Source organism: Scyliorhinus torazame, chromosome 17 (assembly GCF_047496885.1).
Source record: "Scyliorhinus torazame isolate Kashiwa2021f chromosome 17, sScyTor2.1, whole genome shotgun sequence".
Classification (NCBI taxonomy): Eukaryota; Metazoa; Chordata; class Chondrichthyes; order Carcharhiniformes; family Scyliorhinidae; genus Scyliorhinus; species Scyliorhinus torazame.
The window spans coordinates 34,616,392-35,769,824 of record NC_092723.1 but is presented as its reverse complement, the minus strand read 5'-3'; the positions used below and the strand labels follow the sequence as shown (position 1 = coordinate 35,769,824).

Below are 1,153,433 nucleotides of genomic sequence, written 5' to 3'. Positions count from 1 at the left end.
CACCAGTGGGGTTGTCTCACGTGTTGTTAATTCAGAACAAGAGGTCAGTGCAAAACCAACTGGGCATATTTTAGTTCATGTATTATTTCTGATGGACCATTTTAAAGGTTTTTTTAGATCAATCATGGCTATCGATAGTTTAAAATGAATGTGCCTGACCAGTTCTGGTTCCTGTGTGCTACTTTATCAGTAGTTATTTAGAATGTTGTGATGTATGTGTGTATTGGGGAGGGGGAAGGGCAATGGCAATCATGCTGTGGGAGAGAACAGATAATGGACTTTCTTCACAGGAGGTTGGCAACAGTGAATGAATTGCGATCAACCATGGGATTAATGAAAGTTGGCTTGTCCTTTCAGTAGGAACCAGCACCTTTCATATTCACTCAGTCTTCCTCATGACTCAGATTATTTTTCTATTTAACCTATGATACTTTCAGTTCAGCATGGTGAGTTGGAGATGCAAGAGACTTAACAGGGCTATTCTAAAGCCATAATTGACTGTGTTTATGTATGGCTTGGATGAGTAGGTGCTCTATTACATTTTTCGAATAAGTGCAGGGTAGGATTATTCCGCCCCACCCGCCACAAGGTTGCCACAGGCGTGACCTGAACAATGGAAAAGTCCATTGACCACGGGTGGGATTCTTCCATCGCTGGGCGGGCACAGCCGAAAAATCCTGCCCAGAGGAGTAGACTTCATCGAGTCTGCTCCGCCATTCGATCATGACCTCATCCTGGCCTTAGCTTCACCGCCCCTGCCTGATCTCCATACCCCTTCAACCCTTGACCAATTAAAAATCTGTCCAACTACTTCTTAAATTTACTCACTGTCCCAGCATCCAACGCACTCAGCTCTATGATGCATCTTGAGACAGAACATCCATATATAGATTAAAACTTCAATTTTTATGTTATAAAATATAATTTTCTTTACATTTTTGATAGTACTAATTTGTATGTCCAGGTGAGGAAAATAGATTAGTGTTCAACTATTATTTTTAATAAATGTTTCTTCTGACTTTTGCATGGGAAAAAAAGATGTGTGTACCATAATACATTTTATTAGTTGTTAAATTTGTTAATATCTGTTCTCTCCCATATCATGATTGCCATTATCCTTCCCCCTCCACAATTCACATACACTTTTCCCCCCCCCTGCCAGAAGGCATTGAATTTTGCTGGAGTTTGGTTCCACTGCCCCCTCCATTGAATCTATTTGTAGAAATCCACCTGAGACTGGGCATCAAAACTAAGCCCTTTTACGGCATTTGACAATGCTTCTATCCAGCTGGTCATCGGAGTAGCTTCCAAATAATATTTGGCTGATTTTTGTTGGAGGCTGCTCAAAACCAAACATAATGCATCGTAATTACAAAAAAAATGAAATAATGTATTTGAGGCATAAAGACTTCATGGAAGCCCACAAGAGGGATCTCTCGGTATTCACCGGCCGCACACCACTCGAGTGAGAGCGCAATACATCCAGTGGATCACGCCCTTGATATAGGCTTATGTATTTATTTTCTGTTTCCTTATACAAATCTATAAGTCAATCTCAAAATAAAATTCACTAAGGGTTAATTGTTATTGTTGGACTTTAGCTTTAATAGATCAAATTGCCTTGCTGGTGAGCTTAATTGAAAATCTTTTTGAGTCTGCTTTAAATTAGTTGATATTTCAGCTCAGACACTTATTCTGAAGTTCAGATGCCCATTTGAGGAAGGTAACTCCAGTGAATTTAAAAATAATTTGAAGAAAGCAGATAAATGTTTTGAGAGCAAAATACCAGAAAAGGCATTTAAAACAGATATTTACCAATAACCTTAGCTTGGCAAAAGTTAATAATTGTCAGAGAGTTAAGCCCATTATTTATACAATAGAATTTATACAGTTCTATTGTCATGAATATGACATCTCTTCCACCCCCTCCCCTCCACCTTGCTTTTCTGACAGCCCCAATTGGGAATACCCAGTTAGGTGGTGATTTGCTTTGTGCCTTAATTCAAGTTGGCACAAAGCTGGTGAAAGGATTATTGCTCCTCTTAACTTTTGTTTTGCAGATGATAAAATGTTTGAAGCTCGGTGCTCTTGCTCGCACCACTGCAAGCACGCAGATGAATGCGGAGAGTTCCCGTTCCCATGCTATATTTACAGTCCACATCTGCCAAATGAGGATCTGCTCCAGGCAAGATATGGTATGTATCCCGGACACAGTTAGTGCTGAATAGTAATTCCCGTCTTAAATAGAAGCGGGATTTTACAGTTCAATGAAAACCTGCATTATAAAAACGCAGCCTATGAAAGCTATACAGGGCTCCTTCTGCTGGCAAGACTGCTGTGTATAAAATCTCTGAAGTTTAATGATCTGACTGTATTGTGAATTTTAAAATAAATGATGACCACCATCAAATGAAAAGGAACATATGGAGCAGATTATTACACTTACATTATTTTAGGCAATTTGATCTGCCAGTTACGTAGTGGCACCCACTGGGATTGGAGGGCAAGCGGGATGTAAAAAGGAATAACGCACAGACATCTCTCTTTCCAAATAGGGACAATGGAAAATGAACACCCCAAAGTAGCAATAAACATTGAGATTCCCAAAGTCTCTGTTTCACTGAATCCCTTTCATCTGTAATTTAGTATCTCCATTTTATTGGTAGTGTTTGCCTTTTCCTGTTTTAATCTTTTTCTGTTCCTTCACATGTACTTTAGCTACCACAACCCAGCATTTAGGTTCAAGCAACTTGTACGAGGATAGCATTAAGCTTCATCGCTTAGCTTGTTTCTCAAAACTGCTATGAGATCATGTGAATGCGAAGGATTTGTGAGAAAATGCTATTAATAGGCACAGTAACTATTCAAACAAGAACTTTATCCCATTCTGAGAATATCTGAATAAGCAGAGTGGGTGTTGATGAGCATCATGGGCGAAATTCTCCGTTATCGGCGCGATGCCGCCCACCGGCGCCAAAAAAGGCGCAAATCAGTCCGGCATCATGCCGCCCCAAAGATGCGGAATCCTCCGCATCTTGGGAGGCCGAGCCCTAACCTTGAGGGGCTAGGCCCGCACAGGACTGATTTCCGCCCCGCCAGCTGGCGGGAAAGGCCTTTGGTGCCCCGCCAGCTGGCGCGGAAATGACATTGCCGGGCGGCGCGTGCGCGGGAGCGTTAGCGGCCGCTCACTGCATCCCCGCGCATGCGCAGTGGAGGGGGTCTCTTCCGCCTCTGCCATGGTGGAGACCATGGCGAAGGCGGAAGGAAAAGAGTGCCCCCACGGCACAGGCCCGCTCGCGGATCGGTGGGCCCCGATCGCGGGCCAGGCCACTGCGGGGTCACCCCCCCCTGGGCCAGATCGCCCCGCCCCCCCCCAGGACCCCGGAGCCCGCCCGCGCCGCCTTGTCCCGCCGGTAAGAGAGGTGGTTTAATCCAAGCCGGCGGGACAGGCATTCCAGCAGCGGGACTTCGGCCCATCCGGGCCGGAGAATCGCTGGGGGGGGAGGGGCCCGCCAACCGGTGCGGCGCGATACCCGCCCCCGCCGAATCTCCGGTGCCGGAGAATTCCGCAACCGCGAGGGCGGAATTCACGCCAGCCCCCAGCGATTCTCCGACCCGGCGGGGGGGTCAGAGAATCTCTCCCCATGGGCGTCATTCTCCGCCGGCGGGAGCCTCCGTTTTGCCGGCGCCCGGGGGTTTCCCGACGGCGTGGGGCTGCCCCACAATGGGAAACCCCATTGACCGGCCGGTGTAACGGAGCATCCCGCCGGCGGGTCGGGGCAGAAATGTGGCTGGGTGGGATGGAGAATTTCGCTCCATGTCTTTTATGTTAACTACACTTCAGACTTTTAAAAAATCTTGTTCTCTCTAACGAGTTGGAAATCATTAAGCGTCACAATGTTTGCAAATTAATTTAGGTGAGACAGCTCACAGAAATGAAATTAAATAAAACTTATTTTTAATTGTTGCCTCACTTTATGAAACTCTGCTCTTCTGAAGGTGGTGACTCATGGCGGACCTGTGCTTGGGACTGGTAAAATGTTTGTGCTCAATCGAGTGACTGTTTTTCATATACCGTGGTTTTTCATACCGTGAGCAGCACGGTAGCACAGTGGTTAGCACATTTGCTTCACAGCTCCAGGGTCCCAGGTTCGATTCCCGGCTTGGGTCACTGTCTGTGTGGAGTGTGCACATCCTCCCAGTGTCTGCGTAGGTTTCCTCCGGGTGCTCCGGTTTCCTCCCACAGTCCAAAGATGTGCAGGTTAGGTGGATTGGCCATGCTAATTACCTAAATTACCTTTAGTGTCCAAAAAGGTTGGGTGGGGTTATTGGGATACGGGGATAGGGTGAAAGTGTAGGCTTGGGTAGGGTGCTCTTTCCAACTCAATGGTCCTCCTTCTGCACTGTAACTTCTATGATTCTCTGTGTCAGCCTAAGCAGTGCCTGCTGAAAATTCTGTGACAGTGTGAACAATACAGTCAGATCTAATATAAGAATCAGAAACCGAGGCTGTGGTTGCTTTCTTTTGCATCACTCCAGTACAACATAGCTTGAATATGCCGCAGTTAGTTGTAACAACACTGCTGCTTCCCTCACCATGAACCGTTATTTTATTGCCGATTTTGGGTCACAAAGTAAAATATTTTGGTTCTTTGGACTTGACACCAAACCAGAACCGTGCATTTACTTTTATAGATCATCATAGGCAATGCATTCTCTGAGTTGGTTCTGTTTTTATTCAGTATAGTCACCCAAATGCCCATGTTTGCCATTCAGGTCTCCTGCAGTTTAAGCAATCTAAGGCCAATGTTTAAGACTTCTTAAATTACAGAGAAACAAAAAGCTCATTATTGGTAAAAATGATCAAGAAGCTGTGGGATTGTCTAAGGAACTCAGCTGATTCATTGATGTCCTTTGCGGAGGAAACTGCTGCTCTTGTCTTTATGTGGCTCCAGTTCCACAATAATATACTTAACTCTTAACTGCTCTCTGAAGTGCCCAGCAAACTACTCAGCTGTACCAAACTGCTACAAAGCCTGACAAGATTCCAGCACTTAAAGAAGAAGATCTGTCACCGCCACTCAATAAAGTGGTAACAATCACAGTAATTGATCCTGACTGATTCTTCTTGTAACTAATATATTTACTTTTGGCATTTATTTTAATTTCATTTTGTCAAAGAAGTGGAACTACACAGAGTGGGGTAAAATTAAATTATTAGCAACTTCTGCCAATCAGTTGAGTGCAAATTGGAGTAATTATTCGCCCGATTCGCCCCCAAAATTTTAAAGTTAATTTGTGACGGGTTTTTCAAGGAATTTGAGTTCCCCATCATTATTCAATGACTACGGCGGGATTCTCCGGCCGCGTTCACCTGCCGACGGGAGAATCCTGCTCGAGGTCAATGGATTTTTCCATTGTCGGTGTCTCGCCCATGACATTCTTTCGGTGGGCGGGGCTGGAGAATCCAGCCCTTCATCACTTTTTTGGGGCCTGGGGAGTTTCTCACCGGTTTAGCCCACACTTAGAATTTTTTAGCACTGGGGAGCTGAACTCAGAGGTCGGCCTGCCATTTTGAAAAGGTGCCCTGATCACTAAATGAGCTTTTGTGTCCCCCACCCATGGGCAATGTCACCCTCCACACACATAGACACTACCCCCCCCCCCCCCCCAAATGAGGACACCCAGCTATGGAGTCCCAGAGGGTCATCCCCCCCCCCCTCAAGCCCCTTTACAGCACCCCTTTCCTTCTAGGACCCTCACCCATCACTCATTTAACCTTCTGTGGGCCCTACATACCGGCCCTGCACTTCCCCACCCTTCAAACCCCCACTCCACCCCCATTTTATGGGTATGGCCCCACTCGGCCCCTGGCCCTTGGCAGTGCAACCCTGGCAGCCAGCCAGTGCTCCTACTGGCTTGGTAATGCCATCTGGGCACCTTGGCAGTGCCAGAGTGTCAGTGCCAAGGAACCAGCTGGGCAATGCCATGGAACCCGCGTTCCAGGGGGAGAGCCAGGGTGCCACCCTGCACTTGCCCTAACCACCCTGGGGTCTCCAGTGGCCCCGGAGACCCCTCGGTGTCTTTGCGCCTGGTCCACGTTTGTTTGGACCATCACTGATCGGCACCCGGCTTCAGCCTACCTGGGGAAGTTGAAGAATCGAGGGAGGCCGCTGGATCCCACGCAGTTAGGTCGTAAATAGGTTTACGACCTAGTTCCGTGAGCATCATTCGGTCCTGCCCATTTGGGGCGGGGTTCCGACTCCAATGTCGGAGAATCGCGGGAGGTGTGGAGCCTGTTGGGAGGCTCGCTGGAGGCCTTTCCCGACATTCTCTGGTCACGTTACGCTCTAGTGAGAGCCCGACGCGGCTGGTGATTTGCGCCCTTGGTCTGTACGTTATCTAATAAGTTATACGTTTGTGATTCGTGTATCTTAATTTGAATAGAAATGGCCCTCTGATATTCTGTTATAAGGATTAAAGAGGGTCACAGAATCATAGGAAATATAGTGCAGAAAAGGCCCTTGGACCCATTAAGTCTGCACTGAAAAACATCATATCTAATCCCATTTTCCAGCACCTGGCACTTGGTCTTGAATGTTATGATGTTCCAAGTGCTCATCCAGGTACTTTTTAAAGGATGTGAGACAACCCGCCTCTACCACCCTCTCAGGCAGTCCATTCCAGAATGTCACCTCCCTCTGGGTAAAAAAAGGTTTTCCTCCCATCTCCCCCCCCCCCCCCCCCCCCCCCAAAACCTGCCCCTCACCTTCAACTTGTGTCCCCTCGTGACTGACCTTTCAACTCAGGAGAACAGCTTCTCCCTATCCACTATGTCCATTGCCTTCATAAACCTGCACACCTCGATCAGGTCGCCTCTCAGTCTTCTCTGCTCCAACGAAAACAACCTAAGCCTATCCAACCTCTCTTCATAACTCAAATGTTCAATCCCAGCAAAATCCTGGTGAATCCAGAAGAATCCAAGAGTACAAATAATCCACGTTGGCTTTCCACTTTTTTCCTATCTCTGACTCTAATAAAGCTTGATTTAATCATGAGTTCCAGAGGTGACTTCTTTGCTGTTTGATTTGCCAAGATTAAGAAAACAAACCCTGTGCCACATCCATTTCTGGTTTTTGGCTACATCCCGCGCCACATTACTATTCCCACTGATCACTATACCACTTCATTTGGTCTTACTGACGATCCTCATCCTGGTTAGGAAACAAACATGCCCTTGGAATAAAACCTTCTCAGGTTAGGTGGGAGTTGAGATAATGGTAGGTTACAGGAAATGAGAGAATTTTTGTTAAATTTGAGGGAGATGGTTTATTTCGACGGGGAAGGTTATGCTGGCTGAATTTGCTGGAGCAGGGGAGAATTACTGGGAATGCTAAAGTTTTTAAATCTGGGTTTCATACCTGCTTTGCTGCCTGTTGTTGCTGGTCTGAGATTCAAAAGTTCTCAGAACTATGGTCAAAGGTTGTAGGTGGTATTGACAGTGCCAACGTGTATTTGACATCCACTTCTTAAATGTTCACCTTAGCTCAGTTGTAGCATCCACTTCTGATCAATTTCATGAGTTTCAATCTTCATTCCACGACATAAGCACATAATCTTGGCATGACGGCATAGTGGTTAGCACTGCTGCCTCACCGCGCCAGGGACCCAAGTTCAATTCCAGCTTTGGGTGACTGTAATTTTCATGTTCTCCCCCTGTCTGCGTGGGTTTCCTCCGGATGCTCAGGTTTCCTCCCACAGCCCAAAGATGTGCAGGTTATGTGGATTGGCCATGCTAAATTGCCCCCAAGTGTTCAAAGGTTAGGGAGGGTTACAGGGGATTGGGCCCAGGTATGGTGCTCTTTTGGAGGGTCGGTTCAGAATGGCTTCCTTCTGCACTGCAGGGATTCTATGATTCTAATCTGTGGAGACACTTTAATTAAGTACTGAGTGAATGTTGTATTATCAAGGATGTTGGGCGAAATTCTCCCCCAACGGCACGATGTCCGCCGACTGGCGCCCAAAACAACGCCAATCAGACGGGCATCGCGCCACCCCAAAGGTGCGGAATGCTCCGCATCTTTGGGGGCCGAGCCCCGACATTGAGGGGCTAGGCCGGCGCCGGAGGGATTTCCGCCCCGCCAGCTGGCAGAAACGGCCTTTGTTGCCCCGCCAGCTGGCGCGGAAATGACATGTCGGGGCGGCGCATGCGCGGGAGCGTCAGCGGCCGCTGACAGTTTCCCGCGCATGCGCAGTGGGGAGAGTCTCTTCCGCCACCGCCATGGTGGAGACCGTGGCGGAGGCGGAAGGGAAAGAATGCCCCCACGGCACAGGCCCGCCCGTGGATCGGTGGGCCCCGATCGCGGGCCAGGCCACCGTGGGGGCACCCCCCCGGGGTCAGATCGCCCCGCGCCCTCCCCAGGACCCCGGAGCCCGCCCACGCCACCTTGTCCCGCCGGTAAATAGCTACTTTAATTTACGCCGGCGGGACAGGCAATTTCTCGGCGGGACCTCGGGCCATCCGGGCCGGAGAATCGAGCGGGGGGGCCCGCCAATCGGCGCGGCCCGATTCCCGCCCCCGCCCAATCTCCGGTACCGGAGACTTCGGCAACCGGCGGGGGCAGGATTCACGGCGGCCAACGGCCATTCTCCGACCCGCTGGGGGGTCGGAGAATGACGCCCGTTGTCTCTCAGATAAGATTTTGAACCAATCTGGCCTATTGGGTTAGTCTCAGAAATCTCAAGAAAATTTTCAAAGAAGAACGGGCATGTTCTCGTGTACTGGCCAACATCCATCCTTGAAAATATGTCAATGAAACAGGTTAACTGACCATAATCGCATTTGGTATTGTTTGGCCTTTGTTTGCAAGTGGGCCGCAGTGTTTGCCGACAAAAATGACAGTGACTATAGATCAAATATTTTTTTCTAGCTATGAAGAGCTTTGGCATCTGCAAATCAATAAAGGTGTTCTATAAATGAAAGTAATTATTTATAGAAAATTTATATTTAAAACACTGTTTGCATTGTTGTAACCATCTACCCTTCAGGTAAATGGCGAGGTGAATGGAGTGGCACATGAATCGCAACCAGTGAATGAGTATGAAACACTCATGGCCAAATTCCATTTTGTTGACCTTGCTGGTTCAGAAAGACTCAAACGCACTGGAGCAACAGGAGAGAGGGCCAAAGAAGGCATTTCTATCAACTGTGGTCTGGTAAGGAGGAAAACAAAACTATTTCACTCCCTCAATAAAATTTACCATTGCATATTCTATCCCAATGCATGCAATGTTTTTGTTATTTCTATGTACATCTGGGTTATGTTTGAAATCATGAGCACAATTAATTCATTCTGATGAAACACAATGCACTCTCATATGGTTGACTCATTAGGTATTTTTGTGATTGATACTGGTAGAAATCTAAAATAATATTTGACAGTGCAGTGAATGTTGTAATTTCAAATGTATTGTATTATAGGTGTTTGGTGCAGTAAGGGTTAAAAGCCTGGGTTAGAACATAGAACATACAGTGCAGAAGGAGGCCATTCAGCCCATCGAGTCTGCACCGACGCACTTAAGTCCTCTTAAGCCCACTTAAGACTTCCACCCTATCCCCGTAACCCAATAACCCCATCTAGCCTTTTTTGGTCACTGAGGACAATTTATCATGGCCAATCCACCTAACCTGCACGTCTTTGGACTGCGGGATAGAGTGTGTTTGACTGCTGCAGTCATATTTAAAAGAAAAATCCCAGTTTGAAGGGAAGCATATTTTAGGAGCAAGGGGTGCAATTAGCCATCGTAAAGGTTTGGGCTAATGGAGTTTTGTTTTGATTAAGGGGATTCCTTGGGGAGTTAACTAGTTTTCAGAGTGGTGAAATTATGTCATTGCTGGGTGGAGCAAAGGCATCAGGCTTTTTGAGAAAGCATTTTCAGTTTAGTTCTGTTCTGGATGAAGCTGGAACCACAAGTCAAATGTTGCTCTCTGCAGTTTAGTTAAAAAGGGATTAACAGTCGTTAAAGCAGTGCAGACCTGTTTGCGGACAAGGGGGGAGCTGAAACAAGCCAGCTGAAACAGCTTTTGAAGACATACAGCGAAAGTTTCTGCATGGGTCTGACCAAAGTTAGATCTTTTCTGTAAAGAAGTGTCAAGAGATCATTGTTTCTCAAAGAATATTTCTGTAAAGCATGTATTCCTCTGTGCCATTTGTATTTAAGGTGGATTGAGAGCTATCAACTACCAACACAAATACCCCCCTAAAGATACAGTACTCTAAAGGTAACCCTTAATAATTTTCCTAACAACATCCATAAGCCAAATACCCTTTTCCAACAAAACAGTAGGTTTGAATTACTTTGAAGTTATCAAGTGGTCTGGAGACATTCTTTAGCAGGCAGAGAGAGAGACCAAAAATACATTTTCTTTGTTTGAATGCAGCTCCCAACTGAAAACAAACCAAAAAAATCCAGAGCCACAAAGCAGCTTCCAGCTCAAAACAGAAGTAAAAGACAGAATCACAGCCCAGCTCCACCCACACACTGACATCACTGCAGCCATTTGGTAAAACACACTTTTCTTAAAGGGACCCTCACATGACAATTGACAGTATAGAATAATACGTGTCAAAACTTCCATATATGCCATATGCATTTTCCCAGATTGCATTCTCTCAAGTTTACTTTTTCTGCCAGACCAACAAGACCTGTGCACTCAGGAGTTGACATTACTGAAACAGGTTTCAGAAAACTATAAAAGCAGCTTCTCGGATAACAAATATGCATTTCTTTAATAACCAGATTTAGGAAAAGTAAAACAGAAAGTATCCAAATGCAGGAAAACCCAATAGACTCTTGATGTAGTTTCATGGCTGTCAATATCACAGAAACAGATGATCTGGTCATTAACACATTGGTATTTGTCTGAGTTTGCTTTGTGCAAATTGATTGCTATGTTTGTTACATTGTAGCAGTGCGTACACAGTACTTCATTGGCCGTTCAACACTTTGGGACTGCCTGTGGTCATAAAAGACATGAAATAAATACAAATCCAGGGGATCAGCCTACAAATTTGTGTTGAGCGGAGATTTGTGATAGCCATGCAGGCCCCATGCCCCCATGCACGCAACTCCCTTGAACTTGATATGCCTACAAATGTAGTCAATGTCAAAAACAACAGATTCAAGTGCCAAATTAAAACATTGTTACGTAGTAGTTGTGTGAAAAAGTACTTACTAAATTTATTTAAACCTTACAAAGGCCTGCCATTGTAAAAGGTCCAGAAAATTACATTGTGAAATGTCAGGAATTAACTGCAGGAAAACTCTGTAATCCTTTTCTGCTAAGTGTGCTGTCCTCGGATATGTGGAACACAGTACAGCGAGTCATTAATGCGATCAAATATGTTTTCTTGCGGCAATGCAAAATCCCGAGAACCGCTATAGCCTGTGACAGCGGCAAGGGAAACGGATGAGCAGGCAGGCATTCATCGGATTTTTTAGGGTCCCTGTACTTCACCTTCTCTCTGATCGACAATACAGTTAGCTTTCGCACAGGTTTAGCCATACCCGCAGGCTTTGCATGTCATTCCACAGGGAGATTGCGCTGTCAAATGATGACTTGCCATGCGCTCAGTGTGTTTCTGCTCTTGTGTGGTCTAATTTAGCTCTGATCGTTCGGCACGGTCAACAGAATGCAAAGGCAAGTCTGGGTTATCCAGGGTTACCAATATGGGAATTTGGCCCATCACAAACATTGTCCTGTGGGATTTGCCATCCTGCTTGTGGGGATGGTTGACACCTTCAACATAACTGGAAATGCATGTGATTCCCATTTGCCTCATCACGATTTCGCTGCAAAAGCTTTTCTCTCTAGTGTTGCTGTGCTGTTTCTAAATACTTATTTTCAAATAATTCCATTGTCTCCTTTATATAAACCAAGCAGTGGCATGAACTGTTTGTTTTTGAGTAAGCACTTTCAACTTGCTTCGGACTTAATTGCACTGCCTACTGTAGGTTTGTTCACCTGTGGAGAGTGGGCAGAATGTTAGAAATGGCAGTATATAGAGAGCTGTGTAATTAGAAGCAAGGCAAAATTGTATTTTGCATCATTTGCACAGTGTGAATGCAACATGTCCATGATCATCCTTATTTACTCTTTTTAAGGAAGTTTATATTGTACTAGTTAGAAGGGCACTGAAAACCTTCAAAATAAGTAAGAGGATGTCACTGGTCTCATTCTACATGTAACTGCAATGCAATTTTGGAGCAATTTTTAACTGCTTTTATACTCTCATGGCAGTCATTCTCAATGTGGTAGGCAGCTGTCCAAGAGCCAGCCTCTGGTGTCTACATTGTTAAAGCTTGTTCACTTACCCTGACGACCAATTCATAGAACCACTGGTAGTGTTGCAGTATTACTTTTTAAGTTCTACACTTGGGGATCAATGTTTCAGTGCATCACATTTTCCCCTAATTATTGGAGGCCTGTAAAATGCCAAATGTACCTCGAGCACCCAAATTTAGTTGGTAAGTGTGAAGAGCGTTGGGAAAATTTTAGTGTGTAGGTCACCCAATTATCCAGCAGGGCATTCTGATCACATCAGCAGAAAACGTCCAAGTAGAATCATAGAATATGTAACATTAGAAACAGGTTGTTCTGTTCAACCAGTCCATGTCGATGTTTAGGCACCGTTAGGGCCGCCTCCCATCTTTCCTCATCAGACTCAGCAAAATCCTTTGTTCCCTGCTCCTTCATGTGTTCACTTAGCTTTCCCTTAAATGCATCTATACCATGCCTTTCAACTACTCCCCGTTATAATGAATTCCCCATTCTCATCAAAGAATTTTCTTCTGAATTCCCTATTTAATTTCTTGGTGACTGTCTTATATTGATGCCCTCAAGTTTTTCTCTTCTCCACAAGCAGAAGCAATGGCCCAGATCTTCCAGTCTCTGATTGTTGGAGACCGGATATACGATCCAAGATGTGCGTAGGGAACTTGTGGAGGTCCTGGTGCACAAATCTCTGTGGGAATTGCCCAGAAGGTTTGAACATCCGATGGGCAATTCATCTGCTGTCCGGGATCCTCTGTGAATGTCTATAACTCTTGAGTTAAAGTGAGAGGCTCCCGACAATTCCACGGTATTTATCTGAATAGTTATCCTGGAAGTGGTAGGTAAATTAAAACCTAGTTTAACACCTGGATAACAACAAAACTGACCTTCCAATTACTCATGTTGAGATCCTTACTCCCTCAAATACTTGACTACCTGCCTCACCACCCCTCTTGATCAGCAGAGTACTTTCCAGGGCCCTGGATTGACTCACATCCATTATCTATGACACCTTGACTACCCCCCTGACCACTTGACTACCCCACTGACCAGACCAGACTGCACCCTCTTCCACCTGTCACCTCATCCGCCTGGCACCCTATCCACCCTACGCACCAAACAACTTGCCTTGCCAACCTACCCACTCTGCCCATTTATTCATTCACCCATTCACACCGGATTCATGGCCGCTCATACCACGAAGAGAGGCATGTTGTGTCTTTCTCTGGCTATAGTGTGATCTGATGTAGTTATCCGGAGGATGCTACGTTCGCATTTCTGGGAAAGCTGGGCTCGGCGCGAAATGCTGAGCAGTATACAGGCAGGAGAAATCACAAGCGGTACAGCAACCTGATGATAATTATCTCGACTTGAAAGATTCAAGTCATTGTCTTTCTGCCTACTCGGTCAAAACCTTTCGTAATTTCAAGACCCCTTTTGTTATGATCCCAGTTGATGTTATAACTCGATAGGAATATCCCAGAATGGAACCCTGGCCAAAAGACTGTAACTCTTACTTTTTTTTTTGAACATGGAGAAACGGAATCACAGGACCACCAATTAGTTTTAACAAAAGAAAAAAGTGTTTTTTTTAGTAAACATCAAAAAAATGAATGACGATATGATACTCCTTTACTCCCCCCCCCCCCCCCCCCCCCCCCCCCCCCCAGTTTAACAAATACACACATATTAACACGGATTACAACGTAATGTATATTTTGAGCTACAATGATCTCAGTAGCACAAAATCCCTATGAACACACAGACGGGCTGTGGTAACACACACACCCCGTTCTGAACCAAAGTGAATGTCTGTGGATTTCTTCTCAGAATCCCCCAGATGATTCTCATGTGAGAGTTTCAAAAGTCCACTTCCAAAAGCAGGCTTTAAAATATTCTTTCTCAACACTGCTTTCCATCAGTGGTTTGCGTTCTGAAATCAATTTCAGGTTTTCCAAATTATTCTTTTAAACAAAGCTACCACTCCACTTTTAACAACAAATCCAGTATCCAGGATTTTCAACTTCCCCTTTAGGATGTATTTCTCTTAACTTCTGCACAAACTGTTCATAATTGCTTTAACTCTCGATTCTCATACTCAATTAAAATGGCATCAAACATTTGATTTACCTCCTGAAGTCTGTTTTCGCCCTTGAATTCTGGTTACTGTAGCTGTCTGTTTCACTCACAACATGTTGTCTGCTTCTCCTTTGAATTCTCTTCTGAGTAATACCTTGGTCTCTTAACTTTGGTGTTCTTCAGGCATTCTTTCTGTCCCAACTACCCCAAATTAACTGGAGTGTATCCGGTTCTTTGGGAAGCCTGCCTTTTTGCAACTCCCTTGTCTTGTCCAGCTTCTGGCAGAGTTGAGAGATGTTCACTCCCCGGTATATTATCTTCAACTGCAATATATCCAGCTAAACCTAAACACAAAAACATCTTGCTCCCCCAGTTACTAGTTACTAAGCAACCACTGCTATTTCTACAAGCCTGTTTCATCAAATATGCAGGTAAATTTTTGCCTCTGAGTCATCGGAGACTTTAACTGTCCCAGTATCCCAATAGCAACTGGGATTCAAACAATAAAGGGGGAACTGAGGGTGAAAATTTCACGCAGTGTTTCCAGGAAAAATGTTTCAGCCAATTAGTGACAAACCCAACAAAAGGCTATGCAATTCTAAACCTAGTCTTGGGGAACGAAAATGGGAAGTGGGTGAAGTGACAGTGGGGGCCATGTCGGGGATAGGTGATCACAATTCAACTAGATTCAGTATTACCACGGAAAAGGACAGAAATAAAGCAGGAGTAAAAAGTTTGAACTGGGGGAAAGCAAATTTTGCAAATGAGGTGGACTGGCCAGAAGTGCTAGAGGATAAATCAGTGGAAGACAACCGAGATCCTAAATGTGCAAAGTAGACATGTCCCTTACAAGAATAAGTGTGGTGCTGCCAAATCTAGACCCCCCTGGTTGTCTAGAGGAATACAGCGGAAGATCGAACAGAAAAAGAAAGCATACGATAGGCACAAAGAACTAAGCACTGCAGATAGCCTAGATGAGTATAAGGAGTGCAGGGAGGAAGTACTGGAGTATTGTGTGCAGTTCTGGTCACCACTTTACAGGTAGTAATTGCTCTGGAGAGAGTGCAGAAGAGGTTTATAAGAATATTGCCAGGGCTAGAAAAGTGTAGCTACGAAGAGAGACTGGATAGGTTGGAGTTATTTTCCATGGAACAAAGAAGGCTGAGTGTTGATTTAAGTTGAGGTGTACAAAATTATGAGGGGAAGAGATAGTGTACAGGATGAAATTGTTTCCCTTGGTAGAGAATTCTAGAACCAGGGGACATAGATTCAAGTTAAGTTGCAGAAGGTGTAAAGGAAACTTGAGGGGAAACTCTTTTACACAGAGGGTAGTGAGGTTCTGGATTCCACTGCCCAAGTTGGTGGTGGAGGCAGAGAACTTAAACTCTTTTAAAAATAAATACCTGGGGCGAAATTCTCCCCCAACGGCGGGATGTCCGCCGACTGGCGCCAAAGACGGCGCCAATCAGACGGGCATCGCGCCGGCCCAAAGGTGCGGAATGCTCCGCATCTTAGGTGGCCTAGCCCCAACATTGAGGGGCTAGGCCGACGCCGGAGGGATTTCCGCCCCGCCAGCTGGCGGAAATAGCGTTTGTTTCCCCACCAGCTGGCGCGGAAATGCGGCGCATGCGCGGGAGCGTCAGCGGCCGCTGTCAGTTTCCCGCGCATGCGCAGTGGGGAGAGTCTCTTCCGCCTCCGCCATGGTGGAGGCCGAGGCAGAAGGGAAAGAGTGCCCCCACGGCACAGGCCCGCCCGCGGATCGGTGGGCCCCGATCATGGGCCAGGCCACCGTGGGGGCACCCCCCGGGGTCAGATCGCCCCACGCCCCCCCCAGGACCCCGGAGCCCGCCCACGCCGCCTGGTCCCGCCGGTAAATACCAGGTTTGATTTACGCCGGCGGGACAGGCAATTCCTGGGCGGGACTTCGGCCCATCCGGGCCGGAGAATCCAGCGGGGGGTCCCGCCAACCGGCGCGGCCCGATTCCCGCCCCCGCCCAATCTCCGGTACCGGAGACTTCGGCGGGGGCGGGGACGGGATTCACGGCGGCCTACGGCCATTCTCCGACCCGGCGGGGGGTCGGAGAATGACGCCCTGGATCTGCACCTTAAGTGTTGTAAGCTACAGGGCTATGGACCAGGTGGAGGAAGATGAGATTAGGATGGACACCTGGGTGTCCTCGGGCTGGCATGAACAAGGTATGGCCTCCTTCTGTGCTGTAACTTTTCTATGATTCTATAGTTTACTCTTCACTCTGTAACCCTCTCTAAACACCATAGAAACACAGTTGGAATTGAAACCAATTTCCACACACACGTTTTTCCGGCATTAATCTAATTGTAAATGTTACCCTTCCAGGCACAGAGACGTTAAATTAAACCCACTTAAAACTATGTCTTATGTCTAAAGTTTACCAATACAAATTTAAAACAGTTTAAAAAGCCAGTACAGAAATATCAGGCTGGATTCTCCGCTGTCGGGATTCTCCGTTGTGCTGGAGTGCACCCATGCCCGCAAATTTCCCGATGGTGTGGAGCTGCCCACAATGCCCTCATTGGCCGGCTGGCAGGATGGAGAGCCCCGCTGCCGGCGGGGTGGTGAATCCCACCCATCAAATTTCCATCAAAAGGAACCTCGGGTACAAAAATCATCGACAACTGGAAAAGACAGATTATGTTTTTAAAAATAAATAATCTCCAATTTCATGGACTTTTACCTAGACTTCAACACTTGGAATCTCAAGACCACCATGGAGAAAAGCAGTGAACGCTCTATTTTCTCCTTTTTGCTTGAACTTTGATTTGGCTAAGAAAGTAACTACCTAACATGCAATTCTGCGCGTGCGTGTTGTGAAGATCGGACATAGGTTTATCTTTTAAAATATTTTAAGATCTTTATCCAGGTGGATTTTTAGCTCCATAAAAACTAACCCCCGTTTGGTTTCAACTCCAGAAAGCCTAGCAGACTACTTTTTTTTGCAATTGTATCTAAGTGGTTAAGCACAGGCGATTCAGCAGCCTGGGTAGGGAGCATGTACCCAGTGGGCTCCCTACACATTCTCCAGCCCCTCAAACATTAGCAGCTGCAGCATGTTGTGAATGTTTTCCAGACATGAGTCTGAAGGACATTATCCCCATCCTCTATATGGTTGGGACCTCCCAGCCCGACAGCAGCCATCTCGGCCTGTGCAGGATACCAGCATAACAGATTCCAGAGATCAGGACATCCCTCCCTCAGTGAAAAAGGACTCCATGATGCCACTGAACTGGTAAATGCAACGAACAGCTAAAGAACCAAAATCAAATCCCGCTGGCAAGGCTCCAGAATTGGGCACAATCCCATGTGAGAATGAAGAAAAGAAGGAACGCTCTAGGAGATGTAATCAATCCCTCTGATATTTGGCACATTGCCTTCTGTACATGCAATCACTGTTTTGACAATAAAGAACAATGAAGGGCACCGGATGCAAATTCCTTCGGTGACCCGAATTTACAGGTTAGGTGTCCCGAATTTACAGGTTTCACTACACTGTGGGGCAAAGACATTGGTATGCAGTCGGCATTACCAACGCCATTGAACCAGCCTGTCACTACTCATAATTAACTCCATATATGCTTGATCAAAGTGTATCATGGATTTGCAATGAATTAACACTGTATTACTTCAAAAGGAAAATTGTTATCATTCCGCAGTTATTTCCTACAGAAATGTGGGGCCGGATTTTCAGCGCCTGCCATAGTGTGTTTTGTGGCAGCGGCAGGATTTTCTGGTCCCGCTGTCAGTGGGATTTCCCATTTTATGCTCCCCACACCGCTGGGAAACCCACGGCGGGGCTCGCCATCGGTGGAACCGGAAGATCCTGCCAGTGGGAATGGCTGAAATATTCTGGCCGTAGATTAGGATGTTATGGGGACCTGTTGTCACTGATATTTTTTAAGATAACATTGCAATTTTATCAACCCCATCTCACACTGTTTTGAATAGGAATCCTGGAACCAATAGAAAAGATTACCTTGATTGTATAGACAATGGTGAGGATTGTGTGTTTGAGGCAAAAAACATCCAAAGCAGAACCTCTTGAAGATTCTTTTCTCTCAGTTTCCCATTCAGCAGCCGGTCAAGTGAACAGCCTGACTAACGTGTGTGAGGTTAGCCCAGTTACAAGACTCTGTAGCTGGAGGTTCTTTGGTGGCAGCCCCTTGAAACTGGGAGGGCTGGGTGGGGAGGTTAACAGTCTGGACTGGGTATAGATCAGCAGTCAAGATTGAAGGTGGCAAGCTACAGGGGCCTGATGATCAGGGCTCGACGAAGCTAAAGGATATCTAGAGCAGACTGGAGAGGGAACTCCTGCTCTTCCTAGCCTACAAGCAATGCTGAAAGAGGTGCTTACTTTGTGAATCTAGCAGCTCCCGCCCTTTCACTGCCCCATTTCCCGACCTCCCGAAAAGCCCAAGCAGCAATCGTAAATTTAAACTGGGCCTCCAATTGCACTTTGGTAGACACTCTGATTGCTTATTAACCAGGGTGACAACAAATGGTGGCAGTGGCATAGTGGTAATGTCATTAGATTAGTAATCCAGAGGCCCAGGCTAATGAGGACACAGGTTCAAATCCCACCCTGGCAGCTTGTGGAATTAAAATTCAGTTAATAAATCTGAAATTAAAAGCTGGTCTCTGTCATGAAGACCCATTGTCAATTGTGGTAAAGACTCATCTGGTTCACTAATGTCCTACAGGGAAGGAAATCTGCTGTCCTTCCCTGGTCAGCACTACGTGTGACTCCGGACTATAGCAATGTTCTTGACTATTAACTGCCCTGTGAAATGGCCGAGCCACTGAATTCAAGGAGAATTAGGGGAGGCCAACAAATGCTGGCCATGGCAGCAATGCGCACATCCCATGAAAGAAAAACAAAAATAAAAGTTCAAAAAATTGATTCCCCAATGCATGCATTTCGCTTATTAAATCCATGACCAATCCTCTCCTGCCAATTGTTGCGGGGTGGGGGATTAGTATTGAACCCTGATGATCTGAAGGAAAGATAATATTGTTTTTTCCCCAGATTTTACATCAGTTTAAATTCAAAATATGAAATGGCTTCTATTTCAAATATATTGTTAGAAATCCAACTCTTGACTGATCCAGTCATATTTTTTCAGTGACAAGTCAAACTAAAGAAACTTAAGGAAATCTCTAAAATAGATTATTCTTGCAGTGACATGTTAACTTTTGCTTTTTTAACCATTCGTTCACGTGATTTGGGTGTCGCTGGCTAGGTCAGCATTTATCCCCCATCCCTAATTGCCCCTGAGAAGGTTGTGATGAATTGCCTTCTTGAGGCACTGCAGTCCATGTGGTGTAGGGAGACCAACAATAAATCCAGGGTGATGTTCTGTCAAACAAGAAAAGCTCCTGGTACAAGAGAAAACACAATGTCATCTGACTGTCCTGACATGGGCATTACTGGGTTGGATGCGACTTAGATTTACTTCCAACATTTAACAGCGTGTCTATTATCAAAGTAATATCCTCATGGATTGTAAATCATACATCATGCCTAATCCTCAAATTTCTAGTTTAACTTTGTCTCTCACTTATGGGGCAGCACTGTGGCACAGTGGTTAGCGCTACTGCCTCACAGCTCCAGGGCCTGGGTTCAATTTCGGCCTCAGGTGACTCTCTGTCCGGAGTTTGCACTTTCTCCCCGTGTTTGTGTGGGTTTCCTCCGGGGTGCACCGGTTTCCTTTCACAGTCCAAAGATGTGTAGATTAGGTGGATAGGCCATGCTAAATTGCCCCTTAAGTGTCCAAAAGGTTAGGTGGAGTTTCTGGGTTACGGGGATAAGGTTGAGGCATGGGCTTAAGTCGGGTGCAGACTCAATGGGCCAAATGGCCTCCTTCTGCACTGTAATTTCTATGATTCTATGATGTTGGTACTTAAGAAATTGCCTATCGTAATTTGCCCAAATGTTGTCATTCATGGGCAACATTCAACAGCTGTGAATAGTACCATCCAGTGGTACTTTTTGTTAATGCAGTCCTATTCTGATTGTTACTTAGTGTAATTATGCAATTTAACGTGCTGTACGTTTGAACACCAAAATGACACATAAAAGTAATGCACATTGTTCTCCTCAAACTAGAATACAGTTTGAAGAAAACATTTCAACATAGGAACATTGATCTAATAAATCTGTAGTTTTCTATCTTAGTTGACGAAATCAACTAATGATGTGCAGAATTTATAAAATCATAGTTTTCAATTAACTCTAAGCATAAAAAGCAATTTTGCAACTAATGTGGCTCTTGTTTTTCCTTTTGACTTTTGACGGAAGCTGTCACTGGGAAATGTCATCAGCGCATTGGGAGACCAAAGCAAGAAGAGCCATCATGTGCCATATAGAGACTCGAAGCTGACCAGGCTTCTTCAAGATTCTCTGGGCGGAAACAGGTACAATAGAGCGTGAGATCTATATAGTAAAGGAAGTAAAGATCTTTGTTCTGTTTATTTCTATTATCTACGAGATAAGACTCACAAAAAAAACAAGTACCTACTTTGCATTGGTAACTTGAAAGCAGTTTCAAAACACCAGTTTGCAAATAAATAGTCAATGAGTTATCTTAAAAACTATCTTCCAAGAAATGTATAAATTAGGGTGATTGGCACATCTTATATCATATGAATATTGTTTCATTACCAACCATATATTTTAATGAGAAATTTATGGAAATATTGTAGGTTGGAAATTGTGAGGAACTAGTTTAGAATGAGGTTGTTGAAGACAATGACGAGGAAGCAATGGGACGGAACATTTCCAGAAGTAGAGGGTGGGAGTAACTAAAGAAAAATAGGAGGTGAGGGTGGTGAGAAAGGTGACAAAATGGTGAAAGATAGTCTTACTGATGAGCGCTACCTCAGAGACAGAGATGTTGAGCAGAGGTGAGTAGCTTTGGGAAATTTATATATCTGTTGAAATCAGTAAGGCTAAGAGTGAGGGTCTTGTTGAAAAGTTTGATAAGCTGTTCAGGTCAGATGGAAGAGTTTGAGATACCTGAGGGAAGAGATGGTGCCAAGGAATGTGTATTGCCTGGATGTGTCATGCGATATCATCACCTGGGCAGCGCAGGTGCTGGAAAATGCAGCTCGGTTAGGAGAATTCACTCAGGTAGCCGGCTTTGCAGGACTAGAATGTTAATTGGTTCAATGGCTAATGTCTTAATTGTGAAGCAGCAAATAATGTGGCGATATGGAATAGGAAAGTTGATTATTCGACAGATTTAGGAAAGATGAGGCAAAGAGTGAGCTGGTTGAAATATTCATTAGAAACTGAGAATAGGACAACGGGCAAGAATGTCTGCATTCTCCCACTGGAGCTGAATTGCACCTGATTTACGTTCACTCTGGGAGCCCTAATCAGGAAGTAATTCCCAATCCTTAGCCATACAAACCTTTGAAATGAAATGAAATGAAAATCGCTTATTGTCACAAGTAGCCTTCAAATGAAGTTACTGTGAAAAGCCCCTAGTCTCCACATTCCGGCGTCTGTTCGGGGAGGCTGGTACGGGAATTGAACAGTGCTGCTGGCCTGCCTTGGTCTGCTTTAAAAGCCAGCTCATGGTGAGAATTGCGAGGGATTCCTTATGGAATCCCGCTATCAGGTCGCCATTTTGGGCGAGCAACCGGAGAGCAGTCCAGACAGAGGCAGTGAAAAAAAATCACTGTCTTACACCTCACCTGTGCAATACACCTGCTGGTTCAGGCAGAGGAAGCAGCACCTGTCAATTCCTGGAAAGAGGAAACTGGGTTTAACCCCACTGCAGATCTTTGATCTGCAAACCATTCATTCATTTCTCTTTGATATTGATTTTCTAGGCTGTGATTGACAGGCTCTACATGCGCTCAGCTGTCAGCATTGTTCCATTCCTCTCCCTTTACGCTTGAGTGATTTGAAGTAGTTAGCAGTGAAACTAACAGAAAGCACTTAATTCTCAGGAGCTGCCAATCAAAGCTTGATCTTTAATTAAGGGGTCTCGGCTCTTCAATTAGGTGGTCACTGGAGAGGAGCGGTGCGGGGAAGGTCTGCTGGAGGTGGGGTGGGCAGGTCTCACATTGTGTGTGTGTGTGGGGGGATGGGGGAGGGGGTTGGGGGGGCCCTCTGATGGACTTTGGTGGAAACTCCCTTAAAGCATTACCCATCTGGCCCACCTCCAGTTCCATGGCGCCAGGTACACGCTTGTCAAGACCTGCACCAATTCTCGCCCATGTGATTCCCGGCCCAGAGGACCGGAGAATCACGAGGGCCCAGAGAATATGGTGCCCAGCCCATTAATAGGATCCAAACAGATCTTATGATCCATTTGCATTCTCCCACTGGCATGGGATGCAAACCTCCGTCCTGATGCCAACAGGGGACTGGAACATTGGAAACGGAGGGTGTCGACCCTGTTTTTTCCCTGACGTTGGGTTCTTCGTCACATCGGAAACTCAATAAATATTGAACCTAGCATAATTTGTTAAAATATTAGTCATCAACTTGCATCCATTGAACTCCTACTCAATTCCTTAAATTGATCATTTGGACTTTTCAAGCTTGTAAAATTGTTTTTTCAGCAGTGAACCAGGAAAGATAAATATAATGAAATTATCCTTCATTACTTTAATGCAAATTCCATGACACAAGGATTGAAAATTACTGTATTTCTTGCAGTCGAACTGTCATGATTGCTTGCATAAGCCCATCAGATCGTGACTTCATGGAAACTCTGAACACTCTCAAATACGCAAACCGAGCCCGAAACATCAAGAACAAAGTTGTGGTTAATCAAGACAAAACCAGCCAGCAGATCAATGCCCTGCGAGCTGAGATCGTTCGACTTCAGATGGAGCTGATGGAGTACAAGACGGTAAGCAATGTGGGCAGTGGATCCCCAGGGAACAGTGGTCCTGGGCTCTTCCGTCAATAAAGAACCAAATCAGAATTGTTCAAAACATGTAATCCTTTTCATCATGGATTCAGGCTAAACCAGGGATCGATTGGTGCACAAAATGCTCCAAATGTGTGTTTCATTGTGGATTTTCATGCACTTGTAATAGCGTTCCAGGCATAAGTTGAAAAATCACATTGGTTAAATATTTATTTCATTATTTTCAGTAGATTCAAGTAGTAGAACCTGTTTATTTACATTAATGGACAGACACTTTGGAAAATGACCCCTGGTTCAACAGAAATTTGCTTTCAAAACACTATTATAAAATCAATGCATATTAACTGCATGGCCATTTATATGGAATGTCTGAAAGAAAAAAATACATTACATTTTCCCAAAAGACAGTTTCATTGGCAACCTTAATTGCATTTTGTTAAACAGTGACCAGATTTTAAACTATCATATACTGTGAAAATCTTTGTGTCTAAAGATTCTGATCATCTTCACAGTTTAAAGGAGTTAATGAAGTTGCTATTATTAATTTGTATCTGCTTGCTTTTTTAAGGGGAAACGAGTTATTGGTGAAGATGGTTCTGAAGGTTACAATGACTTATGCCAAGAAAATGCAATGCTACAGAAAGAAAATGACACACTGAGAATGAGAGTAAAAGCCATGCAAGAAACAATTGACGCACTGAATAACAGGGTAACACAGCTCTTGAGTAATGAAGCCACTCAGATAATAGCCAGGGCAGGTAAAAATTTAACTCGTTAATTGTCATACATGCTGAACCTTCTGATAACATGGTATTTTTCTTTTAATAGGCAATTCTCGCCATTCTCCAGCCACTCAGTTGTGGTGTTATTGGGAGGTTTGATACCTTATGTATTTAGCATTCGCTTAACTCTTGATTTTAAGGCTCTGACTTCTTACCCTTACCCCTCACCTGAGGTGTGGTGATCCTCATGTTATATCACCATCAGTCAGCTCTCCCCCTCAAAGAGGAAAGCAGTCTATGGTCATCTGGGACTATGGCGACTTTACCTTTTTACAAAGTGACCATACGTGTGTCAAGTTTCATGGCAGTGGGATTTAAGGTGATGTCTTCTATCCCAACTGGAACCCTCATTTTACAAAGCATAATAGGTAAATATTTTTAGATTATAATCCTGTTACCAGATGTGAGAAGTTGTTTCGACAGCATAGTTCAGGAGCTAAAGGCTGTTGAGTGAGCAACTTTTAAATGAATAGGTCATCATAAGTGCTGCTAACTAAGATCAATGCTATGATGGGATTCTTTAAAATGTTTTTTTTAAACAAGCCACGAGACCCATGGCCCCTAACCAATTCAAATCAAGTGGTTTCAGTAAATATGTTTTATGACAGTAATTTGCTGAATGAATCGTGCATTGTACCGGGTGAGTTAAATCATTAGTAATCAATTCATGCCAATTGATTGTGATGATTAAATCACGGCCTTTTATGATTGCCCATCTTCTGTTCCACCAATTTTATGTAATCTTTGAGTAGCTTTCTGAGTGGAACTTTGCTCATGATGTGATTGATTATTACCTGTATTCACTATACACTTAATCAGATTACCAATACCGGAAGAATTAATTGGTTCTTCAGAAAAAGGACTTATTGGTTGTGCCTATTACTTGGTCATAAGGCATTTAAGGTGTATTTGCATTGAGTACTTAAAAGTATTGTATCATGAGCAACACGGTGGCACAGTGGTTTGCATGTTGCCTCACAACGCCAGGAACCCAGGTTCGATTCTGACCTTGGGCGACTGTCTGTGCGGAGTTTGCACATTCTCCCTGTGTCTGCGTGGGTTTCCTTCAAGTGCTCCAGTTTCCTCCCACAGTCCTAAGATGTGCAGCTTAGGTGAATTGGCCATGCCAAGTTGCCCCTTAGAGTGGGGTTGCAGGAATAGGGCAGGGGGTTGGGCCGAGGTAGGTTGGCGTTCGAATGGGTCGGTGCAAACATGATGGGCCAAATGGCCTCCTTCTGCACTGTGGGGATTCTATGATAATATGCTAGTTTAAGAGATTCAAATTATGTTTTATGCCAACTGCACCATCAGAGATAATCCTGTGGCGTAAATGACCTGGCCACGAACATGGATCTTTGCCAATGTTTCCACTTTGATTTTAAAACATTTTATCCATTTAAATGGTTAACTTTGTCTTTTCTATTTTCTCTACAGGAGATAGCAATGAAGAAATAGGTGCATTAATTCAAAACTATATCCGGGAAATACAGGATCTCAGGTTGGTCCATGATCTTTAAACAATGCATGTTATGTATGTTGCCGTGATTTCCCCTCACTCTACTCTATTTCCAAAATTTAGTGGAGGAAAATATCTAGCAGGCAGACTTCCTTTAGATACATTGCTGTGCTCACAGTTCACCACTTTACTGCTCGAGGTCCAACAAAATTATAACATGCAATTCTGAGTTTTGTCTAACTTTAGGACTTCTCCAAAATCAAAATGTACTTGGTGAATCTGCCTAGTGCAATATGTCAGTCCACCGTCCTTTCACCTCTGTTCAAACCAAGCTCAGATTGATGAAATGCAGGTCTTTGCATTGGTTTAGATGCCCAAATGAAATTATCATTCAGGCCGTTCTGAATTTGGTCCTTTATGATGTGTGCCTACAGAAACTAATCACAAGACCTTCATTAACTCACTCCAAATGGAGTTTAACTAATTTTAACAAAACTACTATTTCTCTTCCAGGCACTAGATTTGCAAAAAAGAAAAACCCCCATGAAATGAAGATTAAATGTTTTGCATGTTTTGAAATGTTTAATGTAAGAATGCTGAATGGGATACTATCATTTTTCATCTTCATAAACACTTCTCACATAGGCACCATGGGCAGGATTCTGTGATCCTGAGGCTAAGTGTTGACGCCGTTGAAAACGCCATCGCATTTCTCAACGGCGTTAGCGCGGCCTCAGGATCAGCAATTCTGGCACCTACAGGGGGCCAGCATGGCACTGGAGTGGTTCACGCCACTCCAGCTGCTGATGTCGGCATGAACTGAGTGCCACGGGATCCGGGCATGCACAGTGGCACCGGCGCTAACGTGTACATGCGCAGTGGCACCGGCGGCAATGCGTGCATGCGCAGTGGCTTCCTTCAACGCGCCAGCCCCGACGCAACATGGCGCAGGACTACAGGGGCCGGCGCAGAAGAAAAGAGGCCACAAGCAGAGGCTGGCCCGCCGATTGGTGGGCCCCGATTGCAGGGCAGACCACATTGGAGGCCCCCCCGGGTTCAGCCCCCCCCCCCCCCCCCCCCCCCACAGACCACCTTCAACCCTTCCATGCCAAGTTCCTGCCGGCTGAGAGCAGGTGTGGACGGCGCCGGTGGGATTTGGCGTTTTTACGATGGCCGCTCGGCCCATCCCGGGCCGAGAATCGGCGGGCCGGCCGCGTAGAGCGGCCCCCGACCAGCGCCGCTCCAACCACGCCGGCACCAATGGCGCCAATTCTCCACTCTGCAGAGAATCACGTGCCAGCGTTGGGGCGGCATGCCGCGATTCGCGCCGGTCGCGGGATTCTCCGGCCCGGCCCCGGGCTGAGAGACTCCCGCCCCATGTGTATTGTATTGATTAATATTAACACATGCTCAACTACAGGTATTATTGAACTAACTTTGCACACACCTTAACAGAGAGGCCAGCAGAGAGATCATACTTAACAAAATGCCGCTTGTGTTTTGCACACCTCTGTTTTGGATATGTTTATATGCAAGTTATATCCACAGGTCCATTTCATCTTGCGATGTGAAGTGGGAACAGAAAACCTTTTCAGATATTTGTTTGGCCTAGGTGCACAAATTTCCTGTCCTAGCCCTTGAAGGATTGAAAATGTTTCATTCTATTTTCATCTGAACGATGATAATTTCCATTGCCATAGCCTATGCTGCTTTGTCAGAACTTACTTTTTAAGTGCAATCCTTTCTCAAAGCCCTCTGATCAAAAAAAGCCTACTTTGTTACAGGACCAAATTGTTGGAAAGTGAAGCAATGAATGAGTCTCTCCGGCGCAGTGTCTCTCGACTGACGTCCAGGTCTCCTTATGCAGCGGGACTGTCTCCCATGACTTGCTCTTCGATGTCCAGTCCAGTCGTTTCTCTGGAATCTGATACTTCTGAAGTTGTTGAAATGGCAAAAAAAGACTTAGAGCTGCTTAAGAAGAGGGAAAGGGTACGAAAAAGAAATAGGTAATTGTGTGCATAAATTGCTACAGATAATGTGTGCATTTAATAAAATTGTGAATTTCACAGCAGTATGAGATAAAAAGGCTGTACAGAGGAGACAAATTATGTTGTGCTTTAGTGGTTTGCAAACTTGGGTTCCTGGACTCTGGAGGGGAATTCTAACAGAATAGAAACCATCATACTTCAAGCCAGCATGCATCCGATTTTTGGGTTGTTAAACTTGGCTCCACAGTGGAGTTGACTCCAGTTTCTTTGCTGTTGTATCTGCAAAGTGGCATCTACTGTGTGTGAACATACCGGAAGAAGTCTTACAACATCAGGTTAAAGTCCAACAGGTTTGTTTGGATTCACTGGCATTTGGAGCTCAGCTCCTTCATCAGGGGAGTCCTGATAAGATAGACTCACCTGATGAAGGAGCTGCGCTGCGCTCTGCTCTGAAAGCTGCGCTCCGAAAGCTAGTAAATCCAAAGAAACCTGTTGGACTTTAACCTGGTGTTGTAAGACTTCTTACTATGCCCACCCCAGTTCAATGCCAGCATCTCCACATTATGAGCACACAGTTCTGGTGCTAACCACAGCAGGTGTCACAGCGAGTGTTAGTGTGGAGGATCTGCTAGATGTAAATGGAGTAGGAAGATTTGATATTAGTCGGTGTGTGACATCTCTTTTCCGAGTCTCCTGCATCAAATCCACCAGTTCAGCATTGGCTGGGTTTAATTAACACAGGTTAGTTAAATTAGTAGACAGCATGGACTTTGGGCACTATGTAAATTGGAAGCAATGGGCATTGGGCAATCCTATCTGCCATGCCCATGCCTGTTTTTAGATCATGTTCAGTTTTGCGGTCATAGATGTTGATTTACCGAGTCAGGTATGGCTAATTCAGAATGTTGTGGGTTCAAGCTGTCCTCCAGAGACAATATAGACTGACACCACTGCAGTAGTGAAGGAGTGCTGCACTGTTACTAGTACAGTCATTGGATGATGCATTATATCAAGGCCACATTTTGCTTCTCAAGTCGATGTTACTAATCCCCGACACCATTCGAAGAAGAGGGAAGTTCTCTTAATGTCTTGGTCACCATTTAATGCTGAACCAACTCCACTAAAACAAATTATCTGAGCCTCTATCTCAATGCCATGCACAAATGACTGCCACATCTCCCTATATCACAACAGTGACTCCACTTGAAAAGTGAATCCTAACTTAGTAAGATGTCCTATAGTCACAAAAGGCACAATATAAATGATGCTTTTCTTATTAGCATCATTATTTCTATTGCCAAATGTTTTGGAAGAAATGGCCCTTTGCAAACCACCTCTGTACTTTCCCAAGAACCTATTTTCTAACATGGTAACAGTAGGTTTAAAACAAAAAGGTAGCCAAGTGAACTAAAATTTAGTATCGTTGTTTTAATTCTTGACCTCCACCTAAAAGGAGATGGCCAGTTTAATAAGGACACAGGGAGTTCACATCGAGTGAAACAAGAAACAAAGTTTTATTTACACAAACGATATGTTCACTACTTGGTAGATGACTACCGGATTCCTGCGGAGGTGGGTGCCTTAGTGGCCGACCTTATATACATGGGGTTAATTGAGATACCCAGCCCCTAGTGGGGGAGTGCGTACTCCACAAGGAGTATGGGTAAGACGAGCGTTCTCACCATGTAGGTTGCGTGCGGGACATTACAGCCAGCACGTTAACCTCAGCTATGTTCCCTTTAGAATGAAAGGTGCTGTATTACCTATGTGTTACAGAAAAAAGTCAAAACCCCACATTCACAAACATAGAATCACTGAAATGAAGAAAATTAAAGGCTATGAGTTGGAGAGTATTTCACCACTTTTGTGTTAACTTTTTTGTGATATGTTTTCACTTATTTTTTCTTAAAGCCCAGTGAAGGAGAAAAGAAGAGGAGTTCTACAGCAAGAGAATTGGGAAGAGATGGATGACAATGAAGTGGAAGGGGTAAGGAAAGACAAAGAACTCTAAAATATTTATTTTACAAACTGAGATCTCTGAAGCCTAGGAATCTGAGTTTTATCCATCTTTGTTGATAATTCAGAGTCAACTTTTATTTTTATTTTTTTAACCTGTCCCCCACTATTGGTGCCACAAATGTCTAACTCAGTGAGAATCTCCTTTTTTGATCTTTGTCAAGAAGAATAAGAGGGCCGACAATGGAATTCCAGATGGATCAGGCTGCTTTAGAGGCCCTTGTACCCTCATACTTGCTTTTGCAGGCGATTATTACATCTGGAGGCTCCTAATACTTCGAGAAAACAAGGGTGGAATTTTCCCATTTTGAGACAAAATGTGGTGGCAGACAGCTCCGGTAGCACCTTTCCTGCTGTGCAAAATGGCAGGCTCCCTTGCCAGATTCTGCGCTTGGAACTTTATTAGTTATGCACAGGCGAGTTCCCCTCCAAACCTCCTGGCAGCTGATTCATTCAACTCCTTCACCTAATGGTTTGGAAGGCCCTGGCACCATATTTAAATACCAGTCCAGCACACTCCTTCATTCAATAGACCCCCCCCTCCCTCCCCCGAGTCCATCACTTGCGAGCTGCCCATGCCTCACTGCGACCACCACCCACTGCATCTGGAGTGGATCCCCCTTCTAGTGAACAATGTGATATTACTTTGACCCCCTTGTTCGTGAGGTTTTCATGCAGCATTATAGGGGTCCAGCTCCTCTTGGTCTGCCCCCTCAACCCCTACACAGCCCTACTTCCATATTGCCCCCTTAGTGTTTGGCCTGACTAACTTTAATGCCTCTTCAAACAAAAGTTCACTAGACTGGTTCCTGATGAGGACACTGTTCTTTGAGGAGAGGTTGAGTAGTCTAGACTTATTTTCCCTGGTGATTCAATGAATGGGAAATGATTTCATTGTGACATATGAAATTCTTAAGGGACTCGATGTTGAGAAAATGGGCGGCTTTCTCCGTCCCGCCGCTCCAGATTTCTGGTTCAGCATGCCGGCGGGATTTTCTGTTCTGCCGGCTGTTTAATGGGGTTTTCCGTTGTGGGGCAGCCCCATGCCATCGGGAAACCCCGGGGCTGCAGGCAAAACCTAGCATCCCGACGGAGTAGAATCCAGTCCTATGTTTCCTGTGGCTGGAGAATCATAAACATCGGGTTATAGTCTTAGAATATGGCCATTTAGGACCGAGGTTTGCATTTCTATATTGCACAGAGCAGATCCTGAGCATCTGAAGTGCTATATAAATGATTACTTGTGTATATTTGCAAGTTTTTATGCATACCAACCTCTCAAACTATTTACCCGTCCTGTCATTTACATTGTATCCTATAATTTCAGGAGGAGGAGGACATTGAAGAAAGTTGCTGTGAAGAAGAGGAAGGTGGAGATGATGAAGAATTTGACAGCGATGGAAGCCTCGATGAAACAGATACAGAATCAGAAGAAAAAGGTAATAATCATAAGCTGTAGTGGAACTTGCTCAACCCCCTAGAATGACTTCAAGTAGTATTGAAAACAGAAGAAAATTAAAACTTTGAAGATTCTGGGCGGAATTTTCCCACCTTCTTCCAGGGTGTCAGATGCTGACTGAAGCCTGGCGCCAAGGTTTTAGTCCAGGTTTTGAGCCTCTGGGGAGAACAAATCTATGTGCATTTTGTACGCCATTAATGTGGCAGGGTGGGACCTGATGGAACTGGTGAGGGTGGCTCCACAGAAATCGGGGCGCCCTTTAAAAATGGTGCCTGATCAACACAGAAAGAAAACCCTGCCCAGTGACCGTTTTAATTTATGGAAGTTAAATACTGTCAAAAGAACCTTTACTATTGGACAAGTTGGAAATACTCTTCATAATTCATTATTCGGCCTATAAGTGAAATATATTTTGGGGAAAACCAGGCACTACAGGGCCCAACATGTAATTGGTGTACGTAGCTCACTCTATATTGGAGGTGCACATTCCATATTAGGTAACCCACCTTTTAATTGTCCAGAACACCTCCCTAAAAGTGGCACGAGGCCCAGTTCCTATGAAAATCAAGATGTGGAGATGCCGGCGTTGGGCTGGGGTGAGCACAGTAAGAAGTCTTACAACACCAGGTTAGTCCAACAGGTTTGTTTCGATGTCACTAGCTTTCGGAGCGCTGCTCCTTCCTCAGGTGAAGGAAGAGGTATGTTCCAGAAACATATATATAGACAGAATCTTTGAATCTGTCTATATATATGTTTCTGGAACATACCTCTTCATTCACCTGAGGAAGGAGCAGCGCTCCGAAAGCTAGTGACATCGAAACAAACCTGTTGGACTTTAACCTGGTGTTGTAAGACTTCTTACTATGAAAATCAAGGTCAATATACCTTAATGTGGAGCTAGGAGGAACAGACTGCAATTTTTTAGTGTCTCCTTACAACTGCAGGATGCTGCACACTTCTACTTGCCCTTCATCCACAAATTTACTTGATACTCTTGGCTGTCATCCTGACCAGTTGCTGTTGCTCCGCCTTGTGACTGGCAAGCTGCTTCTAGGAACATAGCTGGCATCCTCATAGCACTATACTAATGAGATCAAAGGCCTGTGTTCCTGCCACCAGCCTTATTGGGCAGGTATAATGTGTACTGTACCTGGATAATGCACCAATTTAAGCAACTTCCAATTTTTTGGCCCTTTTGGAGGATCTTGTTGCATTATAAAAGAACTTGAAATATTCTGGTCGCACAAATTCTGTGTGCAGGCTGAAGAAATTAATATCAAGTGGTCCGAGTCTTTATAGCAAACTTAAATTCTGCAAATAATGTAGATGCATATCCTTTAGTTTAATGTTGGATGACAAGGATTGGTGTAATGTTGACGAGCCTCAGGCAAGATGAGACTAAAGAAAAACATTTCTCTAAAGTTAATAGATGTGGGGCGAAATTCTCCCCCAACGGTGCGATGTCCGCCGACTGGCGCCCAAAACGGCGCCAATCAGACGGGCATCGCGCCGCCCCAAAGGTGCGGAATGCTCCGCATCTTTGGGGGCCGAGGCCCGATATTGAGGGGCTAGGCCGGCGGCAGAGGGATTTCCGCCCCGCCAGCTGGCGGAAACGGCGTTTGTTGCCCCGCCAGCTTGCGTGGAAATGACATCCTCGGGCGGCGCATGCGCGGGAGTGTCAGCGGCCGCTGACAGTTTCCGGCGCATGCGCAGTGGGGAGAGTCTTTTCCGCCTCCGCCATGGTGGAGGCCGTTGCGGAGGCGGAAGGGAAAGAGTGCCCCCACGGCACAGGCCCACCCGCGGATCGGTGGGCCCCGATCACGGGCCAGGCCACCGTGGGGGCACCCCCCGGGGTCAGATCGCCCCCCCCCCCCCCAGGACCCTGGAGCCCGCCCACGCTGCCTTGTCCCGCCGGTAAATACCTACTTTAATTTACGCCGGCGGGACAGGCAATTTCTCGGCGGGACTTCGGCCCATCCGGGCCGGAGAATCGAGCGGGGGGGGGCCCGGCAACCGGCGCGGCCCGATTCCCGCCCCCGCCTAAACTCCGGTACCAGAGACTTCGGCAACCGGCGGGGGCGGGATTCACGGCGGCCAACGGCCATTCTCCGACCCGCTGGGGGGTCGGAGAATGACGCCCGTGGGGTTTGAACTCTTATTAAGGTTGATTGACATCTGAAAAGAGGAACTGAATAAGTGGCTAATGTTAAAAGGGTTCAAGTGTTCTGGATTAAGTGTGTGTTTAGATGATTCAGTACAATGTTTAGCTAATCCATAGGATTATCATCTTTATCAGGATTGAAATAATAACTAAGACCGTTCCACTTTCTGAATCAGAAAAATCAGGGGTGGGATGCTCTCATCCCGCGGCAGTGTTGACGCCGTCGTAAACGGCGTCACGTTTTACGACGGCGTGAATGGGCCACTCTGAGGAGCGATTCAGACCAGCACGGGCGCCGCGAGAAGCGCGGGGGGTGCAGCGCCAGACCGGCGTCGGATACGCGGGACGCATCAATCATGTGGCGCCCCAGTACCTAAAGGTGCGCGAGCGGCGCCCAGTCCCGGGACCCGCAAGATGGCCGCCGCCCGCCGTGCCGTCCCGAGGTTCAGGGACCACAACCTCGATACACTGCTGGACATAGTCGAGGAGAGGTGGACGATCCTGTGCCCCAGGTGGGGACACCGCCACCCGAGCAGCACAGTCCGGCGTAATTGGAGGGAGTTGGGCAACGCCGTCAGCGCAGTGGGGCACACCCCATGGACCGGCGAACAGTGCCGCAAGAAGATGCATGACCTGATGAGGGAAGCCAGGGTGATTACACAGATGTGCCCCTGGCACCACCCCACCCCTACCACCCACACATGTGAAAGTAGCCCCCCCCCCCCCTTCCCCCCCTGCCCCCAGGAGGAGGGCAAAAAACCCCACCCGACCCACATGGGCTGCACCCACCCATGTGAGCCACCTTGGCCGGGTGCCCCGTGTTCCCATGCCATAATCTAGCCACCAGCTGCGCGGCATGCGGCGGACTGCCTCACTCTGATGCTTTCACCCCTCCCCCAGGAGAAGACCGCCCATAACCACAGGGAGTGTGAGAGAACCAGAGGGGGTCCACCCGTGCTGCACTCCCTCACAGTCCACGAGCAGAGGGCACTGGACCTTGTTGGCGAAGCCGAGGACCGGGAGGTTGCCCCTTGCCAGATCGGAGGTGCACCAGCAAGTGAGACTCCCCTGCCTGGCTCCACTGCCTCACCCCATTCCGCCCCCATTCCCCTCCATTCCACCCCCTCAGCCCAGTCCACGTGTCCAGCGATACATGCTGTCTTGTGTCTTCCGGGACCTGCCGCTGGTCGTCCCGGCCCGTCTGGCGTACCTCGCCCACAACCAGTGCCAGATCCAGAGGCCCCAGACGCGCACGCCACGGCGGAGAGGGCAGACGGCAAGGAAGCCCTTCCACCGACACTGAGACCCAGGAGACTGACGCACAGAGGACGGACACCCAGGAGACCGACAGCCAGGACACAGATAGACACAACACCCAGGACACTGACACACAGAGGACGGGAACACAGTTGATGGACAGACCAGACAGTGACCCTCAGACGGGGTCGAGACCAGAAGCATCGGGCCAAGGGTCGACGCAGGAGACCCCTGACTTTGGCTCCGATAAGGACCTGGACTTCGCATCACTGCTGTCACCCACACCCTCCGCCATCGCAGAGACTATCACCTCGGTTGGGCACTTTAGTGATGAGGCTACTGGGACACTCACTGGTGCGCACCACACAGCTGTACCGGTACAGCAGGTGGGGGTAGGATCAGCTGAGGGGCCGGACGGTCGGAGGGCAGCCCAGCCCCAGCAACCATCTGCCTCCCAGACGGTTGAAAATGAAAAAAATGAAAATTGAAATGAAAAATGAACCCGGTTCCCGGGTTCCTGGAGTTTCCGGACCCACCCACAGATCCGATGCAGTCAGACACCCAGGGACTAGACGGCGGGATGACGGCCGGCTTCCAGCAGCTGCAGACTCCGGTGGAGGAGTCCATCCATGTCCAGGAGTAAGGAGTGATGCCGGTCATGGCTGCCACCCAGGCCGACACCGCACTGTATCCGCGGTGGAGGCAATGGGGGCAACGGTGTTATCATAGAATTTACAGTGCAGAAGGAGACCATTCGGCCCATCGAGTCTGCACCGGCTCTTGGAAAGAGCACCCTACCCAAGGTCAACACCTCCACCCTATCCCCATAACCCAGTAACCCCACCCAACACTAAGGGCAATTTTGGACACTAAGGGCAATTTATCATGGCCAATCCACCTAACCTGCACATCTTTGGACTGTGGGAGGAAACCGGAGCACCCGGAGGAAACCCACGCACACACGGGGAGGATGTGCAGACTCCGCACAGACAGTGACCCAAGCCGGAATCGAACCTGGGACCCTGGAGCTGTGAAGCAATTGTGCTATCCACAATGCTACCGTGCTGCCATGGGTCAGGTCATGTAAGGCATGTGCAGGTGCTTCATGTACAGGTGTCATGCGTGACCCAGGACAGGGCTGCCCTCTCACAGGCAGCCCTGTGCCAGAGCCACCTGGACATCTCAGCCATGCTCCGCAGTCTGTCCGAGTCTCAGCAGGCCATCGCTGAGAGCATCGGCGGCATTGCCCAGATGATGACCCAGTCTCAGCAGGCCACTGCTGAGAGCATCCGCGGCATTGGTCAGATGATGGCCCACTCTCAGCAGGCCACTGCTGAGAGCATCCGCGGCATTGGTCAGATGCTGGATGGTGTCGCACAAGCCCAGAGGGAGGTGGCACAGTCCCAGACAGGGATGGCCCCTCTCTGAGCTCCATCGCAGCTGATGTTAGGACCATTGTCGATACCACAGCGAGCCTCCAGGACTGGCAGCGCCAGGTGTTGGTGGTGCATCGGGGCTTGTCTCCACTCGCACCCCCGTCCCATAGAGAGGCCCGGGGGCCATCGGGCACCCCGAGGGAGGAGGAGGTTATGGGGCCCGTCCCGGTGTCTCCTGCAAGGGAGGGCCCGGAACACTGTGGCACCTCGGACTCCCCTCATTCCGTTCCTGATGCATCAGGTGGGCAGCGGGAGGGCCAGGGTGGCACCACGCCATCCAGGACGCCTGCGGAGCAGCCTGGCCCATCCAAGCTGGACCGCCTCAGGCAACGAGTGCCAACGGGGAGTCTCAGCAGTCCGCCTCCACTCCTGCTGTACCGTCTGGGGAGGCACAGAGACGTAGTGGTAGGGTCTGTAAGGCCAGGAAGTTAGACACCTAGTAAGTTGGCATGGGTGCAGAGCACAGTTTAGGTGTCGGGGCTAGGGCATGTGTATTTAAGCATCAAGCACACCCGCTTCCACACGCAATCGTGTGAACCCAGCCCGTTGTGCCGCAGGTGGATATGTAGTGGAGGGGTGTTGTGCATTTGATCGTGTGGGAGCTAAGGGTGGTGGGAGGTGGGAGTGCGGGGTGGTGAGGCAGTGCGGTACAGTGGTGCCAATGCTCCTGCTCAGCGAGCCCCTACCCCCCTAATTGGTGGAATGTGCGGCGATCAAGGCCTCGCGTGCTCGCTGGCCAAGCCTGTGGCACCGTGCAGCCTCGCGTCCATATCCAGCCCCCATATCGCGTACATTGCCCCCCTCCTTCCCATCCTTCTCATCTGGAGAGGCAGCCCCTTCCTCGGGCTCGCCCTCTGCCTCCTCCTCCTCCGCCTCCAGCACATCGCCCCTCTGCTGGGCTATATTGTGGAGGACGCAGCAGACCAACCCTCTCCGACTGGTACTGGAGGGCCCCTCCAGAGCAGTCCAGGCACCTGAAGCGCATCTTCAGCAGCCCAAAGCACCTCTCCACCACACCCCTGGTTGCTGCATGGGCCTCATTGTAGCGGGTCTCCGCGTCGGTCTGTGGCCTCCGTATAGGTGTCATGAGCCACGACCGCAACGGGTAATCCTTGTCGCCCAGCAACCAGCCCGGGGGGTGGGGGGGGGGCGTCCCTCGAACATGGCGGGGATGAACGATTGTGCCAGGATAAACGCGTCATGTACACTTCCCAGGTACCGGGCGCAGACGTGCATGATCTGCATGCGGTGGTCACAGAGCACCTGAATGTTCATGGAGTGGGCCCCTTTCCTGTTCATGAACACGTCCCTGTTCTCCGCTGGTGGCCGCATGGCGATGTGCACCCCATCAATCGCCCCCTGTACCATGGGTATTCTGGCCACGTCAGCGAATCCCGCTGCCCGGGCATCCTGTTGGGCGCGGTCCACAGGGAACTGGATGTTCCGGTCCGCGATGTCATACAGGGCGTCAGTCACTGCACGGATGCACCGGTGCGCCGATGCCTGGGAGGTCTCCACTTGGAACGACCCCGTGGCATAGAGATTCAGGGCAACCGTCACCTTGACGGCCACTGAGAGAGCATGAGCTCCCCCAATGCCACGTGTGCCATCAGGTGGCAGATGTGTGCGACTGTTTCCCGGCTCATTCGGAGTTTCCTCCTGCATGCCCTGTCCGGCAGGTCCACGAAGGTCATGCGGCGCCAGTAGACACAAGGCCTCATCGGGCCCCTTGGCGCCTTGGCACCACCACCTTCCGCTCCTCCTCCTGCTCCTCATCCACATCAGTTTCCTCATCCTGTGTCTCACACTCGTTGTTGTCCTCCTCCTCCTCCGCCTGCGCCCATCGGGCGGGTGGCCCTGCAGCCTGAGCGGGTACCACCTGGCCCTCTGCAGTCTGTCCCTCTGCTTTGGCCGCCGCTGCCGCAGCCTCTCTGAGCTGCCTGCGCCGACGTTGCCACAGGGCTGCATGCAGGGCAGAGACTCCCGCCACGGTGGCCAACATCGCTGTCTGGTGCCCAAACATTATGATCTGCAGGGGATGGTGGGGGCGCTACACAACATATTTAATGGTGGCACATGGCCCCCTCTACATCCAGGTGCCACTATCCGCACGCCCTCCCTCGCTCTCTGCAGCCGCCCCACCAGGCTCACGACCACAGAGACCACACGTGCCCCGCACCGTCGGGAACTCAGCCCATCGGAGGCGGAGCATAGCGGGTGGGCCTGCTAATGACATTCCAACGGGGTTGCGATTGCATGCGGCATGCGCCTCGTGACGCTGATTTGGAGGGGCAGGGCATCGCGACCTGCCGTCAAACCGGCGCCTACCGTGATTTCGGCATCGGGAGCCATTCTCTGCTTGATTGCCGCTCCCAATTTCACTGTCGGGCAACGGAGAATCCCGCCCCAGAAGTTCTGGGCCAATGTTTTGTATCCAAATCTTCATTTTCATTTTGATGTGTGTTCTACATGCTAAGCACGGATTGAGTGTAACCAAGCTACACAGGCTGGTTGAAATGTCCGAGACGTATGCTTTTCATTATGCTATTTAGTTTTATTTGCATCCCTTGGTTTTGCAGAGGAATCACATACATGTGTTTGAGGTTTAGTTGGAGCGGCCACCCATACATATGCTGCTCTATTTGTTAGTGAGCTACCAACATTTCATTGTCTTAAATACATTCGAGTGGTTTAACATAGTTAAGCCTGTAATGCCATCTTGAAAAATGAATTATTGATAATTTATGTTAATAGATCGTTCCTTGTCTCTTTACTTCATTCTCAGTTAATTATCAGGCTGACCTTGCTGACATTACTTGTGAGATTGAAATCAAACAGAAACTCATCGATGAACTAGAGAATAGCCAGCGGCGATTGCACATATTGAAGCAGCAGTATGAGGAAAAACTTATCCTGCTACAGAATAAGATCCGGGATACACAGCTGGAGAGAGACCGTGTTCTCCAGAACCTTGGTATGGGTTACTTTTTGTTGCCTTTTACATGAAAGGGTATTCGATTTTCATGGTTGTAGGAGGAACTCTTTCAGAACTCATGTATCATTTTACTTCTTCTGATAATTCATTGGCCCCAACATTTCCAGATTCACATGCTTATCATCAACAGACTAATTCAGGAAGTAACAGGTAATCAAACCATCCCCCAACTTGCCACCATCCCATCTCCACCTCTCCCCATCAAACGAAAAGACATCCCGCTCTCTGTTGCAGTTAATTTTAGCTGGAGGAGTAGAGAACGTACTTTGTTATTTCTCTATTGCCATGCAGACATTTCTATGCCTTAAGTACTCGCATGATAGCAAATTAAGGGGAGAAGAGATGCACAATTAATTGTGACCTAGGTTCATTAACACAATCAAAGGGCGGGATTCTCCGAACCCCCGCCGGGTCGTGGAATCGCCGGGGGTCGGCTTGAATCCCGCCCCCGTCGGCCTCCAAATTCTTCCACCCCCCAAAAGTCACAGCGGCGTGAATCGCGCCGCCTGCCTTGGAGAATGGCGGGGACCGGCGCGACTCAATGGGTCCCGGGGCCGCCCGAAATCTCTGGCCCGCGATGGGCCGAGTTCCCGCCTGTTTTTGCCAGGTCCCGCCGGCGTATATCAAGGTAGGTCTCTACCGGCGGGACCCAGCTCCGTGGGCGGCCTCGGGGAGGCGGGGGGTGATCTGGCCCCGGGGGGTGTCCCCACGGTGGCCTGGCCCACGGTCGGGGCCCACTGATCCGCGCGCGGGCCTGTGCCGTGGCGGCACTCTATTCCTACGCGCCGGCCCTGTAGGCCTCCGCAAATGCTGACGCTCCCGCGCATGCACGGACCCGCGCCGACTGGCGCGGCGCCAAAGGCCTTCCACGCCGGCCGGCGGGGCGCAAACCACTCCGGCGTCATCCTAGCCCCTGAATGCGCGGAGGATTCCGCAAATTTGGGGCGGCCATACGTCGGAGTGGTTCCTGCCACTCCACTGCGCCGTTTCTGCTCACCACGCCAATTCCCGGAGAATCCCGCCCAATGTCTCTGACCTGGGAGTAACCCAACATCATATTCCTTTTTAGAGGTAGATATCTTCAAATGCAGCACCTTACCTCACTACACATGGGTTTACGTGCCAGGCTACATTTCTCCCATTTATTATCCTGTGGCTATTTTCATTACTTGGCGACATGGCAGCACAGTGTTGCTTCACAGCAGCAGGGTCACAGGTTCGATTCCCGGCTTGGGTCACTGTCTGCGTTGGTTTCTTCCGGGTGCTTCAGTTTCCTCCCACAGGTCCCGAAAGACATGCTGTTAGGTAATTTGGACATTCTGAATTCTCCCTCGGTGTATCTGAACAGGCGCCGGAGTGTGGCGACCAGGGGATTTTCACAGTAACTTCATTGTCATGTTAATGTAAGAGTAAGCCTATTTGTAACACAAATAAAGATGATTATTACATTATTATTAGAGATGACCTCGGGAAAGAAGTATCGAGATCTGCTTGTGATGGATCAGGAGCATTTTAGACCTCTAACCAAACTCTGAAACTTCAATGGATTCTTAGCATTTAAGATTTTTAAAATAGATTTCTTCAAGTTTTTTTAAAGTAAATGGTTAAGAGTGTTAAGTTCTTTTACAGTATTACTAAAGAATTTTTAAATTTTATGGTTTCAAGCTACGCTTCAAAAAACAGTGGTCTCCCTACCTTTGTTCTTATGCTTTGAGGAGGATAATCAGGAGGACTATTGCAGAGCTGCCACTGTAGTCACCGTAGTTAATCTTTGGTGCCGATCTGATGTAATCCACACCACCTTGGCTCCAGATGCTAAATGGATTACTGTAATCAAGAGCAATATTCAAAAGAGCTATGTTTCTCTCACGAAGCAGAATGAGTTGTGCCATCTGCTGTAAAGTTGAAGGTACAACACAAAAGGGAGTCTTTCAGCAGACTTCAGAGCCCATTGCCAAATTATTCCAATCAGTATAGTCCCCTTTTTGGCAAGAAAAATAACTCAGTTGTATGCTGACAGGCAGCACTCCTGCATGAATTCCAAGACTGCCACTTAAGAGATCATTCTGCTCCCTTTTATGTTGTATTAAGAATACCGCTAATGTTAAATGCGAGTATCCCAAAATCCAGAAGGATAACTTGGAACATCGGTTCTTAGTGCTGTATGTTTTCAATTTGGTATACTGTGAGAAAAATATGCATACTAGGGAGTAACAATTGATAAACAATATTTATTAACTTTAAAAACAAAACACAAGAAGGATTATAATACACGACAACATTTCATTACTCTGATGGCCATACACACACAATATTACATGATATTACCCCTTGGTTCCAAACTACCCATTTTCTCTGAAGTCAGGGATGCCCCTTTGCTCCCTAACAATATTCAACATTATAGAATTATCACACACAGGTTATTTGGCCGCGTTTATCCTCCGGGAGCTCCAGTTTTCTACCACTAAGTCCCAAAAGACGTGCTTGTTAGGTGAATTGGACATTCTGAATTCTCCCTCAGTGTACCCCAGCAGGCGCTGGAGTGTGGCGATCGGGGATTATCACAGTAACTTCATTGCAGTGTTAATGTAAGCCTACTTGTGACACTATTATTATTGGGAAAACTGTCTTTAGTGTCAGTGCAGTTAAAATCTGCTTGGTTTGAGTATTGGATCTTAACCGGCTGCCTGTTTAGCAATAACTTGTTTTTGGGAGACTATTTCTGCAGCTGGGTGTGGCTGTGAAGATAGATGTGACTGTGTTCCATTTCTCCAGTTATTGTGCAATGGATATATCATTCTTTCCCTTTGCTGTTATCCACCCTATCGAGTCGGCTTTTAGCATATACGAGTCAACTTTCTTATCTATCCACTTTGAAGTTACCTCTTCTGTACCCCATTGTTTTCCTCTAGTCACATAGGTAAACACCTGCTTTTTTCACTGATAAATAATTTGCATCTCAAAATCTCTTCAGACAGCTGCTCCTATCAGCTCCCTGTTTATTTTATCCAATTCCAATTTTAATTTTCCCTATTTCTTAACAGTTGGCATTCCCTCGCCTTCTAAATCATTCTGCATTATTCCCACCAGTAATAAGTGCACTTCACTGGCAATAGAATAAATGTGTCCTTGTTATTTGAGACCACTGTGGTTCCCCAGGTACCTACATGCCTGTTCAGTCCCGCACTCCGGGTTCTTCGAAAGTGACCAGATTTTCTGAGATGGGTAACCGAAGAATTATAGCAAGCCTCTTGGGCTTAAGGGAGGCATGGTGACACACTGGTTAACACTGCTGCCTCATAGCGCCAAGGACCTGGGTTCAGTTCAAGCCTTGGTGACTGTCTTGTGTGGAGTTTGCATGTTTTACCCATGTCTGCATGGGCTTCCTCCGGGTGCTCCAGTGTCCTCTCACAGACCAAAAATGTGAAGATTAGGTGAGGTTACGGGGATAGGGTTGGGGAGTAGGCCTAGTTTGAATGCTTTTTCAGAGGGTCGATGCAGACTTAAAGGGTTGAATGGCCTCCTTTTGCACTGTAGGGGTTCTATGGATTTTAAGGATTCTTGGGGGTTGAGGTAGTAGCCACTTCTCCTTGGTCATGAACTGTTATGGCAGTCGAAAAGATGAGGACACCCATTTTGTCTTTGTGACAATGTGGTTCAGTCCAGTGCCTGAGTTTGGTGCTTCTTCGCTGAGTTCACAAATTTAAATACTCCTGCTGAGGCGTGACAGTGACTGATTTGCTCTTTAATTTCCAGCCCTGCTCCACCATTTCCTCCATATTGCAGTATCTACATGATGACCAAACTGAAATCTTGGACAGAATCTGGTGTAGGTGAATCTTGGCTATGGGCTGGAGAGCCAGTGACAGCCCCACGTTGCCCCCTTAAGGGAAGGGCTGCCATATCTTGGCCCACTCAGGCACTTGGGCCAATAGCAGGCCCTTTCCTGCGATCAAGGATTTTGGAATCCAAAGACTTGCCTGCCAGAAGCTGTCCTTCCTTCCCACCACCTCCGAGGCCTGGTGACGTGGTGAGGACCTTAAGTGGGCCATTAAGAGCCACAGTTGACAACAGGGCGGGAAGGCCGTTCATGGAACTTACCGCCAAGGACTTAGGTTGGAGGTTGGGAGGTGGCAGGGTCCACCTGCCATTTTCCTGCCTGCTTAAATGCCATTCCACCACCAAACACACCACTGGGAAGGGCACCGGATTCCACCCCATTTGTCTGAAATTGTACTGTCTGAAATCTCATAGGACATAGAACATACAGTGCAGAAGGAGGCTATTCGACCCATCGAGTCTGCACTGACCCACTTAAGCCCTCACTTCCACCCTATCCCCGTAACCCAATAACCCCTCCAACCTTTTTGGTCACTAAGGGCAATTTATCATGGCCACTCCACCTAACCCGTACGTCTTTGGACTGTGGGAGGAAACCGGAGCACCCGGAGGAAGCCCACGCAGACACGGGGAAGACGTGCAGACTCCACACAGACAGTGACCCAGCGGGGAATCAAACCTGGGACCCTGGCGCTGTGAAGCCACAGTGTAGCCACTTGTGCTGCCCTTCTACTATGCCCTCATCTACTGTGGCGTCAAGGGGCACCATTGCACCATGCTTTCCAGCTATCAGTTGAACCTTAAATTGATGAATGGTTGAATTAATTTTGTGATTCTTTGCTCAGGATCTATGGAGTGCAACACAGAAGAGAAAGCAAGCAAGATTAAAGCAGATTATGAGAAAAAATTGAAGGAAATGAATCGAGAGCTCCAGAAGCTGCAGGTGGCACAGAAAGAGCACGCCCGCCTACTGAAGAATCAGACTCGGTACGAGCGAGAGCTGAGAAAACTGCAGAGTGAAGTGGCTGAAATGAGGAAAACCAAGGTAACCTTGCACACTTTCTTTTATTAATATCCCTGCTGCAGTCATGGAATGATCCCTGGGATATGCTTTTCAACATTATTAGTGTAAGCCAAGACGGTGAATATTTGACCATGAGCGATGGCAATCTACATACTTGTATTCTCATTGCCCAAACTGGATTTGATGACATCTGCTGATATGTGTGTAATATCCAGGATGTCCCAACTCTTTTGGAAGGAAATAAGGGCCCCTTCGATCATGGGATCTGGCAGGGGAGGGGTGGAGAGTATATTGGTGACCATTGGAAGAGGCAAAAGGGTGTGTGCTGAGGACGATAAGAGCAGGTTATGCTGGTTACGATAGGGGGTGTCCGAGTGCATGTGGTGGGGAGTTGTGGATGGAGTGGGTGGGCAGAGCTGGTGAGAAAGGATGATCAGAACTCCCCCATGGTGACCAACGGACACTGTATGCATGCTCACACAGAAGAAAACCAAGAGGCAAAAGCAAGAGGAGACTCGCAGGTTCAATCTCCTACAGTTCCTAGAAATCAGAGACAAAAGGCACCCCTTAAGTGATGGGCAAATAATTAAAATAAGAAACAGTTGTTTCAAAAATGATTGACTCTTAACTGCCTCTTCAAGAGTAATTAGGGATGGACAATAAATGCTGGCCTTGAGCCGGGGGGGGATGGATAGTGTATGACGGAGGTGGAGGGAAGTGGGGCTGGTCAAGGTGAGGGATCTGTATTTGGAGGAAGGGTTCGCCAGTCTGGAGAAGCTAAGGGAGAGGGTAGGGCTGCCGAGAGGGAGTGAGTTGAGGTATCTGCAGGTTAGGGACTTTGCGCGAAAGGTCTGGAGGGGTTTCCCTAGGTTGACGGGATACATCCTGCTGGAGCGACTGCTGCTTCCAGATGTGGAAAGCGAGGGAAGAATTGGGGATATATACAAATAGCTGGGAAGCAGGGAGGCGAGCGACTGGGGAAGATCAAGGAGAAATGGGAGGTGGAGTTGGGAGGGCAGATCAATTGGGGAGTGTGGAGTGAGGCACTTCGAAGGGTAAACGGGACCTCCTCTTGTGCAAGGATGAGCCTGATCTAGTTTAAGGTGATGCAAAGGTTACATATGACTCGGGCGAGAATGAGTGGGTTCTTTCAGGGGGCAGCATATGAGTGTGAGAGGTGTGGGCAGGGGCCAGTGAATCACGGGCGCATGTTTTGGCGTTGTGAAAAATTGGGAAGATTCTGGGCGGGTGTGTTCGCGGTCTTAGCCAGCATCTGATGTGGAGATGCCGGCGTTGGACTGGGGTGAGCACAGTAAGGAGTCTTACAACACCAGGTTAAAGTCCAACAGGTTTCTTTTCAAATACTAGCTTTTGGTGTACTGCTCCCTTCCTCAGGTGGCAAGGAAGGAGCACGGATCCTTCCACCTAAGGAATGAGCAGTGTTCCGAAAGCTAGTGATCCAAAGCAAACCTGTTGGACTTTAACCTGGTGTTATAAGACTCCTTACTGAGATAGCATAGTGGAGGTGGTGGATCCGGACCCATTGGTGGTGATATTTGGGGTTTAAGAGAAGCCGGAGCTCATGGAGAGGAGGAAGGCCGATATCGTGGCCTTGGCATCTCTGATTGCACGGCGGCAAATTTTACTGTACAACTTCCTGCGGTTGGAGAAGATAAAGTATGAATTAAGGGGCTCTGCAGGTGTGGGTTGAGAAAAGCGGGGGATGTTTGTGACCGTGTTTGAGGAGTTGTTCATCGGGGGGAGGGGGGGACAAATGTACATAAATGAGCTCGCCTTCCTTGGTTTCCAACAAGAGCACGACTTCAGAGGCCGTGATTGCCACGTCAGGTGGTGGAAGATAGTTCCAGCCATCTCCCTGCTGGATATGATAACCATGCATCACCAGTGGCTGTGAATGTCACCACCACGCTCCACATTTTTATCTCTGGTTCCTTCTAGTGAGCTACCAGCAGCATATTGATTGGGTTGTTTGCCAAGAATGGGAGGTATGTTAACTTTCCCTTTGATGACAGTAGCTGGAATGAGTGGGCACTCAGATCAGCATCTCTACCTGGCTTCCTACAGGTACAGGGCACCATTGACTGCACTCATCTGAATACCTCCAGATTAGTCAGGAGAGTTTGTTACAAGTGATTTAATTTCATCATTGTTCATCCAGTGTGCAACCACAAGGAAAGGTTCATACAGGTCTGCAGTGGATTCCATGGGAGTTGCAATTACTACTTCAGATGTCAAGGTTATCTATGCCAATATACAGGTGCAAAGGTTTAACTGTTGGATGCAGTGCATTTGGTAAGGGTGCCTACCAATCCATCACTGACGTGCATTTGAGGACATGCATTGAATTGATTGAGCTGACCGACTGGATTCACATTGCACAAAGCTTGGAGTGGGTGGCAGTGGTAAATAGATAGGTGATATGAGGAACTTTATAAGAGCATAAACAATGCTTGGTCTCAGCTTAATTAGCTGTGTGAAGTGGTCTGAAAGAATATGTGTGAAAAGACAAAGTAGCAGTGTACTACAGGATAGATGAACCTGCAGCTATGCTCACCTTTCCGGAGCTACTTCTCACACTGGCTCTTGGTACACCAACTTCCTGCAGCTGACCTCCTCATTTCAGTTTCAGTTGTCTCAACTGTCTCAGTTTCTTATTTCTTCCTCTTTACTGAAATCATCCCAACTCTTCCAAGGTCTACGTGTACCGTGGCTCTTTAAATAGTCCGGACAGAATCTCCTTATGTGGGCACACATCACACTTGTACATATGAATTGGAGACAAGAAATCTGGATGTAAAATGAGAACAAGCTTTACCGGTTGCATGCGGATGTTCCCACAAATCCTTTGATCATTCAGGTTTTGGGGCTGTGCGTACCCCTTCCCTGCTAGTATCATCATTATTATTGTTAGTAATGTTATTATCTGATCTGTCCTAAAGTATCTTGGCATTAATGAACCCTTTGCTTTGTCTCAACTTTACAACTCACTCTAGTTTCGGGTACATTTTTCCTTATTAAGTGATAATCTGGAGATGAATACTTGCAATCGGTTTTGATTCTTAATTGCTGTAACCGTGATACTTTTTCTGGTCACACAGATGTTAAAAGCCCCAAGCATGCAGCTAAAGTTCCTGCCATATTGGTTTACAGTTAAAAAGCATTAGCTTTGGACAGAAAACAAGATGTTTAGAAGACTTGGTCACATCTCATTTTATGCAGATTAAGAAGTGTACCAGCAAGATGAACTACTTCTGAAAATCTATTCCCATTGCCTCAGTAAAAAACGTTTGCACTGACTTACTATCCTTTTATGAAATTATTTAAAAGCTCAGCCATTACAGCGAAATAAATTTCAGTATTTTTCCTGGAATCTTCTTTGGTCAGGTGACTCTAATGAAACAGATGAGGGAGGATCAGCAGCGAATGAGGATGATTGAAAGCAAAAGAAACCGCGAGATTGCACAGCTGAAAAAGGAACAGAGGCGACAAGAAGTAAGTATTGATGAAAGGGACACAATCAGCAGTATAACTAAGGATTGGCAACAGCATCTACATTCAACAATTCACGGGAAAGAAATGAACAGCATTAATTGGGCTTATTGGCTAAGGGGATGTTCTGACTTACAAATTGCCCAGGTCCTAAACTCTGCAATTCCCTCCTTTAAACTTCTCTACATCCCTAAACTCCTATAAGATGCTTCTTAAAACCCACCCCTCTATCCAAATTTTTGCTCACTCGTTCTAAGATTGCCTTTTGTGGTTGGTGGCAAATTTTGTTTGCTAAAACACTCAAGGACATTTTTCTAGTCAAGGCACTAAATAAATGCAAATTGTTGTTGCTACTCAGCCCTCTGGTGTAACATTGATCTAAACGATCAACATCATGTCAAAAGGTGGATGAATGTTTAATTTTGAAGACAGACCATAGTGGGCGAGACAAGCACACTGGAAAAGTCCACTGTACTTCCACCAGTGGAACCAGTTCTGAACTTATTTTAGCCCAATGGAATGACATGTTAACTTCTGTCAGATGAAAAGTTTCCATGCCAAATTAATCTCATCAGCGATTCAGATGGATGGATGTGTGCATATACTGCATTAAGTCATTCACAATTTCTGACTCACATGCAGCCAATGAGAATGGCAAATATGTAAATCTGTATTTTTAATGTCCTTTCACGGAATATGGGCGTCGCTAAGTAGCCCAGCAATTATTGTCCATTCCTATTACCTTTTGAGAGGTTGGTGGTGAGCTGCCTTCTTGAACCACTGCAGTCCATGTGCTGTGTAAGTACACCCACAATGCTGTTAGGGCAGGAGCTGCAGGATTTTGACCCAGGGATGTGCAGGTTAGGTCACGGGTCTATGGCGGAGTGGATCATCACAGACTCAATGGGCCGAATGCTCTCCTTCTGCACTGTTGCGATTCTATGACAAAAGAAGAAGATAAGGCAACAATATCCTGTTACTCAGAGATGGTGTATAACAAGGAAGAGTCCCACGTTAACGGAAACATTAACCATCCTCAACACTGACGTTTTCCACCAAAATACAAAATATTCCTTAAGGAACAGTGAAAAACAGTTCCTTGGATTGAATGGCACTCACCTAAAGTCAAGTAAATCCATTGATAGAAATTCAAGTAAATTGCCTTATTGAAAAAGAAAACTTGACCTGACAGAAATTCGTAGATAAATTGAAAGCTGTTGCAATTATAGTTTTATTAATATTTCAAAATTGGTGTTTTGCGAAATAAGAACTGTGAATCAGTTTAGTGTCACTCCATTTGTCAGAATTCAGATTGAAGTTGGAGTGGGAAGATGGATTATCTCCCATTGTATGTCAAATTTACTTTTAAGATCATTTCCAACAAAGTTTGCTGTTTATTCAGTTAGTTCTGAGGATTCCTAAATCTCTGTGTTTCTATCATTTTTTATTTCAGTTCCAAATTCGGGCTTTGGAGTCTCAAAAACGGCAACAAGAAATTGTCCTACGCAGAAAAACACAAGAGGTGTAAATTCATGATTCCAGATTGCAAATAACCAGCTAAGTCAATGTGAATGTAATGCGTCTCAGAATAGTTGCTTGGTTGCTTTTGAACATTGTAAAGCAGAAGCCCATGGGTGTTGTTTTCTTTCTTCAGCTATTCAATTTACTTGGTTAGCTTTAAAGTTCTTTCATTTACATTACATTGTGGTAAGTTAGAAATACTTTTCTAGTGTTGAATCCTCGTATAGGTTTTAATTCGCTGATAAAAACAATTCTTAAATTGAGCCCCCCATACATGATTCAAACAGAACAATAACTCAAAATAAAATAGCAAACAAAGGCATTTGACACAAATACACTGAGCATTTTATATAAGGGGTGGTATTCCCCCCCCCCCCCCCCACCCCCCCCACATCGGGTGGGAGAATCGCCGGGGTGCCACGCGAGTCGCGCCATGCCACCCCGACACCCGCACCCGATTCTCCCACCCCCCGAAACCAGTAGCGCGAGAATCACGCCGGGTCGCTTGGAGAATCGCCGCAAACGGCGAGCGGTGATTCTCCAGCCCGGATGGCCCGAGCGGCCGGCGAAAAAAATGACAGTCCCGCCAGCGCCGTTCACCCCTGGTCGCTGCCAGCGGGAATTCTGTGGGAACCTTGGGGGGCCTCCAATGGGGTCTGGCCCGCGATCGGGGCCCACCGATCAGCGGGCCGGCCCCAGAACCCCGGCGCCATGTTGGTGCCGGTGCGCGCGGCCCAACTGCGCATGCGCAGGAATGAGCTGCCCCAACTGCGCATGCGCGGGTTGGCACTGCGCCCTTTTGGCGCCGCATAAGGAGGCTGGAGTGGCATGAACCGCTCCAGTGCCATGCTGGCCCCCTGTGGGGGCCAGAATAGGTCGTGCTAACGACGGCGCGAACACTTGGCCTCAATTTCGGAGATTCTCGCCCAAGATGGCTACGGAACTTAACTATGGAAGGACCAGACACAATTTAAATTGTGAGACAGCCAAAGGATCCCGTACTGATAAAAGCAAAATACTGCAGAGGCAGGAACTCTGAAATAAATAACAGAAAACACTGATGAGCTCGGCAGATCTGGCAGCATCTGTGGAGAAAGAAACAGAGTTAACGTTTTGAATCTGTATGACGCTCCTGAAGATGTTTATCCCGTGCTAAGTTTATCCAACATTTTCCCTTTTTATTTGATCCAGTTTTAATGTCCATGCGTACTCCTCATTGCATAAACGCTCCGACCTATTCTCAAGCTTTTTTGAAAGAGATACCACTATTCTTGCTGTTACCTTACCAAATAATTTAGATTTTTAAAAAATTAGCATTTATAAAAATATTGCTATTCTGCAATGAAACTTATTGACTTGTTGCATAATGAAATCTTCCAGCGGCTGGGAGCCTTGAAACTGAAGCTGGCAGAAAGATGCCACTTCAAGCTTTGATGAAACACTCATAAGAAGAGAACATAAACCTTTACTTTATAGTGGCGTAGTGGTATTGTCGCAGGACTTGGTAATCCAGAGACCCAGAGTCATTCTCTGGGGACCCAGGTTCAAATCCAACCATCGCAGATGGTGAAACTTGCATTCAATAAAGAAATCTGGAATTAAAAGTCTAAAGATGACCATGAAACCATTGTTGATTGCCATAAAAACCCATCTCGTTCACTAATGTCCTTTAGGGAAGGACATCTGTCGTCCTTACCTGGTCGAGCCTACATGTGACACTAGATCCACAGCAATGTGGTTTTAAAGCTCTCAGGGATCCTACATCCCATGAACAAATAAAAACATATAGTTTTCAGGGATTTTATAACGTAATTGAAACATTGTTTGACCTCATTCTGGAGCACTCGTTCCTAAGATTTAGATCCTTTGTGCCACTAGACTCAATAAGCTTCACTTCCCAAGATAGGGATGTTGAGAAAAACTGCAAACATAATTACGCTATCAGTGGGAATGTTCATCAAAATTATTTAACATTCAGATAAATTTTGAAATGGGCATTGATGATAGATATAGTATGCCTTTCAAAGGAACATACATCAATTAGGAAGCATCAGTGAAGAAAGAGATTCCTCTTTTAAAAGATTCATTGCATTGCACATAATTGTTGTCATTGTTCTGTTTTCTTTTGTTCTGTTCAGGTTAGTGCCCTTCGAAGATTAGCCAAACCAATGTCCAACCGAGTCGCTGGCCGTGTGAGCCGGAAACAGAATGTTCTGGACTCTGGAATGGAGCTTTCGGCCAGTACCACATCCTCAGAACCAGAATCTGCCTCGAAATCCGTATCCAACATTGTTAAACAGTGGAATAGAAAGTTAAATGCAGCCTGGAACGAGACAGTTTCTGCAGTGAATGGAACAAGGGCCGCAAGGTAATCATGTAATCAGTAACAAAACTTAAAAGGTGAAAAATAAATCAACTTTGGACTGAATTAATTAATGTAAGAAATATTTTGATATTAGGAGATTTTGTTGCTTATTAGCAACAAAATCAGCATCCCACAACAAGCAGATATGAAAAACAACTGACAATAGTGATTAAGATTATTCTTCCCCTCTCATTACTGTGCCTCTGACCACTGTGCATCTGACCTATTTAAACATTTGGTGGCAAAGGACATAATTTGAAGATGAGCAACACTGAAATGTAAAACCTGTTTTTTTCAAACCAAGCCCAGGCGTAATAATTAATAGTTCTAATATGGCGGGGTCATTTAGCTCCTGACCTCGTTGTGGCCTTGGTTCAAATATTGTCAAAGGAGCTAAATGCCAGAGATGAGGTGAGGTGAGATGAGATGAGGTGATATCAAGGCAGCAGTCAACCAAATGTGGCTTCAAGGAGCCTTGGCGAGTCAATAGAAATCAGGAGGATAACTGGTTGGAGTCATGCCTAGAACAGAGGAAGATGGTTGTGGTCGTAGGGGTAAATTATCAGTTCTGGTACATCACTGCAGGAGTTCCTCAGCGTAGTGTCCTCGGCCCAAGGATCTTCAGCTGCTTCCTCAGTGACCTCCCTTCCATTATAAGATCAGAAGTGGGGATATTGTTGATGATTGTGCAATATTTTGCACCATTCACAACTTCTCAGATACTAAAGCAGTCCATGTCCAAATGCAGCAAGACCGGGACAATATCCAGGTTTTGCCGGACAAGTGGCAAGTAACATTCACGGCACACAAATGGCAGGCAGTGGCCATCTCCAACAAGAGGTAATCTAACCATCACATCATGACATTCAACAGCATCACCATCACTGAATTTCCAATTATCAACATCCTGGGGAGGGGGTTACCATTGATCTGAAGCTGAATTTGTCCCAGCCATATAAATACTGTGGCAACCAGAGCAGGTCAGATGCTAGGAATCTTGAGGCGGGTAACTCACCTCCTGACACCTCCTCCAAAGCCTGTCCACCATCTACAAGGCACAAGTCAAGAGTGTGATGGAATACTCTCCACTTGCCTGGAAGAGTGCAGCTCCAACAACACTGAAGAAGCTCAACACCGTCCACAACACTGTCGACGAACAGGGGCAGCTGTGTGCACCATCTACAAGATGCAATGCAGGAACCCATCATGACTCCTCAGACAGCAACTTCCAGACACATGACCATCACCCTCTAGAAGTACAAGGGCAGCAGACACATTGGAACACAACCACCTAGAAGTTCCCTTCTAAATCACTCACCAACCTGACTTGGAAATACATCGCCGTTCCTTCACTGTCACTGGGTCAAAATCCTGGAACTCTCCCTAACAGCATTGTGGATGTATCTACACTACAGGGACTGCAGTAGTTCAAGAAGGTAGCTCACCACCACTATCGCAAGGATAACTAAGGATAGGCAATAAATGCTAGTTTAGACACTGACACCCACATCCCATAAATTCATTTTAAAAAGTATTGTTTTGGAGGCTTGAAAGCTGAATATTCACACATAGCATCAGAGAGCTAAAGATCCACAACTTTACAATTGAGTTGCAAGATAGCTTGAATTTCATATGTACAATCCTGTTTGGAGGATTTTTATAATCATGAACTGTCACTTCTCATGATAGGTAGGTAACTTGACTTGGCAGAACTGTTGAAAAAGCCATGCATTTGTGATTGTTAAAAATTAGAATGGTGAATAGGCTTATTCTATTTGTGCTATGCAATTCACTTGGATCAGATGGTATAAATTGGACATCCCACATGTCCTCTGAAGTGGCCTCCCTTTCAATTTTAACTTGCTCTTTTTATCGGTTTTGAGCTAAATTTCATTGAGCACTGGGATTATTTTAACATTTCTTTAACCATTTCTTTCCTAGTTTTGCTCTGGAGGATTTAATAGCTGGAATTAAATGCATAGTTAACGCAAATCTTTCTACTCACCTAAGCATTGGTGATAGATATACCATCTGGTACAGACTGGATCATGGGAAGGTGCAGAAAAGGGGAAATAAATCCCTTGAGGGAGGAGAGCTCAATTCATTAACAACATTAATTTGACTGCTAATCGCTGACAGTGTATTAAATTATATGAACATTGATGACACAGTAGTTGTGGCAAATGTGATTTGCAGTATGATGACATGCATTTCACTAAAATAGTGACAATATTCAATGGTCCATCTATCCCAGACACCTACCAAAAACCTAAACCCACAGTAAGCCTTTTACTGTTTGTACTGAGGGTTTTTAAAATTGAATTTATTAACTTTTTTTTTGCTTTTATTCTGCAGAAAGATCAAGTACCAGAAAAAAGGAGTTGGTGAGGGCTTCTCAAAGACAGCACGGCTAAAATGGCAGGCACTGGAGTGTAGAATAACTGACATTGTGATGCAGAGGATGACGATTTCCAACTTGGAAGCAGACATGAATCGCCTGCTCGGGGTATTCACATTTAAATTATTACACAAACATGCTGACTGACATTCCAGGCTTTTGCACCACTGTTTTCCATTTGTGTCCATACTCTGCTTCTGCAACTGAAATCATTCTTGCACCTAGGGTCATAACGCGTTCTTCGTTACTTGTGCACAGATTCTACAACAAATTTGGACTAGGACAGATGCACAGTTACACATTGTTATGGCATGGCTGATGGTGAATGCCGAGCTCCCAAAATCCCAAATGGGAAACTGGGAACAGCTGCTGCCACCAAAATGGATTTTGCAATTTCTGTAGGATGAGAAGTGGTTCAGAAATCAGGAAATTATACCCCCGACTATTTGTGATGATTTTATCGTACAGTAAACATTTATTAAGGGGTGCAAAAATACAAAACTACACTTCAGCACGAGAACCTCAGAGTTAATCTTCCCCTTTTCTGTTTCGCAACTATAGATTATAAAATCTGTAGAATTCCAGTAAGTTTTACCACAATGTGCCCCTGTTCTCTTGGAGTGCCCTCTGAGGCTGATCGCAACTGGTTTTCCAGGTTTAACCTTGTTCCCACTGTCTTCTGATGGTTCTGACCAGCTATTTTGCCGTCATCTGAGAGATCTAAGCAGCTAGCACCGTACCCCCCACCCAACACACATTCTTGAGCTGCATGGTAGCACAATGGTTAGCAATGTTGCTTCACAGTGCCAGGGACCAAGGTTCGATTCATGGCTTGGTCACTGTCTGTGCAGAGTCTGCACGCTCTCCCCGTGTCTACGCTTTCTCCCCATGTCTGCATGAGTTTCCTCCGGGTGCTCTTGTTTCCTCCCACGCATCCCGAAAGACGTGCTTGTTAGGTGCATTGGACATTCTGAATTCTCCCTCCGTGTACCCGAACAGCCGGCGTGTGACGACTAGGGGATTTTCACAGTAACTTCACTGCAGTGTTAATGTAAGCCTACTTGTGACACTAATTAAGATTATTTTTACATAGGCTTCAGTGTTTTCTTGTATGTAATCCTTCACTTTGACCTCTCCATTGTCATGAATGTCTTTATTAACCGATAGAAATTAGCTTTGTATTGACTGAAAATAGTGAGAAAACTATTTTGCTTAACCTTTATCAAGTGCCAGAGAATTCAAATTTATGTATTAATGTCTGCTATTCCTTTGCAGAAACGAGAGGAATTAATTGGTCTCCAGGAAATGCTACTTGGGAAAAGGGAACGGAGTCAAAAGGAAAATCCAGAAGATAAATCCATCCAGGAAATAAATGAGGAACTTGAAGCCTTAAATGCGAATATCGACTATATTAATGACAGTATTTTTGAATGCCAAGCTACCATAATGCAGATCGAGGAGACCAAGGTATTCAGGCTAGGGAGTGGGGTAGGCGAATGTCACTCGGTTTAGTATCTGAAATAGATATCTGCATTGAAGATCTGTATTAATAAAAAGGAAAATAACTGAAAATCTAAAACAGTTCTGGAAACACTCAGCAGGTCAATCAGCATCAATGATATTTGAGGATTAATCCTTCGGCAGAACTAGAAATTGTTAAGAGGAACAGCCTATAGAGAGGGAGCAGAAGAAAGGGGGAGGAAAAAGGGGCGGCGCAATGGTTAGCACAGCCGACTCACGGCACCGAGGACCCAGGTTCGATCCCAGCCCTGTGTCACTGTCCGTGTGGCGTTTGCACATTCTCCCCGTGTCTGCATGGATCTCACCGCCACAACCCAAAGATGTGCAGGGCAGGTGGATTGGCCACACTAAATTGCCACTTAATTGAAAAAAAATTAATTGGGTACTTTAAATTTATTTTAAAAATGAAGGCGGAGGAAAGGAATGAGAAACATAAATGTGAGAGAGGTAGATATCGAACGATCAGTGTATAATAATCTTTATTAGTGTCACAAGTAGGCTTACATTAACACTACAATTAAGTCACTGTGAAAATCCCCTAGTTGCCACACTCCGGCACCTGTTCAGGTACACTGAAGGAGAATTCAGAATGTCCAATTCACCTAACAAGCACGTCTTTCGGGACTTGTGGGAAGAAACTGGAGCGCCCTGAGGAAACCCACGCAGACACGGGGAGAGCGTGCAGACTCAGCACAGACAGTGACGTGAGCCAGGAATCGAACCCTTAAGAAAAAAAGCATGGGAATTTTGTAGTTAAAATGATATTAACATGAGTCACTGTTGGGGAGTGGAAGCATAAATAAATAAATTAGAAAAACAGCAACAACTTATATTTATAGCTCCTTTAACATACTGAAACATTCTAAGGTGCTTCACAGTAGAATTGTGAAACTGAAGCACGTAAGGAGATATTTGGTTAGATGACCAAAAGCTTGGTCAAAAAGATATTTTTTAAGAAGTATCTTGAAGGAAGAACATGTGTTAGAAAAATGGAGAGGTGTAGGGAAGGAATTCCAAAGTTTAGGGCCTATTGGCAATTGAAAGCCGGACCAGCAAGTTTGAAGCAGTTACAATTTGGAATGCACAAGAGACTAAAATTGAGGAGCAAAAAAAACTTGTAGGGATGAGTTTTGGAGGAGATTAGGCAGGTAGGGAGGGGCAAGGTGATGGAGGGAATTGTAAAAAAAAAGGATGAGAATTTCAAAATTAAGTCGCTGGATTGGGAGCTAATGTCGATCAGTAAGCAGGGGGTGATGGGGGATGGGGACTTGGCTATGAGTCAAGGCATGGACAGCAGAGGTTTGGGTGCCTTCAAGCCTACAGAGGGTAAATTGTAGGAGTCCAGCCAGGAATGCTTTGGAATAGTCAAGTCTAGAGGAAACAAAGGCATGGATATCAGACGCAGATGAGCTGAGACGTGGACAAAATTGATCTATGTTACAAAGGTAGAAATGGGCAATCCTACCGATGGTGTGAATATGAGGCTCATCTGGGGATCAGTTGTGACACCAAGGTTGTGAACAGACTGGCTTAGTTTCAGACCGTTGCTAGGGAGAGGGGTGGAGTCAGTAGCGATGGAGTTTGGAACAGGGAGTGAAACAATGTTTTTTTTTTTCACTCCGTATTTAATTCTGAGCAAATTTCTGCTCACCCTGTACTGGATGTTCGATGAACAATCTGATAATTTAGCAACAATAGAGGAGTCAGAGAGGTGGAGGGTGAGGTATAGCTGGGTGTCATCAATGTACACGTGAAAACTAACATTGTGCCTTCGGATGATATTGCCAATGGGAAGCATAAAGATCTGAAATCGGTGGCGGCAATGGATTTATCCTTGGGCGGACACCAGAGTTGGTGTGGGAGTAGGCAGAGAAGATATTGCAAACGATTCTCTGGCAACCTCTCTGGGAAAATGTGATTAACTAAGGGGACGGGAAAAGCGGAACTGAAATGGACACATGAGAAATTGGCGAAGTGAAAGAGGAGGGTCTAGCAATCTGATGAGAAAAATTGGGTTAATACAGTGCAGATTCTGCCAGAAGCCTGATAGTGCTCGAACACATTTGTTAGAAAATCACAAAGTGATAAAATGGCCTGTGCTGATGCTACTCATGTGTAATTTTATTTTTAAAAGAAAGCTGAAAGGAACAGGACCTGATTAAATGTGGGAAATGTAATCATTTGAATAGCCTGTGCTGAATTTAATTTTTTATTCAGGGGATGTGGCCGTCGCTGGCTTGTCCAGCAGCCTGTCCCTAATTGCCCGAGAACTGAGTATTTCAGAGGGCGTTTTAAGGATCAACCATTGCTGTGGGTCTGGAGTCACATGTAGGCCAGACCAGGTAAGGATGGCAGATTTCCTTTCCTTCAGGACATTAGTGAACCGGTGGGTGTTTAGAACAATCGCCAATGGTTTCATGGTCATCATCAGACTTTAAATTCTCAATTTTTATTTAGTTCAAATTTCACCAGCTGCCATGGTGGGATTCGAACCCAGGTCCCCAGAGCATGGCCCTGAGTCTCTAGATTACTAGTACAGTGACAATGCCACTGAACCACCCCCTTTCCCGTATTGTAAACTACATGAAACTTAGCTGGGATCGATCCAATATTACTTTGGTTATTAAACCAAATTACCTACTAAAACTTGCACTTAACAGCTTCACCTTTTCAATATTTTATGATTGAGAAGGAAGAGGGGGGGGGGGGGGGGCGCGGTTGCAATAAACCCAGTATTTATTGCAGGCTCCAAATGGCCTGTTGATTTTCAGGACGTCTGCTTGCTCAGCAGAGTGCAGTATTAAAGAGAAATCATGACATTCTGGATAAAAGAGAAAATTTGAAGGAACGTTAACCTCCAACAACCTAACCAAGAATTACCCATGACTGAACAGAAATGAAGGACAGCAGAACTCCTGTTGCTTGTATTTGTTGTTGCAATTCTGAGAATCCCTTGAATTTTAAACTGGGTGCTGGAAATTGTAACAAATAACCCAATCAAAATTGTAGAAGTCACTGATTTTTAGTACCATCTATTTTAAGGGATCAACTGAAATAAAAAGGAAGATTTGTATTTACCGGCATATGGCATCTTTCGCAATATCAGGATGCCCCAAAGTGTTTCACAGCCAAAAATGTAATTTTGAAGTTATGTCACTGTTGTGCTGTCGGAAACTCCAGATTGTGGTTTGCTGGGGCTGCCGAAAAATGTCACCAAAATTAGTTTGTGGAATTTGCCACTCTGCAAATGTCCAAAGATGGGTCGGTTGATCGTTGTGAACTTCTGCATGATCCTGAAGGGGAAATAATATAATTTGAGTAAGTGGGAGAAATGTAATTTACAGATTGATGTGAGTGCAAAGGTCCCAGGTCTTGTTCTGGTTGGTTGTGACAATTCTGCAGTGAAATGGCCATTTTGGTGAGGAACAACTGTAACGTTTACCAGCCAGTCTGCTCTGAATGGAAAGCACTAGTGTTGCAAAAGGAGTGGACTGGTCCTGAGTAAAAGGTGCTTATGCGCATTGGCTCCTCGGTATCCTATCAATGGCCATATGTTTTATTTTGACTTCTCTCACTTTTTTGCAGGATGAAATTAATTCAACAGACACGTCTGTTGTCATTAGTTCATGTTCCTTGGCTGAAGCACGCCACCTGCTGGATCATTTTCTAAAAATGTCTATTGACAAGGTGAGAGGTTCATCAATAACCTATTTTTATATGTCTAGTAGAGATACCACTGATTAACTGTCTTCGAGGGACTGTAAAGTCAGCAGAAAACAGAAGTATTTGTATTTTAACCAGCTAATTTCAATCTTTCCTTGCACTCCTTGACCTGAGGCACCACCCATGGCTGACAAGGGAAGTCAAGGGCAGCATATAGGCAAAAGAAAAAGCATACTAAATGGCGAGGATTTGTGGGAAGCCAGAGGATTGGGAAGCCTTTAAAAGTGATCAGTGGACAACTAAAAACGCAATAAGGGGGGAGAAGATGAAATATGAGTATAAGCTAGCTAGTAATATAAAAGAAGATAGGAAGAGTTTTTTTCAATATGTAAAAGATAAGAGAGAGGCAAGAATAGACATTGGACCACAGGAAAATAAGGCTGGAGAAGTAGTAATAAAAAGAAAGAAATGGCAGAGGAACTGAATAGTTACTTTGCATCTTTTCTAGACAGATACATGAATGGGCAGGGCGCAGAGGGATACAGATCCTGAGAAAATAGGCGACAGTTTTAGATAGAGGATCTGGATCGGCGCAGGCTTGGAGGACCGAAGGGCCTGTTCCTGTGCTGTAATTTTTCTTTGTTCTTCTTTATTCATCAGTCTTCACGATGGAAGACACCAGTGGGATACCAGAGCTCCAAGAGAATCAGGGGGCAGAGCAGAGTGTAGTGGCCATCACTAAGGAGAATGTTTCAGGGGTAACTGAAAGGTCTGAAGGTGGATAAATCACTTGGACCGGATGGACTACACGCCAGAGTTCTAAAAGAGATAGCTGAGGAGATTGTGGAGACATTGGTGGTCATCTTTCAGGAATCCCTGGAGGCAGGGAGGGTCGCAGAGGACTGAAAAGTGGCTAATGTAACACCACTGTTTAAGAAAGGAGGGAGGCAGAAGACGGGAAATGATAGGCCGGTTAGCCTGACTTCGGTCATTGGTAAGATTTTAGAGTCCGTTATTAAAGATAGGATTGCAGAGTATTTGGAAGTGCATGATAAAATATGATTGAGTCAGCACGGCTTCTTCAGGAGGAGGTCATGTCTGACAAATCTGTTAGAGTTCTTTGAGGAAGTAACAAGGCAGTTAGGCAAAGGAGAACCAGTGGACGTGATTTATTTTGATTTCCAGGTGGCCTGAGACAAGGTGCTGCATAAGAGACTGTTACATAAGTTTAAGAGCTCACGGTGTTAAGGGTAAGATCCTGGCATGATAGAGGATTGGCTGACTGGCAGAAGGCAGAGAGTGGGGATAAAGGGGTCTTTTTCAGGATGGCAGCTGGTGACGAGTGGTGTGGCTCAGGGGTCGGTGCTGGGACCACAACTTTTCACAATATACATTAACGATCTGGAAAAAGGAACTGAAGGCACTGTTGCTACGTTTGCAGATGATAGAAAGATATGCAGAAGGACATGTAGTATTGAGGAAGATGGGGAAGCAGAGGGACTTGGACAGGCTAGAAAAATCATAGAATTTACAGTGCAGAAGGAGGCCATTCGGGCCCATCGAGTCTGCACCGGCCCCTGGAAAGAGCATCCCAACTAAGCAAACACCTCCACCCTATCCCCGTAACACAGTCGCCCCACCTAACCCAAAAACCGGAGCACCCGGAGGAAACTCACGCAGACAAGGGGAGAACGTGCAGGCTCCGCACACAGTGACCCAAGCCCGAAATCGAACATGGGACCCTGGAGTTATAAAGCAACTGTACTAACCACTGTGTTACCATGCTGCCCTTAGAGTGGGCAAAGAAGCGGCAGATGGAATACAATGTGGAAAAGTGTGAGGTTATGCACTTTGGAAGGAGGAATGGAGGCATAGACTAGTTTCTAAATGAGGAAATGCTTAGGAAATCAGAAGCACAAAGGGACTTAGGAGTCCTTGTTCAAGATTATCTTAAAGTTAACGTGCCAGTTCAGTGGGCAGTTAGGAAAATAAATATAATGTTAGCATTTATGTCGAGAGGAAGGATGTACTTCTGAGGCTGTATAAGGCTCTGGTCAAACCCCATTCAGAGGATTGTAGGAAAGTTTTGGGCCCCGTATCCAAGTAAGGATGTGCTGGCCTTGGAAATGGTCCAGAGGGGGTTCACAAGAATGATCCCTGGAATGAAGAGCTTGTCATACGAGGAGCAGTTGAGGACTCTGGGTCTGTACTCGTTGGAGTTTAAAAGGATGAGGGGGGATCTTATTGAAACTTACAGGATACTGTGAGGCCTGGAGAGCATGGACGTGGAAAGGATGTTTCCACTGATAGGAAAAATTGAGGACATTAAGGAAACCAGTATATAAGAGCACCCGGAGAAGGGCCGCTACACCCCCAATCAGGCCTACCCCCAAACTGAAGAAGGGCTCCCAGGAGACCAGGGGCGGGATTCTCCCTCTGGGGACTAAGTCCCCACGCCCACCGGAAAGCGGGCGAGAATCACTCTGGACTTTTTCCTCGAAGGTCCGGGGTGATTCTCCGTTTTCAAGGGGGCTAGCAGGGCCCCGCCGTGTGTCCCGCAGCTCCGGCTACCGACGGGGCCCTGCAGTTACGCCCGCGTGGCTGCGCATGTGCGTGGCAGCCATCGTCGCGTAGGCCCCCGCGCACATGGCAGAGCACTGCAAGGTCCCGGCACAAAGGAACATAGCCCCCCCCCCCCCCCCCCCGGAATGAGCACGCCCGCCGATCGGTAGCCCCTGATCACGGACCTGACCACTGTGGAGGCCCCCCCCCCCGCAGTCTGATCCTCCGCCGCCCCAACAGGATGGCCCCCACAGCCAGAACTCCGAGGTCCTGCCGGGTGGGACCACATGTGAACCACGCTGGCAGGACTCGGTCTGGCGGTACTCGGCCCGTCGAGCGCGGAGAATCGCCGTGTTGGCCGCTTTCAACGGCCCCCGACCGGCATCGCCCGTGAGCCTGGCAAGTCCGCGGAGAATCGCGGAAGCGCCATCGCGCCGGATTTCCGGCGTGAACGGCTATTCTGCGCACCCGCGCCGGTGCCATTCCGGCGCAGAGGGTTGCAGAATCCCGCCCATGGTCTGCGCTGATCATCGAAAGAGACAAGTACGGATTCTCAAAATCCAAAGCAATGACCAAAAAATGCAAAATACAATTAGCTCTGGCTGGTGGCTATCCTCAGTCCAAGTAAGGACTAATCTAACCCTGCCTCCCACCACCACACCAATCATCCACCCATCATCCCGCTGCTACATATAGAACAGATAAGGGGTGTGTAAAATGCACTCCCTTCTCATGGATGAAAGGATTACAGCACATTTTTTGAAAAAAAGGATAGGACTGTGCACAAAAATCACTTTATCGATTCAATATCGATTGTGCTAAAACAGGATAACAAACAACCCTTGCCCTCGTATTCAAACATCGTACACCCTTGCCTGGAGAAAAGACAACAACGTGAAATCAACAGCATAATCACAAGGGAATAAAGTCGAGGATTATTGATGAACCGCAGGATAATAACATTATTTATGTTGCTTGGAAAGGTCTAGGCCATGACCGGATTGTTGAAAACACTCAAGATCTCTCAAAAGTTCCATTGAACAAAGCATCTTCACCTCCGCCAGGCCATAGCCCAGGCGACTGGGGGAGGACTCGACTTGGCTAGCCACCTCCAACTCTTCACGATGAGTGTTGTGGACAGGACAGCATTAGACTAATGGTCAGGGCCTCCACCCAGCCCCAGGCCTTAAAGACTATGGGCTCTGTCGAACCTTCTCTCAAGGATACTTTGCAGTTTATCAAATCGAACACCAAAAATCTGCACCACCAAGCCAAGATCATTATCCAAAACATTATTTGCAATGGCAGTCACCATCCTGAGACATACAGCACCACCGAGGCATAGGTCCACTCACCTGCAAAACCACCACTGCAAACTTGGCCCCACCATAGCCATCTCCAACTGCCCAATCAAACGAGGATTGTCTCTGATACAACTTGTCTCTTCACATAGAATTACATAGAACATACAGTGCAGAAGGAGGCCATTCGGCCCATCGAATCTGCACCGACCCACATTAATCCCTCACTTCCACCTTATCCCCGCAACCCAATAACCCCTCCCAACCCTTATGGACACTACGGGTAATTTATCATGGCCAATCCACCTAACCTGCACGTCTTTGGACTGGTGGGAGGAAACCGGAGCACCCGGAGGAAACCCACGCGGACACTGGGAGAACGTGCAAACTCCGCACAGACAGTGACCCAGCGGGGAATCGAACCTGGGACCCTGGCGCTGTGAAGCCACAGTGCTATCACTTGTGCTACCGTGCTACCTTCACCACCAAACTCTGACCAGGATCATCCAGGGAAATAACGCAAAACATAATTCCCCAAAAAACATTATGGAGCATGCAATAAGATGAATAAAGGATTAAAAAATGAGTGGAGTCGGAGCTCAAAGAAATGGAGCCGCTCCCGTGCTCACATCATGTGTCATTCCCCAAAAGTTTAAATTCAAACTTGTTTTGAGAGCTTTCACACATATTTCATTGAATGGGCCATTTGGAACTAATTAGACATTTGACCGACACATTGAAAGTCATTTGGTGTTCGTGCAACTGTTCTCAAATGTTTGTAAGAGGTGATGGTAAAGAATTGATAAATGGCGAGAGGAAAAGAGAATAACTTGCTTATGAAAAATAATAAAATGTAGCCTTGGCTTCTGGATTTTTATGGGCTCTTTCTGAAGTATTCATTCCCCAAGGTAGAATTTCAACATTACATTTAGTGAATTATTAATAACTTTAATTTATATGATTTGAAGACAGGAAGAATGACTTTATTTTACAAGCCGTTCCTATATTGGCAGATAGCCCGATCAGGCACTTCTGATATGGAGCAATGCTCTACCGGGAGGACTGGGTAGGAATTTATGGATTTACAATGCCTGATGTCCCAACTCTTTGGTTAAAAGTAGAATATTAAGGGCACTGCTCCCATGATTTCCCAACTATGATCGTTGCTTCTTGCTGGGGACACCCTATTGGGGAATCAGCTTGATAAAGGACATCATGGGTTGCTCGGTGACATTGCATGCTAATTTGCTGGGCAACTCAATCTTCAAATATATTTTGATTAATATTAATTAATAACATAAGCAAGTAAAAAAAGCACTATAAAATTACATAATGGAAGGTCCCTGAAACCTGGCTAAAATTCAAATTGGAATTTTCATCTATACTGATGTTTAGCAACTCTAATGGAAGAAAACTCTAATGTTCTCGGCATTAGTTGCAGATATGGACTGGTAAAGTACTGACAGAGCAGGGAGTCATCCTAATGACTCCTGCAAAGCCTGCCAATAATGATCGGGGATAGATTCAGGTTATTGAAAAATATTCAGCATTTTTTATATTGACTTGTACTCTTTCATTGTTCTCAACTACAGGGCATGCAGGTGGCTCAGAAAGAGGCCCAGATCAAGCTGTTGGAAGGTCGATTAAAGCAAATAGATGTGACAGATTCTGTCCCAACTCAGCTGATTAATATGTTAAGGGAAAAAGCTGAGTCTATTCCTGAACTACAGATGTTGCTTCAAAGTGTCTCACAAGGTAATGAGCTCTCTGCTGATCACAATATCTCTTGGGGTTTATATGTTTTAGAATGAAATATTTAGAAGTAACCCATGATTTACGGTTTGGCAACTTTTGGCATCTTTTGTCCATGCTTCCACACTTAATTTAATTTTTCATCACAGCTGTTTGAATTGGAAGAGGCTGAAGCATTTTCAACCATATTCAGCCAGAAACGCCGAGTTCATAATCCAATATGGCTTCCTTTTGAGGTACCCAGCATTGTAGATGCTAATCTTCAGCCAATTTAATCCATTTCACTTGCCATCTAATGGCTGAAGGCATTGGATGCAGTAAAGTCTATGGGCCCCGACAGCATTCCGGCTGTACTACTGAAGAAAGTACTACTGCAGAATTAGTTGTGCCAAGCTTTTCAGTAAAGCTACAAAACTGGCATCTGCTCAAAAGTGTGGCAAATCACTCGAGTATATCCTGTCCACAAAATGCAGGATATATCCAATCTAGCCCATTACCGTCCAATCAGTCTACTCTCAATCATCAGCAAAGTGATGGAAGGTGTCTTTAACAGTGATATCAAGCAGCACTTATTCAGAAATAAACTGCTCACCAGTCTTGAGTTTGGCTTCTGTCCGGGCTACTCCACTCCATACCTTATTACCGCCTTGGTCCAAACATGGACAAATGAACTGAATTCCAGAGCTGTGGTGAGAGTGACTGCCTTTGACATCGAGGTAACATTTGACCACGTGTAGCTTCAAGGACCCCTAGCAAAACTAAATTCAGGAATTAGGGGTATCACCAAGCACAAAGGAAGATAGTTTGGGGTTGTTGAAGACCAATCATCTCCCAGTACATTGCTGTACAAGATCAACAGGGTGTTTTCAGCTGCTTCATCAATGACCATCCCTTCAACATAAGGCCAGAAAAGGGGATGTTTGCTGATGATTGCAATATGTTCCATTCAAAACTGCTCAGCTAATGAAGCTGTCCATCCCCATATGCAGCAAAACATGGACAAAATTCAGACTTGGGCTAATAAGCGGCAAATAATGTTGTGTCAGTGCCAAGCAATGACCATCTCCAACAAAATAGAATTTAGCCATCACTCACTTGATGTTCAACGGTACTACCAATGATGAATACCCGCCGTCATCATCCTGGGGGTTACCAATGACCAAGATTTTAACTGAATTAGTGCTTTTAAATAATGGCTACAAGGGCAGCTCAGAGGCTGGGAATTCTGCAGCGAATGACTTACCACCTGACTCCTCAAAACCCCAAAGACACAAGTCAGGAGTGTGATGGAATACGTTTGCCCAGAAAAGCTCAGCTCTTACAGCACTGAAGAAGCTCAAGATCATCTAAGGCAAAGCAGCCCACTTGATCAGCACCTCATTCACCATATTAAACAATCACTCCTTCCACCACCAGCACACAGTGGCTGCAGCATGTACCTTTTACAAGAAGCACTGCAGCAAATTGCCAAGGCTGATTTGACTGCACCTTCCAAACACACGATCTCTACAATTCCAGCAGGACATAGTCAGCAGGTGCACGGTACCGTTCCATGCTGTGAATTCCTCTCCAAGTCGCACACTATCCTGACTTGGAAATATAAGTTAATTTGGTATCATTTGGTCAAAGGTCCGAAAGCTCCCTCCCTAACAACAGTTTGGTACACCTACAACTCAGCGGGGGTGCACCTTTTGGTTCCACCTGCGGCAGGGATCATCGGGGCAGGGAGGAAAAATTTGATGGACCATTGGAAGGTCCGTTGAGCTCGGGTGGGAATTTGGTCTCTGGGTGGGCGGAACTGGAAGATCCCGCCCATGCACTACAGCATTTCAAAAAGGTGGTTCACCACCACCGAGTCGAGAACGATTAGGGACGGGCAGCAATTGCTGGCCTTGCCAGCAACACTCACATCCATGATTGAATTGAAAAAAGGTGTTTCAAATTTTCTGCAGTAACAGTAACAACTGAATGATGCACTGTTAACATGGTAAACAAAAGATTTTATTTTAAACGTGGCATTAATTTGAAATCAGTAGATCAGAGAATTGATCATTTTGGACAGTATGAGTCATGTAAGCGGCAATGTGTGCAGGAGTGCTCAGCAAATTCCAATAACATTTACATGTAATTACAAATTAATAGGATCTAAATCAGAGGGTTGTGATAGTTCTCCAAAGATTTCAAAAGAAAAGACTTTTCTCCACATTTTGAACACAAAACCTTCTTGATTTCAGTTCTCAGTAGGCAAACGGCCTGAGGTTCTGCATTGTTCTGCTTTGGTTCATAAACACTCAGCAACAAGATCACAGAACTAACGATACTTGTTCACACGGGAGAATTATGGGACAGAGTCTGAACGAGAGACTTTGAAGTATGTCAAATTGAACAATCAGCTTTTCTTAATAATCTAACCTTTGTGACTTTCAGAAAATGGAGAGCTCAGCAGTGATGAGGAAATATCTGAGTGCAGCTCAGGGCTAGATAGCAGGTAAGCTTTCAAGAAGTGCATATAGCAAACTTTATTATTCATGGGTAAATTACTTATCTGAAGTACTCTCCCAATATTATGTTGCTATCACGATTGCCTGCACCAAACAAGAATCATGTGGGTAATATTGTATTGGAACTATCATTACAAATAGCGAGCTTAAGAATGTATATTCAGCTCTCCCAGTGATTAAGACAGCAATTAGCTACAGGTCAGGAAGATCCCAAGTTACAACTCAGCCATGGCAACAGCATGGGTATCGCAATTATCCTCTTCACTTATGGGATGGATGGAGTGTGGAAATGATCCAAAGCTCCAGCTCTTATTGCTAACTAGCTCATTTTAATTTGATGGGTGCGTGCATAGTTGTGCATGTATTTAGATTGGGGACAAGATTGGATACTGTCATTAAACAAGTCTGCTGACACTCTCCACCAGACCTCACAAACGAAGAATGGCTATTTGAATGTGGTGTAAACGACCACATGCCCACGGAACCATATTCCCAACATGGCGAGGAGGAAAAGGAAACAAGGCTTAAAATGCTTCATTTTAAGAAGTACAGCAATATTTTATTTAGTGTATAAATTATTTAGAATTTATAGTGCAGAAGGAGGCCATTGGGCTAGCACCTGAGATGTGCTTCCTACAGGAAAATGATTTTTAAAAATTGATCCGTGTAAAATAATAAAGGATTTGAATCAGCATGATTGGTTCCGTTGAGCTCCATGCTTATATTGCCAAAATCTTGAGACACCTTTAGCTTGCAAAATAGTTCACATAGTTTTCAACCAGTATTGGAGGGCGCGATTCTCCCAAAACATTTCTGCGGCAGGTTTTTCAGGGAGTCGTCGGCAAGTTCCCCACCGTTATTCAATGACACTTAGACACTTTTGTGAGCCCTGGGGACTTTCTCACCGGTTTAGCACACACTTCGAATTTATTTTAACCACTGGGGTGCTGAACTCAAGAGATTGGGCTGCCAATTTCAAAGGGTGTCCCGATCTCTAAGTGAGTTTGTATGTTCCTCACACATCCCACCCATGGGCAATGTCACCCCCCACACACATGAACACTAACCAACACCCCCAAGTGAAGACAGCCTGCTATGGGGTCCTGGAGGTCCCCCCCTCTACAGGCCCCCCAAGCCCCCTGAAAGCACCTCTTCCCTTCCAGGATCCCACCTGTCACCCATCTCCAAACACAGAGGCCCCTATTTACCTGTCCTGCACTCTCCCACTCTTTTAACCCCCGCAGCCTCATTTCATGGGCATGGCCCCCCTCGCCCCCCGACCCTTGCACTGCTACCCTGGCACTCAGGCAGTGTCACCCGGGCACCTTGGAAGTGCCAGGGTGGCAGTGACAAGGTGCCAGTTGGGCAGTGCCAAGGTGCCCATGCTCCAGGGGGTGGGCCAAGTAGCCACCCTGCACTTACCCTGACCACCCAGGGGTCTCCGATGGCCTGGGAGACCCCCTGGGTGCCGTTCCGCCTCGTCCACGTTTGTGTGGACCAGCACTGATCGGCGCCTGGCTGCAGCCTCCCTAGAGAAGCTGGAGAATCGGTGGAGGTGGGTGGATCCCGGGCATGTAGGGCATAAGTAGGTTTAAGACCTACTTCCGCGAGCATCATTTGATCCTGCCCATTTTGAAAAGAGTTCCGACTCCGATGTCCCGCGGGACTTCGGTGAATCTTGTTTAATCGCGAGAGGCGTGGAGCCTGTCGCAAGGTACCTGGAAGCCTCTCCCAGGATTCTCCGGCCGCGTTGTGCTCTCGCTCGAGCGCAACGCGGCTAAAGAATCGCGCCTGGAGGATGTTGCTGGTAGATCTGAAGGCATTTCAATATTAAGCAGACTATGGTTATTGATGGGTCCATAAATTATTCCTAACAGCTTCATCTGTTTCTCCTCTGCTGACTGCTAATTGTAAGAAGTTATTATTAGGGCTCCAACAGGGACCTAGCCCACTGCAAACCCATCCTGATGTTTCTCCTTGATTGCTAATGCTACTGTCCTGGGACATGTCAAGTTGGGAATTGGACTTTCCTAATGGCACTAATCTGTCAACTACACAATGAAAGCCTGTTGTATATTTTCACTGCACTTGTAGTGAAAATAAAAAGAACTTGCCTTTTGGGTCAAAAGATGGTAGCTGACAGAAATCATTGCTGTGACTCTGGCTGGGTATTTTTAAGATTACACTGGGTGAAGTAGAATTCACTGTGAACTATCCATCATTTGGAAAATTCAGTTATATTTTTAAACTACATACACTATATTTTTAATGTATTAAATATTAATGTGCTAATTATTAATGTATAGTTGTTCAAATTGAAAATAACAGATTGTGTTTTTAAGGTTTGTACACCATTTACCTGCCCTTTTCCTGAGATGTTGACTCTGTCCATTTAAAAGTTTATTGCAACATTTATGTTTTCTCTCTTCAGTTTAACATCCAGTTCTTACTCAAAGCGTTCCCTAAGCCAGGGAGATTTTAGAATAAAGGTATGACTATTATTTTAACATTGTGATGTGCTACATTTATACATTTATTGTACCAACTGATATACTCTCAGTTTATTTTTAATGCCTGCAGATATTAGGCGCAATTCAGCAACCCCATTGCACCCGCTGTGGATCTGGGCGCAACAGGTGAATCACACAAGAACCCTAAATCAGGCTCCGCGCCGGCCCGATCGCAAGTCACCCGCCTCTCTCCACCTGGAACAATCTGTATCTCGCCCTCGCTTGGTGATGATTCCAGATTCACCCAGCACCGAGGACTCACTGACCGCACCTGGGAGAACTCGCAGTTTAATACTGGTCCACACAACCATTCGTGATGGCACCTGGGGGATCTCCCAGACCATTGAAGACCCCAGGTGGTCGGATACAGGGCAGGGAGGCACCCTGATACTGGCAGTGCCAAGGTGCACAGTTGCCAGGTTGGCACTGCCAGAGGTCAGGCCTGGGGGAGGGGGGGGCTTGCCAATTAGAGGAAGGGCGAGGAGGGGCTCCTGGGGGCCGCTCCAAGGTTGGGTGGGGTGAGGGTGGTGGAGTTAAAGAAGAGGGGGAGCCTGAAAAGGTTTGGGGGGGGCGGGGGGGGGGGGGGACTGGTACCCTGACCTGCAAGGAGCCTCTGAAGCTCACCAGCTGGAAATCCCTCTCGGTGATGCCTCAGCGGGGGAGAAACTCCCAAGGCCAAAATATTGGATAGTGGGATGTTTCTCGGCGCTGCAGTCCAGTGTGTTTAGTATACCCTAACATTGATCATGATTAAAATGTACCGCACCAACATTATTGTTTAGTCAGCCCTTTTGCAGTCGATTGTCCATGCGTCACGATTTTAATTTGTAACATTTTAGTCATCAATTCAGTCTGGTGATTATCGACCTAAAATGAAGAGACCGCCCATATTTTCTTGCTATTTAGAGTACTCTGACTGTGATGATGGTTTATTTTTTTTTAAAAGTGTATGCATGTCATATCTGCTCCTACTTGAACTGACAACGACTCCAATAAAATTTCAATATTCGCACAAAACTATAACCTTGATGCTAATTAATCACAAGAAAGGTTAGTTATCTCACTCTTAATATTTTTTTAAAACTGTCTTCAAGTTATAAAAGGCTGGACATGATTGCAAAGTTTTTCTCAGTTATTGCGCTCTGGTTTCTGCTTAGTTGCGGTTGGGACAGGACCTGGTCCTAGTGTTAGATCTGTGTTGTTGTCATCACCACATTTTTTTATTATAAAAGTAACATATTAACTTTTGACGCTTGGTGTGACATTATGATATTGATTTTTCATTTGCAGATTGAGCAAAAGACGGAGCTTCAGTACTGGGAAGGATATGGCTCTGCTGTGGACCTGTCCACTCCAAGTTTATTAAGATCAGCTGATGTAAAAGAGAATGGCATCAAGCCAGTTGATGTCCTTCTACGAGTCCCGAAGGACAAAGAATCCATTACTTTCCAACCTAGATCTGGAAACACTTTGTAAGTCAATGTACTACTATTCTTGCAGTGGACAACTGTGTGCCTTGTTTTATTTCAAAATAACAAATGTCTCACAGATACAGCTTGTAAACTGGTGAGTTTGGGAAAACTTCAACCAGCCAACTGTTTTATGGAAAATGGAAATAAGCCAAAGAGGCTCAGTTGTTCGCATACAAACTTCTCAATTTAGGTCATTTGAGCCGAGCAAAGCCTTTTTCAAAAAATTATGCAACTGCGATGCTAAAATAATTTTGCAACCTATTTCAAGATTACCACAGGATCCCGCCCTTTTCCAAGTGTAGAGCACCAGAATACCATGACACAAACCACTTCTTTCTCAAGGTATTAACTCCCAAGTCTTGCGACTTCAGTCATAGACTGTTGCTATTAACCACTGTAACAACAATATAATTGACAATGGACGGAATCTTAGCATATTTTTTCAAAGTGTCAGACTCTGAGTGAAAACCGGCATGTAGTTCTCCAGCTACACCGACCAGTTTTCACTCCAGAACTTGAGCTGCTCGAGTAAACAAATGAGTTGCCGTGGTTTGCGCCATCACTGGCAGGACGGGGCCTGATAGAGCCAGCAAGGCCAACTCCACAAAGATTGAGGCACCATCATTAAAGGGCACAAACTGGTCCCCCCCCCCCCCCCCAGCCCAGCTAAACATTAGGGACCGCCCCCCCCATCCCACCACAACCTAAGCAGTGGGGCTGGCTCCCTTCCCCTCTTCTCAGTCTTCAGATGACCCCCTCTAACCTCCACCCTCCTTTGCAGCCAGTGCCAACCTGCCAAACTGGCAGCGCCAACCTGTGCTGAGGGCATGTCTCTCTTCCCCCATGGGCTATACTTTGCACCCCTCGGGGGGGGGGGGGTCCCTCTAGACTGAATCTTGTTTTTCAATATCTGTTGTAAACCTGCTGATGTAACATCATGTAGGCGCGGTTTGAATATTCAGTGAGGGGGTAATCATATGGTGGGGGGGCTAGCTAATTATATTCAAATGCATACAAAACCATTAAAGTGTGGTTCTTGCCCTTTGTGGTGTGACACAGGATGTCACCAGCAAGGGGCATGGAAAGTCAGGAAGCACAGTCTCCCCAGACAGAATCACGTTTCCCAATTCTCTCTGGATTTTCCATCCATGTCGGTGATCCTGCGAACTGCTAATGTGGGCACGAAATCACCCCCATTGTATATCCGATCTGAGTCTGGCATATTCCAGTATATGCAGTTTTCTGACCCGCTTCAGTGTCAAGTCTTCTAAAATTACCTTGTAAATGCATTTACAACCTGTCCATCTATTCAAAAATATCAATTAAATTCAACTGTGCTGTGCTTCTGATGCTGTCTGCTGGCTACAGAGTGACACAGTGGAGCTGTGCATCCAGTTCTTGCACAATGATTGAAACTCCGAGGTAGAATCCTGATTTACTCTCAGCCACATTCTGATGAGCAGCTGCCATTAATTTGTTCACAATGCGAACAAAATGCAGCCTTCTAGAGCAGAATGATGTGTCCTGTAAAGAAACCTAAGAAAGAATGGGAGGTAGATACTGAAGAGGACCCTGCGCGATGGCAACATGTGTTTTGTGTTGCACATGAGAGAGTCAATTGTATATTTTGCAGAGGGCGGTGTTATTTCCTCAGTCTACTATAAAGTAGATTGTTCACACGGGACTCTGAGGACAGTGCAGATCAGCAGAGATATATATGTCTTTTAAAAAAATATATTTTATTACAAACATGTATCAAAACAGGGTTACAGCGAACAAACACCGCCTGGGAAACATGCTTGCCTACAATCAACTACACAGTCTACAGATTTTTCCTCTTTTTCACACACCCCTCCCCTGCGACAAACAGCCCCTCAAACACGGTCACAAACATCCCCCACCTTTCTTCAAACCCCCCGAAGAGCCTCTTAACTCATACTTTATCTTCTCTAACCGCAGGAAGTCATACAGGTCACCCAACCAAGCCGCTACCCCTGGTGGAGATGCCGACTGCCACTCCAGCAAAATTCGCCGCCGTGCAATCAGAGGGGTGAAGGCCAAGACATTGGCCTTCCTCCTCTCCATGAGCTAAGGCTTCTCTGAGACCCCAAATATCGCCACCAAAGGGCTCGGGTCCACCTCCTCCTCCACTATCCTGGCTAAGATTGCGAATACTCCCGCCCAGAATCTTACCAATTTTTCACAACCCCAAAACATGTGCGTGTGATTCGCTGGTCCCTGCCCACACCTCTCACACACATCTGCTACCCCCTGAAAGAACCCACTCATTCTCGCCTGAGTTATATGCACTCTGTGCACCACCTTAAACTGTATCAGGCTTATCCTTGCACACGAGGTCCCGTTCACTGCATGCTCCCCAATTGATCTCCCCTCCCAACTCCGCTTCCCATTTCTCCTTGATCTTCACCACCCAATCGCCTTCCTGCTCCCCCAGCCACTTGTATATATCCCCAATTCTTCCCTCCCCTTCCATATCCAGGAGCAGCAGTCAGATTAAGCAGCAGTCGCTCCAGCAGGGTGTATCCCGGCAACCTAGGGAACACCCTTCAGACCTTTCACGCAAAGTCCCTAACCATCAGATACCTGAACTAACTTCCCCTCGGCAGCTCTACCCTCTCCCTTAGCTCCTCCAAACTGCAAACCCTTCCTCCAAATACAGATCGCTCAACTTGACCAGCCCCACTTCCCTCCACCTCCTGTACACACTATCCACCCCCCCGGCTCAAACTCATGATTCTCGCACAGCGGCGTTAGCACCGACATCCCTTCCACCCTCAACTGACTCCTCAACTGATTCCATATCTTCACTGTGGACTGCACCACCGGGCTCCTTGAATACCTACTCTGAGTCATTGGCAACGCTGCCGTCACTATAGTCCTCAAACTAAACCCTTACAATATTTCTCCTCCATCCTAACCCATTCTACCCCTTCCCCTTCCCGCCACCGCTGCACCTTGTTCACATTCGCCACCCAATAATAATGAAGCAAGTTTGGCAATGCCAACCGAGCCCCCCCTGCTGCCTTTGCCTCTGAAGCAGGGTTCTCCCCACACTCGGCACCTTCCCCGCCCGTAGAAAGTCAGAAACCATCGTGTCCACTTTCCGAAAAAAGGCCCTTGGTAACAGAGATATGTCTGTCCACAATTCTCATGTGACTTGTTGAAACTGCGTGTATTTTATTTGATAGTTGAAGGAATTATCGTACGTTGCATGTTTATTGGGCATCACTGGCAAGTACAGCATATATGCCTATGCCTAATGGTCCTTGAGGAGGTGGTGAAGAGTCAGCTTCTTGAATGGCTGCAGTCCAAGTGGTGTAGGTACACCCAGAGTGCTATTCCGGGGAAGGGGAAGGGGGTTTGCCACTATTTTAACCCAGAGACAGTAAAGGGATGGGTGGCAAAATAGTTCCAAGTCAAGATGGTGAGCGAACAGAGGTTTGTTGGTGGTGGTGCTTCCCATGTACAGACTTGCCATGTTCTCCCAGAAGTTTTCTGTCTGGAAGGTGCTGCCAAAGTGTCTTGACAAGTTGATGCAGTACATCTTGTCGATGCCAGAACTGCTGTCATTGTAGTGTATAAAGAAAAAACTGATGCTTAATCTGAGCTCGCTAGCATCAAAACGACTTTGAAAAGAGCTGAAATCCACTTCCATGCCCTGGTCAAATTATTCCCTGCTTCACCCGAAAACTATATATAACAACTTCACATGTGGGTGAGAAAGTTTGAAATAATATGAAGATAGATATCTGCAAAAGACCCATTAATAACGCACTAATAATCTTTCTCTTCTCCATAGTCCCAGGCAATCTGTTAAGAAGCTGCAAGACACTTCACCACTCTCAAGGAGAAAGTCCTACGAGAAAGTACAGATCTCAACTGACAAATCCAGGTTAATATACAGCATACCCATGCAGACATATGCTGGAGTACTGCAATTTGAAATAAAGGCACATTTACTTTAATTAAGATGTTTCAATGAAAAGTTCACCTAACACATACGTAAGTAAAATATAGCCACTTTAATTTCTGATACGTTTGTTCTCTAAACACACATACTGTATCAGACTTGCCATGATGTAAGTGTATGTCAACACATGGAGTGAAATTAGTTCACTATGTAAGGGAATAGAAAGATGCAGTTGTGAAATGTGGCACCAGGAAGTAAATACATAGAAATTCCTGTGCTTTGAAGCTAAGTTTTATCACGATCCTTATCTTTATGATCATGATCACTACATTATTATCATGATCACTACATTATTCCTGAACTCTGGGCGTTAGAGTTAAAACTGGGAGGCCTCGACCACGCAAAAATTCACGAAATATTTAAAGTAGTTGCCAGCACAGGATTCAGTTGCTGTCAGTCGTTATGCTGCGAGCTCTCATGTTTGATAGTCTACTTCTGGCTAGACTCCACCTCATGTCAGGAAATTCCACATAGATGTGCAGATTAGGTGGATTGGCCATGCTAAATTGCCCTTAGTGTCCAAAATTGCCCTTAGTGTTGGGTGGGGTTACTGGGTTATGGGGATAGGGTGGAGGTGTGGGCTTAGGTAGGGTGCTCTTTCAAAGAGCCAGTGCAGACTCGATGGGCCGAATGGCCTCCTTCTGAACTGTAAATTCTATGATTAAACACCAACACTCTGGATGGTTTGAGAATCAGATGACACTATGCATTGTGACTTCCAAGGGTCCAGTTATGTGCTTATTCCTTGACCTATCACTGTGCCAAAAATATCGCAATTAGTGTCAGTAGATCTGGAAACCTGGCATCTCTCCTAAAAATGTTGACAGGGATGGAGTTTTTGATCACTGTAAATCTAGATGACACGATTTCACTCATTTACTATTCATTATTTCTATTCCTTGGAAATCTTTTGTTCTATTTCTTAGAATTTACAGTGCAGAAGGAGGCCATTCGGCGCATTGAGTCTGCACTGGCCCTTGGAAAGAGCACCCGACTGAAGCCCATGCCTCCGACCTATCCCCGTAAACCCAGTAACCCGACCTAACCTTTTGGACACTAAAGGACAATTTAGCGTGGCCAATCCACCTAACCTGTACGTCTTTGGACTGTGGGAGGAATCCGGAGCACCTGGAGGACAAACAGTCACCCAAGGCCGGAATTGAACCCGGATCCCTGGAGCTGTGAGGCAGCAGTGCTAGCCACTGTGCCACCCCCATGTAGCAAAATGCTAAGTTACTCATTTTCATAGAGTATTCTAATATAATCAATGAGTAACTGAGAGTCTGTTTGTCTATTATAATTGACTATTATAAAACTACCATTTAATGATGTAATCACACTACAGATTTAGTTTTCCCAATTCCCCATCATAACTTTGGCAAAAACCCTACAGAATCAACGCAAACAGCCATTCATTATATTTCTGAAAGGTTTCTGCCAGTTATGGCAGGAGTTCAGGATAAAACCTGAGGAAATTCCAGGTATTGGAAGATGAATCAGACTCCAAACCCCAAACTGATTTCAAAGCAAAGTGAGATTACACTTTCAAGGGATTCCCCATTCACATTGAGACAGGTCAACTGCATACACAGTCTTCTGGGTTACATTTGCTTGACAGTTGCAGTGTCAGGCAATGAATCGATGCGGCAGTTGCTTTGTAAACACATTGTCAAATATTTTCCTGATTTAGTTGTTGAATAGAATTGCATTCAAATCTGCCAGTTGTTACCAATTTCCAGTAGTTCTCTTCTGAACCATTAGATGGTGTTGCATCACTCAACCAGTTTCAATGGAAAACCCAAAGAAAATTAATAACAGAACATAGTGCTCAGCTGCCACTTTGGATACATTTTAATGTATAATAAATATAAAATGACCAACTTTTTAGCTAGACTCACGGCTTTCTCGATACCGTGGAACTTTCATTTCAGTTTGTAATGTCACCCTTCCGTTCTCTGTTATGACCGGAATCCTAGGCTCATGTGATTCCGACCAGATTTCTAAATTGTGCAGAATACAGCTCAGGTAGATTAGTCTCTCCTTCTGAGCCTTTTGTATTTGCCTTTCAAGTTGTCCAAAGTATTCCCTCATCTTCATTACTGGGGGGGAAAAAGGCCAAAAGTTAATTCGTTAAAAATTCATTCATGGAATGCTGGCTTGGCCGGCATTTATTGCCCATTCCCAAAAGCCCTTAAATTGTGTGACTCATTAGGCTGTTTCAGAGGGAATTTATGAGTCAACCTCATTGCTGTGGGTCTGGAGTCACATGTAGGCCATCCCGGGTAAGGATTTTCTTCCCTAAAAGACATGAATGAACCAGTAGGGCCTTTACATCAGTCGACAATGGTTCATGGTCATCATCAGACTTTTAATTCCAGATTTTTATTGAATTCAAATTTCACCGCCTGCCATAGTGGGATTTGAACCTGGCTCCCCAGAGCATTACCCTGGGTCTCTGGATTACTCGTCCAGTGACAATACCACTGCCTCCCCAAATAAATTCAAAGAAGGAATAAGTAGGCTTGATATTTAATAGATTGTATTAGCTGCATGCTGAATGATTGCTCAGCTTTAACTAAATCCATTGCTCCTTACAGGACTGATTGGAGGTCTTCTGAAATTAATATAACTCCTCCTTCCTCTCCCCCTACTCGAGCTCGTAATGACAGGAACGTGTTCTCCCGACTCAGCAGTACCCAACTTCAGACTTTTCCTGCACATGACAAGTAAGTGAACAACAGAAGGAATTTATCCTGTCTTTTTGATAAATGCCCTGGTGCAATAAGGAAAATTTGATCAAATATGTTGACTCCCAGTCATTTCTGAAACTTTAGAAATCCCTTTTTGACTCGATACTAACCTCTTGTGAAATTCTCTTGTGTAAAATATGAAAAAAAATCACTATGTCTGTTTGCTTTCAGGATGATTATACATTTTGAAAAATGCTACCCAGTTAATCCAGAAGTTCCTCAATTATCCATTCATTTATACCAGGCAGGAATTGATTTGATCATATAGGGGATATAGTAGAAACAGTCATTGGCTTTATCAAAATTATATAATAAACATGAGATAGTTTCTCTTCAGAGTAAAATAGCACATTCTGTAATGGGCAACTACTTGTTGGTATTCCATTTATATTAGAATTGAAAAGAATTTCTTTGTAAACCCACTTGTTAACACATTTTCATTATAGACTGCAAAAGTGAAGTAGCTTCTTTCTGAAAATGCAACACTTCCATTCCCAAGTCATTTCCTTTTTGGGGATTCGATTATTTTCATAAGGAACTGTCTTATTCAATTAAATTTCTGTGGGAAAGTGCCCGCAATTTCTTTTCTCTTCATAATGAGATGGAGTTTCTTATTATTTTTGAAGAGAATCCAGAACTTTATAATGTTTACGTTGTGACAGTGGCTTCATTCCAGCCCTGACCTTGATTAATAATCTCCAATGTTCTAATGATAAGGTAGTAAAAAGCTGTCTCTCTACTGCATCATTTTAACCCAAAACAATCTGTTCAGCATCTCAGCAACTGCCTTTCCTATACACTATCGTGCACCCTATGGATTATTACACTTATTGTTTATGCCACATAACCTCAAGAGATAAAGGGAAATTAATTGCGTTCCTCATTTGATAATTGGAGTTTGAAGTCTTTGGAACTGGATAAGGGTTGGGGAATAGAATTTTTAATTGGTTTGATAGAAGTACAAACGCTTAACGTTTTTTTCCTTGGAATCACTCATTCAGTGATTCTTCAATCTAAATTCGGCAAATGTTCAATACATTTAAAAAGAAGCAAACATTGATTCAACCAGCTAATCTGTGTTGGCTAATGGCCATCAGGTACAACAATTCATTGATCTGGGATTAATCGGTCAGTGGCCATAAGCTAGAAATGATAATCAGAGTTCTACATGTGCAATATGGTCATTGGCAATGTCTACCTGTCTGAATTAATCAGTCCACCATTGGAGGGACCGGAAGATCCCGCTAGCAGGAAGGATTGGAAAATCACACCCATTGATACTTTACAACAGAGGCAACATTTGTATTACAGCCCTTCCTTTAGTTAAATTGTCATTTACCCAAAACAGTTAGTGGCAAAATTGAACACAATAATTAATAATTCTCTATCTTTATACAACCAGCTTAAAAAAGACCAGTTCAGCATGATTAACCATTGAAGCAATTAAAATATTTCTTCTGGAAAGCCTTTCAAAAAAATAGCCAACTGATCGACCTTAACAAATGTCATTTCATGCATGTTCTGCAGCCTTTGCAAGATGTGCATGTTAGGTAGATTTGCTGTGCTAAATTATCCCTTAGTGTCCAAGGATGTGCAGGTTAGGTGGGGTTATGGGGTTTGCGGGAATAGGGCAAGGGAGTGGGCCTGGGTGAGGTGTTCTTTCAGATGGTCAGTGCAGACTCAATGGGTCAAATGGCTTCCTCCTGCACTATAGGAATTATATGGTTCCACTGGCAACACTGTTTTGTACCCTGCACAGTCGTTTCTGATACCTTGAACATGCTCTAATGTTATGACCAGCGTAGTGTAAGTTATGATGGTCGGAAGTTTAGTTGAATGAAAATAAAAGTCTTTCAAAAAGAATGTGCTTCAGTAGAGGCTGTGGAGGCTCTGTGAATATATTCAACAAGGCGAGGACGTGAGTAAACACAGCTATTGCTGCCCTAAATTAGCTGAGCACAAAAAAATACTATAACTGGCAACTTTGAAATTGACATTAATGAAAGTCGATAACGGTTATCATCTTTTGCAAGATAGACAGTAAGTAACTGCCTGTTTTAAACATAGATTTTATGCGTCGTGGGGACTGTAATGCATGTGAACCTTGTAAACACAGTGCCCTGGTGCACTATTTGATGGTTTCTTGCAGTCTACTGCCAACCTCCTGCCCCTTTGTTTAAACCTATTAAACTGTGGCTGTCTAATCAGATGTTCCATATCCAACTCTGAATGATGAATCTTTCCATCCTCCACACATTAGAGACTGTAGAAGCTCTTTGAATACATTCAAAGATTACCACGGGCAGAATTGTCATGGCTGCCTCCAGTGAGGTTTCCCCGTCAAAGTCAGTGGACCTTTGAATGGTTTGTCGCTTTTTCCAGCCCTGTCCTAGAAACGGTTTGATCAAAATTAGATTTATGTGAAAGTTATTAATCTGTATAATTTAAAATATAACTCTGGGATGCATATTGTGCTTTGTGCAGTTTCCGAAGGCCCTCCAGGAAGCATATTGGAAGGAGGGCTGTCAATGCTATGTGTTTGCCTGTCTCTCAGAACTCATGAACTTTCTATGAACATTCCAGTTGGTAAATGGAATGGACAAGTCCCTCCTGTATTTCTTGTTCGCATTTTCTGTATATTTCCCTATTCCAATAACATAAACTTTGTTGGTCTATGCCACACAGTTTGTCTTTTTCACAATGTTGGCTGTGTGTACACATGTCTGAGTCGCCATACTATGTGTAGGTATGCCAAGTAACATTCTATTACTATGCCTTGCATTTGGTACTTTATTCTTCATTGCATGACTGTAACCCGCTTACAGTCCAGTGTGGATTACATGCCTCCTGAACATGCTTTTAATATTAAAACAGAAGACTTAAGTGAGAATATTTAGAGAAAGTAAATAAAAGCTGGTAAGGAACTTAAAATACTTTTGTTATTTTAGTATGTTTAATAAAATTGCAGAAGATTTACTCAGCCAAAGTCTTGTTTCTAGTATTTTCATTCAAATCTTCCAATTTGACCCAAGTTAATGCAAAGGCTGACCTGTACATACAGACTGCAACACATCTAGTTGCAAACATATTTATTGAGCTACTCTGCGAAGACGGTGCTACTCCTGCTCTATGTTCATAATATCAAGCACCCTGATACCGGTTTACTTGCAATTCTATTTGATGATTTTTGGAAAATATTTTGGGTTTTAACATTGCATCATATAATTTAAGAACATAACCAGTTTCTTGACATTGGTGTTTTTAGTTGCACTCTTATTGTGCAGCCCATGCACACTTTTTTCCTATGAAAATAAAAAAAACCTGAGAATTGTAGGTAGAGCAGTCAGGCTGTGGTTTAGAAGAGAAGATTCAACACGTGTATCTGTGTGCAGTAAGGATATACAGCTGGAGTTCCTTAGAAATCTCCCTATCTCAAGCAATTCATTATTTTAATGCATGCTTTCTTCCCAGTACTTAACCATAGGCCACAAAGGACCACAGGTATCTCTCTCCATCAGAGGGAGACAGTTGGGTTATATATAGCCTGGGAGGAATCACTCTACAAGCATGGGGGAAGGCGAGGAACTAGGTGTCCTTGAACTACTTCAGCTGGTACAGGGATTAACCCTGACGTTGGCGTCATTCTACACTCTAGCTGTCTAGCCAACTGAGCTAACCTACTCCCCCACGTATGTTGCCCAATGATCACTCCAAGAGTCAATGTTCCTCAGGTACATGGTCATTAACATAATACAGTAGTAGGCATGCACTGCACCTCATTTAGCCAGGAAATTTAAAGTCTCCCAGATTTGCAAGAACTACATGTTCTTTCCCTTTCCCCCCTCCTGAAGATGATAATAAAGTACAACTTTGTACAGAAATACACCATGAGTATGTGAGAGCTGCAAGCTTTGCAGCAGTGAAGCTGTGGGGTAATAACTTTCTTCTTTAGGCACTTATGCATTTGAGGTTCTTTATTTCGGAATTGTAATGGTTGAGATCTGTGAGCTAGTGTCTCATCATTGCTATTCCAAAATGTGGATCTTATATCACATTGGGAGAGACAAGAGGGCCACAAAACATTGGGTGGCACGGTGGTTAGCACTGTTGCCTCACAGGGCCAGGAACCCAGGCTCGATTCCAGCCTTGGGAGACTGTCCATCTGAAGTTTGCATATTTTCCCTGTGTCTCTGTGGGTTTCCTCCGGGTCCTCTGGTTTCCTCCCACAGTCCAAAACTGAGCAGATTAGGTGGGGTTATGGGATTACAGGGATAGGGCGGGGGAGTGGGCTCGGTAGGGTGCTCTTTCGGAGGGTTGGTGCAGACTCGATGGACCAAATAGCCTCCTTCTGCACTATCGGGATTCTATGTTTTATGAGTCCAATGCAGAATTAAAAGAGCAAGAATTAGCAGTACAGGGAGCTGATGGATACTTGGCTCTAAATATGAACCAACCAGACCTCAACAGGTAACTTTGGTGAGTTTGCTGCATTAGTGTGATCACTTTTTAAGGCTTGTATTCCACTAGGAGAAATTTCTAAACATACTGGCCATCATTTAGCAGCCCTGTGGGTCACAGGCACAAAACTCGTAATGGCTGCTTAACCATGCGAGCGGCGGGATTTGCGCCGGCAAGATCTCAGTTTGAGATCTTTGGCGTCCCTGCTGGTACTATCATCAGGTTCACGAACAAAAAGGGCGTGGAGTTCCGCGCCAAGTTCCCGACGGGTGAGACTACACGTGTCCCACGCCGTCAGGAACTCGGCTGGTCAGGAGCGGAGTATCAGGGGGCAGGCCTCAGTCAATGTACGGAGGCCCTGGATGCAGCGCGTGGCATAATATGTGAGTACGCCGCTTTTCAGGGAGCGGAGCATCGCAAAAGCAGAGCCCCCCCCACCACCATTTTGGCGTCATCGGGGATTCTCCGCCCGTCACCGAGCACAATTTCGGCGTCGGGGATCGGAGGATCCAACCCCTTGTGTTTTTTCTGAACAAAGTTTTTTTTTCTGCTGGGTTTCCTCTGTTCTGAATGCCTTCCTAGAAAGACCAGGTGCTCTGTCTGAGTGCTGCCCTCTGGCACCCTGGCAATGCCAAGGGGCAGGTCCTGAGGTTCTGGGGGTGGGAGTGAGCTGAGGAGGAGTGGGGCCTGAAAGGGGAGGGGGCTTTAGCGAATCCATAATGCGGTGTCATGTGGGGGTTCCTTACCAGTGATTATGGGGGATCTTGACAGTGATTTTGGGGGAGGGGCCAGACCAGGGATTGTGGGTGGGGTGCTGTCGTTTTACTCTGAGATCGGGGCGCCTTTTTAAATTGGCACCCCGATCTCTGATGATCCAGCCTTTCTGGCTTCTTCAGGTCTCACGGCGCACATCATCCTTGCCTCCAAAAAACTGCTGTAAGTATGGTTAGACTACGATCTGGATCATACCGATCCACCCAGTGGGAACCGTACCTCGTTTCCCACCAGAGCCCACACTTAGAAATCGTTTGGATGAATTCTGCCCATAATTTTTAAGCCAATCTGAGGGAATCTTGGCGCCCCAGTTCAGAGACTTGGAAATTTGAAAACCTACTCCTAAATGACACTTGGGAGTCAATTATTTGCAGTCCTCATCTGAGCCACTAGGTGGAAATAAAGGTGGTTGGGAATTCAGACCATTAAATGGAAGTGTTCAGTTGGAGCATACTTTCGACTTGGGTTATTGGGTTGAGGGATTCCCCTCACACTTCTGTTGTGTTTTTCCTTGCTCACCACTCACCTCTTGACAAAGAAAAACACGATACTCTTTGTGGTAACAAGAAGTAAGATTTACTTTTGGATAGGGTTCGATTCCCGGCTTGGGTCACTCTCTGTGTGGAGTCTGCATGTTCTCCCCGTGTCTGAGTGGGTTTTCTCCGGATGCTCCGGTTTCCTCCCACAAATTCTGAAAGATGTGCTTGTTAGGTGAATTGGACATCCTGAAATCTCCCTCAGTGTACCCAAACAGGCGCCGGAATGTGGCGACCAAGGGATTTTCACAGTAACTTCATTGCAGTTTTAATGTAAACCTACTTATGACAAGAATAAAGATCATTATGACATGAGGTTATGTGTTTTGTACTTCCACACAGCTGAGCATTCCCAAAGTGATTTATTGAATGCAATATTGATTTTATTTTGAATGAGAATGAAACGTTGGCGGAACTTATTGAGTGATGAAATGCAGATTCGCTTACTTAACTGTATTTTTGATCTTAGACGTGGTGAGTAGGAAGACAGCTCCAATATAGAGAGGGCATCACGCTTGCACCCTTAAATCAATGCTTCTTAAGAGTCTTTTTTACCTAATAAATAGTTTCTGATTAAAATGGCACAGCACAATTTCAGTCCACAACTTTCAGGCTGTAATCATCTCTTCAAATCTAGCTTGTTCAGAAGACTGTAATGAACCGATTTGAGGAAACAACCCCTGGCAAAAGCAAAAATATTATTAACCTTTTTCCTATTGTAAGTTTCAATGTTTTGTGGCATTCAGTATTGCTTGACTTGGCACACCTACTGTTGCTCTGCCCTGTTCCCATCAATTACTCTACCTCAACACACTGGAGCTCTTCCATCTTTCTTCCCCATAATCCTGCTGCTGTTTTGTTCATAGGTCTGATGACAGTGACTCCTCTCTCTCGGAGGTTCCCAGGTACAAGTTTCTTTTGTCACCTCTTGCATTGCACAGGCCTCTTGCTTCTGGTCTGACTGGGCCACACAGCTGATTGCTTTGCTGTTTGCATGTTACTATTTGTGTTACATCTGGTCAGCACTGCATCTTGTACCAAAAACGCAACACTATTTTGCACATTAGTTGGTTGGTTGTTGACTACGTTATTGCATATTTTGAATGGAGCATTCTAATGTAAGGATGGTTTCATTTCTCTGTCTGGTTTTTGGTTTATGTATTTTTTGGTTGGGCTGATATGCATGCACCTTTAATTTGGTTTTGAGACAGTCAAAATAGAAGTTATCTGTCCATGTTTGTAATGTTGGATCATTGGGTGTTGGTAATTTTTCATTGGAATGCCTAACATGAACGAATGGAATGATTGGATCCAGGACAGAGAGATTAAATAACTGTGTGATATAATAAATGATGAAGGAGTTGTGTTCCGAAAGCTAGTGATTCGAAACAAACCTGTTGGACTTTAACCTGGTGTTGTAAGACGTCTTACTGTGTCTACCCCAGTCCAATGCCAGCATCTCCACATCATGATATAATAACGTTTTGGTTCTATGGATTCACTCACAGTAGCAATGTTTTCAAATTCAGAATGAAGGTAAGGATTTAAAGATCAATGCTATGGTTGTTCAAAATATATTTTCCCAGATGGCTCTTGTCTGCAACACTGCCCTATTTGGTGATATTGAATGTTACAGCTGCAGCTTCCACATAAACACATTTACAACTCATCCTGACCATCAGACATCATATCAATTCACACATGACAATGATTGAAATGAACCATTAAAAGAATTCTAATGAGCTGTTTTGTTTGTCATGACTAACAGCAGTATTTTAGATTTACTGGTGTTAAGCACAGATGTAGCTTAAATGAAAACATAGCTCACAGTTATTATGCTAAAATGCCTCACATTTTGGGCCACAAGAGGTACTCTTTTGAGATTAACATCTTTTTGGTCACTTACATAGTGGATCACATGCACCCTATCATCAGGAGCTTTCCTTTTATGGATCAATATCTAGTTAAATGATGGTATATCCTTGGAAGTGGAGCAATCAAACTCTTCATCATTTAGAACCTTAGTTAGGCCACACTTGGAGTATAGTGGTCGGCACGGGCTTGGAGGGCCGAAGGGCCTGTTCCTGTGCTGTACATTTCTTTGTTCTTTGTTTGTTCTTTGTACTGAATTCAGTGCTCATGTTCAATCCCCATTTCTCCCATCTTCCAAAATGTGGCTGATGAGCTCTCCAGTGAGATGGCCCATTTTTGTGTAAGAAAGAGACACCATGCGTCTATCGTCATTATGAGGTAATCAGTGGACACTAATGAGCTATCAATTTAAGCACAGTCCTGGAGTTCAATTTTTTTATCCCTTCCAAAAAGTGAGTTCTAACTGAAGTCCGATGCAAGTGCTTTGGTCACGCTTTGATCATTATTGGACACTGCTGATGTCCCAGTATATTTATTGGAACCAGGCGAGGTGGTCCCCACATGAAAAACAGGTAGCATAACACACAGGCAACGACAGCAATCAGTCTTTACTTCATTTCATGTGAAAACAATGGAATAAGTTCTCAGGAATAAACTTGTACAATAACCTTTTTTGGTAACTAGCAGTTAACATGGCTTCAGAAGGAGAAGACCCCACCTGGCCAACCTCCATGACGAGTTCAAGGAATTGACAGCAAAGTGAATTGTAGGATTCACCTTAATTGCACCCTACCTTCTAAAAGTCTTTTGACACAGTTTCACAAAAAAGACCATTAATTGAAGTAAACATTTGTAGAGATTTAGTGTAAAGCCTGGGAATAGCTCAGAATCCCGTTGAAGGATAGGAAATAACAAGTACTCAAGAATTAATGAGTAAAGTGGCTCTGGACTCGCTATTAGTACCACTACTGTTTTCACTTTAAATATTAATTACCTGGATCCACAAACTCAAGTGTGGTCAGATTTTCATTTGTTGATAAACATGGAGAGTTTCCAGGATCTGAAGAGGTAGCTCAGAAAATAAGAAACAAATGGAGTAAAAATGTATTTTTCCACATGAGGGAGATATAAATATTTCCAACCAATACATAACAGTAATTAATAGAATGTTGAATAAAACAACAGAATATAAACAGAGCAGGTAGTCATTAAATCTCACAGTGGTTAATCAGACCACACCTTGAATACTGCATTTAGTTCTGATCATGCTGAAACAAGAGCACCCTGGAACACCCTTCAACCAGACGAAATCGAAGTCCTCAGCAGAGGGCTCAACTTCTGCACCACCACCAAAATGGACCCCATCAGTCTTGCGGCAGACACGGAGGAATTCATCAGGCGAATGAGGCTCCGGGAGTTCTTCCACAGACCACAAGAGGCTGACAGCGAACCCAATGAGACAACCAATGAACCGGAACAGCAGACCAAGAGACCTGTGGTGCGGCAACCGAAGAGGAAAGAGTCGAATTGAACCCCTCCGGAAGGCCGCTGTCCTAGACTCGCCATGTATGCTCAAGCCATTAGGAGTCGCATCAATGCAACAGTAGTGGACTCGCCAACACTAAGGGCATTCAAATGGTCATTGGATAGATATATGGACGATAAGGGAATAGTGTCGATGGGCTTTAGAGTGGTTTCACAGGTCGGCGCAACATCGAGGACCGAAGGGCCTGTACTGCGCTGAAATGTTCTATGTTCTATGCCAGATTCATCAGTCGCATTCACAAGACAGCTCCGAACGTCACCCAAGCACAACGCAATGCCATCTGTGCTCTCAAGACCAACCGCAACATCGTCATCAAACCAGCAAACAAAGGAGGAGCCACTGTCATACTGAACAGAACGGACTACTGCAAAGAAGTGTACTGACAACTCAACAACCAGGAACACTACAGACAGTTACCGACAGATACAACCAAGGAACACACCCGCCAACTCAACAGACTGATCAAGACCTTGGATCCAGACCTTCAGAGCACCCTACGTGCTCTCACCCCATGTACTACCCGCGTTAGAGATGTGTAGTGCACATGGCCAACACACCAGGCCAGCCTATCGTATCAGGCAATGGGACCCTGTGTGAGAACCTCTCTGGCGACATCGAGGGCATCTTGAAACCCGTCGTACAAGGAACGCCAGCTTCTGTCGCGACACGACGGACATCTTACAGAAACTCAGCACCCATGAACCAGTTGAACCAGGAACATTCCTCGTCACAATGGACGTCTCGGCACTCTACACCAGCCTCCCCCATGAGGATGGCATTGCTGCAACAGCCTCAGTACTCAACACCGACAACTGCCAATCGCCAGACGCAATTCTGCAACTCATCCGCTTTATTCTATTTCACAACGTCTTCACCTTCGGCAACAAGTTCTTCATCCAGACACCTGGAACTGCCATGGGGACCAAATTCGCACCTCAATATGCCAACATCTTCATGCACAAGTTTGAACAAGACCGCCTCACTGCACAGGACCTTCAACTGATGTTATACACCAGATACATCGATGACATTTTTTCCTTTGGACCCACGGCAAAGAATCACTGAAACGACTACAGGATGACATCAATTAGTTCCATCTCACCATCAGACTCGCCATGGACTACTCTCCAAAATTGGTTGCATTCTTGGACACACTCACCTCCATCAAGGACGGTCACCTCAGCATTTTGCTTTACTGCAAGCCCACGGATAACCTCACGATGCTCCACTTCTCCAGCTTCCACCCTAAACACATTAAAGAAGCCATCCCCTATGGACAAGTCCACCGTACATACAGGATCTACTCAGGCGAGGAGGAGCGTAACAGACATCGACAGACGCTGAAAGATGCTCTCATACGAACGGGATATGGCGCTCGACTCATCGATCGACAGTTCAACGCGCCACTGCAAAAAACCTTATCGACCTCCTCATGGGACACAACCGACAGAGTACCCTTCATCGGCCAGTATTTCCCCGGAGCGGAGAAACTACGACATCTTTTTTGCAGCCTTCAACACGTCATCGGTGAATACAAACAACTTGCGAAGGTCATCCCACACCCCCACTACTTGCCTTCAAACAACTGTGCAACCTCAAACAAACCATTGTTTTCAGCAAACTACCCAGACTTCAGAACAGCGACCATGACACCACACAACCCTGCCATGGCAATCTCGGCAAGACATGCCAGATCATTGACATGGGTACCACCGTTACACATGAGAACGCCACCTACCAGGTACGCGGTACATACTCGTGCGACTCGACTAACGTCGTCTATCTCATACGCTGCAAGAAAGGATGTCCCAAAGCGTGGTACATTGGGGAGATCATGCAGACGCTGCGACAACGGATGAACAGACATCGCGCGACAATCGCCAGGCAGGAATGTTCCCTTCCAGTCGGGGAACACTTCAGCAGTCAAGGGCATTCAGCCTCTGATCTCCGGGTAAGCGTTCTACAAGGCGGCCTTCAGGATGCGCGGCAGCGCAGAATCGCCGAACAGAAACGTATAGCCAAGTTCCGCACACATGAGTACGGCCTGATCCCGGACCTTGGATTCATGTCACATTAGATTCTCTCCCCCCCCCCCAACCATCTGGCCTTGGCAAAATCCTACCAACTGTCCTGGCTTGAGACAATTCACACCTCCTTAACCTTGGATTACCCCTCTCTCTGGATCTGTAAAGACTTAATTACCTGCAAATGCTCACATTCAAAGCATTGTCTTGCATTTTTGACTTTGTCTATATATATGTTTCTGGAATCTACCTCGTCATTCACCTGAGGAAGGAGCAGTGCTCCGAAAGCTAGTGATTTGAAACAAACCTGTTGGACTTTAACCTGGTGTTGTAAGACTTCTTACTGTGCTTACCCCAGTCCAACGCCGGCATCTCCACATCATATGAAACAAGACAGATTTTCAAGCACTAAAGTCGCGTGGCTGATCCCGTGTTTAGATTACTGGAGTCACTTGGGCTTTTTGATCGAGAATGGAGGCTTACTAGAAGTGTTCTTGTAGAGGTTTATAAGATTGTTAAAGGAGTAGGGCGGCACAGTGATTAGCACTGCTGCCGCACAGCGCCAGAGACCCATGTTCAATTCCAGTTTTGGGTGACTGCCTGTGTGAGGTTTGCACTTTCTCCCTGTGTCTCCGTGGATTTCCTCCGGGTGCTTTGGTTTCCTCGCGCAGTCCAAAAAAGTGCAGGTTAGATGGATTGGCCATGCTAAATTGCCCTTAAGTGTCCAAAGGTGTTTAGGTAAGGTGGGGTTATGGGGATAGGATCGGGGAGTAGGCCTAGGTAGGGTGCTCTTTCAGAGGGTCGGTGCAGACTCGATGTGCCGAATGGCCTCCTTCTGCACTGCAGGACTTCTGTGATTCTATAATAGTACTTCTAAATTAAATCTTGGGAGTCGGTCAGGCCAATAAAAGTTAATATTGGACAGAAAGCTGTGGATCCTACTTCACACAAAGATGGACCATCATATGGCACAGCATTCCAGATAGAGGAGTTGAGGCAAGGAATCATTGAAGCACATAGCAACAGGAGTAGACTATTTTGCCCTTCGAACCCGTTCCGCCATTCAGTGGGACTATGGCTGATCTGAAACCTAATGTTATATACTTGCCTTTGCCTTAGATCTCTTCATACACTTGCTGAACACAAATCTGTTTTAAAATTGGCAGTGGATCTGGCATCAATTACCGTTTTCAAGAGTTCCAAACTTCTAACACCCTTGAAGACGTATTTACTTATATCATTCCTGTAAGGCTTAGCTCTAATCTTTAGACTCTGCCCCGTAGTCCTGGATGCCCAAACCAGAAAAATAGTTTCTATCTTCCCCATCTGTTGACCTTAGCATTGTGAAAGCATCAATCAAATTACCCCTGACTTTCTAAATTCCAAGGAATACAGCTCTCGACAGCGTAACCTCTCCCTGTCATTTAAGTTTTGGGAACTCGGTATCATTCTGGCAAGTCTGTTCAGCATTCCCTCTAAAGTCGGTGTATCCTTCCTAAGGTGTGGTGCCCAGAGAGGCACACGCTACTCCAGGTTTCGTCGCACTAGGGCTTTGTATAGCTGGAGTAACCGAGGGGCCTGTGAGCACCCAAAGGGAGAAGGATCCACTGGAGCACAGTCCTGGACCTTCCATCCAGGGGCCCTGGGGAGATCCACAGCCAATCTGAATACCCCCTTCCCGAGACCAGCGTTATTCAGGCACAACGGGCAGAATAGTGTCACTGACTGTAGGCATAAACCCTCTAGGACTCGGCCTCCGGAGGACATCCGCCAAGGGCATCTCCGACAACAGGGCATGGAAGGCAGCAGGCCGCCTCCACCTCTGATGTGCATCCTAGGAACACACCGAGATGTAATGAGATGGTTTGCAAGGCTAAAGAAGTGTAAGGGCACAGCATGGGCACAGGTAAAGTTCGGCACCAGTAGTTGGGGACATTGTCACTTGTCACATTTTAATATCTCATTACATTGAATAATATTGTTCTTCACCACTTTAATACCTCAGAATGTTTAACCTATCTCCCAGTGACATGGCACTTCTCTCCATCAGGACGCAACTGTTCTCTGGACCTCCATGCCAGCCATGGTTAGGCCCGCCCAGAACAAAAAGTTTCAATGATTGTGATAGGACTGAGGCATGATTTAGTAACGATAGCCCATCGCCCTAATCCCTCTCTAGAGCAAAGGAACTAAGAAAAGGAGGGCTGCACCTCACTCAGACATGAGCCATGGAGTCAGCATGATGGCAGCGGACAGACAGGAGTCAGACATAAGCAGCAGCTGAGGAACATCACAAACCATTCCCCACTGCGAGTCATTATCACCCTCCTGCATTGACAAGGCAGCAGGCACTCGACGACTCCACAGCCCCAACACCTTGATGAACGATATCTCCGTCACCTTCACTCTCTGGCCATATAGGGGTAATAACATCCTGGGGAGGGGGGTGGGTGGGAAGTGTTCACATTGTCGGACAGCGAGCTTGTCTTTCTCCATGAAGCGGGAAGCCATGAGGTCATAGCTAACCTTCCTCCCAATGTGCACCCTAGCTCCCCCTGGCCTCCACCTGACCTCCATTCTCAGGTTCCTCAGTGGGCCCATCCTCAGTGTCCTCAGGCATGTCCTCGGGTCATCCTCAAGAAGCTTCTTGACCTTCTGAAGAGCCAGTTTGTGAAAGGCCAAGTCAATGCGGGAGACCCTCTGGGGGAAGTATTGTAGGGCCCCACCGGACCAGTCAAGGCAGCAGAACCACATCTTCAACAGGCCTCATTGTACGTGGCCTCTGCAACGGTCTGGTGGCACTGGTGTCGTGAGCCACAACATGAAGGGATATCCCTTGTCCCCAAGGAGCCACCCCTGTAGCCTGGGGCGTTCTTCGAAGATTACAAGGACTTGTGACTGGCTGAGGATGTAGCTGTCATGCACGTTTCCTGGAAAACAGACACACATGAGCATGCAAGCACTTGGTCACCGTACACTAGCTGGACATTGAGGGAGTGGAACCCTTTCTACTTGATGAAGGGGATTCCCTGGTACCACGGGGAGAGAGAGTGACATTGGTGCAGTCTATCACCCCATGCACCTGTGGCAGAACAGCTATGTGCCCAAACCCCATCGCCCTCTCATCCTGCTGGGCCTGGTCCAGGTCAAAGTGAATGTAGTCCAAAGCCTGTACATACAGTGCATGCATGATCTCACGGATGCATTTATGGGCGGATGCCTATGGAATATCACAAAGGTCCCCCATGGAACCTTGGACGGACCCTGTTGCACAGAAGCTGATGGCTGACATGGACTCGATAGCTACAAGAGTGGGTATCCTCCGCAGCCACATTGCGCCAAATCCGCAAGGACATGGCACAGGGACCACGCTGTCTCCTTCGTAAGGCAGATGGTGTTGGACCGCTCCACGAACGACACCTTCATGTCCCCTGCATGGTTGGTGCGGCCTCTGGCCCCTGCCCACGGCCCCCCTGGTCTTCCCTCGGAGCAGCAGACGTTGCTGCTCAAGTCTGTGCTCCTCCAGCACATTGATTAGTAAGCTAGCCCAACTCCACTGGCTCCACCCTAATATGTTCGGAATCCTGCAAAGGATGAGAGAGTGAGAGACAGAGTCAATTTGGTGTCGCAGCTACTGACCATCATTATCTCTCCTGTCCCACAGGCCTTCTTAACCAGGAAACAGCCTGTCGCCGGCAGCGATTACACGTTTTCTCAGGTGCCCTCCCACTTCCAGAACATGAGTGTCCAGAACATGCCCCGGCCTATACTTTTTAAAAAATAAACATTTTATTGAGGTATTTTTTGGTTTTACAACAACGACAAAATAAACAATATACATAAGTCTATAAACATAGTGCAAAAAAAGCCTGCTATCTCCCTTGCAGGTCCCACCTTCATTAACCCCCTACTCTAAACTAAACTAACCCCCCCCCCCCCCCCCCCCCGCCCTTCTGCTGATGATTAATTTTCTGCGAAGAAGTCAACGAATGGTTGCCACCTCCGGGCGAACCCTAACAGTGACCCTCTCAAGGCAAACTTGATTTTCTCCAGACAGAGAAAGTTAGCCATGTCCGATAGCCAGGTCTCCGACATTGGGGGCTTTGAGTCCCTCCATGCTAATAGTATCCGTCTCCGGGCAACCAGGGAAGCAAAGGCCAGAACATCTGCCTCTTTCTCCTCCTGGATTCACGGATCTTCCGACACCCCAAAAATCGCCACCTCCGGACTCGGTGCCACCCTTGTTTTTAACACCGTGGACATGATGTCTGCAAACCCCTTCCAGAATCCCCTGAGCTTTGGGCATGCCCCCCCCCCCGCACACCTTGCACACCTGTCTTCTACACCAAAGAACCTGCTCATCCGGGCCACTGTCATGTGAGCCCAGTGAACGACCTTGAACTGTATCAGGCTGAGTCTGGCACATGTTGTGGATGCGTTGATTCTACTCAATGCATCCGCCCAGAGACCATCCTCTATCTCTCCTCCTAACTCCTCTTCCCATTTGCGCTTCAGCTCCTCAGTCTGCGTGTCCTCTGACCCAATGAGCTCCTTATAGATGTCAGAGACCTTCCCTTCTCCCACCCTCACTCTGGAAACTACCCTATCCTGAATCCCCTTTGGTGGTAGGAGCGGGAAGGTTGAGACCTCTCTACGCAGGAAGTCCCGCACTTGCAGGTACCTAAATTTGTTTCCCCTCGCCAATCCGAATTTCTCTTCCAGCTCCCTCAAGCTAGGTAAGCTCCCTTCTATAAACATATCCCCCATCCTCTCAATTCCTGCCCTCTGCCATCTCCGAAATCCCCCGTCCATCTTTCCCGGGGCAAACGAGTGGTTAATACCAATTGGGGACCAGATCGATGCTCCCAGCACTCCCACATGCTTCCTCCATTGCCCCCAGACTCTCAGGGCTGCCACCACCATGGGACTGGTGGAGTACCGTGTCGGCGGGAACGGCAGAGGCGCCGTTATCAGCGCCCCCAAACTGGTGCCCTTACATGAAGCCGCCTCCATACGCTCCAATGCCGACCCTCCCCCACCACCCACTTCCTGATCATGGCTATGTTCGCCACCCAATAATAGTTACTGAGGTTTGGCAGCGCCAGCCTGCCCACTCCCCGGCTCCGCTCAAGCATCCCCTTGTTTACTCGCGGGGTCTTGCCCGCCCATGCAAAGCCCATGATAACTTTGTTAACCCGTTTAAAGAAGGAGCGCGGAATAAAGATGGGGAGACACTGGAACACAAACAGGAATCTCGGAAGGAATGTCATCTTCACCGTCTGGATGCTCCCAGCTAGTGACAACGGAAGCGCGTCCCACCTCCGAAAATCGTCCATCATTTGGTCCACCAGACGGGCCAGATTAGGTTTGTGTAACCATTCCCATTCCCGCGCCACTTGGATGCCTAGATACCTAAAACATCCCCCTACCACTCTAAACGGCAGTTCCCCCAGTCGCCTCTCCTGTCCCCTTGCCTGGATCGCGAACATCTTGCTGTTCCCCAGATTTAGTTTGTACCCCGAAAACCGGCCAAATTCCCCCAGAATCCTCTTTATTTCTTCCATCCCCCCCACTGGGTCCGACACATACAGGAGTAGGTCGTCTGCGTAAAGTGAGACTCTGTGTTCCACTCTTTCCCCCCCACCCCCCTGGACCAACACCTTCCAGCTCTTGAGGCTCTCAGTGCAATTGCCAGCGGTTCTATAGCTAGCGGGAACAATAGTGGGGAGAGGGGCACCCCTGCCTCGTCCCCCGGTGTAGCCTAAAATAGTCCGATGTCGTCCTATTCGTCCGTACGCTCACCACAGGAGCCTGATACAGCAACCTGACCCAGTCAATAAAGCCCCGTCCAAATCCAAACCATCCCAGCACCTGTTTAGCACAGGGCTAAATCGCTGGCTTTGAAAGCAGACCAAGGTACGCCAGCAGCACGGTTCAATTCCCGTAACAGCCTCCACGAACAGGCGCCGGAATGTGGCGACTAGGGGCTTTTCACAGCAACTTCATTTGAAGCCTACTTGTGACAATAAGCGATTTTCATTTTCATTTCATTTCACCTCCCACAAATATTCCCATTCTACTCGATCCAAAGCCTTGTCTGCATCCATTGCAACCACTACCTCCACCTTCCTACCTTCTGGGGGCATCATGATTGCATTTAGCAACCTTCTTACATTGGACGCCAACTGCCTTCCCTTAACGAACCCTGTCTGGTCCTCCTCAATCACCTCTGGAACACAATCTTCAATCCTAGAGGACAGAATTTTGGCCAGCAGTTTGGCGTCCACATTCAATAGGGATATCAGCCTGTAGGACCCCACAGCTCCGGATCCTTATCCCGCTTCAGAATTAGTGAGATCATGGCCTGTGACATCGTCGGGGGAAGCACCCCTCTCTCCCTTGCCTCATTGAATGTCCTCATGAACAACGGCCCCAATATCCCAGAGATCTTTTTGTAGAACTCTGCTGCGTACCTGTCCGGCCTCAGGGCTTTACCTGACTGCATGGCCTTCAGACCCTCCACTTTCTCTTCGATCCCGATCGGGGCCCCCAGCCCTTATACCAGCTCCCCGTCTACCTTCGGGAAATTCAGCCCCCCCTAGGAAGTGCCTCATCCCCTCTGGCCCCGGAGGGGGTTCCGACCCATACAGCCTACTGTAAAACTCCTTAAACGCCTCATTCACCCCTGCTGAGTCTCCCGCCAGGTTCCCGTCTCCGTCCTTTACTTTCCCTATCTCTTTTACTTTCCCTTTCCCTATCTCTTTTACTTTCCCTATCTCTTTTACTTTCCCTATCTCCTTTACTTTCCCTATCTGCCCCGGCCTATACTTTAATCCACTTAGACTCGCCTATAACTTTCCGTCTAGGTTTCCCCTTTCTTAAGCTCACTACATTGCTCCCAATGTCTGGATGCTCAGTGGTGGTTTCACAGTCCAGCGGGAGCTAGGGAGGAGGCTGGTGTTCTCCCTCTGTTTTGTGGCGGGTTGGTAAGCCAAACGACAGCTGCATCACCAATGTTGGCAAGTTTAGGTCAGGGTTAAAACTGAGAGACTGGAATACCATGAGTTCAGAGGTATATCAGTAAGGGTTTGTGAGAGGGAACAGAGATATTGAGACAGTCAATGTCACACTAGCTACTCACAGTGTAAAGGACTGGAGAGGGTACCAGCTGTCCAGTGATATGTCTCCAAGTCTGAATGGTATGTATTGGAGCTGACCCTAGGTTTGGAGCTCCAATGCATCTGCACCAGCTGTCCTTCAAAGAGATTGTGCCTTTGGGAGGTGCTAGTGAAGAAGCTTTGGTGAATTGTTGTACTGCAACCTGCGGGTAGTGCACACTCTATCTACTTTGGGAAGGATTTTCCTGCCGGCTTCAAGATCTCAACACTGGGACCAAATGGGGATCCTGAGCCCACGCATGCCAGGCGTCAGACTGGGGGATCTATTTTCCCCATATTTCTCCTAATTATCTGTCTCCGTGCTCACAATCCGATAAAGGACCTCGAGGGCACTTTAAAATGGAAGTGCCTCTGAAGCATATGTTTAAAATTATAGATACATAAGGTCTGTGAAGGAAACCCCTTTTGGGCTATATGTGCATCCCTCTCCTTAGAGGCAGAACTCCCTTCTCTGATGGAGCTCAAGCCCGCAGAAAGGAGACTCCAGGAAGCTGGTGGCTACCTTGTGGTGGTGCTGGGGGTTGGGGTGGGTGTCGTCGGGGGCTGTATTTGGCCAGCAAGCCATTTAAAAGTTTGAAGTTCCAACTGGTGAAGATTTTAGGAATAACATCAGGGATACCACAAATTGCAAGCATCACATCAGCTGTCTCAATTTCACTGCTCGCAAGCTCGATCTCCCTCTGAACTAACAGCAAATGTGTTTGCGTTTGTAAAAGTGCAGCATTTTTTATTGCCAAATTTTACTTGGTATGAATGCGTATTCAATAGTCACAGAACTGGTGGAAATCGACCAAATCTAGAAAAATTCATCATTTACTTTCTGTAAATAGTTCATATTTTGTGTTGTGTGCTTCTAAATGTTGTAAAATCCCAAACCACATTTGAATAAGATTTATTAAGCGTATATTAAATGTGCAGTGGTTCAGATCTGGAATGTTGGTGTTTGAGTGGGTGACCAACATCATATTCTATTTTCTTGATTTTGAAAAGTAGTATAGTATTTTCATCGAAATCACTCCATGTATTTTCTTTTTCTTTTAATAAACAATCTCAAGAATGGAACTTAATTTCAGAGGAGTTTGTTAATCGATCATCTGTTCTTTTATCAGGGGTGTGATTAATCCAGTTGGTGGTGCCAAGGGCAGCAGGACTGCCCCACTCCAATGCATTTCTGTTGCTGAAGGGCACTCGAAACCCGTGCTGTGTCTAGATGCAACCAATGATCTGCTATTCACAGGCTCAAAAGGTAAGAACTTAGGGAGGAGAGTGGAAGGGATGGGGGCGGATGTGGAGGCTGGCCTGGCACATGGGTGCTGAACCCGACTTTCCGCGTCTGAGATCACCTCTGCGTTCTTTCCCAATCAACGTGCTGAACTTTGTTCCTGCTGGAAGGGTTTACTGTAAGGTCGGTCTGACTAGTCTCAAAACAGACTGACAGATAAACACGGGCACTGAGTGAAAAACCTTGCCCAAGAAAATAAAAACGTCTTTCCCGCTCACGAGTGGATGCTATTCTGAGACTGAGATGAATGAATGCTCTTGGACACAGTTAAATGAACTTTGTTCTCCATTTAACTGTGTCATCCCTGACTTGGGAACACCTCATCCTGATGTTGGAATTGGGGGTAAGGTGTACCATGTCCAATTTCCACATAGTCTCGGTGAATTTTGCCCTTATATTTGAGAAAATAATACACTATAAAAATGAGAGGTCTCGGTTTGCCCCCAAGAGGTCTGTTGCCCATAAAATGTCTAGGTGAATGTTTAAAAATGTGATTACTTTATTTTGCTCTGATATAAGTAAGCAGGTCTAATGTAATCTGTGGGCACTGACTTGTAACAAAAAAGAGTATCTGAATCCTTGATTGTTAAGAGACTTGACTCCCATTATTTCTCAAGCATATTCAATCCACTTAACCTAATTTTGGGGGCATTTTGCCATTACATTTTATTATGCTTGTCTCGTTGCTTTCAATTTCCAGATCTGACACACATGATTTTTTTTCCTGCACCTGATTGCATATTACATTGAACCAGCAGATTACCGTGTCAGATTCATGTGATGAGAATTGTTTCTGCTCAAAATAAGTTATTTATTTCAGGTGTCTTTTGATTGCAAATCGCAGTCAGTGCCTGAAAATTGATTATAGAAATATTGACATTGAAAGGGACCATCCTTCATTTGATTATACAAACCTTTTAGGATCTGCTATTTGTGATGAAATCGCTAGCATTATTATAAGTAATGTATTTCTAACATTATTGCAAACGGTGCAGCATTATTTAATTGGAAAAATTATCTCCAGTTCCAGCAATGTCTAGTTGAGGAAGAGCTGCAGATCCATTTCAGTTGACGTAGATACAATATCTGCAACAAGGTTTTAAAAAAAACACTTCTTCTCCAGATTTGTCACTTGCTTCTCTCTCATATCATATATCTATCACGTGCACAGAGCTGTGCCAATACCACAATGTAACCAGCTGGTTGAAAGAGGTGGGGAATGATGCAGATTAATTTTCTTCTCCATTTCATTTCACCATCTCATGGAATATTTGGCTGAGATTCAGACCGCCTGTGCGAGGAATTGCGAATGTTAGCCTCGTCTTTATCTCGCTGACAAGTTGCGCCGACAAGAGTGTCAGACTAATAAATACGAAAGTTAAGGCAGTGAAATTACAGGTATTCTCAATCGTTTAGATGAAGATAATTCTGAGGTTTGGGGAGAAAAAAAAATGGAGTAAGTGGTTATCCTGTGATAACCAAGAAATATAGAAAACAACATCTGATATAAATGGAAAAGCTATATGCTTTAAACAAAATATTGGCTTGAGTCAACCCAGGATGGATATTTTGTGCATACCTTGTGATGCCATAGATGGCCTGTTGGATTGTGGACAAAGCTGTGTATGTTACTGAGGAGGAGGCGATCTCCAAAATTGTTGTTGCTAGGTTGCCTCCATCTCGCAATTTTTGAAAGTGTAAAAGACTGTATGGGACCAAGATAAATGTGCAAGTGCTTTCTTTTCTTTTTCAAGAAGACTTGCATGTGATAATGTAGGTGTATATGTTTCTCCTTGATAATTGAGAGACTCTGTTTAATAATGCAATTCTAACTTAACATCCAAGGTCAAATTATTTTTTTTATATTTCCTTTTTTTATATTATTATAAAAATAAAAATGTTAATTTTGGATTCATGAATTTTCTATTTCTTATTTAATTTTATAATTTGTCATTCATTCAGATCGCACGTGTAAAGTTTGGAATTTGGCCACTGGACAGGAAATCAGTACCCTGAAAGGACATCCCAACAATGTTGTCTCTGTCAAGTACTGCAGCTACTCCAGCCTTGTGTTTACTGTCTCCACGTCGTACATCAAAGTTTGGGACATCCGAGAGAGCCCCAAATGCATCAGGACACTAACGTAAGAAACTCACCTTATTGTCTAATGGAACATACCATCCATCACATATATGTTATCACTGATTCTATTTTAATTTAGTTTTATTAACAAAAAAATAAGAAACATAGAACAAGAGAAGTTTAATGCCCATCTGGTCCTTCTACAGAATGTTTGTAATCTGCTTGATCATAACTGTGCCCCACTTTGTATTCTTCTCAGTTAAAGTTCTTGAAAAACTGAAGGTTTTGGAACAATGGAGTATCTGTCTAGCTATACCCCATTTAAATCTGGCTAATTTCTCTTTGCAAATGATATTTCCTTGATATCAGCAGCTGACAGATATTCCTATCACATATGATCTTTGATTAGAATATCTTGCTGAAATATAGAAAGCTAACACAGTAAAAGAAATGAGAGAACTCCAAGGTGTGTATAGGAAAAGGATATTAGATTTGTAAAATGAAAACACAAAATGGGATAAATATGGCTGGTTAGAAGTCTAAAGAATAGAAATTATGCTGAAGTTATAAAAGACAAAAATAGCTGAAAACGTAACTATTTTCAAGAACAATTCAGTAACGAGCATAATATTAATCTATTCAACTATTACATTCCATATCTTAAGGGATTTTAAAATGTGCCAGGGATGCTTCATATGTTAAAGGTGACTCATGATTAACAAGTCCAAATAGGCCTTATTTCTTGGGATGGTGAAGGAGACTGTTGTAGAGAAATGGCCATTAATATTGAGGAATAATGTAGGAATTATTGGACATGTAAAGTCGCTACAGTCCCAGATGACCATAGGCTATTTTCCCCTTTGAGGGGAAGAGCTGACTGGTGGTGATTTTAACTGGAGGGTCACCACACCTCAGGCGAGGGGCAAGCTTGAGAAGGTGGGGCCTTCATGAATAACCTCAGCCGGCACGGGAATTGAACCCATGCTGTTGGCCTAGCTCTGCATTACAAACTAACCGTCCAGCCAACTGAGCCTGATTGAGGATTCCAAAGGGCTGGAAGCAAGTGCACATTGTGACACCAAATAAAAACTGCTCAAACTTGAAGCAGATCATTGCAGTCCCAACAGATTAACATAATGGGAAACAGAAAATTTGAGTATGGAAGTGGAAGACCTTTCATGATGTATTTGCTGAATTTAGTTGAAGATGTCAATGCAGTAAACAATAACGTTTATTTGGATTTGCGGTATGCTTTTGACAAAATTTACACAAAAGCCCTCTGAATTAAAAAAAACAATCCCACAGGAATCTAGAATACAACATGATTGGATAAATTTTTAAACATGAAGAAACCAAGAATTCTTGCGAGAAATGCAATTCAGTCTGGAGTGTGTGGTTTCCACAGTGCTCTCCAGGTTCAGTAACTGTGCCTTTGGATTAGAAAATTACATATCTCACTCCATTATTTAAGAAGCAAAGGAATGAAAAAACAGGAAAATGCAGACTTGTGAGTTTGACGTCAGCTGTGGGGAACTTGCTGGATTCCATCCTCACGCAGAATGTGACTGACTAGTTGAAGAAGAATGGGCTGATCAACAAACGTCAGTGGGAATTAGTGCTGGGTATGCCATATCGAACTAATCTTAGTTTAATGTTTTGAAGTAAGGCACGAACATGCTGGGCAGGGTTCTATCTTTGGATGTTGCCTTTATGGACCTCCAGCAGGTATTTGACAATACCTTGATTATTCGCAAAAATGAAAATGCATGGTGGTAACTGAATGACATGAGTTTGGGGAGGGAGGGAACGGAAAGTACAGGATAAAATAACTGTCCTCTGGTGGGTGTGACCAGCTGTGTTTCTCAGAGATCAGTCATGGGGTCTCAACCTTTCACCATGTATATCGATTCACTTGAATTCAGAAATTGAGAGGTTGCATTTCCATTTTTCCAGATGACAGAAAGTTAGAAGAAATGGTAAGTTGAGTAGATAGGACAAAAAGTTACAAAGGGCCATAGGTTAATTAGGTGGCCAAAACTATGACAAATGGAGTTTGAGGTGTAGGAAGTTTGAGGTCATTCACATGGATCTAAGAAAGAGAAATGAAAATATTTTCTTCATGGTGTTGGACTATGAATTGCAGGGCGGCACGGTAGCGCAGTGGTTAGCACTGCTGTCTCACGGCGCCAAGAATGCAGGTTCGATCCCGGCCCCAGGTCACTGTCCATGGGGAGTTTGCGCACTCTCCCCATGTCTGCGTGGGTCTCACGCCCACAATCTAAAGTGCAGGGTAGGTGGATTGGCCACGCTAAATTGACCCTTAACTGGAAAAAAAAATTGGATACTCCAAATTTCTAAAAGAAAGTGTGTAACTGAAGATGCGGCTTTAGCATTAAGCCACGCAAGGACCCACAGAGCCCATGACCATTAACATGGTGGACAAACATACTCGTTAGAAGGGTGCCACCGTGCCACCCCTTCAGCTGCCCACTGAGCAGATGTTTCTGGGAGGAGTCGGTCCTTGGACTCCAGATCATTGGTATTGCTTTCTCAGGCTTTTTTGGGCCTCCTCTTGCCGTCGAGTGTCCTCAAAGAATTGTGTTCCTTCAATCAGGAGGTTCTCCAAGTAGGTCTCCTGTAAGCAATGATCTCCCATTGCTTACAGGAGATGTACAAGTTGACGTTGATGTTACCTTTCTTGAGATAAGTCTTCAGGGTGGTCTTTGAAGCACATCCTCTGTCCTCTTGTTCAGAAGCCTTCCTTGAGCTGAGTAAAGAAGATTTGCTTTGGCAGTCCACCAAAGAGAAGGAATTGGTGGATGTTGAGTCTGGAGAAGGGTGTGTAGATAGCCTGGGTCACATTAAGATCCAAAAAGACGAGGTGTTGGGCGTCTTGAAAAATATTACGGTAGTTAAGTCCCCAGGGCCTGATGGGATCTACCCCAGAATATTGAAGGAGGCTAGAGAGGAAATTGCTGAGGCCTTGACAGAAATCTTTGGATCCTCACTGTCTTCAGGTGATGTCCCGGAGAACTGGAGAATAGCCAATGTTGTTCCTTTGTTTAAGAAGGGTAGCAAGGATAATCCAGGGAACTACAGGCCGGTGAGCCTTACGTCAGTGGTAGGCAAATTACTGGAGAGAATTCTTCGAGACAGGATCTACTCCCATTTGGAAGCAAATGAACGTATTAGTGAGAGGCAGCACGGTTTTGTGAAGGGGAGGTCGTGTCTCACTGACTTGATAGAGTTTTTCGAAGAGGTCACAAAGATGATTGATGCAGGTAGGGCAGAGGGTGTAGTCTATATGGACTTCAGTAAGGCCTTTGACAAGGTCCCTCATGGTAGACTGGTACAAAAGGCGAAGTCACATGGGATCAGGGGTGAGCTGGCAAGGTGGATACAGAACTGGCTAGGTCACAGAAGGCAGAGAGTAGCAATGGAAGGGTGCTTTTCTAATTGGAAGGCTGTGACTAGTGGTGTTCCGCAGGGATCAGTGCTGGGACCTTTGCTGTTCGTAGTATATATAAATGATTTGGAGGAAAATGTAACTGGTCTGATTAGTAAGTTTGCAGATGACACAAAGGTTGGTGGAATTGCGGATAGCGATGAGGACTGTCAGAGGATACAGCAGGATTTAGATCGTTTGGAGACATGAGCGGAGAGATGGCAAATGGCGTTTAATCCGGACAAATGTGAGGTAATGCATTTTGGAAGGTCTAATGCAGGTAGGGAATATACAGTGAATGGTAGAACCTTCAAGAGTATTGACAGTCAGAGAGATCTAGGTGTATAGGTCCACAGGTCACTGAAAGGGGCAACACAGGTGGAGAAGGTAGTCAAGAAGGCAGACGGCATGCTTGTCTTCATTGGCTGGGGCATTGAGCATAAGAATTGGCAAGTCATGTTGCAGCTGTATAGAACCTTAGTTAGGCCACACTTGGAGTATACTGTTCAATTCTTGTCGCCACACTACCAGAAGGATGTGGAGGCTTTAGAGAGGGTGCAGAAGAGATTTACCAGGATGTTGCCTGGTATTGAGGGCATTAGCTATGAGGAGCGGTTGAATAAACTCGGTTTGTTCTCACTGGAACAACGGAGGTTGAGGGGCGACCTGATAGGGGTCTACAAAAGTATGAGGGGCATAGACAGAGTAGATAGTCAGAGGCTTTTCCCCAGGGTAGAGGGGTCAATTACTAGGGGGTATAGGTTTAAGGTGCGAGGGGCAAGGTTTAGAGTGGATGTACGATGCAGGTTTTTTTACACAGAGGGTAGTGGGTGCCTGGAACTCGCTGCCAGAGGAGGTGGTGGAAGCTGGGACGAAAGTGACATTTAACGGGCATCTTGATAAATACATGAATAGGATGGGAATAGAGGGATACGGACCCAGGAAGTGTAGAAGATTGTAGTTTAGTCGGGCAGCATGGTCGGCACGGGCTTGGTGGGCCGAAGGGCCTGTTCCTGTGCTGTACTTTTCTTTGTTCTTTGTTCAGTTGGGACTCTGATATCCTCAGCACATGGCCAGACGAAAGGATTTAGTTTAGGACGATCATGGCCTCAACGCTGGTGCTCTTGGCTCCTTCAAGCACACTAATGTTAGTACGCCTGTCCTTCCAATGGATGCAGAGAATCCACCTCAGACAACATTGACGGTACCTCTTAAGGGCCTTGAGTTGGCGTCCGTGCCTAGTCAAGTTTCTGAGCCATATAGAAGAGTTGAGAGGATGGCCGCCTTGCACACAAGGATCTCGATGTCGGCATGGATATTGTGGTCATCAACGACTCTCTTCTTTAGACACACGAACGGGGTACTCCCCAAAAACGATAAAGACCTGACGGAACGTGGAGCATACAGACCCATTTCACTGCTAAACGTGGATGCGAAAATACTCTCAAAGGTCCTGGCCAAAAGGCTGGAGGGCTGCGTACCAGAGGTAGTCGCAGAGGACCAAACGGGCTTTGTCAGGAGCAGGCAGCTCACAGCGAACATCAGGCGGCTGCTGAATGTGATAATGACCCCCCCCTCCCCCGGGGAGAGAACACCAGAGGTGATCTTCTCCCTGGACACAGAAAAGGCCTTTGACAGAGTCGAATGGAGCTACCTCCTCGAGGTACTGGAACTATTTGGGCTAGGAGCGGGATTCACCGCCTGGGTTAGGTTCCTGTACAATGCTCCCAAAGCAAGTGTCCGAACTAACCCCACCAGCTCTGAATACTTGCATCTACAGAGAGGAACAAGACAGGGCTGCCCCCTGTCACCACTCTTGTTGGTGCTAGCGATCGAACCCCTGGCGATAGCTCTGCGGGACGCAAAAAGCTGGAAGGGAATCCGGAGAGGAGACAGAGAGCACAGAGTCTCACTCTATGCAGATGACCTGCTCCTCTATGTCTCGAAACCACAGGAGGAACTGAAGGCAATACTGCAAATACTGAAAGAGTTTGGAACCTTCTCGGGCTACAAACTTAACCTGAGACATTCCCAGTGAACCCAAAAGGGGGAGGGACAGAGCTGAAGGGGCTCCCGTTCAAAACGGCCCAGAACAGATTCCATTACCTGGGGATCCAAATAGCCAGAGACTGGACACAAATCTACAAGTGGAACATGACCAGCCTGGTGGAGGAAGTAAGAAAAGACCTTTAACGGTGGAGCTCACTCCCACTCTCCCTGGCAGGAAAGGTGCAGACGATCAAGATGAACGTACTGCCAAGGTTCCTCTTCCTCTTTAGATACATCCCGATCTTCATCCCCAAGGTATTTTTCCAAAACATAGACAGGCTAATCATGGCGTTTGTGTGGGGCGGGTAAGAACCCGAGAATTCCCAAACCGACACTGCAAAGAGGGAAAGTCAGAGGGGGCCTGGCTCTATCGAACCTACAATATTACCACTGGGCAGCAACGGCAGAAAAAGTGACGGGATGGGTACAAGAACCCAACGCAGATTGGGTATAAATGGAGGAGGCATCCTGTAAAGGAACAACTTTTCGGGTCCTGGCCACAGCAGCACTCCCATCCTCCTCAACAAGGTACACAACGAGCCCAGTGGTAGCGGCCACGCTGAGAACGTGGACCCAGTTGAGACAGCACTTCGGGATAACCAAAATATCCCCTGTGGCCCCCATCTGCGGCAATCACAGATTCCCCCCAGCCATGCTAGATACCACCTTCAAAAGATGGAGGCGGGACGGCGTTACATTGGCAGTCGGGGACATCTACGTAGGGCGCAGATTGGCGACACTGGACGAACTGACGAGGAAATAGAAACTAGCAAAAGGACAGGAATTGAGACTCTCCAAATAAAGCACTTCCTCCGCAAAGAGACAGTTGTTTACCCCGGGACCCCAGAGAGCACTGCTAGAGGACCTGAGAGGCACAAGCAGCGAGAAGGAGGGAGGTTATGTGGGAAAATATATGGACAGCTACTGGACAGAGCCCGAACACCACTGGATGGGACCAGACAAAAATAGGAGGACGAACTGGGGATAGGGGTAGGATGGGGACTCTGGAGCGAAGCACTAAGCAGGGTGAGCTCCACCTCCTTCTGCGCAAGGCTAAGCCTAATGCAGCTCAAAGAGTGCTCCTGACCAGAACCCGAATGAGCAGGTTCTTCCCGGAGGTGGAGGACAAATGTGGGAGGTGCCAGAGGGGCCCGGCCAACCACACCCACATGTTTTGGGCTTGCCCCAAGCTTGCTGGGTTCTGGACAGCCTTCTCCAAGGCAATGTCCAAGGTTGTGGGGGTGAGGGTGAAGACATGCCCAATAGTGGCAATCTTCGGGGTATCGGAGCAGCCAGAGTTACACATGGGGAAGGGGGCCAACGCCCTTGCTTTCACTTCCCTAATCGCACGCCAGAGAATCCTGCTTGGCTGGCGATCAGCAGCACCACCCAAAGCTGCAGACTGGCTCGCTGACCTCTCGGAATTTCTCCACCTGGAGAAGATTACGTACACCACCCGAGGGTCAGAGGAAGGCTTCCTGGATACTTGGGGGCAGTTCGTCGGTCTGTTACAAAACCTGTTCGAGGCCAGCAACGAGGAGTAAGCCAGGGGAAAAAGAAAATGTGGAGAACCAAAGGACTGCGCAACCTGGGGAGCGGTGGGGGGGGGGGAAGAAAATGGGGAAACCACAAGAGAAGAGGAAGGCTGCTGAAACCAATGTGGGGGGGGGGGGGGTGGAAGGGGGGATATCATCGACTAATCCAGAGGGCAGCAAATTGTACGTACAGTTAGTCAAATGAAGGACAAAACAAACATCTCTGTAAAATAAAGCAAATTAGCGCGGGCAAGAGAAATGTAATATATAAGCAACAACTGTTCATAAATATGAGAAAACCCAATAAAAAGATTTTCAAACAAAACAAAGGGGGTACTCATGGCTTGGATATGAATCTCCACATCAATCTCAGCTTTAGAGGAGAGGTGGATCCCGAAGTATGGGAAACGTTCTACGTCAGGTTTCTCCATTGATCTTAGAGGGAGAGATAGGATCTTGCCCTGGAGTAGGTTTGTAAAGGACTTGAGTCTTCTTGAGATTGAAGCTGAGACCGATTCTTTGATACGCTTCCGCAAAGGTCTCAATCATGGCTTATAGAGATTGTCTTCTGAGAGAGTGGAGATCTGCATGCTGAAGTTCCATGAGCGATGTTAGTGTTGTTTTCTTATTGGATTTCAACTGGTTGGGAATAAAACGTTTCCTGTAGTCTATGTTCACTTCACTGGGAAGCTTGCTCTTTACAAGGGAAAGGATGGTGGCGATGAGGATGGAGGAAAGATTGGGGGTAATGACACATCCCTGGTTGACTCCAGTCTTGTCCTCAAAGGTTTCTGTCTTATTTCCGGTCAGTGAGGACCGCCACAGACATCTTATTAACGGGGCTGGTTTAGCACAGGGCTAAATCGCTGGCTTTGAAGGCAGGCCAGCAGCACTGTTCAATTCCCGTACCAGCCTCCCCGAACAGGCGCCGGATTTTTCACAGTAACTTCATTTGAAGCCGACTTGTGACAATAAGCGATTTTCATTTCATTTCATTTCATTTTCATTTCTGGAAGAGTCAGAGGATGTTAACAGATTTCTCAAAGTCGACCTTTGACTGGGTCTTCCAAAGCACTTTGACTGAGTCAAAAGCCTTGGTCAGATCAATGAAGGCCATGAAGAGTGGTTGATGATGCTCCTAGCATTCCTCTTGAAGTTGCCAAGCAGTGAAAATCATGTCCACTGTTCCACAGTTTGGTTGCAAGCCACTATGGCATCCTGGAAGGATTTCTTCAGAGCCTGGGAGAAGGCGACTGGCAAGGATTCGGGTGATGATCTTCCAAGTGGTAGAGTGTAGGGAGATTCCTCGGTAGTTCCCACAGTCCACTTTGTCTCCTTTCTTGAAAATGGTGGCAATGACCCTGAGATCAGCAGGATTTTCTTCTCTGTCTGAGATTTTCAGCAACAGCTGATGGAGATGACAGGTAATTAATCTCTTCTCCAAGTTTGAAAATTTCCGCTGGGATCGCGTCCACTCCTGCGGCTTTTCTATTCTTCATGTGTTTAATGGCGTCTTCGACTTTGTCCATGCTTGGTGGGAGTCCAAGATCATCTTTTATGGGAATTTCCTCAAACAGGTCCTTATCTATGATTATATCATTGTTTAGGAGTTTTTTGAAGTTTTCTCTTCATCAAAGCCCAATATTTTCTTTGTCTCTCAAGAGGGTTACCCTGCACTGGCTTGCGGCCCAGGATATTGGGTCCATATATTTCTTTGGTGGCACTGAAGAAGCCCCGAATGTCATGCTGATCAACAAGGGGTTTCCACTCTTTGGCTTTCTCAGTCCAGTATTGGTTCTTTATTTCCCTCGTTCGTCTTGGTGTTTTCTGGTCTTGCGGACAATGGTTTCTTCACAACTTAGGATGATTGCTGACTTCAGCTCTTTCCAATTTTCCTCCACTGCAGTAGAACGGACACTTTGGAGATTTTGGAGAAGACCTTGTTGGAAGTTCACTAGCATGCTTGGCTTTTTAAGCCGCACAACGTGGATCTTTTTTCTCAACTTTTTCTTCATCTTCCGCTGTTTCTGGTGGAGTTTGATGAACATAGAGGAACGGATGAGCCGGTGGTCTGACCAGCAGTCATCTGCACCGGGCATCCTTTTGGTCTCAAGATCAGACAATGACAAAGTTAATCATTTGCCAGTGCTTTGATCATTGATATCTCCAGGAAGTCTTGAACTTGTCTTTTTGGCAGAACAGTATGATAATGATGACAAGCTGGTGTCCTGCACATTTGGTAAGCAGGAGAATCACATTGAAGATGCAATTCTCAAGCCCTTCTTTTCCATTGGTTCATTTTCATATTTGGGAGTCCTTTCCAACCCTGGTGTTGAAATCCCCAAGGAGGATGATCTTGTCTTCCTTGGGAATATTGGAGAGTATGGTGTTCAGGGTGGAGTAGTAGCCTTCTTTGGACTCATCATTGGCATCAAGGGTTGGGGGCATAGGCGCTCACAACTGTTGTCTGCTGGTTCTCGGTAAGTTGTAGATTGAGGGTCATGAGAATCAGTTAATGAACTTGGTGTTGATGGTGAAACCAATTCCATGTGTCGTGGGCTGATCCTTGGATTTTCCTCTTGAGAAGAAGGTGTAATCACTACCATCTACCATGGCAGGTGTGACCACTACCTCAGCTGTTGAAGTGCCTGAGTTGAAGAGCAACAAGGGCAGTTTTCCATTCCGGTCGATTGACTTGCTCATTATCTATGAGAGTTTGTACAGGTTCCGAAATCCAATTTAACTTTGATCTTCTGACCACAGGTAGATGAGTCTGCTGGATGCAATTGGGGATGGAACAGACTATTTTTAGGGCACCTTTTTTAGCCCTTTCCCATGAGGGGTGAACAGAGTGGATCGTGAAGAGGGTTGCTCAGTCGTGAAGAAAGCTGTCGAAACACTCTCCTGTTCCTATTCCAAGAGCGAGATGACTGATTCAAACTCCACTACCTACGTGCCAGTCAGAAGCTAGGGACTTCCAGATTTCATGGTCCTGTCCCTGTCACCTCTCTCCAATTGCCGCAGGGCTTGTCTGTGTGGGGCGGGGTGCGGGTTTCCTCCAGATAGATACCTGGCGTGGGACATCTTTTAACGTGGGTATGCTGTTGCACATCAGCAGATACATGGGCTGCGATTCTCCCCTACCCGGCGGGACTGGGGAATCCGGCGTAATGGAGTGGCGGGAACCACTCCGCCGTCGGGCCTTCCCAAAGGTGCGGAATTCTCCGCACCTTTAGGGGCCTAGCCCTTACCTTGAGGGGCTAGGCCCGCGCCGGAGTGATTTCCGCCCCGCCGGCTGGCGGGAAAGGCCTTTGGCACCACGCCAGCCGGCGCCGAAAGGACTTCGCCGGGCGACGCATGCGCGGGAGCGCCAGCGGACGCTCACGGCATCCTCGCGCATGTGCAGTGGAGGGGGTCTCTTCCGCCTCCACCATAGTGGAGACCATGGCGAAGTCAGGAAAAAAAAGAGTGCCCCCACGTCACAGGCCCGCCCGCCGATCGGTGGGCCCCGATCGCGGTCCAGGCCACCGTGGGGGCACCCCCCGGGGCCAGATCACCCCGCGCCCCCCCCGCCCCCCAGGACCCCGGAGCCCGCCCACGCCGCCTGCCCCCGCCGGTAAGGTAGGTGGTTCAATCCACGCCGGCTGGCGAGGGTTGACAGCGGTGGGACTTCGGCCCATCGCAGGCCAGAGAATCGCCGTAGGGAGCCGCTGACCGGCGCGGCGCGATTCCCGCCCCCACCCGATTCTCTGGTGGCGGAGAATTCGGGACACGGCGGGGGCGAGATTCACGCCAGCCCCCAGCAATTCTCCGACCCGGCGGGGGTGGTCGGAGAATCGCGCCCAAGGTACTTGACAGAAGATAGGTCCAATTCCATTGGCAAGGGAACCTCGATGATTGGGCATAAGTGTACTTTACCTGAATGCTCGTAGTATTCGGAATAAGGTAAATGAGTTGATGCCGCAAATCATTGTGAATGACTATGATTTAGTGGCCATTACTGAAACATGGTTAAAGGATGGTCACGACTGGGAGTTAAATATCCGAGGGTATCAAACTTTTCAGAAGGACAGAGTGGATGGTAACGGAGGTGGTGTAGCTCTGTTATTTAAGGATGACATCTGGGCAACAGTAAGGGATGACATCGGTGCTATGGAGGATAAGGTTGAATCCATTTGGGTGGAAATCAGGAATAGTAAGGCGAAAAAGTCACTAATAGGAGTAATCTATAGGCCACCAAATAGTAACATTATGGTGGGGCAGGTAATAAACAAAGAAATAACAGATGCATGTAGAAATGGTACAGCAGTTATCATGGGGGATTTTAATCTACATGTTGATTGGTTTAACCAGGTCGGTCAAGGCAGCCTTGAGGAGGAGTTTATAGAATGTATCCGCGATAGTTTCCTAGAACAGTATGTAATGGAACCTACAAGGGAACAAGCGGTCCTAGATCTGGTCCTGTGTAATGAGACAGGATTGATTCAGGATCTCAGAGTTAGGGATCCTCTCGGAAGGAGCGATCACAATATGGTGGAATTTAAAATACAGATGGAGGGTGAGAAGGTAAAATCAAGCACTAGTGTTTTGTGCTTAAACAAAGGAGATTACAATGGGATGGGAGAAGAACTAGCTAAGGTAGACTGGGAGCAAAGACTTTATGGTGAAACAGTTGAGGAACAGTGGCGAACCTTCCAATTGATTTTTCACAGTGCTCAGCAAAGGTTTATACCAACAAAAAGGAAGGACGGTAAACAGAGGGAAAATCGACCGTGGATATCTAAGGAAATAAGGGAGAGTATCAAATTGAAGGAAAAAACATACAAAGTAGCAAAGATTAGTGGGAGGCTAGAGGATTGGGAAATCTATAGGGGGCAACAGAAAGCTACTAAAAAAGCTATAAAGAAGAGTAAGATAGATTATGAGAGTAAACTTGCTCAGAATATAAAAAGATAGTAAAAGTTTCTACAAATACATAAAACAAAAAGAGTGGCTAAGGTAAAGTTTGGTCCTTTAGAGGATGAGAAGGGAGATTTAATAATGGGAGATGAGGAAATGGCTGAGGAACTGAACAGGTTTTTTGGGTCGGTCTTCACAGTGGAAGACACAAATAACATGCCAGTGACTGATGGAAATGAGGCTATGACAGGTGAGGACCTTGAAAGGATTGTTATCACCAAGGAGGTAGTGATGGGCAAGCTAATGGGGCTAACGGTAGACAAGTCTCCTGGACCTGATGGAATGCATCCCAGAGTGCTAAAAGAGATGGCTAGGGAAATTGCAAATGCACTAGTGATAATTTACCAAAATTCACTAGATTCTGGGGTGGTCCCGGCGGATTGGAAATTAGCAAACGTGACACCACTGTTTAAAAAAGGAGGTAGGCAGAAAGTGGGTAATTATAGGCCAGTGAGCTTAACTTCGGTAGTAGGGAAGATGCTGGAATCTATCATCAAGGAAGAAATAGCGAGGCATCTGGATGGAAATTGTCCCATTGGACAGACGCAGCATGGGTTCATAAAGGGCAGGTCGTGCCTAACTAATTTAGTGGAATTTTTTGAGGACATTAACAGTGCGGTAAATAACGGGGAGCCAATGGATGTGGTATATCTGGATTTCCAGAAAGCCTTTGACAAGGTGCCGCACAAAAGGTTGTTGCATAAGATAATGATGCATGGCATTAAGGGGAAAGTAGTAGCATGGATAGAGGATTGGTTAATTAATAGAAAGCAAAGAGTGGGGATTAATGGGTGTTTCTCTGGTTGGCAATCAGTAGCTAGTGGTGTCCCTCAGGGATCAGTGTTGGGCCCACAACTGTTCACAATTTACATAGATGATTTGGAGTTGGGGACCAAGGGCAATGTGTCCAAGTTTGCAGACGACACTAAGATAAGTGGTAAAGCAAAAAGTGCAGAGGATACTGGAAGTCTGCAGAGGGATTTGGATAGGCTAAGTGAATGGGCTACGGTCTGGCAGATGGAATACAATGTAGACAAATGTGAGGTTATCCATTTTGGTAGGAATAACAGCAAAAGGGATTATTATTTAAATGATAAAATATTAAAACATGCTGCTGTGCAGAGAGACCTGGGTGTGCTAGTGCATGAGTCGCAAAAAGTTGGTTTTCAGGTGCAACAGGTGATTAAGAAGGCAAATGGAATTTTGTCCTTCATTGCTAGAGGGATGGAGTTTAAGACTAGGGAGGTTCTGCTGCAATTGTATAAGGTGTTAGTGAGGCCACACCTGGAGTATTGTGTTCAGTTTTGGTCTCCTTACTTGAGAAAGGACGTACTGGCACTGGAGGGTGTGCAGAGGAGATTCACTAGGTTAATCCCAGATCTGAAGGGGTTGGATTACGAGGAGAGGTTGAGTAGACTGGGACTGTACTCGTTGGAATTTAGAAGGATATGGGGGGATCTTATAGAAACATACAAGATTATGAAGGGAATAGATAGGATAGATGCGGGCAGGTTGTTTCCACTGGCGGGTGAAAGCAGAACTAGGGGGCATAGCCTCAAAATAAGGGGAAGTAGATTTAGGACTGAGTTTAGGAGGAACTTCTTCACCCAAAGGGTTGTGAATCTATGGAATTCCTTGCCCAGTGAAGCAGTAGAGGCTCCTTCATTAAATGTTTTTAAGATAAAGATAGATAGTTTTTTGAGAATAAATTGAGAAATATGGTGTTCGGGCTGGAAAGTGGAGCTGAGTCCACAAAAGATCAGCCATGATCTCATTGAATGGTGGAGCAGGCTCGAGGGGCCAGATGGCCTACTCCTGCTCCTAGTTCTTAAGTTCTTATGATCTCCCTGCTGCTGCAGCCTTCATCGCAGCTATTGATACAATTCAATACAAGTATGTTCTGCCTGATCCGCCGTTGAGGATTTGTATTGGATCGTGCTTTGTCTGGCTGTTCCCCTCTGACCTTAACCGACATGGGTGGCCCTGCCAACGGGATCAATGGAATGTTCAAGTCTCTCCACCATGGGAAGATGACAATCCAAGGAAAGGACGGGGCTTCATATAATTTTACTGGATCATTTAAGTGAAAATTACCAATTTTTTTTTGTTTTAATACATTCCAGCCCCGACCAACCTTTCTTTAACCAGTTCCTCTTTGATTTCTGCAGCCGCAACCCAGATATTCTCCCCCCCCCCCCCCCCCCCCGCTAGATCCCCATCTAGCATGATTGCTCCCCCCATGTTACTTCCGAAAGTCAGCTGACTTCAACTGACCCCGGCTTCTCCCGCTCACTCCTTGACCCCCCCCGTGTGGGGAACTCCCATCTACCTTGCGCCTATCTTCCCGCCATCACCTTTCTGGCACGGGAACAAGGACAGTAAGCCCCGTATTCTCTATAGTTGTCCCGCCCCTTGTGGCGCAGCTCCCTCTACCGCCCCACTCCCATTCCCCATCCCCCGCCTATTTCTCTTCTTTCCCCCCACCGGCGCCCACATTTCTGAGTGTCCCCCCCGTCCCAATTTACATCCCTATATGCATCGGCATTGTCATTTCCCCTCTAACATCAGTCCCTCAGTTCCGATCCAGTTTCTCGTTTTTAATAAAGGTCCATGCTTCTTCCGCCGTTTCGAAGTAGTGATGTCTCTCCTGGTACGTGACCCACAGTCGCACCGGGTGCAGCATCCCGAACTTCACTTTCTTGTGTAGCACCTCCTTGGCTCGATTAAAACACGCCCTCCTTCTCGCCACCTCCGCACTCCAATCCTGGTATACCCGTACCACCGCATTCTCCCATCTACTACTTCGTACCTTTTTGGCCCATCTCAGAACCACTTCTCTGTCATTGAAGCGATGAAATCGCACGATCGTCGCCCTAGGTGGTTCTCCCGCCTTTGGTCTCCTCGCAGGGACCCGGTGAGCCCCTTCCACTTCCAAGGGGCCCGAGGGGGCCTCAGCTCCCATTAACGAGCTTAGCATCGTGCTCACGTAAGCCCCGCAGTCCACTCCTTCCACTCCCTCGGGGAGACCCAGGATCCGAAGGTTCTTTCTCCGTGCTCTATTTTCTAGGGCTTCAATCCTTTCAATGCACTTTTTGTGGAGCGCCTCGTGCGTCTGCGTTTTGACCGCCAGGCCCAGGATCTCGTCTTCGTTGTCCGTCACCTGCTGCTCCACCACGCGGAGCTCCATCTCCTGGGTCTTTTGTGCCTCCTTAAGCCCCTCAATTGCCTGTAGCATCGGGGTCAGCACCTCCTTCTTAAGCAGCTCCACACACCGTCTTAAAAATTCGTCTTGGTCCAGCCCCCATGTCGCCTGGGCTTTCTCCGCCGCCACCTTGCTCCTTTTTTCCTCCTGTCCCTATCTTCGAGGATTCTTCGCGATCTGGCCGCCGCCGCCGATATTTTTCTCTTTCGTTGGGGGGGGACTCCCTGTTGTCTCACCCCACACCGGGTTTTGTCCTGAAAAAATTCCCCGCTGTGGCTCTTAAAAGAGCCCGAAGGTCCGTTTGAGCTGGAGCCGCCAAAACCTGCGGCTTAGCTGGACATCGCCGCAACCGGAAGTCATTACCAATTATTTTTAACTCAGTTGCTGGTTGCGAGTGGAGTGAGCAAGAACACACCAGGCGGGATTTTCCATGCAATCCGCCACGTATTTCATAGCGATGGAGGTGGCCCGCCACTGCCCTGTGGCGGCATATTCTGAATGCACCCCTCTTCGCCAGGAAACCCGTGGAGGGGGGTTGCTATCGGCGGGACCGGATGATGCCGGCATCGTGAACGGCTGAAATACTCCGACCATCTGGTTGAATGTCAATTTATTGCCGTGTCTTCCTCGTGTAACAATAGCTCACATATATTTTGAGGAAGAGGGTGACATTGGGCGATCAGCTTGTCATGATGACTTACATGGATTCTGTTTAGTTGAGGATCTCTGGTGGGGTTTGTTTACCACTAGATCAGTACAAATAGTAGAGCAATCTCTCGGCAAATCCTGCTATCTAGGATACTACAGTGCATGGAGAGAGACTGTGGCTCTTGGTCACAGGATGACATCCAGACACCTGGCCTATCTGCATGCTGAGCTTCTTAAAGGGGCAGCACGGTAGCACAAGTGGATAGCACTGTGGCTTCACAGCTCCAGGGTCCTATTTTCGATTCCCGGCTTGGGTCACTGTCTGTGCGGAGTCTGCATGTTCTCCCCGTGTCTGCGTGGGTTTCCTCCGGGTGCTCCGGTTTCCTCCCACAGTCCAAAGACGTGCAGGTTAAGTGGATTGGCCATGATAAATTGCCCTTTGTGATCAAGAAGGTTAGATGGGGTTGTTGGGTTACGGAAATAGGATGGAAGTGAGGGCTTAAGTGGGTCGGTGCAGACTCGATGGGCCAAATGGCCTCCTTCTGCACTGTATGTTCTAGCACTCTTAAAGTGATATTACAGAACGTAGCAAGTCACTTCATGGAGTCGTTGAAGCTGAATGAATAGAATTAATAGATTTCAGGATGTTGACATGCACCTAATTGAAGACAAATAACTATCTCTTTTTTTCTATGATCAGTTCCTCTGGTCAGGTGATTTCAGGTGATGCTTGTGCCAGCACAGCCAATCGCACTTTGAGTATTGCACAAGGTGAGCACCAGATCAATCAGATTGCACTGAATCCTGCTGGCACACTCCTCTATGCTGCTACCGGCAACTCTGTTCGCATTTGGGATCTTAAGAAGTAAGACACCTTTCTTGGTCATGTTTCGTTGTTTTCTTTTTATGTTGTGTACAAGTAATTTTAACCTCCGTTTATTTGATGAGATAGGAGGTATTTAAATAAAATGTGCAACATATTTTCAATTCTTCATCATGAATTGATTATTCTTTTTATTTGTTAAGAACAGGGCTGGTAAACGTCAGGTTCTTCCAAATCCCAGAAGGGAAACCTGAAATAGCAGCCCTCAACTACATTTTGCAGTTTGATAATGTGAGATAAGATTTGAAAACCAGAAAATTATGTTCTCGACATTTACTGATGATTTCAAAAAAAATAAATGTTTCTTAACAATGAAATAAACAACAATAAATTCAACTAGAAGTACAACTAAAACAATGGCTATAAACATTAACACCAGCTCTCCCAAGTCTCAAACACCATTTCACCACCTTCAGAGCTAACTCTCCTTCAATCTCCACAGCATTTTATAGGTTATTAAAATAATTTTTTTAATCCAGTAATGGTTACCACACTAAGCAAGCTTTCTTCTCAGATATGACTTGCTGGGAGTTAAGCCATTCCTTCTATTGCCTGAGGCCTCAAACAGCTACTCTTGCATCAGTTTAATGCTTCTGATGTACAGTTTTTCCCGTTTGGTCTTCCTTTATCTGAACTGAATTCATGTTGTGAGCACCTTTGAATGTAAATTCAAAGTTCACACCTTGTCTCCTCATTCGAAACCTTTATGTTCTGTTCCCCATTGTTACCAGCTTTCCTGAGCTAAACATCTGTTTGCAGTGTTGCTAGGCTCATCAACATACCAAAAGCACAATTTCATTCACACAACCAAACTGTCCCTGTCTTTAAGCAACCTACATTTTCCAATAGTATTTTAAAAATATGCAACTAGTAGAAAACATTCCGATTTATTGGATTTCCCCGATATTTTCATGTCATTGCGTTTCCTGATATATTTAAGAATTATATTAAAGATGATTACCTATGAAATAGGCAATGTTCTTCAAAAATTTATCACCTGCTGATTCCCAAAGCTTCTCAAACATATACAAGGCAAAAGTCAGATTGTTCCTGACCTGAGGAAGACAGCCGCAACAATACTCAGAACCTTAACAACTTCCAGAACAGAGCAGTCTACTTAATCTGCAATTTATACACTAGTCTCAACACCAAACTCCCCCACCAATTGCCTGCAATGTGCAACATTCTACAGAATGCATAACAGCAATTTGCACAAGGCGCATGGAACTGCCATTGTCTCCAAGATCTTGTCCAAATGTATACCATCCTGAATTGGATATATTTCCTTCATCATGCTGGTTCAAACTATTAGTACCTCCTGCTTAATGGCATTATGGGAGCATCTTTACCACATGGACTGCAGAAGTTCAAAAAAGCAGCACCTTCAAGGATAACAGCGATGGTCAATAAATATCAGCCTTGATAGTGAATTCACAACTGAGAATTAATTCGTAAAAAATCAGTTATTTCAATGGATGACAAAACTTGGGGTTGGGGGGGGGGAGGGGTTGGGGGGGGGAGGAGTAATGTTATTTTTTCTTACAATTTTGCCTTGCAGTGGTAACGCTCGTTTCTTCGGTGTGCAGAATTCTAGTTGTCTCACGCACTTGTTTGTCCCTCGCAAGTATCCATTTATTTTCTTTGTCTGCTTGTAGAATTCAACCTGTGGGGAAACTCACGGGCCACATTGGTCCAGTGATGTGCCTCACAGTGGAGAGAATGGCAACAAAACATGACCTGGTCATCACTGGATCCAAAGATCACTATGTGAAGGTAATGTTCTTTGTGATCTAAACACAGCATTATAAACTGCCACATCATACACTCCCAGTAGCAACTCTTCATTATGTTTAGACGAAAGTCTAAAGACTAAAGTGGGCGGCACAGTAGCACAGTGGTTAGCACTGTTGCTTCACAGCGCCAGGGTCCCAGGTTCAATTCCTGCTTGGGTCACTGTCTTTGTGGAGTCTGCATCTTCTCCCCGTGTCTACGTGGATTTCCGCCGGGTCTCCAGTTTCCTCCCACAAGTCCCAAAAGATGTGCTTGTTAGGTGAATTCGACATTCTGAATTCTCCCTCTGTGTACCCGAACAGGCGCCGGAGTGTGGCGACTGGGGGATTTTCACAGTGACTTCATTGCAGTGTTCATGTAAGCCTACTTGTGACACCAGTAAAGATTATTATAAGTCTAAAATGGAGAGTCACAATTTACCCTTTTGGTGTTTGTCATTTGCAGCATTAAGTTTCTGGTGTAATGAAAAATCAACAGTAATTTAAGTATATTTTAGCACCATATTATACAGTCAATTATAATATCGATTATTTATCAGGTTAATAAAATTAATGATGTTCCGTTCTATACAATAGCAACTCAGATTGAAACTGGCAGTAAGTTTTTTTTAAATTAATATTGAGATTAACCTTATTGTAGAAATTCATCCTGGAGCAGATTTATTACCTACTGAAGCACAAATTTTTTACAACAATTATTGTGATGATCCAGCTGGAATGACATCAAAGTGTTACTGGCTGTTTCAGGAAACAGACTCATTCACCCATTATACATTATGTAGAACCAATAAACACTGGTAACACTAGGATATGTAAAAACAATCTTTAATAACTTTCCACTTTGCGAATAATTCCATTTTACTATGGGCCAATAAAGGTGTCAATAATCACCAAGAAGTCTTCTTGGCACAGTCGGCAGAACGTCAGACTCATAATCTGAAGGTCCTGAGTTAAATTCTCAGAGAAGGCAGCCCTTTTAAGGGCCGCACGGTAGCACAGTGGTTTGCACTGCTGCTTCACAGCGCCAGGGACCCGGGTTCAATTCCTGGCTTGGATCACTGTCTGTGCAGAGTGTGAACATTCTCTCCATGGGTTTCCTCCGGGTGCTCCGGTTTCCTCCCACAAGTCCCGAAACACATGCTTGTTAAGTGAAGTCGGCATTCTAAATTCTCCCTCAGTATACCCGAACAGATGACTCGGGGATATTCTTCAGTAACTTCATTGCAGTGTTAAGCCTACTTGTGACTCAAATAAAAAATATTTATTTATCATCAGCATCCTTTAAAGCATCAATATTTGAAAATGCAAGCACTTGAAACCTCTTTATCTTCTACAAATAAACATTGTGTAACATTGACAAAAGAGGTCAAAGAGCCAAGCAGTGTTTTACTTGAGATTCAGGTGTTTTAATGCTCTTTTGTACGTATGGGCTCTCAGCTAAACCACATTAGCGAGTGCTGAGCCCAGGTAAAACATTGCTTCATTAACAACCCTGGTTCTCTGATCTCTTCTGTCAATTGAACCCTGCTTTTCAGTGAGTAGGGGCATACCTTGACAAGGGGGGGCATGAAGAGGACCTTTTGAACATACCTTTCAAAAGCTCCTTCATGCAAACTACAGCTCATAGCACCTTTGATGAGCCCATTCAACACGACTCTTTGGAAAGATCGACTGACTCCATGAAAATTGCAGAAGACCCACAATGGAGCCAGGCAGGTCAAGGAGTGAGGTATGTGGACTTGAGACCTGAACCAGCCCACAACCGTCAAAGGCAGTCCTGAAAATCGGAAACGTCGGGAATGGAATCAGGAATCCCAGAATTGGATCCCGGCTGCCATTTTCACCCCTTCACAGAGTCTCCCCAACTCCGTGGAAGTCTAGCCCAGCGTTCCTTCAGAGCTTAACCTGAATTGCTGTTTCTTTGAATTGCATTCTGAAAATGTTTGAATTTATATTAATTTATCAAATTTTGACAACTATGTATTTGCCCTATAGAAGTTTGAAATTGCTGCAAGTACCCTCGGAAATGTTGGGCCCACTCATAATTTTGAGCCTCCACACTATGATGGAATTGAGTCTCTGGCAATCCATGCAGATATCCTATTTAGTGGATCCAGAGACAACGGAATAAAAAAATGGGACCTGGAACGGCAGGAGCAAATACAGGTACCCAAGTGAATCTCTCGCCTCTCCATTTGAAGCAAAAGGCTGAAACTTAGTTTTAAAATTTGTCTTCTCCTTGTTCCTTCTTATGTAATAAATAGAAAACATCTAACCACTCACTATCATATCCAGGAGAAACATTCCTATCCTTACTTTACCCATAACAGTTTTTGGACGCACTCATCTTGGCTGCTGTTATTAATAGTATCTGCACTTCACTAAAATGATAAATCACGGTGATCCAGTTTTGAACTTGCCAATTCTACAACAAAATACCCATTTCATAAACTTGAGTGCTATGTACATATTATGGCACAAACATATTTTTAATCTGCGTATCTATGTATGGGCAGACACTCAAAGGTTATTGGTGGGACATCTATCAGGCGTGTTTGGTGCAAAGCATTCCCCCATTATCAAAGTTGTCACTGGAATTTAAGTTGGGCTTGGATAACAAATAGAAATGTCCATCCTTCTGTTTTAATGAAGATATTTTCTCTTATAATTTACTCTTCACGAGTAGTTATTTTAAGAATTATAAAGCGATACAACAAACATCTACTTAAAGATATATTGTGCTTTGTTATCTCCAGCATTTGAGAAATATGTTAATTTAGGTGAATCATGTTTTGTTACATTTTCATATATGTACTTAATATGTGTATTTTAATTTTACTTAGCAAATTCCTAATGCTCACAAGGATTGGGTATGTGCGCTGGCATTTGTACCCGGTCGCGATCTATTGCTGAGTGGTTGCCGAGGAGGAATGCTTAAAGTTTGGAACATTGACAACTTTACGCCATTGGGAGAGATCAGAGGCCACGATAGCCCCATTAATGCCATCTGCACAAACACTAGCCGGATTTTCACAGCTTCCAGGTATGCCATGAGCAGGAATCAATTAAACCAGTGACTCTGCCAAGAAAGCACATGGTTGTTTAATGAGGGGGAAAGTACTGCAGAGCTTTGGAGGGCGGACAGGATCTTCATTCTGGTCACTGATGCACGGGTTAAAATGTTCTTTTATTCTGCTTTGCATTGTAAGTGTTAAATGACTGTTTTAGGACGCCTGAATCTTTAAGCTTGAGTCAAGAATTCCTCTTTCTTTGAAGTGTCATTTAAAATGTTGAGGCATTATACCATACAAAACTCCATTCATAGGGAAGAAAATAATGTAACAATTTATGTCTTAAAAATATCTCCCAAAAGATAGATTCAACACACTGTGCTGAATTTGCCACTAACTTGTCAGAGTGTCACGCTCTGACTGAACCCCCACCCCCTCTCCACTGACCACAAATATATCAGGGAATCTCCACCCTCACCACCTGCCACGGCAGTATTCTCCCCATTTATGGGCAGGTCATCCTCCCCGCCCCTGCTCAATGGCATTAGATTTTATCTCGGCACTTTATCCCCCCCCCATCAGCCCTTTTGCCCCACCTTCAATGGCATCAGCCCTTGCACCCCCACCCCCCTCACGACACATTTAAAAAAAAAATTTAGAGTACCCAATTATTTTTTTCCAATTAAGGGGCAATTTAGCTTGGTCAGTTCACCTACCGTGCACATTTTTAGGCTGTGGGGGTGAGCTCCACGCAGACACGGAGAATGTGTAAACTCCACATGGACAGTGATCTGGGGCTGCCCTTCAGGTTATCTGGGGCTGTCCTTCATCACACATAATGGGAACCCCTCCCTCCCCAAATGGGACTCACAGAGGACCCGTTCCTGGCACTGTACTCTGCCACAGGCTGGATCATGTGGTGGGAAGGCCCATTAATAATATAAAAATTTATTTCAATCCATTTAAATGAGGTTTCCGCCCTTTGTGGGCAGGACCTTGTTATATCACCGGTGAGGGCAGGGAACATCAGGAAATAAGATCTCGCTGGCAAAAATCTTGGGCTGGATTCTCCGCACCCTGCCCCCGAAATCGCGGCCGGCACCGGGGCGGAGAATCCATTTTGGCGCACAAATTCGGGACCGACACCGGTTCCCCGATTCTCTGAGCCCCAAAAAGTATGCCGCGCTGCAAAACACCTACCTGAGGCCATTGCTGGAGGCCCACACTGCCATTCTCCGCCCCCAACCGGCCGAAGTCTCAACGGCGTGGATCTAACATGGTCCTGCCAGTCGGGATACTAGCGTGGCGGTTGTGGACTCAGTCCGTGACCGCCCTGGTCGGGACGGGCCGATCGGAGGGTGGGGGGGGCCTTATACTTGGCCAGGCGATATTCGGGCGGGCAGGCGGGGTCAGGTGCGCGGCCGATCGGGGGTTCTATTTTTAGTGTCCAGCTCCGCGGTCTGAGTTGCGCATGACGCATGCGCGGCCTCTGACCCGGAAGTGCGAGGGCCCGTATCTGCAGCAAAAGCTGCTAGATTTACGCCGGGTCCCTGCTAGCTAGGTTTTTCTGGCGTGAAAGTCCACAGTCCTGACGATGGCATGGGGACATAGTCCCACAAACAGAGAATCCCTTGTTTCCCAACTCTCCTGAGATTCTGTGCTCGCGTGCCATTTATATTTTTGGCGAACATAGGGTGCAAAATCTCGCCCACTACTACAGTATAAGTGTATTTTAATTTTTAATTCACGACGTCGAAGTGAAAGTGTGGAAACAAAAATAATTTTAACCAAGGCTGAAAACTAAATGGATTATTCAAATCGCTTGTTTAAAAAATAAATTGGTGAATTTAAGGCTAAACCTTTAAGTAAATAGAAAGGGTTTGCACAGTTACTTTTTCAGAAAATATAAACTGTGAAACTAAAGGAAAGAAATTTTAAATAATGTGTTTGGAGAGAAGGTCAGATGCTGGGAATTGAAATATTTAACATCTAATATTTTAAATATTAATATCATTCTTGAAGACTGAATTTCGAACATGACTAAACGGCTAACACCAACCAAAGGGACATGGGAGATTGTTCATAGCTAGTCCAGAAACAGATACTATATAATGTGTCAATATTCTTCCCCGCAGATGGACATTTTCATTAAAATTGTGTTAATATTGTGATACAATGATACAAATCACAATCACTTGAAATTGTTTCCATGTAATGATGCCAGAGTAACGATGTATTCTTCTCCCCCAGTTGTGAACAATAGTGCCTTCACCCTTTCTCACAATGGAAAAATGGTTTTCTTCCTCATTAGGTTTTTCTCCCAGCCCTTTTCTTGTATTTGCTGTGCAATTCTAATAAACAGAGGGAAATCTGAATATCTGCTGCTGGATTATATGTAACTTGCAGCAAAAATTAATGTTTTGTGACTTTAATATATTTACTGTCACCATCTGTGGTTGGACTTGTCCAGGAATAGCTGCTGTCACACTTTTGTAAATGAGCTAAGGGCAAGAAAATTGAAAGTCTACATTGCGGGCACAACTGTTTGGCTTAATGGTTACACACTCCTACAGGGGTTTTCTTGATTATTGAAAAAAGCTTTGTATTTCTATCATTGTGCCTTAGTCTAAACTCGGAGAGTGTTTGCTGCTTTTGCTAGAGAGCGTAGGGGAGGATAGCCTAATTTCATGACATGGCTATACACCTTAATGAACATTCACTAACTGGATGATAAAAAGGAGAAACTTACATTTGCAGGTCCTATGCTGGGGTGTCAACAGATCCTTGGGCCTTTTTATCTCTCTCACATCTTCCAAGCTTGTGTTATATCCCTTTATCTCTCTTTTTCTCTTTCCTTTCTGCTATAGCGATTGCCGGGTGAAGCTGTGGAATTATGTTGCAGGCCTTACTCCTTGTTTGCCTCGACGTGTCCTTGCCATTAAGAGCCGTGCCAGTAGTATACCTTAATCTCCTGATTTCTGCTCTGCTTCGTACTTGATTCTCCTTTGCTGCTCATTGGTATGGTGATTTGTCTTCTAAACCTCTCTGAATAAAAGTGAAAGCTATCGATTTCACTACCTTAAAAATTAAGTCCAGAAGGTTTTATTTTTTAAAAAGCTGATGTGCATTTTGATTACGACAAATTTTAGTTTATTCTGGTCACCCATTTCTTCACATTCCCCTAAAATTGCCAGTTACTTTTCTTAGATTCAAGCATTTACTCTCTTTTCTAAGCATTTTTAGCATTTTATGACGATAAATGCGAAGCGTCATGTTAAGGAGTAAATTATGTGTTTGTCCAGTCCTGCCAGTGCAACACTGAACCTCCACTCAATGGGCCGAAACATGGGGCTGAATTTTACCTGCCCTCTGGAAAATCCCAGTCATAGGCTCGTGGCAAAATCACTCTTCGACCTCTGCTGCCCACACTGGAAAATGTGTCCAATTTTCAAACCTCCTTGTCGCAGAAATGTGTGAAATATAAATCACTACGTGAAATTCATTTTGAGTCATACATCTGTCACCTTCGAATAGGAAAGTGTCATAACTGCAGCTTAGTTGCCCTTTTTCTATGATACCCCTTCTATAATTATTGAGGTGTGAGAATAATATTAACACCCAAGAAAAATCTGCACCCTTATTTTAAGCATTTTTCCTTACATTCCCTTTTCGTTTTATATTCATTTTTTTTTTTTCATCCATGCATCTTCATGCTGATTGTTTCATCTGTGAATCAACAAAATTTGTGAGCTTTGAATGGCCGAACAGAATCTGTGAAGGTATAAGTTGCCTAGAACTACAGTGTACAATTAGTCCTTTTATAAACCGTTGACAGCAGATACCTAATTATGTGAAGGGTATAATTATATTATTAGAAGGTGGCAAGAGGTCTCAGCTTCTGAGACTCCAGTGGAGGGAGAATATGGCATATACAGCCATTTATTGGGATTCAAATACTTTTCTATTTTAATTTACCATAAATATACGAGGGTGATAGTTACCTATGCAAAATGTTTCTTTTGTCAATATCATTTTTAAAAATCCTTTTGAATTAAATCAAGCATTCGCAGCTTATTAGTTGATTCTGCCAGTGACCTTTGGGTGACTTGATGCTTTTCAGCTGCACTTAATTTTAAAAATGGCTGATGAGAACTGAGTAGAGGATAGGAGAGGAGAAACATGTCTAATTTGTGCTTCCTGTTGAACAAACATAGATTGGCACTGATTGTTATCCATGGCTTTCACTGTGCTGGATTTCTAATGTCTGGAAGTGATGTAAATGACTGTTTAAAAAATGCTTCACAGCCATGGAGAGGGGAGCAACATTTCAATCAAAACCTTTATGACAAAATGAGAATTTGCTGTTAACATGTAATTAAATTCAGTTAAATAAACCTAATTGCAGGTTTTTGTGGTGGAGCATAAAAAGGCAGGATACAAAATGTATTTTGTGGTAGAAAGGGATAAATGTGAGAACGTAAGAAATAGGAGCAGTAGTAGGGTCATTCAGCTCCTTGAGTCACCTCCGCCAGTCAATAAAATTGTGGCCTATTGATTGTGACCTTAGCTCCACTTTTCCAACTGTCCCTGCAACCCTTGACTCTCTTGTCAATTAAAAAAAAAACCTGTCTAACTCAGCCTTGAGTACATTCAATGACCCAACTTCCACTGCTCACAGGGGATGAGAATTCCAAACATTTACAGTCCTCAGAGAGAAGGAATTCCATCTTCAAGGGAGGCTCCTTATTTTAAAATTGTAGCCCTAGTTCCCACATGAGGAAACATCCTCTCAGCATTTGCCTTATCAAGCCCCCTCCAAATCTTGTATGTTTCAATATGATCACCCTCATTCTCCTAAACTAAAAGTGGCAAGTAGATATGAATTGTTAAACCAGACTAATAGCTTCCATGCCTCATTCGAAAGAGTGAGGTAGTTGAGATGGATGACATATCAGAAAGCCTTTACTTAAAGTTATACATATAAGTGAATGATATGATTGACTATCCATGTTCCATACTATAAACTCTTGGTGGCAGACCAGAATGGGATTGAGATAGTCATAGAAAGGTGCAGTGTCTTAAAGCCTCTACCTCCTCACCTGAAAGTGCCTTAAATCGATGGCAAATCTCAGTCGGGGAAACCAGAAAATGTTTCGGCTATGGAAAAGGACAAGGAGAAATTCTGTGCAAGAATAATTAATTGGAGGAAGGCCAAGTTCAGTGCACTGAGAAAGAATCTGTCCCAGATAAATTGGAATCAATAAAGATTGGCAGTCAAAACTATAAATGAATGTTTATGGTGTTATAAATGAACGCTGCATATAAAGAAGAGGTGGTTCAGTTACAGTCAAACTTCATTCCTTAAAGGGGGAAAGATAGGGCAGCCAGAGCTCTTTGGACAACAAAAGGGAAGGAGAGTAAGAGCAAGCAGAAAAAGGGTGTATATGACAGATGGCAAGTTGATAATTCAGGCTGAATAAAGAAAGTTCAGAGGGGAAATGAAAAAGGAAATGAGAGGCAAAGAGAAAATATGAGACGAGACTGGCAGCCAGCATAAAAGGGAATCTAAAAGTCTTATGTTAGCGATGAAAGGTAAAATGCAATTAAGAGGAGGATTAGAACCTATTGGGGATCAATGCATGGAGGCAGAGGGAACGGATGAGTTACTCAATGAGTACTTTGTATTTGTATTTGCTAAGGAAGAAGATGCTGCAAAAGTCTTGGTAAAAGAGTAGGTAGTTGAGATGGATGACATATCAGAAAGCCTTTACTTAAAGTTAATAATTCACCAGGACCGTTTGGGACGATGCCTCGGCTGCTGAGGGATGTAAGGATGGAAAATGCAGAGGCACTTGATCTAATCTTCCAACCCTCCTTAAGTATGGGGTTGGGGAGATTGGAAGGTGGTAAGGGAGAGGGTTACCGGAGGGCTGGATAATTTTAAATGTCAAAAAAAGATCTTAAGATAAACCCAGCAAATACAGGCCAGCAACTACAGGCCAATCAGTCTGACCTTGGTGGTGGAAAGGTTTTTGAAGATTTAAATCTGAGACAAAATGAACGTGTCAAATAATTACGGAAATCTAGCAAAGATTTGTGAAAGGAAAATCGCATGTCATTAAATAAATTTGAGTTGTTTGATGAGGTAACAGAGCAGGTATATGAGGGGAATGCAGTTGATGTGTTGTACATAAACCTCCAAGATGTGTTTGATAAAGTGCCACGTAGCAGGCAAATAAAATTGAAATCCAGTGATGACAAGGATAACTAAGTTAATTGACAGGAAGCAAAGAGCAACTGCTGAATGCCTTCTTTCTCAGACTGGAAGAACGTATACCGTGGAATTTCACAGCAGTCCAGGCTAAGACCACTTGTTTTCTTCATATATGTTAATGACTTGTGTATACAATGCCCAATTTCAAGATTTGCAGATGGCACAAAACTTGGAAATATTGTGAACCATCAGGAGAATAGTGCTAAATTTAAAGAGGATTTGGACTGGCTGGTGGAATGGGTGGAAACCTGGTGGATAAAATTTGATGCAAAGAAATGTGAAGTGGGAAGAACAAAGAGAGACAATATAAAATAATAGGTGCAAACATAAAAGAGGTACAGGAACAAAGAGACCAGTGGCAGGAAAACTGGAACGTAAACCCACAAATAGGATGCTGGGCTATTAGTGATGTGCCCATCATCTTCCTGCCTGTCGCCCAATCACGATTTTATGAGCACAATTGAGACACTTAAGTTGTGATTAATACCCACTTAGACACCTCATTTTTCCACCACTTTGGTTTGACAAGTAGCGGGAAACGCCTGCTGCCAACATGTCGTCCAGCAGATTTGTGACCAGTCAAAGGGTGGAACAGGGATTCTGCTTCCCAAGCTTCCAGTGACAATTGGAGGCCCCCTCCTTCAGCTTCCTTCCTCGCATCGACCGTCCTCCCCATCCTGTTCACCGAACCCCTTCACAGGGCTAGCCACCCTGGTTCCGGTGAAACCAGGGACTTACCTGTAGGTTCGGATTCATTGCAGAACAACTCCTCGATGCCTTCAGTGTAGTGCCGGCAGTAGTCACTGCTGCCTAACATTGCCAGTACTACAGAGATTTCAGCTTCTGATTGGCCGCTATCTCAATCAAGTGGGATTTCCTCCAGGAAAGGGCAAGAGGTCTCATAACAATTGAAGCCCTGTCTGCCAGAAAATGGCAGGGCGAGCCAGTCAACCCATGGGTGGGCTTGCTTTTGATATTTATGCTGAACTGTGGGGAACCCACCTTCAGTAATAAATCTAGTCCCCAGGGGTAGATTTGCACAAATAGTTAAAGGTGGCAGGGCACTTTGACAAATTGGTCAAATGGCTAATGAGATCCTGCGTTTCATTAAGAAAGGCAAAGAGTATAAAAGCAAGGAGATTATGAAAAACCTTTCTAAAACACTGGCTTGGCCTCAACTGGAAAATAATTTCCAATTCTGGGCACTACATTTCAGGAAGGTTGTGAAGGCTTTGGAGGAAATCCAGAAAAGATTTACAAGGATGGTTATAGGGATGAGGCACTTCAATTATAGTTTGGAGAAGCTGATGTTGTTCTGCCCACAGAAGAGAAGATAGAGAATGTTGAGAGGTGATTGGATAGATGTGCTCAAAACCACAAGGAATCCAATGGTGAGGGAGAGAGTGTTCTCATTGGCAGAGAGTTAAAAACCAGAGGACACCAAATTTAAGGAGATTGCCAGAGAACCAAAGATGATGAGAGGAAATGCTTTTTAAATTCAGTACCTGGAATAAAGTGCCCGAGGGAATGGTAGAGGTTGCCTCAAGCATGGCTTTCAAAAGGAAATTGGGTAAGCACCTGAGGCGAAAGAAATTGCAAGACTGCGTGGAAAGAGCAAGGGAGTGAGACTAGTTGATTTTCTCTTGCACAGAGCCAGTACAGACATGGCAGGCCGAATGGCCCCCTTCTGTGCAGTAACCATTCCACATTTCCATGGCTGTCCAGCCTGTTTTTGTGTTTTAAGGCAATTAATATATTTATAATGCCAACAAGTAGAAAATCGAAATGCATTAAATTATTTTCTAACAATATATTTTCATGGAATCACAATATCTCATCACAAAGTCAAAACTAGATTCTTGGTCAAAATGCATTGTCTTAATGTGTCTTTAACTTATTTATTTCAGTGATTGCACAGTAAAAACTTGGAACTCAAAAGGATTAACAAATGGACACAAGTTGGACATTAGATACATTAGTCAGGAATTGTCTGACAGCATCTAACTGTATTTAATTAAACAAACTGTATTTAAAGAAGAAGAAGAATGGTTTGGAATGAAATGACAGCCATGCTATCAAGGCTTCCTGAGCCGAAGAAGAAAACCGTTTTTCTCCCCATTGTGAACTGACGTGCAGCAAGACAAGACTGCAAGCAATAATCCTGCAAGTATCTTATTCCAAATGTAATTCTCAATCCCACTGACTGTGGTGTCCTTGTAATATTGAACTGCTTTGTGAGTCAGACAAAAGCATATGGAGGTTCAAGAGTGGAGTCGATTTTTATTCAGGCATTATTTCTTGAAACTTTCTACTGCTTTTATTGTACTGCAGATTGTTACTATTGCCCACATTTTTATCCTTGAACTTGCCCTCCAATTCCATTCATCTCCAATTTAGCATAACAGTATAAATGGAAGAAAATAACTTCCATTAACGGGTAATAGTTGTATTGAGTTTGGATCTAAAATTCTGCACATGTGAAGAACATGAAAAGCTTAGCCCTTGACTTCACCAGTTTTGACTACCAGTTATTAGAGGAAGACAACCGTTCAAGGGTTGCATGTTAATGCTGTCATCTTGTGCTGATGTTAATTAGACATTGCAGCTCATCACTGTGATTCCATGCAGGCATACGTATTGACTCTAAATATTTGTAAAATCAATACACGCAATTGATTTGTGTATCCTGGAAAGGCAGGGCTTCAGAATATCTTTGCTTATCGAAATTATGGATAAGCAAACAGGACATTGCAGCTCAAAAAACCTCCCACAAAATGTGGCTTTTGTCACCAAATAACATTCTCTGAAACCTGAAAGGTACAACATTTGAGTTCTTAATTTGTCTTGGATACACCATCTACATATCCTGTCACAAAGGATTACTTAGCATTGACCGGCATCACATCAACTGAGTGGAATGGATATGGAAAATAACCCTCAGATGTCATATTCATTGCCATAAGATGTAAACTAGATTTTGCCAGTGCTTGGTGCTTGATATATCTATTAGCTACATGTGAAATCTGGACCAGACACAATGCACCTGAACACATTGAATGCCTTCAATCACCAATGCCTTCGGAAGGTTGAACAATGATCGTGGAATTGAGTTTCCAGGATTGAACTAAAAGTGCAGCGGTGCACGAAGTAACATTTTCTTCTTATCACCAATAGGACCACTGAGATTTTGAAGTGTTCAAGTACTTTGCATAAAGGTTTACCTTGAGAGAATGCCAATGGAGAGTTAATGCCCACATCTCATAAGCCTGATGATGCCTTCCAGATACATTGACTTACAACCTTGAGATTTGTGGTAACCTCACTGATCTGAATAACATAAATTGAATATTCCCAGAAATGATTGCAGTTTTTTTTTTAAATGGAATGTGGATGCAGAGCCAACATTTGTTGCCCATGCTTAATTGCCCTTGAACTGAATGGGTTGCTAAGTCATTTCAGAGGCAGTTAAGAGTCAGCCACATTTTTGTGGGTGTGGAGTCACATGTAAGAATGGCAGATTTCCTCCCTTAAAAGACATCTGTGAACCAGATGAGTTTGTACAACAATCAGTGGTAGCTTCATGGTCGCCATTACTGAGACGAGCTTTCAATTCCAGATTTAATTCATTGAAGCTGCCATGGTGGGATTTGAGCCAGTGTCACGAGCGCACTAGCCAGGACATCTGGATTACTAGCCCAGTGGCCTTCCCACTACACTGCCATATCTGCCCAAGAATAATGACTTCCATTCTTTTTAATCAGCTAGATTTCACATCTTCGTTATCCATTTGTATTTCTTCCCCTCCAACTACACATGATTGTACTGACCAAGTGGAGTTAAGCTTGCAAGCAGCATCTTTGGTGCTTGATTTTAACCTGTGCAAAACCCATTCACAAACACAAAGTTCAATTTCCGTACCCCGTCTTTGATTCTCTGAATCTAAAAGGTGCAGACTTCCTCCAAAGCAGTTATTCTGTGATAGAGTCAGCATTGGCTTACCCTTCGAGGTCCTCTTAAAGCGAATTAACGTTCACCATTGCTCTTTGCAAATCAAACGATAAAAGTTCACAGGAATCCTCACTCTTCCTACCTCAAATAGTTCCAGGAAAACATCTTAGCTTCTTAACTCTCTTTACTGCTTGTAGTAAATGCTATATCTGATTCGTATTACAGTGGTCAATATTTGTTTATCTGAGCAGTTTCCTTGAGCAGTATTTTGTGTTAGAGGCAGAATAAAGGCATGATTTGCAACTTACTATCCTTTTTAAGGTGAAAATTAAGGTTTCCTTCAGTAAGCTGTGGATAAACAAAATCATCATTTCATTTTTTTTCTTTGTATCCTATGGATCCGTGTGTCTTTTGCAAATATAGCAAAATCAGTTTATTTTTTAGATACAACATCTAATTTTGCCTTGTCAACTTCAGGGGAATTTTTTTAACATGCAATAGATAAAAGTTCAGCGAAAACCCTTCTGTGGTTTTTGTAATATAATGAACTAATCTTAAGCATACACAATCAGAACAAACATTTTAATTTAAGAGAAAATGTTTTTGATTGGTCCTTTTTTTAATATATGTGTGTATATAAATAAAGACAATTTTCTAGCCCCAACTCTAAAGCAAAAGGCAAAAAGCATCTTACCTGTGGCCCTAAATGCTTTAGGGAGCAATGGAAATGTCTGGTGACAGCAATTTTGGTTTATTGTACAAGTGATTTGATGTTTACAATTTTAAGTATCTGTAATTTTCTTTCAACAATACACCACTGTAATAATTTTAGAATGCAATACTGAGCCATTTGAAAAGGATTGGTAATTTAAATGTATCTAATTAAATAATTGCGTGTCATTTGCTTAAATCTTAGAACTCGGTCGGTTTCAAACTAGTTAGGTGTCGAACTAGTTAGGTGTCAAACTCGTTAGGTTTTGAACTAGTTAGGTGTCAAACTAGTTCGGTGTCGACCTCGGTAGGTGTCAAATTAGTTAGGTTGGAATTAGTTAGGTTTGGAATTAGTTAGATTTGGAATTACCTAGGTTTTGAATTAGTTAGGTTTTGAATTCATTGGGTTTCAAGTTAATTGGATTTTGAATTCCATGGGTTTCAAATTGCCTGTAAATAAAAATATAGTATAGTACTTTTGGGTGTCACAATGGTATTTGGAAAATGGAAAAGGTAATACTTTACTGCAATACAGCAGTGTTTATATTTAGCAAATAAATATTAAAATTGTGGCCAACAGTCGATGTACAAAGTGCCCATAAATAAATCTCTCGCTGCCTTGGCACTCGTTTTGGTATCAGTTCCATTCCTCTTTGAATTCTTCTGGTGCTCTTTAAACCAGTATCTCTTTAATATGGTGTTGCATTGTACTATTTGAATTGACATCAAGCCTATGACAACTCAGTGATATTTAGAGTGGAGGGTATGGTTAGACAAATAAATAATGACATGCCAGTATTTGGCTAACTAATGAGGAGAGAGAAGGGATCTAACAATTTGAGTCTGGATGACTCTTTGTCAGAGTCATCCAGACTCTACGTTCGCTCCCTTCTCTCTGCACAGATGCTGTCAGACCTGCAGAGATTGTCCAGCATTTTCTGTTTTTGTTTCAGATTTCAACATCTTCAGTAATTTGCTTATTTCTTTGGCTAACTAATGTTGTAAATGTAGCCTTTGTAATTTGGACATTTTTGTGTACTTCCCGTGACAATTTATTTTGCAGGCTCAAAATGCCTATTGTTTTTATTGCCAAAACAGTTTGTAGGAACTTGGTCCAAAGTTTCACAAAATTATTTTTTCTTTGGAGGGAATTGGGAATTGTTTGGCACATTGAGAAAACCTGGGGAATTTATGTCCTGTAGGATTCCAAGTCGATTCAGTGGAATATTTGATAATTACTGCTGTCCATGGTGTAAGAAAAATGTAATTGTTTTGATTGTACAGAAAAATGACTTGAGATGACATGCTATAAAACATATTGCTAAAGTCTTCACTTTGTCAAAATACTTTACAGCTCCCGAGACTGCAATTCCTTTGGGAAATGGAGCTAACATTTTTAAGTTGTGTCTGCCATTGATACTCAGCATTTTCTTTGTGTTTTGCTGAATTATATTCTGAAATTTCCACATAACTCAAGTGGAAATGTACACTTTTTTTTAAAAAAGTGTGTAATATTCCCATGGAACCGCATATGAGGCAAAGATCCTGTCAATTTTGACATGTTGGTCACATTGCAGGCAAGAGGAGTTTCTTTCATTTTAAAAATAGTCAGTAATGTTGAGCACAAACTGTAAACAGTGTTAATCTTAATGCTACTGTGAAGATATTAAGTGCCTTTATTATTCTCCTGCTTTGCCTGTACATTTCTTTAAAAAAAGGTTTCAGTATTATGTTAAGACCTTTTAGAAGTGTAAGATGTATAAACTGTTATAAATGTAAAAAGATTTATTTATGATGTCACATAATTGTTGAATGTAAATACTGTTGTTCAACTGAAATAAAACGTGTTAAATGTCCTTATTAATATGCAGCAACAAATTTCTAAATCACTACCATCACAAATACAGAAAATATCTTCTGAGGCTGTAATTTAACTTCACACGAGCTGTTTTTAATTGAAGCAATTAACATCAATTAATTTGAAAAGAAAATGCATTGGAACTGAAGTAGATTCTGCATTGTATGATCACCTTCAAATTCCTAATTGAGATTAATTTAGGACATACGTTTGTCAGTTAATTAAGCACTTGTTTTCAACTGCCTGTATATTGTTCAGCCAGAGTGCAATCAGTGAATATCAAAGATAACATGCCAGTATATGAAACATATTGGCCTGGATCTCCAAGCAGTAGCGACAATCGGAAATTTCCCCAAATCGACGCTGCTGCACATCCCTTCCAAATCCGGCTTTCACAGAAATGTATAGCACAGCCTTTCTTTGGGAATTCTGGAGCAGGGGTCAGGGGAAGGCTGGACTAGCAGTCGTATGGTAAGTTTAAAGGTCCCGTTTGAATGTTAGTGCATGGCAAATGAGTGAATGGGTAGGTGAATGATGTAGGTAAATGGGCAGAGGGGATACATTAATAGGGTGGTTGAGGTGATTGCTGGTTAGGGTGGTAGTCGAGTGTGAGGAGTAGTCAAGTGGTCAGGAGGTGAACCAATCGGAGGGGTAGTTTGTTGTGTTGGGTGGGTAGTCAGGTCGAGTTGGGGTATGGTTGATGAGGGGCGTGTTCGGTGGCGGTATGGAGTTGGATCAGATTTTAAGGGTAGTCGGGTCAGAGTTGTGGTCAGGGTGTTGGTTGGGTTGAGTTGATCAGCCAGGTCAGATCAGGATTGTAGTTGAGCCTGTGGTTCGTCAGGTCATGTCAGGATGTTGGTGGGATAGTCAGTGATCAGTATAAATGATTGGAGGGTGTTATCCCAATTGATGTTATAACTGGATGGGAAGATCCCAGAATCTAACCATGGCTCAAAAGATCTGGGACGTCATTCTCCGCCGGCGGGAGTCTCCGTTTTGCCGGCGCCCGGGGGTTGGGGCTGCCCCACAATGGGAAACCCCATTGACCGGCCGGTGTTACGGAGACTCCCGCCGGCTGGTCGGGGCAGAAATGTGGCGGGGCGGGTAGGAGAATTTCGCCCCATATTTTTTACTTTTTTATAGAAAATGTGGAGGAACAGGACTACTGATTAGTTTTAACAAGAAAAAAACATGTTAAACGTGGAAAGTAGGATTGTTATACAATACATATTTACTCCCACTTTAGCTTAACAAATACACATATTTTAAGACTAACATAGATTACAAAGTACATCGTAAACTACAATTGACTCATTAACACACAGGTTGGCTGTGGTCAAATGCACACTCCATTCTGAGCCCAGGTTTGTGTCTGTGGTTTTCTCCTCTAAATTCCCCAAATTGATTGTCGCATGAGAGTTTCTAAGCTCTACTCCCTAAAAACACACTTTAAAATATTCTCTCATGATAATTCTTTTTCTTTGTGTTCACATTCCGAAATCCAGTCCAGGTTTCCCAAATGACTCTTTTAAACTAAGCTCCAATCAAGTCCAAGATTTACAGAAACCCCATTAGGATTTCTATGTTTTGATTGCTGTACACACTGTTCATAATTGCTTTAACTCTCAGTTCCCGGATTGTATTAAAATGGCAATAAATGTTCTATTTGCCTCTGCATTCTGCTGTCCCACATTAAATCTAGCAACTGCAATTGTCTCTTTAACTTAGAACACATAGATTCATGCCAGGGCAGATGATAAGAATGCCTGGCATATGTGGATGGTGAGTGGGACCAGAGAGGTGATGAGGACACAGCCTTCAGGGGAGATGATGATATGTGTGGGAGAACGAGTGGTGGTATCCCTTGAGCTGGGAGTGAGTGAGATCCCTGTGGATTGTGATGGGTCTGTGAGTTGAGAGTGATGAGAAGAGTGACTTAGCCTGGCAAAACAGAGTTCTTGGGCTGGATTCTCCATCCTGCCAAATCCGATATCTCGCTCAGCATGCTGGCAGGATGCTCCATTTCACTGGCTGGTCAATGGGGTTTCCCATTGTGGGGCTGCCTCATGCCTTCGGGAAACCCCGGGCTGCCAGCAAAATGGAGCATCCCGACGGCAGAGACTCCAGCCCCATGTATCCACTTCCTGCACTGGGCTGCCGGGCCTGCCGCTGGCAGGGCTGGCTGGGGGGGGGGGGGGGGGGAAGTGGGGGTGCATCTGCCGGGGGGGGAGAGGGGAATAGCAGGTGGTGACCAAGGGATGGGCCGTGGTGTCAGAGTGACCCCCACTCTGGGACCAGGGTGTCCAGGCATAGATCATCATTGCACACCCCACTGACAGCCCACCATGACCCGTGGTTGTGAAGAGTGACACCAGCCATATGGGTGCCCTCGAGATGTGATTTTCCCTTTCTAGCAATTTACAGCTGCTGCTTTCTCTGTCTGAGGCAGTCGGTGTAGGGCACAGGTGAGATTAAAGCAGTGATTTTTTTTTCACTCTCTCTGAACTGCTCTCTAGTTTTCAGGAAGGGTTCTCTGTAATGAGGGTTCTCAGGTGGGGATCACTGGTGGGTGAAAGCAGAACTAGGGGGCATAGCCTCAAAATAAGGGGAAGTAGATTTAGGACCGAGCTTAGGAGGAACTTCTTTACCAAAGGGTTGTGAATCTGTGGAATTCCCTGCCCAATGAAGCAGTTGAGGCTCCTTCAAGTTTCCTTGAGGAAAGTGGAGCTGAATCCACAAAAGATCAGTCATGATCTGATTGAATGGCGGAATGACTCGAAGGGCCAGATGGCTCCTGGTTGTTATGTTCTCATGTTCTTGTAACGTCTGCAAATTCAATCCACAATAAACTATGGTTGGCACGTTGAGCGAGAGTCATGTTGATCTATTGGCACGTGAATTATAAAATTATTCACATTGTGAAGTCTGAAGGAAAAACATATTCATGGTTTCTTTTCACTAATATGGGTAATGCAAAAGACAGTTGGCTACAAACAAATTGCACCTTATTTTCAGTCACTAATAAATTCAACTAGAATTACTGTTCCCTTTTGGGGTTCCACCAGTGAGTGCCTAATTCCAAGCACTGTCATACATTAGAACGTTATTGTCTAGTTCACAGAACTTAGTTATTTTTCAATCAAAGTTAAATACAGCAGGTTTTAATGATAATGAGAGATTTCACTCATGGGGAAAGGAGACATCTGTTCATCTTGCCATCTGCTCATTTTGCCAACTCTATACCAACTAGTTATTGAAGTGACTGCTATAAATCTCTGGCTGGAAGGAAAGGTAAGGATCAGCAGGGAGGGGGAGGCAAGCCAAATATAGCTTGTAATGCATCTATATCGTATTAGACCCATATATACCCGGACCCTAAGTTAACTACATGTTTTTCATCATTTCAGTTTACTTTACATGACACCTCCCTCTTACAGTCCCACTATCATTTTAATTTCAGATTTCCCCACCTCCATGCGAATCAACTTCAGCATCACAGCTAAGCCTCCTCTTCTAAGTTGAACACTTGTCGGTGTGCAATGATTGCCTTATGTTGTGGGATGAACACATAAGTTATTCTTGGATGACAGTTCACTCTCTTCAATTCAAATTAGGTGTTGCGAGATCCCACTAAATCCAATCTTGTTAATAAATAAATTTATGAAAATACAGAATTAAATCTAAGCAACAAGATGATAGTTTTGACTTTAGTGTAAAAAGAACGCTATCGGTTAGCACTGGTGCTTCACGGCGCCAGAGACCCGGGTTCAAGTCTGACCTTGGGCGACTGTGTGGAGTTTGCACATTCTCCCTGTGTCTGCATGGGTTTACTCCTGGGCTCCCATTTCTTCCCACAATCCAAAAGACGTGCAGATGAGGTGGGGTTATGAGGTTACAGGAATAGAGCAGGGGAGTTGGCCTCGTAGGGAGCTCTTTCAGAGGGTCGCTGCAGACTTGATAGGCTGAATGGCCTCCTTCTGTACTGCAGGGATTCTATGATTCCGCAAAAACTGAGAGAGATGTATGACGCGCAGCTGAATCAATGTTCCCCATTTTAACTATCACTCAAAATCACGTGCCCTAAGGTCTCTCATCTCTCACCGAAGGTATGGAACTGCTAACTGTCGCTGTCCGTACAACCTCTCCATCCTTCACTCTTTTCTAAAAGCTTTCTCAAAATCTATCTCCGCAAAGAAGATTTTGGGCATCCCTCCTTACTGGCCGAAAGTTTGTTTTCTTTGCACTAATCTCTCTAGATCCGTGGGCCAGTTGTCATAGTAAGAGTAACATCTTAATTTAAGTTGTTGCTACTGATTATTGAATGTTCCTGAATCTATTCTTTTTTCATTTATTTTCTCTTTGTATTATTCCATGCATCACAACTTTTACAAGCTTGTGCTTCGTACAAATTTATATTTGAACTGATCACCTTGTTTGAAAGATTGACAACACCAGAATTTGCATTGAATTACATTGAGTTGCGCAGATTAGTATCTTTTAGGTTTGGATTTGCACTGTGTAGAGGTCATCATGGATGTCTGTCAGTATCTCTGAAAAATTAAAGCACATCCTTGCAGAATGAAGCAAAGAAGCAACTTTTGAGCAGTCATAGTAGTGATATAGAGAATTAAATACAATGGCAAGGATTGTTTGTGTGGAATATGAAACAAAATGGAAAACCTGGATCTTCTAAGAGGTTTGCGATTTTATTGCATCTAACACATAAATATGTCTTGCTTGAATGAAAATACAAATTCTCAAAATAATAGAAATAGGAGGTAAATCCAGAGCTGATCTTTAAATACCAAAACAGGCATAATGTGCGAACACTAATTGCCTTGTATCTGTTATACAGAAGATTAATAGTAAAGTTCATGGAAACCATGCAGCTCAACCACACAAAAACACAATTCTGAGTCTGAGTCACGTTCAACTTTGTGTGCTTAAGGAAGGAAATGTCATTCTGAAAATATCAAACTGCTAAAAATAACTGGTTAGTTTTAAATTCTGTTATTTTTATTCCATTTGTGTTTACAGTGCTTATGACACAATTGAGGGGAGGAGCTGGAAGTAATACTGAACACTCAATGTGGGAGCAAAATTAACAGTGATGAATCTACTCATTAAGCTAGAATACTTCAATAATTTTGTCATATTAACTATGCATGGTGTCATAATATGAGCTCTTTATGGTGCTCTGGGGGTGGCTCTTTGATGATATCTTGAAGCTTATGTGTTTAAACATAAACACCTTTATTGGTAGGCTTTAACTATTTACAGCTCCAAGTATGGTGTTGCTCCCAACCATGCAGACTAGCTCCTTACAGAGTGTTCTTCTCTGACCATGTGTCTACATACATTACACTGTGGACAGTGCCGCTCTCTAGCCCCATGCTAACCCTTGCCCAACAGAGCACGTTTACATTAGTGAATCAGGGGTTATGGGGAGAAGGCAGAAGACTGGGGATGAGAAACATATCAGCCATGATTGAATGGCGGAGCAGACACGATGGGCCGAATGGCCTAATTCTGCTCCAATATGTTATGGTCTTATAATGCATGCAGGCAGATATCATCACGTCCCCCATTCTGCTTCAAAACCATTCCTCCCTTCTAACAGAATGCAATAAAATGTTTACTTTCTATCTCAATGCAACACTGTCTTATGGCTTGACAGTTCTTTCACATCTCGATCAGCCACGTGTGACACAATGGTAGTAATACTAGGTGTTTCTGGTACTTGGGTTGTGTGATAAAATATCTGTTCATAGGATGTGGCCATCGCTGGCTGGGCCAGCATTTATTGCCCATTTCTGAGGTGGTTAAAAGTCAACCACATTGTTGTGGATCTGGAGTCACAAACAGGCCAGGCCAGGCCAGGTAAGGACAATCAATTTCCTTCCGTAAAGAACATTGGTGAATTGTAACCTGAGGAGAGATTTTCATGCCTTGCTCTTCTTTAACTCTCAAACTCTTCTTAAGATTTGATAAATCTTTCATTGCTTTTGTTTGCTTCACAATACCTTCCTTTTCCTCAAAGTTCTTGTTTTATAACTGAGAGCTCATATAGATTTCATAGAAATGTGACTGTTCAAATTCCAAAGGCGTTTTGCATAAATTCATTTATGGTACTTTTTCCTCCCAGCATTTCAATTCAGCATCTTTTTCCATCAACCATTTCATTATATAGGCCCTTGCCCTTTTCCATTAATGCGACCATTTCAGCAATATTGTTCCAGTTGTGCTGTGAATTCCAATATTTTTACCTGTTCTGTTAATTTTTCATTGTCAGGCTTCTCCTCTTCAACTTCCTTCTGAAGGCCCTGACGAGTTTCTTCTGTTTCCTGGCTGAGACATGACAGTTCCAAATTCAATTCTGCTATCTCAGTTTTATAAGCACAGCACTGCTCAGTTCCTTTGATCAATTTCTTCTTCAAGCTCTTATTCTCCTGATTCAGTTCTTCACTGTTCCGATACCCAAACGAACCAACACGGTTGTAGATGGCACAACTCTGTTTTATTGTTCTGTACAATAATTACTATTAACTTCTGGCTGTGGTTCGTACTTCACCAGCTAACCTGTGGACTCAGCACATAGTGTATGTCTGAGTGGCACGCTGTGAGCTCTGTGCTCTGAGCTATCTCCTGGTGAAATGAGCGGGAACTGTGGTGTTCCCTGTTTTATAGTGCGTGTGCTCCCACTGGTGATTGGCTGTGATGTGTGTATGTGTTGGTTGGTCCAACTACCTGTCCATCCGTGTGTGTGTGTGTGATTGCACCATGATATGTTAATGTGGCTATCATGACATCCCCCCTTTTCACAAGTATATGTGCCTACATGCTAATAAATAATGGTGTGTACTGAGTGCATCTGACTATGTGTGAGAAATATTCACAACATGTACATGAGGCTAAACTGTATACATGGGAAGGTGTCAGGTGCAACTGAGCAACGAGGTTGTACCACTAACAAAACAAGTGCAATAAGCAAACATCGAAAGAGAACGTCTGGAATGACAAGAAACATGTCAACAGTACTGTAAAACAATTCAGTGAGTCCAATGTGCTAACAGGCTCATAAGTCCAGTCTATCAGGTGGGAGACGAATTTGGGTTGACCGCCTGAAGGGTGGGTCAGGATCCACCGGCTGAGGAATGGGCCTGGCCACGGGCGAGAGAGGAATACGCAGAGTGGCAGGAAGCTCAACGAAGTCGAAATCAGGGACAACAGGAGGGCATGGGACCGGTGCACGATCTCGTAGCGAGCGCGGAAGCAGCCGAAGGGCTCGCCGATTATGCCGGCGAATGGGGCCATCAGGCATGCGAGCCAGGAATGAGCGGGGAGCCACACGGCAGAGAACCTGGGCAGTTGCCAACTAGCCACGCTCCGGTAGGTGTATGCGGACGTTGTCTCCAGGCGCCAGGGCAGGAAGGTCAGTTGCCCGAGCGTCGTGTGCCACCTTCTGCTGAGCACACTGCTGTTGCATCGTTTTCAGTGCTGGAGCATGGTTAGGTTCAGGACCATGAATGGACGGCACAGTGGTCCTGAGGGTGCGACCCATCAACAGCTGGGCTGGCAAGAGGCCCGTGGACAGTGGGGCCGAGCGATAGGCCAGCAGGGCTAAACAGAAGTCAGATCCGGCATCAGCTGCCTTGCAGAGGAGTCGCTGCGCGATATGGACGCCCTTTTTCACCTTGCCATTCGACTGGGGATGAAAGGGGCTGGACGTCACATGTGTGAAGTTGTAGGAAGCAGCAAAAGAAGACCATTCTTGGCTCACAAAACAGGGCCCGTTGTCAGACATGACGGTGAGCGGAATTCCATGGCGAGTGAAGGTTTCTTTGCATGCTCGGATGACAGCTGATGATGTCATGTCGTGCAGGCGTATGACCTCCGGATAATTAGAAAAATGGTCAATTATAATGACGTAGTCCCTGCCGAGTGCATGAAAGAGGTCCACACCCACTTTTACCCAGGGGGACGTGACAAACTCACGGGGCTGAAGTGTCTCAGGGGGTTGCGCCGGCTGAAACCTTTGGCAGGTGGGGCAGTTGAGCACCATGTTAGCGATGTCGTTGCTGATGCCCGGCCAGTACACCGCTTCATGGGCCGTCCGCCTGCACTTTTCAACTCCGAGATGGCCTTCGTGCAGTTGTTTGAGGACGAGCCGGTGCATGCTGTGTGGGATCACAATCCGGTCCAACTTTAGGAGGACACCATCAATGACGGCCAAGTCGTCCCAGACATTGTAGAATTGTGGGCACTGCCCCTTGAGCCACCCTTCCGTCATGTGGCGCATTACACGCCGTAGAAGGGGGTCAGCCGCAGTCTCACGGCGAATGTGGGCCAGACGTGCGTCAGTAGCCGGCAGATTGGCCGATGTGAAGGCTACTTGTGCGTCGACCTGACAAATGAACCCCTCCGATTCGGGTGGTGTGTTGACTGCCCTGGACAGAGCATCCGCGATGATGAGGTCCTTTCCCGGGGTGTAGACAAGTTGGAAGTCTACCTCCGGAGCTTGAGCAGAATGTGCTGGAGGCGAGGGGTCATATCGTTGAGGTCCTTCTGAATGATGCTGACCAGGGGGCGATGGTCGGTCTCCACAGTGAACTGCGGAAGACCATACACATAATCGTGGCATTTGTCGATGCCGGTCAACAAACCTAGGCACTCCTTTTCAATCTGCGCATAGCGCTGTTCTGTGGGGGTCATGGCCCGCGAGGCATAGGCGATCGGGGCCCATGATGGAGTGTCATCCCGTTGCAGGGGTACCACCCCAATGCCGGACTGGCTGGCATCAGTCGAGACCTTTGTGTCCCAAGTGGTGTCGAAGAACGCCAATACCGGGGCGGTGGTGAGCTTGATCTTGAGCTCCTCCCATTCCTTCTGGTGTGCAGGCAGCCACTGGAATTCCGTTGTCTTCTTGACCAGGTGGCGAAGAGCTGTTGTGTGCGAGGCAAGGTTGGGAATAAACTTCCCCAGGAAGTTGACCATCCCGAGAAAGCGTAACACTGCCTTCTTGTCTGCCGGCTGCAGCATGGCTGCGATGGCTGCCACTTTGTCGGCATCCAGCCACACCCCTGACCGGGATATGTGGTCCCCCAGAAACTTTAGCTCAGTCTGGCCAAAAGAGCACTTGGCTCGGTTGAGGCTCAGGCCCTGATCTCGTATCCGTGCAAAGACACGCTGGAGACGACTGATGTGCTCCTATGATGTGGTGGACCAGATGATAACGTCGCCAACATAGACGCGTACCCCTTCGTTGCCCTCCATCATCTGTTCCATGATGCGAAGGAACACCTCTGATGCCGAGTTGATGCCAAACGGCATCCTATTGTAGCAGTATCTGCCAAAGGGAGTGTTGAAAGTGCACAGCTTCCTGCTGGACTGATCCAGTTGTATCTGCCAAAAACCCTTCGAGGCATCAAGCTTGGTGAATATTTTCACCCGGGCCATTTCGCTCATGATTTCTTCCCATTTGGGTATGGAGTAATGTTCCCTCGTGATGTTGTTGTTCAGGTCTTTTGGGTCAATGCTCGCCGGAGGGCTTTTTTATGCACACCATGGAGCTGACCCATGGCGTGGGCTCCGTGACCCGGGAAAGCACTCCTTGGTCCTGCAGGTCCTGCAGCTGCTGTTTGAGGCGGTCCTTGAGCGGTGCTGGGGCTCTACGAGGTGCGTGAATGACCGGGGTGGCGTCCGGTTTGAGCCGTATTCTGTATGTGTAGGGCAGTGTGTCCATGCCCTCCAAAACCTCCTGGTTGTGAGCGAGGAACGAGTGGAGCTGCGCCCTGAAGTCTGCATCTGGGAAATCGGACGTGCCTTCTGGAGACAAAGTGTGTACCCGCTGAACGAGGTGGAGGATCTTGCATGCCTGTGCACCTAACCGAGTCCTTCGAGGATCCAACTATCTCAAAAGTCAGTGTGGCTGTATGTGAATTGTGTGTAACCTCGAGCTGGCAGGACTCCATGGCCAGGATAATGTTTCCGTTATAATCAACCAGCTGACAGTGGGATGGCAGCATCGGTGGTTTAACCTTTTTAAGCTGTGGAAGGCTGACCATGCAAGGAGATTGGCGGAGGCACCAGTGTCCAAGCGGAATATGATTGGCGATTGATTGACCGTTAGGGTGGCACACCATTCATCGCCCGGATCAATGCTGTGCACTGGCATCGGCTGGTGGGTCCGACTTGGGGACATCCGGTACTTCTTTATTACCGCAACGCGGAAGGGTTCCGGATCATCGGCATCCCTGGTCTGCATGTCGTCAGGGTATGACTCAGTGTATGGGGGCCGAATGGCCCGCATGTCCCTGCGAGGCTGGCGGAAGTGCGGAGAGTTGGCAGGTTGAGCTGCTCGACAGCACGCAGCGTAGTGGCCCATCCTGCCACAGCGGAGGCATTGTCGTGCTTTGGCCGGACATTGCCGCTTTAAGTGTGCGGATCCACAGTTGCCGCACGTCGTGACGTCATGGCGTTCATTATGTCACCGCGCATGCACGGTGCGGTCCTGCGTAGCCCGCCTGCGCATCCCGTCCCTCTGCGTCGAAGTCCCCTCTTTTGGCACGTACAAGCGCGGGAGGCCTCGGAAAGTGTGCGAAATGTCCACCCTCGTCCAGGCCGCGGGCCGGGAGGAACTCAATTGACTGGACCCGCTCGGGCTCGGGCCGTGCCGATTCGGCCGCCTGGATTTGGGAGTACTGGCTGGCCGCGTTTTTGTGGAGGACGCAGTTCTCGATGGCGGCGGCTTGGGTGAGGTGCTTTATTTTGAGGAGCTGCTGGCGTAGGGTGTCCGAGGTGACACCAAAAACTATCTGATCCCGAATCATGGAGTCGGAGGTGGCCTCATAGCCGCAGGACTGCGCGAAGATACGGAGGTGTGTCAAAAAAGATTGAAAAGGCTCATCCTTACCCTGCAGGCGCTGCTGGAAGAGGTACCTCTCGAAGCTCTCATTAACTTCCACGCTGAAGTGTTCCTCAAATTTTAGAAGGACCGTCTTGTATTTCGTCTTGTCCTCACCTTCCGCGAATGCCAGGGAGTTGTAGATGTGGATGGCATGTTGCCCAGCCGTGGAGAGGAGGAGGGTGATCTTCCTGGTGTCCGATGCACTGTCCCTGTCTGTGGCTTCTAGGAAGAGTTGGAAGCGCTGTTTAAACAGCTTCCAGTTGACGCCAAGGTTTCCAGCGATCTGGAGCGGCTGCGGCGGGCTGATGGTATCCATGGCGCAAGATGGCGGGTTTCTGAAGAGGTGCAGGTAGGTCTCACAGTTGCTGGCGAGTTTCCAGTTCTGGTATCATGTCGTGTTGGGTGTTCCGATACACAAACGAACCAACACGGTTGTAGATGGTACAACTCTGTTTTATTATTCTGTACAATAATAACTATTAACTTCTGGCTGTGGTTCGTACTTCACCAGCTAACTTGTGGACCCAGCCCTAGCACTATCTTTGTGAGGCACTCAGCACATGGTGTATGTCTGAGTGGCACGCTGTGAGCTCTGAGCTCTGAGCTATCTCCTGGTAGAATGAGCGGGAACTGTGGTGTTCCTGTTTTATAGTGCGTGTGCTCTCACTGGTGATTGGCTGCCATGTTGTGTGTGTGTTGGTTGGTCCAACTACCTGTCCATCAGTGTGTGTGTGATTGCACCATGATATGTTAATGTGAATATCATGACAGACTTGTTCTTATTTTCCAGTTGCTTTTTCAGAAAGTTTAGTTCTCCATTGGCTTCATTAATTTCTCCTTCTTCTCAACTTCATTTTGTAATATTTTTGGAACTTTCTTATTTTTTCTCCCAGTTTGCTGTTGGCCATTTCATCTTGTTGGTGAACTCGCTGGGATTCTCCCGGACCACCAGCTGGTGGCAGGATTCCCGATGGTGAATTGGGCGTGGGAACAAAGAAACGGCCTCTTTTTCAAAATAAAATTGGTGTTAGTAAAACAGTTATTCCTCTGAGTTAATGGACCTCTATGTAAATAAACAACCTTAGTTACCAAAGGGCAATGGATTCAGGCATCTGCAGGTTAGGAACGTTGATAGGAAGGAGGTGTCGCCATTACCGAGATTGCCCCCCACCCCCCAGTGCTGCAGGATAAGCTTCTATCCGAGGATCAATTTGGGCAGGGCTGAGTGGTGGACATGTATGGGGTGTTGGTGGAGAGGGAGAGTACCCCCATGTAGAAATTAGGCATAAGTGGGAGGAGGGTAGCTGGGGGCTGGAGTGTGGAGGGAAGCTTTCGGGAGGGTCCTCTTAATGTACGAGGCTAAGCCTTATTCAGTTTACAGGTGTGCACAGGGCCCACATGGCGGTGTTGAGGATGAGTCGGTTCTTCTCCGGAGTGGAGGATAGGCGTGGGCAGTGTGCATGGAGGCGAGGAAACAATCTTCATATGTTCTGGGCTTGCTTGAAGTCGAGGAGATTCTGGAAGGGCTTTTCAGAGGTTATGGAAAATGGGGTTTCTTTTGGTGTGGGAGGTAGCTCCAAGTCCGGAGGCACCAATGTCGGAGGATCGGGCAGTGCAGGTGGGGAGAGAGGCTGATGCTTTGGCTTTTGCCTCCCTGATAGCATGGAGGTAGATTTTGTTGCACTGGTGAGACTCGGAGCCGCCAAAGGCCAGGGTATGGGTGAGCGACTCGGCAGAACATCTGAAACTGGAAAAGATCAAGTTCACCATTCGTGGGGTGGAGAGGGGTTCATTTTGAGGTGGAAGCTGTTTGTATGAATTCTTTAAGGAGAATTAAGTCATCAGTGGCGGGGGGGGGAGGCGTAGTTTTGGGTTTTGTTTGCTTTGTGTTGTAGTCCCCGGTTGGGGGGGGTGGCGAACGAAAAATTGGAAAAGAAGGGGGAATCCGGGGTTGTAGGTGAGTGAATGGGTAGTTTCTGAGGGGAGGGAGGGGTTTTGTGGCCTGGTATGGTGGTTGGGGCTTGTATTTCCATTGTCCTTTTACTTTTGCTGTTTTGTATTTGTAAATATTTTAAAATACCTTCAATAAAATGATTTTTATTTTAAATTAAGCAACCTTAATCCGCCCTTTTAAACTGCCTAGACCAGTCTATCGACAAGTTTGTAAAAGACAATGGTCCATGAAATTGAATATAAACAATGCAATTCAAAGCTTTTAGGCCTCGAAGTGTAAAAACAGGCTGTAAAAAGTTAAAGGGTAATGAGATTGACTGTGAAAAATCACTTCAAATGTTTCAACGACAGTAAAAGGAATACTTTTACCTTCAACTCACAGACCTTTGAACTTGGCATGCTGACAGACAGTTTAAAGCGTTGAAGGCTGCAGATGGTAAGACCATCACTTTAATATTAGAAAACAGTCATTTTGAGACACTGACAGACAGTTTGAAGAGTTTAAGACTACAGATAGGAAGACCAGCCAAATGACCCCCACCCCAAGAAAGACGTCTGAACTGAGCCCCTCCAACCTCTGTTGTGAAAGAGTTTAGTTCTCCAGCATTGGAGTTAGAATTAGTGGTTTCATTGTTTTATTGTTTAATAGATGTTGGTTTATATTTAAATAAACTGCATCATATAAACAAATGGGATATAAACAAATACAGGTGGCGCTGGATGACCACAAGGCATCAGAGCAGAATTCGGCAAATTAGCCCACTGCGTCAGCTCCACTATTCAATCATAGCTGATGTGTCACTATTCTCCTGCCTTCTCCCCGTAACCTCTGATCCCCTTATTAATCAAGAACTGAGCTATCTCTGTCTTAAAGGCACTCAGTGACTTGGCCTCCAAAGCCTTCTGCAGCAACAGTTCCACAGATTCACCACCCTCTGGCTGAAGAAACGCCTTCTCATCTCAGATTTAAAGGATAATTCCTTCACTCTGAGGCTGTTCCCTCAGGTTCTAGTCTCTTCTACCATGGCAACATCTTCTCTATGTCCATTCTATCTAGGCCTCTCAGCATGTCAATGAGATACTCCCTCACCCTTCTAAACTTCATCGGGTACAGCACCAGAGTCCTCAACTGCTCCTCATATGACAAGCAGAGGCTGATTTAGCTCAGTGGGCTAGACAGCTAGTTTGTGATGCACAACAAGGCCAGCAGCGCGGGTTCAATTCCCGTACCAGCGGAGAATTCTGAATTCTCCCTCTGTGTACCCGAACAGTTGCCGGAATGTGGCGACTACGGGCTTTTCACAGTAACGTCATTGCAGTGTTAATGTCAGTCTACTTGTAACAATAAAGATTATTTATTTATAAGCTCTTCAGTCTCAGGATCATTCTTGTGAACCTTCTCTGGACCCTTTCCAAGACCAGCACATCCTTCCTGATAAACAGGGCCCAAAACTTCTCAAAATACTCCAAATGGGGTCTGACCAGAGCCTTCTGCAGCTTCAGCAGTACATCCCTGCTCTTGCATTCTAGCCCTCTAGACATGAATGCAAACATTGCGGCAGGGTTCTCTGGTTCCCCAGACGTTCCTCGGAGGTGTGTCACTCAGGCAGCGGGATTCTCCGGTCCCGAAGCCGGCCAATGAGATTTCCCATTGTGGCCGCCCCACACCACTGGGAGACCCGCGGGCAGGGATATGCTGCTGGCGGGACAGAGAATCCTGCTGACGGAGAATTCACCCCTGCATTTGCCTTCCTAACTGCCAACTGAATCTGCATGTTAACAAGGGAATCCTGAACTAGGACTCCTAAGTCCCTTTGTGCTTCAGATTTCTGAAGCCTTTCCCCCTCCTGAGGAACACCGGTACTCACCAGCTGCCACCCTGAAAAAGACACCTTTATCCCTACTCTCTGCCTTCTGCCAGTCAGCCAATCCACTATCCATGCCAATACCTTGCCCCTAACACCATGGGCTCTTCTTTTATTTAGCAGCCTCCTGTACGGCACCTTGTTAAAGACCTTCTGGAAATCCAAATAGATCATGTCCACTGGCTCTCCTTTGTCCAACTTCCTCATTATCTCCTCAAAAGCATTCTAACAGATTTTCAGGCATGACCTCCTCTTGACGAGGCCGTGTTGACTCAGTCCTATTTTATCATGCACTTCCAAGTACTCTGCAACCTCATTTTTAATAATGGACTCTAAAATCTAACCAATGACCAAAAATCAGGCTAACAAACCTATTATTTCCCATCCTTCTTAAACAATGATGTTACATTACCCATTTTACAATCCTCTGGAACCCTCCCTGGCTCCAGTGATTCCTAAAAGATCATTACCAATGCCTCCACAATCTCCTCAGCTATCTCCTTCAGAACCCTGGGGGTGAGTCCATCCAGTCCGGGTGATTTATCCACCTTCAGACTTTTGAGCTTCCCCAGCACCTCCTTCTTAATAATGGCCACTGCATTCACCTCTGTCGCCTGACTCTCTTGAAGTTCTGATATGCCATTGGTGTCTTCCAGCATGAAGACCAATGCAAAGTACCTATTCAGCTCCTCTGCCATTTCTTTGTTCCCCATTACTACATCTTCAGCCTCATTTTCCAGTGGTCCAATATTTATTCTTGCCTCTCTCTTACCTTTTATATATAATAAAATCCTCTTGCAATCTTCTTTTATATTACTAACTAGCTCACACTCATATTTCATCTTCTCCCCCCTTATTGCTTTTTTAGTTGTTGCAGGGTCGGAATGCATTGGAATTACATGGGTTCTGCGTAGCGCCGGTGCTAGCCCATTAATGGCACTTGAATTGCTCCGGGACTGGCACCACTTTTGTTCTCGTAGAACATCCATGATTCAGTCCCAGCTTCAGCAGTTAGGCTCTCAAAAGGAGAATTTGCCCCCTGAACTTATTTTTAAAAATGTCATGGGCTGTGCGAGTTTCAGCAGGAGTGCTTCTTTTTGAAGTTGCGAGCTATTGGTTTCTTCATGTCTTTGATTTTCCCATGCTTCGGGAGACCTGTTATTTTGAAAGCCGTGAGCCTTCAACTCTACAGGTTGTTTGCTCTCTTTCTTTGGTCTTTGTTTTAAACTTTTAAAAAAATTTAGAGTAGCCAATTCATTTTTTCCAATTAAGGGGCAATTTAGCGTGGCCAATCCACCTACCCGGCACATCTTTGGGTTGTGGGGGCGAAACCCAGACAAACACGGGGAGAATGTGCAAACTCCATACGGACAGTGACCCAGAATCGAACCTGGGACCTCGGCGCTGTGAGGCAGCAGGGCTAACCCACTGTGCCACCGTGCTGCCCTCTTTGTTATAAACGTAAAGCGACAGCCTCTGTGTATCTACTTTTGAACTTTGCAGCAATTTGATTTTTTTTTACTTCATTTCCCTTTTAAAGCCATAGAATTTCTTGCCATTCGTTCCACAGGGCTTTCTTTCCTTTAAACTCTGTATGTTTATTATTTAAACTTGACTCTGTCAGCCAATTTTACAAGGTGTTTTTCTTTCCTACCTCCCTGCTTACAGAGGGTTCTTCTCGATTGTTCTCTGCCCATGTGACTGCATACATCATAGTTTGGGCAATACCACTCGCCAGTGCCATGTTAACCCTTACTTTGCTGAACACCTTCACATTCTAGTGGATGCAAGCACAGAGCATGTCAGGTGTTACTTCGCTTTCTCACAGATTTGACTCAATAACTCATCAGTTTCTTAACAATGGCTCAAACCGTGTCTTAATATAATCATATAAAATTTAGTTCTACCTGCCACCCCCCCCCACCCCCCCAACAGCCACAATGTCTATCACCTGTAAGCAGATGTAATACTACAAATCTCCTACTGATGGCATTGATGATCCATTAGATGTTAGAGCGCCACCAGCTTATTTCCAAAGTTACTGTAGAATCCAGTGAACAACCTTCATGGACAATCTCTGGAAATGGTGTGAGAATAAATGACATAATTAACTGTGTGCTTGGGCCTGATTAGGCCAAAACTTGGAGCACTTGCAGCAAAGAATTTTTTGTTCAGCCCATGTATCTGATAAGCATTTGGGTGTGATCTTGAGCCCGCACTCTGTGGGATTAGTGACACGGGCAGAAAATTTTGTAAGAATCTGTAAATGCGATTCACGACGGAGAGATTGTGTTTCCTGATTTTACCCAATCCTTGCAGCGACGTCACACGATTCATGGGCATTGACCTCATTTTAATAAATTTGATTGGATTTAAGTGTTCTTAGCAGCTGCCTCCCCCTACCACCAAATGATCTCCTCACATCACGTCGACAATGTTTACAAAGGGTTTAGCCAGGTGTGAGGCAGTCAAAGGGCTCCTTTCAGGGGCTAAGAGGTTAGTATAGCCCATAGAGTGTGTAGAGGAACATGCTGGGGCACTGCCAGGTTGGCACAATGGGGTCCTGCCCCACCAGAATTACGGCACTCATTTTTATCTAAGAGGCTCAGAATTTGGTGAGAAAATTGGGGCGGGATTCTCCGTTGCCCGGCGCCGAAATCGGGCAGAGAATCCCATTTGCAACCGAATCGGGGCCAGCGCCATTTTTTGGATGCTCCGCCTATTCCAAATCGGCGTCATCGAGGCACGCCGTTGCGATGGCATCAGTGCTTCGCTTTGAGGTCCTCCCCTGATTCTCCGCCCCCAATGGGCCGGGTTCCAGACCGCGCGGATCGCATGTGGACTGAGTTTTCATAAAGCTGGCGCGGCAGCTGCAGACTGTGTCCAGCGCCACCACAGTCAGACGGGAGCCGTGCTGCTGGCAGGAGCGGCTTCGGCGGGGACTGGTGGGGGGGGGGGGGGGGGTGGCCGGGGCCGGCGCCATGTTGTACGTCGCGACCGCTGCAGGTCATCGCCGTGCGCATGCATGGCCACGGAACCGGCAATTCTCCGGCCCTTTATGTCGGGAACGCCGGGAGTTTTATACGCCATAGCTGCTAGCCACCCAACGGGCGGAGCATCGCTTCAGGGGCGCCGCCGACCGATTCGTAGACACTTCCTCGGGACATTGCCTCAAAATCGGAGAATCTAGCCCCTGACAAGAGTTCCAGGCCAATTTTGAGTCTGAGCCCAACACTTGGCCAAATTCTGGTATGATTCTGCCCTCTGAATTTAAATACAGAGAGTAAGTGAGAGGGAATAAAAGAAAGGATTATTGAGAAAAAGATAGAAGTGAACAAGATCAATGTTTACAGGATAGGCTGTGATTAGTGTCAGCTGTCAGCGTGCCATTAACTGCACCATATGACTACCATACTGTGAAGACATACATTTTGAAAGATGTTACATAATGATAGGTCAGCATCTTGTTTTGCACTTCCCCCTCCCCTGTGGTTAATGTCTATCAGTCGAATTCCGCAACGAGTAACTCACCTTCTGACTGTTCAGAGCCTGTCCAACATCTACAATGCAGAAGTGGGATGGATACTCTCCACATACCTGGCTGAATGCAGCTCCAATAATATTCAAGAAATCTGTCACCATTTGGGACAAAGCAGTCTGCTTAATTAGCACCAAATGTACCACCTTAAACATTCACTCCCTGCATCACTGGTAGACACTGGCAGCAGTCTGTACCATCTACAAGATCCACTGCATAAACTCATCAAGGCTCCTACAAGGACAAACAGAATCACAATATCAAATAATTATTCCAGCAGAGAAAGTGGCCATTCAGCCCATTGTGTCTTCAACGGCTTTCCAAATGAGTGATTCCCCTGCCTTCAACTGTGTGACCCTGCAAATTCTACCCTTTCAAATAACAACCTAATTCCCTTTTGGATGCCTCGATTGAACCTGCCTTCAGCAGACTCCCAGGCAATGCATTCCAGCCCATAACCCGTTGTTGCTTGAAAGATTTTCTTCATGCTGCTTTTGCTTATCTTGCCAATTACTTTAAATCTCATTCTCAAGTGGAAGAATTTCTTCCTATCCAATTTGTTCTGACCCCTCATGATTTTGAATACAGTTATAGGGTGTTGGATACGGTTTGGTAGGTATTCTGAAACCTTTGTAGTCTTACGAAGCAGGTTAACTATAGATTTATTAACTACAAGAACTTTGTGCACATGTGTAAGGGTAAAGGGTTCAAGCCGAGCTGCTTTCATGCTTAGTGATGCTCAATGGCTCTGTCCAACACTAGGCTGACCCCTACGTACAGGCCACATGCTATCTTGCATCACTGTGTGGGTGGTACCGTACAACATTAACCAGATATATGCCAGACCTTTATGCTACACATACCCCAAGTTTTTATCCAATGCATTTGAGTTTACCCCATGTATTTATATCATCTTTCCTACCCCATCTTCCCCCCCCCCCCCCTCCCCCCACTCACAATTCACTGAGTCCATATGTTCAGGCGATTGGGAGGCCTTACAACCTTTCCGTATCGCTTTCGCGCTACCGTTGAAGTAGTAGGCTCTATCGATACAGATAAACTCGTTGATTTGAAGGTTGTTCTGGACTCTGGGTATATTTTTATCCTCTTTTTCCATTCCTTGGTATTGAACCACTCTTTGATGATGTGGCAGTGGTGATAGGTGGTTGTGGTTCCATTCCCTTTCTTGCGGTGCGGATGAACATTGTGCTCATCTCCATGTCATTTTTATCTTCTTCTTTCATCGTGTGGGTCTTTATGATTTAACTGAGATGGCAGATGGTCTTTCCTGTTATGAGGATGGGATTTTTTTCCCCAGCCCAAGATCACCTTTACGTTTGGCTATGTGGGGTACTGTCAGCAATGGATGGTTCCAGCATCGTCTATGGCACTGCATCATGTTGGCTGGGAGTTGCAGCGTTTGCTGTGTTGTCACATTGTTGACCTCATTAAGAGTCATCAGAGCTGGAGTTTGAGGCTCTTCTGATTGTTGGATGCTCTCTTGTCTGCCCTCTGAGGGTATCATGGTAATCATATGAATGCTCGCCTGAGCAACGGGGGCTTTCCGATACCTGTACTGAAAATGGGCAACCCTGCTGTGCAAAGAGTGAAGACAATTCAGAGCTGAAATCTCAGTCAGGATACTCTTTCCTGTTTGAGCTCTCAGGAACTTGCAGTTCTGTATAAGTTACAACAGTGATTATCCTACTTTCTATGTTTCTTTAGCTCCTGGGATGAAGGGGATCAAAGAATATGGAGGGAATGTGGGATTGGGTAACTAAATTGGATGCTCAGCCACTATCATAATGAATGGCAGAGCAGGCTCGAAGAGTCGAATGTCTTACTCCTCATCCTATTTTCTATGTTTCTATGTTCCTTCACATCTTCTGTCATTTTGGGGAGAATTGGGATTGCAGAGACATCTTTGCTTAAGAGAGAAAAAGATTGCTTACATACTGACATAAATCTGCTCAAAGATTTGTTTATCATGCATAATAATAATGAATAATCTTTTATTAGTGTCACAAGTAGGCTTCATTAACACTGCAGTGAAGTTACTGTGAAAACCCCCTAGTCGCCACACTATGGTGCTGCACTTTGGTGGTTTCCACAGAGTGATGTGCCTGTTGCTCGACACCAGAGGTCTCTCAGCCATGGTACTTTCTTAGATAGAACCATAATACAGACTCGCATGTCCAATTCAAAGTTAGTAGGATGTTCATTAACCAAAATATCTGCATTCCAATGTGACCCATGAACTGCAGAAGGACAATAGCAGCTGATGTATCGGAACACCACCATCTTCAAGTACCCCTCCAAGTCAAACACCATCCTGACTTGGAACACTATTGTTGTACCTTCACTGTCATTAACTCAACACCCTGAAACTTCCACTTTTCATGATGATGGAGGAAAACTCCTAATTACGTGCAGATATACAGAGATTTTAAATAATACCTATTGTTTTGAAAATGGACATATAAGCCAAAGACGGCTGAGCATGTAAATTCAGTCACTGGCTGGATTGCTGGTGGGTGATACTAAGAGGGAGAAAATGAAACCAGCCTGTTTCCAGACTAGAAAATATCAAACGCATAAAAGCCATACATAAATTAATTGCCATCTCCTGTGGGGATAATGAGAGCAGAGTTTCATCTCAGCAGAAATTATATCCTGTGAGCAATGTCCCAGGTCAGTTTGTGGATTTTCGGCATCCAGAAATATACAAAGACTAGGATAAAAGATAGCTGCAAGGTTGGTCTGTGTTGACTAGTGTTGGGTGTGTCAGCATGTGACACAGGAGCAAAGCTACCAGCAGATGCCTCCAAAGGTTTTGCAGGTAACTCTAAGTCTCTCTCTGATTGCTGAAGCAAGCTGAGTCAGCAAACTCACAGATGAAAAGGGACAAGGGCAGCTTCTCAGATAAACAGTAGAACACTGGAATCTTGAAACTGACTATTCACCTGCTGTAGCCATCTCTACTGGAATCACGAATCAAATGACCTCAATGTTCAGCCATCTACTCCTCACAGGCAAGTCATTTTTGCAAATGTGCTTTATAATTTTTTCACATTTAGTAGTGAATAAACTCACTGGGCTGATCCTCCAATTTTGAGGCAATGTCCCCATGCCGGCGTGGAAACGGTGGTATTTTACGACAGACAAAATGGTGTAAAATGGCCACCGATCCTCTGCTTGGCTGGGGGCTAGCATCACGGCAGCGTAGAGCACCCGGCTCTAGCTGCTGATATGGCCCGAAGAGTTGCCGGGTCCGTGGTCGCTCATGCGCCTGGCGGCGGCCTGCAGCGGCCGCACCGTGCCCCCCCACCCCCCCGGCTCGCGTGACCTGAACTACTCCCCAGCCCCTGGCAAAGTCCCCCCTGCCCGCGGATCAGCTCTCCCCCGACTGTGGCAGCACTAAACTGAGTCCGCAGCTTCCATGCCTACTTCCCGACGGATGAGACCACACGCGACCGGCGGGAACCAGGCTGGTGTGGGGCGGAGCATTGGGGAGTGGGCCTCAGTGTCCTGAGGCCGTCGATACGCTGTATTGGAGGGGCGGTACATTGCAAAAGCGGCGCCGCCCCCAATTAGGTCATGAACGGGAATTCTCCGGCCAATCGCCAAACACGATTTCAGCGTCGCCGACCATAGAATCCTGTCTTTAGCTCAAGAAAACCGAGTTAAACTGGCGACTTTGAAAACAAAAATAATTTTTTCTTTTTTCTTTCTTTTAAATAAATTTAAGGTATCCAATTTTTTTTTCCAATTAAAGGGCAATTTAGCATGACCTAACCTGCAGATCTTTTGGGTTGTGGGGGTGAAACCCACTCAAACACGGGGAGAATGTGCAAACTCCACACGGACAGTGACCCAGGGCCGGAATTCAAACTTGGGTCCTCAGCGCCTTAGTCCCAGTGCTAACCACTGTGCCACGTGCCACCCTTCCTTTGAAAACATAAATACCCTGGGATGGGAAAAGGTATCCCACAAGGGAATGGATCCTTTTTAATTTCATCTTGTTGCGATCAACCGAAGGGGGTTGAATAAAGAAAGGGAGCTAGTTCACCTGCCCCACCCCCCATCCATGATAAAAAATGTGGGCAAGCTCACACGGGAATCAGTCGTGCCACACTCCAGGAGTGCCTGCGTACCTATAAATATTGTCTCCAGCAGTTCTACAGCACAGTTTTCCCTGCCTTCTTGAGGACAATTAGGGATGGGCAATAAATGTTAGCCTTTGCAACCCCCAGATCCCATGAACAAATAAGGAATAAAATAGCAATTGAAAAACTAATTTGGTAAACCAGAAAGTCCTCAGTTTAAAAATATATGCAAAATCCAATGCGAAAAATACGCTGCGCTTGTGTGTTATCCCTCATAGACTGCATGACTTCATCAACAGGTCTGAATATGATCAGCCCCACACTCTGAAAAGTTCCACAACATTTATGGGTGTATGGTAACAAAGAGTTAAAGTTGTCGTTCTTTCAATTATGCAACTTCTCCACAATTAGGTGTTGTCAGAAGGCTAATAATGTTGCTTTCTCAACTTCCTCTTGGCGAAAGGACCCACAAAATCGTAACTGTAACATAATACGCAGTAATTACAATTATCACTAGGTTCTGCATCCTGCAAGTGGACTAAAAACTACAGTATCAAGGACAGCACATTCACAAACTGACTGAAGAGCACAGTGGTAAGCACCGGACTCATGCCGCTACCATGGCTAATGAATAATTGAAAGTATGCAGCCTGGTGACTCAAGTATGGTATTTTCACATCCAGAAAAATGCTCTTATAGTTGTGACTGGTATTTATAACATAGTGTGTGCACTTTGGGGAGGCAAAAATGTCTGTAATCCCTAGCAGGACAATTTTTAAAAGTGCCTCCCTATTACTTTCAGTGCTAGACAAAACTGCTGTAAGTCCTGGCTCTTGTTATTTTGCCTTGTGATTTATATAGCTTGTATTCTATACTGTGTAAGTTAATTCAGATAATTATTGCATCTCATGAAAATAATGCATTTGGTATTGTGTTCTGAATCAAATTCATAAAGGATCTTATTATTAAAAGCCACAATTCTGTAACCAATCTAAAACCAACATTTAAGGCAATACATATTGTTGTACAAGGAATGTGGGGTTAATTTCATCTTTCTTTAAATTGTTTTACAATGTTTGTGCTCTTATTCTTAACCATGCATAAGTGTTAAGATCAACTAACCAGTAAGGCAATTGTGCAATATGCATTTTTGATTTTCCACTGATGTTAAAATAAATACAATTTCAAATCTCAATGAGCAGTTTTACTTCTCCTGATTTTGTTGACAGAGTGAAGATTCAAATTTCTGTGCAGTATGATTTTTGAAGTTCCCCTTAATCAAAGAATAAGATTGATGTCATATACTCTGCTGGCTGGTGTATTATGTAATGTGAAAGGTACAAAGGAGTGGGTCCACAATCACCTGTGCTGTGTGCAACTCAGTTATGAGACAGAGTTTTCTATTGCAATACTTTGGTTAATATATGTTGTGTTGTTATTGAAGATCCAGTTCTTCCTGAATCATTAATTATATAATCATGCTCAAATATAGAAATTCCACACTCTATATTATGCAATGTGCACACATTAAATTGTAAAAATTACCACAAGGAATTTCAAGTAAATTGCATTTGGAGGGAGGACCAAATACCAACAACTTACTGCCAATTTAATTTTTAACTAAACTAATTTTGTTCAAATTGAAATGCCTCTGCATGCTAAGGAAGCTGTCAAAGTCAGGGCAGAGCTGCACTATGATTGGTAGCTTGATTGGAGAACTGGTTATTCTTCGCTCCTAAGTGTGACACAAAATTGATGGTTGAATCTGGAAAGCCTTAGTCAACCATCAATCTCACTCCCCAAACCAATTGTTCAGAACTTACTTCTGCGGTTTGTGATTCAACTGTGTAACGCTTTGTACAAAGTCAATTTCCACTCGATTCTATTGAAGTCCAGTTATCAGTGCTTGTAAAGGCGAGAAGTCTTCTGGCTCATATTATGCTGTTTGTTCCTCAATGCACACCAGCGATGAGTTCTCTTTTACTACATAAGCATAAATGCACAGAGTTTCACTTGTTGGCTGGTTGAATACTGAAATTAGGACACAAATTAGCAGGAACAATTCCAGAGGCCCCCAAAAGATTCAATAGAGGATATGGAAACTTTTTTAATGTAACTGCATGGTAATGAAGTTAAACTAGAGCCGAGACTGGTTCCTGATGGTCTCATATTTCACAGCTTTAATTATAGACCAGATTACAGACCTGACTCCTGAGTATAATAATGCTCATGAAAGTACATGAAGTCACAATAGATAAAGCAAATTCAGAATATTGCTCCAAGTATATATAGGAGAAACATGATAGGAGAATCAATATTTGGAATATTCTTGCCAGGTTGAGTAGTCAAGCAAAAAACATTGAAAACATTGCAATCAAAATGAATATAGCAGATAGTCGGGTTAGACCTAACCATTAGCTTTCCTAGCGGCCTGTTCCTGTGGCCCAAGGAGACATGTTCAAAGAAGAGTGCAGCAATCTCCCAGTGTCCTGGGCAATAAACCTTCTTCAACTAGCGCTGCTAAAAACAGATCAAATGTTGTTTGATTCAATTGCTATTTATGCAATCTTGCTGTGCACAACTCTTGACTGTCACCTTTACCGACATAACAACATTCACCCGACTTAAATGTAATTCATTGTGATATGCAGCACTTTGGTTTTATTCTCTGAAAGCATACATGACACGATGGAAGTATTTATTGTACTAAGTAACTAAACCACACCACATTCCACTGAAATTCAATGATTGATATTTAATCAATTGAGCATATCATTTCTATTAATCGTTCTTCTTTACATTGAGTTAACGTTTATAGTATTAATATTTGACAGTTCGATATTTTTAACCTGTGGTTCATAGAATTCTGCCTAGATCAGGATCTCTGATGTAAACATGAACATTCCTGGCAAATTCATTTTAAATGTTTTGGAAAGAATCATCAATGATCAGGACCTTATGATTCAGTTTGATTGGATATTTTTCTATTTTATGTTTTATTGGCTAGTTTGGGGATACTTGAAGGATCCACTCAATCTGGATCTGTAAGATTTAAGGTTTTGAGGTATAAAATCCTTCCATTTAAAACTCTATGGTCGGAATTCTTAATCTCTGACATTAGGGTCCTCAGTTGTGCTTAACGTAACAATGTACAAATAACCAGTATGTATGAATCAAGTAGAATTTATTGAGCAAGATTTTACATGTACTTAACACAGACACTGAACAGAGCATAGACGTTTCTCATCTTTCTTCATAGCTGAAACACTCCAGGCCAGGCAACAGCCTGGTGAATCCTCTCTGCACTCATTGACAAGCGGCGGCAGTAGAGAATCCCGCCACCAGCGAATGGCGCAGCCATTCCTTTGTCCTCGCAAGCAGTGGTAGTGGGACAGATTCTCAATGGAGAATCCAGCCCATGATCTACCCTGACGAAGCCATGTTGACTATCTTTGATTAATTCTTGCCTCCTCAATTAGAAATTAATTCTGTCCCTCGGAAATTTTTCCAACGATATAGGTTGTAAGTCATCTTGTGTCACCCCACCTCTTCAAAGGTAGCCATGATGTGGAAATGCCAGGCCTGAGGAAGGAGCATTGCTCCGAAAGCTAGTGTTTGAAACAAACCTGTTGCACTTTAACCTGGTGTTGTAAGACTTCTTACTGTGCTCACCTCTTCAAACTCTGCTTTACTGGTCATAAACTGAGACGTAGCTCTATATCTTACTTCCTTGGGCTGCTATGAGTTTACATTCCATTGCATACAAATGATTAATTTCCTTTAAATAGAGAACAGTTACAAATGAAGCCACGTTCTCTTGTCAATATGGCCGCAAAATCTCACGAGAGTGCCAAAACGGGATTTGTCCCGGTGAGATCTCAGAAAGGGCACAAACCTGACTTCCATTAATACGAATAAATTTAAATGTACTTAAGTAGCTTTACGCCATCAGGGAAGTTCCCCTTATGTGTGGTGGGGAGGCAGCTCAAATGACAATGGGGGAAGGGGGGAGAGATTGTCCCCCAATACCTTTGACACAGTGGGGGAGAGGTGCACCTTGATACTGCCATGGTGGGGGGGCTTGCCCTGAAGTTTGTGGGGGTGGTATTCTCTGGGGCGGATTGGGGGAACTCATTTTAAATGAAGACCAGGGCACCCTTTAAAGATGGCATCCTGATCTCTATGGAGTTGGCCTTGTTGGCTTTATCAGACCTTGCCCCACCAGAGTGACGGTATAAACCATGCCCCAGATTCTGTGTGCACCAAGTGCCAGAGAACCTGGGGCGGGATTCTCTCCTACCCAGCGGGGCGGGGGGTCCCGGCGTGATGGAGTGGCGGGAACCACTCCGGCGTCGGGCCGCCCCAAAGGTGCGGACGTCTCCGCACCTTTAGAGGCCAAACCCTCACCTTAAGGGGCTAGGCCCACGCCAGAGCGGTTTCCTCTACACCGGCTGGCGGGAAAGGCCTTTGGCGCCACGCCAGCCGGGGCCGAAAGGTCTTCGCCGGGCGACGCGGGTCCGCGCATGCGCGGGAGCGTCATCGGCTGCTAACGTCATCCCCGCGCATGCGCAGGGGAGGGGGTCTCTTCCGCCTCCGCCATAGTGAAGACCTTGGCGAAGGTGGAAGAAAAAGAGTGCCCCCACGGCACAGGCCCGCCCACGGATCGGTGGGCCCTGATCGCGAGCCAGGCCACCGTGGGGGCACCCCCCCGGGCCAGATCGCCCCGCGGCCCCCCAGGACCCCGGAGCCTGCCAGCGCCTTGTCCCGCCGTTCAAAAGGTGGTTTAATCCATGCTGGCGGGACAGGCATTCTAGCAGCGGGACTTCGGCCCATCGCGGGCCGGAGAATCGGCGGGGTTGGGCCCGCCGACCGGCGCGGCGCGGCGCAATTCCCAACCCCGCCGACTGACGCGGCGCGATTCCAGCCCCCGCCGGATCTCTGGTGGCGGAGACTTCGGGCCACGGCGGGGGCGGGATTCACGCCAGCCCCCGGCGATTCTCCGACCCGGCGGGGGGGTCGGAGAATCCCGCCCCTGGTCTGCAAACTCAACTATGTTTCTGTGCAACTTAAGTCGAAAACAATAAAAATAATTCTGTTTCTCAAAAACAACAGCCTTGCGGGAAAGAATTCCAAATAGCATAAATTTAGATGGAACCATTTTAAAAAGTAGAAACCATAAACGTTACAGACTTTAAAAATTAGTAGAATTATAAAAATCTCACAAATATATGAATGCATTATTCAATGATGAATTTCTCAGATCAGAGGAACAATAGAAATTGCTCCCCACCAGAATAAAAGTAATCTGTAATGATAATCACCCTCTGGATTTCATGTCTTCATCTTTTCCATCGTTTTTGACTTTTTTCCCTGGGCTGTTCCTAGATCACCATCCACATGTCATTTCCAACTCAATGATTTCAAGATGTAAACTGCTTTGATTTATACCTCCAAGCTCGATCTGAGTTGAATTGATTTTCAGTTTCTTTGCAAAGTCTCTTGGTTTACTGTGCTCTTTCAGATTTGGATGTTTAAAAGTTCAGCTCGGCAGAGCGTGGCCCGCTGCAAGGTCTATTTTGGTTCAACTGCCCAGAAAAATAAAAATTAGATCATCTTTCTTATAGGGCAAAAGGTAGGAAAATCGACTGCATTCCCAGACCAGTAAATGACACGATTCAAAATCTCACAGCAGCTTATTCATTGATAGGTGCCCAGCTGTCACATTATTTTGTTAATATTTCAAGCAGATTGTTACGTTGCAACTATCTCTAATTATCATACAGTATACCTGCAAGATGCTACAGTGCATTTACATTTACAGTACCTTGTATTGTAAGCATTTAGATTTATAAGTACAGAACAATACAAAAATATAATTCATTAACTTGTTTCAAACCCAAAGGGTGATTTTTGAACTTCAGGTTCAATGGAGACTGCTGCAATCCAGGTGTTCAGGTGTCTTATGTGAGGAGTGCTGGCAGTGAAATTGATCGATTGGAGCTTTGTCACAATAAGGGCGCCACAGACTAAATTCTAAATGTAATTTCGACTTCAGAGAACAAGGTTTGTATAAGAAAAAAACATCAGTCAGCTTTCTTCTTTTTTGATGATTTATGTGCCAGAATAGCCGTATCCTCTTCACCAGCGATTTTGTTATTCCTTGGCAGAAGATTGTAGGAGAAAGTAGCCAAGGTGAAGTAAGCCACCATGCCAGTATATCCTCCCAGCAGCAGGCAAAGAGGCTGTGCAATCAGAAACAGACAGGCCACATTCACAGAGGCACGGTTATCCAGTATTAATTGGTTCTTCTTGCAGCTGGTGACAACTTTATAAAAGTAAATCAAAGCGACCATTGCAAACAGTGCCTGATCGTGCATCATCGCCCACTCGTTCCTTTGCGAAAACTGGAGCTTTCGCCTTTCCGCAACACCGAGATACCCTTGGAATCAATCCCCAGCTCTTTGATCCTGCAGGTTAATATTAACCAACATGTTAGTTGTGTTTTATTGATCTTGGACTTTGTGGGGTTGCAAACTGCGCTTTACTGATAGCATCGATTTAGATTTGTATGCACTCATCTACATATTGTTTTCTTTTTCAGTGTTTACAGCCTTTTTCTCTTTGTTTTAAAAGAACAATCATTCTTGCTGCTTTCATCTTTTCTCACAGAATCCCCTTTTCTCCTTCGCATTTGTCCCTTTCTTCTTTCTTTCTTAATTTAAACCTGTCGGTTTCCATTTGATTCTTAGACTGTTGTGTTGATCATTGTGCCCTTTTCATTCTGCAATCGACTGCTAGCTTATTTCTATTTTTATCGCACCCTTTCCGCTTTACAATTTATTTTCTACTTCTACAGTGTCATTCACGAAAGTGTCTTTTAACTAAATAGTTCCATTTGTCATCTGCTTACTTATTCCTTTAAGGGAATGCACTCTGATGTGCAGGTTTAATAACATAGATAGATATATTTTGCAGAAGGGCTTTGCTTTAGTGTTCTATGTCATTGATGTTGGAAGCACATTCCATCATCCTTTTGGTATGTGAATAACAATATAAGCAAAATAATACCATGGGAGAGGGAATTTAATAGAATTTCATAGAATGTGAGGGACTAAAGACAGGGCGGGATTTTCCGTAGCCTGACAGCAAAACCGTGATCGGTGATGGGGAGGGGAATGGATTCTGATGCCGGAGTCAGGGTTGGCACTGGTTGACTCCAGTCACCATGCTCCATCCCCTCCAAACCTGCATCATAGTGCCGTGCGCCGTTTCAACGGCGTTGGCGAGGGCAGTGGGGGGGGGGGGGGACTGGTGAGGTGTGGCCAGTGGATAGCCAGGGGGTGGGCTGTGGGGTCGCAATTGATGGATTGAGTTTGCGAACGGCGGGCGCCGTGTTGTACGGCGCGGCCGGTGCAGGTTGCAGCCGTGCGCATGCGCGGCCCGGGACCTGCTCATTCTCCGGCTGTTTTTGGCGTGGCCTGCGCGAGTTTCACTCGGCGCTGGTGCCAGTCCCTCACCGGTACCGGAATCGGTGAGTGTTTCACGCTAAAGGTTTGGCCGTGAAAGTCCACACATGCTCCGCCGGATTCCACGCTTTGTCTCCAAAACAGAGAATCCAGCCTCGAATTCTTTTTTGAGACTAAGCGCAGTGGCAGCGCCTCTGACATCGTCTTCCCCAGAATGCCAGGATCCCACACCAGATTTGGCTCCTAGAACCTCACGAACTATGCACAGACGACATCCCCTCTGAGTTACCTGGTGGGCCGCTGGCTGGTTCATCTGCCCACCATCAAATGGTGGGTTTGAAGGTTGAGGTGGCATATTTAAATAGCAGTCCAACACACTCATTTCACTCTCTCCAGCCCAGCTGTCTTCACCAGACCGCGCAGGGTGCCAGCAAGCCAGAGAGAATTCAATAACCCACTCCCCGAGCGCATCACCCACGTGGTGCCCATGCCCCACATGGACCCCCACCTGTGGTGTTGGGTGCTCTGGTGCACAGATGAGCCAACACAGTTGTATGTGGTACAACTCTATTTTATTATAACTCTTATAATACAGTTCGTTCTGGATACTCTGCACGTGCTGTCTCCCTGAGTGTGTTTGGCAATAGATGTGTCCTGGTTCTCCTCTGCAGCTAATAATGACCACCGGGGGTCGTGTCTGTGCTTTTATATCTTTCTGTCATTGGTTGTGGTGTTGTGTGTTCTGATTTGTCTGTTGGTGTGTCTATCATGATGTGTGTGTTTGAATATCATGACATCCCCCCTTTTTACAAAGATAAGTGCCTACGTGGTTATAAATATAATTGTGTCGTGAGTGCATCTAAGAGTGTGTGTTTGTGTTGTGTACAGCGTGTGTTTATGACGTAACTATTTACATGGGGCGATGTCGGGTGCGTCACACTAACAAGGTTGTACCATAACAAAACTTGGATGCGAGAGAAAAATAAACTTGAACATTGGTCCGGTCAGACGATATCTGGAACAATAAACAACAACAGGTTATAATACAGAAGTGTTTGACTTTTTGAACGTATGAACAGCGTTATAAGTCCAGTCTAATGGGTGACCGCCTCAAGAATGGGCTGGTCCTCAAGCCGGTTCAGCTGTGGAGATTTGGTTCTGGTAGCGATGGAAGGGGCATGATCCGTGGCATCTCCACGAAGTCATCCTTGGGAACCAGTGGAGGATCCGGCGTGTGCGTACGGTGCAGTTGCGAGCGTGGAAGGCGGCACAAAGCCCGCTGATTGCGCCTACGCACCAATCCATCCGCCCTGCATGCCAGGAACAAGGTGGAGTCTGTTTTCTTTTTATGTTTGTGGTGGACGGCATCTTGTAGCCGATGGGTCGTTGCCATCGAAGTAGCACCATCACTAATGTCATGCAAGGCGATGACTGTGCCAGATGTGGAAGTTGGCCGAGACCGTGTACGCTGGTTCCGGCCACCTGCTGTGCCGGAAGGGCGACTCCGCAGAGAAACGTCGAAGCATGTCGCCTTGGAGAGAGAATTGTTGCTCGCATCAACGTCTGGCGATGGCGCGAATTGGTGTGTCCATCTTGGACCGCCGGTGCTGGTTGCCACTGCCGACCCAGTGGGACTGCCACGCGATCCATTCCCTGTCGCCGTGGCATCTGCCGTCACCCTGAGCGTGCCATCACCGAGGCCGCGACACCGCCCGTCCGGAGCAAGGTCTGGCGTGCGCAAATCAGAGTCGGCGCTTGGCTGCTCCCCATCTGGAGTCCGGTCTGCCTTCCGTCGATGCCCCCAGTCCGGAGTCCCAACAGGTTCACTGGAGGCAGCCGAGATTCCCTGAAGCTGCACTTCTGGAGTCGGAACATGCAGGAATGCACCAGCCAGTGGAGAGGCTCGAGCCATCGAGGGTGGAAGTGGTGCGCCGCCACCGCAGTCGTCAGTGGTCCCACCGTGATCGTTGAGTGCCTCGGTACGCACTAGGCGAGGTCTGTCACCTTGCACCTTTTGCATGGGAAGTGGGATGCTGTCGTCACTCGTCTCACATCCCGTGGATAGATCGTCATTAGCAGCTTGCTGTTCACTAGGGTTGGGTAAATTGTCAGAGTTTTCATCTGGTGGTGCACACCATGTCGGTGGACTGTCATTGTCTTGCCATTGTCCTTCATTTGGGCTTTTCTTCTTTGGAACTTTAAATCTTCCCCCAGACATTGCAGAACCTTGTTTATTACCCCCAAATTCTCCCATATGTATGGTCTCGAATATAGGATCCACTGTTTCTATCGACATTGTACCATTTTCCAAAGAACATTCCGTTTCACTGTTCTTCTCAGGTACCTCATATGTAACTTTGTTTAATGTACATGCCTTCATGGTCTCTGGGTCTGATTTTGCTGGGACTGGCATGGTCACAGTCTCTCTTTTACTGTTCTCAATTGCCCACATTATACTCCCCATACATAACTGCTTAATCACTGGGGTTAGTGTGGTACAATGGATAATCGGGTCGACCTTATCTGCATCTTCACCATTAGTGGAAAGCACACTTGGTTCACTTGAAACTGCTGTGGGTTTTAAATTTGTTATCTGGCTACTCGATGTCGGTGTCCTCAGGATTCTTGCTCCAATGTTCTGCTCAATAATCAGTGGAGTGTGTATAGGTTCAATGCAATTAATGTTCCCCTCCAGGTTTGAAGAGTCATTACTGACTAACTGCTGGTCTCCGAAGTTGGGATTTTGCGGCATTGTGTTGAAGGGAGACATTTGTCCCTGCTGTAGATATGATTCAGGTTGTGTTATTTCCATTACCTGAGGATCAATGTCTTGTCCATTTTTTTGATCCGTACTAAAACACTGGCAATTCTCAGTCTGCTCCTTGCAAGTTAAACATTCAATTAATTTCGTTAGCAAATCCTCAGCATCCTTCTGTGGCCGTGCAGCATTATTAATCTCTGTTCGGCTACAATGATCCTGAAGGTCAGCGCATAAACCTTTTTTCTTCGGGCTTGGACGAGGCGATTCCTTTGGCTTGTCTTCAGTTGGGCTTGAACAGTCTTCAGCGCTGTGCCCTTTATTGTAGCATGAGAGACCGTCATGGTCATGCTGCTGTGTAGTGGAGCATGGTAGGCTGTTATAGCCTTCTTGCTGTTCACGGGAGCATGGCAGACTTGCATCGTCTGCCGCTGGTTGGTCAGGAGAGGTTGCTAGACCTTCATGGTCTTGTTCCTGCAAGGACTGCGCTCTGGAGTCTTGCGTTCCTTCCATCGTGGAGTCCGTCCACGAGCTCTCTGTGGAGGCTTGTGACACTGGAGTCACTTCTTGTTCGTGCAAGGACTGCGCTCTGGAGTCTTGCGTTGCTTCTATCGTGGAGGCTGTCCACGAGCTCTCTGTGGAGGCTTGTGACACTGGAGTCACTTCTTGTTCGTGCAAGGACTGCGCTCTGGAGTCTTGCGTTGCTTCTATCGTGGAGGCTGTCCACGAGCTCTCTGTGGAGGCTTGTGACACTGGAGTCACTTCTTGTCCGTGCAAGGACTGCGCTCTGGAGTCTTGCATTTCTGCAATTGTGGAGTCTGTCCACGAGCTTGCTGTGGAAGCTTGTGACACTGGAGTCACTTCTGGTTCATGCGAGGACTGCACTCTGGAGTCTTGCATGTCTTCTTTCATAGAGTCGGGAACATTGAGCGGGACGTGGACCACGCTCTGTGTGGCAGCAGGGCACTCTCCGTGTGCTTGCACCGCTCCCTGTCTGTTAATGTCAGGCTGCAGCATCATCCGGTACTGATAAGTTGGAACGTCATATCTGCTGGATTGAAGATCCTCAAATCCGAAAAATGAATCCGCATCTGCGTCGGATTCAATGTGGGGGCCGCCAATGTGCAACACGAAAGGTTCGTCCGAGTCATAGTCATATAGGACCACGGAGCTATCATTGGGCTCGCGAGGTCCGGAAACCCTGTAAAAATCGTCATCGAAGTATTCAAGGTCGGAATCATCGGCTTGTGCGTAGGTAACTGCTTGTCGGAGGGTTCTTCGGAGGTCAAATTCATCACCTGGGTCAATTTGCGGCACTGTGCTGTCATTCCAGGTGAGGGAAGGTTGTTTTACAGCTTTAACAGATTTTTGTTTTTTTGATTTGGGACGTTTCCCTTTTAAATTGGATTTGGGACATTTCCCTTTTAAGTTGGTGCAGTCTGGGGCCTCTGACATCCTGACGCTCGGTATGTAGCACGTAGGAAGCGACTGCGCATGCTCAGATCGCTGTTCCTTTACCGATGGCCGTTTTCTTGACTGCGCATGCGCAGCATCTCGCGCATGCGCAAACGAAACTTCCGGTTCTGCGCACTTCTCGCGCAACTGTGCTGGTGTTATACCTTTAGCAAGATGGCCGCCGACCTCGACCCAGCCTTTTCTCAGGCCCGGGATTTCGGGCTCCGGGATCCCAGCCACGAGGTGAGTACTGCAGCTTTTCTTACCTTTAAGTGCCCATTGGATTGCGTATTCTTCACAGTACTTGGAGAATTTGCCCAGGACTGCCTGGTAATCGTACCTTTGCTGCCTCCTGAAGAACCTGAACCTTCTGAATATTTCTCTTGCCCTTGCACCGGCGACGGTGAGGAGAAATTCAATTTTTTCCTTATCATCCAGGTCTTTGAGTTCAGCTGCCACCAGGAACAATTCGAAATTTTGCCGGAATCGCCGCCAGTTTTCGTGGAGGTCGCCGTCGCACTGGAGCGCCTGCGGAACCGGGAGCTCGTACATCATGCCTGGGCACTGCTGGTTGTCTCTGTACACTGAGGTATGCCGGCAGGTATCGATCCACTCCTGTACCATGTGGTGTTGGGTGCTCTGGTGCACAGATGAGCCAACACAGTTGTATGTGGTACAACTCTATTTTATTATAACTCTTATAATACAGTTCGTTCTGGATACTCTGCACGTGCTGTCTCCCTGAGTGTGTTTGGCAATAGATGTGTCCTGGTTCTCCTCTGCAGCTAATAATGACCACCGGGGGTCGTGTCTGTGCTTTTATATCTTTCTGTCATTGGTTGTGGTGTTGTGTGTTCTGATTTGTCTGTTGGTGTGTCTATCATGATGTGTGTGTTTGAATATCATGACACCACCCACCACATGTGGAGTCTTTTTGCAGCCCTTTCCAGTAAATGGTGTGGTCTCCCTTTGACCCTTTGTTTATGAGCTTTTCATACAGCATTGTCAGGGTCCTTGTCTGGCGTCAACCAGCAGGAAATGGCTCAATTGCGGCTTCGGCGGAGAGAAACTCCCAGAGGCCAAAAAAACAGCAAAGTGTCGTTGAATACTCCTGAGTTTCTCGGCCCTGCAGCCGCCAAGAAGCACCTTGCTAAAGATGCCCAAAACCGGATGTTGATTTTTTTCCAGTCAACAAAAAAATGAGTTATACGGCATCGTTTTCAATCCACCAACCTCTGTGAAGGAATACCTCATTGGATTTTGTTCTGGAACCCATCTGAAACAATATTTCTTTCCTCTGTGGTCTCTGTGCTATAAATCTTTTTTTATATCTCTTTCCCTCTCTTTATTATCTGAAGGTGAGGGGATGTAAATAGCTGTTAATCTATATATGCATGCACATGCGATAACTGTGCAGAAATTGTAGTGGACGTCCTAAAATCAAATGGACCAGGGTTTTACATGTCAGTATTACCACAGAGAATATTTATATCCCTACTTGCACATTCATCCATAGGCAAATTCAATTTACTATTGAATGGATATAATATTTCGACACCCAAATACTCAGAAATGATCATTTCTCAAAAACAATTAAAAATGGGGCGGGATTCTCCCATCGGGCGGCTAAGTGCTGACGTCGGAGTAAAAACGGGAGTGTTTTACTCCAGCATCGGCGCCCGTGCCAGGACCCCATTTTGCGGCCCACAGGGGGCTAGGATGGCGCTGGAGGGCCTACAACACTCCAGCTGACGATCCCGGCCTGAACCCGGCGCCACAGGGTCTGCGCATGCGCTGTTGAGTCGGCTCAGAGAAAAGGAGGCCGGGGGGCAGAGAGGCTGGCCTGCCGATTGGTGGGCCCCAATCACAGGCCAGGCCACTACGGAGGCCCCACGGGGTCGGACCCCCCTCCCCCAACCCACAGGCCACCCCCGGACCCTTCAACGCCGAGTTTCCGCCGGCTCAGAGGATGTTAGAACGCCGCCAGCAGGACTCGGCTTTTTGATGACGGCCACTCGGCCCTTCCGGGCTGGAGAATCGGCGCGCCGGCCCGTGCCGGCCCGGGCAGGAGAGTCAGGGCATACCCCGACCGGTGCCACGCTGACCCGGCAGGGGGGTCAGAGAATTCCACCCATTATTTTTTAAACTGTGATTTTAGAATTTTCTGGCAAATTATTTTGCAGAATTATCTCAAAGGCTAGAGGGGAAAGTAATAATATTGTCTGACTGCTGGGGCGTCATTCTCCGACCCCCCGCCGGGTCGGAGAATGGCCGTTGGCTGCCGTGAATCCCGCCCCTGCCGAAGTCTCCGGTACCGGAGATTGGGCGGGGGCGGGAATCGGGCCGCGCCGGTTGGCGGGACCCCCCGCTGGATGGGTCGAAGTCCCGCCCAGAAATTGCCTGTCCCGCCGGCGTAAATCAAACCTGGTATTTACCAGCGGCGTGGGCGGGCTCCGGGGTCCTGGGGGGGGGGGGGGGGGCGCGGGGCAATCTGACCCCGGGGGGTGCCCCCACGGTGGCCTGGCCCGCGATCGGGGCCCACCGATCCGCGGGCGGGCCTGTGCCGTGGGGGCACTCTTTCCCTTCCGCCTCCGCCACGGCCTCCACCATGGCGGAGGCGGAAGAGACTCTCCCCACTGTGCATGCGCGGGAAACTGACAGCGGCCGCTGACGCTCCCGCGCATGCGCTGCATTTCCGCGCCAGCTGGCGGGGCAACAAACGCCATTTCCGCCAGCTGGCGGGGCGGAGATCCCTCCGGCGTTGGCCTAGCCCCTCAATGTCGGGGCTAGGCCGCCAAAGATGCGAAGCATTCCGCACCTTTGGGCCGGCGCGATGCCCGTCTGATTGGCGCCAGTCGGCGGACATCGCGCCGTTGGGGGAGAATTTCACCCCTTGTTCCTGCCAATATGATTAAATAAAACATGATAAAAACAAAATGAATAGCTTATAATTGAAAGAAATTTCCCTTTGTGGAACAAGGTTCCTTCAGCATTATAATTTCAAAATATCACCGATATGTTGGTGGAAGTCCTGCGTGATTGCAGAATCTGTTGCAAATTTTCATTGCAGCCAATGTGGTGGCATAAGGTGGAAGTTACCAAAGCACGTTTACTGACATTTCCAGGAAATGAGCCAGTTTAATATTGTCCTCTGAGAAAAGTTTGAGGAGAAAGGGCCCACATTCCCTGGAGATTAGAAAAATGTGATGTGATCTGATTGAAATGTCCAATTTTTTTACAGGGCTCTACACGGTAGGTGGAGGAAGAATAATTATGTGGTTGGGGCGGGTGGTGTCTAGAACCAGAGGGGTGGGTGCCATCTCAGAATAAGAAGTAGGCCATTTAAGACTGAGGCGAAGAGGTATTTCTTCAGACAGAGGGTGGTAATTATTTTAAATTCTCTACCCCAGAGGGCTGTGGAGGCTCAATCACTGAGTATGTTCAAAGCAGAGGTTGATAGATTTCTTGATACCACTGACATCAAAGAATACGGGGATAGTGCTGCACAGATGGCATTGAAGTTGAAGATCAGCCATTATCTCGTTCATTGGCAGAGCAGACTTGAGGGGCCAAATGGCCTACTCCTGCTCCAAGCTGGGATATAAAATATCAACGGGCACAGGACTTGTTGTCAGACTTCAACCACTAAGTCAAATAAACGTTTTCCTCAAACTTGCTGTTCCATATCCATTAATTTTCAGAGAAATATTTGATTAGCCAATTAATGTCTGCTTCTGGACAGAGGAACACGCAGATTGATTTTTCCCACCTCCAAAGAAACTGAAGCCAATTTCAGGACCATCTTTGCTGATCCAGTCAGCATTATTGGGAGATTGAAACTGGACGCCCTCTGTTTTGTGCAGCATCATCACATAGTGAGATTAAGGGACTGAGCCCTTTTACAAGCGATAAGAAAGCTTCACTCCGTTGTTACAATGTTATAGTTAAGGTGCGGTTTGGTACATTTCAGATATATGTGTTGCACCTCAAGTTTGGGTCAACTCGCATTACGGACTAAATATGCAAACTATCAAATTTTCATAAAATAATCTCCTTTATTGTACCTGTCATAATATCCACGCATGTATATAATGAAGTGCAGACAGGCAGTGATTGACACACAGGATGGCCAGTAAACACACAGCACAGTGCAGCCAATCACCAGACAGGACACCACCACTAGAGAGCCAGAGGGCACTAAGTTTCCCGCTACCTCTGGATCCAGCAACTGAGACAGTCAGAGTCCTCGAGCTAGCACAGTGTAAACACCATGCGGTAGCTAGTAAGTATAGTCAGGCTAGTACAAGGTCTCCAGTCAGTTCAGTATAGTGTCAACCCACCGTTAAATATGTATGTTAGTTCTATCGTTCAATAAAACCATGTTGGATCTTCTACAGTGTTAGAGGTCTGTTTCTCGCATCGCTGCATCAAGTGCAGTCCACACCGAACGGACCTGCCTAACACATCAGTACCTTACCAAGTTACCCCAAAAGTATCAAAACACCACTTTAAAGGGTTTCAGAAGCTCAGTTACAGAGTATCAAAACTCCATTACACAAAGTATCAAAAGCTCTGTTTCACACAGTATCAAAACTCTGTTCTACACAGGTAGCAAAAGCGCAGCTTGGATCTAAATACCACGACAAGGTCGTCAGACTCCCTTTTGGTGACTCCCCATGTCCTCTCTAGGTTCCGGACCCAAGGCATTGCTTCTTACGATTGTTATTCCTGCACGTTATGAGAGACCCCTGACTCTCTTTTTTATACAGATCTCGCTGGCACTAATCTGATGCTTCCAGTCATGTGTTCACAGGACAACACTAATCAATCACTCTCCCTGAGTCGTGAATATTCGAAGAGTCATGACCCATTCAGGGGTCGTATTTCTTCTCAGGAGCATGACACTCTGTTGAATTACTGTCTGTCCAAGGTATAGCAACAGCCTTTGTCAAATCAGCTCCTGTGCTCACTCTCTAGCTCACATCCTGTTCCTCACTGCAATCCCCCACTGTTTATGATGCTTATGCTGATACAGAGCTGACCTTTTTAACCATCAGGCTTTGCAGGTGCCTTCACTTTGCTGGTGTCTTTGTGAATATCCATCAGGCTACATATGAAATGCATATTGTTATGTTAAAGTCTTAAATGTATTTTTTTGGGATGGAAATAAGGGGAAATCTACAGTGTGGTGGAAAGTACTCAGCTGCAATTTGGAGCAATGTTCTGGTCGCTCAATGGGTATAAACTGGAAGATTTAAATTTAATATTTTACTAATTCAGTTAACAGAAGTGAATGTATTCTGTATTCTGTATCTTATGTCCCAATGTTGTGTTGCTTTTCATAGCAGTGAGGTGCAAACCTTAATAAAATTAGATATTGCTCTGGGCACAATCCTCCTGAACCATGAGTAAGTGCCCCCACCAGCAGGAAAACCAGAAGAGTGAGTCACAGAGTGAGTCACAGAGTGAGTCATGCTGGCGCTAGGAGCATCCCAAAGGTTCCTTTTACCAAAATCAGCTTTTCTGCGTCATTCCATAGCACACTGGGGGGCATGCTGGAAGTCAGAGGGGAGGGACCTAATCTCTCTGACAGGTCCTGTGACTCTGAGATTAGTGAGCCATTTTTAAAGGGCACTCTGAGCTCAAACTGTTGATACAGCACTCCCCGGATCGTTGGCGGAGCACCCCCACCCTAACCACTGGCAAGGCCCACCTGCTCTCCCCCCCCCCCCCAGAACCTCCAGCAGCCCTCCCAGGCCCCCCATTCAGCTCCTCCTCCCTACACAGTAACACCCTTCCAAGTTCACCCCTCAGTATTCCCCCTACAAAGTGCAGGGGCAGCCCCCACAGTTGCACTTTCTAGGAAGCACTTGAGAACAAAGAGGAAGCCTTGTAAAACAAAAACTGGTTAGGAAAACACCTGCTACCCTGAGTCAATGGATCCCTGCAGAGTTATAAAAATAAACAATCTGCATCTCCCATTTGATAGTGCCTCGACCTGTTAGTCAAAAAGCTTTCAGTGGGCAATGGAGTGCGGAATTGAATGTAAAAAATCCAGTTCAAAGTTTTCATCCTTCTAACCATACACACAGTCTTCTATACTTTAAAGGCAATGAAATTGACTGTTTGAAAACAATTCAAAGATCTCCACCACTTTAAAGGGAAAGGTTTTGCCTTCATCTCACAGTCCGTTAAACTTGGCATACTGACAGACTTTTTACAGGGTTTAGGGGTACAGATGCTACACTTTCACTTTATTGTGAGAAAACTTTAATTTTTACATCCTGATTGGTTAGTGCAGATAGGGAGAGCAGCTACAAGAGCAGCATCACACGGAAAAGCCCCAAACTGAGCCCTTCCAGGCCAACACAAGCCGCTCTGACCCCCACCTCTCATGAAGTACCCCCTTTCGCACCCTGGCAGCAATTGTTGGGAGGGTACTTACCATCTTGCCACTCCACAGACTGAAAGTCACCAGGTTCATGTTCCTCAATAATTGCATCAATTCACACCAGTGGGACTCTCAGCTGGGTGGGCTGGAGTATCCCAGTTGGCTAGTGAATGGTGCTTCCTGCCCATCAATGAGCTTTAAAAAAGCTCCAATTAGCTGTTTGCATGGCCCTGCCAAGTCAGGGTGGGTAGCCCGGCTGGGTCGCACAAAAACCTGCTATGGTTGGCGGTGCGGGCACGGAAATTGGCAACAGGTCTGCCGCCTGGTGCGAATCCCGATTTTGGCCCAATGCGCTATTCTGCGGCCGATCGCGAATCATCGGCGGGATTCTCCACTCCTGCGCCGTCGTGAATGCCGTCGAGGTTCACAACGGCGCGAAAGGACCCCGATCCCGAACGATTCAGGCCGTGACAATGGGGTAGGATCGGGGCCGCGTCATCTACACGCGCCAGGCCTTGTCGCCCGTGTAAAGGCGGCGCCGCATAGATGACGCGGCCAGCGCCACATAACTGGCGTCATCCGCGCATGCCGTCCTCTCTAAGTCCGCCCCGCAAGAAGATGGCGGATGGATCTTGCGGGGCCGCGGAAGGAAGGAGGTCCTCCTTCAGAGAGGACGGCCTGACGATCGGTGGGTACCGATCGCGGGCCATGCCACATTTAAGGTACCCCCCGGTGCAGGATTCTCCCCCCCCCCCCCCCCCGCAGGCCACCCCCCCCAGCGTTCACGCACCGTTCACGACGGCAGCGACCAGATGTGGACGGCGCCGGGGGGAACCCGCCGTTTTGGCCTGGCCGCTCGGCCCATCCGGGCCTGAGAATAGCGGGGGTGCCGGAGAATCGCCATTTTGGGTGTCTCCGGCGATTCTCCGGCCTGCGGCCCGCGGAACGCGACGGGGCCGTTCCCGCCGCTTGGGAGAATCGCGGGAGGGCGTCGGACCGGAGTCCCGGGACATTTTGGCGGCCCAGGCGATTCTCCCAATCGGCGCGGGAGTGGAGAATCTCGCCCCATGCTTCTCCTGGATGGACCAGAGGATCCCATGTGTTCTTTATTATGGTAAGGTACTTGTTGCTGAAAATGTTTTTTTTTAGCTTGACCAATAGAGGGCTCTGCAGTAATACACTGCAGATCTGTACTAGCATATTGTATTACTTCCAACATCACAGATTTTGGGACTTCTAAAGATTACTCAAATTATTTTTTTTAAACTGTTCCACGAAATCATAAATCAAATTTTGGAGAAAAAAAACACATGCTGGATTTGTTATGGTTGTGAAAAAATACGACGCCCTGAGAGTTCCAAGGTTTTGTTGAATCACATGTTTCTCAGCAAAGTTTGCCAGATGTAAATAGCAGTCATGCACTGCTATGTAAATGATAAAACAACTGACCAGCTCTTTATAAAAATATCACATTACTAATGGAATTTTGCATTTTCTCAGTCGAATGTCATGCCCACAAGTTACTAATACTGGAGTTCAGGATTATATACAAGATTCTCACAAATGTGACTGTTTTCAGCACTGTGGTGAGCTTCCTATTCCTGTGACTACTGTGGGAGGAAACACGTCTTCCATTGCAATCAAAACTTTTTAAACTGACCTTTGATTATTTTCGACATTTCTAATGATCTGAATGGTAGCAATTATTGAATGCTTACTTACAAAAACAGTATGACCTATGTGTCATGATTAATGATTAGAACCCAAACTGGATTTATGTTCATCATGGCCACAGCCAGTCTACACCATTGCTGTGAGTAACTTAATAACCTTAATGATCTACAGGAATTTTTTTTTTCTATTTGTTACGTATTTGCAAAATACACTTTACTCCTCAGGTATCCATTGTATTTTGTTCAGCATCTTTTCAAAAACATGTTACTTGGATTTGCAAATAGACACTCTTCACTTTAAGGGCATATCCATGCCCAACGTTCATTTTCCAGCTGTTTTGATGTGTTACCCTGAAAGGAAGAAGAATTACAGTCTCTTTTTTATTATAGGATTTGCTGATTGACTCCTAGGGCTTTTAATCATTTTGCAAGCACATATAAACCAGCATGTGAAACATCTAATGAGGATATACCCAGTTAATTAATGAATTACTTCCAAACTCACAGTTGCATTAAGTTGAGATTCAATCATTTTGTGCTTAACATCAAGGAACCATGTCTATCATTGCTGTCTGATTGTTCTGGAAGTATGGTTTATTTAAGTTTTATTCAATAAGTTGCTTCTTTGTGGAAACTATTTAAGCATCAGAATATCATGATGAATATCTTCTACAGATGCATCATGTGGAGCATCCCATCTGGCTGCATCACAGCTTGGTATGGCAACTGCTCGGCCCAAGATCACAAGAAACTGCAGAGTGTGGTGAACTCAGCCCAACGCATCACACAAGCTTGCCATCCTCCCATTGATTCTGTATACACCTCCCGCTGCCTCAGAAAGGCAGACAGCATTGTCAGAGACCCCTCACACCCAGGCTTTGCCCTGTTCCAGATCCTTCCATCAGGCAGAAGATACAGAAGTCTGACGACCCGTACATCCAGACATAGGAACAGCTTTTCCCCCACAGTTACTAGACTCCTCAACGACTCTCCCTTGGACTGAACACTATTCCCTGTAAGAACGCTATTCACCACGCCCTTGTTCCGCACTGTAACCAATCACTATTTGTTGATGCACCACTGTCAATGTACTCTGTCGATTATTCCTTTGGCCACTATGTACGTACTGTGTACGTTCCCTTGGCCGCAGAAAAATAATTTTCATTGTACTTCGGTACGTGTGACAATAAATATCAATCAATCAATTAATCAATCAATCATGGTGTTATTTTAGCCACTAAATGTTGACGCCGCAAACCTAATGTCAATTTCCTTCATTGTGAATCTCTTCCATTGCGACATTAATCTCAAAGCAATAGCATACGATGAAAATCAGGTTCCAGGCAACAGCAATGGATAACAGAGGATTAAATGAAATGAAATGAAAATCGCTTATTGTCACAAGTAGGCTTCAAATGAAGTTACTGTGAAAAGCCCCTAGTCGCCACATTCCGGCGCCTGTTCGGGGAGGCTGTTACGGGAATTGAACCGTGCTGCTGTCCTGTGTTGGTCTGCTTTCAAAGCCAGCGATTTAGCCCTGTGCTTAGGACACTTGATAGCATTTTACAGCCTTATATGGACCACTCCAAAATTTTGAATGATCAGTCATATTGTTCAGGAGACAGGGAAGTCACTGCTTCCCAAGTATTAAGAAATAACTTGTATTTTTGTGGTGTCATTCAGGCCTTCCAATGTGTTTCACAGCTAATCAAGTATTTTATGAAGTGTAGTCAATGATGGGGGGCAGAGTGGCACAGTGGTTAGCACTGTGGCCTTCCAGCACCAGGGACCTGGATTCAATTCCAATCTTGGGTGGCTATCTGTGTGAGGTTTGCTCATTTTCCCCATGGGTTTACTCCAGGAGCTCCGGTTTCTTCCCACAATCCAAAGATGTGCAAGTTGTGGGTACAGGGATAGGGTGGGGGAGTGGACCTAGGTAGGGCACTCTTTCAGAGGGTTGGCGCAGACTCGATGGGCCAAATGGCCTCCTTCTGCACTGTAGAGATTTATGGCTCTGTGATTTGGGAACCCAGCAGTTAATTTGAGCACAGCAAGATCCCACAACTACCACCCAGATATTGGTGGCACTCTCTCCCAGGTTGCTGGTTAAATTCCCCGCCCCCCTCTCTTCCCGCAACCCCCCCCCCCCCCCCCCCCGCCCCCAGCCCACTCATCAGAGCTTGACTGAAGGCAAGGCTGACACTGCACGGCAGCACTGGGATTGTGCTGCATCATTGACTGTGCTGCCCCATATTGGGAAGCCAGCTTGGATGGATGTAAAATATCCCAATGCCCCATTTGGAAGAGGTCATCCCCAGTGTCCTGACCAATGCTTACCCCTCAATCAACATGGCAAAAACACATTGGGCATGGTTTACCGACTAACCCACAGCGCACTTATCAACGGCGGAGCCGCCCGCCAGCTGGATTTTCTGGTCCCACCATTGTCAACAGGATTTCCGTTGACTGGATCCCTCATTGCCGGGAAACCCGTGCACCATTGGTGGGACCGGAATATACCGCCGGCGTGAACAGGTGGTAAATTCCGCCCATTATCTGGCCATTATCACATTTTTTTTGGGGGGGGGGGTTGAATTTTGCTGTGCGCAAGTTAACTGTCGTGCTCACAGCAGCAACCAAACTTCAAAAACACTTCATCGGCTGCAAAGCATTTTGAGACTTCCAGAGAGAAAAGCTATATTAATGCAAGTCTTTTCAGAAAATCAGTTTCAGTGTTATTGGATAAATATTGGCCAGTGCGCTGAGAGAACTCTGCTGCTGTTCTTCAAAATAGTGCCATGGGATCTTTGGTTTCCACCGAAGATTGGATGGGCTCCACTTGACATCTCTGTGCCCCTGACAGTGTAACCCTCCCTCAGTGCTGCACTGAAACATCAGTCTAGATTCTGTGCTCAAGTCTCTGGAACTTGAACCCATAGCCGTTTGATACCATTGTATTCATTGGGCACCTTGTGTGAAGTAGGACGGCACTGTGACACTGTGGTTAGCACTGCGGGTTCGATTCCGGTCTTGGGCGACTGTCTGTTTTGGGTTTGAACGTTCCCCCTGTGTCTGTGTGGGTTTCCTCCGGGTGCTCCGGTTTCCTCCCACTGTCCAAAGATGTGCAGGTTAGGTGGACTGGTCATGCTAAATTGCCCCATAGTGTCCAAAGATGTGTAAGATAGGTTACGGGGGTGGAGTGAAGAAGTGGGCCTAGGTAGGCTGCTCTTTCGGAAGGTTGGTGCAGACTTGATGGACCGAAAGGCCTCCTTCTGCGCTGCAGAGATTCTATGATTCTATGATATGGTTGACTCAATGATTTCCTGGTCTGCGAAACCTGACCAAGTACCATTTCCCAGTTTTCCCAGGAAACATGGTGTTAGCGAGGATTAAGAATGATGCATATGGGATGTTGCAGGAGATAAAGTCTAATTCCTCAATTAAAATTTCAACTTCAAACATAGCAGCAAGATGCAAATATTAATGTGGAAATGCCATTTCTATTGCTAACTTGCCGACCTGCTGCACTGCAACATCAATGCACTTCGACATGGAACAAAGTTTGTTTACCGGCTCCAGACATTGATGCTAATTCTTGGCGATTACTTTGCTTAGAAAGTCCCGAACGGGGCAAAACAGCTGTGGGGGGCAAAACAAGTTGAACATGTAGCTTCACATTGCTGGCGGTGAGGTTAGCAGCAGGTTTGTACAGATTGCTGAAGTGACTGTGCTTCAATGCATTACACCACGCATCCTGTTCGATTCCGCCGGAGTTGATTGTAATCCATTCTGAATAAAGAGGGGGATGAAAGATGTCTTCAAATGCTTTTTAATCGCCTCTGTGAAACACCCTGAATACTTGCTTCTCAAGGTTTGCCCTTTAGGGGGCGCGGAAGAGTTACTTATCAAATCTTGTTTTTGGTGCTGCAACTATTATGGAATTCTAAAAGTTAATGCCGCTACATTAATACAGAACAAAACTGAAATGGCTGATGCACACGTTCACAAGCGGGAGCGTGCTGTCATAAAGTTAGCATAAGTAGCATAGCCTGTACTGTAGGCTTGCTGTGAGCGCTGGTTCAACTGCAAAATAATTAAGTCACTTAGCAAACTTTAATGTACCAAAGTGGGTCCTTCTCCACCATGATCCACTATAATGGGTGTGCCGTTGTTATTAGTGACACGGGGAAATAATCATGGTCGTGCTGTCAAAACTGTAGCTCCGGATCAGTATTGATGCACATCAACTAATAAGGGGTTATTGCCATCTTATTTAGATGAATGAATTCACTTTATTTGCACACTATTCATTATTGAAGAGCCATGTATCCAACGCACATATTCACGGTGGAGGCACTGTTTCAACGTGTGACCGTCAAATACTGAGAGGGAATAATGTCTGTGCCATTGCATTAATAATGCCTCAGCAGTCGGTTTCTCGTACTTTCCAGAAAGCTTGACAGTGATCAGCAGTGTAAGTTATCTTTAGACCAGAGGGCGGAGCATATCATTTCAATCGGTAAACTGTAATTAAGCGAACGTGTGAGCTGTGCAATTAGACCCAAGAGAACGGTTGCGCTGAACAATTTTGAGTGCAGCCAGTGGTTTCGGTGTCAAAGGCAAAAAGTGTGGGGTCGGCAGCCCCCAAACTCTCGATTCCCCCAATTTTTTTCCCAGGAGGGCAGGCAGCCTTTAATTTGCCATTCCCTGGGCTTTGTTGTGGCGTGACGTTGGCGCTGGGAGAACCAGCCTGGGATTACTGGATGCCGATGGAAGACGCGATGGACAAATTGGATGATATGGCTTCTGTGAGCGAATTCGACCCAATCCAAGGGAGCATCCCGGCCACTAAAGTGGAGATTACCGTGTCCTGCAGGTATGTGTTGCAAGCTGGGGAAATGCTGACAAAGCGGCTCTCCGCTTTGTAGCTGCAGGAGGAGGGGAGGGGGTCCAAGTTTTATTTATTTTTAACGAATGAAGACGGTGCAATTCTGACCACAAATGAAATTTACAAATGGGTGTTATTGCCGAATGCATCTGTGTTGCCCCTTGCATTGGGGACGGCAGTTGGCGCGATCGATGCTGAGTGAATCTTTTTTTGATGCCTGGCAATGCATTTAAGTTTGCTGTGGTGGGAAATTCATTTTATGTTTCGTAGGGTTAAGATCGCGAACCTTGACACAATCTGTGTTAGGCGACGGTTTGAGGGTGAGGTGTAAACAGCTATTCCATTACACTCACACCTGATGAACGAAGCCCCCTGTTTTATGAGTAACTTCAGGTCATTTTCTTTTCTTTGAATCTGATTGCAAAACACCACGGTCCCCTTCAACTTGGGGGCTCTGGTTAGCAAAGGGCGAATTACATTGTGTATTTGAACACACAACCTGTGGGCAAAGCTCAGATGTATCTCCTCCCCAATCCCTGGGGTAGTGACACCAATTCAACATGTTCTTTGGAGGGGACACTGTTTCTGTCTTAAACCCATTTAAAAAAAACACACACCTTTTAAATGTTCCCAACAGATGACTACTTGGTCACCAATTGATGTTTTTGTTGTCTTTGTTTCCTTCTTGTATTAAAAAAACATTTCACTGAGTATTTAAGGGATACCATAATGTGGTAAATTGGGGTGAATATTCTGCCCGTGGGGTTATTTTCTGCGTTTAATTCCTTCACTCGCGACCCGCACAGTCCTTTTCCGAATCGATGAGCGTCGTATCGAAAGGGATGTGAAGAGTTTGATCACTGGGTTTCCTTGCTCCAATCCCCAGGCAGTTTCGCGCTCCCTCTAGTTAGATCCACTCCTCCCTCCTTCATTGGTCGCCAAGTGAGTCAGTCATAAAACTCGAGATCGGGAATTGCTTTTATTGCAACGTGTGTTCGATCCTCTTCCATTGGGCTTTGATCCAGCACTGACGGACGCATTTTGCTTCGCTCTGATCTGTTCCAGAACGTATTGCTTCTTTGATATTTTCTTGCCTCCTGCTAAGTTTTGGGAGCTTGCACCATATGTTGCACCTGTTCAAAACATGTACTATTCATAAACAAAGACTTGATCAATTATGAATTGGGACAAGCCCGCTCTGTTAGAAGGGGTTTTGTGAGAATGTAAGCACGTGCCCCAAACACCGGTTCATTTCTGCCTGGTCAGATCCTTGAATTATTTTCATGTCAGGTTTGCTCAGCAATTTTTTAAAAAGACAACACTTGCCATTCAACCAGTACACAGCATGTGGAATAGCGGAGGAATTATGCACAAAGTAATGACTTTCCTTTTGATTTTTAAGTTGGATCTACCGCGTGTCCACATTGTAGGTGTCATGCACAGAATTTCTCTTCCATTCTTGGGATGTGGTGTTCCTGTTTTTCCCTGTTGCAAAGGTGAAGGTGGACCTTTTTGAAACTGCAGTGATTGAAGTGGCTCCCACAATGATCACAATCACACAAGGGCAGCATGGTAGCACAAGTGACTAGCACTGTGGCTTCACAGCGCCAGGGTCCCAGATTCAATTCCCGGCTTGGGTCACTGTCTGTGCGGAGTCTGCGCGTTCTCCCCGTGTCTGCGTGGGTTTTCTCCGGGTGCTCTGGTTTCCTCCCACAGTCCAAAGACATGCAGGTTAGGTGGAGTGGCCATGCTAAATTGCCCTTAGTGTCCAAAAAGGTTAGGAGGGGTTATTGGGTTATGGGGATAGGGTGGAAGTGAGGGCCTAAGTGGGTCGGTGCAGACCCGATGGGCCGAATGGCCTCCTTCTGCACTGTATGTTCTATGTTCTAAATGAAGAAATGGTGATATATATGTCCCAAGTCAGCATGGTGTATTAGTTGGCGGTGGTGGCCCTTTGTATTCTGGCTTTTACTTTTGTTTTTGGAAGACACAGATGTGAGCAATGATGCCAAAGCAATTTTGGTGAGTTGTTGCAGTAGATGTTACACACATCAGTGCAGCCAGAGTACACATTAGACAGTGCAGCTAGAGTACATTGATCAAATGGACTACAGGTACTCTGTTCTGGATAGTGTTCAGCTTCTCAAATGTTGAAGCTGCATTCACCCAGGCAAACAGAGTATTCCACCACACTCCAGGCTTTTCTCATAGGAGGGTTGGCTTTGGGGAGTCAAGAGGTGTGAGGTAGACACTGCAGAAATTCCAACACGTTGCCTGATCTAATTTTATAGCTACATGATTTTTGCACGCTCAAAGATTTAAATCTGGATCCAACTCCCGAGTTGTTCCAGCGCTTTCCCTTCAACGAAGGAAGTAGCAGTATAACTGCTTGGGGTTGTGTTGGTAAATGGAGATCAAAATTACAGAAACTAATTCTAAATACCTAATAATGATTTCGCTTGGAAAAATCAAAAGTATCAAAATGAAAATTCAATTGATCAGCGGAACACCTGAAACATTTGAAACTCTGCCTAGTTTTGAAATGTCAGGAAGCTCCTACAAGTGCATTGTGTGCCAGTTAATAAAAAAGACAAGTTTTCAGAATTCCATCTCTTTCTCTCTTTCTCTCCCCCCCCCCACACTTTTTTCTCAAAACCATACTTTCATCACAAATAAGTACCTGCTAATATTTTCAAGATCCAGCGCACAATGGTTTATTGATAATTATAATTTTATAATAATCTTTATTGTCACATGTAGGCTTACATTACCACTGCACTGAAGTAACTACGAAAAACCCCTAGTCGATACATTCCGGCACCTGTTCGGGTTCACAGAGGGAGAATTCAGAGGGTCCAATTCACGTAACAGCATGTCTTTTGGGACTTGTGGGAGGAAACCGGAGCACCTGGAGGAAACCCACGCATACACAGGGAGAACATACAAAATCCACACAGACAGTGACCCAAGCTGGGAATTGAACCGGGGACCATGGTGCTGTGAAGCAACAGTGCTACCCACTGTGCTGCCATGCTGCCCTATCTTTAGTATATTGTTTATTCCATGTGCCTTAAAAAAAATTTACAATACCCAATTATTTGTCCATGGGCCTTTCTTGAACTTAAGAATGTACAGGTATGTTTAGACTGGAGATGTTGCTGAATAGTTCATATTGTTGTCACTGGAAAAATGCAAATTTGTAAATTGGTGTTCTAATGTGCAATCACACACAACTGTTGCCAAGAGATTGAGTGATCACCATGAAATGTGTCATTCTGGATAAGCATTTAAGGCATACAAGGTTTGTACCAACTCCTTGTATTTAATTTGCAGGAATGACAATATACTGAGAACTGCTTTGAAAGTGCAAGGGCAGATCACATTATAATCATTGAAATTGGCGATTTCAATTCCAAACGCAGTATTGGGTTAGTACTTACAGAAGATGTGAAGTGCACTTGTAGGAGCTTCCTGACATTTCAAAACTCGGCAGAGTTTCAAATGTTTCAGGTGTTCCGCTGATCAATTGAATTTTCATTTTGATACTTTTGATTTTTCCAAGTGAAATCATTATTGGGTATTTAGAATTAGTTTCTGTAATTTTGGTCTCCATTTACCAACACAACCCCAAGCAGTTACACTGCTACTTCCCTCGTTGAAGGGAAAGCGCTGGAACAACTCGGGAGTTGGATCCAGATTTAAATCGTTGAGCGTGCAAAAATCATGTAGCTATAAAATCACTTTTGAATGGCAATCGCATACAGGTGCAGTAGACCCTCCAACCTGGTACCAAACCATTTTTATAAAAACCAATGCATAGATCAATGAGACTGTTTAAACAGCCACATGGCTTTTAAAAATTAGCCATCGTTCTTAAACATGTTTACATTGTGCTACTTTGTTACTGACCTCATTATCACTGAAATAATGTTTAGTTAGCAATGTCTCAGTTGCACTTTGTATTTCATGAATAGTTTTATATCACTTCCGGGTGCGGTGATGACCAGCTAAGTCGCACGTTTCGGCAGCTCCCGGTGGAAAGGACTTTTGGGCTCTTAATAGGAGCCCCAACGGCAATTTTAACGGCTAAAAACACTGTGTGGTAAACCAGAAGGGAATCCCCCCTGGACACGGATGGAAAAAGGAGAGGAAAGTGGCCGGATTGCGGTGGATCCTCTAGAGCAGCGGCCAGGAAGGCAGGCACAAAGCAACATGGCGTCGGAAGGAGGCAGTTTAATATGGGGCCCTGACCAACAAGAGTTCCTGCGGCGTTGCGTGGAAGAGCTGAAAAAGGAGTTGAAGAAGGAGCTGTTGGCCCCGATATTACAGGCGATTGAAGGGCTAAAGGAGGAGCAAAAGACCCAGGAGCAGGAGCTTCGGGTCGTGAAGGCAAAGGCTGCTGAGAATGAGGACGACATACAGGGCCTGGTGGTGAAGACAGAGATGCACGAGGCACAACACAAAAGGTGTGTGGAAAGGCTGGAGGTGCTGGAGAATAATGCGAGGAGGAAGAATTTAAGGATTCTTGGTCTTCCAGAAGGGGCAGACGTCGGGGCATATGTGAGCACAATGCTGCACTCGTTGATGGGATCGGGGGCCCCGACGGGCCCGTTGGAGGTGGAGGGAGCCTATCGAGTTATGGCGCGAAGACCGAGAGCTGAAGAAATTCCTCGGGCCATAGTGGTGAGATTTCTACGATATAAGGACAGAGAGATGGTCCTCAGATGGGCAAAGAAAACTCGGAGCAGTAGGGAGAATGCGGTGATCCGCGTATATCAAGATTGGAGTGCGGAGGTGGCGAGAAGGAGGGCAAGCTTTAATCGGGCCAAGGCGGTGCTGCACAAAAGGAAGGTTAAATTTGGAATGCTGCAGCCGGCAAGACTGTGGGTCACACATCAAGGGAAACACCACTACTTTGAAACGGCAGAAGAGGCGTGGACATTTATTGTCGAGGAGAAACTGGAATAAGCGGGCTAAAAAAGAACGTTTGGGACAAAGTGGTGGGGCGAATATGTGGGGTGAAGAGGGGGAAAAGTGAGAAGAGATGATTTCCCAAGTTGTTAATCCTGCGACCCTGTAACTTTTCTCTCTTCCCCATGTCGTGGGGGAGGGGGGGGGGGGGAGGGAGGATGAGGAGCTGGGGGCGGGGCCAAATGGGAAGCGCGGGCTTTGTTCCCGCGCTATGGTAATCATGGCGGGAACAGGGAAGCAGGAAGGAGGGGGCCTCGCACAGTGGGAGCCGAGGTCACGGGGGGAAGCCGAGGTCGGCCAGAGTTTGCTGACTTCTGGGAGCAACATGGGGGGGTGCAATTACGCTAGTTTGGGATCTAGCGGGGGGGTGGGTGGGGGGTAACTGGGTTGCTGCTGCTGGGGAGAAGGGGGAGTTGGTATGGGGTGGGGTGGTCGGGGCGGGAGGGCGCCGTTGGGCGGAGATACGGCTACGTGGGAACCGGGTGAGGAGCTGGATTGAAAAAGGAGGTGGCTGGTCGACAGGGGGGGGGGGGGGGTAGGGGTAAAGAGCCCCCCCAACCCGGCTGATCATGTGGAATGTGAGAGGGCTGAACTGGCCGATAAAGAGGGCACGGGTACTCGCACACCTAAAGAAACTTAAGGCAGATGTGGTTATGCTGCAGGAGACGCATCTGAAACTGATAGACCAGGTCAGACTACGCAAAGGATGGGTGGGGCAGGTGTTTCATTCGGGGCTAGATGCAAAAAACAGGGGGGTGGCTATACTAGTGGGGAAGCGGGTAATGTTTGAGGCAAAGACCATAGTGGCGGATAGTGGGGCCAGATACGTGATGGTGAGTGGCAAATTGCAAGGGGAGGCGGTGGTCTTAGTGAACGTACATGCCCCGAACTGGGATGATGCCAACTTTATGAGGCGTATGTTAGGACGTATCCCGGACCTAGAGGTGGGGAAGTTGGTAATGGGTGGAGATTTTAATACGGTGCTGGACCCAGGGCTGGACAGATCGAGGTCCAGGACCGGAAGGAGGCCGGCTGCAGCTAGGGTGCTTAAGGACTTTATGGAGCAGATGGGAGGAGTAGACCCCTGGAGATTTAGTAGACCTAGGAGTAAGGAGTTTTCGTTTTTCTCCTATGTCCACAAAGTTTATTCACGGATAGACTTTTTTGTTTTGGGAAGGGCACTGATCCCGAAGGTGACGGGGACGGAGTACACGGCTATAGCTATTTCGGATCACGCTCCACATTGGGTGGACCTGGAGATAGGGGAGGAAAAAGAACAGCGTCCACCCTGGAGAATGGACATGGGATTATTGGCAGATGAGGGGGTGTATTGAAAGGTACTTGGAACTCAATGATAATGGGGAGGTTTAGGTGGGAGTGGTCTGGGAGGCGCTGAAGGCAGTGGTTAGAGGGGAGCTGATATCTATTAGGGCACATAAAGGAAAGCAGGAGGGTAGGGAAAGGAAGCGGTTGTTGAAAGAACTTCTGAGGCTGGACAGACAATATGCGGAGGCACCGGAGGAGGGACTGTACAGGGAAAGGCAAAGGCTACATGTAGAATTTGACTTGTTGACTACGGGTAATGCAGAGGCACAATGGAGGAAGGCACAGGGTATACAGTACGAATATGGGGAGAAGGCGAGCAGGTTGCTGGCCCACCAACTGAGGAAAAGGGGAGCAGCGAGGGAGATAGGGGGGGGGTGAGAGATGAGGAGGGAGAGATGGAGCGGGGAGCGGAGAGAGTGAATGGAGTGTTCAAGGCATTTTATGAAAGATTATATGAAGCTCAGCCCACGGATGGGAAGGAGAGAATGATGTGCTTTCTGGATCAGCTGGAATTTCCTAAGGTGGAGGAGCAGGAGAGGGCGGGACTGGGAGCACAGATTGAGACGGAGGAAGTAGTGAAAGGGATTGGGAGCATGCAGGCGGGGAAGGCCCCGGGACCAGACGGATTCCCAGTTGAATTCTATAGGAAATATATGGACTTGCTGGCCCCGATACTGATGAGAACCTTTAATGAGGCGAGGGAAAGGGGGCAGCTGCCCCCGACTATGTCAGAGGCAACGATATCGCTCCTCCTAAAGAAGGAAAAAGACCCGCTGCAATGCGGGTCCTATAGGCCTATTTCCCTCCTGAATGTGGACGCTAAGATTCTGGCCAAGGTAATGGCAATGAGGATAGAGGATTGTGTCCCGGGGGTGGTTCATGAGGACCAAACTGGGTTTGTGAAGGGGAGACAGCTGAATACAAATATACGGAGGCTGCTAGGAGTAATGATGATGCCCCCACCACAGGAGGAAGCGGAGATAGTGGTGGCGATGGATGCCGAGAAAGCATTTGATAGAGTGGAGTGGGATTATTTGTGGGAGGTGCTGAGGAGATTTGGCTTTGGAGATGGATATATCAGATGGGTACAGTTGCTGTATAGGGCCTCGATGGCGAGCGTGGTCACGAATGGGCGGGGGTCTGATTATTTTCGGCTCCACAGAGGGACGAGGCAGGGATGTCCTCTGTCCCCGTTATTGTTTGCACTGGCGATTGAGCCCCTGGCCATAGCATTGAGGGGTTCCAGGAAGTGGAGGGGAGTACTCAGGGGAGGGGAAGAACACCGGGTATCTCTGTATGCGGATGATTTGTTGCTATATGTGGCGGACCCGGCGGAGGGGATGCCAGAGATAATGCGGATACTTGGGGAGTTTGGGGATTTTTCAGGGTATAAATTGAACATGGGGAAAAGTGAGTTGTTTGTGGTGCATCCAGGGGAGCAGAGCAGAGAAATAGAGGATTTACCGTTGAGGAAGGTAACAAGGGACTTTCGGTACTTGGGGATCCAGATAGCCAAGAATTGGGGTACGTTACATAGGCTTAATTTGACGCGATTGGTGGAACAAATGGAAGAGGACTTCAAGAGATGGGACATGGTGTCCCTGTCACTGGCAGGGAGGGTGCAGGCGGTTAAAATGGTGGTCCTCCCGAGATTCCTTTTTGTGTTTCAGTGCCTCCCGGTGGTGGTCACGAAGGCTTTTTTCAAAAGAATCGAGAAGAGTATTATGAGTTGTGTGTGGGCCGGGAAGACCCCGAGAGTGAGGAGGGGATTTTTGCAGCGTAGTAGGGACAGGAGGGGGCTGGCACTACCGAGCCTAAGTGAGCACTACTGGGCCGCCAATATTTCAATGGTGTGTAAGTGGAGGGAGAAGAGGAGGGAGCGGCGTGGAAGAGATTGGAGAGGGCGTCCTGCAGTGGGACTAGCCTACAAGCTATGGTGAGGGCACCGTTGCCGTTCTCACCGAAGAAATACACCACAAGCCTGGTGGTGGTGGTGGCGACATTGAAAATTTGGGGGCAGTGGAGACGGCATGGGGGAAAGACTGGAGCCTCGGTGCGGTTCCCGATAAGAAATAACCATAGGTTTGTTCCGGGGAGAATGGATGGGGGATTTGGAGCATGGCAAAAAGCAGGGGTAGCACAATTGAGAGATCTGTTCGTAGATGGGACATTTGCGAGTCTGGGAGCGCTGACGGAAAAATATGGGTTGCCCCAAGGGAATGCATTTCGGTATATGCAACTGAGGACTTTTGCGAGGCAACAGGTGAGGGAATTCCCGCAGCTCCCGACGCAGGAGGTGCAGGATAGAGTGATCTCAGAGACATGGGTGGGGGATGGTAAGGTGTCGGACATATATAGGGAAATGAGGGACGAGGGGGATATCATGGTAGATGAGCTGAAAGGGAAATGGGAAGAAGAGCTGGGGGAGGAGATTGAGGAGGGGCTGTGGGCTGATGCCCTACGTAGGGTAAACTCATCGTCCTCGTGTGCCAGGTTAAGCCTGATATAATTTAAGGTGTTACACAGGGCGCATATGACTGGAGCACGGCTCAGTAAATTTTTTTGGGTAGAGGATAGGTTTGCGAGATGCTCGAGAAGCCCAGCGAATCACACCCACATGTTCTGGTCATGCCCGGCACTACAGAGGTTTTGGGTGGGGGTGGCAAAGGTGCTTTCGAAGGTGGTGGGGGTCCAGGTCGAACCAAGCTGGGGGTTGGCTATATTTGGGGTTGCAGAAGAGCCGGGAGTGCAGGAGGCGAGAGAGGCTGATGTTTTGGCCTTTGCGTCCCTAGTAGCCCGGCGCAGGATATTGTTAATGTGGAAGGAAGCCAAACCCCCGGGGGTGGAGACCTGGATAAACGACATGGCAGGGTTTATAAAGTTAGAGCGGATTAAGTTCGTACTAAGGGGTTCGGCTCAAGGGTTCACCAGGCGGTGGCAACCGTTCGTCGACTACCTCACAGAAAGATAGAGGGAATGGAAAAGAAGAAGACAACAGCAGCAACCCAGGGGGGAGGGGGGGGGGGGAGGAATCGGACAGACTCTCAGGGATGTTATTGTATATGTATAGGCACTTGTTTTAGGTAATGTATATTGGACTGTTGGATTGTATCTTTGGAGAGTACTTATTTTTGACCAGGCAGTTGCCATTTAGTTTGGTTAATGCTTCTGTTCATATATTATTTAATTACTTGTTTAAAACTGGCCACTGTTATTTATATTGCTTTATTGTTGTTTAAAAGAAACACTACGAACTGTTGTGTTTGGCCAAAAAATCTTGAATAAAATATATTAAAAAAAAAAGAGACTTTGTACTAATGGGGCCATTGTAGTTTAGGGTGTACTTTGTAATCCATATTAATCTTAAAACCTATGTGTATTTGTTAAGCTAAGGGGCGAGTAAAGGGATATTGTATATTAACCCAACCTTTCACGTTTAATAAATATTTCTTCCTTGTTTGTAAAAAAAAAAAAAAAATTTTTTTTTTTTTTTAAAGAATAGTTTTATATTGGCAGTTCTAATGCAACTCCAACTTTGTTTAGATTTGCACTTTTAAGATGCAGGAACAGTTCTTGCGACTAATAGATTCAATCTGAACTTCTCAGTTAAGCAGAACTTTGAACTATAACAGATACCAGAAGGGGATAGTTTTTTGGGGGGGAGGGGTGAGTGGGGGGGGGGGGTGGAGCACTGGGTGTCTCTACGCGGATGATCTGCTGTTACATATTTCGTACCCGAGCGCTTCTGTGGGGGACATAATGGGTCTGCTTAGGAGATTTGGAGCATTTTCAGGATATAAAATGAATTTGGGGAAAGTGAGTATTTTGAGGTGCCTTCTCCAGGGGTGAGGGTTTGGAGTGGGATGTTGCCGTTTCGGGTGACTACAACCCATTTCGGGTATTTGGGGTTAGGGTTAGGGTGGCCCGGGATGGGGCGTGGTTTTGTAAGCTGAACTTTACGAGTCTGGTTGGGAGGGTGAAAGTGGATTTAATGAAGTCTTCCCCGTTCACTGGCGGATTGGTGCAGGCAGTTATGATGAACATTTGGCCAAGGTGTCATTTTTCAAAGGTGTGACGGGTTGGCTTCATTGTTTGTTTGCGCAGGGAAGGTGGCACTTCATAGGGGCTGGAAGTTGGGGGGGGGGGGTGGTTGGACCTTCTGAACCTGTTGTATTATTATTGGGCAGGGAACACGGAGAAGATGTGGGGCTGGATTAGGGAGGCGGAGGCTTTACGGGTGAGGAAGGAGGTGGATTCTTGAAGAGGGTTGGGGTTGTGGGTGCTGCCGATGGCACCGCTTCTGTTTAGCCAAAGGAGGTATTTGAGAAGTCCTGTGGAGGTTGCCACTTGAAGATTTGGATGCAATTTAGGTTGGGAACGGGGTCGAGGCTGATGCCGATCCGGGGGAATAATGGATTTGAGCCGGGGAGGATGGTTGCAAGGTTTCGGGGATGGGAAGTGAGAGGGGTGAAGGAGATGAATAATTTGTTTTTGGACGTGCGGTTTGCAAGCTTGGACCTTTTTGAGAGGGAAATTTGGGGTTTCCGCGTGAGGAGAGTTATCGGTATGTACAGGTGCGGGACTTTGCCAGAAAGAATTTCCGACCTATCCGATAGTACTTGCCGCCTCGGTGTTGGAGGAGGTGCTGTCGGTAATGGGGTTGGAGGGTGGGTTTATTGGAGGATTTTGGAGGAGGATAACTGTCGATGGAGGGGGTTAAGACCAAGTGAGAGGAGGAGTTGGGGGAGCGACTGTGGTGCGAGGTGCTGCGGAGGATGAATGCCTCAACCTTGTGCGCGAGGCTGGAGTTGATGCAGTTGAAGGTGGTGCATGGGGCGCATTTGACAGTCAAGGATGAGCCAGCTGTTCGAGGGAGAAGAGGATACTTGCGAACAGTGTGGGAGGGGCCTGGCTAATCATGTACACATGTCCTTGTCCTGCTCGTTTGGAGACATTTGGGGGGTCGTTTTTCAGCACCATGTCCTGCATGTGGATTTGGAATCGGATCTCCTGGAACGATAATCGGGGTGCCGGAGTTGCAGACCGGAGCGGGGGCAGATGTTTTAAACTTCACCCAGTTGAACACTGACAGGCAGGTTCTGTTGGGGTGGACGTCAGCTTTTCCACCCTGTGACTTGGCATGGCTGGGGGATCGAATGGAGTTCCTTCCCCTTGAGAAGGTGAAATTTGCTTAAAGGTGGCAAAAAGATGGGGTTTGTTTGTTTTGCATTTCGGAGTGCTAGTTACTGTCAACTGTTTTGTGGAGGGGGGGGGGGGCACAGTGTTGGTGCAGGATTTATTGTATTTGGGGGTGTAATGTTTTTGTTTTGTGAAATGTTAAAAAAAATACTTTTTAAAAAAGATTCCAAACATTTGAGTTTGTGACATTTTCAATTATCTTTGAACACTTGATAATGGAGAGCTATTTAATTTCATATTGAAATGTCCTCTTATGTTTATGTCTTATTGTTTCACTACATTTTCTTGTAATTTAAACAAATATTAAAACAGAGATACTTATCCTCTGAATTTACATGATCATTTAATTCTTGTAGCTCTTTGTTCTATTTCTCCTGCACAGGTTTTCCATTCCCATTTCTGTACATAATCTTGGCTTAGTCGATACTCTTACTGTTTCCAGGACGTTATGCCTTTATACGATGCTCTTTTACCCACAGGATCCTTGCTTCATTGACATCCTCAGTAAACAGATGGCTTGACTTGTGTGCACTCAAGCTTAGTGATTGTCTTCCCTTTTGCAGATGTTAATGGTGCTTGAAATGTTTCAGAACAATGAATTAAGATGCAATACATATATTGGGCAACAATGCTGGAATGCCTGTTAGTGTCACTGTATCTTTGTTCCTTTTAATGTTTTGTTAAGTACATGACCAGCAATTTGAGTGATAATTAAAATCTAGCACAATGGACCTATATTGTCCTAGATACTTGCAGTGTTGTCATGTGAGAGTACCTTTAAGAAATGGGTGTTTATCAGTGATGTCAGAGTGTGGGTGGAGCTGGGCTGTCTGTCAGCTTTTTACTTTTGTTTTAGGCTGTTTTCTGCAGGGTGTGTTTTAGTTTTGTTTTCAGTGTTGGAGCTGAAGCCAGACACAGCAGGTGTACTGTTGTTCTCTCTGCCATGAAAAGACAATCTCTTGATCATTTGTTGAATTCAGAATTATAAATGTTTTCAGTAGTGACTTTAACCTGATGTGCTTCTGTTAAAGGTTATGTTTTTTGTAAGTCTTCTGGATGTAAAAAGGACAGTGTAAGCATGACTTAGTGTTGTACTCTTTGGGGTTGTATTTGAATTAATGGTTGCTAAGATGTTCACTGTATGTTTTAAAAAGGTTAACTTGAGTTCATAGAATAAACATTGTTTTGCTTAAAAAAAAAACTTTTCCATTTCTGCTGTACCAGACCTGTAGAGTGGGCCGTGTGCCCCCCATACCACAAGCTATTAAAAGTTGTGGGTCAGGTGAACTCCATGATACACTTTGGGGTTCTCTAAACCCTGGCCCGTAACAGTGTTACTCAAATTAATTGCCTAAATCGCTGCTTTCAGTTATTCATTGGTACTCAATTACTGCAACCCAAATCACTAGCATATGTAGAGTCGGTTTGAATTTCTACCTACGTGATGTTAAGACTTGCAGCACCCGAATATTTCTACCTTGTGCTGTTCCGTCATCTATTCCGTCAGCCGCAAAAAAAGAAACATGGATTTTTTTTTTCTGATAACTTTAGGATGAAAGAAGCACCAACTAAATGGAATTGCAGACCGAGTAAGGTGTTGAAAGTATGGATAAATTTATAAGGAAGGTAGCGTATTACAGCTATGATATTCACACTCTCGGTTACTGGAGCTCTGAAACCTTAGTTCTTTCTGATCTAATCATCAACCATAGAAGTGTTAGTAGACGGGTAGCATTCCATAAGCGCACTGTCCATTAGAAAGATTTGAAGTTTCATGCATGTACTTCATCTAGATTAAATCTGTATTATTGATGACCTGTTCCATGATTTTTGCAAATGCCTTCAGTGGAGGTTAGTCAGATGCTGGTGCTCCTTTTCATCTTGTAGAGTAAGTGAGAGATTTCACAAATTAAACCAATGCTCAGCATGAGGTGTGCTGTCACTTTTTTTTCTTGCCCTTGTGCAAGATCTTCCTTGTTGCGGGATTATTGCTGATGCCACATCAGAGCAAGTCAGCAAGTTCTTCGTGGAGTAATAGCCCTGGAGCGTCACATTGCAATTTCAGCGGCATAGGCTACATTTTCTTCAGGAATGGTTGAATAAAAAGTCAATTTGAAACCTTTACAAATCTACTAGAATGTTTTTCTCAGAAATGTGACTTCATGACATTATGGTTTCAGTCTTTCGTATTGTCAATTTCCAGTTTAGAATGTCGATGAGCACTTCACACAGTACTGGGAAAATTGAAAGGTTTGGTTGAAATGAATGGGAAATATGAGCAACAGATAATGAGATTTATAAATGTATCATTTAAATGCAACACAACAACTTTGAGACCAATGCTTGGCTGCCTCTTGTTGCATTCATGATTTTTTAAGTTACTTGAATATTATGCCTGTACAGTTTTGGGGATTTACATAAACAGGCCTTGTACAAAAAAGCATACTGACTAGTAAAGTCGCCATAGTCCCAGATGACATAGGCTACTTTTCCCTTTGAGGGGGAGAGCTGATTGATGGTGATTTCACCTGAAGATCACCACACCTCGGGCAAGGTTGAGAAGGTGGGGCCTTCATGACTAATCTCAGCCAGTACGGGAATTGAACCTGCGCTGTTGGCCTCGCTCGGCATTGTGAGCAAGCAACCCAGCCAACTGAGGTAAACTGGCCCCAAAACAGTTGATGCAAATCCACCGAGTTTGCTTAATTTAACAATGAGTTATTGTGGTGCAGCCAAAATGTTAGAAGATATACTGGAGGACAACTAGCTTTCCATTTATTAAACCAAGACTTTATCACACCACAGTCGCAATCAATTCATCAGTGTGCCAAGAACTCTGACAAACCTGCCATGCGAATTTCTGCATGTTAAAACGGGCCTCAATGGGACACCACTAGTTTGAAGCATGCTACATAAAACCAGATAGAGGCTGTGTTAAAGTACTTAACACCTATGGCTTGCACATCCAAGAATAAGTTAGCTAGTGATCATTGAACAAGCTCACAGACCTCCAGTAAAATTACAACATTTCCATACAAGTTGAATGAATGCTCTCTGAGGAAAGCACTAATTTTGGAGTAAATGAGCACATTTAAAAAAAGGGGCTCAATTGATATCTGTTTAGAGGAGAATTGAGTGAGATATTTGTAGCAATCTAATTTTCAGCAGTGAAAATTGAGGAAAGTAATTGACATTTGAAATCAACAAGTATATGTTGGGGAGCAGTTCATAGTAGAATAATGGACTCTTGGTAGAGCTGATCATAGAATTACAACAGTGCATAAGGAGGCCATTCGGCACCGACCCTCCCAAAGAACACCCTACCTAGGCCCACACGCACCTTATTTTCATAACCCAATAACCCCATCTAACCTTTTGAACACTAATGGGTAATTTATCATGGCCAATCCACCTAACCTGCACATCTTTGGACTGTGAGAGGAAATCAGAACACCCGGAGGAAACCCGCGCAGACACTGGGAGAACGTGCAAACTCCACACAAGACAGTGACCCAAGGCGGGAATTGAACCTTGGTTCCTGGTGCTCTGACGCAGCAGCGCTAACCACTGTGCCACCGTGCCGTCCCTGGTGTGATGACCAAGTTTTTATTTAAACTGAGAGGATGACTTTCAATGGCAGCTATACAGAAGGTGGAGGCGGCGATCTCTGATCATAATGATCAGATTGTCTCTGGAGGCTGAGATGGCAGTGCCCTCTTGAGGAGTTGAAGGTCGAGGTTGACGATCTGGAGAACCTTTCCAAATGACAGAATTGAAGGACTGTTAGGCTGCTGGAATGCTCCAAATTATATGTCCAAGCTGTTTGGAATGTTGGTAAGCGAGAGAGTCTTTATAGATCACTGGGCAGAAGCCCAGATTGGTGGAGTCACCACGGGCAATCATAGTCAGGTTTCATCTATACCTGGGTAAGGTGCGGGTCCTGAGGTAGGTGAAGGACCCTCGAGACTGTAGTTGGGAGGGCCAAGACATAAGAATGTACCAAGATGTTGCGGCAGAGCTGTAAGGCGATGGCTTTATAAGGCCAAGGCCGTGCTGGGCAACATGAAGTTTGGTGTGATGTACCCGGCTCATCTTCGAGTAACTTTCAAGGTTATTTTGAGTTTTTCAAGAAGTACAGACTGGGTGTGAACTAAAGTGCTTGAGGACTATGGGGTTTGTTGTTTTCTCATTGTTAAGTTCATCTGCTATGTGTATCTCTTGGAGGTTTTTTATGATATTGGGGATGGCTTAGGGTTGTGCCAGGGCTTGTTGGTGGTTTGTTTTGGGCATAGTTGGGGTTTGTTATTGCATTGTTTGTTTTCTTTTTGGAGGAGAGTGGCTGGGTTTTGACTTTCCTCTTGTGTTCTGTATTAAAGTTCGTTCGGGCTGTGGGGGCGGGGGATGTTGATCGTTGATATACTGGTTTATTGACTTTGATTCCTACCCTGTGTGAGGGTCACCCTGCTAGCAGTATAGCTACTTAATGGGAGAGCTGAAGGGGAGATGTTTGCAGCTTGTTAGCATGGGAGTGGGTTTATTTTTAATTTTAGGCTTTTTGGTTCTGTTTTGCTTGGGGTGGGGGGGAGAGGGGCTTGTGTTCTTCTGTTTGGTGTTTCTTTGGTTTTCAGGCTGTGATAGGGTTGGGTTGGGAGGGGGGGGATGAGGTATGCTGGTGACTGTGGCGATTCCTTTGATTTTGGACTGGATTTATGGGGGATGTGGTGGCCATCTTGAGTGGGCCTGGAGCTGGTGCAGATTGAAGCACTGCTGGATTGCCTCTCCGGGATGGGGATGTGGCTGATTTGTGGGAGGGAAGCGGTTTTAGGCTTCCGATCTGGTTGATGGAATGTGAGGGGGCTAACTGACCCAGTGACATGTTCCCCGTCGTTTACGTTCTTGAGAAGTTTGAAGGCGTATCTTTTTTTTTAACAGGGGACTCATTTGAGAATGAAGGATCAAACAAGGTTGCGAAAGTGATGGGTGGGGCAGGTATATCAATCGGATTTTGATTGTCGAGCACGGGGGGCCTCTGTGTTGACTAATAAGAGGATGGCTTTTTCTGCAGGTAACATATTGGCAGGTGGGAGGTATGCTCGGGTCATTGGTGGGCACACCGGTAATGTTGGTCAATGTGTGTGCACCCTCTGGGATGACATGGCATTCATTAATAAGGTGCAGGTGTCTATCCCAGATCTTGATTATCATCAGTTAATTATGGGGGTGGGGACTTCAATTGAGTTTTGGATCCCAGATTGGATAGGGTGAGTCCCAAGTCTCGGAGTTCATGAGGGGTGGCAAAGTAGTTCTTGGTGTTCATGCAACAGATTGGGGGTGGGCAGCGGGCAGACCCGTGGAGGTTTAAGTTTCCAAGAAATTCACAGTTTTCTTTTTTTTTAAACTTGTGTCCATTGGGTCGACTCCCAGATTGACTTCTTTGTGGTGGGTAGGTCCCTTCTCCCGGGGGGCGAGGGGGTGGAAGGGTAATCGGCGATTGTTATATCAGATCATGCTCCACATTTTGTGGACCCGATGTTGGAGCTGTGACCCCCATGGAAACTGCTCGCGGATAAGAGTTTATGTGAATGTGTATCCTCTTCCATTGGGGAGTATGGAAAGAAAATGAAAATGAAATGAAATAAATCGCTTATTGTCACAAGTGGGCTTCAAATGAAGTTACTGTGCAAAGCCCCTAGTCGCCACATTCCGGCATCTGTTCGGGGAGGCTGGTACGGGAATTGAACCCGCGCTGCTGGCCTGCCTTGGTCTGCTTTAAAAGCCAGTCATTTAGCCCTCTGCTAAACCAACTCCTTATATATGTTGAGTTTAACGGGAATGAGGCAGTCTCGCCTTCCACGCTCTGGGAGGCCTGAAGGTGGTGTTTAGGGGGGAGATGATCTCTTTTCAGGCACATGGGGATAAATCTGGGAATTAAGCAAGGCAGAGACTGGTGGATTCATTCTGGAGATCGACCGGCAGTACTCGATCGCCCCAATGCCGGACAGAGAGAAACTGCAAATAGATTTTGAATTGTGAACAGTTAAGGCGCTGACCCTGCTGCGTCACTGAAGGGGGACTTTTTACGAATATGGGGAGAAAGCTAGTCGTCTGTTGGTTCACCAGCTCAGGTGGCGGGCAGTCTTCTGGGAGATGGTACAAGTCAGGGACTCCGGTGGTGGGGTAGTTTCTGCTCCAGAGAAAGTTAATGAGGAGTTTGGGGCCTTCTACCGTGGGTTGTAGTCAAAACCTCTGGAGGAGGGTGCATCAATGAGGACATTTTTGGATGCGTTGACCTTCTGAGGTGAAGCAGGAGGGAAGGCAGAAGTTGGAGATGTCAATAGGTCTGGAGGTGTCATGAGTTGTATTTGGTTAATGCAGACAGGTAAAGCACTGCCTCCGGATGGGTTCCCCATCGGATTTTACAGCAGTTTGTTGTCAGTTGGTCCAACCTCTGCTGGATATGTTTAATGATTCTTGTTTCCCGGGGGATGTTGCTGTGCCAGCCACGCTGACGCAGGCATCGATTTACCTTCATCCTGAAGAAGGATCCCATGGAATGTGGGTCATATCGGCCTATTCTGTCGCTAAACACTGATGCTAAGTTTTTGGCTATGGTGTTGGCAATGCATCTGGAACCCTGATTTCGGAGGAGCAGACTGCATTTGTCAGCCAATAATTAATTTTTATTATTGTCACAAGTAGGCTTACATTAACACTGCAATGACGTTACTGTGAAAATCCCCTAGTCGCCACACCACGGCGCCTTTTCAGGTAAACTGAGAGAGAATTCAGAAGGTCCAATTCACCTAACAAGCACTTCGGATTTGTAGGATGTTTTTTGCAAAGGGATAACCAGTCCGGGGGGGGCGGGGGGGGGGGGGGTTGATATAATCTATTATACTATTACTGGGTGGCAAATATTGAGAATGTGCAGGGGTGTTTCAAGGATCAGGATTTTCAATAGGGGCAAATAGAGGAGATTTTGTGCATGGCTATAGTGTCACTCCCCTTTCCCCCTGCCCGGTTCTCATTTGATCCCAGTGATGATAGCCACTTTGAGGATTTTGAATCCATTTAGGCCGCATTTTAAACTGGAGCTGTTGGCTCCACCTGCTGCTTGATATTGGATGGATTGATTGATTGATATTTATTGTCACATGTACCGAAGTACGGTGAAAAATACTTTTCTGCGGCCAAGGGAAGGTTAACAGTACGCACATTGAATAATCAACAGAGTACATTGACAAATGGTACATCAACAAATAGTGATTGGTTACAGTGCGGAACAAGGGCCAAACAAAGCAAATACATGAGCAAGAGCAGCATACGGCGTCATGAATAGTGTTCTTGCAGGGAACAGATCAGTCCGAGGGAGAGTCGTTGAGTCTAGAAGCTGTGGAGAAGAAACAATTTCTATGTCTGGTCTGGACGCTGGCATCTATAATAATAGGGTCCATAGGAGGAGATGAAGTAAGATTGTCTACTTGGCACTTTCAGCTGCAACCCCTTTTTCTCCATCTAAATGCCCTCATGTACAAATGATGATGAAATGGAGCATCTCCAGAATGATTCATTTCACTACCAAGAAATTCCACATGAGCTTAAAATAGAACATCTTTTTTTAGTACTTTCCTTTGGCCTTAATGGCGAAGCTAGAGGCTGATCTCAGTCCTGTCTGTCTGATATTAGCAGAGAAATGAACACCTGTCATTCATCTTTGACCTGAAAAGGCTTTAAGAGTGGCAATTTAAAATACATAGTAATACAATATCTGTCTGAAATATATTGTGACTTTAAATCAACCATATATCACAATCTTGAAAGTTCAATCTGTCACAATGGGCAACATCAGCCTATTCAAGAACACCCACTTTTGAGGCGTAGTTTGTAAAACAATTATCCTGTTGATCAGAGAATGGGGTGTTACATTAACAAAGCTAAATGCTTACATTGTGGTTCAATAAAATAATAATTGACCTAAGTGAATATTAGTTTTCCATTTACTAACTTTCTGTACAATGACACAAATGATAATGCAGAAATGTATATATGTTTAATTCAAGACCAGTGTCCGATTTGACCTCCAGCTCAGTCTCGTGCTGTCCATCACCAAGATTGCCTATTTTCACCAAGCTCGCCGGTTTCTTCCGTAATAATAATCTTTATTATTGTCATAGGTAGGCTTACGTAACATTGCAATGAAAATCCCCTAGTCGCCACACTACGGCGCCTGTTCGGGTGCACTGGGGGAGAATTCAGAAAGTCCTAATTACCTACAGCAAGTCTTTCAGGACTTGTGTGAGGAAACCGGAACACCTGGAGGAAACCCATGCAGAGATGGGGAGAATGTGCAGACAGTGCACACAGACCGTGACGCAAGCCGGGAATCAAACCTGGAACCTTGGTGCTGTGAAGCAACAGTGCTAACCACTGTGCTACCGTGTGGTCCACCATTGCTTAAGGGGGGGTGGGACCCTCGGCAGCGTGGGGGGGGGGCAGCTGGAGGACAACTGGGGGAAAAATGTTCGCGGACCACCATGTCATCCCATGGATCGTTTACCCGTTCCGCGGGCAACCCTTGTCTTTGCCCGTCTACCCCAAGACCACCCTTAATCCCCACCGACTGCTGAGGCATCTGGCTGTGCAGCTTAAGGCTATTGTGAATAGCGAATTAACAATCGTTTATAAGTGAGCACTTCACAGCTGCCAAGTGAATTCACGTGGGTGGGCGGGCCAGGTAGCATGTGGGAGTTCTGCTTGAACAATGTGGGAGGCGGCACCATACACGCAACATCCGAACCCAAGGGATGGGACACAGCCCCGGGGACATGTCCATGGCCTGAGGGTGGATGAGCACCATGGGGAAGGGTGGGGTGGGGGGGGGGGGGGGGTGCCTGGAGAGATGTGCAAAGGGTCCGGAGGTTGGCCCGCATTGCGGAAGGAAATGACGGATGCATCATAATGGTTGCGCAAAACGGTGTTTAATGTGTTGTACAATATTCCACTTCCGATAGTTCCTCAACATGCTTGGCTCTCCCAGCTCTGCAACTACGTCTAGCTGTTTCCCAGGATACACATCTGAGAGGGAGGCTGCCAGCTGCCTACCTTGTCCCTTGGTCTTTGGTGCCCCTGGCGGACGCCTTTGGGGGGGCTCTAGGGCCCCGGCTCACTTATCAACAGCCCATGCACAGCCGTGCTGCCCTGTCCTGTGTGCTGATCTCGAGACGCAGCTTCATCAGAGGGGTGGAACTCTGGGGAGCTGGTGGCCACCATCGCCACTCCATGGGGTGGGTCCAGGTTGGCACTCAGAGCCCCCTCCTCCGGGTCGGTGCACATCGGGGTTCACTCTGGGATGGAGAGACAGCTGGTTAGAGCCCTGGCTGCCCCTGCATCATCTGGTTCTACCAGCCTTTATGGTTCCCCATGGCCCTCACCAATGTATCGACACCTTGAGCAATGCTCCCCAGTGACTGGGCCATGCTCTATAGCGCCTCAGCCGTGCAAACCTGCGACTGGGATAAGCTCCACAGTGCCTCAGCCATGCCCATCTGAGAGCGGAACATGTCCCGCAGAACCTCGGGGAGCTCGAGGCAATTCCCGCCTCGCTGCCTCACTGAGAAATGTTTCTGGAGAATTGCGCCTGGTGTATCTTCGTAGTTTCTGGAAGGATAGAATTAGGTTACAAATAAACGCAAACTGTGTTGCAGTTTACCTGAGAGCAATGCCGTTAGGAGATCAGTTCGTTTTATATTTCTTAACAAAATCTTAACTTGGAATCTCATAATTTATACGCAGCTAATATTTGAGATGTCCACTAGATGTTATTTCATACTGTTGAAAACTCACTGAGAAACCCATTATCCCTTGTGCTTGTGACAAGATTATTTTTTAAAAATTCTGTTTGAGCAATTGCAACTATTATATTAATATTGCATGGCACTGTCTTCTGTAGTTTTCAGATTCATGTCTGCAAAACAGGCACATGCAAGACTTTGGAGTGTCAATGTAATTAATATCAGCAGAGGAAAAGTACTGGAGAGACTTGAGTGATTAAAATTCAATAAATCCCGAGGACCCGGTGATCTGCATCAATGGTCTCCAACCTTTTTAAGCACAAGATCACTTTTCGAATCTAAATGCTGCACAAGGTCTACTCTTTAGAAATTCAACTTTGCTAAAACCCCCATAAATTTACCCTATGCACAACACTCATCCTTAGTGTGCAGGCACAGTGTCTCACGATTTGTGTGTGTTGTGAATCTGGGTCATATTTTGAGATGGCCAGTCTCATATAGTCCATAAAATGGGTATCTCTGAGATGAGTGCGATACTTGGGTGATTTTTATCTGGGGAAGGAACAATCTCTGTAAGTGGAACCAAAGTAGGCCTTCAGCTTGAGCGGAATCAAAGTAGGCCTTTAGCTTGAGTGCTCACAATGTTAGAAGCAGGTACTTCCCTCTGTTGGAAATAATAAAAATAATAATAATTGTTTATAATAACCTTCACAAAATGTGATGATATGGCCCTTGAAGACTGCGACTTGGAAGATAATTTCATCATTGGATGTGGCGACCTCAGTACCAAATCCGAACTGCAACGAGATGATGTGCACATTAAAGAATCTGACACAGACATGGATGAGTTCTTTGGATTTGAGGATCCTCAGCCCAGCATAGACGACATCCCGATCCGTGAGTACAGGATTCTGCTGCGGCCTGAATCTAAGAGACAAGAGCAGTACAAGCCCACAGAGAGCGGCCTGACGCCACACAGAGAGTGGTCCACGCACCACGAAGAGTCCCCGACTCCGCACAGAAAGCGATGCCAGACTCCACAGCGAGACCTTCACAGCGAGACCACTGCATGACTCCATTGAGAGCGTGTAGATCGACTCCACAGCGAGACCTCTGCATGACTCCACACAGGGAGCGATGCCAGACTCCACCGAGCGAGCGGTACAAGCCTCCACAGCGAGCTCATTGACCGACTCCACGATGGAAGCAATGCAAGACTGCAGAGTGCAGTCCTTGCATGAACAAGACCATGAAGGTCTAGCAACCTTATCTGAGCAACCAGCAGCAGACGATGCAAGTCTGTCATGCTCAAGTGCACAGCAAGACGACCATGACAGTCTACCACGCTCATGTGAACAGCAAAAAGACTATGGCAGTCTACCCAGATTATTTGAGCCACCAGAAGAAGACTACCCAGCTCATCTAACCGACAAGAAGACACTGAAGGTCTACCCACTGTATGTGCGCCAAGTGACAAAGGTTTCACAATTCCCATACAAGATGTGTGACATCTCAGCGAGACTGAAGATCTCAGTTAGTATGTACAGAGGCAGTCGACAATCAAAGTGAGGCTACTAGTGACTCCAGTGACACTATGTTAATTCAAACTTCATCCACTCGAGCATCTCCACAAGCAAATGCATTCCTGAACGTTTTGACTCCAGAAGGGGAGCATCAAGACACCTTAGATGATTCAAGTTACACCTCAGATGATTCAAGTGAACCTGAAATGACTCCGGACGGGGTCTGATTCAGGTGAACCAGAAAGGGCTCCAGATGGGGAGCATCGACAAGCCAAAGATGATTCCAGTGAACCGGACATGACTCCAGACGGGGAGCGCCAAGGAATCCGAGACGGCATGCTCAATGAAACAGCAGATGCCACAAAGGACACTGACACAAGGAACTTTGTGAAGGACTCGAATTCTCCACTCGGTGTGATCATTGAGCGCAACAAACACAACAAAACCTACGAAAACAACAACAAAGACAACAACAAGGAGCGTACCAAAGACACCAACGTGAACAACAAGCACGACAAAACCAATGACTGGTACGACTCTGCAAATGCAGGACACTGTGACTGCACAGCTCAAGACAATGGCAAGTGTGCAGATTTACCATTGCATGATAACGCATCTTCCAAATTCACGTTTGCTCCACTACAAACAAGCAGACCAGCTTTCAACGTAGCTGACATACGACATCAATGCCGCAAACACAGACACCAGTCCGGGTCAGACAGGAAAGATGACATCAATAATCGCTACCACAAGCATCGCAAAAAAAAAAAAGTCCAAATCAGACAACGACGTGATTTGACCATTTGAACACCTCCTGATGACTTCTTGGTTCCTTAAGCACAGGGACAGTGATGGCGTTCACAAAGCAATGACAACATGAACATCGACACTTCAACAACGAAACAAGAAAGCCACTCGACCATATAAATTCATGAACATTGGACTCATACCTATTCTTTGATATTGTATAGTCATCACAATCATCATAACTTGTACATGTCATCACTTAGTTCCCTGTTTTGTTCAATTTTTCTTTAACACTGTACAGAAAATATGTAACATGAAAAAAGGGGGGGGTGATGTGGTGATATTCGTCACTGTAAATACACAAGGGGTTAATGTAAATACCCTAAGACTAAGTAAACATTAGAGGGAGCACCAGAGACATCATGACATGCAGGCATACAGCTAATGAACACATAGAATAGGACACGACCAATGGGCAGTCAAGACACCCACAGGTGACATGACCGCAAGGGGGAAACCCATATAAAAGGACAGGGCACACATGCGCTTTCTCTTTCCACAGGCGACACTTAGAGAGTAGGACAGGGGCAGATCAGAAGCATCACACTCACCACATGGCTTAGAGCAGACTGGTTAGTTAGACTGAGTTACTATAGCAAGATTAGCAGGAGAGTCAAACTCGAGTGGGAGAATTGTTAACTGTTCAATAAATGTGTTAAACCTATCCCCAAGTCTGAACCTTCCTTTGTCAGAGTACACATCAAGGAAGCAGCTTATGCTACATGAAGAAGCATAACACAACACATGCTTTTGCCTTTCATCTTAAATTTGCATCTTCTGCTTCTCAGTTCTTTCATCAGTGGAAACTATTTCTCCCTTTCTACTCTGTCCAGACCCCTCATGAGTTTTGAATCTTTTACCAAAACTCTCGACCATCTCTTTTTTTCCCCCAAAGAGGTCAGGTTCACTTCTCCAATCTATCAACATAACTAAGTTCCACGTCACTGGAACCTGTAGCTGCTGGGTTTATCTTTACATCCTTTTTGTGAACAAGGGTGTGACATTTGCAACCCGCCATTTCTCTGGTGCCATCAAGGTATCGAATAAGGATTGGAATATTCTGGCCAGTGTCTCCACAATGGTGACACCACAATTGGAGTATTGTGCACAGTTTTGGTCACTACATTACAGGAAGGACATAATTGCTCTGGAGGGTGTGCAATGGAGGTTTACAGGAATGTTGCCAGGGCTAGAAAAGTGTAGCTGTGAGGAGAGATTGGATAGGTTGTGGTTATTTTCCTAGCAACAAAGAAGGCTGAGGGGTGACTTAATTGAGGTGTACAAAATTATGAAAGGAAGAGCTAGAGTGGACAGGATAAAATTGTTTCCCTTGGTGGAGAATTCTCGTACCAGGGACATGGATTCAAGATAAGTTGCCAAAGGTGTAGAGAGGCCACGAGGAATAATTTCTTTACACAGAGGGTAATGGGGGGTCTGGAATTCACTGCCCAAGTTGGTGGAGGAGGCAGAGACTCTAAACTCATTGTTTAAAAAAAAAAAAAAGTACCTCAAGCTGCACCTGTTAAATACAGGGCTACGGATTGGGTGCAGGAAGGTGTGATTAGAAATGGCATCTGGGTGTCCTCGGGCTGATATAGACAATAATGGGCTGAACGGCCTCCTTCTATGTTATACTTGTATGAATTTCCACCCTTGCAACTCTCAGCATCCACAGATATATTTGCTCCTAGTCTCAGCAACCTTTAAGTAAAGCTAGCCAGCCTTTCTAATACCTCTTATACATTTTTAGCCCATGCAGTATCTTGCCTACCTCCTGACTTTGGCAGCATCTTGTTTCTTGGTAAAGACATCAGCATAAACCTAATTTAGGACCTGAGTCATACCCTCTGCCTCCATTTATATTTTGCTCCCTCATCGGTCTCAGCCTTACCCCTCCTCTTACTAATTTTTTTAATGATTATATGCCTATAGAAGACGTTAGTTTCTTTTTTGTGGGAACTATCTCTTCACATTGACCCGCTTTGCAGCTCTTGATTTTGTTTTCACTTTCAACATGCCACTGGTACTCATCTACATTATCACTTTTGGCAATATGGGGCGGGATTCTCCGGTACCCGGCGGGGCGGGGGCTCCCAGCGGGACGGAGTGGCGTGAACTACTCCGTCTTCGGGCCGCCTGAAGAAATACCTCCACATCTCGGTCCTAAATGGCCTATCTGTTATTCCGAGACTGTCTCTCCCTACCCGCTCTCCCCACCTCCCAGCTTGAGATGCCCCAGCAATGGAAAATATCCTTCCTGAATCTACCCTATTGAATCCTTGTACACTTCAATGACATCCCCTCTCATTCTTCTAAGTTCTAGCACAGTGGTTAGCACTGTTGCTTCACAGGGCCAGGGACCCTGGTTTGATTCCCGGCTTGGGTCTTTGCGGAGTATACACATTCTCCTTGTGTTTTTGTGGGTTTCCTCCGGATGCTCCGGTTTCTTCCCACAAGTCCCGAAAGACGTGCTTGTTAGGTGAATTTGACTTCCTGAATTCTCCCATTCTCCCTGTGTACCCGAACAGGCACTGGAGTGTGGCGACTAGGGGATTTTCACAGTAACTTCAATGCAGAGTTAATGTAAGCCTACTTGTGACAATAATAAAGATTATTATTTTAGAGACAGCAAGCCCCTGTCTCTTCAATCCCTCCTCATAAGACAATTCGTCACCTCCGGTATTAGTTTGGTGAATCTTTGTTGCACTCACTCTGTCGTCAGTATAGCCACCCTTGGGTAAGCAGGCCAAAACTGTGCGCGATACTCCTAGGTTTAATCGCGGCTGGAACCCAAAGAGCTGCAGCAAGGCTTCCTTATTCCTGTACTCAAATCTGCTTGCAGTAAAAGTGAACATATCATTTGCCGTCCTAATTGCTTGTTGCACCTGCGTGTCAGCTATCGGTGACTTATGAACACACAGCTCAAACAATTTGTCTGTATTTATGCATTGTGTTGCTGGATTGTAACATTAACAGTCATGTTGAGTTTTTAGCTCACTGGTATAATTTGTCATTGCCCGCCTCTCTCCATTCTAGAACTCCTATCTGATTAATTATGTCATGTTACAGAATGATCTGTGCTTTATATTACAAAGCTTGTATATTGAAAATTACATTTTTCAAAATCTACTGATGTAGCTGATCTCTGGAATCAGAGTTCAAATAGTCGAGAAACAAATAATGAAGATCGCTTTATGCTAATGTCCATTGAGTGTAGCATTCGATTAGTTTTGACCGTCTTTTTAGGCTTCAGTGACTGAATGCAAAATCCAATTTTTTCCCAATTAAATACCATCATCTGATTCGTGTTCATGCAAATGCCAGTTTTTAAACATTTTACCTTGAAATAGGTTTATGGGTCTCGGAAGTGCAAAGTTGGCATTATTTTCCTCTTTCAGGAAATAACTGAAAGTGTCTCTAATAATTCGCCTCACGTATTCTCAGTGGATGCAGCGTGAAAATATAATGCATTGATGTCAGGTTGGATTCATGAACCCAAATAAATCTCAGGTTACAAATTTGAAGTTATTTCTAGATTTATTTTAGACGAGTTACTGTTTGCTAGTTAATGGAGATGATCTCTGCTGCAAAGAAGCAGTCAGCTTTTTCTTTCTTGAGGTCAGTGACAGAATTACAAAATCGCACACATTTATTCTGAAAGGAATACCCTTGTGGCGTTATCTTTAGCTATTCATACCAAACATGCACTTTGCCAAAATCTAAGTTATTCTTGAGCCATTGCCCATGCATCATCATTATGTTTTAAAAATGTTTCACTCCCTTAACTCCGATCTCTTGTCTTTTTCACCTACCGTTTTCTAAATCTGTCTCCATAAATATCTGTGATTTCTGTTCTTCACCTTCCAGGACACATCACACACAATTTTAATGTCTCCCCTTTCATTCCTTTCTCTTTCATACATACGTGTATGTACATATACAAACCCTGTTTATATAATTTTCTGCCTGCTTGGAGCAGGTTGCTCATTGTTCCGATTCGCAGTGCAAGATATGATTATTTGCAAGACAAAAACCTATTAAAAATTTTTTTTTAAAAATCAAAGTCAAATAATGCTGGCAATTTGTTGGAAGAGATGGCAGAGTAAATTTGAAAGGTACAAAATAGCAACCCTCTTGTGACATTGTTCATGGACTTCTCTTTAAATTAACTAGAGGAGTTGCGTATCCCTCACAACAGGTAGCAAAAGAAATGTATGTTCAACAGTGAGAGGATTACATTTGCACATGATATAAACCTAAGCAGCAAAATGAATGAAAATCAGAAATGTATTTGATACTAAACTTTGCCTGCCTGTTGAGGTTCCTTATAGCTGAAAGGGCTGAGTAATTCTACATGAAACCCAGTGATGTCTCCTATTGTTTGCTTCCCCTATCAATTTTATCTTTCTTAAGATCCCCAATGCGATTCAAAATTGAAGTCAAAACACCACTTCAGGGAAGCAGCCTTTAAATGTAAGGTGTAATTTCAAAATGATTAAGACATTTCATACGAATTAAATTCAGAATATTTAACAGCTTTGGGATTTTGGTGAAAAGCCTGATTCCTTGCATAAGCAGAGTGGTTAACACTGCTGCCTCACAGCGCTAGGGACCTGAGTTCGATTCTGATTCCAGGTGAGGCATTGTCCCCGAGTCTGCATAGGTTTCCTCTGGGTGCTCTGGTTTCCTCCCATAATCCAAAGATGTGCAGGTTATGTGGATTGGCCATGCTAAATTGCCCCGTAGGGTGGCGTTACAGGAATAGGGCGGATATTGGGCCTAGGTAGGATGGTCTTTCGAAGAGTCGGTGCAGACTCGATGAGCCGAATGGCCTCTGTCTGCATTGTCGGGGTTCTATGATTCTATTGCTGGACCTTTTTCAGGCATGTTATCCTGTCTGAATAAAAGAAAAACAACATCTTAATAGAAAAGGACCATTTTTATGGCTTTTTTCTCATGGTACCTTTGGGGAGAACACTTATTTTAAAAATTGTAAAGAGTGCTATCTTGGATAGAATTATTTTTCCCTTCAAAATAATTTTCAACCAGAAATGGAAGCACTCAGAATTAAGCTTCCATCCAGCCTTTGAGGAATGGGAAGCAAAAAAATCAGTCCCTACAAATCTCGTTATTCAGAACAGATTGTAATGTTTGTGCCCCCAATTCGATTGAAGAATTATTAGAATAAATATTCTGTCCTGGCTTAACCCATTTTGTTTCTGTATTTGCGCAAAGTAACTTGTAAATGAGATCTTGCAGAGAGGTAAAAGAACAGATCAATGGGAACACTTTCTCAGTATCTGATTCCAATTCCCAACACAAACGCAAAAGTATTGAGAAAGACTCTGTGAAGGTTTGATTAGTTGATCTCGTACTGTAACCTTAGCAATTCACTTAAAAAAAACCAATTTGGTTACTTGAACATAGCAGTTACTGCTGGAATCGCCCAACTCCCAGCTGAATATAAAGTGGGCCAGAAGAATAAAAAATTCAAACACAGGATTATTTATGAGGAATAATTTATGATCTTGCCATGTAACAGAGTGCCCTCCTGTGGGCATTCAGGGCAAAAATGTTTTCCCCAAATTTACATTTTTTTCTGTAGAAAAACCATCTTGGGCCTGAAATAGAAAGCAATAAATCATTAACAAGCATCCACATAAGAAGGGCAAAAAAAGAAGCAAATGTCATTTTTATTTTCTGCAAGGAAAGCATTTCCTTCGCAACTATGCATACCTAAAAATACGACAGCAATCTGAGCTGTAATACAGGAATCAGTATTGTATAGAGATTGCTAAGCAATCCCACAACCAATGAATCCGATCAAAGTTCTAATCCTGTACGATGGTGAATAATTAAGTTACTGACTGTAGGAGGAAGCCCCACACACCTCTCCATCCTCATGCCAGCGCAAAAGACAAAACTAAAGCATTTTCAGCCAGAGGTGCTGAATGGATTGAGGTCCTCAGCATCACAGATGCCAGTCTTCAGCCAATTCAATTTTAGCAAGTCGGGGCTGAAGGTAGTGGATATTGCAAAGGCTGTGAATCCTGACAACATCCCAGCTGTATTACTGAAGCTGTATTGCTGTGCCCTGAGCCAAGCTGTTCCATCTGAGCAGCAGCATTGGCATTTATCTGATTTGGGAATATTATCCAGCTATGGCCTTTCCTTAAGAAGCAGGACAAATCCAGTCCAATTCCTATCCCATGAGTCAACCCTCAATGCACAAGACATTTCATGACTATCACTGAATCCCCCAATATTCATATCCTGGGGGTTACCATTGACCAAAAACTGAAATGGACCTGCCATATAATTACTGTGGCTACCAGAGCAGGACAGAGGCTTGGGATTTTGTGGTGACAAGCTCATCTCCTGACTCTCCAAGAAGCCTGTCTACTATTCACAAGTCAGGGGTATGATGGAATACTCTCCACTTGCCTGAATGAGGGCAGATTCAACAACACAAGAAATTCAACACTATCCAGGACAAAGCAGCCCTGCTTGATTGGCACTCTATTCACCACCCTAAACATTTGCTCCCTCCATCACTGGTATACCATGGCTGCATGTGTATGATCCACAAGGTGCTTTGCAGAAATTTGTCAAGGGACGCTGTACTATCTCAACAGATACAGGGGATCACCACTGCTTGCAGCTTTGCCTCCAAACTGTACACCATTCTGATTGGAACTATATCGCAGCTCCTTCACTGTCGCTGGGTCAAATTCTGCAACTCCTTCCTGAACAGCACTGAGGGTGTACCTCCACCATAAGGACTGCAGCACTTTAGGAAGGTGACTCATCGTTATTTTCTTGAGCGCTGTGATAGATGGGCAGTAAATGCTGACCTTGACTATGACAGTCACCATTCCATGAAAGATTGGAGAAAAAAAGCTATCAATGTATGTTATTCCTTTCACCCCATGCATATTCATCTAGTTTCCCCTTAAATGCATCTCTGGTAGTCACCTCAGCAAACCCTTCTCGTAGCAAGTTACACATTGGGACAGCAGTGGTTCAAGAAGGCAACTTGCCACCTTCTGGAGGGCAACTAGGGATGGGCAATAAATGCTGCCTAACCAGCGACGCCCACATCCCTTAAATGAATTAAAGAAAGAAATTCTCACCACCTTCAAGGTGAAGCGGTTTTACTGAATTTTGCATTGGATTTATCAGTGACTATATTTATTCACGATGCCTAGTTCCGGCGCTCCGACAGGTGGAGGCATCATCACCGGTCTGCTCTGTCAGAGTGGCGGGGGGGAGGGGGGTAAATGTTTTCATTTTAGTCCAACAGCAGCAGATATTTATGCTCTGTATTCTTTTTGCTAAGTATGCTGTTCATTTCAAGTTGGGGTAATTTCAAGCGAAGCTTAAATGGCCTGAGTTAATCAATGGTGAGAATGCAATTACTGTGAATGTTATAACATTTTTATTTGCTTTCCAATTGGCAGTTTGGTAAAACTGACTCCAGATAGAACGGCAACTCTTTGATTTAAGTAATATTACTGGATTTTTGTGGATAAAATCTATCAGGGGGATGTTGCCAAGAAGGTACTTGTGTACTTTTGTCCAAGCAGGTTTTTGGGGGTGGGGCTGTTCAGTAGGAGTGCTTCAGTTGTGAAACTATAGTGCGTGATCTTCTGGCTCTGATGCCCTGGAAAAGCATCTCGCTGCGGTGCAGCGTAACCGGTGAAAGCTGGGAGACCCGCTCCCGGGATCTACCTGGCTCACAATGCCCCTCTTGATTCAATGCAATCCTGCAAGATGTTGCAAGGGGGATCCCGCCCGCAATGGGCAGGATCAGTTTTTGGTAAACTGCATATTAGAACGAGGCAGTAAACCTCAGTCTGATGTGCAGATTCCCAAGTTACCTGGGGCTTTGGGATTCAATCCCTTCGCCTCGGGTACCTTGGGTGAGTGCCGTTTGGTACTGATCCCTACAAATGGGGGGATCATATGGAACAGCACTCGGGGGGGGGGGGGGGGGGACGTCTCCAAGGGGATTAGAGGCCCTCAGCTGCAAGCCCTTTGGGCAGGATGGTGCACAGGCACTTCTAGTGGCACTGTCAGCTGGCAGGGACACTGCCAAGGTGCCAAGCTGTCATTTTTGTACGTGCGCGGATGATTGGGCTGGGGTTGCCCACCATGGGTATTTGGGGGTGGGGGGGCTGCGGGACCCTCATGTTGCGTTTGAGCTGGCGGGAGGTCTGAGGTTTTTTTGTGGGCCTCTGAGATTGGAACGCTATTTAAGAATGGCGTCCCGATCTCTCGCTACAATGGGGTGTTCTGGCGAACGGAGCTCCCTATTGCAAAAGAAACAGGGCTATGTGCGGCCTCGGCCGTGCATTCCTCGTTTCGGCCCCTTATTCAACGCGAGTCGTGTTTAATAGCCATGGCCGGGATTCTCCGATCAACCACCGGGTCAGAGAATCGCCGTGGGTGGGGGGGGGGATGGGCCTGAGAATTTGCGCCATGCTGTTCTGACGCTGGCCCACCAATTCTCTGGCGCCGATTCTCTGGCGCCCACGGGATCTCCGCCTCTCCGGTCGGGGGCAGTTGAAAGTTGGGACTGCAAGTGGCGGGAAGCACGCAGCTAAATGCGCTCACTCGGGACTTTGTTCCCTTTTGGGAAGATCACGCCCACCGTCTTGTGTGCAGAATTTTGTTTGCCTTTTTCAAGTAACCTTACTTTTTTTTAATTCTAAGGGTGTTAGTGGAGTTCTAAAGCTTTTGGGGTCAGCCATTGTTCCTCTTCATTTTCACATTTTAAAAAAATATATACACAATCAATGAGACAGACCTCACTCTGGGGTTTGGCTTACTCTGTAATAACCTCTGCTGTAGTCGTAACATATAATAAGTCATTTGGTCTTTTATAGATGGGCAGCATTCGGAGTGTTGGTCCACCTTCAAAATTGAAAAACAGTGAGACTGGCTGGCATTCGGGCAAGCAAACACAAAAAAGAAACTGCAATAAAATTGTTAGTAGTCATAAAGTGATTCCGGGCAGAGTTTTTAGGCCCCATTGGGGGTGAGTGCAGAGTTTCATGTAGCTCATAGAATTCATAGAATTTACAGTGCAGAAGGAGGCCATTCGGCCCATCGAGTCTGCACCGGCTCTTGGAAAGAGCACCCTACCTAAGGTCAACACCTCCACCCTATCCCCGTAACCCCACCCAACACTAAGGGCAATTTTGGACACGAAGGGCAATTTATCATGGCCGATCCACCTAACCTGCATATCTTTGGACTGTGGGAGGAAACCGGAGCACCCGGAGGAAACCCACGCACATACGGGGAGGATGTGTACACTCCGCACAGACAGTGACCCAAGCCGGAATCGAACCTGGGACCCTGGAGCTGTGAAGCAATTGTGCTATCCACAATGCTACCGTGCTGCACCCATGGAATGGTTCCCCAGCTCCATTTTCCCTCTGACCCCACCCCAGGTCATTTTCCTCGGAGGCAGGATTGTGTGACGGTGTTAATCGGGGCTGCTTGCAAGCGGCGGTTGCCAGTTGAACCTGTTGAGACCTATTGTTGGAGGCTGACTGGAATTTTCCCCTTGGCCTACAGGCCACTGGGCACACTGGGGAGCAGTGCAGCAACCTGGAATCCGTACCTGCCTGCTGGCTCCAGTAGCAGGCAGTGCAGTGGCCTGGCTGCTCATATTATTTGAAAGCTTTAAATATTCGGGGGGCGGATATCTTTTATCTTAGTGTGGTGTCACTTATTTTGAAAAGAGAACTAGCATCTTACAGGTTGGACGGCCTCCTATTTGAGTTTTGAGTATCCACCTGACATCCTTAATTGGACAGTGAACCCCTTCTCTGGCCATGAATTTCCCAATTTAGGGAAAACCCCTCTGCATGACTTGTTTCCAACATGTTTTCAATAACCCCATCCCTACCCCACCAGTTGAGACAGATGATGAGGTCCTGAAACTGCGGCCAAAGGCCCCGCAAGACATGAAAATAATGTGTGGCCAGCTTCGGGATGGAGAGACAGGATGAAATGAAAATTGACTTTAAAAATGGGATTTGGATGGGTTCTATGATGCGGGGGCAATCTACTCCACCCCACCATGCACCAGGTCTTCGTTTTTAAAGTTGCCTTCTCTTTGAAGTCTATATGTGGCCATTGTTTGGAAGATTGGATTGGCACTGGAGGAGGGTGGAGAGGATCGAGGTTGCAATTCATGGGAAGTTTGTGCTGGACCTTGTCAGCAAATGTGATCCTGTAATTTACATCTGTAGAGGAGATTGGCACCTCTAGAGAATGAAATGACAGAATAGCAGGATGAATGGTTGGGAAGGGGAACCCGGTAACTATTGTAGGAGGAGGGGTGAGAGCAAACCCAGGGGAAATCGGATAAATCCAGTGAAAGGATGTGTTGATAACTGGACTATTTGTCCTCCGGGGCAGCACGGTGGTGCAGTGGTTAGCACTGCTGCCGATGGCGCTGTGGACCCGGGTTCAATCCCGGCCCTGGGTCACTGTCTGTGTGGAGTTTGCACATTTTCCCTGTGTCTGCCTGCCTTTCACCCCCACAACCCGAAGATGTGACGGTTCGGTGGATTGCCCACACTAAATTGCCCCTCAATTGGAAAACAAAAAGGAAAGTTTGTGTGGTAATACCAGGTATTGCAGTGCCTGAGAGAGGAATGACCATTGGCTAGACCGCGGGGTCTACCATTGGGCAATGTACATAGCCCCGCCCTGAGAGGCAGGGTATAAGAACCGATGCCGTCCCAGCAGCCTCCACTTCTGTAACATCGCTGCTGGGTACAGTTCTATCTGATTAAAGCTGAATCGATATGACTCCTCGTGGTCTCAAGAGTATTGATTGTGCATCAGTTTGTCCTCCAAAAAAAGATCCAGAAGCAGCAACTTAAGATCCGATTAGAGTTGTAGAAATTGGTTTAGTTGGTGTGCATCCACCCCCCCTCCACCGCGCCCCCCCCCCCCCCCCCCTCCTCAAACATGTTCTTCGTTCGAACAACTTGGGTAGAGTGCCCTTTCCAAGGGCTGGTGCAGACTCGATGGGCCGAATGGCCTCCTGCACTGTAAATTCTATAACTTCCTCGCAAACTCACTCCCTTATGATAAAAGATGTGCTGAATCCACAAGGATCCCAGGTACATCTGTCTATATTACGGACATTTATGCCATCTTTGTTCTGGGGTTCTCTCCTCTCTTACCATTGCATCAACAATTGCCTGTGGCTCTTTTTGTGCTCTGAGGAATATCTGCTGAAACACTGATCTCTCGCTCTGTCACGAAGTCCATAAAGAAAACAAAAAATCTGATCATATGCAGGTCAGCTGCCATTTTGTCTGGAGAGAAATTGTTAATATTTCAGGTCATTGAGCTTTTGTCAAAACACCTCAACCTGGAATGTTAACTGCTTCCCTCTCCAGAGATCCTGCCTGACCTATTGAGCAATTGCCTCAGATTTCCAGCATCCACAGTATTGTTTTTGTATTGCTCTGACTACCTTTGACTCCTTTTATCCGTCACACCCATTCCAACTGAGGAGGCAAACAGGGGCCGGGGAGCAAGATCAATCAGTGTTTCAGGGTGAGGTGATGGGGAGACCCACATCCCAAAATGACTGGCTGAATTTCCACATCCGTTCACAGGATCAGGAAAGCTGAAGACCGCATTCCATGTCCTGAAACAAAACCAGTGTGTCTGTTTACACCCAGCATGGTCTTGTTCTTTTGTGTAAACGTGAGTGGGTAACCACAAAGCCCATATAGCGATTTATTGTGTTGACTTGAGTGCTCTTGTAGACGGCCAGCATCGATTCCAGCCAGGGCCTCTTGTGGAGGTTTCTGCTCTGGCGTATGTGCCTTATCAGCCTGACGACACTGGAGGTTCCTTTTACTCTTTTTCCTGCTTTTGCGAGTTTTCCCGGTGTGTAGATATATAAGAACTCCGGGAATCTTGGGTATTGTTCAGTTATGAGTGCAGCAGAGAGAGTTAGATCACAGCATAGTACAAAGTATATCAAAATAGCACGTGTAGTTAATTAATTATTACTTAAACATAGATTACTTTATTAATAGTTCTAGTTCTGTGGAGTGTGCGAACTCAATATAATTTAATTGTTATTCAATATACTTTTGCTTTAAGTTAGAGATTGGTGATTACTTTATAATTACACCATCAGACCATTCTGGATTACGAAGCAAAGAGTAATACAACAAGCGCAAGTGACTCAGCGTCTTCAGCAGAGGAAACAAACAGGTCTTTCTCCTCTCTCTCTCCTCGCTCTCCTCTCGCACCTGAACGAAGTGTGTTGCCTGGTTCAAGATGCCAACTCTACCAGAAACATACCAGAGAACGGAGATCTTGTACAACTTGCAAGATACACATCTGACCACATCCAAGATGCCAGCAAACACAAATCAGCCGCAAGGTTCGAAATCTGCACCATAAGAACAATCGTGGATACTTAACTATATACGTTGTGTCGGGGGCCTGAGAGCTGAATGCTTGACGCTACATTTCTAAATAATTTTTCTTGGGTTTAGGGATTAATAAATTTGCATCTCTTTTTGACTTGCGAAAACCTTTGTTTGATTGGTTCCTTTTATTGCTCACAAAATTAGTAAAATACACTTTGAATGAGCAAAGGCAAATCCTCGTAAAAACAAGAAACTTAAACCTTTGTGACCAACTGAGGAGTTTGCATAGAGGGTCATTGCCCCTTTCATTTCCATACACATTCTCTGGCCTTCAATTTATTTTTGAATTTAATGCTTCTATTTATACTGAAAAGATCTATTAAACCCTTGATACATTATGTTTGCCCATTTTAATAGATATTAACACAGACAGGGGCAATATTTATCATTTTATTTTAGTTCTGAGGTGGGTGCGCTATAACAATGTTATCTGCACTCTCCTCCTTGATATACTGAGTCTGTTTTGTTCCTGATATAATGGGATGTGTTTGGGTTGCGCAGCATACTGATGTGAATAAAAAAAGGTTAATCAGATGCTTTCTTCGTTGAAAACATTATAGACATTCCAGGTGAATTACCTTGGGGCAAAATAATTAAATTCCCCTCTATCATTACGATCAAATCAATTTAAGTATTTGTGTTTCTGAATTGCAAGAAGGATTTTTTTTAACAAAAAGCTAAATCTTTTGATGTAAAGGCAGGAGGGGAAATACTTTAAACCACCGTATTGGTCTAAGTGAATTTAAGTTGCTAAATCTTAATTTCTTCCCTGCAAATTAGCTTAAATTTAGAAATATATTCAACCTAGCTTCAAGATTAACATCCACAGTAATCCACTAATGCTACAACTTCAGTATTTCACAGACTGGACATATTCTAATTTGTGCAGGTGAAGCTCCTGAGTGAGTTGCCTTTTCAGAATAATGAAGCTCTCCGCCACATTATATTGGCTGGCTGGATGCTCTGTGGGAAATGTTAATACAAATATTGCAAAGTGGCGAACATGGCTGCATTGGATGACTGGGGTGGGCTGTTCAGGGACCGGATGGTTAAATGTTGTTGGAGGGTGGTGTGGCTGAGGCCACACTCGGGGGCAGATATCAAATAATGTCCTGGAGCATTGTTGGCCATGCCGGAGGGCATTTGGCGGAGGGTGGGGATGGCGGGAGGAGGTCTTTCTGGGCAGTGACGGTTGTGCACCGCAGGATGAGGTCAGTCGGTTACAGATTTTGTCCTGTGGGTAGAGCTTCGTGCTCGGTAGATGGCACAATCCCGGTCAGAGGAAGCATCTGCATTCTGTAATTGGGAGTCATGCGGGGATTGATATTGGATGATCTTGTGGGCTGGGGGGTGGGTAGGGGTCAGAGGCCATGTGGGAGTTGTCGATGACTACAATTTTGGGCTAATTGAAGGGGTACCCAGATAACTTTTGGCTGATGACCTGCAGATTAAGGCTCTGCTGAGAATTGTTAAATGTGTCAAATGCCAATTGAAGGAGTTTGGCAACTTAACCCATAGAGCACATTCATGCCAGATTCCAATAAGGCATCAGCCAACATTTCATTTGGTCTGATTTCCCACATGTCCATCACACTGTCATGCAAAAACAGGATCAAACAATTAAAGGGCTATGATTGCTGGATGCAAACAACAAGCTCAAGACCAGGTTCCACATTGTCGCTTGAATAGTCATGGCTTACAGGCCACAATACTTGCAGCCATGAAATTGGCGCAATGGTGGGCTAGTGTCTGTGCGAAAGGAGGCTGGGTGACTGTAGCCTGACTGAGGATGAGAATACATAGCTGCATTCACCCTGATCAAAGCCTCTTTACCGATCATGTTACAGAGAGATTCTGAGCCACCTGTGAACTTTTATGATGTGCTTCAGCTACAGGGGTTGGCTAGCGGATGTCATATCTGGAACAAGGGCAGGCCTTAGGGTTCCACACTGCATGGCTTCCAAGCTTGTCGATGGAGGGAGAGCATGCCAGGGAAAGATGCAATCCTGTGTCTATTCTATTTATCCACAGATACAAGGAGGATTGCAGAATTCAGGCTACATACAACGCTGCCTTTTTGATAGGTTTGATGTCAGTTGAGAGGAAATAGCCCATCGCCGTTCGGCATAGTTCAGGGGAGAACATCATTCTGAGAATGAGTGTAAATTGGGCACCAGGAAGACTCATTTGCTCATGAAGAAGGACATTTGGTATGACAGAATGTCATAATATACACCAGAATATCATGGTACAGACACACACACTGATGGACACACAGTGGGACCAATCAACACACACAACACCGCAGCCAATCACCAGTTAGAGCACACGCACTATAAAGACGGGGCATCAGAGTTCCCGCTCATTCGAGCTGCAGCTTCCTAGTAGCACAGAGCTCACAGCCTGCAGCACAGACATTCACCATGTGCTGAGTGCATCGACTGGTTAGGACAAGGCAAAGGTCTTTAGTTAAAGCTAGTATCGTGTTAACCCACAGTGAGAGTATGTTAAACTGTTAATGACTCAATAAAATAGTGTTGCACTATTTCAAGTGTTGGTGACCTGTATGTGTTCCATGGATCCAGAGCGCCCAACACAACACAGAAGTTGCCTCTTGTACATGGAGATCAACAAAAGACAGTTCCACAGATAACTTCACTTGGCCAGGGGTGTGGTGACTCATCTTTTACATCCACCATCCGGAGATGGGGAGGCCATCTAATGTCAATCGCTTTAAAGATAACTGCTGCACTGAATATTTTTGTCAGTGGATCTTTTCAGAACTTCACTGGGGGCCTCCTGTGGAACCTCAAAACTGTCCACTCATAAATGCATAAGTAAGGTGACTGATGCCCCATTCAATAAAGCTGACCATTATGTGCAGTTCACTGTAGATGAAGCATACCATGCTGCCAGAGAAATTCCCACAAGTGCCTGACGCTATCAACTACACGCATGTGGCCTTAAGAGCTCCCTGCCTGCAGTCAATAAGATCATGAATAGAAAAGGATTCCATGGTAAACGTGCAGTTGTTCTGGCATCCCCGAAAGCAGATGATGGATGTTTTTTCAAGATACTTTGGGATCACTCATAACACTTGCATCTTGAGTCACTTGGAGGTACAGATCTCAGTGCATTCAGATTGGTCTCCTTGGTTATGAGGGACACCCCCAAAAGAAGTGGCTAATGATGCCCGTTCGTCGTCTACATGGGCCTCCTGAGGAGAGATACAATGCTGCACATTCTGCCAAAAGGTCCTTAATAGAGCAGACCATTGGCATGTTGAAAATGTTTTCATCAATCAGGAGGGGCTCTCCAGTACCTCTGGGCACACACTTCTGACATCAAAGGGTCATTGCCATTTCGCAGACATTTCGGGGGGGATCTAATGGAAATGTTTCTGGTGTCATTTGTGGTGGGTTTTGCTGGGAGTTTTCTGTCGGTGAGTTCCCCATTGCTATCTAGCCACACTTTCTTGGGGCCTGGGAGGTTTAGCCTGCGCTTGGAATTATTTTTATCACTGGGGAGCTGAACTCGCTGGCCAGACCAGCTCTTCTGGGATTGAGGTGCCATTCTGAAAGGGTGTCCCGATCTCTAAGTAATTTTGGGGGTGCCCCATAACCCCCACCCATGGGCACTGTCACCCAGTGCACACATGGGCCCCCTTGCATATCTCCCCTTCCAGAACCTTCACCCCCACCCTTCATATCCCCCTCCACCCTTCTTCCATGGACATGAGCCCTCTTCGCCCTGACCATTGACAGTGCCACCCTGTCACCTGGGCACCCTGGCAGTGCTCCTGGCTTTGCAGAGCCACCTGGGCACCTTGGCAATACCAGGGTGGCAGTGCCAAAGTGTCCACATTCCAGGGGGAGCACCAGGGGACCATCCTGCCCTTTCATGACCACCAGGGGCCTCCGATGGCCTGGGAGATCCCCCGGGGGTCGTTCCCCCTGGACCACATTTGTGTGGCCTAGTACAAAACGGCGCCCATCAGGGGCACTCCTTGGGGAAGCCAGTAGATCCCAGGGGATGGCAGATCCCGGTTGAGCTCACTGCAGTCTGTTTAAAACCGACTTAAGCAATCCCGGCATGGTCACGGCCATTATGTGAGGGATCCTGATCCCGGCGTCCCGCCAGATCTTGGTAGATCTTGTGAGGCATACTGACTCCCGGGAAGTCTGCAGGAGGCTTCTCCTGGCATCTACCAGCCACACCATGTTCCCAGTAGAACACGACACGTCCAGTAGATCGCACCCTTCAAATGTTATGTCGTGGAATCAACTTCTATTGCTCTGCATCAAGCATGTGGAGAATGGGAGTAGTGTTAATGCATTTACGGCTGAACAAGATAACACTATTGGCAGGCATGGAACATTCTGGTCCTCAACAATTTATTAAACTGAACTCGAACCTGGCAAGTCTTTAAATGGAGGCTATTGCAAAGTGCACTTGTTGGAATGAATCCAATGTGGGTCACGATAAATACTTATAACATGCACAGACTTCAGTGCAGCTGAATAACTCTATACAGCTCAATAGCTTTCCGAGAACAATAGTCACAAGGCCACAGTATATGATTCTCTGACAATTTGCATTGTTTAACAGTGACTCGCTCAGCCATGTGGGAGGGCATTTAAGAGTTTCCTGGAGTTTGACAGATTTCCTTCCTGAAGGGCATTAGGGAAGCTGATGGGTTTTCACAATTCATCTTTTAAAGCCAGATTTTAAAAAGTTTTAATTCAAATTTCATCATCTGCCATGGTGGGATTCATACTCTGGTCCCCAGAGCATTACCCCGGGCCTCTGGATAACTAGTCCAATGACAATATCACTACACCACCATCTCCCCGTATAAACTACTGGCGACTGAGTGAGACAACTGAGGAACATGATGGAAGGCACAGTGGGGGGTTGGGGCACCTGTTGAACATGGATCATTGCATCACATGGAAAATCCATTCAGTACCTGAGGGAGAGAAACAAATATATTTACAAAGGTGTAAAGTACATTTGTGACTTAATACCGACACCATCATTGTGCATTCAGCACTTATTAATTTTTCTTACTCTACCCTGATATCCACAGCACGGTTGGAGGCATCCTGCTATGCCCTGATGTCTCAGATGGCTTTGGAAGGCCCTGGTCTGCTAAATGTTCAAACATCTTGCTCAGAGGTAGATGTGGCCTACTGGACCTGATCAGCTGGCATTGATAAGAGTCACAGGCAGAGGGGATTTTGAGGGTCTGGGCAATCTCGGAATGCCCTGGGTGAATGCCCCCAGGGTGTCTGTCAACTTTTCCTCCCTGTGGGTGTCTGAGAGTCTCTCCCTGACTCCTTTCTGATTCCTGATGTAGAAGGAAGTCACGGTGGCCTGTCCTTCTCTCGCCGAGTCACTGCTGGAACTCGGCCATGGCTAGAGCAATGGTGGGTAGGTCTAATTGGAAATTGGGCAGAAATTGTGCATTCTGCTGCATCTTAAACTTCAAGGCAGCTGCCACCCTTCCAATGGAGACCTCAATGCACTTACCTGTTGAAGCCAAGTCATCAGACAGAACGTGGATGGAACACTTTGTCGCTCATTCTAGCCGTTCATGGCCGGTGACAACTCTTCCAGATGTTTCCCTGCCTACCTTTCTCTGGACTTTATTCCAGAGGCACATCATCAGACTTAAATGCAACAGGGACCTGGCCTCAAGTAGTCCTCCGAAGTCAGAGACTTCGGCTTTCATTGCTTCTGCCTGCTATGATCACCAGATTGTGAACCAGGAACTAGGACCCATTGAGGTGTTTTTAACTTCACTGGTGGAGCATGCAGGTGAATACTACGATGGATCTCCCTTGGATGCTTCATCAGAATCCCCATTGGCGGTGGTCTGGGAGCTGGGGCTGAGGTGCTTGCTGGAGGTCTCCTTCTGCCTTTTCTTGCTGGTGGCTGTAATAGGGAAATTAGATAATTAGTGATTTTTCTAATCATTTAGATTACAAAGTCATTGGCTACGTGCGAACAATGAGAACAATGTACCACAGATGGACCCTCACTGTCTTGTGGGGAATGGGGGAAGGCAGAGATCCTTTCCTGGATGATCTGGAGGAGAATCTCCTGGGGTAGCCTCCCTGGACCATGGAGTTGAGGGTTTGTCCTTTTTTGGGGGCCTTTTCTTTTTGCTGTCACACCAACACCTGAGCTGCAATGAATGAGTGTGCATTTGGGTGCCATTTAAGTATGGTGCCAGAACCTTCAACACCCTGAGGGCACGGTGGGGCAGATGAACAAATGCCTGCATGGGTTGGGATTTGATGAGCTCCTCGTTGATGCATCATGAGCTGAAAAGCGGAAGATCTGGTGAATATTCTGCCCAGCAGGAATTGTGCCAACTCCCTTTCTTCCCCCACTACCTCCCTTCTCCAGAATGGAAAATTCCACCCAATGTATCATAGTTTATTTTGGTTGTTGAATTAAAAAGTTGTCCACATTGTTTATGTAAATTAATGTTAAATTGTTCAGTATAGGAGACCCACCCGAAGGATAAGAACTTCTTCTATTTGTTCCATGTCTACAAATAAGCACATTTTCAAAGGAGAGAACACTCTGTCTTGGTGACAGCTTTACCAGAGAACATGAAATTGCACTGTGCTTTTTTTTGGGGGGGAGAGGGAAAGATGTCCTGTTGCAATTCTTATTAATGACAATGTCTCTAACCTATTAAAACCTGCTAGTATTCTAGGATTGCATTTAGCTTTCATCAGCCATATTTTGCATTGTTATAGGAGGGATTATTTGCCAACACAACTGGTTTTAATTAAATTTTGATCAAAAGAGCATCATATTGAAATGACAAATGATCATTGAAACTGTAAGCAACCCTTTGAACCCCAGCTAATTAAATGTGCTGGAGACGATACCAGCAGTGTTGCTTGTTAGTTAATTTTTTTTTGGTTCGTTTTGACAAATGCGCTTCACAGAATAAGGAATGTGAAGGATTTTTCTTTTTGCATTGATCACTGCAAAGCGATGGTGAATGACAGACAATAGTAAAGAGAAGCAGTCAGATTTGGACTTTGGATTTAAATCATAAATGAAGACTGAGGAACAATAAATCAAACAGATAAACAAATCAATGTGCTGGATGAGGTCTTCGGGACGAAGGACACACATTACACACCCTTGCGTGCCAAGCTGCAGGTAGATGGATGTTGATGTAGACTCTGGGGGCGGGATTCTCCGTCCCCCCCCTCCGGGTCAGAGAATTGCCGGGGTGCGGCATGAATCCTGCCCCCGCCGGCCGCCGAGTTCTCCGGCACCGAAAATTCGGCGGGAGTGGGAATCGTGCCGGTCGGCAGGCCACCCCCGGCGATTCTCTGGCCTGCGATGGGCTGAAGTCCTGCTGCTGCCATGCCAGTCCCACCGGCGTGAATCAAACCACCTACCTTACCGGTGGGACTAGCGGCATGGGCTGGTTTCAGGGTCCTGGGGGGGGGCGATTTGGCCCCGGGGGGTGCCCCCACGGTGGCCTGGCCCACGATCGGGGCCCACCGATCCGCGGGTGGGCCTGTGCCGTAGGGGCACTCTTTTCCTTCCGCCTCGGCCATAGCCTCCGCGATGGCCAATGCGGAAGTGACCCCTCCATGCGCGGGGATTACGTCAGCAGCCATTGACGCTCCCGCACATGCGTGGACTTCCGCCGATCGGCGGAGTCCCTTCGGCCCCGACTGCCATGGCACCAAAAGCCTTTCCCACCGGCCAGCGGCGCGCCAACCACTCCGGCGCAGGCCTAGCCCCTCAAGGTGAGAGCTTGGCCCCTAAAGGTGTGCAGAAATCCGCACCTTTGGGGCGGCCCGACGCCAGAGTGGTTCACGCCACTCTCCTCCACCGGGACCCCCCGCCCCGCCGGGTAGGGGAGAATCCCAGCCTGGGTTACTCTGCTGGAAGTTGGCGCCAACAATAAATGTTCACTTCAAACATGGCAATTTCGATCCATTTTCCTGTGGAATCTTGCAGGATGCTGTAACAGCGAGGCATTCACTGGTACCCTTTGTAGTGAAAATGCCTGTGGTCAGGCTGCATGTATAGAATGGGATGGTTAAAGATAGGTATCGCTTTCCATTATGGGATTGACTTGGTGCTGCTATTTCTGATAAATTGCACATTTCTGGCCAAGTCAAATATTACTTAACTGACCATTGGTCACTTTAAGCTATTTAAACAACAAAGTGCATAAGTAATTTGGATACTGTTAGAAGTTGCGCATGCAGGGGTGGCACAGCGTCAGGAACCCGGGTTCAATTCCGGCCTTGGGTGTCTGTGTGTGTAGTTCTCCCCACGTCTGCATGGGTTTCCTCTGGGTCCTCCTGTTTCCTCCCACAGTCCAAAGATGTGCTGGTTAGGTGGGTTTACGTGAATAGGGCGAGGGGAGTTGCTGTATGTCGGCTGCTCTTTCAGAGGGTCGGTGTATACCTGATGGGCCGAATGTCCTCCTTCTGCAGTTTAGGGATTCTGTGAACGGTATCTTTCAAAAAGAGCATCCCAGGTCTCATTCTGTAGTATCAATCCTGTTCTGCTAATGTAATGGTGCCAATCTGAATTGTGACAAAGGATCTCACCTTTGCAATTTGTACATAAGTTTAAAATTTTATCCACATAGAAGGAATTTATTTCCCCACAAGACTTTCTGTGAATTATGAACTTTATATAACTCGTCCATGGCTGACGTTGGTACTTCTACCTAATTAGGCAATAAGTGGTCTGATTAAAGTATAGCTAGATTCTACCTAGTTTTCTATTCACTGTGATAACTGGCTCAGTCCAGGTTGGGCTTCAATAAAGTCCCTGAAAATCATGACCAGTTTGCGATGCAGACAATTCCAGCACTCAAATGTGTTTCTGGATAGAATTAATTTGACAACTTGCATCTATTTGAATGGATCTTTTCCTAAGCTTGAGTGTTTGCCAATTCGTGAAGGTAAAACTGTTGGTAACAGTTCAAAATGTTGTAAGAAGAAGACTATTTGTAGAATGGGGTGGTTTAGTGGCAACTTTAGTGAGTTGTCTACAATCCAACCAATATCAGATATATGAAAAGAAGTGGATGAGCAGTGGTGATCAATAGAGTCTAGGTGAAAACCCATCACTAAACAATATAAAATAGACGAACCCGTAATGACACCATGGATCAATAAAGAAATTAGGGCAAAATTTAAACTAAAGAAAAAGGCATATATTAAACGCATCGACAAAAGGGTATATGAAAGGTTTGAAAGAATGTCAAAAATTAGAATGGCAGAAGCCAGGAAATTAGCAAGAAGCATAAAAAGAAATAGCAAAGTAGTCAACAAACGCATAAATAACAAAATGAAAAGCTGGCTGTAAGAGCTAGACACATTGAACTCTCAGATAATGATAACAAAATGGTTGGAAATATTAATGAATCACTTGGTCTTCCTGATAAATACCAAAGCAAACATGGCGGGCATGACATTAGAAGAGATCAAAACACATATTAATATGTTTAAAATAATAAACTGATTGGAGAGGAATAAACTGATTGGAGAGGATAAGGTGCATCATCTGGATGGATTTCATCAAGAGGTTAGATAGTGCTGTGTGATGAACGGTTACTGCCTTATCATCATGTAAGGTGATGTCCCCTTTAAGACCAGGCTTGGAACCCTGGGGACTCCGCCTCTGGCTCCGCCCATCTGGGAGCCATACATAAAGGCCTGCCTCATGGTCTGTATAGCAGTCAGCTCTCGTCCAAATCTGTAGCATAGTTATTAGCCTAATAAAGCCTTCTTTACAGTTTAATCTCTAAGCATCATTATTGAGGGTACCTCAATTTATTAGGCTAAACTAGATTCAGGATGGACGCAGGCCTAAAACCAGAGAAGCTCAATCTGGAAGCACGAACGCCGGAGGCAAAGGAAATTTTTAAATACTGGCTGCGGTGCTTCGAGGCCTACCTGGACTCCGCAGAGACTCCCATCCTGGGGCCACGCAAGCTGCGTCTACTCCACGCCCGGGTGAGTCACAGAATCTCCGCCACGCTCGAAAAGGCGACGATTTATGAGGAAGCGATTGAGTTGCTCCGCAAGCGGTTTGTCAAACCCGTCAATGAGGTGCACGCCCGGCATCTGCTGTCTACCTGCTGGCAGCGCTCGGGGGAATCGCTCGACGAGTTTGTTGAGAAACTCACCGCGCTGGCCAGGAACTGTGACCATCAGGATGTGACAGGGGAGGTCCATATGAACCTGCACATCAGAGATTCTTTCATGTCCGGCATCCGCTCGACCTACATCCGGCAGCGACTGCTCGAAAACGGGGCAAAAGACCTCCAGGAGACGCTAACGCTCGCCTCCTCGCTGGAGGTGGCCCGACATAACTTGGGTACGTACCCCGCGGACTCTGCCAGCCCCCCCCGGACTTCCTCAGACTTGCCCGTATTACAGGCCTGCGCCACGCGGCGACCCGCTCACCATGGGGGCACACCTTGCTACTTCTGCGGGCAGGGCCAGCACCCACGCCCATGCTGCCCAGCCCGCTCCGCGATCTGCAGCGACTGCGGGAAGAAAGGGTGCTTTGCGAGGGTTTGCCTGGCCAGACCCAGGGGCCAGAAAAACAAAGAACAGCCGGCCCAAAAATCAGGCTCTCAGGCCCGCAGGCCTCGCAATGCTGCTGCGCACCGACCCGACACGTCCTCTTCTGACGCGTCATCAGCCTCGTGCGAATCATGGGAGCGGCCATCTGGTCGGCGGCCATCTTCTCGACCCGACACGTGCGACCAACGGCAGCGGCCATTTTACGACTCCGACTACCCGCGACTGGGTGCGATCACCCTCGATCAAACTCGGCCAAAACACCTGCAGAACTCCATGATGCAGGTCCAGGTCAACGGGCACGACACTGCATGCCTCTTCGACTCCGGGAGCACGGAGAGCTTTATCCACCCTGAAACGGTAAGGCGCTGCTCCCTACGCACCCATCCCACATCCCAAACCATAGCCCTCGCATCCGGGTCCCACTCGGTACAAATCACGGGGTACTGTATTGCGGATCTCTCGATCCAGGGTGCCAAATACACCCGTTTCAAATTTTATATCCTCCCTCACCTCTGTGCCCCCCTGCTGCTCGGACTGGATTTCCAGTGCAGCCACCGAAGCCTGACACTGAAGTTCGGCGGACCCTTGCCCCCCCTCACGGTGTGCTGCCTTGCGACACTGAAAGTCGCACCCCCCTCGCTATTCGCTAACCTCACTCCCGACTGTAAGCCCATCGCCACCAGGTGCCGGCGCTACAGTGCCCAAGATATGGCTTTTATCAAGTCAGAGGTCCAGCGTTTACTGGGAGAGGGGGTCATCGAGGCTAGCAACAGCCCTTGGAGAGCGCAAGTGGTGGTAGTCCGGTCCGGGGAGAAGAAACGGATGGTCGTGGATTATAGCCAGACCATAAACCGATTCACGCAGCTTGATGCGTACCCCCTTCCTCGCATCGCGGAAATGGTAAATCGGATCGCCCAATACCGAGTCTTTTCCACGGTCGACCTCAAATCTGCCTACCACCAGCTCCCCATCCGACCAAACAACCGCCTCTATACTGCCTTCGAAGCAGCCGGCCGGCTCTTCCACTTCCTCAGGGTCCCCTTTGGTGTCACAAATGGGGTCTCCGTCTTTCAAAGGGCGATGGACCAAATGGTAGACCAGTACGGTTTGCGGGCTACATACCCGTACTTGGACAATGTCACCATCTGCGGCCATGATCAGCAGGACCATGACGCTAACCTGAAAAAGTTCCTCCAGACCGCCTGAGCCCTTAACCTGACCTATAACGAGGGCAAATGCGTTTTCCACACCACCCGGCTGGCCATCCTCGGCTATGTCGTGGAAGACGGGGTCCTAGGTCCCGACCCCGACCGCATGCGCCCCCTTAAGGAACTCCCTCTCCCCCGCAGCCTCAAGGCCCTCAAACGGTGCTTGGGGCTTTTCTCCTATTACGCCCAGTGGGTCCCCAAGTATGCGGACAAAGCCCGCCCACTCCTAAAGACCACCACTTTTCCCCTCTCGGCTGAGGCTCAATTGGCCTTCAACCGCATCAAGGCTGACATCATCAAGGCCGCCATGCACGCGGTGGACGAAACCATCCCTTTCCAGGTAGAGAGCGATGAATCAGACATCGCCCTGGCTGCTACCCTCAATCAAGGAGGCAGACCAGTAGCGTTCTTCTCCCGAACCCTCACCGCCTCCGAGATTCGACACTCTGCAGTCGAAAAGGAGGCACAAGCCATTGTGGAGGCTGTGCGGTGCTGGAGACACTACCTCGCCGGTAGGAGGTTTACCCTCGTCACCGACCAACGGTCGGTCGTCTATATGTTCGATAACACGCAACGGGGCAAAATAAAAAACGATAAAATTTTGAGGTGGAGGATCGAACTCTCCACCTACTCGTACGATATCAAGTATCATCCAGGGGAGCTCAACGAGCCCCCAGATGCCCTGTCCCGCGGCACATGTGCCAACGCGCAGGAGGACCGCCTGCAAGCCATCCACAATGACCTCTGCCACCCGGGGGTTACCCGGCTCGTCCATTTCATCAAGTCCCGCAACCTACCTTACTCAACCAAGGAGGTCAAGGCCATGGTTAGGGCCTGCCTGGTCTGTGCGGAGTGCAAACCGCACTTCTATCGGCCAGACAAGGTTCGGCTCGTGAAGGCCTCGGGCCCCTTTGAGCGACTGAGCGTGGACTTCAAGGGGCCCCTCCCGTCCTCCAACCGTTATGCCTATTTCCTCACCGTGATCGATGAGTTCTCCCGTTTCCCATTCGCCATTCCCTGCACCGACATGACCTCAGTCACGGTGATTAAGGCACTGCACAGCATCTTCACCCTGTTCGGTTTCCCTGCTTATATCCACAGCGACCGGGGTACATCGTTCATGAGCGATGAACTGCGTCAGTATCTGCTCAGCAAAGGCATCGCCTCGAGCAGAACGACCAGCTATAACCCACGGGGAAACGGGCAGGTGGAGAGGGAGAATGTGACCGTGTGGAAGGCTGTCCTTCTGGCCCTGCGGTCGAGAAATCTCCCAACCACCCGCTGGCAGGACGTCCTACCCGATGCCCTACACTCCATTAGGTCACTCCTCTGCACGGCCACAAATGAGACCCCTCATGAGCGATTGTTTCTCTTCCCCAGGATGTCTACCTCCGGGGTCTCGCTTCCACCTTGGCTGACGGCTCCGGGACCTGTTCTTCTCCGGAGGCACACGAGGAGCCAGAAAACGGACCCCCTAGTTGAAAAGGTCCGACTGCTCCACGCCAACCCCAGTTACGCCTACGTGGAGTACTCCGACGGCAGGCAAGATACGGTTTCCCTCCGGGATCTGGCGCCCGCTGGATCCTCCACCACAGACGCCCCTTCCCGCGCCGCTCCCCTGCAGGACCCGTCGCCCCCTACAACCCCCTTCCGGCCCTACCACCCGTTGGTGAGCTCCTACCGTGCGCCCCGCCGGGGCCGGCTCCGCTACCCCCGGCCCTGCCTAGTTCCTCTGCCCCGACCCGGACCTAAGCTCCGACCGCTGTGCTCCCGGATGTGCCCTCAACCGGGACGTCCGTGCCCGCCGCACCACCGCCCGAACTGAGGAGATCGAGGAGGACCATCCGGCCGCCAAGACGGATGGACCTATGATGGCACTTCACCCCCGCCGGACTCCTTTTTAAACAGGGGGTGAATGTCATGAACGGTTACTGCCTTATCATCATGTAAGGTGATGTCCCCTTTAAGACCAGGCTTGGAACCCTGGGGACTCCGCCTCTGGCTCCGCCCATCTGGGAGCCATACATAAAGGCCTGCCTCATGGTCTGTATAGCAGTCAGCTCTCGTCCAAATCTGTAGCATAGTTATTAGCTTAATGAAGCCTTCTTTACAGTTTAATCTCTAAGCATCATTATTGAGGGTACCTCATGCTGGACGACAGTTAGATCATTAACTTGATTCCTACACTTAAGAGGAAGATGGAACAAGTTCAGGGAACTATAAACCAATTAATTTAACATCAGTGGCAGGAAAGATAACAGAACAAAACAACACCTAGAAACTGAGCGTAAATAATAATCAGCATGGGTTTCAAAAAGCAAGGCCATGTTGACCGACCTTGGTCGACTTATTTTCAAGGAAGATCTGGGTAGATGGTATTGCAATAAACTTCATGGGCTGGATTCTCCCAAAATGGGACTATGTCCCCACGCCGACGTAAAAGGGCTGGCGTTTCACTCTGAAGATTCCTATAAAAAAGGTCAGCCAATTCACTGACCTGCAGGGGGCTAGCAGGGACCCAGAGTGATTCACGCTGCTTTAGTTGCAGATACGGGCCCTGCACTTCCGCTTTTGAGTCCGTGCATGCTCACGGGGGCAGTTTCCAGTGGCCGTGCTGAGCGCCATGGTGGATTCGGACACGGAGGCAGATGTAAAATGTAGGCTACCCAATTCAGCCGCACGCCCGAAGATCCAACCGCCCCGAGCTGTCCCCGTCCACCTAAAAGCCCCCCCCCCCCTCCCCGCGACCAGGCCGACCGTGGACTGGGTCCGCAGCCGCTACGCGAACTTCCCGAACGGCGATAGGTGGTTAGAACCACACCGTTGAGAACTCGGCCAGTTGGGAGCGGAGGATCGCTGGGCAGGCCTCTGGCAAGCCGCGTGGAGTACTCCTCAAACACGCTGATTCTCGGGTGAATTGCTGGACCGGCGCCGGGCCCGATTCCGGCGTGAAATTGGATTCTCCGCCCCCGCACCAAATGCGATTTTGGCGCGGGGCTGCGGAGAATCCTGCCCCATATATTTGGGTTTCTAGAGGCGTTTTGAGAAGGTACCACATTGTAGACTCATGAATAAGGTCAAAATGTAGATTCATGTGACCAATAGAAAGTTGGCGAAAAGAGATGAGTCGAGACAGATTGGCAAAAAGTGGAAAGAGGTATTCCACAAGCATCACTGCTGAGATCACTGTTCACCATTTTGTATATAATTAACTGGGAGCCAGAAGTACAATTTCAAAATCTGCAGTTGACTCCAAATTTTGGAGTATAGTTAATGCAAGAGGGATACAAGTTAATACAGAAAGGCAATAATAAACTTGCAGAATGTTGATAAATTAACTCCAATTCAGAAAAGTGTAAGTGGTGTATTTTCATGGGGAATAAAAAGTCCATGCGTTGGATTCTCCAATTGCCAACGCCAAAATCGTGTTTGGCGATCGGCCAGAGAATGTGTTTTTACGCTGGAATCGGGTGCGGTGCCGTTTTTCCGATGCTCCGCCCACTCAAAAATGGCGTACTCGAGGAGTACGTTGCGCGCCATTGGGACGGCCTCATGATGTCACCTGAGGCCCTCCCCCAATGCTCCGCCCTCGATTGGCCAAGTCCCCGACGGCGTGGGGCACTTGTCATCACAACCTTCAGGGACCTCGCATGGCGGCTGCGGACTGTGTCTAGCGCCACCAGTCGGGGGGGGGTGGCGGGGGAGAACCGTTCCGCTGGCAGGGGGGGCTAGGGCAGGAGCTGTGGGAGCTGGTGGGGGTTGGTCCAGGGGTGGCAAGGGGGGGGTTACAGGGGGGCAGGTTTTGGCAGGCCGGATCCACGCGCAACCGGCACCATATTGTAAGGCACGGCCGCCGCTGTGCACATGCGCGGCCACGGATCCAGCCATTCTGCGGCCGTATCTGCAAGTACAGCTGCTAGACCCCCACCGGGCGGAGGATCGGTGGGGGGTTCGCGGCGATAATTTGGTCGTAAGACCAGACGGATTTGCGGACATAGCCACAGAATCCAGCCCCATATACTTTATTGGGGGGTAAATGTGTTCAAATGGGTAGTGAAATTAAAGGGATTTGTGAGTACATATACTGACCGATCTCATTACACTAATTAATTGTGTGAGGTCATGCGGGGGGTGGGGGGGGGGGGGGGTGGGCAGGGGGGTGATCTTGCGGCTCATTTTCTATAGGGATGGAATTGAACAGCAGATAAGTTATGTCAAAGCCCTGTTTGGAGGTCCTTGAACAGTTCTTGATTCCATATTTGTAATAACGGCAGAGCAGGACTAGAGAAGGTACAAAAAAAGATGCACAGGAATCCGAACTGAGGGCATATCTTTCAGGATAGGCAGAGAATATTTTCGCTGGTAAAGAAAAGACTGAAGGCCTGATGGAGATCTTTTAACATAATGAAAAGGTTTGAGAAAGGTAGATGTAGAGACATGTTTCCACGTAACCAGTGAGACCAGACTTGGGGGTAGTGAGCGGCGTTGAGAGAAGGTTCTTGTGTAAAGCATAACTTCTAGCCATAGACCTGTTGAGCTAAGTAGCCTGTTTCTGCGCTAGTTATACTACACAATAATAATGCTGACTTAACTGGGGTTTTAAAACTTTTAGCTCCTCAAGCCTGTTAAGACTTATGATTTTACCCACCTTGATTCTTTAACTCTAATACTCCTGCCTAATGACAAAATATAGATCTCCATTTTGAAAGGTTCAATTGACCTAGCCTCAACAGCTTTTTGGGGGAGACATTTTCAGCTTTCCATATTGCTTTGCAGGAAGATATGCTATTATACCACTTGGCTCAATAGTGGAAAAACTCTATCTATCTTTTACACACAATTCTCCAAAATAATGTATTAATTTAGCATCCGAGGATCAGCCAAGTAATTCAGCCTCCTGTACAGATCACATTGCATGCTCGTGTTTTCAATCCCAGAAAGGTAAGACATATTTCTACAAGTGTATTACCAGAGGGAATTAAGTCCCAAGGATAGATTCTAATGGGACATTTGATTTTCAGTATCCAAATACACTTGTTGCTCTAAATTATTAAAACTTAGCTTTAATTTTATTCGGCTATGAAATGCAACTATATGCCTTTCCAAGAGAGTGCTTTAATGAAAGAATGACATCTGCTGGGTCATTTAATATATAACATTCGAAAGGAAATTGGCAAACTTATCCACACGTTGGGAGCAAAATTGAGGAACAGGAGGCATTTAGTCTTTAGTCTAAAAGTCTAAAAGTCATTTAGTCTTTGAGCCTTTTCTGCCACTTTGATTGCTGTTTTCTGCGATTTAACTGCAGGTGCCAACTGTTCCCTCATAGTCTTTAGTATCTATTGTTTGCAAAAAATTTGTCAAATCTCAGTGTTAAATGACCTGGTATCAATTAGTAACACAGTGATTAGCACTGCTGCTTTACAGCTCCAGGGTCCCAGGTTCGATGCCTGGCTTGGGTCACTGTCTGTGTGGAGTCTGCACGTTCTCCCCGTGTCTGCGTGGGTTTTCTCCGGGTGCTCCGGTTTCCTCCTACAAGTCCTGAAAGACTTGCTGATTGGACAGACCATTTTCTGACAAAGGGTCATCTAGACTCGAAATGTTCACTCTTTTCATACCTGGTTGAGGGAAGGACAGGATTGGCAGCTAAACATTTTAGATGTTTCAGGCGGGATAGAGGGGGATGTAAAAGGAGTGGAGGAGTTGCGCTACTGGTTAGGGAGAATATCACAGCTGTCCTGCAGGAGGACATCTCAGAGGGCAGCGAGGCTATATGGGTAGAGATCAGGAATAAGAAGGGTGCAGTCACAATGTTGGGGGTTTACTACAACCCTCCCAACAGCCAGCGGGAGATAGACGAACAGATAGGTAGACAGATTTTGGAAAGGAGTAAAAGCAACAGGGTTGTTGTGATGGGAGACTTTAACTTCCCAAATATTGACTGGGACTCACTTCGTGCTAGGGGCTTGGACGGGGCAGAGTTTGTAAGGTGCATCCAGAAGGGCTTCTTAAAACAATCGTCCAACTCGGGAAGGGGCTGTACTGGACCTGGTATTGGGGAATGAGTCTGGCCACGTGGTAGAAGTTTCAGCAGGGGAGCATTTCGGGAACAGTGACTACAATTCGGTAAGTTTTAAAGTGCTGGTGGACAAGGATAAGAGTGGTCCTCAGGTGAATGTGCTAAATTGGGGGAAGGCTAATTATAACAATATTAGGCAGGAACTGAAGAACCTAGATTGGAGGCGGATGTTTGAGGGTAAATCAGCATCTGTTATGTGGGAGGCTTTCAAATGTCAGTTGAAAGGAATTCAGGACCAGCATATTCCTGTAAGAAAGAAAGATAAATATGGCAAATTTCAGGAACCTTGGATAACGAGAGATATTAGGGCGGGATTCTCCTATCCCCCACCAGGATTCACGCCACGTTTGCTGCGCCCCCCCGCCCCCCCCCCCCGCCCCCCCCCGGCAATTCTCTGGGCCCCAATGGGCTGAGCGGCCATCCATTTTTGGCCAGTCCCGCCAGCGTGGGTTACGAATGGTCCCACACGGCGGCACCTGGCAGGTAAGTCGGCAGGGGTGGTCCTCGGGGGGTCGCGGGGCGACCTGGCCTCGGAGCGGGAGAGGGGGGCACGGCCGTTCTGTGCATGCGCGGAACCACACCAGTGGTTTCGCGCATGCGTGAGATCACGCCGGCCCTTCGGCACCAGCTGGAGCGGCGCCAACCCCTCCGCAGTCCACCTAGCCCCCGAGGCAGGTGAGAATTCTTCACCTTGGGGGCCCGTTGACGCCGGAGTCATTGGTTTCGGTTTTCCCGCTGGCATGGGGATTTAGTCTCCGGAAGGGAGAATCCCGCTGATTGTAGGCCTTGGCAAAAAGAAAAAGGAGGCATTTGTCAGGGCTAGAAGGCTGGGAATAGACAAAGCCTGTGTGGGATATCAGGAAAGTAGGAAGGAACTTAAGCAATGAGTCAGGAGGGCTAAAAGGGGTCACAAAAAGTAATTGGCAAATAGGGTTAAGGAAAATCCCAAGGCTTTTTGCATGTACATGAAAAGCAAGAGGGTAGCCAGGGAAAGGGTTGACCCACTGAAGGACAGGGAAGGGAATCTATGTGTGGAGCCAGAGGAAATGGGCGAGGTACTAAATGAATACTTTTCATCAGTATTCACCAAAGAGAAGGAATTGGTGGATGTTGAGTCTGGAGAAGGATGTAGATAGCCTGGGTCACATTGAGATCCAAAAAGACGAGGTGTTGGGCGTCTTGAAAAATATTAAGGTGGATAAGTCCCCAGGACCTGATCGGATCTACCCCAGAATACTGAAGGAGGCAAGAGAGGAAATTGCTGAGGCTTGACAGAAATCTTTGGATCCTCACTGTCTTCAGGTGATGTCCCGGAGGACTGGAGAATAGCTAATGTTGTTCCTTTGTTTAAGAAGGGGAGCAAGGATAGTCCTGGGAACTACAGGCCGGTGAGCCTTTCATCAGTGGTAGGGAAATTACTGGAGAGAATTCTTCGAGACAGGATCTACTCTCATTTGGAAGCAAGTGGACGAATCAGCAAGAGGCAGCACGGTTTTGTGAAGGGGAGGTCGTGTCTCACTAACTTGATAGAGTTTTTCGAGGAGGTCACAAAGATGATTGATGCAGGTAGGGCAGTGGATATTGTCTATATGGACTTCAGTAAGGCTTTTGACAAGGTCCCTCATGGCAGACTGGTACAAAAGGTGAAGTCACATGGGATCAGGGGTGAACTGGCAAGATGGATGAAGAACTGGCTAGGCCATAGAGGGCAGAGAGTAGCAATGGAAGGGTGCTTTTCTGATTGGAGGGCTGTGACTAGTGGTGTTCCGCAGGGTTCAGTGCTAGGACCTTTGATGTTCGTAGTATGTATAAATGATTTGGAGAAAAATGTAACTAGTCTGATTTGTAAGTTTGCAGACGGCACAAAGGTTGGTTGAAATGCGAATAGCGATGAGGACTGTCCTAGGATACAGCAGGATTTAGATCGTTTGGAGAATTGGGCAGAGAGTTGGCAGATGGAGATTAATCTGGACAAAGTGGGCAGCACGGTAGCATTGTGGATAGCACAATTGCTTCACAGCTCCAGGGTCCCAGGTTCGATTCCGACTTGGGTCACTGTCTGTGCGGACTCTGCACATCCTCCCCATGTGTGCGTGGGTTTCCTCCGGGTGCCTCCCACAGTCCAAAGATGTACAGGTTAGGTGGATTGGCTATGATAAATTGCCCTTAGTGTCCAAAAGTGCCCTTAGTGTTGGGTGGAGTTACTGGGTTATGGAGATAGGGTGGAGGTGTTGACCTTGGGGTAGGGTACTCTTTCCGAGAGCCAGTGCAGACTCGATGGGCCGAATGGCCTCCTTCTGCACTGAAAATTCTGTGCTAACCTATGATAAAATGTGAGGTAATGCATTTTGGAAGTTCTAATACAGATAGGGAATATACAGTGAATGGTAGAACCCTCAAGAGTATTGACAGTCAGAGAGATCTAGGTGTACAGGTGCACAGGTCACTGAAAGGGGCAACACAGGTGGAGAAGGTAGTCAACAAGGCATACGGCATGCTGTTCAATTCTGGTTGCCACACTACCAAAAGGATTTGGAGGCTTTAGAGAGGGTGCAGAAGAGATTTACCAGGATGTTTCCTGGTATGGAGGGCATTAGCCATGAGGAAAGGTTGAATAAACCTTGGTTTCCTCTCACTGGAACGAAGGAGGTTGAGGGGCGACCTAATAGAGGTCTACAAAATTATGAGGGGCATAGACAGGGTGGATAGTCAGAGTCTTTTTCCCAGGGTAGAGAGGTCAATTACTAGGGGGCACAGGTTTAAAGTGCGAGGGGCAAGGTTTAGAGGAGATGTACGAGGCACGTTTTTTACAAAGAGGGTAATGGGTGCCTGGAACTCGCTTCTGGAGGAGGTGGTGGAAGCAGGGACGATAGTGACGTTTAAGGGGCATCTTGACAAATACATGAATAGGATGGGAATAGAGGGATACGGACCCCAAAAGTGTAGAAGATTTTAGTTTAGACGGGCAGCATGGTCGGCACAGGCTTGGAGGGTCGAAGGGCCTGTTCCTGTGCTGTACTTTTCTTCATTCTTTGTTCTCTCCCTACACATGCTGCCAGACCTGCTGAGATTTTCCAGCGATTTTCTCTTTGGTTTCAGCTATCATTTGTTTCTCTGTATTCCCCTAAATTCAGTTTACCATCATTATTCATTATATTGAAGGCTTTAATTACTAGAAAACACAGTTTAAATGTATAAAAAAATCAGAAGTACAGTCAGTTTCACTCAAAGAGTAATCATGCTGCACAATAAGTTACTAGGAAAATTATAAAAATGGACATTAAAGGGTTCTGGAGAAAAATTGGCGTATTTCTGGAGAGAATAGATTGAACCTAATGGTAGGTCATTTTGTCGAATAAAAAATGGCTTGTTGATATAATGGGCCATTCCTATTCTCAAAAGTTCTCTATGGTGACCTTTTCTATCTCTTGTTCTCTTGGGTACTTCATATTTTATAAAGTAACCTTTATAGTCTTGGTTGAAATGTTAAAACATCTTGATGAAGCACCATTAGACATGAAGCAAACAGCTTTTCCAATAATTTTGTTAATGCCAGTCAGTGGACAGTTGTCCTCTTACATCTACCTGTTGACATCACAGGCTATAATTGAAAATAGTAATTAATTTAAAACTCTAATTTGCATGCAGAATAGAACCAACATTCCTGAAAATGTTCTGTGCTTCCTGCTGTTTAGATTTCCAATGGACTTGAATATTCAATAATACCTGAAGCTGAGTAAGCAATTATGTTCTACCAAAGTCGTCAAGTGAAATTAATATTTATATAACAAAAGTTTACACAATAGAAGTCATTTTGTTACAAAATAAACCATGAAATAGGAAAAACTGCACAAAGTGCAAACATGAAAAGCTTTCTGCTTACCATGACCCTTTCTGTACAGTACATATCGCACAATCAGATTTTGTTACATATTTGAGTAAAAACTGCCCCCTCAACATTGTGTTCCTGTGATCCATTCCATGGAGTTGCTGCTTTGCTTAGCAGTGGCCAGTTAGGACTCTGTGACCTAGATTTTTCCTACTGCCAAGGTTTATGAGCCAAGGAACAAGCAATTGGATGGGAACATGTGAACCAGGATGGTGATAGCTCGAGGGAAGAAAGAAAACGGATGGATGATGGCTAGAACAGAGACACTGGCTGAGAGAAAGCAGGGAATAGAAGAGCCATGACTGCAGTGGCAAACAGACGGGAAAGAAGAACAATGCGACCCACATCAAAAGAAAATGAAGGAGGCAGCACGGTGGCACAGTGGGTTAGCCCTCCAGCCTCACGGCGCCAAGGTCCCAGGTTCGATCCCGGCTCTGGGTCACTGTCCGTGTGGAGTTTGCACATTCTCCCCGTGTTTGCGTGGGTTTCGCCCCCATAACCCAAAGATGTGCAAGCTAGGTGGATTGGCCACGCTAAATTGCCCTTTAATTGGAGAATGAATTGGGTACACTAAATTTATTTAAAAAATTAAATGAAGGACGCATTCTGGACACTTGTATTTATATGAGCAGAATGAACATAACATTGATCTAGCCGGCTATTTTGGATTTGTGTTTTTAGCTGTGGGATATATGGGCTTAAATTCAATCTCTTCCAAAGCCGCTGAGAATCCTTCCGTGAAATGAGCATGGATAGTGAAATCTTAATGTTGTTTTCTGCATCTTGACACTTGCCTCACATTAGCAATAATTGCCACTAATTGCTTCAGAATCAATTGACGATTAAAAGTAGAAATTACTTCACTGCTTCATCGTGCTATGCACACACATGACATCTTACTAGACAGTTTATTATTATCGACCAGAAAAGTAAAATCCGTGCAACCATGGCAGACATTTTAATACTCTGAGGGCAACAGGTGATCTTTTAAGTTAAACCCCTCAGAACGCGATCTTTCCTACAATCTGTTAAATAATTTTCCAGTTTTCAAAGAGTGAAGCTCAGTGCTTTGCATGAAGCAAAAGTGCTGGCTGCTTGACGAGCTGGATTGGAAGTGGATTTAAATGTAATGGCTGCAAGGCCATCATGTGCTGGTCTCTGGCAGCCTTGCAAGTCTTGAGCCGATCGATTTGCGCCATGGCGGCCAACTCTGTTGAGCATCCCTGTATGTGGTTCAGGTGCTGCACTCTGGCATGGCAGTCTCTTCCACATTTTCTGCAGAGGAAGACGGTGAATTGAGAAGGTGCAGGATTTGCTCTGTTTTCTCTGGGCTCTCTTTTCTCAACCACCTGAGTTTTCTGTTTTCCCCCACAGCTAATCAGCCAGACGTCACAGCCATTGTCGACTGTCTCCCAGTTGTCTGGGTCAATGTCCGCTATCTCCTTATCCAATATCCTTGTAGCAGTGGCATCGATGTCCAGCAGATTGTGACCCAGTGGCCAATTCATTGTACGCAAGGTCGAGGGTATACGACCATCATCCATCCAATGAATGTAGCCGAGTCAGCATGGTTGCCGTATGCTGTTGGAATTAGCATGTTCCAGGACCTCGGTCGTCAAGCCTTTAGATACTGAGGATACACCTCTGACCATGACCCTTTGCTCCTGCTTAGCATATATTGTCCTGGGAGTAAACTGAGGGTGGTAGCCTCGATAGACTTGCAGTTTGGTGTAGATAGAAGGAAATGATCTGTTTTTATGATGAGTGAACTCTATCACAGATAAAAATTATATTATGACGTCTTTAAAAGTTAGCGCACATCACTTATTCTCTTTTTAAAACAGGTTGCATTTAGATAACACCTTCAGTGTAGTAAAACATTGAATGGTGGAATGCTTGCAGCACAGCAAGACTCCATTCTGCTCTCTACAAGAGCAACTCAACTAGTCCAACTCCCTTCCCTTTTTTCTATAGCCCTGAATTTTTCTTCAAATAACTCTTCAGCCATCACCACACTCCCAGGTAGTTCATTCCAGAGCCTAATTACACTCCCTACGTAATATTTTACCTCATGTCACGGTTGCTCCTTTTGCCAAACATTCTAATTCCATGAATTTTGGTTCTCAACGCACCTGCCAATGAGAACAGTTTCTCCCTCTGTACTCTGCAGACCCCTCATGATTTTGACCACCTCTTATAAAATCTCCTCTTGACCTTCTCTTCTAATAACCTTTTTAAAAATGGCACAGATTCCTCTGAACTCCCATAGTCCCCACTGGAACACACTCTGCACCCTACAAACTGATGCCAGCGCCAGCGCTTGATGGCACACCTCCCTGGTTGGCTGCAAACATCACCGACCAAAGCCTGGTGACTGACCCGACTGGTGAGGACCCAGATTTCAGCCTTCCAAGGAAAATCTGGGCAGCCCTCAACCACTTGAGGGAAGACCCGGGAAGATGTGGCCATTTGGTTCACCAAGTGGAACATGAGGAAAGGCTCAAATTCTGATTGCGGGTCATCCAAGTCAGATTGTCGGCCACATACTGAGCTCCTGCCCGCCGAGATCCAATCCTGCTGGCATCACAACCATTCAGACCGCATGAGCAAAGCCATTGAATGGATTGTTCCAAAAACAGAAAATACTGGACAATCTCAATAGGTCTGACAGCACTGTACTGGGGAGTGGAGCAGTGGGGCTGGAGAGGGGGCCAGCGATAGGTAGAGATCATCAAAGATGTCGAGGACAGATATAAAAGGAATAGGGTGATTAAGGTTAAGAAGGGTGCTGATAGTGGCACAACATGTGTGAATGGGTGAACAAAGGTGAGCAGTGTGTAAAGGGCAACTAGGGACAGTTGGCCCAAGTGGAGTGGAGGGTGGGGTGGGGACAGATCAATGGAAGAAATGAAAATAAAAATAAATTGACAAAAAATGGGGTAAAGGTGGTGGAGAGAGTTCACTGTCGGAAGTTGTTGAATTCGACAGGAAGGTCTGGGTCCTGTTTGTGGATGGACCAGAGGTTGTCTGCAAAATGGTCACCCAGTCTGCGTTTGGTCTCTCCGATGTAGAGTAGACCGAATTGGGAGCAGCAAATGCAATGGACCAGATTGAAGGAGGTGCATGTGAAGCGTTGCCTCACTTCAAAGTGTGTTTGGGGCCTGAGATGGTGAGCAGAGAGGAGGTAAAGGAGCAGGTGTTACACCTTCTGCGATTGCATGGGAAGGTGCCATGGAAGAGGGTGAGGTGCTGGGGTGATGGAGGAGTGTATCAGGGTATCCTGGAGGGAATGGTCCCTGCGAAATACTGACCAGGGGAGTAAGGGGAAGGTGTGTTTGCTGGTGGAATCATGCTTGAACTGGCACAGGGTGATTCTTTGAATGCGGTGGCTGGTGGGGTGAAAAGTGAGGACAAGAGTACTCTATCCTGGTTCTGGGAGGGAGGAGAGGAGATGAGAGCTTAGGTGCGGGAGATGGGGCGGTCACGGTTGAGAGCCCTGTTGTCCACAGTAGGTGGGAAGCCACAGTTCAGGAAGAATGAAGACATGTCAGCAGCACCACTTTGGAAAGTGGTATCATCAGAACAGATGCGACGGAGGTGAAGGAACTGAGAGAATGGGATGCAGTTCTTACAGATTACATTAAACTACATTAAACTGCTTCCCCAGTCACAAAGTGCAAATGATTTTCATGCCTGTGTTAACATTTTTTCCCCATTGTGAACAACTTTGTTCAATCTTTTTTTCAATAAATTTAGAGTGCACAATTAATTTTTTCCAATTAATGGGCAATTTAGCCTGGCCAATCCACCTAGCCTGCACATCTTTGAGTTGTGGGGGCGAAACCCACGCAAACACGAGGAGAATGGGCAAACCCCACACGGACAGTGACCCAGAGCTGGGATCGAACCTGGGACCTCAGGGCTGTGAGGCAGCAGTGCTATCTTTGCGTCACCGTGCTGCGTGCAACTTTGTTTAATCTTATGGGTGGAGCCTATAAATAAAAACTTGTCAAGCTACAATCAATTCTCCCACAGGTTATGTTGTAATGGCTTCCTTTGCTTTCAGTCCAGCTTTAGAAAAGGTCTTGGGCCGCGATTTACCGGCCATGATCTGCTGGAATCGACAGGCGACGTGGCCAGTTGATCTCGGGAGAGGCGTTTTCCGGGATTTACCGGGCCCTCTGTGCCTCGCGGGATCTAAAGGGATCTCACTGCACACCGTGATCTGGATCCCGTCCACAATGAGCAGGATTCATATCCAGCTAATCTGCATATTAAAGTGTGCAGTAAGCAGCACTTTGTGTTCTTGCTGGAGTTACCCAGGGTTCGCGATCTTACCCTTTCACTTTGGAGACCCCGAGTGAGCGCCGGTTAGTACTGGTCTCCACAAACGGGGACCCTGATCGGGGCTCCTCGGTGGCTGGGCTCTGGGCATGGTGATACCCTGGCACCCCAGATGCCACCTGGGTGCACAGGTGGCACAGCCAGCCTGTCGATGCCAAGGTGCCCAGGTGGCATTTTGCCCACGCTGGGTATCTGGCCTGGAGGTGCCCTGCCTTTATTATGTGGGGTGTGGGGGTTTGCCTTTTATTTGTCTTTATGCCTCCTTTGCTGCGTGATTCCCATCTCGCCTTCTCAAAAAGCTCTTTTCATTACACATTTTTGGAGATTGATAGAACAAGTCAGTCTCGGGAGCAGGTTGAGAGAAAGGAACTTACAAGGCTCCACCTTCTTCACTGCATATGACACCTGCTTTTATCTGGGGGGGGGGGGGGGGGAGTCCAGGGGTCATGTTGGGGTGTCTCGAGAAAAATGGTACCCCAATCTCTTCCTGCACTGACGAGTGGGACTCCTCAGTGCAGGAAATTAGACTAAGTCTAAAAGGTCTTGGCGGAGCCTTTCCCGCTGAGGGCTCGTGTCCCATTAGGTAGCGGGGCCATTCTCGGCACTGTGAGCGTTGGGTAACACCCGGCTAAACGCGCTCGATACGGGACCCGGTTTCTTTTATGTTAGGTCACGCCCTTAAGCTCCAATTATCTCAAATTCTGACAAAATTGCAGTAAGTTTTGTTACCGAGCCTTAATATCTGTGTTGCTTAAATAATAAGGGCAAAATGCATGGCCATAAAATAAGCCCCTGCTGTTTATTGTTCATGTCTCCATGTTCTGCACCATCATTGATCTGTCTGTGGCTAACATTGTTATATATCTTTATCTGAACATAACTATTTGATCAGTTCCTGTTCGGGAATGTCCCATATGCCTTTCCAGTACAGCAACTTTTAAATTATAGTAAATAGTGACATGGGTTTGCAATTGTGGCTTTTGCCCCACCCCCACCACCCAGACCCTAGCCAAATAACTTTCTGCAGGAGGAATTTGCTTTTTTTCTAACTCTACCTGCAACAAGGAAACATTTCTAGACGGGCCCTGAGCCAAATTGATTTCCTTCCTTTATTTTCACCCCCGTTTTATCTACACTTAGAGCCAATTTTAAACTGACTTCAGGTCAAAGTAATCAATGGTCTTGCATAACAGAACACTAAATTATACAGGCTATAGTTTGATTTGGGAGACCAGAATTGTTCTTTTCTATTTACTTTCTAAAGCCAGGTTTATTCAAATTCTAGGGATTTATAATTATTGGGTTTTCTTGCCATCTTGTCGAATAGTGAACATTTTCATTTTCTAGTTGTTTTCCCAGTTGTCAGCACCCTCTTGTCTTGAATGACGCATCCCTTCACTATATTCCTCATGCGATCACACATGTATGTTCATGGACAAAACTTGGAGGCAGTGATTTTTCCAGCTGAGTGCAAGTGGTTCTTTTTATTTTTGCAACCCTGCAAAAATTAAGATTTGTCAAATTAAGATAATGGTTTGTAGGCGGATTGAGCTTTAGCATTGTCTTCTACTGCTGGCCTTCCAGCATTACTTCTCCACTCCTGCTGTCGTTAAAATTGGTTCTGGAAATAAAATAATCTGTCTTTTGATCACCACAAAATATCTACAGTGGATAATGGTAATTTTTCTCTTTCACAGGTTCTGATTCCCTTCTGAATATATTTCGCCTCAGCAATACAACAAATCGGGGGGGAAGAAACATCGAGACTTGCTAAAGTAGTTATCAACAACAAACTTGTGCCTAGTTTATGGTAGTAACTAGGATTAGTTATACAATCAGTCCATGATTAACCGTTCATCTTATAATGCAATTTAAAAACCCTTAAAAAATATTTGATAGATGGGTTCCCAGAAGCTGGTAACATGAGAATATCATTTGACTTTCCATCGCCATCATTTTACACGGTGGCAACTTTGCTTTTAAAAAAAATGATCCAATTCCCTTCTGACTGCCTGTTCCAGAATCAAAAAGATTAAATGGATGCAGAGACAGACATACAGGCACACTGGTTCCCCTGCTATTTTAAAAAAACAGATCTAGTATTTTTTTTAAAGCAGTGGATATGTCTATATGTTGGTATTAAAGAGCACAAACTACTTGTAAAAATCTTGTTCATAATTCATTTCTTTGGGGAATTAAAGTGTTCTCTAGATACTTGGGACCATCTGGTTCTGGTGAATAAAATAGGTTTATAAAACCTAAAAGGTAGCTTGTGTTTATTCAGTAAGGTCATCATTGGGCATAGCTAAAGGGTCTCCACTTTAAATCTTTTATTGAAGTTTCCAGATAAAAATTGTAGGAGGGAGTTCATCAGCCAGGGAGTTTCTTGATCGAAATAAATTGCTAGGATTGCAAATTCCATTATGAATATAAATCGTTCATGTGGCTTAAGTGTTGAAGCTATTGCATTTATAGAACATATAGTGTAGAAGTAGGTCATTTGGCTCATCGAATCTGCACCGTCCCACTTAAGCCCTCACGCCTACCCTATCCCCGTAACCCAATACCGCCCGCTAACCTTTTTGGACACTAATGGCAATTTATCATGGCTACTCCACCTAACCTGCATGTCTTTGAACTGTGGGAGAAAACCGGAGCACCCGGAGGAAACCCACGCAGACACTGGGAGAACGTGCAGACTCCGCACAGACAGTGACCCAGCACGGAATCGAACCTGGGACCCTGGCGCTGTGAAGCCACAGTGCTATCCACTTGTGCTACCATGCTACTTATGTTGGCGAACATCCTAAAATTTGCCACACTGTCATGGAGATGAGTTGTGGGAGTTGTAGTTTCTTTTGTTTGATTTAGCAAGTTTTTGCACAGATTTGGTCTTGTGCAGGCTGCATCTCAAGTGCATTAGGAGAACCAATGAAAATAAGCCTTAGTCCGGCCAGCAACTTAAGCAGAGAACATACTACACTATTCACTGCATGAAATGTAGGTGGGGGCTCAATCAAGTTCTGTTTGGAATTCATAATGGGAAAGCAGCTATAAGATTTGCGTATTGTGATGTTAGAGGGAAAAGAAACACTTCAATGTTCCTCTCAGAGCCTTGTGCTAGAAAACAGTAAGCAGAGCTAGCTTGGAAGGCTGTGAGAAGGCACTTGGGTATCTGCTGGCATCAAGAACAAGGAGCTAAGGTATCCACAGTTGAGGGTCACTCAGCCAAAAACAATGGAAACATCCCGATAAATCTTGTACCTCGGAGAAAACTGGAATACTGATGAGAATTAAAGTAACTTATGGAGTGCTGTGGCATGCTTTTGGTTGGTCCCAGAAAAGTCAATAAATCTTCAAGATGCTTATAAAATATAATTTTAAAAAAAATAAAATATTTTTATTTTCCTTTTTCATATTTTCGTCAAATATGCACCTACCAACAAATAATGAACAATAACAAATACAATGGCAATCCCCTGGCCAACAACCCCTTTATCCTACCCACCCTCAAACAGCCCCCAACTTTTTAAATACAGAACAAAAAAGAATCAAGAATCCGCAATCATCCCGTACATTACCCACACATTCCAACCCCCCCTCCCATGTTCGATGTCATCCAATTCTTGAAAATGCATGATAAACAAAGCCCATGATTTGTAGAACCCTTCCATCCTTCCCCTCCACTCAAACGCCACTTTCCTGAGCATTAAAAACTCCAGCAGGTCCCCCCAGCCATGCCGAGGCACAGGATGGAGAAGTTGACCTCCATCCCAACAGGACCCACCTTTGGTCGATCAGCGAGGTGAAGGCCAAGACATTTGCCTCCACACCCGCCTCCAATCCCGGCTGATCCGACACCCCGAATATGGCTTCTAAGGCACCTGGTTTGAGCCTCATGTACACCACCTTCGAGATTACCCGGAATACCTCCCTCCAATACCCCTCCAGTTTTGGACTCCACCAAAGCATATGAACGGGATTCTTACTGCATATATAAGGAAAATCTTGGGAAGTAAAATGTAAACTATAGGTAGGTGGGTGGAATTTTTCCTGAGCTTTATGGCATGTTTCTTGATGGTGGGAGGTGGCCTGCCATTGGTTGGTGGTGGGGCCTTTTAGTGCCACTGCTGTCATTGGGATTTCCCCACTGAATCCACCCCACTGTTGGCTAGCTAGTGCGGCCGGATAATCCACCGCCCCCCTCCCCTTTCATAGTGTTAAGTTAGCAGTGCTTGCTTTGTTTATATTTTCTGAGAAAATAACCTTTTGGTTTAAAAAAGCAGGAATTTTGTGGTGTAGTTCTACCAGTTAATTACTAGGTGTTTGGGTTTCTCTTTAATGGTCTCTAACAGGATTGTAACACAACAGCTTTGATTTCATGAAGAAACTATTAAATATGCATGCAGTTCAATTAGTAAAATGAGGTTCTGTGATCCAGAGATTCTTAATGTAGATTTAATTAACTTCTCATCAACTGAAATCTATTTTCCGGGGAAAATGTTTGAAACCATTTCAGTATTCCGCAAAATGCCAGTGGCATTGCTTATAGATAATCTGGGATCCAAGTACGCGATCTAAAGTGCAGTTTTCAATATTTACTCTCATTGGTGGCATTGGAGAAAATAAGCCATTAGTTCAACCATCACTGAAATATAGGGTGCTTTCCAAAATAACATTACACTGCTGATATATTTTCAAAGAACATGGGCTGGATTCTCCGGTCGCCGCCGCCGAAATTGCGTTTGGCGAACAGCCGGAGTATCCGAGTTCCCGACCAAATCGGGGACGGCGCCACTTTCGTGATGCTCCGCCCCATCCAAAGCAGTGTACTCTAGGAGTACGTCGCTCCACGTATCGACGGCCTCAGGACATTGCCTGAGGCCTGCCCCCGATACTCCGCCCCCGACTGGCCAAGTTCCCGATGGCGTGGTTAGAGTGTGGTCTCACCCATCGGGAAGTCGGCGGGTTGGCTGTGGACTTAGTCCAGCACCGCCACAGGAGGGACGATCCACGGGCAGGGGTGGAACATTATTCAGGGCTGGAGCACTGTGGAAGGTGGTCCGGGGCAGTGTGTGTGTGTGTGTGTGGGGGGGGGGGGGGCAGGGTGCGCGAGCTGGCTGAAGGGGGGGGGGACTATTTCACAGGATAGGTCCCCGAGCTCCTGCTGCAGGCTGCCGCCATGCACATGCATGGCCGTGGACCTGGCAATTCTCCAGGGCGTATCGGCAGCTAGAGCCAGGTGCTCTACGCTGCCGTCCTGCTAGCCCCCAGCAAAATGGGAATCGGTGGCCATTTTGTGTCAGTTTCTCTGGCGTACAACGCCACCGTTCCCACACCGGCGTGGGGACATAGCCCCAGAATAGGGGAATCCAACCCTATTTGAAGTGTAGAAGATTGTAGTTTAGTTGGGCAGCATGGTCGGCACGGGCTTGGAGGGCCGAAGGGCCTGTTCCTGTGCTGTACATTTCTTTGTTTGTTGTTTGCATATCTTGGCTAATGGTAAGATGTGGACGTCATTGCTAAAAATATGGTTTGTTGATTGCACTCAACCAGCTCTTGTTTGCAAACCCCAAAACAAATGGTTCTGTATTAAATATGATTCTGTAATTAGGCAGCACATGCTAGCAGCCTACACCACCTGTAGTACAAATTGTGATCATTTGAAATTTGGTATTCTTTCATTTGTCCTGCAAGTGCGAGATGGAAAACTCGAGCAAGACCTTTCCAGCAATATTTTAGTACTTCCTACTGTTTATTCTCTCCTTATAATAGGTGCTGGGATAACTTTGATTTGAAGTAGAATAATTTAATATTAAACTAAAGTGTACAAGGGGAGGGCCAGTGTAGTATTTAGGGTAATTACAGGAAAGTGAGTTAAGTGGGAGGCAGAAGGAGGCACCTGAGAGCGATGCTAGAAATAGCATATTCTTTGGCTTTACTCTTTCAAACATCCTTAGAGTGTGGAAACTACGTCAGATGGTTGCCAGTGCAACACCTCCGTTCAAGAGAAAGAAAAAGATTAAACCAGACAATTAACAAACATGTCGGCCGAGCTGTCTAGATTTCTAGAGTGGAAAATAAGATAAACATTTTGGATAAAATTAATGCTTGCTTAAAAAGATGAGGATTGATAAGCAGCCACTACTTTTTAAAGGGCAAGCCATGCTTGACGAATTTTTTTAAAATAATAATAGAATATATTGATACTCCTAAATTACATTCATAACTCAAGTTTATTGATGACGGCTGAATCTTCAGAGGAGTGACAGTCATTGTTGGATTGCCACTCTGCCTCTATTGCTTTGTACACAGTGCGGAAGCACCGCATTTCTCACCTAGATATCTGAACTGGGCCTGTTCTTGGGGGTGTATTTCATAGCACAGGATCATTGGGGGAACCGTTGCATCTTTTTGCAGCACTAGTTGCTGTGCTTTTGTAAGTCTTACTTTGCGAACACACTGACCAGCTTTGGGACTCACTCATTCATTCAGTGAGAAGCTGTGAATAGGTAAATGGGTAGTGTGTCAGCTGGATAGGGTAATGGGCAGTAGGTATCAGGATGGTAGGTGACCGGTTGTACAGGTTGGCAAGGTGGTGAAGTTGGACAAGGGTTGTGGGAGTTGGGGGATCAGGGGAGGTAGCAGTGGACGGTTCGTACTTATATAGTTACGCAGGCATTAAACATGGTTTTTCTCTGTCTAGCATTTCCCGGGTAACGAACCAGGTAAGTGAGTCAGGTCCCTCCAAAGTCAACTCAAGAGTTGGAGACAATTTTTCCCCCAGAGGGTTTTGGAAGCAGGGGAATTGCCCATCAAAAATTGAAAAGTCCCAGGAAGTTCTTGTGCAGTCCTTCTGTTGGGTCAGATACAACTATCTGGAGACTTGAAGATCTGAGCCGAGGTGACACATTGGAAGCTTGTTGATCACAATTAAGTAACAAGGTATTAAACATTTCAGATGGTTTATTACATTTTGAGGCAAATACCGAGCGGATGTTTTTTGCTGCTCAGTGCATTTTTGAGGGATACTAAGGACAGGGTGTTATGCTCAGATAGCAACACTATATTAAGAACTAGAAAGTAAATCTTGATTTGTTTGAATCCAACTTCTCCCACAATTACTACCTATGTCCCCTTTATATTTTGGTGCAGGCTATTAAACAGTAAGTGCAATCTATTAAACAATTAAAACCCTAATTTCAATTTAACTGCTGGGGAACATTAACTATTTCCTAGCATGTGGTGTATAAACATTGCAGAAAAGCTACTTAAATATTATAACTAATGTTAAAAGGCATGACCTTTCTGGAAACACACATTTTGCTCTATTGATTTCTTATATAGATTTAGCCTTTATACCACACACCAATCTCTGACCAATATAACAAGGGAAGGGAATATTGTGTGCTGTTTGCCAATACTGATTTTCTAATGGTCACTGGACAAATGTAGCAAATCTCTCTTAACAATGACAATTATTCATTTCAAATGTTATCCTTTCTGTTTCATACCATACTGGTTGGGAAAATAAACAAGGTTCCATTTTTAAAAAACAAAAATGTGATTGTAATTATCTCGCTTTTTTTTTTGTTCTAAAGCATCCCACAAGGAGCTCTTTAATAGTAGAGTGAATTCTCTTCTGTTCCAGCCACGTTCACCTTCTTGTGAAGAATTGTCATTACCAGTTAACACCTTTTCTCACTTGGCCTGACCAAGATTAGCAATCTAGGGAATTGATGACTTGGATTCGTGTTCTACTGCCCTGTGGCGTGTATAGGAGTGTGTGTTCTCCAGCACCAGACTGCCACTGTTAGTATTAAATGAAGCTTGTTGCAGTGATAATGATTATGGGTCAGTTACAAGTGCTTCTTATGAATCCTGCCAAGTAAGCAATAAAACTGGGTTTTAAATGATCTGCTAACTAATACCTTTTGAATTGGAGGCTTCACAAATTCTCATTTATAATGTTGGCCTATTAAATGTCAGGTTATGATGGAATACAAATGCCACTAATTATCATATGTTGACATGGGATGATTTTTAAAAATGATTTAATGGCAATACTTGTGCATTTCACTCCAGCTTCAAAACCATTTACCAATATCAGTGCAGCGCATTTGCAGTAAATGATCTGAAAATATTGACGACCAAAAAATGTGATGTCGGGCGAGATTCTCTTGGCCTCCCCGCGACATGTTTCTCGGCTCCGGGAGGCAGCCCACTGTTGCCTGTCATTGAGACTTCCCATTGAATCCACCCCATGCCAGCTGGAAGCTCCCGCAGACGTGAACAGCCGGAAGATCTTGCTCATGGCCTTTTTCTTGTCACACACTAGTCTATTAGCATTTCTTGTTGCTCACGTCAGATACTATCCAATATTCCTTCAGCCAATTAATTAATGTTTACGCTGGAGCCTATAGATTTCTGGATGATGGATGTGTACTTTCCAGGTGTCTTTTTTTGAAAAAACATTTTGCTCATTTGGCTGCTTATCATCTGTTTGATCTGCAAACTGCATATGGATCTTGTTGGAAAATGAGTTGTTCAGTTTTACCTCTGGTAAATAGAACATAGAATATAGAACATAGAACAGAACAGAACAGGCCCTTCGGCCCTCGATGTTGTGCTGAGCCTTGTCCGAAACCAAGATCAAGTTATCCCACTCCCTGTCATTCTGGTGTGCTCCATGTGCCTATCCAATAACCGCTTGAAAGTTCCTAACGTGTCCGACTCCACTATCACAGCAGGCAGTCCATTCCACACCCTAACCACTCTCTGAGTAAAGAACCTACCTCGGACATCCCCCCTATATCTCCCACCCTGAACCTTATAGTTATGCCCTCTTGTAACAGCTACATCCACCTGAGGAAATAGTCTCTGTACGTCCACTCTATCCATCCCCCTCATCATCTTATAAACCTCTATTAAGTCGCCTCTCATCCTCCTCCGCTCCAAAGAGAAAAGTCCTAGCTCCCTCAACCTTTCCTCATAAGACCTATCCTGCAAACCAGGCAGCATCCTGGTAAATTTCCTTTGCACCCTTTCCAATGCTTCCACATCCTTCCTATAGTGAGGTGACCAGAACTGCACACAATACTCCAAATGTGGTCTCACCAGGGTCATGTACAGTTGCAGCATAACCCCACGGCTCTTAAACTCAAGCCCCCTGTTAATAAACGCTAACACACTATAGGCCTTCTTCACGGCTCTATCCACTTGAGTAGCAACCTTCAGAGATCTGTGGACATGAACCCCAAGATCTCTCTGTTCCTCCATATTCCTCAGAACCCTGCCGTTGACCCTGTAATCCACATTCAAATTTTTCCTACCAAAATGAATCACCTCGCACTTATCAGGGTTAAACTCCATCTGCCATTTTTCGGCCCAGCTCTGCATCCTATCAATATCTCTTTGCAGCCTACAACAGCCCTCCACCTCATCCACTACTCCACCAATCTTGGTGTTATCAGCAAATTTACTGACCCACCCTTCAGCCCCCTCCTCCAAGTCATTGATAAAAATCACAAATAGCAGAGGACCCAACACTGATTCCTGTGGTACACCGCTGGTAACTGGTCTCCAGTCTGAAAACTTTCCATCCACCACCACCCTCTCTCTGTCTTCTATGTGATAGCCAGTTACTTATCCAATTGGCCAAATTGCCCTCTATCCCACACCTCCTTAATTTCTTCATGAGCCGATCATGGGGAACCTTATCAAACGCCTTATTAAAATCCATGTATACGACATCAACTGCTCTACCTTCATCTACACACTTAGTTACCTCCTCAAAGAATTCAATCAAATTTGTGAGGCAAGACTTACCCGTCACAAACCCGTGTTGACTATCCCGGGTTAAGCTGCATCTTTCCAAATGGTCATAAATCCTATCCTTCAGGACCTTTTCCATTAACTTACCGACAACCGAAGTAAGACTAACTGGTCTATAATTACCAGGGTCATTCCTATTCCCTTTCTTGAACAGCGGAACAACATTCGCCACTCTCCAGTCCTCCAGCACTATCCCCATGGACAGTGAGGACCCAAAGATCAAAGCCAAAGGCTCTGCAATCTCATCCCTTGCCTCCCAAAGAATCCTAGGATATATCCCATCTGGCCCAGGGGACTTGTCGACCCTAAGGTTTTTCAAAGTTGCTAATACATCCTTCCTCAGAACATCTATCTCCTCCCGCCTACCTGCCTGTATCGCACTCTCATCCTCAAAAACATGGCCCCTCTCCTTGGTGAACACTGAAGAAAAGTATTCATTCAACGCCTCTCCTATCTCTTCTGACTCCATGCACAAGTTCCCACTATTGTCCTTGACTGGCCCTAACCTCACCCTGGTCATTCTTTTATTTCTCACATAAGAGTAAAAAGCCTTGGGGTTTTCCTTGATCCGACTCGCCAAGGACTTCTCATGCCCCCTCCTAGCTCTCCTAAGCCCTTTTTTTTTTTAGCTCATTCCTTGCTACCTTGTAACCCTCAAGCGACCCAACTGAACCTTGTTTTCTCATCCTTACATACGCTTCCTTTTTCCTCTTGACAAGACATTCAACTTCTTTTGTGAACCATGGTTCCCTCACACGACCATTTCCTCCCTGCCTGACAGGGACATACCTATCAAGGACACGCAGTATTTGTTCCTTGAACAAGCTCCACTTTTCATTTGTGCCTTTCCCTGACAGTTTCTGTTCCCATCTTATGCTTCCTAATTCTTGCCTAATCGCATCATAATTACCCCTCCCCCAATTATAAACCTTGCCCTGCCATATGGCCCTATCCCTCTCCATTGCAAGAGTGAAAGACACCAAATTGTGGTCACTATCTCCAAAGTGCTCTCCCACAAACAAATCTAACACTTCCCGGTTCATTACCCAGTACCAAATCCAATGTGGCCCCACCTCTTGTCAGCCTATTCACAAATTGTGTCAGGAAACCCTCCTGCACACACTGTACAAAAACTGCCCCATCCGAACTGTTCGACCTATGGAGGTTCCAATCAATATTTGGAAAGTTAAAGTCACCTATGACAACTCCCCTGAGACCCCCACACCTATCCATAATCTGTTTTGCAATTTCTTCCTCCACATCTCCATTACTATTTGGGGGCCTACAGAAAACTCTTAACAATGTGACCGCTCCTTTCCTATTTCTAACTTCAGCCCATATTACCTCAGTAGGCAGATCCCCCTCGAACTGCCTTTCTGCAGCCGTTGAACTATCCTTGATTAACAATGCTACTCCTCCACCTCTTTGACCACCTTCCCTACTCTTACTGAAACATCTATACCCCAGAACTTCCAACAACCATTCCTATCCCTGATCTAACCATGTCTCTGTAATGCCCACAACATTGTAATCCCAGGTACCAATCCACGCTCCAAGTTCACCTACTTTATTCTGGATGCTCCTTGCATTGACGTAGACACACTTCAACCCACCTTCCTGTCTACCGGTACACTCCTGCGACCTTGATTCCCTCCTCAGTACCTCACTACTCTCGACACTGACTTCTGTACTACAGCTCGTTTTCCCATTCCCCAGACAAATTAGTTTAAACCAATTATCCACGTAACTGAAACCCTCCCTCCTACACCATCCCTGCAGCTACGCTTATCTGCACTCTCTCCCTGTTCCTCACCTCACTAGCACGTGGCACCGGCAACAAACCAGAGATGACAACATTGTTTGTCCTGGCTCTCAGCTTCCACCCTAGCTCCCTAAATTCCTGTTTTAAATCCCCATCACTTCTCTTACCTATGTCGTTGGTACCGATGTGTACCACGACTTGTGACTGTTTCCCTCTCCCCCTTAAGGATTCTGAAAATACGGTCCGAGATGTCACGTACCCTGGCACCCGGGAAGCAACATACCATCCGTGAGTCTCTTTCGTTGCCACAGAACCGTCTATCTGTCCCTCTAACTATCGAGTCCCCAATAACTATTGCTCTCCTGCTCTCCCTCCTTCCCTTCTGAGCCACAGGGACAGACTCAGTGCTGGAGATCCATTCACTGTGGCTTAGCCCTGGTAGGCCTCAACAGTACCCAAAGCGGTATACTTGTTACTGAGGGGAACGACCACAGAGGATCCCTGCACTGACTGCTTCCTCCCAGCCCCTCTCACCGTCACCCATCTATCTTGATTCTTCGGAGTAACTACATCCCTGAAGCTACTATCTATGATCACCTCTGCCTCCCGAATTATCCGAAGTTCCTCCAGCTCCAGTTCCCTAATGCAGTTTCTGAGGAGCTGGAGATGGGTGCACGTCCCACAGGTGAAATCAGCCGGGACACCGATGGCATCCCTCAAATATTTCACCACTTTTTTAGATTTTAGCAAGTTTTTCGATATTCTATATCGGCCATTTGCTATTTCATGCGAATCCCTGCAGAAGCTAAAATGTTATTTTCACTCGGAGCAAAAATGGTATTGCAAGCTTCTGAATACATTGTAACATTCTGCTGTTGAAAAAGAATTTCCATTTTGGCTCTAGATTTGTAAAAGAAAATCCGAATGGAAGGATATTACCTTGTGTGCAGGGAAAGAAAATTGGGTATGGAAGTTGCTGAGTTCAGCAGCCACATTTTTTAAATGAAAAAATGAAAATCGCTTATTGTCGCAAGTAGGCTTCAAATGAAGTTACTGTGAAAAGCCCCTAGTCGCCACATTCCGGCGCCTGTTCGGGGAGGCTGTTACGGGAATTGAACCGTACTGCTGGCCTGTCTTGGTCTGCTTTCAAAGCCAGTGATTTAGCCCTGTGCTAAACAGCCCCTACTGCTCAAAGTGTCCAAAAGGTTGGTGGGGGTTACAGGAATGGGGATGGGCCTTGTTGGGGTGCCCGTTTGGGGGGTGGGGGGCGGCGGACAGTATAGCCTCGATAGGCCAAATGGCCGCCTTCTGCCAAAGAGGTCTTCTCACACTTGCAAATGAATTGGACAAACCGGCTCTGCAAAGAGTGAAAACAATTCAGAGTCTAAATCCCAGTCGAGATTATAGTTATTGGGGGACCCTTTGGGAACTTGCAGTTCTCTGTGTACTTGTAACCTTACCTAACCGTTGGACATTAAGGGGCAATTTGGCATGGAAAATCTATCGAACTTGCACAATTCTAGACTGTGGGAGGAAATCGAAGAACCCAGAGGAAACCCACGCAAATATGGGGAGAATGTGCAAACACCTCACCAATCAAGGCTAGAATTGAGTCCAGGCCCCTGGCGCTGTGACCTCTATGCCACCTACCACCCAGGTTGTCAGGGTACCTACTAAGTATACAACATGAAACATATTCCTTCAAAATAAAACTTGGTGCTTTTTTTTTATGACCTTGCTGATCTGTGGCGCAATATTTATGGGTGTATTTGTACACGGAGATTGCTTTGTTCCTTTACCACAGTTTTGAAGTAATAAGTGACCTCCCTATGTTTCCTACCAAAATGTGTATATCTTTCGTGAATGACTATGATTTAGTGGCCATTACTGAAACATGGTTAAAGGATTGTCACGACTGGGAGTTAAATATCCGAGGGTATCAAACTTTTCGGAAGGACAGAGTGGATGGTAAGGGAGGTGGTGTAGCTCTGTTATTTAAGGATGACATCCGGGCAACAGTAAGGGATGACATCGTGCAATGGAGGATAAGGTTGAATCCATTTGGGTGGAAATCAGGAATAGTAAGGCGAAAAAGTCACTGATAGGAGTAATCTATAGGCCACCAAATAGTAACATTATGGTGGGGCAGGCAATAAACAAAGAAATAACAGATGCATATAAAATGGTACAGCAGTTATCATGGGGGATTTTAATCTACATGTTGATTGGTTTAACCAGGTCGGTCAAGGCAGCCTTGAGGAGGAGTTTATAGAATGTATCTGCGATAGTTTCCTCGAACAGTATGTAATGGAACCTACGAGGGAACAAGCGGTCCTAGATCTGGTCCTGTGTAATGAGACAGGATTGATTCAGGATCTCATAGTTAGGGATCCTCTCGGAAGGAGCGATCACAATATGGTGGAATTTAAAATACAAAACAAGAACAAAGAACAAAGAAATGTACAGCACAGGAACAGGCCCTTCGGCCCTCCAAGCCCGTGCCGACCATACTGCCCGACTAAGCTACAATCTTCTACACTCCCTGGGTCCGTATCCTTCTATTCCCATCCTATTCATATATTTGTCAAGATGCCCCTTAAATGTCCCTATCGTCCCTGCCTCCACTACCTCCTCCGGTAGTGAGTTCCAGGCACCCACTACCCTCTGCGTAAAAAACTTGCCTCGTACATCTACTCTAAACTTTGCCCCTCTCACCTTAAACCTATGCCCCCTAGTAATTGACCCCTCTACCCTGGGGAAAAGCCTCTGACTATCCACTCTGTCTATGCCCCTCATAATTTTGTATACCTCTATCAGGTCGCCCCTCAACCTCCTTCGTTCCAGTGAGAACAAACCGAGTTTATTCAATCGCTCCTCATAGCTTATGCCCTCCATACCAGGCAACATTCTGGTAAATCTCTTCTGCACCCTCTCTAAAGCCTCCACATCCTTCTGGTAGTGTGGCGACCAGAATTGAACACTATACTCCAAGTGTGGCCTAACTAAGGTTCTATACAGCTGCAACATGACTTGCCAATTCTTATACTCAATGCCCCGGCCAATGAAGGCAAGCATGCCGTATGCCTTCTTGACTACCTTCTCCACCTGTGTAGCCCCTTTCAGTGATCTGTGGACCTGTACTCCTAGATCTCTTTGACTTTCAATACTCTTGAGGGTTCTACCATTCACTGTATATTCCCTACCTGCATTAGCCCTTCCAAAATGCATTACCTCACATTTGTCCAGGTTAAACTCCATCTGCCATCTCTCCGCCCAAGTCTCCAGACAATCTAAATCCTGCTGTATCCTCAGACAGTCCTCATCGCTATCCGCAATTCCACCAACCTTTGTGTCGTCTGCAAACTTACTAATCAGACCAGTTACATTTTCCTCCAAATCATTTATATATACTACAAAGAGCAAAGGTCCCAGCACTGATCCCTGTGGAACACCACTGGTCACAGCCCTCCAATTAGAAAAGCATCCCTCCATTGCTACCCTCTGCCTTCTATGGCCTAGCCAGTTCTGTATCCACCTTGCCAGTTCACCCCTGATCCCGTGTGACTTCACCTTTTGTACTAGTCTACCATGAGGGACCTTGTCAAAGGCCTTACTGAAGTCCATATAGACAACATCTACTGCCCTACCTGCATCAATCATCTTAGTGACCTCCTCGAAAAACTCTATCAAGTTAGTGAGACACGACCTCCCCTTCACAAAACCGTGCTGCCTCTCACTAATACGTCCATTTGCTTCCAAATGGGAGTAGATCCTGTCTCGAAGAATTCTCTCCAGTAATTTCCCTACCACTGAAGTAAGGCTCACCGGCCTGTAGTTCCCGGGATTATCCCTGCCACCCTTCTTAAACAGAGGAGGGTGAGAAGGTAAAATCAAGCACTAGTGTTTTGTGCTTAAACAAAGGAGATTACAATGGGATGAGAGAAGAACTAGCTAAGGTAGACTGGGAACAAAGACTTTATGGTGAAACAGTTGAGGAACAGTGGAGAACCTTCCAAGTGATTTTTCACAGTGCCCAGCAAAGGTTTATACCAACGAAAAGGAAGGACGGTAAAAAGAGGGAAAATCGACCGTCGATATCTAAGGAAATGAGGGAGAGTATCAAATTGAAGGAAAAAACATACAAAGTAGCAAAGATCAGTGGGAGACTAGAGGACTGGGAAATCTTTAGGGGGCAACAGAAAGCTACTAAAAAAGCTATAAAGAAGAGTAAGATAGATTATGAGAGTAAACTTGCTCAGAATATAAAAACAGATAGTAAAAGTTTCTACAAATACATGAAACAAAAAAGAGTGGCTAAGGTAAATATTGGTCCTTTCGAGGATGAGAAGGGAGATTTAATAATGGGAGATGAGGGAATGGCTGAGGAACTGAACAGGTTTTTTGGGTCGGTCTTCACAGTGGAAGACACAAATAACATGCCACTGACTGATGGAAATGAGGCTATGACAGGTGAGGACCTTGAGAGGATTGATATCACCAAGGAGGTAGTGATGGGCAGGCTAATGGGGCTAAAGGTAGACAAGTCTCCTGGCCCTGATGGAATGCATCCCAGAGTGCTGAAAGAGATGGCTAGGGAAATTGCAAATGCACTAGTGATAATTTACCAAAATTCACTAGACTCTGGGGTGGTCCCGGTGGATTGGAAATTAGCAAACGTGACACCACTGTTTAAAAAAGGAGGTAGGCAGAAAGTGGGTAATTATAGGCCAGTGAGCTTAACTTCGGTAGTAGGGAAGATGCTGGAATCTATCATCAAGGAAGAAATAGCGAGGCATCTGGATGGAAATTGTACCATTGGTCAGACGCAGCATGGGTTCATAAAGGGCAGGTCGTGCCTAACTAATTTAGTGGAATTTTTTGAGGACATTAACAGTGCGGTAGATAATGGGGAGCCAATGGATGTGGTATATCTGGATTTCCAGAAAGCCTTTGACAAGGTGCCACACAAAAGGTTGTTGAATAAGATAAAGATGCATGGCATTAAGGGGAAAGTAGTAGCATGGATAGAGGATTGGTTAATTAATAGAAAGCAAAGAGTGGGGATTAATGGGTGTTTCTCTGGTTGGCTATCAGTAGCTAGTGGTGTCCCTCAGGGATCAGTGTTGGGCCCACAACTGTTCACAATTTACATAGATGATTTGGAGTTGGGGACCAAGGGCAATGTGTCCAAGTTTGCAGACGACACTAAGATAAGTGGTAAAGCAAAAAGTGCAGAGGATACTGGAAGTCTGCAGAGGGATTTGGATAGGCTAAGTGAATGGGCTAGGGTCTGGCAGATGGAATACAATGTTGACAAATGTGAGGTTATCCATTTTGGTAGGAATAACAGCAAAAGGGATTATTATTTAAATGATAAAATATTAAAACATGCTGCTGTGCAGAGAGACCTGGGTGTGCTAGTGCATGAGTCGCAGAAAGTTGGTTTTCAGGTGCAACAGGTGATTAAGAAGGCAAATGGAATGTTGTCCTTCATTGCTAGAGGGATGGAGTTTAAGACTAGGGAGGTTCTGCTGCAATTGTATAAGGTTTTAGTGAGGCCACACCTGGAGTATTGTGTTCAGTTTTGGTCTCCTTACTTGAGAAAGGACGTACTGGCACTGGAGGGTGTGCAGAGGAGATTCACTAGGTTAATCCCACAGCTGAAGGGGTTGGATTACGAGGAGAGGTTGAGTAGACTGGGACTGTACTCGTTGGAATTGAGAAGGATGAGGGGGGATCTTATAGAAACATATAAAATTATGAAGGGAATAGATAGGATAGATGCGGGCAGGTTGTTTCCACTGGCGGGTGAAAGCAGAACTCGGGGGCATAGCCTCAAAATAAGGGGAAGTAGATTTAGGACTGAGTTTAGGAGGAACTTCTTCACCCAAAGGGTTGTGAATCTATGGAATTCCTTGCCCAGTGAAGCAGTAGAGGCTCCTTCATTAAATGTTTTTAAGATAAAGATAGATAGTTTTTTGAAGAATAAAGGGATTAAGGGTTATGGTGTTCGGGCTGGAAAGTGGAGCTGAGTCCACAAAAGATCAGCCATGATCTCATTGAATGGTGGAGCAGGCTCGAGGGGCCAGATGGCCTACTCCTGCTCCTAGTTCTTATGTTCTTATCTATATTGAACTTAATTTGCCAATTATTTTTTCATTCTACAAATTTATTCATGTTCTCCCGTAATTTGTTGCACTCCCATCAATCCCACAGTCAGCCTGCTGACGCATCAGGTACCCGCCAACTGGATAATCCAGTCAATGTCAGGCAAGTGTCTTTAATTAAGCCCTCGGGTGTCATGGCCAGGAGGATCCAAAAGGATTTTGCCTCATTTTCTGGCTGCCCAACTTCCACAGGCCACTGGAAATTCAGCTCATAGAGCTTAAGAAAAGGATATTTGGTGAAACCGCTCTATGCGGGCTTCTATGCTGCACATGAACCTTCTAAAAGTAAGTGAAACTCTACTTCGCACAGCTTTTTACACTTCCAAAAGATGTTATAAACCTGACTTGTCATTTGAACCTTTTGAAATGGATTTCATTCTAAGACATGGGTTCAAAATCCACTTGAGTGTCCAAAGTCATATGACTCCAGGCAGCTGAGTTCAGTTGCTTGTACATGATAGATCCACTCTCAAATCTGAGAAGTCTGTTGTTTAATCATCCATTATTCTTTCCTTGAATCAAGGACACTGAACTCAATTAATAAAAGAGCAAGATGGTGAAATCTATTCTGGAGCAAAGAGATGAAAGGTGTTACAATCCAATTCAGGACCAGTAACTATACAAAATTTGAAATTCCAGTTAATAATGACACCAAGGTTCCGCAGTTTTAAATGAACTTTATTATACAAAGTCAACAATGTCTGTCCTCTACTCTTAACAATGCACAAATAAGGGGCGGCACATGGTGCAGTGGTTAGCACTGGGACTGCGGCGCTGAGGACCCGGGTTCGAATCCTGGCCCTGGGTCACTGTCCATGTGAAGTTTTCACATTCTCCCCGTGTCTGCATGGGTTTCACCCCCACAACCCAAAGATGTGCAGGTTAGGTGGATTGGCCACGCTAAATTGCCCCTTAATTGGAAAAAAAATAAAATAATTGGGTACTAATACATTTATTTTTAAAATAACATGGCACAAATATGAATGAACAGGCAAAATGTGGTTGAATATAACACATAAAATGGCAGATGCTACCAAGACAGCCCACAGATTTCTCAGCAATCCACCTAGATGGTGGGTGACCGCTGTGAGTCACAAAACTCTTGTTACAACTCTGTCTCCCAAAAGAAGGATTTCACCTCTGGACTTTTGAAGATCTAGCGTCCGAATTCCCTCACAAATCACTCCAACTCGGGCTGCATCAATGACTGCTCACTTCCTGATTGTTCAATCACTTCTCCGAAGACTGTGTTGCATAGGATTCACAAAACTGCAGTCCTGCCTTTAAATACTGGTATAATTCCAGCTTGTTCACAAAACGCTAGCGTCACTAAGCTGGCACTATTCCTGGGTTTCTCTGAATTCCATTTTTCCAGATGTACCTTGATAAAATAGACTCCAAGCACTTCTTCTGAACCCTAATCTCCTTGCAGGGAACCGGCAGCCGTTCGCCACCACCTCAGTTGCACAGGCCCTCACTGAGTCCTAACTGCCCGGAGCCTGCAGACAGCTTCCAGGGCTTATCTATCAGAGACAAACCACATAAGGTCTTAAACCAGAGAATCACCTTGAGCTCCTTCAATCTCTCCATGACATAATAAGGCGGGGGAGTGGACCCAGGTAGGATACTCTTTTAGAGGGTTGGTGCAGACTTGATGAGTTGAATGGCCTCCTTCTGCACTGTAGGAATTCTCTGGTCCTAATCCATGGCTCTAGAAAACCCATGCAGTTGCTGGGAGAATGTACAAAGACCACAGTCACACAAGGTCCAAATTGAACACTGGTCCCTGATGTTGTGAGGCAACAGTGCTGACTAATGTGCCACCATGTTCCCCGTGTTAAAAATGTTTCTGCCTTGTTTACTTCAGTAATCTTATTCATTTAGAATTATCTCAATTGTGTTCTGATGTTTCAGGATGACATTTGTAGAAGCTTGTAAAGTTTAATGTACAACATTTATTAACAAAAATGATTTTATAAATACAAAACTTTGAAACCAATTAACATTTAACTTAAAGTTTAACTTATCAGCTGAACAATTACATAAAACCCCCTCAACTTTTACAAATTTCTTGCAATACTTGAACATAATGGTCCCATCCCATCCATTTGTAAGGGTTTTGACAATTGTTAATTGACTAGCTCAATGTCCGAAAGCAGTAGCTGCTGAAGGGCAGTATCCTGGCACACATCTCCGTCTGACATTATTTTGGGATGTCCTTTGGCAGTACTCTCTTAAGGGTGGGTGATTGATTCTCTGCAATACTTGTCAGACAGATAGTTCACATTAGCTTACAGAAATCTTGCATATATCAACTAAGACATTAAGGTTTGCTGAAGCATTTTAAGCAATCAAAAAAGGCTACTAAGGACTAACACTACATCAGGGAAACTTGTGAACAACTCTGCTCAAAAACATTGCAAAATCCAAATGTACTTTAGCTCTGAACCAGCTGTGAGGACAGGCATGCTAACATTAGTATCTTTTGAAGGAGTCGATAACACCAGTATCGAGCCATGATCATCCAAAACCAACTCCGCTGGGCAGCCCATATGCTGAGGATGTCAGAGTCCCGACTGCCAAAGCAAATCTTCTTCAGCCCAGCTCATGGAAGGATCCTGAATAAGAGGACAAAGTAAGCTTTTCAAAGACACCTTGTAGGATTACCTCAAGAAATAGAACATAGATGTCAATGCCTGGGAGATCTTTGCTCAAAAGTGTCCCACTTGGAGGAACCTCCTAATTGAATGGCCAGAATTCTGCTAGAACACCCGAAGGCAAGAGGGGGCCCAGAAAAGAAGCCTGAGAAACGAATACCAGCGACTTAGCATCCAATGACCGATCCCACCATTTGGAAACTCCTGCCAAGTGAGTGATTGAAGATGCAGCTCTAGGATCGAGCTCATCAGCCACGCAAGGATCCAGTAACACTGAGTATCTTAGGGGAACAATCATACATGTTAGCGAGTGATTAATGAATTCAACATCCTCAAAAAAAGTGACAAACCAAAGTTCTAAAAAAATAATTATTTCATTTTGTGACTTGAAACTCACTTTACTATCTATAGTACCCTTTTAATGGAATGAACAGTCTCATTACAAACCAAAGCTTAAAGCTTATAAGCACTAATAAAACTTTAGTTTTAGGTGTCGCGCAGGGTTCAGTGTTGGGGCCACAGCTGTTCTCTTTATATATTAACGATCTAGATGACGGGACTGGGGGCATTCTGGCTAAGTTTGCCGATGATACAAAGATAGGTGGAGGGGCAGGTAGTATTGAGGCGGTGTGGAGGCTGCAGAAAGATTTAGACAGTTTAGGAGAGTGGTCCAAGAAATGGCTGATGAAATTCAACGTGGGCAAGTGCGAGGTCTTGCACTTTGGAAAAAAGAATAGAGGCATGGACTATTTTCTAAACGGTGACAAAATTCATAATGCTGAAGTGCAAAGGGACTTGGGAGTCCTAGTCCAGGATTCTCTAAAGGTAAACTTGCAGGTTGAGTCCGTAATTAAGAAAGCAAATGCAATGTTGTCATTTATCTCAAGAGGCTTGGAATATAAAAGCAGGGATGTACTTCTGAAGCTTTATAAAGCATTAGTTAGGCCCCATTTAGAATACTGTGAGCAATTTTGGGCCCCACACCTCAGGAAGGATATACTGGCACTGGAGCGGGTCCAGCGGAGATTCACACAGATGATCCCAGGACTGGTAGGCCTAACATATGATGAACGTCTGAGGATCCTGGGATTATATTCATTGGAGTTTAGGAGGTTGAGGGGAGATCTAATAGAAACTTACAAGATAATGAATGGCTTAGATAGGGTGGATGTAGGGAAGTTGTTTCCATTAGCAGGGGAGACTAGGACCCGGGGGCACTGCCTTAGAATAAAAGGGAGTCACTTTAGAACAGAGATGAGGAGAAATTTCTTCAGCCAGAGAGTGGTGGGTCTGTGGAATTCATTGCCACAGAGGGCGGTGGAGGCCGGGACATTGAGTGTCTTTAAGACAGAAGTTGATAAATTCTTGATTTCTCGAGGAATTAAGGGCTATGGAGAGAGAGCGGGTAAATGGAGTTGAAATCAGCCATGATTGAATGGTGGTGTGGACTTGATGGGCCGAATGGCCTTACTTCCGCTCCTATGTCTTATGGTCTTATGGTCTTTAACCGACCAAAGAAATGTCTCCTGCCTCTGCTAGACTGAAAACATTCCATGTAAATAAAAAGGTGTAAAAACTCACCAAATATCGGGGTAAGTTGCCCAATCTAGTGCTGCAGTTGGATTTTTCATTCAGCAGTGTAGAGCTTCAAGCAGGGAGAAAAATACCGGCCGTGAGTTTAAACGGCGCGCAGTTTCAGTGTCCAAACCTGAACGTCCACACTTCCGGGTCGTCACGTGGACCATATGCGCTGCGAATCCTCCAGGAAGTTGCGGGCCTATAGTTCTGAAGAGAATTGAGATACTGTCTGTTCCAGAAGCAATAGTGACAAATGACAAGGAGATTTAATGAGGGCTGTGAGCTTTTATAGATTAAATAAGGGAAGGCTATTTCTTCTGTTTGGAGAGTCTATGACAACAGGCCATCAACTGAAAATTGCCACTTGTCCTTGAGAAAAGTCACAAAAAATGTCTTTACATAAGAGTTTCATTGAGCATGGAATGATTTGCCGAAAGCGATGATTGAGGTAGAGACTATTGCATGTTTTCAAGGAAAATTGAATAAATATTTGACACAGAAATAGATACAAAGCAATTGTTGAGACAGCAGGGCAGAGCTGTGATTTCAGATTGCTCCAACAAAGAGTTGACACCGACACGATAGGGTGAATTCCCTCCTCCAGCCCTGGAAATATCGACAGTTCTAAGGTTCTAACCAGTCACATCCTGCCATTAGATGTTGCCAATTCAGGAAGAGGTATTTCTGCCTCTTTTGTTCTGATAAGACAGTATTACTTGGACTGTATACTTGAAGGAAATAACGATCGAGCGTAAAGTCTGCTTGTTCAGATTTACCAGTGACAGGTAACTAAACTGTCATTAAAACTAGATCTGACCCATTTTTCCTGAATCATCCAACTGTGAATATCTCCTCCAATTCCAGTGGTTTGGGACATTAGTTGGTTATACTATATATGATATTTAAAAATGTCTGATTTTATCACTAAGATTCACCAATGAATATAGCTAGTGAGAAAATATTCTGGACCATTTGGTTCCAGATTTTTATCTCTCAACTGTATTTGTATTCCATCTCCCTCTCATTTAATCATGAAGTTGTGAAGTGATTGAATGCAGTTCTACTGTATGGGAGGTCAGTTATCTCAGATGGCTCGTTTGTGATGTTAACAGCGCGGGTTCAATTCCCATACTGGCTGAGATTACCATGAAGGGCCCTCCTTCTTCTTAAGCTTATCCCTTATCTGAGGTGTGATGACCCTTAGTTCAAATCACTACCATCAGCTCTCTCTCCTCCACAAAGGGGACAGAAGCCACGGTCCACTGGGACTTGGGTTAGTTTCACTTCATTTTCACTGTACAAGTTTTCTTTGTAGCCTATCCACCAGGTTAAAAAGTCATATTGATAACAATTTACTTGAGCACAATCTTTACAGGCTGGTTCTTTAACAGTCCAATGTCAACAAACATATTCTTGCTAATTGACGCTGCCCCCTGCACCAGATAGCTTTGCATGCTGGTCCTTTGCATCACAGATCATTAACATGTGACCCCAATATCATACTCAAAATTGTTCCCTCTTGCATGTAATGTTCAATGTAATCTGCCTGAGCAACCTTGCAGAATCACTGAATTATTACAGAGCAGAAGGAGGCCTTCGACCCATTGAGTCTGTACCGGCTGGCCGAATGAACAATTCCACCAGTTCCGTGACCTCAACTCCTCCCCACAACGCTGCAAATTCTCTCTTTTCAAATAACAGCATTGTTCCCTTTCGAATGCTTCAATTAAACCTGCCTCCACCACACTCTTGCTCAGTGTATTCCAGACCCTATTCACTCACTGCATGAAAATGTTTCCTCATATCACTATTGCTGCTTTTCCGAATTAAATTCTATGTTGTCTCATTATTGATCCTTTTATGTGTGGGAACAGTTTCTCCTTAGCTCCTCTGTCCAGACTCCCCATGATTTTGAATACCTCTACCAGATCTCCTCTCGGCCATCTTTTCTTGAAGGAAAACAGTCCTACGTTCTCACGTTTGTCTTCATGAACCATTCTCGTGAATTTTTTCTGCACTCTCTCTCCAATACTTTCACATTGTTCCCAAAGTGTGGCACCCAGAGCTGGGTGCATTAATCCAGCTGAGGCCAAACTAGTGATTTATACAAATTCAGCATAATTTCCTTGCCGTTTCATTCTATTAACAAAGCATCGGATATGGTATGCTTTATTAACTGCTCTCTCAACCTGTCCTACCACTTTCAATGATTTATGCACAAATACACCCAGGTCTCTACTATTGCACCCTCTTAAGAATTGTACTTGCTATTTTATACTTTCATTCCATGTTCTTTATACCGAAGTGAATTACTTCACTGTTTTGAACTTCTTCTTCCACCTGTCCGCCTATTCCACCAACTTGTCTATGTCCTTTTGATGTTCTACACTGTCTTACTCATCATCATAATTCTTCTGAGTTTTGTATCTTCTACAAACCTTGAAGATGTGCCCTGTACACCAAGGTCTGGATCATTCATATATACCAGGAAAAGTAATGGTCCCAACACTGACGCATGAGGAAACTCCATTACAAACCATTCTCCAGCCCAAAACAGATCCAATAACCACTATTCTGGTTCCTGGGACATGGCCAATTCTGTATTCATGTTGCTATTGTCCCTTTTACTCCATGAGCTTTAACTTTGCTCACAAGTCTTTTGTGCGGCACTTTATCAAATATCTTTTGGAGGTCCTTGTACCTCCAAAGCATTGTCCTTATCGACCCTCTCTGTTACCTCTGTAAACAAAACTCCAGTAAGTGAGTTCAACATGATTTTCCCTTAAAACAATGCTGGCTTTCCTTAACCCAACCCACATTTGTCCTTGTGACTCTTAACCTTGCCCCGAGTTATTGTTTCTAGACGTTTCCCCACCACCAAAGTTAAATTGACTGGCCTGTAGTTGCTGGATTTATCCTTGCACCCTTTTTCTGAACAAGGGTGTAATGTTTGCAATTCTCCAGTCCTCTGGCACCACCTCGAATCTAAGGAATAGTGAAAAATTTAGACAATGACTCACCAATTTTCATGCTCACGACTTGCGGTATCTTTGGGTGCATTTCATCCGGTCCTGCTGCCTTTATCATCTTTAAGTACAGATAACCGTTACAATACTTCCTTTTCCATTTTAAATCCTCCTCGCTTCTGAGATTACGTGATTCTTTCATCATAGGCTGGATACCATCTTCTTCTTTGGTAAAGACGGATGCATGGTATTAATTTACTGCTTCATTGCTGAATTTGTAAATTTCCTTTTTGGTCCCTCATTCTCCAGACTTCTTTTACCATTCTTTTACTATTTATATGCCGACTGAAGACTTTGTTTCACTTTTATGTCAGCTGCCAGGAACTTTTTATATTCTCTCTTTCATTCTCTTATTTGGTTCTTCATGTCCTCTCTGAACCTTGTGTATTCTCAGCGTATTGACGTCTAGTCATCCTCTTGTGCTTTGTAATATAATTTTCTGGCTCTAACTGCAGACATTTTTGATTCTCTTCCTGCACCTGGAGATGCCTGAAGCAGACAAATCATATGCATACATTTTTTTCTGTAGTTAGTTTCTCCAGGAAGAGGTCACTAACCTATCGCCAGAGGCTGGAGCTTGAAAGATGCTAATTCACACCAAGCATGGCTGACCAGGAGGCTCTCCCTTTCTTACCTCCTGCAATAGGCACATTGGAAGGATTTGCAGGTTGAGAATCAATCTTTTGGACTACGTCCAAAGGTGTGCCCGTTAATGGATTCGCCATGCTAAATTGCCTCTTAGTGTCTAAAGATGTGCCGGTTTGGTGGGGTTACGGGGTGAGGGCGGGGAAGTGGGCCTAGCTAGGGTGCTCTTTCAGAGGATCAATGCAGACTTGATGGGCCGAATGGCCTCCTTCTGCACCGTAGGGATTCTGTGATTCTGCTTCTTGCCCAGTCTGATAAACAAAAGCACCGACTTGTAGATGACTATCCTCCTTGTGAAGGTTTGTCATAATCCTGGAGCATGAAAATTTCTCTTTGCATGTTGTTCATAGTGGTTGTTGTAAAAGGCTAACATCTCTTGTGGTGTGAATTGAGGTATGCTGCGGAACCCTGTTTTCCATTTTTCTCGAAGCTAATGAATGTCAACTTGACTGAGTATGATGGGCGTGTGGAATTTAGTGGAGCAGAGAACATGGGTTGCAGCGTTCTCGATGAGCTGGAGCTTATGGAGGTAGGGAGGTCAGTGTGGGATATTTGTGGTGTGTTGAGCCTTTGGTATAATGAATGTATGGACTAAAGCCCTGGCAATACTGAAGGATGAATGGAATCATTTTCAGAGGTGGAATCAAGGAATTTGGCTCGTTAAAATTAACCTACTAAACAGAGTCATGTTGCACCAGATAATGTTTGCTGACAATGGGGGTGATTTTTGCACCCCTGTTAGATGTCAGTGAGATAATACTATCAAAGGGTCTTCCCACGATTTCCCACTCCGCCCCGACCCCCCCCCCCCCCCCCCCCCCCCCCCCCCCCCATCACCGACAGAATATTGAAACTTTGCCATCGTGGTTCACAACAGCTCTGAGAGGATGTGAAATGGTCGCGAGGATCCTGCTGGGTGCCAAGGTAAGGCAGAGAGGGAAATACCCTGGCACTGCCCCAGGTTGTCAGTGCCCAGGGGGGGGGGGGAGAGAATTTTAACTCTGCTGACTGGCGAGCCCCTTAAAGATAGCGCCCCAATCTCTGTGGGGTCGGCCTTGTTGGCACTATCAGGACCTGCTCCATCAGACTGAAGGTGTAAACCATACCTCCAGGGTTTTTTTTGCCAGTGTCAGAAAGCCTGGCCTAAAAACCTGTCTGTGCCTCTGGAGAGATCACAGAATCTCTACAGTGCAGAAAGAGGCCATTCTGCCCATTGAGTCTGCACCATCCCTCTGAAAGAGCACCTTACCTAGGCCCGTGCCCCCACTCTATCTCTGTAACCAAGTAGCCCCACATAGCTTTTTGGACACTAAAGGGCAATTTAGCATGGCCAATCCACCTAACTTTCACATCTTTGGACTGTGGAGGAAACCGGAGCACCCGGAGGAAACCCACGCAGACACGAGTAGAACGTGCAAACTCTACGCAGTCACTTGGGCAGTAATGCTAGCCACTGTGCCACCTTGCCACCCTTTTTACTTTTAAAGACCACCACTACCGAGGCCCAATCTCCCGCCCTATCCCTGTAACCCCACCCAACCTTTGGACACACTAAGGGCCAGTTTGGCATGGTCAATCCACCAAAAAGGGATTCTGCTCTGCGATACTTAGTGGAAACAGTACAGCGAAGGGGTTGGAACTAAACATACCCAAGATGCTGATGGTTTTATGACAGGTTAGCGATGTTGGCCAGTACGGAGATCGAACCGGTGACTGTGGCATTATTAACATCACTGCTAACCGACCAGCGGTTACACGCCAGCTTTTAGTCAGAGCCTGACTGACAAATTAATAGAAAAGTTTGCCCCATGTGTGTGAAAAGTGGAAATGTGTTTCATGATCCTTTTGTATATTTGCTACATATATTAAAGATGTAAGCCATGTTACATTAAATGAATTACTTCTGATGTAGTCAGATATGTGGCAGACAGTCAACAAGATTCTGCACAACCAATTCAGCTGCTTTAGTAGTATTGACAGAGAGAGAAATGTTGGCTTAGACATTGGGAGACCTCCACTACTCTTGAGATCTTTTTTGTCCACCTGATTAGGGTAGACAGAGGTTCAGCTTAACATCTCATCCAGATAGGTGAAATGTTCAACAATGACCTGCTGTCTCAATACAGCCCTGAAATCAGCTCCGATTAAAATGTTCAACTCCTTGAATGGGGTTAGAACTGACAACCACCTGGGAGCTTGGAATGCTACAAGCACTTGAAGCGGCATGCAAGAGACAGCTAAATGATCCTATAAGTAATACATCAGATCAAAGCTTTGACCTGCTACTTACTATCATGAGTGGTGGTCGCAAAAACATTACTTGCCATTTATCAGCCCAAGTCTGAATGTCATCCAGGTCTTGCTGCAGGCACCACTACTTCGGTATGTGGAAAGTTGTGAATGGTTTAGAACACTGATCATTCGCAAACATCCCCAGTTCTGACCTTCTGATGAGAGGAAGGTCATTAATGAAGCAGCTCATGATGGTTTGACCCAGGTTCCAAGCCTGAGAAACTCCTGCAGTGAAGTTCTGTGGCTGAAATTATTGGTCCCAATAACCACAACAATTTTGCTTTCTGCTACTTTTGACTCGAGCGAGAGTTGTACTCGGTTTTCAGTGACTTCAATTTTGTTAAGGTTGCTTACTGCCTTGATGTCAAGGACAGTCATTCTCCCCTTACCTATGGATTTCAACTTGTCCATATTTGGACCAAGGTGGTAATGAGGTCTGGAGCAGTGCGGTCGTGTTGGAACACAAACTGAGCATTAGCTGTGCAAACATAGCTTGATAGCACTGTCAATGATGCCTTCCATCACTTTGCAGACTGGAACAACTTGGCAAGGGGCATAGCTTGTTCTTTAAAAAAAAAAATGGCATCAGTTTTCAACACTACAACCAGGATGGTGTTGGGATCTAATGTGTATCTAGCACTCAACCATTTCTTGATATCATCGCAGTTAATCAAGTTGACTGAAGACTGGCATCTGTGGTGATAGGGACCTGAGAGGAAGTCAGACAATGACTGTTATAACCTGCCTGCTTACCATTGGCTGGGGACTAATGACAATCCCACAATCCTGTGGGAGTATGAGCTTCCCCAATGAGGGGGGCGGAGAAACCATTAGTAAACTCCATGTATAAATAACGCTGGCCAGTTTGGAACCAGCAGGAAGGAGTGTGCAGCAAGGGAAGTTGCTGCCAGTATATAAATATATGTTATTGTCAAAAAATGTTCTTACTTTGTATCCTTAAAACTCGTGCTGGATTCTTCGTGGCCCTCACAAAAATGACCATCTTCAACAAGAGAGAATATAACTATTTCCCATTTGAAATTCAATGGCATTATCATCCGAGAACCCCCACCCATCCGAGGAGATTTACCATTGACCAGAAACTTAACTGGACCAGCCATAGAAATACAGTGATTGATTGGCTTTGCTACTGTCACAAGAGGCTGGGCATTTCTCAATCCTCAAAGCCTGTCCACCATCTACAATGCAAAAGTGTGCTGAAATACCTCCCTACTTGCCTGGATGAGTGCTGTTCCAACAACACACAAGAGGCTTAACACCATTCAGGACAAAGCAGCCCGCTTGATTGGCACCCTATCCACCACTGGTGCAGCATGGCTACATCGACCAGATGCACTTCAGCAACTCACCTGGCTCCTTCCAAACCTTCATCCTTTACCACCTAAACTAATCAGGGGAGCTGAAGCACCATTACCTGCAATTTCCCTCCCAGGTCCCACACCATCCTGACTTGGAGCTATGTTGCCATTCCTTCACTGGGTCAAAATCCCAGAAGTCTATCCCCAACGACACTGCGGTTTACTTACACCACCTGGACTGCAGCGGTCCAAGAAGGTGGCTCATCACCATCTTCTTGGGAAATTATGTATATGATAAATGCAGGTCTTGTAAGTGACACTGCCGACATCATATTTAAAAAAAAAACTGAGCAGAGGCAGGATGAAAATGGCTAAAAATGTACTTGAAGAATGTAGTGGTGGTAACCATCTGGGCACAGTATTCAAATGGAGATTTAATTACCCAGTTGCTTGCATGTTCTGATCGAGGATAGCAAGAGCGATGGAGAGTTATTTGTTTCATAAGGTAATTACAAATTTGGACAGCCCTATTGCAATTAGGGGTAGGTGGTTATATGGTTTGTACACCTTTTATGAATTGACAGGTTAATAACTCCCAGACTAATTGGGATAAAGTTTGACTTAGCAGTAGCACAAAGTAGATGATGAAGAAATAACATTTCAGGTTAGTGACTAAATTGGTGTTTGTCCGAGGTTGATTTCACCAACCTCCCTTGGCCCCATCAAACTCATTTCATGTATGAGACAGTGGTAAAGGTGTCAATATGCATATATTGCATATATGCAGCACGGTAGCACAAGTGGATAGCACTGTGGCTTCACAGCGCCAGGGTCCCAGTTTCGATTCCCTGCTGGGTCACTGTCTGTGTGGAGTCTGCACGTTCTCCCCATGTCTGCATGGGTTTCCTCCGGGTGCTCTGGTTTCCTCCCACTGTCCAAAGATGTGCAGGTTGGGTGGATTGGCCATGCTAAATTGCCCTTAGTGTCCAAAACGGTTAGGAAGGGTTGTTGGGTTACGGGGATAGGATGGAAGTGAGGGCTTAAGTGGGTCGGTCTCGATGGGCCAAATGGCCTCCTTCTGTGCTCTCTGTTCTATGTTCTAAATCTCAGGATGTTCATGTTTCCAGTAGTTCATGTGAAGGGATGGTTAGTCAACAAAAGAGCCCTCCTTATTTGATCTGTGCTTCCCTTAAGCATGACCCATTGTGACATGGAACACTCCAGTTAATCTTTTTATGGGCTCCATTTGGAATCCGCTAGATTGCTAAATTCCTTTCTTTATGATTGGTGGATAATTGAGAGTTTTTAATTCTTCTTCCAACATGGATCATTGAAATAAATGAGCTCCTTTGAACTTTACAGCTTTATTTTAAACCGATTTTTAAAAAGTAATTCTGGCAGTCCTAACATCCTTCATCTCTTGAACCCATAAATGCTGCGGCAGATAATTCGGGGTATGAATGGTAGTCAAAGCTGCACTGTATTTGGACTTCTCCTTGACAGAAGATGCTTTTTGTTGATGTCGCCTTGTGCAATAATTTTTTTAAATTATTTTATTCCAAGCAATACAGAAAATACCACAATCATATAAAACGTACACAGACCTATTGCAGTTTGTCATTTATCTTCATAAATTAACTAAGTCAAACTCAAAAGATCCCCCCCCCCTTAATTTCTGGGAACAAGCAGATCTTTAAAGACCAAGATGAACGGCCTCCACCTCAAAGGAACTCTTCCTCTAACCCCCCCAAGGGCATACTTGATTTGTTTCCAGTTGCCGGAGCTCTGCCATGTTCCCTAACCACGCCGAAGCCCTCGGTGGCATCAGCGACATCCATCCAAATAGGATTCATCACGGGGCAATCAGAGAGTTGAAGGCCACAACAATGCCCCCTTCACCTCCTGCAGTTCCGGCAACTCCGATACGCCAAAGATTTTTACCAATGGGCACAGCTCCAGCCTCACCTCCACGATCACTGACACAGTCTGAAACACCAATGGTCAGACCAGTTTCGGGCAAGACAAAAACATATTCAAGTGATTCGCTGGCCCGTTTAAGCACCTCTTGCACCTATTCTCCACATCAGGATAGAAACCATTCCTACGTGCTATAGTTTTATGAGCCCTGTGAACAACTTTAAATTGAGCCCTGTGAACAACTTTAAATTGTATCAGGCTGATCAATTTGGCAATGCCAGCCCCTACCCCTGAACAGGGTCCCCTCTGCAGAAAGGCTGTCTGAATCCTGGGTGTCTGACCTGCCCACGCGAAAAGGCTGACATTAGCTTATCCAGCCTAACAAAAGAGGCTTTGGGGAGGAAACATACCAAGGAAAGCGAGAGAGCATCCCACCTCTTCAGAGGCCCTCCGTAAGACTGGCCGAGTTCAGTTTGTGCATCATGGCCCACTCGTGAGCCACCTGAAACCAAGATACCTGAATTTAGTTTTAGCCAGCTCGAACGGCAAGGTTCCCAGGTCTGCACTCCCACCCAGGGAACTTACCGGAAATACCTCGCTCTTGGTCATGTTGAATTGTACTCTGAGAAGGCTCCAAACTTTCTTAACAACCCATTATCTTCCCAATACATGAAAGAGGGTCCGAGACGTACAGCCACAAATTGTCTGCATAAAGCGACATCCCATGCTCTTTGCACCCCCTTTCAATGCCTCTCTATTTCTTCGACGACCTAAGTGTGATGACCAAGGGGTCAAATAATAGTGCAAACAACAGGGAAAACAGACACCAATGTCTCGTGCCCCTTTACAGCAAGAAATATCATGCGTTCACCGCATTAGTCCAAACACCCGCCATGGGGGCAGTGGACAATAATCTCACCCAGGCGATAAATGTTGGCCCAAACCCAAACCATCCCAGGATCTCAAAAAGATACCTCCATTCCACCCGATTGAAAGCCTTCTCTGCGTCCATTGAGATAATTACTTCGGCACCTTCCCCCACATAGGGTCATGACCATCTTTAAAAGTTGTCAAATATTAGTTGACAACTGTCACCCCTTGACAAAGTCAGTCTGGTCTTTGGAGACCATTTCTGGAACACAACCCTCCAGGCGTCTTGTGAGCACCTTCACATCAGGGTTCAGCAAAGAAATGAGCCACTGGATCCTTATCCTTCTTCGAGATCAGGGAGACAAATGCCTGTGCCAGCATAGCCGGCAATTCCCCTCGCAACAGGGAATCGCAGGGAGTCATTATACATCCTCAATAAATGTGCTAAATTGCTTATAAAATTCCACCGGAAAGCCATCCGGTGCCTTCCCTGATTGCTTGGAACCAATGTACTCCATTATCTCCTGCAGTCCCAACGGCACCTCCAACCTTGTCCCCTCCCCCTCTCTACCACAGGGACGTCCAACCTATCTAAGAATTGCTCTACCTCCGAATCCTCCGCCAATAACTTGGACCGACACAGCCCCCAATTAAATGCCTCAAATGCTCCATTGATTTTGTCCAGAGATGTCACCAGCCCTCCCCCTAACCCAATCTATCTCTCATTCAGCCGCCTGTCATCTCAACTGGTGAGTTAACAGACGCTGGCCTTTTCCCTATACTCATAGAATACACTCCGTGAACGAAGCAGCTGGTTCACTGCCGTTGATACCAAATTGAATTCCACTTGTAACCTCTTTTTTTTCTGCTAACATCTCTTTTGTCAGGGCTGCTGAATACTGTTGGTCCAACTTCCAGAATAGAATCGACCAACCTCTGCCTTTCCGCCATCCCAACCTTGTCCCTGTGGACCTGATATGAAATTACTTCTCCTCTCATCACCCCCTTTAGCGCCTCTCAAAACGTGGAGGGCGAAACCTTCCCATTCTGGTCCATAGCTGAGGTTACCTTCTTGCAAAACCTCTTGTCCGCCAGGAGCACCAAATCTAACTTCCACAGGGCCGCTGGCCTCGACCTGTCTCTAGCCTCACATCCATATAATGCGGTACGTGGCCTGGTATCACTATCACAGTGTATTCTGTCCCCATAATCCCGGGAGTATCGATTTCATCACCATGAAGAAATCTATTTGGGAGTATACCTGAAGCAACGGGAGAATAAGGACAACTCCCTCTCTCTCAGGTGCCTCAGCATCCACCGATCCACTCTCCCAAGCACATTTGTTCCATAAACGTGATAAATTCTTTCGCCGTTCCCGATGTTACTCAAGACTTGGGGCTCAATCTGCCCGTCCTTCGGTCCAACACACAATTGAAATCATTCCCCATGATCAATTGATGAGAATCGATGTCCGGGATGGCCGCTAATGCCTTCTTAATAAAATCCATATCATCCCAGTTTGGTGCATAAATGTTGACTAAGTTGATTGCCCCCTTCCTTGATTAAGATGATTGCACCCCCCCCCCCCCACCCCCCTCGACCAAGACCCCACTAACCATCAAGTTCGTCCCCCGGATCCAAGATGATGCTGGCAACTGTAAAGGTTTATTGAACAGGATTGTAACCCCTCTCGACTTTGAATCAGGACCTGAGTGGAACACCTGCCCCATCCATCCCTTCCTTAGCCTCGTCTGACCCTTCACCCTCAAAAGCATCTCAAGCCTTCAAGCTCTTCAAATGAGAAAATACCCAGAATCTTTTTTTTTTATAAACAGGTATTTTTGGCATTGTAAACAGTTACAGTATACAGTAATGTGCAAATATCAACCCAAAACAGAAACAGAGTGCAAAAGACCAATCCTCTTTCGTAACAGTATCCGCCTATTTATCCCTCCTATTCTACTCTAATCTACCCCACCCCACCCTGCTGACGTTTATGTCCCCGCGAAGAAGTCGATGAATGGTTGCCACCTTCGGGCGAACCCTAATACAGATCCTCTCATGGCAAACTTAATTTTTTTCCAGCCCCAAAAAGCTCGATATGTCCGAGAGCCATGCTTTGGTCTTCGGGGGCTTTGAGTCCCTCCATGCCAGCAGTATACGTCGCCGGGCTACCAGAGAAGCAAAGGCCAAGACGTCGGCCTCCCTCTCCTCCGTGTCTTCCGAGACCCCAAAGGTTGCCACCACTGGACTCATCACCACCCTAGTTTTCAGTATCTGGGACATGTCGTCCACAAATCCCTCCTAGTATCTCCTAAGTTTTGGGCATGCCCAGAACATGTGGACATGATTCGCTGGCCCTCCCGCACACCTAGCGCACTTGTCCTCCACCCCAAAAAATTTACTCATCCGGGCCACCGTCATGTGGGCCTGGTGGACGACCTTGAACTGAATCAGGCTGAGCCTAGCACATGTTGCAGTTGAATTTACCCTACTCAGGGCTTCTGCCAATACCCCTCCTTCATCTCCTCACCGAGTTCCTCCTCCCACGAGCTTCAGTTCCTCTGTCTGGGACTCCTCCCCTTTCATATGTTCTCAGTAAATATCCGAGACTTTCCCTCTCCTACCTCTCCCCTAGAGACTCCCATTTGGTGGGAGGCGTGGGAAGGATGGTACCTGTCTGCGTATGAAGTCACGCACTTGCAAGTACCGAAAGTAATTCCCTTTTACTAGTCCGAATTTCTCCTCCAAGGCCCTCATGCTCGAGAAGCTCCCCCCCAAGAACATATCGCCCATCCCTCCCACTCCCGCCTGCCGCCATGCTCTGAATCCACCGTCCATACTCCCAGGGGCAAATCAATGGTTGTCGCATATTGGAGACCAGGCCGATGATCCCACCTCCCCTACATGCCTCCTCCACTAGCCCCAGATCCGCAGGCCTGCCATCACTATCGGGCTGGTGGAGTACCTGGCCGGCGGGAGCGGTAGGAGGGCCGTGACCAGGGCTGCAAAACTGGTGCCCCTGCACGAAGCTGCCTCCACTCGCCCCCAAATAGACCTTGTATCCAACATCTAACTCCTTTCCATGGCTATGTTGGCCGCCCAGTAGTAGTTGCTGAGGTTCGGCAGTGCCAGCCCCCCCTCGCTACGGTTCCCCTCAAGCATCGCTTTCTTCACACGCAGGGACTTCCCCGCCCAGACAAAGCCCATAATAATCTCGTTGACCTTTTTGAAGAAGGACTGCGGGATGAAAATCGGGAGGCACTGAAAAATAAACCGGAACCTTGGGAGGATTGTTACCTTTACCGTCTGCACTCTCCCCGCAAGTGATAGCGGGAGTGCATCCCATCTCCTAAACTCTCTCTTCATTTACTCCATCACTCTAGTCAAATTTAGCTTATGCAGCCTGCCCCAGTCTTGCGCCACCTGTATCCCTAAGTATCGGAAACTTTCCCCGACCATCCTAAATGGCGCCCCTTCAACCTGTTCTCCTGGCCCCTCGCCTGCACTACAAACATCTCACTCTTAGTCATGTTCAGTTTGTACCCTGAAAACCTGCCAAATTCTCTCAATATTCCCAGTATACTGTCCAGCCCAGCCAGCAGGTCCGATACGTACAGTAGCAGGTCGTACAGCGATACCCTGTGCTCCACCCCTCCCCTAATCATTCCCTTCCACCCCCTCGCAGCTCTCAGGGCAATTGCCAGAGGTTCTATGGCCAGTGCAAACAGCAACGGGGAGAGTGGACATCCCTGTCTGGTACCTCTGTGTAGTCTAAAGTACTCTGATGTTGTCCTATTCGTCCTCACGCTGGCTTTTGGGGCCTGGTACAATAGTCTTAACCCAGTCAACAAAGCCCTCCCCGAACCCAAACCGTCCGAGTATCTCCCACAAAAATTCCCACTCCACCCGGTCAAAGGCCTTCTCGGCATCCATTGCCACCACTGCCTCTACCTCTCTGCCCTCCAGAGGCATCATGATCACATTGACTAGTCTTCTCAAGTTGGCTACCAGCAGCCTTCCTTTAATAAACTCTGTTTGGTCTTCCCCGATCACCTCCGGGATACAGTCCTCAATTCTAATTGCCAAGACCTTAGCCAGGAGCTTGGCGTCAACGTTGATCAGGGAGATTGGTCTGTATGACTCACACGCTTCCGGGTCTTTATCCCGTTTTAATATCAGCGAAATGGCAGCCTGTGACATTGTTGGGGGCAGAGTCCCTCTGTCCCTCGCCTCGTTAAATACCCTAGTCAGCACCAGCCCTACTATCTCCGAGAACTTTTTGTAGAACTCCACTGGGTATCCATCCGGCCCCGGGGATTTACCCGACTGCATGGCCTTCAAATCCCCCAGTACTTCCTCAGCTCTGATCGGGTCCGTCTACCAGCCCCCTACCCACTTTTGGGAAGGTCAGTCCGTCTAAGAAATGCTTCATCTCGTCCGGCTCCCCAGGAGGTTCCGAGGTATAGAGCTTGCTGTAAAACCCTGAAACACCCTGTTCAGTCCTGACGGGTCATCCACTCTATTTCCCATACCGTCCACTACCCTGCCTATTTCTCTGGCCGCCTCCTTCCTCCTGAGTTGCTGTGCAAGCATTCTACTAGCTTTCTCCCCATGCTCATAGACCACACCCTTTGCCTTCCTGAGTTGTTCCACTGCTTTGCTTGTGGACAACACTCCCAGCTCGGCCTGCAGTCTCCGTCTATCTCTAAGTAGGTCCTCCCTCGGGGCCTCTGCGTATTCCCTATCTGTCCGGTGGATCTCCTTGACCAGTCTGTCCATTTCCGCTCTGTCCGTTCTATCTCTGTGGGCCCAAATTGAAATCAGCTCCCCCCTTACCACCGCCTTCAGCGCCTCCCACAGGGTCGCTGCTGAGACTTCCTCTGTGTCATTAACCTGCAGGTAGTCCTGCATGCAATTCCGCAGTCTCTCGCACACCCCCTCCTCCGCTAGCAATCCTACGTCCAACCTCCATTGCGGGCGCTGGTAGCTCCCTTTGCAGACCTGCAGGTCAACCCAGTGTGGGGCATGATCCGAGATGGTGATCGCCGAGTGCTCCGTGTTTTTTACCCCGCCGACACAGTCCCTGCTCATAATGAAAAAAATTGATTCTAGAGTATACTATACTAGAGTATACTATATGAACATGCGAGTAGAACGAATATTCCCTTCCCGTCGGCCGTCTGGCTCTCCATGGGTCTACCCCCCCCTCATCTGCTCCATGAATCCCCTCAGTTCCCTTGCCATCGCTGGGAGCCTACCTGTTCTGGAGCATGACCTGTCTAGTCCGGGGTCGAGGACCGTGTTGAAGCCCCCACCCCTGATCAGCTTGCGTGAATGTAAGTCTGGGATTTTCCCCAGCACCCTTTTAATGAAGTCCGTGTCGTCCCAATTTGGAGCATATACATTCACCAGGACTACCCTCACCCCCTCAAGCGTACCCCGGAACATAAGAAATCTACCCCCTCCGCCTGCAATTGTGCCCTCCGCCTCAAATTGAACCCGTTTATTGATCATGATTGCCACCCCCCTGGACTTAGAGTCCAAGCCCGAGTGGAAGCCCTGGCTAATCCAGCCCTTCCTTAGTCTGGTCTGGTCAGTCACTTTCAGATGTGTCTCCTGCAGCATGATTACACCCGCCTTTAGAGCCCGCAAATGCGCAAACACACCCGCCCTCTTGACTGGCCCATTCAGTCCCCTGACATTCCAGGTGATCAGCCTGGTTGGAGGGCACCTGTCCCTCCCCGCCTTGCCGATTAACCATCCCCCTTCTTGGGCCCGCCCCCAGCCCATGTTCTGTGCCCCTCCCAGTTCGCCTCCTGGTAGTTCCCACCCCCGACATCTGCTCTGTTACCTATGTCATAATATCCACTCATGTATATAATAAGATGCAAACAGGCAGTGATTGACACATAGGATGACCAGTAAGCATATAACATAGCACAGCCAATCACCAGACAGGACACTACCACTATAAAGCCAGAGGGCACTAGGTTTCCCGCTCTCTCTGGACCCAGCCACTGAGACAGTCAGAGTCCACGAGCTAGCAAGCACAAACACCATGCGGTAGCTAGTAAGTCTGGTCAGGCTACTACAAGGTCACTAGTCAGATCAGTATAGTGTCGACCCACAGCTGAATATGTACAGCAGTTCATCTAGTTGAATAAAACAGTGTTGGATCGTCTCCTGTGTTAGATGTCTGTTTCTAACTTCCCTGCATCGAGTGCAGTCCACTTTGAACCAACCTGCCTAACACATCAACCTACTTTAGATCCCTCCAATGTCAGCAGAATAACTCCCCCCCCCCCCCCCCTCCTCTCTAGCAACAACACCCCTCTGTAACCCAACCCCTGCCATATACTGGCTGTATGCATCCCCCCCACCTGACTCCCTTGACTAGCCTCCCGTTAGCCCGGTGACTCATCCCTCCGGCGCCCACCTGTCTCGCTCCCATTGTTCCCCCGAGCTCATCCCCCCACCCATCCGCACCCATTCCCCTGATGTGTCCTGCTCGAGCAGTCTCTCTCTCTCTGCAATACAGGAGATCAAACAAAAAACAAGGGCAATCAAACAAAGACCTGAGCCCGCTCCAGCTGTAATGCTGCTCCCTTTGTGCAAACAGATGAGTGATACCGATCACCCCTTTCTGCGCAATAGTAATAAAAACACACAGCAACACAGTACCCGCGTCACCCCCCTACATTGCTTCCCGGCCACAATTCTGTTCCGTTGGAAGCTCCAAAAAGAAAAAAACACAAAGAGAAAGCAAAAAGAAAACCTAAAAGAGAGAGGGGGCACCCGTCCCCCCCTCCTCGCCCATTGTACCCATAGGCAGCGAAAATGGAAAACAGAAACTACAAAGTACCTGTGAAGCAGCAAAAAAGTAGAAAGTCAGTCCAAGAAAACTAGAAGTTTCACAAACAATAGTTCACCGACTCTGACTTTGGTCCGTGGGCCCTCAGTTTGGCTCCAGTCCCTGATCCTTTGCGAACTCCATTGCCTCATCGGGGTCCATAAAGTAGTAGTGCTGGCTCTGGTGCGTGACCCACAGCCGCGACGGGAAAAGCAGACCGAACTTCACAAGCTGCTCGCCGCCTGGCCACCTCCTGACTCAGGCCTTGATAGATGCGCAGGACATTGTTGTTCCATGTACAGCTCTTTGTACTCTGCCCACTGAAGGACTCGCTCCTTGTCTGTGAACCTGTGGAACCTGGGCAGTCACGGCTGCCTCACCTGCACTCTGTGTGCCCCATCCAGCTCCAGCGGTCGCGGAAAGGAGTTAGCCCCCATCAGCTGCTGTAACAGGTCTGCCACAAACGTCATGGCGTCCGCACCTTCGGCCCCCTCTGGGAGGCCAATAACTCTCAAATTTTGTCTGCGGGCTCTGTTTTCCAGGTCTTCAAGCCTGTCAAGCAGCCTTCTCTGTCGCTCCTTCAACCCATCCATCTCTATTGCAGCGATCGTGTGTCCGCCTGTTCCTCCACCGCTTGCTTCAGCTCCTTGACCTTTTTGTCCTGAGCCTCTAGCCTTTGGTTCACTTGCTCCACCGCTTTCTGAAGCGGTTCTAAGTTATCCCGCTTCATATCTTCAAAACTTCCTTTTATGACCTGCAGCATATTGTCCGGCGCTGCTTGAATCTTCTGGTCCGTATGTCAGCCATCTTTGATCCCGGGTCAGCCCCTTCTTTTCCTGCTTTCTGCTCTTCTTTGAAGCGTGCGGAGCTGTATGGAAACAATCAGCAACTTTGTGGCTGTCTTCTCTAGCGCTCAAAAGTTCCGAAAAGTCGGGAAACCAGGTCCAAAAAGCCAGCCGGAGTGAGAGCCACCGAATGTGCGACTCACTCCCTCATAGCCGCCACCGGAAGTCCTACCCGGAATCTTTTAACTGGGCCATTCAACCCCCTCATGTTCCATATCACTATTCTCACAGAGGGTCTCTGAACGCACCCCGCTCCATTGAGGTCCTTAGGGAATCCAGGTTCACCTCAGTTTCGGGTCTACCAATACTGGCTACCACCTCCGCCCCCACACACACCTAGCCACAAAGACACCAGAAAACTACCCCTCCCATCCCCACTTCCCAGATGACGTTGTGCAAACCGGAAAGAACAAATCTCCCAGCAAGAGAAAAGCACAGGACTCAAACCAATCCCGACATCGACCATGGTGAAGAACCAACATGTGAACACACAGAAGCTCCAAACGTTCAAATTACAATAACATCAAAACTGCACTTTCTCGACATTAATCCTTCCCCAAACCATTCTTTCTCACAAGGTAATTTGTCTTCTCAGGTGTATTAAAGTAATGTTTTTTGTTCTTGAATGTGACCCATAGTTTTGCTGAGTACAGCAGACCAAATTGAAACTTGCTCCGAAAGAGTGCCGCCCTGGTCTTTTTGAAGCTTGCTCAACGTTTGGCCAGGTTGGCCCCAATGTCCTGGTATATGTGTACAGGGTGACCCTCCCAACTACAGTCTCGCATGCGTTTTGCCCACCTCAAAATCCGCTCCTTCTCCTGGTACTTATGCAACCGGATGATTACTGTCCACGGTGGTTCTCTAGCTCTTGACCTCTGACGCAGCATCCAATGGGCCCAACCCACCTCGGGAAGGGGGGGTGCTTCTCGAAAATCCCCTCCCAAACCAACTACTCAAACATCTTTGACACGTTTTCGATGGCGCTCGTGCTTCCATCCCCTCCGGCTGTCCAATTATCCTTAGATTTTGACACCTGGATCGATTCTCCTGGTTGCCCTCTTTTGCCCCCTTGTTGCCCTCCACTAGCATTGTTACCACTGCCTCCAGAGACGCTATACGATCGCTGTGATCCAAGACGGTCTTCTCCACCTCCCAAATCTTCGGGCCCTGTGACTCCATACACTATTCCACCCTTTCCAACACCCCGCGAAGAGCAGCTACCGGTTCCTCAATCGCCCTGGACAGGTCCTCCTGCATCTCCTGCTGGCGCTTCTTAAATACCCCAGCAATAAACTCCATTAACTGCTCCATCGGCCATGAGGTGGGTGAGAACGGCACGGCGAGATCTGCCATACTTTCCTACGCTGTGCCACGAGGATCCTCCAACTCTTGAGCGGGGACTTTATTTGACTTAAGCCTTGTATTATAACCCACTGACATTCTTCTCCATTGGAGGAGAAACCAACCAGCTTCAAGTGCTTTGTTCTATTTCTCACCAAAATGTCCGATAACTGGGTAGAAAGGGATGAAACCTAAGACTCCAAGCAGGACCCACCTTGTGCCCGACTGATCAACTCATGGCCGCCACGGAAGTCCCCCCCCCCCCCACCCCCCCTTGTGCAACAGCAATGAATTATAGCCCATCCTCACTTTGTCACCAGTTTGGCAAAGGTTTAATGTTCATGGTGGCACAGTGGTGAGCACTGCTGCCTCACAGCGCCAGGGTCCCGCGTTTGATTCTGGCCTTGGGTGACTCTTGGTGTGGAGTTTGCACGTTCTCCTCATGTCTGCGTGGGTTTCCTCCCTCAGTCCAAAAATGTGTAGGTTAGGTGGGGTTATGGGGATGGGGCGGGGGAGTGTGCCTAGGTAGGGTTCTCTTTCAGAGGGTTAGTGCAGACCTGATTGGTTGAATGGCCTCCTTCTGCATTGTCGGGATTCTATGGATGGATGCTTCAACTTGATGAGTGAGGGGGAAGAATTAAGTTTGTAAAAATACATTGCCTTTTTCTAGATGTCTGTGTCAAAATCTAAATCCGATTCAAGAATTTAATGTTCTGCAATTATTTCTTAATGTTACAAGATTGACAGTACAGTATTTGTCAGTCAGCCATCAATGCCTAATAACTCTTTTTGTGTGCATTAGTTGTTTTTACTTCTTGGCTACTGATTTGCAGCATAAGCCAGGCAAAAAAAAAGTCTTCAATTGCGTGGTGTTAGTTTCTAAACTAACCAATTTGTTGATCTTTTTAATTTAAGCATTTGCTGAATATGGTTAATTTGGAGTTTAGGTAGAATACAGCACTCAGCAAAAACGTACAATTATGACAAGTAGTGGGCAAGTGTTAATTTAATTGGTCCTTGTTGAAGACCTTCACTGTGTTGGATCAAAATCCGTGTGTTTCCACCCTTGAGAGTTTAAATCCGCCTCCCACTGTAGTAGCTTTGTTCCAAAATTTCTTGTTCATACCCTTTTTTTCAGAGATGGACCTGGATGTTGTCCATTAAAAGCTCTTTAATGTTAAATATTCAATGATGTGTCAAATTTTTCCTTTAAAGCATGGGGTAAAAGTCTGCGTTAACCTTGCCACTTCCATGGCCTGCTGTAACCTTTGCACATTTCTCCTGTCCTTGATCACTTTGGCCTTGACCATCATCCTCCCTAATTCCATCCTATGCTGTTTCCTCTGATCAATCTCAGAACTCCCCTGACTCTTAACTCTCTGGGCTAGCCTTCAAACTAACTTCTAACTAATTTTGCACAATAATCTCTTATACGGGACTTTGTCAAACCTTCTGACAGTCCAAATATACCACATCGACTGGCCCCCCTTGTCGACTGCACTGGTTACCTCATCAAAGAATTCCAACAGATTTGACAAGCATGATTTTCCCTTCCCATACAGCATAAAGTTGTGCTTGTTTCTCCTGACACTGGTATTCTTGCGATTGCCCTGATGAAAGCAAGACTTTGCAAATATATACATTCACACGTAGCGGGTGTCATTGGCAAGGCCCCAAAATGATAGTGGGTGAGTCCCCACCAAGCAAGGCTGCAGTGCATGTGATGAAGATATTCCCACAATGTTGTTTGGTCAAAATCCAAGAACACACTACCTAATCATGATGAAGGAACAGTGATTTATTTCCAAGTCAGATGGTTCTAGAAGGTGGTGGCAGTGGTCCCATGTGAATGCTGCCCTTGTCTTTCTGGGTGCTAAGGGTTGTGGGTTTGGGAGAAGCTGTCAAAGATGTCTTGGCAAGCTACTGCAGTGCATCATGTATGTGGCACACTGAAGCCAAATGGCTCCGGCGATGGATGGAAAGGTGGTCAATAGGGTCCCGATCAAGTTTACTGCTGGTGCTGAATGGTGTTGAGCTTCTTGCGTGTTGGAGCCATGCTCATCCAGACAAGTGGAGATTATTTCAATTCCTATCTTGTGCCTTCATAGATAGTGGAAAACATTTAGTAGTGTCAGGGGCTGAATCATAAGTTGCAAAAATACCCAGCCTCTGGCCTGTATCATAGATTATCATAGAATTTACAGTGCAGAAGGAGGCCATTCGGCCCATCGGGTCTGCACCGGCTCTTGGAAAGAGCACCCTACCCAAGGTCAACACCGCCACCCTATCCCCATAACCCCACCCAACACTAAGGGCAATTTTGGACACTAAGGGCAATTTATCATGGCCAATCCACCTAACCTGCACATCTTTGGACTGTGGGAGGAAACCGGAGCACCCGGAGGAAACCCACGCAGACACGGGGAGGATGTGCAGACTCCGCACAGACAGTTACCCAAGCCGGAATCGAACCTGGGACCCTGGAGCTATGAAGCAATTGTGCTATCCACAAGGCTACCGTGCTGCCCCTACTTGTACTTGGAGGTATGGAAATTAAGTGCAATGATCATTTCAGTTTCTGTTCAATGGTGACCCCCTAAGGTGCTAATGGGGAATTGGATGAAAATACCATTGAAGCCAAGTGATGTGATGAGACCATGGGCGGGATTCTCCCCCAATCGGCGGGATGGACTGGACTGGCGCCAAAGAGTGGCGTGACCCACTCCGGCGTCGGGCCGCCCGGAAGGTGCGGAATCATCCGCACTACCGGGGGCTAGGCCAGCGCTGGAGTGGTTGGCGCTGCGCCAACCGGCGCTGAAGGGCCTCCGTCGGCTGGCGCGAGTTGGCGCATGTGCAGGAGCACCAGCGTGTTCTGGTCTATGCGCAGAACCGCTGGCGTGATTCCTGCACATGCGCAGGGGGTTTCTTCTCCGCGCCGGCCATCGTGGAGCCTTACACAGGCCGGCGCGGAGGGAAACAGTGCCCCCACAGCCAAGGCCCACCCGCAGATTGGTGGGCCCCGATCACGGGCCAGGCCACCGTGGGAGCCCCCCCCCCCCTGGTGCCGTATCCCCCCAAACCCCCCCCCCCCCCCCCCCCCCCGAGGACTCCGCAAGCCGCCCTCAAGGCCAGGTGCCGCCGGTATGGACCTTGTCTACTCCATGCTGGCGGGACTGTCAGAAAACAGGCGGCCGCTCAGTCCACCGGGGACCGGAGAATCGCCGGGGGGGCCACTGCTAACGGCGCCCAACCAGCGTAGCGTGATCCCCGCCCCCGCCCAAAAACCGGCACTGGAGAAGCTGGCGGCGGAGCGGCCGGGCGGGATTCACGCCTCCCCCGGCGATTCTCTGACCCGGCGGGGGGTTCGGAGAATACCGCCCCATATCTTGTTGGAGATGGTCATTACTTCACACTTGTAACACACAGGCTATTGTCACTTTTTAGCCCAAACCTCAGTGCTGTCCAGGTATTTCTGCCTAGCGACACAAACTACCTCATTATCTGAGGACTTAGGAATGGAACTGAACACTGGGCAATCATCAACAAACTTCCCATGTCTGTCAGTATGCAATTAAGATTCAGTAAACAGATCAATAGTCCAAGCCAATATGGGGTTTTAAAATAGCTGTGATGCTGGCTGTAACATCGACATTTTGAAGTATTGATCTGTTGACCCTTTGGCAGTTGCACACTGATTTGAGAATCAGATCGGTAAGCTATCGCTCCTGTGGGAAGCTGGCATCCGAGGTGTGTGCTTACGGCGCTGTGTCCTCAAGATAGCAGTTGATACTATATTGGGATTGATACTAACAAAGTGTAACGTATCAATTTCATACCCGTCAGATAAATTATCTTCAGTAATCCTGACATAGCTTATTTCACATTTTTATTAATTCAGGAGAGCATGCTAAAAAGAAATGTTAACATAATTGTGTTTATGTCATTTTACCAGTTCAGAAAATGATGAGTTTTAATTTCAAGTAAAGAAAGTTGAATGAGTTTCCTTTTTCCTGATTTTTGTAGCCTCCATTCAGTAGGTTTCAGATTTTTTTCAATTTCTATATCTTGCATTCTTGTTTGCAGTAAAATATAACGTCTTAATTCACTTTTCTCTTACACAAAGTTATTTTGATGCTCATGTTATTTAAAATAGAATGTGAATTACATTGAAAGTGTCCTAATTTTAATCTGAATTCAGCTGTTTTAAATATTGCAATAAAACTGAATGAGGTGACTTACTTCCAAGCAGGTTCAAAGTGTAGTAGAGCATGAGGTATATATTTCTTCACTCAAATACTGCTTTCAAGGCATTTGTTCATTTCCCTCTGTAGAGTTGGGCATTGATATATTTAAAGCACGGTTGCTTAATTCATAGGTTTCATTGTCATGTCACCTGTGGTGCAATTGTACTGTAATTACATTTTGATATGTGGTAAATTGGGTGGTGCGATCGAATTAAAGAAATACAGCTACCTATAGCTTAGTTATAAAATGTGTTATTGTGAACTGACAGTGTATAACAGTTTAATTGGTTAATGATACCCTCAGCTTTTGAATGTAGTGGTAAATGAATATTTGCAGCTCAAGAAAGATGGGGCACATAGTCATAAAAGCATCCAGTATTACTTTCTAGAAAGCAAGTTGTTTGTAAATGAAAGAACTGGTACTATCAATCTCTATCAAGATGTCAATTATTAATGGTTCTGAAGGTACAGATCAGCCAATGTTCAGGTTTTTCTTCAAGCTTCATAACTGGAGAAGATATTTTTGCGTCAACCATATTCTACTATCTTGGCAGGATCATCATTTAGCAACCTCAAAAGGAAATTCTGTGGAAGAACTACCCTAAGTCACACTTGTGCACCTTCAATTATAAACTTGTTACAAAGGTCTGAGATCCGATCAACTGACCACCCATTTGTTTTAAGGAAAGTACCATGGTGTTTGGGAAAGGAGAACCTCAGAATGAAGTGGGGGGAAAAGCTAACACACATGGGGGAGAGAAAAGTACATGGGCTGGATTCTCCGTTTCAGCGGCTAAGTGCTGACTTCAGCGGAGCATGTATGGTCTTTTCCGACCATAAAGTCTGCATGAAACCCTCACCGATTCCAGGACTAGTGGCTAGCACCAGCGCCAGGTGAAACTCCCAGCTCCTGCGCTGAAAACGGCCGGAGAATGGCTGGCTCCCTGGTCGCGCATGCACACGGCTGATGACCTGCAGTGGTCGCGCCGTAAAACATGGCACCGGCCATCCGTGGACCGGACCCGACATCCACGACCTCACCGCCCACCCCCTGGCCTCCCCTAGCCAGTCCTCCCAGCCCTCGCACAAGAACCCCCGCCCAGCGGCACAGATCCTGGCCGAATGTGGTGGCACTGGATGCAGTCTACAGCCGCCACGCCGGGTTCCCGCATGGCTAAGACCACACGTGTCCTGCGCCGTCGGGAACTCGGGCCATCATGGGATGGCTGGCCGATGACGTGCCAACGCCGATGCAATGGCGCGCGATGCAGTGATGCCATTCTGAAGGTGGCTGACTAGCGTCAAACCGGCGCCGGCCCCGATTTTGACGTTGGAGCCGATTCTCCGCCCGATCACCAATTATAATATCGGCCTTGGGCAAGGGAGAATCCTGCCCGTTGTCTTTAAATAACTTGTTTTTATGTAAATCTGACTGCAAATCGGGAGATTCCGGGTTGGGCAGAATGGTAATACAGTGCTTAGCACTGTTGCTTCACAGCACCAGGGTCCCAGGTTCGATTCCCGGCTTGGGTCATTATCTGTGCTGAGTTTGCACCTTCTCCCTGAATGCGTGGGTTTACTCCGGGTGCTCCGGTTTCCTCCCACAAGTCCCGAAAGATGTGCTTGTTAGGTGAATTGGACATTCTGAATTCTCCCTCGGCGTACTCGAACAAGCGCTAGAGTGTGGCAACTAGGGGATTTTCACAGTAGCTTCGTTGCAGTGTTAATGTAAGCCTACTTGTGACAATAATAAAGATTATTATTATTATGGTTAATTGTAATTTCATGCATTCTATAATATTGCACGTAGATTTTGGTACTGGGAGAAGAATGTTTGGCGTAGTTTCTGATCCAACTTTTGAAACTTGGCTATTTGATTTTTCTTTTACAGGAATCTTTTGGATAAAGATACATTCTCAAAGTCTGACCCTTGTGAGTAACGTGCAAATTATTTATCATAATTCTTAAATCTGTCTTGGAATCGAAGTGGAAAACAAAGACCATTTCAGAAGGCAATCAAAAGACAACCATGTTGCTGTGGGTCTGGAGTCACATGTAGGTCAGACCAGGTAAGGCTGGCAGATTCCCATCCCTAAAGGACGTCAGTGAACCAGATGGGATTTTACAACAGTCGATAATAGTTTCATGGTCACCATTACCGAGACTAGCTTTGCATTCCAGATTTATGAGCGCATTTCACACAAAAGAATTCCCCATTTGAAGGAAATGGAACAGAAATTCAGTTACTAACTTTTTATTTGGTCATCTGGGCATCCATCGCTCAATCCAGCATGGTGGTAGAACTTGGTTGAGACTCCTCTCTCCCACACCCCTCCTTAATCTCTCTTCCTGCCTTGCTACACCTTTTTCGAACTTCCTAAAACCTCTCTTTTCTCCTCAAATGACCAAAAGCTGGTCAAAGAGGGAGATGCTTAAGGAGTGCCTTGATGGAAAGAGATTTGCAGGAATTACAGAGCTTGAAACCGAGGCAGCTGAAGGCAGAGTCACTGAAGGTGGGGGAATTAAAATAGGGAATGCCTGGGGCCACAATTAGAGAAATGCAGTTATTTTGGAGGGTTGGAGGGCTCGAGATGGGGAGGGTCAAGGTCATGGAGAGATTTGGAAACCAAGGTAAGAATTAAAAAATTTAAGGTGTTGCTTAACCCAAAACCAGTGTACAGGATCTGGTGTGAGTTGGGCGGCACGGTGGCACAGTGGATAGCACTGCTGCCTTATAGCACCAGGAACCTGGGTTTGAATCTGGCCTTGGTGACTGCCTGTGTGCAGTTTGCACATTCTCCCCATGTCTGCGTCGGTTTCCTCCCACGGTCCACAGATACTCAGGTTGGGTTGGGTTATGGGGATAGGTCTATGTGGGGTGCTCTTTCAGAGGATCAGTGAGACTCAATGAGCTGGATGGCCTCCTTCAGCTATGGATGCCTATGGACACAGGAAATAGAGCTTTAGGTAACTCTTGTTAACTGAGATTAGAACACAGGGGATGACTGGAGTAATGAAGAATACAGGTAACAAAGGCATGAAGGTTTTTAGTAGCCAAAGAGCAGAGGCAGGAGAAGAATTGGGCATATTCCAATAGTGGAAAAAAAATCACTCCTGGCAATGTTGTGGATAGGTAGATGAAAATTCATCGCTGGGTCAAGTATGACACCAAAGTTATGAATCGTCTGATCCAGCTTCAGACACTTGGTAGGTGATGGATGGAGTTGGTGGCAGGGACTGAAAACAATGGCTTCGGTCTCCCAATATGCATTTGGAGAAAACTTCTGCCCGTCCAATATCTGCCCATCCAATATTGTATGTCAGCTGAGCGATCTGGCAATACACCGACAGTAGAGAAGCTGAGAGAGATGATGGTAGAGTTGGTATCATCAATGTAAAGTGGAAACTAAAATTTGTGTTTTCAGGTGATGTCATCAAGGGGAATGGGGGTGAGAAATAGGGTTGGAGGTAGGGTAACGGTAGATCCTTGGGGGATACCAGAGATGATAACTGTGTGGGAGTGCAACCAGGAACCATTGTCGGTGATTCTCTGGCTGTGATTTGGTAGTTAAGAAGTGAATCCAGCGAGTTTGGACCCACATAGCTGCACAATTCTGGAGAATGCTGTATTGATGGGCTGCATACAGGAAAAGACGTTTGAGGAGGGATAGTTTACATTTTTTAGAGTCACTTAAGATGTGAAAGAAGTCAGCTGGATGCAGAAGCGTGTTAATTGTGCACACGTGGCTGAAGCTGGGCACCCAATCGGAACAGGGGGTTACAGCTCAGCATTTTCAGGAAGATTTCTTTGCAGTGGGACAGAAAAATGGCAAAACAATTTTGATACTTGTTTTGTTATGCTCTTGACGTAGCATAAGCTGCTTCTATGATGTGCACTCTGACAAACAAAGATTTGGAGATAGCTTTAACACATTTATTACTGTTAACAATTCTCCTACTTGGATTTGTCTCTACTGTTAATCCTTCTATAGCTACTCAGACTGACGAACCAGCCTGCTACAATCCACGTGATGGAAGTGATGTTGAATTAACCCTGTGTCTGTACTCACTGAGAGCCTCCACTGGAAAGAGACTGAGCATGTGTGATGTGTCCTTTTATATGGGTTGGTGTCATGCCCTCATGTGGTAGTGTCATATTTGATTAAATCTGTTGTGGTAATGTTAGGTGAGGTGAAATGCTGGTCAAGACACCTGGGCAAACCACCGCTTTTCTTTAAACAGTGCTGTGAACAAGCAGCCTCTAGAAGAGATTATCTTCATGCAGTGCTGTTTCAACAGTGCACTGATGTGTCAGCCTAGATTATTTGCTCAAGTCTTCAAATGAGGTTGAAACACAACCTTCTGACTCTGTGAGAGCAGAGCTACCACAGAGCCAACCCTGATACTGGTCCACATTTGTCTGAAGTTAAACTTCACAACGCAGTAAACAGAGTGTAATCAGACTTCAAAAGTGATATGCTGGTATTGGAAAATGTGCAGAGGCGTGCAGACAAAATGATCCCATTTTCAAATTGGATGAGCTACGAGGGAGGATTAAAGATGCTGAAACTATACCTTCCCGGCAGAAGATTATGCAGGGATTTTATTGAGGTATATCAAGTATTAGATGGCATTGATAGATGAAGCCAGAAAAAGATAAGTTGGTGAAAGTGAAATTTCAAATGTCTTGGAATAAAAATCACTTCACTCAAAGAGCAATAAACATTTGGAATGATTTCCTGGATAAGAAAGTAGAATCAAAGACATTGGGCAAGATACTTCGAGCCTCCGCGCCGGAATTGTGCTCGGCGCGGGGACGGAGAATGGGCGTCCGACCCGAGATCGGGTCCGACGGTTTCCCGCGTCCCCGGAGAATCGCTGCCAATCGGGCACGCACGGTCGATGCGGCGCCAGTCGGGGGCCATTGAAAGAGGCCCGTGCAGCGATTCTCCAATTGCAGCTGGCCGAGTTTCTGCCGGCATGGTTCTATCATGGCTCCACTTGGCGTGGCGGCTGTGGACTCAGTCCGCGGCCACCTTGGTTATGGGCAGGGGGGGGACCATTCACCGGCGGGGTAGGGTTCCAGGATGGCCAGGGTTCCAATCGGTGGCCACTGATCAGCGGGTGCGCATGATCTGGGGAGTGCCTATCTTCTTGGTGCCTGTCCGCGGTGTGGGTCAACCATGTCGCGCAGGGCGGTCGACAAGGGCCCTGACATGCGCATACGCGGATTCCGACCGGACGTGCAGGGCCCGTATCGGCAGCCGGAGCTGCGAGGAGCACTCTGGAATCCGGCTAGCCCCCTGCAAATTGCAGAATCATCCTGGACTTAATCCAGGTAAGTCCAGAGTGATTCGTGCATGTCTTTCCGCGGGCGTGGGTATATAGTCCCATTATTGGAGAATCCCGCCCTTTGTGTGCGATCTTCCGGCTGTTCACGCTGGCAGAATCTCCCGGTCTTGCCGATAGTGCAACGCCGCTGCAGGTTTCCGGAGGCATGTGGATTCAATGGGGAATCGCGCTGCCGGCCAATGGCGTGTAGCCTCCCGATGCCGATAAGACCAGAGAATCTTATCCATTGAGGCAGTGATTTTCAATCTTATCCATTGAGGGCAGCACGGTAGCATTGTGGATAGCACAATTGCTTCACAGCTCCAGGGTCCCAGGTTCGATTCCGGCTTCGGTCACTGTCTGTGCGGAGTCTGCACACCCTCCCCGTGTGTGCGTGGGTTTCCTCCGGGTGCTCCGGTTTCCTCCCACAGTCCAAAGATGTGCAGGTTAGGTGGATTGGCCATGATAAATTGCCCTTAGTGTCCAAAATTGCCCTTAGTGTTGGGTGGGGTTACTGGGTTATGGGGATAGGATGGAGGTGTTGACCTTGGGTAGGGTGCTCTTTCCAAGAGCCGGTGCAGACTTGATGGACCGAATGGCCTCCTTCTACACTGTAAATTCTATGAAAAAAAAAAATTATATGATAAACTTGGCACTGAAGCATATCAATATAGGTGATATCTCACAATATAGAAAGTGCCCAACTTTCCATGCCGTTTTGTTGCAATTGACCCGCAATGCCAGTTTAATGCTCTGAAGATAAATTGAAAACTACCCACAGTAAAGAAATTAAAGAAATTAAATCAATTGACCAAATGTCCTTCTCTCATCTGCATCTTCCTGCAACAATGATGACATGAGAAAGAGAAACTGGGTTTGGTGACGGAATTGAGCTTTTTCCGTCCATCTACCTGTTTATAATGACAAGTCCAAATTATCACAGTGCTGGGTGTTACCATGTAGTTTTGACTTGACACTTATGCCAATTGAGAAATAATTATTTTCACACTCCCAAGAGAATAAAATCCATTTTCAGGGGACTTTACATTTTCCACGTGTTTATGAGTATGAAGTTGTATCCATTCTTGACAGCCATGATGTCAAATTTATTTTTACTGAGCTCTGTTAATTTTTGTCATAAAATCCAGTTAACAACCAGGCCTGATATGGCAGGTAAGCAAAGATTAGCATTTTCACATTGAGATGCAGATGTGAAGTGAAAAGATGTTAATTATAGGACTGGATCAAGCAGCAAATTTAAATCTTGCAACAAAGTTGTTGAAGCATTCAGGCAGTGTAATTTCTCATGAACGCACACTTGGGCGCTGCAGAATTATGAATAAGGATAAAGAAATGAACTGATTAAGCATCATTATACAATCCTACATAAATTGGGTGTAATTTAGTCTTGGAATCTTTATTCATTTGTTTCATTTAGCTTGCCGCATTTAAACTTGTTTCATGTACCATTTCAGTTGAGAAATTGGAGTGGTTTTGTGCCACAAGTTGATCGCTTGTGTTTTTAATTGATTAAGGAATATAGGAATTAGGAGCAGAAGTAGGCAATTCAGCCCTTCTAGCCTGTTCCGCCATTCAATCAGATCATGGCTGATATCTTCCTAGTCTCAAATTCACCTCCCTTCTTGTTCCCCATATCCCTTTAACCCACTTTTTAAATCAGAAATATATCTATCTCCTTCTTGAAACCATTTAATGACATTAAGCGGCAGCGAGTTCCAGAAATTCGCCACCCTCTGCGAGAAGTAGTTCCTCCTCATTTCTGTTCTAAATCTGCCACCTTTCATCCTATACCTGTGACCTCTCTTTCTAGATTGCCCTCACAAGGGGAAGTGTTTGGTCTACGTTTACTTTATCAATCCCTTTTACTATTTTAAATACCTCGATCTGATTCACTCTCATCCTTTTGAACTCCAGCGAGTATAAGCACAAACTGTTTAATCTATCCTCCGACATCAACCCTTTCATCCCCGGAAGAATTGGAACTTGGTAGAAAAAAATTGAATAGGTTTATAATTGCTCAAAACTTGTCGTGTGTTCCTAACATCATCATCTCCCTTCTTTCTTCCTGTTTGGGCAAGGATCTACAGGACAGCAGCATGACAACATGAACAAAGTAATCCTCTTAACCAGTGTCGCTGGCATTGTCAATTCACCTTTGCCACCCTTTTTCTTGACATGACCATGAAGTGGTGTTAGATGTGAATAGGCTATTCAACCTCTTGAGCCTGTGGGTGATGCTGCTGACACCTACATATAAAGCACTTTCTCCGCAAGGAGACAGTAGGATACCCCAGGGACCACATTACTAGAGGACCCGATAAACACAGACAGTAAAGAAGGGGGGAAATTTACAGACAGCTACTAGACAGGGTACGACTGCCACTAGAGTGAGGCCAGATGGAAATAGGGAGACGAACTGGGGACAGAAGTGGGCTGGGACTCTGGAGCGGAGCACTGAGTAGGGCCAGAGAGACCCGGCCAACCACACCCACATGTTCTGGGCTTGTCCCAAACTTGTAGGGTTCTAGACAGCCATCTCCGAGGCGATGTCCAAGGTTGTGGGGGTAAGCGTGGAGCCGTGTCCAGGAGTGGCAAATTTCAGGTTATCCGAACAGCCAGAGCTACACAGGGGGAACATAAGAACATAAGAACTAGGAGCACGAGTGGGCCATCTGGCCCTTCGAGCCTGCTCCACCTTTCAATAAAATCATGGCTGATCTTTCTTGGACTCAGCTCCACTTTCCCGCCTGAACACCATTACCCTTTATTCCTTTATTCTTCAAAAACGCTAAATATCTTTATCTTGAAAACATTTCATGAAGGAGTCTCAACTGCTTCACTGGATAGGGAATTCCATCAATTCACAACCCTTTGGGTGAAGAAGTTCCTCCTAAGCTCAGTCCTAAATCTACTTCCCCTTATTTTAAGGCTATGCCCCTAGATCTGCTTTCACCCGCCAGTGGAAACAACCTTTCCGCATCTATCCTATCTATTCCCTTCATAATTTTAGGTGTTTCTATAAGATCCCCCTGCATCCTTCTAAATTCCAATGAGTACAGTCCCAGTCTACTCAACCTCTCCTCGTAATCCAACCCTCTCAACTCTGGGATTAACCTAGTGAATCTCCTCTGCACACCCTCCAGCGCCAGTACGTCCTTTCTCAGGTAAGGAGACCAAAACTGAACACACTACTCCAGGTGTGGCCTCAATAACACCTTATACAGTTGCAGCATAACCCCCCTAATTTAAACTCCATCCCTCCAGCAATGAAGAACAAAACTCCATTCGCCTTCTTAATCACCTGTTGCGCCTGTAAACCAACTTTTTGCGACTCATGCACTAGGACACCCAGGTCCCACTGCTCAGCAGCATGTTTTAATATTTTATCATTCACTTAAACTATTCAAATCCGACTTCCGGTGACGGCGGGCGGGAGGCAGCCGCACAATGGAGGGCTCCCGTTCGGCAAGGGCATTTTCGGGGCTTTAAGCTCGGTCCCAGGGTCCGCGGAGGCGGCAGAAGCAGGGGGAAGGCACGACGGAGGCACAGTGAAGACACAGGAGGAAAAAAAGAACAAAGAAAAATGTCGAGGGTGAGCAAGAAAACGGCCGAAAAAAAAACAGCTGGAGGTCCGTCAGGGAGTGGAAAGGTCACCGCGGAATCACCAGGAAAAATGGAGGCTCTAGCACCAGGGAAGGCCGCACTGCTTACGGCTGAAGAAATAACTAAGGTGATGGCTGCGGAATTTGAAAAGCAGTTGGCGCAGATTGCGAAATGCATGGAGACGGTGAGGAAGGAGATGAGGGAAGTTTTGAGTGTGCTGGTGGAGGAAGCGGTTTCCCCGGTGAGGACGGAGGTGGCGAGCGCAGTGGTGGAGGTGCGAGAGCAAGGGGAGGTGCTGAAGGAAGTGGAGGAGACGTTATTGCAGCACGGTGATCAACTTGCCTCGATGGGGAAAGAGATGCGGAAGGTGATGGATACTAACAAGGATCTGCGAGGAAAAATGGAAGACCTGGAAAACAGATCCAGGCGACAGAATTTGAGGATTGTGGGGCTGCCCGAAGGAGTTGAAGGACCGAAGCCGACTGAGTATTTTGCCGCGATGCTGGCAAAACTATTGGGGGAGGGGGATGATCCCTCCCGATATGAACTGGATCGGGCTCATCGGTCGTGGAGGCCTGTACCAAAGGCGAGTGAGCCGCCAAGGGCAGTGACTCTGTGCTTCCGTAGGTACAGGGTAAAGGAGAAGGTCCTGAGCTGGGCCAAGCAGAAGCGGGTGGTGCAGTGGGCTGGAGCTGGTATACGTGTATACCAGGACTTTACGGTGGAGCTGGCAAGGAGGCGGGCTGCCATCAACCGGGTGAAGAGGGCACTGTACATTAGCAAGGTGCGGTGCGGCATTGTATATCCAGCGAAGCTGAGGGTGACTTACAAGCTCAGGGACTTTTATTTTGGAACAGTGGAAGCAGCGGAGGAGTTTGCGAAAGCAGAAGGACTGTGGCAGTACTGACAAATTGAGGAATGGCCATGTGCGATGTAACCTCATGATTGTATTTTCTTCTTTTTGTATAACTGCGCGCGGGTGTAGAGATTAAAGGAGCCAATGTGGTATATATTTGGACAAGGGAAGGGACGGGACTTTCACTCGAAATGAGAGTTCTTTGGGCTGTAGGTGGATATGCGGGGTTTGTGTGCTAAAAGGGGATCTTTGGGCTTTCCTAGGGCCGGGCAAGTGGGAAAGGGACCCGGGCGGGGGCCTCCACGCTGGCCGGTTTAAGCCGGCCAGTGAACGGGAGTGAGGTGGGGGGAGGGGCTGCGGCCATCGGAGCCTGGCAGAACAGGGTCCGAGTGGTCTAGCCGGGGTGGAAAGTTGGGGGGGAAGGAACCGAGGTTGGGAGGAGTTTTACAAGAGGCAGTGGACGGGAGGAGCTGGAGACCTGCGGTGGGAGGGGGGCTGTGTAGATTAAGGGTGACTACGGGTAATCCCTGATTCCTTTTTGTCATTTGTTTATGTAAACATGCGGGTTGAGGTTCGGGGGTTGGTGGGTAGATGGGATCGTTGTTATTATGGGGACTGACATATCTTGCTGATTATTGTTTATTGTTGATGGATGTAAATGTGGGAGAAAATGTGAAAAATGGGAGAAAATGAGAATAAAATTTTTAAAAAAAACTATCCAAATCCCTCTGTAAACTTCCAGTATCCTCTGAACATTTTGCTTTAACATTTATCTCAGTGTTGTCTGCAAACTTGGACACATTGCACTTGGTCCCCAACTGCAAATCATCTATTTAAATTATTAAAAATTGTGGGTCCAACACTGATCCCTGAGGGACACCACTAGCTACTGATTGCCAACCAGAGAAGTACCCCATTAGGGAAGAGGGCCAATGCCCTAGCTTTCGCTTCCCTAATTGCATGCTGGAGAATCCTGCTCGGTTGGCGATCTTCCACTTCCCCTAACCAATTTATCCAAAACTCTATTGCCCATGTCCTCACTTGAACCCAGTCCTGGTCACCCATCACCGTGTATTTGCCGAATAAAATTGACTTTGAGTTCTGCAACACCAAAGTATTATTTCCATGATTTCAAATCCCTCCATGGCCTTGCTCTTCCAATTTCTGTAACTTCTTCCAGTCTTACAACCCTCCGAACTCTACATTGCTCCAAGTCTGGCCTCTTGAGCATCTCCAGTTTTAATCATTTGCACCATGTAGCTGCACCTCCAGCTGCCTAAACATAAGCTCCAGAAAGCCCTCCTTGAACTTGTTCCCACTCTCTTTCCTCTTTTAAGATGCTCATCAAACCTCCCTCTTTGACTACATTTTTGGCCATCGCTTTCATATTCTTATGTGGCTTGATATCATGCTGTTTGATAATCAGTGCATTAAAACATGTTTGGACTTTTAACTTTGTTGCCCAAAATATATCAATACAAGCTGCTCTTTTTATTTTTGAAATCAGGGGTGAAATTCTCCCCCAACGGCGCGATGTCCGCCGACTGGCGCCAAAAATGGCGCCAATCAGACTGGCATCGCGCCGGCCCAAAGGTGCGGAATGCTCCACATCTTTGGCGGCCTAGCCCCGACATTGAGGGGCTATGCCGACCCCGGAGGGATTTCCGCCCCGCCAGCTGGCGGAAATGGCGTTTGTTGGGAAATGCGGCGCATGCGCGGGAGCGTCAGCGGCCGGTGTCAGTTTCCCAGCGCATGCGCGGGAGCGTCAGCGGCTGCTGTCAGTTTCCCGCGCATGCGCAGTGGGGAGAGTCCCTTCCGCCTCTGCCATGGTGGAGGCCGTGGCGGAGGCGGAAGGGAAAGAGTGCCCCCACGGCACAGGCCCGCCCGCGGATCGGTGGGCCCTGATCGCGGGCCAGGCCACCGTGGGGGCACCCCCCGGGGTCAGATCGCCCCGCGCCCCCCCCCCCCCCCAGGACCCCGGAGCCCGCCCACGCCGCCTGGTCCCGCCGGTAAATACCAGGTTTGATTTACGCCGGCAGGACAGGCAATTTCTGGGCGGGACTTCGGCCCATCCGGGCTGGAGAATCCAGCGGGGGGTCCCGCCAACCGGCGCGGCCCGATTCCCGCCCCCGCCCAATCTCCGGTACCGGAGACTTCGGCGGGGGCGGGGGCGGGATTCACGGCGGCCAACGGCCATTCTCCGACCCGGCGGGGGGTCGGAGAATGACGCCCCAGCTTTCCTACCATTTTCCATCATCCCTTAAGGTTATTACGAGCCACTTGGGTGTCTGCCACCCTTTGAAATACCCCAATTGATTCTGCATCTGCGATCTTCTGGGGCTTTGTATTCCAAGTTCCTCAGTCCTTTGAATATAATTTTGACTTTGAGCAATGATGTGAAAAATGTTGTATCTGATCAGCTGCTTCCTTACACATCTCCTGACTTTACATCCGTTCCTTCGGTATAAGTGTTGAAAGTCAAGAGAGATTTACACCAGCCACCTGATTCTATGCATTGTGGCACAGAACAAAATTGCCCGCTTTTATGTGAATTTTTTGGGGGGGATGAAATTCTAGCTTGGTTACAATTTTAAGATTCAGATCCAAATGTTGTGGTCAGTGGTGAAGTGATGTGCTCCCTGCTGAAGTTGAAGAAAGTTGCACATTATTGCTTAGTGGGCTCTGCGGTTTGGATTTCAGCTTTTGAGGCATTGTTGGTGCCACCTCTCGGGGCATCTGTGGCATCCAACAACAGTTGCAACCAATCATGTTGAAGAATTCTCATTGACAGAAAACCAGGAAGTAGCGCACTGTTTTTATCATTCGGATTTTATAATTTTAATATAGAAGCTTAAATATCATAATCGGCCAACATGATTATTATTCCAACCACCACCTTAAACATTGACTCCCTCCACCACTGATGGATAGTGACAGTAGTGTGTACCATTAACTCACTCAAAGCCAAGGGCAGCAGATACATGGGAACACCAGTACCACCTGCAAGCTTTCCTTCAAGCCTCGTTATCCTGAATTGAAACTATATTACTGCCACTGGGTCAACATCCTGCAGCTCCCTCCCTAACAGCATAAAGATGTGTCTGCAAAAGATGGACTGCATTAGGAAGGCAGCTCACCACTGTCTTTTTTCAGATGTGATTTGGTTTGGGCAATAATTGTGCAAAAAACAAAGTTTATCAAAATTATTTCAAAAACATATGGGGCTGGTTTCTCCGTTGTGCCAGCAGCCCCCGGGGACTTCCCGACGGTGTTGGGCTGTCCACAATGGGAAACTCTATTGGCTGGCTGGCGAGACGGAGTATCGCGGGGTCGTGCTGGTGCGGCGGGACGGAGAATCCCGCCCATAGAATATTTCTCGAGATGAAGAAAAATGATGCTTTACAAATATAAAATTTGAGTTTCAGAAAAGAGAAGTTCTGTCGTCATTATGACAGTGTATGCTGTTGGAAAACTCAGTTACTCCTCATTCGACAAGGCCCAAAGGATTTTACAGTGAGAATAGAGCTGGAAAAGTGGAAGTTTGCATAAATTGAGTTTGTGTTAAATTCTATCAGCAAGGATTTCAACCGTTTACCCTGTGTAGGGCCAGGGTATTACTGGTGGCTACATACACATTTAAACTTGGAAATCCTAATGTGCAGACTCCAGGGGTAGGACTGTTCAGATGGTGGGGTTTCCTGCTCGCTGCTTGAAGAGTTGGCGGGGAATGCACCCCTGCTGACCACTGCATCCCTGCACCCATTTAACATGGCTGGAAATTGGACTTTTCTCCTCACCCTAGCAGCAGTTCAGTCTCCGAGACCTGCGGTACCAGCAGACCTAAGTGCCATTGGTAATAGTCGCCAAGACTCAGGCTACAAACAGACCTCTGATTATAAGCCCTGAAGTCAAAGACCAGGAAAATGCTGGGGGATGGTCTCATGGTGGGGACGGTGGGGTTCTTGATGGAGAGGTTGGGGGAGAGGAGCAATCACAGGCAGATTGGGTGTGGGTGGCAGGTAGGTGGCAGCGACTTGTAAAATTTGTCCCAGAAGTTTTAAGAGTAATGATGGAAAATGCTGATAGCTTTGTTGTAGTTACAGATGCAAATTTTTAGTAATGTTGCTTGCTTCCCAAGTTAATATGTGTTGTAATGGATGAGGGGTGTTAGTATTTGACTCCATCGCTTCCAATCCTTTATGGGCTTAAATCTTATGCGCGCTGAGGTTTTTTTCATTGATAGGGAAAAGTTTATCTGAAATGGTCTGAAAAGTGGCAGCACATTTGCACCGTAGTAGACATTAATGAGCTCAAGGGCATTTATATTCTATAGGCATGTCATTCAGATTGAAGTGACATTGATCAAAAAGTTTTATATGTGCACACTTCTTAAGTTTATTGCTCCCAATAAAGCCCACATTCTGCTCATTGGTTTCTCTTTGGACTTGTATAAAAGGATTCTTGACATCACCCACCAGGCTCTCTACAGTCCTGATCAAACAGATTTCGACTCCATCTGGTTTTAAACAATGGTCTAAAATGTCATTGATCCCCGCCAGCTACTGAACAGCAATTTAATTTTCAGACCAGTAAATACACAATGTCGATGCTGAACATTCGGGACTTTACCTCTGCAGGGCATCACATCCTGTTTATAGAATTCCCACAGTGCAGAATGAGGCCATTCAGCCCATTGAGGCAGCACTGACCCTCCAGAAGGAGCACCTACTCAGTCCCATGCACCTGCCCTATCCCTGCAACCCCACCTAACATTTTTGGACACTAAGGGGCAATTTAGCACGGTTAATCCACCTAACCCGCACATCTTTGGACTATGGGAGGAAAATGGAGCACCTGGAAGAAACCCACACAGACATGGGAGAACATTCAAACTCCACATAGTACCTCGAGGTCAAATTGAATCGAGTCCCTGCCACTGTCAGGCATCAGTGCTAACCACTGTGCAGTCCCCAATGCACGCTATCCATTGATTAATGAACACAGGAAATCTAAACAGTTGTAGAATTGACACCAAAAATCTCTTAATCAGTAGCTAAACTGGACAAAAAGGAAGGTAGTCATAAACCTATTTAGGTAGGAATAAGATGGTGGTGTAGTGGTATTTTCACTGGACAGTAATCCAGAGACTCTGGGTAATGCTCTCGGGATGTTTATTTGAATCCTACCCCGGCAGATGGAAAAAAGTTGATGACCATGAAGCCATTATTGATTGTTGTAAAAACCCATTTGGTTCACTAATGTCCTAGAGGGAAGGAAACCTGCTGCTGCCGCCTGGTCTGGCATACATGTGACTTCAGACCCACAGCAATGTGGTTAACTCTTCAGTGCCTTCTGAAATGGCCTAGCAGGCCACTCTGTTCAAGGGCAATCAGTGATGGGTAATAAATTCTGGCCCAGCCAGCGATACCCATATCCCATGAATGAATTCTAAAGAATTACCGAATAAGAACATGATAGCTAAGATATTTTCATGCCCATGGCAGAAAAGTCAGTTTTAAGCTTTCTTGATATCCTGCAAAAATTATTGAACAATAATATTTTGGAAGCCTCCCAGTGGTAAAAGACTCTAGTTTCCAGAATGTCTCCCATTTGAGTTCGCTTTGAACTCAGAAGCACAGCATGAATGTGGCTTTCAAATTTAAATGCCAGATACGTCACAAAGTGAGGACCTGACCACAGGGAGCCAGACTTTAAGAACTATCAAAAATATCTCGCTGGCCAGCGAGACCCGGTTTGAACAAAACCGAGCTAAACTTGGAGCAAGTAATAATTCTGAGTAATAACTATTTCTGCCCCGAAGCTTTGGAGATATTCTTAGAACTTTGCCCATTCCATTTAAAACATTTAAAGTTGCCTGACTTCAAAGCTCCACCCTTAAAAATACCATTCATTCTTCAACTACTTCTATGGAGAGTGACCTTTGTTGTGATCAGCACTTAAGCTAAACTTATAACTTAGATCTCTCATAAGATATCCAATGTGCAATCTGAATTTGAGGATTTTAATGTTCCAATGTTACCTTGTCTTTTGTGATTAAATGCTTGTCTTTTCTTTTACAGTGTGTGTTCTGTATGTACAAGGAATTGAGACGATACAGTGGAGAGAGGTGAGAGATTTCCCCTTTTGTTGAGATGCATGGTAGGTAAAACTGCTCTGACTTAATTGGATTCAACACCAATTTTCCTTCTGCCTTAATCACTTGTGTTACATCGACAGTGTTTCATTGTTCCTCCAGTTGTTTATGTGGAACGCCTGTTTGAGCATTTTCTTTTGCCAAATGAATGGTGACTATTTGTAAACGAGAGCTTATTATAGATCAATAGAAATTAAATATTAAATTTATCTAGTATTCCAGTTGAAACTATCATTTACCCGTGAAAAGAGATCTGAACAATTTTCAATGTCTTGATTATGTGGCTAAATTTCTGTAATGTTGGGTTAGCTAAATTGGCCACTAATCCTTGTATCTGTTTTTGTTCAGCTTTTCAATCTAGCTCTCTGATTTTCTGCATCGGGCCGAATTCATATCAACTGGACACTGACCTAGAGTCAAAATTGGGACTTTTCTTTTGACATGCCCAGATTGTTGTTGCTGCTTTTTCTCTAATATTTGAATGTATATAATTATTTTATGACTCTAAATTAAGAGTAGGTTTGAAAAATGTACCAACAAAGTCACATGCACTCGTAGAGCATTAACTTGCAATGCATTAACTTGCAATGCATATCAGAATGATGTTCATCTATCTAACGGTGGCACAGTGGTTAGTACTGCTGCCTCACAGCAGCAGGAACCCGGGTTCGATTCCGACCTTGGGTGACTGTGTGAAGCTTGCGCTTTCTCCCTGTATCTGTGTGGATTTCCTCCGGGTGCTCCGGTTTCCTCCCACAGTCCAAAGATGTGGGCCGAGATTCTCCGAAATCCTGGCTCAGCAATTCAGTGGTCTTCAGGGGGCTTGCATGGCACTGCTAGTGCTGCAAGGTCCGGAGGCAAATGGCGGCCCTGCACGGCCAGCGGGGTCTGCGCATGTGCGCGATGACCCTCTTCGCGCCGGTGCATGTGCGTGGTTGCCGACTCCGTGCCGGTACCTCACAACATGGTGGAGACCTACAGTGGGCCCGCGTGGAAGGAGGTAGGCCCCCTCCAGATCACAGGTGCCCCACCGATCGGAAGCTCCTGATCGCGGGCCTGGACCCCGTGGAGGCCCCCCCCTGGAGTCAGATACCCCCCCCCCCCAAACCAGGACATTCACCGCGGCCGCGAGTCCGAGATCCCGCCTGGTGGTACCAGGTTGGAACAACGCCGGCGGAACTCGGCGGAACTCAACGAGAGTTTGACCTCTTTCAGTGGCCCCCGACTGGTGCTGCGGCGACCGCACGGGCGCAATTGGCGCAGATTCTCCGGTCACTGGAGAATCGCGTCGGAGCGGCGTGGCGGGAATTTCCCACGTCCCTGGCAGTTCTCCGACCCGGCACGGACTCGGAGTATCCCACCCGTAGAGGTTAGGTGGATTGGCCATGCTAAATTGCCCCTTACTGTCCAAAGATGTGTTGGTTAAGTTACGGGATTGAAATGGGGGAGTGAGCCCAGGTAGGGTGCTCTTTCGGAGTGTCGGTGCAGACTTGATGGGCTGAATGGCCTCCTTCTGCACCGTAGGACCTTTGATGCCAAATGGATAGCCAGCTTTCTAGAATTTCTGGGATCAATTTTTAAGGCAGTCAGCAGCACTTTTTAAAACTTAGTATACCTTATCATTTCATTACCATTTACCTAACGTCTTTGGATAAGTGAATGGTACAAAGAATGTCGGGCAGATGTTTTGTAGGATTCACATAGACTGTATTTAAGACCTTCACATGAACTAGGGGAAGAAAATAAGTTGTAGTAATTCCAATCATCTTGAAGTAGGTTGTAGATTCATGATTAAAACAGGGAGGGTGGCACGCTGCGCAGTGGTTAGCACTGGGACTGCCGCGCTGAGGACCCGGGTTTGAATCCCGCCCCTGGGTCACTGTCTGTGTGGAGTTTACACATTCTCCGTGACTGCGTGGGATTCACCCCCACAACCCAAAGATGTGTAGGTTTGGTGGCTTGGCCACGTTAAATTGCCCCTTAATTGGAAGAAAAAAATAATTGGGTACTCTAAATTAAAAAAAAAAAAATAATTAAAACAGGTGCTCATACGTTTGAATGCAATAGTTCTGCAAACCACAGAAAATGCTTAGAAAACATGAGCTATAAGTGAAAACAAATATAAAGATGGACGTCAAATGTAAAAAATAAATAGATAATGAAAGTTAACACAGATGGGAATAAGTTTTTTGCTAAAGCATAAATAATGAAAATTCAGAAAAATCATCAAAGACAAAATATTGACAATCAAAATATCAGTAGAACAAGGGATAATGCAGAAAATGCAGGAACAGAATCTTGAAACCTGGTGTGGATAACAAAGGGAGTTGTCCTTATTAAATATGGTAGCCTATATATCATATCGTCCTGTACTCGAACCAAAGGAATTCTCATATGTTTTGCTAAATAATGGATATTGGAATAGGGTTCCTGAATGAGGTTGGAGTTCAGCCTGGTTTTTCTTTTCAATATTTGATACTTTAAAATCTCAATTATTCACACACCAGTCAGCCATCTTTCTTATCTGCTAAGATTTTCACAAGCCATGACATTGTTTTAGTTGCTGTATCATGTCCAACACTATAACGGCAAAATAATGCGTATGAAAATTTTATCAAAGCACATCAGATTGCATGTCACCATAAAATCTCACAAGAAATTTGAACCAAGTGCTCCTTGGGCACAATGCAGAAAATTAAACTTGAAATATACTCAGTGTTGTAACCATTTTTCCGATGTCGTCTTCGACACAAGTGGTGTCCTCCTAATCTCGTTACAGCATAGGCATAAATCAGTGTGAACAATTAGGGCCCGCGGATTAACCAAACACATACCAGTATATTTCTTCTGTCAGCATAAAGTTTCAACTCATTTAACCATCATTCATGCATACCTGTCACATTTAAGATTAAAGCAAAATACTGTGGATGTTGGAGATCTGAAATAAAAACGAAATGCTGGAAAAACTCAGCAGGTCTGGCAGCATCTGTGGCGAGAGAAACGAGCTAATGTTTCGAGTCCAATATGACTTGTCTTGGATCTGGCACAATTAAAAGCGGCAATTGGGCAAGCTTTTAAATTTTTCATGTGGCTTATCCTTATGCCATAAAAACACTTTCAAAGAAGCAAAGTGAATTTTGGGATGATGCTTTCAAATGCCTAATTTTGCAAATAAGGGGCGAGATTCTCCGACCCCCCGCCAGGTCGGAGAATCGCCGGGGGCTGGCGTGAATCCCGCCCCCGCCGGTTGCCGAAGTCTCCGGCACCAGATATTCGGCGGGGGCGGGAATCGCGCCGTGCCAGTTGGCGGGCCCCCCCTCCCCCTCCGCGATTCTCCGGCCCGGATGGGCCGAAGTCCCGCCGCTAAAATGCCTGTCCCGCCGGCGTAGATTAAACCACCTACCTTACCGGCGGGACAAGGCGACGCGGGCGGGCTCCGGGATCCCGGGGGGGGGGCGGGGCGCGGGGCGATCTGGCCCCGGGGGGTGCCCCCACGGTGTCCTGGCCCGCGATCGGGGCCCACCGATCCGCAGGCGGGCTTGTGCCGTGGGGGCACTCTTTCCCTTCCGCCTTCGCCACGGTCTCCACCATGGCGGAGGCGGAAGAAACTCCCTCCACTGCGCATGCACGGGAATGCCGCAGCACCAAAGGCCTTTCCCGCCAGCTGGCGGGGCGGAAATTCGTCCGGCGCGGGCCTAGCCCCTTAAGGTTGGGGCTCGGTCCCCCAAGATGCGGAGCATTCCACACTTTTGGGGCGGCGCGATGCCCGACTGATTTGCACCGTTTGGGGCGCCAGTCGGCGGACATCGCGCCGATACCGGAGAATTTCACCCAAGATGACAGAAAAAATGGCTTCATTCTCCGTTTTGTCTGAAAATCTACCTGGTGAAAATGCCTCCAAAATCCAACCCCACACAAGCGAACAATTGAAGGATACTCAGCTGAGAGTCAGAGGCACGGTTCAGTTGTTTGTTTAGAAGGGAGGGTTTGATGGACAAACTTGAAATATTGGGCAGACATGGGTATATTGTCGTGTCATATATAACTCACTAAGCCCAAGATCTTTGGCCTGATGTAATTGTTTTGCGTCCAGATGCGGAAATACGAAATAAGCACCATGTCGTAAAGTTAACGTTGCTGTTGATAGTTATATAGATCAATGATTGTTTTTCATAGTCATGGAATAACATTATTTTAAATTGGACCTATACGTTTATGAAGGTTTTTTATCCAGATGAAAATCTGAGACGCGCTCAAGAACTGTTAATTTACTGAGCAAATACATATGGTTTCCAATAGATGACGAGCAACACTGAGCAGATTTTCCATTCAAGCACAAGCAGCAGTGAAAATCCTCATTCTTCCATGACCGTTTCTATAATCGCCACTCATGCCCTGCTATTCTGGTATGAGCACTCTCTGGTATCTTAGCATTAGTGGCCAGGAATGTCAAAGGGAAATTGGCTTCATCTGTTGTTGATGGTTATTTTCACCAATCAATTTCTTGCAAAGAATCTGGAAAGATGTAAAAATTTAGGGCGCGATTCTCCCATGCCGCGCTGTATGGGAGAATCGCCGTTCGCGCCACTTTTTTCCCATGGCGCCGGTTCGACGCCAGCAGGCGATTCTGCGAATGGGTGGTGAATCGGTGCCATTTGCGCCGGCGCGTTTGGTGCAGCGCGGTCGCGGGCCGCTGTCCGGGGCTGGGCCGCCGATTCTCCGGCCTTGATGGGCCGAGCGTCCGCGCGGAAACACAGAGTCCCGCCGGCGCCGTTCACCCCTGCTCGTAGCCGGCAGGAACTCTGCACGTAGGGTTGGGAGGCGACCTGTGGGGCGGGGAAAAGCGCTCCTTCACCGGGGTGGGCCTCCGATGGGGTCTGCGATCGCAGCCCACTGATCGGCGGGCCGGCCTCTCCAGCCCCGGCCCTATTTTATTACGTGGCTGGCCCCTGAACCCCCACGCCATGTTGCGTTGGGGCCGGCGTGTTGAGGAAGTCCATCGCGCATTCGCGGGTTGGCGCGGGCCAACTGCGTTTGCGTGGGTTGGCGTGGCCCAACTGCGCATGCGCGGGTTGGCGCGGCCCAACTGCGCATGCGTGGGTTGGCGCAGTGCACATTTGGCGCCGGGAAGGGAGGCTGGAGTGGCGTAAACCGCTCCAGAGCCGTGCTGACCCCCTGTGGGGCCAAAATCGCTACTGCCCATGCCTATTTCACGCCCTCGTGAAACGCGACGGCGTTCACGACGGCGCGAACACTCTGTCTCCATTTCGGAGAATTGCGCCCCTAGCCTTTTTTTGTATTAATATAGCATTTTCTCTATGCAACTGGTATGTATGGCATTGAACAAGCGGACAAAATATATGTTAATCATTATGTTCAGGTATGAAAATAAAGTTGAGTTAGCATGCTTCATCATTTTATTCTTTTTGTCTAATTAGTGGACACTCCCAAGTTTCTGAAAAATCAGATTCTTGCATTCAAACTAATATTTATCCCTCAATAAATTGAAAGAAAGTCATTGGGCAGGATTCTCTGAGTCTCCGCGCCGGAATCGCGCTCGGATCAGGGGCGTCAAACCCACGATTGGGTCCGACGCCGCTCCCGTGATTCTCTGGACGCCGGAGAATCGCCGCAAATCGGGCGCGCGTGGTCGATGCGGCACTGGTCGGGGGCCATTGAAAAAGGCCCCCGTGGTGATTCTCCAAAGTCAATTGGCCAAGTTCCCGCCGGCGTGGTTCTCTCATGGTTCCACCCGGTGGGCACTTGGCACGGCGGCTGCGTACATAGCGGCCCCAGTGGGGGTGGGGGTGGGGATCCTTTGCCGAGGGGGGGCCTTCAGGACGGCCAGGGTTCTGATCGGGGGCCACCGATCAGCGGGAGTGCGCGATCTGGGTGGGGGGTGGGGGGGCCTATGTTGTCGGTGCCGGTCCGCGCTGTGGGTCGGCCATGTTGCGTGTGGCGACACAGGCCGCCGCCGTGCACATGCGCGGACCCCCGACCAGAAGTGCAGGCGCCCGTAGCAGCAGCTGGAGCTGCGAGGAGCACTCCGGGGCCCTGCTAGCCCCCTGGAAATTGCAGAATCACCCTGGACTTACTCCAGTTAAGTCCAGAATGATTCGCGCGTGTTTTGCCGCGGGCGTGGGGACATAGCCCCATTATTGTCGAATTCTGCCCATTATCAATGCTGCTTTCTGGACCTTGTTGTGTGAAATTGGTTAGTTGTTTTTATACAAACATGTGAACATATGTATTAGGAACAGGATTGGTCATTCAGCACCTCAAGCCTGCCCTGCCATTCAATATGATCACGGCGGATTTGATTGGAACTCCAACCCCACATTTCTGCCTAACCTTTCACCTTCTTGTTAATCAATAATCTAAAAGCAAATGATTGCAGATGCTGGAATCTGAAACGAAAACAGGAAATACTTGACGATCTCAGCAGTTCTGACAGCATCTGTGGAGAGAGAAGAGAGCTAACGACTGGATTCTCCGATTCAGGGGCTGTGTCCCCACGCCGGTGTGAGAACGGTACCATTTTACGCCAGGAAAAATGGTGCAAAACGGCCACCAATGCCCTGTTTTGCTGGGGGTTAGCAGGACGGCAGCGTAGAGCACCCGTCTCTAGCCTAAGATATAATTTGTGACCTGTGTTAACCTTAAAATCAGATTAAAGTCCAACAGGTTTGTTTCGATTCACTAGCTTTCGGAGCTCAGTTCCTTCCTCAGGTGGCATTCACTTGCAGAAGGAGCTGCGCCCCGAAAGCTAGTGAATCGAAACAAACCTGTTGGACTTTAACCTGGTGTGGTCAGACTTCTTACTGGGCCTACCCCAGTCCAACGCCGGCATTTCCACATCATGACCTTAAAATCAGCATACATTTTTGAGGCTACGTGAGAATGAAGGATCATTGTATCGTGGTCAAACTTTTCATGTTTAAAAAATGTGGGCTTTTTTTATCAAGAGCTAATCAGCATTCTTGTGGCTCTGTTCAGCGAAATCGTGTTCGGCGATTGGCTGAGAATGGATTTTCGTGCCGAAATCGGGGCTGGCGGTGGTTTGACACTGGTCCGCCATGCTGGTCCCACTCCAAACTACTGTCATCGTGCCGGGCGGCGCACGGCGTTTCAACGACATTGACACGTCATCGGCCGGTCCATCTCCGATGCTCCGCCCCCCGATGGGCCAAGTTACCGACAGCACGGGCCACGTGTGTTCCGTGTGTTCCCAATCGTGCGAGAACCCGTCGTGACGGCTGCGGGCTGTGAACAGCGCCACCACACCCGGCTAGCCTGGGGAGCTTCTGCAAGGGCTGGGGGTGACCAGGGGGTGGGCTGTGGGGTCGCGCATGGCCAACGCCATGTTGAGCTGCGTGACCGGTGCAGGTCATCAGCTTTACGCAAGAGCGTCCAGGGACCCTGCCATTTTCCGGCCATTTTCTGCACGGGCGGTGGGAGTTTCAGTTGGCACCAGTGGTAGCCCTTCACTGCTACCGGAATTGGTGAAGGTTTGGGGCTGATTCTTCTGTCATAAAAGACCACGGGTGGGATGGTGGGATTCTCCGACCCCGCGCCAGGTTGGAGAATCGGCAGGGGGGGGGGGGGGACGATTCACGTGACGCCGTTCCGACGCCGGTCCGTCGATTCTCTGGTCACCGGAGAATCAGCGGCATTGGCGCCGACGTGGCGCCGGTCCCCCCCCCGGAGAGTCTCCCCGCGTGATGGGCTGAGTGCCCGCCGAGTTAGGCCGCATCCCGTTGGCACCGTTCTCGTATGGTCCTACCCGGTGGGACCTAGGCGTACATGTTGCAGGGGATGGCCTGGTGGGGGGAGGGGGGGATCCGACCCTGGGGGGGACCTCCTCGATGGCCTGGCCCGTGATTGGGGCCTACTGATTGTTATGCGGGCTTACCCCAGTGGGGCCTATATTCCTCCCCGCCGGGCCCCTGTAACTCTCCGCCATGTTGCGTCGGGGCCAGCGCGGAGAAGGCAACCCACGCATGCGTGAATGTACCGCACATGCGGATCCGCGGTGCCCATTCTGACACTCGTATTGGTAGCTGGGGCAGCATGAGGGTCTCCATGCCGTGCTGGCCCCATGTGCGCCGCAGGATCGCTGATCCTAGGGGCCAGGTGACGCTGTCGTAAAACGCTTCGTCGTTTATGATGACATCAACACTTAGCCCCAGGATCAGAGAATCCCGCCCCACAAATACTCCGCTGGTGTCAGCACTTAGTCTCCCAAATGTAGAATCCAGCCCAGGTCTTTTGGGCCAGGGTTCAATTCTGGGATCTTTCTATCCAACAGCAACAGCAACTGGGATCATAACTGTATTTTTCCACTCTTACCTTGTTTCTACTGAAAAGTATACCATATTTCTCCCCATTAGTCAGGTTAAAACTCTCTCCCTCTCGCTCTCTCCATCCCTAATTATGCTGCTCCCAGTACCATCAGTCCCTGCATGATTCAGGTGTAGACCATGCCAATGGTACCGATTGTACTTCCCCCAGTACGGGTGCCAGTGCCCCATGAACCGGTACTCATTTCTCCCCACACCAGTCTTTGAGCCACGCCTTTATTTCTCTAATTCTATTTGTCCTATTCCAATTTTCACGTGGCTCAGGTAATAATCTAGAAATCATTACCTTTTGAGGCTCTGCTGAATTTGGTGCCTCGTTCCTCATACTGACTATGCAAAACCTCCTTCCTTGTCCTCCCTATGTTGTTGGTACCTACATGGATTATGGCCATTGGATCCTCCCCCTCCAACCACAGGATCCTCTCCAGCCCTGAGTAGATGTCCCAAACCCTGGCACTAGGTAAGCAACACAGCTGTCTTAATTTTCACTCCTTGCTACAGAAAACAGTTTCAATCCCACTCAATCCCTAACACCATTTCATTTTTATATGCTTGCCCCACTTGAATGGTTTCACGATGCCATGCACAGTCAGTTCATCAACCCTGGAACCCCCACTCATCCAAACAAGTTGAAAGAACCTCAAACCTATGAGACAATCATGTATTATATTAACTGCACTTCAATCGTATTTGTTTGGCTGTGAAGTGTTGACACATCGTGAGTCAAATATGATCTATCAATGTAAGTTGATTCTCTTGGTTTGAGCTGTATGTGAGAATATTTTATAATGTACTAAATATGCAACTGTAAATCACATTTTTTTAATGACTTCATGGAATGTGGGTGTCGCTGGCCAGGCCAATATTTGTTGCCCATCCCTAATTGCCATTGAACTGAGTGGCTTACTAGGCCATTTCAGAGGGCAGTTAGGAGTCAACACTGCTGTTGATCTGGAGTCACATAGGCTAGACCAGGTCAGAACAGCAGATTAGTGAATGTACAAATACATAAAATACCCAGGAACTAAAGCAGTTACAGGATAGAATTTGATGCTGGCTCATTTAGTAATTTTCCTTGTTAACAGTCAAAAAACTCAATTAATTTGCACAGAGGGAACAATGGTTTTCCAAAATTCCTTCAGTCTAGAATGTTCCCAATGAATTTGAAGGTATCAAATGTGACACTGCGAATCGAGAAACGATGGAGAGAGAAAACAGGGGAACTAGAAGCCAGTTAGCCTGATGTCAGTCATTGGGAAAATGCCGGGATCTATTATTAAGGAAGTCTTACAGTTATTTTCAAAGGGCATTGTTACGATCAGTCGGAGGTGGCATGGTTTTATAAAGGGAAATTGTGTTTGACAAATTCATTAGAGTATTGCAAACTGTAAAGCGGTTGGAATTAGATTTCAAGAGGGCGCAGAAAGGCAGGTGGAATAGATAAATGTGTGGAAGCTGAAACTGAATGCAGAGAAGTATGAAGTGTTATGGTCCCAGTTGATCTAACTGGACAGGAAGCTCCCAAGACTGAACCCTGGCTCAAAAGATGCAACTTCTTTTTTTTATACAAAGTGGAAGAATCAAGTCACGGGTCTGCTAATTAGTTTTAACAACAAGAAAAAATGATTTATTAAACATGAAAAGTTGGTTATTATACAATACACCTTTACTGCCCCTAAACTTCACAAATGCACACAGATTTTAAGATAAACATGGATTACAAAGTATATCTTACGCGACAATGGTCACATAAAAAATTTTGTTTAAGCACACAGACTGGCTGTGGTCAAATATACACACTCTGCTCTGATAGTAAGTCCATGCCTGTGATTGTCTCCTCCAAATTCCCCCAGATGATCTCACGTGAGAGTTTCTAAACTCCATTCCCAAGAACATGCTTTAAAGTCTTCTCTCACAATAATGCTTTTCCTTCACAGTTTACAATCTGAAATCCTGTCCAGGTTTACAAGTGACTCCTTTAAAGAGACCATCCACTCCATTGTTAACAGCAAATCCAGTCCAGGATTTACAGGAACCCCTTTAGGGTTTATTTGTCTTGACTGCTGCACAAACTGTTCACAATTGCTTTAACTCTTGATTCCCAGACTAGTAAAATGGCATCACTTTTGATTTATCTCTGAAGTCTGCTTTCCACTTTAAATCAGGTTACCAAAATTGTCTCTTTAACTCCGAACTCTTGTGTTTACTTTTCCTTGAATTCTTCTGAACAATAGCTTTGTCTCTATTCTCTTAACGCCAGTCGTCTTAAACATTCTTTCTTTCCCAATTCCTTTGTTACCTGGACTGTAACTTGTTCCTTAGGAAGCTTGCATCTTTGCAACTCACTTGTCCTCTGCAGTTTCTCCCAGCGAGCGCTATTCACTCCCCAACTGCTCTCACACCCAGTTAAAACCAGGAAGAAAATAAATCCTTTTGCTCTGGAAAGTGGCCTCTTGTTGCTTAGCAACCACTTTTATTTACTCTTCATGCCATAACCCTCTTTCAGCACAGCAGAATCACAATTGGACTATAAACCAACCTGCAAACACATTTGTCCAGCATGAACCTAACGATAGGCTTCACCCTTCCAGGCACAGAAACATGAACTGAAACCCACTGAAGACTGTGGCTGAAATTCTCCGGGTGTTCGCTGGTGGCAGGATTCTCTGATCCCGCTGGCAGTGTACCCCCACCTGTGGATTTCCCGGTGACGTGGGGTGGCTTCAATAGGACTTCCCATTGACAGCGGTGGAAGCAGAAAATTCCACCACTGGAAAATGGCGTGCTACCTCCTGCCACAAAGATACATGTGGCTGGGAGGCTGGAGAATCCTGCCCGATACCTTATTTCTAATATTTAGTAATACTAAGATAAATCCTTTAAAACTACCTTTGTTTTCCTAGCATAAGCGAGGAAGAACAAGGAGAGTTAATATAAATTAAAGGATACCATTCTAAAAATGGTGCAGGAGCTAAGAGTATAAGTACACACATTGTTTAAGGAGACTGAACGGATTGTGAAATGGTTATTAGGGGATATGGCACCTTGGGCTTTTAAATACATGCATAGAGTACAAAAGGAAGAGAGTTATGGTGAACCTTTTATAAAACGCTGGTTTGGCCTCAACTGGGCTACAGCGAGAATACTTAAAATGTACTAATTGCATTCAATTCTGGGCACCATACTTGAGGAAGGATGTGAAGACATTAGAGTTGGTGCACTTTACAAAGATGGTTCCAAGGATGGGAGGGTTCAGTTATAAGAATAGCTTGGAAAAACTGGGACTCGTTTTGTTAGCTAAGAGACAGATGAGAGGAGATTTGATAGAAGTGTTCAAAATCCTGAGGGGTCTGGACAAAGTAGAGGCAAACGAGAAAACCTTTCCCTTGACCAAAGGGTCATGAACCAGTGGAGACTGATTTTATGGTGAAAGACAACAGAACCAAAGGTGACATGAGGAAAATTATTCTCATGAGTGGTTAAGAACTGGAATGGACATCTTCAGAGTGTGGTGGAGGCTCATTCGATCATGCCTTTCAAAAGGGTCTTAGATAATATTATGAAAAGAAAGAATTTTGGGTTATAGGAAAATGTGGACAAATGGAACTAGCTGAGTTGCTGATACAGAGAGCTGATACTGACATGGTGGACGGATGGCTTCCTCCTGTGCAGTAACCGTTTCACCATTCTTTTTGAGGATGTAACTAATATAAAGTAAAGGGGAGCCATTCATAGCTCCCCACAAAAGATTAATGCGCAAGTTTAGGCTTGTGGATTTGTGGGTAATATCTTTTTTAGGAGCCTCTTTTCTATGAAGGCAGACATAGACGATGAAATTTGCTCTTGCCTCCAGTGTGTCTGCTCATTCTTTGGGCCGACTGAAGATAAGAGCATTTGAGAACCTGATTTATTGGGCAACAGTGATCCTCATGCATATGTTTCGGAGACTTGGGCAACCCACAGCATGCCTCTCAAAGCACTGATGATCCTCCAAATCCAGTGGCAAGAAAGATGATCCAACAGCAGTGTTCCCTCCCAGGTGAACTACCCTGGCATCAAGACACTAATCACTCAAAACTATTTCCACTAGGCAGGACACATTGCTCGTATGGCTGACACCAGACTCCCAATGCAACTATTGTACTTGGAACTCGATTGCAGCTGGAGACTCACAGAAGGATAACAGAAACATTTCAGGGATGTTCTCAATACATCCCTGACAAAATCAAATATCCCTGACTCCTGGGAATTCCCTGGCTTGTGATCACCGAAAATAGAGAAGGTCCTTTTCAGAAAAACGTCATACATATCAAGAGACTTCATCGGGAGCATGTAGAGGTGTGTGAAGGCACATTGGAGGTGCTGATGAGTTTCATTATGTATGTTTTGGATTGAAATAAGACCATAAGGAAGTCTTAGTACAATTGTGCTGGGCTATGGTGAGGCTGCAAACGGAATACTGTGTACTATAGAAAAGTTACAGCACAGAGGAAGGCCATTCGACTCATCTTGTCCATGCCAGCCTGAGGAAACTCAGGTGCACTTTCTTATAAGGCTATAAGACATAGGGGCAGAATTCGGCCATTTGGCTCATTAAGTTTTCTCTGCCACTGAATCATAGCTGTTATGTTTCTCATCCCCATTCTCCTGCCCTCCCCATAACCCCTGATCCCAGCTTTCAGCAACCGATCCATCGCCCAGTAGCTTACAGCACTTAAGAGTTCAGGGACTCTACCTCCACCACCAACTTGGGCAGTAAATTCCAGAGACCACTCAGTACCCTCTGTATAAAAAAAAAAAAGTCCTTACTCATGTCCTCTCTACACCTTTTGCCACTTAACTTGAATCTATGATCCCTGGTTGTAGAATTCACCACCAAAGTCAACAGTTTTATCCTGTCCACTCTATCTGTTCTCCTCATAATTTTGTACACCTCAATTAAGTCACCCCTCAGCCTTCTTTGTTCCAAGGAAAATAACCTCAACCCATCCAATCTCTCCTCATCGCTACGCTTTTCTAGCCTTGGCAATATTCTTATAAACCTCCTCTGAACTCTCTCCAGAGCAATTCCGTCCTTCCTGCAAAGTAGTGACCAGAGTTGCACGCTATATTCTAGTTGTGGTCTCAACCAGTGTTTTATACAATTCCAGCATTATATCCGTACTTTCATATTCTATGCCTCTGCCAACGAAGGAGAGCATATATATCTTTCTTTACAACCTTGTATACTTGAACTGCTGCCTTTAGGGATCTCTGCACTTGTACGCCAAGATCTCTCACTTCATCTACCCCTCTTAATATATTCCCATTTATTGTGTACTCCCTAAAACTGCTTGACCTCCCTGCATGCATGACCTCACACGTCTCTGTATTAAAATCCAGCTGCCACTTTATTGCCCACTCCAACAACCCATCTATATAATTTTGGAGATTATTGCTATCCTCTACACTATCCACCATTTGGTCGATCGTTGCATCATCAGCAAATTTTGGAATTGTGCCCCCCATGTCCAAATCATTAATACAAAAACCACAAACAGTAAGAGTCCCAACACCGATCCCTTGAACACCATTTGAAACAACTTTCCAATTGCAAGAGCAACCATTGACCGTTTATTCTTTGTTTCCTGTTACTAAGCCAACATTTTACCCAGTTTGCCACATTGCACTGTATCCCATGGACTTTTACTTTTTTGACTAATTTACCATGTGGGACTTTGTCAAATGCCTTGCTAAAATCCATGTGCACAACATCCACTGCTCTACCTTCATCTACCCTTCTTGTCACTTCCTCATTCAAACATATTTGTGAGGCAAGACCTTCCTTTAACAAATCCATGCTAACCATCCCTGACAAGTCCATGCCTTTCTATGTGGTAGTTAATCCTGTTTCTCAGGATTGATTCTACTAATTTGCCCACCACTGAAGTAAGACTAACTGGTCTAAGATTGTTTGGCATTTCCTTTGATCCTTTTTTAAACAATGGAACCACGTTTGCATTCCTCGAGTCCTCTGGTACGTCCCATGTATCTAGTGAGGATTGGAAAATCATCCTCCGACATCTGCTATCTTCTCCCTGCTAATTTGTGTCTCCACATCTAAGAAAATATATACTTGCATTGGAAGCGGAAGAGCAAAGGTTCAGGACCCTGGAATTAGAGGGATGCCCTATGATGAGTGGCTGAATAAATTGGATCTGTAATCTCTGGAGTTTAGAAGAATGCGAGGTTTTGAAAGATCTTGAAAGGCCCCTGAGAGGTTGTTTCCCCAGAATGGAGAGTCTAGAATGAAGAGCACAATTTTTGCATAGAGGTCAGTTTTTTAGCACGGAGATCGAGATTTCTCCACTCGAGGGCTTTGAATCGTTTAAATTCTGTACCCCAGATGCTTGTGAATGCTCCATCATTGAATGTATTCAGGGCTGAGATAGACAGATATTTGGTTGCTCGGAAACGAGGGATATGGGGAGTGGGCTGGAAAGCAGAGTTGAGGCAGATCTCTGGCCATTTGAATAGCAAAACTGGTTTGAGGAGCAGTATGATCTATTCCTGCTCCAATTAATTTGTATGTTTTAAAAATGCACGTTATGGTAGTGGCAGGGAGTGGTTAGCAATCCTGATCAGCAAATACTAATAAATATTTAAATGAGTGTTTCAGAGAACAGCTGAAGGAAATCACAATGTGATGGATTGCACATACAATTTGTGCTGGTGGTTCTGATTGAAGAGAGAAATTAGCCCTTCGTTTCTACTCTTCTTCAGGTTAAAGAACCTTGCTGTGAGTTGATTTAAATGGATAATGCGCCACTCTCTCCAAAACTCTGCATTTATTTTCACCATTCTAAAAACACAATTTGCAGATTTCAGGGGCGTCATTCTCCGACCCCCCAGAGGGTCGGAGAATGGCCGTTGGCCGCCGTGAATCCCGCCCCCGCCCCCGCCCCCGCGAAGTCTCCGAAGGGAGAAAAGTCGGCGGGGCGTTAATGGCGCCGCTGCCGCGGAGAATGTCACGGGTCTGCGCAAGGCAGCCGATTTTCGGCCTGCCGATATTCTCCCTTCCGGATGGGCCGAAGTCCCGTCGACGTGATGACCATTCACGTCGACGTGAATCAAACCTCCTTTTCATCGGCGTGACCCGGTGCTCCAGGCTCACGCCGACCAGCGTGGAGGTGAGTGACGGCCTGGGGGATTGGCTCTGGGCAGGAAATGGCGTGGCCGCAGTCTGATTGCGTGAGGAGAGGTGTGTCTCGGGTTGTGTGTGTGTGTGTGTGCGGCGGGGGGGGGGGGGGGGGGGGGGTGGTTAGAGTAGGCTGGGCTCCGGGGGAGTGCCGGGAGGGGGTCCGTGCCGGGGTGGAGGTTGGGGGGGGGGTCCGTGCCGGGGTGGAGGTTTGGGGTTGGGGGGGGGGTCCGTGCTGGGGTGGAGGTTGGGGGGGGTCCGTGCCGGGGTGGAGGTTGGGGGGGGGGTCCGTGCCGGGGTGGAGGTTGGGGGGGGGTCCGTGCCGGGGTGGAGGTTGGGGGTTGGGGGGGTCCGTGCTGGGGTGGAGGTTGGGGGGGGGTCCGTGCCGGGGTGGAGGTTGGGGGGGTTCCGTGCTGGGGTGGAGGTTGGGGGGGGTCCGTGCTGGGGTGGAGGTTGGGGGGGGTCCGTGCCGGGGTGGAGGTTGGGGGGGGGTCCGTGCCGTGCCGGGGTGGAGGTTGGGGGGGGTCCGTGCTGGGGTGGAGGTTGGGGGGGGGGGTCCGTGCCATGCCGGGGTGGAGGTTGGGGGTTGGGGGGGGTCCGTGCTGGGGTGGAGGTTGGGGGGGGGTCCGTGCCGGAGAGGAGGTTGGGGCGGGGTCCGTGCTGGGGTGGAGGTTGGGGGGGGGGTCCGTGCTGGGGTGGAGGTTGGGGGGGGGTCCGTGCTGGGGGGGGGTCCGTGCCAGGGTGGCGGTTGGGGGGGGGGTCCATGCCGGGGTGGAGGTTGGGGGGGGGTCCGTGCCGGGGTGGAGGTTGGGGGGGGGGTCCGTGCTGGGGTGGAGGTTGGGGGGGGTCCGTGCCGGGGTGGAGGTTGGGGGGGTTCCGTGCTGGGGTGGAGGTTGGGGGGGGGGTCCGTGCCGTGCCGTGCCGGGGTGGAGGTTGGGGGGGTCCGTGCTGGGGTGGAGGTTGGGGGGGGGGTCCGTGCCGTGCCGGGGTGGAGGTTGGGGGTTGGGGGGGGTCCGTGCTGGGGTGGAGGTTGGGGGGGGGGGTCCGTGCCGGAGTGGAGGTTGGGGGGGGTCCGTGCTGGGGTGGAGGTTGGGGGGGGTCCGTGCTGGGGTGGAGGTTGGGGGGGGGGTCCGTGCTGGCGGGGTCCGTGCCGGGGTGGAGGTTGGGGGGGGTCCGTGCCGGGGTGGAGGTTGGGGGGGGGGTCTGTGCTGGGGTGGAGGTTGGGGGGGGGGTCTGTGCTGGGGTGGAGGTTGGGGGGGGGGGTCCGTGCTGGGGTGGAGGTTGGGGGGGGGTCCGTGCCGGAGTGGAGGTTGGGGCGGGGTCCGTGCTGGGGTGGAGGTTGGGGGGTGTCCGTGCTGGGGTGGAGGTTGGGGGGGGGGTCTGTGCTAGGGGGGGTCCGTGCCAGGGTGGAGGTTGGAAGGGGGGTCCGTGCCGGGGTGGAGGTTGGGGGGGGGGTCCGTGCTGGGGTGGAGGTTGGGGGGGGGTCCGTGCTGCGGTGGAGGTTGGGGGGGGTCCGTGCCGGGGTGGAGGTTGGGGGGGTTCCGTGCTGGGGGGGAGGTTGGGGGGGGGGTCCGTGCCGTGCCGGGGTGGAGGTTGGGGGGGGTCCGTGCTGGGGTGGAGGTTGGGGGGGGGTCCGTGCCGTGCCGGGGTGGAGGTTGGGGGTTGGGGGGGGTCCGTGCTGGGGTGGAGGTTGGGGGGGGGTCCGTGCCGGAGAGGAGGTTGGGGGGGGGGTCTGTGCTGGGGTGGAGGTTGGGGGGTTCCGTGCTGGGGTGGAGGTTGGGGGGGGGTCCGTGCTGGGGGGGGTCCGTGCCGGGGTGGAGGTTGGGGGGGGGTCCGTGCCGGGGTGGAGGTTGGGGGGGGGGTCCGTGCTAGGGTGGAGGTTGGGGGGGGGGGTCCGTGCTGGGGTGGAGGTTGGGGGGGGGATCCGTGCCAGGGTGGAGGTTGGGGGGGTACCGTGCTGGGGTGGAGGTTGGGGGGGGTCCGTGCTGGGGTGGAGGTTGGGGGGGGTCCGTGCCGGGGTGGAGGTTGGGCGGGGGGGGTCCGTGCCGTGCCGGGGTGGAGGTTGGGGGGGGTCCGTGCTGGGGTGGAGGTTGGGGGGGGGGGGTCCGTGCCGTGCCGGGGTGAAGGTTGGGGGTTGGGGGGGGGTCCGTGCTGGGGTGGAGTTTGGGGGGGGGGTCCGTGCCGGAGTGGAGTTTGGGGGGGGGGTCCGTGCTGGGGTGGAGGTTGGGGGGGGGTCCGTGCTGGGGTGGAGGTTGGGGGGGGGTCCGTGCTGGGGGGGGTCCGTGCCGGGGTGGAGGTTGGGGGGGGTCCGTGCCGGGGTGGAGGTTGGGGGTCCGTGCTGGGGTGGAGGTTGGGGGGTGTCCGTGCTGGGGTGGAGGTTGGGGGGGGGTCCGTGCTGGGGTGGAGGTTGGGGGGGTCCGTGCTGGGGTGGATGTTGTGGGGGGGTCCGTGCCGTGCCGGGGTGGAGGTTGGGGGTTGGGGGGGGGGGTCCGTGCTGTGGTGGAGGTTGGGGGGGGGTCCGTGCCGAGGAATGGGATGGGAGGGCAAGTGAGTTGGTCCACCTTGCCAGGTGCCAGCCTCCAACAGTTGGACCCATGCGGTCCATGCCACCTGGCTGGGGGGAGGAGGGGATATGGGCAATGATGACATGTCGTCGTTCCCCTCCCCCCCCCCACCAGGCCGTCATGTTTTCAGATCATCCAGCGATGTTGGCCGCCGTGGTGGCAGCCGCTCATGTCTATGTTGCCCTGGATGAGGAGGAGGAGGAGGAGCATGCCAGAGAGGCGGCGCAGGCTGCCGCAGAGGGGCAGGCGGCAGCCGCCCAGGCTGGAGGGACACCTGACCGACAGGACGAGGAGGGGGAGGAGGACGTCGCGGCCCCACGGCAACGGAGGCACCCGAGGGCGCCCCGTGTGTACCGGCCCCGGCAGTCATACCAGGACCTCACTGACCGGGAATGCAGGAGGAGACTCCGGATGAGCCGGGAAACCGTGGCACACATCTGCCACCTGCTGGCACACCTGTCACCGCGTGGCACTGGCGGGGGACACCCTCTCCCCGTGTCCGTCAAGGTTACGGTGGCCCTGAACTTTTATGCAACGGGGTCATTCCAAGCACCGAGTGGGGACCTGTCCGGCATATCGCAGACATCGGTGCATCCGGGCAGTGACAGATGCCCTATATGCCATGGCGCACCGCTACATCCGCTTCCCCGTGGACCGGGCCAGCCAAGATGCCCGGGCCGTGGGCTTCTCTGCCGTTGCCGGGTTCCCCATGGTCCAGGGAGCGATCGATGGGATGCACGTCGCCGTGCGGCCACCTGCAGATAACAGGGCCGTGTTCACTAATAGGAAGGGGACCTATTCGATGAACGTACAGGTGGTCTGCGACCACCGCATGATGATCCTGCACGTCTGCGCCCGTCACCCAGGCAGTGTACACGACTCATTCGTGTTGTCGCGGTCATCCATCCCCGGCATGTACGAGGGACACCATCCCCGGCTGAGGGGCTGGTTGCTGGGCGACAGGGGCTACCCATTGCGATCGTGGCTGATGACGCCTATACGGAGGCCACGCAATGAGGCGGAGAAGCGCTACAATGATGCCCATGTAGCGACAAGGGGAGTGATCGAGAGATGCTTTGGCGTGCTGAAGATGCGTTTCAGGTGCCTGGACCTCTCTGGGGGCGCCCTCCAGTATCGGTCAGATAGGGTCGGCCACATCATTGTGGTGTGCTGCCTCCTGCACAACATAGCCCAGCAGAGGGGCGATGTGCCGCAGGCAGAGGAGGGCGGAGTGGAGGAGCAGCAGGAAGAGGCCCAGTCCTCCCCAGATGAGGGGGATGGGGGCAATGGTCAGGGCAGACGGGGTAGACACAGGCGGGTGGCTGTCCACCGTTACCGGCTGGCCCAGCGGGCACGGGACAGACTGATAGACGCCCGCTTCACTGACTAGATGGGCGTGGGAATCGGGTAGTATGGCCATAGACCGCACACCATGGCAACAGCCGACCACCCACACCCCCCACCCATCCAGCACCCTCAACCCCTCCCCAACCCCACCCACCCCACCCGCCCCCCATTGCCGATCCACCTGCGGCACAACAGGCCGGGCTCACACAGTTGCGGGTGGACGCGTGTCTATCGCAGGCCATGGAGGATGATGACAACCCGCCCTGCGATGAGCTCCTGGCTCTACATCGTTGGACTATGTCCGACCCATGGCCACAGTACCACCATCCACCCGGACCATCCCTGCATGCGGCTGTGACACTGCAGCGCACGGTCCCGTCCTCTGCCCGGGGATGTTGATGGCGGCCCAGGGGGAAGGGGGCAGACTCACCTGGGGCTGAGGTAAGACCACCCCTCACACACACACTTGCGCTCAACGTACATGACACCCCCGCACACTTTGGACAGAGCACAAAGGCAGCTTCTGTAGGTGTAACATTGACTTTAATAACCAAAAGAGTTCATGCACGTGCCCTAGCCCCTAAAACTCATCTGTGCCCTGCACCCGTGCCAACTTACTCAGTGTCTAATTGTTTGGCCTTACGGGCCCTTTGACTACGTCTACGTGGTTCCCCAGACGGTACAGCAGAACTGGAGGTGGACTCCTGTGATTCCTGCCCTCTGACACTGGATCCCTTTGGCGGCCGTTTCCTGGGGTGTCCTGGCCTAGATGGACCAGGCTGCGGCCCGGGCGACTGGGATGGCAAGCTGCCAGCCTGTCCTGCCCGTTGCCCACCCGATGCACCTGGGACGGAAGGGGGGGAGTCCGAGGTGTCGCGGTGTACCGGGACCTCCCCTACAGAGGGAGCCGGGACGGACCACACCACCTCCTCCTCCCTCGGGGTGCCCGATGGCCCCCAGGCCTCCACATGGGTGTGGGATGCGAACGGACTGGCCATCCGACGCCCCCCCGACATCTGGCGCTGCCAGTCCTGGAGGCCCGTGCTGGTATCGACAGGGGTCTGCAGGTTTGCAGCCATGGAGCCCAGGGTGTTGGCAAACCCTGTCTGTGACAGTGCGACGCCGGCTCGCACATGGCCACTGGAGCCGATGCCCTCAGCGATGGCCTGCAGAGACTGGGCCATGGCCTGCTGAGACTGGGCCATGGCCTGCTGAGACTGGGCCATGGCCTGCAGAGACTGGGCCATGGCCTGCAGAGACTGGGCTATGGTGTTGAGCGCCTCTGCCATCTGGCGCTGGCACTGGCTCATGGCCTCCTGTGAGAGGGCAGCCATTTCCTGGGCCACAGACGCCGCCTGCACGGAAGGCCCCAGGCCTCGCAAACCGTTCCCCATGTCTGACACCGTCGCACCCATTGCCTCCACCGGGACGCCACCCGTGCGGTGTCAGCCTGGGTGGCACGCATGACCGGCACCACTCCCAGCTCCTGGACGCGGGTGGACTCCTCCACCTGCGACCGCAGCCGCCGCAAGCCGCCCGTCACCCTCTTCGCTCGTCTCCGGGTCGGTGGTTGCATCGGATCTATGTGTGGGTGTGGTAACTGCAGGAATCCGGGATCCATCTGGGCGGCAGATGTTCGCTTGGGCTGGGCTGCCCTCCGACCGCCCGGTCCCTCTGCTGCTCCTACCTCCACCTGCTGTACCGGGACGGCTGTGTTGTGCGCACCAGTGAGTGTACCAGACGCCTCATCACTAAAGTGCCCAACCGTGGTGAGTGTTTCTGCGATGGTGGAGGGTGTTGGTGACAGCAGTGGCGTTGTGTCGTGCTCTTCGTCCCACTCTGAGTCCATGGCACTTTGGGGTGGGGGTTCGTCTCCACCCATCCACTCTGACTCACTGTCCGGTATTTCGTCTTCCTGGGTAGTGCTGTCCCGGGTAGGGGTGTCCTGGATAGTGCTGTCCCGGGTAGGGGTGTCCTGGGTAGTGGTGTCCTGGGTAGTGATGTCCTGGGTAGTGGTGTCCTGGGTAGTGGTGTCCTGGGTAGTGGTGTCCTGGCTCGGATGTGATGGGGGCCTGTGGCTGCCCCCCTCATCGCTGGGTGGTCGCTCCCGCACGTGACGGGGGTGTCGTCTCCCTGTTGCTCCAGGTCTCTCCGTCTCCCGTGGTGTGCAAGGGGCATCCTGCGGGCGTCGCATGCTGGAGGGTGCGGGTCTCTCCGTCTCCCGTGGTCTCAGAGGGGCATCCTGCGGGCGTCGCATGCTGGAGGGTGCGGGTCTCTCCGTCTCCTGTGGTCTCCGGGGGCATCCTGCGGGCGTCGCATGCTGGAGGGTGCGGGTCTCTCCGTCTCCTGTGGTCTCCGAGGGGCATCCTGCGGGCGGTCTGCATCTGCGGGGATGGGTGCCTGGGCGTTTGTTCCTGCGACACACAATGAAGCATGCATGGTTAGACATCAGGCAGTGATCAGGTGATACGGGGGAGGGGGATATAGGGGAGGGGGGGGATATGGGGACGGGCTGTCGGTGGCTCACTCGCTAGTACGCCCCCGACCTCTGCATCAGCAACCTCCCGGTCCTCAGGTCCGCCAGCCAGTTCCAGGGCCCTTTCCTCGTGTACGGTCAGTGGCCTCTCATCAGCGGGCCCTCCTCCAGTCCTCACATGCTCCCTATTGTTGTGTGCGTGCTTCTCCTGTGGGGGGGGGGGGGGGGGAGGGGTAAAAGGCAACAGTGTTAGGCAGGTATATGAATGCACGCCATCGGTTGCGCGTGCATTGCAGAGGTTAAGGTTTGGGCTGGATTCACTTGGGGATATGGGGGAGGGGGGATATGGGGGACATGGAGAAGGGGGGATATGGGGGAGGGGGGGATATGGGGGAGGGGGTATGGGGGATATGGGGGAGGGGGATATGGGGGAGGGGGGATATGGGGGAGGGGGGATATGGGGAGGGGGGATATGGGGGAGGGGGGATATGGGGAGGGGGATATGGGGGAGGGGGGATATGGGGGATATGGGGGATATGGGGGAGGGGGGATATGGGGGATATGGGGGATATGGGGGAGGGGGGATATGGGGGATATGGGGGAGGGGGGATATGGGGGATATGGGGGAGGGGGGATATGGGGGATATGGGGAGGGGGGGATATGGGGGATATGGGGGAGGGGGGGATATGGGGGAGGGGGGATATGGGGGAGGGGGGGCATATGGGGGAGGGGGGCATATGGGGGAGGGGGGCATATGGGGGAGGGGGGCATATGGGGGAGGGGGGCATATGGGGGAGGGGGGCATATGGGGGATATGGGGGAGGGGGGATATGGGGGAGGGGGGGATATGGGGGAGGGGGGGATATGGGGGATATGGGGGATATGGGGAGGGGGGATATGGGGGAGGGGGGATATGGGGGAGGCTCACCCTGCCTGCTCTGACGAGGTCGTTCACTTTCTTGTGGCACTGGGTGCCTGTCCGGGGTGTCAGGGCCACAGCGGTGACGGCCTCTGCCACTTCCCTCCACAGACGCCGGCTGTGGCGTGGGGCAACTCTGCGGCCGTGCCCGGGATACAGGGCGTCCCTCCTCTGCTCCACCGCGTCCAGGAGCGCCTCCACATCGCGTGACTCGAACCTCGGGGCTGAGCGACGGCCAGCCATCCAGTCGGGTGTTGCGGTCGGGTGTTCCGGTCGGGTGGGGGGGAGCAGCGCGGCCTTATGAGCCGTCACGCCGTGCAACGCGTATGACGGTGCACGGCGTGAACCACTGCGCAAGCGCGGATCCCGTTACGTCGCTGCTAGCCCATTTCGGGCCGGAGACTATCGACCCATTTTTCCGACGTGACGCAAGTCGGATTTGCGCCGTTTTTTGCGCCGATCGGCGGACTTTCCGCCGATAACGGAGAATTTCGCCCCAGGTGTGAGCAAAAAGCGAATATCATTTCGCAAAAAAAAAAAATCAAAGGCTGTTTGCAATACATTGACTAAAATAAATAAGAAGGACCTGAGGACAGCAGGCATCCTAAATCACCCATAGAGCAGAAAGCTTGTGATAAATGTTGGCAAACGGCAGACTACAGAAAAATCCATGCTGTGAAGTAAATAAAATCAATGTCCCTACTTAAGCTCGGCACAGATCATTTGCCAGGTTGGAATGGCACTGAAGATGCATTTGTTTTGCCTCGCAGCTGCACACACCATAGGAGGTTTGACGACCGGTTTTCCTGTTGCTTGTCATGTGGCCTTGGTGTGGCTTGAAAACACCATAAGCTTGATGTTACATTTGCGAAGAAACCCAAGTCCGCAGCTGTTCTGACAGTGACTCAAGAATTTAAGTGCTTCTCAACCTAAAACGCAAACAAAGGAGCAGTGGTTAGCAGACAGATGTGATTAGATATTTGTGTAATCTGTCATTTTCCCTCAAAGCACAATGTGGCATTTTCCTTTGGAAGAGATGGGTCTTGTGAAATTTCCATGGTTACTGAGCCAGATGATGTTGGACTCAACTTGTGTTTCACTGGTGAAAGGAGTGTGTTTTCAAACAGGCAGGTTCTCTCCATTGATTATAAAAACTGTAGCTCCATGATGGTTTCCAATCTGAGTGTTTAAAATTAAGTACCTCATTTTACTGCTCAACATCTTTGGATGGGGGAGCGGCAGGGGATTGGGGGCTCTGCTGCATGACCATTTTGGCCTAGCTTTCTATCTGTTGCCTCACTCTGGCCTGAATGAGTTGACAGGTATGGTGTTCCAACATCAGCAGCAGCTCTTGGTAGATACAGGGAAATAGGGGGTGAATGTGGCTGGGAAATGCCAATTATTGACTATTTTCATTTTCTGTCAACCTTGGCTAAGTCTCTTGCTTCACTCTCACTTCTGAGTTTGGGGTTCAAGTACACTCCAAAGACTTAGAACACCTAATCCAGCCTGGGAAATTTCTTGGCGTAGCACTGAGGGGAGAGCTGCACTCCTGGAGGCTTCTGTCTCGAGATGAGACTGAGGGACGGATTTTTGGTCCTATGTTGGGAGCTCAGTCAGGACTTTTCCAGGCTCGGCAAACCTGACCTGGGTAAAAAGAGGCCGGAGGGACAGCACGGCGGTGCAGTGGTTAGCACTGCTGCCTCACGTCGCCGAGGTCCCAGGTTCGATCCCAGCTCTGGGTCACTGTCCGTGTGGAGTTTGCACTTTCTCCCTGTGTTTGCATGGGTTACATAGAATTTACAGTGCAGAAGGAGGCCATTCGGCCCATCGAGTCGAAGGGCACGCTACCTAAGCCCACTCCTCCACCCTATCCCCGTAACTCAGTAACTCTATCTACCCTTTTTGGACAGTAAGGGCAATTGATCATGGCCAATCCACCTAACCTGCACATCTTTGGACTGTGGGAGGAAACCAGAGCACCCGGAAGAAACCCACGCAGACACGGGGAGAACGTGCAGACTCCGCACACACAGTGACCCAAGCTGGGAATCGAACCTGGGACCCTGGAGCTGTGAAGCAATTGTGCTAACCACTATGCTGCTGTTTTGCCCCCACAACCCAAAGATGTGCAGTGTAAGTCGATTGGCCACGCTAAATTGCCCCTTAATTGGAAAAAATGAATTGGGTGTTCTCAATTTCTTTTTTTTTAAAAGAGGCCTGGAAGTTGGGATTTTCGATCCAGGAGGCTGCATGAAATGGGAGTTGGACCTACTTCCGCCCCCAGATATAACTCTTCCGATTTTTACATGGGGGATGTTCGAGATGACATTCAGGCCACTCGCGCTTAAATCATCGGCTGCATCCACTGAAGTGGGATTTTGGTAGGCCAGGAGAGTGAAACAATTAGACCAGGTAAGAGCAAGCCTGAACTTTATGGATTCACTTGGATACCCAAGTACCACTCCCCAACACCTCCCCCTGCCCCCATCCAGAATAAATGCGGAGGTTGTTGGGTCATGAGGTATGCTGGCCGGAAGACTAACCATTGTGCATTGGTACTATGTGAAATATTTAAAAACAAAAATACTTCCAGCTCTCATTCCTTCCACACAGTCCTCATGCCCATGCAGACCAACCCATGCCATCTCATATCCTCATCGGCATTACTATTTCCAACCCTCCAGGATTGACTTGGAGTCTCCATGAATTGAAGATCAATCTCAAGGACAATGCTCTGTGCAATCTGGAGAAAAATCATAGGGATGTTAAAAAATACACTTTTTTAATTTTCCCTTTCCCAGGTATAAGAATATAAAAGATTGGTGGGGGAAAATGCTGTTCGGCTGACAGTTAAGCATCATTGAATTGGGTAATGAGTCTTTTTGTTTTCCAATTGGTGTAGGATGGCAGTGAGTCACAAGAATGGATGTGTTGGCCAGCAAATTGCTGGACTGTGGGAGCCACTGATGATGACCCCTCCAGGACTAAATTTAATCACAGTTCACAACCCTAATGGACACCCATACCCTCCATGTCAACCTATGCCCCTGCACCCACAGGAAGAAACATTTTTAACACTCCAGATATGTTTTAATTTAAAGGGCAAGTCTTTTAAATTCCTTGACAGCTCCCTTTGGCAGTTGCCTTTGACTGATCATCTTCATAGTTCTGACAGGCTCTTTTGACATGCTTCCGACTATTTTAACAGTTGGTTTTAACAAGTCTGTTGACCGTTGCTATGAGCTTTAATGGCTTTCTGCACTCTTTCTGCACATTTATGCCTATTTTTAACAATGCAAAGAGCACCATACCTCTATTTTGGGAGGGCCACGAATAATCCAGCACGAGCCTGTAGAGTCAAACAGAAAGTAACTTTATTAACAACAACATGTACAAAGTACCAGTAGTACACTACTGATACCCTCTGGCCAGCTCTATTTATACAGCTGCACTGCTAATGATTTCCCCACCCCATCATATGGGGAGCTCATATTCCCAAAATACATCCTGGGGTAACCAATTGACCCCAGCCAATAGGATCCAGGCAGGTTATTATAACACTCCTCAAAAGGTGTCTTCGGACCAGATCTGAAGGGGTACCATGGGTATCTAAATGAATCCACCAATTCAGGCCATGCTCTTACCTCGCCTACTTAGTTCACACTCCTGGCCTGCCAAAATCCCACTTCAGTGGAGCCAACTGGTGAATTAAATGGCCAGCTGCTTGAATGCCTGTCAGACCATTCTTCCTCATCCTCCCCCACCTTTGAAATCAGAAGAGTCGTATTCAGGGATGGGTCTTCTGATTTTCGGACTTGTCCACCAATTTCACTGTCTCTGTTGTAGCGAAAACTCAGGGCTGAGTGTCTAACTGCTCTGTTGGATAGACACATGACCCCGTATCCCCATTTGAAGACTAAAAGGAGAGTCCAAATGATAACATTAAATGTTGACAACAAAGATTGACAACAAAGACCAACTGTCCCTATCTATCCTATTGTTTTAAAATCTTAACCTTTTAAAGATACTGCTCTGAATCCTGCTTCAGCCCCACAACTGTCTGAGATATCTGCGCTCTTATCATTCCAGCCTCTTGAACATCCCTGATTTTAATTGCCTCACCATTAGTGGCCTTCAGCTTCCTAGATCCGGAGCTCTGGAATTACCCCGCTAAACCTCTCTACTTCTTCCCCTTTGTCCTCTAAAGAAATTTCCTTAAAATTAGCTCTTTGATCAAGCTTTTGTCACCTGTCCTAATATCTACATGTCTGGCTCAGTGTGAAATTAGTTTGATAACACTCCTGTGAAGCATCTTGGGATGTTTTACAACCTCAAAGGCACTATATAAGCACACATTGTTCTTTTGGTGTCCTGGCAAATGATCATCTTTCAGTTTATATCATGAAGAAACTACCTAATTATGTATCCCCGTGTTGGTTGTAGGACCTTGCTCTGTGTAAATGAATTGCTGCATTTCCCTATATTAGAGTGACCACAATTCAAATGTACTCACGTTGGCTGCAAAGCATTTTTGCTTCTCCTGAGGGATTGACAGGTTCCATGTATGTAGAAGTCATCCTTCCATGAGACCAACTACATGTTACCCTATAGGGTTTGCAGTGTCCCTCAAAACATGAAGATAGTTTGTGACAAAAACTGCTGGAATGACTCCGAAGAACTGGCAGCATCTGTGGAGAGAGAAAATAGAGTTAACATTCCGGGTGCATATGACTCTTCGTCAGAGCTAAAGATAGGTGTGTTGGATTATGTACCGTATAAGGAGCAGAGTAGAACGTCTATGATCGGTGGGAGCTAGGAGAGATTACAACAAAGACGTGTAGGTCACGAGACAGAGCAAATGTTAATGGCAGGAGAAGGTATTTGTAGTTGCATAAAGGCAAGAGAGCAGGGCATGTTAATGGAAGAGCAAAACTAAAGCTCAAGTGACAGATGCTCCAGTAGGGGCGAGCTTGCCAACTTGGTGACCTGAGTAACACCGAAGAAAAGTAAGATGACTTCCATAGTGAGCATTATTTTTATTTAGTGACAGAAGATTTAACTGATGTCTGATGCAGCAAAAAACAACCAAGCCCTGTACTTTTGAAGCAAATGTGAATGCATAGTTTTAAAAATTTCCGCATTTTTATATTGATTACAGAATATTAAATGTGCTGTTTGCTTACTGCTTCTAATTACTTCAGTAATTAAGTTCATTTCAATAATTTTAATCAAGACAATCCGTGTTCAGGCTTGTGTAGATTATTCAGAAGTTATCAGATGGTAGCTAGTTCCTAATTAAATTCACTTTATTTTTCCAGCTTTACTATAAATATTGATATCATTAATTTTCCTTCACCCTCGTTCCTTTTAGCAGGGGTTCACATCTTTCCACAACCACTGCTTTAGGATTTAAATTCTTCAGACATGTATTTTTATCCTTTATAATTATGGGTTATTTTAGACTGCTTTGGTACACTCTTGTGAAGAAAACCGATCAGATTCACCGTCTTGCGTCCATGTTCATATTTCTGGCCTTGGCTTGCTGCAATATTCTATTGACGTCCAACACGAGCTGGAAGAACAGAGCCTCATCTTCCAATTTGTCCCTTTACAGCATTCAGGACTTGATGTTGAGTTCATCATACTATGAATTGTCCTCCGTTTTAAATTCACTTTCTCACCCCCCCCCCCCCCACCCCCTCACAACCCACAAGTGTCAGTTTGTATCTTGTTTTCATGTTTTTACTTTCAGAACTGACCTGCTATTAACGCCGACCCTGAGCCAAAGCTTTGATTCTTTACTATTACTATTTGCCTTTTGTTCCACGGAACCTTTGACATGTATTTATTTATTTATATAAATTTAGAATGCCCAATTATTTTTTTCCCAATTCAGGGGCAATTTAGTGTGGCCAATTCACCTACCCTGCAGACCTTTTTGGATTGCGGGGCTGGGACCCATGCAAACACGGGGAGAATGTGCAAACTCCACACAGACAGTGAGCTGGGGGCTGGAATCAAACACGGGCCCTCGGCGCAGTGAGGCAGTGGTGCTAACCACAGCGCCGTCCTGTAACCTTTGGTATCTAAACGTCTCATGGACTCTTCCTATCCCTGACCTTCTCTTTTGTCCCACCTGCCCCCTCTCCCCTTTTACAGTAGCATAAAATCATCACATTCACACCTCACTTCAGTTTCGAAGAGGAGTCATGTTGGACTCTGAGCATTATCTCTGTTTCTCTCTCCACAGATGCTGCCCGACCAGCTGAGATTTTCAGCAATTGTTTTTTTAAATTTGATTTATTTCTTGTTTTGTAATTGTTGAACTTGTAATAATTGACCAAGTTAGGTCAAATATTGTTGGTTTGAAAATATGTAACTAAACTTGCGAACTTGCTGCACCTTCGGAGAGAGGAACCAGATATACTGTTGGTTGCCCGTCAGCACTCTGTTTGCTGTAAAAGAACTTCGTGCATGTATGCTTCCAACATTTTTATCGGTGTTAAAATCATAGGGAGTGGGCAGCAAATTTTACTTCTGATGGCATTAAGAAGACATGATGCTAAATTCAGGAGATCTAATGAAGTGCCAGTGGATTGTTTTGCACCAGTCTAGAACCCACCCGACCTTATGTGGAGCTTAGTGCTGGAGGCTTGCTTCCTCAAGAGAGACCTTAGCGTTTGCTTTATTGTTTTATAAGTCTGACGTATGAATTACATTGAAGTATTAAAATTAATGCTCACTTTGAAAGTGTTTTCTGTTGAAGTGAAGGTAGCAGTATAGGTTCAGTCTGAAAGCCTTTGTGCGATTTAGAAAATACAGACCCGCAGCACATATTTTAAAGAGAAATTAAGAGACACAGTGGGTCCACACACCTTTTGTCACTGGGACCTGTATGTTCAGTCCAGATTTGATGATGACAATGTCTTCCTGAGAGTTCTTTGGGAACTAAGCCATCTGGAATTGTTCTTGGGTCATGGGACATCTGGGAGATGGAAATATCACACTAGGGAATTAAGGGTTACTGTAATGAGACAGAGGCTAGGACATACTCTCCATCCCACATCCCCAGCCTGGTCAAGCAGAAATAGAGTGGTGTGTGATGAAACCGGTAATGAAACCCTTATCATTCCTTCCGACATATGTTCCCAACCATTTTGTTGGGCCAGGTGCTCACAAGGAACTGGGACGGAGTCTTAATCATTCACGTAAATCGTGGTGCTGTGTCACCAATAGGAACCTAATATAATTTTGAAGGCTCAATAGATTCAGTGTACATCACAAAAGAGCCATTGATAATTGTAGCCTGGATTTTATCGCGACTGTCTCAGGCTGCTCCAAATGCATGTATTATTTTTTTATATGTAACTTTTGTGGGTTCAAGACGTCTGAGTAATGACCTGGGTGTTGGCTTGCTTCAACTACCTCCTGCCTGATTAACCCCGGTGCATCCCAATGAAACAGAGCAGTTGGAATATGTTTGGACAGATGATACCTAACTTGGATATATTGAAATAAAAACAGTAAATGCTGGGAAAACGCAGCAGGTCAGGCAACATCTATGGAGAGAGAAACAGGGTTAGCGTTTCAACTCTGTATGACTTCATGACTTATTCTATATTCACAAGTGGAAGAACACTGACATATTGCCTTGATGATCACAAAAAAAACTTGATAGCTGTACAGGCCAGACATAAATCAGGGGAATCTTTGGACAAAATAGGCACTTAAAATCTAAAATGAACTGCAAGTATGGTCCAATTTAAGGGATGAATGGATCTATGTGAGAAATAATACTTTCACTGATACTTCATTTATTCTCCAACTATTATTTGGCTCATTTTATAAAATTGCGTTTTGCTGCTTCACTTCTTTTAAAGAAAGTAGTTTCAATTTCTAAATCGATCCAGAATTAATTAGTGCAGTGGCCAACAGTTACACAGTTTATTTTGAGAACCGTGCAAATGTGCTTTTATAGCAAAGCCTGTGTTTGATAAAAGGTGGTGGGAATGGGAGTTAATATGGAATGGAAGCCATAGGTACTGTGAGATGACATGAGATTGTGGAAAACCTTAATATGAGTGAGCATGTGGGACTGTGAGTCAGGGGTCATAGAGTCATAGAATCAAACAGCACAGAAAAGACTCTTCGGCCCATCGCATATGCGCCAGTCAAAAACAGCCACCTCACCATTGTAATCTCATTTTCCACAATTGGCCCATAGCCTGGTGTGCCCTGGGATCACAAGTGTAAATCTAAATACTTCTTAAATGTTATGAGGGTCTCTACCTCCACCACCCTTTCAGGCAGTCAATTCCAAACTCCCATCGCCCTCTGGGTATAATATATTTTCCTCACATCCCCTCTAAACTTCCTAACCCTTATTAGCCCCTTAGTCATTGACCCATCCACCAAGGGGAAAGGTTTGTTTCTGTCTACTCTATCTTTGTCTCTCATAATTTTAGACATCTCAATCATCCCCCCTCCGTCTCCTCTGCTCCAAGGAAAACAATCCAAGTTTATCCAATTATCTTTATAACCAAAACTCTCCAGCCCAGGCAACATACTGGTAAATCTCCTCTGCACCCTTTCCAGTGCTATCAAATAGTCAAAGGGACAAACGGCATAAACATGTTGGGAAGTCGGCTCCAACTTGCCAACCTCTTGAGTTTTACTCAAGTGGGAGAAGAAGTGCCCAGCCAGCCCACTGAGGAGGCAGGTATGCATTTTAAAAATGCTAATGAGGTGGACAGCTTCAGGCTCAACCTGCTTTTCAGGTTTAACAGTGGCAGGATGTTTTTTTCTGGGCCTCGAACATCTGGCAATTGGAGTGAAGTGAGGATAGCTTCAGGGAGCACTTCTTGTTCTCCATGATGGGGAAGACGGAGCCCACTGTCAGACAATCTCTTTTCCCCGCTTTCCCACCACAAACCAGGGGAAATACAGACCGGTCCCGAACCCCACTTTGGAATCACTTCCTTTCCCCAGAATCGGGTCTCCGACATGACTGGTCCGACAGCCTGTGATGAATGTAGGAATTTCCGATGTATTGTATTATATGTGTTTGGTGCAGTCAGGGTTAAAGCCTGGGTTGGTATTTGACCCTTGCAGTCATGTTTTTAAAATTCCTGGTTCGGGACTTCCAGTGGCATTATTAGGGAGAATGCAATCAACGTGGTGGCTCCCGCTAGGATACTGTTCTTTTAGTCCTTTTCGCTTAGTTTCAGGGGTGATTTTCATTTGAAATGTTTAATGGAATAAGGAACCACATAGGTGGAGCGGCTAGAAAACCCAGAGGGAGAAAGCCTGAAAATAGAAGTTTGTTGACTGAATCAGAGGCTTTTCGGGGCTAGTCTGCAGAGAAAATGGCGGAGATAGTTTTTGTGACTCCGGCCACTTCACCAATGGCCAAGATGCTTACTAGCACCTTGGCGGCAGAATTTAACCGGGGACCTCCGCAAATTGATGGAAGAGGCCTTGGCTCCCCCGTTTGGCGCTGGAGAGAACCAACAAAACTGCAAAAGCATATGGTGGCACGATACAAGGCATGGAGGTGGCATATTCGAGACACCGTGACCAGATTGCCCCTCTGGAAGCAGAGATGTCTCTGGTGGCCAATGTAAATAAAGCGCTGAAGGCCAAAGTGAATGACTTGGAGAAGCGTTCCAGGAGGCAAAACATCCAGAGTTTGGCGTTACCAGATGGAATGGAAGGCCCAACTACCATGAAGCATTTTGAAAAGATGCTTGGGAGATGTTATGGGTGGCGTTCGAGGGGTGTATGTCGCCTTTTAGCTCATCAGCTGACATGGCAGGCGGCTTCATGGGAGATTGTGTAGAAACAGGAATCGAGTGGCAGCCTGGTTTCCGTCCTGCAACTGGTCAATGCGGCTTTTGAAACATTTTATCAGGATCTCTAAATTGGAGGCCTTGGCGGAGAATTCGGCCATGACGGATTTTGGGGATGGGTTATCCATCTGTAATGATTGGAAGACTTCAGGGATATTAGATTCATGTTGGACAATTTTAAAGTTCATAGAATTTACAGTGCAGAAGGAGGCCATTCATCCCATTGAGTCTGCATCAGCTCTTGGAAAGAGCACCCTACTGAAACCCACACCTCCACCCCATAACCCAGGATCCCCACCCAACCTTTTAGACACTAAGGGGCAATTTAGCATGGCCAATCCACCTAACCTGCACAGGTCTGGATTGAGGGAGGAAACCGGAGCACCCAGAGGAAACCCACGCAGACACTGGGAGGAAGTGCAAATCCCACTCAGACAGTCATTCAAGGCCAGAATTGAACCCCGGACCCGAGAGCTGTGAAGCAGCAGTGCTAACCACTGTGCCACCGTGCCGCCCATAATTTAAAAGTAAAAAGTCTGGAGTTAGAATGTATTTGACTGCAACAGTCATGCTTTTTGAAAAATAATTCTGTTATGCTGGGCCTGCGTGCTTTTAGGAGCCAGAAGATGAAATTGACAAAGGAATGTGTTCCTCAGTCTGGACTAATTGAATGTTGTTTGATTGGGGAAGTCCCTGGGGAGTTAATGTGTTTTGCAGACTGCAGAGAGAATTTTTTTTTCAGCTTGGACAGCTGAGGCCATTGCTGGGTGGATCCAAGGAATGCAGAGGGACATTTCGAAAAGCTTTACTGAGGCAGTTTTTGAGGAGAAACTTTAGAGAGAGGTGCTGAATTCTGATCTTTCTGACGCGGAGTCCACAATTATCTCACAGTAAGATAAATTGAGAGCTGTATGTTTCTTATTGTTTAAGAGAGATTGAACAGTAGCGTTTAAGGTGTAATTAAGCTGCTCTTTTCCGGTGTGAAGTTAAAACGTTTTATATTGCAGTCACTATAAAGTTTTCTTTCAAAAATACCAAAACCCTATTTCTTCATAGCAAGAAATCTTACAGCACCAGGTTAAAGTCCAACAGGTTTGTTTCGAATCACTAGCTTTCGGAGTACTGCTCCTTCCTCAGGTGAATGAAGAGGTGGGTTCCTCTTCATGCAATCACTCCTGGGGTGAATCATTCTTTCTGCAGTTTTACAAATAAACTAACATATTGGGGTTTTGTTCCTGTATCCTAGCCACTATTGGGGCCTGGTCTGGGATTGTAATACACCCAGTGGTGAACAGGGAGAGACGGGAAGAGTTGGAATCCCTGTTTGACCCAGAGGAAATTGGGAAGTTGATGTAGATGAGTAAAGCTCTTGGCCCTGATGGCTTCCCCATTGACTTTTATAAGATTTTTGCAAAACAATTGGCCCATTTAATTTTGCATATGTTCAACAACCTCCTTATCTCAGGATTTGTTGTCCATTACACTTGCGCAGGCCTCTATTTCCCTGATCCTGAAGAAGGACAGGGACGCTAAAAAATGTGGATTGTACCGACCTATTTTGCTTTTAAATGCGGACGCTAAGTTACTTGCAAAAGTGCATGGAGCCCTGCCTCCCAGAGGTGATGTCGGAAGATCAGACCGGCTTCTTCAAGGTTAGGCAATCATGGCCATGAAACATCATTGATTAAATGTTGTCCTCTTCCCCCTCTTCGGTGCCTGAACGGGAGGTGATTGTTTCCCTAGATGCTGAAAGGCATTTGATAGGGTGGAGTGGGGATATCTCTTTGAGATTCTTGGGAGGTTTTAATTTGGACAAAAGTTTTTATCCTGGATTTGTTTATTGTATAGGGCCCCCACTGCCAGTGTTTGCACAAATGCTTTGAATTCAAACTACTTTCTGCTCTTTAGGGGCACAAGGCAGGGATGACCATTGTCTCCATTCCTATTTGCTCCGGCAATAGAACCACTTGCCATCATGCTTAGATCTTCCAGTAAGTGGAGGGGATAAATCGGGGCGGGGTGGAGCATAGGGTGTCCTTCTATGCGGTTGACCTAATTCTGTATATTACGGACCCAGTATCCACTATGGAATGAAGCTGCTTGGGAGCTTTAGCTCCCCTCAAGAGTACAAGTTGAATCTGAATAATTGTGAATATTTCTCGGTTAACCCCTCCCCCCCTGGGGGAAGGGGAGCCCATCTGAGGATGTTACCTTTTCGTCTTGCCAGTTCTTGCTTTCGATATCGCGGACTCCGAGTGGCCCATGATTGGGCCTCGCTTCATAAATTGAATTATACGAGTTTGGGTCTTGATTTGGTTACCTGACTTACAGAAGTGGGGTAACCTCCCCTGTCCTTGGCGGGCAGGGTCCAGACTATTAAGATGAATGTACTCCCGAGATTGTTATTTCTTTTTCAATGTCTCTCCACTTTTCTCCCCAAGTACTTCTTTGTCAAAATTAAGAAGTTAATGTCCTTATTTATTTGGGCGGGTAAGACCCCAAGGTTCCATAGGATATTCCGCCAGAGAGATAGGCAATCAGGAGGTTTGGTTTCACCCAATTTATTATTTTACCATTGGCCAGCTAACATAGAGAAGGCACTGAGATGTTTTAGTGATCTGGGTTCCATATGGGGACAAATAGAGGTGAGTTCCTGTAAGGGTTCTAGCCTAATCATTTTAAACTTAGTTCCATATCTTAGCTGGTCCCTATCTACAATACTCACCTCGTTTTGCCATCGGGTCTCGACTCGACGTTTAGATCATGGAGAGAGGTAGGCTTTGAAAGGATTTGGGGACTTATTCATGGAGGGAAGATTTGCTGGATTTAAGGAGCTGTTGGAGAAATCTGTTTCGATACTTCCAGATTCATGGGGTGGGATTCTCTAAAAATGGGGTAATGTCCCCACGCCGATGGGAAAACCAGCGCCAACGACTCCGGCATCAATGGCCCCTGAAAGTGAGGAATTCTCACCTTTCTAGGGAGCTAGGTTGCCGCCAGATTCGTCCCCGCAGCTCCAGCCGGCGCCAAAGGGCCGGCGCGAGTTCACGCATGCGCGGAATGGCCGGCATATTTCCGCGCATGCGCGGGGGTTCCCTTCTCCGCGCCGGCCCCCGGACAATGTGGCGGAGCCATACAGGGGCCCGGCGCAGAGGAAAGTAGGCCCCCCACGCAACCAGCCTTCCCGCAGATCGGTCGACCCCGATCGCGGGCTCGGCCACCATGGCCCCCCCCCCCCCCCCACAGGACCGCCTCTGCACACTTACCTGCCAGGTCCCGCCGTGTGTGAGGTGAGTAATTCATGCTGGGGGACTGGGCATAACTTTACGGCCATTTCGGCCCATCGGGGCCCAGAGAATCACTGGGGGGGGGCTGCTGTCAATGGCCCCCGACCGGCGTGGCGAGAATCCTGCCGGCCCCCGAAAAACGGCGCCGGAGAATAGGGCAGCCGGCGTCGGGGTGGCGGGGCGAGATTCACGCCTCCCCCCCGGGGATTCTCCGACCTGGTGCAGGGTCAGAGAATCCCGGCCCTGATTTTTCACGTAAGGCTTCTCTTTCCTCTTGGCATCACCCTCCTCCTTGCTGAAGAGGATTTTGTCTTTGGTCGAGTCTGGTGGGGAGATTATTTTGTGCATATACTCCTATTAGCGGAGTCAGCTCTTGTTGATTCGAGATGAAGGTGAAATGCGAGGATGAATTTGGTCCTATTTTGGATGATGAGGTCTGGAGCCAGGCTCTTGCCAAGATGAACTCCATGTCCTCTTGATCTGATCCAGTTCAAGGTGATGCACAGGGCTCATCTAACCAGGGTGAGGATGAGCAGATTTCTCTCTGGGGTGGAAGACAAGTGTGAATATTGTTCTCTTGGAGGGGAGGGGGGGAGGACTCTTTCTTCAACACCATGTCAGAGATATTTGGAGCCATGTACGCCAGTGGCCATTTTCGGGGTAACCGACTCGCCGATGCTTCTGCCGGGGGTGAAGGTGGATGTCCTCTCCTTTGCCTATTTAATAGCCCAGAGATGAGTTTTGCCTCACTGGAAGTCTCCTACTCTGCACAGTGTCTCGGCTTGGTTGGATGACCATGTCGTTCCTGAATTTGGAAAAGGTCAAGTACCCCATTAGGGGGTCGTAGTAGAAGAGTTCTATCTTCAGATGGCAACAATTGATTTAAGAGCTAGTCACCGCCAGTTGTTCAGGGGTTTAGTTTAATGCTGGTGGGTTAAGTTAATTTGTGATTTCGATTGTTTATCATATTCTTTGTCATTGTAACTTGAATTGATAACTTTATATTATTTTGTATATAATAAAATATTCAATAAATCTATTTTAAAATCATCCTGGTTTGATAGGTAGTAGGCTTATGGATTCAGAGGTGCAATTTAAACATCGTAAACATAGGGCTAATAAAAATTTGTTTATATAAATTATGTTCCCTGGGGAGTAGATAATTAGAGAAATTGTGTTTTCCCTTGGAAGATAATGTAGTTAGTGGGAGGAACCAGATATTGAAGTAATCCTGTGTTGAATATTCATTTTGAAATTCAGTTAAAGATTTGCCTGTGGACAGACCAACAACTGCTCTCAAAACAGTGAATTCGGATCTGTCTGTGGTTTCTCTCAAAACAATGAGTTAAAGATTTGCCTGTGAACAGGACAGGAGCAGTTTTTTGAAGTCTGACAGGCTAAACAGTACTCTTGAGCCAGGCAATAATCTGCAGGCTGTTTCCTGATCAGCTTTCTCTCTCTCCAGTCAGTCTTTTTAAAAGGATCTCCACTCAGCAAATATTCCAGGGTCTGTGAACTGTATTTAAAAGTGGATTTTGACCTGAAATCGGTTTTGCTTGAATGGAGATAAAAGATAGCAGTTCGGGTTTATTGGTTCATTGTATTGTTAAGCATTGTTTAATGAATAATTGTAAGCTGTTTTATTGTATACGGTTAAAGTTATTTTAATCCTGTAATGATGTTTGTTTTAGTATCCTTTCCTCACAGTCCTACAAATTAAATAAATATTGGGGTTTCGGTCCAGGATCCTAGTAATTATTGCGGTCTGGTACAGGATTGTAATAAGTCTTCCCCAGCGTATTCCCCCTCGACTGGAAGTCAGGTCAATCAACCGGGCCGACTTCCAGGCATTAGACATGCAGTTAAATCTCCACGGTATGTTAGGAATCCCAGACTTCAGGGTCCCATCTTCCCTGTGCTTCAGAATATTCAAATCTCCCCTGTTTCCCATTACTGAATGAAATAGTAGAAAACTGCAGTGTAGTGTTACTCATTCCAGAAAGGGAAATGTTTATATGTCCCACACCTAATCAGGTAACAGGAGTTTGACCCAAATCACTGACACCAACCCACACAATGTTCTAAACTGATTCTTTATTAAAATTTGTAACATATGACTGAATTAATAAATATGATTCTTTCACAAAATACAGATCATTAACATTTTACATCCAATCATACTTAAAGTCCATGCAATATACTGAGAACTTCAATGACACTAATTGGTGAGATTTGAACAGTTTCAAGTCCAGCTATTAATTCAAACACTAGAAGTAACTGATGACATATAATTAGTAACTGTATAATTGATGGGACTTAGCACTTAATCTTGTGTAATTATAAATGCACCTGATTCCAGCTTGTTCCAGTGCCTGTCATACAGACAGTAATCCTTTTAGCTGTTGGCGTTGCACTCTGCTCAAAATCACTTGACTAAAAGCTATTGGATATAACTTGTGGGAATAAAACATAAATTGCAAATGGAACACTTAACATTGTTAAAGGATTGATTTCTTCAGGTAGTCAACATTAAGCTTCCCAATATCTATGAAAGACATAAGTACATTTTTAAAAAATGCATTGTGATATAGCCCAAAACATTAACCAGTATTTCAAAGCTTGGGATTGTGAGAAATGATCAACGACTCGGATTCTTCATCTCTGGAAGTTGCAAAATTCAGCTGTCTGCATATTCGTAAGTAAAGTCAAAGACCAGGGGCGTCATTCTCCGACCCCCCGCCGGGTTGGAGAATCACCGGGGGCTGCCGTGAATCCCGCCCCCGCCGGTTGCCGAAGTCTCCGGCACCGGAGATTGGGTGGGGGCGGTAATCGGGCCGCGCCGGTTGGCGGGCCCCCCTGCTCGATTCTCCGGCCCGGATGGGCCGAAGTCCCGCCGATAAACTGCCTGTCCCGCCGGCGTAAATTAAAGTACCTATTTACTGGCGGGTCAAGGCGGCGTGGGCGGGCTCCGGGGTCCTGGGGGGGGCGCAGGGCAATCTGACCCAGGGAGGTGCCCCCACGGTGGCCTGGCCCGCGATCAGGGCCCACCGATCTGCTGGCGGGCCTGTGCCGTGGGGGAACTCTTTCCCTTCCGCCTCCGCCACGGTCTCCACCATGGCGGAGGCGGAAGAGACTCCCTCCACTGCGCATGCGCGGGAAACTTTCAGCGGCCGCTGACGCTCCCGCGCATGCGCCGCCCTGACATGTCATTTCCGCGCCAGCTGGCGGGGCGGAAATTCCTCCGGCATCGGCCTAGCCCCTCAATGTTGGGGCTCGGCCCCCAAAGATGCAGAGCATTCCGCACCTTTGGGGCGGCGCGATGCCCGTCTGACTGGCGCCGTTTTGGGCGCCAGTCGGCGGACATCGCGCCGTTTGGGGAGAATTTCGCCCCGGGGCGTCATTCTCCGACCCGCCGCCGGGTTGGAGAATCGCCGGGGGCTGCTGTGAATCCCACCCCCGCCGGTTGCCGAAGTCTCCGGTACCGGATATTCGGCGGGGGCGGGAATCGGGCCGCGCCGGTTGGCGGTGGCCTGGCCCGCGATCGGGGCCCACCGATCCGCGGGCGGGCCTGTGCCATGGGGGCACTCTTTTCCTTCCGCCTCCGCCACGGTCTCCACCATGGCGGAGGCGGAAGAGACTCCCTCCACTGCGCATGCGCGGGAAACTGTCAGCGGCCGCTGACGCTCCCGCGCATGCGCCGCCCCGCTGGCATTTCCGCGCCAGCTGGCGGGGCGACAAAGGCCGTTTCCACCAGCTGGCGGGGCGGAAATCCCTCCGACGTCGGCCTAGCCCCTCAATGTTGGGGCTCGGCCCCCAAAGAAGCGGAGCATTCCGCACCTTTGGGGCGGCGCGATGCCCGTCTGATTGGCGCCGTTTTGGGCGCCAGTCGGCGGACATTGCGCCGTTTGGGGAGAATTTCGCCCCTGATGCGGGGTGAGGGGTGGGGTGGGGGAGCTCATCTTTGGCGACGCCAGAAGATCCCGCCGGAGGAAAGGGCCAGAAATTTCTGCCCATCGTTTTAATTTTTAAAATCTATCAGAAAGGTTTTGAGGCCTACTTTCTTAACTTAATTTGAAATGGTGTTTGTGATTCACTGTATTTACATCCAGAGACAGAGTGCGTCTCCCAAAAGGTTGCCAGATTGTGTAAGTTTCTGAGTGGGGGAAAAAGCGAGCACTTGTAACACCGCAGCATGGAACCATTCATTTGGGGCATTTAGGATATCTCTTAATTTCCTATATGGTCTGTACACCTCTGTTTGTCATTTCAAATTTAATATACCTCGTTGAGAACCCACCATCCTCCTTTTAACCTACTTTTTTTTAAGATTATAGTGTTCGAGCTGCTTTGATCTTCAAATCTTGATCCCTTCATGAATCCTATGGAGGTTTGCATATCATTTTGTAACATTGAAACTAGGGCTGAACACAGCGGTGGTTTGAGCAGTGCATTGTAAACACCTGGAGGTAGGAATTTGCATACCACACTGCACAATACTTAAGTCAATTTTCCCAGGGCAGGCAGTGCCAGAGGCTGCTACACTATCCTCAATAATATCAATGAGGAATACTGCATGGCCTACACAGACTTCAGATTAGGTCACATGGCACCTTTCATTTTATCTTAAATTAAAGGTATTCCCAAAGCATAGTCTTCTGAACTTTATATTTGTAATAGTCGCTGTAGTCATTACTACAATAGTTCGTGTTAGTCATTCTTTAACTCAAGATAGTCTTGTTTGATTGGCTCGTTATTGTTCACCGCATGGACAGGTAAATACATTCTGATTTGGGAAAGGTCTTTCATCGTGAAAAAGAACGTTCAACCTTTGTTGTCAGCAACCAAGGAGATTGAATAGAGTGGAGCCCTCCTCACCTGGTCACAACAAAATTGGAGTCTCATCTGGGATTTTTCCCCACTGACAGAGAAGAAATGGAGTGGGGAAAATCAATTGCTTCTTCAAAAGAAATTTAAAAACTGCAGAAGGTCTCCTTGGGTCGACAACCCTAAATTACTATAATAATATCAAAGGGCTAAAATGTCCATATTGTAGGTCAATGCTTTAATAGAGCAATGTGAGATAACTAGTGAGGAGTTTGGACACTGTCCTTGTAAGAATTAAAAGGTGTAGCAAGGCACTTAGAGGTGGAGTTCTACCTGAAAGCCAGAGAAACAGAAATTTTGAGGCGAGTGGCTGGTGAGCTGGAAATTGAGAATCCCGAAACAGATACATTAGCGGCAGAACAATTAAGATTGGAGCAGTGCAAATTGGAACTGGAATTTGAGGAAAGGGAAGAGAGATGGGCAGAAAAGGGAAAGAGAGACAGAATGGAAGGAGAGGGTCCCAAAGAGGACAGCAAGAAAGGGCGATCAAGGGAGATGGAGGCTGCCGAAGCAGTCTGGAGAGCAACCTGGTAGCACGGTAGCACTGTTGCTTCACAGCTCCAGGGTCCCAGGCTCTGTGGTGATATGCATCACTGTAAATACACAAGGGGTTAATGTAAATACACTTAGACTAGATAAACACTTGAGGGAGCACCAGAGACATCATGACACACAGACATTCAACCAATATGTCAGTAAGATAGGTCATGACCAAAGGACAGTCAAGCCACACACAGAGGTGACACTACCACAAGGACACTACCCATATAAAAGGACACAGCACACATGATCTTTCTCTTTTCAGTGGAGACACTTAGTGAGTACAGACAAGGTTGATTGAAACACATCACACCCACCACGTGGATTGCAGCAGACCGGTTAGTTAGTCTGAGTAGCTATAGCAGGATTAACAGGAGTGTCGAATCCAAGTAGGAGAATTGTTAACAGTTTAATAAATGTGTTAAAGCTATCTCCAAGTCTGAACCTTCCTTTGTCAGAGTGCACATCAAGGAAGCAGCTTATGCTACGTCAAGAGCATAACAAAACATGGTACCAAGGAGTGACCTGTTGAATCCCTAGAGCACAACTCAACAAATTTGTGACAACCAGCAACAGCACCCAGGCATGATGTTCGAGAATCCGGTTCCACAGCAGCTCAGGTACCACAGCAATCTCAGTGCAAACTGGCGTGCGTTCAGGCAGAGATTTGAGATCTACCTGGTAGCATCCGACCTAGATGGCGTGGTGGATGCAGAGAAAATAAAGCTTCTACTTACCATCGCGGGTCCAAGAACAGCTGAAATCTTCCAGACCTTCAAATACTCAAAGGGGCAAAATGAGAGCAACTTCCAGCAGTCCTGGACAAATTCCAAGAATTCTGCGAGGAAGATACAAGAAAAAATGGTCCTGACCACAAGGCGAAGGTAGGCCTGCAGAAAACGGCAGTTTTGATTTGCAGCCATCTTGAAAAAAGTGCCGCACATGCGCAGTTGCGTGAAGAGCACACAGAACGGGAAGGTTCGTTTGCGCATGCGCTAGGAGCCGCGAATGCGCAATTGCGAAAAAGGCCCAAAGTAAAGGAACAGCGATCTGCGCATGTGCAATCGCTTCCTACGCTCTACGTCACAAGCTCTGTGACGTCAGAGGCCCTGGACCACGCCCACTTAAAGGGGAAATGTCCCAAAACACAAAAAAAATGTTTTAAAGCCGTAAAACCCGATTCTTTCACCTGGAACAACAGCACAGTGCCTGAAATTAGACCAGTAGCTGAAAGCAACCTCTGCAGAACCCTGCAACATGCAGTAAGCACCGCCCTAGAAGATGATCTGGTCTTGGAAGACAACGACTCAGACGAAGATTTTGTCTTGGTAGGTGGCTACCCCAGTACCAAACCCAAACCTCAACTAGACTGTTATACATTGAAGACTCCGACGATGAGTTCTTCGGATTGGGGAATCTTCAGCCCAGCATATATGACATCACGACTCGTGAGTGCAGGATTATGCTGAGGCCTGACGCCAAGAGACAGAGAGCGGTACAAGTCCACAGAGAGTGGCCTGCTGCCACACAGAGAGTGGTCCATGCACTGCTAAGAGTTCCCGACTCCACGCACAGAGTGGTCCACGCACCACGAAGGGTCCCAGCCTCCACACACAAAGCGATGAAAGACTCCACAGCGAGGCAACTGCACGTCTCCACACAGAAAGTGACTCCAGTGATGCAAGCCTCCACAGGGGGCTCGTGGACAGACATTCCCGAGAGAAGCAACGCAAGACTCCAGAGCGCAGTCCTTGCATGAACCAGAAGTGACTCCATTGACACAAGCCTCCAGAGCGAGCTCGTGGACAGACTCCACAACAGAAGCAATGCAAGACTCCAGAGCGCAGTCCTTGCATGAACAAGAAGTGACTCCATTGACACAAGCCTCCACAGCGAGCTCGTGGACAGCCTCCACGATAGAAGCAATGCAAGACTCCAGAGCGCAGTCCTTGCATGAACAAGAAGTGACTCCATTGACACAAGCCTCCACAGCGAGCTCGTGGACAGCCTCCACGATAGAAGCAATGCAAGACTCCAGAGCGCAGTCCTTGCATGAACAAGAAATGATGACAGTCTCCACAGCGAGACCAGTGCACGATTCCACACAAGGAATGCTGCAAGACTCCACAGAGGGAGTGACACAAGCCTCCACAGCGAGCTCGTGGACGAACTCCACGATGGAAGAAACACACGACTCCAGAGTGCAGTCCTTGCATGAACAAGGCCATGAGGGTCTAGCAACCTCCTCTGAGCAACCAGCAGCAGACGATGCAAGTCTGCCACGCTCAAGTGAACAACAGAAAGACTATGACAGTCTGCCACGCTCAAGTGAACAGCAGCAGACTATGACAGTCTGCCACGCTTAAGTGCAAAGTAAGAAGACACTGAGGCTCTACCCACTGTATGTGCGACGAGTGACGACAGCACCCAACTTCCCATACCAGGGGCGAAATTCTCCCCCAACGGCGGGATGTCCGCCGACTGGCGCCAAAGCCGGCGCCAATCAGACGGGCATCGCGCCGGCCAAAGGTGCGGAATGCTCCGCATCTTTGGCGGCCTAGCCCCAACATTGAGGGGAGGGACTAGGCCGACGCCGGAGGGATTTCCGCCCCGCCAGCTGGCGGAAATGACGTTTGTTTCCCCGCCAGCTGGCGTGGAAATGCGGCGCATGCGCGGGAGCGCCAGCGGCCGCTGTCAGTTTCCCGCGCATGCGCAGTTGGGAGAGTCTCTTCCGCCTCCGCCATGGTGGAGGCCGTGGCGGAAACGGAAGGGAAAGAGTGCCCCCACGGCACAGGCCCGCCCGCGGATCGGTGGGCCCCGATCGCGGGCCAGGCCACCGTGGGGGCACCCCCCGGGGTCAGATCGCCCCGCGCCCCCCCCCCCAGGACCCCGGAGCCCGCCCACGCCACCTGGTCCCGCCGGTAAATACCAGGTTTGATTTACGCCGGCGGGACAGGCAATTTCTGGGCGGGACTTCAGCCCATCCGGGCCGGAGAATCCAGCGGGGGGTCCCGCCAACCGGCGCGGCCGGATTCCCGCCCCCGCCCAATCTCCGGGAGCGGAGACATCGGCGGGGGCGGGATTCACGGCGGCCAACGGCCATTCTCCGACCCGGCGGGGGGGTCGGAGAATGACGTCCCAGATGTGCAACGTGACAGACCTCAGCTAGAATGTACAGAGGCACTCGACAATCACAGTGAGACTACTGGTGACTCCGGTGACACCACGTTACTTCAAACCTCATCCGCTCGAGCCTCTCCACAAGCAAATGCATTCCTGAATGTTTTGACTCCAGTCGTGGAGCATCAAGAAACCTCAGAAGATGCAAGTGAACCTGAAATGACTCCGGACGGGGAGCATCAAGAAACATCAGCTGACTCAGGTAAAACAGACCAGACTCCAGACGGGGAGCATCGACAAGCCAAAGCTGATTCAAGTAAGCCGGACATGACTTCAGACAGGGAGCGCCGCAAACTCAGTGACGGCACGTTCAAGGAAACAGCAGATGCCACAAAGGACGCTGACACGAGTAACTGTGAAGGACTCGTATTATCCACAGAGTGTGGTCCTTGAGCGCAACAATCATGGCAACAAAACCAACCACAACAACAACATCAAAGACAATAACAAGAAGTGTACCAAAGGCAACAACGTCAACACAAGCACGACAAAAACAACAATGGACTGGTACGACGTGGTAAATCTCTGCAAATGCGGGACACTGTTACTGCTCAGCTCAGTACAATGACATACCATGGCAGGGCGCTGCATCTTACCAATTCACGTTTGCACCATAAGCATCGAAAGAAAGAGTCCAAATCAGTCAATGAAGTGATTTGAACACTTGAACACCTCCTGATGACCAAACACCAGGACACTGACGGCGTTCACAAGGGAATGACAACGTCACCATTAACACTTCCATACCAGACCATATAAATTCATGAACTTTGGACTCATAACTTTTATTTTGTATTGTCTTATCTTCAAAGTCATCACAATTAATATTTGGTCTTGTATAATATTGCATAGTCATCATAACTTGTATATAGCATCACTTATCTACCTGTTTTTGTTCAATTTTCTTTAACACTGTACAGGAAATATGTAACACGAAGAAAGCGGGGGGTGGGGTGATATGCATCACTGTAAATACACAATGGGTTAAGGTAAATACACTTAGACTAGATAAACACTAGAGGGAACACCAGAGACATCATGACACACAGACATTCAACCAATAGGTCAGTAAGATAGGACACGAACAATGGGCAGTCAAGACACACACACAGAGGTAACACTACCACAAGGACGCTACCCATATAAAAGGACACAGCACACATGATCTTTCTCTTTCCAGTGGAGACACTTAGTGAGTACAGACAAGGTTGATTGAAACACATCACACCCACCACGTGGATTGCAGCAGACCGGTTAGTTAGTCTGAGTAGCTATAGCAGGATTAACAGGAGAGTCGAATCCAAGTAGGAGAATTGTTAACAGTTTAATAAATGTGTTAAAGCTATCTCCAAGTCTGAACCTTCCTTTGTCAGAGTGCACATCAAGGAAGCAGCTTATGCTACGTCAAGAGCATAACAAAACAGGCTCGATTCCCGTCTTGGGTCACTGCCTGTGTGGAGTCTACACATTCTCCCTGTGTCTGCATGGGACTTTCTCAGGGTGCTCCGGTTCCCTCCCACAGTCCCGAAAGACGTGCTGTCAGGTGGATTTGATATTCTGAATTCTCCCACTGTGTACCCAAACAGGCGCCGGAATGTGATGGCTAGGGGTTTTTCACAGTAACTTCATTGCAGTGTAAATGTAAGCCTACTTGTGACAATCAAGATTATTATTATTATTAAGAAGAATAGTATTCCCGCCAGGTGTGGGACAGACTAGAGAGGCTAAAAATGACTGGAGAAAGCCAACGTGTATCTGACAGAGTACAGGGAACCGAGAGAGGTTGGGATGTCCGACAGGCAGCAATAGAACCTGAGATTTGCAGTAACTATGGAAGAGGTACTGGACCATAAATAAAAAAAGGCTGAGTCTTCACCAGTAGAAGTAAAACCAGTCAGAATAGAATTTGTGGGAGTCTAGGTAGCTAAGAAACAGCCATTTGAATTTAGTAGGGCTGAAGTCAGGCCAGCAGCAGTAAAAGAGGTCCATGACTGGTCTGTAATAGTTTAAAAAGGATGAAGAAAGGGAGCCAGTGATGTGTTTAGCAGACACTTTCATGTCAGATTTAAATGGTGACCAGCAAGTTTCCAAATAGATCATGAGTGCGGGTGATGCCCCACTGAGTTGAAGAGGAACTGGGGAGTGCAGCAGATGGTGAGCATCCACTTGAGGACAGTAGTGTCCCAGGGGCATGGAACCATGGAACAGGTTAGGCATATGCCAATTCCCAAAAGAAAAGAGGAGAACATACCCCAAGTAGTCAACACTTGTGGAGGTCTGAAGGGGATTAGCAGAGAGATTTGTGCAGAGTTACCACTGATTAACAAGGTGAAGCACGGCAAGTTTTCCAATTCACCGTAAGTGAAGTGCGAGATACGCAACCAGAAATTCCTACAGGGGCAAAAAATCCAACTCCAGCCCACTAACCGGCCTGAAAATCAGCTTTGTTTCTGGGTTGAAGCTAATAATTTCACAGGTGGACAGCCAGGGGTTAAAAAAGATCGAAGCAGATCAGACAAGCAATGAAAAAAATTTGCATGTTAAAAGCCTCTGTGCTAAACAACATGAAGGCAGGGCCAGTGAGAAGTACAGAATACCCCTGCAGCTAATCAAGAGCAGCTTGGCTCTTAACAGCAGTCTGTCAACTAACAGCTGGGTAAACCATCCAAACCCCTTGGACTATACTTAATCTGGAGTTACAGCAAGGAACAGACACAGGGGTACTGACAAATTTATCTATCCTGCCTGCCAAAAAAAAAATTTACTCCAGAATTCAGATGCCAGCCTGATCTTTTCAAATGATGACAAGCTGGGCGGGATTCTCTGATCCTGAGGCTAAGTGTTGACGCCGTATTAAATGCCGTTGCATTTCTTGACGGCATCAACATGGCCTCAGGAGCAGTAATTCTGACCCTACAGGGTCCAGCGTGGCACTGGAGCGACCCACGCCGCTCCAGCTGTCGATCCCCGGCGTCAGATGGGTGCCGCGGGCCTGCGCATGTGCAGTGGGCCCGGCGTGATTGCTGCGCAAGCGCAGTGGGTCCCTTCTCCGCGCCGGCCCCGACACAACATGGCGTAGGGCTACAGGGGCCGGCGCAGAACAAAAGAGGCCCCCAGCCTGAGAGGCCGGCCCGCCGATCGGTAGGCCCCGATCGCGGGCCAGGCCACAGCGGAAGCCCCCCCCCCTGGGGTCGGCCCCCTCCCCCTCCCCCCTTGCCCCCCTCCCCACCAGGCCACCCCCAGATGCATCCATGCCGAAGGTCCCGCCGGCTAAGAGCAGGTGTGGATGCCGCCAGCGGGACTCGGCTTTTTTAGCGTGGCCGCTTGGCCCATCCCAGACTAAGAATCGCCGGGGGGGGGGGGGGGGGTGGGGGGGTGGGGGGGTGGGGGGGGTGGGGGGGTGGGGGGGGTGGGGGGGGGGGGGGTGGCGGCGAGTAGAGCGGCCCCCGACCGGCGGCGCACCGACCGCACCGACGCCAGTGATGCCGGTTCTCCACTCTCCGGAAATATCAGTGGACCGGCGACGTGGCGCGATTCACGCCAGTCCCGGCGGTTCTCTGGCCCGGCCCCGGGGTGAGGGAATCCCGCCCATTATTTGCAACCAACCACCAATAAGGGAAAACCAATGTAAGAACATGTTATCCAGGACCTAACACAGTTTAGGATCATCTGGGCATCACCACAGAAAGAACAGTTGCAATTTGAGTAGAGAGTAAATGCGAGTGAATATGTTTCTGTTTTGTATTTTTTTCGTACCTTGTAATGAGAGTGAATCTCATTTCATTTCTTGTGATCATAGAATCGTAGAATCCCTACAGTGCAGAAGGAGGCTATTTCGCCCATCGAGTCTGCACCAACCCTCACATCCCCAAGTCCACTGGCCCGCCCTGTCCCAATAACCCCTTAACCTAACCTACACATCCCTGGCCAATAAAGGGCAATTTAGTGTGGCCAATCCACCTAACCTGCACATATTTGGACTATAGTTTGAATTGAGACTGAACAAGCTACTTACAAATGCAAGGCAAACTTCTACGGTGTAGGTGAAAAAGCAAACAAGACACCCTCGGGAGTGTAAAGAGAAAGACATTTCCCATAATTCAAAGGCCCTCAAAATTCATCACTGCCTCAGGAAGAGTCAGTAAAATGTAAAACGCTGGACATTGAAACAATAGCTGCCACAAACACATCCAAAACCTCTGAGAAATACACAATGGGTGAAGTATAACAGGCCAGGTTGCAGACACTATAGGAGAGATTTCAAGTGACACAAGTTTATTACCTGAATTTGAAAGCAACCTTAATAGAAATCTACCAGCGAACCAATATCCCATAATAATTGCGACATCATCTACATCTGACTACATCCATGAAACCAGTCAACCCAAATCGGCCGCAACTTTTAGAAAATCTCCGCCTCAAGGACAATCAAAAGACATAGTTGTGTGTGTTTGTGCATGAGCGCAAATAACTGCATGAGGGCTGAATACTTGAGATTTCGGTTTTTGGAATTTCGGATAAGGGATACTCAACCTGTATCAGTTTACTGGGGCGGGACTTAATTCAGGGCTGGGACAATGTGTGCAGGCACTCCCGGGCGCGCGAGTGGCCGACGCGTGTCACTATTTTGACGGTCAGGTCCGCGGGCTGAGTCCACCATGAAGCACGGGGCGGCCGCTGGAGGCCGCCGTCGTGTGCATGCGCGGCCTCTGACCCGGACGTGCGGGGAGCCATATCGGCTGCTGGAGCTGCAAGCTCTACGACAGCTGCTGCCTGTTCAACAACGAGGGCAGGGGGACCAGAGGGAAGGAAGCGACCTTCTTGCGCCCCAGCAAAATGGGAAATCTGTGGCTGGTTTAGCTCAATGGGCTAATCGCTGGCTTTTAAAGCAGATCAAGGCAGGCCAGCAGCACGGTTCAATTCCCGTACCAGCCTCCCCGAACAGGCGCCGGAATGTGGCGACTAGGGGCTTTTCACAGTAACTTCATTGAAGCCTACTCGTGACAATAAGCGATTTTCATTTCATTTCATTTCATTTTGACGGCAGTTTTCCTGCTTCAAAATAGACAGTCTTCAAGCTTTTGTTCTCTCATGAAATTCAAACGTGAGATTAATCCTCATCTACATTCCAATGATCAAGGTAATTTTATTTTACTCTGCTTACAGTGCAGGTCTATCTAACTGTTATTTACTTTGGCTGTCTTCTCTGTGAGTTGCAAACTGCCCACACCAGTTCCAAGCTGCAGCTAAGAACTCTCCCAGCAAACACTCACCTAAAATACAACCAGACAGCCTCCCGAAGTTCCACCCATCTCCACAATGCCGCGACCTTTAGGTTGATTATCCCTCATTTACAAATTTTTCTTTAATTTGATGAAGTAAATGGGTTTTGCAACCTTTCAGGGTTTACTAAACATTTTAAACATAACTTAATTCTACCTCCTGACAAAAACGTTCCTCTGGAATGTCCTTGTCCTTGCAAGCATTACAGACGTTATGTTTCCAGTTCTTTAGCTAAGTGATCTTACCTGATGTTTTATCGCTCTTACTTTTCTAGCTGTTAACCTCTTAAGTCTTAATCTAGGACAAAGGTTCGGCACAACATCGTGGGCTGAAGGGCCTGTTCTGTGCTGTATTATTCTATGTTCTATGTTCTATGTTCTAACCCTTCTCTAAACTGCTTCCGACAAATTTACATGTTTCATTGAATAAGGATAACAACACTATAAACTGTACTCCAAATGTGATTTCACCAAAGCCCTGTATAACTGAAGCATAACAGTTTGTACTTTTGGATTTGATTCTCCTCACAATAAACAACATTCTCTTGACTTTACTAATTACTTTCTGTACCTGCGTACTAGCCTTTTGTGATTCATGCATTAAGACTCCCAGAACCCCACTCGGTGCATTTTTATTCTTCCTGCCACAATGGACCATTTCACATTTCCCCCACAAGATATTACATATTCCAGATACTTGCCTACTCACTTAACCTGTCAATCTATCTTTTTATCCTCCTTATGCCCTGTTCACAACCTATCTTTATATCATCAGCAAAATTAGCAATCATATTTTGATCCCCTCATCCAAGTCATTTGCACAGAATTTGTCAAAAGTTCAAGCCCCGGCACTAACCCCTGTGGCACATCACTCTTTCCGTCTTATCAAGCAGAAAATGATCTATTTATGCCTACTCTCTGTTTCCTGTTAGCTAGCCAATGGTCTGTCCATGCCAGTTCACTCCTCCTCACGCGGTCATAACAGTTTTAGAAGATTTGGTCTTTTTCAATATTTTTATGTAATTGTGGCCACAATCCCAGAGGACCATAGGCTGCTTTTCCCTATTGAGAGAGAGAGAGAGAGAGCTGAATGGTGGTGGCTTTACCTGTGGGTTGCCACAATCCAGGCGAGGGGCAAGGTTGAGAAGGTGGGGCCTTGATGAAGAACCTCAGCCAGTATGGTAATTGAACCCATGCCATTGGCATCGTTCCGCTTCCCGAACCAGCCCTCCAGCCAACTGAGCTATCTATAAAGTTATATGAAGCAATAAACCAGCCGGATCTCTTGAGTTAGCAAGTAAGGAGTTAATTTTATTGTTTTAAAAGGAGAGATGAAGTACAAGACTTTTTAAAAAGGGAAACACATCCGAAACACATCCCAAACCCCATGTGCACACACTAGTATGCAATGTGCAGCACATATTACAGGGTGGCGCAGAGGAAGTGGAATTGATAAGAGGTAAGGTCCTGAAGAAGAAATATAGAAAATATATGTTCTAATGTTCCTTGGTGATGTTGAAAATTCGAGGTGTGTTGCAGCCTACATAAACTGATGGCTTTTATGGAGACAGTCCCTTTTAAACTGTCACCCATCTTTTTCCAACGTGGATCCTATGACGCTGCTTTTCAAACTCTTTTTCCCGGAACTCACTCTTGCCAAGCGGTTTTGATCTGCCAATATCAAAGCTCCAATAAAACCGATGGGGTGGGGTGGGGGGGGTCCTGCCTTGCATAATGGATTTCCTTCGTCCTTTATTTCTGGAATCAGGAAGCCTGGCAGCTGTGAAGTCCATCAAGGAACTGCCTAGACGTGTCCTCTGGTAATCCGCTCCCAGAAGTTACTAGTAACATGGCCAATTTTCAGGTCAAGTGACTCTTGCAACCATTTTAAAACATAGTGGGTGGAATAATATAGCGCCGATCTGTTCTGTGCCGCAGGGCAGACTAAAGAGGTTGGAGTAGGTTTAATTAGGTCAGTTGAAGAGAGGGAGTGGGGAGGAAGGAAATGGGCAGGGGAGGCCAGAGGTAGTTCAGTCTAAGGGGATGCCACGCTGCGGTCAGTGAAAGCAATTCCTGTGGAACGAAGCCTCCCCTTTTGCCCCACCCTTTAAACATTTCCGAATTTTAAAAGCAATCAGGCCCCTGCTCCCACCTTGCTGCCCATGCTAACCATATTCTGGGATGGGTTCTGTATTATCGGGCTTGATAACTGATAATTGATCCTTAATTATCCGTTTAAATATGGCTGGCAGACTGTCGATTTTGGCTGCATTATGAGGATGATCTTGGAAAGGTGGTGAGATGAGCACCTGCCCTATTTTACCAACACCACCGCCCCACCCCCCTTCTCAAATGAGGGAAAAACAACTGCCAGTGGCACATACATTTCAGCTCCGTATCTTTGCAGTTTTAGCTGTTCCTTTCCTTTTTAAAAAATAAAGGGCAGGTTGGAGAATCGTTGGGGGTGGGGGGCGCGCGAATTAAGCGACGCCGGTCCGCCAATTCTCCGGTCACCGGAGAATCGGCGCGGCGCCGGTTGGGGGCCGCTCTACGCGGGCCTCCCGGCGATTCTCCATGTGGGATGGGCCGACTGGCCGCCGAGATAAGCCGAGTCCCGCCGGCGCTGTTCACATGTGGTCCTACCCGGCGGGACCTCGGCGTTGATCCTGCGTGGGCCGGCCTGGTGGGGGGGGGAGGGGAGGTCCGACCCCAGGGGGGGGCTCCACCGTGGCCTGGCCTGCGATCAGGGCCTACTGATCGGTGGGCTGGCTTCTCCTGGTTGGGGCCTCTTTTACTCCATGCAGGGTCCGTGTAGCTCTACGCCATGTTGCTACTAGCCTTCTCCACGCCGGTCGTAACGTGCATGCGTGAATTCGCGCCGGTCGCAGCGCGCATGCGCAGACCGTTTGTATCGGCTGTACCGCTGGTATCGGCACCTGGAGCTACGTGAGTCATTCCACTGCCGTGCTGGCCCCCTATGAGGTGCAGGATCGCTGATCCTGGGGGCCTGATCCTTGGGGCCTGTTGACGGCGTCGTAAAACGCGATAGCATTTACGACGGCGTCAACATTTAGCCTCAGGATCAGAGATTCCCGCCCAAAGAATCCAAGACAGTAAACTAATGATTAATATTCCACATTGCACACGACACACCGTAGTGACGCTCGCCTTATCCTGAGAAAGAAAATACATTTATTCGATTTTATCATGTCTTCTTACTTCGCTGAACCCAACGCAACATAAAATAGTTCTTTGGCTCTCGGTAAACGAGAAAATACATTTCATGAACACTTGCATTTTTTTCATTAAATTTTCCTTCTGGATCACAATTCTTCAATTTTGTTTTGTTAAAGAATACCTGCCTCCAGGATTTGAACTTCTAAACATTAGAGAACAAAAAGTCTATTTAAAGCCTTAAATCTGTGCTCAATGCAAAATAAATAACCAGCTTATAATAATCAGCTCATAATATATTGTACGCAAAGGTTAATAGAAGTTATGCTGCGATTGACGTCTAATTTTACAAATGTGATGAAAATCTTAAAATACTGAAAGGTTATGGGTATTTTTTCAAATGAATGTCACACGGAACCGTTCCCTAATTTTACTTTATTTCCCTTCTTCCATTTTGCATCTTTTTCCGTTTATATTTTAATGTGTTGCTCCTACATATCCATAGCTCTGTGTGAATGGCAGCCTATCATCTTTATCCTGTTGTTGCCATTTTTTGATAGCAATTTTCAATGTGACTCCTGAATATTTTATGCTAGGAAGTGGAATTTTGCGGAATAAGCCTGATTCCCAGCATTCAGGCATGATTGCCATTTCCGCTGCATTGTAGTTGGGTAATCATTTGAACTGATACTCCGAGCTGATACTGAAAATGATCAGACCTCTGATTGCAGTTCTCCATCGCACTGCCACAGAATCCGAGTCACCAAGAGTTCGCTGAATTAAAAAAACTTCTGATGAAGTATGTTATTAACTGGGAGATTTTTTGAAGCTTGAAACATAGAAACATAGACATTAAAAAAAGGGAGCAGGAGTATACTATTCGGCTCTTTGAGCCTGCTCTACCATTCATTATGATCATGGCTGATTATCCAACTCTGTAACCTGTTCCTGCTCCCCCCCTATCCTTTGATCCCTTTAGCCCCAAGACCTGTATCAAATTCCTTCTGAAAACATACAGGGCGGAATTCTACCCCCCCCCCCTCCCCCACGCCGGGTGGGAGAATCACCCGGGCGCCGCGCGAGTCCCCCATGCCGTCCCGACGCCCGCACGCGATTCTCTCCCCCCCAAAAAAAAACGGCGAGGCGTGAATCACGGCTGGCCGCTGGGAGAATCGGCACTTACCGTTGGTAATGGGCGAGCGGCGATTTTCTGGCCCGGATGGGCCGAGCGGCCTGCCCAACACGACAGGTTCCCGCCGGCGCCATCCACACCTGGTCGCTGCTGGCGGGAACAGCATGGGAACACTGGGTGGGGGGGGCGAGGGGGGTTCCTGCACCAGGGGGCGGCTCAAAAGGGGTCTGGCACGCGATCGGTGCCCACCGATCAGCGGGCCAGCCTCTCTGAAGGAGGACCTCCTTTCCTGCGCTGCCCCGCAAGATCGATCCGCCATCTGCTTGCGGGGCGGCCGCAGGGTGGACGACAACCGCGCATGCGCGGGTGACGTCATTTACGCGGCACCGGTCGCATCATTTACGCGGCGCCACTTTTATGCAGCGCCAAGGCCCGGCACGTGTAAATGACGCGGCGCCGCTCCTAGCCCCCCCCCCAAGGCCCTGAAACGTTGCATGGGTTTTTTCTCATATTACGCCCAGTGGGTCTCTAATTATGCGGACAAGGCCCGCCCACTCATCAGGTCCACAGCTTTTCCCCTGACGGCTGAGGACCGCCAGGCCTTCAACCACAGCAAGGAGGACATCGCCAAGGCCATGATGCACGCGGTCGACGGGTCCCTCCCCTTCCAAGAGAGCGATGCATCAGACGTGGCTCTGGCCGCCACCCTCAACCAGGCGGGCCAGCCCGTGGCTTTCTTTTCCCGCACCCTTCATGCCTCCGAAATTCGGCACTCCTCTGTCGAGAAAGAGGCCCAAGCTATTGTGGAAGCTATGTGGCGTTGGAGGCATTGCCTGGCCGGCAGGAGATTCACTCTCCTCACTGACCAACGGTCGGTTGCCTTCATGTTTAATAATAAACAGCGGGGCAAGATCAAAAATGACAAGATCTTGAGGTGGAGGATCGAGCACCCCACCTATAACTATGAGATCTTGTATCGCCCGGGGAAGCTCAATGAGCCCCCAGATGCCCTATCCTGCGGTACATGTGCCAGCACACAGGTAGACCGATTCCAGGCTCTCCACTATGACTTCTGCCACCCGGGGGTCACCCAGTTCTTCCATTTTGTCAAGGCCGCAACCTGCCATACTCCATTGAGGAGGTCAGGACCGTCACCAGAGACTGCCACGTCTGCGCAGAGTGCAAGCCGCACTTCTACCATCCAGATAGAGCACACCTGGTGAAGGCGTCCTGCCCCTTTGAACGCCTCAGCATGGACTTCAAAGGGCCCCTCCCCTCCACCAACCGCAACGTGTACTTCCTCAACATTATTGATGAGTACGTCCGGTTTTCCTTCGCCATCCCATGCCCCGACATGACTTCTGCCACGGTAATTAAAGCCCTGCACAGCATCTTCACTCTGTTCGGTTTCCCCACCTACATCCACAGCGATCGGGGATCCTCCTTCATGAGCGATGAGCTGCGGCAGTTCCTGCTCAGCAAGGGCATTGCCTCGAGCAGGACGACCAGCTACAACCCCCAGGGAAACTCGCAGGTGGAGAGGGAGAACGGGACGGTCTGGAAGGCCGTCCTGCTGCCACTGCGATCTAAAAATCTCCCGGTCTCCCGCTGGCAAGAGGTCCTCCCCGACGTGCTCCACTCCATCCGGTCGCTCCTCTACACCGCCACTAATGAGTCCCCTCATGAACGTGTGTTTGCCTTCCCCAGGAAGTCCACCTCAGGGGTCTTGCTCCCAACATGGCTGACAGTTCCTGGACCCGTCCTCCTCCGGAAGCATGTGCGGAGCCATAAATCGGATCCCTTGGTCGAGAAAGTCCACCTCCTACATGCAAACCCGCAGTACGCCTATGTGGCACAGCCCGACGGGCACCAAGACACCGTCTCCCTCTGGGACCTGGCATCCGCTGGCTCGCACCCACAACCCCCGACCTGACCCCCCCCCCCCCCCCCCCTGATTGCCTCATTCATCCCTGCGCCACTCACCCTCCCTCCAGCGAACCTCACCGCAGCCCCCACTCCAGCTGGATCCGTCCTCCCACTGGATCCACTCGGGGTGATGAAGACGAAGACAACACGCTCCCGGAGTTGCAGGTGGCCAGGTCGGCGCCCACATCACCACCAGGACTTAGGCGATCACAGAGGAGGGTCAAAGCCCCTGACAGACTTAATTTGTAATGTTTCCGTCACCCCCGCTGGACTCTTTCTTTAACAGGGGTTGAATGTGGTAAACACCACTAGTGGTATATTGTATGTATTATGGCACTGTCCGTATATTAAGGGTAAAATAGTGAATCCCTGCCTGCTGGCTCCGCCCAGTAGGAGGTGTATAAATGTGTGTGCTCTCCTGCGCTGCAGCCATTCTGGTTCCAGCTACAGGAGGCACAACATCTTGTTCAATAAATCCTCGATTGTTCCACTATTCTCATCTCGTGGTAATTGATGGTACATCACTATCCATCTCAATACACTACCCCCAGTCCCATGCACAAAGGTCGAGCTCGAAAATGAAATGTAAACTAGATAACACCTTGCTTTTAATCCACTATTAACTTGCAAACCATAACAGAACAAGTTCTTTTAGAAGTGACATATACTACACACCCTAACATCACACCCTGGCTTAACGGCCATTTCATGCAGAAAAATATATATTTTGTAAACCCAGTTAGTCCTGAACATTGTGTTATTCACAATTTCCTTTTGGTCCTGTATTGCGCTGCACTGAAGCTGTTCCTCTGCTTCTACCCCAATGGCCACATTGGGAAGAGAACATCAAGATTCCTTCACTTACTGTTAAGGACCATGCTGACAACACAGACTTTTTCATTTCCAGTGTCATTCAACTTGAGGATTTCTGCATGAAATATGTCCAATGTGACATTTTGTCATTTCCCAACAGCAATAGTCTCATGGTTTCTCTGTGTGAGATTGCTGGGTAGTCTATGCTCAAAGGAATTTTGGGCTGTGCTATGAAGAACTGGATCAAAACTGTCAAACCCCAATTTTATGAGGACTGTCACAGTCAGCAGGCAATCTGAAATGAATTTGAATCCTGGTCTGAGTTGAACGGCAGTGTTGTACCCATTGAACCACCCAGTTTCCATATTCATTTTCTCTACTACTTTTGCAATATGTCTCACAAGGGCCTGGTAGCTAACATAGTCTCTACTTTATTTGCAGTTTGGAAGAACAGAAGTAATCAACAATTCCTTAAACCCAGACTTTGTACGGAAATTCATTCTGGACTACTTCTTTGAAGAGCGGCAAAATCTCCGATTTGATTTGTAAGTTTGTCCTCCACTGCTATTGCATCAATATTTTTCTTGAGCTCATAAGAGGGAGTATGGGTGAAGTAATGAATGTAAAATCAAAGCAGTAATTATCATTCAAATGTTTATGTTTTAACTTGCATGTACAATTCTGTGTTTTGCGTTCAGTTAATTGAATTCATGAAATTCACTTAATTCTACAAAAGAAGTATAGTTTGACATTTCTGGAATAAAGCACAGTTCAGATTTGAGTTATTTTCAAACATTGGATCATTTTTCATTTATAAACTCGTAATTGTGTTGCATTCAAAGGAATTGAATTCTATTTGATATGCAATATCATTAAAATGAAATGCATTGAGCAAGTTCCATAGAATAGTTGGCATGGTTTCTTGTTCACCAGTCATAGAGTGGGGAAGGAAAATTATGCTGGGAACTGGAAATGGGCTGATTGTGAAGGTCTAATTAGGAAATACAAAGTGCCAGAAATATGTAGCAAGAAAGAAAGCCATGGCAAGAGAGCGATGCAATGAAAGAAAATGATCACTTTTTCGTTGCCCACTTTTGTCATTGTAAGGGTGGGGAACACAAGTCTTCATGTATGCAAGAGTGATCATAACATGAGTTCCACATTCAGTTTGAGGGTGAGAAATGTAGTCTCTCAAACTTAAAGCAGTTACAAAGATATGAGGACAGTTGGGGAAAAAATTGCTAAATCCTGGTCTGTTTCATTGTTCTTTTTTAATGCCTGTCCTGTTGGCAGGTTTTAAAATCACAGGTTTTTGGTCTTGAACTGCCCCCCCTCCCCCCTGCTGCAAGCTGCGATGCGGGCTGATCCGGCAGATCCCTTGGGTTCAGTGGCACAGCCTGTGATGTCATGCTGATGGACCTGGCAAGCATTTAAGGAGATATTTCATTAAAACAATCACTAGAAAAAAAGTATTAGGAAAACTTACGGGACTGAAGTCCCCTGGACCGAATGACCTGCAACTTTTGGGTCTTAAAATAAGTGATTGCGGATATAGTGCATGCATTGATTGTAATCTTCCAAAATTCCTTGTAATCTTCCAAAATTCCTTAGATTTTGGAAAGTCGCAGCAGATGGGAAAACTACAAATGTAACAACTCTACTTGAGAAATGATGGAGGCAGAAAGCAGTAAACTAATGGTCAGTTTGCCGAATGTCCTTCATAGGGAAAATTCTTGAAATCATTATTAAGGCAGGACATTTAGAAAATTATAACATAACTAGGCAGAGTCAATATGTTTCATGAAAAGGAAATTGAGTTTGACAAATTATTGGAATTTTGAGGGGGGCGAGTGGATGAAGAGGAACCAGTAGATATAGTGGGCGCTATTCTCCGCTCCCGCGCCGGTTGGGAGAATCGCCTGGGTCGCCAAGTTTTCCCGCGACGCCGGTCCGACGCCCTCCTGCGATTCTCCCAAGCGGCGAGAACGGCCCCGTCGAGTTCCGCGCGGCGCAGGCCGGAGAATCGCCCGAGACACCCAAAATGGCGAATCTCTGGCACCCCTGCTATTCTCGGGCCCAGATGGGCCGAGCGGCCAGCCCAAAACGGCGGGTTACCCCCGGCGCCGTCCACACCTGGTCGCTGCCAGCAGGAACAGCGCAGGAATGCTGGGGGGGGTAGCCTGGGGGAGGGGGGAGGGGGGATCCTGCACCGGGGGGGGGCTGAAATGGGGTGTGGCCCGCGATCGGTGCCCAATGATCGTCGGGCCATCCTCTCTGAAGGAGGACCTCCTTTCTTCCGCAGCCCCGCAAGATCCGTCTGACATCTTCTTGCGGGACGGGTGACGCCAGTTATGCGGCGCCAGCCGCGTCATGTATGCGGCGCCGCATTTACGCGGAACCAAGGCCTGGCACGCGTAAATGACGCGGCGCCGCTCCTAGCCCATTATTGGGCCCTGAATCGGTCAGGATAGGGGCCGTTTCGCGCCGTCGTGAACCTCGACGGCGTTCACGACGGCGCGAACACTCTGCCTCCATTTCGGAGAATCCCGCCCAGTGTATTTGTATTTCCAAATTACATTAAAAAAAGGTACTACATAAAGGGTTACTGCACAAGACTAAATCTCATGGTGTTGGGGGGGGGGGGGGGGGGGGGGGATCACAATTTGGCATAGATGGAGGATTGGTTAGCTAGCAGGAAATGCAAAGTCATTTTTAATTTAGCAAACTGTAATTAGTGAAGTATCACAGAAATCAGTGTTGGGTCTTCAACTATTTACCATCTATATTTACCTTCTTATATTACTGACTTTAATGAAGGAGCTGACTGTATTGCAGCCAAATTTGCTGCTGATACAAAAGATGGTAGGAAAGCAAGTTGTTAGGAGGCTACAGAGTCTTCAAAGGTACATTGATGAGGAGGCAAAACATTGGCAGATGGAGTATAATGTTGGAAAATGTGAGGTTGTCTACTCTGGTAGGAAGAATCAAAAAGCAGAATATTATTATTTATTTAAATTCTGCAGTAGAGTATTCTTGCACATGAATCACAAAAAGTTAGCATGCAGGTTCAGCGAATAATTAGGAAATCAAATGGAATGTAGACCTTGATTGCAAGGGGGATGGAGAATAAATGCATATAAAAGTTTATATAAAACTCTTGCTGCAACTGTACAGAGCATTTGTAAGACCACATCTGAAGCATTATGTGCAGATTTGGTGTCCATATTAAAGAGGAATATGCTTATACGAATCAGAGAAGGTCCACTCGGTTGACTCTTGGGATGAAGAGGTTGTCGGATGATGATGATTTGAGCAGGTTGGGCCGATATTCATTAGACTTTAGAAGAACGTTAGTGATCTTATTTAAACACATAAGATCTTATTTAAACGTCTAAGATTCAGAGGGGGTTTGACAGGCTAGATGGGAGGATATGTCCCCTTGTGGAGAGCACTATAACTTAGGGGCACAATTTAAAAATAAAGGGAGCGCACCCATTTTCTCGTGCGGCACGCCTTCGCCTGCAGCTGGATTCTCCCACGTTGTCAGGAAATCCGCAGGCGTGAGTGCGCTGACAGTGAAACAGAGGATCCCGCCGATGGAGAATCCAGCCCAGGGTCTCCCATTTAAAACTGAGATAAGGAAGAACTATTTCTCTCAGAGGGTTGATAGTCTTTGGAATGCTCTTCCCCAGAGAGGAACGGAGGCTGGTTCATTGAATATTTTCCAGCTGAGTTCAGTAGATTATTTTCGATCTACAAAGGCGTCGAAGGTCAGGGGTGCAGGCAGAAGAGTGGAGCTAAAGCCACATCAGATCAGCTGTGATCTTACTGAATGGTGAATCAGGCTTAATGGCCTCCTCCTGCCCCTGTTTCTTATGTTTTATGTTCAACATATGTACTTACTGCTCAGTTGATTATCCTGTCTGTATCAACCCCGCTTTCATACTTAGACCTTTCTGCGGACTCAATGCATCCATTTGATGACATGACTGAAGATTCCAGCCGGGTTAATTTACTTCAATTTTGTTAAAAGTAATTCTGAAGCCAACATATGTGATAAGCAGTTAACCTCGATTTACACGCAAGCTGGCTCATTTTTGTTAATGTTGGCAAATGGAGGAAATGTGTAGAATTGACAAAGCATTGCATCTATTTGAATTCTACTATTTTGCAATCCATGCACTAGATCACTTGGTATTGCTCCTTCATTCCCCACCTTTCTGCTGTCGAACCTTTCTCCTTCAGACATGATGAAGACAGTCTGTAAACAAAATGAATGTCAGTGAGGCGGCCAACTTCAACAGTCAGCGAATCAATATTCAGCAGTAGGAGCAAAGGTGGCTTGTATATTCTTAACTCAATTTTCCTGGTCTTGTAAAGCTCACCGCTACCCTGGACACTAGAGCACTCTGGGCACTATGCTGAGTGAAAGGGTCAATCTTTAATGTGTAAAAACGCATTAAACCTGAAAGAATCTTTGATACTAAATCAATTCACTTAGCACAATATATTGTCTACCATAAGTGGGTTGACAAAGTACATGTGGAGGCCATATTTTCTGAAGTGGATTATCCCCTGTATAGAGTTGAGTGATGGCATTAATAGTACATTTCTTTTAAGTAACACACAACCTTTTGACCTCAAAATTCTTGAAAGGTTGTTGCATTGTGGGAAATATGGTGGGACAGGGGTTCAGACTAAAGGTGCCAGATTTGACTACTTTGGAACATTACAGTATTATTTGCAGCTTTCCAATAGCAATGAACCAATTGCCATCCTCTTGCCCTTAATTTCAGGCAGAATAATTTCTGGCAAGCTACACATACTGGAATCATACTGTTAGGGGAAATTGAAGCAGAGCTGATGGTATACCTGATAACTTTCTCTTCTTCTTCTTTCTTGGCATTTGGGCATCACTGCCCAGGCCAATACTTGTTGCCCATTCCTAATTGCCCTTGAACTGAATGGCTTGCTAGTTAAGGGTCTTGTTGCTAGATTTCCTTCCCTGAAAGACTGCAGTGAGCCAGATGGATCTTCACAAAAATGAATGATAGTTGACGGTCCGGGTTACTGAGGCTAGCTTTATATTGTAGATCTATTCAGTAAATCCAAATCCCCCCAGCTGCTGCCGTTACAGGATTTCACCCCATGTTCCCAGAGCATGCTGGACGTCTGGAATACTAGCCCAGTGACATTTCAGCTCTGCCGCCATCTCTCCCAATGATGTAATTCAATCAGTCCCATCCCCCCTCCTACTGTGAGCATGATGAAGGTGAGAGTTGGGAGAAGTGGGTGTGGTGTCATTTAAGAATTCGCACCAGATCCCCACTCCCGGATCAAAATCCCACCAGCAGTTTTTTTTTCCAAGTGGCTGCATTCATAGATACTGGGCGGGATTCTTCACTCCCACGCCGAATTGGCCGCGCCGTCGTGAACGCCATCGAGGTTCACGACGACGCGGAACGGCCCCACTCCCGACCGATTCAGGCCCTGACAATGGGCCAGTATCGGGGCCGTGTCATCTACCCGCGCCAGGCCTTGTCGCCCGCGTAAAAGCGGCACCGCATAGATGACGCGGCCGGCGCCGCATAACGGACGTCATCCGCGCATGCGTGGGTTGGCTGGCGCCAACCCACGCATGCGTGGTTGCCGTCCTGTCCAAATCCGCCCCGCAAGAAGATGGGGGACGGATCTTGCGGGGCCGTGGAAGGAAGCAGGTCCTCCTTCAGAGAGGACGGCCCGACGATCGGTGGCCACCGATCGCGGGCCACCCCACATTGCAGGTGAAGCCCGGTGCAGGATCCCCCCTCGCCCCCCCACAGGCTGCCCCCCCAGCGTTCACGCACCGCCCACGACTGCAGCAACCAGGTGTGGACGGCGCCGGGGGGAACCCGCCGTTTTGGCCTGGCCGCTCGGCCCATCTGGGCCTCAGAATCGCGGGGGTGCCGGAGAATTGGCTTTTTTGGTGTCTCCGGCGATTCTCCGGCCTGCGGCCCGCGAAACTCGACCGGGCCGTTCCCGCTGCTTGGGAGAATCGCGGGAGGGCGTCGGACCGGCGACCCCGGAAATTTTGGCGGCCCAGGCGATTCTCCCAACTGGCGTGGGAGTGGAGAATCGCGACCACTGTGCTTTGACATGTACAACTGTCACTTCATTCACTGCCACCCCTCTCCCCATCGCGTTGTCTTGTATTTCTGAAACTATCTACTTGTAGACCAAAAGGAAGTGCCATCCTGATACACAAAACGACATGCATGACAGGCAGGGAAATAAATAACACCTTTTACAACCATGCTCCTATCCAGAGAGTGCATTTTTAAAATCATTTTTTGTCACATAATAATAGGCATTGTATAATTCCGACTTTATAGAGTTCATTTATAATTTCTCATTTTCTAATTAATTGCATCATCTGTCATCACTGTATTAAAATTGGAATGGCACAAATTGTCTCATAAGGGAGAGCAATTTAACTCGCTGCCTTTTGTTTAACAACTGACAAATGGGCATGTCGGAATTGGAATTGATGAGGTCTTCACCCACCCCCCCGCCCATTGCCGTCCAAGGTCTGCCCGACGCTGTTTTTGAAGTAAGCCTGTAAATGGGCAAACCGCTTGTTTGTCTGAAACTGGGCGCAGGGTTCCAATAGTGTGATGGAAATCTGAAGTAAGTGCAGCACATTTGCCAGGAGCATTTTAACCCAGCCATTGCTTTTGCATCGGAATTCCAGGTTTCCCAACCTATTATGCAGAGCAGGCACAATGACTGCCTGTGTGAGTTGATTTCAACTCCATTATTTAAAGAAGCTTTGCAAAGATGATAATTGACGGATTCTGCAGTTGGGAGGCAGAATGAATTCACTTTAATGATGCCTTCCTGGATATGTTACTGAGGACTTTAAGGACTGATACACCATCAATAACAACGAGTGATGAACATAACTGAGGCTTTAATACACTAAACAGCAAGCCTCCTGCCTCTGGACCCGAACTGGGTCGGAGGTGGAGACTTGCCACCTTTATACATAACCCAAGGGGAGGAGCCACAGGTGGAGCCAGCCTGGACAAGCCCAGGCATGCACAATACAATACAATACATATAATGCAATAACGTGGTTTACCACATTCACCTCCTGTTTAAAAAAAGAGTCCGGCGGGGGTGAAGTAGTCTTAAAGGTCAAGTCTGTCGGGGGCCTTGATCTTCCGCCGTGATCACCTCAGTCCCGGCTGTGGTGTGGGCGGCGGCGTCGAGACCTGCGCATCCGGGAGCGTGCTGTCTTCTTCTTCTTCACCCAAATGTTGAGTCGGCGAAGGGGGGAGGGGGGTCGGTGTATGGGCGGAGATGGTGGCGCTTGTCGCTGGTGAGCCTGTGGGTGTCAGCTCATGAGGGAGGTGGGCAGGGGTGGGGGAAGACGGTGTAGGGTGGGGCGTGGTGGTGATGGTCGCCAGGGAACCTGCAGGTGCCAAATCCCGAAGGGAGACCGTGACCTACCGCCCGTCCTGGTGTGCCACGCAGGCATATTGGGGGTTTGCATGGAGGAGCAGGACCTTCTCGACAAGGCGGTCGGTTTTCTGGCTCCTCGCATGCTTCCGGAGAAGAACGGGCCCTGGGACTGCCAGCCAGGACGGGAGCAAGACCCCGGAGGTGGACTTCCTGGGGAAGGCAAACATACGTTCATGAGGAGTCTCGTTAGTGGCTGTACATAGGAGCGACCGGATGGAGTGGAGCGCATCGAGGAGGACCTCCTGCCAGCGGGAGACTGGGAGACTTTTCGAGCGTAGGGCCAGAAGGACGGCCTTCCAGACCGTTACGTTCTCCCTCTCCACCTGTCTGTTTCCCCGGGGTTTATAGCTGGTCGTCCTGCTGGAGGCAATGCCTTTGTTGAGCAGGAACTGACGCAACTCGTCGCTCACTTTGGATGTAGGCAGGAAACCCGAACAGGGTGAAAAGACTGTGCAGGGCCTTGATGACGGTCGCAGAGGTCATGTCAGAGCAGGGGATGGCGAAGAGAATCTTGAGTACTCGTCAACGATGTTGAGGAAGTACACGTTACGGTCAGTGGGGGGGGAGGGGCCCTCTGAAGTCCATGCTGAGGCGCTCAAAGGGGAGGGAGGCCTTTACCAGATGTGCTCTGTCTGGCCGATAGAAGTGCGGTTTGCACTCCGCGCCGACCTTGCAGTCCCTTGTCACGGACCTGACCTCCTCGATGGAGTAAGGCAGGTTGAGAGCTTTGATGAAGTGGAAAAAACGGGTGACCCCCGGATGACAGAGGTCGTTGTGGAGGGCCCGGAGTCGGTCTACCTGTGCGCTGGCGCATGTACCTGGGCATCTGGGGGCTCATTGAGCTTCCCAGGTCGATACAAGATATTGTAATTATAAGTGGAGAGCTCGATCCTCCACCATAGAATCTTGTGTGTTATTGAACATGAAGGCTACCGACCGTTGGTCAGTGCGAAGAGTGAATCACCTCCCGGCCAGGTAATACCTCCAATGTCTCACAGCTTCTACGATGGCTTGGGCTTCCTTTTCGACGGAGGAGTGTCGGATTTCGGAGGCATGGAGGGTACGGGGGAAGAAAGCCACGGGCCTGCCCGCCTGGTTGAGTGTGGCGGCCAGAGCAATGTCCGACGCATCGCTCTCCACCTGGAATGGGATGGACTCGTCCATAGTGTGCATTGCGGCTTTGGCAATGTCTGCCTTGATGCGATTGAAGGCCAATGGGCCTCAGCCGTCAGGGGAAAAATGGTGGATTGGATCAGTGGACAGGCCTTGTCCGCATAGTTGGGGACCCACTGGGCATAGTACGAGAAGAACCCCAGGCATCTCTTCAGGGCCTTGGGGCAGTGGGGAAGTGGGAGTTCCAGGAGGGGGCGCATGCGGTCGGGGTCGGGCCCTAGGACTCCGTGTTCCATGACATAGCGAGGATGGCGAGGTGGGTTGTGCAGAAGATGCATTTCTCTCTATTATAGGTTAGGTTCAGGAGTTTAGTGGTGTGGAGGAAGCGCCGGAGGTTCTCGTCATGGTCCTGCTGGTCATGGCCGCAGATGGTGACGTTGTCTAGGTTCGGGAAAGTGGCCCGCAGCCCTTACTGGTCAACCATTCAGTCCATTTCCCTTTGGAAGACTGAGACCCCATTGGTGATGCCGAAGGAGACCCTGAGGAAGTTGTAGCGGCGGCCGTCTGCCTCGAAGGCAGTGTATTAGCGGTCCTCCGTGCGGATAGGGATCTGGCGGTACGCGGACTTCAAGTCGACTGTAGAGAAGACTCGATACTGCGCAATCTGATTGACCATGTCAGATATGCAGGGGAGGGGGTACACATCGCGCTGCGTGTACTGGTTAATGGTCTGGCTGTAATCGATGACCATCCGGTGCTTCCCCCAGTCTTGACGACCACCACTTCGGCTCTCCAGGGGCTGTTACTAGCCTCATTGATCCCCTCTTGCAAGAGTCGCTGGATCTCCGACCTGATGAAGGCCCTGTCCTGGGCACTGTAGCGTCTGCTTCTGGTAGCGACGGGCTTAAAGTCCGGGGTGAAGTTTGCGAAGAGGGAGGGTGGGGCGACCTTAAGGGTCGCGAGGCTACAGATGGTGAGGAGGGGCAGAAGTCCATCGAACTTTAAGGTAAGTCTCTGGAGATGGCACTGGAAGTCGAGCCCCAGTAATAGGGCAGCGCAGAGATGGGGGAGGACATAGAGCCTAAAGGTAGTGTACTCTACGCCTTGTACAGTAAGGGTCGTGACACAGTACCCCCGGATTTCGACTGCATGGGATCCGGAAGCCAGGGAGATTTTCTGGGTCGCGGATAGGAAGGGGAGGGAGCAGCGCCTTACCGTATCTGGATGTATGAAGCTGTCTGTGCTCCCGGAGTCGAAAAGGCAGGCCGTCTCGTGCCCGTTGATCTGAACGGTCATTGTGGACTTTGCGAGGTGGTGCGGCCGGGGCAGGTCGAGTGTGACGGAGGCGAATGTCGGAAGGTGGTCGTTAGGCCGGTCAGAGGTAGCGGCGACCAGCGTACGGGTGGGTGAGCTGGGCTGCTGGGAGACTGCGGAGTGGTCCCATGAGTCGCGCGTGACATCTGCGATGGCATCCAAGATGGCAGCCCCCGTGGGTCGCACGTGTCGGACGAAATTAAAGATGGCGGCGCCCATGGGTCGCACATGGCGGGTGGCGTGGCAGGTGGGGGCAGCCCCGACAGGCAGCAGGCAGCGTTGCTGGGCCTAGAAGATTTAGGGGGGGATCGGGCCTGGCAGGCTTTTGCGAAGTGGCCCTTCTTCCCACAGCCATTACAAGTTGTGTTCCGTGCCGGGCAGCATTGTCTGGGGTGATTACCCTGGCCGCAGAAGTAGCACCTCGGGTCGGTTGATGGCTGCACCCACGAGGTCCACGAGGGTGCCGCGCGGTCGGAGGTGTAGGCCCCCATGTTCTGGGAGGCCACCTCCAGCGAGTTGGAGAGTTGTACTGTCTCTGGGAGGCCGAGTGTCCCCCCTTCTCGTAATCGCTGGCGGATATAGTTAGAGTTCATGCCCGCGACATAAGCATCCCTGATCAGCATCGCCGCATGCTGGGTAGCCGATATCGCCCGACGGTCGCAGTTCTGGCAGACAATGCGCAGGGCACGCAGGAATTCTGCGAGTGATTCCCCAGGGCGTTGCCATCTTGTGGCAAGGAGGTGCCTAGCATATTCCTGGTTAACAGGTTTCACGTATTGTCCTTTTAGCAGCGTTACTGCTTCCGTGTACGATGGGGTGTCCCTAATGAGGAGAATGACTCTTGGGCTCACCTGTGCATGAAGGACCTGCTTCTTCTGGAGGTCTGTGAGGTCTTCGTTGAAGGATGCGAGGTATGCCTTGAAGCAGCTTAGCCAGTGTTCAAACTTTTCTGTAGCGTTGGCTGCCTGTGGGTCCAGCTCCAAACGAACAGGCTTGAGTGATGAGTTCATCTTTAGGAGTTTAGTGTATTAAATTGATGTGCCATCAATAACACATGACGAGTGATGAACGTAACTGAGGCTTTAATACACTAAACAGCAAGCCTCCTGCTTCTGGACCCGAACTGGTTCGGAGGCGGAGACTTGCCACCTTTATTCAGAAGCCCGAGGGGAGGAGCCACAGGTGGAGCTAGGCATGCACAAGCATGCACAATACAATACAATACATATAATGCAATAACATGGTTTACCACAAGGACCTTACAAAAAGATATGTCTCCCTACTGATGGGAGTAAGAAACTTATGTGTCTGGAGATATTTGAGAAGGTCAGCAGCAGGGAAGTAATGCCATACTGCTGAATTCACTGCCAAGCACAGTTTAATGGCATAGCCAGGAAGGTGAATTTGGGTGGCTCATTCAATGATATCCCGAAGTGTGCATTACACCAACTCCTCACTCTGCCTTCTCGAGCCTACTTCAGTACATCGCTCCCCACCACAGCTTACTTTTACAGGTACACCATCACTTTCTGCCTGTACACATCCTTGCAGCCCCAGCTGTTAATCCTTCATTGATATTCCCCGCATCTTAATGCAATGTCATTCCTCTCCTTCACTCGTACCCTCAAAACATGCTATCCACCCATCCGTTCAATACACTCTGCTCTTTTCGCTCAGATGTCACTTGTTCCTCCTCACAAGAGAAGATGGATACAATACCAGTGACAGGCTGGGAACTGGAATTGATCCTCCAGTAATATCGTAACTGACAGCTGAAGGGGAGTTGGTAATGGACGTTGTTTAGCCTCTTTATTATTGAATAAGGTTTACTAGACTAATACCTGGAATGGGTGGATTGTCTTAAGAGGAAAGGGTGGACAGGCAAGGTTTGTATCCATCGGAGTTTAGAAGATTAAGAGGTGACTTAATTGAAACATAGAGGGCTGGATTCTCCATTGCTGAGGCTAAGTGCCGATGCTAACGGAGGATCTATGGTGTTTCACGACGGGAAAATTGGTGCGAAATCCTCACCGATTCCGCTACTGGTGAGGGGTAAGTACTGGCGCCATGTGAAACACCTGCGAAATGCACGGAAAATGGTTGAAGAATCGCCGGGTCCCATGCTGCACATGCGCAGGGCTGACAAGCTGCAGCCATGAACTCCTACACCCCCCACACACGCACTGAACCGCCTGCCCACCCATCCTGACCTCACGGTCCACCTTCCGGCCAGCCCCCACCATTCCCCAGCCCTGGCATAAGTCCCCCGGCCAGCAGCACAGATCTCGGCCGAGTGTGGTGACACTGGATACTGTCCGCACGCCAGGCTCCCCACCGCTGGGACCACATGTGGCCCGTGCCATCGGGACCTCGGCCTATCGGAGGCGGAGAATCACGGGTGGGCTGGCTGATGACATGCCAACGGTGTTGCGACTATACGCGGCGCGCATCCCGATGACGCTGATTTGGAGTGTCAAACCGGTGCCTGCCCAAATTCCGTCATCAGGAACCATTCTCCACCCGATCGCCATTCCCGATTTCGGCATCAGGCTATGGAGAATCCTGCCCATAATATTTTGTGGGGTCTTGACAGTCTGTTTCCTCTTGAATCCTGAATCTTGAATTATGGTTTAAAAATAGAGATGAGGTGAAGATTTTTTTTAGGCGGCACGGTGGCGCAGTGGTTAGCACTGCTACCTCAGAGCTCCAGCGACCCGGATTCAAATCCGGCCTCGGCTGACTGTGTGGAGTTTGCACTCTCCCCCGGTATCTATGTCGGTTTCCTCCGGGTGCTCCGGTTTCCTCCCACAGTCTAAAGATGTGCAGGTTAGGCGGATTGGCCATACTAAATTGCTCCTTGGTGTCCCAAGATGTGTAGGTTAGGTGGGGTTGTGTTGATAGGGCGGGGGAATAGGCCCAGGTAGGGTGTTCTTTCAGAGGATTGGGTGCAGACTTGATGGGCAGAATGGGTTAGGTGGCGGGGCTGACAAGTGCAGCCATGCGCTCCTCCGCCCCCCACACACAGGGTCGCGCTGGAAAAGCTGGAGCGGCTGTGCTGAACCGCGTGAAGGTTAGGTGGGGTTATTAGCTTACAGGGATAGGGTGGAGGCGTGGGCTTAAGTGGGGTGCTCTTTCCAAGGGCCAGTGCAGACTTGATGGGCCGAATGGCCTCCTTTTGCACTGTAAATTCTATCATTCTATGACATGGATAGATTCTTGGTAAGCAAGTGGGGTAGGCAGGATGCAGATTTGAGATTGCTATCAGATCAGCCATAATCCTTTTGAATGGTGGAGCAGGCTTGAGGGGCTAAATGTTCTGACCGGGACCTCCATGTTACCTGGTGACAGAACTAAATATCTCACGGCCACATGGTATACAACATTCACTCAGATTGACTTGATGTTCATGTGCATAATGATCATTTAACATTCTTAGCATGACGATTTTAAATTCATGACTTTAATCTCCCACAGGCCAATCAAGTGCCTCAGGCAAGGTGGTGCAAGAAGATGATGACGCCTCTTCAGAGTTGGTCACTCCCTCGTGAGGGTTCACCCTCGCTGGGCTCATGCTGACCTGCATCAGCTTTGCTCCTTACACTTCAGTGGGATCAGGAAGGAAGATAGTTGGGTTGCATCTGGTGATTCACATATTACAAAGTGTGTTATAATAAATGGAGAGGCAGGGGCAGCAGTGGAGAGTCTGAATCGGAGACTGCAGGATGCTCCAAGCTCCGCTGAGCTGGGTGAATATACTGTACTTCAAGGTGCTGTTGATCAAGAGGATTCTTCTGGAGCAGTAGTACAGAGTGTGCCATGTGCTGGCAGACATTCCAGCCACACTGTGAACACTTGCAGAGAGAGTGGAGGAATCTCGAGCATTACTGACATGACATAAGAGGCATTTGGAATGATGTTTGTGTCCATGGAAGGAGTGGCCGCCTGCATGGAGTATCAAGCACAAGCAAATGCGCATTCAGGCCCCCAACAATGGCTTTCATACGATGAATACCACTTCAGATAGGATTGATGAAGCCCTAACGTGGCCATTCATTGCCACACTGATCTGCAGCAAAGTGGCCCCCACCCATCCCTGCTCATTACGAGCATAGAATTGAGGATCAGGTGGATGTTGGTGAACGGGGGTTTGCAATTGGGAATGTTGCCCAAAGCGTGCCAATTCTCACCCATTGCCCCTTCCCTCCAACCTTAACCCTTCACCCTGCCACTACGTCCTGTGCTGTCGATGGCCAAGTCTGCCCAGGTGCAGGTGCCACTGGCATATTCTTTGGTGAGGCCCTCATGGACTCCAAAGCCCAGAGGATGTTGGCGCGAAGCATCTGAACAGTCAAATCCAGCGTGATGAGCTCTCTGCCTCTGCTGCAGTCATGAGGGTTGCAAAATTAAGAAACTCTCAGTGAAAGAGTTCAGACCTGTAATTACACAGGTGCAACTGGATGCGCTAAAAATTGTTGGGTTATCAAGTTTCTGGGCCTTTTTGAGACACATTAATATTTTTTGCTTTCAAGACTGCATTGTGTTGGAGTGGTGGGTTGGGATGGGGGTGGTGGTGGAGGAGGAGGAGAGAGGTGGAGGGGAAGAAAGGGGTTTTAGTACGTAGCTGACAATTGAGAACCTACATGAATCTCGCAATAATGAGGGCACCCTGTTGTGTTCTGTGTTATGACCATGGTAAATGATGTACACAGAACATCTAGTTGTTTAACTAGAAAGATGATTTATTAACAAACACATGGAAAGATAACTAACAAACTATAATACAGATGACGGCTACTAAATTAATTCACTGAATTTTCCTGGAGCCACTATTTGTGCGAGCATCCTCTTGTACGACTTACTACCAATTGGCGGGTGTCTTGAGTCACATGATAGATTTCTATCGCCACCAGCTGGTTGGAGATTGCATCGCTAGCTATATATAGAACTGTGCATTGGCATATCACCACATTCCCCTTCCTCTGGAACTGTTAACATTTACATACAAATGTAACTGTGTTGTACAAAACATGATCTGCATCCTAATTTTTAAACATGTCATATGTACAAATGCAATTGTGCTTTACACAACATGATATGCCTGATAATTTTAAACGTGTCCCTTGTGCGCAGCTTATTGGACATTCACAACGACATCCCATTGGTCTTCTGAACCTTGATCCACTACTCAAGTCGCTTTATCTTTCGGAAGACCGGTTTACTGGTTGGTCTTTTTTGTATCACCAACGTGTTTAGCCTTTTGACGCGATGTGTCCTGAAGACCGGTTTTCTTGCTGGTCTTCTCTGCGTCACCAACTGTTTCAATTTTTTTACGCGATGCTTCCGACTTCATCTCCGTGTGCTTTCTCACCTGTCAGCCGCATTGCCGATGCCGCGTGTGTCAATGTCGCGGATGCTGCCTGGTCGACCCATTGTGTCCTCAACTCTTTTCTTCCCTTTCCTTCTCCTGGGAATGATCCTCTGACTGTGCCTCCTTTTCTTTTTGACTTTAGTGGCACCCTTCTTGCTGCTGGACTCTGCCATGGGTCTAGTTGCTTGTGGTGCTTTTGTCATAGTAACTGGTTTTGCATCATCTGCTGTGCATGGTGCCTCTGGCTCTTCTGCCACCATGGCGCATTTTGAAGCCTGAGCTGGATCAAGGTCCACTTGATAGTACAGTAGGTCGTCCTCCTACTGGCTGCAATTGACTGACATGAGTCCTTGAGCCTTCTGAGACACTTGTCTTCTGACATGTTAAGGAAGCTCATCCTTTGCCTGCACACCCTACATTCAGAGTATCTCCTCCTGCAAGTTGCAGCTCTCTACTTACCTTCTCCAGTAGAATGGCAGGCTTGTGAGAAGCAAGTTGTTGCTGGTTGTGTTCCTGCTGTTGTTGTTCTTCTGCCACTTTTCCTGCTGTTATTTCATCTGAGGACCAGAGTAAACCAGCATAAGCAGCACCATGCTGCTGTGATAGATCCTGGCTCCAAAGATCAGGTCTACCAAACTCCAAATCAACAGAAGCAACCTCAGTACTTATTGGACTATTTGCCTGTTATTGCTTCAACGCCCTTAATTGCCTTTTTGAGCTTGTGTTGCTTTCATTGGTGAGTTTCAGGAACCCGGGGCCCAATGCACTCACAGTCAAATCCCTAAACCCAGGTTAACATTGTTAATAACGTATTGAAACGTTATAACTGTCCCACAGGGACTGCTTGCAAAAAGCTAACTGCGCAACAGTCCAATATAGACGTTGGCGAGTTGGACCAACTTGCCATCAATTTTTTCATTTTCAACCCTTGCACCAGCTCAAAGTAAGATGTACCCAAGCATGTATTATCAATGCAGAATGTGGATTGCATTTATTTATTTGCTATGGTTTTAATTACGTTTTTTAATTGACTGAGGTCGCTGCTTGCTTATATAAATGGAATCAATTTATAAAACACCTCGGGAAAAGAAGCAAATGTATTTATTTGCGTTTATTTTAATAAGCGTGGAATGTGGAAAATATTGATGTGGAGGCGAACAGAAGCTTGCCAATGAATTTAAAACTGTTAAAAGACTGAGAGGATTTGACGATGCCAACAATGTTGTGCAGATTATGAATACCATCAGAACCCCAGAATTTTCTCACAGCCTTGTCGTCACCGTCTGTTTTTATTCTTATATTTAACTAATACTTAAAATAGAAATTGTGAAAGCTGTACCCTACATTTGTTTTTGTTTTTTGCCATTGTTCTGTATACCCAGTCAGCTAGCATGACGTCTACGTCCAAATAGATCAAGTGTTCCCAGATACTAACTAGTTTGGGCTTGCAATTCTAATTAAAATAAATGGAACTCTGATAGGATGTAGACTTCGCAAGATCTGGACTTGAAATAAAGAGGGGTATGGTCCTCTGTTGGGGTAGGAATTATGAAACTGTTTTTTAAAAGATACCATTAGAATATTTCATTCTCAGTTTGAAATCAATAATTTAAACAGAGTTATTTTATTCCAGGTATTTCCTTTTTTATGTGGTAATCCTCGTAATTAAATTTCCTGTAGGCTTGACTTCAAATTTCACTGTAGGACTTGAGCACATAATGTAGGCTGACAATGAACTGAAGTGCTAAGGAAATGCTGCACGTTTGTGGAATATGTTTTTGGATAAGACCTTCTACTGAGGCACTGCCTGGTGAGATCCAATGGTGCTGTTTCAAAAAAAAACACAGCAGGAAGTTCTGCCTCAATTAAATGCCACCAACACAGATTAACTAAACGCTTAGCTCATTGCTGCTTTTGATACCTTGCTCTTAGCACATCGAGTTTTGTATTTGCCAAAGAAAAAGTGACAAACAACAGTGACAGCAATTCAAAAAGTATTTCACTCGCTGTGAAGCACTTTCAAATGTTCAAAGGTTGGCAAACTCACAATACAAAGGAATGTTTGTTGTACATTTTTCTCACTTCCTTATTAGTTAAGTGATTTCTCCTTTAAGTCCGTGTATTTTGTTTTCTAATTTAATTTCTCTATGTCATAGCACAGCACACCTTTCCCCCTCAATTTAAGTATTTTTCTTGATCGTATTCACAAGTGTACTTTTCTGAAATGCAACAAGTTCTACATCCTGAACCTATGTTTAGACTCCAATAAGAGGGCTGTGAACTTTGAGCTGATGAGTATTCATATCTTCCAAGGGATGTCATCGAGATTGTTTGCATAAAACTGCAATTCCATTCGCAACTCGGTGTCTTAGAATGCATCAGCCATCTTCAGCCACCAGCACAAGTTGAGGAGCTTGTGCCCTCCTCAACACCTGAACTTGAGGCCGACCTCTTCTCTTCCCTACTCCTGAGATTATGGGCAAGAAATTGGCTCAGCTTTATTCGCATGTGCATGTAGTGAATACCCGCCTGAGAGCAGAGCAAGCAGACCATGATGTAAACTAATTTGTTGCCAGCCCTGCCATTTTCCAGCTCAGTGATTCAGCTGAAACCCTCTCTTAAGCTTGCATAACTTGATATCAATCAAGCAGCAGCATGGACCTCTACCCAGTATTATTTAAAGGGACCATCAACTCCTTAGTCAGTTCCCACAGTGGTGCCTCAGTGATTCTGGTAAGCTGTTGGATCACAGGTTGTTGGACGGCTGTGAGATGCTTCAAGCCCATTTGAACACTAGTATGGTGGCAGCTGTCTGAACTCGCATGTCATTAAGCTGACCTTGCATGACTTCAGTCTGAGCTTCCACGGCACCTCTCAAGCATTTGGTGGAAACTGCTTGTGCTGCAAAGGAAACTGAGACACGGCCACCAGGCACTGGCTCATGGTTGGGTATGTTGGTGGAATTGGCCAACAATATCATGCTGGACAATCTTTGTGTACAGCCCTATGCCACGTTAGTGCTGACCACCCACCTGCTCCTTGACATTGATTAGCAACTATTTGGCAGCCCTCCAAGGGCACCAAGCATTTTTTTTAGTGTATACCCATCAGCCTGCTTCACTGAGCCACCTCACTGAGTTCCTCAACTGAGTCTGCTACAGCAGAGCCCATGTGTAACCTCATTCTCTGGAACTGCACCCATGCATGTGCAATGAACTTGTGCCTGGGTTCTCACCACGTGCAGATCTGACCTCTTAACGTGTGCACAGTGTCAGTATCTGAGGTGATAGTTTTGACTGCATAATCATGTGATGGTGTGTCTTAATCACACTCTTCCTGAACTTCCTCCACTATCTAGCCCGATTCAACTGTTCTGGTCTCTGAATGGCAAAGACAGAAGAATAAGATTTTGGGGAGTGGAGGGTAGGAGGTGAAAGGTTCATACTTACATCATGAACAACTTGTACGTCGTAAGTGATTGTGGGGTGTGAAGGATAGGATATGTGGATACTATCAATTTCAGCCCTGCCACTAGCCTCTGCCTCAGCAATGGCACTTCAGATAATGCCCAGCAATGTCTCCCACATGGGGGTTAGAGCGAGTGCACCTCTTCCCCAGCCCACCCCCAGTTCCTAATGCCTTGCACTGTGCACAACCATCTCCCATTAGGGGGAGGAAAGTGTGTCAATGAATTTTGTGAAATATGTTTTGAATATCATGTTTGAAAAGCTAAGAGTGTGTGCAAGGTATGAGATGTGGATATGAGGCTTGCAAAATATTGCTAAGTGTGTGAAGGGGAGGTGAAATATTTGAATGCTTGGCGTGAGTTTTGATTGACAGACAGTGATGGGTGTGTGGTTATTTGAACAGTGGCTGAAGACGAGTACTGTTTGTACAATATTACATTTGAAGATGCATTCGCTCACCTTGACCACTAGGGTGAGATTGTTGAAATTGAGGCACTGCATCCAGGTCCTGAGGCCTTGGACCCCTGGCATTGATTTCCACAGACATCTGCTTCCATTGCTTTCTGAGTATGTGTCTAGAGGTCCCTGCTAGTCTTCTGCAGATACAAGATGATACTCCCTATTTCTGTATCCTCCAACAAGACCTCCAGTGCAAGGTCAGAAAACCTGGGTACCCATCGTCAACCATCCTTCTATCTTTTCTAGATGAGATTCAACTCAGTCATGAGTCCAAAGATTTGCAGGTTAGTTGGATTGGCCATGCTAAATTGCCTCTTGTGTCCAAAGATGTGTAGGGATTGGATGGGGGAATGGGCCTGGATAGGGTAGGGCGCTCTTTTGGAGGATCTGTGCAGAGTTGATGGACTGAATGGCATCCTCTTACACTGTAGGGATTCTAGGACTTCCAACCCTTGCCCAAGACACAATGCACATTCCTATTTAAGCAGTGCAGGATAGCTTTAAGTAGTTTGATATTGGGCTCCATGCAGGTGCAGGCAGTCAATCACTGGCACTGTTGCAGGAAAGATCATTCAGATAAGTAGGTTGGATGTAGATACCATGCTCTCTGTATTACATCAAACAGGGGTGAGTGAATCATACATTATGATCCCTATTTGCCTTTGGTGTTTTGTTTTGCTTTCCAAATCAGCCTACCCTTCCAACGCCCAGAAATATTAAGAAACGTTAACATGAATCTTCTGCTGCAGATCATTCTTTGACCTTTTTGGGTTGTCCTGCTTCCTGTATCAGTATTACATTTCAGGCACAATTTCAGAAAACTCACAGTGCATCCTATCATGGGCAAAAAAGATGGAATTTTGCTTTCACAAATCTCTTTTTACAAGAAACCTGATAACAGCATTCATTACCACTAAACAAGGAGCTGAAATATTAACAATTAAATGTTGCTTCTACTAGTTCGTACATGTGAGTGTAATGTCACTAACATAAATGCTTAAGAATGAAATACAATGGGGCCAAATCTTCCGCTCTTCGGATTAGAGACTCGAAGTACCACTGAGGGTATATATTAATCATAATCTTTCTTACTGTCACAAGTAGGCTGACATTGACACCACAATGAAGTTACTGTGAAAAGCCCCGAGTCGCCACGTTCCGGCGCCCGTTAGGGTACACAGAGGGAGAATTCAGAATGTCCAAAGAACCTAACAGCACGTCTTTCGGGACTTGTGGGAGGAAACCAGAGCACCCGGAGGAAACACACGCAGACACGGGGAGAACGTGCATTCTCCACACAGACAGTGACCCAAGCCAGGAATCGAACTTGGGATCGTGGAGCTGTGAAGCAATAGTGCTACCCACTGTACTACCGTGCTGCTGGGACCCTGTGGCAATCCTGACATGCAACCCTACATGGGAATTGCGTACAACGTTTAAACTCCTGATGGGCAGTTTCCTCAGGAGCCTCTGCGAGTAGGTGTCACCCAGGATATGTTCTATAGATTAAAACCTAGTCTAACACTTGGATAACTACACAAGTGATCCCCAACGTGACCCAACTGGCCTCTGATCGCTCTGATCAGACCTGAATGCATCCTCTCAAGCTCCCCGATCCAGCTACCAATCAACAACCCAATTACTGGCCTGACCCAACTATGTCATGACCCGACTTGACTACCCCCCTCACCTCTCTATCCACTTGCCTATCTTGCCCACCCATTCCCTCACCCACCCGTTCCCTAATATTAAGACTGGAACTTTAAACTTGCTGTTCAACTGCTAGTGCCATAAAAAGGGGACATGGCCTGTCGCCTCCATTCCCCAGGGTATATTTCACTGCACATTTCTGTGAAAGCCGGGGTCGGGATACTCCGGAAGAAATACACAGCAGTTTCAAGTCGGGGGAATTTTGGAGAACAGCGACAATTCAACCATCATTGCCATTGCTCTGAGAATCCGGGCTTATGAAATTATTTCAGCTTTTGTTTTTGACATAGATAGATTTGGTTATTGGAGCAATCTTGTAATTATTGATTATTTTCAGTTTGTGCCTGGGTCTCCATAATACAAAGTCATAAGAAATCTCTTTAAAACTCCATTTTGGGGAAGCGGGGAATTCTATTTATTTTCATTTATGACCTAAGTTGATAACATTTTCTGCAAAGGTAATGGTTTTTGTTACTATTTCTTTCTAGGTATGATGTTGATTCGAAAAGCCCAGATTTATCAAAACATGTAAGTATTTTTCTTTCCAGTTTTGCATGATGTTCTATTGTTTGATTTCTATTTGTATTCAGTGATTTAATTTGCTCTGATCCTCACTTCGCCACAGCTTCAGAGAATAGTTGTGTAGTCCATGTCATGGTATGTGTTTATCTAGCATAAGGACACTTATGATCGGTTACATAAATATGGGTTATATTTCTTTTGAATTTGAATGGTTGAGGGGGGTCACTGAAAGCAAGCATGCAGGCTCAGCAAGCAGATGGGAAGGCAAATGATATGTTGGCCTTCATTGCAAGAGGATTGGAGTACAAGAGCAAGGATGTCTTACTGAAGCAGTACAGGGCCTTGGTAAGACCACACTTAGAGAACTGTGTGCAGTTTTGGTCTCCATAGCTAAGAAGGGTGTTAGGAAAACAAAGGTAATTTTGAGGGATTTATATTTGTATTGGTAAACATTAGAAATAAGGTTTAGCATTAAGTGGGTTTAATTTAATGTTCCTGTGTCTGGAAGGGTAAAACTGTACTTAAATCCATGCAGGACAAAGGTGTTTGTATGTGTGGGGGTTGGTTAGTTCCAACTATGTTTCTACTGTGCTTAGGGAGGGCTATGGTGTGAAAAATAAATAAAATGTATAAGCATGTGGGCGTTGCTTAGCAACAGGAGTTCTTAGTTTCAACTGAAAGCCAGAGCAGTTGGAGACAGGTCACTGGTGGATAGGACAAGGGTGTTGCAAAATTGAAGGTTTGCTAAAGTACAATTTACAGTCCAGATAACCAGGAAATTGGTACAAAAAGAATGTTTAATACAACTGAAGTTAAGAGAACTAAGCCCAAGGTATTGTTGAGATGAATTCAAGGAAGAGAAAACAAAGTGTAATAAGTTAAAGAGACAATTGCAGTAACTAGAAGAGGAGGGTAAAACATTTGAATTGGGACGGCATGTGGCGCAGTGGTTAGCACTGGGACTGCAGCGCTGAGGACCCGGGTTCGAATCCCGACCCTGCGTCACTGTCCATGTGGAGTTTGCAAATTCTCCCCATATCTGCATGGGTTTCACCCCCACAACCCAAAGATGTGCAGCTCAGGTGGATTAGCCACGCTAAATTGCCCCTTAATTGGAAAAAAAAATAATTGGGCACTCTAAATTTAAAAAAAAATAATGTCCTGGGATCAAGAGATTAAGCAATTATGAGCAGTATGCAAAGCAGTCAAGACCAAGAAATCCAAAAGGGGTTGGTGCAAAACCCTGGGCTGGAATGGAAGCTCTGTTTGAAATTGTCATTTGTAAAACTTGGACTGGATTTCCGAATGTAAACTGCCAAGAGAAAGCATTATTAAGAAATATGATTCCTTTGGGAATGGAGTTTGGAAACTCTCATGTGACAATCATCTGGGGGATTCTGAGGAAAAAACCACATGCACTAACTTACAGGTTTAGAGGGGAGTGTCCTCCTTTGTGCATAAAAGGACTTTTTGTGTTAATGAGACCGTTGTAGTTTAAGATGTACTTTGTAATCCATGTTAATCTTTAAATCCAGGGACTTTAAAATGTGGGGAGGGGGGGTGGGGTAAAGGGATATTGTATAATAATCCAACTTTTCATGTTAAATAAACAACTTTTTCTTGCTGTTAGAACTAATTAGTGGTCCTGTGACTCTTTGCACCATGTTTTATTTAAAAAAATAAAAGTTAGTCTTTTAAGACAGGGTTCCATTCTGGGATCATCCCGTCCGGTTCTAACACAATCTGGGATCATAACGAGGGATACACTTGCTATAGAGGGAGTGCAGCAAGGGTTCACCAGACTGATTCCTGGGAAGACAGGATTGTCATATGAGGAAAGATTGGGTCGACTAGGCTCACTGGAGCTTAGAAGAATGAGAGGGGATGTCACTGAAATATATAAAATTCTGACAGGGCTAGAAGGTCTGGATGCAGGGCTGATGTTTCTTCTGGCTGGGGGTCTAGAACAAGGGGTCACAGTCTTGGGATACATTTAGGACTGAGGCATGGAGAAACATCTTTACTCAGAGGGTGGTGAACCTGTGGAATCCTTTACCACAGGAGGCTATGGAGGCCAAGTCACTGACTATATTTAAGAAATAAATTTATTTCTAGATATTAAAGATGTCAAGAGGTATGGGGAGCAAGTAGGAGTTTGGCATTGAGTTAACCGATCAGCCCTGATCATCTTGAATGGCGGAGGAGACTCAAAAGGCTGCTCCTGTTCCTATATTCTAGTTTCTCTAATCTGATTAAGATTTAGGAAAGCAATAAAAATGAATCAATATAGATGATGAAACTATTACCTGGGGCCGCAATTCGAGGACTGAAATTGTGCAAAATGTAGAATTTTCACAATAAATTTGAAATTAGTCATTTGAAATAAGACTAAATAAGATTTTTATTTGTTAAGGATGTCAAGGACTTGCGTATCAGAAGCCAGGAAAAGGGGTTGGGATACAGACCAGTCACATGGGGGAGGCGATGGCATAATGGTATTGTCATTGAATTAGTAATTCAGAGACTCAGGGTAATGCTTTGGTGTCCCAGGTTCAAATCCTGCCACTGCAGATAGTGATATTTGAATTCAATAAAAATCTGGAATTAAAAGTCCAATGATGACCATAAAACCATAGTCGTAAAAGCCATCTGGTTCACTAATGTCCTTTAGGGAAGGACATCTGCCATCCTTACCTGGTCTGGCCTACATGTGACTCCAAATTCACAGCAATGTTATTGACTCTCAATTAGGGATGGATATTAAAGCTGGCCCATTAAATTTAATTGAATTTAAAAAATAAAAAATATTCCAGTTGAATGGTAGAGGAGCCTTGAGGGCTGAATGACCTATTCACCTTCCTGGGAAGCAGCAGAACGTTCTGCCGATTTTATATCTGTCTGGCTAGCTATATTTACATTAAAGACTCGTCATGTTCAGACAATTTGTTCCTCTACAAAGCCATCTTTCTGTGCAATGGATGGTGCTGTGCCATGTCATAGATAATAATTGGTAACTCATTCCTTTGAATTAATTTTTATTTACTTAAAGTTTTTATTCATTGATTGTGGTTCATTCTATGCAGTAAATTCATTAGTGTGACCTTTGATTGGAGTTTACATGCTTGTTATTATTTACACATCTAAATATATTGATGAGGAGTAGAATAGAGTTGTAGGGTTCAATATCCTCCTCCGATTGTAATTCCATATGACTAGCGCACAGGGAGAAAATTGTAATATGTAAACAAGGAGGTGCACTGATTTGAAAGCAAGGATTTGAATTCTTTTGGCAATTTTTACAACAAACAAAGAAAATTGTTTTTCAAGTTATTTAAATGATAGCTTTAGAAAAAAAAGTCTTTTTTGTTCTCTAATCTGTTCTGTAATATCCAGAATAGAGCATTTACACACAATAACAAACAGATTCTGTAATGTAGAGTAGACCATGAATTTTGAAAATTGCAAATCACATGCATTTACCAGTGATTTTAAATCATTTCATTTTGTGAATTAGCAGATGATTCCAATCAGCATTCTAATGGCTCTTGTCATATCATTGCATTTTAATTGACCCAATTGCTAGAATGCATTTTTGTGTTTTTGATATATATCTAGGGCGTGTTTCACCCAAAAAATGTCAATGTCGGCGAGTTTGGCGGGGTGAGATCCAGGCCCGAGTCATTTTTTTGGACCTTGATTAAGTTTCTCCCTCGTTTAGCCCGCACTTAGAAATGTTTTCAGCAGTGGGAGATGAACTTGCTGGTGAAACTGGCTCCTCGGGGATGGTACAGCATTTTGAAATGGTGCCCTGATCTCTAAGTGAGCTTAAGTGTCCCACCCCCAACTCAGGACAATGCCACCCTCGCAGACATGGGTATTACCTCCGCCCCCCTCCCAATCTTTATGATGCCCCTTCACACCACCCTCCCCTTTCATGTGCATGGCAACACTCAGGCCCTCATTCTTGGAGGTGCCAATCTGGCATTTGGGCATCCTGGTACTGCCAATGTGGCACAGAGCATTGCCACCCTGGCACCTGGCAGTGCCAACTTGACATCGACACGGGAAGTGCCAGGATACTGCCCTGCCCTGTACCCAACTACCCAGGGGCTCCAATAGCCTCCAAGACCCCTGGAGTGGCCATCACACCTGAGTGGAGACCATGATGGCCGGTTGAGGCTTCACCGGTTCGGCCTGTAATTCCCGGGCGCCGGTAAAATGTGGCCTCAAATAGACCGTTCATATGAGTCTATTTAAATATGAATATCCAGACCATGCCTGGTGCTGTGGGTTGGGTAACTCGCATCCAGTTTTGCCATTCTCACCATTTTGGCCTCTCTCATGATGCACCTAGTGCAATGAGATCGATGCTGGGCACAACGGCATGGCAAAATCGCACCCATAGTCTCTAGGAGGTTGAAGGTTGGAACAACCCTAAGACCAGGTTGGAACAATAGGGTGGAATCACCTCTTCATTGGTAAGGTGAGGTACTATCAATGTCATTTAATTATCATCCTTTGAATACTGTATCATGTCAGCAATGATTGCAGTGTGTAAAATATATAACTCAATTATGATATGCTTTGTTACTTCATAGGACTTTCTGGGCCAAATCTTCTGCACCCTTGGGGAGATTGTGGGCTCATCAGGAAGCAGATTAGAAAAATCACTAACGTAAGTTGAATGTGGCTTGAGATTAATTCTACCTATTATTCAAAATTGTTGGTGATGTAAATTGTGCCAAGTTTGGAAGAATTCTGATACAGTAGGAAAGGAGCAAACATTCAGAGACTATTTCAAATCAGGAATAGAGCAGAATTGGGTGACACCAATGTTACTGCCATTTCATCAATGGGTTCAATAATGCTACACAAAATGGTTTTGAATAGTCCAGTTTCAATTTGTGGCAAAACGCAGGTTCCCAGGCCATACAATATGACAAAAATTGTGTTTTAGGTAAGAATCTCATTGAGAAGGCATAAGCTAATGTGTTTTGTGTAGGGGGAAAATTTATGCTGGCACATTAAATATTCCATGACCCTATTGATATACTATCTAAAAGCATGCAACAAAGCAAGCCTTACGTTTATGAAGCAACTTTAATGACCATTGGATGTCCCAAAGTGCTTCAGAGTGAAGAAATAATTTTGAAATCTCATTATTGTTTTAAAAACACAGCAGTGACTGATTGCTCAGCTAACTTTCACAAACAGAAATGTGAAGAATGATTGACTGGATGTTGATTGAGGGATAACTATTGGCCAGGACACCAGTGGCAATCTCCACTGCTGCTCTTCAAAATAGAAGCCATGATGTGGAGATGCCGGCGTCACTGGGGTGAGCATAGTAAGAAGTCTTACAACACCAGGTTAAAGTCCAACAGGTTTGTTTCAAATCACTAGCTTTCGGAGCACTGCTCCTTCCTCAGGTGAATTCACCTGAGGAAGGAGCTGCGCTCCGAAAGCAAGTGATTTGAAACAAACCTGTTGGACTTTAATCTGCTGTTGTAAGACTTCAAAATCGTGTCATGGGATCTTTTACACTCACCTGCAAGTACAGCTGGAACCTTGGTTTAATGTTGCATCTGAAAGGTGGCACCTCCAACAGTGTGTACTCCTTCTGGATAAGGGAAAGCCAACCGATATCCAGCTTCAGGTATATGAGCTAGGACAAGTTTAAACCCCATGAATTGCTTACCCTGAAGAAGGGAAAGCTCAGGGGAGATGGCATTCAAAATTCTCAAGGGAATAAATAAATTAAAACTTGACACTAATTGTGGATAGCGATGAGGACTGTCAGAGGATACAGCAGAATATAGATTGGTTGGAGACCTGGGCAGAGAGATGGCAGATGGACTTTAATCCGGACAAATGTGAGGTAATGTATTTTGGAAGGTCTAATACAGGTGGGAAATATACTGTCAAAGGCAGAACCCTTAAGAGTATTGACAGGCAGAGGGATCTGGATGTACACATCCACAGGTCACCTGAAAGTGGGAATGCAGGTGATTAAGGTAGTCAAGAACGCATATGTTATGCCTGCCTTCATCGGACAGGCATTGAGTATAAAAATTGGCAAGTCATGCTGCAGCTGGATAGAATCTTAGTTAGGCCACACTTGGAATATAGTGTTCAATTCTGGTCACCACATTACCAGAAGGATGTGGAGGCTTTGGTGAGAGTACAGAAGATGTTTGGCAGGAGATTGCCTGGTATAGAGGGCATTAACTACGAGGAGAGGTTGGATAAACTACGTTTGTTCTCACTGGAATGACGGGGGTTGAGGGGCGATCTGATAGAAGTCTACACAATTATGAGGGGCATGGACAAACTGGATAGTCAGAAACCTTTTCCCAGGGTGGAAGACTCAATTACTGACTCAAGTTTAAGGGGCGAGGGGCAAAGTTTAGAGGAGATATGCGAGGTAAGTTTTTTACACCGAGGGTAGTGGATGCCTGGAGGTTGCTGCCGGAAGAGGTAGTGGAAGCAGGTAGAATAGTGATGTGCAAGGGGTATCTTGACAAATACATGAAATAGGATGGGAATAGAGGAATACGGACCCCAGAAGTGTAGGAGATTTTAAGTTAGGCAAGCAGCAGGGCTGGAGGATCTGTTCCTGCACTGTATTGTTCTTTGTACATTTGTAGTTATCACAAATTTAAAATTAGGGGACAGCTTCAAACTTAGAAGAGGGGAGCACAGACTTTAAATTTAGGTTTAGATTTTGCTATTTTATGTGAAGTTGGTGAACATATTGAATAGATAGTCCAAGGAGCCAGTGTTGACTATTTAAGGGAAAATTGGACAGAATTTTAATTGTGTCAGTGTTTGCTATTTATCAGCTGTTGGGCTGGCCATATCTACGGTCTTGTGGCTTCTACACTTTCCTGTTAGGAAAAATAGTTGATTAGATTAGGAAAAATAGTTGATTAGATTTGAACAACGAAAACTGAAATTTAAAGTGATACCTTTTTCATTCATTAGAACCGAAGTCATCCAACATGTTCCACTATTTTTGTTATCCATTGGCATCTTTAGTCCCCATTCCTGTACTTTCTTTATATCTCTCAATGCCTTCTGAATCCTCCTTTTAAAGACACAAAATTGATTTGGCATCTCTGGGCATTCGTGAGGTGGCATTGCGTGCAGCCTGGGTTAACTAAATGCATATGGATTAATTGTATATCATGATCACGTTGCCTGTTTTCGGAGGCTGTCAAATTTGTCCCTTTTGTAATAGGTTTTTAACTGTATATTGTTGTGTGGCCACGGTTATTACTGTTGCACCCTTGATGTTTTCCATTGCTTGTCACCAAAACAGCTGAAGCTGGATAAAATTCATTTGCGAACATTACAGTGCTGTCAACTTTGCAAAATAGACACAAGTAAAGCTTAGCAGTCAAATTGAGGTCAATGGAAGCTAAATCTCTGTCATTTCCAAGTGTCTGTGTACTATGTCTATACTTTAACTCCTTTCAAAAGCAATACTGGCAGCCTATTCTGTGAAAGTTAATGCCGTGGCTTCATCTCAACATGAAGGAGTGCTGGTAATGAATTCTAATAGTTGTGAAAAGTGAGTGTTTGACATGTCAAATCAGACAATAGGTTCATGTGTGCAAGCATTTTCTCAATCCTCTAAGTCTCCCCAGGGGTAAACATATTCCCCAGACAAGAGAAAAAGCTGCTGATCGATTCCCAGGTCTTCTCTGTTTCCCTATCCAGTTTTTCACACGTTAATCTTTCCAATGCCCTCACCATGGGGAGGTACTTGGTGTCCATCCAGCATTTCTGCTCAAAACCATAGCTGAGGTTAGAAATCCACTTGAGTGGGTGTCTCTTGCACCATTTGCTTAGCAGCGAACAAACACATGGGAAAAGCTTGAGAGACATATGGCAATTCCTGATTCTTTTGTGACGCATGCCTTCCCACTCTTTCCACACCCCTCTCCCCTTAATTTCTTGTGAATGTATTTGGAGTTATGCAAACGTATCCATTAATTCACATGATAGTTGTATCAGAAAGTAAGTGCTTTGGAACAACCCTAATCTTTTTTGTGAGTAATATATGAAGCTGACTTTTGGAAAAACCAAGGAGCGCTCCATTGGAGGTATGTTACTAACTAAAGCTTGTTGGTATAAAGTGTAGTATTTCATTTTAAAAATGAATTTCCCTCATCTGACATTCGAGGACCCAATTGTGGAGAACATCACTTTAATATTCAGCTCAGCTGTTTGCACATGTCCTAGTGATGCTAGGGCATTGATTCAGGGTATGTTCTGGTTGGGAACTCCTTGTACTCTCCATGGAGATTTGCTGAGGCACTTTGACTGGGTCATGGCATTAGCAGTCTGGATTACCTGATCAATTGGGGGTGGGTGGGGGGGCGGGGATGAAATGCCATTTCCTTCAAATAAAGGATTTCTAATGGAAGAGTTCACGACCTGGTTAGACTGGCTCACCGGGAGACTGCAGCAATCACAGGATTGGAGAGGAGACCCAGTGAGGCTGCTACCTGATAGCCTCTCTCTTACCAGGAGGTCCTGCTGGGGGATCTGTGGGACTGCAGTGAGGCGGTCTCCTCAAGGATGCGAGGAGTGGACAGTCTCTCCAATTAAGCTGGCATGGATGAGAGTAACCAAGGATGTCAGCACCAGAAGTGTGGCCTCTCCAATCTGGAGTCAGTGCACTCAGTATCCAGGACCTCAGGTGGGTGGGAAAGGTGAGTGGCAGAGCAATTTGAGGCGCTGAGTCACACACTCTGACATCTCCATTTACAGCAGTCTTCGCAAAACACCACTCCATTTGTTTCTCTCTCTCCAGGAACTTCATATCCCCACCCCAGCAGCCAAACTCTGGGAAATCTGCCGTCCTTACCTGGCCTGGCCTACCTGCGACCTCAGGCCCACACCAATGTGTTTGACTGTTAAAAATTTCCTCTGGAATGGAGGGAAGTTGGGGATGGGCAATAAATGCTTGCCTTGCCAGTGATGCCCACATCCCATGAACGAATAAATAAAATGAATAAATAAATTTGAGCTGGATCTTTGTCCATCCGCTCTGTCCATCGTGTGGCATGCGGTTAAGGAAATGACAGATGGTGCTGTTATTGCTATTGTTGGTGTTTGCATTGATGATCCTCTCGCTCTTTGTCAGAGGTACAAGGTGGAGCTGCCCAAGCTGCTCCCATGTCATAGTAAAGGCTGGCAGCAGGAAAGTGAAGTTCAAGCAAATGAAGTACAAGACTGAGGAAGGGACTGCCAAGCATTGGCAATCACCTGACAAGCACTTAAAACACTTTTGATGGAGTGCTGTCAGTAGCTGCCTCTCATCTTACCATGGCTGCAGTCCCTGAGTTTCACTGCTGAAAGACTCCCCAACCTGTCAGTTGCACTGAAGTAGCTCTTCCCACTGTTCACTCACTTTAATAAAGCTAGTGACTTTGACACAGCTTGGGAAATAGGTCTGCTGAGGAATCCTTGGTTAAAACAAGGGATGTTTCAATGCCTTACTTGACATGTGCATGGATATTCTCCATTGGCCTTCAAACCTACCGGGATGAAAAATGGAATAGAGTGGGATAACGTCAGGATCTCAAGCAAGCATCACTTTCAGGGAGTTTAACTGTCACACACACCCAAATCCACCTCCCCATTTGTTAAAATCCCCACGGCGACCCATAACTATTAATAAGAAGTTCAACTTGCAGTTGATAGTTGAAAGAATTACATGACAAAATTTAATGTTTTCAGACATTTCCTGCAGTAAAAGACTGAAAACTTGAGACTAAATTTTATCTTCAGAGGAAACTTGTACTTTAAACCACATATTAGAATAGCCTCCTTAATTAAGCACAACACAGACAAGCTCACTTCATGGGTATATGTTACACTGTCCTTTAAGTAGACATGCAATTCTCACAAAATTTGTCAAAAATGATTCTTCTCTCCTGAGGGTTTACTTTTGAACCTTTCCTTTCCTAGTCTGGAAATGTGTGGAGAGGCCGCCGTTGGATTGGGATGGCACAGTGAGAAGTCTTACAACACCAGGTTAACATCCAACAGGTTTTTTTCAAATCACTAGCTTTGGGAGAGCAGCTCGTTCATCAGGTGAGTCTTTAACCTGATGTTGTAAGGCTTCTTACTGTAGTCTGGAAATATTTAACTACAGGACTGTCTTTCATGGTGCATGTTTGTCAGGAGAATTCTCCACTTGGTTAAAACTAGGAAAATCTTCTCAGCTTGTTTTAAATCCCCACTAATTTAGTCTTTCAAATCTGGATGTGAGCTTCCATTCACATTCTTGCACTTAAACCATAAAAACTTGTGGCCTCTAACTGCTCTCTCCTGGATTCTGGCAGACTCTGCCTGTGCGTTTTCAGCAATATCTGAGAAAACTTCCCATCTCTGAGTCAATGTGAATCACATGGGCCTTGTATCAAGTTAGAAATGCCGATTACATATTCATGAGAGACCAATTATCTTTCATCTTGTGCTTTACATCGTCCATTTAGTTTCAATTGTTTACAACCTGACATTGTCAATACTTTCCTCGGACTTTGAAGAGTCCCAATCTACCCATTGCTAGCACAACAGGCTATTGCCATTGTCTCTAAATGTAACTACCTCGCACCCTCTGGGCCAATCTGTTCTCTAACAATCAAATCAATCAGTCTTCCTGGTCGGCAGACTTAAGACAAGTCATTCATTTTACCATAAATTTAACAATGCAATCCCAGACCATAGGGCTGGATTCACCATTTTTGAGGCTTCATGCTGATGTCGATGTGGGAACTGTGCCGAACCCTCACCGATCCTGCGACCAATGAGGGGCTAGCAGACGCATCGGGTAAAACTCCCAACTTCCACGATATAAACAGCAGGAGAACGGCCGGGTCCATGGCCGCACATGTGCATGGCGGTGACCTGCAGTGGTCATGCTGTAAAACATGGCGCCGGTCGTGCGTGGACCCGACCTGTCAAATAGTGCCCCCTGTCCACACACCCCCCCGCCAGTTCCCCCAGCCCTCGTGGAAGCTCCCCGGCCAACAGCACGGCTCCCGGCCGATTGCGGCAACGCTGGACACAGTCCGCAGCCACCACAAAGGGTTCCCGCACGGCTGAGACCACACGTGTCCCGTGCCGTCAGGAACTTGGCCCATTGGGGGGCGGAGCATCGGCAGAGGGCCTTCAGGTGACGCGCCAAAGCCGTTCCAATGGCGTGTGACAACGCCACTTCTACGGGAGCGGAGGATAGAAAACCGGCATCAACTCGGCTCCACTCTGATTTGGGCGTCGGAAGGGATTCTCTGCCCGATCGCCGGTTATGATATCGGCGTCGGGCAATGGTGAATCCCGTCCATTATCTTTTAAATCTCTCATAATTGTGACACCTTGCATGGGAACATTTACTTCATGGACTCTGAAGGATTTCTGAGCATTTTTCTAGCTGTCACGGTGAGGTGGAGGCATGGAACAGGCTTCCTTTTCAAAGATAATTATGGTTCATTTGTGTTCCCATAGAGTCACATATAATTTGGCCCCATATTGGAGTTGCTATCCGTCATAGTGCGTGTGAGGTTCAAATGCATCTTCTGTGCCACTTCATATCGGTGGTGTGCTTGATATGGTTTCCTGGGAGTGGCTGAGACGCTGCCAAGTATGTCCCCAAAAGGAACATCAGGATGGTGCACACAAAGAGGAAACATCCTGTGGTCCCTCTCCAGCAGAAACTCTCGTTACAAGACACAAAGGGCAGAGAACTAGTGGAAATTGATTCTTCTCCAGTTTCCTGCTCCTTCATTCCAAATCTTGTAGATTTCCAGGGGAATTTGTAGGTTTTATTTTATTATGTTTTTGTCATAATTTAAATATAAAACTATTGGATGGTCTTAGATCTTTCAGAATAGTATTTGCCACGTTGTATAGGATATGATGCAGCAATTTTAAGCTCAAGGGGTAAAGGGCAAAGAAATGTTGTCTCGTTTTTTTTCCCCCCTCTCCTCGCTTTACTTGAGTTGATTCATTTTCTTTTTTCCATTTATAATGTCATCCTTGCTTTTCTTCCTGTAGGCAGCAATTTTCTCTTTCCCAGAGGTTGTTGCAACTCGTGGAATGATTTATTATGCGCGCCACATGATTAGATAGTCACTCCAGACTAATCTCATTTCCAAACCATACCTCCCGACCCTGTGAGTGCAGCCTTGAATCCTAAACTCAGAAATTGGATGTTAAAAGTGAAGTTGGATGGCAAATTAGAAGTGATTTTCAAGAAAACGCAGAGAGGCAGGGAAGGTGAAAGACAAAAAAACTAGAAGCAATGCAAATTCAAAATCTGAAAAGATTCAAAATTAGAATGCAGAAACTGTGCATGTACAAAGGCAGACAAGAAAAAAAATGGGTAATTTCAGACACACTGGATTTGAGGAACCTGCCACCTAATGGGAAATAAGTAGATGAAGAAACCAAGAGCAGATTTATGGAAAGTGGATCCCCCAAAAAAGAAGAAAAACCTAAACTGTATTAATATTTTAACACTCCGAAATGAAATGAAATGAAATAAAAATCGCTTATTGTCACAAGTAAGCTTCTCATAGAATTTACAGTGCAGAAGGAGGCCATTTGGCCCATCGAGTCTGCACCCCACCCAATCCCACACACCCACCCTATCCCCATAACCCAGTAACCCCACCCAACATTAAGGGCAATTTTGGACACTAAGGACAATTTAGCATGGCCAATCCACCTAACCTGCACATCTTTGGACTGTGGGAGGAAACCGGAGCACCCGGAGGAAACCCACGCACACACTGGGAGAACGTGCAGACTCCGCACAGACAGTGACCCAAGCCGGGAATCGAACCTGGGTCCCTGGAGCTGTGAAGCAATTGTGCTAACCACCATGCTGCCGTGCTGCCCTACCATAAGCTTCAAATGAAGTTACTGTGAAATGCCCCTAGTTGCCACATTCCGACGCCTGTACGGGGATGCTGGTACGGGAATTGAACCGTGCTGCTAGCCTGCCTTGGTCTGCTTTAAAAGCGAGCTCTTTAGCCCTGTGCTATTATCCAGCCTGTAATTTTCAATATATTTTACGGATCCCTACAGTGCAGAAGGAGGCCATTTGGCCCACTGACCCTCCAAAAGAGAACCCTACCTAGGCCCACACCCCTGCCCCAGCCCCTGTAACCTCACCCAACCTTTGGACACTAGGGGGAATGCTGAACATGACCGATCCGCCTAATCCGCACACCTTTGGGCTGTGGGAGGAAATCGGAGCACCCGGACAAAACCCACCCAGACACTGGGAGAAAGCGCAAACTCTACATAGACTGCTACCCTAGGTCAGAATTGAACCTAGGACCCTGCTGCTGTGAGGCAGCAGTGCTAGCCACTGTGCTGCCCGAATTGATTCATGAATTATTTTCAGAAATGAATGTGAAGAAAGAAATGACTTTCATCAATTTAGTTCCTTTTCACAACCTCAGGACATCTCAAAGCACTTGGCAAAACCAAATAAGTACTTTTGAATTAAGTCACTGTTGTTAATCCATGGAAATGAATGAGTGAGTGTGTATATAGCAAGGGTTCACAAAACAGCAATGAAATAATGAAAAGGGGATTTGTTTTCAGAATAATGATTGAAGGATATATGATGGTGAGACCATGAGATCTTTTATGGTCACCCGCAAAGGACGGATCGGGCCCAAGTTTGAAGTCTCAGCTCAAAGGAAGGTGCAACACTAAAGTATCAGCCTCGAGTGTAGCTTGAACCGATTGCCTTCCGACTTGGAAGAATGCTTTCATTGAACTAAATCTGACAGTGTTGTGGTTAATAGACTACAAGGTGCTAATATAATTGAGTAATGTGACTAATATGTCGAGATTTAATGAAAAACACAGAACGGAACAGCCCTCAGTTGGCTTAATTAGTTAGCAGGTCATTGGGGGAAAGAAATCAGTGTGACTCATAATCATACTTCACACTTGTACACTGCCGTGTTTTTCTTTGTAGCATTTTTTTGGAACAATTTATTTCCCCTGTTCAGACATAATGCCCAGTATCCATTGAAGGGAAATTACCATCAAGGAAGGTGAAGGGCATGAAGGCAATGATTATTTTCTAAGTGAATAAGGTCACCTTGATTTGCAGCTTCATTTTGAGGACTCCCATTTAGCCCAAATCTCAGACAAATAATGGATGTGGGAAGGCTGTATTTGAGTTTTGTAATTTTGGGAAATGTGCTGGTGTAGAACAACTGTTTACTATACAAAACAAAATCCCATTTGGAACTTTATCATTTTGGTGAAAATTGTGAAGAGGAATTTGAACTAAAGACTGTGAGAAAGTGTTATGAAATATGTTCCGACCCCTTTGGGAGCCAAGGACGGTGGTCTATACAATTTCCCCCTCACACAGTTGAGTATGACCCCATTTGTAATTAGGGGCGGGGTTTCCCCTAACAAGGGGGAACCACTTGGTATAAAAACCCTGACTGAGGGTGGCCTTTCAGCCTATCGGGGAGTGGAGTTGTAGCTTTGTTATTTGTGTATACCGTAATTAACCTTTTGTTCATTCCTACCCAACCATGTGTTCCTGTCTTCTCTACCATCGGATACTACAAAAATATGCACGGTGGGTTATCTAAATTTACCTTTTGGTTCTTTTATTTCTGAAGAAGATTACAACATATTGTGCAGAAATTCTGTCATCCCAATTAAACATAAAAGGGTGGTGCAAAATGGTTCTGACCCATTTTGGGTCCATACCACAGGTGCGCTGACATTTTGTGTCCAACACCAGGAAGGCCTGAAATTGGGCCTTAGGCCTCATCTGTCACACACCCAGAGGAATCTCACCCATTTGAGGAAATTGATATCAAACTATTGCCTTGCCAACAGTGAACAAAAGGAAGTGTGTGCAGAATGGAGTGATAAAAAATGGAGGACCTATCATGAGGGCTGCAGAGTTGGACAAGCACTCTTGAACCACAACAATGATTCATCTAAAAGACGATGGCATGTCTTTGGAATGGGAGGGGTGTGGGGACTGGTCAAAAATGTCACAGAAGAATTGGATGTGAAGAAGTCTTGGCCATCTGCATTGCCGAAGGGCAATCCATTTTGGCAAAGGGATCCTAAAACAGGTATTAAGGCGCTCATTTACTTCTGCTTATTTTAAGTAGCTGCCTGCAAAGCTGCCTGCAGCAACGGAGATTAATTTATCTACCAAAAAGCAATCCAATCAGCATTAAAAAGCTGCTGTGTTATTACTTCCAAACTGCACTCTTCCTAAGACAAAAATGACAAAAGAGCAACAGACTCGATCATTTTTAGCCTTTTCTCTGTGATTTCTCAATTGCATTTTGTGAAATTTAAATGGCAGTGAGCTCAAAGCATTTTGTGCCAATTCAGTGGGACGATATTTTCTTCCTTTAATCTACCATGCAGCTATATTTTCTCTTTTCCTCAACCCAAGATCCTTTCCAATGAGGAGTTTTGCTTTGTTAAGAGTCTCCGTACCATGGTGACAAATTCCTGGCAGGAAAGCTTTAGACCTAAGGCGATTTGGATTACCATGAAGAAAATTTCAGGCTAAATAACAACAGGAGAATTCCTCCAGGACAGAACGCCTTCTGTGCTGCAGCCCTGCTTCCAGAATTCTCAGATTTGTCTGTAATACAATCTCTCTAAACTAGTACAATGAGCTTATTTGGTATTTTTTGTGAATTCAAGCAAGAAAATCATTTGGGGAAAACGTTTGATCGTGCTAAAAGCTAAGTAGATACAATCCCCCTTGATAGCCAGTATACAAGTGCACTGTCTGTTGAATTGGCTTATCTAGAGCAAGACTTTCTCTTATTTTTCCATGCCTTCAGTTTGCCTAGGCCATCATCCTGGAATACCCTGCCTGCACCTCTCTGCCTCACTACCTCACTATCATCCTTCAAGACGCATCATGACACTGATCGCATTGACCATGTTTTTGGTCATCTGGCTTTGTAGCTCGGTGTTGTAATATCCCACATGGGACCTACAGGGTGGAATGCTTGTATTCTCCGTGCTCCTTGTGGAGTACGACCTCCCCTGCACGGGGCAGAGTATCTCAATTACCCAGTGTATATGAGGTCAGCCAGTAAGACATCCACCAAGTAGGAACCAATAGAGTAATGTAACACAGGATATGGAGCTTAAATGGGTAAATAAACCATGATGTAATTCAGTGTTAGAACAGGTTCAAGGGGCTGAATGGCCTATTCCTTTTCTCATCTTCCTATGAAAAGGATTCATGTTTTGCATACACAGGCAGAATGAATGTCAGACTGTCCACTGAGGGTTTTATTGAATAAATTCATGCGCAGAATAAACATCGGATAAGTGTTCCCTGTATTCTATTTAGTTTTGCTTGTTTGGCCGTTTGTTGGAATGGAGGCATGTTAAATACATTGTTGATTGTGTTCTACCAAACCTCTTCCAAAAATGATGTGGAGATGCCGGCATTGGACTGGGGTGAGCACAGTAAGAAGTCTGACAACACCAGGTTAAAGTCCAGCAGGTTTGTTTAAAATCACGAGCTTTCGGAGGGCTGCTCCTTCCTCAGGTGAATTAAGAGGTGGGTTCCAGAAACATGTATATAGACAAAGTCAAAGATGCAAGATGATATTTTGAATGTGAGCATCTGCAGGTAATTAAGTCTTTACAGATCCAGAGAGAGGGGTAATCCCAGGTTAAAGAGGTGTGAATTGTCTCTTATCCCCCCTCTGGATCTGTAAAGACTTAATTACCTGCAAATGTTCGCATTCAAAGTATCATCTTGCATACTTTGAATGTGAACATTTGCAGGTAATTAAGTCTTTACAGATCCAGAGAGAGGGGTAATCCCAGGTTAAAGAGGTGTGAATTGTCTCTTATCCTTCTCTCTGGATCTGTAAAGACTTAATTACCTGCAAATGTTCGCATTCAAAGTATCATCTTGCATCTTTGACTTTGTCTATATATATATATATATATATATATATATGTTTCTGGAACCCACCTCTTCATTCACCTAAGGAAGGAGCAGTGCTCCGAAAGCTAGTGATTTGAAACAAACCTGTTGGACTTTAACCTGGTGTTGTAAGACTTCTTGCTGTGCTCTTCCAAAAATGTTATTCGACGTAAGTCAATGCCAGCGGCTAATTTGAATAGATGTTACACCCACTTGGTATCAATTAGTGCGAAACAGGTGGGCACAATGAGATAAATTACAATCGATGTTCAGACTTGATGCTGCAGAGGCAGTAAGAGCCCAAAAGATTGATAGTGAAGAGGCCCAAGCATCAATTTCTGTTTTGGAGTGAGTGACAGCACTGGTCCTAATACAACCTTTGAGAGGACTGGGAGGGTGGCAGCAGTGATTAGGATTGGCCATGAGTAAGGGATTGAATGGTTGCAACTCCTGTGGAATAATAGTGAACACTACTAGTCCTCCTGCCTCCATAGGAAAAACTTTTGAAGAAAGAACATTTCAAAAACTTATCTTTAGTTGGCTGTCGTGCAGACTGCTAAAGAATCTGCCTGCACTGCTCATGAGGTGATGATATTTCTTGAGGGATCCTTTAAAAGGTGATAGTCTCTTAAATTACATGTCTAATACCTGTTTTAATTTCTATCTATAATTTGGCAGTGGGATCAACATATTCACAGATTGGGTGCAGCCCATGACACTGCCAGGCTGGTATTCTTCGTGCCCATTTTACGTCCAAAAAGAACAGGTGCAACATATATCAATTTCTATTTTGCCATTCCAGGTTTTGTGGAGAGGTCGTTATCAATGCTGCAAAGTTGCCAGTTATTTAATTTGAAGTGACCAGTTCTTTGAATTTTTTAATGTTATTTAATTTCTAGTATTGCCATTTTTGAATACGGGAATGGTATCCATCGTGTCGCAGTCTGCATATTATAAGCGAGCACAGCTACATCAGGTGCTATTGTGAAAGAAGGCGTTAAGTAAGATGTTGAAAGAGCTTAATGTTGATGTTATTAATGAGGCTCAAAGTTGGCCTTGGGGAGTGCCATTAGGAGGCTGGTTAATGGATTAACTTTTCCACATAACTTTTGTATTCCCTGAGCAATATACACTTAGTGTAATTGCCAAAACTCCACTCTTTGTCAAATGAAAGAAGCTTTGTTCCACATTTTAATTTAAATTGAATTTACTAAAGCTCGTGCCAAAACAAATTTCAGACAACAAATTAAGTCCATAGTGTTATGTATGAAATATATGAAATTTCACATCCATAAATATATATTTTAGTATCCCTGCTCATCTGATCATGATTTGTTTGTAGGCAATTTCTACATTCCCTGCAATTTTGTTACAAGCAACAATAGAGGAAAATCTTTTGTGCAAATTGACGAAATTCATATGACCTCAAGTTTTTATCCGGCCTATTCAAGGAGACGATCCAGCTCTCAAGGGGGTTGGCCTGATTGGAAGCCATCACTGCTTTGTCATTCAGGCCTTTGACTAAAATTGCATATTAGGTCCTGGTGACATGGCACACAGTCTTTATATATTTCCTTCCTGTAGTGGTCCCACTCAAGAAAGCAGTTGAGATTAGAACATAGTGAGAAAGCAAGGTGTTCAGCGTGGACTAAGTGACTGGTCTTATTTGAACTGCTCCCTTCTGCTCAGTTTCCTTCGGAGTAGGAGTTAATTGAAATCAGACAAAATGATTCCAAGGTTGTACCATTAGTATTTCTAATAGTTCTAAATTCAAGGATACTTTCTCAAAACATTGGGTTCAATTCTCCCAAAACATGATAGTGTCATTTCATGAGGGAACCGTGGGGTGATTCCAGTCGGGTGATGGGCGCAATGCAGATCACAACTCACCCATCTTTAGTATGGAAAAGAATGCATAATCAGGAAGCATGCCAGCCAGCCCATCTTATCCGCATCATAAACAAACAAATATTGCAGTCATAAAAGAGAAACTGAAAGCACTTAACTGCTTTGAAGTTGCCTGCAGCTGTCAAGCAGGACAAGGATATTTATAAACATTACGGTAGGAACACTTGGGGTTTCTTCAGATGCATTCAATGTGAAAGGAAAGATAAATAAACAAAGCTCCTGCCTGCTATGTAATTACCACTAAGCTGTCAATCAAAGGCTAGTCAAAGGTACGGGAGTCTGAAACTGAATTAAAACATGGGTTCTCAGGCTGATATTAGTTCTTCTGGATGTTACCATTTGCCATTTCTTTTCTCATAATAGTCAACCTGCACATATTGACCAGCTATCTGATGTACATTGTTGACTTGCATAGACCATCGCCTGATCTCGGGGAGGGGCTGTGGCCAAAAAATAAAGGTTGAGACTGCAATCTCCTCTGCTGTTGTTATGTCAATACTGGTGTCTTGGAATCATTCCCATAACCTGAACAGGATCAGTCTGAGAGTGCCAGCAGTCATGGTCTGTTCTATATATGTGCAGGGTCAGCACAATACATCGTGCTGACTTGTGCTACCATTCTGCAATAATACAGTTGTTACAATGATCCAAACACTGTAGTGTGGCTGCGTTCCAAAATGGTTGTACTGAGGCATGTTTTATTTTGATGAATGCTGTGTGTCCACCTTGCATCACCAGCAGTTACTTCTTCCAGTTAGTTTTAGAATTCTTCCCAAAACATTGGTACTTCAATGGAATACATTTCTATTGAAAATTGTTTTGGAAAAGATGTTTTTAAGATCACGGCAGCTGGATCAAGTGAATAGGCTTTCTTCATTCCTGAATGTTTCTAACCATTTCCCGTAAAAGGGCTTGACTCTTTCTTCTCCTCGACTTTTCCCCAGTACTTTGAGGCATGGCTATCTGGTAGGGTGGTTCGAAAAAACAAAATCCTTTTCCTTTCAAAACTTATCCATACAATCAAAGCGGTCCAAGATCTGGTCCTGTGTAATGAGACAGGATTGATTAATGATCTCATAGTTAGAGATCCTCTCGGAAGGAGCGATCACAATATGGTGGAATTTAAAATACAGATGGAAGGTGAGAAGGTAAAATCAAGCACTAGTGTTTTGTGCTTAAACAAAGGAGATTACAATGGGATGAGAGAAGAACTAGCTAAGGTAGACTGGGAGCAAAGACTTTATGGTGAAACAGTTGAGGAACAGTGGAGAACCTTCCAAGCGATTTTTCACAGTGCTCAGCAAAGGTTTATACCAACAAAAAGGAAGGATGGTAGAAAGAGGGAAAATTGACCGTGGATATCTAAGGAAATAAGGGAGAGTATCAAATTGAAGGAAAAAGCATACAAAGTTGCAAAGATTAGTGGGAGACTAAAGGACTGGGAAATCTTTAGGGGACAACAGAAAGCTACTAAAAAAGCTATAAAGAGTCAGATAGATTATGAGAGTAAAGTTTCTACAAATATATAAAACAAAAAAGAGTGGCTAAGGTAAACATTGGTCCTTTAGAGGATGACAAGGGAGATTTAATAATGGGAGATGAGGAAATGGCTGAGGAACTGAACAGGTTTTTTGGGTCGGTCTTCACAGTGGAAGACACAAATAACATGCCACTGACTGATGGAAATGAGGCTATGACAGGTGAGGACCTTGAGAGGATTGTTATCACCAAGGAGGTAGTGATGGGCAAGCTAATGGGGCTAAAGGTAGACAAGTCTCCTGGCCCTGATGGAATGCATCCCAGAGCGCTAAAAGAGATGGCTAGGGAAATTGCAAATGCACTAGTGATAATTTACCAAAATTCATGAGACTCTGGGGTGGTCCCGGCGGATTGGAAATTAGCAAACGTGACACCACTGTTTTAAAAAGGAGGCAGGCAGAAAGCAGGTAATTATAGGCCAGTGAGCTTAACTTCGGTAGTAGGAAAGATGCTGGAATCTATCATCAAGGAAGAAATAGCAAGGCATCTGGATGGAAATTGTCCCATTGGGCAGACGCAGCATGGGTTCATAAAGGGCAGGTCGCACCTAACTAATTTAGTGGAATTCTTTGAGGCCATTACCAGTGCGGTAGATAACAGGGAGCCAATGGATGTGGGATATCTGGATTTCCAGAAAGCCTTTGTCAAGGTGCCACACAAAAGGTTGCTGCATAAGATAACGATGCATGGCATTAAGGGGAAAGTAGTAGCATGGATAGAGGATTGGTTAATTAATAGAAAGCAAAGAGTGGGGATTAATGGGTGTTTCTATGGTTGGCAATCAGTGGCTAGTGGTGTCCGTCAGGGATCAGTGTTGGGCCCACAACTGTTCACAATTTACATAGATGATTTGGAGTTGGGGACCAAGTGCAATGTGTCCAAGTTTGCAGACGACACAAGATGAGTGGTAAAGCAAAAAGTGCAGAGGATACTGGAAGTCTGCAGAGCGATTTGGATAGGCTAAGTGAATGGGCTAGTGTCTGGCAGATGGAATACAATGTTGACAAATGTGAGGTTATCCATTTTGGTAGGAATAACAGCAAAAGGGATTATTATTTAAATGATAAAATATTAAAACATGCTGCTGTGCAGAGAGACCTGGGTGTGCTAGTGAATGAGTTGCAAAAAGTTGGTTTACAGGTGCAACAGGCGATTAAGAAGGCAAATGGAATTTTGTCCTTCATTGCTAGAGGGATGGAGTTTAAGACTAGGGAGGTTATGCTGCAATTGTTCAGGTGTTAGTGAGGCCACACCTGGAGTATTGTGTTCAGTTTTGGTCTCCTTACTTGAGAAAGGACACACTGGCACTGGAGGGTGTGCAGAGGAGATTCACTAGGTTAATCCCAGAGCTGAAAGGGTTGGATTACGAGGAGAGGTTGAGTAGACTGGGACTGTACTTGTTGGAATTTAGAAGGATGAGGGGGGATCTTATAGAAACATATAAAATTATGAAGGGAATAGATAGGATAGATGCGGACAGGTTGTTTCCACTGGCGGGTGAAAGCAGAACTAGGGGGCATAGCCTCAAAATAAGGGGAAGTAGATTTAGGACTGAGTTTAGGAGGAACTTCTTCACCCAAAGGGTTGTGAATCTATGGAATTCCTTGCCCTGTGAAGCAGTAGAGGCTCCTTCATTAAATGTTTAAAGATAAAGGTAGATAGTTTTTTGAAGAATAAAGGGATTAAGGGTTATGGTGTTCGGGCCGGAAAGTGGAGCTGAGTCCACAAAAGATCAGCCATGATCTCATTGAATGGTGGAGCAGGCTCGAGGGGCCAGATGGCCTACTCCTGCTTCTAGTTCATATGTTCTTCATATGTTAAACAGCACTGGTCCTTTGATATAATGGAAACATATTCAAAAGCAATTTCTAAGACTATTTATCTGCTGCTTCTCAACATTCTGATCTGCCCACCTACGTTTTGACACATAAGAACATAAGAACTAGGGGCCCCTTGGTTCCGCTCCACCATTCAATGAGATCATGGCTAATCTTTTGTGGACTCAGCTCCACTTTCCTGCCTGAACACCATAACCATAAGATTGAATCTGTTTGAAGCTGGGCTGTTGCATACAATCTTCGGACTATTAACGTCTTTTTCAAAAAAACAAATTCCAATCAAGGGGCAATTTAGCACGGCCGATCCACCTATCCTGCACATATTTGGTTTGTGGAGGTGATACCCATGCAGACACTGGGAGAATGTGCAAACTCCACATGGACAGTGACCTGGGGCTGAGTTCGAATCCGGGTCCTCAGTGCCGTGATGTAGCAGTGCTAAGCATTGAGCCAAGTGCCGCAATACTACTAACATCTTTAAGAGTTTATTATTACTGCCTAAGATTGCTTTAAAGTGTAAGTTGAAGTAAAAATCTCACCACTATTCTTAGAATTCCCCCTATACCAAAAAGGGTCAAGAAGACATTCTAAATGGTGAACAGGGATTCTCACTCCTTTTTAAAAAAAAATATTTTATTGAAAATTTTTGGTCAACCATCACAGTACATTGTGTATCCTTTACACAATAATATAACAGTATAAATAACAATGACCTGTTTTATAAACAAAGAATAAATAATATATAACAAAAACTAAAACTAAAACTAAATGTCAACTGCCTTGTCTCAGATAAACACTCTCCAAAAATATGATTTAACAGTCCAATATACAATTATTTATAGCAACGACCTATACATATTATACATATATATTAACAACCCTGAGAGTCCTTCTGGTTCCTCCCCCCCCCCCCCCCCCCTCCACCCCCCCCCCCCCCGCCCCCTGGGCTGCTGCTGCTACCTTCTTCTTTTCCATTCCCTCTATCTTTCTGTGAGGTATTCGACGAACGGTTGCCACCGCCTGGTGAACCCTTGAGCCGATCCCCTTAGGACGAACTTAATCCGTTCCAGCTTTATAAACCCTGCCATGTCATTTATCCAGGTCTCCACCCCCGGGGGCTTGGCTTCCTTCCACATCAACAGTATCCTGCGCCGGGCTACTAGGGACGCAAAGGCCAAAACATCGGCCTCTCTCGCCTCCTGTACTCCCGGCTCTTGTGCAACCCCAAATATAGCCAACCCCCAGCTTGGTTCGACCTGAACCCCCACTACTTTCGAAAGCACCTTTGTCACCCCCACCCAGAACCCCTGTAGTGCCGGACATGACCAGAACATGTGGGTGTGATTCGCTGGGCTTCTCGAGCATCTCGCACACCTATCCTCTACCGTGCTCCAGTCATATGCGCCCTGTGTAACACCTTAAATTGAATCAGGCTTAGCCTGGCACACGAGGACGATGAGTTTACCCTACTTAGGGCATCTGCCCACAGCCCCTCCTCAATCTCCTCCCCCAGCTCTTCTTCCCATTTCCCTTTCAGCTCATCTACCATAATCTCCCCCTCGTCCCTCATTTCCCTATATATATCTGACACCTTACCGTCCCCCACCCATGTCTTTGAGATCACCCTGTCCTGCACCTCATGCGTCGGGAGCTGCGGGAATTCCCTCACCTGTTGCCTCGCAAAAGCCCTCAGTTGCATATACCGGAATGCATTCCCTTGGGGCAACCCATATTTCTCAGTCAGCGCTCCCAGACTTGCGAACTTCCCATCCACAAACAGATCTTTCAGTTGCGTTACTCCTGCTCTTTGCCATATTCCAAATCCCCCATCCATTCTCCCCGGGGCAAACCTATGGTTATTTCTTATCGGGGACCCCACCAAGGCTCCCGTCTTTCCCCTATGCCATCTCCACTGTCCCCAAATTTTCAAAGTCGCCACCACCACCGGGCTTGTGGTGTATTTCTTTGGTGAGAACGGCAATGGGGCCGTCACCATAGCTTGTAGGCTAGTCCCCCTACAGGACGCCCTCTCCAATCTCTTCCACGCCGCTCCCTCCTCTTCTCCCATCCACTTACTCACCATTGAGATATTGGCGGCCCAGTAGTACTCACTTAGGCTCGGTAGTGCCAGCCCCCCCCTATCCCTACTACGCTGTAAGAATCCCTTCCTCACTCTCGGGGTCTTCCTGGCCCACACAAAACTCATGATACTCTTTTCGATCCATTTGAAAAAAGCCTTCGTGATCACCACCGGGAGGCACTGAAACACAAAGAGGAATCTCGGGAGGACTACCATTTTAACCGCCTGCACCCTCCCTGCCAGTGACAGGGATACCATGTCCCATCTCTTGAAGTCCTCTTCCATTTGTTCCACCAATCGCGTTAAGTTTAACCGATGCAATGTACCCCAATTCTTGGCTATCTGGATCCCCAAGTAACGAAAGTCCCTTGTTACCTTCCTCAGCGGAAAGTCCTCTATTTCTCTGCTCTGCTCCCCTGGATGCACCACAAACAACTCACTTTTCCCCATGTTCAGTTTATATCCTGAGAATTCTCCAAACTCCCGAAGTGTCCGCATTATCTCTGGCATCCCCTCCACCGGGTCCGCTACATATAACAACAAATCATCCGCATACAGACATACCCGGTGTTCTTCTCCTCCTCTAAGTACTCCCCTCCACTTCTTGGAACCCCTCAATGCTATTGCCAGGGGCTCAATCGCCAGTGCAAACAATAATGGGGACAGAGGGCATCCCTGCCTTGTCCCTCTATGGAGCCGAAAGTATGCAGATCCCCGTCCATTCGTGACCACACTCGCCACTGGGGCCCTATACAACAGCTGCACCCATCCAACATACTCATCTCCAAAACTAAATCTCCTCCCCACCTCCCACAGATAATCCCACTCCACTCTATCAAATGCTTTCTTGGCATCCATCGCCACCACTATCTCCGCTTCCCCCTCTGGTGGGTTCATCATCATTACCCCTAGCAGCCTCCGTATATTCGTATTCAGCTGTCTCCCCTTCACAAACCCAGTTTGGTCCTCATAGACCACCCTCGGGACACAATCCTCTATCCTCATTGCCATTACCTTGGCCAGAATCTTAGCGTCTACATTTAGGAGGGAAATAGGTCTGTAGGACCCGCATTGCAGCGGGTCCTTTTCCTTCTTTAGGAGAAGCGATATCGTTGCCTCAGACATAGTCGGGGGCAGCTGTCCCCTTTCCTTTGCCTCATTAAAGGTCCTCATCAGTAGCGGGGCGAGCAAGTCCACATATTTCCTGTAAAATTCAACTGGGAATCCATCCGGTCCCGGAGCCTTCCCCGCCTGCATGCTCCTAATTCCTTTCACTACTTCCTCTATTTCAATCTGTGCTCCCAGTCCCACCCTTTCCTGCTCCTCCACCTTGGGAAATTCCAGCCGGTCCAGAAAGCCCATCATTCTCTCCCTCCCATCCGGGGGTTGAGCTTCGTATAATTTTTTATAAAATGCCTTGAACACTCCATTCACTCTCTCCGCTCCCCGCTCCATCTCTCCTTCCTCATCCCTCACTCCCCCTATTTCCCTCGCTGCTTCCCTTTTCCTCAATTGGTGGGCCAGCAACCTGCTCGCCTTCTCCCCATATTCGTACTGTACACCCTGTGCCTTCCTCCACTGTGCCTCTGCAGTACCCGTTGTCAGCAAGTCAAATTCTACGTGTAGCCTTTGCCTTTCCCTGTACAGTCCCTCCTCCGGTGCCTCCGCATATTGCCTGTCCACCCTCAGAAGTTCTTGCAGCAACCGCTCCCGTTCCCTACTCTCCTGCTTTCCTTTATGTGCCCTTATTGATATCAGCTCCCCTCTAACCACTGCCTTCAGCGCCTCCCAGACCACTCCCACCTGGACCTCCCCATTATCATTGAGTTCCAAGTACTTTTCAATGCACCCCCTCACCCTTAGACACACCCCCTCATCTGCCATTAGTCCCATGTCCATTCTCCAGGGTGGGCGCCCTTCTATTTCCTCCCCTATCTCCAAGTCCACCCAATGTGGAGCGTGATCCAAAATGGCTATAGCCGTATACTCCGTTCCCCTCACCTTCGGGATCAACGCCCTTCCCAAAACAAAAAAGTCTATTCGCGAATAGACTTTGTGGACATAGCAGAAAAACGAAAACTCCTTACTCCTAGGTCTGCTAAATCTCCACGGGTCTACTCCTCCCATCTGCTCCATAAAATCTTTAAGCACCTTGGCTGCTGCCGGCCTCCTTCCGGTCCTGGACCTCGACCTGTCCAGCCCTGGTTCCAACACCGTATTGAAATCTCCCCCCATTACCAACTTTCCCACCTCTAGGTCCGGGATGCGTCCTAGCATACGCCTCATAAAATTGGCATCATCCCAGTTCGGGGCATATACATTTACCAAAACCACCGTCTCCCCCTGTAGTTTGCCACTCACCATCACGTATCTGCCCCCGCTATCCGCCACTATAGTCTTTGCCTCAAACATTACCCGCTTCCCCACTAATATAGCCACCCCCCTGTTTTTCGCATCTAGCCCCGAATGGAACACCTGCCCCACCCAACCTTTGCGTAGTCTCACCTGGTCTATCAGTTTCAAGTGCGTTGCCTGTAACATAACCACGTCTGCCTTAAGTCTCTTAAGGTGTGCGAGTACCCGTGCCCTCTTTATCGGCCCGTTCAGCCCTCTCACGTTCCACGTGATCAGCCGGGTTGGGGGGCTTTTTACCCCCCCCCTTGTCGATTAGCCATCCCCTTTTTCCAGCTCCTCACCCGGTTCCCACGCAGCTGTGTCCCCCCCAGGCGGTGCCCCCCCGCCCATCCCACCCCATGCCAGCTCCCCCCTCTCCCCAGCAGCAGCAGCCCAATAATTCCCCCCTCCCACCCCCCCCCCCCCGCTAGATCCCCCACTAGCGTAGTTACACCCCCCATGTTGCTCCCAGAAGTCAGCAAACACTGGCCGACCTCGGCTCCCCCCCGTGACCTCGGCTCGCACCGTGCGACGCCCCCTCCTTCCTGCTTCCCTATTCCCGCCATGATTATCATAGCGCGGGAACCGAGCCCGCGCTTCCCCCTTGGCCCCGCCCCCAATGGCCAACGCCCCATCTCCTCCACCACCTTTCCTCCCCCCACCACCTCCTGTGGAAGAGAGAAAAGTTACCACATCGCAGGATTAATAACATAAAACTCCTCTTTCCCCCCTTTTTACCCCCCTCTTCGCCCCCCATACTCACCCCACCACTTTGTTTCAAACATTCTTTTTTTAATAACCCGCTGATTCCAATTTTTCTTCCACGATAAAAGGCCACGCCTCATCCGCCGTCTCAAAGTAGTGGTGCCTCCCTTGATATGTGACCCACAGTCTTGCCGGTTGCAGCATTCCGAATTTTATCTTCTTTTTGTGAAGCACCACCTTGGCCCGATTAAAGCTCGCCCACCTCTGCACTCCAGTCTTGGTATACGCGGATCACCGCGTTCTCCCACTTACTGCTCCGAGTTTTCTTTGCCCATCTAAGGACCATCTCTCTATCCTTAAAATGGAGGAATCTCACCACTATGGCTCTAGGAATTTCTCCTGCTCACGGTCCTCGCGCCATCACTCGGTATGCTCCCTCCACCTCCAGCGGACCCGCCGGGGCCTCCGCTCCCATTAACGAGTGCAGCATCGTGCTCACATATGCCCCAACGTCCGCTCCCTCTGCACCTTCAGGAAGACCAAGAATCCTTAGGTTGTTCCTCCTCGCGTTGTTCTCCAGCGCCTCCAGCCTTTCCACACATCGTTTATGGTGTGCCTCGTGCATCTCCGTCTTCACCACCAGGCCCTGTATGGCATCCTCATTCTCGGCAGCCTTTGCCTTCACGACCCAAAGCTCCTGCTCCTGGGTCTTTTGCTCCTCCTTTAGCCCTTCGATCGCCTGTAATATCGGGGCCAACAGCTCCTTCTTCGTTTCCTTTTTGAGTTCTTCCACGCAGCGTTTCGAAACTCGTATTGTTCAGGGCCCCATATTAAACTGCCACCTTCCGACGCCATCTTGGTTTTTGCTTGCCTTCCTTGCCGCTGCTCTAAAGGATCCACCGCAATCCGGCCACCGTCCTCTCCTTTTTTCATCCGTATCCAGGGGGGATTCCCTTCTGGTTCACCGCACAGTACTTTTAGCCGTAAAAATTGCCGTTGGGGCTCTTATTAAAAAGAGCCCAAAAGTCCGTTCCACCGGGAGCTGCCGAAACGTGCGACTCAGCTGGTCATCGCCGCACCCGGAAGTCGGATTCTCACTCCTTGACTCCTATGCAGACTTAGATGGATTCTATTCGGGTCAATCTATATTTTCAAGTTATTCCCCGGTATAACCCATATCTTCATAGGCGATTTCAGCTACTTACCACTTAGTAGCATCAATCCTGGGTCCCGCGTTGCTAGGTAAGTAAAGTAGACTTTGTAATAACCACTGTTTCAGGTTAAAATTTTAAAGTTATTTTGAGTTTTTTTCTTTTAAAAAATCACTGTCTTTACAGAAAAGTAAAAAGATCTTGCTTCTGGATTCTCCTGGTCAGTTGTTAGAACTTCAGGCCTGCCTTGACAATCTTTCTTCTTTATCTTTTTGTTTTCTCCCGATGGGTTTGCTGTTCTGCTCGGTTGCTGTGTTCTATCCTTCCCATGACCGAGGGCAGCTATGAGAGCTGACTCTGCTGGCTGTCCCCGATTAAGGGCTTATGTTCTCCTTCTAGTAGTTATTAAGTTTATATGACATTATCGTAAAATAACTTTATTTTACTCTTGATTGTTTAAGATACCTTTAATCTGAATTATTTCTGACACAACTATGTATTCATGTTGAGCATGACTTTACGTCATCAAACTCAGATTACATTTTTTCCCTTGTGATGTTCAAAAGTGCTTTGATCCTGGAGGGGTGTTACATCTGGTTCATGTCACTTCTAAAGTTGCTTTATTACCAAATAGTGCCCTTAGCTTGCTAGAACTCTGACTCCGATTTGGGGTTAACGTGTGTTCTCGTGGACACGTTGTCTCCAGCTTCTCATATTCAACTGGTATCAGCAGGATTTTACACCTAACCATGTGTCACTCAATTCAACTGAAGATCCTAGCAATTCTTTTTTAGCTGCTTACTAAAATAATTAACTTCAAAGAAGGTGCAAAATATATATTTTTTTGCTATGTAACTAAATGTTTAAACTGCTTTGACTTGAAAGATAGGCAACTGTTTTACAGCTTGAGCAGTTGCAAGCTGTTTTCTTAAGCCTGTTTGATAAAGGCTATCTACATTTCAAAACCTTCTTTTGCAGCTGCTGTTAACCCTTTGTGGGATTTTTCCCTACATTTTCTCCTGTATCCTCAGGTCAGGTTTTGCCAGACTTTCATGTTTCAAATTACATACTTTCCCATTTTTACTTTACAAAGTCAGAAAATACAACATGAATACAGAAGAGTCCTTCATCAGAGTAGCTACATTTATTGAAATCATCATATTCCGCTCATTTGATCTTTGATTATGATACATTCAGGCACCAATTTTATTTGCCTCACATGTTGCACATAGTGCTAAAATTAGAATAAGAACAAAGCATTATATTTTGCAGTGTATTGGAAGCAATGAACAATGAGTATTGAAAGTGTTAAATAACTAAAACCCTAGATTTGGATATTTTAATATTTTTAATTGTTACTTAATGAGAACAGGTTTTAAGTTATCTCATGAGTGAGGTTTTTATTTGCTTTGTATTTAGTCTGGAAATAGCTAAGGATTTGATTTGTCATTCATGAGCTGCATTTTGTATGTACAATGACACCTTTTATCTGGAAGCAATTTACAGTTTATCACCTGGGATCATGTGGGTGACATTAATTATATTAGTTCTGCCATTTGAATATGCAGCAGTAGATTCTAGTGTTAATTTCCTAATATTATCTGGTCAAGTCCATTACTTACCTGTAATTAGCAGCACGTTTGAGAGTGTCATTCAGGTTGGTGTGAAACATCCTGACTAAAGGCTTGTGAACCTTGTTGGTTGTCATTTGTTCACAGTTGCTCAATCCCCGCAGTGAGAATATGGAACTCATCACCCCATGGGAATGATTAAAGCAGATAGCAAAAATGTCACAGAATTTACAGTGCAGAAGGAGGCCATTCGGCCCATCGAGTCTGCACTGACCCACTTAAGCCCTCACTTCCACCCTATCCCCGTAACCCAGTAACCCCTCCTAATCTTTTGGTCACTAAGGACAATTTAGCACGGTCAATCCACCTAACCCACACGTCTTTGGACTGTGGGAGGAAACCGGAGCACCCGGAGGAAACCCACGCAGACACGGGAAGAACGTGCAGACTCCGCACAGACAGTGACCCAGCGAGGAATCGAACCTGGGACCCTGGCGCTGTGAAGCCACAGTGCTATCCACTTGTGCTACCCAAACACTTCTAAGTGTCTGTTATCAGACTTTTCTATAAAAAGAATAAATCCTCCCACTTAATTTCCTGCTGGATTTATTTTTCTGCAACCAACTCTTCCAAGAGCTAAATAAATTCATCCTGACTGTGGTAAAGGCGCTTAAGCAATAGTTAATTCACCAATAACGGTAGCACAGCGGGTAGCACAGTTGTTTCACAGCTTCAGGGTCCCAGGTTTGATTCCCGGCTTCGGTCACTGTCTGTGCGGAGTCTGCACATTCTCCCCGTGTCTGCGTGGGTTTCCTCCCATAAGTCCCGAAAAACATGCTGTTAGGTAATTTGGACATTCTGAATTCTCCCTCTGTGTACCCAAACAGGCGCCAGAATGTGGCGACTCGGGGCTTTTCACAGTAACTTCATTGCCGTGTTAATGTCAGCCTACTTGTGACAATAAAGATTATTAGTATTATCTTGAACAGTGGGTGTGTGATTGGAACAGGAAAGAAACTAAGGTTTGTAAGATCCAGTCTCACAATCTGGGGTGACACTTGCAAGGCCAGAATTTATTGCACTCGTATAAAACTGAAAAGCTTGTGAATACCTTCTGAAGACAGCTCAGAGTCAACTATATTTGTTGGCAACTCAAGTGCCAAATCGGCCAAAATGGATAAGGACAGCAAGCATGATTCCTTCCATACAGATCATTCATGAACTAGTTGAATTATAAATATTTTTTACAATCCAACAGCTTCACGTTCACATTTACTTGCACAGGTCTGTGTTCAGACCATCATTATTCAGTTTCAGCTTCTGAAACTGCTTTGAGATTTGAACTCCTATTTTCTGGATTATTAGTCCAGAACCCTGGATTGCCAGTTCAGTAACCTAAATATTATACAAGCTTCTTATGACCGGATAAATGCATTCACACAATTCTCGATGGATTTTAGGGATGCAGAAACAGTTTGAGAATTTTTTTAAACTCAGCATTTTGCCCAGTGCCTTTTGACGTAATTCTGCAGGTAAAGCTTTATTGTCATTGTTTAAAATCTAAAGCTTTACTCGCCCATATTTACACCATTCTCAATTGGGAGATGAAAATTAGCAGTCTCTGCTTGTTGAGCAACACCTCAATTTTAAAATTCTCACACTTGTTTTTTCAAAACTCTGCTTCAATTTTGGGTGGGTGTCATTGCTTCAATTTTGGGTGGGTGTCATTGCACCAGCTCAGCTGAGCAAGTAGAAATGGCAGTAGATTACTTCCCAACAATTCTACGGCAGGCAAGTGACCTGCGTGATTTTTAACTACCTGTCCAGTTTCCATTGGACAAATAAGGTTAAACTCAAAATCAATCTCGCCAGCGGTGTTAATTCAATGGGCGTGATTTCACGGAAATGAAACGGAGTCTCATTTCGTGCGCGTTTAGTGGGGTGTTTCCCAGCAGCGCCGAGAACAACACTGCTATTAAACGGGACTCTGTTTCAATTTTGGACCTCAGTGAGGAACGCACTGTTAGGCCACAGTTCTGCTCGCTTCCTGCACTAATGAGCTCAGCTCAACAGTGCAGGACGAGATCTGGGCACCATTTTTAAATGCCGCACCAATATCTGGACCCCCCCACCATGACCTCTGGACCCTAACCCCACCCCATGTCCAATTGGGGGTCCTTAAGCCCCCCGTACCTCACCTCATAAGGGCAGGGAACCCCCGGGCTCGATCCCTGGTACAGGCAAGATGCCACCTGGGCATCTTGGCACTGCCAGGCTGGCAGAGCCACCTGTACACCCTTTCACTGCCAGAGTGTCACCAGGGTGGTACTGCCAGGGTGCCCAAGTGACAGTGCCAGAGTCCTCTTGCAAGATTCACCTGCCTCGTCGCATCCCTAGTTGGGTAAGGCAAGGCCGTTAGATTGCGCCCAATATTTCTTATATTTTCAAATGCACCACATTTTTTAGACGGTGCTGCAAACAGCATGACAATACATGGAACAAGGAGATAGCACATTGTATGAAACCAATAGAAATTGAATATTGACAATTTTACACTCTTACAGCATCAGGTACGATTATAATTAAATCTTGTATCAAGTGATCAAAGCTTCAGGCCCTGGCTGCACCATCCCTTAACCTGATGTCCCGATTAGATGGCAGTGTTGTCGCTAGCCGCTTTAAAGGGATATGCATCAGAAAGGTCATGTGACCCAATTGACCAATGAGAAACGAGTGTGGGCTTTTATGGCCAGTTATGACCCTTGTGCTAGGAGTGAAGACATCGTTTCTTGTTCTCTGAATATAGTTTGAAATTCTGATGAAACCAGTCATTGTTAGTTAGCTAACTGGTGGTCGCCAATTATTACGTTAGCTACAGCCAGAGATACATTTTCCACACCAGAATCTGGCTGAGAAAGCTGGGGCCTGGGTTAGTAATGTCCTAGCCAAATCTTCAACTTCTCTGAAACACCTTTGCAGTTCTTGTCGGAGAGTACAGGGAAAGCCGCTGGAATTTTGGCCCTGTAGATCTGTACATTTTTAGCATGTATATACTTGAGAAGTGATTGGTCACCTTAAGTTTTGTTTAGCAAATCAGGCAGTTGAGATGAATATAAATCTAATCACCCAGATGATACTCATGGCCTTTCATGCTCAATTTGGAGGTTCAGAATTAGTCGCACGGGGATACAATTTTATTGAAAAGCGAATGGAAGCCACTTAACGCTAACTGCCCTTAAAACAATCAATTTAAGCTGAAGTGTTTGATAAAATGTGCAAATAAATTTGGTCGGGCATCTGAATGCAATTCAGACAAACACTTAAATTTGAAAGACATTTTTCAACCACAGAAGACACTTTCAGGCCCAATGTCCAAGTTTTGTGTTTCATGTGACATAGTCGGTACATCTCATGCTGCGTACTCTGAGCCTTTTCATTCTTATTAATTCTTTCAGACAGAAATGAGAAATTTCAGTGATTTGACAATAAACCTACATACAAAGTTATATTAAGATGTTGGCCAAGGATTAGTATTAGGGAGTTAGTTAACTGTTGCATTTTTATCATTTTGTGGTTGAGGAGATGAATAAATTAACAGAATCATTACAGCACAAGGAGGTCATTTCGGCCCATCGGCCCAGCTCTACAAACGAGCGTCATGACGTAGTACCATTCCACTGCCTTTTCCCCATATCCCTGCACATTGTTTCTATTCGAGTAATCATCTAATGCCATCTTTAATGTTTCCATTCAACCTGCCTCCACCACCCATTCCAGACCTGAACCACTGGCTGTGTGAAAATGTTTTTTCTCACAACACATTTTCCTATTTCGCAAATCACTTTAAATCTGCGTCCTCTTGTTATGATTGTTTTAATATGTTTCCTATGTAACATAAGCGGCTTCCTTGTGTTGCATTTGTCAAGGAAGGTCGAGACGTGTAAATAACTTCAACTCATTTATTTACACTATGTACACTTTTATAACTTGAGTTTGACACTACTGCTAATCCTATTATAGCTACCTAAACTGACTAACCAGCTGCCGTCTTCCATGTGATGGGTGTAATATTGAATCAACCCTGTGCCTCTCCTCACTGACTGTCTCCACTGGCCAAAGGGGAAGATCATATGTGTGGTGTCCTTTATATATGGGTTGGTGTAATGCCCCCCTGTGGTCGTGTCACCTCCTTGTGTATCGTGAACGTCCATTGGTCGTCTCCTATCTAACTTATCTATTGGTTGAGTGTGTGTGTGTGATGTTTCTGGTGCTCCCTCTAGTGTCTGGCTAGCTTACATGTATTTACAGTGATGCACATCACCACAGTGATCCTTTTACAAGTGGGAGCAATCTACTGTCCTCATGATTTTAAAATCTGAAATCTTCCACACCAACTTTTCGCTACTGCGTATCTTTAACTTTTAATAAATAAATACTTAAGAATGTAGCTCAAGTCACAGTTTGGTAGGGTTATTTATTTTTCTGTTATTCAAAGATCAGAAGAACTCCTGAGGGTTTGTATCAATTAATGAGTTAAATACACTATAAATATTTCTATTTAATCTTGGGCAAACCTGCAATATTTAAAATGTTTTGAATATGCGAGCAAGACACTGTGTCTGCTGATAATCAGTGATAAAGATTTTGGTAATAAACTGCTGAAAATACATTGCAGGTCTGGCAGCATCTATGAAGGAGGAAAGAGGTAACATTTCAGGTCCACCTTGGACAAAGTTAGAAAGTGTAGCCACCTGGCCAACACCCGATGTAAAACGGAGAACAGCAAAGGCTGCAGGGAAATTCAGCCAACTCAGGCAGAAACCAGCAGATGCAAGTTACTGTGTATTAAACTCTGCAAAAGCCCAGACAGCATCGATACAAGCAGCCATCTGCATAATAATGTAGCAGCCATCTACATACTAATAAGCAATCCCCGGGAACAATCGCAACATTTGGGACAAACAAAGCTAAGCCAGACTCCCCGGCGCCAGCAGGAGCCAACACAAAAGAGGTTAACGAACACCTCACGACCGTCCATCGATCAGGGAACCGCTCCAGCATTGGAGAAATCAAACCAAGCGATTGGAACAAAGTCCAATCACCTGGAACCAGGTATGGGGTCCGCCCCGAAAGGCGGGAAGCCACTGGGGACTATAAAGTTAAGCCCCCAAGTTCAAGTCGTTCTTCTTGACAGGGTCACTCAGCAACGCGAACCAACCCTTGAGAGTGAACTATCCAAGCTGCCGCATCACTGAAGTAAGTCTCTAGTCGATGCTCGCTATGAGATAGGCGCTCCTAGCTACCAGTATATACCGGCTTTGAATCCCGCAGTTTCAGAATCCGAACGAAAGGCCATTTGTTTCCCTGACCTGGTGGGCCAGTCCGAAGCTAAGTATAGGCCTGTTACTTGTAGAAGTAGCTTTGAAGTAGAATTTATGCATAAGTAGCGATTTACTGTGTATAATAAATGTGCTTTGATTTGAATCTTACTAACTGGTGTGTTGAGTTATTGATCATTACTTGAACTTGAACATCATGGCGGTATCATAAAGATACCTGGCGACTCGAGAGCAACGGTTATAAAACAGAGCCAATTGGACCAACCAAAAGTTAGCAACAAAATGTAATAGGTTTTGAACAGGTGAACTGGGGTTGGTGGGGGGAGAACAGAACATAGAAACATATAAACTAGGAGCAGGAGTAAGCCATTCAGCCCTTCGAGCCTGCTCCACCATTACATTAGTTACAATCATGACTGATCATCCAACTCAGGAAACCGCTCCCGCTTTCCCCCCTCATATACTTTGGTCTCTTTAGCCCCAAGAGTTATATCCAATTGCTTCTTGAAAACAGACAATTTTTTGGCCTCAACTGCTTCCTGTGTTAATGAATTCCACAGGCCCACCACTCTATGGGTGAAGAAATTTCTACACATCTCTTCCTAAATGGCTTACTCCATATCCCTTGACTATGACCCCTGGTTCTGGACTGCCGCTATCGGGAACATCCTTCCTGCATCTACCCTGCCTCATCCTCTTAGAATTTTATAGGATTCTGAGATTGCTCCCCCATTCTTCTAAAGTCCAGCAAATGTAATCCTAACCGACTCAATCCGTCCTCCTATGTCATTCCCACCATCTCGGGGATCAGCTTGGTAACCCTTTGCTGCACTCCTTCTATTGCAAGAACATCCTTCCAGTATTCCAAAACATATTCCAGGTGTAGTCTCACCAAGGCCCTGTATAATTTCAGGTATCCCTCCTGCTATACTCTAACTCGCTCAATATGAAGTCAACATATCATTTGCCTTCATCACCGCCTGCAGCACCAGCATGCTTACTTGCAGTGTGTGGTGTACAAGGACACCCAGGCCTCGTTGCATTTCCCCTCTCTCAATCTATAGCCATTCAGATAATAATGTTGTCTTGATTTTGCTACCAGAGAGGATGACCTCACATTTAACTACGTTATACTGCATCTGCCATGCATTTGTCCATTCACTCAACTCGTCCAAATAATACTAAAGTATCTCTTCATCCTCCTCACAGCTCACCCTCTCACCCGGCTTTGTATCATCTGCAAATTTGAAGATATTACATTTATCATTCTCTAATCTAAATCATTAATATGTATTGTGAATAGTTGGGGTCCTAGCGCTGATCCCTGCGGTACCCAATTAGTCGCTGGCTATCACTTGGGGGGGAAAAAAACATTTATTCCTACTCTTGGGGCACGAATCTCCAGAACTTTTTTGAAGTTAATTTGTGTCGTATATTTCAGGGGGTTTCCCACCCGCTCTGCCGGCGAGTTCACCACCGCTATTCGACGACACATTTTTGGGCCCTGGGGAGTTTCTCACTGGCTTAGCCCATACTTAGGGGCTGTATTCTTCCACCCTGCCCGCTGCAAGATCGCCACGGGGTGAGACACGGACAATGGAAATGTCCATTGACCTCGGGCGGGGTTCTCTGGTCGCCCGGCGGGCACGGCCGGATAATCACGCGCAGAATTGTATTCAGCACTGGGAAGTGGAACTCCGAGATTGGGCCGTCATTTTGAAAGGGTGCCCTGATCTTGAAGTGAGTTGTGGGTCCCCCCCCACCCATGGGCAATGTCACCCCCCACACACATGGGCACTAGCCCACACCCCCCCAAGTGCAGATGCCCCGCTATGGGGTCCCTGAGTGTCCCCCCTCTTCAAACAACCCCCTGGCCCACTTACAACCCCCCCAAATCCATGACCCCCACCAGTCACCCCCTCCCCCAACTTCCTGGGGACCACTACTTATCTGCCCTGCACACTCCCACTCTTCAAACCCCCCCTCCACCCTCCTTTCAAGGGCATAGCCCCCCTCGGGCCCTGACCTTTGGCAGTGCCACCCCACCACTCAGGCGCTCTTGAACTGGCACCCTGGCAGCCAGCCAGTGTTCCTGTAAGCTTGGCAGTGCCATTTGGGCAACTTGGCACTGCCAGGATGGCAGTGCCAAAGCGCCAGCTGGGTAGTGCCAAGGTACCCACATTTCAGGAGAGAGCCAGGGATCCACTCTGCTCTTACCCTAACCACTCATGGATCTCCGATAGCCCAGGAGACCCCCTTGGTGCCGTTCCGCCTGGTCCAGGTTTGTGTGGACCAGTGCTGAATGGCGCCCGGCTGTGGCTTCACTGGGGAGACCGGTGGATCCTGCATTGCCGGTGGATACTGGGTAAGTTTGCCGAAGCTGGTTTAAAACCTTGTGGATGCAATCCTGACTCTGATGCCTTGTGGGACTTGAGTGAATCCCGCGAGGCGTCAAAACCTCCGGGAAGCCACGGAGAGGCTTCTCTCCATATTCACCGACCACACTGTGCATAAGGGAGCGCGCAATGTGGCTGTTGGATTACACTCTTCATTTCCTGTTTGCCAGTTCATTTTCTTTCCATTTCAAAACACTGTTCCAAATCCCATGTGCTTTAATTTTACGCACTAATCTCTTATGTCGGACCTGTCCGGAAGCCGTCCAAATAAACCACATCCACTGGCTCCTCCTCATCAACTCTACTTGTTCCATCCTTGAATAATTCCAGTAAATTTGTAAAGCAAGATTTCCCTGTCATAAATCTTTGCTGACTTGTCTGATCCTGCCACTGTTTACCAAGTGCTCCACTATTAAATCTTTTAGAATGGACTCTAGCATTTTCCCCACCATTGATGTTAGGCTGACTGGTCTCTAATTGCCCAATTTCTCTCCACTTCCCCGTTCCAGAGTCTATTGAATCTTGAGTCACTTCCTTCGATACTCTGGCATGCAGATTATTGGGCCCTGGGAATTTATCAGCTTTCAATCCCACCAATTTCCCCAACACTTTCCCTACTAATACTGATTTCCTTCAGTTCCTCTCTCTGACTAAACCCTATGTTCCCCAATATTCCTGGTACGTTATTTGTGTCCTCCTATGTGAAGACAGAACCAAAATAGGTATTTAGTTGATCAGCCACCGGTCGTGCCCAGGTCCCAGGAATCTGAAAAACCCTCCCTCTCGTACTATATCTTCAACCACATATTCGTCCGATATATCCTGTTATTTCTGCTCCGACCAGCACATGGCACTGGTAGTAATTCTGAGATCAGGAGATGATCTGTCATGGGCTGAAAGACGGAAGAGATTAAATTACAAAAGAGTAAGTTGTTCAGGAAGAACATAGAACATAAAACATAGAACATTACAGCGCAGTATAGGCCCTTCGGCCCTCGATGTTGTGCCGACCTGTGAAACCACTCTAAAGCCCATCTACACTATTCCCTTATCGTCCATATGTCTATCCAATGACTATTTGAATGCCCTTAGTGTTGGCGAGTGTTTGCAGGCAGGGCATTCCACGCCCTTACTACACCGAGATATGTCTGCTCATCCACACTGCCAAGAATCTTACCATTAGCCCAGTACTCTGTCTTCCTGTTATTCCTTCCAAAATGAATCACCTCACACTTTTCTGCATTAAACTCCATTTGCCACCTCTCAGCCCAGCGCTGCAGCTTATCTATGTCACTCTGTAACTTGTAACATCCTTCCGCACTGTCCACAACTCCACCGACTTTAGTGTGATCTGCAAATTTACTCACCCATCCTTCTACGCCCTCCTCCAGGTCATTTATAAAAATGACAAATAGCAGTGGCCCCAAAACAGGTCCTTGTGATACACCAGTAGTAACTGGACTCCAGTCTGAACATTTCCCATCAACCACCACCGTTGTCTTCTTCCAGCTAGCCAATTTCTGATCCAAACTGCTAAATCACCCTGAATCCCATGCCTCCATATCTTCTGCAGTAGCCTACTGTGGGGAACCTTATCAAACGCTTTGCTGAAATCCATATACACCACCTCAACTGCTTTACCCTCATCCACTTGTTTGGGCACCTTCTCAAAGAACTCAATAAGGCTTGTGAGGCACGTCCTACCCTTCACAAAACAAAGGAATAAAAGCAAAATACTGCAGATATTAGAAATCTGAAATAAAACAGAAAATACTTTTTTTTTTAAAAACCAGTAGGTCTTGCAGCATCTGTGCAGAGAGAAGCACAGTTAACATTGAGTCCATGACCTTTCTCCAAAAAAAGCAAAAGATGTTCCCAGAGCCTTTATGAATGGCGGAATGATGAACAGCTACCATCCAAAAATAAAAAGAGAAAACAAGGCCAGTCCAAAACATGCAAAGGAAAGAAAGATGTGGTGGTTGAGGGCAATGCAGCAGAGTAAGGGTCACCTAGCCTGAGTGACCAATCAGAACTCGGAGTGGGGAATCACCACAGGGGAGGAGCTTTTAAAAAATAAATTTAGAATACCCAATTCATTTTTCCAATTAAGGGACAATTTAGCGTGGCCAATCCACTGACCCTGCACTTCATTTGGGTTGTGGGGGCGAAACCCATGCAAACACGGGGAGAATGTGAAAACTCCACACGGACAGCGAGTCAGAGCCGGGATCGAACCTGGGACCTCGGCGTCGTGAAGCTGCAGTGCTACCCACTGCGCCACTGTGCTGCCCTTGGGGAGGAGCTTTTTTAGGCAAGAAGCAATCCAGAACTAGCTGCAGACTTGCTGCTATTCTTGAAGACCTGTGTAAATAAATCCTTTGTTGTTCACTAATGGATGTGCATCTCTGAAAGTGCATCATTACAGAAACAAAATAGAGGACATTTATAGTTTGGCACAGTGTTGAATACTGCTGCTTCACAGCGCTAGGGACCCGGGTTCTGTTTGGGCCTTGGCTGAATGTGTGGAGTTTGCATGTTCTCCTTGTGTCTGCATGAGTTTCCTTTGGGTGTTTCAGTTTCCTCCCACAATCCAAAGATGTGCAGGTTAGGTGGGTTGGCCATGATGAAGAATTGCTCCTTAGTGTCCAAAGATGCGCAGGTTAGGTGGGGTTCTGGAGAGAGGATGGGAGAGTGGGCTTAGGTAGGGTGCTCTTTCAGAGCGTCGGTGTAGGCCTGATGGGCTGAATCACCTCCTACTGCACTGTAGGAATTCTATGGAAATTGTTCTATTTCCCACTCTCCACCTTCTCACTGATTGCAGCCTTCTGTCTTGTCAGGCAATGGTTTGTGTTATGGTTTTAGCAAGAATGAGTTGTATCACAACAGGTGATGGAGGGGGTATGATTAAAAGGAGCAGAAAAAACTGGCACAGATTGTTATCAACTGGTACCTTAGACAACCCGGGAAGTGTAACAAGGGAGCGAAGGAAGCTATCTGAAGCTCCCAGAAGATCAGGCAAATGGAAATCTTGACTGTACAGCTAAGATCAATGAGCTGCACTATCTCGTACAAACAGAATCTAGGGACCAATCTTCAGTTAGCCCAACTCCATTGCTGATGCTTAAAGCAACAGCAGTGTTGAATTTTTATGCCTTGGCTGTTCCTCTGTGGAGCTTTTAAAAGACATGATCATTTGTACATCCAAGTTGGCAATGAGCAACAATAGACAACTCAGCAGGAGGGCTTTTATCACATTGATATCCTAAAGGAGCACAGGATGATGCATTGCACTCCTGTGACCGTTTACCTTTCATCTAAACCATGAGGCACCTTAATGAAAGGGAATTAATTAAATGCTTATATTTTGTGTCAGCATATTTTGTGTTGAATAAGGGGAGAAATGTTTTTCTATCTTGTTCTGCAATTCTGAATCAAATGGAGATAAAAGTGAAACCTTATTTCCTTTGACCTAGCTTCAAACATGGTGGCAGCAGTCCAGTTCCTGATAGAAGCCGGGAATTGTTTTGACATGTAGATGAGAATGAATGCTAAAGCTTGGTTCCAGGCTCTCATTATGTTCATGGTTTCCTGATTCCTTGCAGCTCCCACCATCGGTCGAAGGTAAATTAAAAGCTCCTGAAACACAGAGCTCAAATTGAGCCATTACCCTGAGCCTTTGCAACGTGATGAAACCATGCCAACTTCATGCTGCCTGCTCATTGTCACAATTCGAGCTCGCAGTCAGTACTAATCATGCTAACCCCGGACTGCAGTGAGACCCTGCTCAGTTGAGGTTCCTCATGACATGTGTGCCAGCCACCCCCCTTTACCACACACCACCCACACCCCTACCCTCACTCCCACCAACCCCCGTCCCGGGTGACGTCCACATTGGAGGCATTGGGGTGAAGATTTCAGCTATTGATCAGCATGTCCAAGGCCTGGGGCATTCTGTGCAGGAGCTGGCCTCACAGGCAACCATGTCCCAGAGCCACCTTGAAATTGCAGTGGCGCTCCTGAGTGTGGCCCAGTCACAGCAGGCCATGGCTGGTAATGTGCCCAGGTGCTGGCTGGCATGGCGTAGGCACAGAGGGAGGTGGCCCAGTCCCAGAGGGAGATGGCGCAGTCACTGGCTGATGTGACACAAACCCAGAAGATGGTGGCACAGTCGCAGCCTGATGTTGTGCAGTCCCAGACGGAGATGACCTACTATTATGCTCCATGGCCACAATAGAGGGAGGTGGCCCAGTCCCAGAGGGCACAGTTATAGGGGCTAGGACTCAAATCTGTAAATATGTCTTCACATTAATCACCTGTTACCACTGTTGCAACTTGTCTCGGTGCTCTGTCTGATGGGTGTGAGGGGTGGGAATGGGCGGACGTTGAGGGGGGAAAATGGGCGGACCCTGTGGATGGCCAGTGTTCATCACCTGCCACCCCAGGGATTCGATGGGACCATGTGATGGAATGGCTAGCTCGCATGCAGAGATCACATGGGTGGACGGAGGAAAGTGCTACCGTGGGGAGGAGTCAGCCATTTCCAAACACGAGCTCATCGCAGAGCAGATTGTCTATCCAGGGCCGCCAACCTGTTGTGCAGCAGGTATGTATCACGGAGGGAGTTGCAGGCGGGTAGTGGGGGTGACGGGATACAATGTCCGTGCCGTTGACAAGTCGGTGAACTTGGAGGCAATCAGAGCGTCCTGTGCGTTTTGGCGCACCTGTCGTGTGGGTTCCCGTGTCAGCCTGGGCTCCATGTCGTGCCCAACCTCGCCCTTCCCCGCACTCTGCTCGTCAGACGAGGCCTGCCCTTCCTCCCATCCTCCTCCTCCAGCACATCGTCCCTCTGCTGCGCGATGTTGTGGAGGACGCAGCAGGCTGCCACGATGCGGGCAACCCTCTCAGCATCATACTGGAGGACCCCTCCAGAGTGGTCCAGGCACCTGAACCGCATTTTCAGGAGGCCGAGGCACTGCTCGGTCACGGACCGGGTCGCTGCATGGGCGTTGTTGCAGCGGGTCTTCGCATCGGCTTCCGGATAGGTGACATCAGCCACGATCACAGCGGGTAACCCCTGTCGCCAGTAGCCAACCTCCAGCTGGATGGGGGACATCTCAAACATGTCAAGAATCATCGCGTGTGCCAGGATGAAGGAGTCATGCACACTGTCCGTGTATAGGGCGCAGACGTGCATGATACACAGCTGATGGTCCCAGATCAGCTGCATGTTCATCGAATGGTACCCCTTTCAATTTGTGTATAGCGGCCTGTTACCTGCAGGTGCCCGTATGAGGGCATGCATGCCTTCAATCAGCCCCTGAATCTGGGGCATCCTGGCGATGGTGGCGAACCCTGCTGCCCAAGCATCCTGGTGTCGAGCCTCCTGGGCATATAGGGCCTCCATGACAGCGCAGATGCACCTGTGCACAGAGGTCTGAGAGATCCCGGACATGTCCCCATCTGGAAGGACCCCATGTAGTAGAGGTTCAGGGTAACCATCACCTGAATGGCCACCGGAATCGGGTGTCCTCCTCCATACCCCCAGGGTGCCAGGTGTGCCATCATCTGGCAGATGTGTCACACTGTCTCTCTGCTCAGCCGGAGTCTTCGATGGCATGCCCAGTCCTGCAGCTCCTTGAAAGACAGGCGGAACAGTGCACATGAGGCCTCATGTGGCACCTCCTCTTCCTTGGCCTGGTGGATGGCTCCCTCTCCAACCTGGGAAGCTGCCACCTGTTCCTTTGCGGCACGCTCCACTGCTGAAGCTTCATCCTCCACCTCGGGCAGCACCCACTCTTCCAGCCGCAGGGCATCCCCCAGGGCTGCGGCTGGGAGGGGTGTGGCAGAGTGTCGGGTGGTGGGGGCACCCATATGGCCAGTGCCACGCTGCTGAACCACGGACCGAGGTGGGTGGTCAGTTGGGTGCGCAGCAAGATGGCCACAGTAATGGCGGTCTGTGCCTGGGCACCGCCCCAGTCCCATGGCCGGGTGGAGGGGGGGGTCACCCGGGGGGGGGGTGTCACCCCGGCCACTTGGCCTGTGTCCCTGTCAACCCCCCCCTACGCTGACCCTGGCGGAGTCCTCCCCCACCCCAGCCGGCCCGGCCAGTGTCCAGCCCAGCAGCCCGCAGTTGCTCCTCTCCGTGTCCTACCTCCTCTCGCTCTTTCTCTCCCCATCAGCCACCATGCCGGTTTCACCATTTTTAAAAGCACAAGTGAACCGTGTCGTCAGGAACTTGGCTCATCAGAGGCGGAGTATCGTGGATATCCCAGAGAATACCCAGTTGGGCCCGCTAATGATATGCAAACGGTATTCACTGTCCGTGCGTTCCGGTCCACATTAACGCCGCTGTCGAGATGACAGAGAATCACGATTTGGCATCAAATCGACGCCTGCAGCAATTTTGGCATCGAAACCTATTTTCCGCCCAATCGCGTTTCACAATTTTTGCATTGGCAAACGGAGAATCCCGCCCGTTGTATCCACAGGTGACCATGAAGCCCTTCAGACAAATGCTCGGAAGACAGTGGGAAAGAATGAATCTCTGAAGAATAGAATGCAGTGCTGCAAAAATTCAGTGACCTCACATGAGTCGTCAAGGTCAGGGAATGCATTTCCAAAACCCCATCCCACTCCCTGCGCCACCTGCTCACACCGTTCTTAATGCACAACACCTCCATCATTCACCGACCAACAATCTTCAGCAATCGTATACCTCACGTACCTCAGCAATCATACCTCACATTCATAGCTCCACTGCACCGTAACACTCTTGGCACTTTTCCAGTACAGCTACAAGATTGGTATCGACCTGGCAATGTGGCAATTTGCTCAGGTGTATGTTCTGCCCTCAAAAAGCATGATAAACCCAACCTGACCAGTTAGTACCACACTCATCTAGTCTCCATCATCAGCAAAGTGATGGCATTTGATGACACTTTCCGTCAAGTGGCACTTTCTCAGCAATAACCTGCTCATTGACGCTCAGTTTGACTTGCACCAGGGCCACTCTGCTCCTAAACTCATTATAGCCGAGGTTCAAACATGGACAAAAGAGCTGAACTCCAGAGGTAAGGTGAGAGTGACTGCCCTTGATACCAAGGCAACATTTGACTGAATGTGGCAGCGAGGGTGGAGTTGGGTGGTGGGGATGGGGGAAACTCTCCATTGGTTGGAGTCATTTCGAACACAAAGGAAGATGGTTGTGGTTGTTGGAGGTCAATCATCTTGGCCTGGGACATCACTGCAGGAGTTCCTCGGCGTAGAGTCCTAGGCCCAGTATCTTCAGCTGCTTCCTCAATTCCTCCATCAATGATTTTTCCTCCGTCTCAAGGTCAAGTGGGACTGTTTGGAGATGTTGTTTGCACAATGCGCAGCACCATTTATGACTCCTCGGATACTGATGCAGTCCATGTCCACATGCAGCAAGATGTGGACAATATCCAGGCTCAGGCTAATAAGTGGCAAGTAACAATCATGCCACAAATGTCAGGCAATGACCACCTCCAACAAAGAGAATCTAACCATTTCCCCATGACATTCGCTGGCATTACTGTCTCCCACTATCAACATCCTGAGGGTTACCATTGACCAGAAAATAAACTGGACCTGCCATATAAATACTGTGGCTTCAAGAGCAGATTAAAGGCTAGGAATCTTACGGTGAGTAACCCACCTCCTTTTCCCCAAAACCTGTCCACCATCTCAAAAGCACAAGTCAGGAGTGTGATGAATACTTTCCCCTTGCCTGGATAAGTGCAGCTTCAACAACATGCGGGAAGCTTGACACAATCCAGGACAATGCAGCCCACTTGATTGGTACTCTAATCACCACCTAAAATTAGCATTCACTTCCTCTACCACTTATGCGCAGTGGCAGCAGTGTGTACTATCTACAAAATGCACTGCAACAAATCACCAAGGCTCCTTTGACAACAATTTCCAAATGTGCAACCTTTACCACATAGAAGGACCAGGATAGCATATGCACGGGAACATGGCCATCTGCAAGCTTCCGTCCAAATCACACACCATCCTGACCTGGAACTATATCACTGTTTTTTCATTGCTGGGTCAAAAGCCTGGCGCTTCATCCCTACCAGCACTCTGGTGTACCTACATCACATGAACTGCAACGGTTCAAGAGGTCAGCTTGCCACCTCCTTCTCGAGGGCAATTGGGAATGGGCAATAAATGCTGCCCAAGCCAACAATACTCACATCCCATGAACAAATACATAAAAAACAAAAGGATTGCTGCAAGACTCACACCCACAGCTCCCAGTTTGCACAAGTCACCAGTGACTCAACCGTGACAGCCACATCACCGAAATATGGCACTCTTCCCTCTCTCTTAAAAGATGATGTGGTCCTTGCATGTTCTTTGACTCCCACGGAGAAGGTTGCGCACGCAATCATTGTAGAAGCCATTGCATGGGCTGTAGCCAGCAGTAGATTGAAACCACCATAGATAACTTCCTCATAGCTAATCCTCCTTCACACAACCCACTTTCACCGCCCCCTCCACCCCACAGTCTGTTTTGATTCATCAGCTACAGATGGTGCAAGCATGCACCCTCTTGCTTTCTCTCCTCCCTCACCACAAACATGTCATGTGGTCTTTCTTCTTGCGGATACCCAGGAACTGCCTAGCCAGTGGTGGAATAACAGTGCTGAGGAAACAACATTTACTCAATCTCAAACTCTCAACCCCCAGCTCAGATACTGACACTGTCTAATTTAGAAATTAAGCAGCTTCTGCAGATGGTGCGACATCAGGCCTGATAGCCCGATGTCAGGGCAGGGGTAGTGCAGGTTGTAGCACGCAAACGGGGCATGATTGTACATGAGTTCTGCTTCAGAGGATTTCGATGAGCACTTTGATTGGGGTGGGGGGGGGGGGGGGGGGGGGGGGGGGGGGCAGGCGGCGGGGTACATTCCAGTAGAAGGCTGATGGATTTGCACAAGGAAATACCTGACGCAGTGGGAAGCCAACCGAAAGCTTATGTGCAGCATTAAGGAGCTCAGCACCAACTTTGCACAGGGCATTATGGAGAGTTTAGAGTGCATCCATTTCAGCATAGAAGTGTTGACGAGGCATATTTGTGGGTTCAAACATGATGCAGTTCTACAATAGTTGATGCCTCATCTGAAACGATTTTGGGGCTGATGTAGTGCGAGGCCTGACTGCACCGTGCAAGCTCAGACTGCTGTGATCAGGTGCTCATAGGGAGTTTGCAGGGTGTTCCAGTTGTCCAGCAAACCATCATCCGGGAGTTAATACTTTGACTGCTGAAGCACTGGACTGCATGAATCAGCTGTCCTTTCTCAGGAAGACAGTGTTCATCCTCCCACCTTTGCCAGTTTGCAATTGCCCTTGCAGTTGCAGGAGAATGGGGATGAGAAAATATCAGCCATGAATGAATGGCAGAGCAGACTCAATGGGCCGAGTGGCCTACTTCTGCTCCTATGTCTTATGGTCTTATAATCATAACTGTAAGAACTGCAAGGGTTAACAAAATGACTTGAGTAGCCACTAGAGGGAACTACAGATACAAGTTTATAAAGCATTGATGCCTTGGAGGAGAGAGTAGTCCAAGAGTCAGCTAGAGACAGACAGAATTATTGATAGTGTGAGTTAGAGCAGATCATAGTTTATTACAGTATTAAGGTAAGTTGTAGATGAGTGCAGTTTATACGTTAACAATCAACTGTGTATTATGTGTGTAAGTCGAATCCAAATTAGCAGTGTTAATAAATGTAATTTCAAGCTATTTTGTGATCTTTGTGAACACTACGCCAACCATCCTGAATTAAGCAACACAAAGAACACCACACCTGCCAGTCATCTAGTACAAACTAATGTTGTCCATGCTGAGATGGTGCAGTTCAAAGCTGAATCCTCCAGGTCCAGACCAGCTCCAGAGTGTCTTCTTAGGCCAGCTGCAGTATCTCCTATTGAACATCAGCAGCCTTCCAGCAGCAATGCTGCAGTCACTGGGGTAGCATTGCCCACCAGCACTGGGACAGGTAAAGACACATGGAAGACAGGCACTAATGGAGTGTAAAAAGGTTATCAGTTGACTTTTGTGTAAAATATGAAGTAGTTTCATAAATTTGGTTTGGAATATTTATTTTGACGTTGGCTTTGATTGTTGTGGTCAAGAGGAAGCTATTATGGTCAGTGGCAGAGGAAGGATAAAACTTAGTAAATTATGGATTGGTATTGCATTTACTCATCTTGCAGTTGGATGAATTGTTGGGACTCTAAAGGCTGAATACCCCCTTGTGTAGCTTGACACTCGATCCCCTGACTACTGCAGGGCTTCTCCAGAGAGGTCTAGGAATCAAAAGCATTGGTTAAGTACGTCTGTGGTCTGCCCTATCGCACTTCATGTATTAGCATAGCTTGTAGTGCAAGTGTGCTAACCTCTAGTGCAGGGATTTCATATCTGAGTGATGTCATCAGCCAAACGTTTCAAATGTAAAAAGCACTTTGCAGAAGTGCAAAAAAGCAGACTTGCAGAATGAAAACATCATGTTACCAGCAGGGTGTTGGGGTATTAACCAGTGTGTACGTGTAGTATTCGGGGAATGGAACCCTTTTGGTTGTGATACATCACAAGAGTTGTTTGTTTATTGTTTATTGTCACGTGTGCTGAGATACAGTGAAAAGTATTTTTCTGCGAGCAGCTCAAACAGATCATTAATACATCAAATGAAAGGAAAATACATTATAGGGCAACACAAGGTACACAATGTAAATACATAGACACCAGCATCGGGTGAATCATACAGGAGCGTAGTATTAATCAGGCCAGTCCATCAGAGGGTCGTTTACCAATCTGGTAACAGAAAGCAGTGTGTGTGCAATCAATTGCACCCTGAATCATGAGGAAGCTTGCAAATCGAATGAATCTGCATGCTCACTCTTTGAATAGGGAACGTCAGTGATCACTCTCATCTAACAGCAGATAGCATTCTGTGCGATGGTGTAAATGTCTAAGGCTCTAAACAGGAAGTGAAGGAACCTACACATAAACTCATGGCCCCTGATAAGAGGGTCCTCCCCCATTTGTAAAGTTGCAGCTGCGGTTGTAACTGGCGACAGACTTTAGTGAGGATTACAGAATCACACAGTACAGAAGAGGCCCTTCTGCACTGACAGGTGAAAAACACCTGACCTACCTATCTGCACCAACCCTCTGAAAGAACATCCTACCTAGGACTACTCCCCCACCCTATCCCCTAACTTACACATCTTTGGACACCCAAGGGGTAATTTAGCATGGCCAATCCACCTAGCCTGCCATCTTTGGGCTGTGGGAGGAAACCAGAGCAGCAGGAGGAAATCCATGCATAATAGGGAGAACGTGCAAACTGTTTCCCGCTTAGATTTGGTGGAAGAATTATTCCCTGAACATGAGCATGGACATGACTCGCTTTTCCTTCCTCCCCTTTCTCTCATTTCTAACAGACTGTCCTGTTCACTGTGCTCTCTGTTCCTTCCTCAAATCTGGTTGTGATCCAAGCCGATTGCCTACTACTGAACTGTGGCAATATCTGAGCAGAATGGTTTGTGCAGAAGTACTGAAGTCAGGGCCGGGTGCTTCAGCACATGCCATACCACTCCCTGTAGACTTCTGCAAAGAACTTTAAAAAGCAAACACCTGATCATAGAAACAGCCAATAGAAGCCAACAGCCAGTAGAAGCCAATCAGTAGCTAACCTGTAAGGCATTGATGATCCTTTTAAAAAGTACTGTCGGTGAGGGTTGTGGTGGGGGAAAGACCCCTTTCCTGCTGCAGACGGTGGGTTCAGCTAGGTGTCATTGATAGGGTGTTAGCTGCAACTTTGAGCTCCAAAATGGTGTCCACCACAAGTTGCATTCGAGGTCTGTGCACCCACATGCCTTTTTGGGCCTTAAAGGTACTCTGAACAACATGTACTTCAACGGACCTATTTGCTGGCAAATTTTAAAGACTGCTTGTTAACAACCAATTAATTGCCAGTTAAGGCTGGAATGCATTCCCATGAGAGCTAATTTATTACATTTGTTCTCAGAATATGGTTGGAACTGGCACATAAATTTTCATTGCTCATCCCTAGTAAACCTAGAGCCTTGAGAGTAAACCAGCAGAGTATGGGACTGAAGTATGATGTAGTTCGGAAAAGAAGGATTGGCAAGTTCCATTTCCTGAAGGGCATTAAGTGATTTGGTTGGACTTTTATGACAATTATGCTAGCTTTACTGGTCATTTCTGTTGTTAACCCACAAATTGAAGTCTACCGCATACATCACTATATTTTCTCCATGATGCAGATTATTTTCTAACCTAATGCAGTTGCAATGTCCTATTCAAACACTGGTCTATAATCAATTTGCAGCCTCAAGTGATAGGCCTGTTGAAGTATATCTTGTTCAGAAAAGCCTTCCCCCCCCACAGGGGAAAGAACATGATTGTTAATTTAAAGGAGACCATTCCTATGGAAAGTATAAACTGCCATGTGGATGTCATACACAACTTATTTTAGCATCCATTCTCCATTTAAAAAAATCTTATTTACAGGCTGGTCTTTTGTGCTGGAACCTGTACTTTTGTTCTCGTTTTGTGCTTTGATCTTGGGAAAGCGGCAAAAAATATTGTAGTGGATGGCGAAATGCCAGTTTATCCTGACCATGCGCTTTGATCTGAGTAATAGGGTGAAAAAATACTGTATTGGCTGTGAAAATACTGCCTTATTCGGAGAATAATGCAAACATGTCAATCATCTTGATGATTGTTAATCTTCAAATTTATTCTGACAATCATTTTGGTACATCGGATCTTTGATGTAATATTCACCCTTGAGGTCACATACTACTACACAGATTCTCCTGACCTTTAGTGGCGGTGGAGCCAGGGGCACCAATGATGTCTGTGATTTTTAGTGACTGCATTCTTCAGTTCCATGATTCATGGATCATCCTTGCCTTTGCCTTCATTCGACCATAGTAAACAGGCCTCCACTCAGTGTGTGCCAGCTGGCACTTCAGCTAATTTTTGCCTGGCTTTTGCAGCCCTTTAGAAGTGTGAAACAATTAGAAAGCAAGGAGGGCTCCCCTCTGGCTCAGTCTAATAATAATCCTGCTAGTAGTAGCAATATGCTGTAATTAACGGCCCAAGAGGACAGCATGGCCTGACAAACAATATTTTTTTTATTAACAACACATATATTAAAAATGGAAGATTAGACCCCCGGAGTTCTAGATTAATGGATTTCCAAGACTCCCAAATGTAAATAAAAAACTCTCGGTCGTCAGTGAAAAGTAGTTGTTTTTAACAATAAAAGCCGAGTGTTCTGTTATCAAACTGACAACCTTAATAAAGGGAAACAAATGACTTGTACTTCTGTAACACCTTTCATGACCTCGGGACATGCAACACAAAGCAGTTTCACAACCAGTGAATTGTTTTGAAGTGGAGTCACTTTTATAATGTCGGAAATGTGATAGCTAATCCACACATAGCAAACCGATAATGACCAGATAATCTGATTCAGTTATTTTAGTTGAGGGATAATTATTTGCTGGGGACGGTGGAGAGAACTCCTCTACTCCTCCTCAAAATCATGCCACAGGATCTTGGTTTAATGTCCAACTGCGCAGCAGTCCCTCTGTACTGGGCTGGAGTGGCAGCCCTGAGTGTGAACTCTGGAGTCGGACTTGAACTTACAATTTCATGTTTCCAAGGATAGAGTGCTACCACTGAGCCACGGCTAACTCCTTGCCCAGTTAGGGTTAATGAAGTATACAGCACTGTTTATATTTAACGAAAAACCCAAACCATCACAAGGCATGAAATTAGTTACTTTGCAACCGCTGTGACAACCATTACTTGGATAAGATAGTTGCCATTCTCCAGCCCCACCATTTTGCGAACAGCCAAGGATTTCAGTGACTCTTGAATCGGTTTCTTGGTGGTATCGGTTGAAGGAAGACTACTGGTCAGAGCACAAAGCTATTTCATTCTGCTTTTGGAACCTTTCGTTGAAGTGTATTTTGGTCCCCTAATTTAAGAAAGGATATAATTGCATTATAAACCGTGAAGATGAGGCTCGCTTGACTGATTCCTGGGATGAAGACGCTATCTTATGAGAAAAGGTTGGATCACTTGGGCCTGCATCCATTGGAGTTTTGAAGATTGAAAGGTGATTTTATTGAAACACATAATGTCCTGAGGGGACTGTGCCTGTCAAAATGGCGCCTTGGTGTGAGTTACTAGGGGAGACAGTTTAAAAATAAAATGAAGATGAGGAGAATTTTGTTTCAAAGCAGGATTGTCAGCCTGTGGAATTCTGTTCCTCGAAGAGCAATGGAGGCAGGGCCATTGAATATTTTTAAGGCCTAGTTAAATCCTTGACCGACAAGGGAAGCAAAAGGTATAAAGGGTTCTGCAGGAAAGTAAAGGCCACAATCAGGCCAGCTGAGATCTTATTAAAGGCGGAGAAGGCTTGGGGGACTGAATGGCCCACACCTCCTAATTCAGCGAATTGTAAGACAAATATTGGCACACATTTAACAATTAAAATATCACTGCTTTGAAGCCATTAAATACATAGGTTGAGAAGGTTTCTAAACCCCAAAACAGGACCTCTGAATGATTAAATACAGCTTAGTCAGCCAAGTTTTAAAAAAAAATGTGATACAAACCGATTCATTATTGGATACAAACATTTACACTAAATGGAGCTAAATGTGTTCGGCAGCATAAAGCATAGGTGTATAAACCTAGCTTACTCTTGGGTAGCAGGTTGGGTGGAACTTTTGTTCTTTTGCATCGTGTACCGAGTGCTATTAAATATTGAAACCACGTACATCAGTGTTGTTGGCACTAGTTGGCTGAATGGATAATTGCTTCACAAAAATGATTTTGTACCTTTGGCTTGCAAAGGGCTATTGTTTAAAACTATAATTAATTGTCTCGGATGAGACAAGATAAAAATATATCCACATCAACCTGTCTACTCTATTAAGTTGTCATCTTTATTTTAAAAAATGGACAAAGCTTTCTCTTGACGAGCCATGACTCATACAAGAGGATTTTCTAACAAATGATTAGAGACTCGTTCATTCTTTTTTTTTAAAGAGCACTGTGCTCCTTCCTGGAACTGCACAAAGTCTCTTGACATTTCCAAAGAAGAATTCTGGCCACCAGAGATCCCGTGTCACCAAGGTCAAGAGGAACCCTGACTCCCATTAAACATCTCAAAATTCCAAAGCTGGGATAATACATCCTTTGTCCAACACCCAGGAGAAGTGGTGGGAGTTATGTCGCATGACCTCCTCCAAGCTGCTAGACTTGTAATATTGCCAAGTAGATCTGAGCACAGTCAGTCACTGTCTGACCTCTGCAGAGAAACTGTAGTCCAAGCAAACAGCCTGTGGCTGTATATCATCTTGCTATTGAGCAGGTAGCAGCAAAAAGAGCTCATAGAATTTACAGTGCAGAAGAGGGCCATTTGGCCCATCGAGCCTTGGAAAGAGCACCCCACTTAAGCCCACCCCATCCCTGTAACCCAGTGACCCCACCTAACCTTTTGGACACTAAGGACAATTTATCACGGCCAATCCACCTAACCTGCACATCTTTGGACTGTGGGAGGAAACCCACGCAGACACAAAGTGAACGTTCAGACTCCGCACAGACAGTGACCCAAGCCGAGAATCGAACCTGGGACCCTGGAGCTGTGAAGCAACTGTGCTAACCACTGTGCTGCCATGCTACTCTGTCCAGGTAAATTACCTGATGCTTTTCTACACTGTGAAGTACTGAAACATTGGAGCTTTTGCCTTTGAGACTATTCCCATTCCCATTCCCATTGTGGAAGTCCTCACCTCTGGAGATGGATTACCCTGAAACAGTCAGCGAACTACTCTTTGAAGGAGTATGCCATTAAATCTTTGAATAGGGACTTACGTAAAAGCATAACTTGTATTTTTATTGTGGCCCTGCCTTTCTTTTCCTTTCTCCTTATTTTATTTTATGAGTGCACTAAAGGCAAATACGGCAACACCGCTTAATGTGTTTTGTGTGTGAAATAAACTGACCCTTTTATTTTATTTTATCTCAGATTTGCTGTGCGAGTTATTCATAAGAGTATTGGAATGCTCCAAATTTAAAGGTTGGGGAAAATACAGCAGCACTTATGAAGCGGGAAATCAAAAACACTTTCCTGTTTACAGAGGGGCAGTGAGAGGAGAAATGAGGGATGTTTAGGTTAATCGCCCTGTTGCCCCTAACACTAATAAAAGCTTCACTGCAGTTACCTGCAATGGGATGTGTGGGCTGAGCAAAAATTAGAAGTTAAATAAAAAGCGCCAACTGGGAAATTGGGTAATGCAGTGAGTTAAACCTCTGGATGTTCTAACTATCGGGACCCCAAGTTTAAATCCGGCCCAATCTTATTGTTTGAATGATTTTGACACTTTATGAAATGCTTTCAGACAGGAAGAAGTCTTACAACACCAGGTTAAAGTTCAATAGGTGAGGAAGGAGCTGCTCTCCGAAAGCTAGTGATTCAAAACAAACCTGTTGGACTTTAATCTGGTGTTAAGAACATTAGAAGATAAGAACTAGGAGCAGGAGTAGGCCATCTGGCCCCTCGAGCCTGCTCCGCCATTCAATGACATCATGGCTGATCTTTTGTGGACTCAGCTCCACTTTCCCGCCCGAACACCATAACCCTTTATTCCTTTATTGTTCAAAAAACTATCAATCTCTAACTTGAAAACATTTAATGAAGGAGCCTCAACTGCTTCACTGGGCAGGGAATTCCATAGATTCACAACCCTTTGGGTGAAGAAGTTCCTCCTCAGCTCAGTCCTAAATCTAATTCCCCTTATTTTGAGGCTATGCCCCCTAGTTCTGCTTTCACCCGCCAGTGGAAACAACCTCCCCGCATCTATCCTATCTATTCCCTTCTTAATTTGATATGTTTCTATAAGATCCCCCCACATCCTTCTAAATTCCAACGAGTAGTCCCCGTCTACTCAACCTCTCCTCGTAATCCAACCCCTTCAGCTCTGGGATTAACCTAGTGAATCTCCTCTGCACGCCCTCCAGCGCAAGTATGTCGTTTCTCAGGTCAGGAGACCAAAACGGAACATAATACTCCAGGTGTGGCCTCACTAACACCTTATACAGTTGCAGCATAACCTCCCTCAGATTTTTACAAAGAACAAAGAAAAGTGCAGCACAGGAACAGGCCCTTCGGCCCTCCAAGCCTGCACCGACCATGCTGCCCGTCGAAACTAAAGTCTTCTACACTTCCGGGGTCCGTATCCCTCTATTCCCATCCTATTCATGCATTTGTCAAAACACCCCTTAAACGTCACTATCGTCCCTGCTTCTATCACCCCCTCCGGCAGCGAGTTCCAGGCACCCACTGCCTTCTGTGTCAAAAAACTTGCCTTGCACATCTCCACTAAACCTTGCTCCTTGCACCTTAAACCTATGCCCCCTAGTAATTGACCCCTCTACCCTGGGGAAAAGCCTCTGACTATCCACTCTGTCTATGCCCCTCATAATTTTGTAGACCTCTATCAGGTCTCCCCTCAACCTCCGTCGTTCCAGTGAGAACAAACCGAGTTTATTCAACCGCTCCGCGTAGCTAATGCCCTCCATACCAGGCAACATCCTGGTAAATCTCTTCTGCACCCTCTCTAAAGCCTCCACATCCTTCTGGTAGTGTGGCGACCAGAATTGAACACTCTACTCCAAGTGTGGCCTAACTAAGGTTCTATACAGCTGCAACATGATTTGCCAATTTTTATTTTGTAAGACTTCTTACCGTGCCCACCACAGTCCAACGGCGGCATCTCCACATCATGGTTTTCAGACAGGGCAAGACCTTAATGCTGTTCATGCCTGTGGGACCGTCCGTTCCCACCGACCGCGCACCCCCACCGCGGGATTCCCGGCGTGGGGTGGATTCAGTGGGAAATCCCATTAACAGCGGCGGCACTAGAAGTTCCTGCCATCGGTCAACGGCGAGCCGCCTCCCGCCCCTGAGATGCACGCCGCATCTTGCCCACAATGTCAATTTAGTTTCCAGTGCCCATGGGACCACCAAATATAATGAGCAGTGTCACTTAAAGAGACAGCAGTGTTAATGATATGTGCAATGAACATAGCTGATTATAGTATGCGGGTGATCCAGGGTTGAGTCACATTTTTCAGGTATTTGCTTTAAATCCAACTATGCTATGTAGTCTAAGAATGCTTGATGGTGATACTGAAGATGTGAATATTAACATCTCCCACATTTCTGAGCTTTTGACATTCGCAAAAGGAGAGAAATGGCACTGTGGGCTAAAAGTACTGATGAAACATTCTAGTTTATGAACAGGCAGCCTAAATATTTAAATGATATAAATTACATCAGATTACAGCAATGAAAAAGGCCATTTGGCTCATTAAGCCTATGCCAGTGTTTATGCTCCAGGCCGGCCTCCTCCCCCCTCCTCCAGCAACATATCTGTTTATTTTTTTTAATCATACCAGTAACTTACCTAGCTTTGATTTCAATTCATCTATGCTCACCTCCACTTGTATGTGCAGTCAGTCTGGACACATGAAGCATTTAGGAATCGTGGAGGGGTCATAGAATCTACAGTGCAGAAGGAGGCCATTCGGCCCATCGGGTCTGCACCAGCTCTTTGAAAGAGCACCCTACTTAAGCTCACGCCTCCACCCTGTCCCCGTAACCCAGTGACCCCACCTCACCTTTTTTGGACACGAAGAGGCAATTCAGCATGGCCAATCCACCTAACCTGCACATCTTTGGACTGTGGGAGGAAACCGGAGCACCCGGACGAAACCCACGCAGACACGGGGAGAATGTGCAGACTCCGCACAGACAGTGACCCAAGCCGGGAATAGAACCTCTGACCCTGGAGCTGTGAAGCAACTGTGCTAACCACTGTGCTATCGTGCTGCCCATCTTAACTTCCAGTAGAGCTGGTGGGTATGGTGACAGAACTATTGGGCCTATCAATCTGTCCAAGGTGAACACCTCCCAGGCAGATCCCAGACATTGAATGGCAGCTCCTTGGGCTTACACCAAGGCTGCAAAGACTGGTGATGTTAACCCTTTTTGTAAGGTTTCAACTGCATTCTCTCAGGAGAAGGTCACACTCTTCCCAAATCGACTTCACTGAGCGTCATATAACACGATAGAACAACAACTTGAATTCACACGCTCAACCACAGTGTTGAAAGTTCTTTGCAAGTCTTCCAATACCTGGTATGACTGAAATAGTAGCAGCAAATATTAGAAACACTAAGCAGATCAGGATTGTGGAGAGAGGAACAAAAGTAACATTTTGGATGGATGTCCTTTCCTTAGAAATTGGTATAACTGCTTGTGTGAGGCCAGCAGCTTTCTGTTCATAGTTAGATCCCTAAAATCACCATCTGTGTCCTGTTCAATAAGCGTGTGGTGGGACCATGCCCTCTTGTGATCTTTCTTCTGGGCTCTCCCTGCCATCAGTGCCTACTGCTGCTCACTGGCGCTGAGTGTTTCTCCACCTGTGAACCCCTCGTGCTCATTGTAACTCCGGAGTCCTAATTTCTCTGGCAGTGCTTGGGAGGAATGAGCTTGTGGTGGTGCATTCCGTGCCGGGCACTCTTCCTATGCAACCTCTTCTTCAACAGGATCCAGGTATTAAGAAGGACCTAGAGGGAAGAGAAAAAGGATCAGAGGTTGGATGTGCAGTCAGTCCGGACTGAGCAATGAGAAGTTTGAGATTAGGAAGAGAGAAAGTTGCGAAGCTTGCTGCATATTTGCTGAGGGTGGCAAATGAAATGCAGTCACTTTAATCAGACTGAATTAGTCACCCCCCTCTAAATTCTCATGGAGTATTGGACCAATAAGGCCCAGTACTTCTTGCTGAACTTGCATGAGGGCTGTAATGTCTGGTACCCCTCTCCCAGGAAATTTTAGTCCTCTCCTTGCCATTATGTTTTGTCTTGCTGTACACCGATGGCAAGATATAATAATAATCTTTATGAGTGTCACAAGTAGGCTTACATTAACACGGCAATGATGTTACTATGAAAATCCCTGAGTCGCCACACTACTGTTTGGGTACACAGAGGAAGAATTCAGAATGTCTAATTCCCCTAACAAGCACGCCTTTCGGGACCTGTGGGAGGAAACCGGGACACCCGGGGGAATCCCACGCAGACATGGGGAGAAGATCATACTCCATGCAGACAGTGACCCAAGCCGGGAACCCGAGTCCCTGCAGCTGTGAAGCAACAGTGCTAACCACTGTGTCACCGTGCTTGGCCCCCTCAGCCTCCTCTACCTGGACCTGTTGGGACTGTTCCCTGGCTAGTCTCCTATGTGGACTAGAAAACAATATCACCTTTCTTTCCCTGATCTCTTCCATGAAGCCCTTCTCCCAGGTATCAAACACCCTGGGGGTATCTGTGATTTTCTTCTCATGTTCCAGCAATAAGCCATGAAACCTGGCATCAATTAATGCATTCTTGCTTCATGAGAAGCTGCAAGTAGGCCCTGGACTGCCCTCCAGAAATTATATCGCACATCGAGGTGTCTTAACTCATTTCTCATGCAATTGTGTAGGCAGCCTGCCATTAATCTTAAGAGGTCCTGAAAGTTATAAACGCCATGGTTGCTGCTCCCAGATACCAACTTTCAGTTAAAATTGGACCTTAAATGACAAGTCTTTAGTCTTTCAAACAAGAACTAAGGGTTCATTCCTCTTTCCCCTTTAAACTGTGTTTTGAACGTTAATTTTACTCCAACTTGTCCTTGCATGCACAAACTCCCAAGGAGTGGGTTGAAGTACAGCCCTTGTCAATTTGCTCGGCTACATTTCTTTTAAGCGTCATTCACCGCCATGCGCAAGAGTATGGTTGAAATTGCCACCTGCTGCTCTCAGGTCCCTGAGCAGACTCCTGGCAAAAAGTTCCCTTGTGGATCTGATCCGGGATGAATTAATTTTCATATTACGGTTTCACGTTCAGTGCATTTCTGAGGTGCAGTGAATTATTTTGCCGTTGCTGAAATCAGAAACAACTATTGTTAAAACAATCTGGGTTCATGCTCTTCATTTCTAAAGGATTTCTTGGAATTTTCACAAAGATTTCTCACCTCAGTAGAAATTTAATAAAACTTCCGGAGAAAGAGCAAGCTGTCAAATATGATGGGACCTAATCTCCCACCAAAGTTAAAGCTGGATCCTATGGCAACCCTCCCTGGTATCATTCTGAATACTGTGCAATTGACCTTTTTGTTTGGGGGAGGGGAGGGGAGTGCGGGTTGGGGGGGGGGGGGGTGCCGGGCCAAGATACGGGGGTGGGGGGACAACTTGAAGTTGCTACTTGGAGGGGTTTTATTAAATGAATGAAAATCGCTAACCTTTTGGAGAATAGGAATCTAACCTATTGACTGGGTAAATTTTCTCAATGGAATAATTTTGAATAATCTGCGACTATGGCGACTTTACTTACTTACTAAATATGCAACATTATAGCTGAGAAGTCTCTGGGAGAAGTTTTGTCAAATCGTATCCCGATAGATGATTACTAATAGGTATTCAAAGTAGCATAATTCTGCAGATTACACTGCATATAATCAGTGATAATTTTAAAATTACTATTTTCTACAGCGTCCTTTTGTTATTCCTTCTGTTTCCAAGAATTGGAAGATGCCATTTTGTGTGATTTTTCTAGCTGTGTTTAGGAATAACTTCAAGTCACCTCAATGATTCTAATGCAACCTATAGGACCCAATAATGTAGCAGAATGCTTGCTCAATGAATTTTGATTGCATGTTTCAATTTGTAGTTGTGAGCTATTTTTATGGTAATGGAGTGTTTTCTTCAACCTCTCGCAACAGGAGAGGAACTCTTGACACCGAATGTCTTGCTGTGCAGTTAGAGCAGTTTGTTGGTGACAAATAATGGAAGCTCATTGTTGCTAGAAGCTATTGAAGCAGCAGTCTGACGCCAATAACCTTTGGACTCAAAACTGAATTTGGAAGGGCTGACATTATGAATGCATGCTACAGGTGCGAAGACTCACCTGCTGGTCTCTATATGTCAGCTTATCATGTGTATGCCACAGATATCAAGTCATGGATATTATGATTTGTAAGGGGCTGTTCACATTTAAAAAGAAATCAGAACCCCTTGTTTTAATCAATAGAACTGTGCCACAAGGTATCACTTCATAAACAAAATCACAAATTTTGTTGTAAAGAAAGACTTAAACAAGACGAGCATTATTGACTGAACAACATGGTTTTTAACTATGTATGTGATGCTGTCAAGTTTACTTCTTCCCACAATAATTCCCTTTCTAAAATAGATCAATTTTAAAGTTATTTATTTCTGGAGGAATATTCCCACTGCAAAGGTTTACCGTAGTCCTCTGGAGAATTCTCCTCAGCTCCAGTTATTGTCCAAGGTAAAACTTTAATTGATTTTGGCTTGACCTTGGATGCCTCAGTCCTTTTCTGGTTACTTTTACAATACTTCCTAGCCAATCTGCTAGTTGTTGGGCTGGATTCTCCGCCCCCCGACGGCAGAATCGTGTTTGGCGGCGGGGCGGAGAATCCGTCTTGGCGCACGAAATTGGGGCCGGCACCAGTTTTGCAATTTTCCCCCCTCCCCCATTGAAAATCGGCGTACTGCGTCGAGTATCTACCGTCTCGGGCCATTGCCTGAGGCCCACGCCTCAATGCTCTGTTGCCAACCAGCCAAATTCCCAACGGCGTGGTTCTAACATGGTCCCACCGTCCGTGATCCTTGTGTGGCGGATACGGACTCAGTCCGGAGCCGCTGCAGTCAGCAGAGGGCCGGGGCGGGGCTTAATTCAGGGCTGGGACAATTTATGCAGGCACACCCGGGCGCGTGAGCGGCCAACGCGTGTCACTATTTTGCCGGTCAGGTCCGCGGGCTGAGTCCGCCATGAAGCACGGGGCGGCCGCTGGAGGCCGCCGTCGTGTGCATGCGCGGCCTCTGACCTGGACATGCGGGGAGCCATATCGACAGCTGGAGCTGCAAGCTCTACGACAGCTGCTGCCTGTTCAACAACGAGGGCAGGGGGACCAGAGGGAAGGAAGCGACCTTCTTGCGCCCCAGCAAAATGGGAAATCTGTGGCTGGTTTAGCTCAATGGGCTAATCACTGGCTTTTAAAGCAGATCAAGGCAGGCCAGCAGCACGGTTCAATTCCCGTACCAGTCTCCCCGAACAGGCGCCGGAATGTGGCGACTAGGGGCTTTTCACAGTAACTTCATTGAAGCCTACTCGTGACAAGCGATTTTCATTTCATTTCATTTCATTTTGACGGCAGTTTTCCTGCTTCAAAATGGACAGTCTTCAAGCTTTTGTTCGCTCATGAAATTCAAACGTGAGATGAATCCTCATCTACATTCCAATGATCAAGTTAATTTTATTTTACTCTGCTTACAGTGCAGGTCTATCTAACTGTTATTTACTTTGGCTGTCTTCTCTGAGTTGCAAACTGCCCACACCAGTTCCAAGCTGCAGCTAAGAACTCTCCCAGCAAACACTCACCTAAAATACAACCAGACAGCCTCCCGAAGCTCCACCCATCTCCACAATGCCGTAGCCTGGTCTGGGCAGTTCACAAACCGACCTTTAGGTTTATTATCCCTCATTTACAAATTTTTCTTTAATTTGATGAAGTAAATGGGTTTTGCAACCTTTCAGGGTTTACTAAACATCTTAAACATAACTTAATTCTACCTCCTGACAAAAACGTTCCTCTGGAATGTCCTTGTCCTTGCAAGCATTACAGACGTTATGTTTCCAGTTCTTTAGCTAAGTGATCTTACCTGATGTTTTATCGCTCTTACTTTTCTAGCTGTTAACCTCTTAAGTCAACATGACTCCAACTTTTCAAGTGTACTAGGTTCCAATCTTGCTTTAATTGAATTGATCAATTTTCTCCAATTAGACTTTTAATTCCCCAAACCAAAAACGATATTTTAGAACACACGAGCTAGATTTTGCAACAACATGCTGTCCATATTTATGACAATTACTTATGCTTAATGTGCTAAATATTTTTTGTTATAAATATGACATTTATAAGATTATTATGTTTTGGGAACAGGGGCAGAATTCTCCCACCTGGGAGCTAAGTCCTGTGGCGGGGATGGAAATATGTATTGTTTCTCTGCTGTGGGAGCTGGTGGGAAAATATGCCAAATCCTCTGGCTCTGATATCATTAATTGTGCAACTGGGCTGGTTTGTGCCATATTCCATGGTGGGACAGGCCTGATGCTGCATAGTCTGATATCCTATCTGGGTGCCATATTGAAAGGGTGCCCAATATCACTGACACACTATTGAAGAAAGAACGTGGACCTCCTAAAAGTGATAATAGACCTCTGGGAGCATTTTGAGGCTGTAAAATGGACCGCCAGGAACATTCTGAAGCTGGAGGATCGACCCTCTCCAGGGGCCTTGATCTAGAAGTTCTACCTATAGACATTCCCCACAGCCATTGCTATGATCCAGAGGTGCTGGTGGTCTCCATCCTGATTTCCGAGACAGCCCCAGGCATTGTTAAAATAAGTCTTGACATCTGCATGCCATGTTGTTCCGGATGTGTTTTTCACCGGCACGTTTTCCTGCTGACGCCATGGAGAATCGGCGGGTGTGGGTGGTCAGGCCTCCATCTGCATTGCATTAATGGGAGTTTCATGCAAGTGAGTTTCATGCTGACCTCCAGTATTTCCCGACCCGCCATTGAGTGCCACCAGCGGAAAATCTTCCTCCACCCCACCGCCCCCAGTCATTGAGCCGTTGATGGGGGCTTGGGAGAATTCTGCCCTATTTCCTTAAGTTAGGTGAAATGGGGCGAGATTCTCCGACCCCCCGCCGGGTCGGAGAATCGCCGGGGGCTGGCTTGAATCCCGCCCCCGCCGGTTGCCGAATTCTCCGGCACCGGAGATTCGGCGGGGGCGGGAATCGCGCCGGTTGGGAGGCCCCCCTCCCGTGATTCTCCAGCCCGGATGGGCCGAAGTCCCGCTGCTAAAATGCCTGTCCCGCCGGCGTGGATCAAACCACCTCTCTTACTGGTGGGACAAGGCAGCGCGGGCGGGCTCCGGGGTCCTGGGGGGGGGCACGGGGCGATCTGGTTACTTTTACAATACAATCAGGATGTAGGAGGAGGGAGGGTGTCAGAGATCTGTAGTCGGCTGGTGTCATTGGAGCAGGTCCTGATGGACGAGATTAAAAGGAAATGGGAGGAAGAGTTCAGCCTGAAGTTTGAGTGAGGGGTGTGGAGTGAGGCTCTATATAGCATCAACTCTATCCCCTTGCGCGCTGGGCTTAGCTTGATTTAATTCAAAGTGGTGCATGTCATGATATACACTCATGCACATAATGAGATACAGACAGGCAGTGACGGACACCCAATACAGCCAATCAACACACAGGACAGAACACAACCAATCATCAGGCAGAACACTAGAAGGTGGTCTCCCACTATAAAACACACGAGGCATCAACACTCTGCCTCTTTCCACTGGTGACAACGGTAGTGACAGTCAGGGTGTATATATCAGTTAGCACCTTCTACACGAGGCTCAGAGCCAGTCTGGTCTAGTTAGTTATAGTAAGCACGCTTAGATTAGTAGAGTGTCAAACCCACAGCGAACTGTGTGCACTGCTTAACAAGTTCAATAAAGTATATTGAACTACATCAAAGTTTGGAGTCTACTTTCAAGTACAACTGCATCCGGTTGCAGTCCGTGTTACCCCAGAGTGAATAACACGACATAGAACATAGAACATAGAACAATACAGCGCAGTACAGGCCCTTCGGCCCACGATGTTGCACCGAAACAAAAGCCATCTAACCTACACTATGCCATTATCATCCATATGTTTATCCAATAAACTTTTAAATGCCCTCAATGTTGGCGAGTTCACTACTGTAGCAGGTAGGGCATTCCACGGCCTCACTACTCTTTGCGTAAAGAACCTACCTCTGACCTCTGTCCTATATCTATTACCCCTCAGTTTAAAGTTATGTCCCCTCGTGCCAGCCATTTCCATCAGCAGGAGAAGGCTCTCACTGTCCACCCTATCCAACCCCCTGATCATTTTGTATGCCTCTATTAAGTCTCCTCTTAACCTTCTTCTCTCCAACGAAAACAACCTCAAGTCCATCAGCCTTTCCTCATAAGATTTTCCCTCCATACCAGGCAACATCCTGGTAAATCTCCTCTGCACCCGCTCCAAAGCCTCCACGTCCTTCCTATAATGCGGTGACCAGAACTGTACGCAATACTCCAAATGCGGCCGTACCAGAGTTCTGTACAGCTGCAACATGACCTCCCGACTCCGGAACTCAATCCCTCTACCAATAAAGGCCAACACTCCATAGGCCTTCTTCACTACCCTATCAACCTGGGTGGCAACTTTCAGGGATCTATGTTGCCAGTCGTCTACTATCTCTAAGTGGTTTACCTTGAATGATTCCGTGACGACCAGCAAGTGCCTTCCAGCGGCATGGAGAAGATCCAGGCCCCTCCACAGCTACGGATCTTCGGCAATCTCGCGCCAACTGGCGGGTGTTCAAGTAAAGGTTCCTTCTCTACATTGAGGCCTCAGACCTCAAGGATGCGTCCGATGCCAGAAAAATCGAGCTGCTCCTATCAACTGCGGGGGACCAAGGCATCCAGATTTTCAACTCGCTTAATTATACCGACGGCCAGGATAAGACCAAATTCAAGACCATTTTGGAGAAGTTCGACAGTCACTGAAGTAGAAACAAACGAGACCTTTGAGTGATATATCTTCCAGCACCACCTTCAGGGTAAGGATGAACCGTTCCAATCCTTTGTAACTCATCTCCGTATATTAGCTCAGTCCTGCAATTATGGTGCAAGCGCTGATTCCATGATCAGGGATCAGATCGTGTTTGGGGTGCACTCCGATTCCTTGCGGGAGCAACTCCTCAATTACGCACATGACCCTGCCAGTCGCAATCGAGACGTGTAAGTGCATGAGCATGCGAGAAATCTGTACCCCCGTTTCAAATCGGCAGAATACGAAAAACATGCCTCCCATGAGGCAGAGAGAGTACAAGCCATCGCCCGGATGGAGCGCCTCAGTATCGATGAAAGCGGCCATTTCGCGCGCTTTTCCCGGGGCCCCACGCATGCGCAACACGAACGGGAGACCGAGACGGCCGAAAATCAAACTACACAGGTGCGAACGTCGGCTGACCGCACTGCGCATGTGCGACGACGCACGAAGCGTAACGACGTCAACGTCATGAGGTGCCCGAACTGCGGCACCGCCCACTTAAAATGGCAATGCTCAGCAAAAAGGTAGGCGATGCTTAAATTGTGGGAAGCCTGGACATTATGCAGCCTTGTGCAGGTCTGCACCGCCAGTCAAGAGCCAGCGATCCCAATTCCAACGCAAGCGCGTTCGATGTGTACAGCAAGGCTTACTGTATTCTGATCCTGGTAGCACTACGGATCCAGAGGACGACTGCCTGGAGTCCCCCTATCGTGTGGGCATCATCACTACATGTGAGTATGCCTCCTAAAATTCAGCACGATGTCTATCCTCAATGTGGATTCCGCAGATGAATGGGATGCTGTCATACAAGTAAATCAATACGGCATCCAGTTCAAGCTGGACATTGGTGCTTCTGCCAATCTCATCTCTCAAGCTGATTTTGACCGCATTAAAAAGTAACCCAAAATTCTTCCGCCAGCCTGCCAGCTCCTCGATTATAATGGCAATGCCCTAACTGCACTAAGATTTTGTCATCTATTCGTCTCCAACAAGACCATCAATGTCACACTGCGCTTCATCAAAGCCTGATAAGGCATCCCTGCTCGGTGCCCATGCATGCAAGCTACTCAGCCTTGTACAGCGAGTCCATGCCATGTCTTCTTCCAATATGGATCTTCAGGCTGACATTGATGACATCCTTGCTCAATATCCGGATGTGTTTGATGGAATGGGCACTCTGCCATACTGCTACAAGATCTTACTCAGGCCTAATGCCACACCTGTAATCCATGCACCACGCCGGGTGCCAGCTCCTCTGAAGGAAGGTTTAAAGGCACAACTACAGGAGCTCCAAGACCAGGGCATCATTTCCAAAGGGACGGAACCGACTGACTGGGTCAGCTCGATGGTCTGTGTGAAGAAGCCCTCAGGAGAGTTGCGGATGTGCATAGATCCCAAAGATCTTAACCAGAACATAATGCGGGAACACTATCTGATCCCGAAGCAGGAGGAACTGACCAGTGAGATGGCACACGCCAAATTCTTCACGAAGCTAGCTGCATCACGTGGTTTCTGGCAGATACAACTGGATGAGTCCAGCAGGAAGCTCTGCACGTTCAACACACCATTTGGCAGGTACTGTTATAACCGTATGCCGTTCGGCATTGTCTCAGCCTCTGAAATCTTCCACTGGATCATGGAGCAGATGATGGACGGCATTGAGGGTGTGCGTGTCTACGTAGATGATGTAATCATATGGTCCACGACCCCCGCCGAACACATATCTCATCTCAAACAAGTATTTCGACGAATCCATGCAAACAAGGTGAACAAGGCCAAGTGCTCCTTTGGCATGTCAACCATCAAGTTCTTGGGCGACCAGATATCCCAGCAGGGTGTGCGACCAGATTCGGACAAAGTCAAGGCCATTAACGCCATGAAGGCCCCGGAAGACAAGAAAGCGGTACTACGCTTCCTCGGAATGGTGAACGTCTTGGAAAAATTCATTCCCAACATGGCCTCACACACCACGGCTCTCAGGCATCTGGTGAAGAAGTCCACTGCATTCCAGTGGCTACCCACACATCAAGCAGAGTGGCTCGAGCTCAAAGCAAAGCTCACCACTGATCCGGTATTCGCGCTTTTTGACCCGGACAGGGAAACAAAAATCTCCACGGACGCAAGCCAGGATGGCATTGGTGCGGTGCTCCTCCACAGGAATGACTCCTCGACCTGGAATCCAGTTGCTTATGTGTCAAGGGCCATGACTCTTACTGAACAGAGGTACGCCCAAATAGAAAAAGAGTGACTGGGCTTCCGGCATTGTAAAGTTCCATGACTACATCTACGGTCTACCAACATTCACAGTGGAGACTGACCACAGACCCTTCGTCCATATCATTCATAAAGACTTGAATGACATGACGCCCAGGCTTCAGCGCATTCTCCTTCGACTCCGAAGGTCCGATTTTGAGTTAGTATACACACCAGGCAAGGAGCTGATAATTGCGGATGCCTTGCCCTGCTCCATCATCTCGCCCTGTCTTGCGCTCATTATTTATAAAAATATATTTTCTTAACAGATTTTCCAACATAAGATCACATCCATATACGTACAAAAGTTAATAATTTAACCCTTCCACTCCCGCCCACCAACCCCAAAAAGCCCCAACAAATCCCCTATCCCCCCTTCCACCCCAAAGAAATCTGACGGTGACCAACTCCCTGAAATAGGAAATAAACAGCTACCTCAGGTATAACCATTCAGCCGACCTTCTCATTACACACTTGACTTTTTCTAAGTACAAAAACTCCATTTGGTCACTTAACCATTCTGCGGCACTGGGCAGGGTTGAAGACTTCCAACCAAACAAAGGTTGTCTTTGGACTATTAAGGAAGCGAAAGGAAGGACATCTGCCTTCACCGCTTGTCTGCAACTCTGGTAAGTTTGAGATCCCCAAAATAACCACCAAAGAGCCTGGTTCCAAATCAACCCCAAGAATTCTTGACGTGGTGCTGAAGGAGGAGCACCTTCAGCTCACGAAGCTCATGAGTCTAGCGCAAGACCAGAACATGTGTGTGTGATGGGCCGGGTCCCTAGAACACTGCTGGCAACAATCTTAAAAAAAATGTGTTGCCTGCTTATATTACCTATTATTTATGACGAGTAAAACAACTGTGTTAGGATGATGTTCTCTAAGCTGTCAAGTCACCTGTTACTATATAGTTGTTCATATGTTGCCCAGGTGGCATCTTGCCTGTGCCTAGGATCGGGCTCATGTGCCCTGCCCTTAAGAGATAGGGTGCAGGGGCTCAATAACCCCCTAATTAACCTCCTAATTGGCGAGTTGGGACATTGGGAAGGTGGGGTCGGGAGGCCGCGGTGGTGGTGTGGGGGGGGTGGTGGTGTGGGGGGGGTGGTGTGTGGGGGGGGGGGGGGTGTGGGGGGGGGGGGGGGGTGGTGTGGGGGGGGTGGTGGTGGGAGGGGGGGTGGTGGTGTGGGGGGGTGGTGGTGGTGTGGGAGGGGGGGTGGTGGTGTGGGGGGGTGGTGGTGGTGTGGGGGGGGGGTGGTGGTGGGAGGGGGGGCGGTGGTGTGGGGGGGGTGGTGGTGTGTGGGGGGGGTGGTGGGAGGGGGGGGTGGTGGGGGTGGGGTGGGGGGGGGTGGTGTCTAGAGATTGGGGAGTCATTTAAAATGGTATCCTGATCTCTACCTGTACTAGTGAGCGGCCAAGGCCAGAAATAAAGCACAGTCCCGTTTCATAGCGGGGTTGTTCTTGGCGCTTCAAGTGCCGGGAAACACCTGGCTAAAGGTGCCCAACGTGAGAATCTGTTTCATTTCTGTTAAATCGCACCCTGTATCTTTATGTTGCAAATGCCAGCTAATCCCTACCGTAATAAACGAGCCAATGTTGGCATGCATGGTAAGCTGTGTTGGAGAAGCCAGTTTTCATTACCCTCGCAGCTCAGACAGATTTAGCAGCCCACTCACCGTGACTTATCTATATTAATGATATAGCTTCCTGGTTCAAATGGCCTACAATTTCTGTATCACATTTTATAGTTCCTGAACACGAAGACCTCTAGTCATATGTTCCTTTACATGTCGGTTCATTACGCACAGATATTGGTTAACCCCTGAACAGAACCAGATGTAATGTTTAATAGATGTTCTCTCAAAAGCGTATGAATTTTAAATGTACCCTAATACCAAACAACCAATTTGACTTTCTATTAGCCTTTCCACTTGATCTATGACTTCTAAGTTCATTACTTTGGTGGATCTGTTGTCATTACAATTTTTAAAACCTTCACAGAAGAAACAAATTGAAAGCTTCAATGAGGTCTCTCCTCAAAAATCTGGATGGAGCAGGAAAATGGCAGGGAGCCACCTCAGCAGGATTCCTTAATGCATTCCTGCCACCAGGGGAGGTTTCCCAGGGGCAGGCTAGCAAATGGATTTGCTGCCCATTGACCTTATTAAGGTCCCGATTTGGAATGATAATACGAGTGCGCTGACATTTTGCTGGCAGGGAAACAGCTCTCAGTTGCTTGCATGGAGAATGCCTCCCAGTAGCAGTCTCGAGGCTCCACAGTGCTAAGAGGAGGACATGGCCTTGAAAGGTCGTCCCCACGGCCCCAATAAGCCACCTGGTGAGGTTTATCCTCCAATCAGAGGAATCTACCAGCTTGGCCTCTCTGAAGTTTTACTTTCAAGTTGCCTCTTTTGAGAGCATGTTAAGGTGTTCCCACATTCACCTACCTGCCTCAGCAGCACCCACCTCTCCAAGTAGGATTGCCAAACTCAGAGCTGCCAGCTCTCTGGTTGCACTGTCAGTATCTAGAGCCTGCCCATCAGCCTTAATTGGGCTTGAGCTCGGAGGAGACAATTAGTAGGCTGGCTCTGATAAGATTGCACAGTTGGGCCTGCTGCCAGAAAGTGTAGGCCCAGGGCACCCTTTTGGTTCCAATGTCAGGCTCCTGAAGCCAGAGAAGCAATTTGTCCCCTTATCTATAGACCCCCATCGCAAACTCCGCCCCTTAACTACTAACTCAACCCTATCCTTGGCAACTGTCTCAGGTTGAATGAAACTCTTTGACCCAAGAAAAGCTCCCAACCACATATTCATACCATCAAGGAGACTGCCTATTTCCATCTCTATTAATATTACTCGTCTCTAACCTGCCTCAGCTGATCTCCGGAAACCCTCATCCATACCTTTCTTACCTTTCGATTTGACTATTCGAATGCACTCCTGACCAGCCTTCCACATTTCCACACTCCATAAACTTGAGCTTCTCCAAAACTCTGCTGCCCATGTCCGTACACATGCTGAGTCCTGTTCACCCATCATTGACCAGTCAAGCAACTGCTCGATTTTAAAACTCACATCCTGGCTTTCAAATCTCATCCGTGGCCTCACCTCTCCCTATCTCTGTAATCTCCTCTAACCCTCTGAAATATTTACGCTCACCCAATAACACCATCTTGAACATCGAAAGCTTTCAGGTGTCTAGTCTCCTAAGTTCTCGAATTTCCTCTCAAAAACCTCTGGGCTCTCTCACTCACTTTCGTCTTCTAAGTCACTTATTAAAAAGGTCCTTTTTGTCAAAGGATTTGGTCATCTGCCCTAATATCGACTTGTGACTCGATCTCAAATTTTGTTTTATAATGCTCGTGTGAAATGACTTTGAAATCTTTTATTACATTGAAGGTCTTATATAACTACGCGCCTTTGTTGCCAGGAATTAAGCTTTTATAAAGAAAAATTAGAGGGTGACATAAGGGACCCCCAAACAAGCAAAGTCACTTCCCTTAAAAACAGTCTTTATCCCTGACAGATTTTCTGAGTAACTGAGCAGCTTAGAGCATCCTTAATAATTTCACAGCAAGGTTTCCACTTTCTGCCGGACTCATCGTGCTTTCTAATTGCAAACATCAGTAATAATGGCCCTAAGGGTACAAGTCAGAGCACTCGACTATTGTGATCTCCCCATGCCTGGTACTTCTGGAGACAACTGTAATATGTTAAATTTCTTTTTATAGCCTCATACTGATTAGCACTAAATGTAACATTATTCAAATAAGTTCTTACACAATAAAATGACTCTGGGCAATATTGCGATTTCTTGCTTGGCTTCAGAGCATTAACTATGGGAAGAACATGAGCAGACATGCAGAACCAGTGGACAGCTGGATGAATTCGGAAAATATTTCACAATAATTTCTTTGTTTGAACCATTTTTGCTTAGATTATTTAGTATTCACCTTTTCACCCTGACACTTGACTGAATACGAACCTGCGTTACTCAAAACTCGTAGCTATGTGATAGTGATTAGCATTAGATAAAAACAAATGACAGCGGATGCTGGAATCTGGAACAAAAACAGGAAGTACTGGACAATCTCAGCAGAAAAGAGAGCCAATGTTTTGAGTCTGCATGACTCTTTATCAAAGCATTAGGGTGGAGGAGAACCTTTGTTTCGAGATACCTACTCTCAATGGCAAATGTGGTACCTATTTGGAGAAAGTACATTATGGATGTGGATGAAATTGAAAATTGACTTCGACATGACTGAATGCTGGTGCTTCACTGGCCTCAGCTCTCTTGGTTCTTGTGTTGAGCTCTCACCAATGTAAGAATTTATAAACAATCTTCAGATAAAGTTTATTTTCTTTTTAAGAATATGTTTCAAAATTGGTAGACATGATGACTGACATCTCCCAAGTGCATCCACATGCAGAGTTGATTTTAGTTTCCAACATGGGATTTACCATTGCAATCAATATATCCTCTACTTGATTTCTGTTATGTTCGTTGCTCGTTCTGGAGTTTGGTTATTATTGGATTTGACCACTTGGCATTTTGATTTGTAAATTTCCTGAACAGCAGCATTGAAAATTACAACCTTTGAAAGTTTTATTAATTGTTCTTTCAGAATGATTTTGTATTTGGTGTGATCTCTCCATGTCCTAAAAATGGCCCCCAAGTTTTTTTTTTTGCATATAATTTGTTTTTAATTTATGAGTGGTTTAGTTGCGTAGACAAGCCTATTAAAGTCTTATTAGCATCGGGATAAGCAGTTTGAAAGGTAGATTCGGTTTGTATGTGACCACTTATTTGCATTTTAGCAACAGAGCATTTTCAAGAACTGCCTCTTTTTTATTGCTTACATGTGTCTATATATATATATAGAAATACATATAGTATGTATAACCTATATACTATGTAATATAAATACATATTTATAAAATATATATGTATGTATAATCCATATGCATGCAACATGATATCAGCAACACTTCACAGGGCTGCAAGCACAATATTAAAAATCTCAGGTGTTTTGTACAAATCTTCACTCAGTGAATTATAGAGAAATTGGAATTGTTTGAAAATAGATTAAAATGTGTTACGGACAGGGGCAAGTGATAAACCGAAAGCCCCATTTCCTCTTCCTGCTGTTAGCAAATTTGAAAAAACTGGGGCGAGATTCTCCGACCCCCCGCCGGGTCGGAGAATCGCCGGGGGCTGGCGTGAATCCCACCCCCGCCGGTTGCCGAATTCTCCGGCACCGGAGATTCGGCGGGGGCGGGAATCACGCCGCGCCAGTTGGCGGGCCCCCCCCGGTGATTCTCCGGCCCGGATGGGCTGAAGTCCCGCTGCTGGAATGCCTGTCTCGCCGGTGTGGATTAAACCACCTCTCTTATCGGCCGGACAAGGCGGCGCGAGCGGGCTCCGGGGTCCTGGGGGATCTGGCCCCGGGGTGTACCCCCACGGTGGCCTGGCCCGCGATCGGGGCCCACCGATCCGCGGGCGGGCCTGTGCCGTGGGGGCACTCTTTCCCTTCCGCCTTCGCCACGGTCTCCACCATGGCGGAGGCAGAAGAGACTCCCTCCACAGCGCATGCGCGGGGATGCCGTGAGCAGCCTCTAACGCTCCTGCGCATGCGCCGCCCGACAATGTCATTTCTGCGCCAGCTGGCAGGGCACCAGAGGCCTTTTCCTCCAGCTGGCGGGGCGGAAATCAGTCCGGCACATGCCTAGCCCCTCAAGGTTAGGGCTCAGCCCCCCAAGATGCAGAGGATTCCGCACCTTTGCGACGGCGCGATGCCGGACTGATTAGCGCCGTTTTTGCCGCCGGTCGGCGGACATCGCGCCGATACTGGAGAATTTCGCCCCTGATGTGTGTTCACAAAACTATCCCTTCCTTTAAATCCCCTGTTTACAAGTCACCGGCAGCAGATTTCAGTGGATTTAAACGTGGAGAATTATTCATTCACACTCTCACCTATATCAATCATATAAGTCATGCCCAAGGAAGATACAATTGAAGGCAGTATTACTCTTCGACAAATATTAGAACCAAACAAAGTAGTTAGCAGTTCATGTGTGTTTGAGAGTCCGGTAGAGGAGGGAGCCTTTCTCATTCTGGAATAGATCAGATGGCTGGAGTTAAATCTTGATTAACTGTGATACACAATCAATACGCTTGAGTCCACGTGGAGTCATATTGATTCAGCTTTAATCGGATAGAACTGTACCCAGCAGCGATGTTACAGTAGTGGAGGCTGCTGGGACGGCATCGGTTCTTATACCCCGCCTCTCAGGGCGGGGCTATGTACATTGCCCAATGATAGACCCCGCGGTCTAGCCAATGGTTATTCCTCTCTCTGGTACCGCAATACCTGGTATTACCACATTCACCTGTTAGAATCTGGAACTTGAAGGGATCTTAACCTGCCGAACTACGCCAAGTTTGGGGGAAGCTTAGTTGATGAATCAAAGTCCTGGCGCAATACGACAAGTTGTAAGATTTGTAATATTTCTGGACTATGCCAAGTTGCTTGATTCCTAGTATTATTCGACTGTGTAAAGTTGAAGGAATTTATATTATTTCTGCTATTCGGTTACCAGTAGCACTTTGCGAATACTGGGACTCAGCAGAAACTTCAGTTAAAACTTCTCGAGTGCCAAAAAGAATTGTTTTATTTGTAGTTGCTTGATTACAATTTGAAAGTCATTTAAAAGGCAATTCGTAGACAATTCGAAGCTTTCAGAGAATTACAGACATTATCTTTTTTGCTTAGGCAGACAGCTCGAAAGTAACTTTTAAAAGGTCAAAGTCTGGCAATGAAACATGAAGAGAGAGAGAGAGCTAATCTTCAGCTAAACTCAAACTCAAAGTCAAAAGTACACTACATCACTGACACGGACTAACAGACAGACACAGCCCCCAAAAGACATCTCCAAAATGGCGGGCGGAAACCTTTCAGTTATACACTTTCATATCTGTCTTAAGTCATCTAATCACACCCCAATATAATCCTAATTGGTTTGGGTTAGACTCAAACACATTTGATTTGATGGCAAGCCGTCCATCTTCAATGTGCAATATCAGCTTTTAATTGTTTCATGTCTACATGTTATGGAATGTGATATTCTGCTAATCTTTACCATCAATAGACTGGTTTTAAACTAGCTTGGCTAATGTAACAATGGAGACTTCATATCGAGAAAATATATATATGATTCAATGCTCTTACAAACTGCATTGGACTCCTGCCACCTCGTTGCCATGGAACTCAGTCCTTGCCCTTGACAATTAGCACAAGCAGTGTCAAATTGTCTTGCAACTGTGCTGTTATAATCTATGATGGAATTTTATGCTGTTTCATGTATCATGTTGAAGACCTGAATTTATGTGTGCTAAAATTCTCATTTTTAAATGAGTATTTAAAACTAGGGCTTAATATTTATGCTTAAACAGCTATCTTTTACCTATACTAGTTGTATTCAAAATACCTGGCTTCTACAGTCGGCCCTTTGATAAATCGAAAAATTAAGTGAGATATATCAGAAAAGATAAAAAACATCATTAATGCGAAAGGATAGGTAAAAGCGCAAAGAATCATTGCAGTTTTAAACAATAAAATGGACACTTAACATTGAAACAGGCATTTCAAAATAATTATTATAATCAATAAATTAATCAAATTTGACCCTACTGATTCAGTATTAATAAATTACACAATATGTTAATAATACAGTCAAAATAATTACTATAATTAATAAATTAATCAAATTTGATCCTACTGATTCAGTATTAATAAATTATACAATATGTTAATAATAGTCAAATAGTTGATTGATCAGTAACATTTCAATAATAGTATTTCAGCTCAAGTTCATCAATTGAGGGTACAGTTGGGTTAGTTTGAATCATTCTGATAGTTGGTCCCCTGCGTTTAGCGAATAGTTTTTTTATGCACTTAGCACATTGGTATGTTATGTAAATGATGAATGCAGCTAAACAGGAGAATAAGATTATTCTTTTTGTGGACATTCCAGTGTGTCCAAGCCACCCACAAATTTTATCCCAGAGAGAGATAAATTGGGGTGGATCAAGTTTTCCAAATCTTTAACTTCTTTAGAGTTATCGGGAATGAAAGTGCAACACTCTGCACCAATCAGGGCGCAGGTGCCACCTTTTTCAGCTAGCACATAGTCAAGTGCCATTCGATTTTGTAATACCACGGTTCGAATTGCTCGCATTTCGTCAGAAATTTTATCGAGGGCAGTGGCGGTGTAATCTGCTACCTTTTGTATGATGGTTGTTATTTTATTCAATTTATTCTCCATTCTCATTTCCCGATAGAAAGGAATCCTTCTGTCAAAAATTGCATCTTTTAAGAAAATGGAACGTTTATTTCTTCGAGCAACTGCTTCTGAAGCATGAGGAAAATTAATCACATGACGAATGGCCGGTACAATGTATCCTAAATAGCAAGATCCTGACCAGGATGTTGGGAGCCAGGGATATGCTTTATTACCACAATTAAAATAAGTTCCATTATAAGCAGAATATAAGTAAATATTTTCTAAGACCCATCGGTCTTCGAATGTTTTATTATTTTTGAGATTAGGTATGCCTGTTATCCTTGAGGACCGCAGAACTCTTTGTAAGAGATCGTTTGTACATTTATAAGCTGTGTTAACATCTACATAATTAGTACAAATACTATTACTATACACTTGTATCCCTTTAGGGTTCTTACTCATGAGGCAAATTGATCCGTTTTGTTTACTATTAGTTGGGAGGTTAAGATGTTGAGGTTTTTGGTCAGGGTTATATTTAAGTTGGTGCCATCCTGAAAAGGTATTTAGTGGATAACCTGCAGATTTCCATAAGTTAATATATTTTTGGATGCGAATCTGGAACCTTCCTTTTTCACATGAATATGCTCCAGAACGGATCACCACAGAGTGAGGGACACTTTGATAGATGTACCATTCTGCCATTTCTGAAGCATTAAAGGGAATAGTTAGAAAGGGAATACCCTCCCCTGAGTTAGTAGGGGTTGCAATGCATACCCAACAATTGGAAATATTAAAGTTTTTAGCATATATCGTAGATGTGTAAAGGAATGTGTTCTTATTCAGTTCTGATACAACGTTCACAAAGCCAATCAAATAACTGAAAATTAAAATTGCGGCAAACATTTTACTTGCATGCGCGCTTCACGTGTGATGCATGAATCCAACTTTTCTTTCCTTTTAACTTCACAGCGGATTGGGTGGTGAGAAGGATTACGAAAGGACCTTCCCACTTTGATCCTAAGGGTTCCTTTTGCAGCTTTTTAATGTACACTTCTTCACCAGGCACCAGGTCGTGCCCACCTTCTGGAGGATCTCCCCAAGCAGCTAACACCTGTTGAGAAGCAGAGCTAACAGCATTTGTTAGATCTTGACAGTAAGACAACAAAGCATCACTCATTAAATGACAGTCTGCTTTCCGCAAGTCAATAGTTCCTGGCAGAGACATTGGTCTGCCTGTGATGATTTCAAATGGACTCAGGCCTGTTGTCCTGTTTGGTGTAGCTCTAATATTACAGAACACTATTGGCAAAGCTTGGACCCAATTCATGGGCGAAATTCTCCGTTATCGGCGGAAAGTCCGCCGATCGGCGCAAAAAACGGCGCAAATCCCACTTGCGTCACGTCATAAAAATGGGACGATAGTCTCCGGCCCGAAATGGGCTAGCAGCGACGTAACGGGATCCGCGCTTGTGCAGTGGTTCACGCCGTGCAGCGTCATACGCGCTGCACGGCGTGACGGCTCATAAGGCCGCGCAGCTCCCCCCCAACCGACCGGAACACCCGACCGCAACACCCGACTGGATGGCTGGCCGTCGCTCAGCCCCGAGGTTCGAGTCACGCGATGTGGAGGCGCTCCTGGACGCGGTGGAGCAGAGGAGGGATGCCCTGTATCCCGGGCACGGCCGCAGAGTTGCCCCACGCCACAGCCGGCGTCTGTGGAGGGAAGTGGCAGAGGCCGTCACCGCTGTGGCCCTGACACCACGGATAGGCACCCAGTGCCACAAGAAGGTGAACGACCTCGTCAGAGCAGGCAGGGTGAGCCTCCCCATATCCCCCATATCCCCCCCTCCCCATATCCCCCCTCCCCCATATCCCCCATATCCCCCCTCCCCCATATCCCCCATATCCCCCATATCCCACATATCCCCCATATCCCCCCTCCCCCATATCCCCCCTCCCCCATAAAACCCCTCCCCGATATCCCCATATCCCCCCTCCCCCATATCCCCCATATCCCCCCTCCCCCATATCCCCCATATCCCCCCTCCCCCATATCCCCCCTCCCCCATATCCCCCCCTCCCCCATATCCCCCCTCCCCTATATCCCCCATTTACCCACTCCCCCATATCCCCCCTCCCCCATATCCCCAATATCCCCCCTCCCCCATATCCTCCATATACCCCCTCCCCCATATCCCCCCTCCCCCATATCCCCCATATCCCCCATATCCCCCTCCCCCATATCCCCCATATCCCCCCCTCCCCCATATCCCCCCTCCCCATATCCCCCATATCCCCCCTCCCCCATATCCCCCATATCCCCCCTCCCCCTATCCCCCATAGCCCCCCTCCCCCATATCTCCCCTCCCCCATATCCCCCATATCCCCCCTCCCCATATCCCCCATATCCCCCCTCCCCCATATCCTCAAGTGAATCCAGCCCTAACCTTAACCTCTGCAATGCACGCGCAACCGATGGCGTGCATTCATATACCTGCCTAACACTGTTGCCTTTTACCCCTGCCACCACCCCCCCCCCCCACAGGAGAAGCGCGCACACAACAATAGGGAGCATGTGAGGACTGGAGGAGGGCCCGCTGATGAGAGGCCACTGACCGTACACGAGGAAAGGGCCCTGGAACTGGCTGGCGGACCTGAGGACCGGGAGGTTGCTGATGCAGAGGTCGGGGGCCCACCAGCAAGTGAGCCACCAACAGCCCGTCCCCATATCCCCCCTCCCCTATATCCCCCTCCCCGTATCACCTGATCACTGCCTGATGTCTAACCATGCATGCTTCATTGTGTATCGCAGGACCAAACGTCCAGGCACCCATCCCCGCAGATGCACACCGCCCGCAGGATGCCCCTCGGAGACCACGGGAGACGGAGAGACCCGCACTCTCCAGCATGCGACGCCCGCAGGATGCCCCTCGGAGACCACGGGAGACGGAGAGACACGGACCCTCCAGCATGCGATGCCCGCAGGATGCCACTCGGAGACCACGGGAGACGGAGAGACCCGGACCCTCCAGCATGCGACGCCCGCAGGATGCCCCTCGGAGACCACGGGAGACGGAGAGACCCGGACCCTCCAGCATGCGACGCCCGCAGGATGCCCCTCGCACACCACGGGTGACGGAGAGACCCGGGCCCTCCAGCATGCGACGCCCGCAGGATGCCCCTCGCACACCACGGGAGACGGAGAGACCTGGAGCAACAGGGAGACGACACCCCCGTCACGTGCGGGAGCGACCACCCAGCGATGAGGGGGGCAGCCACAGGCCCCCGTCACATCCGAGCCAGGACACCACTACCCAGGACACCACTACCCAGGACACCACTATCCAGGACACCGCTACCCGGGACAGCACTACCTGGGACAGCACTACCCGGGACAGCACTACCCAGGACACCCCTACCCGGGACAGCACTACCCGGGACAGCACTACCCAGGACACCCCTACCCGGGAAGACAAAATACCGGACAGTGACTCAGAGTGGATGGGTGGAGACGATCCCCCACCCCAAAGTGCCATGGAGTCAGAGTGGGACGAAGAGCACGACACAACGCCACTGCTGTCACCAAGACCCTCCACCATCGCAGAAACACTCACCACGGTTGGGCGCTTTAGTGATGAGGCGTCTGGTACACTCACTGGTGCGCACAACACAGCCGTCCCGGTACAGCAGGTGGAGGTAGGAGCAGCAGAGGGACCGGGCGGTCGGAGGGCAGCCCAGGCCAAGCGAACATCTGCCGCCCAGATGGATCCCAGGTTCCTGCAGTTACCACACCCACACATAGATCCGATGCAACCACCGACCCGGAGACGAGCGAAGAGGGTGACGGGTGGCTTGCGGCGGCTGCGGTCGCAGGTGGAGGAGTCCACCCGCGTCCAGGAGCTGGGAGTGGTCCCGGTCATGCGTGCCACCCAGGCTGACACCGCACGGGTGGCGTCCGCGGTGGAGGCAATGGGTGTGACGGTGTCAGACATGGGGAACGGTTTGCGAGGCCTGGGGCCTTCCGTGCAGGCGGCGTCTGTGGCCCAGGAAATGGCTGCCCTCTCACAGGAGGCCATGAGCCAGTGCCAGCGCCAGATGGCAGAGGCGCTCAACGCCATAGCTCACTCTCAGCAGGCCATGGCCCAGTCTCAGCAGGCCATAGCCCAGTCCCTGCAGGCCATGGCCCAGTCTCTGCAGGCCATGGCCCAGTCTCAGCAGGCCATCGCTGAGGGCATCGGCGCCAGTGGCCATGTGCGAGCCGGCGTCGCACTGTCACAGACAGGGTTTGCCAACACCCTGGGCTCCATGGCTGCAAACCTGCAGACCCCTGTCGATACCAGCACGGGCCTCCAGGACTGGCAGCGCCAGATGTCGGGGGGACGTCGGATGGCCAGTCCGATCGCATCCCCCACCCATGTAGAGGCCTGGGGGCCATTGGGCACCCCGAGGGAGGAGGAGGTGGTGTGGTCCATCCCGGCTCCCTCTGTAGGGGAGGTCCCGGTACACCGTGACTCCTCGGACTCCCCCCCCCCCTTCTGTCCCTGGTGCATCGGGTGGGCAACGGGCAGGACAGGCTGGCAGCTCGCCATCCCAGTCGCCCGGGCCGCACCCTGGGGGGGGGGGGGGGTGGTGTGCATGCGGGTGGGGTGTGTGGGGTTGGGGAGGGGGGTGAGGGGGATGGGTGGGTGGATGGGTGGGGGTGTGGGTGGTCGGCTGTTGCCATGGTGTGCGGTCTGTGGCCATACTACCCGATTCCCACGCCCATCTAGTCAGTGAAGCGGGCGTCTATCAGTCTGTCCCGTGCCCGCTGGGCCAGCCGGTAACGGTGGACAGCCACCCGCCTGTGTCTACCCCGTCTGCCCTGACCATTGCCCCCATCCCCCTCATCTGGGGAGGACTGTGCCTCTTCCTGCTGCTCCTCCACTCCGCCCTCCTCTGCCTGCGGCACATCGCCCCTCTGCTGGGCTATGTTGTGCACGACGCAGCACACCACAATGATGCGGCCGACCCTATCTGACCGATACTGGAGGGCGCCTGAAACGCATCTTCAGCACGCCAAAGCACCTCTCGATCACTCCCCTTGTCGCTACATGGGCATCATTGTAGCGGTTCTCCGCCTCATTGCGTGGCCTCCGTATAGGCATCATCAGCCACAATCACAATGGGTAGCCCCTGTTGCCCAGCAACCAGCCCCTCAGCCGGGGATGGCGTCCCTCGTACATGCCGGGGATGGATGACCGCGACAACATGAATGAGTCGTGTACACTGCCTGGGTGACGGGCGCAGACGTGCAGGATCATCATGCGGTGGTCGCAGACCACCTGTACGTTCATCGAATAGGTCCCCTTCCTATTAGTGAACACGGCCCTGTTATCTGCAGGTGGCCGCACGGCGACGTGCATCCCATCGATCGCGTCCTGGACCATGGGGAACCCGGCCACGGCAGAGAAGCCCACGGCCCGGGCATCTTGGCTGGCCCGGTCCACGGGGAAGCGGATGTAGCGGTGCGCCATGGCATAAAGGGCATCTGTCACTGCCCGGATGCACCGGTGCACCGATGTCTGCGATATGCCGGACAGGTCCCCACTCGCTGCCTGGAATGACCCCGTTGCATAAAAGTTCAGGGCCACCGTAACCTTGACGGACACGGGGAGAGGGTGTCCCCCGCCAGTGCCACGCGGTGACAGGTGTGCCAGCAGGTGGCAGATGTGTGCCACGGTTTCCCGGCTCATCCGGAGTCTCCTCCTGCATTCCCGGTCCGTGAGGTCCTGGTATGACTGCTGGGGCCGGTACACACGGGGCGCCCTCGGGTGCCTCCGTTGCCGTGGGGCCGCGACGTCCTCCTCCCCCTCCTCGTCCTGTCGGTCAGGTGTCCCTCCAGCCTGGGCGGCTGCCGCCTGCCCCTCTGCGGCAGTCTGCGCCGCCTCTCTGGCACGCTCCTCCTCCTCCTCCTCCTCCTCAGCCAGGGCAACATAGACATGAGCGGCTGCCACCACGGCGGCCAACATCGCTGGATGATCTGAAAACATGACGGCCTGGTGGGGGGGAGGGGAACGACGACATGTCATCATTGCCCATATCCCCTCCTCCCCCCAGCCAGGTGGCATGGACCGCATGGGTCCAACTGTTGGAGGCTGGCACCTGGCCAGGTGGACCAACTCATTTGCCCTCCCATCACCCTCCTCGGCACGGACCCCCTCCCCAACCTCCACCCCAGCACGGACCCCCCCCAACCCCCAACCTCCACCCCAGCACGGACCCCCCAACCCCCAACCTCCACCCCGGCACGGACCCCCCCCAACCCCCAACCTCCACCCCGGCACGGACCCCCCCCAACCCCCAACCTCCACCCCGGCACGGACCCCCCCCAACCCCCAAACTCCACCCCAGCACGGACCCCCTCCCCAACCTCCACCCCAGCATGGACCCCCCCCAAACCCCAACCTCCACCCCGGCACGGACCACCCCCCAACCCCCAACCTCCACCCCGGCACGGACCCCCCCCCAACCCCCTAACCTCCACCCCGGCACGGACCCCCTCCCAACCTTCACCCCAGCACGGACCCCCCCAACCCCCAACCTCCACCCCAGCACGGACCCCCTCCCCAACCTCCACCCCAGCACGGACCCCCCCAACCCCCAACCTCCACCCCGGCACGGACCCCCCCCAACCTCCACCCTGGCACGGAACCCCCCAACCCCCAACCTCCACCCCGGCATGGACCCCCCCCAACCCTCAACCTCCACCCCAGCACGGACCCCCTCCCGGCACTCCCTCGGAGCCCAGCCTACTCTAACCACCCCCCTCCCCGCCGCACACACACACACTCAAGCCGAGACACACCTCTCCTCACGCAATCAGTCTGCGGCCACGCCATTTCCTGCCCAGAGCCAACCCCCCAGGCCGTCACTCACCTCCTCGCTGGTCGGCGTGAGCCTGGAGCACCGGGTGACGCCGATGAAAAGGAGGTTTGATTCACGTTGACGTGAACGGTCATCACGTCGACGGGACTTCGGCCCATCCGGAAGGGAGAATATCGGCAGGCCGAAAATCGGCTGCCTTGCGCAGACCCGTGACATTCTCCGCGGCAGCGGCGCCATTAACGCCCCGCCGACTTTTCTCCCTACGGAGACTTCGGCGGGGGCGGGGGCGGGATTCACGGCGGCCAACGGCCATTCTCTGACCCTCTGGGGGGGCGGAGAATGACACCCCTGGTCTTTGGGATCAATGCAAATGCAGAGTTCACCAGAGGATTTTTTGACGCAGACCATGGCGCTGACCCAGTCTGTTGGTTCCGTGATCTTTGAGATGATGCCCTGGTCTTGGAGCTCTCTTGGCTGCGTTTTCAGACGATCCTTGAGGGGAGCTGGCACCCGGCGTGGTGCATGGATGACTGGGGTGGCATTCGGCTTGAGCAATATCTTGTAGCGATATGGGAGCATGCCCATCCCATCAAACACACTGTGCTATTGTGTGAGAGTGCCGTCTATCTCAGCCTGGAGATTCGCATTGGGCGAGGCAGTCGCCGGTGTCGAGGACATGGCATGGACTCGCTGGACCAGATTTAGGAGTTTGCATACGCGAGCACCGAGCAGGGATGCCTTGTCAGGCCGGACGATCTTGAATCTTAACGTCGCCTTGATTGCCTTGTGAGATACACCTAGCTGACACGATCCAATGGCAGCTACGGTATTACCATTGTAGTCAAGGAGCTGGCAGGCTGGTGGAAGAATGCTAGGTTGGTCTCGGACGCTGTCATGGCCTGACTGTGATATGAGGTTTGCAGATGCGCCAGTGTCCAATTTAAATCGGATGCAAGACTGGTTAACCGTGATGACAGCACACCACTCATCGTCAGGATCCACACTCAGGATTGAAAGGCGGTTTGCAGGCGCAGTGGAGACCAGCTCGCGTGTAGTGATGATGCCCACCCAATATGGAGACTCGAGGCAGTCAGCATCGGGGTCCGTTGGGCCGTCGGGACCAGAATCCTGCATGCCTTGTTGTACGCAGCGGACACATCTGCGCTGCAGCTGGGATCGCTGGCTGTTGCTCGGCGCAGCGGACCTGCAGAAGGCCGCGTAATGCCCAGGCTTTCCACACTGTAGACATCGCCTTCCTTTGGCTGGACATTGCTGCTTTAAATGGGCGGAGCCACAATGTGGACACGTCATGACGCTGACGTCAGCGCGTTCTGTGCGCCATCGCGCATGCGCAGTGCGGTCGGTCGATGTTCACACATATGCATTAGGGTCTTCGGCCTCATCGTCCACCCGGTCGTGGCGCGCATGCGTAGGGAACCGGGAAAAGCGTGCGAAACGGCCACTCTCCTCAATGCTCAGGCCTTGTATTTTTGCGATGGCCTGCACCCTTTCTGCCTCGTGGGAGGCCAGTTTCACAGATTCTGCCACCCTGATGCGGGAGTAGCGATTACTGGCATGCTCATGGACAACACACGTTTCGATGGCGACGGAGAGGGTCAACTGTTTGATTTTGAGGAGCTGCTCCCGCAGGGAGTCGGACTGGACCCCGAAAACTATCTGATCCCGGATCATGGAATCAGCCGTCGAGTCCTAATTACATGACTGCGCTTGGATGCGGACATGGGTCAAGAAGGACTGAAAAGGTTCATCCTTACCCTGAAGCCTCTGTTGGAAGATGTACCGTTCAAAGCTCTCAGACTTCAATGTCGCAGTGGCTGTCGAATTTCAGCAGAACTGTCTTGAACTTCGTCTTGTCTTCGCCATCGGCAGACGTGAGTGAGTTATAGATGTGGATGGCTTGATCCCCAGCATTTGACAGGAACAGCGCGATCTTTCTGGCATCTGATGCTGCCTTGAGGTCGGAGGCCTCGATATACAGGAGGAACTTCTGTTGGAAGATTTTCCAGTTGGCGCCGAGGTTGCCGGAGATCCAGAGTTGCGGAGGAGGCTGGATCTTTTCCATGCCGCTGGATGGCTGCTTGCTGGTCGTTGCGGATTCACTCGAGGTACATTCGTTAGGATTAATAGCTCCCTCGTACCATGATGTGTTCAGTGAGTTGGTTCAACATTGACATAACTGGATGCAGTGGAACTAGAAACAGGCTTCCGACACAGGAGATGGTCCAACACTGATTGAACTTGCTGATAGCTGTACATAATCTGCTGTGGTTTGACACTCTATTAATCTAACTGATAACCTCCTACTGGCTTGACCAGACTAGCTCTCTACCACATGGAGATGGTGCTCACTGGCTTGTGCACTCTAACTATCTCAGTAGCTGTGTCCTGTGAGAGAGAGAGTCTTAATGCCCTGTGGGCTTTATAGTGGTGGTGTCCTGTCTGGTGATTGGTTGTTCTGTGTCGTGTGTGTTCATTGGTTATCCTGTGTCTCACTCACTGCCTGTCTGCATCTCACTATATACATGAGTGGATATTATGACAGTAACCTTTTGTCCTGCAGTATAAATTATTGTGATGTTTGAAATTTTGCATTCTTGTTTTTGTCCTGGTGAATGCAAGGCAAAAAGCTTCAGCAACATGTCTCTTTTTTTCAGAACGATTCAAGTTCTGTATTGCCAAGTGATAGTGTTGGACAGTAGACAAGGTTTTTACAAAGCATCAGCAGTCCAGGAGCAGGCCATTTGGCACAACTGATGTGTCACATTGGCCTCCGACCACTTTAATTCAGTTCACGCTATCATCAAGTCCTTCTATTCCTTTCTTTCCCATATACTTAGCTGCCCGTTAAAGGCATCAATGAGTTGGCCTGGCATTTTGATGTAGTATTGAAGTGTATTAAAGGGAAAGGTGTGCTACTTTGACTGGAATGTGATGGAGAAAGTAGATCAAACAGATTGTTTAACGTGGCTTGAGATAATTCTCTCTTCACCGAATGGCTGCTTCCACAATTGCTAGAATATTGAACATTGGGCACATTGGACTTGCATTGGACAGAATCCACTCTGGCCTGAGTTGGATGGGTTTATTCTGGTACATGCGAAGAATTTGAAAAATGCTCATAATTTTCCCTGAAAGACTCCAACGCCATAGATGTGTGTCTGGCATTACTTCTGTATAGTACAGTTATGATATGGTTTCCATACAAGCATTTAAACACAAATCATTCCCATTGCTGGGAAAATAATCATCTGGAGCTTTGTTTTTTGGATTGCTGAGCTTGATTACTGTCGATGAGAAGTTGTCACCAGCTGCTATATTGTTCTTGTGTCTAATTCAAGTCTCTTATGAGAGTACTTTTATTTTTATTGTTGTGACCTCCCATACAAGATCATTGAATTACTTGTACTTTCAAACAATTAATTTTACAGCTGAGCAGAAGTGAATTTGGCATCAATGTCCCAGGATTTAATGGGATTTAGCAGCCAAATCATATCCTGTGCTTTGAAGCCTCCTTGTCTATTTACCATATTGACAGCTTGAATGTTTGTCCTGCCAGGCGAAATGGGCCCCACACATGCTGAAGGATACAATTTTTCTTTGACACGGGGAGCAGTGAATTCCATGTAGAGGCACATATGCTCTATCATCACAGATGATGCAGCATCTGCATGAATGAAAATGTAGAACTTGAAGTTTCAGAGGCAAGCAGAGGGATACTGATTTTGGCAGTGACATTGTACAAATATTCTCAATTAAATCACTTAAACTTTGCCGTAACTTTACTCATTAAAAATTGGAAACTGTCATGGCTTCTGCTTTGCAGAAGTTCAAAGCTACCACACTTTCAGACACAAATACTGGAGCTTTTCACTGAATGTATTTTGTCGAGCTCTACAGGTGGCTGGTGGACATTGTCGCTTTGGTACACTGACTGTAGTGCAGTACCGAGCGATGCATCGCTCTGGATACACACCCACATTGTAATATAGTTCCCAAATCATATTGGAATAATATAACAGTGAAGTCTCAAACTAATCTTTCTCAATGCAACGCTACCTGGTTTTAACGGCCAATGAAGTTACTAGTGCAGCATTTAACTGTCGTCCTCCAACAATATTTCTCGAGCATGCTTCATCTGCGTGCACAATCTGTGTAGGTGCTGTTATTTTATTGTCCATCACAATCTTTTCCCTGCACAAATTTCATTCTGTGCCAGTTAACGAAGTAAGCCTGGAATTATGCAGCCTTGAGTATTTAACTTTAAAATGTCTGCCAAAAATGTAGACACTGGTTGTCTTAGCTTCAAAATTGGCTTCTGGCCAGTAACATATCATTGTTTACACCATGGAGTCTGAAAATATAGAAGAGGCCCTAAATGAATACTTTTCTTCAGTGTTCATGAAGGAGAGGGGCCATGTTGTTGAGGAGGATGGTGCAATACAGGCTGGTAGGCTGGAGGAGGTAGATATTCAGAAGGAAGATGTGTTAGAAATTTTGAGAAGCCTGAGGATAGGTAAGTCCCCTGGGCCTGATGGGATATATCCTAGGATTCTTTGGGAGGCAAGGGATGAGATTGCAGAGCCTTTGGCTTTTATCTTTATGTCCTCACTGTCTACAGGAACAGTGCCAGAAGACTGGAGAGAGGCGAATGTTGCCCCTTGTTCAAGAAAGGGAATAGGTATAACCCTGGGAATTATAGACCGGTTAGTCTCACTTCGGTCACAGGTAAATTATTGGAAAGGGTCCAGAGGGGTAGGATTTATGATCATTTGGAAAGATACAGCTTAATCCAGGATAGTCAGCACGGATTTGTGAGGGGTAAGTCTTGCCTCTCAAGTTTGATTGTATTCTTTGAGGAGGTAACTAAGTACATAGATGAAGGTAGAGCAGTTGATGTCGTATACATGGATTTTAGTAAGGCGTTTGATAAGGTGCCCCATGGTCGGCTCATGCAGAAAGTAAGGAGGCATGGCATAGAGGGAAATTTGGCTGATTGCATCAGTAACTGGCTATCACATAGAAGACAGAGGGTGGTGGTAGATGGTAAATTTTCATCCTGGAGCCCAGTCACCAGCGGTGTACCACAGGGATCAGTGCTGGGTCCTCTGCTATTTGTGATTTTTATCAATGACTTGGATGATGGAGTTGAAGGTTGGGTTAATAAATTTGCTGATGACACCAAGATTGGTAGAGTAGTGGATAATGTGGAGGGCTGTTGTAGGCTGCAAAGAGACATTGATAGGATGCAGAGCTGGGCTGAAAAGTGGCAGATGAAGTTTAACCCTGATAAATGCGAGGTGATTCATTTTGGTAGGACAAATTTGAATGCGGATTACAGGGTTAACGGCAGGTTCTGAAGAATGTGGAGGAGCAGCGAGATCTCGGAGTTCATGTCCTTAGATCTCTGAAAGTTGCAACCCAAGTGGATAGAGCCGTGAAGAAATGTGTTAGCATTTATTAACAGGGGGATTGAGTTTAAGAGCCATGAGGTTATGCTGCAACTGTACAAAACCGTGGTTAGACCACATTTGGAGTATTGTGTGCAGTTCTGGTCACCTCATTATAGGAAGGATGTGGAAGCATTGGAAAGGGTGCAAAAGAGATTTACCAGGATGCTGCCTGGATTGGAGGGTCGATTTTATGAGGAAAGGTTGAGGGAGCTAGGGCTTTTCTCATTGGAGCGAAGGAGGATGAGAGGTGACTTAATTGAGGTGTATAAGATGATGAGAGGGATAGATAGAGTGGACGTTCAGCGACTTTTTTCTCGGGTGGATGTAGCTGTTACAAGGGGGCATAACTATAACGTTCATGGTGGAGGATATAGGAGGGATATCAGAGGCGAATACAGAAATTGCTCTGTACAGCAATATATTTACTTGACTTTACTCTTTTTTTACCTGAAACTGAAAATAAACTCTCGTTCCTCCTTGCATCTTTTGTTCTTTACTCAGAGAGTGGTTGGGGCGTGGTATGCACTCTCAGCTATGGTAGTGGAGTCGGACACTTTAGGAATTTTCAAGCAGTTATTGGATAGGCCCATATGGAGTGCACTAGAGTGATTGGGAGTAGGATGATTTGATCTCAGTTTCAGACTAGTTCGGCACAACATCGTGGGCCAAAGGGCCTGTACTATGCTGTACAGTCCTATGTTCTATGATAAATAGCATCATCTTTTCTCACTCTGACTCGTTGTTTCGCAGTTCCACTCTCGTTATTTATCTTGCATTGGCTAACATATTTCTCGTGGACAGTGACTGATTTTTAGTTTGTCAAGAAACTTTCATGCACTCAAAAATAAGAGCCATAAATCTGTAACATCCTTGCTTCTTTTGTGCAATCTTTTCTAATACCTCTTTTGTACCTCCTGGGCAATATACAAGTTCTTATCTGACGCAATCTATCATGCAGTTTTAGCTTCCAACATCTCTCCAACAGACATTCTCGTCTCTTTGTCTCTGTACAGCAATATATTTACTTGACTTTACTCTTTTTTTTAGCTGAAACTGAAAATAAACTCTCCTTCCTCCTTGCATCTTTTGATCTGTTGAAATAAAGATCTAATAATATTTCCTGGGCGGGATTCTCTGATCCTGAGGCTAAGTGTTGACGCCGTCGTAAACGCTGTTGTGTTTCCCGACGGCGTCAACATGGCCTCAGGAGCAGCGATTCTGACCCTTGCAGGGGGCCAGCACAGCACTGGAGCAACCCACGCCACTCCAGCTGCCGATCCTGGCGTTAAACAGGCCCCGCGGGTCTGCGCATGCATAGTGGGATCGGCGTGATTTCCGCGCATGCGCGGTGTCTCCCTTCTCCGCGCCAGCCCCAACGCAACATGGCGTAGGGCTACAGGGGCTGGCGCGGAACAAAGGAGGCCCCCAGCCCGAGAGGCCGGCCTGCCGATCGGTGGGCGGGCCAGGCCAGAGCGAAGGACCCTCCCGGGGTCCGCCCCCCCCCCACCCCACCCCCCATGCCACCCCCGGATCCATCCACGCCGAGGTCCCGCCGGGTAAGACATCTTGCCAGCGGTAGACTGGGAGATTCCTGAACCGTAGGGCCAGTAGAACAGTCTTCCAGATCATTCCGTTCTCCCTCTCCACCTGTGCGTTTCCCCGGGGGTTGTAACTGGTCGTCCTGCTCGAGGCGATGCCCTTGCTGAGCAGGAACTGACGCAGTTCGTAGCTCATAAAGGAGAACCCCCTATCACTGTGAATGTACGCGGGGAAACCGAACAGTGTAAAGATACCCTGGAGGGCCTTGATGACGGTGGTTGTGGTCATGTCTGGGCAGGGGATGGCGAATGGGAACCGGGAGTACTCATCAATCACGTTCAGGAAATACGTGTTGCGGTCGGTGGAGGGGAGGGGGCCTTTGAAATCCATGCTGAGGCGTTCAAAGGGACGGGAAGCCTTTATCAGGTGCGCCCTCTATGGCTGGTAGAAGTGCGGTTTGCACTCTGCGCAGATTTGGCAGTCCCTGGTGACTGTCCTGACCTCCTCGATGGAGTCGGGCAGGTTGCGGGTCTTGATGAAGTGGAAGAAACGAGTGACCCCCGGGTGGCAGAGGTCCTCGTGGAGGGCTCGGAGGCGGTCCACTTGTGCAGTGGCACAAGTGCCGTGGGAGAGGGCATCAGGAGGCTTGTTTAGCTTCCCCGGACGGTACAAGATCTCGTAGTTGAAGGTGGAGAGTTCTATCCTCCACCGCAAGATCTTGTCGTTTTTAATCTTGCCCCGCTGTGCATTATCGAACATGAAGGCAACCGACCGTTGGTCCGTGAGGAGAGTGAATCTCCTGCCGGCCAGGTAATGCCTCCAATGTCTCATAGCTTCTACTATGGCTTGTGCCTCTTTTTCGACCGAGGAATGGCAAATTTTGGAAGCATGGAGGGTACGGGAGAAGAAACCCACGGGCCTGTCCGCTTGTTTGAGGGTGGCCGCCAGACCTACGTCGGACGCATCGCTCTCGATCTGGAAGGGGAGGGACTCGTCGATGGCGTGCATCGTGGCCTTTGCAATGTCTGCTTTGATGTGGCTGAAGGCCTGGCGGGCCTCCATCGACAGGGGGAAGGTTGTGGACTGGATTAGGGGTCGGGCTTTGTCTGCGTAGTTGGGGACCCACTGTGCGTAATAGTTGAAAAACCCGAGGCAGCGCTTCAGGGCCATGGGGCAGTGAGGGAGGGGGAACTCCATAAGGGGGCGCATGCGCTCAGGGTCGGGGCCTATAACTCCATTTCGCATTACGTAGCCTAGAATGGCTAGACGGTCGGTGCTAAACACGCATTTATCCTTATTGTATGTCAGGTTAAGGATTTTCGCGGTCTGGAGAAATTTGCGGAGGTTGGTGTCGTGGTCCTGCTGGTCATGGCCACAGATGGTGACATTATCCAGATACGGGAACGTTGCGCGTAAGCCGTACCAGTCAACCATTCGGTCCATCTCTCGCTGGAAGACCGAGACCCTATTAGTGACACCAAAGGGAACTCTTAAAAATTGATAGAGCCGCCCATCTGCTTCGAAGGCAGTGTACTTGCGGTCACAATTACGGAGGGGTAGCTGGTGGTAGGCGGACTTGAGATCCACCGTGGAGAAAACCTTGTATAGTGCGATCCTGTTTACCAGGTCGGCTATACGGGGGAGAGGGTACGCATCCAGCTGCGTAAACCTGTTGATGGACTGGCTGTAGTCAATGACAATCCTATGCTTCTCCCCGGTCTTTACCACCACTACTTGAGCTCTCCAGGGACTGTTGCTCGCTTCGATGATCCCTTCCCCCAGCAGCCTTTGGACCTCTGACCTGATGAAGGTCCGGTCCTGGGCACTGTACCGCCTGCTCCTGGTAGTGATGGGTTTGCAATACGGGGTGAGGTTCGCAAACAGGGAAGGCGGGTCGACCTTAAAGGTTGCGAGGCCGCAGACAGTCACGGGAGGTATAGGGCCGCAGAATTTAAAAGTCAGGCTTTGCAAATGGCACGTTGGGGCCTGAAGGGGGGGTTGCCGCTGCGGTCCGGAGTCGCTGGAGACCGCAGCAGACCTCCACAAAGTGGCCCTTCTTGCCGCACCCTTTGCAGGCTGCGGTGCGGACTGGGCAGCGCGGGCGGGGATGATTTGCCTGCCCGCAGAAGAAACAGCGGGGCCCGGCGGCGTTAGCGGGCCGTCTCATCGCACAGGCCTGCGGGGTCAGGGGGAAGGTCTGTGGGGCTGCCGCTGCAGGGTGCCACGCAGCCTAGGGGGCCGTGCCCGGTCGGGCGCATAGGACTGCGCATTTTTGTAGGCAACGTCCATGGACCCTGCCAGGGCCCGTGCCTCTCTAAGTCCCAGGGTGTCATTTTCTAGGAGTCTTCGGCGGATATCTGGGGAGCTCATACCTGCTACAAAAGCATCCCTGATTAAAGTTCCGTGTACGCGCTCCCCGAAACTTGCGTGCAGCCACAGTTTTGGCCCAGCACCAGTAGCGCCCGGTAGAAATCTTCCAATGATTCCCCGGGGCTAGTTGCAAGCAGGTGACGTGCGTAGACCTGATTTACAGGGCGGATCTTATGTCCTTATAGTTCTCCGCCTCCTCGATAAGGGCGTAGATCCCAGGGTTGACCCTTGAGCGCAGGAGATGCATTTCCTGTCCTTCTGAGGGGCTGCCTCCGGCCGTCTCGAGGTAACCCTGAAAGCACACCAGCCAGTGTTTAAATATTGCAGCTGAGTTCTCCGCGTGGGGGCTGAGTTGAAGGCTCCAGTTTGATTCAGAGATCCATCCTTCCAGCTTAAGTCTAGTAGATTAAATTGATGCGCGATCAATTACACTCAAGACGAAGTGATTTCATAACTGAAGGCTTTAATCTACTAGAACTTGTTCCCCAGCAGCTTTGGTACAGAAAGTGAAGGCTGCTGGGACGGCACCGTTTCTTATACTCCGCCTGTCAGGGCGGAGCTACGTAACAACAGCCAATGGTAAACTCTTTGGTCTAACCAATGGTCATCAGCCTCTTAGGTATCGCAATACCTGGTACTACCACACTATGCAGACAACGCATACCGTACATAGGGAAGGAAGGAGAGACTACAGAATGTAATGTTACAGTCATAACTGGGATGTAGAGAAAAGATCAACTTAATACGAGCTAGGTCCATTCAAAAGTCTGATGGCAGCAGGGAAGAAGCTGTTCTTGAGTCGGTACGTGACCTCAAACTTTTGTATCTTTTTCCTGATGGAAGAAGGTGGAAGAGAGTATGCCCGGGGTGCGTGGGGTCCTTAATTATGCTGGTTGCCTTTTCGAGGCAGCGGGAATTATAGATAGAGTCAATGGATGGGAGGCTGGTTTGCGTGATGGACTGGGCTACATTCACGACCTTTTGTAGTTTCCTGCGGTCTTGGGCAGAGCAGTAAACAAACCAAGCTGTGGTACAGCTTTCTGATACCAAGTTCAGAAAGAATGCTTTCAATGATGCATCTGTAAAAGGTGGTGAGAGTCGTAGCTGACATGCCAAATTTCCTTCGTCTTCTGAGTCGTTGGTGGGCTTTCTTAACTATATTGTCGGCATGGGGAGACCAGAACAATCTGGACACCTAAAAACTTGAAGCTCTCGACCCTTTCTACTTTGTTCCCATTGATGTAGACGGGGGCATGTTTTCCTCTACGCTTCCTGAAGTCAATGACAATCTCCTTCGTTTTGTTGACATTGAGGGAGAGATTATTGTCGTCGCACCAGTTCACCAGATTCTCTATCTCATTCCTGTACTCTGTCCCGTCATTGTTTGAAATCCGACCCACTACGGTGGTGTCATCAGCAAATTTGAGAATCGAGTTGGAGGGGAATTTAGCCACACAGTCATAAGAGCATAAAGCATATAGTAGGGGGCTGAGGACACAGCCGTGTGGGGCACCGGTATTGAGGATGATCGTGGAGGAAGTGTTGTGCCTATCCTTCCTGATTGTGATCTGCGGTTAGGAAGTTGAGGATCTGTAAGCCCAGTGGCGGAGTCGCCTTTAAAAGTATGGTGGCAGCGTAGGCAGCATTTGGGGCTAGAGGATGTGTCGTTGACGGCGCCGATCTGTGACAATCATTCGTCTGTGCCAACGGGGCCAGTCGTGAGGTTCCGGGGATGGCGGCAGGTGGGGATTGAATATTTCAGGGACTTGTTAATAAGGGGTAAATTCGCAGGGCTGGAGAAGTTGGAGGAATTGTATGGGCTGCCCAAGGAGAATGGATTTAGGTACCTGTAAGTGAGGGATTTCATGAAGAGAGAGGTGCCGTTCTTCCCAGGGCTGCCTCCTCTGGTTTTGCAAGACGAGCTGTTATCAGAGGATGAGTTAGAGGAGGGGAGGGTGTCGGATATTTATAAGGAATTGATGGAGAGGGAGGGCGCCTCCATGGAGGATGTGAAGCACAAGTGGGAGGGGGAATTGGGTAAGGAGGTACAGGCTAGGACGTGGGCGGAGGTCTTATGAAGGGTGAACGGATCCTCGTCATGTGCGAGATTGAGCCAAACCCAGTTTAAAGTCGTACACAAGGCCCAGATGACGGTGGCCAGGATGAGCAGGTTCTTTGCGGGGTGGAGGATAGGTGTAGGCAGTGTACGGGGTAGGCCCGCTAACCACATACACATGTTCTGGGCGTGTCCAAGACCGAGGGAGTTCCGACAGGGGCCTCGAACATGATGTCTGAGGTACTGTGTGTGGGGGTAGTTCCTAGCCCGGACGTGGTGATATTTGGTGTGTTGGAAGACCCAGGAATCCAGGGGGGAGAGAGGCTGATGTTTTGGCTTTTGCCTCCCTGTTAGCCCGGAAATGGATGTTGTTGGGTTGGTGGGACGCAGAGCCGCCGAAAGCGGGGATGTGGGTGAGTGACCTGGTAGAATTCCTGAGGTCGGAAAAGGTCAAGTTTGCTGCGGGGGTCGGTGGAGGGTTTCGGCCGGAGGTGGAAACTGTTCATCGATTTCTTCAAGGAGAAATAAGGGGCCAACAAGGGGGAGGTTTTTTTTTGGGGGGGTGGGTGGGTAAGGGGGTTAAAATGGGGAAGGCGGGGCATGGCAGGTGGTGGTGTCAGTGAGGGTTGGAGTGTTGTGTTTTTTTATTGGGTTGATGTGTCGTTCTTCTGTACTATGCATTCTGTGTTTCTATGTTTAATGTCTTGAATGAAAATATCTCATTAAAAAAAAGAAAGGAGGGTGGAGGTAAGAAGGATGGGGAGGTGCAGGGCAGGTAAGGGCTGGTAATTGGGGGGTGATATATGGGGGTCCTGGAAGGGGGGTCTATTCAGGGGATGTGGGGGGGCCTGAAGAGTGAGGCTCCCCAGGGACCCCTTAGTGGGTCATCCACACTTGGTGGGGTTGTGAGGTAATGCCCATGTGTGTTGAGGGTGACATTGCCCATGGGTGGAGGGGTTGTGGGGGACCCCAAGCTCACTTAAAGATCGGGGCACGCTCTCAAATTGATGGACTGATCTCTGCTACTTGGTGCTGAAAAAAAATCTCCATGTGAGCTAAGCCAGTGAGAAACTCCCCAGGGCCCAAAAAAGTGACAGGGCGCGATTCTCTGGCCTTGTTACGCTCTCGCTCAAGCGTTACGAGCCCGGTGAATAGCAGGAGAGGCTGAAAATGAGATCCACACCAGGCGGCAAACAGTTTACGATGCAACTGGCCCGTTCCCGTAATCAAAATTGGGATCTCGCCGTAGCGTGGCAAGAAACCAATTATCACCACTTAAACCCTATTTCCATACAATTAACGAGAGCCACCCCATATCCAATGGCCGCCTGTCAGTCAGCGGCCTCCCCAGCTGGCATTGATTAGTACTCCTTTTGAAAAACGTGAACCAGGTGGAAGGGCTTCTGTGGGGAGTGAGGAGGTGAGTAACCATCGTTGCTCGCAGGCAAAGAGACCAGGGGTGCTGGGCATGCCACCCCAGTGCTCAGGAGATGGGGGACTGTTGTCTGGGGGTGGGGGACCTTCCGCAGGGGTGGGCCGCCATGGGGGGGTTGCGCTGGGGGGCAACCGGGGATGACAAACGCTTATGGCCCCACCATGCCAACCCCTGGATCGTATGTACCCATTCCGGGATCAACCCCTGTCTCTGCCCGTCTGCCCATCTGCCAGAAAGACCACCCATAACCCCAACCGACTGCTGAGGCATCTGACTGCGCGTCTGAAGACTATTGCTAATACGGACTTGGCTATCGTGTGGTAGATGAGCACTTCACACATGCCAAGTGGATTCCCATGGGTGGGCGTGCCTGTAGCATGTGGGGATCATTGCCTAGCATCCCAATCACACCCTGATCTCTGGACACTGTGCTTGAACACTGCGAGAGGCAACACTGCACACACGCAACATCCGAACAACCAAGGGATGGCACACAGCCCCGGGGACATGCCCAAGGCCGGGGGGTTGGTTAGCGTCACGAGGAGGAGGGGGGGTGCGGAATGCCTGGAGAGGTGGGCAAGCGGTCCGGGATCAGCCCGCATTGTGGAAGGAAGTGACCGGCATCATAATGGTTGTACTAAATGGTGTTTAATGTGTTGTAGAAACCCCACTCCCGATGGTGCTGCCCCCCCCAACCCCCACTCCTCCTCCCATAGGGCCCTGGGGCTCACCATGGGGTGGAAGGGCAGCTGGTTCGAGTCCCGGCTGCCTTTGCATCATCTGGCTCTGCCAGCCCTGGCGGTTCCCTGTGGTCTGCACCATCATGTCGAACCCCTTGGCAATGCACCTCAGTGATTGGACCATGCTCTGCAACGCCTCAGCCATGCCCACCTGTGACTGGGACAAGCTCAGCAGTGCCTTGGCCATTCCCATCTGAGAGCGGGTCATGTCCAACAGCATCTCACCAAGGCCAGCCTGGTACTGGGTGACATCCCCCAGCGAGTTGGACATTCTGTCGAGGCCCTCAGCCATGGCAGTCACCGACTGCGTGATGCCTTTGACACCTTCACCCATGGTGCTGACGTCGTGCATCAGTCTCTCCACTGCGGTTGCCACCCTTGCAGTGTTGGCCTCAGTGCCATTCATTGCCGGCTCCATCCTCTGCAGCCCTAGCCTCTGGGACCCCTCCAAGTGGCTATGGATCTGCTGGAGTGATGCTGACATCTCCCTCTGAACTCCCAGGTTGGTCGCTATCGTCTCCATCAGCTCCAGGTGCCTCTGTGCCACAGGCTCAGCATCAGGCTGGGACCCGGCTGGGTCCTGGGATCCAGCAGCTCCCTGACTGTTTTCCCGCCTGAGGGTTCCTGCCTCCACCCGATGTACATCAACAGCAGTGTGGAGCTCACCAGATTGTGCCCCAGAAGCGTGACCACTAACATGTCCCACCGAGGTGTGTGTATCTGTGCTGCTGGAGGGTGGGGAGGACAGCTGTGCCGCGACTATTATGGTGGCATCCTCGAAGATCTCCTCCGAGGTGTTTTCCTTGGAGTCAGGAAAGGGTGCTGACCAGGATGGGCTGGCAGCTGATGTGTTAAGTAAATTGGTTCAACGTTGACTGCAACTGGATGCAGTGAAACTAGAAACATGCTTCTGACACAGGAGATGATCCAACACTGTTTTATTGAACTTCCTGATTGCTATACATAGTCTGCTGTGAGTTGACACTCTTATCAGTCTAACTGATAACCTCCTACTGGCTTGACCAGACTAACTCTCTACCTCATGGTGATAGTGCTCACTGGCTTGTGCACTCTTACTATCTCAGTGGCTGTGTCCTGTAGAGAGAGGGAGAGTCTTAATGCCCTGTGTGCTTTATAGTGGTGGTGTCCTGTCTGGTGATTGGTTGTTATGTGTCGTGTGTGTTCATTGGTTATCCTGTGTGTCAATCACTGCCTGTCTGCATCTCATTATATACATGAGTGGATATTATAACAGCGGCGACGGCTGATGGACCTGGGTGAGAATGGACATGTGGTCAGTGGGAGGGTTGGGTCAGTCAGTAAGGCAAAAGCTACTCACGTTTGACATGTCCCTCGGGTGGAACCGTTGGTTCCTCACCTCTGCGGTGTCCGCCAGCCTGCGCTTGGCTGACCATTCTGTCCTTGGCCACCCCGCCATCTCCAGGGCACGCTCCTCAATTAAGGTGCTGTACTTTTCTTTGTTCTTTGTTCCTTGAGAGGATTCTTATGTCTGGCCAGTCTGCTCCTGTCTTGACGGTTATGGGAGAACTTTTCCTGAGGAGGCACAGAGAGGGCATCGTTAGCAACAGGCGTGGTTCACTGTGGTGGGAGAGGGGTTGTGAAGGAAGGATTGGGGTGGGGGGGGCGTGGTGGAGGAATGCCTGTGGGTCGCATGGGGAGTTGGGGGGGGGTGGATGCTTCCATGGCGGGGTGGTGGAGGCGAGGGGGGTGTTGGTGTCTACTCACGCGTGCTGCCCAGTGTAGGTCATTGACCTCCTTCCTGCACTGAAGGCCAGTCCTCCTGGTCACACTCCCCGAGCTGACAGCTACCACCACCTCGCCCCAGGCAGCACTGGCTACCTTGTGGCTGACTCTCCTGGACTTTCGGGGGAACGGGACAGCCCACATGACATCCACGCCGTCTAGCAGCCTCCCCAGGTCAGCATCCCCAAATCTTGGGGCTGGTCTCCTCGGCGCCATTATTGTGGGCTTGCTGGGATTGGGTGAACAAGTGCAACTTCAGTGCTGCTCGACCTTGTCAGTGGGGGGTTGGCGAGTGTGGTGCCGGCAAAACAGCTGGTGAGCCTTAATTTGCTGCAAGAAGCCTGTGTGGCTTCGTTAAGTGGACCAGTTAACATTGAATTGCATTGCTGGCCTTGTCGGGCCAATCGGCAGGTAGCTCGCAGCAATACCCGCTCGCGACCACACTTGGAAATCTTTCCGGAGAATTGCGCCCTAAATGTCGTTTGATAGTGGTGGGGAACTTGCTGCAAGAGCTGGCGGGAAACTCCCAGCAAAACCCGGCACAAATGACACTTAGAAACATTTCCGACACATCGCACCAAGTATCCTTTTTACCCCCTCACTGAAATTTCTTTACAAAAATGTTTAATATAAAAACAGACAGAGTAATACAGTTCTGCATTTATGTGGAGAATACCATACAACCCACATTCTTGTGATTTACATGGCAGTCTTCCGCAATCTAACTTGCACTCAATATGATTTTTATTAAACTCTCACATTAAAATCACACTGGATTATTGGCATCATTGTTTTTCCATTTGTTGGGATTTAAGTGTCAAGGCTTTAAGATACTTGCATCAATCATTTGTACTGCTAGACTCCATGGGATTGACGTTCTTTCTACCAATCTGTGATAAATTTGATTGTTGACTGAAGTGTTCTACTTTGAGGCTAAACAAGCAATTCTTTTATCTGGCTGATCCAGTTGGGAAAATAAATAATGTGGCCTTATCGACATGCTGGATTATACAAAGAATGTGGACTATGAACTCCAAATACAAAAGAAAGTTTAAATAACATAATCATCTTTAGGCCAAACTATATGTAAATGACTATTCCTGATTCAGAATATGTTTGCTCTATGAAAAGTATTTAATTTCTTGATAGGGCATGGATGGTTTTGCTTGTTTGTCGAGTATTCGGGCCCTTAATTGCGTTGGCCGCAGTTATGCATCTCTGTTGAGAAAATTGGTGCGATAAATTTCGGTTGTTTTACTGTGGGGTGCTGCCGAAGGGCAGAAGTCACCCTTCTCCGTAACGACCATCCGGCCCAGAGTTGGGGTTTGGTTCATGAAGGGTTTCAGCAGGAGGTTTCACAACTTCCCCTGGCTCGTTCAAAGCATGTCAAATTTATAAATCATATTTATAAAACTACAAAAGATGTGCTAAGCGTAACATCATAAAATCAAAACCGACGTCCTTGGCGGGATTCTCTGTCTCGCTGCACCCATTTTCTTGTGCGGCGCGCTGGCGCCGACAGGGGAATTCTCCATCCCAGCAGCCAGCCAATGGGGTTTCCCATTATCGGCTCCCCCGCGCCGTTGGAGAATACCGCGTCGTAAATTTGAAGCAATCATCATAACTGTCTGTATCTGTTTGAACCACTTAGTGTTTCTAATCCAAGCAATATTTCTTCATGTTTCATTCAGGCTGAAGTGAGTTAGGGGAATGGTCATAAAATGTTATTGTCACGATATTGCAACACAGTAGAATTTTGATTCACAGTGTAATCATATTACACATGGCACAGTGGCACAGTGGTAAGCACTGCTGCCTCACAGTGCCAAGGAACTGGGTTCAATTCCGGCCTTGGGTGATTGTCTGTGTGGTGTTTGCACTTTCTCCCCAGTGTCTGCCTGCGTTTTCCCCAGATGCTCTTGTTTCCTCCCACAGTCCAAAGATGTGCAGGTTAGGTGGGTTGGCCGGGCTAAATTGCCCCTTCATGGCCGAACGATTAGCTGGGGTTATGGGGATAGGGTGGAGGCGTGAGCCTAGGTAGCAGGTGCTCTTTTGGAGGGTCGGTGCAGACTCGATGGGCCGAATGGCCTCCTTGTGCGCTGTAGGGATTCTAAGATTCCATTCTATCATTTTATATTCCAGTCCAGGGTTTCACAAAGTAGGATAAATGGCCCGAAGTTAACTCAGACTCCCAATAACTAAGCGCCAAGAGCATAATATTTGACTTAATGATATAAAAAAATTGGAAGCAATTTGAGAAGTAAATCGCTTTGATTTGTTTTTGTAAATATCACACTAGTTCTTCCTCCAAGGCATTTTGCCCAGGTAGTCTAGGTTTGCAGAATCAGTGTGCTCTTCAGCTGCTGAAGTGAAGCTTCTTTAAAAATTAGCTTGTCCCTTCAGACCACTCCTCCTGTGCGCCTTGTAGGAAAGTGATTATAAATAAGATCATGCGGAATTTAATTAGAGGCTAATTAGTGAATAAAACTTCTGCCGATTGACAGCTTCCTTGAAATCTGCAGCTCCTGGCATTGGGATGAAGCCAGGTTGTCAAGCTCAGAAAAACAAACTTTGCTTTCTTTTGTTAATTTTTGAAGACTGTTGCAACTGTTTGTCATGATATGCAGATAATGATATACAGACAGGTACAGACAGGCAGCTAATGAACACAGAGAACAGGACATGACCAATGAGCAGGCAGAACACTCAGGGGTGGTATCTCACTATAAAAGGCACGAGGCACTCACACTCCGCCTCTTTCCACTGATGAACATCTACAGCATGAGTCAGGGTGTATGTACAGTATAACACGTCCAGCACATGGCTAAGAGCTAGTCTGGTTCAGTCAGACAGAGTAACCACACTTAAGTTAGCAGAGAGTCGAACTCATAGAGAACTGTGCTAACTGTGCTACTGGTTCAATAAATCAGATTGAACTAACTTCAAGGTCTGGAGTATCTTTTGGTTAAAGCTGCATCCAGTTGCAGCCTGTGTTATCCCAGAGTACGTAATACAACACGGTTAATAAATTATAACTGTAATAAAGGTCAAAAAATTGCCATTTCAGTAACATTATTATTGTATATGGTGAAGCTTGAGAATTGAGTGCAAGTCAAACAAAAAAACAGCCAATTCAAGGTGTACAAGTTAAGACTTGTGGAATTTATAGAGAAAAGGAAGCAGAAAGTGTTGAAAAATAATGTTAAACTGTTCTTGAGGGCAGTAACTTGATTATATGAAAAATAATATGTTTGCATGTACTTCCTGTCCATATTCTGCGGAGAATTTAGGCGTATGAATAATTTTTGAATGGTGTGATACAATAACTATCATGGAGAAAGGGCTTTGATTTTTTGATTTGATTTGATTTATTATTGTCATATGTATTAGTACACAGTTAAAAGTATTGTATCTTGCATGCTACACAGACAACGCTTACCGTACATAGGGAAGGAAGGAGAGACTGCAGAATGTAATGTTACAATCATAGCTAGGGTGTGGAGAAAAGATCAACTTAATACGAGGTAGGTCCATTCAAACATCTGATGGCAGCAGGGAAGAAGCTGCTCTTGAGTCGGTTGGTATGTGACCTCAAACTTTTGTATCTTTTTCCTGACAAGAGCTTCACGTTTTTAGGTGTTCAGATCACCAACAACGTGCCCTGGTCCCCCCATGTTGACACTATAGTTAAGGAAGCCCACCAACGACTCTACTTTCTCAGAAGACTAAGGAAATTTGGCATATCAGTTATAATTCTCACCAACTTTTACAGATGCACCATAGAAAGCGTTCTTTCTGGTTGTATCACAGCTTGGTATGGATCCTGCTCTGCCCAAGACCGCAGGAAACTACAAAAGGTTGTGAATGTAGCCCAATCCATCACACAAACCAGCCTCCCATCCATGGACTCTGTCTATAATTCCCGCTGCCTTGGAAAGGTAGCCAGCATAATTAAGGACCCATTGATTTGGCCAAGACTTGGAACTCAATGTTTTTAGTTATAACATTTTCATGCGATAAATAAAAGGAAAGAAAGGGAAGGGAAGTGTAATAATAAAAGATTATATTTGCATAATAATATGAGAATGTTCAAAGAATGTGGCAGGATTACTGGGTTTCATGAATGAACAGGAAATGGTTCCATTTTCAGTGCATTTTACAGGCCAATAAACACTTGAGATTAGATTAGAAATGGTGATTTATAGCTCAAAGAGAATTAGACCTGCCTAATAATATCAGGTTGGTTCTAACTATCTAAAGATAGGCTTGAATGAAATAATATATGTTGTCGAAACAGGAAATGCATTTAAAAATGAACCTGACGTGGCTTCCCAAATTTACACATATCTATGATGATGAAAGAAGCACTGTTTGATTTAATTCCAGGAAATGAAATGAGCTAAATAATCATGACCGTGTTCCAGGGCAACGCGGCAATCTAACAAAATAGATTGGCACAGTAAAATATAGAAAAGGTGAATGGAAAATAAAGACATTGGTATCAGACTGGAGAAAAAGGTTTAAGATCAGCAAGATAAGAAACTGACTGAAAATAACCGAGTACAAAGCCAATAAGCAAGATGATTGATCAATAATGAGGAATCTTTAAACATGAGCTGAGAAAGGTGAACAAGGTTGTCACTATTTTAGTGTTGAACAGGTTAGTAGTAGCTTGGCCCCTTTAAGGGGCAATCTTTTGCAGGCCACTTGGCCCGCTCAGGGCCGATCGTGTGGGAGCATGTGCACCCTGACCAATGGGGAAAAAGCGGGGGATCCCGGGAATAGGTGCCTGGGCAATGTGGACCAAGGAGTCAAGGAGTAAAGACCTGTCTGATATACCTCTGTGCCTGTATTTAGTTAAACCTCATTGTTATTTCCAATAAACCTCTCCATTATATAAGAAGCCTCTTCAGTGATGCCTCGCTCCATTACAAGAATCAAGTAATGCATGCTTTAATTGTTAATGTAGTTTAATCCTTGGTATGTTTTAACCCACTTTTTCAACTGGGTTTTCTTTGACAGCAACAGCATCCTCATAGGCAAACCTATAAATAACTCATCATCACTTTGGTGAGAGCCACCCAAAGCCTTTTTGGGAGGATTTTCCCCTGGGTGCTTCTAATAGTTGGGTGTTAGAAGCTGCAAAGATGATTCACTTTTGCACACAGCTCTTGAACTGAGTTTGCTACTCTGGGTCTGACTTTGCAGCCTATGTGCACAAGCCGCTGTGGATTTTCACCATTGCTTGCTTCTACTAAAAGCAGTGGACTTCCTAATTATATACCCTTGTGATGGTCCATGTTGTTTGGGGAACACCTGTATTTTCTTTTTGTGTGATTTCTCCTGAAAAAAAACAAGGGGACTGGGGAGAATTCATGGGCGTCATTCTCCGACCCCCCGCCGGTCGGAGAATGGCTGTTGGCCACCGTGAATCCCGCCCCCGCCCCCGCCGAAGTCTCCGAAGGGAGAAAAGTCGGCGGGACGTTAATGGCGCCGCTGCCGCGGAGAATGTCACGGGTCTGCGCAAGGCAGCCGATTTTCGGCCTGCCGATATTCTCCCTTCCGGATGGGCCGAAGTCCCGTCGACGTGATGACCGTTCACGTCGACGTGAATCAAACCTCCTTTTCATCGGCGTGACCCGGTGCTCCAGGCTCACGCCGACCAGCGAGGAGGTGAGTGACGGCCTGGGGGGTTGGCTCTGGGCAGGAAATGGCGTGGCCGCAGACTGATTGCGTGAGGAGAGGTGTGTCTCGGCTTGTGTGTGTGTGTGTGCGGCGGGGAGGGGGGGTGGTTAGAGTAGGCTGGGCTCCGGGGGAGTGCCGGGAGGGGGTCCGTGCTGGGGTGGAGGTTGGGGGTTGCGGGGGGTCCGTGCTGGGGTGGAGGTTGGGGGGGGTCCGTGCTGGGGTGGAGGTTGGGGGTTGGGGGGGGTCCGTGCTGGGGTGGAGGTTGGGGAGGGGGTCCGTGCTGGGGTGGAGGTTGGGGGTTGGGGGGGGTCCGTGCTGGGGTGGAGGTTGGGGAGGGGGTCCGTGCCGGGGTGGAGGTTGGGGGGGGGGTCCGTGCTGGGGTGGAGGTTGGGGGGGGGGTCCGTGCTGGGGTGGAGGTTGGGGGTTGGGGGGGGTCCGTGCTGGGGTGGAGGTTGGGGAGGGGGTCCGTGCCGGGGTGGAGGTTGGGGGGGGGTCCGTGCTGGGGTGGAGGTTGGGGGTTGGGGGGGGTCCGTGCTGGGGTGGAGGTTGGGGAGGGGGTCCGTGCTGGGGTGGAGGTTGGGGGTTGGGTGGGGGTCCGTGCTGGGGTGGAGGTTGGGGAGGGGGTCCGTGCCGGGGTGGAGGTTGGGGGGGGGTCCGTGCTGGGGTGGAGGTTGGGGGGGGGGTCCGTGCTGGGGTGGAGGTTGGGGATTGGGGGGGGGTCCGTGCTGGTGTGGAGGTTGGGGAGGGGGTCCGTGCCGGGGTGGAGGTTGGGGGGGGGGTCCGTGCTCGGGTGGAGGTTGGGGAGGGGGTCCGTGCTGGGGTGGAGGTTGGGGGTTGGGGGGGGTCCGTGCTGGGGTGGAGGTAGGGGGGGGGGTCCGTGCTGGGGTGGAGGTTGGGGGTTGGGGGGGGGTCCGTGCTGGGGTGGAGGTTGGGGGTTGGAGGGGGTCCGTGCCGGGGTGGGTGATGGGAGGGCAAATGAGTTGGTCCACCTGGCCAGGTGCCAGCCTCCAACAGTTGGACCCATGCGGTCCATGCCACCTGGCTGGGGGGAGGAGGGGATATGGGCAATGATGACATGTCGTCGTTCCCCTCCCCCCCACCAGGCCGTCATGCTTTCAGACCATCCAGCGATGTTGGCCGCCGTGGTGGCAGCCGCTCATGTCTATGTTGCCCTGGATGAGGAGGAGGAGGAGGAGCGTGCCAGAGAGGCGGTGCAGGCTGCCGCAGAGGGGCAGGCAGCAGGCGCCCAGGCTGGAGGGACACCTGACCGACAGGACGAGGAGGGGGAGGAGGACGCCGCGGCCTCACGGCAACGGAGGCACCCGAGGGCGCCCCATGTGTACCGGCCCCGGCAGTCATACCAGGACCTCACGGACCGGGAATGCAGGAGGAGACTCCGGATGAGCCGGGAAACCGTGGCACACATCTGCCACCTGCTGGCACACCTGTCACCGCGTGGCACTGGCGGGGGACACCCTCTCCCCGTGTCCGTCAAGGTTACGGTGGCCCTGAACTTTTATGCAACGGGGTCATTCCAGGCACCGAGTGGGGACCTGTCCGGCATATCGCAGACATCGGTGCATCGGTGCATCCGGGCAGTGTCAGATGCCCTTTATGCCATGGCGCACCGCTACATCCGTTTCCCCGTGGACCGGGCCAGCCAAGATGCCCGGGCCGTGGGCTTCTCTGCCGTTGCCGGGTTCCCCATGGTCCAGGGCGCGATCGATGGGATGCACGTCGCGGTGTGGCCACCTGCAGAGAACAGGGCCGTGTTCACTAATAGGAAAGGGACCTATACGATGAACGTACAGGTGGTCTGCGACCACCGCATGATGATCCTGCACGTCTGCGCCCGTCACCCAGGCGGTGTACACGACTCATTCGTGTTGTCGCGGTCATCCATCCCCGGCATGTACGAGGGACGCCATCCCCGGCTGAGGGGCTGGTTGCTGGGCGACAGGGGCTACCCATTGCGATCGTGGCTGATGACGCCTATACGGAGGCCACGCAATGAGGCGGAGAACCGCTACAATGATGCCCATGTAGCGACAAGGGGAGTGATCGAGAGGTGCTTTGGCGTGCTGAAGATGCGTTTCAGGTGCCTGGACCTCTCTGGGGGCGCCCTCCAGTATCGGTCAGATCGGGTCGGCCGCATCATTGTGGTGTGCTGCGTCCTGCACAACATAGCCCAGCAGAGGGGCGATGTGCCGCAGGCAGAGGAGGGCGGAGTGGAGGAGCAGCAGGAAGAGGCGCAGTCCTCCCCAGATGAGGGGGATGGGGGCAATGGTCAGGGCAGACGGGGTAGACACAGGCGGGTGGCTGTCCACCGTTACCGGCTGGCCCAGCGGGCACGGGACAGACTGATAGACGCCCGCTTCACTGACTAGATGGGCGTGGGAATCGGGTAGTATGGCCACAGACCGCACACCATGGCAACAGCCGACCACCCACACCCCCCACCCATCCACCCACCCAGCACCCTCACCCCCCTCCCCAACCCCACACACCCCACCCGCATGCACACCACCCCCCCCCCAATTGCCGATCCACCGGCGGCACAACGGGCCGGGCTCACCCAGTTGCGGGTGGACGCGTGTCTATCGCAGGCCATGGAGGATGATGACAACCCGCCTCCGATGAGCTCCTGGCTCTACATCGTTGGACTATGTCTGACCCATGGCCACAGTACCACCATCCACCCGGACCATCCCTGCATGCGGCTGTGACACTGCAGTGCACGGTCCTGTCCTCTGCCCGGGGGATGTTGATGGCGGCCCAGGGGGAAGGGGGCAGATTCACCTGGGGCTGAGGTAAGACCACCCGTCACACACACACTTGCGCTCAACGTACATGACACGCCCGCACACTTTGGACAGAGCACAAAGGCAGCTTCGGTAGGTGTAACATTGACTTTAATAACCAAAGGAGTTCATGCACATACCCTAGCCCCTAAAACTCATCTGTGCCCTGCACCCGTGCCAACTTACTCAGTGTCTAATTGTTTGGCCTTACGGGCCCTTTGACTACGTCTACGTGGTTCCCCAGACGGTACAGCAGAACTGGAGGTGGACTCCTGTGATTCCTGCCCTCTGACACTGGATCCCTTTGGCGGCCGTTTCCTGGGGCGTCCTGGCCTAGATGGGCCAGGCTGCGGCCCGGGCGACTGGGATGGCGAGCTGCCAGCCCGTCCTGCCCGTTGCCCACCCGATGCACCTGGGACGGAAGGGGGGGAGTCCGAGGTGTCGCGGTGTACCGGGACCTCCCCTACAGAGGGAGCCGGGACGGACCACACCACTTCCTCCTCCCTCGGGGTGCCCGATGGCCCCCAGGCCTCTACATGGGTGGGGGATGCGAACGGACTGGCCATCCGACGCCCCCCCGACATCTGGCGCTGCCAGTCCTGGAGGCCCGTGCTGGTATCGACAGGGGTCTGCAGGTTTGCAGCCATGGAGCCCAGGGGGTTGTCAAACCCTGTCTGTGACAGTGCGACGCCGGCTCGCACATGGCCACTGGCGCCGATGCCCTCAGCGATGGCCTGCTGGGACTGGGCCATGGCCTGCTGAGACTGGGCCATGCCCTGCAGAGACTGGGCCATGGCCTGCAGAGACTGGGCTATGGCCTGCTGAGACTGGGCCATGGCCTGCTGAGACTGGGCTATGGCGTTGAGCGCCTCTGCCATCTGGCGCTGGCACTGGCTCATGGCCTCCTGTGAGAGGGCAGCCATTTCCTGGGCCACAGACGCCGCCTGCACGGAAGGCCCCAGGCCTCGCAAACCGTTCCCCATGTCTGACACCGTCGCACCCATTGCCTCCACCGCGGACGCCACCCGTGCGGTGTCAGCCTGGGTGGCACGCATGACCCGGACCACTCCCAGCTCCTGGACGCGGGTGGACTCCTCCACCTGCGACCGCAGCCGCCGCAAGCCACCCGTCACCCTATTCGCTCGTCTCCGTGTCGGTGGTTGCATCGGATCTATGTGTGGGTGTGGTAACTGCAGGAACCCGGGATCCATCTGGGCGGCAGATGTTCGCTTGGCCTGGGCTGCCCTCCGACCGCCCGGTCCCTCTGCTGCTCCTACCTCCACCTGCTGTACCGGGACGGCTGTGTTGTGCGCACCAGTGAGTGTACCAGACGCCTCATCACTAAAGTGCCCAACCGTGGTGAGTGTTTCTGCGATGGTGGAGGGTGTTGGTGACAGCAGTGGCGTTGTGTCGTGCTCTTCGTCCCACTCTGACTCCATGGCACTTTGGGGTGGGGGTTCGTCTCCACCCATCCACTCTGAGTCACTGTCCGGTATTTCTTCTTCCCGGGTAGGGGTGTCCTGGGTAGTGCTGTCCCGGGTAGGGGTGTCCCGGGTAGTGTTGTCCCGGGTAGTGTTGTCCCGGGTAGGGGTGTCCCGGGTAGTGCTGTCCCGGGTAGTGCTGTCCCGGGTAGGGGTGTCCTGGGTAGTGGTGTCCTGGGTAGTGGTGTCCTGGCTCGGATGTGACGGGGGCCTGTGGCTGCCCCCCTCATCGCTGGGTGGTCACTCCCGCACGTGACGGGTGTGTCGTCTCCCTGTTGCTCCAGGTCTCTCCGTCTCCCATGGTGTGCGAGGGGCATCCTGCGGGCGTCGCATGCTGGAGGGTCCGGTTCTCTCCGTCTCCCGTGGTGTGCGAGGGGCATCCTGCGGGCGTAGCATGCTGGAGGGTCCGGGTCTCTCCTTCTCCCGTGGTCTCCGAGGGGCATCCTGCGGGCGTCGCATGCTGGAGGGTGCGGGTCTCTCCGTCTCCTGTGGTCTCCGAGGGGCATCCTGCGGGCGGTGTGCATCTGCGGGGATGGGTGCCTGGACGTTTGGTCCTGCGATACACAATGAAGCATGCATGGTTAGACATCAGGCAGTGATCAGGTGATACGGGGGAGGGGGATATAGGGGAGGGGGGATATGGGGACGGGCTGTTGATGGCTCACTTGCTCATGGGCCCCCGACCTCTGCATCAGCAACCTCACGGTCCTCAGGTCCGCCAGCGAGTTCCAGGGCCCTTTCCTCGTGTACGGTCAGTGGCCTCTCATCAGCGGGCCCTCCTCCAGTCCTCACATGCTCCCTATTGTTGTGTGCGCGCTTCTCCTGTGGGGGGGGGGGGGGGGCGGTGGTGGCAGGGGTAAAAGGCAACAGTGTTAGGCAGGTATATGAATGCACGCCATCGGTTGCGCGTGCATTGCAGAGGTTAAGGTTAGGGCTGGATTCACTTGGGGATATGGGGGATATGGGGAGGGGGGATATGGGGGGGATATGGGGGGGATATGGGGGAGGGGGGATATGGGGGAGGGGGGATATGGGGGAGGGGGGATATGGGGGAGGGGGGATATGGGGGAGAGGGGATATGGGGGAGGGATTGGGGAGGGGGATATGGGGGAGGGGGGGATATGGGGGAGGGGGGATATGTGGGAGGGGGGATATGGGGGAGGAGGGGGGGATATGGGGGGGATATGGGGGAGGGGGGATATGGGGGAGGGGGGATATGGGGAGGCTCACCCTGCCTGCTCTGACGAGGTCGTTCACCTTCTTGTGGCACTGGGTGCCTGTCCGTGGTGTCAGGGCCACAGCGGTGACGGCCTCTGCCACTTCCCTCCACTGACGCCGGCTGTGGCGTGGGGCAACTCTGCGGCCGTGCCCGGGATACAGGGCGTCCCTCCTCTGCTCCACCGCGTCCAGGAGCGCCTCCACATCGCGTGACTCGAACCTTGGGGCTGAGCGATGGCCAGCCATCAAGTCGGGTGTTGCGGTCGGCTGTTCCGGTCGGGTGGGGGGGAGCTGCGCGGCCTTATGAGCCGTCACGCCGTGCAGCGCGTATGACGCTGCACGGCGTGAACCACTGCGCAAGCGCGGATCCCGTTACGTCGCTGCTAGCCCATTTCGGGCCGGAGACTATCGGCCCATTTTTATGACGTGGCGCAAGTGGGATTTGCGCCGTTTTTTGCGCCGATCGGCGGACTTTCCGCCGATAACGGAGAATTTCGCCCCTGGTTTCTGATTGTGACATCATTCTCCCTCCATTTGGCATTTCTTCACGGCCAAAAATATTTTGAGACGCTGTACTCAGCGGTTGCAGGTTGGTGGCTAGTCAGGTTTTTCCATGACCAACAGATTGTCCCACTGTGGGTGCAGATGAGGTTGTAGTAACTGCTGGGGCAATGGGATCTAGCCTCCTCCTCTTCTCTTTCATGCCGATTCTCCTCTCAGTCACATAGGTGTCCACATCACTCCTGGTGTGGCATCTCCAGCAATCACAATCGAGGGCCTGCGCTTCCCACTGGCACCGGGAGGAACTTCTTCATTAAGTCTTGAAATGTTTACATGAGGACCCTCTCATTCTTTTGTAAGTGATCATCTCTCTGTACGACACTAGGTTGGGTAGGCGACTGTCATCCAGTTGGGCAAAATGATCTGCCCAATGCAGTTGGCTTTGTGGGAGGATGTCCTCAATAATGGCGATCTTGATGGGGCAATGTTTATGATGTGGTCCTGCCAGTGGACCTTAAAGATGCTGTGGAGGCCACGTTGATGGAAGCACTCTACAAGGCGGTGATACAGGGCCCATGATTTGGTGCCATATGGAGGAGTGTGCGGACTACATCTTTGTTCACTTAATTTTGTCCGTGCTCTGAGGCTGTGGCAGCTCCACACTCATTTATAATCTGCCGAATGCACTGTTTGCTTTTTAGAAAAATTCCCTACAAGGCAGAAGGAGCCCATTGGGTCCATGGACTCTGCACCAAGCCTCTGAAACAGCACCCTACCTAGGCCTACTCCCCTGCTCTATCCACGTAACCCCACCTAATCTTTGGACACAAAGGAGCAATTTAGCATGGCCAATCCACCAAACCTGCACATCGTGAACTGTGGGAGGAAAGCAGAGCACCCGGAGGAAACCCACGCAGAATCTGGGAGAATGTGCAAACTCCACACAGAGAGTGACTCAAGGTCGGAATTGATGCTAGGTCTCTGACGTTGTGAGGCAGCAGTGCCTGACTGAAAAAACCTGACTGAAAGCCTAATGTACACTTCCTTGACTCTGGTGGCTCCTCACATTCAGCTCGATTCCCTCGATGGCAATACTTGATTGTCTGTGTTCTTCTTGAAGTTCAGGCTGGTGTGGGACTTCAGTTCGCTTTGAACTAGTTTTTAGTCCAAAGAGTTTTGCCACCTCGGAAAAACTAAATAAAGAAGAAAAGCTAATTTAATCTGGAAGGCAGAGCAAAAATAGACATGTTAAGGCACCAGGGAATACGGCAGGGCTGGATGGTGTTCATTTTAATGCAAGGTAAGTTCGTTGAACTGAGTGTATCGATTAACACATAGGAGTATGATATTATCGCAATCGCAAAGACATGATTGAGAGACAGGACTAGCAGATCAATATTCCAGAGTATAGAATTTTCAGGCGAGTCTGGAAGGGGGAATGGAGGGGTGTAAAATAGGAGGCGCTGTCGCAATATTGATCATTGAGTTAATTACCGCAATAAGGGATGATATTTTAGCAGGCTTCTCAATTGCGCTCATATGGGTGGAACTTATAAATAAAAGTGAGAAAATCACGTTGCTGAAAGTGTACTATAGGCCCTCAATTAATCAGGGAGAGATAAAAGAGAAAATATGGAGGCAAACCTCTGAGAAATGTAAAAACAATAGGGTAATTTCAACGTCCCCAATATTAATTGAGATAGGCAAAGTGTGAAATGCTCACGGAGGTGACATTCTGAGAAGTGACACTAAGGGGCAATTTAGCATGGCCAATCCACCTAACGTGCAAATCTTTGGACTGCGGAAGGAAACTGGAGCACCTGGAGGAAACCCACACAGGAACAGGGAGAAAATGCAAATTCCACACAGTCGCCCAAGGCTGGAATCGAACCCAGGTCCCTGATGCTGTGAGGCAGCAGTGCTAACCACTGTGCTGTCCCATGACACGATTAAGTTCTAGAACTTCCCCATGTGACCTGACGTTTCCCTGAGATAGCGAAGAAGCAAAGTGTTAAAAGGTATTGAGTTTCTGTCTTTGTTTTTGTATGACAGTTGAGATCACAATGTCATTTTTATTTAGAGGAAACACGCAAGGTCCTCTCTGGATGGAACATTTTTCTGTTTGGCAGTAGTCAAACTGAACCTGGTGGTGACACAGGTCTCTGAAAATAGAACAGAGTCAGTGTTACAATGTGTGTCAAACAGTTGGTAAGGACAGAGAGCTAAAGAATAGAAAAGCAAGGGATTATAGTATGGACAAGACCCATTGTTGCTATTTTCGTGCTGCCATTGGCAATCGGCCTGTTAAAGGAGTCAGAGAAGGAAATCATTGCCATCAGGACCTTTGTGACCCAAGTGAAGGGGGAGTTGGAGATGTGCACCTTGTCAGTGGAAACGGTACCCGGGGACTTGAAATGGAATATGGCTGCTGATGAATGTGACTCGGGGCTGAACGCAAGCGAGAGAACCTGCAAAATAGAGACTGAGATGGAAAGACTGTGAGGTTTCACTAGATGCCCCATTTGTGCAGAAAGCAATGTGAATGCTTGTAACTATTTGAGATGAGTCTTGGTATCGACTATTCAAAGTAAAACCTGCATCTTCGTTTAAAACATTCTTCACCTTTAATTAATGTCTGAATTATGTTGGTTTAATTGTTTTGTTACAGCACGTTTTTATTTTAAAGTGTAACCTTGTCCAATGTTTCTCTTTCCGTTGGTATGGTGTGTGGTAGTAGAGGTATTACGGTACCTGATAGGCTGGAGCACATCTGGTGGAAGCTGTATGCTTTCTATTGGTTAAGATGTATGGTAGCTCCACCCTGCTAGGCGGGGTATAAGAGCCCGTGCCGCCCCAGCAGCCTTCATTCTGTACCTGAGCTGCTGGGGGAAACATCTAGCTTATTAAAGCCTTCAGTTGGACGACACCCTCTGCAACTCAGCCCCCACGTGGCGAACTCAGCAGCAATCTTCAAGCACTGGCTGGCATACTTTAAAGGGTATCTCGGGAAGCCCAAAAACACACCCATGGGAGAGCAGAAAATGCAAGTCCTGCACTCAAGGGTGAGCCCGGAGATTTACACCCTCATCGAGGAAGCGGAAGACTTCGATGCAGCAATAGAGCTGCTAAAAGGACATTATATTCGCCCGGTAAACCAGGTCTATGCCCGGCACCTGCTAGCAACGAGGCGACAAACCCTTGGGGAATCGTTGGAAGAATTCTACCGTGCACTCCTGGTGTTGAGGAGAAACTGCAGCTGGCCGCAAGTTTCGGCGAGTGAACACACTGAACTCTTGGTCCGGGACGCTTTCGTGGCAGGTATGCTATCCTCACAAATCCGCCAGCAACTGCTAGAAAAAGACACTCTCGATCTCAAGGAGGCACGGGCCCTTGCAGGCTCCCTGGACGTGGCCTCCAGAAACGCCCGCGCTTACCTTCCCGACTGCGCGGCAGCCCCCTGGGCAGCGTGGAACCCCTCCGCAGCCGACCCCGAGACATCCCCCATCCCCCCCACAAGCTTGGCAACACTGGGGTGCCCCGCTGCTACTTTTGCGGGCAGGCCAACCACCCCCACCAGCGCTGCCCGGCCCGCGCATCCACCTGCAAGGGATGCGGCAAAAAGGGCCGTTTCGTGGGGGTATGTCAGGTCTGTGCGGATGCCGCGGTCTCCGGCAGCGAATGCGGACCGCCACCACAAACCTCTCCACGGTCCCCGTGCGGCCAGCGGTCGCCGCCATCTTCCTACTCCAGGGACACGTGCGGACCCCGGGCGCCGCCATCTTGTCCCGTGGACACCACGTTAGAGGGATGGGCACCGCCATTTTGTGCACCCCCAGCCACGTGCGACCGATGGGAGCCGCCATCTTGGATGAACCCCCAGTACCCCAGCTCGGCTGACCACACATTGCCCAAAGAGAACAAGCAACTGCTGCGATTAGCCTCGGTGACTCTGGATCAGTCCCGGCCTCGAACACTCTCAACTGCTACAACGACTGAATTCATCAACGGGCACGAGACGTCCTGCCTAATCGACTCTGGGAGCACGGAGAGCTTCATACACCCCGACACGGTAAGGCGCTGTTCTCTCCTCATCCACCCCGTTAATCAAAAAATCTCCCTGGCCTCCGATTCACACTCCGTAGAGATAAAGGGGTTTTGTGTCGCAAACCTCATAGTGCAGGGAAGGGAGTTCAAAAATTTCCGTCTTTATGTCCTTCCCCACCTCTGCGCGGCCACACTCCTAGGTTTAGACTTCCAGTGTAACTTCCAAAGTCTAACCTTCAAATTCGGCAGCCCTATACTCCCCATCACTGTCTGTGGCCTCGCGACCCTTAAGGTCGATCCTCCTTCCCTGTTTGCGAACCTCACCCTGGATTGCAAACCCGTCGCCACCAGGAGCAGACTGTACAATGCCCAGGACCGGATCTTTATTGGGTCAGAGGTCCAAAGGCTACTGAGGGAAGGAGTCATTGAAGCCAGTAAACAGCCCCTGGAGAGCTCAAGTAGTGGTGGTAAAGACCGGGGAGAAGCATAGGATGGTCATCAACTACAGTCAGACCATCAACAGGTTTACGCAGCTGGACGCGTACCCTCTCCCCCGCATATCCGACCCGGTAAACAGGATCGCGCATTACAAGGTCTTCTCCACGGTGGACCTTAAGTCCGCCTACCACCAGCACTCCATCCGCACTAGTGACCGCAAATACACTGCCTCCGAGGCAGATGGGCGGCTCTACCACTTCTGAATGGTTCCCTTCGGTGTCACCAACGGGGTCTCGAGCTTCCAGCGCGAGATGGACTGAATGGTTGATTGGTACGGTTTACGGGCAACATTCCCGTATCTCGATAATGTCACCATCTGCGGCCACGACCAGTAGGACAACGACACCAACCTCCGAAAATTCCTCCAGACTGCAAAAATCCTTAACCTTACATACAACAAGGATAAATGTGTGTTTAGTACCGACCACCTAGCCATCCTCGGCTACGTAGTGCGAAATGGAGTTATAGGCCCCGACCCTGAATGCATGCGCCCCCTTATGGAGTTCCCCCTTCCTCACTGCTCCAAGGCCCTGAAGCGCTGCCTTGGGTTTTTCAGTTACTACGCCCAGTGGGTCCCCAACAATGCGGACAAGGCCCGTCCCTGATCCAATCCACAGCTTTTCCACTGTCGATAGAGGCCCGCCAAGCTTTCAGCAGCATCAAAGCAGATATTGCAAAGGCCACGATGCACGCCATCGACGAGTCCCTCCCCTTCCAGGTCGAGAGCGACGCGTCTGATGTAATTCTGGCGGCCACCCTCAACCAAGCGGGCAGGCCCGTGGCCTTCTTCTCATGTAACCTCCATGCTTCCGAAATCCGCCACTCCTCAGTTGGCCAGAGAAAGCACACCTGATAAAGGCTTCCCATCCCTTTGAACACCTCAGCATGGACTTCAAAGGCCCCCTCCCCTCCACCGACCGCAACAGTACTTCCTGAACGTGATTGACGAGTACTCCCGGTACCCATTCGCCATACCCTGCCCCGACATGACTGCAACCACCGTCATCAAGGCCCTCCATAGCATCTTCGCACTATTCGTGTTCCCCGCTTGCATACATAGTGATAGGGGGTCCTCCTTTATGAGCGACGAACTGCGTCAATTCCTGCTCAGCAAGGGCATCGCCTCGAGCAGGACGACCAGTTACAACCCCCGGGGTAACGGACAGGTAGAGAGGGAGAATGGAACGGTCTGGAAGACAGTCCTACTGGCCCTACGGTCCAGGAATCTCCCTGTCTCCCGCTGGCAGGAAGTCCTCCCGGATGCCCTCCACTCCATCCGGTCACTGCTTTGTACCACCACCAACCAGACACCTCACGAACGTCTCCTTGTCTTCCCCAGGAAGTCCTCCTCTGGAACCTCACTCCCGACCTGGCTGGCAGCCCCCGAACCCATCCTGCTCCGAAAACACGTGCACAAGTCGGACCCGTTGATCGAGAGGGTCCATCTTCTCCACGCTAACCCCCAGTACGCCTACATGGCGTACCCCGACGGCCGACAAGATACGGTCTCGCTACGAGACCTGGCGCCCGCCGGAGCCACACGCACACCCCAGCCACCAGTTCCACCCTCCCCTCCACCAGGGCACCTTACAGGGGGATCGGTCCATCCGCCGGCCCCCGTCGAGGCACCCTCACCCACCGACGCACCCTGCAGGCACTCCCTTCCCAGGTCAACCGTTTTCCTCACCAGCGCCGACTAGGGATGCCGAAGCTGCCATGGAGATCGAAGCCACGCTCCCGGAGTCACAGACGCCCGAGCCTCCACCGGAGCTCCGACGATCACAGAGGACGACCAGGGCCCCCGATCGACTGATTGATTCATTTTAAATTGTAAACTGTAAATTTAAATCATCAATTGTAAATAGCTATCAGAATTGTAAATAGTTACAAAACGCTGTACGGAGGTATTACGGTACCTCCATAACTAATTCGACCACATTGCCATGTTTGTAGTGTCAGGCCACCACCCCCGCCGGACTCTTTTTTAACAGTGGGTGAATGTGATAGTAGAGGTATTACAATACCTGATAGGCTGGAGCACCATTGGTGGAAACTGTATGCTTTCTATTGGTTAAGATGTATGGTAGCTCCACCCTGCTAGGCAGGGTATAAGAGCCCCTGCCGCCCCAGCAGCCTTCATTCTGTACCTGAGCTGCTGGGGGAACCATCTAGCTTATTAAAGCCTTCAGTTGGACTACAACCTCACTTTAGTGGTAATTGATCGTGCATCGGGCAGGGCAGCACGGTAGCCTTGTGGATAGCACAATTGCTTCACAGCTCCAGGGTCCCAGGTTCGATTCTGGCTTGGGTCACTGTCTGTGCGGAGTCTGCACATCCTCCCCGTGTGTGCATGGGTTTCCTCCGGGTGGTCCGGTTTCCTCCCACAGTCCAAAGATGTGCGGGTTAGGTGGATTGGCCATGATAAATTACCCTTAGTGTCCAAAATTGCCCTTAGTGTTGGGTGGGGTTACTGGGTTATGGGGATAGGGTGGCGGTGTTGACCTTGGGTAGGGTGCTCTTTCCAAGAGCCGGTGCAGACTCGATGGGCTGAATGGCCTCCTTCTGCTCTGTAAATTCTATGATAATCTATGGTCATGATGCTGATTCCTTTCTTGTTAAAAATTTATCAGTCTTTGCAGGGATCACAGCACCTTAAAGTTGCATTTCCAACTTTCAACCGTTTATCTAAAAAAACAACACATGGAGCGGCATGGTGGCACAGTAGTTAGCACTTCTGCCTCATAGCGCCAGAGACACGGGTTCAATACTGGCCTTGGGTGGCTGTGTGTGCGGAGTTTGCACTTTCTCCCCATGCCAGCGTTGGTTTGGTCTGGGTGCTCTGGTTTCTTCCCACAGTCCAAAAATGTGCAGGTTAGATGGATTGGTCATGCGAAATTGCAACTTAGTGTCCAAACGTGTTCTGGTTAGGTTAAGGGGTTATTGGGATAGGGTGGGGGAGTGGGCTTGGGAGGAGTGCTCTTTCAGAGGGTCAGTGTAGGCCTGATAGGCCAAGTGGCCACCTTCTGCACTGTAGGGATTCTATGATTCTATGTACATGTGGAATATCTGGGTTTCAGAGACAGTGATTAGTAACTTTTCTACTTTAGTTCCTTTTAGTTATGTATGTGAAAGACCTGTAACACATTAATTAAACGTAAAGTTCGCTTATGACTTTAAAAAACGGTGATGATTAAATGTTCAAGGATCAAGAGGGTGGCCCAATTAAAATTGCCTGAATTAATCTTATTCCCATTTCCAAAGTTTCTCCAGGAATAGTAATGTACCATTGTAATCATACATTGACATGTATTCATTCAAATCTGAAACACATTAATAGTTTCCACCTTACTACCCCAATTTCACACATGTATTTACTGGGTTATGAATCTTTTTAAAGAAAATTAATAAATAGAATCATAAAATGGTTGCAACACAGGACGTCTTTCGACCCATTGATTCCATCCTGGCCCTCTGTAAGAGCAATCCAATTAGTCCTACTCCCCTGCCTTATCTCCTTAGGCTTGCAATATTTTTTTTCCCTTAACGCACTTATCTAGTCCCCATTTAAAAGCTGCAATTGAACCTGCCTCCATCCTTTCATCTGTCTTAATGCTTTGTCACAGTAGAGGCTCAGGAGTTTCATTAGCTGTTTTACAAAGGGCAGTATAGTTGCGCTTCATGTAATGTGATCAAATTATAATGGTTATATTTCTTTTCGAATTTAAAAATAAGAGGAAGTGGCCAGTCAAAGTCTAACTCCCTAGAAAATAAAAGTGGAAGGGAATGAGTAATGGCCATTGTGAGTGGGTGTTGAAAAGAAATATGATTGCATTATTTGGCTGCCTCAACTGAAGAGACTGGGAGGAGGTAAACTATAATAATGCATTTGCAATATCTGGGGGAGGCTTTCAACGTAAAAACCAAGGAATTCATCCCCGCCCTGACATGAAGATTTTGATCGAGATATGTACAGCTCAAGCAAATAATGCAACTCTAAAGAACACTAGTGTAATTTCTGGGAGTGTGCGCATTTTAGTGTAATGTCAAACAAATAAAGCATTACAACTATTTGTGATAACCTCAGGCGAGTGCTTAGTAGTGCCGATATTCAAAGGTTATTGCAGCTGGCAGACTCAGCGCTGTTGAACCTGCAAAGTCCTCCTTACTAACATCCTATGGCTTCTGCCAAAACTGGGGGTGCTGTCTTATAGCCTAGTTAAGCAACATCCTGACATAGTCATACAGAATCATACCTTACCAGTAATGTCCCAGACACCGCCATTACCATCCTTGGGTATTGCCCATCCCACTGGCAGGACAGTCCTAGCAGAGGTGTTGGTACAGTTGTATCCAGTTGGGAGAGAGTTGCCCTGGGAGTCCTCAACCTCGACTCTAGACCCCCGTGATGTCTCATGGTACCAGAGCATCCATGGGCAAGAAATGTCCTGCTGATTATCACGTACCGTCCACCATCAGCTGATGAATCTGTACTCCTCCATATTGAACACCACTTGGAAGAACATAGAACATACATTGATAATGGCATAGTGTAGGTTAGATGGCTTTTGTTTCGGTGCAACATCGTGGGCCGAAGGGCCTGTACTGCGCTGTATTGTTCTATGTTCTATGTTCTATACAACATTACAACGCAGTACAGGCCCTTCGGCCCTCGATGTTGCGTCGACCTGTGAAACCACTCTAAAGCCCATCTACACTATTCCCTTATCGTCCATCTGTCTATCCAATGACCATTTGAATGCCCTTAGTGTTGGCGAGTCCACTACTGTTGCAGACTGGGCATTCCATGCTCTTACTACTCTCTGAGTAAAGAACCTACCTCTGACATCTTTCCTATACCTATCTCCCTTCAATTTAAAGCTATGTCCCCTCGTGCTAGCCATCACCATCCGAGGAAAAAGGCTCTTTCTGTCCACCCTATCTCATCTTCTGATCATCTTGTATGCCTCAATTAAGTCACCTCTTAATCTTCTTCTCGCTAATGAAAATAGCCTTAAGTCCCTCAGCCTTACCTCATAAGATCTTCCCTCCATACCAGGCAACATCCTGGTAAATCTCCTCTGCACCCTTTCCAATGCTTCCACATCCTTTCAATAATGCGGCGACCAGAACTGCACGCAATACTCCAAATGCGGCCGCACCAGAGTTTTGTACAGCTGCAACATGACCTCATGGCTCCGAAACTCAATCCCTCTGCCAATAAAAGCTAACACACCGTACGCCTTCTTAACAACCCTACCAACCTGGGTGGCAACTTTCAGGGATCTATGTACATGGACACCGAGATCTCTCTGCTCATCCACACTACCCAAGAATCTTACCATTAGCCCAGTACTCTGTATTCCTGTTACTCCTTCCAAAATGAATCACCTCTCACTTTTCTGCATTAAACTCCATTTGCCACTCTCAGCCCAGCTCTGCGGCTTATCTATGTCCCTCTGTAACATGCAACATCCTTCTGCACTGTCCACAACTCTACCGAATTTAGTGTCATCTGCAAATTTACTCACCCATCCTTCTACGCCCTCCTCATTTATAAAAATGACAAACAGCAGTGGCCCCAAAACAGATCCTTGTGGTACACTGCTAGTAACTGAACTTCAGGCTGAACATTTTCCATCAACCACCACCCTCTGTCTTCTTACAGCTAGCCAATTTCTGATCCAAACCGCGAAATCACCCTGAATCCCATGCGTCCATATTTTCTGCAATAGCCTACCGTGGGGAACTTTATCAAACGCTTTACTGAAATCCATATACACCACATCAACTGCTTTACCCTCGTCCACCTGTTTGGTCACCTTCTCAAAGAACTCAATAAGGTTTGTGAGGCACGACCTACCCTTCACAAAACCGTGTTGACTCTCCCGAAACAAATTATTCCTTTCTCGATGATTATAAATCCTATCTCGTATAAACCGTTCCAAGACTTTGCCCACAACAGAAGTAAGGCTCACCGGTCTATAGTTACCGGGGTTGTCTCTACTCCCCTTCTTGAACAAGGGGACAACATTTGCTATCCTCCAGTCTTCTGGCACTATTCCTGTAGACAAAGATGACTTAAAGATCAAAGCCAAAGGCTCAGCAATTTCCTCCCTAGCTTCCCAGAGAATCCTAGGATAAATCCCATCCGGCCCAGGGGACTTATCTATTTTCTCACTTTCCAGAAATGCTAATACCTCCTCCTTATGAACCTCAAGCCCTTCTAGTCGATTCGCCTGCATCTCAGTGTTCTCCTCGACAACATTGTCTTTTTCCTGTGTGAATATTGATGAAAAATATTCATTTAGCACCTCTCCTATCTCCTCAGACTCCACGCACAACTTCCCACTTCTGCCCTTGACTGGCCCTACTCTTACCCGAGTCATTCTTTTATTCCTGACATACCTATAGAAAGCTTTAGGGTTATCCTTGATCTTACCTGCCAAAGACTTCTCATGTCCCCTCCTGGCTCTTCTTAGCTCTCTCTTTAGGTCCTTCCTAGCTAACTTGTAACTCTCGAGTGCCCTAACTGAACCTTCACGTCTCATCTTTACATAAGCCTCCTTCTTCCTCTTGACAAGTGATTCAACTACTTTAGTAAACCTTGGTTCCCTTGCTCAACCACTTCCTCCCTGCCTGACAGGTACATACTTATCAAGGACACGCAGTAGCTGTTCCTTGAACAAGCTCCACATTTCAATTGTGCCCATCCCCTGCAGTTTCCTTCCACATCCTGTGCATCCTAAGTCTTGCCTCATCGCATCATAATTGCCTTTCCCCCAGATATAACTCTTGCCCTGCGGTAGATACCTATCCCTTTCCTTCACTAAAGTAAACGTAATCGAATTGTGGTCACTATCACCAAAGTGCTCACCTACCTCCAAATCTAACACCTGTCCTGGCTCATTACCCAGTACCAAATCCAATGTGGCCTCACCTCTTGTTGGCCTATCTACATACTGTGTCAAGAAACCCTCCTGCACACATTGGACAAAAACTGACCCATCTAAAGTACTCGAACTATAGCGTTTCCAGTCAATATTTGGAAAGTTAAAGTCTCCCATAACAACTACCCTGTTACGTTCGCTCCTATCCAGATTCATCTTTGCAATCCTTTCCTCTACATCTCTGGAACCTTTCGGAGGCCTATAGCAAACTCCCAACAGGGTGATCTCTCCTTTCCTGTTTCTAACCTCAGCCCATACTACCTCAGTAGACGAGTCCTCATCAAACGTCCTTTCTGCCACCGTAATACTGTCCTTGACAAACAATGCCACCCCTCCCCCTCTTTTACCACCTTCCCTGAGCTTACTGAAATATCTAAACCCCGGAAACTGCAACAATCATTCCTGTCCCTGCTCTATCCATGTCTCCGAAATGGCCACAACATCGAAGTCCCAGGTACCAACCCATGCTGCAAGTGCACCCACCTTATTCCGGATGCTCCTGCCGTTGACGGAGACACATTTTAAACCACCTCCCTGCCTGCCGGTACACTCCTGCAACCTTGAAACCTTACTCATGACCTCACTACTCTCAACCTCCTGTATATTGGAGCTACAATTCAGGTTCCCAACCCCCTGCCGAACTAGGTTAAACCCTCCCGAAGAGAATTAGCAAATTTCCCCCCCAGGATATTGGTACCCCTCTGGTCCAGGTGCAGACCATCCAGTTTGTAGAGATCCCACCTACCCCAGAATGAGCCCCAATTATCCAGGTTTCTGAAACCCTCCATCCTGTACCATCCTTGTAGTCACGTGTTCAACTGCCTCTCTCTTCCTATTCCTCGTCTCGCTAGCACGTGGCACGGGTAACAACCCAGAGATAATAACTCTGTTTGATCTAGCTCTAAGATTCCACCCTAGCTCCCTGAATTCCTGCCTGACATCCCTATCCCTTTTCCTACCTATGTCGTTGGTGCCTATGTGGACCACGACTTGGGGCTGCTCCCCCCTCCCCTTAAGGATCCCGAAAACATGATCCGAGAAGTACTGAGAGTGTCAACAGTGCAGAATGTATTCTGGGTGGAAGACATCAATTTCCGTCACCAAGAGTGGCTCAGTACCACCACCAACCAAGCCGCCCGGATCCTAAAGGACACAACTGCTAAACTGGGACTGCGGCAGGTGGTGAATGAACCAACAAGAGGGAAAAACGTAAATGGCCTCATCCTCACCAACCTGCCTGTCGCAGATGAATCTGTATCGGTAGGAGTGACCACCGCCCAGTCCTTGTGGAGACAAGAGTCCCATCATCACATTGAAGATACCCTACATACCACTGTGCTAAATGTGATAATCTTTATTAGTGTCACAAGTAGGCTTACATAACACTGCAATGAAGTTACTGTGAAAATCCCCTAGTCCACGCTGCTGCACCTGTTCAGGTACACTGAGGGATAATTCAGAGTGTCCAATTCACCTAACAATTACATCTTTCAGGACTACTGGGAGGAAACTAGAGCACCCGGAGGCATGCAGACATGGGGAGAAGGTGCAGACTCTGCACAGACAGTGACCCAAGCTGGGAATCAAACCTATGTCCCTGGCGCCATGAAGCAACAGTGCTATCTACTGTGCTACCGTGCCGCGATAGACTTCAAATCAGTCTAGCAACTCAAGATTGGGCATCCATGAGGTATGTGGAGCATCAGCAATCATAATTTATTCCTATGTTCTTATGTAACCTCACGGCATTGCATATCCCTTACTGATCAACTCTGGTTCAATGAAGAATGCAGGAGGGCATGCCAGGAGCAACACCAGGCATACCTATAAAAGTGATGTAAACCTGATTGAGCTCCAGCACAGGGTTACTTGTGTGCCAAACAGCATAAGCAGCAAGTAATAAACAGCTGAAAAATTCCACAGCCAAGTGATCAGAACTAAGCTCTGCAGTCCTGCCACATCCAGCTGTGAATAGTGATGGACAATTAAACAACACACTGGTGGAGGAAGCTCCTCAAATAGCCTCGTCCTCAATGAGGAGGAGCCTAGTGCATAACTGAAAAAGATCAAAATCATCAGCTTTTCAAGACTTGTGCTGCAGAACTTGCCACACCCCTAGCCAAGTTGTTCCAATACAACTACAACACTGAAATCTACCTGGCAATGTGGAAAGTGCCCAGGTGTGTCCTGTACACAAGAAATAGGACAAATTCAACCCTGACAATTACCGCCTTATCAGTCTTCTCTCCATCAGCAGTAAAGGGATGGAAGGAGTCATTAATAGCACCACCAAGTGGTCCTTACTCAGCAATAACCTGTTCACTGACACTCAGTTTGAATTCCGCTAGGGTCTCTAGGCTCCTGACCTCATTGCAGCTTGTTTCAAGCATGGACAAAAAGCTGAATGCCAGAGGTGAAGTGACTGCTCTTAACATCAAGGCAGCATTTGACCGAGTGTGGCATAAAGGAGCCCTAGCAAAACTGGAATCAACAGGAATAGAGGCAAAGCCCTCCACTGGTTAGAGTCATACCTGGCGCAGAGAAAGATGGTTGTGGTGGTTGGAAGTCGATTATCTCAGTCCCAGGGCATCACTGCAGGTGTTCCTGAAGGTATGATGAATGAATCCTAGGCCCAACCATCTTCAATTGTTTTATCAATGACCTTCCTTTAATCAGGTCAAAAGTGGGGATGTTTGCTGATGACAGCGCAATGTTGAGCACCATTTGCGACTTCTCAGATACTGAAGGAGTCCATGCCCAAACACAGCGAGACTTGGACTGACAAGTGACAATTGCACCACAGAAGTGCCAGGCAATGACCATCTCCAACAAGAGAAGGTCTGACCATCACCCCCTGACTTTCAATAGCATTACCTTCACTGAATTCCCTACTGTCCACGTCCTGGGGGTTACCATTGACCAGAAACTGAACTATACGAGCCATATAAATACTGTGGCTACAAGAGCATGTCAGAGGCTAGGAATACTGTGGTGAGTAACTTATCCCCTGATTCTCCAAGGTTTGTCCACCATCTACAAGGCACAAGTCAGGATTGTAATGGAATACTCTCCACTTGCCTGGATGAGCACAGCTCCAACAACACTGCAGAAACTACACACCATCCAGGAAAAACCACACCACGTGATTGTACCCACTCCACAAACATTCAATACCCCCACTACCTATGAACAGTAGCAACAGTGTGTACCATCTACAAGATGCACTGCAGGAACTCGCCAAGGCACCTTCCAAACCCACGACCATTGCCATCTAGAAGGACAAGGGCAGACGAAACCTGGGACCACCACCTGGAAGTCCTCCTACAAGTCACTCACCACCATGATTTGGAAATATATCGCCGTTTCTTCACTGTCGCTGCGTCAAAATCCTGAAACTCACTCTCATACAGCACTACGAATGTACCTACACCTCAGGGACTGCAACAGTTCAAGAAGGTAGCTCTACATCACACTCTGAAGGGCAACGAGGGATGGACAATAAATGCTGGTCTAGCTAACGACGCCCACATCCAGTAAATTAATATTTTTTTAAAGCTAGCTGTTTGACCATCTTGTCATATGATATAACAGTATGGTCCATAATTTGCGCTGATAATGACGATTAAATTAGCAGCGTTCTCTGCCATTATGCCTCTGAAACTGACAGCAACTTCTGGAGTCCGCACAAGGGCAGTTAAATGTGGAAATCCAGTAGTTATTGACAGTGAGTACAGAGAGTGCACTGTTCAAGCTCCCCAAACTGCAATCAGTTGCTGAACTGATAAGTTGCCATTTTTTGTTCTTAATCTTCGCTGTAAGCCTTGCAGTAATTTATACCTTGTTGAATGAGATGTAACTGCGTTTTTAACAGTATATAAGCTTATAATTTCTGATGTCACTGAAAAACATGTTTTAAAACTGTGGTATGTCAAATTTCTTCATTATAATAAAAGTGATGTATTTTATTAATTCCATCTGTATGTCCCAATCGTTTAATTCACTCATAAAATGTTAATTAAATGTGATAGATTCATTGCATTTTACTTGCTGCTTTGCATTCTGTGAGAATACTTCGGTATGATTGGTTACTTACCCTGACTGATATCATCACTTGTCGCTGGACACCCCTTGACTTGATGCCAGATTCAAATAGGAGAAAGGGAAATCCAGGCCACAGAGAATGGTGGATCATTATGGGCAGCTTTCTCTGAGGTCAGTAGTGAGGGCCATCTCTTTGACACTGACCATAAATCAGGGCTTTTTGTGAGAGACCCACAAAACAATTGGAAGCTTGCCTTTGATAGCTCACAGGGTGAAACAAAAGTAGAAAGCCTATACTAAAATGAAAAGCCACTCCAAACAGAAATTAAGACATTTGAATACGAAATCAACTGAAAAGATTTAAATTAAAAATTTGGTTAAAAGCACGCTGAGGAATTGAGAGAAAAATGGCTTCCATTTACCAATGCAGAAAAAATGCATGAAAAACTAAGTAAAGTCAACAGATTGTTTTTGCTGCCAATGTGAATCATGTGGGAAGATACCCTATCAGGCTAAATTATGCTAGCACTTCTCCCAGTTAAAACCTCGCCCATGTAATGCAGAAAAACTGGCAGCCTCCTCTGAAATATAAAGTTGCTGGCACCCTATTCCTAATCAAACGAAAATGGAACACAAACTTTTTCTGATGACCAAATCAATGACTGAGGCACAATGAATTGGTCGCTCCCGCTGAGGCAAACAGATCCCCCAGCCCCACTGAGACAGACTCCGTCTTTCCCTTCTGATGCTCGATCAATAACTCCAGAAGCGAGATTGGAGACAATTGAAGGCTTTATTGTACTAGATGTTTCCCCCAGCAGCGCAGGGACAGAATGCAGCTGCTGGGGAGACACAGGCTCGTATACTCCACCTTACTGGGTGGAACCAGCAGGCAGGCATCACCAATGATCTTCCTGTCTCAGGTAACTCCCACACCAATGGTTTTACAGCATTATTCAGGGTACCGTAATACCTCTAATACCGACTACCACACCTTCACACGCCGTCCTTTTCTTCCCCTAATCCCCCATTTCCTCTTCTTTTCCTTTCCTCTTCCGCCCCTTCCTCGCTTTCTTATTTCTCCTCCTGTTCTCTACACCTACCCTCCCCCCTTCCTCTCCTCTTTTCCATTCAAGTAAAGTACTCAACACAGGATTTTTCAACATTCCATATCATCCACTATCCAAAACCGGAATATTGGATTACTGTTGCCGATAGATTTGGATTTAAGGTCCGTGCCATTGGGATGCAGAATAAATAATACGCTCTTTTATCGTTGACCGTAAAAATTGTTCTTTATAAGTATGATTTCATAATTCTTGACAATGATGATCAGAGTAGGATTATACTTTCATGGAACGATTTTCCAGTTAACTGGAATATTTGTTTCAAGGCAACATTTGCTGAATCACTCATTCTCCATACAGAAAGTGTGACGAATGGATTACAGGGGAGTTTTGCCGACAACTTTTTACACAGCAAGCTGACGTTTATGTCTGTTGCTGAATGAAATTATCTGTGTTACATTATAATTTCACCTGTGTCCTAGAGACGATGAATGCTGATTTCTAATCTCCGTTTGTTGGTCATGCTGTCGTGTCCTATCTTGTGCCTGCCTTGTCCTTTCCTGTGAGAATGCAATTGGCCACGCAGCTGATTCTATAAATCCTTCTGGCTTATCAGAAAGTTCAATATTTTCTCAATTATGCTAATTAAAGGAAGATTGCAATACTAACACTGACCTCATGGTCAATCTGGGAAATAAGGATTGTACTTGGATTTTTTTCATTGATGTATGGCAATAGAAATTAGCGTTGCTGTTGACATGAACTATTTGTGGGAACGGCAGTCGTAATTGCAGAATTGGAGAACAGCACACATTTGATCCCATGTAATTGTACAATGCTAAATTACTGTCAAGGGGAAGTAAATCGTCAGCATCATATTACTTTGAATGGTTTTCAGCCTCATTAATAGCACATGGTTTTTAGGCTCATTAACCATACCAATATATAAACTGACGTATAACATCTGCAACTTTTTCCTCAACCTTTATTTTGAACTGATTGTAGCAGCAGAGGTTGAAGATTGCTTGGATATACTGGCAGATGAATGGCAGTAAAACTCTACGGTGCCTGGGATGCAATTGTGTTGAATTTATTGTTCCATTTACAGCGTAATTGGCTGAGGGTGACCATTGAGAACAGGAAATACCTGTCGACTTAACCGTTACTCAATGACATTGTCACTTCTTTAATGAAGGCTTCCAGACATGAGCAAGCGTCCATTCCCTGGCACTGGCTCTGAAAATGCCTCTATTTCAATGCTTCATGTTCCTTCAGGGCAAGAGCTGATAATAATGCAGTGTAACTAGTTTACTATTCACAGGTTTATCAAGACAGTTCAGTTCCATTACTTATCTGGACCACCAGCTTCAGTAATTTTGCTGCTGACGAGCACTCCACAGCATGATTGGGGAGCACGTTTCTATTCTCTTTCCATGTCTGGAATTCAGGTAGAAACCATTGTCATCTGGCGCTTATTTTGCAAAAATATCAATAATCAATTGTTAGTGCACCCAGTGCATTTTAAAAATTCTACTGAATATTCAGCATTGCTTGCTTTTAAAAAAAAAAAGTCTTTACAAGATGTATGAAAGCAAAAGATAATGTACATATTCTGAAAATGAATAATTGGTCACTGAAGAAACCTAGATTAAAGCCACTGTCTACTAATGTTAATTCAAGCTTATTATTAACATTATGTACTGGTATAAATTCAGGCTGTTCATTGGTGCTGTGCACTGATTAATTCAGCTCCATTACAGCCTAATGGAATAATTCTTTCAAACTAGTTTTATCCCTACAATATTGTTCGTCTCATTTAAAACAAAAGCGAGGATGGCATCAGAAAGAGGAATTTGATCTTTTAAAAAAATCCTAATTCTTCATACCATATATGTTGGTTGTTTCCACTAATAGTGACACGCAATCTAACTTTATACCCCAAAAATATGAAAAGGATCGTTGGCTCCCTATTCTTTTCACAGCATTGAACATTTAAGTGCCTTGGGCCTCAATACGTACACTTCCCCTTTTATTGTGATTGGTATTTTAAAAAAAGTAAACATAACATTGTACAAGATGACAAATGGAAATCTCACTAACTATGCCAATGATATCCAGCTTCCTTCTGATATTTTGATAAATATCATGGGCGCGATCTACCGGCTGCTCCCAGCTGGAATCAGAGCGGGATATGGCCGGTAAATGCCTCCCCCGCGATCCCTGACAGCCACAACACCTTGCGATATCTGGTTAGACGGATGGCACCCAGTCCTGCATGGTGAAGAACGAAGCCACTTAATAATGCTGACGGTGGATCTAACCACTTCATGGCATCTATTGCCCCCCAGCCGGGCGCCATTTAGCACCGGTCCACTGGAGGCCCCTGGGTGGTTAGGGACAGGTCAGGAAGGAACCCTGGTTCTTCCCCGACACCCAGGCACCTTGGCACTGCCACCTGGCACTGTTGTGTAGACAAGTGAGGCAGTTATTCCACCTCCACGTTGTCCAACAAACAAGAAGAAATGTGGGAGGAGGTTTGGGTGAAATCTAAAACTGCCATTGACATTTTGGGGGCTGGAGCGTTTTGTTTCTTTGGTGTTAATACTGTTATCCATAACAAAGACTTTCTTTTCTTTGGTTGCCTCAGGTGATGTGTAAATACTGACCCGAGTAATTTTGAAAGACCCTGCCCTTCAAACAGTAATCGGCCCTCCTGAATATCTTCTAAACTAGCCCAATGACCCAAGCTTTCAGAGGCCTTGGATCCGACATCCCTAGAAAAAATATACTTCTCTCCTTACGCAAAGATTCTCATCTTCTGATGCATTCCATATTTAATGACATCAACATGTCTCTCAACACCTCTACCCCCCCACCCCCCGCTTGCCGCCAACAGTCTCAAATAATCTCCATTCCCCCAGCACGAACACTGGTGTAATAGCCACCTTGGTTGTCTAAATGTCTAGCAAACATTAAATGGAAAACAAATTGCAGGTAACCTCCTTTGAGATCAGGATGAGGCACCTCAAACTGTACCATCTTTTATTTGGTAAAACTGTTTACTACAATAAGAACAATGCCAACTTGCTTTTACAAAGAGTTTTAATATTGTAAAATGTCCCAAGGCACTTCATAAGAGTGTAACTTAAATAGCATCTTGGGAGGAACAATAATCCAAAAAAAAACCTTCTGTACCATACGACACATGTTCTGTTCAGGCCTTTACATGCACACGTCAATCATCACCTTAGATTAAAAATGTGAGCAGGCTAATGCTAATAAAAGTTTGTTGAAAGTTTAGATTTCAATTGATTTTTTTGTGCACAGTGATACATTAATAATTAAAATTGGAAAAGAGAAAGGCTTTGGAACTATTCATTCAACTGGTGCTTGCAGTCACAAGTCGCAATCTGCTCGTGTAAAGCATAAACACTGCCATGAACGTATTTATTACAAACAGCAGCAAGCTTCCGTGGAATTAAATAAAGAGGATTATTTATTCACACACATACGTTTGGGTGATTTCAAAGTTGGGTCATACATCATCATTGCTGTAGGATTTCCTTGAAGCGATATCTTTTTCAGCAGATCATGAGGTTAGGTTTCTGTTCTGGTGACATCTCTAAACAAATGGCTTAGGAGACCTTTAAGTTGTAACAGTCACCAGGCTTTAAAGGGCATAGGTAATACACACTGCCTTAGCCTACAGCTAGTGTGCTGCAGTAGATATTCATTTTGGTCTGTGTTCTGTCTCTCTGGCCCTTGGAATGTTAAATTCTTTACCTGCAGCCAGTTTCAGTCCCATGATAGCAGGTTTCAGTGCCTTCCATTGCCAACATGAAATGTTGGAGCCAGGGTGGTTTATACACATTGGAGGAATAAAAAATCTACCAATGACAATTAGCTCACTGGAAGATCTTGTGTTATATTCCATCCTGATGGCTCAAACACAACTGACAGCCACCCTTTGTGAGAACGCTTCATTGAGCTGGTAAAGATGGTTCCTTTGCATCTGAGAAACTGATTTGCATTTCACAATTTACCAGAGACTTTTTCAGACATGAGTTAATCTGCCTATTGTGCCCACTGGCAGATGCTTAAGGAATTAATGTTGATTATGGTTGCTGATGTTAAATAGTTAAACACAGCTATCGATTGTATAAAGGAAGTCCTATAGACAAATAATATGAATGACTAGTTTGACTTTCCATCCAATATTAGATGACTAAATGTGAAGGTGAAAGAGATCTGGAGGCTTTAATAGACACCACATTCAAAATTGTCCAATCACTATGGGACAACAATTTACAAACCAAAAGAATATTGAACTATATCACCAAAACATTAAGATGTACACTCTCGGTGAAGTAAGGCCCAGGGCCTTGATTAAACTATTGCTTGCCTAATATCCATTTCTCATCATTAAAACACTATGGAGACTGGAGGGGACTTCAGAGAAGACCATGAAATTCATGTTGAACATCAGAAAGCAATGAAAAATTGTGGAAGCGTGGGCTTTGTAGATTGAAAGATGTGACTGGAAGATGGATAACCTGGTGGCTATAAAAGATAGGAAGTGACTTTGAAAAGGTAGGTTTTGGCCTCCAATTAAAACTTTGAAAGCGAGATTCGACATGGCAACCATAGGGGAAATATCCACAAAGGCTAATCCTGATTCTTGTTGCTATTTGTAAGTTGTTGAGTTCAATTGTAACCTGTAACTTTCTGCCTCAGGCAAGATAACCACGCAATACATAAACGAAATGGAACGATGGAAATCGGAGTTAAAATTAGAAAATGGTGGCATTTTACAACATTTCAAAGAGAACATTTGAAATATCACGGGCAAAATTCTCCCGAAACGGCGCGATGTCCGCCGACTGGCGCCCAAAACGGCGCCAATCAGACGGGCATCTTTGGGGGCTGGGCCCAACATTGAGGGGCTAGGCCGGAGCCGGAGGAATTTCCGCCCCGCCAGCTGGCAGAAACGGCCTTTGTTGCCCCGCCAGCTGGCGAGGAAATGACATCTCCGGGCAGCGCATGCGCGGGAGCGTCAGCGGCCCCTGACAGTTTCCGGCGCATGCGCAGTGGAGGGAGTCTCTTCCGCCTCCGCCATGGTGGAGACCATGGCGGAGGCGGAAGGGAAAGAGTGCCCCCACGGCACAGGCCCGCCCACGGATCGGTGGGCCCCGATCGCAGGCCAGGCCACCGTAGGGGCACCCCCCGGGGTCAGATCGCCCCGCGCCCCCCCCAGAACCCCGGAGCCCGCCCGCGCCGCCTTGTACCGCCGGTAAATAGGTGCTTTAATTTACGCCGGAGGGACAGGCAATTTATCAGCGGGACTCTGGCCCGGATCGGCAGGCCCGCCAACCGGCGCGGCGCGATTCCCGCCCCCGCCGAATCTCCGGTGCCGGAGACTTCGGCAACCGGCGGGGGCGGGATTCACGGCAGCCCCCGGCGATTCTCCGACCCGGCGGGGGGTTGGAGAATGATGCCCCACATCCTGGACGGGATTCTCTGAAATGGAGGCAGAGTGTCCGCGCCGTCTTGAACGCCGTTGTGTTTCACGACGGCGCGAAACAGGCATAGGCACTACAGATTCTGGCCCCCTGGCACTGGAGCGGTTCACGCTACTCCAGCCTCCCTTCCCGGTGCCAACTGGGCACCGCGCCAACCCGCGCATGCGCAGTGGCGCTGCACAACCCGCAGATACGCGGGGGACTCCCTCAACGCGCCGGCCCCGACGCAACATGGCACGGGGATTCAGACGCCGGGCGCGTAACAAAATAGGGCCGGGGCCGAAGAGGCCGGCCCGCCGATCGGTGGGCCCCGTTCGCGGGCCAGACCCCATCGGAGCCACCCCCCCCCCCCCCCCCCCCCCCCCCACAGGCAGCCCCCCGACCCCCGACCCTGTGCGCAGAGTTCCTGCTGGCTGCGAGCAGGTGTGGACGGCGCCATCGGCACTCTGCCGTTTCCGCACGGCCGAGCGGCCCATCAAGGCCGGAGAATCGGCGAACAGCGGCCCGCGACTGGCGCCACGCCAAACGCGCCGGTGCAAATGGCGCCGATTCTCCGCTCCTCTGAGAATCGTGTGCTGTCGTCGGGGCGGCGTGGTGCGTTTGCGGCGAATCTCCGGCCCGGCGCGGGGCTCGGAGAATCCCGCCCCCTATCTTTTTTCTCTTAACAGATGCCCATTGACTTTTGTATTGACAGCATTTTCTGTTTTCATTTTGATACAAGGTGGATTGTTTTACTCCTGTAACGGTGTGAGCCAATTTGATCAATGATATCTGAAGTATGTCGGATGCAGGACTTTGCTCTCTGAGCTTCCATGAATGCAATGCCTTTGTCATTTTGCTATGTTAAGCACGCTCTTAGGATGCACGTTAATGTTGTATGTGTGAGATTCTTTTTAATTTCATGTAACATTTATTAGCTTACAAGGGGTATGTATAATTTCCACAATGATTTGTGCAATTCCCTTGGAATTGAGCAGCACTCCAGCTCTTGAGGTATTTGAACTGTTACATTCAGTAACTTGAGACATCATTTCACTTTATGATCATGCTGTAACTTGAGATGACATTTCATTTTACGGTCATACCGTATCTTACTGGCCCCTCAAAATAACTTGGACTCTGGAACCAATTATTCTACTGCTGCTCTGCAGGCTGTGTGCACTTGTGAGCAACCAAATCTCAGGCAATTATTATATTGCCACCCAGTCCACCTAGGGGGTTGAAGATAATAAATGAAAACGATAATTTAGAAGTTAGAACTGGTCAACTAAGATGCTAAATTTGTGGATTGGTTGATTCTAGCCCCCCCCCCCCCCCACCTCCCCAATTAATGAATATATATTTTTTGGAGTGCAATTATTTTCTACGGATGAATTTCGCTGATATTTGGTAGGATTGCTCATGTAAATGCCTACAAAGTAAGTCTCCTTGAGAAAAAGTGCAGGAAGATTAAAAAATAAATGGAAGTGAAGCATTCTGGCTCAGTGGGTATACCAGCTGTTGAATGCTAATCAAAGTAGAATGGCACTGACTGAATATGGAGAAGTCCGCAGTACAAGTTACCCTCCTCCCTGTGCTACTGCTAAAGGCAAATGGTGTGAAAGGATATTGCCAGGGAGAAAAAAATCCAAAAATCAAAATAATGAGGGTAACCTTAGTTTGCCAGAAGGAGAGGTGATTAGCTTTGTTTCAGTCATGGTTTAAACACTTTCCAAGCCATGATAAGTAGCCATGCCCATGGGGTGCTAGAGTGAGATATCGGTCTCTGCTCTGTGCAAAAACTGAACCGAATGACAATGAGAGGGGAATAATGGGGGTGTGTGACAGCTGGCATCGAACGCAGCAGTTCTCCCATGGTCATATACAGAGGACAAAATCATGCTAATCATGAGTATAAGATAGACAAGAGATGACCGAAAACATGGCTACAAAGATTAATTTTGAGGACCGTTTAAAGATAGAGCGCGAAGGCTGAGCTATTCAGAGAATCTCAGAATAGAATTAAAATGGCTGTATGTTTTCAATATGATGGTAGATTAGAAGTAGACGATTCACTGAATTCGAAGTAGAGGAAGACTCACAGAAAGGCCAAATTCAAAGGATTATAGGGTGTAGCCCGGATGGTGGCACTGGAGGATCTCACAGAGATTGATTTGAGGGGGACTACGTGATGAAATTTGGAAATTGGGATGATTTGAACTTGAATGAATATAGGATCCATAAAATCCCTACAGAGCAGAAGGAGGCCATTCTTCCTATCACGTCTGCACCAAAGAGCACTGTACCTAGGCCCACTCCCCTGCTCTATGCCCGCAACCCCTCCTAATCTGCACATCGCTGGACAATATGGGGCAAGTTTTGTTATCATGACCAATCTACCTAGCCTGCTCATCTTTGGACTGTGGGAGGAAACTGGAGCACCCGGAGAAAACCCATGCAGACACGAGTAAAACATACAAACGCCACACACTCAAGGCCAGAATTGAACCAGGGTTCCTGGTGCTGTGATGCAACAGTGTTAACCACTGTGCCGCTGAATAGGGGGACTGTGATATATCAGAGGTGAATGAAGAAATCGATATTGGGAAATTAAGACTTTGTACGGGTCAGAGTGCAGGTGGTGCCGTTTGGATAAGTTCAGACTGCCAGTGAAGCACGCAATGGAATAGACAAGATGGGAGGTAATTAAAATAATTTGTTCATGGGATGTGGGCGTTGCTGCCTGGGCCAGCATTTATTGCCCATCCCCGAGGGCATTTAAAAGTCAACCTCATTGCTATGGATCTGGATCACATATAGGCCAAACCACGTGAGGACAACATATTTCCTTCCATAAAGGACATTAGTGAACCAGATGGGGTTTTACGACAGTTGATTATGATCATTAGACTTTTAAATCCAGATTTCTATTGAATTCAAATTTCGTCATCTGCCTTGGTGGGATTTGACCTCAGGTTCCCAGAGTATTACCCTGGGTCTCTGGATTAATTAGTCCAATGACAGTACCACTGCTTCCACCTCCCCTGCACACAGCAAACTTTCATAAAGAATAATGTGATCATGACCAGAAAATCTGTCCTTTTTGTTGTTGATAAGGATAAATATTGGCCAGGACCCGAGGAATAACTCGTCCTCTTGTCCGACTCAAAAGAAATTGCCACCAGTCTTCCACGTCCATCTGTAAAGGCCTGTTGGGCCTCGATTTAACATCTTGTCCAAAAAAGCAGCCCCTCCAACAACGCAGCTCTCCTTCAGGATTGTGATCTTAGATTTGTTTTGCTCCAGTTTTGGAGTGAAACCTGAATCCACAAACATTCGAGGCAAAAATGCTGCAACTGAGCCATGACTGACACCATGGGGCGAAAAGGGTGCTAAATACAATGGATTAGATATTGCCAATGTTCACTTTGAGTGCTTGTTTGCTGTGTGACTTGCTGTTAGATGAATAAACTGACAAAACAATAATGGCAGAATGTACAGTGGGTTGTCATCAGAATGCAGATGGAGGCTGATCCTTAAAATTAGTAAGAGGTAATACGAAAATGACAAAAAAAAGTTGCATTCATAAAGTGCTTTTCATATATTTGGGATAGACCAACATTTTTTTTATCGCCAATCAGTTGCTTTTGAAGTGTAGTTGCTCTTTGTAGGCAAACATTACAGTCAATGGAAGGAACTGACCAGCAGTTCCCACCGATGGGACCTGCCATCAGCCGATAGTGAACCACCGTTGGCATAAAGCGAGAAATTCCTTTGACAGCGGCAGGACCAGAGGATCCCACCTCAGGCCAATGGTGGGTCGCCTCCTCCGCGGTGAAACATGCCACGAGTGGTGGGGAAAATCCCGCCCAATATTTGCACAGCAAGTTTCCACAAGCCCCACAAGAGAAATTGGAGTTACATTAAGTCAGAGCCTTCACTTGAGGGATAAATGTTGGTCGGGACTTCATGGGAACCTTTAAGAGGACCTCTGCCGGCACACAAGAGAGCCTTGACTTAATATCCCATCCAAGAGACCTGAACGTTAAAAAAGCAATGCACTCACAAGCGTCTTCGTCACCTCAGTCCTCTAATTTATTCTGATAAACATCAGCTTGTAACCTCCTCTGACTCACAATGGCTCTCTCGCACCTCTAATCCCATGATTTCTAAGAACGACAAGTGTTACTTTGCCCTTGGACCGTTTCACTTTTCATCCCAAGCTGCTGTTTCTACCTGACAATGCGCCTTTGCTTTGGAAACCGACCCTGCCGGTGGGAATTGCGGAATTTTTTATTGCGACTTCGAGTTCTCACTTGCAGCCCACAGCACGGAATCCCGGATGCTGAGAAGAAATGGGAGCCGGTTTCGCTCACTTGGCTGGGCAGCTGGTTCATGATGCAGAGCAAGGCCAGCAGCGTGGGTTCAATTCCTGTAATGGCTGAGGTTATACATAAAGGCTCCCCCTCCTCAGCCTTGCCCTGCCATCTGAGGTGTGGTGATCTGCAGGTTAAATCGCCGCGAGTCAGCTCTCCCCCTCAAAGGGGAAAGCAGCCTATGGTCATCTCGACTATGGCGACTTTACTTTCTAGTGAGAAGGAAGGAGACAGCTGCTGGTTTTTAAGCCAGATCCCTTGGGTTGGCAGGTCAGTCATCGCATTGTATACTTACCTATTGCAGCTTCAAAGAATACAAAAATGTGCAGATCTGTGTATATCATTTACACAGGTTACACCCATGTATGTAAATCTGATTTTTTTTTAATGCATATGATTTTAGTGGAAATTAAAGCACAACAGTGCATGCAGTCCTATAATTCTGTCAGTGTTCATGCTCATCTTAGTATTCTCCCACTTTACTTCATCTCACCCCAAAAAACCTACAATTTCTTACTTAGTAATTATTTAGCTTGCCCTTCAACACGGAGTGGCACGGTAGCACAGTGGTTAGCGTTGTTGTTTCACAGTTCCAGGGTCCCAGGTTTGATTCCCGGCTTGGGTCACTGTCTGTGCGGATTCTGCACGTTCTCCCCGTGTGTGCGTGGGTTTCCTCCGGGTGCTCTGGGTTCCTCCCACAGTCCAAAGATGTGCGGGTTAGGTGGACTGGTCATGCTAAATTTCCCCGTGGTGTCCAAAAGTTAAGTGGGGCTGTTGGGTTATGGGGTTGAGGTGGAGGTGTGGGCTTAGGTAGGGTGCTCTTTCAGGGGCCGGTGTAGACTCAATGGGCCGAATGGCCTCCTTCTGCTCTGTAAATTCTGTGACATTTTTGCTATCTGCTTTAATCATTCCCATGGGGTGATGAGTTCCATATTCTCACTGCTTTTTCCAACACTGGACATTTCCCCTGAATTCCTTTTAGGATGTGGTTGTGATTATGAAGTTGACAATGGTTGTTTTCTCTCTCCTCAGTTAGCAGTTTTAAAGTGGCAGCTTCCAGATCCACATGCTGAAGGCCTCTACAACACACTGTGGCCCACCATACGGAATGAGTGGATGATTGTGATCATCTTTGCCCATTGCACAGATCTGGCGTGTATCAGGGTTGATTTTAAGTTGACAAGAGAGTAATACTCCCAGCAGTGTGTGATTGAATTCGCTCAAGGGAACAAGGAGACGAAGGATGTAGAAGCTGTTGAGCTATAGAAGTTTAAGTAGCTACCAAGCTGTGGGAGGTCACCACAGACAGTTGCAGAGTGCCTGTGGTATGTTAGTGAATGACAGAACCTATCAGTCAGCAGGCATATATGCCGCTATATAAAAAGCCTTTAATCATGTGTCACAAGTGTTTTCTGTTGTCTTCCTGAACCTGATGCTTTGGATTATATCTGTCTGTGGCCCAGATGTATTTTATTTTCCCCAAAACAAAACATTTTTTTTGAATGGGGAATGGGCAGGGTAGCAGCTGAAATTCAAATTGGCCAGGGTGTACATTGAGCAGAAGCAGGCTGCCCGTCCATGAGCCAGCTCAGCCAATTTTCCTTTCTTAGATAAATGAGAGGAATATTGGGCAGGTGAATCGATCACCCATCCACAAAGTTGGACTTTCCCCCTCAGTGCCATCCATAGATTTAACAGAGAAGATTGGCAATCAGTTCCTGTTTTCACAATGTTTTTCAAACCCAAAGCCCTAGCAATTTGACTAATGTTACATTTTATCTTGCAAGTTACTCCATGTAATATTACGAGGCAAGTGCTTAAAATAATTGCAGCAAGTCCTATGCCTGCTATTTGAACAGCAATATTAACCCATTTATTCTTTCTTAAATGGTGCAACAACGTTGCAGAAGAATTTGGTATAAACAGATTAAGCATGTTGTAAAGTTACAGAGTGTAACTACACAATTTTTTAAATTAGATAGTGCAGAATTTGAGCATTGCAGATAAAAAGAGAGATGCTATCAAAGCTTTTCATTCAGCACTCATCAGGCCAGCCACAAGAAAACAAAATTGGCATTTTGCAAATCTGTCCTAATGAGTACAAGAAAAAAGCTTTGACCACACAACTTTTCCGTAATTGTCTTTTCCAACCAGACCTTTGATGGATGCTTTTTAGTGTTTGTTGAAATAAGTTGACATTGTCAAAGACTGAAATGCTGAATGGCCCAGAATTTGCTCGAGCAGGCTTGTAGGGCACTCCCTTATTTAGACCTTTTCTTTTCACCCTTCCGATGAAACTCTATGGGCTGAGTTCTCCATTTCTGAGGCTAAGTGCCGGCGTGAACAGAGAGGATCATGACAAGAAAATTGGCATGAACCCCTCACCGATTCTGGTACCGGTGAGGGGCTAGCACCGGCGCCATTTGAAACTCCCACGGATTACACCAAAAATGGCCGGAGAATGGCCGGGTCCCAGGCCACACATGTGCGGGCTGATGACCTGCAACGGTCGAGCCGTAAAACATGACGCCGGCCATACTCGATCCCTAACCCGCCCACCACGATACCACAGCCCACACCCCACCAGTCCCCCCAGCCCTGTCAGAAGCCCCTCCCCCCCCGGCCAGCGGCATGGATCCCCGACGAGTGTGGAGGCGCTGGACACTGTCCCGACTGCTGGAACCATACATGGCCCATGCCGTCAGGAGCTCCATCGATCGGAGGCAGAGCACTGCGGGTGGGCCGGCTGATGATGCACCAATGGCGTTGAAATGGCGCGCGTCACGATGTTGCTGGTTTGAAGGGGGGGGGGGGTGGGAAGCATGGCGGACCAGTGTCAAACCGCCGCCGGTCCCGATTCCGGCATCGGAATCCATTCTCCACCCGATCGCCGATCACGATTTTGGTGTCGACTATGGAGAATCCAGCCCAATGTACCTCAGATAGCTGGAAGTACATGTTGATAAGGGCATGGTTAGGATAATGGGGAATCTGGGACTTTGACCAATGAATGGGGCCAGCCAATGAGAGATGAGAGTTGTGAAGAAAAACAAAAATTGCAATGAATTTGAATGGGTGAACTGGAATTAAATTAAATACAGCAAGATAAACAAATGGACTGGAAGACTGGATTAAGAGAGAGAGAAAGGATACAGAAAGGAAAAGTAAGAGCAAATATAAACTCTAATTTCTTACCTATAGGAATGAGGCCGTTATGGTATCAGTTGTTCCCTTTTTGACCCAGAGGTGTTGATCGACATTGCGTGAATGAAAACCTCTAAGAGTCCTTACACTGTTGAGTTTCAACCCTAACTTTCTGTGATGAGTTTAATTCGTATTTACTACTCGAATGCAGCAATTTCTTGAAAACCATGACAAGGATAATAGCAAACAGATATTTTGCCTTCGCTAATTATGAAACGATGTAAATGGTTGAGCAATTTGTAGTTCTTAACAACTCATGGGCATCACTCCCTCGCCACCAATTACTGGATGATTTACACGTTGATAATTGTTTCTTCATTAAATTCACTGCTATTTTTTGAGAAATCTCTGGGTCATCAGCTTACGTAAGTATATCAGACACTGACTACCAGCTGACCTTACTTCTAATTGCCATTCTTGTGACTTGATAGTTTAAATTGACTGATATTCCTTTTGCTTTGATTGATGGGCAGACTAACTGTTACACGTTAAATACAGAGTATCGTTGCAAGGTTACAAAGTTCTAATGATATCAAGTTGAGTAGGAGAATGGAGGAAACTGTAGGTTTTTTCCATCTCTCACCCATTTCAACAGGACTTTTTAGTTATTACTTTCTCTCTCTCTCTCTCAAGGGGACTGACCCATTTTGTGGTGGTCTATGTATTCTTGCTCCAAGTGACCATTTTATATATGTAACGCTTAATATTATCCTTGGGTTTGGGGAAGGGAGGGAGGCCATAGCTAAGTCCAAACAAGTTCATGGATAGCAATATGTACCAGAAATGCACTCCATTCTTTTTACTACTCTTTCTAACTGAAGAACTCTTTTTTTTTTGTCATTGGCTGTACAAAGTCTAATTTCTCTAAATTATCATCACAACAATAAATTGTTTAAAATATGAAGCAAACAAAATATTAAAAGTCATCCAAGAGCAGTCAACTTCACACTGATTGACTGTAGTCCTCTAGCAACTGACCAGGCCATTCCTTCACAAAAGCAAAATACTATTGATGCTGGAAATCCAAAATAAAAATAAAATGCCAGAGTTACTCAGCAGGTCACACAGCTTCTGTGGAGCGAAACAAGTTGATGTATGCATCATCGAATGATTGATGGCGAGGGAGTGATACCCTATGAGTTATGGGTCGCTACAAATTGCTAGACCATTCAGGTTGTTTCATAATTAGCCACCCATGATTTTCAAGAAATCGCTGCATCCGAATAGTAAATATGAATTAAACTTGCCACAGAAAGTTGGGGCTCGTACTCCACAGTATAAGGACTTGTGGTAGTTTGGCCCCTTTAAGGGATGATACTCCGTGGGCCATGTGGCGTATCCTGAGCCCATGGGGACGGAGCATGCAAGCATTAGCCTATCATATGTTTAGGCGTGGATCTAACTGTTGGGGTTTGGTCAGAGTTGCCTGGGAGTCATGGGAACAAGACCGTTCTGGTAGTTGTATTGTTCTGCGTATATAGTTCTTCTTGGTAAATTAAATCACTGTTCTGATTAAACATTTCTTCATCGCTTGACTCGCAATTCAAGTTGGTGATGAGAATAAATCCAGCCAGTTGAAGGAAGGTCGTCAAAAATTGGCATGGGCAGAAGCTTAGTCCTGAAAAGTTGAAAGATTGTCAGCAGTCAAATAGCGATGACACTATTCGTTTAAATTGAACTGGAGGTTGAAAATTGGGGGCAATATGTCGAAAGGCTTTGATACTTTCCACTGCCAATGAACTCATGGCGAAAGAGTAAGTAATATTACTTACTGTTTGCAGCCCACACACATAACCTTGTGCCAAGTTTAACATCTCCGGAAGTTCCGGACTAGTGAGGGACCATTACATTCCCTGACCCTCCATTATTATGCAGTGCTAAAAATTTCATACAGCCAGCAGAGGTTCTGGAGAAAGGGTATCCACTTTTGTTGCGAGATTTCAATAAATGTTGGAACAGTGTGAATTTGGTACATCTCTCAGAGACATGCTGCATGACTGGTTTGTCTATGGGATCAACAACTTAAATATTCAGTAAAAGTTGCTGGCAGAACCAAGATATCCTTGACCAAAGCGGTTGTGTTGGCTCAAGAGACTGAAAATGGCAACAGAGTGTTTTAAAATTACAACACGTGGAGAGCGAGGTGAACCAGTTATGGTGGGAAGCAATGGCCGCTTGAGGTTCTCGAAGTGAGGGGGTAGTGGAGCTGGAAAAGAAGAAAAGTGCAGTCTCAAGGGTTTGAGGGTTTGTTACTGTTGTGGAGGAGTGCATTCCAAAAACTGAGGCAAGTATAAGGATTTCAACTGTTTCAGATGTAATAAGAAGGATAATACAGAGTCAGACAGTCTACTGCAAGTTGCCCCAAAAAACAATGGCGACTCCAGTGAATACGTTTGAAGAAGACCCCGAAGAAAAATCAGAAGTATACAAGCTTAACATGGTGAGATTAAGTAAAACGCTCCCCACTGAGTTTGTCCTTGTTGCCAAAGACCATCCCCTTAAAATGGAGGTTGATACAGGGATCGCTGCCACTGGCAGAGCATCACCAAGGTAAGAGTAGGGCCCATTAGGGACAAAGGGGCAATCTTTGGGTGGAGCCAGAGGACATTGGTAGGGTGTTGAATGAATGCTTCACATCTGTCTTCACCCAAGAAAATGTCGGTGTAATTATGGAACTCTGGGAGAGAGACTGTGATGTGTTTGAGCAGTTTGACATAGGGAGTGACAAGGTATTGGAGATGTTGACTGTCTTAAAAGTGAACAAATTTCCAGGTCCAGATGAATTGTGTCCCAGGCTACTGTGGGAAGTGAGGGAAGAGATTGCGGGGGCTCTGTCCCAAATGTTTAATCCCTCACTGGCTATGGGGAGGTGCCAGAGGATTGGAGATCAGTTAATGTGGTTCCACTATTTCAGAAGGGTTGTAGAGATAAGCCAGGGAACTACAGACTAGTGAGTCTCACATCAGTAGTAGGGAAACTATTGGAGAAAACTCTGAAGGAGAAAATCTATCTCCACTTAGAGAGGCAAGGTTTGATCAAGGATTGTCAGCCTGGCTTTGTCAGAGGGAGGTCATGCTTAACAAATTTGATTGAATTTTTTGATGAAGTGACCAGGTGTGTCGATGAGGTTGGCAAAGTTTATGTAATTTATATGGATTTCAGCAAAGACTTTGACAAGGTCCCACATGGGAGACTTGTAAAGAAGGCAAATGCACATGGAATACATGGCAATTTGATGAGATGGATTCAAAATTGGCTTAGTTTTAGGAGACAGAGGGTGATGACAGATGTCTGCTTTGTTGACTGGAAGCCAGTGGCATACCATAGGGATGTGTGTTAGGTCTTCTGTTATTTGCCATTTATATAAACAATATAGATGACTATGTGGGGGGTTGGATCAATAACTTTGAGCATGACACAATGATTGGCTTGGTGATTAACACTGAGGTTGAGTGTCTTGGGTTACAGGAAGATATAGATGGGCAGATAAGTGGCAGGTGGAATTTAATCCTGAAAAATGTGAGGTGATACACTTTGGAAGGAGTAATTGGACAAGGAAGTATGCAATAAATGGCATGACACCGGAAGTTCAGAAGAACAAAGGGACCTTGCCGTGTTTGTCCAGAGATCTTGGAAGGTGGGAGGGCAGGTTAATAGGGGGGTGAAAAAGGCATATGAGACACTTGCCTTTATCAATCAAGGCATAAATTACAAAAACAGGGAGGTTGTATAGAACTTTGGTGAGGCCACAGCAATTCTGTACTCTACTGTATGCAATTCTGGTCACCACATTATAGGAAGGCTGTGATTGCTCTGGAGGGGAAACAGAAGAGATTCACCAGGATGTTGCCTTGGATGGAACATTTAAGTTATGAAGAGAGGTTGGGTAGGCCTGGGTTGTATTTACTGGAGCAGAAAAGACTGAGAGGTGACCTCATTGATGTGTACAAGATTATGAGGGGCATGGATAGGGTACAGTGTGGATAGGGAGCAGCTGTTCCGCTTCGTTTGAGGGTCAGTTATGAGGAGACACATTTCAAGGTGAGGGTCTGGAGGTTGAGGGGGGATTTGAGGATAAATCTTTTTACCCAGAGGGTGGTGACGGTCTGGAATGCACTGGCCGAGACAGTGTTAGAGGTGGGTTGCTTCACATCCTTTTAAAAAGTACCTGGATGAGCACTTGGCACATCATAACATTCAAGGCTATAAGCCAAGTGCTGGCAAATGGGAATAGGTTGGTTCATCATGTGTCGGTGCAGACTCGATGGGCTGAAGGGCCTTTTCTGCATTGTATATTTCTCTGATTCTGTGAGTAATGGATGAGCAAATGTTTAAGTTTCTTCAAGGAAGGCTTCAGACTGTGGATTTCAGCAATACATCAGCCACCTTAGCCATCTATACTGGAGAGGCACGGAAGATAGTGGGGATGGCAACCTTACCAGTATCGTACCAACAGCAGTTAACCCACCTACCTTTAATTGGTGTGAAGAGAAAAATGTCAAACCTTAGAATTGGCTGAAGATAATCAAATTGAATTGGTTAGAAATATTCAGCATGACCGATGGGGTTTTTCAGGAGCTTCTGCAGAAATACCACATGGTCTTTCAGAGAGAGTTAGGATGCATTAATGGAGTGAAAGCAAAGATTGATGTAGAGCCAGAAGCAACACCAACATTTTTTCGTGCCAGACTTATGGTCTAAACCAAGCTATGATTAACAGCTCTGAGATCGCATCAAAAGCAGTTAAGTGCTCTCACATCCTCTTTCTCTGCAGAAAGCACTTACTACTTTTGATGTAGTCTAAAAGCTGTCAATCATAGCGAGATATTTATAAACATTATGGTTAGTTTCCCTGCAGGGTGTTTTAGATACATTCAAACGTGAAGGGAAATGAAATTAAACTATCCAGACAGCTTGCTGTGTGTAAGCTATTAATCACATCCGAGTAAAACCAATTTCACATTCATGTGAATGAAAGCCTTGCAGATCAAAGATCTGAGGGCGTTTAAACCCAGCTGATGTGCTTTTCGCTTTCTAGGAATTTACAACTGCTGCTTTCTGAATCAGCAGCAGGATGGGCCCAGGTGAGTTTTAAAGCAATATTTTTTTTCAGTGTTTCTGTCTGGACTGCTCTATAGCTTCCAGGCACTCTGTGATTGGGAGGGGGGGTCTTTGCTGGGAGTCTCTTATGGGGGTCTTTGGTGGGAAGCATGCGGCGGGGGGGGGGGGGGGGGTGGGGGGACACATGGACCTCACCATTGTGCCGCCTGCTCAAAATGACAGCCTGATAACCGGAATCGTGAGAGAATTCCTCATGATCACCAACATGCATAGATTTGCAGGGCAAGCGATCATGAATCACCTCTGGATTCCCGCTCCCAGCAGGAGCCGCAGATTTGAGGCGATCATCGCTGGCGGGAAAACATCATCTCCCAAAATGGAGAATCCAGCCCCCTGTGATGCCAAGTGTCAAAAAGATGGTTCTCGCCAGTTGGAATTTGTGAGAAGTCAGAACAGATCAGGCCCGATATTCAACAAAGGGACAAAATTATTTGTGAGGATGGGATTCTCCTGTGGGGTGGCAGAGTGATAGTACCACCCTTGGGGCAGCAGCCTCTTCTCCAAGAACTGTACACGTCATCATGGTCATTCGAAGGTGAAGGTGCTGGCCAGGAGCTATGTTTGGTGGTCAGGGATTGACACGGACATCAAAAGTATGGTCAATCAATGTGGACACAACCTTCTGCCTGCGGCACGTTTTGACCCTTGGGAGTGGCTGGATAGCCCATGGAAGAGGCTCCAATCGACTTTACGGCTCTCTATTTGGGTATGATGTTTTTGATTATGGCAGACGACGACTCGAAGTGGCTGGAAGTTCAGCCGATGAGTTCGACCACTGCAGCGCCCATTGTGGACAAGCTGCGCTAAATCTTTGCCATTCACGGCCTAATGAGGTGATTGTCTCAGACAACATACTTCCTTCAGAACCAAAGAGTTTCAACTTTTCATTAAGTCCAATGGGTTTCAGCACGCGAGGACAGCCCCCACCACCTGAATCAACCAGGCTGGCCGAAAGAGCAGTCCAAACTTTCAAAGCATGAACGATAAAACAAGCTAATCGGCCACTACTACTTTGTTTAGTGGACATCTTGCTCTCTTACAATTCAATCCCGGATACCACCCCCGGGGTTACCCCTAACGATGGGCAGGTGTCTCAGGACCCAGCTCAACCTTATTTTCCAAATTTGTTGGGCGGGTTGGAGGCTAAGCAAGCCTCAAAGAAAGGCCTCCATGATAAAGCCAAGAAGGACAGATCATTCAAAACAGAAGATTTGATGGACGTGCAAAACTTTGGTGGAGGACCAGAATGGTTACCTGTGAGAGTTGTTATCAGGACTGGGCCAGTATCCTATGTTATAGGCCTACAGGGCCGAGAAGCGAGGAAACATGTTGATCATTTGGGAAGGAAAGAAACTCATTTCCTCAAAGGGACGGGTGGCCCCAATCGCAGCTACCAGTGTATCGATTGCCGAGACAGTGGTGTTTGAACCAAAATGTTCTGAAGGGGAATCATCAGGGGCCACAGAAAGAGTTGAAGAGGTAGTCAGTACCACCCCTATTTCAGACTGTACCATTTCGCCTGCCCTTTTTGTAGACTCAGAACCCTCCAATCTGGAAGAGCCAGTTGCCAAATTGAGATGTTTGGCAAGAGTTATGAAGTCATCTGACAGACTGACTTTATGAACTTTGTTTTGATCTCCCTTACTGTAACTCTTTGATTGTATGTGACTGTAAATAAGAGTTTTCCTTTTTATTGTACGGAAACTTATGGGGGAGGGGGAGGAATGGGGTCGTATGGCCCCTTTGAGGGATGATATTTCATGGGCCATGTGACAGGTCTGGAGCCAATAGGGACGGAGCGCATGAATGTTAGCTTATCTGGTGTTTAGATGCGGATCTGGATGTTGGGATTTGGTCAGAATTAGCCTGGGAGTCATGGCAACAAGATCTGTGTAGTTGTTGTACTGTTCTTTGTATATAGATTTTCTTAGTTAAATAAATTATTGTTGTGATTAAACATTGCCTCACCGATCACCTTGCAATGCATCACGACTCCTGAGAGATTTATAGAGATAATGGGCTGGATTTAATGGAGGAGACAGAGGTCTCACTTACTGGCTGGAGAGTCATTGAGACCCTGTATATCATCCTTCAGGGAAGACCCACCGAATTAAGTGCCACTCAGAAGCCAGCAGCTCTATTGAATGGCTGTGCCACCAGGGAGCTGGTGGCTGCTGCTGATAGAACACCTACCCGAGGCCTAGCTTCATCGCTGGATCCCAGGCAGCAGGTGCGTGACGGCAGAGGTGTAGTCACAGAATGGGAGTCATTGGAGAGGGGGAAGGGTGAGTGGCAGCAGGGATAGGGTGTGACTTTGAGCAGCGCCTTGAAGGACCCTGGTGCTAGGGTCCCCCAATCAGGCTCTGCATTTGAACATGACCCAGGTTTACTTGTCATGGACCTTGCATGACGGATTTTCCACCCACCTCTGAGTTAATACCAGCGGTGCTGTGATGAGGCTCTTAAATGGGCCTCAATTCTCAGTCGGGCAGGGAGTCTGTCCATGGGCCTTCCCCCCACATACTTCATTGGGGTAGAGGCGGAAAAGTGGCTGTGCCATCCTCCCACCTGATTAAATGACCCCACCACCAAACTCGCCATGGGGAAGGGCATTGAATTCCACCCAATATTTCCGCTTGATAACCCTTCCGCAGAACAGGAAACAAATTAGAGTTGTAACAGTTTTCGAACAAGTACCCGGCAGAGAAAGCAGGAGGGGTGGAAAGAAAAGTGGAGAAGCATTGTGGTCGAGTAGAAATCAGGGGATCTTAAACAGGGATGATGATGCAACCTAAAATGGAAGAAGTAAAGAAGTATAAGATGGGCCGAGAGGAGGTGTTAATGGGAATAGCGGAATTTATTACCAGCAGCTGTTTTCTGAAAACAAATGGGCACAGTAGTCATGATCTGAAATTGTTGAACTTAATGCTGATCCTGGAAGGCGGTAAAGTGCTTAATCAGTAGTTGGGGTGCAGTCCCTCAAGCTTATATTGAGCTTCATCAAACCAGTGTTGGAGGCTCAGGGCCAAGAGTTCAATGAATGAATTATTCACTTTGATCAAAAGAATAGAAAATCTGAACACTTTTAAGAGTGTCCTTTAAAGTGTCGATGTGCAAAAAGAGACTTAGGTATGCTCGCACAAAGAGCGCAATAAGTTAGCATATAGGTACAGCAAGCAATTAGCAAGGCAAGTAGCATGCTGGCCTCTACTGAAAGGGGATTGGAGTACATGAATATACAAGTCTTGCAAAGGTTCTGCAGGGTTAGTGTGAGCCGGCATCGAGAGTACTGTGGGCAGCTTGTTCTCAGAGTTTTAGGAAAAGGCAGACTTGCCTTTGAGGGGTGCAGAGAAGGTTAACTAAATGGTCCCTGTGCTGAGGGGGTGCCCTAAGATGAGAGGGTGAGTAAATTGGACTTACATTCTCTGGGGTTCAAAAGATTCAGAGGTATCTCACTGGAAGGACTTGATGGGGACATCGTCGCAGGGTAAGGGGCTGATCGTTCAGGATTGAGATGAGAATTACTTCACTCAAAGGTTGTCAATCTTTGGAATTATCTACCCCTGTGGATGCTCCATTGTTGAGTACATTTGAGGCTGGGATAGACAGATTGTTCATCGCTCAGGAAATCGAGGGTCACTGGGAATGAGCAGAAAAGTGGATTTGAAGCTCAAGATCATCCATGATAACATGAATGGTGGCCCATCCCTGCTCCTATTTCTTGTGTTCTTGAATGGGTGGAGAACTAATTATACTGTCAACAGCTTATCCAACTGTGGTTTGGGCCAAAATACCCTGTCGGACATGCAGAGAGCCCTTTTGAAAAAAGTTGCCCTGACAATCAATCTTTTTCAAACTTCCTTCAATCAGTTTCCATCAGTCAGGGTGGGTTCCTTAATCTCCACAGGTTTTCCAACATGTGATTGACCACTGGAGCAGCTGAGGCTTGTGGGATTGATTGCAATTCTCAGCCAAGTCCAGCTGGCCAATCTCCAGAGTGTTTACAGAAACCACTTGCAGACAGTGGGGTTCCACCTTATCGCATTTCTTCCAGATCTCTCAAGGTCAAGCCACTCTGTCCCAGACAGATATCATTCTTGACTATAAGGTCCTTGTTTCTTTCTGATAATGCTGTCGGGTTTCTTGCTGTTTTGTCATGGTTTGTCAAGCTTCTTCACATTCAGCTGAAATAAGAACATAAGAACTTAGAGCACGATTAGGCAATTCAGCCCCTCGAGCCCGCTCCACCATTCAATCCGATCATGGCTGATCACCTCTTGGCCTCAACTCCACTTTCCTGCCCGCTCTACATCACCCTTCAACCCATTACTAATTAAAAATCTGTCTATCTCCTCAAATTTACTCAATGTCCCGTCATGCACCATACACTGGGGTAGTGAATTTCACAGATTCACAAACCTTTGTGAGAACTAATTTCTCCTCATCTCTGTTTTAAATCTGCTACCCCTTATCCTAAAACTATGACCTTGCATACTAGACTGCACCACAAGAGGAAACATCCACTGTACGTCTACATTGTCAATATATTTTATCATCTTATATCCCTCACTTAGATCTCCACTCATTCTTCTAAACTTGAGAGAGTATAGGCCTAAACTGCTCAATCTCTCTTCAGAAGATGAACCTCATGGGCGGGATTCTCTGAACCTGCGCCGGGTCTGAGAATCGCCGGGGACGCGGGAAATTCCCGCCACGCCGCTCCGCCGCCGGGACTCGACCGGAGAATCGACCCGCACGGTCGCCGTGGCGCCGGTCGGGGGCCACTGAAAGACGCCCCCACGGCTATTCACTGCGGTTGACCGGCCAAACTCCCACCGAGTCCCGCCAGCATGGTTCCAACCTGGTACCACCGGCGGGAGCTTGGACCTGCGGCCACGGTGGACATCCTGGTGGGGGGGGCGGGGAATCTGACTCCAGGGAGGGCCTCCGTAGGGTCCAGGCCTGCGATCGGGGGCTTCCGATCGGCGGGTGCCCACGATCTGGAGGGGGCCTACCTCCTTCCGCGCGGGCCTGCTGTCGGTCTCCGCCGTGTTGCGCGGCGCCGTCGCAGAAACGGCAACCATGTGCGTGCGCTGGCGCAGAGAAGGCCGCCACGCGCAAGTGAGGATCTGCGCCGGCCGTGTAGGGCCGCCTTTCGGCGCTGGAGCAGCGTCCAGCACTCCGGCGCTGTGCTGGCCCCCTGAAGAGCGCTGAATTGCTGGGCCAAGAGGCCCATTGACACCAGCGTACACCACTCCGGTGTTAACGCCGGCGTCAATACTTGGTCGGGATTTCAGAGAATCCCGGCACATATTTTTTGAATCAATCTAGCAAATCTCCTTTAACTGCCTCTAATGCAACTCCATCCCTTCTCAAATAAGGGGACCAAAACTGTACACAATACTCCAGGGGTCTCAATAATGCCTTGTACTGTTGCAGCAGCACTTCCCTACTTTTATACTCTATTCCCCTGGCTATAAAGGACAACATTCCATTTGCCTTTGTTATTATCTGCTGTACCTGCATGCTAGTTTACATGAACGAGGATCCTCTGCACGTCCCTCTGCACCGAAGCACTCTGAAGTTTCTCTCCACTGAGATAATAAGTTGCCTTTCCATTTTTCAGACCAAAATGGGAAAAAAGATGCTTTCAGCACTGTCCACAGTTCATTGCAGAGTGTGGCAGTTAATATGGGCAAGCTTCAGCAAGAGATTCATTCTGAGTAAAGCTATTACTGTTTGACAGTAATCTCTTCAAGTGCCTGTGAACTTGGGGGGGGGGGAGAAATAAATTCACCAAGAATCATGCTCCGTCAACCCTCTGACACTCTTTAAAACAATGGTTAATTTTTCATTCTCTTTTGATTTTGTCGTACTAGGTTAGTCAATAAGATTACTGCAATAGCCACTTGGATGGGGGAAATAATTGTTATCCAGGGATTGTTTTGTGATATTCATCCCCAAGTCCCAGCAGGAATAATCATCCCCTACTATAGGATGTCTTTCTGGATTTAATGATTGTTCTGATTCACAATGTCATTAAGAGTGATTAAATGTTTCATTAATTTAATAATAATAATCTTTATTGTCACAAGTAATCATACATTAATACCAATGAAGTTACTGTGCAAAGCCCCAAACAATGAAGACTTCATTAAAACTTACCAAATGGTATCCAAAACCTATGACAATTTGGCAGGTCTTGGAAAAACCCAGAATGTCAGAGAATCCGGAGCAGAAATTCAGAAGCTGGAATATTAAAGGAGTAGCATTCTGAACTGACTGAAAGCAGCTGAAGTGAAAACACAGAGGGAGATCGTCTGAGAGAAGCTGCACCAGTGGAATTGGAAACTGAGGGCAGAACAAAAAACTCCATTGTGCAGCCGGAGACTCCAGAGATGACATGGAGGCCCAGTTTGAACACCCACGGATTTCGGAGCGAAACGACCTCGCAGGAGTGTGCTAGAAAAATACCTCTTCATTCACCTGAGGAAGGAGCAGTGCTCTGAAAGCTAGTGATTTGAAACAAACCTGTTGGACTTTAACCTGGTGTTGTAAGACTTCTTACTGTGCTCACCTCAGTCCAACGCCGGCATCTCCACATTACACAAATTAAGGTCTCGGTCAGAACTAAAAATGTTTTCAGTCTTTTAAAAAATCAGCGCAGCCAGATTTTGAAAGCACAGCGGCCATCCAGATTCCTGAATCAGCCCCTGAACACGTTTGCCGGGATTCTCCAATCCCACGGCCAAGTTCTGATGCCGGTGTGAGAAGTGGCGCGAGTCATTGCGGCGTCAACGGACCTCAGGTGGCAGGTATTCACCCTTCCTCGGAGGCTAGTGGCGGAGCGGTGTCCGCAGCTCTGGTGCCCAAAGACCAGCGGAGTGGTGTCCGCAGCTCCGGTGCCCAAATGGCCAGCGCAGGTCAGCGCATGCGCACCACGGCCGGTACGAGTCCGCGCATGCGCGTGGGTTCCCGTCTCCACACCAGTTTCCAGACAATATGGCGGAGCCCTACAGGGGTCCGGCGCGTAGGAACAAAGGCCCCCCATGGAACTAGCCCGCCCGCCAATCGGTAGGCCCCGATCACGGGCCAGGCCACCGTGGAGGCCCCCCACGGGTTCAGATCCCCCGCCCCTGCACCATTTCGGCCCCCGGAATAGAATTCCGAGGTCCTGCCAGGTGGGATCATACGTAACACACGCCGGCGGGACTCGGCCAACTCAGCGGGCACTCGGCCCGTCGAGGTCCGGAGAATCGCCGGTGGGCCGCTTTCAACGGTTCCCGACTGGCGCGGCGGCGATCCCGCGGGCGCCGGAGAATCGGCGCCAGAGAATCGCCGGGACGGCGTCAGGGCACCCCGCCGGCGATTCTCCGAGCCGGCGCCGGGTCGGAGAATCCCGGCCGTGGTGTCTGAACTCACTCCAAAAATGAGAAATTAATTAATCTTGAAGAATTGTGACTAAAGAAGCAGCTTCAAATGCCAGCATTTGGTGTTTTTGTAAAGCGTGTCGACGGTCAAAACCTACAAGTGAACCCTTTGTCTTCAAATAAATGACGTTGCCATCTTGAAATTCAGCAATTTCTTAAAGCCGAACCTACACTTGAAAATTTTCCAACCATAGATCAAGAATCCGCTCTCCATTTTAAGAGAAAGTTAACCACATTACAAAGGAAACCCCAGAATCCTGTTAGTTAAGCAGCACAGAAACAGGGATACTCCACGCCAAGGAAAGCATACCCAAACTGACCAGTAGAGCGATGATGCTAGGACTGTGGAGCAAAGCAGAAGATGTTATCCAGAACATCCAAGTTCCTGAGAGCTCAAAGAAGAAAGAGTGCCCTGACTGGGACCTTAGCTCTGACTGTCTTCTCTCTTTTGCAAAGCAGGTTTGTCCAATTTTGTTACATGTGCCTGAAGCCCCTCATTGCTCAGCTCAGCGAACCACTCAGATGGCTATCACAAAACCTCTGGTGGAGGATAGACAAGAAAGCACCAAACAACCTCTGACTCCGGCGACTGTTGATGAGGCCAACACTGTGATCGCCAAGCAAACGCTGCAACCCCGGCACAGTGACACAGTGCCACAGACAATGCTGGAACAAGGTAGCAGCCATCCATCGTCGAAAGAACACCTCTCAGCCAAACGAGGTGAGCCTATTAAATAAACACGTCCTCACAACACGAGAGGCTATCTTATGTCACAGAGGACATTGTAATGACTGACAGGATGAAAGAGGAGAACGAGAAGAAAAACAACATGGGGATCAACATAACGTCCATACACCCTGCAAGAAATGCAATGGAGCAAGAACCACCTGTCACCTCAGTTGGGGTGGAACCTGATGGTGCCAGGTCCCTGAGTGAGACAGTATCTTGGCGGCCGTCGGGGAACTCAACGTAGGCATATTGAGGGTTGGCGTGGAGCAGGTGAACCCTGTCCACCAAAGGGTCCGTCTTGTGGAGTCGGATGTGCCTACGGAGAAGGACCGGTTCTGGAGCTGCGAGCCAAGTTGGGAGCGACACCCCGGATGTGGATTTCCTGGGGAAGGTAAAAACACGGTTGTTATTAGTGGCGGTGCACAATAGTGACCGGATGGAGTGTAGAGCGTCAGGGAGGACCTCCTGCCAGCGAGAGGCTGGGAGGTGCCTGATCTGTAAGGCCAGCTGGACGGCCCTCCTAACCGTTCCATCCTCCCATTCTCCTTACCCGTTTCCCCGGGGGTTGTAGCTGTTCGTCCTGCTGGAGGCTATACCCCTGCTGAGCAGGAACTGACGCAGCTCATCGCTCATGAATGAGGATCCCTTGTCACTGTGGATGTAGGCGGGGAAACCGAACAGAGCGAAGATGGTGCTGAGGGCCTTGATGACGGTGGCAGACGTCATATCGGGGCATGGGATGGCGAAGGGGAATCTGGAGTACTCATCGACCACACTGAGAATGTACGTGTTACGGTCGGTGGAGGGGAGGGGCCCTTTGAAATCCACGCTGAGGCGTTCAAAGGGGCGGGAAGCCTTCACCAGGCGCGCACAATCTGGCCGGTAGAAGTGCGGCTTGCACTCTGCACAGACCTGGCAGTCCCTGGTGACTGTCCTTACTTCCTCGACGGAGTAGGGCAGATTGCGAGCTTTGACCAGATGGTACAATCAAGTGACCCCCGGGTGACAAAGGCTGTCATGTAGGGCCCGGAGTTGGTCCACTTGCGCACTGGCACATGTACCTAGGGAGAGGACGTCTGGGAGCTCGTTGAGTTTACCGAGGCGATACAAAATCTCGTAATGATAGGTGGAGAGCTCGATTCTCCACTGCAAGATTTTATCATTTTTGATCTTGCCCCATTGTGTGTTATTGAACATGAAGGCTACCGACTGTTGGTCCGTAAGGAGAGTGAATCTCTTACTGGCCAGGTAATGCATCCAATGCCGCACAGCTTCAACGCTTCAACGATAGCTTGGGCCTCCTTTTCCGATGGATGAATGTCGAATTTCAGAGGCATGAAGGGTGCGGGAAAAGAATGCCACGGGTCTGCCTGCCTGGTTTAGAGTGGAAAGGAAGTGACTCGTCCACTGCGTGCACCCCGGCCTTGGCGATGTCTGCTCTGATGTGGGCGAAAGCGTGTTGTGCCTCGGCCGCGAGGGGGAATTGGGTGGACTGAATGAGTGGGTGGGCCTTGTCCGCATAGTTTTGGGACCCACTGGGCGTAGTAGGAAAAGAACCCCAGGCAGCGCTTGAGTGGAGGAGGGGAAGCTCCATGAGGGGGCGCATGCAGCCGGTGTCAGGCCCGAGAAGTCCGTTTCGGACTACATAGCCGAGAATGGCTAACCGGGTCGTGCTGAACACACACTTCTCTTTGTTGTAGGTCAGGTTGAGAAGAGTGGCAATGCGGAGGAATTTATCGAGGTTGGCATCGTGGTCCTGCTGGTCATGGCCACAGATGGTGACATTATCTAAGTACGGAAAGGTGGCCCGCAAACCATACTGGTCGACCATTCGGCCCATCTCCCTTTGGAAGACCGAGAACCCATTTGTGATGCCGAAAGGGACCATAAGGAAGTGGTAGAGGCGACCCTCCGCCTCGAAGGCCGTGTATGGCCGGTCCGACTGCCGGATGGGGAGCTGGTGGTAGTCGGATTTCAGGTCAATTGTTGATTCCACCCGGTACTGCACAATCTGATTGACCATATCAGATATGCGTGGGAGCGGGTACGCGTCGAGCTGTGTGTACTGATTGATGGTCTGGCTGTAGTCCACGACTATCCTCTGTTTCTCCCCAGTTTTAACCACTACCACTTGGGCTCTTCAGGGACTGTTGCTGGCCTCGATAATACCCTCCTTAAACAGCCGCTCGACTTCGGACCTGATGAAGGTCTTGTCCTGGGTGCTGTACCGTCTGCTCCTAGTGGCAACGGGCTTGCAATCTGCAGTTAGATTGGCACAAAGGGAGGGGGGATCGACCTTGAGGGTCGCAAGGCTGCAAACGGTAAGGGGGGTTAAGGGCCCGCCAAATTTGAGGGTGAGGCTCTGGAGGTTGCACTGGAAGTCCAGGCCCAACTGGAGTGCAGCACAGAGATTAGGAAGGACATAGAGGCGGAAGTTACTAAATTCTACTCCCTGGACAGTGAGGGTGACTGTACAGAAGCCCCGGATCGGGACGGAGTGGGATCCGGAGGCTAGGGAGATCCTTTGATTGGCAGGGTGGACCGCGAGGGAGCAGCACCTTACCATATCTGGGTGTACGAAGCTTTCGGTGCTCCCGGAGTCCAGCAGGTGTGAGGTCGCGTGGCCGTTGATTTTTACCGTCGTCGGCGCGATGGCCAGGTTGTGCGGGCGAGATTGGTCCAGCGTCATCGAAGCGAGCTGCGGGTAGCCGTCGGATGCTTCGGGTGGTGAGCGTGTGCGGTTCCAATGTTGGGATGTCCGGAGACCCTGTGGGGGATAAGATGGCGGTGCCCATGGTGCGCACATTGCGGGGTCAGGACAAGATGGCGGCACCCATGGTGCGCACATTGTGGGGTCGGGACAAGATGGCAGCAGCCATGGGGCACACATGGCCAAAGGGGGACAAGATGGTGGCGCCCATTGGTCGCATATGGCCCCGGGAGGAGAAGATGGCGGCTCCCATTGTGCGTCTGGCGTGGGGGAGGGGGTGATAGCGGGCGTGATCACAGCGACTGCGCAGGCCTGGCACACAGCCGGGCAGTTTTGGCGGGGGTGCTTCTGCTGACCGCAGAAGTAGCAGCGGGGACCCCCGGCGTGTGCGGATCGGCGTGCAGCGCAGGCGTATTGGGAAGGCAGGGCCCCGGCTGAGGAGGTCATCGGCGGGGTCCAGGAGGGGTAGGAAGGGGTAGAAGGGTGTGCAGCGCAGCGGGAGGGGTACGATTGCACATTACGGGTTGCGACCGTCATGGAGAGCGCCAAGGTTTTCGTCTCCGCCAGTTCGAGCGTGGCCCCTTCCAGTAATCGTTCTCGGATGCGGTCCGCGCAATCCCCGTCACGAAAGCATCGCGCATGAGGAGGTTCGCGTGTTTGGCGGCCGTAACGGGCTGACAGTCATAGTCCCGGACGAGTGGAATTAGGGCCTGCCAGAAGTCTTCGATGGACTCACCAGGTAGTTGCGAGCGGGTGGCGAGTACATGCCTGGCGAAGAGCGTGTTCGCCTTCTGCGCGTAGTGTTCCTTAAGGAGTTCCATCGCTTTTGTGTAATTCGTGGAGTCTTGGATCAACGGGAACACGCTGGAGCTCAGTCTGGAGTACAGAACGTTTATCTTCTGAGCCTCTGTTGGCGCGGGGTCTGCCGCGTTGATGTAGGCCTCAAAACATGCTAGCCAGTGAGTAAAGTCTTTTCTGGCGTTGGGCGAGTGCGGATCCAGCTGCAGGCGATCGGGCTTAATTCTGATATCCATTCTGTGGAAAATCTGACTGGAATAAATTGATGCACGATCAATTGCACAAAGACTAAAGTTGGGTACAACTGTGGCTTTATTACAGTCAGATGCATGGCCTCCTGCTGCAGCTGGTGAAATGGTAGGGCACTGGAGGTCATGCATATTTATGCAGTTCTCAGTGGGCAGGCCCAGCCGGCAGGAGCTACCGGCGAACCTGTAGTGCAGGTCCTACCTTACATTTCCTATTACAGTGGTTCACCACAGCCCCTAGAAGACATTTTCAGGGTGTTGGACCGGCCTGGGCTGCAGGCGGGCGCAGGGGCGGATGTTTTAGCCTTCACCTCGCTGATTGCCTGGAGGCAGGTCCTGTCGGAGTGGAGGTCAGCTTCTCCGTCCTGTGTTTCTCGAGAAGGTGCAGTTTGAGCTGAGGGGGATGAAGGATGGGTTCTACATTTCATGGGAACTGTTTATTATGCACTTTCGAGAATTGGTTGCCCTCGAACATTGGGGGGTGTGAAGGGGGGTTTTGTGGTTATTGTTGTTCTTAAGTACACTGTTTACAAATTGATTGTTAATTTTCTTCCTTTTTTACTTGGAATGTAAGGGTGATGTTTGGGGTCTGTATATTGAAGGAGATGCTGTTTGGGTGTTTGGTACTGTGTTTGTTTTTGTTTGTTTTCTTTTGTTGTTTATTTGCTGAAAATGTTGAAAATGAGGAGAATAAAAGATTTTTAAAAACAAGTTCCAGACTGCCTGAACCTATGAACCAAGAGGCTTGAAGGAGGGAGATAAGGTAGGTAATACTGTAAATATATGGGACAAGCTAGAGCAATTTGAAATACAGAGGATGAAAACGTGGGGCGGTGTAGAATAAGTGTCCGGCATGTGTAGGATGCTGACAGGGACTGAGTACAGTACCACCTACAGAATTATGCAAGAGAACACATGACCTGCACCCAGGGGTCAGTCGAGTGTCGGACAGGGCTTGCACAAGCAAGCATCTTGTTAATAAATACATGTAGTTAACCTACTTAAGACTAAGATGACATTATATCCCTATCGAACGATAGCCAACAACACAAAAATTGAACATAACCTCTCTGGGTACACCATTTGTTTCTTTCTTGCCTCATTATTATTCCACTTGCCCTGCGTGACTAGCCAATTTGTCATTTAATTTATTATATCTCCCATTTTTTGACAGATCTTCCCTTTTTTTCATATTCCCACCTCCCCCATATTGTTAACTGCTACATTTCTAACTTTGGTCATTGACCACTACCAGACTGTTGAATATGTCCAACATCTTGTTTGAAATATAAATGTTTTCTGAACTAAAATGAATTTCAAACTCCCTACACAGAACAACATAAATTGCATATTTATATTAAATTCAATAAGATACAATAATGATTAACTCTCGTTATGACCTAGGGGTTCCAAAAGGCTTCACAGCCAATAAAGATTTTTAAAATGAGTAACTGTAAGATACAAGATTTTCATATAAAATGGTGCCATGAACAGCCGTGTGATAATGGCTTTGGTCGAGGGATAAATATTGGCCCAAGCATGAGGTGCCATAGGGCTTCATTTGAAGAGTAAATATCCCCTCAATCATCTTGGGGAGCAATGTTTTGGATGCATGTTCTATGGTTATGAGCTTTCCAACTCTGGTCACTAATCTGTTTGGATATTTTCTAGCACATTTACCTTGAGACAGGTGACCTGAAATAGTTTCTAAGAGCAGACGATGTCTACTCTAAACACTTTCTGCAGCACTGAGTTTAACACTTAACCTACATCACGGTAAATTGCTTTCCAGACCGTACATATGATGCCTACTATTCCATCTGTCACTTTGGAAATAAAATAAAATATCTCACGTTTTTTTGCAGCCTAGACTATTATTCTGAATTTATCCATCTGTAACATAATAAAAGCCTTGAAAGTGTCACATTTGCACCCTGTACTGTCATTCCCAGCATGTTATGTTGATACCATTTCCCATTTTTAAGGAATGTGTCCTTCAATTCATTAGTAAGTTTATTCGCATTATTTCCAGACTGTAGCTCCATCAAAAAAGGTTAATCGTTCACCCTGCAGCCCTTTACTGTAGATTATTTTGTGGGCAAGGCCTTAATTGTGGAAGCAGAGGTTTACCTTGGTGCATCAAAAGGTATCCAGAGTGCAGCTGAATTCTGACTCAACACTGTGATATATTTCCATCACATCTAAAGGTTTTAAATCCAGCTCAGTTGTCAGATATTACAGATGCAAAGTGATCTTTTTTTAGAACTAGAGGAAGCTCAATGCTGAGTTTTCCTGACCGTCAGGTGTAGCTTTATATTTGATGCAAGATCTGTTCACTTAAAGCAATTCAATCTCTGGCATTCTGGTAGCAAACTGTGTTGGCTTTGAGCCAATAAATATTGATGTGTTAATGTTGAAATCTGAGGTACTGTGTGAAAATTTGTTAGATTCATCGCCACTGAAGTGCAAATCATTTTCTTCATCACCTCAAGTATTGCAAAGCAGGGGAATTTTTTTTTCACAGAGGTTTATTGTTCTTTATTGGCATAAAATATTCATTGAGGTTTTCACAACTGTCTTGATCAGTAGTACAGTTTGTGGCATATTTTTCCTTTTGAGCTCTTTCCTTCACATCATTTAAAACACATGGTTATGTAATTTGATGCCACAAAGTTAAGGCAGTAGCTACAAAACCTTGGAGTCAGTTCTGAGGCTTTGTCAGGAGAATTACGTGTATTTTGAGGATGGCCAAATCTCAATTCTCAATCCAAGTTTATCTTGAGAGAAAGAAATCTGGTTGCAGTGCCCTTTACCAGATTACAAAGTACGCAAAATGATAACTGCACCAAGCAATGGTGTTGATGAAGATATTTGCAGCCTTGCCTTTCCACCATTCTGAGCAGGAATATGTGGGGGAAGAAATGCAGGAATAATTTCAGGGTTGGAGGAGGGGAGAAAATGAACAGCGGAAAGTTTGTGAAAAGAAACAAATCACAAACCTTTCAGCTTTGTCTGAATCTCGTTAACTGTAATCAGACACAGTACGCTGGGAGCCTTCCATTCATGTTCATAACGGAATGGATTTTTTTTGTCTCCCAGTAGCTGAATGTCGAAGAAATTACCGCTCATGAGTAATTTCCACATTTTCTCCACTGCTAGCCCCCTCTCCTGTAAGTGCATCTCTCCGAGGGAACAGTATTGAGGATTGCAATTGAATTTCTAAGTAGTTGTTTGACTGGAGGTGACATTTTTTTTATCCCTCAAAGCCTCATTTCACTCTGCTCGGCTGAGCACCTACCAGCAGCAGATGAGAAAAATTGCTTCTGATTTTTGTTGTTCATGGGCAAGAAGCAGCCAACTGTCAGTTTGTGATGGGAATATGTATTTTTGGTGCATTTCTGGTTGACATATAGCAGACTAGAGGATGCACAGTTAGTTGCTGTGTGTCATGCATTTCCTGCTGTGCTGTCAGACCACCATCAGTAAAGTCTCCATCTGCAAGTAGCTTTAATGCTGCCCTCACTAGCAATTTTCTCCATGTACATGAATCACAGAAAGTTAATTGTAGGTACAGCAAGCAGTTGGAAAAGAACATGACATTTTAACTTTTGTTACAAAGGGATTGGAGCAAAAGAGTAAAGAAGTCTTACCAGATTTATGCAGTAAGAAGTCTGAGAACACCAGGTTAAAGTCCAACAGGTTTGTTTCAAATCACTAGTTTTCGGAGCATTACTCCTTCCTCAGGTGAATGGAGAGGTAGGTTCCAGAATTATTTATACAGACAAAGTCAAAGATGCAAGACGATACTTTGAATGCGAGCATTTGCAGGTAATTAAATCTTTAAGAGTCCGAGACAGCCCCAGGTTAAAGAGGTGTGACTTGTCTCAAGGCAGGACAGTTGGTAGGATTTCGCAAGCCCAGGCCAGATGGTGGGGGGGTGAATATAATGCGACTAGAATCTAAGGTCCCGGTTGAGGAAGTACTCGTGTGCGGAACTTGGCTATACGTTTTTGCTCTGCGATTCTGTGTTGTTGCACGTCCTGAAGGCCGCCTTGGAGAACACTTACCCGAAGATCAGACGCTGGATGCCCTCGACTGCTGAAGTGTTCCCCAACTGGAAGGGAACTTTCCTGCCTGGCAATTGTCGCGTGATGTCCGTTCATCCGTTGTCGCAGCGTTTGCATGGTGTCGCCAATGTACCATGCTTCAGGATATCCTTTCCTGCAGCGTATGCGGTAGACAACGTTGGCCGAGTCTCACGAGTATGCACTGCGTACCTGGTGGGTGGTGTTCTCACGTGTAATGGTGGAACCCATGTCGATGATCTGGCACATCATGCAGAGATTGCCATGGCAGGGTTGTGTGGTGTCGCGGTCACTGTTCTGAAGGCTGAGTAGTTTGCTGCAAACAATGGTTAGTTTGAGGTTGCGCGGTTCTTTAAAGGCAAGTAGTGGGGATGTGGGGATGACATGGCAAGATGTTCATCTTCATCGATGACGTGTTGAAGACTGCGAAGAAGATGTCGTAGTTTCTCCACTCCGGGGAAGTACTGGACGATGAAGGGTACTCCGTCGGTGTGTTCCGTGTTTGTCTTCTGACGAGGTTGGTGCGGTTTTTTGCTGTGGCGAGTTGGAACTGTTGATCCATGAGTCCAGCGCCATATCCCGTTCGTACGAGGGCATCTTTCAGCGTCTGTAGATGTCTGTTATGCTCCTCCTCGTCTGAGCAGATCCTGTGTATACGGAGGGCTTGTCCATAGGGGATGGCTTCTTTAATGTGTTTAGGGTGGAAGCTGGAGAAGTGGAGCATCGTGAGGTTATCGTGGGCTTGCGGTGAAGCAAACTGCTGAGGTGACCGTCCTTGATGGAGATGATTGTGTCCAAGAATGCAACCGATTTTGGAGAGTAGTCCATGGTGAGTCTGATGGTGGGATGGAACTTATTGATGTCATCGTGTAGTCATTTCAGTGATTCTTTGTTGTGGGTCCAAAGGAAAAACAATTTAATTGATGTATCCGGTGTATAACGTCGGTTCAAGGTCTTGTGCGGTGACGAGTTCTCGTTCAAACTTGCGCATGAAGATGAAATGAAATTAAATGAAAATCGCTTATTGTCAAAAGTAGGCTTCAAATGAAGGTACTGTGAAAAGCCCCAAGTTGCCTAGTCCGGAGCCTGTTCGGGAGGCTGGTACGGGAATTGAACCGTGCTGCTGGCCTGCCTTGATCTGCTTTGAAAGCCAGCGATTTAGCCCTGTGCTAAACCAGCCCTGTTGGCATATTGAGGTTCGAATTTGGTCCCCATGGCTGTTCTGTGTCCAGATTTATGCAGGACATTGGTGAGGCCATACCTTGAGTATTGAATGCATTTTGGTCTCCTTACCTAAAGAAAGTCTTCCTTGCCCTACAGGAAATGCAATGAAGGCTTACTTTGATCCCTGGGATGAGGGGAATTTGAGTAGACCGGGCCTTTATTCCCTGGAGTTTGAAAGAATGAGAAGTGATTTAATTGAAAGTTTTTATTTCTGTAAGTGGCTTGACAGGGTAGGTGCAGCGATATGGGCCGGGATTCTGGGGCCGATTTTCGGGTGCCTGCGGGATCGCCAACGCGCCGGTCGGGGGCCGTTGAAAGCGCCCACCCAGTGAATCTCCGGACCTCGACGTGCCGAATGCCTGCCGAGTTCGGCCGAGTCCCGCCGGCATGTGTTACGTATGGTCCCACCCGGCGGGATCTGGAAGTTCTGTCTGCGGGGCCGTCCTGGTGTGGGGGGTGGGGGGGACTCGACCCTGGGGGGGGGGGGGGGGGGGGCGGGGGGGGCGGGGGGGCCTCGCCTCCACGGTGGCCTGGCCCGCGATCGGGGCCTACCGATCGGCAGGCGGGCTGGTTCCGTGGGGGCCTAAGTTCCTCCTCACCGGGCCCCTGTAGGGCTCCGCCATATTGCCCGGTGGCCGGCGCGGTGATGGGAACCCATGTGCATGCACGAACTCGCGCCGGCCGTAGCATCAGAACTTGGTCGCAGGATTGGAGAATCTCGGCCATGGTTTCTTCTGTCTGGAGCAATCTAGAACATGCGGTAAGAGACAGGAATTTTCCAGCTCCCCTGCGGAGGGTTTTCCAGCAGCCGAGACAGCTCACCATTGGCCGCAGGTGGGATCTCCTGGTCCCGCCAAAGTCTGCGGATCTTTGAATAGCTCGGCCATCCCACTGCCAGGGAATGCACGACAGGGGTCGACTTTGGCGGACCAGAAGATGCCCAGTGGGAAGAGCTGACAAATCCCACCCGAGTCTCAGATTCAGGAGTAAGCCACTTAGGACTGGGATAAGGAGAATTTTCTTCACTTGCACTGTTGCGAATCTTTGGAATTCCCTATCCCAGAGTCATGTCATGTCAGTAATTTAATACGGAGGTTGGAAGATTTTTGGTACGAAGGGAATTAAAGGAAATGGGGGTGGATTGGGAAGCTGGAGTCGAGCTGGAAATGGATGAGCCATGTTGTTGCTGAGTGGCGGAGCAGGTTTGAAGGGCCAATTGGCCGACTCCAGACTGTATTAATTCTGTCCTGTTACACTGTACAGATTGTTGTGTTCAAATGTGAACCCTATTTAAAAGCCAGTGCTCTGCAATGGCCTTATTGATGTTTTCCACACCCAGAGAATCAAATTTGACGAAGGTGAACCTGAGCTGGGGAAGGAGAAAAAAACCCTCAAATAGGTAATCGAACATCAGTGATGTTCCATTCATGCTGGATTGGTTGGTTACACCAACTTTCAAATTCACACTTGAGAAATGAACACTTTAGCATGTTCCTGACAGGCATGGTGGTGCAGTGGTTAGCTCTGCTGCCTCATGGCGCTGAGGATCCGGGTTCGATCCCGGCCTCGGGTCACTCTCTATGTGGAGTTTGCACATTCTCCCCAAGTCTGCGTGGATGTCACCCCCACAACCCAAAGATGTGCAGGAAGGTGGATTGGCCCCCAATTGCCCCTTAAATTGGGAAAAAAAGAATTGGGTACTTTAAATTTATTTTTTAAAAACATGGCCCTATAGGTGTCCCAGCCCATAAAAACATGTAAGTCACTCAGAGAGTAGAAAGGGCGTGGAATGTCCTGCCTGCAACAGTAGTGGACTCGCCAACATTAAGGGCATTCAAATGGTCATTGGATAGACATATGGACGATAAGGGAATAGTGTAGATGGGCTTTAGAGTGGTTTCACAGGTCGGCACAACATCGAGGGCCGAAGGGCCTGTACTGCGCTGTAATGTTCTATATTCTATGTTCACTACTTCTATGGCGAGAAAGGAGAGCAAAAAAATTTCTAACATTTATAAGCAATGGCTAAAGACCAAGGGACGGGTTTCACCATTACCCGAGGCCGATTTCATAACTGGTGCTCCGGCGGAGAATCCCTTCTGACGCCGAAATAGGGTGCGGTGCCTGTTTGACACCAGTTTCGAACTCCCCGCCCCCTCCAAAATGGCGTCATTGTGTCGTGCGCCACATGGCATTGGAACGGCATTGCACATCACTTGAAGGATCACTTGACTATGCTCCTTCCCCGATTTTCTGAGTTCTCAGCGGTCGGGAACCCGCCATGGCGGCTGCGGACTGTGTCCAGCGCCGTCACAGTCGGGCCGGAGCTGTGCTCCTGGCCGGGAGGGCTTCCACAAGGGCTGGGAGCACTGGTGGTTTGTGGCCAGGGTGTGAACAGGGGGGCACTATCTGGCTGGTCGGGTTCACGCATGGCCGGCGCTATGTTTTGCGGCACGATCACTGCAGGTCATCGCCGTGCGCATGCGCGGCCACAGACCCAGCCATTCTCCAGGCGTTTATATCATGTGAGCCGGGAATTTTACTCGGCGCAGCTGCTAGTCCCTCACCGGTCGCAGGATCGGTGAGGGATCGGCGCCGATTTTGTTGTCGTAAAACGCCACAGTTCCCATGCCAGCGTCGGCACTTAGCCTCCAAAATGGTGAATCCAGCCCAATGTCCTTCAAAGAAATGAAAGCATTCTTGACTCATTTTGCTTGGATGCTCTTTCAACTTTTTGACCATGAGCGTTGATTTCAATAATGAGTGGCTTGTGTATTCAATCTGTGGACTGTGTTTTTAGCACCAGAATCTGGCAGTGTGCTTGACAGGAACCTAGGGCAGGGATTAGTGACTTAATAACAATACAAACTGTTCATTATGGATTGGACATCCCACCTTGTCCACAACAAGACAGATCTGCGATGATCGCTTTATGTACTTGTCCCATAACAAAAAGGCAGAGATCCACTATTCAAGTGCATAAAGCCTGTTCAATAGTAAAATTGGTCACAACTTCAAAATGGAATCACTTGGGCCATAGCAATGAATTTGATTATGTTTGTGCAGTGTTGAATATCTATTTGCCTATGGAATTATTTTGTGTCCTCTGTCCTGGCAAGTCGAGACTATGATGTGCCATGATGGAGGGAACAGTAAATAGAGGGAGTCAAAATCCTCCCCCAAACCATTGGGATTTGTGATATTATCATAACTGTCAGCATTACAAGGGTTAATGTAGTGTCGAGAGTTGCCACTAGAGGGAACTGCAGATACAATTATATAAAGCAGTGATGCTAGAGCTTAGGGGAGGAGTGTATGCAGGATATAGTTAGTGAAGGTCATATGAGCAGTTAGTGTGAACAGGTTAGATTATAGTTTATACCAGTAGTGAGATTAGCAGTAGATGAGTGTAGTTTGATTATTGATCAATTCTGTATTCTTAAGAACTAAGTGTCGAAACCTAATTTAATAGTGTAAATAAAATCATAGCTTTGTTTCATTAAAAGCTATACTGTGGTCTTTGTGGAACACGACGCCAACCATCCTGAATAAGCAACACAAAGAACACTACAGGATCTGCATCATTTTGACTAGTTGGCAGATTATCAATAGTACATTTAAACAGCAGCATAATTAGCAATTCCTATTACGCGCTCACATTTTCTTTTGTTATTCTAAATTACTTCTTTACATTTACCCCTGGAGGAAGTGTGGCACTGTCAACATTGGGGGAATGTAACGAGTGAGACAAATTAGATACCTAATAAAACCGAGACAATGTGACCATTTTAAAATGATGTGTATCAGAATAGTTTGCATTTTTAAGGTGAACCGTATGAAAAGCATTTACAATGAAGGAGGTGCAAGAGGCCAAGGATTTATGCAGGCTCGTTCTTTCTGAATGAAAAACTGCACCAAACTCTCAAAGTTAGTTGATTCATGATATTACGGCACTGCGGACTGCTCAGTTGATTAACCAAACCAGTGTATCAGGAAGCCATTCACTGCCCAAGCTTGTTCCATCATTCTGTAGTTAGGTCCAGGATTGCCAACTGTGATTCAATGCAGTTGGCAATTCCTGGAGGTTTCATCACAATTTGTCCCCACACTCCATCCGTTAGTTGGCCAACACAGCTTTCCAATGCAAATTGAAGACTCATTGCCCAATTGGATGATGCTTGAATGAATAAGAATTTTCCCCACTATTTTCAATATTTTTATATCGGGTAAAGAGAAATGTTCAAAGATACTGACAAAAATGTTTTTTTTTATTGTCCTGATGATTTTTCTCTCGGGTTGCACACATTAGAGTCCTGAAGATTAATCTTGGACAGAATTCTCTCATGCCCTCACCAACACTTTCAATGGTGGGCAGGGGAAAATTCAATGGAAGGTTCGAAAATCAGTTTCACGCTGGCATGAATTTTCTGAGGTATCTTCCACCAGTCCCCAACATTGCGGATTGGGAAACCCACTCGTGGCCAGCGTGAAACTGATTTGTGTCAGTTAATTGGAAGCATATGAAGGCCCGACCTGAATCTTCCATCCACACCTGGGGCGGGATTCTGCGGGAATCGGCGGGGCGGGCAACTCCGGCGGGACGGAGTGGCATGAACCACTCCGGCATCGGGCCACCCCCAAATGTGCGGAATCCTCCACACCTTCAGGGGCTAGGCCAGCGCCGGGGTGGTTTGCGCCCCGCCGGCCAGCGGGGAAGGGGCTTGGCGCCACGCCAAATGGCATCAAAGGGCCTCTGCCGGCCTGCACAAGTTGGTGCATGCGCGGGAGTGCTAGCGTGTGCTGACATCATCCCAGTGCATGTGCAGGGGGGGTTCATCTCCGCGTCGGCCATGACGGAGGTCCACAGCGGCCAATGCAGAAGAATAGAGTGCCCCCACAGCACAGGCCCGTCCGCGGATCGGTGGGACCCGATTGCGGGCCAAGCCACCGTGGGTCACCTCCTGGGGTCAGATCCCCCCCGCCCCCCCCCCCCCGAGGACCACGGAGGCTGCCCGCGCAGCTAGATCCCGCCGGTATATACCTACTGTAATTTACACCGGCGGGACCGGCCGAAAACGGGCGGCCACTTATCCCATCGTGGGCCGGAGAATCCCCGGCGGGGGATCGCAGAATCCCGCCCCTGATCCTTTGGAAAGCCAGTGTGAAAACATACCAGTGCAATGCCTGGGGCCACCGCCAAAGTTTGGAATGGAAGCCGCAAGCAACCCTGGATCTGGAACATCACAAAATTGCTGGGGCGGGGGCGGGGGGGGGGGGGGGGGGGGAGCAACTACAGGTGGATCTTCTAGATTCATTGTCATGAAGGATGTCCATCTTCCAGCCTCAAGAGTTATGCCGAAGATCCATCTTTATTTTCAGGAGGTACACCTCCTTTCTTCAATAGTGGGACAGTGATGTTGGCTGTCTTTTCAATATGGGACCCGGATACGATGGTGAACTATGTGCCATCAGGCCTACCACACCACGGAATATGACTTAAAACCCTTTATTGTAAAATTAATGCGGTTGGAGCCAGAACATATGGCATTTCTTCCTGCCAGCTTCATGTAGCATTGTGGCATTGTGGATAGCACAATTGCTTCACAGCTCCAGGGTCCCAGGTTCGATTCCGGCTTGGGTCACTGTCAGTGCGGAGTCTGCACATCCTCCCCGTGTGTGCGTGGGTTTCCTCCGGGTGCTCCGGTTTCCTCCCACAGTCCAAAGATGTGCAGGTTAGGTGGATTGGCCATGATAAATTGCCCTTAGTGCCCAAAATTGCCCTTAGTGTTGGGTGGGGTTACTGGGTTATGGGGATAGGGTGTAGGTGTTGACCTTGGGTAGGGTGCTCTTTCCAAGAGCCGGTGCAGACTCGATGGGCCGAATGGCCTCCTTCTGCACTGTAAAATTCTATGATCTATGATCTAAACATTCTAATACCCGCCTCACTCCCACCACCAGACTTAGTCCCAGATAGGAAAGTTCCGCCCCTAGTTCCAGGAGACTCCTCAGCAATTCTGGAGAGTTGACAACCCTAAATTAGGTCAAGAATGATCCGTATCTCAACTCCATTTAAACCACCTTGACTCACACTTAACATTACCTAATCAAAATCCATCAATATTCTGGTGGCCGAGTTTCTATCGTTTGTTGGAGAGAGCTGCAACTTTTGACTACCCTTTATGTGAAGAAGTGTTTCCTGACCTCCCCTTTGAATTGTCTCCAGTGGGGAAAAACCTGAAAGAAAAGCTATACCGAACCATTTACTAAGTTGCCTTGGAGAACAGTCGTCAGTTTCTTAGTAATTCAAAGATAAATTAGTATTCAAAACGTTTAAAATCTACTTATTAGTTTCCTTGTGACTAAAGAAGAGCGCCTACAATTGAAGGTCTCTGAAATGTGTAATTAGCAAAAACTCACCATGGCGAGTCATCCATTCTGGGGGTTGGCCAGTTTAACAGATGTGCCTGTCTGGTGTAGTTTTATAAAATAGCGGGACGAAAATCACAGAAACTCTGTTTGCACTGCGTGTAACTTACACCTCAAATCCCTCAATGTTTTGCACTGATTGAGCTGGTTTTGTACGAATTGTACTGAAAAGTCCAGTGCGATCTGATGGAGACTCAGCTGTGACTCTTGTCCGCGGTCAGCCTATCTGCCAACCTTCAATGCATGACCTCGCACGTCAAAAAAGGTTACTTAACCAACGTACTTGAGGACAGCGCCCACTTATTAGATTGTATACCAGTGCAAATCGACCTCAAAAACCGATCAGGGCAGAAACCTGAGGGGATTTATTTGCATCATATGGTTAAGTGTTCAAAAATGTTTTGTTCTAAAAGTTATTCGCAAAAATTGCTGGTTTCAACCAATAATTATCAGGTATAATACTTCATTATCTTAATTTGAATAGAAACAGCGTTTTAAATAATTTAATAGCTACAAAAGCTGAAGCATTGTCAGGTGTGTAAATTCTTTTCATGCAAGAACAGAGGATGATGCAGGAAAAGCTCAGCAGGTCTGGCAGCATCTACGAGGAGAGAAAGCAGAGTTAACGTTTTGAGTCCTTCGGCTCTTCGTCAGAACTGAAGGGAGAGAGAATGTGTTCGAGCTGTGTGAGATATTGCAACACAAAGTAGAAACGTTAAGAACAAAAGACAGGTGACCAGCTGTGGAGAGGCAGTGGGTACATGTTTTTCATTGTGACAATACGTGTATGGATATTTTTGAAAAGGGGTTTAAGATGGAGAAGAAAGGTCACAATCTAGAGTTGCTGAACTCAACGTTGAGCCCTGAGGGCCGCAAGGTGCCTTCGGAAGATGAGATGCTGCTCCAGCTTGCGTCAAGCTTCACTGGAGCACTGTGGCAGGCCAAGGTCAGACATGTGGGCATGAGAGTAAGGTGCTGAGTTAAATTCTTCTGTCTGCTTACTCCAAGTGGAAAATGCCATTTCCAAATTTAAGATTGAATCGTTCTGTGCATGAACAGCTGTTAACTATGCAGCTCATAGTGAAACTATGGGTGGCATGGTGCACAGTGGTTAGCACTGCTGCCTCACGGCACCAGGGCTTGGGTTCAATTCCGGCCTTGGGTGACTGTGAGGGGTTTACATTTTTTCCCGGTGTTTGGTGGATTTTTTTTACCTGCATTTATGCAATGGACCACATGTGCAATGCCAGCTGCCATGCTTGTTGCTCGAGCAATTGTGCCATTGATTCTGCAGGATGGCTTTTAGAGTGGCAGGTCTGCTTTAAAACAACTGTGTGCCTACAGCTGTTTTACCTTCCACAATAATCCAGGAAGTTCCATACACAAAACAACAACAGTAAACCCACATCGTTGCCTGAAAGGAGATGGGCATGAGTGCTGAAGACAATGGTCAAAAGCAGCACGACTGTCTCTGCGAGCAGGCTGCTGCATGTTTATCCTGACGTTATACACGGTGTTGCCACAGTTGTGAGCTAAAACTGTCATTTCTGAACCTGCATGCTGCCACTATCAAAGCTGCTGCCTTGCTTACGCTGCTGCTTTCCGACAACTTCAAAGCTACCAGTGTCAACAAGCTACCAATTTAAATACATTATTAATGCCTTTGAAAAGCTTCTGCTTCATCACACGTTGCATGCATGTGAACTTGGATTTATTGCGCAAAAGTATGACAATTATTAAGTACACTAACTTAATTTTGTTAAAGGGAGGGACCATTTGCTGTTGTTTAGATGTCGTAACCTGGCCTTATAAAGCAAAAGTCATGCATATGTAGACTAAGACCGTTCTTCAATTGTCAACCAACAAGGGGAAAGGAATTTAGCTGAAAATCCAATGTCAGTTACTTTTTTACAATCTATTGATCTTTTGCACACAAAAAAACAAATTAAACACATTGCAAACTCCCATCAGCTTTAAACTGCGTCCCATAAAATGCAATAAAGCATGAATCTATCTGAATAGCTTTGTCTGCCTGTAGGTTGAAGTTAAATGGAAAGTGCTGTAACTGCAAAGTGAAGTTTTAATGACCACTGTGGGGAGGACAAAAGAGACAGCAGGTACATTTCAGCTGACTGCTCGGAGATTGCTCAAGGCAGGAAACTTGCAGTAAATTTCAGGAGACAGGTAGTCGGGAAGCTCAGATACATGGAAGTAAAAAATTAATGATGCTTCACTTCAATTTTGAAAACTTTTGAGACTGTAGGAGAGAGAATAGATTATGGAGGGGAAAAAAAGCTTTCTTCTTGTACTACAGCAAATATATCGAGTTCAGGTTGGTCTTTCAAAGTTTTGTTTGAAGGCCTATGTTGGTTCTTTGCCGAACCAATGGAACTACCACAACATTTTCAAAGGAATAATACAGGGAGTTTCCCAATCCAAAAATAAAGTATAAGTAATAAACTCATGGGACTCTACTCTGGAAACTTTATATTTATAAATAATTTTCTTTATTTGTGTATGCAATGTAGGTGTTACTGGCTAGGACAGCATTTATTGCTAATCCGTAATTGTCCTTGAAAAGGTGATGGTGAGCTGCCTTCTTGAACCGCTGCAGTCCATGTATTGTAGGAACACCTATAGTGATGTTAGGAAGGGTGTTCCTGGGGCAGCACGGTGGTGCAGTGGTTAGCACGGCTGCCTCATGGCACCAAGGTCCCAGGTTTGATCCTGGCTCTGGGTCACTGTCCGTGTGGAGTTTGCACATTCCCCCCGTGTTAGCGGGGATGTCGCCCCCACAACCCAAAGATGTACAGGGTAGGTCTGGCCTTATAAAGCAAAAGTCATGCAGTTTAGCCACGCTAAATTGCCCCTTAATTGGAAAAAATGAATTGGGCACTCTAAATTTTAAAAAAAGGAAGGGTTTTCCAATATGTTGACCCAGCGGCAGTGAAGGGACGGTGACATAGTTGCAAGTCAGTATGGTGTGTGACTTGAAAGGGAACTTGCAGGTGTTCCCATGCACTTGCTGCCCTTGTCCTTCGAGGTGGAAAAGGATGTATGTTTGGAAGATGCTGTCAGAGGAGCCTTGGCTAGTTGCTGCAGTGTATCTTGTAGATGGTACACAATGCCGCCACTGTCCGTCAGTGGTCGAGGGGAGTGATTGTTTAAGGTGATGAATGGGGTGCCAATCAAGTGTGCTACGGTGGATGGTGTCAAGCTTTTGAGTATTGTTGGTGCTGCACTCATCCCGGCAAGTTAAGAGTAACCCATCACACTCCTGAAATGTGCCTTGTAGATGGTGGACAGGCTCTGGGGAGTCAGGAGCTGAGTTACCCTCCACAAGATTCCAAGCCTCTGATCTGCTCTTGTAGTCACAGTATTTACATGGCTGGCCCAGTTCAGTTTCTCGTCAATGTTAATCCCCAGAATGTTGGTTGTGTGAGATTCAGCGAGCAGAACATTACTGCTCAAAGTGTTACTTTTCCCCAATGGTCCACAGCACAGAGCCACAAACTTTACACTGCCTTTTCTGGAATCCAGGGCTTCTCCCTAGCCCTCACTAATTGGTGACTGTCACCCTTACTACTTGCAACCTCTCTTTGTTAATCACCCCCGCAGTGGTTTCCCTTCTTGGTTCCTGCCAATGTTGCCTCCTCTCTTTCTTTCTAGTGGCTCCATCCCCAGTCCCCACTATTTCCCTGCGACCTCCCCCTCCCGCCCCCTCCCCTCGACTCCTCTGTCTTATGGTACAGCCCCCACTTGTGTGTTCTGTGATCTGGTTTTTGTGCCATTCTTTTCCCATTTAAGGCACACTGGGCACTTGTCCCTGGCCAAAAGATCTCTCAACGCTGAACATACATGTGTGGACCAGGAGTGTACTGGGACTTGTAGATCCTGACTACTTCACTGAATCAAGTAATTTCCTATTTCTTGGTAAATTATACCCCAATAAAGGAGTCCAAGCCAATAGAAGAGGGGAGAACATGGGAGGAGAAAATAAGAGATTAGTGTAAATGAGCCAAAGTAATTAAATTGATCAAATGGTTAATTAAATACACGTTCAATTAACAGTATGAGGTTTGACTTGAATCACTTTATATTTTAACTCCTTGTAATCTTAAATTTGATACTTTAATTAAGGCAGTTTTTTTAAAAAAGTACATTGTAATATTGGACTCTGTTACATTATCACAAAATGTTAAATGTACTACCATTCATGCTGTAATATCATTCACCCATGTTACAATCTGGCTACCAGGGTATTGGCTCCAAATGTGGAAATATCAGGTTAAGCCTGTTGTACTGACACTGGCTGATGTCCCTTGGCCAATATTGGTTCTACACCTAAAAAGGTGTAGAACAAGAGATTACTTGCATTGTTTCCCTTGAACAAGAGATTACTTGCAGCTATTTACCAATCTGAACAGCTGGGCATTTGATAATGCATTATCTTTAATCCATACCCCTCTTTTAGTTCTAAAATTTATACCTGAATGTTAGTAACTTATCCACTTGAAACAATAAAGGCTGGATATTCCTTTCCAACTCCCTCAAGATTTGAGGTCAGATTTTCATCTGCAGCCACTACATGAACATGATCCCAGACTTTTTCCCTGGGCTTGAGAACAAAAGCTATTTTTGGTGAGCAATTGGTTGAGTTCCTGTCAGTGGCACCCATAAAATTCTGGTGGTCATATACCAGTGAAGTTTCTTCAACAGTTCAGAGGCTAGGAATCCTGCGGTGAGTAACTCACCTCCTGACTCCAATGGCTGTCCACCATCTACAAGGCACAAATCAAGGGTGTGATGGAATACTCCCCACTTGCCTGGCTGAGTGCAGCTCCAACAACACTCAAGAATTTCAACACCATCCAGGACAAAGCAGCCCGCTTGATTGGCACCCCACCCACAAATATTTACTCCTTCCTCACTGAAGAACAATAGCAGCAGTGTGTACCATCTGCAAGATGCACTGTAAGAAGTCACCAAGGCTCCATCGGCAACACCTTCTATAACCCATGACTACTACCATCTAGGAGGATAAGGCTGGCAGACTCATGGGAACACAACCACCTGCAAGTTCCCCTCCAAGCTACACATCATCTTAACATGGAAATATATCAACCCCTTGAGTCTAGTCCACCAGTCAATTAGATGGTGACGGAAATGGGCCTCAACTCTATTTACCTGCCTTTCATCCATATCCCCTGTTGGACTTGCCCAAGGACAAAAGCTGTTTCTTCGATATTGAAAATCCAGATTAGCCCAGCGACCACTGCCATTTGTGGAAGAGAATTTCACATTTTCATTACCGCTTTTTGCGAAAACATTGTTCCTAATTTCACTTTTGAGTGAACTAACTTGATTTTAAGGTTGAGCACCCTTGTCCTGGGTTTTTCCAGCAGAAGACGTATTGGAATGAATGAACAGTTTAATTTGGTAACGGAATATTCATGCACTTGCGTTTGAACAGCCAGAACAACTGTAAATAAGCGCATTGCCTTTTCACTTCTTAATTCAGGTCAAATAGTTTCAAGGGTCCCACCTGAGACAGATTTGATCATTCTGTACCCCCCATACTTCCCAAAAGATGTGAGCCCTTATCATAAGCTCTAATTTTATAGTAAGTGGAGATGATTTTCTGTGGTTAAGATATACTATTGAGACAGGCTGGAATGAGCTTTACTTTGCATCTAACCATACTATTATTTTAACTTGGACAGCTTAAAACTGAAATGGAGGGTGGGGGGGAGGGAATTAATAATAATAATTTTTATTCGTGTCACACGTAGGCTTACATTAACACTGCAGTGAAGTTACTGTGAAAATCCACTGGTCGCCACGCTCCGGCGCCTGTTCGGGTACACAGAGGGAGAATTCAGAATGTCCAATTCACCTAACAAGCATGTCTTTTGGGACTTGTGGGAGGAAACTCCGCGGAGCATCCGGAAGAAACCCATGCAGGCGCGAGGAGAACATGCAGATTCCACACAGACTCCACACAGACTCCGCACAGACGGTGACCCAAGCCGGGAACCGAGCCGGGGTCCCTGGTGCTGTGCAACAAAAGTGCTAACGACTGTGCTACCGTGCCGCCCTTCACCTCAGCAATTGGGAAAACTGAAATGGAAGTTGGGGGGGGATGGGGGGGGGGGGGGGGGGGGCTTGAATTATCCCCTGCAATTGGGTGGGATTGTAGGAAACAATGTCAGAAAATCCAGCCGTAAGGTCTACTTGCAATCTCACTGCCACATCTGGAATGTTCATTATCCCACCAGGACTGCTGCTGGCTGCTTTTCCTCTGTCAGTCCGGTGCAAATAGTATCTTGTCTTCGGGGGCTTAGGACTCTCCTACTTAGTGCTGCATCCCCTCTCCCCTCCAGTCGACCCCGCGTCAGCACCACCAGAGTTTCCTCAATTGTATTGGTAGGTTCCCGTTTGAAGGCTAGAATCTCACCAGAAATTCTGACTGAAGTAAATTGGAAATGGGCCGAATACAGAGATGTGAGTGCAAGTTCTGGAAAATTATAGCCCACTCTGAACAGGAGAAAATATTTAATTCCTCAGTATTAAGATTTATCTCCTTTAATAAAAAAAAGTATATTACCATGTGGTGTTAACCATTGCTATCAGATGAAGTGAGGTTAAAGGGTGGGGAAATAAATTGGACCAGGGAGTATGGATGTAATTCAGTCGCCAATTTGAAGTCGCATCATCTGCCCATAATTCCACTATAATTTCCAAAGTCCACATTTATAATGAAAATTTCTAAACTTGTCATTGTACATCCCAGTGCCGATGGTGGCATTGTAGTAAAGGAAATGTGACAGATGTAAGATTTTTAATAAGGTGCAGATGCCTTAAAATCCTGGGATTCCTGTCCCACTATCAGAAGTATGGCAGAACAAGACTGCTGGTGATGTTTGGGCCCAACTCAAATCTCAAGAGCAGTGTTCACTTCATAACTGAGCTGAGCCATACTAAAAGTATCTGTTTTGTTGTTTCAGTCACACGGAGTGTGACTCTTAGGCCTTTTGATAGGTGGATCCTAAGGCCTGGGAAGAGAGGAAAAAAATAATGCAGGATGTTTTTCCACTGCTCCTAAACAAGCAAAAGGGAATGTTTTTGTAAGCGTTTGATCCTCTCCAGATTGATTATTTTGTTCTTGGGGACATCTGGGACCTTCTTTAAGGTCAACACAGAATTCATGCCAACATTGCGTTCCTAGGAGAGCATGATGGATAGATTACCTGGAGTCATCTGGAAACTTCAGTCATATGCCCAAAATAGCCTGAGATGCGTGGGCACTGGAGGTTCCAGATGGAACCAAATTTGGACTGCTTTTTTCCACATACTGGAAACTTAGTGGATCAAAGTGACAACCCAAATTGTAGGCCCCTTGCCCCTTGAGGTTACTTTTCCCAGAATTCAAGTCAATATTTTAATATATTTTTGAACTCGACGATTCAAATCGTCTACACTTGAATTCTTCCTTGCATTTCACAAGCATGTTGTCATCTAATTTGTACAGATGAAATGTTTTTCAGACAGGACGCCTTTGCCGTTAATGGTCTGTGACAAGCTACCAACAGTTGCACAATAATAGCCCAGACTGAAGAGATCTAAATCACAGCTTAACTTGCACTAAATAACTGCATTTTAATCCACATGCAACTGAATGGTTGTACATAATCAAACAATTATAGCATATGACAGCTATGCTATCCTCAATGTGTAACAATGGATGAATGTTTGTCATTAAAATTTAGAATACAAAATGGCGCAAAATGGTATATTTTAATTTAGTTATGAGGCCAGCACGGTGTCGCAGTGGTTAGAACTGCTGCCTCACAGTACCAGGGAGCCAGTTTCAATTCCAGCCGCAGTTGACTGTCTTTTGTGGAGTTTTCACGTTCTCACCGTGTCTGTGTGGGTTTCCTCTGGGTGCTCCGGTTTCCTCCCACAGTCCAAAAGAGGTGTCGGTTAGGTGGATTGGCTATTGTCAATGTGTGGGGTGACGGGGCTAGGGTGGGAGGAGTGGACCTAAGTGCTCTTTCAGAGGGTCGGTACAGATTTGATGGGCCGAACGACCTCCTTCTGCACTGTAGCGGTCGTATGGATTTCTATGATGTAGGCTCAGATTCCCATACAGATTAAAGGTGCAGTGGCCTTGTAATCTGGCCTGAAAGTGAAAGTGGATCCGGTTATTAAAAGACACTTGGTGGCTAAAAAAGAAACCATTTGTTCACATTTTGACTCCGTTTGTAAAACTGCAGGGAGTACGTGACTTTCTTCTCTGGAGGTATTTAAAATTATTCAAACCAGATGAGTGGCTTGGAAGCACAGCATGTTGGGATTCCCGGTGGATGTGCCACCGAGTAATATGATGCATTGGCACCAACTGTTCACCATCCAATTATCCAATTAGATTGTTGCATCGGGAGCGATTGGAAATCATGAGTGAGTCATCACCGTCGCTCGTGCACATTTCTCAACTGCTGGTTACTCAGATCTGTGAGCAGATTGTCTGCCCACCCACTCACTAGGTTCGGTGTATCTTTTGAAGGAAAAAACAAAAGGCCCTTACCCCCACTATTCTTTCTGCACTAATCAGAAAGTAAACCATTACATGAAAGGAATGTTTGGCTTTAGAGGGCTAACTAAACAGTTCACAAAAACAAGTTCAAATCATTTTCCATGAAGGAGCGCACAAATTATGAACTTGCTTTAAATAAAAATAAAAATAGCTGGGATTGGTTTAGCACACTGGGCTAAGTAGCTGGCTTGTAATGTAGAACAAGGCAGCAGCGTGGGTTCAATTCCCGTACCAGCGTCCCCAAACAGATGCCGGAATGTAGCGACTAGGGGATTTTCACAGTAACTTCATTGAAGCCTATTATTATTATTATTATTAAAATCATCTTTAAAATGAGTGATGCATCTCATGGCCTTTTGTTGAAAATGACTTAAATTTGATTGGTCAAATGGCTTTTGAACGCTTCGACAAAACCTTTTTTTATAAAATTGTTTTCTCTTTTATTTAACTTGGCCAGTTGCATTTTGTGCCAAAGGAAGCGACACAGTATATATACTTGCGGCATTCAGATCAAGAAACTGTTTGTGTTAACTCGGTGTTTCAGGAAAAGGGCATAGTTGTGGTTGATTTTTAATTTATATCATGTGAATGTGAATCTGTATTAAATATTGAGGACCACTTGATAGGTTAGATTCCACATCTGCTGGAATCTGGAACCTCTAGTATAGCACAAGTACACTCACAACCAGTTCCACTGTCCTTACTTATCACGGGAGGCTTGTATTGAGCAAATTGCACTAACCATTTGCCAGTCCACAGGAATCAATTCCAGGATGCCGCATATAATGCATCATGCAGGGGCTGGTTTAGCACACTGAGCTAAATCGCTGGCTTTTAAAGCAGACCAAGGCAGGCCAGCAGCATGGTTCAATTCTCGTACCAGCCTCCCCGAACAGGCGCCGGAATGTGGCGACTAGGTGCTTTTCACAGTAACTTCATTGAAGCCTACTTGTGACAATAAGTGATTTTCATTTCATTTCAAGCATGGCAATTGTTTCATGCAGTTCAATAACTTATTTTACTGCTATGGGAAAAACCAAATTATGATGATTCACCCGATGTAGTAATCCCCTGCATTTAATAATTTCAGGCAAGTCAGGTGTTCGCACCTCATTAATGTGTGCTTACTATTAGTTGCATACGAATTGCTAATGGAAAGAATCTTATTACTGTTTGTAATTATCGTGGGTGCTTGGCATGTTTTCACTATGAAATCATTAGTATCTTTGGATAAAGAATAATTCAAATTTGTAGACATTTGCCTAGATTCCCATTGACTTCAAGTTTACTCTGGCTATTTGATGCCACTTTTGGTCAATTAAATGCTACCTTGATGTCAAGTGTGATAACTCTTAGCTCACCTTCGGAATTGGGTTCTTTTGTTCAAGCTTGGGCCGAGACTGTACTGACGTCTGGAGTTGACTGGCCCAACTGAGTATCGGTGAACATGTTATTGATGAGTAGACGTTGCTTGATAACATATCACTGATTAAGTACATCATTTTGATGATTAAAAGTAGACTATTGGAACAATAATTGGCTGGAATTTACCTGACTTTTGTGCATAGAACACACCTTAGATATTTTCCATTTTGTTGGGTAGATGACAATACTGTAGCTGCACTGGAAAAGCTTGGCTAAGGGCACTGCTGGTTCTACAGTGCAAGCCTTCAGTACTACAGATGGAATACAGGTTGAAGACTGGCTTTGGCTTCTGTGATGATGGTGAGCAGCTGGAGAAGACCGAGGTGGATCTTCCACTAGTTTTCCAGACTAGAAAATGGACATCCTAAGCGGTTTCAGCACCAGTTCCTCAAAATTCAGATCCCTGACATGTAGATTCAGCTTTGTCAGCATTGTGGTCATTCCTCAGCTACCTCAATGAGACACAGTGCTGAAGGTGCCGGATGATGACACCACCATGTAGTTTAACAACAATTTCTCCTCACTTGAATTCTCTGGGTTTGGCCATGTTTGTCAATATTTTATTGACTTCATTGACGCTTGGTTGATTTTTCAATAGCACTCTTGAGTAGCTCAATGCTGTACTTACCATTAATTGAACATAAGGTTGCATGAGACAGTGCCAAATGTTCAACCTTACAAAAATGCCCTCTTGCAGCAGTGGAGCATTCTCACGCTTGAACTCTCTCCCACAAATGGTAATTGATGCTAGATCTGTTGTCAATTTTAAATCTTAGTTCGATACATTTTCGTTAAGCAAAGGTATTAAGGGTCATGGGCCAAAGGTAGGTATATGGAGTTAGGCCACAGATCAACCATGGTCTCATTGAATGGTGGAGCAGGCTCTGGAGGCTGAATGGCCTACTCCTGTTCCTATGTTCCTATGTCTTTTGCCACCTGCAAAGGGTGACCAAAGGAAAAAGTGACAGAAACTGATGTAATAATGAATTCAGCCTGCACCCTAGGAACTGAGGAGAAAGGGCTAATTAAAGAACATGATCAGTGGTTTGATCCAGGTATATAGGTACTCTCTCAGTCCCCTGGACCTGTAAAATAAATGGCTTTAGTGCTTCTACTTTTACAAAACACTCAGTATAATGTCAGATTGTGAAGTTAAAATCATTGCCAGTGCAGGTAGGATATCTCAATTAGAAATCAGCCTCATTGTTCTTGCAGCTTATTTGATGTTCCCTATTGTTGTAACTGCCATTGTTTCAATTGTCTTTTGTTCTGCAGGAGATAGGGCAGCACGTTGATTAGTATGCTGCCACGTCACTGTTACTATAGCCACTGCTAACAGGAAAAAAAAATCTTTTGTGGCTGTCTGATTTGATTTATTTTAAATTGAAAGTTCTGAATGAGGAGCAGTTCCTTCCAGTTAAATATTGGGAAGACCAAAGTCATTTGGACTTTAAAAAGCAAATTACTGCAGATGCTGGAATCTGAAACCAAAAGAGAAAATGCTGGAAAATCTCAGCAGGTCTGGCAGCATCTGTAGGGAGAGAAAAGATTTAAGCAGCTTTGACAAAGGGTCACCTGGACTCGAAACGTTAGCTCTTTTCTCTCCCTACAGATGCTGCCAACTTGCTGAGATTTTTCCAGCATTTTCTCTTTGGTCATTTGGACTTTGGTCTCTGCCATAACCCTGGTTCCTAAGCCACTGCTTTCAACCCTCTCTCTGGCAACTCTCTCAGGCTGAACCAGATGAGCTTGTATCTGTAGTGACCAAGTTGATCCACTTGCATATCTGCTCCATCACCAAGACCACTTGTTTCTATCTCTGTAATATTGGCCATCTCCCATTCCACCCCCACACCCCACCCCACTTATAGGTGGTTTACATGTCATCATAACCACTATTCATGCCTTTGTTGCCTGTAGACTTGACTTTTCCAACACTCTCCTGGCCAGCTTCCCATCTTCCACCCTCCATTCACTAATGCTCGTCCAATATATTGCTGGCTGTATGCTGATGCATATTAAATGCAGCCCACCCATCACCCCTGTGCTCACTGATCTAATTGGCTCACAATCGAGCAAATTTAAAATTATTATCCATATTTTCAGATCCCTCTGTGGCCTCACCTCGCGCCCCTTTCAATATAATTGTTTACAACTCTACAAAGCACCTCCCTCCCCCACCCTACCCCCAACACACAACTTCTCCAAGATATCTGTGCTCCTCCAATTCTGGTCTCTTGAGTATCCATAATTGCTCCACCATTGAAGGTCATCCCTTCAGATGCCTGGGCCCTAAGCTCTGAAATTCCTTCCTTAAATCTTCCTGCCTCTCCAACCCCTCTCCCTTTGTTTGAGAAGCTGCTTAAAACATGCCTCCTTGATCGAACTTTTCCTCAACTCTCCTAATGTCTTCTCGAATGATTCAATGTCAAGTTTTATTTGATAACGCTGTCATGAAGCTTTGTTAAAGACGCTATGAAAATTTAAGTTGACGTTCTTTTATCCAAAGAGGCTACAATGAAAATGGCTGAGTTGAATGAAAACCCATTAGTGGGTGCTCTGGGAGGTTAACCTCGAGTTACATTTGTAGGTCAGAGTGGATCTGTGTGCAGTCTGTGGCATTGGTGCGTGTCCCATTTCCCAGCACTAACATTCCTTGCCTTGAGTATACTGTTCTCTCTTTAAAAAAAATTCAATCAACCAATCTTTGTCTGGCACTGATCTCTTGCAAACAAAAAACCCCTAGTTTGTACAACTGGAGTGTTGATTGTCTAAGCTCTTTTTAGATGGTTAATACATTCCATCCCATAGTTTGAAGGCTTTCATTTGTTTGCAAATCTCAAAAGACTTTCTCCTGACACTGATACCGACTCCTGAAAACTGCTTTGTACAGGTTAAATTGGGACAAAAGTGAATGATTTGTCTTCTGCAAAGGATCACCTACTTTGACCAGATAAAGAGTTATGATGAACATCTGAACGGTGTTTATTTTATTCACTACAATTTATCATGATGGCAAGAAACAATTCTCATACGTTTTCTAAATAATGATCTATCACCACATCATTTGGCGACTTGAAGCTGAGCCAATCTATTACTTTTTCTTTGAGGCTTTGGAATAGGAATTTGCTGGATATCAATTCATAAGATGGCAGGTGCTTATTTCCCAATAATAGATTGTAACATCCCTACTGTGTGACATTCAGTAATGTGCTGAACAAACCTCTCTCCTGCAAACTCCCAGATTGAGTATACTCTAGTCCTTCTCTGACAGAAATTGCAGTGACATATATGTATAAAGAGTAACGCTGACTGAAGGGCACCTATAAATAAACTTTTGAGCAAAGAGTTGAGGAAACATGAAACACAGTCAGGAAAGTTATCTTCACCTATCAGGGAAACATCTGCAGGGAAACATCCTGAAGACAAGGGCCAGGATTCTCCCGCGAACGGCGGGGCGGTCCGTACCGGCACTAAAGAGTGGCATGAACCACTCTGGCGTCGGGCCACCTGGAAGGTGCGGAATCCTCCGCACTTCTGGGGGCTAGGCTGGCGCTGGCAGGGTTGGCGCCACGCCAACCAGCGGCGAAGGGCCTCCGTCGGCCGTTGCGATTTGGCGCATGCGCAGGACCACTGGCTTGTTTCCTGCATTGCGCAGGGGGTTTCTTCTTTGCGCCGGCCATCGCAAAGCCTTACAGAGGCCGGCGCGGAGGGAAAGAGTGCCCCCATGGCACAGGCCCGCCCGCAGATCGGTGGGCCCCGATCGCGGGCCAGGCCACCGTGGGGGCCCTCCCAGGGCCGGATCCCCCCGCGCTCCCCCAAAGACCCCACTAACCGCCTTCCAAGCCAGGTCCCGCCGGTATGGACCTTGTCTATTTCACGCCGGCAGGACTGGCCAAAAACGGGTGGCCGCTCGGCCCATCGGGGCCTGGAGAATTGCCGGGGGGGTGGCTGCTGCCAACGGCCCTCGACCGGCGCGGCGCGATCCCCGCCCTCGCCCGATAACCGGCACCTGCGAATTTGGCAGCCCGCGTCGGAGCGGGGGGGAGGCGGGATTCACGCTGCCCCCTGCCAATTCTCGCACCCGGCGGGGAGTCGGAGAATCCCGCCCAAGATCTTCCAAATGTGGTCAATTGAGTGAGTGTTGGCACTCAAACATCATATGGAATAGTAAATACAAGACTGATGCAATATTTCCAGAGCTGGGATTTCAGTTCAAGGGTTGATGAGATTCTTTTTATTGCTGAGCAATGATCCACTGTTCAATATTATGTTCCCCAAATTGCTGTGTTGGGAGGGCAAAGCACTGCATTTTCACCTGTGCGGGTCATCGATAAATCTGATTTACACCCCAACAACTTCACACAATCCATCATGTTTCATTGTGGGAAATATCTAGCTTCTCAGTGGCAGAGATGTATAAATAATGGAGTTAGGATGGGATGACCTATGCTCTGTGGTTAGTTCAGTTGGCTAGACGAGGTGCGGCGTCAAAGACACAGATTCAATTCCCTTGCCGGCTGAGGCGATTAATGAAGGACCCGCCTTCTCAACCTTGCCACTTGCCTGAGGTGTGGCGACTCTCGGGTTAAATCACTACCAGCCAGCTTTCAAAGAGGAGAGCTGTCCTCTGGAACTGTGGCAACATTTACATTTTATTTACCTTCCCGATTGCACAATTCCGATTTGACATCATTGTTAGAGCTGGTATAGTTGCCAAGACCCACTGATCAAGGAAATACCTTTTTTAAAGGTAAGTGACCGGAGGTGATATTATCTTTCCACAGTATTAGTGAAGTGGAAAAGTGATGCAAAGTTTTCAGAGGTGATTTTAGTCATCGGGCCTTTTATTCCCACCAGGCAATGGGTTCAGATCAACCTTGTGCTGTTTACTTGAGAAGGTATCATGACCGGTATAGGCTTGGATGGATGAATGGCCTGTTCCTGTGCTGGACTGTTCTCTGTTCAGAAATTAAAAAACTGAAGACTGTAATACTAGCTTCAGAAGTGATGCCAGTCTTGAATTCCTACTCCAGTGGAGCACTCCAAGTGACCGCGGGTGATATCTGCCATATGAACGCATTACCTGCCAGCAGATCTTTTCCTTCACTTTCCCCATGGCAAGACAGCAGCAACAATGTGAAGTGGCACAGAGCCAATGGAGCAGGATATTGGGTGAGGTATATAAGCAGCTGTCTTTCCACCTGTTTATTGCCCTATGGGACCACTTACTTTGAATGAACAAGTTTTATATTGTCTGAAAGTTCTTCCTCATTTGCTCTGTGACGACGGCAGTTGCTCCCTCCACCTTTTCGCAAGTATTCCCGACATGAGGTGGAATTCTCTGAAAAAATGGCCAAATGTCATTTTCTGTGCGAAAATTGGTCTGATTCCCACTGGCCCAGGCGGTGCGATTTGGACTGCAACTCTCATGCACTTCGAATTTTTTTTCCCCCCCCCCATGTGAAAAGTGGCACATCTGATTCACCTGCCCTAAGAGCGTCCTGAGCACTTTAAAAAAGAGCACTTTAAACCGCTCCACTGCACCTGCCGTCGTTCAAGGCAGGAGGATGGCAGCGTGGAAACCAGCTCCTCCATTCATGGGGGGAGTCCCTCAGCCATATGTTGGATGCGTGAAGGAGAGATGGGCAACAATGTACGCTTGGACTGACAGAAGACCCTCCAGCAAGGAGACGGTTGCAGCACTGGTTAGTGCCAGCAGCCTGACCAAGAGGATGGGGGTGCAGTGTCGCAAGGGGGTGCAGTGTCGCAAGGAGATGAATGGCATACTCCATTCAGCCAGGGTAAGTGCTCCCGGTTTCCTCTCTGCACTCCACCTTGCAGTAACTCCACTGAATGTCACCGCGATCCCACATGCTGTCACCTCGCAAGGCCCCAGCCCCCACCTCCCACAAGCGCCCTCCCACACAGCCCCCTCACCCCCCCCCCCCCCCCCCCCTGCCCTAGCACTCCTCGTCAGAACCCCTCCTTGATTAAATGCCAGGTATCACCATTATCTGACCCACCAGGCATCCAGCTCACATCGTCTCCATTTGTGTTCTTAAGGAAAAGCCTGTCCACAACTTCCGTGAGCGAGAGTAGGTGGGTGGTGGGATACCCTAGGTGAGGATCCTGACTCCTTTCAAGGAGAGAGCTCTGGAGTTCGCAGGGGTACGAGCCTGTGCTGAGAGCAAAGTGGATCTGTGAGACAAAAGTGAGGAGCCATTCCACCTTCATCCAGATGACCAAACGCAAGTGAATTCTGTGTATCCAAACCCTTGACCAGGCCAAGTACTGGTTCCATCTTGATTGCCTCACAGCATCACCCAAACAACTTGGCCTGTCCACCAACAGTGTCCCACCACCCACGCTTGACACGACCTTAGGAGAGATGTCCGAGGAGGGCACCGAAGAAACGTCATGGCTATTACCTGCACTATCCACCATCGCAGAGACACACACCTTGGTGGGTAACATTAGTGCTCAGGCTTCTTGGTGGCACCTGGTGAGAATCACACTGCTTCTGATGCACATCAGGTGGAGGCAGGAATGTCCCATGAGTTGGGCTGTCTGAGTTTTGCTGGATCCCAGGACCCAGCTGGGTCCCAGCTAGGTGCCGCGCCTCTGGACATGTTCATCCCTCAGCTGCTTAAGATGCAAAGGCAGAGCCAGGAATACCAGGAGGGGATGTCAGTGAAACAATTGCAACGTCAAATGGAGGAGTCCAAAAGCCTTCTGAGGCAGGAGATGGTGCCAGAAATGTGTGGCACCCAGGCCAAAACTATAAGGGTGGAGTCCACAGTGGAAGCCCTGGGGAAGAGGTCTGACCAATGATGGGAGAACTACAAAGCATACAAAGAACAAAGAAATGTACAGCACAGGAACAGGCCCTTCGGCCCTCCAAGCCCGTGCCAACCATGCTGCCCGACTAAACTATAATCTTCTACACTTCCTGGGTCCGTATCCCTCTATTCCCATCCTATTCATGTATTTGTCAAGATGCCCCTTAAATGTCACTATCATCCCTGCTTCCACCACCTCCTCCGGTAGCGAGTTCCAGGCACCCACTACCCTCTGCGTAAAAAACTTGCCTCATACATCTACTCTAAACCTTGCCCCTCTCACCTTAAACCTATGCCCCCTAGTAATTGACCCCTCTACCCTGGGGAAAAGCCTCTGACTATCCACTCTGTCTATGCCCCTCATAATTTTGTAGACCTCTATCAGGTCTCCCCTCAACCTCCTTCGTTCCAGTGAGAACAAACCGAGTTTATTCAACTGCTCCTCATAGCTAATGCCCTCCATACCAGGCAACATTCTGGTAAATCTCTTCTGCACCCTCTCTAAAGCCTCCACATCCTTCTGGTAGTGTGGCGACCAGAATTGAACACTATACTCCAAGTGTGGCCTAACTAAGATTCTAAAGAGCTGCAACATGACTTGCCAATTCTTATACTCAATGCCCCGGCCAATGAAGGCAAGCATGCCGTATGCCTTCTTGACTACCTTCTCCACCTGTGTTGCCCCTTTCAATGACCTGTGGACCTGTACTCCTAGATCTCTTTGACTTTCAATACTCTTGAGGGTTCTACCATTCACTGTATATTCCCTACCTGCATTAGACCTTCCAAAATGCATTACCTCACATTTGTCCGGATTAAACTCCATCTACCATCTCTCCGCCCAAGTCTCCAAACAATCTAAATCCTGCTGTATCCTCTGACAGTCCTCATCGCTATCCGCAATTCCACCAACCTTTGTGTCGTCTGCAAACTTACTAATCAGACCAGTTACATTTTCCTCCAAATCATTTATATATACTACAAAGAGCAAAGGTCCCAGCACTGATCCCTGTGGAACACCACTGGTCACAGCCCTCCAATTAGAAAAGCATCCTTCCATTGCTACTCTCTGCCTTCTATGACCTAGCCAGTTCTGTATCCACCTTGCCAGCTCACCCCTGATCCCGTGTGACTTCACCTTTTGTACTAGTCTACCATGAGGGACCTTGTCAAAGGCCTTACTGAAGTCCATATAGACAACATCCACTGCCCTACCTGCATCAATCATCTTAAGTGACCTCCTCGAAAAACTCTATTAAGTTAGTGAGACACGGCCTCCCCTTCACAAAACCATGCTGCCTCTCACTAATACGTCCATTTGCTTCCAAATGGGAGTAGATCCTGTCTCGAAGAATTCTCTCCAGTAATTTCCCTACCACTGAAGTAAGGCTCACTGGCCTGTAGTTCCCGGGATTATCCTTGCTACCCTTCTTAAACAGAGGAACAACATTGGCTATTCTCCAGTCCTCCGGGACATCCCCTGAAGACAGCGAGGATCCAAAGATTTCTGTCGAGGCTTCAGCAATTTCCTCTCCAGCCTCCATCAGTATTCTGGGGTAGATCCCATCAGGCCCTGGGGACTTATCTACCTTAATATTTTTTAAGACACCCAACACCTCGTCTTTTTGAATCTCAGTGTGACCCAGGCTATCTACACACCCTTCTCCAGACTCAACATCTACCAATTTCTTCTCTTTGGTGAATACTGATGCAAAGTATTCATTTAGTACCTCGCCCATTTCCTCTGGCTCCACACATAGATTCCCTTGCCTATCCTTCAGTGGGCCAACCCTTTCCCTGGCTACCCTCTTGCTTTTTATGTACGTGTAAAAAGCCTTGGGATTTTCCTTAACCCTATTTGCCAATGACTTTTCGTGACCCCTTCTAGCCCTCCTGACTCCTTGCTTAAGTTCCTTCCTACTTTCCTTATATTCCACGCAGGCTTCGTCTGTTCCCAGCCTTTTAGCCCTGACAAATGCCTCCTTTTTCTTTTTGACGAGGCCTACAATATCTCTCGTTATCCAAGCTTAGTTTAGTTCAGTTCCTGAATAGCTTAGTTCCTGAGGACCATGACTGAGGACTTCAACTGTATGGTTGAGATAATGGCAGGCCTCCAGGACTGACAGCGCCAGAAGGTGTTCAGTCTTCTGGAGCTCATTCCAGCAGCCCCTCCATCCCATGGAGTAATGCAGGGGTCCATGAGCACCCAGAGGGAATAGGATCTGCTGGAGCATATCCCGTGGCCTTCCACCCAGAAGACCCTGGGAGAGCCCCCGCGAACCTGAATCCCTCCATTCCTGAAACTGCCGCTATTCAGGCACAGCCGGGAAGAGCAACGCGAAGCGACAACTCAAAGATAGGCTGGGACCCTCCAGAGGATGCCTGCCAAGTGTATCTTGATTTTGATTTGATTTGATTTTGATTTGATTTTGATTTGATTTATTGTCTCATGTACCGAAGTACAGCAAAAAGTATTTTTCTGCTGCCGAGGGAACGTACACAGTACATACATAGTAGACAAAAGAATAATCAACAGAGAACATTGACAAATGGTATATTGACAGTGATTGGTTACAGTGCGGAACAAGGGGCCAAACAAAGCAAACACATGAGCAAGAGCAGCACAGGGCGTCGTGAATAGTGTTCTTACAGAGAACAGATCAGTCTGAGGGAGAGTCATTGAGGAGTCTTGTAGCTGTGGGGAAGAAGCTGTTCCTATGTCTGCATGTGCGAATCTTCAGACTTCTGTACCTTCTGCCTGATGGAAGGGTCTGGAAGAAGGCAATGCCTGGGTAGGAGGGGTCTCTGATAATGCTGTCTGCCTTCCTGAGGCAGCGGGAGGTGTATACAGAATCAATGTGGGTGTGGCAATCTTGTGTGATGTGTTGGGCTGAGTTCACCACACTCTGAGTTTCTTACAATCTTGGACCGAGCAGTTGCCATACCAGGCTGTGATGCAGCTGGATAGTGTGCTCTCTTTCGCACATCTGTAGAAGTTTGTGAGAGTCGATGCAGACATGCCAAATTTCTTTAGATTCCGTAGGAAGTAGAGACGTTGTTGGGCTTTCTTGACTGTTGCATCAACATGAGTGGACCTGGACAGACTGTTGGTGACCCCCAGGAACTTAAAGCTATTGACCATCTCCACTTCGGAGCCATTGATGCAGACAGGAGTGTGTGTCGTGCTACGCTTCCTAAAGTCGATGATCAGTTCCTTGGTCTTTCCAACAGGGTGTGGGCAAATTGGGCAGTAGGGTTCCAACTTGGGCAACAGGGTGTGGAAGTCAGCAGGCCGCATCCACCTCTGATGTGCATCCTGGGAACACGGCCAGACATGGTGAGAGGGTTTGCAAGTGTAAGGAATTGTAGGGTCACAGCGTGGGCACGGGTGAAGCTACGCACAGGTTGTTCGGGAGACATTGTCAATTGTTAAATTTGAAAATGTCACTGAATTAAATGTTATTGTTCTTCACCACGTTAACGCCTCACATTCTTTACCCCTCCTCCGAGTGGCATTGTGCTTTTCCCCATCGGGCCTCTGTTGTTATCACTGGCCCTCAATGTCCGCCAGATGATTTGGCCCACTCAGTGAAAATGTTCCATTTGCAGTGTTAAGACTTGGGCACGATTCAGTGAACCCTAGACCCTCACCCCTAATCCCCCCGAGAGCAAAGGGACAGAGAAATGTAGGGCTCAGTCAGACATGAGCCGGGGAGTCAGCGTGCTGTCAGCAGACAGACAGGAGCCAGACATAAGCAGCAGCTAAGGAACATCACAGACCATTCCTCACTGCAAGTCGTCATCACCCTCGTGCATTGACCGAGCAGGAGGCACTCGAGGACTCCCTTACCCCAGCACCCTGATGGTCGGTATCTCGGCCAAATTCATTCCCTGGTCGCAGAGGTGCCACAACATCCGGGGGAGTCACTCTGTCAGACTGCGAGCTAGTCCTCCATTAAGCAGGAGATGATGAGGGCATCTGTAGCCCTCCCACCCATGCGCACTCTCTCCTCCACCTGGCCTCCATCTTCGGGATCCTCAGCGGTCCCTTCCTCGATGCCCTCCTGCACATCCTCCTCATCTGATGACACATGCTGCTCCTGAAGATCCTCCTCAAGAAGATCAGGGCCCCACTGCAGAGCCAGGTTGTGGAGGACATAGCAGATCACAACAATGAGGGAGACCCTCTGGGAACTGTGTTGAAGGGCACCAACGGACCTCTCGAGGCAGGTGCACCACTCGATTACAGATCATCACTGTGAGCCTCATTGTACCTGCCCCCCACTGCAGACTGTGGCTTTTGCACTGGCCTCATCAGCCACAACCTGAGGGGATATCCCTTGTCACTCACAAACTAGCCCTGCAGCCTAGGGTCCCCAAAAAGATTCCAGGGATCTGCAATGGGCCAATTATGTAGCTGTCAGGCACACTCTCTGGAAAATGGGTACGTGTGCATGAAACGCAATTGGTGGTGTGGGTAGTTGCTTATTTGAGGGAGTGGGATGCCTTCCAGTTTATGAAAGGGACTCCCGGGTGCCAGGGGAAGCGGAGAGTGACTTGGGTGCAGTTGATTTGCCCCTGCACCTCTGGCAGACCATCTATGTTCCCAAAGCTGGTGACAATGAGGGAGACCCTCTGGGAACTGTGGGGCTGGTTTAGCACAGTGGGCTAAACAGCTGACTTGTAATGCAGAACAATGCCAGCAGCGCGGGTTCAATTCCTGTACCGACCTCCCCGAACAGGCGCCGGAATGTGGCGACCAGGGGCTTTTCACAGTAACTTCATTGAAGCCTACTTTTGACAATAAGCGATTATTATATTATTATTAAAGCCTTCTCGTCCTACCGGGCCTGGTCCAAGTCAAAATGTACGAAGTCCAGAGCCCTAGACTGAAGTGCACCCGTGACCTGACAGATGCAATTATGGGCGGATGCCTGTGATATTCCACAAAGGTCACCCATGGAGCCCTGGAAGGACCCTGTTGCGTAGAGGTTTAGGGCTGCCATGTCTTTCATGGCCAGAGAGAGAGGGTGTCCTCAGCTGCCACCGAAAAGGACATGGCACAGGTGCCTCACGGTCTCCCTCGTGCTACGGAGTCTTCAACGACAAATGTTGCCTGACACCTCCTTCAACGTTTTCGAACCCCCTGTACGGCTGGTGCAGCCTCCGACCTCCTGGTCTTGTTTTGCAGGGTCTTCTCTTGGTGCAGTGGCACCTTACTGATGGAGTCTGTGCTCCTCTAGAGCAGTTATTAGTTGGCTATCGCCACAGGTTTCATTCTGATATCAGTCAGATTCCTGCAGGGGATAGGAGAGAGAGAGAGTTAGATTGGTGTCACAGCTGCTGACCATCATTATCTCCCCGTCCCATTGGCCTTCCGGACCAGGAAGGAGCCAGCCCTAGACCTTAGCCGGCGGCGACCACTTACTCACATCTCAGGTGCCCCCCCACCTCCAGAACAGAACTGAACCCAGCCTATGCCCTCATCCATTTGGATTCCACTCCCATCTGGTTCTCCCCTCCCTTAGGCTCTCTAACACTGGGGGTTCCAACAGGATGGTTATATGATCACTCATCCCAAATGGTCAGGGTCAAGTGGATGGTGATGTCAGCCTTGGGGATTGCTGAATCCTGACTGGCAGGCGTTGGGGTCCTGGCAGAGAAGTGAACCCAGTGCATTTGATCCCGTGCAACCAAGTGAACCCTGATTATTCACCCCATTCATAGAACATAGAACATAGAACAATACAGCGCAGTACAGGCCCTTCGGCCCACGATGTTGCACCGAAACAAAAGCCATGCAACCTACACTATGCCATTATCATCCATATGTTTATCCAATAAACTTTTAAATGCCCTCAATGTTGGCGAGTTCACCACTGTAGCAGGTAGGGCATTCCACGGCCTCACTACTTCTCACTACTCACTACAAATTCCTTGACTTTGAGATTGTGGGCAACTGATATTGCGATGGGTTGACTCATGATGGACAATTAGCATGACGAGCATGGGTCTCAGGGATGTTAGAGGGCACAATTACTTTATGCTTCAGGGACAGAGAGCCAATAGGCACCTTTCATACGGAGGCTACATTATTCAGAGATCTCATTACTGTCATGCCTCAACACTTAAACCTCCTGAACAGCTACTCCAGAGGTAGAGAACCTCATCAACTAAAATGAACATTATGCTGGGACCAGAAAGTTTACCCTTAAATGCCTCATTGTGCCTGAACATCTCCAACACTGGCATAGTCTAAATATAATTTAAGCGATGTCATTTTTCTGAATGCATAAAAACTAATTTGGATTGGTTGAATTGTTTTGCTGTCACCCCATGTATATACAGCACAATGCAGTAGCATTTCTGAATGATGTGAGTAGGAAAAGGTTCTATTAAATTTGACACAAAGGGAAAGTGAAAGCCAGGCTGCTCCAATTTAATAGTTCAGTGTCATATAAGACACGAGTTGCAGTATTTACCTGCTATAATATTTATTAACCCATTTTCCAGTGAGAGATATAACTGGAGGTAATGCCACAGTCATTACTGTCAGTAATATTCAGATCTCAAATGTGCAACATAAAAGTAGAAGAATAGTGATTGATGTCTCAGTTTCAGTGCATACACCTTTGCCAGTGCATCAAACAGTAAGAGTTATCTGATGGGATACTTCAGTATTAACTATGTAATCAAGTTGTTACAGCCACAATCTAGTTGTCGTGTGGACATTTGGAGTCTGCTGCAGTGGACATCATGTCCTCTATTTACCATTTCTACCAAAATCATAAACGTGTGTTTTATATTGCTCTTTGGCACAGGTAGTACTTGGGAAATATCTTCCATTCATAAGGGTAACGAGTGAAATATGTTCTGATTGAATTTACTTCCTTTGACAATGAACATGAATCATAGAATCATAGAATTTACAGTGCAGAAGGAGGCCATTCGGCCCATCGAGTCTGCACCGGCTCTTTGAAAGAGCACCCTACCCAAGGTCCACACCTCCACCCTATCCCCGTAACCCGACCCAACACTAAGGGCAATTTTGGACACTAAGGGCAATTTAGCATGACCAATCCACCTAGCCTGCACATCTTTGGACTCTGGGAGGAAACCGGAGCACCCGGAGGAAACCCACGCACACACGGGGAGAACATGCAGACTCCGCACAGACAGTGACCCAAGCCGGGAATCGAACCTGGAACCCTGGAACTGTGAAGCAATTGTGCTAACCACCATGCTACCGTGCTGCCCCTAAAGCCACTGCACAAAATATTCTGCTGTCCAAAATATGACTGAACACTATCTGGTGCTATTGATTCACTGGAGGTATGAAAGCTGGCACCAGAGCGAAAAGAAATAACAATCTGCTCCAGCCAAAGGCATTTTGAAATACGCTTGTTAAGAATTGGAAAATATCTACATTGCAGCCAAAGTCATGCTGAACTTGGCACATCAATGATTACCAATGTCTCTGAAAAGGTGACGAAATTGCGATTGTTTTCTATTATCACCATCCATCTTCTTAACAAACCATGAAGGAAGTTGCTAAATTCTGGTGCTAGCTCAATACTCCAACAGACTAGCTTAGAGATCCTAACATAAGGAAAAATTAATGTAAATGCAGAAATTATTTGTGGAGAGTAAGATTTTCCATAAGAAATTATAATGTAATATTTTCTTCCATTTGCAAATTTTAGCAAAAGTGCAGACTAAAATATATAGCAGAAAACAACCTCATTCTCTTGTTTTTAATGAAGAACTGCAAAGGCATTCTGGTCATTGTACGTTATGTAAACTTGTTTCACTTAATACTGAATATTTCTCGCACTTTGCTGTTTCCATTTGCGAAGGATTTAAAAGCAGTCAAAAACATTTTTTTTAAATGCTCAAGATTTTTATGTATCTTTCGTTCTCTGTTCCCAGTGGGATTCCAGGGAAGAAATGTGGGACAATCATACTGTCGGTTGAAGAACTTGGCAATTGTCGGGTGAGTCAAAACTTTCATTATCGCAAAAGAAGACAGGGTTGGAAAATGCCTCCTGGATATAGCTTGTATTTTAGTACACCATGTCACTCTGTATTTTTGTATTTCTGAAATGGTGGGCCTTATTTTTAATTATCAGCCATCCTTTGATTCATCTCTCAAATAGGTGGCCAGTAGTTCATAAAAGATTGGAAGGGAGGGCACCCCCTTTGAAGATCAAAATTGGAATTTTAAAGCATGTTGCAAATGGGGAAGATGCTTGCCTGCCTGTTTCAGTTGCTGAAGTATGCAACTCCGAGTCCTATACTTGCTGAAGGGCCCAATTTCCAATTTTCAGGTGCAAATGGATAGCCACACTCATTCTGCTCATTTTGTAGCTGACTTTGAATGGTCTAATGATTCAGGAGAAATTCTGATAACTTTGGAAGAAAAAGATACTTTATGCAGTCTCCTGATCCCACATAAATACTCTGGTCTACTGGCCAGCTCTTGCTTGAACCCCACCCTCCCAACCCAGTCCTGACCTACTAGTGTGGCCTTGTGTGGGATCCAGCTGAGTTCCTGCCTTGCCATTACCAGCAAGTTGCAGAGGAGTGCCAACTTGTCGCCACATCTTCGCATTCACTTGAAACTTGAAATCTTTTGGTAGTCCCAAGTGGGCAGTATTGTTTGACGCCATCAATTTAGTGCTACATCAGACAGAAGCCAACTATTGCTCCAGGTATATTTTTCTTGAAGAGTGTTTTTTGATTAATGTATCCTGTTGAAGCAATGGCTTGGGGGGGACGGGTGGGGGGGGGGGGGGTCTTTTGATTAAAATAAACCCAAGGACTCTAACATACTATTTTGTACAGAAAGCCACTATGCTGCTTCGAATGCTCCCAGGCATTCTGCAGCAACACAAGAAACAATGCAGCATGATAAATGATAGGTACATCCTTGATAATGTATAACCAGTGAACGAAAAATGCATACAACAAGGATAGTGTAGGATAAAGATCACTTCTCCCTGTTTCCCTAGTGCTGTGAAACAGACTGACACTATTTTTAAGCGGCAAATAATTATCCAATCCCATTTCTAGGACTTCACTGATAGTTCATCTTGCAAGCCCCTTAGTTTAAATGAAAATACCTTTACTTGCAATGTATATTTACCAATATAACTTTATAAAGGAAACAGAAAACTGATTGAGTCCTATTGCTTATACTCAACCAATTTTCTTCTGCAAGTACAATCTGGGGGTTTGGGGCAAAATGCACCAACTAATATGTCTGTGTCTGAGCTGCTTCTTATAGAATGTATATGTTTAAAGTGCCCTATTGGGGCAGGAAAGAGAGGTCTAAGCATTTCTTAGGGCAAACAGCTACCTGGCAGGGGAATGGGAACCGGATTTGTAGTCCAGCAACTAAGGTAGCCGATATTCAGGACGCCAAAGCATGTAATGAGGCAGTGGGGAAGGGAACACTGACAAAGGAGAGTATTTGCAGGCACGGAGATGGGTTGAAGTGTGTATACTTCAACGCAAGAAGCATCAGGAATAAGGTGGGTGAACTTAAGGCATGGATCGGTACTTGGGACTACGATGTGGTGGCCATCACGGAAACTTGGATAGAAGAGGGGCAGAAATGGTTGTTGGAGGTCCCTGGTTATAGATGTTTCAATAAGATTAGGGAGGGTGGTAAAAGAGGTGGGGGGGTGGCATTATTAATTAGAGATAGTATAACAGCTGCAGAAAGGCAGTTCGAGGAGTATCACCCTATTGAGGTAGTATGGGTTGAAGTCAGAAATAGGAAAGGAGCAGTCACCTTGTTAGGAGTTTTCTATAGGCCCCCCAATAGTAGCAGAGATGTGGAGGAACAGATTGGGAAACAGATTTTGGAAAGGTGCAGAAGTCATAGGGTAGTAGTCATGGGCGACTTTAACTTCCCAAATATTGAGTGGAAACTCTTTAGATCAAATAGTTTGGATGGGGTGGTGTTTGTGCAGTGTGTCCAGGAAGCTTTTCTAACACAGTATGTAGATTGTCCGACCAGAGGAGGAGCAATATTGGATTTAGTACTGGGTAATGAACCAGGGCAAGTGATAGATTTGTTAGTGGGGGAGCATTTTGGAGATAGTGACCACAATTCTGTGACTTTCACTTTAGTAATGGAGAGGGATAGGTACGTGCAACAGGGCAAGGTTTACAATTGGGGGAAGGGTAAATACGATGTTGTCAGACAAGAATTGAAGTGCATAAGTTGGGAACATAGGCTGGCAGGGAAGGACACAAGTGAAATGTGGAACTTGTTCAAGGAACAGGTGCTACGTGTCCTTGATATGTATGTCCCTGTCAGGCATGGAAGAGATGGTCGAGTGAGGGAACCATGGTTGACAAGAGAGGTTGAATGTCTTGTTAAGAGGAAAAAGGTGACTTATGTAAGGCTGAGGAAACAAGGTTCAGACAGGGCATTGGAGGGATACAAGATAGCCAGGAGGGAACTGAAGAAAGGGATTAGGAGAGCTGAGAGAGGGCATGAACAATCTTTGGCGGGTAGGATCAAGGAAAACCCCAAGGCCTTTAACACATATGTGAGAAATATGAGAATGACTAGAGCGAGGGTAGGTCCGACCAAGGACAGTAGCGGGAGATTGTGTATTGAGTCTGAAGAGATAGGCGAGGTCTTGAATGAGTACTTTTCTTCTGTATTTACAAATGAGAGGGGCGATATTGTTGGAGAGGACAGTGTGAAACAGATTGGTAAGCTCGAGGAAATACTTGTTAGGAAGGAAGATGTGTTGGGCATTTTGAAAAACTTGAGGATAGACAAGTCCCCCGGGCCTGACGGGATATATCCAAGGATTCTATGGGAAGCAAGAGATGAAATTGCAGAGCCGTTGGCAATTATCTTTTCGTCCTCACTGTCAACAGGGGTGGTACCAGGGGATTGGAGAGTGGCGAATGTCGTGCCCCTGTTCAAAAAAGGAACTAGGGATAACCCTGGGAATTACAGGCCAGTTAGTCTTACTTCGGTGGTAGGCAAAGTAATGGAAAGGGTACTGAAGGATAGGATTTCTGAGCATCTGGAAAGACACTGCTTGATTAGGGATAGTCAGCACGGATTTGTGAGGGGTAGGTCTTGCCTTACAAATCTTATTGAATTCTTTGAGGAGGTGACCAAGCATGTGGATGAAGGTAAAGCAGTGGATGTAGTGTACATGGATTTTAGTAAGGCATTTGATAAAGTTCCCCATGGTAGGCTTCTGCACAAAGTAAGGAGGCATGGGATAGTGGGAAATTTGGCCAGTTGGATAACGAACTGGCTAACCGATAGAAGTCAGAGAGTGGTGGTGGATGGCAAATATTCAGCCTGGATCCCAGTTACCAGTGGTGTACCGCAGGGATCAGTTCTGGGTCCTCTGCTGTTTGTGATTTTCATTAATGACTTGGATGAGGGAGTTGAAGGGTGGGTCAGTAAATTTGCAGACGATACGAAGATTGGTGGAGTTGTGGATAGTAAGGAGGGCTGTTGTCGGCTGCAAAGAGACATAGATAGGATGCAGAGCTGGGCTGAGAAGTGGCAGATGGAGTTTAACCCTGAAAAGTGTGAGGTTGTCCATTTTGGAAGGACAAATATGAATGCGGAATACAGGGTTAACGGTAGAGTTCTTGGCATTGTGGAGGAGCAGAGAGACCTTGGGGTCTATGTTCATACATCTTTGAAAGTTGCCACTCAAGTGGATAGAGCTGTGAAGAAGGCCTATGGTGTGCTCGCGTTCATTAACAGAGGGATTGAATTTAAGAGCCGTGAGGTGATGATGCAGCTGTACAAAACTTTGGTAAGGCCACATTTGGAGTACTGTGTACAGTTCTGGTCGCCTCATTTTAGGAAGGATGTGGAAGCTCTGGAAAAGGTGCAAAGAAGATTTACCAGGATGTTGCCTGGAATGGAGAGTAGGTCTTACGAGGAAAGGTTGAGGGTGCTAGGCCTTTTCTCATTAGAGCGGAGAAGGATGAGGGGCGACTTGATAGAGGTTTATAAGATGATCAGGGGAATAGATAGAGTAGACAGTCAGAGACTTTTTCCCCAGGTGGAACACACCATTACAAGGGGACATAAATTTAAGGTGAAAGGTGGAAGATATAGGAGGGATATCAGAGGTAGGTTCTTTACCCAGAGAGTAGTGGGGGCATGGAATGCACTGCCTGTGGAAGTAGTTGAGTCGGAAACATTAGTGACCTTCAAGCAGCTGTTGGATAGGTACATGGATTACGGGAAAATGATATAGTGTAGATTTATTTGTTCTTAAGGGCAGCACGGTAGCATTGTGGATAGCACAATTGCTTCACAGATCCATGGTCCCAGGTTCGATTTCGGCTTGGGTCATTGTCTGTGCGGAGTCTGCACGTCCTCCCCGTGTCTGCGTGGGTTTCCTCCGGGTGCTCCGGTTTCCTCCCACAGTCCAAAGATGTGCGGGTTAGGTGAATTGGCCAATGATAAATTGCCCTTAATGTCCAAATTGCCCTTGGTGTTGGGTGAAGGTGTTGAGTTTGGGTAGGGTGCTCTTTCCAAGAGCTGGTGCAGACTCAGAGGGCCGAATGGCCTCCTTCTGCACTGTCGATTCAATGATAATCTATGATTAATCTAGGACAAAGGTTCGGCACAACATCGTGGGCCGAAGGGCCTGTTCTGTGCTGTATTTTCTATGTTCTATGTTCTACCTTTTATTGAGGCATACAAAATAGGAATTCCACAGAGATCAAATTGGTGTTTTTGTTGCAAAGGTGTTTAATTATATGTGGAACAATGGGTTTAAATCTTAGTTGCTGATGGGCTTTGGGGAGTATTGCAACAGTCAACCAAACGCTGCAATTTACACTTCTGCAGTCTGACTTGTCTAACGTTACCGTTGCTGCAAATGTCTATGTGCAGGTTAGGCTGACGTTGGGAAAAGGGTAGGGAAATGGGAGAAACAGCAGTGTGGTGAAATATGCTGCAGGAATAGGAGGAGGGTGTTAGTTTGACTTTGAAGATTCTCTTTTCATTCACAGTGGGATGAAGTTCAATAGGTGAAAGGATGAGTTTTGTTCCATGATGGTGAAACAGCAGTTAGTGCCTCAGAATCAGACCAGGTGAATTTATTCAGCAACTGCTAAAGTTTTGGAATTGCTCTTTCTTATAACTTAGAAGGATTTTTGGTTTAAGCCGAGTGTGGTGTTAAAATGAAATGAAATATGAGAGAGGTTTCAAAACGAGACCAAAACTTCAGATGAGGAGACACTTGATGTTGAGTTATTAGCACACTTTATTAAGCAACAAAAGTTATATTTAACAAAGGAAGGCAGTCGATATCCTCAACCAGGTGGTCCTTGCTTCTCACTGACTCTAATAGCTACAGGTGACTTTGATTTCTTGTTTCCCCCTCTTCTCCTTAAGAGCTCACAAACGACACGTCACACAAAATACACAGGAATGGTAGTATTCACTGAAATACTCTTTATTTTTTCTAATATGTCACACAAACTTTAAACTTGATAAATGTCACATGGGCTATTTTGTCATTAACTCAATGATTGTCACTGAACTCTTTAATTCAAATAATTTCTCAACTCTTTAACTCAATGAATGTTATACAATATACGAATTAATGTTACTCAACTCATTAATAGAATTCCAGTATCAACTTAGCAGGACAACTTGCCAGGCTCTTCTCCGGAGGTACTTCACTGATCTCCAAGTACTTGACTCAGAGTCTTCTTCTGCGATGGTTGTTCCCATGCTTTTCACTCCAGCATTGTCAATCATGAGGCTTCGATCTTCTGTACCTTTAAACCGTTTCTTAAATCTTTTAGAATGTTCAATGACATAAGTGTGAGACCCTCCTATGGCTGAGGCCATTTTTTCCAAAAGGCCTGGGAAACAGGACACACTTGTTTCATTATTCCACCTGGAGGAAACCCATGCAGCCATAGGGAGAGTGTACAAACTTCACAGAGTCAACTTAGGTCTGAATCAAACCCGGGTCCCTGGCGCTGTGAGGCAGCAGTGCTAACCATTGTGCCGTTCTTATAGATACAATCTCCAAAACTCCAACAGACTTATTGAACATGATTTCCTGTTCTTAAATCTATGTCGACTCTGCCCAATCCTACTATTATTATCCAAGTGTCCTGTTTTCACATGCTATATTATAAATTCAAGAGGCCCTACTGTGAGGCCCCTCGGGTTCACTATTTGTGATTAAATATTGAATCCACTTCTGACCGTAAGATCTTGGGATCATCTTGGGACCACCATTGAACATGAAAGAATATATAAAACAAATTCAAAATACTAAGCAAAAATTGCAAAATGGGGGAGGGACAGTAGTGTCACAGGATTACTAATGCGTAAAACTAGCGGTATTAACAATCAAGTTCCAAAGCAGCTAAATCATTTTTTATTCAATACACTTAAGGATCAAATCCTTTCTTGACAGTACCACTCCATCACTTTAAGTCTGAATGCACTGGGACAGCTGCGGCATCAATAATATTTATCCATCAATTTTCTTACCTTCAGGCTTCTTTTTATACACCCTCAAAATGTGACATCGCTGACAATTATCATTGACCATCCTCGTTGCTCTTGCTAAGGTAATGGTGGGCCACCTTCAGGGAAATCTGCAGTCACTGGAGTAAAGTTGCTGGGTTTCTTTCTTGGTGCTTTCAAATGTTTTGGTCCACTGTTTATGATCTTCGATTGCCGTGGTTAAAGGTCATTGAAGATAGCCCAGTCTGCATTTCTGAAACTTGTGAATTAAGTCATTTACTGAAATATTTATTCCTTTTGAAGGAGTTTACTTGGCATGATAATGATCACAATCAAGTCTGTGATCATGATTCAAATATTTCAAGACAAAATCAAGCAAATTAACACCTTTGGCTACCAATCAGATGTTTAATTAACAGCATTCAAACTGCAGAGTGGATTGCTTCTAATCACTCGAATATTGGAATATTTTTTCCTCTGGCTAATTCAAGCTCAAAATAATAGCTTTGAAATCTATGTCTCAGTGAACCCAGAGGTATTTCTATCAGAAACTTGGAGCGATACTTAATGAAACTTAATGCTGCAGTTTGTGATTTGTTTATTCCTGTAATTTAGTTATTCATGATGTGGAGATGCCGGTGTTGGACTGGGGTGGGCACAGTAAGAAGTCTTACAACACCAGGTTAAAGTCCACACTGTTGAGTCCACTCCTGCTCCTATTTCTTAGGTCCTTGTGGGACTTGTGCAGTCTTCTCTAATGATAAATTGCTACAATATTATAATTGAATGCAGAATATAAATGGCAGCCAAAAACATTGTGAAGAAAATATTTGAGAAAATTGACACATTTTGTCATGGTTTGGGTTCTCTGTTTGAAACAAATATTAATTTGGTGTCTGTTTGATGCAAGTTAACACATTTCTACTTGTCTGACGACAAGTTGAAAGAGAATTTTGACCCTATCTGCATTATTAACTTAAAAGATAATGGCAGTTTGAGGCAATCACTTTCGTGTTGGTCTTCTGTTGAGAGGCTTTTTAAAAAAAGACTTCTTACTTTTTCACAAGACTGTAAGGGAGAAATTATTTTAGGCCGCGATTCTCCCATTTGAAGACTGCATGCTCCCGCCAGTTGGGGAATCGGACCATTTCCTGCTGGCGCTGGGAATGACGCTGGCATGCCATTCAATGGCACTTAGAAAATCTTTTCACAAGATGGCTTTAAGTTGGCCCCGAGAGAGGCAGGGCCGATAGAGAGTGCCATTTTTAAAGGGGGTGTCCTTCAGGGAGGTGGGGTGGATGGGCTTGGGCTGGGCAGGAAGGGCTCAGGTCAGGGATCTTTCCTAGCATTGGGTCATTTGGCTGCCAACTTGAGCCTTTAAACCCTTTAAATTTTCTGTCGGAATGTCAAGATGAAAAATCTCTTTGAATGTGAAAGTTTTTCCATCTGTTGCATTAAACCCTTTAAACTGTCTCCCAGCACGTCAATATTAAAGATGTGTGAGAATAAAGTGAAAGGCCTTTAATATGGTGGAAGCTTTTGTAGTTTTTTTTCTCAGTCAATTTCTTTAGAAGCATTTTATTTAATATATATTTTTATTTCATACCCCCTAGCATCTTCCCCCCACCCCTGCCAACTTTACCCCCGAACAATTGACTGTGACCAATTCCTAAAGATAGAAAACAAAAGGTCACCACCTCCGGTAGACCCGGGTCAGCCACCAACCTCGTCCTTAAAGCGAGATAAAGAAAAACCCTTAGTCCCTGTCAAATCCCTCCCCCTTCACCCCCATCCCCGTCTTTCCCCCCATAAACCTGAAAAGAGCTCACCGAAAAGCGACTCCCTCCTCTCTTCCCCTCCCCCCCCCCAACCAAACAAACAAGCTAGGCTCACTGAACCTTGTTGAAACATATCCAACAAGTCACAGCCCCTCCCCCCACCTCACTCCCATTCACTAGCTAAAAGTTTTCATCTAGCAAAGGTAACACCCCACCCAGGGTGTATGCTCAAAGGATAAAGAAAAACGACTCTCCCTAGCCTGTCCCAGCTTTCTCAGTCAAATTAATTGCCCTTTACATTTTTCAAGTGTATGCCTAGATGCCTAAAAGCTTTGAACTGCATTGTTTACATTCAATTTCACAGCCCATAGCCTTTCAGGTCCAGGCCGTTTCAAAGGAAGAAATACCATTGTTAATTTAGGTAACTCTACAGGGGTCCATTAAGAGCAGCTCGTCTTTCTAACCGCAGTTTTTTTTGTTCTAAAGAGCTTCCTAGAAAGAGCAGGTGCGGGGGCAGCACTCAGACAGAGCCTTCTGGGAAACTTTTCAGAACAAAGAGCCAGCCTCTTTAAAAAAAACTGCAGTTGGAAAGAGCAGCTGGTCAAAAGAGGAAGCACTTCAGAGTTAATGGACCCCTGTGGCGGGAGAGCAAGTCAATGTGATTGGGCAGTGGGCCGACTAAACATGCACAATATTCTGCTTTTCAGCTCATTAATTATGCATGAGCGAAGAGCTCATCGAATCTTGTGGCAGGGTGGCACGGATTTGTCTACCCTGCCACTTGCCTTATGGGGTCGAAGGTCATGGCACCATATTTAAACGACACCAGGACTGATGTTCGTTCACTGCAGCCGAGATGTTATATTACATAAGGGGTTTGTGGTATCGAGACGATCTAAACCATTAGTAGCATATTTCTGCAAAGCCTCCCTGAGGATTCTCAACCAGGCTGTCCACTTTTTTCACTCTTCTACTCTGTTCCTTGTCTTATCCCGATCTCATCCCTCTCTTTTCAAATTCTTCAAACACACACACTCCTGTCCCATCTTACTCCTCCCCTATACTGTTTCTCCCCCCCCCCCCCCCCACACAGTCCTAACTCCATCCCACCCGCCTCCACCCTCGTGTCCCCCACCACCCAAACCTGCGTCCGTCTCACTCGCTCCACTGATTGTGTCTTCTGAGCCCAGCCTTGGTACAATTTGTACGACAAGCACGCAATATTGTACCGTTATATGGTGAAAGCAGCGATTACTGTCCTCCCAAGTTGGGGATGAAGTGAAGCTCGCCAGATGCGTACCACTTGTATACATCTGTAAAGCTAATTATCCACTGGTGAAGAACTTAATTTGGAGGGGTTGCCATTCCAGCAAGCTGACCTCTGAATGAACATCCATGAGATGCAAATGAATGTAAATATAAATTAGTGGGAAACTCGACTCACCTTTAACCCGCCATCAAGGCCAGAACAGAATTCCAAACTAATTTTCCGCAACCAGAAAACTGACTTTCTCATTGATGTCAAGTTTTGTGACACTGCGATATCACAATTCCCGCCACTGGCGGTAGTGGAAAATTTTGCTCAGCATATCAGTGTCTGCACAGTCAAGTGCCTTCAGCATCTTGTACCTTGATAACAAACTAAAAACGTTGGTTTTAAATGTTAATTAGTGGGGAAAAGCATGCAATAGCAGAACTGCTGCTCCTCATACACCTTGTCCAATTTACTGTTCCATTGAATTGTGACAGGGTTTGTAATGGGCAGCAGTCTGACAACATAATTTTGTGCCACCACAAGCAGTCAAAATTATAATACTTAATATGTTTCATTGTGAAGATAGCATTAAACAAGCACCCCATTTGATCAGGCCACTTGGCATTTTCTAGAATACTGAGCTGAGGATCTTTAGGTGTGTGGAATGGTTGAATTTAACTTTGTCAAAAAAATACTGAACAAGATCAGTGAGAGGTGTTCACCTCCTTGATCAGGTACCACCATAGTCTATTTTCTCCTCAATGCTGCAATTGCATTAAATAGATCCGATACGTAAACTTTAACTTCTGGGTAGCAGTAACAGTGGGAGGCTTGGCCAATATTAATTTCCAGTCCTCGTTTCCTCTGCTGACCAGCTATCTGCCTGAAATAAGTGTAAAGCAGCAGCTGAAGGCTGTCTGTTGGCAGTCAGTAAGTTACAGAGAGGGGTGATCAGCAGGATTATAAAGAAGAGAGCCTGGCACAGCAGAAGTCCAGATTTCTTCCTCTATTCGTTCATGTGCTGTGAGCATTGCTGGCTGAGCCAGCATTTGTTGCCTATCCCTCATTGCTCGGCCATTTCAGAGGGCATTTAAGAGTGAACCACATCGCTGTGGGTCTGGAGTCACATGTGGATCAGACCAGGTAAGGATGGCAGATTGCTTTCCCTCAAGGACATTAGTGAACCAGATGGGTTTTTACGATAATCGACAATGGTTTCATGGTCGTCATTTTTATTGAATTCAAATTTCACCATCTGCCCTGGTGGGATTCGAGCCCTGGTCCCCAGAGCATTACCCAGAGTCTCTGGATTACTCATCCAGTGACAATACCACTACGCATTGCCCCCCCATGTACTACGCCATTGCCTCTCCAAATGTTTAGATTTACTTGTAAGCCTGGAACAGTACACTTTTTCCTCAGTTCGCCAAATCCATTTCTAAGCCATAAGACCATAAGACATAGGAGCAGAATTAGGCCACTCGGCCCATCGAGTCTGCTCCGCCATTCAATCATGGCTGATATTTTCTCATCCCCATTCTCCTGCCATCTCCCCATAATCCCTGATCCCATGTTTTGGACACCAAGGGAAATTTAGCATGGCTAATCCAACTAACAAGCTCCCATGTACTGCCTCCATCACCAGCAAAAACCTGCTATGGAGTGAGATTGGATTGTCTGCTGTTTAAAATTTCACTTAAAATCATCAAAGCTTAGTTGTCCCCTTTCTGATTGCTAGAAAAATAGATACATGGATCGTCATTAAGATGCCATGAGCAGGAGGACAAACTCCGGGTGAAATGTTGTCATTATCCGGCGCGGGGGGGGGGGGCCTGCTGACCTCAAAAGCAGCTCCCACCATTGTATTATGAGCCTCTCTTAAAACAAAATGGCAAGAGGTGGGTTCCCCGATGTGACGCAAGTGGGCCGGACTCCCGCCAGCAGCTCCGGTTTTCAGATGATCCTGGTGTCTTTTATAAACGCTGCCCCCGATGTAAAAATGAAATAGAACTCTGTCCCCCACCAACAGTCAAGGAATCTCTCCCTCCAACACTCCCCTGGGACTGCCCAGTGCCCGGGCAGTGCTGTGAGAAATGGGAGGGCAGTACTACCTGGGTATAGGTCTCTCCCTTGGGGATGTACTCACCTGCACTCATTCTGATTGGCAGGTGCACATCATGGGGGACATGCCGGACGCGATTTAATGGAAATAATTCTGAGGGTGGTGGTGAGTGGGAAGTGCAGCGAGCTTCCTGATGCTCGACTCGATGAGGCTGTCACCGGCATCAAAGTTAATTTGTCTATGTAACGAGGCTCCACAGGTTTCAAGCCAAATAGTGGTCCTGCCGGCTGATTCACCGGGACATGTTCTCCCTGTCTCTGCGTGGGTTTCCTCCGGGTGCTCCAGTTTCCTCCCACAGTCCAAAGATGTGCAGGTTAGGTGGATTGGCCATGCTAAATTGCCCTTAGTAACCAAAAAGGTTAGGTGGGGTTATTGGGGATAGGATGAAGGTGTGGGCTTAGGTAGGGTGCTCTTTCCAAGGGCTTTTGCAGACTCGATGGGCCGAATGGCCTCCTTCTGCACTGTAAATTCTATTACCTCACCCGCCAGCTCCCCGCCAACAAGGGGGAGCAGCACCTAAACCAATCGCGCAGAGCAAACCCCACACAGCTCGCAGCCATGCCGCCGAGGAGGCCAGCCCCATGATTCGGGGATGCCAACCTGGCCAGATTGTTGGACACGGTTGAGTCCATACGGGATGCCCTGTTCCCCTGAGATTTGGAGGGTCAGCCTTGGGGAAGCCAGTGTCGCATGGGAGGAGGTGGCAGTGGCCATCAACTCTGGGAGCGTCACCAGGAGGACTGGCACCCAGAGCCTTAAGAAGATCAATGAATCAACGACCTCCACCGGCCGCAAAGGTGGGTTGGCAACCCCTCTGGTATTCTGGCGCTACCCGCTGCGTCTGCCCTCTCCTCACATCCTCCCCCAACCCCCCCCCCCCCCCCCCCCCCTCCCGACCATGCGCCTGGCACCACCTCGCCCAGCATTGTACCATTCCCAGCCTGCACATGTCCAGCAGTGCTGTCCACACTGGACCCCCCCCCCATATCCTGCCCACCATCACCTCCCCCAACCCCATCCACCCCACCCCACCCTCTCTCAGCGATGAACGAAACGTGCAGCTCCCAATGCCTCCTCTGTGTCCCCGCAAGAGAAGTTGGTCCACAACAGACAGGAGAGGGCCCGGACAGGCAATGGGATGCCGGACATCAGAGTCCTCACCCCCTACGAGGAACGGACACTGGAGGTCATGGGGGTGGCCGAGGAGAGATCAATCACTGACGTAGAGTTTGGCATAGGCGCAGAGGTGAGGATCCACCGGCCACCACCCAGATGACCTGTCACACCTGAGTTGTTAATGCCACACAAAATGATCCATCCCTCCCACTGATCACATGTCCATTATCCCACAAGATATCCATCCAACGGTGCCAGCCCATCTGGGGAGTGCCAGTCCATCCGGGGAGGTTCCATATTCATGGCACAGCTGTCATCCCCACCCCCCAGCATCGCAGAGAGACACACCTTGGATGAGTGGAGGTGTCCAAGGCGTGGCTCAGTCAGTGATGGCGTCTGGCTGCCTTGCATGCCAGTAGTACCGCTAGGTCTGCCTCCGCGGGGTCCATCCATCCCATGTAAGGAATTGGCGAGGGTGAGAGACTGACAAACAGCAGTGTCTTCCACGCCAGGACCCTCCATTTCCCCCATTGCTCCCCCCTCCCTCCCCACATCCCCTGCCATCCAACAAGTCCTGACCACGCGTCCTAAGCCACAGGGGGCCCTGGTGACCGGACCTCATATATTCAACTATAATCATATTGAATAACAGAGCAGGCTCGAAGGCCAAATGACCTTTCTCCTATTCCTATTTTTGATGCTTCTATTTATTATTCAGGGAGGGATTTTTCGCTCCCGATTCTGTGATGGCAGGTTCAGTAGTGGGGTCAGAGAATCCACCAGGACTCCCAAAATGGATTTAATACCGACGGGATTTCCCGGATCGATTGTCCCTGCCCGTCACCAATGATGTAACAGGTCATTACGATCCCCATTTGTAATGCCATATCAGGATTTACACCTGATAGTTTCCCCTATGTTAAGTTGTCCATTCACACACCGACATGAATCATGGCTGGCGGGATTCAAATATAGCATGATGCGGCTATAACTCAGCGCCATACTCCTGTGCTTCTCCCTATATCCTTTGATTCCTTTAGAGACGAGAAATCTTATCTACTTCCTTCTTAAATATATTCAATGACTTGGCCTCCACAGTCTTCTGAGGTAGAGAATTCCACAGGTTTGCCACTGAGTGAAGAGATTTATCCTCATCTCAGTCCTAAATGAACTGCCCCATATCCTGAGACCAGAACCCTTTGTTCTAGACCTGCCCCAGCCATAGAAAACATCATCCCAGCATCTCGTCTGTCCAACCCTGTCAGACATTCATACATATCGATGAGATCCCCTCTCGATCTTCTGAACTCCAATGAATACAGGCCCAGTCGACCCAATCTCTGCTCATACAACAATCCTGCCACCCCAGGAACCAGTCTAATGAACCTTTACTGCACTCCTGCTATTTATTCCAAAATTAAATGCAGAGTCAGACAGAACAATAGAAAATGCCTTTACCTGTTTGGGCATCGCTATACATTTAATTAAAAAACAAAAACAAATTTAGAGTACCCAATTCATTTTTTCCAATTAAGCAGCAATTTAGCGTACCCAATCCACTGACCCTGCACATCTTTAGGTTGTGGGGGCGAAGCCCACGCAAACATGGGGAAAATGTGCAAACTCCACGCGGACAGTGACCCAGAGATGGGATCGAACCTCAGCGCCGTGAGGTGGCTGTGTTAACCACTGTGCCACCGTGCTGCCCCCACAGGACATTTAATAGCGTAAATCCATAGTGGAGGAATTCAAAATTAAAAGTCTGCACTTCATTAGTTTATTTGGAGGATCAGCAGCAAATTATTTTTTCAAATCAAACCATTTCAGTTTAGAACAATATAAATTGATGCAGAATTCTACCCTGAGATCGCCAGATACAGTATGCAGTGACGCAGGTAAATAAAAGTTGTTATTAAAAAAGCATTAGTCACAAAAGGGTGCAATTCTTTTGCCTTGACATGCCTACCAATATGGACATAAACTTGTGCAAAGAATGTACAGCTGTGCTTTCCTGTATTTAGCAAAAACTCAGCAAGGAGTGAGATTTTTTTTAAAATGCAAATAAAGAAGTGGCTCCCAAAGGTCTGTAAACACACGCACCAGCATGAGAAAACAGATGTGCTCCATTGGGGTTGTCTTCACTGATATTTGTGGAGGGATTTTACTTCAGTCATTGAGATAAGAAATTGCTGCTCTGTGTCTGCTCTGGAGTCACCGTGAAGTTACATTTTTTGACTTTATGCAGATTTTGTTTTTCAATCTAGATATAAGTACTAAATATTCAAATTAATTATCCTTCAGACTTTCTTTGCTTTCGAAATGCTGGTTGCAATATCAGCTTATGCCAAAATGTTCAGTATTCATGGGTTATGAAAAGATTACTTCTGATTTTTAGACCAGTATTATCTTTGTTGAACAATGAACTGGGAAATATATGTGCAATAGTGGAATGATACTCCCTTCCAGAATATTGAACTATGAGTCATGAGATGTTTGTGTGAATAGCAGCTGTGCTGTTTGTATTGAGGTAGTGGCAAAACAGGAATTTTGATTCTTTAAGCATGTGTGTGTGTGTGTGAATGATGCCATTTAGGAATTGAATAAAAACTAATTCAACTCGGTGTTCTAATATAATTGACATTAACCATTGGTGACTCTGATCATTCTGAGTAGGATTTGGCTTTACTGTGTTACCACCAAAAAATGGATTTTACAGATAGCAGGAGGCAAGGATTGATAATTTTGGAAATAGAGATTGTTGCAACGGTGAGAATGCTCAATATTAATAATGTTTTATTATTCTGAAAAGGATGAATGGATATGCGTGCCTTTCATTTTGCCATTTCCAATCTTCCTCTTCTTAATAGCTTCATTTTATTATTGCTTTAAATTCAAATGGCAATAAATGTTTTTATAGACTTTCACACAGCTTTCAGCCCTTAAAAAATCCTTATTCATCCAACTGATTCGGTGGGTAAATACACTGCAATACTTCCAGGCTATACAGATGCAAATGGTTTCAGGTTTGAGGCCTTTCCATTGCTGTGTTTCCTAATTTCAGTGGTTGAGGCTGCTGTTGACTATTTGGATGAAAATCATGGGGCCACCTCTCCTGATCATTAATCAGGGCTTGCTTGATATCGTTCATTAGCAATAGATGAATTGTATTGATGATGATTTGGAGTCTGTGGGTGAAATGTACACCTGCACTGACGCTCATAATTAGCTTTGAAAAAGAGTCATCCAGACTTGAACCGTTAGCTCCCACCTCTCTCCATAGGTGCTGTCAGACCTGCTGAGATTGTCCAGTATTTTCTGTTTTTAGCTGATAATGAAGGAATGCTTAATTGGTGAGGTACCGGAGGGGTGGGGGGAGGGGTGGGGATGGGTGTTGCTACCGGAATCAACAACACTATGCCCAAGAAGAACTCAACAGCCTTCAAGTGAGGAGAGCAAAAGGAGACAATTGGAGGAGTTGAAATGTGTCTCAATAGTTTGTTTTATTACCAACTGAGTTTCCTTAAATAATTGAGATTAACTGTAGTGAAAGGAGTTAGGTGATTTATAACAGCCAAGAGTTCTGTAGGGATTTGTGTACTTCCACCTTTAATTAAATAGTGAATGAATTAATTTGTGTACAGAGGAAAGTATTTAATTATTAATAAGTATCTGTTATATTTGGGAGTGCTCTGCAGTGCAGTATTTACAAAGTTACCAATAGCACCGAGTGATCAAAAAAGACAAGTGATCAACTTCTGATTGCTAATGGTTTAGCTAAAAATCCAACAATTTGATATAATATTTATACTTTGATAAACAGGAAGAATTTAAGATGATCAAACTGTCTGGTCTGCTTTCCTCTGTATACAAATTAATTCATGTGTTAATGTTTTGCATGTACTGGTTAATAGCGAATACTTCTTCACAGTAGGATCTCATGAACACAAATTCCAATATGATATTGGAACAAAAATGGGTAACAGGGTCATTCAGGGCCTGGTGGGTGGTCGCCCTGCCCCTTTGCAAGTCACCCCAGGCCAGGTAGGAGTCCCATGCTCAAGGTCACCAGTCATAGGCAATGGCAGAACAAAAAATTTTCAGAGGTGATGACAGAAGAGCTGTAACCTCGAGGGACAGCTGCTGTTCACAGTCGAAGGGATGACCCTTTGTGAAAAGGACTTGTGATCCCTTTAAGTGCATGCAAAGAAGGAGAAGGATTATTCTCTTCCCGAGTCATATTGCTCATTGAAAGTGAAAATTGGAGGCTCTTGCAAGCAACTGAACAGGAAAGTACAAGATCACAAGGATGGAGCAATGAGTAGTTGGCCTGCCCTTGGGCCGATCACTGCCACAAAAAGGAACAACACTAGTACAGTAAACAATTTTTTTTCATTATTTATATGTTACAAGTAGATGCAAAATAGGGTTTGGTTGATAACTTTGGTTCCATTCTAATATGTTGTTACATGAGTCGAATGTTAAAATTGAGATGGGAAACTGGTCTCTTCTGTATATTACTCAAACATTTCTACTTGATTTCCGACATGTATATCGATTTATGCTTTCAGCCTGTTCTGCCAACATTCCATCAACTTTACCTCCAATGTTTACCCTTTCCTTGCCTTCCCATGATCCATCTCAACCTCTGCTCTTCCCTTCCTCGTTTTCCCTGTCTCCATTTTTGGGGATAGACTATCAACCAATGATCATTATAACACCACTAACTCCCACAGCTATCTTATTTCACTTTTCCCACTCCATGGGCGGGATTCTCTGACCCCGGGCTGGGTCGGAGAATCGTCAGGGCGGGGCACGATTCACGCGACGCCAGTCTGCCGATTCTCCAGTCACCGGAGAATCGGCGCCATTGGCACCGGCGCGGACGGCGCGGCACCGGTCGGGGGCCACTCTACATGACCCCCACCCCCCTGGCGATTCTCCGCGCGGGATGTGCCGACTGGCCGCCGAGATAGGCAGAGTCCCGCTGACGCCGTTCACATGAGGTCCTACCCGGCCTGGTTGGGGGGGGAGGGGGGGTCCAACCCCAGGGGTGGCCTCCACCGTGGCCTGGCCCGCAATCAGGGCCTACCGATCGGCGGGCTGGCTTCAAGGGCCTCTTTTACAATGCGCCGGGCCCCTGTAGCTCTACGCCATGTTGCGTCGGGGCCGGCGCGGAGAAGGCAACATGCGCAATTTCGTGCCGGCTGCAGCGCACATGTGCAGACCCACGGCGCCCGTTTGATGCCGGTATCGGCAGCTGGAGCTGCGTGAGTCGCTCCAGTGCCGTGCAACAGCAGCAGCGTTTATGATGGCGTCAACACTTAGCCTCAGGATCAGAGAATCCCACCTCATGTCTTGTAAGGACTCTATTCCATTCTCTAAGTTACTCATTACACCTATACTGATGATGTCCTCTTCCATACCGCTACTTACAATGGGCGGGATTCTCCAATACCGCGGCAGAGCGTGCAGGTGTGGACGGCGCCGGTGGGTCTCAGCATTTTAGCTGCGGCCGCATGACCCATCCCGGGACGAGAATCGGCAGGGGGCCCCCATTGAGCGGCCCCCGACCGCTGGCGCGCCAAACACGCCGGCGCCAATGGCCCCGATTCTCTGCTCTGCAGAGAATCGCGTGCCGGCGTTAGGGCAGCGTGGACTGGGCGCGGGGATTCTCCAGCCCGGCCCTGGGCTGAGAGAATCCTGCCCGATATGTCTTCCTTGATCCTCATTTAAGGATTCCCCTCCACCATGTTGGACAGGGCTCTTGACCATATCCATTTCATTTTGCCCATTCTTTCTCTCTGCTCTCCCTTCTTTCTCCCAGACTGACAGTAGGTTTCACCTTTCCTTAGTCTCTCTACCAGGTTTTACATTGAATAGATCATCCTCAGCCATTTCCATCACCTCAGGCAAGATGTCACAATCAAACACCTCATCTCACCCCCAACGAGACAGTTTCTTCCTTGACACGTTGATCCTCAATCACCCACGTGTAACAGTTACAATTTGTGCTGTTTTACCTACCCCCTTGCTACTTTCCAGGGCCTCAAACATTCCTTCCAGGTGAAATAATGGTTTATCTGTACTTCTTTCAATACAATATAGTCCACCTTGCATTGTGAGACCAAACAGTAATGGCTGACTGTTGTGTGGAACACATTTATTCACTCCATAAGCATAAAACCTAGCTTCCATTCACCTGCCTCTTTAATTCTCCTCTCCATTTGCACTCTGATATCATTAAACATTTTGTTATATTGTCTTCTCTGTTGCCTGCTCTGATGTGGAGGTGTAAAAACGTTGATAATGGCTGCCTACAGTTAAGCATGTGTTAGTTCCACCCAGTGCAATACGCACTTGAAAGTTTGGCACTTTTTTGGATGCTGATATTTGAATTGTTACTACACACCTGTGTCATATTTGTTTTTGTGAAATGCCATTGGAATATCATTTTTTGCTATCATTTCTTTTGTGAGATCCGTGAAGAATCCAGCACTAGTTTGTAGAGTCAAAAAGAAAATAACTATATTTACAATAATAGATGTGTTAGACCGTCAATTCACTGTGAGACCATGAGAACGAGCGAACATTAGGCTTTAATATCCATGAACTCGCCTGCCAGAGTCACCTTTCCATGTTAGGGTGAAAAAAGCTCTCCGTGCTCCCGGAGTCGAAAAGGCAGGGGGTCTCGTGCCCATTGACCCGGACGACCATCATTGAGTTTTTCAAGTGCTTCGGCTGCGACTGGTCAAGGGTGACTGCGCCCAGCTGCGGGTAGCCAGCGTGGTCGGCGGTGTCGTGGCCACAAAATGGCGGCCCCCATGAGTTGCACTTGTCGGGCTGGGTCGAAGATGGCGACTAAGGTGGCCACCCCCACGAGTCGCACGTGTCGGGCCGGGTCGAAGATGGCGTGCAAGATGACCGCCCCCATCGGTCGCACATGTCGTTCGGTGTTGGAGCCGGCGGGCAAGATGGCGGCCCCCACGAGTCACACGATGCTGATGACGCGTCAGAAGGGGGCGTTCCTCACGTTGGAAGGTCTGCGGGCCTGTGAGTCCATGGGTCGGGCCTGGTGAGTGTTCGATTTCTGGGCTTTAGGTCAGCCCAGACAGACTCAGGCGAAGTGTCCCTTTTCCCCACAGTCGCTGTGCGGGCTGGGCAACGCTGCCGGCGGTGTTGACCCTGACCGCAGAAGTAGCATTGTGGTTCCCCGGGCTGGACTGGCAGCCACGCAGCACAGGCCCGCGACATAGTCGGGTCCGAAGGGGGTCGCGACGATGGCGTCCACGAGGGGTTTGCCGGGTCTGCGGGGAATGTACTGAGGTTCTGGTAGGTTACCTCTTACGAGGTAGCTAGCTTTACCGTGTCCCGCAGGTCAGTTGTCCCGTTTTCCAGCAAGCGCTGCCTGATGTAGTTTGATTGGAGCCCAGCTACGTAGGTGTCACGGATCTGTAGGTTCATGTGTTCCTCCGCCATCACATCCCAGTAGCTGCAGTTCCTCGTGAGTAGGGTTAGTTTTTCCAGGTACTCATCTAGCGATTCCCCAGCGCGTTAACGGCGAGTTGTGAGGAGACCTCATTTACAGGCTTCACGAAATGCGCCCTGAGGGTTGCGACTGCCGCCTCGTATGTGGCCGCTTTCTCAATCATCACGGAGATTCGATGGCTCACCCGAGCATTGAGGAGTTGCAGCTTGAGGGTTTCAGTGGGAGGCGTTGTGGAGGAGTCAAGGTAGGCCTTGAAGCAGCGAAGCCAATGTTCGAAGATCTCCTTGGCTTCTGATGCGCATGCGTCGAGTTCGAGCTTTAGAGCGGCTTCCATGATGCTGTCAATGGATAATAAATTATTATACCGTCAATTCACTGTGAGACCGTGAGAACGAGTGAACATTAGGCTTTAATATCCATGAACTCGCCTGCCAGAGTCGGCTGTACAAATGAGTGCCACCCACAGGTGGCCGGACTATATATGGTCCTGGTGAGGGCGGAGCCAGAGGCGGAGCCCACCGGCATTCCAGTACAGCACCTGGAAGTAGCCCGTATCATCACTTCCAGGTCATGGGTCACATCATTATACAGACAGTACAGACAGCTCATGCATTAGGTGAAATACATTCACCACAAGATGCACAGCAGCAGTAACTCACCACAGCTTCCTGCTCTGTAGCCGGTACCACACTGGCCACAAATATTTACACAGGTGCAACTGCTAATGATTTCCCCCCACCCACAGCCTCATTGGGGGAGCTCATACTCCCCAAGAGACATGGGATAACTAAGTCTGTTCTCTCCCTAAAACTTGAGGACCTGAGCTGGAGAGTGATGAACGCGGCAGTACTGTGCAACCACCAGTTCACGGACGTCCAAGAGCTTTGCCTTTTGTGCGGCCTTGTGGAGTCCATGAGCCATGTTTATGTTGAATGTCCCTTTTCAGTTTCTTAACAACATTGTTGTTAATGTTTTGTTTGCATTTCAGCCTCACTCTCCTGATCTATGGGCATCTGGTGTGGAGGCTGGGGTGGGGGGGGAGAGGGGGAGGGGAGAGCAGGGGAGAGCGGCGGAGATCTCCTCATGAACCTGCTTCTGGGCCTGGCGAAACTTGCCATAAACAGTCCAGGCAGCGGGCGACCGAGGGGGTCGTCCAACCGGACTGTCTGCCCCTATTCCGCAGCTTCATTCGTGGCCGGATGTCCCTGGAGAGGGAGTATGCGGTGTCCGCGGGCGCACTCGAGGCCTTCCGTGCTCGATGGGCACCGCAGGGGGTGGACTGTTTCATCGACCCGTGTTTTCACATATTGATTTAATGTTTTTAAGTGTCCGCTCCTCGTTGTTCTTTTTGAGCTGTGCTCCAATTGTCTTTCAGGAGCGGCCCCTTTAAATGTAGCCCTCAGTTGATTTCTGTCCTTCTATTTAGTTGACTGGGCCCTAAAATACAATATGGGATAACCAATAGTCCCCAGCCAATAGGATACAGGCAGGTTATAACAATTTCGGAGCAGATTTCAGAATAGACATAAACTGAATAAATCAGAACTCGTGTAACACTTTGAACAGACGGGACAGATGAAGAATTATTTTATAGACCTGTATAAAATTGTCTTTAGTAATTTGGGGCTATTACAGAAAGATGATTCAGTGTTTTGAGTAGCTTTATTATTTTGATACTTATATTTAAATTAGTGTATAACCATGATTGATTTTAAAGAAATAATTTTCCTGAATCTGACATCAATCCAAACAATTGAGGTGCTGGTTAAAGGAACAAATTGTGATTCAGGGCACTGTATACTTAGATTAAATATTTAAACCATAGATTCCTGATTTAACAATAGATAAAGGATATCTCATAGTAAGAAACAGATAAAAGCTAGTCTGTAATAGTTAATGAATTGAACTGGATAACTGACTCACAATTTGCTTCTTTGCTCTCTTTTCTAAAATCTACTTAAGTATAAAATGCCTCTCAGCTCTCTCCGTCAAAACCTATTTTAAAAATTCCTTTTAAGGGGATGTTACTTCCATGAAAGCAAACCCTTCCAATTTTTTGGGAAATGTTAACATCAGCAGACTGTTGGGTTGATGCTTCCCTGTGTGTTACTGATAATAAATGCATTTGGATAGAATTCCTTTGGCCTCTGTTTAAAAGTGCAGATGTCAGTTAGTGACTCAGCCTGAATCCAAAAGAAAACAACTAATTTCATTAACCAGTTTGGCTCTGCTATCATTTTAGAATGGGCGGCACGGTGTCGCAATGGTTAGCACAGTTGCTTCACCGCTCCAGGGTCCCAGGTTTGATTCCCGGCTTGGGTCACTGTCTGTGCGGAGTCTGCATCTTCTCCCCGTGTCTGTGTGGGTTTCCTCCGGGTGCTCCAGTTTCCTCCCACAGCCCAAAGATGTGCAGGTTAGGTGGATTGGCCATGCTAAATTGCTCTTAGTGTCCAAGAAGGTTGCGTGGGGTTACTGGGTTACGGGGATAGGGTGGAGGTGTGGGCTTAGGTAGTGTGCTCTTTCCAAGGGCCGGTGTAGACTCGATGGACCGAATGGCCTCCTTCTGCGCTGTTGATTCTATAATTTTGACAAATGCGGTGACTTATTTATTTTATCATACTGCACGCACGACTTCCACATAATGTTTTGCCATTATGCAAGTGGCAACAAAATATTTCAATGCGATTTGCATCATTACTTTGTATTAGTTTATAAATGGGGGAAAAAAGATTTGACATATCTGTCTTAATGAAGACTGGCGTCTCCTCAGTGCACATTTCCCAGAGCTCGCAAGTTCCCCACACCAAACCGAATTTTCTCCTCAATAATATGTCTTTCTGCACATAGCTGTTCGAGAATCTTCCTTTTCAAAAGAAATTGCAGCAAAGGAACAGTAAGATTAGGCAGGTTGTATCTTCGACATATTTTAGACACTATCAGCAATATGCCAGTAATAAATCTACTAACTCGTAGTAGTTAGTAGATTAAATAATTAGAAGATAGACATCATACTTTGATGTGATGTCCAATGTTATGTTAATACTTTTGATAACTGAAAGTGGTGCTAATTATAAAGATACTTGCTTGACAGTGATGAACTTTAGTTGGAGGGTAGGGGATGCAGCTGGAAGGACTCCCACAATTTCCAGGAATTGTCGAAATGCTGACATGAATTTGAGCTGTTTAAATTAATTTGGAGCTTAATACATTAGTAGTCTAATTTGTGCACTCTTCTTGTAGTTGCATTTGGTGTGTGTGCACTTTCCTCTAGTTCAGTCATTATCATTTGAACAAATCCCAAGCTCTTTTCCCATAGATGCAAGCCTTAATTCTCATGCTCTTAATCTGCCACCGTGAACCACGCAGTTTCCTTGCAAATAAATCTGTCGTTGTTGAATGGTCACCTCGATTCAGTCAAAGGAACTGGTAATTTTAGTCATGAATTTCACTGCTGCTCCTTTTTTGCTGTTTCAAATCACTTTAAAGACCAAAAAAGCATTGTCGTGTTATTCATCTTGGGGTAGCACGGACTGCAATTGGATGCAGTTGTACTTGAAAGTAGACTCTAAACTGTGATGTTGGTTCAATACGCTTTATTGAACTTCTTAAGCAGTGCACACAGTTCGCTGTGGGTTTGACACTCTACTAATCTAAATGTGCTTACTATAACTAACTAGACCAGACTAGCTCTGAGCCACATGTAGAAAGTGCGAACTGATATATACACCCTGACTGTCGCTACAGTTGTCACCAGTGGAAAGAGGCAGAATGCTGATGCCTCGTGTGTTTTATAGTGGGAGACCACCCTCTAAGTGTTCTGCCTGGTGATTGGTTGTGTTCTGTCCTGTGTGTTGATTGACTGTACTGGGTGTCTGTCACTGCCTGTCTGTATCTCATTATGTGCATGAGTGCATATCATGACACACATCACCTACAAGAGCATAATACTCATGCTTTTCATTTCCTACATTTTGGGTTTTAGTTTAGCATTCGAGAGACTGCTGTTCTTGCTGTCTTCTCCTTCAAGAAGGAGTTAGATATAGCTCTTGGGGGTGAAAGTCATCAAAGGATACAGGGTGGGAAGGCGGGAACAGGCTATTGAGTTGGATGGTCAGCCATGATCGTAATGAATGGCGGAGCAGGTTCGAGGAATGGTCAACTCCTGCTCCTATTTTCTATGTTTCTTTATATTTTCTTTAATGTGCGTTGTACTACTAAAATTGTCTGGATATAAAGTTCAGTTTGGGTTAAGTAAACATAGATTTGATATACGAACAAGGGAATCGCTAACTGCAAAATGACCAAACTGCATCTAATTTGGCTTCTACTGCCCCAGTGATTGCATGATATAGCAATAATGAAGTTGTTGACTAATTGTAACCATCGGTCTCTATCAATGAGCCTACAACCGACCCAAAGTTAGTAAGTTGCATGGCATCAAAGGAATGATAGGAGATCTTGCGGAATAGTGGTAGAGTCCTTCCCTACCTCTGGGACAGAATGTCTGGCCAGCACGTGTTGGCCATGGAAGGAGTGTTCACGAGATGGTGCTCAATGGACTGATTACCTGCCTGGAAAACCTGTTACCACCTCCCCGCTATTACATAGAACATAAAACATACAATGCAGAAGAAGGCCATTTGGCCCATCGAGTCTGCGCCGATCCACTTAAGCCCTCACTTCCACCCTATCCCCGTAACCCAATAACCCCTCCTAACCTTTTTGATCACTGAGGGCAATTTATCATGGCCAATCCACCTAACCTGCATGTTTTTGGACTGTGGGAGGAAACCGGAGCACCCGGAGGAAACCCACGTAGACACAGGGAGAACGATGCAGACTCCACACAGACAGTGACCCAGCAGGGAATCGAACCTGGGACCCTGGTGCTGTGAAGCCACAGTGCAATTCTACAACGAGAATAAATGTAAAGGCTCAATGAAGTCCCCGAGCAAGGGCATTTAGCCATAAGTGCCGAGAAATACGTGCCTACTCAACACGACTCATGTTGGGTAAGGGGCCTGAATGGGGAACGAGCGGCCAAGACCAAGGCCGCACATTGCCCCATTTTTTACAATGGGGAGCTCCGCTCTCTGGAACTGTAGCGAGAGATCGGGATGCCATTTTCAAATGAAGTCCCAGGCGCTGAGGTACCCAAAAGAATCCCCAACACCCCACCCCCACGTCTCAGCCTGAACGCAATATGGGAAGGTTCCCTGCCCTCAACCAACCAACCAACCCACCAGGCAACCCCAGCCCAATTGCGCACATGCAGAAAATGCCAACTGGGCAGTGCCCATGTCATCTGGTAGTACCACTTGGGCATCTTGGCAATACCAGGCTGGCACCCAGGTGGCACTTGCAGGGTGACAAGATGGTACTGCCAGGGTGCTCAGGTGGCACCAGCAGTGCCAGGACACCACCCTGCCCAAAGGGCATGCCACTGGGAGCTTCCAATTCCCTTGGAAACTCCCATGAGTGCCGTTCTGTCTGGTCCCCATTTATGGCAATCAGTACAAAACTGCACTTGTAGGAGGTCCCTGAGGTGAAGGAATTGAATCCCAAAGCCCCAGGTCCTTGGGAATCTGCACATTAGAGTAAGGATTACTGCTTGATGCGTGATCAATTACACACAAGCCAAAGTGATCTCATAACTGAAGGCTTTAATCTACTAGAACTTGTTCCCCAGCAGCTTCGGTACAGAAAGTGAAGGCTGCTGGGATGGCACTGTTTCTTATACGCTGCCTGTCAGGGCGGAGCTACGTAACAACAGCCAATGGTAAACTCCTGGGAATAACCAATGGTCATCAGCCTCTTAGGTACCGCAATATCTGGTACTACCACATTCACCCCTTGTTAAAAAGGAGTCCGGCGGGGGTGGTGGCCAGTGGTAACAGTCGCCTTTAACATGGTATGATCAGGTATGGAGGTACCGTGCTGTCGAGGATATTTACAAAGTGTTCGTTCGCAGTTGAAGTCACAGCGAAGCAATCAGTCGATCGGGTGGCCTGGTCATCCTTCTGGAGCGTCTGGGCTTCGGTGGTGATTCTGGTCGGGGTCCCAGTGGTTGCGACTCCGGGAGCGTGGTTTCGGCCTCCCTGGCAGCTTCGTCACCCCGAGGCGGCGCTGTTGGGGCAAAATGTTGACCCGGGGGGGGGGGGGGGTGCCTGTAGGGGGCGGCGGTGGGTGGGCGGGCCTAGGCAGGAGCGGCGGGAGTACTAACCCTCCAGTGAGGTGCTGTGGGGGATGTGGGGGGTAATGTTTCGGGTGCGCGTGGGGTTCCGGCGGGCGCCAGGTCCCGAAGGGAGACTGTATCTTGCCGGCCGTCAGGGAAGTCCACGTAGGCGTACTGGGGGTTAGCATGCAGCAGGTGGAGCCTCTCGACCAACGGGTCTGACTTGAGGCCCGCACGTGCTTCCGAAGCAGGCTGGGTCCGGGTGTCGCTGGCCAGGTTGGGAGCGAGGTCCCGGAGGAGGACTTCCTGGGGAAAACAAGGAGATGTTCATGAGGTGTCTGATTTGTGGTTGTACAGAGCAGCGACCGGATGGCGTGGAGGGCCATCGGGAGGACTTCCTGCCAGCGGGAGACTGGGAGATTCTTGGACCGTAGGGCCAGTAGAACAGTCTTCCAGACCGTTCCATTCTCCCTCTCCACCTGTCCGTTTCCCCGGGGGTTGTAACTGGTCGTCCTGCTTGAGGCGATGCCCTTGCTGAGCAGGAATTGCCGCAGTTCGTCGCTCATAAAGGAGGACCCCCTATCCCTGTGTATGTACGCGGGGAAACCGAACAATGTAAAGATACCTGGAGGGCCTTGATGACGGTGGTTGTGGTCATGTCTGGGCAGGGGATGGCGAATGGGAACCGGGAGTACTTGTCAATCACGTTCAGGAAATACGTGTTGCGGTCGGTGGAGGGGAGGGGGCTATCCATGCTAAGGCGTTCAAAGGGATGGGAAGCCTTTATCAGGTGCGCCCTCTCTGGCCGGTAGAAGTCCGGTTTGCACTCCGCGCAGATTTGGCAGTCCCTGGTGACTGTCCTGACCTCCTCGATGGAGTCGGGCAGGTTGCGGGTCTTGATGAAGTGGAAGAAACGAGTGACCCCCGGGTGGCAGAGGTCCTCGTGGAGGGCTCGGAGGCGGTCCACTTGTGCAATGGCACAAGTGCCGCGGGACAGGGCATCAGGAGGCTCGTTTAGCTTCCCCGGACGGTACAAGATCTCGTAGTTGAAGGTGGAGAGTTCTATCCTCCACCGCAAGATCTTGTCGTTTTTAATCTTGCCCCGCTGTGCATTATCGAACATGAAGGCGACCGACCGTTGGTCCATGAGGAGAGTGAACCTCCTGCCGGCCAAGTAATGCCTCCAATGTCTCATAGTTTCTACTATGGCTTGTGCCTCTTTTCCGACCGAGGAATGGCGAATTTTGGAAGCAAGGAGGGTACGGGAGAAGAAAGCCACGGGCCTGCCCGCTTGGTTGAGGGTGGCCACCAGAGCTACGTCGGACGCATCGCTCTCGACCTGGAAGGGGAGGGACTCATCGATGGCGCGCATCGTGGCCTTTGCAATGTCTGCTTTAATGCGGCTGAAGGCCTGGCGGGCCTCTGTCGACAGGGGAAAGGTGATGGACTGGATTAGGAGTCGGGCTTTGTCTGCGTAGTTGGGGACCCACTGTGCGTAATAGCTGAAAAACGCGAGGCAGCGCTTCAGGGCCATGGGGCAGTGAGGGACGGGGAACTCCATAAGGGGGCGCATGCGCTCAGGGTCGGGGCCTATAACTCCATTTCGCACTACGTAGCCTAGAATGGCTAGACGGTCGGTGCTAAACAAGCATCTATCCTTATTGTATGTCAGGTTAAGGATATTCGCGGTCTGGAGAAATCTGCGGAGGTTGGTGTCGTGGTCCTGCTGGTCATGGCCGCAGATGGTGACATTATCCAGATACGGGAACGTTGCGCGTAAGCCATACCGGTCAACCATTCGGTCCATCTCTCGCTGGAAGACCGAGACCCCATTAGTGACACCAAAGGGAACTCTTAAAAATTGATAGAGCCGCCCATCTGCTTTGAACGCAGTGTACTTGCGGTCACTATTACGCAGGGGTAGTTGGTGGTCGGCAGACTTGAGATCCACCGTGGAGAAGACCTTGTATTGTGCGATCCTGTTTACCAGGTCGGCTATACGGGGGAGAGGGTACGCGTCCACCTACGTAAACCTGTTGATGGACTGTCTGGAGTTAATGACCATCCTATGTTTCTCCCCGGTCTTTACCACCACTACTCGAACTCTCCAGGGACTGTTGCTCGCTTCGATGACCCCTTCCCTCAGCGGCCTTTGGACCTCTGACCTGATGAAGGTCCGGTCCTGGGCACTGTACCGCCTGTTCCTGGTGGCAACGGGTTTGCAATCCGGGGTGAGGTTCGCAAACAGGGAAGGCGGGTCGACCTTAAGGGTCGCAAGGCCACAGACAGTAAGGGGGGGTATAGGGCCGCCGACTTTAAAGGTCAGGCTTTGCAAATTGCATTGGAAGTCCAGCCCCAGGAGGGTAGCCGCGCAGAGGTGCGGCAGGACATACAGGCAGAAATTGTTGAATTTCCTGCCTTGGACAGTGAGGTTCGCTAGGCAGAACCCCTTTATCTCCACCGAGTGTGACCCGGAGGCCAGGGAGATCCTTTGGTTTACAGGGTGTGTTACAAGTGAACAGCGCTTACCTTGTCTGGGTGAACAAAGCTTTCCGTGCTCCCAGAGTCAATCAGGCAAGACGTCTCTTGGCCATTGATGAAGACCGTCGTTGTGGCTGTTGCGAGTGTCCGGGGTCAACTTTGGTCCAGTGTCACCGAGGCCAGATGAAGCAGTTGCGAGTTCAGATCGGACAGCGTGTAGTCGGCCATGCTGGGGGCCTGGAGCCCCATCCAAGATGGCGTCACCCATGGATCGCACATGGTGTCCAGGGATGATCAAGATGGCGGCAGGGATGGACAAAATGGCGGCGCCCACCCGTCCAGCGTGGTATCGGGGGGACAAGATGGCCACGCCCGTGGGTCGCACGTGGCCCTAGGATAGGGGGGTGGCGGTGAGCGCTGGCCGGTCGGGGCCTGAAGGGGGGTTGCCGCGGTGGTCCGGAGTTGCTGGAGACCGCGGCCACGGCGCGGGCCTGGCAGACCCCCACAAAGTAGCTCTTCTTGCCACACCGTTTGCAGATGGTGGTGCGGGCCGGGCAGCGCCGGCGGGGATGATTCGCCTGCCCACAGAAGAAACAGCGGGGCCCAGCGGCGTTAGCGGGTCGTCTCGTAGCGCAGGCCTGCGGGGTCAGGGGGAAGGTCTGTGGGTCGGCCGCTGCAGGGTGCCACGCAGCCCAGGGGGCCGCCACGCGGTCAGGCGCATAGGACTACGCGTTTTCGTAGGCTATGTCCATGGACCCTGCCAGGGCCCGTGCCTCTCTAAGTCCCAGGGTGTCCTTTTCTAGGAGTCTTCGGCGGATATCTGAGGAGCTCATACCAGCTACGAAGGCATCCCTAATTAAAAGTTCTGTGTGCTCGCTCCCCGAAATTTGCGTGCAGCCACAGTTTCGGCCCAGCACCAGTAGCGCCCGGTAGAAATCCTCCAACGATTCCCCGGGGCTTTGCCATCTAGTTGCAAGCAGGTGACGTGCGTAGACCTGATTTACAGGGCAGATATAATGTCCTTTTAGCAGTTCGATCGCGGCATCATAGTCCTCCGTCTCCTCGATAAGGGGGTAGATCCCAGGGCTGACCCTCGAGCGCAGGAGGTGCATTTTCTGTCCTTCTGAGGGGGTGCCTCCGGCCGTCTCGAGGTAGCCCTTAAAGCACGCCAGCCAGTATTTAAATATTGCAGCCGAGTTCTCCGCGTGGGGGCTGAGTTGAAGGCACTCCGGTTAGATTTGGAGATCCATCCTTCCAGCTTAAGTCTAGTAGATTAAATTGATGCACGATCAATTACACACAAGACAAAGTGATCTCATAACTGAAGGCTTTAATCTACTAGAACTTGTTCCCCAGCAGCTTCGGTACAGAAAGTGAAGGCTGCTGGGATGGCACTGTTTCTTTTACTCCGCCTGTCAGGGTGGAGCTACGTAACAACAGCCAATGGTAAACTCCTGGGTTTAACCAATGGTCATCAGCCTCTTAGGTACCGCAATACCTGGTACTACCACACTGCTTTGCTCTCATATGCAGGTTTGCCAAAAAGTGACCCTGCCCATTGTGAGCGGGATTCACATTGCATCGTCTCACGAGATTGCGTTGAACCTCACGAGGCACTGCGAGCCGGGTAGATCTCGGGAGCGGGGTCTCCCGGCTTTCAATGGCCATGCTTGGATTGGATTTGTTTATTGTCACGTGTACTGAGGTATAGTGAAAAGTATTTTTCAGTGAGCAGCTCAATCAGATCATTTAGTACATGAAAAGAAACAAAAAGACATAATAGGGCAACACAAGGTACACAATGTAAATACATAGACACCGACATCGGGTGAAGCATACAGGAGTGTAGTATTAATCGGGTCAGTTCATAAGAGGGTCGTTTGGGGTCCAGTAACAGCAGGGAAGAAGCTGTTTTTGAATCTGTTTGTGCGTGTTCTCAGAACTTTGCATCTCCTGCCTGACGGAAGAAGTTGGAAGAGCAAATAAGCTCGGTGGGAGGGGTCTTTGATTACGCTGCCCACTTTCCCAAGGCAGCGGGAGCTGTAGACAGAGTCAATGGATGGGAGGCAGGTTCATGTGATGGACTGGGCTGTGTTCACGATTTTCTGAAGTTTCTTGCAGTGTTGGGCCGAGCAGTTGCCATACCAGGCTGTGATGCTTTCTATGGTGCATCTGTAAAAGTTGGTAAGTGTCAATGTGGACATGCCGAATTTCCTTCGCTTCCTGAGGAAGTATAGGTGCTGTTGTGCTTTCTTGGTGGTAGCGTTGACGTGGGTGGACCAGGACAGATTTTTGGTGATGTGCGCTCCTAGGAATTTGAAGCTGTCAACCATCTCCACCTCTGCCACGTTGATGCAGACAGGGGTGTGTAAAGTACTTTGCTTCCTGAAGTCAATGACCAGCTCTTTAATTCTGCTGGCATTGAGGGATAGATTGTTGTCGTTACATCACTCCACGCAGCACGGCTGGAGGGCCAGAGAAGATGATTCATTTATTCAAATTAATTGCCGGACAGAAACCTCTGTAAAAACTTCCATGATAGAATTTCAAATATATGCTCCCAGTCTGTAAATCTCCAAGTCAGGAAAGTGGATTTGTAAAATTTACTTTGAACTCTTTATTAGCACGATGTGCAGGAAATTGTGTACGCTTGCTCAAGTTACATCATTACTGAATGCTTGTAAAACTGTTAGAATTACTGATGTAACATTTTCTACGATTAGTGCAGTGAAGTTTGATATTGTAACATATGCGCCTAGATTTTATTAAAGTTGACAACTATTCTGTTTTGTAGATATGGCACTGAACCATTGTCTGGGTTCAGGAAAAGCATGACCTGCACATTTGCACAGCTCACAAACAGCACACCTGACCCCTGTGTTACTTCACATGCCATTTCTGTCTTTTCACATAGATTCCTATGATGAATCAATGCATTAAAACACATCTACGTTACAATACAACACTTAATAATGACATTTGAAAATGCAAAATCACTTTTTACATGTTCCAGACTCCTCAAGCATTTCATTTCCTTCATGAATTCTCAAACCAGGGGTGTTTTTAAAGAGGTATTAAAGTTCACACCACCAATTGAAAGTGAGTGGTGTGATTTCCACCTGGAAAGTTGGGGCAAAACACCCAATATCTTGCTGTCAAAATAACGAGAGAAGTGAATGGCATTCACCATTATTTATGCTTAAATGGCACACCAACATCAGACAAGGGACAGATGCATGGCTAAATGTCAATGAGCAAAGGTTTCTGTTTGAGTTTCACCACCCCTCTATTAACTTTGCAAAACAGCATCTTGCTGTCTGCCTCACTCCTGAAATGAAATGAATGCTGTCGAGTTGCTGTATTTCTGGTTGTTATGAACTTCGCCCCGAAAGTTAAGTCTTGTCCCTGCAAGCATAAGCACTCTTTTAAACATAGAATTGTGAATTACTGTCAGTCAATCTCCCTGGCACTGAAAATTAGCTATTCCTTCAAATATTAATTGTTGGAGCTTTTTAAAAATGCCAAATTTAAAACGTAATAAAATGTATTTTTTTAACTTTCATATCTCTTCTCTCAATGCAATCTTTCCTTCCCTCTATTTATCTTACCATATCTAAATTAACATGCTCAGTGTAATGACTTCGGCCAGGCCTTTGAGATTGGCCAATTGGAATACGAGTTCCCTGATTAGTGGGCCATTCAGGTAACCTCTTCTTTGTATATAACAGGGAGTGTCAGATCCTCTGCACTCCCAGTGTAGACAGCAAGCTGAATTCATATGGTTGTACAGCTGTTGGTTTAGTTAATAAAAGGGATTCTGGTGAAGGGACTTCTACCTCCGTGGACTTATTACACTCAGCGTCCATCATTGCTCTGTTATCAACAGGCAGTTTCATCCATATCCCACACAGACATAGCCAAACAATGCAGAAACAAATGTATCTAACAGCAAAATCTTGATCTATAGTCCCTCTGTTAATGGTCACAACCAACCGAGCAACAGTTTGAGAATACAAAAAGGAATGTGTGTGTGTGTAAATTGCCAGGTGATGTGGTGAATGACATTGAGTGCTGGAAAGAATCTTTGTGCAGATGATGCAGTCAATATTTTTCATTAATCAACAGCACAGTGGTAAGATTAATACAAGCAAAAATTCAAAGGTTTTAGAAATCAAGCTGTCTCATTCAACCTCAGAGCTGACATCTAAGCCTGATTGTGAGTTAATTTATTTTTTTTAAAAAGGCCAATGGACAGCTAAGTGCACCATCAAGAGCCTTTGGATTAAGCTCAGGATGAATCACATTGACCATATCATAAATATAAGTCTGCTGTCAAGTGAAGCAATGGCCCTTATCTGAAATCATTCATCAATATGAACCTCACTGAGTTGAGCATAATTTTTGGAAATCGGAGTCAATAAATATTCATGCAAACTTCCCACAGGAATGGATAGCAAATAAAAAAGATACAGGGTATGATGCCCCATGAACTGTGGAGGAGACTAAGTCACTGGATCGCTGGAATGGCCCAATTGTTTGAATGTTTGAAGCCATAGCCCCTCCTGAAGTTTTGTGTGATGCCCACTTTCTTCATGAAATGAACTGAAATGTTTTGACAAATCTGTCGTCAGAGGACCACTAATACATATTTAATAGCAGATTTTCTTCTGCTTCCAGTGGAGGCAGACATGCTTGGCTGACATGCTTCTGTCTGGTCACATATTAATAAAGCTTGGTGTGTGGAATTAGATGCAGGGCTAAATTTTCCTATGTTTCCACCCTGAATGTGACAGCAGGAGGTACTCTGATGGGATGTGGCAGTATGGAGCTTCAGAGGCTCTCTGTTGCGGAAGGCTGCGTAGGGCCATGGGTATGTTTTTCTATAGTATTATGTGAAGAATAGATTTTATTATGCTTGGTTTTCATATAAACATTTTTTTTAAAAAAATCTTTTTATTGGCATTTCTCATATTTATAAATAGTTGTATATATACACATCACATTTTTCTTGCCTGCGCTAATTTCCTTTATTATACAGAGGTTTAGTTTGTCCTTCATTTAACTGACCCTACGTGCCTTTCATTGCCCTCTGGATCGGTCTATGGTTCCTCCCCCTTCCCCCCACCCACCCCACCCACCCCCTCACCCCCGGCTTCGGCTGTGCTTTTCTTTTCTTTTCCGGACAGAGTGGAATCATCTCTCGTGGTTTCCCTGCCTTCCTACCCCCCCCCCCTCCCCCCAAATATCCAGGAAGCCTTCCTCTGACTCTCGAGTGACGTACTTAATCTTCTCCGGGTGGAGAAATTCCGAGAGGTCAGCGAGCCAGTCTGCAGCTGTGGGTGGTGCTGCCGATCGCCAGCCGAGCAGGATTCTCCGGCGTGCGATTAGGGAAGCGAAAGCAAGGGCGTTGGCCCCCTTCCCCATGTGTAGCTCTGGCTGCTCCAATACCCTGAAGATTGCCACTATTGGGCATGGCTTCACCCTTACCCCCACAACCTTGGACATTGCCTTGGAGAAGGCTGTCCAGAACCCAGCAAGCTTGGGGCAAGCCCAGAACATGTGGGTGTGGTTGGCCGGGCCCCTCTGGCACCGCTCACATTTGTCCTCCACCTCCGGGAAGAACCTGATCATTCGGGTTCTGGTCAGGTGCTCTCTGTGCACCACTTGGAGCTGCATTAGGCTTAGACTTGCGCAGGAGGAGGTGGAGCTCACCCTGCTCAGTGCTTCGCTCCCGAGTCCCCATCCTACCCCTGTCCCCAGTTGGTCCTCCCATTTTTGTCTGATCTCGTCCAGTGGAGTCCGGGCTCTGTCCAGTAGCTGTCCGTATATTTTCCCACATAGCCCCCCCCCCTTCTCGTTGCTTGTGCCTATCAGGTCCTCTAGTAGTGTGCTTTCTGGGACCCCAGGGTAACCCACTGTCTCTTTGCGGAGGAAGTGTTTTATTTGGAGGTGTCTCATTTCCTGTCCTTTTGATAGCCTCCACTTCCTCGTCAGTTCGGCTAGTGTCGCCATTCTGTGCCCTATGTAGAAGTCCCCGACCGTCAATGTGCCCCCCCTCCCGCCTCCATCTTTTGAAGGTGGTATCCAGCATGGCTGGGGGGGAATCTGTGGTTGCCGCAGATGGGGGCCATGGGGGACATTTTAGTTATCCCGAAGTGTTGTCTGAGCTGGGTCCATGTTCTCAGCGTGGCCGCTACCACTGGGCTCGTTGTGTATCTTGTTGAGGGGGATGGGAGTGCTGCTGTGGCCAGGGCCCAGAGGGGTGTTCCTTTACAGGATGCCTCCTCCATTTGTACCCAATCTGTGTCCCCCCCCCCCACACACACACACAAACGCCATGATTAGACTGTCTACGTTTTGGAAAAAGGCCTTGGGGATGAAGATCGTAATGGATCTAAACAGGAAGAGGAACCTTGGCAGTACGTTCATCTTGATCGTCTACACTCTCCCCGCCAGGGAGAGTGGGAGTGAGCCCCACCTTTGAAGGTCTCTTCTTACTTCCTCCACCAGGCTGGTCAGGTTCCACTTGTGGATCTGTGTCCAGTCTCTGGCTATCTGGATCCCCAGGTAGCGGAATCTGTTCTGGGCTGTTTTGAACGGGAGCCCCTCCAGCTCTCTCCCTCCCCCGTTTGGGTTCACTGGGAATGCCTCGCTTTTGCCCAGGTTAGGTTTGTAGCCCAAGAAGGTTCCAAACTCTTTCAGCCTTTGCAGTACAGCCTTCAGTCTCTCCTGTGGCTTCGAGACAAGAGGAGCAGGTCATCTGCGTACTGTGAGACTCTGTGCTCTCTGTCTCCTCTCCGGATTCCCTTCCAGCTTTTCGCGTCCCACAGAGCTATCACCAGGGGTTCGATGGCTAGCGCGAACAAGAGTGGGGACAGGGGGCAGCCCTGTCTTGTTCCTCTCTGCAGCTGGAAGTATTTAGAGCTGGTGGTGTTAGTTCGGACGCTCGCTTTGGGAGCGTTGTACAGGAGCCTCACCCAGGCAGTGAATCCCGCTCCTAGCCCAAACCGTTCCAGTACCTCGAGGAGGTATTTCCATTCGACCCTGTTGAAGGCCTTTTCTGCGTCCAGGGAGACGATCACGTCTGGTGTTCTCTCCCCAGAGGGGGTCATTATTACGTTCAGCAGCCGGCTGATGTTCGCTGTGAGCTGCCTACCCTTGACAAAGCCGGTTTGGTCCTCTGCGACCACCTCTGGTACACAGCCCTCTAGCCTATTGGCCAGGACCTTTGCGAGTGTTTTCGCATCCACGTTCAGCAGTGAAATGGGTCTGTATGATCCGCATTCCGTCAGGTCTTTATCTTTTTTGGGTATCAGTGAAATTGTGGCCTGTGCTAGCGTTGGGGGCAGGGTGCCCCTTGCCAGTGAGTCCGCGAACATGTCCCTTAGGTGTGGGGCCAGGACTGGTGCAAATCTTTTGTAGAAGTCATCCGGGAACCCATCGGGTCCCGGTGCCTTCCCCGCCTGCATGGAACAGATGCTCTCCATTATTTCTCCCAGGTCTATTGGTGCTTCCAGCTCCACCCATCTGTCTTCGCCCACAACTGGTAGTTCCAGTCCGTCTAGGAACAGTTTCATCCCCACGTCCCCATTGGGGGGCTCGGTTGTATACAGTCCCTGGTAGAAGGTCTCAAATTCCCGATTGACTTCCTTTGGTTCTGTTACCAGTCTGCCTCTGCTATCCTTTACCTGCGCTATTTCCCTTGTGGCTGCCTGCTTTCTCAGCTGGTGAGCCAATAGGCGACCAGCCTTGTCTCCGTGTTCGTAGAAGGTCCCCTGTGTCTGGCGGAGTTGGTACACTGCTTTCCCAGTGGATAGCAGGTTAAAGTCCTCTCCGCCAGCAGCTTTTTCCTCTCCGCCAGCAGCCCTACGGTCGGGGCCTCGGAGTATTTTCTGTCGACTTCCAGGATGGAGTCCACCAGTTGTTGCTTGGCCACCCTCTCTTCCCTATCTCTGCTCGCCTTGTAGGCTATGATCTCTCCTCTAATCACGGCCTTCTGTGCCTCCCAGAACGTGGAGGGTGAGACCTCCCCGTTTTGGTTGTTACGTAGTCGCCTCTGGTCCGCGATGTTTTCTGACAGAAGTCCTTGTCGGCCAGGAGGTCCGTGTCCAGCCTCCATGTGGGGCGCCTGTCTCCAACCTCACATCCATATGGTGTGTAGCGTGGTCGGAGATGACGGTCGCGGAGTACTCCGCTCCCGTGATCCCTGGAAGCACCGATTTCCCCACTGCAAAGAAGTCGATATGGGTGTATACCTTGTGTACTTGTGAGAAGTATGAACATTCCTTCTCTCCCGGGCGCAGGAACCTCCATGGGTCCACCGCCCCCATCTGCTCCATAAATGCTCCTAGTCCCCTAGCCATGCCAGGCTTTTTCCCTGCTCTGGGGTTTGATCGGTCGGTCAGTGAGTCCTGTACACAGTTGGCCCCCCATGATCAGTCGGTGTGTGTCAAGGTCGGGGATTTCTACCATGGTCTTCTTTATGAATTCTGTGTCGTCCCAGTTGGGAGCGTACACATTTACCAGTACGACCAGTGCCCCTTCCAGGACACCGCTGACAATGACGTACCGTCCCCCTGGGTCCGTAACTGTCTTGGTTTCCATGAACCTCGTCCTCTTACTAATTAATATTGCTACTCCCATAGCCCTTGTCCCTTAGCATGAGTGGTATGTCTGCCCCACCCAGCCCTTCCTTACCAGCCGTCGGTCCTTCTCCCTCAGGTGCATCTCTTGTAGGTAGATTATGTCTGCTTTCAGGCTTCTTAGGTGGGTGAAGACTCTGGATCTCTTGACCGGGCCGTTGAGTCCCCTTACATTTCAGGTAACATTCCTGGTGGTTTTTTTTTGACCCCCCCGGTCCTGGGGGATCACCCATACTTACCTGGTGGTTGCGCCCCTGCCCTCCAGGGTTTCCCTTCGTTAGGGGGCCGTACAAAATGGCCACGGTCACTGCTCTCACCATGAGGTCGGGCCCCAGGGTTCCGGGGTTTCCTTTTGTCCAGGGGGCACCCACCATGGCCGCCAGCTGTGTGTACGCCACGTTGCTGCGCCCCTGCACTCCAGGGTCTCCCTTCGTCCTGAAGCCCTTCCGAGTGGCTGTTTGTGGCACCATGTTGGTTCCTCGCCCTGCTCCATGCCTGCCGAGGTCTGAGTTCGTGCTGCTTATCTACCTCACCCTTCCCTTTGCTTCTCTTTTGTTCTGCGCTCTCCCCCGACTCCTCTCCCCCCCCCCCCCCTTAGTCCCTGTTCGTCTGTTTCCCCCCCCCCTGTGTTCTTCCCTCCCTTCTGCCCTGCCCCCCCTTCTCTTTGTGCAAGGCGCTCCCTCTCCCCTGAGAAGCGCGCCGCGGCCCTCCTTTCTTCCTGCCCTCCCGTGTTAGCCCTCCTTGCTAGCACGGTGGCCCCCCTCCCAGCACTTGCCCTGCTCTGGTCTTGTTTTACCTTCCTTTTGCTAGCCCTTGTCTCGCCCTCCTGTCCGCCTTTTTCACCCTCATTCACCTTACTTCGCTCCCACCCCCATTGCATTGAGAGGTGGAACGAGCCCGGGAACGAGTCAGCACAGTCCCGCACAGTGCACCAAACACGTGTGTACAGTTCGTGATCGTATTGTCTCTGTTTGCGGTCTGCCCGCTGCTCTTTGTTCCGATTCTTCCTTTCTTTTCCATCCCCGTCGCTTTCATGATGGCCGTTGTGGCTGTCCCTCCCCCAGTTTGTTCGCTCTAACGAACTCCTCCGCTGCCGCTGGGGTGTTAAAAAACAGCTCCTTCCCCTCAAATGTTACCCAGAGTTTGGCCGGGAATAACATCCCAAATTTCACATTACTTTTGTAGAGTGCTGATTTGGCCCTGTTGAATTAAGCATTTCTTTTGGCCAGGTCCGCCCCAATGTCCTGGTACACCCTTATGGTCTTCCCTTCACACGTGTTCGCTTTCGTCTGCCGGGCCCACTTTAGGATTTTTTGCCTGTCTTGGAACCTGTGCAGCTTCACGATAATCGCTCTGGGCTGCTCCCCGGCTTTGGGCCTGTGTCGGAGCGACCTGTGCGCCCTGTCGATTTCTGGGGGGTTTGGAAACTTCTCCCTTCCCACTAGCTTGCCCAGCATTTGGGTGACGTAGCCTGTTGGATCTCTGCCCTCCATCCCCTCTGGCACACCCACTATTTTAACATTCTGCCATCTGGACCTATTTTCCTGGTCCTCCACTTTCCCTCTTAGGCTCCCCAGGGTCGTTACCAGCCTTTTCACCTCGGTTTCCTGAGTTACCATCCTGTCGCTCTGGTCCAAGGCGGCCCTCTCCAACTCCTGAATAATTTTCTCCTGCACCTCCACCTTCCTTTCCAGGCCGTAGATGGTTCGCTGCATTTTTTCTGTTGGCTCCGCCAGCATCTCCTTCATCATTGTGTGGAGCTCTGTCCTGAGTGCCTCCCTCATGGCGTTTATCTCCGTTTTTATCTCCTCCTTTATTGCGTTTATTTCCGTTTTCAGCACGCCTCTCCATTCCTCCCCCTGTGCGGGACAGGGGTGGGGGGAGGGAGGGGTGGGGGGGATGGTCGCCACGTCCTGTTCCTGCTCCGCTGCTCGGCTCGCCAGTTTTTCCGCTTCCTGATTCGCCTGAACCTCTGCCTCGCCCTGTAGGGTCGTCTGCCTGCGTGACCGCAGCTCCTGCTTTTTCCTTCGCCTTCGCTGCTGTTCCTTCTTACATCTCGCCGTACCCCCCAATTTATTATTTGGAGACATATTTCTGTCTGTGCCTTCCTTTTAAAAACAATTTTTTTAATGAAAAGGGATTTTTTTTTTTTGGAAAGTTTTTTTTTTCCCCTTTAGAAAAGTTTGTCTTTTTTAAAACAAATTTGCAGGAGAGGAACAAGGAAGGTTGAATTTTAAAAATTCTTATTTTGTTCTTGTGATCCTCTCCGTGCTCCGCCTTTCAGGCCGTTTCTGAGCGATCCCCACTCCTCCTCCTCGTGCAGCTCACCGGGACCAGTCTCTCCTTTTTTTTTCTCTCCCTCTCCAGCTCCGTGGATCGGAGCTTTGGCGCTTGGGCAGGGCCGAATTCGCCTAAGGAATTTTTTTTTGTTGAAAATTCCCCGGGAAACCCCCCCCAAAAAAGCCGTGATTTTGTGGCTGTGCGGGAGCGTCTTTGCTGCGGCCGCTTCGTTCGCGATCGTCACCGGAAGTCCCCATATAAACATTTTTGAAGATTCCTTTTAAGGTTTAAAAAAAAAAATGTTTTGCAAGTTTGAAGGACCGGAAAGCATTACCAAGTTATTTTTGTATTTTTATGTATGTGGATTGAACTCCCTGAGCCTCCATTATTCTCCTGCTTTGAGTTTAGGATTAGAAAGCCCACCACAAGGATGGCAATTTGTAGGGTTTAGATCTTGGATCTGAGAGGGCCCAGCTTCAGACTGTATTGTCTAACGTTTCTGAAAAGGGAATGGATGAAATGAGTGTAATGGAATACTCTCCACTTGCCTGGATGAGTGCAGCTCCAATAGCACTCAAGGGTCTTGATACTATCCAGGACAAAGCAGTTCGCTTGATTCTACCCCTTCCACAAACATTCACTTCCTCCACCACCGACAAACAGTGGCAACAGTGTGTACCACCTACAACATGCACTGCAGGATCTCACCAAGGTTGCTTGGACAGCACCTTACAAACTCACTACTTATGCCATCTAAAAAAGCAAGGGCAGCAGATACCTGGAACACCACCACCTAGAAGGTCCCCTCCAAACCACTCACCATCCTGACTTGGAAATATATCGCCATTTCATCACTGTCGCTAAGTCAAAATCCTGGCATTCCCTCACTAAACAGCATTGTGCGTGAACCTACACCTTAGTGATGCAGCGGTTCAAGAAGGCAGCTCACCACCACCTTCTGAAGGGAACTAGGGATGGACAAGAAATGCTGACCAAGCCAGCGACCCCCATATCCCACAATTAATTTTTTAAAATATTACCATCAGACCAGGTTTTGGTTCAGGAGCATGAAGGACAGAGGGTTGTCATTATTAAAGATAACACCATGTTCCACTTAGGTGACTCAACCAGATAGCACATCCACTGATCTGTATTTGAGTGGATTCCGGGGATTAGTGATAAGATTGAAAGCTGCATCCATTCGATCCCCCACACTATCCAAGGCAGAGAAGATGACTGACCCCAGAACTTCCCATATCTTGAGAACAGCTTTTCTAAAAGAAAAAGACCCTTGTACATTTAGAGGTGAGCTCTTTTAGACTTGATCATAAAATGCACGAATCTCAAGCATCTTGAATAGGTCCATTCAAATCTGAACTGAACCACAAAATGATGGAAGACAGGTTTTCCCTCCAAGTCAATAACATTAGATTAATAGGTGTGAGAAGCATCAGAGAAATCTGCCACCGTCTTAACATTTGGGCCGCAAAATTTGGTTGTATAGTGATCAGGCGTTCTGTGCCATTTGGATTCCAAAACACTATCTGTATGCACACCGCCGGAGCAGTCTGTGCCAGATGCCATTTTGGCTCGGTTGTTTGATCATTAGCCTGGAGGTCAAGGGGAAGGGTTTACTGCCCTATGCTTGTGTCACTACTGGGGGCATTCAAACTCCTATTATTGCTGACAGGAATACTGGTCCCAGCTTATGAAACCAATTCTGCTTGAATACTTGTTACAGTTGGTGAAATTCTGAGAGGAAATCAATCATGCGGTAATAAAGAGGATTATTAGATACGATCCATGAACGTTGAGCGAGATTGGCACATAGTGTTTGCAGACTACAGATTGTAACTGATGGCAGTTGTTAACTGAAGTGTACCTACAATAACTCTTACTCAGCGAACCATCCTAACTGCATATGTGAACAAGTAAAAGCCAACAATATCAATTGAATTCATTGTGATTGGTTGAAAAAATACACAATAGCATTTAAACACAATGGAAAGCTGAGCACCATTCAAATTTGGATTGCAACAGGGATTGGTCACTGGGGCCAAGGATTTTGGCCTTGTTTACTTATCAGAGTAAACTCAAACTGGAGTCAGGCAAGGCGTGCTTTAACTGTTAAGGAAATTAAAATAACATGAGTCCATGAAATATGATTATTGTCATTTTTTAAGAAAGTGTACAGAAAGGTGAGAATTGTTCACTCCCTCCCTCCACCCCCCTTATATACCAAGCAGCTGTCCCTCCTCAATACCCTTTTTCGTCATCAACAGTGTGATGCTATACCTAAGCAATCATGTAAACAGTGATAGATATGACCTCCAACCCACAGATGGCAATAGAGAACAACCACGTGACACTGTTTCCTCAGGGAGTCTGGAGATAGCCGTCATAGTGGATAGTCACATTTGAAAAGCTCTTAGATAATTTATAATAGTTAGCAGTTTTTGATAATTTTCTTGTGGTTATCTAATCCATGTTATTGTTTCACAATAAACATTTAACTAGTCATGAACTAGACATCCTCTAGTGTACTTATTCCGATTGGCCAAGCACCAGAATGTCACATGGTACCAGGATTGGATTGGTCTTGAAGATCTAAAAAGACAAAGATAACAGAGAAGAAAGAAGAAAAAGAATTTCTAATCACCACATCGAGTACATGATAGATATCGCTCAATGCACCATTAGGCATCGAAGTCAATGATGGAAGGTCTGAAGACACCACACCAGTTTCGAGTCACTGGTAACGTAGATGCAAGTTGGCGTGCTTTTAAACAGCAATTCACACTCTACATAGCGGCTCTAGATTTTCAGGCACAGCCTGATGAACGGAAAATAGCGCTACAGCTCACCGTGGCAGGTCCACAGGCGATAAAAATCTTTTAACACCTTAGCAATTGAGAATGAAGATGATACAAATAACTTTGATGAAGTCGTGAAAAAATTTGATCGCCACTGCACACCAATAAAAACCGAAACATTTGAGCGGTATGTTTTTCGCACACGTACACAGCAGGCAGGTGAATCGTTTGACAACTTCTTAACAGACTTGAGGTTAAAGGCTCAGACAATGAACTTTGCAAGTGTCGATGATCCGCGATCAAATCATGTCAGGGATTAGCAATGACAAAGTTCGGGAGAGATTGTTGAGGGAGAATGAAACTCCAGCTCGACAATGCCATTAAGATTTGCCATGCCAGTGAGCTGACTGTGCAGCAGATTAACAATCTAAACTTTTTTGGCGTGAAGATCGGAGATGCAGCCAACGTCATCAGTGTTGTAACAAACCCCAAGGCAAAATGTGGCCCCAGCAGTGGTGGCCATTTTAAATGAGTGACTGACACCCCCATTTTGTGCAAGCGATGCGACAACAACCATTTGCAAAGGCAATGTCGAACATTTGGAAAGGTCTGTTCTAAATGCAAAGCCAAGAATCACTTTGCAAAACAATGATTTTCGAATAAAAAATCAGAAATACAAAAATCAATTAACGTGATTGAAGAGATAGATCTCAAAGACACATTTTTTTATAGATATGATCTCTGGTGAAGATAAGCATTGTAACGGCATGCAAAGGTTAAACAAGCTTTGAAGCAAATTTGCAGGAATAGCAATGCAAATACAAGTGTTCAAAGAGATAACTGGACAGTACCTCTGGTGATTAATAAAACATTAATCAATGTTAACTTGACACGGGAGCGAGGGCCAATCTTAGAAGTTTTTCCGATATGCAAGAAATTAAAATTAAACTGCACGTTTTAAATAAAATGGTACTTTTGAAGATTTACAATGGCAAAAGAATTAATACACTGGGCGTATGCGAACCAGAGGTTAAAGAATAAGGTGCAGAAAGTGAAATTTTCTATTGTAGAGGCTGAGCCTGCATCATTACTGGGAGTGGAAGCATGTGAAGCACTCAAATTAGTAAAAAGAGTATACAGTGCTGAGTACATCAGTGGATTAATTCCTTAAAGCATTTCCTGAAGTATTTCAAGGGTTTGGAGTTTTGACATTCACTTATTGGATCCAATTGAAAGAGAATGCGGAACCAGTCATATGCATACCAAGGCATGTACCAGCTCCGTTAAAGGAATAACTGAAGAATGAATTGGAGCGAATGACAAAGTCGTGGGGGGGGGGTTTAAAACGAAGTGTACAACCAACGGATTGGGTGAACTCCATGCTTTGCGTGAAGAAACAAAATTAAATTAAATGAAAATGAAATGAAAATCACTTATTGTCACAAGTAGGCTTCAAACAAAGTTACTGTGAAAAGTCCCTAGTCGCCACATTCCAGCGCCTGTTCGGGGAGGCTGGTACGGGAATTGAACCGTGCTGCTGGCCTGCCTTGCTCTGCTTTAAAAGCCAGCGATTTAGCCCAGTGTGCTAAACCAGCCCCTGGCTGACCTGAGAATCTGCATGGATCCTAAAGATCTCAATTTAAGCATAAATAGAGAATATTAACCTATTCCGAAAAGAGAAGAGATTACATGTGAGATGTCAGGAGCGACTTGCTTTTGCATACTAGATGCATTGCAGGGTTTTTGGAAACTCAAATTGGATGAGGAGAGCACAAAGTTGTGCACCTTTAACACACCATACGGGCAATACTGTTTTCTCAGAATGTCATTTTGTATTTCAGCATCTGAAATTTTCCACAGGGCAATGGAACACATCGTAGAAGGAATTCCAGGCGTCAGAGTATATGTGGACAATATTATTGTTTGGGGCTCAACAAGAGAAGAGCATGACAAAAGGCTTGTCAAAGTGCTGAGAAGAATCTAAAAGCATGGTCTGAAGTTAAATAAAGCCAAATGCCAGTTTGGTGTCGAAAAAATCACATTCTTGGGAGACAAACTTTCTGCCAGAGTTATACAACCAGACCAGGATGCTTGGTATGATAAATTTTGTAGGAAAATGTATTCCTAATTTATCAGCAAAAACGACATGCTTGCGGGAAATAATCAAAAAATATCCTGATTTCCAATGCTCTGAAAGACATGAGCATGAGTGGCAAATATTACAGGAAGCATTGACAACAGCTCCAGTGCTGACATTCTTTGACCCTACAAAGAAGACAAAAGTATCGACAGAGATGTCGAAAGATGGGTTGCGAGCAGTGTAATTGCAGCAAGACAATGATGACAATTGGCTTCCAATTGCCTATGCTTCAAGGTCAATGGCTGACACAGAGCGGAGATATGCTCATATAGAAAAAAAATACTTAAGCTTGTTAAATGGATTCAACAAATTCCATAATTACGTGTATGGCCTACCGACATCCTTAGTTGAAACAGATCACAGACCACTCATAGCGATAATGAAAAGAAATCTAAATGAGATGTCACCAATAATACAACGTATGATGATGAAGTTACAGAAGTACGATTTCAATCTCATTTATTCCCCAGGAATACATAGTGCAGCAGCTGATGCACTCTCTCGAGCTACGGACATGAAGGAAGAGCAACGTATGGATCAGGATGTGCAAGTACACGTGAATTTTGTGACAGAATCCCTTCTGGTGCCCGATGAGAAGTCAAAATTGATCAAACACTAAACCAACAAAGATGAAATGTTACACAAGATAATAAAATATCTCACTTGAGGGATGGTCAAAAGGATCTTGTTCCAAATATTATAACATCAGAGCAGAGCCAAGTGCAGACAATGTGTTTTTGCTCAGGCAAAACAGGATTGCCATAGGACAATCTTTATGATCCATGATTCTGCAGAAGATTCATGAGGATTACTTGGGTATAGGAAAATGCAAATGAAGAGCCAGAGGAATGGTATACTGGCCAGGCATCAATCAAAACGTTCAAATCATGATAGAAAACAATGTAACTTGACAGAAATTTCAGTACAAACAACGAAAAGAAGCAATGCAAACGGGTGAAATAATTACGACTCCATGGCAGAAAGTGGGAATGGTTCTGTTCTATCTGGCAGGAAAAGAATACCTGTTAGTGATCAACTATTTCCCTAACTTTCCAGAAGTACTATAAGTAGCAAACTCATCAGCTAGGTGTGTCATCAAACATTCCAAAGACATTTTTGCTCACCATGGAATACTTTGAATTGTCATGAGCGACAATGGCCTATGTTTTAGCAGTCATGAATGGACAGAGTTTGCACGGAGCTATAATTTTCGACATATTACTTCTCTTTATCCACAATCCAATTGGAAGGTTTTTAAAAGGCATTCACATTGTGAAGCAGATACTCAAAAAAGCTATAGACAGCCGGGAAGATCCATATCTCACGTTACTTAGGTATAGAGCAGAAACATTGATTAATGGATTATCACCTTCACAATCGTTGATGAAACGACAGCTCAGAACAACCTTACCATACACTCCACAGGAATCAGTAAATCGAAAACTTGTGAAGAAGTTCACATTTCAAAATAGGAGGCAGAAGAGGGATTATGATAAATCCATGAGATGTCTGCAACCGTTAGGAAAGAATGACAGTCAGGGTAGAAGATCCTGATGGAAATGGATGGTTGAAGTTTGCAAAGGTAATACACAATCAGGTCCTCAGTCATACGTGATCGTCACCGATGAAGGGCATGTTCTAAGAAGAGCCTTGCTGAAGGTTCAGAAGCAACCCTTTGTTTCGGAACCAAAGGATGATGTTGAAAGCAATTTCAGGACAAATGAACAAACGTTAAGTCAGCATTCAGAAACAGAAGAAGCTAAAGATGTACAACACACAAACACATCAAGAACCATCTTCAACAAGCAGCACGGTAGCATTGTGGATAGCACAGTTGCTTCACAGCTCTAGGATCCCAGGTTCGATTCCTGACTTGGGTCACTGTCTGTGCGGAGTCTGCACATCCTCCCCGTGTGTGCGTGGGTTTCCTCCGGGTGCTCCGGTTTCCTCCCACAGTCCAAAGATGTGTGGGTTAGGTGGATTGGCCATACTAAATTGCCCATAGTGTCCAAAATTGGCCTTAGTGTTGGGTGGGGTTACTGGGTTATGGGGATAGGGTGGAGGTGTTGACCTTGGGTAGGATGCTCTTTACAAGAGCCGGTGCAGACTCGATGGGCTGAATGGCCTCCTTCTGCACTGTAAATTCTATGATCTATGAACAGTTGAACAACAAGCAAACTCACAAGTTCAACCAATGCTTAGAAGGTCAACAAGACACAGAAGAAAGCCAGGCAGATTGAATTTGTGATGGACTGTAAACATGTAAATAATCAAAGCAGTATAATAATAATCGCTTATTGTCACAAAGCTTCAATGAAGTTACTGTGAAAAGCCTCTAGTCGCCACATTCCGGCGCCTGTTCGGAGAGGCCGGTACAGGAATTGAACCCACTCTGCTGCCTTGTTCTGCATTACAAGCTACCTATTTAACCTACTGTGCTCAACCAGCCTATATATAATGTATATTAAATTCAAATACGGTGTGTTAATATTATACATTTCCAAAGGAAAGTGGACGTGATGATATGCATAAGTAATCATGTAAATAGTGATAGATATGATCTCCAAACCAGCAAGTGGCAGTAGGGAACAACCACATGACACTGTTGCCTTGGAGTCTGGAGATGGCCGTTGTAGTAGATAGTCACATTTGTAGCAGCTCTTAGATAATTTTTAATAATTCGCGTTTTTGATAATTTTCTTATGGTTATCTAACCCACATTATTTTTAAAAATAAACATTTAACTAGTCACAAACTAGACGTTCTCTAGTGCACATATTCTGACCGGCCAAGCACCAGAATGTAACAAACAGTACATTTCCTATTTGGAAATTTGGGACAACACATTTACTAATATGCACACAATCAGTATTGGTGCTGCTCTCGTGACAACCGATATGCTTACCCAGTGTAGGAAGGAATCAGCAGTGAGTTTTCCCCATTGATCTGGGGTGTGTTTTAACCAGAAAAAAATCTATATCTGGTTTTGGGTGCTTTAGCAGGTGCCTGGGTGGCACTGTTCCCCTCCCCCTCCTCTGCCCAGGTGCCATTACGACTGGTCTAAATGTTTGTGGAAATCAGCACTAAATGCCGCTTTGGCGAGGTCTCCGAGGCGCGGCCGTTAGGTCCCACGAATGCGATTTTTAAATGAGCCTAATGGCTCATTTAAATATGCAGATCATGACATCTCGCGAGACTCTTATTAAATCTTGCAAGGTGTTTCGAGGTCGCAATTCAACGGCCTCGTCGCACCACCAAGTCGGGCGTGATGAGGCAGTTAAATCCTGCCCCTGGACAGTAAAACCAGTATTTCTGTAGCTTTCATTCTGGCAGCTGCATGTAAACTTTACTTTGATGTTTTACAGGCTCTGAAAGTGTGCAACTTCATTTGAATGCTCGAACATATCCCCAGTTATCTCTGAGTGCTCATTGCAGTGCTAGAGGCATCACAATGTGGTGTTGAACACATTCCAAACCCTTATGATGGTAACATTTCAAAAGGACAAGTCTTTGGATGAGGTTTACTCTGATGTAGGCAAAGTCCGATGTCGGGCAGGAAAAACGATGTTGAAGCCACCGACGGCAATGGTGGCATTTTACGCCATATAGTGCAGCACTTAGTGAATAAAGGAAGGCAGACAAGGAGTCCATGATGTATTACTAGCGGGCAGTCTATATTTGGCCATCGCGCCATCAACTCAGCGCTTTGATGATCCGGGTGCTGCCTTTAAAGACCGCCCAGCGAGCACACCAGGAAACATTCTTCACCCAGGTGAACCCACTGGCATTACCCTGGCATGACGCACACTCCCTGAGCACGGCGCTCACCTCCGAGCTCCCCTTTGTGTACCGCTCACCAGGTGCATATCTTCTGAGACCAGTCATGCCGTTCTGACATCACACCACCATGGGGGTATCTTGTGGTGTGGGGTATAACTCTAGCACATGTGCCTGATATAATATGCTAATGTATTCCAATGAGGTTCCTGACGTTGAATAGCAGGAAATTCGGCTCACCACTGAGATCGATTCTTGCTTTAACATTGACTTGAAACTTGACTTTGCCCTTCTTGCGATATTTTCCACTCTCGCCGCCAAACCTGCCGATGCAAATGGGAGAGAAAAATCCCAGCCTTTGAAAGAATGATTGTTGTGAAGTTCACCTGGTTCTCATCTGTAAACACAATGGTTTTCATGTCACTACAGCCCAGTTTGTTCTTAAGAATGGGGCTGTAGTGGTCACAACTTATTGAGAAGTAGTGAAAAGTAGTTCGGTAGCCACTTTTGACTATTTTTAAAGGGCAGCTGTGCTCTTATCAGTCTAAGGTTCGATCTTTATTCCCTTTCCGAATCGTCACCAATAACGCCCCTATTTAATCATGGGCACTGTGCCACACCCCACCACTTCCTCGATAATCTGAGGACACTCTTTCCTGGTCAAAGCCGATCCCAGTTGCACCCTTTCCGCATCTGAAATTTTTAACGTTGTAGCAGCCAAAACTTCAATTTTCTGTGGCAGAAATCCGTTTATCTGTGTCCGCACCTCACCAGCTCAATGCCAATGTTCAGATATGAAGATTGATGCTTGCGCATGCGCCACTCGCCCAGAAAAAATAGGTGTGCCCGAATTTCCAGGCCTTTGCTCTTATTAGTTTTTCTTCTTAATCTTTTCGGCTTCAGTAAATCCCAAATAATGGCCGGGATTCTCTGAGCCTCCGCGCCGCAATCGCTCCTGACGTGGGGGCGGAGAATGGGGCATTGGACTCACGATGCCTTTGCACGATTCTCTGGCAACCGGAGAATTGCCGCCAGCCACGCGCGGTCGACGCGACGTTGGTCGGGGTCCATTGAAAGAGGCCCCCGCGGCGATTCTCCGCGGTCGACCGGCCGAGTTCCTGCCGACGTGGTTCACGTATGGTTCCACCCAGCGGGAGTTCGGCGTCGTGGCTGCGGTGGCCATCCTGGTGGGAGGCGGGGGGGAATCGATCCCCAAGTGGGGCCTCCACGAAGGCCAGGCCCGCGATCGGGGGCCACTGATTGGCCTGCACGTGCCATCTGGTGGGGGCCTACCTTCTTCCGTGCCGGCCTGCTATGTGGTTCTGCCATGTTGCGTGGTGCCGGCGCCATGGCCGGCCGGCGCACAGACCCGCGGGTGGATGTGCAGGGTCCCATATCGGCAGCATGAGCTGCGCGGTGCACGCCGGGGCTCTGCAAACCCCCTTCAAAATGGAGAATCACACCGGACCTTTTTTTTAACATAGAACATACAGTGCAGAAGGAGGCCATTTGGCCCATCAAGTCTGCACCAACCCACTTAAGCACTCACTTCCATCCTATCCCCATAACCCAATAACCCCTCCTAACCTTTTTGGTCACTAAGGGCAACTTATCATGGCCAATCCACCTAACCTGCACGTCTTTGGACTGCGGGAAGAAACCGGAGCACCCAGAGGAAACCCACGCAGACACGGGGAGGACATGCAGACTCCGCACAGACAGTGACCCAGCAGGGAATCGAACCTGGGACCCTGGCTCTGTGAAGCCACAGTGCAATTGACTTGTGCTACCGTGCTGCCCTTTTAGAAAAAAGCCCGGAGCGATTTGCGCCCGTTTGCTCGCGGGCGTGGGGACATAGCCCCATTATTGGAGACTCCCCGCCAATGTTTCCAGGTTTTATGGATCTCATGCTGGCCTTATGAATTCTTCGAAGAAAGAGACTCTTTTTGGACCATCAGCGGTTTTTAGATCAAAGAAGCTGAGGAATTCCTGCACAAAAGAGGACATATTATTGAACCTAGAATTTTGGCCATTCAGTCTATTGTGCCTGTTCTGGCTCTTTGGAAGAGCTTTCCAGCTACTCCCCTATCCAACCCTTCAAACGACACTCCTTTGAGCATTTATCCAATCGTCTTTTGAAAGTTACCATCGAACAATTCCACCATCCCACACACTTCAGGCAGTGCATTTCAGACCATGACAAGTCGCTGCACTTTCATTTCCTGTCATGTCACCTCTGGCTCTTTTGTCAATTATGTTAAATCTGCACGCTCGGATTACCAACCCTTCTGCCACTGAGGATAGAGGACGGGAATCTCTGTCCCTGAGGCTAAGTGTTGACGCCGTTGTAAACGCTGTCACATTTTACAACGGCGTCAACAGGCCCCTAGAAGCAGCGATCCTGCGCTGCACAGGGGGCCAGCGTGGCACTGGAGAGCATCACGTTGCTCCAGCTGCCGATACCGGCGTCAGAACGTGTGCCGCTGATCCATGCATGCGCGCTATGGTTGGCGCGTGTTCGCACATGCACGCTAGTTGCCTTCTCCGTGCCGGCCCGACGCAACGTGGCCTGGCGCAGAGGAACATAGGCCCCCATCAGGATAAGCCCGCCCGTCGATCGGAAAGCCCCGATCGCGGGCCAGGCCACCGTGGAGGCCCCCCACCCGGGAGGCCCCCCCCTCCCCGGGGTCGGATCCCGCCTCCACCCCCATCAGGCCGCTCCCCGCAACATGAACGGCGAGGTCCCGCCGGGTAGGACCACACGTGAACGGTGCCGGCGGGACTCGGCCTAACTCGGCGGGCACTTGGCCCATTGCGTGCGGAGAATCGCCAGGGGGGGCCGCATGGTGCGGCCCCCGACCGGCGGCACGCCAACCGTGCCGCCGCCGATTTCCCGATCACCAGAGAATCGGCGGACCCGCGTCGGGGTGGCACCGGTGAATTGCACCCCGTCCAGCTTCTCCTTATTCAATCTATCAAGACCCCTCATGATTTTCAACACCTCTCGGTGGCACAGAAGTTAGCACTGCATCCTCACAACGCCAGGGAACCGGGTTCAATTCCGATCTTGGGTGACTGTGTGCCGTTTACATGTCATCCCCATGTCTGCGTGGGTGCTCCAGTTTCCTCTCACAGTCCAAAGATATGTGGGAAAGATGAGGTTATGGAGTTGCAGGGATAGGGCAAGGGCCTGGGTAGGGTGCTCTTCCAGAGGGTTGGTGCAGACTCAATGGGCCGAATGGCCTCCTCCTGCACTGTGGTGATTCCTTGATTCTATTCTCACCTTGAGATAATCCCCAGCTTCTCTACACAACTGATGTCCCTCATCCCTGGTTCCAGTCTAGTAAGTCTCCTTCAGACCCTCTCAAAGGCCTTCCTCAAGAGTGGTACCCAAAAGTGGCCACAGTACTCCAGTGGTTTTTAAATTGTTAACATAACTTCCAAAACTTTTGTACGCGATGAATCCATTTATGCAGCTCATATATACCCTTTTAAAAACCTTCTCAATTTCTTCTGCCACCATCCAAAGCTAAAAAATACACTGCCCAGTCTGGCAGCACCACTAAAATTGTATAATTTAGTTTATATTCCCTCTCCTCATTCTTCAGTGTGCATCACTGTCACACATCTCTGCATTAAATTTAATCTGTCATGTGTCTGCTTATTTCATCAGCCTGCCTTTATCCTCCTGGGATCTGTTACTGTCCTCACTGTTGACTACATTTCCAAGATTTGTGTCATCTGCAAACTTTGAAATTATATCTTGCGGACGCTAGTTCAGAAGATTAATAAATATCAAAAAGAGGAGTGCTACCAACAGTGATCTCTGGGGGCTAGGGGAGAACAGGTGGATGGGCACCACTATGCACTCATGTCCAGGCTGAAAAAAACCCACTCACCACTGCTCCATGCTGTCTACCTTTTATACCTGTCTATGTATCCAGATGATCACTGCCCCTTTAACCCCTTAAACTCAACCAATTCATGATGTTGTACTATATCAAATAGCTTTTAAAAATCCAGGTGCCGACCATCAACCATACAACCTTCATCAGTGCTGGCCGGTGTCTTACTGGCAAACTTTTGCACTCCAGAGGTATTTGGTTGTTCAAGTAAGTCCTTTGATGCCTTAAACCAATCTGGGATACAGTTTTCAAAGTGGTAAGATTAAAAGGGTGAAATAAATGTTTAATGATGCAAGACAGATTATTTGAAAATGGCTGCTAATATTCTATCCTTTGCAGATGTCAACATTGTGTGTTAGATGTCAGTACAAAGTGCCCGGATGGAAAGCTGTGAAATGCAGTAGACATCAGTAACCCCAAAGGTATCATAAAAAATTCTTAGTGGTCAGAGCAGTGCTATGCACTTAAAGTTCAGAAGGTTGATTCAATTTGAGACCATAACACATTTTGCTGCTGCTGCAGATACTTAAGTGCAGTACTGTGGGAGTGCTGAGGTGGCATCTTTGAGAGCTGGCATTAAAGGTAAACATTTGTCTGCCTGGTCAAGTGCATGTAAAAGATTCCAAGGCATTTTTTTAAAGAAGACCAGATGAAGCCTCAGATTTTCTTCCTTAAAGAACATGAGTGAATTAGATGTTTTTTAACCACAAAATAATGATAACATTATCACCAGTACTGATGCTAGCTTTAGATTTCAGCTTGTTAACTGGATTATAAATTCACTAGCTGTCATGGTTGGATTTGAACTCATACCATGGATTTTTTCAGGCAGTAAAAATCTGAACTACAGAACTACGACACAACTGTTGCCTATGGGCGGCACAGTAGCACAGTGGTTAGCACTGTTGCTTCACAGCTTCAGGGTCCCAGGTTCGATTCCCGGCGTGAGTCACTGGCTGTGTGGAGTGTGCACATTCTCCCCATGTCTGCGTGGGTTTCCTCCGGGTGCTCTGCTTTCCTCCCACAAGTCCCGAAAGACATGCTTGTTAGGCAATTTGGACATTCTGATTTCTCCCTCAGTGTACCCGAACAGGTGCCGGAATGTGGCGACTAGGGGCTTATCACAGTAACTTCATTGCAGTGTTAATGTAAGCCTACTTGTGAGAATAAAGATTATTATTATTATATGTTGTGGTTACCTGAAAATCAGTTTTACAAGATTGTAACTTATCTGAGATATCGTGCGAACTTGCTCGGTACCTTTTTAGCCTTGCAGTTTGACAGATTTTGAACACAAATGGAATGGATTTATTGAGGGGATACAGAAAATAAACAAAAGTCATTGTTGTACCAAATGTGCTTGACATTAAGTCTGCTTCTATCATTACTGTTAGCTAGCACATGCAGTGGGAGGGAATTTACTGTTTAATGAAATTAGCTGTTCGGAGGTGCATTTTGATTGTGATTTTTCTTTCTGGCATTGGCACAGTTTTCTGCATCAGTGTCTGAGACAGCCCAGCTGTCAGATTTCCCCCACAGACAGCGGCATTCTTTGGTTGATCTGTCAGGCAGTCTGCTTGAGCAGTATGATGATGAGACTGCTTGTGGCTAGTCTTCTCTCCCCAGCAGAGACTTGAGCAAGTGTGAGCATCAATATCACTTAAAATTCAAAATTCAAACGCAGCTCAGTTGAGTCTGGCAACGTCAGTGGCTTGCATAGTTACTGGACTGTCCTTTGGTGCAGGAATGTTATCGAGTGCATAGATGTTTGGAGCGCTTTCCTGGTGTGGCTCCTGGAACAGACAGATCAAAGATTCTGCCATTTGAGCCATGGTGGTAATGATTGCTGCAGGGCTCTTTGTGCAATACATTATCGTGCTTAATTCTGTGCATTAAATTGTGGAATGCATGATTGTGCCTCTGAATCTGATATAATGAGCTAGCCCATCGTGGAGGGTTCATGCAATGGTGGCATAATATTCCCTTGCAAGGAAAAGTTTGAAGTCAAGTCAGTTCGTGTACCCCTTAAGAACTTCATTATCGCAGTTTACACTTAAAATACCATAAACTATAACTGATTTGAAATCCTGCACTCTTGTTATTTAAATAGACACTTGGATAGGGGAAGTAAAAACATGGGTTTTCTATCACATCTGAAGCATGCCATGAGGCAGTCTACCCATTGTGATGTAATTTTTTTGAAAGCACTTGTTTTCAATCTTGCTGGACTAAGTGTAGTTTCATAGAAACCCTACAGTGCAGAAGGAGGCCATTCAGCCCATTGAGTCTGCAGCCCTCTGAAAGAGCACCCTACCGAACAATAATCTGTATTGTCACAAGTGCACTTACATTAACACTGCAATGAAGTCACTGTGAAAAGCTCCTAGTCACCACATTCTGGCACCTGTTTGGGTACACGGAGAGAGAATTCAGAATGTCCAAATTACCTAACAGCACGTCTTTCGGGACTTGTGGGAGGAAACCGGAGGAAACCCACGCAGACACAGGGAGAACATGCAGACTCGGCACAGAGCCGGGAATCGAATCTGGGACCCTGGCGTTGTGAAACAACAGTGCTAGCCACAGTGCGATCGTACCTAGGCCCATGCCCTCACCCTATCCCCGTAACCCAATAACCCCACCTAATCTTTTTGGACACTAAGGGGCAATTTATCATGGCCAATCCACCTAACCTGCTCATCCTTGGACTGTGGGAGGGAACCGAAGTGCCCACAGGAAACCCACGCAGACACGGGGAGAACGTGCAAACTCCACACAAGCATTCACAGGCGGAATTGAACCTGCGCCGTGAGGCAGCAGTGATAACCACAGTGCCACCATGCCGCCCAAAATTTACATCACTCTTTAACAGCAAAAGATGAATTTGATTCAGTTATTCTCCCAGCACCGAGCTTTGCATGTTCAGGGTCACATGTTTGGCAATTCGGACACTCGGGCCTGCAATTCATTGGAGATTTTTTCATCCATTAAACTTATTGTGAAGTCCTGCACCAACAGAATGAAATTTTAAAATCAGTCCCAGCCAGTTTATTTACTGATACGTGAAATTGTTATCAAGACCCAGTGGAGACGATTTTCCAGTTCACAGACCGGCTCCTCCTGGCAGGGCTGGGATATGTAGAGACAGAGAAATTGGGAGTTCAGTGACTCAACCAGGAAGCCCCAACGGCACTTCATTCTTGTACTGATTGTGGAGCATTTCCTGATCTTTGAGCATCACTTTGTATTGAATCACATCAGATGTTAAACAGTTATTGTGGAGACTTGGAGCAGTTTTAGTTAAGAAACTGATGGGATTGGGTAGAACACTAGTTTTGTACCCACTGCAATATTAATCATAGAATCACAGAATTTACAGTGCAGAAGGAGGCCATTCGGCCCATTGAGTCTGCACCGGCCCTTGGAAAGAGAACTCCACATAAGCCCACACCTCCATCTTATACCCTTAACCCAGTAACCCCACCTAACCTTTTTGGACACTATGGGCAATTTAGCATGGCCAATCCACCTAACCTGCACATCTTTGGACTGTGGGGGGAAACCAGAGCACCAGAAGGAAACCCACGCAAACATAGGGAGAGCGTGCAGACACCGCACAGACAGTGACCCAAGATGGGAATCGAACCTGCGACCCTGGAGCTGTGAAGCCCAAATCTGCATTGACTTCAATGGTGTTGCTAATTGTGTTTCTTTTTATTTGGCTCTGAATATGGCGGCCAGTATGGTCGCCTTCCTTAATTCTAATTATGTTTTACTCTAGAGTCACCAGGTATCTTTCGATACCGCCACAAGGTTCAAACCGAATACTGATCAAAGACTCGATACACCAGTTAGCTAGTTCAAAGTCAAATGCTTATTTATTTACACACACAGTTAAATATACTCATGCACAAATACTACAGACTAAACTATCACTACTGTTAAAGCCTATACTTAGCTTCGGGTGCCCACTCAGTCAGAGGAACAATGGCCGTTGTTCAGTTCTGAGGCTGCTGGGGTGGAACTGGTACGGAATAACAGCTAAGGTCGTCTGTCTGGTAGCGTGCGTTGACCTTGGACTTAGTTGTTCTGGTGCAGCTGTTGGGCAGGTCTCTCTTCGGTGAGAGCCGGAGCCAAGAGAGCGATTCTCTCGTGGGGGTTCCTTCTTATACCCAAAAGGGGCTCCGCGTGCTTTTGGGCGGGCCTTGAACTTGGCCCCAATTAATTGGGCCGTTTCTCAATCATTCCTATCGATTTCCTCCAATAAAGGGGTGGAAGCCCTGATGGCTGGGCGTGTCCTAGGTGGCCGTTGGCCTGCTTTGTTCTAGTCTCCTCTGGCGCCGGGGTGTCTGCCTTAGTATCGTTTACTTAAATGTTACTCTTTTGTCCTTGGAGATGGCCCATTAGTATGCTAATGGGTTTGCAATTTTGGTCTTGTCTGGGAGCTGCGGCTCCAATCAACAGACAAACCCTGAACCTGCTTGTTTTCTCAGTATTGTCCATTTTCCCTGCAATCTTTACAAAGTGTCCATTTTGTAATCGGGAAGTGGCCATCCCAGATGGCTACACTGGAGAGTCAAATTTGCCAGATGGTAAAAACCAGTGTTTCCTCACTAGCGAGTTTGGTTAAAGCTGCTCATCAAAGCCTTTTTCTTTTCCCTCAAGCTTCTTAATCGGATTTTACTTCTGCATTTCTTTTAATTGGAAATTATTTGTTCTTTGGATTAGCACATGGAGGAAATCATTGATAGTGGGAAAGTAGCCAATTCACTGCATGCAACATCACAGACAAAAGTCAACAATTCAGAAGGTATTTCACACAGTTGTTAGAATCGGAGCTTGTGAAAGATGAGGTAAATTGTGAAATAGGGGGCGGAATCCTCCGCAATTGGCGCGATGTCCGCCGATCGGCGCCAAAAACGTCGCGAATCAGTCCGGCATCATGCCGCCCCAAAGGTGCGGAATCCTCCACATCTTGAGCGGCCGAGCCCTAACCTTGAGGGGCTAGGCCCGCGCCGGACTGATTTCCGTCCCGCCAGCTGGCGGGAAAGGCCTTTGATGCCCCGCCAGCTGGCGCGGAAATGACTTTGCTGGTCGGCGCATGCGCAGGAGCGTCAGTGGCCGCTCATGGCATCCCCGCGCATGCGCAGTGGAGGGAGTCTCTTCCACCTCTGCCATGGTGGAGACCGTGACGAAGGTGGAAGGAAAAGAGTGGCCCCGCGGCACAGGCCCGCCCGCGGATCGGTGGGCCCCGATCGCGGGCCAGGCCACCGTGGGGGCACCCCCCCCCGGGGCCAGATCGCCCCGCACCCCCCCCCCCCAGTACCCCGGAGCCTGCCCGCGCCGCCTTGTCCCCCCGGTAAGAGAGGTGGTTTAATCCACGCCTGCGGAACAGGCATTCCAGCGGCGGGACTTCGGCCCCTTCGGGCCGGAGAATCGCCGGGGGGGTCCCCCCAACCGGCGCGGCGCGATTCCCGCCCCTACCGAATATTCGGTGCCGGAGATTTCGGCAACTGGCGGGGGCGAGATTCACTCCAGCCCAAGATGTCTACAATATCAACTTCTGTTCCAACTTGGGAAGAACAGGGGGCAGGATTCTCCGATATCGGCACGATGTCCACCGACCAGCGCCAAAAACGGCACGAATCAGTCCGGCATCGCGCCGCTCCAAAGGTGCGGAAGTCTCCGCATCTTGAGGGGCTGAGCCCTCACCTTGAGTGGCTAGGCCCGCACCGGACTGATTTCCGCCCCGCCGGCTGCCGGGAAAGGCCTTTGGTGCCCCGCCAGCTGTCGCAAAACTGACTTTGCCGGGCGGCGCATGCGCGGGAGCGTCACCGGCCTCTCACGACATCCCCGCGCATGCGCAGCGGAGGGGGTCTCTTCCGCCACCGCCATGGTGGAGACCATGGCGAAGGCGGAAGGAAAAGAGTGCCCCACGGCACAGGCCCGCCCGCGGATCGGTGGGCCCCGATCGCGGGCCAGGCCACTGTGGGGGCACCCCCCGGGGCCAGATCGCCCCGCGCCCCCCCCCCCCCCCCCGGGGACCCCAGAGCCCACCTGCGCTGCCGTGTCCCGCCGTCCCAAAGGTGGTTCAATCCACGCCTGCTGATCGTGGACCAGAGAATTGCCGGGGGATTTCCGCCAACCGGCGCAGCGCGATTCCCGCCCCTGCCGAATATCCGGTGGCGGAGAATTCGGGACACGGTGGAGGTGGGATTCACGCCGGCCCCCAGCGATTCTCCGACCCAGTGGGGGGAAGAGAATCGCGCCCAGGGTTACGAACTGCAAGTCTGCGATGCCTTTTAGGATTTGCAGTTGCTGGTAATACTGGACAAATCCGATCCCACAGTGAAACCTGCGCCACAGAGTTACTATAGTGCAGAAGGAGGCCTTTCAGCCCATCAAGTTCACACCAACCCTCTGAAAGTGCACTCCACCCAGGCACGCCCCATCCCTGCAACCCCGTGCATCGATCATGCGCGTAACCTGCACATCTTTGGACTGTGGGAGAAAACCGGCACACCTGGAAGAAACCCACGTAGACACGGGTGAATGTGAAAACTCCACACAGACAGTCATCCAAGGCTGGAATCTAACCTAGATCCCTGGTACAGCGAGGCAACAGTGCGATTTACCCCAGTGTTTCTCCTTCACGTATGTGTTGTTGGTTCAATGTCCTAAAACTGCTTTTTGTTTCTGTGTACCTCTCTATAATAGAAATGAATGAGGGAGGTGGCTCCTAGGTATCAGTAAAAGACTCATACATTGACATGACACTGAGCTTTCCTTGTGTCATCTCATGCAAGTGCAATTTTAATAGCATGATTAATGTTAACTATTGATAAACAGCCTCTCTAGCCCTGAAAAATCATTTTAAAGAGTACTGAGTCTTATTTCTTCTGATTTTAATTATTACACTGGAAAAGCAGCTCACTGCGGTGCAGCATGGCCGATGAAAGCCGGGAGACCTCGCTCCCGGGATCTACCTGGCTCACCATGCCTCGCGAGATTCAATATGATATTGTGAGACGCTGCGTTGAAAATTCTGCTCATTGTGGGCGGTACCTCTTTTCAGCAAATCTGCCAGTGAGACAACTAGTTGCATTGAATACACATGTTTCTCGACACTCCGAGTGCCAGGAAACACGTGGCTAAACGCGCTCGCTAGGGGCTTTGTTCCCTTTGGGGAGAATCGCGCCCAACCTGCCTATTTCAGTTAAACAAAATAAGTGACAGCTATTTGCTGGTTCATTCCTCAGGGCAATGCTTTGACCAATCCGAGTCAAGTTGTCTGGTTTAAATTTCTAAAAATGCTTGACAGTTACCTGTCAGTCACGACAATGAATTCTCCAAGACATGCAACCAATCAGCACTTTCCTCTTCTACAGTATAACTTTGTTGTTTTCCCTTACATTGGTATTTTTGTAAAACGTCCTGATGAGTGCAAGATGTAAAGCTTCGACAAAATGTATTTTTTTCAGCTACAAGTTCTGCACTACTTGACATTGAATTAAATATTCTAATTGATACTTTCTGGCTCCGATGCTGTTCTGCTGCTTAATGATTCCTCAATCTAATTGGCTGAGGAGATATACTCAGTAGTTCGCCCTGTTCTTGCAGGTCCCAGATTCCCAGATAGCTTTCCAATCAGTATGTTCCGGTGCAAAGCTTCAAAGAAGCTGTGGCCCAGTGCAATTGTAATGAATGGCTGGTGCCAACCATTTGCCACTACCAATGAAATCCAGACCATGGGCGAAATTCTCCCGAAATGGCGGGATGTCCGCCGACTGGCGCCCAAAACGGCGCCAATCAGACGGGCATCGCGCCGCCCCAAAGGTGCGGAATGTTTGGGGGCAGAGCCCCAACATTGAGGGGCTAGGCCGACGGCGGAGGAATTTCCGTCCCGCCAGCTGGCGGAAATGGCCTTTGTTGCCCCGCCAGTTGGCGCGGAAATGACATCTCCGGGTGGCGCATGCGCGGGAGCGTCAGCGGCCGCTGACAGTTTCCCACGCATGCGCAGTGGAGGGAGTCTTTTCTGCCTCCGCCATGGTGGAGACCGTGGCGGAGGTGGAAGGGAAAGAGTGCCCCCACGGCACAGGCCCGCCCGCAGATCGGTGGGTCCCGATCGCGGGCCAGGCCACCGTGGGGGCACCCCCCGGGGCCAGATCGGCCCGCGCCCCCCCAGGACCCCGGAGCCCGCCCACGCCACCTTGTCCCGCCATTCAAAAGGTGGTTTAATCCACGCCGGCGGGACAGGCTATTTATCGGCGGGACTTCGGCCCATTCGGGCCGGAGAATCGCGGGGGGTGGCCTGCCAACCGGCGCGCCGCGATTCCCGCCCCCGCCGAATATCCGGTGCCGGAGACTTCGGCAACCGGCGGGGGCGTGATTCACGCCAGCCCCCAGAGATTCTCCGACCCGGCGGAGGTCGGAGAATGAAGCCCCATATCTGAGCCAGGCCAGATCGCCAGTTGAAGACTGATGCCCAAAGCACTTACTGTAACAGTCTGAGCACTCATGAGACACCCAGTGGTTTTAAAATGTTAGTCATGAGGACTGTGGTTCAATTGTTCTGTAGTTCGTGCATGACAGCACACATGCGGCTAATGTATTGCTCCACAATTACCACCAGGCAGCCATTTCATTGAAAGTCTTTCCCAGGTCAATATTTTTAGATGAGAAACTGAGATCTCTGTGCAAATAGTCCTGCCAGGAATGCAATGTATTCAGAAACTTGTGTTGAGAAGAACAATGTCAAAACAGTCAAGTTATCCTATTGTTCTAATGCAGAGGACTTGTTGGGCCATGATCTCCATCTGGTGTTTTAATTTTTTCCTTACATCATTACTTTGGATGTGTCTTCAAAGGTTTTGATTCAAATGTTGAGTATTCCTTTTACAAGAGATTTTAAATGTTTTAAATAATCAAAAATAGAAATCTGCATCCAAATTTGAAAATAGGAAAGCACTGTAGGAGCCTTGATTAAAACTAATGCCCAGACCTGCTGACCTCACACCAAAGCTGCGCACAAAGACCAAGCAATCCCTGTGGGATGCATTTTACCTATCATGGGGGTTACCTTCATTCTGCCATCAGCCACAGGAAATCTCTGGCGTCCAATAACAGCCAGGTTAAGACTGAGCAGCCAATCACAATGCAGCATCCTCATGGACAGCAAATCAGGAAATAAAAAACACTGGGCGCAATCTGCCCGGCACGTTGCACCTAACCGGGAGTGCAGCGTGGCCGGTAGATGCCACGAGAAGCCTCCCGCGGGCTTCCTGGCAGTCACAAAACCTCGTGAGCTCTACCCAAGTCCCCCAAGACAGTGCAACCAGAATCCTATCCACAATGGACGGGGCCAGCCCACGTGGGCTTAAGTAAGTTTTAAACCTACTTAAGCGTCCTTAATCATGATCAACCGGCCTCCCCAGGGAGGCCTCGGTTGGGTGCACTTAATTGGGCGCAGTTCAGTACTGGCCCACACAAAAGTGGACCAGGCGGAAAGGCACTCGGGGATCTCCAAAGCAATTGGAGGCCCCTGGTGGTTAGGGATAGTGCCCCCTGACACTTTGACTCTGACTATTGGCACCCCAATGGCACTGTCCAGGATAAATATGGCAAATTTCGGGAACCTTGGATAACTAGAGGTATTGTACGCGTCGTCAAAAAGAAAAAGGGGGCATTTGTCAGAGTTAGAAGGCTGGGAACAGACAAAGCCTGTGTAGAATATAAGGAAAGTAGGAAGGAGTCAAGGAGGGCCAAAGGGGGTCACAAAAAGTCATTGGCAAATGGGATGAAGGAAAATCCCAAGGCTTTTTACACGTACATAAAAAGCAAGAGGGTAGCCAGGGAAAGGGTAGGCCAACTGAAGGATAGGTGAGGGAATCTATGTGTGGAGCCATAGGAAATGGACGAGGTACTAAATGAATACTTTTCATCAGTATTCACCAAAGAGAAGGAATTGGTGGATGTTGAGTCTGGAGAAGGGTGTGTAGATAGCCTGGGTCACATTGAGATCCAAAAAGATGAGGTGTTGGGCGTCTTGAAAAATATTAGGGTAGATAAGTCCCCAGGGCCTGATGGGACATACCCCAGAATACTGAAGGAGGCTAGAGAAGAAATTGCTGAGGCCTTGACAGAAATCTTTGGATCCTCACTGTCTTCAGGTGATGTCCCGGAGGACTGGAGAATAGCCAATGTTGTTCCTTTGTTTAAGAAGGGTAGCAAGGATAATCCAGGGAACTACAGGCCGGTGAGCCGTACATCAGTGGTAGGGAAATTACTGGAGAGACTTCTTCGAGATAGGATCTACTCCCATTTGGAAGCAAATGGACGTATTAGCGAGAGGCAGCACGGTTTTGTGAAGGGGAGGTCGTGTCTCACTAACTTGATTGAGTTTTGCGAGGTGGTCACAAAGATGATTGATGCAGGTAGGGCAGTGGACGTTGTCTATATGGACTTAAGTAAGGCCTTTGACAAGGTCCCTCATGGCAGACTGGTACAAAAGGTGAAGTCACACGGGATCAGGGGTGAGCTGGCAAGATGGATACAGGACTGACTAGGTCATAGAAGGCAGAGAGTAGCAATGGAAGGGTGCTTTTCTGGTTGGAGGGCTGTGACTAGTGGTGTTCCGCAAGGATCAATGTTGAGACCTTTGCTGTTCATAGTATATATAAATGATTTGGCGGAAAATGTAACTGGTCTGATTAGTAAGTTTGCAGATGACACAAAGGTTGGTGGAATTGCGGAAAGTGATGAAGACTGTCAGAGGATACAGCAGGATTTAGAACATTTGGAGACTTGGGCGGAGAGATGGCAGATGGAGTTTAATCCGGCCAAATGTAAGGTAATGCATTTTGGAAGTTTTAATGCAGGTAGGGAATATACAGTGAATGGTAGAACCCTCAAGAGGATTGACAATCAGAGAGATCTAGGTGTACAGGTCTACAGGTCACTGAAAGGGGCAACACAGGTGGAGAAGATAGTTAAGAAGGCATACGGCATGCTTGCCTTCATTGGCCGGGGCATTGAGTATAAAAATTGTCAAGTCATGTTGCAGCTGTATAGAACCTTAGTTAGGCCACACTTGGAGTACAGTGTTCAATTCTGGTCGCCACACTATCAGAAGGATGTAGAGGCTTTAGAGAGCGTGCAGAAGAGATTTACCAGGATGTTGCCTGGTATGGAGGGCATTAGCTATGAGGAGAGGTTGAATAAACTTGTTTTATTCTCACTGGAACGACGGAGGTTGAGGGGCGACCTGATAGAGGTCTACAAAATTATGAGGAGCATAGACGGAGTGGATAGTCAGAGGCTTTTTCCCAGGCTAGAGGGGCCACTTACTAGGGGGCATAGGTTTAAGGTGCGAGGGGCAAGGTTTAGAGGAGATGTACGAGGCAAGTTTTTTTACACAGAGGGTAGTGGGTGCCTGGAACTCGCTGCCGGAGGAGGTGGTGGAAGTAGGAACAATAGTGACGTTTAAGGGCATCTTGACAAATACATGAATACGATGGGAATAGAGGGATCCGGACCCCGCAAGTGCAGAAGATTTTAGTTTAGATGGGCAGCATTGTCGGCACAGGCTTGGAGGGCCGAAGGGCCTGTTCGTGTGCTGTACTTTTCTTTGTTCTTTGTTCTTTCAACCATGCCCATTGATTATCTTTCACTTTTTAAAATCATTTTTCACAGAATGAAATGAAATTGGGGCAGACATATGGAGGTAGAAGTTGAAATATCATCAGTAAACTTGTTTTTTGAATCTTGGGATTTTTTATTGAGAAATATGACCTTCCACAAATATAAAATTAAGGCTAGAGCGGTTGTTCATCAGTAGCTATGACTTTGTACCTCACTCAACAATGTATAGTGCACCCTGGGACCAAAATCACTGACAGCAACTTCTTGGTTTCTACATTTAACGGCGCACATATGGGTGCCAGAAAATGCCCTCAGTTTCGCAATTATAGTAGCGGTGAAAACTGAGAGTTTCGCTGTCATCACAATCGAAAGTCACAAGCCACTTTAGCATTCAATGCTTCATTTATAACATATCTAGTTCTGAATAATGCAGGATATGCTTTTCCCCATTTGCTGTTGTTAACAAATTTGTATATCGATAAAATGTGTAAACCTATTCCCTGCACATTCTGGCCTATGTCTTTGGTTTAGTCTGAACACAGAACCTGTGCCTGCCCACAAAGATATCACCCTGAACCTGCATGAGTTTTTGGAAATAATTTGCCTGCATTTGAAGACTGGTTACAGCAGATATTAAAGGCCCTGTGCAATATATAGTGCAGCCAGTTGCTTCTGAGGCAAGTGGGACAATTCTTTTTTTTCTACAATAATTCAAGTGACCGGACTGGGGATTTGAATATATCATCTTCTAATCAGCTCCCTTTGGTAGCAAATTGCTTCCTTCTACCCTCCATAGTGAGTTGATCTGGGGACACCAGGCCATTCATCCGACCCAGAGCGGGTAAGGTGCAAATGCTGGAAAATATTTGACCTTGTTTATCATTTGGTGAGGAGAAAGGAAAAAATATTCTTCTGAAATACCAATAAAAATGTATCTAATCCTTAGTTGTAAGATATTGTTCAATGCTAAATATTCGCCAAAATCGTGTTCATCGATCGGCTGGAGAGTCCCTGTTGGCGTCAAAATCGGGACAGTGCCACTTTTAAGATACTCCGCCCCTTCCAAAATGGTGTACTCGCAGAGTGCATCGCATCCCATATGGATGGTCTCAGGACGTCGCCTGAGGCCCTCCTCAGATGCTTTGCCCCCAATGGGCCATGTTCCTGACGTCGTGGGTCACTCATGCTATTTTGTTTCGGGAACCCGGCATGCTGGCTGCGGACTGAGTCCAGGGCTGCCACAGTCGGGGGCGGGTTGGGGGAGCCGATCTGCTGGCAGAGTGGGCTTCGGCGGGGGCTTCGGGCACTGGTGGGTGGTCCAGGGATGGTGAGCCTGGTCAAAGGGGGGCACTATTTGGCAGGGCGGGTCAGCGCTCGGCCGGTGCCATGTTGCACGGCATGGCTGCTGCAGGAACTTCTGGGAACCTGGGTTCGAATCCCACCAGGGCAGGTGATGGAATTTTAATTCAATAAAAATCTGAAATTAAAAGTGCAATGACAACCATGAAACCGTTGTCAATTGTTGTAAAAACCCAGCTGGTTCACTAATGTCCTTTAGGGAAGGAAATCTGCCATCCCTACCTGGTCTGGCCTACATGTGATTCTAGACCCACAGCAATGTGGTCGACCCTTAAAATGCCCTCCGGGTGGGCAGTAAATGTTGGCCCAAGCCAGTGACGCCCACATTCCATGAACAAATATTTTTTTTAAGTCCGTCAAAGCTGTTGCATATTGGTTTAGGAGCACCATGCTTCAGTACTAAGCACTTAATTGGGTTGGATTGCACATGGTTTGGTCTAACCTGTCAGGGGTGATATTCAGTTGTTTTTTGAGTTGTCATGCGTGGAGTAAATGGCAGTTGTCTGCCTCTTGTATTCATTAATATTGCTTTTTGTGAGAGTGTTTAGGAAGGGCAAGTACTCTCCTAGACATAAATAGAGGCTACGCATCGCTCACTGTGTGAACTATATCCAGCACATGCTGACTCCAGTGCCAGTAAGACATTAATTGCTTTACCTCAGGCATATTCAAGTGCATTAAATGACAGATACCTTAGATATACTGCTTCAATACTTAACAGAAAGGGATATCTTTCTTAAATGCATGTAACTTCTGAAAAACATTAGATACTGGCAACTTGGAAATACCTCTTGCTCTAGTTCAATCCTCTCATCCTTATGGGATGCCTGAATATTTTTGGTATCTTGGACCAAAAGTGGGTTATGGGGCCAGAAATTTCTACATCTTTCTGCATCTATAATGAACTATAATATTGCCTGGATTTGCAGAGAAAATAATCCAGATGTTTGGGGAAGTATTTTGGCAGCCATTTTGTAGCAATGTATAAACAATCAATTATTTCAAAGCATTAGCTTGCAGGTGTTCCAGTTTACTTTTGGAATATTAACTTGAAACACATCTAAAATGAAATGCAACAGTAAAATGTCTTCAGTGCTGTTACAGAGCCGATTTCCAGCAATAGGCAATACATTTTCGCCTTCAGTTCCACGGAATGCTAATATATACTTTGTAGCGGTACCTCTATCACTATGCTAAACACTACAGACCAATAAACAAGATTCTCTTAAATCTAGGCATAACACGCGCCTATTATTGACATTTACTACTGTATAAAATCTGTTCTGCACAGAGAAAGGAAAACTAAATGGGGAGAGGTATTGACTTCACATCTATATTGGCATATAAATCAATTTTTATTCTTTTCAGTGCAAGTTTTTAAAAGTGAAGCAAGAGTGTTTTTTTCCAAAATGATAATGACAACAGATGGTTGTTAAGATTATTTTGCTTCTGAAAGATTATACTTTTTAAATTTTGATACACATTTAACCATTGTCTATGCCTTCTGATTCCAATGTGCTCACTGGATACTTTCTGCATGAATATTGTACAGATGTGACCAGGTTGTATGTTTTCGGGTGCTATTGTGTGATAGGACGTCACAAGAGTGAGTTATTGGGTAGCCTGTTCCATTACTCGTTTAACAGTGAATGGTGGCATCGTTGGTGGAATTAGCGATGATGCGTTATAAAATGAAGACTAGTAGGTACAACCATTAGCTCAGCATGTTTTAGCTGGTCTGTCATTTCAAATGTGTGCATTATTTCAGCTTTCTCAAAGTAGTTAATGTGGCAAGGCCTCAAGACCGCTTGATGCTATTCGCTCTTGTCATTTACCCAAAAACAATATTTATTTTAAAAGAACAGCAATAGAAACATAGAACATAGAACATAGAACATAGAAAATACAGCACAGAACAGGCCCTTCGGCCCACGATGTTGTGCCGAACCTTTGTCCTAGATTAATCATAAATTATCATTGAATTTACAGTGCAGAAGGAGGCCATTCGGCCCTTTGAGTCTGCACCAGCTCTTGGAAAGAGCACCCTACCCAAACTCAACACCTCCACCCAACACCAAGGGCAATTTGGACATTAAGGGCAATTTATCATTGGCCAATTCACCTAACCCGCACATCTTTGGACTGTGGGAGGAAACCGGAGCACCCGGAGGAAACCCACGCAGACACGGGGAGGACGTGCAGACTCCGCACAGACAATGACCCAAGCTGGAATCGAACCTGGGACCATGGATCTGTGAAGCAATTATGCTATCCACAATGCTACCGTGCTGCCCTTAAGAACAAATAAATCTACACTATATAATTTTCCCGTAATCCATGTACCTATCCAACAGCTGCTTGAAGGTCCCTAATGTTTCCGACTCAACTACTTCCACAGGCAGTGCATTCCATGCCCCCACTACTCTCTGGGTAAAGAACCTACCTCTGATATCCCTCCTATATCTTCTACCTTTCACCTTAAATTTATGTCCCCTTGTAATGGTGTGTTCCACCTGGGGAAAAAGTCTCTGACTGTCTACTCTATCTATTCCCCTGATCATCTTATAAACCTCTATCAAGTCGCCCCTCATCCTTCTCCGCTCTAATGAGAAAAGGCCTAGCACCCTCAACCTTTCCTCGTAAGACCTACTCTCCATTCCAGGCAACATCCTGGTAAATCTTCTTTGCACCTTTTCCAGAGCTTCCACATCCTTCCTAAAATGAGGCGACCAGAACTGTACACAGTACTCCAAATGTGGCCTTACCAAGGTTTTGTACAGCTGCATCATTACCTCATGGCTCTTAAATTCAATCCCTCTGTTAATGAACGCGAGCACACCATAGGCCTTCTTCACAGCTCTATCCACTTGAGTGGCAACTTTCAAAGATGTATGAACATAGACCCCAAGGTCTCTCTGCTCCTCCACAATGCCAAGAACTCTACCGTTAACCCTGTATTCCGCATTCATATTTGTCCTTCCAAAATGGACAACCTCACACTTTTCAGGGTTAAACTCCATCTGCCACTTCTCAGCCCAGCTCTGCATCCTATCTATGTCTCTTTGCAGCCGACAACAGCCCTCCTTACTATCCACAACTCCACCAATCTTCGTATCGTCTGCAAATTTACTAACCCACCCTTCAACTCCCTCATCCAAGTCATTAATGAAAATCACAAACAGCAGAGGACCCAGAACTGATCCCTGCGGTACACCACTGGTAACTGGGATCCAGGCTGAATATTTGCCATCCACCACCACTCTCTGACTTCTATCGGTTAGCCAGTTCGTTATCCAACTGGCCAAATTTCCCACTATCCCATGCCTCCTTACTTTGTGCAGAAGCCTACCATGGGGAACTTTATCAAATGCCTTACTAAAATCCATGTACACTACATCCACTGCTTTACCTTCATCCACATGCTTGGTCACCTCCTCAAAGAATTCAATAAGATTTGTAAGGCAAGACCTACCCCTCACAAATCCGTGCTGACTATCCCTAATCAAGCAGTGTCTTTCCAGATGCTCAGAAATCCTATCCTTCAGTACCCTTTCCATTACTTTGCCTACCACCGAAGTAAGACTAACTGGCCTGTAATTCCCAGGGTTATCCCTAGTTCCTTTTTTGAACAGGGGCACGACATTCGCCACTCTCCAATCCCCTGGTACCACCCCTGTTGACAGTGAGGACGAAAAAATAATTGCCAACGGCTCTGCAATTTCATCTCTTGCTTCCCATAGAATCCTTGGATATATCCCGTCAGGCCCGGGGGACTTGTCTATCCTCAAGTTTTTCAAAATGCCCAACACATCTTCCTTCCTAACAAGTATTTCCTCGAGCTTACCAATCTGTTTCACACTCTCCTCTCCAACAATATCGCCCCTCTCATTTGTAAATACAGAAGAAAAGTACTCATTCAAGACCTCTCCTATCTCTTCAGACTCAATACACAATCTCCCGCTACCGTCCTTGATCGGACCTACCCTCGCTCTAGTCATTCTCATATTTCTCACATATGTGTAAAAGGCCTTGGGGTTTTCCTTGATCCTACCCGCCAAAGATTGTTCATGCCCTCTCTTAGCTCTCCTAATCCCTTTCTTCAGTTCCCTCCTGGCTATCTTGTATCCCTCCAATGCCCTGTCTGAACCTTGTTTCCTCAGCCTTACATAAGTCACCTTTTTCCTCTTAACAAGACATTCAACCTCTCTTGTCAACCATGGTTCCCTCACTCGACCATCGCTTCCCTGCCTGACAGGGACATACATATCAAGGACACGTAGCACCTGTTCCTTGAACAAATTCCACATTTCACTTGTGTCCTTCCCTGCCAGCCTATGTTCCCAACTTATGCACTTCAATTCTTGTCTGACAACATCGTATTTACCCTTCCCCCAATTGTAAACCTTGCCCTGTTGCACGTACCTATCCCTCTCCATTACTAAAGTGAAAGTCACAGAATTGTGGTCACTATCTCCAAAATGCTCCCCCACTAACAAATCTATCTAAACAGAATAAGAATATGTTGCCCAAGTGGTTTACCAGGGATTACAGTTTTGAAGTAAGGTAATGTGGGAGGGGGGGTGCAATCCTTTATTTGAAGAAATCTATTTTCTGATTTGCAAAGTTTAGTAATCATTCTATATATAACGGGCGCGATTCTCCGAAATGCAGACAGAGTGTGAACGCCGTCGTGAACGCCGTCGCGTTTCACGACGGCACGAAACGGGCACGGGCAGTAGCGACTCTGGCCCCCATGGCGCTGGAGTGGTTCACGCCGCTCCAGCCTCCCTTCCCGGCGTCAACCCGCGCATGCGCAGTTGGGCCGCGCCACCCCGCGAATGTGCGGGGGACTTCCTCAGTGCGCCGGCTCCAACGCAACATGGCGTGGGGGTTCAGGGGCCGGCCGCATAATAAAATAGGGCCGGGGCTGGAGAGGCCGGCCGCCAATCGGTGGGCCCCAATCACGGGCCAGACATCATTGGAGCGCCCCCCCCCCCCCCCCCTCCCCCGTGAAGGAGTGCTTTTCCCCATCCCCCGACCCTGCGCGCAGAGTTCCCACCGGCTGCGAGCAGGGGTGAACGGCGCCGGCAGGACACTGACGTTTCCGCGTGGCCGGTCGGCCATCAAGTTCATAGAATCGGTGGCCCGGCCCCAGACAGCAGTCTGCGACCGGCGGCGCGCCAAATGCGCCGGCGCAAATGGCACTGATTCTCCGCCCCTCGGAGAATCGCCTGCCGGCGTTGGACCGGCGCCGCGGGAAAAATGGCACGAACAGTGATTCTCCCATACGGTACGGCATGGGAGAATCGCGCCCAACGTACTTGCACTTCCTCCATTTGTATCCTGCCTTAACCATCGTGAACTTTGGACTTTAGTTATAGGTCCTTCGCATGCTCACGTAACATTCCACTCCGTGGTGTATTTTAGCAGATATTAATGCATAAAAAATAAAATTTCTTATTTCTGCTTAAAATCTTAAAGAAATACAGTACAAAACCGGCAAGCATATAGAGATGTATAATGTCCATTGTAATATATTGCGTTAAATATTTAGAGGGAATTGTGTTTTCAATAGCCTTAAAATGAGGTGAAACTGGAACTTTTATCCACCCCTTCATATAAAACATTTTCAGTGCATAGTTACTAATGACATTTTAATATTCCCTAGACATTATTATATGTCTAACATTAACAGTAGGCCAGCCTTTTATAACAATTCACAATTCCTTCCAATAAAAAGTTCATTCATTATTTTATTTGCTTTTATTTCTCTTTTTCCTTGTTGCCAATTCTGTGCGGTATGATTTTTGGATAAAACTTTACTGCATGTACCCATACTTTGTCATCATTTTCTTGTCAGGCTGGTCAAAGATAAATGTTATCATCTCTCCGCTAAAGGAAAATATTGCAAGCATTTGCATTCAATTGTACAAACAAGTCACTGCAAAAATCACTGCGCTGACTTAATTGTGTTTTATTAAAAAAAAACAATAATGCCTGTCTGGAAGGTTGAATGAATTTTCCCAGTTTGTAGCTGAGTCATAAAGATAAATGGTTGGATCGTACCATATATTTTCAGTGTCAGGCTCAAGGACATGGCAGTCGGAGAATCGCCGGGGGCTGGCGTGAATCCCACCCCCGTCGGATGCCGAATTCTCCGGCACCGGATACTCGGCGGGGGCGGGAATCGCGCCGCGCCGGTTTGCAGGCACCCCCCCCCCCCCCCCGCGATTCTCTGGCCCGGTTGGGCTGAAGTGCCGCTGCTAAAATGCCTGTCCCGCCAGCGTAGATTAAACCACCTACCTTACCGGCTGGACAAGGCGGCGCGGGCGGGCTCCGGGGTCTTGGGGGGGGGGGGGCACGGGGCGATCTGGCCCCCACGGTGGCCTGGCCCGCGATCGGGGCCCACCGATCCGTGGGCGGGCCTGTGCCGTGGGGGCACTCTTTTCCTTCCGCCTTCGCCACGGTCTCCACCATGGCAGAGGCGGAAGAGACTCCCTCCACTGCGCATGCGCGGGAATGCTGTCAGCGGCCGCTAACGCTCCCACGCATGCGCCGCCCGGAGATGTCACTTCCGCGCCAGCACCAAAGGCCTTTTCCGCCAGCTGGCGGGGCGGAAATTCGTCCGGCGCGGGCCTAGCCCCTTAAGGTTGGGTTCGGCCCCCCAAGATGCGGAGCATTCTGCACCTTTGGGGCGGCTCGATGCCCGACTGATTTGCGCCGCAGAAGTGAACATCAACTTCTCTTGTCCAACCCCACTATGGAAGTATTGGGGCTTCTCCACTCTTGGACAGTCATCAGGGGCTCCCCCCAAGCTCCCCCCAACAATGCCTGCAAGTTTCCCACTCACCCCCCCCCCCCAATGCACACAAATAAACCCTCTGCTCCCCCCTATGGGGCTCCCACGAAGGCCCACCCTGGTACTGCCCCAGAGCAGGTTGCCACTGCCAGGTTGACCAAGGTTGCCACTTCCATGTTCTCTGACGCAGAATGCGGGCTGAAAATTGGCCCTTCGCCTGAGGTTCCTCCCTGATTTGTGCTGTGCAGACTTTCTTTATCCCTGTAAATCCCATTTGATAAATAATTAACGATGCACGAATTAGGATCGGGAATATTGGTCGGGACTATGTCTTTAACTGGTCTCTGGCAATCACTGCTTGAAGAGTGCACCAGTTGGGTTTATTTGAAGACAAAGTTGGCTCAATGTAATGATCTTTGTATTTAGTAATTTGCTGTTTCATAGACTACTGACACTCACTGTTGAGGTACCCAAGTGAATACTTGGGTGAGTTATCATACAAACAAGGAGTAGGAACTATACCATTCAGCCCCTTGAGCCTGCTCCAGCATTCAATAGGATCATGGCTGGTCTGATAATAACCTCAAATCTGCATTCCACCTACTCCAATAACCTCCCGATAGCCATCACCCCCTTGCTTATCAAGGATCTATCCACCTCCTTTAAAATATCTGAAGACTTTGCTTCCGCAACATTTTGAGGAAAAGAGTTCTGAGGGTCATGACTCTCTGAATGGGTGACCTATATAGAGTGGACATGGAGAGAATATTCCCATTAGTAGGAAAACTAGAATCCAAGGGCGCAGCCTCAGACTGAAGGGACAATCCTTCAAAACAGAGATGAGGAGGAATTTCTTCAGCCAGAGGGTGATGAATCTGTGGAAATCTTTGCCACAGAAGGCTGTGGAGGCCAAATAACTGAGTCTCTTTAAGAAAGATATCGATAGGTTCTTGATTAATAAGGGGATCAGGGGTTATGGAGAGAAGGCAGGAAAATGGGGATGCAAACCATATCAGCCCTGATTGAATGGCGGAGCAGACTTGATGGACTGAATGGCTTAATTCTATACCATGTCTTATTGTCTTACGGCTGCTTATTTTTAAACAGTGACTCTTAGTTCTAGATTCTCCCTTGAGGAAGCATCCTCTCCAGATCCTGATTGGAACCTCTATAGGTCGAACAGTTCGGATGAGGCAGTTTTTATACAGTGTGTGCAGGAGTGTTTCCTGACACAATATGTGGATAGGCCGACGAGAGGGGGGGGGTCACATTGGATTTGGTACTGGGTAATGAACCGGGCAGTGTTAGATTTGTTTGTGGGAGAGCACTTTGGAGATAGTGACCACAATTTGGTGTCTTTCACTCTTGCAATGGAGAGGGATAGGACCATACGGGAGGGCAAGGTTTATAATTGGGGGAGGGGTAATTATGATGCAATTAGGCAAGAATTAGGGAGCATAAGATGGGAACAGAAACTGTCAGGGAAAGGCACAAATGAAAAGTGGAGCTTGTTCAAGGAACAAAAGCTGCATGTCCTTGATAGGCATGTCCCTGTCAGGCAGGGAGGAAATGGCTGTGTGAGGGAACCATGGTTCACAAAAGAGGTTGAATGTCTTGTCAAGAGGAAAAAGGAAGAGTATGTAAGGATGAGAAAACAAGGTTCAGTAGGGTCGCTTGAGGGTTACAAGGTAGCAAGGAATGAGCTGAAAAAAGGGCTTAGGAGAGCTAGGAGGGGGCATGAGATGTCCTTGGCGGGTCGGATCAAGGAAAACCCCGAGGCTTTTTACTCTTATGTGAGAAATAAAAGAATGACCAGGATGAGGGTAGGGCCGGTGAAGGACAGTAGTGGGAACTTGTGCATGGAGTCAGAAGAAATAGGAGAGGCATTGAATGAATACTTTTCTTCAGTGTTCACTAAGGAGAGGGGCCATGTTTTTAAGGATGAGAGTGTGATTCAGGCGGGTAGGCTGGAGGAAGTAAATGTTCTGAGGAAGGATGTATTAGCAATTTTGAAAAACCTGAGGGTCGACAAGTCCCCTGGGCCAGGTGGGATATACCCAAGGATTCTTTGGGAGGCAAGGGATGAGATTGCCCTTGGCTTTGATCTTTATGTGCTCGCTGTCCACGGGGATAGTGCCAGAGGACTGGAGAGTGGCGAATGTTGTTCCCCTGTTCAAGAAAGGGAATAGGAATGACCCTGGTATATAGGCCAGTTAGTCTTGCTTCGGTGGTCGGGAAGATAATGGTCCTGAAGGATAGGATTTATGACATTTGGAAAGATGCAGCTTAATCCGGCATAGTCAACACGGATTCATGAATGGTAGGTCTTGCCTCACAAATTTGATTGAATTCTTTGGGGAGGTAACTAAAATGAAGGTAGAGCAGTTGATGTCGTATACATGGATTTTAGTAAAGCGTTTGATAAGGTTCCCCATGGTCAACTCATGAAGAAATTAAGGAGGTGTGGGATAGAGGGAAATTTGGCCAATTGGATAATTAACTGGCTATCACAAAGAAGACAGAGGGTGGTGGTGGATGGAAAGTTTTCAGACTGGAGACCAGTTACCAGCGGTTTACCACAGGGATCAGTGCTGGGTCCTCTGATAGTTGTGATTTTTATCAATGACTTGGAGGAGGGGGCTGAAGGGTGGGTCAGTAAATTTGCTGATGACACCAAGATTGATGGAGTAGTGGATGAGATGAAGGTCTGTTGTCGACTGCAAAGAGACATTGATAGGATGCAGCGCTGGGCTGAAAAATGGCAGATGGAGTTTAACCCTGATAAGTGCGAGGTGATTCATTTTGGTAGAAAAAAATATGAATGCGGATTACCAGGGTCAACAGCAGGGTTCTGAGAAATGTGGAGGAACAGAGAGATCTTGGGTTCATGTCCACAGATCTCTGAAGGTTGCCACTCAAGTGGATAGAGCCGTGAAGAAGGCTTATAGTGTATTCGCGTTTATTAACACGGGGCTTGAGTTTAAGAGCCGCGGGGTTATAGGGAGGGAGCTAGGACTTTTCTCTTTGGAGCGGAGGAGGATGAGAGGGCAACTTAATAGAGGTTTATAAGATAATGAGGGGGATAGATAGAGTGGACGTTCAGAGACTATTTCCTCGGGCGGATGTAGCTGTTACAAGGGGGCATAACTATAAGATTCAGGGTGGAAGATATAGGAGGGATGTCGGAGGCAGGTTCTTTACTCAGAGAGTGCTTAGGGTGTGGAATGTATTGCCCGCTGTGATAGTGGAGTCGGACACTTTAGGAACTTTCAAGCGGTTATTGGATTGGCACATGGAGCACACCAGAATGACAGGGAGTGGGATAGCTTGATCTTGGTTTTGGACAATGCTCAGCACAACATCGAGGGCTGAAGGGCCTGTTCTGTGCTGTACTGTTCTATGTTCTATGTTCTATCCATACAATCCTTACAGTGCAGAAGGTAGCCATTTACCCCATTGAGTCTGCACCGACCTTCTGAAAGAGCACTCCATCTAGGCCCATTCCCCCACCATATCCTCATAACCCCACCTAGCCTGCACATCGCAGGACATTAAGGGGCAATTTTTTATCATGGCCAATCCACCTAACCTATGCATCTTTGGACTGTGAGAGGAAACCGGAGCACCCGGAGGAATCGCATGCAGACACGGTGAGAAAGTGCAAACTCCACACAGACAGTCAGCCAAGGCTAGATTTGAGCCCAGGTCGCTGGTGCTATGAAACAGCAGTACTAACCATGTGCCACCATGCCGCCGCTTCAGCGAATGATCAACAGCCAGAAAGCTGTAGGCTATTGCCATCAGGAAAGTAGGTTCTTGGAGAAAATCAATGGTGGAAAACTGGTGGGGAAAAGAAAAGCAAATTCCATTGAAATTCTTCGCAGCTTGTTTGTGCCATTTCGTTCATTCTGACCCTTTGGGCATGACAACAAAATAAGTTCCTTTCTCTAATCATGTGCAATGGTTTACTACTGCCTAGATAAATTACTCGCCTTTGTATGAATAGTTTACAAAGTACCCTGAGCCACAATTATTTTATTACCAGATACTTCTCCAGCATGTGTGAGTCCTCAGAAAAAGACTCTTGCACGATAAGGACCTCTAAAAGAGAATACCAACTGAATGTTCTAATATCTGTGTGAATAGCTACAATTAATGTGTGTAAAGGAACCTTACCTGAATCCTGATTTTTTTTTTTAAATGAACCACTTCAAATGTTGCACAGCTTACTTTGCGCTGGCAACTTATAATGTAAAGGGCATGTTAATTGTGATTTTGTTGATAACACAGAGAAGAGCATGGAGAGAAAATATAAAAAGGTACAATTCTAAAGATTGTGCAGGAGTATAAGGACATGTTACTTATGTGCATAGATATTGAAGGTGGCAGAACAGGTTGAGAGTACAGTTAATAAAGCATACAGCATCTTTGGCTGCATTGACAGAAGAATGGAATTTAAGAACAAAGAGATTATTTTCAAATTGTATTATACACTAGTTCAACATCAGCTGGAGTATTGTGGCAAACTTTAGGAAGGGTGCAAAGACGTTTGCAAAAGTGAAGACAAAATTAACGAGAATGGTTCCAGGGATGAGGAATTTCAGTTGTGAAAATGGAGAAGTTAGGACCGCTTTTTCTCGGAGAAGAAAAGGCTGAGAGGAGATTTGGCTGGAGTGTCAAAATCATGAGAGGTCTGGACAGAGTATTGTTCTCATTCACGTCAGGATCGAGAACGAGGACACAGATTTAAAGTAATCGGCAGAAGCAATATAAGAGAGAATGTTTTTATGTTGTGGGTGGTTAGCGTCTGAAATGCATCAGAGAATACACTGGATGCTGGTTCAATTAAGGCATTCGATGTTTGAAAAGGAACAGTGTGCAGGGTTATGGGGAGAAGGTGGCAGAATAGCACTCAGTGAAAGGCCCATGTGGAGAGGTGGTGCGCAAATGTTGGGCTGAATGGTGTCCTTCTGCGCTGTGCAGTTCGGTGATCCTGCGATAACGCTGGCTTTATACCAGATGCTTCAGTCAATTAATGTTGATCTGATTAACTTGGACAAAAATAGAATGTTATTATTTTGGGACAATTAGTCATGTAATGTCGAGGAATTTGTTTATTTCCTAGAGTTCTGAACTTGAATCTGAACAAATCAAACACAAGTCGCCATGTCAACTGTCTGTTGGTCCAACCATTGATTTTAATGGATTTAAATTGCTTCTCAGATTTTGAAACATGACTTTGTTTGAACTGACTATTTAAACGGAAGTCAGGTTAGTTCTGCACAAGCATTCAATTGCGGCACTGTCTCCTATTTCTCAAGAATTAGTTCATATGTTTTACAATTTTCTGACACACAAAATGGCACTTTGGGTTGGAAAGTTCATGATTACTTAAGGGATTAGGTAATGGAGGTCCAATCAGAAATGTAGGTTAATGCTATCCAGGAGGCATTTTATTTGTAACTTTGAGGAACTAATGGAGAGATAAAGCAATCAGTGATGATGGCCGAAAGCATTTTGCTCTTTTAAAGCCCAATATTATTTATTTCTACTGCAGGATGTTGCAACAATGCAATTCTGTGCCAATAAACTTGACAAGAAAGATTTCTTTGGGAAGTCAGATCCTTTCATGGTCTTCTACAGAAGCAATGAAGATGGAACGTAAGTATAATTTTGGAATTATTGAAGAATTTACCGATCTTTTAAATCAATATTTCTTTTCAGAAACTAGAATATTAAAATTAATGAACAACTTTTATTGTTCTGCTTGTTTCTGGCAATTGATTTCAGTATTTTTAAATGCTAAGATCTGAGAGAATTGTGTCAGAATTGGCTTTGCGTTCTGTCTGAGTCAGAAGGATGCGGGTCCAAGATCCATGCCTCAATTAAAGGACATAATACAGGTGGACAGATGGGTGCAGTACTAAGGGAGTGCTGCACTGTCGGAGGTGCTGTCATAAGTACAACATAGGAACACAGGAAGTAGGAGCAGAGTAGACAACTCAGACCTACAAGCCCACTCCGCCATTCAATCAGATCATCACTGATCTCTTTTTGGTCTCAAATTCACCTTCCTGCCTGTTCCCCATATCCCTTTAATCCGTTTTCAAAATCAGAAATATATCTTTCTCCTTCTTGAAACCATTTAGTGATTCAGACTCCAATGCACTATGAGGCAGTGAATTCCACAAATTCACCACCCACTGCGTGAAGTAGTTCCTCCTCATCTCCGTTTTAAATCTACCACCTCTCGACCTACATCTGTGACCTCTCATTCTAGATTTCCCCACAGGGGGAACATTTGGTCTACGGCTAATTAATTAACCCCTCTTAGTATTTTATAAACCTCGATCAGATCCCCTCTCATTCTTCTAAACTCCAGCGAGTATAAACCCAAATTATTCAATCTCTCCTCAAACGTCAACCTTTTCATCCCCGGAATCAATCTGGTGAACCTCCTCTGAACTGCCTCCAATGCCACCACATCCTTCCTCAAATAAGGAGACCAAAACTGGATACAATACTCCAGATGTTGTCTCACCAACACCCTATACAAATGCAACAACACTTATCTCCTTTTATACTCCAGTCCTTTTGCAATAAAGCTAAAATTACATTTGTGTTTTTTATTACATGCAGTACTTGCATACCAACTTTCTGTGATTCATAAGCAAAGACACCCAGATCCCTCTGCCCAGATGCATTTTGAATCTGCTTTCCATTTAGATAATAATTTGCCACACTTATTAAACTCTATCTGCCAAATTTTTGGCCCATTTCCATAGCGTATCTATATCCATCTGTAAATGCTATAGCTGCTCTTCACTGCCTGCTTTCCCACCAACTTTAGTATTATCCTCAAATTTTGCTATATTACACTTTGTCCCTGCTTGCAGATCATTTATGTAGATTGTAAACAGTTGAGGTCCAAAAACTGACCCCTGCGGCACCCCGCTAGTTACAGTTCGCTAGCCAGAGAAAGACCCATTTATCCCAACCCTCTGTTTCCTCTGGTCAGGCAATCCTTAATCCAATCTAGTACTCTGCCCCAGTCCTCTGCAATCTCACCTCCTGGATCAGTCTTTTCATGGTATCATAGATTTATTACAGTGCAGAAGGAGGCCATTCAGCCCATCGAGTCTGCACCGACCCTTGGAAAGAGCACCCCACCCAAGCCCACACCTCCAACCTATCCCCGTAACCCAGTAACCCCACCCAACCTTTTTGGACACAAAGGGTAATTTATCATGGGCAATCCACCTGATCTTTGAACTGTGGGAGGAAACCCGAGCGCCCGGAGGAAACCCACGCAGACACGGGGAGAACGTGCAGACTCTGCACAGACAGTGACCCAAACCAGGAATTGAACCTGTGACCCTGGGGCTGTGAAGCAACTGTGCTAACCACTGTGCTACTGTGCCGCTTTTATCTGTACAAGCACCAATACATTCAGGGTGCCATATGTGGTCAGTTTCTGGTGGGTGTACTGTGCGGCACAGAGCAGAAGTAAGCAGGAACAGGTGACAGTGACCGATGAGTAGCAGAAACCTGTTGACAGGGGATTCAACATGTCCCAGCTACAGTACTCTTGGATTCAGACCCACGATCAGTGTTTCAAAGAAGCATAATATCTGAATTCATCAATGTTTTATGGAGTAATTGTGAATACACAAAGGATTCATGGCAGCTATGGAGGTGTTCATCGCCGTATGTGTGAACTTGTGCAGGAAGTTTCTCTGCATGGCTGTGAAATAGAACATACAGTGCAGAAGAAGGCCAATCGGCCCATCGAGTCTGCACTGACCCATTTAGGCCCTTACGTCCACCCTACCCCTGTAACCCAATAACCCCTCCTAACATTCTTTTGGTCTCTAAGGGCAATTTATCATGGCCAATCCACCTAACCTGCACGTCTTTGGACTGTGGGAAGAAACCAGAGCACCCGGAGGAAACCCACGCTGACACGGGGAGAACGTGCAAACTCCACACAGACAGTGACCCAGCAGGGAATTGAACCTGGAACCGTGGTGCTGTGAAGCAACTGTGCTAACCACTTGTGAATGACAACACCACGGCATTCTGCCATGTTAATGCCAGACATTTTAACCCAGTTGGAGCATCTCAAAGATCAGAGTGCTGCTTTCAAGATTCGTGTTGCAAACTTCAGCAGTCTCCTTTGCTTAGTTTCAACATGCCGGGTGAGGATAGAGCGAGCCATTACACATGGCCTCAGCGCTCTCTGTTCTGTCAGTAGTCCGTCCCCACTCACAATAGTAGCACGTTAAGTGAACTCCAGCATGGACATGTCTGCCGTTGATGCAGGTAAAAACTGCTGCCTCTCTCAGTGACTCCACATGTGGATCCTCTGGCACTCCACCTGCTTAAATGACAGATGGGCAGAAAGCAAGCAGGACCACACATGCGGCAGAGCAGTGAAGTGATGAATTCAATTGTCACATAATCTCAAAAGCAAGCACAAGCTTGCAGAAGATCAGCTCGATATCAAGAAGCTTCCACGAAAGACCAGTTATTTCACTTACTGCAACCACTGGGGAAGAATCTAGAAATAGGACATGGAACATACCAAGGGGAGGCAGAAAGGTAAAATGATAGAGCATTGCAGGTAAAAATATTGGGTTCAATTTCTTAACGATTATGTTTGCTGATACGAATTTGACTCGAGCAACTGTCCTCATTCATCTTGAAATAAATGATTGAGAAGTTTAGAAAACAACTATTATTCTTAAGAAAACAGTGACTTAGCAAGGGTGCCTCTGTAACTTTCGTGTTTTTTATTTGCTCACCTTGGGGCGAAATTCTATCGAAACGGCGCGATGTCCGCCGACTGGCGCCCAAAACGGCGCCAATCAGACGGGCATCGCGCCGCCCCAAAGGTGCGGAATGTTCCGCATCTTTGGGGGCCGAGCCCCAACGTTGAGGGGCTAGGCCGGCGCCGGAGGGATTTCCGCCCCGCCAGCTGGCGGAAACGGCCTTTGTTGCCCTGCCAGCTGGCGCGGAAATGACATCCCCGGGCGGCGCATGCGCGGGAGCGTCAGCGGCCGCTGACAGTTTCCCACGCATGCGCAGTGGAGGGAGTCTCTTCCGCCTCCGCCATGGTGGAGACCGTGGCGGAGGCGGAAGGGAAAGAGTGCCCCCACGGCACAGGCCCGCCCGCGGATCGGTGGGCCCCGATCGCGGGCCAGGCCACTGTGGGGGCACCCCCCAGGGCCAGATCGCCCCGCGCCCCCCCCCAGGACCCCGGAGCCCGCCCACGCTGCCTTGTCCCGCCGTTAAAAGGTGGTTTAATCCACGCCGGCGGGACAGGCAATTTATTGGCGGGACTTCGGCCCATCCGGGCCGGAGAATCGAGCGGGGGGGCCCGCCAACCGGCGCGGTGCGATTCCCGCCCCTGCCGAATCTCCGGTGCCGGAGACTTCAGCAACCGGCGGGTGCGGGATTCACGCCAGCCCCCGGCGATTCTCCGACCCGGCCCTATGTGGGATGAATTCTCCATTTTAGGCACCATTGTATAAACAAGGAAATAAATAAATGTCTTTCATAATCTCAGGTTGTCTCGACAGGGAAGTGGAAGCGTAGTATTATTGTCACTGGACAAGTAATGGGCAATAATAGCTGGCCTAGCCAGTGGCATCCACAGCCCACACACAAATACATTTTGAAGAAGTGCATCACGTGCAGTGATAGTGTTGGTAAATGTGCCAGCCACTAGCAGCAATAAGGTAAATAATCATGATAAGTGGATTATTTATCTGATCAGATAATGTTAACTGAGGGTCAAATATTGGCCAGGATATTGGGAGAACTCATCTTCTGCTCTTCAAATATTGCTGTGGGGTCCTTTATCTCCAGTTTAAATAAAGACAGGCCATCTCGTCTGACATCCCCAACGATGGTGCAGCACTCCCCTGAGGATTGCTTAGAATGGTCCATCTCGATTATGTTCTTTCATTGTGGAATGGACTGAGTGACTCAGACAGAACTCTATTCCAAGGCTACCACAATTCCCTCTGAGCCTTCCTATTCTCCTCTACTCTTGGAAAGACTTTCCTCAAGTTGACTTCTGCGTGATATTGGAAACAATGATTTGGCTGCTTGTCCGCCAAAGTAAACATTTCCTCAGGATTAATCTGCCTGGATTTTCACCACCACAGAGAGGTGTCATGGCGAAGATCCCAGAAATGTTGACATCCCGCCCCTGCACACGGCATTGCCCATCTTTGTGGGGGTGGGACTTAGGTTGGGCCGGGGTTAATATATGCATGAATCGTGGAGACAGCTGATCATTTAAATCACCAGCTGACTCCATTAAGGTGGGACTTTGGAAGAACAAGAGTGTGGAATTTGGAGTGTGCAGATTTTAACAGGTAAGAGGAGGTCTAGACTTGGTGGATTACTTTGGATATCCAGGGTGCACCTTTGGAGACCAAAGGTACCCCTTTGGATAAGGTCCGGGACAGCGTTGGGAGAGCTAAGGCACCCTTTTGGAGAATAATGGTACTCTTTGGGATTGTGAAAAGTGAATATGATAATACACTTTTTTACACACAACCCCTTTTGAACTGTCAAGTTGTAAAAGAGGTGTCCAGCTGTCCAGGAGATGTCCATCTGTCCAGCAGGTGTCCTGTTTACCAGGCAACCTCCCACTGACCAGGTGCTGTCCCACCTCTAAAATTTGTCAAAGCTACCTAGGAAGTATTAAAGCTTTCAAGGAACTGACCAAGGATACTCGGTGAATTGGCATGGAGGGGGTAAGGGATACATGTGGTTGCTGGCATGGATTGGTATGAGTTGGCAAAATTGGCATTTGTGGTATCAGGGCATTGGGGGTGAGTAGAGGGGCATTAAGTTGACAACAGAGTATGAGAGGCCATAGAAGGTGGTTGGGAGGCATGACTTAACAGAGATTTTCATTGATTGGGCATAGGGAGTGAAAGGGGTGGAGGGATGCTTTCTGTTGTATCATTGTTTTCTGTTAAACACAATGCCAAGTCAGGGAGGTAGGCCTTGCATCCAGCCTGCCTCCATATCTTACAGCCTGGGAATTTGTTCTGGGGTTAACCAACCCCTCCTCCAACTGAGAATCTCAGCTGCATGGGGCCATTTTCAAAGATTGGTTTTGCTGAGCCGGGAAACCACTCGACTATGCGCTTTCGACCCGGGGGCAAAAGTCTGGACCAATATCTACCAAATTAACCATTTGTGTCAGATCAGAGTGATTGGAAATGCCATGAGGCAAACGGTAGAACAGAATAGGAAAACCCCAGTAGGAACATAAGACACAGATGTCTTCTATTGTTCAAATACGTGTGGTTTCCTGGAACCATGTGTAACTCACATGCAGTGTGTTTATTTTGGTACAATTACACACAGATTTTTCCCTATGTTTATAGTCTCTAGTAACATGTCTTCTCGACAGTAAAGTTCAGAGTCATATAATACAGAAGGTGGTCATTCTTCCCTATAATAGAATTATTCAATTAGCACCACTCACCTGTTGTTTCCCTGTGATGCACTATCAATTACGACGAGACGAGAGTAGAGAGTAATCGAGGCTTTATTACACAGAGATGTGCGGCCTCCTACAGCTGCTGCCAAAATGGCTGCAGTTCGGAGAGCACACATATTTATACTCCGCCTACTGGGCGGAGCCAGCAGGCAGGGATCTACCCCCGTACCTGTAGTACAGGGGCCTTACCGTAATACTCTCGTATGCAGTGCAGTATATACAATATAATACAACAGTGGTGACTACCACACCTTGTAGCCCTGAAAGTGTTTCGTTTTTAAGCATATACTCAACTCCCTTCATCAGTTACCATTGAATCCATTTCTACTGCCCTTTTAGGCAATGCACTCCAGATTACAACAACTCGCTGCATTGTCATGACACCCTGGGCAAGTGTACAGTCAATTCCAGCCTCACTGACCCGGAGTCGCAACACAGGTAAAATTAGATTTTATTTAAAATAACCGAGGTCTATGTCTAAGTCCAATAAACTGCAGGCACCGGGTTTGTAACTTTAACACAAATAACTTTTTATTATCTACATTATTATAATTAAATGGACATAAAATGTAACTGACTATCTAATACATCTTTCCCAAATCACCCTTCCTAACTACTCTATATATATATATATATATATATATAATATATATATATATATATATTATATATATATATATATATATACACACACAAAACGGCACAGTGGTTAGCACCCCTGCCTCACAGCACCAGGGACATTCTGGCCTTGGGTCATATCTGTGTGGAGTTTGCAGGTTCTCCCCATGTCTGTGTGTGTTTCCTCCAGGTGCTCTGGTTTCTTCCCATAGTCCAAAGGTTTGCAGGTTAGGCGGATTGGCCATGCTAAGTTGCCCCTTAGTGTCGAGGGATATGCAGGTTAGGTGGGGGAGTAAGCTTAGATGGGGTGCTCTTTCAGAGGATTGATGTAGACTCGATGGGCCGAATGGCCTCCTTCTACACTGTAGGAATTATATGGTTCTAAACAACCCAGAGTGGAAAGGTAAAGAAAATATTATTAAAATAAAAGGATAAAGATATTTGATACACTAGAATGATTTCCGGTTAGTGTCTCTCAAAACTTCAGCTTTCTTTTTGATATTTCTTCCTTCTAGACTTGATGGTTTTCTCTGGCAAGGTTGTCTATCTTCTCTGCAGACTCCGCATCATTCCAAGTTCGTAGCAAAGGATGTGCCAGACACTCTCTGCTGTCAGAACAATAAAGCAGTTCTTTCACTTCAGTAGGCAGGAGAGAGAAAGAGATCTTTCCTTTCACTTCCAAGGTCTAAGCACTTCTGCCGAGTTCTCTATGAAAACATCACGCAGGAACCAATCACTGATTATTGTCAGGCAGAACACTGTGCCTGGCTAACCCATTTATTGCTAGTTATCCAATTGATCTACCTTCCTCCAAAACTAGTTCATTAAGATTCACCCAATGCCGAGGAATCTGGCCTCTTTTCTCCAAAAGCAAAACGTGGGAACACAATGTCCTAGCAAGCAGGCTGTTTCAACTGAGTCTTCTGCTTAAAGCCACATCCCAATTATGGGTCCACGGACCAAAAATAATGTAACGAAAGAAATGGGAACAAACAAAATAAACAGGAAGGACATTTACATTATTTTAAAGTTAGCATGAGATTATCAATCTATTAGAAACTACTATCGGTACATCAATGTGAAAATAGATTACTTTTGAAAAACCATCTGACATATGTTCAGAAATTGTTTCTGAAAGTTGCAAGTACTCAAAAAAGAGAACAGTATAGCCTGGCATATACAATAACCATTGAACTGTGTGTGCAGGTTAGTTGGCCCATTTTCCTTTCAGATAAAAACTAATCTAGACTTAGACCAGAGGGAAAAACTCTGGAATAACTCTCTATTTTGATGAATCCTGAGAATAATTTAGTGCCCACCTGAACCATGCAAACTGGCAAATGGAATCTCTACCTTTAACATATGGCTACCCCGTGGCACTGCACTGGAGAAAAATTGCCACTACATTCTGAAGCCATTAATTGTTAGAATACCCAAGTTAAGTGGGGTCTTCTGTTAATTAAAAAATATATATTGAAATAAGGCAATGCCATTAATCAAGTAGTGAACTAGAATTCTTGAAATGAACTTCCTTTTGAACCATGATGTGATTATTTTTTCTCAATAGTAGAGCAAGAGAGTTTAAGGAAAATATATTCTGTCAAAAGTATTTCTTCAAACTGTTCAATTTAAAGAAACTAATCAATCATTTCCACCCACCCCGCGATTCCCCAAGCTGCCCGAGCTGGGAAAAGTCTATATCTGTCATCGGAAGAGAACGTCCAAAAGAGACAAATGTTTTCATCCACAATTGTTGCTAAATTAGAACCTTGGCCATTTCAAACCACTGTCTCATGAATAAGTCTACGTTATTGATCTAGGATGGCACCAGGAGTCAAACTTAACCCTATGTAATTCTGGTGCAAAGTTAATGCAAGCTGAGGCCTCATCTTTCATCAGCATCAAAATTTGATTTGAATACAATCAAAATGTATTCAAAATACATTTGAATGAGATTGTAGAAGCTCGGACAATATTCTTTATATCTAAAGTATATCCCTGCTCCATTCACAGGAATAAGAAAACTAACTGCAATTTTGGCAACCTTGCAAAACTCTCCACAAGGAATCTGCATAATTGCTGATATTGCTCTTTAGTATCCTGAATAATAATATATAACCAAAATATATATTATATCTACATTTCATTATGTATTTCTATTTTCAGCTTCACTATTTGCCATAAAACCGAGGTGGTGAAAAATACCTTGAATCCTGTGTGGCTGCAGTTCTGTATTCCAGTGCGTGCCCTCTGCAATGGTGACTATGACAGGTAAGTTAATGTAATTGTACCTTTTGCAATGTGATACATGGGATCACTGCATAAGAGAAAATGATTAACTGGCATGTTCAGTCCAATTAAGGGTATCTTTACAGTGTAATTGGTCATAATTGAAAATGAAGAAAATTAATTAAGGTGATGCTGTCTTTGATTTAATTGTTGTTTAAATAAATAGTTTCAGTCTCGACATTATCACGTAGTCAACTTTATACAGCAATCCCCACCACCCTCACTCAGATTAATTCATGTTACAGGAACACTGGGTGCTACTACTTTGAAACACTTAGTTATTGATAAGTGGAAATGGAGTGATGATCCGCCATTTTTTCTTTGACAATTTTCCATTTTTTTGCTGTGCTATTGAGGGTTCAAGAAAATAAAGTTGGTGAGCTGAAAGTGCAAATACCCAGAAGGAAATCATGGAATCATAGAATTTACAGTGCAGAAGGAGGCCATTTGGCCCATCAAATCTGCACCGGCCCTTGAAAGAGCACCATAGATCTATGCTATCCCCGTAACCCAGTAACACCATGATGATGGTGTGGCGATAACAGAGATCTGGCTCTTAATGTGTGGGACTGGAAACTAAATATTCCTGGGTACATGGGGTGGGATTCTCCGATCCCCCGCTGGGTCGGAGAATCGCCAGGGGTCGACGTGAATTCGTCCCCCGCCGTCCTCCTAATTCACCGGCCCCCAAAAAATCAGCACAGTGTGAGTCGTGATGCCCACCTCGGAGATTGGCGGGGTCCGGCGCGACTCCATGGGCGTCAGGGCTGCCCGAATTCTCCGGTCCGCGATGGGCCGAAGTCCCGCCCGTCTTTTGCCAGTCCCGCCAGCGTAACTTGGAGTAGGTCCCTTACCGGCGAGACCTGGCGGCACGGGCGGGCTCAGGGGTTCTTGGGGGGGCGTGGGGGGGATCTGGCCCGGGGAGGTGTCCCCACGGTGTCCTGGCCCGCGATCGGGGCCCACCGATCCACAGGCGGGTCTGTGCCATGGGGGCACTCTATCCTTCCGCACCGGAGGCTGTACGTGCGCCATTCCTGGTGTGGAAACGAAGCCCTCTGCGCGTGCATGGGGATGAAGCCAGCACGCACTGGTGCTCCCACGCATGTGCCAACTGCCGCCGTCCGGCGGAGGCCCTTCGGTGCCGGTTGGCGTGGCGCCAAGCCCCTTTCCCGCCGGCCGGCAGGGCGCAAACCACTCCAGGGTGGGCCTAGCCCCTGAAGGTGCGGAGGATTCCACACCTTTGGGGCGGCCCGACGCTGGAGTGGTTCACGCCATTCCGCCCCGCCGGGTCGGGGAGAATCCTGCCCAAGGTGTTCAGGAAAGATGGGAAAGTAAGCAAAGGAGGCGGGGTGACAATGTTGTGGTGGTGGTGTACTGGAATTGTAATTCGACTAGAAATCCAGAGACCCAGGCTAATGCTCTGAGGGAGGTGGGTTTGAATCCCAACATGATAGCTGGCAGAGTTTAAATTTAATTAATTAAATTTGGAATTGAAAAGCTAGTCTCAGTAATAGTGCCCTGAAGCTACCATTGATTGTTTTAAAATCCCAGTCTTTTCACGAATCTACTGTAGGGAAGGAAATCTGATACACTTACCTGGCATGGCCTACATGCTGCTCCAGATGAACAGCAGCCGTTGATTCTTAATTGCCCTTCGAAATGACCTAGTCAGACATGACATTCAAGGGCAATTATGGATTGGCAACAGTCTGTTAAAATTGTTACTACAAATTGCGCATCCTCTGGAAATCAAAGCCAGACAGGAATTTGGAGGCTTAAGCTGATAACTAATTTGACTATGGACATTCACAGCCAGCCAAGCAATTGTCACATCCCTTTGTTAAAGGATGGATCATCAACAATTAAACTGTAGAATTCGAGCTGACTCATCTTTCTGTTTCACCATGGAAAACAAAATATTGAAACTCAATGTGTGTTGGACAAATGTGAAAGGGATCCCATCAATCCGACATGATTGTTTTTAATCCAAACAAGACAGGATAAATTTCAGTCAAATAACAATACAGGATATAAAATCAACAGACTACCTTGCTATGGACAAAGGATTTTGAATTTGTAGAAGTCACATAATGTCTGCTTTTAGAATAACAAAAGTTGCTTGCGGAGTTCCATAAAAGTGGAAGTCATTGAGCCAGCTGCAGGTCAACAACACAGCTAAGGTAATAAACAGCAACATCTTAAATGTGGAAGAAGGACTCTCTCCAACCTGTTCCGACTTAAGGTCGCTGAGAACCAACCCCCTGGAACGTCAACAACAGAAAGCCTCGCAGCTTTCTGGAAAACCTCTGCTTAAAAGACCTTCACTTCACAAAAAACATCAACTCTTGAAGAAACTACAGGCCTGCCAACTGAGAAAATTATACATTCTAAATATATTGTTTATTTCTTCATCTGCATCTAATCTCTTTGTGAGTGATGGTGTGAGTCGAGTGAGTGAGTCATCACATTTTAAACCTCTGCCGCAATTAGGGGGTAATAAATAACCTCCTTTATTTTTAAACTACCAAAATTGCAAACCAGATTCATTGTGGACACACAAATTCTTTATGTGACACCAGCCCACCAAGGAAGGATGCATTACTGATTCTGTTTAATGAGTGGATCAAGTGTCAATAGGGAAACATTTCACGAACCATGATCATTGTATCATAAGGTGAATCATGAAAAAGGACAAGGAGTAAACTGGAATAAAAATTCTTAATTTTAAGACTGTCAGTTTCATTGAAGTGAGAACAGATTTGTCCAAGTTAAATTGGGGTCAAAGATTACCAGGCAAAGCTGCAACAGAACAATTAACTTTCTTTGAAGAGGAGATGGTTCAGGCATATTTGAGATACTTTTCAACAACGGGGAAAGGTGGAACAACCAAAGCCTGAGCTCCCTGGATAATTGAAGAGCCAGAAAGTAAGATCATGCAGAAAGACAAATGCTACATGTCAGAACCAGGTTCACTATCGGAAGTTCAGAAAGGAAGTGATGAAGTAAATAAGAGTCACAAAGAAGAGACTGAAAGCTAACAAAATAGGAAATTTCAATGCTTTCTGTTTGTAAATAAATAGTAAAAGTGTAAAAAGTGGGGTGTGATCAATCAGGGGTCAAAAGTCGATCTGTGCAAAAAGGAAAAAGGCAGGGCTCAGATACTTCATCAGAAATTTCGTTCTGTCTTTGTTGAGGAAGAAGATGCTGGCCTAGCCATAGTGAAAGAGGTAACAGGGAAAAGATGGGAGAGTGGAACTGACTGAGTTGCTCTTGCTGGCATGGGCAGGACAGGCTGAATGGCCCCCTCCTATGCCATGTGACTCTGTGATTTTACAAAGTAATGTACGAACAAGCTACAGAGAATTACTGTAGATGTAAATCCCACTTAATTGAAAACATGCCTTTAATATTTTTATTATTTTTGCGAACCAATGAATTAAATTATATTTTCCACCTTTACTATGGTGCAGGGCACTGATCTTGGACGGGATTCTCCGAGCCTCCGCGGCGAAATTGCGATCAGCACAGAGGCGGAGAATGGGGGTCAAACCCAAGATTGGGTCCAATGCCGCTCCCGTGATTCTCCGGTCCCCGGAGAATCGCTTCCAATTGCGCGCGCGCACTGTAGACGCGGCACCGGTCGGGGGTCATTGAAAGAGGCCCCCGCGGTGGTTCACCGAGTACAGCTGGCCGAGTTTCCGATGGTGTGGTTCTTTCATGGTTGCACCCATCGGGAAGTCGGCGTGGCGGATGCGGATTCAGCCCGCGGCCACCCTGGTGGGGGGGCGGGGGGGGATCGTTCACAGGGGGCCCCCAAGGATGGCCGGGCTACCAATCGGGGGGCCACCGATCCGCAGGAGCACGCGATCTGGGGGAGCCTTTGTTTTTGGTGCCGGTCCGCGGTGTGGGTCGGCCATGTCGTGTGGCGCTGCCGTGCGCATGCGCGGACCCCCCACCGGAAGTGCAGGGCCCCGTATCGGCAGCCTGAGCTACCAGGACTACTCCGGGGCTCTGCTAGCCCCCTGCAAGTCGGGGAATCACCCTGGACTTAGTCCAGGTAAGTCCAGAGTAATTCACGCACGTTAATTCACGGGCGTGGGGACATAGCCCCGTAATTGGTGAATCTCGCCCCTTATCTTTATACAGTGGCAGATTAAAATTCCAATAGAAATATGAAACGCTTTTCTCTTTTCAATCTTTGCCACTTTTGGCATTGCTGTTTGGGAAAGAATCCTGGCGATGAAATTGAATTTTACTCCTTGAAATTGCTCACTTAGACCGAATCATTCCCAACCATTTCTGTATTCATTATTTTAACCGAACCAATGAGATCATTTCTAAGCTAATTTTGGCTCTACCCGAAAATGGTGTGACTCACCCGAAACTGATAGCACGTACAACTATGATTCTTCACTGGAATAAATTTTTTTGTTTCATTGTGATTGTTATGCTTTTCTTCCACATTTTGGATTTTCTCAGCTGAATTGAGTTTGTTTCTTCCTTTGAATGAGTTCTGTTTCTTCCTTTGAGTATTCTACTCTGGAGAAGATATTTTACTCACTAAGCTCTTGCTGTGTGGCCAGTTGTGCACCATTTTTACATTTGCTGTCCTTGCTCCAGCAATCAGCCTGTAAATGGCTTGTTTTTGTACAGCAATGACATGCCTGTTGCTGGATAGATTTCTTCTGACCAGCAGGCAGTTTATGGATCCCCGTGCTTGCTTTGAGCTGTGAAGCCTCCTTAGCTGCGAGTTCCATTGAAACAGCAACATCTAATGCAGTCTTCCGATTTTGATTACGTTCCGTTTATAACCACCGTTGCATGGCCTCATTTTTCAAATTACACACTAAACGATCTCTAACTGTGTCATCTAATGAATTGCAAGATTCACAAAGCTCTGCAAGTCACTTGAGGGTTGATTCCAACCAACTGCACAACATTTTCACCTACTGATTCCTACGATAAAAACGATACTTCATTGCAATAACCAAGGGCTTTGGTAAATAATGATCTTCTAATATTTTTGACAGTTTTTGATACACCTTGGCGTGATTCTCCGAGCCTCCACGGCGAAATCGGGATCGGCGCGGGGGCGGTGAATGCCCGTGATCGGGTCCGATGCCGAGACGCGATTCTCCGCCGACCGGAGAATTGCCGCCAGTCGCATGTGCGTGGTTGAGGCGCCGCCGGTCGGGGGCTGTTGAAAGAGGCCCCTGCGGCGATTCTCCGCAGTTGATCAGCCAAGTTCCCGCCAAGTCCCGCTGGCGTGGTTCCGGGAGGCGGGGGGATCAGACTCCCGGGGGGAGCCACCACGATGGCCAGGCTCGTGATCGGGGCAACCGATCAACAGGCGCGCAGACTCTGGGAGGGCCTATCTTCTTCCATGCCGGACCGCTGTAGGGCTCCGCCATGTTGCATGGGGGCCAGCCGAAAGTGCTGGGGCCTGTATCGGCAGCTTGAGCTGCGTGAAGCACTCTAGCGCCATGCTGCCCCCTGTGGGTTGCAGAATCGCTGGGCCAAGAGGCCCGTTGACGGCAGTGTGAAGCACTCCGGTGTTTACGCCGGTGTCAACACTTATCCACGATTTTGGAGAATCCCGGACCTTGTGCGGGATTCTCCGACCTCCCGCCGGTTCGGAGAATCGCCGGGGAGTGGCGTGAATCATGCCCCCGCCAGCTGCCGAATTCTCCGGCGCCGTTGTTTTGGCGGGGGCGGGAATTGCGTTGCACCGGTCTGCTGGCAGCGCCCCCCCCCCCCCCGGCAATTCTCCAGCCCGCGATGGGCCGAGTGGCCGCCCACTTTTTTGGCGGGTCCCGCCAGCGTAAATCACAACAGGTCCTTACCGGCAGTACCTGGCTTCACGGGCGGCCTGCAGAGAGAGTCCTCGTGGGGGAGCGGAGGGATTTGGCCCCGGGGGGTGCCCCCACAGTGGCCTGGCCCACGATCGGGGCCCACCGACCCGCGGGTGGGCCTCTGCCATGGGGGCACTCTTTCCCTCCGCACCGGCTGCTGTCAACCTCCACCATGGCCGTTGCGGAGAAGAACTGCCCTGCGCATGCGCTGGGATGATGACAGCCATGCTGGCGCTCCCGCTCATGCACCAACTTGCATTGGCCGGCTGAGGCCCTTCAGCGCCGGTTGGCGTGGCGCCAAGCCCTTCCATGCCAAACACTCCAGCACCGGCCTAGCCCCTGAAAGTGTGGAGGATTCCGCACCTTCGGGGCGGCCCGACACGGAGTGGTTCACGCCACTCCTCGGCACCGGAGTGGCTCGGCCCGCCGGTTCGTGGAGAATCCCGCCCCTTATATCTGGACACTTAACTATCTTCGCAAATTAAAAGATCTGCTTCTGATTGTACTTAAGAATACCTTAATCTCTTGCGATATTTTGTTGGCTTGGGTATGATAATGGAAACTCTCAATCTGGCTTCCATTGTTGGAGTACTCATGAAAAGAGTCGAATCATGCCAAAATTGGCTACTGTTTTCTATGGTGTCGGAATGCTCTCATTCATTGCCTAATTCAGTGATCTAGTTCATTCAAGATGAATTACCAATTTGTAACAGCTTTAACTTTCATCGGCTTTAACTTGCAACAGCTTCAAATTTCATCCAATTATGATGATCTTTTGTTCTCTGCTCCGTTCTACTTCCATCTATTACTGTACTCCATGTGGCGAGTCCCACAGCCTGACTCCATTGCTGCTTTAAAATTGGTTCGGGCCCTCCCTTTGAATTATTTTGCCTCAAAACCTTACCAATGGTCTAATGCAGTTCATCGACTGATCTTTTGAAGTTGCTCTACTCCAATGAATTTTGAAAAATAAAACTTTGTTCTTTCGTCTGATCGCACCCTCATTACTAGTTTTCTTCTTGTAAACTGTTGTGCCTTGATACTAACTGTACAAAAGAAATAGGATTACAGAAGCATGTAAGGTTGAGGCAAGATTAACAGAAGTTTATTGAATAAGTCCTCACTGTACAAGGTGTGCATGGATAGGGTAAGAGTCCGTTCTTGTAACTGCATTCACCTTTCGATAGTCCACACACAACCATTGGGTACCGTCTGGTTTAGGTACCATCACTATGGGTGAGCTCCATTGGCTGCAACCCAATTTGAATTATGCCATTTGTAAGCATACTCTCAATCTCTTTGTTAACCTGTGCCAATTTTAAAGGGTTAAGTCTATGCGGATGTTGTTTGATTGGAACAGCATTTCCCACATATACATCATGTATAGCCATTTTAGTATTTCCCAATTTATCTCTCCAAACTTGCCTATGTGATATCAATAACTCTTTCAGGTCAGTTCATTTTTCCTCTGTAAGGTAACTTAACAATTCAACCCAATTTTTAAGAACATCCTCATTTTCCAATTTAATTTGAGGTATGTCAAATTCACAGACATCTGGATTTGGTTTGTCACTTTGAGTTAGAATCATTAAAGCCTCCTTTTTCTCTCCTTCTCTTTCAAAGTACCTTTTAAGCATATTCACATGACACACTCGGTGAGACTTCCTTCGATCTGGTGTTTTTACCACATAATTCACCTCACTTAATTTCCTTTCAATCTGATACGGTCCACAAAACCTAGCTTTTAAAGGCTCCCCTACCGCTGGTAACAACACTGAAACTTTATCCCCACTGGCAAAACTACAAACTTTGGATTTCTTGTCCGCTACCCGTTTCATCACATTTTGTGCAACTTTCAAATGTTGTCTAGCCAATTCACCTGCTCTATTTAATCGTTCCCTATAATTTGACACGTAATCCAATAGTGTAATTTCCGATTTCTCACCCACCGATTTTTCCTTAATCAATTTAAGTGGTCCACTTACCTCATGACCAACAATTAGTTCAAAAGGAGTAAATTTGGTAGACTCATTAGGTGCATCCCTAATTGCAAACAATACAAATGGAATTCCTTTATCCCAATCCTCTGGATAATCTTGACAATACGCCCTCAACGTTGTCTTTAATGTCTGATGCCACCTTTCTAAAGCTCCCTGCGATTCTGGATGGTACGCAGTTGATTTAAATTGTTTTATTCCTAAGCTATCCATAACTTCTTTGAATAACTTTGAAGTAAAATTCGATCCTTGATCCGATTGAATTTCTGTGGGTAGTCCATATCTAGTAAAGAATTTAAGTAACCCCTCCAGAATCCTTTTAGCTGTAATATTACGTACTGGAATGGCCTCTGAAAACCTAGTAGACACATCCATTACAGTCAAAAGATATTAATTCTCACTTTTTGTTTTAGGAAGCGGTCCTACACAACCCTCATAAAAGGTTCCTAAAATGCTGGAATGGATATTAAGGGCGCTAGTTTTATCACTGCTTGAGGTTTCCCTATCACTTGACATGTGTGACATGATTAACAAAATTTAACTACATCCCCTCGTAAAAGGTTCCTCAAATGCGCTGGAGGTTTCCCTATCACTTGACATGTGTGACATGATTGACAAAATTTAATTACATCTTTATGTAGTCCAGGCCAATTTTCCTGAACTAAAAATATCCGCCTCATCCTCCACCTGTTCTTGTTCTTTTTTAACCATCTGATCAAAAATCGTTTCTGATAATTGCACTTCAATCTTCACTCTTTGATTTCTCCTCTTGTCTTAACCTATGACTTTGCGACCTTGTGACTACACAATCCGGAAAAATCCCAGGATATTCGTCCTTCAACCCTTCAGTTGTCTGATTTTCCACTGGCATATCAACCACAGTACGTATCACTCCCACCTGCGATCCAGCTATATCATTACCCAAGATAAACTGTATTCCTGGACAAGATAGTTTATCTATTACTCATACTACCACTTCACCACTCTTCACTGGACTTTCCAACCTTATCTTATATAATGGAACGCTGCTTCTCTCACCTTGAATTCCACATATCACCACCTTTTCTGGAAACATTCCTCCCAAACTACATAATTCCTCATCTCTTACCATTAAAGACTGAGTAGCCCCTGTATCTCTTAAAATTGTGACTTCTTCACCTCCTCCTGATACACATAAGTAAACTTTACCCACACAAGTAAATTCTTCAAAGATATCTGGCACCTTCTTAACAATTACTTCTTGAACAGGCTGTACAATCGTTTGCACTTCCTTCGCTTCCCTTGGGCTTTCCTTTACCACTCTAACAAATCCCACTGTCTTATCCTGTTTTACCACATCAGCCTTCCCAGTGCTTTTCTTCGACCACCAACACTGTGACTTTACATGGCTTAGTTTATTACAGTGAAAACATCTGAAACTTTTCATTTCTTTTCCACCCTCCTTGGATTTCTTTTTTAATCTGAGGTACACTCTCTTTATTGTCTCCCATCAGATCACCTTTACCTTTACGACTTGAGTATTTCTCATGTCCATAGTTTCTATCCCTCACAGTCTGAAACTGATGTCGGAAACCAAGCTTTGATTTATGAACTAATTCATAACCATCTGCCATTTCTGCTGCTATTCTCGCAGTTTTAATCCTCTGTTCTTCCACATAAGTTCTCACTACATCAGGAATTGAATTTTTAAACTCCTCCAAGAATATAATTTCTCTGAGAGCTTCATACGTTTGGTCTATTTTCAACGCCCTTATCCACCTATCAAAATTACTCTGAGCCTTTCAAACTCCATGTATGTTTGACCTTAAATTTCTAAACCTTTGTCTGTCAGCTTCAGGCGCTAGCTCATATGCACTTAAGATGGATTTCTTCTCCTCCTTATACGTTCCGATACCCCCTCCGATAGTGATGCAAACACTTCACTCTCTACCTACCAGCTTTATTTGAATCAGTAATACCCACATGTCCTGTGGCCATTTCATTTGTTTAGCTGCCTGCTCAAATGAAATGAAAAAGGCTTCCCCTTCCTTCTCGTCAAACCTTGGCAATGCTTGGACATATTTAAATAGATTCCCATCAAGCCTTCGACTATGACGCTTTTTCTCACTATCTTCATCACTATCATCCAACTGTACGTTTCCCTTTACGTCTGCCAATTTTAACTGATTGTCATGTTTCATGGCCATTTTCTGAAGATCAAACTCCCTCTCTTTATCCTTTTCCCTGATCCGTATCTCCCTTTCTTTTTCATTTTGTTCTGCTAGGGCTATTCTTTTTTTTCTCCTTTCTTCTCACTCCTTTACTTTTTCCTCTCTCTCTCTTTCTCTTTTTTCCCCTCTCTCTCGCTTTCTCTTTCTTTTTCCTCTCTCTCTCTCTTTCAGATCAAGCTGCTTTAATTCTTTCTCATGTTCCATTTATTTAATTTGCAACTGAATATTTGCCATTTCCAGTGAGTCAAAATCTATCTCAGGCAACTTTAAATGCTTAACCACCGTCATAATTACCTCATCTTATCGCATTTTGTCAGGTAATGGTAACTGCAATGTTTTTGCCAGACCCAACAGTCTGTTTTTACTCTCTGAAAGTAAGGTATCACGTGTAATCGTGTCCACCCCCAAAAACCTCTGAGCCTCTGAAAGAGCCATTGTCCACAACACACTCCCCACTTAAACTAAAACCCCACACCGGAAAAGCAACACTCCTTCACTGTCTTTAAGTTCACAAAAGCCAATCCAATAGATAGACTTCTATCCCCCTCGAGCCCCCAATTGTTATGGGTGAGGTATTTTCAGAACCCCAAAATGTATCATGGAGTTCAACCAACCTCCCCCTTTAATGCTATTGGTGCTTTTCCGATCACACGGCTTGTTCCCTAGGTGTGGGATTACAATTATGGACAAGTGGGTTTTTAAACACAAAACAATGTTTACTCCATGAACTCAACTTAACCTCTTAAATAAACATTGGATCTCTTAACACCCCTTACTTCAAAGATAACCCCGAAAATAATACAACACTAAATAATCCTTCAGTTATTCCTTTCAACATCCTAGAGACTTAATCCTTTAAACAGAAACACATCAGGTTAAAGGCTTTACTTTTATGAGTTTAAATCACCCAAATGATCCAGAGATAGTCTTTCATGGCAAAGATCACAGCAGATCCAGCTCACTGCAAACACAGACACTCACCCAAGCTCTTTTCCTCAAAACTGAAAACTAAAAACTGCAAAATGATTGATCTAAAACCAAGCTCCACCCACAGTCTGACATCACTGCATTTCTTAAAGGTACATTGCTTAAATATCCATTTCTTAAAGGCACTCTCACATGACAGGCATTAGACACCCCAAAAGCCGATGAAATAGCTGATGACGTTGCGCATGTCACATGACTCGGAACTTAAACAGACGTTGGACACAACTACTAGAACCCACAAATTCAGCACGGTGGTCTTGCCACACAAGAGCATTCAAGGTATTCTCAATATGAAGACGGGACTTCTTCTCCTCGAGGACTGTTTAATGGTTTCTCTTATGAATACTGTCATGGACATACCCCAGGATGGTGAGGTGACATTGCCTGTAAGTTATGATTCTGTGAGTCTGACAATGTCAGGTTGTTGCTTGACTATTCTGTGAGACAGCTCTGCCGATTTCGGCACAAGCACCCTGATGTAATTTAGAAGGGCTTTGCAGACTGAGTTTGCTGTTAGCCTAAATCATCTGGTCCTGTCTGCCATGGGAATCGCTGTGGTCGGGATGGTAAATATTCCTGACAATCCAAAGATCCATTGACCGTGCAGTGAGAACTTCTGATGCTGGGCAAGTTGGACCAGAAAACCGTACCCATTGTCCAGTGTCTCGGTCAATGCCGATGGTCCATCCAATTTTATTCCTGTTAGACTTAGATTAGAGTCCAAGCAGTTGAAGACATGGGCCGTAATTCTCCCCTACCCGGCGGGGCGGGGGGTCCCAGCGGGATGGAGTGGCGGGAACCACTCCAGCGCCGGGCTTCCCCAAAGAGGCAAATTTCTCCGCATCTTTAGGGGCCAAGCCCTCACCTTGAGGGGCTAGGCCCGCGCCGGAGTGGTTGGCACGCCGCCGGCTGGCGAGAATGACCTTTGGCGCCACGCCAGCCGGGGCCGAAAGGACTTCGCCGGCCGGCGGAAGTCCGCGCAAGCGTGGGAGCACCAGCGGCTGCTGACGTCATCCCCGCGCAGGCGCAGGGAAGGGTGTCTCTTACGCGTCGGCCATGGTGAAGGCTGTGGCCGAGGCGGAGGGAAAAGAGTGCACCCACGGCACAGGCCCGCCCGTGGATCGGTGGGCCCCGATCGCGGGCCAGGCCACCGTGGGGGCACGCCCCGGGGCCAGATCGCCCTGCACCCCCCCTGGACCCCGAAGCCCACCGGCGCCGCCTAGTCCCGCCGGCAAGAGATGTGGTTTGATTCTCACCGGCGGGACACGCATTCCAGCAGCGGGACTTCGGCTGGATTCACGCCAGGCCCCGGCGAGTCTCCGACCCGGCGGGGGGTCGGAGAATCCCGCCCCTGGTAACAAATGGCAAAAGGTTGAAAATCAGAGATGCTCAAGAGACAAAGAATAGTGCAGAAATGTCAAATACTATTAAGGCTGGAGTGGCTGCAGAGATTGGAAAATGTGAAGTGACAGAGGAATGTAAAAATAAGCCTGAAGGCTTTAAAACCAAGATTTGCTCATAGATTTCACAGATTTCATAGAATTTACAGTGCAGAATGAGGCCATTCGGCCCATTGAGTCTGCACCAGCCCTTGAAAAGAGCACCTTACTTAGGCCCACATCTCCACCCAGTATCCCCAATCAACCTTTTGAACACTAAGGGGCAATTTAGCATGGCCAATGCATCTAACCTGCACATCTTTGGACTGTGGGAGGAAACAAGAGCACCCGGAGGAAACCCCCACAGGCACAGGGAAGAAATACAAACTCCACATAGACAGCCACCCAAGGCCGGAATTGAACCCAGGTTTGTCTGTGAGGCAGCAGTGCTAACCACTGTGCCACCGTGCCACTTGGAATACAGTGTAAACCAAGGAATCCTACAAGAGTAGAGAAATTTGATCGAGGAATCAGACAAGAGTAGGGAAATTTGATAATCGCTTATTTACCGGGGCTGGTTTAACACACTGAGCTAAATCGCTGTCTTTGAAAGCAGACCAAGGCAGGCCAGCAGCACGGTTCAAATCCCGTACCAGCCTCCCCGAACAGGTGCCGGAATGTAGCGACTAGGGGCTTTTCACAGTAACTTCATTTGAAGCCTACTTGTGACCATAAGCGATTTTCATTTCATTTTTCATTTTCATTTATTATTATCACAAGTAGGCTTCAGTGAAGTTACTGTGAAAAGCCCCTAGTTGCCACATTCCAGTGCCTGTTCGGGGAGGCAGGTACAGGAATTGAATCTGCGCTGCTGCCTTGTTCTGGATTACAAGCCAGCTATTTAGCCCACTGTGCTAAACCAGCCCCAGGAGAATTCAGAATGTCTAATTCACCTAAAGTTCAGAGGAGGTTCAGGAGGTTGATTCCAAAAATGAGGGGTTTGTCTTATGAACCAAGATTAAGCAGTTTCGCCCATACTTCCTCAAGTTTCGTTGAATGAGAGGCGATCTAATTGAGCTTTATAAGATAATAAAAGGTATAGATAAAGTAGATGTAGCCTTGCTGCTTCCACTTGTGGGGAAATCTAGATCGAGAGATCATGGCTGGGATTCTCCAAGCCGCCGTGGCGCAATAGCACTAGGCGCGGGGGCGGAGAATGGGGCGTCGGACCCGCAATCTGGCCCAACGCCTTCCCGCGATTCTCTCCGGCGATCGGAGAATCGCCGGCAGTGGCGCGTGCGCGTTCAATGTGGCGCCGGTCGTGGGCCATTGAAAGAGGCCCCCGCGGCGATACTCCGTGGACAACCAGCTGAGTTCCCGCCGGCGTGGTTCACGCTTGGTTCCACCCAGCGGGAGCTCAGAGTCGCGGCTGCGGTGGCCATCCTGGTGGGGTGCGGGGGGATCCGTCACCGGGGGGGGGGGCTTCCATGACAGCCAGGCCCACGATCGGGGGCCATCGATAAGCGGGCGCACGCGATCTGGGGGGGGGGCCTACTTCTTCAGTGCCAGACCGCTGCGTGTGTCCGCCATGTCGCGCGGGGCCGGCGGCCGGATGTGCAGGGCCCCGTATCGGCAGCCGGAGCTGCGTGGACTACTCCGGGATTCTGCTAGCCCCCTTAAAAATGGAGAATCACTCTGGACTTTGCAGAAAAATGTCCGGAGTGATTCGCGCCCATTTTCTCACGGGCGTGGGGTCATAGCCCCATTGTTGGAGAATCTCGCCCCATAGTTTTAGGATAAGGGGTAGCAGATTTAAAACAAAGATGAGGAGAAATTATTTCTCTCAAAGGATCGCGAATCTGTGGAATTCATTACCCCAGAGTATGGTGGACGCCGGGACATTGAGTACATTTAACGAATAGATTGACAGATTTTTAATTCGTAATAGGTTGAAGGGTTATGGAGAACTGGCAGGAAAGTGGAGTTGAGGCCGAGGTGAGATCAGGTGATGATCGTATTGAATGGCCGAGCAGGCTCAAGGACTGAACGAGACTTCGGATGAGTTAGGATGCAGGCAGCAGAAATCTGGATGAGCTCGAGTTTATGGAGGATGTAGGATGAGAGGTCGCCCTGGGGAACATTGGAATTGTTGAATTGAAAGGTAACACGTCACTCCATTATATCTCAGAAAAGACCGAATTATTATCATTTAAACATGTATCCACTTTTGAATAATCATAGGTGTTTCTGGGCAGAGAATATGTTATTATTTTTACACACATTACCATCAAGTGCTTCTTGTTCACATAGGGAAGATCACCCTTCTTTGTCAGTGTGGCATTTAAATTTCTTTCTAAATCCATCCTTATGAACTCTGCAATGCTGCATTTGTATTAGAGCTCTATCATGTACAGCATGATTAAGGATCCAAGTCTTTAAAGTACTGACAGGCATAAATGGTATAGATATTTGATTGTGAATGTGGAAGGAGAGAACAGATGACTCTAAATCATGAAGGTTAAAGTAAGATTAGAAGTAAGAAGAGATTTTTTTCACCTGCATAAAATAAAAATCATATGTGGAGCATACTTTCAGCAAAACTACTTCACAGCATGTTGATTGGATTGACTTTCTTCAAAAAGAATTTTTGAAGACGTTTTGGCTGAGAATGGGGTTAGAAATGATTGGGTTATGCATCCACTGATGTGATAAAATACTTATGGAACATGATGCTTTATGCATACTAGGGGACGCGGTGTTCTCTGAAGTGTGGAAAGTCGAATATTACTTGCAAAAGCAACATGCGAGAGATATTCCGGAATTAATGTGGGTCATTCTGGGATACATACATGTGCTGGCACTGTTCAAAATTGCTAAATTCGCAATAAATTGTATACACATTCGATGAATGGAATATGTGGCAATTTCAACTGAAGGGGACACCATTCAAAATGCCTATTAAATGTTTCTGGATACACTGCATGGAATAAAACAAGACATTGCTTTTGATGAGTCAGAGGTGCATTCAGTAGGGAATAGAGATACCAGTGGGGTTCACGAGCACGGTAGCATTGGCAACCAACAGCACCAAAGATACAACGACACTTGACATTATTTTATCGGAGTATATTAACAGCTGGTGTTCCATGATGTTTGTGAGGCAATCTCTCTTACACAGAAGCGGTCTCTTTAGAATTTTAACACTGCAACTATGCGTGTATTGTACAAACCTACGCAATTGGGCAGAGCTTCTTGTTGATGCTTGAGCTTCGAAATTTACAGCTTTTATCAACTTCAGTCCATAACCAGAATTGGGTGAAGAAATGAAAACATTTGGATGCCCATTATGTGTCCCAGAGTCTGCACAAAAGAGTAGGTTCATGGTGTGATAATGTGTCTCATAGAAGCGAGAATGTGCCAGCATCCTGGACGAAAGAGTCACTTCAAACTCTATCATTTCTGCACATAGGATTATGAAGAATAGCCAAGTTATTCCAGCAGTGCATATGAACGGATTGAAAAATTAGATGCACAGAACAAAGAAACATGGCCGGTTACTGTTATAATATTTATCAATTATTAGTGTGCTTGAGCAGGGATAGCTTTTATCGGCCATCAGTAGATCTCCTTATGTCATTGTACTTTTCCTGTTTAAAAAAAGTTAAAGGGTGGGGATGGCTGGAACTGGAATGTAATTTGGGGCATAATTACATCCCTGTTTTGACATTTGGACTTTATTTTCATGTAATATTTTGATGTTTATAGTTGCAGCAACATGGAAAGCACAGGAACACAAGTCCATTCAACAAGATCATTGCTAATCTATGACCTAACTTCATGTGCACTTTTGTCCCAAGTCCCTTCCCTTAGATTACAAAAGCTAAAATTTACAATTGATCTAACATCAACATCTGGGACTGGATTCTCTGTTCCTGAGACTACGTGTTGACGCCGGGGCAGGATTCGTAGACTTTCACAACAGCAAAACTGGCGCTGAACCTGGACCGATTCAGCAACTCTCTGGAGGGCTATCACAAGTCTCAGACTATCTAAAAGGTTTTGCGCTCTCCCTTCTCCTGTAACGAGAAGGAAACCAATATTTTTTTGAGTGTTAGAACTGACTTGTGTGAATAGAAGAAAAGGACAAAATTTGTGGAGGGTGGTGTCATGCAAGAGTGCCTTTAAGAAATGGATGTGTAAGCAATGTACCTTTAAGAAAACAGTGATGTCAGAGAGTGGGTGGAGCTCAGCTCAGTTCAGCCATTTTGTAGTTTCAGTTTTGAAAAGTGCCTGGCTGGTTTTGCTGAGAGCAGTTAAAAAGTGCCTGGCTGGTTTTGATGAGAGCAGTTTAAAAGTAGAAAGCCAGTTTGAGACAGCATCTTGAGAAGTTCTGGTTTGCTGTGATCTGCATGAAGGGAGAAAGCCAGGTTTGAGAAAGCAGCTTGGGTGTGTCTGTGTATTTCCAGAGAGTTTGCAGGAAGAAAGCAGGTGCTGGAGCTGAAGTCAACCAAGCATAATATATCTCTGCCATTCTACAGAAAAAATATATATCCTTTAACCTGATGTGATACTGTTTAAAGGTGTTAAGTCTCTTGGAAGTTTGAAGGAACATTTTAAGGAATTATTTACTGTTGCAATATTTTCTGACTTACCTTTGAAGTAAGGGGTGTTGAGAGATCCAATGTTTATTTAAGATGTTAAGTTGAGTTCATGGAATAAACAGTGTTTTGTGTTTAAAAACCCACGTGCCCATAAAAAAAAGCCGTGTGCTAGCAAAAGCAACAAATCCAAAAAGGGAGAGGTTGGTTGAACTCCATGATACAGTTTGGGGTTCTGAAAACGCCTCACCCATAACAACTGGGGGCTTGTCCGGGATAAAAGACTATTGGATTGGCGTTTGTGAACTTAAAGACCGTGAAGGATTGTTGCTTTTCCGGTGTGGTATTTTAGTTTAAGTGGGGAGAGTGTTGTAAACAATGGCTCTTTCAGAGGCTCAGAAGTTTTTGGGGGTGGAGAATGTCACACGTAGTACTTTACGGACAGAAACAAAAAGAGAACTGTTAGATTTGGCAAGAACATTGCAGTTACCATTACCTGACAAAATGCGAAAAGATGAGGTAATTATGGCGGTGGTTAAGCATTTTAAAGTTGCCTGAGATAGAGTTTGACTCATTGGAAATGGCAAAAATTCAGTTGCAAATTAAACAAATGGAACATGAGAAAAAATTTAAGCGGCTGGCCTACGAGAGTTAGAGAGGGGAAAAAGAAAGAGAGAGAGAGGAAATAGAAAGAGAGAGAGAGGAAAAAGAAAAGGAGAGAGAAGAAAGGAGGAAAGAAAGAATAGCCCTAGCAGAACAAAAAGAAAAAGAAAGGGAGATACAGGTCAAGGAAAAAGATAAAGAGAGGGAGTTTGAACTTCAGAACATGCCCATGAAACATGCCAATCAGTTTAAATTGGCAGACGTAAAGGGACACGTACAGTTGGAGGAGATGGATGAGGATAATAAGACAGAGCGTCATAGTCGAAGATGTGGTGAGGATCTATTTAAATATGTCCAAGCATTGCCAAGGTTTGATGAGAAGGAAGTGGAAGACTTTTTCATTTCATTTGAGAAGATAGCTATACATGGAGTTTGAAAGGCTCAAACAGAGTAATTTTGATAGATGGATAAGGGCTTTGAAAATAGACCAAACGTATGAAGCTCTCAGAGAAATTATACTTTTGGAGGAATTTAAAAATGCAATTCCTGATGTAGTGAGAACTCATGTGGAAGAACAGAGGGTTAAAACTGTGAGATTAGCAGCGGAAATGGCAGATGATTATGAATTAGTTCATAAATCAAAGATTGGTTTCCGACATCAGTTTCAGCCAGTGAGGGATAGAAACTGGGGACATGAGAAATACTCAAGTCGTAAAGGTAAAGGTGGTCTGATGGGAAACAATAAAGAGAGTGTACCTCAGATTAAAAAAGAAATCCAAGGAGGGTGGAAAAGAAATGAAAAGTTTCAGATGTTTTCACTGTAATAAACTAGGCCATGTAAAGTCACAGTGTTGGTGGTCGAAGAAAAGCACTGGGAAGGCTGATGTGGTAAAACAGGTTAAGACAGTGGGATTTGTTAGAGTGGTAAAGGAAAGCCCAAGGGAAGCGAAGGAAGTGCAAACAATTGTACAGCCTGTTCAAGAAGTAATTGTTAAGAAGGTGCCAGATATCTTTGAAGAATTTACTTGTGTGGGTAAAGTTTACTTATGTGTATCAGGAGGAGGTGAAGAAGTCACAATTTTAAGAGATACAGGGGCTAGTCAATCTTTAATGGTAAGCACAGTACGAAGTCTTACAACACCAGGTTAAAGTCCAACAGGTTTGTTTCGATGTCACTAGCTTTCGGAGCGCTGCTCCTTCCTCAGGTGAATGAAGAGGTATGTTCCAGAAACACATATATAGACAAATTCAAAGATGCCAAACAATGCTAGGAATGCGACCATTAGCAGGTGATTAAATCTTTACAGATCCAGAGATGGGGTAACCCCAGGTTAAAGAGGTGTGAATTGTATCAAGCCAGGACAGTTGGTAGGATTTCGCAGGCCAGATGGTGGGAGATGAATGTAATGCGACATGAATCCCAGGTCCCGGTTGAGGCCGCATTCATGTGTGCGGAACCTGGCTATAAGTTTCTGCTCGGCGATTCTGCGTTGTCGCGCGTCCTGAAGGCCGCCTTGGAGAACGTTTACCCGGAGATCTGAGGCTGAATGCCCTTGACTGCTGAAGTGTTCCCCGACTGGAAGGGAACATTCCTGCCTGGTGATTGTTGCGCGATGGCCGTTCATTCGTTGTCGCAGCGTCTGCATGGTCTCGCCAATGTACCACGCTTCGGGACATCCTTTCCTGCAGCGTATGAGGTAGACAACATTGGCCGAGTCGCACGAGTATGTACCGCGTACCTGGTGGGTGGTGTTCTCACGTGTAATAGTGGTATCCATGTCGATGATCTGGCACGTCTTGCAGAGATTGCCATGGCAGGGTTGTGTGGTGTCGTGGTCACTGTTCTGAAGACTGGGTAGTTTGCTGCAAACAATGGTTCGTTTGAGGTTGCGTGGTTGTTTGAAGGCAAGTAGTGGGGGTGCGGGGATGACCTTGACAAGATGTTCATCGTCATCAATGACGTGTTGAAGGCTGTGAAGAAGATGACGTAGTTTCTCCGCTCCGGGGAAGTACTGGACGACGAAGGGTATTCTGTCAGTTGTGTCCCATGTTTGTCTTCTGAGGAGGTCGGTGCAGTTACTTTAATGGTAAGAGATGAGGAATTATGTAGTTTGGGAAGAATGTTGCCAGAAAAGGTGGTGATATGTGGAATTCAGGGTGAGAGGAGTCGTGTTCCATTATATAAGGTAAGGTTGGAAAGTCCAGTGAAGAGAGGTGAAGTGGTAGTAGGAGTAATAGAGAAACTATCTTGTCCAGGAATACAGTTTATCTTGGGTAATGATACAGCTGAATCGCAGGTGGGAGTGATGCCTACTGTGGTTGATATGCCAGTGGAAAATCAGACAACTGAAGGGTTGAAGGACGAATATCCTGGGATTTTTCCAGATTGTGTAGTAACAAGGTCGCAAAGTCATAGGTTAAGACAAGAGAAGAAATCAAAGAGTAAAGATGAAGTTGAAGTGCAATTATCAGAAACGATTTTTGATCAGATGGTTGAAAAAGAACAAGAAAAGGTGGAGGATGAGGCGGATATTTTTAGCTCAGGAAAATTGGTGGAGTTACAACAGAAAGATGTAGAAATAAAACGGATATATCAGAAAGTATATACGAAAGAGGAATCTGAGAGTATACCAAAGTGTTATTACCATAAAAATGATGCCTTGAGAGAAAATGGAGACCTGAACATAGGCAGGCGGATGAAAAGTGGGCAGAAGTTCATTAGGTAGTATTGCCGGTAGGGTATAGAAAGGAGTTGTTGCAAGTTGCACATCAGGTACCAGTGGGAGGTCATTTGGGAATAAGGGAAACTCAAGCTAAAATCCAGAAACATTTTTATTGGCCTGGACTACATAAAGATGTAGTTAAATTTGGTCAACCATGTCACACATGTCAAGTGATAAGAAAACCTCAAGCAGTGATAAAACCAGTGCCCTTAATACCCAATCCAGCATTTGAGGAATCTTTTACAAGGGTCTTAATCGATTGTGTAGGACCGCTTCCAAAATCAAAAAGTGGGAATCAATATCCTTTGACTGTAATGGATGTGTCTACTAGGTTTCTGGAGGCAATTCCAGTACGTAATATTACAGCTAAAAGGATTGTGGAGGAGATACTTGAATTCTTTACTAGATATGGACTACCCACAGAAATTCAATCGGATCAAGGAACGAATTTTACTTCAAAGTTATTCAAAGAAGTTATGGATAGCTTAGGAATAAAACAATTTAAATCAACTGCGTACCATCCAGAATCGCAGGGAACGTTGGAAAGGTGGCATCAGATATTAAAGACAATGTTGAGGGTGTATTGTCAAGATTATCCAGAGGATTGGGATAAAGGAATCCCATTCGTATTGTTTGCAATTAGGGATGCACCTAATGAGTCTACCAACTTTAGTCCTTTTGAACTAATTTTTGGTCATGAGGTAAGAGGACCACTTAAATTGATTAAGGAAAAATTGGTGGGTGAGAAATCGGAAATTACACTATTGGATTACGTGTCAAATTTTAGGGAACGATTAAATAGAGCAGGTGAATTGGCTAGACAACATTTGAAAGTTGAAACAAATGTGATGAAACGGGTGGCGGATAAGAAATCCAAAGTTTGTAGTTTTGCCAGTGGGGATAGAGTTTTAGTGTTGTTACCAGTGGTAGGGGAGCCTTTAAAAGCTAGGTTTTGTGGACCGTATCAGATTGAAAGGAAATTAAGTGAGGTGAATTATGTGGTAAAAACACCAGATGGAAGGATGACTCACCGAGTGTGTCATGTGAATATGCTTAAAAGGTACTTTGAAAGGGAAGGAGAGAAAAAGGAGGTTTTAATGATTCTAACTCAAAGTGACGAACCAAATCCAGATGGCTGTGAATTTGACATACCTCAAATTAAATTGGAAAGCGAGGATGTTCTTAATAATTGGGATGAATTGTTAAGTTACCTTCCAGAGGAAAAACAAACTGACCTGAAAGAGTTATTGATATCACATGGACACATTTGTGGAGATAAATTGGGAAGTACTTAAATGGCTATACATGATGTAGATGTGGGAAATGCTGTTCCTATCAAACAACATCCATATAGACTTAATCCTTTAAAATTGGCACAGGTTAACAGAGAGATTGACAGTATGCTGAAGAATGGCATAATTGAAGTGGGTTACTGCCAATGGAGCTCACCCATAGTGATGGTACCTAAACCAGACGGTACCCAATGGTTGTGTGTGGACTATCGAAAGGTGAATGCAGTTACAAGAACGGACTCTTATCCTATCCCACGTTTGGACGATTGCATTGAGAAAGTGGGACAATCTGCTTTTATTTCCAATTTCCAGACATGGTAAGAACACTTAAAACATTGTATGGAATTCTTCGATCGACTTCAGGAGCCAGGTTTGGTGATGAATCTAACCGAAAGTGAATTTGGAGAAGCCCGAATCACTTTCCTTGAGGAGTTTCCGTTATCCTCAAGACAAAGGGAAATAATGCGATTTCTTAGCATGAGTGGATTTGATCGAAAAGCTGTGCAAAGGTTTTGTGGCGTGATTACTCCACTGATGGAATTGCTAAAGAAACCTAAAAAATTTCAATGGACAGCGGACTTTCAACAGGCATTTGACTGCCTGAAAGCTGTGATCACCAATGCTCCTGTATTGGAGAACTGCAAGGGGCTCTGTGGTCAGATTGAACTAAAGTATCTGATTCCAAAGAGAAATGCCGAGGAGTAGAGGAATGGATGGATCGTGCAGAGATTTTGTCCAAAGAGACTGTCAATCGAGAAGGATTTCGGTTGGAGGAAGAAGAACAAAGAAAAATGGACTATATTATTATACCTGTTTTCATGTGTTGTTTTTTTAAAAAATGAAAAGGTATATTTACTGTGTACATTTCTTAGTGGATGGTGCAAAAGTGAAAAATGAAACCACCTTGAAGTTGATGGTTTATTTATTTTTTCTTGGGGAGAGGTGGCATGCAAGAGTGCCTTTAAGAAATGGATGTGTAAGCAATGCACCTTTAAGAAAACAGTGATATCAGAGAGTGGGTGGAGCTCAGCTCATTCAGCCATTTTGAAGTTTCAGTTTTGAAAAGTGCCTGGCTGGTTTTGCTGAGAGCAGTTAAAAAGTGCCTGGCTGGTTTTGAAATGAAATGGAATGAAAATCGCTTATTGTCACAAGTCGGTTTCAATGAAGTTATGAGAGCAGTTTAAAAGTAGAAAGCCAGTTTGAGACAGCAGCTTGAGAAGTTCTGGTTTGCTGTGATCTGCATGAAGGGAGAAAGCCAGGTTTGAGAAAGCAGCTTCGGTGTTTCTGTGTGTTTCCAGAGAGTTTGCAGGAAGAAAACAGATGCTGGAGCTGAAGTCAACCAAGCATAATATATCTCTGCCATTCTACATAAAATATATATATCCTTTAACCTGATGTGATACTGTTTAAAGGTGTTAAGTCTCTTGGAAGTTTGAAGGAACATTTTAAGGTATTATTTACTGTTGCAATATTTTCTGAGTTACCTTTGAAGTAAGGGGCGTTAAGAGATCCAATGTTTATTTAAGATGTTAAGTTGAGTTCATGGAATAAACCGTGTTTTGTGTTTAAAAACCCACGTGTCCATAATTGTAATCCCACACCTCGGGAAAAAGCCGTGTTCTAGGAAAAGCAACAAATACATTAAAGGGAGAGGTTGGTTGAACTCCATGATATATTTTGGGGTTCTGAAAACGCCTCGCCCATAACAGTGGGAAGACTTAGAGATGACCTGAGAGAGGGCTTTTAAGATTCTGAATGGTTTGGATAGGGTAGATGTGAAGAGAATATTTCAACGATGGGACAATCCAAAAGTACACGATAGTTGTAAATACATCCAGTGGAGAAATAAGACAAAACTTCTTTACTGAGAGAATGTGTGGAATATGAAACTCGCGTCCAAATGAAGCGACTGAGAGAAATCCATAAAATGCTTTCAAAAGGGAACTAATCCTGTATGTGAGAGAAAAGGGAATAGAAAAATGCACTGAAAAGCTGAGGTGAGGCAGATGCAATGGGAGCAAAGCCGTGCAGCGAATAAACACCAGGACAGACTAGTCGTACTGTGGGGCCTATTTCAGTGCTGCATATTCTATGTAGTTCAGAACAAAGAGAACAAAGAAAAATTACAGCACCAGAACAGGCCCTTCGGCCCTCCAAGCCTGCGCCGATCCAGATCCTCTATCTAAAACTGTCGCCTATTTTCTAAGGATCTGTATCCCTCTGCTCCCTGCCCATTCATGTATCTGTCTAGATACATCTTAAATGACGCTATCGTGCCCGCCTCTAACCCTACAGCAATAACAGGAAAGCTATTAGGCTATAAGGAATAGCACTAATGAACTTTTAAACCAATATAGGCTAATCAGAAACACTCAATGTGCATTGCAAAGGACAGGTCACATTTGACTTGTTTAATTGAATTCTTCAAGGTAATTGCTGATTGTATCGACAAAGATGGATGTGGTACATTTGAATTTTCAAAATGTGCTTACAGACTTGGAAAAGATTAAGGTATGGTGATAAATGTAAAGTGGTATCGTGGACAGGGGGGGCTGAAGGTTGGTTGGAGGGAATAAGGCATAAATCGATATTGCCCATATTGTCAAAACGCAGCTAAAGGACTTTAAAGAAATGTCTATTATTTTCATATGTGCATAAATAATTTGAATGTGCACATAGGGAGAGCAATAGCTGAATCTTTCAATTATCTCAAAAATAAAGGGACTGTGTCACACTGAAGAAGAATATGGGAAAGTCCAGAAAGATGAAAGGCTCAATCAAATCATCGCGTTGTGGATCTGGGGGGCAGCAGTTAAATAGCAGGAAAGGCCAATACCAAGATTTTCGCCGACACAAGTCAATTTGCTGTCTAACCGGCCCGTTCCCCATGCCGAGTTCCAGATCACCCCCAAATATGGTGAGCACATCATTGATCCCAAGCCGCACCAATTTCCATATCACTAGTGAGATTGAAGTCCCGGGAATGAACTGGCTCCCCAGCGAGAAATCACCCAGATTTCTTTTAGCATTGCCTTTTAAAAACGTGAAGTTGGCACAATGGTTGCTGAGGGGAACTGAGGAGGTGAGTAGCCATTTCAATTTTCTGGCATGCAGCTCAAGGGCACTCGAGGAGGAGTGGGGGTAGGCAGGACCCCTCAGGAGGGACAGGCTTGATCAGGGTGCTGAAGCGTATAAGGTTGGAGTCTCCCTGGTAAAGGGAGGGGGGGGGGGGCGTTGAGGGCTTTTAGTCTGTGAGATCTTCAAGCCATCTTTTAATATTGTGGATACTCATGAGAGGGGCAACGAAAGCTGCTGCCTGTCTGTCGTATCAAACACTTCCAGGACAGAGCCCTGTTCTTGGTTATATGCTGAAGGTTCCTTTGATGCCCTTTAACTGTGAGCAACCTTTAGCTGCACAGCTTAAGGTTATTGCTAATAAGGAATTGGCCTTGTTGGTTGTGAGAGCACTTCGCAGCTGCAGGTTGTGTTTGCTGCTTGCTCCTGCTGGTGGCTGCAAATGCCTGGAGACTGCTGTTGCTGTTTCCTTCCATTTCTGCAGCCGGAAAAAAGGACAATTTTTTCGAAGATACCTGGGCCGGGATTCTCCGACCCCCCACCGGATCGGAGATTCACCAGGGGGAGGCGCGAATCCCGCGTCGGCGCCGAATGCCCCATTCTCCGGTGCCGTTTTTCAGGCGGCGGCGGGATTCCCGCCACACCGGTCGGGGGCCATTGACAGTGCCCCCCCCCCCACCCCCCGGCGATTCTCTGTGCCCCGAGGGGCTGAGCGGCCGTCCAGTCTTGGCCATTCCCGCAGGCGTGAATTACTCACCTCACGCAGGTGAGTATGTGAGGGCGTTCCTCAGGGGGGGGGGGGGGGGTGCGGGGGGATCCGATCGCGGGGGGTCCCCCATGGTGGCCTGGCCTGCGATCGGAGCCTACCAATCTGCGGGCGGGCTTGTTCCGTGGTGGGACTTCTTTCCTCCGCCCCGGAGAAGAGAACCGCCGCGCATGCGCGAGAACACTCCAGCCGTTCAGCGCCGGCTGGAGCAGCGTCAACCCCTCTGCCATCCACCTAGCCCCAGGGAATTCCTTACTTTCAGTGGCTGTTGACATCGGAGTGGTTGGCGCCGGTTTTCGGACCGGCGTGGCGACTGAGTCCCCAGAAGGGAGAATCCCGGCCCTGGTCTTGGAACACTGGGCTCAGGGGGATGTATGAGCCCCGAAGACAATCTGGTTTGAAGAAATATCACGCTGCGGGACCTAAGGTGTGACATTGATCCAATGGGCCACTTAATGACACTTTTGAAGAAATACTTTTGTTACGGTGTTGATTTTCAAATCTTTGTTGACCGTTCAATGAACAAAATATTCACAAGTGGCTGCTTGTGGGTACACGTGCTCTGTCTCAGACGGTGATTATTGCATCGCATTTCAATCAAACTTTGAAGCTTGGCCTCTAGCAGTGTCAGCACCATTAAGGCAGCCAACAATCAAACACACAAGAACTGGGAATCAGCATTAGGGATATCCGCGTGACCAAAAGGTGAGTGTGTGAAACGGGGGATGTCACCTGAGCACAGTCTCCCTAATGTTCCCAATGCGTGTCTGGGGTCTATGGCCCAGAATTAGTGTGCAGAGCGAGAAATTCCAGCACAACCAGCTCGGTGGATGGCACACTGAAAGAAGGCGGGACATGTAAGGGTGGGAGGCTTGGGGGATTTGAGGGTCCCAGGGTGGAAGCCCTAACAGATTGATAGGCTCTCTCCTTCCCCAGTTCGTTACAGATACTAAAATGAATGGTGGTGTCAATCTCGCAGAGCATTCACTCGTGGTACTGCATGGCACCCCAGATAACCACACGATGGAGAAGGCAGCAATGTCAATGCAGGCTGGAGGCGACACTTTATGTGCAGGGGGACGCCACACATCCTGAAGACCCGGCTGCCCATCAGGCTGAGGAGGGACCCAGAGGGTGACATCGGCGATGGCCTAAGGTGTACAGGCATCGTTGGTCCTTCGATGAGATGACAGACAGCATGTGCCACAGGAAACTCCATCTCAACAAAGAGACAGCGTGGCACTTGAACTATGTCCTCATGGACTTTCCATTCTGTAGGTAGAGGGCACCTGCTCCTGGTGGCCATTAATGTCACTGCAGCCCTGAACCTTTATGCCACCAGTTCATTCCAGGGCTTGAGTGGGGACTTGGGCGTCATTTCACAAGCTAAGCCCACAAGTGCATCCGTGAAGTTACGGATGCACTGTACGCCCGGAGAGCTGACTATATCATCTTTGAGCTGGACCAAACCCACCAAGATGCCCGGCCATCAGGATTATCTGCCATCGCTGGGGTGTTCCACTCCCTGAATGTTCAACTTGTATATGACCACCACCTCTGGATCACACGTGTGTGCATGCTTCCCAGAGACCGTGCACGATAGCTACAGCCGAGGGCACTCCGAGATCCCTGGTGGCTCCAAGGACCACCCCAAGATGACGGGTTGGTTGTAGTGGGATAGGGGGTACCAGCTGAGGTGCTGGCTGATGACACCAGTACCGAGGCAGAGACCCAATATGTTGAGGCTCGTGTTTCTATCCGTGCTGTCATTGAGTGGTGCATCCGACTGCTGAAAATGCGGTTCCGATGCCTGGACCACTCAGCTGCTGCACTGCAGTGGTGGCCTGCTGTTCCCTCCACAACCTAGCACATTAACGGGGCAACATCCTGGAGAAGGAGGGGGAGGAGGAGGAAGGACATGCAGCCTCATCTGAGGAGGAGGAGGAGCCGGACCAGGAGTGGATGGTGAACATGCCTGGGGAGGAGCCACAGGAAGAGCTGGAAGATGGAGGATAGGCTGTGGTAGTATGTATTGGGGGTCATGTGGGACTGGAAGCCCTAATGTCATTGGCAGACAGATCCCGGGTCCTGGTTGGCCGTTGACCTCAAGCTCCGCCCTGAAGGCGAAGTATAAGAAGCTGGTGTCTTCCCCCGCAGGCCAGTTTACTATCGGGCTGCTGGGGAACAGACACGCTTAATAAAGCCTCATCGACTTCACCCGATTCGTCTCACGGAGTCTTTGTGTGCTACAATTTATTAAGTGTGCCTAAAAAGGACTATGGAGCTCAGGATCATTCCAGAATGCCTGAGGATCAGCCCCCACGCAGTGAATGCGGCAGCAGCCTTCAAACACTGGCAGACTTGCTTCGAGGCCTACATCAGATCGACCACAGGCCGAGTCTCAGACGAACAAAAACTGCAGGTCCTGCACTCCAGGGTGAGCACGGAGATTTTCACCCTCATTGAAGACACCGACGATTTCCAGACGGCGTTCACAGCACTCAGAAGTCTCTACGTTCGCCCAGTTAACCAAATCTACGCTCGCTACCAGCTCGCGACAAGACGGCAAGCTCCCGGAGAATCGATGGACGAGTTCTACGCCGCGCTGCTGATTTTGGGACGAGCCTGCAGCTGCCCATCGGTGAATGCAAACGAACACACGGACATGTTAATGCGCGATGCTTTTGTGGCAGGTATGCAATCCTCCCAAATCCGCCAAAGACTTCTAGAAAAAGAGTCGCTAGGACTCTCAGAGGCACGGGCCCTAGCAGCCTCCCTAGACGTGGCCGCGCGTAATACCCGTGCCTACGGCCCCGACCGCGCGGCAGGCCATTGGGCCCCATACGTACCCGTCGCGGCAAACCCCCTACCCCCCCCCCCCCGGACACCCCACAGGCTTGCGCAGTCCAAACGCCGAGTCGCACCGGGGGCGCCCGCTGTTATTTCTGCGGCCAGGCGAAGCACCCCCGACAACGCTGTCCGGCCCGCGCAGCCATCTGCAAAAGCTGCGGGAAAAAGGGCCATTATGCAGTTGTGTGCCGATCCCGCGAGGTCGCCGCCGTCCCGGGGCCACAGGGAGCCCTACAAGCAGTCTATGCCTCCCAACCCCCCCCAGCAAGCCTTGTACGACCCGCAGGCGCAGCCGCTCTGGGTCCCGACCACCGCGGTCCCGGGAGAACTGGGAGCCCTGCACGCCGCCTACGCTCCCCAACCCCCCTCCCCGCAGCCCATGTACGACCCGCCGCCGGCGCTCCCGCTTTGGGTCATGGCCAACACTCTCCACGGAGAGGAAGGGGTTTTTCGCGTCCCGAACGCCACCCTCACCCCCGTCCCGCGCCCCACGCCTGAACCGCCGGCGCCACCTACTTGGACCCCGACCACCGCTGTCCCCGGTGAGGGAGCTCCTCGCGCTCCTTGCGCTCGTGGCCCCACGCCTGACCCGCCGGCGCCGCCGACTTGGGCCCCGACCACCGCTGTCCCCGACGAGGGAGCTCCGCGCGGTCCTAGCGCTCGCGGCCCTGGCGCTCGCGGTGAGGGAGCTCCGCGCGGTCCTAGCGCTCCCAGACCCCCCAGCACACCATGTGCGACCCGCAGACGCCGCCATTTTGGGTCCCGACCACCACGAGGGGGGGGGGCGCCGTTGTGCGACCCGCAGACGCCGCCATTTTGGGTCCCGACCACCACGAGGGGAGGAGGGGTGCCGCCATCTTGGACCGCCCCCGACCTGTACGACGCATGGGGGCGGCCATTTTGTCCACCCCCGCCGCCATCTTGTGACCCCCCAGCCACGTGCGATGTATGGGGACGGCCATTTTGTCCATCCCCAACGCCATCTTGGACGGCAGCAACGGACCCCACCCCACTACTACAACCACGGCTCGCTTCGGTTACGCTCGATCAGGCTCGGCCACGGACTCTCCAGACGACGACGACAACGGTCCTAATTAACGGCCACGAGATGCCATGCCTAGTCGACTCCGGGAGCACGGAAAGTTTTATACACCCCGACACGGTAAGACGCTGTTCCTTAACCACCTATCCCAGCGCACAAAAGATTTGCCGAGCTGCAGGATCCCACTCCGTACAGATCCAGGGATTCTGCATTGTTACCCTAACGGTGCAGGGGAGGGAGTTCAAAAACTACAAACTTAACGTCCTTCCCCAACTCTGTGCCCCCACCTTGCTGGGATTAGATTTCCAATGTAATCTACAGAGCCTTACGTTTAAATTCGGCGGCCCCATACCCCCACTCACTATCTGCGGCCTCGCTACCCTCAAGGTGCAACCCCCGTCCTTGTTTGCGAACCTCACCCCGGATTGCAAACCCGTCGCCACTAGGAGCAGACGGTACAGCGCCCAGGACCGGACCTTCATTCGGTCCGAAGTCCAGCGGCTACTAAAGGAGGGCATAATCCAGGCCAGCAATAGTCCCTGGAGAGCGCAGGTGGTAGTAGTGAAGACAGGAGAGAAACAAAGGATGGTCATAGACTATAGCCAGACCATCAACAGGTACACACAACTAGACGGGTACCCTCTCCCCCGCATATCCGACATGGTCAATCGGATTGCCCAGTATAAAGTCTTCTCCACCGTGGACCTCAAGTCCGCCTACCATCAGCTCCCCATCCGCCCAAGTGACCGCAAGTACACAGCCTTCGAGGCAGACGGGCGATTATACCATTTCCTCCGGGTCCCTTTTGGCGTCACAAACGGGGTCTCGGTCTTCCAACGGGAGATGGACCGGATGGTTGATCAACATGGGTTACGGGCCACGTTCCCGTACCTCAACAATGTAACCATCTGCGGCCACGATCAGCAGGACCACGACGCCAACCTCCAAAAATTCCTCCAGACCGCCAAAGCCTTGAACCTCACGTACAACGAGGACAAGTGCGTTTTTAGGACCGATCGGCTAGCCATTCTGGGCTACATAGTGCGCAATGGGATAATAGGCCCCGACCCCGAACGTATGCGCGCACTCATGGAATTTCCCCTCCCGCACTGCCCAAAAGCCCTGAAACGCTGCCTGGGGTTCTTTTCGTACTACGCCCAGTGGGTCCCCCAGTACGCAGACAAGGCCCGCCCCCTAATACAGACCACGACCTTCCCTCTGTCGACAGAGGCTTGCCAGGCCTTCAGCCGCATCAAAGCGGACATCGCAAAGGCCATGATGCGCGCTATCGACGAGTCCCTCCCCTTCCAGGTCGAGAGCGACGCCTCCGACGTAGCTCTAGCGGCCACCCTTAACCAAGCGGGCAGACCCGTGGCCTTCTTCTCCCGAACCCTCCACGCCTCAGAAATCCGCCACTCCTCAGTGGAAAAGGAAGCCCAAGCCATAGTGGAAGCTGTGCGACATTGGAGGCATTACCTGGCCGGCAGGAGATTCACTCTCCTCACTGACCAACGGTCGGTAGCCTTCATGTTCGATAATGCACAGCGGGGTAAAATTAAAAATGACAAGATCTTAAGGTGGAGGATCGAGCTCTCCACCTTCAACTATGAGATCTTGTACCGGCCCAGAAAGCTGAACGAGCCGTCCGATGCCCTATCCCGCAGCACATGTGCCAACGCACAAATTGACCGCCTCCAAACCCTCCACGAGGACCTCTGCCACCCGGGGGTCACTCGGTTTTACCACTTCATCAAGTCCCGCAATCTCCCATACTCTTTAGAAGAGGTCCGTACAGTCACAAGGGACTGCCACATCTGCGCGGAATGCAAGCCGCATTTTTTCAGGCCAGATGGAGCGCACCTGATTAAGGCTTCCCGCCCCTTTGAACGCCTCAGTCTCGATTTCAAAGGGCCCCTCCCCTCCACCGACCGCAACGCATATTTCCTTAATGTAGTGGACGAATACTCCCGCTTCCCTTTCGCCATTCCCTGCTCCGACATGACCGCGGCCACAGTCATTAAAGCCCTGAACAGCATCTTCACACTGTTCGGTTACCCCGCATACGTCCACAGCGACAGGGGGTCCTCTTTCATGAGTGACGAGCTGCGCCAGTTCCTGCTCAGCAAGGGCATAGCCTCAAGCAGGACGACCAGCTACAACCCCCGGGGGAACGGGCAAGTAGAAAGGGAGAACGGCACGGTCTGGAAGGCCGTCCTACTGGCCCTACGGTCCAGGGACCTCCCAGTTTCACGGTGGCAGGAGGTCCTCCCGGACGCTCTCCATTCCATCCGGTCGTTATTATGTACAAGCACTAATCAAACGCCTCACGCGCGTCTCCTTGTCTTCCCTAGGAGGCCCTCCTCTGGAACGTCGCTGCCGACCTGGCTGGCGGCCCCAGGACCCATCCTGCTCCGAAAGCACGTGCGGGCACATAAGGCGGACCCGTTGGTCGAAAGGGTTCACCTCCTCCACGCAAACCCCCAGTACGCCTACGTGGAGTACCCCGACGGCCGACAGGACACGGTCTCCCTGCGGGATCTGGCGCCCGCCGGCACCACGCACACCCCCCCGACACCATCAACCCACTGCCCCCCTTCCTGCCACCGCCGCACCCCGCGACCGCCCCCTTCCCAGGAGGATCAGTCCCCCTCCCCTTTGCACCGACAGCTGAAACCGTACGGCTCCTGGAGGCGACAACACTGGTACAAGCACCACCACCACCGCTGGGGCCGAGGCGATCGACACGGACGACCAGACCTCCCGACCGACTCGTGGCGTCGATGTAAAACAAAGATGGACTGTTCAAAGAACATTTTGTTTTTTCCTATACCCGCTGTAAATAGTTGTAACAGGACGAAACTGTCCAATACTGTACTACCATGTAAATGTTCTATCCTCCCAGGACCAGCCCTGTAAACCCTTACCACCATACGAAGCATCACCCCGCCGGGTTCATTTTTGACAAGGGGTGAATGTGGTAGTATGTATTGGGGGTCATGTGGGACTGGAAGCCCTAATGTCATTGGCTGACAGATCCCGGGTCCTGGTTGGCCATTGACCTCAAGCTCCGCCCTGAAGGCGAAGTATAAGAAGACGGTGTCTTCCCCCGCAGGCCAGTTTACTATCGGGCTACTGGGGAACAGACACGCTTAATAAAGCCTCATCGACTTCACTCTATTCGTCTCACGGAGTCTTTGTGCGCTACATAGGCGGTGGGAAGGGTCTGCATGCTGAGAGGATCAGCGAGGCCCTCATCCTTGCCCGCTTCTCATAAGATGAGGCTTTGTCCATCAGTTCATCCCCTTCCTCCCTCCCCCCTCATTCCCCTACTTCCCCTCACTTCCCTTCCCCCATTCCCCCCCCCCACCCCCACCCCGCCCCACCCCCCCACTATCGTGTTCCACCGTCAAAGGGTCTGTGTAACATGACCCCTGGGTGTTGGGCCTGTGTCGGCATTGTCAGCAGATTAATACACAAGAGAGTGATGATAATTCACTGTGAGGAAAGCTCTGGTGCTCTTCAGTTTATGCCAAAGTCTGACTCTTGACCTTCTGCTGACAGCACGCTCACCCCAAAAATCTGAACGTGGTCTGCATCGGGGGAGTTTGATCTTGGATCGCTGTGCCCAGGGGGCATGGAATGGGGCAAGCAGAGGGCAATTGAGGGTGAGGTGCAGGCTGGCCCGCTGTGAAGAGTAACATGACAGAGGTTTCACATGATTCATGTGGATATTTTTAAATCGTGAACGTGTGGACATTTCCAATCCCTCTGCTACAGAGAGCGCACCCTACCCCCCACCCCAATACCAGTGATCCTCAATCTTCTTAATCTTACATGGTCTATTGCTACGTCTAGGTGTGTCCCCCGGATGCGCATCAGAGGTGGAGGCAGCCTACTGGTTTTGTGCCCTGTGACCTTTGATGTCTTTGGCGGACATCGTCTGAAAGGCCTGAAGGCGGAGGGCCCCGGCCAACAGAGCGGTTCCACTTGCACCACCCTGCCACCCTGTTCTGCCCACTGCGCTTTGATGTGTTGGGTGTTCTGGATCACAAACAAGTCACCAACACTGGAAGTGGTGCAACTCTATTTTATTATAAGGTTAACTATATTGACATCCCTGAACTGTGGGTAAATGCAATACCAGCTTTAACTGTTGACCCTTGCCTAGTCCTAATCAGGTGATGCACTCAGCACAGGGTGAATGTCTGTGTTGCAGGCTGTGAGCTCTGTGCTCCGAGCTGGCTGCTACTCGAATGAGCGGGAACTCTCCTGTCCCCTGTCTTTATAGTGCATGTGCTCTCACTGATGATTGGCTGCGGTGTTGTGTATGCTGATTGGTCCCACTGTATGTCCATCAGTGTGTGTCTGCACCATGATATACTGGTGTATATTATGACTCCCTTGAGATGTGCCAGTGTCGGGAGGGAGGGATTCAGAAGAACTGGAGACCGCTGTTGCTTCCTTGGTGACAGGCCCACGATGGCCTCCGGTGCTTCCTCCACCTTGATGGTGTCCATATGGCCATGGGGGTCTCCATGGGAGCGGGGGGCAGCTGGAGTGAGCTTTAGAGGCCTCTGAGTCATCTGGCAGCTGTACACTTGATGTATCGGGGGGTCTATAGCAGGTGGCATGTGTGGGCACCGCACCTGGACATGAAGGGATTGTGCTGGTGAGTGTTGGGGTTCTGAGGAACGAGCAAAAAGATCAGATGTGGGGAGGGTGTGAGTTGTCAGCCAGTGATTTGTGGTGGAGGGAGGGGATGGAATTTTGACGGGTGGCAGGCCGAACTGATACCAGGAGAGAGGTGGTAACTTACCCTCACAGCTCAGTGGATGTCTTTGATCTTCTTCCATCATTTTACGGCTGTCCTCCTGGTCATGCTGCCTGCACTGACAGCTACGTCCACAGCCTCCTAGATGGAACTAATGGCCCTGCTGCTGGCCCTTCAGCACCCTCGGGGGAACAGGGGGCGGGATTCTCCACTCACGCGCTGAAGTGCCCACGCCGTCGTGAACGCCGTAGAGGTTCACGACGGTGTGAAACGGCCCCTATCCCGACCGATTCAGGGCCCGATAATGGGCTAGGATCAGGGCCGCGTCATCTACACGCGCCAGGCCTTGTCGCCGCGTAAAGGCGGCGCTGCATACATGACGCGGCCGGTGCCGCATAACTGGCATCACCCGCGCATGCGTGGTTGCCGTCCTCGCCGAGTCCGCCCCGCAAGAAGATGGCGGACGGATCTTGCGGGGCCGTGGAAGGAAGGAGGTCCTTCTTCAGAGAGGATGGCCCGACGATCGGTGGGCGCCGATCGCAGGCCATCCCACATTTGAGGTACCCCCCGGTGCAGGATCCCCCCTCCCTCCCCCCGCAGGCCGCCCCCCCCCAGTGTTCCCGCGCTGTTCCCGACGGCAGCGACCAGGTGTGGACACCGCCGGGGGGAACCCGCCGTTTTGGCCTGGCCGCTCGGCCCATCCGGGCCTGAGAATAGCGGGGGTGCCGGAGAATCACCATTTTGGGTGTCTCGACGGGGCCGTTCCCGCCACTTGGGAGAATCGCGGGAGGGCGTCGGACCGGTGTTGCGGGAAATTTTGGCGGCCCAGGCGATTCTCCCAACCGGCGCGGGATTGGAGAATCTTGCCCAGGATGTCCCATCCACTGCGTCCAGAAGCCTGGCCAGGTCAGCATTGCCAAAGCGAGGAGCAGGTCTGTGTGTTGCCATGCTTTTGTGCCCTAACCCAGACGCAATTTTACGGTGGGGTGGGCAGGACCTTGGTGGGAAAGCTGTCCTTTTCCCAATTAAGCAGCCACTTCATGGTCACTTAAAGGCCTTTCCGTACCAGCCACAATACTTAGGCTGGCAGGCAGGGATCTGAGCAAAAAAGAAACAATTTTCCATCTCGGGTGGGAAGGGGTGTGGGAAGTACCTCAATCTTAAGGTCCCTTCAGATTTGGGGTGCTCTCCCCTCCCGAACCTGGGAACTCTGACTCTCCCTACCCCAGAATGCCACGATCACCCTCTCCCGATCCCGCAGGGCCTCCCCCACCCTTCTGCCCCCAAACCCATGCAATTTACCTTAAGAACGGTCCCGGAGCTTAGTTCCAGCAGAGTCCTGCAGTACCTCTTCTGGACCCTGCAGCGCTGCTCCTGGACGGGTTTCAGAGCTGTCGGCCAATCAGTTTGGTCAGTAGGACTCCAAGGCAGGACTTCCTTCCAAGGGTGGACTGAAGTCCCATCTCCTGCCAAACTAAGCTCAATTGAACGTGAAATGGCAGTGGGCTTCTTAGAGTCGGTGGGAATGGGTTATACCCGACTCTCTGGATGGCAAATGCCGAGTGCTCATCATCCTGAAAATTCTACCCATAGAATTATTGAAAATTTTTAAAGAGTTTCAGAGAGCAGATAGTGAAAACTTATTTCTATTAGTTTCTGAATCGGTAGCAAAGCATATATATATTTAAGCTTAGCAGAGGGACTATAAAGGGAAGGTCAGAATAACTTTTTTTCATGCGTAGAATTATTCAAATATGGAATGTGCTGCTACAAGTGGTTATTAAAGCATACCCAATCATGAATTTAAAAAGGAATTATTATAAATGCTTGAGGAAAAATCCCAGGGGTGAGAAACCTGAATTGGACGCCATATATCAGCATTAATGGAGCATCCCTTCAAGATTTTCATTTTTGATGTCTGTTAATTAAACAAGTTTAATACCGCATACAATCCAGTGGCACTTATAACATTTCTAACATGAATTTCTACACAAATATATTCCAAAACTGATAAACAACCAACAACACTAAAATGATATAAAATCATTATTTATTTCTAATTGTTCATTTTTGTGATGGATTGTTGGTTCTGATCTGCTCCTTCAATGGTTGCTTGATTGGTTGTCGCAGTGTCTTGCTTGGCCTGCTTTGCAATATCCTCCTGTGCTTTCATGATGCTGTTTTAATGGGCTATTTTCCATTTTCCATTACAGCATTGGTGACAGATCCTTCAGTGATAATATTTCTGTAATCTGAAATTCTCTTCCTAACTGTTCACCTTGCTGCCTCCTATCTCATTTTGAAAACTCCCTTTAATGCTCTTCATTTGGTCAACCTATTTATTTTCAAGTGATCATCTAATGCACCCTTGAATTCCTTTTGATATAGACTGGGACATTTGGCTACAGTAAAGTCACTTTGGGGCTGGTTTAGCACAGGGCTAAAGAACTGGCTTTTAAAGTAGACCAAGGCAGGCCAGCAGCATGGTTCAATTACTGTACCAGCCTCCCCGAACAGGTGCTGGAATGTGGCGACGAGGGGCTTTTCACAGTAACTTGATTTGAAGCCTACTTGTGACAATAAGCGATTTGCATTTCACTTGTTAAGTTCACTTGTGGAGTTGTGGACAGTGCGGAAGGATGTTACAAGTTACAGAGGGACATAGATAAGCTGCAACGCTGGGCTGAGAGGTGGCAAATGGAGTTTAATGCAGAAAAGTGTGAGGTGATTCATTTTGGAAGGAATAACAGGAAGACAGAGTACTGGGCTAATGGTAAGATTCTTGGCAGTGTGGATGAGCAGAGAGATCTCGGTGTCCATGTACATAGATCCCTGAAAGTTGCCACCCAGGATGAGAGGGTTGTTAAGAAGGCGTACGGTGTGTTAGCTTTTATTGGTAGAGGGATTGAGTTTCGGAGCCATGAGGTCATGTTGCAGCTGTACAAAACTCTGAAAATGGTGCAGCCACATTTGGAGTATTGCGTGCAATTCTGGTCGCCACATTATAGGAAGGATGGGGAAGCATTGGAAAGGGTGCAGAGGAGATTTACCAGAATGTTGCCTGGTACAGAGGGAAGATCTTATGAGGAAAGGCTGAGGGACTTGCGACTGTTTTCGTTAGAGAGAAGATGGTTAAGAGGTGACTTAATTGAGGCATACAAGATGATCAGAGGATTGGATAGGATGGACAGTGAGAGCCTTTTTCCTCGGATGGTGATGTCTAGCACGAGGGGACATAGCTTTAAATTGAGGGGAGATAGATATAAGACCGATGTCAGAGGTAGGTTCTTTACTCAGAGAGTAGTAAGGGCGTGGAATGCCCTGCCTGCAACAGTAGTGGACTTGCCAACACTAAGGGCATTCAAATGGTCATTGGATAGACATATGGACGATAAGGGAATAGTGTAGATGGGCTTTAGAGTGGTTTCACAGGTTGGCACAACATTGAGGGCCGAAGGGCCTGTACTGCGCTGTAATGTTCTATGTTGTTACGATCAGTTGAGAAGGAATGAACTGGCTCCCCTCCGTTCAATCATCTCAGTTGAAAACAAGAAAAGTTTCAGTTTCTTTTTCATGACGATATGCCTTTTGCAGATCAGAAAATATTTAGCTGAGGCAGCACGGTGGCGCAGTGGGTTAGCCCTGTTGCCTCACGGCACCGAGGTCCCAGGTTCGATCCCGGCTCCGGATCACTGTCCATGTGGAGTTTGTACATTCTCCCCGCGTTTGTGTGGGTTTCGCCCCCACAACCCAAAGATGTGCAGGCTAGGTGGATTGGCCATGCTAAATTGCCCCTTAATTGGAAAAAATTGATTGGGTACACTAAATTTATATTAAAAAAAAGAAAATATTTAGCTATTTGTGCAGTGAGCAATAAGAAGCTAGTCAAATAAAGTTCCCATGGGCTGCACGGTGGCACAGTGGTTAGCACTGCTGCCTCAAATGCCGAGGGCCTAGGTTCGATCCTGGCCCCGGGTCACTGTTTGTGTGGAGTTTGCATGTTCTCCCCGTATTTTCATGGGTTTTGATGTGTTAAGTAAGTTGATTCAACGTTGACTGCAACTGGATGCAGTGAAACTAGAAACAGGCTTCTGACACAGGAGATGGTCCAACACTGTTTTATTGAATTTCCTGATTGCTGTACACAGTCTGCTGTGAGATACACTCTAATCAATCTAACTGATAACCTCCTACTGGCTTGACTAGGCTAACTCCCTACCTCATGGTGATAGTGCTCACTGGCTTGTACACTCTTACTATCTCAGTAGTTGTGTCCTGTCTGTCATGATATTCAGGTAAACATCATGGTACAAACATACATACATACTGATGGACAGATCAACGGACCAATCAACACACACACAACACCACAGCCAATCACAGGCAAGAGCATACACACTACAAAACAGGGAACACGACAATTCCCGGGCATTCCAGCAGGAGACAGCTCAGGGCACAGAGCTCACAGAAAGCCACTCAGACATCCACCATGTGCTGAGTGCCACTCCAATATAGTATTAGGAATAGGTCCACAGATTCTAGGGTTATGATCGAACCTCAGTAACCAGTTTACCACTGTAAATAAATGTTAGTAATAAACCTGAGTTGTACCATTCGCAACCGCATTGGTTCGTCTGTGTAGCAGGGTACCCAACACATCACTGTAGAGAGAGGGAGAGTCTTAATGCCCTGTGTGCTTTATAGTAGCGATGTCCTGCCTGATGATTGGTTGTTATGTGTTGTGTGTGTTCATTGGTTATCCTGTGTGTCAATCACTGCCTGTCTGCATCTCATTATATACATGAGTGGATATTATGACAGGATTCACCCCCACAGCCCTAATTTTGAAAAAAAACAACATTCCCTTGAGTTTAAAAAAAAGAGCAACTTTCTTTATCACAAAATCCAGGAACAAAAATAATAAAAATGAGACATCTCACAAGTATCAGATGTAAGGGAAGTTGAGTCCAATAAAAAAAAGTTAAAAGAATATTAAGTGTCCTTTGCCTGTTTTTGAGGCACAGATTGTTAAATGTTGCAGACCTTTGGAATTAGTTAGTTTTGTGGATACGGTCAGAGGTGGAAGATGTTGCAATTGTTACAAAATCAATGTTTGCTGGTAGAATTCAGGTAATGTTGTCTTCCAAACCAGTGAATCCACTCGTTCCAAAAGAGAGAGTGGGAGAGTGAGAGAGCTTTCAGCCTAACTATTCTGCTGAAGTCTTTCTTGCACCCTCTCTCCAGCAGCTGAAAACTGGCTTCTTAAACTTCACCCAGTGTATACTTCACCAAGAGATTTTGGGTGTGTCCTTCAGTGCCAGCTACTGTTTCAGTATTCAGCACCTTGCATTTTAATGTTTCTTCCTCAGACTGTGATGGGTTTTGATGGTGTTGTGTTCTGTTTCTTCATGTAGCATAAGCTGCTTCCTTGATGTATGCTCTGACAAAGGAAGGTTCAGAGTTGGAGATAGGTGTAACACATTTATTGAACAGTTAACAATTCTCCTACTTGAGTTCGACTCTCCTGCTAATCTTGCTGTAGTAACTCAATCTAACTAACCAGTCTGCTCTAAACCATGCGGTGGGTGTGATGCTTCTGATCTGCCCCTGTGCTTCTCTCGAGGTGTCGCCTTGGAAAGAGAAAGAGCACGTGTGCCCTGTCCTTTTATATGGGTTGCCCCCTTGTGGTAATGTCACCTCTGGGTCTTGACTGCCCATTGGACGTGTCCTATTCTATGTGTTCATTAGCTGCATGTCTGCAACTCATGATGTCTCTGGTGCTCCCTCTAGTGTTTACTCAGTCCTAGTGTATCTACATTAACCTCTTGTGTATTTACAGTGATGCAGATCACCACAGATGGATCTTTGAATTATAGGAAAGTCCCTCTCTTCACACTCCCCTGAGGGTGATTTGTTTGTTTTTCACCTTCACCTCGGAAGGTGGCCTTGCATTTTTAATTTGTTTGTTCTATCTCATTTGCAAAATTGCCAGTCAGTTGAAAAGTCAACTTTTTACAAAAGTAAAGGAGCATGGCCTCATGACACATGATATAAATGCAAGTCATTACATTGATGCAAGCTTATTTCAAAAATAATTTATAAAATTGATAATGCTTTTGCTGGGAGTCTGTTGCGAATTGATGAGCTTCAGACAAGACGAGTGTCATTTTTCTTAATCGCAAGTCTTGCCTAAATCTTGTCAATTTCAAATCTGTGCTGTCAAGTTATGCATTCCTGAGAAAGCTTTTACGTGTGTGAGAACTCTAATAGTCACATCAGGTTTCTGCAGCATGGCAATCTGGCAACATTAGTGTGTTTTTTGTGCAATCAAAAAGCAACTTCAGACAAATAGCTTCAATAAAGATTTGAAAATGCTGACTTCAGCAATAAGCAGACATTTATGTCACTTTAGTCCAAGTAAATGTTATATTGATATGGTAATGGGTGAGGAAGACAGGCACACCCCTTTTGAGTTGACAAAAATAATTGTTTAACAGTTTTGTTAGTTTTGATAGCTAGTCTGAATATGTATTGAAAATATACAGATTAGACGTTGTAACATTCTAATATTACAAATGCCCTTATTTGCCAACAATCTTACATGATCCAAATGTGATTAAGCCAGAAAAATACTTCAAAGGAAAAATCAAGTCTATTATGAGAGATCTGTATCATTCTCATATAATATAATGCACACGAGCTCTGTTACACAAAATGAGGTGTTACTTGTTAAACAATGGTGTTGATAGTTTACATTGATATATTGAAGTGCTTAGGTGTCCAAACAATTTAAAAGATTTTAGAAATGAAATCTTTAAATTCTGAAAAGCAAAAGGAAGGCAAAAACAAAGTCGCCATAGTCCCAGATAACCAGATGCTGCTTTCCCAAATGAGGGGGGAGAGCTGAGTGGTGGTGATTTAACCTGAGGATCACCACACCTCAGGCGAGGGGCAAGGTTGAGAAGGTGGAGCTTTCATGTTTAACCTCAGCTAGTACGGAATTGAACCCATACTGCTGGCCTTGTTCTGCATCATGAACCAGCTGTCTAGCCAAGTGAGCTAAACCGGCCCCCACAAAGGCTCAATGTTCAAATTGCATTGCGTGGTGTGAAGTACCTGGACTTGCAATGTTGATATGGACTAAACTCGCCAGAGAACGAGCTTGTCCACTTCACCCTTAGTATCTTACCAAACCTTTGATAATTGTTCATTAATGTCATTCAACCTCTCTGGAAATAAAAATTTCACTTTTACAAATGTGGAGTCTAAATTCCTTTAGTTTTAATCGTTGCTGAAGATTTTAAAATGTGTAACTTAAAATGTTAAGCTTTCTTTAACTTCTTTTTACACTTTTCTCTCTTGTTTAATATCGACCAAGATTTACCAGCTCCTCCGTGGTGGGGTTTCCAGCAGCGGAAATGGGTTACCATTGGCTGATGTGTTCCCCAATAACATGGTCAGTGAGCAACACAAATGGCTATTGATTTTGGCGTGAACGGAAGAACCCGCCACCAGCCAATGGTGACCCACTCTTGTCACTGGAAAACCTGCCATGGGAGGGCTGGAAAATCCCAGCCTGAATCTTTTCCTGTCTTTATTTCTCTTTACGTACCTGATGTGACAGCGAATTAAATATTCTAACTAACACTTGCTGGTTCAGACTCCACACAGTAGATCAGTCGGTAGGAGTGGGATTTTGCACTTTGAGCAATTTAGTGGGCAAGAAAGGGTTCAGGGTTAACTGTAACTAATGGAGAATGAGCTGTAGCAACAAATGGCACATAATGTTCTTTGCTGTTCTCCACGTGTTTAGAAAGTAAAACATAAGGGGCAGGATTTTCTGTCCTGCCGCACCCGTATTCTGGCGCGGCGCGCCCCGCCGTCAGAGGGATTTTCCGACCTGGCAGTCGGCCAATGGGGTTTCCCATTGTGGGCAGCCCCACGCTTTCTGGAAATCTGCGGGCGTGAATGTGCTGCCCGTGAAATGGAGGATCCCGCCGACGGTGAATCCAGCCCAAAAAGTTCCAAAACTGGTTACGAAAGATTTATTTATCAAAATCCAAATTTTTTTCTCAAACTTTATTTTTTACTATTCAGTCAAGGGATGGGGGAATACATTGACCAGGCCAGCATTTGGTGTGCTTCTGTAATTGCCCTTGAAAATGATAGTGATGAGCCACCTACTTGAACTGGTGCAGTCCATGTGATCGAGGCACACCCACAGCACTGTTAGGAAGGGGGTTCCAGGTTTTTCAGCCAGTGAAAAATTGGCAATATAGTTCCATGTCAGGATGGCGTATGACTTGGAGGGGAACGTAAAGGTGTTGGTGTTCCCATGTGTCTGCTGAACTTATCCTTCTAGGTGGTAGAGGTTGTGGGTTTGGGAGGTGCCTTCGAAAGAGGTTTGGCATCTTGTAAATGGAGCACATTGCTGTCATGTGTAGCAGTGGTGGAGGGAGTGAATATTTGAGGTGGTGCTGTAGTGTAAAATGCATGGGCTACTTTGTCCTGCATGTGGTTAGACTTCTTGAGTGTTGTTGAGCTAAGTGAAGAGCATTCTACCGCACTCCTGATTTGTGCCTTGTAGATTGTGGACAGGCTTTGGGGAGTTGGGAGATACGTTACTTGTTGCAGATTTCCCAACCCCTGACTTGCTCTTGCAGTATTTATATAACTGGTCCCATTTGGTTATGGTCAACAGCAACCCCCAGGATGTTGATGATGGGGGTTCAGCAATGAAAATGCAATTGAACATCAGTGGGGGATTTCTAGATTCTCTCTTGTTGGAGATGGCCTTCACCTGGTATCTGCATGCTGCAAATGTTACTTGCCATTTATCAGCCCAAGCCCGAATACTGTCAAGCTTTTGTAACATGCATCTTTGGATTGCTTCAGTATCTCAGAATTTGCAAATGATTTTGAATACGGTACAATATTTTCACAGTAACTTCATTGAAGCCCACTTGTGACAATAAGCGATTTTCATTTCACTTCATTCAATTATCAGCAAACGTCTCTACGTCTGATCTTGTGATGGAGGAAAGTTCATTGATTAAGCAGCTGAAGATGGTTGGGCCTGGGACACTATCCAAAGGAACTCCTGCAGTGATGACTTGGGGTTGTGACAATAGGCCCCAACTGCCACAATCGTCTCCACAAGTCCTGGTTATGACTCCAACCAATGCAGAATTTTACTCCTGATTCCCATTGTCTTCAATTTTGGGGAGTCTCCTTGATGCTGCACTTGGTCAAATGCTGCCTCAATGTCAAGTCATTCTTGCCTCCTATAATCAGCCCTTTCGTACATGTTTGCACCAGGGTTATAATGGTGTCAGGAGCGGAGTGGGCCCTGGTGGAATCTATACGAAACATTAGTGAGCAGGATATTGCTGAGTAAATGCTGCTTGATAATATTGTCAATGATCCATCCCATCACTTTATTGATGATTGAGGATGCACTGCTAGAGCAGTGCTTGGATTTGCCCTGCTTTTTTGACATGCCATGCCTGGGTAATTTAAATTGGATGTATGTAGTAAACATAATATCTTGCTGGCCACATGTTTAGGACAAGCTTAAATAACAGTCATTTTGGAAGAACCAATGACTCTTCTTTGCAATGCTTGTACCCATTCCTTCTTGTTTATCCCTCAAACTAAGTAGCTTCTATCTGAGTTAGCACTTCTTTCATTCTGTCACTGGGTAGCTGTCATTGCTAACTGAAATGCTCAGTAACTAAATGTCAGTGGCAGTAAATGGTGCTCTACTGTGGTTTAAATTGCTACTTGTGTGAGGCAGCTATCCTTCTGTTTCTTAATGTGGTGGACCCACAGAAAATTCATGGCCCCAGCTGCCTCTTGTGTGGCAGTTTGACGAGATGATTTTTGCCTATTAGCACTGTTGTGCTCCTTTAAATTGTCAGTTCTGTTATAAATTTCCATTGATCCATTCAGTTGAAATGTCTGCTTAATGGTTGACCCACCAATAGGATGCAGTAATTGTCACTGAAGGACCAGCTTGCCTTCAAAGTATGGGTGTACGTTAGTGGCTGACTGACTCACAAATCAATCTCGCATTTTTTAAAAAAGCCTTAAATGGAGAAAAAAAACCTGAGAGGAATTGTCTTTTACCTTTTGTCCAGCAATATATAGGATGAAACGTTCCTATCAAGGTTGCATTACTGCAAATTTTCTCACAGTACGTCATTGAAATAACTCTCTGGTTTCCTGCATATGTGCCATGGGTCACTAAGTTTCTGTGACAATTCTACTGATTTGCATACACTTTTACCCTCTTGTGATCTACAAACCCGATTTCTCGGCTGAGGTTTAAGCACTGTTAAGATCCTGGAACAGACCCCGATGTTTGTTAGGATACTGGGCAAGAACTCCAAATACTTTTTTAAAATTTTACAACTGCGAGTTAAGAATACTTCTCTCCAGGAATGATTCCACTGACCAATAGGTATCCTTCACATTAAAAAAATGTTATTCTTAACGTAGGATTAAACACATTAACATCACCGAAAATAGCTTTTCAATTAACAGTTAGATAGACAGTTAAATACAATTAAAAATGAAAGGAAGCCCTTTTTACTACTCGCTTATACTTTCTCTCTGGAGTGTAATTGCTCTAGATCCAAATCGTGGTGTTTCCGTGGATCCTTCAATTAAAAGAATCTTGTAATGATGCACCTTGCATCTTTAGAAACACAACAGATTTTGCCTATTGTTCCTATGATCCCTGACATTACAGCATTTAATACCTGTTGAATGACTCCATAGATTTTCCTTTTACTCCGTTAACCTGATGATCATTCTAGCTATTGGTCACTTTGTGTAAAGACACATTTCTTGCCATTGGTCATGACCTATATCGTTGTCCTGTTATCATGCATCAATTTGAAATAATTCAGGACTAGCCTTTTTTATTCTATGTAGTATCTGCAAGCTTCCTTCTCATCCACCTGCTTTCAAAGCCAAACTTTGTAGTCTTAATTCAGAACTCAGTCATCTGATACAAGGAATAGAGGAACAAAGGAGCAGAGTAGGCCATTCAGCCCCTTCAGCCTGCCCCTCTGTCCAAATGAATCATGGCTACCTTAGTGCCACTCTATCCTCATACCCATTGATGTCTTTTTTGTCGAAAAATCTGTCAATCTCTATCTTAAACATACCCAATGACTGAGCTTCCACAGTCCTCTAGGATAGAGCATTCCAAAGATTCACGTGCCTTTGTGTAACTAAATTCCTCCTCATTTCAGCCCTATATGACAAACCTCTTTAGCTGAGACTGTGACCCCTGGTTTTAGAACCCCTCCCCCCACTGTCATCATGCAGCCAGGGGAAACACCCTTTCTGCATCTACCCTGACAATTCCCTATGTTTCAATAAGGAAATTACCTCTCGTTCTGCCAAACTCTAGAACTTATAGGCCCAGTCTCCTCAATTTTTCTTCTTGTCCCAGAAACTAGCCTGGTGAACCTCTGCTGCATTCTATGACAATATATGTTCCCTTGGCTGAGGGAACCTAAACTACAAACAATTATCTAGACATGGTCCAACTAAGGATACAATTAAAGCAATATATTTACTCAAGGATTAGCTTTGTGACTCTTCTCCACATTGAATTAAAAATAGAAGTATATGTGTTACATCACTTAGCCATCACTCCCTGTGGACCATATTGCAGAAATTCTTTTTCACTCTTTGTCATGTTCCTTTTAGATGTTTCTGGTATATGTCTCATGGTTGAAAATCTCAGAATGTATCATTGGATATTGCTGCATTGCGATTGTTTTCATTCAGTTGGTGTGAACCACATTCTGTAACATAAACACACAACAGTTACAAACCTATTTCCATTTTATTACTTGTCATTCTCGATGATTCAAAACGTACTCATCTCCATTCGTACTCCGCCACTCATCGTTCCACCGTGTCCTCAACATGGATTCGAACATCCTTTTTCACCCATTTTGTTCAGTGTCGCATATCAAATTAGTGTCTGATGTTGTGTACAGTGACTCATGTCACCTGATACTAGTGTATACCTGTACCTCCAGTATGACTGCTGCTCTCGCTTGGCAAGGTGATAATGAAATTCCATGTTCCCTTGCATAAAACTCCACACTTAACCTTCTCTCCTTCCTATCCTATCAATTCAGAAACAGAATGCACATGTGCCTTTGAGTAACATGCACTTTCAATGCTGAAGGCGAAAAACTGAATACAATCTAGATCCTGCATGAATTCCATAGCATGCTGTAGAACTGATGGTCCATTGGAACTTTTTTTCACTTTTCAGACAACGGAGCACTTGTTCAGCAATTGGTATGAATTGTGCTCATATTTCAATACTAAAGCAGCTGAAAAGGGAGCCAATTTAGTGGTAGAACTGTCCTGCTCCCAATTTGAGCAGGCATTGGCTCCACTGCCAAACTCAAGGGGGCCTTTTTTTCCTGGAATCTCAAGTGAACACCTAAACAGTCATTGGGTGCCTTGAATATGTAAATTAGATACCTAATCCTTGTTAGAGAACTGCTTTGACAGATTGGGAACAGGGCAGTTGTTAGGCTTTCCCCACTCCCGATTCTTCAGTGGGCACCATGCCCATAACCAAAGGTAAGTTTCTGAATTAAGGTGACATACATTTTCCTATGGATTTAGAAGGAGGAGGATTTCTCACCTAACTCCATGGAAGTTGCAAATGTCCCACTCTTTTATCTGATCCCACCCCACTATCCCAACCCCACCCTACCACCCCAACCATCTATCCCAGGAATTAATTCAGTGCAGCTGAGCCAGCTGCCAGTGCCAACACAATCCACAGGGAATGCTGAAACAGCCACTTCCACTGTGGAACTGTGTTCCCACCTCCGTTTTCCTGGCGTATTTCCTGGCCCCTGGGAAATCTGTGCAGAAGCGCTGTTAAGATCCTGGACCAGGCCCCAACATTCGCTAGGATACCAGACCAGAACTCCAAACACTTTTGAAAATTTTTGAAACTTTCAGGAAAGGGTACTTGGTTCCAGGAGTATTTCACTGACCGAGTGGTATCTTTTATATTCAAACAAATTTTATTCTTAACACAGGATTAAACACATTAACATCACAGAAAATAGCCTTTCAGTTAACAGTTAAACAATTCTTACAATAAAAAGAAACCATTTTTACCACTAGCTTATGCCTTCTCTATCTCCAATTAAGCAAAGCTCATCAGAGGTCAAAGGCCACTTATACATAAAGTTAGAAAACACAAGGGTACTTGCTGTACACTTGAATAGATATTCTTTGGAAATATTGCTTGAAGAGAGAGAGAGATCCTTTGAGGAAACAGCTTGTTGATCCTTTTGTCTGAGTCAGACTGCTGCTCAGCTTAAAGCTCCTAGCAGATTCCAAAAGCTAAACTGCCTGCTACATACTGGGATCCTCCCATTAACTACATAATCTTTATACCACTCAGATCCTCTGACCTGCTTATCTAAGTCAAAACACAGTGTCTCAAATTATCTATTCATCAGGGAATCTCCAGCAATCATAACAAAATGGCAGCACGGAAGCATTGTGGATAGCACAATTGCTTCACGCTCCAGGGTCCCAGGTTCGATTCCGGCTTGGGTCACTGTCTGTGCGGAGTCTGCACATCCTCCCCGTGTGTGCGTGGGTTTCCCCCGGGTGCTCCGGTTTCCTCCCACAGTCCAAAGATGTGCAGGTTAGGTGGATTGGCCATGATAAATTGCCCTTAGTGTTGGGTGGGGTTACTGGGTTATGGGGATAGGGTGGAGGTGTTCACCTTGGGTAGGGTGCACTTTCCAAGAGCCGGTACAGACTCGATGGGCCGAATGGCCTTCTCCTGCACTGTAAATTCTATGATTCTATGAAAATGCCATTCGGCATCTCTTTGTAAACATATACATGGTTGGAATGAATGATAATCTCACTTTTACGGCATCTTAATTGCACATTTTGCAGCCACAGAGTCTGGATTCCTTAACCTTGTTTCTTCAATTAGTACATCAGATATATATAACTTAACTCGGGCTTTCCGAAAAATTACTGTAATCAATATAAAATAGCTATACAAATGTCTTACACTCATCACAGCAGTAAATTTCAAAGTGGAAAATCAGTTGCTTTAAAATATGTTGATAAGCACCCAGCATCAAAACACCCATTAACAGGTGGCAGTTACACATTTTCACGAAGCTGCCATCCCCTGACACATACCTGCCCACTGCCTGACGGTTAATATTGGGCCCATTTATTTTCTTTAGGGCACAAACAGACATACTTGACCTTTCTGGCCCAAAACCCAATCCAGAAAATGTGAATTCCCAAGCTTCCTCGGCTTTGTCTGGCCTTGCTCCTATTTCTTCCCTTGTTTCACTGCTGATGAGAGTTACAGGTTGGGGGTGCAGCTGTGCCAGAAGACTCTAGGTTTTACTTCTTAGTGAGCCCCTACCTGATTCTGATGCAAACCTTTCTCAATCTGAAATCTGCATGAGGGGCAAGAGTGCATTGGGACTGTAACGGGACATGTGGCTCCCATTTCAACCAAGCACCCTCGTCAGCCCTATCAGATGAGCAAGGTTAAAATTAAGCCTTATGTGTTGCAAAACTATGAACTGCATTGCGATATCGCAAAAAGTCAATTTTAAATGCATTTGTTTCAAATGGAAAGCCTTACAGTTTGCAGTATTTACTTATAAATTTCTGATATAAGTATGGAAGTTTGTTATCTCCAGTGTTACTATAAGGATAACTATTGGCTTTGACAATCTAGATGAGGGTTAATATCAGGTTGGGGTACTGCATGGATTTTAGGCTCATTCGTTTTTCAGTCTCCACCCACTCAATGGAGCTCCCCAGAAGGCCCCCACTGCCAGGGCAGTGCCTGGGCTAGTGCCAGGGTATTGCCAGGGTATGTCTCTCTCCTCCAGGGCTATAATTACCTGTGCGCCCAGACGGGTTCCCTTCGCTTGGTTCGGGTTTTGCAAGATCTATTGTAAAGAGGGGGAGTCCTAATGTGGGGGTTCAATATGGCGGGGACACCCTTTAATGAGATGGTAATTTATTAAAATTAGGTTCTCAATTTTTCTGAGTGGGAACCTCATTACATCACCAGCAGGGTGCTGGGAAAATCAGAAAATGAGATCTCACTGGTGAGATTCCCGTTTTCTGACTCATGCAATGTAAATGAGGCGAATGCGGGCGCAAAATTGGGCCAGTGGACTTTTGACTGACTCGCTGCATCCACTGTGGCAAAATATACCATGGCGCAGCTGGAAAAGGCTGCCCATAAATACTGATATTAATCCAATTTTGCATGCCTAAATTTACACCTTTTGTCCACCAACAAATATCTGGGGCGAAATTCTCCCCCAACGGCGGGATGCCCGCCGACTGGCGCCAAAGCCGGCGCAAATCAGACGGGCATCGCGCCGGCAAAAAGGTGCGGAAGTCTCCGCATCTTTGGCGGCCTAGCCCCAACATTGAGGGGCTAGGCCGACGCCGGAGGGATTTCCGCCCCGCCAGCTGGCGGAAATGGCGTTTGTTGCCCCGCCAGCTGGCGCGGAAATGCGGCGCATGCGCGGGAGCGTCAGCGGCCGCTGTCAGTTTCCCCGCGCATGCGCGGGAGCGTCAGCGGCCGCCGAAAGTTTCCCGCGCATGCGCAGTGGGGAGAGTCTCTTCCGCCTCCGCCATGGTGGAGGCCGTAGCGGAGGCGGAAGGGAAAGAGTGCCCCCACGGCACAGGCCCGCCCGCGGATCGGTGGGCCCCGATCGCGGGCCAGGCCACCGTGGGGGCACCCCCCGGGGTCAGATCGCCCCGCGCCCCCCCCCAGGACCCCGGAGCCCGCCCACGCTGCCTGGTCCCGCCGGTAAATACCAGGTTTGATTTACGTCGGCGGGACAGGCAGTTTCTGGGCGGGACTTCGGCCCATCCGGGCCGGAGAATCCAGCGGGGGGTCCCGCCAACCGGCGCGGCTGGATTCCCGCCCCCGCCCAATCTCCGGGAGCGGAGACTTCGGCGGGGGCGGGGGCGGGATTCACGGCGGCCAACGGCCATTCTCCGACCCGGCGGGGGGTCGGAGAATGACGCCCCTGAATAGTGAGATTATTGCCAGTCCTGTAAAAATAATAAATTGTCATTATTCCTGTACAGTGTTTCTTCAGAGATGACTGACAGCCAGGATACACAGAGATAATTGAATGGAAGTAAATGTACCCTCTAATCTACTACCACATGTACATCTTTACACTTCCTTTTCAATTTGCTCACATTTTATCTGCCTATATCTACCCATCAGAAAATAATTGAATTCAAATATTGGCCTGGTGTTTTTGTTAGCATTGCAGTGGTTTTGCTTAGCTCAATTCATCCCAAAGCAACCAAAACAGGTTAAGAGCTTGGCAAATTTTAGACAAAATTACCTTTCGTGAAAGGAGAAATTCTAAAACCTTTTGCATTGGTTTGAAAATTCACTAAGATCCAGTTCCACCCACAAAACTGACCGTGCATCCAGTTTTCTTTGGCCCAGACTGCATTAGACACCAGGGTGAGTTCCTCTTTACTTGGAAATGGTTCTTAAAATTAAGTTTGATTTTAGGTGCAAAGATACAAACAAACACAATTTAAAAGCTCAAACTGGTTGCTGCACACGGAAGAAAGTAGTAAATGATTCTGTACAGGTTTAAAAAAAAAATGTAAGTCCTGAGATGCGGGCATCATTGGCTAAGCCAGCATTTATTGCCCATCACTAATAGTCCTTGATCTGAGTGGCCAGTTAAGAGGCCTTTTAAGAGTCAACCACATTGCTATAGATCTGTAGTCACATGTAGGCCAGACCAGGTAAGGACAGCAGATGTCCTTCCATACAGGACATTAGTGAACCAGATGGGTTTTTAATGACCATCAACAATGGTCATTACTGAAAATATTTTTATTGAAAATAAACTTCACACCCTGGGTCTCTGGGTTACTAGCTCAGTAACAATACCACTACACCACAGCTTCCACCATCCAATCGCTTGAAAGCAAGAAATTAAAACTACCAGGAATGCATTTAGATTTAGATTTATTGTCACTTATGCCGAGGTACAATGAAAAGTATTTTTCTGCAGACAGTCCAAGCAGATTGTTCCATACATGAAAAAACATAGGACGTAACTGCACAATGTAAATACATAGACATCAGGTGAAGCATACGGAGTGCAGTGCTGCAACAGTGGGGAAGATAAGTTGAGAAGTCAGTTCAGTCCATTAGAGTCCATTCAGCAGTCTGGTAACAGCAGGGAAGAAGCTGTTTCTGAACCTGGTAGTGTGTGTTCTCAGAATTTTGTATCTCCTGCCCGATGGAAGAGATTGGAAGAAAGAATAACCCAGGTGGGAGGGATCTTTGATTATGCTGCCCACTTTCCCAAGGCAGCGGAAGATGTAGACAGTCAATGGATGGGAGGCGGGTTCGCGTAATGGACTGGGCTACGTCGTTTCTTACGGTCTTGGGCCGGGCAGTTGACATACCGAGCTGTGATGCAGCCAGATAAGATGCTTTCTATGGTGCACCTGTAAAAATGGGTAAAAGTCAATGTGGACAAGCCAAATTTCCTTAGTTGCTCTCAGGTAGTGGTTTGACAGTCTGACAAAAAATGATAATTTTTTTTGTGCTCAATCCATTTTCAGCTATATTAATAAAACTGCAGCAGGTTACCAGCCTTAAATATATCAAGGGATGATTCTTAATAAACTTATTTTTTTAAAAATACTATTCCAAAATGCTGCTCAATTGCACTGGATCATGGAAGGTTTTTGGCACGATTCTCCGAGCCCCGCGCCGGAGAATCGACACCACCGCGCCACACCGCCCCGACGCTGGCGCCGCGATTCTCGGAGATGTGGAGAATTGGCGCCATTTGTGCTGGCGCGTTTGACGCGGCGCCAGCCACGGGCCGCTGGAATCGGCGGGGCCGCCGATTCTCCAGCCCGGTTGGGCCGAGCGGCCGTGCAGAAAAAGCAGAGTCTCGCCAGCACCGTTCACCCCTGGTCGCTGCCGGCGGGAACTCTGCGTGAAAGGTCGGGGGGGGGCGGCCTGTGGGACGGGGAAAAGCGCTCCTTCACCAGGGGGCGGCCTCCGATGGGGTCTGGCCCGCGATCGGGGCCCACCGATTGGTGGGCCGGCCTCCTTCCCCCCAGGGCCTACTTTGATGCATGGCCGGCCCCTGAACCCCCACGCCATGTTGCATCGGGGCCGGCGTGCTGAAGAAGTCCCCCGCGCATGCGCGGGTTGGCGCGGCCCAACTGCGCATGCGCGGGTTGGCACGGTGCCCATTTGGTTCCGGGAAGGGAGGCTGGAGTGGCATGAACCGCTCAGGCACCGTGCTGGCCCCCTATGGGGGCCAGAATCAGTCGACCCCGCACCCGTTTCGCGCCGTCGTGAAACGCGACGGCGTTCACGACGGTGCGAACACTTAGTCTCCATTTCGGAGAATCGCGCCCTTTTCTTTGACAATATGCAAATAAGTACCACCAGAAACTTGTGCATATTCCTGAAGGGGTGGGGGTATATTTTAATAAATTATTTTTTCCACTTGGCATTCATTTTTTCCACTTGGAATTCACACCTCATTGTTGGGGTACTCCCACTATGTGTCCCATCCTGGGTTAACCCTCCTATTAGACTGACAGTGTATAATGAATGTGTTGGTTCTGAGGCTGATGTATTTTGTATGTAACCATGCTGTTCAAAACAATGAGATGTGCAGTTCAACTTTTCAGCTCAGATTGGTGATGTTGAAAAAATACTGGAAGCATGTCATTACGCAGAGGGATATGAGCGTACAAGTGCTAAATGTGCATTCCCCGAAAGCTCTTGGGAGTGAATTCCAACTTTGACAAGGGCAAAGAATTGTGATTCGCAGAAAATTATCTGTTTGTGGCACACTTCACCCAGTCTTCCTTCAAGGAATATACAGAATGTGCATTTGATTTATTACCGCCTCTTTTGTACACTCCAAATCTGAAACCTCACTTCTACTCTCTCCCGTTATTTATTTTTAATTCAGATGTTCTATCTGCAAAAATAAGAGTGAATAATTTTCGATGGCACATTAAGCACTTGTAAATTAGTTTCTCACTGCATAATTTCAGTAATAAATCATTAGGAATGGTTTTATTACTATAAACTACTAAATCTAAGCACAGAAACATCATTTTTATACAAGAAGAGAATATAAACAATTCAGCTATGCTTTCAGCAATTTTTTCTATCCTCTTACTACTGGCTGTCTCAGCGTGCTTTCATTTTAATTTTACTCCTGTTCTAACTAATATAGAGGGAGCAATGTCTTTGCATTGCACTAACTTACTTTGATTCCCTGGGGGCAGGCACCAGAGTATGCCCCAGCCTGTGCGTGGTGCATGATGTTCTTCAATGATATCAATGAAGGCATACGGCGCAACACTCTGACCTCTTGGCTACCTCAAGGGAACCAGCCTAACCAGGCATTGTTAGAGGCGTTGTTACATGAACAGATTTCTCTCACGGTCTTTCCAGATCATTTATCAGAGGTTATCCTGATCAACTCACATAAAACTAGCAGAAGACCAGCAGAAACATTTGGACACTTGGGGCGTGATTCTCCCAAAAGGGAACAAAGTCCCATAGCAAGCATGTTTAGTCGCGTGCTTCCTGGTGCCCGCAGTGCCGTGAAACAAATGGCTATTCAACGAGATTCATGTTGTATAAGGGGCCTGAGCAGGGAATGCACGGCCGAGGCTGCACATAGCCCCATTTTGTAGAGTGGGGAGCTCCGCTCACCGGTGTTGTGAGAGAGTAGAACGCCATTTTTAAATAGCGTCCCGAATCTCTGAGACCCCTGAAGCGATCCCTGACCTCCACCCAGCATGACTATGGGAGGGTTCCCGGCCCTGCACCCCCCAATATTCACGTAGGGCTCCTCTGGCCCAATCACGTGTGCACAGAAAATGCCAGCTTAACACTGTAGCGCACAAAGACTCCGAGAGACGAATAGAGTGAAGTTGATGAGGCTTTATTAAGCGTGACTGTTCCCCCGCAGTTCAGTAGTAGACTGCCTGCGGGGGAGGACTCCTGGTTCTTATACTCCGCCTTCAGGGCGGAGCTAGAGGTCAACGGCCAACCAGGACCCGGGATCTGTCAGCCAATGACATCACGGCTTCACAGTCCCACATGACCCCTAATGCATACTACCACATTCACCCCTTGTTAAAAATGAACCCAGCGGGGTGATGCTTCGCATGGTGGTAAGGGTTTACAAGGCTGGTCCTGGGAGGAAAACTTTCGCATGTTATTACAGTATGTACAAGGTTTTTTTTTGTTTCGAACTATTTACAGTAATCGTCAGGAGAAAAAGACAAAATGTTCTTGTTAAAAGTCCACATATTGTAGTGTTAGATCGACGCCACGAGTCGGTCGGGCGGTCTGGTCGTCCGTGTCGATCGCCTCGGCCCCGGTGGTGGTGGTGGTGCTTGTTCTGGTGTTGTCGTCTCCGGGAGCCTTACGGTTTCAGCTTGGGCTTCACTCCTGGTCGGGCCTGGGAGGAGGACCGATCCTCCTGGGAAGGGGGCGGGTGCGGCGGTGGCAGGAAGGGGGTGATTGGTGTCGGGGGGGTGTGTGTGTTGCCGGCGGGCGCCAGATCTCGCAGGGAGACCGTGTCCTGTCGGCCGTCGGGGTACTCCACGTAAGCGTACTGCGGGTTCGCATGAAGGAGGTGAACCCTTTCGACCAACGGGTCCGACTTGTGCGCCCGCACATGTTTTCGGAGCAAGATGGGTCCTGGGGCCGCCAGCCAGGTCGGCAGCGACGTTCCAGAGGAGGACTTCCTGGGGAAGACGAGGAGGCGCTCATGAGGCGTTTGGTTAGTGCTAGTACACAGTAGTGACCGGATGGAGTGGAGGGCGTCCGGGAGGACCTCCTGCCACCGTGAAACCGGGAGGTCCCTGGACCGTAGGGCCAGTAGGACGGTCTTCCAGACCGTGCCGTTCTCCCTCTCTACTTGCCGTTTCCCCGGGGGTTGTAGCTGGTCATCCTGCTCGAGGCTATACCGTTGCTGAGCAGGAACTGGCGCAGCTCGTCACTCATGAAGGAGGACCCCCTGTCGCTGTGGAGGTATGCGGGGCAACCGAACAGTGTGAATATGGTGTTCAGGGCTTTAATGACTGTGGCCGCGGTCATGTCAGGGCAGGGGATGGCGAATGGGAAGCGGGAGTACTCGTCCACCACATTAAGGAAGTATGTGTTGCGGTCGGTGGAGGGGAGGGGTCCTTTGAAATCCAGACTAAGGCGTTCAAAGGGGCGGGAAGCCTTAATCAGGTGCGCACCATCCGGCCTGAGAAAATGCGGTTTGCACTCTGCGCAGATGTGGCAGTTCCTTGTGACTGTACGGACCTCCTCCAAAGAGTATGGGAGGTTGCGGGACTTAATAAAGTGGTAGAACCGAGTGACCCCCGGGTGGCAGAGGTCCTCGTGGAGGGTTTGGAGGCGGTTAATTTGTGCGTTGGCACATGTGCTGTGGGATAGGGCATCGGACGGCTCATTCAGCTTTCCGGGACGATACAAGATCTCGTAGTTGAAGGTGGAGAGCTCGATCCTCCACCTTAAGATCTTGTCGTTTTTGATTTTGCCCCGCTGTGCATTATCGAACATGAAGGCTACCGACCGTTGGTCCGTGAGGAGAGTGAATCTCCTGCCGGCCAGGTAATGCCTCCAATGTCGCACCGCTTCCACTATGGCTTGGGCTTCCTTTTCCACTGAGGAGTGGCGGATATCTGAAGCGTGGAGGGTTCGGGAGAAAAAGGCCACGGGTCTGCCCGCTTGGTTAAGGGTGGCCGCTAGAGCTACGTCGGAGGCGTCGCTCTCGACCTGGAAGGGGAGGGACTCGTCGATGGCGCGCATCGTGGCCTTTGCGATATCCGCTTTGATGCGGCTGAAGGCCTGGCAAGCCTCTGTCGACAGAGGGAAGGTCGTGGTCTGTATTAGGGGGCGGGCCTTGTCTGCATACTGGGGGACCCACTGGGCGTAGTATGAAAAGAACCCCAGGCAGCGTTTTAGGGCTTTTGAGCAGTGCGGGAGGGGAAATTCCATGAGGGAGCGCATATGTTCGGGGTCGGGGCCTATTATCCCATTGCGCACTACGTAGCCCAGGATGGCTAGCCGGTTGGTGCTAAAAACGCACTTGTCCTCGTTGTACGTGAGGTTCAAGGCTTTAGCGGTCTGGAGGAATTTTTGGAGGTTGGCGTCGTGGTCCTGCTAATCGTGGCCGCAGATGGTTACATTGTCGAGATACGGGAACGTGGCCCGCAACCCGTGTTGATCAACCATTCGGTCCATCTCTCGTTGGAAGACCGAGACCCCGTTTGTGACGCCAAATGGGACCCTTAGGAAATGGTATAATCGCCCGTCTGCCTCGAAGGCTGTGTACTTGCGGTCACTTGGGCGGATGGGGAGCTGATGGTAGGCGGACTTGAGGTCCACGGTGGAGAAGACCTTATATTGGGCAATCCGATTGACCATGTCGGATATGCGGGGGAGAGGGTACGCGTCTAGTTGTCTGTACCTGTTGATGGTCTGGCTATAGTCTATGACCATCCTTTGCTTCTCCCCTGTCGTTACTACTACCACCTGTGCTCTCCAGGGACTATTGCTGGCCTGGATTATGCCTTCCTTCAGTAGCCGCTGGACTTCGGACCGAATGAAGGTCCGGTCCTGGGTGCTGCACCGTCTGCTCCTAGTGGCGACGGGTTTGCAATCCGGGGTGAGGTTTACAAACAAGGATGGGGGCTGAACCTTGAGGGTTGCGAGGCCGCAGATAGTGAGTGGGGGTATTGGGCCGCCGAATTTGAAGGTTAGGCTCTGTAGATTGCACTGGACGTCTAATCCCAGTAATGTGGGGGCGCAGAGTTGGGGAAGGACGTAGAGCCTGTAGTTTTTGAACTCCCTCCCTTGCACCGTTAGGGTAACTATGCAGAAGCCTTTGATCTGTACGGAGTGGGATCCTGCAGCGAGGGAAATCTTTTGTGCGCTGGGACGGATGGTCAAAGAACAGCGTCTTACCGTGTCGGGGTGGATAAAGCTCTCCGTACTCCCGGAGTCGACCAGGCATGGTGTCTCGTGCCCGTTTATCAGCACCGTTGTCGTCGTCGTCTGGAGCGTCCGGGGCCGTGCTTGGTCCAGCGTCATTGAAGCCAGCCGTGGTTGTAATGGTTGAGCGTCTTCTTCGAACCCCGTGGAGCCGTCGACACTGGGGTCCGTTGTTGCCGTCCAAGATGGCGTCGGGGGTGAACAAGGTGGCTGCCCCCATGCATCGCACATGGCTGGGGGTCACAAGATGGCGGTGGGGGTGGACAAAATGGCCACCCCCATGCGTCGTACAGGTCTGGGGTGGTCCAAGATGGCGGCGCCCCTCCACCCCTCGTGGTGGCCGGGACCCAAAATGGCAGCGCCTGCGGGTCGCACATGGGGCGCTGGGGGGTTTGGGAAGCGTTAGGAACACGCAGGACTCCCTCTTCTCTGGGGACAGCGGTGGCCGGGACCCAAAGTGGTAGCGCCGGCGGGTCATGCATGGGGCATGGGCGGGGGGGGGGGGGGGGGGGGGGGGTTGGGGAGCGTAAAAGGCGTGCAGGGCACCCTGTTCTCCGGGGAGAGCGGTGGTCGGGACCCAAGGTGGTTGCGCCTGCGGGTCGTACATGGGGTGCTGGGGGGGTTGGGGAGCGTAAAAGGCGTGCAGGGCTCCCTATTCTCCTGGGACCGCGGCGACCTCCCGGGACCGGCACACGGCCGCGAAATGGCCCTTTTTCCCGCAGCTCTTACAGATCGCTGCGCGGCCCGGGCAGCGCTGCTGGGGGTGTTTCGCCTGGCCGCAGAAATAGCAGCGGGCTCCCCCGGTGCGACTTGGCGTTTGAACCGCGCAAGCCTGTGGGGTGTCCGGGGGGGGGGGGGGGGGTTTGTCGCGACAGGTGCGTACCGAGCCCAATGGGCTGCCGCGCGGTCGGGGCCGGAGGCGCGGGTGTTTCGCGCAGCCACATCTAGGGAGGCTGCTAGGGCCCGTGCCTCTGAGAGTCCTAGCGACTCTTTTTCTAAAAGTCTTTGCCGGATTTGGGAGGAGTTCATACCTGCCACAAAAGCATCGCGCATTAACATGTCCGTGTGTTCATTTGCGTTCACCGGCGGGCAGCTGCAGGCCCGTCCCAAAATTAGTAGCGCGGCGTAGAATTCATCTATCGATTCTCCGGGACTTTGCCGTCTCGTTGCGAGTTGATAGCGAGCGTAGATCTGGTTTACTGGGCGAACATAGAGACTTTTTAGTGCTGCGAACGCCGTCTGGAAATCCTCTGCGTCTTCGATGAGAGAGAAAATCTCCGTGCTTAACCTCGAGTGCAGGACCTGTAGTTTTTGGTCTTCTGTGACCCGGCCGGGGGCCGTTCTGAGGTAGGCCTCGAAACAAGTCTGCCAGTGCTTGAAAGCTGCTGCCGCGTTCACTGCGTGGGGGCTGATCCTCAGGCATTCCGGGATGATCCTGAGCTCCATAGTCCTTTAGTCACGCTTAATAAATAGTAGCGCACAAAGACTCCGAGAGACGAATAGAGTGAAGTCGATGAGGCTTTATTAAGCGTGACTGTTCCCCCGCAGTCCAGTAGTAGACTGCCTGCGGGGGAGGACTCCTGGTTCTTATACTCCGCCTTCAGGGTGGAGCTAGAGGTCAACGTCCAACCAGGACCCGGGATCTGTCAGCCAATGACATCACGGCTTCACAGTCCCACATGATCCCTAATGCATACTACCACAGACACTGCCAACCTTGCAGTACCTATTCCAGCTGACAGTGCCACCTAGACACTGTGGCAGTGCCCGGCTGGCACCCAGGTGGCACTGCCAAGGTGCCAGGCTGGCACTGCCAGAATGTCCAGGTGGACCACCCTGCCCAAAGGGCATGGAACTTGGGTCCTCTGATCCCCTGGGAGACCCCCACAAGTGTAATTCCATCTGGTCCCCGTTTGTGGGGACCAGTGCTGAATGACGCTTGCCCGGGGTCTCTGAGGCGACGGGGATGAATCCCAAAGCCTCGGGTACCTCAGGGAATCAGCACAATAGTATGAGACTAGCTGTATCACTCTAATGTGCATGTTTGCCAAAAGGTGATCCTGCCTAAAATGGGCAGGATTTACATCGCAGCGTTGCGCGCTGGGTAGATCCCAGGAGCGGGGTCTCCTGGCTTTTATTGGCCACCCTATGCCGCAGTGCGCTGCTTTTTCAGCGCAGCATGGTCATTTGATCGCGCCAATGGTGCAAACCAGGGGTTCTGCCTTTCTTCCACTGAAGTCACAGTGACCGATAGGAACAACCTCTGCGCTGAACTCTTTTCTTCCCTAAATCTTTTTCTTTGAAGTGTTCAGAGGTTAAGAAATTTGCTTAACGTTAGTCTCATCTTTTTTTTGCTTGCGCAACAACTTACTTCTTTTTAAAAAAGAGAGAGGTTTCAATCCTGGAGCAGTAAGGTCATTCAGCACATCAAAAGATTTAGCACAGACTTGAGAAATCCCACTTGCCCTCTCCTTTTGCCAATATCCCTAAAATTTGTTCTCTCTTCTAAACCCATTCCAAATTCTGTAGAAATTGGCACACTGCTCCTGCTAAAATGAAACTAGTGTTTTATTTTGTTCAAATTCCTGGTTTTTATACTCTATGCCTCTATTTATAAAGTCCAGGACCCCCTACACGTTTTTGACTGCTTGTTACATAATCTGTTTTGCAACCTTCAAATGTTTGCGTCACACCCCCCCCCCCCCAATCTCTCTTCTTGCGCCCTTTTTTTACCGTTGCAGGATGCTTTTTTCTATTGCTTGAACAAATACATTAAAGGCAAATTTTCCAATCGATTGAACACCCATATTCTGAAGATTAACCTCATCATCCTGCGCTATTGTTTGTATGATAAAACTCATTCAACTCAGGCCATCGAGTTATCCCTCTGACCTGAAAGCCTTTAGACAGGTAGGCAGCTATTTGTCACCAGTTCTCAAATAGGTTAACAGTTATTGCTGGAGTACGCTTCTTTCACAATGAAGCCCCAACAATTGCTCTGATTTACATAGAAATGTAATCACTGCCTTTTTCTTTGCAATGCTATAAAGAGTATTAACGGTACCAGGTAATCATCTTACATAATTAACTCAACTCCAATTTGACGTAGGGTATTAATGACTTGTGTTTTTCTCGTTACAGAACGATCAAGGTGGAGGTGTACGACTGGGATAGAGATGGCAGGTAAGCCTTAGAGTCGTGCATTTTAATGACACATGAAATAAGAAGAATAACCCACTGGAACGCGATTACATTTTATCTGTTCAGCCGAAAAAATGGATTCTCTTCCTTTCTGCATCTTTAATTGGTATCTTGTGAGCTCTGGAAAGATCAGATACCATCTGGTCTGCAGCGGTTTCTCTGTCAGTCTGGCAGGTATCAATGCGATTATCATGAGTTTTTTTGCTGTGTGCAGCTTCTTAATGTGTGGCTCGCTGCAGCTTTCAGATTAACTGCAGGGCTCAGTGTAACTCACAAAATCCTCCTATGTGCCACAGTTCGTACTGACTGCCTCTGGTAAAGGAGTTACTGTCAAATTCTGATGTACAATATCAGAATTTTGATTGGCAATCCCATTTTCTTGTACTCTTCTCCGATCAGCTTATTTTTTATTAATCGTATTTTGCCATGATCAGGTTACCATTGGTATTGAGTATTGAAAGAAACACAAGATAAAATCAGTAGCAGTGCTGTGTCGATTAACTTTTAATATAAACTGGACCGGTATATGAGTAAGAATGGGATTGCAGGTTAATAGTGGTTTATTGCAATAAGCACAGATTATACAGAACAAGATGGTCCTTCTGCTGCTAGAACCAAGGAAGCATCACCTTTTGAATAGGAATTTGCATCTCTTCTTCGGCTTACCCCACCATTGTCAACCGTCAAGGCCCATGCGCTGGAAGAATCATCCTAAGCCCTGCTATCTATTGATCTCCCTTTGCTTCTTTAGGACCTAACCTTAAACTCCCACCCATTTGACCAAGCTTTTGGTCGCTCCTCCTAGCATCTCCTCCATTGGCTCGTCTTGCTCTTTGTTCAGTGAAACACTTTGGGTGGGATTCTCCGTCTAGCGGCGGTGGAATCGCGAAATACGATTGGGTGACGAATTGTGCGTGAGCCAAAAATCATGCCGCGCTGGGTGCCCAATGGAATCCCATGCTCCAGTGCCTCAACAGCGGCGTCAATGCTTTCTACTTTGCACATACAGTAAATGCCATTTGAATGTCTTAAAGGGCAGGACCCGGCATTCTCCGAGGCTTCCGCAATGCTCCGCCTTCTCCAGGAGGAATTACCGATGGCGAGTTTCACTTGTGGTTTTAAAACTCGGGAACAGGCGCCATAGAGGGAGAGAGGAGATAAGACATGTCCCCAGAGGCGCAACCGTGGGCACGGTTGGCTGGGGTGGTTGGATGTCTGCCAGGGCAAGGGGGGGATGTAGCAAGGGGTGATGGGGATGGTGACAAGGCAATGGATCGTGGCACCGGTGTGACCCCTGGGACTGAGGTGGTATCCCCCAAGACTGGGGTGGTGTCCCCCAGGACTGGAGTGGTGTCCAGGCTTGGACCACCATTGTCACGGCCTGCACGGCAACTATTTTGCTGCGCACCCCACTGACCACCCAGCGTGGTCCGCAGTTGCACAGAGTGACACCGGTCTTATCCACTCCACACCCCCAACCCCAACCCCTTCCTCCACACCACCAACCCCCCTCTTTTCCGCCCCAACACCACCCACAACCGGACACCACCCTCCGGCGAGCATCACGCGCCCCAACCAAAGGGATTGCCCATGGTAGCCCCTGCAGAAGGGCACCGGACAGGGGCCACAGAGCGTACCGCTGGCGTGTGTAATGCCAGCCATTGATACCCCTGCTGGCAAAGGACAGATTTTGGGGCTAGTGGCCCCCATGGTGCCGGCCACTGTCAGGGCAAGGAGTGCGGTGCGGAGGGTAATGTGCAAGGGTGAATGGCCATGGGTGAGCGTAGGGATGGGGAAGGAGGGAGTGGTGGTGAGGGAAATCCAGGAGCAGGGGCTACAGTGCAGGCCAGGGCCACCGTGTAGTCCGTTGGACCTGGTTGGGCATGGTGGTACACACCATGCTAACACGTCTGCCTTTCACACCTTGCGGACAATGGACTTCGGAATTCAACCAGGAATTGCAGCCACCATTCTAGCCATCGCACCCTGGGGGATGCATTCAGGCTGTACAAGCAGGAGTTGCTCCGGGAGGACCCTGCAACAGCGCAGCGTGTCCCAGAAAACAGGAGCCAGCCAGTGAGGATAGAAAGCCAGCTGCCCAACAGGTCGAGGAGGAGGTGGGAAGGAATACTTCCTTGTCACATTGCTCCTTCCAAAGTGCATCACCTCACACTTTTCAGGGTTAAATTCCATCTGGCACTTTTCTGCCCAGTTGACCATTCTGTCTATGTCTTTATGTAACTCAAGATACTCAACCTCACTGTTACCATCCAGCCAATCTTTGTGTCATCCGCAAATTTATATAAATGACAATAGGGGACCAGCACAGATCCCGGTGGTAGGACACTGGATACTGGCTTCCAGTCACGAAAGCAGCTGTCTGTCATCACCCTCCGTCTCCTACAGTTAAGCCAATTTTGAATCCACCTCATTAAGTTGCCCTGAATCCCATCTGCATTAGCCGTCTTTGTAAGTCTCCCATGTGGGAGGCTTTGTTGAAATCCATGTAAACTACATCAACTGTACTACCCTCATCTGCACACCTGGTCTCATGGGTCGGGGAATATGTGCTCCAGGGTCGGTGTGCATGGGACCCTCTAATCATTCCCAGGTTCGCTGACTAGGGGGCCTGGCCAGCAGCATGAACATCTCTTCCCACCCCCAACACCCCTCCCACCCCCTGCTGACCATCCCCTCCCATGTCCACCCTCCCTGCACCAACATCCATCCCACACCTGCAACCCCTCCATGATTCCTACCTGCCTCACCATGGGGTGAAGGCCGTGGGTTGGCAGTATCAGCGGGTCAGGTTTATGGGACGCAGGATGATGACAACCTGCTCCGTGATGAGCTCTGGTGCTCCGCATTGTTGAACGATGTCTGACTCTTCCCAGGGTAGCACTTTCCACCGTCCACCTGGGTGATCCCTGCATACAAGCTACCATTCCATCACATGGTCCCACCGAACCCTTGGGGTGGCGGAGTTGGGGATGGTGTGCGGTGTTGGGGGGTGATGAGGAATGGGGGTGGGGCCAGGTAATGGGTCGGAGAATGGTGGCTGAATTGGAGGTCCTTGCCCCTACTTGACTCCAACGGCCCCCTGTCTCCACGCTCAACCCCCTACCCCAGCTCCCCCTCTGCAGCCAGCTCAGCCCACTCCTCACACCCATCTGACAGAACACTGAGGCAGATTGAAACATTTGTGCACAGATGTTTATTGGAAAAGGTGAACATTTTTGTACAAGTCTGTGCCCGAGCCCCTAAAACTATCCTATGTACTGCAGCCGTGCCAACTAGTGTCTAGCTTTCTGGCCTTACGGGCCAGAATTGCTACTGCAATTCCCACCCTGTGACCTGGGTCACCTTTGGCGGCCGTCCTCCGAAGTGACCTGAACAGACCCGGAAGTCTCTCGGGTGTCCGAGGTGGCATGGTGACATCCTGTTCTGCCCGCTGCCCATCGGATGTGCAAGGGACAGGGGTGTGTGTGTGGGGGGGGGGGGGAGAGAGAGAGAGAGTCCAGGATGGTGTGGTGCTCCGGAACCCCCCCCCCCCATGGGGGTCACTGACACAGGCTCCATCACCTGCTCCACAGGACCCCCACCCATAGGACCCCCCCCCCCACCCACACACACACACATACACAAAAAAAGAGACCCCTATCTGGAAGCCAGGGAGCAGTCCAGCCAGGGGCAGTGAAAAAAGTACAGCTTTAACACTTACCTGGAAGCTCCATGTGTCCATTCTTGGAAGGAGATCTGCAGTAACCTGTGTTTAAACCCTTCATATCCATTAACTATCATTCATTTATTTCTAGTAGTGGGCTGTGACTGAAAGCTTGCACAAAACAGCTGCAGCCTTGATTCATTCATCTGCCTTCATGGATGAGTGATCCTAAGTGTTGAATTCCAAATGTTTAGAAACATCAACCACATCAAAGACTGGTAAGTGCATTGCAATCGCACGCTTTTGTGATTGGAATGCACTTAGTGATTGGAATGCACTTACTTCTCTTTGATGTGGTTGATGTTTGTAAACATTGGGGTTTCTGCACTTAGAGTCACTCACTCATGAAGGGAGAATAAATGATGGCCTGACAGCGGGATTCCCTTGGGAATCCCTCGTATTCCTTACTATGCATAAATTTGCATAGCAAGGGATACTGAATTGCTTCCTGATTTACGTAAATTTTCATAGCAAGGGACACTGAATTGGTTCCTGATTTGCGCTCCCAAGGGGAATGTAAATCAGTAGCAATTCTCCTCCGGAGGGAGAACAGAGGGCGGGATTCTCCATCTTGCTGCAACGGTTTTCTGGTGCGGCATGTCCCACCGGCACTGGGATTCTCCATCCTGCCAGCAGACTCGTTGGGCCGAATGGCCTCCTTCTGCATTGTAGTGAGTCAATGATTCTATTTTCAAGATACCTTCAGTTGCTTTCAGCTATTTTGCCTCCCGACAGTGACCATAAATACAGCTTAATTATCATGCCTTCTTTCTAGCTAGAAAAATTACAATGATAGTTTGTGCCCATGTGGTTCCTTTTACATTAAGATGCCCTACGGGAACATTTGCTAATCTATTCACTTCATCACTGTCTGTTGAATTGTGGGTGATATCATGACTATCTTTTCCTTATGCTTTTAAACTGAAAAAGATAATTAGAGGAGGAAGATTTATTGATTTCATAATGATACTGTATTTTTCAGGATATGCTGTTCAGCACTCCTTGACCATTTCAACATCAGGAAGTTTAACATTAGGCTGAGGGACCCATTACTGTGGAACCAATCCCATTTTCATTGGTCACTGAGTTCATGAGAACCGTTGTAAACTGAGAGCCAGCAGTTCTTGGGCATGTATGCCTTTAATTTTGGGAACTTTGAGTTAAACGGTTGTGGTTCAAGCCCCAATCCAAAGGCCTCAGCACACAACTAGGCTGATGCTTCAGTGCAATACTACAGTAGTGGAAGGACTACTGCCTCAGGGATAAAAATCAGTTATCAAACGGGTCCGGTTGAGTTACTGATCAGAGGTAATAGGCTGGATTTTTCTGGCACTAGGATGGGAGGCAGGGGGGCTGGAATTCTGGCAGGGGAAGGCAAGGCGAGAGGATGTCTTCCCACTGCAAACCATATTCCCAGCAGTGGAAAACATGATGATGTAGCTGCCCTCTGTCTCGCCAATTGAGCCCGTAAGAGACTAATTAAGGAAGCCTTCCCGCCTCTGTGTGCATTTTGCCCATTAAGGGGATGCCCATTCCCAGTAAGTTCCAGATGTGGAGCTCGCCGTGATGGGGACACTGTGCTTCGTGGAGGGGCCCCTTGGTAACAACAGTTGCCCCTGCAGCAGTGATGGCCACCATTTTACCATGACACCCCTCCAATCATTGGGTTTTCCTGCATGGTCCCAACTTCCCCTGATCAAACTTATCATGTCTGCCATAGAGGCACCTCCTCCCTGGAACAGCTGCATTAGCAATGCTCTTGGTGCTATTGCCCGCTGATTGGGCTAGCAAGTCTTGGTAGTGGACCACCATCTTCAATTGGATTGTGGACCAGCGGTGTCCTCTTAATTGGCCTCCACCAGCTACATGTCACCCGCCAGTGCACTAGGTAATTCAGCTGTTTTTGGGATTCTCCCCACCCGGCGGGGAGGGGGGTTCCGGCGTAATGGAGTGGCGGGAACCACTCCGGCGTTGGGCCGCCCCAAAGGTCCGCACCTTTAGGGGCCAAGCCCTCACCTTGAGGGACTAGGCCTGCACCGGAGTGGTTACCGCTCCGCTGGCTGGCGGGAAAGGCTTTTGGCGCCACGCCAGCAGGCGGCAAAGGTCTTTGCCGGGCGACGCATGCGCGGGAGCGTCAGCGGCCGCTCATGGCATCCCCGTGCATGCGCAGGGGAGGGGGTCTCTTCCGCCTCCGCCATAGTGAAGACCATGGCGAAGGCGGAAGAAAAAGAGTGGCCCCACGGCACAGGCCCGTCCGTGGATCGGTGAGCCCCGATCGCGGGCCAGGCCACCGTGGGGGAACCCCTTGGGGCCAGATCGCCCCGTGCACTACCCCGGGAACCCGGAGCCTGCCCGCACCGCCTTGTCCCGCCGTTCAAAAGGTGGTTTAATCCACGCCGGCGGGCGAGGGTTGACAGTGGCGGGACTTCGGCCCATCGCGGGCCGGAGAATTGCCGAGGGTGGGCCCGCCGACCGGCGCGATTCCTGCCGACCGACTCGGCTCGATGCCCGCCCCCGCTGAATCTCTAGTGGTGGATCATTCGGGACACGGCGGGGGCAGGATTCATGCCAGCCCCCGGCGATTCTCTGACCTGGTGGGGGGTCGGAGAATCGCGCCCCAGTTAAAGCAGACACTGCCGACCCTCCCGGGTAGATGTATGCAGTCACACAGCACAATTCACTGAAGAGAATGTTCTTCTGGGAGTTTGGTCAACTTTTATACTTCAGTCAGCATCTAAAATCAAATAACTTGGTTATTTATTTAATTGCTATTTGTGGGATCCTGCTTTGCATAAATTAGCTGCCACATTTTCTGCATTGCAATAGTGACTACACTTCTTTAAGTCTTCATTGACTATAAAGAATGTTGGGGCACCCTGTGGACTTGAAAGGCACAAATAAAAGGAAAATTGTATACATACAAATAAAAATAGAAAATGTTGGGAATACTCAACAGATCTGGCAGCATGAGTGGCGAGGTAATGAACATGAAACATTAGCTCTGATTCTCTCTCCACAGATGTTGCCAGATCTGTGAAGTATTTCAGCAACTTCTGTTTTTATTTCACTCCCCTAAGCCTGTCCGCTATCTACAAGACAAAAGTCAGGAGGGTGATGGAATGTTCACCGCATGCCTGGATGTGTGCAGCTCCAACAACACTCAGGAAACTCAACACCATCCAGGACAAAGCAGCCCGCTTGATCAGCACCCGATTCACAAACATTCACTCCATTCACCGTCTACATGCAGTGGCAGCAGTGTCCATCTCCAAGGTACACTGCAGGAACACACCAAGGTACCTTAGGTAATCTTCCAAACCCATGACCCCTACCTCCTAGGACAAGGACAGCGGGTGCATGGGTACATCACTATCTGCAAGTTTCTTTCCAAGCCACACACCATCCTGACTTGGAACTATATTGTCATTCAATCACTGCTGCCAGGTTGAAAACTCCCTCTCTAACAGCACTGTGGGTGTACCTACACCACATGGACTGCAACAGTTCAAGAGGTCCGCTCACCACCACCTTCTTGAGGTCAATTAGGGATGGACAATAAATGCTGGCCTAGCTAGCGATGCCCACATCCCAAGAACGACACCTGCCTGATATTACTTTTATCTAAATGCAAGTTGGTTTGTTCGTTTGTGCTCTTGGACTTTCCGTGCTAGCTGGGGAAGGACAGTACAAACCAGCTATGTGATATGTGCAATACTGTACAATTGAGCAACAGCATTTGGCTTGGCATAGCTGAGAAAAATGGAGCATGACCTTATTTTTCCCTCTCCCAAGGAGGTAGGCTTATCATACAGCTACACAATCATCACAGGGGGCAGAATGATAGCACAGTGGTTAGCACAGTTGCTTCACAGCTCCAGGGTCCCAGGTTCGATTCCCGGCTTGGGTCATTGGCTGTGTGGAGTCTGCACGTTCTCCCCGTGACTGCGCGGGTTTCCTCCGAGTGCTCCGGTTTCCTCCCACAATTCAAAGGTGCGTGGGTTAGGTGGACTGGCTATGCTAAATTGCCCTTAGTGTCGAAAATGGTTGATTGGGGTTACTGGGTTATTGGGTTAAGGGGATGGGGTGGAGGAGATGTGTGCTTGAGTGGGGTGCTCTTTCCAAGGGCTGCTGCAAACAGGATGGGCTGAATGGCCTCCTTCTGCACTGTAAATTCTATGATTCTATGAATCAGCTGCACCTGAGGTGATCCTTCATGCTACTGAAGGCACTTGTGCTACGCCATTTATATTACAGCACTGCTGTTGAAATTCAGGCTGAAGTTGTGTTCCTTTGTTCCTGTCACTTTAATAACAGGGACTGCTTTTGGATGCCTTTGCTCGGTAAATATGTAGTGACCTAAAAATAGAGATAGTTTGACCAGTGCTCCAATTATACTGACACTCCAGTTGCCTTCCTTAAAAAGGGGTAGCTGGGGTGCCTACCAGCTTCGGGCAGGAAACCATGCAGGACTCCAATTGCAGATTTCAGGGACAAATCCCAACTGCTCTTCTGTTTGTACTGGCATTGAGTGACCTAATCAGCAACCTTTGAGAAACTACTTTGTGGGGCCAGGAGAAGCAAGGTAACTCCGGCCTGTGCAAATATATGTGAGGCACTCTCCATACGACCATAAATCACAGGAGCAGAATTAGGCCCATTAAGTCTGCTCCGCCATTTGACCATGGCTGATATGTTTCTCATCCCCATTCTCCTGCCTTCTACCTATAACTCCTGATCCCTTTGTTAACTAAGAAATCCCCTTATTAATCAAGAACACCAGATTTGTGCTTGAGGTGCTGTTACCTGCAAGGCTACAGACCAAGAGCTGGAAGGTGGAATAGACGGAATATTTTTTTCTTAGAACATAAGAACTTTTGGGGGCAACACGGTAGCATTGTGGATAGCACAATTGCTTCATAGCTCCAGGGTCCCAGGTTCGATTCTGGCTTAGGTCACTGTCTGTGCGGAGTCTGCACATCCCCCCCGTGGGTGCGTGGGTTTCCTCCGGGTGCTCCGCTTTCCTCCCACAGTCCAAAGATGTGCAGGTTAGGTGGATTGGCCATGATAAATTGCCCTTAGTGTCCAAAATTGCCCTTAGTGTTGGGTGGGGTTACTGGGTTAAGGGGATAGGGTGGAGGTGTTGACCTTGGGTAGGGTGCTCTTTCCAAGAGCCGGTGCAGACTTGATGGGCTGAATGGCCTCCTTCTGCACTGTAAATTCTATGAAAACTAGGAGGAGTAGGCAATTTAACCTCTCGAGCCTGCTCCACAATTCAATACGATCATGGCTGGTCTCATCATGGTCTCATCTCCACCGTCCCGCCCATTCGCCATAACCCTTCAACCCATTACTAATTAAAAATCTGTCTAATCCTCCTTAAATTTATCCACATCCCAGTTTCCACCGCACTCTGAGGTAGTGAGTTCCACAGAGTCACCACCCATTGTGAGAAGTAGTTTCTCCTCATCTGTTTTAAATTTGCTGCCTCTTATCCTGAGAGTATGACCTCTCATTCTAGAATGCCCCACAAGAGGAAGCATCCGCTCCACGATGTTACCCATACCAGTTATCATCTTATCTCCCTCAATTTGATCTCCCCTCATTCTTCTAAACTCTAGGGAGTACAGGCCTAAAATGCTCAATCTCTCTTCATATGCCAAACCCCTCATCTCTGGAATCAATCTAATGAACCTCCTCTGACCTGCCTCCAATGTCATTACAACTTTCCTCAAATAAGAGGACCAAAACTGTGCACAATACTCCAGGTGCGGTGTGGTCTCACCGATGCCTTATACAGTTGCAACAACACTTCCTTAACCTTCATACTTCCTTGAGATATAAATGCCAACGTTCCATTTGATGTCTTTATTACCTGCTCTATCTTCATACTCGTTTTCTGAGATTCTTGCACGAAGACACCTAGATCCCTCTGCACCTGAGCTGCCCGAAGTCCCTCCTCATTTAGATAATAATTTGCCTTTCCATTTTTCCGACCAAAATAGATGACCTCATACTTATCCATGTTGAACTCCATCTGCCACATTTTGGCCCACTCACCTAACCTATCTATATCCATTAGTAATGTTCTTATTTCCTCATTGCAACTTACTGCCCCACCTATTTTAGTGTAATCTGCAAATTTGGCTACAGAACCTTTTACCTCTGTGTCCAAGTCGTTAACATAGATTGTAATTAGTTGGGGCCCAAGGACCGAACCCGGTGGTACGGCACTCGTTTCATCTTGCCATCCGTAAAAAGACCCATGTATCCCCATTCTCCCTCTTCTATCCATCAGCCAGTCTTCTATCCAAGCTAGCAAATTACTTCAAACACAATGTGTTCTAACCTTGTGTATTAACCTTCTGTGCGGCACCTTATAAAACACCTTCTGGAAGTCCAGATATACTACATCTACAGGATCCCCATTATCCACTTGACTTGTTACATCTTCGAAGTACTTTAGCAAATTAGTCAAACGTGATTTCCCCTTCATAAAACATGCTGAATCTGATGGATTGCGTCTTGATTTCCCAAATGTGCTGATATTACTTCCTTAAACACGGATTGTAACGATTTTCCAATTTCCCATTTAACAATTTCTCTCTGGGTTGGGCTGCCCTTCCACTCCCCTCTGTCCCCCCTCCCCTTCAACATACTGTTGCTCCCCCTCCCCTCCCTAAAGCTCCAACTGTAACCAGAGCTTGCTGGCAGCGTTCAGATGAGATATAGGCAGAAGGAAGAAACTCTGACTGTTTATTGAAATTATCCCCAAACCTTATTACGTCAGTGAACACATTTTGAAAGAAATGTGTATAAATGGAAAGAAATTCATTGTGCACTGCAAGGGGGCACTCGGCATTGAACTTTAAGGAGCAGTTTAACCAATAAAAGGGAAAAAAAGGAACTGCAATCAAGCTTCACAGATTAATGTTGCAAATTTCCTGATGGTTTAAAGAGAATGAAAGGTGGCACAGGGTGACTCTTTCTCTGTGGTAATGTTGGTGAAATTGGAAATGTACCCTGAAGCAATCTCATTAACCAGGCTGAGGAAATCAATTAACACATCTGAAATGAGCTAAGCTAATAGCAACCCAGGCAACTATGACATGAAAGAAACCGTGTAGTGAGTGCCAGCACTAGAATAACTGTGCTCTTTATGCAAAGGAAATTGCTTGGCATTTCTGAATTTAGCCCAGTGACACTTTCCACCGTCAACTACATCAGTTTGGATCTGTTCAAAAACTGCAATGAAACTGTTCGGCAGTGTTTATTGGGGAACTTTAACCACAGATGTGTGCCTTTTGCTGAAACAGATGGCAGTAATATAAATTAAGATTTCTATTAACAGAAAGATTCCCTTTTAAATCTGGGAATTATACCACTATGTTCTTTTTGACTTCACAGATGGAGAGTTGAAGTCCGTTGGCATTTTAAAGTAGTGCCAGACAAATATGATCTATATTATAAAAGCAAAATCCTGTGGATGCTAGAAATGCAAAATAAAAATGGAAAATCCAGGAGATACTCAGCAGGTCTGGTATCATCTATGTGAGAGAAACAGATATTTTGAGACGAATATGACTCTTCAGAAACATTTAACTCCGTTTCTCTCTCCACAGATACTACCATATATTATGGGTGGGATTGTCCGGCCTCCCAGGCACATGTTTCTCGGCAATGGGAGGTGGCGTGCCATTGGCTGGTGGCAGGATTCTCTGCTTGTGCCGCTGTCAATGGGAATTCCCAGCCACCCCAAACTGCTGTCAACTCCGAGGGTGGAGGTACGCTGCCGGCAGGACCAGAGAATCCCATCACCAGCGAATGGACAGAGAATCCCAGCCTATATCATAATTGCTGTTGTCCCACATTCCACAGTCCCTGTATTGAATTTTACTTGTGCTAATGTTTGCTTCAGAATTGACTTCAGTAGATTCAGAACCATTGAATAACACCACAAGTTCCAATTTTCTTTATCTTGGCTATCAGTAGATGCATTTTAAAATGAATGGAATGTGATTTAAAAATAGAAAATTACAATACCAATGAAAATCATAAGCAATATGGAACAGCCTTGGGTAGCTGAAAATAGATAAGAAGACTAAAAGAGATTATGAGAAGGGTCAGAAAGTAATACAAAAATAAGTATTGATTGGGAATTAACTTGCGTTGATATGGTGCCTGGCTGTTTCAATATGCTTTGCAAGAAGGAAAACATACAAGCCAATGTTCACACCGCAAAGCTTTGCAAAGAGTAAATGATGAGATAATCTATTTTATTGATTGTGGCTGAGGAATAAACGTTGGCCAGGAAACTTGGATAATTATTTTGAATGGGGATCTTTACCATTAGCTTGAGAGGTTGCAATATGAGATTCCTTTGTCCAACCGTGATATGACACCGAAAAATCAAGTTCAATGATGTTCAATTTCTGCCCTGTGAATCTCCAAACTCATCCAGATAAAGGAGCCTGACTGCTGTTGGGTTAGGTTCGTGCAGACGCTTGCCAACTGCCCCGTAGCTAAGTTTCAGTATGATCTACGTCAGGATCTTAAATATTACATTTGGAGAATTAGGTTTATTGTATAAAATATGACTTTTCCTGACAGATGTTTTGCAGAAGATAAATTTGAGAATGTTGGGGGCAATCTCTGTACTGAGTTAACTTGATAACCTTCTTACAATCTTTTTACCTCCTTGAGTTTTATTTTCGTAGATGCTCTTAGAAAAGAAAGACTTTCATTTGTATAGCACTTTTTATAGCCACAAGATATCCCAAATCACTTTACAGCCAATAAAGTACATATTTTTGAATTGTACTATTGCAAAGTAGGAGGTTAACAGCTAATTTGTGCGCAGCAACTCCCCCAAATAGGAATGTGATGACCAGATAAAAATATGATTGAAGGTTAAATATTGACCAGGACACTGGTGACAAAACCCTCCTGCCCTTCTTTGAAATTATGCCATGGGACCCTTCACATTTACCAATGCAGGGAGATGGGCCCTTTGCTTCACTTCTCATCTGAGAAAAAATACTTTTTTCTTCGCAATTCTCTGCTCATATTAGTTTTAAGTAGGTGAACCGAGAAAATGTGCCTTGTTATCTCATCTCACTGCATCAATAGATATTTCAAATCCAGGGATTCCTTAGCAGTGCAAACCGTTTAGTTTTAAAACGCTCACTCAGGTTTCATCTTGACCCATGAATTTCAAGCAAACACACTGGTGACTCATGATACTTAATATGATTCTGGTTTATTTGTACCCATGTTTGCAGATTTAAAATGGGCACAGATTTAAAATAATTGCAGAAGGTTATTACAGATTTAACAGGTTGAGAAAGGTGAGATGAAACTAATAAACAAAATGCTTTGTCACTGTACTTCCAGCAAAATAATATTTCAACAGGATCTGCAGCAGAAAAATATTTTTCCAGTAGACTTAGCCATAGAATCAACCAAATTCTCCAGCTCCTGTTGATTGCAACTCCTTGTTGATTGGGGGCAGCATGGTAGCATAGTGGTTAGCACAATTGCTTCACAGCGCCAGGGTTCCAGGTTCGATTCCCGGCTTGCGTCACTGTCTGTGCGGAGTCTGCACTCTCTCCCCGTGTGTGCGTGGGTTTCCTCCGGGTGCTCCGGTTTCCTCCCACAGTCCAAAGATGTGCAGGTTAGGTGGATTGGCTTTGTTAAATTGCCCTTAGTGTCCAAAATTGCACTTAGTGTTGGGTGGGGTTGCTGGGTTATGGGGATAGGGTGGAGGTGTAGGCTTGGGTAGGGGCTCTTTCCAAGAGCTGGTGCAGACTTGATGGGCCGAATGGCCTCCTTCTGCACTGTAAATTCTATGATTCTATGATTGCAGATCTCCTTCCGATATTGGGCAGGGATTCCACCACTTCACTGCAGTAAAGGCCTCCAATGTGTTCAATCTTTATATCCCTTTTCTGTGGATTTAATTTTGTTCGTTCATGGGATATGGTCATCGCTGGCTGGGCCAGCATTTGTTGCCCATCCCTAATTGCCTTGAACTGAGTGGCTTGCTGGGCCATTTCAGAGTCAACACATGGCTGCGGGGGTGGATTCATACATAGGCCAGACCAGGTGAGGGCTTCCTTATGGTTACTTATGGATTGCTAATTGTAAGCAACCAGAAAATCCATTCTCTATTCTGTGTTTGCCACCAATGAGCACGTAAATAGGTTGGTAATCAGTTAAATAGCAACATATTCTTTAAAGTTTGTGTAGAGCACACATTTCTTGTCCCTGAACCACTTTGTATTGTCTTGGTTGTTGGCCATGCTTTTCTCTCTGCATTTCACAATGTAAATTGCTATATCAACATTTCTCATTCAATTTGTTGTCAGTTGTCATGCTGTAATTACTAGTAAGTGTCTCTGTAGAGCAGGTTTTTCAATGGTTTTCGCCAAACTTTATCATTATCTTATATATGAAAAAATATGATAATTAACTTACCATAGGTAACATCACAGGCAATTTACCAGTATTTCAATGATGCATGTCTTTCCAACCACAGATGCTATATATAATAAGCATGCTGTCAGTTAGGCCCATCTGTCAAATTTAGTTTTCTTTGCTGGTTAATTGTGTGTTGTTTGTTATCTAGCCATTTACCCTTTACTTTTGTTGTCTCACCATATTCTGCAAAAACGTGCACATCAATTTTCTTCAGGAAATACCTTATCAGATTGCAGTGAAAGCACAGTTTACTGGCAGAAAGCTGGCTGGCACAGTAACGCCCCACTGATCTATTACAGACTGGAAAAATCAATCTTCAAACTGTTCCTTTCCCTCTTACTTCCACTTCAATGCTCATTTTGAGCTTTGGTGGACAGCTTTTATTTGTGTCCAGGAACATCTGTCCCCTGTCTTCAGCTTAAAAGCCTATATGATTCCCATCTTAACCTTCAGACTAGACACATCAGTGTTCGTCAGTTCCCAGCTCAGTGTTTTTGCTGCCAAGTCAGCCACATCTCCACTATTACGATCCCAGATCAGACCCCAATACTGGCTAGGATTCTGGACAGAAACCCCAATATTTTATTTTAATTTTGTAAGATTGTGAGGAAAAGATACCTCCTTCCAGGAGAGATTACATGAAGAAATAGGGACATGGTATATTAAAACAAACTTTATTACTAACACAGTATTAAAATATCTTTAACATCACACTACAAAATAACTTACATTGCCCCTTAAACAATATTACTCACTACCGTTAACTTCTATCTTTATTCCTATTCAAACAACAAGACAAAACCCCATCTCTGCTCTTAATCCACGACAAAAGCATTGGCACTCAGGGATAATTGCTTTACAGAGATATTCATTGAGAAAGAAAGATCTGTTGACACTGCTTTGAAGAAGCTGACTCCTGTCAGAACCATGCAAAATTCTCTATTTTCAGAAAATTTCAGAAACCTTGTTTCAGCTCTCTTTGTTCTCAGACAAGACCGCACTGCTTGAAAGACTATTTATCTCTCTTAACTGAACTGCAATGAGAGCAGGCTGCGTGATTTCTCGACACAGTCTAATTCAGCTCGTACCTGAACTGCTTTCTGCAAAATGCCTGATGCCTTCACTCCACCCAGCAATGACATAAACTGACCAAACTGATATCTAATTAACTCCACAGGGAATTTCGCTTGATCAAAACAACACTCCAGTAGCCCAAGCATTTAACGATGCTTTAATTGCACCCCTGGCTCGCAACCTTTCAAACCAAGGTTATTTTAAAACATGACTGCAGCAGTCACGCACACACTAACGCAGGTTTTAACCCTTACTGCACCAAATATCTATATAATAATGCATCTGAAATCCCCACATTCATCACGCCAGTTCCACACACCCTCTTCCGGTCACCTCTTCCATTGCCACCCAAATTAGCTGAAGTTAGCTCCACCACTACATCAACCTTACTGAGCTTGAAAAAATTTTAAAAGTTCAACAATTCGAAAAAAATATTTTACACATACCGTCCCTATCATCAAATCGATCATCTAGCGCAGACCTCAATGCACACCATCGTTACTTCAGGGACATTATCCTGTGATGCTCAACAAACCTAACTCGATGTTGTGGATATCAAATGAAACTAGAGATAACATCTACAGGTGCACAATTAACTTGATATCATTAACTGTCCAAAGAATTGATAATTACAGGCAAAACTGAGCAATGTTTACATGAAAACCTCCTACATAGTGACCAACTCAGGCAACTCAGGTACAGAAGTAGCTGATCCTGCCGAATGAACTTCTTTAACTTCCTACAGGAAGATGCATTCCATATGAATATTCAAAAGTCATATGATGTATGTGTATTCAGAAAGCCTTCACATTACTGTTTAACTTATGGAAGTGAGTAACTTAGGTAAAACTTGAAGGTGTAAAGGAATTAACTAAGATAGAGTGGGTCATGGTTCAGGAAGTGATGGCAGGCTAGGATCTACTGAGTGGAGTGCTCCAGAGACTAGTTACTGTCATTGATCTACATAAATGATTCAGAGAAGAAGTACTGTTGGTCAAATTCTTGCGTCATAATTTTACAGACAGGAGAGAGGCAAAACTGAACTCCTTTAGTCTCTTGCCATCTGTCTCTAAGCAGAGGTGTTTGTTGTTTTAAAAATAGGCTGTGGCTCATATTTCAAAAGCTGTTTGTGTCGTCAATTTTTGTATTTGGATAGTATTCCACCAGTTAAGTGTGTCAGCTCTCCCTCAATTGATACGTCTCTCGCCCCTCAGTTGCAAGTTTCCAGGCTCAAGCTCTACTCCACAACTTGAGCACATAATCAATGCTCTGTAGAGGGTGTGCTACAATAGGAGATACTGTCGAGATGCGATGTTAAGCCAAGGCTTCATCTGCATACCAGCTGAATGTAAAAGATGCCATGGCAGGTAATTATTCCTTTATCCTGGCCAATGCTTATCCCTCAATCAATATCACATAAACGTCAGTATAACATTGCTGTTTGTGGGAACAAATTGGCTGTCACATTTCCTACATTAGAACAGTGGCTATATGTCTGAAAAATATTGTAAAGCACTTTGAGGCATCTCATGGATTTGTGCTATAGAATGCAAGTCTTTATCACATGCTTAACCTGTGCCTTATAGCTGGTAGCCAGGTTTTGGGGAGTCAGGAGGTATGTTGCATGTCATAGAATTCCCAGTTTGTGGCCTGTTCTCGGAGCTGTATTATTTACCTTACTGGTTCAGTTCAATCCTAACAATTTCACAGAATTATTGTGGAAGGCGCAAAGTTGGAATTTTGATAAGTTATGCACTTGACAGGTTTTTTATTGGTAAGAAGCAATCAGAGGATTAAACACCTTAATCAAGACATTTCCTCGTTTGAAAAAGGTCAGTAGATGAAGGTCCGCTGTGTACTGTTAACCTTGATTTGGAGATGCTGGCATTGGACTTCGGTAAGCACAGTAAGAAGTCTTACAACACCAGGTTAAAGTCCAACAGGTTTGCTTGGAGTCACTAGCTTTCGGAGCACTGCTCCTTCATCGGGTGAGTCACCGACGATTCCGGCAGAGCTTTTGCTGAGAAGACACAGAGGGTGCATCATTAGCCACACGTAGGTTCAGAGTGGTGGGAGGCAGGTGTGAAGGGAGGGTGGAGAATGGTTGAAGGGGGAGGGGGTGGAGGGAGGGTTGGGGGTTGCATGGAGATTTGGGGGCAGATGCTCCCTTGGGGGTGGTGGGAGGCTTTGGTGTCTACTCACTCTTGCTGCCCGGTATCTTCTTAAGGCACTGGAGGCCAGTCGTCCTAATCACACTCCAAGAGCTCACAGCTGCTGCCATCTCATCCCAGGCAGCACTGGCTGCCTTGTAACTGACTTTCCAGGACCATCAAAGAACAGGACATCCCTCCTGGCCTCCACAACGTCTGGCAGCCTCCCCAAATCTTGGGGCTAGTTTCCTCGGCGCCATTATTGCGAGCTGGCTGGGGTTGGCTGAGCAAGTGCAGCATAAGTGCTGCTCGACCTTGTTGGGGGGGGGGGGGGGGCTGGCAGCTTGGTGTCAGTGAATCAGCTAGCGAGCCTTCATTTGTGGCGAGGAACCCGCGAGGCCTTGTTAAATGGTCCAATTAATGTTGAATTGCATTGCCTGCCTGCCTGCTTTGCGCCCGGAAGCTCGTGTCAATTCCCGCTCGCTACCATACCGAGAGATTTTTCCGGGGAATCGGCCTTTCGTCATTTTTTGGGACAATTTCACTCATAGTATGTGGTTGACATTTTCTATGGACCACAGTTACTTACATTGATTTATGCCCATTTTATACTCAGGAATATTTTATTGAGATTTGCAGAAAATTTGATGATAACTTGACATCTGGGGCGAAATTCTCCGGTATCGGCGCATGCGCGGGTGGAGGGAGTCTCTTCTGCCTCCGCCATGGTGGAGACCGTGGCAAAGGCAGTTGGAAAAGAGTGCTCCCACGGCACAGGCCCGCCCGTGGATCGGTGGGCCCCAATCGCGGGCCAAGCCACTGTGGGGGCACCCCCTGGGGCCAGATCGCCCCGCGCCACCCCCAGGACCCCGGAGCCCGCCCGCGCCGCCTTGTCCCGCCGGTAAGGTAGGTGGTTTAATCTACACCGGCGGGACAGGCATTCCAGCAGCGGGACTTCGGCCCATCCGGGCCGGAGAATCGCGGGGGATGCGGGCGCCAACTGGCGCGCCGCGATTCCCGCCCCGCCGAATATCCGGTGTCGGAGAATTCGGCAACCGGCGGAGGCGGGATTCACGCCAGCCCCCGGCGATTCTCTGACCCGGCGGGGGGTTGGAGAATCTCGCCCCAGGTGTATAGGCAAGTGGATAGATGCATTTGTGAGGGTTTTGACCTCCAATTACATTTACTGAATTAAAGAACAAATGATACAATTAATTTAATTGCTTTTAATTAAGGCATTTAACAATTGGTTTCCATTGTATCCCATTCAATTGCATAAATGCTTAATCTGGTAAACTGCCTGGAATTTTAAAATGCAGGTTCTTCCATCTTATTCTCAACCCAGTTCGCTTATTTGAATACGTTATTTGCATAAATTGGTTAGTTGGAAAAGGATTTTGGCTCAGGAATAAGTCTCACTAGTTTCATTGTTGCATTTGCAAGCAGACAATACTTTGTGAACACAAACTTCCTCATAACTCTTTCCATTGTTTTATGTGCATAATCACAGTTTAGATACATAATTTGTAGTGGCATTGAAGAGATCATGCCATGAAAGGCCACTTCTTTCAATTAAAGTTGTTTAGTTAGCCTGATTAAAATCAATAAAAATTGACATTTTTGATGATTAATTCATTTCAGCAGCATTTATAGAAAAAAGAACAAGGCTTTCAATTTGTTTAAATGCCATTATTACAGAAGCTATCTCAATGTTCGTCATTGTCTGCTTAATAACGGACATTCCGTGAGAAATGATGCATTATTGTGGAAGAGGCAGTACAACGGGACTCAGATCATCGAGCTGAAGTGCAAATGTTAAATATATAGAATCACTACAGTGCACAAGGAGGCCATTTGCCCCATCGAGTCTGTCCCGGCCCTCTGAAAGAGTGCTCCACCGAGGCCCTCTCACCTGTCTTATCCCTGTAAAGCCGTTCATTGATCATGAGCATTTGACCTAACCTGCACACCTTTGGATTATGGGAGGAAACTGGAGCACCTGGAGGAAACCCACCCACACACAAGAAGAAAGTGCAAACTCCACACAGTCGCCCAAGGCTGGAATTGAATCCGAGTCCCTTGTGCCGTGAGGCAGCAGTGCTAACAGTCGTGCCACCATGCTTCCCCTTAATGAAACTAAAATGCAATTCCGATTAATTCTCTAGTCAGTGGTTTTTTGAGGGACCCAAGTTGACGACTCAAATCATACTCGATGTGAGCAGAATACATTGTGAAACAAATTCAGCATTTGATGAGTCCAATTTCAAGTCATGACTCTTCACTGTCCGCTGATTAATGGTCTTAGCCCTTAACTATCAGCTACACACAAACAATCTTCCACATTCTCAAAATTATTTCTCGATTCGGTAAATTTTCAAGATGAGGTGAAGGCCGGAAATGCACAGAAGACTCATCAGCTTCTGAAAAACCATGAACAAGATGAGGCAACATTTTAACTTGAGATCCTTTACCAGATACACAGGATAGTGTTTCAATGTCTCCAGCAGCTTATTCATGCATGCACATTTTGTCATCCCCTCAAAGTTCCTCAGTAAAGTGATGGAAGAGAACATTAACTGCACTATCAGGCAGAACTTGTTTAGAAGCAACCTGTTCACTGATGCTTAATTTGGGTACCACCAACATCACTCACTCCTGACCTCATTGTCGCCTATGTTCGAACATGAAGAAAAAACTGAATTCCAGATATGAGGTAACCAGTGACAGCTCTTGACATCAAGGCAACAGTTCACCAAATGTGGCATCAAGGAGCCCTCGATGGGAATCGGGGAGAAAGTACTCTGCTGGCTGGAGTCATACCTGGCACAAAGGAAGGTGGTTGTGGTTGTTGGATGTGAAATCATCTCAGTTCCAGGACATCACTGCAGGAGTTCCTTAGGGTAGTGTCCTAGGCCCAAATATCTTCAGTTGCTTCTTCAATGACCTTCCTTCAATAATAAGGTCAGAGATGAGAATGTTACCTGATGACTGTACAATGTTCAACACCATTCACGACTCCTCAGATACTGATGCAGTACATGTCCAATTGGAGCAAGACCTGGACAATATCCAGTTTCAGGCTGACAATAATAATAATCTTTACTATTGTCACAAGTAGACTTACATTAACACTGCAATGAAGTTACTGTGAAAATCCCCTCCGGCGCCTGTTCGGGTAAACTGAGGGAGAATTCAGAATTGCCAATTCACCTAACAAGCACATCATTCAGGATTTGTGGGAGGAAACCAGAGCACCCGGAGGAAACCCACGCAGACATGGGGAGGATATGCAGACTCCACGCAGACAGTGGCCCAAGAATCGAACCTGGGACCCTGGCGCTTTGAAGCAGTAGTTCTAACCACTGTGCTACTATGCCGGCCAAGTAACATTAGTTGGACACAAGTGCCAGGCAATGACTATCTCCAGCGAGATAATCTAACCATCGCACCTTGACATTCAATGGCATTAACATCACCGAATCTCCCATTTCAACATCCTGGGGGTAACCATTGGTTTGTCAATGGGACTACCATATAAATATTGTGACTACCAGAGCAGGTCAGCAGCTTAGAATCCTGTGGCAAATAACTCATCTCCTGACTCCCCAAAGTCTGTCCGCCATCTGCAAAGCACAAGTCAAATGTGTGATGGAATACACTCCACTTGCCTGGATGAACACTTAAAGACTCTAAACTATCCAGGACAAAGCAACCACTTGATTTCCACCCCATCCACCAACATTAGCTCCCTCGATCACCAACATACACTTGCAGCACTTCATAAGAACTTCAGGAACTCACCAAAGTTTCTTCCACCAGCATCTGGAAGTTCCCTCCATGTCACTCACCATCCTGATTTGAAAATATAGTGCCATTCCTTCGCAGTCGCTGGGTTAAAATCCTGGAATCCCTCCCTCCCTGACAACACTGGGTGTACCTACACCATAGAAACTGCAGTGGTTCAAGGTGATTTACCACCACCTTAGAACAGATCATAGACGCCCTACAGTGATGAAAGAGACCATTCAGCCTTCAAGCCTGCACCAACCCTTTGAAAGACCATCCTACCTAGGCCCAATCTCCTACCTTAACCCTGTAACCCAACCCAACCTTTGGACACCTAAGGGCAATATATCATGGCTAATACACTTAGCTTGCACATTTTGGACTGTGGGAGGAATCCAGAGCAGCTGGAGGAAATCCACGCAGACACAATCTTTTTTATTTATGAGACTTCCGGTGGCGGCCTTGGAGTAAACGGTCGCACATTCAGCAGCTCTCGCCCTTAGTGGTTTTTTTAAATGGTGTTTAAGCTGGATTTTTCAGAAAATTTCTCGACATAAGTTGATCGAAGGGAGAGGAAAGGAGGTGACCCGCAATTTATGGAATCATGTCCAAATAAGAGTCGAAAAAGGAGAAACCAAAAGATGAGTGAAAGCAAGAATCAGAGGTCATCGAGCTCAATGGTTAAGAGACAAAGCGTATCCACGCCAGCTCACTGGTCGATGGAGCAATGGGTCGAGTACCTGGATGAGAGGTTCGCCCGGCATCGCAAGGAGTGGACAGAAGATGTAACCCAGATGATAGCCTCGATTAAGGAGGTGGTTGACCGGGTGGAGGAGAAAATGATGACCCGGGGACAGGAGATTCTAAAGTTGCAGAAGCTGGCGACTGAACGAGAGGAGGTGTCCACTGCAGTAGCTTTGGAAATTAGTATACTACAGGACAGCCAGAAACGACTGCTAGATGAAGTGGAAGACTTGGAGAACCGGTCTCGCAGGCAAAATATCTGAATCGTCGGCTGCCAGAGGGGAAGGAGGGATCAGGGGCGAGATTCTCTGACCCCCCGCCGGGTCGGAGAATCGCCGGGGGCTGGCGTGAATCTCGCCCCCGCCGGTTGCCGAAGTCTCCGGCACCGGATATTCGGCGGGGGCGGGAATCGCGCCGCACCGGTTGGCGGGGGGTGCCCCCACGGTGGCCTGGCCCGTGATCGGGGCCCACCGATCCGCGGGTGGGCCTGTGCCGTGGGGGCACTCTTTTCCTTCCGCCTTCGCCACGGTCTCCACCATGGCGGAGGCAGAAGAGACTCCCTCCAATTCACATGTGCGGGAATGCCGTCAGCGGCCGCTAACGCTCCCGCGCACGCGCCGCCCAGAGATGTCATTTCCGCGCCAGCTGGCGGGGCACCAAAGGCCTTTTCCGCCAGCTGGCGGGGCGGAAATTCATTCGGCACCAACCTAGCCCCTTAAGGTTGGGGCTCGGCCCCCAAAGATGCGGAGCATTCCGCACCTTTGAGGCGGCACGATGCCCAACTGATTTGCGCCGTTTTGGGCGCCAGTCGGCGGACATCACGCCGTTTCCGGAGAATTTCGCCCCAAATACGGGAGTGTATGTGGGGAAAATGTTGCAGGAGATGTTCGGGGCCGATGTGTTTAACAAGCCACTAGAGGTGGACTAGGCACATAGGGTCCTCATATGTAAGCCCCAGGGTCGTGAGTCCCCGAGGGCCATGGTGGTGAGGCTGCATCAATTCCTCGACAAGGAGCGTATCATGAAGTGGGCCAGGCAGACGAAACGGTACATGTGGGAAGAATCAGAGATCCGGGTGTACTAAGACTGGGGACCAGAATTCTCAAAGAGGAGAGCAAGTTTCAACAAAGTTAAGGCGGCCCTGTTTGAGAAAGATATCAAATTCGGACTGTTAAACCCGGCGTGTCTTTGAGTGACCTATGAGAACCAGGAGCTATGCTTTAATTCTCCGGAAGAGGTGGTTACTTCCATGCTTCCATGAAAAACAATAATCTGGACTCTTAAATTCTAACTGTGGTGGGCTGCGTTTGAGATGGAGTGGCGGGGAGGAGAGAAAAATGGTTCTGTGTTCTGTTTTGTCTTGTTTAAAATTTCAGTCTTTTAATTCTGTGAGTTAAGTTGCGATGTTCGGGAAGAAAAGGGTTTGGGTGTTTTATTTTTTATTTTTAAAAATGTTTTTCTCTCTTTTCTTTTCTCCCGTCTTGTGTAATTTGATTTTGATTTATTCTCTGTCACAAAGATGGTTGATTCTTGCATGCATAATTTTGATTAAGCTGCTTGAAGCTTTTTCTATTGTGTTTGATTCTCTTTGAAGGTGATGTGACTGATAAGAATCGGTCAATGGGGAGGGGTAGAACCTGGCAATCTGGTGTAACGACTTTTAAATTCAAACTGTGGTGGTCTGAGTTTGGGGGAAGGGACGGTCTTAAAATTCTGGGGCGGGATTCTCCGATCCCCCGCTGGGTCGGAGAATCGCCGGGGCTGGCGTGAATCCCGCCCGCGCCGGTTGCCGAATTCTCCGGCACTGGAGATTCCCCCCCCCCCCCCCCCCCGCGATTCTCCGGCCCGGATGGGCCGAAGTCCCGCTGCTAGAATGCCTGACAAGGCGGCGCTGTCGGGCTCCGGGGTCCTGGGGGGGGGGGACGCGGGGCGATCTGGCCCCGGGGGGTGCCCCCACGGTGGCCTGGCCTGCGATCGGGGCCCACCGATCCGTGGGCGGACCTGTGCCGTGGGGGCACTCTTTTCCTTCTGCCTTCGCCACGGTCTCCACCATGGCGGAGGCGGAAGAGACTCCCTCCACAGCGCATGCGCGGGGATGCCGTGAGCGGCCGCTGATGCTCCCGCGCATGCGCCGCCCGGCAATGTCATTTCCGCGCCAGCTGGCAGGGCACCAAAGGCCTTTTCCGCCAGCTGGCGGGGCGGAAATCAGTCCGGCGCGGACCTAGCCCCGCAAGGTTAGGGCTGGGCCCCCCAAGATGTGGAGGACTCCGCACCTTTGGGGAGGTGCGATGCCGGACTGATTTGCGCCGTTTTTGGCACCGGTCGGCGGACATCGTGCCGATACCGGAGAATTTCATCCCTGGTCTTTTAATTCTGTGAGTTAAGTTGCGATGTTCGAGAAGAAAAGGGTTTTGGTGTTTTAATTTTTTTTTCGTTCCTCTCTATTTGTGTAATTTGATTTTGATTTATTGTTTTATGTCCTGGATAGAGGGAAGAACTTTTAAGATGCGATGGGGTGTTTTAGTTTCTGCAAGAAGGATGATTGATTTTGCATGCACAATTTCGCTTAAGCTGCTTGAAGCTTCTTCTTTTGTGTTAGATTCTGTTTGAAGGTGATGGGACTGATAAGAATCAGTTAAAGAGGGAGGAGTTTGCTTCCTTGCCTGCGCGTTGGGGGATAGTATGTTTGCTTTATGGGATTGTTGTTACTATGTTGAGTCCTTGTGTTATTGCTAGGTGTGATAGAATCTGGCAGTCAGCAGGCTTTTTGATGCCAGAGGGTGGGAGATAGTTGGATAGCTGGTTCACGGGAGCAAAGTGGGGGAAGAGCTGAGGAAAGACGGTGGTGGAGGAGGGGGGGGGCAGAAGTGGGGTTACTGCTGAGGGGTAAAGGACAGTTAGGAGACTGGAGATGGAGATCAGATGGCGGTCACCGCCGAGCGGCGGATCAAGTGAGATGGGGAATACGGGCTAGGAGTTGGCTTACGAAAGGTCATGGTTGACCGACAGGGGAGGGGGGCAAAAGCCCCCCCCGACCAGACTGGTTAGATGGAATGTTCGTGGACTGAACGGGCCGGTTAAGAGAGCTCGTGTGTTCGAGACAGTTAAAAGCGGACATGGTTATGTTACAGGAGACACACATGAAGCTGGGAGACCAAATTAGATTAAAGAAGGGATGGGTTGGGCAACTGTTTCATTCAGGACTGGACTTCAAAACAAGGGGGGTGGCTATCCTGATTAATAAAAGGGTGACATTCGAGGTGGGGAGGATAGAGGTAGCCCCGGAGGCAGATTTATTATGGTTAGCGGGAAGCTAGAGGGAATGGCAGTGGTGCTGGTGAATATATATGCCCCAAACTGGGATGATGTTGCGTTTATCAGGAAGGTGCTGGGGAAGATCCCAGACCTTGACTCGCACCGGCTGATCATGGGGGGTGACTTTAATACGGTCCTGGACCCGAGGTTAGACCGGTCGAGTGCTAGGTCGGGGAAGCTATCGGCAATGGCAAAGGAACTGGGGGGGGGGGTTCATGGAGTGCATGGGAGGGGTGGACCGTGGAGATTTGAGAGACTAAGGAGCAGGGAATATTCATTCTACTCCCATGTACATAAGGCGTACTCCAGTATAGATTTCTTTGTGCTAGATAAAACACTGTTAGCAGGGGTTGAGGGCACTGAGTACTCAACAATTGTGGTTTCACATCACGCAGCACACTGGATAGACCTACGGGCAGGCACGGGAATGCCCCAGCGCAGTGGAGACTAGATACAGGGCTGTTAGCGGATGAGGAGATCTGTGAGCGAGTGAGAGAGGCCATCCGCGGGTACATAAAGATCAATGACACTGGAAAAACTGCAGCTGGGGTATTCTGGGAGGCACTGAAAGCGGTCATTAGAGTGGAATGTATTTCGATTCGTGCCCACAGGGATAAAACTGAGCGGTCGGAGCTGGTAGGAGAAATCTTACAGGTGGACAGGGGATATTCTGAGTCTCCAAATGAAGAGCTCCTGAAGGAGCGTCAGAGACTTCAAATGGAGTTTGGGCTCCTTTCCACAGGAAAGACGGAGGGTCAGCTGAGGAGGGTAAAAGGGGCAATATATGAACATGGGGAGAAAGCTAGCAGGATGCTGGCACTTCAGCTGAGGAAATGAAATGAAAATCGCTTATTGTGACAAGTAGGCTTCAAATGAAGTTACTGTGAAAAGCTCCTAGTCGCCACATTCCGGCGCCTGTTCGGGGAGGCTGGAATGGGAATTGAACCGTGCTGTTGGCCTGCCTTGGTCTGCTTTAAAATCCAGCTATTTAGCCCAGTGTGCTAAACAGGAGGCAGTGAGAGAAATAGGGAAAATAAAGGATTTGAGGGGGAAGACAGTGTCGGACCCGGGGGCGGTGAATGAAGTGTTCTGGGAATTTTATAGCCAGCTGTACGAGTCGGAACCCCCAGTTGTGGAGGAGGGCATGAATCAATTCCTGGGGAGGCTAGAGTTCCCAAAGGTAAATGAGGAGCTGGTGGAGGCCCTGGGGAGCCCGATTGGGCTTGGGGAGGTGATAGAGCGACTGGGTGCGGTGCAATCGGGTAAAGCCCCAGGACCTGATGGGTTCCCAGTGGAATTTTATAAGAAGTTCTCTGCGTTACTGGGGCCGCTCCTGGTTAAGGCTTTTAACGAGTCCAAGGAGCTGGGAGTACTCCCCCCAACGTTATCACAGGCATCAATTTCTCTCATCCTGAAGCGGGACAAGGAGCCGGAGAGCTGTGGATCATACAGGCCAATCTCCCTCTTGAGTATAGATGCCAAATTATTGGCAAAGATCCTGGACACGCAAAAAGAGGATTGTGTCCTGGAGGTAATTGGGGAGGATCAGACGGGATTTGTAAAGGGCAGGCACCTGACATCCAACATTAGATGGCTTCTTAATATAATTATGATGCCAGCGGAGGGGCGCGAGGCCGAGGTGGTAGTTGCCATGGACGTGGAGAAGACTTTCGACCGAGTGGAGTGGAAGTATCTATGGGATATTTTAGGCAGGTTTGGGTTTGGGCAGGGATTTGTGGAATGGGTCCAGCAACTGTACCAGCCCCGGCAGAAAATGTAAGAACTATCCGAGTTCGGCCAGAATACTTTAGTCTATGTCGGGGGACAAGGCAGGGAAGCCCGCAATCCCCATTACTGTTTGCCATGGCCATAGAACCCTTAGCAATAGCCCTGAGAGCAGCGAATACCTGCAGGAATATAGTGAGAGGGGGGGGTGGTGCACAGGGTCTCTCTCTATGCGGACGATTTGCTGCTTTATATCACGGGGTGGGGGGATGACCGAAATCATGGAGGTATTAGGAGAATTTGGGCGATTTTCAGGCACAGTAGCAGGAAAGGAGGCTGAAGGAGCTACCTTTTAAAGTGGTTGGAAAGAGTTTTAGGTATCTGGGGATTCAAGTGGCCAAGGATTGGGGGCAGCTTCACAAGTTAAATTTGGGCAAAGCAGTGGATCAAATGAGAAGGGATTTTTGGAGATGGGACATGCTCCCACTGACGCTGGCGGCGAGGGTTCAGACGGTGAAGGTGACTGTCCTTCCGAGACTGCTTTTCTTTTTTCAGTGTCTCCCGATTTTTGTCCCAAATGCTTTTTTCAGAAGTATGAATGTGGCAATATCGAGGTTTATATGGGCGGGTAAAACCCCGAGTGAAGAGGACACTCCTGGAATGGGCCCGCAGTGAAGGGGGATTGGCTCTCCCGAGCTTTATTAACTATTACTGGGCTGCGAACATATCGATGGTCAGGAAGTGGGTAGTGGGGGAGGGGTCAGTCTGGGAGCGGATGGAGGCAGCATCGTGCAAAGGTACGAGTCTGAAGGCTTTACTGACGGCGCTCCTGCCGTTCTCGCCGGCTCGGTACTCCACACGTCCTGTGGTGGTGGCAGCCCTGAGGATGGGGGGGCAATGGAGGCAGCATATGAGACTGGAGGGAGCATCAGTGTGGTCACCGATCTGTGACAATCACCGGTTTGTCCCGGGGGGGTTGGATGGGGGCTTTAAAATGTGGCAGCGGGCAGGGATTGAGAGATTTTGGGATCTATTCATCCAGGAGGGCTTCCCGACCTTGGAGGCATTAGAGGAGGAGTTTGATTTGCCGCTTGGGAACGGGTTTCAGTATCTTCAAGTGCGGGGCTTTGTACGGAGACAGGTCCCAAGCTTTCTTTGCCTCCGCCTGAGGGGATTACAGGATAAAGTGCTGTGAAAAATAGGGGTTGGAGGTGGGAAGGTTTTGGACATATACAGGGAATTATTAGAGTGGGAAGGGGCCCCTATCAGAGAGGTGAAGAGGAAATGGGAAGAGGAGTTGGGAGGGGAGCTGGAAACTGAACTGTGTGAAAAAGCCTTGAAAAGGGTAAATGCATCCTCGTCCTGTGCTAGACTCAGCTTAATTCAGTTCAAGGTAGTCCACAGGGCCCACATAACGGTAGCCCGGATGAGTAGGTTCTTCGAGGAGGTGGAGGACAGATGTGGGCGGTGTGGGGGTAGCCCGGCCAACCACATTCATATGTTTTGGGCATGTCCGAAACTGAGGGAATTCTGGCAGGGATTTGCAGATGTTATGTTGGAAGACCTGGAAGGTAGGGTAACTCCGAGTCCAGAATTAGCAATATTTGGGGTGTCGGAAGATCCGGGGGCAAAGGGGGTGAGGGAGGCCGAGATCCTGGCCTCCTCCTCCCCCGAAATCAGGAGTGTGGGTCAGCGATATGGTAGAGCTTCTCAGTCTGGAGAAAATCAAGTTCGCTCTAAGAGGACCAATTCAGGGATTCGCCCGGAGTTGGCAGCCGTTCATCGATTTCTTTAACAAAAACTGAACGTCAGCAGTAAGGGGGGAAAGGGAAAAAGTGGGGGGTAGGAAAATAGGAGACATGGTAATATTAAATAAGGACAGGGAATTTAGTATACGGGTAATTGGGGATAGGGCAGGAGAAGTGGGGTACGTGGTTTATTGTTTGTGTTATTTTAGGGGGTATTTGGTGCTTTGACCCGTACGGTTGTTTTAGAAATGTCTGTATGTTACATTGTGAAAATTACAAATGCTTCAATAAAATATTTTCTAAAAAAAAATCTTTTTTATTTATTAGTGTCACAAATAGGAATAGGCCTACATTAACACTGCAATGAAATTGCTGCAAAAATCCTCTAGTTATCACACTCCGACGCATGTTTGGGTACACAAGAAGAATGTGCAAACTCCCCAGTCACCCAAGGTCAAAATTGAACCAAACTCACGTTTCTACTTCATTCCTCGCCAGTTTGTTGTAAGTTGGCAGTGCAGCTAATTTTACTTTGTCTCACAACTGTTTACCTCCTCTCTGTGGAATATCTTGCCCCCAGGTCCACATCACTGCTGATTTCATGAGTGGCTGCATCTATCTGCCTCTGTAGTGTACATAACGGCAACCTATTGAGAAAACCTTTGGCTTAGTGGCAGCATCTGAGTTAGAAAACACAGTATTTGAAGCTCTCTCAAGATATTTCTGTTGGTTGCACACTCCAGCTCTTAATGCTCGGTTAGCATCTGGTAGTGCACTTTGAGTCCAGATGGCACTGAAGGATTCCTTTTGCTGTCTAGGAGTGGAGTAAGGAGAGTTACAGCCTATTTGACTGCTGCTCAGCCTGCAAATCCTTTACACTATTCTTCGAAAATACAAAAACGTCGAGAAGAATATTAATCAGTAAACTAAACTTTCAAGGTGATTTCAATAAAATATTTGTCCAACCATTTTTTTTTTTTTTTTTGCATCTTAAAAAATATTTTCTTGTCTTTCTTTTGGATTTTCTCTTTCCAATAACGGACAGTTTGCAGCTGGACGTTTCCATTCTTCTGTTGGGGATGATGTTGCTGCACTCGTCTTATACTGAAGCTGAATGCTGGACAGTTAGTGCCCAAAGGAAATTTGCCACAAATTATACTTTGTCATTGAACATAGAACATACAGTGCAGAAGGAGGCCATTTGGCCCATCGAGTTTGCACCATCCCACTTAAGCCCTCACTTCCACGCTATCTCCATAACCGAATAACCTCTCCTAACCTTTTTGGTCACTGAGGGCAATTTATCATGGCCAATCCACCTAACCTGCACGTCTTTGGACTGTGGGAGGAAACCGGAGCACTCGGAGGAAACCCACACAGACACGGGGAGATCGTGCAGACTCTGCACAGACGTGACCCAGCGGGGAATCGAACCTGGGATCCTGACGCTGTGAAGCCACAGTGCTATGTGATGTGTTGGGTGCTCTGGATCCGTGGAACACATACAGGCCACCAACACTTAAAATAGTGCAACACTATTTTATTAAGTTCGAAACTGTTGAACATACTTTCACTGTGGGTTAACACGATGTTAGATTAAACTAAAGACCTTTGCCTGTCCTAACCAGTCTATGCACTCAGCACATGGTGAAGATCTGTGCTGTAAGCTGTAAGCTCTGTCCTTCTAGGAGGCTGCATCACGAATGAACGGGAACTCTGATGCCCCCTGTCTTTACAGTGAATGTGCTCTAACTGGTGATTGGCTGCGGTGTTGTGTGTGTTGATTGGTCTTGCTGTGTGTCCATCAGCGTGTGTGTATCTGCACCATGATATACTGGTGTATATTATGACACTATCCACTTTTGCTACCGTGCTGCCCTTGTATATTACGAGTCATGTATATTATGAGTTGGTCGCAACAAGGTTAGGTTATTGATCTGTTTTATATCGGTCTGCCATATACAGACACATGGGATGGAAATTGATAGAGCCTGCCACAGTGGGCATGCTGTTGGGCAGCTGGGAGAATGGTAAGGAGTACCCACATGCAATTCCCAATGTTGGGAAACTGTCCCCAATTAATTTGGGGACAGGAAGGGCCTGATGCAGGTATGTTTCCCACTGGTGGTGGAATGCCAATTAGACTCATGAATGAACAGAGCAAAATACTAAGGATTCTGGAAATTTCAAATAGAAACAAATGTTCTGGAAATATTCGGCAGATCTGGCAGAATCTTTGCAAAGAGAAACTGAGTTAATGTTTTGAGTCAAATATGACTTCTTCAGCAATGTTTATATTTCATCACCCTCAATACTTTGCTTTTATGTTAGGCTCATTAGTCAGCCATTGACACCAACCCTCGGCCCACAGGAACTTAGTGGCTCAGCCAGAGGATCGCTGCTTAATCCACAGGTGAGTGGGGTGGGGTGGGGTGGGGTGGCTCAGGTATCTAATGGGACTCGCACCAAGCTCCCATAACCCTGTTTCGTTTACCTGCAGATGGCCGTGTGATTCGCTGACAGGGACTCACTGCCTCCTTGAGGGAGCCAAGATCAGGAAGGGAGAACTGCTGAAAGCCACCCCACACTCCCTGGTTTCGGAACCCCCCTACCCGCTCTCTATAGCAACCACCCCCGCAATGCCCACCCCACCCTGTTGTGTTCTGCTGCTTCGGATAACACAGGCTGCTACTTGATGCAGTCTTAACTAAAGGATGCTCCAGACTCTGAAATGAGTTCAACGTGTTATGAACTATTAACAGTTCTCAAATGAGTTCGACTCTCTGCTAATCTAACTGTAGTAACTCAGTCTAACTGTACCAGCTTGCTCTAAGCCACGTGCTGGGGTTTAATGCTGCTGATCAACCCTGTCTAACTCTCTAGATGCCTGTCTGTGGAAAGAGGCCGGGTGTGAGTGCCTCATCCCTTTAATAGTGTTTATGTCATGCACCCTTGTGGTGATGCCACCTCTGAGTGTCCTGACTGCCCATTGGTTGTGTCCTGTTCTGAGTGTTCATTAGTTGCATGTTTGCATATCATGACATACCCCACCCCACTCACCTGTGGATTAAGCAGCGGTCCTCTGGCTGAGCCTCAGAGCATTACCCACTGCCATTCTTGGTGATGCTCTGGCCGGCAGCTGTCAGGGTAGGATTTCCATCCTTCAAGGGCCTTGGTTAGATGGGAGGCCCAACTTTGGCCAGTGAAATGCCTGAGTGCATTTGATCCCACAGAAATGAAACAGGGCTAGCTTCATTGGTTCCAGGAAGTAAATTAGGGCGATGAGCTAATTTGTCTTCCCCAGATAAAATTTCACTTGTGTTGAATTGTTTTTACAATCTTTATTATTGTCACAAGTAGGCTTACATTAACACTGCAATTAAGTTACTGTGCAAAGCCCCTAGTCACCACATTCCAGGCCCTGTTTGGGTACACAGAGGGACCTGTGGGAGGAAACCGGAGGAAACTCACGCAGACACAGGGAGAACGTGCAAACTCTGCACAGACAGTGATCCAAGACGGGATTCGAACCTGGAACCCTGGTGCTGTGAAGCAACAGTGCTAACTGATGTGTTGGGTGCTCTGCTACACAGACGAACCAACACGGTTGCGAATGGTACAACGCAGTTTTATTACTAACATTTATTTACAGTGGTAAACTGGTTACTGAGGTTCGATCATAACCCTTGAATCTGTGGACCTATTCCTAACACTATCTTGGAGTGGCACTCAGCATATGGTGGATGTCTGAGTGGCTTGCTGTGAGCTCTGTGCCCTGAGCTGTCTCCTGCTGGAATGAGCCGGAAGTGTTGTGTTCCCTGTTTTATAGTGTGTATGCTCTTGCCTGTGATTGGCTGTGGTGTTGTGTGTGTATTGATTGGTCCGTTGATCTGTCCACCAGATTGTAAGTGTGTTTGCACCATGATGTTTACCTGGATATCATGGCACTAACCACTGTACTTCCTTGACGCCCACCTTTTCTAAGGTGATGAGATGGTGTACCCTAATGAGATATTTCCAGAAAAATGGGAGGTACGAGCACAAGTATTATTGGCAAACAGCAGTACTCCTGCAAAAACAAAAGAGACAAAATTATTTATGGTTGTAATGACCATGATATCTCTCTGGAACAGGAATCTAACATTTTCTTATCACTTGATTTATTTGATGTGGCTTCATGCTAATAAACGTTTGATCATAACCCATCTTAGAGGAGATAGTATTGACAGACCTGTTAGATTTTTTTTCAATTACACGCTCTGACAAATGATGTCCTTGCCATTTGTGGAAACATACCAGATAGACGCCATTCATGATTATCACATTATGATGAATTGCTTTTGAAAATACGCCAAGTTAAGAAATAGACTTGCATTGAAAAGAATGCTCTCAAGTTTCGAACAAAAGGACATCATGTATACAATGGATATCTATGGCTTGCAGTGACTGTCATTTCAACTTGCAAGCAGCATTGGGATCAGGCCTGCTTCACAACGTGAACAACAATTTCCAGTAATAGCACTAAAATATCCCAAGATGCTTGGAAGGAGCACTATCGGATAAAATGTGAAATCGAGCCACAGAAGGAAATTTTTGGAAAGATGACCAAAAGATTAATCAGAGAGGTAGGTTTCAACGGGTGTCCTAAAGGAGGAAAGCAAGGTGTGCAAGATTTAAGGAGAAATTTCCAACAAATAAGTGCTGGAGGCACGGAAGGCACAGTGCTTATGATTGAGGATGTCCAAGAAGTCAGAGGTTGAGGACTGCAGAGATCTCAGAATGTTGTAGAGCTAGTGCAGGTCGATTGTAACACATTAAGATGCAAATTTTAATTGTGAGGAAGGCAAGGGGGGTGAATGCGACATGATGCGCATTAGGATACAGGCAGTCAAAATTTAATGAGTTAAAGTTTACAGAGAGTGGAGCATTGGAATAGTCAAGTCTAGAAATAACATAGGCATGGATGAGGGTTTCAGCAGCAGATGGACTGCAGCAGAGGTGATATATCAGCCACTTCAAACCTGGATGTCAGACCAGCACCTAAGCAATAAACTGTTGAAACTTTCAATGCACTGCTCAACTGCCTGCTCTGGCACTGGAGATTGCGTAGCCTCAGCCTGAGATTTGTGGATACAAAGCATCACAAGAGCAGAAACCATCAGAGCTAACCAAACATTTCATGTCGCCATTTTACCACAAACTGCACAAACTGCAGGTGAAGAAGAAAGAACATAGAAAATACAGCACAAAACTGACCCTTCGGCCCACGATGTTATGCCGAACTTTTGTCCCAGCTTAAGAACAAATCAATCTACACTCCAGCATTTTACCGTAATCCATGTACCTATCCAATAGCCGCTTGAAGGTCCCTAATATTTCCGACTCAACTACTTCCACAGGCAGTGCATTCCATGCCCCCACTACTCTCTGGGTAAAGAACCTACCTCTGACATCCCCCCTATATCTTCCACCATTCACCTTAAATTTATGTCCCCTTGTAATGGTTTGTTCCACCCGAGGAAAAATCTCTGGCTGTCTACTCTATTCCTCTGATCATCTTATAAACCTTTATCAAGTCGCCCCTCAACCTTCTCCCTTCTAATGAGAATAGGCCTAGCACCCTCAACCTTTCCTCGTAAGACCTACTCCCCATTCCAGGCAACATCTTGGTAAATCTCCTTTGCACCTTTTCCAAAGCTTCCACATCCTTCCTAAAATGAGGCGACCAGAACTGCACACAGTACTCCAAATGTGGCCTTACCAAGGTTTTGTACAGTTGCGTCATCACCTCACGGCTCTTATATTCAATCCCTCTGCTAATGAACGCTAGCACACCATAGGCCTTCTGCACAGCTCTATCCACTTGAGTGGCAACTTTCAAAGATCTATGAACATAGACCCCAAGATCCCTCTGCTCCTCCATATTGCCAAGAACCCTACCGTTAACCCTGCATTCCGCATTCATAATTTGTCCTTCCAAAATGGACAACCTCACACTTTTCAGGGTTAAACTCCATCTGCCACTTCTCAGCCCACCTCTGCATCCTATCTATGTCTCTTTGCAGCCAACAACAGCCCTCCTCACTATCAACAACTCCACCAATTTTCGTATCGTCTGCAAATTTACTGACCCACTCTTCAACTCCCTCATCCAAGTCATTAATGAAAATCACAAACAGCAGAGGACCCAGAACTGATCCCTGTGGTACGCCACTGGTAACTGGGCTCCAGGCTGAATATTTGCCATCCACCAACACTCTCTGACTTCTATCGGTTAGCCAGTTCGTTATCCAACTGGCCAAATTTCCCACTATCCCATGCCTCCTTACTTTCTGCAGAAGCCTACCATGGGGAACCTTATCAAATGCCTTACTAAAATCCATGTACACTACATCCACTGCTTTACCTTCATCCACGTGCTTGGTCACCTCCGCAAAGAATTCAATAAGACTTGTGAGGCAAGACCTACCCCTCACAAATCCGTGCTGACTATCCCTAATCAAGCAGTGTCTTTCCAGATGCTCAGAAATCCTATCCCTCTGTACCCTTTCCATTACTTTGCCTACCACCGAAGTAAGACTAACTGGCCTGTAATTCCCAGGGTTATCCCTATTCCCTTTTTTGAACAGGACATTCACCACTCTCCAATCCCCTGGTACCACCCCTGACTACAGTGAGGACGAAAAGATCATTGCCAATGGCTCTGCAATTTCATCTCTTGCTTCCCATAGAATCCTTGGATATATCCCGTGAGCCCCGGGGGACTTGTCTAGCCTCAAGTTTTTCAAAATGACCAACACATCTTCCTTCCTAACAAGTATCTCCTCGAGCTTACCAGTCTATTTCACACTGTCCTCTCCAACAATATGGCCCCTCTCATTCGTAAGTACTGAAGAAAAGTACTCGTTCAAGACCTTTCCTATCTCTTCAGACTCAATACACAATCTCCCGCTACTGTCCTTGATCGGACCTACCCTCGTTCTAGTCATTCTCATATTTCTCACATATGTGTAAAAGGCCTTGGGGTTTTCCTTGATCCTACCCACCAAAGATTTTTCATGCCCTCTCTTAGCTCTCCTAATCCCTTTCTTCAGTTCCCTCCTGGCTATCTTGTATCCCTCCAGCGCCCTGTCTGAACCTTGTTTCCTCAGCCTTACATAAGTATCCTTCTTCCTCTTAACAAGACATTCAACCTCTCTTGTCAACCATGGTTCCCTCACTCGACCATCTCTTCCCTGCCTGACAGGGACATACATATCAAGGAGACGTAGTATCTGTTCCTTGAACAAGTTCCACATTTCAACTGTGGCCTATCCTGACAGCCTATCTTCCCAACTTATGCACTTCAGTTCTTGTCTGACAGCATCGTATTTACCCTTCCCCCAATTGTAAACCTTGCCCTGTTGCACGCACCTATCCCTCTCCATTACTAAAGTGAAAGTCACAGAATTGTGGTCACTATTTCCAAAATGCTCCCCCACTAACAAATCTATCACTTGCCCTGGTTCATTACCAAGTACCAAATCCAATATGGCCTCCCCTCTGGTCAGACAATCTACAAACTGTGTTAGAAAAGCTTCCTGGACACACTGCACAAACACCACCCCATCCAAACTATTTGATCTAAAGAGTTTCCACTCAATATTTGGGAAGTTGAAGTCACCCATGACTACTACCCTGTGACTTCTCCACCTTTCCAAAATTTGTTTGCCAATCTGTTCCTCCACATCTCTGCTGCTATTGGGGGGCCTATAGAAAACTCCCAACAAGGTGATTGCTCTTTTCCTATTTCTGACTTCAACCCATACTATCTCAGGAAACAGATCCTCCTTGAACTGCCTTTCTGCAGCTGTTATACTATCACTAATTAACAATGCCACCCCCACCTCTTTTACCACCCTCCCTAATCTTATTGAAACATCTATAACCAGGAACCTCCAACAACCATTTCTGCCCCTCTTCTATCCAAGTTTCCGTGATGGCCACCACATCGTAGTCCCAAGTACTGATCCATGCCTTAAGTTCACCCACCTTATTCCTGATGCTTCTTGCGTTGAAGTATACACACTTCAACCCATCTCCGTGCCTGCAAGTACTCTCTGTTGTGAGTGTTACCTTCCCCACTGCCTCATTACACGCTTTGGGGTCCTGAACATCGGCTACCTTAGTTGCTGGACTACAAATCCGGTTCCCATTCCCCTGCTAAATTAGTTTAACCGTCCCGAAGAGTACTAGAAAACCTCCCTCCCAGGTTTTTGGTGCCCTTCTGGTTCAGATGCAACCCGTCCTGCTTGTACAGGTCCCACCTTCTCCAGAATGCGCTCCAATTATCCAAATACCTGAAGCCCTCCCTCCTACACCATTCCTGCAGCCACGTGTTCAGCTGCACTCTCTCCCTATTCCTAGCCTCGCTATCACATGTCACCGGCAACAAACCAGAGATGACAACTCTGTCTGTCCTTGCTTTTAACTTCCAGCCTGACTCCCTAAACTCGTTTATTACATCCACGCCCCTTCTCCTACCTACGTCATTGGTACCAATGTGCACCACGACTTCTGGCTGCTCCCCCTCCCCCTTAAGGATCCTGAAGATACGATCCGAGACGTCATGGACCTTGGCACCCGGGAGGCGACAAACCATCCGAGAATCTCGCCCGTGCCCACAGAACTGCCTGTCTGTACCACTAACTATTGAGTCCCCTATAACTAGTGCTCTCCTAATCTCCCCCCTTCCCTTCTGAGCCCCAGAGCCGGACCTCGGGCCAGAGACCCGGTCACTGCAGCCTACCCCTGCTATGTGTTTTGCAAAGCCTGAATTTTATTTTACTCTATTTGAACTTAAAATTCAGAGGTTGATTTCAAAATTCAGAACTGTTTGTTTTTGTGGGCTGAACCGTATAGCTACAGTGCTCTGTTTATTTTCCTAAACACTCTCATTTTCAAGAGCTGAATTAATGCCCTGGGCCATGTCTTGACAAGTGCTTGATGGGCCACATGAGCATGAAATGAGCATTATTTCAGGTGAGTTGTTAGCGGCTAGTTACATGAAGACATTCTGTAGAATTAATTCATCCAGTGGAACACTAAAGAAATGACAATTGCTATAAATTCTTACCCAGTTTCTTAAAGCAAACTGGATTGCCGAGATTTAGAAATCCGGGGCGAAATTCTCCGGAAACGGCGCGATGTCCGCCGACTGGCGCCCAAAACGGCGCAAATCAGACGGGCATCGTACCGCCCCAAAGGTGCGGAATGCTCCGCATCTTTGGGGGCCGAGCCCCAACCTTGAGGGGCTAAGTCGGCGCTGGACGAATTTCCGTCCCGCCAGCTGGCGGAAAAGGCCTTTGGTGCCCCGCCAGCTGGCGCGGAAATGACATCTCCGGGCGGCGCATGCACGGGAGCGTCAGCAGCCGCTGACAGCTTCCCACGCATGCGCAGTGGAGGGAGTCTCTTCTGCCTCCGCCATGGTGGAGACCGTGGTGGAGGCAGAAGGGAAAGAGTGCCCCCATGGCACAGGCCCGCCCGCGTATCGGTGGGCCCCGATCGCGGGCCAGGCCACCGTGGGGGCACCCCCCGGGGCCAGATCGCCCCGCGCCCCCCCCCCCCCCCCCCCCCGGACCCCGGAGCCCGCCCGCCGGTAAGGTTGGTGGTTTAATTTACGCCGGCGGGACAGGCATTTTAGCGGCGGGACTTCGGCCCATTCGGGCCGGAGAATCGAGCAGGGGGACCCGCCAACCGGCGCGGCACGATTCCCGCACCCGCCAAATCTTTGGTGCCGGAGACTTCGGCAACCGGCGGGAGCGGAATTCACGCCAGCCCCCGGCGATTCTCCGACCCGGCGGGGGGTCGGAGAATCTCGCCCCTGCTTCATGTGGATATTAAGTATTTGGAAATTAAGTTTATAAAATTTGTTCATGAGACTTGGGCATCGCAGGCTGTGCCAGCATTTATTGCCCATCCCTAATTAACTTGAGGGGCAGTTAAGAGTCAACCACGTTGCTGTGGATCTGGAGTCACATATAGGCCAGACCAGGTAAGGACAGCAGATTTCCTTCCCTAAATAACATTTGTGAACCAGAGGGGGTTTTACGACAATCGACAATGGTTCCATGGTCATCTATAATTCCCTGCTTTCTTTCTACTTCCCTTTTTAAATAGTGGAGTTAATTAGCCACCCTCCAATCTGCAGGAACTCTTCCTCAGTCTATACAATCCTGGAAGATGACCACTAATGCATACACTATTTCTAGAGCCACCTCCTTCAGAACAAAGAACAATACAGCACAGGCCAGGCCCTTCGGCCCACCAAGCCTGCGTCGATCACGTGTCCTATCTAGACCAACCGCCTGTATCCTTCTGTACCCGTCTGCTTATGTGCCTATCGAGATAAGTCTTAAAGGTCGCTAACGTATCTGCCTCAACCACCTCACTTGGCAGTGCTTTCCAGGCCACCACCACCCTCGTGTAAAAAAACTTCCCCCGCACATCTCCACTGAAGCTATCCCGCCTTACCTTGAACTTGTGCCCCCTTGTAATTGTAATTTCCACCCTGGGAAAAAGCTTCCAACTTGTTCACCCTATTGATACCCCTAATAATTTTATAAAATTCTGTCAGGTCGCCCCTCAGCCTCAGCCTCCGTCTCACCAGGGAGAACAATCACAGTTTATTCAATCTCTTCTCATAGCTAATACATTCCATACCAGGCAACATCCTGGTAAACCTTTTCTGTACTCTCCCCAAAGCCTCCAGATCCTTCTGGTAGTGTTGTGACCAGAATTGGACACAGTATTCCAAATGTGGCCGAACCAACTTTCTATATAATTGTAACATAATTTTCAAGCTTTTATACTCAATACCCCGTCCTATGAAGGCAAGCATGACATTTGCTTTCTTTACCACCATTTCCACTGTCATAGTATACACCAGTATATCATGGTGCAGACACACACTGATGGACACACAGTGGGACCAATCAACACACGCAACACCGCAGCCAATCACCAGTGAGAGCACACGCACTATAAAGACAGGGGGCATCAGAGTTCCCGCTCATTCGAGTTGCAGCTAGCTAGGAGGACAGAGCTTACAGCCTGCAACACAGACATTCACCATGCGCTGAGTGCATCGACTGATTAGGACAAGGCAAAGGTCTATAGTTAAAGCTAGTATCGTATTAACCCTCAGTCTAAGTAAGTTTAAATAGTTAATGATTCAATAAAATAGTGTTGCACTATTTCAAGTGTTGGTGACCTGTATGTGATCCAGAACACCCAACACATCATGATACCAGGAATGGTGGGATACTAGCACTTCTTAGACCTACCTGCAAGTTGTCTGCCTTCCACCAGCATTCCGTCATCCTGCGACATGGACAACATCAGCCCGCCGCCGCTGCTCCGCATCGCCGGCAACCTCGGGGCAAACTGGAGGATTTTCAAATAGCGCTTCCAGCTCTTCCTCGAAGCCACGGACAGGGAGGGCGCCTCGGACACTAGAAAGATTGCTCTTCTCCTCTCCACGGCCAGGGATCATGCCATCCACATTTTCAACTCTCTCACCTTTGCAGATGATGAAGACAAGACGAAGTTCAAGTCGGTCCTCCTCAAGTTTGACACTCACTGCAGCGTAGAGGTGAATGAAAGTTTTGAACGCTACGTGTTCCAGCAGCGTTTGCAGGGTAAGGATGAACCTTTCCAATCCTTTCTTACGCACCTCCGCATCCTTGCGCAATCTTGCAGCGACGGGCCCACCTCCGACTCCATGATACGCAACCAGATCGTTTTCGGTGTTCAGTCGGACCCCCTACGTCAGCAGCTCCTCAAAGTAAAGCAACTCACCCTAGCGACTGCCATCGAGACCTGTGTCTTACATGAAAACGCCACAAGTCGGTATTCCCATATACAAGCGGCTGAAATGGCACGGCAATGTCCCCACGAGGCGGAACGGGTCCAAGTGCTTGAGCACCTCCAGGGCCTCAGCCTGGATGAGGGCGGCCATTTTGCGCACTTTTCGCGGACTCCCGCGCTTGTACACACCAAACGAGGGGACGGCGACGTTGAGGAACGTAATGCGCAGGCGCGCACCACGTACGACCGCACACGCATGCGCGGTGGCGCAGCGAATGTGCTGATGTCACGACGTACGGCAACTGTGGCTCCGCCCATTTAAAGCGGCAATGCCCCGCAAAATCGCGACAATGTCTACAATGTGGAATATTTGGCCACTATGCTGCCTGCTGTCGAGCAGCTCAGCCTGCCAACTCATATCGCTTCAGCCAGCCTCACAGGATGTTCGGGCAATTCAACCCACGGTCACTGAGTCCGATGCGGAACTCCCGCAAAGCAGTGACACCGAGGACCCGAAGGTGCCTTTTCGAGTCGGTGTCGTAACGAAAAACAGGCTGTCCCCAAAGCAAAGACACCAGCCGCTGTCAGTATACAGCATCAATCCAGACGATGAGTGGTGTGCCACCCTGACGGTCAACCGGTCCCAAATACCATTCCGCCTGGACACTGGTGCCTCTGCCAATCTCATGGCGTGGTCTGCTTTCCAAAGCCTTCGTATCAAACCAGCCATCCTTCCATTGGCCTGCCAGCTATTGGACTACAATGGCAACATCATTCTTACTACCGGCTCGTGCTAACTTGAAGTGACGCAGAAGTCACGGAAAGCCATTCTTCCTTTCGAGATCATGGGCTCCTCGAAGGACTCCCTGCTTGGTGCACAGGCGTGCAAGCTGTTGAACCTCATTCAAAGAGTTCACTCTCTCTCTCATGATGATATGCCCGCCGTCCAGGACGCTGACTTCAGGGCGCAACTCAAGTCCATCATCGACCAGCACCGCAACGTCTTCGAAGGCATGGGCACGTTCCCATATACTCACAAGATCCTACTCAAACAGAACGCCACGCCTGTGGTGCATGCACCTCGCAGAGCCCCAGCACCCCTCAAGGACCGCCTCAAGCAGCAGCTGCAGGACCTCCAAGACCGAGGAGTGATCTCCAGAGTTACGGAACCAACCGACTGGGTCAGTTCCATGCTGTGCGTAAAAAAGCCTTCCGGCGAGCTGAGAATTTGCATTGATCCCAAGGATCTGAATCGCAATATCAAGAGGGAGCATTATCCAATTCCCAAGCGCGAAGAGATCACATGCGAGATGGCTCGGGCCAAGCTCTTCACCAAACTTGACGCCTCGAAAGGATTTTGGCAAATACAGCTCGACAAATCCAGCAGGAAACTGTGTACCTTTAACACCCCCTTTGGCAGATATTGTTACAACAGGATGCCGTTTGGGATCATATCGGCTTCAGAAGTGTTCCACAGGATCATGGAACAAATGATGGGAGGCATTGAAGGTGTTCGCGTTTATGTCGACGACATAATCATTTGGTCCACCACCCCGCAGGAGCATGTCAGTCGCCTCCAGCGCGTGTTCAAATGCATAGGGAGCAGGGCCAAATGCTCCTTCGGCCAGACGGAACTCAAGTTCCTAGGGGACCACATCTCCCGGTTGGGTGTGCGGCCGGATGCGGACAAGGTGGCTGCTATCACAGCCATGAAAATGCCAGAGGACAAGAAGGCGGTCCTCCGATTTCTGGGCATGGTCAACTTCCTAGGGAAGCTCATCCCTAACCTCGCCTCTCATACCACGGCTCTCGGGAACCTGGTCAGGAAGATGACAGACTTCCAATGGCTTCCTGCCCACGAGCGCGAATGGAGAGAACTCAAAACCAAACTCACCACGGCCCCGGTCTTAGCTTTTTTTGATCCAGCGAAAGAGACAAAAAATTTTGACCAATGCCATCCAATCTGGCATTGGGGCAGTGCTCCTGCAATGCGATAAGGCCTCATCATGGGCCTCCGTTGCATATGCATCACGCGCCATGACCCTCACGGAACAGCGCTACGCGCAGATAGAAAAGGAGTGCCTGGGCCTTTTGACCGGTGTCATCAAGTTTCATGATTATGTATACGGCCTTCCTCAATTCACCGTCGAAACCGACCATCGTCCGCTGGTCAATGTAATACAGAAAGACTTGACGACATGACGCCTCGCCTCCAGTGTATTCTGCTCAAGCTCTGGCGATACGACTTCCAGCTGGTATACACCCCGGGCAAAGACCTAATCATCGCCGACGCTCTCTCCAGGGCAGTCAACACTCTGTGAGACCCAGCGGGATTCTTCTGCCAGGTTGACGCCCATGTGACTTTCATGGCCCCCAATCTACCTGCCTTGGATGAATGCTTCGTCCAAATTCGCCGCGAAACTGCGGCTGACCCTTTGATACAGCGTGTCATGCGCCACCTAACAGACGGGTGGCTCAAGGGCCAATGCCCGCAGTTCTACAACATCAGAGATCATCTGGCGGTAGTCGATGGTGTTCTCCTGAAACTGGACCGCATTGTCATCCCGCACAGCATGCGCCAGCTCGTCTTGGAACAGCTACACGAGGGCCATCTTGGCGTGGAGAAGTGCCGCCGACGGGCCCGAGAGGCAGTGTATTGGCCCGGCATTAATGACGACATCGCCAACACAGTGCTCAACTGCCCCACTTGTCAGCGCTTCCAGCCGGCCCAACCACGTGAGACCCTATAGCCCCATGAGTTGGTCACGTCACCTTGGTCCAAGGTCGGTATCGACCTGTTCCCTGGGCTGGGCAGGGACTGTGTCCTGATTGTAGACTATTTTTCAAACTACCCGGAGGTGGCACATTTACACGACATCACATCGTCTGCAGTCATCCGTGCCTGTGAGGACACCTTTGCTCGACACGGCATCCCACTCACTGTGATGTTGGACAATGGCCCCTGTTTCGCAAGCCAGGAATGGTCCAACTTTGCCAGGAGGTACAACTTTGTGCATGTGACATCCAGACCCCTGTAACCCCAATCCAATGGCAAAGCGGAAAGGGGCGTCCACATAGTCAAACGGCTCCTCTGCAAGGCTGCCGATGCTGGGTCCGATTTCTACATCGCCCTGCTGGCCTATCGCTCGGCCCCACTGTCCACTGGCCTGTCGCCAGCCCAGCTGCTCATGGGTTGCACCCTGAGGACGACGGTGCCGTCCATTCACGTCCCAGACCTCGACCACATTCCGGTCCTTCAACGAATGCAACTGTCTCGTGCACAGCACAAGGAGGCTCATGACTCCTGTGCAGCTGATCTCCCTGCTCTGGCTCCAGATGACAACGTCCGCATCCATCGTCCGGATGGTGGCTGGTCTACAACTGCTGTTGTTCTTCAGCAGGTGGCTCCCCGCTAGTTCCTGGTTCGTCTCCCGGATGGCTCCATTCTGCGCCGCAATCGACGTGCCCTTTGTCTCGTTCCGCGCTCCCTACATGATCCTCCACCATTGCCGCACCCTCCTGTTGACCCTGACCTGGACTATGCAGAGATTCCGGTCACTCTGCATTCTACTCACTCTGACGCAGTCCAGCCCGCTCCTCAGCCGGCGGCTCCCGACCCACCCTTGCGGCGGTCAATCAGAATTCGTCGCCCACCTCAGAGACTTAATTTGTGAACTTTGTGGACTTATGGACTTTCTGATTTGTTCTGTTCTTCCGTTTAATCGTTCAAGTGGTTTGTATATAGTGTTCATCTCGTTATTCTTGTGACACACAGTTTTTTTGCACCAGGCACCTTCCCATGTAAATAGCTTAGTTTTTATGTTCATAGTCCTGTAAATATTTTGCACACACATAGTCAGGAACATTCGGCATACACTATTTATTGCCATGCAGTTACATTTTTTATAAAAGGGGGATGTCATAATATACACCAGTATATCATGGTGCAGACACACACTGATGGACACACAGTGAGGCAAATCAACACACACAACACTGCAGCCAATCACCAGTGAGAGCACACGCACTATAAAGACAGGGGACATCAGAGTTCCCGCTCATTCGAGTAGCAGCTAGCTAGGAGGACAGAGCTCACAGCCTGCAACACAGACATTCACCATGTGCTGAGTACATCGACTGATTAGGACAAGGCAAAGGTCTATAGTTAAAGCTAGTATCATATTAACCCACAGTCTAAGTAAGTTTAAACAGTTATTGATTCTATAAAATAGTGTTGCACTATTTCAAGTGTTGGTGACCTGTATGTGATCCAGAACACCCAACACATCATCCACCTGTACAGCCACTTTTAAGGATCTGTGGACCTGCACGCCCAGGTCTCTCTGTGTCTCTATGCTCCTGATGGTTCTGCCATTTATTTTACCTAAATTGGATCTACCAAAATGCATCACCTCGCAGTTGCCTGAGATGTAGATTATCAGACCCTGGAGACTTATCAGCCTTCAATTTCCCCAACACCATTTCTCTCATGATATCGATCACCTTCAGTTCCTCCCTCTCACTAAACCCTGCATTCCCCAACATTTTTGGTCTCTTATTTGTGTCCTCATTTGTGAAGACAGAACCAAAGTATGTATTTAGGTGATGAGCCATTTCTTTATCCCTAATATACATTCCTCTGTCTCTGACTGTAAGGGACCGATATTTGTTTTCACCCATCTTTTTCGCTTCACGTACCTATAGAAACTTTTATAGTCAGTTTTTATGTTTCCTGCAGGCTTACTTTTGTACTCTTTGTGGAAGGGGTACCAAATTAAGCGGGCTGCTTTTCCAGGATGTTATGGAGCTTCTTGACTGTTGTTGGAGCTGCACTTATCCAGGCAAATGTTCCATCAGATACCTGAGTTGTGCGTTTTAGATGATGGACAGACTTTGGGGAGTGGGGAGGTGAGTTCCTCAATGCAGGATGCTGAACCTCTGACCTGCTCTTGCAGCCACAGTATTTAGAGGGCAATTCATGTTCAGTTTCTGGTCAATATTGCTGTTGATGTTGGAGGATTCAGCAATGGTAATGCCATTGAATATCAAGGAACGATGGTTAGATCCTGTCTGGTTGGAGACGTCATTGCCTGGCACTTGCGTGCCACCAATGTTACTTGCCAGTTATCAGCCCAAACCTGGATAGTATCAAGGTCTTGCTGCATTTGGACATGAACTACTTTAGTATCTGCTTGGCTAAGTACAGAAGTTTCCCCACTTCTACCCTGGAAGTGTTTTGTCATTCAGAGGTATGTGCAGTCTTGCAATGGCTCAGTAGTAAATTCCATGTGCTGATCATTTGTGAGTGGGGAGGCATGAAACGGGAAGTAATTTGGGGCCAGTGGCATGTATTAGTATTTAGCTCTCAATATTTTATGGTGCTTATTGTACAGAACTTGAGCAGCCACATCAAATTAGAATTTATTTCAGGATAATTTGCCTTATCCTTTGAACTGTGCATAGTGTGAAGCCCAGGATCTTATTATCTATCAATAATTTGAAGAGTAATGTTCAGATCTGGATGGATAACCAGACTTGGGAGGGTTAATGGTGTTAAAAATATATATTGGATGTTGAGCAGATGAGATTATCAGAAAGAGAACAGTTCTCAGAACATGCCAAAATGATACATTAATTTATTATACTCCAGATTAGCATTTACTTGGAGTTAAATAGAAATATATTTCTTCATTTTTCACTGATATTTTTAAATAATTTTAATTGACACACATGTAAAGATGATTGACAGATACGTCAATTCCCACATGATGGAATCTTCTGGAGCGTCTTTATAGCTGAAGCGTGATAAACCTGGGGTCCGAATATACTGCTAAAATAACAGCAAGGCTAACAACACTCACCATTATTCATGCGCAATCACACAACATCTTCAGGCTAGGGCAGATGCATGTTCAAACGTGTCCCATATGTGTCACTATTCTGAGATTCCCAATACGAGTTTCTTGTTGTCTGCCTCACCTTTGAAATGCATTAAAGAAACATGTACTTGCATGTTAGAGACAAACCCAATACGTCACAAAGTTCGGACTTATCCATTTCATTCTCAGGTCCTTTCTAATGGTGTGATCTGTCTTAATTATTGGCAAACACTGGCACTGAAAAATTGCGTCACGTGTTGTGATGTCAGCAGAGCGTTTGCACGGGCTTTGAGCGGATCACCATCTTGATTGTACTGAGCAACACTCTTAATAAGCCTCTCATCGTGTTTTACAAGAATCAGAGTGCAGGCGCACCATACCTATTCTCTTTGCAGCAGCAAAGAAATGTAACAGGAGAGAAAACTGGCGATGAGGATAGAGGAATAAAAATCACTGGAAAGAAGATTTTCATCGACTAATTGTGAGACAGCATCAGGAGCAATAGAAGATTCTCTGGACCGGTCTCACACTCACAGACCTCGGGTGAAACACTGCAGCCATTGTGAAGGTTTAATAAACATTTTCAACAGTAGATATGAGTAAAAAGACCAAAGTCGGGGAGGACTTACCTGCAGGGAAATGAGGGGGGTCTGGTCTGCAACAACCACGTATGTGGCGAAGCTACACGGATTGTGGGACGGGGATTTTGAAGTTTGCCTACTCTGCACAGGCCACTACTTGGGTAGAAAACTCAAAATACTTGGGCAAAAAGTGTTGAGACGTCCTAGTTGCTTGTTCAAGGGACTGTTTGTGCCATACTTTCCAACCTGGTTGGAAGGGGAAGGTATAGTTCGTGGGAGCAGGGATCCAAAAATCGTGGGAAAAGTGGACCCAATGGACACATTTGGTGAAGATGAGAATTCATATGATGAAAGATTCCAATAGTTTTGAACAGCTAATCAGACACCAGAGGACCTGAAGGTAGCAACATTTCTCAGCTCAGTCTCTGTAAAATGCTGATGCTGCTACAGAATCCAGGAGACAAGTCCTTCAGTGAGTTCATGAAAATCTCAGAGGGTCATTTCTCTCCTAAACCGTTAGATGATTTCAGAAAGGTTCTGATTCCACCGCCATAGTCAGGGAGAAGGTGAAACCATTTTACAGTTTATAAAGTCTGGAAACAAAAAAGAACTATTAGATATTGTGGGCTAGTTCTAATGGGAGAAGCACTAAGTGCAGTAGTGAGCGCGAATTGCTGGTTGCTTCTTGACGACCGACCCGGTGAAACCTTGACCGGTATCTAATGTTAATTAGATCCGATAACGATGCTCTGCAGGCTTCACGGTGGAAACGGCTATCCCGCCGGCTGATTCACCCAGGCGGTGCCACGCTAACAAGAGGCAGCGGCTCTTAAACCTCTTCCTCTGAGCAAACCTCACAAGCACACAGCCACGTCACCAAGGAGACACGCACTACGTTTCAGAGACGTCCACCGACACAGGTTGATGGATATCGTGCAGCCATCACTGGACGGCCTGTTCACATGGGCAGCACGGTAGCACAAGTGGCTAGCACTGTAGCTTCACAGCATCAGGGTCCCAGGTTCGATTCCCCACTGGGTCACTGTGCGGAGTCTGCATGTTCTTCCCGTGTCTGCGTGGGTTTCCTCCGGTTTCCTCCCACAGTCCAAAGACGTGCAGGTTAGGTGGATTGGCCGTGCTAAATCACCCTTAGTGTCCAAAAAGTTAGGAGGAGTTATTGGGTTACAGGGATAGGGTGGAAGTGAAGGCTTAAGTGGATTGGTGCAGACTCAATGGGCCGAATGGCCTCCTTCTGCACTGTATGTTCTATGTCTATGTTCCTTCCGACGGTGTCGGTGGGTCAGCCACATGTCAGCCTGGGAGGCAGTGGCAGCATCCAACAGCGCAGGGAGAGTTACCAGGAGGACTGGCACCCAGGGCCAGAAGAAGCTCAACTATCTCCACCGGGCCGCACGGGTGAGTTGGCATCTGACCCCGGCACCGGTCCTGCCTGCCACACCTGGATCACCCCCTCCACTATAAACCGTCTGTTTGCAGTGCACCCACCCTTTCCACCCCCCTTCCCACCCCCCACACATGTCGCCTAGCACAATACCACGCCTGTGCCTCAGCGCACCCCCTGGCACCCACCAGCATGCCCCGCCCATGCCAAGTGGTGGTGTCCATGCTTGTCCCCCACGTGATGCATGAAGCATGCAGCTCACAATGCCCTCTCTTTGTCCCCTCAGGAGATTTTGCCACACTATAGATGGGAAAAAGCCCAAACGAGCAGCGGGATACAAGACATCAGAGTCCTCACCCTCTACGAGGAAAGGGCACTGGAATCATGGGGGTGATTGAGGACAACCCGGTCACCAATATTGAGGTTGACCTGCACTGCACAGGTGAAGATCCACCGGCCCCTACCCAGATGACCTGTCTCACATGAGATAGTCATGCCAGACGTAGCAATCCTTCCCTCCCGCTGACCACATATCCATTCTCCAGCCGGATCTCGATCTGATGGTGCAGGCCAATCCAGCTGGCACCACCCCCACCTTCCAAGAGCTCCAAGTATGCCTCCATTGAGGAATCATAGTTATCTTTCCCACCCTCCACCAGCGCAGAGACACACACATCGATGGGCAAAACGTAGTAGACCGACCTCTGGGGCACAATCTGGTGAGTTCCACACAGTTGCTGATGCCCATCAGGTGGAGGCAGGAACATCCAGTGCGAACAGCAGTTGGAGGTCTGCTGGATTACAAGACCCAACTGGGTCCCAGTCAATGCCAAGCCTCCAGACCAGGTTGTCGCAGAGCTCATGCAGATGCTAGGGTGTGGGCGTATGATTCAGGAGAGGATGTCAGCGACACTCCAGCGGGTTCATAGCCGATTGGAGAAATCCTAAAGGGCGCAGGATGTAGCCCCGGCAATGCGTTGGACCGAGGCCAACACTGCGAGGGTGGCGACTGCAGTGGAAAACCTGGAGCACATCAGCAGCAGCATGAGTGGTTGTGTCCAAGGTGTTGCTCAGTTGGTGAAGGTCATGGCTGAGGACCTTGGCTGCATATCCCAGCCTTAGATGGACATTGCCGAGGCGCTCCAGAGCATGTGCCAGGTGGACATTGCTAAGGCGCTGTGGAGCATGTCCAATCTCAGGTGGGCCTCCTGTGACACATGCTGCCTGACATCTCCTGGAAAGACCAGCAATGCCTGTACACCTTGGGGTGTCACTGGCCTCCCCCTCTGGGCTCATGCTGGGTCCTCAAGAGTGTGGGGTAGGTGCCTGCACATGGGCTGTTGCCTTGAGCTTCCATTGACGCTGCTGCCATCTCTGCCGTCAGGTCGCCTGGCTTGCCACCAGCAATATGAGGGCTGCTGTTGCGCGTCCTCAATACCATCCATAATGTGATATCTAGAAGTAATGGAGAGAATGAGAGACAATCGTTTACCGCTCCCACTCCTGGAACCTCGAGTCCCTCAAGCCTCCCCCACCCTTATATTTCCTGCCTTCTCTCAGGGTGCAATCCAACGGACTGATTGTGCTAGAAGAACCCCACCCCACACATGTACCAATGGCCACCGCAGGGGCACCGGATCCCAGATACCAGATCCCTACCGGGAACATTACTTGGACCGGCTCAAGTTCCCTCCTTGATCCTCACACTGGTTGCGGGGATATCCCCTGTGCTGACGCCCAGCTCTTGGGTGTTTTATTGTTAGCTGCTGCCTCTGTGTGGTGATGCCTCCAGGGTTTGGCAAAGTGTCCAGGTCCCACTAGACACTTGGGACGCTAGGCAATAACACATGCCTGCGACATGGCATTTCTACCACTTGAGAATTGCGAAGTGCTCGTGTATCTAACATTGCCAATTCCTTAGTAATAGCCTTCAGCTGTACAGCCAGAGGCCACCATGGTCAGAGAGAGTTAAAGTGCCCTCCACCATATTACCATGGACAAGGCTCTGCCCTAGGGGTGTTCAGTGGGAGCAACGGGCAGCAGCTGGATTGGCTCCTGGTATGGGTGCACACAATCCGGGGGGTGGTCTGTTGGACCCGTAGGCACTGAGCCCCTTACCATCCTAGCCCTGGATGAAGCTCCAGATCATTCAAAAGGCAATGAGGACAAGCTACAGAAAGAGCTGTGTAGTGATATGCATCACTGTATATACACAAGGGGTTAATGTAAATACACTGCAACTAAGTAACCACTAGAGGGAGCACCAGATATGTCATGACATGCAGACACGCTACCAATGGGTCATTAGAACAGGACACAACCAATGGGTAATCAGCACACCCAGAGGTGGCATTACCACAAGGGGGCACTACACAACCCAAATAAAAAGGACAAGGCACATGCCTCTTCCACCGGCAGAAACCAAGAGAGCAGGACAGGGTTGATTATCAACAACATCACACCCCAGCACATGGTCGAGAGCAAGCTTGTATAGTTACTAAAGGCAGATTAATAGAGTGTCGAACTCATTTAAGAGCATTGTTAATCGTCCAATATATACGTTAAACTTATCTCTAAGTCTGGAGCATCTTTCAGCAGAGCCGACATCAAGTAGCTAACACAAAAGGTGAAGCTAGGTTTTCGTCCACAAAGGACGATCATCAATGTTTTTGGGCACATCCAAAACGTGAAGGTCATGAAATTAAACTGGACGTGGATACAGGCGCAGCTTATAAATACCAGAGGCAATTAATTGTCAAAAGCTGAAGCATCTGCTTTTGAAACCGTCAATTGTGATCCTATGGATGTACACCGAAGAGGTTGTACCGTTAAAAGGATGCATTACGGTGACAGTTAAAGCAAATGGGCAGACAGTGAAGTTGCCTTTTCACATTACCCTTGGAAACCTTTCTGCTCTATTTGCCAGAGAATGGTTGACTAAGATTAGGCTTAATTGTGAAACAGTCCATCAGTTAGTGGATCCAAAGAGAAACTTGCAACAACCTCTGAAGAAGTACGAGAAGGTGTTCGAAGATTCACTAATCGTTCTGACTGGAGTTGAAATACACCCAAAAATCAAGCCAGACAGCACACCCAAATGTCTCAAAGCTAGAACCATACCGTACGCTATCAAGCCGAAAGCTGAAGAAGAACTAGATGGATTAGTAAGGACAGGAGTCATCATACCTGTTGCTACAAGTGATTGGGAAACGCCAATCATCCCTGTCTTAAAGTGGGATGGCTCAGTGTAAATCTGACTTTGATTTTACTATTCTAAATTTACATTTTCTAGTTCAGACTCTGTGCTGCATTTCAACAATCTTCAATGAATGACTTGGGAGATGCACAGTTACTTCCATGGTCACCAAGGTTATCGATGCCATGGGTAGGGAGTGGGGGTGGGGGGGGGGGAGGGGAGGAGGGGTGTAACATTTCTATCTCCCACTTAGTACAACCTCCAAAGTAAAGTTTCATGAAAATTAAAGAGGCAGGGGCGAGTCCAGCTCATGGCGGCTGCTGTTCACTTACTGACTGCAGAAAATTCTGCTCCGTGATATCACAGGGCTGAGCAAGTAAATCCAGGGTGTTTTCAGTTGGTATAATTAAACTTGTACAAACATTGCAGTACATTTTTAATCATGTCAATTGATACTGCAGTTCAGCAAAATTTCCTTCTTGGAATATTAATGTTCATCATTTATTCCACTGACCAACCTGCATATGTGCATTGCTCCAACAAAGTTTGTCACTATGATGCCCTTTAATTTAATTACTAATGCATTGATATAAATAAAATAATCAACAGAGAGAAAAGGATTGCATGAAAATGATCCGATCAAGATGTAAGAAGCGTGTGATTGAACAGCTGATGTGTCATATATTGACTTTTTCTATTCAGATTCATCAAATTGTGTTTGAAGATCATACTTGTCCTCATTGGCTATTATTAAATAAATGTCAAGCTGAACTTTTGTAAAGTAAGTTTTCATTTGTTCGCATTAATGTTGTCCACTGATCGGATGGAACTGTTCTTCAGGGAATGCAACTGACAATGTCGTCTTTGTGATTTCAGCCATGACTTCATTGGAGAATTCACAACGAGCTATCGAGAACTTGCCAGAGGACAAAGTCAGTTCAATGTTTATGAGGTAAGCCGATCCTACTGATTCTAGTCTTGGAAATCGACCCATTTTTAATGCCCAGGAGTTGTTTATCCATATTGTGTTATAATTCGCATTCACCGTGCAACAATTTGAATTTTCCTTCACTCACTTGCAGCACAGCACCATAGCACAAGTTGTCAAGGAGGTGTTGGGGGAAATAAACATGAAGGATGAACCCCGTGTTGTTGGTGCAATAGTTTAAAGGCACCGCTCCGGATATCTTGATGAATTGCCTGCTGAGGGACGCACGCAATTTATAATTTAACAGACAATAATGGGTTGCATAAATTAAATGAAGATGCTACATTGATGAACATGAGTAAATTGCTATGACTTGAACAATTAATATGCTGCAGAATGCCAAATGTTAAAAGGATCACTGCTAGCCAGATTTTGGAACAGAAGGAGGCAATGGAAAAAGTGACTAGAACAGATTGCCTGACAGTTTGTGGCCTGTAGATCTGAATTTTGAGAATATATTTAAATTGCCAATGCAACTAAAGAGAAATGGGAATTCCACTGCAGAATGGCAGAGATGAACTGGATGAGTACATCAACAGTAAAGAACAAGATCAAAATAGCTTGTTTTTAAGCATTCCATTTCTACTAGTTTCCTAATGAGCTGGCTGTGAATATCCCAAATTATGGAATAGGATACAAAAGACAGCAGGAATAGGATTTCAAAAACACGCTTTTAACCATTCCATTCTCTCAAATAAAACCCTACAGCAGTTATATAATTATTCAGAAGCTTTTGCTTCCATGAATCATGAAGCCTGTCCCAAGTATTGATCACTCTTTGCAGAAATTCTACTCAACATCGGGCCTAAATTTCATTTTGCCAATTGGGACCCTGCTCATAGGTCTTACTGCCATGACTCACCTTGAAATAATATTATCTTGCATATTTTTCTAAGTTCCTCATTCCAAAGCTGAAAGACCTCCGCTTCCCCATTCTTCCATCATAGCCCTGTAGGCGGATGCTGTGGATTAGCCTCCAGGGTCTTCTCGGTATTGCCATCAGAGCTTGAGTGTGCTTTTTGTATTTTGTCATGTCAAGACTGGATACAATGCTCCAAGCGTGGTCAGACTATATCACTACACAATTCCAGGTTACTTCTTCTGACTTATATTCTACTGGTTTGTGAATGTGAGCCTATAAACTAGTTTTCATTATTATTGGGTGAATGCTTCACGTGATAATGTTATTCCTCGGCTATTTTAGTGAAGGCGTTAAAAATAAACATATTGGCATCCAAAATAGCAGACACGGCAGTAATAATCTCAAAGTTATGGAAGAGTATTTTAGCGATTGCAGCTCTCGTGACTTGATAAACTAAATCTGAGTAAACGGATAACAGTAGATATCTTTCACTCTCATCATCATAATTTCTACCAGTATGTATGCACTGATATACATGTAATATTTTAAAATTCTCGATGAATGAAATTTCATCTGCAGTGTTCCTCTCCACTTTAGTTCCACCCCTTTTCCTTTCACTTCCCTTATTTTTAACCTCCTTTGTCCATTTCCTCCTTCCTTCCCTCCAACCCCAGTTGACCATAGGATGACATTTAGTTTTGGTTTCTATGCAATGGAAGATCAACTGGTTTATTCAATGCGATCAGCACAATACAGGAGATTTGCTAGTTTTAACATTTAAAAATCTATAAATATCCACAATTTCGAGACTTGGCTCAGTTTTGCATCAAAATACTTGAAGGATTTTGACTACTGTAGAAAAGCAAGTCAAAAGTACATTCAGTAAATATTTAGGTCATTATCTATCAGAACTAAGCAACTAGCTGAAAATTTACAGGACGGTGACAATCTCTTATTTTTTGGCAATTGGATCTGGAATGATTTACATCGATAAGAATATAGTTGTTAATTGAACAAAAACCTATGAAATGAGAAAATATTCTTGACGCACCAAATAATAAATTATTGCCTATCTGTTTAGTTTTGGCAATGTGTTGATTTATACAAATACTAGCTCCATATGACTCCACTTAGGTGAAGAAAAATAATTCCATTTGACATTTAGTGGATTGGCAAGCTTCAAAGCCATTTGTATATCAACGCAAAAAACCTGCTGGAGCAATTGCTTCATCAGATGTTGATCAAGCTTCATGAATAGATTCACTGAAATCACATACAAGGCTCTGAAGGTTTGCAAAGGGTTAAGGAGACTATTGGGACTCTTGCTTAAAAAGGCCCACTGAAAACCACCATTTTGGATTGAAAAGAAGCTTACAGTTCAGCAATTAGCACATCTCTCAGAACCATTGATCTTGTATTTTAATTTTAAAAAAAATATTTTCACTAAATAAAATTATTAGTAACAATTAAGCTCAGTAACATGATAATACCATTATAGCTGCAAGACAAACTGGCCTTGTGCATTCAAAAATAAAATGATTATATAACAAAATCTGCAAAATATGTGTTCCTACTCTGAATTAAAAAGTAGTTACAAAAATAACTTGGAATTTTGAGTCGCCGGTAACATTACCTTTTAATGAACTCCCTCCAGGCATTAGTACTGCCAGTAATGAGTTACCCCTGTCACAAGATTGGCACAATTAGAAGCAATTGGATTCTGGGAAAGATCAATTCTATCCTGTTCTGACTGGCAGCCTTAAGTAGCTGGAATCTAAGGTCATCGGTGTTCTTGGCTAATTATGTAAGTTCCTTGAACGACATGGGCTCCAATTTGCCTCACGAGAACAGCTCTTAGTGCATGTTTCCAGGTTATTACAAATGAGGCATTAAAGGAAAGAAATCTGTTCCCCCAGGTCTCAGTCGCAATTGTTGTTGCATACTTCTGGCATTGTGCAAAAGGGGAAGCTCCCACTTGAAACTACAAGGAACTTGGTTAGCATTTAAATAATGTGGGAACACCTCCCATTTTGACACCTCGCACATTTTTTCCATTCCCAACTTTGTCGACTGAGACTGAAATTAAGATCCAGTAATTGGTTCTCAAGGTGTTGGGTACCATGCAGGCGCATTGAGGAAAATAAAAGTGCCACCGCGAAGTTTGTTCTTTTGTGGTTTCCAGTGTTTGAGAAATGCCCGTTCAGTCTTTCTAAGTGTGGCATGATTTTTTTTTAACCCATTCGATGATGGGCCGGGATTCTCTGTTGCGAGCCTGCCCCACCACCGTTGCTAGCAAGGACGGAGAATTTGGCTCGCCATTCGCTGGTGGCGGGGTTCTCTACTCCGCCGCTTGTCAATGGAAATTCCCATTGAAGGCACCCACTGTCATAAAAAAGACGAGTATATCATGGTGCAGACACACAATGATGGACACACCGTGGGACCAATCAACATACACAACACCGCAGCCAATCACCAGTGAAAGCACACGCACTATAAAGACAGGGGACATCAGAGTTCCCGTTCATTCGAGTAGCAGCTAGCTAGGAGCACAGAGCTCACAACCTGCAACACAGATATTCACCATGTGCTGAGTGCATCAACTGGTTAGGACAAGGCAAAGGTCTTTAGTTAAAGCTGGTATCGTATTTACCCACAGTTCAAGTATGTTTAAATAGTTAACCTTTTAATAAAATTGTGTTGCACTACTTCTGGGCATGGTCAACTTCCTAGGGAAGTTCATCCCTAACCTCGCCTCTCATACCACAGCTCTCCGGAACCTGGTCAGGAAGATGACAGACTTCCAATGGCTTCCTGCCCACAAGCGCGAATGGAGAGAACTTAAAACCAAACTTACCACGGCCTCGGTATTGGCCTTTTTTGATGCAGCGAACGAGACAAATTGTCGACCGACGCCAGCCGATCTGGCATTGGGCAGTGCTCCTGCAACGCGATGAGGCCTCATCATGGGCCCCCGTTGCATATACGTCACGCGCCATGACCCCCACGGAACAGCACTACGCGCAGATAGAAAAGGAGTGCCTGGGCCTGTTGACCGGTGTCGTCAAATTTCATGATTATGTGTACGGCCTTCCCCAATTCACCGTCGAGACCGACCATCGCCCGCTGGTCAATATAATACAAAAAGACTTGAACGACATGACTCCTCGCCTCCAGTGCATTCTGCTCGAACTCCATCGATACGAGTTTCAGCTCGTATACACCCCGGGCAAAGACCTGATCATAGCCGACGCACTGTCCAGGGCAGTCAACACCCCGTGTGACCCAGCGGAATTCGTCTGCCAGGTTGACGCCCATGTGGCCTTTGTGGCCTCCAATCTACCGGCCATGGATGAACGCCTCATCCAAATTCGCCGCGAAACTGCGGCTGACCCCCTGCTACAGCATGTCATGTGCCACCTAACAGACAGGTGGCTCAAGATCCAATGCCCGCAGTCCTACAACATCAGAGACGATCTGGCGGTAGTCGATGGTGTCCTCCTGAAGCTGGACCGCATTGTTATCCCACACAGCATGCGCCAGCTTGTCTTGGAACAGCTACACGGGGGCCATCTTGGCGTGGAGAAGTGCCGCCGACAGGCCCGAGAGGCAGCGTACTGGCCCGGCATCAATGACGACATCGCCAACGCAGTGCTCAACTGCCCCACCTGTCAGCGGTTCCAGCCGGCCCAACCACGTGAGACCCTACAGCCCCATGAGTTGGTCACGTCCTCTTGGTCCAAGGTCGGCATCGACCTGTTCCACGCGCTGGGCAGGGACTATGTTCTGATTGTAGACCATTTTTCCAACTACCCGGAGGTGGCACGTTTGCACGACATCACATCGTCTGCAGTCATCTGTGCCTGTAAGGGCACCTTTGCTCATCACGGCATCCCACTCACTGTGATGTCGGACAATGGCCCCTGCTTCGCAAGCCAGGAATGGTCCAACTTTGCCAGGAGGTGCAATCTTGTGCATGTGGCATCCAGTCCCCTGTACCCCCAATCCAATGGCAAAGCGGAGAAGGGCGTCCACATAGTCAAACGGCTCCTCTGCAAGGCTGCCGATGTGGGATCCGCCTTCTACCTCGCACTGCTGGCCTATCGCTCGGCCCCACTGTCCACTGGCCTGTCGCCAGCCCAGCTGCTCATTGGTCGCACCCTGAGGACGACGGTGCCGTCCATTCACGTCCCATGCCTCGACCACGTTCCGGTCCTTCAACGAATGCAACTGTCTCGTGCACAGCACAAGGCGGCTCATGACTCCCGTGCAGCTGATCTCCCTGCTCTGGCTCCAGATGACAACGTCCGCATCCATCTTCCGGATGGTGGCTGGTCTGCAACTGCTGTGGTTCTTCGGCAGGTGGTTCCCCGCTCGTTTCTTGTTCGCCTACCGGATGGTTCCATTCGCCGCCGTAATCGACGTGCCCTTCATCTCGTCCCGCACTCGCTACGTGATCCTCCGCCAGTGCCACCCCCTCCTGTTGTCCCTGACCCGGACCATGCAGAGATTCCGGTTACTCTGCATCCTCCTCACTCTGATGCAGTCCAGCCCGCTCCTCAGCTGGACCCTTGAGGCGGTCAACCAGAATTCGTCGCCCACCTCAGAGACTTAATTTGTGAACTTTGCACTAATGGACTCTCTGGTCTGTTCTGTTCTTCCGTTTAATCGTTCAAGTGGTTTGTATATAGTGTTCATCTCGTTATTTGTGTGACACACTGTTTTTTTCTGCACCAGGCACCTTCCCATGTAAATAGCTTCGTTTTATGTACATAGTCCAGTAAATATTTCGCACACACGTAGTCAGGAACATTCACACCACACTATTTATTGTCACGCAGGCACATTTTTTTATATAAAAGGGGGATGTCATAATATACACCAGTATATCATGGTGCAGACACACACTGATGGACACACAGTGAGACCAATCAACATACACAACACCGCAGCCAATCGCCAGTGAGAGCACACGCACTATAATGACAGGGGACATCAGAGTTCCCGCTCATTCGAGTAGCAGCTAGCTAGGAGCACAGAGCTCACAACCTGCAACACAGACATTCACCATGTGCTGAGTGCATCAACTGGTTAGGACAAGGCAAAGGTCTTTAGTTAAAACTGGTATCGTATTTACCCACAGTTCAAGTATGTTTAAATAGATAACCTTTTAATAAAATAGTGTTGCACGACTTCAAGTGTTGGTGACTTGTATGTGATCCAGAACACCCAACACATCACCCACGACGATGGGAAACCCATGGACTGGGGTGCACTGCTGCGGGACCATAGAATCCCGCCACCAGCGAACGGCCGGAGAATTACGGCCGCTATTCCGCTTGTCCTATCACTTTAAATTCCAATTGCACACACATCACCATTTTCACATTTTGTGCCTGGATCTTTGAATAAAGATACAAATGAGCTCATCCCAGAAATGTAAGTGTTATTTACACGTCAGCACTGATGCAGCAATCACAGTTATAATATCTTCAGGAGTCCCTCGAAGGTTAAACAATGACGGTTTATTTAGGCAAACAAAAGTAAAGGCCTCACTGTGGCATACAGTCGGGACTACTGATCATGCCGGCTCTAATGCTGGCCGGCTTTAATATATCAGGTCCAAGAGCCCCAGCCGCTAGGCCTCCGCTTCTCAGCAGGGTTGCTCGTATTTCACGAGCCCTAGGGGGAGATCAATTGGGCCATTCCCATTAGTCTCATGAGGTTTATTAACGCAATATTTCAATAAGGATTTGAAAAGGCTATAAGTCTGTGTAAGCAGTCCAAAAACTGCTGAACCAACATCATTCATTTTTCTTTCTGTATGTAATTAAAGTTTCAACACATTAACTGTCGTTGATGCACATCAGGCACAGCATATAATGAAACCTGAAGTTGGAAAAGCTATTTAAATGCCAAAATGACTTATACTTATACCATACAATGCTGAGGAAGAAACTGAAAATACAGAGCAGGTCTCAGTAAAAATGAACCAGATTGTCAGTGTAAGGTCAGAAACCCAACACCCAGAATGAATAGCAGGCTCTCTGCCCATGTTTGAACTGTGTCATGCTAACAATGTGATCTTCAAATTAAATTGGCCAAATTGACTAAAAATGAGATCATTACCCAATTAAAGATACCCTGTGCACCTCTAGAAGTTGGGAGCCACCTGATTATTGCCAGCAGCAAAGGAGGGCACCAGCCATTTTGAGTGCTGCCACTGCCTTACCAATTAGAGCAGGTAGTTTCCGGGAAGGCCAGAGAGATGAAATGAAGTTGACAGTGGCCTTGCATAACTAGACAAGGGCCGACACTCATGTCTGTATTAGTTTTCCCCTCAGATTTCTCAAAATAAATCTCCAAATAAACTTCTTCAGTTCCCGGCAGCAAACCCAATGGCTGCATTGACGTGCACAAGACTATCAGGAACAAATATGAAAATTTCATTCCATTTCAGACAGACCACTTAACAAGCTGTTTAAGGATCTTAAGGGGCCATTAATTGGAGGAAAGTATCTTATCCACTCCCTCCCCACTGTCCGCCCTTTGAATATTCAGAACTGTCCCAGGAGCATCAGGATGCCAGCACAACGTCCAGGACAGTGATTTTCAGAACCTTCCCAAACCAGCTGCAGACTCCGTGGCCCTTTGAAACTCTCGGCCAATACATTTTTTAAATTCCAAAAATGGAAATGAAACAGGAGATTAATGATTTTCTTCCAACTGCAGCTGAAACTCTCGACACAATGTGACAAATACCATGGAATAAACTGAATTAGAAGATCCTTGCATTTAAGAGCTGGCGGCGTGACCGGTTTTGTGGGAGGAGGTTTCTTTGGGCAGAGAGTTTGAAGGACAGCTGTAAAAGAACAAGAAGGTTGTAGCTCGGTAACTTGCTTATGTCCAGAATTTCAAGATCAACTGAGCCACACGCGTGGAGGAAACTACACTATTGAAAGCAACAAAAAGAGTAGACTCTCCTCTTGTGCAGCATGAAGGAATATGGGGCAAGATTCCCCCAAAAATGACTTAAGTCTAATTTGGTGGGGCGATTGGCATTGGGTGTTTCGGTGCAATTCAGACTGGCATACACACCCACACTTAGGGTGCGATTGAACTAAATGGGAATGGCTGTTTAGCACAGGGCTAAATCGCTGGCTTTGAAAGCAGACCAAGGCAGGCCAGCAGCACGGTTCAATTCCCGTAACAGCCTCCCCGAATGTGGCGACTAGGGGCTTTTCACAGTAACTTCATTTGAAGCCTACTTGTGACAATAAGCGATTTTAATTTAATTTCATTTCAATGCCCCATAGCGAGCACGTTTAGCTGCGTGTTTCCCAGCGCTCGCAGTGCTCACAACGCTATCAAATGTCACTCGGGCCAGATAGGTGCCTCAGCTGGAAATGTGCTGCCGAGGCCGCACATTGCCCCGTTTTCGGCACTCAGGAGCTCTGCTCACTGGAACGCCTCAAACCCCTCCCCCCAAGCCCCACCTCAGTATGAGGGGGTATCGGGCTCCCCCCCCCCCCCCACATCTCCCCCTCTTCCCCACCACAACCTTGCAATGCACCCCGAGCCCGATCGCTGCCATGTGAAAAATGCCAGCTTGGCGCCTTGGCAGTGCCCCTGCCAGCTGGCTGTGCCAGGCTGGCACTGTCATGGTGCCAGAATGGCACTGTCAGGGTGTCCGGGTGACACCAGCAATGTCAGGGTACCACTCTGCCAAAGGGCATGCACCTGGGAGCCTCCAATCCCCTGGGAGACCCCCACGAGTGCCATTTTGTGGAGACTAGTACTGAATGGCGCTTGCCCAAGGTCTCCGAGGACAGATCCCAGCATCCCAGGTGCCTTGGGAAACTGGATATTAGAGCAGTGTGGCCGTTCAATCGTGCCTTGAGTCATTTTTTGGACCTTGGGGAGACACTCACCTGTAAACCCACACTGAGAATTAGTTTCTGCAGTGGGGAGCTAAAGACGCTAGCAAGTCTGGCTCCACAGAGATCAGGCGCCATTTTTAAAGGGTGTCCAGATCATCGTGATGTTGAGTGACCCCACACCTCTCACCCACTGACATCATAACCCCAGACCTCCCTACCCCCCGCATCACTAAACTGCTCCCCCTCCCCCATCCAGGCATGAGGGCGACCCAGACCCACACCCATCCATCCTCGTGGGCAACTGGACATCGATTTCTCCCCCCCTTCACCTCCTCACCATACATTTCCTCCCCTCCATGCCCACCTCCTTTCATGGCCATGGCACCCTCAGGCCTCACCCCTTGGCAATGGCCCTTGTCACCCTGGCAGTTCTAACCTGACACCCGGGTACTGCCACAGGCACCTGAGCAGTGCCAACCTGACACCCTGGCAGCACCAACGGGTGCCAGGTTGATACTGCCGTACCCTGTCCCTGACCACCTGAGGTGCTGCAATGGCCTCAGAGCCCACCGATGTGGTCATCAGGTCTGGTCTCCGTTTGTAGAGACCAGGATGAATCCGCATCCAAGTGAGGCTTTGTCTGTGCTGCAGCTGACTGCCGGGAGAATGTGGCCTCAAATGGGCTAATACATATTTTAATGAGCCGAATGACTCTTTTAAATACGATATCTGGCTCACAGCCAGCGAGAGTGTGATCCAGAGATCACGTTGGGCGTAGTGAGTGAGATCCACAGTGCTCAGCTCGCCACCCGGCGCAAAACCCATTCTGGGCCTCTCCCGCTATTCACCCAGCGCTGGGCACAGTGGAGTGGGAAAATCATGCCCATGGCCTAGGTCTAGGCTGATAAAAGAGACGCTTGTGACTGATGTCAAGAAGCCGTGCTTCATTCGACGAGTTATAAATGTTCAAAATTTGTCCTGTATAAATTTACACTGCCAGGTGGGCAGTAGAGGAAAATCTCTGGAATCATTCAAGAGGTAAGGCTTGTAACTGAGTCGAAAGGAAATAATAATAATAATAATCACTTATTGTCACAAGTAGGCTTCAATGAAGTTACTGTGAAAAGTCCTTAGTCGCCACATTCCGGCGCCTGTTCGGGGAGGCTGGTACGGGAATTGAACCCTCGCTGCTGCCTTGTTCTGCATTACAAGCCAGCTATTTATCACACTGTGCTAAACCAGCCCAGTAATTTATAAATTTTAAAACAGGAAATGCTGGAAAAACTCAGCAGGTCTGGAAGCATCTATAGGGAGTGAAACAGAGTTAACATTTTGTGGCCAATATGACTGTTCGGAAATTAATGAATTTAGTTGAATAATTAGGAGTATGGAATCCAGAATCAAGCAATGAAAAAAAAACGTTGTTTGCTTTATTTTTAGGTACATTCCATATGAGCCAATTTGGATAATCAGGAGTAAAATGCCGTTATTTGAAGTGGACGTGCAGATACATCATGCACCCAGTTCTTTGAAGGCATCTATATTTTATTACCTAATAAGATTGTTCTGACAAACAGCTGCCTGCTGATGTCAGTTCATCAGTGTCACTGAAAGCCTTTTCTTTAAACACATGCGACAGCTTCTCAGGCAGTTGCTTCTGGGATTGTGGGTGCGATTCTCCACTCCCACGCCAGTTGGGAGAATCGCCTGGGCCGCCAAAAGTTCCGGGGATGCCGGTCCGACGCCCTCCCGCGATTCTCCCAAGCGGCGGGAACGGCCCGGTCAGGTTTCACGGGCCGCAGGCCGGAGAATCGCCGGAGACACCAAAAATGGCGATTCTCCGGCACCCCCGCTATTCTGAGGCCCGGATGGGCCGAGCGGCCAGGCCAAAACGGCGGGTTCCCCCAGCGCCGTCCACACCTGGTCGCTGCAGTCGTGGGCGGTGCGTGAACGCTGGGGGGGGGGCGGCCTGTGTGGGGGCAAGGGGGGACCCTGCACCGGGCTTCACCTGGAATGTGGGGTGGCCCGCGATCGGTGCCCACCGATCGTCGGGCCGTCCTCTCTGAAGGAGGACCTCCTTCCTTCCGCGGTCCCGCAAGATCTGTCCCCCATCTTCTTGCGGGGCGGATTTAGACAGGACGACAACCACGCATGCGCGGATGACGTCCGTTCTGCGGCGCCAGCCGCGTCATCTATGCGGCGCCGCTTTTACGTGGGCGACAAGGCCTGGCGTGGGTAGATGACGCGGCCCCGATACTGGCCCATTGTCAGGGCCTGAATCGGTCGGGACCAGGGCCGTTCCGCGCCGTCGTGAACCTCGACGGCGTTCACGACGGCGCGCCCACTTCGGCGTGGGAGTGGAGAATCCCGCCCTGTATCTTTTGCTCTTAGGATGTGAGTGTTAATTGGGACAGTTCTGGATCCTGGTTGCACTCTAGCTCTCAGGGCACCTGCCCATGAGATCATTTGACTAATTAAGAGGCTGCCAATTAAGGATGGCAGGTTCCTGAAGCTGCAGGTCCAATCAGAAGGCCTGAGGATTTGGAAAGATGACAGCCCCACTGGCAGAGGTGGGCGTGGCCACTGTGGAACAGGGAAGTGCCTCCACTGTGAGGCATTCTCTGAAGCGGTATTAACTTTAATAAAATAAAACATGGCGATGGCTGCAATGCCACAATGATGTTGAGGGGGGGGGGAGACATTTGTGGCCCATTGATGGCTAAAGATATGGTGGAGAACAGGAGAGCCTTTCAGCCCACCCTTCTCCCCCCACCCCCAGCCTATTGCCAGCAAACCTTCTCTAGGCACCATCTGGGCTTGGCCCTAATTGGGTGCCCATCTGCCACAAGGAAGATCCTGGTACTGTGCGTAAGCAGCCGGCAAACGAACAGCTAATTATTCAGATTGACTACCTGCCACAACTGGACTGATGGCCTTTGCTGATGTGAACACGTCTCTGCGAAAATCACCCAGATGCAGTAACATGCTGAGCCGCTGACCCAACACGGACATCTCTGAAATTCCTCCTGGTCCTGTCTTGAGGCCCATTCCCACCGGGCCGGAAAGATTCTGCCCGCAAACCTCTATAGTTGGCTATAATTCAATCTCCAAAAAATGCTTTTTACTCCAAAACTTTTAATACTTTTAAATGCATATTAAATTTCACTGGGCGTTTAATAGGTTTGCATTTATAAAACTCATTTCTCTCTTGAATTATGAAAGCGTTCTGCAATCTGCCGAGATTGATAGATATTCATTAAAGCATACTGTCCTCCATGAAGGCGTGCTATGAGCTGTCAGCAGGTTTTCACGTTAATGTGTATTTCACTTTCCTCTTGAGGTGGAAAACATGTTGATCAGAAAGTGCCTGAAAGTTTTGTAACAATGAAGCCAAAAGTATTGTCATACGTTTTTGATCCTGAGCATATGCTAACAGACGACTAAATAGGAAGAATAGCGTGGGAGTTTTATGACCTTGAAGCCATGAGGAATAAAGTAATACATGATAGATCTGTATGGACCCGATTTTAGGGTCAGTGGCAAAGGAGTGATGCTCATCATTCACTATGCTTACAGTTGCTCAGACCCTTGTGAGCTTTTTAATGGCAATTTACAGTTAGTAGGTATCTTTTTCAGGATCTGCAAGGTGTCTGTGGAGTGTGCGAGTGGTGCCAGCAACTGTATGTCTCTTCAACTATAATCTCACTGAGACTTGCAAAGCCTAAACCAGGAACTGTGAATTACAATATTTAATTGAATGTAAAATTGAGGATAACAAGCAAAATAAAATGAGGTAAAGGACAACTGGATTAAGAGAGGACGATAAAAGCAAAAGTAAAGAAAACTGAATTTTATTAATCTCCAACAATAATTAAAATTTGAAGTACTGAGACTCTACATTAAAAATATATTTTCATTGTCAGAGGTGTTTGTTTTAGTAGTAATTCCATTCTCATCTTTGATTCCCGTCAAGGTCTCATCCCTCCCTTTGTCTGTATCCTCCACTAGCCTTACAATCCACTGAGAAACTCTGCATTCCCCCAACTCTGAATTTTGTTGCATTGTGAAATTCACTTTGGTGCAGTGTTAGTGGCAATTCTAGACCCTAAGCTCTCTTGCATAATTACAGAAGGAATAGTGTGAAAAATGGTTCAGACACCATGGACTGGATTCTCTGCCGCCGGGATTCTCTGGGCTGGATTCTCCGCAGCCCCGCGCCGAAATCGCGTTTGGCGCGGGGGCGGAGAATCAACTTTCCTGACAGAATCGGGCCCGGCGCCGGTGTGGCGATTCTCCGGGCCCCGAATATCCGCGCATCCGCGAATTACTCCGCACGGCTGGTGGGCCATTGCCAGAGGCTTGCCCAGCGATACTCCGCTCTCAAACGGCCGAGTTCCCGACGGCGTGGAACTAACATGGTATGGCCGGTCGGGACTCTCGCGTAGCGGCCGCGGACTCAGCCCGTGGGGGGCCTTATGGGCAGCCGGGTGGGGGGCCTTATGGGCGGCCGGGGCACAGATCGGGCCGGTCTGATGCAGGGGCGTGTGGCCGATTTGGGAGGGCCTACATTACGGAGCTGCCTCCGCGGTCTGAGTCCGCCATGGCGTTCAGCGTGGCCGCTGGAGGCCGCCGCCGTGCACATGCGCGGACTGAAACCGGACGTTAGGGGGCCCGTATTCATAGCTAAAGCTGCGTAAATTACTCCGGGTGCCTGCTAGCCCCCTTAAGGTAAGTGAATCAATCTATCTTTTTTTGAGGAAACTCAGGAGTGCAACACCAGCGTTTTTACACCGGCGTGGGGACATAGCCCCATTTTGGGATAATCCAGCCCCCTGTTTTGCCGGCAGCCCGGGGCTTTCCGCCGGCATCTAGCTGCTCCACAGTGGGAAATCCCATTGACCAGCCGGCGAAACGGAGAATCCCGACGGTGTGCCGCTCCAGAAATCTGGTGCGGCCGGACGGAGAACATAAGAACATAAGAACTAGGAGCAGGAGTAGGCCATCTGGCCCCTCGAGCCTGCTCCACCATTCAATGAGATCATGGCTGATCTTTTGTGGACTCAGCTCCACTTTCTGGCCCAAACACCATAACCCTTCATCGCTTTATTCTTCAAAAAACTATCTATCTTTATCTTAAAAACATTTAATGAAGGAGCCTCTACTGCTTCACTGGGCAAGGAATTCCATAGATTCACAACCCTTTGGGTGAAGAAGTTCCTCCTAAATTCAGTCCTAAATCTACTTCCCCTTAATTTGAGGCTATGCCCCCTAGTTCTGCTTTCACTCGCCAGTGGAAACAACCTGCCTGCATCTATCCTATCTATTCCCTTCATAATTTTATATGTTTCTATAAGATCCCCCCTCATTCTTCTAAATTCCAATGAGTACAGTCCCAGTCTACTCAACCTCTCCTCATAATCCAACCCCTTCAACTCTCGGATTAACCTAGTGAATCTCCTCTGCACACCCTCCAGTGCCAGTACGTCCTTTCTCAAGTAAGGAAACCAAAACTGAACACAATACTCCAGGTGTGGCCTCACTAACACCTTATACAATTGCAGCATAACCTCCCTAGTCTTAAACTCCATCCCTCTAGCAATGAAGGACAACATTCCATTTGCCTTCTTAATCACCTGTTGCACCTGTAAACCAACTTTTTGCGACTCATGCACTAGCACACCCATGCACTAGCACAGCAGCATGTTTTCATATTTTATCATTTAAATAATAATTCCTTTTGCTGTTATTCCTACCAAAATGGATAACCTCACATTTGTCAACATTGTATTCCATCTGCCAGACCCTAGCCCATTCACTTAGCCTATCCAAATCCCTCTGCAGACTTCCAGTATCCTCTGCACTTTTTGCTTTACCACTTATCTTAGTGTCGTCTGCAAACTTGGACACATTGCCCTTGGTCCCAAACTCCAAATCATCTATGTGAAACCCGCCCCATGGCTCATTTCCTGATTTGTAATGATGAGATCATGCAAGGCAGTGAGAAATTCAGCGGAGATTTTGTCAGAAATGTGATGTATCCTGTGGCGTGTGCAAAGCTCTATTGCGAGTGTGGAGTGAGGACAATGACCCTTCAATCATACAATGTAACTAAGTTCAAGGACAGAACATTAATACATTAAGCTTTTCCTTCTCTGTACTCTTCTGCCTCCCCACCGGGCCTCAAACATTCAATTTCAAACCAATCACTTTGAAAAAAGCTTTCAGTCATTTTTCTTGGAGGCACTTTGACTTTGATTATTGTCTAATTCTACATCTGGAAAAAACCTTGGTATGTTCTCCGATATTAGAGGTGCTATATAAACACAAACTGTTGTTTTCCAAAATCTCTAATGGTACTTAAAGAGATATCCCTTTGTCTGTTTGTCAGCACCTCGAGATTTGGCAAGTTAGTATTGAAAGTGGCAGCAACTGCTGTTATCTTATTGTATGTTAATACGGTGGTTCAGCAGCTTTCAAAAGGCTAAAAATTCATGTTAGGGACTTGGAACATCCACAGCAATTAATTAGCTCTGTGTTGAATTCGATGTTGCACAGACAGTGAAGACTTTTCCAATGAATTACATGCATACACAATGCGCCCACATTTCATGAAAATAACATTAGCTCAAATTGACATTTAATGCAGTTAGTACTGATGCATGAAGAAAAAACAGCTGTCAGTCAATAAAGTGTGCCAAAAGCAATGAAAATGGTACAATGCTGATGGCAGAACAATGGTGCCACTTTACCTTTTGGGTGATTCTGCTTTGGATCCTATTATGAAAATTAAGAGAGCCAATTCTAAGAAAGGTTTTCTGTGGAGGTGGTAACACTCGTACCTCTTGCTCCTGGCACCCATTCCCTATTGGCTCCAATTGGACAGCAGCTCTGGCTCAGGGTCCAGACAACTGTGGGCGAATTTTCGTGGCCCCAGTGGAAGTGTTTTCCACGAGGGCACATAAAATATGGTGGCCGCCCATCCCATCACCTTCCCGTTCACCCCCATAATAGGAGGAGGGTAGGTGGGCGCTGAAATTGGCAGTCCACCTGCATTATTTAAAAGAATAATTAAAGATCAATTAGGCTTGTTACTAAGCCAATTTACCCTGATAGTACACTGTCCACATGATAAAACATTTGCAGGGCAGGAGTGTGAAGCCCAATTTTTTAACTCCAGTGTATTAAGGACAGGAAGGAACGGGCGCTTGCTCTTTAGGGGCTGCCCTTTGCCGATCGTGGGTGTGAATCCCACCTTCTGACCTACCTGCTCCCTCCCTTGCTACTGTCACAATCCGCCTCTCCTTAACCTACGTATACCGTCCCATGCCAAGACCGTGCATTTACCAGAACCGGGGGTCCATTTCTTTCTTATTCTGTAGTCCTCGCTGTTGCCACTGATGCCTTCCTGGCATTGCAAGAACTGATGGAGTTGCTGGCCAGCTCCAAAGGGCAAGGCTTCTTCTCCAATGAGGATGAGCATCCGTTTCCTCCCACCCTTCCTTCCCCTCCACTCCCATATTATTCAGCCCTATGTTTCTGTCTCGGTGCAGAGCTTCAGCACCAGCCACATGCCCACAGCAGGATGCAAGCCACAGTTTATTGTCCAGCCCTAACTACACCCAAGATTGTGCTTGTTGTACATATTTTGTTGGTATTTTCTATCCGGTACTTCCAATTTTCATTGCAACCAGAATTCTTCAACATATTCCATTGGCCTAAACTAATGAAATCATTGGGCGGGGTTCTCCAATCCCTTCTGTGGTGGGACCCATTGTGAGCTAGAACAGAACATTTGGCGTTCCGGCCAAAACTCCATTCCAGAAAATCCTAGCCACGAACGAAGGCCGAAGATTTTGGCTGTTGTATCCAGCACAGTGTGTGCAGCTCTGACTAATTACGTTGCTGTATTTGGCTACTTGCCATCAGCAATCGATTCACAGTTTCTAATTTCTGCAAGGTCCCTACTGAAATCCCAATCAAGTCAAGTAACAGGACTCCTAAATTATACTGGTCTACTCTTAATTCAAAATTGCTTTATTCAAATTATCTGATGGGCAACCTATTTGTTTCGTTAAAAGCCTGCTTTGCTGTGCTTACTTTGCTTTAATTCCAGACATTTTCAGAGCAAATAACAGCCTTGAATAATCAGAAGTGGCCTATTATCAGTAGTGAAGCTGAATGTTTGATTGGTGAACAAATTGGAAATTTGTGTATAATTGGTCACAAGTGAGAAAAAACGAACAATGAGCCCAATATTTAAACCAGCCTCAACATCAATTTTCCTGTTGAAGCTAACGCAAAAACATTGGCACGAACAGGCAAAAAAAAAATGTTAGCACTTATCCATTTCAGTCCATGAAGGGCGGCATGGTAGCACAGTGGTTAGCACTGTTGCTTCACAGCGCCTGGATCCCAGGTTCGATTCCCGGCTTGGGTCACTGTCTAAGCAGAGTCTGCACGTTATCCCTGTGTCTGCGTGGGTTTCCTCCGGGTCCTCCGGTTTCCTCCCACAAGTTCCGAAAGACGTGCTGTTAGGTAATTTGGACATTCTGAATTTTCCTTCCGTGTACCTGAACAGGTGCCGGAATATGGCGACTGGGAGCTTTTCACAGTAACTTCATTGCTGTGTTAATGTAAGCCGACTTGTGACAATAAAGATTATTATTATATCTTGAGGAGCCACGACTAGAGTATCCAATGATCTAGAATGCAAAACAAAGCAAATTTCAGGAAAAAAATTGTTACTGTGTGATCATTGACTTTGGATTAATTTATTTATTACTTCTGCCCATCTCCTCAAATCATTCTGGGGTCTGAATATGTTCGTCCCCAATTGGACATGAATAAAGACGGGTCGGCAAACAAAACGGCTGCTGAGTTGGAAATCCTGCTGCCGGTTTTGCCATCTGCTGTTTTTCCGAGGGTGGGCGTGGGTGGCGAGAGAGCGGGAGGTGGCAGCGGAACCTGCCCATAACTATTAATGAAGCAGTTTAGATTGTTCTGGGCTCATTAATAGCCTGTTCCCTTTGCGCTTCCCAAATTTCAGCAAAACGGCTGAAGTTCAATCAGCAGCTGCCTGGTATCAGAATAGCTGCTTGCAGGCGAGAACCATATGTAATGGAGGTGGGAAGAGTTTTAAGAATGCCTATTAACTGCAAACAGTCAAGCCATCTATATCTACGTTTGTTTTTTTTAAAACTGTGACATTAACATGGGCAGCTTTCAATGTTTGGGAGATGTCATATTGTGGAGCTTTTGAAAATGATCTTTCTTTCCAGTGAAATCTTATTCAATAACCGTGTTCTGTAAATTTAGATTCCGACACAGAACAGAATCGGGTTCTTTTTGGATCAAGTTCGCTATCTTAAAGAAACCTAACCTCTGATCACTCTTCATGTAAACATCCTTTACTCCTTACTTCCACTATCCACAGCATCAAAGAATTGGTTTCTGACACTCCAGTGAAGTAAATAAAAGCCATGGTCAGATATATAAGAATTATAAGAGTGAACAGGGGCTTCCTGGGGGAGTCAAGTTCCTGATAATACCTTCATTTGTAGAATATAATAAAAATTATTTAACTGGGGGCTGGTATAGCTCAGTTGGCTGGACAACTGGCCCGTGATGCAGAACAAGGCCAACAGTGCGGGTTCAATTCCCATACCGGCTGAGGTTATTCATGAAGGCCCGCCTTCTCAACCTTGCCCCTGGCATGAGGTGTGGTGATTATCATAGAATTTACAGTGCAGAAGGAGGCCATTCGGCCCATCGAGTCTGCACCGGCTCTTGGAAAGAGCACCCTACCCAAGGTCAACACCTCCACCCTATCCCCATATCCCAGTAACCCCACCCAACACTAAGGGCAATTTTGGACACTAAGGGCAATTTATCATGGCCAATCCACCTAACCTGCACATCTTTGGACTGTGGGAGGAAATCGGAGCACCCGGAGGAAACCCACGCACACACGGGGAGGACGTGCAGACTCCGCACAGACAGTGACCCAAGCCGGGAATCGAACCTGGGACCCCTGGAGCTGTGAAGCAATTGCGCTATCCACAATGCTACCGTGCTGCCTGATCCTCAGGTTGTATCACCCACCATCAGCCAGTTCTCCCCCTCAAAGGAGAAAGCAGCCTATGGCCATCTGAGACTATGGCGACTTTATAATAAAAAATTATAAATAATATAAGATGGAGTAACCCATACATCTTGATGCTTCTCAAAATCTATTTGATGGCTTGTGCAAAAATTCCTGTTCAGAAAGCAATACCCTGATGTATTTCTGATGAGAATTTGAATAATAATGACTGGAAAATGAACAGAACTTAATGGGGAACAGTCAACTCCAGCATGATTCTGTTTTAATTTGCTCCCTAAAATAACAGACTACAGTTTTGCATCTCAAAACTTTATTTAGACTGTCTGTCTGGTTGCAAATGATAAAGTGAGTTATAAGACACCAGCTGACCTTCAAAGCATCTCTCACTTGCTGTGGCTGACACTGCCTCTGTGCAACGTGCAAGAATTGCTCTCCCTAATTTTATGGCACAAATAAGAGCAACATTTTCACGTGTTGCTTGAGAGATAAATATTGTCCAGGACATCATGCAAACTCCTCTGTTCTTCTTCAAGTAGTCCATCACAGAGGGCAGACAGAGTTCCCAAAAATAGCACCTTCCTGCAATGCAGGGTTGCCTCAGCATTGCACAAATGTGTCAGCCTTGAGTAGGTGTTCAAGTCTCTGGAGTTTTCTTTAGCCTATTGTCAAGAAACAAAGGTAGTTTTAAGTAATCTATATTTGTATTTTTAAGTTAGTTTAATTTTGTGTTTGTGGATAAGAAAGGATTAAAATGTCAGTTAGCCCATGTTAACCAAAGATGCCTGCAAGTCTGTGGCTTTTGGTTTTATTTTATACTCTGCCTGCATTGTAATTCAAGGGGTTATGGCATGAAAGCAGAGTTTAAAGAAAGACTAGGCTGTTGTTTAGCAACCAGGACCCCAGACTGAAATGCATAAGTACTTGTGGTTGAGTTGGAACCAGCTATCTGAGAAGAAAGCAACTCTCACAGAAACTGACAGCACAAGCAGGACAATGAAGTAAGTGACAGAAAGATAGTCCCAGAAGCTAAAGAATAGATAGTTCTGGAAACCAGGGAATGAAAAGGGAAGTCCCCAAAAAACTAAAGTCAAAAGGGAAAAGAATGGAATCTGAACAAGGTGCTGTTAACTGAAGTTAAAGATAGGGGCAGAGAGAGGCTCCGAGTTAAAGACAGAGTTGAAAGGCACAGACCTGGTGAGGTTAGATAGCGAGAAGCCAGATATCCAAGGTAATCCTAAGGTTGATAGTACCTTCATACGGCCTGTGAAGCAGAGCTGTTCATTTGGCATGGCTGTGTATCTAAGAGATTACATAGAAACTTGAATGCTTGTGATAAGCCAGAGTAGAGGAATACTGAAAGAAGAGATTGAAATCCTGGAGTTGGATCCTTGGTGATGGCATCTGAGGGAAAGCCTTGTTTGGGTGAGGGTTCTAAGGTTTGCTTTTTGAGAGTGGAATTTAGTAACCCTTGTGTGGAATCCAGAGTTCAAGTGAGACCAATTATAGTGTGATAAGGATCTGGGAGGGAGTTGATGAGAAATCCACAGAGGTTGAATTGAATGGCATCTGCCACTTAGTTTCAGAGTACTGTGTGTCTGATGGAACTGTATATAATCTTGGTTAGGCCACAGCTGGCGTACTGTATATAGTTCTGGTCGCCACAGTATAGAAAGGAGTGATTGCACTCGAGAGGGTGCAGAGCAGATTCACCAAGTTGTTCCCTGGGCTGGAGCATTTCAGCTAACAAGAGAGATTGGATATCATAGAACCCCTACAGAATAATTGAGTTCTAACAGTGCAGAAGGAGACCATTCAGCCCATCAAGTCTGCCCCCACACTTTGAAAGAGGGCCCTACCTAGGCCCAACACCCCTACCTCAACCCCATATCTCACCTAATTTACACATCCCTGGACACTAAGGGGCAATTTAGCATGACCAATCCACCTAACCTGCACATCTTTGGACTGTGGAAGGATTCCTGACGCTGTGAGGCAGCAATGCTAGCCACTGTGCCACTGTGTTGCCCGAGGCTGGGATTGTTTTCCATGGAGCAGAGGAGGCTGATGGGGCTGAGTTGAGGTGTGTAAAATTATGAGGGCATCGATAGGGTGTAAAGGAAGGAACTTTTCATCTTCGTGCAGGGGGCATAGATTTAAGATCGTGGACAGGAGGTTTAGAGGGGATGTGAGAAAAAACATTTTCACCCAAAGAGTGTTTGGAACCTGGAATTCGCTGCCTAAAACGATGGTAGAGACAGGCACCCTCACAACATTTAAGACATTTTTAGATGAGCACTTGAAATGCCACAGCGCACAAGGCCAAGTGCTGAAAAATGGTATCCGAGTAGATTGGTGCTTGATGGCTGGCACGGACACAATGGACCGAAGGGCCTCCTTCCTTGCTGTAAAAATTCAAATGACTCTATGACCACATTTTGCCTGTTAGTTTACGTAGACTGGGTACTTACCAAGAACATTATAGTATAACATATATTTTGGGTAATCCTTAAAATGCTGTGTATATCTGTGAAGATATAAATGGAGTGAAGGAGGTGGTGTAGTCAATCTTTTCACGTTCATTAAATGTTTTATCCTTTTGATAAGAGTTAACTCACAGTCCAGTGACTCGGTTCAATCAGATTTCTAAACATAAAAATAAACACACTGTGCACGGTAGCACAGTGGTTAGCACTGTTGAGTCACAGCGGCAAGCATCCAGGTTCGATTCCCGGCTTGGGCCACTGTCTGTGTGAAGTTTGCACATTCTCCCCGTGTCTGCGTGGGTTTCCTCCGGGTGCTCCGGTTTCCTCCCACAAGTCCCAAAAGATGTGCTTGTTAGGTGAATTGGACATTCCGAATTCTCCCTCAGTGTACCCGAACAGGCGCCGGAATGTGGCGACGAGGGGATTTTCACAGTAACGTCATTGCAGTGTTAATGTAAGCCTACTTGTGACAATAATAAAGATTATTCTTATTATTAAAAGTTACAGTCTGTTGAGCCAGGGTTCCATTCTGAATGTCCATCAGCCGGGATCTTAGCAGTATCTTCCCACATGCGCCACACACAGCGTTGCCTTTTGGGGAATAGTGGGGAGAAGTGGTGGAAGGATTCCTGAGCTGATTATCAACCCGTTGAACCATGTTATGAATGCTCCTTCCGTGACCAACAAGCCCCGGCATTGGACTTGAACCTGGAGTTTCTGGTCCAGAGGTAGGGACACTACCACTTTGACACAAAACCTTCTAATGTCTGGAGTGAAGCTTGGACACACAGTCATTTCAGTCTAATGCACTATCCATTCCTATTCAACAGAACTTGATGGCATAAAATAGATTTTTTTACACTCTAGTCCTAATTATACAAGTCAAGCCATTACATTTCATGCTTGCACCAAAGGGAAGGGAAATAAAACTCATAATGACTACTGCAAGACCTTCTTTACTTTAGGAATCTGAATAAAAGCTATGCTTATCTTTTTGGATAATTGAAACACATTAAATAGGTAATGGCTCCTTTTTGTATTACAGTATTTTTTTCACCTGTCTTAACCATGAGAATGCTGATGTTCTTTTTACCAATTAAAACAAACATTAGACAAATTTAAAAATGGTAAACTGATGCTTTTACTTGCATCTGCATTTTTTTCGGCCATTAACAATTACTTAACTTTAACCACCTTTCAATTTTTTTGACAGAATTTTGAAACTTTGATTCCTATTAAGTCTCCACAAGGTATAGGGATAGTTCAGAAAGGTTGGGTTGAGGTAAAAAATTGGCCATGATCTTAACGAATGCTGGATCAGGCTCAAAGGGCTAAACAGCCCACTCCTGTTCCAATTTGTTATGTTCTTAAACTCACTATCACATTGCAATGCACGATACAGTGAAGGCAAATGACGTTAGTCTGGTGTCAGTGAGAGCATATCATCTTCCAAGGAAAAATTAAAAGGAATTAAATACAATGGAGCAGAAATAGAACGGCACTAAGGACTATATCGCTATGAGATAGTTTTTGACAGTGAAGTTTGTTTAAAAACACCTTGGTGGATTGGTCAGACCTATTCTGTTGGCCATGACCAGGGTAAACAAATCCCGAAAGACGTGTGTGGTGGTATGTATTAGGGGTCATGTGGGACTGTGAAGCCGTGATGCTATTGGCTGACAGATCCCGGGCCCTGGTTGGCTGTTGACCCCTGGCTCCGCCCTGAAGGTGGAGTATAAGAACCCGTGCTTCTCCCCGCAGCTCCATTCTGTTGCTGAACTGCTGGGAACAAGTCACGCTTAATAAAGCCTCATCGACTTCATCTCTACTCGTCTCTCTCTTAAGTCATTGTGCGCTACAATTTATTAAGCGTGCTTAAAGGACTATGGAGCTCCGGATCGCCCCGGAATGCCTGCGGATCAGCCCCCACGCAGTGAACTCGGCAGCAGTCTTTAAACACTGGCAAGCTTGTTTCGAAGGCTACCTCCGAACGGCCCCCGGCCGGATCACAGAAGACCAGAAACTGCAGGTCCTGCACTCAAGGGTAAGCCCGGAAATTCACCCTCTCATAGAAGATGCAGAGGATTTCACGACGGCGCACGCAGCACTGAAGAGCATCTACGTTCGCCCCGTGAACCAGGTCTACGCACGCTACCAACTCGCAACGAGACGGCAAAGTCCCGGAGAATCGTTAGAGGAGTTCTACGCTGCGCTGCTAATTTTGGGACGGGGCTGCAGCTGCCCGCCTGTAAACGCGGCTGAACACACGGACATGTTAATTCGCGATGCGTTTGTGGCAGGTATGAACTCTCCCCAAATCCGCCAAAGACTTTTAGAAAAAGAGTCGCTAGGACTCTCAGAGGCACGGGCCATTGCAGCCTCCCTAGATGAGGCCTCGCAAAACGCCCGCGCCTACGTCCCCGACCGTGCGGCAGCCCCTTGGGCTCCGTGGACCCCCGTCGCGTCAAACCCCCCCCCTCCCTCACAGGCTTGCGCGGTTAAAGCGCCGGATCATCCCGGGGGGGCCCGCTGCTATTTCTGCGGGCAAGCGAAACACCCCCGGCAGCGCTGCCCGGCCCGCGCAGCTATTTGCAAGTGCTGCGGCAAAAAGGGCCATTTCGCGGCTGTGTGCCGGTCCCGGGGGGTCGCCGCAATCCCCGGAGAAGAACGAGCCCAGCGCATCCCAAACGCTCCCCAGCGCCCCATGTGCGACCCGCAGGCGCCGCCATTTTGGGTCCCGGCCACCACGAGGGGAGGATGGGCGCCGCCATCTTGTGACTCCCCAGTCACGTGCGATGCATGGGGGCGGCCATTTTGTCCATCCGCGACCACGTGCGATCCATGGGGGCGGCCATTTTGTCCACCCCCGGCCACGTGCGATTCATGGACGCCGCCATCTTGGATGACAACAAAGGACCCCAGCATCGACGGCTCCACGGGGTCCGAAGAAGATGCTGAGACACTACGACCACGACTGGCCTCGGTGACGCTAGATCAATCACGGCCCCGGACGCTCCAGACGACGACAACAACGGTGCTGATCAACGGACACGAGACACCATGCCTGATCGACTCCGGGAGCACCGAAAGTTTCATCCATCCCGACACGGTAAGACGCTGTTTTTTGACCATCCATCCAAGTACGCAAAAGATTTCCCTAGCTGCAGGATCCCACTCCGTAGAGATCAAAGGGTTCTGCATCGCGAACCTAACGGTGCAAGGGAGGGAGTTTAAAAACTACAGGCTCTACGTCCTTCCCCAACTCTGCGCGCCCACATTACTGGGATTAGATTTCCAGTGCAACCTGCAGAGCCTAACGTTTCAATTCGGCGGCCCGATACCCCCACTCACTATCTGCGGCCTCGCAACTCTCAAAGTTGAACCGCCGTCCTTGTTTGCAAACCTCACCCCGGATTGCAAACCCATCGCCACTAGGAGCAGACGGTACAGCGCCCAGGACCGGATATTTATTCGGTCTGCAGTCCAGCGGTTGCTGAGGGAAGGCATAATCCAGGCCAGCAATAGTCCCTGGAGAGCACAGGTGGTAGTAGTAAAGACCGGGGAGAAGCAAAGGATGGTCATAGACTATAGCCAGACCATCAACAGGTACACACAGCTGGATGCATACCCTCTCCCCCGCATATCCGACATGGTAAATCGGATCGCCCAATATAAGGTTTTCTCCACCGTGGACCTCAAGTCCGCCTACCACCAGCTCCCCATCCGCCCAGGTGATCGCAAGTATACAGCCTTCGAGGCAGACGGGCGTCTATACCACTTCCTAAGGCTCCCATTTGGTGTCACGAACGGGGTCTCGGTCTTCCAACGGGAGATGGACCGAATGGTTGACCAACATGGGTTGCAGGCCACGTTCCCGTATCTCGACAACGTAACCATCTGCGGCCACGATCAGCAGGACCACGACGCCAACCTCCAAAAATTCCTCCAGACCGCAAACGCCTTGAACCTCACATACGAGGAAAAGTGCGTTTTTAGCACAAACCGGCTGGCCATCCTGGGATACGTATGGGATAATGGGATAATAGGCCCCGACCCCGAACGCATGCGCCCCCTTATGGAATTTCCCCTCCCCCACTGCTCCAAAGCCCTGAAACATTGCCTGGGGTTCTTTTCATATTACGCCCAGTGGGTCCCCCAGTATGCAGACAAGGCCCGCCCGCTAATACAGACCACTACCTTCCCCCTGTCGACAGAGGCTCGCCAGGCCTTCAGCCGCATCAAAGCGGATATCGCAAAGGCCACGATGCGCGCTATCGACGAGTCCCTCCCCTTCCAGGTCGAGAGCGACGCATCCGACGTAGCTCTGGCGGCCACCCTTAACCAAGCGGGCAGACCCGTGGCCTTTTTCTCCCGAACCCTCCACGCCTCAGAAATCCGCCACTCCTCAGTGGAAAAGGAAGCCCAAGCCATAGTGGAAGCTGTGCGACACTGGAGGCATTACCTGACCGGCAGGAGATTCACTCTCCTCACTGACCAACGGTCGGTAGCCTTCATGTTCGATAATGCACAGCGGGGCAAAATTAAAAATGACAAGATCTTAAGGTGGAGGATCGAGCTCTCCACCTTCAACTACGAGATCTTGTACCGTCCCGGAAAGCTGAACGAGCCGTCCGATGCCCTATCCCACGGCACATGTGCCAACGCACAAATAGACCGTCTCCAAGCCCTCCACGAGGACCTCTGCCACCCGGGGGTCACTCGGTTCTACCATTTTATAAAGTCCCGCAACCTCCCCTACTCTGTGGAGGAGGTCCGTACAGTCACCAGGAACTGCCACATCTGCGCAGAGTGCAAACCGCACTTTTTCAGGCCGGATAGAGCGCACCTGATCAAAACTTCCCGCCCCTTTGAACGCCTCAGTCTGGATTTCAAAGGGCCCCTCCCCTCCACCGACCGCAACACATACTTCTTGAACGTGGTGGACGAGTACTCCCGTTTCCCCTTCGCCATCCCCTGCCCCGTACATGACAGCGGCCACAGTCATCAAAGCCCTTAGCACCATATTCACACTGTTCGGTTGCCCCGCATATATCCATCGCGACAGGGGGTCCTCCTTCATGAGTGACGAGCTGCGTCAGTTCCTGCTCAGCAAGGGTATAGCCTCGAGCAGGACGACCAGCTACAACCCCCGGGGCAACGGGCAAGTAGAGAGGGAGAACGGCACGGTCTGGAAAACCGTCCTACTGGCCATGCCATATTGGCATGTCTTGAAGATTGGCATAATTGGGACTTTTTCGAGTTGGTAGGATGTGGCGAGTGGTGTGCCACAGGGATTAGTTCTGGGGCTTCAACCTTTTACACATCATATGAATGACTTGGATGAAGGGACTGAACGTATGGTTGCTAAATTTTCTGATGACACAAAGATAGGTAGGAAAGTAATTTGTGAAGAGGACATAAGGAGGTTACAAAGGAACATGGGTAGATTAAGTGAGTGGGCAGAAATCTGGCAAATGGAATATAATGTGGGAAAATGTGAAATTGTCCATTTTGGCAGGAAGGATAAAAGAGAAGCTTATTACTAAATGCTGAGGGATTACAAAGGTGTTAGATTCAGAGAGATGTGGGTGTTCTCGTGCAAGCATCACAAAAGGTACAGCAAGTAATTCGGAAAGCTATTAGAATTTTATCATTTATTGTGAGGGGAATTGACTACAAAAGCAGGGAGGTTTTGCTTCAGTTGGACAGGGAATTGGTGAGACCACATCTGACATTTTGTGTGCAGTATTGATCTCCTTATTTAAGGAAAGATGTAAATAAATACATTTGAAGTAGTTCAGAGAAAGTTTACTGGACCAATACCATGAATGGGGTGGGGGGGAGGGGTGGGGGGGGGGGTTGGCGGTTGTCTTTTGAGGAAAGGTTGGAGAGGGTAGGTGCATCCACCGGAGGTTAGAAGAGTAAGAGGCGACTTGATTGAAGCTTTTAAGATCCTGAGTGGTATTGACAGGGTGGATGCGGAGAGGATGGTTGCTCTTGTCGGAGAATCTAAAACTAGGGGTCACTGTTTCAAAATAAGGGGTTACTCATTTAAGGCGGAGATGAGGAAAAATCTTTTCTCTCAGAGGGCCGTGGAACGCTCCTCCTCAAAAGGCAGTGAAAGCAGAATCTTTGAACATTTTTAAGGTAGAGCTAGATAGATTCTTGATTAAGGGTGAAACGTTATCGGGGGTAAGCAGGAATGTGGGTTTGAGGTTACAATCAGATCAGCCATGATCTTATTGAATGGCAGAGCAGGCTCGAGGGGCTAAATGACCTACTCCTTCGTATTTGTATGTTCGGAAGAAGCTTATATGCATCCATATATATATATATATATATATATGTATATAATGTCTCCTTTGTGTGCATGTTTTTATTTTAAATAATCAAAATTGATTGTGATGTGATGTCATCTGATTTTCTTTGATTCTCCTCAATGTCAGATTCTCTATTTATATATGGGAGATGACGCTAGGTTTTGCACATTATAGTGTGTGACAGTTCTAGGTCATCATTCCAGGAGGAGGAAAGAATTATAGTAGATTATGTCAAGGGATATGTCTTCAAGATACATTCTGATAGTAGTCATAGTGTTGATGATTATCAGTCACAGTATGTTCCACCAATCAGAGTCATTGATTATAAAATGTTTACAAATGTGATCTAATTATACTATTTATTCTAAATCATAGTGTGTGTATAATTTGTTCCACGAATGTTGCCTAGGATATGATGTTGTTGTCAGTGTATATAACTGTATGACTCCCTGTATGCTACCTTTTCATTTTTGAATATTCTCTTCAAACCTCTTTGGACGATAATACCAAACATATAATTGCAGCAGACAAGGTAAAGAGAGTAGTTTTACATGGTTTCTCCATTACAGTAAACCATGATTATTCGTTTATATCAAAGTATATCATGTTGAATGACTTGCATTCAGGTTGAAATTTTAACATACATTGTAACACTTCCTCTTGTTCCTGGGGACAAAAAAGATTCCTTCAATCCCTTTGCCTTGTTCACTTTTCTTAGTTTTGACTTACTTCAGTGTAGAATGTTGAAAACTGACAATTCAGAATATAAATGTTGAGAGTCACTGCAAGCATAATGTGAGATAAACAATAGAGTTGATGTTCCAATTGGTTATGCCCAAATTTCTGCTCATTTAGCAACACTTTACGCACATTTATTACGTCTCACCAAGTTCGCATGTCAATTTGCAGTTAGTTATATTTCAATTCGACTCCAAAGATGTCCTTTGGATATTCGTGCAATTTTCCTGAGTTTATGCTGGTGCAATATTCAGTCAGGTACCCACTCATTTAGGGCTGCTCAGGTGCGCCGCTGGTGGAAGTGCCATGAAGTTTATATCGTACAATTTAGAGTGAATTTCAATGCTAATCTGATACTTCATTCCTTTTTTTATTGCTTGTTCCACTTAGTCGATCAGGAAGCTTTATTTTCTGGCATTGCCAATTCTTTTCACATGATCTTAATATTTGGACAATGGGTTTCCACTGGGGACCCTCAGGTTTTTTGGGATGAAGAAGAGGCAGAGACCGGGGTGGCATGTGGCACAGTGATTAACACTCACAGCGGCAGTATAGTACCCCCAATAACGACACGAGAGTGTGGAATGGTAAACGAAGGCTTTAATAAGCAGAGAACTAGCCAGCTACAGAGACATGTGCTTATTGTGTGCCGCCTACAGGGCGTCACCTTATATATGGCTCCCTGGTGGGCGGAGCCGGAGGCGGAGTCCCCCAGGGTTCCAAACCCAGTCTTAAAGGGGCATCACCTACATGGTGTTAAGGGTGCAGTAACCATTCATCACATTCACCCCCTGTTTTAAAAAAAACGCAAAGTCCGTCGGGGGTGAAGTGGAATTACATGTCTAATCTTTTTGACGGCCTGATCGTCCTCGTCGACCTTCTCAGCTCGGGCGGTGGTGCGGCAGACACGGACGTCTTTGGTGAGGGTACATCCGGGAGCACGGTGGTCGGAGCTTTCGTCCGGGTCGGGGTAGGGGGTTGGGGGTTGGGGGGATAGCTGGGGGAATAGCTGGGGCTGGGGGTAGCGGTTCCGGCTCCTGCAGGGAGTGTGGTTGGGGGGGGGGGGGGCGCGGTCGGTGTCTACCGACGGAGTGGGGGTCCAGGGAGGGCATCAGTGGGGGAATCAGCTGGTGCCAGGTCCCGTAGGGAAACCGCGAGGGGGGGGTTGTCAGTGGGGGAATCAGCGGGTGCCAGATCCCGGAGGGAAACAGTGTCTTACCTGCCATCGGGGTGCGCAACGTAGGCGTATCGGGGGTTCGCATGAAGCAGTTGGACCCTCTCGACCAGGGGGTCCGTTTTATGGCTCCTCACGTGCCTCCGGAGAAGAGCGGGTCCCGGAGTCATCAGCCAAGGTAGAGTCGAGACCCCAGAGGTGGACTTCCTGGGGAAGACAAACAAGTGGTTGTGAGAGGTCTCATTCGTGGCCGTGCAGAGGAGCGACCTAATGGAGTGGAGGGCATTGGGTAGGACCTCCTGCCAGCGGGTGGTTGGGTGACTTCTTGACCGTAGGGCCAGAAGGACAGCTTTCCAAACTGTCACGTTCTCCCTCTCCACCTGCCCGTTTCCCCGCAGATTATAACTGGTCGCTCTGCTCGAGGCGATGCCCTTGCTGAGCAGATACTGACGCAGCTCATTGCTCATGAGCGATGTACCCCGGTCGCTGTGGATATAAGCGAGGAAACCGAAAGGGTGAAGATGCTGTGCAGTGCCTTTATCACGGTGGCCAAGGTTGTGTCGGGACAGGGAACGGCGAATGGGAAGCGGGAGAACTCGTCGATGACGGTTAGGAAGTAGATATTGCGGTTGGTGGATGGGAGGGGACCTTTGAAGTCCACGCTTAGTCGCTCAAAGGGCCCCGAGGCCTTTACAAGGCGAGCCTTGTCTGGCCGGTAGAAGTGCGGTTTGCACTCCACGCAGATCTGGCATGCCCTGGCATTGACCTCCTTGGTGGAGTAAGGTAGGTTGCAGGACTTGATAAAGTGGGCGAGCCGGATAATCCCCGGGTGACAGAGGTCATTGTGGATGGCCCGCATGCGATCCTCCTGCGCGTTGGCGCACGTGCCGTGGGACAGGGCATCTGGGGGCTCGTTGAGCTCCCCTGGACGATACTTGATATCATACATGTAGGTGGAGAGTTTGATCCTCCACCTCAAGATTTTATCATTTTTAATTTTGCCCCTTTATGTGTTATCAAACATGAACGCTACCGACCGTTGGTGGGTAACGAGGGTGAACCTCCTACCGGCTAGGTAGTGCCTCCAGTGCCGCACAGCCTCCACAATGGCTTGAGCCTCCTTTTCGACTGCAGAGTGCCGAATCTCGGAGGCGGTGAGGGTCCAGGAGAAGAATGCTACTGGCCTGCCTGCCTGGTTGAGGGTAGCAGCCAGGGTGATGTCTGACGCATCGCTCTCTACCTGTAAAAGGATGGTTTCGTCTACCGCGTGCATAGCGGCCTTGATGATGTCGGCCTTGATGCGACAGAAGGCCAACCGGGACTCAGCCGTCAGGGGAAATGTCGTGGTCTTTATGAGTGGGCGGGCTTTGTCCGCATATCTGGGGACCCACTGGGCGTAATAGGAGAAAAGCCCCAAGCACCGTTTGAGGGCCTTGAGGCTACGGGGGAGGGGGAGTTTCTTAAGGGGGCACATGCAGTCGGGGTCGGGACCTCGGACCCTGCTTTACCCGACGTAGCCGAGGATGGCTAGTCGGGTTGTGCGGAAAACGCATTTTTTCTTGTTGTAGGACAGGTTGAGGGCCGGGGCGGTCTGGAGGAACTTTTCAAGGTTCGCGTCATGGTCCTGCGGATCATGGCCGCAGATGGTGACATTGTCCAAGTACGGGTAAGTATCCCGCAGGCCGTACCGGTCCACCATTTGGTCCATCGCCCTCTGGAAGACGGAGCCCCCATTTGTGACGCCGAAGGGGACCCTGAGGAAGTGGAAAAGCCTGCTGGCTGCTTCGAAAGCAGTATAGAGGCAGTCTTTCGGTCGGATAGGGAGCTGGTGGTAGGCGGATTTTAGGTCGACAGTGGAGAATACACGGTATTGAGTGATCCGATTGACCATCTCTGCTTTGCGGGGAAGGGGGTACGCATCGAGCTGCGTGAAGTGGTTTATGGTCTGGCTGTAGTCCAAGACCATCCGTTTCTTTTCCCCGGACCATATACCACCACTTGTGCTCTCCGTGGGCTGTTGCTAGCCTCGATGACCCCCTCTTCCAGTAAACGCTGGACCTCTGACTTGATAAATGTCATGTCTTGGACACTGTACCGCCGGCTCCTGGTGGCGACGGGCTTACAGTCGGGGTGAGGTTCGCGAATAGTGAGGGGGGTGCAACTTTCAGTGTTGCAAGGCTGCATACCGTGAGGGGTGGGCAAGGGTCCGCCGAACTTCAGGGTCAGGCTTCGGTGGCTGCATTGGAAATCCAGACCGAGCAGCAGGGGGGGGCGCAGAGGTGAGGGAGGATATAGAGTTTGAAACAAGCGTATTTAGCGCCCTGGATCACGAGATTCGGAATACAATACCCCTTGATTTGAACCGAGTGGGACCTGGAGGCCAGGGCTATGGTTTGGGAAGCGCGATAGGTGCGCAAGGAGCAGCGCCTTACCGTTTCTGGGTGGACAAAGCTCTCGGTGCTCCCAGAGTCAAAGAGGCAGGGAGTGTCGCGCCCGTTGATCTGGACCTGCATCATGGAGTTCCGCAGGTGCTTTTGCTGTGATTGGTCGAGAGTGATCGCTCCCAGTTGTTGGTAGTCCAAGTCCTCTGCCGAGTCGGATTCACAAAATGGCCGCCGCCGTCGGTCGCATGTGTGGGGTCTAGAAGTTGGCCGCCGCCAAGATAGCCACCCCCATGACTCACATGAGGCCGATGACGCATCAGAAAGGGGTGTGTCCAGCCCGTGCGGAGCTGCATTGTGGGGACTGCGGGCCTGTGAGCTCGATTTTCGGGCCTGGTGAGCTTTTTGTTTCTGGGCCTTGGGCCTCGCCAGGCAGACTCTCGCGAAATGCCCCTTCTTTCCGCAGTCGCTGCAGATGGCGGAGTGGGCTGGGCAGCATTGACGTGGATGCTGGCCCTGCCCACAGAAATAGCACGGTGTGCCCCCGGTCTGGGCGGGTCGCTGCGCGCCGCAGGCCTGTAGCGTGGCCGAGTCTGGGTAAGTCCGAGGGGGGCTTGCAGGGTCCACGGGGTATGTGCCTAGGTTGTGGCAGGCCACTTCCAGTGAGGTGGCGAGCGTTACCGTGTCCTGAAGGTCTTTAGCTCCATTTTCGATGTGTCGCTGCCTGATGTAGGTCGAACGGATGCCGGACACGAAGGCGTCGCGGATGTGCAGGTTCATGTGGACGTCCCCCGTCACATCCTGATGGTTGCAGTTCCTGGCGAGCGCAGTGAGCTTTTCCACGTACTCGTCCAGCGTTTGCCCTGAGCGCTGCCGGCAGGTAGAGAGCAGGTGTCGTGCAAGTACCTCATTTATGGGTTTGACAAAATGCTTTTGCAGGATCTCGATCGCCTCGTCGTAAGTGGTCGCCTTCTCGATCATGGCGGAGATTCTATGGCTCACCCGGGCATGGAGTAGGCGCAGCTTGTGAGGCCCTAGGACGGGAGCTTCCGAGAATTCCAGGCAGGCCTCGAAGCAGCGGAACCAGTACTTAAAAATTTCTTTGGCCTCCGGTGTCCGTGCTTCCAGGTTGAGCTTTTCTGGCTTGAGACCAGCGTCCATCCTAACGTAGTCTGCTTAATAAATTGTAGTACCCTCAATAATGACACGAGAGTGTGGAATGGTAAATGAAGGCTTTAATAAGCAGATAACTAGCCAGCTACAGAGACGTGCGCTTACTGAGTGCCGCCGACAGGGCGTCACCTTAGATACGGCTCCCTGGTGGGCAGAGCCGGAGGCGGAGTCCCCCAGTGCTCCAAACCCGGTCTTAAAGGGGCATCACCTACATGGTGTTGAGGGTACAGTAACCATCCATCACAGCCAGGAACCACAGTTCGATTCTGGCCTTGGGTGACTGTCTGTGTGGAGGTTGCACATTCTCCCTTTGAATGCGTGGGTATTTTCTGGGCGCTCCAGTTTCCTTTCACAGTCCAAAGACAGGCAGGTTAGGTGGATTGACCATGTTAAATTGCCCCTTAGTGTCCAAACAATGTGTAGGTATGTGGATTGGCCATGATCAATGTGTGGGATTATGGGGACAGCGTGGGGTAGTGGATTTAGGTAGAATGCTCCTTCGGAAGGTCGGTGCAGACTCGATGGGCTGAATGGCCTCCTTCTTCACTGGAGGGATTCTATTCTATTCTGTTTAAACGAAAGAAGCTCGGGCTGCACATGCCCATCTGCCAGTGCGTTTCCACCCATAGTTACTTGAAGGGGTGCACCAAACTGGCTATGCAGGTTAGCAGACAGCCAAATGCAGAGCTGCGCAATCTCCTGCAAGGAGATCTACAGCTAATACGTACCATAGGACAGGTAGCTGTGTCTTCAAGTCATCTTCCTATGCCTTCTTCCAAACATGCTGCAAAGCTGTTTTTATGAATTTGACTATACTTTTGATACCTTCCTGAGTTCAGTAATTTTAGTCACTCCTTAAACCATATCAGCATCTTCTTTTCCTCTGGGAATTGATTCACACTCATGACTACTTATGTTGTAATATAATCCAGGGAGGTAAATATAGCACCTACTACATTTAGGCCTGAACTGAATATCCATCTCTTTCGTGTGTGCATTTTGCACAGCAAGTCAAGATGTAAAGCAATTATTATCATCATTGACATTTTGTTTAAATCAATGTAACATATCTTCACTTACAATAAAAAAAGCAAACACTGCAATTCCCCATATCAGTGGACCATCTTATTTAACCTAAACAGAATCGATAGATTTGACTGGATCTAGGGCAGCACGGTGGCGCAATGGTTAGCATTGCTGCCTCACAGTGCCAAAGTCCCAGGTTCGATCCCGGCTCTGGGTCACTGTCCATGTGGAGTTTGCACATTCTCCCTGTTTTTGCGTGCGTTTCACACCCACAGCGTTAAAATGTGCAGGGATTGGCCACGTTAATTGCCCCTTAATTGGAAAAAATGAAATGGGTAGTCTACATTTTTTTTTAAAGATTTGACTGGATCTTAGAAAATCAAGTAGGTTCTTTTGCAGGTATGTGCTTCAATTTGCCTGATTTTCTGATGTTTCAATCATTGTACCCAATGCACCAGGAGCAGAGAGATCGCACCTTTACATTTTGAAATACAGCTCAAGGCGGAATCTGTTCTTCCTGCAGTCCCTTACCATTTTCTGAACCTATGTTTCTGGGGGCCCTTAGTTCATGGATAAACATTGGAGGATTTTTCAATGGACCTTAGTTGTTTTTACTGCTTCAGACCAATTTCACCCCTTATGAATGTTTTTTTGTCCATTATTCACATAAGATAAAGGAATACTTATTTTCTAGTATTTGGGAGTAGAAGCAGGAAGTAGCAGGATTGTTATCTCTTTTGGGAGGACTGTTTTAAACCTGTGAGAATAAAGCTTTGCTTGAGAAAACCCATTAAAAAAAACCACACCTTTTCAAATTCTTATGCTGAGAAAGTTGTCAAAACGTCTTAAAAAATTTACAGTTGTCTTATGGGAATGATGCCGTGGAGTATAAAGCAGGGCGAACTCCTCACTACCATTTCATTCTCCATCAGCTCCACCTCCACAAGCTATCAAGGGGCTGGCTGCTCAAGTCGCTTCACTACTTGAACACCATTATTTGTCTTCATGTTGTGCAAGCTATTGAATTTTTCAAAGCACTTCTGTTAGTCAAGCACCATTTGCAGAGGTTAAGAGGTAACAATATTCACAGCTTTTGTAGTTGATAGAAGTGTCTTTACCCAGATATGTGTATAACTTTATGGGTGGCACAGTAGCACAGTGGTTAGCATTGTTGCTTCACAGCCCCAGGGTCCAGGGTTCGATTGCCTCTTGGCTTACTTGTCTGTGCGGAGTCTGCACGTTCTCCCTGTGTCTGCGCGGGTTTCCTCCAGATGCTCCAGTTTCCTCCCACAAGTCCCCAAAGAAGTGCTATGAGGTGAATTGGACATTCTGAATTTTCCCTCTGTGTACCCGAACAGGTGCCGGAGTGTGGCGACGAGGGGATTATTACAGTAACTTCATTGCAGTGTTAATGTGAGTCTACTTGTGACAATAATAAAGATTATTAATGTTAGTCATTACTGCTTCCAAGCAAGCCCCTGGCACGATTTCCCCTTGCACAGAAGCAAGCGCATAACATCAATATGGAGCTGAATGTCACTCTCAATGTTTATGTGATGCTCATTTTATAAAATTCATGCCAGGTCCAGGCCCGATTGGGAATTTTACTCCAGAGTGCTTTGCAGATTCACGAGATATCAAAAATAACAGTGCAGGGCTGGGATGCATGGTACATGCAATAGAAAATCTATATAATGGTATTGCAATATGCAAATAGTCATGTCTCAATGTAATCAGCATCTTTGGTTGTCAATGCATCATTTTGTTTTGCTGTGTTTATTTAATCGTTAGCTGGTTGTAATCTGTGACACTCCATTTGTTTAAATTTCCACAGTGTTTTCTTTGCCCTCCCCTCGTAATTGATGTGTTTTTCTTCCTCAGCCTGTCCACGGTGCTCTTTATGTTTTCCGGCTTCACTCACCATTTCTTAACCAATAGGTAAGGTCGGACCTCTAAACATAAGTTCTTGGGCCGTGGCTAGAAGACCCGCCGGCCGGTTTCAGTCCATTCCTCCGAGGGCAAGCTTCTTGGCTGTGTTGAAATAGTTGCCGCCAAAATCAGAAACAAAAGCTTGCTGGGCAGTGAGAAGCAAGAGGAATGGCTGGCAACTTGGCAACGCAGCAAAATAATGTACCAACAAGGCCCCGAAGGTTTTGAATTGTATCCTACAATGTTGTTTTATGTAGCCAAGTAAAGGCTGAGAACTGAATATGCTCCATTTCGAAAACTGTTGATTTTCTGCACTTTAATAAGGTTGTTTTAATAACACAGGCAGCGACACCAATGGGACATTTCAAAAGCAAGACTGGGTCACTCAATCATTTCAAGGTGAATTCCATTTCCTTAAACACTTTGAGGAATCCATTTTGTGTTTGCCATCAACATAAATCAAAGTGTCAAAGATACCGAGACTCTGATGCTCAATTGCATACTAAATGACATGAACCTTTAAGCCTTGACCTTCCCCTAACTCCTTTCCCATGTGATTGATTCCTACTTTAAAATTACTCTTGATGCCTGTTTGCTTGAATATTCAAAGTCACATCCAAAACATTGCAGCCATCATTGTGACCAAGCGGAGGTTGGGGACTTCCTTGTGTTTGAATACTGGTGCAATTTAATTAACAAAAATCATTTCAGAAAATTTCTAAAATTGACTCCTTAATTCTTGCAAGCAGAATTAAGTCGTAATGGAGTTGATGTTTTGGGATATTTTACCAGTATAATACCCAGTGTAAAGGTCAGAATAAAAGAGTGGAGGCCTATCTGTCTTCACTATTTATAGTGATCCAGGAAATAGGTGCAGGCCATGTAGATGAGGAAGGATGAGCCGTTTCCACTATCCTACTACAGCTTCCAAGCAATGCAGCTTAAGATCACACAGACAAACCAAGGAAGTTGGTGATGTGTTTGTGGTAAGAACCTTCCCTCAGACCAGAGGGTCTAAAAGTGCTCAGCAACAAGCTCAAATGCAAGTGGGATTTCTTTACTGTCCTCTTCCACCAGACCTTGGGTTTAGCAGCAGCTAGAAAATCTTGGGATTTGCGAGTTTAACCTGGAGATGTCCTTCGCTCTAATCCCTCTGCCTACCCTGCACGGTGGATGCTAGAAGGAACTCAAGGGAGCGGGCATGGTCCTGCTGATGAAACCATGCTATGTTAATGGCCTGGCACGCCAATTGATACTCTTAAGCATAAAGCTATTGTCCTATTCAGATTTGGGGTGGCTCGGTGGCACAGTGGTTAGCACTGCTGCCTCACAGCATCAGGGTCCCAGGTTCAAAATCAGCCTTGGGTGACTGTGTGGAGTCTGTATGTCCTTCCCGTGTCTACATAGGTTTCCTCTAGGTGCTCCGGTTTCCTACCACAGACCAAAGATATGCAGGCTAGGTGGATTGGCACACTAAATTGTCCCTTAGTGTTCAAGGATGTGTAAGTTGGGTGACGTTATGGGGACAGGATAGAGGAGTGGGCCGGCGTAGGGTGCCCTTTTGAGATGGTCGGTGCAGACTCGATGGACTAAATGGCTTTCTTTTACACTGTCGTGATTCTATGATTCTATAAACTAGCACATTAGAGAAACACATAAATATAATACGGTAGTGAATAAAAAACAAAAACACTACTTACTTTCCATCAATTATTTCTAAGAAAAAGTGACTTTACAATCTTTCAGGAGACTTTGATGCTTTGTTGCAAATCATTCTGATGGGAGGTGTGTTGTTTAAATTCCTACTCCAGGATGTGAGCACAAAGATTCAAGGCTGACAGTCCAGGACAGTACACAGGGAGTAGTGAACTTCCAGAGGTGTTGTATTTCAGATCATACATTAGACTGAGGCCCCCATCTGTCCTCTCAGCTAGAAGCAAAATACTGTGCCCACCCCAGTCCACATCATAAAAATGCAAAGCCTTCATTCTTGCTTTTAACAGTGTAGATTGCTTTTCACCACAAACAAGACCTTGAAGGATATGATATATATTTCAAACGGTTCGCATTTTGCTGTTACCAGAATTCTGCTCTTGATAATTCTCACCCCTCTTTCCTCTCACATCCTGTTGTATTGTGAACAAATGAACAATGACTGACAGGTACAGACCGTCTGGTTTGTCCAATGTGCCCCACACAACTGGAATGTCTTATCCATCAAAGTATATACACTCCCTACTGCACTCAAAAGCAATTTGATCTGCTGGGAGTGGCAGCAAAAAGAGAAGAGCTCAGGATAATTTGGAGAAAGAAAATACCTGAAAATTACTCTCCATTTTCCCTCCTTAGTCAATCAAAACTTAGTGCAGGACATTAGTTGCTGCTTTTCAGCTCTGTGATAATTTCTCCTAAAACTCCCTGTTTGAATGCCTCCACCCATCTCACAGTTGAAGACCCTCTCGGCTTCTCAACAGTGCATGGCATTTGACAATTCTATCCTCCATTTAATTGACCACAATCCATGGGATTAGCTAGGAATGGTTCCACTCCTACCCTTTGGGACAAAGCTAATACCCCTGCAGCACTGGCTATGTTTCATTCCCTCTGCACCATCAATTCTGGAATTCTCTAAACCTTGGCACCTCTCTCTCCTTTTTAAATATGCTGCCTTTATAAAACATCATCCTGTTGCACTTCCTATCCAATTTAGAGCATTAGATAAGTAACAAGGGGCACAATTCTCCGTAACCCAACGCCAAAATCGTGAACGGTGATCGGGCGGAGAATGGTTTCCGACGCTTGAATCGGGGCAGGCGCCGGTTTGATGCCGGTTCGCGATGCTCTGCCCCCTTCAAATCGCCGTCATTGGGATGCGCGCCGTGCACAACCGCAACACCGTTGGTGCATCATCAGCCAGCCCACCCACGATGCTCCGCCCCTGATAGGCCGAGTTCCCGATGGCACGGGCCACCTGAGGGCCCAGCGTCGGGAACATGGCGTGCCGACTGCAGACAGTGTCGTCCAGCACCACCACACTTGACCATGATCCGTGCCGCTGCCCAGGGGGCTTCTGCTAGTGGTGGGGGTTGGCCAGGGGATGGGCTGTGGGGTCAGGGTGGGCAGGTACACGGTCCAACATGGCTGGCACCATGTTTCCCGGCGAGACCAGTGGCGGCGTAGGCGTGCACTGCTGCAGCTTGTTAGTCCTGCGCATGCGTGGCCTGGGACCCGGTGATTCACCGGCCGTTCTCCGCGTGATCTGCAGGTGTTCCACACGACGCCGGTGCTAGCCCCTCACCGGTACCAGAATCGGTGAGAGATGCGCGACAATTTTCCTGTCGTGGAGCACCACAGATTCTCCTTTGGAGCCGGCACTTCACCTCAGAAATAGAGAATCCAGCCCAATATCCTGCATCTGAAGGTTTGGAAGATTGAAGACACCATAATGACCACTTGCCATAAACTCTGGTCCACCACCACTGATTCTATTCCTCTTCTTTGGAAACTCTGTCAGGCCGAGCAAAACCACGCATGGCCTTGGAGTCATATTCAACTCTGAACTAAGACTCAAAGGCAGATCTTTCCAACACTAAGATTCCATCACTCTCAGTAATATTGCAGCATCTTTGTCAGTTGCAAACTGGATTACTCCAATGTTCTCTTTGCTGCCTTTCCATTCTCCAGTCTTCATAAATTCCAACTTTCCCAAAACGCAGCTGTTTGTACCCTGCCATACATTAAGTCCTGTTTGCCGAACACGTCCTCTTCCTGGTGGCCTGCACTGGATTTTTGTTGCTTAATGTTTCCAATTTAAAATCCTTATCTATTGATTCCTCTTTTCCATAGCCTTGCTCCTCGCTACTGCTCACTTTTTCATCATTCCATCCTCAAGTCCTTTGATTTTGGCCTCCTGTCTTTTTCTCCCCGTCTGCTCATCAATGTTGGTGTGGCCGTCAGTTATATCAGACAAGGCCAGAATTCTCCAGCCATTGGGATTCTCTTTTCCCGCCAGCAGCGCACCCCCGCTCGCGGGTTTCCCAATGGCGTGAGGTGGCTTCAATGGGAAATCCCAGGCGGTGGGAGTAGAGAATCCCGCCACCAGACAATGGCGTGCTGCCATGACACAGGCGAACTGTGGGAATCAGAGCATCCCACCCTATAATCCCTGAAACTTCTTCCTAAATCTCTCTTCCTGCCCACTTCTCAAAACCTGTCTCTTGGCTCTACCTTCAGCCACTTCTTCTAACCTCTGTCCCATAACATAAATCCAATTCAAAAAGAATGAATATTAATGTTCCCTTACTGGTAGATTTGAAGGTGGGGACACGTTAAATCCAGTGAGGACCATGCCTGTCACCTATCTGCCCGCCCTGGTCCTGCTGCAATGTTACCAGTGGTAGAGTGGCAACAGGCAGCCTTCTCCTCCATCCATAAGACAATTGAAACCTTGAAGTGATTCATTAGCATCCACTCATGGGCCTTATGCCTCTGCCACCTGGATTTAACTGAGCCCACACCAGAAAGCCACCCCGACAGCTTTACCTGCACAGATTGGTGTTGCGCAGGTTGTGTGTGTGGAGGGGGAGGGGCGGAGGTTATTCCCGCCTTAACAGGTTCCCTGGCCCATTGGAGGGACACTCCATGGTATAACCCACCCCCAGATTTCCTTTCCCTCTGGCCTTTCTATCCCAGCTGCCATCCCGCTCGCAGATTGGCCCCAGCGAAACCCAGATTCATCTACCGTTCTGGATCCAGCACCACATGTCTCCTCTCAGCCTCACTGCAATACCATAACAGTAGCCGCCATACTCGATAATGCTGCCAGTGGTGTTGAGCTGCTGGCATTTGATTGACCAACAGTTCTCTGGGGGTTCATCCTTCTGTTTCTAAGGGTCAGAAGTACCTCATCAGCTCAATGAATGTCCAGTCTACTATTTAATTCTTATGGGCAACCATCTGAAGGGCAGATGTGCTCGCCCAAGATTTTAATAATCTTTATTTCATTATTGTCACAAGTCACCTTACATTAACACTGCAATGGAGTTACCGTGAAAAGCCCCTAGTCGCCACATTCCGGAGCCTGTTCGGGTACACGGAGGGAGAATTCAGAATGCTCAAATTACGTAACAGCACGTCTTTCGGGACTTGTGGGAGGAGACTGGAGCACCCGGCGGAAACCCACACAGACATGGGAAGAACATGCAGACTCCAGACAGACAGTGACCAAGCCGGGAATCGAACCTGGGACCTTGGCACTGTGACCAACAGTGCTAACCATTGTGCTACCATGCCATCAGCCCCCAGCTGGGAGTTACGATGAAGGTATCCCATTATTAAGAAACGGTGTATTAGGGCTGCACGGTGGTGCAGTGGTTAGCACTGCTGCCTCACGGCGCCGAGGTCGCAGGTTCGAACCTGGCTCTGGGTCACTTTCCGTGTGGAGTTTGCACATTCTCCCTGTGTTTGCATGTGTTTCACCCCCAAAACCCAAAGATGTGCAGGGTAGGTGGACTGGCCATGTTAAATTGCCCCTTAGTTGAAAAAATGAATTGGGTACTCTAAATTTATAAAAATAAGGAAATAGGAGGCTAGATTTAAAGATCTTTATGATATTTTCGACATTTAAGTCGTTATTGTTGTGTCAATTGATTCACGGGAATCCTGTCAATTGCTGGACTGAGATAATGTATTTTCTTCAAATATTGAGTGTAGCGTTTTTTAACAAAATCTTTATTGTCACAAGTCGGCTTACATTAACACTGCAATGAAGTTGCTGTGAAAAGCCCCGAGTCGCCATATTCAGGACCCTGTTCGGGTACACGGAGGAGGATTTAGAGAGTCCAAATTACCTAACAGCACATCTTTCGGGACATGTGGGAGGAAACCGGAGCACCCGGAGGAAACCCACGCAGACACGGGGAGAACGTGCAGACTCCACACAGACAGTGACCCAAGCCGGGGATTGAATCTGGGACCATGGCGCTGTGAAGCCACAGTGCTAACCACTATGCAACCGTGCTGCCCCATATTTTGAAATACGATAGTATAAGTTCAAGGAAATTATTAAATTAAAAAAGAAACTTAATTCAGTTTAGCAATTTTTGCAATTTCTGGTGATGGATTAGATGGTGTGGGTTTAAAATTAAATTTGCTGGTTGGGAAGAATTACAATCTTGTGAGTTGTCTCGTTGCCTGGAGGAAACTTTATATTCCTCTCGAACCATTTACTAATCGCCCTTGAGTAATTATGTAAAAGAAATTTCAAACCATGCATACATTTTTGTTTGCAACTTAGCTTGCCAGATGTTTTTGGGTCCTGGGTTTTGAAAATGTGACTGTTCACCCACCCCCACCCCCCACCACCACCACCCAGCACCCCCATCACCACCCACCCCCCCCCCCCCCCGCTAACCCATAACCCCCAGGAATGGAAACTGTGCTTCTCCCGTGCAGCATTACCTAAATGCAGCATGGAAATATTCTTTCTTTCTTTCTTGCCTTTACAGTGTTTCATTTGGGAAAATATACCTTTGTTCTGGAGAATATAGCGGCACATACCAGTTCTGTTTATGCCAGAGATATTATTCAAATGCTAACTTGACTTTGTTAGCAATTTTTCCTTCCAGTATTTTCTGTTTACACCCGCACTTTTGTTGCTCCTGATGAGCATATGATTATTTACACAAACTGGCGTTGCTGGGAATTGTACATATTGTTATTGGAAAACTGTGAGTTCCTGAACCTGACGGTTTCCTATTGCTTTAAATTGCTGATTGGGTTGACTATTACAGGTACCGCTTAGCCCTACTTCCTATCAGAGGCAGTAATTTTCCTGGCTTCATGCACTTTGTATGCATATGCATTACATTTAACTCATTTTGAGTAGGTGTTAAAAGGCGGCCACGTTTTGTTTCATCTTGGGAACAGATGTCCCAATGCTGCCATTTTGCCTTTTTGCTGTCATGAACCTCCAATGTAAACTGCTTACTTTCAGAGCTCAGTGTATTTGATGAAAGATACCCTATAATGGTGACAAGCAGATCGCATGCACCCCCTTACCCTGCCAGTGTAGTTGGCTGCTTTTTAATGTTATGGATTCAACAATAGGTTGGTGGGGATGAAGTTGAATAGAATTATTTACTGGGCAGTTCACATTGAAGCCACTTTCAAATACTTCTGGCCTACACATGCTCGGCCTCATCATAATTGAAGCTATGCAGCACCCAGCTTCTGTTAAAAACCTAGGGCGTCATTCTCCGACTCCCCAGAGGGTCGGAGAATGGCCGTTGGCCGCCGTGAATCCCGCCCCCTCCGGTTGCCGAAGTCTCCGAAGGGAGAAAAGTCGGCGGGGCGTTAATGGCGCCGCTGCCGCGGAGAATGTCACGGGTCTGCGCAAGGCAGCCGATTTTCGGCCTGCCGATATTCTCCGTTCCGGATGGGCCGAAGTCCCGTCGACGTGATGACCATTCACGTCGACGTGAATCAAACCTCCTTTTCATCGGCGTGACCTGTGCTCCAGGTTCACGCCGACCAGTGTGGAGGTGAGTGACGGCCTGGGGGGTTGGCTCTGGGCAGGCAATGGCGTGGCCGCAGTCTGATTGCGTGAGGAGAGGTGTGTCTCGGGTTGTGTGTGTGTGCGGCGGGGGGGGGGGGGGGGGGGGGTGGTTAGAGTAGGCTGGGCTCCGGGGGAGTGCCGGGTGGGGGTCCGTGCCGGGGTGGAGGTTGGGGGGGGGGGGTCCGTGCCGGGGTGGAGGTTGGGGGTTGGGGGGGGGTCCGTGCTGGGGTGGAGGTTGGGGGGGTCCGTGCTGGGGTGGAGGTTGGGGGGGGGTCCGTGCCGTGCCGGGGTGGAGGTTGGGGGGGGTCCGTGCTGGGTTGGAGATTGGGGGGAGTCCGTGCCGGGGTGGAGGTTGGGTGGGGGGGTCCGTGCTGGGGTGGAGGTTGGGGGGGGTCCGTGCCGTGCCGGGGTGGAGGTTGGGGGGGGGGGGGTCCGTGCTGGGGTGGAGGTTGGGGGGGGGTCCGTGCTGGGGTGGAGGTTGGGGGGGTCCGTGCTGGGGTGGAGGTTGAGGGGGGTCCGTGTCGTGCCGGGGTGGGGGTTGGGGGGGGGGGTCCGTGCCGGGGTGGAGGTTGGGGGGGGGGGGGGTCAGTGCCGTGCCGGGGTGCAGGTTGGGGGGGGGTCCGTGCTGGGGTGGAGGTTGGGGGGGGTCCGTGCCGTGCCGGGGTGGAGGTTGGGGGGTCCGTGCTGGGGTGGAAGTTGGGGGGGGTCCGTGCCGGGGTGGAGGTTGGGGGGGGTCCGTGCTGGGGTGGAGGTTGGGGTGTCCGTGCCGTGCCGGGGTGGAGGTTGGGGGTTGGGGGGGGTCCGTGCTGGGGTGGAGGTTGGGGGGGGGGGGGGTCCGTGCTGCGGTGGAGGTTGGGGGGGGGTCCGTACCGGGGTGGAGGTTGGGGGTTGGGGGGCGGTCCGTGCTGGGGTGGAGGTTGGGGGGGGGGGTCCGTGCCGAAGAGGGGGATGGGAGGGCAAGTGAGTTGGTCCACCCTGGCCAGGTGCCAGCCTCCAACAGTTGGACTCATGCGGTCCATGCCACCTGGCTGGGGGGAGGAGGGGATATGGGCAATGATGACATGTTTTCAGATCATCCAGCGATGTTGGCCGCCGTGGTGGCAGCCGCTCATGTCTATGTTGCCCTGGATGAGGAGGAGGAGGAGGAGGAGGAGGAGCGTGCCAGAGAGGCGGCGCAGGCTGCCGCAGAGGGGCAGGCGACAGCCGCCCAGGCTGGAGGGACACCTGACCGACAGGACGAGGAGGGGGAGGAGGACGTCGCGGCCCCATGGCAACGGAGGCACCCGAGGGTGCCCCGTGTGTACCGGCCCCGGCAGTTATACCAGGACCTCACAGACCGGGAATGCAGGAGGAGACTCCGGATGAGCCGGGAAACCGTGGCACACATCTGCCACCTGCTGGCACACCTGTCACCGCGTGGCACTGGCGGGGGACACCCTCTCCCCGTGTCCGCCAAGGTTACGGTGGCCCTGAACTTTTATGCAACGGGGTCATTCCAGGCACCGAGTGGGGACCTGTCCAGCATATCGCAGACATCGGTGCACCGGTGCATCCGGGCAGTGACAGATGCCCTATATGCCATGGCGCACCGCTACATCCGCTTCCCCGTGGACCGGGCCAGCCAAGATGCCCGGGCCGTGGGCTTCTCTGCCGTTGCCGGGTTCCCCATGGTCCAGGGCGCGATCGATGGGATGCACGTCGCCGTGCGGCCACCTGCAGATAACAGGGCCGTGTTCACTAATAGGAAGGGGGACCTATTCGATGAACGTACAGGTGGTCTGCGACCACTGCATGATGATCCTGCACGTCTGCGCCCGTCACCCAGGCAGTGTACACGACTCATTCGTGTTGTCGCGGTCATCCATCCCCGGCATGTACGAGGGACGCCATCCCTGGCTGAGGGGCTGGTTGCTGGGCGACAGGGGCTACCCATTGCGATCGTGGCTGATGACGCCTATACGGAGGCCACGCAATGAGGCGGAGAACCGCTACAATGATGCCCATGTAGCAACAAGGGGAGTGATCGAGAGGTGCTTTGGTGTGCTGAAGATGCGTTTCAGGTGCCTGGACCTCTCTGGGGGCGCCCTCCAGTATCGGTCAGATAGGGTCGGCCGCATCATTGTGGTGTGCTGCGTCCTGCACAACATAGCCCAGCAGAGGGGCGATGTGCCGCAGGCAGAGGAGGGCGGAGTGGAGGAGCAGCAGGAAGAGGCCCAGTCCTCCCCAGATGAGGGGGATGGGGGCAATGGTCAGGGCAGACGGGGTAGACACAGGCAGGTGGCTGTCCACCGTTACCGGCTGGCCCAGCGGGCACGGGACAGACTGATAGACGCCCACTTCACTGACTAGATGGGCGTGGGAATCGGGTAGTATGGCCACAGACCGCACACCATGGCAACAGCCGACCACCCACACCCTCCACCCATCCACCCACCCAGCACCCTCACCCCCCTCCCCAACCCCACCCACCCCACCCGCACGCACACCTCCCCCCCGCCCCCCATTGCCGATCCACCTGCGGCACAACGGGCCGGGCTCACACAGTTGCGGGTGGACGCGTGTCTATCACAGGCCATGGAGGATGATGACAATCCGCCCTGCGATGAGCTCCTGGCTCTACATCGTTGGACTATGTCTGACCCATGGCCACAGTACCACCATCCACCCGGACCATCCCTGCATGCGGCTGTGACACTGCAGCGCACGGTCCCGTCCTCTGCCCGGGGGATGTTGATGGCGGCCCAGGGGGAAGGGGGCAGACTCACCTGGGGCTGAGGTAAGACCACCCCTCACACACACACTTGCGCTCAACGTACATGACACCCCCGCACACTTTGGACAGAGCACAAAGGCAGCTTCGGTAGGTGTAACATTGACTTTAATAACCAAAGGAGTTCATGCACGTGCCCTAGCCCCTAAAACTCATCTGTGCCCTGCACCCGTGCCAACTTACTCAGTGTCTAATTGTTTGGCCTTACGGGCCCTTTGACTACATCTACGTGGTTCCCCAGATGGTACAGCAGAACTGGAGGTGGACTCCTGTGATTCCTGCCCTCTGACACTGGATCCCTTTGGCGGCCGTTTCCTGGGGCGTCCTGGCCTAGATGGGCCAGGCTGCGGCCCGGGCGACTGGGATGGCGAGCTGCCAGCCTGTCCTGCCCGTTGCCCACCCGATGCACCTGGGACGGAAGGGGGGGGGAGTCCGAGGTGTCGCGGTGTACCGGGACCTCCCCGACAGAGGGAGCCGGGACGGACCACACCACCTCCTCCTCCCTCGGGGTGCCCGATGGCCCCCAGGCCTCTACATGGGTGGGGGATGCAAACAGACTGGCCATCCGACGCCCCCCCGACATCTGGCGCTGCCAGTCCTGGAGGCCTGTGCTAGTATCGACAGGGGTCTGTAGGTTTGCAGCCATGGAGCCCAGGGGGTTGGCAAACCCTGTCTGTGACAGTGCGACGCCGGCTCGCACATGGCCACTGGCGCCGATGCCCTCAGCGATGGCCTGCAGAGACTGGGCCATGGCCTGCAGAGACTGGGCTATGGCGTTGAGCGCCTCTGCCATCTGGCGCTGGCACTGGCTCATGGCCTCCTGTGAGAGGGCAGCCATTTCCTGGGCCACAGACGCCGCCTGCACGGAAGGCCCCAGGCCTCGCAAACCGTTCCCCAGGTCTGACACCGTCGCACCCATTGCCTCCACCGCGGACGCCACCCGTGCGGTGTCAGCCTGGGTGGCACGCATGACCGGCACCACTCCCAGCTCCTGGATGCGGGTGGACTCCTCCACCTGCGACCGCAGCCGCCGCAAGCCGCCCGTCACCCTCTTCGCTCGTCTCCGGGTCGGTTGTTGCATCGGATCTATGTGTGGGTGTGGTAACTGCAGGAACCCGGGATCCATCTGGGCGGCAGATGTTCGCTTGGGCTGGGCTGCCCTCCGACCGCCCCGGTCCCTCTGCTGCTCCTACCTCCACCTGCTGTACCGGGACGGCTGTGTTGTGCGCACCTGTGAGTGTACCAGATGCCTCATCACTAAAGTGCCCAACCGTGGTGAGTGTTTCTGCAATGGTGGAGGGTGTTGGTGACAGCAGTGGCGTTGTGTCGTGCTCTTCGTCCCACTCTGAGTCCATGGCACTTTGGGGTGGGGGTTCGTCTCCACCCATCCACTCTGAGTCACTGTCCGGTATTTTGTCTTCCTGGGTAGTGCTGTCCCGGGTAGGGGTGTCCTGGGTAGTGCTGTCCCGGGTAGGGGGTGTCCTGGGTAGTGGTGTCCTGGGTAGTGGTGTCCTGGGTAGTGGTGTCTTGGGTAGTGGTGTCCTGGCTCGGATGTGACGGGGGGCCTGTGGCTGCCCCCCTCATCGCTGGGTGGTCGTCTCCCTGTTGCTCCAGGTCTCTCCGTCTCCCGTGGTGTGCGAGGGGCATCCTGCGGGCGTCGCATGCTGGAGGGTCCGGGTCTCTCCGACTCCCGTGGTCTCCGAGGGGCATCCTGCGGGCGTCGCATGCTGGAGGGTCCAGGTCTCTCCGTCTCCCGTGGTCTCCGAGGGGCATCCTGCGGGCGTCGCATGCTGGAGGGTCCGGGTCTCTCCGTCTCCGAGGGGCATCCTGCGGGCGTCGCATGCTGGAGGGTGCGGGTCTCTCCATCTCCTGTGGTCTCCGAGGGGCATCCTGCGGGCGTCGCATGCTGGAGGGTGCGGGTCTCTCCGTCTCCTGTGGTCTCCGAGGGGCATCCTGCGGGCGGTCTGCATTTGCGGGGATGGGTGCCTGGACGTTTGGTCCTGCGATACACAATGAAGCATGCATGGTTAGACATCAGGCAGTGATCAGGTGATACGGGGAGGGGGATATGGGGAGGGGGGATATGGGGACGGGCTGTCGGTGGCTCACTCGCTAGTACGCCCCCGACCTCTGCATCAGCAACCTCCCGGTCCTCAGGTCCGCCAGCCAGTTCCAGGGCCCTTTCTTCGTGCACGGTCAGTGGCCTCTCATCAGCGGGCCCTCCTCCAGTCCTCACATGCTCCCTATTGTTGTGTGCGCGCTTCTCCTGTGGGGGGGGGGGCAGGGGTAAAAGGCAACAGTGTTAGGCAGGTATATGAATGCACGCCATCGGTTGCGCGTGCATTGCAGAGGTTAAGGTTAGGGCTGGATTCACTTGGGGATATGGGGGAGGGGGGGATATGGGGGAGGGGGGATATGGGGGAGGGGGGGGATATGGGGGAGGGGGGGATATGGGGGATATGGGGGAGGGGGGGATATGGGGGAGGGGGGATATGGGGGATATGGGGGAGGGGGGGATATGGGGGAGGGGGGATATGGGGGAGGCTCACCCTGCCTGCTCTGACGAGGTCGTTCACCTTCTTGTGGCACTGGGTGCCTGTCCGTGGTGTCAGGGCCACAGCGGTGACGTGACGGCCTCTGCCACTTCCCTCCACAGACGCCGGCTGTGGCGTGGGGCAACTCTGCGGCCGTGCCCGGGATACAGGGCATCCCTCCTCTGCTCCACCGCGTCCAGGAGCGCCTCCACATCGCGTGACTCGAACCTCGGGGCTGAGCGACGGCCAGCCATCCAGTCGACGGCCAGCCATCCAGTCGGGTGTTGCGGTCGGCGTGTTCCGGGTCGGGTGGGGGGGGAGCAGCGCGGCCTTATGAGCCGTCACGCCATGCAGCGCGTTATGACGCTGCACGGCGTGAACCACTGCGCAAGCGCGGATCCCGTTACGTCGCTGCTAGCCCATTTCGGGCCGGAGACTATCGACCCATTTTTCCGACGTGACGCAAGTCGGATTTGCGCCGTTTTTTGCGCCGATCGGCGGACTTTCCGCCGATAACGGAGAATTTTGCCCCTAATTTCCACCCCTCCCAACTGCCCCCTCCACCACCTGACAACCACCCAACCCTCACTGCACCCTGACAATCGCCTGACTGCCCCACTACAACCCGACTAATCCCCCCCCACCAAACTAATTCCCACAGCCAAACCTACCTTCTGGCTACCCACCACAACCTGCAGCTCCTTGACAATCCCTCAATCCCCTGGCTGCACCACACCACCCCCACCCTCCCCCCCCCCCCCCCCCCCCCCCACCCCACCCCCGCCATCTGATGAACCACTTGACCAGGTCCCGGTCTCTGACTCATCCAGACCCCGTAATTCACTCACCTGCCATCTTACCCCCTCACCCACTTTCTTTTTAAAAACATTTTAGAGTACCCAATTCATTTTTTCCAATTAAGGGGCAATTTAGCGTGGCCAATCCACCTAGCTTGCACATTTTTGGGTTGTGGGGACAAAACCCACGCACACAACTGGGAGAATATGCAAACTCCACATGGACAGTGACCCAGAGCCGGGATCGAGCCTGGGACACTCGGTGCCGTGAGGCAGCAGTGCTAACCCACTGCTCCACCGTGCTGCACTCTCGACGTCTTTCTTTACACATGTACCTTCTCTTTGTGGTTTGTCAAAGTAGCTTTTGGACGGCAGCTGGTACCTTTAAAAAGGGGTGTGCGCTGGCTTTCCCCACTGCACCTGCAATACGAAGGAAGAGCTCCAGGAGTAGAAGCCTGATTTGAAATGTGATGCTCGGCTAAGTAGAGAGAAGCGGAATGAAATCCAACTCAGTTTCGGCCTATTTTACATGACATAGAACATAGTGCAGAAGGAGGCCATTCGGCCCATCGAGTCTGCACCGACCCACTTGAGCCCTCACTTCCACCCTATCCCCGTAACCCAATAACCTCTCCTAACCTTTTTGGACATTAAGGGCAATTTAGCATGGCCAATCCACCTAACCTACACATCTTTGGATTGTGGGAGGAAACCGGAGCACCCGGAGGAAACCCACGCAGACATGGGGAGAATGTGCAGACTCCACACAGACAATGACCCAGTGGGGAATCGAACCTGGGACCCTGGCGCTGTGAAGCCAGAGTGCTAGCCACTTGTGCTACCGTGCTGCCCTCGAACGAATGCATTCAATTCTTTGCCTTATTTTGTTTAAACTGCTTACTAATGATAACATACTGCAAAATGGAGCTCCATAATCTATTTCCACAGCATTATCAAGTTTATGTTTCACTATCAATCATTGTTTGCTGTCTTTTTGTTTCATCTGTGTCTACTGTGCATAGATAATTATTAAGCTCCCACAAGAACTCATGTTTTATCATTATATTCAACTATTGTACAATGTTGGCAGTAAATGTACTTCCTTTTTCACCTCAGACACTTTAGTATGCATGAAGTGTTCAGTTAAAAGCAACCTTAAGGCAAATGGTAGATGGCTCATTTCCCATTATAGATGCAGAACTGGTCTAATCTGATTTTAAAGCAAATATAATTTTATTTGTGCAGCAAAGAGTCAGTTGTAACAGCATTGGTTCTGAGATGGCATAGCCTACTGAACAAAAGCTGTAGCCTGTTAACTCCCAAGCTTCAACGTAATTGCCCCAGAGGCTTCCTCAATGCTTTTGTTACAGTGGGATGGACCACTTTCTGAATATAGCACAACACCTAGCTATAAACAAGTTTGAGAGCATTTATGTGAGATGGAAAATCATCAAATGCAAGAGTGAAATTTTATGATGTATAATCTGACCCAGGAATGGCAACTTAGACTTAGAAGAGACATGTATGAGACAGATAAATTAAATGCACAATATCAGATTAGCAGGACAGAGGACAAAGGTTGAGGGTTGTAACAAAGGTGGATTTATGACAGAAGTCAGTAAATATTTCAGCAGCTGGAGCTAGAATACTGAATTTATTCATTTCAGAATACTGAACTGAACTACCACCTTCATCTAAATCTCTCACATGATCACAAAGCAATAATGTCATTGATTATGTTCATGGGACAACATAAATCATAGCATGTTGTTATATCCTTGTAATTTCTTGTAGGTGTCAAATTGTAATCAAAGCAGGGTCAATCAAAGCGGAGCTTATATCCTCCGTTTAAATCACTGTAATTGGGTGCCTGAAAACTTTAACGCTTAGGATAATCCATGCAGTTTATGAACAATGGTTTTCATACACAATTAATAATAGTGATGTGATTATTACAAATCTATGCAGCAGTAGCCAGCAATTGAATGAAGTAAAACAAATATGATCTGATATTGAAGTAAATAAGTATGATCTGATGGTCATTACGGAGACATGGCTGCAGGCCGGCAAGGGTTGGGTCCTGAATATTATGGGGTATATGACATGTAAGTAGAATCGGAAGCACGGTTAGCACAGTGGATAGCACAGTTGCTTCACAGCTCCAGGTTCAATTCCCGGCTTGGGTCACTGTGTGCGGAGTCTGCACGTTCTCCCTGTGTCTGCGTGGGTTTCCCCCGGGTGCTCTGGTTTCCTCCCACAGTCCAATTGGCCATGCTAAATTGCCCTTGGTGTCCAAAAGTGTTGGGTGGGGTTACTGGGTTATGGGGAAAGGTTGGAAGTGTGGGCTTGGGTGGGGTGCTGTTTCCAGGGGCCGGTGCAGACTCGATGGGCTGGATGGCCTCCTTCTGCACTGTAAATTCTATGATTCTATGAAGCTAATTAAAGGTGGAAGGGGTAGCACTGTCAATGAAGAATGGCATTGATGCAATAGTTCGAGACGATCTTAATTCAGGAGGTCAGGATTTATCATCAGTTTGGGTGAAGGTGAGGAATAGGAGGGGAAAATAGTCACTAGTAGGAGTGACCTACAGGCTCCCTTACAGTTACCACATTGTAATACAAAGTGTACAAGAAGAGATGTTGGGTGCATTTGATGATTTGATGATTTGATGATTAGGGGATGGCAATAATCATGTGTGATTAGAAGTGCAGGCTCAAGGGGTCAACTGGGCTACTTCTATTTTGTACATTTGTATGTATGTTCGTATTAACAAAAGCTAATGTCAAGAGTACATAAAGTGCCACAGCATTTAGAGATGTAATGGGGTGCAAATTGGTAATGGCCCATTTTTGGGTCCATAACTAACAGTATGCAAGCAGTATACACATTAACTTGGAAACACCAGGCTTGCCTGAAGTTGCACCTATTTGCAACAATTTAGGTGAGATGCTTATCTCCAGAGGTTTGAAGCTTCCCCTTTGTTAAGATTTCAATTTGGGTTGTTTACAACATTAGCACTAGGTAAGATTTTGGAGAGATTGAAAGGACAATGTTGCTGAAAGTGGGGAGGGGGGGTGGTCACATTCACAAGTTGATAGGGGTCCTCAAGAGTACAGTGGTTCAGGCAGGAACGCTCCAGTTCAATCTAGATGTCAGAATATTTTTAAAATTTGGCTGCAAAAGAATCCTGAGTGCAGTCGGTGTAGGGATTGCAGAACACTGAGGAATAGTGGGACCTGGGTATCCTGGTACTTGAATCACGAGGTGTGAGTATGCTGGTATAGTATGTGATTAGGAAGGCAAAATGATTGTTGTTTATTTCAAGGGGAATTCATACAAAGCAGGGATGTTTTGCTACAGTTGTGGAGGGCATTGGTGAGACAACATAGAACCTTAGAATACCATAGAATTCCTACAGCGCAGAAGGAGATCATTTGGCTCATCGGATCGGCACTGACCCTCTGAAAGAGCATCCTACCTAGACCCACTCCGTCACCCTATCCCTGTAACCCCACCTAACCAGCACATCTTTAGACACTAAGGGACAATTTAGCATGCCAATCTACCTAACTTGCAATTCTTTATGATGTTGGAGGAAACCGCAGTACCCGAACGGAATCCATGCAGACATTGGAAGAATGTGCAAACTCCACACCAATAGTCACCCAAGGCAGGAATCGAACCAGGCCCCTGGCGCTGTGAGGCAGCAGTGATAACCACTGCTTCCTTATCTAGCCACATCTGGAGTACTGTATACAGTTTTGGTTTCCTTATTTAGGAAAGAGCATAATTGGATTAGAAGCATTTCAGAGAAGGTTCACTTGACTGGTTTGTGGGACAAGGGGTTGATTACCTTATGAGCAAAGGTTGGACAGATAGGCCCTGGATCCATTAGTGTTTAGAGGAATGAGAGTTGATCTTATTGTAAAATACAAGATTCTGAGGGAGTTTGACAAAGTGAATGCTGAGAGGATTTTTCCACTTATGGGAGAGACGAGAACTAGGGGTCGGTTTAGAAATAGGGCGCGATTCTCCGTCCCCCAGCTGTGTGTTTCTCGGTGACACGGCGATTGCAGGGGGCAGGATTCTCTCTTCCCGCCACTTGTCAATGGGATTTGCCATTGAAGTCACCTTGCGCCCCCAGAAAAATCCGCAGGCAGCAATGCGCTGCCAGTGGGAAAGGAGAATCCAAACGGCCGGCGAATTCCAGCCCAGGTCTCCTATTTAAGATGGAGCCGAGGAAAAAAAATTCTGAGCCTGTGGAACTCTGTTCCCAAAAGAGTGGTAGATGCAGGGTCATTGAACACTTTTCAGGCTGAGGTAGATATATTCTTCACTAACAAAGGAGCCAAAAGGTAGCAGGGAAAGCAGGATAGCTGTCGTTCAGACTGCAATCAGATCAGCCATGATCTTCCGGAATGGCAGAGCAGGATCAAGGAGTCGAAAGGCCTACTCCTGCTCCGAATTTGTACGTTTGTATGCACGTATATAGAATCTGTTCCACTCATCGCCATCTAATTTAAATATGACCTGGGCCTAATCCCTCTTTCACCTGGGCCACTACCCATCCCAGCATGGCAACACCCTTAGGTCTGGCATTGATTAGGCTCAGAGAAACTCCCCAAAACTGGACCTCCTCATGTCCATTTTACAGCTGGATGCAACAGCCCAATTTCTCCCTGCATGATCCCACTTCAATTCAAAATAAGTTATTCATCACTTCTGCATTTCAAATGGCATGTTTTGACCACAGCAGCTCACATCCCATTTGTACGTATATATGCATAGAACTAATGTATATCAAAAATGAAACACAGACTGGAATGCATACTCCAAGAATGTATTAACTCTGCAGTTTGCGATGTTGTGAAAATACCTGTGCTTCACTCATAGTTTGCATCATCTGCTAAAATACAGCAATCAGGAGTGAAATTCTTTATTTAAAGAGAAAATAAGCCACTAATCAAATTGCATTCAAAGAAATCACACAGTTCAAACCCATGTATTGCAACTAAGTTACGGGAGACATTCTGCAGTTTGACTATTACTACTTTAGAATTATCCTCTGCAATCACACATGTGGACCTGTTAGGGTTTTTTACATAGTCCCACACATTTGTTTGATAAGGTGCCCCACGGTAGGCTACTGCAGAAAATACAGAAGCATGGGATTCAGGGTGATTTAGCAGTTTGGATCAGAAATTGGCTAGCTGGAAGAAGACAAAGGGTGGTGGTTGATGGGAAATGTTCAGACTGGAGTCCAGTTACTAGTGGTGTGCCACAAGGATCTGTTTTGGGGCCGCTGCTGTTTGTCATTTTTATAAATGACCTGGAGGAGGGCGTAGAAGGATGGGTGAGTAAATTTGCCGACACTAAAGTCGGTGGCGTTGTGGACAGTGCGGAAGGATGTTACAAGTTACAGAGGGACATAGATAAGCTGCAGCGCTGGGCTGAGAGGTGGCAAATAGAGTTTAATGCAGAAAAGTGTGAGGTGATTCACTTTGGAAGGAATAACAGGAAGACAGAGTACTGGGCTAATGGTAAGATTCTTGGCAGTGTGGATGAGCAGAGAGATCTCGGTGTCCAAGTACATAGATCCCTGAAAATTGCTGCTCAGGTTGAGACGGTTGTTAAGAAGGTGTACGGTGTGTTAGCTTTTATTGGTCGAGGGATTGAGTTTCGGAGCCATGAGGTCATGTTGCAGCTGTACAAAACTCTGGTGCAGCCGCATTTGGAGCATTGCGTGCAATTCTGGTTGCCGCATTATAGGAAGGATGTGGAAGCATTGGAAAGGGTGCAGAGGAGATTTACCATAATGTTGCCTGGTATGGAGGGGAGATCCTATGTGGAAAGACTGAGGGACTTGAGGCTGTTTTCGTTAGAGAGAAGAAGGTTAAGAGGTGACTTAATTGAGGCATACAAGATGATCAGAGGATTGGATAGGGTGGACAGTGAGAGCCTTTTTCCTCGGATGGTGATGTCTCGCACGAGGGGACATAGCTTTAAATTGAGGGGAGATAGATATAAGACAGATGTCAGAGGTAGGTTCTTTACTCAGAGAGTAGTAAGGGCGTGGAATGCCCTGCCTGCAACAGTAGTGGACTCGCCAACACTAAGGGCATTCAAATGGTCATTGGATAGACATATGGACGATAAGGGAATAGTGTAGATGGGGTTTAGAGTGGTTTCACAGGTCGGCACAACATCGAGGGCCGAAGGGCCTGTACTGCGCTGTAATGTTCTACGTTCTATGTAACGCGATTCTCCACTCAGACGGCAGTGTCGGCGCCGGCGCCAAAACGGGAGTATTACACTCCGCGGTCAGCACCTGTTCCGGGGCCCCATTCTGCGCCATAAAAGGGGGCCAGCAGGGGCACGGCGGAAAGTGCAGGGGTGTGGCCTCGGAGCAGAGTCGGAGATGTGGCGCCACGCAATCGATGCGGTGCCGCGTCGCACATAAGGCGATGCGAGCGTACAGGTAGCCGATGGAGCAACATGGCGCCACGCCGAACAGCGCCCCGGTTCACCGACATGACCTGGAGACGCTCCTGGACGCCCTCGAGGAGAAGAGAGGACATCTGTACCCTGGACCCGGCCAGAGGGTCCCACCAAATGTAGCCCGGCATCTGTGGAGAAAGGGGGGTCGGCCGTCAGTGCCATCACATTGACACCCAGGACTGGCAAGCAGTGCCGCAAAAAGCTCGACGGCCTACTGAGGGCAGCCAGAGTGAGTACCCAGCAATGTGCCCATGGCTCTAACACCCCTACCCCCCACATGTGTAACACCCACCTCCTCCCCAGGGGGATGGTACAACCACAGCCGTGACTCGCATGCTGCAGCCACCCATGCAAGCCGCCCTGTGCACCCATGCCAACATAGATCCAACTGCATGAATCGGACCGCCTAACAATGCTGGCATTCCCCTCCCCCAGGAGAAGAGCGCCCATAACCAGCGAGAGCGTGCCCGAACCGGAGGGGTTGAACCTGACTTGCGGCCCCTCACCGTGCATGAGTAGAGGGCACAGGACATAACTGGTGCACCCGAGGACCGGGGGATTGCCCATGCAGAGGTCGGGGGTGTGCCACCAAGTGAGAACCCCCCCCCCCGGCCTGGCCCCTTTCCCCGCCGCACTCTCCCCTCAGCCCTCTTCCCTCAGCCCTCTTCCCTCAGCCCTCTTCCCTCAGCCCTCTTCCCTCAGCACTCTCCCCTCAGCACTCTCCCCTCAGCCCTTTCCCCTCAGCCCTTTCCCCTCAGCCCTTTCCCCTCAGCCCTTTCCCCTCAGCCCTTTCCCCTCAGCACTCTCCCCCCAGCACTCTCCCCCCAGCACTCTCCCCCCAGCACTCTTCCCCCCAGCACTCTCCCCCCAGCACTCTCCCCCCAGCACTCTCCCCCCAGCACTCTCCCCCCAGCACTCTCCCCCCAGCACTCTCCCCTCAGCACTCTCCCCTCAGCACTCTCCCCTCAGCCCTATTCCCTCGGCACACTACCCCCAGCCGTTTCCCCTCAGCACTGTCCCCTCAGCACTCCCCCCTCACCCCTTACCGTGGCCCACACCCCCCTCCACCTGCCTAACCATGTTGGTGTGTTGTGTGTCGTAGGGCCACGCGGTGACTGACCCGGAGCATCTGGCAGACACCGCCCACATCCAGCGCCTGGACGGCCAGTCGACGCAGACCAACCGGACGCACCTGGCAGACACCGCCCCCGGCCAGCGCTTGGGTGGCCAGCCCGCAAGGACTCTAGCATCGATGGAGAGGGCAGCTCCAACAACAGCCCTCCGGCCCAGTCCAGTGATGACATGACGACCCAGGACACCAGCACACAGGGACAGACAGACACGACACAACGTCACAGGACACCAGTACACAGGGACAGACAGGCACGACACAACGTCACAGGACACAAGCACACGGGACAGACAGACACGACATGACGACAGGCACACGGGACGGACAGGCACAACACGACGATACAGGACACCAGTACACGGGACAGACAGGCACGACACAACGACACAGGGCACCAGTACACGGGACAGACAGGCACGACACGACGACACAGACGCCAGCAGACAGGGGACAGCCAGGCACGACATGACAACACAGAACACCAGCACACGGGACAGACAGGCATGACACAACGACATAGGGCACCAGTACACGGGACAGACAGACACGACACGACGACACAGGACGCTAGCAGACAGGGGACAGCCAGGCACAACACGACGACACAGGACAATAGCACACACGGGACAGACAGACATGAAAGAACACAACACAAAACCACCACAGAGGGGACGAACATACGGGACATGGCACCCCAGGGTACCCACGACTACAAGTCCAATGAAGACACCGAGGTTGTTTCACAGCTGTTCCCTCCACCCTCCGCCACCACAGATACTCTCACCTCGGTTGGCCATTTTAGTGATGAGGCTTCTGGGACACTAATTGGTGCGCACCACACAGCCAATCCGGTACAGCAGGTGGAGGTAGGAGCAGCCGAGGGGCCGGCTGGTCGGAGGGCAGCCCAGCCCCGGCATACACCTGCCGCTCAGACGGGTCCCGGGTTCCTGGAGTTCCCCCGCCCACCCATAGACCCGATGCAGTCAGGGACCCAGAGGCGTGATAGTGTGACGGCCGGTTTCCAGCACCTTGTCATGTGAGAGTGCCTTTAAGAATTGGATGTTTAAGAAATGTACCTTTAAGAAATGAAGATGATCATATTACTGAAGTGATGTCACGGGGGGGAGGGTGGGGGAAGCTGAGCTCACTTCTGCTTTTAGGTTCAGTTTGAGGAGAAAGCTGGGAGTGTCTTGTGTTTTGCTGAGAGCTGCAGGAAGAAAACACAGAGCTGGTCTGTTGATGTCTGCAAATCCACAGACTATAAATATATTGAATGTAACCTCATGTCTGTTTTGAAGGTTTGAAGCCATTTGGATGGTAAAGGAACAGTTTGCAGGATTGGGTAGTGTTGTATTATTTTCGGGGTTATCTTTGAAGTAAGGGGTGTTAAGAGATCCAATGTTTATTTAAAAGGTTAATTTGAGTTCATGGAATAAACATTGTTTTGTTGTAAAAACCATGGGCGAAATTCTCCCCCAACGGCGGGATGTCCGCCGACTGGTGCCAAAGCCGGCGCCAATCAGACGGGCATCGCGCCGGCCCAAAGGTGCGGAAGGCTCCGCATCTTTGGCGGCCTAGCCCCAACATTGAGGGGCTAGGCCGACGCCGGAGGGATTTCCGCCCCGCCAGCTGGCGGAAATGGCGTTTGTTTCCCCGCCAGCTGGCGCGGAAATGCGGCGCATGCGCGGGAGCGTCAGCGGCCGCTGTCAGTTTCCCGCGCATGCGCAGTGGGGAGAGTCTCTTCCGCCTCCGCCATGGTGGAGGCCGTAGCGGAGGCGGAAGGGAAAGAGTGCCCCCACGGCACAAGCCCGCCCGCGGATCGGTGGACCCCGATCGCGGGCCAGGCCACCGTGGGGGCACCCCCCGGGGTCAGATCGCCCCGCGCCCCACCCCCCCCAGGACCCCGGAGCCCGCCCACGCCGCCTGGTCCCGCCGGTAAATACCAGGTTTGATTCACGTCGGCGGGACAGGCAATTCCTGGGCGGGACTTCGGCCCATCCGGGCCGGAGAATCCAGCGGGGGGTCCCGCCAACCGGCGCGGCCGGATTCCCGCCCCCGCCCAATCTCCGGGAGCGGAGACTTGGGCGGGGGGCGGGATTCACGGCGGCCAACGACCATTCTCCGACCCGGCGGGGGTTCGGAGAATGACGCCCCATGTGTCCATAATTGTAATACTACACCTGGGGAACAAGCAGTGTGCTTCAAAAGCAACAATCCATTAAAGGGGGGTGGGTGGGTTGGTTGAACTCCATGATACATTTTGGGGTTCTGAAAACACCTCTCCCATAACAATCTGCAGACGCAAGTGCAGGAGTGCATCCGTGTCCAGGAGCAGGAAATGGTGCCACACAGGCCAACACAGCACGGGTGCCGTCCACGGTGGAGACAATGGTGGCGACGGTGTCGGGAATGTGACTGAGTTTGCAGGGCCTGGGGCTATCTGTGCACGCATCCTCCGCGGTCCGGGACAGGGTTGCCGTCTCACAGGCAGTCATGAGCCAGGGCCAGATGAACATCGCAGTGGGGCTCAACAACCTGGCGCGGTCTCAGCAGTCCATGGCCCAGTCCCAGCAGGCCATCGCTGAGAGCATCAGCGCCATTGCCCGGGTGATGGACGGCGTTGTACAGAGCCAGACAGGAATGGCGAACTCTCTGAGCTCCATGGCTACGAACGTCCAGACCCTGGTCGAAAGCAGCGCGGGCCTCCAGGACTGGTAGCGCCAGGTGATGGTGGTGCCCCGGGTGCTGGATCCACTCGCACCCCCATCCCATGGAGAGCCCGGGGGCCACCGGGCACTCCTGCAGGGGGGGGTGCTGGAACGCCGCGCCACCTCGGACTCCCCTACCCCCCCTACCCACTACCCCCCCTACCTCCCCCACCCCACCCCACCGTCCCTGGTGCATCTAGTGGGCAGCGGGCAGAACAGGGTGGCACCACGCCATCCCAATTGCCTGAGGTGCAGCCCGGCCCCTCCAGGCCGGGCCGCCCCAGGAAACGGCCGCCAAAGGGGACCCTAGTCACAGGGCAGGAATCAGAGGAGTCCACCTCCAGTTCTACTGTACCGTCTGGGGGAACACCTAGACGTAGTCGTAGGGCCCCTAAGGCCAGAAAGGTAGACATTGATGAATAGGTTGGCACGGGTGCAGGGCACAGAATAGTTAGATGGGCTAGCGCACATGTACAGGACGTCTGTTATCAAACACATTCCACACCTATGCGAGCTGCCTCTGTACTCTGTCCGATGGGGGCGGGAACTCTGTGCGAGTGTGTGTGAGGAGCGCTGCGATAGAAGTTGAGTTCCGGTGCGTGTGACGTGTGGCCCCGCGCCCCCCCCCCCATGGTTCTACCGCGCCAAGCCATACGCCAGGGCCATGAGATGCAGTGTCTGTGCCGTGTGCAGAGTCCACCCAAATGGAGGGTCTTGATGTGGCCTTGAGTCAGACATTGTCGAACGATGTATGGCTCGGAGCCCATCGCACGGCAGGCTGTCATCATCTTCCATGCCTTGTACCAGACCCGCTTACACCATCAACCTTTTGCCCCCATCCCATTGTGCTGCAGGTGATTGTGTCATGGTGGGGTCGTATGCATGCGGGTGATGTGGTGGGGTGGGAGGTGAGGGTGGTCGGTGGTGGGGGAGGTGAGGGTGGTCGGTAGTGGGCGAGGTGCCGAACTCTGATGTCTGTGCCCATGCCCATCACTGCTGACCCCCACCGTTGTCGCCAAATCGTGCAGCTACCAGCAACACCCGTGCCTGTTGGCCCAGCCGGCGGCGCTGGGCAGCCTCCTGCTGCCGTCCATCCCCCATGTCCCGTGCATCTGCTTCCCCCTCGCCACCCCCCTCATCTGGAGAAGAGTTCCCCTCATCCTGACCGTCCTCCTCCTCCTCCTCCAGCACATCGCCCCTCTGCTGGGCTATGTTGTGCAGGATGCAGCAGACCACAACGATGCGGCCGACTCTCTCAGACGGGTACTGGCGGGCCCCCCCAGAGCATCTTCAGCAGCCCAAAGCACCTCTCAACCACACTCCTGGTTGTTGCATGGGCATCATTGTAGCGGCGGTCTGTGGCCTCCGGATAGGCGTCATCAGCCACGACCGCAACGGATAACCCTGTCGCCCAGCAACCAGCCTCGCAGGCCGGGGGTGGGGGGTGGAAATGTCCCTCAAACATGGCGGGGATGAACGATTGGGAGAGCATAAAGGAGTCATGCACACTGCCAGGGTACCTGGCGCAGACGTGCAGAATCGTCATCCTGTGGTCACAGACCACCTGCACGTTCATTGACTGTGTACCCTTCCTGTTCAGGCACATGACCCTTTCCTCTGACGTGGGCTGCATGGCGATGTGCACTCCATCGATCGCCCCCTGCACCATGGGTATCCGGGCAACAGTGGCAAAACCCGCCGCGTGGGTAGCCTGGTGGGCGTGGTCCACAGGGAACCGTATGTACCGGTCCGCAATGTCATACAGAGCATCAGTGATGGCCCGGATGCACCTGTGCACCGATGGCTGGGAGATGCCAGACAGGCCCCCACTCGGTGTCTGGAACGACCCTGTTGCGAAATGTTGAGGGCGACCGTCACCTTGACGGCCACCAGGAGGGCATGTCCATCCCCGGTCCCACGTGGTGTCAGGTGTGCCGTCAGGCAGCACGGTAGCATTGTGGATAGCACAATTGCTTCACAGCTCCAGGGTCCCAGGTTCGATTCCGGCTTGGGTCACTGTCTGTGCGGAGTCTGCACATTCTCCCCGTGTGTGCGTGGGTTTCCTCCGGGTGCTCCGTTTCCTCCCACAGTCCATAGATGTGCAGGTTAGGTGGATTGGCCATGATAAATTGCCCTTAGTGTCCAAAATTGCCCTTAAGTGTTGGGTGGGGTTACTTGGTTATGGGGATCGGGTGGAGGTGTTGACCTTGGTTAGGGTGCTCTTCCCAAGAGCCAGTGCAGACTCGATGGGCCGAATGGCCTCCTTCTGCACTGTAAATTCTATGGTGAGGTGGCAGATGTGGGCGATGGTCTCCCGGCTCAGCCGGAGTCTCCCCCTGCACGCGCTGTCCGAGAGGTCCTTGAAGGACATGTGGGGCTGGTGTACACGTTGTTGCATCAGACGCCTCCGTGGCCGTGGCACACCCTCCTCACCCTCCTCCTCCTCGTCATCCTCTTGCTGTGGCTCCCGCACGGTGTGGTGCTCCTCCTGTGCCTCTCGGGCGTGTGGCCAAGCGGCCTGGGCGGCTTGCATGTGCCTCACTGCAGCCCGCTGCTCTACAACAGCCTCCACACCTCCCTGTCACGCCCGTGCTCCAGCTCCCACTGGGCCTCATGCAGGGCAGCAGCTCCTGCCCAGGCGGCCAACAACGCTGGAAGATGGCTAAACATTGTACTATCTGTAGGGGGTGGGAGTAGACAGGGTTTCAGCATTGACATACACTCCTCCACAACCAGGTGCCATGGGCTACATGGCCAGCCCGGTTGCCAGCACATGCCCCACCACTGCCCCCTCGGTGCCCTGAGACCTGTCGGCCGTCCCCTCTGCCAGGGCCACCATCTGATGGCAGTGCCTGCATCGGGGGGCTCCCGTGTGTGCCGCCCTGGACATACCCGCTGGTGGGTGCCGCAGGTTTGGTTGGGAGGTGCGGGTGTCTGGCACGCGTCAGGACAGGCGGGCTGCCTGCGCCGTGAAGCGAACGGGTTGGGTGGACAACCGCGTGTCCATCGTCATGGGGTCTGACCGTTGGATCCGCCCTGCCATGGCAGGCCATGACCACCTGCTGCCTTTGGCACCTCCACCGTTCCTTCCCCACCCCCACCGCCGGATGTGTGGTCCATCCATCATCCCCGCCCCTACCCCCATGCCCAGGTGTGTGGACCCCCTCCCCAACACCCCTGGATGCGTGTCCCCCCACCCCTGGATGTGTGGGCCCCCTCCCCCAACAACCCCGGATGTGTGCCACCCCCACCCCGGATGTGTGGCCCACCCACCACCCCCGGATGTGTGGGTCCCCTCCCCAACACCCCCGGATGTGTGCCCCCTCCCACCCCCACCCCCCGATGTGTGGGCCCCCTCCCCCAACACCCCCGGATGTGTGCCCCCCCCACCCCCACATGTGTGGGCCCCCCCCCACCCCCGGATGTGTGGGTCCCCTCCCCCAACACCCCCGGCTGTGTGCCCCCCCCCCAACCCCACCCCCGGATGTGTGGGCCCCGCCCCCCCCCCCCCCGGCAGCCTCCCCATACCACCTGCAGACACGGCAGTGCCGCTCCCCCTCCCCGGGCTCCCCACCCAACGCCCCCCCCCCCGGGGCCCGCTCCACGCTGTCACCCACCTCCTCCCACAGCGTCAGCCAGCACGACTGGCTGACGCTGGTTTATACCATGTTAGAACCGCGCCAGCGTGACATCCGGTCACGCCGGCGGGACTTCGGCCCATCCGGCCCGAAGAATCCCTGCTCCAGCGGAGAATCACCACTGCGACCGTATTCGGCGATTCTCCGAGCGGCCGGGCGCCATGCACGGGTGCCCGTTTTGCCACCCATCGGAGAATGGCGTCCCGGAGTCGGAGCTGTGTCACGCGATTCGTGCGGCGCTGCGCCGATTCTCCGACCTGGAGAATTCGGAGAATTCCGCCTATGATGTTGCAATCAAGCCTTTGTGATAACATTATCCCATGTCAGAATATAATAAATGGAAGAAAAATATAGGTGAGAAATGATCGCCAAATGCTGGAATGTGTTGTAAGTTGCACAGGGAAATGTGAAAATTGGAAAGTAATTGACCGAACAATATTTGTTTATCTTTTCGAATTCCCAAACCAGTCAACTAATAAAAATAGAACGTGCTGGAAAGACTCAGCAAGTCCAGCAGCATCTGTGCAGAAAGAAACAGAGGGCTGGATTCTTCCGCCCCGCCCGCCACAAGAACGCCAAGGGCGAGACGCGGACATTGGAGACGTCCATTGACCTCGGGCGGGAATCTCCGGTCGCAGACAGACACGGATAATAAAACTGTTTTTCTTATCTCACAACATTCCATACCAGGGGCGAAATTCTCCCCCAATGGCGGGATGTCCGCCGACTGGCGCCAAAGACGGCGCCAATCAGACGGGCATCGCGCCGGCCCAAAGGTGCGGAATGCTCTGCATCTTTGGCGGCCTAGCCCCAACATTGAGGGGCTAGGCCGATGCCGGAGGGATTTCCGCCCCGCCAGCTGGCGGAAATGGCGTTTGTTGCCCCGCCAGCTGGCGCGGAAATGAGGCGCATGCGCGGGAGCGTCAGCGGCCGCTGTCAGTTTCCCGGCGCATGCGCGGGAGCATCAGCGGCCGCTGTCAGTTTCCCGCGCATGCGCAGTGGGGAGAGTCTCTTCCGCCTCCGCCATGGTGGAGGCCGTGGCGGAGGCGGAAGAGAAAGAGTGCCCCCACGGCACAGGCCCGCCCGTGGATTGGTGGGCCCCGATCGCGGGCCAGGCCACCATGGGGGCAACCCCCGGGGCCAGATCGCCCCGCGCCCCCCCCCAGGACCCCGGAGCCCGCCCACGCTGCCTGGTCCCGCCGGTAAATACCAGGTTTGATATACGTCGGCGGGACAGGCAATTTCTGGGCGGGACTTCGGCCCATCCGGGCCGGAGAATCCAGCGGGGGGTCCTGCCAACCGGCGCGGCCCGATTCCCGCCCCCGCCCAATCTCCGGTACCGGAGACTTCGGCGGGGGCGGGTTTCACGGCGGCCAACGGCCATTCTCCGACCCGGCGGGGGGGGTCGGAGAATGACACCCCAGATGTGCTGTTAGGTGAAATGGACATTCTGAATTCTCCCTCGGTGTACCTGAACAGGTGCTGGAGTGTGGTGATTAGGGAATTTTCACAGTAAATTCATTGCAGTGTTAATGTAAGCCTACTTGTGACACTAATAAAGATTATTGTTATTAACGAGGTTTCCCACTGGGACTCTTCTCCACCCCCCCCCCCACCTTACTGAGTAGACATTCCAGCATGATTTCCAACAACTGTATAAAAACGAGAACCTGGTGACCTCTCCTCTGAAAGGGATTACTGAGATGAGCACTTAAGTTGCTATTACCCTCCACGGTATCAACTGGATAGTGGCCACCAGAAAGGACACAAAATACCCAGATATGTGCAACTCGGTACCGGGGGGGGGGGGGGGTGCTGTTGAGTGTTGGCATTTCGGAGGGGCGGGGTGGGTGGGCGTGCTTGCTCACTGGCTTTAGAGACCCTTCATTGTTGTGGGCCTCTAGGTCTGGAGGTATCTTGCGGCCTTTGCAAATCGGGGCTGGCCTCCATATGCATCCCAGCTTTAAATGCTGCCTGAATTGTCTCCATATCCTTAACGTGGACTCAACCACCGGGTTTGAGGAGTACCTAGCCAGAGAAAATGGAAGCGAGGCCGTCATCAGAGCACCCAAGCTAGATCCCCGATTCCCGACATGACCTCACCTCTATCTGTCCCCATACAGAACCTGGGTCGCTGCACCCCCCCCCCCCCCCCCCCAGCACCTTGTCAGCTTTGGCCGCTCAATAATAATAAAGCAAATTCAGCAATCCTCCCCCCCCCCCGCCCCCGACTCTCTATCCCTTTGAAGAACTCCCCTATAGCCCAAAGAAATTGACAGGTTTTCTTGCCGAAAATTTCTGGCTCAAGTTAAGAATGGCAAGTACCCAAGAGCTTTAGCAACATCGGAGGGTGTGGGGGAATTGACTGGGTTTTTGGTGGGGTAGGGTTAGGCAACCGTTCTCTCAAGTGACAGGTAGATAATAGATTTTCCCACAACATGGGACAAGCAATGCTGGAGTTACACCCACAAAGATGCAGACAGACCCATGAAAATTAGGTTCCTGTTACTGACCTTCAAAGTGGGATGAATTCAGTGTGGGAGGGTCCTGGCAGGTGTAATCCATTGGGATCACTTCTCATCCATTAGCAGGAACATATTTGTTTTCAGCAAAATCCTTAACAAAAATATTTTTATTAGAGATTTTCCATTTTACAACAAGGGATAAGCAATCTCAGGTAACTCCATTACTGTATTTGTATTAAAGGATTAAAGACTACTGGCAGATTGTCCACCTGTGGTCACTTTAGCCAACCTTGAGCTTGATCCCTGTTCATACACCGACGTTCATTCGAAAGCTCTGTATACATTGATCAAAAGTAACAACCCTGTTTTCCTTTCTCGAACCAAAGGGCACTATAGCCAATTGTAGCTCCTTACCACACCTCTGTTAGAAAACCCATAAATGACTGCAGCGCAACAATGCATCAATATCTCTGAAATTTACGGTCTCTCGGGTTCAGAATTATAAGGCCTGATTTGCATGTTGGCTTGAGAAAACATGACTTGTGCACTTTTGCATCTTCTGGACCGACCCATGTGTGACTTCACTCAGGATGCTTGTGTTTTCACATGGGTTGAGTTCACCATGCATTTTGTGAGCTTGATGGAGTGTGGATGCACAAGTGGGCCAGTTAGAAACCAACCTTAGTTCTCCAACATAGCAGCCAAGCTCCCAACATCGTTTAAAGGCCCCCTAAACCAAGCCTCTTACCCCACTCAACCTGCCCCCTCAGATTACCCAGTCCACCTCCACCCCCACCTACTTCTCTGCTGCCTCAACTTAAGGCTGCCTCCATACCCCCCATGTATCTTCGATAGTAACTCATCCAGTATCCACTATGGGTAGTCCTCAGGAGCCATGTAGCAGCAATGGGAACTATTTTAAAATCTTTAGGAAAATTATCAAACAATGTAATAAAATCATTAATTCATACCCAATCTGGAATATTGACTCTGGAAATAAAGGAAACCTACGCCAGTGTAAAAAGCAATATCATCCTTTCAGTACCTAATAGGTTTGTAAACAAACAATAAAGCACATCAGAGACATATTCTGTTACAGCTTCTTCAAATTGCCAATAGATCACCCACTGAGCTGAAGCTATGAGATGCTTTAGAAGCCCAGTCAAGCATTCATAATGACGACAGCTGTCACAACAAAACATTTCAGCTACATTGCCTAAAACTGACAGATCAGAGTGCCTGGCTTCCCAACCTGCAAAATGGCGACGCAAAAATGGTGCGGAGTTAGGAAGGCAGAAGAAAATTGTTTTCCAGCAAAAAAAATCAGTTCAGCGTTTAACAATCCGATTCGTATCTCCATTGCGAGATAAAAGCTTGACCCAAAGACTTTCCAAGTGTGAGCTTGTCTTAGTTGATTGTCCTTTGATGCTGAAGATCTTAAGTTCAAATGTCTGAGCATAGAATCTATACTGACACTTGAATTGCATTGTTCACAGTTTTTTCACCTTAATGAAACCACAGTCCCATTCACCTCATTTGTTGAGCATTTGGATGATCGAATGAGAAACATTGAGTTATTTTGCTGGCCTGACCAACATGCCTATCATGAGAAACATATCAACTGAGTATTCATTGTGAGATCTTCCTGTGAATCTATTGGCTGCCACATCTGCTTACATTAAATTAGACTAAGCTTCTACAATAATTCATTGCTTGCGAAGCAGTTCTCTTTGAGATGATGATAAGCTGCTGGATATGTGTGATTTCTTATAACCATCGGTAAATCAGCAAAAAATATTGAAGAAAATAATTTATTCAGGTTTTGCAGTGTGTCTTAATATCTCACTTTCAGAATCTGTGATTTGAGAGGAAGGGGATTGGACTGGTGCAGCGAGTTATTGAATTGCTTTTTAAAATTTGGAATGGAATGGAAGTGCTCTAGTCATTGACTATTAAGAATCTGAAGTGAAATAATTTTTGCTGGGGAGTCCAAGCCATGTTTTTTTATTGCCAACAGTTTTGTTTTTAAATTAGAACCAAATTGCCTAAATTTGGAAATAAAAATTTAAGTATCGAAAGGACAGCTGGTGTGGGCAACAAAAATATTTTACACTCATAATGGAGATGTTACTTTTTGAAAATATATGCTTTCATAAGATGTGTACATCACTGACAAGGCTGCGCATCCCAATTGCCCTTGAACTGAGTGGCCTGCAGGGTCAATTCAGAGGGCAGTTATGAGTCTCAACCACATTGCTGTGGATCTGGAGTCACATGTAGGCCAGACCAGGTAAGGACGGAAGATTTCCTTCCCTAAAGGACACGAGTGAACCAGATGTTTTATTTACAACAATGGATGATGGTTTCATGGTCACCATGACAGAGACTACCTTTCATTTCTAGGCTTATTATTTTAAAATTAAATTCTATCAGCTTCAGTGGGATAACCTGTGCTCCCAGTGCATTAGCCTGGGCTTCTGGGTTACTGGTCCAGTAACATTACTACTCTGCCACCATCTCCTTCATGCTTGCTTACGGTTGAGTCATATTGTTTTACTCTGTAAACATCTGTGCTTTTCATCTAGGAATGCTTGCCGCTTGACTCTGCCCAAAGTATAAGCTTATTCCATTTCCATCATGTCGATGGACAATAATTCCTACCTGTGGCCTTCCTTGCAAATTATTGTTACTCACTTGGGAAAATATGACATAGACCTGTATGAAGTATCCTTAATTGTACTATCTGTTGTGACTGCTCATCTTGATATTTATGTAAATAATAATTTTTCTTATTTATCTATATAGGTAATAAATCCAAAAAAGAAAATAAAGAAGAAGAAATATGTTAATTCAGGAACTGTGAGTAATATTCTTGTACCTTTGCTTACTAAGGTTGAATTTCTTGGGGGTTATCTGTGGGATTTCCCCCACCCCCCACACACCCCTGTAAATTTACTAAACAATGGTTCAATGCAATGAATGACACAAACTTGAAAAAATTATGTTAAAGAACCGTGACATTTTAAAATCATCATGGAGATATTTCACATATTTGATATTCTACAAAGATGAAATCAATTTTCCAGGGTGGGAAAGGTTGTTCAACAATAGTTGTGACTCAAAATCCCTCATTAAGTGGGCATAATCTTTTTTCAAGGGGCTCCTCGCTGTGGTACTACTAAATATTACAATACGTATTACAATAAATCTTTAGCTTAGTTGGTTGGACAGCTGATTTGCAATGCAAAGCGAGACTGACAGTACCGGCTGACGTTATTAATGAGGGCTCCCCCTTCTCAACCTTGCCCCTCACCTGAGGTGTGGTGACCCCCAAGTTAAATTGCCACCAGACAGTTCTCCCCCTTCAAAGGGGAAAGCAGCCTATGGTCAAATGGGACTATGGCGACTTTACTTAGTTACTTTACAATATGTAGTGGAATGTTAATATTAATAATTCCTAAAGCTTGCCGTCTCTGGACACTTCAACAGCACACGGTGAAAGGAGAGGGAATCGCTGACAGCAACTTCTGGACTTTCACATTTAACTACGCATATGTAGATGCCAGTTTCATAGCGTAATGGCGGCAAATGCTGACAGTTTCTGCCATCATTCCAACCTCAAAGTTCAGGTCATGCCCAGGATATCTCATATTGATCCTTAGCACTACATGTTTTCCATATGCTATGCCAAATGTAACGAATAAAACCAACAAAAGATAAGAAAATACATTAAACAGTGAATTCTGTTTTGTTTAAAACTAAAAGACCGTTTGACACTCAAAAGTGTCCCCACCAATTTAAGATACTCGGAGCTTTCTAAAACAAAATAACTGCTGTGAATAATTTAAGATTCTCTACTTTCCAATTAGTCTGAGTAATCTCGGGAAACTTCTAAAATTCCCATTAAATGATGATTATATATCAGGTAGCAAAGTTTACAAGTATGTTCTGATTCTAATTTACTGAGGACAGAGCAGAAAAGCGTTAAGGGGGAATTTGTTGGAGTTTTGATGGTGTAGGTAGTGAGAAACCTTTTTCCACAGGCATTAGGATTGTTAACCAGGGGACACAGATACTTGACGAAATATCAAGGAGGGGATGGAGATGTTTTTTTAAACCCATCAAGTTTTGGTGATCTGGAATGCACTGACCAAAAGGATAGCGAAAATAGGTTCAGCAGTAACTTTCAAAATGGAATTGAACATAGACATGAACAGGGAGGGGGGAAAGTTGCTGGACTTTGGAGAAAGAGCAGGGGAGTGAAACAAATGACTCAGGTCTTTACAAGAACTGACACAGTCATGATGGCTCAAATGGCTGTCTTTGATGGTGCAGGATTTGGCAACTTTTAGGCATGAGCCAAAGGTGATTGCCATTGAGGTATGGGTTCCCACTTTTATTTTATGTGGATGATTTAAGTGCAAGGATACACCAGTCATGAAAAAAACTCTGAAAATACAATGAAATGTATGTGTTAACTCTGGGTTATACATTGGTGTACAGCCAAACTAAAAATCTCCTTCAGGCCTATGCAGAGACTCAATATAAGTTACTGCATGTAGAATAAATAATTGTGAAATGATACATTCGGGAGAGAAAATGCTATGTATTATTATCACCTCAGGATATCATTTTGCTGCTGGGTCATTTTGCTTAAGTTTCTCCAGCATAACACATTTGCTTGAAGAATCTTCAGTTCACCATATTTCTTTTCCCCTTTAGGTTACATTGTTGTCTTTCACAGTTGAATCCGAGCATACATTCCTGGATTATATTAAAGGAGGGTGAGTGGCATTTGAAATTAGATGCTGGACACAATTGAAATGTAATAATATTCCTGGTTATGCCCTGCTTTTCTTGCAATATTGATTGATGTTCTCTGAGGAAGAAGAACCAGAAGAACATGACGTGAGGCATGGGCTGCAATGCTCAAGGTTTTTTCAGCAACATTCACTATCTTGGATATATATAAAGATGGGCACAATATTTTGATCCTTGATAAATAACCTTCATCCGCTAACAAACCATGTACAACTGAGCATAAAATTGGATTCCATGACAATTATCTATAGCATTCATCAAATCAAAGCTCCTCTCAGAACTGGAAGTTAAATCAATTTCTATAAAATTCAAAGTTTGATTCATCTAATATAAAATAATTGCCTTTATTTTACTGTGGCTCACAGTCCAGGCTGGTAGCTAGGGTCTGCTGCATATCACAAATTAGATAATATATTTTACATAAATAAATTAAGACACATGAATAGAAAGAAATATATTTCAACTTTTGATTTAGATTCAGATTGCTATATTTTAGGTATTGTAAATGCCATCTTGGCTCAGTTTGTAGCTCATTTACCTCAAGGATCAACGATTCAAATCCCACTACAGGTCTTGAATGCACAGTCGAGGCTAATATTTCAATGAAGTACAGATGTGCTTATTGATGGAGATACTTTTTAACATCTTATAAGGTCTGTCTGTGTAGTCATGTGATCATAGCGCAGGTTGCTTTGATAATTAATACTACAAAATAAATAGATTAACTGGCCATTCATCTCAGTTGATATTTGTGGGACCACTTTGTGCATTATTGATTGTTACATTTGCCTGCATTATTGTAATCTTGCACTGTGAAGCACTCTGCAACTGCTTGGGAATGCGATTTATAAAACAGTTCTTTTTTATCTATGTATTTCTGTGTATAAGATTGAATGGTTATGAAAAGAACATTCAGTAAAGGAAATAATAATTTTATTAATAAATATACAAATATATTTCAGTTGCCATTTCAATTTGTAATTATATATTCCCTGTAATATTTTAAAATTATAAATGAGGAACATTTAAACACATGAATTTAGATCAATGCTATGTGAATTACTTTAATAAGATGCACCTGACTTGGTGCCCATATACGGCAGAAGGGTATTACTAAAAAGACATGAGCAACTGAAGTGGATTATATCTCTAATCCCAAATATATAACCAAGGTCGGGAGCAGTCCCTCAACAATCACCTCACCTGTGTTCAAGACAGTCATTTCACAGAATTATTTTAAGTCTGAGAAAGTGAACCACATCTCCCGCAAGGAAAGTTATTATTAAGGGATATTACCTTTTCCCAGCTAATTTATTGGCCAAGTTATAACTATCTGGATATTACAAAGGTCCGAGGGTCTCCCTTCAAAAAATGTATTTTCCCACTTTCAGAAAATACAAGAGAGGTAGATTTGTATGCTGCTTGCAGAAGGCTGCATGAGATGCCATACCTTACTGTCATGTGAGAGTACTTTTTAAGACATGGATGTTTAAGCAATGTACCTTTAAGAAAACAGTGATGTCAGAGAGTGGGTGGGGCTGAGGTCAGGTCAGCCATTTTGCAGTTTAGTTTTGCAGGTTTTTAGTTTCAGTTTTGAAAAGAGCTGGGTGTGTGTCTGTGTTTTGCAGTGAACTGGATATCTGCCATGAAAGACTATCTCTGGATCATTTGGGTGATTTAAACTTATAATAGTGAAGCCTTTAACCTGATGTGATTTTGTTTAAAGGTGTTAAGTCTCTTGGAAGTTCGAAGGAACATTTTAAGGAATGATTTACTGTTGCAATATTTTCTGAGTTATCTTTGAAGTAAGGGGTATTAAGAGATCCAATATTTATTTAAGATGTTAAGTTGAGTTCATGGCATAAACAGTGTTTTGTGTTTAAAAACCCACATGTCCATAATTGTAATCCCACACCTCGGGAAAAAGCTGTGTGCTAGGAAAAGCAACAGATCCATTAAAGGGAGAGGTTGGTTGAACTCCATGATACATTTTGGGGTTCAGAAAACGCCTCGCCCATAACATTACCAAATATTTACAAGTTTATTGCAGAACGCAATACACTTTAAAGTGGATAAGCACATCGCAAATTTAATGACTGTTAAAGATAAAAAGCAGTCTTAGTTCTAATGCAGAATTAAGTAAAACTTTAAAAATACAATGCCACAGCTAATATCAATTTAAGAATACCCATCAATATTCAAAGTAATGTTTTACCTGAATCTTGAGTAAATCAGTTGTTTGGGTAATTGGATAGAAAAGCTGCCTGCTTTACCATACCAACTCTCCAGTAACTGGAGAAACATTAAACGGGTCTTCCAGTACCCTTCTACAATATTTCTTGACATTCACTGGCATTACCATCACTGAATCTCCCACAATCAACATCCTGAGGGTGATCATTGATCAGCAACTGAACTGGACTAGCCACATTAATACTCTGGGCAGGTCAAAGGCTAGGAATTCTATGGCAAGTAACTCATCTCCTGACTCTCCAAAGCCTCACCACCATCTACAAGGCACAAGTCAGGAGTGTAATGGAATACTCTCCATTTGCCTGGATGAGTGCAGCTCCAACAACACTCAAGAAACTCTACACCATCCAGGACAACGCAGCCTGCTTCATTGCTCCTCCTTCCACATACATTCAAACCCTCCACCACCAACGAATAATGGCAGCCTTGTGTACCATCTACAAGATGCACTGCAGTAACTCACCAAGGTTCCTTAGACAGCATCTTCCAAACCCACGACCACTACCAGCTAGGGCAAGAGCAACAGATACCTGGGAACCACACCACCTGGAGGTTCCCCTCCAAGTCACTCATCGCCCTCCTTGGAAATATATCGCCGTTCCTTCACTGTCGCTGGGACAAAATCCTGGAACTCCCTCCCTCACAGCACAGTGGGTGTACCTACACGTGAAGGACTGCAAGTAGGCAACTCACCACCGCCTTCTGAAGGGCAACTAGAGATGGACAATAAATGCTGGCCTAACCAGCGACGCCCACATTCTATAAATTAATTTTTAAAAATTCTGGTGTGGTGAAAGGAAACTAGAACAGTTCTAAACTAGATTACATCATTCTACAGCAGCAATGGATGTTACCTCTTTGATTAACCCTTCCTGTTAGATGTGTCTTTATTATTTTCTATTATTTAATTATTAAAATGGTTTGATTATTCACACTTTAATGCTCTAAAATATATCCTTAATATCTTTCCTGTTTACCTCCAAATGTTTCTGTTCCGATAGAAGCGATTTTAAACTTTTTATGGAAGAATAGATTTTTAAAGTCTATTTTTCTAATTCGTTAGGGTACGATTTAAGAATGTATTATATCCTAAATACACATGTATTCTATCTATTTATTCATATATTTCCTTCACACAACCAAAATTCACGGTTGTGAAGCCAAGATTGAAATATTTTGTTTTTTTTTTGGAACAAGGATCTGATAAAGGTTTTCAAGATTAAAAGGGGTTTTGCGAGGATAAAAGGTGATATATTGGACTGGATTCTCCGATTCTGGGGCTATGCCCCCATGGCGGTGTGGGAACGGTGGCGTTTTATGCCAGATAAATTAGTGCAAAACAACCACCGATTCCTCGTTTTACTGGAGGCTAGCAGCAAGGCTGCGTAGAGCACCCAACTCGAGCTGCCAATATGCCCCGGTGAATTGCCGGGTCCGTGGCCATGCATGCGCACGGTGGCGGCCTGCAGCGGCCGCGCCAAGCTACATGGCGGCGGCCGCTCGCAGAACCGGCCCGCGAAATTGTCCCCACCTTCAGCCGTCTCTCACGCCCTGGACCAATCCCCCCCCCATAGTGCCCCCAGCCGCAAATAATGTCCCCCCTCTGCCTGCAGATCGGCCCTCTCCTGACTGTGGCAGTGCTGGACTGAGTCCACAGCCACAACACTGAGTTCCCGACGGGAGAGACCATGAGAGACCCACACCGCGGGGAACTCGGCCGGTCTGGCGCAGAGCAACGGGAGCGGGCCTCAGGCAATGTCCTGAGACCGTCAATACGAGGCGTACTCCTAGAGTACGCCGCTTTGGAGGGGGCGGAGCATCGCAAAAGTGGCGCCGTCCATGATTTGGTCAGGAACTCGGATTCTCCAGCTGGTCGTCGAATGTGATTTCGCCATCGATGCCCAGAGAATTCAACCCATTGTTTCTGCCAAGTTCATGACTCTGTAACAGAGAGAGTATTCAGAATTTCAGATTATTATTAGAAGTTCAAAGACAGAAACTAGAATGACTGAAGAAATTCTCACCGAGGTATTCAGAATATGGAATGTATTACTACCAGAGACAATTGGAACCTGAATCTCAACCATTTTTTAAAATGAAATTATACAAGTATTTGAAAAGGAAGAATTTTTTTAAAAAATCAACTAAACAGCTTTATTTTATTGGCATACGTTCTGAGAAAATATGATTGCAAGTGTACATACAATGTACCAAACCTTGACTACAAGTGCATCGGATGGTGAATCGAACTGTATGGCCCATAATTTGCTGTCAGAGTAATAGTGAGACTAATGATGTTCAGCATTACTTATATGCAAATACTACTGCAACTTCAAGTGAGGCCATAAGAACAGATATTGCTGAAAAAACTCAGCATCTGTAGAGAGAGAAACAGAGTTAACATTTTGAGTCCATTTGACTCTTCTTGGTTTCTTCAGATTTCCAATGTCTACAGCATTTTGCTTTCATCCAGGTGAGGTTAGATGCTTTGCTAACTGTGAAAATCCAAAGGTTGCTGTCCCAGGTGCCATCAACCACACAAAAACAACTTCTAAATCTTCAATGACACTTCGTTGCAGTATTTGCTTTGTAGCGAAGAGCTAAATTAGCTGCAGAAAGTAAGTCTTGTCCAATTCAGTCCTAAGTACTCTTTTAATCACGTGATAAATGTTTATTCCTGACAGTCAAGCACTCTGGCACTGAAAATTAGCCATTCCTTGTGCTGTTAATTTTGTCACTCCTTCAGTCTACTTGGTAAAGGAGATACAGAGTTGTTTGCACCGCTCAGATTCCAGTTTTCCTTCCTGCGTTGTCACCAGCTGGCACTAAGAACAATCTATTGAACAGGAAAATTCTAAAGTACTTGCAGGCAAGAGCAAGGATAACTAATGGTAGGCACTCATTAGATTCCCAGCAACTGCAAATTCTGGCCCTCTGAGATTATATGTAAATTGGGCAGGCTGAATTACATGGAGTAGGGTCTTTAATCAGGAATTACTAAAGTTGACCCATTTTAAAAACATTTTTAGGTTGCATTAATACAAATGTTCAATCAAGGTCCATTCTACACTTCTGTGTAATTTCATGACCACAGGGCATTACTCCGCAATGATGAGACTTCCAGCAGAGTATAAATTAAACAGCAAAGAGAGTATCTCACGATCAGCACCACTTGACAAAAATTCCAGTCACTGAAAGAGGTTAGCGATATGAATCTAGCTTTCTACTTCTGTACATTCCTGATGTTTCTTAAGATAGCCAGATTTTATGATAAAAGAAATAGTAAGGCTATCAGAGCTCAGTTATTAAAGTGATGGAAGCTGTTGTCAAGTGGCACTTATTCACCAATAACTTGCTCACGAATGCTCAGTTTAGGTTCCGACAGAGCAAATCTGTTCCAGACATCACTACAGCATTGATCCAAATATAGATGAAAGAGTGGAATTCAAATTGAGGTGTCATCAATGCAGCATTTGACAGAATGTGACAGCAAAGGAGCCCCTATAAAATTGAAGTTGATTGGAGTCAGGGGGACAATTATTCTTTGCCAGTTGGAGTCACACCTAGTGCAAGGGATAATGGTTGAAGTTATTGGAGGCCAATCATCTCAGCTCCAGGATATCACTGCCTGAGTTCTTCAGAGCAGTGCTCGAGACCAAACCATTTACCAGCTGCTTCATCAATGACCTTCCCTCAATCATAAGTTCAGAACTGCGGATGTTCGCTGATGATTTCTCAATGTTCAACCCCATTCGTAACTCCTCAGGTACTGAAGCAGGCCTGCACACTGTAAGACCTGCACAACACTCAGGTTTGGGTTGACAAGTAATATTCGCACCACACAAGTATCAAACAAATACCGCCTGCAACAAGACAATATTTAACCGCATCTCCTTGACATCAAGTGGGATTACCATCGCTATCTCCTCACCAACAGCTAGCTTCCTGGGGTCATTGTTGACCACAGATATAACTGGACTAGCCACAGTAGTACATGAACAGTCAGAAGCAGGAAAGTCTATGATGAAGGACATTCCTTCTTATCTTTCCCGTTCCCCCACCCACCTGTCAGAAGCTTTGCCATAACCAGTGTCTCACCCAGTGACTCTCCATTGAAACACATGAAATTGTTTGAAGCTGTGGTACTTAGCATCTAGATGCCCAGTAAATGCGCCACAAAAAATGAAGTCATCTTCCTTCTAACGTAAGTGCAATTTTAGAAGCATGTTAAATCTTAATTACTCACTGCCACTGCAAATTCCTTTTGTAATTTTGTAATTCCATTTCTTTGGATTTTAATTATTGTTAGAGATTTTTTTTAATACTTATTTTTCTTTTACGTTTCCTGTCCCTTTATCTTTCTTTCTTAATCCCATCTTTCTTTCCTAATCCCATCTTTCTTTCCTACAGTTTTTTTTTCTTTACATAATTTGGCATTGAATAAAATATTCTAATTAATGCTTCCCAGTTTAGATTCTGCCATGCTCATTAAATGTTTACATTTTATTGCTTAAAGAGGTAAACTCTACACATCTGGTTCAAAAATCTGACGTGCTTCACAGGAACATCAGCCTCGTTTTCCCTCACCCACTTCCCTTTCCACATCCAGTTTCAGTTGAAAAAAACAACAAACATCTATTTACTAACGATATCAAAGGAGACAATCCTTCAATTACCTCTTAAAACTGTCAATCAAACCCACAATGCCCAGCTGAAATAAATGGTTCTGTACCCTTTGAAACCCAGACAAGCATTCATTATGATCTAGCTGTCAAAACATGTCCTTACAAGTAGAAACATTGGAGCCTATTGATACTCAAAAACAAATGGCATTGCTTTTTCCCCTAAGCAACACCAAATTTTATATCAATTTCCTATCAGGAGCAGCTAGCTGAACATTTCAGGCCAATTTTTTCTTCATTTTTGCACTGTTGTTCTTAGAATCCATTTGGCTCATTTAAATATGTTGGTGCCCAATTCTCCTGAGGCCCGGGAACTGACATCAGTGCTTGGGAGACCTCGCCATGGCACCGTTTCGCACTAGCCCACACAAATGTGGACCAGGTGTAGTGGCACCTGGAGGGTCTCCCAGATCAACAGAGGCCCCTGGGTGTTCGGGCTCTGGGCAGGGATGGTATCCTGGCACTCCTGCTGGTGCCGAGGCTATTGAGGAGCTTGGCACTGCCACCCTGCCACCATGAAAGGGCACTTCAAGAGTGCCAGGCTGGCAGTGCCCAGGTGCCAGGTTGTCCATGCCAGGGATCGGGCTCTGGGGCTGCCCTGCCTTTAAGAGGTTGGGTGACGGGCGTCTCTTGGACCCCTTGGAGGTACATTGGGGCACTGGGGTGTCCAGAAACCATGGTGGGGTTTCCAAGGGTCATCGATAGATCAGGGCGGCATTTAAAAATGACACCCCAATGTCTTCCTGCACTGATGAGCTCAGCTCGTCAGTGCAGGAAGTGAGGCAAGCATGGCCTCGGTGGGACACTGGATCTTGCGAGGCGATCCAAGTGTCGCAAATCTCTCAAGAGGCCTTTCAATAGATTTAACGGCCTCGTCGAGTCACCGAGTCGGGCGCGACGAGGCCTTTCGATTGCGCCCATTTAGTCTGTTTCTCTCCACAGATGCTGCCAGACTTGCTGAGTTTATCAAACATTTTCTGTTTTATATCTTTGGAAGCATTAGATGTATTTAATTAACTCTGCAGCTGTAAGGAAAGCTTGTGCGCTGCCCGAGGTCCTGGACAATTCTGGCACACTCCCGTCATGTGACCACTTGACCACGTGATGCCCAATGTGACCACGTCATCATGTAGCCATGTGATGACCCAGCCTACAGTCTGAGCAAAAACACTGAGATTCACATTGGCCCATTTTTAAGCCTGTAGTAGGTGCAGCTTGTTGGGAGTAATATCAATATCTGAGCCTCACCAGAAATTAGGCCTTGGGCGTAAACAATATGTCGCCAGTTAACTGAGAATGCCACTTGGCCTTCCAGAGGCGTTCTGTCTGTTCCACAACGGCGACCTCTCTGGCACCAAAACTTAGGCATGGCCTTGGGGAGCAGGCTGAACCATACAATGGGAGAAGGTGATTGAAAGGAGAGCAAGCTGATTCACATGTGGCCAACCTTTTCGATGCACATGCCACCAGCCATGTAGAAAATCAAGTCATCTGTCTTTATAAAATATGCACATGACTGTCTAAAGGAAATGGTGAGAGGTGGTGGAGAATGGGGGTGATGGGGGATACATTTCTTCATATAGTACTACTCAAAACAGCACCATGTGGACTTATATTAATTCCTTGTGACAAGGCAGAGTTGTAGGTCACCACTTTTTCTTACTTTCCACCTGTCTTTGTCTTCCACTTCATATTCAATGTCAGCTTTTTCTTCTTTTTCACTCCCCCCCCCCCCCCCCCAACCTTTTTAACACTTTGCGGCCCACGCTATGCAATCCTGGTGGTAGTTATTTTGGGATTGTAATGGCAGCCTTATTATTTTGGTACAATGAAAGCACCTTCCCTCCCATATGGCTGTGCTATGCCTGGTCTGGGAGCACTCTGATAATACACTCTGAAACAACAATGAAGTATTCCATTCTGCAGAACTGATACCGTGTTTGCCATACTGCAAACGCTGTGAAAGATTACTGATAAAAAGTGCTCACCTATGGCAGGCGAATATTTGTTTTTGACGGCTCCTGCCGGCTGAGACAATAATGCCTAATGCGGGAATTTGCAATGATTGCTCCCAAACTTTCAGTGTATCAGCGATGACTACTATAATCATCCAAATTACAGCACAAAATGTGGCCAATCACTTGTTGTGCCTGTGTGAGTGCTACCATTTAAACTGCAGCAAGCTGTTATTCCACTGACCTTTCACTATATCCTTTAATAACAGGCCCTGCTCCCTTTCTAAGCCTGTGCAAGTCGGGCGCTCGGAAGGTAAAGTTGAAGTGCCCTTCCTGCTTTATTCTCCTTTTTCAAATTTATTCCCTTGAGTGCATCACTCTTGAAGGTCTCTTGGAGTTTGCACTAGGTGTGCCAAGCCCCTCAATAGCAAATGCTTCTGTGCAAAAATAAAAAGTCATTACGACAATTTCAACAAGTTATGTATCGATCCTAAGCAAGATATCACAAACCATTGTACTTTATAATGCAAGTATGCTGAAGCACTCAACTTGATCAAGGCATTAAGTCTGACTGGTGGTCAGGAAGAAGGTCAAAGATCAGAGTGCCAAACTCATGAAAAATGGGTCTCCGTTGCCATTAGTTCATTGAAGGCTTTCTAATTACATTTGGCAGTGATATCATCCTAAAGATCAGGAGTTGATTGTTTTTTAAATTCATTTGTGGGACGTGAGTGTCGCTAGCTGGGACAGCATTTGCTGCCCATCCCTAGCTGCCGTTGAGAAGGTGGTGGTGAGCTGCCTTCTTGAACCGCTGCAGTCCCTGATATGTAGGCACACCCACAGTGCAATTAGGGAGGGAGTTCCAGGAGTGTGCGTCAGCCACAGTGGAGGGACAGCTATATATTTCCAGGTCAGGATGGTGAGTGATGGAACAGGAATGAGGAAAAAGTGGTTCATGATGGTGTCAGGCAGATCATCCAATCATATTTGGGTGCACACACGTGTCATTAAAATGAGAATACCAAACCTGAATCAGATAGCTGGTCAATTTCTGGGCATTGTATTGAGATTTCAGATGTTCTGCTGTTGATAAAAAAATATAGAGCAACGGGGAGAGCGTGGAAAGTGTATGAGCTAAATTGCCCTTGCAGAGAGTCAGCACAGGCTTTACCTGCCAAATCACCACCTTCTGTGCTGAAACCATTCTGTGACTGCATGGTTCTCAATGTATTGTGACTGTATTAAAGCTGTCAAAGATTCATTAGAAGAAATGATGGGAAATGTTGACCCAGCTCAGATTCTGCTCAGAAACCATAAACTAAAGCTGCAGGCGGTGTCCCCGCACTGACAAAATATGACTGCGTTTTTCATTTGAAAAAGAATTCACCTTTTAAATAAATAGCTTATGAAGGCTGCATCATAGCAACACTAGAAACAAGACCTTGCTCCCCAATTCAATTGGATCATGGCAGATTCCATTAACGTGCCATTGCTCCACATCCGAACAGAAGTTTTCAGTCTTGAAATCTCCATTGCATTTTGGCAATCAGATTTCCTGATTTCTACTATTCTTTGTGTGAAAAGTGCTTTGTGATGTCCCTCCTGAGTATGTATGCTCTAATTGGAATATTATGCACCCACTGTTTTACATACACTCATTGAAAACCATTTCCCAACCTCCAGCAGCTGAAGCAGTTTCTTCATGTCTACTCTTTCAAATCCTTTCAACACTTCATCATTAAACCCCTGCCACCTGGTTCTGAAGCAGCTCATAAAGCTTTCCTGGAAATAATTTAGCACTGTCTAATACTTTGTGAGCATTCTGATCAACGTTGTGTTGCATGTCAAGGGTGTAAAAATACCTATTCCTAATGCAGATTGAAAGTTTAAGGGATACTGATATTGTAACCAGAGCAAATGTTGTACTCCAGTAGCAGCCAAATCTAACTTAATAACTGCAATGCAAAACATTTGTTCATCAGCCGAACTGCTTTATTTTTTCTGGATATCTGATTCCTCCAACGTATTCCAAGGGACATGTAAAGACGTTCAGACTTAATTTTTCTGTCGCAACATCAATGTCTTTCTGGATTGCAGTCCATTGCTGTCTGACTCCCACTGGTTTCTCTGAGTGTCCCCGCAGTGCTTTTGCGGGAAACAAAAATGGTTTGGCTATCCCTGTTGCATTGACTGAGGACAGCTGTTCAGCCGCAGTGAAAACAAATCTAAAGTAGAGATCTTAACCGACTGAAGGGAAACAGGGATGGGGGAAGTAGGGGAAGACCTCCAATCCCAGATTTGATGTTGGAGGAGGCCTGGTCGATTTTACTGGTTTGGCCTAACATTTCACTGGCCAGTTGCTCAGCTGAAACAGGTGTAAAGAGGCAGCAGCCAAAGGACACCTTGAGAAGATCGGTTGTCCCAGAGGCCACCCACAGACACCGAGGTAAGCCGTGGGGATGGGGAAGACTTTGGAATCATTTTTGCCGTCGGAAATGGGGGAACCGAGGGAGGCAGCGGCACAAACTTCCCTTGAGGGCCACAAAGTTATCAGTTGTACTGGCCAGAACAACCATGGGGCATCTTCTGGCTATTATAAGTGCTGTAGGGTTCAACCTAAGTAATCAGACATTGATTTGCATGTATCTATGGTGTGTTCCCCAATAATGCTTCAATCGCTCAATTATGAATTCTCTTTTTACTTTCTTCTTTGAAAATCTACACTGAGGGGTAGCAAATTGAGGTATTCCAAGTTATGAAAGGTTTTGACTGACTGCATACAGAGAGAATGGTTCTTCTTGTGGGAAAGAGCATCACTAGAGGCCACCAGTGTAAGATAATCACCAAGAAATCCAGTAGGGAATTCGGAAGAACCTTTTTTTCAGTATATTTTATTCCAAACAATACAAAAAATCCACAATCATATAAAATCCAGACAGCCATATTACAATTAGTCATTTTTATTTATTTGCAACCTAACTAGCTTTACCCCAAAGCAAATACCCAGTACTGCCCCCTCACCCTCCCCCCTTCCCCCACCATGCCGACGCCCTAGGTGGCACTGCCCACCTCCATCCAAGTAGGATTTGTCGCCGGGGAGGCAAATTGAGAGGCGAAGACCACAACATCAGCCCCCTTCCCCCCCTAGCAGCTCCGGCAGCTCCGAAATGCCTAAAATTGCCACCAAAGGGCATGGCTCCAGTCTCACCCTCACGATCACCTACGTAGACTCTAATACCGATCCCAGAACTTGACCAGTTTCAGGCAGGATCAAAACATATGCACCTGATTCACTGGCTCCCTTGAGCACCTCTTGCACCTATTCTCCACATCAGGAAAGAATCCACTCATACCCGCTCTAGTCATATGAGCCTTGTGAATAACTTTAAGTTGAATCAAGCACATCCTGGCACAAGAGGATGTCAAGTTCACCTGGTACAGTATTTCACTCGAGGTCCCTCCCCCCATTGCCATTCCCGGCTCCTCTCCCACTTCCCCTTTACTGCTGTTAACAGTGTCTTCCCATCCTCTGCAACCACCCATATATATCCGAGAGCTTCCCCCAGCTCATCACATGATAACAATCTATCCATCAACTGAAGGCAGGTGAGGGAACAAAGGAAACTCTTTGCGAACAATTTCCCGGACCTGCATGTACCCAAACTCGCTCCCCCTCGGAAGTTGGTATTTTTCCTTCGACTCCTCCAGCCCTGCGAACGTATCCTCCACAAACAGATCCCTGATCCTCTTGACCCCCTCTCTCCTCCAGATCCTAAAAGCTGTGTCTATTCCTGATGGTGCAAATCTATGGCTTCCTCAGATTGGTGACAATATCGACATGCCCCCCCCAATCCGAAATGCCACCTAAGCTGTTTCCAAATTGTAAGGGATGCTACCACTACTGGACCCGCTTCATACCTGGCAGGAGAAAACGGGAGGGGTCAGTGACCAATGCCTTTAAACATGCCCCAACATATGAAACCTCCTCCATCTGCCGCCACCCCAATCCCTGCTTCCCCCACCACTGTCGCACCTTCTTTATATTCACCGCCCAGTAAAAAACACAATATGTTTGGCAGCGTCAGCCCCACACCCAAAATGCCGTCCCCTCTGCAGTAAGGCTCTCCGGATCCTGGGTGTCTTACCTGCTCACACAAAGGCCAAAATTAACTTATCCACCGTAACAAAAGAAGGAAGGAAGCTTGGGAGAAACTGGTAAACGAATAGAAAGCTCGGGAGAATGTTCATTTTTATCGCCTGCACTCTAGCCCAGTGATGGAAATAATTCTAAGTGTGGGCCAATCCGATGAGAAACTCCCCAGAGCCCAAAAAAGTGACTAAGTGTGGTTGGGTAGCGGTGGGGAACTCACCGATAGGGCCGGTGGGAAACTCCAGCAAAACCCACCACAAATGACACTTAAAAACTTTTCTGTTAGATCGCATCATCTTTCTCTATCTGTGCATAGCAACGTTTAATTTGCATTAATGCTCGCTCTTGATGCAACTGCAACTGGTTTTTCACAGTAACTCTATTGAAGCCTACTTGTGACAATAAGCGATTATTATTGTCCTTGTTGCGTGAGGGTTCCTCCAAGTCCTGTCTCTGTGGCTTCACATTTCGGGGTGACCTCATTGCTAACAACATAGTACCTCAGAATAGATATTGTCGTCCCCAATTTGGTGAGAGTGAAAGTTGCCTCTTATTCGGTGCTTCAATACCACGGAATATCCTTTGCAATGAGCTAGTATAGAGGTTCACATTCTGATGACAAATTGGGCAAGAACTTAGCGAGAGATTTCACAAATCAAACATATCATTGCACCGCCTCAACATCTGTTTCTTGTTGCATCTCTGCCACAGCTCTCACCTTATCAGGATCTGGTGCAACTTCTTCTGCTGTCAGTACATAACTTATGTACTTAACTTCAGTCATCTTCAGTTCCAGTTTCTTCTTATTCAGCTTCAGGTTCATCTGGCGAGCTCTGGCAGTCTCACAAGATTACTGATCTTGGTCTGCGATGGCTTCTTCCACCATATCTCCACATCTATTGACTAAGGGATCATTTACAATCAGTCTCACTCCTGGAAGATGATTGGCTATCTCATTCTGTCCGCATTGATACTCTTCTGGAGCAGTCGAAAATATCAAAACTAGGATGTAGTCAGAAATCTAATGCTTTCACTCAACCTCACTTGCCTGCATCCATCCTTTGTACGTAGGGTGGTAAAGCTTTGTGGCAAGTTGTGGCAAAGATTCTTCAATGGTTAACTTGGATCGTGAGGTAACTGTTCAAATCTTTATTGAATCTATTAACATTCTCAGCTTTCCAGGGCTTTTCATGCTACCTTGCTGCCAATCCAGTCCGTAGGAGTTGTAAGCTTCTTGAAATACTCGCATCTTTTCAAATTCTTCTATCTTGTTTTTCAGGCTGGACTTGAGGTGAGCTGGAATTCTCCTTGGCAGATGCTGAGTTGGTCTCACGTTCTCACCTACTTCAAAATTATATTCACCAGGAGGATATCTAAGAGCCACAAAAATATTTTTTTTTTAATGGATTTGTTCAACAGATAGTGGTTTTGCGGCTTTTGGAACACTGCAATCTTTTCCTGGTACATGGAGGGCTACCAATCTGATATTTGACTTGTTTCAGCTGAAATGAGTGGATTTTGCATAGCATCTGCTATTTGGAACTGAAAAGGTTCTTTCTTCCCATTGCATTGTATTGGGCTCTGATCTTGGTTTGCCCTCTAGTGGTGAGCACTGTTCAATCACGTAGCCTCAACATTACCTTTAATGGCTTCATTTTTGTGTCACCATCTTGAGCATGAGGTTGCATGTAGCACCAGTGTCAATCTGAAACTTCATTTTAACTTGGTTCTCTCCTGCAATCATCATTTCAACAGTCACAAACCATTTTTGTCCTCAAGACCTACCCTAGGGACAACAGTAATTAGTAATGGAGTTGAGAGGTTTAGCTTATGAGGAGAGACTGAGTAGACTGGGACTATACTCATTGGAATGGAGAAGAATGAGGGGGGATCTTACAGGAACATATAAAATTATGAAGGGAGTAGATTAGATAGCAACAGGGAGGTTGTTTCCACTGGCGGGTGAAACTAGAACTGGGAGGCATAGCCTCAAAATAAGGAGGAGCAGATTTAGGACTGAGTTGAGGAGGAACGTCTTCACCCAAAGGGTCATGAATCTGTGGAATTCCCTGCCCAATGAAGCAGTTGAGGCTACCTCGTTAAATGTTTTTAAGGCAAAGGTAGATGGATTTTCGAACAGTAAAGGAATAAAAGGTAACGATGAGCTTCTGCACATGTCAATAGCATTCTTGAGAGTAGGTTTATCTTCTCCAAGCAGACATTTTCTCATGGCAGGATCTCTTATCCTGAAGGAAATCCTATGTCTGGTCAGATTATGCTTCAGTTGCCCATAGAATGGATCATCTGAATCTATAGAATTCCTACAGTGCAAAAGGAGGCCATTCGGCGCATCGAGTCTGCACCGACCTTCTGAAAGAGGACCCTACCTTATCCCCGTAACCCCACCTAATCTCAAGTTCATAAGATTCACCTAAGAGTATCAATACAATCACGTACTGATCAATATTCTCCCTGTTCTGAGCTCAAGTGTTGATATGTAACATTCATAAACAGCTTAATGTAGGCATTCAATGCCTCCAATATTTCAGCAGATTTATTTTTCTGCTCCTCAGTGAAGTCTATAATAAAAATAATCTTTTTAGTGTCACAAGTAGGCTAACCTAAGAAACTGTGAAAATCCCCTGGTCGCCACACTCCGGCACCTGTTCGGGTACACTGAGGGAGAATTCAGATGTCCAATTCACCTAACAAGCACATCTTTCGGGACTTGTGGAAGGAAACTGGAGCACTGGAGGAAATCCATGCAGACACTGTGGGAACGTGCAGACTCCGCACAGACAGTGACCCAAGCCGAGTACCTGGCACTGTGAAGCAACAGGGCTAACCACTGTGTTACCATGTCTAGTGTGCAATACAGTTTGTCGCACTCTTTCCCCAACGCTTATAACAGAGTTAGTACTCTTATTTGTTCAGGTTGACTGTTTAATTCTGTGGCAATTTATAGCTCTGTAATCAAGACCGGAAGAAATTCTAATTTAGTTTCAAATCTGTCTTCATCTCCATTAGGAGCCAGTACTAGAATATTCAAAACCATATTGAGTCACCCAGCAGTCAACGTCCAATGTCTACAAAGTTGCAGACTGAAGTTTTATTCTCTGGTTCTTACAACATCTGACTCTCTTCCATTTATAAAAGCCCATTCAATTTTCGGTACACACCACTGACACCATGTTTCGAGTGGTGGACAAAATGTCTTCTGCTCTCAAACCTTTATGCACAAAGAATGATATCATAGATCACATGACAAGCCAAAGTGCACAAAGGCACTTCTCCGAACAGTCATGGTTCCTGTTTGAAAATGAAGGGAGGAACCCATGAACATCATGATTCACAATTATTCAACATTTCCCTTCCTGGGTGGAAGGTCTAATCACAGATAGAGCAGGTCATTTGGAATTAATGATCTGTACAAAATTAGCAATGATATAGCTGCCTTCTGACTCTGAACTTGGTGGCTGACTGCGTTTTTAGAACCAATCTATTGCTCAACCTGACTTGCTTGTCCTTTGTGCATTCTGTGTTTCCGATGTTTTCCTGTTCAAAAATATAAGTTATCCTCAACCGTTTTGCAGATGTGGCTGGCATCTGATTTTAATGTCAATCTAAAACCATGAAATATAAATATTTTTTAGCTTTGCAACCAATTACCTTTTATCCGTATGCCTAGGTAATTTGCTGTGCATGTTTCTCATGAGAACAGAGAGAAATTTCCCATGGCTTGATCTGAATCACTAACTAAAGTATTGAAACTGAGATGAAAAAGAATGCTTCAACAATACAGGGCACGTGGGAACAAAAAGGTATTAAGCTGTTCCAATGAACACTGGGAATAAAGCATGAGAAAGCTAATTACAAGTTCTTTAATGAGAAGAATATACCATCGCAGAGGGTAATGTTATATAACTGCAATGTCCAACACGTTGCAATGATTTCAAAATTACACACTGAGTTCAATTGATTTATAGATGTTATAATAATAGTTAGAGACTGGATGCATTTAGTATGGATGCAATTTGATACTTTATTGAAGGACTAAGAGGTAAATCATTGTATGGATTAATGATGAGGTTCATTTCAGCAAAATTATTCAAATTGCTCCTATAGGATTCAGCTTCGCAGCTGGAGTTTATATTGAATGGAGCATTAATGATATTGTATGGACAAACATTTCTAGAGCTTATTTGGTTCCGCTCGTTGTATACGTGCAATATTGGGCTGGAAGTTTGTGTCTGTACTCCAAGTGGTCTGACTGCTGAGCAGAGTTATAGGTTAGCTTATCACAAGCAATGTTCCCCCTAAGCTGAGAGTGCATAGCCTCATAGTAGCCTTGAAGGCCCCCGGCAGACTTCATTCTGTGATAAGTATCATTTGTGTCTGTGCCTCTACAAAAAAAAATTAAAGGGAGCACACTGTTTTAAACTGCGTTTTAAAGGGGACATTGGTCTCCAGTAATCCATCAACTAAATCTGACTGAGAAACAGTATCCTTGCTCCAAATACATACACAGAATGTTATATAGTGCCAACACAAATGATGCAGAATTTTAAAGTAATGATATAGGAAATAGTTGGATAAAAAATGTGTGTTCATGAGTGCTGTATGTTGTTTCACTAATCTCTGGAAGTAAAATTCATATCCACTGGTATCCTCCATATATTTAAATACAGATTTTGGTGTGTGTCTCTCTGCTATTGAGTAATGCCAGCTATAGTCCTGTGATCTACCACAAGGTCTGTTACTGTGGTATTTTGCTGAGGCTCCTTCAGCTGTGGTGAGTTGGGCTGTTCCTATTTTGATTGTACTCATGCAATGTTTAGATTATCATTGTGGAGACAGATGCAAAACGTAAGTAGGAGGGTAAATGGTGTTGGAATCGATGCAAAAATCTTCCCGTGGAATCATCTGCAGCTACTTGGTCATCTACAATATTATAGCTCACAGCTATCGGTCTCCCCTTATCTTCCCAAATGTTCTTCGTTCAGCTGACAACCTCGCTATCCTCTCCTTTCTCCACAGTACTCTCCACAGAGGGTATGCTTCATCATTGCAGTCGGCTGTACACTGCACATCCTGGCACTTGAAAGGGGAGATCACTTTCTGGAGGGAGACATGGAGGACGCAGAGATTTTGCCGGACAAGGAGGACATGGAAGGACCAGAACCTGAAGAGGGCCAAGCTGTAAACTTCCACATGGGGATGCCATTGCAGTGGCATGACACAGAAGACACACATTGTCATTAGGTTCCAAAAGGAGTAAGGTTCACATAAGGTGACAAATGTGCGTTTTGCTTGTCCCCAAGTGGAAATCCTTTCCAAAGGTGCACATCTCAAGAAAGCTCATCTTTCAGCCTGGGGCAGTAACCCTTGGGGGTCACGAAAGTATGCATATTGGAAAGGGCTGCACCCACTGCTGCATATGGTGCCTGTGTGATGTGAAAGACAGCACTCCTAATGCACAACCTGAGTCAATGCACATTGTGCAGTGGTTGTCATCAGCACATGAGGCTTTCAGAAGCCATTTAAAGTTTGACTTGGTTTCAGTGAACATAATGCATCTAGGAAGTATGCTTTCACACTCGCAAGGGACACAGCTCAGTGCTTATGCTGCATTCGATGTCACCCCCCCCCCCCCCCCCAAGACACAGGGGCACACATTATTTGTTGTGTGCTGCAAGACTTAAAAGAGCATTCCTGTAACTCTATGCGTTTTAGGCTCTGGGTTGACACATCTCCCTAAGATGACACAAGGGGCAAGTGACTAACATGACTTGGCTAAACATAACATGAATCTGAAGCACATGAAGGCAGATCATTGAGGAGTGGGAGCTAAGTCACTCTTGCAATAAGATAGCACATAGGAACAGATGCACAAGACATTCATATCTTGAGATGTTTGTCATAATATACACCAGTATATTATGGTGCAGACACACACACTCACACTGATGGACATGCAGTGGGACCAATCAGCATACACAACACCGCAGCCAATCACCAGTGAGAGCACACACACTATAAAGTCAGGGGACAGGAGAGTTCCCACTCATTCTAGTAGCAGCCAGCTCGGAGCACAGAGCTCACAGCCTGCAACACAGACATTCACCATGTGCTGAGTGCATCACCTGGTTAGGACTAGGCAAGAGTCAACAGTTAAAGCTGGTATTGCACATACCCACAGTTCAAGTATGTTAATATAGTTAACCTTGTAATAAAATGGAGTTGCACCACTTCCAGTGTTGGTGACCTGTTTGTGATCCAGAACACCCAACACATCAATGTTGACTCAAGATCAAATTGTATTTACAAAGCTGCACATATATACAAAGACTGAGCACCATGCAACTAGTGTCTAATCATAATGTCTTCAATTTATGTACACTAACACCTTGCCTGGGTGTAGCCCCGAAATCCTTAGGAGAGGTGGAGGGAGGCTGCTGACTGCTATGCCCTGTTGGCTGAGATAATGTTGGTGGGTGTCCTCTGGAGAACAGCAACCTGGAGGACCAAGCTTTGGATCTCCTGCTCAGAGACAGATACGTTATGCTCAGTCTGAGCAGCTAAAGCTGATGGGGTCACAGGCAGAGGGGATTGGGAACTGTTGGACACCCTGGACTCTTCAATGTGGATGGTCGTGGGAAATTCAGCAGGCACTTCTGCCTGGTTCCTTGAGGTGAAGGGGCGCCTTGAGGAAGGTCTGAGGTGCCCCGTCCCATTCTTGCCTAACCACTGATGGATTCCACTTATGACTCCAGTTCTGGAATGTAGGTCTGCATGCAAATCCGGCAGGAACAGTGCCATGGCCAACATCGCCACCACCCTTCCCATGGAGTTATGGAGATTTGAACGCATTCACATGCTGGAGCCACATGTCAGAGAGAACACAGACTGGTTCCTCCATCTTTCATTTTAGTCTGGTGACTGCCTTGGGCAACTCTACCTGACGTTCCCCTGCCTGTCTTTGAATCTCCAGGATCTGTGCAATGGCCGACTGCAGAGGTGCATCATCTGGCTCAAACTCAGCAGGAGCCATTCTCCAGCAGTCTTCTGAGCATCAGAGACCAGGACTGTCACTGCATCTGACTGTCGGGGTGTCTGAATACAGGAAGTCCTCCGACTTAAGACACACTTGATTCACGAAAACCACATTGTAAATCGAAACGGCGTATGTCAGAACTGATTTTCTCACAGGAGTAATAGTATACATGGGGGATTGACTCCTGAACCAAGGCTGGAAATCACTCATGGGGTGCCTGGTGGTGGTAACTGCTCTCAACTGTAGCCTTGTCAAGTTGCTAAGGCGACTGTTGAAGCTTGCATGCCTTCGCACTTGGCTGGTGTGGATATAATGAAGCCATCAATCACTGTTGCCTGTTTAATCTTCAACTTCTGAGAGTCTGAGTGCATATTAACTAAAACATTTATTTTTATAAATTTAGAATATCCAATTTATTTTCCAATTAAGGGGTAATTTAGTGCAGCCAATTCACCTGCCCAGCACATCTTTTTGGATTGTGGGGGTGAGACACAAGCACACACGGCAGGAGGAGAACATGCAAACTCCACACAGACAGTGACACGGGGCCGGGATCAAACCTGGGTCCTCAACACCATGAGGCAGCAGTGCTAACCGCTGGGCCACCGTGCCGCCCCCATATTAAATAAAACATAAGATTATAAATGCAATAAAATCACAACGGTTGTGCCAAAAAAATGTAATTGAATAAAACACTAATTTCCAACCTGATGAAGACAGTTCGACCTGTCCAGTCATACAGATGGATGGCGCAGAACGTCAATGCGCATATTTGAATGTGCTGGTGTGGTGTCGTAAAGTCGAAACCTTGGGTAGGGTGCTCTTTCCAAGAGCCGGTGCAGACTCAATGGGCCGAATGGCCTCCTTCTGCACTGTAAATTCTATGATCTATGAACATAAATTGACCATCAATGGGCAGGTTATTGCGGAGTAAGTGCCGCTTGATAGTACTGTTGATGACATTCCATCACTTCGCTGCTGACCACAGGCAGACTTACTTTTGGGGGCCCCATGCTTTCCCTCTTTGTGGGGCTCCTCCTTCATGCCCCCACCACCTGGTGATGTGGTGGCCCACCCCCCCCCCCCCCAATGACATCAATCGTCACGTCCAATCGCATCACGTCCTGCCCCCATGACATCAATGCCCTCCTGACCCCACCTACCCTCAGCTTGCACAATTCAAGCACAGAAAGCCAATATCACTGCTTAATTGCTCTTTTACATATGACAACAAGAAGCCTGGACTGTAATTGATAAATTGAAATCCAAGCCTACCTGGTGTCAGCATGAGGAGTAGAGATGGTCAATGTTGTGACCTGTGTGTCTTGAGGCGAGCAAAGTTGAGATGGCTGGTGAGCAATGGGATGGAGAATTCAGCCGATGATAAGACTGCAACTCAGCAGGACAGTGCATGTCAGAATGGGCCAGAAAGGGTCCAGTATTGGAGCAAATACTCCAATGAAGTGGAGTGTCCAGCCCACGTCTAAATGCAGTGACTTTGCTGGCAACTGTCTGGCAGGATTCCGTTCTTTGTCCAGAAGAGAAGAGACTTTCTGAAGGCCAGTATTAAGAGTGATGGGCGATCCATCCATCCAAACGGCAGTAAATTCAGCGTGTGAAAACAAGTGAAGGTGTTGATAGTTCTGCAACAGCATTGCGAATGATTCTGTAAAATTGTGCCAAGTACAGGTTTCAAGAGACAGCCCAGGAAAAATTAGCAAACTCCATGGGCACGATTCACCGCTCCCACGACTAAGTGCCCACGCCGTCGAGGTTCACGACGGCGCGAAACGGCCCGGATCCCGACCGATTCAGGGCCCAAAAATGGGCTAGGATCGGGGCCGCGAGAAACTCGGGGGGGGGGGTGCGTATCGCTAAAGCAGCGTCGTCAGCGCGCGCTGGGCATTGGCGCCGCATAAAAGCGGCGCCGCGTCATCCGCCGCATAACAGGCGTCACCCGTGCCAACCGGCGCCAACCCACACATGCGTGGTTGCCGTCCTCCCCGAGGCCGCCCCGCAGGAAGATGTCGGATGGATCTTGCGGGGCGGCGGAGGAAAGGAGGTCCTCCTTCAGCGAGGCCGGCCCGCCGATCGGTGGGCACCGATCGTGGGCCAGACCCCTTTTGAGTGCAACCCCGGTGAAAGAACCCCCCTCGCTCCCCCACAGGCCGCCCCCCCCAGCGTTCCCGCGCTGTTCCCGCCGGCAGCGACCAGGTGTGGATTGCGCCGGTGGGAAGCGGTCGCTTTAGGCAGGCCGCTCGGCCCATTCGGGCCGGAGAATAGCGGGTGTAGCGGAGAATCGCCATTTTGGGTGTCCCGGGCGATTCTCCGGCCTGCGCCGCACAGAACTCGACGGGGCCGTTCCCGCCGTTTGGGTGCATCGCGGGAGGGCGTCGGACTGGCGTCGTGGGGAAAAATGGCGCGCCAGGCGATTCTCCAAACTGGCGCGGAGCGGAGAATCGCGCCCCATGTGTCCAGAACGCCAACAGAGCTGCAGAAGAAGAACTAACCTCCACAATAAGCACAGCAGAAGCATCAACAATTTCAGTAAGGTTGCAAAACGCCAAGAAGAAAATACACCCCCACTCTGTCATCATGCAAAGTGACTGTGAGTGCTCAAAGTCAAATTATTCCCAAGAATTCCGATCTTGCGAAACAAACCTTCCAGCCAAAATGTCCAAATGGACAGAGCCGCGTATTATTGACTCTCTAGCTGAGCGGCGAGGGCAATATTTTGGGTTTCTGTGGCTTGCATTGTGTGAGCTGAGGGTGGGCACGTTCAGGAGGGCATTGATGTAATTCGAGGTGGGGCTCAATGACATTTGGGGGGGGGGGGGGGGTGTACATCATTGGGGGTGGGGCTCGATGTCATTGGGGTGGACCACCACATCACCAGTGGGAGAGGCATGACGTGGGGCTCCTGCAAAGAGGGAGAGCGCAGGGCCCCCAAAAGTGCAAGTTCGCAAGTCAGGATGCTCGCGATTTCTTGCCTTTCTAAGTGGTAGAGGCTGAGAGTTGTACTCGTGGATATCTTAGTTTGTCTTATTGTTGCTATGTCAATAAATCTGGTTATTACTTTTAACCTGGCCTCATTGAGTAAGAGGGACAAACTATTTTAGGCTCTCTGCCTCATTTCCAGATGGTATCTGTGCGGGCTGGATGGATACTGTTGGATACCTGTGTTGGATACTGGCAGCTCACCCATTGGACGGAACAGAATTCATGCAGGTGATGCCTTTAACAGCAGGCTGCACTTCCAAAATCTGGGTGCATTTTGCCTGACATGGTTCTGTGTCCGAATCTGGAGGATGCTTTAAGACAGCAGTTGCAGGGACCTCTTTGGAGGAGGAGGTCTGGACCAGAGAGATCATTATCTCTGCCTGATGAGAGATGGGTGGCAAAACAAATAATCTGACGACAGTAGGCAGATTGGCCAGCAGATGAATGCACCTGCCATTACGTTAAGGCCCCGGCAGAGTGCTGAAGAAAATTGAATTATTTGACTGGCACAGCTAGGTATGACTCCTAGTCCATCTTTCTCATTCCCTTATCTATCCTGCACCAACTGTAGCCCAAGATCTCAAGCCTTCTCTCCCCCCCCCCCCCCCACCTGCCCCATTCTTCTCCTCCAAGCACAGCAGCAATGGCACATCCTTCTATTGCCACTTGCACATTTTGCACCTACTACCGCTGTCACAGTTACCTTCCTCACTTTAGCATACCTGCTACTATCCTAGCATGCGGTGTGCAAATGATGCTACTTTTAACATGCACAGATTTAAACTGGACAGTAAAACTCTGGCAGGTCACGAACATGTTTGGCCATGCTGTTCGGCTTTTCACTTCCCATTGAACATGCGCAAGACAAAAATGCTCTGCAAAAACCCAGCGAAAGGATACTGCAGAACAGTATTCAGTAAGCTTTGCGAGTATGCCACTAAACCATTCAATTCCATTTCTGATTGACGCCATCAATCTTTTCTCACAAATTTAGACCTCAATAGAGTTCACTAGTTATGTCACTGGTGACGGGCTGTCAGAGCAAGAAAACAATAATTAAAAATCACATTCATCAAATAATTCTATGTTTACCACCTCATTAGAGTACCTCATCCAATAAACAACTGGCTGAACAGATACTGCTGAAAGTCAATGTGCCACATTTCATTGCATCAGATAGGTGATATGAACAGAAAATAATTTGAAGTTTGGAGATTAATTAATGTAAAGAACAATTAAGAAATTAATATTGATCAATAGAGGAAAAGAAAAACATTCCGCCATTTATTGTTAAATAATTAAACATGTGTTTATTAAAGAACACATTTACAATTTTATTGTAATTACAGAGACCATCCCCAGAAAATTGAGAACCAATAGGAAGTATTATTAATAATGTTCACAATAACTAAGTAAATCATTTTTATTAAACACTAAAATTCTTGCAATTTGGTTGAAAAGGAGGTGGTAATTTTATACTGCATGGGAGGTTAGAAATGTAAACCCAACTCACTCACTTTTAATTTTAGTGGAGGTAGGATGAGGGGTTTGTAACCAATTCCCCTCATTCGTTGAAAACGTTAACATTTTCTCTCCCGTTGGCTCCCTCTCTCCCTTCACCACCTCTCTCCCATTCACCGCCTCTCACCTGCTCACCACCTCTTGCCCACTCACTGCCTCTCACCCGCTGGCTCCCTCTCACCTGCTCACCACCTCTTGCCCACTCACTGCCTCTCACCCGCTGGCTCCCTCTCTCCCCTTCACCACCTCTCACCTGCTCACCACCTCTTACCCACTCACTGCCTCTCACCCGCAGGCTCCCTCTCTCCCCTTCACCACCTCTCGCCCACTCACTGCCTCTCTCCCGCTGGCTCACTCTCTCCTTCACCACCTCTCACCTGCTCACCACCTCTTACCCACTCACTGCCTCTCACCCGCAGGCTCCCTCTCTCCCCTTCACCACCTCTCGCCCGCTCACTGCCTCTCTCCCGCTGGCTCACTCTCTCCCTTCACCACCTCTCACCTGCTCACCACCTCTTACCCCTTCACCACCTCTCGCCCGCTCACCACCTCTCACCTGCTCACCGCGTCTAACTCGCTCACTGCCTATCACCCGCTGACTCCCTCTCTCCCATTCACCACCTCTCTCCCCTTCACCGCCTCTCATCTGCTCACTGACTCACCTCAGAAGGGTCTGGAAGCAACACACGTGGGGGTGCCAGTGAGTGGGAGGGATTGCAGTCAAACAGCGTGTAAGAGGAGGCTGTGAGTGGGAGAGTCTGGGAGGGAAGCAGCGAGCAGGACAGGGGTGGTGAAATAGAGGTGGTGAAGTGGCAAACAGGTTGTAAGTTGCAACAGTTTGTAAGTTATTTAAGAGTTAGTCAATTATGAAAGTTGTTGAGCAATAAAGAATTAGTAAGAAGTGCGTATTTATCGTGCTTCCTCATCAGCAGCCTTATAGCTGAACAGGTGTACTTTAGGAGAACGATTGCATGACGTCATCGGTCGTTTGCATGGGAAAACGGGTAGTCTAACATCACAGCAGGTGTTAACACCTTCTAAATAAAGCTCTACCTTGTAGTTGAACTTGCAAAGCTTGCAGACATGGTCCCACCATAAGGATATTTGAGCCAATTTGTAACACTGACCTTGTAATTCTGCTGCAGTTGGTTGTGTAGAATTATTAATGGAAGGTTCAATGCATTAAAAACACAAGGGAATATCCAGGGAATTTGAGAAAAGTTTTGGATTCCTCGCCCAGATCTCCAAATAAAGCAGTGGATCTTGAGTTATCTCTCGAGATATTTTAAATCACACTCGCTTCCAAATGCTACCTTTCTCTAATTCAATTTGATATGCATTGTGAAGGCAGTTTACTTTCACAATTGTTAAATGTTTTTTATTACTGAGTAATGCATGGATTTTTAATCTAAAAGAACTGTAGGTGAAATAAATCCCATTACTTCCCTATGAAGTCCCTCAACAGTCATTCCCCATCCTGGATTCCGTTCTCTCTTCGGTACAATGCTCTCTTCCCCAGTTCCCATATGTTAGTTTCCCCCTTCGATATTCATTTAATTTATATGGACACTGTGGTGGGGCATTTTCCAGACCACCCACAATGTGTTTTCCAGTGGCGGAGGTGATTCGCCATTAGCTGCCAACCAGATCTTCCGGTCCTGTCGAAGTTGAGGCCGTTTTATATGGCTCGCCCGCCCCGCCACTGGGAAAACAGCCGCGCGGGGGGTGGGGGGGTGGTGGGAGGTGGGGAGGAGGGTGGTGGTGTGGTTACCATTGGAGGGACTGGAAGATCCTGCCAGCAGGAAGGGCTGGAAAATCCTTCTGACCTTCACTGTTCAGATCACAACCTCTCTCCAAATTCACAAGGACATGACCCCCACTGTGGCGTCACCCACCGCAGGGGCTGCAGCGAGCCAGTCAAAAGTCCCACTGACTTTCGACGGGACTGGAAGTCCCCGCCTTTCCCTCTGCACGATTATGTCTGTTGATGGAAGGAAACGGCTGAGCTATTTTCCTCACCATGAACAAAAGAACAAAGAACAAAGAACAAAGATGATCTGAAAAAAAATATGGAAGCTCTCTTTTTCACATGTTCTTCACATGTTCTATCAATTCAAAGGGGCAGCTTCCTTTCGCTCTTCCTATTTTGAGCTTGAAACTGAAACAAGAGATCTATGTCTGATCTTGAGCCGCTGCTGCCTATTCAGCTTTTCTTCTGCCACATGATTAAAATACAAGCTACAATATGAAAATTAATAAATGCCCCTCTCATGTATTGTATCATAATGGTTATGGCTCCGAATTTTGTCGCCTTCATTAAATGGCTTCCCTTGTAACTAAAACTGCTGTCCTTGGAATCAAGCTGGTAATACTCCTCTGCACCCTTTCAAGGACATTCACAACCATCCTAAAGTGTGGTGACCAAAACTGAGCGCAATACTCTTGTTGAGGACTAATGCATTTTAAGGATTCAGCACAACTTCCCTGATTTTGTCCAAAACCCAAGATCGAATGATAATGACTCTCTCGGAGGTTCCTGGCACCTTCAAAAAATTGATGCACATTCACCTCCCAGGCCCCTCTGTTCCTGCACACTCTTTATTGTGCCAACAAGTCTAATATTGCCTCCCCTCAATCCCTTCTGTCAAAAGGCATCAGCTCACGATTCCACCTGCCAATTAACTGCCCATTCTGCTTGCCTACCTGTGTCCTGTCATATCATACATGTTGTTTGCTTTAAGTTGGGTATCAACGGCAAATTTTGAAATCCAATTTCATGTCCCAAAGTTCAAGTTGTTTCAGATATTTATAACAAAAAAAGCACTTGCCGTTTTCCTGTTTTTCCCCTGCTTCAAGTGAGCAGCCTTGTAAATATCCCAGAGTTTCTATGACGCAGTAGGAGGCCATTTGGCCCATCATGTCTGCACAGGCTCTCCAAACGAGCATCCCGACTTAGGGACATTGCCCTGTCGTTACCCCTGCATACTGTTTCTGCTCCAGTAATCATCTAATGCCCTCTTCAATGCTCTGATCCAACCTGCCTCCACCACACTTTCAGACAGTGCATTCCAGACCTGAACCACTCTGTGCGGAAAAAGATTTCCTTGCAAACTACTTTAAATCTGTGCCCCCTCTCTCATTATTGATCTTATCAGGGCTACTGTGTCTGACTCTTTTAGAATGTGGACATATATTAAAGAATCTAATTTGAAATATTGTTATTTCTAGATGTGTGCACATCTCTCACTTGAATGAGTGAAAGATTGTGAGTGTTATATTCCTCACTCACATTTATCCCACATGAGCCTCAAATAGGATTTTGAGTACTGGATATATTGAATAAAGTCAATAAAATAAAGAGGCTGTAATGTAATCTAACTAAATTCAAGAAGTATTGTAAATCTCGAGAACTAAGTTCACGTGGTACCATTAAAGCTGCTATCTGATCCCGATGATTGAACTAAAGCCTTACAATATCCATTCTAAACCAGCTAGCATTTTTTTCTAATATCTTGTATGTTGAAACATTTTAACTGGTGATGAAATCTATTTTTTAAAATTTTGTCTCTGTTCTTGTCATTTAGCACCTGTGGAAGGTAACAGTTGGTTAACTGGAGGTTGTAATATTCAAGGCACAGAATGCTCCAATGGGTGGTACACTCAATTCTGCCTCGGAACAGGGGTGGGACCCTGTTGGGATATTTTAATAGGTCACACAGATCAGTTCAAGGGTCAGTGAACTGCAGTTGTTGAAGAGTTAGCAGCAGGTGAAGGAGAAGGTGTTTAGCTCCACGCAGCTGAAGTGCTATGGTTAGCTCTGAGGAGCTGGGGGTCAGAGAAGCCCTGGGAGCTGCATAGTCGCACCCTGCTGCTGAGATTGAGGCAAAGAACTGCCCATGGACAGTGGTATCCTGCTCTGAGCAGGTGAGGAGCTGGAATTATACTCTTGATTAGATGCTGGATTGCAGCTTTTTTTATTCTAGGAGGGCGCAGTCTCCGGGGAAGAACTTGAGCAACTGGGGTGCAAACAATTGTTGAGGCAGTCCAAGTTGGAGTGACTTTGGAGAACAGAGGCTAGATCTTCCAAAACGAAGAGCTGAAATGCCTTTTGAGGGACAGAGAATGTTTTTAAAATTGTGACTCACAACGATCACGCTCAACTGTGTGGGATTGCTTGTGTCTGTCATTTAATGTGCAATTTGTGATGTGTTCGCCACAATTTGCCTGTTATTTCATGTTTACCTCATGTTAATTCTAGATATTAGAATATAAGATAGATAGTATTTACTGTTTGCTTTGTTGCCGCGTATATAGGAAACTTTATTTTATTTGATCAAAACTGTGGAATCTTGCGGCTTTATTCTAATTAATTCTTTCATGGGCCATGAGCATCACTGATCTGCCAGCATTTGTTGCCCATCCCTAATTGCTCTTGACCTGATGTGACCTGCGGTATCATTTCAAAGGGAATTTAAGAGGCAAACACATTGCTGTTGGTCTGGTATCAGGCATTGGTCTGACCAGGTAAGGACAGCAGATTTCCTTCTCCAAAGAGCAATCGTGAACTAGATAGTTTTTTTGCGACAATCAATATGTTTCGCAATCACCATTACTGAGACTAGCTTTCAATTCCAGACTTTATTAATTGAATCTGAATTCCACCAGCTGCCCAAACGGGGTTTAAACTGCGAGAGGATAAGGTGTACCTCGGGATTACCAACCGGTAAGGTTATCTCCCTCTCCCCCAGATTATTCTCTTGAGTAACTCTGTTATTGTGGGGTTGTCTTGGGATCTGTTAGCTTCTTACTTGAGAAGAGATTTTGTGGGAGGCAATAGACTTTGTTCAAAAACATTTATAACATGCTAACTATTTAAAAAGGTTAAATAAAACTGACATATAGCTAGAGCTACTATCTGAAGTGTTACTTACTCACCGTCCCTTGGTGAGTGGCATCACTGTGACATAGCTTCGTTTGCACATGCTCAGTATGCTCTCAATAGAGTTAACCCTTTACTCGGGGCAGACTCACGGAGCCACCACAAAGGTCTAAATTTCAACCGGGTGTGGAATGTGTGGTGAGGCCGGGGTGGAGGAGCCTCTTTCAGACAATGGGGATAATGTGAAAGTAGATCTGTGCAAGGAGTGGGGAAGGGCAAGGGCTCAAGAAAGCAAGCAGAGGGGCAAGGAGATGGATGGGGAAGACAAACAATAGAAGGCAGAAGGAGGACCAAGGGGAGAGAAGCTGGACCCCGACAATGCTGCATGAAAAATGCGCAAACTATGGTGTCACCGTTTACTGGGAGTGGATACACAAAGACTCCAGATGCAGCGGGTAGAGATCCAAGTGGTGCAGAGGCACCTCGCAGGTGATGGACCGGGCGGGGGGGGGGGGGGGGGGGAGCATGATTGGTTCGAGGATTGGTTTTCTCCAGGCTGCGAGCTTTTTCCCTCTGGGTTGCTGACATCCTGCACAGTCTCGTGGAGACAGGTGGGTTGGAGAGAATGATATGAGTGTGCTGGACCAGTGTTTTAATATGACGCAGGGACCTTCGAACCAGCCAGCCAATGGCAGGCGGACAAATTAGCTGTCTGCCCATTGGTGGTTCAGAGGGGAACTTGTCATAATATACACCAGTATACTATGATGCAGACACACACACTCACACTGATGGACATGCAGTGGGACCAATCAGCATACACAACACCGCAGCCAATCACCAGTGAGAGCTCACACACTATAAAGACAGAGGACAGGAGAGTTCCCGCTCATTCTAATAGCAGCCAGCTCGGAGCACAGAGATCACAGCCTGCAACACAGACATTCACCAGGTGCTGAGGGCACCACCTGATTAGGACTAGGTAAGGGTCAACAGTTAAAGCTGGTATTGCACATACCCACAGTTCAAGTATGTTAATATAGTTAACCTTATAATAAAATAGAGTTGAACCACTTCCAGTGTTGGTGACCTGTTTGTGATCCAGAACACCCAACACATCAGAACTCACCTGGGTATAATTAATGAGATTCGTTGTGCAAAATCTGGCATGGCATCCCACCATTCTGGCCTGCAGGGAAGGCGCTGACCGAGTCGCCCACCACCGCACTTGGAGAGTTCTGCCCAATGTCTTAAACATCAAACACTCAGTTTGGATGGATGCCCAGTACCAGATTTTGGCACTCCCACTTGCTGAGTTAGATGCAAAGTTTGCCTGCTTCTACATTCACCCCACAATATGCCTTTTCCTTACCTTCACAAGTCTTTAGGGGTAACATGTGTCATTTTGTATTTTGCACTCTCGAAATGTTGTAGTGTTTTCTGAGTAAATGAGCTAATTTGGTGCCCAATCGAGAGCAACTCTGTGTTGAGGGAACATGATCACCATGTGGTTGAGGCTGGCACAAATTATTTCAAAGTTAGGGGGCGGGATTCTCCCAACGGGCGGCTAAGTGCTGATGCCGGAGTAAAAACGGGAGTCGGCGCCCGTTCTGGGACCCCCTTCTGTGGCCCACAGGGGGCTAGGAAGGCGCTGGAGTGGTGCCTAGCACCCTGTGGGCCACAGAATGGGCCTACGCCGCTCCAGCTGCCGATCCCGGCCTCCGGCGCCACGGGGTCCGCGTATGCGCAGTTGGACCGGCACCAACTAGCGCATGCACAGTGGCCTTCTTCCCCGTGGTGGCCCCGACGCCAAATGGCACAGGGCTACAGGAGCCGGCGCGGAGGTAAGGAGGCCGGGGAACAGAGAGGCCAGCCCGCTGATCCGTTGGCCCCGATCGCGGGCCAGGCCACTATGGAGGCCCCCCCCCCCCCCCCCTCCAGGGTCGGACCCCCCTGCCCCCCCCACAGGCCGCCCCCGGACCCTTCAACGCCAAGGTCCCTCTGGCTCAGAGGATGTTAGAACAGCACTGGCGGGACTCGGCTTTTTGTTGACAGACGCTCGGCCCATGCGGGCCGGAGAATCGGCGCGCCGGCCCGGACCGCACTGCGGAGAATTGCGTCGGGCAGCGTGGCGCAATTCGCGCGGCGCCACGCCGATTCTACGACCCGGCGCAGGCGGAGAATCCGCCCAGGTTTATTACAACCAGTAGACGTAATTGTGCTCAAAGCCAGTCTTCGAAATGATAGGCCAAAGTTTTAGCTCATTGCACTTTTCAGTCCTCTATCAATTGTTATTTCAGATAGTTGTATCTTGGATCTTTTCTTCGCATCAACATTTGTTTTGTTCACAGCTGTCATTAAATTGAGAAAGAAAGTATTGAATTTTTCTTGACAGATGTTGTGTAAACAAAGCCTAGAACCTGAAGATTGATGCTGCCTACCAAAAAAACAATGATGTACATCACAATATAAATACAAACTGGTGTTGTGTGCCAAAAAATTGTAACCCCTAATTTACCAACTCGTTCTCAGATTTCTGTCAACAAATTCACTGATGCTGTTAACTAAACAAACCAATAATGGCAGCCCGGGAGCTAGGAGGATGCTTGCCACAGAGTCCTGGAGTAGGGAGAGGGATAGGGAGAGAAAAAGAAAGGGGGAGAGAAAGGGAGAAAAGTTGAAAGAAAGAGGCGTGAAGTCAGTGCAAGGTAAAGAAGCTGGGAAAGGGGTAGGTACGAAGCTAAGGGAGAAACAGCATTGAAGGGGCGTGGTGGGGGGGGAACGGAGGACAAAATTCACATTCCACATCAGCAGTCAGTCATTAGTCAGTCAGTTGGTCGATCGTTCCGAGATCAATAAGTGTTTTTGTGCCTTCTTGAGCTTTATTCTTGCCCTTCCGCCTTCGGCCTTTGTTATCCGCCCTCCTTCAAAACTGTGGTGAAGCGGGGCTCACCATTATTGGCGGTGCATTCTCTTCCCAGCTATTGAGGTCAAGGGGCTGGTTTAGCACAGGGCTAATTAGCTGGCTTTTAAAGCAGACCAAGGCAGTCCAGCAGCACGGTTCAATTCCCATACCAGCCTCCCCGAACAGGTGCCGGAATGTGGCGACTAGGTTCTTTTCACAGTAACTTCATTTGAAGCCTACTTGTGACAATAAGCGATTTTCATTTAATTTTTATTTCAAAACGTCTGCTGTTGGGCAGCATGGTGGCACAGTGGTTAGCACTGCTGCCTCACGGCGCCGAGGTCCCACGTTCGATCCCGGCTCTGGGTCACTGTCCGTGTGGCGTTTGCACATTCTCCCTGCCTTTGCATGGGTTTCGTCCCCACAATCTAAAGATGTGCAGGTTAGATGGATTGGCCACTCTAAAATTGCCCCTCAATTGGAAAAAAATGAATTGGGTATTCTAAATTTATAAAAAAAGACTCTGCTGTTTAGCACTGCTGCCTCTCGGTGCCAGAGACCCAGGTTCAATTCCAACCTCAGGTGACTGTGTGTGTGAAGTTTGCACATTCTTCCTGTGTCTGCGTGGGTTTCCTCCCACAGGCCAAAATGTGCACGTTAGGTGGATTGGCTGTGCTAAATTGCCTCGAGGTGGGGTTACAGGAATAGGGTGGGGGATTGGAGAGTGCTCTTTCAGAGGGTTGGTGCAGAATTGATGGGCCTAATGGCCTCTTTCTGCACTGCAGAAATTCTATGAAAACAAATGATCATTCTGCTATCATAACCAGTCACCTGGTCAGCAAAATGACTGAACAGGGTAACAAAATAATCAGTGGTTTCCTGTGAATATGAAGTTACACATTCAAATTGTCAATTTTGTTCGGTTTAAGGTATATCAGTCATACAATGCCAATAACAGCAGTTCTGAGGGTAGCATTTAATGGGAAAATTCACCAATAGTCTAAAGGAAAGAAAAAACAAAGGGTGACGAGAGAGAGAAATGGAGAAAGTTGGAAAGGAGGTAAAGAGTCAACCAAAGACAGAAAAGGCACGACAGAGAAACACCAAAATGAAAACAGCATTCACATGTAACAGAGTGAGAATATTTACTTACCATAGATAGTGCCTGAAGAGATTGATGAGTTAAATATTTTTTTTAATATAACATTTGAATGCCATTCCTGTGTCATGGGAATGTCACTTTAAGAAATGTTTGTCTTCTCAAGTGGCTGCAGTGATGTCATTGTATGGGTGGAGCTGGGCTCTGGCTCTGCTTTTTACTGTCATTTTGAGCTGGAAGCTGTTTTTGGCTCTGAGTTTTAATTTCGTTTTCAGTTGGAGAGCTGCATTCAAACCAAGGAGGTGTATTTTGGGTCTCTCTCTCTGCATATTAAAGGATATCTCCAGATCACTTGATAATACCTGTTTCTGTAAGGAATGCAAACCTACTGTCTTTGTTAAAAAGGGTCTTTGACTTATGGATGTTGCTCGGAAAGTTAGGAAGGGTTACCTATAGAGTATTGTATCTTTGGGAGGAGTACCAGTGTTGGTAGTTCATAAGATGTTTACAAAATGTTAACTGGATTCATAGAATAAACATTGTTTTTGTTTAAAAATACTTTAGATCTCTGTCACACCTGTAAAGTGGGCCCGTGTGCTCCCCATAACCAAAATCTATTAAAAGTTGTGGGTCAAGTGAACTCCATGATATACTTTGGTGCTCTCTAAACCCTCGCCCATAATACCTGTCTGTGCCATTTGATTCCCCGAGTCAGTTTGTTGTAATTTTTCTTGTGTCAACATTTGCCATTATGAATTAGGAAACCCACATTTATATTGAGGGAAAACCTATGAAAGCTCATCATTCTAACCAGTAGGTTATGTAATCTGGTCATTTCGTTCATACAATTCTCGCAAAATGTTTCCCAATTTTTTTTTCAGAGCTACCTCTTCCTGAAGGATAGAAATTTCCAATTTCCAAAATAAAGGATTTAACCAAAATTTAAAAATTCAAATGATTACATATTTCACATTGGTGGGAGAGGAAATACATTGAAACATAGGCCCAGATAGCTACCAGCATTTCATTTAAAAAAAACTTTTGTATCAACTTTCTTTTAGAATGTGCCAAAAAAAAAAATAGGGGCTGGTGGGGAGTGTTTGCCATGGATCTGGGTCTCCTGCCCAAATAGCAGCTGAGTGCCAGTGCAGAGTCGGGCCAAGAGACACCCAAAATGCATGTGCATTGTCTTCAGAACCTATCAGTGCTATGCCAATCACATCTTTTCTCATTTGCTGATGGATTTTTACTTTCACTTTTGGAAGTAATGTGGAAGAACGGATTATATTCCATCTTCTTAAGCACTGTTCCCATTCCTTACAAAAATAACCTTCAACCTCTCTGTCATTGCATGATATCATCCATATCCAACCTCCCAGTAGTATCCGTGAAGAGTGAACATACATGGAAAGGCCAGCAGCATGCTTTAATACTCTTTTATTCTCTGTACCCAATAACCCTCCCCTCCCCAAAGGGTCTCTCTCCTCGACCTGCACCCAGGCCGGGGTTATTATACTATGAGGGCTCTCCTCATTAAAGGAGAAGCCCTGCCCCCATTACCGGAGAAGTTCATATTCCGTGGAGGTCATGGGGAACTGGATGTCCACACCTCTTGATCTCTCCAACTTCCCGATATCCAACCTCCCCTTTCTCATCCAAGATGTGGAGATGCCGGCGTTGGACTGGGGTGAGCACAGTAAGAAGTCTTACAGCACCAGGTCAAAGTCCAACAGGTTTGTTTCAAATCACTAGCTTTCGGAGTACTGCTCCTTCCTCAGGTAAATGAAGAGGTAGGTTCCAGAAACATATATATAGACAAAGTCAAAGATGTAAGACGATACTTTGAATGCGAGTATTTTCTGGTAATTAAGTCTTTACAGCTCCAGAGAGAGGGGTAATCCCAGGTTAAAGAGGTGTGAATTGTCTCAAGCCAGGACAGTTGGTAGGATTTCACAAGCCCAGGCCAGATGGTGGGGGGTGAATGTACTGCAACATGAATCCAAGGTCCCGGTTGAGGCCGTACTCGTGTGCGGAACTTGGCTATAAGTTTCTGCTCGGCAATTCTGCGTTGATGCACGTCCTGAAGGCTGCCTTGGAGAATGCTTACCCGAAGAGGCTGGATACCCTTGACTGCTGAAGTGTTCCCCGACTGGAAAGGAACATTTGTGCCTGGCGATTGTCGCTCGATGTCCGTTCATCCGTTGTCACAGCGTCTGAATGGTCTCGCCAATGTACCATGCTACGGGGCTCCTTTCCTGCAGCGTATGAGGTAGACTACATTGGCCGAGTTGCACGAGTATGTACCGCGTACCTGGTGGGCGGTGTTCATACGTGTAATGGTGGTACCCATGTCGATGATCTGGCATGTCTTGCAGAGATTGCCATGGCAGGGTTGTGTGGTGTTGTGGTCGCTGTTCTGAAAGCTGGGTTGTGTGGTGTCGTGGTCGCTGTTCTGAAGGCAGCAAACTACCCATGGCAATCTCTGGCCATATATCCTGTCGTCACCTAAGCCTCAGACTCTGGAATTCCCTCTTTAAATCTCTCCCCCTTTCAAACCCATCTTTTTGACCAGGTCTTCGGTCAATATCTTGATTCCTTCTTTGTCTAAGCATCTATTTGTTTCTGATTACGATGCGTGAAGCAGCCTGAGCTATTTTTGTGGGCTAACCATGTTATATGAGTGAAACGAGCTATTGTTGATGTCTGAACATGTGGCTTTGTATCTGAGTGCAAGACTGAATGTCTTGAACTAAACAATGGCTCAAACAGCAAAATATCAAATGCAATAATTTCAGGAATATAAAAGATATTCCCTGGACGATTAACCAACACTTCAAACCACCATTGTGTTGAGGCAAAATATAAGTGTGTTTCCCCATACTTCTCTGATCTGAACTGTTACTGTGAAACCAAGATAGTTTTTGTGACTTTGCATTTTCACATTATCTTACTAATTCTGACATTGAAGAAATATAGGGCAAAATAATTGACATAACATAGGAAAATATATTTTGCTAAATAGGTATATTGTCACAGATTAACATGAAGTGTCGGTGTGCACGCAGTGCTGTTAGACAGTTCCAGGGTTTTGACCAAACAACACTAAAGGAGTTTGATATATTTCCAGGTCACGATGGTGTGTGACTTGGAGGGCAGCCTGAAACCTCTAGTCCCATGTGCTGTGGTAGAAGTTGTGGGCTTTGAAGATGCTGGCGCAAAAAAACCTTGTTAAGTTGTTGCAGTGTATCTTGCAGAAGATAGTACACACGGCAGCAACAATGTACAGTAGTAGACTGAGTGAATAGTTAAGGTTGTGAATGGGGTGCCATTCATTCCAACTGCTTTGTCTTTGATGGTGTTGGGTTTTTTAAGTGTTGGAGTTGCACTCAACCAAGCAAATGGTGAATATTTCACCACACTCCTTGTGGTGTTGGGCGTTCTGACACACAGATGAGCCAACACAGTTGTATATGGTACAACGCTATTTTATTTAAACTTTCTATGTACAGTTTTGTCTTGATACTCTGCAGGTGGGGATTCCCTGTTTGTGATGTTAAAACAGGTCGTGTCCGTGTCCTTGTCCCCAGACCTACTGTCCACCAGGTGTCGTGTTCGTGCTTTTATATGGTTCCTGTCTTTGTGTGTGATTGGTTGTGGTGTTGTGTGTTCTGATTTGTCTGTTGGTATGTCCATCATGATGTGTGTGTTTGAATATCATGACATCCCCCCCTTTTTACAAAGATATGTGCCTACGTGGTAATAAATATAATCGTGTCGTGAGTGCATCTAAGAGTGTGTGTGTGTTGTGTACAGCATGTGCATATGATGTAACTATTTACATGGGGCGATGTCGGGTGCGTCACATCAACAAGGTTGTACCATAACAGAACATGAATGCGAACGAGAAAAAAAATTTGAACAGTGGTCCAGTCAGACGATATCTGGAACGATAAACAACAACAGGTTATAATACAGAAGTGTGTAACTTTTTGAACATATGAACGGTGTTATAAGTCCAGTCTAATGGGCTTGCGACGATTTCGGGTTGACCGCCTCAAGGGTGGGTCAAGAACCACCGGCTGATGTGCAAGCGTGGCCATGGGTGGCGATGGAGAGGGCGTGATCTGCGGCAGCTCCGCGAAGTCATCCTCGGAAGACTGTTGAGGATCTGGCATGTGTGTACTGTGTGGCTGCGAGCGTGGAAGTCGGCGAAGGGCGCGCCGATTGCGGCGACGCACTGAACCATCCGGCATGCGAATCAGGAACGAGCGGGGAGCCACACGTCGGAGGACTTCGGCCGGTGCTGACCAGCCACCATACGGTTGATGGGCGCGTACTTTGTCTCCGGAGGACAGGGGGGGCAGGTCCCGTCGCTCGTGTGTCGTACTGACTTTTCTGGCGATCACGCTGCATTTGCATGTTATGAAGAACCGTCTCATGGTCCGTTGTTGGTGCCAGGATGGATGGTACCGTCGTCCTGAGGGAGCGACCCATTAGGAGCTGCGCTGGCGAGAGACCCGTGAAAAGCGGGGCCGATCGATAGGCCAACAAGGCGAGGTTAAAATCCGATCCGGCAGCAGCCGCCTTGCACAGGAGCCGCTTGGCAATGTGGACACCCTTCTCTGCCTTCCCATTCGACTGTGGATGTAGAGGGCTGGATGTCACATGAGTGAAACCATATGCTGCGGCAAAGGACGACCATTCACGGCTGGCGAAACAGGGTCCATTGTCTGACATGACAGTCCTTGGAATGCCATGGCGAGCAAATGTTTCCTTGCAGGCCCCAATGACTGCGGACGACGTCAGATCATGTAGAGGCATGACATCCGGGTAGTTTGAGAAGTAATCTATAATAATGATGTAATCTCTGCCGAGCGCGTGAAATAGGTCAACACCCACCTTCGCCCAGGGGGACGTCACCAACTCGTGTGGTAGAAGCGTCTCCGGAGGCTGCGCCGGCTGAAACCTCTGACAGGTTGTGCAATTGAGCACCATGTTGGCTATGTCTTCATTAATACCCGGCCAATATACCGCCTCTCGGGCCCTTCGTCTGCATTTTTCGACGCCCAAGTGGCCTTCGTGTAGTTGATTAAGAATCACCTGGCGCATGCTGTGCGGAATAACAATCCTGTCTAATTTCATAAGGACCCCGTCTATGTTGGTAAGGTCATCTCGCACATTATAAAACTGGGGGCACTGCCCTTTGAGCCACCCTTCTGCCATGTGGCGCATCACTCGCTGTAGAAGGGGGTCAGTCGCCGTCTCTGCGCGTATGTGGGCCAGACTTGGGTCATCAGCTGGCAGATTTGCTGCTGTCAGAGTCACGTGTGCCTCAATTTGACGCACGAACCCCTCCGCATCTGGTTGTGTGCTCACTGCTCGGGAGAGCGTGTCCGCCACGATGAGATCCTTCCCCGGAGTGTAGATCAATTCGAAATCATACCTCCTGAGTTTAAGTAAGATGCGCTGGAGGCGAAGGGTCATGTCGTTCAGGTCTTTGTTAATGATGTTGACCAGGGGGCGGTGGTCAGTTTCAACCGTAAATCGTGGAAGACCATACACATAGTCGTGGAACTTGTCCAGTCCAGTTAACAAGCCCAGGCATTCTTTTTCTATTTGCGCGTAGCGCTGTTCGGTAGGGGTCATGGCTCTTGAGGCATATGCAACCGGGGCCCATGACGACGTGCTGTCTTTTTGCAGGAGTACCGCTCCAATACCAGATTGGCTGGCATCTGTTGAGATCTTTGTAGGGCGAGCCGTGTCAAAGAACGCCAACACTGGTGCCGTGACCAGTTTGTGCTTGAGCTCCTCCCATTCCAGCTGATGCGATTGTTGCCAGTGGAATTCTGTTGATTTTTTTACGAGATGGCGCATATTCGTTGTATGAGAAGCCAGGTTGGGAATGATCTTCCCAAGGAAGTTGACCATGCCCAAGAATCTTAGGACAGCCTTCTTGTCAGCCGGCCGTGGCATGGCTGTGATGGCGCTAACTTTGTCTGCATCGGGACGGACCCATGATCGTGAGATGTGGTCCCCGAGGAATTTCAGCTCAGTCTGGCCGAAGGCACACTTGGCGCGGTTGAGACGCAGGCCATTTTGTCGTATGCGGGTGAAGACGCGTCGTAGACGATGCATGTGTTCCTGCGGAGTGGTGGACCAAATGATGATATCGTCCACATATACACGTACCCCTTCGAAGCCTTCCATCATCTGCTCCATAATGCGGTGGAAAACTTCAGATGCTGAAATGATGCCGAATGGCATCCGGTTGTAGCAGAATCTGCCAAAAGGGGTGTTGAACGTGCATAGCCTTCGGCTGGCCGGGTCCAATTTGATCTGCCAAAATCCTTTGGACGCATCCAATTTGGTAAATATTTTGGCTTGAGCCATCTCGCTGGTGAGTTCCTCTCGTTTCGGGATGGGGTAGTGTTCCCGCATGATGTTGTTATTCAGATCTTTAGGATCTATACATATGCGGAGCTCGCCAGAGGGCTTCTTTACACAGACCGTGGAGCTGACCCATGGCATGGGCTCCGTGACCCTGGATAGGACCCCTTGGTCCTGAAGAGCCTGCAGCTGCAACTTGAGGCGGTCTTTGAGTGGCGCAGGAACCCTGCGAGGTGCGTGAACGACAGGGATGGCGTCCGGTTTGAGTCGAATCTTGTACGTGTATGGCAATGTCCCCATGCCTTCAAAAACCTCCTGGTTGTGAGCAAGGAGGGAATGGAGATTTGCGTGGAACTCAGCATCCGGGAAGTCGGATATCTCATCTGGAGAGAGAGACGTAATGCGCTGTACCAGGTGAAGGACCTTACACGCCTGTGCGCCCAGTAACGAGTATTTTGATGAGCCGACAACTTCGAAGGGGAGTGTGGCCGTATGCGTCTTGTGAGTTATCTGTAGCTGGCAAGATCCTATGGACGGGATGACGTACCCGTTATAATCAACCATCTTGAGCCGGGATTGCATGATGGATGGTTTGACCTTCATGGCCTGGAATTCAGAATATGCAATCAGGTTGGCGGATGCGCCAGTGTCCAGACGGAAGGTGACGCGCGATCGGTTGACCGTCAGGGTGGCACACCACTCATCGGCTGGATTGATGGCATTGACCTTGTTGACACCGATAACGGAAACGCGGAAGGCATCCTGGTCATCTGCATCATTTAACTGGAAGTCTTGATGCGTGGGCTGGACGGTCTTGACTTGTCTGCGAGATTGTCGGGGATGTGCAGGATCCATGGGTTGAGCCGCACGACAGTGGGCAGCATAGTGGCCCATCTTGCCACACCTGAGGCACTGTCGGTTTTTAGCAGGACATTGCCCTTTTAAGTGTACAGCTCCACAATTGCCGCACGTCATGACGTCACGGCGTTCGTTGCGCCACTGCGCATGCGCAGCGCGATCTTGCGGTGGGCGCGCCTGCGCAGTGCGTCCCTCGATGTGGCCGTTATTTTTGACGCGCACCAGCGCGGGAGACCGCGAAAAGCGCGGGAAGCGGCCGCTCTCGTCGGGGCCGCGGGTCGGGAAGTAATCGACGGCCTGGATGCGTTCGGCGTCGTGGGCGGCCTGGCTTGCCGATTCGACGGCAGGGGACCCCCTCCGTGCCAATTCGGACGCCTGAAATCGGGCAAAACGGCTGGTTGCATTCTCGTGGAGGACACAGGCTTCCACAGCAGACGCTAAGGTGAGGCCTTTTATTTTAAGAAGCTGCTGGCGTAGGCCACTGAAGGCAACGCCAAAAACAATCTGGTCTCTGATCATGGACTCTGTGGTGCTGCCGTAACCGCAGGACTGCGCTAGAATTCGTAGATGCGTCAAAAAGGGTTGAAAAAGCTCCTCCTTACCTTGCTGAAAGAGGTGTCTTTCAAAACTTTTATTCACTTCAACATTAAAGAGCTGGTCCAGCTTGAGGATGACCGTGTCATACTTGGATTGGTTTTCCCCTTCTTCGAACACCAGTGGGTTGCAGACGTCGAGGGAGTGCTGCCCTGAGTAGAAGAGGAGCAGTGCAATCTTCGTTTCATCCGAGGCACTCTGTTTTTCGTTGGCTCGGATGTACAGGTCAAATTGCTGCCTGAAGAGCTTCCAATTGGTACCAAGGTTCCCCGTGACTTGCAACGGCTGCGGGTTGTCGGTGCGGTCCATGTCCAGAATTGCAGGTTAGTTGTCAGGTATCGATCCACTCCTGTACCATGTGGTGTTGGGCGTTCTGACACACAGATGAGCCAACACAGTTGTATATGGTACAACGCTATTTTATTTAAACTTTCTATGTACAGTTTTGTCTTGATACTCTGCAGGTGGGGATTCCCTGTTTGTGATGTTAAAACAGGTTGTGTCCGTGTCCTTGTCCCCAGATCTACTGTCCACCAGGTTTCGTGTTCGTGCTTTTATATGGTTCCTGTCTTTGTGTGTGATTGGTTGTGGTGTTGTGTGTTCTGATTTGTCTGTTGGTGTGTCCATCATGATGTGTGTGTTTGAATATCATGACACTCCTGACTTGTGCCTTGTAGAAGGTGTGGGGCAGTGAGATACTCACAGCAGTATATCCAACCCCTGACTTGTCCTTGTAATCATAATATTTACATGGTTGGTCCAGTTAAGTTTCCAGTCGATCTCGACTCATCAGGATGTTATTGGTGGAGGATTCAGACTTGGGAATGCGATTGAATGTCAAGCAGAATGGTTAGATTATCTGTTTTAGGTCATTGCCTGGCACTTGTCTACCGCAAAAGTTCCTTCCACTTACAAACCCAATCCTGAATGTTGTCCATGTCTTGCTGCATATAGGTATGGCCTCTTTCAGTATCTGAGAAGTGGTGAATAGTATTGAGCACTGTGCAAACAGTATCTCATTCCTACTTCAGACCTTATTTTGAATGATAGTTAGCAACCAGGCAACTGCCCTGAGAAACATGTGCAACAATGTGCTGGGAATGAAATGATTGGCTTCAACAACTATAACCATTTTCCTTTGTGCTAATTATGACTCCAGCCAGTGGAGAGTTTTTCCCCCACTGAGTTAAATTTTTATAGGGTTTTTTGGTGTTACATTCCTTCAAACATTACTTTGTTATCAAGGGCGGTCACTTGCACCTTACCTCTGGAATTCATCTTTAATCCATGTTTGGACCAAGGCTGTAATGATGTCTGGACTGACTGTCAGTGAGCAGGTTGCTTAGGAGTCAGTCCCGATTGCCAAAGCAAATCTACTTTGCCCAGCTTAAAGAAGACTCCCGAAGAAGAGGAGGACAAAGGAAGCGCTAAAAGGACGCCCTGAGTGCTTGCCTCAAGAAATGCAAGATAGACATCAATAGTGCGAGATGTTTGCTGAGAAGAGACCTACTTGGAGTAACTTCCGGATTGAAGCGACACAATTCTTTGATGACACCCAATGGAAAGAAGCAACCCAGAAAAGGAGCCTGAGAAAGGAAAACAGCAATCAAGAGTCCAAGGTCCGATCCCATCTCCCGGAAACACCCGCTAACTGTGCGGTCGAAGATGTGACTCTAGGATTGGGCTCATCAGCCACTCAAAGGCATACCGAACCACTAACCAGTAACACAGAGTTTCATAAGTGGACATTCATACTTGTTAGCGAGTGATCGAAAGAAGAAAAAGAAGATTGATGATAGCGCTTTTAAAGATACCTTCCATCTAATAATCGCTAATAATAATAATGGCTAATAATCGAAAGTAGACTGATGGGGCAATAATTGGTCAGGTTTGTGCTGTTTTTACCTGGGTAAATTTCCACATTGTCTTGTAGATGCCATTGTTGTAGATGTAACTTTGCTAGCTGTGTGACAGGTTCTGGAGCGCAAATACTCTTTGGTTTATCCAAGGTGCTCAATCATTTCTTGATATCGTGTGGAGTGATTTAAATTGACTGAAGTTTGGCATCTGTGAAGCTGGGGGCCTCAGGAGGAGACCAAGATCAATCATCTACTTGGCACTTCTTCTGGATGAAGGTGGATGTAAATGCTTTCGCCTTACCTTTTGTACCGTCAAGCCTGGCTCTCCCATCATTGAGGATGGGAAGTATGTGGAGCCCCGCCTTCAGTTAGTTATTTCATTGTCCAACCACAACTCATGATTGAATGTCAATGCTGCAGAGCTTTGTCTGATCCATTGGTTGTGGGATCTCTTTGCTCTGTCAATTACACGCTGCCTGCATCCCGATACACGTATTGTGACTTCAGCAAGTTGGCACGTTTTTTAGATACGCCTGGTGCTACTCTAGGCATGCTCCCTCCCACCTGTCAGGTTTGATAATGGTATAGATTCATGATAATGGCATAATGTCGGTCTTGCTGGTTACAGATTGTGGTGGAATACAGTTCTGCAGTTGCTGATGGCCAACCGTGCTCGTGGATCAGTTTCCAGCCACTAGATCTGTTCTAAATCAATACCAGTAAGCTAGTGTTAGATGATGAAGAGTATCCTCAGTGATAAAACAGGACTTTGCCTCCATGAGGCTGTGATGGCTTCATGAGGCTGTGGATGGTCACTTCTGCAAATACTGCCATAGATAGGTGCATCTGCGACAGGTAGATTGTTAAGGGAGAGGTTAAATAAGTTTTTCCTTCATGTTTGTTGTCTCAAAGCCTACCATAGATCCAGTCTGGTAACTATATCTTTCAGAGCTTGGTGAACTTAGTCGGTATGGTGCTACTGAGCCATTCTCTGTGATGGACATTGAAGTCTCCCATCCAGAGTACATTCTGTGCCCTCTCTATTTTCAGTACTTCTCCCAGGTGTTGTTCAACATAGAGGAGCACTGATTCATCAACTGAGAGAGATCCGTGAGTATAAATCAGCAGGGTGTTTCATTGCCCATGTTTGACCAGATGCCATGAGAAGTCACGGTATCCAGTGTAAATGCTGAGAACTCCTGGGTCATGCCCTCCAGTGCACCACTACCTCTGCTATTAGGATAGGACATACCCAGGAATAATGATGGAAGAGTGGGATGTTGGCTGAAAGATATGAATCTGAGTGTCAGGCTGACTAGTCGCTGAGATAGTGGTCCAAAATATGGCCAAGTTCCCAGGTGTTAGCAAAGACAACTGCAGAGCCAACTAGACTGCATGTGCCTTTGCTATGACTGGTGTCTATGTCGATGCCAGATGGTACACTGGTTTTATTATTAGACTTTTTAACGTCGTAATTTGTTAGAACAAAGCGGCTTATAGACCATTTCCGAGGGCATTTAAGAGTTAACTGCCTTGCATGGATCCTGTTGTGGACGCATGGTCAGATACTGGACCATAACCGCAATGTTTTTTTTAATTTTGGAAGACTGTGCGGAAAGATCGATTCGCTCCAGAAGTGATTGCGTAAGAAATAGGGCTTGGTTATTTTTACAGTTAAAACTTTATTAAAACAAAGGAAAATAATTTTAAAACTTTGAACCTTCAAGCCTAACAAGAACAGCTTTCATGTATCTTTGAACTCGAACACGATTTATCATTAAACAGCACGTAAAATGAATATAATGCTCTCAGCTCCACTTTGGTCGGCTGGAAAAATGATACTTGCATTTCCAGAATATGTTCCCATCACTAGTGTAGCTACTTCAGACCTCTTTTCAAAAACCAGTCTGCTTGGCAGCTTTTCATGTCCTCTTCCAGTGGCTTTCCAAATCCTTCTGCCCCACCTGTTTGAACAGGATTATCTTCTCTCTCTAAGCTCCGTCCAGCCCCTCAATGAATGGTTTCTGTCCAGGGGTATCTTGACTTGAACTCATCATCACTATCTGGGCTTTTGATTTCCCAATCCCGTTTACACAAAAGAAGAGGGTCATGCTATGAATATGCAATTAACCTCCAATTTATGGACAAAAGAGGCCATCAGACTCCGTAATGGGTTAATATCAGAATGTCCCAGAGGACAATGGATCTTGAGTGAATCACTCCGACTGAACATGCATATCCTGTTTATTCTCATTAACGGGTTTAAGTCTGAATGGAACAATATAAGTCATGCCAGATGTGGGTGTATACCTCTGACTCAGTGCTAGTCGTTTTATCCTCAGTCTGTTAATCTTTAAATTGCCCAGTACATCTTAAATCCCTTTCCGGATCCAATTTCCTAACATTTCCCTATCGTAACAATCTGGAGTCCTATATAGGCCAAACCAGGTAGGGACAACATTTTTTCTTCCCTGAAGGACACTGGTGACCAGATTTTTTTTTTAACAATATGGTCACCATTACTGATAGCAGTTTTGCAATCCAGATTTATGAACTAAATTTAAATTTCCTGTATCTGCTACAGTGTGATTTGAACTCATGTCACCAGATTATTAGTCTCGGCCTCCAGAATACTAGTCCAGTAACACAACCACTATGCTGTTGTTCACCCATCAGCCTTGATTTGCTGATCTAATTAGCTCCTGGTTAAGCAATGTCTCCAGTTTTAAATTCCAAACCTTGCTATCTCTGTGTCTTCTTGCAGTGCCATAACTCTCCAAAATATCTGCATTCTTTTCGCTCTAGCCTCTTGAGGATCTCTGATTTTAATTGAGCCACCATTAGTGACCATACTTTCAGCTGCTGAGACCTTCAGCTCTAGGTTTCCTCCTGAACCGATCCGTCTATCTACTTTTCATTCCTCCTTTGAAATTCTCCTTAAAATCTAACCCAATCTTTGGGTTATGTACCCACCTAATCTCCTTAGTGTTTCGCTTTCTTACTTTGTATGGTGCACACTTGTGAAGCGCCTTGGGATGTTTTACTACATTAAAGGTCTAGAGAAATAAATGAAATTTTAAAATCATTTTGAATATAATGGTCTGCCTGAAAGTTGATTCCACATATCAATTAAAATTTGAATGAAGTATTTTTTCCTGATGTCTATCTTAGAAGTATCCTATTTTAGATCAAGCCTATGTTTCATGACTCTGCCTCTACAGTTTAATTTATACTTTTCCATCAGAACCTTTTAGATGCCCATTATACTCTTGTATATGTCCAGAAGATCACCTTGCAAACACATCCCATTTCAGGCCAAATAAAAGTCATGTTTCTCTCGTCTTTTCTTATGTCTTTACTGCTGACACTGAGAATTAATGTTGTGTCTCTTCTCTACTGCCTTCATTGTTTGGATGTCTCTCATGTTTTTTGAAAACCAACCATGCTTCCGTTCGACTGATTCATTATAAAATCTGATCATTACCTCTTTGGCAAAAGAATATGATGTAGATCAATGCAATACAAAATATTTTCGGGAGTCGGTTAGCTCAGTTGGCTGGATGGCTTGTTCATGAAGCGGAGCGTTGCCAACAGCCCGGGTTCAATTCCCGTACCGGCTGAGGTTATCCACGAAGGCCCCGCCTTCTCAACCTGACCCCTCGCCTGAGATGTGGTGACCCTCAAGTTAAATCACCACTAGTCAGCTCTCGTTCAACAAGGGAAAGCAGCCGATGGTCCTCAGGGATTATGGCAACTTCCATTTCCCAATAAATCTTAACTTTGATTTCTGCTCTGCATTGTGCGGATGTGTTTAGCATCAACTCTACTAAATCAAATCTATTTCAGGTCCTGCAAGTAGCAATGAGATGAATGGTCAGTAACCTATTTTTTTTTAACGTCAGTCAAGAATGTTGACCAAGGTCACAATAGATCCCTGCGCTTCTGAAAAAAATAACTTTAAACTATACCTGAAACACTGGAACCAGTCAATGAGAGCTCAGTTAACCGATATTGAAATAAAAGCCAACAACAGAGTCATGTCCAAGAAATATATTTGAGATAAAACTTTGTCTCTCTGTTTAATCTTGCAGAACACAGATCAATTTTACAGTGGCTATTGACTTTACAGCTTCTAATGGTAAGTGCTTAAGCCTCTGATAAATCTCCACTATTTATGGGATTTGCATTACTTACATAGGTGGGCTACGAGTTACTGATTTATGGCTTCAATCAAACAATTGACAGTTTTTCCATTGATTAATTCGACATTAAGCTATAGCAGATATCAAATTGTGCATTAAAATGTCTTTAAACTGAAAAGAAAATCTTAACACATTTTGTAGTTCTTGCAAACAGGTTGTGCAATCCATTTATATCGTTTGTACAATTTACTGAATTCCATTGGAAAGGTGTTGGTTAGTACGATGCTATACAAAAAGAAGCGAGTAAAGGATTGATGTCAATGGAAAGAACATATTGTGTGAGACAAAATTTAAAAGGAACATGGCTGCTTTCCTAATTCCAGTGATTTACAAAAATAAATATTGAACACTGTAAATACAGTGTTTTGGGAATCCTCTTTAAAAACTATTTGCTGACAAGAGCCATTTTGTTTGATAAATTGTGTTGATGATCTGCTGCCAGTGGCTATTTGGGAGAATCCACAAGAAATTCCTAGTAACACTCTTTCATTTTAAATAGTGTAATTGAAACATCTAGCCAGAAAGCTGGAGTAAAGATTGTTATCAGTTGATAGACTTGACAAGAATAGTGTCTGGTGTTGTAATGATTTGAAGGCTGCAGTTATATTACCACTCTTGTCTCAATAATAGAAACATAGGAATTAGGAGCAGAAATAGGCAATTCAGCCCTTCGAGCTCATGGCTGACATCTTCCGGGTCTGAAATCCACCTCCCTACCTATCTGTTCCCCATGTCCATTGAACAAGTTTTGTTAATCAATAATATATCTATCTCCCTCTTGAAACCAATTAATGATTCACACTCCACCATACAATGGGGCAGCGAGTTCTACAAATTCACCACCTTCTGTGAGAAGTAGTTCCTCCTCATCTCAGTTTTAAATCTACCACCTCAAATATTTTCTCTCTGTGCATTGAATATTACTGTTCATTTCCTTATGATCAGGCCAAGGGAAGGCTTACTCCATGCATGCAAAGCACAGAAAAAATGAGTTTCTTCTTCGATCATTAGTCAGCAGCAGGGTTGTCCAGAAAGAATGTGTCCTAATCACCTCGCTCAGACACTCTCCAATTAAAGGAATCTATGTGTCTATGTGCAGAGCATAATGTCAATCCCACCTGTGTAGTTTTCAGCTTCCGGCTCTGTTTGAGGCGCACACAGCCAAGCAAATGACCTGTACTTGTAAATAAAGCTGAGCATGTGATGCTTTTGGGTCACTGCACTTTAGTTGCACTCTGAACCGGGCCGGAGGAGGGCAGGGGGAAATCACAAGCAAAGCTGATTTAATAAAGGTTAAACATGCTATTTTATTTATATTGATACACTTCAGTATAACTTAATAGATATAGTTAAATAACATAGGCAACAACCACAAAATGTAAATCATTGGGCATCATCAAATGAGAGTTTTTTTAATAGACTGTTTTTCTTTTTATTTGCTTTATCAGGAAATCCATCTCAGTCCACATCACTTCACTATATGAATCCTTACCAGATGAACGCATATGCAATGGCATTGAAAGCAGTGGGCGAAATCATTCAGGACTATGACAGTGATAAGATGTTTCCAGCATTGGGGTTTGGAGCTAAACTGCCTCCTGATGGAAGAGTTTCGCATGAGTTTGCCTTGGTAAAATATTTTGATGTGCTATTATTGCAATGTAGGATGCAATATGATGAAACAAATGTAAAGTATGGGTGGGTCAGGTCAGATGTTGTAATACATGGAAGCTTTAGCATGCTGTGGCAGGGACTAAGAAATAGGAGCAGCAGTCCGCCTTGCAGGCGGTCGAGGCCGTTGCACAATTCAATAAAATCGTGACCGATCTTCTGCCTTAACTTCACTTTCTTGTCCTATCCACCTTAACAAAATTACATGGGTTTGAACGTGCAGTAAGATCCCAACAGAGAGTGACACTTGCATGAACTGCGTGGCGGAGGATCCCTGCTCCCTCTGAGCAGGGATACAGCAAGCACGCAAGTTACCCTCAGATCATTAACCAATCCGAACTGCAACACCAAGTACCACTCAGGATGCCAACTCTGGTTAGATGCCGTCCTGGAGGGTTATGTAAACACATATTTTATCAGGTGGCATTTGTTCAGAGTTGGCATTTATTATTGAATTTATAGCATTCCAGCAGTGATGACATTTCAAGAGTACTTCATTGGCTGCAAAGTGCAGGTTTATAATTGACATTGGCGAAAGCCTCAGGGCAGATCAATGATACAGACTGCTAACTGGAGAATAGCAACAGAAAGTAAATTCAATGAAGGATAGGAGGTGAGAAAAAGGAAACATTTCCATATTTCAATTACTGATACAATTCCCAAACTTACAACCATTATCACATCTTTTCCCGAAGGGAAATCCCTCTGATAATGTTGTCATATTTGTCAATTAGAATGGCAAGATTCTGTCCTTGGACTGTTTACTCAGATTAATGATGCGTAGTGAACTGAAAACCTTAAGATTTCATTAGCGAGACCATATTGAGTTTTATTTACATTTTAGCTGCTGATAAGGTTTTCTCATTTGCTCAAGACGATTACATTTGTGGCAACCGTTGATGAAAGCTCATTCATTTTCTTTCCGACTACGTTCATGGTAAGAATCAAATAGTAAGTCTGCAGTGATATGGCAAAGTCCAGGATCCTGTGAGAGTCATGGGTTCAGCTTTTAGAGACACTCCAAGGATCCCGCTGCCATGGACAAATGTGGGTTCCGAGCTCTTGTTGAATGGTGGCACTGACAAGAGGACTTTGCCGGCAGAGGACTTTACCGGCAGAGGACTTTACCAGCCATGGCCAGTTAAGAAGCTTCCATTGGGACTGCCGATCAATTTGCCCTGCCTCTCAGGGCTGCTGGCCCAATTAGAGAGCCAGGAGCTCCTCCAATAAACCAGCCTCCATGTTGCGATCCTCTCAAAAGGCCAGTAAGACATTTTGAACGTGCCGGGGGCAGGCAGGCTGCCCCGGAAATCAGAGGGGTGAACCCTCCAGGGAGAACATCGAAGCCATTTTTGTCCTTTCATGGAACATGGAATCTCCGTAACAAAATGCACCCCCACTCCCTGCTCTGCCAGGAGGTGAAGAATCCTGCTTTGGACAGCATGAAGTTGCATTGTAGTCTCGAGTGTGCTAACGGCAAGTAATAACTCATAACCATGCACATATTTACAGTAGAGGGTACAGGTATGGAGCTGACTACAGTCTAGGTCTTTATCCATCTCTAGACTGACACTGGCTCTGGATCATGTGCCTTCTTGCATCACTGTGTGGGCAGTACTGTACTCAGTCCCACATTAGCACTTTATGTACCAGACTCTACTACTACAGAAGGCTGCCGCAATGTACTCGCACATTCCCCAGGCTGTGGGGGGAGGCCTTTCTGCCAGTAAAATTCCAGCAGGAGTGCGAAATAGGCCAGGTAATTTGATTAATCGGCCGCCTGTTTTCCAAAGCATTCCCAAAAACAAATTAGCTGTGAATGCATCTCATTGCTATTTTGGATCCTGTTGTCTGCCACATATGCCTACATAACAATATTGTCCACAACTTATTTTTTTAAATTGGCTCTGAAATTCATTGAGATGTTCTGAGAACAATGAAAAGATGTTACATAAATTTCGGTTCACACTTCTATGTTTCTTAAAGCCTAAAAACAAGGTTTAGGTAATGTTTCAAATGTATTACTTTGATTGACTTTCAAGTTTCTCTTAGCTGAGATATATGCTGCTTGGTGGATTTTTATTTTATAGTTATATTTTCCATCATTACCAAATCTGCTTCTTGAATCTTGATCTTGAAGTTTCCTGATTCCCTTTGTGTTGAAAGTGGAAATAGAGGAGAAAGTGGGCGGGATTCTTTCAGCCCAGGGCCGGGCCGGAGAATCCCCGTGGCCGGCGCAAATCGTGACACGCCGCCCTGACGTCTGCGGAGAATCGGCGCCATTGGCGCCGGCGTGGTTAGCGTGGCGCCGGTCAGGGGCCACTCTACGCGGCCCGCCCGCCGATTCTCGGCCCGGGATGGGCCGAGCGGCCGTCGTAAAAAAGCCGAGTCCCGCCGGCGCCGTTCACACCTGCTCTCAGCCGGCAATACCTCGGCATTGAAGGGTCCGGAGGCGGCCTGTGGGTGGGGAGGGGGGGTCCGACCCCGGGCGTGGCCTCTGATGTGGCCTGGCCTGCAATCGGGGCCCACCGATCGGCGACCGGCCTCTCTGACTGGGGGCCTCCTTTCTTCCGCGCCAGCCCCTGTAGCCCTGCGCCATGTTGCGTCGGGGCCGGTGCGTTGAAGGGAGACACTGCGCATGCGGCATTGGCGCCGGTGCCACTGCGCATGTGTGTGTTGGCACCAGCCCCACTGTGGATGCGCGGATCCCGCGGCGCCCAGTTCACGACAGGATCAGCAGCTGGAGCGGCGTGAATCGCTTCAGTGCCGTGCTGGCCCCCAGTAGGGGCCAGAATTGCTGATCCTGAGGCCGTGTTGACGCCGTCGAGAAACGCGACGGCGTTTCCGACGGAGTCAACACATAGCCTCAGGATCACAGAATCCCGCCCAGTGTTTTAATTTTCTAAAGTTAGGCCAGAATATGTTCAAGCAGTCGTGGGGCCTGGAGAAATAGGCCTCTTTTCCTCCACACTGGATTGTTGGAAATTTCTCATCTAATATGAATGATGTAATGAATGCAAAATGGTTTAATATTGACATTTGTATATATGGAGCATATGTTCAACAATATCCTGAAATAATGCTTTCATGAAATGGTACTCTGGTGCTAAAGAAGGCCTTTAATTGCAATTATTTATTTTCCAGAATTGTGTTTCATGGTGTAAATAAAATGTGACACATTTATTTCTATTCTTTAAAAGCAATTCATACAGGTGGTCAAACTTGGTGACGTAATAGTGCCAGCCAAATTATTTAGGAAAGCTTTGTGGCCTTTTATTAAACTCTCCAATGAAATAGTGTAGGAGGTCAAATCATGGGTCAAACTGTGAGATAGGCCTGTGGCAATAAGAGATGAATAAATGCCAAATAATATTTTTCCTTCTGCGCAAAAATACTTCCTAGGATCTGAAACAATTATTGGAACGAATTTGAGTTCACAGCAATCTCCAATTGTGTTTTGTTTCCTCTGAAAATCTTGCAGAATGGCAATCCGGACAACCCATATTGTAATGGTATTGAAGGAATCCTTGAAGCATATCATCGGAGCCTCAAGACAGTCCAGCTTTATGGACCAACGAACTTTGCGCCAGTGATTAATCACGTAGCCAGGTAAAATTAGCAACTCTTTAGCACGCTATTGAAACAGCCTTGATTTTTTTTCAGATGGACTGATCACGTGAATTTAAACAAGTAGGATCCAGGGAGTAACCCACTCATCCTGTCTAGAAATTTCTGTGCAAGGTGATACACTGAGGTTAAAAAGGCATTGTAAATCTGTTGAAATAATGAGCACCGTAAGAAGTAAATTGATTTTTTTTTCAACTGGTCATGTTATCCAGCACATATTGCTGGCTCAGGTAAAATGGCAATTTCTAGTGTTAATGACTTCACAATGCTTCGAGTTGTTTAAATAATACTGGTAACATAAAAGGTAAGAGGTTTCCATAATGTATTGTACAGTGCAGTACAATTTGATTGACGTGCATTTGAAAATGTGAAAGTGGAAAGCTGCCAGTGTTATCTACTTCGCAACATCTCTGTATCGTAAAAAAAACTTACATAAACATCCTTTACAAGAACTTATTATTGCAAATTGTGGTCACATTTAGTTTTTAAACTATGGGTGGAAATTTATGCCCCATCACAGCAGGAGAAGGGCTGTAAAATGCGACAAGCAGTTAAAAAGCCCATTGACCTCAGCGGGATCGGAAAATCCCGCTGGCTTGAGGGGCCATAAAATGTCTCCCTGTGAACTAAGCATTTATATTAGAAACTCACGAGTATTAACAGTTTCCTGTCACGTTTCGTTGATGAACCAATCGGGTTCTCAAAAAATTTTCGCCTCCAAATTTTGCTCAATAATTAATATTTGTAATGATCAAAATAAGACTTTGAATCAAGTTTCAAAAAACACACATTTCATAAATTACAGATTTATCCGATCAGTAACCTCATGTGTGAACAGAGTACTGAGTGGAACGGATGTGGGAGTTTGAGCTGAGCCACCTGAAAGGGTTGGGCAAAGGAATCGAAGGTTATCGGGTAGATGGGAATGTGAAACTCAACACAAAGAGATCAGCCATGATCATATTGAATGCTGGAGCAGGCTCAAGGCCTACTTCTGCACCTATTTTGTACGTTTGTATGACAAAGGCAGTGTGAGTCCCATTCTCCTGGCCCTTCTGGATCTCCCAACCTCCCCACCCCTCTACTCCAAAAAAGCTGCAGGATCTGCCCTTATTACTGCCAAAAAGCTGAGAAAGACCTAATTCGGACAAGCTTTTCACCAGAATATACTTCCTTTTACAACTAGACTTCTTGACACCCCCATCTCCAGGACCTTTCCTTTTCACCTATCCACATAATAATAATTGTAATCTTTAATAGTGTCACAAGTAGGCTTACATTAACACTGCAATGACGTTATTGTGAAAATCCCTTAGTTGCCACACTCCGGCGCCTGTTCGGGTACACTGAGGGAGAATTCAGAATGTCCGATTCATCTAACAAGCAAGTCTTTCGGGACTTGTGGAAGGAAACCGGAGTGCCCAGAGGAAACCCACTCTGACACGGGGAGAAGGTGCAGACTCCGCACAGACAGTGACCCAAGCCGGGAATTCAACCCGGGTACCTGGCACTGTGAAGCAACAGTGCGAACCACTGTGCTACCATGTCTAGTGTGCAATACAGTTTGTAGCACTTTTTTCCCAACACTCATAACAGAGTTGGTACTCTTACTTGTTCAGTCTCCGCACAGACAGTGACCCAAGCCAGTAATTGAACCCGGTCCCTGGTGCTGTGAAGCAACAGTGCTAACCACTGTGCTACCGTGCCGCCCCATGATGAGATTAACTGTCGATGCTCACGGTATTACTTGACTTTTGGACGAACCTATTCCTTACATATTCTGGAGGTTTACTCCTCAATATTCCCCATTACAGATTTCTTTTCCTGGTGATGCCAGATACCATAAGCTTTCACACACAATATCCCATTCAAACCCTTCCAGATCGAGGGATACTCCCTCTGTTTAATCGTGAGATCAGTCTCATTATCATCTTTGGCTTCCCCACAATCCTGATAATCAATGTCCTTGATGTTATTGCTTAACTTAATATCCCTATTCTTGCATTCTTCTGACTCACTGGACAATGTCATTGCTGATTTGCGAGCAACATAGACAGTTGCTCAAGGCTGGAATTGAGCCCGCGTCCGTGGTGCTGAGGGGCAGCAGTGCTAACCACTGTGCCACCGTGCCATCCAACAGTTATGAAATACTCAGTGAGTGGAGGTCAGCAGTTAATCCAAACAGCATAGTTTACATTGAACTTAGAACATCACTGTGACAAAACAGAAAAAATAACAAATGTAGAAGTTAAACATGTACGCATCTATAGGGGTGTTTCCAATTGTACTGATCCCCCTGACCAGTGCACTACATGGACCTATGGAGCCTCCAGGGCCAATAGGTTCAGTCCTGCAAGCTCAAGAGAATAGGAATGGAAGTGTCACATTTGCACAGTGGAAAATAATTTTCTGAGGTTGACTTGAGGCAGGCTGCTGACTTAATATATTGAGAACTCCAGTATAATAGCTGATTTAGTTGCTGTCACTGGGTAAAAGGACTGTACTATCTCATTTTTTGAATGTAGTGCTGAAATGCAAATATCAAAAAAAATAAAAACAATCAAACTGTAACTTCTGTGTAAAGAAAAAGTAACTTCAGCAATTTAGTCAAATACAGGGTGCAATTTTCCCAAAATTGGATTAGGCAAGGAAAGCTGTGGGAAACTCATCAGTTGCAGAGATGCTTTTTGTTGCCTGATTTAACAACACTCTGTACAATTTCAAAGTGCTGGTGAATATCAGACAGACAGCTGTAGGGGTGGGGCCTAAACAAGCCGACAACACCAGGATTCTGATATCGGTCTGCAATTTTTAAAGGGCGGCCCAATCTCGAAACTAAATTTAAGGCCCCCTCCCCATCGCATGGAGATCTGGATCCCAGCCCCCCCATGCAAGGATATTGGAACAGCCGCTGAACTGAGATTGGAACCCCCCCCCACCCCCACAGACAAGGGCAACACGCACCCCCAACCCCACGTACAGAAGGGGAAGCCCTAGCCATGCAAGCATGGGTCAACCTCCACTCCTCACCCCCCTACAAAACTAAGATTGGGGAATCCTACTGCGCCCCCCCCCCTCCCATCACACAGCATTTGGGTGCCTAATCCCTCCTCAGCATTCCCCCCCACCCTTATCACAGTCACTACCCCTTCCTCATTACAGGCATCACCTCACTGTCACGAGCGCACCCCTCCTCATCAATGGCACCGTACCCGACCTGGTCACTGGAACTGACCTCCCCCACGCCCCGCATCAAAGGCTTTGGCCCAAGTCCTCTTTATGATCTCTGGCCCAACCCCTCTTCACAGGCACAAACCCCCCCCCCCCCCACGTAACAAGCGTTGCCCCCCCCCCCGTACAAAAGGGGAACCACCCCCCAATGGGGTTCCTCAGAAGGCCTGCCCTTGGCACTGCCTCGGGTCCCCACAGCAGCCCTTCCACCAGCTTCACATTTTTATAAAGGAGTACTAATCGGCCCCAGCATGACCACTTGCTGGGAGGCCGTTAGATCACGGGTGGACAATTAGATAGGGGGTCACGCCTGATAATTGTATGGACATTGAGCTTAAGTGGTGATTATTGGTTTCTCGCCACGCTACTACGGGATCCTGATTTTGTCAACGGGAGCGGGCTGATTAGATCACAAACAGATCGGCACCTGCTGCGGTTCTCGATTTTGGCCTCTCTCACGATTTAATAGCCTCGCCGCGCTCTCGCTTAAGCACAATGCGGCCATTAAATCATGCTCTAGATTTCGTCAATTAAATTGTATCTTGCTGGAACTGTCCTTTTGCTACCTAAATAGAGAATTAAGCAATGAAAGGAAATCCACCTTGCCACAGAGTTAATCAGGTATTATAATATACTTTAACTTCCCTTTCATTCAGCTTAGGCGTGAAATGGCAATTATCTAATTTTCTTTTAGTTCTTAATAACACAGTGATATCTATACTTTCCCTTCTGCTGTAATCAAAGTGAAACATTTCTGTCATGGGATTTTCAGTGAATTTATGCAGGGCTAAAATTAGGACAGGTTCAATAGAACATTACGAATAGCTGTCCAGGCAAGCATTCATTTCTTGCATTCACAGTTCTCTGGCTTCAAAAGGCACGAGAGGCATCCGGACCAACAAGTGTCTTTGATTGGCAGCCATATCAGTGTTAAAGATTCAGGACGCGATTCAATCAAAACATTTCTATGTTTCGGGCTCATTTAGTGGGGTGTTTCTCAGCGCCTGCAGTGCCGAGAAGGACCCCGCTATGCAATGGTACTTTGCTGGGGGGTTTTTGCCTCAGCAAGGAACTCCCCATCGAAGCCGCACCTATGTCATTTCCTGCAGGAAGACTACTCACGGATCAGAATGCCATTTTTAAAGGCAGCCCCAATATTTTGACCCGCTCAGTGTCCTCACCGCACCCTCTGGACCCCCTCGCTTCATCCAACTTACCTATTCCAGAGTCCTCGATTTCTTCCTCACCACACCTCTTATGCACAAGGCACCTCTGGGCCCGACCGCTGACATATAGACAACCTGGCACCCTGGGACTGCCAATTAGGGCTGGGGGGCTGCTGTGCGGTGTGGGGAAGGGGTTACGGTTTGGGTCTGATTTGCAGTGTGGGACATGTGTGGCCGGCCGAGGGACCTCGTTATCAGTCCATCCACTCAAAATGGCGGCCTGATAACGGGATCCCGTTGGGAATCCCTCATATTCAACGTCATGCATAAAACTGCATGGAGTGGAACACTGAATTACTTGCCAGTCATTGCCCCTGTCTGGACTGCTCTCTAGCTTCCAGCCAGAGGTCTCTTTTCTGGGGGTGAGATTCTGTATGGCGGGGGTGCGGATCCGTAGTGCTACACTTTAGGCAGGGGTCCCTGTGTGGGGTCCCCCTATTACAGAGATCCCTGTGGGAGTTTTCCCGATTGCATGGGTCCCGGAGGGGGGGAGGTATTTCTATTGCAGGGGTCCCTAGAGGTGTGGCGGGTCAGGTCACCCTGTACTTGGGATTTGGGGTTAAATCTGGGGGTAGGGAGCTGGTGTGCGGTGCCGGGGTGGGGGGGGGGGGGGGGGGGGGATTCAGCTATGATTTGGGGTGCGTTGCGGTGTGGGTGGCCAGCCACGGGACCTCATTATTGGGCTGCCTCTCAATATGGCGGCCCCTTAGTTGGATCCCCTTGAGAATCTCTTGTATTCCACGCTGTGCATAAATGTGCATGGCAAAGAATCGCTTGCAGGTCTGCACTCCCAGGGGGATCCTAAACTGGTTAAAATTCACCTCCAGCCGGAATCTTGCCCTGAGTTATATATGAATAGATTACAAAAGATTTATCTTTGTGTCCAACATCGTAATAGAGAGTTAGAATGCCTTGGAGCAAAAGATTGAAGAATTGTAGAGACTAACGATTCTTTTGTCCCTGGAGATCGGTGATATTGAGGCAGCAGTTAGAAATTAGCATTGTTATTATCAAGAGAGGAGACCAGTGAGAATAATAGATCGACTAAGATTTATCAATCAGCATTTTTCTGGCCCCATTATAACCCATTATATTTTCTATATTATCAGTCAAAATCTCTGGACCTTCATTTAGGTCTGCCTGCAAAGCTGTGGCAATAAAATATCAATGACGAACATATGTATATTAAATCTCATGGTGGTAATATTTTGAAAGCGTTGACAACTCTAAAAGTCCAAAATCTTTGAGGTGGTCAACATTTGCAAATATGGCAATTTATGTAAACTGCACTGAAAATTAACGGTGAAGACTAAACGCTGTGCTGTATTTGGGCAGTCACCCAATCAAAATTGTATAATTTGGGGGGGGAGGCAGGTGTGTAGAGAAAGAAACCTAATTTGTTTTTGCGTGCACACCTTAACATGGTGCAGATGTTATATTATTTTGAAACTTGTTTTCCCTAATGGAGATTAACACATGTAAAGTGGGCCAATAAATATGCACTCAGAACGAAGCACTGACTGTTCAAAACTGAAGCCTGACAGAAACACAGCCGATTAGCTTGAATGCATATTAACAGCTTTATAATAACTAATTCATATACGTACAATGCAGAAATGCCACTAGGGACTGGTGCTCAGTACTTCTTAAAAACCATTAAAGGTGAGAATTTTAAATGTTCTGTATTTTTAACAAATAATGTTTTCAAAAGTTTCAGTCATGAAAATTCCATCGGACTTTTCAGGCAACTTTTGATGCACCTAAATTGGTCCCTCCTTATGTAAAAGTAATTTCTGTATTGCAAGTTAGACATTTCTGATGAGAGTTCTGTTGCAATAAACACAGTCAGGATGCTATTACACTGACAGCATCTATTGACCTGTAACCAGTCTGAGCTAATCTTGTTGATTTGATCTGTCTATGTGCTGTCTGGAGTGAGTGCCTGTGCATACAGATAAATTCCTCTTCAACATTACCACATTGGATTTGGGAGAAAAAAATCCAAATTAATCTCAAATCCCAAATCTCAGTCAATCATCCTTATCTGGGAACTGTTTTAAAAAGTGACAATTAAAAGCTTGTTCAACCACAAGTGCTGGTCAGTACATGTCTGTGATCTGCACGTAAAACACCTCTCCAAACTGGTCTATTACCGATTTGGCTTCTTCAGAGGTAATTACATTATGTACGAAAACAGCAAGACATTGAGGAACAGGCTTCCCTCCTGAAAATACCCTACACCAAAAACATTAACATACTTCCAAAAAAGCCGTTCAGAAGTGCAATCAAGTTTATCCTTGACATATCTTCTGCTGTTGTCTTATTGGTTAATTGGATGTAATCAAAAACAATAGCCAGATGTCCAATTCTCATTTATTCCAGATAAAGTGATGACATTTAATCTGGCAAGATTTGTTTTTCAGGTAAAAATACTTCAAATTGCTAACAACTTGAAATGTTATTATTTATTGTTTGTTTGCAAAACCAATGCAAATTATTTTCTGCATCTAGGCTGGGAAAATGTTTTAAAAAAACATTTTCACAACCACAAAGCATTGGGATTCTTAATCCGGCTCAGTTAGCGACTGATTAGACCACATTTTCCAGTCTACATGGTCACTGTATCCAGCGTGAAACCATGGGCAATTCAGCCATTTGCCCACATGCTCACTCTGTTAAAGGCAATTAATATTTTACAAATTACAATAGCTTCAAATTGACAATAATACTGCTACAAATTTTGAATCTGCATTACTTATTTTCTTGAGTTAGCAGCTTGTTATTCCCCTACAATTAGGACCATACCCTTGCTGCCCAATATCTAGTTCTATAGTGACCCGAGGGCAGTAACTATAAGACCCTGTGTGGTATCTACTGGGTATAATTAATTTTCCTATGCCCCCATGTGGATTTCTCCAATTTTTAAAAAGATCTACTGAAAAACACTATTAAATCAAACACAATTATTTTTTATTCTTTCATTGGATGCGCGTGTCACTGGCATGGCACAGCAATTGTTGCCCAACCTTAATTGCCCTTAATTGAGAAGGTGAATTGTTGTTGCAGTCCATCCAGTGTAGGTACACCTGCAGTGCTGTTAGAAAGGGAGTTCCGAGATTTTGACCCAGTGACAGCGAAAGGATGGCAATATAGTTCCAATCATCATGGTGTGTGACTTGCAGGTGGTGATGTTCCCATGCAGCTGCTGCTCTTGTGCTTCTCTGAAATGAACATCTGCACGGTAGAGGTCATGTGCTTGGGAGGTATTATCGAAGGAGCATTGATGCATTGCTACGATGCATCTTCGATAAAGTACATACTGCTGCCACTGTATAAGGGGAGGCTGTGGCATAGCGGTAGTGTCGCTGGACTAGTAACCCAAAGACCCAGGGTAATGCACTGGGGACGCAAATTCGAGTCCCACCACGGCAGAATTCAATAAAAACCTGCAATAAAATCCATTGAACTGAAGCTTTTGTCGATTGTCGTAAAAATCCATCTGGTTCACGAATGTCCTTACCTGACTCTTACAGTGCCCTCCGGGATGGGCAATAAATGCTGGCCCAGCCAGAGATACCCACATCCCATCAAAAAATAAAAAGAAAGTGTATGTCAGTGATGGAGGGTGTGAATGTTTAAGTGGTGGGTGGGGTGCCCATCAAGCATAATTCTTTATTCTATGTGGAGCTTCTCGAGAGTTGCTGAAACCACTTATGCCTTGTAGATAGCAGGTTTCAAGCCTCTGACGTGTTCTTGTAGCCACAGTATTTATATGGCTATGCCAGTTCAGTTTTGGCCATTGGTAACTCCACTATGTTTATTGTGATAGACTGATAGATTTTCAACCAACAATCATGTTTATGTTGCTTGCAGCATATGGAAGTACAAAATACAAGTTTCAGTGAAATCAAACCATTTTCATATCATTCTGCATCACAAAAAAAATGGGTGGGATTCTCCGACCCCCTGCCGGGTCGGAGAATCGCCGGGAGCTGGCGTGAATCCCGCCCCTGCCGGTTGCCGAATTTTCCGGCACTGGATATTCGGTGGGGGCGGGCATCGCATTGCACCGGTGCCCCCCCCCCCGGTGATTCTCCGGCCCGCGATGGGCCGAAGTCCCACTGCTGTCATGCCAGTCCCGCCAAAGTGAATCAAACCACCTCCCTTCCCGGCGGGAATAGCGGCGCGGGCGGGCTCCGGGTTCCTGTGGGGGGCACAGGGCGATCTGGCCCCAGGGGGTGCCCCGACGGTGGCCTGGCCCGCGATCGGGACCCACTGATCCGTGGGTGGGCCTGTGCCATGGGGGCACTCTTTTCCCTCCGCCTCGGCCACAGCCTCAACGTTGGCCGACGCGTAAGAGACACCCCCCTGCGCAGGCGCGGCCGCTGACGCTCCCGAGCATGCGTGGACTTCCGCCGCCCGGCAAAGTCCTTTTGGCCCTGGCTGGCTTGGCGCCAAAGGCCTTTCCCGCCAGCCGGCGGCGCGTCAACCACTCCACCGCGGGCCTAGCCCCTCACGGTGAGGGCTTGGCCCCTAAAGGTGCGGAGAAATCCGCACCGTTGGGTTGGCCCGACGCAAGAATGGTTCCTGCCACTCGATCCCACCAGGACCCCCTGCCCCGCTGGGCAGTGGAGAATTCCGGCCTATATTCGATTCTATGTCTGTTAACCGATTAAACTCACTTATCAGGCATGCAGCTCCTGAAACCAACCTTTACTTGTGTTTTCCTGACATATGTAGGAAAGCCAATCCCCGGGGGATGGCACGAATCCCACCCCGCCACCCCAACACCCTGACGCCAGCTGCCGTATTCTCCGGCGCCGTTTTTCGGGTGTGGGTGGGACCTTGCCACACATGTCGGGGGTTGTTGGCAGCGCCCCCCCCCCCCCCCGGCGATTCTCCGGGCCCCAATGGGTCGAGCGGCCGTCTGTTTTTGGCCAGTCCCGCCAGCGTGGGTTACGCATGGTCCCACACGGCAGCATCTGGCAGGTAAGTTGGCGTGGGCGGGCCTCGGGGGGGGGATCTGACCCCAGAGGGGGCCTCCACGGTGGCCTGGCCTGCGATCGGAGCCCACCGATCTGCGGGTGGGCCTGTTCCGTGGGGGCACTTCTTCCTTCCGTGCCGGCCCCTGTAGGGCTCCGCCATGGCTGGCGCGGAGAAGAGAACCCCCTGCGCATGCGCCAAAATATGACGGCTGGTCTGCGCATGCGCGGAATCACGCAGTTCCTTTGGCGCCGGCTGGAGCGGCGCAAACCCCTCCGGCATGCACCTAGCCCCCGAGACAAGTGTGAATTCCTCACCTTGGAGGCTGCTTGACGCCGGAGCCGTTGGCGCTGGTTTTCCCGCCGGCATGGGGACTTTGTCCCTGGGAGGGAGAATCCCGGCTGTTGCCTTTGACTCCTCTCTCAGCTGTGTGTGTCAAGCAATTGGCTTACCAAGTTGACAGTCAAGGCTGGCAACCTGGATTAGAAGCCTTCTGGCCTGGTATCATATCACCTCTGGTATGAGAGGACTTTGTGGAAAAGTGATGGTTGAAAAGTTGAAGGGTAACCAATACTGATACCCAGTTGCCTATTCTGCCAAGTGTTTGGGTGGTACTTACATACGGGTTGGGCTACAAATTTTAACTCCTGATTTTAACTCCCTTGTGTGAATCATGTGGGTGGAGGCTGAAGTAGACAGCAAAGACACTTGAGTGCCAGGAGATTTTAACTCCTGGCCTTTATCCTCTTTACTGTCCCATCCATTGTGGTCCCTGTCTATAGTGCCTATGACATGAACATCTGCAAATACTGGGTTGGACAAGTTATACGTCATTCAGTCCAATACTACCAATAATAGTCTTTATTGTGACACGTAGCCTTAAGGTTTCACAAGTAGACTTACATTAACACTGCAATGAAGATACTGTAAAAAGCCCCTAGTCGCCACATTCCGGCACCTGTTCGAGTACACGGAGGGAGAATTCTGGATGTCCAAATGACCTAACAGCACATCCTTCGGGACTTGTGGGAGGAAACTGGAGCACCCAGAGGAAATCCACACAGACACAGGGAGAATGTGCACACTCCGCACAGACAGTGACCCAAGCCAGGAATCGAACCTGGGACCCTGGCGCTGTGAAGCAACAGTGCTAACCACTGTGCTACTGTGCCACCCATACTATGTTTTCTCTTACATTTATGTTGTGCATGACTCCGGGTTTTTAGTTTGCCTTATAATATTTCCAATTTGAATCAATTCAATAATCATCAAAGATACATTGTATATTAGATTTTTTAAACCATTGGTATCTATAATCCATGAAGAATTGAACATGTTTCAATTTGTCTGTCATCTGAATATGTCTTCCCAAAAGGAATTTACAAAAGACTGTAAGTCCTCCAAAAGCAGAAATGCTTTGGACAAAAATATAGGAAAGGAGCATTAGCCCAAACGTCAAATCTGCTCAAAAGATCATCTTCATGCACCTATTAATATTCTTTATAATATACTGGTCAAGAACCACATAGTGGTCATTTTAAAGGTGAAAAGCCTTATTAAGAAGTAGGTCTGGATTGTTTTGCGGCAAACTTATTGCAACAGTCTGAAAGCATTACTAGAGCAGTCTATTGCACAGAACATCAGGGCCGGGATTCTCCCCTACCCGGCGGGGCGGGGGGTCCCGGCGGGATGGAGTGGCAGGAACCACTCCGGCGTCGGGCCGCCCAAAGGTGCGGATTTCTCCGCACCTTTAGGGGCCAAGCCCTCACCTTGAGGGGCTAGACCCGCGCCGGAGTGGTTGGCGTGCTGCCGGCCAGCGGGAAAGGCCTTTGGCGCCATGCCAGTCAGGGCCGAAAGGACTTCGCCAGCCGGCTGTCTCTTCCACGTTGGCCATGGTGAAGGCTGTGGCCGAGGCGGAGGGAAAAGTGTGCCCCCACGGCTCAGGCCCGCCCGCGGATCGGTGGGCCCCGATCACGGGCCTGGCCACCGTGGGGGGCAGCCCCCGGGGCCAAATCGCCCCGCGCCCCCCCCCCCAGGACCCCAGAGCCGGCCCGCGCCGCCTGGTCCCGCCGGGAAGAGAGGTGGTTTGATTCTCGCCGGTGGGACTGGCATTCCAGCAGCGGGACTTCGGCCCATCGCGGGCCGGAGAATCGACGTGGGGGGGGGGGGGGGGCTCGCCGACCGGCAGGGCGTGATTCCCGCCCCCGCCGAATATCCGGTGCTGGAGAATTTGGCAACCGGTGGGGGCGGGATTCATGCCAGCCCCCGGCGATTCTCCGACCCAGCGGGGGGTCAGTGAATCACGCCCCAGATCTCCTTACACTTCACTAATCGTGGGCAGCATGGTAGCTCAGGGTCCCAGGTTTGATTTCCAGCTTGGGTCACTGGCTGTGCGGAGTCTGCACGTTCTCCCCGTATCTGTGTGGATTTCCTCCTGGTTCTCCGGTTTCCTCCCACAGTCCAAAGATGTGCAAGTTAGGTGGATTGGCCATGATATATTGCCCCTAGTGTTCAAAAAGGTTAGTGGGGTTACTGGGCACGGGATAGGGTGGAGGCATGGGCTTAAGTAGGGTGCTCTTTCTAAGGACCTGTGCAAACGCGATGGGCTGAATGCCCTCCTTCTGCACTGTAAATTCTATGAAATTCTATAAACAACATTTATCACCCCTTAATTCTAGGTCCATACCAATCCACTTCTGTACAGAGACTGCCCCCACTGTCTGTTAACATTGTGACCTGCCTGGTTGTTGCAATTTGCTTTCCGCACACACCTGCGCTATTGGGGTGATCTTCCTTGGCTGTGCACATGTCAGAAATGCAGGCACCCAGCCCTCATTCATCCCCGCCACACATTTTATTGCAAAGTTCCACTCTGTTTCTGACAGTTCTCGATACTCACATTTCCTTTCTTGGCCTTATACTCCCACACCATGAAATTAAATCGGTATGGACACCAGCTGCAGACATGCAATTCAGCTTGTCTCTCTTTGTCCCATTTCCCCCTCTATCTAAAGCCCCTAGACTCCCAACTCTCGCCACCTTATTTACTTCCTGCATAGTGCTTTCCAGCATTATAATTCCCTCTTCTCAGATAAAAACAGAAAATGGTGGAAAAACTCATCAGGCCTGGCAGCATCTGTGGTTAGAGGATCAAGAGTTACATTTCGAGTCCGTATGACTCTTCTACAGAGCTAAAGAGAGGGAGAAATGTGATGGATTTTATACTGTAGAAGAGGGGTGTGGGTGGAGTAAAATAGGTCAGTGATAGGACGGAGCTAGGAGAGATTGCAATAAAGATATGTAATGCACAAGACAGAGGAAGTGTTAATAGCAGCGCAGAGGATTATAGAATGTGCTGATAGTGCCATAAATGTAAGATGGCAGAATGTGTCAATACAAGAACAAAGGTTAGTGCTCAGTGAAAGCAAAACTTCAAGAACAAGTGACAGATGTCTGAGTTGGGGTGGTGGGGGGGAGTAGGGGAGGCATTTGCATTGGGACAAAAAAAAATTTCGGTAAAAAAGGGTCAAAGTAGAGGAGAAAGGCCACACTCTAAAATTGTTGAACCCCATGTTGAGCTCCGAGGGCTGTGACGTGCCTAATCGGAAGATGAGGTGCTGCTCCTCCAGTTTGCATGGGTTTCACTGAAGCATTTCAGCAGGCCAAGGACAGACATGTGGACATAAGAGCATGATGCTGAGTTGAAATGGCAGCAACAGAAAGGTTGGGGTTCTGCTTGCGGACTGAGTGAAGGTGTTCGGCAAAGTTGTCATCCAGTCTGCATTTTGTCTGCCTCGTGTAGTAGAGCCAGCATTGGGAGCAGCGAATACAGTAGACCAAATTGAAACAAGTGCAAGTGTAATGTTGCTTTATAAGAAAGGTGTGTTTGGGATTGAGGGTGAGGAGGTAAAGGGGCAGGTGTTGCACCTCCTGCGATTACAAGGGCAGGTACCGTGGGAAGGGAATGAGGAGTTGGGGGTGTTGAAGGAATGGACCAGTGTGCCACAGAGGGAGCAGTCTCTGTGGAATGCTGATGGTGGTGGTGGTGGGGGGGTTAAGGAGCAAATGTGTTATGTGGTGGCATCATGCCGGATTTTGGCAGAAATGGTGGTGGATGATCCTTTAAATGCGGAGACTGGTGGGGTAAAAATTGAGGACAAGGGGGACCCTATCATGATTCTGGGAGGGAGCGGACGGGGTGAGGGTAGAGATGGGTCAAGCCCCATTAAGTACCCTGTCAACCACAGCATCCTCATTTATCTCGGCATTCTGTTACACTGTTCCCCTTTCTAGTTAATTCCTGACTCCTATTTTCCCAAGTCGCTAGTTCTCACTGCAGTTTGATTTCCTTGAAATTGTTTGCTCTAGCTTTTATTCTGCTCTTGTTTCCCGCACTCTCAAGGATGCACTAAAAAAAATCTTTCTTTCCCTGCTCACCTAATTAGACATTGATGTGTGTCAGCCAAACTGCTCCTCCATTTTATAGTTCAGAGGCATCGACCTTTGCGGTCAGCCTCACTTGATTGTATTTCATATGTACCCTGCGAGAGGTCAGTAGCTTGCATTGTACAATCTATCAAAGGCTGACTCATGACCTGTGCGGTTTGCTTTCTTCACTCAAATACTTTCAGGCTCTCCATCTTTTCTAGTGCTTTAGTGGCCTATGTGCTTTATCGTTTCCACTTCATTCATGTCCTTTTCATTTTTCCTTGTTTGCAAGACCTCATAATTTCACAGAAAAAAAGTGCATGAAATCAGACAAAATCGTTTAAACAAATCAAGAAACATACAAGGAATCCTTGGTGCCTTGAATTCATGACGCCCACCATGGACCAATGGCCTGTTTGCTTGTGTCAGTCCTGTCCCCGACATAGCCGATACAAAATGTTTTTGTGCTTTGCAATACCGTCATACTTTGCAATCTTCTTGCTTGTCACTCTTGTAATTTATATGCTCTCTTGACTTCCACTTACCTGATCGACTGTGTAGGTGACAACATCTGTTTCCAAGTTCAAAATCAAAACATATAACTGGAGATGCAGGTTTCTGTCCTCCCACTGTGAACTGAAACTACCGTACTCCGTTCCCAATGATGAACATAATCCAATTTCACAGAGGAAAATCCCCACTTTGTGTCACGTTGATTCGGCAATGTGAGAATAATAGCACACAATCTTGGGGAAATATTGGACAGGAGATATGCATGTCAGGGTGATGGGCATACTTCATTGGAGATGAGTACAGGGGCAAATTAGACAGAGGAGGGGCTTTGAGTCGAATCTCCTGAACATAGAATTATGTTTTTTTTTAATCCTTCCTACATCTCAAATTTAATGTTGATCCCGAAGGGATTCTCCGTGAATCGGCGTGATGGCCCGAACACTGCGCCAAAAACAGTGCAAATCACTCCGGCGTCGCACACCACCACCCCCCCCCCCCACCCCCCCCCACCCCCCCGCCCCCCCGCCCCCGAAACGTTGCGAATTCTCCGGCTGGGAATGGGCAAGTCGCAGCGTGATGCCATTCGCGATGGCATCACATGTCATGGACGCGTGCGCCATCAGTGATGTCGTGCGGCGTCACTGCACAAAGGATGCCCCCCCCCCCCCCCGGAGACCTGGCAAAGTGGCCGCACGCCGCGCAGCGCCAAGTGAGACCCTCCCACTGCCTGCCCCTTTCCCCCTTCCCCCATATCCCCCCTTCCACCATATCCCCCTTCCCCATAGCCCCCCTTCCCCATATCTCCCCTTCCCCCATATCCCCCTTCCACCACATCCCCCTTCCCCCACATCCCCCTTCCCCCACATCCCCTACCCCCACATCCCCCTTCCCCCATAACCCCCCTTCCCCCATATCTCCCCTTCCCCCATATCCCCTTCGTTAGAGAGAAGAAGGTTAAGAGGTGACTTAATTGAGGCATACAAGATGATCAGAGGATTGGATAGGGTGGACAGTGAGAGCCTTTTTCCTCGGATGGTGATGTCTAGCATGAGGGGGACATAGCTTTAAATCGAGGGGAGATAGGTTTAAGACAGATGTCAGAGGTAGGTTCTTTACTCAGAGAGTAGTAAGGGTGTGGAATGCCCTGCCTGCAACAGTAGTGGACTCGCCAATACTAAGGGCATTCAAATGGTCATTGGATAGACATATGGACGATAAGGGAATAGCGTAGATGGGCTTTAGAGTGGTTTCACAGGGCGGCGCAACATCGAGGGCCGAAGGGCCTGTACTGCGCTGTAATGATCTATGTTCTATGTTTCACATATCCCCCATATCCCCCCTCCCCATATCCCCCCTTCCCCCAGATACCCCTTCCCCCATAACCCCCTTCCCCCATATCCCCCCTTCCCCCATATCCCCCCTTCCCCCTAGCCTCCATTCCCTCTAGCCCCCATTCCCCCATATCCCCCTTCCCCATATCCCCCTTCTCCCTAGCCCCCTTACCCCATATCGCCTTTCCCCCATATCCCCCCTTCCCCCATAACCCCCATGTACCCCTTCCCCTAGCCCCCCTTCCCCCAGATCCCCCCTTCCCCCAGATCCCCCCTTCCCCCATATCCCCCCTCTCCTGCCCAGCACTCACCCTCCCCAACCACCCCCCCTCTCTTCCCCAGCATGCACACTCCCCAAAGCACCCACCCTCCTCCCTGACACGCACCCTCCCCAACCCCCCCCCCCCCTCTCCTCCCCGGCACACACCATCCCCAACCCCCACCCCCTCTCCTCCCCGTCACGCACCCTCCCCACCCCTCTCCTCCCCGGCACGCACCCTCCCCACCCCTCTCCTCCCCGGCACGCACCCTCCCCAAACCCTCCCCCTCCTCCCCGGCACTCACCCTCCCCAACCCCTCCTCCCCTATACCTCTCCTCCCCCCCCCCCGCTCCTCCCCGTCACTCACCCTTCCCAACCCCCCCCCTCTCCTCCCTGGCACTCACCCTCCCCAGCCACCCCCCCTCTCCTCCCCGGCACTCACCCTCCCCAGCCACCCCCCCCCATCTCCTCCCCGGCACTCACCCTCCCCAGCCAACCCCCCTCTCCTCCCCGGCACGCACCCTCCCTAACCTGCCCCTCCCTCCCCTCCCCAGCACGCACCCTCCCAAAACCCCCCCCTCTCCTCCCCGTCACTCACCCTCCCCAACCCCCTCCCCAACCCCCCCCCCCCCCTCTCCTCCCCGTCACTCACCCTCCCCAACCCCCACCTCCTCTCCTCCCCAGCACGCACCTTCTCCATCACTCGCCCTCCCCGGTCCCCCCTCTCCTCCCCGGCCCGTCCCGTCTCCATCACGCACCCTCCCCCACACCCCCCTTTCCCCCCCAGCCCCCCCCATGCCCTCCCCCCCCCCCCCCCCCTCCCGGCATGCACACTCCAACGGCTCCAGTGACCCCCCCCCACCACCTGCGGCCCTGCCGTCACTTCTCCAGCGGCCGCCCCACGCCGACCCCTACCTCCGCGCTGGCCGGTGTCAACCGGCACGACTGGTTAACGGCATTAAATAGGTGGTTTGATTCACGCCGCCGGGACTTCGGCCCATTCGGGCCGGAGAATTGGGGCAGCCACGGAGCCCGTTGCGTCGCGCCGGTCCTCGACATTCTCTGAGGTGCGCGGCGCGATTCACGTCAACGGGATTTTTGGGGGGCCCGGAGAATATCACGAGGTGGCCGGGTGGGATTTGCGCTGCCCCCTCCGGCGGGTCGGAGAATCCCGCCCATAATCGTTTTGCAGTGGTAAAAGTGCTGTGCAAAATGTCTAACTAGGAATTCACTACATTTTGATTAAGAGGACCAACAGCAAGTGTTATTTGTCTTAAATGCACATGTATTTTGTGTAGATGTAAATGAATGTAATGTATTATGTGCTTTTCCTGTGGAGAGGTCAGTAGCATGTTTTATGCAATCTGTCCAACGCTTCAGATGTTCATGAACTTTACCCAGCTCGATGTTCTAATTAGTGGTGTCATTTTCTAATATCCACTTTGTCTGGTTTCTACAGATACGCAACAGCTGTACAAGATGGTTCACAGTACTTTGTTCTGCTCATTATAACAGATGGAGTTATCTCAGATATGGCACAGACTAAAGAAGCTATTGTTAATGTAAGTCCTGGTTATTCCTGTTAATCTCACAGATCATATTCAGTGTGAATTGAATTCTAGTGAGAATCATCCTTGAAACCATTTCACATTTCATATTGTACCTACGTCCAGAAAATGTAATCAAGTACAAAATCGTATTAATAATTTCTTCTATTATTTGCTGGAATTAAGCTGATTAAAATATGATTATATTTAATACAATGGTGCATACATTTTCAAACGTGTATTTAACTCTTGACTAAAAAGTGCAGACAGCATAACGTTTATTCGGAACCTTTCATCTTTCCTCATTTATCATGTAACACCAAACTATTATTACAGTTTGGCTGTAACATTTGACCTTTCTGGTGCTATAAAGTACTTGAATTACTGGTGATGAAAATAGCAGCCCATTTTATTCTGATTTGAAAGCACCTTAGAAATGACCTTTGTATAACTGTACACATGAGATCATTAACTCACACTTGAATATGCAGTTTCTAAAATATGTGATTAAAAGTAACCTGCTTTATAAAGCAGGTGACAAGCAATTTGGAGGTAGAAATGAAATCCAGTAGTTTTGTAAAAACTTACAAAACTTGGGGCCAGATTTTCACCACCAGATGCAAAGAGGAACGTGGCCAGGCCACCTCCGAAGCGTAATGGATATGTCAGGGCATATCTGATCCAGGAATATTTCTCATGCAGGAAGACTGCATTTTTGTGAGAACACGTCCTTTAAACATATAACCTCGAATAGTTCCAGTCTTATTTCCAATGTGAGGTACCCTCAATAATGATGCTTAGAGATTAAACTGTAAAGAAGGCTTTATTAGGCTAATAACTATGCTACAGATTTGGACGAGAGCTGACTGCTATACAGACCATGAGGCAGGCCTTTATGTATGGCTCCCAGATGGGCGGAGCCAGAGGCGGAGTCCCCAGGGTTCCAAGCCTGGTCTTAAAGGGGACATCACCTTACATGATGATAAGGCAGTAACCGTTCATCACATTCACCCCCTGTTTAAAAAGGAGTCCGGCGGGGGTGAAGTGCCATCATAGGTCCATCCGTCTCGGCGGCCGGATCGTCCTCCTCGATCTCCTCAGTTCGGGCGGTGGTGCGGTGGGCACGGACGTCCCGGTTGAGGGCACATCCGGGAGCACAGCGGTTGGAGCTTCGGTCCGGGTCGGGGCAGAGGAACTAGGCAGGGCCGGGGGTAGCGGAGCCGGCGCCGGCGGGGTGTGTAAAGGGGGGGCGCAAGGGGGGGCGCACGGTAGGAGCTCACCAACGGGTGGTAGGGCCGGAAGGGGGTGTGTTGTAGGGGGCGACGGGTCCTGCAGGGGAGCGGCGCGGGAAGGGGCGTCTGTGGTGGAGGATCCAGCGGGCGCCAGATCCCGGAGGGAAACCGTATCTTGCCTGCCGTCGGAGTACTCCACGTAGGCGTAACTGGGGTTGGCGTGGAGCAGTCGGACCTTTTCAACTAGGGGGTCCGTTTTATGGCTCCTCGCGTGCCTCCGTAGAAGAACAGGTCCCAGAGCCGTCAGCCAAGGTGGAAGCGAGACCCCGGAGGTAGACTTCCTGGGGAAGAGAAACAATCGCTCATGAGGGGTCTCATTTGTGGCTGTGCAGAGGAGTGACCTAATGGAGTGTAGGGCATCGGGTAGGACCTCCTGCCAGCGGGTGGTTGGGAGATTTCTCGACCGCAGGGCCAGAAGGACAGCCTTCCACACGGTCGCGTTCTCCCTCTCCACCTGCCCGTTTTCCCGTGGGTTATAGCTGGTCGTTCTGCTCGAGGCGATGCCTTTGCTGAGCAGATACTGACGCAGTTCATCGCTCATGAACGATGTACCCCGGTCGCTGTGGATATAAGCAGGGAAACCGAACAGGGTGAAGATGCTGTGCAGTGCCTTAATCACCGTGGCTGAGGTCATGTCGGTGCAGGGAATGGCGAATGGGAAACGGGAGAACTCATCGATCACGGTGAGGAAATAGGCATAACGGTTGGTGGACGGGTGGGGCCCCTTGAAGTCCACGCTCAGTCGCTCAAGGGGGCCCGAGGCCTTCACGAGCCGAACCTTGTCTGGCCGATAGAAGTGCGGTTTGCACTCCGCACAGACCTGGCAGGCCCTGACCATGGCCTTGACCTCCTTGGTTGAGTAAGGTAGGTTGCGGGACTTGATGAAATGGAGGAGCCGGGTAACCCCCGGGTGGCAGAGGTCATTGTGGATGGCTTGCAGGCGGTCCTCCTGCGCGTTGGCGCATGTGCCGCGGGACAGGGCATCTGGGGGCTCGTTGAGCTCCCCTGGACGATACTTGATATCGTACGAGTAGGTGGAGAGTTCGATCCTCCACCTCAAAATTTTATCGTTTTTTATTTTGCCCCGTTGCGTGTTATCGAACATATCGGCGACCAACCATTGGTCGGTGACGAGGGTAAACCTCCTACCGGCGAGGTAGTGTCTCCAGCACCGCACAGCCTCCACAATGGCTTGTGCCTCCTTTTCGACTGCAGAGTGTCAAATCTCGGAGGCGGTGAGGGTTCGGGAGAAGAACGCTACTGGTCTGCCTCCTTGATTGAGGGTAGCAGCCAGGGCGATGTCTGATGCATCGCTCTCTACCTGGAAAGGGATGGTTTCGTCCACCGCGTGCATGGCGGCCTTGATGATGTCGGCCTTGATGCGGTTGAAGGCCAATTGAGCCTCAGCCGAGAGGGGAAAAGTGGTGGTCTTTAGGAGTGGGCGGGCTTTGTCCGCATACTTGGGGACCCACTGGGCGTAATAGGAGAAAAGCCCCAAGCACCGTTTGAGGGCCTTGAGGCTGCGGGGGAGAGGGACTTCCTTAAGGGGGCGCATGCGGTCGGGGTCGGGACCTAGGACCCCGTCTTCCACGACATAGCCGAGGATGGCCAGCCGGGTGGTGTGGAAAACGCATTTGCCCTCGTTATAGGTCAGGTTAAGGGCTCGGGCGGTCTGGAGGAACTTTTTGAGGTTAGCGTCATGGTCCTGCTGATCATGGCCGCAGATGGTGACATTGTCCAAGTACGGGTATGTAGCCCGCAAACCGTACTGGTCCACCATTTGGTCCATCGCCCTTTGAAAGACGGAGACCCCATTTGTGACACCAAAGGGGACCCTGAGGAAGTGGAAGAGCCGGCCGGCTGCTTCGAAGGCAGTATAGAGGCGGTCTTTTGGTCGGATGGGGAGCTGGTGGTAGGCAGGTTTGAGGTCGACCGTGGAAAAGACTCGGTATTGGGCGATCCGATTTACCATTTCCGCGATGCGAGGAAGGGGGTACGCATCAAGCTGCGTGAATCGGTTTATGGTCTGGCTATAATCCACGACCATCCGTTTCTTATCCCCGGACCGGACTACCACCACTTGCGCTCTCCAAGGGCTGTTGCTAGCCTCGATGACCCCCTCTCCCAGTAAACGCTGGACCTCTGACTTGATAAAAGCCATATCTTGGGCACTGTAGCGCCGGCTCCTGGTGGTGACGGGCTTACAGTCGGGAGTGAGGTTAGCGAATAGCGAGGGGGATGCGACTTTCAGTGTCGCAAGGCAGCACACCGTGAGGGGGGGCAAGGGCCGGCCGAACTCCAGTGTCAGGCTTCGGTGGCTGCACTGGAAATCCAGTCCGAGCAGCAGGGGGGCACAGAGGTGAGGGAGGATATAAAATTTGAAACGGGTGTATTTGGCACCCTGGATCGAGAGATCCGCAATACAGTACCCCGTGATTTGTACCGAGTGGGACCCAGATGCGAGGGCTATGGTTTGGGATGTGGGATGGGTGCGTAGGGAGCAGCGCCTTACCGTTTCAGGGTGGATAAAGCTCTCCGTGCTCCCGGAGTCGAAGAGGCATGCAGTGTCGTGCCCGTTGACCTGGACCTGCATCATGGAGTTCTGCAGGTGTTTTGGCCAAGTTTGATCGAGGGTGATCGCACCCAGTCGCGGGTAGTCGGAGTCGTAAAATGGCCGCTGCCGTGGGTCGCGCGTGTCGGGTCGAGAAGATGGCCGCCGACCAGATGGCCGCTCCCATGATTCGCACGAGGCTGATGACGCGTCAGAAGAGGACGTGTCAGGTCGGTGCGCAGCAGCATTGCGAGGCCTACGGGCATGAGAGCCTGATTTTCGGGCCGGCTGTTCTTTCTTTTTCTGGCCCCTGGGTCTGGCCAGGCAGACCCTCGCAAAGTGCCCTTTCTTCCCGCAGTCGCTGCAGATCACGGAGCGGGCTGGGCAGCGTGGGCGTGGGTGCTGGCCCTGCCCGCAGAAGTAGCAAGGTGTGCCCCCATGGTGAGCGGGTCGCCGCATGGCGCAGGCCTGTTATACGGGCGAGTCTGAGGAAGTCCGGGGGGGGCTGGCAGAGTCCGCGGGGTACGTACCCAAGTTATGTCGGGCCACCTCCAGCGAGGAGGCGAGCGTTAGCGTCTCCTGGAGGTCTTTTGCCCCGTTTTCGAGCAGTCGCTGCCGGATGTAGGTCGAGCGGATGCCGGACACGAAAGAATCTCTGATGTGCAGGTTCATATGGACTTCCCCTGTCACATCCTGATGGTCACAGTCCCTGGCCAGCGCGGTGAGTTTCTCAACAAACTCGTCAAGCGATTCCCCCGAGCGCTGCCGGCAGGTAGAGAGCAGATGCCGGGCGTGCACCTCATTGACGGGTTTGACAAACCGCTTGCGGAGCAACTCAATCGCTTCCTCATAAATCGTCGCCTTTTCGAGCGTGGCGGAGATTCTGTGACTCACCCGGGCGTGGAGTAGACGCAGCTTGCGTGGCCCCAGGATGGGAGTCTCTGCGGAGTCCAGGTAGGCCTCGAAGCACCGCAGCCAGTATTTAAAAATTTCCTTTGCCTCCGGCGTTCGTGCTTCCAGATTGAGCTTCTCTGGTTTTAGGCCTGCGTCCACCCTGAATCTAGTTTAGCCTAATAAATTGAGGTACCCTCAATAATGATGCTTAGAGATTAAACTGTAAAGAAGGCTTTATTAGGCTAATAACTATGCTACAGATTTGGACGAGAGCTGACTGCTATACAGACCATGAGGCAGGCCTTTATGTATGGCTCCCAGATGGGCGGAGCCAGAGGCGGAGTCCCCAGGGTTCCAAGCCTGGTCTTAAAGGGGACATCACCTTACATGGTGATAAGGCAGTAACCGTTCATCACACAATGTATGGTGCTTGGTTGTCCAGCACAAACATTCTCCACGGATAAAGACCATGGGGAGAATTTTGCGCCCACATTCGCCATGAGCGTAAAATCCCACGAGAGCTGGAAAACGAGGATCTCGCTGACAGGATCTCATTTTCCAATTCTCCCCAACCCTGCCAGTGACGTAACGAGCTTCCCGCCCAGGAAGGAAGAATGTTGGCATAAGAATATATAAATAAGACCACCCCCAGTGCCTGTGGTTGGATGGGAGTGGGTGGGGGGTGGGGGGGTGGGGGGGGGTGGGGGGGGCAGGGTGAGGGAGTTGCCCATGTGGTGGGTCTCCATCTGCGTGTGTGGGGGGGATTGCTTTTTTTAAGCGAAAACAATGATTCCCAATATTGCCAATTTTTTCTGGTCCCACCTCGCCAACCTTATGGTCTGGGTCAGGGCTCCATTTTATTTTGCACAAAATGCTGCACAATGTGGTGAGAAAACTCATCTGGGGAGCTGCATACTAATTTCTCCACCTCAGTCTGCACTCTGTGCAGAAGTAGAAAAATTCTGCCCCATATCTTCCCTTCACCACTTCATCCCTCTTTACCAGTTTTTCCATTAAGGGATGGAGGCTCGCATACCTCTGAGCTTGTCTCAAAATTTAAGGTGTTAGCAATAATTACAAAGTTCACATTCACAAGTGGGTGGAAAAATATCTCGGCGAAGAGCTCAGACTTGCGACCTCTCAGCAACTTCTACATGGTGCTCCCATTGTGGCCTCGAATGAGATTGAGGCAGCTTGTTTGCTTGTCCCTACTTGCAGTTGAGGTGCTGGTGGCCCATGTCCTATTCAGTGGACGAGGTGCCAATGGGGGTGGTCTAGCGACTTCAGCACTGGCGTTAATGCAGGACAGCCTGTATCATAGGATCCTGCTGTATAGATAATCCTTGAGCCAGAGGAGATAAGGAGGTCAATGATGGTGATAGCACCCAGAGAGGATGGTCTGTTATCATGGTTTTATCTCTGGATTCATTAGCTTCTTACTCCAGAAGTTGAAGGCAATGGTCTTTTGTTGAAAACACATTTAATTATACACTAATTATTTACAGCGGTTAAGACCAAGACATAGCTGGAGCTACTTTCTAAGATGTTTCTCAGTCATCTTCTTGTGACAGAACTCCATATGTGCATACTCAGTAGTTATCATTCAAAATAAACCTTCACTCTACATTTTAGCCGCATCTTCATCCCCATACTATTATAAACACACATTCCCCAACACCTCGCCGCAAAGTATTTTCTCTTAAAGGAAATGCCTCTCAGGTGATTTCACCAGTCATCCTGAGCGAGTGAGGAGCTCCTTCTGAGGAAGATGGGAATCCTGTTGCTATGAGGTCAGTTCATGGGGATTGTTACCCCTGGTTTCCCTCATTTTGTGGTTCAGTAAGTGTGATGCTGTCCTGAGGTTCAATGTACTCCACCCATACTATTAATGGTGTTCTGTCCATTGAGATTAGGGCAGATCTGTTAATTTGAATGATGCCTGACTGTATCTTGACCAAAAATGATCTTGGTTGCTTTAACTACTCAATAACTGTTCCTGTACAGTTCTGGCCTCTGACTCGATCGCTCAGTTGGCTTCCTTCTTCCACCAAGACATTTGGAAGCAAGGTTTTGGACAGGAGAGGAAATTGGGTCCTTAGTTTGTGACCCATCAGAAGGTTGCAGGGGGAAAACTCATGATGTAATGGTGTGGAACGATAACTAAGTGGAGTGACCACAAAGTTGCCATTCGTCAAGAGGCCATTCACAGTGCATACTCCTCACTCAGCTTCTCTGTTAGACTGTGGGTGTTTTGAGAAGCTTGTGGCATGTGGAAATCTATGTGATTTTTACAAAAGATTGAAAGCCCTAATTGGTGAGTTGTGGTCCCGGATCCAAGATGACAACCTCAGGAAGGAGCAGCACTCCGAAAGCTCGTGACATCGAAACAAACCTATTGGACTTTAACCTGGTGTTGTAAGGCTTCTTACTGTGCTCACCCCAGTCCAATGCCGGCATCTCCACATCAACCTCAGGAATGTCATGTGTAAAGAACACTTTCCCCAAGGAGGTAATGCAGCTTCAGAGATGAGGTAATGTAATTTTTGCACCTCTATCCAGCGGGAGTAATAATCTACTACTATCAGAAATATCCTCCCTTTAGAGCCAAGCAATCCATGCCAAAGCATTTCCAAAGCCTTGATGGGAAGGAGGACAGCAGAAGTAGCTCTTTCTGCCCCAGCCTGTGGATGGTGCAGGTGAAACTGTTGGAGACAATCTGTTCAATAGAGAGTGAAATCCCTGATTACCATGGTTACAGCTGTGCCCTGCCTCATTATGTGGTCATGCCAAGATGCCCTCGATGGACTGTCTGTAGGACAGGCAGGCTGAGAGCGCACGGTACCACAACTCTTGCATCATATACCAGGAGGCCACCTACGACGCTGAAATGGTGAAGCTGTTCAAAATATTACCTCAAGAAGGGGTTGCTTGTGATGTACTGTGGTCACCTGTCCAGGCAGTATGTATGAGTCTGGATGCATTCTACATTTGCTTTTGCACCATATGAAATTCAAGCAATTTCTGGTCTGTTGCCACCAAGTATTTGGGAATCAAGGCTGTAAGGCCTTCAATTTCTGTGACAAAGGATTTGTCTTCCTGTAATGGATGAGTGGTGACTATCCTTGACAGTGCATCGGCCGGAGTCTGATATTTACCCTGTACACATTCTGTAGTGGTGTTTCATCGCAAGAGTCGAAGTCGGAATTTCTGAATCCTGAATGGCACCTTTGCGGTTTCCTTTGTGTTCAACAATGTTACGAATGGCTTATGAGCTCATGCAAATCAAGTACTTAATTCGAGAATTTCTCACATGCCCAAGTCACTGCCGGAATCTGTTATTGTAGTTTTATATCTGGATTTGTTAGCTTCTCACTCTGGAAGAGATCTTTCTGGAGTCTTGTTGAAAACACATTTATTTACACACTGACTATATACAAAGGTTAAGTAAGGCCAAGACGTATCTGGAGCTACTCTCTAAAATGCGTCTCAGTCATCTACTCTCAGTGAGTGACATCACTGTGACAGAGCTCCTTACGCACATGCTCAATAGCTATGATTAGAATTAACCCATTACTCCATAGATGGCAGAGTCACCCACTTCAGTGATTGCCTCACCCTTAGGATGGTTCACTGTTTCAGTACAGGGGATCACCAAATGCGGCACAGCTGGCATCCACCATGCATCTTTGTGCCATCAGCACCACTCTCTAATCAATGCTCCAGAGCATTACATGCATTATGTGCATGTGAGAGTCTCTTCCTGCATCCACTCCAAATGCTGATACACTTGGATGTCCATGGGGTTAGCCACTTACTCGCTCAGGGGGACCTCATGTGTTCAAATGCTTGCAACAAGGTAGTAAACATGAGATAAATGGAATCCTACATTCTCATCTCATGATCTCACACTTGTCAGTGAATTCTGAGATGTGAGCAGACATCTCGCCCTGCTAGTCAAAGTAGAGGCACCTTGCTTGTGATTCCCGAAGCCATGCAACAATGCTAAGTGGAGAACGGCTGTGTCCATTATCCACCCGCTGAGGTGGACTGCCCATAGCTACCTCTCCCTCGCTCACCTCCTCATGCACATTAGTTCTGCACTCTTCACCCAGTGCCTCTCTCTCTCTAATTGCTCCGGAAAGTGTGTATCTGCATTGGTGGCCGATGCGATTAAATGAGTGACGGTTCAGATATTTGAGAGTTCCCCATTGTTGCTGCGATACTTTGACTCTGATTCTGTGGGAGACATTAGCAGGCGATCATGGGAATTTGCCTTTGACAGGAGAAACCTTTGCAAAGCCGAGGCTTACTGATGTACCTGAGCCTTTGGCATGCTGTCAGGTGCGGGATGGAGTGGACTCCTTTTTTTCATCCCCGTTATTCACCATCAAATTATCCTTTCCTCCACATATTTCCATCGCTCTATCGCCCAGTTGATCATTCACCCCACCTCCCCTGTCAAATTCCATTTGAAGTCTCCTCTATGGTTGAGAGGATGTTGAACTGGGGAACCACTCTTTCAGTGTGCAGCTTCCCCTACTTATTCTGAACCCTCTTCTCCTGCAATGACTAAAGAGAGAGAGAGAGAGTTGAGGAAATGCTCGCGTCTCACACCAATACCAGTGACTAATTTAAATAAGATGATGCATGTAGCAGTGCTGCCAGCTAAGCTCCGTGCATTGCTGACAGGTCATTAATTACACTGGGCACACAATTTTTCCCAATTTCAGGAGCACTTTGTGTTAATTCATTCCGCACTTGGATCACACCACAGTCATGGTGTTTAGAATGAATGTATTTGCGTCAGTTTTTTAGCTCACAACTGAGAGGAAAGAATATTTATCTTCTGGCAACAATTCATTCCAGTTCCCAACCTCTAATGGGATCTCAATCTCAAATCAAATGTTATGTACGTGTTGCCTCCTTACAGCAGACAGAGTGGCACAGTAGCACAGTGGTTAGCACTATTGATTCATGGCACCAGAGTCCCGGGTGAGATTCCCATCTTGGATCACTGTCTGTGCGGCGTCTGCACGTTCTCCCTGTGTCTGCATGTGTTTCCTCTGGGTGCTCCGGTGTCCTCCCACAAGTCCCGAAAGACGTGCTGTTAGATGAATTGGACATTCTGAATTCTCCCTCAGTGTACCCAAACAGGCACCGGAGTGTGGCGACTAGGGAATTTTCACAGTAACTTCATTGCAGTGTTAATGTAAGTCTACTTGTGACACTAATAAAGGTTATTATTATTTTTATGTGGCCGGAATTTTCCGTTTTCTTCTAAGCGCTTGGCTCTGGCAAGAAAAGCGATGTGCAGCTCGCTGGCTGCACAGCCGGCTTTTCACACCATATTGTCCAGCGCTTTGAAGGAAAAACATCCTGGAGGCATGTACCAGGCCATCACTCTGGTGGGCGGGGCCTGAAAGAGCTGGCAATGTCAACTTTCCAGAGATTGGGGCGGTCCAATTTCCAGAAAGAGAAAACAAAGAACCTCCTGCAAATGCATGGGTACTCACCACCAACACCCCCCCCCCTCCCCCCCCACCCCCCCCTCCAATCTTACTGGGGGCCAGTTTAGCTCAGTGGGCTAGACAGCAGAACTAGGCTAGAAGCGCAGTATCAATTTCCGTACCGGCTGATGGCACGCCTTCTCAACCTTGTCCTCAGCTGAGATGTGGTGATCCTCCAGTTAAAGAACCACCAGTCAGCTCACCCCTCGAAATGGAAAGCAGCCTATCGTCACCTGGGACTATGACGACTTTACTTACTCTATCTCACGTACACAGGGACCCCTCCATGGGGCGCCCCAGAGGATAGTGCCAGGACACTGGCTGGCCATATTCTTCTATCTCTCCAGAGGCTGTACTTACGCACGCGGCTCCGATGGGTTTTCTTTGCCTGATTCCTGTTTTTAAAAACCTGTTGTAAACCTCGCTGATGTGACGCCATATCCACGAGGGGGGAGATCCCAATGTGGAGGATGATGCAGCTGAACCTATTGATAATATAGAAAATGTATTTAAATGGTGTTCCCGACCTTCCTGGGTGTGAACCTCATAATGCCGGGGGTTGGGGGGAAGGGTTCCGTAGGAACAAGGACAATCGAATCCCAAGATCTTGCCGACGAGATTCTCGGTTTTGGCCTCCCGTGGGATTTTGCTCCCCTATCTCCATTTGCATCCATGGTGAACGTGAGCACAATATCCCAGACAGTGTTAAGGCTCTGTGAAAGAAATAGCCTGGATATTTCATGGTTCAGCAGACAATGTAAATTTTTATCCCAGAGGCATTGTTTCAAGTCCCGCATTGGGTATGAATTTTTCTTCAAAATTTTATTATTTTATACTTTTCTTTTGCCAAAACTTGCACTTCAACAGAATATTACAACCAATGCTCCACATTGAAAATTGAGGATCTAGCTTACTGAAATGTCTTGATTATACACCTTCATCATTAATTAGGTGAAGAACCATGCTTTACAGCGGGAACAGTTGATAAACCATAGATGGAGTGGATACAGTAATTTGCAATTGGTTAAGACCTGCACAGATCTAAAAATCAGTAACTTGAACTTTATTGTTAGTCTGCACCAAACCAACTTGCACATTTTGAAGCCCTTCACCTGTGTATCCTTAACATTAAGCATACAATTAACACTATTTTTGTCTGGCTCCTCCATAACCAACACCGCGTTGCAGAAGTCTCTCTTTATAACTATTTTTGATAAGTCTCTGGTTACACGTGTTCGATCAGTCATTGCCCGTCACCTATGCATCCTTAACCTTAATCATGCAATTAAGACTATCATCCAGGACTGTTCAGCTGGTGTGTGTGCTAGAGATTGCAGAGTTGGAGGTCTGTCATCTGGGTTCTCCATTGCACTCAACTTGCCAGAGTCTAGAAGGTCATTAAACCTATCAGAGCACTGCACCCAGTTCCTGCGGACATTTTGGGGTTGACGGTTACCTGCCATCTCCAGCCAGGCCTGTTTTAGATTGGCTGACTGGCATTTGTCTGCCATCCTCTGGGAACAACACCTCTGAACTCTCTCACATTGCTTTCAACAACATTTTGGGGGCTGCATCTGTGAACTCTGGGTCAACCCGCCCTGGTATTTGGAGATCTGTTTCTCCTCCTGCTGAACTCAGCTTCCATGGTAAATCAAAATGACTGCTACAGTAATGGTTTCCCTTTTAAATTGAGTCTTCACTTTACAAGTTTTGCCTCCATCCAGCACCTGCCAACGGTAGTTGGTCACCAAACCCCAGCCTCCAGCTGATATCTGAAGTTAAAAACTCACCACTATTCTTAGAATTCCCCCTATACCAAAAAGGGTCTATATTCTAAATGGTGAACAAGGATTCTCACTCCCTGACTCCTATGCAGGCTCAGGTGGGTACTATTCAGGTCAAACTATATTTTCAAGTTATTCCCCGGTATAACCCATACCTTCACAGAAGATTTCATCTACTTACTACTTAGTAGCATCGGTCCTCGGTCCCGCGTTGCTAAGTAAGTAAAGTAGACTTTGTAATAACCACTGTTTCAGGTTAAGACTTTTAAGTTATTTTATTATATTTTTTCTTTTAAAAGATGCAATCACTGTCTTTACAGAAAAGTAAAAAGATCTTGCTTCTGGGTTCTTCTGGTTGGTTGAAGAGACCTTCAGGTCCACCTTGACAATCAATCTTCTTTAGCTTTTGGTCTTCCTCAGATGGATTCACTGTTCTGCTCGGTTGCTATGCTCTATCTTTCCCATGTACCGAGCTATGAGAGCTTGCTCTGAGCTGACTCTGTGCTGACTCTACCGGTTGTCCCCTTTCTTAGGGTTTAAATCTCCCTTCTAGCAGTCATTAAGTTTTTATGACTTTATTGTAAAGTAACTTTTATTTCACTTGGATTGTAAAAGGTACCTATAATCTAAATTTTTCTAGCACGACTAAGTATTAATTTTGAGCATGACCTCATCTCATTGATCTCTGGTTACATTGTATCCTTTGTGATGTTCAAAAATGCTTTGATTTCAAAGTGGTGTGACTTTTGATTCCTGTCATTTCTATAGTTTTATTGTTATCAAATTGTGTCCCTAGCTCATAATTTTGACTTTGATTTGGGTCTAATTTGTGTTCTCGTAGACAGGTTGTCTCTAGCTTTCTTTAATTTACCTGATGTCAGCAGAACTTCACATCTTATACATTTGTCACCTAATTCAACTGAAAACCTCATCCATTCTTTTCCATCTGCGTACCTAACTTCAAAAGGAGGTGCGAAACATTGCTTTTAGCTGTATACTAAAATTCACTCGATTGTGTCTTGAAAGACCTGCTTGTTTTGTTTGCTAAGCCTGCTTGACTAAGGCTATCTGCATTTTACAATTCTCTCCTGCAGCTGCTGTTAACCCGTAGTGGGATTTTTCCCTACATTCTCTCGTGTACTCTTAGGTCAGGTATTGCCAGACTTCCATGTTTCAAATGACATATTTTTCCATATTTTCAATTACATATCAGAGGAAAATCATGGGCTGTGGCAATTACCCTCGCCTACCCCCTCCCCCTGCCCCAAGAATGGGGTCAGGACCGAGAAATGGTTCCGATGCCGGGAGAAGAAATCCTCTCCTTGGTTTCTTCCTGAGAAACCCAGGGAGATTTACCAATTTTACTTTGATGGGTTCCTGGATGTTTAACGATGTGATTGATACCTGACCATGTCACAATCAATATTGTTATGTACGATATCATACATGGCATCTACCTGCAAATGTTATTGGGTTGCTATTCCTCGGCTTTCAATACAATCTACACAGTAGATGAAGCACGCAGTTTACAAAACATCAAAACTTTGTTTTTTGATTGCAAATCTCAGATTTTGACTACAAATGAGAGAGAATACTAATAGTCCAGCATTTGAGACATTCATGTCTTTCAAAATTATACAAACAAGTGTTATCAATTAATATGGCTGCGTAATTTCAATGCCTAACTTAATACCTGCAATTAAGAGCAAGATTAGCATTGTTATGTAACGATAAGTGAATTATTCAATAATTGGTGTAAAGTTTGTGGGATTTTTGGCTCTCGGCTGCTCCAATGACTTACAGGCACCAGATTTGTAAGTAAAACACAAAAGAACTATTTAGTAAAAACAAGAGAAAAGTTAAACATACAATGACGATATTAAAACAACGTCTGCTAATCGAATTACTCCCCAACCACAATCCCACCCTTCACCCACACACACACAAGGTAGATAGGTAAGGATCAAAATAATGGGGATTAAAAGGGCATGAGAGATGAATATCTTCACTGCTGAGGTTGTGTTCTTTGTAGTCAGCAATCTTCTTGGGACACAAAATGTGGAACTCCACCGGTTGGACCAAATCTTCTAGTTTGTGCCTTCAATTGGCCTCAAGCTGTAGAATTTCCTCTGAGGAGTCACTTTCACTTGACTGACCTTCGCCTGATTGGCTCTCAGCCTCACTAAGACAATCTTAGAATTTAAAAGCGGGGTTTCCGTCCACTCCAGCTATTGACGCTAGTCTGGCCTTGTACAAGTTTCTGGCTGCAGAGTAGGAAAAAAGGAAAAGGCTTTTTCTTCCAGATGTTTAGAGGTCTCAGGCAAGAGCTATCAGCACTGTGCCTTCCTCAGACTTTCAAACAGAGGTTAGGCTTTCTCAGACCCAGCATGTGACATCACTGGACTATGCCACATAACACACTGCACTGAGGGGAGTCCTTGGACCAGTTCCAATCGCACCTCATACCGGGGATGTTTCAGTCTGCAGAATTGTGGAATCCAGCATAACAAAACATGCCTCGAAGAAATGTTAACATTTGCAATAGTTAACATTAAAATGGCATAAAAGTGGAATGCATGACATCTTGATTTCTAAACTTGGTAAATATCCACAAATTTGCAGTCATATTTTAATAGAGCTCCGCTTTCAAACATGAGGATTTTCTCTCCCACGGCAACCTCTCACAAAGTCATCAGAAGACACTCACAACAAAAGACAGTCAACTTAATTATTCATACATCACAACAGTAAGATCAAGAATCTGGCCTTCGAAATATCTACTAATTTGCCCATGAAAGTTGTTCAGTCTCTTGCAGACAACCTCAATTAACCTAAATTTAAACCCAACTTTCATTAAAATGATAAGTGCCTGCAAAAAATAATTTTGCCGTTCAAGAAGGTTGGGTCAGAGAAAGGAAAATGAAATTTCACAGACTAAGACAAAGCTGAAGTGCAGACAGGATTTTCAGAACCAGCAGAGCCAGTCACTCGATGTCAAATATGGCCAAAGTTTTCAGCCGAAGAAGAAAAATAAATGAGCATCTCTACCCACAATTGTTTTGAGAGAGATTCTGAGAAATTGTGCCCATTTTACTTTCCTAAGTCTGAGAACTGGGGCAAATTCCATTACGGACATGGCACCTTCCTACATTTGACTCCCACTTGGAGAGATAAATTAAAATAACTTTTGAGTTTCCTGTCTCTCAAGGGTCATTAATTCAGGCTGTTGGACTGGGTGCATCTGATGCAACAGTGCAGATGAGAGCTGCTTGTGTTAATTATTTCAATAAAAAACAAAAAATGCTGGACAATCTCAGCAAGTCAGACCGCATCTGTGGAGAGAGAGCAGAGCTGATGTTTCAAGTCTGGATGACTCTTTGGCATCTCTAGAGAGAACTGGAAGTAGGGTGAGATTTATAACATTGAATTCAACAACTTCAGGCAGTGAACTCTCTCCTTCACCTTCACCTTATTTTTTTTTCTATCAATTTATTTTCATTTTATTTCTTCCATCAATCTTTTTCCCACCCCCTCACCCCCACCCCACTAGGGCCACCTCCCCTGTTCCAAGTTGTCCTTTGACAAACTGCTTACCTCTGTTCTGCCATCAACGCATTCTCTCTCAATGTTCTTAATTAGTCATCCACCATTGATATTCCCCTTTGTCACTATCACCCTAGCCGCTACCGCCCTCTCTCCAGCCCTTATTTCTCCAAACGCCCCCCCCCCCCCCCGCCCTTCAACAACAGTAAAAATCTCATCCTATTTGTCTAGCTTTGACAAAGTGTCATCCAGACTCAAAAGGTTAGCTCCGTTCTCTATCCACAGATGTGGTCAGGCTTGCTGAGATTGTCCAGCACTTTTTGCTTTTGTTTTAGATTCCAGCATCCACAGCAATCTGCTCTTATTATACTGGTTATTTCAATAATCCCTTCAATGTGATTTCAGTTTAAGGGCAATGTCAAAGTCCTGCTCTAAGTTTGGAACCTCTGTGTTATTCGTTTCATATTCTAAAAAGACTCTCTCTGAGTACAAGTTTCCAATGGACAACCATGTTGTCAAGTCGGTTTTGGTTCAACGTTGACCCTTGCTTCGTTAAGATTTGTGCTACAGTTTGATTCAATTCATTTCAGTTCTGTTGCAGTCCTATTTGGCTTTGAGCTGAGCATCCATCCCATCATAATCTGTTCTTCACCAAATTTGCCGACTTCCATCTCCTTAATACGGTCCATTCCTTAAAAAGGTCCCACTCAGCCATCACTCCTGTCATCACTGTCCTACCTTGGGTTCTGATCCAGACATGCCCTAAATCCAAAATTCATTGTTTAAACCCCTCCATGGTCTCGCCGCTCCCTTTCTTTATAATATCTGTGTTCCTCCAGTTCAGTGGGTTTTTTTTTCTTTTTGAGATCTTTGGATGTGCAGTTCTGATATATTAGAGAAGTTTATAGTCATACAATGATTCTAGATCAGTTCTAGTAATTAATTAATTTTAATGTATTCAAGTCTAATTCCTTTGTCTGTTCCAATACATTTTATGTAAATGAAATGAACATGCCTTCTTCTTGAACACAAATATTACCTGCTCACGAAGAATTTTGATCAAATCTGCAGAGTTTTGTAAGCTTGAGATGAACAGGAAGATATCTGTTAAATAAGCTGCAACTTCAAAAAGTATCCTGATGTAGAACTGTATTACTTTCCTTCATCCTTTTCCCAACAGCATTGTGGGTGTACCTACACCACACGGACTGCAACAGTCCAAGAAGGCAACTCACCACCACATTTTTGTTCTTTCATGGGATATGGACGTTGCTGGCTAAACCAGCATTTATTGCCCTTGAGAAATTGGGGGTGAGCTGCCTTCTTGAACAGCTATAGGCCAAGGTGTGTAAATATGCCCACAGTTCTGTGAGGACAGGAGTTCCAGGATTTTGATCCAGAGACAGTGAGGAAAGGGTGATATTGTCCCAAGTCAGGATGGTAAGTGACTTGGAGGGGAAGTTGCAGGTGGTGGTGTTCCCATGTTCCTGCTGCCCTTGGCCTTCTAGTTTGGTAGAGTTTGTGCAATTGTAAGGTACTGTCCAAGAGGCCTTAATGAGTTCCTGTAATACATCTTGGAGGTGGTGTACACTGCTGTCACTGTGCATGAGCAGTGGAGGGAATGAATGTTGAAGGTGGTGGTTAGGGTGCCAATCAAGAAGCCTGCTATGTCCTGGTGTTGAGCTTCTTATATGTTGTTGGAGCTTCGTTCATCCAGGCTAGCAAAGAGTTTTCCATCGCACTCCTGATTAGCGCCAGGTAGATGATGGACAGGCTTTGGCTGAGTTACTTTCCACCGAATCCTCAACCTTTGACCTGCTCTTGTAGCCGCAGTATTAATATTGCTATACAGTCCAGTTCCTGGAAAATGGTAACTCCCAGGATGTTAATACGGGGGATTCAGCAATGGTAATGCCATTGAATGTCAAGGGAAGTTGGTTAGATTCTCTCTTGTTGGAGATGGTCTTGGCAGACACTTGTGTGGTACAGATGTTACTTGCCACTTATCAGCTCAAACCTGAATATTGTCCATATGAATACAGTCTACTTCAGTATCTGAGGAGTCACGAATCGTGCCGAATTGTGTAATCATCAACAAATGTCCACATTTCTGACCTCATGATAGAGGGATGGTCATTGATGAAGCAGCTGAAGATGGTTGGGCCGAGGATACACCCTGAAGAACTCGAGCAGCGATGTCTAGAGACTGAGGTGATTGACCTGCAACATCATAACCATCTTCCTCCGACTTCAACAGTGGAGAGTTTCCCCCGATATCCATTGACTTCAGTTTTGCTAGAGCTCCTTAATGCCGCACTTCGGACTTGCCTTCAAGGGCAGTCGCTCTCACCTCACCTCTTGAGTTCAGCTCATTTGTCCATATTTGGACCAAGGCTGTAATGAGGTGAGGAGCTGCGTTGCCCTGGAGGAATCCAGACTGAATGTCAGTGAGTTGGCTATTGCTATATTGTCCTTTCTAAACCACAGTGTATCTTAACTCGTATATGGTGGACAAAAGACGATGAGGCTCAGTATATAAAACAGAACAGTATTTATTCACGCGCACACAATAGTTATGGTTATTCAATCACACACTCCCAATCATAGGTTACTCTATACCCCAATAGTTCCAAGATCTTAACTTAACTTGGCAGTGACTGACAAGCACGAGGCAGATACAGGCCTGTTATCTGTCGTTCCGGTCTTTTAGTCTCTGTTAGTTGGTTATCATTCTGGTTTTCTTCTGGCACCGGTCTTCCTTCTGTTGGTAGTGTGGATGATCTCCTTCATCGGTCGGTGGAAGTCACGATTGTTAGTTACTGCTGCACAAGAGAAAGAATGAATCTGTGCAGTAACTCTTATGATGTTTGAATTTCTTGACTCTTTTGGTGGGCGGTCTCTGGGTCATTTGTCAATCAATTGATTAGAACATAGACCATAGAACATTACAACGCAGTACAGGCCCTTCGGCTCTCGATGTTGCACCGACCTGTGAAACCACTCTAAAGCCCAACTACACTATTCCCTTATCGTCCATATGTCTATCCAATGACCATTTGAATGGCCTTAGTGTTGGCGAGTCCACTACTGTTGCAGGCAGGGCATTCCACGCCCTTACTACTCTCTGAGTAAAGAACCTACCTCTGACATCTGTACTATATCTATCTCCCCTCAATTTAAAGCTATGTCCCCTCGTGCTAGATATCACCACCCGAGGAAAAAGGCTCTCACTGTCCACCCTATCTAATCCTCTGATCATCTTGTATACCTCAATTAAGTCATCTCTTAACCTTCTTCTCTGGAAAACAGCCTCCAGTCCCTCAGCCTTCCCTCATAAGATCCAGGTACCAATCCATGCCGCAAGTTCACCCATCTTATTCCGGATGCTCCTGGCATTGAAGAAGACACACTTTAAACCACCTTCCTGCCTGCCGGTACACTCCTGCAACTTTGAAACCTTACTCATGACCTCACTAGGGCTCAATCAGCCTGACCGATAAAGTCCAATCAGGGGCTGCCACATCAATTTTGGGGGTGAGCACTCAGTGGCCATACTTGAAGGTGTTGGAAACATGTAGGCCCTTCCAAATAAGGAAGTTAGGTGCCACTGTGTCTGGTAAACAATTGTGAATAACAAAACAGTTCTATTGATCCTGTTGGTGGCCTGGAGATGGCTCTTTACTTATATTATTCGCATCAAGCTGTGAATTTGTTTGAAGTCTGCAAAGCCTTTTACTATAGCTTTATTTGATCTGCCTGCAGCCTACTTGTCCATACCCTTGACCATTTTCCCCAGCATCCCTTGCTGGACACCATTAATAGACGTTGCTTAGCAACTAGAGGCCTTTGTGAGGTAAAGCAAAAAGCTGTTAATATTAAAACCTGTGTGTGATTGTTAAGCTAAGGGTGGAGTACATTTTTCCATGTTTAATTAATATTTTCCTCCATTGTCAAAATGAATCCGTAGTCCTGTGACCCTAGGTTTGATTGAAAAAAGTAAAAGTTATGATCAAGTGTTCCATTCTGGAATCTTCCTGTCCAGTTAAAACACCAACTGGGATCGTGACAATAGCAAGGTCAGGAGTGTAAGTCTTTCTTTACCGGAATGTTTTGGGGGTTCCAGCCTTGACAGCAACAGTGCTTTCAGCCCTTTCTTGCTATTGTGTGGATTGAATTATCTGAAGGCTGGCTTCGCTATTGGGTGAGCTGAATCATCCAGTTCTGGCTGAAGATGCTTAGAAGTGCTTCAACCTCGACATTTGCACTGATATTCTGGGCTCCCTCATCATCGAGGATGGGGCTATTGGTGGAGGTTCTCCTCCTGTTAGTTCTTTAATTGTCCACCATCTTTCACAACTGGATCCATTGGTTGTTAGATCATTTAGTTCTGCCTATTGCATGCTGCCTCTGCTGTTTGGCATGCAAATAATCCTGTGTTGTAGCTTCAGCAGGCTGACACCTCATTTTAAGTGTGCCTGGTCCTTCTCCTGGGTATGCCTGGTGTTGCCTCTGGAATTCCCTTCTGCATTCTTCGTTGAACTAAAATGATCCTTCGCTTGATCATAATGGTAGAGTGAGAGTCCAGAATCAATGTTGTGGGCTCCTCGGGCAACTCCCTTCTGACTGTATACCACTCTGCTGCCAGCTTTGGGAGTTTGTCCTGCTGGTTGGACAGGACATACACGGGGATGGTGACAACGGTGTCTGGGAGATTGTCTGGAGGTATAATTCAGTGAGATGGTCTTGAGGTTATCGATTGTGATTGAATGCAATTCCGCTGCTAGTGGCCCACAATGCCTCATGGACATCCAGGTTTGAGCTACTAGATCTGTTGAGTATCTATCACATTTGGCACAGTTGTAGAGCTGTTCAATGTGAAATTGGGACTTTGTCATGATCGCTCCTACTAGCACCATCATTGATTGGTGCATCTGCGACAGGCAGATTGATGAGGACAAAGTCAAGTAGACTTTTTCTTCTTGTTCGTTCCATCACCACCTGCCCCAGAATCAGTCTAACTGCTATGGCCTTCAGGACTTGGCCAGCAGTGGTGCCACTGAACCGTTCTTGGTGATGGACATTGAAGTTCCCCAACCCAGAGTACATTTTGCGCCCTTGCCACCCTCAGTCCTTCTTCCAGTTAGTGTTCCGACATGGAGGAGGACTGATTCATCAGCTGAGGTTGGGTGGTATGTGGTAGTCAGCAGGGGGGTTCCTTGCCCATGTTTGACCTGTTGCCATGAGGTTTCATGAGGTCCAGAATCAATGTTGTGGACTCCTCGGGCAACTCCCTTCTGACTGTATACCATTCTGCTGCCAGCTTTGGTGGGTTTGTCCTGCTGGTTGGTCAGGACACACACGGAGATGGTGACAATGGTGTCTGGGAGATTGTCTGTAGGTATATTTCAATGAGTATGACTATGTGTTGCTTGCCTCGTCTGTGAGACAGTAATCCCAACTTTGGCACAAGTCCCCAGATGTTAGTAAGGAGGACTTGGCAAGGTCAAAAGGGCTAAGTTTGTAATTTTCCGGTGTCTTAGTCGATGTCATTTGGTCCAATTGGTTTCATTCTTTTTAGATTTCATAGAGGTTTGAAACAACTGAGTGGTGTGACCATAAGTGGCATTGACAAAGTAGACATAGAGTGGATGCTTCCTCTTGTGGGGTAATCCAGAATGAGATGTCATCATTTTAGGATAAAGGGTGGCAGATTTAAAACAGAGATGAGGAGAAATTACTTCTCTCAAAGGATTGTGAATCTGCGGAATTCGTGACCCCAGAGTGTGGTAGATGCTGGGACATTGAGTAAATTTAAGGAGAAGTTGGACAGATTTTAACTAGTAATGGGTTGAAGGGATATGAAAGACGGAGTTGAGGCCAAGATTAGATCAGCCATGATCGTATTGAATGGCGGAGAGAGGATGTGGAGCTAGGCCTTTTCAGAGGACAATTAAGAGTTAACCACTTTACTGTGGGTCTGGAGTCACATGTTGGTCAGACCGTGCCTTCCCTCCGGGCCATTAGAGTTTTTATGACGATCGACAATGGTCCATGGTCACCATTACTAAGACTAGGTTTATTGAATATGGAATTGGGCAGCACGTGGCACAGTGGTTAGCACTGCTGCCTCATAGCGCCAGGGATGCGGGATCAATTCCGACCTTGGGCAACTGTCTGTGTGGCGTTTGTACGTTCTCTCCGTGTCTGCGTGTGTTTCCTCCAGATGCCCTGGTTTCCTCCCACAGTCCAAAAATGTGCAGATTAGGTGGATTGGCCATGCTTAATTGACCCTTAGTGTCCAGGGATGTGCAGGTTAGCTGAGGTTACGGGGATAGGTTGGGGTGGATTGGGAGTGGGCATAGGGAGAGTGCTCTTTCAAATGATTCTGTGAATTAAAATTCCACCAGTTACCGTGGTGAAACCCAAACACATGTCCCCAGAATATTAACCTGGGACAGGCACTAAATTCTGGCCTTTAGATGATGCTCACATCTCATGAATAAATAACAATAAAATATATAATTATTTTATCCCATGACATACATCTTAACAGGCTTGTCACCTTCTAGGAAAAACTACTCAAGGTCTAATCTTATCAAATAACTTGGTTATTACTCCCAAAGCTAAAATGACTCAATGGCTGTGCAAGCCGTAATGCTTTAAGATTCATTTTATGTTCCCCTTTAGTTGTTTTACAGCTGATAAAGAAAGAAAAAGTACCCAAGAGATAGATTCAATGGGTCATAGACAGTGTTAGATTCATTTGTTGCATAATTAAAAGGCAATGTTTGGTAAAAATAACCAGAAGTCCTCGCTTAATTATAAATTGTCATTAATTGGCCATTGTCAGAGAATTGATCTTGGGGGCTATTTTATTATCTCTCCGATCTTTTACATTATCTATACTGACATGTCTTCTGAACCTTCTACGCTACAATGCTGGGGGGTATTTGAGGGCTGGAAAGTTCATGAATATCTAATCTTTGTAAATCATCAGGGCTCTCCTGACAAACATCTAGTCTGGTTGTACACAGTGGGTGCAGCTATAAGGGGAAAATGTCATCCTGCTGTAAATCTTAGCTACTTAGGGAACGGAATTAAACTGACAATTTATACTTATCTGTGAGGAAATCTTAAATAACAAGCCGCCTTGAATTTTCTAGTTTCTGTGCTGTGAATTCTGTTAGTTCCGCTTGATAGCATTGTGATGACCCCTTCCGGGAGGGGGGAATCAGAATGGCCTCATTCTACACTGTAGGGACTCTCTGATTATATTTGTGAAACCCTGGAAAAACCATTCAAAAGTTAATGATTTAAATTGCTTTTCTGCATGGTTTCCAGCGCAGAGCAATTGTCATGGGGTCATTAGCCCTTCTGGACAATTGTCGGGTAAATCCTTACCTGGAAGCTCCAAGAGGTATTCCCCAGCGCATCTTCAAAGTACCCCCCCCCCAAATCTGGAGCTGGGAAGCCAGGCTGTGTTAAAAAAAAAAATTTTAAATCAGTAGATAAAAAGCATTGGAAAAATTACTGGGGTTATAAGCTGGCAGCACGGTAGCACAGTGGTTAGCACAGTTGTTTCAAAGCTCCTGGATCCCAGGTTCGATTCCTGGCTTGGGTCAACCAAAGAGTGGTGCATCGTACTGCTCAAAATTCAGTTCCAATGCCTGGACCACTCTAGAGGGTCTCTCGCTTTGTGGTGGTGCAGGAGGATGGAGGACAGGCGGCAGAAAGCGTCAGGCATGTCCGGAGGACCACGGTGGCCCTCATTATTACCTGATTCTCATAGGATGCAACTTTGTCCATCAGCTCACCTGCTCCCCCCCCCCCCCAAGACCTGTGGCACCCCATTAGTTACATCTTGTCATCGAGAAAAAGATCCATTTATCCCAACTATCTGTCTTCTGTCCATCAGCCAGTCTTCTATCCAAGCTATTAAATTACCCCTAACCCTATGTGATCATACCCTGTGTGTTAACCTTCTGTGTGGCATCTTATCAAATGCATTCTGGAAGACCAGATATACTACATCTACAGGATCCCCATTATCCACTTGGCTTGTTACATCTTCAAAGAACTCTAGCAAATTTGTCAAACCTGATTTACCCTTCATAAACCATGCAGACTCTGATGGGTTGTGTTTTGACTTTCAAATGTTCTGATATTACTTCCTTAATAATGGATTTTAACAAGTTTCCAACAACAGATGTTAAACTAACTGGTCTGTAGTTTCCTACTTTCTGCCACCCTCCCTTTTTGATTTTTCCAAGCCACTGGAACCTTTCCCATGTCCAGGTAATTTTGGAACATTATAACCAATGGTTCCACTATCTCTGCTGCCACTTCCTTTAACACCCTAGAACGTAGGCCATCAGGCCTTGGGGGCTTGTCTGCCTTCAATCCTAATAATTTGTTGAGTACTGTTTCCCTAATGATGCTGATTGTTCTCAGTTCCACTCTTTTTATTACCTCTAAATTACCCGTTTCTGCTCCTCGTTCTTATGTTCGTAAACTTTCACTGTCTCCAACACTAGCGCAATATGGATGCAGTGTTTAACATTCAAGATGCCTGCTGCAACACACCAAAGTTTCTTCGTCAATACTCCCAAACTGTGTGACTGCTGCCACTTGAAGGACAGGGCAATAGGCACTTGGGAACACCAGCACCGCTGAGTTCCCTACCAAGCCTTCCACCATCCTGACTTGGGACTACATCGCAATTTCTTCATCGTCGCTGGGTATAAATCCTGGGACTCCCCACCTAACCATACTGTGGGAGTACCTTCACCACACCGACCACATTAATTCAAAAGATCTCGCGCTTCCTCTTTCTTGAAAAATTAAGGGGACGTGCATTAAATGCTGGCCGAGCCATTGACATCCACATCCTATGAAGGAATAAATGAAACTGTGAAATTGAATCTGCACATATTAAAAGATCCACTTTGGGTTCAGTTTAGCACAATTCTTACTCTTTCCTCCAAATACAGGCATGTGATCTTTACCATTTATTGACAAACATACTAATTCAATATTGGAGATTCACAAAGTTGAGTCCACTAATCACGGGTATCTTATGAAGGAATGGTAGAGTTCAAGTGGATTGGTGTGCTCTCTTTTTCTTATGACTAATTATGTGTCAATACAAAGCATGCTTTTGATACATATGGAGTATGCAGAATTAAAATGCAGGCGTGTTAATAGTCATGTAGGCAACATCCCCACTTGCACATTCGAACAACAGTGAGAATCATCTGTTTTTGTTCTCCAGACATTTCATACACATGCATGACCATAATTATTCTTCAGATTATCATTTCCTTTTCTTTTAAAAAAAAAAAATCTTTTTATTGGTATTTTCAAGAATTATAAACAATTATGTACATTGCTGGTCGTGTTCATTCACTGTACAATACAGAAAGGCTTGTCTTTTCCTTCCCTTGAGATTTCCTAAATAAAGTCTGCCGCCATCTGGTTCGGCGTGGTCCCACCCCCCTCCCGCCCACCCCCCCTTTGTGTCCCCCTGGTTGGTTTGGGGGGGGATCCCCCTTTCCCCCTTTCCCCCCCTCTTTTTTTTCTTCCCCGTCGGCTTCTGCCGTGTTTCCCCTGTGGCTGGGACGGGTTACCACCTCCCTCCTGCGTTGTCTCTTTTCTGTCTCTCCATCCCTTTCTCATCTCCCCCCCCCCCCCCCCGCCCCCAGTTGCGCGTTCCTATCATTTCCTTTCCTCACTAGATTCTTGTTCCGGAGAGGCGTATTCTTCAATCAAGTTCACCAAATACTCTGGTGCTCATACAGTCATTAACATTCCATTCTCATACCAGCTCACATAGAATGATGGGTCTTATATCTCTGTGTCCAAGGTATACAGCAAAGTAATCCAATCCAAACCCATATCAGAACCTAACCAATTCCATAATATTAAATATTCCGCCTTGCAAGTAGAGCCTGCAAACAGGGTGCCATCTCTAATTTTGTTTTTGGCACTGATTCACTTGTGGGTTCATGGTACGGCACAACAGATGTAAAGCTGGTGCAACAGCAATAAACTGGAGGTGGATTTTTATACTCAAATTTAATTTCCGAATGTTTGCCCTGAAAACAGTTGATAAGCTGTAATCAAAGCGAGCTAACCATACCAATATTTTGTATGTTGTTACAAAGGCACCATTAAAGCAGCGTGGAGCCTTACAGGCCATGTATGAAAAAGAATCACAATAATTGTCTTCAGGAAAACCTATGGACCAATAAGGCACCAAGAGATTATTGAATTAATCAAAAGCCTTGACTCTCTCAATAAGTATGTTTGGAATGGTTGCCCTTTAGCAAGCAGCATGCTTGCCTTTAAGAACAAATATTGTTGTCAGAAGTGTCTGCGATATCCAGATCATTATAACACTCATCCACTGGAGAAACCAACCTCGGTGGCAGAGATGAATAGCTTTTATTTTCCAAATTTTCTGCTTAATTACAGAGCAATTATAACTTGCATAATTTTAAAGTACTCTGTTGTTAATAGACCGCTATTCACTTAGAATTCTTATTTTTTTCTGCTTCAGGAGCATTCAGTAATTGAATGGGAATTGTTCCCTCAAAAATAAACATGACACTAGCGGTAGAGGCCTCAGATTTCAGAATACATTTAGTACTGATGCCAGGGGGGGGCGGCACGGTGGCGCAGTGGTAGCACTGCAGTCTCACGGCGCCGAGGTCCCAGGTTCGATCCCAGCTCTGGGTCACTATCCGTGTGGAGTTTGCACATTCTCCCCGTGTTTGCATGGGTTTCGCCCCTTTTTTGTTATGTTTCCTTTGTAACATAAGCGGCTTCCTTGTGTTGCATTTGTCAAGGAAGGTCAAGACGTGTAAATAACCTCAACTCATTTATTTACACTATGTACACTTTTCTAACTTGAGTTCGACACTACTGCTAATCCTATTGTAGCTACCTAAACTGACTAACCAGCAGCTGTCTTCCATGTGGCGGGTGTGATAATGAATCAACCCTGTGCCTCTCCTCACTGACTGTCTCCACTGGCCGAAAGGGGCTGATCATGTGTGTGGTGTCCTTTATGTATGGGTTGGTGTAATGCCCCCCTGTGGTCGTGTCACCTCCTTGTGTATCGTGAATGTCCATTGGTCGCCTCCGATCTAACTTATCTATTGGTTGAGTGTGTGTGTGTGATGTTTCTGGTGCTCCCTCTAGTGTCTGCCTAGCTTACATGTATTTACAGTGATGCACATCACCACATCCTCCCTTTTTTATATGTTCATATTTTCTGTACACTTTAAGAAAAACTGAACAAAGAACAGGTAGAGAAGGTAAGGTATATACAAGTCATGGGAACGGTGATTAAACAATAAGTCCAAATCATTCATGTGAGTCCATAAACCATCAATCATCATGGTCAAATGTCTCTCTTGGTTATGAACGCCATCAACAGGAACCAAGAAGTGGTCGAATCACTGCGCTGTCCGCTTTGGAATCTTTTTCTTTTTTTCTTTTTATGTTTGTGGTGGTGCTGTCGGATGGCATCTTGTAGTTGATAGGTCATTGACATTGAAGAGGTACCATCAACAGTATCATTTGAGGTCATGGATGTGCCAGATGTTGCGTCAGATGAGACTGTGCATACTGGTTCTGGCCACATGCTGTGCTGGCAGGGTGATTCTGCTGAGAAGCGTTGAAGCATGTCGATTTGGAGACAGAATTGCTGCTCGCATTAATGTCTGGTGATGGTGTTAAACTAGAACCTTGCATCTGATAGGAATATGCTGTCTGGCCAGGCTGTGGTGCAGCAAATCCTGGGCAGTAACTTAGGCATCCAGTCTGTAGTGCAGATTGTGCTGGCGGTAGTCCTCCTTCGGTCTTGATTCCATCAGTGGGCAATCCGTAGTGCTGGCCTGTTTGAGAATATGCTGCATAGACTGCTGGCTGTTGCAGGCTTGAATACTGGGTTTGTCCAGCATGAGCTGTCATTGGCCGCACTGTCGGTGTGGAACAAATGTGTGGACATAGCTGTGGTGAAAATTGGTGCATTCCTCTTGGACTGTAGCTGCTGCTTGTTATTGCTGACCCAGTGTGATTGTCACGTGATCCATCTCCTGTCGTTGTGGCATCTGCTGTCACCCTGAGCGTGCCATCACTGAGGTTGCGACACTGCCTGTCTGGAGTAAAGTCTGGATTACGTGAAGCAGAGTCGGCGTTTGGTTGCTCCCCATCTGGAGTCTGGTCTGTTTTTTGTTGATGCTCCCCGTCCGGAGTCTTAGCAGGTTCACTGGAGTCAGCTGAGATTTCTTGAAGCTGCACGTCTGGAGTCGGAACATGCAGGAATGCATTGACTAGTGGAGAGGTTCGAGCAATTGAGGGTGGAAGTAGTGTGGTGTCACGGGAGTCACCAGTGGTCTCACAGTGACCATCGAGTGCCTCTGTATGCACTAGCTGAGGTTTGTCACTTTGCACCTTTTGCATGGGAAGTGGGATGCTGTCGGCACTCGTTTCACATACCGTGGGTAGATCCTCAGTAGCTGCTTGCTGTTCACTAGGGTTGGGTAAATTGTCAGAGTTTTCATCTGGTGGTGCAAACAATGTTGGTGGACTGTCATTGTCTTGCCGTTGTCCTTCATTTGGGCTTTTCTTCTTTGGAATTTTAAATCTTCCCCCAGACATTACAGAACCTTGTTCATTTCCCTCAATTTCTCCCATATGTAGGGCATCAAATGTTAGATCCAATGTTTCTTTCGTCATTGTACTAGTTTCCAAAGAACAGTCCATTTCAATTTTCTTCTCAGTTACTTCATATGCATCCTTTTCTAATGTACATGCCTTCATAGTCTCTGGCTCTGATTTTGCTGGGACTGGCTCAGTCACAGTCTCTCTTTTACTGTTCTCAATTGCCCACATTCTACTCCCCAGACATAAATGCTTAATCTCTGGAGTTAATGTGGTACAATGGATAATCGGGTCGACCTTATCTGCATCTTCACCATCACTGGAAAGCACAATTGGTTCACTTGAAACTGCTGCGGGTTTTAAGTGCTTTATCTGGCTACGCGATGTCGGTGTCCTCAGAATTCTTGCTCCAATGTTCTGCTCATTTATCAGTGGAGTGTGCAGAGGTTCAATGCGATTAATATTCCCATCAAGGGTTGAAGAGTCATTACTGACTAACTGCTGGTCTCTGTAGTTGGGACTTTGCGGTTTTGTGTTGAAGGGAGACAGTTGTCCCTGCTGTAGATATGATTCAGGTTATGTTATTTCCATTAAATGAGGATCAATGTCTTGTCCATTTTTTCGATCCGTACTAAAGAAATGGCAATTTTCAGTCTGCTCCTTGCAAGTTAGACATACAAGCAATTTCTTTAGCAAGTCCTCAGCATCCTTCTGTGACTGTGCAGCATTATTAATATCTCTTCGGCTAGAATGATCCTGAAGGTCAGCGCATAATCCTTTTTTCTTCGGGCTTGGAAGAGGCGATTCCTTTGGCTTGTCTTCATTTGGGCTTGAACAGTCATCAGCGCTGTGCCCTTCATTGTAGCATGATAGACCGTCATGGCCATCCTGCTGTGCAGTGGAGCGTGGTAGACTGTTCTAGCCTTCTTGCTGTTTACGTGAGCATGGCAGACTTGCATCGTCTGCCGCTAGTTGGTCAGAGGAGGTTGCTAGACCCTCATGGTCTTGTTCCTGCAAGGACTGCGCATCGGAGTCATGCGGTTCTGCAATTGTGGAGTCTGTCCACGAGCTTGCTGTGGAGTCTTGTGACACTGGAGTCACGTCTTGTTCCTGCAAGGACTGTGGTGTGGAGTCTTGCATGTCTTCTTTCGTAGAGTCGGGAACCCTGAGCGGGGCGTGGACCACGCTCTGTGTGGCAGCAGGCCGCTCTCTGTGTGCTTGTACCGCTTTCTGTCTCTTAATTTCAGGCTGCAGCATCATCCTGCACTGATGAGTTGGGACGTCATATCTGCTGGGTTGAAGATCCTCAAATCCGAAAAATGAATCCGCACCTGCGTCGGATTCAATGCGGGGGTCGCCAATGTGCAACACAAAAGGTTCGTCCGGGTCGTAGTCGTCTAGGACCATGGAGCTGCCATTGGGCTCGCGAGGTCCAGAAAAAATGTAAAGATCGGTATCGAAGTATTCAAGGTCGGAATCATTGGTTTGTGCGTAGGTAACTGCTTGTTGCAGGGTTCTTCGGAGGTTAAATTCATTTCCTGGTTCAATTTGAGGCATTGTGCTGTCATTCCAGGTGAAGGAAGGTTGTTTTACAGTTTTAAAAGATTTTTTCTTTGATTTGGGACGTTTCCCCTTTAAATTGGATTTGGGACGTTTCCCCTTCAAATTGACGTGGTCTGGGGCCTCTGACGTCATGACGCGCATGATGTAGCACATAGGAAGCGATTGCGTATGCGGAGATTGCTGTTCCTTTACCGATGGCCGTTTTCTTGATTGCGCATGAACGGCGTCTCGCGCATGTGCAAACGAACCTTCCGGTTCTGCGCACTTCTCGCGCAACTGCGCTAGTGTAATCCCTTTAGCAAGATGACCGCCGACCTCGACCCAACAAATCGCTCTCTGGTCCGGGATTTCGGCCTCGAGGTGAGTACTGGCGCTTTTCTTACCTTTCCTTGCCGATTAGAGTGTGTTTTCCTCACAGTATTTGGCAAACTTGTCCAGGACTGCCTGGAAGTCGTACCTGTTTTGCCCCTTGGAGAACTTGAATTTTTTAAAGATTTCTTCTGCTCTTGCACCGGCGATGGTGAGGAGAAACTCTATTTTTTCATCATCGGCCAGGTCTTTAAGTTCGGCTGCCACTAGGAAGAGTTCAAACGTTTGCCGGAATCGCTGCCAGTTTTCGCGGAGATCGCCGTGGCACTGGAGCGGCTGAAGAACCAGGAGCTCGTACATCTTGCCTGGGTATTGCTGGTTGTCACTGTACACTGAGGTATGGCTATCTGGATTTAAGCAGTTCACTACTGGTACCATGTTTTGTTATATTTCCTTTGTAACATAAGCGGCTTCCTTGTGTTGCATTTGTCAAGGAAGGTCGAGACGCGTAAATAACTTCAACTCATTTATTTACACTATGTACACTTTTATAACTTGAGTTCGACACTACTGCTAATCCTATTGTAGCTACCTAAACTGACTAACCAGCTGCTGTCTTCCATGTGGCGGGTGTGATAATGAATCAACCCTGTGCCTCTCCTCACTGACTGTCTCCACTGGCCGAAAGGGGCTGATCATGTGTGTGGTGTCCTTTATGTATGGGTTGGTGTAATGCCCCCCTGTGGTCGTGTCACCTCCTTGTGTATCGTGAATGTCCATTGGTCGCCCCCCCACCTAACTTATCTATTGGTTGAGTGTGTGTGTGTGATGTTTCTGGTGCTCCCTCTAGTGTCTGTCTAGCTTACATGTATTTACAGTGATGCACATCACCACAGCCCCCACAACCCAAAGATGTGCAGGGTAGGTTGATTGAACACACTAAATTGTCCCTTAATTGGAAAAAATGAATTGGGTACTCTAAATTTTTTTTAAAATACTGATGCCAGGAAGTCACTCTATATGGGACCCACATTGATGCAGCCGGATTCTCCCGATTTTTCACTCGTGAAGCTAACTAGTAAGACAATGAAAAGGTGAGGTGGAGCCTGATTTTTAGCAGGTTGCCTCAGCTACTGTTCTCAGCAACACGTCACAATTCTCTGCTGGGCTTTCTGCAGCTGTGGTTTGGAAACCCAGTTGCATTCGTATAATATCGAAACATCTAATGAATGGCAGTATTTGAAGTGGATGCAGGAAATAATCCTTAAAGTTATTCAAGCATCAGCTAGATCCTGCGGGCTTGTTCTGAATAAATGCATTGCAGCTTCTTGTGACAAAAGCCTAACTGTTTGCCTGAATTTGCTTTGCCTTGCATCATGCAATGTTCCCTGGTCAAAGACAAAATGGTGCCCTGCTCCCTTGGCTGTGTTTTGCACATAAATGCCTTGGCTGCTCTATAACCACCCTCTGAGAAATATACTGCAGGTTTTCTGGAAACTTTGGAGACTTCTTATCGTCTGCCCAGCTGGATAAATCTGTCTGGTGTAGATTTTTAACTAGTGTCACAGTGATTTATTAGCGCAGCCATCCAAAATGCGACAGCGTCGTCCTTTTCATTAATAAAATATAATCAACTGTTTTAGCACTTGTCTCCTCCCCGTCGTTATAGATTCCCAATTGATGGGCGGTTGCCCAATCCTTAAATGGCGACGCCACAGTCGCAAAGGGCCATAGGCTGCTCTCCCCTTTTGAGACAGAGCTGATTGATGGTGATTCAACCTGAAGGTCAACGCACCTCAGGCGAGGGGCAAGGTTGAGAAGGCGGGGTTTACATGAATAACCTCAGCTGGTATGGGAATTGAACCAGCGCAGTTGGTGTCGCTCCATATCGCGAACCAGCGGTCCAACCAACTGAGCTAACTAACCCCTTTATCCTTGAATAGTTGGCCCGTGACTTCCTGGTTTCCATGTGTCGCATTTAGGGATACCCCAATGATGTGCTGGGAATCCCTCTAGGACATTCAGGATTGGCTAATTAATAGAAAGCAAAGAGTGGGGATTAATGGGTGTTTCTCTGATTGGCAATCAGTAGCTAGTGGTGTCCCTCAGGGATCAGTGTTGGGCCCACAACTGTTCACAATTTACATAGATGATTTGGAGTTGGGGACCAAGGGCAATGTGTCCAAGTTTGCAGATGACACTAAGATAAGTGGTAAAGCAAAAAGTGCAGAGGATACTGGAAGTCTGCAGAGGGATTTGGATAGGCTAAGTGAATGGGCTAGGGTCTGGCAGATGGAATACAATGTTGACAAATGTGAGGTTATCCATTTGGTAGGAATAACAGCAAAAGGGATTATTATTTAAATGATAAAATAGTAAAACATATGCTGTGCAGAGAGACCTGGGTGTGCTAGTGCATGAGTCGCAAAAAGTTGGTTTTAAGGTGCAACAGGTGATTAAGAAGGCAAATGGAATTTTGTCCTTCATTGCTAGAGGGATGGAGTTTAAGACTAGTGAGGTTCTGCTGTAATTGTATAAGGTGTTAGTGAGGCCACACCTGGAGTTTTGTGTTCAGAATTGGTCTCCTTACTTGAGAAAGGACATACTGGCACTGGAGGGTGTGAAGAGGAGATTCACTAGGTTAATCCCAGAGCTGAAGGGGTTGGATTACGAGGAGAGGTTGAGTAGACTGGGACTGTACTCGTTGGAATTTAGAAGGTTGAGGGAGGATCTTATAGAAACATATAAGATTATGAAGGGAATAGATAGGATAGATGCGGGCAGGTTGTTTCCACTGGCGGGTGAAAGCAGATCTCGGGGGCATAGCCTCAAAATAAGGGGAAGTAGATTTAGGACTGAGTTTAGGAGGAACTTCTTCACCCAAAGGGTTGTGAATCTATGGAATTCCTTGCCCAGTGAAGCAGTAGAGGCTCCTTCATTAAATGTTTTTAAGATAAAGATAGATAGTTTTTTGAAGAATAAAGGGATTAAGGGTTATGGTGGTCGGGCCGGAAAGTGGAGCTGAGTCCACAAAAGATCAGCCATGATCTCATTGAATGATGGAGCAGGCTCGAGGGGCCAGATGGCCTACTCCTGCTCCTAGTTCTTATGTTCTTATTCCCATGTAAGGGTTTACTGGGCAATTGTCCAGCAGTGCTAACATCCTCTGGACAATTGCGCTCGGTTGGATTGGATTTGTTTATTATCGCGTGTACCAAGGTACAGTGAAAAGTATTTTTCTGCGAGCAGCTCAACGGATCATTAAGTACATGAAAAGAAAAGGAAATGAAAGAAAATACATAATAGGGCAACACAAGGTACACAATGTAACGACATAAGCACCGGCATCGGGTGAAGCATACAGGGTGTAGTGTTAATGAGGTCAGTCCATAAGAGGGTCGTTTAGGAGTCTGGTAACAGTGGGGAAGAAGCTGTTTTTGAGTCTGTTTGTGCGTGTTCTCAGACTTCTGTATCTCCTACCCGATGGAAGAAGTTGGAAGAGTGAGTAAGCCGGGTGGGAGGGGTCTTTGATTATGATGCCCGCTTTCCCCAGGCAGCGGGAGGTATAGATGGAGTCAATGGATGGAAGGCAGGTCTGTGTGATGGACTGGGCTGTGTTCACGACTCTCTGAAGTTTCTTGCAGTCTTGGGCCGAGCAGTTGCCATTCCAGGCTGTAATGCAGCCAGATAGGGTGCTTTCTATGGTGCATCTGTAAAAGTTGGTAAGGGTTAATGTGGACATGCCGATTTTCCTTAGTTTCCTGAGGAAGTATAGGCGCTGTTGTGCTTTCTTGGTGGTAGCGTCAACGTGGGTGGACCAGGACAGATTTTTGGATCTGTGTACCCCTAGGAATTTGAAACTGCTAACCATCCCCACCTTGGCCCCATTTATGCTGTCAGGGGTGTGTACAGTACTTTGCTTTCTGAAGTCAATGTCCAGCTCTTTCGTTTTGCTGGCATTGAGGGATAGATTGTTGTCGCTGCACCACTCCACTAGGTTCTCAATCTCCCTCCTGCATTCTGACTTGTCGTTATTCGAGATCCGGCCCACTATGGCCGTATCGTCAGCAAACTTGTAGATGGAGTTGGAACCAAATTTTGCCACGCAGTCATGTGTGTACAGGGAGTAGAGTAGGGGGCTAAGTACGCAGCCTTGCGGAGCCCCGGTATTGAATACTCTTGTGGAGGAGGTATTATTGTTTATTCTTACTGATTGTGGTCTGTGGGTTAGAAAGTCAAGGATCCAGTTGCAGAGAGAGGAGCCAGGTTCTAGGTTTCGGAGCTTTGACATTAGCTTGGCTAGAATTATAGTGTTGAAGGCGGAGCTGTAGTCAATAAATAGGAGTCTGATGTAGGAGTCCTAGTTGTCGAGTTGCTCTAGGGATGAATGTTAGGCCAGCGAGATGGTGTCTGCTAGTGGACTGGTTGCGGTGGTATGCGAATTGGAATGGATCAAGGCGTTCTGGGAGTATGGAGGTGATGCGCTTCATGACCAGCCTCTCGAAGCACTTCATTACGACTGGAGTCAGGGCCACCGGATGGTAGTTATTGAGGCATGTTGCCTGGTTTTTCTTTGGCACCGTGGTGTATGATGGTGGTCTTCTTGAGCAGGTGGGGACCTCGGAGCAGAGTAGGGACAGGTTAAAGATGTCCACGTACACATCTGCCAGCTGGTCCGCGCAGGCTCTGAGTGCACGACCAGGGATCCCGTCCGGACCTATCACCTTCCGAGGGTTCACTTTCAGGAAAGCCGATCTGACTTGGGAAGCAGTGATGGTGGGTGTGTTATGGGCGGCTGGGGCACTCAACAGTGGATCGTTGGTTTCCTACTCGAACCGAGCATCGAATGCATTGAGTTCATCGGGGAAGGGTGCACTGCTGCGGGAGATAATACTCGGCTTCGCTTTAGAACATAGAACGATACAGCGCAGTACAGGCCCTTCGGCCCACGATGTTGCACCGACATGGGAAGTCAAAAAACAAAAGCCATCTAACCTCCACTATGCCATTAGCATCCATATGCTTATCCAATAAACTTTTAAATGCCCTCAATGTTGGCGAGTTCACTACTGTTGCAGGTAGGTCATTCCATGGCCTCACCACTCTTTGCGTAAAGAACCTACCTCTGACCTCTGTCCTATATCTATTACCTCTCAGTTTAAGGCTATGTCCCCTCGTGCTAGCCATTTCCATCCACGGGAGAAGGCTCTCACTGTCCACCCTATCTAACCCCCTGATCATTTTGTATGCCTCTATTAAGTCTCCTCTTAACTTTCTTCTCTCTAACGAAAACAACCTCAAGTCCATCAGCCTTTCCTCATAAGATTTTCCCTCCATACCAGGCAACATCCTGGTAAGTCTCCTCTGCACCCGCTCCAAAGCTTCCATGTCCTTCCTATAATGAGGTGACCAGAACTGTACGCAATACTCCAAATGCGGCCGTACCAGAGTTTTGTACAGCTGCAACATGACCTCCTGACTCCGGAACTCAATCCCTCTACCAATAAAGGCCAACACTCCATAGGCCTTCTTCACAACCCTATCAACCTGAGTGGCAACTTTCAGGGATCTATGTACATGGACACCGAGATCCCTCTGCTCATCCACACTTCCAAAAACGTTACCATTAGCCAAATATTCCGCATTCCTGTTATTCCTTCCAAAGTGAATCACCTCACACTTCTCTACATTAAACTCCATTTGCCACCTCTCAGCCCAGCTCTGCAGCTTATCTATGTCCCCCTTTGTAGCCTGTTATGTTGTTCAGGCCTTGCCACAACCGCCGAGGGTCTGTAACGCTGGTCTGTGACTCTAGCTTGGTCTGATATTCTCTCTTGGCATCTCTGATGGCTTTGCGGAGGTCGTACATGGATTTTTTGTATAGATCAGGGTCACCTCAGACCTGTCCTTCAGTAGGGAGTCAATCTCACGATTGAACCATGGTTTCCAGTTGGGGGACGTACGTACTGCTTTCTTTAGCACGCAGTCGTCCACAAATTTGCTGATGAAGTCTGTGACGGTGGTGGCATATTGATTTAAGTTGGTCGCTGAGTTCTTAAATATGGACCAGTCCACTGTCTCCAAGCAGTCACGTAGGAGCTCTTCTGTTTCCTTGGACCAGCACTGCACGACCTTCTTAGCTGGATTCTCCCGCTTGAGTTTCTGCTTGTGTGCCAGGAGAAGGACCACCGTCTTATGGTCTGATTTCCTAAAGTGTGGTCGGGGGATGGAACGGTATGCGCCCTTGATTTTTGAGTAGCAGTGGTCAAGAGTGTTGTCTCCCCTGGTGGGACAGGAGATGTGCTGGTGGAATTTTGGCAGTTGTCTTTGAAGTCCTCAGCCACGATGAACAAGGCACCCGGGTGTTCTGTTTCATAGTTGTTTATAACTGTGTACAGTTCGTCCAGCGCCTTCTTCACTTTACTGGTTGAGATTTACATTGTTCACTTCGGATGGTTCTGCCAGTTTTACCCTGATAGCTACTCTGAAAGAGTTAGAGGGAAAAAATCACATCTAACTCCGGAGTAACTATTTAAAAAACTATGGCCAGCCTCGCACGGGACAAACCATACAAATATAGCCCCCCCGGCATGACCGAACTCCGTCACCCTCCCACCCCCGTCGCTGATATGCCTGAGGAAATCGGGTGTGTGCAAATCCCACTAATTACGTGGGAGATTTAAAGTTGCAATTGGTGGTTTTACCCTGACTGGATTGCTTAGTGATTCCAACGACAGTGGCATCAGATGACCAGAGCCACGGAGCCTTGGGCTGATAACAGTACACTCACCACCTTGGGGCTTCCCAAAACAGGGAGACAATCAGTGAAAGTGTAACTAGGTTAGCTGAAGTGGCAAAGCACTGCAGCACCCAAAGCAATGTTCAACTGCCACCCCGACCCCATCCAAGCAAAGGTCAACTCCCCCTGTCCCAGCAATGTTCAACTCCCTCCCTCCCAGCAATGCAGCCATCCCCTTGCAACCCACCTCCCCACCCCCATCTCCCTGATGTCACAGTAGGTTTGCACTGTACATGGGGGGAAATGGAGGCGTTATTGTGCTTTAAACTCTGCTTCAGTCTCAGTTATTGTGCAGAATCTTTTCAGAGGGTCAATGAACAAATGCTTCACTGGGAATTCGTCTGATAAAGTATTGCCCAGATTACCTGCACAGTCACTGTATGGCTCACGTCACATATCACAGGCATTCAGAGGAATCCCTATTGGCTCTCCAGTACGCATTACTGGACGCGGGACATGAGCGGAGGAAGAGGGACATCAGTGTCACACGAGAGCTCGGAAACTGCAACTCATTCAGCCACCCTTGCAAGTTCTGCATCTCCCGTCTGGTAATATTGACCTCTACTCCCCACCACCCACCCTCCAGCGTCCCTCTCGTGACTCACCTTACAGAACTCCTGGCTCCTGTCTGGCCAATGTCAGAAGAGTCAGCGTTAGTTGAGGAGTGCAGGGCGGGGGGGCGGTTAAGTATTTTACCGTAGTTCTGGGTGTTGGGGGGGGGGGGGGGGGGTGAACACTGTCGCTGGATGAGGGGGGTTAGCAGTGAAGTGAGGCGGCTCTGCAGTTTCAGAGGTCGACAGCTTCATTTGAAGACAATGCAACTGGATTCGAACCTTTAACGGGTGTGTCTTCAGTTCATGATGAGAAAAGGGGACATGGCTGTGCTGGGATTTCATCTGACAATTTGCCACCCAACTCTGTTGTATCTTCCATTGGAGCCAGCACTGGAAGAAGGCAAAGCTCGAGAACAAAATGGCGAGTGGCAGTTAAAATCTCTGACAATGACTGGAGGGTTTGGGTCAAGATGTTTTCTGAAAAAAAGAATTCCCTGCAAACTGAATATTATTATAACGATGCACAGAGTGTTTTCCTTTAATTTTGTGCTTCCAAAACTATGTTGGTGACATCCAAGGAATTCTCATTGAATGTTAGGTTGTGTGCGGATGAACACTGTCTCAACTTAAATCCAAGTCAACATGGGGCCGCTGCGCATGTGAAATCGACACAATCCTTCATTATTGGAGCTGTCATTTTCAGGTCAATGATGAACAGGACCAGACTTACTGTTCATTTTCATTTCTTGGAAATTAAGTAAAATCAATATCATTGTTATGTTCACAAATTGACCCTCACATTCTCAGTAATACTGAACATTCATAATGAATGTTGGTGGAAGCATCTCTTGTCAAAGCACAGCATTTGCTGTCTTGGCATGGTCCTGCAGGGCTGAATCTTATGATTTAACCAGAAAGCACAAGATGGCTCATGGCAGTTGTCAGCTCACATAATAGAAACATACTTAGAGAGAAGTAGCATTATTAAAATTGGAACTCAGAAAAAAAATCAGCTTGTACAATGTCTGATGTTACAGTGTCTCTTAAGCCAGAATGCAAACGTGGTGTGGACTCCCTCAGCAGGCAATCCTATTCAACTCTCGCACTTACGACCATGATTTTTCTTAGCATGCTTCAGGCTTAATGTCTTAACTCTGCTTTTCTGTTTTTTATTTCGACAAAGGCTAAAGAAACCAAGTGTGGAAAAAAACATTGGTCGTCACTCCTGTGTTGATGATCTGACAATCATGTTAAATTAGCAATTACATTTATGGAAAAGAAATCGCTTGAATTAGAAAGGTTTTAGTCAGCTCGGTGCCTGACGTGAATGGAAGACCATCATCATGCTTAAGAGTCACTAAGCCAAGTGTCCCCTATGTAAAGTTTCTCTTTAGCTAAACATGAAGTGCTCACATTATCTCTCTGTCTCGCTCTCTCTGTGTATAGATGCACACTAGTTAAGTCAAACAAAAAAATTGACAAAGATTAGCAAAGTTGAGCTCAGGCCTACTCCAAATGTGTTTCGGGTTATTGCTGGAGTTTGACCAGTTTAACTACGCAATCAAGAAGCACAGAGCTTCTTCCTTAGGCTTACTACTGTTTGCTCATGTAAGAACTTGCTTGGCCATGAGAGAACTGGCGTGCATGGTTATCTGAGGCCAAGTAGAAATAATCCTAGCTCGAGTGACAGGTCGACTCTTGAGGGCCACTGCTTTTTTGATTTATATTAATGATTAGAGTGCGTGTGCAGGAAAAAGTTGCAAAATTTGCAGGTGACCCAACACTTGGAAGAATTGTGAACTGCAAGGAGGCTAGTGATAGACCTCAAGAGGATATAAACAGGTTGGCGAAGTGGGTGGACAGATGGCAGATAAAATTTAATGACTCAAGTGATACATTTGGTGGAAAGAATGGGAGAGGCAATGTACAATAAAGGACACAATTCTAAAGTGGGTGGAAGAGCAGAGGGACCTGGGGGTATATGTACACAAATCATTGAAGATGACAGTATAGGTAGGGAAAGTGGCTAATAAGGCATTCAGGAACTGGACTTTAAAAGGCGAGGCGAAGATGAAAAAAGCAAGGATGTCATGGTGAACCTTTATAAAATACTGATTCAGCCTCACCTGGAACATTGTGTCCAAGAATAATCACAACACTTCAAGAAGGATATGAAGGCATTGGAGGGGGTGTAATTAGGATTTACGAGGATCATTCGAGAGATAAGAGACTTGAGTTACGAGAATAGACTGAAGAAGCTGGGGCTGTTGTGCTTAGCGATGATTAGGAGGCTTGGTGGTCATGTTTAAAATCTTGAGGGGTTTGAACAAAGTATACAGTGAGAGATCGTTTCCATTGACGGAAGGGTTAAGAACCAGAAGCTACCAATTTAAGGTGATTGGCAAAAAGCGATGGCGACATGAGGAAATACTTTTTTATGTATTCAGTGGTTAGGGAGTGTGGAGGAGGCAGATTCAATTATGGCTTTTGAAAGAGAATTGGATAATTATTTGAAGAAATAAAGAATTGCAGGGCGCTGGGGTAAAGGCTGGGGAATGTGACTTGCTGAATAACTTACAGAGCACCAGCCACAAACACAATGGGTTGAATAGCCTCCTTTCCGCTGTAAGTATTCTATGAAAGGGAGCAGTGCATTCTGACTATCATGTATGCCATGGATACACCAGTTTTAGGTTTGGAGCTCCAGCAGCAACTTTTCTCCATTGAACTCACGGTAGGCATTAAATATTGGCTCTACGACTACAGCTCCCGGAGCCATGAACCAATCCACAGTTTCCCTACTCAACCAATACCTATCTTCAACATGGTGGAAGAAAATTGCAGCCTGCCAATCTATTGCACATACTGAATGCCCAAATCTAGTTTTATAAATTATGATTACATGTCTTCAGGGACTTAATATTGGACTTATTATAGGGCCTTTTGGAAATGATTTTGCCAATATGTGACTGTCTCCCCCTTAAAGTTACGGAGCAACTGTGTAGGCCTTTGTTTATTGCCACAGGTCTAATTGCAACCTAAATTGTATTAAATCCCTAGATGCAAGTTATAATTTCATAGAACAGAATCGTAGTATCCCTACAGTGTAGAAGGAGAACATTCAGCCCATCAGGTCTACACCGACCCTCTGAAAGAGCACCCTACCCATACCCAATCCCCTGTAACCCCACCTAACATTTTTAAGGGGCAATTTAGCATGGTCTATCCATCTCACCTGCACATCTTTGGACTGTGGGAGGAAACCGGAGCACTAGGAGGAGTGCCTCGCAGACATGGGGAGAATGTGCAAACTCGACACAGACAGTCACCCAAGGCCGGAATTGAAGCTGACTCCCTGGTGCTGTGAGGCAGCAGTGCTAACCACTGTGCCACTGCACCACCCTTATTTAATGCTCAATGCTACCGATGCAGAATTAATTTTTAATAAAATTCCTGATTTGCTTCAGGGGAATAGCTTTTTGCTGCTTACTTGAATTACCTTTTTCACTGGCTGATAAGAGAAGTAAAAGTAACATTTAGATTGCTAAGTGACTTTTCAAGAAAAGAGGGGCAGCCACTGTGAAAGATGCCCATAAATATAGCTCAGTACAAACAGATGCTGCTCCCTTGATACTTGAAATGATTGGTTGTGCAGATTCTTTGGCAAGTTGCCCACTGAGCCTTGAACCGATACATGATTCTTTTTTTTTTGCTTCTAGCGCTGATCAAGCTGTTTGCCAGTTTCCAACTCAATGGTTTCAAAATTATATATTTTTAAAGTATGATTGAGTTTAAGTGTTAACTTCACATTAACACAATCCGTTATGTTTAAACATGAGTGTGAATTATGTGTGCCACCTGTGTTACTAATCAGGAATGTGAATTAACACTGAAATAAAATATTGTAAAATAGCATCAAAATTTGGTTGCTATTCAAGAAAAATGACATTGGAATGTTTCAAGTGCCAAATGCATAGAAACATATTTGTTCAGAAAGGTGAATGTGAATATCAGAAACATATTTAATTTTGCAAGGTAATGCTTTAGCAAATGAACAAGTTTAATTTTAATATAATATCTCAGAATATAATTGTATCTTATCAGATTGTGATCTCAACTTGAACTTTGAACTTCTTTATCCATTATCAGCCAAAAATACAACTGGCATGAAGTGATTTGCAGACCAATCTCCAGCATGACATTTGAATTTTCAATAGTGTTATTGTGGCAGCTAACACGTGTTATGCTTGCTAATTTAGCAATTGTTGCACTCCTGTCCTGCTCTATTGTATAAAATTGAACCTGTTCTCTATTGCAGGTATCTGTGCTTTATGAAATTCAGATTACTTTAAGTGTATTGTGTTTAAGTCAATTTGCATTTATAATTTCCTCAGCAAGTTATTGTTTTTTATCAAAGTTTTTTTTTGTGGCACAATAAACAACATACATTTATAGCAATACCTTGTAATCTGCCCCACTGTAAAATTGAGCGATTGGAAAACAAAATCTTCAGACTTTAAACGTATTACACGTTTGTTCCCTGCTCCAATCTAATACTTCCCTGTGATTAAAGGGGCATTGGTATCCTAAAGTAAATCACTTGTCCTTGATGGTTAAACTGGTTAAGGCAGCAAGAGCTAAGAAAGCCACACTGGATGTGTCTCAGATGTAATATCAGGTCCATGCTGAACCAGCTGATTAGTTGGCCTGAGTGACTGGGCAAATGAGCAGTAAATCCAAGGCTCATGCACCATTGCTGGATGCGCATGTGCATATTTTTCAGGTGAGAACAGGCTGGGCTAGGTTGTGATAGTTTCTTAATCAATTAGCATGTGAAAACTCCATGGGCGTGATATAATGGATATGAAACAGAATCCCGTGTCGAGCGTGCTTAGCTGGGTGTTTCCCACACTGGCAGCACGGAGAACGACCGCACTATCAAACGGGACTCTGCTTCATTTCGGGGCCCAAGCGAGGAATACCCCACCGAGGTCGCAATTAGACCCATTTCCTACACTAATGAGCTCAGTTTGCCAGTGCATGGTGCCCCAATCTCTACCCCTACCCCACGGCCACCGGGGCGCAGCCCCAAAACCTAACTCACCTATAAGGGAGTCAATGAGCCCTCCCTGCATCTCGCCTCATAAGAGCAATCCACCCCCGGGCCCGATTCCCGGTATGGGAAAATGTAACCCAGGCACCTTGGCTCTGCCAGCCTGGCACCATAGCAGTTCCCATGCCGGTGCCATCTGGGCACCCTGGCAATAACGGTGGCACCCAGGTAACACTTCCAGGGTGCCAGTTCCACAGTGTTCAGGTGGCATCAGGGGTGCCTGAATGCCACCCAACCCAGGGGCCCCCGATCGCCTGGAAGGCACCCCTCAAGTGGCGGTACTCTGCTTTGGTGGAGACTAGTGCTATTCGGCGCTCGCTCAGGGTCTCTGAGGCGCAATGGTTAGATCCCGCGCCTTGGATAGCTCTAGCGATAGCATATTCAAGTGAGATTAACTGCACGATTGAAGAGGCAAATTGAGGTTCACCCATTTAAGCGGGACACATTGCGAGGTCTCGTTCGACCTTGCGAAGCGTGACGAGGCTGGTACATCCCGCGAGGCCCATGTCAGAGCTTCCAAATAATGAACGGGCATGGGTACGAGGAAAAGGCAGGAGAATAGCAACTAAAGTCATGATGCTCATTTGGAGAACTTGTGCAGACATGATGGGCCAAATGGCCTCCATCTGCACCGTAACAATTCTGTGAATGGCCACTTGAGGGCGATATTCACTCCCCACCCCAATCGCAAAACACATGCAGGATAGCCCAATTCACCACCATACCAGTTGTCAGATGGTAGCCACAGAACCACATGATATGTCTCCCTTTTCCAAATGGATTCCATGGGAAGTTATCCGCTTGGATTTGTGTGAGGCCTGGGAATTAATATAGCCTGGGCATTATCCCCCTGGAGCCCCTGGTGACTTTCGAACTCAACCTGCTGCTCACCAGCAGCAAAGCTAACTTGGAGTTAAAATTGTGCCTTAAATTGCATCTTTTGTGGTTTCTTTGAACTGATTGCAGGGGGGGGAAAGCTCACATTTCGGGTTCAAGAGTTTTGTGCTGGACATTGGTGCCAAAATGAAAACACATATTTGTGAAACAAACATCTTTATTTGAAGGTCTGTGAAACATTTCATTTGAGAATTCCAGTCTACCTCTTAAGTTTAAAAATATTGTTCATTTATTATTTGATTTTTATTCTTCTCTGTTCATTTTAGTTTTCTTTCTCACCAAGGATTTTCCACACTTCTCCACTAATGGAGAAATCATTAGTATGCAGACCACAGATTTTTACCCTTATTAATCACTCTGGGAGGTGCACTTTGCCATTTGATTATCACGCTGTAAATACCACTGTTGTACATCATACTGTGAGTAGCATTGTATGATTTAATTACATTGATCTCCCCTGTTGCCTCAGCAACTTTACACAACGAATATCTGAGTTGTACGGATTCTGAAGATTCTGACTCTTTGCTGCCCTTGCTGATCTCAAGTAGGATATGAGTTGAGGGCAATCCCACTGGTTTTGACACTGTTGGGTTAGATCCTGAGCAACATTCATGTGTCCTGTCAGAAATATGTAGACATTCGGTGATTGTAGCATAGGACCAAGCAGATCCCTCGCTGCTACCTACACCTCTTAATGTTGCTGGCTTCCTGTGAACTCCGCAAGGGAGCCAAGCAGCATTGCCCACAAATCACATGGTGCAGTCAGCCTGCTCTTCCTTGAGACTGGCTGTCTCTATAAAAGGGAAGCTGTATTGAGGAAAATTGCTGCAATTTGAAACATCAGAAAGTTGAACGCCAAGGCAGAGAGAGGGCTCGATGGTGCTGGAGGCATTCGTGGTTGAGGTGGGAAGGAGGAGGAACATCAGCATTCTGCTCAGGGCCAGAATGCATTAAAGAACCACCCGCAGAAGGGAGTGGAAGCAGGTGACAAGAAATGTTAACTTCCAAAGTCTGGACCTAAGGACCCTGGTTGCAGTCTTTGAGGTATAATGGCTTCATGGGGGTGGTCAATGTCAATTAATGCATCTTCACTTGACATCTCATACCAACCTCTCATGCTGTGCAATGCGCTGCATCCTACCATTCACCCAATAACACTCTCAAGATTCACACCTAACATCCAAAAACTCCACCTCACTTTCATGCATTTACTAATGCTGCTAGCCTTGCACCCCTCTCTTGTTACTTTCATAAACACCCAGCTATCCAGCTATGTACAGCAATCACAACACTGCACAATCACTGACATTCTTCCTTCACTCTTGCAGGAGAAGGCGCCATACAATAGAAAGGAGCAGAACAGGTGGGGATGAGTATGCCTGAAAAATTCTGGCTGTGAGGAAACCCTTAGTATCCGGTATCACTGAGATCATTAATGCCCTTTCTCAACTCCCAGCACATTCCCATTCTGCTATCTGCTCATGATGACCAAGCTGTTGATGGTGTGATCATGGACCTCTTGCTTTCCACCCCTGTCTTCCCTTTAGCGGCTTCCTATTGTCAGACACCCAAGAACTGCTCCCTCCCAGCTACACTAGTCCTTGGAGAAAGAACAAGAGCAACAGTAGTGCTCTACGCGATCTAACACTTGTAACCACCTGTTCTGATACTGACACAGCCTGTGCCCTGGGATTTACTGTGGAGTTGGAATCAACATGTGAGTTATTTGGGCATGAATGGCCCACAGCCAAACCTAGGATAAAAGATAGTTGTTACCAGCTCCTGGGATAGAGATATAATAATAAAAATAACTATCGCTTATTGTCAAAAGGAGTCACTGACAGGTTCTGCTTCAGAGGACTTAGATGAGAACCTTGAAGGTGTGCAGCACACAGGTGTGCACAGGTCAACCTGCACTTACAGTTTTCAGTAGAAAAAGATGTCAGAAAACTACATCCCATCCAGTTTGGATACAAGGCCCACATTACAAACGTCTGGCAGATCTTTGAAAAGTGAGGAGTAAATATGTCCTGATTGGTTCATAGATTTGAAATGCAGGGGACAAATCAGCTGACTGACTGCGTAACGCCAGGATTGCTAAGATTCAAAGCCTTCCAGTACATACAAAAGACACACTTGTTTGCATCCATACTCCTGAAATTATGAGGTTTAGTTCTTATCTTAAAGCTGCTTTCACCTTCCCGCATGGACAACGGGAAAATCAGCCAGTGGCATATTCTGTCCCAGGTCGGCCTCCATAGTTCCACTCAAGGTGTTGCTCTATGTCCAAATTTCTAGCCATGTAGGTGTGACGTACATGCAGACTTATTTCATGCTGTTTCAAATTTTCCTTTTATCAAGGAAAATATTGTAATGAGGCACAGTGGATGCTGAATCTGAGATAGGCACATTTCTGCAATTGATTTTGTAAAGTCATTCAATAGGCTGATTCTCATTCCTGCTCATTCTCCTGAAAGTTTTTTTTTTTACCGTGATGTTAGCAATTAGTAATCCTGCTTAATGAAATTTTCATCTTCAGCCTGGACTCTGGAAGTGTAACTTGCGTTGCATGTTTATTTTGTGTTTCCACTTCTTAATAAAAAGTGGGATTATTACTTTCCTCCCCCCCCCTCCTTGCTGGATATCTAGCATAGCACCATATTAACAAATGATAACTTTAATTCTCCCAGAGCACCTCCCACATCTGTCCTCCACCCCAAAGAACCTACTCAACCTCGCCCCTGTCATTTGCACTCTGTGAGTAACTTTGAACTGTATTAGGCTGAGCCTGGCGCAAAAGGAGGAAGAATTAACCCTACTCGGGGCATCAGCCCACAGACCCTCATCTATCTCCTCCCCAAGCTCCTCCTCCCACTTGCCCTTTAACTCCACCACCGAGGCCTCCTCCTCTTCCTTCAGCTCCTGGTAAATCGCCAAAACCTTGCCTTCTCCAACCCATACACCCAAAATCACCCTGTCCTGAATCCCACGTGCCGGAAGCTGCGGAAATTCCCTCAGCTGCCACCTCACAAATGCCCTCACTTGCATGTACCTGAAAGCGTTTCCCGGGGTAGCCCAAACTTCTCCTCCAGCGCCCCTAGGCTCGCAAACGTCCCATCGATGAACAGGTCCCCCATTCTTCTAATCCCTGCCCGATGCCAGCTCCGAAACCCCCCATCCATCCTTCCCGGGATGAACCGATGATTCTCCCGAATCGGGGACCAAAGCGAGGCTCCCACCTCGCCTCTGTGTCACCTCCACTGCCCCCCAGATCTTCAGCGTTGCCGCCACCACCGGACTCGTGGTGACCTTGTCGGCGAGAGCGGAAGCGTTGCCGTCACAAGCGCCCTCAGGCTCGTGCCTACACAGGACGCCATTTCTAGCCTCTTCCATGCCGCCCCCTCTCCCTCCATTACCCACTTACGGATCATCGCCACATTGGCTGCCCAATAATAGCCACACAAATTCGGCAGCGCCAGCCCCCCCCCGTCCCTGTTGCGCTCCAGAAACACTCTCCTCACCCTCATGGGTCTTATTCGCCCACACAAATCCCATGATGCTCCTGCTTACCTGTTTGAAAAAGGCCTTGGGGATCATAATGGGAAGGCACTGGAACACAAAGAGAAACCTCGGGAGGACCGTCATTTTGACCGACTGCAACCTACCCGCCAGTGAGAGTGGCAGCATATCCCATCTTTTAAACTCCTCCTCCATCTGTTCCACCAACCGCGTCAAATTGAGCTTGTGCAGGGCCCCCCCAACTCCTAGCTACTTGTATCCCTAGGTACCGAAAGCTCCTTTCCGCCCTCTTCAGCGGTAGCTCGTCTATCCCCCTTCCCTGGTCCCCTGAATGCACCACAAAGAGCTCACTCTTCCCTACATTGAGTTTATACCCCGAAAAGTCCCCAAACTCCCTAAGGATCCGCATGACCTCCGCCATCCCCTCCACTGGATCCGCCACATACAACAACAGGTCGTCAGCATACAATGACACCCGGTGTTCCTCTCCCCCCGGACCAGTCCCCTCCATTTCCTGGACTCCCTCAGTGCCATGGCCAGCGGCTCAATTGCCAGTGCAAACAGCAAGGGGGATAAGGGGTCCCTGCCTTGTCCCCCGGTACAGCCGAAAGTACTCCGACCTCCGCCGGTTCGTAGCCACACTCGCCACTGGGGCTCTATATAGCAGCCTGACCCAACTGATGAACCCCTCCCTGAACCCAAACCTCCGCAGCACTTCCCAAAGATACTCCCACTCCACCCGATCAAAGGCCTTCTCTGCGTCCATCGCTGCCACTACCGCCGTTTCCCCCTCCACCGAGGGCATCATAATCACATTGAGGAGCCTCCGCACATTTGTCTTTAGTTGCCTACCCTTCACAAATCCCGTCTGGTCCTCCTGAATCACCCCGGGACACAGTCCTCAATTCTCGTAGCCAGCACCTTCGCCAGCAAATTAGCGTCAACATTGAGGAACGAGATCGGTCTATACGACCCACATTGCAATGGATCCTTGTCCCGCTTCAAGATCAAAGAAATCAGCGCCCTGGACATTGTCGGGGGCAAGGTCCCCCCCTCCCTCGCCTTATTAAAAGTCCTCACTAGCAACGGGCTCAGCAGGTCCACGTATTTCCTGTAGAATTGAACGGGGAACCCATCCAGCCCCGGGGCCTTCCCCGCCTGCATGCTCACCAATCCTTTAACCAGCTCCTCCAGCCCATTTGGCGCCCCCAAACTAGCCACCTCCTCCTCCTCCACCCTCGGGAACCTCAGCTGATCTAGGAATCGTCGCATCCCCTCCTCCCCCGCTGGGGGCTCAGACCTGTACAGACCCCCATAGAAGTCCCTAAATACCTCGTTTATTCTCACCGCACAACGCACCGTATTCCCCCCTCTATCCTTAACTCCACCAATCTCCCTCGCTGCCTCCCTCTTACGAAGCTGATGTGCCAGCATCCGACTCACCTTCTCTCCATACTCATACGTCGCCCCCTGCGCTTTCCTCCACTGTGCCTCTGCTTTCCCTGTGGTCAACAGGTCGAATTCCGTCTGGAGGTTCCGTTGCCCCCTAAGTAGCCCCTCCTCGGGGGCCTCTGCATACCTCCTGTCCACCCTTAAAATCTCCCCCACCAACCTCTCCCTCTCCCTCCCCTCTCTCTTCTCCCTGTGGGCCCTAATAGAGATTAGCTCTCCCCTGACCACCGCCTTCAACGCCTCCGAGACTACTCCCACCTGCACCTCCCCATTGTCATTGGCCTCCAAATATCTTTCAATACACCCCGCACCCGCCCGCACACCCCCTCATCTGCCAACAGTCCCACATCAAGGTGCCACAGCGGGCGCTGGTCCCTCTCCTCCCCCAACTCCAGCTCCACCCAGTGCGGGGCGTGGTCCGAGATGGCTATGGCCGAATATTCAGTTCCCTCCACTTTCGGGATTAGCGCCCTACTCAAAATGAAAAAATCTATCCGGGAGTAGGCTCTATGGACATGGGAAAAGAAGGAAAATTCCCTAGCCAGCGGCCTGGCAAACCTCCATGGATCCACTCCCCAGATCTGGTCCATAAACCCGCCGAGTACCTTGGCTGCAGCTGGCCTCTTACCCGTCCTGGACCTAGAACGGTCCAGTGCTGGGTCCAGCACCGTGTTGAAGACCCCCCCCCATTATCAAGCTTCCTACCTCCAGATCCGTAATCCGACCCAGCATGCGTTTCATAAATCCGGCATCATCCCAATTCGGGACATATACGTTCACCAGTACCACCCGCACTCCCTGCAACCTACCACTCACCGTCACGTATCGACCTCCATTATCCACTACAATATTCAGTGCCTCTAACGACACCCGCTTCCCCACCAGTATTGCAACCCCTCTGTTCTTCACATCCAGCCCTGAATGAAAGACCTGCCCGATCCATCCCTTTCTCAGCCTAACCTGATCTGCCACCTTCAGATGTGTCTCCTGGAGCATAACCACGTCTGCCTTCAGTCCCTTTAAGAGCGCGAACACCCGGGCCCTCTAGACCGGCCCATTCAGGCCCCTCACATTCCAAGTTAGCAGCCGGATCGGGGGGCTACTCCACCGCCCCCCCCCCCCCCCCCCCCCCCGCCGACTAGATCTCCTTTTCTAGGCCAGCCACGTGCCCGCGCCTCCCGCACCCTCCAGTCCCCCAGGCAGCGGACCCCCGCCCCGACTACCTCTCCTACTTCCAGCTCCCCTTTGGCCAATGCAGCAGCAACCCAGTTCCCACCCTCCACCCCTCCCCCCGCTAGATCTTCATCTAGCCATTTTGCTCTCCCCATGACACTCCCGTAAGTCAGCTGACTCCTGCTGACCCCGGCCTCTCCCGCCATTCCATCGACCCCCCAGTGTGAGAATCCCCCCACCCCTTGGCAGTCAGTGTGCACTCCTCTCCAGCACCGCCCTTCACCCCCGACCCCACCCCCATCCTTCCCTAACGCAGGAAAAAGTCTGTGCTTTCCTGAGCTGGCCCCGCCCCCTCTTGCGCAGTTCCTTTTTGTGGCCTTACCCCAACTCCCCATCCCCGGGCCAACACCACCCCTCTTCCTTCGTGGAGCCCTGCCCCTCCAACACCAATGCCCGCACTCTCCCACAGCCCCCACATCAAATCCATTCACCCATCCCCACCCAGCACTCAAACATAAAGAACATTCCCCAAACGCAGTAAACACAGTAAACATCCCCCACAACAAACCCTCAATTTGAGTCCAGCTTTTCAGTCTGTATAAAGTTCCATGCCTCATCAGGCGTTTCAAAATAGTGGTGCCGATCTTGGAACATGACCCACAATCGCGCTGGCTGCAGCATCCCAAACTTCACCCCATTCCGATTGGGCACCGCCTTGGCCCGGTTCAAACCAGCCCTCTTCTTAGCCACCTCCGCACTCCAGTCCTGGTAAATTCGGATCTCCATGATCTCCCACCTGCTGCTCTGCTCTTTTTTGGCCCATCTCAGGACACACTCTCTGTCCATAAAGCGGTGGAACCTCACCACTACAGCCCTTGGCGGCTCGTTGGCTTTGGGTCTCCTTGCCAGGACCCGATGAGCCCCATCCAGCTCCAGGGGCCTCGGGAAAGCTCCCATGCCCATCAGCGAATTGAGCATCGTGCTCATATATGCCCCAGCATCGGGCCCCTCCACTCCTTCAGGGAGATGCAGAATCCAAAGATTCTTCCTCCTCGACCTATTCTCCAGGTCCTCGAATTTTTCCGCCCACCTCTTGTGCAGCGCCTCGTGCGCCTCCACCTTCACCGCCAGGCCCAAGTTCTCGTCCTCGTTCTCCGAGGCTTTTTGCCGCACCTCCCGGATCACCGCCCCTTGGGCCTTCTGGGTCTCCACAAGCTTCTCAATCGCCGCCTTCATTGGCGCCAGCATTTCTGTCCTCAGGTCCTCAAAGCAGCGTTTAAGAAACTCCTGCTGCTCCTGCGACCACGCTGCTTGGTCTCCACCCGCCGCCATCTTGCATTCCCTCCCTCGCACTTTTCGCTGCACCAGGATCACTTTTGTAACCGCTCCACTCCTGGTCCAATCCGTATACTGTCGGGGGGACCTTGCTGTCACCTTCCCACACTGGAAGCCATCGAACAATTGCCGTTGGGGCCCCTCTGAAGAGCCCAAAAGTCCGTTCCCGGCGGGAGCTGCCGAACGTGCGACCTACCTAGGCATGGCCGCAACCGGAAGTCCAAACTCTGAAATTGTATTGACAATGTAAGTGCCTATTGTTTGTGTGCCATTGGCACACTTCTCCTCACCTAAATTTAGATATTACGCTTCCAATGTATTCACCATTTCCTGAGAATATAAAGAATAAGGGGATAATTTTAAAAAGCTCAAACCTGAATTCGACCTGCCCTACTTCGATTTTAACGGAGGCGAAATAGGACAACAATCCATTCTCGGGAGATGGATGAATCAATAAAAGCTTTTAAGGAGGCTGTGTGCCTTCATTTTACCAGGATTTTTATTTGATTGTATTTGATAGTACTGGTCAAAATCGTAAGGGGGCTGGACAGACTAGATAGGCAGAAAGCTGTTCCCACTCGTAAAAGAATCGAGAATGAGAGGGCACAGATTTAAAGTGATTAGCAAAAGAAACAAATGTGATGTGAGAAGAAACTTTATCGTAAGGCGAGTGGTTCGGGTCTGGAATGCACAGCCTGGAAGTGTGGTGGAGGGAGGTCCAATTGAAGCACAAAGAAGGGCATTAGATGATTCCTGAAATAAAAACAATGTGCAGAGTAGGGTGGAAAAGCAGAGAATGAATGACACTAAGAGTTGAGAAAAGGTTTACCAGGATGTTGCCTGGTATGGAGGGTATTAGCTATGAGGAGAGATTGAATAAACTGGGATTGTTATTCCCAGAGAGACGGAGGCTGAGGGGCGACCTGATAAAAGTTTATAAAATTATTCAGGTTATGGAGGCCTTTTCCCAGGGCGGAAATGACAATTACAAGGGGCACAAGTTCAAGGTGAGGGGGGAATGGTTCAGTGGAGATGTGCGGGGGAAGTTTTTTTACACAAAGGGTGGTGGTGGACTGGAATGCACTGCCAAGTCAAGTAGTTGTGGCAGGTACGTTGGCGACCTTTAATTCTTATCTGGATAGGCACATGAACAGACGGGGTATAGAAGGATAAGGAGGTTGGTCTAGGTAGGACAAGTGATTGGCGCAGGCTTGGAGGGCCGAAGGGTCTGTTCCTGTGCTGTATTGTTCTTTGTAAGTCATGCTGTTCGTCTAGAGAGTGCAGACACGATGGGCCAAATGGCCTCCTGCGCCATCACAGTTCTATTTTTAATTTTAGCCCATGGAGGCTGGGTTTTCCAGGGCTCTGGATACCCGACAGGTAAAAATGTGTGCCCAGAGCCAAATCCATAAGGTAAGTAAATATGGAGCACTGCTTGTGGGTAAGGAAGTAGGAGCATTTTATCCAGGCCATACAAGCTTACTTCTTTCGCAACCCAGCAATAGGCCATCCCACCCCTCACTTAGTGATCTTAGACTCCACCATCCTGCCACCTTCGGCCATCTCCCCATATCCTCCAGAATTCGCCCCAACCATCATAATCATCCTCCTTGACTCCCATAATCTACCTCCAAAATCTGTTGTAAAAATGTAATACTTCCTACTGTTGATTTCAAAGTAATTTCATTTTAACTGTCCTGTTAGGATAATTACTGTAATCTCATTATTTCTACAAATAATAACTGCTCAAGAGCATACTCCTATAATGACTAAATTAAAGGTCAGGATCCTCTCAATGAAATGCTTAAGCACAAATCGCTTTGTTAAGTTCCACATTTAAGAGTGCAGTAAATGCAAGATTAGTTGAATGTCTTTAACATTTAGTTATAACATAGACTTTGGATTCAGAATATCACGCCGCAAAATCTGGCTGATTTTCTTTCTGCAGAAGTTGGTGTTTTTATGGTAGAATAGTTGCGCTCTTTCCTTTGCCTTTTCAATATTTTCAATGCATCACCTTCACCATGAAGTTATGTTTAGCTAAATGACTTGTTCTTTTATAGCCCTCTCAAGCTCTCAGTTTTGAAACTTCAATCATTTCTGGATAATTTTAAGTGATTTAAACACGTGCCTATTGGCTGTGTGCCATTGGCACACTTCCCCTCACCACAAGTATTTTGCTCGTTTGTGTGAATCAAGTACTGCAATGTAATGTAGAATACTTATTCCCTAAAACACCTCGGTGAGGATTAGTTGACTATTCATTTTAACACGAGTAACAAATTAATCATTGACCTCGGCTTTAAGTCCACATCAATCCCACCTCCTCTCCTCCCAGCAGCTGGGGGCTGGTTTAGCTCAGTTGGCTGGAGAGCTGGTTTGTGATGCGGAGTAAGGCCAACAGTGCAGGTTCGATTCCCGTACCGGCTGAGGTATGGGAATCAAAAGAATCATGAAAGATTGTCTAAATTGGATAACTCAAAGACAGCTCCAGTGTCTGATTTGTTATGCTCTAGGTGTAACATAAGCGGCTTCCTTGTGGTGCACTTGACAAAGGAAGGTTCAGACGTGGAGATAACTTCAACACGTTTATTAAACTATTTACACTTCTATTACTCGGGTTCGACACTACTGCTAATCCTACTATAGCTACCCAGATTGACTAACCAGTTACTGCAATCCACGTGGTGGGTGTAATATTGAATCAACCATGTGTCTGTATTCACTGACTGTCTCCACTGGAAAGAGGCAGATCATGTGTGTGGTGTCCTTTATATATGGGTTGGTGTAATGCCCCCCTGTGGTCGTGTCACCTCCGTGTGCATCGTGAATGTCCATTGGTTACGTCCTATCTAACTGATCTATTGATTGAGTGTGTGTATGTGATGTTTCTGGTGCTCCCTCTAGTGTCTAGCTAGCCGACATGCATTTACATTGATGCACATCACCACAGAGTCGGCAGATAGGAATATTGGAATCAGTTGGCAACAGACATTTGTCATGACGTGCAAGTGCCATGTGATAGAGGATTGGTCATCATAAGAAGGGAGAAGAATCTGCTGAACACAAGACGTAGCATGCAATAGAGTAGCCACCTGTTGAGTGTGGTGTTAACATGCTCAGAGCAACTGAGTAACCGAGTATCAGAATAGATGTGTAATTTTGAGGCGGAGCTTGCAATTTCGGCATAGACTATCTTGGGTTTTGTCATTCTGTGCAATTTTAAGTAGATTAGTTCAGATAGCTTAGTGCATCCTGGCACTGGAGTGCGATCCTGAATGGAGTGCTGGAGTTTGGTGAGTTGGGTGAGGAGGGGAGGGAGGTGCTACTTTGCTTTTCTAACTTCTTCATCCCGTGCAATTTGTTCTTACTGTACTCCAGGAGAAGAAGCTAATATTTGGTGAATATCTGGTTAGTAACTGATGAGTGGTTAAGGTCTATTCTGTTCCGAAGGTTTAAAATAGTGCAAGAATTTGTGATAGGTTTAATAAAACACATAAAAGAAAATTAATGATTCAATAAAACACTTAAGTAGTTAATTAAAACATCTAAGGATGGCAGGACACGTGATGTGTCGTGGCGACAGCACTTGGGAACTCTTGGATACCAGTGTGATCCAGGGTAAACACATCTGCAATAAGTGTCTGTGGTTTGAGGAGCTTCAGCTCAAGATTCGTAAGCTGGAGGCTGAGCTGCAGGCATTGCATCACATCAAGAAGGGGGAAAGTTACCTGGACACTTGTACCAGGAGGCCAGCTATCCCTTAAGGTAAGGTCTCCAATACATAAGAAGATAAGAACTAGGAGCAGGAGTAGGCAATTCAGCTCCTCGAGCCTGCTCTGCCACTCAATTTTGTCATGTTGGGTGTTTCGATCTCGTATCCGTGCAAAGACACGCTGGAGACAAATGATGTGCTCCTGTGGTGTGGTGGACCAGATGATGACGTCCTCAACATATTCTCGTACACCTTCGATGCCCTCCATCATCTGTTCCATGACGCGATGAAACATGTCGGATGCCGAGCTGATACCAAACGGCATCCTATTGTAGCAGTATCTGCCAAAGGGAGTGTTGAAAGTGCACAGCTTCCTGCTGGACTGATAGTTGAATCTGCCAAACCTTTGAGGCATCAAGCTTGGTGAAAATTTTAGCTCGGGCCATTTCTCTCGTGATTTCTTCCCGTTTGGGTATGGGGTAGTGTTCCCTCATGATGTTATTGTTCAGGTCTTTCGGGTCGATGCAGTTCCGGAGCCCGTCGGAGGGCTTTTTTACGCACACCATGGAGCTAACCCATGGCATTGGTTCCGTGACCTGGGAAAGGACTCCTTGGTCCTGCAGGTCCTGCAGTTGCTGCTTGAGGCGGTCCTTGAGTGGTGCTGGAACTCTACGAGGTGCGTGAATGACCGGGGAGGCATCCGGTTTGAGCCGTATTCTGTAAGTGTAGGGCAGTGTGCCCATGCCCTCGAAAACCTCCTGGTTGTGGGCGAGGAGCGAGTTGAGCTGCGCCCTAAAGTCCTGCATCTGGGAAATCGGACGTGCCTTCTGGAGACAGAGTGTGTACCCGCTGAACGAGGTGGAGGATCTTGCACGCCTGTGCGCCTAACAGAGAGTCCTTCGAGGATCCAACTATCTCAAAGGACAATGTGACTGTGTATGAATTGTGTGCAACCTCGAGCTGGCAGGACCCCATGGCCAGGATAACGTTCCCGTTGTAATCAACCAGCTGACAGTGGGATGGCCGGATCGGTGGTTTTACCTTCAAGGTGTGGAAGGCTGACCATGCAATGAGATTGGCGGAGGCACCAGTGTCTAAGCGGAATGTGATTGGTGATCGGTTGACCATTAGGGTGGCACACCATTCATCGCCCGGATTAATGCTGTGCACTGGCATTGGCTGGTGGGTCCTACTTGGGGACATCCGGTTCCTGTCTATTAACGCAACGCGGAAGGGTTCCCGGTCGTCGGTATTACCGGTCTGCACGTCGTCAGGGTACGACTTGGTGTATGGGGGCTGAATGGCCCGCACGTCCCTGCGAGGCTGGCGGAATTTCGGAGAGTTGGCAGGTTGAGCTGCTCGACAGCAGGCAGTGTAATGGCCCATCCTGCCACAACGGAGTCATTGTCGCGTTTTGGCTGGACATTGCCGCTTTAAGTGTGCAGATCCACAGTTGCCGCACGTCGTGACGCCATGGCGTTCGTTGCGCCACCGCGCATGCGTGGTGCGGTCCTGCGTAGAGCGCGCCTGCGCATCACGTCCCTCTGCGTCAATGTCCTCTCTTCTGGCGCGTACAAGCGCAGGAGGCCTCGGAAAACGCACAAAATGGCCGCCCTAGTCCGGACCGCGGGCCGGGAGGAACTCGATCGACTGGACCCGCTCGGGCTCGTAGGACCCCTGCCGTGCCGATTCGGCCGCCTGGAATTGGGAGTACCGGCTGGTCGCGTTTTCGTGGAGGACGCAGGATGGTGGTGGCTAGGGTGAGGCGCTTTATTTTGAGGAGCTGCTGGCGTAGGGTGTCCGAGGTGTCCCCAAAAACTATCTGATCCTGAATCATTGAGTCGGAGGTGGCCTCATAGCCGCAGGACTGCGCAAGGATACAGAGGTGTGTTAGATAAGATTGAAAAGGCTCATCCTTACCCTGCAGGCGCTGCTGGAAGAGGTACCTCTCGAACCTCTCATTAACGTCCACGCTGAAGTGTTCCTCAAATTTTAGAAGGACCGTCTTGTGCTTCGGCTTGTCCTCGCCTTCCGTGAATGCCAGGGAGCTATAGATGTGGATGGTGTGTTGCCCCGCCGTGGAGAGGAGGAGGGCGATCTTCCTGGTGTCCGATGCATTCTCCCTGTCTGTGGCTTCTAGGAAGTGCTGGAAGCGCTGTTTAAACAGCTTCCAGTTGACGCCGAGATTTCCAGCGATTTGGAGGGTCTGCGGCGGGCTGATAATTTCCATGGTGCAGGATGGCGGATCTCTGAAGAGGTGCAGGTAGGTCTCAGAGTCGCTGGCGAGTTTCCACTCCTGGTATCATGATGTGTTGGGTGTTCCGATACACAAACGAACCAACATGTTGTAGATGGTACAACTCTGTTTTATTATTCTGTACAATAATAACTATTAACTTCTGGCTGTGGTTCGTACTTCACCAGCTAGCCTGTGGACCCAGCCCTTTCACTATCTTAGTGAGGCACTCAGCACATGGTGTATGTCTGAGTGGCACGCTGTGAGCTCTGTGCTCTGAGCTATTTCCTGGTAGAATGAGCGGGAACTGTGGTGTTCCCTGTTTTATAGTGCGTGTGCTCTCACTGGTGATTGGCTGTGATGTTGTGTGTGTATTGGTTGGTCCATCTACCTGTCCATCAGTTTGTGTGTGATTGCACCATGATATGTTAATGTGGATATCATGACAAATTTGATCATGGCTGATCTAATCTGGGTCTCATCCCCACTTTCTGCCCAGCCCCATAACCCTTAATCCCGTTACTAATTAAAAACCTATCTATATCTTCAAATTTGTCTGATATTCCAACATCCACTGCACTCTGGGGTAGAGAATTCCACAGACCCAACCCTTTCAGTGGAGTAATTCCTCCCCATATCTGTTTAAAATCTGCCACCCCTCAGCATAAAACTATGGCTTCTCATTCCAGAATGTCAAGTAAGTGGAAACTCTACGTCTACATTGTCAATCTCCTTTAACATCTTTTGTACCTCAATTAGATCTCCTCTCATTCTTCTAAACTCTTGAGCATAGGCCTAAACTGCTCAAGTCTTTTGGGCTGGACCATTTCAGATACGTAGTGCTGACACCGGAATTGAATTTATGACCACCGAAGCGGCGTCGGTCCCAGAGCAATTGAGGATCCGTTAAGGGCTAGCACCAGCACCTTGTCGAACTAGAGCAACTCCAATAAAAAACTGTTGGGGTCGGGATTGCCACTTGAGAGACTGACAAGCAACAGCCACATTTAAGCATTCCACCCCCCCACACACACTCATTCCAGCCAAGGAGATGGCAGCTCGAAGAGTGGCACCCCGGTGCGCAGATGCGGAGATTGAAACTTGCTGGACGCTGTGGAGGCGAGGTTGTTCCCCGGGGTGGCAAGGAGGCTCCCACCCACCGCCCTACAGGCTTGGGCACAGGTGGCAGTCCCAGAAAAGCTGCACGACCTCCTCAGAGCAGCCAGGGTGAGTAGCCAGCAGCATGCCCCTGGAGCTGCCCCCCAGCCCCACACCTGAACCCCACCGTTCCCACCTGAAGGGCCACCGAACTCCACCCACTGGCAGTCTGCTCGCACCCCATCCTGCACCACATGCCAGCACCCATACCGCCCGCCATGGCCGGGGGACCTGTTCACAAGGCCACCAGCTGCCCACACCATATGCTGCCTGCATCCAACTGTCTAACACTGTGCATTATCTGTCCCTTCCTCCTCCCCCCACCCCCCCCCCCCCCCCACTTCTGGAGAAGGCAGTGCACAACTGCAGGAAGAGAGAGAAGACTGTAGCACACATGGCACAACCCCCGCCCTACCTCCCAACAAACACCACCCATGAGGATTACATTTTAATTTGATGGGGAAAGTTACATTAGTCTTTTTCCAATCCATTGGAACCTTTCCAGAATCCAGGGCATTTTGGAATATTCTAACCAATGCCTCCACTGTCTCTGCTGCCACTTCCTTTAAGGCCCTAGGATGTAGGCCATCAGGTCTTGGGGACTTGTCTGCCTTTAATCCCAATAGCTTGCTCAGTACTTTTTCCCTAATGATGGCGATTGTTTTAAGTTTCTCCTTTTCAAGAATCTCTACATTATCTGTTACTATTGGGATGTTTCGAGTGTCCTCCACCATGAAAACTGAGGCAAAGTATTGATTTAGAGTCTGCCATTTCTGTGCGCCCCATTATTAACTCCCCATTCTCATCCTCTAAGGGATCAATGTTAACATTAGCTACTCTCTTCCTTTTTATATATTTATAGAATCCTTTGCTATGTTTTCATATTTTATGCAAGATTTCTTTCATAATTTACCTTTGCTCTTTTTATTATTTTTTTTTAGTCACTGTCAGTTGGCGTTTCAAAGTTTCCCAATCCTCCAGCCTGCCGCTGGCTTTTGCAATGTGGTATACCTTACTTCCTGATGTTATCTCTAACCTCCTTGCTTAGCCATGGATGCATTTTCCTCCTCTTATAATCTTTCTTCTTCTCTGGAATATATTTTAGTTGGGAGGAATTTAATGGGCATGATCCAACGGCCACTCTGTGCCAGAAAGGCAGCTCGCTGGGGTACAGTGTGGCCGTTGAAAGCCGGGAGACCCTGCTCCCGGGATTTACCCGGTTCACCATGCCTCCCAAGATCCAACGTGATCTCGCAAGACTTGGCGATGTGAATCCTGCCCATTGTGGGTGCGATCACTTTTAGAAAATCTGCACATTAGAGCGAGGCAGTAAGCCTTACTCTAATGTGCAGATTCCCGCTGTACCTGAGATTTTGAAATTCATCCCCTGTGCTTCAGAGGTCTCGGGTGAGCGCCTTTCAGCACTGGTCTCCATCAACAGGAACCAGGTGGAACGGCACTCGCGGGATTCGCACAGGGGATCTGAGGCCCCCAGCTGCAAGCCCTTTGGCAGGGTAGTGCCCTGGCATTGCTAGTGCCACCTGGGTACCTGGCAGTGCCAGCTTGGGACCATGGCAGTGCCACCTGGGTGCCAGCCTGGGAGTTAAGGTGCCCGGGTGGCACTGCCATCTGGAAGGGGCAATGCCTGGATGCCAGGTCGGCGGTGCCAAGTTGGCATTTTTTGTGAGCGCATGATCGAGCTGAAGAAGCCCGGCGTGGGTGTTGGGGGGGCTGCAGAAGGGGCTGGGGACCATCCCATAGAGTGTTTGGGCTGGGGTGGGGTGGGGGACAGCTGGTGTCATTTAGAGAGCCTCAGAAATCAGGATGCCATTTATAAATTACATCCTGATTTCTAGCTATGCTAGGGAGTTCCGGCGCACTGAGCTCTGTACAAAACAGGGCTATGTAGTAACTTCATTGCAGTGTTAATGTAAGCCTACTTGTGGCAATATAGGTTATTATCAATATTATTATTATATAACGCGAGCCGTGTTGAATAGCCATGTGTTTCTCAGCAATGTGAGCGCTGGGCAACACGCGGCTAACAGCACTTGCTGGAGTCTCTGTTCCCTTCTGGGAGAATCACCCCTGATAGAAATTGACTATTCTAGTCAGATATAAGAGGTTTAAATGAGAACTCATTAAGAATAATTGCTATAATCATCTTAACCATGAGAGTAAGGGCTGAATAGCTGGGAACATTTTGCAAGTTGCTTGAGACTTGCTTAAGATTGTAAGAACAGTGACGTCAACTCGCTAAAAGGACCATTGTTATACAGTAAAGAACTGGTAGATCCGTCTCTATAGTAACAGCCAGTATAGGGCTGATAATTTCTTAGCGCAAACTGTGTTTCTCCAATAATGTCTAGATGCAGGTGTGGATAAGTTGGAAAATTGGTAGGCGATGGAATGAGAAATTGGCACCAATATATTTAAATACATATATCTTTTAAATTGATGGACAGACACTTTCGCCGAATTGAATGAATTATAAATTAGTTAAAGCCAATCAGAGGTGTAAAGAAGACGAGAACCTTGAGATAATAATCTCCTGAAGAATAACTTACCCGGGATGGAGAAACTCATTCCGGAATCAATCTATCCTTTTCTAAAACCTATTTCCTTGCTGTATTTGCTAAATCGCTGTCTTTCTTTTGTTTAAATCACTCAGTCATTTTATACTGTGTATTATGATTTGAAGAATTACCACGATCTGTATTTTAAAACGCAACCACTGTATTCGCTAAAGACAATCAATCTGACTAGCTTGCTAAAGGGCTAGTCAAAATTCTTTTCATGTCGTATTGAAAATAAAGTTACCAGTGGGCACTGCAGCTGACTAATAAAGTTCCAGTGGACTTTGCCAAAAAGCACAGACTTGACCTCTGTTATTTGGGAACTGAGAAGGGATACCAGATATCCAGGGTTCCGAATAGACACAGAGATCCATCACACCCCTCATCTCTTTAAATATCTGCCATTGTTCATCAACTGTCCTTACTTTTAGTCTTTCTGCCCAGTCCACTCGGGGCATAATTGTGGCAGGTGGAATTTAATGTCAGCCAAGTGTGAGGTTATCCATTCTGGACTAATAAAGGATAGAGCAAAGTACTTTCTAAATAGAAAAAAGTTCAGTAACAGTGGATGTCCAAAGAGACATGAGGGTTCAGGTGCATAGGTCCATAAAATGCCAGGAACAAGTGCAGAAAATAATCAAAAAGGCCAATGGAATGCTCGTCTTTATATCTGGGGGACTGGAACGTAAAGACACAGGAATATGCTGCAGCTGTACAAAACCCTGGTTAGACCCCAGTTGGAGTACTGTGAGCAGTTCTGGGCACCACACCTGAGGAAGGATATTTTGACCTTGGAGGGAGTACAATGTAGGTTTCCAAAATTGATACCTGGATTACGTGGGTTGAGTTGCAAGGAGAGATTACACAAATTTGACCTGTTTTCACTGGAGCCTAGAAGGTTAAGGGGTGACCTGATCGAAGCGTTCAAGATATTACCAGGGAAAGATAGGGTAGATAAAGAAAAACTATTTCCACTGGTTAGAGATTCTGAAACTAGGGGTATAGTTTAAAAATTAGGGCTAGACTATTCAGGAGGAATGTTAGGAAACACTTCTTCACTCAAAGGGTGGTAGAGGTTTGGAACTCTCTCCCACTAACAGCAGTTGAAGCTGAAACAGTTGTTAGTATTATATTTGAGAGGGATTTTTGTTCAGCAAAAATATTAAGGGATATGGGCCAAAGGCAGGCATATGAAGTTAGGTCACAGATCGGCCATGATCTCATTGAATGGCGGACTGCTCAAGGGGTTGAATGACCTACTACTGATCCTATGCAATGATCAGTCTTCCCTAGCGGATCCTTTAGTACAAGATCATTGATTAATCTCACCTCATTACACAATACTAAATCCAAAAATGCCTGCTTCCTGGTTGGTTCGGCAACATATTGCTCCAAAATACAATCTCTAATACATGCTATGAACTCTCCCTCGGGACAACCCTTGCCAATTTGATTAGGTCTGTCTATATGCATATTAAAATCGCCCATGATTATTGTTTTACCTTTCTTACAAGCCCCCCCCCTCCCCCCCAGTATTTCCTGGTTTATACTGTGTCCCACTGTGGTTGATTTAAACCTTTAAAGCCCTGCAGAGTCATGAGAGGGTGGATGTGGAGAGGATGTTTCCTCTTGTGAGAGAATCTAAAATTACGGGTCACTGTTTAAAAATAAGAGGTCACCCATTCATGACAGAGATGATGAGATGTTTTCTCTCAGAGGGTAGTGAGTCTCAGGAACATCCTTCCTCAAAAGGCAGTGGAAGCAGTCTTTGAATATTTCTAAGGCAGTGTTAAATAGGCTATTGATAATAAAGAGGTGATTGTGTATCAGGGATAAGCAGGAGGTTACAATAAGGTCAGCCATGATCTTATTAAAGGGGGACGAGGCTAAAGGGCGTGAGTGGCCTACTACTGCTCCTTATTCATATGTTCATGTAAATGTATGTGTTCGTATGACTGACTGATGCTGACACCAAAGTGAACAACTTATATTTATATAGCGCCTTTAACAAGCAAAAACCTCTGAAGGTGTTTCACAGGAGCATCACAAAGCAAAATTTGACACCAAGCCCAATAAGGAAATAATAGGATAGACGATCAAAGGCAGGTTTTAAGTAGCGTCTTAAACGAGGAAAGCCAGGGATAAAAGTTTATGGAGGGAAGTCCAGAGCTGAGAGCATTGCAATGTATTAACATTCTCCTCACACCACCTTGAACAATCTATTTATCACCAAAGCCAATGATATAACCACTAGACTGAATCGGAAAATGCTCAGATTCCAGTCAATTGGCTAAGGTTTAGATATTGCGGCATGATAAAATACTATATAAATATAAGTATATTATTCCTAAAATTATATTGTTCATGTATATAATATCTAGCTCCCATACTCTTAAAAATTATGGAAGATTCAGGTTTGAAAAGATAAGCACTTAAAGCTTATCCACATAATAACCACAGATAATGCAGCACATTTAACATGATAAAGTGTCTCAAAGTGCATCACCGAAGCAAAAAGAACTTGACACCGGTTATAATGGGAGAAGAGACTGGAGTTTGAACCAGAACAAGATGAAAGTGGTAGATTTTGAAGAGTGATGGAAAGGAATGAGGTTTAGAGCCTGAAGCCCAGATGTTTGAAAGAATCAAGGGGACATGGGCTGGATGGTGAGGTGGAAAGAGGTTTCAGAGAGGCAAGCGGGAGCAAAGTTCAGTTGGGCTGTGGATAAAGTCTGGATTTTGACATTAAAATGGAGGATGAGGAGCCAATGAAAGCTGAAAAATATGGGACTGGTCAGGAAGTGGAACTTCAGTTTGAAGAGGTTTAGAATGAGTTGTGTGTGAAAAGAGGGAGGGGGGTGGCGTTAAGAACTTTGTAGTAATACAGTCGAAAAATGGCAAAGGAACGTTCAAAGAGCAGTGGGAAGTGGGCAATTCTGCAAAGGTGGAAAATTTTAGCTGTGGCTAAGTTTAAAACTTGGCTCATATTTAAAAAGAACCTCAAGGTTATGCACTGAGCAGTTCCGTCTTAGGGCGGGATTTACCGACCACCCCGCAGAGGCAGCCCACCAGCGGGTTCTACCGACCCTGCCGTTGTCAATGGGATTTCCCAGTGATAGCACCCCTCATCGCCAGGAAACCTGTGCGCCGGCGTGGGACCGGAATTCTCCTTCACCATGAACAGCTGGTTAATTCTGCCCTAAGTGTACAACCATGGAGAAAGATAAAGTTGAGGCTAATGGAGGAATTTTCAGCAGAAACAAAACAGGGTACCTTAGATGTGGTTGATGATGTTGAGTTGACGTAAACTCTTGCTAGTTCAAGAACTTTTGGTGTGCATTTCATCTACTTAAAACCTCCTGCAGCCCTGCGTGCCCCAGACACAGCTGAACTGGTGCCATCCCGACATCACATAGCCCTTCTCACTGACGTAATACCCACTGCGCAAACATGGACCACAAAGATCCATTGTATCACTAACAAAAGATCAGGGGCGTCATTCTCTGACCCCCCGCCGGGTCGGAGAATGGCCGTTGGCCGCCGTGAATCCCGCCCCCGCCCCCGCCGAAGTCTCCGCTCCCAGAGATTGGCCGGGGGCGGGAATCCAGCCGCGCCGGTTGGCGGGACCCCCCGCTGGATTCTCCGGCCCGGATGGGCCGAAGTCCCGCCCAGGAATTGCCTGTCCCGCCGACATAAATCAAACCTGGTATTTACCGGCGGGACCAGGCGGCGTGGGCGGGCTCCGGGGTCCTGGGGGGGGGCGCGGGGCGATCTGACCCCGGGGGGTGCCCCCACGGTGGCCTGGCCCGCGATCGGGGCCCACCGATCCGCGGGCGGGCCTGTGCCGTGGGGGCACTCTTTCCCTTCTGCCTCCGCTACGGCCTCCACCATGGCGGAGGCAGAAGAGACTCTCCCCACTGCGCATGCGCGGGAAACTTTCAGCGGCCGCTGACGCTCCCGCGCATGCGCGGGGAAACTGACAGCGGCCGCTGACGCTCCCGCGCATGCGCCGCATTTCCGCGCCAGCTGGCGGGGCAACAAACGCCATTTCCGCCAGCTGGCGGGGCGGAAATCCCTCCGGCGTCGGCCTAGCCCCTCAATGTTGGGGCTAGGCCGCCAAAGATGCGGAGACTTCCGCACCTTTGGGCCGGCGCGATGCCAGTCTGATTGGCGCCGGCTTTGGCGCCAGTCGGCGGGCATCCCGCCGTTGGGGGAGAATTTCGCCCCAGGTGTTCAGTGTCAAGAAGAAACCAGCACGAGAGTTACTCCAATCTTGGAGATAAGATGAATTTTAAGAACTTCTGTTGAAAAATGTCCGGAAAGTGGTGTGGTAAGTTTCTGGATTTAGCAAGTAGTATTGCTGCATCCTCTCAGGAAGGGCCGAGGATTACCTGACCTGGTTACACACAAGCTGCGGCCTCTGGAGGATTGACAGTGTCCATGGTGCTCCCCCAACCCCTGCCCGTCAAGTTAAAGGTGAATCCCCCATGCTCCTTGACAGTAATGAGATGCTGTTTGACAGGCCAGTTAGCTCATCCAGCAACCTGGTATTCATCACAATTCAGTACTCTCCTGTATTCCACCCTATCAAGGTCCTCATCTCAGAACTGGCCTGGACCCTTCCCTCAAGTGAGTTGGCAAAGGAATTATCCTTTCCTCTTGGCCTGGCTGCAGGTCACTCATGCTCAGTGACTTACCATATTCAGATCCCAACTTTGTACTTCAGGGTATGAGCAGTATCTGAGCTGGTGACTGTGAGTACAATTTCAAGTTAATCAGTGGTGTGGGTTAGCCCTCCTTTCCTCCTTTGTCTGCTGTGGCTGGGCAAGGGGCCATTCCTAGCACTCTGAAAACAGAAAATTGGAAGGGGAAGGTTGAGTTGATGTGGGGATCAAGACTTCCGGTGGCGGCCATGCTGTGTCGTCACACATTTGGTGGCTCCCGCCCATGGTGGAATTTTCAGACCTTTACCCTGGCTAACGGGTGGTTCTTCTGATTTTAAAAGGTGCAGGAGGGTGGGTGGAAGAAAGTGTCCCACCGGTGGATGGAGGCGTGGACCAGAAATGGCCGAAAAAGAGGGAACAGTTGGTGATAGCTAGAGTGGTACCTGCGACACAGGCGAAGATGGCGGAGTGTCAGGGATCAGTCCTACCCTGTCAGTGGTCGACGGAGCAGCTGGTAAGCTTCCCTAATGTGAAGTTCACCCAAGGGAGGAGAATTTGGAGGACCTGACTAGAGATAAAAGCGGGGATCGACCACATGGAGACAAAGCTGGAGGCCCAGTGTCAGGCGATCCAGAAGGTGGAGATGGTGGGGGAGCACGAGGAGCAGCTTGCTTCAATGGCAGTGGAAATGGGGTTGATGCGGGATCAACAGAGGTGGCTGCAGGAGAAAGTGGAGGACCTGGAGAATCGGTCTCACAGGCAACATTTGAGGATCGTGGGACTGCCGGAGGATAGCGAGGGAGCAGATGCCGCTGTATTTGTTGCTCGAATGTTCGAAAAGCTGCTGGAAGAGGGGGCATTTGTACGGCCCTTGGTGGTGGACCGGGTGCACAGGGCACTGATGAGGAGGCACGCGGGATGTGGGGACCAAGAGGTCTGTGGTCACAATCGTGCTCATCATGCCAGACTGCAAGCTAAGGATGAACTAAGAGTTGGGAAAGGACATTAAGCCGTAATAAACTGTTATCCTGAATGTTCTAAATCACATAGATGCCACAGGCTCTGTTGCAGCCAGCTCCATGATGTGATGAATCTTCTTTTTAATGGGACTCAAGAAATGCACGGCATCCTGACACTCTGTAACCTTCGGTTCTGTGCCATCATGAACTGCAAGATAGAGGAAAGAATGTCAGTGATTGTGAGGACATTGAAAAGTGATTGTGAGGCTGACAACAGAGGTAGGTAGGTGATATCTGAATGTAAGAGTATGTTTTGAGTACCAGGGCCGCTGGTGGCTGAGGGATGGGGATTGCCATGAGCAGTGGGGAGGAGATGCCTGTGTAGATGCATTCACTGACTTTGAGAACCCCTGTGGCCAGGTTCGATTCCCGCCTTGGGTCACTGTCTGTGCGGAGTCTGCACATTCTCCCTGTGTCTGCGTGGGCTTTCTCCGGGTGCTCCGGTTTCATCCCACAATTCCCGAAAGACGTGCAGTTAGGTGAATTGGACATTCTCAATTCTCCCTCAGTGTACCCGAATGTGTCGGAATATGGCGACTAGGGGCTTTTCACAGTAACTTCATTGCAGTGTTAATGTAAGCCTACTTGTGACAATAAAGATCATGATAAGATTATTATTATTATAAAGCATGTTTGTGTCACTGCTGTCAGGTCCTCGGGTCCAGATACTTGGGAAGTGACCTCTCTGGCCACCTGCGCTCCGTATCTCTTGAGAGCCCTTGTCGGCCTGCAGAAGTGTGACCTCTCTTGTCCTGCCCACCATCACCAATAAGACCTCCAGCGCTGACATGTGCACCCACGCTCTGTCCTGGTGATCCATTTTTCTTACTTAGAATTTCAGCAGACCCTTGTCATTAAATGCAGCTTCCCGTTAAGGGAAACAGAGTGCTTGGAGAACAGGAAGCTGGCTGCGTGGGGCAGCAGCAGCATGAGTGATATAAAAAAGCTGGTACTTACTTTCACCATAGTTGCATTTGTAGAGTATTTTAATCTGCTTAAAAGTAGCTGTAAACAGTTGGATTGTGGAAACCTATTAGCAAGCATATGACCTCAAACACTAAATCCTGTTTATTTCCAGCTAACATTGAAAGGGAACAGTATAGCTGCTCAATGATTTTAATATCAAAGTACACATGCCTTTGATCTGATATGTAAAATGATGATATGGAGTTGAATCCATGACGACACTTATATAATCACTCCAAGCTGTTCAACTGGACATTTGATGTTACATCCATAAATCATTAGGGCTAATGATATTTTTTTTCAAATTCAGTGTGTCTGTACTCTGCTTTGAAATTAAGATGAAAAGGGTCTATATTATTATCCTAATGTACCTCAACTAAATATGTCCTATGGAAATAGCTCGGGATGCATCAATGGTAGCAGTTGTCTTGTAAAAAGAATAACTTAATATTTTAACAAAACACAAGTTTTATTTTAACCTTTGGAGTTAATTCCCACAAAATTCAGTTGCACAGCGCCTGTGTCATCAGTGCTACGGGTGTTACTCTTGTTCCATAGTGGCATCAGTACCGTTGACACACACTTGTTTGGCAGAGCACCGCCGGGTACCATTTGGGTGAGGGTTTTGGCAGAGATGCATGGAGCATTTGGGAGAAGAATGCAGGATGGGAAGATTGTGATGCCAGTCAGAAGGTAACGATGATTTAACACCAACTAACACCTTGTCTTAAAGTCACCCAGGTGAACAGGATTTGAGCAACAGGTATGCCCACTCACCAGTGCTCTACGAAGAGTTCATCAACTGCCTTCAGATTAGTTTGCAAATTGATTTGAACTGGCGGTTGCTGAGCTTGTGGAAGTGTTTGCCAGTTTATTTTATTATTTGAAGTTACTGAAGGGAATGTTGTGGCAGCTGCTGAAGGCCTTGATTTTGCCTTCAAGCGCTCTTGGCAAAACATTTGACCCCCATCTGCAGCGCAAGGAAAATTAGCAAAGGGGCACATTGGCGGATCGCCTGATAGTATGGCTGGTAGAAGGCTGCTGACTTCCAATAGGGAAATCAGCAGATAGCCTTGAAGAATGAGCTTGAGCAGCTCTGGCCCGAGAAGACATCTCTTCACCACGGGTGTCAACAGCCTAGACTGACTGGCTGACAGGCAATAGCATGCGCATTGGTGGAGCGTCAGTTGTAGAAAGACAAATGCTGTCACCCTGAGAGAGACAGCAGGTTCCTGCACCACCCTGCGGGACCTTTGAGCACTGTTCTCTGCAGCCAAGATGTTGTCAGTCTGAGCCTTTGTGGCAGCCAGCTGACCTTGCATTAACTCGCTCTGATCTTCCACTGCAACATTGGGCATTGTTTAGCTTCTGCTTGTGGCGCAGTGGAAGCAGAGACACAACCTCCAGGTGTCAGCAAGTATTCCCATGGAGTTAGCCATCATTACATGATGGAAAGAATGGGCACCTAGCTCTGCAAAAAGCACTATGTCAGTTCAATCCATATTCACTTCATGCTTTTTGACGTGCCTTATAAAGCATCAACCTTTTCAGAATGCATACTCATCAGCTTTCTCTTTACGTCACCCCCTCAAAATCCTCCCCTAAAGCCGCTGCCTCTGGTTATGTGTCATCTTGAGAGGGACTGGAAAATATGTCCATTAATGTGGTGCACTGTGTTTGGTGACGTGCCTGTCATGGCTGAATAGGGGCAGCCATATGCCTGATGTGAGTGTGAGACCTGAAGCAGAACTAGGTGTGAGGGTAGGGTGAAGCTGTGCATGTGAGGTATGAGTTGTGATTAATCCAGGTTATTGATAAGTGAGTCAGCGAGGGTGGCGCTGAATCGAGTAATTTCTGAGATTAGTGATGCAGTTGTAAGGATTTGGCATTTGAAGATGCACTCATTGATTTTGACTACTCGGGTGAGTTCAGTAAATTCCTTGCTGCACTGCATCTAGGTCCTCAGGCCTACATTGCTTCCACTAACCATGACAGATATATGCTACCACGGCTGCTTCCTGTCCAGCTCCTGCAACAAGGTTTCCAGTGCGAGAGCCTTGAGGTATGTTCTCCACCCTGTCATGCCATTAGTCAGTCTTTTTGCAGGCCAGAGTCTCCTCCCAAACACCAACCCCCCCGCTAGATAAATTCAATACTTGCTCCAGCCAGAGCACACTTTCTATGTATAGGCTGGTTTTAACTGGTTCTACCCTTCCACAAACTTGGGCCTCTTGCTTAGCCGCGCAGTCGCACAGTGGCACATTTAGTGCTAGGTCACATGTTCCTGTCATTTATATTATCAGCACAAAGTTTTTGTGCCGCTAGCATCAGAAGCACCAGATGCGAGTTAATGGAGCTTTATAATCCCTGTGCCCATTTTCAGGGATTTATCGAATTATGCCTGCATAATGTTTAAATTGAGAATATAGGCTGAACAATTAGCATAATAAATATTGGAAAGGAAACGGGAAAATAAAAGTGGAAAAAAATGTTAATGCATATTTATGGCTGTGTATCATTACATACTGCATTCATTATTCACTAATGGAACATAACAGCCAGCGGGATACCGAGGAACCGATATGTAGTCAGATTCTGGAAAGAGGGATGCGAAAATAGCAGATTTGTTGTGGTGGGTGATTTTAATTTCCCCCATATTGACTGGGGGTTCCCCTTGTGCCAGAGGTTCAATGGAGAGCAATTTGTTAGGTATGTTCAAGAGGGTTTTTTGAAACAGTATGTTGGTAGTCCAGCCAGGGAGGGGAATGAGCCCGGCCAGATGATCACAGTTTCAGTCAGGGAACATTTTGGGAATAGTGATCATAATTCCGTAAATTTTAGATAACTCATGGATAAGGACAAGAGTGGCCCTCGAGTGACGGTGCTAAATTGGGGGAAAGCTAACTACAACAGAATTCAGCAAGAGCTGGAGAATGTGGATTGGGAGTGGTTGTTTGAGGGTAAATCCACATTTGATATGTGGGAGTGCGGGACAGAGTGCAGGACAGGTATGTTGCTGCAAAAATGAAGGACAGAAATGGCAGGATTAGGGAACCATGGATGACAGAGGAAATTGTGAGACTAGTCAAAAAGAAAAAGGAAGCATACATAAGGTCTAGGCAACTAAGAACAAATGAAGCTTTTGAAGAATATAGGGGAAGTAGGAACAAACTCAAACAGGAGGTTAGGGCTAAAAGTGGCCATGAAATGTCATTGGCAAGCAGGGTCAAGGAAAGTACCAAGGCCTTTTAGGTCATTCAAGTCCATAGTTCTATGAAGGAGCAGGTGGGTAGCTAGGGAAAGAGTAGGCCCACTCAAGGACAAAAGGGGGCAGTTATGCATGGAGTCAGAGGAAGTGGGTGAGATCCTTGATGAGTACTTTGCGACGGTATTCACCAAGGAGAGGGACATGTCAGATGTTGAGGTTAGGGATGAGTGTGTGAATACTTTAGTACATGTCAGCATAATGAAGGAGGAACTGTTAGATATCTTGAAATGCATTAAGGTAGACAAGTTAGCTGGGCTGGATGGGATATATCCAGGTTACTGTGGGAGGCAGGAGAGGAAATAGCTAGGGCCTTAACAGATATCTTTGCATCATATTTGACCACAGGCGAGGTTCCAGAGGACTGGAGAATAGCCAATGTTGTCTGTTTTAGGGAAGCAAGGATAATCCAGATAATTATAGGCTGGTGAGCTGATGTCAAGGGTGGGCAAGCTGTTGGAGAAGATACTGAAGGACAGGATTTGTTCACATTTGGAAGCAAATGGACTTGTTAGTGATAGGCAATATGGTTTTGTGGGGGGAAAGTTATGTCTTACCAACTTTATAAGAGTTTTTTGAAGAGGTGACAAAATTATTGAAGAGGGAAAAGCTGTGGATTTCGTCTCCATGGAATCTAATAAGGCGTTTGACAAGGTCCCCCATGGCAGACGGGTACAAAAGTAAAGTCGCATGGGATTTGGGGTGTGCTAGCTAGATGAATAAAGAACTGGCTTGGCAACAGGTGATAGAGAATAACAGTGGAAGGGAGCTTTTCAGAATGGAGATCTGTAACTAGTGGTATTCCACAGCGATCACTGTTGGGACCACTATTCTTTATAATACATGATCTGGAGGAAAATGTAGATGGTCTGATTAGCAAGTTTGCAGATGGTGCTGAAATAGGTGGAGTTGCAAATAGTGAAGGAAACTGTCACAGAATACAGCAGAATATAGATAGATTGGAGAGTTGGGCAGAGAAATGGCAGATGGAGTTCAATCTGGACAAATGTGAGATGCATTTTGGAAGATCAAATTCATGAATGAATTATCTGAATCACACAGTAATGGCAAAACCCTTAGGAACATTGACATACAGAGGGATCTGGGCGTTCGGGTCCATAGTTCCATGAAAGTGATAATGCAGGATAAGGTGGTCAAGAAGGCATACGGCATGCTTGCCTTCATCGGCTAGGGCATTGAGTACAAGAGTTGGCAGGTCATGTTACAGTTGTATAAAAATGTAGTTAGGACACATTTGGAACATTTCGTGCAGTTCTGGTCATCGCACTACCAGAGGGACGTGGATGATTTGGAGAGAGTACAAATAAGGTTACCAGGATGTGGCCTGGTCTGTAGGGTGTTAGCTATGAGGAGAGATTGAATAAACTCGGATTGTTTTCATTGGAAAGGCGGAGGCTGAGGGGAGACCACATTGAGATCTACAAAATTACGAGAGATGTAGACAGGGTGAAGAGTCATAAGTTTTTTCCCAGGATGGAAGACTCGATTACAAGGGGCACAGGTTCAAGGTGAGAGGGGGAAAGTTTAGGCGAGATGTGTGGGTGCCTGGAACACGTTACCAGTGGAGGTGCTGGAGGCAGGCACGCTAGCAACATTTAAGATGTATCTTGATAGGCACATGAACGGGCGCCGAATGGAAGGATTTAGATCATTTGAGCACCAAGTAGTAGATCTAAATAAGGAATCTGGATCAGCGCAGGCTTGGTGAGCCAAAGGGCCTGTACTTGTGCCATTATGTTCTTTGTATGATGTATTATATAACTGTAAGGCTACCAGGGTCATCCAGTCCCGCCAAAGGTAAATAGACTTTTGCCTAGGCTGCCAAGCCTCCCATGGTGGATCCTGTCATGACGGGGCCAGAAAATCACAGCCCTCAGTGCACAGCACACAGAGTAAAATATGACAAGTCCTTTATTACAGAAAGCTTCGGATCACATCGAGTTCAATCGTTAAAGTTTAAAAACATTGGTTGTGAATAAATGAGGCCCATCATTCAATGTTTAATCACATGAATATTCTTATTGAATCCTATAGAAGCTGATCCCAATTGTCTGGACCACATTGGTACAGACCGTTGTGACACCAAACCCTGCACCCATAGGGACGACAAACGCAAGAGAATTCACTAAATGCCCAAAGTGTGTATTAGGTGTTGTGCTGATAAATGAGTTCACAACTTGAATGTGTACCTACTGGGAATATTAATTATATCCCCTTCACCAAATATCACCACTACATCATGTAATAAAATGAATCATTATTAATTTAACTACAAATAAAACAATATTGATTATAGAGGAGGTAATTAGCAAAAATATTATGACAAAATATATTTTAGAAATTCTGAATAGACACAAATTACAATTTATTTTTATATTTGTAAAAGGAGTAATGTTCTACAATAACCAAATTAACTGAACATAGTTAAAATACGTCGAACAGTTTTGTTCATCATTTCTTGCTTTTGACAAAAATAGATTAAGGACGGGATTCTCCATCCAGCCAGACCCGTTTTCTGGCGCGGCGTGTCCCCAGCGGCAGCGGGATCCTCTGTCCCGGCAGCCAGCCATTGGGGTTTCCCATTGTGGCCACCCCAATGCCCTTGGGAAATCTGCGGGCGTGATTGCACTGCCGGCTAAGCGGAGGACCCGCCGACGGAGAATCCCACGCTAAAGATTTATATGCGCCACGCTATCATTTTGGTCTGTCTTTTGAGAATCAAGTAGTAGTAATGCTGAAAATCAAGTATGGTTGGGCGGCACGTGGCACAGTGGTTAGCATTGCTGCCTACGGCGCTGAGGACCCGGGTTCGAATCCCGGCCCTTGGTCACTGTCCGTGCGGAGTTTGCACATTCTCCCCATGTCTGCGTGGGCTTCACCCCCACAACCCAAAGATGTGCAGAGAAGGTGGATTGGCCACACTAAATTGCCCCTTAATTGGAAAAAAAATAATTGGGTACTTTAAATTTATATTAAAAAAAAACGAAAATCAATGGTTAGTGTTGGAAATGAAAAATGACACTGGTGAGATAGGGTGTACTTCTCTGAACTTGGGATGAAGGCCTATTGTTAAGACCAATTACAGTTAGTTTTACTCCATGTCTAGTCTATGCTGTAACTGCCCTCTGAGCATTAGATGCTGACGCAGGATGACTGAAAGGGAAATTATTCAATTTCATGGCACCAATTTTGTTCATGTTGATGAGCCTAAATATTTACAGAAGCATGGAATGATGTTGGTACAGTACTGGACCTGAGACTGGAGTTATATTGCATTGTGTGGCATATATGTAACATCCCTTTAGAACTGGGGTTTTTGCAAGGTTTTTTCCCATTTTGGGGGGGTGAGGGTAATGAATCCGTAATTGAACCCTACAGAGGTATAGACAGGTCTGGTATCTGGGGGAAGGAGGGAGCAGTGTGTCATTGTTGCCTCTGGCGCTACTGGAGTTGAGGGGAGATGTATATTAGTGCGTGCCCGAACATGGCGCGAAAAATATATCCTGAACTCTCGTGTAAATTATGAGCAATTGCCGCATGGGAAGGTATGCACCATTTTACAATGTTATCGTGTTTCTCCCTTCTTCTCTGGTTGAGCTTTTAGGAATACGAAGTTTTGTTCAATGATTGTATTGACCCAGTTGTACTGCTGTTCTCCTGTTCCCTTCTGTATGTTGATGCTTTACCTTTTCTTGTGGTGCTTGGCCATTCCTCTGTTTCTGTGTTATTTGTTAATATGTAAAATCTGAAATGGGGGAACATTCCTATTTAGATTGTGAACTTTATGTTTGCCCTATTTTATGTTTTCTTTTCACGTACGGAATGATCTGTCTGAGCTGCACGCAGAACAATACTTTTCACTGTACCTCGGTACACGTGACAATAAACCAATCCAATCCAATCTATACGTGATCTAATTTTAATGGGTAACTTTAGATTTTGAAAATATAAGACATTGATCCATCCCTTCTAGAAATGTTGTGCATATCAATGATTAACCTCCTGTGGGAACTGAATAAGCGCACAGCACATTCCCAAGGGAAACCTCTCCAAACATTCCACCTGACTCTGCATGATAAAGGAATAACAACACCAAGATGTCAGTCTAACATTTAAGTTCTATTTTTCAGCACTGTACTCCATAAGAGACATTTTGTTTATTATATTCCAGTGTTCTCTACACCTCTTCTAACTCGTGCTGAATATGTTTCTTCAGCTATTGGATTTGTTCTTGTACCTTAGACAAGTGACCATTTTTCATAAACACACCTCGGCATTAATTTCCAATTAAGGGGTAATTTAGCGCGGCCAATCCACCGATCTTGCACATCTTTGAGTTGCGGGGGTGAAACCCACGCAGATATGGGGAGACTGTGCAAACTCCACACGGACAGTGACCCAGGGCCGGGATTTGAACCCGGGTCCTCAGCGCTGTAGGCAGCAGTGCTAACCACTGTGCCGCTGTGCTGCCCTTTCTTCCGGGATCTACCGGGCTTGTCATCCCTCTCAAGGTCTAACGCGATCTCGCGAGATGTCACAATCTGAATCCCACCCATCACTATTTTGCACAACGAACCCGTTCACCTCAGAGATCTCGCGCGAGCGCCATTTAGTGCTGGTCTCCACAAAGGGAGACAAGACGGTACGGTACCCCCTACTGTCTCCCAGGGGATCGGAGGCCCCAGGTATTTACGTCCTGGGTGGGGTGACACTCTGGCACTGCTGGTGGTACCTGAGCACCTTGGAAGTGCCAAGCTGGCAGCCTGGCACTGCCAGTGCCACCTGGGTGCCTGTCTGGCACTGCGCAGGAGGCACTGCCAGCTGGCAGGGGCATTGCCAAGGTGCAAGGCTGGCACTGCCAAGTTGCCAAGCTGGCATTTTACCCACACCGGAGATCGGGCCTGGGGGTGCCGTGCGGGGGAGAGGAGTGCGGTGCACCGTGAAACACCTGTCTAAACGCGGTCGTTACAGGACCCTGTTCCCATTCGGTTCGATCGCATCCAAAATCGTTTTTTTCTCTTCCGGTGATTACCTGCCTACTCTTTCTAATAAGAGTTCCTGGAGAACACCCAGGAGAGGAAATATTTGTCATTTGCTCTCAGCACTGGGCCTTGAAACCAATTGTAGCATCGCACCACATTGACTGAGTTCCATCATCTCAGCCCACGCTGAGGGGTCAACTGTGGTAGTCCCTTACCTTCTCTGCTTCACTGCAATTTTAATGTGATGAGGTTTCTGTCAAACATCATTGATAAATATAAATCAGGGGCCCATGATGTAAATGAGAGCTGAGAGAATTTTAACTTGCTCCTTATTGGGGCGCCTGCCGGAAACCCTCCTCCTCTAAGGTGAAGTTGTTGGGTAACCACCCTTTAATTTTCTTTTAAAATCCCCCCCCTGCAGCCTAGAGGAACACCACTCCTGTTCCAAGGCCCCTCCACTAAAAACATTCTGGAAATCCCAAGTTCTCCACTCTTCCCCAACCATGGTACTCTCACAAATCTCCTGGATTCATCTCTCAGTTAACAAACTTCTTAATTTCCGCTGGCTAGCTGTCGCTTTCCACTAAAAATAACCTGACTGATAACATTTAAATAAGGTCTGGCAGTACAAATCTTCCAAGCCTCCAATTTAAACCCTTGCGTGGGAATGCCATCCCGCAGCCTTGCCATTGGGAGTTAAAATTAGCCCTTTGTAAATCCTGTGAATAGTATTGTAAAAAGAAATGCATGCTTATAAACAAATCGTGTTGCTTGCTCAAAGCAGAAATGTTGAGGTTTTTTTTTTCCTCTACGATTGAATGCATTAGTTTGAGTGATACTTTATCCTGAGGTAAGATTTTGAAATGCAACTTTGATCATCATCTTCATGATTACTCTCTCTGGTTAGTCATTAAAATGCAACTTCCTTCCTCTGACCTTACCGTGAAAAATATTCAGTAATGTTCTGGAACAAGTTATCATTTTCATCTTGCAATTAGATCCTAAAATCATGAGAATACAGGAATGCTCTTAACAATTTTCTGACAGCAAGTGGGTGATTGAAAATATTCTGAAAAATATTAGTGATTACCTTTGGGATTCTTTCCATGTCCTCGGTATTTTTACAATTTGGTTCTTTATCAGTTCGCTAATAACATCAATAAAAAATAGATTTAAGCAATTAGGACAAGATAATCATCAAAGAGAGACATTTCCCAAGATCAATGTAACACTAATTGTACATTTTGGAAATAATCACTGCAGCGGTGAACCTTTCAACCATTATTCCCATTGCACAATTGGAATCTAATGACATTAATTGAATTGGATGTTTGATTAAATGAATGTTTGTGCAACATCAACAACCCAGGTATGAAAAATATGAAAAGTAATGAAGAAAATACAGAAGAACAAATTTTTTTATTTACACAGCATTTTTAAAGTTGCAGAAGTTCCAAAGTACTTCACAGAGGAGAAAGAGGTTCCAAAGAGTAGCAGATGAGTTAAGGAGAACTAATCAAAAGTGTGGTTGACGAGATGGACTTTGAAGAAGCGTTCAAAGGGAGGGGAGAAATAACAACATGAAGAACTTAAGGAAGGGAATACAAGCAAGACTGCTTGAGATGGCTTCTGGCTCTGTCAGTGTTAATTGGTTAGAGAAAGCAGAAATGTGCAGGAGTCCTGACTTGATTGATTAAATGCAATAGGCTGGGATGAAAAATTAAAGAAGGTTGCTGAGGCAGGGGAAACAAATCTATGCTGAAGAAAAAACAGGGTGATCAGTGAGTGGGATACAGTCAGAGACAAGCTACAAATGATGGTATTTTAAATGAATAGTGGGTTAATTAGGGTTGCACTTAGCAATAAATAGGGCATTGTGGTAAACATCTGACAACAACCGTATGCAGAAAGGCTTCAGCGACAATGGGCATTAGGTCAGGAGAAAGGAAGCTGGAACATGGCAGCTGGGATGTGAAGCTCAACTTCGAGAACAATGAAGCTGCCAGGGACAGGTTGGAATCAGGGACAACATATTGGAATGAGGGACAATGTACAAAATGTTTCGTGGAAGCCAGTTAGGATGGCTTCATTCATTCAAAGGTTTAACACCAGAAAGTTCTAGTTTATCCAGAACTTGATGTTGGACTGGAAATGCTATGAGGTTCATTCTTGGCTTGCACTCATTCCCTCACCTAAGGTTTGACCACTCATCATTCTATAACTCCGCTCCCATCTTTACCCTAGTTCTTAGCGAACTGGGGTGAGGTTCTCCGACCCCCTGTCGGGTCGGAGAATCGCTGGGGGCTGGCGTGAATCCCGCACCCGCCCTTTGCCGAATTCTCCACCACCGGATATTCGGCGGGGGCGGGAATCGCGCCGCGCTGGTTGGCGCCCCCCCACCCCCGTGATTCTCCGGCCCGGGTGGGCCGAAGTCCCGCCGCTAAAATGCCTGTCCCACGGGCGTAGATTAAACCACCTACATTACCGGCGGGACAAGGCGGTGCGGGCGGGCGGGGCGATCTGGCCCCGGGGGGGTGCCCCCACGGTGGCCTGGCCCGCGATCGGGGCCCACCGATCCGCGGGCGGGCCTGTGCCGTGGGGGCACTCTTTCCCTTCCGCCTTCGCCACGGTCTCCACCATGGCGGAGGCGGAAGAGACTCCCTCCACTGCGCATGTGCGGGAATGCCGTCAGCGGTCGCTAACGCTCCCGCGCATGCGCCACCCGGAGATGTCATTTCCGCGCCAGCTGGTGGGGCACCAAAGGACTTTTCCGCCAGCAGGCGGGGCGGAAATTTGTCCGGCGCCGACCTAGCCCCTTAAGGTTGGGGCTTGGCCCCCAAAGATGCGGAACATTCCGCACCTTTGGGGCGGCGCGATGCCCGACTGATTTGCGCTGTTTTGGGCGCCAGTCGGTGGACATAGCACCGTTTCGTGAGAATTTCGCCCCTGATCTCCAAGAGATCCACCTTCTACTTCATCAATCCCAACAACTCCTAATTGCTGAACTGCAAAAAGGTTTTGAATTCAAGGATGTGAGGGAGGTGAAATTGGTATTGTCAGCATATATAGGGAACCAGAACTTCTAGTTATGAATAATGTGACTGAGGGTCAACATATACATTTTAAAAAAGAGCAGGGCAGGCATGGAACTTTGGTATTGTTTAAATGCAAGAGGATAATCTACTAATATAGATGTTCTAGCTACACTGGAACAGATAGGAGTGAGAAAAGCCCCAGTAAGATGGATCACAGAAGAGAAAGTAGTGAAGGATGATGCAATGGTTGACTATGCCAAATATCATTTTCAAGGTGGGGGATGGATATACACTACAGTCACAATAACAAAGGGGATAACATTCATGACTTTATCAAAGGCTTTTAATTGGAAATTGGATGAAAGGGATTTCCACAGAATCCATACAATGCCTCCAGTGCAGAAGGAGGTCCTCGGCCCATCGCGTCTGCACCAACCTTCTAAAAGAGCACCCTACCGCGACCCACTTCCCTGCACCCGTAACCCTGTAATCCCACTTAACCTGCACGTATTTGGACTGTGGTAGGAACCCCACACAGTCACCCAAGGCCAGAATCGAACCCGGGTCCCTGGCACTGTGAGGTAGCAGTGATAACCACTGCACACATTGGAGTGTGCTCAAAGACAGGAACAGGTGGTGATTATATATTTCAGGAGTTTTGAGAGCAAAGGGAGTTAAAATAATATCAGAGGGTTCGAGGCTGAGTTTTTTCAGGGGGGATGTGATGACAGTGATTTTCCAAGGCAGGAGAATATCACCCATGCAAAGGGAGTAACAAAGAATATTAGTGAGTGCTGGAACTAATAAAGGTCATTGAGCAATCAGGAATTGTCAGGATTGATGAAATAGATGATGGATCTCTTGGAGATCAGTTCGCTAAGGACTAAGGTAAAGATGGGGGCAGAGCTGTAACATGGTGAGGGTTAAATCCTGTGTAAGGGAATGATTACAGGCCAAAGTTGAGAGAGAAGGGAGCTAAAGCAGCTTCCTTACTAATAAAATAAATCTTACATTCCCTACATGAAAATGGAATTACACGTTGCAGCTCTGTGGACTCATCATTAAGTTCAATAAATTTAGACTGTGAGCTTTCTCCTCCACCTTGAGAAAAAATGGTTTTGACCCAATGCAACCCCCCTGCCCTCCCATCCTCTTGGCCATCTGTCATTTCTTCAGAAGTGTTGCTTTCACTGAGCACTAACCTTTGATCTCCAATTAACACACTTATCTTACCTCAACGCCACCATTACTACCTCCCATAGTCCTTCATACTGCCATTAATGCTTCATCTGTCTTGTACTCAAACATCTTTGTTGCAATATCTCCCAACTCATCCTGATCACTGACATTCTACCATCCTCCATCTCCTGTTACAGAGTATTTAATCCATCACATTTTCCTCTCTCCTTAACTCTGAAGAAGAGTCATACTGACTCGAAACGTTCACTCTGTTTCTCTCTCCACAGATACTGCCAGACCTGCTGCGTTTTTCCAGCATTTTCAGCGAATCATAGAATCCTTATAGTGCAGAAGGAGGCTATTCGGCCCATTGAGTCTGCACCCACCCTCCAAAAGAGCCCCCTACTTAAGCCCAATCCCCCATCCTATCCCCATAGCCCCACCTAACCTTTAGACACTAAGGGACAATTTAGCATGGCCAACTCACCTAACCTGCACATCTTCGGACTGTGGGAGGAAACTGGAGCACTCGAAAGCAACCCATGCAGACATGGGGAGAATGTGCAAACTCCACACAGAGAGTCGCCCAAGGTCAGAATTGAACCCAGGGTCCCTGGCGCTGTGAGGAAGCAGTGCTAACCACTGTGCTGCCGTGTCACCCCGGTTCTGTTTTTACTTCAGGTTTCCAGCATCCACAGTATTTTGCTTGTGTGAAAATGAATTAATAACAGATCAAAGGGGTTGTGTAACATAAACCAACAACAGATATTTCACTCTCCCTTTTATCTTCTTCACTATCAATTACTTGGTACAACCACATGAATGGTGACCCAAAGAAACTTTATGATGTATCCTTAATATTAATTATTCCACCTCCCCACAGCCTTTCCTTGTAACAAGGAGTAATGCTATGACAAGTAAAACAGTTAATGGAATAGGGCAACGTAGGACCAGAAATTACATACTTGGCATTTATATATTTTTATAACCAGTATGCCTTGCTGACTTTCTCAAATCTGTAATGTAGAACTCTGCCTGTTAGCTCCTTCATTCTTCTGAGATTCAGCAGTAACTGTGGAATTCTACATATGACTCATCTTTGTTAAACTTTCCCATCAAATAAGGAATATATAAATCTTGCCTGTTAGTATTGGCAATCTACTTGTGATCTTCTGTCGCATATAGATGTTATAATCAGTGAATCTTCAATGTATAAAGTAAATTAATCCATTGAGTGCTAAATTATTCTCTCAGTTCACAGCATAATTTTTCCTACTGGGAATTTTTAAAACAGGGTCGTGTTTAGGCAATGTCCCTGTCATGGTAAAATAGCTATGATATGTGTCAGATGTGAGGTGTGTGTTAATGAGGGTTAGTGTCAGTTTGAGGAGAAGTAAATGTAACAATGTAATTGTAGGAGAGTGTTGAGAAGGAGGCAAGGGGGTTATTGTCAGTATTGAGTTGCAAGGCAAGAGGTGACATATGAGCAGAAATTAACAGTGTAGTATTATTACTTTAACAACTCTGGTAAGCTTGTTGAGCTTCTTACAGCATTGCAACCATTTCCGAGGAGCCGGGTTCTTATCATTGACCTCCTCTGTGGAGACTTGCCATTGGTGACGAGGCTCTTGCCTGGAGGGCATTCTTCCCCCCCGGAGGGGAATAAAATCCTTCTTCTCCTGCCACACTGCCAAAACCCCCAAAATAGCATCCAAACCCATGGTGCCCTCTCAGTAATTGCTACCGGCCTTTCTGTGCATATACTAGCTCCTCAGTGTCTGCAGCCAGCGTGCACCTTGCCTTTAAGGAGTGGTGGCAGCCTTTATTTTGCATCAGTCTAGTCTAATATAAGGCAGCAACCATTGAATAGCACAGGTGGCACAAACATTATTTGCTGCCTGGGACAACACAACCAGCCTAGCAGTGACTCCTGCACAGCTCGGCATCTGAGGAGAGAAGGGAGTTAACGTTTCAAGTCTGGATGACTCTTTGTCAAAGCTGGAGGGAACTGGATATAGGGTCAGGTTTATACTGTTGTGGAGGGGGGGGTAGTGTGGGGGAAGGTGGGACTGGGCAGGGGACCAGCGATAGGTGGAGATTGACAAAGCGGTTGTGGACAGAAAGACAAAAAGAATGTAAATGGAGGTCTTGAAGGCACTATGAGCACCCTTCTTAGCCTTAATCACCCCCATTTACATACCTTTTGTCTTTCTGTCCATGACATCTTTGTCAATCTCCACCTATCGCTGGCCCTCTATCGAGCCGCACAGCTCCTTACCCCCCTCAAAAAAAAAACAGTATAAATCTCTGACACTACAACATCGTGGGCCGAAGGGCCTGTTCTGTGCTGCATTTTTCTATGTTCTATTACCAGTTTTCTCCAGCTTTGACAAAGAGTCATCCAGACTTGAAACGTCAGCTCCCTTCTCTCTCCACAGATGCTGTCTGAACTGCTGAGATTGTCCAGTATTTTCTGTTTTTGTTTCAGGTTCCAGCATCCGCAGTAATTTGCTTTTATCTCCTGCACTTCTGTTTGGGGCACAATTGGATTTTTAGGCCACTGAGTACACTAAACCTTCCAACTATATTTTCAACATCACTCGTACAACTGCAACCAGGGAAACCAGCCCCCCCCATGGAAAGCCGAGTTCTGAAAGCATTAATCCTGCTGTTTGTCACAATACCGAACTACCTGTACAAATCCGTTTTCATTAAATTGATTCCTGCACTAAGCTCAGCCTTTAAATGTGAAAGATGGGAGACATCAGCATGGTGTATTACAGCCCAGAGTTCCTCTGCAAATAACGCAGCATGTTGCTTAGCAGTGAATGAGCAGCTGATGCACAAATCTATGTGACAGCTCATTTTCCTCTTCAGCAAGTTTCTACAAAAGGAAGGAGCAGAAGCAGGAAGGCAGAATTCTATTTAAGCAATGAAGATGTGGATGTCTACTGCTTGTTAAATTGAGGATAAGCTGGCCAGCTGAGACCAAAGGTCAAGCTTCATCCCATCAGTCACCTTGTTTCCCCTCCGCTCGTCGAATCAATACATACTTGAACTGTTACCATGATTAGATGGATTTTATATTGCAACTTCATATTCAATGTATGTTTGCCTTGGTTTTGAATTTTGAGATATTAATATAAAGTTGTAATTATTTCTATGACAGCAGAAGATCAGAATGTTCCTAATTGCTAGTAAATATATTTATATGTTATGACTAAATGCCACTTTAAAGGAAGCAGTTGAGGTAGAGACCATTACAGGTAAGTTGAATGAATTTTGAAAGTACTGAAAGATCGAGGCTATGGGGAGGGAACAGAGCAGTGAGATTAGTTTTAGATTGCTCTCACAATTTGATGACACAAGCATGTGATGCATGATCAATTACACAAAGACGAGAGTTGAATAGAACTGAGGCTGTATTGCTCTAAGATGTGTGGCCTCCCACAGCAGCTGGCGAAATGGCTGCAGCATGGAGGACACACACATTTATACTCTGCCTACTGGGCGGAGCCAGCAGGCAGGGACTACCAATGTACCTGTAGTACAGGTCCTACCATACATCACCTAATAGAGGTGCAATAGTGGTTTACCACATTCACCCCCTGTTAAAACTGAGTCCGGCGGGGGTGGTGGAGAACTATATACAACAAATGGGTTTTACATTTACAATATTTGAGAGAAAAAAATGTCTTTTGAAGTCCAGTGGACCAGTTAGAGGTTTAACCAGTCCAGGGCCTTGATGTGCCGCTGGGAGCGACGTAGTGGTGGTGGCGATGCCGATGCTGGTCTGATGTTCGGTGACTCCGGGAGCGTGCCAAAATCCTCTTCATCCTCGGGCGTGGGACGTCATGTCGGGGCATGGGATGGCGAAGGGGAATCTGGAGTACTCATCGACCACACTGAGAAAATACGTGTTACGGTTGGTGGAGGGGAGGAACCCTTTGAAATCCACGCTGAGGCGCTCACAGGGGCGGGAGGCCTTCACTAGGTGCGCACGGTACGGCTGGTAGAAGTGCGGCTTGCACTCCGCGCAGACCTGGCAGTCCCTGGTGATTGTCCGTACTTCCTCGATGGAGTAGCGCAGATTGCGTGCCTTGATAAAATGGTACAACCGTGTGACTCCCGGGTGACAAAGACTGTCGTGCAGGGCCCGGACTCGGTCTACTTTTGCGCTGGCACATGTACCTCGGGATAGGGCATCTGGGCTCGTTGAGCTTTCCGGGGCGATACAAAATCTCGTAATTGTAGGTGGAGAGCTCAATCCTCCACCTCAAGATCTGATCATTCTTGATCTTGCCCCGCTGTGTGTTATTGAACATGAAGGCTACCGACCGTTGGTCAGTGAGGAGAGTGAATCTCCTGCCAGCCAGGTAATGCCTCCAATGCCGCACAGCTTCAACGATAGCTTGGGCCTCTTTTTCGATGGATGAGTGCTGAATTTCTGAGGCATGAAGGGTGCGGGAAAAGAATGCCATGGGTCTGCCTGCCTGATTGAGGGTGGTGGCTAGGGCGACGTCTAATGCGTCGCCCTCTACTTGAAAGGGCAGTGTCTCGTCTATTGCGTGGATCCCGGCCTTGGCAATATCGGCTCTGATATGGGCGAAGGCCTGTTGTGCCTCAGCCGTCAGGGGAAAATGGGTGGACTATATGAGTGGGCGGGCCTTGTCCGCATAGTTTGGGACCTACTGGGAGTTGTATGAAAAGACCCCCAGACAGCGTTTGAGGGCCTTGGGACAGTGGGGAAGGGGGAGCTCCATGAGGGGTCGCATACGGTCAGGATCGGGCCACAGAACTCCGTTCTGGACCACATAGCCGAGGATGGCTAAGCGGGTCGCGCTAAACACGCACTTCTCCTTGTAGGTGAGGTTTAGAAAAGTGGCGGTGTGGAGAAATTTGGAAAAGTTGGCATCGTGGTCCTGGTGATCATGGCCGCAGATGGTGACGTTGTCTAGGTACGGAAAGGTGGCCCGCAAACCGTGCCGGTCGACCATTCGGTCCATCTCCCTTTGGAAGACCGAGACCCCGTTGGTGACGCCGAAAGGAACCCTGAGGAAGTGATAGAGGCGACCGTCTGCCTCGAAGGTAGTGTATGGACGGTCCGATTTACGCATTGGGAGCTGGTAGTAGGCGGATTTGAGGTCTACCGTTGAGAAGACCCGGTACTGTGCAATCTGATTGACCATATGCGTGGGAGGGGGTACGCATCGAGCTGCGTGTACCGATTGATGGTCTAGCTGTAGTCCACGACCATTCTATATTTCTCCCCAGTTTTAACTACTACCACTTGGGCTCTCCAGGGGCTGTGGCTGGCCTCGATGATGCCTTCCCGAGGCAGCCGCTGGACCTCGGACCTGATGAAGGTCCTGTCCTGGATGCTGTACCGTCTGCTCCTGGTTGCGACGAGTTTGCAATCCATAGCCCTGGAGATCTAGGAAGTCAATGTTTTACAACAGCCTGGTTCGGTGTGAGCAAATAGCAAGGAAGGGGGTGGAATCAATGCAAACTAAGGATGTGTTTGCTGGGGAGTTAATGATGGCTTTAATCTTGCCAGTATTCAATTCAAGGAAATTCTGACTCATCCACAACACAACATAAGACAGGCAGCATAACAACACAGATGCAGTTCATTGGAAGTGATGAATGAGTAAAACACAAAAACTGGTCCAAACTTGGATGGAAAAAAATCAACAGTACAAATATGAGGCCGAAGACTAGAATGATTAGTGGCTGGTCAAGGACATCTGTGCAAACCCAACACAGCAGAGGCGAAACTGCACAAACTCTCAATGGCAGGAACATTTGAATGAAACAGCACAGTTTTGTGAGCCTCGGCGGCAGGTTTGCAGGCAAGATGGGCGTGGATGCAGAGCCCACCATCTACCTGACCACCGCCGTCTTCAACACAATTTTACCAGCAGTGGGGGAGACATCAGGTGGTCCACCTGCCCATGGGCCAGTTGAGGCCCTTAATAACCAATTAATTACCACATAAGGGCATCATCCCATAAATCTGGGATTTAACCAACAACAGAAGAACACCACACCTAACGTGACCAATCTGGAAGGTTTCAATGCACTTGGGATGGTTGTGCTTACTTAATGGACCCATCAACAGCAGCCTCTGAGGATGGAGGTATCCAGCCCAGGAACTAGATCATGCTCTGCACTAGGAATTGTCAGGGATTGGGACCACATCTTGGTATAAGTGCTGGAAGCTCTGTCTTATCCCATCAACATTTTCAGGTTGAAGGAAAGATCCTTGGCTGGGATTTTACAGCCCCAACACTGATGGGCTTTATTGTGGGCGGGACTGGAAAATTTGGAGAGCCGATGACTTTTGATGGCTCTTCAAATTGTTCCGTCCTTCCTGTGACAATGCCCACCAGTGTCAGAGCTGGAAAATATCACCATTTATTTTGTGTGGGGTGGGAGCCTGCACCAATAGGGGACACAATTCATAGGATTGCAGAATGGTTACAACAAAGAAGGAAGCCAGTTGGTCCATTGAATATGTGCCGGCCACTGCAAGAGCAAGCTAATCCCACCCAGAATGAAAAATACAGTTCGGACCAGGACTCTTAATTCCCAATTTTACTGGTATTCCATTTTAAAGTATACAAGACCAGTACAGGCCAGTATTCTTATTTCTCCGTTTTACTTTTTATTCCTTCTGGGCAAGACCTACTGTCAGAGTTTACCAATTAAAAAGCAATTACAACAGAATCACAGAATGTCATAGAACCACTACAGTGTAGAAGGAGGTCATCTGACCACCAAAGCATACCCTGTAAAAATGGAGAAAAATGATAACTCGGTCATTATTTCAATAGTCTGGAATATCAACCTGCGCATCCTCCACATTAATACCAAGTCTCATTTAAAATGCCCTTTCTTTTGCAACCTGCGAGAGTTCAACATTCAAGGCTAGTTACATGACTCTCGTAATTTGAACTATTCTCTTTGGCACAGGATGGTGATCTCTATCAATGTGACTAACAACACAGTATATGAATGCTATAATAACAGGGTTCACCTCCTGGGTAAAACTCCTATACAACGCTCCCATGGCGTACGGACAAACAACACTAACTCCCGATACTTCCAGCTGCACAGGGGCACCAGGCAAGGATGCCCACTGTCCCCACTGCTGTTCGCTCTAGCGATCGAACCACTAGCAGTCGCGCTCAGAGCAGCAAGAAGCTGGAGGGGGATCCAAAGGGGCGGCAGAGAGCACAGAGTCTCACTCTATACAGATGACCTGCTCCTCTACATTTCGGACCCACAAAGCAGCATGGGTGGAATCATCGCGCTCCTGAAAGTGTTTGGCGCCTTCTCGGGCTACAAACTCAACATGAGCAAAGGCGAGATCTTCCCGGTACACCCACAAGTAGGTGGGGCAGCACTAATGGGACTGCCGTTTAAACAAGCCCGACTCAAATTCCGCTACCTGGGAATCCAAATAGCCCATGACTGGAAAGGGATCCACAAATGGAACCTCACCAGTCTGACGGAGGAAGTAAAAAAGGACCTGCAAAGATGGAACACACTCCCACTCTCCCTCGCGGGGAGAGTCCAGACGATCAAAATGATCTACATCCCCAAGGCCTTTTTCCAAGCACTGGACAAACTAATCATGGCGCTCATATGGGTGGGGGGGGGGGGGGGGGGGGGGGATGCTAGGATCCCAAAGAAGGTCTTACAAAAAACAAAATCCGGGGGCTAGCCCTCCCAAATCTACAATTCTATCACTGGGCGGCGACGGGCGAGCAAGTAAGGGGATGGATCAAGGAGCCAGAAGCCGAATGGGTGCGCATGGAGGAAGCCTCCTGCAGGGGCTCCTCCCTCCGGGCCCTCGCCATGGTGACACTCCCATCCCCACCCAAAAAACAGTCCAGCAGCCCAGTGGTGATAGCCAGTCCTGGAACCAGCTACGGCAGCAATTTGGCCTGACCAAAATGTCGGACAAAGCTCCCATCTGCAACAACCATAGGCTTACACCAGCGCTGACTGACGCAATCTTCAAAAGGTGCGGACAGGGCGGGGGGGACACTGACAGTCAGGGGCCTATACACGAATGGCAGGATCGCAACAATGGACGAACTGACAGAGAAATTCCAGCTAGCCAGGGGGAACTCAAAAACTTCCTATGAAAGGAGACAAGGACATACCCACAACCGCCATGACAGACGTTACTGGAAGAGTTACTGGACGCAAGAATACTAGAGAAAGGACATGTATGACCGACTGGTAGAAGGGGCTGACACCATACTGGACGCAACAAGAATGATATGGGAGGAGGACCTGGGGATCGAAATAGGGTGGGGACTCTGGAGTGAAGCACTGTATAGGGTCAACTCCACCTCCACGTGCGCAAGGCTCAGCCTGAGGCAACTGAAAGTGGTACATAGAGCCCACTTAACAAGAACCTGTATGAGTAGGTTCTTCCGTATGAGTAGGTTCTTCCCGGGGGTGGAGGATAGATGTGAATGGTGCCAAGGAGGCCCGGCCAACCACGCCCACATGTTCTGGTCTTGCCCCAGACTTGCGGGGTACTGGACCAGCCTTCTTTGAGGCAACGTCCAAAGTGATGGGGATGAGGGTGGAGCCATGCCCGAAAGTGGCGGTCTTTGGGGTTTCAGACCAGCCAGATCTATTCCTGGGGAGGAGGGGGGACGCCCTTGCCTTTACCTCCCTGATCGCCCGCCGTAGAATCCTGTTCGGCTGGCGGTCAGCAGCACCACCCAAAGCTGCAGACTGGCTGGCCGACCTCTCGGAATCTCTCCAAATGGAGAAAATCAAATTCGCCATCCGAGGGTCAGACGATGGCTTCCACAGAATGTGGAACAACCAGAAGAATAGCCAGGTAGGCAAGAACCAGAGGACAGTAGCCAAAGCATGAGAGGGAGAGATAGACCGGGCGAGGCGGTGGGGGGTGACTGCTAAATCTAAGAGGAAGCAAAGGCGAACCAACCACGGGGGGGGGGGAAGAGGGAAGAGACTGGGAACAATAGAGGAGCCAGGGAGGTGGGGGGGGGGGGCGGGGGCGGGGGAGGCAGGGAAACGTTAACCAACTTGGCATCCACAGGAACAGAGAAAAAGGAGAGTACAGGCAGAAGACAGGAGGGCCGGCTGAAGCGGAAATGAGCATGAGACGACAACGGCAGCGAAATCTGTCCGGGAGAAGCAAGGGCCAACACTAGCACCAGACCCATTTGAGTATTGCCCTCTGTAATTGGCTCGCCAGCACCCAAATGTATATCCGCCCACCCCCCCTCCGCCCCCACACACACAAACAGATGCCTACTTATGTGTGTAAATAATTGATTTTATATTTTCCTCGTGTTGTTACCTTTTTTCTTTTTCTTTTTTTTTCTTTCCCTTAGTCGTTTGTGTGTGCATGCCCTTCTCTTCTTCTAAATATATATATATATATCATATTCTGTGTACATAACGGCAAATATACTTTGTTCAAAAACCCAATAAAAAACATGTATATAAAAAAAAATTAATGCTATATTAGGGCTCATCCAAATAATTGATATTCTTTGAGCCTGGTCACCACCTCAGGGTTGGTGCTGAAATAGTGATGATATGATGCACACGCCATAATGCACTGGCACGAGACATGTGTTACAGTCTTCACAGATTATCAGGATTATAGAATGCCTATAGTGTAGAAGAAGGCTGTTTGGCCCATCGAGTCTGCACCGGCCCTTCAAAAGAGCACTCTAACCAGGCCCACTCAAACGTCTACCCCTAACCCCATAACCTAACCTGCACATCCCTTAACTAAGGAACAATTTATCATAGCCAATCCACCTTACTGTACATCTTTGGACGTTGGAAAGAAATCGGAGCACCAGGAGGAAATCAACGCAGACACAGTGAGAATGTACAAACTCCACACAGTCAGTCACCCAAGGATGGAATTGAACCCGGGTCCTTGGTGCTGTGAAGCATCAGTGCTAACCATTGTGCTACTGTGCTGTCCATGAGGAAGATGTGGAGAACATGCCTGCTGTGGACATGTTTCTACAGTGAGATAGGTATTGGTACCAGCAGATGATTACCAGATTCTTCAACTGATGACCAGCATTATCACTGTTGAAATGTCATGCAGACAATCATGACTGCCTTTTCAATGATGCTGCAGTGCAGCTTACAGGAAAGATATGCTGCTTCTCTGAGACTACTAGGTAACTCTCAACAATTCTTTGAATAAATTAACAATCAGTATGTGACTACTTATTTCACTCATTAAACTTGTTTGCAGTATATTTTATTTTTACTGTGGAGAAAATGTAGGTTTTTATATGCATTAGAGAGACATAGCAAATAATTAAAGTACAATGGTTTTTAAGTGAATGATATTCCATCTTTTTTCTTTTTCAGCTTGAATTTTTTGTTCCATTCCTCTAACTTAAGTCCCAATATTGATAAATGCTCTGTAAATCGAAAGACAGAGCTTAGATAGTGTTTCGATCTTCATGAACAAGGGACATTTGTGGCTGCACAGGCTCCTGTACATTTTTTCCTTGAGGCTCTTCTTTCTTTCCAAGTTAGAGTTTTCCTTGTAGGTATGAGTGCAGAGGCGAGAAAGCCAAGTTAGATAGATCCAGTAAACTCAAAGAGACACTGTTCGCAGGAATGCTGGAGTTCCTTGTGTACACTTGGCCGGTCTCCATTCCCCTACGTTGTTTCCTCTCTTGACCGACTACAAGAGTTTTACTTTGTGCATATTTGAACAATGCCTGATCTGTCAGTTTTCATTTTGCCACTTATAATTGTGCGCAAGCCAAACTCAAATGTCAAGATGACTTGTTTTCCTTTTGTTTTATCATGTCATTGTGCTCTGTAGTCACGAAAAGTGCTCAGCTGTTCAAGCAGGATTTTATGGATAGTGTTCATTGAGTCTGAATTCATATCCACATACGATGAGACTTTGAGAAGACAGCTTCACTTGATTGTTTCACTCTCCAAGGCATATTATTTGTTACCTGTGGCGATAGCAACATGTGTAATACCAAAGACAAAGATTACTACATCACATGATACTTTTTGCTTTGGAATCTCTCACCTTAATTATTGATTTACATACTCGTGTTTTTCCAAACTTCCACTGCTGTCCTTACTATTAGGGGCATGATTTTGACTCACTGGGCCACCTCCTAATAAGGTAAACCTTGATGTTGATTGCAATCTGCTATCTCAAAAGCGGTTTGCTGGTAAAAGACTAAAATCTGCAAGTCACGTTATTCTTTTCCAAAGACCTTCCTTACAAAAACACCCTCTTCTCTGTAACAGCTGCTTTTATGTCAATTAATGGAGTTCTCACCCGCCTAATGTGGACATATCATTGCCATTCCTTCATTTTTGCTGGGTCAAAATCCTAGAACTCCCTACTTAACAGCATTGTAGGAACACCTTCATCATTCAGACTTGAATGGTTCAAGGAGTTGTCCGATCATTACCTTTTCAAGGACAACTAGGAATGGACAATAACTGCTAGACTTGCTAACAATGCCAGATTTTGAGACTAAATACAGCAAAAGTATAATTATAGACCTTTTTTTTTATTTTGGAAAAGTTGTTATATTTTCAACAGTTTATCCAAAATTACAAACTATACAAATACCTTCAACAAAACATCAAACCAGACAAATCCTCCCCACAACCTTCCAACCCACAAAACAGCAAAAACAAAAAAGAAATTAAACTCCCAGCAACTCATACCTTCTCCCCCTTCCCGCCCCCTCCCCCTCCCCCCCTCCTCCCCCTCCCCCGAACAGCTAACAGTGACCAATTCTCTGAAATACAATATAAATGGCTGCCATCTCCGGTAGAACCTTTCAATCAACCCCCTCACAGTGCATATAACCTTCTCGCGGTGCAGCACCTCCACTAAATCCCCTAGCCATGCCACGGCACTCAGCGGTGTCCCCCAGCCACAAATCCAGCGGGATATGCCTCCACGCCACCATTGAGGCGACGACATGTACATCCACCAATCGAGTGAACATTTTGTAAAAATACTCATTTGGTCTCTGGCCCTCCACTCCTACCGGCAAGCCCATCACTCTCAGGTTCATGCGCCTCGACCTGTTCTCCAGACCCACCACTCTGGACTTCAGGCCCTTACTCCTGTCAGACATGAGCAGCATATCAGCTTCCAATGAGGCAAGCTGATCCTCATGCCCTGACAAGGTATCCTCCATGCCCTTCTCCCCTTGCTCCTTCACAGCTTTGGCAGTACTGCCCAGCTGCTCCCGTATCGGGCCCAACGCCTCCTCGATGGTGGCTTTAAATGACTCTTCAATTTTTTTTCCCTTGTCGCTCAAATTGGCCATCCATGTGCCTGCCAAACTTCTCTAACTCCTAGGCCATCATCCCAGCCAGTGTTTCAAGCATGATGGGTGTGACCACCTTCGCCATCTTTTCCCCCTCAGATTCCTTTGTTGGGCTACCAGCTGGGGGTTTCTTTCCCATGTTCTTTTTCGATAAGGTTTTTGACATTCCTCCATAACCTTTCCATGCTCCACATCAATTTACTGAGTTAGAACCCAAACTTTCTGGGGGAAAAAGGACTAAAAGGATCAAATACCAAGACCCTGGCATAGCCACCTTTTGTGTGACCTGCTTTCACATGCCATTACAGGAAGTCCAATTGTAGACCAATTTTTAAAAATCATTTTTACTAATTTATTGCTAGGAGCTGGATTTAGTACGATAAATGTCAGGACTTGAGTGGAGGAATATTAGGCCTAGAAATCTGTTGGTGCTCAACCAGTTTATTCATGAGGCCCCATCTTCTCAACCTTTCCCCTTGCTTGAGATGTGGTGATCCTCGGGTTAAATCACCACCAATCAGCTCTCCCCCTCAAAGGGTAAAGCAGCCTATGGTCATCTAGGACTATGGCGACTTACTTTAGTATCTGGGGGTAATTATAGGTGCAACAGGTGATAAAGAAATCGGCAGGCTGTTTTGCATATCTTCAGATTTTTATTCCGCTGAAGTTTGCCAGTTTAGCATTAATGTACAGTTAAAATTACCCCTTCTGATTTTAAGGGCAATCAGTTATCTAATCATTTAGCTAACATAAAATTATGTCCTCATGATTGCTTTCAAAAGGAAAAAGAAAGGATCACCAACTTTTTGATTACAATTTATTGAACATGATTTAAATTCTATGGTATTATATTAATCACAGTACCTTGGAAAATAATATGAAAGTAATGCAATTCCGCAGGAAAGGTCAAAAAATGACACACAAAGAAAGCGCAAAGTATCTTAAAATATGAAAGGAAGTTGACTTATTTTCATTGAATTAGTTGTTCCGTCAGTTCTTGATAATTTAATATTGGACATTGCTTTAAAACCTGACCTGCAGTTGTGGTTTGATTGTATCTTCCTTTTTCCTGAAGTCCTAGTATGTTGTTTGCTTGCATTCACCTTGTCACTCTCTTGAACTGTCAAATTTCTCTGTCCCCCTTTCACTGTGGCCCTCTGTTTAGCTTTCCAGTCAGTCCTTCTTCCAGTTATAACCTAATTAAGATTTAGTCCTCTGATCTGATGCTGTAATTTAAGATACAAATGTTACTGACTTTCAAAGGTATCCCGGATTCAGTTCTCTAACCTTGGGCATATAGGACGTGCAACATTTTTAGAAAAGGTGAAACAAAGCAACATAAAAAGAGTGCAGTTATTTTACAGTAGCTGGGTTTGAAACAGTAGTCACGTGCAGGAATGTTCTGTTGACAGATCCGGTTCATATTGTCGACTGTGCCTTGCTCTGAGCTGAATGATAGAGGAGCTCCACACAGGATCCACACAGAGACACATGGTTATATTTTGGTGCTACAGACAAATAGGAACATGCAGGAGTTGTTTTTGTTAAATTTTGTTAAATATTGAAAGACAAAAAATACATGAATGAACTTACATGGAGTCCAAGAGAGTCTTTTTGGGTGATTTTAGAATGCTGATTCATACCATAGTGGAGTGCAAGCTCCAAGCAGCAGGGCTCCCACTTGTAAACGACGTATGTCTGATGTTTGAGTCTCATTTTGGAGTGATCTGACTCCCAACATTATGCTGGTACTTTTTTACTTAAGCTGGTTTACATTGGCAGGAAAATGCGACTCCGGGTCACATGGGGCTGGAATTAACCGCGCACTAGTTCAGGGTGTCGTAACACTGTCCAGTAAAAGGCTACCCTCTAGACTCTGATCACGTGGTCCTTTCCATCAATGTATGGACAGTTTTGTACCCAGTCCCACATTAATCCTTTCTTTGTCAGTGCCTAATGGTACAATAAGAAAGCACATTTTATACAGCAACTTATGGCATCATTGGGATGTCTCAGAATGATTTATAGTCAGTGAATCACTGTCAAGGTAATTCTGAAAGTAATATTTGTAAATGTGCAGCAAATACTTGATCAGTCAAATGCATTTCTAGAACTATTAAACACAATTTTATAGTCCCCTGCGGGTAGGATTGTAGGCAGTTGGGGGTGAGGATGCGCAAGATTATTTGAGCACCTTTCTCACCACCAATTAATGAGCACTTAAGGCCACATCATGTGCAGCCGGAATTTGTTGGCCAGTGGATGGAGGCTGGCAATGGGGAGAAAGCCAGGCACGAGAGCCTGTTTGAGCCCTAGCAAAGTGGGCCTTCATGGGACTCCTTTTCTGGTCAGAGCCACTGTTCCACTTCCACTCCCTCCATGACCCATGAACCTGACCCACTACCACATCTCCTGGGGACCCCTATCCTGGCCCCACCAAGAACCACTCTCTTATTCAACAGTTTACCTATTATCCAGCTCTTGGCTCTCCTATTCATGGACTCAATGCTGTCCCAGCCATGGCTACCACTCCCGGTAGCACTGCTGGGAGCACAGAGCTGCTGGTCAATCAGAATAACCAGAGTTACTGGAGGGCGGGAGGGTGATTTTCTTCTCAGGTGCAGCAGTAGGGAAATTCAAGCCAATTAATATCACTGAAAGCATTAAATGGCTATAGGATAGCCCGCTGGAGGGGGGGGGAACAGTTTTATGGCAACTGTTCCAGTGGCGGTGTGGGAAACCTCACCAGCTGTGAACTCTTGCCTATTAGTTCTAATGCTGCAATTGATATTGGTAAATAATTCCTTAATTAATTGGTCCTTTTTAATGTAGACAGCCTCGAGTGCCGATGAAAGGACTAGCTGTGGGAATTATGGAAAGGTAATTTTCCACTGTGTTGAGCAGCATCAGGTCCAGTAGCAGACGACATTCTCATGAGGCAAGGAGTGGAGGAGTCCACCGTGGAAATTGAGACCGTACTCAAAACTTTTGACACCTATTTTAGCACGGGGTGAAATTTAATCATCAAACTAGCACTTTTTAACCAGTGGTCTCAATGACCTGGGAAATCATTGAATTATTTCTGATCAAAGGAGATCACCCCATATTGCAGATATGGGGTGCTGAAGGATGAGCTAATCTGTGATCACATTCGGGGGAGACGGTGGCACAGTGGTATTGTCATTGGACTAGTAATCGCGAGACCCATGGCAATGCTCTGGGAACCTGGGTTAGAATTCCAACATGGCAGATGGTGAAATTGGAAATCAATAAAAATATGGAATTAAAAGTCCAATGGTGACCATGAAACCATTGTCATTTGTTGTAAAAACCCATCTGGTTCACTAATGTCCTTTAAGGAAGGAAATCTACTGTTCCAACCTGGTCTGGCCTACATTTGACTCCAGACACACAGCAATGTGATTTCCTCTTAAATGCCCTCTGGAGTTGAAGGGCAATTCAGGATGGGCAATAAATTCTGGCCCAACCAGCGGCATTCATATCCCATAGTCATGGGTGTTTGGGATAATAAGGCTCTCCGACATTCTGAGGCCAAAGATGACCTTGCATTGGATGAAATGGTCCAGTATGTGAAGCAGGCCGGATTTAGATAATTTAATTGGGTTATTGTTTGGCGCAAAGTTTTGGCTTCACATGGCTCCATTTACGGGGTAGATCCACAGGCAACGGCCCCACCCACAAGAAAATCTGCCAAATTGGACTAATGAACGGGAAGCTCCACACTAGTAGCCATTTTGTGATGCTTTGATGTTTGGTGTGAAAACCCTGTACAGATGACAGGACTGCCCAGCAGGGGGTGCGAAATCCAGTGTGGCAAAACTGGACATTTCAAGCATTTCTGAAAATCTAACAACTTTAATCAAAGCAGGTGAGAAAATATTTACAACACATTCCATCCAAGAAATGAAAAATCAAGATAAAGCTAAATTAGAGTTCCTAAGGTAAATTGATCGTCTTAATCCAGGCTATTGGTCAGTTGCTGTGAAAGGTCAAGACTTTGATACCAGCTTTAAAATTGATACAGGAGCTGCTGTTAACATACCAGCTGGTGATCCTGACTGGCTTCAGCCAATGACCTTTCAGACATCAGATTATAGGATACAGAAGGTGTAGTCCTTCCAATTAAAGGTAGGATTATTCCTGCTCTTTGCTACAAGGAGCAACAGTTTGTTGATTTTCTGTTATTCCAATTAACATTCGTATACAATCTTATTGAATGGAGATATTGATATTCTTCCAGGAATACTAGAAAAACCAGTTTATGGCAACCAGTTGAAACATTCACTGTTTTTCATGGAACATTCTTCAACCTTTTATTTTGAACCAGTGAAAATTCAGCCTTCAGAAATTGAGGATGTTTATTAACTCAGCAGCAAGTCCCTTTATTTCACAGAGCCACCATCCACTACACCCCAGTGGAGATTAAATTTATTAATCTCTTAGTCACAGTTATTAATATGCAGGTCACTGTTCTTTGGAAGAAGAAAGTACATGTGCATACATTGTACCTGTTTTATTAATAACAATCTTTATTATTGTCAGAAGTAGGCTTACATTAACACTGCAATGAAGTTACTGTGAAAACCCCCTAGTCGCCACAGACACAAGTTTTATTAATAATAATCTTTATTATTGTCAGAAGTAGGCTTACATTAACACTGCAATGAAGTTACTGTGAAAAAAAACCCTAGTCGCCACACTCTGGCGCCTGTTTGGGTACACAGAGGGAGAATTCAGAATGTCCATTTCATCTAACAAGCACGCCTTTTGAGAATTGTGGGAGGAAATCGGAGCACCCGGAGGAAACCCACACAGACAGGGAGAACATGCAGACAGCGCAGACAGTGACCCAAGTGAGAATCGAACCTAGGACCCTGCCGCTGTGAAGGAACAGTGCTAACCACTGTGCTACTATGCTGCACATTCAGTTAAACAAAACAAGTGACAGCTATTTGCTGGTTCATTCCTCAGGGCAACACCTTGACCTTTCGGAATCATGCTGCCTGATTTAAATTTCAAACAATGTTTGGCAGTTAACTGTCAGTCACCATCAACTGGTGCATTCTCCATGACAATGCCTGTACCAATCAGAGTCCACTTGCCAACAAATCAGTACTCTCTTCCCATACAGTATAAATTTATGGCAAATGTCCTGATGTGGCCAAGACGAAAAGCTTCAACAAAAAAATTATCTTCATGATGGCAATAACCAGGTTCTGTGCGCCCAAATGACCAATCTCTCAGTTCCTAATGAAATAAGGCAAAAAATGGTGGACGCAGAAGGTCACAGCAAGCTGCGACCATTCGCGTGAAGACCTGCTGCACCTGAATTGGCTCTTCCCAAAAGAAAGTGATAAGGAAGAAGCCCGTGCAACGTTGCATGATCTGTTGAACATTTAAGATCCCAGAGTATGCTTTGCCTTTCCACTTCATAGATGCATCATAGATACATGACTTAAAGAGTCAACTGTAATTAAAGTAGTTGAACAGTACTAAGATCTTTGTCCTACTGAATCTACCAAGGTATTGCTTAGCTTTGTAAGGAAAGAGTTAATGTTTCCAAGAACTTAACTTGAAATTGGGATTTTAATTTTTTAATAGATGGCCCAAAATCTAAATAGCATACAGTTGGCACCTTAGTGGTGTTGGAGAAATTATTGCTGAATACAATAAACTTGGAGTTGAAGAACTCAAGATTTGCTTTCGAAAATTGGTGGGGAGATAAATAATGAAGATGATATCCTTAGATTACAGGAGAATATGGACAGGCTGTTCAGATGGGCTTTTCAATAGTAAATGGAATTCCATCCAGATGGGTCACCACATTTCTGTGCAGGTCCAAGTTGGAAATCTGGGTGAGATTTGTGAAACACCATTCTATGATAGGGAAATAGAAATGGAATGAAATTCCAACATTGATTATGGAAGATTCAGCCCACAGTGTTTGAACCTAAGTTTATGTAACATCGAAAACTGAAACACGTTCACAAGGAACATCCGAATGGCTTGCTCCTGCTCCTGATTTGTATGTTTTGTATGTTCAGGGCAATTCTTTAGTCTCACTATGAATCAGTGCATTTCCAGAGCAAAAAGAAACCTGAATTGAAAATGCGCTATGCAATTGAAACCATTATATGTAGCTCCTGCCACAGATAACATGGCAACACTATACCTTTATCCATTGCATTCAATTGCAAGAAAACTTAGAACATAGTTATAACACCCGCAGGCAGAGGCAGATTTACAATTCGAGGGGCCCCGCCCTCAACTTAATTTCTACCCGCCGCCCCTCCCACAACCTCACACCACCTCGCCACTCGCCCTCCCCCACAGAACGCAAAGGCAGAAGCCACAAAAACACAAAAATTGCTTTTTCACAAGTAAAAAACACGCCTGAATGAATAATTACTGAATTGCTGAAATTCAAGCTTACCTCTTGTCAGAATGGTGCGAAAGATGGTCAATGTTGTGATGTGAGTTTTGAGGCGAGTAATCATGTGACTTGCTGATGAGCAATGAGGTGGAAAAATCAGCACAGGACAGAATGAGCCAGTCCAGTGCAGTAGCAAATACTCCAATCAACAAGATGCACATGCTGCCATTCAGTATATTTCACAGACTCACACTCAGTTTCAAAATAAAAGTTCACTGCCTTATTTCCCACAAAATCAAAGTAGTTATTGCCGTAAATTCACGTGAGTGGAGTCCAGTGAGTCCAAGTCCAATATCAGTGGCCCTGTCTGCAAGATTCCGTTCTTTGTCCTGGAGACTTTCTGAAGACCAATATTTGGAGTGATAGTGGGTAGAACTACCAGCATGTGACGAGCTGCAGCCATTATATCGAGCCAGCAATGGTCTATTTTGAAAAATAGAATTTGAACAAGGGAATACGGAAGAGGGATATATTTTTAAAATTTTCTTGCCTTGATTCTTCATTGGCTAGCAATTAAGATGGCTTTTCCTCTACAATTTTTCTTTACAAAATCATTAGTTACCTCATTCTAGGTAAAATCTTGTAATGCACACTTTCAATTATCAATATTGCTGAACTTGCCAAATGTTCCTGACTCATCGTACTTTGTAAATAATTTTTAACTCTTTTCAATACAGAAAAAGAGAGTTCACCAGAAGTATTTGTGATAGGTATTGCTAAAAGTATTTTCAGAACGTTTCCACCTTTGAACACGTTGCCTGAAAAGCATCACATGCAAGTCTGTACAAATAACCTGCTGATCTCAAAGCACAGAGCTCATCGTTGTTGATTAAATTAATTAATTGCTTCACTACATCTTCAAAATGATTTGTGTCCATGGCCCAGTAGAATTCACTAAATGTCTTGCAGCAGCTTTTAGCATTTTTGTCCAAACCTCTGTGAAAATAAATCAAGTTTTCTTCAGAGATTCACTTCTACTCTGCAACAGCACCATTACTGTGCCACAAGAAATATTGACAGTCTCAACAATGATCTTCTCTTTCCTTTTTAAATTGATTTCATGGTCTCTTGTTTTATCAAAAAATATCTTCCTGCATCTTGTACATTTCTCATCAGATATATCAGATGGACCTGTATTTTCTGAAATTGTTAGGGTGTCTGCTTCCATTGAGCTATAGTCATTTCAAACTTCCATGACAAAACTTTTAACTGAGACTAACAATTGTGCAGCATTCAATTATTTGAATCAATATTTTGCAGTGATTTGCTGATGGCATTAATTATTTGAAATAAATGGTTCCATAAAAGAGTAAAACGGCAATATTGCACTCCTCAAAGTTCACTACAAAGGATTTTGTTTTGGTTTTCATACATGATCTTTCTGAATTTTATGCAGCAATGTCGAATAAGGTTTCCTTTATATGAACAAAGTTCATTTTCAAGATTAAAACAACATCTGCACGAACACACCACCTGATGTCACAAATTCTTTTGATTGTCAAATGTTTTTCATTTGCCTGCTCTAAGTATAATTGTATAAGTATAATATTCCACCGATGTGTGGAAATTTAAAAAGCATACATGTTTTCAACAAAGTCAAAAGAATGTACAGCTCCCTCACAGGATTTGGCTGCAGTGTTGCAGATTAAATTCAATGAGTGAAGGTAACATGGGGTGAATAATGTGTAGGGGCTTGCATTGTTCAGTCTTGCTTGTAGACCTGAATATTTGATTGCCATATTTGCACCATTATTGAAGCGCTGCCAATGACAATTTCTGATGTCCAAATTTAAACTTGCAATGATAACTCACTCATATTTTTGGATGAGGATGAATCTTTTTTAAAATGACAAATTGTTTTTTTGCCTAGCTTCGTCCTCTTGCCTGGCCTTCAATTTTATGAATTTTTGAGTGCCAGATTGATAGTGTCAGTTCATATTGCTAAAGAAACTGATCTCGATTTTAGGCAGTTAATAAAGGACTGACTGAGCAGGCATTTTGCACAGTCAATTTCACATTTTCTATCAGGTTCAAGCTCTGCAAAAATTAGATTCATCATTTACCTATGAAGCTGTGATTCTGATCATGGATTTCAAACAACACTCTATTCTCCTCCTTCCCATTTCCCCATCACAAACTCCATTCCTCTCTGTGGTCCCCGCAACCCAATCACAAACTCGCCCTCCCTATAAGTCTGCAACTCAACACCTTCAAGCATTCTCCCTCCCCTCACAATATTCTCCTCAACTTCATCCCTTCAGTCTCCCCCACCCTCACACACTCTCCCATTTACACTCGCCTGGAGTCTTCAAGGCAGCCTGCCTCACCCACGCAGTGTCTTTGCTGCGGCCACTGCGTCACTCCCTCACTGTCGCACGTATGTTCCTGGCTGGTGGGGTCCACTCTGTTGCCAGTGAAAACCTCGTGCTCGGCTCCCCATGCCATTTCTGGGCATCGTCACGCTCCTGTTGCTGGCCTGCGGGGTCAACTCTGCTGCTGGCGCAAACTTGCTCGGCTCCTCATGAATTGTTTTTGGGGTGTTGTCGGGGGGCTGGGGGTCCGCTCTGCTGGCGCAAACCCCATGAGCTTCACTTGTCATAGCCGGCCGCCCTCTCGCTCCCTCGCCTCGAAATCTTGCATGCTCGCACCTGCTGCCAATGACCGTTACTTTTCCTGCTCTATGAGACTCATACAGTCAGAGTTGATTTCACTCTGCATTTGCTGCTGAATCAGCAGCAAAAGCAGAATGATCAGCCACTAATTGGATGCCCTACAGACTGTCGACTCTGGCCAAGTTGAGCTGACGCTTACTGGATCTGATGTGATGCCTAGGTGTATTTCATTGTAAATCTGCCTTTGCCTGCAGGCACAGTTACATAGAGGATACTGGATACATCTCAGTAAATTACAAGTTGGTAATCCATTTATATGTTAACTGTAATTACCTGGTGGTCCAATGAGATAACTGATTCCTGGCAGTATAGAAGTTGGTGCTCTTTTTTTCGCTTGGTAATGGATACTGCATATACATTTACCTTGGTAACACCCTATTGATTATTGTTATTCCTATTACACTGTTTATGAACCCTAACTCATCAACAAGTGCACCTCCAGAAGAGTTTAGTTATAAGTTACAGATTGTCATTTGGTTTTACAAATGGATAAAAGCATACCTTTTTGAAGCGTTGTAAATATTTTATACTGAACATGATTTTTGCCCTTGGGGGAGTTCCTACTTTACATGAAATAGGCAGAGAATTGTTAAAGGGAAGATAAACCTTGGTAATACCTGTAGTTGAATGCTGTGGGTGTTAGATACTGGAGATTAAGGCTGTGAAATCTCTATGGTTAGAGAGTAACGGCTAATACCCCTCCCATTTCCAAAACCTTAGCAAATTATTGAGTCTACAGTAATTGAAGTGAATGTGATGCTTTTTGTACTGTGTGAACGTCTTAAAATCTTTTTTAAAATATTTCTGACCATGTATTTATGTAATGTATAATATATAATGTTTTATAGTTGTGGGCGGCACGGTAGCACAGTGGTTAGCACTTGCTTCACAGCGCCAGGGTCCCAAGTTTGATTACCGGCTTGGGTCACTGTCTGTGTGGAATCTGCACGTTCTCCTTGTGTCTGCGTGGGTTTCCTCCGGGTGCTCTGGTTTCCTCCCACAAGTCCCGAAAGACGTGTTGTTAGGTCATTTGGACATTCTGAATTTTCGCTCAGTGTACCCGAACAGGCGCCGGAGTGTGACGACTGAGAGCGTTTCACAGTAACTTCATTGCAGTGTTAATGGATTTGGATTTGGATTTGTTTATTGTCACGTGTACCGAGGTACAGTGAAAAGTATTTTTCTGCGAGCAGCTAAATAGATCATTAAGTACATAGGACGAAAAGGGAATAAAAGAAAATACATTATAGGGCAACACAAGGTATACAATGTAACTACATAAGCACCGGCATCGGATGAAGCATACAGGGTGTAGTGTTAATAAGGTCAGTCCATAAGAGGTGTGGTGATATGCATCACTGTAAATACACAAGGGGTAAATGCAAATACACTAAGACTAAGTAAACACTAAAGGGCGCACCAGAGACATCATGACATGCAGACTTACAGCTAATGAACACATAGAATAGGACACGACCAATGGGTAGTCAAGACACCCAGAGGTGACACTACCACAAGGGGGCAACCCATATAAAAGGACAGGGCACACATGCTCTTTCTCTTTCCACAGGCGACACTCAGAGAGACAGGGGCAGATCGGAAGCATCACACTCACCGCATGGCTTTGAGCAGACTGGTTAGTTAGATTGAGTTACGATAGCAAGATTAGCAGGAGAGTCGAACTCAAGTAGGAGAATTGTTAACTGTTCAATAAATGTGTTAAACCTATCTCCAAGTCTGAACCTTCCTTTGTCAGAGCATATATCAAGGAAGCAGCTAATGCTACATGAAGAAGCATAACACAACATGGTACCAGTAGCACCCTGTTGCATCTATATAGTTCAACTCAAGATCCGTGACTACCAGCAACAGCACCCAGACAAGATGTTCGAGATTCCGGGTCCTCAGCAGCTCAGGTACCATGGCAATCTCGGTGCCAACTGGCGTGCATTCAAACAGAGATTTGAGATTTACCTGGTAGTGTCCGACCTTGATGGCATGGCAGATGCAGAGAAAATAAAGCTTCTGCTCACCATTGCGGGTGCAAGTGCAGAAGAAATCTTCAAGACCTTCAAGTACTCAAAAAGGCAAGACAAGAGAGACTTCCAGACAGTCCTGGACAAGTTTGAAGAATACTTCGAGGAAAGCACAAGAGAGAACAGTAAAAGAGGCGCCAATACTCACCACGAGGCGAAGGTAGGCCTGCAAATGCAGAAAATGGCAGTTTTGATTGGCAGCCATCTTGCGAAAGGAGCCGCACGTGTACAGTTCCCTAGAAGACGAGAACCGGCAAAACAGTGTTTTGCGCATGCGCAGTTGCGCAAAGAGCGCACAGTAAAGGAAAAGTGATCTGCGCATGCGCAATCCATTCCGACACTCTACGTCACCAGCATCATGACGTCAGAGGCCACGGACCACGCCCACTTAAAGGGGAAATGTCCCAAAATAGTGAGAAAAAAATTTAAAGCCGTAAAACACAATTCTTACACCTGGAACGACAGCACAATGCCTGAACTTCGACCAGTAGCTGAAAGTAACCTCCACAGAACCCTGCAACAAGCAGTTAGCATCGCCCTAAGAGATGATTTAGTCCTTGAAGACTACGACTCAGACATTGATTACTTCTTTGGACATCGCGAGCACAATGACAGCTCTGTCACAAAAAGTGATGATCTAGTCCTTGAGGACTACGACTCGGAAGATGATTTCATCATTGGACGTGGCAATCTCAGTACCAAATCCGAACCGCAACGAGATGTGTTGTACAGTGAAGAATCCGACACAGACATGGATGAGTTCTTCGGATTTGAGGATCCTCAGCCCAGCACAGACGACATCCTAATCCAGAAGTACAGGATTCTGCTGTGGCCTGACACCAAGAGACAGAGAATGGTACAAGCCCACAGAGAGCGGCCTGACACCATACCAGTGGGCCACGTACCACGAACAGTGCTCCATGCACCACGAAGAGTTCCCGACTCCACACGAGAGTGGTCCACGCACCATGAAGAGTCCCCGACTCCACACAGAGATGATCCACGCACCACGAAGAGTCCCCAACTCCGCACAGAAAGCGATGACTCCACAGCGAGACCACTGCACGTCCCCACACAGAGAACACAGAAAGACTCCACAGCAAGACCACTGCACAACTCCGTTGAGAGCGCACAGATCAACTCCACAGTGAGACCACTACATGACTCCACACAGGGAACGTTGCCAGACTCCACAGAGAGAGCGGTACAAGCCTCCACTGCGAGCTCGTTGACAGACTCCACGATGGAAGCAACGCAAGACTCCAAAGCGCAGTCCTTGCATGAACAAGACCATGAGGATCCAGCAACCTTATCTGAGCAATCAGCAGCAGACGATGCAAGTCTGCCACACTCAAGTGCACAGCAAGACGACCATGACAGTCTACCATGCTCACGTAAACAACAAAAAGACTATGACAGTCTACCCAGATTATTTGAGCCAACAGAAGAAGACTCTGACAGTCTACCCAGCTCATCTAACCAACAAGAAGACACTGAAGGTCTACCAAATGTATGTGCAACAAGTGACAAAGGCTTCACAATTCCTATACAAGATGTACGACATCTCAGCACGACTGACAGACCTCAGCTAGTATGTACAGAGGCACTTGACAATCAAAGTGAGGTTACTAGTGACTCCAGTGACACCACGTTAATTCAAACCTCTTCCACTCGAGCCTCTCCACAAGAAAATGCATTCCTGAACGTTTTGACTCCGGACGGGGAGCATCAAGACACCTCAGATGATTCAAGTGACACCTCAGGTGATTCAAGTGAACCTGAAATGACTCTGGACGGGGAGTGTCAAGAAACCAAAGGTGATTCAGGTGAACCAGAAAGGACTCCAGACGGGGAGCATCGACAAGCCAAAGATGATTCCTGTGAACCAGACATGACTCCAGACGGGGAGTGCCGAGGAATCAGAGACGGCACGCTCAATGAAACAGCAGGTGCCACAAAGGACACTGACACAAGTAACTTTGTGAAGGACTCGAATTCTCCACTGGGTGTGGCCATTGAGCGCAACAAACCCAACAACAAAACGTACGAAAACAAAAACACCGACAGCAACAAGAAGCGTACCAAAGGCACCAACGTCAACAACAATGGGACAACGATTGTACGACATGGTACAACTCTGCCAATGCAGGACACTGTCACAACACAGCTCAAGACAATTTAACAGCACAGCTCCTAACACCGGCAAGAGTACAGCCATACCATGGCATGACAGCAAATCTCGCCGATTCACGTTTGCTCCACTGCAAACAAGCAAATCAGCTTTCAAGGCAGATGAGTTTGCTCCACTACGAACAAGCAAACCAGCTTACAACACAGATGACATACTGCATCGCTACCACAAGCATAGAAAAAAAAAGAGTCCAAATCAGACAACGCAGTGATTTGACCATTTGCACACCTCCTGTTGACTTCTTGGTTCCTTAAGCACAGGGACACTGACGGCATTCACAAAGCAATGACAACGTCAACATCACCACTTCCATACCAAAACAAGAAAGCCACTCGGCCGTATAAATTCATGAACTTTGGACTCGTAAATATTATTTGGTTATTGTATAATCATCACTGTCATCATGACTTGTACATGTCATCACTTATCTACCTATTTTGTTCAATTTTCTTTACCATGTACAGAAAATATGTAACATGAAAAAGGGGGGATGTGGTGATATGCATCACTGTTAATACACAAGAGGTTAATGCAAATACACTAAGACTAAGTAAACACTAGAGCCGAGTACCAGAGACATCATGACATGCAGACATACAGCTAATGAACACATAGAATAGGGCACGACCAATGGGCAGTCAAGACACCCAGAGGTGACACTACCACAAGGGGGCAACCCATATAAAAGGACAGGGCACACATGCTCTTTCTCTTTCCACACTCAAGAGAGACAGGGGCAGATCGGAAGCATCACACCCACCGCATGGCGTAGAGCAGACTGGTTAGTTAGATTGAGTTACTATAGCAAGATTTGCTATAGAGAGTCGAACTCAAGTAGGAGAATTGTTAACTGTTCAATAAATGTGTTAAACCTATCTCCAAGTCTGAATCTTCCTTTGTCAGAGCATACATCAAGGAAGCAGCTTATGCTACATGAAGAAGCATAACACAACAAGAAGGTCATATAGGAGTCTAGTAACAGCAGGGGGAAAAACTGTTTTTGAGTCTGTTCGTGGGTCTGTTCATCTTTTAATGTAATCCTATTTGTGACAATAAAGATTATTATTATTATTATTATTATTAATGATTATCTACAGAGCATCCAATTTAAAATAAAATAACATAGGCTAACTCCTGTTTAGAAAGTAATATATGTCAGCATCTCTTATAAGTGGGTTAAACTATTGCAATATGAAATTCTATCCTGGTCTGTCATGATGAAAGGGCAGAATTAATTTATACATTACTTAGATTTTTAAAATCAGGCCGTTAGTTGAGGACAGCGATGTTTTATCTAATTTTTGATTAACATTTTTAATAGTCATATATTACACATAAGGCAGCTAGAAAGGTTCGAGAACTTCCTGACCAATATTCCACTTTATTTAAAATAAGGTAAACTGAAGCAAGGAAAAAAATTGAAGTCCATCTGCCAGTGTAGAATGTCAGAAACAATGCCCAAAGTGACACACTTATTGTTCATTATATTAGAATTTGTTCGTCTACATCTAATTATTTTTGTTTAATTTATAATTTTAACTGATGTAATTTGTTTGGAATACCTATAATCTTTACACAGTCGAAAATTGATTTGAATTGTGTAGTGGCTATAAATGACATTTTAATGACTAAAATTACAAGTCAATTTTTCTGATTGAAAGTCAACAATCTAATTAGTGTGCACGTATTGGTGTGATGAAAGCGGTTGTCTTGTATAATGTGGGCCTGGCTGGGCCTTTGCACTTTAAATGGAAATCTTTATTACTTTAATTGAATTCTTCAGTACATAATGTTATGGGCCAGGGATTAGAGAACCCCAAAGTGTATCATGGAGTTCACCTGACCCACAACTTTTACAAGATTGTGGTATGGGGAGCATATGGCCCATTCTACAGGTGTGGTACAGCAGAAATCGAAAAGTATTTTTGAAAGCAAAACAATGTTTATTCTATGAATGCAAGTTAACCTTTTTAAAACATACAGTGAACATCTTAGCAACCATCAATTCAAATACAACCCCCAAAGAATACAACACTAAGTAATCCTTACTTTCCTTTTAACATCCATAAGACTTTTTAAAAAACTTTTATCAGAAGCACATCAGATTTAGGTTTACTACTCAGAACAGTTATCACTCTTAATTCACCAAATGATCAAGAGATACTCTTTACATGGCAGAGAGAACAACATTACACCTTCTGTGGCTGACTGCAGCTCCAACACTGAAACAAAATCAAAAGAACATACAGACACACCCAAGCTTTTCTCAAAGTGAAACTAAACAGCAGAGCCAGAGCTCAGCTCCACCCACACTCTGACATCACTGCAGTAACTTGAGCAGACTACTATTTCTTAAAGTGACACTCTCATGACAATAGTATTTTAAAATAAAATAAATTCTGTCATGGTGAATGGACTACTGCTATGGTACAAAGCCATAAATAAAGGAGTCACAGATTTTGTTCATGGATCTCAAAATCTGCTTGAGCAACGGACAATTTTCAGGCAAAATACAGTGCTAAATGGTCTAATGTGGCAATCCCATGCATCACCTCCACTCAATATGCACTGCATGCCATATCGGTTAATGCTCCTTGTAATCATCCAGGGTTCCCACCTACAAATAGAATTGGGTGTGTTTGCCTGGACAAACTGGGGACCTGATGCCTATTTTGAGTGCTTTTCCAAAATTGGTTCCCAATTTATCCTCTGTTTTCCTCTGTGCAAATAGCTGTCAGTAAAAAGGGAGGTAAGAAGTTATCAGTCAAGTTGTATTTTCAGAATGCAATCACATCAAACTTGTAACTTTATGTTTGGTTGTCTCCACTATTTAAAACCAAAGTTTATTGTTTTTCTCATGTAGGCTGCTAAGCTTCCTATGTCAATTATCATTGTTGGAGTTGGACAAGCGGAATTTGATGGTGAGTAAAATTCATATATTTTTATTAAAATGTGCCATAAACCAAAACTAAAAAGAGAAATGTTGAAAAAGGCATTTGTATATATCATGTGATAACAAGCTTGCACAGTCTATGCTAACAATATGGAGGAACATTCTGGAGCATTGGCAGAAGCTCCTCCTTCACTGTGTAAATGTTGATTCCATGAAGCATTCATTTCCTTTTCTTAATTCAAAATGTTCCTTCCATTTGTGAGAGGGGTTTGGAATGCAGCCTCAGAATGTTGGTGAGGTCAGATGCATCACTGCCAAGGCCAACATTAGTTGCCCATCTCTAATTGTACCTTCTCAAGGGCAATTAGGAATGAGCAACAAATATTGGCCTTGCCAGCAACACCCCATCCTGTGAAAGAATAATTAAAAGCAGGTCAGAGGCTGGGATTTCTGTGATGAGTAACTCACCTCCTGACCCCGCAAAGCCTGTCTACCATGTACAAAGCACAAGTCAGGAGTGAGATTGAATACTCTTCACTTGCCTGGATTAGTGCAGTTCCAACAACACTTAAGAACTCAACATCATCCAGGACTATATAACCCACTTGATATGTACCCAACCCACCACCTTAAGTACGGCAACTGTGTCGACAATATGCACTGCAGCAACTTGCCAAGGCTGTTGTGACAGCAACTTCCAAACCTTTCTGCTTCCATCTCAAATAACAAGAACAGAAGGTGCATGGGAATACCACCACCTGCAAATTCTCATCCAAGCCATCCTGACCAGGAACTACATCTTGGTTTTTTTCATCAACGATGGATCAAAATCCTAGAACTTTGCCCCTGATAGTAGCATGGGTGTACCTACACCACATTGACTGCAGTGATTCAAATTAGTGGCTTACCACCAGCTTCTTAAGGGCAATCAGGATCAGCAATCAGACCATAAGACCATAAGACATAGGAGCGGAAGTAAGGCCATTTGGCCTATCGATTCCACTCCACCATTCAATCATGGCTGATTTCAATTCCATTTACCCGCTCTCTCTCCATAGCCCTTAATTCCTCGAGAAATCAAGAATTTATCAACTTCTGTCTTAAAGACACTCAACGTCCCGGCCTCCACCGCCCTCTGTGGCAATGAATTCCACAGACCCACCACTCTCTGGCTGAAGAAATTTCTCCTCATCTCTGTTCTAAAGTGACTCCCTTTTATTCTAAGGCTGTGCCCCCAGGTCCTAGTCTCCCCTGCTAATGGAAACAACTTCCCTACATCCACCCTATCTAAGCCATTCAGTATCTTGTAAGTTTCTATTAGATCTCCCCTCAACCTCCTAAACGCCAATGAATATAATCCCAGGATCCTCAGACGTTCATCGTATGTTAGGCCTACCATTCCTGGGATCAGGAATCACCGCTGGACCAGCTCCAGTGTCAGTATGTCCTTCCTGAGGTGTGGGGCCCAAAATTGCTCACAATATTCTAAATGGTACCTAACTAATGCTTTATAAAGCTTCAGAAGTACATCCCTGCTTTTATATTCCAAGCCTCTTGAGATGAATGACAACATTGCATTTGCTTTCTTAATTACGGACTCAACCTGCAAGTTTACCTTCAGAGAATCCTGGACTAGGACTCCCAAGCTCCTTTGCACTTTCACCGTTTAGAAAATAGTCCATGCCTCTATTCTTTTTTCCAAATTGCAAGACCTCGCACTTGCCCACGTTGCATTTCATCAGCCATTTCTTGGACCACTCTCCTAAACTGTCTAAATCTTTCTGCAGCCTCCCCACCTCCTCCATACTACCTGCCCCTCCACCTATCTTTGTATCATCGGCAAACTTAGCCAGAATGCCCCCAGTCCCGTCATCTAGATCGTTAATATATAAAGAGAACAGCTGTGGCCCCAACACTGAACCCTGCGGGACACCACTCGTCACCGGTTGCCATTCCGAAAAAGAACCTTTTATCCCAACTCTCTGCCTTCTGCCTGACAGCCAATCGTCAATCCATGTTAGTACCTCGCCTCGAATACCATGGGCCCTTATTTTACTCAGCAGTCTCCCGTGAGGCACCTTATCAAAGGCCTTTTGGAAGTCAAGATAGATAACATCCATTGGCTCTCCTTGGTCTAACCTATTTGTTATCTCTTCAAAGAACTCTAACAGGTTTGTCAGGCACGACCTCCCCTTACTAAATCCATGCTGACTTGTCCTAATCCGACCCTGTACTTCCAAGAATTTAGAAATCTCATCCTTAACAATGGATTCTGGAATCTTGCCAACAACCGAGGTTAGGCTAATTGGCCTATAATTTTCCATCTTTTTCCTTGTTCCCTTCTTGAACAGGGGGGTTACAACAGCGATTTTCCAATCCTCTGGGACTTTCCCTGACTCCAGTGACTTTTGAAAGATCATAACTAACGCCTCCACTATTTCTTCAGCTATCTCCTTTAGAACTCTAGGATGTAGCCCATCTGGGCCCAGAGATTTATCAATTTTTAGACCTCTTAGTTTCTCTAGCACTTTCTCCTTTGTGATGGCTACCGTATTCAACTCTGCCCCCTGACTCTCCGGAATTGTTGGGATATTACTCATGTCTTCTACTGTGAAGACTGACGCAAAGTACTTATTCAGTTCCTCAGCTATTTCCTTGTCTCCCATCACAAAATTACCAGCGTCATTTTGGAGCGGCCCAATGTCAACTTTTGCCTCCCGTTTGTTTTTAATGTATTTAATGAAACTTTTACTATCATTCTTAATGTTACTGGCTAGCCTACCTTCAAATTTGATCCTCTCTTTCCTTATTTCTCTCTTTGTTATCCTCTGTTTGTTTTTGTAGTCTTCCCAATCTTCTGACTTCCCACTACTCTTTGCCACATTATAGGCTTTCTCTTTTGCTTTGATGCATTCCCTAACTTCCTTTGTCAGCCATGGCTGCCTAATCCCCCCTCTGATAACCTTTCTTTTCTTTGGGATGAACCTCTGTACTGTGTCCTCAATTACTCCCAGAAACTCCTGCCATTGCTGTTCTACTGTCTTTCCCACTAGGCTCTGCTCGCAGTCGATTTTCGTAAGTTCCTTCCTCATGCCCCTGTAGTTACCTTTATTTAATTGTAACACCTTTACATCTGATTCTCCCTTCTTTCTTTCAAATTGGAGATTGAATTCGACCATATTATGATCACTGCCTCCTAAGTGCTCCCTTACTTTAAGATCTTTAATCAAGTCTGGCTCATTACATAACACTAAGTCCAGAATGGCCTGTTCCCTCGTGGGCTCCATCACAAGCTGTTCCAAAAAGCCCTTTTGTAAACATTCAATGAATTCCCTTTCCTTGGGTCCACTGGTAGCATTATTTACCCAGTCCACCTGCATATTGAAGGCCCCCATGATCACTGTGACCTTGCCTTTCTGACATGCACTTTCTATTTTGTGGTACATTTTGTGCCCCCGGTCCTGACCACTGTTAGGAGGCATGTACATAACTCCCATTATGGTTATGCATTATGCTGGACTTGGCAGTGATACTCACATGCAACGATCAAATTTATCTGCTGCCTTTTTGATGGTTGAACAAGCCACTTTCCTTTTGTTTAACAGTTACAGAACCTTTGACAATGAGTAAATTACTTAGAGAAATAGAGGAATACTTTCATGAGGGAAGATTGATGAAATTGGAGTTCAGAAAAATGGGAGGTGATATTTAAATACAAAAAATCTTAAGGGGATTGACAGGATAGTGCTTAGAAAATGTTTACCCTTACTGGAGAACACAGGGTCACAGACTCTAAATAACAGCTGACTATTTAGGACTGAGATTGAGAAGAAATTTCCTCATGGAACATAAGAGTAGGTCAATCAACCTGTCCCACCATTCAAAGAGATCATGGCCGATTCATATCCTAACACCACTTACCTTGGTTCTATATCCTTTAATGCCCTTTGGTGTGTTATGGTGTCACTGCTGAGCACCATGTTGTGTTATGTGTTCATTTCATGTCTCAATGATAAGATCTTGAGATGTATATATTTAAACATGAATCATCTATTGTTAATTATTAACTATGTTTAGATCCCAGTCACAGTTGTCATGCATGATCTTGCTCCATGCAGGCTGGTTCTTTCTCAAGTGTTTTACCAGTTTCTTACCATGTGACTCTATACATCATACCATGGGTCGTACTATTCTTTAGTCACATGTTAACCCTGCTCTGCCGAACATCTTTACAATGGCCTGCAGGCATCATAATCCCCTGGCTCGCAAATTTCTGTCACTCTCAGATTTAAAATTATTAATTGAGCTGCTGTTTATTAAAAAATGTTTCACACTTCCACCATCCTTTGCATGAGGAAGTTTCCTAACTTCTCTCCTGAATGGCCTATCAAAATCCAAAAGGCAATGGTGTGCAATAATGAGTTCACTCAATTCCAAAGAGTATGTGATTGCAGCTCATTTGTATTGACTATTGCCTGTTGCTAAAAGAAGGGCGGTGTTTTTGATGCATTATTGTAATATTAAACGGGCGTTTACCTTGAGAATTGCATCCGGCTACCTTCAATCTCCTCTTGTAGAAAAACAGATTGTCACAGAATGTTTACACTGCAGAAGGAGACCATTCAGCCCATTGAGTCTACACTGGCTCTCTGGAATAGCATGGAGATGCTGGAAGTGCTCTGCCGGTCTGACAGTATCTGTCAGGAGAGAAACAACCCTGTGACCTTTCTGACTGATGATACAGTTAACCCTGCCTCTCCCTCCACAGATGCTGCCAGACCTGTTGTGTATTTACCATATTTCTGTTTTTATTTCAGGTTTCCAGTACCCACAGCATTTTGCCTTTCCATTCCCATCTTATTTGTATCTATTTATATTCCACCGAAAATGTAAAGTAATGTTCTTTGTAGAATGGCAGGGATTCCATATCCGTGTCACAATGAAATGCAGCTGCACTGCCTTCAATTGGCAATATAAAGTGTAACAAGGTTTCAGCATTTTATTCCAGCATTCAATCAAAGACTCAAACTTTAAAACAAAACAAAACTGCTTTACCGTATCTTTGCCGGAAAATAAATTGTGATCAGTTTTGCACAAGCTCACCCTGAAAGAATAGACTCCAAGGCGCGATAGCTGGGGTCTGTCCATGACCACAAAACTATGAGATAGAAATTGTGCTGCAAGGCAAATTATTTTTGCGTTCCAATATATTTATTTCTGTACCTTTTTTTCCAAAATGGAACATACATTTTTTTTAATTTGTGTTCAGTAATGAGCAGAACTTCACTCCTCATTAAAGTTTACTTCACCACAAAAACAAAGGAACAAGCCATCAAAATTCCTTGTCACCAATAAATGTGTCTCAATTCTGTATTCTCTTCCACTTCCACAGATCCAATCTGTGGCATGCGCCAAACCCTGTATGAGGGAGAGAGGGTTGTCCTGCTTGTCAGCCAAAAAAAAGACAAGAAAGACTTGCATTTATGTCGCATCTTTCATGACCTCCGGACAACCTCAAGCGGTTCACAGCCAGAGACGTTTTTATTTTGAAGTCACTGTTAGAATGTAAGAAGCGTAGCGGCCAGAATTTGCATAGCAAGATCCCACGACAGCAATATGCTAATGACCAGATAATCTGTTTCTGTGGTGTTGATTGAAGGGTAAATTTGGCTGAGACACTTGGGATAACTCGCCTGTTCCTCCTCAAAATAGTTTCATGGGCTATTTTTACCTGCATCTTAGTTTCAAGCCAGTTATTAAGAGGTTTATGATGCTGCATAGCTTGACTCGCTCCTCTGACTGCTCCCTGCTATGCCCGCTGCCTGCCCCAACCCCTATCAATCCATCATCATTGATCACTGTGGTTAAGTTAGGTAACTCACCAAATAGGAAATAGAGGGAGGATCCCATGCTGTTGAACACTGTGTTGGAATGCCTGCTGTTTTAATGCAGCAATGTTAAAATAATTTCATTTTTCCGGAATAAGGTGTTAAATATTCTTGCCAATTTTGAAGGATACCAAAAAGCATCCTTGCTTTACATGACAAATGCAATAAGATAAAATTTTAGTCCAACATCAGCAATTGATCTATCGGGTGTTTATTGGACAGACACAGAACTTACTTCAAATATAATTCAAGTTAAATCGATATCCATAGATTTCTTGCTTGTTTACTGACAGGTCAAATTAAGTATTCTGCCAACACGAGCGGCACTATGGCGCAGTGGTTAACACTGCTGCCTCACGACGCCAAGGACCCGGGTTCAATCCCAGCGCCGGGTCACTGTCTGTGTGGAGTTTGCACATTCTCCCCATGTCTGCGTGGGTCTCACCCCCACAACACAAAAGGATGTGCAGGTTAAGTGGATTGACCATGCTAAATTGCCGCTTAATTGGAAAAACATAATTGGGTACTCTAAATTTTATAACGGTATTCTGCCAACACACGCAACTGAACTATACCATATTGTTGAGCTCAGGATCATGAAATTTCATATATCATTGTTGCTCCAACTTACATTTGCTGCTCAATTTGTCATTTGTTGTCTGTAGCAATGGTGGAATTAGATGGAGATGACATCAGAGTCTCTTCAAGAGGGAAACTTGCAGAGAGAGATATTGTGCAGGTATGTGCAAGGACACAGAAGTAGCATGGTGTACGTAAGTATTGCAGAATGGACTTGGATGGGTTATCCCTTGCCATTAAAATTAAAAAACAGCCTGCAGATGCGAGTGTCAAAGGATTGGATTTTACAGGGGGATGTGTTCTCCGCCCTCTTGACTAAAACGCCTGTCGGGAGCCCGCCCAGCAAAAAGCTGGTTGCGATGCAGCCATTGCCCGAGGTCGAGAATCCTGCTGGGTGAAGGGGATGGGGGGAGGGGCAGGCTCGAGGTACTGAGGCAATGTGTTTGTGGGAGTTATGACCTTGGCGGTGGTTCCTCTGATTGGCACTAGAGATCCCAAAAGATGCCCTCACACACGATCCCAACCGTCCCCACAATAAATGCTGCCAAGTTATCCAATCGATTAAACATTTTCATGCACCCTGCAACTCATAAAGGTTTTGCTCTTCAAGGTCTGATGGCAGGTCACCTGTGACCTTAGTGAACAACAGGGCTAACAGTGTGTCTCCATAACCAATTAGATCTAAGGATTGAAAAGTGAGAACATGGGTGGTGGTGGATGCTAGCCTTGGTGATGTAGAGGTATAGTGAGAAGGAGAGTGAAGTCAAATGTCAAATCGGGTTCTGGAAGAGAAATAAAGAGACAGAAAGATTGCACAAGCAAAGAGAGAAAATGAGAGAGAACGACAAAAGTCCGAACCAACCTTGTCATTTAAGATTTGACACTATTAAAAGCTCCAACAGCAACCTGAAGGAATGGGACTCCAGACTTTTGATTGTTCACTTTCTGGGCAAGAGAGGTTGATTAGCAGCGGTTGAAAATTATCAAATAATTATAAGACTTAACTGTCCGTGGGAAGTATAATGTGGAATTAATTAATTGTTGAATGGAGGTTAAAAATGAGATGTGAAGAAATTTATCAAGAAGCAATTTGGCAAAATTTATGAGGGAGCTCTTTCTCAGCACAAGTTGCTGATCAATTTGTATTTTAAGAACATGCATTATTAATACACTGTCATTTTGTAAGCAAATTCGGGCGCAACATATCCATATGTCCAATTCTGATCAAACAAGAGAAGCTGTCCCTGGTAGAATACAGTTTGTACTATCAAGAAATGTTCTGGTACTTTGAGATAGTGTTATAATACCTGCTGTCAAGCATAGAGAGATGTAACGAAAAAGGTTGCTCCATTGTGGAGAATATTCGTTCATTTCAAAGCAGCAGTGAGATTATTCAAAGGGTGGAATATTTCAGCACCCGCTTCCCCCTCAGCCAGGGGCGTGTTTTCTGACAATGGAGGCAGCTTGCCATTGGTCGTCAGCAGGGTATTTTGGTCCCTGATGTCTGTGGAATTTTAGGTGCCTCACCCATCCTGCCACCGGGAAACCCATCATTGTGGGTCACCTTCGGTGGGACAGGAAAATCCCACCAACGGGAATGGTTGGAAAATCCCATCCAATGATTTGTATGATTTTGTTTTGTCTGCTTTTATATTACATATAATTATGGTCATTCGCTGTGTGGATCATTACCTGTTGAGAATAATTTTGCTAAATTTGGTGAAAGCTTGATTGCCAGTAATCTATCATCTCCACAAAATAATATGCCATTAATTATTACTTCCTTGCAGTTTGTGCCATTTCGTGATTACATTGACCGCACAGGAAATCATGTGCTTAGTATGGCTCGACTGGCTAAGGACGTTCTAGCTGAGATTCCAGACCAGTTTATTTCCTACATGAAAACTCGAAGCATCAAGCCCAACCCTGCCCCACCACCGTACACACCCACAGGCCTTGGAGTTCACACACAGATCTGACAGACACCGTTTCTCGGATACCTTAATCTGCCAGAAGCGGCTTGTGATGTTTAATGTGTTGATTGTCCATTTGCTGCAGTCAGATGCCAAGAAAAGCAGAACATCTTGAGATGTTTCATGTACTCAATTGTAAGATTTGTTCTACAAGTACAATATTGTTGAGTGATTGAGGTTGACCAAAACAAAGGGACCAGATCCATATTCTTTGAAGAAAGAATAACCAAGAAGGACTGGAAAAAGTTGTGAAGACTTGTACCCGAGCTTCAGAAGGAAATGGCTATCAGTCCACCCAAGGAGTGAAGCCAGATAGCAAATGTGAAATATAGTGAGTAGAAAATGCAGAACAAATTGAGGACTTGCAGGTGGTTTACTTACTGAATATTTTGATGACATCGGTACCGTTTGAACATTGTCTGTTTTGTCTCTTGAAGTTTACAAATGGATTCTTTCTACAATCTAAATGGTTTATATAATGCGGAACCTCTTTTAGGCAATTGTTTGGAAAATCAATAGGAATTTGTCGTGTTTCATTGTTTGCTGCATCTACTAGTGTTTTTTTTTTGTAGGTTTTGTGATTAGTTTGGGAGTTCGTTTCGACCAAATAAGTAAAATTCTAAGGGGGTTATATGCTGTTCAATATAGATCCTTTGGCCTGGGCTCCTCCAAACCATACAAATATGGTAGATATGAAACTGAAGATGATAATTGTAAAGAATGAATGATATATTTAACCTTCCTTGTGTGAAAGGAATCCATTCCATTTGATATAAAGGAGAGAACTTTCAACTTCCATGAAGGGTGTAAAATAGGCAGTAGTGAATTGGCCACCATTGGTGCAAGTGTTTCTAAAGTCCTCAGCAACTTCAGACATTAATAACTTTGAATGTACATGTGATAAGGGAAAACTGTAAATGGCATCTGAAAGAATAATTCATGAAGTCCCAAAACAAAACAGTTCAAATTTCTAGGCTTAAACATAACATCCACCTTTTGTGATGTATTCTTCAATCCGATTTTCCCCAAGTTGGCTTTCTAAGTAAGAGCATAAGATAAGATCATAAGTAATGGGAGCAGGATTAGGCTATTCGGTCCACCGAGCCTGCTGCACCGTTCAACAAGCTCACAGCTGGTCTGATTGTGGCCTTAACTTCACGTTCATGCCGGCCCCTGATAACCATTGGCTCCCTTGTAGTTCAAAAAGTCTGTCCAACTCAGCCTTGAACCTATTCAATGAACCAGACTCAACTGCTCTCTGGGGAAGAGAATTTCAAAGCCTAAAAACCCTCTGGGGGAAATAGTTCTTCCTTCTCTGTGTCTTAAATGCCAGACCCATTATTTTTAAACTGTGCCCCCTCTAGTTATAGACTCATCCACAAGGGAAAACATTCGCCAGGCATCCACTCTGCCAAGCTCCCTCAGAATCTTGTATATTTAATTGTTCTAAATTCCAAAGAGGATAGGACTAACCTACTCAACCTTTTAATCATAAGGCAACCCTTTCATCCCAGGAATCAGTCGAAAGAACATTCTCCGAACTTCAGTACTCCAGATACAGTACTTCAGATACAATCCCGATACCCGAGCTTCAGAAGGCCTTGTGGAGCTATTACAATATTTCGCTCCTTCTATGCTCCATTCCCTTGCAATATAGGTCAACTTTCTATTTGCCTCTGAATGAATTGCGACCAGCCTTTTGTGATTCATGTACAAAGACACCCAGAACCCTCTGTGCACAGTTTTCTGCAATATCTTTCCATTGAAATAATATTCTGTTTTTTTAAACTTCCTGCCAAAGTGAATAAGCTCACACTTCTCACATTATACATTATCCGCTCGATTTTTGCCATATCTTTTTCCCATTGTAGACTCTTTGTACCGTCCTCAAAACTTGCTATCCTGCCTGGGATTTATTTTGTGGTCTTCTATTGTAGAGACTAATACTAAAATTCCTGTTAAATGCTTCCATAATTTTCTTGTTCCTCACTATGAATTCCCAGTCTCACCATCTCAGAGACCAACACTCATTTTAGCTACACTTTTCCCTTTTAGATAGCCATCAAAACTCTTACTATTTGTTTATTTTTCGAGCTTGCTTTCTCACATACCTTAATTTTTCCCCCCTTATTTTTTAGTCAATCTTTGCTGGTTTCTAAAATTTGTCCAATTTTCTGATCTACCACTATTCTTTCATTTTGATATTATCCTTTACTGATTAGGTAGCCAAGGATTTTGCATCCTTCTCGTAAGAGTATTCTTTCTCAATTGAATATATATTTGCTGACAGTGCTGAAATATCTCTTTAAATGTCTGCCATTGCTTCTCTACCACCTTGCCTTTTAACCTATTTTCCCATTCCACTTTAGCCAACTCTGTCTTCATATCCTTGCAATACCCTTTATTTAAGCTGAAGACACTAGTTTTAAGCCCTTATTTCTCACCCTTAAACATGTTGTGAAAATCTACATGCAAAGGTCACTATTGCCAAGTGTCTCTTTTACTATGAGGTCATTAATTATGTCTCATTACATATTACCAAGATTAAAATAACCTGTTCCCAGGTTGGCTGTAGAAGGTATTCCTCTCAATATTTGTCCCAAATATACTTAATGACCTCTTGCAGGTTACCTTTGCCAATTTGATTAATCTAATCTACATGAAGATTAAAATTGCCCACAATTATTACAATACCTTTCTTACCGGCTCCCATTATTTCTTCCTGCATAATGTTTCCTATATTGTAGCTACAGTTAATGAGTCTATAAACTAGTCCCATGAGTGACTTATTTCCTTCGCTATTTCTTATCTCCACCCTAATTGGTTCCACATCTTGCTCTTCTGAGCCAAGGTCATCTCTCACTACCGAACGCATGTTTATTAATAGAGATTCCACACTCACCTTTTCCTTTCCTTCTGCCCTTTCAAAATATCAAATTGTTATGGGTCGGGTTCCAAAGTGTATCATGGAGTTCACCTGACCCACAACTTTTAATAGGTTGTGGTATGGGGAGCACACGGCTTAGTCTACAGGTGTGGTACAGCAGAAAATGGACCAGTGGTTTTTAAAACAAAACAATGTTTATTCTATGAACTCAAGTTAAGCTTTTTAAAACAAACAGTGAATATCTTAGCAACCATTACTTCAAATACACCCCCAAAGAATACAACTCTATGTTATCTGCTGTTCTTTTAATATCCAAAAACTTAGCAAACCTTCAAACAGGAGCACATTAACCGTGGGCAGCACGGTAGCATTGTGGATAGCACAATTGCTTCACAGCTCCAGGGTCCCAGGTTCGATTCCCGGCTTGGGTCACTGTCTGTGCGGAGTCTGCACATCCTCCCCGTGTGTGCGTGGGTTTCCTCCGGGTGCTCCGGTTTCCTGCCACAGTCCAAAGATGTGCAGGTTAGGTGGATTGGCCATGCTAAATTGCCCATAGGGTACAAAATTGCCCTTAGTGTTGGGTGGGGTTACTGGGTTATGGGGATAGGGTGGAGTGTGGACCTTGGGTGGGGTGCTCTTTCTAAGAGCCGGTGCAGAATCGATGGGCCGAATGGCCTCCTTCTGCACTGTAAATTCTATGATTAGGGTTTACATTCAAGTCTGAAACCATTTATAATTCTTTTGAATTCACCAAATGATTAAGAGATAGTCCTTCATGGCAGAGATCAGCAGCAGTGCAGCTCACAGACACTCCAAAGCTTTCTCAAACTGAAACTCAAAAAGCAGAAGTGGAGCTCAGCTCCACCCACACTCTGACATCACTCCAGTAACATGAGCAGCTCCATTTCTTAAAGGTACATTTCTTAAACACCCTTTTCTTAAAGGGTACTCTCACGTGACACCTCCCCTCCCCCCCCCCCCCCCCCCCCTGCCGAAGAAAACAAAATAAACCATCAACTTCAAGATGGTTTCATTTTTCACCTTTTCACCATCCTTTAAGAAATGCACATAGTAAATATACTTTATCATTTCAAAAAAAACAACACACGCAAACAGGTATAATAATATAGTCCATTTTCGTTCTTCCTCCAACTGAAATTCTTCTCGATTGACAGTCTCTTTGAACAAGAAGGTCTGTGCACGATCCGTCCATTTCTCTATGCCTCAGCATTTCTCTTTACAGTCAGATACTTTAGTTCAAAGTCGTTTCTGGAGTCCCTTGCAATACTCCAACACAGGAGCATTGGTTATCACAGCTTTCAGGCAGTCAAATGCCTGTCGAAAGTCCGCTGTCCATTGAAATTTTCGACGTTACTACTTAAGCAAGTCCATCAGTGGAGCAATCATGCTACAAAACTTTTACACAAATGTTCGATCAAATCCACTCATGCCAAGAAATCGCATTATTTCCCTTTGTCTCGAGGGTATTGAAAACTCCTCAAGGAAAGTGATTTGGGCTTTTCCAAATTCACTTTTGGCTAGGTTTAACACCAAACCCGCCTCCTGAAGTCGATCGAATAACTCCATCAGATGTTTTAAATGTTCTGTCCATGTTGGGCTGAAAATTATCAGATCGTCGATGTATACCGCACAATTGGGTAATCCAGAAACAACTTTGTTAGTTAACTGTTGAAATGTGGCTGGTGCGTTTTTCATGCCAAATGGCATAACTTTGAATTGGTATATACCACCTGGCGTCACAAAAGCTGAAATCTCCTTTGCCCTTTCGGATAAAGGTACCTGCCAGTAACCTTGAATTAAATCCAATTTGGAAATAAAAACTGATTGTCCCACTTTCTCAATGCAATCCTCCAAACGTGGGATTGGATACGAGTCCGTTCTTGTAACTGCAATAACCTTTCTATAGTCCACACACCGTTGGGTACACTGCTTTTAGTACCATCACTATGGGTGAGCTCCATTGGCTTCAATTATGCCATTTTTAAGCATATTCTCAATCTCTTTGTAAACCTGTGCCAATTTTAAAGGGTTAAGTCTGTATGGATGTTGTTTGATCGGAACAGCATTTTCCACATCTACATTTTAGTACTTCCCAATTTATCTCCACAAACTTGCCCATTTGATATCAATAACTCTTTCAGGTCAGTTCATTTTTCCTCTGGAAGATAACTCAATAATTTATCCCAATTTTTAAGAACATCCTCATGTTCCAATTTAATTTGAGGTATGTCGAAGTCGCAGTCATCTGGATTTGGTTTGTCACTTTGAGTTAGAATCATTAAAACCTCCTCCTTTTTCTCTCCTTCCTTTTCAAAGTACCTTTTAAGAATATTCACATGACACACTCAGTGATTCTTCCTTCTGTCTGGTGTTTTTACCACATAATTCACCTCACTTAATTTCCTTTCAATCTGATTAGGTCCACAAAACCTAGCTTTTAAAGATTCACCTACCACTGGTAACAATACTAAAACTTTATCTCCACTGGCAAAACTACAAACTTTGGATTTCTTGTCCGCGACCCGTTTCATCACATTTTGTGCAACTTTCAAATGTTGTCTAGCCAATTCACCTGCTCTATTTAATCGTTTCCTAAAATTTGACACGTAATCCAATAATGTAAGTTCTGATTTCTGACTCACCAATTTTTCCTTAATCAATTAAAGTGGTCCTCTTACCTCATGACCAAAAATTAGTTCAAAAGGACTAAATTTGGTTGACTCATTAGGTGCATCCCCAATTGCAAACAGTACGAATGGAATTCCTTTATCCCAATCCTCTGGATACTCTTGACAATAAGCCCTCAACATTGTCTTTAATGTCTGATGCCACCTTTCTAACGTTCCCTGCGATTCTGGATGGTACGCAGTTGATTTAAATTGTTTTATTCATAAGCTATCCATAACTTCTTTGAATAACTTTGAGGTAAAATTTGATTCTTAATCCGATTGTATTTCTGTGGGTAGTCCATATCTCGTAAAGAATTTCAGTAACTCCTCCACAATCTTTTTAGCTGTAATATTACGTACTGGAATGGCCTCTGGAAACCTAGTAGACACATCCATTATCGTCAAAAGATATTGATTCCCACTTTTTGTTTTCGGAAGCGGTCCTACGCAATCAATTAGGACCCTTGTAAAAGGTTCTTCAAATGCTGGAATAGATATTAAGGGCGCTGGTTTTATCACTGCTTGAGGTTTCCCTATCACTTGACATGTGTGACATGATTGACAAAATTTAACTACATCTTTATGAAGTCCAGGCCAATAAAAATGTTTCTGGATTTTAGCTTGAGTTTTCCTCATCCTCAAATGACCTCCCACTGGTACCTCATGTGCAACTCGCAACACCTCCTTTCTATACCCTACCGGCAATACTACTTGATGAACATCTGCCCACTTTTCGTCCGCCAGCATGTGTAAAGGTCTCCATTTTCTCATCAAGAAATCACTTTTACGGTAATAACACTCTGGTATACACTCAGATTCCTCTTCCGTGTATGCTTTCTGATACATCCATTTTATTTCTACATCTTTCTGTTGTAACGCCGCCAATTTTCCTGAACAAAAATATCCGCCTCATCCTCCACCTGTTCTTGTTCTTTTTCAACCATCTGATCAAAAATCGTTTCTGATAATTGCACTTCAACTTCATCTTCACTCTTTGATTTCTCCTCTTGGCTTAACCTGTGACTTTGCGACCTTGTTACTACACAATCCGGGAAAATACCAGGATATTCTTCCTTCAACACTTCAGTTGTCTGATTTTCCACTGGCTTATCAACCACAGTAGGCATCACTCCCACCTGCGATCCAGCTATATCATTGCCCAAGATAAACTGTATTCCTGGACAAGATAGTTTATCTATTACTCCTACCACTTCACTACTCTTCACTGGACTTTCCAACCTTACCTTATAAAATTGAACACTACTCCTCTCAACCTGAATTCCACATATTACCACCTTTTCTGGCAACATTCTTCCCAAACTACATAACTCCTCATCTCTTACCATTAAAGATTGACTAGCTCCCGTATCTCTTAAAATTGTGACTTCTTTACCTACTCCTCCTGATACACATGAGTAAACATTACCCACACAAGTAAATTCTTTAAAGACATCTGGCACCTTCTTATCAATCACCTCTTGACAGGCTGGACAATTGTTTGTACCTCCTTCGCTTCCCTTGGGCTTTCCTTTACCACTTTAACAAATCCCACTGTCTTCTCCTGTTTTACCACATCAATCTTCCCAGTGCTTTTCTTCAACAACTAACACTGTGACTTTACATGGCCTAGTTTATTACAGTGAAAACATTTGAAACTTTTCATTTCTTTTCCACCCTCCTGGATTTCTTTTTTAGTCTGAGGTACACTCTCCTTAACATTTCCCATCAGATCACCTTTACCTCTACCACTTGAGTATTTCTCATGTCCCCAGTTTCTATCCTTCACAGGCTGAAACTGATGTCGGAAACCAAGCTTTGATTTATGAACTAATTCATAATCATCTGCCATTTCTGCTGCTATCCTCGCAGTTTTAACCCTCTGCTCTTCCACATGAATTCTCACTACATCAGGAATTGAATTTTTAAACTCCCCCAAAAGTATAATTTCTCTGAGAGCTTCATACGTTTGGTCTATTTTCAAAGCCCTTATCCACCTATCAAAATTACTCTGTTTGAGCCTTTCAAACTCCATGTATGTTTGACCAAATTCTTTCCTTAAATTTCTAAACCTTTGTCTGTAAGCTTCAGGCACTAGTTCATATGCACCTAAGATGGATTTTTTCACTTCCTCATACGTCTCAGATACCTCCTCCGGTAGTGATGCAAACACTTCACGAGCTCTACTTACCAGCTCTGTTTGAATCAATAATACCCATGTGTCCTGTGGCCATTTCATTTGTTTAGCTACCTTCTCAAATTAAATTAAAAAGGCTTCCACCTCCTTCTCGTCAAACCTTGGCAATGCTTGGACATATTTAAATAGATTCCCACCACGCCTTCGACTTTGACGCTCTTTCTCACTATCCTCATCACTATCATTCAACTGTACGTTTCCCTTTACGTCTGCCAATTTTAACTGACTGTCATGTTTCATGGCCATTTTGTGAAGTTCGCCATAATTACCTCATCTTTTCGCATTTTGTCAGGTAAAGTTAACTGCAATGTTTTTGCCAAATCTAACAGTCTACTTCTAGTCTCTGTCCGTAAGGTACTGCGTGTGACCGTCTCCACCCCCAAGAACTTCTGAGCCTCTGAAAGAGCCATTGTCCACACACTCCCTAATTAACTGAAATACCACACCTGAAAAGCAACCACAATATGCTCATCCCTCACTGTCTTTAAGTTCACTAAGCCAATCCAATAGATAGACTTTTATCCCGGTCGAGCCCCCAATTATTATGGGTCGGGGTTTAGAGAATCCCAAAGTGTATCATGGAGTTCACCTGACCCACAACTTTTAATAGACTGTGGTATGGGGAGCACACGGCTTACTCTACAGGTATGGTACAGCAGAAAATGGACCAGTGGTTTTTAAAACAAAACAATGTTTATTCTATGAACTCAAGTTAACCTTTTTAAAACAAACAGTGAATATCTTAGCAACCAGTAAATCAAATACATCCCCCAAAGAATACAACACTAAGTTGTCTGTATGCTGTTCTTTTAACATCCAAAAACTTAACAAACCTTCAAACAGGAGCACATTAGGGTTTACATTCAAGACTGAAAACATTTATAATTCTTCTGAATTCACCAAATGATTAAGAGATATTCCTTCATGGCAGAGATCAGCAGCAGTGCAGCTCACAGATACTCCCAAGCTTTCTCAAACTGAAACTCAAAACCCACACTCTGACATCACTCCAGTAACATGAGCAGCTCCATTTCTTAAAGGGACGTTTCTTAAACACCCATTTCTTAAAGGGTACTCTCACGTGACAAAATACTTCTGAATATTCAGATCCCAGACTTGCAGCCATGTCTCTGTAATGGCTATCAGATCTTACTTACTCCTATTTATGCAATGTGTTCACCCGTTTTGTTCCGTATGCTGCATGGATTCAGATAAAAGGACCTTTAATTTTGTCTTTTTAATGTTCTTCTACACTCTGCCTTTATCTGCTGGAGCATTTTTAATTAGGTATGCTCTGTCCCTTTCTGTCACATTCTGGTCATCACTCCCTGTATCACTAACTGCTCTATTGCCTTGTCCTTTCCCTTTAGCTTACCAATTCATCCCTCATCGCCAACCCTCACCCCCCACCCCCACCCCCAACCACTGTACTGCTGTCACCATCCTCAATTAGTTTGATCATCATTACCTTGAATAGAAAGGAAAATCAGAGGTGTGTCTTACAGACTACTGATTCACTACTGCCTATTTTATAGTGCCCTGTCCCTCCCCCCACTGCTCATCATTGAAATTGAAGGTTCTGCCACAAAATGTGCTTAATACAACTTTGTTTAACTCTGACTATACTCAAGTTTGAATTGCACTAAATCAAACATTTTATTTTACTTTTGATTCTCAACCAAGGGGATTCAGCTCAATAAATTAATTTCTGCCGTCCAGTCCAGTCCTAATCCTGTAAAAAAAAAGAATATCCTTCTATAATACAGTGACAATCAACAATTAGATTGCAACATTTTGTATGTAGACCTAGTTAGAAACATAATTACTGCATGACAACCACTGCAGCATAATTACACTTGTGCGTAGCTTGTTTCGAAACTATCTTTAAACGTGAGGGTTTATAATCGCATGCAAATTCAGATTTTATCCTTAATACTGCCTTGTTAGTTTGAGATGTATGTGTATCAGTTCATGTGGACAGACCTGTTCTATCTTATATTCAATTCTTTACATTTTTGACATTTTTATAACCTGTTCCAAATAATATTTCTGTTTGTTTCACACAGATGCACAGACAGTAATGGCAGCTACATAAAGCTGTTTTCATTTTTAAAGCAGTTTGACAAATCTGACTTATTGGAGGTACAGGGTCCATCTGTGGTATTTTCTATTTGCATTCTTTGTAGGGCAACAGACAATTGAAGTGCCAAAACATAGTTTCCCCCTTATTTCCAGAAAGAGTTGCTTTAGATAATGGGAAATCTGCCTAATCTAACTGTAAAAGAACACTGAAAATGTTCTGATCCATATTAATGCACAAAACAGACAGTTTTTTTTTTTGCTGTGCTAAAGGTTACAGCAAAACTCTTGATGAGGAATATCACTTTGTAAGATGAAGTACTATACATGCAAAATACTGCTTGGCTAAAGTCTGTTACATTAAAAAAAGAGTGCTGAGTAGATCTTTGCCCTGAAAGATGGTAATTAGATCTCAGAAGCTTCCGTTATCAAGTCCACTGACAGGATGAGACTTACGCGAATGACACATTTGATCAATCTCTTCTCTACCTAGTGTGGCCGGCACGGTAGCACAGTGGGTAGCACTGTTGCTTCACAGCTCCAGGATCCCAGGTTTGATTCCCGGCTTGGGTCACTGTCTGCGTGGAGTCTGCATGTTCTCCCTGTGTCTGCGTGGGTTTCCTCCAGGTGCTCCGGTTTCCTCCCACAAGTCCCAAAAGACGTGCTGTTAGGTGAATTGGACATTCTGAATTCTCCCTCTGTGTAACCGAACAGGCGCCAGAATGTGGCGACTAGGGACTTTTCACAGTAACTTCATTGCAGTGTTAATGTAAGCCTACTTGTGACAATAAAAATAGATTATTATTATTAGAGAGCTAGAATCAACATAATTCGCACATTTGGATCTTGATTCTAATGGTGAAACACGTATCAAAGGCTCATAACCAGTTCAGAAGATTTAACTCGGAGTTTATTTTAACCCTTCATGCCTTGATGGAAACTGAGCAGTTTAAAAACAGCAAATAGTTTCGTCACACAGAATGCAACTCTTTTCCATTATCTCAATGGTAACATGAGGCACCAAACTAAAGTAGGCAGAAGCCTCCTGAATGCACCGTATACATTAATTTTATTTAAATAATTGGGATCTGAGCAAGGAAGCTCCCGTGGCTCATCCAATAGACCAGCAGCTGGTAGAAAGGACAAAGAAGCTGGTCACATGCCAAGAGAAATGTCCCTTATAGGGCTCGGATCTCAAATCACTCAAAATGCCTCTCATACAATTATCAAGAATCAACATTGACACAAACAAACTTTACCAACAGAACTGAAATGTCTTTCCCAATCTACTAGCTAGTCTAGCTACTGACTACAGCTCTTGGGCAATGTTATTGGCTTGAATATTACTTCTCCAAAATAATTTTGAATTAAACAAAAGCATGGGGGACAGTAGTTCCCTGTGCATACTCCATTACAACACCTTGAGCAATCAGAGTTGACTTGCTCCCTTTGAAATTGGGTATTCTTGCATCTTTCCTGATGAGTACAAGACAAAAGGTTTTGACAACATATCTCTATTCTTCAGAAATGCGCAAGTTCATTCCTAATACGTGGCTATACAGGAGATCTAATAGAAATTTACAAGATAATGAATGGCTTAGATAGGGTGGACGTAGGGACGTTGTTTCTATTAGCAGGGGAGACTAGGACCCGGGGGCACAGCCTTGGAATAAAAGGGAGTCACTTTAGAACAGAGATGAGGAGACATTTCTTTAGCCAGAGAGTGGTGGGTCTGTGGAATTCATTGCCACAGAGGGTGGTGGAGGCCGGGACACTGAGTGCCTTTCAGACAGAAGTTGATAAATTCTTGATTTCTCGAGGAATTAAGGGCTATGGAGAGAGAGCGGGTAAATGGGGTTGAAATCAGCCATGATTGAATTGTGGAGTGGACTCGATGGGCCGAATGGCCTTACTTCTGCTCCGATGTCTTATGGTCTTATATATGCATATTAATACAATAAATCCATTACTTTCTTTTCTTCAGTATAATTTATGAAAACAATATTAGTGATAATTAACTTTTAAGTTATTCGCTTTAAACATCATTGTGAAAGAACAGTATAATTGTGGCATATGCAATAACGCACAAAAATATAAATGTTCAGTAAATTAATTTTTCATCTCATCAGTAGTTCTCACCTTTCTGCAGTAATTGTTTCTATCGAGAAGTTATCAAAGTTATTTGCATTCAAGGCCGAATGGTTCAGAGGTTATTTATCTTCTGCATAAGCTGCATCATCCATACTTTCCTAACCTGAGCAGTTAACTGAATGAGTAGAATCAGTCATAATATTTGATTGACTTCATTCCTTATGTTAGAGGTGAAAATATTCACACGAAGGCCTGAGTATAAGTTTAAAAAAGCAGTTTATTATGTCAGAATTCTGGGAGAGGAGGTCTCAGACTCCGCAGCATTGACAGCGCCTTCTCCCACTTGAGCTAAAGCTTACACGGGTTAATATACAGATTCAAGGGGCGGAATTAGTTGTTTTCTCATTTACATACAATCAATCAACTATATTCGCATCACACTTATTACATGCAGTCAATCATCACATATATGGTTAAAGTGGGTGTTGTCTTACCTCCCCCTAACTTCATACAGAACATCATTCAAAACTAACATAATAATGTGTCCTGTCTACAGCTGTGTCCTTGAGTTTAACAAGGATACATTGCATGTCTTGTTCTGTGAAGCTGTTATCAGCGGCTGTGGGGACACTCTCTATACATACCCACGCTTGGGTCTCATGAGACAGTTTACAGGGAATGTGGCTTGTTCAGCCATTTTATATCACAAAATGTTGTGTCTTTTCTGATATTAACAGCATTGTGTATACACTATCTATTTCTACAAATTGCCTCTTCTAAACAGACATCTAAGCCAATGAGTACCTTTTGTTTAATCAGAACTATTCAAAAATAATATGGGAGCACAAATGTAGTTACAGGGCCACCTATAATTTATATCATAGTCCAGTATCACAAAATGCCCTCCAACACCTTGTTAGCAGGTGTTATGCAGATTATATTACAAAGAAAAAAGAAATGACTACTTTTTCAGGTTTTAGCAACTGCCGGCAAAGTCAAATGTGAAATGCTGTTGTGCTCTGAAGTTTGAGAACATTGAAGAAATTGGAAGAGCTTTGTGTGATGTGAGCTTTTGTTTCCGCAAATAATGTTCTGCAGCAGTGAATTTGTTTGCGGGAGTGGAAATTATGTTTTTGAGTTTCTACCGGTCAGCTTTTCGTAAAGGCAGAGCGACCTGAATTACCATGGAAATGATTTCAGTGTCGCAGATAACCTTTAAGCTTCTGACAAAACTGGTAAAGGAAATGAAATAAATCACCCAACAGCACTGCCCAGTCCTCGGGTCATGTCAGATATCTCGCTCTACGTGCTATTCATGCTCACATTTTTCATCTGCAATGTTTTCAGGTTTTCTAGATATCAAGCCCAGACGTGAACAAGTTCTGTTTTTGCAATTTATGGTTTCCCATCAGATGGTCGTATGTCTTTGTTTAGAGTAGTTCTTTTGATGACATTGACATTACTGCATGGGTGCCAAGCAAGAAATTAAAATATCTGAAGGTTACTGCCAATTACAGGAAATGCTGATTTCTGAATATCAAACCTAAACTCGAGCCATTGATTACTTAAGTCTTCTACTGAAGCATTATTCCTCATTGCAATGTCATCCATTGCAACATAAATCACATTTTCAACAGTTGCAGTGTATAATAATTTGGTCTTGCATATCAACGCCAAACAGGGTTAGCAAATTGGCAGCCACTTTACATTACATACAATTATTTGAGTGCAAAAGCCGCTGCTGATTCACCATTGCCTGGTGTATGTTTTCACTCAAGACCAATATCATCTTCGGTGTTTATACAGTAATGTCATGAAGATATAGGCAGTAAAGGCCCAGATCTTCTTCTTTCCTCAGTTAAGTGAGACTTCTGTTCAGCAACCAAATGCACTTTTTTAATATAAATTTAGACTACCCAATTTTTTTTTTTCCCAAATAAGGGGCAATTTAGCATGGCCAATCCACCTAACATGCACATCTTTGGGTTGTGGGGATGAAACCCACGTAGACATGGGGAGAATGTGCAAACTCCCCACGGACAGTGACCCAGGGCCAGGATTCGAACCCGGGTCCTCAGCGGCCGCAGTCCCAGTGCTATCCACTGCGCCACATGCCGCCCTAACCAAATGCACTCCTGATCCCAGCCTATCTAATGGCCTCAGAATTATTGATCCCAACTTTGGGTTTGGCATGGTGGCAAAATTGTCAGTGTTCGCCATCGTTACAACTGTGAAACTGATAGCAACTTGTGACATCTGCACATATGCTGTGAAACGCAGAAGTTCCAAAGTTGCTCTCCATGATTCCCTGCTCCTTCACAGGTGCCCTGTTGAAGTCCCCGCAAATGGAAATCTTCTGAAGTCACTTGGATTGATGTGAACTTCCACTTTTACAGTATTGATCTTGCTATTAAAAATCCTTGAACATGTTATACTTTGTTGAATGAGGTGTAATTGATTAGGTTTTTAATAGTGTACTGAGCTCATAATTACTGCTGAACCACTTCACAGGCCCTGAAAAACTAATTTATGTCAAGTTTCTCCTTTATGATTTAAAAATATCCACAATCTTTTCAAAGAACAAACAAAGAACAAAGAAATGTACAGCACAGGAACAGGCCCTTCGGCCCTCCAAGCCCGTGCCGACCATGCTGCCCGACGAAACTACAATCTTCTACACTTCCTGGGTCCGTATCCTTCTATTCCCATCCTATTCGTATATTTGTCAAGATGCCCCTTAAATGTCCCTATCGTCCCTGCTTCCACTACCTCCTCCGGTAGCGAGTTCCAGGCACCCACTACCCTCTGCGTAAAACACTTGCCTCGTACATCTACTCTAAACCTTGCCCCTCTCACCTTAAAACTATGCCCCCTAGTAATTGACCCCTCTACCCTGGGGAAAAGGGTATATATAAAATATATATTTAAATTAAATTACTATCTCAACTTTTACCTTAATCACATTTTTATGTTCCAAGTTTTACCTTTCTATGCATGGAATGATGAAAAAGCGAAGGATAATCAGTGGCACTTACTTCCTGGTTTGCTATCTATGAGAATCCTTCAATGTGATTGTTTGCCTAACCTGCCTGATAACGTCATTGCTGCTGGATGCTAAGGATCCCCTTAATATGGCACAGGAATCAAAATGACATTGGGATAGGGAAAATCTATGTCACAGAGATGGCTGAATCTTTGGGGGCAGTTTATTTCGTGGTCAGTGCAAGTGCCATTGCATTGTTACTGATCACCAAATCTGGGACATTAAACGTTTTTTGCTGAATCCCCCAGAATCCAACACAGAGTGCACAGCTAATTGGTCCACATAGCAGGTCTCATAGCTATTTTCTACTCCTACTGACTCCAGTTTCACCAATAACATTTGGAAGGAGAGTGGAAGATCTACACCAAAGTGCTTAGATCAGAATGATTACCGAGTCTTTTTATATAAATGAAAATATTTGTTTTTTTCTAATAAATGGAGAGAATTTGTGTAAAAGCCAGTATTGGCTTGCTTGGATGACATTTCATATCTAAGTCTGTAACGTTGGCCCAGACTAGCAAAAAAGTAGTTTTCTAGAGCATTTCACAATCTTGAAATGTATATAATTCAGGCAAGGATCTAGACAGCTCTAAGAGAAAGGGAGGTTTATTTTAGCAAGCCAGACTGGATTACTTGTATGCTGGATGTAAAAAGGTCATGTTGTCCTCTGCCTAGCTTCTAGTAGTTTCTATCTGTATTTAACTCATTTTCCTTCAACTACTAAACATTTCTCTGCCTACAACGCTTTGTAAAAACTTAAAAATTCATTGTCTTAGCTTTCTGGTACAACATTGAGATGGGTTGCATCTCAAGGAGATTAAAGTAGTCAGATCAGTTCCTGGAGTAGGCTGATTAGAGTGGATAATCTATCCTTACTGCTGCATTGTTGTGTTCTGATGAAAGTTGAATTATGTGCTCCCTGCGTCCAGAAGGTGTTCTGTTACATTGAGCATATAGTGTATGATTTGCACCTACATTGTAGTGGCTGAAATCTATTCTGGGAACCTGTTTTACGCTGAATGCTAAATATTTAACAACGGCTGCAAGTCCAGGTTTGATCTTTTCGAATCAGCATACCTACAATTCAAAATGAACTGGGGGGCACTGCACTTTCTTGCCAAGTACTTGCGCAGTAATATTTTAAAAATTACTTTTTGTTCACAGTGTAATAAATTGTTTTTGTGCCACTCAATTAACCCTTTCATCAGCTCTCGCTTTATGATGATCTTTAAGAGCTCTATCAGACTTTCATACCTTTCTCTTCCATTGTTCAAATGTTATAAATGAAAGATTAAATTATCTGTCAAAAAGTTAACACAGTTAGACTATGAGCAAAGAGCACACTTAATTTAAGATTGATCCAGTGATCAAGCTGATCAGTTAGGTCAAATACAACATTTCAAGTAATGTATGCTTGACTGTCTAAAGGTAAGTATCTAAAGCAAGTTATTTGTGCGCTACCAGGACATTTCAAGCTAAAAATTCAGTTGGCTCTGAATTGGGTGTGGATTGGGTGCGAGGATCATGATACGCGGGTTAACCAAGGCTGAATAAGGTAATGCAGGCAGCATTTGTGCTGCTTGCTAAGAAAATGATAGATATGCATCCTGGCCCTAAACTTGCTTCCTGTCACACGGGACCCAAGTTCCCGCGAGGCTAGCAGTGCTCAAAGAGAGCCTGCACTCTCTGACGTAGGGTGCATTCTGACTGCAGCAGGTGGCAGAAGTGATTGTAAAACAGTTTATGAGCAGATGCAGAAGTTGAAATGGTGCAACGAGCTAAAGACATGTCCCAAGGCTCTACAGTGCAGCAAAGGAGATGAACAGAAGGAGAAAGATCATCTTCCCTCAGGGACCAATAGGCCTTCCAGACAGACATTATAAAGGCAGTGAAGCAGATAGCCATTGCCGTCAATGCCATTAGTCTAGCTCTGAGGACCTGCGTTCTATACTGTATGTTCCATCAGCTCATGAGCTATCAAAGTCAGTGAATGCATTTCAAAATGCCACATTATTACAAATGACTCACACAATGTGCAGCCCACCATCCCAATCACTTCCCCATTCACTCACCATCCAACAGTGCCTATCAAGAAGGCGGTAAACCCTACATTTATTGCTTTATGTCACCTTCACATACTTAGCACTGCTGTATGTATCACTGTCACACAGCTTTCACACACTGTCAGCTATTCAATCATGACAGCCACATCACCCAACTCATTGCAACATACTCACTGACATAATTTCCTCTCTTGCAGGACAACCAGCTAGAGACAAACATGGCTGCATGCTCTTACCCACCACCACTACCACCGCCCCTCTCACCCCTCCTGTGAAGGAGATGGTGCCGACTATCACTGAGGCGATGACAGGGAGGCCATGGTCAACATTGGGGCTGTAAGCAGGGAGAATGGTGGGACGTTTATATACTGGCACTATGCGAACTAGACAGAGTGGCATAGAGGTGGAAATTGAATGTAGAGAGTCTCTGGGTGAGTGGGCTGGGTGAGTGTGAGGTTGCTCACAGCTTGTGCTGCAGAGGATTCAGATAAGGGGCGTCATCCTCCAACCCCCCGACGGGTCGGAGAATCGCCGGGGGCTGGCGTGAATCCCGCCCCCGCCGGTTGCCAAAGTCTCCGGCATCGGAGATTCGGCGGAGGCGGGAGTCACGCCGCGCCGGTTGGCGGGCCCCCCCGCTCAATTCTCCAGCCCGGATGGGCCGAAGTCCCTCCGATAAATTGCCTGTCCCGCCGGCGTGGATTAAACCACCTTTTGAACGGCGGGACAAGGCGGCATGGGCGGGCTCCGGGGGAGGGCGCGGGGCGATCTGGCCCCGGGGGGTGCCCCCACGGTGGCCTGGCCCGCGATCGGGGCCCACCGATCCGCGGGTGGGCCTGTGCCGTGGGGGCACTCTTTCCCTTCCACCTCCGCCACGGTCTCCACCATGGCGGAGGTGGATGAGACTCCCTCCACTGCGCATGCGTGGGAAACTGTCAGCGGCCGCTGACGCTCCCGCGCATGCGCCGCCCGGAGATGTCATTTCCGCGCCAGCTGGCAGGGCAACAAAGGCCATTTCCGTCAGCTGGCAGGGCGGAAATTCCTCCGGCGTCGGCCTAGCCCCTCAATGTTGGGGCTCGGCCCCCAAAGATGCTGAGCATTCCACACCTTTGGGGTGGCGCGATGCCCGTCTGATTGGCGCCGTTTTGGGAAGGTTGACAGACATGGACAAAGAAATGCTTGGTGCATTGCAGACTTGCCAGAGAGCTAGTTGTCACTGTAAAGGAAGCCAGCTTCAATTTGTCAGAGGGCTTTACACAGAGTTTGGAGTCCATCCTATTCAGTGTGGAAATGGCGGCCAACTCTCTTAAAATGTAATGGACCTGACTACGATTCAGCATCTGGTGACTGACGTCTCAGCTTCCATTACAGCACAAGTAGAAGTCGCACAACATCTTGTGCGCTGCAATGGAAGCACAGATTGCTGCCATCAGAGCTTTGGGATAGCAGCACTCGTAAGAGCTTTCAAAGTGTCAGAGCACTCAGAAATCTGTGCTCCAGAATTTCCAGAATTGCTGAAACACCACCCTCGGGGTGTGATGATGGCCATGTAGAGCATGAACCTGCTGTCTTGAATCACGACTTGTTTGCTGTTTCTTATCATCCAGCCGACAGGTGGTAAACCACTGTTGCACCTGTATTAGGTGATGTAAGGTAGGACCTGTACTACAGGTTCGCCGGTAGTCCCTGTCTGCTGGCTCCACCCAGTAGGCGTAGTATAAATATGCGTGTCCTCCACTCAGCAGCCATTTTGTCAGCTGCTGTGGGAGGCCACACATCTTAGAGCAATAAAGCCTCAGTTGTATCCAACTCTAGTCTTTGTTCAAGCGATCGTGCCTCACGACCCAGACTGCTGCCACCCCTGACAAGATGGTGCAGTCAAAAGACGGGCATTCTCAGGACGGAGATACTTGAAGTCAACCTGCAAGACCATCGACAGACTTCCCCACTGAAAGCCAACAGCTTTCTACCAGCCATCAGGGTAGCATTGCATAGGAGTAGTAGGCCAGGCAAAGGCATAAGGAAGACAGGTAATAAGAGAATGGATAGAGCGATTAATAGACCTGTGTATGGAATATTAGATGGTTTGTTAGATGAAGTTAGTTGGGGATGTTTTCTGGTGGGCAAAATTCTCCGCCTCGCACCGCCGCAAATGTGAACAGCAATCAGACGAAGAATTGGGCATCCGCAGGTCGCGCCTGGTGCTGATTTGGACGCTATGCTCCGGTCCCTCGCTGGTGGCGAGAACTAGGTTTGTGCCCGCACCGACAGTGGCATGAAAAACAGCATTTGGATGTATTTAAATGTGATTAGCAGGTTGGACACAGTTTGCTCCACCCTTCCGCGATGCTCCACTCCTCTCAGGTGGCAGTCTCGCGGGCGTAAATTACTACAATTATTTACAAACGTAGACTGGGTGCCATGGCTGCGGAAAGTGAGCGGGAGGCTAAAGAAACACTGAAAAACCATTGATAACTGTTGGATTTGCTGGGGGATGGTTGCCTGGGCCAGGGGCAGTAGCGGGTAATGATGGTTCCAAGTCCGTGAACTTGGGGTGTCCCCCTTGGGATCAGTGTAACGTGGCTTAGACCGCCATTGTTGCAGTCTGTCTTTTAAACGCACCCCTTTGGTGTTACGGCTCCTGGCTGCCTGGGTCCTGTAAATGCTCAGAAGGCCTCGGCTCATCTGAGAGCCCATCCAGGCCGCCCGGTGGACACCCTCATACCCCAGTTGTATCATAAAGGGCCAAGCTCAATCAGGATCCCACAAGTGATTGGCACTCCTCAGAAGCTCTGTCCCGTTGCAGAGAAAGCAGGGGATCAGCAGAGTTCACCCCAACCAGAGGACACCACTGTGGCCTACGGAACCCTCTCAGGGCAAAGGACCAGTGCCCCCCCCCCCACCCCTCAGGATCACCAGCTGTCTCCTCCTCATGAGACTGGCAGCGCTGACTTCCTCTGCCACCACCTCCCAGGCACTGTTCAGGAGGGCAGTCATGAGTCTGTGGCCCTGGCTGGGGGAGAGGGTGTCCCTCCGCTCCTCACTGGCATGGAGCTGTGGGTCCACCTTGGCCTCCTGACCTCGGGAGCAGGTCTTCGCTGAGCCTCCCTGGTGGCTGCAGAGAGTGGATGGTAACTGGAGCACTTAAAAATAGCTCCAACTGCCACGCTCTTTGGCACTAACTCCAGGCCCAGTACGCCGGCTGGACCGGGAATTGCTCGGATTTCTAGATGCTGGCCCATCAGCATGTCCTGAATTGCTCCACAAATAGCGGCCCTAACGGGAATGCAAGCCGCACGCAATTCAGTCCTGGCATCAACACTTCGGGCGCGATTCTCCGGAAAAATTTCTGTGTGTGGTAGCGAGCGGGAATTGCCGCAAGCTTCCTGTTGCTCGGCCCAGTGAGGCCGGCAATGCAATTCAATGTTAATTGGTCCACTTAACGAAGCCTCACGGGTGTCTCACTGTAAATAAAGGTTCGCCAGCTGTTTCATCGGGACTGCGTTCGCCAGCCCCTCGCTAACGAGGTCCAGCAGCAGTTAAGCTGCACTTGCTCAGGAACCCCAGCCAGCTCACCACAATGGCGCCGAGGAGGCTGGCCCCAAGATTCGGGGATGCTGACCTGGAGAGGCTGCTAGACACAATGGAAACCAGGAGGGATGGCGTGTTCCCCGAGGGTCCCGGAGAGTCAGTCACAAGACAGCCAGTGCTTCCTGGGATGAGGATGTGTGAGCTCGGGGACTGTGACCAGGAGGTCTAGCCTCCAGTGCCGGAAAAAGGTCATTTACCTACACTGAACAGCCGAGAGAGTAGATACCAACGCACCCCCCCCCCCCACCAAAAGGAGCAGACACCCCCCCCCCCCCTCGAACCCACCCTCAGGTGACCCCAATCCTCCCTCTACCCCCCCTCCCCATCAACCCCCCCCCCTCCACAACCCCTACCCATCACTGTGAACCATGCCTGTCTCTAATGATGCGCTCTCTGTGCCTCCTCAGGAAAAGCTCTGCCATAACCGGCGGGAGAGGGCCCAGACTGGCTGAGGGGGTGCCGGACTTAAGAATCCTCACCTCCTTCAAGGAGAATCCCCTGGAGGTGACTGGGGTGTCCGAGGACAGATTGGTCACCCACACAGAGGCTGGTGGATGCCGCATTGGTGAGGATCCACCGGGCTCCACCCCGAGGACCTGTCAAACGTGAGTAGTAATTGTCTTACAGACTGATCCATCCCTTCCACTGACCAAATGTCCATACTCCCGCAGGTCCTCCAGCCGAAGGCACCGGCCCATCCCAGGTGACAACATCTTCTGCTGCCCCGGAGACCACTTTGAAGGAGAACTTCAAGGACGCAACCATTATAGTCGCGGCACAGCTGTCATCCCCACTCTCCACCAAGATAGATACACACACCTCGGTGGGAAATGTTAGTAGTCAGGCTTCTGGGGCACAATCTGGTGAACACCACGCTGCTGATTATGCGCATCAGGTGGGGGCAGGAACCCCCAGGCGAGACAGCAGTTCAAGGTCTGCTGGATCCCAGGGGCCAGCTGGGTCCCAGCCTGATGCTGAGCCTGTGATACAGAGTTTCTTGGAGCTGATGAAGATGATAGGGAGCGGCCGGGACATTCAGAGGGAGATGTCAGCATCACTCCAGCTGATCCATTGCCAATTGGAGGAGTCCCAGAGGCTACGGGCACAGGAAATGTTGCCACCAATGAGTGGCACTGAGGCCAGCACTGCTAGGGTGGCGACCGCGGTGGAGAGCCTGGTGCACAATGTCGACACCATTAATGAAGGTGTCCAAGCCACCGTGCAGTCGGTAAAGGTCATGGCTAAGGGTCTCGGCAGAATGTGCAACTGGCTGGGGGATGTGACCCAGTACCGGGCCGACCTTCATGAGGTTTTGCGGGACATATCCCGCACTCAGATGGGCATGGGCGAGGTGCTGCCGAGCTTGTCCCATTCGCAGATGGATATTGCTAAGGCGCTGCAGAGCATGGAGGAGCTCAGTCACTGAGGAGCATCACCAAGGGCATCAGTATGATGGTGCAGACCATGGGGAATGGCCAGGGCTGGCAGAGCCAGATGGTGCAGGGGCAGCTGGGGCTCAGACCAGCTGCCTCTTCATTCCATGGCAAACCCCAGGGCTCTATGGGCACCAACTGGGAGGAGGGGGGCTGGGTGCCAACCCGGACCCATCCCATGGAGTGGCGACGGTGGCCACCAGCTCCCCTGAGTTCCATCCCTCTGATGAGGCCACTTCTCAAAGTCAGCACACGGGACAGGGTGGCACGGCTGTGCATGTGCCGTCGACAAGTCAGCCAGAGCCCTCCGGCCCCAGAGCCACCAGAGGACGCCCACCAGGGACATTGAAGGCCGCAAGACGAGTTAGGCAGCTGGCAGTCTCCACCGCTACTGTGCACCCTGGGGATTCACCAAGACATAGTGGTAGAGTTGGAGGGCAAAGAACATCGAACATTATTGAGGGCACCGGGGGAGGGGGGGGGGGGGGTAGGTAGGGGGTGAGGAGGGTGTGGAGGGTGGGAGTTGGGTGGGTTGGGGGGGGGGGCACCATCGAGAGAGTGGGGACCTGTAAAGAACATTAAACACCCTTGTGCACAACCAGCAGGAAGCCTCTGTCACTTTCTTCCACAATGCATCACCATGTGCAGGTGATGGGTGTGAGCGAGAACTAAGCAGACAGGCAGGGGTCAGACTATGGCATACATTGAGGAGTACCAAAGCCCAGCTCTCTGCGGGTTATCAACACCCTCCAGCCCTCGACAGTGACCTGCTGACGGGGCTGACACAGTCCCTGGAGTGATGTGACACATACCCTGTGGGGTGGTAAATGTGGGTGGAGTAGTAATGTGGTAAGGTAGCAATGACGGACCAGGACACGTCCTAGTGAAATGGCCGAGGATGAGGGCCTCCCTGGCCATCCAGGCTTGCCGGACCATCGCCGCTGCCGCCTGTCCTTCAGCCTCCAGCTGGGCCTCCAGTCCCTCCCTGCAGCCACTGCTTGTCCAACGCCTCATCATCCTCGTCCTCCTCCTCCTCCTCGAAGGCGGCCACATGTTCCACATCACCAACCTCCAGCACCTCGCCCCACTGCTGTGCGAGGTTGTGGAGGGCACAGCAGGCCACCGCAAAGCTGGAATGCACCATCTGAGCTGTCGAGGCCTCAGAACTGTATCTTGAGCACTCCGATGCACCGCTCAATCACAGCCCGCGTGGCCACATGGGTCTCATTTAGCGGGTCCCCACTTCAGTCTCCGGCCTCCATGGATATCCCTTGTCCCCCAGGAGCCAGCTGCCCAACCTGTGGTGCTCCCCAAAGAGGATGGGGTTGACCGACTGCCCCAGGATGTAGCTCTCATCGGCACTCCCCGGGAAGGGGGCACACATGTGCATGATCTTCATCTGGTGGTTGCACACGAGCTGTACATTGAGGAAGTGAAACACCTTTCTGTTAACATAGGGCACCCCCTATGTTAGTTTGTCAGTCTAACACCCTCTCCCAATTCCTTACAGATATTGAACACTGTGGAATGGATGTCAGATGCAGAGGTTGCCCTAGTGGTGCTGCTGCTAGGCGATACGGCCAGACTCCAGCAATGGTGGCAGCAGCAGCAATGTCGGCAGATACTCAAGGCAGCGGCCTATGTGCCGGACAACTGTACATAGGCTCCCGGCCCGTGGCACTCACCCACCCTCCGGCCGTGGACATATCCCCCGGAGCTGTGTCCCATCTCCTGGGTTTTCGGATGTTGGCTGCTGCGTGTGTGGTGTTGCCTCCCGCAGTGTTCAGGCACCACGATCTGATTTGGATGCTAGGCAATGACTCCCACATGCTGTATGCCCTGCCTACCACGGGGATCCACTTGGGATGTGTGCAATATTCACTTAACCACGATTACCAATTCCCTTTGAGCAATAACCTTCAGCTGCAAGGCCAGAGGCCTCAGCAGTCTGTGGGGGTATGGATAGTTGGTGGGGCAGGCAGGCAGGGACAAGGTCTGCCCCCGCAATGGTACACACAATCCAGGGGTTGGCATGGTAGTGCCACAAGCGGTTGCCTCCCGGTTCCCCCCCCCCCCCGCGCTTCCCCCCCCCCACCGCCACCACCCTCCCATGGGTCAACAAGCCCAGCGCCCCCAGGTTCTTTGCCTGTGTAACAGAGAAGGGATAAGCTGTGGAGCTATTAGACAATGGGGATTTGGAGTTATGATCATGGGAGCAGTACCCAAGTGAGGCAAACCCAGCTGAAATTTGGATATGCTGGCTGCCTCTTCATTTTTCCTTCCTCTTCATCCTCCTGAACTTCATACTGTATCCCTGGTAGCAAGGTCTGTGCCATTGTGACGGCCAGTTTGTGGAAGATACAGTTGACCCCCATGAATCAGGGCCATTACTCCTCCAGAGCAGTCCAGACAATGAAACTGTAGCTCAGCAGTCTGCTGTACTACGTTTCCCATGGCAGAACATCTTGTCATTTTGCACAGGCTTGTCACCCCACATCCACCCCCAGATTGATGTGCTGGCTGAAAGGCTGAAGGAACAGCAGACTGCTGCAAAAAGAAAGCATCATGATTGCTGTCAGGGTAGTGGGCATTCATCAACACGATGCGCTGAGTGGTCGCACACGAATTGCATCCTCAGCGAATAGCAACCTTTGAGGTTGTGGGGTACACAGCATTGAGGAGCAGTGTCTGCAAAGTCATGCCTGGGCAATCGATGGAATCCTGCATTATGGAGTAACTCACTCTCCTGGCAAAGCCATTTGAACACTCTGCCTTCTCTCTATGTTCAGGCAGAACAAAGTAAACTCTCTCCTGACTTGCAGAGGTCTGTCATTCACCTGACTGATGCAACAGTGGATAGCGAACTGGGAGATGTTCCATATGTCACCTCCTCCCACTGGAAGGAACCTGGTGATGTGTTATGTACTCTTGGATAACGCAGGCTGCAACTCGATGCAGCTTTGACCAAAAGATACTCCAGACTTTGAAGTAAGTTCAATGTGATTTATTGAATCATTAGCACAGTTCTCTATGAGTTTGACTCTCCTACTAATCTTGCTATAGTAACTCAGTCTAACTAACCAGTCTGCTCTAAGCCACGTGGTGGGTGTGATGATTCTGATCTGCCCCTGTCCTTCTCTCTAAGTGTCGCCTGTGGAAAGAGAAAGAGTATGTGTGCCCTGTCCTTTCATATGTGGGTTTTGTAATGCCCCCTTGTGGCAGTGTCACCTCTGGGTGTCTTGACTGCCCATTGGTCATGTCCTATTCTAAGTGTTCATTAGCTGTATGTCTGCATGCTCACTCTAGTGTTTACTTAGTTGTAGTGTATTTACAGTAACCCCTTGTGTATATACAGTGATGCATATCACCACACCTGGCACAAAGAAATTCAGCGCCACAGTCACACTTGCAGTCACTAGTAGCATCATCCTTGCTCTGCCCAGAGGTTGCAGATCTGATTGTATTAGGTAGCACAGTTCAGTGGGCCCAGTTTAGCTCACTTGGCCAGACAGCTGGTTCGTGATGCAGAGCAAGGCCAGCAGCACGGGTTCAATTCTCGTACTGGCTGAGGTTATTCATAAAGGTCCACCTTCTCAACCTTACCCCTCGCCTGAGATGTGGTGATCCTCAGGTTAAATCACCACCGGTCAGCTCTCCCCCTCAAAGGGGAAAGAAGCCTATGGTCATCTCGGACTGTGGCAACTTTACATCACCTTACAGTTCAGTAAGCACCTTGATAAGACGCAGATGACAAATTCTGCACCCTGTTCGTGTGAAGGTAAGAGAAATGCTCCTGGACGCTCACAGGTAGATAAGGCCTCTTTCGAGAGCCTTCTCCCCTCCTGTTCCTCCTCCTTCTGCAAGAAGCTTGCTGTCTTCTTCACTGCCTCTGCTCCACCTCCCTTTTATGCTCCAGCTCAAGGGGAATTACAATAGCGTTCAATGTTCATAAATTCACAAATGGTCTGATCAGACTTAACCAGCTATTCCACAGACTCATACAGAAATGAGCGAGATTACTCTGCAAGTTCTGCATGATCCTTTTAAGCGGCATTGGTTGGGTTGAGGGGGTCCTTCCTGTTGCTGTACACATGGTCAGCTGTGCAAGTTTAAGAGAGGACACTAGCTGGAATGGTGATGTTAAAAATGACAAGTGCTGGGATCAGAACAGTGTTACCCGCTGACTGATGTCACAACGTGTTTGCATGGCATACCTGCAGCAAACATTCGCAAAACCCGTCCTAACACCCTCACCGAGGTAGCATCCAGTGTGGCAAGTCGGGTACCATTTTGGTTCCAAATCACCACCCATAACTATTGGCACAATGGATCTGAATTCTGCAGCCTTCATTTTTATTCAACAAGGGGAAAGGAGGAGTTTTAAAATATGAATCTGAAATGCATACTATCCTAAACCACCTTAATGGATCCTGACTGATCGGTTTTCCAGACACGCATCTTGAATACAAAAATGGGCTCAAATGGAGGAATACAATTCAAAGCTAGCAAATAACCAGACCTTTCCAAAAAAGGAGTCAAACTTATCTTTCAATTTAAGGGTTAGAACACGTATGCATATACATTTATACACTCTAAAGCAATATTAAATTATGAATAAGGCAGAAAGTTCATTTTATTTAGTGGAATAAATGATTAAAGCAACGAGCAAATAAGTTGGAGTTAACGATAATCATGATTTACTCTGAACTCACATCAATCAGATTATTTTCATTAACTATTACCAAACAGTTAATGAACTAGAAATATGGAGCTGAAGAATTACAATGATAAAACTCTCTTATCTGCTGAGCCCAATTCCCTATCAAATAATTGGACTGAATGACAGGTCCTTTGTCAGAGATTTCAATTATGTGGAGGAGTATTTTCCTCTGGTTACCAGTATAAATGGAAACGTTGATCATGGATAAAATATCTTTCTCAGTTTTATTCTTGCATCAACCTTTTGGTTCACATTAACAATTAAAGAACAATAGTGATTACAACCATCAGAATTCTGATACTCAAAAGGGTTACAACCTATAATTCTCCTGATGTTTGTACAAGATAGCACCATAATACTAATCATATCATGAAAAAAGAGATGGTGAATTTTGGAAATGTTAAATAAAAATGAAAAATCCTGGAAGTACACAGCCAATTTGTCGGTTAACATTTTGGGTAGTATCCCACTTGATTTTTTAGATTTATTCATTAAAATTAAATTCCACCAGCTGCTGTGATGGAATTTGAACCGCTGCACCCAGAATTACTAGCCCAGTGATTACCCAGAATTACTAACCCAGTGATGCGCCAGTGATGGGACAGCATGGTAACACAGTGGTTAGCACTGTTGCTTCATAGCACCAGTGAATTCTGGTGCTAGGTTCGATTCCCGGCTTGGGTCATTGTCTGTGCGGAGTCTGCACGTTCTCCCCGTGTCTGCGTGGGTTTCCTCCCACAAGTCCCGAAAGACATGCTTGTTCGGTGAATTGGACATTCTGAATTCTCCCTCAGTGTACCTGAACCGGCGCTGCAGTGTGGCGACTAGGGGATTTTCACAGTAACTTCATTGCAGTGTTAATGTAAGCTTATTTGTGACAATAAAGATTATTATTATTACCATAGAATTTACACTGCAGAAGGAGGCCATTCGGCCCATCGAGTCTGCACCAGCTCTTGGAAAGAGCACCCTACCCAAGCCCACACCACCCTATCCCCATAACCCAGTAACCCCACTCAACCAACACTAAGGGCAATTTTGGACACTAAGGGCAATTTAGCATGGCCAATCCACCTAACCTGCACATCTTTGGACTGTGGGAGGAAACCGGAGCACCCGGAGGAAACCCACGCACACACGGGGAGAACGTGCAGACTCCGCACAGACAGTGACCCAGCCGGGAATCGAACCTGGGACCCTGGAGCTGTGAAGCAATTGCGCTAACCACTATGCTACCGTGCTGCCCCCTTGTTTTTATACTGATGGTGACCAGTAGGTCACCATCTGCTGCCCCCTTGTTTGTATACTGATTAAAGTTCCTCAGAATCAACTGCTAGTTATCATTTTGTAAACTTACTCAGCAATTGTGTTATTAAATGTTAATGCTGCCGTGTAGCTGCTACCATACAGAACCAACACAGAGCACAAATCATTATCCACCAGGACATTTCCTCCTGCAGGTAAAACAAACACAGAATTGAATTAAATCATCCCTCGCACTCAACAATCAAGGAATGGAAATAAGTGAGGTTTTCAAATTTTATTAGAATTTGGTTCAAAGTTCTACATCACTTTTATGCATTTATAACATCCGAGAGATTGAGAATGACAACTGACACAATGCTATTTTAAGATGATGTCCACTTACTCCCCCACAAAGGAACTTGCGATGGAATCTTGTCCATTCCCCTGTTGGTGGGTTTGGTGGCTGGGAAGATGATTAATCAGGCAGGAGGGGGCCCCACAACAATCCTGATTATGTCCATGGTGAGAAGGCCCATGGGCATCCTTTCCACACCACTGCCAACTGAGATCCGTAAATGACCAATAGATCCCCGCATAAGGGCCTTAACCTGCCACTGGTGGTGTTAACCCAGCAACAGGCTGGGTCCCTAATTCAAACGCACTCAGTACCTGATTGAAGGACCCAGCATCAGGAAGAAGGAGGGGACCCACTGACAACATTATACCCCCCCCCCTCCCCCCCCCCCCCCCCCCCCCCTCCCCCCCACCCTGCTCTCCACATCCTGCCTACGACTCCTGCCTGTCCCCGCTCACACCCCCATCACTCACTTCTGGTCTGGGTCCAGCAATGATCCTTTGCCTCGGGTGCATGTTCTATTGGCAGAAACAACTGCCTCCCCTGTGCTCGTACTGTTCAATTGAACTACCAGCCTTTGATTGGCCGGCACTCTTGTCAGGGGGGACTTCCTCTTCCAGGCTTCTTATTCCTCAGGGATGCACCTCCACTGCCCTATCAAGCCCCTAAGTGCAGCTGGCTTTTCCAGAAGGAGGAAACAAGGTTCCGCCCACAGTCTCTCCATTATTGTCTATCCTATTTTCGAGAAGGATTGTTCAAAGGCCTTAGGATGCAGGGATGGTTTACAAGGTTTTACCAGGAAATGAGGAACTTCAGCTATGAGGTAAGACTGGAAAAAGATAAGATTGTTCTCCATGTGACAGTTAAGAGGTGATATAAGAAAGGTTTTCTGAATAATGTAAGATTTTGATAAAGTAGAGAGAGATCTCTACCTTCTCATGAGTTACATCTTTCTATAGCAATGCCTTAATTGCTTACCCCATCTAGACTGATAGGATCACCTATTCTCATAGAAACCACCTATTCTCACAAAACAATAATTAACAAGTCTCATTCAAATATCCAGACGCTGCATACTCCCGACACCCGGGAGTCAATGGCTGCGCCTGCAAGGCCTCAACCGGGCATTGTTTAGCACTGGTTTCCACAATCATCTTGGGACCTCGGGAGGGGTCTCGCAGGCCATTAGAGCCCCTGGGTGGTCAGGGACAGGGCAGGGTAGTACACTGGAACTCCCCTGGGACCTGGGCACCTTGGCACTGCCAACATGGCACTCTGGCAGTGCCACCTGGGTACTGCCAGCATGGCACTCTGGCAGTGCCACCTGGGCACTGCCAGCATGGCACTCTGGCAATACCACCTGGGCACTGACAGAGTGCTAGGCTGGCAGTGCCAAGGTGCCCAGGTCTCAGATTGGCACTGCCAGGGATTGTGGCCTGGTGGGCATAACCATGAAAGGGGGGGGGGGGGGTGAGGGGATAAAAAAGGTTGGATGAGGCCTGAAAGGGAAGGGGTCCTGATAGTGGGAGGGGGGGGGGGGGCTGAAAGGGGGGGGGCATGTTGAGATCAGGGTAGCTGTTCAAAATGGCTCTGATCTGTGAGGAGCCAATCCTGCAAGCTCAGCTCCCCACGCCTCAACGGGCAGAAACTCCCTGAGGTCCAAAATAACAGCTAAGTGCCATTGAATGGCGGTGTCAATCTGGGCACTGCAGCCACCAAGAAACACCCGCCAAATGCACCTGAAAGCAGCTATTGAATTTTGTTGGGTGAATCACGCCCATCTTTTTGTGATGGTTGTGAGCAATAAACTGCTGCAACAGCTACCCCGATTTAGGACATGGGGAAATGTTCATTTTATAGATTTCTCAGCAGTGAGTATGTATTCTAAAACAGGGGCGAAATTCTCCGGAAACGGCGCGATGTCTGCCGACGGGCGCCCAAAACAGCGCAAATCAGTCAGGCATCGCGCCGCTCCAAAGGTCTTTGGGGGCCGAGCCCCAACATTGAGGGGCTAGGTTGGCGCCGGACGAACTTCCGCCCTGCCAGCTGGCGGCAAAGGCCTTTGGTGCCCCGCCAGCTGGCGCGGAAATGACATCTCCGGGCGGCGCATGCGCGGGAGCGTTAGCGGCCGCTGACGGCATTCCCGCGCATGCGCAGTGGAGGGAGTCTCTTCCGCCTCCGCCATGTTGGAGACCGTGGCGAAGGCGGAAGGAAAAGAGTGCCCCCACTGCACAGGCCCGCCCGCGGATCAGTGGGCCCCGATCGCGGGCCAGGCCACCGTGGGGGCACCCCCCGGGGCCAGACCCCCCCCCCCAGGACCCCGGAGCCCGCCCGCGCCGCCTTGTCCCGCCGGTAAGGTAGGCGGTTTAATCTACGCCGGCGGGACAGGCATTTTAGCAGCGGGACTTCGGCCCATTCGGGCCGGAGAATCGCGCGGGGGGGGGCCCGCCAACCGGCGCTGCGCGATTCCCGCCCCTGCCGAATATCCGGTTCCGGAGAATTCGGCAACCGGCGGGGGCGGGATTCACGCCAGCCCCCAGTGTTTCTCCGACCCGGCGAGGGGTCGGAGAATCTCGCTCCAGAATCGAAAAACAGTTTGAATATACTAGCAAAGCAATATTTTCCTTTCAGAATAGGCGAAAGGGTTAAATAGCCTCCTTTTGTGTTTTAAGATTTGATGAGAACAGCTGCAGAAAAGTATTGATGTTTAAATTAACAAGCAATTTAACATAACATGACTAGAGTTTGGGTACTTTCACTTCTTAAACAAAAAAAATTCCAATATAATTTACAAAACACGCTAACCCGTTCAAAAGAAAAGCAGTTGTGTGTTTACTCAGCTCGTTCTTCTTTTATGTTGCAAAAACAAATAAAAATGGACTGGACTGGAGCTATCCAGCTCCTTAACCCTCCGTAAGCATTTCGAGTGATAATTTGCACCTGTTGAAACTAGCGTAACACCCACCTTCAAAGACTAAATTTAATTAGGGTTTGTAAAACATACACATTGCACATTATGTAAAATTTAGGATGACAGCTGATGCATTTCTTAATGCTGAACATTAAGGAAGGCATCGTAACACACAACATTTGTAGAGTGCCCCATTGTGGGGGTATCAAATGTCCCCAGTTTAGGTTTGCTGTAATTTTTTTTCCAAGTGCTCAAAGGGTTAACATTTCCCAAAATCTGTATATCAGTATTGATGTAAAGTTGTGCCGTGCATTTTGTCAATGGACCCGCCTAAACTAAAACAACAAAGGTGACAGACATTGCCTAAATGTTCTGAATCCCGGCCTGTGCACCTATTGTGTGTGCCTATAGCCATCACAAACTATTGTAAATCCTTTAGTTTCACATATTTGCTTATCTTACTCTGGTAAAAGGAAGGTAAAAGATCCCATTGATCGATATGGTATCAGCCCTATTTTGAAGGCTTTAAAAAAAACCCTGAACAGTAATTGGATGGGTCCTGCACCATTTACTCAATTACACAAGTATAAAGCTGGTGTTTCTTTGGGACATTATCTCTCAGTTTTACCACGGTAGTCAGTGTGGCTGTGAAATCTTAATGGGTTAGAAATGACTGACGCTGTTACTGTGACCTATTGTGTAATTCTGTTGTACTGTCATTGACTTTTTTAACAGTTTGCATGCCAGTACCAAAATGACAGCAAGTTCTTTTGTTCCAGGTCATGTGATTTTGTGCCCCATAACTTTGTTCACAAAACCTATAGTCATTTATAATGAGGGTTATGTATATCCAAAAGCATGGGTGGTTTTAATTTCTTTTACTTTCTCTCTCTCTGTGCATGGCAACTTTTTAAACCAAACACTGTACTACAATATTGTGTGATTTGTTGGATGTGAAGCAGTTTGTATTGTGCAAGATTGCCTTAAAAATATTAAAATGCTCATTTTACAAAAACTTGACTGAACAGTAAATAATCTCTGAATGATTTGGCTCAGTGGTCTTTGTGGAGGCTGATATAATACAATATATATTTTGTTGAGGGATGTGTTAATATCTTCACAAGTGCAATCCACTTTTGATTGCCACTTAGATGAACCACGAAGGCTGAAAATAGCCCCCATTTTCACAGAGTTTGGAATTGATTTGTTATCTCAATATGGAATTTCAGCATGATGGGGACTAATTCTGTACCGCAACGCTCGGTACAAAGACCATCACTGTTTCTAATTTTCATCAAGGACTGGAAGTCAGAAATATGACGCAAAATGGCCACGTTTATAAATGATATTGATCCCAGAGGACAGTGGAACGAAAAACTAATGCCTTGCCATGCCCACCGCACAAGATAAAATGTCCACACCTTTACAAGGCCATCTGGGAGACCCTGATTTCCTTTTCAACCAGTCAAATCACAAGGAAGTAAATTATCCTGACCAGTACACAACAAAAGCAACATATTTGTGTAGCACCTTCAATGTAATAAAAGCTCAAGTTGGCTGGACAGCTGGTTTGTGATGCAGAGTGAGGCCAACAGCACGGGTTCAATTCCCGTACTGGCTGAGGTTATTCATGAAGGCCCCGTCTTCTTGACCATATCCCTCGTCTGAGGTGTTGTGATCCTCAGGTTAAATCACCGTCAGTCAGCTCCCTCCCCTTAAAGGGGGGAAGCAGCCTTTGGTCATCTGGGACTATGGCGACTTTACTTAATGTAATTAAACATCCCAAGATGCTTTATCAAATAAAATACATCACCAAGCTACAAAAAGAAATATTGGTCAGATGACCAAAAATGTTGGGGAAAGAGGTAGGTATTGTGGAGTGCATTAAAAGAGGAAGGTGAGGTAGACCAGCAGCTGACCTCACCCCCAACCCATCCCAACCTGACTAGTCCCATCCCGACTATTGCTAACCCACATACCCATGCCCACCCTACCCAGCTGACACACAACCCCGTTACCCACTTACTTTACCCACACTACCCATTCACTCACCTTATCCCCATAATTACTTTTCTGAATTACCCCACCTCCTTATATACTTACCTTCTCTTTGAAGCTTTTGGAGCATATATACTCTTTACATACAGAAGAAAGCAGCTGGCACCAAAAAGAGGGACGTAGAGCCTGAACGGATTCTCTCTGTTGATCTCTCTGAGAATTCCTGCACAGAGCCAGTTCCGCAGGATCACGATTGCCCTGAAAAACCGGAGCAAGGTAAGTGTGGTTTCTCTTGCCTGTTCAGAGTCAGGAATAAGGGTTCCAACCTTGAATGGAAGATTCAAACCAGAATTTAGAGCAGAGACTGAAAGTTGTGGCTTTAGTATTCCCAATATTTAATTGGAAGAAATTTCTGTTCCTCCACTATTAGATGTTGAATAATTTGACCGTCTGATAATTTAGCAATAATGGAGAAGTCGGGTGACGGTGAGGGAGTGCTGGGTGTGGTCAGCAGACATGTGGCAGCAAGCAGATGCGAAATAGGAGGGGCCAAGATGAGATCTTTAGGTACACTGTCTAACACTGGCTGCAACTGGATTCAGCTTAGATCAGAAAGATACTCCAGACCTTGAAGTTAGTTCAATCAGGTTTATTGAATTAATAGTACAGTTAGCACAGTTCTCTGTGAGTTCGACTCTCTGCTAACTTAAGTGTGGGTACTCTGTCTGACTGAACCAGACTAGCTCTTAGCCACGTGGTGGAGGTGTGAGATTGTAACAACACCCTTGACTGACTCTCTAGATGTTCATCAGTGGAAAGAGATGGAGTGTGAGTGCCTCGTGTCTTTTATAGTCAGATCCCACCCCTGAGTGTCCTGCCTGCTTATTGGTCGTGTCCTGTTCTCTGTGTCCATTAGCTGCTTGTCTGTATATCATTATGTGTGTGTCTGCATATCATGATATCTCCTCTTTTTTTTTAAATGTTTGGATGACATATGTGAATGTATTTACAAGAATAGGCCAATATTAACATATATACATGCAGTGGATGTACATGTGAAAACAGCTGTCTAATGCGAGAACACAGAACACAGCAAACAGAACAAATGTTCATAAGTCCAGTCTCTGTGGCTTGCGCCTGATACTAGTTGACCGCCGGAGAGGTGGTGGTGGGGACGACAGCGCCTTGATGGGCGGGATTGAAGCCTGACAGGTGGCCTCATGAGTCGAGGTATCAGGAGGTGGCAAAACAACAGAAGGAAACGGAGAAGAAAGCGGTTGCGGGCAGGCAACTTTGCGAATTGCCCGTCTGTCTCGTCGCACAACGGAACCATCAGCCAGACCCACAACATACGAGCGGGGGGCAGCCTGTCGAATAACGACAGCTGGAGCTGACCAGCCTCCATCAGGGATCTTGACCTGAACAGTGTCTGACGGGGATAACATGGGCAAATCGGTGGCATGAGCATCATAGCCCTGTTTTTGCCAGTCTCGGAGTTGCTGCACCTTCTGCAGCACCGAGAGGTGATCCAGGTTGGGCACGTATATGGCTAGAAGTGTCGTTCGCAGGTCCCTGTTCATCAGGAGTTGAGCCGGCGACATGCCAGTGGACAGTGGGGTCGCCCTGTACGCAAGCAGCGCAAGGTGAATGTCAGACGCAGAATCCGCGGCCTTGCAGATGAGCTGCTTCACTATGTGCACCCCTTTCTCAACTTTTCCGTTTGACTGCGGATAGTGTGGGCTGGAAGTGATGTGTTTGAACTGATACGACTGGGCAAACAGAGACCATTCATGGCTGCTAAAGCACTGCCATTGTCACTCATGATAGTGAGTGGGATACCATGCCTGGAGAACGTCTCCTTACAGGCCTTGATGACGGTCCGAGATGTGAGGTCTGAGAGCTTCACGACTTCAGGGTAATTGGATAAGTAATCACTGATTAACACGTAATCACGACCATTTGCATGAAAGTGGTCGATGCCAACCTTGGACCATGCAGAGGTTTCGATTTCATGCTGCTGAAGTGTCCCCTTACTCTGCGCTGGCTGAAAGCATTGACAGGTCGCACAGTTAAGACTATGTTCACGATGTCCTGGCTGATCCCGGGCCAGCAGACAGCCTGCCTGGCTCTGCGTCTGCACTTTTCCACACCCAGGTGGCCCTCATGGATTTGACGGAGCACCAAGCTCTGGGGACTGTGTGGAATTACAATCCGGTCCAGTTTGAGGAAGATAACATCAATCACCGTCAGGTCGTCCTTTACATTGAAAAATTGAGGGCACTGCCCTTTTTGCCAGCCATTGGCTAGGTGTTGCATAACATGCTGCAAGAGGGGGTCTTTGGCTGTCTCCTCACGGATACGAATCACCTTCTCATCAGGTGCCGGGAGGGTGCTAGCACACAGCTACACCTGTGACTCAACCCGTGACTCAATTTGCTGGATGACGTTCAGTGGTTCACTCGGCAGGGTGATGGAGTGGGACAGTGTATCGGCAATGATGAGCTCCTTGCCAGGCGTCTAGACCAGGTCAAAGTCGTACCTTCTGAGTTTGAGGAGAATGCGCTGCAACCGAGGCGTCATGTCATTAAGGTCCTTGTGGATAATGTGGACCAGGGGCCTGTGATCCGTCTCGACTGTGAAGGTTGGCAGGCCGTAGACATAGTCGTGAAACTTGAGAATACCAGTGAGAAGGCCCAGGCATTCCTTCTCGATTTGTGCATACCTTTGTTCAGTAGGCATCATTGCCCTTGATGCATAGGCAACTGGTGCCCAGGATGAAGTGTCACCGCGTTGCAGCAGGACCGCATCGATGCCATCCTGGCTTGCATCTGCCGAGATTTTTGTTTCCCTGTCTGGGTCAAGAAATACCAATACGGGTGCAGTGGTGAGCTTGGCTTTCAGCTCGAACCATTCTGCCTGATGGGCCGTCTTCCACTCAAAGGCAGTGGACTTCTTCACTAGGTGTCGTAGGGCCGTGTGTGTGAGGCCATGTTTGGGATGAACTTGCCCAGAAAATTGACCATGCCCAAGAAGCGCAATACCACCTTCTTGTCTTCCGGGACCTTCATGGCTGCAATGGCCTTGACCTTGTCTGTGTCGGGGCACACGCCCTCCTGAGAGATCTGGTCTCCTAGGAACTTGAGTGTCGTCATGCCAAAGCAACATTTGGCCCTGTTCAGCTTCAGGCCATTGGCATGGATACGGCAGAATACCTGCTGAAGATGGGAAACATGCTCCTCGGGGGCCGTGGATCATATGATGACGTCGTCCACGTACCCACGAACCCCTTCGATGCCCTCCATCATCTGCTCCATGATGCGATGTAATATCTCCGATGCCAAGACGATGCCGAACGGCATACGGTTATTGCAGTACCTGCCAAACGGTGTTTTGATGGTGCAGAGCGTTTTGCTGGACTCATCCATCTGGATTTGCCAGAATCCATGTGACGCATCTAACTTCGTGAAAAACCGTGCATGTGCCATCTCACTGGTGAGTTCCTCCCGCTTCGGGATGGAATAGTGTTCACGCATTATATTCTGGTTCAGATCTTTAGGATCAATGCAGATGTGCAGGTCTCCAGAGGGTTTATTAACCACCACCATCGAGCTGACCCAGTCAGTCGGATCGGTTACCCTGGAAATGAACCCCTGCTGCAGCAGCTGCTTGAGCTGTTCCTTCAGGCGCTCCTTCAGCGGAGCCGGGACCCGGCGTGGTGCATGGACCACTGGCTTGGCATCAGGTCACATTAGGATCTTGTACCGATATGGCAAAGTGCCCATCCCGTCAAACACATCTGCATACTGAGCGAGGATGCTGTCAATGCCAGCTTGAAGATCCATGTTGGGGGATGTCGTTGAATAAACCCGATGCACCAAGTTTAATTTTTTGCAGGCATGCGCGCCCAGTAAAGATGCCCTGTCCGGCTTGAGAATTTCAAACCTTAGCCGTGCATGGGTACTCTGGTTGGAGACGAGTAGATGGCAGGACCCCAGTGCCTTGATGGCATGCTGGAAGGACCTTGGGGGGCTTCTTGATGCGTTTGAAGTCTGCCGGTGAGAGGAGGTTGGCAGAAGCACTTGTGTCCAGCTTGAACTGGATGAAGCATCGGTTGACCTGTCACCGCATGCCATTCGCCCTCCGAATCCACAGCGAGGATGAACTGAATGCAAGATGAGTTAGGTGTGGCATGTTCATGTGTGGTAATGATGCCCACTCGCTAGGCGGACTCCAGGCACTTGTCCTCTGGATCCGTTGTACTGCCAGGATCAGAATCCTGTAATCATCGTTGCACATTCTGGACGCGCCATCGTCGAAATTGGGAGCGCTGGCCCCTGACTGGTGGTGCAGACGTGAACAAGGCTGCATAGTGTCCAGGCTTCCTGCAGTTTAAACATCGCCTGCCTCTTGCAGGGCAGTGTCCCTTTAGGTGGGCATTGCCACAGTTAGGGCACGTCATGACATCGGCATCGTGACGCAGTGTATGTCGTCGCACATGCGCAGTGCAGTCGGCAGACGTCTGTGCCTGCGCAGTGTGGGTGTCGGCCGCTTTGTTATCCCGTTTGCATCGCGCATGCGTGGGGCTCCAGGAAATGTGCGCGAGATGGCCGCTGTCTTCAATGCTGAGGTGCTGCATCCGGGAGATGGCCTGCACACTCTCTGCCGCATGGGAGGCAAGTTTCTCATTTTCAGCCGCTTTGTATTGGGAATACTGATTTTTTTTGTGTGCTCGTGCACTGTACATGTTTCAATTGTGACTGGCTGGGTCATATGCTTGATTGTTAAGAGCTGCTCTCGCAGAGGATCAGAGTGAACTCCAAACCCGATTTGGTCTCGGATCACGGAATCAGCAATATCATCAAAGTTGCAGGACAGCGCTAGCAGGCGGAGACTGGTGAGAAGGCAGTGAAAGATTCATCATTACCTTGAAGACGTTGTTTGAATATGTAGCGCTCGAAGATTTCATTGGTGTCCACTTCACCGTGACTATCGAGCTTGTCCAGGATGGTCTGAAACTTTGTCTTGTCCGGGCCTTCGGTGAAGTTAAACGAGTTGAAGAGTTTGATGGCTTGATCACCTGCTGTTGAGAGGAGAAGCGCGATCTTTCTTGCATCAGACACACCCTCGAGGTCTGAGGCTTCGATGTACAGCAGAAACTTTTGCTCTAATATCCACAAGTTGGCACTGAGATTGCCGGAAGTCCTGGTGCCGGGATACATTTGCTGCTCGTCACGGAATGGACAGAGGTAAGCCACCTCTCAGTAGTCTCCTGGTATGATGTCGTGTTAGGTACAGTGGTCTAACACTGGCTGCAACTGGATGCAGCTTAGATCAGAAAGATACTCCAGAGCTTGAAGTTAGTTCAATCAGGTTTAGAACATAGAACATTACAGCGCAGTACAGGCCCTTCGGCCCTCGATGTTGCGCCGACCTGTGAAACCACTCGAAAGCCCATCTACACTATTCCCTTATCGTCCATATGTCTATCAAATTACCATTTGAATGCCGTTAGTGTTGGCGAGTCCACTACTGGCAGGGCAGGGCATTCCATGCCCTTACTACTCTCTGAGTAAAGAACCTACCTCTGACATCTGTCCTATATCTATCTCCCCTCAATTTAAAGCTAGGACCCCTCATGCTAGACATCACCATCCGAGGAAAAAGGCTCTCACTGTCCACTCTATCCAATCCTCTGATCATCTTGTATGCCTCAATTAAGTCACTCTTAACCTTCTTCTCGCTAACGAAAACATCCTCAAGTCCCTTAGCCTTCCCTCATAAGATCTTACCTCCATACCAGGCAACATTCTGGTAAATCTCCTCTGCACCCTTTCCAATGCTTCCACATCCTTCCTATAATGCGGCGACCAGAATTGCACGCAATACTCCAAATGCGGCCGCACCAGAGTTTTGTACAGCTGCAACATGACCTCATGGCTCCGAAACTCAATCCCTCGACCAATAAAAGCTAACACACCGTACGCCTTCTTAACAACCCTCTCAACCTGGGTGGCAACTTTCAGGGATCTATGTACATGGACACCGAGATCTCTCTGCTCATCCACACTGCCAAGAATCTTACCATTAGCCGAGTACTCTGTCTTCCTGTTATTCCTTCCAAAATGAATCACCTCACACTTTTCTGCATTAAACTCCATTTGCTACCTCTCAGCCCAGCGCTGCAGCTTATCTATGTCCCTCTGTAACTTGTAACATCCTTCCGCACAGTCCACAACTCCACCGACTTTAGTGTCACCTGCAAATTTACTCACCCATCCTTGTAAGCCCTCCTCCAGGTCATTTATAAAAATGACAAACAGCAGTGGCCCCAAAACAGATCCTTGTGGTACACCACTAGTAACTGGACTCCAGTCTGAACATTTCCCATCAACCACCACCCTTTGTCTTCTTCCAGCTAGCCAATTTCTGATCCAAACTGCTAAATCACCCTGAATCCCATGCCTCCGTATTTTCTGCAGTAGCCTACCGTGGAGAACCTTATCAAACGCTTTACTGAAATCCATATACACCACATCAACTGCTTTACCTTCATCCACCGGTTTGGTCACCTTCTCAAATAACTCAATAAGGTTTGTGAGGCACGACCTACCCTTCACAAAACTGTGTTGACTATCTCTAATCATATTATTCCTTTCCAGATGATTATACATCCTATCTCTGATAAACCTTTCCAAGATTTTGCCCACAACAGAAGTAAGGCTCACTGGCCTATAGTTACCGGGGTTGGCTCTGCTCCCCTCTTGAAGGGGACAACATTTGCTATCCTCCAGTCTTCTGGCACTATTCCTGCAGACAAAGATGACTTAAAGATCAAAACCAAAGGCTCAATAATTGTCTCCCTAGCTTCCCAGAGAATCCTAGGATAAATCCCATCCGGCCCAGGGGACTTAACTATTTTCACACTTTCCAGAATTGCTAACACCTCCTCCTTATGAACCTCAAGCCCTTCTAGTCTTGTAGCCTGAATCTCAGTATTCCCCTCGACAACATTGTCTTTTTCCTGTGTGAATACTGACGAAAAATATTCATTTAGCACCTCTTCTATCTCCTTGGACTCCAAGCACAACTTCCCACTACTGTCCTTGACTGGCCCTACTCTTACCCTAGTCATTCTTTTATTCCTGACATATCTATAGAAAGCTTTAGGGTTATCCTTGATCCTACCTGCCAAAGACTTCTCATGTCCCCTCCTGGCTCTTCTTAGCTCTCTCTTTAGGTCCTTCCTAGCTAACTTGTAACTCTCGAGCGCCCTAACTGAACCTTCATGTCTCATCTTTACATAAGCCTCCTTCTTCCTCTTGACAAGTGTTTTGACTGCTTTAGTAAACCACGGTTCCCTTGCTCGACCACTTCCTCCCTGCCTGACAGGTACATACTTATCAAGGACACGCAGTAGCTGTTCCTTGAACAAGCTCCACATTTCCATTGTGCCCATCCCCTGCAGTTTTCCTCTCCATCTGATGCATCCTAAGTCTTGCCTCATCGCATCATAATTGCCTTTCCCCCAGATATAACTCTTGCCCTGCGGTATATGCCTATCCCTTTCCATCACTCAAGTAAGTGTAATCGAATTGTGGTCACTATCACCAAAGTGCTCACCTACCTCCAAATCTAACACCTGTCCTGGTTCATTACCCAGTACCAAATCCAATATGGCCTCACCTCTCATTGGCCTATCTACATCCTGTGTCAGGAAACCCTTCTGCGCACATTGGACAAAAACGGACCCATCTAAAGTACTTAAACTAGAGCATTTCCAGTCAATATTAGGAAAGTTAAAGTCCCCCATAACAACTACCCTGTTGCTTTCGCTCCTATCCAGAATCATCTTTGCAATCCTTTCCTCTACATCTCTGGAACTTTTCGGAGGCCTATAGAAAACCCCTAACAGGGTGACCTCTCCTTTCCTGTTTCTAACCTCAGCCCATACTACCTCAGTAGACGAGTCCTCATCAAACATCCTTTCTGCCACCGTAATACTGTCCTTGACTAACAATTCCAACGCTCCCCCTCTTTTACCACCTTCCCTGAGCTCACTGAAATATCTAAACCCCGGCACCTGTAACAACCATTCCTGAACCTGCTCTATCCATGTCTCCGAAATGGCCACAACATCAAAGTCCCAGGTACCAACCCATGCCACAAGTTCACCCATCTTATTCCGGATGCTCCTGGCATTGAAGAAGACACACTTTAAACCACCTTCCTTCCTGCCGGTACACTCCTGGAACTTTGAAACCTTACTCATGACCTCACTACTCTCAACCTCCTGTATACTGTAGCTACAATTCAGGTTCCCAAGCCCCTGCTGAACTAGTTTAAACCCTCCCGAAGAACATTAGCAAAGTTCCCCCCAGGATATTGGTACCCCTCTGGTACAGGTGTAGACCATCACGTTTGTAGAGGTCCCACCGACCCGAGAATGAGCCCCAATCATCCAGAAATCTGAAACCCTCCCTCCTGCACCATCCCTGTAGCCACGTGTTAAACCCCTCTCTCTCCCTATTCCTCATCTCGCTATCACGTGGCACAAGTAACAACCCAGAGATAATAACTCTGTTGGTCCTAGATCTAAATTTCCACCCTAGCTCCCTGAATTCCTGTCTTACATCCCTAACCCTTTTTCTACCTATGTCGTTCGTACCCATGTGGACCACAACTTGGGGCTGCGCCCCCTCCCCCTTAAGGATCCCAAAAACACGATCCGAGACATCACGCACCCTGGCACCTGGGAGGCAACACACCAACCGCGAGTCTCTCTCCCACTGAATCTCTTATCTATCCCCCTAACTATGGAGTCTCCAATGACTAGTGCTCTACTCCTCTCCCCCTTCCCTTCTGAGCAACAGGGACAGACTCTGTGCCAGACACCTGTACCCCATGGCTTACCCCTGATAAGTCCCCCCCCCCCACAACAGTATCCAAAGCGGTATACTTGTTACTAAGGGGAACGACCACAGAGAATCCCTGTACTGACTGCTTCCTCCCAGCCCCTCTCACCATCACCCATCTATCTTTATTCTTCGGAGTAACTACATCCCTGAAGCTTCTATCTATAACTACATCTGCTTCCCGAATGATCCGAAGTTTATCCAGCTCCAGCTCCAGTTCCCTAACGCGGTTTCTGAGGAGCTGGAGATGGGTGCACTTCCCACAGGTGAAATCAGCAGGGACACTAACGGCGTCCCTCACCTCAAACATTCTGCAGGAGGAACATTGCACTACCTTCCCTGCCATCCCCTCTAGATAAAAAAAGAAAAAGAAAGAAAGAGCTTATCTGTTATTCACTCCCCTTCTCAGCAAGCACTCACTCAGCAACCTCTGCACCCCGCACGATAACACCTGAGGGAAAATAAAAGAAAAACTACTTACCAGTCACCAACCAATCCCTTACCTGCTGGCTGTGACACCACGGTTCAACTTCTTTCTACTTCTACCTGCCCTCGAGCCTTCCTCTTGATCTTTACAGCGGTTGTTATTTTGGGGGGTTAGGGGAGGGGATAGGGAGGGAAACACTGAAGAAGTGTTTCGGGTTTAAGTGTCACTTGACAACAGCTACTCCACAAACCACCTTCAAGTTAGCGTGACCACAACGAACGTATGCAAAATTCCCCCGTAACAGCCAATTAGCAGCTCTGCTGTACTGCCCTCTGCTAGTTTATTGAACTAATAGCACAGTTAGCATGGTTCTCTGTGAGTTCGACTCTCTGCTAACTTAAGTGTGGTTACTCTGTCTGACTGAACCAGACTAGCTCTTAGCCATGTGGTGGAGGTGTGAGATTGTAACAACACCCTTGACTGACTCTCTAGATGTTCATCAGTGGAAAGAGGCGGAGTGTGAGTGCCTCGTGTCTTTTATAGTCAGATCCCACCACTGAGTGTCCTGCCTGCTTATTGGTCGTGTCCTGTTCTCTGTGTCCATTAGCTGCTTGTCTGTATATCATTATGTGTGTGTCTGCATATCATGACATTAAACGTACAAGAGCAGAACGAGAAGCCATTGCAAGTGATTCTCTGGCTACGATTAGATAACTAAGAATGGAACCAGGTGAGAGCAGTCTGTTATTGAAAATATGGAAAGATGTGTCATTTGAAACATGGAAGTCTGGCAATATCTGGTCTGATAGAAGCATGAGAGGATACAGGGAAAGATCTCACAAAGGGTTAACAGCAGCTGCCAGGGAAGGATTGTAAAATGCAAATATCCTTGGTCAAACAGGCTTAGCAAACAAGACAAACAGGATTTTGAATGAAGCCAAAAACAATGGCTCACACCTTCATTGAAAGTAACTATCTTAGTTAGCAGCTGGAAAAGAATGGATGAGGTTCAGTTGAATTTGGTGAGAATTCTAGGTGTGAAAATTTGCTAATACCAGGTAAATTAAAGGAACCTGGAGACTATCAGTCTACGAGAAACATAATTCAAAGCCAAAATCAAAGGCAAAATTATGAGCTGAGGACACAATTGGAAAATAAAACTATAGAAATGACAGGAACCAAACCAAAATTCACACCTCTTGAAGTCAAAGCATTTTGAACATCACAAAGGAAACAATGTAATCAGATCTATGAGATGAAGTCATGTCAAAATGAATACTTAGTTGGATTAGAAGGTTTAGATCAAAGATACTTTTTACAATCAAAGTGAAAAATGTTACTTTACAATAACATCATAAAAACATAATAACTGTTAGAAAGAGAATATAAACCTAGAGACCAGGGCAATCAGAACTCAGAGGGGGGAGAGAGGGAAGCAGAGAAGGAACAAGCAGTTAGAGTCAGATTACAGTCAGCTCGGACATGAGAAAGAGACAGTGCAAAGCAGCCGAGCTAAAATAGCTAATACATCTAAGGAAGACTAGAATTTAAAGAGGAGCCAGAGTCAGCTCACAGTCAGCTCAGAGATAGCCAGCAGAGATAGCTCTCATAGCTCGGTACATGGGAAAGATAGGACACAGCAACCGAGTTAACCAGCGAATACATCTAAAGAAGACCAGACTTTAAAGAAGATTGATTGTCAAGTTGGGCCTGAAGGTCCCTTCAACCAACCAGAAGGATCCAGAAGCAAGATCTTTTTACCTTTTTGTAAAGAGAGTAATTGCAGCTTTTAAAAGAAAAAATATAATAATAAAATAACTTAATATAACCTGAAATAGTGGTTATTCCAAAGTCTACTTTACTTACTTAGCAATGCGGGACCCAGGATCGATGCTACTAAGTGATAAGTAGATGAAATCTTCGGTGAAGGTATGGGTTATACCGGGGGATAACTTGAAAACATAGTTTGACCTGAATAGTACCCACTGAAGCCTGTATTGGAGTCGGGGAATGAGAATCCCTGGTCACCATTTAGAATAGCGGCCCTTTTTGGTATAGGGGGACTTCTAAGAATAGTGGTGAGTTTTGAAAAACATGGCGCCCAACGTTTTATTAAAACCGTGTTAATTACGCCTAGCAGTTTGTTTTATTTTCTACATGGCAGCCGTCGTGTTAACACTGTGTTAATTACACCCAGCCGGTTGTTTTGCTTTCTCCATGGCATCCAGCGTGGAGACCTAGACTATTAGAAGTTTCTAGGTAAAGCGAGGCTAGAATATTAGAAGTTTCTAGTTGAGCAGAATGGGGGCTAGAGTGGGGGCTTCAATATTAGAAGTTTCTCGTTCCCAACAAACGGTTGGAATATTAGAAGTTTCTAACCGGCAGAAAGGCTAGAATATTACAAGTTTCTGGTCTATGTGTGAGTCAGACTTTACCTGCTGAGTTTAGTCTGGAAAGTCATGTGTGTTTGACTTTTGTAAGGATATTCTGTGGATCGAGGGGACTGAAGCTCAGGTTGGGTGTGTAAAATCAGCAGACTAGTAGATGCTGACACTGAGAAAAAGTCTGCAAGACATCTTGGTGACAGCACTAAAAATCTTGCATGCATTACTGGTAAAAAGAGGCCAAAAAATAAATCACCCTTAGAGGAAGGCAGATTGTGAGGTTGAATCCTAGAGAAATAGGGGACGCCTAGAATCTTTAGAGACCAATAACCAATCGACCCTTAACTAAAACAGGAAGGAGACTTCCGGGTGCGGCGATGACCAGCTGAGTCGCACGTTTCGGCAGCTCCCGGTGAAACAGACTTTTGGGCTCTTGATAGGAGCCCCAACGGCAATTTTGACGGCTAAAAACACTGTGCGGTAAACCAGAAGGGAATCCCCCCTGGATACGGATGAAAAAAGGAGGAGAAAGTGGCCGGATTGCAATGGATCCTTTAGAACAGCGGCAAGGAAGGCAAGCAAAAACCAAGATGGCGTCGGAAGGTGGCAGTTTAACATGGGGCCCTGAACAACAAGAGTTCTTGAAATGCTGTGTGGAAGAGCTCAAAAAGGAAATGAAGAAAGAGCTGTTGGCCCCGATACTACAGGCGATCGAAGGGCTAAAGGAGGAACAAAAGACCCAGGAGCGGGAGCTTCGGGTCGTGAAGGCAAAGGCAGCCGAGAATGCGGATGACATACAGGGCCTGGTGGTGAAGACGGAGATGCATGAGGCACATCAGAAACGATGTGTGGGAAGGTTGGAGGCACTGGAGAACAATGCAAGGAGGAACAACCTGAGGATTCTTGGTCTTCCTGAAGGTGTGGAGGGAGCGGACGTCGGGGCATATGTGAGCATGATGCTGCACTCGTTAATGGGAGCGGATGCCCCGGCGGGTCTGTTGGAGGTGGAGGGAGCATACCGAGTGATGGCGCGAGGACCGAGAGCAGGAGAAATTCCCAGAGCCATAGTGGTGAGATTCCTCCGTTTTAAGGATAGAGAAATGGTCCTTAGATGGGCAAAGAAAACTCGGAGCAGTAAATGGGAGAACGCGGTGATCCGCGTCTATCAAGACTGGAGTGCGGAGGTGGCGAGAAGGAGGGCGAGCTTTAATCGGGCCAAGGCGGTGCTTCATAAAAAGAAGATAAAATTTGGAATGCTGCAACCGGCAAGACTGTGGGTCACATATCGAGGAAGGCACCACTACTTTGAGACGGCGGATGAAGCGTGGACTTTTATTGTGGAAGAAAGACTGGAATGAGCGGGTTATTAAAAAGAACGTTTGAACAAAGTGGTGGGGCGAATGTGGGGGGCGAAGAGGGGGGTTAAAAAGGGGGGAAAGAGGAGTTTTATGTACTAATCCTGCGATGTGGTAACTTTTCTCTCTTCCACAGGTGGTGATGGGGGGAGGAGGGGAGGTGGAGGAGATGGGGGCGGGGCCAAGGGAGAAGCGCGGGCTTGGTTCCCGTGCTATGATAATCATGGCGGGAATAGAGAAGCAGGAAGGAGGGGGCGTCGCACGGTGCGAGCCGAGGTCACGGGGGGAAGCCGAGGTCGGCCAGAGTTTGCTGACTTCTGGGAGCAACATGGGAGGAGTAATTACGCTAGCGGGGGATCTAGCGGGGGGGGGGTGGGAGGGAGGAATTACTGGGTTGCTGCTGCTGGGGAGAGAGGGGAGCTGGTATGGGAGGGGATGGGCGGGGGGGCACCGCCTGGGGGAGATACAGCTGCGTGGGAACCGAGTGAGGAGCTGGAAAAAGGGGATGGCTAATTGACAAGGGGGGGGGGTAGGAAGCCCCCCAACCCGGCTGATCACGTGGAACGTGAGAGGGCTGAACGGGCTGATAAAGAGGGCATGGGTACTCGCACACCTTAAGAAACTTAAGGCAGATGTGGTTATGTTACAGGAAACGCACCTGAAACTGATAGACCAGGTTAGGCTACGCAAAGGATGGGTGGGGCAGGTGTTCCATTCGGGGCTAGATGCGAAAAACAGGGGGGTGGCTATATTAGTGGGGAAGCGGGTAATGTTCGGGGCAAAGACTATAGTGGTGGATAACGGGGGGCAGATACGTGATGGTGAGTGGCAAACTACAGGGGGAGACGGTGGTTTTGGTAAACGTATATGCCCCGAACTGGGATGATGCCAATTTTATGAGGCGGATACTAGGACGCATTCCGGACCTAGAGATGGGAAAGCTGATAATGGGGGGAGATTTTAATACGGTGTTGGAACCAGGGCTGGCTAGGTCGAAGTCCAGGACTGGAAGGAGGCCGGCAGCAGCCAAGGTACTTAAAGATTTTATGGAGCAGATGGGAGGTGTAGACCCGTGGAGATTTAGCAGACCTAGGAGTAAGGAGTTCTCGTTTTTCTCCTATGTCCATAAAGTCTACTCGCGAATAGACTTTTTTGTGCTGGGAAGGGCGTTGATCCCGAAGGTGAGGGGAACGGAGTATACGGCTATAGCCATTTCGGATCACGCTGCACACTGGGTAGACTTGGAGATAGGGGCGGAAACAGGAGGGCGCCCACCCTGGAGAATGGACATGGGACTAATGGCAGATGAGGGGGTGTGTCTAAGGTTGAGGGGGTGCATTGAAAAGTACTTGGAACTCAATGATAATGGGGAGGTCCAGGTGGGAGTGGTCTGGGAGGCGCTGAAGGCGGTGGTTAGAGGGGAGCTGATATCAATAAGGGCACATAAAGGGAAGCAGGAGTGTACGGAACGGGAGCGGTTGCTGCAAGAACTTTTGAGGGTGGACAGACAATATGCGGAAGCACCGGAGGAGGGACTGTACAGGGAAAGGCAAAGGCTACATGTAGAATTTGACTTGCTGACTACGGGCACTGCAGAGGCACAATGGAGGAAGGCACAGGGTGTACAGTACGAATATGGGGAGAAGGCGAGCAGGTTGCTGGCACACCAATTGAGGAAAAGGGAAGCAGCAAGGGAAATAGGGGGAGTGAGGGATGAGGAAGGAGAGATGGAGCGGGGAGCGGAGAGAGTGAATGGAGTGTTCAAGACATTTTATAAAAAATTATATGAAGCTCAACCCCCGGATGGGAGGGAGAGAATGATGGGCTTTTTGGATCGGCTGGAATTTCCCAAGGTGGAAGAGCAGGAAAGGGTGGGACTGGGAGCACAGATCGAGGTAGAAGAAGTGGTGAAAGGAATTAGGAGCATGCAGGCGGGAAAGGCCCCGGGACCGGATGGATTCCCAGTCGAATTCTATAGAAAATATGTGGACTTGCTCGCCCCGGTATTGACGAGGACCTTTAATGAGGCAAAGGAAAGGGGACAACTGCCCCCGACTATGTCTGAAGCAACGATATCGCTTCTCTTAAAGGAGGAAAAGGACCCGCATTGACCTATTTCCCTCCTAAATGTAGATGCCAAGATCCTGGCCAAGGTAATGGCAATGAGAATAGAGGAATGTGTCCCGGGGGTGGTCCACGAGGACCAAACTGGGTTTGTGAAGGGGAGACAGCTGAACACGAATATACGGAGGCTGTTAGGGGTAATGATGATGCCCCCACCAGAGGGGGAAACGGAGATAGTAGTGGCGATGGATGCCGAGAAAGCATTTGATAGAGTGGAGTGGGATTATTTGTGGGAGGTGTTGAGGAGATTTGGTTTTGGAGAGGGGTATGTTAGATGGGTGCAGCTGTTGTATAGGGCCCCGATGGCGAGCGTGGTCATGAATGGACGGGGATCTGCATATTTTCGGCTCCATAGAGGGACAAGGCAGGGATGCCCTCTGTCCCCATTATTGTTTGCACTGGCGATTGAGCCCCTGGCGATAGCGTTGAGGGGTTCCAAGAAGTGGAGGGGAGTACTTAGAGGAGGAGAAGAACACCGGGTATCTTTGTATGTGGACGATTTGTTACTATATGTGGCAGACCCGGCGGAGGGGATACCAGAAATAATGCGGATACTTGGGGAGTTTGGGGATTTTTCAGGGTATAAATTGAACATGGGGAAAAGTGAGTTGTTTGTGGTGCATCCAGGGGAACAGAGTAGAGAAATCGAGGACCTACCGTTGAGGAAGGTAACAAGGGACTTTCGTTACCTGGGGATCCAGATAGCCAAGAATTGGGGCACATTGCATAGGTTAAATTTAACGCGGTTGGTGGAACAAATGGAGGAGGATTTTATGAGATGGGATATGGTATCCCTGTCACTGGCAGGGAGGGTGCAGGCGGTTAAGATGGTGGTCCTCCCGAGATTCCTCTTTGTGTTTCAGTGCCTCCCGGTGGTGATCACGAAGGCTTTTTTTAAAAGGATCGAAAAGAGCATCATGGGTTTTGTGTGGGCCGGGAAGACCCTGAGAGTGAGGAAGGGATTCTTACAGCGTAGCAGGGATAGAGGGGGGGGGGCTGGCACTATCGAGCCTAAGTGAGTATTATTGGGCCGCTAATATTTCAATGGTGAGTAAGTGGATGGGAGAGGAGGAGGGAGCGGCGTGGAAGAGATTAGAGAGGGCGTCCTGTAGGGGGACTAGCCTACAGGCTATGGTGACAGCCCCATTGCCGTTCTCACCGAGGAACTACACCACAAGCCCGGTGGTGGTGGCTACACTGAAGATTTGGGGACAGTGGAGACGGCATAGGGGAAAGACTGGAGCCTTGGGGGGGTCCCCAATAAGAAACAACCATAGGTTTGCCCCGGGGGGAATGGATGGGGATATGGAATGTGGCAAAGAGCAGGAATAACGCAACTGAAAGATCTGTTTGTGGATGGGAAGTTCGCGAGTCTGGGAGCGCTGACCGAGAAATATGGGTTGCCCCAAGGGAATGCATTCAGGTATATGCAACTGAGGGCTTTTGCGAGGCAACAGGTGAGGGAATTCCCGCAGCTCCCGACACAAGAGGTGCAGGACAGAGTGATCTCAAAGACATGGTTGGGGGATGGTAAGGTGTCAGATATATATAGGGAAATGAGGGACGAAGGGGAGACTATGGTAGATGAACTAAAAGGGAAATGGGAAGAAGAGCTGGGGGAGGAGATCGAGGAGGGGCTGTGGGCAGATGCCCTAAGCAGGGTAAACTCGTCGTCCTCGTGTGCCAGGCTAAGCCTGATTCAGTTTAAGGTATTATACAGGGCGCATATGACTGGAGCACGGCTCAGTAAATTTTTTGGGGTGGAGGATAGGTGTGCGAGGTGCTCGAGAAGCCCAGCGAATCATACCCATATGTTTTGGTCATGCCCGGCACTACAGGGGTTTTGGATGGGGGTGACAAAGGTGCTTTCAAAAGTAGTGGGGGTCCGGGTCGAACCAAGCTGGGGGTTGGCTATATTTGGGGTTGCACAAGAGCCGGGAGTGCAGGAGGCGAGAGAGGCCGATGTTTTGGCCTTTGCGTCCCTAGTAGCCTGGCGTAGGATATTGCTAATGTGGAAAGAAGCCAAGCCCCCGGGGGTGGAGACCTGGATAAATGACATGGCAGGGTTTATAAAACTAGAGCGGATTAAGTTCGTCCTAAGGGGGTCAGCTCAAGGGTTCACCAGGCGGTGGCAACCGTTCGTCGAATACCTCGCAGAAAGATAGATGGAATGGAAAAAAGAAGGCAGCAGCAGCAGCCCAGGATCGGGGGGGGGGGGGGGGGGGTGTGGGGGGGGGGGTGGGGGTGGAGGAACCAGAAGGACTCTCAGGGTTGTTAATATATACTGTATAATATGTATAGGTCGTTGCTACAGATAATTATATATTGGACTGTTAAATTATATTTTTGGAGAGTGTTACTTGTGATAAGGCAGTTGCCAATTAGGGTTAGTTTTCATTTTTGTTATTTATTATTTATTCATTTTCTGTTTATAAAATAGGTCATTGTTATTTGTGTTGTTATAATATTGTGTAAAGGATGCACAATGTACTGCGTTGGTTGACCAAAACTTTTCAATAAAATATATATATTTTTTTAAAACTAAAACAGGAAGATAGTGCCTTAGTTAGCTTGGATAGGGTCCAGAAAGGGTACTTATCCTTAATTTCAGATTGCAACTAAAAGGGACAGCCAGGAACAGAACTTAGAATTCTGAAAAATGGCAATTAGAATAATCCTCTTGCTCTGAAACACGGTCAAGAGAGTTGAAGCAATGAAACAAAAGTGGAAGAAATTAACAGAGGCAAAAAACTCCTGCATAAGTGAAACTTTATCAGCATGGAGGGGTCTCAATTTTTGTTAAAAATAACTAAAACCCCACTGAATAGAGGTCCAAGATCTCAGTGGATAAATGTGTGTGTGTTTAATAAGGGTTTGTGAAACCCTACAAAGTAGCGATCCAAGATCTGAGTGGATGAATGAATGTGTGTATGTCTAATAAGGAATTGTGAATTTCCTTTGGTGTTTGTATTTTTAAAAAATGTTGTATTTTGCAAAACCGAGTTTCACATTAATTAGAAGTTATAAATGGCAGGTAGAAATGTGATCAGTATTCTGAGGTGGTAAATCAGTATGTTCAGAACTAAATTGGTCTCAGAATAAACAGATGAAGAGTTTGTACTGGGCAGCAGTCAGCTGCTAGCAGGCTTTGAAATTGAGCATTGAAATTGACACTGCATAGCTCCGCAGGGTCCTAGTGCCCGATGAGCACAAGAATGTCACCAGCAAAAATAATGATGTTGAGAAAGAATACATTGAAGAAGGAGCTGTGGAGAATAAAGATATTGGACCAACAGTTAAATTAAGAGAATTACTTGCAGTATAACGAAATAAGAATCTGATGGCAGGAAAAGATTTAAGAAAAATAGATGCAGGTAAAATTAAGATATTAAAACAATTGATAACACAGAGGAAGTGTGGGTGAAGCTACCAATTAAAACGGCAGGGAAAATAATCAGTGAAGCTGTAAAATGTAAAGACAAGATTGTTCAGAATCTGGGTAAACATACAGTTGAATTAGAAATTAAAACACATGACCCGATTGGTAGGAAGACAGTGAATTAAAACCCATTAGCAGCATTGATAGGACAGATGATGAAGTTAAAATGTCATGTTTGGAACTTACCTTCATAAAAATCCGGCCGTAATTAAAATAAAGTAATTAAGGTAAATGCAGTAGCAATATCAGGAATGTATCAGGGTAAGGTTTCAATGATTGAATCACTGAGTGTGCAAAAGAGGAGGAGTTTGAGATTCTTCGAATCTCACTCAGGGGTGCAATGACAGAAGGAGGAGGCTTAACAGGCCTTAATTGTATGATGTACATCAATGATAAGGAAAATAAACCAGTTCAAAAAAAAAGGAAAGAAATGGTAGCAAAAGAAATCCGGAAGTCCTGGAGAGGGCACTTCTGGAGTGTTCAAACGAAAATAGAAAGTACAAATTAAAGAATCGGGCCCTCTCCACCCTTGGCCTGTTCATTTGATTTTTTAGATGGAAAAAATAAATAACAGACGAACCAGTTCACAAGAAGGAAGAGAACTACACTCCAGAAAAGAAGGTTTTAGACAGGATCGGGGGGGGGAAACTAATGATGTAATTGGCTACATATTTGAGGGAATTAAATGACAGAGCCCGGAGGAAAACGTTACGGGTGAGAAACAAATCAAAATATCAAATTATTACTGAACAGTGAAACCTCTGGTCAGACATCTCTAATTGGACATCAGCTGATGGATGATCGGAGGTCTCCATGGGGTATGTACTATGTGGTGGAGTTATTAAGGGTCTCGGCAGACAGCAGCAACTGACGAGGAACCCCAATATGATAAATTACAGTAGTTTAAGAATTTTTGGAGCTTGATGCCACGGTGGGAAAATTGTTATCAATGCAGCAAACAATATTGCATTGAAGAGCTGTTATTAAGGAAGAAATGTCATGTAAATTGGTAGGGACTGTTATGTTATGATAATGGGGGTTATGTGTGCCGTTCGAGAACTTGATCAGCATTTCTAAACTGAATGTTTTAATAGAGGGGGAATAGTGGTAGTTTAGTATGTTTTCTTGATTTAACTGCATAGAACATCACAAATAATATTGATGTTGTTAACACGCCATATTTAGTATGTAATGACTATTGTCCCAAAACCACGAAGCGATGTGTCGATATTGTACTTTATTTTTAGTATTGAAATTGTGATAACAGTTGCAAATATGTAAAGTTGTAACACACGGTCTATTTGTGTGGTTTGGTAATGAGCAATGTCTTAAGATAAGACTTAATTTTATCTTTTTTTACTGTGTATTTAACAATACGGAGAATTTATTTGGAAATAGTGATAGTTTGATGTGGTTTTGTGAATACTGTGGGCATGTTGTATTGCAAATGTTGTCATGGAAAATATACACTTTCATGTTGTAAGGGAAATGATCACCGACGAAAGGGAATTGAAGGAAATTTGTCAGAAAGGTATTCTCTCATGTACACCAGGGGCTGGCAGATATACATGGTTCAGGACAATGTTTGACATTAACGTGAGGAAGTCAGGGATAGAAGCAGGGTCAATTGAACCTTTTAAATTAATGAAGCAAGGGAATCAGTGGGTATCATAATTTACCATTCCGATGAGAAACGGTAAGCAATTTGGATGACAGACAAATGGGACACTAGACAGCCAGTGATGGACAAAATACTTTTTTGGTTACTGATGGACTGAATTGTGTGCTGTTTCGAAGGGACATGAGGAAGCTTCTACGGTGCTGCTACCCCAAGGAAGTAAAATGCTTTGGAGGTAGTGGAACACACAGATATAGCTATTGTGTTACCTTCTTGAACGGCTGCGGCTGCGGCTATGGTTCACGGTAATTGGACTTGAGGAAAGAACGTAAAAAGACACTGGTCTGTGATATGGATACATTTACGAATTGATTTCGGTGCACAATTTAAAATCACAAAACATGTACATACAAATGAGAAAGATGAGGGATAAATGTTAGTCAGTACAGTTAGATGGGGGGATAATTGACCAAATGATATAGTTATGTTTCAAACGTCAAGACGGGGTGTTATTGAAAATATGGAAAGATGTGTCATTTAGAGGTCATTTGAAACATGGAAGTCTGGCAATATCTGGCCTGAGAGAAACATGAGAGGATACAGGGAAAGATCCCACAAAGGGTTAACAGCAGCTGCCAGGGAAGGATTGAAAAATGCAAATATCCTTGGTCAAGCAGGCTTAGCAAACAAGACAAACAGGATTTTGAATGAAGCCAAAAACAATGGCTCACGCCTTCATTGAAAGTAACTATCTTAGTAAGCATCTGGAAAAGAATGGATGAGGTTCAATTAAATTTGGTGAGAATTCTAGGTGTGAAAATTTGCTAATACCAGGTAAATTAAAGGAACCTGGAGACTATCAGTCTACGAGAAACATAATTCAAAGCCAAAATCAAAGGCAAAATTATGAGCTGAGGACACAATTGGAAAATAAAACTATAGAAATGACAGGAACCAAACCAAAATTCACACCTCTTGAAGTCAAAGCATTTTGAACATCACAAAGGAAACAATGTAATCAGATCTATGAGATGAAGTCATGTCAAAATGAATACTTAGTTGGATTTGAAGGTTTAGATCAAAGATACTTTTTACAATCAAAGTGAAAAATGTTACTTTACAATAACATCATAAAAACTTAATAACTGTTAGAAAGAAAATATAAACCTAGAGACCAGGGCAATCAGAACTCAGAGGGGGGGAGAGAGAAGCAGAGAAGGAACAAGCAGTTAGAGTCAGATTACAGTCAGCTCGGCCATGGGAAAGAGACAGTGCAAAGCAGCCGAGCTAAAATAGCTAATACATCTAAGGAAGACTAGAATTTAAAGAGGAGCCAGAGTCAGCTCACAGTCAGCTCAGAGATAGCCAGCAGAGATAGCTCTCACAGCTCGGTACATGGGAAAGATAGGACTGAGCAACCGAGTTAACCAGCGAATACATCTAAAGAAGACCAGACTTTAAAGAAGATTGATTGTCAAGTTGGGCCTGAAGGTCCCTTCAACCAACCAGAAGCATCCAGAAGCAAGATCTTTTTACCTTTCTGTAAAGAGCGTAATTGCAGCTTTGAAAAGAAAAAATATAATAATAAAATAACTTAATTTAACCTGAAATAGTGGTTATTCCAAAGTCTACTTTCCTTACTTAGCAATGCGGGACCCAGGATCGATGTTACTAAATGGTAAGTAGATGAAATCTTCGGTGAAGGTATGGGTTATACCGGGGGATAACTTGAAAACATAGTTTGACCTGAATAGCACCCACTGAAGCCTGTATCGGAGTCGGGGAGTCAGAATCCCTGGTCACCATTAAGAATATCGGCCCTTTTTGGTATAGGGGGACTTCTAAGAATAGTGGTGAGTTTTCAAAAACAAGTCCCACCCAGTTGGACGCGAGTGGTGAGACATTGGAGGAAGATGGTGTCGTCAACAGTGTCATGGGCTGCAGATGAATACGAGAAGGACAAGGAGGGAAATTTTACATAAGTTTTTTTGTGATTAGATAAGATCTGTTTTGGTACTGTGACAGGTGCAGACACATATTTGGAGTGGTGTAAGTATGGAGTTCTGGGAAAGATAAGTAAAGAGTGCACTTCCCCCAACATATTTACAATATACCCCACTGCACCAATATATCTTTCCATAGGTATCATTAACAAACTGCACGGTAACTTCATAAAGTACAGGTACGTACACAAGCAGTGTCACTGTGCAAAGTAAAAATAAATACTTCGGCGATTTTTTAAAAAAATCTTGGATTATATTGTTTCCACTGAATAACCAAAGATTTATTAAATAAACAATATTCTTCAACATGGAAGTGGAAATTCTAATATGGGTTAGTTAATCCATTTTTGAAACAATAGCTTTTTTATTCATTTAATGTTAATATAAGTTAAAACAGCAAATATTTATGTCTGAAAATAAACCTCCTCTGCCTACTTTACAGAGTGGTTCGGACTACGACCTTTTAAAAATGATTCAAATGGATAAATGATCCAACGCCTGCACCTGTACTTGCTGCCACAAAAATAACAGGGCCGAGCAGCATGCTAATGTGATGATTACAAATTTTGCCTTCTAGATTAACTTCATGTAAGGAAATTATCTGAATTGAAATCCACAAACTGCCTGAAGCAGTACCAAAAATTACAGATTTCACAGGACATTGAGGTTAAATGATCGTTCTTCTTAAGAACAGAAAAGCTGCTGATGAAAAATAACCTTCTGTTTGGAATTCAAATAAAAATCTCTGCTTCTAAGTTTTTGCCTTTGATCTTAGTCTTTCGAGCATAGCTAATCATTTAGAGGAGGCTAGAGTCAAGTTGCTGCACTTCTTAGGCTGAATCAGTGCTTTCTTTGAATGCAAAGTACATATTTCTGAGCCACTGTCCTTTCATGCTTGAGAAAATCCAATAGTAATTTTGATCGGATATCCATTTATGAAAGTGGTTTTGAACAAGAATACTATTCTACAGTTAAATCCTCTCCTATCCTGAAGGCAAATACTCATAATGCTTTATGATTCCTTGGCATCCTTCATTAGCTTGGCCAAGTGGCAAGTGTCTAGTGCTGCAAATGTAGCTGAATTTTTTGTGCTATCGGTATTATTGTGGGCCCAAAATGGTGACCACGCCATGTGCACATGCTTCTGGAGTAGGCACCGCTAGACATCATTTTGGCGAGGATGTCAGTCAGCATATCACACCGATTTGATTCTAGTGGTGTCATTTTCAACTTCAATGCTCCAGCTAACACCCTCTTTAGACCTCACACCATGCATTGAGCAGCAGGAAGGACGCCAAGCACACCGTGCAAAGAGATCATCAATCACTTTCAGGTTAGTTGCTGCTTGATTCCTACTGGCTGCCACTGACTTATAGAAATGCTGGGAAGATTGTACTTTTATGCGAAATTGGTGAAGTGGTGGGGGATGTGGTGAAGGCCTCTGTTTTCACTTTTAAGCGGCCTCATTTTCAGGTATGCAGCAAACCGGCATCACCTGGACACTAAAATCATACAATCAGCAGGCAACATAAAGGTTTGCACGCTAGCGGCATTGAAAGCAATGGACATAGATTAATCTTGCACATAATCCCTCCTTTTTTGGGTACTATCCAATTTTGCCACCAAATGTCTTTGATAACTTGTTATTGAGAGGATGCTAATAATGGGTTGAGTTTTATGGTGCCCATTGGCGGGTTTTAAGGTGAAGGGTGGGGCATGTAAAATCCAGCAGGTTGCCTTCAGCTGGGACAGGCTGCCTGTCAGATCCTGGGCCTGCTGAGGCCCTTAAGTGGCCAATGATTGGTCACTTAGGGCTGCATCCTGTTGCTGCAGGTATTTTACCTGTGATGAGGGGAGGCCCACACTAGTGGGAAGCGCAGTAATTTTAGCTGTGTGAGCTGGTGCCAGTTAAGGAACAGAAGGACCTTCTTTACAGCTCTCCAGGACCCATTGAGACACAGCCACATACTCATCAACCTCCTCCCGCTGCCGTAAATTTAATCCCCTTTCTCCTTCCCTCGGGCCTCTTGAACTCAGTCCCTGACACCTAGCTGAGATCCCCTAATCCTGCTCTTATTAGCTCCTCAGTGTTGTAGGACTGCCTGTAGTCCCAACAGTGGCCATGGCTCCACGGACTACTGAGCTGCTCTCTCCACCCCGTTGGCTGGCAACCCTCCAAGGTCCTCCCAAGAAAGAGGCGGAACTCTCAATTTTAAAGTAATTAACATTGTCCCCAGGATTAAATTACTGCGGTTCAGTAGTCCCCAGGATTAAATTACTGCAGTTCAGTAGTCACAGAGGAGTCCAGAAAAGAGAGTCAAATGAATGGTTTATTACAAAGTTCAGTATATACAAGTAACAGTCCCAATCCCAGTCAGGACTAATCTGAAGTTCGGCTCCTAACTGGGCTGACTTTTAAGGTCCGGAGTTGACTATCCCGCTGATGGGACTCCACCCCTTAATGGGGGAAGCTCGTACTCCACGGGGTGATTAATCGGGTCAACCCCGTGAGTCTCGTGGTGTTATAACATCCTTCCCCCTCAAAGTTCGTATGTCCATCTGAGGAAGGGGAAGAGCAGGAGGATGCCTGCTCCTCCTCGCCCGCGGCTGTGCTTCCAGTGGCTCCGGGCTGAGTCAGGGGGCGTATAGCATGTGGGGGAACACCGTTTCCCCGCTGACTGCCTGGGGGCTACCACCACTGGTACTGATCCCTGGCCAGATTGCCGTCAGAAGCCTTGGATGCCTGGGTTTCCTTTTCCAAGCTGGAATCTACCACCACCCGCATCTCAGTTTCGGGCCTCCCAGGGGGTGACACCCCGAGGCCTCCCTATGTCAGGTCGACGTAGCTGGAAGATGGTTCATCTGCTGGGGTGTGGTCTAACGCTGGTCCAGTTTCTGAGGTGGTTAAGGTGCTCCTGCATCTGCCGTTCCCACGTCTTCACTTGGTATGAAACCGGTCCTGTCTGTTGTACCACTGTTTCTGGAACCCTTAGGGTACCATCCATGACGTTTTGGATGCAAACTGCACCCCCAGGTTCGAAGCTCCTGGTCTGCGGCTGCCTGCCCCAAGTTTGTAACTTTCTTGGCATAGAAAAGGTACTTTCCCTTCTTGAAGCAGGTGCCCGTCTCGGAAAATTGGCAGAGGACTTCATCCAGGTTGCTCATGTACTCACTTTCCGTGGCTCCGGTGACCAGGACATCGTCCAAGTAGACTGCCACATGCGGTAGCCCTCAGTATGTTCTCCATAATGCGTTGAAAACTTAAGTAAGCTGATGGCACTCCAAACGGCAGGCTTGTGTATTTGGAGAGGCCCTGGTGGATATTAATGGTTATGCAACACCTGGAACCAGTGTCTAGCTCGGCGTCCAACTCCAGCTGGAGGTCAGTGTGGCTCATGTTGAGCTTGGAAAAGGAATGACACCATGTGGTGAATGTATTGCTGCTACAATTCACCACTGTATTGTGTTAATGCCCTTGTGGGCTCCACCTGTGGCTCCGCCCCCTCGGGGGTGGTATATAGATCTGCAGCCTGTAGGCGGCACTCAGTACAGAGCAGTCGCAGGCAGGCACAGATTTAGCTTATTAAAACCACTGTTCACTTCTACTAATCATCTCGTGTGAATTGATGGTCGCATCAATTTAATAAGCTAAGATATGGAAGCTGCCCTCAAACATGACCGACTGGAACTCGACCCACAAGCAGCTGAAGCCAAAGGAATCTTTTCACACTGGCTCCGCTGCTTTGAGGCCTACCTCCCCGCCTCCTCCTCGCCCGCCGTCACCGAGGCACCTCCTCGGTGAGTTGAGTCTCCTCCATGCCCGGGTGAGCCACAGAATCTCTGTACTAATCGAAGACGTACGCAGACGCGGTCGCGATCCTGAAAAGACATTACGTGAGGCTGTTGAACAAAGTGTTCGCGCGGCATCTCCTCACCACACGTCGTCAATGCCCCGGGGCATCGCTGGAGGAATATATACGCGACCTGAGTGTACTCGCTCGAAACTGCAACTACAAGGACGTCACGGCCTCGTAGCACATGGAACTCGCCATCCGGGACACCTATGTGGCTGGAGTCCGGTCCAACTATGTCAGACAGCGCCTGCTCGAAAAGGGCGCTCTCGACCTCGAAGAGACGGTCAAACTATCCACCTCATTAGAGGTAGCCTTCCAGAGTCGAAATGCTTTCCCCTCCGACGACGCGACTTCCTCGTGCGCGCCGGAGGTGCGACCACCCCCCGACCCAAGCCTGTGCCGTGTGGCTGCCCGCCCAACTCGGGGGGCCGCCTTGCTTTTTCTGCGGTCAGAACCAGCACCCCAGGCAGCGTTGCCCAGCTCGGAACGCGACCTGCTTTTCACAGTAACTTCATTTGAAGCCTACTTGTGACAATAAGCGATTTTCATTTCATTTTTTAATTTTTCAGACTCACAGGCCTGCAGACCCCACAGCGTGGCTGCGTGTCTGCCGGCAACGCCCCCTTCTGACATGTCATCTGCCTCGTGCTATCTGTGGGGGACGCCTTCTTCAACACCACCCGACACGTGCGACCGATGGGGTCACCATCTTGGGACCAACCCGCTACCACCGACCACGCCGGCTACCCGCAGCTTGGCACTGTCACTCTCGACCAGTCACGGCCCAAGCATCTCAAGAACTCCATGATGACCGTCCGGGTCAATGGGCACGAAACGCCCTGTCTGTTTGACTCTGGGAGCATGGAGAGCTTCATCCATCCGGACATGGTAAGGCGCTGTTCCCTCCAGACTTCCCCTGCATCCCAAACAATCTCCCTTGCTTCCGGATCACATTCAGTGCAGATCCGGGGGTACTGTGTTGCGAACCTCGCGATACAGGGCGCCAAGTATGCCGATTTCAAACTCTATGTCCTCCCCCATCTCTGCGCTCCTCTCCTGTTAGGACTGGATTTCCAGTGCAACCTCAGAAGCCTGACCCTGAAGTTCAGCGGAACTCTACCCCCTCTCACCGTATGTAGCCTCGCGACCCTTAAGGTCGCCCCCCCCCCCCCCCCCCCCCCCCCTCGCTCTTCGCGAACCTCACCTCCGACTGTAAACCCATCGCCACCAGGAGCAGGCGGTACAGTGCCCAGGACAGGACTTTTATCAAGTCGGAGGTCCAACGGCTCTTGAGGGAGGGGATCATCGAGGCCAGTAATAGCCCCTGGAGAGCCCAAGTGGTGGTCGTCAGGACCGGGGAAAAGAACCGGATGGTTGTAGACTACATAGACCATAAATCGTTACATGCAACTCGATGCGTACCCCCTACCTCGCATAGCGGACATGGTTAATCAGATTGCACACTACCGGGTTTTCTCCACGGTAGATCTGAAGTCCGCATACCACCAGCATTCGATCCGCCCGGAAGACTGCCACTACACTGCCTTTGAGGCAGACGGCCGCCTCTTCCACTTCTTCAGGGTGCCCTTCGGCGTCACCAATGGGGTCTCGGTATTCCAAAGAACGATGGACCGAATGATTGACCAGTACGGGCTGCGGGCCACGTTCCCGTACTTGGATAACTTCACCATCTGTGGCCATGATCAGCAGAACCACGACGCTAACCTTCAGAAGTTCCTCCAAACCGCCCAAGCTCTAAATCTCACCTACAACAAGGAGAAATGCGTTTTCCGCACAACCCGACTAGCCATCCTCGGCTGTGTCGTGGAAAACGGAGTCCTAGGGCCCGACCCCGACCGCACGCGCTCCCTCCTGCAACTCCCCTTCCCCACTGTCCCAAGGCCCTGAAGAGATGCCTGGGGTTCTTTTCATATTATGTCCAGTGGGTCCCCAACTATGCGGACAAAGCCCGGCCACTTATCAAAGCCACCACCTTTCCCATGACGACTGAGGCCCGCCTGGCCTTCAGCCGCATCAAGGCAGACATCACCAAGGCCGTGATGCACGCGGTGGACGAGTCCATCTCCTTCCAGGTGGAGAGCATCAGAGGTCGCCCTCGCCGCTACCTTTAACCAGGCAGGCCCGTGGCCTTCTTTTCCCGTACGCTCAATGCCTCCGAGATTCAACACTCCTCTGTCGAGAAGGAAGCTCAAGCCATTGTGGAAACTGTGCGGCATTGGGAGCACTACCTAGCCGGTCGGTAGCCTTTATGTTCAACAACACACAGCGGGGCAAGATCAATAATGATAAAATCCTGAGGTGGAGAAGCGAACTCTCCACCTATATCTACGATATAGTATATCGTCCTGGGAAGCTCAATGAGCCCCCAGATGCCCTGTCCTGCAGCACATGCGCCAGCACACAAGGTGACCGACTTCAGGCCATCCGCAATGACCTCTGTCACTCGGGGGTCACCCGGCTCCTCCACTTCATCAAGGCCCGCAACCTTCCCTACTCCACCAAGGAGGTCAGGGCCATGACCAGGGACTGCCAAGTCCGCGCGGAGTGCAAGCCGCACTTCTATCGGCCAGACGAGGCCCATCTGGTGAAGGCATCCCGCCCCTTTGAGCGCCTCAGTGTCAATTTCAAAGGGCCCCTCCCCTCCACTGACCGCAACGTGTATTTTCTCAACATCATTGACGAGTACTCCAGTTTCCCCTTTGCCATCCCATGCCCCGACATGACCGCGGCCACTGTCATTCAGGCCCTGCACAGCATCTTCACCTTGTTCGGTCTCCCCCACTTATGTCCACTGTGACCGGGTCTCCTCGTTTATGAGCGACGAGCTGCGTCAGTACCTGCTCGGTAAGCGCATTGCCTCGAGCAGGACTACCAGCTACAACCCCCGGGGAAACGGACAGGTGGAGAGGGAGAATGCGAAGGTATGAAAGGCCGTCCTTCTGGCCCCAAGGTTTAGAAGTCTCCCGGTTTCCCGCTGGCAGGAGGTCCGCCCCAAATCACTCCACTCCATTCGGTCTCTCCTCTGCACAGCCACGAACGAGACCCCTCACAACCGTCTATTTGTCTTCCCCAGAAGATCCACCTCCGGGGTCTCGCTTCCATCCTGGCTGACAACACCGGGGCCTGTCCTCCTCCAGAAGCACGTGGTGAGCCATAAGTCCGACCCCCTGGTCGAGAGGGTCCAGCTCCTACATGCCAATCCTCAGTATGCCTACATGGCGCACCGGGATGGCCGACAAGATACAGTCTCCCTCCGGGATCTGGCATCAGCCGGTTCCCCAGTGACCATCACCTACGCCACCCCCCCCCCCAACACCGAACACCACCCCCGCCCCTACGCGGCCTACATCTCCCCTCCCCCCATCGCCGACTCACCGTGACGAAGCTCCAGATGACACGCTCCCGAAGTCAACGTGCCCAACACCCGTGCCCGCAGCGACGAGTTCAACACCTGTGCCCACAGCGAAGCCGGAGCTGAGGTGGTCATGGAGAACGATCAAGGCGCCGGACAGACTCGATCTGTGAGCCCACTTCATACCGCTGGACTTCAATTTTTTAACAGGGGTGAATGTATTGCTGCTACAATTCACCACTGTATTGTGTTGTATTATGTTGATACCCTTGTGGGCTCCGCCTGTGGCTCCGCCCACTCGGGGGTGGTATATAGATCTGCAGCCTGTAGGCGGCACTCAGTGCAGAGCAGTCGCAGGCAGGCACAGATGTAGGGCCACTGTTCACTTCTACTAATCGTCTCGTGTGAATTGATGGTCACATCACACCCAGCAATCTTTGCCATGAGATCTTCCATCCGCAGCATTGGGTAGCTGTCCAGACATGAGGCTTTGTTGACAGTCAACTTATAATTGCTGCACAGACATATGTTTTGTCAGGTTTTACTATCGTGACTGTCCAATCGGCAAACCATACCGGCCGGATGATCCTGAGGGCTTCCAGTCGGTTGAGTTTGTGCTCAACCTTCACCAGTAGTGCACAGGGGACCACACCGGCCCGTAAATATTTAGGCTCGACCTCAGGGTCCACATATATTTTGGCCACAGGTCCCTTAATTTTGCCCAGGCATTCTTGGAAGACTTCAAAGTATTGCCCAATACTTCGTAAAGTCCGCCGGTGCCCATCTGGAAGATCTGTTGCTAGTCCAACCAGAGGTATTGTAGCCAGTCACAGTCCAGCAGACTCAGTCCAGGGTCCTTCACTATTATTTTTTTTTTTTTAAATATATATTTTATTCAGATTTTTTGGCCAAACAAAACAATACAAAGGTTTTCCTTTTTACAACAGTAAAACAGTATAAATAACAGTGGCCGTTTTTAACAAATAAATAAATAATATATAAACTAAATGGCACCTGCCATATCAAAAATAATAACTCTCCAAAAATAAAATCAAACAATCCAATATACATAGCCTAATACAGATATCTATACAAAAACACCCCTGAGGACCCACCCGGGCCCTCCTCCCCCCTGGGTTGCTGCTGTTACCTTCCCATTTCCTTTATCGTTCTGCGAGGTAGTCAATGAACGGTTGCCACCGCCTGGTGAACCCTTGAGCCGAACCCCTTAGTGCGAACTTTATCCGTTCTAGTTTTAAAAACCCTGCCATGTCATTTATCCAGGTCTCCACGCCCGGGGGTTTGGCTTCCTTCCACATAAGCAATATCCTTCGCCGGGCTACTAGGGACGCAAAGGCCAAGACATCAGCCTCTTTCGCCTCCTGCACTCCCGGCTCTTCTGCAACCCCGAATATAGCCAACCCCCAGCCTGGCTCGACCCGGACCCCCACCACCTTCGAAAGCACCTTTGCCACCCCCACCCAGAACCCCTGTAGGGCCGGACATGACCAAAACATGTGGGTGTGGTTTGCTGGGCTTCTCGAGCTCTCCCACACCTATCCTCTACCCCGAAAAATTTACTGAACCTTGCTCCGGTCATATGCGCCCTGTGTAAAACCTTGAATTGTATCAGGCTTAGCCTGGCGCACGAGGACGACGAGTTTACCCTACGTAGGGCATCAGCCCACAGCCCCTCCTCAATCTCTTCCCCCAGCTCTTCTTCCCATTTCCCCTTCAGCTCATCCACCATGATCTCCCCCTCGTCCCTCATTTCCCTGTATATATCCGACACCCTACCATCCCCCACCCATGTCCCTGAGATCACTCTATCTTGAATCTCCTGCATCGGGAGCTGCGGGAATTCCCTCACCTGCTGCCTCGCAAAAGCCCTCAGTTGCATGTATCGAAATTCATTCCCTTGGGGCAACCCATATTTTTCCATCAGCGCTCCCAGACTCACAAACGTCCCGTCTACGAACCGATCTCTCAGTTGCACAACCCCTGCTCTCTGCCATGCTCCAAATCCCCCATCCATTCTCCCCGGGACAAACCTATGGTTATTTCTTATCGGGGACCGCACTGAGGCTCCCATTCCTTCCCCTATGTCGTCTCCACTGCCCCCAAATTTTTAGTGTTGCCACCACCACTGGACCTGTGGTGTATTTCTTCGGGGAGAACGGCAACGGCGCCATCACCATTGCTTGTAGGCTGGTTCCTTTGCAGGATGCCATCTCCAATCTCTTCCACGCCGCTCCCTCCCCTTATCCCATCCACTTACACACCATTGAGATATTGGCGGCCCAGTAGTATTCACTTAGGCTCGGTAGTGCCAGCCCTCCCCTATCCCTGCTACGCTGCAAGAACCCCCTCCTCACTCTCGGGGTCTTCCCGGCCCACACAAAACTCATGACACTTTTCTCAATTCTCTTGAAAAAAGCCTTCGTGACCATCACCGGAAGACACTGAAACACAAAAAGGAATCTCGGGAGGACTACCATTTTGACTGCCTGCACCCTACCCACCAGTGACAGGGGCACCATGTCCCATCTCTTGAAATCCTCCTCCATCTGTTCCACCAATCTTGTTAAATTAAGCCTATGTAAGGTTCCCCAACTCCTGGCTACCTGAGTCCCTAAGTACCGGAAATCTCTTGTTACCTTCCTCAGCGGTAAGTCATCTATTCCCCTGCTCTGCTCCCCCGGATGCACCACAAACAACTCACTCTTCCCCATATTCAATTTATACCCCGAAAATTCCCCAAACTCCCTGAGTGTCTGCATTATCTCAGGCATCCCCTCCACTGGGTCCGCAACATACAGCAATAAATCATCTGCATACAAGGATATCCGGTGCTCTTCTCCTCCCCTGAGTACTCCCCTCCACTTCCTGGAGCCCCTCACTGCTATAGCCAGGGGCTCAATCGCCAATGCAAACAGTAACGGAGACAGGGGACACCCCTGCCTCGTCCCTCTATGAAGACGGAAGTAGTCATACCTCTGTCTGTTCGTGACCATGCTCGCCACCGGGGCCCTATACAGCAGCTGTACCCATCCGATATACCCTTCTCCAAAACCAAATCTCCTCAGCACCTCCCACAGATAATCCCGCTCCACTCTGTCAAATGCTTTCTCGGCGTCCATCGCCACCACTATCTCCGCCTCCCCCTCTGGTGGGGACATCATCATTACCCCTAGCAACTCCGTATGTTCGTGTTCAGCTGTCTCCCCTTAACGAACCCAGTTTGATCCTCGTGGACCACCCCCGGGACACAGTCCTCTATCCTTGTCGCCATCACCTTAGCCAGGAGCTTAGCATCTACATTTAAAAGGGAAATGGGCCTGTAGGACCCACACTGCAGCGGGTCTTTTTCCTTCTTCAAAAGGAGCGATATCGTTGCCTCCGACATAGTCGGGGGCAGCTGCCCCCTTTCCCTGGCCTCATTAAAGGTTCTCGTCAAAAGCGGGGCCAGTAGGTCCATATACTTCCTATAAAATTCCACCGGGAATCTGTCCGGTCCCGGGGCCTTCCCCGCCTGCATGCTCCCAATCCCTTTTACCACCTCCTCCATCTCAATCTGTGCTCCCAGTCCCGCCCTCTCCTGCTCCTCCACCTTAGGGAATTCCAGCTGATCCAGGAAATGCATCATTCCCTCCTTCCCTTCTGGGGCTGAGCCTTATATAACCTCTCATAGAATGCCTTGAACACCCCGTTCACTCTCTCCGCTCCCCGTTCCATCTCTCCCTCCTCATCTCTCACCCCACCTATCTCCCTCGCTGCTCCCCTCTTCCTCAATTGGTGGGCCAGTAGCCGACTCGCCTTCTCTCCATACTCATATTGTACACCCTGTGCCCTCCTCCACTGTGCCTCTGCCTTACCAGTGGTCAGCAGGTCAAATTCCACATGTAGCCTTTGTCTTTCCCTGTACAGTCCCTCCTCCGGTGCCTCCGCATATTGCACCCCCCATGTTGCTCCCAGAAGTCAGCGAACTCTGGCTGACCTCGGCTTCCCCCCTTGTCCTCGGCCCCCACTGTGCGAGGCCCCCTCCTTCCTGTGTCCCTGTTCCCGCCATAATTACCATAGCGCGGGAATAAAGCACGCGTTTCCCACTCGGCCCCGCCCCTAATGGCCGTCGCCCACAGTTCCACATACTCCCCCCCCCCCCCCCCCCCCCCAACATGGGGAAGAGAGAAAAGTTACAGGATCGTAAAACTAACAAATTGAAAAAAACCATCCCCCCCCCCCCCTTTTTCTCGCCCCACATAATCACCCCACCACTTTGTCCCAAATGTTCTTTCTCTCGCCAGACTATTCCAGCTTCTCATCCACAATGAATGTCCACGCCTCTTCTGCCGTCTCAAAGTAGTGGTGCTTCCCTTGGTGTGTGACCCACAATCTTGCCGGTTGCAACATTCCAAACTGGATCTTCTTTTTGTGAAGCACCGCCTTAGCCCGATTAAAACTTGCACTCCTTCTCGCCACCTCCGCACTCCAATCCTGGTATACGCGGATCACCGCGTTCTCCCACCTACAGCTCCGAGTTTTCTTCGCCCATCTGAGGACCGTCTCTCTGTCATTATAGCGGAGAAACCTCACCACTATAGCTCGGGGTATTTCTCCAGCCTTCGGTCTTCGTGCCAAAACTCGATAAGCTCCCTCCACCTCCAAAGGGCCCGTCGGGGCCTCTGATCCCATTAGCGAGTGAAGCATCGTGCTCACATATGTCCCGACGTCCGCCCCTTCTGTGCCTTCGGGAAGACCCAGAACCCTTAGATTCTTCCTCCTCGAGTTATTCTCCAGTACTTCCAACCTTTCCACACACCTTTTGTGCTGTGCCTCGTGCGTCTCTGTCTTCACCACCAGGCCCTGTATTTCGTCTTCGTTTTCAGCAGCCTTTGCCTTCACGACCCGAAGCTCCAGCTCTTGGGTCCTCTGCTCCTCCTTTAGCCCTTCAATCGCCTGTAATATCGGGGCCAACAGCTCCTTCTTCAACTCCTTTTTCAGCTCTTCCACACAGCGCCGCAAGAACTCTTGTTGGTCCGGGCCCCATAACAGGCGGCCACCTTCCGACACCATCTTGCTTTGAGCTTCCCTTCCTTGCCGCTGCTCCAGAGGATCCTCCGCAATCCGGCCGCTATCCTCTCCCTTATCCATGCGTGTCCGGGGGGGGATTCCCTTCTGGTTTACTGCACAGTGTTTTTGGCCATTTAAATTGCCGTTGGGGCTCCTATTAAGAGCCCAAAAGTCCGTTCCAACGGGAGCTGCCGAAACGTGCGACTTAGCTGGTCATCGCCGCACCCGGAAGTCTCCTTCACTATTATTAACGGCAGCCTAATGGACTACTGCCCGTAAGTTACTGGGTCATCGTCATACGTGCTATGTCAAGGGTTCCCCCGTATAGGTCACTAGCCTTGCCTCAATGTCCAGCAAACTCAACTGTTGAACTCTAGTCTTGAATCTCTCGAGAGTCAACCTCCCAATTACCGAAATTGCGGCCCTCCATGTCCAACTCTAATGGGCGGCCATTCACCTGGATTGTAATCCTAATGAGGGCAACTCGTGGAACAGAATGCAATTCAATTGCATACACTCCTCGTCATCAGGTTGTTCTAAGTGGAGGGTCAGGGCCCTGGGCTGGTGTCTCCCTCGGGTAGGCTGACAAGTTTGCTGGCTGACCTGCAGTCTCCTATACGTGCGATTTTGCCGTCACAAGTGCTGCACTGTCTTGGATTCGCTATCGATTCGAGGGAGGGATCCCGCCTGACTGGAGCAGCCAATAACCAACAGGCCTGGTCCCAGTGGCATTCAAGCCAGGATGGAGTGCAAGGCGTTCCAGTTCTAGGGGGTGCTATACGCTGGAATGGGGGACATCCTACACTGTTTACCTCCATGCCTGACATCCACTGGAGTTCCTGGACTTCTTTCTCTGCACTCCCCCTAAGAGGGAGATCTCAACGGCTTTTTAAGATCCAGCAACGGCTCAGCGAGCAATTTCCACTGGGTCGCCATTATTTTTAATCTGGATACTAGGCGGTCCCATAGGATCTCAGGTAGGGATGGCCCATGGTCGCAAAACTCTCCCAATTTGCGCAAGTAGGCCAAAAAAAACAGTCACAGACTCCCCTGGGGTCCTCTCAGACATTGTAAATCAATACCTTTGTACAATAACTGAAAGCTTGGGGTCATAGTGGTTTGCCTGCGTGCCACTAGCTCTTCAAACGTCTTGGAGTCTGGGACCGTGAGGTATATCAGGCTCTTTATGACGCTGAAAGTGGGGGCCCCACAGTATGAATGATTTAGGATTTCTGACCTGGATTATGAATCTTACTAGTCTGCTTCTGACTAAGGCACTAAAAGAGCGAAAGTTATTTTCCTATACAAAACAGAATATCTCCAATGGAGGGAGATTACTCTTCCAGCATTGAAATTAGTTAAGTAGCTTTCAGTTACGTTCTGGAAGGAATTGTTCAGGTAAGTCGCTCAATACTAAATCATTACTGTTTCAGAGTGGATCCTTGTCACTGAGGACATCCTAATGAGCTTCCAGGAGTTTTAAACTTACTCAAGTTAACACATACGCAGTTCACTTTTGGTGGGGTTTAATTACAAACATTTTAAAATATAAAAGTTACAGAGTCCACAAAATGTAAACCTATTTTTCATTAAGTCTACTAACAGTTTTTTATTAAAACATTAAAACAGATCAAAAAGAGTAAGAGAGAAATACTCACAAAGTCTTGAGAGACTTGTTTGACCAAGCAGACGGAGACAGAACATTTTGACGACACTCTCTTGTAGGAGAGAAGGGTGAGTGGTGGCTCAGTCAAATCTGTTTCTTTTTGTACATTTTTCTCCCCTTTCCCTTGAATAGCCGAATGGTAGATAACCCATATTAGGCTATATTAGAAACATCTATTCAAATTTGTTGTTTTATATTTTTTATAATAGCTTATAGTGGGCCACCTTAAAGATGGCTATTCACAGGTATAGACACTCCACCATTTTTTTTTTTAAGAGGTCATTTACAAGACATATTAGCTTTGTGTTTAATTGCTGTGCTGGTGTCAATACATCTTGAAATATGGCCAAACTAATGGATGCGAGCAACATGTTACCTCTGTGAGCTCCTTAAGCTTTTACTAATGATGTTCGGAAGAATTTTATGTAACCAATTCAACATCCTGGAGTAAGATTTATTATCTTTGGTACATTACTTTTTTGGGGTAGTTAAAATTATTTAAGTCTTATTCCTAATTCTATTTGTTATGTTTCTATCCCAATGGATGTTAGGGATTCTGAAAGACACTTGAACAATATATTAATTTAATTTTACTCTACTTGTGTCACATACGCTGTGCATGAGAATCAACTGCTGGTCATGAGTTTTGATTCAAATGCCTTTTATTTTACCTGACTTTGTGGTCAGTGTGATATTCATCACAACAGACAGCTCGAAGAACTACCATCTGGTGATCATTCCCAAAGATAGCATGCACCTTTTTAAAAAAAAAAGTGAAGGGTGTGCAGCAGCAGCCCATTCAGAAAACCCCTCCAAGCACTACGAAAGGGCTCCAAGGGTGTTTCTACGAGGTGTGGGCTCGGCTTCCAAAGAGTTAAAATTGGGCACCAGTCAGTGGCATTCCAGCATTGCAAAACTCACTAAATTGTCACAATTGACTCATCAGGGAAGTGTCAGGGACCTGATTAGGCAACTGACTTCCCCTTGTGGCTTGCGAGGCACACCTGATGCATGTAAAGACTGAAATTAACATGTTTTCACTATTCTTAGCAGGCACCCTCATTCCCCCAGCCCTCATAGGCTTCAGATTAAATGAACTTTCCATCTTGAACAGCCAGCCACCCGCACACTAATCCCCAACAGCCTGTCCTCCCAAACAGTGGCCTTGAACTCTCAGACATCTCATGCGCTCTGGCTTCACAGTGCTGCCTGTGTGTGGGGGTTTCATTCTCATATAGTCATCCTCCCCCTGTGTGAGGGTCTTCAAGCCACACGAGGCTGGCAAGCATCCATTGTCAGAGTCCTCCACTCTGCCCATGCAGCCTGGCATCTGATGGGACGCTATGCATGAACCTCACAGCCACCCCCAGTACTGACCCTGTGGATTCACCTGCTCCCACCCACTTTCCAGATGCCACTCTGGAAGGGCAATCCCTCAGCAGTTATATCGCCACAAGTCCAGCAAGGAGGACACGAAGCGCTGCCTGCACACCAGCCATAGACCCCTTTAAACCTAGACTCTTTCAGCCGTGAAGAGCAACCCTATTCCTTGAAATGCCGATACTGAACCCTAACCCCTCCACACCCCCAGCTCTGAATTGAGCTTATCTGGGATCCCTGCATCCTCTCTGCTGCCCTCTCTGCGACTGGCACCTTGGAGGGTGATGGTGACTTGAGCCCTCACCTTCGATATTACCTTCAGAGGTGCGATCGCCAGGTTTTTATTTTTATACAGCTGTTGTAAACTGTGCCGACGTGATTAGGAAAGTCCCGGCGGGAGGGCTCTCTGATGATATTATAATGTATTTAAATAAGGTCCCTCGCCTTCCGTAGCAGGATTCTTATTATGCCACCGGCGAGAGGTCTGGAAAATCGGAAAACGGGGTCTCGCCGGCGAGAATCGCGTCTCTCGATTCTCCCGGCATTTTCCTGTATTTTCCGCCCATATCGCCATTCTCACTGACGGCTAACATGGGCTCAAAATTCTGCCCAATGGATTTGAAGGTAGAGTTTTTTTGATGGAACATCGCAAACGTCTGCATAATCCAACAAGTTTATTGGTATTATTGTCTTTGAAACACAAAACTAATCGCTACGCACAGTGGTCAGACGCACTCGGGTACAAAAATAAATTTATACACATACTTACACGTACAAGCTTACATTTACATTTTAAAAGGTGCATTTGGTTCTAAAAAGATTGTGATAAGGAATGTATAAAATTGCACCAAACAGCAGCGTATTTAACAGAATTGAAAGTTATCACAAGCATATGAAACCAATTAGAACAAGTTAGTGAGAAAAATGTCCTTTAAAATATTTTCTTTTCCCACCAATTGAAATGACAACGTACATTTTGTCATCAGGGATACACTACATACGTGGGCAACATTTTACTGCACACTCACAGCCAAATGTGGTCAATGCAAACCTTTTACATTATCTAAACAAATTTGGTCATCTTAAGTTTCTGCTAATTTATAATGCAATGTGTTGGCCTAATTAACATAGAAATATTTAATAATAAAAATCTTTATTGTCACAAGTAGGCTTACATTAACACTGCAATGAAATTACTGTGAAAAGCCTCTAGTCGCCACATTCCGGCACCTGTCCGGGTACACAGAGGGAGAATTCAGAATGTCCAATTCACCTAACAGCACATGTTTCGGGACGTGTGGGAGGAAACTGGAGCACCCAGAGGAAACCCACGCAGACACAGGGAGAACATGCAGACTCTGCACAGACAATGACCCAAGCTCGGAATCGAACTTGGGACCCTGATGCTGTGAAGCAACAGTGCTAACCACTGTGCTACTGAGCCAGCCTATGAAGAATCCAGAAGCAGGAGTGTCTGTCTGTCGGTGTGTGCTGGAGTTATAGATTGACTGATGACCAATGAGTTCTTGCAAAACACTACGCTCTGTCCAGTAACAGGTGGTGATTGGAATAGGTCCCACTGAAATGGTTTTCCGACATCTGAGAGTTTCAGTTTTGATTTTGGCAGCACAGCTGATGCTCTCCAGAAAGATCCAGCTAACTCTCTCCAGATGGCTGCTGTGAGGGTTGTCTCTCTCTCTCTTTTTCTCTCTCTCTCTCCAGAAAGGCTGTGAGTGTCGGATGCCTGGAACTACAAAGGCATGAAGACAAACTGAAAGCAAGCTTTGATGAGAAAGACTCTGTCTCTCCTCGATGACCTGCAGCATCTCCTCAGTGATGTGTTCTCTTCGAACAGGCGGTGCAGAAGCTCTTCGCCCACCAACTGCTTGGCAAGCGTCACATGATTTGTCTGCAGCAGCTCCTGGTGCTCCTTCCTCATCCCGTGCACCCCCCTCATCCTGCCGATTGAGGAGTTGGGTGACGCCTTCCTCAGTCTAGCAGTGCCCTGTTCAACATAATATGACACTAACATTTGAACAACTTAAGTGATTATGCAGTCTGTACTTTTAAGGGCAATTGAGAAGTCATCGAATGGCTCCCCTTTCTTTCCACCCCTCGTTTCACTGTAATAGGTCTTTTCTTTGAAGAGTTGCTTGCCAATTTAGAATGGTTATAGCTTAAGTGCTGTGACCGTAAATGACACTGGATGGGATTTTCCGTTCGCGTTCGCCAGCGACCGGAGAATCCCACCCGAGGTCAATGGAGTTCGCCATTGTCCACCTCTCGCGTGTGGCATTCTTGCGGCAGGTGGGCGGGGTGGAAGAATCTAGCCCACAGACACTCCAACTCTCATACAGATGCATTCAAGAGTTCACCAACACATACGTAAGTTACAAACTGGGAGGATATGTTAAATAGTTTAAGAAACCAAAATAATCAGTTGCATATGAATGCATTAGATTGATGCCTTGGATGATTACAGGTTCGGTTTGATGATCTTCCGAATTCTGTGAAGGGAAGATTTAGAGCAGATGACAGATGATTTCTATTTGATCTCCAATGGTCAGCAGCTGCTGGTTTGGATTTTGGATGCTATCTGTGGTGTATAGCTGGTCAAACAATAGGCAGGGCTCAAGCTTGCAGGATGGATGGAAAGAGAGAGAGAGTGCCCACTCAGGATCCTCCGTATTTTGCATCTCCCCTTCTGTTCTGATTGACCTGGAGAAAACAGCTTCTTAAAGCAGAAAAGAGGGTTAGTTGTCTCATCACATGATCTCCCATCACAAGTGACCAGTACCAAACATGGTATTAGCACGTTGATTCCCGGTCCATGATTTAGACATGATTAGATGATGGCTGGAGGTATTCCCTTTTCAACCAGGATCCATTGTCCAAAGTAATTGTATCTAATGACTTGTTTCACACCCAGCTGAATGCTCGAGTTGCCTGGATGCGTTGTGAATGACTGAGGGAATGGGTCATTCGTTCTCCTCCGAGATAATTGTCTCTAGGTCCTCCAGACAGCCTGACTCTGCTTTAATGGCTTTGGAATTTGTAGGGTGTATTTATGCAAATACTTAGCCTTTTTCGAAACTGCTGTTTTAAGTCACTGAAATGCTGTTGTTCAGTCTTTTAAAACTCATTCTAATGGTTTTAGTACAATAAATAAAGGTAATCATTTTCAATATGTTTAAAAATAACTTGTCAGTCAGTAGTTCAAAAAGTTCAACTTTCAATCTCTGTTACAATTGTTTCTTCTCTGTCCCATATAGTTACTGGAGCTTTGAAGTTAATAAGCCTACTTTCATAACCTGGTGTGCAGATCTTCCTTGCCCGCGAGTGTTCTGGTGTAGAAATGCACACCATAAACATCATGTTCATACAAGTCCGATTGAATTTTCTCAAGACCAGGGGCGACATTCTCCGACCCCCCGCCGGGTCGGAGAATAGCCGGGGGCTGGCGTGAATCCCACCCCCGCCGGTTGCCCAAGTCTCCGGCACCGGATATTCGGCGGGGGCGGGAATCGCGCCGCGCCGGTTGGCGGGCCCCCCCCCGCTCGATTCTCCAGCCCGGATGGGCCGAAGTCCCGCCGATAAATTGCCTGTCCCGCCGGCGTAAATTAAATCACCTACCTTACCGGCGGACAAGGCGGTGTGGGCGGGCTCCGGGGTCTTGGGTGGGCGCGGGGCGATCTGGCCCTGGGGGTGCCCCCACGGTGGCCTGGCCCGTGATTGGGGCCCACCGATCCGCGGGCGGGCCTGTGCCGTGGGGGCACTCTTTCCCTTCCGCCTCCGCCACGGTCTCCACCATGGCGAAGGTGGAAGAGACTCCCTCCACTCCGCATGCGTGAGAAACTGTCAGCGGCCGCTGACGCTCCCGAACATGCGCCGCCCGGAGATGTCATTTCCGCGCCAGTTAGCGGGGCAACAAAAGCCGTTTCCGGCAGCTGGCGGGGCGGAAATTCCTCCGGCGTCGACCTAGCCCCTCAATGTTGGGGCTCGGCCCCCAAAGATGCGGAGCATTCCGCACCTTTGAGGCGGCGCGATGCCCGTCTGATTGGCGCCGTTTTGGGCGCCAGTCGGCGGACATCGCGCCGTTTCCGGACAATTTCGCCCATGATTCTTATTGAAGTAGGAGTGTTGCTATTTTCTTAATTCGTTGTAATGTTATTTTTAGGTCATTGCTTTCGTATTTTCTTTCCTGCCTACTACCTTGAGTACTATGCACTGATGAAAGAGTTGTGTTCTCTTGTGTGGTGTGGCACTCTTCCGTGGAGCTATTTTCAATTGCTACAAGGTCACTACAACATCAAATTTCATACTGATGTACCATATTTCCATGAGTAAAAGTTGCACATTGTCTACTTTAAATATAGTCATCTGAATCACATGACTAAAAAGGCCATGCACTTATAGGTAGCATGCATGCACCTTCAAGAAAATGTGTCACATTTTTAGACGAGCCATTCTTCAAGATATCAGAGAGGCAGCAGTAATGTGGCCTGAACAGCATGTGCTGGAGATAGAGTGTCAATGTGTGAATTGAGTTCCACTTATTATTTACGGCATGAATCTGACTTTGATTGGAAACGTAAAATAAAACGGCACATTCAAATGCTTGTGTCATTTACCATGACACCACAGATGAAAAATGCTGTAGCTGTACTCAGCAGCAAACATGAAGTTTTTCTCTAACAGTTTGAAGGTATGTAAGAACACAGGAATTTGGAACAGGAGTAAACCATACGGCCACAAGAGTTTAATCTCCAATTCAATACAATCGTGGCCGATCTTTAACCTGTTCAGCTCCACTTTTTTGTTGGCTTGCCATATTCATTGCCCGAGGGAAGAAAATAGCCATCATTATCGGCCTTAGACCCCCTCAGTTACACAGCTAGGAATGGGAATTTGGAGCTGAGTGGGATTTGAATTGGGAAGTAATTTTGTAAGTTCAGTAGTTTCCATGAAAGGTTAAGAAGGAGCTGGCTCAGCTAACTGAGTAGCAGTTAACTGTCAATCACCTGAAGCCTGATTAGGGCCTCAATAGGTGTGATTACGGTTGAATTTTAATTGGTGTGTATCATCTCAGCTCACCGCATCTCTATTTAAGAAAAGGGCTTGGAAGCACACTCACAGTGCACATGAGCAGTAGGAGATAACACTTCCTGAGTGAGACACAGCCAGAATGAGTGTAGGTATCGGGAATTTGGACCTGAATGGGAATTCAGTGCAGAGCAGAAGGAGGTGCCTTTTGCTTTTCCTCTTGATGTCCATCTTTTCAATCTTCAGAGAGGTATCTTGCCCTGCGGCAGCTGTAGAGGACACAAGGTAGAGAGCTGCTTGGCAAGTAGTGGGTAAGGTTGTGTAAGCATTTACTGCATTTATCACTTGTAGTTTAAGAGGTCTTTTTGTGGTGAATAGTTTGTAAGGGCTATATTCGGTAGCAATGAGGACCAGAAAGGAAGGGTCCTAGAGAGTTGGATATAATCTAATATCAAGCATCTTTCAAAGGTTTAATTTAAAGGGGTAAATCATGGCAGGAAATATTAAAGCATAATTTGGTCCTCTTGCTCCATGTGCAAAGCCGGGTACATTTCCAGTGCCTGGGACCAGCATGTGTGCAGGAAGTGTCTCCAGCTGCAACTCCTGGAAGCCTGGGTTTCAGAGCTGGAGTGGCAACTGGGGGCATTGTTGAGCATCCGCGAGGTGGAGAGTATCGTGGATAGCACGTATAGAGATGTGGTCAGATCACAGGTCGAGACATGGTCAGAACACGGGCCAAGACTCCACAGGCAGGAAGGGACTGGGTGACCACCAGACAGAGCAAGAGGATGAGGCAGGAAGTGCAGGAATCTCCTGTAGCCATCCACCTGTGAAATACATATACAGCTTTGGATACGGTTAAGGGGAATGACCTTTCGGGGGAAAGCAGCAACAGCCAAATTTGTTGCACCACAATTGGTTCTGCTGCAGTGGGGAGGAGTGAAACATGTAGGAATGCAATAGTTACAGGGGATTCAGTTGTAAGGGGAATATATAGGCATTTCTGTGCCCGTAAGCGAGGCTCCAGGATTGTATGTTGCCTCCCAGGTACTAGAGTCATGGATGTCTCGGAGCAGTTACAGGATATTCAGGAGGGGGAGGATGAACAGCCAATGGGTGTGGTAAACAGTGGTACAAACGACGTAGGTTTGTAAAAATGGGAGACGGTCCTAATAGCAAAATATAGAAAGTCAAGAAGAAAATTTAGATGTCAGACCTTAAAGGGAATGAACTCCGGAATGCTATCAGAGCCACGTGCTAGACAGATTTGAAATAGCAAAGTATATCGGATGAATACATGGCTGAAGAAATGGTGCGAGGGGGAGGGTTTCAGATTTCTGGGGCATTGGGACTGGTTCTGGGAGAGGTAGGACTGTACAAACTGGATGGCTTTCACTTGGGCAGGCTAAATTGCACATTAGTGTTTAAAGATGTGTAGTTTAGGTAAGAGGTTATTGGAATAGGGTGGGGAGTGGGCTTGGGTGGAGTGCTCTTTCAGAGGTTCAGTACGGATTTAATGGGCCAAATGGTGTCCTTCTGCTTTGTAGAGATTCTATGATCTATGATTTCTCTTTCATCAATCCATGCTGACTCTTTCCGATCTTGCCACTGTTTTCCAAGAGCTCTGCTATGGAATCTTTGATAATGGATTCCAGAATTTCTCTTTACCTCTCTTTAGAAATAGTGGGGTTACATTAGCTTCAATCTGTAGGAGTTCCAGAGCCTTTAGAATCTTTGAAGGATCCACCAATGCATCCATTATTTCTCAGGCCACTTCCTTAAGTACCCTGGGATGTAGATTATCAAGACTGGGGATTATTGGCTTTCAATCGCATCAATTTCCTCAACACCATTTCTCTACTAATACTGATCTCCTTCAGTTCCTCCCTCTCACTAAACCCTGTGTTCCCAAACATTTCTGGTATCTCATTTATGTCCTCCTTTGTGAATGCAGAGAAAACTATGTTTTTAGTTGGTCAGCCATTTCTTTGTTTCCCATTACAGAGTCCCCTGTTTCTGACTGTATGGGACCTACATTTGTCTTCACCTATCTCTTCCTCTTCACATACTGAGAGAAACTTTTACAATCAGTTTTTATGTTCCCCACAAGCTTACTCTCGTTCTCTATTTTCCCCTTCTTAATCAATCCCTTTGACTTCCTTTGTTGAATTCTAAACTGCTCCCAATCTTCAGGTCAGCTGTTTTTTTTGGCCAATTTGTATGTTTCTTCCTTGGATCCAATACTATCTCTAATTTCCCTTGTAAACAATGGTTTGGCCACCTTTCCTGTTTTACTTTTGTGCCAGAAAGGAATAAACAGTTGTTGCAGTTCACCCATGTCCTCCTTGAATGTTTGCCTTGTCTGTCCATCGTCAAGTCTTTTTGAAATATTTCCCAATCTATCGTAGCCAACTCGTGCCTTATACCATTGTAGTTCCCTTTATTAAGATTCAGGACTCGATTCTCAGAATCAACTACATCACTCTCCATCTTGATGAAAAATTCAATCATGTTGGGGGTCACATCTGGGTATATGCACGAAACATGTATTTTTCAAATGTTTCATTTTTATTCGGAGGGCAATGCCAATTGAAGTACATGATCACTTCATCGTATCTCTTGTTCTCCTCTTCACTATCAAAAACAAAGGTATTGTACATTTCAATTGCTTGCGGAACCGCCACCATGAGCAGCAACACAATTCGCTTTTCATCAGGCTGTGCCTGCAGTCCAAGGGCTGAGTCATAGTGTTTAAACTGCTGTTTGAAAACATGCCAGTTTTCATCTACGTTACCTGAGACTTGAAGCTGGTTGGGTGCCTTTAAACCTTCCATCTCGAACTTCAATGTAATTTGTTGCGTGGAGTCACCTATGGTCGCAATTCACCAGGTCCGTTCTTCGGCCAATATAACTTTGCCTTTTCTGCTGTTACTTCAGCACTCCTGGTACTATGTTGTGTTCCATGATCTTATCTTTGCAATGATTCTACAGAACTGGTGATTTTATTAGAATGATGAGTTATTGATGCACATGTGGTAAGGTAACAATTAGAATGCTAGACAGACCAAGTTATTGATTGAGTTACATAGACTTTCCTGGAAGCACCCTTGTGTGCGACAGTCCTGGTGTACACCTTACAACCTTCTGCCGATAGTCGGATGTCACGTGACTGATGTCTGACACCACCTGCTGGTGGCAGGTCGCACTACTGAGTGCATGTAATAATATTTACAGGCATATCACCACACCCAGCTACTCACAAGATATATGAATGATTTAGGTGAGGATACTAAATGTAATATCTCAAAATTTACAGATGACGCAAAGCTGGGTGGGAGGGTGAGCTGTGAGGAGGATCCAGAGATCCCTCAGTGTGATTTGGACAAGTTGAGTGAGTGGGCAAATGAATGGCAGATGCAGTATAATGTAGATAAATGTGAGGTTATCCACTTTGGCAGCAGAAACGGGAAGTCAGATGATTATCTGAATGGCCATAAATTAGGAGATGGAAATGTGCAATGCGACCTGGGTGTCATCATACACCAGTCCCTGAAGGTAAGCATGCAGGTGCAGCAGGCAATAGAGAAGGCAAATGATATGTTGACCTTTGTAGCAGGAGGATGCCTTGTTGCAATTATACAGGGTCTTGGTGAAGCCACACCTGGAATATTTTGTGCAGTTTTGGTCTCCTTATCTGAGGAAGGATGTTCATGTTCTAGAGGGAGTGCAGAGAAGGTTTACCAGACTGAATCCTGGGATGACAGAAATGACATATGAGGAGAGATTGAGTCAGTTAGAATTGTAATCACTGGATTTCAGGAGAATGAGGGTGGATCTTATAGCAGCCTATAAAATCCTAACAGGACCAGACAGGATAGATGCAAGGAGGATGTTCTCAATGGTGGGGCTGTCCAGAACCAGGGGTCACAGTCTGAGGATACCGACAGACCATTTCGGACAGAGATGAGGAGAAATTCTTTCACCCAGAGAGTGGTGAGCCTGTGGAATTCATTACCACAGAAAGTAGTTGAGGCCGAAACATTTATCTTTTCAAGAGGCAGTTAAATATAGCACTTGGGACAACGGGGATCAAAGGATATGGGGGAAGATGGGATCAGGACATTGAGATGGATGATCAGCCATGATCATAATGAATGGAGGAGCAAGCTCGCAGGGCCAAATGGCGGTATCAGTGCTCGCTGGGTTGGGAAATGCTTTCAATTCGTGCAGGCAGAGTGCTGGCCCTGAATGGCAGAACGAATAGCACCCCCAATGGAAACGTAAATCGCACGTTATCCAATCCTGGCAGAAACATTTAGTCTCCCAAATGGAGAAACCTCACCCTGATCTTTAGATATAAATATAACGTGATATTAAAATAATCTTCCAAATTTTAATTAACTATCTAATGAAAACAAAGCTATCCAATCAAAAAGTAAACTTAACCAAAATTGCTATTGGATGGAATTAAAATTCTTTGAGCCATACGAGCATAAGGACCAACATCCAAACAATGAGAACAGTTTGAATTATACTCCAGGTTGTAGTGCATCGTACATGAGATTTTTTACAATGCCCATGCGTTACAGGAATCTCAATTAACAAGGAACTGCATAATCACTTCGCAACTGAGGGGGTCAATATTAGTTAAGTCCTTAGAATCAATTATTTAGTCAATTTAAATTTGAGGGACCATGTTGAAGGGAGCTCCTACAGTGTTTTTCAATATTGAAAAAAATAACTGAGTACATTAGGGCAGGAGGAGAGGTGTCACTGACATATTGTCCATGGAGGGTTCAACAGGCTAAACACTTACAGTAATTATACATGTTCGGAAACCTTGAGACTTGAACTATCTTTTCCATCTTGCACAAGGTTTGGCTGGGATACTACAGGCCACTCCATGAATGATTTGCCAATAAACAAACACTGATTTCAATATGAGAGATGCTATCACATGCATATAAAGTACATTGGAGTATGCATAAAGAGCACTGATGTAGTCTGAATATTGAGTTTACAAACATTTACAGAATGACAACCTGCGGCTTGTGTGCATTGAATTCTCAACCTAACATATATATTCTGAAGCTAAAATGTGTTTCATACACAAACTAATATAATTATCACATTCGCATAAAACAGATACTTCACACATTATTTGGTGCAGGGAACCATGTGCAATGCAAGACTTGTGCTAATATATTTTATTTATGAACTGTGGTTTATATTTTGCATTCACGTATCAGTTGTAATGTCAGCTGTGGTATTAGGTGTGATCCTTGGTTTGCTAGTAGCACACTCACCTCACAGTCAGAATGTTGTGTGTTTACCTTGCTTGTTCCATATAACTGGCATGATCTCTGCATCGTGATAGAGGAATTTCCTATACCCAGAACTACATAAACTCCCGAAAGAGGTGAGATTCAAACCAAAAAAAATGGAATAAATTCCTCTCCAATTTCCTTCTCGTCCTCATACTCCTACCCATCAGCAACTCGGCAGGAATAACTCCATTGGTCATGTGTGGTGTTTTCCTATAGTGAATGAGAAAACGTGCCAATTTTGTCTGCAGGGATGCTGGTGGTTGCTTATTCATGGCTGCCTTAAAGGTTTATATGGCCCTCTCAGTGTGTCAATTTGATGAAGAGTGGCAAGGTGCGTCATGTATATCATAGAATCCTACAGTGCAGAAGGATGCCATTCGACCCATCCAGTCTGCACCGACCCTTCGAAATACCACCCTATCCAGGCACAAACCCCCACCCTATTCCTGCAACCTCACCCTAAGGGGCAATTTGGCATGGCCAATCCACCTAAACTGCACATCTTTGGACTGTGGGAGGAAACCGGAACACCTGGAGGAAACCCACGCACACACGGGGAGAACGTACATACTCCACACAGGCAGAACCCGGGTCCGTGGTGCTGTGAAGCAGCAGTGTTAACCATTGTGCCATCCTGCCCCTCGTATATATGTTCAATGCCATTGGACGACATAGAATGTTGCAACTCCTCACCGGTAAATGCTGTTACACTGTCTGAAGCTAACACCTCCGGCAACCCAAGGGTGGCAAAGCTTTGCCTTAATTTTTCCACTGTTGATGGGCAGTGTGGTGGCATAGTGGTTAACTCTGCTGTTTCATGGCACTGAGGACGTGGACCACATTCTCCCTGTTCTGTGTGGATCTCACCCCCACAACCCAAAGATGTGCAGGTTAGATGAATTGGCCACGCTAAATTGCCCCTTAAAAAAAAACGTTTCCACTGTTGCGAAAGAAGTTGTAGACTTCATTTCATAAATAGCCAACCATTTTTGAGTGTATGTCCCAAGAAGTAGCAACATTGTACTCATAAGTGGGCCCATAAAGTCCAGTCATGGGGTAACCTGGCCATTCCCAAGGGTACAATGGGGCTGTGGATGGTAACTTTTGTTGCTCCTGGCATTCGTCGCACTGTTTAGCCATGCTCTCTATAACTGCATCTATCCCAGGCCAGCAAGCATAGCTGCAGGCCAGCATTTTCACCTTAAATTTGCATGGGTGAGCGCTGTGTAATTCGTCAAGTAACAACTTCCTGCCGGTCATGGGGTGATCACCTCGCTCCCTACAGAAGGACGCCATGTTCACAGCTCAGTTCATCCTTCTTTGTTTTAAAAGGTTCTAGTTGTTCAGACGTTCTATCATAACGCCAGCCATGAAGAGTCATGTGGTTTACTTTACTAATATTGGATCTCTTTGAGTCCAGTATTTGATATGCTGCACAGTCACCAGTAATGTATTGAGAAAATTCAAGGTTTTGTGACAGAACAGTTCCAATTCCATAAAGAGATGCATCACAGGTGAGTATGATTTCTTCAGAAGGATCAAAGTGGACGAAACAGCAGGTTGACTGTAGGGCTTGCTTCAAAGAACAAAGAACAGTACAGCACAGGAACAGGCCCTTCGACCCTCCAAGATTGCACCAATCATGCCTATCTAACCTAAAACCTTCTGCAATTTCTGGGTCATTTTCCCTCTATTCCCATCCTGTTCATGTATTCTTCAAGATGCCTCTTAAACGTGGTTATTGTATCTGCTTCCACCATCTCCCCCGGCAGCACGTTACAAGCACTCACCACCCTCTGGAAAGAAAAATTGCCTCGCACATCTCCTCTAAACTTCCCACTCACAACTGAAACCTATCTCCCCTAGTAATTGACTTTTCCGCCCTGGGAAAAAGTATCTGATTATCCACTATGTCCATGCCACTCATAATTTTATAAACCTCTGTCAGGTCGCCCCTCAATCTCCATCGTTCCACTTGTCTGAAGGCTTCTTTTTCCATCGCTTTCCAGTCCCATATTTGGTGTTTTTTTAATAATGTATGTAAGGGTGCCAGCATCGTAAACAAGTTGGGATTGTATCTCCCACAGTAATTTACCAGTCCAAGGAAAGATCTTAATTTAGATCTATTCTTAGGGGCTGTTGTTTCCTTAATGGCCCTAATCTTCTCTTCCATCTGATGCAATCCTTGTGCATCCTCTCTAAAGCCCAATAAGTCACCTCACTTGCCTGAAAAGTACATTTCTCTCTTTTTCGTTCCACTCCAGCTTCCTGGAACGTTTTTAGAATCTCCTCCCAGATTAGTTAGGTGCTCCTCTTCTGTGGTTCCTGTAATTAGCACATCATCCGAACAGACCATTACCTAAGGCTAACCTTGTAATAGGGTCTCCATTGTGCATTGAAAAATTGCACAAGCAAAAAAGACTCCAAATGACCCTTATGTGTTTTAATAGTGATGAACTCCCTGAGAGTGTCATCCACTCTAACTGTTGGCACAAATGACTCTTATCTAACTTGGCATAGGTTAGACCCCCAGCCAACTTTGCGTACAAGTCCTCTATTTTAAGTATAGGGTACCTGGCTAATTTTGCTGCCCTATTTATTGTTACTTTGTAGTGTCCGAATATACTAAGTGTTATCCGGCTTGACCACTGGCACAATGGGAGCTGTCCACTTGCAAATTGCACGGGTTTTATGGCACCCAAATCTTCTAATCATCTAGGTTCCGTCTCCACCTTCTCCTGCAACAAAAAAGGCACAGGTCTGGTTCTGTAGAATTTTGGTGTAGCTTCCAAATCCATGTGATTTTTTTGTGCCTCTAGGTATTTTCTGAGGACCTCCTGGAGGCCCCCTTAATTTCTAGCCAATTTAGTTTAATTTTGTGAAGCCACTCTCAGTCCATCAAACATCATCAAACTGTAATTTGGGCAGATGGGCAGATTTCTGCTTGTAGCTTACAGGGGTTGGTGTTGTTCTCAAGATCTATACAGCTTTACCTGTATACGTGGCCAGCTTGAAATGAATTTTTTTTTAATCTCATGATTTGTGTCCTTTCCCAGAGGAATTGATAAGTTTGATCTCCTACTAGTAAGGCTGTAAGTTTCTGTGTCTGCCTCCATTTTGTGTGGATGACTGTTGACTATCAGTATTATTGAAATTGGGGCTACTTTTCCCACTTTAATATTATTCAACTCATATACATTTGGTCGCCTTACCGAATTACTTTCAATGCTGTGCACTGGAGCCAGAATCTTGACCCTGCTAGCATTGGGTTGGCCCTGCTTGACCCTACATTTACTTCTTATATGTCCCTTTCTGCCATAGGCATAAGTCACAGCTTCCTTACTCTTCCTGGGGGTGGTTTCCCCCACATCGATAGCACTCTTCACAAATTTTGATTTGTTGGCCGAATCTCTTATACCTCTGAACTCTCTCAGGCTCTGCATTTCCTTGTTCACCAAACATTCTTGGCACTGTTACCACTAGCAGCTTCCTTCTAAACTTGGTAGACCTCGCCGCCTTGCATGCTTGAAGCTCCATCATGCTGCTTTCTGCACTTTCCACATCAAGGGAAATTTCTAGCACCTTCTTCAGGGTTATTTGGATGGCATCGTGGCACAGTGGCTAGTGCTGCTGCCTAACAGCGCCAGGGTCCTGGGTTCGATTCCGATCTTGGGTGACTTTGTGTGGAGCTTGTGCATTCTCCCCATGTCAGCATGGGTTTCCCCTGGGTGCTCTGGTTTCCTCCCACAGTCTAAAGCTGCGCAGATTAGGTGGATTGGCCATGTTAAATTGCTCCTTAGTGTCCAATGGTTAGATGGAGTTCTGGGTATAGGGCGATGGAGTGGGCCTAGGTAGGGTGTTCCTTCAGAGGGTCAGTGTGGACTCAATGGGCTGAATAACCTCCTTAAACACTGTAGTGATTCTATGATTTCTGCTTCTGCAAGCAGTTTTTTCTGTCTGGCACTATTATATATACCACACACTAGATGGCCTCTCATATCATTTAGGGCAGGCCCAAATTTGCAGTGTTCAGTGTTTGCCTCAAAATCCCAACAAAAGCTGCTATTGCTTCCCCAGGGGCTCCTGCTGTTGAGTTAAACTTGTACCTCTGTATGGTTATTGAGGGCTTCAGGTGATAATGCCCTTTTACTGTTACTACTAGCTCTTCTGAAGAAGTTAACCTCTTTACTAAATTGTAGGTTTGGGCACAAAAGGCTGTTAGCAGTATTACTCTCATCTTCTCCTCAACCGATATTCCATTTGCTTTGAAAAAATATTGCAAGCGTTCAATGTATTGAACCCAATCTTTCAAATTAGTGTCAAAGGGCTCTGATTTCCCAAATACAGGTATTATTGTAACTTTTCGAGTCTTGAATGGTCCTAGCTTGAATGATTCACACACAAAATCATCTCTGTCTTTCTTTGTGGCAATTTGAAGGTGCTCCCGTTGTTCCTCAGCGCCAATGTAATAATTCATAGATGGGCGACCACCAGGTTTAGTCACTAAACAAATGATTTATTATAAGGAATAAACGATGTACAGAGTATAAGAAATGTTTTTGATTCCAGTCTCAGGCTGACTGGGAAAACCTCTGCTCAGCTCCAGAATACATGGTCTTCCGGCCCGTTCATGAGTTCTCCGGCCCGTTCATGAGTTATTATCGGAGTCAGGTGGGACCAGGATTCACAGCCTCTTCCGTTCTTCCCGCAGATCGTGCACACCAAGTGTGAAATTCTACACTTTGGTTTTATCATCGGTAATTCAACATGACATTGAAGTGTACATTAAGGTGGAGGGAATAGACAATGCAACAATCAGCACCTGGAATTCTAGGGCGGGATTCTCCATGATCCCCTGAAGCCCCACCCCCTTAAACGGTCATGCTACGACAACCCTCGACAAGCTACTGGCAAACCCAACAGGGTTTTCTGGGCAGCCTACTGGAGGCAGGGGAAATCCATGAGGCTCCCATTTAATCCCTGAGCCATCACCACACAGTAGCAATGGGCGTGGGGGTAACGGGTGTCAATTGGCTCATGAATGAGCCCCAATTTACAACCCACCATAGGGAGACTGTTGCGGCACCTCTCCCACAATTAAGTGGACCTGGCCATTATGCTTCCTCGACTGCAGAATGCCTAACCTTTGTACAAAAGTATCACTACCATAGCCAGAGACAGATTCATCTCTCTCTTGAAGAAATTGGAAATTTAATGCTCAATGTATGAGCTGGCAACCTGTTTCATAGGCCCACTAACCTCTGGAAATAGAACTGCTGAACATACAACCTAGCTCAGTGCATACATGAATTCAAGATCTGGCCTTTTTTAACCCAACCAGTTTAAATCATTTATCTGTATGAATACAATCTAGCCTCTTCATTGTTTTGTTAGCCTCAGTCAATCCCATTCTGAGTCAGTTCCTTTAAAAAAAAATTGACACTGCCCACGTCGAAAGGATCATCATCTCACTGTGATAGTCATCTTTGCCATTTTAGAATTACAATTAATTTAAACCTTTCTTCAGCACCCAATTGTAATAATATAATAATACTCTAAATAGTTCAAAGTGATCAGTGGTGTTTATCATTTTCTGTTTCTTGCTGATAATTATTGGAGAATTTTGTTAGAATTCCTGCCAAGTTCAATCTGCTTTGTGTAGATTTCATTCTCATGGGGCAATTGTTTTAAATAATTTGTACATTCAATGTAACTGCCGTAACAGTGACAAGAAAAAGGACTTATGGATCAAATTGATTACTGATTTCTTGTGTTGTGTTGTGTTTTTCTCAGCAGGGTTGGAGAAAGAGGTACTCAGGCCAAAAGATTTGGAGAATATTCATTTTTAGCATCCTTACGCCTTGTTATCCTCATGTGAAAGCAGTTTCTCTGCATTCAGTCTAATAGAGTAATCCATATTTTTAAAGAGCTCCAGCAGTTCTCCTTTTAGCCTTCCCTTTTCCAAAGAACAGGGGTTGGATTCTTTGCTTCAGCAGCTAAGCTGGCACCATCGGAGCATGTGTGGTCTTTTATGACTGGAAAATCGGCGTGATTCCAGCACCGGTGAGGGGCTAGCACCGGCGCAGACTGAAACTCCTTCCTCCCGTGCCGAAAACGGCAGGACAATGCACACAGCTGACGACCTGCAGCGGTCATGCCGTACAAAATGGTGCTGACCGTGCACAAACTCAACCCGCCATCCATCCCTTGGCCACTCCCCACCAGTCCCCCCAGCCCGAGCAGAAGCCCCCAGCCAGCGACATGGACCCCAGCCGAGTGAGGCGGTGCTGGACACAGTCCACAGCCGGCATGCTGGGTTCCCGACCGTTGGGACCACACGTGTTCCACGCCATCAGGAACTCGGCCCATCAGGGGCGGAGCATCGTGGGTGGGCCGGCCGATGATACGCCAATGCCATAGAAACGGCACTATGATGCCACCAGTTTAGAGGGAGCAGGGCATGGCGGTGCAGCGTCAAACCAGCGCCGGCACTGATTTCGGCGCAAAATTCCGTTCTCCGCCTGATCGCCAAACAAAATTTTGCCGTCCGGCTATGGAGAATCCCGCCCTAGAATTCCGGGTGCTGATTGTTGCATTGTCTATTCCCTCCACCTTAATGTACGCATCAATGCCATGTTGAATTACCGATGATAAAACCAAGGTGTAGAATTTCACACTTGGCGTGCACGATCTGCGGGAAGAACGGAAGAGGCTGTGAATTCTGGTCCCACCTGACTCCGATAATAACTCATGAAGTGGCAGCCAGCGCAAATTACTCCTGTATTGGGTAGCAGGGCTGGAGAGGGCAGCTGTGCGTCAGGCGTTATGTTCAATAGCCGTCAACAGCGAACTTTAAAAGCGGTGTCCAAAGGCCGCTGATGAATCCGTGGCCACAGAATAGCAACTGGAGGAGGTCAAAGCAGGCAGGAGGGGAGCTCCGGCAGCCAACAAGCTTACCGTAGCCCTGATGACTGCCTCAGAATCCTTCATGGTAACAGGAAGGAGGGATGTCCTGATGCCAAGGGCTGGAAGGAGTAGGCCACCTCATCTTACCAAGAAGGCCTGGACCAAGGTGGCCATGGAGGTCAGTGGCCACGGAGGTCAGCAGCCATGACCTTGTCTGATGAACCTGGATCGAGTTTTTTTAAATGTTAAATGACCTTCTGCGCTCGGCATGGGTGAGCACAGAGTGGGCATTGTGCAGACTAGAGTATTGAGGAGGGTGCCCATCGAGGGCTGCAAACAAGTGTGTGGGTTTCAGGAAGTATCAGCACACATGTGCCAGTGCATCCCAAGGCTGGAGAGATGAATCAGCAGCCTTTTGTCTATCAAAGGTTCAGGTGTCCAAAGGAGTGGTGACGTTCTCAATCACCTCGGGGGTATTTTGAGTTGGGAGGGGGGAGGCAGGCAGAGCTCAATTTAGTCCTGCACCTACTTACCGGAGGAATTAAGCCAGAACAATCGTGAACAATCTGCCATTGGTGTTGGGGTGCCAAACCTGGCGATCCTCACCAACCATGACCTGAGAACCCTGGAGCTGAAGGGCGAGTGCGCAGGCTGATCATCATGTCGCAGGATGGTTGGCATCTTTGAGGAAAGTAAAAGCACAGTGAACTGAAGCGTGAAAGGCTGAGTGTGCAAGTGATGAATGAGCATTTCATCCATCAGAATAATCTCATTTATGCATTGAGATACCTCAATGCAACTGAGGCCAATGACGATGGCCGGCATTTGCTGAGACGTTAATCTGTGTGATATGAGTCATGAATCTTACCCTTTGTTTGCATTCCTCAGATGTGCCATCTGTAATGATATGTATAGTGACTGGGATGTAAAGGGTTAACAAGTTAATGCTTCTTCACACGAGAGGGAACCACAGAACAGTCATATAGATCATGTGACGAGGGGATTCTGGGATTAGAAGATGATTAGATGATTAGGAGTTGAGAGTTTGGAGAGAGCTGGAAGATAGGCATAGAGAGCAGTTGTATACTTGCGAGTTCTGTAAGTTAGAGACCGCATAGTTTTATATAATAACCTCTACTTTAGCAATGTGAATGAATCTTAGTAATGTAATAAATTTATAGTTTGCTTGTTAACAAAGCTTTGTGTTCTTTATTCAACACTACGCATTCAAGCCATACAGATAAAGCCGAATAGAGAATACAACGCCAGCCAAGAGGCCAATGACCCTCCCTTGATACCCGAGGAGTGACATTGAATGGTGCATGCTCGGCACACCATCTCACAGCACTGAGCACCAGCACAGATCCAGGCACGCAGATGGCTGTAACCATAGAATCATAGAATTTACAATGCAGCAAGCCATTCGGCCCATCAAGTCTGCACCGGCCCTTGGAAAGAGCATCCCACTTAAGCCCATGCCTCCACCCTATACCCGTAACCCAGTCACCCCACCCACCCTTTTTTGGACAATAAGGGCAATTTAGCATGGCCAATCCACATTACCTGCACATCTTTGGACTGTGGGAGGAAAACGGAGCACCCGGAGGAAACCCATGTAGATACGGGGAGAAAGTGCAAACTCCAAACAGACAGCAACCCAAGCCGGGAATCGAAACTGTGACCCTGGAGCTGTGAAGCAACTGTGCTAACCACTATGCTACCGTGCTGCCATGTCGGATCAGTTATTAAATGAAAATGAATGAAATGAAAATCGCTTATTGTCACAAGTAGACTTCAAATTAAGTTACTGTGAAAAGCCCCTAGTCGCCACATTCCGGTGCCTGTTCGGGGAGGCTGGTACGGGAATTGAACCGTGCTGCTGGCCTGCCTTGGTCTGCTTTAAATGCCAGCTATTTAGCCCAGTGTGCTAAACCAGCCTGTCGGGCACAGCAGTAAGAGCACATCAGATTCGCTGGGGAAGGTGGTGCAGACAGGGAGCGACCAGTGCACCAGCAGTCCGAGGACTGCTGGAAACAAGGACCATGCTGAGTCCAAGGCAGATGATAGCCTCTGCACTCCTTCATTCAGCGTCAGATGCTGGATATCCAGTGGAATACGCAGGAAAAACTGGCAGATATCCATGAGGGTTTGCATGCATTGACATTTGTCATGGAGGAGTCTTTGTAGAGCATGAGCGCTGGGTGACCCTGAGCTCCAAATGCAAATTACAGCTCCAAAGAGTGATGGCTCTCATGAAGAGGCAGTTCCAGGAGAGCAATGATGCGTTACGGGGGTTGCACTTGGACCTCCAAGCCCTCACACAGGCACTGACCTCAGACGGTCAATGCAAGTGTAGAAGGAGGAGGCAGCAACCAGTGTCACTGATGGCCATCCTTCATTGGTTAACAAGGAGGTGAGGGCACACAATGTCACTTCTCACCGAGCCCCTGTCAAGGGCACAAGCTCCTTTGTCTCTCTGACAGCTTCCCCTCCATCCCAGGAGTCCGTGGTGACTGAGGATTGCCCAGCAGTATTGCTGAGTCTTCCCTCCCAGGCAGTACCAACAGCCAGGGTCACCTGTGCCAACAGGGCAATGAGATTATCAACCTGCCTCAAATGGCACTGTCAGAGAGGGACCATCTAGACGTAGCACCCGCAGACGTAAGCTCAAGACACACTAGTCACAAACAGGGGTCCACACTGGGTGATTTTGCTTTCGTTTCATTTGAGGAATTCTGTTAATGACCTGGATGGATTTGCTTTGATTAGTTTCATGTTGATTTTCTCACTATAAATAACTTACTGTACTTAAACCAGAAATATCCTGTGTGCTGCATTGGTGGTAGACTCATCATTGCCTGTTGAGAGATGCCTGGGATATTAAACTTTATTAGGAAGGAAATGGGCTCATAAAATGGATGAGTGTTATCTGTTTGGGATTACGATAGTGCCCATTGGTGATGATGGTAGGCAGGGCATGCCAGCCTATCTGAAGAACTGCTGAATCAGGCATTTCCTCAATGTTTGTGCTCGGGCAACCGACAGGTGTGATCAGCCACCTTTTCAGCAGGTAACCCTTATCGTCCACCCACCGACAATAGCTGGAGCAGTGAAGAGCCTGGGCACCTGCGAATGATGAAGAATATGTGCATCATGTGAGCTGTCCAGGCAGCTTGTACACACCTGCAGAATTAGAGTCTTTACAAGCTGAACGTCCCTAGAGTGAAAACCCATCCTGTTCAGAAAGGCACCCGGCTGGCCAAACTTTGGGCCTCCAAGGAACTTTGGGCTTCGTACACTCAATGAACCTTGGGCCTCATCCCCCCCACCCTTCACTAAACTTTGGACCCAGGCTACCCATCCACCTCCAATGACTCTTACACAAATGATAGCTCAATATTTACTTTAGAGTGCAAATGATATAAAATTATGTCAACATATTCAAGTAGAAAAGAAATGCTGATGTCTCCATTAGCTGCTATGGATTTGGTTCCCACCGCCCAACAAATTGCAGGACACTGCAAGACAATCCTAGCAGCCAATGTCACATTTACTGCTGTGGGTGAGCATACTCTGGGATTTGCAATATTCCATCACATCCTGCCAACTTGCCACGCAGGACAGAGCTGTTGGTCTCTCAGAATTCAAAGTAATCGCACTTTTTGAGGCTTTATGGACTGTGTTGTTGCTGTTGTCCATGCGATTGATGGATTGATAGACTGATATGTTGTGTGAAGAACCCTGCTGACGTGTAATGCATGGGTATCCCACAGCCCAGAAGCGAAACTTTGAATGTCAGTTCCTAATTATTTATTTTGCAATTTGGCATAATGTGAGGAAAGAGATGGAAATCAGTGAGGAAGGGTCCAGTCTTGTTGTAATCATTCAAATAAAGAAAACATTAATCCATAAAATACAGAGCAAGAAAGGTAACAATACAATACACAACAACAATTACAATTAACTACAGTAATGGCTACAAATAGTATATTTAAATTAACCCCATTTCAAATCTATCTCCTCTCGTGAACTCCGAGAATATACCTTTCCCAAATCAACATCCCATAGGTTTTCACTCTATGAGCCAAATCCAGTAATAATTACCACACATGACCCGTATCTTCCTTTTGGGAAATGTTACTGCTTCAAAGTAGCACACCTGCGGTTTAAAACAACAATCTCCCGGCCAAACAATTATTTTTGGGAGAGCTCAACTACCACCTGGTCATGGATGTGATCTTGGCAACCCATCAGCTGTTCTCCTCCAATATAGGGCCCACCGTGCCACTGATATGTGGTTTATCCCTTTTGATCTTGGCTAACCTGAACAACTAGTCTTAAAAGTCATTCTCTTTGCATGTAAGTGCAACATTCATTCTTATTTTTGCTTTTGAACACCTGCTGTCTCTACCTTTAACTCTTGCAATTCTATGCCCAATTGTTCTCCACTTTACTGAAGTAAATTTCTGTTCATCCTGCTACTTGGCCAAACCGCTTATCCAAGACCATCAGTGCAGCTGAACCCCTATCAGTTTTCTTTTATCTGATGCTTTCATCTTCATTTTATCCTGTTCTTTATAACTCTTACTTGGCATGTGACTGTAGTGCAGCAGTGTGGTATCTTGTGACATATATTCACGTAACAATTAGTTCCTAACTCTTTATGAATATAACATATAACAATATAATATCAGGATTTAACCCAAACCTGGGAGTTAACTGCTTTGAACCATAACTCTAGAAAAGCGAGTGATATCCTGTTAACTGGCCTGAATCTGATTTAATGGTTATTTCAAATAGCTGCTTGGCATTCTGTAACACTGACTCTTTAGGAAACATCAAGTACTGCATATAGTGTAGGGTTAAATATTGCTTACCTTTTTGTAAAATGTATTGATTTCATTTACTCTTTGGTTAACCCAAGGTGATTTGTGAAGGGAATCAATGTTCCCTGCTCATTCGCAACTATATATTGTCTGAAGAACAGTTTCTGTTACTGGAAAATATTTGGAACAATTCACGTTGTTTGTCACAGATGATTCCATGATGGAGAACGATCATTTTTTAAAATAAATTTAGAGTACCCAATTTATTTATTTTCCAATTAAGGGGCAATTTAGCATGGCCAATCCACCTACCCTGCACATCTTTGGGTTTCTTGGGGCAAAACGCACGCGAACATGGTAAGAATGTGCAAACTCCACAAGGACAGTGACCCAGAGCCGGGATCGAACCTGGGATCTCTGCGCCATGAAGCAGCAATGCTAACCACTGCACCACCGTGCTGCCCTAGCGATCATTTATGAAAGCATATTTATTCCTTCATATTTCACTATTTATCTGTGGAATCATTCCTTATTTCTTAGATTTCGTGTTTTTCCGTGAATTATTCAAATTCCTCAGAGATCAGTGTGACTGGGGGAGGCCCCAGTCCAAATTGCCAGTTAAAACTTTGTAGCTGGGACAATTCAGGTTTGTTTGCAGAACATAAATCGAATACAGTTCGATGCCCCTTCAAAAACAAAAGGGATTAATGAATGAGCTAGCAAATGCAAACTTTCTGCCATGTGAAACACAAAATAAAAAATAGATCATACTAAGAATATTCTCTCACAGTTTGAAAGGCATCATTCACAATTTGTTTAATCCACCATGAGGGATCAATCAGGCACTCAACCAATCAATTGATGTATTTTGACGGATGGTTTCCAATGCATACATATTGAGTGTGCATTTATGAGGATGGCATGGTAGCACAGCGGTTAGCACAGTAACTTCACAGCGCCAGAGTCCCAGTTCAATTCCCCCTTGGGTGGCTGTGCGGAGTCTGCAGGTTCTCCATATGTCTGCGTGAGTTTCCTCCGGGCACTCCAGTGTCATGAGAGTGTCACTTTAAGAAATGTTTGTTTGCTCAAATTACTGCAGTGATGTCAGAGTGTGGGTGGAGCTGAGTTCTGGCTCTGCTTTTTTGTTTCACTTTGAGAAAAGCTTGGGTGTGTCTGTGTTTTTTTGGGGTTTCGTTTCAGTGTTGGAGCTGCAGCCAGCCAAAGAATATGTAATGTTGTTCTCTCTGCCATGTAAAGACTATCTCTTGATCATTTGGTGAATTCAGAGTGATAACTGTTCTCAGTTGTGAATTTAAACCTGATGTGCTTCTGTTAAAGGGTACTTTTTAAATGTCTTATGGATGTTAAAAGGAAAGCTTAAGGATTACTTAGTGCTGTATTTTTTGGGGGTTGTATTTGAATTGATGGTTGCAAAGATGTACACTGTATGTTTTAAAAAGGTTAACTTGAGTTCATAGAATAAACATTGTTTTGCTTTAAAAAATACTTTTCGATTTCTGCTGTACCACACCTGTAGAATGGTGGGGTGCTCCCCATACCACAATCTAGTAAAAGTTGTGGGTCAGGTGAACTTCATGATACACTTTGGGGTTCTCTAAACCCTGGCCCATAACACCAGTTTTCTCCCACAAGTCCCGAAAGACGTGCTTTTCAAGTGAATTGGACATTCTGAATTCTCCCTCAGTGTACCCGAACAGGTGCTGGAGTGTGGCGTCTAGGGAATTTTCACAGTAACTTCATTGCAGTGTTAATGTAAGCCTCCTTGTGACAATAATAAAGATTAAGGAGAGAAACCAGTTTCCCTGACTTTTTTAAAATACTTGTCTTTTGTACCACATAATAAGTTGCTCTGTGTTCTATTTTAATGTGTTCATTCTATCACAGGTAAATGGGCTCACGTGTTATAAATGTGCTAATGTTTTGTTACAAGTGCTGCTGAGAACAATTTCAGTCCTCCCACTCCCCTGTCCCCAAGAGGCCAAGTAAAGGAAAGGGAAAGGAATTAATCAATTCAGGATGGAAAGTGTAGATTAGTTTGTGATTACATTAATTTTCCACATGAACAAGCCCTTAAATAGATGTGATGTGATTCTCACTAATTTACTTGTGTCTACTTCTGTGTGCAAAAAATGCCAAACTATGACTGTCCAGTGTCAGCACGATGCTGGAGTACACAAAACTGTGCTATGGATTAAAGATTTAATATTTTTTTAGTTTAGACCAATCGATGTGTCAGCAGTAAGATTCTGTTGGATTCTGCAAACTGGGTTGTCATCATTGGAAGCCAGTATTTGATCCTTGTCTTCATATATTGAATTAGACCAAGCAGAAATGTTCCCACAGTACTGTGCTCTGCTGGATGTGAATAGTCATGAGAATTCGGTGAATGCTACTTTATTTTAACTGAAGGAGCTAATTACCCTCTTAACCCGTGTACAGGCTGCAACCAGTAAATATAACAGGATTAGAAAAGGGTCATCAATGTTGCAGGATATCATAGTGCAAGAATTGAGGCAAAAACATTAAAAGAAAAATCAGGATTATAAACATGGGCCTCTTCGTATGGAGTGACACCAATTCATCGTACACCAGGCTAACAGGGCACAAAAAAACATTGCAAAGCTTTGTCCCAGAGGTGACAACGGAACGGATATCCTTGCTCCTCTGCCTAGGGTTATTGAATCAACTGAATGCAGCAAATACAGCAAAAACAGGTAGTGTGACCAACACTTTCTATTTTCTCACCCACAAAATTTGCTATCGTGATCTTAAAGAATGCACTGGCTATCACCTGACATTTTGAAATATTTGACATATCTGCATGATTTATTTGAAAACCAAGACTAGTTACACTATCAGATTAATTTCATGTTGCTGTTTGATGTGTGTAAAAGAAGTAATACATTTAATGAAGACATTGTAGTGTTACTTGGATTAAAGAATTGAAATTACATTGCTTGGCATATGAATCATTGCCAAAAAGCTAGTGAAAGCTGAACATGAAAAGCACGGGACCTCATAATAGGACATTGAATTGCCTGGATGTTGGGGGAAAGCAAAACACAATTTAGACAACTAAACAACTGAAATTACCCTCCAGAATTCCTAAATTTAAGAAGAATTATTTAAAATATATATTTGTGTAATACAATGAACAATTCAAGCTTGTCTGGTAACAACTAAAATGTTCTTTCAAAGTGTGATGTTCGGGCCCCTTTAAGAAATGGGTGTTTATCAAATAGCTGTAGTGCTGTCATTGTGTGGGTGGAGCTGAGCTGAGCTGTGTTTCTGGCTTTTACTTTCGTTTTGAGCTGGGAGCTGTTTTGTAGGTGAGTTTTTGGTTTCATTTTCAGTTGGGGATCTGCATTCAAGCAAGAAGGTGTACTTTGGTCTCTCTCTCTGCAGGCTAAAGAATGTCTCCAGACCACTTGATAATTTAGAAGTGATACCTGTTTTCTCTGTAGAGAATTCAAACCTACTGTCTTTGTTTAAAAGAGTCTTTGACTTCTGGATGTTGTTAGGAAAGTTATTGAGGGTTATCTATCGAGTATTGTATCTGTGCGGAATATTTGTGTTGGTAGTTGATGAACTGTTTACTGTGTGTTTAAAAAATGTTAACTGGATTCATAGAATAAACATTGATTTGTTTAAAAATACTTTAGGTCTCTATTGCATAACACCTAGAAAGTGGACCCTTGTGCTCCCCATAACCAAAATCTATTAAAAGTTGTGGGTCAGGTGAACTCCATGATATACTTTGGTGTTCTCTAAACCTTGGCCCATAATGAAAGCTAATACAAGAATCTGAGGGGGAAAAGGGTAGAGTTCAAAAGGTTTGAGACAAAGATACTTCAAACTATTAAGAAATTATACTGGATTGTAAATACAATTTTCTTTAAATCAATTTTTTTTGCATATCCAGGTTATTAATTAAAGTGGATTTTAAAATTATAACTTTAAGTAGAATTATTATGTTATCAGTATCCCTAATTACCATATATATATATTCATTACTGTAATGTAATCTATAATTGTTGTAATAATAGATATTCCCAAACAAATCTAGGAGACTAAATGTTGATGCCAACGCAGAATTCATGGACTTTACGACAGAAAAGCCAATGCTGCACCTGGACCGATTCCGCTATCAAATGATGTATGGCACTGGGTTCAAAGTGGGCTGTTAGTGGTGTGCGCAGCTGCATGGCTGCCTTGCCAGCTGCAGCAATGGTGTTCCAAGCCCTTTCACCCTGACCCTACAGCCCACCACCTGGCCAACCCCCACTACTCTCCCTGGCCTTGGCAGAAGCCCCCCGGCCAGCGACACAACTGTCAGCAAAATGTTGGACACCTTCCGTACCCGCTCTCTCTCCCTCAGGAGCTGCCATGCCGGTTTCCCGATTTTTGAAAGCATAAGTGAACCACACCATCGGGAACTCGGCCCATCGGAGGCGGAGGATCGCGGAGAATACCGGGTCGGGCACGCTAATGATATGCAATCAATGTCTACTGTACTTGCGTTCCGGAACACATTGGCACCACTGCCGAGGTGCTGGAGCATTGCGATTTAGCGTCAAATGGCCGCCTGCCTCGATTTCGGCATCTGAATTGATTCGTCAGCCAATCGCCTTTCCTGATTTCGCCGTCGGCTAACAGAGAATCCCGCCAAGTGAGTCTCATATTTGTATGGTAGCCCGGAGATGGATCTTGCTCGCATGGAGGGACTCTGAGCTCCCAAGGTCAGGGGAGTGGGTTAGTGACATGGCTGGATTTCTCAGGATTGAGAAAATTAATTTCGCCCTGAGGGGCTCGATGCTAGGGTTTGCCTAGGGTTTATCGACTTCTTTGGAAAGAACTGAGCTGTCAGCGGCGGAGGCGGGGGGGGTGTCGTTAAAAAGGGGAGGCAGGGGGAGTTGAGTAAGGTGGCGGTAGGTTGGTAGGGTGTTGTTTATGTAAGCCATGTTGGCTGGGTTTTTGTTTTTCTTGGTGTGTGGTTGTTCATTATGTTAAAATTTATAATATAAATGCCTCAATAAAATATTTTTTTAAAAAAATACTTGTATATTCACGAGCCCGCATATAAATAATAATATCCTAGCAATCTAAATTAGGGATCTAAGGGGTAAGCGTAACAAGAGATTATTCTGCTATAATATGCCTGTAGACTCTCCTGAGATAGCTTTTTCTGGTTTGAAAACTCCTAAGAGGGAGGAAAGGCAAGAATGCCATGGAAGGGTGAAGGAAGTGATCAAGAGGTGGAGAATCCACAAAACACTTAATTACCCCCACGTGCACTACAGCATGAGTGAAATAGATTAGTAAAATCATTAAATTAAACCTAAATACTGCGGTGCTGGAAATCTGAAATAAAAACAAAACATGCAGGAAAGGCTCAGCAGGCCGGGCAGCATGTGTGGAGAGATAAACAGTTATCTTTTTGAGTCCGTATTGCTCTCCTTCAGAGTGAAAGAGAGGCAGAAATGTGATGGGCTTTAGACTGTCTAAAAGGGGGTGGAAGAGATGGAGCAATATAAAAGGTCATGGACAGAGAGTGGGCGGGATTCTCCGACCCTCCGCGCCGGAATCGCGCCCGGCGCGGGGGCGGAGAACGCCCGTTCATGCCGGAAATCCGGCACAACGGCGCTTTCGAGATTCTCCGCAAACCCGCCTGTCCCGCATGCGCGGTCAACACAGCGCCGGTGGGGGGCCGTTGGACCAGCCCCCCGCGGCGATTCTCCATGGTGGACCGGCCTAACTCCTGCCGGCGTGGTTTACATGTTGTACCACCTGGTGGGAGCTGGGACCCGCGGCTGCCGTGGCAGTCCTGGTGGGGGGCGGGGATATCTGACTCCGGGGGGGTGCCTCAGCGGTGGCCAGGTCTGCGATCGGAGTCCATCGATTGGCAGGCCATCGCGATCTTGGAGGGGCCTACCTTTCTCCGCGCGGGCCTGCCACCAAGGTGGGCCGCCGTGCGCATGCGCGGCTTTGCAGATTGGTCAGCAGGGCCCCGCTGGCAGCCAGAGCTGTGGGACGCAAGCCGGCGCTCTGCTAGTCCCCTGGAAAATGGAGAATCATCCCGGACCTTCGAGGAAAAAGTCCAGAGTGATTCTCGCCCATTTTCCAGCGGGCATGGAGATTTAGTCCCCAGAAGGGAGAATCTCGCCCGGGAGCTGTCAAAGATGTCATACCAACATACAGAATTAGAGAGGAAGTAGGCCATTCAAATCCTCAAGCATGTTCTGCCATTTGCTGAGACCATGGCTGACCTGTGTGTTTCTCATCTACCCTCAATAACCTTTGAATCTCTTGCCTAACAAGAATCTATCTACCTCCACCTTAAAAATATTCAATGACCCCGCCTCCACTGCTTTCTGAGTCAGAGTTCCAAAGTGACACAACCCTCCAAGAGTGAAAATTCTCCTCCATCCCAAAAGGGGGACCCCTAATTTTAAAACTGTGTCCCCGAATTTTGGATTCATTCACAAGAGGAAACATCCTTTCCACTTCCACCCTGTCAAGACCATTCAGGATCTTATATATTTCAATCTAGACACCTCTCACTCTTCTAAACTCCTGTGGTAACAAGTCTGTCTAACCTTACCTCAGAAGACATCCCATTCATTCCAGGTTTTAATCTAGTAAACCTCCTCTTAACCGCTTCCATGCATTTATATTCTTCCTTAAAGGAGGGGGTCAAAACTACACACATTAGGTGGAATCTCCCTTTTTTCTTCCCTGTGCTGGCTCAAGCGAGAAAAGGGGCAGGCAGCACATCAGCTGCACAGTGGCTTTTCTCACCGTACTGTCCACCATTTTGAGGAAAAGAATGCTGGAGGTGTGCCCTATGCCACCACGCTGGCAGGCGGGGCCTGAATAACCAGCAACATTGGCTTTCTAGAGATCGAGGCTTTTTATAGGGCACCCCCAATCTCAGGTTAAAAAAGTAAAATGACCCCCCCTCATGGGCACGAAGACCCCTCCCCACCCCAACACACACACGGGCAACCTCGTACTGCCCACAGGGACCCTCCTCACAGACACAGGGAACCTCCCCAACACACTTGGGGAACAGATCGCTTGGAGCTTCCAGAGGAACGCACCTCCTAGCACTGCTCTCTGGTACCCTGGCACTGCGCTGGTACCTGCCCCTTCGCACTGGCCCATGGCACTCTGGGGAAGCCCTATAATTATATGTTAATGCATCGAAACAAAGTTCCCAAACTTTCTAGGCGGGAACCTCATTAGTTCAATGGCGGGGCGGGGGGGGGGGGGGGTAGGTACAATCGCACCACGAGATCCCGCAGGTGAGATTCACGTATTTTCACTATCGCTGAACTTTGTAACTGCCTCACCATTTGCGCCTGCAGTGAATGCGCCAGCCAATATTCGATTTGTGGTGTCACCAATGCCCCGAATAACTGAAATGTACCATTTCTGCTTTTACGGTAATTTCCTCTTGTAATAGAGGATAGCATTCCATTAGCCTTCTTAATTACTTGCTGTACCTATGTATTATTTTTGGTGACTCATGCACGAGAACACATAGATTTCTTTACACCTCTGAATACTGAAGCTGTTCTCCACGTAAATAATATTCTCTTTTTTATTCTTCCTGCCAAAGTCAACAACTACACATTTTCCCACATGCTCTGTTTGCTAGAATTTTGCCCACTCACTCAACCAATCTATATCTGTTTTTATCGTCCTCGAGTCCTCTTCACAATATGCTTTCCTATCTCTCTTTGTGTGATCTGAACATTTTTGCTACCATGCCTTCATTCCCCTCATTTAAGTCATTGATATAAATAGTTAACAGTTGAGGCCCCCCACGCAGACCCCTGTGGGAAGGCTCTGCTCTCCCCCATGGGCCATTGTCACTTGTTCTTAAGCTTTGCTTTCACAGAGTGCCGACTCTTGTTCTGTTGTTAACACGTTCTGATCTTACGTTTATGCCACTATTAGAAACTTCTTTAGTCTTTCACACTACCATCAATATTGCCTTTGTCTTGTGCCCATGATAGTTTTGTCAAATCTCTTCTGATCTCACACCTAGCCCTCACCTTCTATTTTTGCTCCATTTGCTCCACCCCCTCATAAATTCCATCATATTTCTTCCTTGCTTTAGCTCTGTAGAAGACTCAAAAGGACTGGAAATGTTAATTCTGTTTCTCTCTCCATAGGTGCTACCAGGCTGGCTGAGATTTTCCAGCACTTTCTGTTTTTATAATCCCCTTTCAATACTTTCTATTCTTCAGCCAATTGGTCAAATGTGTTAGCTAAAGAATTTTTCTTTTTCTTTCTTTGCCTGTGGTTCACCACATGTACTTACATACTGATCGATCGACTCATTGAGTCCACCAGTTATTAAACAGGAAATCGCAGAATAGCACAGGTTTTCTTCATCTTTATTTGGTGGTCTGCACCTCTTAGACTCTGCCTGGTCTTTCGATGCCTCTCCTTCAGAGGGTCTGAAGCTTGACTGCTCTCTGCCTGGATCCGTGGGCACATTTACATCTCAGGTGCTGTAATTCTGCTGTTCCAGGCTTTCATTATCTGTTAACAAAAAGCAATACTGTGGATACTGGAAGTCTGAAATAAGAAACAAGTCTGGCAGCATGCTTGGAGAGAGAAACAAAGTGCGCAATCTGGTGGCCATGTTGCACCCGAATGGCGGTGCAAGCGATAGATGCTGGGAGATCCCTCTTCCAAGATCTACCCGGCACGCCTCGCCGTAACAGATCCAATGCCACCTCGCGATCTGATTACTACCCATTATGGGCAGGATCAGTACCTGGCAAATTTGCATATTAGAGCAAAACCGCTAACTTCACTCTAATATGAGCTCGCCTGATCTACCAAGACCCTGGGATCTAACTATTTCGCCTCGGAGACCTCAGACGAGCGCCGTTCAGAAAAGAGACCCCATCTGGAAACTAGAGAGCTGTTCAGACAGAGACAGTGAAAATAAATTGTAACATTCACCTGAGCATATACCTGCTGGTTCTGACAGAGGAAGAACCACATTTCAATACTTGGAAAGAGAAAGCAATGACATATGTTTAAATCCTTCAGATCCCTGAGCTGCAAGCCACTCATTCATTTCTCCTAGTGGGCTGTGATTGGCAGCTTCCAGACACACACAGCTGTGAACCTTGCTTCATTCATCTTCCTTCATGGTTCAGTAACTCTGAAGTTCTCTGACCACAATGTTTACAAACATCAACTACTTCAAAGCGAGTTAAGTGAATTTGAATCACCACACTTCATGCTTATACATCACAATAGATCTAGCCTAAAAAGGAGTACAGAATTCTGCAACCGTGTCACGTTTATTTTTCCCACACCAGCCTTGGATGCAGCATCCATTGACTTAGTACCACTTTGCATGTGACAATTATTGTCAGTTCTGTACTGCAGATGTTTGTGCATTAGGTGTCACCATTGAAATGTGTTTCAGTTAAAAATGTTACAGTTAGCATAGAAAGGGGGTGGAATTCTCTCATAATGGGACTATTTGCCCACGCCCGCGAGAAAACCGGCGCAAATCACTCTGGACTTTCCTAGAGAATGTCCAGAGTGATTCTTCATTTTGGAGGGGGCCAGCAGGGCCCCGAAGTAGTGCACGCAGCTTCAGCTGCCGATATGGAGACTTGCACTTCCCGCCGCGGTCCACGCATGCGCTCGGCGGCGGCCCCACACAACATGGCGGACCCACATAGCGGGCCAACACTCACAATATAGGCCCCACCCAGATCACGCGCGCCCACCGATCGGTGGCCCCCAATCGGAACCCTGGGCGTCCTGGAGGCCCCCTCCCGGTGACGGATCCCCCCGCCCCCCCACCAGGGTGGCCGCGGACTGTGTCCACAGCCGCCACTCCAAATGCCCGCCGGGTGGAACCATGACTGAACCACACTGGTGGGAACTCGGCCAGTTGCTGGCGGAGGATCGCCACAGGGGGCTCTTTCAATGCCCCCCGACCGGCGCCGCGTAGACTGCGCGCGCGCTATTGCCACCAATTCTCCAGTCCCCGAAGAATTGCGGGAAGGCATTGGACCCGATCGCGGGTCTAATGCCGCATTTTCCGCCCCCGTGCCAAGCGCGATTGCGGAGGGGAGGCTTGGAGAATCCCGGCCAGGAAGTTTTTAATCCCACTCATTCAGGATAGCTTTGAAATTAAGTCCCATCGCTACAGAGGGAATTTTAACTTCGACATATAAAGCCATCAGAACGTATGGGCTTCCCACCTTGGAGCTGCAATGAGAGATTTTGTCTATTTTAATGGCCAGGCCATTAAAAATGAAAGAAGTAATTGATATCACAGTTTATCCGGTTTCACTCTCTGGGAAGACTCCACAGGAATGCCTGTTTCCATAAAAGGATTTTTGTTGAGATGTCCTGCTTTAATGATTTTCACTGACATAAATCTACATTTAAACAAGCTGCCTTTAAATCAGAAATAGGCTATATTTAGATTTGCTCTGCAATATTCCATTTGTGTAGCTAATGCCGCCTTACTGACCTAAAGCATAGTGTTGCTTCTTATAATTTTAAGTTACATTGAATTTGTGCAGCCAATTTTCTGCCCCATTAACATTATGCAACTTGCTCAGGCAAAAGATTTGATATGCTGTGATTAAAAGTGTCACCAATTATGAATAATTGGTTTATTCATTGGACATGCCATCTCACTTGTTTGTGTCGCATTATATAGGAATGGCGCATATATTACAAAGTAAATGCGACAATTTGGGTACTTTTTTGTGAATGATTTTCTCCTCCAGTTTCCTTCCTTTATCTCCCACCCCTGATATTTCGGGAAATTACAAATGCAAAGGACCTGGAATTTAGCTCCCACAGAAATCTCCCACCTTATGGCACCCACATTGAAAAGATAAAAATGCCCAGAATGGCAGGAGCTTCATTTCGGGCCGGGGGTAGATGTGGGGAAGGTGAGGGATGGAGTTGGGTCTGCAGGTGTCAAGGTGGGCTGTTCAAATGGCCCATCTTTGTTTCCTGGGCTGCCCCCCAGTTATTTCCTTAAACATTGGGCCCTCTAGTCTTCATACAACCTCACCCAGGTCCCATCCACTCACCCACCCATGCATGCCAAATCACGCCAACACATGCCTTCACCCACCCTATGGCCCTTTATAGCCCCTATGCCAAACCTGTGCTAACCCATGCCAATTCATGCCCCCCACCCACTACCTTTGATCTTACACCACCCATGGCAACTTGCCTAGTTTCCATCACATGCAGCCCTCATGGGCCATGCTGAAATAAAATTAGATAGAATTCTAGATATTATTTTGAGCTGTCAGTCAAACTGTGAACTTACAATGTCTATTTTGATAATGTTAGACTGCGGAAAGCAGTGAGACATAAATAATGCTGAGAGAAAGTTCAGCAGGGGCAGACGCACAGCCAAAATGAAAAGAGACAGCATATGAATCAGGAAGGCATAGAATTTCCAGACCAGTTAGGTCACCAGAGAGTTTGTCAAGATTGGATGATATTTATTTTAATGCAAGGAGTCTGACAAACAAGGCAGATGAGTTGAGGGCACATTTTAAAACATGGGGTATGATGTTATTGCTGTCACTGATACATGGTTGAGAGTGGGGCAGGATTGGCAGCTCTATATTGCAGGATATAGGATCTTCAGGCGAGACAGGGCAGGAGGTAAAAGACGAGGGGGTGTTGCAATTTTGATCAGGGAATCAATTACAGCTGTAAGGGACGACATCCTAGAAGGATGAAACCTTACAGAAAGATGAAGCCTTACAGATAGAACTTGAAAACCAAAAAGGAGAAATTACATTGCCAGGACTGTTTATTAGAGTGTGAGAGAACTAAAAGAGCAGATTTGTATGCAAATTTCAGAGAAATGTAAAAAGTAGTAAGGTAGCGATATTGGGGGATTTCAACTTCCCCAACAAAGTGGGGGATTTCAACTTCCCCCACAACGACTGAATCGACTGGGCTTATATTCACTAGAGTTTAGAAGAATGAGAGGGGATCTCGTAGAAACATATAAAATCCTGATGGTACTGGACAGGTTATATATGGGAAGAACCCATGTTGGGGACGTCCAGAACTAGGGTCACAGCTGAGAATAAGGTGTCAGCCATTCAGTACTGAGATGAGGAAGAAGTTCTTCTCTTAGAGAGTTGTGAACCTGTGGAATTCTCTACAACAGAAAGGTTTGTTGGATATATTCGAGAGGGAGCTGGACGTGGCGCGTGCGGCTAAAGGGATCAAGAGCTATGGAGAGAAAGTGGGAGTGGGATACAGAATTTGTATAATCATATTGAATAGTAGTGCAGGCTCGAAGGGCTGAATGGCCTCCTCCTGCACCTATTTTCTATGTTTCTATGTTAACTGGGGGAGTAACAGTGTGAAAGGTTTAAGGCAGTGGAATTTTAAGCCAGTCCTACAAGAGGGAATGGTCCTGAACTTGATTTTAGGTAAGTTGTTGAAGTATTTGTGATCACAACACCATTAGATCAAAATTGTTACAGAAAAGGACAAGATCAAAGTCCTAAACTGAGGGAAGGCTGATTTTAATAAGATCAGATAGATGTGGTCAGAATGGACTGGGAGCAGATAATTTGAGGTCATTCTGTGACAGGACAGAGGGAAGGAAATAGGGAGAATACAAGACGAACATGGATATTGAGGGGTATACAGCATTAGATAAAAAGAAAAAGAGTAGTTTTCAAACAGCGACTGTATCAGTTTACTGAGTATTGGGCCAGAATTACCAGCTCCCGGAGGCAGGTTGGAATGTAGGCAGAAGGTGGGGGGTGGTGGTGGTGCGGGGAGGTGGTTATTCTGGGAAAAATCATGGGGAGCCGCATTTCATCAGCTCCTTCACGCATTTCCACCATCGGGGTTGCCACACTCTAAGGAGGTGAGAAGACAATTTAAAGGCCCAATTACAGACCATCAGTATTTTTCTGATGTCCTGCAGTGTGGGGAGGCCCCCATCTAAATGGAGGGCCACCCAGCCACACTCCAGGTTGCCCTGCTCTATTAAACCAAGAGGGGGACCACGGTAAGTGGAAGCTGCTCCCACATTATCAAAGGTTTCCTCAGAGGAGTCCGCCCTCCAACATTAGGTCTCATGATTTTATTTTTCAACTACGTGCCTAGCTCCGCAGGTTCTCCACACACTTCAGCAGCATCATCCCTCCTGTTGGCACTGCTGAAGGTTCAGAGTCGCTGGCCCTCTGATTCGACCAGCAGGAGCCTTTCCACTCCTTAATTGGACAGCGGGCCCATAGATGGCCAGTTAGGAGGCCGCCTTCAGTGAAATTGACGCGCTGATCCCTCTGCCAGTAATTGTGGGCTTGGGGGACCTACTGTTAATCCTTATGTCAGAGTATACTTTGTGTTTCCCAAGGGCTTTTTTAACAATGTCCTGAATAAATGTAAATTCAATTTGTTTCGTATATGATCCAAGAGTTATTCTGAATTGAAAGCATTATTTGTTCAGAACAGAAACTTGGGGACAGGATGATGGATACTGGACGCTGAATATTCAAAGATATTCATCATTTAGGAAAATGGAAAAGGAGATGGGGTAGTGCTGCCAATAAGGGATGATATCAGGACATTAGTGAGAAAGGATCTTAGATCGAAGAATTAAGACATGGTATCAGTTGGATGAAGGTGAGACACAGCATGGGACAGTAGGCATTGGTGGGAATTGTTTATAGGCCACTAATATCAAATGGTAATGTTGGACACAGTATAAATCAGGAACTTAGAGCTGCATCTAACAAGGCTAATAGAGTATTAATGGGTGACTTTAATTTACAGAGAGCCTCGGTAAACCATTAAAGCTGTAGAGCAGAGTTTTTCTAACTATTTTCCTGGGACCCACTTTTGCCAATTGGCCGATCTTCGGGAGCCCCACCGTCCGACATTCGGGACCCATGCCATAGTCGCTTGCCCAGTCTACAAGGCAGTATTTGGGACGTTAAAGTTTTCTTGCCCCAGGCAAGGGAGGGAAAGAAAGTAATTTAGTTTTCCCATGCTGGCTGGCATCTCTCGCCCTGGTGCTGCCAAAACACCTGCATGTGACACTAAAGAAAAAAAATTAAAATATGGAACTATTCTGGTACTCCGCCACCAAGGAAATTTAAGCCCGTGTGTCAGGCTGACTCGGTTATTCTCACTTCCCAACTGTGCTGGTCTAATGATCATTTCTCAGCTCCATGATGGCCTTTCGCAAAAGGGATCTCGTCATTTATCAGTTGGAGTTTTCTCAGGTTAATAGGATCTCCAAGGGGGATCTTCCCATCCTTCTCCTATTTCAAACCAAACTCCCAGAAAGAAATGTTTCAGTTCCTCGTTGCAATCCTTTTGGGGGAGGAGAAGAAAGTCAATTGCAAAACTCGAAGGATGAAAAACAAAACGCGAATCAGGGGCGAAATTCTCCGATATCGGCGCGATGTCCGCCGACTGGCGCAAATCAGTCCGGCATCGCGCCGCCCCAAAGGTGCGGAATCCTCTGCATCTTGGGGGGCCGTGCCCTCACCTTGAGGGGCTAGGCCCGCGCCGGACTGATTTCCGCCCCGGCAGCTGGCGGAAAAGGCCTTTGGTGCCCCGCCAGCTGGCGCGGAAATGACATTGCCGGGCAGCGCATGCGCGGGAGCGTTAGCGGCCGCTCACGGCATCCCCGCGCATGTGCTGTAGGGGGGAGTCTCTTCCACCTCCGCCATGGTGGAGACCGTGGCGAAGGCGGAAGGAAAAGAAGGGTCGGTGGGCCCCGATCGCGGGCCAGGCCACCGTGGGGGCACCCCCCCAGGGCCAGATCGCCCCGCGCCCCCCCCCAGGACCCCGGAGCCCGCCCGTGCCGCCTTGTCCCGCCGGTAAGATAGGTGGTTTAATCCACGCGGCGGGACAGGCATTCTAGCAGCGGGACTTCGGCCCATCCGGGCCGGAGAATCGCGGGGGGGGGCCCGCCAACCGGCGCGATTCCCGCCCCCGCCGAATCTGCGATGCCGGAGAATTCGGCAACCGGCGGGGGCGGGATTCACGCCAGCCCCCGGCGATTCTCCGACCCGGCGGGGGGTCGGAGAATCTCGCCCCAGAAATGCAAGCGGTAGATGTTGGAATTGCACAGAGCAGGTTAACCTGAAACTGGCGAGGAGGAGCGCCTGGGTTCAAACAGGAGCCCCGCCTCACATTCACCATTTCCACCACCTTAAGACAGCACAAGGCAATAGAAGCTTGTCATTTGAGTTAACACAGTCAGTGTTCACCTATGGCAATTATAAAGCGAGGATTTCAACATTTGTAAGCATGTGTCCAAAATCAGAGAAAACAAATCATTTTTATGAAACACACAGGGACAGCAGGAGGTGAAGGTGCCTCTCACTTTTAATCTTACTCCCCCAGAGGCAAACTTCTAAAATTAGGTAAAAACCCAAGTTTTGCAGATGTGTTTTCCGGATTGGCTTACCCCTGACTTGAATTTTCTTCAGCATTATCCTTAACATTGCCGTTTCAGTGATGTTAGCACGAGTAAAGGATTACCACTGATGCACGACAACATAAATGCTGCTCGTTTAAAAAAAAAAATCCTTGAAGTACACAATTAAAGTGTGAGTTCCTAGCAGCTGCTCTCCTACCCACCCTCCACTGCTAGTCCTGCAGTCACCAAAACATTGCAGGAGCACTTTCAAGCTTCCCACGGTTGGGAAACACTGTGACAGGACATCGACGTTTAAGACAGGATTTACCCTGTAGACTTCTGAATGCTGCCATTGGGAAACTGCATTATAGGCTGATGTGTGCAGACACCCACACACCCGTGACCCAATGAAATCCTGGGATACGAGATGGGTTTCTGGAGCTGTACATTGAAGAACCAATTAGAGAATGGGTTATTTTCGACTTAATATTATGAAATGAGAATGGGCTCATTAATAATTCCTATAAATGAACCTTTAGGAAATAGTGACCACAATATAACATAATTTTATATCAACTTTGAAAGTGATATAGTTTATTCTGAAACTAGGGTCTTAAATTTGAGCAAAGGAAGCTATGAAGGTATGAGGGGCAATTTGGCCAAGGTAGATTCGGACAATATACTAAAAGAATTGATGATAGACAGGCTAGTATTTTAAAAAAACATAATGTGGTCTATAACAAAGATGCATTCCTTTAAAATACAAAACTCAACAGGAAAGTTGAATCTAACATGGCTGACAAAAGAAGGTAAAGATTGCAGCAGATCAATGGAAATGGCTTATAAGATTGGCAGAAAAAGTGGTAAACTTGAGGATTGGGAGTAATTTAGAATCCAGAAAAGGAGGACCAAGAAACTGATAAGAAAGCGAAAATAGAAAATGAATGTAAGCTAGCGAGAAAAATAAAGGTGGACTTTAAAAGCTTCTTTAGGTAGATGAGAGCAGCATGGTGGCACAGTGGTTATCACTGCCACGGCACAGCATCAGGGACCTGGGTTCAATTCCAGCCTTGTGTGACTGTCTGTGTGGAGTCTACACTTTCTCCCCATATCTGCGTGGGTTTCCTCCGCGTGATCCAGTTTCCTCCCACAGTCCAAAGATGTGCTGGTAAGGTGGATTGGCCATGCTAAATTGACCATAGTGTCCAAAAGGTTAGGTGGGGTAGCAGGGATAGGTGAGGGGTGGGCCTTGGTGGGGTACTCATTTGGAGGGTTGGCATAGACTTGATGGACCGAATGGTCACCTCCTACAATGTAGGGATTCTATGAAAAGGAGAAGATTAGCAGGGATAAATTTGGTCCATTACATTTGGAGATAGGAGAATTTATAATGGAGAATAGGGAAATAACAGAGAAACTAAACAATAAATTTGGACGGGATTCTCTGTTGCTGATATCAGAATCAGCGATCGGGCGGAGGATACCTTCTGACGCCCAAATCGGGGTGGTGCTGGTTTGACGTTGGTTTCCTAGTCTCCACCCCTCTGAAATTACATTATTGCGTCACTCGCCACACGCCTTTGGAACACCGTTGGCGCATCATTCGAAGGCCCTCCCTCGATGCTGCATCCCTGATGGGCTGAGTTCCCGACCGTGCAGTTGACGTGTGGTCTGAACGGTCGGGAACCCAGCGTGGCGGCAGCGGACTGTGTCCAGCGGTGCCACAGTCGGCCGGGAGCCATTCTGCTGGCCAGGGGGGGCTTCCTCGAGGACTGGGGGGACTGGTGGGGGGGGGGGGGGGTGGCCAGGGTTGTCCGTTGTGGCAGTATTTGGCAGGTCTGGTTCCTGCATAGCCGGTACCATGTTGTACTGCATGTCCACTGAAGGTCGTCGCCGTGAGCCTGCGCAGCCACGGACCTGGCCATTCTCCGGCCGCTTTTGCTGCGGGAGCTGGGAGTTTTATCCGGCATGGCTGCTAGGCAGATTTTGGCACCGATTTTGGTATTGTAAAACGCCACAGTTCCCATGTTGGTGCGGCACTTAGCCGCAAAATTGGAGAATCCAGCCCTTTGTGTCTGTCTTCATAGAGACATGTACAGAAAATCTCCAAGAAATATTAGGGAACCAAGGGGTTTATGAAAATGAGGGTTGGAAAATAATTAGTATTAATGAAGATATAGTCCTTGAAAAATTAATTGGACTGAAAGTTGAGAAATCTCCTGATCCTGATGAACTATATCCCAAAGTATTGAAGGAGATGGCGATAGAGTTAGTGGATGCATTGATAGTCATCTTGCAAATTCTGTAGATTCTGGAAAGATACCTGCATACTGGAGAGTAGAACATGTAACCCCCAAGCGGGAAAATGAAGGATGACAAACATGTCAATTTGACATCAGTAGTAGGGGAAATGTTGGAATCTATATTAAAGGATGTGATAACTACACAACTTGGAAAAATATCACTGTGCAGAGTCAACATGGATTTATGAAATGAAAATCATGTTTGACAAACCTACTGGAGTTTTTTGAGAATGTTACTTATAACATAGATAAAGGAGAACCAGTGGATGTAGTGTATTTGAATTTTCAGAAGACTTTTGATAAGGTCCATACAGGAGGCCAGTAAATAAAATCAGAGCTCACGGGATTGGGGGTAAAATACTTCTATGAGATCTCTCAATCTACGCAACTTCTGTAACAATAGGAAGTGAACATATATAGAGCTCTTTTACTGTAGTTAATGTACTGCTTTTTTACAGATCAATAAATTAGTGGAATTAAGTGAAGTTGAATGTTGCCAGTATCATCTACTCAACAAGGAACTACCAAAAAGAGCAGGCACTCTGTCCAAGCTAATATTCTAATGTAAGTAATTGACCCCTCTACCCTGGGGAAAAGCCTCTGACTATCCACTCTGTCTATGCCCTTCATAATTTTATATACCTCTATCAGGTCTCCCCTCAACCTCCTTCGTTCCAGTGAGAACAAGCCGAGTTTATTCAACCGCTCCTCATAGCTAATGCCCTCCATACCAGGCAACATTCTGGTAAATCTCTTCTGCACCCTCTCTAAAGCCTCCACATCCGTCTGGTAGTGTGGCGACCAGAATTGAACACTATACTCCAAGTGTGGCCTAACTAAGGTTCAAGACAGCTGCAACATGACTTGCCAATTCTTATACTCAATGCCCCGGCTAATGAAGGCAAGCATGCCGTATGCCTTCTTGACTACCTTCTCCACCTGTGTTGCCCCTTTCAATGACCTGTGGACCTGTACTCCTAGATCTCTTTGACTTTCAATACTCTTGAGGGTTCTACCATTCACTGTATATTCCCTACCTGCATTAGACCTTCCAAAATGCATTACCTCACATTTGTCCGGATTAAACTCCATCTGCCATCTCTCCACCCAAGTCTCCAGACAATCTAAATCCTGCTGTATCCTCCGACAGTCCTCATCGCTATCCGCAATTCCACCAACCTTTGTGTCGTCTGCAAACTTACTAATCAGACCAGTTACATTTTCCTCCAAATCATTTATGTATACTACAAAGAGCAAAGGTCCCAGCACTGATCCCTATGGAACACCACTGGTCACAGCCCTCCAATTAGAAAAGCATCCCTCCATTGCTACTCTCTTCCTTCTATGGCCTAGCCAGTTCTGTATCCACCTTGCCAACTCACCCCTGATCCCGTGTGACTTTACCTTTTGTACTAGTCTACCATGAGGGACCTTGTCAAAGGCCTTACTGAAGTCCATATCGACAACATCTACTGCCCTACCTGCATCAATCATCTTAGTGACCTCCTTGAAAAACTCTATCAAATTAGTGAGACACGACCTCCCCTTCACAAAACCGTGCTGCCTCTCACTAATACGTCCATTTGGTTCCAAAAGGAGTAGATCCTGTCTCGAAGAATTCTCTCCAGTAATTTCCCTACCACTGAAGTAAGGCTCACCAGCCTGTAGTCCCCGGGATTATCCTTGCTACCCTTCTTAAACAGAGGAACAACATTGGCTATTCTCCAGTCCTCCGGGACATCCCCTGAAGACAGCGAGGATCCAAAGATTTCTGTCAAGGCCTCAGCAATTTCCTCTCCAGCCTCCTTCAGTATTCTGGGGTAGATCCCATCAGGCCCTGGGGACTTATCTACCTTAATATTTTTTAAGACACCCAACACCTCTTCTTTTTGGATCACAATGTGACCCAGGCTATCTACACCCCCTTCTCCAGACTTAACATCTACCAATTCCTTCTCTTTGGTGAATACTGATGCAAAGTATTCATTTAGTACCTCGCCCATTTCCTCTGGCTCCACACATAGATTCCCTTGCCTATCCTTCAGTGGGCCAACCCTTTCCCTGGCTACCCTCTTGCTTTTTATGTACGTGTAAAAAGCCTTGGGATTTTCCTTAACCCTATTTGCCAATGACTTTTCGTGACCCCTTCTAGCCCTCCTGACTCCTTGCTTAAGTTCCTTCCTACTTTCCTTATATTCCACGCAGGCTTTGTCTGTTCCCAGCCTTTTCGCCCTGACAAATGCCTCCTTTTTCTTTTTGACGAGGCCTACAATATCACTCGTCATCCAAGGTTCCCGAAAATTGCCGTATTTATCTTTCTTCCTCACAGGAACATGCCGGTCCTGTATTCCTTTCAACTGCCACTTGAAAGCCTCCCACATGTCAGATGTTGATTTGCCCTCAAACATCCGCCCCCAATCTATGTTCTTCAGTTCCCGCCTAATATTGTTATAATTAGCCTTCCCCCAATTTAGCACATTCATCCTAGGACCACTCTTATCCTTGTCCACCAGTACTTTAAAACTTACTGAATTGTGGTCACTGTTACCGAAATGCTCCTCTACTGAAACATCTACCACCTGGCCGGGCTCATTCCCCAATACCAGGTCCAGTACCGCCCCTTCCCTAGTTGGACAGTTTACATACTGTTTTAAGAAGCCCTCCTGGATGCTCCTTACAAACTCCGCCCCGTCTAAGCCCCTGGCACTAAGTGAGTCCCAGTCAATATTGGGGAAGTTGAAGTCTCCCATCACCACAACCCTGTTGTTTTTACTCTTTTCCAAAATCTGTCTACCTATCTGCTCCTCTATCTCCCGCTGGCTGTTGGGAGGCCTGTAGTATACCCCCAACATTGTGACTGCACCCTTCTTATTCCTGATCTCTACCCATATAGCCTCACTGCCCTCTGAGGTGTCCTCTCGCAGTACAGCTGTGATATTCTCCCGAACAAGTAGCACAACTCCACCTCCCCTTTTACATCCCCCTCTCTCCCGCCTGAAACATCTAAATCCTGGAACGTTTAGCTGCCAATCCTGCCCTTCCCTCAACCAGGTCTCTGTAATGGCAACAACATCATAGTTCCAAGTACTAATCCAAGCTCTAAGTTCATCTGCCTTACCCGTAATGCTCCTTGCATTAAAACATATGCACTTCAGGCCACCAGACCCGCTGTGTTCAGCAACTTCTCCCCGTCTGCTCTGCCTCAGAGCCACACTGTCCCTGTTCCCTAGTTCTCCCTCTATGCTCTCACCTTCTGACCTATTGCTCCCGTGCCCACCCCCCTGCCATACTAGTTTAAACCCTCCCGTGTGACACTAGCAAACCTCGCGGCCATGATATTTATGCCTCTCCGGTTTAGATGCAACCCGTCCTTCTTATACAGGTCACATCTGCCCCGGAAGAGCTCCCAGTGGTCCAGATAATGGAAACCCTCCCTCCTACACCAGCTGTTTAGCCACGTGTTTAGCTGCTCTATCTTCCTATTTCTAGCTTCACTGGCACGTGGCACAGGGAGTAATCCTGAGATTACAACCCTCGAGGTCCTGTCTTTTAACTTTCTGCCTAGCTCCCTGAACTCCTGCTGCAGGACCTCATGCCCCTTCCTGCCTATGTCGTTAGTACCAATATGTACAACGACCTCTGCCTATTTGCCCTCCCCCTTCAGGATGCCCTCTACCCGTTCGGAGACATCCTGGACCCTGGCACCAGGGAGGCAACATACCATCCTGGAGTCTCTTTCACGTCCACAGAAGCGCCTATCTGTGCCCCTGACTATAGAGTCCCCTATTACTATTACTCTTCTGCGCTTTGACCCTCCCTTCCGAACATCAGAGCCAGCCGTGGTGCCACTGCTCTGGCTGCTGCTGTTTTCCCCTGATAGGCTATCCCCCCCGACAGTATCCAAAGGGGTATATCTGTTCGAGAGGGGGACAACCACAGGGGATTCCTGCACTGACTGCCTGCCCTTTCTGGTGGTCACCCATTTCTCTGCCTGCACCTTGGGTGTGACCACATTTACATAACAGCGATCTATGACGCTTTCCGCCACCTGGTTGCAGCGTGAAAATTAAACAGGCTGGGAAAACTAAAAAGTTGTTCCTCAGCAACCGGGGGCACCTTTTGGGTAGCAAGGCTTTTTTGAGTGTAAGTTTTAATTTAATTTATAGCAGTTGGGTCGAGGCAGTGAGAGGACAAACAGCTGTCAACTCTGCTGGAAGCAGAAAAGCCATACAATGGTGTGAGGTGCACGAAAGCAAGCTCCAGGGAAACTAGAAGACAGTTAGTTCTCGAAACCCGGGAGTGGAAAAGAAGCTTCAGGAATACTGAAGTAAAAAGGAACAAAGAGGAGACGGCTTTGAGAACTTGATACTGCTAAAGTCAGACCTGCGAAGGGAAAAGCTGACATGATTGGCTGCAGATAAGCCACGTTTTTGAGGCAATCGTAATATCTGGTGTCCTTATTTCCAGTTTTTAAAGCAATAGTTTGGGACTATTTGGGACTGGATATCTGAATTTGTGTAGAATTTTGGGTATATGTTTCAATTCAAGACAAAGGAAGCGTGAAAGGAGAGGTGTAAAACTTGGTGCTGGATTCATTATTATAAGTGGAGCGGAAGCTTTGTTTGAAAGGATTATTGGAAAACCAAGAGTGGATTCTTAATGAAAGTAGCTGATGGAAAGCATTGTTTGAAAGAAGATTATAAAGTGTTTTTTTGGAAGTGGTGTTTGGCAACATTCATGACAATCATGTGGTGGGATTGTGAGAAGAAATTCATGAAAGATCGGCCATTTGGTTCAGAGTGGGGGTTAATTTTGAAAACTGTATATATTTGTGAAGATAAGGGGGAGTAAAGGAGTATTGTATTATAATTCAACTCCTCGTGTTTAATTTCTTTTTTCTTGTAATAAAATCTAATTAGCAGTCCCATGGTTCTGTTATTCCATGTTTCTAAAAAAAAAAATAAAAGCTACAATTTTTTGAGCCAGCATTCCATTCTGCAATCTTCCCTTCAAGTAGTAACACCAACTAGGATCATAACAATACGCTTTGTTGCTATCCATTGGGTTCTAGTGTCTGAAACAAAAAAGATGGCCTGCAAAGGGAGGATGTTGCCACAGGTCATACCTTATAACAACTTACATTACAGATACAATAAAATATATATTATTAAATTTCACCTACATGTCCTTTGAATTGATAGTGGGATTGATAATGCTATTTTTATATGATGCACATTTTTAAAACTTCGATTTCATCGTTGGATTCATGCTGCAGCAAACTGATGTGTACTTGTAATACACTAAGTGCATTGAGAGTCTGATAAAAGAAACTGAAAGTACAAATTGTACCATGTGAATCAAGTATGCTGTCTAATGTTGCAAAATATAGGGCCAATTCCCCTCTACTTAAGCATTAATAATTGTGCCTTTGAATTATGCTGCTGTGTCAAAAAGGATTGCGTGGCTGTATAAGAGTGGTCTGGTCATGAGTATTGGGATCATTGACAATTAAACTTTGCTTTGCTAATCAATGCAAACTTCAGCATCTAGTCTTACTCCACATTGGCAGCTGAGACTTATGCAGGGAGAAGAACAAATTAGCCCTGAACACCTCATGATGTTCAGAGCTTGAATGTTTACTATGTGCTATGTTCCCTATTCTAATTGCAGAGTTGACCCATAATTCACTTGGAATGTATGAAGACTGCTCTAAATGCTCAACTCATCTAATGGGCAGTGCCAGGGTAGCTGGGCTTTATAGGTGTAAATTACTGTCAGTGGTTTCTATTTTTGCAACTATTTTTGTTCTTCTTTGGCTGTTACCGCTAACTTTCTTATTTGCTTATTAGCTTATCTATTCAGTGGGAGTGTGTGTGAGTATGTACATGTATCATGGTTTACAGAATCCAATTTTACATGACCCAGCAGTAAACCCTTTCTACCTAAAAAAAGAAAAGTCTATCTTATTTCACTCCATTTTCCTTGAAGTTACCTAACAAAAGGTAACTCACTAACATATAATTACTTTAAAATGAAGATATAATTATACTTATCAATGTAAATCAAGATTAGTCCATTTTGGTGCACATCTAATATGTTTTGAAGCTGAGGTTTTGTGTTGTCTGAAGTGAAGATATTGAGGTTGTAAAGTTGTATCTTCAACTGCGAAGGCTTCCACTATTGAATTGTGTCAAGGTCCATTCATAGGATCCTTAGTAAATGGAATCGGTTGGTTTGGGAGTGGAGGGGGGGGGGCAGTTGTTGAATAGAAGAGTTTCCTTGCTTTCTTTTTCAAGGAACTATAGTGTGGCCCATTTTTAGCCGGTTTGATCACTGCAGTTCAATGGTTGTGCTTATTGGCCCCTCTCTTCCTGTGTTGAAGGTCTTGTCTGCTTCTCTGAAAATGTAGCTTCTTGCCCTAGTCAAGGCTTCTTGCAGAAGCTAAGGGCTCGATTCTCAGGCCTCGTTGCACTTTTGAGGCCTCAAGCGAAACAAGGCCAGTGAATAGTGGGAGAGGCTGAAAATGAGAACCGCGCCGGGCGCCAAACAGTTTGCGATGCAACCGGCCCGCTTCCATAGACCAAATCGAGATCTCACCGCAGCATGGCAAGAAACTTATTATCACCACTTCATCCCTATATCTGACCAATTAAAGGGAGCAAGCTCATATCCAACAGCCTCCCGTCATTCATTGGCCTCCCCAATGTGCACCTGGCGGGAGGGTTTCTGCGGGGACCCGAGGAGGTGGGTAGACGTCTTTGCTCACAAGCAAAGAGCCCAGGACCACTGGGCTTGCCACCACAATGCTCATCGGGAGATGGAGGACCCTCGACTGGGTGGGGGGGGGAGGGGGTGGCACCCTCCGGATGGGTGGGCTGCCATGGGAAGGGAGGGAGGGGGAGGCGCTGAGTGGGCAACCGCAGGCAGTATCAGCATGCCAACGTCTAGATCGTGTGTACCCATTCAGGGGGCAACTCTAGCCCCAGCCCGTCTGCCCCAACGACCGCCGAGGCCTCTGGCCCTGCTGGTGAATGCTATTGCTAATATGGAATTATCAATTGTAGTGAAGTGAGCACTTCACGCAACCCAAGTGGTTTCCCGTGGGTGGACGGGCCATGTAGCATGTGGGAGTCATTGCCTAGCATTCCAATCACACCTTGATGCCTGGACACTGTGCTTGAAAATTGCGGGAGGCAACACCACACACGCAGCAGCCAACATCTGAACACCCAGGGGATGTTACATGTCCATGGCCGGAGAGTGGGTGAGTGCTACGGGGAGGGGAAGGTGACTGGAGAGATGGGCCAAGGTTTTAGAGGTCAGGCCACATTATGGAAGAAAGTGACAGAGATGTCATACTGGTTGTGCTCAAAAGGTTTTTAATGTGTCACATGTGTCATATAACTCCCCACTTCCGATGGTGCCGCCCCAGTCTCCCCACGGCTATGCATGTGCCGTCAACAAGTGCGCTGGAGCCCTCACCCCCTACCTACACCCCCAACCTCTCCCCCCTCCCCCAGTGCCCTCAGTGATCCTCTACCTTCTTCACCTTCCCAGCTCTATTGCTACATCTCGGTGTGTCTCCAGGATGCACATCTGAGGTGGAGGCAGCCAGCTGCCTACCTTGTCCCGTGGCCCTCGATGCCCCCGGCGGGCGTTGTCTGGGGCCAGAGGGCCCTGGCGCAATTGTCCAAAGCAAATGGCACAATCGTGCCACCCTATTCCGTATGCTGACCTCGTGACATGGCCTCATCAGAGGGGTGGAACTCGGGGGAGCTGGTGGCCGCAATCCCCACTGCTTCGGACGGGTCCGGGTTGGCACACAGAGTCCCTTCCTGCTTGGTGCCCATAGGACCCCAGGGTTCACCTCGTGATGGAGGGGCAGCTGGTTCGAACTCCAGCTGCTCCTGCAGCATCTGATTCTGCCAGCCCTGTTGGCTCCCTGATGCCTGCATCAAGATGCCGATGCCTTCGGCAATGCTCCTCAGTGACTGGGACATGGCCTGCAGCGCCTCGGCAATGCCCATCTGCACTGGGACAAGCTCCGCAGTACCTCCGCCATTCCCATCTGAGAGCGGGACATGTCCCGTAGAATCTCATCAAGGTCAGCCTGGTACTGGGTCACACCCTCAGCGAGTTGGACATTCTGCCGATGCTGTCAGCCATGGCCGTCACCCACTGCGCAATGCCTTCGACACCTTCACTCATGGTACCAATGTCATGTACCAGGCTCTCGCCTGTGGTCGCCACCCCAGCAGTGTTGGCCTCGGTGCCACATAATGCTGGCAACATCTCCGGCGCCCGGAGCCTCTCGGACTCCTCTAATCGGCGATGGACTTGCTGGAGTGTCGCTGACATCTTCTGCCGAATGTCCCGGCTGCACCCTAACGTCTCCATCAACTCCGGAAAACTCTGCAGTAGAGGCTCAGCATCAGACTCGGACCCAGCTGGATCCAGGGATCCAGCAGACCTCCGACTGCTGTCTCACCTGGAGGTTCCTGCCTCCACCCGATGTGCATCATCAGCAGTGTGGTGCTCACCAGATTGTGCTCTAGAAGCCTGACAAACGTTTCCCACCGATGTGCGTGTATCTGCGCTGGTGGAGGGTGGGTTAGACAACTATGAATCATCGATCGTGTCTTCCTCAGAGCTCTCCTCCGAGGTGTTCTTCTGAGAGGCTGGAGAGGGGGCCACTTGGGATGGGCCAGCGCCGTTGGCTTGAGGACCTGCGGGAAAATGGACATTTGGTCAGTGAGAGGGATGGGTCAGTTAATAAGGCAATAACAAGGTCTGACAGGTCCTCACCTCTGCGGTTCCGACAACCTCCGCTTTGGTGACCGCTTTGTCCTCGGCTACCTCTGTCACCTCCAGGGCCCATTCCTCAAAGATGGTGAGGATTCTTAAATCCGGCACCCCTATGCAAATCTCAGCCCTCTCCTGGTGATTGTGTGGAGACACACAGGAGGCATCGTTAGCCACGCGTGTGGTTCACAGTGGTGGGAAGGGGGTCGTGAAGGAAGGATTCAGGGGGGGTTGAAGGAAGACGGGGGTGAAGAGAGGTTTGGAGGTCACATGGAGAGTTGGTGGGGTGGATGCTGGCTTGGGGGCGAAAGGGTCTCGGTGGGGGGGGGGGGGGGGGAGGGGGGTTGGCTTTGGTGTCAACTCACCCATGCTGCCTGGTGTAGGTCATTGACCTTCTAACGGCAGTGGAGGCCAGTTCTCCTGGTCACGCTCCCCGAGCTTACAGCCGCCGCCATTTCATCCCAGGGGGCACTGGCTGCCCTGTGGCTTACCTTCTGGGACCCTCAGGGAAACAGGACAGCCCCCTTGGCCTCAATCTAGGAGCCTCGCCTGGTCCACGTTGCCAAATCCTGGCGCCAATCTTCTTTGCGCCATGGCTGCGAGCGAATTGGGGTTGGCTGTGCAAGTTCTCCTTGAAATGTTAGTGCGAGGGCTGGCGAGCGCGGTACCGATGAATCAACTGGCGAGCCTTCATTTGCAGTGAGAAGCCTGTGGGTCCTTGTTAAGTGGACCAATTGACGTTGAATAGCATAGCTGGCCTCGCTGGGCTGAGCGCTGGGAAGCTTGCGGCAGTTCCCGCTCGCTATCACACTTAGAAATCTTTCTGGAGAATCGTGCCCTAACATGGCCACTGTCATTATCTGATCTGTAAAGGAATGGCAAGTCAAATTCCAGATGTGTTATCAGCACTTCAAACAGCACTTCTTCCATCTGTTGTTCTTAGTATTTGTCCTGGCCAAGACACAACTTATATTCTTACAATGAGGCAAAAACAA

General features: G+C 47.1%; 2 protein-coding genes and 1 non-coding gene across 6 annotated transcripts in view; all 3 read left to right on the top strand.

Moving 5' to 3' along the window:
* The window catches only part of kif21b (kinesin family member 21B), a 223,118-nt gene extending 89,489 nt beyond the window's left edge, over positions 1-133,629 (top strand). Inside the window, exons 4-36 of one of the 3 annotated variants that reach the window (XR_011935737.1) lie at positions 1-43; positions 2,061-2,195; positions 9,049-9,216; positions 20,746-20,861; positions 23,119-23,314; positions 23,904-24,093; positions 25,552-25,615; positions 27,358-27,579; positions 29,473-29,548; positions 30,905-31,016; positions 38,676-38,864; positions 43,571-43,770; positions 47,155-47,262; positions 48,713-48,781; positions 50,919-51,148; positions 53,501-53,651; positions 54,819-55,010; positions 58,650-58,751; positions 64,183-64,345; positions 66,770-66,830; positions 69,275-69,332; positions 70,644-70,825; positions 74,646-74,738; positions 77,414-77,542; positions 84,201-84,239; positions 97,064-97,200; positions 99,199-99,379; positions 115,857-116,021; positions 117,695-117,812; positions 119,825-119,995; positions 120,673-120,872; positions 123,708-123,858; positions 129,022-133,629. The exon at positions 1-43 is cut by the window's left edge and continues 107 nt beyond it. Coding sequence is in view for 1 of the 3 variants with exons in the window: in XM_072480319.1 (XP_072336420.1) it covers positions 1-43; positions 2,061-2,195; positions 9,049-9,216; positions 20,746-20,861; positions 23,119-23,314; positions 23,904-24,093; positions 25,552-25,615; positions 27,358-27,579; positions 29,473-29,548; positions 30,905-31,016; positions 38,676-38,864; positions 43,571-43,770; positions 47,155-47,262; positions 48,713-48,781; positions 50,919-51,148; positions 53,501-53,651; positions 54,819-55,010; positions 58,650-58,751; positions 64,183-64,345; positions 66,770-66,830; positions 69,275-69,332; positions 70,644-70,825; positions 74,646-74,738; positions 77,414-77,542; positions 84,201-84,239; positions 97,064-97,200; positions 99,199-99,379; positions 115,857-116,021; positions 117,695-117,812; positions 119,825-119,995; positions 120,673-120,872; positions 129,022-129,118 (4,357 nt within the window). In the remaining 2 variants the exon portion in view is untranslated. The remainder of the gene's footprint in view (positions 44-2,060; positions 2,196-9,048; positions 9,217-20,745; positions 20,862-23,118; positions 23,315-23,903; positions 24,094-25,551; positions 25,616-27,357; positions 27,580-29,472; positions 29,549-30,904; positions 31,017-38,675; positions 38,865-43,570; positions 43,771-47,154; positions 47,263-48,712; positions 48,782-50,918; positions 51,149-53,500; positions 53,652-54,818; positions 55,011-58,649; positions 58,752-64,182; positions 64,346-66,769; positions 66,831-69,274; positions 69,333-70,643; positions 70,826-74,645; positions 74,739-77,413; positions 77,543-84,200; positions 84,240-97,063; positions 97,201-99,198; positions 99,380-115,856; positions 116,022-117,694; positions 117,813-119,824; positions 119,996-120,672; positions 120,873-123,707; positions 123,859-129,021) is intronic. The other 2 variants (XR_011935738.1, XM_072480319.1) reach the window with 2 other exon arrangements.
* Positions 118,727-118,799, top strand: trnam-cau (transfer RNA methionine (anticodon CAU)). Its single transcript has one exon. It is a non-coding gene; the product is annotated as a tRNA-Met (tRNA).
* A 46,472-nt stretch (positions 133,630-180,101) lies between the features above and the next one.
* LOC140393827 (copine-8-like) lies at positions 180,102-1,053,768 on the top strand. Of its 2 annotated transcripts, XM_072480321.1 has the most exons (21): positions 180,102-180,618; positions 290,089-290,129; positions 304,089-304,135; positions 361,517-361,620; positions 382,498-382,537; positions 387,130-387,206; positions 575,001-575,064; positions 652,900-653,003; positions 661,654-661,758; positions 722,176-722,217; positions 774,759-774,834; positions 811,281-811,337; positions 843,842-843,895; positions 845,759-845,820; positions 893,145-893,191; positions 894,704-894,885; positions 898,408-898,535; positions 915,985-916,087; positions 1,024,412-1,024,469; positions 1,030,995-1,031,068; positions 1,032,699-1,053,768. In XM_072480321.1, the coding sequence occupies exons 1-21, from the start codon at positions 180,506-180,508 to the stop codon at positions 1,032,885-1,032,887; spliced, it is 1,767 nt and encodes a 588-aa protein (XP_072336422.1). In that variant the 5' UTR covers positions 180,102-180,505; the 3' UTR covers positions 1,032,888-1,053,768. The 2 variants fall into 2 exon arrangements, with proteins under 2 accessions (XP_072336422.1, XP_072336423.1); XM_072480322.1 differs by lacking the exon at positions 811,281-811,337.
* Positions 1,053,769-1,153,433: the final 99,665 nt, after the last annotated feature.

Excerpts from the sequence above, each read along its gene's own strand:
- LOC140393827 (XM_072480321.1), top strand. The coding sequence starts at position 180,506 with ATGCCGATGGAAGACGCGATGGACAAATTGGATGATATGGCTTCTGTG. Across the intron at positions 774,835-811,280 it reads GTCAGTTCAATGTTTATGAG|GCAGCGACACCAATGGGACA; the intron begins GTAAGCCGATCC and ends TTAATAACACAG. Across the intron at positions 1,024,470-1,030,994 it reads TGGACAAGCGGAATTTGATG|CAATGGTGGAATTAGATGGA; the intron begins GTGAGTAAAATT and ends TGTTGTCTGTAG.